This window comes from Dermacentor albipictus, chromosome 2 (assembly GCF_038994185.2).
Source record: "Dermacentor albipictus isolate Rhodes 1998 colony chromosome 2, USDA_Dalb.pri_finalv2, whole genome shotgun sequence".
Lineage (NCBI taxonomy): Eukaryota > Metazoa > Arthropoda > Arachnida > Ixodida > Ixodidae > Dermacentor > Dermacentor albipictus.
This window is the reverse complement of record NC_091822.1, coordinates 140,209,451-141,267,377: the sequence shown is the minus strand read 5'-3', so window position 1 is coordinate 141,267,377 and position 1,057,927 is coordinate 140,209,451. Positions and strand designations below refer to the sequence as shown.

Here is a 1,057,927-nt window from a genome sequence, read left to right as displayed (position 1 = left end):
AAGAAGAGGCTTACTTCTATCTCCCATATACTAAGGTTTCTTGCCGGTAAAACGTGGGGCACATCCGTGGCATCTATGCTTCAACTATACAGGACGCTCTTCCTAGGATACTTGCGATACAGCACACCAGTGCTGTCCAATGCTAACAAAACTAGCATCCATGTCCTACAGAGCATTCAAGGCCAAGCCCTTCGAACATGTCTGGGGCTACCTCGAAATGCTTCAACTGTGGCAACAATTGCCCTGGCGAGAGACAACCTAATAAGGACCTATATAGATATAGACACACTCCGGGCGCATGTTCGCCATATATCCAGAGTCCCTGACCACCATCTCGCTCACTTGCCTGAGAAAAGACCCAAGGCAGCGTTCTCCAGATCGATTGCGGCTAACCGGCACTCTTTGTCTTTGAGGCACTCACCCGCAACAAGAACGCCATCCCCTATGTGGTGCTTGAAGAAGCCTCCTGTGTACCTTGCTGTTCCAGGAATAGTGAAGAAAGCTAGCCTGCCCACCGCGGCTCTCAAGCAGACCACATTGGAACTTCTACATTTTTCATATGCTAACCGAATTCATGTTTACACGGATGGTTCCGTGTCCGAAAATTCTACGGGCGCCGTTGTTCTACCATCTCAATCGGTCGTCATCAAGTTCAAAACTTCTCACGTAACGACATCTACAGGTTCTGAACTGGCCGCTCTTCGCGCTGCTGTCGAATACATTGAAAAAGAACCGCCCAACAAATGGGCAATATTTTGTGACTCGAAAGCAGCCCTCCAGAGCTTGCGAAGCTTACGACGTGGCAATTATGAACAGCTGGTGTCACAAATCAACGAAACCTGCCATTGCGCATCTGAACGAGGACATGACATCATATTTCAGTGGCTGCCGGGACACTGTGGCATCGTTGGTAATCACCTCGCCGATGACGCTGCCCGACGTGCCCAGGCTGGCTCACCGACAGTCCTTATACCTTTATCCAGAGTCGACGCTGCAAGAGAGCTTCGCAGTCTTGCTCGTGCAATCACATTAGGTTGCTGGCATACACCACAGAACTCTAAGTGTCGTTTACACAGTCTCGACCCATCACTAAAACTTACATTACCAGCGAACCTTCCACGACGTGACGCAACACTGCTGTGTCGGCTGTGTGTAGGAGTAGCATTCACCAACTCCTACAGCTACCGCATTGGAATGGCGGATTCACCAATGTGCGCTAAGTGCAAGTGTGAAGAGACCATCAGTCACCTTCTGTGCCACTGTTCTCGCTTCGATAATCAACGTGAGACTCTCCAGTGTGCATTAAATAGACTGGATGACAGGCCATTCACGGAAGCGAAGATCTTGGGAGCCTGGCCTCACAGCTCATTGGCCCAAAAAGCAGTTAGAGCGCTTTTTCGCTACCTGAAGGCAACGGACTTGAGTGCCCGACTATAGACAACCTACACTTAAGTTCTCTCTCTTTCTCTTTCACTCCCCATTCCCCTCCCCACGCGTAGGGTAGCAAACTGGACTCAGTCTAGTTAACCTCCCTGCCTTTCCGTCTTCCCTTCTCTCTCTCTCTCTCTCTATAGCTATTTAGCGGCTTTATAAGCTGGCCTGCGGCTGATAAGCTCGAGTGCTTCTGAAACCGTGTACATTTTTCTTTATCTTTCTGTCTCACCTTACCCCTTCCCCAGTGCAGGGTAGCAAAGTGGATATCTCTCTTCCGGTTAACGTCCCCGCCTTTCGCATCTCATATATATATATATATATATATATATATATATATATATATATATATATATATATATATATATATATATATATATATCTTGCCTAATACGTACATGCGAGAAACAAATTTACCAAGAAAAACTGGATGGTTGAAAACAGTTTAACACCTACCAATATTCGTCATCAAACTTGACGTCTACCTATAGCTCGCTACTTTCTTGTGAAGAACACTATGGCACACTGATGCGTGCATGCCATTCTTGACCTGAAGGTAAACCCAGAATATTTTACTATTGCACGCAGGTTTAGAGCGAGGGCACCTACTCTCGATCCCCGTCAAGGTTAAGTACGCCGACCCTTGTCACGACGACGATCGTTGCCATGATGGCGGCGGCAGCCGTGCACCTTCTCCCGCGTCATTCTCGTCATGGCTACCACCGCGCTGTATGCCGCCATCTTTTTTTTTTTACTTCACCACGTTGAAGTGTCGCCCTGCCGCTAGGGCCACGACTGAGTAGCCCCTCGGCGCAAGCGTCAACGTAATGTCAGCGTTACGCTAGCGGGCACCTGTGTTAGGCGCGCCATTGTGGGAGATATAAAATGATAACCCCCCCCCCCCCCCATGTCCATATTAACGAGGTACGACTGCGCAGCCAATCCGATGCCCTCTCCTACAGGACCACTCATAGTACACAGCGAAGATTTGGGACCTAATACTCGGTAAACTATAAAGGCGTCAGACGAACTTGTTCGTGGGTAAGTTGGCGTTAAGGTTTATTATACATGTCGTTCTTCATTACAAGTAGTATAAGAAGCCAACAAACAAGGACACCAAGCACAACACAGGGGAGATTACTTGTACTTACTAATTGAATTAAAGAAATGGTAAATTAATGGAAATGAAAGTGGATGGAAATTTTCACTTACCTTTGTTGGAGCAATGCCTGAAGAAGTAGAATCTTATCGTGGACCCGGAGTTTCTCTCTGTTAAAGCCACCACATGTCGAACTTTGAACGCTATAGATTCAAGGTTGTCCGGAAGAGACCTTTCGTGAGTGCTTGAACACAAGCTTAGCTTTCTTCTCTAGTTGTTTCAAAATTTATAAAATGACAACAAAGGCACGAACAGTTGGTATTTGGTACTTCTCTGCGTCTTTCCTGTTCCCTTGCTTCATGCTCCGAACTACATCTATATGTACACAAACCAAGGAGAGACAACGACGTAGCACTCTCACATCTGAAGAAACAATTATACGTCGTTCTTCTACGTATTTACGGTAAATATTTTGTTTCGATTTGCCCGACTTGCAGTCATTCACGAGCGAAGCCCTACGTAGGATCAGTAGCTATGTTAATGTACCGATTGCTGAGCGTGAGGCCGCGCTCAGCAATCGGTACATTAACATAGCAAATCAATCAATCAATCAATCAATCAATCAATCAATCAATCAATCAATCAATCAATCAATCAATCAATCAATCCAGTCGCTCATTAAGTTATTGGCGAAAGCGTGGGCACGATGAAAGGCAGTACAATACGACGAACAAAATAAATAAATAGTGCCATGGATGCACTGCCATTATTTATTGCGACCCCATGTTTGAATAGTCTTTGCGTACAGAGGAAACTGAAGCAAAAACGAGTGTCTTCGAGTATGGCTTTGCTGCAATACGCGCATGTGTTGCGGCAAAGCAGACAAAACGCATAGGTGTACTTAAAGGGAATGACAACCAATTTTCGTGGTACCCATTTCTTTTTCAGTGCAATGGAACGCTTACCGGTCAGAGTGTCTAATCATGAAGTGCTAACGCGGAAAAAAGCCGTGGAGGATTTTTTAGGAGAACTTTTCTATCTGCAGTGAAGATGTAGTCGTTCACTGAAAGCATGCTGAAAATGGTGATAGGTGAGCGCGATAGCGATTATACGCCGGCACTAGTGGGAGGCAGACGACCCTCGCTGTAACAAAGTATTTAACAAGGATTTCTATTTTAGGTTATAATGGCGAAATGAATTTGCGACAGTATATATTTGCGCCTTTCATTCATCGACTGCATTGTGAACTGCAGTGTTCCGACGTCCTTATTCCGTTAGCAAAAGCTAAAGCATTGCAGACCCTGGAATTAGCACACAAACAGTCTATGGCGATGTTGTTGCGTGCTTCCCAATTAACAGCGTGTAGAAGTCTCTCAAGGAAGCTTGAGAGGCACCTGCACTTAGCTTTATGTAACTTTATATGATATACCAGTGGCCAGGATTCTTATAAAATCAACACAGAATATCTTTTGACCGGGGGCGCAATATCTCGTCATATGAGAATTCAGGGTAATCGCCATGGCAAGGGGCGTTTCAAGGGCTGCACGAATACGAGACTGGCCGAAATCTCACTTGCGAGGAGACACGGTTTATCTGCAGGCAAAGCTATCGCTTCGGACACTCGGAGGGAAGCGTTCGGGAAAGATTAACCAAAGAAGTGGCAGGCCGGAAGAGTTTCCGCTCGACTTTAGCACATGCTACACTGATGCACTCTCGGCAAAGGTCGAGTTCCTTTTGGCGGCCCAATTCTCAGGCGTTCAGCTTCGTACTCTTATGCGCGCTCCTCCACACATTAAGTACGCAAATTCTACCGATGAATTACCAGTCACCAGCCACAGAAGCTTAGCGGCTATGGTGTTGCTCTGCTAAGTACGAGGTCGCGGTATCGAATCCCGGCCGCGGTGGCCGCATTTCGAAGGGGGCGCAACGCAAAAACGCCCGTATCCCTTGCATGGGGGCACGTCAAAGATCCCCTGATGGTCAAAATTAATCCAGAGTCTCCCACTACGCCGTGCCTCCTAATCAAGTCGTGGTTTTGGCTCTTAAAACCTGAGAATTCAATTCAATTCGAATTACAGCGGTCAGTTGAAACCGCGTCAATGACATGGCTAGCCGTGCGCACGGAGCATCGTTAGTCTCAGTGGTCGAACACTGAGAGAAAGATGAAATTGCGCAGAAATATTAAAAAAAGCGAGGAAAAAAAAACTGGAAGTCGATAGGATACATGGAGGATGAGGACACTCTCAAGGGATTTGAGCGAGAAGTTGCGATGATCAACGCTTCCACTGTGTGGACCCTTATAGAGGCTGAAAAAAGGCGTACGATTGAGGGCAAGGGTCTGATACGGGTGTCACACGGTGCACTTTCGATCGCGATCGAGCCAGGTTAGCTATAAGCAAATTTTTCGAAAGCGAAACGACGCTTTTACACATAGTGCTGACATGTCGTGCCGGCACCCATATACGTCAGTCGATGCCATTTCGTGTGTAACATGGCGACCACAGAACTTGGAGTATCCCCTCACAAACTCGCTTGCGTATAACCGAATTATCAACCGCGAGCTCAATTCGCCCCTTGAGAAGCCGCTTTGCATAAAAAATCAGGCACTCTTGCTCTAGGTTCGACGTCGCACATGGTTGGCTGGTGCGCCAAGCGCGTTGAGTGTGAGCTCGTCGCGCAGGTGCGGGCTGCTTTAGTCGCTATTGTATTAGCTGGAGCAAATGGTTGAGCTGGTTTGGTTGAGCCTATAACTGACTGTGCCGCATTTTTGTTTCTCCCAATTGAACCTTTCTACTTTTAGTAAGCTTCACTGCAAAACAATGTGTACTGCGGCGAAGCCAACTTTATGCAGTAGTGCTTCTGGCGCAGAGCCTGCTCGTGCTACTGAGTCTGGCGAACATCCCGTTAGGACATCTTTATTCGCGCGGTGAATCATGTTAATAAATTGATAAAGTTTCTTCGGTGTTTAAAACCAAATTATGCAACTTAAAAGCCCGAATTATGCGGCAAAGCTAACTTTGCGCAATGGTGCTTCTGGCGCAGAGCCTGCTCGTGCTACTGAGTCTGGTGAACATCCCGTTAGGACACCCTTATTCGCGCGGTGAATCATGTTAATAAAGCGATAAGGTTTTTCCGGTGTTTAAAGCCAAATTATGCAACTTAAAAGCGTGAATTATGCAACGCTCTTTAGAACCGTGCTGGTTTGTGCTTGCGTAATGGCTGCAATGATTAAATGAGGATTAAATATGTCAAACAAAATTGTATTTAGGTTATGACAGACGCAGGCTCTTCTCGTGTCTTTCCAAAGTGCAGACAAGCACTGATGGGGACTGGGATGCAGCTATCATCATCACCAGCCTATCTTTATGTGCACTGCAGGACGAAGGCCTCTCCCTGCTATCTCCACTTACCCCTGTCCCGCACCAACTGATTCCAAGTTCCGCCTGCATGTTTCCTAATCACATCACCCAGCCTCAGTGGCGTAGCCAGAAATTTCGTTCGGGGGGGGCTACGCCACTGGCCCAAGATATTATATATATATATATAGCTGCACGTTGCAGCTCAGCCTCCTCCTTAAGAGGAAGCTTTAGCTCGGGTGCTCCTATTTAGGTACATGTAGAAGGGGCATTCGTTTTCCCCTGCAACCACTACACCAAATTTGAGGAGGTTTGTGGCAATTAAAAGAAAAAGTTTAATTCTAGTGACTACTGGCTTCGAATTTTTCATTTAGGAGGTCAATTATTTATTAAAAATTGGCCACAATTGAAAATTTTCAGGAAACGAAACTGTCAAGTTTAAAACTCCGTGACTCAACAATGAAAAATGATATCACAATTCTGCGAATTGCATCTAATAGCACATCTACAGCGGACAAAATAGATATGTTGCACATGAATCTTTAAAAATATTAGTATTGTGGAAATACGGCTTTTGCAGAACCCTTGTACACAACGTAACCAATTCACGTAAGATACAAATTGATACAGCAAACTTGTCCGCTTTGACTGTTATAATAAATGCCGTTTACAGAACCACAATATCTGTTCTTCATGCATAGCTATTAGTTTGCAAACGCCGTGCTTCTATTCTTTCAAACTTTCGAATTTTCCAAAATATTTTAAACAAAATTCAGGCCCTAAATCGAAATTCTGTTTCCAACAGACACTAGGATTTAACTTTCTCTCTCAAATGCAACCAATTTCAATAAAAGCGATTAGCAGGATTATCTCAGAAAAGCGTTTCTGCGTTTTACAAGTATTTGAATAGGCCGCGTCGGATTGGGCCCGAGCTAAAGCTTCCTCTTAAACAATTTATCGAGGGATCAAATACATGAATAATAACTGCATTGTCATTGCCAAAGATGCTGCAAACGAATCCTTGAAAGCTACGCTCTGTAAATACAAGTAAAATGTGTATTTTTTCATAAAATATCATACTCGCATGTGCCAAAAACTGTGCCCAACATAACTCACGTCAATGCTTCCATGTTTTTTGTCTATTTATTAGGTAAAGAAAATATCACATGAACTTTAGAACTATATCAGTTCGAAACCAGGAATGCAGTGCATGCCGCTGATATGAAAAATTAAAAGGCAATGAACTGAACAAGTTGAGGACAAATATCTTAATGAAACTTTGTCATTCAAGAACCGTGCTTACATTCTTGTATATAGGCAATGGCCAGTGAAAAATCTCAATGACGCTGCCATTTGTTCCAATGTATTACGCAGGAGTAGCTGTCCCTTGTCGTGTATCGTGAGTAATTGCACCGAAGTTATAGTCGCGACAGAGAGCACGTATAAAAAGCAGGAGTTCTGCAAGATATATGAGGGCAAGTCAAATGAATGAGCCAACAACGGGGTACTTTATTTAAAAGTAGTCTTCATGAGAATTTAGACATCTGTCCTATTGACTAACGAGTTGCGTGATTCCCGTCTTATAAAACTCCTTGGGTTGCTGCTTCAAAAAGTCTGTATCTGGTTCCCTTGAGCTGTTTTTTCGGTTGCCCCAAAATGTAGAAGTCGCAAGGTGACAGGTCTGAGCTGTATGGCGGATGTTGCCGCGTTTCCCACTTGAACTTTGCCAGTTTCGGAAATATATATATCGGAAACAATTCATAGCCTCTCAAGATTTAGCAAATTCAATCAGTAATGGACCCTGTCGATCGAAAAAAAAAAAGTCAACAACACCTTCCCAGCGGAAATGATGGCCTTTACGTTCTTTGGGCGTGGTGAATTCGAATGTTTCCGCTGTAAGCTTTGCCGTCGTGTTTCAGGCTCGTAGTAGTGGCACCAAGGTTCGTCCCCGATCACAGTTGCAAACAAGAAGTCGTCATGCTCATTGTGATACCCGATCAGATGAGTCAAGGCAGCGCGAAACTTCTCCGTCTTCTCGCGATGGATAAAAATCTTAAGGATCCATTGCGCACCAACGAGCCGATAACCGAGAAGCTCATGAATTATGGCGTGAACCGAACCGTGACTGATGTTCAGACGATCTGCCAGTTCATGGATGCTTATCCTCCGTTCTTGTTTCAGCAGCTCATGAACCTTTGAAATTGTGTGTGGGGTGATTGCACGATGGTTTTGGCCAGGTCTTGGAATGTCTTTGCAACGTCCTTTGAACCGTTTGCTCCAACGCTTCACAGTGGTCAGTGAAATGCAGTGTTCAACGTACACGGCAGTCATATGGTGATTAATTTCTGTTATGGAAACACCTCCAGCTGTCAAAAACTTCGTGACACCGAGTTGTTCAACTTTTGAAGTGTCCATTATGTGACGCAACCATATTCAACCCAGTGTATGAGAGCAATAAAGAACATTTATCTTCACACCTGCGTGTCACTTTTGTAAGTGAGACATGCCGTTCTCCTACGCGCATGCCTCGCAGATAATGAACCGAACCATTATTGCGCGGTTAGGGTAGGCTCACTTTCGTTTGACTCGCCCTCGTACATTAGAAATGCAAAGATACAATGGGATATGCAAATACGAAAATACGGCTTGATAAAGGACAAAAAAGTGTCACTGGAAACAAAGTTCACTGCATGTATACACAAAACTTCGTAACAAGATATTTAAGTACACGTATAAGTCTCCAATGAGTCTATGTATGTAACTGTATAAGTTAACTGTATATAATGCGTCTAATAACTGTATAATGCGCATATAATACTGTAATAAAGAAGTAACTGTAGATAATGCGTCAAACAAGGCAAATAAACATGTTGCACAATCATAGATTCACAGAATCCTAGATTCCGCCCCCATTCCATCCACTCCCCCTGATGTATTGCGCGCGACGGAAGGCAGCGCGCTTGCTCCCCGCTTTTCTCCTTTTCGCACACAAGACTGAGCCACCATCGTCGGCTCACCCATTCCACCTCCCCTCCTACGCTTTCACTCGCACATACAGCATGCAGCGCGTGGTCACGATGTTATCACCCTTGGACTTTATACGAAACATGAGGGCGATGGCAGGAATGCGCCTGGAGTGTCCATATAATTGCTTTCGCAATAATATAATAAACGTATCCGGCAACTGAAGCGTTCCGTCGCCCATTACTTTCCGCAAAAGAAGTATCAAAATTGAACTTCCACCATGCGACAATTCGCTGCGCCGCAACAATGTATTTTTTTTTTTCTGTGAGGCGCGGAGGCACCGAAATGAAAAGAAAAAACGCGTAGGAAAGTATCTTGGCCAGAATCTAATGCCTACTTCGGGCACCTAATGGGGCTACGGAAGGAATACCGAAGAAAACATGAGACGCTCGGTCCACTGAGAACCATACGCATACTGCTCAGTATCCTACAGCGGCGAAAGAAGACTTTCCGGAAAGGTTCCGCTCAAGGAAGGCGGTGCAATCCTTCGAGTCCCCACAGTGATGGCGGCGAGCGACCATTGTTTTTTTTTTCTCGTCTGCTAGCCAGAAAGCGTCCAAAACTCTGTCCGGCGAAAATCCACCCGGCCAGAGCAAACCGAACGCGCACCGAAGTGTACCGCACGGTGGTCGGGGCCATACGAGAAAAACGTATGCGCTCTGGTTGGCTCTGGCAGCCCGTGGGTAGGGTAGCGAGAACAAAAAAAAATTGAAGAGGCTCAATGTGTCCTCGCGAATAAAAGTCAAAGTAGAAAAAATAAATAAGAACGTATTTACTTTGGCTGGCTTTAGTGTCTTGACATGGATGTTCTGGCGTAGGTTAAAAAAAATGTTGATAATTTTTTTTATGTGACATGATGGCACAAATGAACCACCCCAACGCTTCGTCTCATTGGACCTCGCTGCCTGCTTCGTCAACTCGTCTGCTAGTGTGTTGTACGCTAGTGTGTTGATTTGGCTTGTCTCGTTGTATGTTCCGATGTAAGACTTTAGAAAAGTCAATAGACCTTTGGCGTCAAATGTTTATAACAACATTAAACCCACAAAGTTCCGCAACTGAAAATCTAAAGCACAATTTTGAAATGTCAATGCACTTTCACATCAAGAGCTTATGAGATTTATACCCATAAAGTTTCGCAATTCATATCCATGCGCTCCATAGATTCCGTGGCCTCAGTGAGATGCCGCGGCGAGCCCGCTCACCATCAAAGCGCCCTTGAAACTTTGTGCTCGGACGGGACTGCTTGGCGTTATGTGACTGCCGGTGTATGGGCGTTGCCACGAAATCCAGCCCGAGTTTGCAATCTTCGCGGTTAAATGTCTTTTCGAGCGTCAAAAAGACATTCTAGACAAAATCCAGAGTGATTTCCGGCGCCGGGGGTCGCTTTGGTCGGCGGTGCATGGACAGCACGAAAAAATTTCGGGGGGGGGGCTGAAGCCCCATAAGCCCCCCCCCCCTGGCTACGCCCCTGCCCAGCCTTGCTTTATGCTGTCCTAGGCTGCGCTTCCCTTCTCTTGGCACCCAGTCTGTGACTCTAATGGTCCACCAGTGATCCAAACTACGCCTGCCCAGCTCCTTTTTTTTTTTCTGTCTTAACCCATCGTCAATTATATCAGCTATGCCCGTTTGCTTTTTGATCCGCACCACTCGCTTCCTGTCTCATAACGCTGCGCCTAACATTTTTCGTTCCATCGCTTCTTGCGCGGTCATGCAAAGTGCCTCGAACGTCCAGTCGCGCGGCAATTTCGCATGTATTGGCGGGCTTATTTCACGCTCGGATAAACACTTTCACGTAGCACGCATTGAGCAAGAGAAAGCTGTATCGGGAGTTTTTCATGTTGCTTTACAATTTTCTCATTGACACTTTTGATCTAATTATACTTCTTGAGAAGTGGAACAAATAATTAAGACTAATTATGCAACTAGCGGAATCCAAGAAGGTAATCTAAGTATCTCCAAGCGACGGCAAGCAACATTACCTTGGTTCTGCTCATCTACGTTGCATTTGCATATTTTTAAGAATTCATGCATGACAGTTGGGACACTTATATGTATTAAATAATCAACAGAATTTCACTAGTCACCTTGTTATATTAAATACTTTACGCTGCATATGTCAATTTAGGATTTGTAGCCGGTGAGCTCGGAAGGCGTATCCACTTAGAACGACTTCTAAGGACTGCGCCAGTTTCGAGGTGTTAATCTTCAAAATGCCTGACAAAATGCGCTAGCATTTCAGTCACTTTTGTACTTCGATAAATAAAACAGCGTTTTCTTTAAAAAGTAAGTGTAACAGCAACACATTTTTACCGGAAGCCTGACGGCGCATATCAAAACCGGTGTCAACCTCAGAATTCGCTTTAAGTCGATATACATTACAAGCTCACTAGCTGCAATTAATATATTGAAACATGTGCTGTAAAGTAATTAAATAAAATCGTAATTGGTCTAATTATGTTAATTATTCAAATAAGCATTTGGATTTCTCGTAGTAGTAATGGCCGCATTAACGAGTAATTTAGCTCGAGGGTTGCAATTGTGCCATCTGCCACCGGCAAGTTTTTAAAAAATTGGTGCAGCTTAAGAAAACCAAGAAAAAAAACCCTATATCTAAACATATGAGTTTTATAGGATATCTTTATATGTTCATACATTGGATATATGAGTTATTGAGGATAGAGTACTCTTTTGATAGGATGTCTCAATATATATGAGAACATACAACTTTTTATCTGGGATCTCTATATAGTATTGAATTATTGGATAGGGGGCATATGGGTTTTTTAATAGGGTTTCTTTACAATTGAGCAGACGTTGCACTCAAAACGGCACTCAGGCTGTTTCTTTGGTTGGCCTTGGTCCAGGCATGATCAATTTCAATATTATGGTCGTTAGTCCTACCATGTTGGTGCATATTTCCTTCCTTTTTCTTTTTGCTTTCTTTTAGCGGCGCTCTGTTTCAGCGTGTCGTAACGAGACCGGATATCCTCGTCTTGGGTAAACAGCGCCACACAGTCACGGACAAGAGGAGCTAAGGAAGTGACGGAACAGGCGCTGATGTCCTGTTTGCTGTCAGACTCCAATTACGAGACCTCTCGGTACAGATTACGCGGTCATAACAGCAGTCCGTGCCAAATTGCATTTGCCTATGGTATGATAAGGGCCAAGGCGCCCTGTACCTCCTTTGAATATTCTCAGACTTGCGGCGTAAGCTCTGCGGCTGCATTTTCCAACCAGTACAGAACTTCCGAGAAAAATTCACACGATTTGCTTGGACACGTCTTCATTCTGTGGGGAAGTGTAAACAGTCGTGAAACACGTTCGCTGTAGATGTTTTCTGACCTATACAAATACTTTCTGAAGCCTTGATGTTCATCAATCAGAACAATTAATTGCAGCGAGACTCTTACTCTTTGAGTGTGTGTCGGGGGCTCTGCAAGCTGAGCGCATAACAGTATATTAAGTACACAACACGAGCAAAAACTGCTAAACGTTCACTTTAAAGTTTTCTAAAGCACACGGAACGATGGCGCGGCCTCAATGAAGAAGTTTCATTAAAAATGCAAAATCGAAAGCATCGAAGAAACCCTACGGTCGTCGCAGTTCTGATAAATAATGCCGTAACACGCAACCATTTATGATTTTCTTTTTAATTGACAACGTTACATCGCGTTGGTGCCAACAATATGTAAGCGTGCTACATTCACAATGATCGCAGTGCGTTCCGCCTTCCTTTCGTTTAACAATTCGTTTAAAGCAGCTGTACTGCTCAACATTGCGGTCACTGTCTGTATATACTTATCTCGCATACTGTCACAATGCACGTGACGTTTTAAAGCTGTAGGCTTCAAAGAACGTTAGAGCCATGACGACGAGCTTGTCGTCATGGCTGTACTGTCAAACGTCATGGCTTCACCACGGTCGGTAAGAGCACATGGCTAAATGTACTACAACAGAGCTATGTCGGAACGAAAAGTCGAAACCTTTTATGATTTAAGAAACCATAGTTAGATGCCGGAAACAGGTCATGGCCGCCACGTTTTAGATATAATCTATATTTAACGAGCGTACATTGTACTGCTAGCGGACTCAGAGAACGCTGACCAGGAAATTACTGCTTTTCGAGACTGCTGCTGCGGAGTGGAGTTTTCCCCAGCGCAAGTAATACACTCGGGTTCATTACACCTTACTATAGGATAATTAGTTCGGTGCACTGTTATGTCAAGGCGAATAAGCACTGCGAAATTATCGGGCACGTTTACTATAGCTGGAAGCGCTATACTCATGGACGCGCATAATCAAAGATGAGCTTATAATCAATTAGGAAGGGCTTCTTTTGTTTATATACTACATTGACTGCTCCGTACAAATAAGATAAATCTATAGGTGGGGCAGAATTGTGCACTGCATTTGTCATATACTTCATATCTCATGCGCTTTTCGCGCTCGTATCATGGTTAGGTACACGCAGTCCTTTTTCTGGTCGATTTCACCCCTACATTCAGTTTCAATTACATGCATTACTTCTCAGACACTTAGCTTGCTTCCAGCTTATTAAGGCGCATTTTGTTGGCAGAACCAGAACGGAGGCAAAGAGCAGTGAGGAGCAGAGCAGTAGCGCAGTGAGAGTGTAACAGATCGCTTCCCAATTGAAAAGTTTCATGCGCTCCGTGAGCAGCTAGGTGTGAGGGTGTACCACGTGACCACACCGTTTACCTTTCTGCGGTAATTATCACGCGAACTTCACTTCTCAGCCGCCATTACTGGCTGCACGCTGAACCAAAACAGCGAAAACACAACCAAGATGAAATGATATCACGCGTTTACGTCACGCAACTTTTTTCTCACTGCGCTCTTCGAGCGGGGAGCAGTATAATTGCTCCGGACAGTTCTCGGCGTAGCCAAAGTGCTCCTGTGCTGCCCCTGGTTCACTGCGCTCCTTCACCTGTTCGCCCATAGGAACGCAGCTGCTCTTGAGAGATTACTTCGGGGAGGCGTTTGAGTGCTCCATGTTCTCCCAATAGAATGCGCCATTAGCTTCAGAAAATATATTGAAAATTAAATTAAATTAAAACGTTGAATAAGCATAACATGGCTATGAGGAACGCCGTAGCGGGGACTCCAGGTTAAACTTGGCCACCTGGGACTCTAACACGCACCCAATGCCGGGTGGACGAGCGTCCCTGCCTTTCGCTCCCATCGAAATGCGGGCGCCGCGGCGTCGATTTGATCCCGCTGTGCCTATAGCAGAGCCAACACGACGGGTGGGAAATACTTTCCCTGACGCCTTTAGTGATTGTTCATTCGCATGTTTTCGTCGCTTCTCTTTTTCTGTATGCATTTTTTTAGCTGATGCTTATAAGCCACTAATGCACATCTTTAGTCCATCGAAGGCTATTGTGCGGCATATTCGCATATGCGCAAAATATTGCAATGCTATTGTCAGGTATGGAAAGGAGAAAATTAAAGGCCCCGACGCTAGGGCGCGTAACCGAAGAAGTCAATAGGTTAGAAACATGAGCGGTAGTAATGTTCGTTATGATTAAACCTCTTAATCATCGAAATCGCTCATAACATATGCCGTGTTTATACGTACACTTCTGGCACAGCATAACGCGAGCAAAAGCAAAACTAAACTGTCGCTTCATCTGAAGTGATTTTCTTCTTTGTCTTTACAATGGCGCATAATAAATGACTTTCTTGCTTACTGAAGCCGCAGGCCTTGGCAAACACCCGCGCCGTACCGATTTGGCGGAGAGTCAAAAGGGAAGCCGTAGCTATCAAAGATAATTATCCCTCGGCGCGCATATTATCGAGATCGCGTGCTGGCAAGAAACGCTCCGATCTGTGAGAATGTTGACCCGTGGGGCCGAAGCGCAGGCACGTGGAACCGAGTTGTGTTTTGCACCACGTTCGAGTCCATCCCTGACCTGGAACTGCGCCGCGTCGGCAAGTTTACGAACCAACATAGACGTTGGCCCATGTATTACACGACACGTGCTAAGTTCAGGAACGATATAAATCAGATAAATAGAAGCAACTGGGGTAGTAAGGGCAAGTTTACGAAAGGGCTGACAAACATTGCTGACCCCTGCACGACGGCGCGAGTTATCGACAAAAAAGTAACAAAATACAAGCGACAGAGATGCTGAAGAGTGTGAGAAAAGACTGGGAGATTAGTCGGGTGAAAGTCTACGGTTCGCTACCGTGTGTGGGAGAAAGGAGTCAGAGAGGGGAGTAAGAGAAGTATAATGTCATAATAAACTGGGAAAGCGTTCGCATAATAGGTGCGTAATTATAATAGGCGGATAATAGGTGGATAATAAAAGCGTTCGCGTAATAGGTGGCCGATGGATCGGAAGAGGCGCAGCAGTGCTTGCAAGGCCTTCTGGTATGTGAGTGACGGTTGGTGAGTGACGGTTGGTGAGTGAGTCACAGGCCACTTTTAAAAAAAATTTTGAAAGTGTTCGCTAAAACACCCTGTATGCCAGCAATGACCATAGTCCAAGAATCTTCGATTTTGGAAGTGGTCTTGAACTCAGCCAGTGTAACGAATTCTGGAGAGGATGGCACTGGACGTCACAATAGTAAAAAGCGACAGGAGTCTCGCTGGCGAAGCACATAGGTGTGCCAAACATCCTAATATGAAGCGAATAAGCTTTTGTATATGCTACCCCGATCCAAAAGCAGCAGGATAATGTCGCATCGGAGTGAAACATTTGTGACGGCAGTTGCAGCTAGGGATCCAGCGAGTCAATGTAGCCGACACTTGTATATGTTTCAGAACTATCTCTTTCCAACAGAGGCCGGGCGTCAAACTGGCCGAGCCCAGCGAAGTATGAGAGACTCCACAGATGGGCACTGAAACAAAATGTGACAGATTGTTTCCTCTTCCACACTGTAGTCACAAGGAGGCTGAAACATGTCCATGGAAAACCTTTCCGTAAGCACTGCAGTGTTTCAATCGACACTCAGAACTCCGGACATTGCTAAAGACAGCTTGATGTAATTGCTTCAACAGTGACAGTTCATCAGGTTTTGTGTTACTGACGCGTATGTGCTTTCACGTGTGTATGAAAGCTGTCAGAGAAGGCAGAACTTGTCTAATGCTTATGTTACATGTTACTCAGTGTTACTCAATACTTAATGCTTTGGCGAAGAGCGGGATTAGATACTCTGTAAGAAAAAAAGGAAAAGGGGAAAGAAAGAAAGCTTCATCAGTCGTGGTTTGATGATTCTAACAAGGACCCTGTTTTTACGTTAGAACGCTGACGGGAACATATATCGTGTGGAAAGCGCACGCCTGCCCGAGCGTATACGCTAATATTTTTTTCTTTCGCAAGAACCAATCCTCAGTGCGCCCTTTCTGCAACGCGTGTATAGCGAAGAGCTTTCGCGACCTCGTAGCCATTGAAGGACGGTGGACGCAAACACGTCTGCCTGGCACCAGTATATATAGTAGATGTCAATAATTTCCTCGTCTGGATGGCAGACGCAGAATAAAGAAGCAAGCAAGGCATGCCCGGCAGCATCTTTTACCGCACAATAACACCATCTTTGCCGACCGGTTTGGCAGCAGCGCGCTGCACACGCGAGCGCTACTGCGCGCCCCGCACACTCGGACTTCTGCATTGCAACTTCTGCAGCCCGCAAACCCACCGGCCGTTCACTTGGCGAAGAACGGCAGCTCAGAGCAATGCCCGAGGCAAAGGACAATATTCACGTTTACAAGGTAAGAAAAGAGACAGAGACAAAAAAAGATTTCAGCTTTATATGTTCTCGCTATTCAGGTTGGCTTCGATTGATTTGCGCTCTTTGAGTTGTGAATTGGGCAGATAATTGGGTTCTATATAAAGCAAAACAAAGTGAATAATTGGGTAGAGCATCGGCATACTGTGCTGGGGGACCTGAAGTCAAAGTGCGCCGTCGCACACCTCATTTATTACTTGAAGAGGTCCGAGACGAGTTGAGACGAGGCGAGACAAGAAGCAACATAACCTCACTCAACCGGAAAGTGCCTGGTTATATATAACGCAATTAATACGTCTCATTAAAATGAAAATCAAAAAGAAAGGAAGGAGGTGGAGGCAAAGCCCTATATGGCGCTGTTACCAACGATGAGTTTCACTTGACACTGTGCAATTTTCGACTTCCTTGTGAACAAACGGTGTTGCCCCCTCGTTGCGGATACGGTATCAGTAATCGTATGACTTGGAAGGGCGGCGGCGGACTGGCGACGGTGACGCTTATGTCTTACAGTAGCACATCCTTGCCAGATGAGTCCACGTACCTCTCGGCCTGACAACTGCGCGATGTACCGCAACCGGGAGCCGTGACGCTTACAGCAATTTATATTATTATTATTATTTGTTTTGCACACACATACACATATACACAGGTAACAGGAAAGGGATAGCGAGGAGCAGGTTGGCAACTGCCACCGGAAGGAGCACAACGCCTGCCTACTCTTCTGAGGGGAGGCGACAGCAACACAGAAATGGAAGATAGGAAGGAGGGGATGAAAAAGGAAAAAGGAAAGGAGAGCGACAGGACAAATCTAAAGACCAAAGTAGAACACTGCAACAGGACAAATCTAAAGACTAAAGTAGAACTCTGCAGCCGGAATTAAAGTGACGCCGCGTCGAACAGCCTCCACAATTATCAACCACGTCCATGGCTAGTTCGCTATGCGGCTGATTGTGTTCTCCACGATGAGACGCCAAGTGAAGCTGCACGTAATCAGCATTTCACGTAATCACCTGCACGTAATCACCGGTTCACAATATACACTACAAGGTGTTTGAACCCGCCACCTCCCATCTTCGAAGGAAGAAGCGTTAGGGTACAGTACTGATCACACACAGTAGGACCGGTCACTAAAGGTCACGCTACAACTGAATGTCGAATGTTCATGCTACAAACGTGAACCTAAGTTAGTTAGGTCTATAAAGGTTAGTAGGGCGCGATGGGCCTGATCACGTTTAGATGCACAGCCACTGGGGTATAAACATTCCTCGAGTGTCGCACACCGCAGGCCAAGGAGATGATAGTTTCTCACTAGTGACATGCGCTGCGCACTGAAAGCGGGACACTCAAGTATAAGGTGCTGAAGTGTCTCGTAACAGCCACAAGACGTACACAATGGACTTTCCGCACGCCCTTGTCTGTAGAAACGTTCGTGCACGTTCACGCAACCAACCCTCAGCTTGAGCAGTTGTGCTCTAGCGCGACGAGGCAAGCCTCGACCACGAACACGGGGCGGGAACGTTCCATTTGCGACGCGCTGATCTGGATGCTGCTTGAGTAGGTGGCGACGAATCAACAGACGAGCGTCATCAAGCTTGCACGTAATTTCTGGGCAGTCACAGTTGTTATGAACGCAACTTGAAGCGAGCCGATTAGCCTCTTCATTGCCGGCGATTCCTACGTGTGAAGGTATCCATTGAGCAACGAGACATACCCCACGTGATGTAATTTTGCTCGCAGAGTCATTAATGCTGCGCACAAGTGGACAATCAAGCTCACTGCGTTGTAACCTGCTAAGGGCAGCACCGGAGTCCGTAAAGATGACAACCATCGATGAATTATATTGCTGTGCACACACACAAAAGCCGTACTGCAGAATCGATGATTGCGCATGATAGAATTTCGACTACCTGGGGTCAGTTATCTTGCACTCAATGTAAGGTACACGGGTGTTTCTTCATTTCACCCCTATATATATATATATATATATATATATATATATATATATATATATATATATATATATATATATATATATATATATATATATATATATATATATATATATATTGTCGTCGTTACATTTGGCTTTGTGGCTGGCCAACGAGACCGCCACTTCGTGTGGCTATACGGCATGTGGCTATATTGTCTTAATGCGAACCGCATGAACGTCAACATTCATTGTGAGATGGGCTCTGTCAGAAAAAGTAGATACTTGAGCAGATTATAAGACTGTTGTGCCGGAGAGTCTTTTTGAAGTCCACCATTATATGCGGAATATAACAGTAATATTATATTAATATTATATTATAATATTATTAATATAATATAATAATAGCATAGTAATAACGAAGATATCCCTACCCCCCTAACCGGGAATTGCATGGTGATGTATGAAACAAAAAAAGGAAAGAAATATAAGTCGCAATTGAAAGACGAATGAAAAAAAAAGCTATCTGCGCAACAGTGGCAAGTCTTTCTTGCCCCACAATGCATTTCTGTATTTGTCTTCCTTGTCTACAAACGGTGTTGCTCCCTCCTTGCGGTTATGCTGTCAACAATCGTGACTTCGAAACGCGGCTGTGTGACGACGGTGCCGCTTATCTCTAGCAGCAGCCTATCCCTGGTGATTTCAGTCGTCCGCTTTATCTGACGATTACGCAATGCATAGCAACTGTAGGAGCCAGGTCGCTTACAGCAATATATATTAGCGTTTACTGATACTATTAGCCTCAGCGTGCAATTACGTACGCATTAGGGAAGTCTCAATTCACTTATCGACTTCTTACCTCTTCATTTCATTCGGCACCATGGTCACATTACCTGGATAAGCGCACATTTTTTTCAGTCAAATGTCACGTCAAACGTCGACAGTCCCGTCACGCTACCAAACAAGAAGTGCTTTGACTGTCCTACGGGATCTTTTTTTTCGCCTACATCTTTTTATTGTCATCTGATTCGCGATTATACGAGCAGTTTTTGTAGCCTCGGCAAGCTTCCAAGCTGTTTTCTGCAAGTTCTCACGAACTTGCTGACGTGAGTGTATGTGTATACCACAGTGACTGCGTTTAGTACTAAGTTTAGTGAACTTCATGCGTACTCATGTAACAACCAGCTATGAAATAAGAGTTGGAGTTGGACTTATAAAAGTTGGATGTCAGCACAAGCACTCAGTCGACCGAGCTATAGCGAGTGACCTAAATAAAGAAGTAAAGTCATTCTCGAAAACTGCACGCACATTTGCCTTGTGAAAAAGCACTTTTATCGATGCAAAGTTAAACCTGACATTTATACATAATGTAGAAACATTTTATAGCAACGGAAACGTTTTGCTGCTTATGGTAGGATCGGTATCGCGAGACACTAAGCGAGGCCACCCCCCTCTGTATTAGCCAGGTCGTCATTCGTGTGTGATTGGGTGCCGCCAGTATGAAGTTTTGCCGGCAACTGATGCAAGTCTGATAAACTCTGACTCGTGCGTTTTCCTCCTGCGTTTGCAAGATTGTGTGCACCACCTGATTTGTTAAGGTCTCAATGTTTTATTTTTTTTTTTTTACACCGCTTGTGATAACGTTGTTCAGGCTTTCCAGGCGCACTTTGGAAAAGGCGGACGTTATTTGCCCGACAAATCGCGATGTGCGGGTAGGTAATTGAGAATATTCAGTAATCAACTTTTTAATCATTCACTCTATAGGGTATATGTTGCAAGTGCGAAATTTAAGCCACGCGTTACCAACGTCACGTTTGCTTAGCAGAAATCGTAAGACCTGCATCACTTTAGAAATATCCGAACTCAAAGTGAGCTGCCAGATAAGTGGGTGTTCCAGCTAACAGCGTCCCAGAAGACCCCTAGACATTGCCATTTGTCGGGCAGATAACGTTCAACTCTTCAAGTAATCCATCTGAACTGGCCAGATTGTACTATATGCTCTATGCGGTGTCTTTTTATATTTTATTTCTCTATATTTCTCAGCAGCTAGCTACGTGCGTGCGTGAAACCTTTAGGAGGGTGCAATAAATAAGTTTACAGTTTTATTTCCTTTATTTGTTATTGGTGTTATTATTCAAGGTATCTGTCGTCGTGGTCATCCAAATGCGCCTTTGTTTAATTTTTCTTGCCCTCTATTTTCTCACGTTATCAACGGCGAAGCTCAGGGAAACAAAGAAGTCGATCTAAATAACACCAGATAAAACCAGAGTCCTTTAATGCGTTTTTATTAAAGGGCTCTGATAATACGCAGACATTTCTACGGCTGAGAGCTTGAGACTTGAATGTTTTACACGTGGCTGCTGCATTCTAACAGGTCATTCCAAGAAGGAGCGGAAGCATCGGTGAATCCTCTTTTTATGGAAGTAGCTGCTTGTTCCCTGCCTGACTCCATTTAGCAGAGTTTCTGGATTCTTTGATGGAGTCAGTGCGCTCAAAACTCAGAAATTTAGTTAACATGGGACGACTTATTCTTCAAAGAAGTTGCCAGCACTCTTGAATATATACCATAGGGTTTTACGGGGGCATAGTAAATAGTGGATGAATAGTGAACGAGAGAGAGAGAGAGAGAGAGAGAGAGAGAGAGAGAGGAGTGAATAGATGCATATTGAAGGCATAGTCAGTGCGTGTAGTAGGTGTATGTGGCGTCTTCGTGTGGGAGTTTTATCAATGTACATAAAATATTTGTCCATCAACAACTGTAGTAGCATGCCAGGTGATCACAGTAGGGCGGAATACAAAAAAAAATTATATATATATATATATATATATATATATATATATATATATATAGAGAGAGAGAGAGAGAGAGAGAGAGAGAGAGAAATGAAACAAAATATGTGCAGAAGCTATCGACGATGATTGCCGAGAGCTTCTAGAAAGTCATTTCCATTATTTAAGGAACGACGCGCTTGGAGCCGTGCATTTGTTGAAGTGAAAATGATTAGTTAGCATTTGTTGTTTCATTGTGTAATTTCGTAGAGAACAGAGCTCAGCAACTGTTCAACCTCAGCGTTCAACCTCAGGTTGTTCAAGAACAACCTCAGCAACTAAACCTTCAGACGCCCCGAAGCTCTCGCGCGAGAGCACGTGCGTTTCAACGAGCTTGGTGGTCATTGATGAACACGTCCCGGAACTCGCTAAATTCCAGCCCCCACCAACCTTCGGTTACTGATCACCGCGATGAAGGCTGAAAGAGCCAAAGAAAGTTATTCGCTTTAAAAAAAGCGTGCGGATAGAGTTCGATGTGCGTTTAACAACGCTATGTGGTCTAAATTATTACGCATACCTCCACCAGGACGACTGGCTGGCTTGTGGCTTCAACCTTATTGACAAAAAGAACGGAATTCAGACGAGGTCATTGGCACGTGCCGACGTCGCCTTCTTCCGACTGTGAGGTGTGTTGGCACGGACGCGCTAAAGAACTCTCCCGTCGATACCGCGAATTTCACTACTCGGCGACGGAGTGACTTCGGTCGCACCCATCCCGCGAAATGTTTCCGTTAGCTCCGCCAAGTTGATCGCCCATCGCGGCATCGGCACGATCGTGGGCCGGACGACATCGAGGCACCCCACTCTGGGCGCCTTCAAGATAGCGATTTCCTGCTCGTCTTCTATAGTTTACCAGGTGGTGTGCCTTTCACTCATTTCAGCTGCGAACTAATTAAGCGATCCTAAATGACCAACGCTCTTAGTAAACTCATAACATGACACTTATTCTATTTTGATGTAAAACAACAACGTGCAAACTTTTCCCGCGTTTCGGGGTTGTTTCGATTGCAATGATTTGGTCGAGGATACTTTGACATCAGAGAAGCTACTTTGGCCGTCGCCGACGCGTATGGCAGTTTTCAACGAATGTGGCTCTGGGGAGCGAGCGACAGCAGCAATATTTTTCGCGCCGTCGCTGCATAGTAAACAGCCTTCTTTACAAGTAATGCGATATCGCGGGAGATGTAGCAACACAGACAGACAGACAGACAGACAGACAGACAGACAGACAGACAGACAGACAGACAGACAGACAGACAGACAGACAGACAGACAGACAGACAGACAGACAGACAGACAGACAGACAGACAGACAGACAGACAGACAGACAGACAGACAGACAGACAGACAGACAGACAGACAGACAGACAGACAGACAGACAGACAGACAGACAGACAGACAGACAGACAGACAGACAGACAGACAGACAGACAGACAGACAGACAGACAGACAGACAGACAGACAGACAGACAGACAGACAGACAGACAGACAGACAGACAGACAGACAGACAGACAGACAGACAGACAGACAGACAGACAGACAGACAGACAGACAGACAGACAGACAGACAGACAGACAGACAGACAGACAGACAGACAGACAGACAGACAGACAGACAGACAGACAGACAGACAGACAGACAGACAGACAGACAGACAGACAGACAGACAGACAGACAGACAGACAGACAGACAGACAGACAGACAGACAGACAGACAGACAGACAGACAGACAGACAGACAGACAGACAGACAGACAGACAGACAGACAGACAGACAGACAGACAGACAGACAGACAGACAGACAGACAGACAGACAGACAGACAGACAGACAGACAGACAGACAGACAGACAGACAGACAGACAGACAGACAGACAGACAGACAGACAGACAGACAGACAGACAGACAGACAGACAGACAGACAGACAGACAGACAGACAGACAGACAGACAGACAGACAGACAGACAGACAGACAGACAGACAGACAGACAGACAGACAGACAGACAGACAGACAGACAGACAGACAGACAGACAGACAGACAGACAGACAGACAGACAGACAGACAGACAGACAGACAGACAGACAGACAGACAGACAGACAGACAGACAGACAGACAGACAGACAGACAGACAGACGGACGGACGGACGGACGGACGGACGGACGGACGGACGGACGGACGGACGGACGGACGGACGGACGGACAGACAGACAGACAGACAGACAGACAGACAGACAGACAGACGGACGGACGGACGGACGGACGGACGGACGGACGGACGGACGGACGGACGGACGGACAGACAGACAGACAGACAGACAGACAGACAGACAGACAGACAGACAGACAGACAGACAGACGGACGGACGGACGGACGGACGGACGGACGGACGGACGGACGGACGGATGGATAGATAGATAGATAGATAGATAGATAGATAGATAGATAGATAGATAGATAGATAGATAGATAGATAGATAGATAGATAGATAGATAGATAGATAGATAGATAGATAGATAAACACTACTCCTATAGGTCACTATCAACAAGCAACGTATTTCGTAGCATATCTCGAGGGCTTATATCTCGGAAACTGCCCACTCTAAGGACAGTGACACGTCTGCACACCGCAAAGGTCGAGGACAGGAGAAAGGACACAACACAGACGCTCATGTGTCCTTTCTGTGACGTGTCTTTTCTTCGCTGTGTTGCGTCCTTTCTTCTGTCCTCGTCTTTTGCGCTGTGTAGACATGTCGATATTGAATCACCGACTCGAACAAGCTACCACTTTATCGCTCTAAGGGTGTCCTTTAAAGGGCCCCTCACCAGGTCTGGCCATTTTGAGCTGACAAGCGCCGTGCATACAATGCGCGCTAACGATCGTGTCTACTAAGTATTACAGCGCCGCGCGCCGCAGAAAGCTGAAATTTCAAACTATAGACGCCGTTTGCCTTGTTCCTCGCGGTCGCCGCGCTCCAAGACGGGGGAATGACCAAAGTGCGCCTACGTACATGCATATATATGCTGTGACGTCGCCCATAGTAACACGCGACGCTCCGAGAACTATTCCAGGCAGAATCTGTTATTTGTGTAATCTGTTGCTTCAATAGAGAAAGTAATGTTTACAGAAACTTCGCACCGCAGAAAGAGAGGTGTACTTACGTTTCGTATGCTTGTTCCCACGTCGCGCAATCGTGCGCATTGAGAGCGAAATTAGCGATGCCATTTTCTACCCCGTTCCAGCACGCAAACATGGTCTGTGATCCACTTGCGTCTGCCTCAGTGTTCGTTTAGCGCTGACTCGTGTCGCTAGTCAGGTGTTCTCGTGCACAGCGCGCAAGAACGTGCGCTGCGAGAAACACGCGCGCGCGACAGCCAGCGGAGCGCCCCGCGCAGAAAAAAAGCGAGAGAGAAAAAAGAAAGATCATCTCCCAAATACACCGTACAGATGGTTACCCATCGAAGCTGAAACGTGCAGCCCCAATGTTTATCACTGGGTTCATAGCGACGGTTCATTAAACGATGGCTCGGTAGGCTGCAGGATCCTCGATACGCAGTTGCTTCTGGCGCTCGGCTGCACGAGCCTGTTTTCGCGTGTCCTGGCTGCAGCATCGGCACGGAGTAGACGAGCTCGCTCCCGGTTTTGCTCACGGCGTTGCTGATTGAAAGCTGCCTGCTTCTCAGGAGTACGCATGACGCGTGCCCTGCCATTTCGGAGCCGGAGAGAAACTACTGCTCCAACGCTCTCAGTTGCGGCGGAGAACGATAGCGATAGCGCACCTCTCTTTCCTTTCTTTCTTTGCGCATGCGCATGGGGTTGCGCAGGAGGATTTTTCGGCGTACAGGCGACAGATGGATGGGCAGATGGAAGAATCGGCTAGCCAGCATGGCTATAAGAAACAAAAAAGAAGGAGGGGCCCATGACGCTTCCGTCACGCAATCTTCCAGCTCCGGTATGGGAGAACGCGAGGAAGGAATTTCGTTTGCGGAGGCTAGACGGCGCAAGTGGAGAGAGTGCCCTTGTTGGAAGTGACGCTAGCCTCCTGAAATCATGGGTTCGCGGTACTGAAGTATTTCTTTCTTGTCTGTTAACGAACCAATTAAAAAATTCTTGCGGTAGAGCTCTCCAAACCTATGGTGTTGGGCTGCTGAGCACGAGGTCACGGAATCGAATCCCGACGACGGCGGCCGCATTTCGATGGAGGCGAAATGCGAAAACACCCGTGTACTTAGATTTAGGTGCACCTTAAGGAACCCCAGGTGGTCGAAATTTCCGGAGTGCTCCACTACGGCGTGCCTCATAATCAGAAGGTGGTTTTGGCCCGTAAAACCCCATAATTTAATTTTTTTTAGCTCTCCAAAGAGGGCGCGTAACAACTTCCAGCGTATAACCAAGATTTGTTATGTGGCCTGGTGAGGGGCCCTTTAAATCTACCCAGTTTGCGTGGCTTCTAGGTGATTTCCTTTGATTAGCCTTGCATTCAGTTAGCAGCGCAATTTCTTCTTTGCACACGAAACCGACTACGAGGAGTGGTCGCAGTATCCCTTCCCCTGGCACGCAAACAACAACCCCGAGTTGGTTCAGTAACACTGGCGCCCCCTTAGCTAGACAGATAATTTAGCCCCTAAGCACGCACGCAACTTCTACAAGGTCACGTCGGCGTCTTGTATGCAATGTGGCACAATAAATTACCGCTGCTTCGCCACTTCACGGCAAGACCGTCTTTCTAAGTGTCTGTCAGCTTCTTCCGGTGATCAATCCTTCCAGCTCGCAAATAAGGCGCTATCGCAAGAGAGTAACGTTCGGCTAACTTCGTAAAAAACAAGCGCGTCGTACAAACAGCAGCCTGCGACGTCGACTTGGAGCCACACCGCTCTATTTTCATTCGAGTGTAACGGGATCGCCTAGCTTGCACGCGATAGCGTATCGCTAGAAAGCACACGTGTTACGAACTCGAGCTGTGTGCGACTGAAGGCTTCTTAGGCTCAGGTTTCGCAAGTGAGGTGGCAGGTTTTCGCGGGCGCCGCTTGATGACTCCTTGGATGCTTGAGAAATCTTTTCGACTGGCGTGAATTAAAACAAGCCAGAATTAGGTTATCAGTTAGCGCTGCGCGAGTACAGGCGCGCCCGGACGAATCAAACTGTGAGCGGTCAAGGACGGAGTCAGCACTCCGCTTGCATGCGGCACGCCCATAGCAGCCAACGGGCCGCTTTCGTTTCGTCAAGTGGGGCTGCGACAACGAACAGTGCGAAAAAACAAAAGCGCGTATCAGCTAAATACGAAACCTCGGGCGAAGGCCGTACGGCGCGCCGAGAGTCGCGAAGATGTCAAGTGGCTGAATTAAGCGCGCTCACAGTAAACCGAAGATAGCGCGCAGCCTCCCTTAGCCAAAACAAAATTTCTCTCTCTCTCTCTCTCTCTCTCTCTGCGTCTCTCCCTTTACTCTGTCTTCCAAAATAAAGCCACAGTATGCTCCATCTCGCAAGTCTTGTCGGTCAGTGTGCCCCTGTCGCTAACGCCGGCCAGCGCTCCTCCGTCAAAGCGTACACGCTTGACAGACAATTAGTCAAAACTATCTGAGCCTTCGGCGCAGCGGAACAAACGGAAAGATAAGAATAAAACAAATATTTTAGGGGAGGGGAGAAAGAAACAAGGCGGTCTCGGTCTGTGTGTGTGTGTTGGGGGGAGTGCTTTGAGTCGGCCACGTGCGCTTCAAAGCGTAGAGCGCGGGGGAAGTGCGAGACAGCGGGGGGTTATTTTAATCACCCCGCGTTGCCCGGAGGAGCGGCATTGTTGGAAGTGAAGCGGCTGGCTGCGGAACAGGCGCTCGGCATCGTCAACAGTTCTTGCCGACGGCGTTGTTGTTGTGCCCGAGAGCACTACCTCGCGTTTAACGCGTGTGGCGAAGCACTGTTTTCAGTGAAAAGCAGGAGCGATGGCGGAAAAGACCAAGGAAAAAATCTACAAGGTGAGATAACTGAAAGCATGTCCGTCTTGAGCTCCTCTCGCCTTGTTTCTCTTTTGTTTTTTTTATTTGTTTTTTTCGCGGTCGTGAATTAGCCGAAACTGAAGGCTATCTGTCCACGCGCGTGAACGCCTGTTGGTGGCCGGTAAGCTCAGTCTCTTCTTAATGTAAATGGCAGCCACGATAAGCGTTTCAAACTTAGTTATCGTAGCCTATGCGTTAGCCCATGCAGCAGTTAGAGCCGAGGCCCTCTGTCCTAAATCTTTACTTGTGTACCTTCCATATGGGCAAATAAAGCATCTATTCCAGGCTAGTTTAAATTATCGTTTTTATTGCTAAGTATTGACTGAAACGTACAAGATTTGGGCACGAAGCGTCCTACTTCGTGCAGGGAATGTTAAGCAGATGACTTTTAAAGGGGCGTAACAGCGGCAATAGGGGCGAATGGCTTGCCATGGCTGTTGTAGTGCCTTCCCTATAATGATCGTCAAGATGAAAGGCATGTCAGAGATAAAATAAAGAATTGAAGGAAGAATGACACCTCAGCCTGTTTCAAACAAATTGGTCTCATTTCGTGTAAGGTCACACTTCTGGCTTCTTCTGTCAATATAGAAGCCACTAGCTCGAGGTGCGTTCAGGCTCCAGGGGTAGCCTTTGTCAATGTTGGCTTGGGTGTTCCAGAACGGCGTGATTAATACAGAATGTAGGAGTATGTGGTACCTAATTTCTTTCAAATTCTGTCTTTGACCCGCCGTTGCTGCTTAGTGGCTTATGGTGTTGGGCTGCTAAGCACGAGGTCGCGGGATCGAATCCCGGCCACGCGACCGCGTTTCGATGGGGACGAAATGCGAAAACACCCGTGTACTTAGATTTTGGTGCACGTTAAAGAGCACCAGGTGGTCCTAAATACCGGACTCCCCTTCTACGGCGAGCCTCATAATCAGATCGGTGTTTTGGCGCGTAAAACCTCGTAATTTCAATTTTTTTCAAATTCTGTCTTTTCCTTTCTTTCGTGTCTCTCAAATAAAAAAAAACGAGGTAAATGTAGCCTAATGCGTGGTGTCTGAAAGGCAAGCAATTCCACACAAGTTAAACCAATCAAGAAATAAAACGCAGGTAAAGCTGCAATAAACAAGTTGAGAAGGACGTGCGACTATGCGTCAGCAATTTACGCTAGAAGGCAGTCCTTGAGAACATAAATTCCCACGATATCACGTACTAGGCTGCAAACCCTGTGACTTGAAGCACAAGATTTCTAGAAATTTTAGCGAGTAGAGGTGTACGTACCTGGGCACTTCGCTTTTCATAGATTGAGCTTCTGGTTTTTCAATTGACAGCTATTAGATATTATCCGCTATCCTTCTTTCTTTTATACTGAAATATACATAGTGAAACACATTTGACCCAACAATGAGCAATGAAGTCGCACTGGCGGACATTCAAGAGCCGCAGCTGTGAGTTCGCAATTAATCAAGGTGCTTATCAAGGGAGCCTGCAACCTATCGGTATTCGTCCGATAAAGCCGACTCATTGTCCACCTCCCACACTTCAGTCAAGTATCTCTAGATCTCTTAACAATGCGTTATCCAGCATTGTCTTCTACCGTTTGTGCCTCTCCAGGAATACCATCAGGAGAGAGAAAAAAAAGATGGCCGAAACACCCCGACACGAATTATCGTAAATGCGCGAAGCTCGTGCTCGTCGGCAAGACCTACTGCCGTTTCTTGCGCGTCGCTTCACCGAGAGACTTGGGCGCAATGCTCACCCCCTTCTGCTGCGCCACTTTTCTCTCTGCGCAAACTACCTCTACACACCGCACGGAGCCGCGCTTATCACGTGACACCCGTTGCACGTACGCGGCGGCGCCCAGGCCCTCCTCGGGAATCCTGCGACGACGAATTGCATCTAAATGCGCTTCTGCGAACAAAGAACACTTCTAAAGCATGCGTTTGCACCTTTATCTGGCTCCTAGGCCGCACACTCCTCACCTAAGTCCGTTTTCTGCTGTAATGAGAGTTTTAGTTCGTTCTAGAAAATTAACGAGAACAGTCTGGAACATGGACCTTGCCTACGGCATTCCTCATCACGTACATTCGATATATTAGGCACTTTTTAGAGACTCTGGGCACGCTAAAGTGATCCTTTTGATGCTCACCGAAAAACACCACTTCTTGACTCTGCTGAATGTAGCCGTACAATGCTCCTCATTAAAATAAAGACGACGTACAGCCGCGTACAATATGAGCTGAAACATGGTGCCCGTGGTCTAGGAGGCTTCGAGGCTACAGAGAGGCGCCGACATACGAAAATCCGGTTTACTAAGTACCAGTTTATGGAACGGTGTTTAAATCTTCCTATTCTTTTTTTTTTGTATATTGGCGATGCCATGCAAACTCGAAGCCCCTTCGACCACGGGCGCCATGTTACAGCTCATATTAAACGCGACTTACATACACCCATGCTTTACTCGTTTCCTTACTATCTATTTTTTTTTTTCCTAAATGGTGCCTATCTTAACGGGACAATTGACGTCGGCGCAGCGCACGCTGGAGCTCTATAAGAGAAGCAGGGAATACACCTGTTGAATGTACCTTGCATGCCTTGACTGCTGCATCCAATGTGAAGATTGATGAAGAACTGCCCTGTCCTGCTCATATCCTTCTATGTCATGAGTCCATCCGGCATGCCATACTGAATGCGCTGAACCTCGTAAGATGACGAAGCATGTGGCTCGGTCAGTCCTTCGGAAAGAGATCGCCTGAGAACGGCTAAACTAAGAGATATTCAATTTTTACGACCTTTGAGGCCTAGAAAGAATAACTGCTGGGCTAGTTGGTCTTGCATTGCTGATGAGTGGAATTAACGCAACGAACGACAACACACAATGGAAGGTACGACAAAGAGAAGCGCTATGCTTACAGCTGCTCAACAGCGGGAAGGGTTATACATATACGTCATCATGGTAATCACGCGCACGATAAGTATACACTATCGCAGGAACAACGAGCGTATACCAAAGACGGTTGCACAAGAAGTCACATTCTGACGTAACAAGCGCGAGTGACGGCTCACTTATACAAGTATCCCTGTGCTTTTGATGAAATCGGCTTCCAGAACAAGACCCGAAGGCGCGTTACAGACCCTGTCTGCAATGTTTGTCCCCGAAAAAACGATCCTCCCAACCACACGCTTAACTTGGGCTACCGTGTGTGCGCCCTTGTTCTCTTTCTTGTTTACGTTTTGTGCATGTTCCCGTAATTGAGCGTCCACGCAAATTTAGATTTGACCGGTATGTGTACATTCTACCGCAAGACATTGGGAGGGCATAAACCTCTGAAGCACTTCACGAAGGACTTCTCATGGCATGTGCACAAGGCGTCACGTAGCCTTCAAATGATTGCTGAGCGTCATGATGTACCTCTAGAATTTTTCTGCTCCCAAATAAGCATTCTAAGGTGTGCCCTCGAATTTGCTGTTAAAGAGGACAAGGTTGCCGCACAAGGAACGAGAGGCCCTTTGAAACGTATGTTGCAGTCCAAGGACAGGCATCATCAGTTTTGCGTACCTTTCCTTTGTTTAGCACTTTGCGATCGCCACTTTCCTGTCAAGAGCTCTGTGTCACACTGATACGTGCATGCCGTTCGATCATGATCCGAAAGTAGCTGGCGCTCTTTGTTAAAAGAAAGAAAGAAAGAAAGAAAGAAAGAAAGAAAGAAAGAAAGAAAGAGAGAAAGAAAGAAAAGCGAACTGCAAGCAAGACAGAATGCGCTTATGCGGGGCGAGGGGGGAGGGAGGGGTCGCTGCCCTGATAACGAACTGCTTCATACTGAACGTATTCACTTCACCTCACGTTATCACAGTGTTAATGAAAAAGATATATACGTTGCGAAGTAGAGACATACTTGTTGCCAACATTGCCAACACAATCAATCAATCAATCAATCAATCAATCAATCAATCAATCAATCAATCAATCAATCAATCAATCAATCAATCAATCGTCAACCTGCTCAGGAGCCAAATTCACAATATTCTGTGTACGTAAGTGCTGTTTGCCATTGCCTGGTTTCCTTCGGTAGTGTGGCCAGGCCAACATCACGATTGCCTCGTTGAAGAGGACTCATAGCCTAAGATCTGCTCTTACGATCAGCTCCAGCGTAACAACTTTTTTTTTATGAATACAGGGCCGAGCGAGCTCTTTGAGAGAGACGGTGGCGGCCCTCGATATACGCCACACTCCACAACATCTTATAAAAAGCGTTTCTTCCGTACCTCTATCCAGCGTCAGATCTAATGACGAAGGCGAGAATCCACGCGTGTTTAATTTCTACTCCGCAACTCGTTCCTATTTATTGCGTCGTATAGCGCGGAAACAGGACAGTCCTTGTCTTTCGCGAACCCTTGGCGAGCATTCATCCTTGCCTTCCGGGTTGCTTACCTTCAATAGGTGCTGCAGTGGAACCATTCCTTGGACTAGCGCCAATTTGCATTCTGTTTGTTGTCCCGGCAGCTTCTTTTGGATGACTACCAGAGCACGAGCGAATGCACGGGCATTACCCCGTAGTCTTTCCGACGCCTTCAACTCGTGCTCGGCATGCGGGGAAGAGCAGACCCGGTGTCGAGTTTCGATTTTGTCCCCGTGCCAGCTTCGCAGGACTCGTACGACCGTGCTGAAAAACATTCGCGAGTTTCAACTGTATCGTGTTTTCTGAAGTCGAAAAGAACATCCGGGCATTGTTTCGTGCAAGAACGAGAGGCCAGGAAATATTCATACCCTTATTTGTCTGTTCGATGTACTTAGCTTACATACAAAAAGACGTAGTTACGTAATTAGCCCCACGCACGTCCCAGCTGCCGCGTCATAACGTCGTCTCACGTGCCCTCTAAAACTACTTATGTAGAAGGTTTTAATGATACTGCGAATGTATAAAAGCATCGCGAATCTATAAAGCCAACCTTGCGGGATTCTGCAGAACCTATTTGTCATATTCAGGGTTCCTGTGTTCCGGATTTTCGATTAATTCGCCCTGGCGCTACGACCTGCTGGCCTTCTGGTTAGCTCAGATGGTAGAGCGACCATCCCGGAAAGGCGTTAGTCCTGGGTTGGAATGCTGGACCAGGCCAAATTTTTCTTCAGTGGCGAGGCTTCCTTTCTGAAAAAACCGTATGAGTTTCCGTGGGTTTCCTTTGTAGCTTCGTGATAGATTCGGGTGGATGACAATTTTACCTTTCATGAACCTTCCTCCACCTCGCGGGATTTCACAGAACTGGTTTGCCGGAAATAAACAGATTATTCTGGCGCCAACGTGAATTGTGGTACATCAATCGAGGGAGTCGGGTGACGTCACGTGTGTCTTCCTGAGTGAGTTTTACAAGCACAGCATTCACATTCGCTATACGTCTTACTTATTAAATGTTACTTCGTGCATCGTCGTCTACGTTTCTCTGCTTTGAGTGTCTTTCCACCTGTTAAATATATTCACCTTAAAATACATTGCCAGTCCCGTTCGCGAGGCCAGTGTTAAAAGCTTTTCGCTTACCTGTAGTATCTGGGTCCCTACGTACACACAGACACACATAGAGAAAGTCTTATTAAGCTAGAACACGTCTGTAAGAGGAGGCCCCAGCCACTCCTAACGTTGGACATATTAGCGAAGGCGATCAGCCAACGCAGAACAGCTCTTACGAACGAAAGGATATGGCAGAGCGGCCCCTAATGAATTCATGGCTGCATTCGCGAAGCTCATCGTTCACAGGAACCATTTGCCGGTTGCCGGTGCCGCACCCTTGATTCTTGTCAACTTACGGGTCTCTCGAATTAACAACTTCTGCGTATGTACATGCCTGGCGCGCTGAGTACGAACTTATCAGTTCGAACGCAACCTCGTGCGCCTGCGCAGTTCGGCGAACGTTTCTCCGGCACCAAGACGAAGACCGGCGAACCTCAGGACTACGAGGTCCTGCTGAAGCGATGCCTGAAACGCCAGGAGCTCTTCGAAGACCACGAGTTTCCCTGCGTGAAGGAGACCGCCTGGGGCACCAAGGAACCCGAGTTCGAAGTCGTCTGGAAAAGGCCTTGGGTAAATACTTTGCAGTCATTCTTGTATCGGTTTTTAGTGTGAAAGCATTATACGTCCCATGAGGAAGAAAAGCCGGCGTCGTCCGCAACGAGTGGTGCCAAGAATCAGTGTGACGTCGTCAGCGAATTGGGTGACGTCAGTAGCAATACGAAAGATAGTAAATGGTATAGCAACGTTAATTAGCAGTAATTATGGGTAATTATAATGAATTAACTTGAATTAAGGTGAATAGAGTGAAGTAAATTGAATTAAAGTTATAACAAGTTAGGCTAAGGGGACTTAAGGTGGCGTAACGTGAATTAAGGTCAATTGAAATGAGTCAAGGTGAATTAAAACGGTGGATTAAGGCTGGTACAAATCAGAGCAATTTAGATTAAAGTGGGTTAAGGTACAGTTGTGAAGGACACGCGACAATGCATGGAGTCAGTATCATGGGCGTAACCAATTATTGGAGAAGTAATTATGCTTTTGCATTCTTATCGAGTAAGGATACTTAAGTGACTATCAATTTTTTTTTGTCTGCAGTTAAGGGATTTATTTATTGACTTATTCGTCAGATATAAAGTGTCGAAGCAACAGAGAAAAGCAGTGGCAATTGAGGAGTATCGGTTCGAAGCCCACCAGTGACATCTCAGTAAACCCTATACACACCTACGCAACGTAGTAAAGGACCCCGGATTAACGGATTAAATCCGTACCACCAGGACACAGCCCATCATTTCTGCTTCGCTTAGTTTGATACCTCGAAATTCGTATTAGGCCACGGGAAAACTTGACGCACAGCCAGGATTACTAGATTGTGCTAAAAATAGCCAAATTGGGCTACTACCAGTCTGAGTTGGCGTCAGAAATTCGCTTTCAGCCATGTGACTATTTTTGGGCTATATTTAGTTGTTTATGAAAACTAATCTCCCCCCGCATTTTATACTCGTCTCCCCGAAAGCCACTAAATAAGCTACGCGGAGGAGGGGGCGAGCGCCAGATCATAATTCTACCGAATGATCAATTTAGGTTGTCCCTTGCACGCATGCCAAATTCGGTGGCAGCTAGAATGTAGTAAATCGTAATCTGGGCTGCCAGTCACCATGTAGCCTGCTTTTTGGAAGAACTAAGCAGAACGCCTGTAGGTTCACAACAGGATTGGAAGGTTTAATTTGACTTTCTTTTACTATATATGCCTTGTGGCAAGTGCTCCCGAATAAATATTGATCAGCTTTGCGGTTCAATCTGTGAAAGCATTGTAGTTGCCAGTTTGGTGACATTCCAGTTTCTGAAGTGCAGCCACCATCTACTGCAATGCGTTTTGTCTCGTAATCTATCTTATTGTTTTATGCATTGTGTTGTGTTTTGTCAAACTGTCGTCAGCTATAACTATGCGGAATGGATGTTTGTGTGTTCTTGTGAAACGACTTTTCTTCTGGCGCTCTAGATTTTTTTTTTTTTGCTTTGAGCAAAATAAAAGACTGCATTGTCACAAAGTCCGCATTCGCCTTATCATAAATTTGCCTGCGGGCCTGTATTGCCGCCCTCCTGGAGCTGATGCAGCAAGTACGAGTGCAAGGAAACAGTGAAACACGGCATCATGTGACCACATATCTGTGCGTGTATTTAAAATGTTTCTTCCTAGGTTCCCGGACAAAGCCACAGTAAAAATTCGTGGCGAGTAATGCTTACTTAACAGACGTTCCTCCGTATGAACGGGAAATTTTATTTACCACCTTTTTTGGCGGCTTATATTTAGTGGCTCTGTAGCGCAAGCCTCCTGTGAAATATCGGCTTTCTGCTTTCCGCGAAGAAAACTAACACGTGGATTTTCTTGCGGAAAATGAACTTAATGTATGGCTGGAATAACGTCACAAAAACACTAATTTTTTGCCTACCACTGGGCTATATAGTTTTCGCGTTTGGCTATTGTTGGGCTAACACGGAGGCCAATTTGGCGATATGTAGTTCGAGTGATCCGGTAGCCCTGCGCACAGCCTGTAGTCGCGATTTTGATACGCCGGATCAAATCTTTACAGCTGTGAGCATTCCAGCAAATCTATTACTCAATAATTAATTAATTACTACTATATTTACGTTTTTATTCAAATAACATTTTTTGTGATTTTTTATTCGTGCAAACGTACTCTTCGGGACCGGAAATAAAGTTAAACGAGTTGTATTTTTTTTAAATGTGGAACTGTATTTGATCATCACGAGGTTAACGGGAGTACCTTACCCTAACTGCACATACATTTTGGAATTCCGTGCACACCGGATTCTAATTCCGCAGCCGGAAATCGAATCTGTGACCCCGTACTCAGCAGCTGAACGTCATGGCCACTGTGCCAGCTCGGCGGGTGGCAGTTAAGAGAGGCTACCAAAGCACTCTTGAAGGGGCACCTAAGAGAAATTTTAAGCTGTATTGCTAAATTACACCACTGAAATATAAAAAGCGTTTGTTGTACCACGAGCGAAGCCTCGGTAATTCAGAAAAAAAAAAACAAGAATAACGCGGAAGGACTTGCTTGAAGTTGACACGTTAGGTCCTCGTGACGTCATGAGATATTTAACTTTGCACAACGGTGAGACACTAAAGTAAATTAACACTTTTTCAACTGGCAATATGACGGGGAGGAGGGGGGGGGGCGGGGGTGAGCGGCGACGTGTCAGCTTAAATTTTAATATTTTAGATTTCCTGTCTCTTCAACCGCGGGTTCTTTGGCCCATGTCACTAATGTTTGGTCCGTCTCTCGTTTTCTCAGGAAATATGCGAAAACCCGGACTTCCTGAATGAAACTTTCAGTCGCTTCGATGTCGAGCAAGGTGGACTCGGTGAGTAAGGAAGGTTGCTGATAACCGGGAGCGTGAACTCCGGGTAAAAAGTTATCCGCAGTCGCACATGGTAGAATGCTAAAGTAGCGTATGCTGTACATCGGTGAATAAGTTTAATGACATGAGTCCCGAATATAGTATGACCATGATGCGCTAAAAAAACACGATACGCTGCATTCGCATTGATATAAGCGCGGCTATAGACCACGCTGTGGAGCTCAGGCAGCATGCCATCTGTGCGACGCAAGCTTTTTGATGGGGGGAAAATACAACAATGCCCAGGTTCCGTGCGTTGAGTGCAGGCTAAAGAACCCCACGTGGTATAAATTATTGCAGATTTCCCCACCATGGCGTGCCTCATAATCGTATCGCAGTTTTGGCATGTGAAAGCCCAGAATGTAATTTAATTTTTCAACTCTTTCCTCCCCATAGGAAAATTGGCTACTTCTTGAAGGTTTTAGTAATGATTTTTTGTTATTATTATCGCGGTCAAAATGTCATACTATTTATATATTTAAAGCTCTATAATTGTACTTTTTAAAGAAAACTTTAATTTGAAACACCAAGGTTATGGTGTAATATGTAATATTATTTGTGAAAAATTTAATTTATTTAAAAATGAATAGCACATTTCTGTTTTTGCTGTGATAACGCAGAAAGATAAAAAAAAAGCAGAGGAAAAATTTGAAGTGCACAATATACTTTCCCGTTAATTGTCTATGACACGTGCAAATGTCAACGTTAGAAGTCATTAGGAACATGAATTACAAGAAAGCGTTTTCTGCCTAGTGGAAACTGCCTTGTGGTACTTAGGGTCTTCTCCGTCGTCCGAACTATAAGCTTATGAACCCCATCCATCCTCAAAGCTACGCTTTTTAATTATGTTTCATTGAGTGTTGTTGCTCCACCACATTTTTATTTTTGTTACCTATTCATTTTCTCTAGTCTGTCATGTAATTTTTGCCACCCCCTATGTAATGCCCTCGTGGTGAGGGCCTTTAGAGGTTTATTGAAATAAAATAAATAAATAAATAAATAAATAAATAAATTCCACACTTGATTAATGAAAAATTCGTTTGAGTGCCGTAATTGTAGTTCCAACATTTGACAGAAGTAGGCTGTTTTGTCTTACATTGTTGTTAATAATCTCATACCTACGAATGAACTGAAGACAGTTCTGGTCATTAATGATGCCATAGGCAAATATTTCAAGATGTTATTTACCCAAGCCATCAATCCGAAGTATATTGAGATAACGAAAGAGCGGTGCTATGGGAATCGCGCTAAATCTACGTAATCGCTCGGATAGCTTAATTTTGAATTAGCTGAACGGAAGCAGATGAGTTTTGTAAGTTAACCCCCCAAAATCAATGCAATGGTCTAAATGAGTGCGTATGAAGGCTCATGCGAACAAAACGCTTTTTAAGGCCGTAAATAGTGCCCAACAATGCCGCTGTCCTCACGGAATTTTTTTTCTATGATTTCAAAGCACACTTTTGCTCGGCTCTCGTTGGTCATGAGATCAACAGTTTATTCTTCAGCTTAATGATCTGTAATCTAAGATGTCATTAGTGACGATTGTAGTCATCGCCTCGGCGTGTAATGTCACTCTCTTTATGTGCCAGGTGACTGCTGGCTGCTAGCATCCATAGCCACTCTGACTCTGCACCAAGATCTGTTCAAGAACGTGGTGCCCGAGGGGCAGAGCTTCGAGAAGGACAAGTACGCCGGCATCTTCCACTTCCGCCTGTGGAAGGCCAACCGCTGGATCGACATTGTGGTCGACGACAGGCTTCCCTACAGGGAGGACGAAGAGACGCTGGCCTTCGTAACTTCCTGAGCTAAGAACGAGTTCTGGAGCGCCCTCCTGGAGAAGGCCTACGCCAAGTGAGCCTGCTTCGGCAAACTACGCCACTTCTGCTTGCTGCCTCCATGTGGAAAGACTAGACGGTCGTAAATTTCCAAGCTTAAGTCGCACAAAAAAGTCGACTTCAAGAGAAGCCTCCTTCAGACTATTTTTATTGAAAGGCGATTGAAGGAGGTGGAAGGAACTCTATGTTAACCTGGAATTGTAACTTGTAAGATTGTACTTGTCGAACCCCCAACCTATTAATTACAGCGAATCGATATTATAGCGGACCGAGAACTAAGAAGCAGTGGGCGACAAACTTTTACTACTATAAGGAAGGCAGATGGCGACGCCGTGCTGAAATTTTTTGTATTAACTCACCGTGGCTTCTAAGATAGCGGAAACGACTGACCAAGAAGCTTGTTGATGGTCCACTAAAAAAAAAGTAAATGCGCTTTCATCAGCTTCAACTGACCTGATGAAAAACGATATCTTTGAGAACCACTGAAGCCCAGTGTTCATATGAATTTAGACCGCGCTATGACTTGGTTCCGTTGAGTGTTTGGGTCATTTTTACTGTGAGGAGTGCAACTTCCTATTAAAAGCACTTCCCACTTAATTTATCCTCAGTGCATAGTCCACCCAGCATCCTCCAAGGTTCTATTTTATAGCGAAGCTTCACACGAGGGTTGCACAACAGTTGCCGTGCGGAGGCGGCGTGATCGTTATCGAGGAGGTAAAGTCACACAGAACAAAGCAGTGCCAGCGCAGCATACAGGAACATATGTCGGATATAGTAGGCAGTATAGATGCACTGAGCTCGGATATAGTGAATATAAACATTAAAGGCGAAGGCAAATCGCACCACAATGAGTTTGTAAACAAAGTTACAAACAGTCACACAAGGGCCGCGCTGTAGACAGCGATGAGAATGTAAACAGATGAGGAATTACACAGCTCAGCTAGAAGGAAGGAATTGCACTGGATATAGTGAGTCATTTGCAAAGCATTGGCTGGGCTTCGGGAAGGGGCGCACCACGACCCCCAAGATATCGTAGGAGCGTGTCAATCCGCTTTGGACGGTTTCGCTGTCCTTGGTGTATGAGTTTGCACGCCTGCATGCATCTTTGCAGCGAAGCAGTTAAGGAGGTTATTACAACCATTTCTCGTATGGCGACAGCAAGCGGCGGCGTGATTGGTATCAAATGTCAACGAATGCATAGCCGGTAACGCAACCTGCGTCGGAGTCTCAAACTTTTTCGTTGAAACGAAATTATCGCTGGTTATAAAAGAAAAGTTGCCTTGCGTATACCTCACTTGAACAGACAAAAACTTCAGTGCGAAATATTTTTTCATTGAAATGAAAAAAAAACGAAAGGCATGTAGTCACCCTATAAATGGTGATGGCTGCTCTTTTTCTCATAGCAGAAATAACAATATATATGAAAAAATATTTAGTAGGAAAATGAAAAGAAACGACGTCACAGGGCCGGAAATATACAGCATGCAGTCCTATACATCTACGAACATATAAATATTAAAGGCAAAGGCAAATCGCACCACAATGAGTTTGTAAACAAAGTCACACAAGATGCCGCGCTGTAGAAAGCGATGAGCATGTAAACCGATGAGGAATTACACAGAGTTAAAATAAACACGCGCAAAAGATGACAGTCAAGGCTACAGCCTTGACTGTCATATTCTGTGCTGAAGCTCATGAGCTTCAGCCCAGAACGCAAAATAATGTAAAACGTAATATACGAGCGCTAATAATTACAAATAATGAAAGCAAGTCGTAGTTACATTGTGTGTCTATTAAGTGCGTTGTCTAGCACATGTTAAGGATGCCTGTACTTTCGTAAAGATGTTCGAGTGCGTTCAATGCTTTTCGCTCTGTTATTTTCGATGGGCATGGGCCCAGTAATTTTACGGGTGAGAAATGCCGGTGAGGATCAGTGGAGTGAAGCTCTTGCTCTAGCTCCTGTATTTGCGTCGCGTGTCTGGGGCATTCGAGGAGGAGACGGCCAACTTTTCATAGTCGTTGCCACAAGAGCGAGAAAGGGCAGCGCCCGTTTTATTCGATATAGAAAATGTTTGGTGCATACTGTCCCGAGGCGTGGTCGATGAATTCGTGTCTCGGTACGTTTCAAAAGTTCTACATCCAGCCGGTATTTGAGTTGAGGGTCCACTTCGTAAACAATTGATTCCTTAGTATATTCATTGGCTAGTTATAAGTAACTTTTTTTTTTCTTCACTACCGCGTTTCATCGGCCCAGACGTTGGAGGTCAGCTAGATTATTTGTATGGTTGCGGCAATAAAAGCTGACGGCGTGGTACAGGAACGCAACTTGCGCGGAAGCCCCGAAGCGTCAGTACACGACCACGGCGTCGATGATGAATCGCCACTGATAACAGCTATAGCGAACAGACCCCTAGGACTTCCAGTGAAGTCTGCAAAGTCTAGCTTATACGTATAGCTTCACTGTCTTTGATGCATCATTTGCTCAGATTGACATAGATCTGGTAAGGTGTTTTCATTTCAGTAGTAGGATTGCTTAATAAGCGATATATGCTAACACCGCTTTTTCACACACGCACACGGCAGGCTGCACGGTGGCTACGCTGCCCTCGTCGGAGGCAGCGGCAACGAAGCCCTGGGCACTTTCACGGGAGGCCTCACGGAGCAGCTGATCCTGGAGCGTCCGCCCAAGAACTTGTTTCAGATCATTCAGAAGGCCCTGGAGAGGAAATCTCTCATCACGTGTTCCATCATCGTAAGCCACTTTACCTGCATTTGAAACCTGGGAAAGTTTCAGGTCGACCTCTCTGTATTTGCTATCAATAAATTATATTCTATTTTCTATATTGATATCAGGTGAAGCGCATGCAAGGACGATCTCTCGAGCGCGCATCGCTGTTCGTCGGTAACTGTTACAGTTCGAGAATGGAATGGCGAACAGTCTTACCCCCTAACAGAAATTTTGAGATTAATATCGAGAAATTTAAGTTCCATGTAGTTGTGCTTAGCATTATACGCACAAAGCACTGGCTAATACCCTCACCCTTAAAAGGGCAATGAAGAGAAAGAGAAAATATTTTAGCTATATTAGTAAATTAAATCAATAATATTTCTGTTGGGGCTACTTGGTACATGGTATATTTAAGGTGAAAAATTGAGCACAACACCCACAAGAAGAATAAATCGGCTGTTAGTCAGCGCCAGTGCTTGCCTTGTCTTTTCTTTGTGGGTTTCCTGGGTATCGCGCTGAATATTTCACCTTCAAAATTAGTAAATTACCCTTCTACAATACCAAATGAGCCGCTTTTACCTCAAAAAGAGGCTTCGTAAGCCAGTGAAGACGCAAAAATGAAAGGACACTAAAGGCAAAATTGTCATCCACCCAAATGCAGCACGAGGCCACATTTTTCGTCAACTGCGAAGCTTTCTTTCTGAAAGAAAACCGTATGTTTCCCCTGGGGCTGCCTGTTAGATCGGGTGGATGACAATGATTCCTTTCATGACGTTTCTTCCACCTTGCGGCATTCCGCAGAACTGATTTGCCAAAAAACGAAAGAACGGTGGTGACATTCCCTTGAAGTTACTGCACTAGTTTACCGTGACGTCATGAATTTTGACGGCGGAGGTGGGGAGGGAGGGGGGGATTGGTGGAAAGGCTACCGTGTCGATGTGTGTAGCGTTTTAAGGAATACTCCGCAGTCTGTGTGTTGTGCTGGCGTGCCCCTGGTGAGGTTACCAGTCGGATAGAGTAGAACCCTGCCGTGGTACGTAGTGTATGATAGGCCGGGCAGTTTACTTTTTAGGCGTATTTGAGTTGCAAAATTGCAGACCATTTAGTATCGCTTTGTGCAGTTTTCATAATAGGCTGCGTCATGAACTTTTGAAATATATTTTTATCACATCACGCGGGAAAGAGATCCCACATTGTTTTCTTTTTCCTTTCTTGTATCGGACTAGTTAAGAAACACTGCATTTCCTTTGCAGGAATCAGAGAAGGGCCAGAAAGGACTACATGCTTTTCATGAGTACAGCGTCACTGGTGCCACACAGGTAAGAAGAAACATTCGCAGTTTCGCCCGAAAGGCGAAGCACCGATTGCGATAGCAAATTAGTAGATAGTTGTATGAAGTAAGAATAGTAGCTTTGTCGGCCATATAAACATGTAAACATTCGCTTGCTAACTAAATTAACAATGATAGAATATGTAAGCGTGACTGAACGAGGACGTAAAAAGAAACAGACACAGAGACAGCGCTGTCTTTTGTGTCTGCTTCTTTCTACGTCCTTGTTCAGTCGCGCTTACACATTCTATCGCGGATTCAGACTAACTAGCCCGCCAACGCGTTTTAAAGAAAGTAACAAGCATGGTATCACGCCCTTCGACGTTTATTATAACAGCGCGAAAAAACGAAGACACAAAAAAGAAACACACCACACCACAAGCGCAGAGGTACGCGCGCACAGATAAACATGAACAAATCTCGCTCAATGAGCGTGGAAACTCGCTGTCAAAATGCTGGAGGGTGGAATCGCGACAGCAGCGAACGAATTGACCTTCACGTATCTCTCACTTCAATGCGAACGAAACGTCGAAAGCACAGCGCATGCGAAGCTACCGGCACTACGTACACTCTGCAGCAGAACTTGTGGTTCTTCAAGGTGCACTAAAGTACGTGCTCCAGCAGGCACCAAATTGTTGGGCCATTTTCTGTAATTCCAAAGCAGCCCTACAAACTATAAATTTTACCCTATGTCATGGGTCACACGAGCAGCTACTGTAGGAAATAAGGCACGCTCATAATCACGCGCTCGGGAAAGGCCACGACATTGTAGTTCAATGATTGCCAAGCCACTGCAGAATTGTCGGCAATGACAGTGCAGATGAAGCTAAGCGTTCGGCTCAGCAAAAGTATCAGCGGGTTCCTATACCACTTTCAAGAACTGATGCTGTGCGACAACTTCAATCACTTGCTCGCTACATCACACATACGATGGAATTCCCCGGGGTTCACCAACTCACGCTTGCATCCTCTCGACCCTAACTTGCAACTTCGCCTGCCATCTGGACTCTCCCGTCGCGAAACAACTTTACTGCGTCGCATGTGGTAGGGCGTCGCATTTACAATGTCCTATTCATTCCTGATAGGAATGGCCAACAGGGCGGCGTGCAATTTGTGCGGGTGTGATGAGACTCTAGAGCACCTTCTGTGTCACTGCCCATCCTTTGACGTTCACCTTTACAAGCGAAACTCAACCTGCTAGACAATAGAACGCTCTGAGAAGAAAAGATACTTGGACCATACCCTATGCGTTCTTGCATGCAAACCACAGAAGCCCTTCTGCGTTTCTTGAAGGACACTGCATTGTATGAACGCCTGTGACAGTGGATATTCCTCTGCGACTGACTGTGAATGACCGCATATTATTTTTCTTTTCCCTCCTTATTTGTTTTTATGCGAAGCATATTACGAGAGCTCAACCCAGCTCCTCAGGCGCGGCGGTGCAAAGCCACCTAGAAAAAAATGTAAGGCCTCCGCATGACCTCCTCTCCCCTGTCAATACGTCACGAGAGTCGGATGGTAGCGGTGGATGGGGGAGCGCTGCGTTTCTAGAACGCGGCGCGCGTTCTGAAAACAAATTTTTTCCGTGGCTGCAACGCTAGAGCGGCAACGCGTGGAGCATTTGCTTGTCGGCTTTGGTGGGGCATGCTGCACCGTAAACGCGATTGCTTTTCTTCGATTGTGCGTGGTTCGTCGTACACAGAAGCGCAACGATGCCTGGCTGTTGTTGCGCACCAAACTGCAAGTCCAATTATGACGGAGGACAAAGTGTCCGAGTGCACAAGTTCCCATCTGACCGAGCCACTCGGGAAGCATGGAGGAGAGGAGTTCCTCGGAAGGACTTCTCGTCAACGAAGTACACAGTGGTAAGTATTTCTTCTCTCTATTGTTATTCTGGGTTTCCAGACGAATAGGTTTCGTCAGCATAGTGCGCAATGCATTCGTGCACGCGTGCACAATAGATGGGTCTCTGCACCTGTCGACGCGCTTGTAAATTCAACATTTTCGTCGAGCTTCATACCTGTAACGGCTTGTTTTTTTTTTTATTTCAGCTCTGTGAAAAGCATTTCTTGCCATCGGATTACTTGAAGACGACATCTTACACGGACGTCAAGACAGGAAAAGTGGTCGAAGTTGCCATGAAAAACATTCGTCTGAAGAAAACTGCAGTTCCGAGCTTGTTTCCCAATTGCCCTGCCTATTTATCGCGTCCGCAAGTGTGCGTTCGAGAAGCGCCGGCTGCCAAAAGAGCGCGCTTGGAAGCCACATATTTGCAAAAAGCAATAATGCTTTCTCAGCAAACCCAAGCAGAAGAGGACGCCAAAAATCTGGTTGGTAGCTTTGCGGACTTGCTGAAGGCCTTGTCAAGCTTTCAGTGTTCGGACTTCTGGACAGTTTTGAACAAGGGCTCCAAGGTTTTCTTTTTGGACTTGTCACTTCAATCTGCTCCTGCAGTCCGTACTTCGGTGATCGTGTCCACAGACCTGCGCGTCGAAGTATTTTTTGGTGAAACGGGTGTGAGGAAGTGTGGTGATGTTTTAGTTCCTGAAAAGCTGTGCGACTTGAGAGATTTGAAAAGTGTGTTACACATGATCGAACAGACACGTACGGATATCAGCACTGAGCGTTCTGAAAAGGCCCGTAATCTACTGACATTGGTTTCGACATTGCTAGAGGAAGTAAGTGGAAAACATTTCGCATGCGAGTTGCAAGAATGGCATTTTGAAGTGCTTAAATTCTTGAAGAGTCAAGTTGATCTTGTTTTGAATGATGCTGGCCGATATCCCCCCGATTTATTGGTTTTTGATAGCCTTTTGTTCACAATTTCACCTCATGCATATAGATTCCTGAGAAGTTCGATGAAGCTTAAGATGCCGCATCCTGATACGATCAGAAGACTGTGTTCATCGTACGATGTACGCCCTGAAACGGAGCAGCAAGAATGTAGCTTTCTTTTTTATGCAAAGCGTATTGTAAGCACATATAAAGAGCATGAAAAGACTGTAACGTTAATGATTGATGAGATTCACCTTCAATCATTTTTTGATTACAAGGCTGGGTTGGTTACTGGTGCTGCGGTAAATTCATCGACTGCAGCAAAAACTGCCCACGTATTTATGATACAGAGCTTGCTTTCTTCAAACAAGGATGTTGTACACATCCTTTCTGTGGCACAAATCGATGCTAAGGCGCTGCACGACTTCCTTCGGAAGATTGTTCTTGATCTAGAGGCATCTGGTTTTAGAATAATCGCAGTGATCTCGGACAATATCTCCATAAACAGAAAAGCCATGTCCTACTTCGCTAAGCCGGCAAGTGTCAGCATTGTTTACCAGCATCCTGCTGACCCATCACGACCCCTGTTTTTTGTGGTGGACCCAGTTCACATACTAAAGTGTATAAGAAATAACTGGCTGAATCAAAGAAACATTGGCAAATGCATGTACTTTCCTTAACCGAAGAGTGATGAGGCTGAACCAAAGATACTTACAGCATCTTTCGAGGTATTATGCCAGCTGCACGAAGCTGAAAAGCATGAGCTCTTGAAGCTAGCACCAACGCTCACTTTGAAGGCACTGAACCCCTCAAACATGGAACGGCAGAATGTTAAACTGGCCCTAAAGATTTTTAACTCATCTACTGTTGCTGCTCTCAGTGTTGCAACGTTCCAGCATGCAAAGGAAACCTCTCAATATGTCGACACCATTTTGACTTGGTGGAACATTGTTAACGTCAAGACGCCAAGAAAAGGACAGCGGTTGCGAGCTCAATTGCAAGGTCCAATAGTTTCATCGTCATGTCCTCAACTACAATTCTTAGAGAGAATAGTTCAATGGCTTGATTACTGGAGAAGCCTCGAACATGACAATGGCCGCTTGACACGTGAAACGCACATAGCTTTCAGCCACACTACCCATGCCTTGCACGAACTTGCCATATACTGTCTCAAAGAGCTTCATTTCGAGTATGTTCTTTTGGGCAAATTTCAAACTGATAGCTTAGAGGATCGCTTTGGAAAGTACCGGCAATTGTGTGGTGCCAATTACCACGTGTCTATAAGGCAGATATATGAATCTGAAAACAAATTGCGTTTGCAGAAGGTTCTGGACCTGACAGATTTGGACATTCTACTGCCACCGAGCGCGAACACGTTGGAGACAAGTGTACATTCAGGAAACGGTCAGTTTCAAGTCACTGTGACCGACTCCGACATTGAGAGAAAAACGTCAAGGCTACCGGCACTAACCTATGTTGCCGGCTATTGTGCCCATGCAGCTCTAAAAAAGCTGACATGCGCATCTTGCAGTGAAAGCCTTGTGATGCAAGACGTCGATCTAGAAGACCCTGAGAATGCATTAATCACGAAGATGACGAGGGGTGGCCTGAAGTTCCCACGAGCACTTGTAGTTAATGCTGTACTCTTTACTGAAATTATATTGGACAAGCTCAGGACACCAGAATATGCCGTACGATTTTTCAGCCTTCCTAGGCAGAAAGATACTCTTGTCGGCCTTGTGTTCGCTAACCTTCATGACTTTGAGGATGTCGATGTGTGTGATTTCGTTCATCCTGCACAGGAGGTAATGGGGCATGTTGTAAGTGCTGCAGCGAATACACTGCTGAACAACTTGTGCCGCACAGAAAACGACAAATTACGCAACGCCAAGAACGACCGAAAATTGCAGACCTTGAAGGCCTGAGATGTTTCTCATTATTTATTTTTTATTCATGAAGCTCTGTTTTGTTGAACATCTACGTATGTTTGTGTTGACCGAACCCTTGTAAAAAGAAACCTGTGGCGTAGCTAGGACTTATTTGCCTACATTATCAACATTTAAACCCTGCATTTTGGCCAATTCAAATGTTATTTGAGTGCATTGTGCTGCCTGTTTACTCCATGCTACCGCAATCCATTAATTGCATATTTTCCTTTAGGACTGAGAGTAGGCCTCTCGTTTTTTACTTACTTTTCACCATTATCTCAGTATTTTATGAAGACCAATAAGGCCTGCAAACAAGGCGGGTGGAAATAAAATAACCACAAGAAATGGTACAACAAAGACGGAAGCTTATTCTATTTGAGAATTAGTTGTGCATGACCCTATAATGATAAAATTTTCACAATAAAATTAACCTCGATATTTGTGTGCCTAGCGAGGACTGTTTTACGCAATGCAAGAGTGAGAATGATAATTGTATATGGAAGATTTAAAATGTTTGTTTCTGAATGCAGTTCTTATAATTTGTGAATAAAGTATATTCTGTGTCTTCAATATGCACTTTTCCTCTTTCTTTCCGTCTAAAGTTGAGTGACTAAGCAGCATGCAGTTTGCTTGTCTTAGTCCCGACCAAACATCACAAGCACAATAAGGCAGGTCGTGTTGCGATACACGCAAAAAACAAAAATGTTGCCAACCAAGTAATCTAAGGAAGGTATGAAAGAATGCTGCTTTCTATGGTGGTGTTGGCTGCGGTGAACCAGCGGCTCCCCCTTATTTTTTGCGCAAGCTATACGTGTCTTGCTTTGGAAACGAAGCATCTGAATTTATAGGTTGCTGTCACTTTTAGGACCACTAATTTTCTCATGCCACAGTATCCGCGACGCGCAAAGAGACACACTGCAAGCGCAACGAACCTAGGCGCGGAGACGCCGAGGGCGTCGACTGTCCGGCCCATCCGACTAGCGTGACGTCACACCGGCGTGCGGAGGCCTTACATTTTTTTCTAGGTGGCTTTGGGCGGTGTCGCCTTGAATACCACGTGACACCGTGACGTCACGACAGAGGAGAAGTGGCTTTGGCTCAACTCTTGCAAGATGGGCTGGGTGGGAATCGAACCAGGGTCTCCGGAGTGTGAGACGGAGACGCTACCACTGAGCCACGAGTACGATGCTTCAAAGCGGTACAAAAGCGCCTCTAGTGAATGCGGTGTTGCCTTAGAAACGAGCTCTTTCTAAGGCTCAGGCGTGCGTCGCTTGCTCAGGCGCACATTTCGTTGCCGCGCCGAACGCTGCGTTGCTCGACGCTCACCGCGTCCAAGGCGAAGCAGAGTAACGCATGAGTTGTTTCTTCGTCTAGCCGAACCAAATATAGCCAAGCAACAGCAGTTCACCAAGCTAAACAGTGGTTCAACAACTAAAATAAAGGCTAGTATGCTTCGCATCCTGGGCCTAACCTTACCTAAGCCACAGCCATTTTTTTTTCTCCCCAAGTGTAGGGTAGCACACCGGGCACGACCTTGGTTAACCACCCTACCTTTCCCTCTTCGTTTCTCTCTCTCTCTGCAAACATCGCTGATCACTTTGCAGGTGAGGCCCACGCGGGCGCGCACTTTGGCCACGTCGCACATCGCTTTCAGGACACACGAGCGCCGGCAACGCGTCCTTACGGCGTCCGGCAAAGGCGTCTACTACGGCGTCCGCCATTCGCGTGCCTAACGCCATAGTAGACGCCACAGATGTCTCCATTATGTACTGAGCGGTGGGTGAGGAGGACATCGAGGCACCTCAGCACCCGCCGCAGAAGAACGCCCTACTCTTTCGCCTGACCCCCTGCCTCGCGCGCGACAGGACAAGGCACGCATCCGGCCCGCGTTCCTCGCTCGCGAACGCGAGATTCAACCGCGTTCGCCGACTCACCCTCGCAAGCTTTCACTCGCACGTAGCCTCTATACGTAACCTCGTGGCAATGGCGACGCCGACGGCAGGAATGCGCCTGGAGTGACCAAACAGTTGTTGTAGCAATAATAGAGCTTATAAGCAACCATCACATCACACAGGAACTCGGTGCCACCATTACCACCCGAAGGACTTGCTTGCTCTTTCTACATCTTCGAGCTTCGAATTATGTTACCATAATGACGGGCCATAAAAACAGATGCTCGCAAAGCTGAGCGCGGGATCAACCGCATCTGCATTAACAGTGGGAACAAGGTGCAGCTTCAATGTCACTTTGCACTATTTTAGGACATTTTCATCAAAATTTTCGTGATCTCTCTAGTTGTTCCTTCAAACGCCTTTTCCCAAGAGTGTTTACATGCGGTGTATGGTAATTATTCTAAATATGTAGTCAACTTGTCTCCTCTGTATCCTTGCTTTCTTTTTTAGCTTGATAAAGTCTGCGTAGCATGATGGGGGCACTGGCCATGGTTCCCAGTGTAATAAGAAACAAGCCTGTTTGGAGGCAAGATAACAGCAGTAACGTCAAGATAGAACGCGCCTATTCTTTTCAGAGCATTCGCAGTAACAACCCTCTCAGTGATAAACTTATCCAGCATGTCGCTTTACCTTAGCATTAGCATGTCTTGCTCTTCAGAGAGCCGTGAGCAACAATGCATTCACGGCTTCAAAGATTACAGGGATGCTAAAGAAACATACAAGCAAACTGCATTGAACCTCAGAAATTGTGAATAGGCCGATCTCATCGTTAGTGCTGGCTTGATAGGTCGCAGAAGGAAGCAAAAAAATAAACATGAGTGGCGACGATACCTGGAATTCATGCACCAGTTCCCCGTGACGTCATTGCTTTTGTTAGCATCTGCTCGGTCCAATCTGTTTACCAGTAAAAGAAAAAAAAAGATAATTAAAAAATAAACGTTTACATTGCGTTCAAGGGTGATCGAAATTCCTAATGTGAAAATATTCAGTAACTTTTAGTAGAAGGAAAGTTGCCCAAATACGTCTCGATACACTTACGGGCAGGAAGAACAAGCTTTTGGATGTATTTTGATGTGCGTTTGGCCAAGCCACGTTGGAGGAGACCGCCTCTACACTTAACAGGTGTCTGCACGTATCAAGAAACTCATTTGATTAGCATTCATTGGCGTGTGCGCAGTTCTTTTTTGCATGTTTTTCTTTGTCATTTGGCAGAAAGAACAAGCGCTGACTAACAGTCAGCGCTTGTGCAGTTTATATATTCTTTGTATCCGTGTCGTAGTTGCGTTTTCTCCCGCACCAGGAATTAATTAATCAATCAGTCAACCCTCACTAAATCCGTTCGTCAACGTTTTTCGTAGGTACCGGTGGAGGGACGAAAAGAGCGACTCATTCGAATCAGAAACCCGTGGGGCAGCGGAGAATGGAGAGGCGCTTGGTCAGACAAGTATGCATTCACTTTGCTAAACGCAACGTTTTTGTCATTTTTAATCTGAAAGGTATAACTAAACGTGAAGTGCGTTCAGGTATTACAATATTACTTTTAAATGTTAAGCAGCAATATATACTGAATCCCTCAAAAAATACAGTACAGTGTACAGTATCTTCGAAATTTTATTGCATAGTGTTCTGCTGCGTGTTGTATCTTTTCATGCTTTGTAAATAGGCAGTAGTTTTGTCGAGACGGACGGACGGACGGACGGACGGACTGACATCATTGTTTAGCACTTATGCATGCTTTTGTTGCAGAAAATTACCTTGTTATACTTTTATGTTCATACGTGCACGTTATCTTCCCTTTTGTATTATCACAAAAAATGTGCTTGCCTTGTACACGCTTCCGCACCACGCAAAGGGATAGTCTTCGTCCAGCTACAATGAGAGCCTTAGCATAGTTGTATCCCTCTGGAGCGTTACTCGAAAAGTAGCGGTTGATTGCGGATATTAAAGCTGCGAGAGTTGCTTCTGGTTGAAACTATATATTGAAAGTCTTTAGCGTGTATATCATCGAGTGCCATGTGTATGTCACTGAAATTCGAACATGCACGTCTTGCTTCCGTGCGCCAAGACAGTGAATGGTACTGACGACTTCTGAGCTGAAATACTACACCATTCAATTTGCCTCTGGATAACTGCGCAGTACACTCTCTGTTGGTTTTTACCAATGGCGTGAGAATAGCAGTTTTCGAAGGCGAATCGAATATCGAATACCTCTTCTATAGTTTTCGAATAAGGAGCAGCCTTATAGTACACCATTAAAATAAGAGTGTCACCACATCCCAGTATTCTCGTATCCACCACGTCAATAAGTTTTTGTCGTTAGACTGCAAGGTGTGAAGTGCTGTTAAATAAAAGCACGAATGTAGCCGCAAATGAGGTTTTCTTTTCACGTACTGAGGAGGACCCATTGGTGGGCGCGCATGACGGTAGATTTGCCGGACATGACCGGCTCTTTAAGTGACGCAACATGCTCCACCACGTAACTTCTCGTGTTTTACGCCTGCTGTGACCGCCTGGACTAAATTTGTCGCACATGTTCTGCAATCTTGCGCTTGATCACGCACCCTTGGTGATTTTAAATATTAGAAAAACTAACAGAAAATTATTGGTTGTTACGAATAGTGACTATTCAATTCGAAGACCTAATCTAATAAGGAAATACTCGATTCGTTATTAGAATGTTTCGAGTAGTCGCACACCATAGTTCTTACTCGGCAAGGCTAGTGGTTTTATGTTCGTGTTTCTGCACATTAAGGAAGAAAATCAAGTTGAGGGAATTAAGGGAACAATCTTTCGAATCTCTTCTCAGGCGACTCAGGTGCAGCTCACGAGTATTTTGGTGGAACGACACGTTACATGATGATGATGAATGAATAATTAATGAATGAATTACATGATGAATAATGATGATACAAGCGCTGTCTTCGCTGCCACAGTGTTCTCCTTATAGAATTGCACACAAAGCTGTCGCCATTACACCGTGAGCAGCTTATTGCTGTTCTCGTCGCACTGGAAGGCTGACCTGCTCATGTGCCTCCATCGTAAAAAATGTACGCTTCCCGTTATCGCACATCCCGTGAATGAATGGTTCGATTGTCGCATACTGACGCTCTCGTTGTGAACGAGATAGACGCGTACACACAACTTAGTTTTCAGTTTACACGTCTGCTATCCGTTCACGATCTTACTATTTCACAAGTCAAGCTTTATGAGCTGCCCCTTGGGGCTGACGTCTCTTGAAGTGACATAGAGCTATAAGCTGAATATACTATCATCTCTTTCTCTTTTTATCCTCCATAATGCTTGCCCCCGTGCAGGGTAGCCAACCGGAACTACCTCTGGTTAATCTCCATGCCTTTCTATGCATCATTTCTCTCTCGCTCCTCAGAAAAGAATCTGCATTTGGGGCAATTGGCCAGTGTTTGACATTTGAACTTTCTAACAGCGGAAACATGAATGATAAAGAGCACAGCTCTTCCACGTGCTAGTTTTGAAAACGTAGTGACCTATACACGGGGTAATTCGAGACACGGGGCCGGTCAGTATTTGTTGACGCACTCTTATTATCAACGCGTGAGAGGTCAGGCTGAACCACTGCTGGGCAACCATGCCAGGCTAACCCGACTGCTCAAACACCACTGCCACTACTACATCCACAGCTTTTGTGTATGTTGTGTGTGTTCTTAGCTTACGGATTTTGCGTTTCTTCAAGCAATATTTCAGAATATGTGACGCAGGGGCATTTTTCTTTCTCTACTTCTATATTTGTCCATAAACGTGACCGCATGCTTATTACCATGACATAATGTCTCGGCTTACAGATCAAAAAAGTGGGCCAAGGTCAGCGACGAAAAGCGACAGGAGCTGGGACTCGTGGTCAAAGACGACGGAGAGTTCTGGTGAGTTCTCAGGTTCGGTAAGATTAGGGCCCGATAAGTGTCCAGGTTTCTTTCTTTCTCTTTTCTGGAAGGAACGTGCGGAGTAGTGAGCGTAAAGAAGGCAAGAGAGCGCTGGGTGATGCGTTAAGGGTATTCATGCTCGCTGTTTGCCCCGATATCCACGAATCTCACGGTACACTGAGTACCATGAAAAACCAGAAAAAAAAGATGACAAAACCTGCCTCACCCGTTCTCCGCCCAGCTTACCTTTTTTTTTCTTCAGCTGACTGGAAAGTATGTCTCTACCTTTGCGGCAAGTTGGCGTGGCATCACTTTAGGGTAATAGCTATAGCCTTTTCGTCTCAGGAAGAACGGCTGGTACGGGTGCTGAGCCTCACAGCTGCTGCAAAAACACAAAATTTAAGTTCAGTCAACGTGAGTCTAATTTTCTCTAGTCTCATCTCATACATTAGTCAATATGCGGTAATAAACCACGATGTTTCGCGAACCAACACTGTTTCGCAACCAACCAGCACGTTATAAAAGACGCTGTAACTGAATGCTCCGGATTATTGCTGACCCAGTGAGAGAAAGTGGCTTCTTTAACGTGCGTCTTAAGTAAAACTCAGGGGGCGGTCCTGCATTTACTCTCTACCGGAATGCGGCGGTCGCGCTCTGAAAATCAACTCGCGACTCTCATGCTCTGCACAAGAAAATCACAGCCATTGAGCCACCGTTGAGTGAAATACTTAACACAGGTCTCACGAATCATAAAGAAAGAAAACAAAAGAAACCAAGCTGTTCACCATTACGTATTCATCGTGACACATGCGCAGGATTTCGGAAGAGGACTTCGTCAAGTACTTCCAGATGCTTGACTTCTGCCACCTGGATCCCGGTTCCACGACGGGTGAACTGAAGGAATCCGCGTCGGAGAAGCAGTGGGAGGTTGCGAAGTTCGAAGGCTCCTGGGTGCCCGGGACGAGTGCCGGCGGTGCAGACGACAACTCGGGTGCGCTGGGAAAACCTTAAGCGACTCTTTAACTGGCCACGAAATATCGGGGAAGTTTTTTTTAACGAACTTCAATGTGCGTGCGTTCACTTACAAAGGCGGTCGGTAACTCATCAGGCCAGTAACCTGGTGGCGCTGTTAACCAAACAACCGTCGCGGACACTCGTTCTTTAGATGCAGCAGAGCAAGCAGACTTTAAACATTCTTAGAAGGGTACTGCTCTGGGCTAGTTGCTTATAATTCATGATCAATGTTATTCGCCCACCGCTTGGAACGAGGACTGGGGAACGACAAACACGAGCGCTTGTGTCTGTCGATGTTCAGTCCTCGTTCCAAGTGGTGCGCAAATAACATTGATCATTTAAATACTCGACATATTTCTCGGCAATCGCTGAAGGGATCCGATATGCACCTTTGCCAGTGGCTCTTGCATTGCATTTTTGATCGGCATATTTTCCCGTGTACATATACATAAGCTGACTGGCCGTTATCTGCAGTTCGATTCTTGTACGTTTCTGCAAATGTGGCTTCGCATAGTAGGCATGTACAGTCGCGGACAGAATAAAATAGACCACGGGATCTCCGAAAACGTTCGATTCCCGAGCAGCCTGTAGCAGTAACCAGTAAAACTGCCCACGACAACGTTGTTAGCATATTCTAGTCAAGGTCCAAAATGTAAATACCAGATTGCGTTGTGAGGTTGCGGAGATATTCAGCTTTTTCTTAGATTTCATGGTCCGTAATATTCTGTCCGCGACTGTACGTTAAAGACATTCAGTGGTCATTTGGGCCATTACGACCTTATGCGCAAGCTTAGACGGAGCCATTTCAAGTAGTGGGCAGCTGCGGACGGGCCACGTTCATGCATGCGCATTTTTTATGACTGCACGCACATTTAGGAGTAATAGCCAACGTCAATTAGCTATAGCGTGTGCAAGATATACTGTCGTCACTTCTCCGCACTGCAGTGCAAAAAAAGCTCTCCATCCTGGCCATGCAATAGTGGGTCTCCAGCGAAGCTGTTGAAAGCCACCACTACAACTACTGAGGTTGTGGTACACAATGCTTCATGACTTTAACGGTAGGAGTGCTATGCTAGAGTAATGGTAGGTATGGGAGTAATCGCGGTGTTGCCAGCACGCCTCCACCCATAGCAGTGCTGCAACAACATTGGAATCAGTTGCTGGGCTAGTTATTTTATACACGAAAGGCTAATTAATTAACGTTGGATTACGTATTGATAAACAGACTAACAGCGTTGAACTCACCCGTGCTGTCCTACCGTACCTTTACGTATACTACGATCGTACTCAACAAATATCACTGCGAGCGTTAACTGGTTTGCTGTGGCATCGGGACCACCTTACTTATGTTTACTTACTTTCAATTAACTCCAACGTTAACGAAGGTGGGCAAGTACGTGTATATCTATACTCAGTGACATCCTAAGAAGGTACTACAAGTTTCGCCCCCAGAAGTGCACTTGCGTTCTGTTCCTCCACGGTACAAAACGTGGTTCCCAACGGACGCCGACATTGAAAGGAGTTCGTCTCCGCAGTGGCATCATACAAAATTAGCGAGCGTAATTAGCTGGCGCATCGCTGCAAACTGTCTCCGAGTTGGACAGTATTTTCCATTGCATTTAGGTTGTTACCGACTATAGTGCTACTATAGTTAATATTCAGACCTGCTGGTCATTAAATAATGTTCTCGAAAACTTAAACCATATACACCCAGCATTTCTTTTTATTGGCACGGTAGAAGGTATATGTTCACGCACAAATACGGAGCTGGGTACTCGTCTCTTTTGAGCAGCTGGTACAGTTACATATGTAATTTTTTTTGTTAATGCGCACACAGCGACATTATCACATAGCAGTGAAAACAAAACAGAGACATTACAAAGAAACTATCAAAGTAACCATGCGCACTGTTAATGGTTTGTTCGATAAGCGACTTTTTTTTTAAGTATTGCTTGCCGACTGGTCCTAAAAACGCAGTAAACGACGCGTAAGGTAATGGCTCCAGTACGAACGGTTTAGCTATGCCAAAGCTTAGCTTCGCGCAGAACTGAAAACTACAGTCATAAGCACTTTCACACTTTAAAAACGCCACCACTTATTCCCGTCGAATGTTTGACAGACAAGTGTTCGAAATGGAGCACGTCAAGGACGCCACTATAGCGTAAACATTTAGTCTAAGCCAGTCAGCTTATCAAAAACCGCATTAATGCTGGAGTGATTTCATATCACCTCATGTTATCATCCCTTAAAGGCCAACTGCAACAAAACTTTGGACCACGTAATAAAGCATAGTTTCAAAAAGTGAATAAGTAGAATAGCCTTCGTGCGAAATCATGGCGCATGACCGAGAACGTATGGTTCCTCAACATAATCTCCAATATCAGGCCACGCCCGCGGCTGAACAAGCCGCGCTGAAATATTTCGGAGGGACGAGCCTCACACTTACGTCATATCCGCTACCCAACTTGCGCACGAGTCGTCTTCTTAAGTGTTGCTTTAAGGCCGCTAAGAAGAAGATGTCCTGCCCGGGCAGCTTTGTCAAGGTACCCTTAATATTTAGCATAGACTACTCCGATTCGGCCAAAGTGAAATTTCGTTGCAATTGGCCTTTTAATCATTTGACAATTTTTTATTTATGCTTGCGGGGAAGCCGCGGCTACAAGGCAGTTGCCGACATTTCCGTTCACATCCAAGTACCAAATTCAGTCAATCTTCTTGCGACCCGCAGAGAAGTTCGCCACCAACCCGCAGTACATGGTCACCCTTCACGAGCCGGACGACGAGGACGAAGACGGGGAGTGCACCGTCATCGTGGCGCTGATGCAGAAGAACCGTCGCGTCTTCCAGGTCCACGACGAAATGTGGCTCAACATCGCCTTCGCTGTCTACGAGGTAGTTTTCCCCACGCGCTTCTGCACACGCGCCGGTCGGCGCTCCTGTTGACACAAATCGCTTGTCGAAATCCCGCACGACCTCGATACGAGAGCTTCGTTACACTGCAGCGCGTGCGGTTAGCCACATCAGCGGTGCTGTTGCTAAGCGACTCGCGCAAATAGGGTCACGGAAGTGGGTTGCGAGTTAGTTCGCCAACGCACAGCCTACTCTGCATTTACGACTTTACGACTAGAGCATCCTTTATGATATATATATATATATATATATATATATATATATATATATATATATATATATATATATATATATATATATATATATATATATATTCTTGTGCTCACCATGGCTGTACGTTCACGATACGCGAGGATAAAGGTCCACTAAGGCGTATTTCTGCTTCAGCGGCTTGCCTTTGTGCCGCATTTGAGCCATACCAGGGCTTTTCAGTGGTTCTAGGTCACGAGCTGACTACCACGAAAACTATAACCGATGGCTAATGGACAACGCCATTCATTCGTCATTTTGGCAGCGCCTGCGGGAAACGGGCCTGTGGACTTTTTTTTCCCCTTCTTATTGTCGTTCCCTCATAATGATAGTTGGTAATTCAAGCGAACGAAAGAAAGAGGTTGTAGCAATGAAATACTGGAACTTTCATTTGCCTCAGCGAAATGCATAACGAAATAGGTTTGAATAACCACGCAGTCGGTGCTCGTTTTCTTAGTGTCGCTGAAAAGAAGTTTATAGATGTTTCACTTCCTCGGCCTCGTCGTGTCGCACCTCAGGTCGAAGACCCTGACAACTGCCCGGCACCCTTGACTCACGAGTATCTGTCAGATTACCGTCAAGTTGGACAGAGCCAGCGGATGAGCGCCTCCCGCGAGAGCACTTGCCGGTTCCGGCTGCTGCCGGGCACCTTCTGCGTCATTCCGTGCACCGAGGAAGCCGACCAGGCGGGAGACTTCCTCCTCAGGATCTACACCGAAAAGAAGTGCCGGTGCAGGTGAGCAGCTGCACAGTTTTTTTTTACCGTTTATCTATTTACAATATGTACTATATTCTGTCAAACGTGAGACAGTGTTGAAGTAGGCCCGCAGAACAGAAACACCTATACAGACGAGAGATAGAAGAGAGAAGGGTGGATCTTTAATGAATCTTGGAAAAGTTAACCTGGCGGCGTCTCTATATCACGCTACTCCTGATGGCTGGGTATGATGACAAATATAATATGTGCAGTGCGCATCATGGGTAGACAGCCTACACATGTCACACCCACAGCATTCAACAAACTAAGCTATTTCATTGATGCCACTGTCTCTGAAGATGTTTAAAAGTGCTTTCATTGCGCGAGATTATGCACAGGCAGTGTTAGTCCATGTGCCAAGTACGGGTCGCAGCTAAAGGAGTGGCTTGTCTTTGATTAATGTTCAGTGCTGACATTAGAGCTGTTCCTTCTAATATATGTAGCCTGCAAGCTCAGATTATAAGCAGGGTATGTCCTCCCCTACGTTGTACGTAGGAGACAATGGCGATAATATCGGTTTAATTTCAGTATTTATATTTTATAACCGAAAATGTCAGCATCTAACACGGCGAAGGCACCTCTTTCACGGCATGTGCTGGAGGTACCTAATGCAGCCAAATGCCAATGCTATTTGGTATCCGTATTAATGTTTCGTCTTTTCATGAGGAAAGAAGAAAGCGAGAAAGGATATAAGTGAGTGGGTGAGAGATAAGAAAGAAGGCAGGGATGTTAACCAGCCAGGAGTCCGGTGGCTACCTTACGCCGGGGAAAGGGAAAATGGGAATAGAAAGAAGGGAGAGCGAAATCATATAGAAACGTCCGAGGACACCTAAGCACTTATGAGCCGGGAGTGCGAAAGCACTGATGTGTTGAACGCCGCTGAGCGGTCCTTCGAGTTTTGCACTGCGACTAAATGTATCATACCGGTATGTGCTGCCCGAGGGAGCTAGCAGCAGAAGCCTGGGGTGCCAACGCCGCATGCCACCGACGTCCAGCGCGACGAGAGACCGAGGAAGCAGCAGCGGCCACGAAGGCCGGCCGGCAGGCGCGCGCGGCAGCTAAACCTAGTGAGGGTGAGAGAGAGAGAAAGAGAGAGAGAGAGCGAGCCGGCTTCCGAGAGTGATACGGCGGCGTGTGACCCGGCTGTGTCACGTGTCACGCGACTGCTTCGCCGACGACAAACCGTCTCGCATCGCGGCGTCGCGACACCTATCTGCTCCGTCGTGGCACGCTGGTGACGTGGCGTCGTGGCGATGCCCTCTCCCCTCACGCAACACCTGGCGCGCTAGAGCTGCAGCACGCGTGCCGTTTCGCCTGCTCTGCTCCGTCGAGGCGCACTCGGGACGTGACGTCACAGCCAATGGGAATTTAGATGCCCTTTCGCTGCTACAGACGCCGGCTTTCTCCATAAATCGGCCATTTGATGATTTCGCATCAGATTTCCCCGCAAAAGATGCTACAGAGTGTCAGTTTCACAGTTACGGGCACAGAAACGATTTGAATTGAAACTGGCGCATGGGCGCGAGCAGAAACATTTACGCAATCTTGCACAACACGGTCACCCGAAATACATTCATCTGTGCATCTCCAACGGCAAGATGCAGCTATGCAGCACGGTGCATTAGGTGTACTTCTACTTCTACCCTTCTACTTACCTTCTACCCTTCTACTTCTACCTACCCTTCTACTTACACGCCGGCTTTTCCGTACTATGAATCCCTCAAGACACTATGGCCTAAAAAAAGAAACACAGGAAAAGAAACATAATTAAGAGAAACGGTCATCGAAGCGATGCCGTAAAGGCTCAGGAACAACAACAACAACAAAGAATAACGAAGCCGAATAATAACACGGAGAGCAGCCTTTTTAAATTATATAGATGGGCAAATCAGTTCTGGGGAAGCTGAAAACCAGGAAGAACCCTTTTTCAACTGCGAAACTTTCTTTCTGAGAAACCCGTATGTGTTTCTTTTGCAGCTTCGGGCTACAAGTCGGGTGGTTGACAACATTTCCTTATGATTTTTTGTCGTTTTTTTTATCGTTATTCTTGGTGATACATTTACGGCTTTCTTATTCTGCTCGCTCATTATGGCGGCAAGGAAGCTGGGATAAGCGTGCAATAGTTTTTCAAAGATGCAAGAAAGTGTTCTTTTATTCAAAAGCCACAATGTAAAGTGTACACCATTTGTCAAAAGTACGCTGCCTACTCGGTGTGTTCACCACATATGTAGTTCGAATGTGTGGTGCGCTTAACGTGGCGCTCCTGACGCTCCAGGAGCTCCGTATGGTGACTACGAGTGTCTTTTCAGTCTCAAGGATGTTCGAGCTTGTAGCATGGAGCCGAAACTTCCTTAAACAGCCTGTAGTCACAGACTCACGTACGGTCGCACTTCAATGTAGCCCGCATACTTTTGATAGAGAGTGCACATCATGTTTTACTAACTCTTCCTTGTTACGATAAACAGTGCACAGTGTTAAACCGTGTGAACGATACGTTCTCTTTCAGAGAACACGATGAAGCGCCTGCCATCATCACAAAGCCTGGCGAGGTCAGTATGTATGTCGCATTGAACGTCCGCATTAACGCGACCGCAGGAAACTGGTGCAGTCATAGGAAGATGCAACGTTGACTGGAGTGCGTACAAAGTTTGGCAAACGTGAAAGATTGTCCCCTCAGACTCGAGGATAACAGTGAGTTCGGAGTGATTTTCATAATGAGGCAAGATGGCGAGCTGGGCGAGTTGGTTAGCCTTCATTTTGAACGTAGAACACAGCGAAAACGAAGGGGGACAAAAGACGAGAGAAAAACAGAATGCCGCACCACGTCGTCGTTGTTTCAGCCTTTTGCTCCTGCTCGTTTGCGCCGTGTTACGCACTCAAACTGTCTTTCATATCTGATATTCTTGACTTTGCATTGTATACGCGTGCCAAGAACATTTCACTGTTTTTTTTGTTATTGTTCTCTTTTGTCAATTTATTCTTTCTCTTCGACCTTGATTTTGCTCCCCCCTTATGTAATGCCTTCGGGCCTTTAAAGGAAAAAATAAATGAAATTAAATAATGCAACTAGGTTTCCGTTACGATAACAGCACAGAAGGCCCAAAGAAAAAAAATCTGGAAAAGAAAGCAGTGCCAGAGGAAAATGAAATGAAAGAAGAAAAAGAAAGAATGTTGAAAAAGTTCTCAGGTATTTAAGTCCTCTAGCCAATGCAAAACTAAATGGCCCCTTAGGTTCTGGAACGAATGCAAAGGGAAATGACAGTCTTTATTATGTTAATTGGTTCAGTAGGACTTATGTGACGATTCGGGGCTATAGACTCTTTCTTTCCCATGATCCCACTGCTTTCTTTTCTTTCTTCATTTAAAGCCATTGTCTAAGAACCTTCGAGAACGGGGTCAGGAGGAACTTGTAGGTGCCCTATTTTAGAATCGCTTCAAGCAGGTGCAGCGATGAGTTAATAGGATCACGAGATTTCTGCTGAGCCTATAGCGTAGGCGGAGCGATCTGGTGTCTCTTTTTACTTGGTATACGTGCGCGTAATCACAATCACCTAACATGCGAATAAGGCTTTATGCGTAGTCAGAGATGCAAGAGGAAGCTGAAGCATCATTATATAGGCGTGCTTCCTGCGATCCTAGCTAGCGTCTAACACATACCACGTTAAAACGCCCAGACCTGGTCGCAAATAAAATAGAATGCATAGAAAGTTAACATCACGTTTTCGGAGGCATCCTGGAGCTTTCTTTTTTTTTTTGCAATGATATTGGTTGTACGTTTTGGGCCCTAAAAAAAGCAAAAAAATGGGGTGGCTATTATACATGTGACAGAAAGAAATTGAGCCACGCTAGAATAGAAAGATTAAACAGAATTGTTGTCCTACTGCAAGCTGGGAAAGTCGGAGGATTCATTCGCAATATAAACAAGAAGAAGACAGAAATGAATACACTAAAACAACGCTGCATCGTCCTTCCTTGCTTAGCGAATTCGTGCTTTTATTCCGTTTTTCTTTTCTCCCTTTTTTTTGTTAAACGCCCGGTTGTGGTCCTTGTACTAAGGTTTTGGAAGGGGTAGAAAGGTGATCAGAAGGAAAAGTAAATTGTGAGGTGGTGAAGGCGCTCGATAATATCCACAGCGCTTCAAGCAGCCCCAATGTGTAAAAAACAATTAAAGAGACTACAAGAAATCCGCACTGTTTTATAAAGCACTGGAGATGAAATTTGGGCTAGTTGGTTATTCACGATCGTCAAACAGCCCGTAAAGAACAAGGGCCGAACGTACAAAGTACGCGTTGTTGTTTGACGTTCATAAAGCAACTTGAGCCGACGCCGGCGAAAGAAAAGTACACCCTACCTTAAGACTGTACACGGGCAACCGTAGTAAGCCGAGAGTTTTGGGTCAACAGGAATCATCTCTCTGTAGACGTTATCAGCTAGAATGTCTTACTTGTTCACCGCAGGACAAAAAGAGTGACGGCAGCAAAGTCACACCGGACAAAGCTACCGGAGACGATGGAAACGAGGTCAACGGTGACGAAAAGGACGGCGACGGGAAAGACGGCGAAGACGGTGGCGACGATAGCGACGAGGAGATCGACCAAAGCCTGAAGGACGCCTTCAACGAAGTGGCCTCCGAGGACGGAACCGTCTGCTGCAGCGCACTCAAAACTTTGCTCAAGAACGTGTCCGAGCAGGGTACGTTGAGAATCGCCACCCCTTCACTCGCGTAGCTTAGGAATGTGCTGAATGAAGACATTAATTGAAGACCGTTACAGTTCTGTGTCCATTTAAGAAGAGCAGTGGCAGGAACTTGATATTTTCCTTTTAAAGACTGAAAACAATCTTGTCTGTCATTTTCTACTACAATCGCTTTCGGTGTTTGCAGACCCGGCCGGCCGAATTTATCGGGCAACCCGCCGTGGTTGCTCAGTGGCTATGGTGTTGAGCTGCTGAGCACGAGGTTGCGGGATCGAATCCCGGCCACGGCGGCCGCATTACGATAGGGGCGAAATGCGAAAACACCCGTGTACTTAGATTTAGGGGCACGTTAAAGAACCCCAGGTGGTCGAAATTTCCGGAGTCCTCCACTACGGCGTGCCTCATAACCAGAAAGTGGTTTTGGCACGTAAAACCCCATAATTTTTTTTAAAGTTATCGGGCAAGAATAATAAAGGCGAGCAGCAATAGTTCTCCAAAAACAGAAGCCCGCCTATTTTCAACACTTTCTCCATCCAACTTATCATAACTTCACAAATTAATTTACACGGAAGTTCAACAAGATATACATGGCGCGTTTCTTTTAATGCAAAGAGAAAGTTCTTGTACATTAAACCAATTTGAAGTAATGCTTTCTTTTATTTCGCGGCGAAACAAAGTGATAGGACACGCGAGTGAAAGTTTCTTAGGACGGCAGGCTCACTGTTGCCACGGCGCGTACGATGGCGTCATCTAGCTGTACTTCCTCGACTTTGTTGCCTTACTATATGCGATCAATATGCTTGCCGCCAACAATTACAATTTCAATTGACCGATCAAGCAGTCGTAGAATCAATGAATGAATCTATATTTTGTTGCATCACTGAAGGAAAGCCTCAGAGCCTCCTTTGTAAACCAGAACGTGAAGGTATTTGTGGCATTCACGAAAGCGGCTTAAGGCCCTCATAAGACAAAACGAATGTGTGGGGAAAAAATAAGTGTTTTGCAACATGACCAATCTTTATTCAACCAACAGAAATTGAGTCATCCATTGTGCGAGAGAAGACACGCACAAAAACAAGAAACTCTCCGTTTTCGGTAGATTTCCGATAGTTTTTGCTGGATAGCGTAAGGTCAGTAAGAAACGACATTCCAGAAAGAATTTTGTTCGCTTCACCTCATTTAAGCTGAATAAGCACGACGTAGCGAAGGAGCAAATACGCAGAAACGTGCTCGAAGCTGTTGCCTGATAACGTAACCTAAAGCTGACCGAATAAAATATAGGCCAGCAACCAATTCGTTGTATGCCAGGTACTGTCTTACTTTCTTTTTCGACCAACTCCTTACACTTAGGCCTGCTTTGAGTAATTTTTTTTTTTTCTTTCGTGTATGGTGTGTTGTGTCTACAGTGCGGATCCACGTATTGAACAACGTGTATATAGTAGCACACCCTACCATAACATACTCACATGCCACCTACCTTTCCCTAGATTCCCACTTCCCCTTTCCCCAGTGAGGAGTAGCAGGCTAGAGACACGCTCTCCAGGCCGACCTCTCCTCCTTTAATATCATTAAAATCTATTCCTCCTCCTCCTCCTTTCATATTTCAGATGGTGGTCCTCTGGATTTCTCATTGGACATATGCCGAAGCATGGTGGCCCTCATTGATGTATCCTTTGAATAAAAAAAAGGTGAAAAGAAAAGAACCTGCGGTTTGCAAAGCTGCTGTAGCATTGCAGATATATATATATATATATATATATATATATATATATATATATATATATATATATATATCAGCCACTGTAGGCATTTATGCATTTACTGATTTTACCAAGTGTAACCGCAGGTCATAGGAATTCTTGTTTACGCATGTCGTATGTAACTTTTATGAAACGGATAATTAATGACCATTAGGTTTCATGAACAGTCACTGCTGGTATAATTTAGGGATCACTTAAACGGAAATTATTACCGTATAGCATGTTTCTAAACATAGCTTCGGCGCATTTGTATGGAACCCGCTACTCCTCGACACAGAGAAAACGCATAGAAAACAAATTACTGCCAATGTCGAAGGGACAATCTTTGCTGGAAACGTTGCTATCTCCCTGATGTATATCTAACATTTTCATCACTTGATACCATTGGTGTCACCCTTGACATTTTCGTGCCAGGACGACTACACCGGGACGTTGACTTTGGAGGAGTTTGCTGTGCTTCACAAACACATCAAACAATGGAAGGCAAGTATTTTTGAACTTGCATCTGAAAAATAACAGCAATACGTATATTTGAAGGCACTCAGTAAATTAGTTAGTCAGCATAAATCTTGCAAAAAACCCATATCACGATGTCTGTTGATGGTAACGCGTTCGGTATTGACTTAGTATAGTGACACAAGGTATTGCCACCGCCGAAACGAGTTATGCACGAGGCGTGTACTGCAGGAAGACTCCTCTTACTCGTTTCCCTAAGAACACTCGGCGCCATCTAGCGCCGCCACCACAAAGCATGCCTATGGCCTCCGAAATGCATGACGTGCCAGTGCGTGGCCTCGGAGACGAGAAGCATGGCACGAAAATTATAAACATGCATCTTGAAGCTTGAAATCTTGTAAGATTAAGAAGCTCGCAAAAGAAAAGCAGTGTACAACCAGCGATGGAAAAAAATCCCCGACGATTACGATACTCCATAATGCGAAATTTGAGCGCAGCTATATAGCACGTGTTTTCATCTCGCAATGTATTGGCTAACAACCTGTCTTCCGTGGCACGGTGCATACGGATCAAAGTGTGGTGCGACTGCCTGGCTAATCGTGATGCGTGAGCGCGATCCACAGCAGCCGCTGCAGACAGACCCACTGCTCATGCAGTGCTTTGTTTCCATAAAGACGACGCACGCTATTCAGGCGTCATCTCGTGAATGTCGTCGTCGCCGCAGAGCCCGTCCTGCTCGGCTCCACGCTGTTCTCACTCTTTCGTCATAACCTCCTCTCCCCCTTTCCTCCTCTCGCTCTCTTCGCTATCGTCGGCTTTCATCCGCGCTTCGCGTTCACTCTTTCATCCTTTTGCCGTGCTCGTTCACTCGGTTACGAGTTTGCGAGGGACGACGCGGACGCTCGCCGCAGGAACGGGCGCCTAAGCTGTGCTCTAAAAAAAGAAAAAACTACTGCGTAGACAAGAACACGGCGGTATCAGTTATCTGGCCTGTCTATCTGATATTCGATTAGCTGAGATTAAGAGGAGGAAATGGGGCTGGATAGGCCAGGTAATGCGCAGAGCAGATGACCGATGGTTTTTTACAATAACATAATTGGTTGTAGAGAACGGGTAAAACAGTCGACGACGCCAGAGGATTGATTGGTGTGATAAAACTTGAAAATTTGCAAGCATAGAATGGAATCCACTGGTGTAAGACACTGGTAACTTCAGCTCTCTTGAAGCGGTCCTGCACTGGACATAAATTATGCTTATAATGATGTCGAACTATAACTTTCCTTTTTTTTCCAGGAGGCCTTTAAATCTTATGACAAGGGTTCGACTGGATATCTCAGCACGTATGCATTAAGGAACGCTCTTCGATCTGCAGGTGAGCTCAGGGGCTCGATTTAAAACATTCTCGCATTTTCCGCGACCATTTCTGAGCTTGCTGAAGAAGTCTGTGCAAGCATATACCGCCTGTAAGGAGAAACTAGCGGCAGTCTTGATATCAATAAAACTCCATTGATGTTTTGATAGGTAAGATATTGTCAACCAGATCGCAGAGCAGATGGTGATAATGTATGCGGCAATATAGACTATAGACCGAGATTAAGTTCTAGCACTCATGAAAATGGTTGGATAACCGAATTCATAACGTTTGTTTGCCCTTCCCTCCCCTCACCTCCGCTTTGTTGTTGTTGTTGTTGTTGTTTGAGAAGTCGACGCTAACGTCACGTTTGGATATATAAACCTGTTCAGCGGGCGAGGAGGAAAGGGCGCGCGGCGACCCTCTCCTCCTCTCTGGCTTGTGCGAGCCGGCGAGGCGCTGCTTGACTTGATGCATTCGCGTTGTGGAACGATTCGGAGATGCTTTAGCTATATCTCCGTGAAATCTACGTGATGTCAATTAATACGAGGTCGTAACAAACACTTGTGGTAGCCTTTTGGTGCAGCAGTAGCTGCAGTATGTGGAGATTTCTATTGGATGTGCAAATATGCGACGCGCATCATCGGCCGCAGTGTTGCGAACTACTATTTAGGCTCTATTGGTTTACCCTCAACGAAGAGAACCGGCATGTTTCAATTGCCACTGTGAACTGGGAAATCTCAGCTAGTGTTTCATCGTTTGTCATGGGAACTAAACCATAAGAGTGCCCGTATACGGCCAACCCAATGCAACCACGAAGCATCTAAGCGCTATATCATTACAAAACCAGTTGAGTCAGCCGCCGGAATCGTTCTCACGCGTTTTAAGAATGCTAAGTAGACTTGAAAGTACTATACCATGTCTGCCTAAACCTGCTGTATGAGGCCCATGGGCTTGCTCAACACAGCGATCCAGTATAGTTGGTAAGCCAGTATGGTACGTAAAAGCTTTGTGCTTCGACATTGCGTTTTTTGTGCTGTAAGGCATAATATCCAAAGGGGATCGCATAAAAAAAAAAATCCGATGGCTACTCCGTGAGGACACTGTTTCCGTAAAACGGGTGAGTGCGACATTGAGGACGGGACGAACAAGGCTGAAAGAAACAAAAAAAGAAGTTTTTCATTCTCTGCTATAGTAAAAAAGAGGAAACAGGAAAACACTGGCTAATACCGCAACTAGGCCTCGCATAGTCATACCGCGTACTTGGACCATGTGCAGCATCTACCACTGCCTCGGATGCTCGCACAGTCTGCAGCTGGTCGCTCGACAACTCGATAAGTGTGATTAACGTATCGGTATGCACGTTATTACTAATCAGCATAATTTCATTCGTGCATGGAAATTTCGCTTTGCCAGCAGGGTGGTCGCGCAATATATCTAAACATAACAGTTTGAATACTTGTCAGAGTAAACAGCACAACTTATTCCGCAGCAGTATGGTACCCACGCGGCTGGATCGTCATGTTTCGTAACTAATCGTTGCTGCTGAACCGCAGCTTTCAATTACACTCAGAAGGCTGCAATATAAGGTCACATTCGTGCAATAAATTTTCAGAAATACACTACTGATCTCCGAGGCTGATAGTAGGCTCAAATACGCATGCAAACATCGCGCTGAGTGCGATATCCGCCTCAACGCCATCAGAAACTCCAGCCATGCCAACTTAAACCACTTCACCACGTCTCACACAACCGCTTACCTCGTAGCTAGAAGACACCGCTATAGCTAGAAAAAAAGAAAGCCACCTGAAACTGCCGCCGAGTGTGTATACCATGGCATACAAGACGGAGCGCACGCCCAAGCCTGCATACCGACTACCCATAAATGCTACCACTGCATACGGAACATGGTGGCGCCGATGAAAAAGACTGTTTGTAGGACTTGAATTTGACCAGCTTACAATCAGCAGTGATAAGGCATAGTCGTTAGCTCTTGTGCAGTGTACAGTATAGGGGTATTACTCAGGCTCGCGCGTGCGCACCTGACCCTTCTCTGGATCGCACAGCGCCGGCGGAGCGGCAGTCGCTCCCTAGCACATTCGCAGCAGCCCTAGCAGTCAGAGCTGTGACCCCTAACCCGCGGTTCGCAGTGAGTTGCGACCACGGCGGGTTCAGGCCAGTGGGGACAGGGTGAGTCTCGACCTAAGGTGTTTATTCACCTTGGTGTACAATGGTTCCAACAGACAGCAACAGCCACAACACACACAAACAACACAACACAACACAACACAAAACCTCAGCGGCGGAGCATTCCGCACGTCTGGGGCGAAACAAACCGCACAATGTGGGAACCACAAAAGAGGCTGATAAGAGTTCAGCTCACCCAAAAGTGGATCCGCGCTCGGGCCCTGGGGCGGTGAGTCGCACACCAAGGTCCGGGCGCCACAGGGGGACGGCGTGCGGCGGTCTCAGCGGCTGATTTGAGATGCGGCCGTTCGCTAGCTCTTCCGCCGTGAGACAAAGATCCGTCGGGGGAATAGCGCTTCTCCCGAGCGGCGGAGAAGGGTCTCCCCGGTTCCAAGAAAGGGAAAGGAGGGCACGGGGTGCCTTGGCTGCAGCGTCGCGGCCAGGCGCGAAGAGCAGCGGGAGCGGCGAAGGTGCCCTCTCCCAGCTACCCTCCGCGAGCGAGCACGTGATTATCGCGTGATAACCGCGTGGCCGCTCTGGAGATATCGGGATGCGCGTGCGATCCCCACATCCCCCCCTCCTTAAAATAACCCTTTAGCCGCTAAGAGGCCGCCGTCACCTGAGGCTTTCCTGCGAGAGGGACATGCTACTCCGACAGCAACACGGTTTGAGTCCATCCATGTTGGTGAGGGAGCAGCTCTAGCTGCAGACCGTCGTTGTCGCCGTGTAGGTGGTCGCGAGCCAGGCCGGAACGTTGAAGGATGTCACGGGGCAGCTTGACAGTCACAGGATGCAGTAGGAGGCAAGAAGGGCGCTGGGTCCGGGTCACCTTGCGTCTCGGCGGCGTCACCTGCCCAGTCGTGGTGGCGAAAGGGTCCCTGTATTTTTCTTGGCTGCCTCGATTACGCTGACGCGATCCCCGAACCAGCCTCGATATGGCGCAGGACAGCTCTTTTGATGTTCTCGGAGGTCGTTGCCCTCTGGTATTGGCGCACCCTCGCGGGTGTCGGCACGCAAGATCGGCAAAGGCGCGCCGACCCGCCCCGACGATGGCTTGCACCTCGCTGCGCAGCAGGGGTCCACTCTGTCCTTGCGGGAGAAGTGTACGCTCGGCCTTGAGGCTGGATGCTTGGTTGCGGGGCTTGCAACTCGGTCGCGGAGCTGTGCGGTGCGGTTCGGCGAATTCTGCGCCGCTGCGACCATTCCGGACCGGAAGTCGTCCGCTGCACCTCTCACCTCGCTGTTAGCCGCCGGAGGATGTTTTCTCGCCGCCTGTTGCCTGCACCGCGCTGCTGACTGCTTGCGGCTCGTCCCCACCGGCAGTGGAGATGGTCTTTCCTTTTTGCTTGATGGTGGTTGCACGGCTCCCGACGGGCGGTCTGCTGCTGCAACAATTCTGTTAGCCCCTCTCACTGCTTCCAAAGAGAAAGCGCGTGCTCGCTCTGGAAGCCTGCATGCTAGACATCGGAGGAGCATTCCGTCCGATATCGCGCACAATAAAATAGCCTCCGCGAACCGGACAGAGTTAGTTCTGCCGAGATCGCAAGTTATAATACCGCACCGGGCTCGAACGTCGAGCCGTGCCACCCGATGCCGCTGCCTGCGGGCGCGGGAGAGCATTCTCCTCGGGCCACTCGTTTCCTCTGTCATAGTAGGGTTTGAGATCGCAGACATGCACCGGTCGGCTGATCGGTCTTAGCTTCAAGTCCGCCAGCCTGTACACGAGTGAAGAGACAGTCTCTCGCACCCGGTACGGTCCTGTCCATTTCGGCGCCAGAGAAGCTGAGAATTTCTTACTGGCGTCGCTCAGGACGTGATTCCGTCTCAACACCAGGTCGCCCACTTTGTACTGAACTTCCCGATGAGAGCGGTCGTACTGCGCTTTCTGCTCGGCACGTGCAGTGCTCAGGTTCCGTCGCGCTTTTCGTAAAGCCTCCGTTACCTTCGCGCGCAGCCCAGTCGCATAATCGGCGCGTGCCGACGAAACAACCAGTTCCGTGCTGCATCGTTCCTGTAGAGTAAGTTCTACCGGATTCAACAGCTCCCTCCCAAGGTTGAGGGTGGCGGGTGTATACCCAGTCGATCTATTCACTGTCGACCTGATAGCAAATCCAATTTCAGGAAGACAAGCGTCCCACTCATTGTGCGTCCCCGCAAATGCAACTAGCATGTGCTTGATGTTGCGGTTCACACGCTCAGTGGGATTCGCCTGGGCATGGTACGTGGTTGTTCTCCTGTGCTTAATGCCGAGAGCTGCACAAGAGTCCACGAAGAGTTTGGCAGTGAAGTAGGACGCATTGTCCGTTATCAGCTGCTCAGGATAGCCGAATCGTGTGAACACCTCGATCAGCTTTCCCATGATTACGCGTGCCGTCAGCTTCCGTAGGGGGAACAGTTCCACCCACTTGCTGAAATGGTCTGTGACTACGAGAAGGAATCGGTTCCCGCTCGGTGTCCTGGGGTAAGGCCCCATGACGTCACATGCCGCAATTTGCCACGGTGTTCGGCTATTGATCGGCTGCATGAGCCCGGGTGGGCGTCCACCACGCGGCTTCACGCGTTGGCACACGTTGCACGAGCGGGCGTAGCGCATCACCTCCCGCTTCATTCCAGGCCAGGTAGCAAAGCGGCACAACTTCAGATAAGTCTTAGGGCCACTTGCATGCCCGGCCAGGCACGTATCGTGAAAGTAGCGTAAAAGTGCTCCTCTCAGCGTGCGTGGAATCACCGCTTTGAAGGACTCGTGTGTATCCTTCTCAGCGGGAATGTATCTCAGCAGGACGCCGTCAGAGTCTAGCAGGTAGGAATCCAACGCGCTCACAGCATTACCAGCCGTTTCAGAGCGCCGCGCACCCACAGCAATACCAGCTGCGTCCATGTGCGCCGCGGCCGCGCCGCCGGGCTCCCGGAGCCCCTCAAACACTTTCTTACAAAACGGATCCTCCCGCTGTGCCTCTAACAGCTCCTTTCTGCCGAACACGCTCCCCACAGAACTGACGCAGTCCAAGTGGTTCACGCTTTCGTCCTGAGAAGGGGGTTCATCCGCCCTTCCTTCGGGACCAGCGCCGTCGAGCATTGTAGCAGTTACTCTGCTCTTCGGCTGAGTCACTGAGGGGTCACGATGGGTATTAATATTACCCCTCCTGACAACCTCAATCGTCGCAGCGGTTAGTCCGCTCTCAAGCTCAGTTTCGGGCGAGGTGAGTTGAGTAGTAATATCACTCTTCTCACAGTCAACGGGCGCGCGCGAAAGTGCGTCCGCCACAACGTTGTTTTTTCCTCTCCTGTAGCGCACGGTAAAATCGTATCGCTGCAGGAGAAGTGCCCATCGCGCGAGCCGGCCGCTCGGCTCTCCTAAGCGCCTAAGCCAAGTTAATGCCATATGATCGGTCTCAATTATGAATGGGACTCCATCAATATAGTAATCAAACTTTTTGAGAGCGAAAATGATCGCCAGACATTCTTTTTCTGTCACGGAGTAATTTTTCTCTGCGGGAGTCAAAGAGCGGCTCGCAAAAGCTACCGGGCGCAAGCTACCTTCGTGCTGTTGGAGCAAAACCGCTCCTAGGCCAAGGTCGCTGGCGTCCGTATGAATGACAAATTCTTTGTTCAAATCAGGTAGCCTTAACTCGGTGGTTTCCACGAGCGCGTTTACGAGGTTGCGCAGTGCTTCCTCTTGCTCGGGACCCCACCTCCACTGCTCACCTTTCCTCAACAGCATTGTCAAGGGGGCTTGCAGTGCAGCGCAGTTTGGGATGAACTGTCGATAGAAATTCGCCAGCCCCAAAAAGCGTCTCAGTCCGCCTATGTCTTCCGGTGACGGGTAGTTCAATAATGCCTGAACCTTGTCATCACACGGTAGAAGGCGTCCGTTATCCAGTTTAAACCCCAGTAGCGTTACTCGGGTTGCCGCAATCTGGGTCTTGGTCGGGTTTAGCGTTATCCCCGCAGACCTCAGACGCTCCAACACGTCCCTGAGATGGCGTAAGTGCCCATCAAAGGTACGCGAGTATACCACAACATCGTCCAGGTAAGCAAGAGCGTGGTGCCACCTTGCGTCACCCAAGACACGGTCCATCAGGCGCTGACAAGTCGCAGGCGCACCGACAAGTCCGAATGGCATACGGGTAAACTGGAAAAGTCCCCTGTGACAAGTGAAGGCAGTCTTCTCTCGGTCACTGGGATCTACCTCCACCTGAAAGTATCCTCTGCTTGCATCGAGCGTAGTGAAGTACTTCGCTCCGCCAACGTTGGATACGATCGAAGGAATGCTAGGAAGCGGATATGCGTCCTTGCGTGTCACCTCGTTCAGGCGGCGATAGTCAACACAAAGGCGGGGCGTCCCATCCTTTTTAGGAACCAACACCACAGGAAAACCCCATGGGCTGTCCGATCTTTCAACAACGCCTGTATCGAGCAGTTCGTCCAGAGCGCTGTCTAGTGCTTTCCTCTTAGCCAAACTCACCGGCCGAGGATTGCACTTCCACGGAAAGGCGTCACCTGTCTCAATTTTGTGCCTGTATAGCGTAGTGCAACCAGGCCGCTCTGTGAATACGGCATCATATTCAGTCAGAAGCGCTGAGAGGCGAGCCTTTTCTTCCCCCGACAAACTGCTTGAGTCGTCCAGCAGCGGGTGGTATCGTTCGCCCCTCACTGCGGCACAGTCTGCCACCGCAGCGGGGGTTACGGGCTGTGCGGGAGGGGAGCAGTTCCCCTCCGCGCCTCTTTTCTCAGCGCGGTTGGCCGGACGGCATTTCGACCCGGCCGCAACCGTTCTGAGGGACCTTTTCGGGCAATCGTTTGGTCGGTCTGCGCGCGAAGCATCATCGAACGAAGTTGTCTCTGACGCTTTTTGAAATGAAACGAAAGGTTTCAGGGTGCCACATGCTCGCTCCCTATATCCTCCGTTGCAGACGTCAATAACAATGCCCGTCTTGACGAGGAAATCTCTACCAAGAATTATAGGAACCGACAGGCCGGGAAGGTGAGCTAGGCGCTGTCGCCTCACTCGTTTCTCCCACCGCACCACAAGCCTAGCAGCACAGCTCGCGTGTGCCGTGCCGCTGGCCAGTCGGAAGGTCACATTACTCTCTCTCAGTCGGATAGTGCTCCGACGGAGATGTTCACACACCTCGTCGCCAAATAGTGAAGCGCTTGCTCCTGTGTCTAACAGCGCAAAAAACCTGCGCCGGGCGACTGTAACCTCTATGAGCGGGACTGGCGTGTCGCTGGGCAATCCAAAACGACAAGCCAGCGGGGCAAGGAGTTCGTGTGTCTCACTTCGCACCGCCGTAACCGCCGCCGGCCATGCAGCATTGCTCACCGGCGGCCCCGCTCGTTTCCCGAAAGCGCGTGCTCTCGGTTCGCAGGCTGTCTGCAATCCCGGGCGAAGTGCCCCGGCTGGTTGCAGCGATAACAGAGGAGAGCCGGCCTTTGACGGGCTTGGCGTCCAGTACCTCGCGCCGTTTGACCGTTGTTCCTCTGTATCGACTGCTCCCTTGCAGGTACGCTCTGCTCTCGCATCATCGAGCCGGCATATCGACCACGATTCTGCATACCTCGGCCATCGGCAGCGCATGCTGCACGCATGGCATAAGTGTACGGATCGAGAGCCCGGTCAGATAAGCCCCAACCGTTTCTCAGTTGTCCGTCACTGAAAGCAACCACACCATCTCCACCGGAACGAGTGCGAAAAGTGTCCCCGTTCCACGCGCATCGCGGCTCAAGTGCCCTCGACGCGGGGGGTGGAGGTCGGTATGAGCGCAAGGCGAGTATGTCCGCCTGTATGCGCTTTGTCTCCGAGGCCAGCTCATCCAAATCCCTGAACTTGCTGCCTCTTAGGTACGCTGCGAAGGTGGGATGAGCTTGTCGCGTGACTCTCTCCACCTTATCGCAGTTCGGAGCGGTAGGGTCAGCGGTACGATAAAGTTCGTCCATCGCCCTGACGTACTCGAGCAAGGATTCGTCCGGATGCTGAGTACGTAGCTCCAGCTCGCGCCGCAGACGACGCTCGTAATCTGCGGGCAGGAATTCCTCGCGTAATCCCGCTCGGAACTCAGCCAGCGTGCTAGACCGGTAGCCAGTAAGCCGGAACCAGCGGGCAGCGTGATCAGTTAACGACACTGGTATGACGCGTTCCAGCATCTCGTCATCGGACAGCCCCGTTGCGCGCTGGTAAGTCAGCACGCGATCGAGGTATTCGTTGACGCTAACTGAATCATGATACCCGCTGTAGGTGGGTAAGTCCACCCTCACTCTCGGTCTAGCAGCGGCGGCAGATGTCAGCAGAGTGTCCTGCACGGCACCTGTCAACCTCTCAATCAAGCGCATCGCATCCTGCAACAGCACCTGTTGAGGCTCGCTCTGGCCAGTAATGCCTGGCACAGGAGCAGAACGCGTCGAGCAAGTATGCCGCAGTGGCTCCATGCTCTCCGCAAACACTGGCGAAGGGTTCGGCGTAATGTGCCTCACGCCTTCAAGGGTACGAGGCTCGCTCTGGCCAGTAATGCCTGGCACAGGAGCAGAACGCGTCGAGCAAGTATGCCGCAGTGGCTCCATGCTCTCCGCAAACACTGGCGAAGGGTTCGGCGTAATGTGCCTCACGCCTTCAAGGGTACGAGGCTCGCTCTGGCCAGTAATGCCTGGCACAGGAGCAGAACGCGTCGAGCAAGTATGCCGCAGTGGCTCCATGCTCTCCGCAAACACTGGCGAAGGGTTCGGCGTAATGTGCCTCACGCCTTCAAGGGTACGAGGCTCGCTCTGGCCAGTAATGCCTGGCACAGGAGCAGAACGCGTCGAGCAAGTATGCCGCAGTGGCTCCATGCTCTCCGCAAACACTGGCGAAGGGTTCGGCGTAATGTGCCTCACGCCTTCAAGGGTACATCCTGCCGGAGAGAGCGCCTCGTGTGTAGCGCTACCCTCTTCGAAGCTTATCAAATTCCCAGGGCTAATGTTCGCCGCAGGGCATGACTGAGCGGTAGCAGTTACCGCCGCTTCGAATTGTTGCCTGTTGGTAGCAACCTGCGACAGCGTATACAACGGCTGTAAATCAGCCCCGTATGCTGCCATGGTTCGTTCGTGCAGTGGCAGACACTCACACAAACAGACTCAACCTGTCACACCTCTGGCCCCACGTTGGGCGCCAAATATAGGGGTATTACTCAGGCTCGCGCGTGCGCACCTGACCCTTCTCTGGATCGCACAGCGCCGGCGGAGCGGCAGTCGCTCCCTAGCACATTCGCAGCAGCCCTAGCAGTCAGAGCTGTGACCCCTAACCCGCGGTTCGCAGTGAGTTGCGACCACGGCGGGTTCAGGCCAGTGGGGACAGGGTGAGTTTCGACCTAAGGTGTTTATTCACCTTGGTGTACAATGGTTCCAACAGACAGCAACAGCCACAACACACACAAACAACACAACACAACACAACACAAAACCTCAGCGGCGGAGCATTCCGCACGTCTGGGGCGAAACAAACCGCACAATGTGGGAACCACAAAAGAGGCTGATAAGAGTTCAGCTCACCCAAAAGTGGATCCGCGCTCGGGCCCTGGGGCGGTGAGTCGCACACCAAGGTCCGGGCGCCACAGGGGGACGGCGTGCGGCGGTCTCAGCGGCTGATTTGAGATGCGGCCGTTCGCTAGCTCTTCCGCCGTGAGACAAAGATCCGTCGGGGGAATAGCGCTTCTCCCGAGCGGCGGAGAAGGGTCTCCCCGGTTCCAAGAAAGGGAAAGGAGGGCACGGGGTGCCTTGGCTGCAGCGTCGCGGCCAGGCGCGAAGAGCAGCGGGAGCGGCGAAGGTGCCCTCTCCCAGCTACCCTCCGCGAGCGAGCACGTGATTATCGCGTGATAACCGCGTGGCCGCTCTGGAGATATCGGGATGCGCGTGCGATCCCCACAACAGCGAAAGGCATGTTTCGTGGTGTCAGAGTGAGTCTAACTCATCGAAGGCGACGTTACGAGGCCACGCTATTCCAGAACTCGGAGCAGCCTGACCCCTTCCAGAAGAATGGAAATCTATTTTAAACAATAGGCGATTTGTGCATTATCAGGCTGAGTTGTGCATGCGTCGTTATTTATCAAAAATAGCTAATCACAATGGTTAGAGAATAATATTTCTTACAAGGTTAGTTGAAGCGCTATAATAATTCGGAATATCTTTTTGTTTTTCTCTGTAGGCTACGTCGTCAATCAACACGTGCTGAAGGCCCTCGTCCTGCGTTACGGCCACGACCGCAAGATAAGCTTGGCAGATTTCATCGGCTGCGCCGTCAAGCTCATGTGCATGATCGGTGCGTGCGACCTATAACAGGGCAGCGCTTTTACGCTTCCGGTTTGGCGTCATAGTCTTAGCAGACCTTGAAATTGACGCCGATTCTGAAAGGGTTCAACTACGCATAAGCCTTCCCATTTTCTCCATAGATGGCGCGCTGCCTCCCTAACATGCTGCTATGTGCACAGACACATAGCAGCATTTCCGGCTACAATGTATATGTGCCATGCAGCAAGGAGCCATAAGCCGTGTTCACATGAATGCGACACAAAATGCGACAGTAGCGCATCACATTTTTCCTACCGCGTGACGAGCTATGCGATGCGACAGCGTTCACGTGTAGCGCATCACCCCTGGTGCGATGGTGGCGCCATGCGGTGTCGCACATCGAAGGAAAAGCAGCGCTTTCAGACGCGTACGGCGCCACGCCACGTGTTAGATATGGAGCTGTTTCCTGCGATTACTTCGAGTTCCCCAGACCACATCGGATTGCAGCACAGCTAATTGAGGAATGCAGAAGCAGGAAAGCGCATTCCAGAGAAGCGACCGAGCAAACAAGTTTAAGGCAACAAGTTTACGTGCCAACAAGTTCGTGCGCCGCCGGGATTAGCAGGTGGGCATCCGACAATGAAGCAGGTGCAGCCCTCCCCTTCTCCTTGTTCGAAGTGCATTGCCAGTCTGCGAGGCAAGACCGCAGCAAGCCGCCAGGTGTGACACCACGACACGGGCGCCTACCATTGGCTGAAAGTGGCGTCATCGGAGTGGACTCTCCCATTGGTCAAACATGACGTGACTTGCAGTGCTCGAAGGGTTTATAAGAAGCCTTCCAGAGAGACCTGAGGATGCTGGGACATTTCCTGATTCCCTGATTCACCTCTCTCGAACTTCTTGCCGCGGGCCGCAGCGTCCGAGTTGCTGCCGGCCCGTAATGACAGTACGTCTGGTACTTGACGCTCACCTCCCTGTACATAATGTAGAATAAATCCCTCCCAAGTTTTTTGATTTTCATCCCGAAGTCCCGTCCTCCAACCCCTACACACGCCGCAGCTCGGCGAGTGCAGCAGATCGGTAGCAAATTCCTCTTCCCAGAATTCCTAATGCTTTGCGATCGCGTTTATATACACCGCGAAAGGCTACTTACCTGCCTGAATCCCCCACTATCTGGCACATTAATCTGACGGGCTTTGCTAGCGCATTAGCCCCGCTTGCATGGATGCGGTGCGCTAGAAAGTTGATGTGTGTGATACGATGCGCCAGTTGTCGTATTCATGTAAACGCGGCTACAGAATGTAAAACGAAAGGTGTAACGTTGAAAGATAGAAAGAGAACGGAACTAGTTATCTGTAACAATTTTGCCCTTCGTATTCTCTTTTCACCATTGGCTCTGTCGGCATCTTTTTAACCGGCTAACGAGCTAACAGCTAAATTACGCCTTAAAGGATAAGTGCTTAGTATACAACGGCAGTGTTTGCTGAGCCGTCTTCGAGAGGGACGCGTTGAAGAGATAAGAGCGATAATTAAAGAAAAAGGCTGGAAGGCGATCTAATCTCCTGTTCAAGTCAGTCAAAGACAATGTCTTCTATAAGTGAGTTGGGGGCGAGAATGAGGCAGTCTCACTCCCCCCGGCACTCCGTGCAGTCACATTTCAAGTGAGAGACGTAAAATGAGAGTCGGAATCAAAATTTTTTGGCTGAATAAACCTACGAAATAGGCCTATATTTTTTAACTGAATTCCTTTCCGGATTTACTTGAATTTTTAGACTGCACTTTCCTCGGGATCGGCCCAAGAACAAGGTTGGAAACACGCATAACCGATACAAAACGCACAACAACAACCAAAAAAGCAGCCTCTGGGTGGGTAGGGGGAGGGGGTTACTAGATAAGGATATTGTTTTTACAAAGTCAGAGACTTCAATTAACGGCCAGTCGTAGTATGTTTCGTAAGACATATATCCAAGTCACGGTCAGTCACTTTTTTGTGTGTGTGTTTGTGTGTGTGTGGGTACAGCAGGTGACGCATACCAATCTCCTGCCTTCTTTCAGACATTTACGACGCCTGGGACCCAGAAAAGGAGAACGCTGTGACCGTTAGTCGAAACGAGGTGAGTTGCGCCCTTATCACGCCTAATGCGAAGTCAACAACCGCAGCGTCCAAGGAATGACGTGCTCATTTGATTACTGCTCGCCGTTCTTTTTCTTTCAGTGGCTTAAATACACGATGTACTGCTGAGTATCTCCTCCGGTGTGTTCAACTCAGAAGCGAGCGTCGGAAATGCGACTGTCGCTTTCACGCTCGAAGGCGCTGCATTAATTTCGTCGTCAAATAAAAGGTTTTTACTTTCGACGTGTGTCTGTTTGTCATTGCGCGGAATGGTGCGGATACAAGGATGGAACGGCGATTTCGCAGGCATTGTCTCTGAGAACAATTAAACCATGACCTCGCCGGTTGGTAGATCTTGCAATGACGCCTCTCAGCCCTCCGTTCTGAATAAATCAATCAATCAATCAATCAATCAATCGGTCGGTCGGTCTGTTTGTCGCTATTTGCTTTGCCTTAAGACTGAGGTCCACTTTACACAAACAGGAGTCCACGTCACTCACTCACTGTGGTTGTGATGAGGAAATAAAGTTACTCCTACGAATAAGAGTGAATGGAACAGGCTATCGCCACAGAATGTAACATAGGAAAGGTCACTGTAAACGCAGGGAAAGAAAGAACAGCTTATTGTGTTTACATATACAAACCATCGGCGCAGTGGCAACGGTAGTGTAATTTATGAGCCGATTTCTTCTGAGTAACTTAATCTAACTAAATGTAATATAGAGCTTAGGATTCATGACAGGAAGCCAAGAGGCCAACACACTACATTGGGGCAACAAGGGTTTATTCTGCAGCAGGCCTAAACGACGAAGTAACTGATTACCAGCCAATTTCTGTCGCAATACACAATTTGCCTAAACACAAGCGACCTAGGGTTACAAGACTAAGTAGAATAGATTACAATGCATTGTGCAATCGTATTTTGCAAACTAAAACCAGTACAATCAACAACGAGGGTGTCGACACAGAATTCAGTAACTTAATTGAATTTCGTATGTCCGTAAGCGAACCCAGTCGAACATTTATTAAACATTCCTATGTGAAATTCAGATGTCCATGAATGACTAATGAAATCCTTTTATTGCTAAAATAAAAAGATCACTGGCACCAGAAATAAAAAAGCATAAAGATAATGAGTATATTTACGTCAGTTTAAAAATGCTACGAACTCAATATGTGTAAATTATAATAAGGAAAAAGAATATTACTCTGGTCTCATCGGGTAAGCTAACGGAAATACAAAGAAAATTTGGGAAATTGTAAAAGAAGTAGCAGGTAAATCCAGATCTCTCCAAGTTCTACCCGATGTCATTAATAAATAGGTAGCAAATAACTTCAATACATATAGGTGCGCGTTCAGAATATCGGAAACGTACATTTCCGATTCCAGTCAAAGCTCTTTTGTAGCTTATGATGTTGAACAAGGAGATATAATAATAATTGTTGCCAACATGTCGCTGAATAAGGTAGCTGTGCCAGGTAGCATCACGACGCGCATGATAAAACAGTATATTGACAACCTCGGCCCTATATTATGCTGCACTTTTCAATTACTCACCGGAGTAATCAATATATCCTTCTTGCCTAAAGACAGCCAAAGTAGTGTCAATTTTTAAAGGTGGATATTACTCGAGCGCCTCCAGCGACAGACCAATTTCGATCTCTAGCGCTATTAATACAATTTTTCGAAAAAAATTAGTGCAGCTCGGATAATGAATTTTTTTAATAAATATAAAATATTACGCCATCAGCATCATGGGTTCCGTACACATCACTCAGTGGCATCTGCAGTGGTATCATTAACACAGAAAATAATTCAGGATTACACCAAAACCTTTCGGTAGCAGGGGTATTATTATTCGATCTGGAGAAAGCATTTAGTGACACAGTAGACCACCTTAATCTATACCACTACAGCATTGCGGTTTCCGTGGGAAAGTTTGCGACCTTTTTCTCTTCTTACATTAATGGTCGTCAACAGAACGTAATGATAAACGACATATCGTCTTCTATGCAACCTTGATGCACAGGTGTACCTGAAGGTTCAGATCTTGGTCCCATTATTTTTTTCTCTTTATGCGGATGACCTTGGCAATACTTTGCAGTCATCTGAGGCCAACCACGCAAAATAGACTTTATGACTTTTGTATTCGAATTAATTCCTGTTCATTTGAGTATGCACTCATCTTCGGATATCTGGGAGTGTCGTTAGACTGCTGTTAAGTTGGCGGATCAGATTAATTATGTATGTGCGAAACTGGCATTTGGATGTTTCATTCTTTTGCAAGCTCGAAATTACTTTGATGTCGATATATTGCGCAATGTGTATTTTGCATTCATACACAATGTTTTGTCCTACTGCGTCGAATCCTGGGGTCGGATGTGGGATACACATCTTGATCTCGTAATAAAATTGCAAAACCGAGCACTCAGAATAATTACAAAATGTAGGCATGACCATCTCAGTAATCTACTTACTTAGCTTACCCCTAGCAGAGAATGTATACGCAGAATGGCTAATGCAATTTCTCGGATCCCAACTTTCGAGTGAACTTTCGCTTCATAAAGAAGTGGCGTCTCATGTTCTGTCTTTCATTAGGAGATATTTTGCGCATAACGTTTCAACAGACTGACTTTTCTAATATTTAACAAAGAAAGTGTATCCGTGTTAGTCGGCAACATTAGCGTGTTAAAAGACCCCTTTGTATAACTTTTGTGTAGTCAGTATTGCTTACAGCTATTTTTTTTCATCTCTTTCGTATGCCATTGAATCACATGTTAAGTCTATGACACTATTTATTATTCGCAATTGCGTTTTTTATTGTGCCAATCTACCTTAGAAAACATTTTATTTATTTGCCCTATAACACAACTTTCATGTACTTCACCCTGTTTCGACTCTGGGTTCGAAGACGTGGGATCCACTTTTCTCGTGGAGAGGTAAGTGAGCGTGAGGGTGGGTCCGGTATTCATCCGTTTTGAGAACCATTTTGACGAGGCCGTGGGCCCGTTCCCCGTAATCGTGCTAGCCGTGACCGAAGAGTGCCCGGGGCGAACGGCAGATCACAACAACCCCGTGCTAACCTTTGGCTATGGAACTAGATAAATTTTGTGTATTCTTCTGTGATGTAAAAATAAATAATTATTGAATTGAACTTAGAGTTGAATTGCGTGTACCAACTAAGTTTACAATGATTATGCCTTAGCTCCACCGCGAAATTGTCTGAAACTTAATACAAACGAGCAGTAAAACAGCGCTAAACAACAGGACGAGGAGAGGGACACAGGCACGCTGGTGTCTGTGTCTCTCTCCTCGTGCACGTTTTCTGGCAACAATATGTTTCCTCGCCAGACGAGTTTTCGTAGAACATTTTACTAGGGTACGATTTACGTGACAGGCTTCGCAAGTATATTTCCCTCCTTATCTTGTGTCCTGCCTTGTCGCTCAATTTCTACCACTCACTGAGTAGGGGCGTTTTGATTTCTGTGAAGCGTGCTCTGCCACGTGCTTATGACTACGGCGGCAAAGTACGTCATAGACGCGGGCGGATATTCAGCAGATATTTTTACAGGCAACACCATCAAAGTTTTATGCGTCCCTTGCTGGAGTGTGGGTGCGTATAATTATCATCTTACTTCTTATTTCACCGATTTCACTAATCCCTGCCTGAACAAACATCATCTGTTGTCAATTCTTTAACAGGTAACAAAGTAGAGCAAAGCGAGCATAATTATGTGCCACTGGTTGAGCCAGCAATTGAGCACAAGATAGCTAGATCCAAATCCCAAAATTAAGTTTCGACTTCAGATAAAGGCAAGCTGAATTCCCCAAGTTCAGTTGGAACCGCGCATGTGACACTTCCATTTATGAGGCTTTCAAACACGTGGTAAAAAAAGCGGAAGATTTGCACGAAAGGCGAAGGACTGATAATGATAGCAACGTATTATAGAACTACACGAAGTAAGGTTACTAGTTTTGACAGCGTTATAAGTTGCAGTAAACATTCCCTGACTAATTAGATTAAATGCATGGTATCACGCGCGCACAGGCAAACATCAAGAGATCTCACTTCATGACCACGAGCACTTGTCGCAACTCTGGCGCGAAGAAGCCAGCAGCGCAGTAGTAAACGCCTCTCGTTTCACCGCACCTGGGAAACTTGAGACTACGCGACCTGCAGATTACGAGCGGGAACTTAGTGCGAATGAAGCCGCCGGCCATACCGGCTCGGCCTTAGTCTTTGCACCCGCCGCAGGTTACCCCCAAGATACGGCACGTGGGTCAGTTGTGTCCGATCTTGTCTTTCTTGTGTCTGTTTTATTAGCGCTGTGATGGCTTCACTAAGTATCAACAAACAAACCCCCCCAAAATTATCGTGAGATTAATCTGCTTACTCTTGCGAGTCTCTATGCCATCGAAATTAGCTTTCGCCCGACATTTCAATACTCCCGACAATGTCAGCGTAGCTTTCGTAGAAGGGCAAAAGGGATCTGCTCAAATCAGTTGCTACATACAACGACAAGCCAGGCACTTCAAACCACAAGCACAAGGCAGCAGACAGGTAACATGCAGTTAGCAACAAATAAGTGCATTTACCACAAACAAGGAAGGAAAAGAAGTCTAGCTTTATTCGCTGACTCAAACTTACAAAAAAATTTTGGCACGTAAAGGGTTCCGTGTACCATTGCTTTTTCTCCTATGGATACACTTGTAAAAGTAGTACATACATGGATTAGCACAATGGATTGAACTGGCTATTATTACTTCAGCGCACACGCAATATCGCTAAGTGGTGCTGAATTGCGCAACAAACAAGGGAACAATGGACCGCTACTTGATTGATCTATTCATTCATGGAGTACAATGCCCCAAATTAGCAGTAGGGTTATGAGAGACGTTGTAGCCCAACGCTCGCGATTCATTTTGCTCGCCTGGGGTTCTTTAATGCGCACCTAAATCAAAGTGCACAAGTGTACTTAACCCCACTGATGTGCGGACGCTATGATCAAGCCGTGACCTCTTGCTATACAATATGTCGTAGCCATTGGGGCATCGCGGCTAGTAAAAAACTTTTGCTGGCAGCAGGATTCAATGCCACTGAGCAACATTGCACTCAGCCGGCAGAATGAATGGCAAGTTTCATCCGTTGTGTGAATCTGCCTGATTCGGAGCTTCTTCCAGATATCATATCCCCCCCCCTCACTTTCAATACACTGCCAAAATACAGACAACACGCCGCAACCTGATATCAATCATGGTCTCAAGTTCATTATAGCAAACCTGGTCCCTGTGTTTTAACACATGCCAAGCTACGATAGTGAACCAATTTTCCCAATTCAATGCAAAAAAATGATGGCAGTATGGTTTCTATAATTGTATTCCAACAAAGTATCAGCCACAATAGTGTAAACCTCCAACATTTGCAAAGGAAAGAAAGAATGGGCAAGCTTTGCACTATTTCTAAATCATCCGCAGTCATGACAGAGACCCCTGTAAGTGCTATAGGCCTCAACCAAGCGCAACTGGCAACACTGCAAATATAATCTTTCTTTCTTATTTTTTTTCTGTAGGACAAATGTTGACTGAAAGGTTTTCAACAATTTGGTTCATGCCCAATCATGACCTACTTATGTAGAAACAAGAGGCAACTGCTGCTGCAATTACCTAAATTAATGTGCCACTGAAAAACCAAAGTGGTCACAAATGGAAACTACTCTTAAAAAAATTGGTATGAATGGTATTTTGTGAATTTTATATACAGACTACCAAAATCAGAGAAATAATTTTTAACTATATAAAATGGCCTTCACGGCTATGAGGTTCACTCCAAAGTTGTTACACTATACCGAGGCAACATTACAAAGGATTAGCTTGACGTCCCCTTCAATGACCGATCTTCAGATCATTTGATTCACCGCACCATGCTGAATAATGGATGGTCATTAATGGTACAAGGCTGCAATGCTTCTGCTGCCCATAAGAACTACCACAACATTCTTACAGGACGAGCATCCACCATAATGAGCTTTGAGCACTGTATGAAAATTTTCCATGACAATGTAAGCTAACCAAAACTTATTAAAAAAAATTGTGCTAGAACTTTTCTTGAAGTTGCAGCTAAAACAAAAAAAACATTGCATTATGCGAAATGAGTGGGTCAAGATGCTAAGGGACTTGTGCGCGTTTGATAGATGAACCTCTGCGCACCAAGTGAAACAGCATCAACATGAGAACCCCTCTTTCATTCCTTGATGGCCAGGAAAAACTAACCTTGACTGAAAAAATGTGGACCAAACCGGCTCACGCCCTGTCAACACAGAGTTGCACAGTGAGTCACCTTTCCAAGCCTATTGCTCACCGCAACTCGGAGACAGGACGATGAGCTCTGTGGCTCCCGATTTCACCAGTCAAGAGTAGCCTCGATACTGGTTTGCCCAGTCAATACCTAGTTTGGTGAAGTATTTCTTATTTGCTCATTTTCACTGTTGCTGACAGTAACTTAGACAATGTGGTTGGGAAGCTAATAAATGATAAGAATAATGATGTTTGTACCAGGTCATGTACTTTGACTAGGGGGGAGGGGAGCAAAACGTAAAAGGAAAGAGGGTTGTTTAGGCTAGCATAATTGACATTACAGCATTACAAGATGTCGAATGAAATCGCCACGTTTTTTTTTTCTTTATAGCTGCTTGTTGCCGTAATAAGCTTTCACTGAACAATGAGAAGGCACACCCTTTCTGAGCAGTTTCACTAATACTGTTATCAGTGGTACATGACCGGATAAGTTAGACTGCAGAATGATGCCAAATATGTTAGCATGGTATATAGTATAACAGCAAGGATGGTACATGCTTGGCTACAAATTTCATCAGCCCATTGCTATGGTAGATGTAGGAACTTCACCAAACAAGTGACTGACTCGGGGCAATGACAGCAACTGGTAAAGTGGATGAGAGAGGGATGAAGATTTAGAATTACCATATTCTTGTTCTTCACAAGGGGTTTCATCTGAAACAGCAGAGCACACCAATTCATGCGCGTCCCCATAAAAGCAGGAACACAAAAGCAGAGGGACACACACACTGTTCTGTGCTGACAAAAGTGAAACCTTTTAACACCTCCCATGCTTTGTTTTCATTGGCCAAAAGGTATTTCGAAGACTTTGTAACCAAGCTGTATTAAGGGCACCCTAAAGCAGCTATAGTACGAAGTTGATTTACTGAAGTAGTCTTACAGCTTCAGCTAGCGTGGTTCACGCTAAGAAGGATGATTAACAGGGGTGCTCACTTGCCCATCTCGCAATGCGCTTGCCAACTAATGTCCTGATGACGCGATGTGCGCTCTCTTGCACCCCTTGCTCTCTGTCTTTGCACGTTTCAAACCGTAGTCGTGTGTACTTACAGCAAAAGTTGAACACATTTTGAAAATCGGCTCGACACTGCCATCCGAGAGTCAAACGACTTACATGGATTAGTTATTTTACTCTATTTACAAGAGTCCTGCACCACGCACAAAGGGTAACTTGACACACACTGCTGGAGTCATCAGACTCATCAAGAATAGTTACCCGACTCCTTCAGCAGTGATCATGTGAACCTTTATCTTGATTCGTCCGACTCATGTAGAATAGTTAACGGACTCCCTCAGCACTAGTCGTGTAACCCTTTTGAGAGGGTTAGGAGACTACTACAACAGAGTGTGCATGAATATTGTGTGTGGAGTCACGTAACCACCTTGTATCGAGCACCGATAGCCTCGGGACTCTCTGCCGAAAGAGAGTTCGGGTCTCTCCCACAAAGTGTGTCCTATACGTGGCGAGTCCAGAGTCTCTGAAAAAAGTATATATGCTCTTTTTTTTATTAGTATGCATGCATCTTTAGCTCACCGAAGGCCGCAGTTTCGCATATCCACAAAATATGGCAATTCTATTGTCAGGTATAGAAAGGAGAAAATGAAAGGCCCCGACCTAAGGCATAACCGAAAAATTTCAAGTTTATATGTTATAAATATCATCATCATCATCAGCCTGGTTACGCCCACTGCAGGGCAAAGGCCTCTCCCATACTTCTCCAACAACCCCGGTCATGTACTAATTGTGGCCATGCCGTGCCTGCAAACTTCTTAATCTCATCCGCCCACCTAACTTTCTGTCGCCCCCTGCTACGCTTCCCTTCCCTTGGGATCCAGTCCGTAACCCTTAATGACCATCGGTTATCTTCCCTCCTCATTACATGTCCTGCCCATGCCCATTTCTTTTTCTTGATTTCAACTAAGATGTCATTAACTCGCGTTTGTTTTCTCACCCAATCTGCTCTTTTCTTATCCCTTAACGTTACACCTATCATTCTTCTTTCCATAGCTCGTTGCGTCGTCCTCAATTTGAGTAGAACCCTTTTCGTAAGCCTCCAGGTTTCTGCCCCTGTTATAAATATGAGTGGTAATAATGGTCGTTATGACTAAACCTGTTAATCATTGGAATCGTTTATACTATGTCGTGTTTCTACGTACACGTCTGGCACAGCATAACGCGAGCAAAAGAAAAACTATACTATCACTTCACCTGAAGCGATTTTCTTCTTTCACTTCACAAAAACGCATAATTAATGACTGTTTTTTTTTGGTTACCGAAGCCGCAGGCCTTGGCAAACATCCATACCGTACCGATTTAGCGAAAAGTCAATAGGGAAGCCGCAGCTATCAAAGATAATTATCACTCGGTGCGCATATTATCGAGATCGCGTGCTGGCAAGAAACGCTCCGATCTGTGAGAATGTTGCCCCGTGGGGCCGAAGCGCAGGCACGTGGAACCGAGTTGTGTTTTGTAACACGTTCGGGTCCGTCCCTGACCTGGAACTGCGCCACGTCGGCAAGTTTACGAATCAGTAGAGACGGGTCGCACGTTGCCCGTATATTACACGACACGTGCTAAGTTCAGGTACGACATAAATCAGACAAATAGAAGCAACTGGGGTGGTAAGGGCAAGATTATGAAATGCCTGACGAACATTGCTGGATCCTGCACGACTTATCGAAAAAGAAAAGCAACAAAATAAAAGCGACAGAGATGCTGAAGAGTGTGAGAAAAGACTGGGAGATTAGTCGGGTGAAAGTCTATGATTCGCTACACTGGGTGGGAGGAAGGGGTCAGAGAGGGGAGTAAGAGATGTATAATGTCATAATAAACTGGGAACGCGTTCCCATAACAGGAGAACAATGATAATAGGAGGACAATAGGTGGATAATAAAAGCGTTCCCGTAATAGGTGGCCGATGGATTGCAAGAACCGCAGCAGTGTCAAGAGAGAGAAGCAAGGAAAAGCGGGGAAGTTAACCGGACGCAAGTTCAGCTTGCTACACTGCACTGGATAAAAATGGGATAAAGACGAAAAGAGAGAAAGGAGGAGAGAGAGAAATAGACAACACTAGTTGCGTGTGCACTTGAAGGTGCGCATCAAGTCCGTAACCGGTCGCAGAGACCCGTCGTCTTGGCTTACTCCAGCAACGCCCTCGTTGTTTTTACGCAAGCGATGGCCGTGGTCCAAGAATCTTCGATTTTGGAAACCGTCTTGAGCCCAGCCGGTTTAACGGATTCTGCAGAGGATGGCACTGGACGTCGTAATGAGGAAAAGCGACAGGAGTTGTTGAGTAGTCTCTTAAGTCTCGTCGGCGTAGCACAAATATATAGGTGTGCCTATGTCTAACAGTCTATAATAGGAAAATGCCAGCAAACTTGAAAGTAGAAAAAAATCGAGAAGCAGACATAGCTTTTGCAAATGCCATCCCGATCTAGAGGCGGCAGGATAATGTCGCATCGGAGTGGAAAATTTGTGACGGCAGTTGCAGCTAAGGATCCAGCGAGTTAATGTAGACGACACTTGTATATGTTTCAGAACTATCTGTTTCCAACAGAGGCCGGGCGTCCAACTGGTTTAGCGCAGCGAAGAATGAGAGTCTCCACAGAGAAAACACTCGTGTACGTTACACTGGGTGCAAGTTAACGGACTCCAGGCAGTCGAAATTATCTCATGTGTATACTCGGTTCTGCAACAAGGTTTACGTGTGTGTGCACGCCAATATAAATTGCTGTAAGCGTCATGGCTCCCGGTTGCTGTACATCGCGCAGTTTTCAGGTCACGAGGTTGACTCAACGGACAAGGAAGTGCTGCTGTAGGATATACGTGTCACCTTCACCACTCCGCCGCCACCCTTCCCAATTCGGACGATTACTGATACCGTATCTGCAACAAGCGGTCAACGTCCATTGTTCACAAGGAAGTCGAAAATTGCACAGTGTCAAGTCAAACTCATCGTTGGTAATAGGGCCATATAGGGTTTTGCCTCCACCTCTTTCTTTTCTTTTTGATTTTCATTTTAATGACTAAATTTTAAATTTCATTTTATTCTTTACGTTATATATAACGAGGCACTTTCCGATTGAGTGGGGTTATGTTGCTTCGTGTCTTGTCTCGTCTCGCCTCGTCTCGGGCCTCTTTAAATAATGAATGAGGTGTCCGACGGCGCACTTTGAAGCAAGGTCCCTCAGCACAGCATCCCGATGTTCTGCCCAATTAAGCACTTTGTTTTACTTTATATAGAATCGAATTATCTGCCCATTTCACAACTGAAAGAGCGCAAATCGATCGAAGCCAACGTGAATAGCGAGAACATATAAAACAGCAATCTTTTTTCTTTGTCTCTCTCTCTTTCCTTAACTTGTAAACCCGAATATTCTCCTTTGCCTCGGGCATTGCTCTGAGCTGCCGTTCCTCGCCAAGTGAACGGCCGCTGGGGTTGCGGATTAACGTCAACGTTCATCGTGACATGGGCTGTGCCAGAAAAAGTAGATACTTGAGCAGATCATCGGTCTATTGTGCTGGAGGGTCTTTTTGAAGTCCACCATTGGATGCGTAATATAACATTAATATAATATCATAATAATATAATAATTACGAGAATATGCCTAGCCCCCTTAACCAGAAAATGCATGGTGATATATATATTAAAAAAAAGAAATATAACTCGCAAACGAAACAGGAGTGAAAAAAAAAGCTATCTGTGCAACAGCGACAAGTTTCTCTTGCCCCGCTGTGCAATTCTGTATTTGTCTTCCTTGTCAATAAAGGGTGTTGCTCCCTCGTTGCGCTTATGCTGTCAGCAATCGTATGGCTTCGAAGGGCGCCGCTGTATGTCGACGACGCCGCTTATCTCTTGCAGCCGCCTTTCCCTGGTGATTTATGTCGGCCGCTTTACCTGACGATTGCGCAATGCATAGCAACTGTAGGAGCCAGGCCGCTTACAGCAATATATAGCAGCGTGTACCGACACTATTAGCCTCACCGCGTGTACGTGTAATTGCGCTTTAAAGCGTAGAGCGCCGGGGTAGTGCGAGACTGCGGCGGGTTATCTTGATCACCCCGCGTTGAACGGAGGAGCGGCATTGTAGGAAGTGAAGCGGCTGGTTGCGGAACAGGCGCTCGGCATTGTCAACAGTTCTTGCCGACGGCGTTGTTGTTGTGTCCGAGAGCACTACCTGGCGTTTAACGCGTGCGGCGAAGCACTGTCGCGAAAAGCAGGAGCGATGGCGGAAAAGACCAAGGAAAAAATCTACAAGGTGAGATATACCGAAAGCATGTCCGTCTTGAGCTCCTCTCTCCTTGTTTCTTTCTTATAGATTTTTTTCGCGGTCATGAGTTAGCCGAAACTAACGGCGATCTGTCCACGCGCGCAAACGCCTGTTGGTGCCCGTGTACTTATATTTCATCATCATCAGCCTGGTCACGTCCACTGCAGGGCAAAGGCCTCTCCCATATTTCTCCAACAACCCCGGTCATGTACTAATTGTGGCCATGCCGTCCCTGCAAACTTCTTAATCTCATCCGCCCAGCTAACTTTCTGCCGCCCCCTGCTACGCTTCCCATCCCTTGGAATCCAGTCCGTAACCCTTAATGACCATCGGTTATCTTCCCTCCTCATTACATGTCCTGCCCATGCCCATTTCTTTTTCTTGATTTCAACTAAGATGTCATTAACTCGCGTTTGTTCCCTCACCCAATCTGCTCTTTTCTTATCCCTTAACGTTACACCTATCATTCTTCTTTCCATAGCTCGTTGCGTCGTCCTCAATTTGAGTAGAACCCTTTTCGTAAGCCTCCAGGTTTCTGCCCCGTAGGTGAGTACTGGTAAGACCCAGCTATTATACACTTTTCTCTTGAGGGACAAAGGCAACCTGCTGTTCATGATCTGAGAATGCCTGCCAAACGCACCCCAGCGCATTCTTATTCTTCTGATTATTTCCGTCTCATGATCCTGATCCGCAGTCACTACCTGCCCTAAGTAGATGTATTCCCTTACCACTTCCAGTGCCTCGCTGCCTATTTTAAATTGCTGTTCTATTCCGAGACTGTTAAACATTACTTTAGTTTTCTGCAGATTAATTTTTAGACCCACTACTCTGCTTTGCCTCTCGAGGTCAGTGAGCATGCATTGCAGTTGGTCCCCTGAGTTACTAAGCAAGGCAATATCATCAGCGAATCGCAAGTTACTAAGGTATTCTCCATTAACTTTTATCCCCATTTCTTCCCAATCCAGGTCTCTGAATAGCTCCTGTAAACACGCTGTGAATAGCATTGGAGAGATCGTATCTCCCTGCCTGATGCCTTTCTTTATTGGGATTTTGTTGCTTTCTTTATGGAGGACTACGGTGGCTGTGGAGCCGCTATAGATATCTTTCAGTATTTTTACATACGGCTCGTCTACACCCTGATTCCGTAATGCCTGCATGACTGCTGAGGTTTCGACAGAATCAGATGCTTTCTCGTAATCAATGAAAGCTATATATAAGGGTTGGTTATATTCCGCACATTTCTCTATAACCTGATTGATAGTGTGAATATGGTCTATTGTTGAGTAGCCTTTACGGAATCCTGCCTGGTCCTTTGGTTGACAGAAGTCTAAGGTGTTCCTGATTCTATTTGAGATTACCTTAGTAAATAGTTGCGTAGCGCCTCCCAAGCCCTCCTAGGGAATCCTGTGACCCCTAATTGCCTCTAAATGCACTTCTGCGAACAAACAACACTTCTAAAGCATGCCTTTGCACCTTTATTTGGCACCTAGGCCGCACACTGCTCACCTAAGTTCGTGTCCTGCTGTAATGAGAGTTTTAGTTCGTTCTAGAAGATTAACGAGAACACTCTGGAACATGGACCTTGCCTACAGCATTCCTCATCACGTACATTCGATATATTAGGCACTTTTTAGAGACTCTGGGCACGCTAAAGTGATCCTATTGATGCTCACCGAAAAACACCACCTCTGGACTATGCTGTGAGTAGCTGTATAATGCTTCTCATGAAAATAAAGACGACGTACAGTCGCGTTCAATATGAGCTGAAACGTGGTGCCCATGGTCTAAGAGGCGTCAAGGCTACAGAGAGGCACCGACATACGAAAATCCAGTTTAATAAGTACCAGTTCGTGGGACGGTGTTTAATTCTTCTTGTTGTTTTCTTTCTATGTATATCGGCGACGCCGTGCAAACTTGAAGCCCCTTCGACCACGGACGCCATGTTACAGCTCATATTAAACGCGACTTACATACACCCATGCTTTACTCGTTTCCTTACTATCTATTTTTTTTCCTAAATGGTGCCTATCATAACGGGACAATTGACGTCGGCGCAGCGCACGCTGGAGCTCTATAAGAGAAGCAGGGAATACACCTGTTGAATGTACCTCGAATTCCTTGACTGCTGCATCCAATGTGAAGATTGATGAAGAACCGCCCTGTCCTGCTCATATCATTCTGTGTCATGAGTCCATCGGGCATGCTATTCTGAATGCGCTGAATCTCGTAACATGACGAAGCATGTGGCTCGGACAGTCCTTCGGAAAGAGATCGCCTGAGAACGGCTAAACTAAGAGATATTCAATTCTTACGACCTTTTGAGGCCTAGAAAGAATAACTGCTGGGCTAGTTGGTCTTGCATTGCTGATGAGTGGAATTAACGAAACGAACGACAACACACACTGGAAGGTACGACGAACTGCGTCATACTGTACGTATTCAGTTCACTTCAAGTTATCACTCTGTTCATGAAAAAAAAAATTGGAGGACGCTTAAGCTTCGCCTTCAAGAGTGGAACGCGATAGCGTTATCGCATCCGGTTCGCACCGCCTACTCAAACGCGCTACGCCAGCCAAACGTCGCGATCGGCAGAGATAGCCGGGCCCCGAAGTGCCATGACGGTGGACGCGGTCATGGGGCGAGTGGCGCGCCACGTGTCTGGGCAGCGCCGTACATTGCGAGGAGGGGGTCTCCTGTGTTTACCGCAAGATGGCTCTGCGTGTGCTCAAAGCGCAGAAGAAATTTAGCGGAAAGGTACTTCGCTACTCGTGAAAGTGCCACTTCTGTAAGTGAAATGGTCATAATTACCGATATACACCGCAGTATAACTTTCTACGGCACGTTTCTTATCTAGAGGCGATTTTGTCCCGTTTTGAACGAAGGAACTCGTGTTTGAGTGGTAGCGTTTTCGTCTCACACTCCGGAGACCCTGATTCGATTCCCACTAGCCCATCTTGCAAGATGTTTTTATTTATGAAGTGCCTTCTGGGATTTATCGCTCATGGCCAACGCCGCTGACGCCGACGCCGACGACACCGGTTTTTCTGCGACACGAGCTCCTTAACGTTGTCGCGTTAATATATACCTTGGGAAGTAGAGCATATTGTTGCCAACATTGCCATTAACACAATCAATCAATCAACCTGCTCAGGAGCCTAATTCACAAAGCTCTTTGTACGTAAGTGCTGTTTGCCATTGGCCGGATTCCTTCGGTAGTATGGCCAGGCCAACATCACGATTGCCTCGTTGAAGAGGACTCATAGCCTAAGATCTGTTATTACGATCAGCTTAAGCGTAACAACTTTTTTATGAATACAGGGCCGAGCGAGCACTTTGAGCGAGGCGGTGGCGGCCCTCGATATACGCCACACTCCACAACATCTTCTAAAAAGCGTTTCTTCCGTACCTCTATCCAGCGTCAGATCTAATGACGAAGGCAAGAATCCACGCGTGTTTCATTTCTACCCCGACACGCGTTCCTATTTATTGCGTCGTATAGCGCTCAAACAGGACAGTCCTTGTCTTTCGCGAACCCTTGGCGAGCATTCATCCTTGCCTTCTGGGTTGCTTACCTTCAATAGGCGCTGCAGCGAAACCATTCCTTGGACTAGCGCCAATTTGCATTCTGTTTGTGGTCCCAGCAGCTTCTTTTGGATGACTACCAGAGCACGAGCGAATGCACGGGCATTACCCCGTAGTCCTTCCGATGCCTTCAACTCGTGCCCGGCATGCGGCGAAGAGCAGACCCGGTGTCGAGTTTCGCTTTTGTCCCCGTGCCAGCTTCGCAGGACTCGTGCGACCGTGCTGAAAATCATTCGCGAGTTTCAACTGTATCGTGTTTTCTGAAGTCGAAAAGAACATACGGGCATTGTTTCGTGCAAGAACGAGAGGCCAGGAAACGTTCATAGCCTTATTTGTCTGTTAGATGTACTTAGTTTACATACACGAAGACCACGTACCACGTGGCACCACGCACCACGCACGTCCCAGCTGCCGCGTCATAACGTCGTCTCACGTGTCCTCGAAAACTACTGACGTAGAAGATTTTAATGGTACTGCGAATGTATAAAAGCATCGCGAATCTAGAAAAGCCAACCTTGGGGGATTCTGCAGGACGGGATTGCGGGATTCTGCAGTGTTCCTGTGTTTCGGCTTGTCGATTAATTCGCCCTCTCGCTACGAGCTGCTGGCCTTCTGGTTAGCTCAGATGGTAAAGCGACCACCCCTGGAAGGCGTTGGTCCCGGGTTCGAATGCTGGACAAGAGCAATTTTTTCCTCAGTAGGGAGGCTTCCTTTTTGAATAAGATGTATTATTTTCCGTGTGTTTCCTTTGTAGCTTCGTGATAGATTCAAGTGCTGGTGGTGGTGAAAACTTTATTGAAAATGCCCGGCGATTTGGGTGGGGTGGGGCCATAAGCACCCCAGCCTAGGTGACGGCCTCGAGTCCTTGGACTCGGGCGGCTTCCTCGGCGTGCCGGACGGCCCACAGTTGATCGGCGAGGTCGTGGCTGAGCAGGGCCGCCTCCCAACGCGCCCCTCGGTTCGAGACTGCCATTTCTATCCCGTTCGTCGGAGACTCCTGCTGCTGGCTACCGGCGCATGCCCACAGCATGTGCTGCAGCGTCGCTCTGGCTCCGCACGCTTTACAGGCGTCGGACGGATATATGTCGGGGTAGCAGAGGTGAAGGATCACCGGGTTAGGATATGTGTGTGTCTGCAATTGCCTCCAGGCAACCGCCTGTTTCTTGTTTAGGTTGGCGTGCGGTGGTGGGTATTTACATCTGTTCAATCTGTAGTGTTGCGTGATGTCTCTGAAAGTGGTCATGCGATCCCCCCACGTCCACTCCTGCATCGCTCTCGCGGTGGGCGAGACGTCGGGATTGCCGGCGGGCGCCGCGGCTCGGCATGTAAGTCATCGAGCCGTGGCGTGGGCCGTCTCGTTTCCCGAGAGCGGAGGGTCCGTGTGGGCGGGGGTCCATACGAGGAAACGGTCGTTTTTGCGGCAAATATTGCCCTGTTGAATTTGGAGAATGCGGGCCGCTTCCCGGGAGATCCGGCCGCTAGCATAGTTGCGTATCGCTGCCTGCGAGTCGCTGATTATCACCTCGGCATCCGTGGTGGCCACCGCGAGGGCTATCGCTGCTTCCTCAGCCGCCTCCGTCTCTTCCGTGCGTATCGTCGCGCTCGCGACGCAAGTTCCGCTATGGTCCGTGACTGCAACCGCGAAACCACGCTGCCGCTCGTAACGGGCCGCATCTACGTAGACAGTTTCTTTGTTGCTGCCGTATTTCTTTTGTAAATCTCGCGCGCGCCTGTTGCGCCGGCCAGCGTGATGCGTCGGGTGCATGTTCTTGGGCAACGGCGAAACGGCGATGCGCTCGCGAATCGGTATGGGTATCGCGACCTTTTCGCCCTGCTGTGTGTAGTAGCTGATGCCCAGCGTCTCGAGGATGTGTCGTCCGGTTCTGCTTTTTGACAAACGCTCGTACTGCGCGACGTTTGCCGGAAATAAACTGGTTTGCCGGAAATAAACAGATTATTCTGGCGCCAACGTGAATTATGGTACATTAATCGAGCGAGTCGGGTGACGTCACGTGGGACTTCCTGAGTGAGTTTTACAAGCACAACATTCCCATTCGCCATATGTCTTACTTATTAAAAATTACTGCGTGCATCGTCGGCTAATTTTCTTTGCTTTGGTTGTCTTTTCAGCTGTTAAATATGTTCACCATAAAATACAATTGCCAGTTCCGTTCACGAGGCGAGTGCTAAAAGCGTTTCGATTACCTACAGAATCTGGGTCCCTACGCACACATAGACATAAAAACAGACAGGAAGTAATAATAATAATAATATTTGGGGTTTTACGTGCCAAAACCACTTTCTGATTATGAGGCACGCCGTAGTGGAGGACTCCGGAAATTTTGACCACCTGGGGTTCTCTAACGTGCACCTAAATCTAAGCACACGGGTGTTTTTCGCATTTCGCCCCCATCGAAATGCGGCCGCCGTGACCGGGATTCGATCCCGCGACCTCGTGCAAGACAGGAAGTCTTATTTAGCTATAACACGTCAGTAAGAGGAGGTCCCAGCCACTCCTAACGTTGGACATATTAGCGAATGCGGTCAGCCAACGTCAAACAGATCTTAACGAACGAAAGAATATGTCACTGGGGCCCTTAATGAGTTCATGGCTGCATTCGCGAAGCTCTTGGTTCACAGGAACCGTTTGCCGGTTGCCGGTGCCCCACCCTTGATTCTTGTCAACTTACGGGTCTCTCGCATTAAAAACTGCTGCGTACATGCCTGGCGCGCTGAGTACGAACTTATCAGTTCGAACGCAACCTCGTGCGCCTGCGCAGTTCGGCGAACGTTTCTCCGGCACCAAAACGAAGACCGGCGAACCTCAGGACTACGAGGCCCTGCTGAAGCGATGCCTGGAACGCCAGGAGCTCTTCGAAGACCACGAGTTTCCCTGCGTGAGGGAGACCGTCTGGGGCATCAAGGAACCCGAGTTTGAAATAGTCTGGAAAAGGCCTTGGGTAAATACTGCGCAGCCTTTCTTGTATCTATTTTTAATGCGGAAGCATTCTACGGCCCATGAGGCAGAAAAGCCGACGTTGTCCGCAACGAATGGTGCCAAAAATCAGTGTGACGTCATCAGCGTCTTGTGTGACGTCAGTAGGAATACGGAAGATAGTAAACGGTATAACAACTTTAATTGTTAGTAATAATGGGTAAATAACATGAATAAAAGGTAATTAAGGCCAATTAGACAGAAGTAAATTGAATTAAAATTAGAACAAGTTAGACTAAGGGGACTTTAGGTGGAGTAAAGCACCTTTTTTGGTGGCCTACCCAGTAGCTCTGTAGCGCAAGCCTCGTGCGAAATCTCGGATTTCTGCTTTCCGAGAAAGAGACCAACACGTGAATTTTCTTGCGGAAAATGAACTAATTGTATGACTGGAATAACGTCACAAAAACACAAATTTTTTTGCCTACCATTGGGCTACTTACAGTTTTCGCGTTTGGCTTTTGTTGGGCTACCATGGAGGCTAATTTGGCGATATGCGGTTCGAGTGATCCGGTAGCCCTGCGCACAGCCTGTAGTCGTGATTTTGATACGCCGGATCAAATCTGGATGATGATATTAAGTTGGCCCTCACACGCAAATTCTGTGATAGTAAGAATGCAAGTGCGAGTGCAAGGAAACAGTGAAACGCGGTATCATGCTGTGGACATTTCACCAAATCGAGGACTAAATAATTATTACTATATTTACGTTTTTATTTAAGTAACATTTTTAGCGATTTTTTTTCGTACAGATGTGCTCTTCGTGACCGGAAATAAAGTTTAATCGAGTTGCATTTTCTTTTATGTGGAACTGTATTCGATCATCACGAGGTTAACGCCGGTACCTTAACCTAACTGCACATACATATTGGAATTCCGTGCCCACCGGATTCGATTTCCGCATCCGGGAATCGGATCCGTGACCTATACTCAGCAACAGAACGTCATGGCCCCTGTGCCACCTCTCGGCGGGTGGCAGTTAAGAGAGACTACCAAAGCACTCATAAAGGGGCACCTAAGAGAAATGTTAAGCTGGATTGCTAAATAAGACCTTTGAAATATTATGAACATTTGTCGTACCGTGAGCGAAGCCTCGTTAATTCACAAAAAAAAACAAGTATAAGGCGGAAATACTTGCTCGAAATTCACGCGTTAGAACCTCATGACGTCACGAGATTTTAAAATTTGCAACGGTGAGAAACTAAAGTAAAATAAGTTTTCAACTGGCATTATGGCGGGAAGGAAGGGGGGGGGGGGGGCGGGGCGGGGGTGATGCAGCAACGTGTCAGTTTAAAATTAAATTTTTTTTATTTCTTGAATCCTTAACCACGAGTTCTCCGGCCCATGCCAATAATGTTTTGTCCATCTCTCGTTTTCTCAGGAGATATGCGAAAGCCCGGAATTCCTGAATGAAACTTTCAGTCGCTTCGATGTCCGGCAAGGTGGAGTCGGTGAGTAAGGGACGTTGCTGACAACCGGGAGCGTAAACTGCCGGCAAAAATTCTTCCCAGTCGCACATATGGTAGAGTGCTAAAGTAGCGTATGCCGTACGCGGGTGAATAAGTTTAATGACGTGAGTCCCGAATGTAGTATTACCATGATGCGCTAAAAAATACGGTACGCTGCATTCGCATTCATGTAAGCACGGCTGTAGACCACGCTTTGTCGCTCAGGCAGCCCACCACGTGTGAGGCACAAGCGTTTAAATGGGGGCAAAATGCAAAAACGCCCAGGTATACCTTACATCGGGTGCATGCTAAAGAACCCCACGTGGCATGAATTATTCCAGAGTATGAATTCCCCACTACGGCGTGCCTCATAATCATATCGTGCTTTTGGCACATAAAAGTCCAGAATGCAATCTAATTTTTCAACTTTTTCCTTATCATAGTAAAATTGCCCACTTTCTCAAAGTGTGAGTAATGACTTTTTAGTAATATTATAAGGGTTAAGATGTTATGCTATGTGTCAATCTAAAGCTCAATAATTTTACTTTTTAAAAACTTTAATTTGAAACACAAAGGTTATGGTGTAGTATGTAATATTGTTTGTGAAAAACAAAATTTATTAAAAAATGGATAGCACATTTCCGTGGTTCCGTTGATAACGCAAAAAGAAAAAAAATAACAAAGAAAAAGGGTTCGAAATGTACAAAATGCTTTCACGTAATTGCCTATAACACGTGCAAATTTCAATGTTCGAGGTAATTAGGATCATGAATTACAAAAAAAAAAGTGTTTTCTGCTTAGTGGAAACTGCCTAGTGGTACTCCGGGTCTTCTCAATAGTCCGAACCATAAACTTCTGAATTCCATTCATCCTCAAAGTTGCATTTTTTCATTACCTTTCATTGAGTGTTGTTGTTCCACCACATTCTGATTCTTGTTGCCTATTCATTTTCTCTAGTTTGTCATGTAATTTTGCCACTCTCTTATGTAATACCCTCATGGTCAGAGCCTTTAGAGGTTTCTTGGAATAAATAAATAAATAAATAAATAAATAAATAAATAAATAAATAAATAAATAAATAAATAGTTTTCATACTTGATTAATAGAAAATTCATTTGAGTGCCGTAATTATAGTTCGAACCTTTTACAGAAGTACGTTCTTTTGTAACACAAATCTCCTTACGATGTGATGATTTATTATTTCTCTTAATCCCACCAAAAATAATGTAATGGTCTAAGTCAATGCAGATGAAGGCTCATCGAACAAAACGCTCTTTAAGTCCGTAAATAGTGCAACAATGCCGCTGTCTTTCGGATTTCGCTTTTTTTTTCTGTGCCTTCAACGCACACTTTTGCTCGGCTCTCGCTGGTCGTGGGCTCAGCCATTTATTTTTTAGGTAATGATCTGCAATCTAAGATGTCATTAGTGATAATTTTAGTCATCGCCTCCATGTATAACGAAGCTTCCTTTGTGTGCCAGGTAACTGCTGGATGCTAGCATCCATGGCCACTCTGACTCTGCACCAAGATCTACTCAAGAACGTGGTGCCCGAGGGCCAGAGCTTCGAGAAGGACAAGTACGCCGGCATCTTCCACTTCTACCTGTGGAAGGCCAACCGCTGGATCGACATTGTGGTCGACGACAGGCTTCCCTACAGGGAGGACAGAGAGACGTTGGCCTTCGTAACTTCCAGCGCTAGCAACGAGTTCTGGAGCGCCCTCCTGGAGAAGGCCTACGCAAAGTGAGCCTGCTTCGGCAAACTACGTCCCTTCTGGTTGCTGCCTGCGTGTGGAAAGATTAGAGAGTCATAAACCGCGAAGCTTAAGTCTCATAAGAAAGTCGACTTCCAAGTAAGTCTGCTTCAGTCTATATTTATTGACTGGCGATTGAAGGAGGTGGAAGGAACTCTATGTTAACGTGGACTTGTAAGATTGTACTTGTCGAACACCCAACCTATTAATTAGAGCGAATCTACATTATAGGGGACCGAGAGCTAAGAGTCAGTGGGCGACAAAATGATACTACTATAAGGAAGGCAGATGTCGACGCCGAACTGAAATTTTTGTATTAATTCGCCGTGGCGTCTAAGATTGCGGAAACGACTGACCAAGAAGCTTGTTGATGGTTCACTAAAAAGAATAAAGAAAAAAATAATGTGAGGTGTACAAATATTTAGGAGGAAAATTAAAGGAAACGACGTCACAGGGCCGGAAATATACAGCATACGGTCTTATACATCCACGAACATATAAATGTTAAAGGCAAAGGCAAGTCGCACCACAATGAGTTTGTAAACAAAGTCCCAAACAAAGTCACACAGGTGGCCGCGCTGTTGAAAGCGATGAGCACGTAAACAAATGAGGAATTACACAGAGGTAAAATAATACACGCACAGAATATGACAATCAAGGCTGAGCTTCAGCACAGAATACAAAATTATATGACACGTAATATAGAAGCGCTAGTAATTGCAAACATTGAAAGTAAGTTGTAATTACATTGCGTGTCTATTCAGTGCGTTATCTAGCACTTGTTAGGGATGTCGGTATTTTCGTAAAGATGTTCGATCGAGTGCATTCAATGCTTTTCGCTGTGTTATTTTCTATGGCCATGGGCCCAGCAATTTTGCGAGTAGGGAATGCCGGTGAGAATCAGCGGAGTGAAGGTCCTGTTCTAGCTGCCGCCTTCGCATCGCGTATCGAGGGCATTCGAGGACGAGAAAGCGAACATCCTCGTCGTCGTTGCCTCATGAGCGAGCTGTGGAAGAAGCCCGTTTTATGCGATATAGGAAACGTTCGGCGTATGCTGCCCCAAATCATTGTCGGTTAATTAGTGTCTCGATACATTTCGAAAGTTCTACATCGAGTCGATATTTGAGTTGAGGGCCCACTTCGTAAAGAATTTATTCCTTAGTATATTCATTGGCTCCGCAACATTTTTTTTTTTTCACTACTGCGTTTCATCGGCCCAGACGTTGGAGGTCAGCTAGGTTATTTGCATGGTTGGAGCGGTAAAAACTGATGGCGTGGCCCAACAACGCAACCTGCGCGAGAGCCTCGAAGCGTCAGTACACGACCACGGCGTCGATGATGAATCGCCCCAGAGAACAGCTATAGCAAACAGACCCCTAGAACTTCCAGTGAAGTGTGTAAAGTCTCGCTTATGGTACAGCTTCCCTGTTTTTGATGCATCAGTTGCTCAGATTGGCATAGAATGGCTAAGGTGTTTTCATTTCAGTAGTAGGATTGCTTAGTAAACGATCAATGATTGACCCCGCTTTTTCACACACACACACGGCAGGCTGCACGGTGGCTACGCTGCCCTCGACGGAGGCAGCGGCAACGAAGCCCTGGGCACTTTCACGGGAGGCCTCACGGAGCAACTGTTCCTCGAGCGTCCGCCCAAGAACTTGTTTCAGATCATTCACAAGGCCCTGGAAAGGAAATCTCTCATCACGTGTTCCATCATCGTAAGCCACTTTACCTGCATTTGAAACCTCGGGAAGTTTGATGTAAGGTGAAGCGCCTGCAGGACGGTCTCTCGAGTGCGCATCGCTCTTCGTCGGCAACTGTTACAGTTCGAGAATGGAATGGCGAACAGTCTCACCACATAACAGCAATTTTGAGATTAATTTTGAGAAACTTAAGATGCCTGCAGTTGTGTTTAGCATTATACGCACTAAGCACTTTAACACCATTATGGGTGTATGAAAGGCGATTGCTTTATCCCACGGCTAACATTTTGTTCCTTAAAAGGACATTAAGGAAAAAGAAGAAAAATATTTCATCTGTATTAGTAAATTACCCTTCTACAATACCAAATAAGGCACTTTCACCTCGAGAAGAGGCTTCGTAAGCAAGTCAAGACGCAAGAACCAAAGGGCATGAAAGGAAAAATTGTTATACACCCGAATGTAGCACGAAGGCACATTTTTTTTCTTCGACTGTGAAGCTTTCTTTCTGAAAAACCCGTATAAGTTTCCCTTGCGGCTTCGTGCTAGATTCGGGTGGATGACAACGTTTCCGTTCATGGGGTTTCCTCCACCTTGAGAGTCTCCGCAGAACTGATTTGCCAAAAAAAATGAAAGAACGGTGGTCACACGGCCTTGAAGTTACTGCACTAGCTTACCGTGATGTCATGAATTTTGACGGCGGAGCGGAGAGGGTGGAGGGAGGGTGAACAGGCTGCAGTATCGAAGTGTGAGGCGTTTTAGGGCATTCTACGCAGTCTGTGTGTTATGCTGCCGTGTCCCAGGTAAGGTCACCAATCGGAAACAGTAGACCGGGTGTAAGTGAACTGCTTGCGCTTGTCGATTTAACCAACCCTGCCGTGGTTCGCAGTGTATGCTAGGCAGGGCAGTTTACTTTTTAGGCCAATTTGAGTTGCAAAATTGCGGACTATTCAGTTTTGCTTTCTGCAGTTTTCATAATAGGCTGCGTCACGAACTGTTGAAATATATTTTTATCACATCGTGTTTTTTTTTTCTTCCTTGTATCGGACCAGTTCAGAAACACTGCATTTCCTTTGCAGAAATCAGAGAAGGGCGAGGAAGGACTATATGCTTTTCATGAGTACAGCGTCACTGGTGCCACACAGGTAAGAAAAAACATTCGCAGTTTCGCCCGAAAGGCGAAGCACCGATTGCGATAGCAAATTAGTAGATAGTTGTACGAAGTAAGAATAGTAGCTTTATCGGTCGTATAAACTTGTAAACATTCGCTTGCTAACTAAATTAACAATGAAGGAATATGTAAGCGTGACTGAATGAGGACGTAAAAAGAAACAGACACAGAGACAGCGCTGTCTTTTGGTGTCTGCTTCTTCCTACGTCCTTGCTCAGTCGCGCTTACACATTCTTCCAAGGATTCAAACTAACTAGCCCGCCGACGCGTTTTAACTAAATTAACGAGCATGGCGTCACGCGCACACAGATAAGCATGAATAAATCTCGCTCGATGAGCGCGGAAACTCGCTAGCAAAATGCTGGAATGTGGAATCACGACTGCAGCGAACGAATTGACCTTCACGCATCTCTCGCTTCAACGCGACCGAAACGTCAAAAGCACAGCGCATACGAAGCTACGAGCACTACGCACACTCTGCAGCAGAACTTGCGGCTGTTCAAGGTGCACTCAAGGACGTGGTGCAGCAGCCACCAAATTGTTGGGCCATTTGCTGCGATTCCAAAGCAGCCCTACAAACTTTGCAGTTTGCCCTGCGTCATGGGTCACACACACGAGCAGCTAGTGTACGAAATAAGGCTTGCTGAGCGTGCTCACACGAGCACGCTCATAATCACGCGCTCGGGAAAGGCCACGACATTGTATTGCAATGATTGCCAAGCCACTGCAGAATTGTCGGCAACGACAGCGCAGATGAAGCTACGCGTTCAGCTCACCAAACACATCAGCGGGTTCCTATACTACTTTCAAGAACTGATGCTGCGCGACAACTTCAATCACTTGCTCGCCACAACACACTTCTACAATGGAATTCCCCGGGGTTCACCAACTCACGCTCACACCCTCTCGACCCCAACTTGCGACTTCACCTGCCATCTGGACCCTGCCGTCGCGAAACAACTTTGACGTGTCGCATGTAGTTGGGCGTCGCATTTACGAATGAAGCTTAGAACGACAAAAAGCTGAACTAGTTGGTAAGGATTCATAATGCAAAAAAAGGGTAAGGCGCGTCCGTGTCTGCACGCCTTACTCTTTTTTGCATTTACAAAGTCCTATTCATTCCTGATAGGAATGGCCAACAGTGCGGCGTGCAATATGTGCGGGTGTGATGAGATTCTAGAGCACCTTCTGTGTCATTGCCCATCCTTTGGCACTCTACAAGCGAAGCTCAACCTGCTAGACAATAGAGCGCTCTCAGAAGAAAACATGCAAACCACAAAAACTCTTCTGCGTTTCTTGAAGGATACTGGATTATATGAACGCTTGTGACAGTGCAGAGCCCTCTGCGACAGACTGTGAATGACTATTTTTCTTTTCTTTACTTATCTGTTCTTCCCGTTTCCCCCTCCCCAAGTGTAAGGTAGCCAACCGGGAACGTGCTTGGTTAACCTCCCTGCCCTTCCCTCTTTGTTTCTCTCTCTCTCTCTTTCTCGCTCACTCATTCGCTCGCTCTCAGCAAACATCGGCGATCACATTGTAGGTGAGGCCCGCGCAGGCGCGCACTTTGGCCACGTCGCAGATCGCTTTCAGGACACACGAGTGCCGGCAACGCGTCCTTACGGCGTCCGCCATTCGCGTGCCCAACGCCGTAGTAGACGCCACGGAGAGAGAGAGAGAGAGAGAAGGAGATTCTTGATGGGAAGGAAAGGTTGGGGTAAAGTGCAGCGCAGTAACTGTCTCTCAGCAGAGGACACCTCAACCGCGCTGCACAGGGGTTAGGGAATGAAAGTAGGGGGAGAGAAAGAGCACCAGAAACAGCAGAGCTAAAGGCGGTCGGCGAGGCCGACAGCCTCGGCGAATGTCAGGAGCGCACGTAGAAGTGTCCTGTGTCGTGAAGGGCAGCCCGAGGGGTGCAGGACTTCAGTCACGGTGTCGCATCGATACACTTACGGGCAGGAAGAACAAGCTTTTGGATGCATTTTGATGTGCGTTTGGCCGAGCCGCTTTGAAGGAGACCGTATCTACGTTTAACAGGTGTCTGCACGTGTCAAGACACTCATTTGATTAGTACTCATTGGCGTATGCGCAATTCTTTTCTTGATGTTTTTCTTTGTCATGTGGCAGAAAGAACAAGGGCTGGCTAACAGTCAGTGCTTGTGCAGTTTATGTCTTCTTTGTATCCGTCTCGTAATCTTTGGCGTTTTCTTCCGCACCACGAATTAATTAATCAGTCAGTCTACCCTCAATGAATCCGTCCGTCAACATTTTTCTTAGGTGCCGGTGGAGGATGGGCAGGAGCGACTCATTCGAATCAGAAACCCGTGGGGAAACGGAGAATGGAGTGGCGCTTGGTCTGACGGGTACGCATTCACTTTGCTAAACGCAACGTTTTTGTCCCTTTTAATCTGAGAGGTATAACTAAACGTGAAGTGCGTTCAGGTATTACAACATTACTTTTAAATGATAAGCAGCAATATATACTGAATCCCTCACAAAACAGTGTACAGTATCTTCCAAATTTTATTGCATAGTGTTCTGCTGCGTGTTGATGTATCTTTTCGTGCTTTGTAAATAGGCAGTAGTGTTGTCGAGACGGACGGACGGACGGACACTTTGTTTAGCACTTATGTATGCTTTTGTTGCAGAAAATTACGTTGTTATACTTTTATGTTCATACGCGCACGTTGTCTTCCTTTTTTTACTATTACAAAAATTATGCTTGCCTTGCACACGCTTCCGTAAGGTGCAAACGGATAGTCTTCGTCAAGCTGCAGTGAGAGCCTTAGCATAGTTGTTTCCCTCTAGAGTGTTACTCGAAAAGTAGCGGGTAAGTGCGGATGTGAAAGCTGCGCGAGTTGCCTCTGGTTGAGACTATATATATTGAAAGTCTTAGGCGTATTTGTCATCGAATTCCATGTGTATGTCATTGAAAGTCGAGCGTGCACGTTCTGCTTCCGTGCGCCAAAACAGCGAATGCTACTGATGACTTCTGAGCTTAAATACCATACCATTTAATTTGCCTCTGGATAACACCACAGTTTACTCGCTATTGGTTTTTACTAGGGGCGTGCGAATAACAGTTTTCGAAGCCGAATCGAATGTCAAATACCTTTTGTATAATTTTCGAATAACAAGTAGCCTCAATGCACCATTAATATAAAACGGTCTGCACATCCCAGTATACTCGTATCCACAACGTTAGGAATTTTCTGTCGTTAGATTGCAAGGTGTGAAGTGCTGTTAATTAAAAGCAGAAATGTAGCCGCAAATAAGCAGTTTTTTTTTCGCATACTGAGAAGGACTTATTGGTGGGCGCGCATGACAGTGCATTAGCCGGAAATGTCTGGCTCTTTGAGTGACGTAACATGCTCCACCACCTAACTTCTCGTGTTTTATGTCTGCTATGACCGCCTGGACTAAATTTGTCGCACATGTTCTGCAATCTTGCGCTTGATCGCGCACAGTTGGTGATATTAAATATTCGAAAGGCTAACAGAAAATAATTGGTGGCGACGAACAGTGACTATTCGATTCGAAGACCTAATCGAATAAGGAAATACTCGATTCGTTTTTAGAATTTTTCGAGTAGCCACACACCATAGTTTTTACTCGGCAAGGCTAGTAGTTTGATGTTGGTATTTCTACACAGTAAGGAAGAAAATCAAATTAAGGCAATTAAGGGAGCAATCTTTGGTATCTCTCCTCAGGCAACTCAGGTGCAGCTCACGAGTATTTTGTTTGAACGACTAGCTACATAGTTGAAACAAAAAAATAATGATGATACAAGTGCCGTCTTCGCTGCCATAGTGCTCTCCTTATAGAATGACACACAAAGCTGTCGCCATTACAGCGTGAGCAGCTAATTGCTGCTCTCGTCGCAGTCGAAGGCTGTCCTGCTCAAGTGCCTCCATCGTAAAAAAAAAAAAAACGTCCACTTCACGTTATCGCACATCCAGTGACGGAATAGTTCGATTGTCCCATACTGACGCGCTAATTGTGAACGAGATAGACGCACACACACAGCTTTGCTGTTAGTTTGTTCGCCTGCCATCCGGGGTAATTCGAGACACGGAGCCGGTCAGTATTTGGTGACGCACTCTTGTTATAAACGCGTGAGAAGCTCAGGCGGAACAACTGCTGGCCAAGCATGCCAGGCTAACCCGGCTGCTCAAACACCACTGCCACTACCACTACCACCTCCACAGCTCTTGTGTGTGTTGTATTCGTTTTTGCTTACGGATTTTGCGTTTTTTCAAGCAATATTTCAGAATATGTCAAACAGGGGCATTTTTCTTTATCTACTTGTATACTTGCCCTAAAACGTGACCGCTTGCTACTTACCATGACATAATATCTCGGCTTACAGATCAAAAATGTGGGCCAAGGTTAGCGACGAAAAGCGACAGGAGCTGGGACTCGTGGTCGAAGACGACGGAGAGTTCTGGTGAGTTCTCAGGTTCGGTAAGATTAGGGACCGAAAAGTGTCCAGGTTTTTTTCTCTCTCTTTTCTGGAAGGAAAGCGCAGAGTAGTGAGTGTAAAGAAGGCAAGAGAGCACTGGGTGATGCGCTAAGGGTATCCATGCACGCTGTTTTGCCCCGATATCCACGACTCTCACGGTACATTGAGTACTGTGAAAAACAGAAAAAGAAAGATGACAAGAACTGCCTCACCCGTTCTCCGCCCTGTTTTCCTTTTTTCTTCGGCTGACTGGAAAGTATGCCTTTACCTTTGTGGCAAGTTGCGTGGCATCAATCTCTAGAGTAATAGCTGTAGCCTTTTCGTCTCAGTAAGAACGGCTGGTACGGGTGGTTAGCCTCACAGGTGCTGTAAAAACACAAAATTTAAATTTGATCAACGTGAGTATCATTTGCTCTAGTCTCATCTCATACATGAGTCAACATCAGGGAAGAAACCACGATGTTTCGCGAACCAACACTGCAGTGTAGGTTATGAAAGACGCTGTAATTGAAGGCTCCGGATTATTGCTGACCCCGTGAAGGGAGTGGCTTCTTTAACGTGCGTCTGAAATGAAACTCAGGGAGCGTTCCTGAATTTGGTGTCTACCGAAATGCGACGGTCGCGTTCGGAAATCCAACTCACGACTCTCACGCTCAGCGCTCGAAAATCACAGCCATTGAGCCACCGCTGAGTGAAATGCGTAACGCAGATCTCACGAATCATAAAAAAGAAAAGAAAAGAAAATAAAGCAACCTGTTCACAATTATGTATTCATCGTGACATACGCGCAGGATTTCGGAAGAGGACTTCGTCAAGTACTTCGACATGCTTGACTTTTGCCACCTGGATCCCGGTTCCATGACGGGTGAACTGAAGGAATCCGCTTCGGAGAAGCAGTGGGAGGTTGCGAAGTTCGAAGGCTCCTGGGTGCCCGGGACGAGTGCCGGCGGCGCAGACGAGAACTCGGGTGCACTGGGAAAACTTTAAGCGACTCTTTAACTGGCCAAGAAATATCGAGAAAGTTTTTTTTTTTTTAACAAACTGCAATGTGCGTGCGTTCACTTGAAAGGCAGTCGGTAACTCATCAGGCCAGTAACTTGGCGGCACTGTTAATCGAACAACCGCCACGGACACTCGTCATTTAGATGCAGCAGAGCAAGCAGACTTTAAATATTCTTAGCAGGGTACTCATTTGGGCTAGTTGGTTACAATTCATGATCTGTGTTATTCGCCCACCGCTTGAAACGAGGACTGGGGAACGACAGACACGAGCGCTTGTGTCTGCCGTTCCCCAGTCCTAGTCCCAAATGGTGAGCGAGTAACATCGATTATTTAAATATGCGACGGATTTCTTGGCAATCGCTAAAGAGATCCGAAGTACGCCTTTGCTAGTGGTTCTTGCATTACATTTTTTGTTCGGCATATTTTCCCGTGTGTATAGGCCGACTGGCCGTTATCTGCAGTTCAATTCTTGTACGTTTCTACAAATGAACTTGGTTAAAACACGTTGGTTAGAATCCATGGTAGCGCGTATAAGCGCGACTTAACGAGGACGTAGAAAGAAACAGATACACAGACATAGCAATGTGTCGGTGTATCTGTTTCTTTCTACGTTCTCGTTCAGTCACGCTTATACACTCTACCACGTTTCTACAAATGTGGCTTCGCATAGTAGGCATGTACGTTAAAGACATTCAACGGTCATTTGGACCATGGCAAACTTATGCGCCATCTTGGACGGAGCCGTTTCAAGCAGTGGGCAGCTCCGGACGGGCCTCGTTCATGCATGCGCATTTTTTATGACTGCACGGACATTTCGGAGTAATAGTCAAAGTCAAAAAAAGATACCGTGTGCAAGACTTACTGTCGTATGTTCTCTGCACAGGAGTGCAAAAAGAACTCCCCATCCCGGCCCTGCGAAAGCGTGTGTCCAGCGAAGCTGTTGAAAGATACCATTACAACTGCTGAGGTTGTGGTACACAATGCTTTATGACTTTAGAGCAAAGTTAGCAGTGCTTTGCTAGAGTAATGGTAGGAATGGGAGTAATCGCAGTGTTGAGAGCAAGCCTCCACCCAGAACAGTGCTGCAACTACATTGGAATCAATTGTTCGGCTAGTTATTTTACATACGAAAGGCTAATTAATTAGCGTTGAACTAATGTTCGATTAACATATCAATTAACAGCGTTGAACTCGACCATGCTGTCCTGCCGTACCTTTACGTACTGCGCTTGTACTCAGCAAACATCACTCCCAATGGTAACTGGTTTGCTGTGGAATCGGGGCCACCTCACTTATGTACACTTACTCTCAATTAACTCCAACGTTAACGAAGTTGGGTAGGTGTGTGTACCTCTATACTCAGTGACAGCCTAAGAAGCTACCACAAGCTCCGCCCACAGAACCACAGTGCACTTGCCCTCGGTTCCTCCACGATACAAAACGTGGTTCCCGACGGACGCCGACATTGAAAGGAGTTCGTCTCCGCAGCGGCGTCATCAAAATTAGCGAGCGTAATTAGCTGGGGCATCATTGCAAATTGTCTCCGAGTTGGACAGCATTAACACTTGCATTTAGGTTGTTACCGACTATAGTGCTACTATATATAGTTAGTGTTCAGACCTGCTGATCTTTAAATAATGTTCTCGAAAACTTAAACCATATAAACTCAGCATTTATTTTTAATGGCATGGTAGAAGGTATATGTTCACGCACAAATACAGCGCTGGCTATTCGTCTCTTTTGACAGCTAGTACAGTTACATATGTAGTTTTTTTTTTGTTAATGCACACACATCGATATCATCACATAGCAGTCAAAACAACACAGCGACATTACAAAAAAAGTATCAAAGTAACAGTGCGCTCTGTTAATGGTTTGCTCAATAAGCGACGCTATCTTTTTTTGTATTGCTTGCTGACTGGTTCTAAAAACGCGTTAACTACGACGCATAAGGTAATGGTGCCAGGACCAACGGTTTCTCTATGCCAGAGCTTGGATTCGGGCAGAACTGAAAACTACTGCCATAAACACTTCCACACTTTAAAAACTCCGCCAATTCTTCCCGTCCAATGTTTGAGAGAAAGGTGTTCGAAATGGAACACGTCAAGGATGCCACTATAGCGTAAACATTTACCCCCGTGTGCAGAAATGCAACTTAAGTCGAAGCACATGCTTGACTTGATTTAGATGACGCCTGGCGTTAACGTGCCCAAAGACGCTCACTGCGTTTCCTTCGGCGCGTTCCCGATAGGCGTCACTCGGATCAAGTCAAGCATGGGCTTCAACTTAAGTTGCATTTCTGCATACGGGGGTTAGTCTAAGCCAATCAGCTTATCGAAAACCTCTTTAATGCCGGAGTGCTCTCATATCATCCCATGTTATCGTCCCTTAAAGGCCAACTGCAACGAAACTTTGGACCACGTAATAAAGCCTAGTTTCAAAAAGTGAAGACGTGGAACAGTCTCCATGCGAAGTTATGGCGCATGACCGAGAACGTGCGGTTCCTCAACATAATCTCCAATATTAGGCCGCGCCCGCGGCTGACCGCGCCGCGCTGAAAAATCTCGGAGGCGACGGACCTCAAACTTAAGTCATATCCGCTACCCAACTTGCGCACGAGTCGTCTACTTAAGTGCTGCTTTAAGGCTGCTAAGAAGAAAATTGTACAATGTCCTGCTCAGGGCAGCTTTGTCAAGGTACCTTTATATATAGCATAGACTACTCCGATTCGGCCAAAGTGAAATTTTGTTGCACTTAGCCTCTTAATCATTTGACACATTTTTTTTATCTCTGTGGGGAAACCGCAGCGACAAGGCAGTTGCCAACATTTCCGTTCACATCCAAATACTAAATTCAGTCAATCTTCTTGCGACCCGCAGAGAAGTTCGCCACCAACCCGCAGTACATGGTCACCCTTCACGAGCCGGACGACGAGGACGAAGACGGGGAGTGCACCGTCATCGTGGCGCTGGTGCAGAAGAACCGTCGCGTCTTCCAGGCCCACGATGAAATGTGGCTACACATCGCCTTCAGTGTCTTCGAGGTAGCTTTCCACACGCGCTTCTGCACACGCGCCGGTCGGCGCTCCTGTTGACACAAATCGTTTGTCGAAATCCCGCACGATCTCGATATGAGAGCGTTGTTACACTGCAGCGAGTGCGGTTAGCCACATCAGCGGTGCTGTTGCTAAGCGACACGCGCAAACAGGGTCACGGAAGTGCGTTGCAAGTTAGTTCGCCAACGCGCAGATATATATATATATATATATATATATATATATATATATATATATAGAGAGAGAGAGAGAGAGAGAGAGAGAGAGAGAGAGAGAGAAGAAAGTAACGCACTTAAATCAGATGAGCCGCCCAAAAATTTCTCCTCCTTATTTTAAACGAGAACAAAGGGGGTTAACCGAGAGGCCCGATATTTATTAGTCCTATCATAAGAAGCCAACAAACGCTGACACCAAAGACAACATAGGGGAAATTACTTGTGCTTAACAGATGAAATAAAGAAACAATAACTTAAGGGAAATGAAAGTAGATGAAAAACAACTTGTCGCCGATGGGGAACGAATAATGAGTAATACAGTCACTGTGAGTGCATAGAATTCCCGTTGAGTAATTATTGCGAATATTGCTTGTTGCACGTACCGTACGAGTGCTTGGAGTGCACTGCATACTTTACGTACCCCCGTGAGCAAAATTATACGGACCACAGAATGAAAAAAAAACTATATTTCTTTGTACTTAACATGCGTACACTGAAATAGACGAGTGAACAGGACATTTCTAAACACCAAGCTTGAACTGCAGGTCTCAATATTAGGTTACATTTGCGTACAGAGAAGAAAACCAGTTTTATCACCCTAGCCCTGGTCCCTGTATATATTCTTGTGTCCACCATGGCTGTACATTCCTTCTTTCTAAGGTCAACAGCCTTCTCGCATGCCAATATGGTGCGCACAACGTTCAAGACACGCGAGGATACGGTCCACTAATGCATATTTATGCTTTAGCGGCTTGCCCTTGTGCCGCATTTGAGCGATACAAGGACTTTTCACTGATGTTAGGTCACGAGCTGACTAACATGAAGACTGTAACCGATGGCTTTTCGACAACACCATCCATTCGTCATTTTGGCAGCGCCTACGTGAAACGGGCCTGTGGGCTTTTCTTTTTCTTCTTATTCTCGTTCCCTCATAATGACAGTTGGTAATTCAAGCGAAAGAAAGAAAGAGGTTGTAGCAATGAAATACTGGAACTTTCATTTGCCTCAGAGAAATGTATAACGAAACGGGTTTGAATACCCATGCAGTCGGTGGTCGTTTTCTTAGCGTCGCTGGAATGAAGTTTATAGATGTCTCACTTACTCGGCCTCATCGTGTCACGCCTCAGGTCGAAGACCCTGACAACTGCCCGGCACCCTTGACTTACGAGTATCTGTCAGATTACCGACAAGTTGGACAGAGCCAGCGGATTGACGCAACCCGCGAAAACACGTGCCGGTTCCGGCTGCTGCCGGGCACCTTCTGCGTCATCCCGTGCACCGAGGAAGCCGACCAGGCGGGAGACTTCCTCCTCAGGATCTTCACCGAAAAGAAGTGCCGTTGCAGGTCAGCAGTTGCACATTTTTTTTTACCGTTTATGTATTTGCAAAACATATATTCTGTCAAACACGAGACAGTGTTGGAGTAGGTCCGCAGAACAGAAACACCTGTACAGACGAGAGATAGAAGAGAGAAGGGTGGATCTTTAATGAATCCTGGAAAGGTTAACCTGGCGACGTCTCTATAGCATGCTACTCCTGATGGCCGAGTATGATGCAAAATATAATATGCGCAGTGCGCCTCACGGGTAGGCAGCCTACACATGCCACAGCCACAACATTCAACAAACTAAGGTTTCTCATTGAGGCCAGTGTCTCTGAAGAAGTTGAAGAGTGCTTTCTTTGCGCGAGATGATGCACATTCAGTGTTAGTCCATGGGCTAAGTACGTGTCGCAGCTAAAGGAGTGACTTGTCTTTGATTAATGTTCAGGTGCTGATATTAGAGCTGTTCCTTGTAATATATCTAGCCTGCAAGCTGAGATTAAGCAAGCTATGTCCTCCCCTACGTTGTAGGGAAGGAACGATGGCGATCTTACCTGTTTAATTTTAGTATTTAGTATTTTATAACGGTATTTTAGTATTTTATAATCTTGTGGGCATCATTAAGGAGTGTGCAATGGAAGCCGGTGGTAACTCCATTAGACAGGGTACGAGCAAACTATCGCAGGAGACGAAAGATCTGATCAAGAAACGCCAATGTATGAAAGCCTCTAACACTACAGCTAGAATAGAACTGGCAGAACTTTCGAAGTTAATCAACAAGCGTAAGACAGCTGACATAAGGAAGTATAATATGGATAGAATTGAACATGCTCTCAGGAACGGAGGAAGCCTAAAAACAGTGAAGAAGAAACTAGGAATCGGCAAGAATCAGATGTATGCGTTAAGAGACAAAGCTGGCAATATCATTACTAATATGGATGAGATAGTTCAAGTGGCTGAGGAGTTCTATAGAGATTTATACAGTACCAGTGGCAACCACGACGATATGGGAAGGGAAAATAGTATAGAGGAATTCGAAGTCCCAAAGGTAACGCCGGAGGAAGTAAAGAAAGCCTTGGAAGATATGCAAAGGGGGAAGGTGGCTGGGGAGGATCAGGTAACAGCAGATTTGTTGAAGGACGGTGGACAGATTGTTCTAGAGAAACTGGCCACCCTGTATACGCAATGCCTCATGACCTCGAGCGTACCGGAATCTTGGAAAAACGCTAACATAATCCTAATTCATAAGAAAGGAGACGCCAAAGATTTGAAAAATTACAGACCGATCAGCTTACTGTCCGTTGCCTACAAACTATTTACTAAGGTAATCGCAAATAGAATCAGGAACACCTTAGATTTCTGTCAAGTAAAGGACCAGGCAGGATTCCGTAAAGGCTACTCAACAATAGATCATATTCACACTATCAATCAGGTAATAGAGAAATGTGCGGAATATAACCAACCCTTATATATAGCTTTCATTGATTACGAGAAAGCGTTTGATTCTGTCGAAACTTCAGCAGTCATGGAGGCATTACGGAATCAGGGTGTAGACGAGTCGTATGTAAAAATACTGAAAGATATCTATAGCGGCTCCACAGCCACCATAGTCCTCCATAAAGCAAGCAACAAAATCCCAATAAAGAAAGGCGTCAGGCAGGGAGATACGATCTCTCCAATGCTATTCACAGCATGTTTACAGGAGGTATTCAGAGACCTGGATTGGGAAGAATTGGGGATAAAAGTTAATGGAGAGTACCTTAGTAACTTGCGATTCGCTGATGATATTGCCTTGCTTAGTAACTCAGGGGACCAATTGCAATGCATGCTCACTGACCTGGAGAGGCAAAGCAGAAGAGTGGGTCTAAAAATTAATCTCCAGAAAACTAAAGTCATGTTTAACAGTCTCAGAAAACAACAGCAATTTACAATAGGCAGCGAGGCACTGGAAGTCGTAAGGGAATACACCTACTTGGGGCAGGTAGTTACGGCGGATCCGGATCATGAGACGGAAATAATTAGGAGAATAAGAATGGGCTGGGGTGCATTTGACAGGCATTCTCAGATCATGAACAGCAGGTTGCCATTATCCCTCAAGAGAAAAGTATACAACAGCTGTGTCTTACCAGTACTCACCTACGGGGCAGAAACCTGGAGGCTTACGAAAAGAGTTCTACTCAAATTGAGGACGACGCAACGAGCTATGGAAAGAAGAATGATAGGTGTAACGTTAAGGGATAAGAAAAGAGCAGATTGGGTAAGGGAACAAACGCGAGTTAATGACATCTTAGTTGAAATCAAGAAAAAGAAATGGGCATGGGCAGGACATGTAATGAGGAGGGAAGATAACCGATGGTCATTAAGGGTTACGGACTGGATTCCAAGGGAAGGGAAGCGCAGCAGGGGGCGGCAGAAAGTTAGGTGGGCGGATGAGATTAAGAAGTTTGCAGGGACGGCGTGGCCACAATTAGTACATGACCGGGGTAGTTGGAGAAGTATGGGAGAGGCCTTTGCCCTGCAGTTGGCGTAACCAGGCTGATGATGATGATTTTATAACGGGAAATGTCAGCATCAAACACGGCAAGGCATCTCTTTCCCGGCACGTGCTAAAGGCACCTGATGCAGGCAAATGCCAATGCTATTTGGTATCTGTATCAATTTTTCATATTTTCATGGGGAAAAAAGAGAAGTGATATAAGTGAGTGAGTGAGATATAAAAAAGAAGGCAGGGATGGTAACCAGCCAGGAGTCCGGTTGGCTGCCTTACACTGGAGGAAGAGAAAATGGCAACAGAAAGAAGGGAGAGAGAAATGATATAAAAAGTCCGAGGATGCCTAAGCACTTGTGAGTCGTGAATGCGAAAGTATTGATGTCCAGTTGAACGCCGCTGAGGGGTCCTTCGAGTTTTTTACTGCGACTAATGTACCGTAGCGGTATGTGCTGCCCGAGGCAGCAAGCAGCAGTAGTGTGCGGGGCCAACGCCGTATGCCACCGACGTCCTGCGCGACGAGAGACCGAGGAAGCAGCAGCGGCTACGAAAGCCAGCCGGCAGGCACGCGCAGCTGCTAAGCGTAGTGGGAGTGAGAGAGAGAGAGAGAGATACGGATATCGAGCCGGCTTCCGAGAACGATATTGCGGCAGCCACAAGCGCTTGTCACGCGACTGCCTCGCCGACGACATCACTTGTCGCCCAAAGTCGTCGCGTCACCTATCTGCTCCGTCGTGGCGTGCTGGTGACGTGGCGTGGTGGCGATGCCCTTTCCCGTCACGCAACGCCTGGAGCGCTAAAGCAGCACGTGAGCCGTTTCGCCCGATCTGTTACATCGAGGCGCACTCGTGACGTAGCGTCGCAGCCAATGGGGAATTTGGGTGCCCTTTCGCTGCTACAGACGCCGGCTTTTTCCATCAATGGGCCATTTGATGATTTCGCATCAGAATGCCCCGCAAAAGATGCTACAGATAGTCAGTTTCACAGTTACAAGCACAGAAAAGATTTGAGTTGAAACAGGCGCATAGGCGCGAGCAGAAACATTTACGCAATTTTGCACAACACGGTGACCCGAAACACGTTCATCTGTGCATCTCCAGTGACAAGGTGCAGCTATGCAGCACGGTGCATTAGGTGCACATGTACTGCAATTGGAAAGAACGAACACAAATGCCCGCGTTTTTTTTTACCCTTCTAGTTCTTCCTTTGTCCTTGTTTTGCACACCAGCCTTTCCGTTCCATGAATGCCTCAATAAACTATAGCCTAAAAAAGAAAAAAATGAAAAGAAACTTAAGAGAAACGGTCATTGAAGCAATGCCGTAAAGGCTCATGAACAAAAAAACAAGAATAAAAAGGTGAAAACACCATTCTTAAATTTTGTAGACCGGCAAATCAGCTCTGGGGAAGCCGAAAGTCACGAGGAACCCTTCAACTGCGGAGCTTTCTTTCTGAGAAAGCAGTATGTGTTTCTTTTGTAGCTTCGTGTTACAAGTCGGATGGTTGCCAATTTTTCTTTATGCTTATTCTTTCCGTTTCTTTCTCGTTATTCGGGGTGATACACTTACGGCTTTCTTATACTGCGTGCTCATTAAGGCGGGAAGGAAGCTGGGATAAGCGTGCAACTGTTTTTCACAGATGCAAGAAATTGTGCTTTCATGCAAAAGCCACAATTTAAAGTACACCATTTGTCAAAAGTACGCTGCCTACTCGGGGTCTCCAGCACATATGTAGTTCGAATGTGCGGTGTGGTTAACGTGGCGCTTTTGACGCTCCAGAGCTCCGGATGGTGACTACGAGTGTCTTTTCAGTCTCAAAAACAAGAAAGGGACTGACAGACGGAATAGCACACTGTGGTATAAAGTTTGTAAACAGGGATAAGATGCCTCAGACAGGCTGGCCAACGTTTCGATAGGAGGACCTATCTTCGTCAAAGGCGGCCTCGTCATCCTCGGCGTGTTAGTTTTAAAGGGTTAGTGCAGTGACGTCACGTGCGGGTGTTGTCGCTGGCGGCTGGTTTTAAAGAGAGAGATTACCAGAGGAAACAAGCGCTGTCGTCCGACGTCTGTGAGCTTCATTCTCAAGACGAGGGGACAAGAGCGTGAGAGTGGACACGCGGGGAGAAAAGAAAAGAAATACAAGCAGAAAAAAGGGAAAAAAGGAAAAAAGGGGGTGGGGGAAGCCAGGGCGGCACCAAGACAGACAAAAAAAGAGGGGGAGAGTGAAAGAAAAAGAAAGAGAAAAATGAATTTTTTAAGAAATACGGGGGCTTGGAAGCGTGTTGGGGATGCGAAAGGTTAGGAGGTATTAAGGAGGAGTCGTTGGCGGCAAGTTTTTGAGGCATTAGAACGGTGAGTAACACAAAAGACAAAAGAAAGAAAAAAAACCCAGACACACAAAAAACATGAGTTGAAAGTGACTTGAGTAGCATAGTAGCAATACGTCGAGTAATTTTGAAATAGTTAAGATGGCGACGAGGAATCTGCGGTGCAATGTATGGGGTGACTGAAAGGCAGCGGCATGGTCTTTCAAGGGGCACTGACCCACGCGCTCAACGTAGGTGTCGTTACGGCAGCATCCAGAAATGGCGATACTCTGGGTTGAGGCGCCGAAAAAGGCATGTTGACTTCGGAATGTGTTGTCGAGGGGGTTTCAAGAAAAAAAAATAGATTAAAAAAAGGGGGGAAGGGAAGGGAGAGGGGGGCCGAAACCGGAATAACAAAGAGGAAGGTGACGCGCGCAGAAGCGGGCGGGGGCAACTGTACATGGAAGAAGGGGATCGTACAGTTGGTATAGACGTAAAAACCTGAAAGAGTACATTAAATTGAGTAGTAGGCAGGAAAAATTTTTTTTCGAAATGGAAGAGTAGGTGAGGTTAAGAATTAAAGTTGGCTGGTGGCCAACTTCAATTGGCCACCAGCCAACCAATTGGTTTTGTGCATGGGTTGATGATATGAGAGTTTCAGATTTAAGTTACAGCTTTTAAAAATTCTAAGTTGCCGCGTGCCAAATTAATTCCTGTCGGGTGTAGGCAATTAAACTTGTGTATGAGGTATGATTCCGTATACTTCCTTTCGCGAGGGGAACGGACATTTGTTTGTAGTATACACAGCCTTGCTTTGTCAAACATATGACCATGTTCATTAAAGTGGCTGCCTACTGCTTTGGGTAAATTGTGTTTTGTGTCCGCGCGGTGACCATTGAGTCTCGTATTAATTTGTTGTCCAGTCTCACATATGCATTGTTTCCTACAAGCGGCGCATTCTAGACAGTAGACTACGTTGCTTGATGTGCAGGTGAAAGTCGAAATTACCTTGTGTGTGTAATTCGACGCTGTACTTTTTACTGTAGTAGTAGATTGAATGTGTTTGCATGTAGAGCACCTGGGGCGGCCACAGGGATTGGTTCCCAACTTCCTCTTTTTCTGTAGTTTGGTGTGCACACGAACATCTTTAAAGTTAGTGTTGCGTCTGTAGGCTACTCTGGGAGGGTCGGGAAAAATCTTCTTAAGTTTCTGGTTGCTGGTGAGAATTGGGTAGTATTTACTTAGGATGTTATTCACGTTTGGGAGTGCGTTTGAGAATTTAGTAGTAAGAAGAGGCGTTGTTGTTCTTGTGATCCTCGGGCGGGGCTTGAGGACCTCGGCTCGATCAAGTTTGGTTGCAGCGATGTAGGCTGTTTGAAGGTCACTGTTTGGGTGGTTCCTGTTCGATAGCGTTCCTTTAAGGTGATCGAGTCTATCTATGTAGTCTTGGTTTTCAACGCAAATGCGACGTAGTCGTGTGGCTTGGCCTTTAAAGATGCCTTGTTTGCAATGTCTGGGATGGTGGCTGGCATATTCTAGGTACTGTTGTTTGTCGAAAGGTTTCTTATACAGCGTTGTCTTTAGTTCACCATTGTCAATGTATATTGTTGTGTTCAGAAAGTTTATGCGCTCAGTTGAGGATTCTGATGTGAATTTTATTGTTGGGTGAACAGAATTTAGAAAGGCTACATATTTATCTGGACTGTCTTGACCATGTCCCCAGATTATGAGTATGTCGTCTATGTATCGTAGGTATGTGTGGGGCTTGGTGGTGCAGCGCGATAGGAAATCTGTTTCTGTAATCCCCATAAATATGTTAGCGTAGGTTGGTGCAAAAGGCGTACCCATGCTTGTACCATGTATCTGTAGGTAGTAACTCTCATCAAATTCGAAGTAGTTATGTGTTAGAACTAATTCAAGGAGAGACAGGTAGACTTCAGTAGAGTGTTGTGCATTGTGTTTAGACAGCATTTGTTTTATCGAAGATAAACCATCAGGGATTGGAATGTTGGTGTACAGCGCCGTGGCGTCTAGTGTTGCGAGAATTGTGTTGTGGGCTAGTGTGCCTTTAGTATTAATGTCTTCTATAATTCTCAGCAGGTGGGGCGTATCTTGTACAAATGACGGAAGTGCTTTTGGCAAGTCACCAAGGTAGTGGTTAAGGATGTGGAGATGCTCTCTGTCGGGGTGTTGTTGTTTCATACTATCGGACGGCCTGGGATAATAGCAGTGTATAGTTCAGCGGATGGAATTTTATGAATTTTCGGAAGGAGGTAAAAACGGGTGTTCGAGCTTGTGGCATGCAGCAGAAACTTCCTTAAACAGCCTGTAGTCACAGCCTGACGGTCGCGCGCAATGTAGCCCGCATGCTTTTGACAGAGAGTGTACATCGTGTTTTACTAACACTTCCTTGTTGCGATAAACAGTGTACAGTGTTAAACCGTGTGAACGATATGTTCTCTTTCAGAGAGCACGATGAAACGCCTGCCATCATCACAAAGCCTGACGAGGTCAGTATGTATGTGGCATTGAACGTCCGCATTAACGCGACCGCAGGAAACTGGTGTAGTCATAGGAAGATGCAACGTTGGCTGGAGTGCGTACAAAGTTTGGCATATGTGAAATATTGTCCACTCAGACTCGATGATAACAGTGAGTTCGGAGTGCTTTTCATAATGAAGAAAGATGGCGAGGTGGGCGAGTTGGTTAGCGCTCATTTTGAACGTGGAACACAGCGAAAATGAAGGGAAACAAAAGACGAGAAAAACGCCGCACCGCGTCGTCGCTATTTCAGCCTTTTGCTCCTGCTTGTTTGCAGCGTGTTACGCACTCAAAATGTTTTTTTTTATGTCTGATATTTACAAACAAATTAAGAATGCACTTGCACCATAATGCAACTAGATTTCCGTTACGATAACAGCACAGAAGGCCCAAAGAAAAACAGCACTTGAAGAGGAAACAATGCCGAACAAAAAAGAAATTAACGAATAAAAAAAAATAACGTTGAAAGAATTCTCAGGTCTTTAAGTCGTCTGGTCAATGCAAAACTAAATGGCCCCTTAAGTCCTCGAACGAATGCAAAGGTAAATGACAGTTTTTTATATGGCAATTGGTTCAGTAGGATTCATGTGACCATTCGGTGCTACGACTTCTTATTTCCCATGATCGCACTACTTTCTTTTCTTTCTTCAGTTAAAGGCATTGTCTAAGAACCTACAAGAACGGGGTCAGGAGGAATTTGTGGGCAGTGGCGTAGCTAGGTCGTCTGGCACCCGGGGCCCTTAGCTCTTCTGTCAACCCCCCCCCCCTCCCCGGGTGTAGTCGAGGGAGGCGAGGATATCGACAATTTTCGGGTGTCTTCAGACGTATATGACACCCCCCCCCCCCCCTACTGGCCCCGTGCACCCGGGGCCCACGGCCCCCCGGCCCCCCCTGTTGCTACGCCACTGTTTGTGGGTGCCTTAATTTTACAGTCGCTTCAAGCAGGTGCAGCGATGAGTTGATAAGATGGCGAGCTTTTTGCTGAGCCTGGCGCAGACAGAGCGATCTGGTGCCTTTTTTTGCTTGGTGTAGGTGCGCATATTCGCATTCAGCTAACCTGCGAATAAGACTTTATGCGTAGTCACAGATACAAGAGGAAGCTGAAGCATCATTGTAAGGCGTGCTTCCTCCGATCCTAGCTTCGTCTAACAGATACCACGTTAAAACGCCAACACCTTGACGCAAGCAAAATAGAATGCATAAAAAGTTAGCGTTACGTTTTCCGAGGCAGCCTGGAGCTTTTTCTGCAATGATATTGGTTGTACGGGCCTGAAAAAAAAATAAAGCAAGAACTGGGGGAGCTATAACGCAAGTGACAGAAAGAAATTGAACGACGCTAGAATGGAAACATTAAACAAAATTGTTGTCCTACAGCGAGCTGGGAAGGTCGGAGGATTCATTCGCAAAATAAAATAGAAAAAGAAGAATTAAGAAACGAATACACTAAAACAGCGCTGCATCGCCCTTCCTTGCTTAGCGAATTCGTGTTTTTTTGTGTGTGTTTCTTATTTCGCTTTTTTGTTGTTGTTGTTGAACTTCTGATTGGGGTTGATTCTGATTGAAGAAGGTTTGAGAAAGGGTAGAAAAGTGAGCAGAAGGAAAAGTAGATTGTGAGGTAGTGAAGCGTTCGACAACGTTCACAGCGCGTCGAGCAGCCCCAGTGTGTAAACAAAGAAAGAAAAAAAAGAAAAAACCAACGAAAATAAAACAAAGAAACGAAGTGTTTTATAAAGCACTGGAGACGACATTTGGGCTAGTTGGTTATTCACGATCGTCCACTAACAGCGCGTAAAGAACAAGGGCCGAACGTGCAGCGTACGCGCTGTTATTTGACGTCCACAAAGCAATTCGAGCCGACGCCAGCGAAAGGCCAAAGTACACCCTACCTTAGGACTGTACCCGGGTAACCGTAGTGAGCTGAGAGCTTTGGGTCAACCGGAATCCTCTCTCCGTATACGCTATCAGCTAGAATGTCTTGCTTGTTCGCCGCAGGTCAACGGTGACGAAAAGGACGGCGACGCGAAAGACGGCGAATACGGTGGCGACGATAGCGAAGAGGAAATCGACCAAAGCCTGAAGGACGCCTTCAACGAAGTGGCCTCCGAGGACGGCACCGTCTGCTGCAGCACACTCAAAACTTTGCTCAAGAACGTGTCCGAGCGGGGTACGTTAAGAATTACCGCCCCGTCACTCGCGTAGCTTAGGCATGCGCTAACGGAAGACATTAATTGAAGGCCGTTACAGTTCTGTGCTGAAACTTGGCAGCCCATTTGTGAAGGGCAGTGACAGGAACTTGATATTTACCTTTTAAAGACTGAAAACAACCTTGTCCGTCATTTTCTACCATATAAAATCGCCTTCGCTCTTTGCATACCCGGCCCGTCGAAATTATCGTGCAAGAATGATAAGAGCGAGCAACAACAGCTCGCCAAAAACAGAAGGCCGCCTATTTTCAACACTTTCTCCATCCAACTTATCATAAATTCACAAATCAATTTTGACGCAAATTAAACAAAATATTCGTCGTCGCTCTCGCGGCGGCTCGTCCCTTGAGCATCGCTCGATGATATCGTAATAATATGTATGACGCGTTTCTCTTAATGCAAAGAGAGAGTTCGTGTACACTGAACCAATTTGAAATAATGCTTTCTTTTATTTCGCGGCAAAACGAAGTGATAGGACACGCGAGCGAAAGTTTCTTAATGTGACAGCCTCATTGTTGCCACGGCGCGCACGATGGCGTCATCTAGCTGTACTTCCTCGACTTTGTTGCCTTACTATATGCGATCAATATGCTTGCCGCCAACAATTCCAATGTCAACTGACCGATCAAGCAGTCGTAGAATCAATGAATGAATCTATACTTTGTTGCATCACTGAAGGGAAAGCTTCACAGCCTCCTTTGTAAACCATAACGTGAAGTTATTGTAGCATTCACGAAAATGGCTTAAGGCCCTCATAAGACAAAACGAATGTGTAGGAAAAAACATAAGTGACCATTCTTTATTCATCCAACAGAAATTGGGTCATCCACTGTAATATTTATTGTGCGAGAGAAGACACGCACACAGACAACAAACTCTTCTTTTGCGGTAGATTTCCGATGGCTTTTACTGGGTAGCATAGGGTCAGTAAGAAACGACATTTCAGTAAGAATTGTTTAGCTTCACCTCATTTAAGCGGAATGAGCACGACATAGCGAAGGAGCAAATACGCAGAAACGTGCTCGAAGCTGTTGCCTGACAACATAACCTAAGGTTGACAGATAAAAAAAAATACACCGGCAACCTTTCGTTCAATGCCAGGTACTGTCTTACTTTTTTTTTTCGACCAACTCCTTACACTTGGGCATGCTTTCAGTAACGTACTTTCTTTCTTTCGTATTTCAGATGGTGGTCCTCTGGATTTCTCATTGGACATATGCCGAAGCATGGTGGCCCTCATCGATGTATCCTTTCAATGTAAAAAAAAAAGATAAAAAGAAAAGAACCTGCGGTTTGCAAACTGCTTTAGCGTTCCAGATATATATATCAGCCATTGTGGGCACTTATTCATTTCTTGAATTCACGAAGTGTATCCGCAAGCCACAGGAATCCTTGGTTGCGCATGTCGTATGTAACTTTTATGAAACGGATAATTAATTACCATTAAGTTTCATGAACAATCACTGCTGGCACATTTTTGGAATAATTCAAACGGAAATTATTTTCGTATGGCATGTTTCTAAACGTAGCTTGGGCGCATTTTAATGGAGCCCACTACTCCTCGCTACAGAGAAAACGCACAGAAAACAAATTACTGCTATTCTCGGAGGGACAATCTTTGCTGGAAACGTTGCTAGCTCCCTGATGTAAATGGCACATTTTCATCACTGGATACCATTCGTGTCGCCCTTGACATTTTTGTGCCAGGACGACTACACCGGGACGTTAACACTGGAAGAGTTTGCTGTGCTTCACAAACACATCAAACAGTGGAAGGCAAGTAATTTTGAACTTGCTGCTGAAAAATAACAGCAATAGCTATATCTGATGGCACTCAGTAAAGTCGTTAGCCAGCATAAATCTTGCAATATGTGACTAAAGTATTGAAGTCCGAACACATTTTGACCAGTGCGGCAGAACATTGCGGGAGAACCCATATCACGGTGACTGTTGACGGTAACGCGTTTAGCATTGACCCGATATAGCGGCAAAAGTTATTGCCACCGTCGAAACGGGTTATACATGAGGCGTGTACTGCAGCAAGACTCCTCTTTCTTGTTTCCCTAAGAACACTCGGCGCCATCTAGCACCGCCACCACAAAGCATGCGTATGGCCTCCGAAATACATGACGTGCCGGTGCGTGGCCTCGGAGACGAGAAGCGTGGCACGAAAATTATAAACACGCATCTTGAAGCTTGAAATCTTGTAAGGTAAACAAGCTCGCAAAAGAAAAGCAGTGTACAACCAGCGATGGAAAAAAATCCCCGACGATACTCCATAATGCGAAATTTGAGCGCAGCTATATAGAACGTGTTTTCATCTCGCTATGTATTGGCTGACAACCTGTCTTCCGTGGCACGGTGCATACGGAGCAAAGTGTGGTGCGACTGCCTGGCTAATCGTGAGGTGTGAGCGCGATCCACAGCAGCCGCTGCAGACGGACCCACTGCTCATGCAGTGCTTTGTTTCCATAAAGACGACGCACGCTATTCTGGCGTCATCTCGTGAATGTCGTCGTCGCCGAAGAGCCCGTCCTGCTCGACACTACGCTGTTCTTCTCACTCTTTCGTCATAACCTTCTCCCCCGCTTTCCTCCTCTCGCTCTCTTCACTATCGTCGTCTTTCATCCGCGCTTCGCGTTCACTCTCTTCCTTTTGTTGTGCTCGTTCACTCGGTTACGAGTTTGCCGAGGGACGAAGCCGACGCTCGCCGCGGGAACGGGCGCCTAACCCGCGTATTCAGAAATACATCTTAATTTGAAGCCCACGCTTGACTTGATTTAAACAACGCCTGTCGTCAACGCACTAAACGAAACGCAATGAGCGTCTTGGGCGCGTTATCACCAGGCGTCATTTATATCAATTCAAGCATGAGCTTCAAGTTAAGTTGCATTTCTGAATAAGGAGGTAAGAGCTGTGCTGTACAAATAAAAAAGAAAGAAAAAAACGAAAAAAAAACGACATAGACGAGAACACGGTGGTATCAGTTATCTGGCCGGTCTATCGGATATTCGATTAGCTGAGATTAAGAGGAGGAAATGGGTCTGGATAGGCCAGGTGATGCGCAGAGCAGATGACCCACGGTCTGTTATAATAACCTAATTGGTTGTAGAGAAAGGGTAAAACAGTCGATGACGCCAGAGGATTAGTTGGTGTGATAAAACTAGAAAATCTGCAAGCATAGAATGGAATCCACTGGTGTAAGACACTGGTAGCTTGAGATATCTCTTAGAGTGGCCCTGCACTGGACATAAATTATGCTTATAATGATGTCGAACTATAACTTTATATTCTTTTTTCAGGAGGCCTTTGAATCTTACGACAAGGATTTCACTGGATATCTCAGCACGTACGAATTAAGGAACGCTCTTCGATCCGCAGGTGAGCTCAGGGGCTCGATTTCAAACAGTCTCGCATTTTCCGCGACCATTTCTGAGCTTGCTGAAAAAGTCTGTGCAAGCATATATCGTCTGTAAGCAGAAACTAGCGGCAGTCTTCGTATCAATAAAGCTCCATTGATGTTTTTATAGGTAAAATATTGTCAACCAGATCGCAGAGCAGATGGTGATAAGGCATGCGGCAACATACACTATAGTCCGAGATTAAGTTCTGGCACTCGTGAAAATGGTTGGATAACCGAATTCATAACATTTGTTTGCCCTTCCCCCTCCCCTCCCCTCCGCTTTGTTGTTCTTGTTGTTGTTTGAGAAGTCGACGCTAACGTCACGCTTGGATATATAAACCTGTTCAGCGGGCGAGGAAGAAAGGGCGCGCGGCGACCCTTTCCTCCTCTCTGGCTTGTGCGAGTCATGGCGGCGCTGCTTGAATGTGTTGCATTCGCGTTGCGGAACGATTCGGAGATGCCTTAGCTCGATCTCCGTGAAATTTACGTGATGTCAGTTCACACGAGGTCGTTAAACAAACACTTATGGCAGACTTTTGGTGCAGCAGTAGCGGCAGTCTGTGGAAATTTCTATTGGATGCGCAACTATGCGACGCGCCTCATCGGCCGCGGTGTGCGTATGCGTTGTGGCCAACTATTTTGGCTCGATTTGTTTCCGCTCAACAAAGAGAACCGGCGTGTGTGAATTGCCAGCGTGAACTGGGAAATATCAGCTAGTGTTTGATCCTTTGTCGTGGGAACTATACCATAAGAGTGCCCGTATACGGCCAACCCAATGCAACCCCGAAACATCTAACATTTGAGTTAGCCGCCGGTTTCGTTATGACGCGTTTTAAGAATGCTAAGTAGACTTGAAATTACTATACCATGTCTACATAAACCTCCTGTATAAGGCCGATGGGCTTGCCCAACACAACGATCAGTATAGCTGGTGAGCCAGTGTGATACGTATAAGCTTTCTGCTTCGACATTGCCTTTTTTGTCCTGTAAGGCGTAATATCCAAAGGGGATCGCATAAAAAAAAATCCGACGTCTACTCGTGAGGACATTGTTTCCATAAAACGGGTGAGTGCGTCGTTGAAGACGGGACGAACAAGACTGAAAAAGAAAAGAGGAAAAAAAAAGGGTTTTCATTCTCTGCTATAGCGAAAAAAAATAAAAAAGGAAAGCACTGGCTAATACGGCAATTAGGCCTCGCATGGTCATGCTGCGTGCTTGGACCATGTGCAACATCTACCACTGCCTCGGATGCTCGGGCAGTCTGCGACCAGCCGCTCGACCGCTCGACATGTGTGATTAACGTATCGGTATGCACGTTATTATTAATCAACACCATTTTATTCGTGGGTGTAAACATCGTCCTGCCAACAGGGTAGCCGCGCAATATATCTACAGCTAACAGTTTGAATACTTGTCAGAGTAAACAGCACAACTTATTCCGCAGCAGTACCCACGCTGCTGCATCGTCATATGTTTTGTAACTACTCGTTGCTGCTAAACCGCAGCTTTCGATTACACTGAGAATACTGCAGTATAAGGTCACATTCGCGAAATAACTTTTCAGAAATGCACTGTACCGATCTCCGAGGCTGATTGCAGGCTCAAATACACGGGCAAACATTGCGCTGAGTGATCCGTCCGCCTCAACAGCATCAGAAACTCCAACCAAGCCAACTTAAATCACTTCAGTACGTCTCACAGAACGGTTTACCTCGTAGAAGACGCCACGTCCTGCTAAATAGACCACACGAGCAAGAAAAAAAAAAACAGGAGAAACTGCCGCCGAGTGTATATCATGGCCTACAACACGGAGCGCACGCCCAAGCTTGCATACCGACTGCCCATAAATGCTACCACTGCGTACGCAATATGGTGGCGCCCATAAACAAAAGCTGTCTCTAGCACTTGAATTTGACCAGCTTACAATCAGCAGTGATAAGGCATAGTCGTTAGCTCTTGTTCAGTGTACTGCGAGATACACGTTTCGTGGTGTCAGAGTGAGTCTAACTCGTCGAAGGCGACGTTACGAGGCCGCGTTATTCCAGAACTCGGAGCAGCCTGACCCCTTCCGGAACAATGGAAATCTATTTTAAACAATAGGCGATTTGTGCATTATCAGGCTGAGTTGTGCATGCGTCGTTATTTATCAAAAATAGCTAATCACAATGGTTAGAGAATAATATTTCCTACAAGGTTAGTTGAACTGCGATAATAATTCGCAATGTATTTTTTTTTTCTCTGTAGGCTACGTCGTCAATCAACACGTGCTGAAGGCCCTCGTCCTGCGTTACGGCCACGATCGCAAGATAAGCTTGGAAGATTTCATCGGCTGCGCCGTCAAGCTCATGTGCATGATCGGTGGGTGTGACCTAACAGGGCAGCGCTTTTACGCTTTCGGTTTGGCGTTATAGCTTTAGCAGGCCTTGAAATTGACGCCGGTTCTGAAAGGGTTCAGCCCTCACATTTTCTCCATAGATGACGTGCGGCTTCCCTAAAATGCTGTTATGTGCACAGATACATAGCAGCATTTCCGGCTGCTATGTATATGGGCCATGTGGCAAGGAGCAGTAAGCCGCGTTTACGTGAATGCGACAGAATGCGACAGCAGCGCATCACATTTTCTAGCGCATTCATCTGACACGCTTTCCTAGCGCATTAGCCCCCCTTACAGGGATTCGGTGCGCTATAAAGTTGATGCGATGTGATACGATGCGCCAGTTGTCGTATTCATGTAAACGCGGCTATAGAATGTAAAACGAAAGGTGTAACGTTGAAAAATAGAAAGAGAACGGAACTGGTTATCTGTAACAATGTTGCCCTTCGTCTTCTCTTTTCGCCATTGGCTCTGTCGGCATCTTTTTAACCGGCTAACGAGCTAACAGCTAAATTACACCTTAAAGTATAAGTGCTTGGTATATAACGGCAATGTTTGGTGAACCGTCTTCGAGAGAGACGCGTTAAGTGATAAGAGCCATAATTAAAGAAAAAGGCTGGAAGGCAATCCAATTTCTTGTTGAAGTCAATCAACGACAATGTCTTCCATAAACGAGTTGAGGGCAAGAATGGGGCAGTTTCATTGCCCACGGCACTTTTTCCAGTCACACTTCATGTGAGAGACGTAAAAGGAGAGTCAGAATTAAAATTTTTAGACTGAACAAACCTATGAAAAAGGCCCATATTTTTTAACTGAATTGTATTTGGGATATACTCGCATTTTTAGATTGCACTTTCCTCCGAATCGGCCCGAGAATAAGGCTGGAAACACGTATACCAGATACAAAACACACACAAAATAAAGCGTGTGAGTTGGGGGGGGGGGGGGGAGGGAGGGGTTACTAGATAAGGAAGACATTGTCTTTACAAAGTCAGAGATCAATTGACGGCCAGTCGTACTATGTTTCGTATGACATTTATCCAACTCATGGTCAGTCTTTTTGTGTGTGTGTGCATGTGTGTGATGTAGGTACAGCAAGTGACGCATACCAACCTCCTGTCTTCTTTCAGACATTTACGACACCTGGGACCCAGAAAACGAGAACGCTGTGACCGTTAGTCGAAACGAGGTGAGTTGCGCCCTTATCACGCCTAATGCGAAGTCAACAACCGCAGCGTCCAAGGAATGACGTGTTCATTTAATAACTATTCGTCCTTCTTTTTCTTTCAGTGGCTTAGATACACGATGTACTGCTGAGTATCCCCTCCGGTGTGTTCAACTCAGAAGCGAGTGTCGGAAATGCAACTGTCGCTTTCTCGCTCGAAGGTGCTGCATTCATATCGTCTTCAAATAAAAGGCTTTTACTTTCGGCGTGGGTCTGTCTGCTGTTGCGCGGAATGGTGCGAATGCGAGGGTGGAACAGCAACTTCTCAGGCACCATCTCTGAGAACAATTTAACCACAACAGCGCCTGCTGGCAGACTTCGCAATGACGCCTATCAGACAGCCCTCAGTTATCAATCAATCAATCAGTCAATCAATCTCTGTCGCGTTATTTTGTTTGCCTTAAAACTGAGGTACCCTTTACACATACAGGAGTCTAGTTCATTCACTCACTGCGGTTGTGATGTGCAAATAAAGTTACTCCGACCAATAAGAGTGAATGTAACACGGTATCGCTACAGAATGTAACGTAGGAAATGTCACTGTATACGCAGGGAAATAAAGAGCAGCTTACAAATAATAAATTCAATTGAATTGAAAATTGTATTGCGTGTAGCAACAACGCTTAGAATGATTATGCCTTAGCCCCGCCGCGAAACTGTCCGCAACTTAAAACGAGCACGCGGTGGCAAAAGAGAGACACTGAAGGAGAATTTTATCTCCATTCTTATCATGTCGGACGCAGCTCGTGGTCGGCGTAACTTGTTCGCCGTGGTCTGCAGATGCGACGTGGTGATAGGATTGGGAGGTCAATCCCACCGTTCGTAACCAGTTGTCAGGATCGGAGTCGGGCATGAATTAGATAGTAGCTAGCCCATGCCGTAGTCCAATTTATCCACGCTGAGGACGTTGCTGAAGGGAAGGACTGCTTCTCATCGAGAACGAGGAATATCGGTTTATTTACAGTATCTACATAAGGACCTTGCAGTTCATCAGTCTAGCATGACTGCGAGAGAAAGTTCCCTGAGCAGCCGCACAACAGCGGTTTATAAACACTCGGTCGTCCCTCGATCCCTAGGTGAGAGAACCGTTCGACCAGTCATCGTAGACGAGCCGCCTCTTTTTGGAGGGCTTACATACACGCATTCCCGCGCAGGTTCACGGTCCCCAACCGAGGTCAGACGGTCTTTGCAGAACTCGAGGCTTACGTCAGGAACGGTGCGTGGGACGGGGCCTCCAACTACGTTACCTCGGGAACTCCCTTGCTCACAGCAGACCGGGTCGGCGGTGACTTGTTGCGTCACAAAGCCTGGTTCGTCGAACTCATCTCGGCTCCTGCCACGGAAGCGAGGAAGCGAGTCGAGGAAGCGGCGTATTGTTCTCTGCCCACAGTAGACTTAGTGACGCCGTGTGGCTAGAGGGTTGCGGTGGCTTTCCAGGAAAAGTCGACGCCGCTCTCGCACCTGGCTGGCAAAACTTGCACCTCAGCGGGCCGCTCTTAACAGTGGTGATAACTGTGCGACGACGCGCACCGCTGGCAGTACGTGGTACAGGCCAAGCAAGGCGCGAAAAGGCGCATATTATTAGTGCGGCCGCAATTCAGCTTTCAATATGAATCATCGGCTGACCCCGTTTAGGCTTAAATCAACTGGCTGAGCCTCGTGGTTGCACACAATGTCGTAAACGGCTAGAAAAGAGAATGAAGATGTAGGGGCATTTTGAAAAACAAACGGTCAAGGTAAACTAGAAATTGAAAACTCTATCGCTTCTTTTGTAAACGAATGCGCAGTTACATGCCCTTGATGAAAGTGCTACGAATATATTTATTTATTTATTTACTTGGATATCTTCAACGTCGCCCAGGATGTTACAAAACCAAGTGGTAAAGAACAACTAAGTGCACGAAAGGAGAAAGGAGTGCGTGCGTGCGTGCGTGCGTGCGTGCGTGTGTGTGTGTGTGTGTGTGTGTGTGTGTGTGTGTGTGTGTGTGTGTGTGTGTGTGTGTGTGTGCGTGTGTGCGTGCGTGCGTGCGTGTGCGTGTGTGTGTGTGTGTGTGTGTGTGTGTGTGTGTGTGTGTGTGTGTGTGTGTGTGTGTGTGTGTGTGTGTGTGTGTGTGTGTGTGTGTGTGTGTGTGTGTGTGTGTGTGTGTGTGTGTGTGTGTGTGTGTGTGTGTGTGTGTGTGTGTGTGTGTGTGGTGCGCCCTTAGAAAGTATACTAACTGCAAACCAACTGAGCGCGACGTCATGGTTGTGAGCTTTCTGGATTTTTGCTGTCCAATAAGAGCTCATAGTACGTTCAATGAGCTGTTCAATCGAACAGCTCATTGCAATATTCTAGAATTAACTTCTGAATGAACTAAATTCTACAAGGAATAAATGTTCCTGCATCGTGGCAGCAAAAACGTATGCGTTCCGATGTTGCGATTTCGCGACGTTCCGCTCAAAATTTGTGATACTTTGCGCAGACAACGAAATAATGGCCACGCTCCGAAACTTAAGGTTTCACATCTGTAACCACTGATTACCTCTGCACAGAACGCGATGACACGACAAAACATTTGTTCACCAGCAGGTTCGAAAACCGTAAAACGACTCGCAGATTTTCAGCGCTAACATAACTACAATATATTGGCTCGTGAGCGCTGAGCCTCCCCTGAGAAAGAAAAAAAAATGAAAGTGCTTGTATTTTTAAGATGACCTCGATATCTGACCCGTTTGAGTAAGGTGTAAAAATTTGTCTGCATCTTTATTGCTATTATAATTTTTTATAACTTCGGATGTTCTACGCTGAGAACACGATGTATCACACAAGCAGGTGATGTAATCTATAACTGCATCTGACCGTGACAACGGTATCGACTCCAATGTTCCGTAAGAGCAGATCGAGCAGCGCAATCCATGATCCCGTTATCAATGACACTGCAGTGAAATCGAAGCCTTTGAAATGTGGCGTGGTTCCCTTTGTCGAGAAATGAATAAGAGAACTTTTACCTCGAACACCAGTTGTTTCTGTGGTCAGCGCCGCTGTCATTATATTAAATACGTCAGCACTGCCTTCTAGTTGCTCGTTACAAACGATATTCGATGTTGTTCTTGGCTGACGAAACGAGGTGCAGAGCGAAGAGCTGCAAGTTTCGCAGCAGTTGATGTCGTCAGGTTGTACGTCTCGGAACTGACAGTGGCATGGTATGGTATGGTAGAACTTTAATGAAGTCCTGCAGATCGTGAGTCTTCACGAAGCGGGCCGCTCCCACGTGGGAACCGGAAGGCCGAGCCTCTCGGCCGCATCGTGGGCCTGCAGGACAGCCCAGAGTTGGTCAGCCAGAAGAGGGCTGCGGAGAACCGCCTCCCATCTGGCCGAGCTGTTAGCGATGATAGAGCGTGACCGGGCATGCCGCCAGAGCATGTGGTCTAACGTGGCTATTTCTCCACAATCGGGGCAGGTAGCATTGGTGTAAGTATCTGGGTAGATTTTATGTAAAAGGGACGCATTGGGATAGTCATTCGTTTGTAGTAGACGGAGCGTTAATGCTTGAGCTATATTGAGGCGCGGATGAGGAATAAAGTAGGCTCTACGGCTGAGATAGTAGTGTTTAGTAATCTCGTTGTAGGTGGAGGGCGTGTCCCTGTTCTCTGGGAAGTCAGCTTCCGATTGGTCGAGGGTAACGCGGTGGGCAAGTTCACGTGCAGCCCCGTGAGCCGACTCGTTGAGGTTGGGAGGTGCACCTTTATCCGACCCTGATGTGCGGGAAACCAATGAATGAAGTGGTGCGGGATTGCCTTGCCTCCAATAAGTCTTAGGGTCTGTTTGGAAACGGTGCCTTTTTCAAATGCTCTGACTGCAGATCTTGAATCACTATAGATGACATCCCGTGAGCTATCCAGCAGGGCTAGTGCAATAGCCATTTGTTCAGCTATTTCGGAGTCCCTCGTCCGAACCGAGGCAGCATTGGTGATTCCTTGCCGACCATCAACAGTGACGATCGTGACCACCCGACTCCCCTAACAAGAAGCGGCATCCACAAAGCCGACCTGTCGCTGATCACTGTGTATTTGCCTAAGGAGGTTGGCCGCCCTTGCCTTCCTTCTACCGCGATTATGATCGGGGTGCATGTTCCTAGGTATTGGCGCGACCGTAATGTTCTCACGAATCGACGGAGGAACGTCAGAGAACTCCTCCGCTACTCTATCGGGGTGATATCCGAGTTCCTGCAAGATGGATCTCCCTGCTTTCGTTGTTGTGAGTTAGCCGTGCGCGCTCCTGGGCCTCTGCAATCTCTTCAAGAGTGTTATGAATGCCAAGCTGCATTAAGCGCTCTGTACAAGTGTATACGGGTAACCCGAGAACCCGCTTAGTAATATTAATAAGCTGTGCATTCAATTTATCCCGCTCTGCTCATTTCCATCGATGCATGGCTGCCACATATCTAAAGTGGCACAGAACGATAGCATGCATTAGTCGAATGAGGTTATCCTCCTTCAGTCCATGATGCCGATTTGATACCCTCCGAACTAAACGAACAGCACTTTCAGTCTTAGCAATTAGCTTGCATATATATATATAGTCTTGCCATTTGTACCCCCTGACTCAACGATCATGCCCAAGACCTTGATTCAATTGACTCTGAGTATACGGCAACCGTTTCTTGTATATAGGTTAAACTGACAGTGGTGACTCTGACAAAACCAGGGCTCCGGTCGAATAAATCCGACCAAATGCACCAATTGGGCACTTCACTCCACTACGTCTGATCGTGACCTAATGCAATAAATAAAATAAAATAAATCTAAGCCCAATCTGACAGCATCGGGCTGCTGTGCTAGAAGAGAGATTCGATCACACTATCGGCCGCATATGTCTTTTTATTGAAGAGACACGAAACTGCGCGAAACGGGGACCTATAATCAGCGATGTGTCTGGAATGAAGCAAAAAATGCTTCCCAATGACAAGCATGTTGACACACCGCTATCACGTGCACTGCGATTTCCCAATGGTGGTCGACGTATCAGATCCCTTAACCTTTCAGCGAAAGGAAATTCACCGATCGCCATGTTTTAAACGCGAAACGTCGCCATGTTACGGACCTATAGTTAAAATATGCAGATAGAACGCACATGAAATCTGCGCGAAGGGAGCTTTAGTGAAGCGGCTGAATAAATGCTACCCAAGTAAGTACAATGCCTACAATTGAGTTTATTTTCTGTCTATGCAACTTGTTATCTAACGGACTATTTCTGTGTATGCACAACACTGTTCACAAGCTTTGCCGAAATTCAAACAGCAAATCAGGCTGGCGCACACTATGGCATGTCGACACAGCGATGTAGGTTGCTCGTCGCGGGAATAATTATAAGGAGATACGTATGCACACAGAAGTTCTACACATATCTAAATTGATTTAAGCATTTTATACCTTTTCTTTGTCATTCTGGAATACTGGCCACGAATAGGCACATATCCAGTTCATATCCAGTGGCCAAGAATAGGCACCGCACATAACAGTCCCAAATTATGGTAGCCTAAATATGAGAGCTCCAAGGAAATCAAAGAATCCATTCAATGTCGGGTGCGATTTCATTAAGAGGTCTTTGTTTTAGAGATGGCTACGAGGCGACTATACACGTACAAATTTTACGTCGTCATCCTTGTTTGATTACAAAGAACAAAGAGGTGCCCACTGGTGCTACGTTACCAGTCGGAATTGCGTGATATATGCACACTCTGCGTGGGACGACACGCTATATACCGTACGAACAACAGATGGCACGCGAAACTCGGAGGGGAGAGAGAGAGAGAGCACCGCTTTAAAGGGTAGTATTACGACTCACGAGTATTACTCGATTAGTATATTTGGTGGCTAGGCGAGTTTTCGCGGATGCATTGGTACGAATTACTGGGGCCCTATAACGTAAAACAATTACAATATGTTTCAATTCCAATCTCCTGACGTCAAATTTGCGTAACCACCAACGCAAGTACCGGGCGGTCACCCGCAGGGTTGTATGAACAGACCAATCAAACGCTCTCCTCGTTCATAGGAGGTCACTTTTGTTTGCTTGAAGAACGAATAACATTGTCTACACTGAGCGCCTTGTCGTATCTAATTGGCTGACAAGAGGCGAGGAGAACGCTCAAGTGGAGAGGGATTCGATGGGGCCGAGCCACTGCACTGAAAGTCGATTACCGGATGAAGAGGGTGGTGCCGGCGTCGACCATTGGTCGGCTTTCCCTTACTTAGCTTGCGGTGGCTGGTCGAAAATTGCGGCGGCATGCAACGGAAGCTCAAGAATGACGCTAAAACGGACCCTCAGCAAAGAAGAGTTGGCAGAATGAGCGGGTAAACGTGCCGAAAGTGCTCGAAAACGTTACACGGCCACGCAAGAAGTCTTATTATACGCAAATACACCCATGCTCTCCGGCAGGTGCGAGTAGCCAGCGTCTGAGCGATCGGCGGCAGCCATCTTCTATTACTTTCGGAACGGGGCAGCCTGCGGCTATTCCGAAGAAAATTCAGTTTTGTTTGGCATATTAATGCATCTTTATCGCGTACACGTCACTTTGACGCGGTGAGTACTTGCTGTTTTGTGCCGTCGCGTGACAGGCACGTGGAATGGGTGCAGCCCGAAAACTTTTTACCAATATCCGAGGGCTAATGGCGAAAAGGGGTCGAATCAGAAATAACTGTTTTTCTTTTTTCTGTCAAATCATGCATAATCAGTGTGTACACATCGTCTCAGATGGGGAGGTATCGCGGTTTTCGTGACGCCGCGTGACAGACAGGTGAAGTGGGGGTGGTCGAAAAAAGTTTTTGACCAATCGTGGAGGCCTGAAAGCAGAATTGGAATAGAAAAGTTTGGAATAGTTTTACGTTATAGCGCTCCTGGTGCCAAAAAACGTGCACTCGCCAAGAATAAAAAATAAATAAAGAACAGACTTTCCGGGCACCGTACGGGTCCCTTGATCACAATGAGGATATAAGCATGGGCGCGCGGCTATTTACGGTTGAGGTGGCGCAGCATGCGGGTGTATATCCCGGGAAGATTACCCAGCGTCCTGTTTATCGTGCGTCTAGTTGATTGATAGTAAAAAGATTCTAAAAGCAAACGGCAATTTTTCTTTTATTCTTGGCTAGTGCACGTTTTTTGGCACCAGTATGTTTCCTCGCCAGACTACTTTTCGTCGAACACTTGACTATGGTACGAATTACGTGAAAGGACTATCAAGTATCTTTCCCGCCCTATCTTGTGTGCTGCCTTGTCGCTCAATATGTACCACTTACTTGAATAGTGGCGTTTTGATTTTTGTAAAGCGTGCTCTGCCACGTGCTGATGGCTACGGCGGCAAAGTACGTCGAAGACGCCGGCGGATGTTCAGCAGATATTTTTACACGCAGCGCCTTCAAAGTTTTATGCGTCCTCTGCTGGATTGTGCGTGCGAATAATTATCATCTTTCTTCTTATCTGACCGATTTCACTAATCCCTGCCTGGGAAAACATAATCTGCAGTCAATTCTTTAACAGTTATCAAAGCAGAGCAGAGCGAACATAATTATGTGCCACTGGTTGAGCCGGCAATTGAGCACAAGATAGCTAGATCCCAATCTGAAAATTCAATTTCGACTTCAGATACAGGCAAGCTGAATTCCCCAAATTCATTTGGAACCACGCATGTGACACTTCCATTTATGAGGCTGTCAAACACGTGTTAAAAAAAGCGTCAGTTTTACTCGAAAGGCGAAGGACTGATAACGATAGCAACGTATTAGAGAACTACGCGAAGTAAGGGTACTAGTTTTGTCAGCGCCATAAATTGCAGTAAACATTCGCTGACTAATTAGGTTAAATGCATGGTACCACGCGCGCACAGGCAAACATCAAGAGATCTCACTCCATGACCATGAACACTTGTCACAACGCTGCCGTGAAGATGCCAGCAGCGCCGTAGTAAATGCCTCTCGTTTCGCCGCACCTGGGAAACTTGAGACTACGCGACCTTCAGATTACGCGCGGGAACTTAGTGCGAATGAAGCCACTGACCATACCGGCTCGGCCTTAGTCTTTGCACCCCCCGCAGGTTACCCAAATAGGGCACGTGGGTCCGTGGTGTCCGATCTTGTCTTTCTTGTGTCTGTTTTATTAGCGCTACGATGGCTTCATTAAGTATCAACAAACAAACCCTAAAACAAGTTATCTTAAGATTAATGTTTTATCGCCAATATAAATTGAAATAAACATTCGCTTGCTAATTAAAGCAGCAAGCATGGTGTCACACGTGCACAGGCAAGCACGAACAGATATCACTCGTTGAATGCGAACATTCACTGTCACAATGCTGGCGTGATGAAGACCAAGGGCAAAGGGGAGAGAATGTTTCGTGCTCCTCTCGTTTCAATGCATTTCCGAAACTTGAGATTACGCGACATCCGCCACTAGACGTGCTCGAAGACAGAGCACGTGAAACCACCCGCGACCTCGGCTCGCCCACTCTTTGCGCCAACCGCAGATTACATCCAAGATAGGGCATGCAGGCGGCGTATGTGCTTAACCGGGCCATACGTAGTCATAGCCAGACAAGAGGAGAGGTGTGCTTAGCTGTCCCTCCCACCCCCTTTAGCACGCGCTTGATCACGTGACCTCCGACACTGGGCGCGCATCAAGCCAACATCCTTCTCGACTTGCGCTCTTTACCCCGCCCCCACAGCATACGGAACCCGGAGCGTGATAGTATCTTATCGCACTTGGACTTTATACGGAACAGCACGGCGGCTACGAAAATTTGCGCGGAGTGTCCCTATAATTAATATCGTAATAAAATGATTGTGAGCTGAGAAAAAAGGGGACAACATAATGCATTTGAATAGAGTATCCAAATCGCAGCGCTGGTTACGTGAGCATGACGTCAGAATGTTCATTTTATTTCGCGCACTTGCGTCATACTAATGCAAGAAAAAATTTCAGCAGTTGCCATGGTTCTTTTTCTGCATTTTCTTTCCCAGTAATAAAAAAACGGGCATGACTCTACCTTAGTTGACATCTATACGTAAAGCGAAGCATTCGTGAGGTGAGGATCGCCTTCAAGAAGATAGGTAAGGCTGAGGGGAGGGAGAGTGGATATTGTGAGGTGAATGCGAGGTAGAATGCGGCGACGTTGTAAGGTTAAATGTGGAAAAGGCGATTCATAACGTTGAAGTACAGAAAGGTCACTCAGATCACATGCGTGGTAGGTTTCAAGTCTAATGTTTTGAATTGTGCTGGCAAGAACTCTCTCTAGCGCGGACGTGCGTCGAATACCACCTTTAGCTGACTATAGTCATAAATGGATAAACCTAAAGCGAAACACAACACCTAAAAAAACCTGAACACACATAAGAACAGAGCTAAATTCGCGGCGGGGGCCGCATTATGATACTGGATACATCACACGAGTGCATAAAAAAAGATCGAGCACGAAATTACGCGGCTCTGCGCCATAACTGCGAGTTCCCCCTGAAAGTGGGGGAAGGATCGCTGCAAAGCACGGAGCATCCGGGCACTTCCGAGTATATAGTGCATACCGTGCAAGCAATCCCTTTCTCTCTTGGGATCGAGGTCAAACAAGGCGCGCTATGGGCTGCGTTGTTGCCAGAAGCGAGTAAGTTCGACGCTGTCAGAATTTATCTAGTTAACCGTTTAGACTCCCGTGAGGGCCGCGCTTAGTTTTCACAATTTTTATGAGGTGCGGCCCTTACACGAGACCGAATCTTTTGGTGCAAATGGTGCCAGCGCAGCCAGCGACTACTGCACACCCTGGTTCTCCGCATGTATCATTGCATCAGAGGTCAACGCGAAGCTCTCGCCATCTAGTAGGCGCACGCGGAAGTGCGCAGCGCGCGAAAGTTCGTCGATGTGCGCGCGCGGCATCGAGGCACCGAACGCGATTGCTTCTCCGATAATAACTTTTCAAACTAAGCTCTACGAGCTGTGTTTCGCCGTCGCCATCAATTTGACCTTCATTTGACCGCAGCTGCCTCGTAGCCTTGGCAACACATCACGTAACTCAACACACCGAGCTCCTGCGCCGCCGCGTGCGCTAACCGCCGCCGCCGCCGGCTTGGCGCATGCTGTCAGGATTGGGGGCTCAATCCCATCGCTCGTGGTCCGTTGTCAAGATTGGAGTTCGGCATTAATTCGAAGGTAGCTGGCCCATGCCGTCGTCCAACTTATTCACGCTGAGGACGTTGATGAAGGGAAGAACTGCTTCTCATCGAGAACGAGGAATATGGGTTTATTTACAGTATTTAAATCAGTCTAACATGACTGCTTGAGAAACGTGCATCAGTCTAACATGACTGCTTCAGAGAGAGTGTCAGTCCAACAAGACTGCTCAAGAGAAGTGTGTTGAGCACCTGCACAACAGCAGTTTTTAAACACTCGGTCCGCCGGCGATACAAGGCGGCGAATGTTCGTGTTTCAGGCACGTACCCAGGATTTTTTTTCGGGAGGGGGCACCACATCCATCATCATCATCATCATCATCATCATCATCATCATGTTTTATGTCCACTGCAGGACGAAGGCCTCTCCCTGCGATCTCCATTTACCCCTGTCCGGCGCCAACCGATTCCAACTAGCGCCCGCGAATTTCCTAATTTCATCGCTCCACTTAGTGTTTTGTCGTCCTCGATTGCGTTTTCCTTCTCTTGGTACCCATTCTGTAACCCTAATTATCTAACGGTTACCTAACCGGCGCATTACATGACCTGCCCAGCTACATTTTGTCCTCTTGATGTCAATTAGAATATCGTCTATACCCGTTCGCTCTCCGATCCAAACCGCTCTCTTTCTCTCTCTTAACGTTATGCCTAGCAATCTTCGTTCGATCGCTCTTTGCGCGGTCCTTAACTCATTCTAAAGTCTCTGCCTCATATGTCAGCACTGGCAAAATGCACTGATTGCACACCTTACTTTTCAATAATAATGGTAAGCTTCCAGTCAGGAGCTGGCAATGTCTGCCGTATGCGATCCAACCTATTTTTATTCTTCTGTGAATTTCCTTCTCATGATCAGGGTTCCCTGTGATTAATTGACCTAGGTAAACGTACTCCTTCACAGTCTCTAGTGGCCGACTGGCGATCCTGATCTCTTGTTCCTTTGCCCGGCTATTTATCATTATCGTCATCTTCTGCATATTAATATTCAACCCTCTTACACTCTCTCTGTTAAGGTCTCCAATCATTTGTTGTAACTCGTCTGCATTGTTGTTGAATAGAACAATGTCATCGGCAAACCGAAGGTTGCTGAGCTATTTGCCGTCGATCTTTACTCCTAAGCCTTCCCAGTTTAATAGCTTGACTTCTTCTAAGCACGCAGTGAATAGCTTTGGAGAAATTGTGTCTCCCTGTCTGACCCATTTCCCTATAGGTATCTCCCTGCTTTTCTTGTGTAGAATTAAGGTAGCTGTAGAACCTCTGTATATATTCTTACGCGAAGGACGAGCCAGTAATACGAGAAACTATTTACAGATTATATTTACAACAACGGTTGCAGCGCTGACCGGTTATATTCACAGCGCGAGCCCAGTTCGTTCTTCCTCCTCTTTTCTGGAGTGATGGCGCCCACGCACCTCGTTCAAACAAACAAATACCACACGCATGTAGCAATATTTTTCAAGCTTTTTACGTAAGCCTTCTGTAGTCCTTGATTACGTAGTGCCTCTAGACTGCTGGTATCTCTACTGAATCAAATGCATTTTCGTAATCTATATAAGCCACATAGAGAGGCTTATTGTACTGTGCAGATTTCGCGATAACCTGATTGATGACATAGATGTGATCCATTGTAAGGTATCTCTTCCTGAAGCCAGCCTGTTCCCTTGGTTGACAAAATCCAGTGTTGCCCTTATTCTATTGGAGATTATTTTGGTAAATATCTTATATAATACTGGGAGCAAGCTAATGGTCCTATAATTTTTCAATTCTTTAACGTCTCCTTTTTTGTGGATTAGTATAATGTCTGCATTCTTCCAGTTTTCTGGGACCCTTTCAGTCGATATACACTTCGTATAAAGAGCCGCCAGTTTTCTAAGCATTATTTCTCCTCCATCTTTGATTAAATGGACTGTTATTCCACTTTCTTCTCCCGCTCTTCATCGTTTCATGTCTTGCAGCGCCCTTCTGACCTCATCGCTAGTTATGGGAGAGTTTCTGCATCCTGTTCATTACTGTTTCTAAGTGAGGTATCGTGACTCCTCTGGGTACCGCATACAGGTCAGCTTAGAATTTTTCCGCTGCTTTTACTGTATCCTCGAGATTGCTTATGATATTATCCCTCTTATCTTTTAGTGCATACATCATGGTTTGTCCTATGCCAGGTTTCTTTTTTACTGATTTCAGGCTGCGTTCATTTTTTTACGGCTTCCTCAGTCTTTCACGTGTTATAGTTTCTAATATCAGTTATTTTCGCCTAGTGGATCAGTTTTGACAGCTCCGCGAATTGCGTAACGCTGTGCGGCCGCCATTCCCATACAACCGCGTAGAGCGCAGGACTCTGCGATTCTAGACGTACTGCGCTCACCGAGAAAGGTTAGAAAAACACCCACATAAGCACAGCAGAGAAGTGGCTACGTGATGCGGTTCGACCAATAACTGTAGAAGCGTCATTCAAAGCAAGTAATTATTCTCCACTTCCGGCGGCGTTTTCTCTACTTCCTTTTTAAATAAAAAGATGTTGGTCCATAAATATTCTCATAAACAACGGTTAACATCTTTATTATTCGCTTTTGCTTGCAGTTTGGTTGTTGCGTTGGCTCTCTCCCTTAGTGGATCGCTTAATTTCTCAACTCCTTGCGATTTTTGTTTCCGGTTTCCAATTTTGCACGAAAAGTGCTATACAATTGAGGAAAAACAGACGAGGTAACTGGCGACAGTCAACTTGCTTAGGGGTTTAAGGGTTATTGCAGGGTTTCATGATGGACGCTCTTTCACATAATTTTATTTCCCACCTTATCTAACCCATATTACGTGTATATGGTTCCGGGCATCTGCCAGCGTCGGGAGGGGGGGGGGGGGGGCCGGGCCCCCCCGGGCACCCCCCTGGGTACGTGCCTGGCAGGGAGCATGATGCCAAGCAGCTAGCCTCGGCAAGCCAGCCTCCTATGATGCCGCCCCACGACATTCCCTCTTAGAGCCAATCTGTGCAATGGGTCTTCAGGAGTGGACCCTGCACGGTTTCTGGCCTTTTATTGCGATAGCAATATTATGGACACTGCAGGCGCACTTCTACCATCGTCGTCGTCGTCGTGATGTTCCGTATAAGATATAAGGGCCACAACATCGTCGCCGCGCGCTATACGGCATGTGTAAGTGGAAGCGTGTGAGTGTGAGCCGATGATGGCGGGTCAGTCTCGCGCGCGCAAGGGAGAAAAGTGGGGCGAAAGCGCGCCGTTTTCCGTCGCGCGCAAGGCGCCGGGAGGAGGGCAGGGTGGGGCGTTCTACTCTCGGCTGCTGCCCTTGGCGCTGCTGCGCAAGGCCACCCTGGCTCTACCTATCTTGAAAACGATCTGCGATGGGGACAAGGTGCTCCAAGTGCTGACAGCTTCATGCGCACAGTGTTCTCGCCGCTTATAGTTTCCGTTGCAGCGAGAGGCAGCAGAAAGGTCGATTCGCTCGCTGTTGCTGCAGCGCTTCAGCACTCCAGCGTCAGCGAGTGTGCTCGGTCATCGAGCGAGATGTGTTCATGTTCGATCGTGCGCGCACGACACCATGCCTATTAATTCTATTAGGGAGCGAGTGTTTACAAATTTATTCGGCCGCTAAAACTACTATCCTTACTTCGTATGGTCGTCCGCTAATTGCTGTCGAACCGATGCTTCGGCTTTCGGGAGAAACTGCGACTTTTTTCAAACACTGTATCGTACGCGGTAGGTTTTTGTGGAGCCCTCATCGCGCGCTCTGCATTCCACGCGCTCAGCGGATAAAAATTATCGTTTTCGCGACACGCTCATCATCACGGTACCATGAGCCGTTCCCATGAGCTTTCTTTATATTTTTATGATTATTTTTCGAGATGATCACATCACGCTCCCTCTTAGATCTTTTCCATCCTCCATGTTTGACGCTCGTGTTCAGAGCAATTTACAGCAAATGTGGTTGTCAGCATTGTCACTCCTGGAATAGCGCTTCTGCACCTATGGTACATATATATAGTGTCATATACGAAACTAGGCTTGATTTCATGGACCAAACAGGACTTAAGAAATTCTCAGCGTCTAGCGTTATGCCCGACATCTCAAAAAGCATTACAGCTAGCTGGAGCTTCTGCGGTTCTATAATATAAATCATGGATAAGTGTCATTACAAGAATAAGAACAGGAACAGCGCAACTCAGGTCGAGCGAGTGAACAGGACAGAGTGCTGCCCTGTTTACTCGCTCGTCCTGTGTTGCGCTGTTCCTGCTTTCATTCTAAAGATGAACCAACCAGCCCCATTGAACACACTGCTGGCATTACAAGCTTCTCTGCGCACAATTCCAGCAGGGAAATCTTTTCTTACGTCGCAAGCCTTCATTTAGTTTAGTGCTCGAAAGAAAGGAGTCTATCCCGAACTGCCAAAAATGTTCGTGCACCACAGGAACAAAAGCGTGAGCGCACCGCACGCACGCGCACATGCGCAAACAAATACGAATTTGCATATTATTTAAAGAGCCCTTTGGCACATTTTTTCTCCAGTCGAAATAAATGCAGCGCTGCCAAGGTTGAGCGCCATACTTATTCGGTTCTTGCAGGGCGTCGTAATGAACAGGAAACAAGGAAATTTCTTGTATATTAAAGACTCTCGTACATACTCGTTTCTAAATTAGCGTTTGTAATCCCACTGCATTCCCTCTTTATTAGCCTACTATGAAGTAATTTTTGTTACCGATAGGTTCATTTAAAAAAAAGTCTTGAGTTCGCGAGATCTCTGGGCCAAGAAGACCTTTCTGGGTATTATTGAGTGAGTTCAAGTCACCCCTGACGAGTATAATTCTGGTGAGCTTGAATCTAAGTGAGCCTGGCTGAGTATAGTTCTGTTGAGTCTGAGTCCCAATGATACCGGATGAGTATAACTTTGGTGAGTCGGAGTTTGGGCGAGCTCTAAGCAAAAAAACACAAGTTGTGAGTGAGTCTAAGTGAGCTGTCTATTTTTCCGGCCTATTGTCAAGCGCCTAAAGCAAAGCAGTGTGGCACGCTTTGATAATATACGAATGGCACTAGACAATCAGTGTTGTAATCTAAGCTCGTGGTTCAAGCAAATGGTTCATTTGAAATTGTAGAAAACAGAAGGTAAGAGAAGATCGTAGCATTTTCAGCGTGATGGTGAGGGAGGACGGGTAAAGCTCTTTTTGCTGAGGGGTTGCGAGTGCAGATCATTTTTGTAGGTGAGGACAAGGGAGGGCGATCAAATTTTAAACGTGAGGGTGAGGTGAGGAATACAAAGAAACGAGGGAATTGGCCTACCTCTGGCTATAGAAGTCCTGTATTCAAACCCTGCTTTCAGACAGTTTCGTTAATGTTTCTTTAATTATTTATAATGTCATACTTCGTTGAAAATCATGAGTTTGCAAAGCCGTTTTAAGCCAAAAGGACGAAGTTTAGACAATTCCATGTACTAAACATCATGCCCATGTTGGCTGAATGGTCCTGCTTGCAACTCCCATAAACACTTAAGCCCCCTGAATAAAACCAAAGGTAGTGACATACTTTTATCTTGCCGCCACAGATGCTGCGAGGAGGATGAAAAGAGGCAGGAGAGAAAGAATGCGTCTCCCAACTGAACTTAACGTTGCATCGCAAACAGCTAAGACGAACCACAAAAAGATAGACACGACAAACACTGACGCTGCAGTCGTGTCTATCTTTTTGTGGTTCGTCTTAGGTGTTTGCGCTGTAACCTTAAGTTCAGAATTATGTACCGACTAGGCCCAAATGAAGTTTTAAAGTGTTCCTGAATATATTTTTTTGAAGTGTTCCTTGAATATACTAGATCTTTGGAAAATGGCACAGGTGTTAAATTCTGGAAAGGCAATTCTTTCATGGTCATTTTGTTTGAAAGCCTAGTAGTACAACACTGGGGACTAAAATCTTTCAGAATATTAAACCTACTTAATTTAAGCCGGTATCCACACACCTTTATGATCTGAAATAGAACTCATGATAGAAATGCTGGAAATAACGAAATTTGTGGAAATTATAGCAACCAGCAAGAAAATATACATATAATACAGATTAAGCTGGCCACTATAGATACTGTGTTGGCAATAAAGAAATGTACTAGGTTCTAGTGACATGCAAATGTTTAGGTATTTAGATCTTTCTGAAGCGTTGAATAGATTTGCTGTTCCTGATACACTGTCACTATGTACCTTGCAACCTTTTCACAAATAATAAGCTACACTTACCTGAATGTACATGTATGGAAAGTCGCCGCCTATCATAAATTCTTAAAAGGCAGGTCCTTCATGGTCATATTGTTTGAAATCCTAGCACAAACAAAAAACATTTGTTTCCTAAAACTCTTGGAACATTAAAAACTATTTCACTTGTATTGAATACAGTTTCAAAAGCCACTATCTACCTACACACCCTTACTCCACACTATAACACAATAGATATGGCGGTGATGGACGCACGAAAGACTGGCCGTCTGCTATTGCCAGGCACGATGGAAACTATGCTGGTGATAATGGTACAAGTATGTTGAAATATACGCAGTCTGATGGCAAGATAATTATAATGGAAATAGTAGTGGCAATAATAGTGCCAGACCTTTCGAACTACCATTGCCAGGAAAGAAGTATTTGATGGTAGTACTACAATCATGGAAAACTTTCCGCGACAATAAAGGGAAAGCTACAGGGGTAGATCTTCTGCAATTGTGCAATTGTGCCACGAATTCCAGTAGCGTTTGACGGTACTTTTGATTTCTTGCAACAGATACCGAATTGGCGCAGCTTCCAAGTGTGACGATTTCGCATTTGCCTAAACGCGGAAAGAAAAGGCAGAAAAACGAGCCAAATTCTACCCTAGAGACCGTATTTTGTCTTATTCTGCCCTTGTAAATAAGAATGTTCTTCTCTTCCTCAGCTTAAACTAATGCTAATGAGAATGTGGGACTCCCTTCAAGAGTGCTCCAAGCTGTAGGTGCTTTGCCTTCCCTGCAACAAAACATTGGCTGCGTGTATATAAGATCACATGGTGTGGATGTTACATGTCTATTAACCTCAGTGGGAACTGGAATTCCCCTGGTGTAATCCCGACAGAGAAGCGTCAAGCTTCACGTCTGCTCCTAGTCTTGAGATATTTGATCGACAACACGTGTGGATCAACTGGACATAGGTAATCGTCTCAAGATATGCATATACATGCACACTTTGTGCCACCTAAGGCATAATCGGACCCTCTCAAGTACCCATTCATGCTGAACAAAGGACCCCTAGTGACTCTGAAATGTCAGTTACCGTACCTGGTTGCTTTCTTTGAACCTTAGGCGAGTGCTTTTGTTTTGACCATGCACTATCCTTGCCCGACAAGCTTTCGTCAAACATTGGACGACCTGGGTTATGGAGATCCACTCACGTCGAGAGCACAGTGGTGAGAAGGCAAGTCCAAAAAAGACTCCAGAGGCTCAGTCTCTTCGCAACAGAGAGGAGGCTGGCCCCCTCATTGTTGTCATTTATTTTCTTGCTGTACACTAACTTTTTTTTTAAACACTTTGGATTTGGTGCACCACCAAAAGAAAAAAAAAAGGGAGGGAAAGCAGAGCGAGACATTTCATTTACATACACACACACAAAAGAAGCATTTCTTGGTGCGTAGCTTCGACGCATTTAGTAAAAATAAGGCAACTACACCAGCATCCCTGCTTTCTCCCCTCTGTAGTTGCAATATATATATAGACAATTTTTTCATAAATACGTTGCGAGTTGGCCCACTTACACGAGACATGATGGATTCTTCGGATTTTTGGAAAGGGTCTAAAAAACATGCATTGTCCTCCCCTGTCGGGTTATTTTTCTCTTGAATCAGCATAACTGTAGTTCACGAGCTGTTGCATTGTGTTCTGCAATGTTTTTATTTTCCAAAGGAGCACGCCAACTTGAGTTTGTATTTATTCTGACTGAAACCCAACTCAATGTGAAACATGCCGAGCGCTGCATATAGGAATGGCTGCAATTCCAGCATGGCTATCACACGAGCCATCAAACAGCAAGGTACGATAACCTCAGCCAGCGAAATACGGTCTAGTGTATGACCTTTTCGAGAACTAGAAAAAAAAAAAGGAAACGAAAGATAACGAATTATGCATTCTGCAACGTTGTGATACTAATAAGCTCCGTTATTCCTGTTCAGAAAGAGAAATAAAGCATTACCAGAGATACAAAATGCCCACCTGTTTCCTTTTTTCAAATAGTATAAATATATGTACACCGCCAAAAGCTGTGCACTCCCGCAAGCGACAAAACGTCACGAAGGGGAGACAGTAACAGATGCGTTCCAGCAGATCCTTAGTTACTTTTTTTTTGTCAAAAGTCTCGTAACACGAGCGAAAATGATAAAAAAAAAAGCATGGCAAAGAATTTTCGCTACAGCCACCGCATACTCTGTGAGGAGGTAACAGTTCGCAATGCCAGATTCCCACAACTCGCATTATGAAATAATAAATATCTGCAAAAAAAAAAGAATTGCAAAAAGAAATTTGCTGAGGCATATACTACTCTGTGTACATTACCGGCCAACCACGTGTGAAAGCAGAAAATGAACTACGACGCACCACGTATTCACGATACGAGTGCATATCACAAATTTCAACACAAGCGAGAAAAAAATTGAAAGGAAAAAAAAAAATGACTGCCGCTTGGAAGCGACAGAGAAATTGACAATGTCCTGTTTGTATACAGCAAGCCTGTTGCGCCTGAGAAAAAGGGAGTCCCACCTTTTTATCTTTTTTTTACCCCCAGCAGTTATTACATGATATTTACACGTACACACATGCGCACACTTGGCAAACAAACAAGCAAAAAACAAAACAAAAAACATGCTCCCCGATGTTTCTATGTACATTATGAACACTCAGAATGTACACACACGCACACGGTCGCAGAATTTTCGCACCTTGTGTCTTTTTCCACTCTCACACTTCCCCTCACTTCCACTACTGTAGGCAAACTATGGTACAAAAACGAGACACACACATGTACATACGCACGCACACAGTTTTTCTTTTTCCTCTTTTTAAAAACCTATGTACAAGCACGCACGCGCACAAGACATTTACACTTTCCTCTTCTTTCACTTTCTCTTCCTCCTCTCATTTTTGACTTGACACACTGGCGCCCTTCGCCATGGGGGCGAGAGGCAAATGGAAGTAGTCCATGTGAAAGCTCAACGTGCCGCTCAGCAGCACAATCATAAACGTTTGAAAAAAAATTAAGGAAAAAGAAAATGAAGAGGAAAAACGGAAGAAACATCACTATGGTTTTGCACATTCTCCACGGCCATCACACGATGTAGCAGGGGGAGGGGGGGGGGAGGGCAGGATGGGTCAGGCACGGAGGCGGGCAAGGCCGTCGGTGTATTAAACGAATAAATAAGAAAAGGACTGGCACTACCCTCGAACTCTTTGCACAGAGCCACTGAATTCGTTGTACGAATAGCCGTCGCATACTGTCAGCTGACCCTCCATTCGTGTGTGTTTGATTTGGGAAGAGCGCACGAAAATGTATTCGACTGGAAAGCACACGACAACGATCTCACTAGTGGACAAGCAGTTGGTGCCTAGGCTGTCCGTGAACGGCACATGGAAATTATTTTCCCAGGCTCACTGTTACACCGAAGGTACAGAATTGAAAGGTCAACCTAATGCAATGTTTCTCAGGTGGACCATTTAAAGGTGGTTCAGGCTAACGTAACACGGCGGCTCTGTCTAGGCAGATTTATGTCCCGAAAAAGTGCTGCTGCGACGCCTGTTCATTTCAGTAGAGACTTCTCAGAGATTCTCGGCAAAAATCCAGCAGCTAAGGTCGCTGTTCTCGCCTGTCCTCCACGTACGATTGCGACCCCTTCACTTTTGGTCAAAAAAATATATAATTGTCCATTAAAGCACACAATTGTGTCTTCATTCTTTAAACGACTCATCTACCTTTCTTTCTTTCCCTTGCAAGTAAGCTAGGACAGCTTACTGGTTTAGATGCAAGTGCCCTGGAAGAAACACACTGCCGTTTACAGGCAGCTCCCACTGCCCGCACTGCAGCTCCCGACCTTGCCCGCTCCTGCTTGCCCCGACAGGAGAAAAGCAATATTTCGTGTCCCCACCCGCCATTGAGGAGCCCCCCTGCCACCACTACCTTAGCTGCCCTTCTGCCTTGTGATTGGCCAGTTCTCTCCTCTCCTTGGCATAGAGTGCCATATCATGGTGCGCGCCGTGGTCGACGAGCGAGCCCATCTTGTGGTTGAGAGAGGACAGTCCGTGCGGGGGTGGACCACTGTTAGGTCCCCCTGCGCCCCCTCCGCTGCCGCAGGGGATGAGCGGGGGAGGCACGGCACCCTCGGGGCGGGACCCAGGGGGTGCGGCCGAGGTGGGCCCGTTCTTGGCACTAGCCCGGCTGGATGCTGCCAGCCCCGCAAGGCCCCCGAGGTAGGGGCTCGGGGGACCCAGCTGTGAGAAGAGGCTAGAGAAGGCTGCTGGGTCTGCGGACCTTAGGGGAGGGGCGGCCAGCTTGCTCTGCAGCTCTCGCTCGAGTGCCAATCGATCCAGCTCTGAGATGTCGCGGAATCGGTCGTGGAAGGCGACCATGGGATTGAGTAGGCGGTAACGCTCCCGGTCGAGTTCACTGCGGGTGGCTGGGTGGTGAAAGTCGAGCAATGTTCGGTAAGGGTCACTACCGGGGCCACCCAGTGGCGGGGCCGCGGCTGCAGCCGCAACGTTCCAGAAGGCAGCCCTCTCCGCGGCACCCAGATTGAGAAAGTGGGCATTCCTGAAGTCGTCCGAAGACGGAACGGGTGGCACAGCGGCGGGTGGAGGTGCTGGCCGCTTCCGTTCTGGCTCGTCGGGTTCGCGCCGCTCTTCTTTTACCCTCACTTCGACCTTGGGAGGTGGCGGTGGTTCGTAGGGACCCTCGACCTTGGGAGCTCGGGCGGGCGACCGTGTTGGGGGTTCCCGAAGGCTCCACTCAGTCGGGCGTGAGTGGGGCTCTCGGTCTCGGATGAGTTGGTGGTGGCTGTTACTCGTTGCTCGTGCGTCCATGTAGTCCCCGTTTCGTAGAATTCCTTCTGATAGATTGTGGTGCAAGTGTAGCCGGTTCTCCCGATCCCTGCAGGATACAATGTAAGAGGTCAGCTATTGCACTTCTGAGGGCATGGAACATTCAAAAAGATATTAGAGAAATAGACTGAGACAAAATACAAGTAACCGAAAAGTAATTTACCTTTCTCGTTGTCTTTCTTCCTGGGCCTTCTTTTCCCTAAAGAGAAACAAGAATTCATCAGTTGTGCTCTAAGCAGTGACAAGAAATTACCATTCCCAGCTAAAGCAGCAGTATCTTCAAACAGGCAACAGATTTCCTTCACAATCCTCATTAAAATATGGCCCTAAATCTTGAATAAAAACTACAGAAATGAGTCAATGTCTTCCTTTAGGATTAAAAGAATAATGAGGCAACATTAATCAGAGTGCTTAGTTTTCTTGGCATCAACAATTACTGAGCATAGCACATCTTTTTTCTATGGTAGCCTGGAATGAGAGCATAGCTATGTTAAGTATTGCATTTCCTGCACAATAGATCTTTTATTTGCAGGGTGTCTACCAAGTTGACATTTCCAAATTCCCTGATTTTTCCAGGTTTTCCCTGAGCACCTTTGCAAAATTCCCTGAATGAGCCAGAACTTTGTTTTAATATGTCAAGACAGGCTGACACCATGTTGCACGAATGCTGTCACTCTCTAGTAAGCATGCTGAAACAAAAAAGTAACAATCCAATTTGAATAGTAAGAAGTAATATCTATTTTATTTAAAAACAAAACAGAAGGACGGTGTTAGTAAAATGCACAGCGAAAGAAGTGGTAAAACCTATTCCAAATTGAGACGAACATTTTCAAATACGAATGAAAAGGAGATGCATACATGAGCAAATATTTTTGAATATGAGATATTTCTATCAACTGATAGCAAGCTCATCGGTATGAGGCCTGAACTTTGTCACAATCAAGATTCTCTCTCTGCAGCTGGGAAGTCAACCTCAACAGTCCTGACATACTCTCAGCCCATACACAACATTTGGGTGTTGGGTTTCACTGCTTTAAAGAGTTAATTCTGGTTTGGATGAGGGACACCTGCATCTCGGCATCAGCTAACACTGTTTTTTGAGCTCAAGCTCCTTCAAAGAGGCGGCGGCACGCTTCCTGCCTTAGTTCGTCGGTCCTTTCGGTTCTCATCCTCCTTCTGCCACCACCCTTTCACCCCATGGATCATTTGAAGCATCCTCTTGGTCAGTTGTACAGTCAACGTCCCATTTTCGGACTCGCTAGGGGCCGCAAAAACATCCGAAAAATATGGCTATCCGAAAAAAAAAATTAATGCATGTCTTTAACTGCTCTTAAGGGCTAAAATTGCCACAAGCACGTCCGAAAAAACTCTTAAAGCCTGTCAGCACACTTATTATGCATATCGGTGCTCGCACTTTGACATGAGACGGGGGTGCACGCGTGTATAATTAACGAATGCATACTGTGTCCCGTGACAATTGCTCCTTCCCACCCTTGTTATGCTTCACTGCCTAGCACTACTGCACTGAGGCGAAACTAACTTTCGGTGACTGGCATTACGCAACGCACTGTGCTCCGCGAGCTTCGAAGCCAATCGCGAGGATTACAAAGGCGGAGTCGGTGCCATTGCAGACATCGGCGAATTCTTTCAATGAAAAACACGGCACCGCAGGGCAAGAAGCTTAATAGCGAACGTAGAAGCAGCTAGGCTTAACGTTACCGCGGTAGTGGCTACGGCTGCCAGCGGATCTGCGTGCGAGAGTGCCAGTTCGAGGCGGCGAGATGATAAAAATGGCGGCGGTGGTGGCTTCGATTATTGCCATTTCAGACCTGCAGTCAGGGCAATACACATTGACTATATGGAATACGTGATGGTGCCGTAAAGTCGTGCGAATTATTGGGCACGTTCGAAAAATCTGGCATCTGGAAAATCGGTCGTTAACTACTCTGGCAATACATCGTGCCGATGACACGGCGTCAATGACGATTCTTTGCGATTCCTCTTTTAGCGGAGCCAGCATTAACACGACTTTCGTTTCCTTTCAGTAAAGTTACAGGTAATTTTCCCTGATAGAAGCACAAATTCCCTGAGTTTTCCCTGAGTATTTCCAGACTATTCAAATTCCCTGAGAATTCCCGGTTTTCCCGGTTTTCCCGGTCGGTAGACACCCTGATTTGCATGAATCCTTATTGTGGAATGTAAGCCATACACGAAAGTGCAAAGTGTGACCATTAAGCAAAGTATGACCCACTAGTAAAATGAAAGTGAAAATCTCATTAGTATTCAGGGGAACATAACTTCTCTATTTCTTCAGCTTCAGAGGGAAAAAAGCACTTGATTCTATTAAACAGACATCCTATGTATAAAAGATATTTTCCAGACCGTCACATGTGAACTAACGTGCTATCAGTCCTGGTATACTAATTTGATGTTTCCATTAATTAATAATAGCAGACCACACTTTAGATCCTTATTCCAAGGTACACAAGTTACTGATAGCTGGCAACATTCTTGTTACGTAATGTGAGTAGCCTTGGAGCATCGCACAAAATTTGTAAGCACGTTTGTCTTAAATTTTCTGACATTCTAAGTTCGATTTGAAATTTGCCTTTCTATTTCCTTGCTTCGATTCGATACTCAATTTAAAACCTGCTATTCGATATTCACACACTCCTAATTATTTTAATGGCTTACTGAATTGCTAATGCAATGAGAAATGCCAAAGTGGAAGTTTCCTTGTTTATTTTCACTGTATCTGGTACCCTAATACATTTTGCGAGTTGTTGCAGTTTGCAGTTCGCCCACATCAAAACGTTGGCATAGTAAGCTGGAATCCCAAGGCTTATTGCCAATATGAACTGAGAAACAGGAGAAAAGAAAAACAGAAAGGTGCACCAGCAGCTGATTCCAGAGTTAACTTGCTTGCAGGAAGGAAGAGCAGGAAGAGAAGGACCAACATACGCAATACATAAGGGACACTACAGTCTTGTTACAGATGCTGGCAAATATTTGCGTGGAGCAGCAAAAGAGGAATGTGCCGTTGGGCTAGTTTGGCTTGACACATTGCTGTTTTCCAGTGCAAAGACGTAACAACAGACAAGACAAGACAGCACATTCCTGTCACTGCCCCAGAAAACAACACTACGCAGAACAGAGACTATTAATGCATACCTCTCGATCTCCTTAGCCTTCTCGAGAGCTGCGGCGGCCTCGCGCTCTTTGCGCTCCTTGTCAGCAGCGGCAGCGGCGGCAGCAGCAGCCTCGAGCCTGCGTTGCTTCTCCCCTTCGTGCTGTTGCTGCTCTAGACGCTCGCGGTCAGCCTCAGCCTTGAGGCCTCCCCAGGCACCACCCCCTGCACCGGGTTGGCCTCCACCCCCTGGTTGAGGCGCAGGAGCTGCCCCACCAAGAGGACCGAAAGGTGCTCCACGGTGCAGGCGTGCCCATGGGTCCTGGCCCAAGCAGCCGGCTCCCAGGTCGCCCCGACTCGCAAAGAGACTGGCTGCCGAATTTGCTGACAACCCAGCTGGAAATCCAAGCAAAACAGCACTCGCTCACAAAAGGTCTCTCGAAAGCTCCATTTTCAGAAAAAGTGATGCTCTGGACTGGAACAATAAGCAATCTAATTAAACTACAGACACAAAGAAACACATACAATCTGGGTTGTCTGGCACACATACGGGTAAATTATATTGCATTACCAAACAAGACATAGTGAGTAACGAGTTTTATGTACACCTTCTCTGAATTCTAGCAAACGGTGTCTGTACTTTACATTGCCTTCACTTCTTAACAACTAACAGATTCGATGTTTTTGTAAGTATTGCGAGCTGCGTGAAATGTATACGTGTCATTGTCATACGAAATGCTATCTCTGACTATTGCTTTTGTTTGTTCATGCTATATTATGCTGCTTGTGTACGTTTATATTGTAATAATCTGCGGTCCAATCTAAGTAAACTCATTTAACCGCTTTAAGCTTGAGTTACTACTAGCCAACTTTGGTCTGTCTCTAACGCGATAAAGAAACGGACTGCAAGACAGGGGAAAAGAATAATGTAAGCACATTCTACAACCCCAAGTAAATGCCATAATGCAACAGGAGGTCTGAATGCCAAACATGTGGCACAGCCTTCCATTTCACTCCTGGCACTGTTACTGTTCTTTGTGTCTGTCCGCGAAGGTAGTGGCACATGGTAGTTTCAGATTCTGTACCCTCTAGACTGCAATGATGACACCTAGGGAATCAAACCTGTGACATCATGCTCAGAAGAAATGTGCCACGAGAGCGCCCTAAGCTGACATGTCAAAAATAATGTCAAATATAAGAAGCCTACTACTGCCGTTTATGAGAACAAAAAACTGCAAGATGTGCTTTTATTCTCTCTCTCTCTTTTTTTTCATGCTGACAATACAGAGTGACAACACGTAGTTTCAGAGGCAGCACTACGGGCACAACTTTCAACCCAGGCAATGTATGTCTGAATAAACAAACTGAAACTGAAACTGACGGTAGCCCTGCAGACGCAGCTTGAAGGCGCCTATAACCTCCGTCTACACGAAATGTGTAGAATAACTCACCAAGCCCTCCAAGCGTGCCATAAGCATTTCCAGCGGGTGCACCAACAAATCCAGGGAAACCGGGCCTTGCAAAGGGGGACATTCCAGGAGGAGGAAGCACTCGTGATGCCGTTGACCGGCTGAGAGAACTGCTCGATGTGGACACTGGCATTCGACTCATGCTTGCGGCTGAAACGATTACAACATCAGAGTTACGAGTGAGGGCACAATGCCTGACAATAAACTATAGCATTTGCAATTTGCAGTGGTGGAACAGCCATTTGACCTTTTAGCGCGGGTCCTGGTGCAGGCTAAAAGCCAATCTGGCGCAGCGACAAGCACTTCTGGTGCACTTTCCAACATAAATCCACATACCAAACGCAGTCCCAATTATAACTGAAACAATCAATAAATATGTATAAAGAAGCCAGCTGTATGAGAATCAATGAGGCACTTGGACTAAAAATTACCAAACTACAGTCGAACACGACTATATCGAACCCATTTACATAGAATTATTCTTTATATAGAACAATTTCTGAACACTGTATAGTTGCAATAGGTATATATAGCAAAAGGTACGCGTGCATTGAACGAAAATAGCAGCAACTCCCAATATATTGAACGTCTAGCGGTGGAAAAGTGCCCCCAGAAGTTGGCTTTCCGTCGTGGCGGCGGGGAAACCCAGTGACGTGGCTCCATCAAACCGCTCTCCCTACCGTGACCGTATTGCGTCGAGAGAGCCGTCAATGCCCTCCTGCAAGAAATGATCCTAGCCGGCCCGCAGTGCTTGCTAAAAAAGTCAATCAGAGGCTCTTGTGCCCTCGTCGTGCAAGATGGTGCAAGTGCAATTTGTTTCATTGCTTTTCGGGTTCATTGTGTTTGCGCCTTGTGGGCCTTCACCCGCAGTGTTGCAGTGATCAAGCGACAGAATTCTCCTTTCGCCGTGAAGCTTGAAATCATAAATAGGGTCGAACGCGGTGAGAAGTCAGATTCCCCGCAGCGTACAAGATTCCGAGGAGCACTCTCAGCATGATCTTGAAGAATACCGTATTTACACGATTGTAAGTCGACTCGAATGTAAGTCGACCCCCCCATATCGCGTGACCGAAAAAAAAAAAAAAATGAGAGAGCATACCCGACGGCGCGTTCGATAACGAAAATTTATTAGTAGCTGACATAGTCACTGGACTACTCGTCTTCACTAGTGCTGCCATCGTCATCGTTGCTGCAGTCCCACAGCGCGTCGTGGTGCAGCGAAATTTCAAATTTGGCAAACGACCGCACCAGGACATCTTGCAGAATAGCAGCCCACGCCAAATGCACTCAAACACACGCAGCCGTCAGGGAGGCTCTTTTGACAGGTCCGGTTGGCGTAATTTCGCAGTCTTCTGCCGCCAGCCACTCGTTGTACTCACGGCGGAGCAGAACCTTAAAATTAAGGCGAAGGTCCGGGCTTGTTTCACGACCACGTCGCACTTCACTGGCAGTGACCGATCACGCATTTCAGCGACGTACGCCGCAAGTTTAGCCTACAGCTCCGGAAAGCGTCCAGACTTTGGCACGTGGGAAATTTCTCACTTGTCATACCAGGTGAAAATTTCGCTTCGCTACAGTCGCCACTCTCGCACCACCCGTTTACAAACATCGAAATTGCTGCCCGCTGTGCAGTGATTTGTTTCTTCGGCGTAAAGGATGGCAGCCCTTTTGAACGGTGCTGTGAACGAGTGCCGAACGATTAGTGGGCCTGGAGCACTCATGACGACTGGGGAAGCATAGAAGTAGCACGTAGCCGGCACTCAAGTAGAACGCGTCAAATGCCAATACTAATGCCTTCAAGCAGAGAAAGAGAAACCAGCGAGCAGTGTCTGCTCTTCCATGAACTACCGATACTCCCCGCAAGCGCCGCCGTTCTGAGGGTGCCACCGCAAATGGGAACAGCGGCACTTCCATAAACTATTGACACCCCCCATGAGTGTTGCATGCACTGTAAAACTCTCAAAAATGCTGAAAAACCCTTCCGAAAAGCGAAATAACATGCGGGATAGCGAAAAGATACGGGTAGGGCCATATAGCAAACATAAAATTCTAACTACGTCGTAGCTCTCGTTGGTATCGCTTTTTTTTGGCGGGGCCATGTTTCGGTTTCGATTGTAAGTTGACCCCCCAACTTCAGACTTTCAAATTTAAAAAAAGGGGTCGACTTACAATCGTGTAAATACCGTAAGCAGGAGATTAGGGCTAAAGCGTACGAACTCGCGACGCGGTGCCCGTGGCACCCGGTACGTACGCACAGTTGTGTACAAATGGTTAATCCAAAATTGCTTCAGACGTGCCGGCTTCCGCGTGCCCAGTGATGACTAATTTCTAATGACTGCGACGAAGCCGCTGCTGGTGTTGCTGAAGTTTGGACCGAGCTGTCAGAATTTCTGGAAGGCGTTGACGAATCGATGGTCGACGAGTTTGTTTGTGAGTGCAGATGATGTTGTCATGACCATGGGAGAGCCCAAAAACGAAGACTACAACATTGCCGACATTGTACCGAGCATAAGTGAAAGTGGGCACAATGAGAAAAGCAATGACGGTCCTTTGCCCACGTCTTCCGAGGTGATTAGTGCACTCGCACATGTCCGGTGCTTCTAGGCGAATGTGGAAAATGGCGGCCTCAGGTGCTCCGACTCCTTAGACAAGGTGGAGAAGTGCGTGTGTCGCAGGCAGCAAAACTGCCCAAGCAGAAGAAAATACAGAACTATTTCATGCGAAGCTAAGTTGTTTCATCGATAAAGTGATTTTATATGGTATGTGCTTTTAAGACATCCAATTCTTTAGCAGGCTTATATCGAACTGATAGGTGTTTTTTTGCGAGTTCGGTATAGCCAGGTTCGACTGTGTTTTCATTTCCTGAACAGAATGGCTTCCCTAGTCCGTATATTGCACTATAATGCCCCTTCTACCAGGCACTCGGCATTCTGTGTGCTTCAAGCCAGCAAGTAAAAAAAAAAGTTTTCACGCGCGCACACACACGCACACACATATGCACGCACACACATGTGTGTGTGTGTGTATAAGGCACGTCACCAAGACAAGAGCCTAGCACCGTGTGCGACTAAAAAAAAGCTACAGTAAAGGTGTCCACGGGCTTCTAATGTACACAATCTTTCCCGCACAAGTGTGCCTTGGAACACGTGCAAGTTGAATAAATTATAACCATGAAATCTGCTCTTCCAATTGTGCAGGGTTGCAAAGGCTCCCACTCATAACCAAATTATATCTCAGAGATTGAGTACACCCGTGTTGTACGATAGGTTTAAAATGGCATCGATAACAACTATGCTAAATAATGTGGGACCTGACACCATCCTTCCAAGGCTTCCTTTTTGATCCAACATCCTGCTTGAGCAAGATACTATGCTTGAGCGACTCGTGAATACTGAACTGCAGCACCATGGCACAAGCAAAAAGAGCGCACTGTGGCAGTACATCGGAAAATCAGCCAGAGGAAAGTGCAACAAAAGCGTGAGAACAGTGATTGGAGAACCGATAGCATCTGCTATATCTACTCTCATGGCCTTTCACTTGGTGTCATGGCGTTGACTTGGCACAGGATAACGACGCCAACATCGTGCACCAGGTTTTGGCTTCAGTTTCTCCGCAGACTGTAGGCGGCATCAACGGAAGGAGGCTCTTATTTTAATGCTGTATTTGGTGCAGGCTTGGTACAATTTATCACTAAAATTAAATTTTGGAGCAGGACGGTGCAAACGAGCACTCCTGCCACTATTGGCACAGCCGTTGCAGCACTGCATTTCACTATCACGAGTAAAAAGTTTACTAACAGAAGTAAAAAAGAAAAAACGATCCCAAGCATTATGAAGATCTATGTTAATGAGATGCATTTCTGCACAATTCATGGGATTTAATGTTATACAATGTTCTGGTATGTGTGCACTTCACTTCTGCTGTTAGGACTCGCGAAGGGGCCATCAGAAGCCAACGGACCACCCTGTAAGCACTTGGTTTTATTATAGCACGACTGCAGCGCATAGACCCCAAACGTTGTCTGTACGGGAAGACGTAAAGGCATCTCGTGCGCAACACCAGACACATCAGCGCCATGAGAATGAGGAGATATCCCCACGGACGTTCGTGGCACTAAACTAGATGCATCAGCTGCTGTGTACGAGATAGAACAAGGGAGAATGCATGACGTCACCCTCTAGCACCTGCCAACAAGTGGTCTTAAGGGCGCAACGTGAGCAGTTGCGATTGAGGGAGCATAAAGCCCGATACATAAGCTTAGAGAGAACAAGGAAACACTTTTATGCACTGCATGCCATTTGAGTAGGCCAAGGTGGTACAATATCGCACAGCAGCTCAAAGTGCTGCTGCCAAAGGAAAGCATGGGAAAACGGGCAAGCTCACACTTTTATGAATTGTTGCTATGCAATGCGACGCACGCTCCGAGTGTTTTAACGGGTCACTAAAGGCAAATACTAAGCCAATGTGGACTGTTTAAATGCCTTTCCAGAAATTTCGCAACGCTTCTTTCATGTCAAGAAAAGACTTAGCTTACGAGAAAACTGCATCTGAAGGATCTGAATACCTTTTTCGAAGTTCAAATCTCCCGCCACGCAACCTGGGGAGTGGTGACATTGCATACGCAATCATCGCCCTTTGCTGCCGTCAGTGAGTAAAATGGCGCCCGACAGACGGCGGCACAGAGCCAAGACAGAGTGGCAGATTCGCCGCAGCAGCTGCTTTCTGATCAAATGGCGTAAACCGTTTAGGCATCCCAGGACAACACATGGAAGTTGAATTCTCTGCTACTTGCAGTTTGTGCAAGTTTCGCAAGCCAGCAAGACAACTGCAGCACTACGCGATCAGGAAAGTACTGAAACGCGAAAGCTTGGGCGGCGCAGAGTCGAGTGAAAACGAAACCTTTCGACCGCCCGCGTCATTGTCAACAGTAATTTCAATGAGTAATTTTTTCTAAGCATGAAATGGGACTGGACAATCTTATAATATAATACGAGGATGTTTTTTGCAATAAGTAGTTGAGTACTAGTGACAGAATTTAACTGAGGAGTGCTTTCGTCATCGGGCAAGTGCTTTAATGTCCCGGGAGAGCCGCTAACCATGTCCTGTATTTACCTCACTTTCTCCATTAAGGCTCTGTTTGCTATAACATTGAAGCCTTAGACATTCTCGAGCACTAATCTATCACTTTAGCTTTCCTTTGTATTTGCCTTTAGTGTCCCTTTAAAGCACTAACTTGGATGAGAGAAGGACATTTAATGTTCCAATTCTATCGAACTCCGCATGAGTGCTATATCTTATTGGGTAGAGCTGTAGGCTGCTGCACTGGGGGAACCAAGTTCAAAACCTACAATGAGACACAGTCAATATTTTTGAGGCTGTGAATGGGCTCTGCTACCCAGCTGGATATATGCGAGAAGAAACTGGGTATCGATTCAAATAATTCTGCACATCGAAAGCAAAAGAAGCCAGAGCTGCCATCACTCGAGCGACTACTATGTGGCACAATATTAACACAAACCTGCACACGTGAGGTGTTGGCAGGCTTTAACTACGCCTGCCATATGAATATTTTCTTCAATGGCCTTTTCTGGATGAATTGCATACTTCTGAACTCAATAAGACTGACGTGCTCGGACCTTGCTTGTATGTATTGAAAACACTGAAGTAACATTTCAGAGATTAAAATCAAACAAAATTTTCAAACTAACAGATCTTAAATTATATTCAGCCAATTGGCCTGCACTGTTTGAAGGTTTAAGTATTCTTGAATATGTTTGTAAGCAGCAGTTGAAATAGTGGCTGCCTTACAAAGGAACATCACAAAACAACACACTCACCTATGTGACCGGGGCTAGGTGCGAGAAAATTGCCATGAGGTGACGCTTCGAAGGGTGCCCTAGGGTGGCCAGCTGCAAACATGTTTTTCAGGTTTTATGAGTGCAATCTGTACAGAAAACATGGTTTGAAAACAGTCTACCTAACTGTAACAGAGAAAGCAGCGGAGACAGTAACGCATTAAAAGCTCAATTTTATTGATGAGCTGTTCAAAAAAACATGAATACTTCAATGTTTTCGCCAATGTGGAGAGAAACAATTCTCCTTGTGCGTACTCCCACACATATGTGGAGTCATCAAGAGGCTTTTGATTTAAAATGTGATTTCTTCTTCACAGACAGTTAATCAAAATTGACTGTGCAAGCGCTCGACTGGTTCAGTTTCGTATCATAAACCAAAGTTTGGCTTAACATCACTGTCTACTAAAGCGTGGTCTTGCCAGAAAATATGCTGTACAACTGTAACTAGATATGAATCAATGAAAGCTTGCTCTTTCTAACCAGGAGAGCTTTTTTCATTGAACCCTAGACTCTCTGGTGGCAACCACAAAGAGCACACTCCTGACACAGTGTTGCTTGGTGTCAATGTATTCATTTCTCATACAGCAACAATGAGAACCAAATTATAAGACCAACCGGAATGTTTTACAGTTGGTGACGACCCAAAACACATATTGCCTGGTAATACGGTGCAGTTACTACGCAGCATAAAACGTTTGCTGCAATGCCGGGTGATGCCACACTGTAACTGCACTGGGAATGCATTTCGTGTACTTTTTGGTTTTGGCTCCCCATACGCACTACACTGCATATTTTAAAGAGTGCCAGTGACGACAAATATTTGTGCCAGGATCACTTTTTTATTCTTGCTTCTTCTTTATGACTGCTACATTCCATGACGAATGGGCAAGGGTTGTACAGCTCCCCAAGTTTTTAATAATCTCACGGGAGCGTCAACGAAACACCACAGTCAGCACTATGTCACAGAGTGCCCTTGCGAAATTAACAAGCTGAAGCGCGTGTGTGCGCAGCGTCCCCTTGCACAAGAATCGTCAGCTAGTCTAATCCATTCGCTTTGACATAGTTCCCCAGACAAAACCCCTGCCAAATGTGTAGACGAGTGCTCCCGTGAGACCATTAAAGACTTGCCCAGCTGTACCGCATATCCTTGCCTTCAGCTCTTTTTCCAGTACTGTGGTTTTGCACTTGCCCTTCTCTATGTGCAAGCCAGCATCGCTTTTTTAAATCTAGTTTCAGTTTTACAATTGCCTTGTGCAGATCGATTTGGTGTGCTGAGGGGCGCATAGGTGCCAAGTGGGGGAAGGACAGCTGCTTACTGAAAAAAACAGGCAAAAGCTAATTTACCTCCGCCTGGCCCCAGCAATGCCGATGGAAAGGCACTGAGGTCGTGCGGCCTTGGCAGAGACGAGTACAGGTGATGATTCTGCGCCCTCAGAAGGTCACCTTTGGCAGACAGAGAGGCAGAGGAGGGAGGGGGGCCGGACGGCGCTGACGCACCAGGCCCAACAGTGGAGGGGCCACTTTTGTGAGAGGCAGGCTCTGAGGATGACTGCTGCTGTTGCTGCTGCTGCTGTTTCTGCTGGTGGTTGTAGATCTCCCAGGCAATGCGGACATGCATGGCGCACCACCGACCGGACTTCTGTGCGACCAGACAGATGCAAGCCAGTAAAATGAGTGAGAAGACAGGTTTCGAGTTACAGTAACTTTTTGCTGTTGCTGCTTCATTATTGAAGAGATATGCCAGTTAGAGCACACCGTCTTAAATCACAATACTGGAGAAGAAACGCACAAAAAAGAGAGGTGATAAGGTATTTGTGGTATTGTCAGCTTGGTGTACAGCTTTGTCCCTTGAAATAGAGCATTCCAGGTTAGACAACTAAGATTTAGTGAAAGCTCGGACATGCTTCAGGGGCCTGGCGCTGTATTCTGAAACGATCCACTTCGGCAATACTATCACCTCGGCGATGGTTCACCATCAGGCACGCGCTGATTGGCTGTGTTAGCAAAATTGGATGAGCTACCGCCAAGGCGATAGTATCGCCGAAGTGGAACGTTTCAAAATACGGCCCCTGTAGTGTAGCTACGTGTCTGCCATTAAGAGTTTCTTCCACAAGTTTGCAGCACTGCGCAGTTCCGACAATACAAATAATATACCGTTACAGCAACCAAGTGATACCAACCAACTCCAGCACAAGCATGCAGCCCATGTCTGGTTGCCAGCGTACTCTATCAGAAAACTGATTACGAAAAGCAAGGTCCGGTGCATACAAATTTTACTGTAAGGTCCCTAACCTGAGCCGACAAATTAAGGTAACCAACACTTCACTCACATCTAGACTTTCCCTCACCTCTTAACAACCGCAATGAAAGACTGCCATAAAAATTATCTCCCTGACCAGTTGATGTGGTCATGGAGTTGTCAGATATGCTAGCTACTGCATTATGGTCTTTCACACAGAATGCTCCTAGCAGACAGAGCTAACGCAACTACAGAAGTGGTAAAGAATGTTGGCAAAGTTTTCCTTGTATCACTTTCAGCATTGCGTAATACGTTGTCCACAATTCTTTCCCACTGCGCTTGCAGGAAAGCTGCATGCAAGCTTGATGTTATAGTGCACTGCACAATTGCCAGAAATAATTTTTAAAAATCAAGCACATCAAGCACTTGTAAAAGTAGAAGCTGCGGGTTCTGCCTGCTCTTTAGAGAAGTGAGTGGAGGCTCACAATGTACTTACTCTTGTGAGTCTCTATGCCATCGAAATTAGCTTTCGCCCGATATTTCGATACTCCAGACACTGTCAGCATAGCTTTGGTAGAAAAGCAAAAGGGATCTGCTCAAATCAGTTGCTACATACGACGACAAGCCAGGCACTTCAAACCACAAGCACACGGCAGCAGACAGGTAACATGCAGTTAGCAACAAATAAGTGCATTTAACAAAAACAAGGAAGGAAAAGAAGCTTTGCTTTATTTGCTGACCAGAACTTAGACAAAAAATTTGGCACGTAGAAGGTTCCATGTAGCATTGCTTTTTCTCCTATAGATACCCTTGTAAAAGTAGTACACACATGCATTTGGACAATGGACTGAACTGGCTATCAATATCACAGCGCACGTGCAATATTGCTAAGTGGTGCTGAATTGCGCAACAAACAAGGGAACTATGGACCGCTACTTGATTGATCTATTGATTCATGGAGTATAATGCCCCCAAGTTATGACTAGGGTTATGAGAGACGTAGCCCAACACTCACGATTCATTTTGATTGCCTGGGGTTCTTTAATGCGCACCTAAATCAAAGTGCACAAGTGTACTTAACCCCACTGATGTGCGGACGCTATGATCAAGACGTGACCCCTTGCTATACAATATGCCGCAGCCATTGAGCCATCGTGGCTAGTAAAAAACTTTCCGGCAGCAGGATTCAATGCCACTGAACAACATCGCACTCAGCCGGCAGAATGAATGGCAAGTTTCATCCGTTGTGTGAATCTGCCTGATTCGGAGCTTCTTCCAGATATCATATCCCCCCCTCACTTTCAATACACTGCCAAAATACAGACAACATGCCGCAACCTCATATCAATCATGGTCTCAAGTTCATTATAGCAAACCTGGCCCCTCGGTTTTAACAAATGCCAAGCTGTGATAGTGAACCAATTTTCCCAATTCAATGCAAAGAAATGAAGGCAGTATGGTTTCAATAATTGCATTCCAACAGAGTATCAGCCACAATAGTGTAAACCTCCAACATTTGCGAAGGAAAGATAGAATGGGCAAGCTTCGCACTATTTCTAAATCATCAGCAGTCATGACAGAGGCCCTTGTAAATGCTATAGGCCTCTAGTCAAGCCCAATTGGCATCCCTGCAAATATAATCTTACCTTCTTGTTTTTTTCTGTAGGAAATTTGTTGACTGAAAGGTTTCCAACAATTTGGTTCATGCCCAATCATGACCTACTTATGTAGAAACAAGAGGCAACTGCTGCTGCAATTACCTAAATTAATGTGCCACTAAGAAACCAAAGTGGTCACAAATAGAAACTACTCTTAAAAAAAATGTTATGAATGGTATTTTGTGAATTTTGTATACAGACTACCAAAATCAGAGAAATAATTTTTAGCTATATAAAATGGCCTTCGTGGCTGTGAGGTACACACCAAAGTTGTTACACTATACCAAGGTAACATTACAAATGATTAGCTTGATGTCCCCTTCAATGACGGCTCTTCAGATCATTGAATTCACCTCACCATGCTGAATAATTGATGGTCATTAATGGTACAAGGCTGCAATGCTTGTACTGCCCATAAGAAATACCACACCAAAATTTCTTATAGAACAAGCATCCACCATAATGAGCTTTGAGCACTGTATAAAAATTTCCCATGACAATGTAAGGTAACCAAAAGTTATTTAAGAAAGAGATTGTACTGGAACCTTTCTATAAGTTGCAGCTAAAAAAAGAAACAAAAGTGGTGCATTATGCGAAATGAGTGGGTCAAGATGCTAAGGGACTTGTGTGCGTTTGATAGATGAACCTTTGCGCACCAAGTGAAACAGCATCAACATCAGAACCCCTCTTTCATTCCTTGATGGCCAGGAAAAACTAACCTTGACTGAAAAAATGTGGACCAAACCGGCTCACGCCCTGTCAACACAGAGTTGCACAGTGAGCCACCTTTCCAAGCCTATTGCTCACCGCAACTCGGAGACAGGACGACGAGCGCTGTGGCTCCCGATTTTATCAGTCAAGAGTAGCCTCGATACTGGTTTGCCCAGTCAATACCTCGTTTGGTGAAGTATTTTTTTATTTGCTCAGTTTCACTGTTGCTGACAGCAGTGTAGACAATGTGGTTGGGAAGCTAATAAGTGATGAGAATAATGATGTTTGTACCAGGTCATGTACTTTGACTAGGGGGGGGGGGGGGGGGGGGCAAAACGTAAAAGGAAAGAGGGTTGTTTAATCTAGCATCCTGGACTATTACAGCATTACAAGGTGTCGAATGAAATCGCCACGTTTTTCTCTTGATAGCTGCTTGCTGCCGTAATAAGCTTTCACTGAACAATGAGAAGGCACACCTTTCTGTGCAGTTTCACTGATACTGCTTTTAGTGGTACATGACCGTATAAGTTAGTCTGCAGAATGATGCCAAATATGTTAACACGGTATATAGTATAACAGCAAGGATGGTACATGCTTGGCTACAAATTTCATCAGCCCACTGCTATGGTAGATGTAGGAACTTCACCAAACAAGTGACTGACTCGGGGCAATGACAGCAACTGGTAAAGTGGATGAGAGAGGGATGAAGATTTAGAATTACCATGTTCTTGTTCTTCACAAGGGGGTTCATCTGAAACAGCAGAGCACACCAATTCATGCGTGTCCCCATAAAAGCAGGAACACAAAAGCAGAGGGACACACACACTGTTCTGTGCTGAGAAAAGTGAAACCATTTAACACCTCCCATGCTTTGTTTTCTTTGGCCAAAAGGTATTTCGAAGACTTTGTAACCAAGCTGTATTAAGGGCACCCTAAAGCAGCTGAAGTACGAAGTTGATTTACTGAAGTAGTCTTACAGCTTCAGCTAGTGTGGTTCACACTAAGAAGGATGATTAACAGGGGGTGCTGACTAGCCTATCTCGCAATGCGCTTGCCAACTAATGTCCTGATGACGCGATGTGCACTCTTTTCCACCACTTGAGCCTTTGAAACATGCTCCCCCTCTTTTGTTTCTTTTCTAGCTGTAAACATTATACGTGTGCACGCTGTACGAAAACAACTTGTAAGCAAAAATGAACATTGGCCATTGGCATGTCACACTGTGCCAACATCGTGAAATCCAGTGGTGAATGTGTGAAATGAGTATCACCTATGTGCACCAGCGTGTCGTCTGCGGATGTCGTCTGCTGAGCATGTCTGCTGCTGGAAAAAGGCTTGATGGGCCCACTACTACACTGAGAGCTTGCAGTATTGCTGGCAATGCAAAAAGGCATGGACACTGACGCTGTATGGTTACTGCCAGGATTAGGAATAAGCTTCCGTCGCCGCCTACGTGCTCCTCCATGAAGCTTAAATCAGCAGGACATAAGATGTGACTGCCTTATCCGGCGAGCCAGCACACCACTCTATCCTGAGTAGTAGTCTGCATACACTCCCAGTGCTTTGCAAAATTAGAAAAGCTTTCACCGCAGGGCCTTGGTTATGACATTACACTTGACTCTCGTTACAACGGACCCTGATAAGCCGACAATAAATGTCCGTTTTATCCAAAGTCTGTAATATTTGAAACGCCCCACTTCCGAAACTTTCGTCACAATGTCTAACAACTTTAATGTAAATAGTGAGCAACAAATGTTTAAAGTAAAAACTAGCAAAACAAGTTGCAGTTTAGCCCAAAAGGAGAAATATAGATTGTGACAGCGAATTAAGGAAAACAAGTGCAGCAGCAGCAGCGAGCAAATTGACCTTCAAGCTGTCTCTCGCTTCAATGAGAACTAAATGTCAGAAGCATAGCGCATATGAAGCTACCAGCACTGGGCGCACTTTGTCCGCATTGCGCATGACTCTCAAGATACGAAGTCTCACGTGGTCAAAATTAATGCGAAGTCCTCCGCTAGGTCTAATCTAATCTAGATTAATCTCTAATCAGATTGTGGCTTTGGCACGGAACACTCCAGATTTTTTTTCTTTCTTTTTTTTTTAAACTGCTGTTATCATCGTGCACGGTAGAGATAGCAAACTTCACGTTGGAACACTACAACGCATGGGTAAGTGCAAACTGGCAAGACAAGCTAAGCTTATCCAAAACATGGGAGGGGTTAATCAGCATTCTATGACTGTCTAGATAAAGAGCTTGTTGTTTAAAAAAGTGTGTGTGAAGACTTACATTTGTTCAAAACATAAAGACAACCACATGCAAGGCGTAAAACAAAACGGGAACAATGCTTGCTAGCGCTACGGCTATAGAGTTTACAAGGACGCAAAGCAAACACACACCCTACTATGAAAGCAGCGAAAGCATCAACAGCAGCAGCAAAGCATGCACCATTCTGAGAGCAATATGGTGACCTCCAAAGGAAGCTGAAGCCAAATGAGTCTCAACAGTACACATTTAAAGTTGAATGGCTCAACAAAGGCAGCACTCAAAACATTACACAGCCCGGTACACTTTCTTCCCTTTAATCAGGAACGTTTCCCTGCCAACAACAGGCACAAGTTCGAAAGAGATGGACTTCATATGTCCCAAAACTCATTAACTCTATTCAAAAAGCTCTGTGCTGAAGTGCCTTATACAATGAAATGCTTAATTATGAATTGCTTTGGGCAAGCATTGTTGTACATTAGGCGTGTACATGTGCGCATCATGTCTGCATGCAAAAGAAAAGTACCGGTCTTATTGGTCATCTCCATAAAGCCGGAGCACTACAAATTTGCCCAATACATAGCAACATGTAACTGGGAACAAATGACATCAATTTAATTTTAAAATCTCGATCACAGGGACTAAAAGCATGAGGAACGGCAATGATAAGGCAAATGTCAACAGAACTTTTTGTGTAGGATGATGGACCAAGCATTCTTACTTTTGGCTGAAATGCAGCAAGATGGGCAGGTGATACGAATGGGGTTCCAGTGGCCATGCTTGGGTTGAGAAGTGGAGACAGACCAGTGTAACCGGACAACCCCAACTAAAATTGTAAAAGGAGAGAGAGAGAAAATCAAACAATAATGTTAACAGTGTGCTTTACCAGCTGAATTCTATACTTTCAATGTACTGTTACAAAATTAATCGTAGAATTTCATTGTTATCATCCACTGTGGTTGATACAAGGGCACGTTGCACACCACGTTCCATGAAATTTACCCATTTACAAAGACACGAAGCAAACACACCCTACTATGAAAGCAGCAACAGCAGCAGCAATGCATGGCATGTTCTGTCCCGCATGCTTTGAATAGCAAGAACAAACCTGACCCATGGGAGACACAACATGCCTCAAGATTTGTTTAATCTGCGAGGAACGTGGCGTACAGCATAACATTGTCATGCCGTGCCATCTGCGTTGGACAAACTGGGCAGTGTATAGACGACAAGCTGCGCAAACACCTATACAACTATGGTCTGCTGTCAACGCCAGGCCATCTCATGGCGCACTGAGCTATATGCAAGCGCAAACCAATTTTTGACAGGACGGAGATAGTTCACGTGTCAACAACCAAAGAAAAAAAGCAGAAGTCATCAAAGCTTATGCCAATAAGCGTCGTGTCTCATGGCACATGTGTCAGTGTACCTTTCATAATTGCGAGCAAAAAAAAAAAAGATTGTCTTGATGCGTGACAATCAATGGCATCAGTAGGCTCAAGAATGCGTTGTTGCGCACACAGTGTAGGCACGTGTACATGAAATTGTTCTTAGAAGAAAATAAACAGTTGGTGGTTTGCGTTTAGTGTCCATCTATGCCTCGGTGTGGCTTTATCGTAATTTTTTGTGCTTAAATTTAAGTCAGGTAACATAAAAGCTGTCAAGGTAACACAGAAATATAGACACACACTAATGTTGCAACAAGTTTCAATGTTAAGCTCACAATGTAATGTAGGAGCCTGTACACAAAGTAAGGTAACATTAAAATAATCTGTGTGTGAAGTAAGCAAACTTACTGCGGCACTTCTTGAATAAAATGGAGAGTCCAGCTTTGGATGGAACTTGTCATACTGAAAACAAGAAAAAGGAAAAAGTGTTAGAAACATGCTCTCAGCAAGAAAACTTCATCTAGCCCAAAGCAAGGGAGCCAACTAATATCAATTGATTACGTATTTATGCTCTGAAGTTGTATCTGGACCACAAGGAAAATGACACCGGAAGGCTCTCCTTCACTATCCACCATGTGATTTCCATTTCATCTACACAATGGGCACTGGAATCTCAGTACAATGCGAGTTTTCAAGTTTTCTTCCATTGAGACGTAATCGCTGTCATTAGAAAGTTGATCGTAACACCAGAGCCTTCTTCGGGGGAGAGGAGGGGAACAAATATGACATGAGGTTTTAAAAGAAGTTATTTAGTAAGCACTACAATGTCATCGATCAAAACGTAAGCGCTTACAGAGAGAAAAAAAAAAAAGTTGAACAAACCACAATCGAAATATTAGAAATGAATGAAACATAAGTTGACAATGGAAGTGACATAACTGCACATTTATTGTTTATTATTTTCTATATTTCTAAGAATATTGCCACTAAAACACTGAGGCATGTCACTTGCCCCTTCGCAAGTGCCTTCTGGACAGTGAGGGTTCTTTTTCTGCCTTGAATTACAGTATGGTTCCATAACATCAACTTTGAAAACAGCGGACATAACTATAATCCTTGCTTGTGACAGCGTTGTGACGGGTAACCAACATGATAGTCGTTTCTGATCGCACTTGGACACTACCATGAGAGTGAACACACACAGTGATCAGAGAGTTGTACAAGTACAACACGAGTAGAAGTAAAATGCAGTCCAAATTTCATTAGATGAGATGTCTGCGAGTCATTGTTCGTGCTCCTGTTAAAACAGGAGAACCTAGCTGTTTCACGGTAATGCCACCAAACATGACGCGATGCTCGACATGATAGCTTTTGCGCGACGTAGATGAAAACATTAGGATGATGACAACATAACTTCGCGCTATCCTGAGTCTTATGTTTTCATCACGTTTGTGCTGAAGCTACGTACCTGCCAACCTGTCAAGCATCAAATCTGTAAAAATCCCACAGACAAGAAACAGGGGAAGAGAGGTGGCGGGAGGGGGGGGACTGGCATACATTGCTTTAGTGTTAGCTCTGAGCCCACACATTTTATGGAATAGATATACACACTTCATTAATAACATTTTACCTTCAGACGTAGAACACATGAAGCAGCAAACTTATAACAGCACAGATTGACAAGTAACAAAGTGTCTTTAGATCACAGTGACTGTTTCACTGACTTCACTGTTGCAGACTTGGCCTGTTTTAGGAACTCGTTATGAACGAAAGTTGCCCAAAGCAGCTACCTCGCTGCCCTCTGACATGTGGTATCTCGGGCAGCTGCGAAGAGGGCACTCCAGGTACCTTCTTAATTTCAATTCTGTCTGTATTTTCCAATATCGTGTTGCTTCATCTTTTAACACCTAACATTTTGTAAAACATGATGCAACATTAGTAAAATAGTAGAACAAGTTTAACTAAATAAACTAAAAAAAAAAAGAAGTTTGAGATGGTTGGCAGGTGTCAAGCTGCCATGTAATCAAACAAGCTCACCCAACAACACGAAATTACTGGATAGTATAAGCGCAATTTCTTAGAAGGATATTGAAGGCTAAGCATTGCTTAGGTACAACCTGAAACAAGGTTACAAGAGGAAACAAACTGCACTACAAACAACAAATTAATGCCCGTGTGCCTACTGCTCGTAAAACCACAGACGTGCCATCACTACTATCACTGACCAGGTGAGGTGATGGCTGCGGCACTAGGGACCCTGCGAGGGCAGGGGGCAGGAATGGGCTGTGTGCTGGGTGTAAAGGATGATGCTGCTGCTGGGCAGGTTGCGTTGGGTGATGGTGAAGTTCAGTGCGCATGTAGGGTGGCGGCGGAATCGCTATTGACCGGTCCTGAGATGCCAAGAACCGCGTGTCCAACTCTCGTCGCAGCAGGTCTTGGTCTAGGTCAGGCAAAGAACCAGATGGAAGTAGTTAGAACATTGCCCGAATGCTAGAACAGGCCTTGTCATGCTGGCCCATCAAGTTGAGATGGTTAAAGTGCAGACAACGTTGTCGGGAAACGACAACTCACTCACATTGAACACATCAAACAAACGGCAGATCACCACAAGAAACAAGTCGACACTTGATGAGTGAAAGGTCGCACGATTATGGATGTAACCCCATAAGTTAGGCCAGAAGAGTGCTTTGCAATGATGCTCTAGCAAGGGTTTGGTTCTGGGGTCACCATTCTACCCGGCTCCTTTCTTTCATGTCCTCAAGTAGAGAGTGCCATTACAAAGTCATCAGTGTCAAAATTGTTTATAACTACTTTTCTGACTTTGCAGCATTCTTTTTTTCTTTTTTTTTTGGGGGGGGGGGGGTTCTAGTGGATATTTCCAGCAGATGACAAATCCATTCAAGAAGGGGGGGGGGGGGGGGGCAATTAGGCTAATTTTACAATCTTTCTTTTTTGCAAAAGAGCTCTCTGTGGGAACCGCTGACTGAGAAGAATGTAACTTGGATTGTGCTGAAACCTCAGAGCAAGTACAATAGTGTGAGGTCATGGAAATCAAGGCTTTTTCTCACATTTCAGCCACTGAAAGGTGGCTAGGACTTTGGTTTCCTTACAATGCAATGAATTCTTTCCCAACAGACAGTAAACTAAGTCTATATCCTAAATACAAGCTGGTGTGGGGACCTCGGAGTGGCATTACCCTCTTTAGTTATTGCCTTCGTTACTTATTTAGTCATTGTTATTCAGTTGAGTCTTTCATTATTGCGACTTTCCTGCCTTACTAAGCATCCTCTCAGGGTAAGAATGTACATTTTGCTATTGCAGAAGCACAATTTCCCACCACAGCACAACCTAATATCGCTCTCAAGGGCCCTTAACAAGCAGCGTGGCTTACTTGGCAGCAGAGGCGCATCTGGCACAAAGGCAGTGGGTCCAGCAGGCAAGCCCAAAGCAGTGGAGGCAAGTGGGGGAGCCCCTGGTGGTGCGATGGGGGGAGCGAACATTCCTGGATGAGGAGGAAACCCCAGGCCTGCAGCCGCTGCCGCTGCCGCCGCTGCTGAGGAGGCTGCGGCGGCGGAGGAGGAAGAGGGGGAGGGCCCGCTGCTGCTGACAGGCAGTGGGGGCGTGGGTCGGTGCGCCGCCACAGGTGGTGTCCCCATTCGTGCTGATGGAGGGCCGTTGCTGGTCACCGGCACTCCTGGGTAGGAGCCGGGCCCGGACCTGCGAATGGTGCAAAGAAGCACAGACTATGTTGTGTGCTCTGCAGCCTCACTCCTGCCTTAGTGCAACGGAGCAAGGAGGAGATGCTCAATTAAACTCCACAGAGAAATACATCCTCAACAGCTGGGGTGCAATGCAAAGATGTTGCCACTAACATTCAGCACTGTGGAAAGTGGAGTCCTTGTACATGTTATAGAATGAAACACCAATGCACTTCACCACAAATTTTGAAGGTGCAAAATTTTTAAACTGGTGCGAAGCGCAGGATTTTGGCAAAATGAACATTACTTCATCTCTGCTCGGTGTCAATTCCACATCTGGAACATGTGCTCCATAGTGATTCAATACAAGGTTAATTGTTAAATTTATTAATTGGCTAACATCATTCTGCAAATTGTCTTGCGAGTAGTGTCTGTCTCTTCCAAGATATCATGCTGATGTGACAGAATTGTGATATCTACCGCAGGTCTTTGACATTTGCATGCGACACTCAAAATAGGAGACCCAAAGCCAACTACCATACGAGACTTGGACAAATAAATGTAATGGAGGAACTTACCTCCTAATGTATCTCAATTTTACTTTGCCGAGATGCTCACAGCTGGCATCATCGCTTTTGCAGTGTGAATGCTACCGGCAAACACTTGCCACCAGGATGTGCAAACTTTTGCCTTTGCCACAGTGGCTGTGGCTTTATATGGGAGATAGTATGTTTGTAGCACAATCGTTTCTGTTAAGCCAATTGACTCGAAATGGAAAGAGCTGTTGGGGAACCGAAGAACGCTCACCCAGCCCAGGGCTTGGAGAAGACCAGGCTGGTGAGGCTGTTGGAAGATGCACCGGAGTAGATTCCCGGCGGCAGGTTGGACCTCTCCGGCACAGAGCCCAGTGGCGGTGCCAGGGAGCAGGGCGTATTGTTGCGCGATCCCCCTCGGCCGCTGCCGCTGCTGCTACTACTGCTGCCGCCGCCGCCGCTCTCCTTGCCCTGCAGCGACTGACTCAACTGGCTGAGGCTGGACAGGCTGCTGTTGGAATGCGAGCTTCCCAGGCTGGACGTCGGGGTCGGGGCGCGCGTGGGCGTGACCGCGAGGCCCGGGCGGGCGGCCGTGGCCGGCGGCGGCGTGGGCAGCGCGGCCAGGAACGAACTCTGCGGCGAACCTCGGCTGCTGTGCGGCGAGCCGCGGCTGTGCGGCGGCGGCTGCACCAGCGAGAAGGGGAACAGGGGCCCCGGCGCGGGCGCAGCGGCCGCGGGCGTCACGGGCTTGGACACGCTGCCGCTGCTGCCCTCGCGGCTGCCGGCGGTGCCCGGGTTGTGGACCAGGTGGCTCGCCAGCAGCGGCGACGGCGACGAGCCGTGGCCGGCGAACGCGCTGCCGTTGCGCAGGGGAGGCGGCGCCGCACCGCCGCCCACCGAGGCCGCGGCCGCGGCGTGCGCTGTGGCGCCAACGGGTGGCGTCGTGGCGGGCGTCGTCGGTGTCCGGCTGTTGCTGAAGAGGTGGTGCTCGCGCGGCCCCACTAGCGAGGCACAGCCACCGACGCTCGAAGATGAAGACGAATGGTTTCCATTGAGCGCTTCGGGCGGCAGGTAGGGCGGCTGCGACAGCAGTTCAGATACGAGGCTCGGTGCCGGCGGGGGCGACGGCTCGGCCGACGGCAATCGGCAAGGCGCGGGGCTGCCCGGTGCCAATCGGGGTCGCTGGTGGATGCTACTGCTAACGGCGCTCACGTTCACACTGCTGTTACTGGCGCTGGTTGTGGTGGTCGTGCTGCTCGAGCCGAGACCCAAGGCTGGCGCACAAGACGTGGCGCTACTGCTGGTCGTGGTCGGCGTGCTGACCACGGGCGACGGAGCGCTCGTCACGGCGGGCGTCACGGGCGCCGCGGCGGCAGTGGCGGGCTGCTGCTGCTGCTGCTGGTGCTGCTGGGGAAGCTGCTGCTGGGGAGGTTGCTGCTGCGGTTCGGCCGGCTGCTGCTGCTGTTGCCACGAAGGCCCATTGTGCAGCAACGCGGCTGCTGCGGGCGACGGCGGTGCTCGCCGTGCCAGGGGGGGACTAGAGCGGGCGCTGGGCGGCACGCACGGCGGCGCGGCTGCAGCGTTGGTCGTGGTGGCGGTCGTCGGCGTGCAGCTCGCAGTGGTCACGGCAGTGGTTGGTGCCGCCGCTGCCGCCGCCGCGCCGGCGGGTGTAGTGGTCGTCGTCGCCGCACTGGACGCCGGGCTGGCCGCCGCCTGGCCGAGGCTCGGCGCTTGCGGGGGCCCTGCACACACAGACGGGCAGGCACGGCATCGTCAGGGTCGGCAACGCGACATTCGGGTAAGGAACGAAAAGTGGTGAACAACGACGCGGCTGAGCGCCTTCTGCACTTGCACGTCCACGCGACGCCTGCTTCCTTTCCGAGGACTCAAAGCGTTATCTCTAGGTTTAATGCAGGTTGCAACTAAATTTATTGACACCATCACCCTAACCTTAACCTCCATTCGACAAAGACCAAAAGCCAAAACTTTGAAATTTGATGGGGCGAAGGTACTGAATCCAAGTTGGAACTTATCCATGTAATTCCACTCTAGCAAGGCTGCAGTACTCGCGGAGTTCCTGCAGTGCTACCCTATGAAGTGCTACCAATGCAAAACGATTCCGTACAAGTGGATGTGACCAATTACAGACGCAAGACCCGGTCGTTACTCGCATTATCTCTACCGTGGCCACACACGAAGTGCCTCGAACCGACTCGAACCGACCCTCCTGTCGCCGGCGGCGCAAGCGAACGACCCTGCAACGAAGCGAACGGCCATGGCGTTGCTGCCACGATAAGCCAGCGCGAGCGAACCGCCGTAATTGCGGAGACCACTTAAGCCCATTCACACCGACGGCCGGATCCGGAGACACGGCCGCGTTCCTCGCGCTCAACGGCAACCCAAGACGTGCGCAAACAACGCGGTTGCCGCATTAAGGAGGCACCGCCGGCCAGAGCGCCGCCGACAGGAGAAGCGTCGTTATGTCCTCTTAGGGTCAAGACGTTGCCGCAATGTAGCAAAGGAACAGCGTGTACACGTTGGTGCGACACCGCAGTGGGGTCATCGCGTGGTGGACGGCGATTACACGCTTCGAGCTGCGCGTAATAACAAAGAAACCTCCCGCGGCGAGAGAAACCTTCGCGAGCCGGAACAAGGAACTGCCGCACAGCGCTCATCGCTGGACCTAAAGGGGCGGCAAGGCGAGCTAGTGGGGTCCACCACGGTACGTCGTCGTAACACGGTGAGGTGCGGCGCGAACGACCGCCTCCGGCCTCGCATCTTCGCCGGTAATTTGCGGCGGCACACTGCACGTATACGGCGGCAGTGGTGACGTCTAGTCCTTGGGCGGCTTCGCCCGCCGGTCGACGCGTAAAATGAGACCGCGGCGCCCACTTCATCACGCGCAACCTTGCGCTCCGCGCACCGTCATCGCCTCCGCCGCGCGAGAAGGAGGCGCAAGATTACATGTTTGCGCCTGCCCCTTTTCTTCACCGAAAGTGATTAGGGAGGCCCTTCTCGAGGCGCGACCCTGTGCGTTCCTTCCTCCTTTACCCGCGACGTACCAAGAACGGTTCTCGTCGGGGGTCTCCATCTATACACGCAACTTCCTCGTCGGCAGGCTGCAACACTAATCTATCGACGTGGTCGGCAGATTAAGGTAGCGTGTATGTACGCCCGAAGCGCGCAGTTGCGGTCATTTGTGCAGCACGTCGTGAGCAAAGATAACCTTGGAGCACCGCACAGCGCTCGGAGGACCGAGTATAAAAGACGCTTTAAGGAAAACGCGATCGACGACGATAAGGTCTCGTTACAACGTTCCTGTCGGTGAACTCCAGAGGCGCGGAGAGTGGAGCATTATAGCGCGCTTCGATTTCCCGCTACACGCGTTCACGTCGCGCACGTTCATCGACTGCTTCGCTCAGTTTTTCAGGCCAGAGTCTTCGCTACGGTTGGGCACGGCCCGAAGGTCGCTCGCCATTCGCAAGATACGAGGGCACTGCTACGGAGGACGACGACGACGAAAGCAATGTATAGAAGGCTCGTTTCGTGCACTGGTGCAACAATTGTAAACCCGTGTACACCTAAAGCCTGTTTCGAATTAGATTCTAGCCCGGAAGTCCTACGCGGTCGTAACACATCGTTCAAACGGCAGCAACAGCCGCTGAAACGTACCTTGCTTTCTGCTCTCGCACAGCGACAGCAGCTGGCCGTAAACTAAACCATCGCGTTCAGTGACACGCTCCGATTATAACCGCCTCTTCGCCCAAACTCTGGTCTGAAAGAGGAGAGCGTTGTGCGGCCACAGAGGCAAACACGGTTAATTCACCGACGCTTTTTTCGTTCTCTTTTTGGCTGCTGTCAGGAGTGGAGGCGAAAGCAAACAGCAAACAAATAAAGATAAAGGCCCACCCCAGGCGGCAGCAAAATAAAACACGAGTGTTCGCACGTCTCGGCAACTATCCTCACTATAATAACGCAGGGCAGGCCAGAACGGGGCAACCTCAGCAACACGCCCGTTCGCCGGCGGCAGGGCGCAGCGGGCGGGAGGAGCAGCTTCGGCCTGCGGTTATCATCACACACACACACGAACACACACACACACACACACACCAGCATGCCGCCGCCTGCGGAGGGTACAGGGGAGAGGGAGGGGCAGGGGGTGGGGGGGAAGACTTAATCGCCGGGCCGACGCCGCCAAAACAGCCGCCCTCCGGCACGCACGTACAGCCGGCGGACGCGCACGCCCCCCCCCCCCCCCCCCCCCCCCGCCCGCATGCAATGTCCACTTTCCTTTCGCGTCGGCCGCTAATAACCGTTTTCAGAGGCGCTTCGAAATCGCTCGCGCCACCGCCAAAGCAGCAGCAGCAGCAGCAGCAGCCCCAGAGGTCGGCTCGGCGGGGGGAGGGAGCACGCGAAACCCAACGAACCGTTCATCCATCAAGCGTGACTTGCAAACGCTGCCCTGCCCCCGGCCCCACTCCTCGCCGCTTTAGCACCCCGCGGACACGCTTCCCCCCCCCCCCCGCCCCCCCAGCCCAACTGGCAACGCTCGGCGGGGCCATTAAAAGCGCCGGCCAGCGGGCGCGGTGCGTGACCGCATGGTCCGCGGCCCACCGCTCTCTCCTCAGCTGCCGAGCTCGGCGGCGGCGGCGGCCCCCGCACGCACCCACGCACACGACCGCGTCCACGCCGTGTGATGCGGCGTGCCTACAATGGCCAGCGCTTCTTTCCGCGTACAACCACCACCACCCCCACGGACCCTTAATCGCGCTCCCCTTCGCGAAGGTGTGCGGGACGGTGTGGTCGTGCAAGCGCACGCCCGCCGTGCACGCGCGCGTTGCAACGCCGGAGAAATAAATGCGGCACGCGGTTTTGCCGCACCAGCATCGCACGCCGGTCGGAGCAGCGCCAAGCCGATCCCCGCATGCGTCTCGACATTGCCGCGTCCCCTCGCGTATGCCGAAGATGCGGCAGGATATAAGTGATCTCAGTCGTTCAAGGTGGCTCGACCGAAGGCAGCCCCGAAAACTGCCAATTCTACGTGCGCGTGCTTTAATGTCTGTGCACGGGGCAAATGCAATTTAATGTTTAGTTTAATGCACAGTTATGCTGGCGTCTTTGTATAGATTACATCCCCAGCAAGGCCTCCAGATTGCTGGGTTTCCTTCGCAGAAATGCCAAGACTTTGCAGCTTACCGCTAAAGAGCGCTTGCATAAAACTGACATTCGACCAGTACTTGAATATGCTTGTCGTGTTCGGGACCCTTGGCTACAGGTAGACATTCATAAGGCTGAAAGGATTCAGAAGTTGGCTGTGCGATTTGTTCGTGCAAATTATACCCGCTATTTTAGTGTTTCCAGCGCAGAGGCTGACCTTGTATGGGAGCCACTTCAGCAGCGAAGAAAATCCCAGTGAAGTCGGCGTCGTTTGTGCGGACAGCTGCATGCAATTGTCGCGCGGGGTGGTCAAAGGAGACGAGTGGTTCGACACCAAGACGGCGGCGACTTATAGCATCGTGGGTGGGGGACCCTCGGGCTACGAAGAGCGCGTAGGAGGGGTGACTGTGTGTCGGGCTTCCGCCACCCGGTTCGCGGAAGCAATGCCCTGGCCTTGAAGTCAGCCCCTCGTCGCTTAACCGCACTGTGCCGAGACATTCGCAAGCTGTCCAGATGCCCGAACAGAACGCGGAAGTGCTTTCTTCGGGAAGTGTGTTTTTTTGCGAGGTTGTAGGACAAAAGGGGACTCGTTGCACTGCAAGGGATTGGTGGCAACGACCTGGACGTATTGGAACTCCCGATAGTGTCACCTTGGAGCCCCGTTGTGTGCACACTGCGCGCACCGCAGTGTGATTGGACGAACGATGGGGCGAGGGGGTTGCTGGGAATGCTTTTAGGTGCGTGCGGGGCCGTTGGTGGGGATTCGGTGGAGATTCGGCAGAGAAAGAAGACCAAAATTCTAACATGTTACTCGTAGTGATGTCCGTGTAAATACTTTCCTTTCTATCGCTTGCATATTCTATCTTAATAAACAGTTAACCCCATTGCAATCAGCGTCACTGGCTTGCCTACTGTAACGTGACTTCACGACATCCATAATATCTTCAAGTTTCCCTCACTGACATCGAGGCGAACATCAACTATCCCTCAGACTAAAATTTATCCAGAGTATTTTTCATAAAAGACAAGTATCAATCGGGAGCATTATCTGTGCAATCCTGGCTACCTCTGACCGCAACTTGCTCATGCCTATAAAATCAAAGAGATGAAATGCAGAACGAACTTCTTCAGCGTGGCTTTTCCCCCCCCAAAAAAACAATTCGCGAATGGAATAAACTGCCACATGCTATTGCCCCCATTTCCTCCCTTGATGTATATCTTCCTCTTTAAGGAATATGCATTGTAATTAAGAGCTTGTTTATTCTGTGGTTGTAAGAGGCGTCGCTACCTATCTTTGGTTGTGTGGTTGTGTCCTCGTACCTAAACTGTAGTTTATTCAAGATTGTATATTCGGTTGCTTGCTTACTTGCTTTTTTCGTTTTACCTGTTCTTCATCGATGGTGCTAGCAATGTCTAAGCCCCCCCCCCCCCCCCCCTTCATGTACGCTGTAATGCCGCAATACACTGTGGGCATTGTAATAAAGGAATAAAATAATCAATTACGGGACGTCTGAACACGCTCCTTGTTCCAGAATGCGGCCCCCCAAAACCAAAGATGGAACAACGCGGATATCACGCCGCGTATTCTCTATAAAGCCTTCTCAAATAACGTCCTCTTACCTTTCTTGTTATTTTCAGTCAGTAATTAATAAGTGATAAGTCTTCCAATATAAATACACGACCCGCCACTAAATACCGATGCGTGCAAAACGCTCACACCCACTTAGACAAGTACACGTATCCTTATGTTCTCAGAACTGTTTGCGCTGTTGTTTCCTATCCCGTTTACGGCTTCTACCCAATGTGCGATATTGGCCCAGGAATGCATCGATTATTCCAACTTATAATGAATAAGTTTCTGAATATCTATGGACTGCCACGACTGCCACATCTATGGACTGCCTACGACTGCCACATGACGTTACGTGCGTGCCAACAACCGCAGATGTGTCCCCCCATCGCTCGGATCGCGGCAGGCGAGCGCCCGGCTTTGCTGTCACCACGGGACAACGGCAAACACACACAAAGGAAGATAGCAATGGAGCGTGGACATCCGCTTTTGCACTTTCGTCCCATTTAAATCCACGGGGCCGGACTAGCGCGCTCCTCGAGTGGTCTCCTATTAGCTCTGTTCTCACTCGGCAGAGACCAATCATCCACGCGGACAAAGAGAATTCCAGTGCAACGAAATTGACGTGCAAACGAGCATTCCTCTCTTCTAAGCCCGTGTAGACGCCACCTCTTGCCTTTTACCCAGCGGAACGACTTCTTGAATACTCGGTAAAGTGCAGTTGAATAACAACATCAAGGATTAAATAAAGACGTGTTGACAATCCCTTGCATTTACAACGGCCCGCTACAGAGAGAGCACTGGCTCGGGCCGACCTACGTAGAGTTCTATTTTTGTTTTCTCTGAGGCCGAGACCACGATACTCGATAACAGAACCCTCTTTCTATCACCCTGCCAGATTTTTAAGAGCCAAATTCAGCAGCATATCTGGTGTACCAACGATATCTTGATTCTGGGAGTGTCGGTTCGTATTGAGATAGTGTGCATATATTCACAGCACTATAAGGACGAGGACAATAGCAACACATATACGGGAGGACGGGCGCTGACATCATGCGACAGCCCTGTTGTATACGTGTTCTTTTCGTCCTCGTCCTTGTAGTGCCACGTTATGTGGGCACATCTACCACCCGTATAAAAAAAAGACGTCCTACACTTTATATCTGTCAAGATTTATTATAGCGCATCCAGATGTGGCACGAGAAAAACGCGACGCAGTAATGAATCTTCATTTCGTATTTGCGTAGACCCGCGCATGCCAGACGGAGGCCAGCTGGAGGAAAGGAGCGGAAAATCAGGCGACCGCGCCAAGACACTGGGACCTCGCACCGGCAATTCCCGAACATTTCTTTTTTATTTTATTCGCACCTGCGGCTCCGAGAAGAGCGGCGACGGCTGCGATAGCGTCCGAGTTGACGTCGCGACGCTCGCGATGTTGCGCACCGACGCAGCTGGGGCGACACAATGCGCCGCGCGCGCGACAACTGCCAAAGCTACAGGCTGGCGGCAAACGCACGGCGAGTTCGGTCGGCGAGACGGGCGCGCTTGGCTCGCTGCTGCATCACGTCTCGCGCATAAACCACGGCCAAGAGCCGCACGGCGCGTCGAGCGACCACTTTCGGAAAGAGCAATGACACCGGCGTACGTCCCCAACACCACGAACGACGACGTGCGGTTGCCATCGAGCAACTACACCGCACACGAAGCGTGTCGACGCCGCCCCTGCTAGCCCCCCCCCCCCCCGCAAGGTTAACGGACAGAGCAGCAACAAACCTGTCGAGGGGGACCCTCGCGCGAACCCCGAATGACTTTAAGCGGCCATCGCGCTAACGTTTAGGGACGCGGCTGACTCGCAAACAACCTCGTTAGCCACAACTGCCGCGAAACTACGGGCCCGCGTAAACAAGTGGGACGCGAAAGTGCTCCCAGCAAGCGACGTTCGGGGCGGATGCCGATTCAAGAGGACGAAGCCCTCCTGTCGCCTATTATAGTGTTTACATGAAAATCAATCGTGTAGCATTATGCCTCGAAAGCTCCGCGGTGTCGGACAGTCGATGTCCTCGCTGCGATGTCCAAGGGACTGCGCATTCATAAACGGCGACAACACTGAGCCCACGATCTACGGACGCATAAGTGCACCGCCTACCCCGGCTTACGTACGACCTACAAAACGCAGACAGCTTCGCGAGACAATCGCTTTAACCAACACGAGCAGATGCGCGCAGCTAAGCCGCAGACCGCGCAAAGCAAGAAGACAATGACGCAGCAGGCGACACAGCGGAACACACAGACAGCTTACCTCGCCGACACGCTGTGCAAAGGATCAGCTCGGCGGCGGCGACTCGACACAACTGCGGCGCCATTTTGATCGCCGCCGTACAACGCGCCCGCGTCTTTTTTTATCCCCTGTTTTGCGCCGCGAGAGATCCGCGCGGTAACGACCCATTTACGAGCCAAGTGCCGCGAGGCGGCCCCCATTCCATGCACACTCACACACACACGCACTAACTAGCGCAGTCCGTGCGGCTCTGTCCAGCAGCCCGCACGAAAAGAAAGCCGGCACCCCACCCCGACCCCTCACACACTGCCATCGTTACAACCACATATCTTCCTAATACGGCCGAGACACGCAAAGACGTGTTCCCCTCTCATTCTAATGCCGCCTGGCTCGCTCCCGTCTTTCGGCCTTCCCGCGCGCTGATGGCTCCCTAATACTGTGCAACGTTCTACAACGTCGCGCAGTAGTACTCGACCAGCCAACGACAAATCAAAGCAGTTCGGAATGCTTCGAGCCTAAGATAGGCCGCTTCGGCGGCATAGTGGCCATTTCTCTTAGACGACTCGCACCATTTTCCCACCTCACTCAAAGCGGTTGTGTTCAGGACGGGGCTTCCTATGGAATTTAGTATGTCCAACGCAACAAGATGAGAAAAAAAAATATCAGCAACGGACCGCCATAACTGGTCCCTTTTATAGCGCTGAGTACCTTGGGGGGACATCTTCACTGCGTGAGCTGCTGCTGCACGAAACCGGACGGCGAATAAAACCGGAATAGAGGTAAACGCGAGGCAGGGACGACTCTCTCCGCCTCCTCTCTTTTTTACGAGCTCGTAAAAGCAGGCAACATCTAAGCGATGGACACACGCACGAAAGCGGGTAGTGCGCCACTCTCGGGAAAATTCAGTGGGTGAGAGGGAAAGGCAATAAAATGAAAAAAAAGAAAGCTATCCGAAGGAACAATGTGCAAGGAGAGAGAGGGGGTGACGGCGTCACCGTCACTCAGGCGACTAAAGAAAGCTCCCACACTCAGGCCGTGCACGGGCTTTTCCCCCTAGACGCTCCCACTGAGTAGCTGCCGCAAAACACCGGCTATGTGTATACGTGCGTGCGTGTATATGCTGAGTGTGCGCAGGCCATAGAATCCCAGCGATCGAGCCTCCAGTAATGGTCGTACTTCCTAAACTGCCATCCGATAGTCGTCGCTGCCCACCCTGCTATCGGCGAGAGGGGATAAATAGGTGCTCCTCTCCCCCCCCCATCCTCTTAAGGCCTCCCGCGGTATTTACACTACCAAGTTAGAAGCCGCACGGCAAACTCTCCGCGTAATGAACGTCGTTCCGTACACGCCGATCATTTAATGGTGGAAACGCGCGCCATCTTTTTCTCGCATCTCCCTCTCCTTCTAGCTCGCGGGTGGGCTGGAAACTGCAGTTTGGCCACTTGCGACAGGCGCGGCGCGAGAAGTATATAGCCTAACGACATGCATGCCCTATTAGCCCCGAGAATTAGGAGTGGCGCCCTCTCGCGTGTGACGTCACGGCCAGGACGCCGCTCGCTCCGTCTCGCTCGGCGGCCGCGCGCGCTCGTTCCCTTCGTGTATGCTTGAGGCATGGGTGGCTCGTGCCGCACTTATTGAAGGCTATGTCGGCTTCTTTCTGCTGCCATGCCTGAACCACAGTTCCTTCTCCTAAAGCACGTGAGTCAATAAAATTTGGGGCTTGGATATCGCAAGCTATGTAGCGTTGAACGGGGCTACTGGTTTTACAATGCATATATGCGCCGTGTCTGTCCATAAATCTTGCGTAAAAAATGTCTGCAAATTCAATACGTGAAGCTGTGTACGATGCTTGACTAAACACTTAACATTCCCTTAGAATTTAGCTATGAGAGACATTGCATTTTACATGAAGAAAAATCTTGGTAATTGGCGTCAGCATGTTACCCGTGTTGAAAGACATTGCCCAGCGAAGCTGTCATCATGATTCTTATTACTCTGGTAAGTTGTCCTAGCCAAATATGGCCATTTATTAATACGTAAAAGAAAGAGTTAGGCGCCTATCTTTTATGAAAAAGTTTGCTGCTAGTTTCACCCCTCTCTGAAACAGGTCTCCAAAAAACGAATCGCTCTTGGCTGCTAACACCACGGCGCGTCATGTAGAGTATTTACATAGTTAATTCACAAATACCATAGTAGCAATCACCTGAGAGAAAAGTTCCGTTGTTAAGATCGAGAGCCAATCAATTGCAAGCGATGAAATGTTTCATAGTGGCCCTCAGTAGCCTTTATCGACAATATGGCACACCCATCACGCAACGGTAGCAACCGACTGTCGGTATGGCGATGCACGCTTTGTTCGTGAAACCGATCAGTTCACTACAATTTCGAATTGAAACCATAAAGCATGTTTTTACAGCTTCAATTGGAATGGCTAAAATATTCTCGAGCTACTACAGCGCAGCTTAGATTGCCCAGAAAAGCAAAATTCAAGCACTTTCCGTCTCACCATGTCTCGATCCAGCGTTGTTTAATTGTGCAAACGGAGAACTATTCGCTTCGTCGGTACATAAAAGAGAACCTCGCCCTACTGCAGGCAAAATAAAGTTTGCTCCAATCCAATCGCAAACATTCATAAAGAAAACACCACAAGACTTGCATATATATTCACTTGATTTTTGGCCTTCCACAGGGGAATTATATCTTCAATATGTCCCATACTACTAATGATTGACGCTTCGACTTCTTTCTGGCTGCAGCATGCGGTCCAACAGGCATATTTCACTAAAAAATTTAGGCCGAGCAGCCTGTGTCAGTTCGCCAAACAAATTCGTCATGTATATTCCTCAAGTAACAAGCACCAGTAAATTTCTCAAGTGAGTTGAACGTGTAGCACAGAAAAGGGAATATATATTGGTACATTCCATTTTGTATTCTGTAAATAGACGTAAGCCTTCATTAGCTTTACTTCAAATTGCCGCCGCTTAAAATAAACACGTGAAGAACCGCCTAGTTTTAAGAAGCAGTCAAAGAAGCAAGTTGTACTTGTAGAACCTAACTGCAGTATTAGTTAAGTCCTCGTGTTACCGCTGAGCGTTTCTGTGAAGAAACGCAAAAATTCGATATTACACCATGAACTACTCGTCGTAAGCAAACCAGTTTTAGCGGATTGTAACTGTTGTAGAAGTCATATATAGCCAGCGTCTGTGATATATGCACCGCTGCAGGTATGGTATCATAACTGGATTCTTATTTTCTATATTTTTGCGGTTGTCGATTGAAAAACCCGCAATGGGCTGGTCTGCGCTCCTTTGGCTGGCACTGTAGCGTTTCCTTTGAGAGCTGCATTGTCTAAGAAATAAGCTCTTTGAATAAATTTCCGCAAATGAAGACGTCGCAAAAATATATTTGAGACGACCGCCATAAGTCTACAAGCAAAGAGAACGAGGGCGCGCAAACGAAAACACCGCCGAAAGCGCCCGGACACCGCTCGAACTGTAGCAGACGACAGGCGCGAGTCCTTGCCCTGACGTCACGCGAGCGGCGCTCGCAGCGCCCCTGTAGTTCGTTCTCGGGGCTAATACACTGCGACAGTAAAAAACTGCTGCTAGGGTGAGCCAGATATTCCCCCGTGATACAATCCACGACGCCGGTTACTGCGAAAATTACACAATAGCCGCGTGATAACATTAAGACGCGTGGCACGGCGATATAAGGGTTGACTGCGCAATGACGCAGGAACAGTTTTGTGCGCTTTTTGACGGCGATTTCGACATGTAGTCGGTGCTACAGGCGGTTCCTCGTAGCTATAGTTTGCCACGTTTCGCTATATGACCGGCTATATCAATGTCAGCTCGCGAAATTAACAAAAATGGAGAGAGATAACAAAGTATCAATAGAGACTTTTAGCGTGTCTGCTATTCCGGCAAACCGGGGCGGTTTGGGTGGATTACCGGATGGTCGGGGGCGTAAACGTGAGCAGCCAGATTGGTGGCTCCAGCTGGTGGTGCAAGGCTCAACCACCTAAACACAGAGCCGATTACTATATTCTTCTTAGCTGGGGCGTAAGTTTTCGAGAGCGGTGTAATTGTGAACACAATTACGCCGCTGCCGAAAATTTGCACCAGCAGCGAAGCAGAATAAAGTAGGTTGCTGCAATTTTAGCTCTGTGTTTGTCTGATTGAGCTCTACAACACCAGGCGGCTGCACCGCTGCGGCCGCTCGCGTTCACGCTCCCGACCATCCGGTAATCCGCCAAAACCGCCCCGGTTTGCCGGAATAGCTGACACGCTAAAAGTCTCTAATAAAACAAGTGTAATAAAAAGAAAATCCGCGAAAAAGATTATGAAGACCCATGGATCGACGCACAACATATACGTGGTACAACCCGTAGTCGATATGCGAGCACGAGAAGTACTCTGCACTGTGTGTGTGCGTGTGTGGTTAAAAGGAGAACACAAACATGAAAAAAAAAATTCGACAGTTACGACAGCAAACTATTCTCTCAAACGTCACTTCAAATAAGCGTTGCGACGCGTTTGGAAGTGTGGAAGAACAATTAGCCCACAACAAGCAGCAACTGATGGTGCATGGACTAGCAGTTGAGGCCGTATGCACACTACACCCAAAAGGCATGCAGAAAAAGAGTGATAGATAGATAGATAGATAGATAGATAGATAGATAGATAGATAGATAGATAGATAGATAGATAGATAGATAGATTAAAGACAGGAAAGGCAGGGAGGACAACGAGAAGGCCTTCTGGTTTGCCATGCCCTGCGGTAAGGATAAAGAGAGGAATAGAAAGAAGGTGAACACTACGTGCACGCAGGAGGACGCGCGGAGTTCCACAAGCGACCAAGTTCGTGTAATCAAGTTCGTGTTTCCTGTAATAGCCCGATGAGGGCTGACAGTATCAATAAATGAATGAATGAATGAATGAAGAACACTCACTTGGATGGTGAGCTGGTCCGGAGAAGAGATCAGATCCTGCGTCGGACGCCTGTAAAGAGAAACACACCGGTTATAGAGACACGCGTGAACACGGGACTAAAATACAGAATTACGGATACCACACAGAACGCACGACACGCTGCCTCGATCTGTCGCGCTACCTACACACTGCGGCATACAATTCATTCGCGAGAGGGGCCTCACGGTACAACCGGGTCGTGCGAGACATCAAAACGGCTCCATGGATGGGCAGGACCACATGAACTGGCGCTCTCTGTCGTGCGGCCTGGGAGCTCTAACAAAGCGCTCATTTTGATGATACATACTCGGGCACAGTTTTTTTTTTTTCGCAAAGCCCATTACACCGGTTGCTGCAGCAACGCTGCGGACGTCTCCTGTAATAACGATTGCGCGCGCTATATCCGAGTTATTCGCATTCATAATGGCGTTTCTGAAATATTTTTTTCTTTTTCGCTTAAGCGCCGAACCGGCTACTAACGTTAAACTAATCGCACAGGGATCTCGTATACAGCTTATTCTGCTGACCGCCCAGCCGCGTTTGGCGAAGGCCAATTTCTTGCTCTGAGCACCGACGTGTACATTGATTGCGGCCAGGCGCTGTGACATGTTTCGAGGGGCCCATATATGTCGTTCCCCCGCTGTCGGTGAGACGATATTAAACTATTATTCATTGCTCGCTAACCGGGAAAGCATAAACCTCGAACGTCGGCATTATTATACGTCTCCAACATAACATCCGCTCGCTATACGTTATACGCCAATTCGAATAGGCTGGGAATTTATGCGACATGAATAAATCATTACCGTCGCCGGGAAACGCAGGCAGCAACGCTGTAAACTCGACTGGGGCACTGACTTCGAATGCGCAGGGAATAGGCGGCGGTGAGGCGGCTTTGCTTTTGAAATGCGCACGAGGACGCGACGGTAAGCGGTGATCCAGCATGAGGGAAACAACACCGAGCTCCATCGATTTTTTTTTTTAATAAGGTCTCTGTTTTTGTAAAGGGTCGTTGCTATCGCGTGCGGACAGCTAAACCCCTACACACGAAGAAGGTGAGCAGCACGGCCGGCGCACGGCCGTCACATTGCAAGGGCTATTAGAGAATATTACATTAGGGGGACACAGGCGTTGGGGCCCCCTAATCTAAATAAAACTACTGTCTACGCCGAAGTTGGAGAATTCAAAGAGTGCTTTCTGTGTTCTAGTGGCACTGCTCGCTTGAGCGTCGCCAAACACTTGCGTTCTGTTGCGTGGACGCCCACAGAGCCCCCCTTAAGTTACGCCTTAATCTCGCCCACAAGCCGCGAAGTTCCAGACAGAGACGGTCTGGTTCGTGATCTACAGAAAAAACTATCTTTTCTTAACTTTTTCCCGTACTCGATCACTGCCAAATGAAAAAAAAATAATAATAAACCAAGCACGAGAAAAGCTTTGCAGCGCTAGACATTCCACTCGATCCCCATAAATAATGGGCTGATGTTAACACAAGGGTAGCGTTATATAGCATCAGAGGGACACCCAGCATGCACACACACACACGAACACTTCGGAGGAGCACACCACTCTCGCCGGTAAACTCCGCTCATTTCTGCCGGAGTTTGCTTCGTGTTACAAAGAAAGGCCACATTTTTTTCGCAATCGTCTACAAGCTGTAACATCATTATAATCCTTGCTCGCGCATATTCATTCCTCCATTCTTGTTTACAATAATTTAACCCCATTCCCCACTCCCTATATGCAGAGTATATCATGCCAGCGGTAATACGCAACACCATGAAAAAAAGACCGCCTTCCAAGAGATGGCATCTACCACCCTCCTTTCTATGCGTTATTTTCAATCGTTATGGACGAGACGCCGGCACATGCCGCGCTCTGCGTCACGCCGACAACAATCTTGACATCCAACGCTATCACAAGCCCACTTCCAAGTAAAGGGTGCGGGAAGACCGAAGGTCTCTCTCGCAGGAATTTCCAATCACCCCTGTCCTTCGGAACCCGCTGTGTAAGCCTACAAATACACTAATGGCGAAACGCCATGAGGACGTTGAAACAATATGTCATTTCGCCGCGCAACGCACAAATTTCGTTACGCGGCAATTAACATCCGCAAAGCGTCGAGCCGGAGCAAGCAATGCATCACGGCGCACACCGAATCGCGCAAACTCGGACAAGATTTATCAGCGCAGCAACCGCGTACAAATTCTTCTCCATTCCCGTCGCGGCGTCATACCGACGCGGCCCAACCCCTCCCGGCCGAACAAGCAAATTCGTCAGAAGCGAACTAAACCAGCGCGACGGAAAGGCCAACGCCCATAGCACGCGTATATATATATATATATATATATATATATATATATATATATATATATATATATATATATATATATATATATATACACACACAGACAGCAGCATGATATCAGTCGCGCAAACTATATGGTGGAGGCCGGGTCTGCGAAACAAAATCGCTCGACCCAAATAACGCGCGCGCAAACTTAGCGCGCAATTGGAGCGCACTCGTCGACGAACGGGAGAGATATAAGAGGCAATTAATGAGATTCCTGCCGACTAATTATGCACGGGGCGACACGGAAATCTATAGTCCACTCACTTGCAGCGCAGTGTCGTGAACAACAACAACAACAAAAACAACAACAACAACTATAATAATAATAATAATAATAATAATAATAATAAAGTAAAAAGACGAACGAACGATGCCAGATTCCTCCGATACGAAAGTGGTTAGCCGGGCCCAACCTATTACGAAGAGCGAAAACTGCACCGCGAGTGCCACATCATCGCCCCGACGATGCCGACCGACAAGTGCAGCTGAAATGGGCAAGCACTTATCCGACCAATGTCGCCAGTCGTGCGCCAACCCGTAATTCAATGCAGCAACGTTGCTGTCAGCGGAACCCGTTAAAGCTCCGGGACCAGCTGGCGTCGCTATCTCGATCGCGCAGCTGCAGTTCCGGATAAAGAGGGACGCAGACAAATAATAATGACAGAACAGCGAATACAGAGAGAGCTGGTTGGCTGGGCTCCACTTGGCCCTGCCGTGTTCGACGGAGGTTTAAAAAAAAAACAAAAAAAACGGGAGGCTCTTTATGTATAGCGGAAGCGGAGTAAAGAATATTAAAAGGAAAATGATGGAGTGATACTCAGCGGGCGAAAAACACAAATAACAAAAGACACGATCAAATGAGGCAGCTCATGACACACAGACTGAATTTATTAAGTATGAAAAAAAGAAACGTCGCGCGTGGCACAGGCAAACACATTTTCATGATTGCACAAACGTACATTATATATATATATATATATATATATATATATATATATATATATATATATATATATATATATATATATATATATATATATATGAAGCTATAAAGCTATAGTGCACCACATGCGACTTCAGCTGCTTCAGCCCGCTCGTTTCACGACGCGAGGCTTTGTTTTCCTGCGCATCTTGTCGTACCGCGACATTGCCAAATGAAATGAAGTGAGGCCGCCTATACGCTCGGTCGAGTCGGTTCATTTCAAAGGAAAATGAATGCGCTTCGCATTGTCTCCAACCCCATCGAACGGAATGAGCAGCTCCTGACAACGTGGGTGCTCTTTTCAAAAGTCAGACACCCGTGAAGTTCCGAGCTCTGTTCTCGCGCTAAAGTCCTCACCGAAGCGACTCCACTAAAGAGAAAGATCTGGAAAAAAAAATAAAGAAGTAATGAATGAAAAAACAGCTGCGGCGGAGTCGCCTGGAACACGTACGTGCTATTTAAAACACCAAAGCCAACCTAAAGGTCGCGGTGAGCGAGCTTGGAGTTCACTATCGGGTAAAAAAAAAAATACGCGACCATATAGCGACGCGCAGGAAAAAGTCACAAATGACTGGCTGCCAGGTGAGTCAGCGATATGACTCAGAACAGCGCGTAAAGCAGTTCAATCGCACGCTGCGCGGGATGCAGCGGCTCGTAACCGCCGCACGAACCACAACCGCGCAATAACATCACCCGCGTTCGAGAAACGGCGAGCACAACAGAACGCGCGAGTGATCGTCCACGCGGTTTTCAACTTGTATTTCTCTTCTCTGCATACCCGAGCAAAGTACTCCACCGCACACAATGTCGGGCTAGGTGCCCGCGGTGTAGAGGACGACCAAACCTTTCCCACATTTCGTGGACGTGCGAAAGAATGGCCGACAGTGTGAGCTATTCAACCTAACACAAACCAACAACAATCACTTGCGGAGCAGTGGGAGGCATACAGATCGCCAGCTCGGGCCTGGGGGTGCAGAAGGACAATCCTCTACCAAGCCCAGCGGGCAGCCAAGGACAATGGAGCCCTAGCTGGACTAAGGGGGGCAGCACACATCACTCTTTTACCCCCTTTCCCTATCTTAACCAAGCTTACAACTACTACTACATATGTATGTCGCAGCAGACATTTGCGACAAGACGCTTCGCAGCTGCACCAACCCCGGCAGCAATCGGCCATCGTCGTTTAAAAGCCGCACCGCCGCAGGTGCAGGGAAAGAGGACGGGTCTCCTCCAATGCGAGGCCGGCACCAAAACGCGAGGAGGGGGCGGCAGCAGCGCCCCCATTTGCTACGCACGCCGCCGCATGCAGCACAGCATGGACACACGGCGGCGTGGCGTGTCAAGGCTTGCACATGCGCGTGTAGCAATGCATACGTATCTGTCTTCGAATCGTGAAACAGCGAGGCCCGCGAGCAGTACAGACGCGATACGCTTTATCGTCGATAGCAGATGAGAGAGAGAGAGAGAGCAACAAAAGTGCGCGCATCGATCATCGGGGCACGTGGACTGTCAAGGAGCGCGTCGAGTGGATGCGATACACGCAAGGGGATCGATCAGCTACATTGTGGCGCGAGCTGGGCAGAACAGACCCGCGGTTAGTCGTTTTCTTTTTTTTGTTTTGCCCACATAGGATACAACATTAATATATGCCCACACACAAAAAAGTGCAACGAGAGCTTCGTACAAACATGCGAACAGTATGTCCACAAATGTACGCGTCGACGAATAATAGCGGGCAATATCGACAGTGCGGAGCAATCAATTATGGAAATGTGAATGCTTTACTTTCATCCATTTTTTTTTAGCGGATATCCAAATCGCGCAGGGGAAAAAAAAAAAGAAGAGAAGGAGGTCGACGGTCTATCGCAGCGGAGATTTCTAACAGCTCACTGCGCAGCGTTTTGACGGGGAAACAACCCACGAGAGAATTAACGAATCGCCAGCGGCGCCGATAATTTTCCTGGGGCGCCTAAAACGCGTACCCCCACGTTGGGGAGGAATCGGCGGAGGGAAAAACAATAAAGATAAATGGTAGAAGGCGCGTATTTAAGAAGCGCGAGGAAGGCAAGGCACACACGAAAGAGAGAGAGGGGGAGGAGTGGAAGAGGAGGAAAAGAAAAGAAACCGCGCCAGGAACGAGGCCAGACAGGCGCCCGCAAGATCATTTACATACCGACGACAACCGAGATCAAATCGCTCGTTACACGCGCAATTTCTCTCTCTCTATCTCCCCCCTTATTTCCCTATCTCGCTGTCCTCTACGTCTTCTTCTGGCTAGCTACTTTCTTCGCCGCACTTAACTGCAGCCACGCACGCAACGATTATTTTAATGGCATAAGAGGCCTGCTGATACGCGCGCTCTTTTTTTTCCCCCTTTTCCCATCTCCATTCTCGACATGCCCAGAAGCAAGTAAGCGCGCGGGTCATTACTTGCAAAAAACAGCGAGAGCACGCACGCAGAAAAAAGAAGAAAGGAAGGAAGAAAAAGAGGAAAGCAAGAAAGCGAAAAAAAAAAGGAAGGTGGAGGAGGGGGGGGGGGGGGGGGCGTACGCACGCAAACGTCGTCGAGTCGAATCACCGATGACACGCAAGAAAGACATTTACAAGCACAACGCAACAACAATGTAACCCCCCCCCCCCCCCCGCACAACAATGGGTATCTAACGTCGCACGCGCGCCCCCTTTACAGCAGCGTGCGGCAACTGCGCCTCACTCTCTCTCTCAGCCTGTGATGCGGGCGCGTGGCACCGCGATCGGAAGAAATGTTCGACCCATTATTTGGCCACGTGGCGTCGTGCATGCGCGATCGTTCCGCGGCCGCCCATTGTGTAACGCTTCGCTTTGCACCGTTCCTACAGACACATCGTGGCGGCCACCTTCCTCACCGGAAAACGATGGGGGGGGGGGGGGGGGGGGGGGGGGGGGGCTTGTCTTCGCGACAGGCGCGTGTTAGCTGCGTACAAGAGCCCTAACGACGTTTTGCCACGGTATACACACGCCTCCCGTCGATGTCGCAAGCAGGCAAACGCGCTTTGGTTACAGTAAGGTGGGGGGGGGGGGAATAATGGAGTAACGGTTCGTAGGAGCGATTGCGTTTGTCCTGACGTGCGGATCGCGCGGGGGGGAGGGAAGCGAATTCGGAAGAACACATAAACGTGACGACCACGAGAACGTCTACAGCGCTCGTACAACAGAGCGGGCGTATTTTCCTTTTAGACGGCGCCAGTCTCGTGTGCAATGGCTGCATTGTGTTCGCTTCGTGGGTCGCTTTGAACAAAGGCATTAATGCTAAGGATAAAAGAGCCCGCACGACCATTTGATTTCGAAATCAATGCGGGCGAACTCGGGAGCTGCGACGTGCCTCGCCATCATATTGCGACCCAGCTTGAGGCAAGTTCTGGATAGTCTACGCTGCCCGGCGATTTAAATGTGCGCCAGTGGTGAGACGCCGTCGAGAAATTCGTCGGAGGCCCATTCGAAAATGCTTACGCGTTCGAAGGAATACCTATAGCACCCGATAGGAAAGAACACGTAAGGCGAAGTCAGCGAAGCCGACGGGCTTGAGCGATGAGGAAGGAAGGGAGAAAGAATTACACGAAAGCAACGACGCTGGCAAACACCGATTGCATGCGCCGAGAGTGAGAAGCGCCTTCGGGTGAGATCTTTTGTTTTCTTTTTGAAGCACAGACTTTGGTACGATCCGTCTTCACCGAGTCAACTGTATGTATGTCCAACGATGACGTGTGGCTCCTAGCTTCTGCGTTGATACGCACTGCGTTAAGATGTACGGACGAGGTCGACTAGAGAGTCGTCGGCGTGACGTGCTGTTAACCACTTATCTCTCAAGCCCGGGCAAAGTCAGTTAACTAATGATATCTAAACATTACGGCGAATTGAAAGAGGTTCTACATTTAAAGTTGATTACCTCATGCTTGAGATGAAAATTATGAACCGAGCATGTTAAAATATAAAAAAAAAACATTACGCGACACATATGGTGCAGACACCGAGGTCACGCAGCCACCCAATGGACAATGCCACAATGATACCAATTTCAGATCGTCAATAACACTAGCCTAAATGGCTCCAAAATGCGCCTCCCAACAAGGCGATAGTTATGCGCGTGTTATGCGCTGCCAGGGCTTGCTCGACTAGAGCGAGCAAAAATGCCTCTCGACCACGGAGATCCCGACACTCAAAATAAGTTACGCTAACGAGGGCTCATAAAAATGCAGCGATCTCAGATGTCCCTTCAGTGCTTCCCGAGCGAGCACGTAAGATTGACTGATTGATGCAGTTTACTGGCGCACGGGCCAGGTGTGGCCAAAGAGCGCCAGGGCGCGCCGCAGGTCGGTGTCAAAAAACACGCAGGGACCCTCCCCTATACTTCACTCCGGGCTCAGGCGACGTGTTTACGCAGCCGATATAGCTGGCGGGATTTTACCTCCACTCTGCAGCAGTCGATAGCTGTGCCATGAAACGTATATATCAGAAGAACGAATAAAAGGAGCATCACCCGGGCCAATAGGAACACTTCACTGCCGAGTGCGTGTGAGAGAAAGAAAAGAGAGAGATAGCAATGCGAAGCGCGGGCGGCACAGGAACAAGCGGGCCGATAAAGAGCGCGGAATCCCAGAGCAAATACCGCAGGCTCGTATCAAGCACCGCGTCGCTCTTTTACGATATATTGCCCGGATTCGTCGTAACCCTCTATCGTGGCGGCATACTCTATAAATTGCAACACAGAGAAACGCGCCCGCTTGTTATTGCCACCCCCGAAGAGAGGCAAGCCGCCCGCAGGGAAGGGAGGGTTAGACCGATCGAAAGCGAGGAAAGAGCGGAGCTCGGATGGCACGCTTCGCATCTCAACCAACCGACCTCGCAGCGCCGCGCACGCACCGCGCATTTAATAAGCGGTGGAGCGAGAGCGAGCGGGCGTGCGTCGACTCCACGAAGACGGCATGCCGCGCCGTCGGCGGGTGGGCCGCGGCGCGATATCGCCGTCACGCGCTCGGCGGGGTGGGAAGCGCACCAGCGACATCGCCGCTGCCGCAAGTAGCAGAAGCAGCATCGAAAGAATCGCGAATGCATCGGCGGGTGACACACACTCGCGCGCGCAGCGCGGCAGCCACACAGAGTCTGCGAACAACCGGTCGATCGACCTTGGTGCGAAGTTCGTAGGAAGCTCCTACCGCTGCACGTATTGGCGGCGAGGAGTTACGGAGTCGCCCTCTATCGGAAGCGCCTCGCTGGCGTAGTATGAGGGATCACGTGGCGCGCTCCTCATAGGTTTTGCTGTCAGCGCTCACTGAAAACACCACGCGTGAGCTCTCCCGGACATTTCTGTGAGTACTTTCGAAACGAGAGAAGTTTCTTACTGTCTAAATAATAATCTTGGGCAAACTGAAAACACACAATCGTTTACAGCCGCTATCTCTTTACCGAATACGTACAGTGAACGCCACTGCGCGCGGTCGCCGCGATGGAGTCTCCCGAACCGGCTTCTTGCGTGAAAGGTAGGTAAACGCTGAGAGCAAACTATGTGAAATATGTTCTTATAGTGTTTGTATAACTAAATGGAGCGTAATAGAATGAAGCCTCAATGCAGCGATCGCGCAGATTCGCAGCGACCGACTGCGCGTCTGCATGCTTGTCCGCGCACTGTTTCGCTTTCTGCCCGCGCGCGTTTTCGCACCGTGCCATGAGCTTAAGGCCGCAGAATATGAGCATTTGACAGTATACAAGCAACCATTGTTGCGTGGGCGCTATCAGAGCTGTTCAAAAATAATTTCATTGTAGAGACTTCGACGCCTACGGGACTGTGATGTGCCGTCGCGACGATTCAATCTTTTTTTCTTCTAAATTCTTTGTCCTTTCAATACTATTTCTCTAGTTGCGTCGCACTGTATGTTTATCGGCGTTCTCAGCGTGCAATTTCCCGCTGCTCCTTTTTTTGTAATCCAGCGCATTAATTCATAACACAAACATGACCATATGCCATGCTTTCTTTAAATGTGCTTCTTACCGCTGCCTTTCCACTCCACTGAACTTGCCAGTATCTATAGTATCGACAAGTTCATAGACTAAACCGTCATGACATTAGTCGGGCAGCGGACTCGGGCGAGCGTCTCAGTGCGCGTTTCCAGAACATCGCAGGCCCGGCGCCGTAGCAGAAATCTTCCTTGCGTCTATGCTTGCTGCATACCCGAGTTGTAGCCGATGTCTGTTTGCCGGTTTTATGTTTCGCGAGCCAAGCTTCACACAGCTTCTTGTCCTGCGGCTACGTGCGAATAAGGTTGACACCGGCCTCCGTTACGTGCGTCCGGCTCTGCGGCACCGAGCAGTAGCCTACCATGTCGCGCGCCTTCAAAGGCAGCCACTACCTATTGTAGTGCTTTCAAGCGTTGTAGAGGAGACACTCGAAGCGTGAAAATTTCGCCACTAAATGAAAACCGCAGCGTACGAGGGAATTTAAGCTCGTTTTCAGCTCGCTTCGGCGCGCCCGAAGCAGACGACGTGGCCGCTATGCCCACGTGATCCCTCCTAGCACGTCACGCCGACGGTGGCGCCAGCTTTTCCAGTGGTGGAGCTCGAGGCCAATATACATTCACACACAAACCGTGCACCACGATACGCCACGAGCAAGAGATAGATAGGTGGCGCAATCCGCGCGCCGAACCTGCGGGGGGAGGGGGGCGTCCAGCGGCGCATTAGTGAAGCCAGACGAGGCGCCAAAATGAATGTCCGCGACGCAACCGCGTGAGCAACATGCCGGATTCGGCGCGCAATCATAATTCAAAGCCGGGGTCGCGCCGGAGATAAGAGAAGCCTTTCTCCGACAAGCTCTTCACAGGAAAGAGAGAGAGAGAGAGGAAAGACGGAGGGAGGGAGTATACGACGAGACAGAGAGGGGGGGGGGGGGAAAGCGGCAGAACGGGACAGGAAAGGAAACGACGAGCACTAGAACGAAAGCTATACATAACCGCTCGCGGCGCTTTGTCGGCGGCCTCTATCATGCTGCGCACGCTCCGCGGAAGCTCCCGCCGCTCTTGTGTGCTGCGCGGGTGGGAGGAACGACGTTTATCCGCCGGGCTGCGGAGAGCGATCGCTGGCGGCTCTTCGGCATGCAAAGGAGGAGCCCCGCATGTTACACCGCGGGCGCCTGGGTCTCTCTCTCTCTTTACCGCAACCAGAGCCAAAATGACGGCAGCAAGAAGCGAATATATGTAAAACTCGAGACCGTGGGAGTTGACCTGCGTAGCGGCGACGAATACGTGCACTGGCGTGTAAGGTGCCAAGGATGTACACACTTAAACACGGCGAAGGAACGACGAAGAGACGCACGAGGTTAGACCAAGTTGAGCTGCTTTCGTTTTTGTGTTACCGGCGCTCCCGAATCGACTCGAAAATCCCTTGAGGTCGCGCGTACAGCACTACGCTTACGAGAAGGCTTTCGAGTAAATATAATGCGCATCACCCTCGCCGCAGGGAGGTGGACAACGCCCAGCTCTGTCTGTGCTGCACCTAACAATCGAGACGTGGCATTACGGTGTAAACAGAATCAGGCGAGACAACAGCTTCGCGATTATCGCCGAACAGCGTGCAACGCTGCACCTGACGCTGCTGCCGCCGGCTGCAGACAGGCAAGGGAAGGGTTTGTTCGGGGCCACCTATCGACAATCGCTGTCCTGCGGCACAGCCACCCGCCCTTCTAACGAGCGCAGACGGTGGTGCCCTAGCAGAGGCGCCAGAGGCTAAACGCTAATTGACACGTCGTTAGCGGCTGGCACCACCGTCTCACACAGCGGGCTAATGAACGCAGGCCAACGACACCTTGGAGACCGAACCAAAACATCGAAAGAAAGAAAACTGGGCGTTGTATTTTTGTATGCATTTACACGGAATGCACAGTTATATACAGCCATTGGCATTCGCTCTACTTATTCCGGGCGATGGCGGCTAATTAATGCCGACGTCTTCAAGTAGATACGTATATTCTCGCTATTGAGCATCGTACGCCACAACTGTACCAGTCAGCAGTATGGTTACTGACTGGTACGAAGTTATTACCGGGCAGGCGTGACCACGTGTGTTGCCCTCAAGCAACGAGCTCGTTATTCAGCTACAATCTGCCTAACGCAGCTGCCTACCACGGTCTGACAGAATGGGGGGGGGGGGGGGGGGGGGGGACTGACAGCGAAGGGCGCACGAAACCGACTGGGCGCAACTGAGACTCACACGTGTTGTAATAGCAAGGGCTAAGTCCGTTGGATTCTACCCACTCAAAACAGAAAGGCTGAAATGCGCCATCACTGAAGTAACGAAGCAGTGCTCACAACGCTCCTAATTTGTCCCGTATCCAGCAAGCGAGCCATAACGACAACTGAAAGACAGCCCCGTTGTTCACATACTCTCTTTGTTCTTCTTTGCTACCTTCTCGCATTCCTAGCCCAGCGCAACTAAGCACAGTAAAAGGCCTGAAAGGGGTGCGCACGGTGTGCCGAGCAAAAGCATGTCTAAAGCGGAGGGACAGAGAAGCAAAACAAAAACGATCTGCGGTGTAAGCAGCTCGCCTGGCTGCGCATAGTACCCGCCGAGCCACGGTGCTTTCCCTCGCTTCCTCAATGACAGCTGGAATTCTGTTTCGCTCGGTCCGCGTGATAAATTGCAAGGCCCGCAGCGGCGCACAACGCTTGCGCAATCCAGGTCGCGGCACGCACAAAAGTAAAGCAAGCACAAATCTCGTCTCGCGTGCGCCGCAGAGTGCTCTTCGTTGTCTCACGGCGGCATGCCTCTCTCTCTCTCTTCACACTCTCCGCCCCCGCACGGGGAATGCGTTCCACGCATCGAAACACAGAAGAACATTTCGCGCTGTGTACTACGTAATAATGTGCGGCGTCTTTTTCTTCCTTTTTTTTTTTCTGGCCGACGCCTGACGAGACCGGGAAGAAATGGCCATGCTCCAGCAATCAAATAAAGCTTACGACATCTCAACAGATGCGCGCGCGGAGGCGAGCGAGCGATTATGTAAACGACGGCACTCATCGTTCGCGTTTCCCGCAGCGGACGTTACCACGAGACCTTCTAAGCCTTTCGACATGTCCCTCTAATGCGATGCAGCGCTGCGTCTCGCCACTAGAAACTCGCCTGTACCTTGGTACGCCGCTACGTACGGTGTTTATATATACCCTCTAGACGTATCGCTCGTCGTTTCGTATGCGTGCGTATATACGAACCAGGAAGTCAACCGGCGGCACAGAGCGTGCAGCAATCTTTCTTTCTTTCTTTATATATATATATATATATATATATATATATATATATATATATATATATATATATATATATATATATATATAGAAGGCTTTCGAGTAAATATAATGCGCATCACCCTCGCCGCAGGGAGGTGGACAACGCCCAGCTCTGTCTGTGCTGCACCTAACAATCGAGACGTGGCATTACGGTGTAAACAGAATCAGGCGAGACAACAGCTTCGCGATTATCGCCGAACAGCAGTCGAAGTGGGATATATATATATATATATATATCCCACTTCGGCGCGGAGCCCGACACGGAATGCAAGCGTCACAGTAACGTTCAGCCATGTGGAGCGCGAAACGCGCTAACCTGGCAGAATCCTGGCCCCGAAATCGGAACACAACCTCCAGGCATGCAATTTTCAGCGGAGAAGAAACATGATGGATGGCGACGGAAGAGCAGCTGCGCGAGCACTCCCCCGACCTTCCCCTTCTTGCTCGAATGAGTGCGGCACGCGGGATGCACCCACACAAGAAAGACGAAGACGTCACTGCTTTCAAGTCGAATTTCTCGGGAGGGAAAATCCATTTAGGGCGAATACAGAACACTATACATTCGCCGCAATGCCTCCTCTTTCAAATCCAATGAGACAAAAAAAGAATGCCGAAACAAAAGTGAGTTGGTTCTTTCAGCAATACGAACGAGTTGGCACCGGTTTAGCGAAAAACGCATTGCGTTTTCGCGCGAACGTTTGCCGCCTGAAGAAAGGTTCATCCTCACTCCATCTCACGAAAATTAAATGCGCCAGTTCCTAGAGCTTCAACGCAATGACAGCTGAAGAAGAGAAGAAAAAAGAAACTTCCCTAATGCACTGCTAGAAGCGAAAAAAAAAAAAAGGAAACCCGTAACGGCGCGTTTAATTCTTAATGCTGGTGCCGCCAAACAAGAACGCGTGCAGCCTCTATCAGCCGTTGTCAAAACCGATTCCATCCGCGCCGCCTGCATGCGAATTCCACCCCTTCCAGTACCGCGCAGCGTTGCAGAGGCTGAAAGCGATCGAGCGAAGGCAATTTCAAATGTCTATTCCATTCTATTATTTTTCTATCGCTTGCCTTTCGTCGCTGGCCGACAGGGCACCACGCTTACGTTTATCGCCGGTATCGGCCACTAATTGCGGTTACTGATAAGGCTCAAATTAGTTGCAAAGCATCCTTACGCAATGGTGACGATGCATTAGGAAGGGAGAAAGAAAGACCTCATTTTCTAACGTTCGACTTAATTTTCACTTTTTTTTTCTCTCCCTCCATTTGCTGGGACATGACTCGCACGATCCCGCGCGCCGTTATCGCTTCAATCAGCCACACTGCGCGAAGCGTGATAAGAATGGAATGGGACGTCACAAAGTATCGGCCCATCCGTTTTCCAAGCTCTTCCCTCGAGATAAGGGGCGCGGAGGGAGTTGCGCACGCCGTAAGTTACAGGAGGCGACGGGGCGCACTGGCGATGAAGTCATCGACCGCTCCCCTTCCATGCATACGGGGCACGGGCGTCCGCGGCACTGCACACAATGCACGCGCGGGAGGCGGCGCTGCGCCAGCTCGCACGCTTCTTCCCCCCCCCCCCCCCCCCCCCCCCCCACAGGGCGGCGTGAGTGCGTGCGTGCAACCACTCGACTACACTACGCATGCACACAACACACACGTGCACCACAGGCACGCACGGACAGCACACCTGCGGCTCGGCTCCCCGTTTTTCCCACGCCGCAGCAGAGCAGGCGCGAGAAGAAAAAAGAAAAAGAAAGAAAGCGAGGGTGCCCCCTCCTGCCGGGCGCGCAAGACGAGAAGCGGCGGCGGCTCACAAAGCGCGCGTGTATCCGATTACGCGGCACACGCGGACGCCGCTATGCCGCGCCGTATCCGCTCGAGTTTCCCGTACACGACGCCGACGGAGGAAAACGAGATCGGCCGTGCACGCGCGGGGTGCGTGCGGTGATGGTGTACGTACACGCACTTGTGCGAGAAGGCGGCTAGAGCGTGCGCAAGAACGGTTTACTTCGCTATGCGCGCGGCCACGTCGCAGAGCGAAATGCGCGCGCGCGCGCTTAAAGCCTGGTGACAAGAGAAGGCACCCCCGGTAATGATATATCCGAGGGCGCTTGCAATCAGGTATACTGCACGTAGAATCTTTCCTCGCGCGGTGCGGCCACACCACGTGTGTGCACAAGCGAGACGGGGCCAGACACTGCGCGTGCGGAGTCGGGATGCAGGATTTATAGCTTCGAAGTTCCTGCTTCGCTATCGTCAGTCCTCAAAAGAAACCGGACGCTAACCGTGGCGATATAAGTGTGTGTGTGTGTGTGTGTGTGTGTGTGTGTGTGTGTGTGTGTGTGTGTGTGTGTGTGTGTGTGTGTGTGTGTGTGTGTGTGTGTGTGTGTGTGTGTGTGTGTGTGTGTGTGTGTGTGTGTGTGTGTGTGTGTGAGAGAGAGAGAGAGAGAGAGAGAGACCTACAAGGACGGGAGAAAGCGGGATGCAAAGACTGGGTCCACATACACCTAAGCAGAAGGTAATCGCGCGAGGCAAGGAATGCTCGCTACCGGGCGCACGTCGCGCCGGCCGCGATAAGCGCTTTTCGAGAAACCTGGCAGGTATATCGGGCCGGGAGATCGCGCGAAGACGAAAGAAAGCCGCATAAGGGGTCGCCAGAAGAAAAAGCAGCAAGACGCAGAACGGCGAGCCGTAAATGTGCGGCGGCCGCAATAAACTCGCGAGGCAGAAAGGCGAGGCGATAAGAGACGGCACGAGAGAGCAAGCAGCCGCCCGCGGAGGAAAGATACGCGTCGGTTATACGGCTCCCCCGTTTCTGACTCCATTACAAGATAGAGGTGGATTACGACGACCAGTCTGCATGCCGCCCGCTCGTTTCGTCGAAGATACGAGTGCGTGCCCCCGAGGGTTCGTTTTTTTTTCCTTGTAGGGAGTTCTCCATTACGCTTAAACGGTAGTCGACCGGGCGAGGTCTTTAAGAGCGTTTTGAGCCTAAGCGCGATCGCGCGGAACCATCTGAGCACGGGTCCCTTGCTCACCCACATGCGCAGATGGGATCATCGTTCGTGCTGTCTAGACGCCGGCAAAGAAGCGGTTAGACGGCTCAACTCTATAAATGAGGGGTTTGAAGAGGAAAATACACAGTTCAACTAAAGCTGAACTTCAGCCACTAGGCCGGCACATTTAACCAACCAAACAGCAATCGCGCAATGAGTTACTTAGAATTTTTTTTTCGGAGTACTAAAGCGTAAGTACAAGGGGAACACAAACACAGACACACATACAAGAGAGAAAAGGAATGTTGGAAACGGCGTAGCAGACCGAATACGAAACATTGCATGCATCTGGGCAAACGACAGGGAGAGAGGAAGTATAGAAAGATAGGAATGTAAACCAAAGGGGGCAAATCTGGTTGGTTGTTTTGTACAAGGCGCTTAAGCCTTGCTCCTTATAAAGGGTTGCAGAGAATAGCCTGCGTCGCAGCTGCTTCGAAGCTGCGACGCAGGCCGCGATGCTCGCTGTTCGGAACTTGGTACATACCGGATGTGAACAAACATTGATTCACGCCGAGCGAATTGTATCTGCCTTGACTGACGAAAGAGGTTGTGCGAGGTTGGCGAAACCGAAACCAGTGCCGAGCACGCCCGGGCTACATTGCGTACGAAAACAGTCATGCGGAGAAGCTCCGCCCCCGCGGCTTTCGCTTCGTAGCCAAGAAAGGTTGTCCGCGAGTATGGCGGCTAATTGCTATATAAACTGTTTCGGGTAGTTTCGATAAAACAAGAGTTACAGCCGCTTTCTGTAATCATACTCCCTCCGCAGACGGCCATGTATTGACAGCAGCCGTGAATTCTGTAACGTTTACAACTTCACTGTGAACTGATCATGAGAAGTAAATGAAACTCGGCGTAATGATAGTTACAAGCTACCTATGTTAGATCGAGAGCTACAGAGCATTTGCCAGAAACTGGAAGCGAAAACGCAGGTGGAGTCTGACGCGGACGCCGGAGGAGAAGGCGCTCGAGTTTGGTGTCGACACACGGGCACGATCCGGGAGGGGGAGTAGCCCTCACTAGCTTCGCTGTCAAAAATACGACTCACGTTAAACGTGTCCTTCCGTCCCGGAAGACAATCCGTGCAAGCGCCGACACGGGTAGCGAAAGAAGACCGAGCAAATCGAATGCGCCAAATCCGGCCACGGACAGAGAGAGAGTGAGAGAGCGAGAGTCTCAAAGCCTGTAGTGCCAATTAATGCGGCGACATCGCTTCGTGGTAACCGAACGTCGCACGCCCGTTGTTCTCGAAGGCAACACGCATCGAAACGCGAGCTTCGTCGCTGCCTATACCTGTCGACGAACATTGGCAAGATTTATCGGAGCGAGCCCCCCCCCTCCGTCTATACAATCGGAGAACTGCGAAACGCCCGAATAAACGACAGCAACGACGACGACGAGATTCTGCGCTTCCGAGAAACTAGAAGCGTAGCAAGCGCCCGGTGTCGTGCACGACGTCGCTGTCTTTGTGAAGGAAAGCCCGAAGACGCTTGCGCCTACATTCGGTGCGCGCATCTTTATACGTAACGGAAACGTGCGCTCTCGTCCCCCCTAATCAAACGTCAGCGCCGTTCTGTTCGCCCCAACTTGTCGAACAACGGCAGCAACAAGATCGTGACTGCGTATACAACAGTAGCTGACAGACGCATAAAAAGAGTTCGTGCGCCGTGTACCTTTCGGGGGGGTCGTACCACGGAACGCGGCGTGCTTCGAGAACGCGCACCTGACTCGTTCTTCATTCGAAAAAAAGAAAGAAAGGAATGGAGAGGAGACCAGCTGTTACGACAATGCGAATGCCTACCCGACAAACCGGCCGCGCCTTCATTCTATATATATACATACATACTGCATACTCTCCGCAGCAGAGGCTCGCCAAAGTCGCAACGATCGCGCATTCGACACTGGCGAGTGAGCGTCTCGCAGTGACACCGAACGACCCCTGTACGCGTTTATTATTATTTTTAGCTTTCTTTGCCGCGCAACCTACACGCGGGCGAATTTATGACGCCGGGAAACGCGAGGACCCAGTCACAGAGGCCTAGGCGGGAGCCAGAAAGGTGATATAGGTATAAGGCGAGTCCCGGTCTAACTCTGTAGCAGAGACGGACAGTACAAAGACCGGTACCGTGTGTGTGCGTGCAACGACGGGCGACATTCCGCACTGCACAGCTTGGTACACAACACGACTGCTGCCGACCCCTCGCGCATATATTGGCGGCGAGGAGTTACGGAGTCGCCCTCTATCGGAAGCGCCTCGATGCCGTAGTATGAGGGATCACGTGACGCGCTCCTCATAGGTTTTGCTGTCAGCGCTCACTGAAAACACCACGCGCGAGCTCTCCCGGACATTTCTGTAAGTACTTTCGAAACGAGAGAAGTTTCTTACTGTCTAAATAATAATCTTGGGCAAGCTGAAAGCACACAATCGTTTACAGCCGCTATCTCTTTACCGAATACGTACAGTGAACGCCACTGCGCGCGGTCGCCGCGATGGAGTCTCCCGAACCAGCTTCTTGCGTGAAAGGTAGGTAAACGCCGAGAGCAAATTATGTGAAATATGTTCTTATAGTGTTTTTATAACTAAATGGAGCGTAATAGAATGAAGCCTCAATGCAGCGATCGCGCAGATTCGCAGCGACTGACTGCGCATCTGCATGCTTGTCCGCGCACTGTTTCGCTTTCTCCGCGCGCGCCTTTTCGCACCGTGCCATGAGCTTTAGGCCGCAGAATATGAGCATTTGACAGTATACAGGCAACCATTGTTGCGTGGGCGCTATCAGAGCTGTTCAAAAATAATTTCATTCTAGAGACTTCGACGCCTACGGGGACTGTGATGTGCCGTCGCGACGATGCAATTTTTTTTTCTTCTAAATTCTTTGACCTTTCAATACTATTTCTCGAGTTGCGTCGCACTGTATGTTTATCGGCGTTCTCAGCGTGCAATTTCCCGCTGCTCCTTTTTTGTAATCCAGTGCATTAATTCATAACACAAACATGACCATATGTCATGCCTTCTTTTAATGTGCGTCTTACCGCTCCCATTCCGTTCCAGTGAACTTACCAGTATTTAGCATCAACAAGTTCATAGACCAAACCGTCACGACATTAGTCGGGCAGCGGACTCGGGCGAGCGTCTCAGTGCGCGTTTTCAGAACATCGCAGACCGGGCGCCGTAGCAGAAATCTTCCTCGTGTCTGTGCTTGCTGCATACCCGAGTTGTAGCCGATGACTGTTTGCCGGTTTTATGGTTCGCGAGCCAAGCTTCACGCAGCTTCTTGTCCTGCGGCTACGTGTGAGTAAGGCCGACACCGGCCTCCGTTACGTGCGTCCGGCCCTGCGGCACCGAGCAGTAGCCTACCATGTTGCGCGCCTTCAAAGGCAGCCACTACCTATTGTAGTGCTTTCAAGCGTTGTAAAGGAGACACTCGAAGCGGGAAAATTTCGCCACTAAATGAAAACCGCAGCGTACGAGGGAATTTAAACTCGTTTTCAGCTCGCTTCGGCGCGCCCGAAGCAGCCGACGCGGCCGCTATGTCCACGTGATCCCTCCTACCACGTCATGCCGACGGTGGCGCCAGCTTTTCCAGTGGTGGAGCTCGAGGCCAATAGACATACACGCGCCTGGTGCGCGCACGCACACACACTTTCTCTTTTTTTTTTTTCCGCGGGGCTTCCGTGACAGCTGTGAGTGAAAAACGAGCGGAGCAAACAAACCGAGCCAGTCTTTCCCTCGCTCCTTTGCTCAAAAGCACGTGCCGCCAGACAGTTGTTTCCGCAGATGGGGCTCTTTCTTTTCTCTCTACTTGTTAGTCTCGCCTCGTTGCGAAACCGCCGCTCTCCTCCTCCGCTGCACTTTGACACACGCATACCCTCTCCCCTCATTCCTCTTCCGAGGTTGCTCTGTCTTTTTGCGCACAAAGACCGCCTGCCTAACCCTTTTTCCGAGAGTTCTCCCTTGTGCGCCCGGCGAGCACACACGCACAAAGTGCGCGCGTGTTAGGGCCGATTTACGCTCAAACCGCCCATGGCCGCACGCCGCACCGCAAGCGAGCGGTTCGCCAGTAATGGCCGACGTGACGTCACGAGAGGCGGTCGTGAACTTTCGCCTCCGTGCGGCGGCCGCATAAACATGGCGCTGGTTCGAAGCGAAGCGGAGCGCGAGGCCTAGACCGCTAGGCTGCCGCGGCAGTTTGTTTTTTTGTGTGGTTTATTGTGATCACTGCAAGAGCTATTCAGCACCTGCAAAGCTATTTGTCTAACACAACAAGCAGCTGTACTCTTCCTGACCTCTTCAGTCCGTGCGATCGCCAGAGGAAACAGACGGATGTGTGTTGTGTTTACGCGAGGATCGGAAGGAATGAAGCCGCCGATTTCGTGTGTTTTAGGCCGTTTTTTGCACGTGCATTACCAACGTGAAGGCCATCGCTCACACCTGCATTCTAAGCATGACACTAGTTCGGTACGCGGCAAAATGAAAAGATTGCGATCGCCCTCCTCAGCATATGGTGTTCGTAGGTGTGTGTGCGCGCTTCATCGATACGAAGATTGCAAGTTTGTGCAGTACTGGCTTGTGTTTCAGAAGCGATGGCACGATGTGTAGCGATGAGCTTCATTATCGCCTCATCGCAGTCATTCGTAATGTGCTGTTTGTGTCTACCTTCGTTTGAGCTGTTTTGCGGGCTGCGATGCGCATTGGTGACCGCGAACACGTACAGAACGTTCGAGCGCTAGGGTTCTTACTTTTACGAAGCGTAAGTGTACTGTGATATGTACGTGCAATGTGTCGCAGTGGTGCTAGGTGTATAAGTGTTCGTATTATGCAATATGCATATGTTCTCAAGTGAACAGTGCATAAGCTTTGCGGGCGAGTTTTGGTTCCGGCCCTTTCTGCCTCGTTCACGTATCTTGTGTGTTTTTCAGAAGTTATTTCTGTGCTACGAAGGTGTTTGTAATCGGTGAGGGCAATATAAGGAACAGCTTAAAAGTTACATGAGTACATGCGCGCTGTCGTGAAAATTGGACGCGCGTGTGCACTGTTCTCATGAACGCAAATTTCGGGCACTCTTCATTTTTGTCATGTGGACATTAGTGTAAACAGCGGAAATCCTGAGGCGTATTTCTAGATTAAGCAAAGTATACATTCTTATACTGAGAGATGTGAGCGCCTTGCATGTGCAAGAAATTCAGCTGCTTGTTTCTTGTTAGTGTCTGAGTACACACTGTTAGTGCCAACACCAGTGACACAGCATGATAAGCATATAATGTGTGAAAACTAGATACTTCATTTTGATTCTTGACAATTTGCATTTTTTGATAGCAAGCCATATGCATGTAACAAAGCATGAAGATTACAACACAACTGGTATGGTCAATATATAATTCGAGGATTGTAGCAGAAGAACTTAAAGAATGCGGACACAGAAGGAACGACTATAGTCGGATACAACTTTAGAAAAAATGGGAGGCCCCGCCCAGATGACCAAAGCGCGATGTCCGATTGCCTCCGTGACTAAAATAATTCCACTAAAAAAATTGTGCTCCTGAAACGCGCAGTTTTAGGTATAAATAAAGACTTCTGTATTTTGATAACTGGTTTAGTAGAGCTCTCATGTGCTACAGCACATGCCGGATCGCGACCGAAAAATAACCCCTTGCCGTCCACAACGCTGCCCGTCGTCTGCTCTTTAGCTTCATTGCAAGTGACAAAAGTAGAAAGAGCAGCTTTGGCTTTTGCGCTTCTTTACATGTACACGGCACATTTACTACTCTTGTTCCGAGCTTGAAATGAATCAGTTGCTATTGAACAAGTACTTATATAAAGCAATGCATTTATCGCAACCATTACAAACTCAAGATGCTCTGTGTCAGCGAAAGCACAGTGTTCAAGGTGAGGAGGGAGGTCAAAGCTTCGCATATTTCGGGTGGCAAACTGTTGATGCCCTCGCGAAAGCACCCACAAAATGCGGAGAAAAGAAGACGCAGCACAAAGTATGACACGTTGTGCGCACCGAGGTCGTGTGCACAATTTCTTTCGCCGCAACGAGATACCGACGGTCGAGAAGATCACTAACGAGTTCTCGAAGCGTATATGGTGTTATGTTTTTGCCCTGGGATTTGTCTGATGGAAGGCCAGTGCTATGGTGTGCAACATTCATCCCCGCATGGTCCCTGCTTCGGGTACACGACTACGTGCACGGCTCGGGTTTCCTGCAACTGCACGGCGTCCACGACGGAAGCGGCCACCGGATCACGGACTGCTATTCGGCCCCTCCCCGTGCCGGCAGCAATGCAGCCCCCTCCCGCCTTTGTTCGGCAGCGCCCGCACCACGAACAACTCCCACTGTGTTTGGGACAGTTTCCAAAGGAGGGCTGTGTTTCGACCCTGTGCCTTACAGTTGGTTCCCTTTGTCCTATGCGGGCCATAAAACTTCCCTGGCGCACCATTCTGATTGACCGCCAGATCGGCCTGACGCCACAGCGCGGTTTGAGAAAGTGCCGGCCATCGAGAGCGGCGTTAGGACCACGGAGGCTACCCAGACCCTCTCTCTCTCTCTTGACCTTGTTTCGTCCTTAGGGACTGTCTGGGGAATCTGTGGACTGAGGGGTGTTATTTAAGCAGCTTGCAGCTGCTCTGTTGGTCTCTCTCCTGATAACGACGACAACATGTAAACATTGTATAAAGAATTCTTCACCGAGAAAGCTCTCCTCGTCTCCGACTCTGCGTGAAGTGGGGTCCAGACCTCCTGCCAGCCTCACACACCTCGACACACGCAACAATGGATCTCCCATCACTGAAGCGGTGCACTGTGCGTCGCCTGCTTGTTGAGATCTGATTCAAGCACGAGAAGAGGAGCTGCAATTCGCTGCTGACCGACCGGGATGACATCGCTGAATGGCAGAATCGCTACCTTCGTGACGTGGAGCGCTATGGGCAGAAGGCCGAAAGATCTTTTTCCTGGATGAGACATGGGTGACGGCGGTACACACTGGGTCGATCGTGTGGACAGACATCGTGGTGCAGAAGCGCGGACACCTATACGGTCGAGCAAATGGCCTGTCGACGGGTCTACAAGAACCTTCTGGAAAAGGCCTGTGCCTGATTGTGACGCACATTGGCAGCGAGGATGGCTTCGTCGACGGCAGCTTAGATATATTCCAAGGCCATAAAAACAAGCGACTACCACGAAGAAATGGACAGCAATCGCTTCGAGGGATGGTTTAATGACGTTTTGCAGAAGTTGCCTGCTGGTAGCGTCATTGTTTTGGGCAATGCACCTTACCATTCCCGGCGAGAAGAGAAATAGCCGACAACAGCTTGGAAGAAAGAAAAAATACAGGAGTGACTCAAAAGCAAGAACATCACCCACAGCGAAAGGGTGGTTAAAAAGCAGCTGCTTGAGTTGGTAGCATCTGTAAAGCCACGCTTCCTGAGCTACATCGTAGACAATGCAGCTGAAAGAGCCGGCTGCATTGTACTCAGGCACCCACTGTACCACTGCGAATTAAATCCTATCGAGCTCGTGTGGGCAAAGGTAAAAAATGGCATAGCTGCGGACAACAGAGACGTCAAGCTATACACGGTCTAATACGTCTTGAGGGAAAAAATTAAGCACATAATGGTGGAAGACTGGAGGAAGAAACTTCACCATGTCAGGGACCTGGAGGCAAATGCAGGCTTGATACGTCTGGAAGTGACCACATCCAACCCATCATCATCCAACTGGGTGAAGATGACAGTGAAGAAAGTGACTCCGACTGCGAGCTGTCCGGCATTGAGCCACTGGATGAAGCATAACAGCTTCTTATTAACGAAAGAACAGCCCTTATTAAGGCTACCAAAATATTGCCGGTGGGTTCGCAGCAGCTAAGCATTCTCTTGTGACCTCTCAAATAAATAAGCAGTTCATTTGATGACATATTCCTTTTAATGGAAGCCCAATTCTGAAAAAGCAACGGCCTGCACAGATCGTGCTCAATATAAGTATTGGCACGGAAACGTGCTGAAATGCTGGAAAATCAGAATGCCAATACACTTGTTAACCCTGAATAACTGTGCGGCCCAAAATGCTCATTCGGGCAGCCACTGTCCAGCTTCACACGAAAAAGCAGTAGTCAACGTGAAAGTGACAGCCACACCAATGCGCACACCAAAGTACATTTGCTTTGCGTGCAGTTTCGCTGGCCCTACTCTTATTTCCAGCCTGTTGAGATGAATAATGCCAATGTCAGAAGGCCCAAAATACTCTATTGGGCAGCCACCTACGAGCATTATGGGCCCTGTGATGAGATAACAGTCGTCAGGGCATGCTTGAAAGGCACCTTTAGCATCTGCACTTCAAAGCGCAGCCATGTCGTAGCCATTGTAGGTGAAACAGTAGCAATCAACGCGAAATTGTCCGCCACTTTTAGCCGTTTGCATGCAAAAGCACACTCATGTGGTCGCATTCTTTATCTTGGTTATATGGCTCAGACAAGTAATGTGGACAAGAGAACAATTATCAAACATCATTAGCTTAGTTAGGCCCCTAATACTCATTATGGTAACTATTAATATTAGTAGTCGAGGGCACGCTTGAAAGGCACCATTAGCAGTTTGCACGTCAAAGCACAGTCAAGCTGTCGCCACTATTAGTGAAACGGCAGCAATCAACGCGAAAATGACAGCCACTGTTGGCAGCTTGCATGCAAACACGCATTAATGTGGTGGTATTGTTTATTTTGGCTACCTGGCCCAGGCAAGTAATGCGAATAAGAGAACAATTATCAAACATTATTATCTTAGTTAGGCCCCTAATACTCATTATGGTAACTATTAATATTAGTAGTCGAGGGCACGCTTGAAAGGCACCATTAGCAGTTTGCACGTCAAAGCACAGTCAAGCTGTCGCCACTGTTGGTGCAACGGCAGCAATCAACGCGAAAATGACAGCCACTGTTGGCAGCTTGCATGCAAACACACGTTAATGTGGTGGCATTCCTTATTTTGGTTATCTGGCCCAGGCAAGTAATGCGAATAAGAGAACAATTATCAAACATCATTAGCTTAGTTAGGCCGAAAATACTCAGTCGTGTAGCTATTAATAGCAGTAGTTGAGGGCACGCTTGAAAGGCACCATTTGCAGTCTGCACATCAAATCGCAGTCATGCCGCAGCCATTGTTGTATTTGTTTATCTGACCGGGCAAGTAACACCAATGTTAGCACAATTATTCACCCTAAATAGCTCTGCTAGCATTGTTTGTACTAAAAAATGCTGAGTGAAGTTGAATGTGTTTTATTGAGGTAATTATTTAATTCACAAGCCATCGGCACAGCGATGGACGGCCAGATTCAGACAATGACATATATGAAGTAATAAATGGTGAAAGTTGCAAAAGCTCTCAGTGCACTGCTTTGCCGGGCTCCATTCACTGGAAGATGTCTTTGCAACGATGAAAGCATCAGACAGGAAATGATACCCCACTGCACAATGTTATTCATGTCGAATATTTTTACCATCATATGTGATGGGCAGCGAAACCGTCTGTTTACTAAGACTGAATGCATGAAAAATGCAACAGCATAGCAAGGTGTTGTTTTGCAATATGCAGCCTTTCATGTGCACTTCTGGCGAGCTGCCACATGCACTGATGCATAAACATGAACAGAAGCAAGAGGCAAAGTTACTGTGCAACCCACATGACGCTTTTAAGAAAATGTATCTCTAAACCTTTCTGTTTTCATAGGCGATCAAAATTTGTTTTGAGCAAGTTGGTTAATCATATTGCAGCAACAACACAAGAAGCAAGGACAGAAAACACAGCGAGTAGGCAGATTGAGAAGACGAGGTAGACCAGTGAGACAGGTTTTAATGAGATGGAAGAGGCCAGCCCTACAGTGTACAGGAGTTAGTGCTTTGAATGAGATTGGTTAATGAAAATGTGTAAAGACTTTGCGAAAAAAAAAACTAGCAAAAACAAATGCTAATATAAAATAAAAGGACAGAAATAAGATTAAGCGCAAACACGCATGGTAGCAGGCACCTATTCACGCACAAACGCGAAAGCTAAGAAAAACTCAAATTTAAAGAAATGTGGGAAATTTTAAAAAATTGACAAACGCAAGAAAACATGCACACATTTACGAACAGACGCGGGTAGAGGTATTATAGGAGTGGGTTCACAAGCTGCTGTGCCTACCTTCTCGTACCTTTTTTTTTACCGCTCTCTTAACACTGTCTTGGGAATTTTTAATCGCAACATATCACGAGAATCGAAAAGCAGCGCGAAGCTATTTTGTGGGAAACCATATCGAGCGCTGGCAACGCAACTTGTGCGTGACTGTGCCACAGCATGCATTCTACAGCTTGCGTGCACGGTGAGCACTGGTGGAAAGCAATCAATCGACGGTGCTACACAATGCTCGAACACCACCGTTAGACGCTCGGCTATCTCACTGCTGACAATGATCGTTCATGCTAAGTTGATGGCGAGAAATCTTTGCGTTGGAGGCTTCTTTTGCAAATATTTTCTGTTGAGACGCTCGTAAGTTTGTTTCATGCGTGCACATTTTTCTCATTTCTCCTGAGAATGGTTTTGCTCCATCGCTTCACCCCGTCAGACGAGAAACACAGACAGTACATGAACACGCACGCTGCTGACAGTAGGCACCAGACTTTGGCAAACTTTTCTCGTCGTAACTCATAATTTCATGAAGTACAAGTCCTTAAAAGGAACGACGATAGGTTAACTCAGGAGATCCTTGAGGCATTCGAGATAAGTAAAACAGGAGCGTAATATGTAAGCACACTGTCATTGGCCTTGACAAGAAAGGAAGTCACCTTTTTGAGACAGCCTCAGATGTATAAGAGAAGAGATATGGCGATGAAATCAATAATAGTGGGAATTTCAATCAAGAAATCAGTTGACAGTGCAGCTGCGTACTCGTCTAGTCGTTCCTTCTGTGTCCATGTTCCTTAAGTTCTACTGCTACAATCCTCGAAGAATAACAAAGTAGCCCAGTTAAACACCCTTTTGTCAATATATGATATTCTGTTGGCAGCTGGAACATCTAGTGTGTATGTAAGTGTTGAAACCATTATTTTAAGCTGTTGATATTGCATAAGGATGTGGGAATATTTGCAACTTTGTAATTATGCATCAAATAGTGTCCTGTTCGATTCGGTGGTCACTTTTTGTAACAGTGAATATATTTTTCATACGTATCAGGCATTTCAAAATGCCAACTGCACCCACATAAATACTAAATTGCAGAAAAGTACGGTAAATTTCACCATGACAGGCGTGCTATAGCCATAAAACATGAGAACTTGCGTAGTGGAGCAGGCTAGGTCACTCAGGCAGCCACACTTTACAGGCTCTACAGTGATCATTTGCATCCTCTGAAGAGCCCTGTGCATGCGAATAAAGTACTTGCTTGCTCGTAGGCTCAGTTTGTGTTTTTCAAATACAATACTTAGTAAGGTACTATACTATTACAGAAACTTGCTAGCTTCAAAAATACAGGGATATAAACATCAGTTTATGTTAATTGTGATAATGGCTATTCATATTTAGAAAAGTATTCGATCCAATTTGCTTCTTGCACTGTACTATTCGGTCCTGAAAATCCTTATTTGCTCACCTCTAATATTGCATTATTTTTGTGCTGTCTTTCACATGTGCATTGCAAACAAGACTCACATAGATGTGCACTCAGAGCATATTACATATAATTAAAGAAAATTTCCCAGTGGGCTAGTTGGTTCGACATAACGCTGTTGCGCAAAGTGACGAAGGGACAGGACTTAAGAGAGAAAAACAATGCACGACACCCGAGTGCAAACTAACAACTGTTTTATTTTTCGGAAAATGAGACCTTCATATAGCCTACTCGCATGTTCAGGGATGTTCTTCCCAGTCTAACCACGCCATCTATTATCATTCATTAAGCTAATCTCTTTGCTGAGTGATATAGATGGCACATGGGGTCATCTTGATGTTGTAGGCTTCCATGACTTCTTTTTCTTTGGTTACTACATTTCAGCAAGATCCCCATCCTGTGGGAGATACGGCATGAAGCGCAATGTATGGCCAGGTCTCTGGGTGCTTGTGTCAGACTGCAGTTGTATAGATGGTCGCACAGTCAATCATTTACGCATCTGCCTGTTTGGTGCATGTAATCAGCCCCACTTGTCAAAGATATCTTGTAGACCATGTCTATCGTGCATTCAGTCAATCCTTTAACGTGGTTTATAGTGCATGCATTCAGGGTATTCCTTTCGCTGGTCATTCCATTTACTTTTGAGCACATTTCCTTTAGCTTTTGTCATGCTGTGAGGACCACTCGTTCGCTCGGTTAAACTGAGTGAACGACTTCAGCAAAAGATGAGAGCAAAGGCAGCATGCAGTGGGAGATTAAAAAATCTGCAAGTGAGAAGAGGCATGAGGAGGAAAGTGGATAAGAAGGTACAGCATAATCATGAGGCAGATAAAGGAGGAGTGTATGGCAAAAGTGTGCGAATAAAAGCGAAGTGCAGTGACGGTAGCTACGAGATGGTGCCAGAGTAGCACGCAATGTCTGGGAGGTTTGTTGGCGATGGCTTCTGTGAACCACGCCCACGCATCACCCATGCGCTGGCTCACGTGATCTCCAGATTGGCAAGGCAGTGGCGCCACACTTCGCTCCGTTTGCAACATGCCACACGAGACCGATTGTCATTGCCAGTGAAATGACAACACATGTAGAGCTGCACTAAAATTTCGTATTAGGGAGTATCGTAATTGTCTGTAATTTTTTTCTGTCAATTGCGTATGCTCTGCAGTAATAAACATTGCAGAAACATCGCCGGTTGCTTATGCTCTTATGCCTCTCAATATAGGTATTGTATCAAAGCAGATTCCTTGCTTTGTACACGTTTGTTTCCAGAGCTGTCTCTGCACATTTTACACTTTATGAAGAGAGGATACTAGGAAACAGCTTGTAAGTTATATCATTGCTCCACGCATTGCAATTATTCATTTTGTGCTAGGTGTCGTGCTGTAATGTAAGCTACGCAAATGCTCCTTATGCAATCTTTTGCACATGTGGCGACACAGCAAAACACCTTCTCTGCCAGTGCCCAACTGTTGCATATCTGTACACGTGTACATGTGTGATAGTGTTTCCCTTTCTGTCATGCGGGCCATATTGCGATCACACCACCCTTGCTCACTATGTGTATATAATCGTTGGCCGCCAAGCTGTGGTGTACTTTTTGTCCTATATTCCTTGGCTGTCATTCTGCCACGTTAAGTTGCTGCCATGCAATAAAACATGTTTCAAGTTCAGTCTGCCTCTTCGTTCACGGAAGCCCTGGAACACGACACCAACCTTTCATGCTAACAATTTGTTGTGTGAGCTGTACTCCATCTCAGTAGTTCCTTGCCGCACTGGGGAAGCTGCAGGGCTCCTTAGTTAATAGGAAGGCAGAATGCCCCTCAAGGTGTCTTCATTGCACCGCACCGTCTGCTCGGTGTCTGCTTTCCATCCTGTCAGTACATGCTCCATTGTTGGAGGATTGATGAAAAAAATGTTTTGACGCCATAACCAGAAGCTTTGTTTACATGCATGCGACAGCAGAGCTTTGCTTCACCTGTACACTTTCCCTCCATTTACCTCGCAGCCACCTTAATAAACAGCAAGTATGAACGCTCTCATAAATGTTCACTTGCGGCACAGCATCTGCTCGGCATCTACTTGCTGGAATGAAAGCAGTTTAGGAAATAATCTAAAGCTCTATTTTACTGACTGCAGCATTTATCATGGGTGCGAAGAGGGTGTTGCGACAGAAAGCCTGTGGTGCAAATTCAAGGAAATGTACTAGGATGCTGATCAAAAGTTTTATAGGTGTATAGTGCAAAACCACATTTACATACAGGAATGACATGACACTGGTCATAACTTAAAGCAACGGTTCATGGGGCCCACATATATGGGCACATAAACGTGATTCTCAATGCAAGTTTGACTTGATGTGATAGTCACTTTTCAGATAGAAGTGACATGATGACATACTGGTAATCAATGCCTGTTATTTCTTTGTTCCCACAATGATCAGTTGTATAATACTTGTTCTCAGATACAATAACGCATCTCTGAATCATAGATATCACATCCCATCTGCCCTATGCAACTTTGCCTCATGAAATAGGAAACTCGTTGATATAATCAGTTACGGATTATGCCAAAGTGTTATGCTGTTTCTTGCAGCTTTGTCTTTCATGAGTATTTGTGTAATGTGAAAAATAGTAGCCTGATGTTCTAAATGTTACGTATGCTATATGACAATACTATTCTTTTTCCCTGATCAGAGGAGGCTTTTGTGTCAATATATAAATTGGAAGCTTTTTAACAACGAATATGTGACAAGTACTTGCATGTGAACAAGCGTATGCAGCCTTCCAAAGACAAGCACGGTAACGAATGTATCTTTTAGCCGTATTGGCACAAAACTTTCCCATAGGCTTTTTTTTGCCTAAAGCCAACCACCCATCTCGATCTAGCAGATTTATCTTTTATGAGACAAGTCTGTGCTGTTTTCCTTGCAACAAGTTCTTTTACATGTGTCTGCAAAACATTGGCCCTTCATTATGTTTGTTTTTTCTACAACTTTCATGTTTTTTTGGAAACAATTTATTTTGCATTTTTGGAAGCTCTTCATACAGCAGCCATTATTTCTTGGAAAGCTTCTTTGCAACGAGGCTCTAAAGTTGTTGATACACCACTCAAGTATTTTTTTTATATAACATTAGTAGCCTTGCATTTAAAACTTATCCTTTGTCCCCAATAGTTAGCTCTAGTTCGCACTAGTTGGTTAAGATGTAACTAAATATATGGAAATAAATATTGCTACTACAAGTACTCACGTCGTCGTGTCACTATTCAATATTAGACATTTACTATTTTTGTTCAATTTCTGTTTGAAAAAAATTAACATTCGCCCACCTCACAATGCTCGAAGATGCGCCCAAGCCATATTTGTGATGTAAAAAGGAGGTGAGGCGTGCAGGCAGGACACAAGAGTAGAGAAGTGGACTTCTCTACTCTTGTTTCCTGTCTGCACGCCTCACCTCTTTTTTGCATAATGAATCCTTACCGACTAGCTCAGCTTTGTCGTTCTAAGCCATATTTGTGCTTTCTGAAGTCTTACTTTGCTTTAATAATAGTGGCAAAAAGCAGCTTTTCAGAGAGAACTTGATTTTGTTGTTCTGTGTTTTCTGTTCTTCTGCCATAAGTATAGTGAACTGATAACTATATCGCATACACACAGCCTCTCAATGGAACAGACATTTATTTGATACACATGAATTTGCACCCTGTTCATCTAGATTTCCAAATTATGCTGATTGTGGCCAGCCTCTAGTATGTACAGAAGCATGTCTATGATGTGGTCTGAGGGTACATGTGCAGTGCTACTGTGAAGCTAGTTATAGTTTTCACAGCAATGCACCAAGTAAGGTTGTTGCTTAATTGTTATAAAGAAAGACCGCATCAGTTAGGCTGTAAGGGCGACAAAAATGATTTGTGCAATTCACCAAACATAGAAACAGATATTAATACGACTATAATGCCATGTGCTAGTTAGTATATCAAGTGAATAAGAGAGTGATGTAAGGGCTGTTTGGTTAATCTGGTTTATTTGTTGGGTTAAAACACAGGCTGTGAAGGTAACTTCAACATGTCGAGGTTGTCAACATGTCTAATTATTTACGAAATTGGTGAGGTGGCAGTGAGACTCCCTGGGAAAGCAATACCTCAGTTGTACTAATGGTATGGCTTGATTATATAATTTCATCATTGCTTGTTTAGAAATATGACGGTGGGTTAGAACCTATGAAATGCCACAACAGCAAGGCTGAACATCCATCCTAACTTCTCAGAGGCTTAAAGAATGATAAACAGTTATGCTTTAGAGCATATTTTGGTAACAAATATATGCCATCTTTATTTCAGTGGAATGGAAAGAGGTGATTGAGCACAGCCATGCTATTGTAGCATGCATGAAGGAATACAGGAGAGCCTGGGGGCTAGTATATGTTAATAGAGTGAACAAGTAGCTGTGACTGGCAAGATTATTTTACTCCACAGAGGATGCTGCAGTAAGGTTCATGCAACTGTAAGCAATACGAGAATGAGTGAAAGATTACTTGTAATATATAGATTTGTATGGCAGATGAGAATGTGCACCCAATTTGCCACTACGCATTTTTTCTATTTTATGTTCAGCACAGAGTGAGTCACTATGGCTTCTTAACTGGAGATTTCTGCGTTCCATTTCACAGTGTTTATGGGGCTGCCTGCATTCATTTGACTACTTATGAAGTGATTGGATAATAGAACATGCCCACATTACAGATTTACATAGAACATAATATGAATTCATCATAAAGCTCCACCCAAAAAACTGTCTGTCGGTTATGAAAGCAAAACATGGCAACAAACATTCCCTTACTTTCTTGTGCTGCTGCACACATGCTTCTAATTAACTAATGTCTACAATGCAGACATTCTGTTCTTTCATTAGGTGTAGGTGCAAGTTGCCCTGACACAATCAACATGCATTCATTGCCTACAAGCTACTGCATATTATTATTGGTGTTACAGCAGGCATGGCAAATGTTCTCCCCTACTTGTGTCTTGTGCACCATATGAGCCAGCATTTCATTTCATTGTCATGTACCTGTTTAAGCTGTTACTGATTCAGAAAGGCAAATATAAAACGACTTACTACGTCAACCATTTCGCATGCAAGATCACTGCACTCATTGCAAAGCTTATTAGAGAGTTTTAGATCAGGGGGATGCAATCGTTGAGGCTCGAAGTACTAGGGGGCCTCAATGCTTGCGTCCCCTTAATCTAGATCTCTATATTCGCTTGATAATCTTGCTTTGCTTTGAGGTGAAGTACACGTACTGTGCACCTGTTTGTTAGCCTACGCACTTCTCTTTCTTTTTAATGTGGCTGTGCATTAGCTAGCTAGGTTGTCACTACATGAATGAGATTAGGGCCATGCCCAACGCTATCAAATAACATTACTTTGCTATAGCGCACCGACTGTGCAAGTTTCTTTTTTATCTAGGGAAAAGAATAAAAAGAGAATGCATGCAAAAATGATGTTGACAGCAGCAAACGGTCTCAAGGCAATCATCCTTGATTGTCGCCATTGCTGAGAGAGCAAGCATGCTTGTATTCACTTTGACCACAGGCTGTACATTGTTTAAATGCTGATAGAGGTATGGATAAATAGTGAACAGGCAGCAGGTTGGCCACTCAGGCCTTTATGCATGGGAATTGCTGCCTTGTGTGCCCTCTAAACCTCTGTCATATCTTAAGGCATGAATGACATAACACTACTTCTATTGGCAGGGACATTTTTAGCACCAACAAGAAATGTAAACATTAGGTGAATTCACGCCTAAATGGGGTGTCTTTTCAGCAATATGAATTAATATTTGTTTTCATGCAAGCATTCTTCTGTTGAAAACATATCTGACAAGCATCTCTGGCTGAAGAAGTAACTGTGATATGTACATATCACTTTTATGTATGTCATAATTGTAATCAATTGCTCAAGACGTACTGATGGCTTGTAGTTTAGTCATGACTTAACATGGCAGTGCAATTTGAAATAATGACGTAACATAGAATGAACAAATGCTAGCTCTGTGCGCTCCTGTACGTTCATTCGGTGTTACATCATTGTTCAGAAGTGTGATGCCATATTACATCATGTAAGCAATTGTAGGCTCACTATTAACTTGACAGCTACTAAAGAGACCTCAGCAGCAAAGTGAAACTAAATCAACAAGCCACTGTTGATGATTCACATGCGTGCTCGGTGACGAAGTGGCTTGTCAATCAACACAGCTGTATTCCGTGATAATAGAACCATCTGTATAGGAGTATGTTAATAGATAATGCTGCGGCGCTTCAGCAGGCTAAGCTGTTGCTGTGACAGATCCCTTGCTCATTGGCTTAGATACACCTGTATGCTCGTGTATGCGCGTTCTTCCAAGCTGTTATGTACAGGGTCTGGCCCCATCCGTGAAAGGAATGCACATTGGTTGGTGGCAGAAAACAGACCGAGTTTATTTTCTACAAGAGATGCAGATGAGAGCCGCATGTGTTTGACGGGGCAAACTCTCGGTCCCTGTCTAGTGGCCGAGACGCTGGGGGTGATGGAGAATCCTTGGAACTCGACTCGGGGCGGGGTCGCTTCCTGTTTCGTCTGCACTGGTGCCTTGTCCAGCCGAGGAGTGGTGGTGCATCGCTTGTACACATTTTCCTCCCTTCTCAGATGGAGTCGCTGTGGTGATCCTGAGGGTGTCGTTCCCACTGCAGGCATGGCTCTGCAGTTGTGTTTGGCACGGTCTCAGGGGCAGTGCCAATCTCTGGTTTGGTCAGCGATGATTGCGAAGGCTTCAGCATTCCTGAGAGAGTGGCCTCTGTTGACGTGGAGTTATCTGCTTTTATCCCAAGCATAAATGGGAGTGGGACACTGCTTGCGGTTAGTGTACAGCCCTTATCCTGTGTCACCAAATCTTCTGTGGGGTATCTCAAAACACCGGGCTTGATGTGGTCGCATTGTCGTCGCACTAACCTGTTGGGGCCTTTAATGAGCCACGATCTGTGGCCTAGCTTTTCCAAAACCGTTCCCTCTGTCCAGATCGGATTCCCTCCAAAGTTTCGAAAGAAAACTGCTTGTCCGACAGTGAGTACTCTCGACTTTGTATCCCTGTTGCAGTTGGTATGGATTTTGTTCGCTTTTGCTTGGGGCTGGATGCAAGTGAGAGCTGTATCCAGCTCACGCCCAAACCCAAGTGCAGCTGGCATTTCACCCTTTGATGTGCAGATGGTGGTGTGTTGCTCTAGAAAAAGTGGGCCAGCCTACACACGAATGTTCCGTCCTTGTTTTTGGCTAATGCTCATTTTGTTTCGAAAGCCATCCTTTCTGCTTGGCCATTTGTTGTAGGATGGTACGGTGTGCTTGTTACATGGGTCACCCCATTCTTCTTTAGGAAGCTCTCAACTTCTACTGAAACGAAGGATGGCCCGTTATCAGTCGCAAGCTTTTTTGGGAGCCCAAAAGCTGCAAAAAGGTTCCAGAGTTCCTCAATCAATGTGGCAGACTGTGTAATTATGCATGGAGCACACTTCCAACAATTTACTGTATGTGTCCACAACAATTAGCCAGCATTCTGCCTTCTATGGGACCAACGAAGTCTGCATGAGCTGTGTCCCAAGGCGTTCTGGTGCGTTCCTATTTGGGCACTGGTGCACTGGCTGGTGCCCTTTGGTGTTGACAACAAGTTGCACAGTTTCTAGTGAGCCGTTCGATATCTGCGTCAAATGCATGCCTAACAAAAGTACCTTCGTGCACATGCCTTCATGACCACAATTATATGGTGGTTTGCAGGTGCGAGTTGAAGAAGGTAGTTTCTCGCCTTTGTTTTGGAGTTACCATCCAGGAGCCTCTAACAAGGCACCCTTCCTGCGCTGAAAGCTCAGTCTCCAGTTTCCGGCACGATGAAAACTGCTCTTTTGGCAGTTTATGAACTTCACCGTTTGAAACAGCCTCTAGCACTTGGGACAGGACTCATTCGAGTCATTCGTGCTTGTTGATGCGGTGAAAGCTCGAAGCTGAGCATGGTAGCCAACATGAGCACGTCTCTTGGGGGATAAGGTTCAACTTGTGCCGGTAGTGGAAGTCTGCTTAGAGTGTCCGCATTTTGGTGCAGTAGGCCAGGCCTGTACAGCAACTTGTAATCGTACTTTGCTAGTTTAAGGCACCATCGCGTAATCCTTGATGAAAAGACCTGGGGCGCTTGCTTTGTTTCACTCACGATTCCAATCAATGCCTGGTGATCTGTTATGGTCACATGCCGGCCAGCTATGTACTTATGAAAATGACTGATGCTGTAGATTACTGCTGCACTTTCTTTGTTGAGCTGGAAGTAGCTCTTTTTGGCACTTCCCAGTGTTCATGAACTGAATGCAATGGGCGCCTCTCGGCAAATAGCATCTTCCCGAGCGAGGACGGCATCAAAGCCGTACGGCGATGCGTCCACAGACAAAAGAAGGGGCTTCGTCCCGTCGTAGTGAGTGAGTACTGTAGATGCACGAATCATCTCCTTAAGTGCCTCGAAATTGACTTGATGCTTGCTCTTCCATTTCCAGGGCGTGTTTTTCTCTAGGAGTCTATACAATTCCACCACGATCATTGCTCTGTTCTCCAAAATGCAGTCGTCAAATGAAATAAGGCCCAGAAAAGCCCTTAAGGATGTCTTAATTGTCAGATGGTTTGAGTGCTTGAAGTATACCCTCAACCTTTTTCTCGGTGTTGCAAACACCACTCCCATCAATTCGATGTCCCAGAAACTAAACTGACGTAATTCCGAACCTGCACTTTTCTTTCTTGAGGCGTAAGCCTTTCTCAGTCTCGACAGAACCTGATTCAGATGCTGTGCGTGCTTATTTGCACTATTCCCATTGACAATGATGTCGTCAAGGTGAACACTCACCCCTGAAATTCCACGTATCTTTGTCTCCCTCAGGCACTGGAAGATAGCTGGTGCAGCGGAAATTCAGAACGGGAGGCATTCCACCCCGAATAGTCGTTTGGTGCTCACTGTGAGCTGTGCTGCTGTTTCTTCATCAACTTTCAGTAGTAGATATGCTTGATAAAGATCCAACATTGAGAAGAGGGTTCCACCATGTAGGTTTGCAAACACTTCATCTGTGGTTGGTAGCGGGTAAGATGCCTTCTTCACTGCTGCCTTAACAGTAACAGTATTAACAATACGCCTGTAGTCACCACAGACATTGAGTGTACCGTCGGTCTTCTGAACAAGTACCAATGGGGTTGCCCATTTGGTATGCTGCGTTGGTTTTGGGATGCTTTGGTGCTGTAGATGGTCAAGCTTATCTTCCAGAAGCGCCTGCAGCGCCACTGAAATCGGACGAGCCTTGCAAACCATTGATGTTGCACCGTCTTCTAGTTCCAGGTGAACTAAAGGACCTGTATAGCTTCCAATGTCTTCCTTGAAGACATCTGGGTGTCATCCCACAACCTCTGTAATTTCTAGTGCTGGCTCTCCAACGTGGTTGATCCCCTTCACCTGAATTTGAAGTGCCAAAAACCAATCTCTTCCTAGGAGGTTGCACCCAGTGCCCTTCATAACCAACAATGGCAGCAGATAGTCCTTTCATCTCAACATCACATGAACTTGTGCGGAGCCCAGGATGTGTAATTGTTTACCTGACCATGAGCACAAATCGAGCGGCTCGCATAAAAGCCACGGAGTGTTTTTCTTCCACCTTCTGTAGTCCGTGTCCTCGCTTATCAGGGAGCATGCCGTACCTGTGTCCACCTCAAACTGGACTGGCTTTCCCTCCACTATCAAGTCCACGAGGAACTTGGGGCAGTGTGTACTATCTGTGTGCAGCTTGCAGCAGGATTTGCTGACAGGTGGTGGTTTGACACTGTGTGCCCGTAGCTGCTAGTTGTCGGAGCGTGGTTCCTTGTTTTTCTTTTTCTTTGAGATGAAGGCATGCTCGACATGACCTTCCTTGGAGCAGAAACGGCACTCGGCTGTCTTGAATTTGCATGTTTCAGGGTCGTGCAAGCCGTACGTCGCATCGATAACAATGTCGCGCTGATGTATGCTTGCCTCCTGGCTTGATTTGCGACGTCCTGTTAATTTCCCCCGAGTTTGCCACTCCTTTGATATCTCGCTGATGCCTTGACGCACTTTCCGCTGACAAGGTAAGTCCACAGTGCATTGAAATGTCAGGCTTTTTCTGCGAACAGTGTCTGCGAAAGATGTTCGTCCCACACGCCGCGGACGAACCTGTCCCGCAGCATCACATCTTGGGGCGGCATAGTTGGGTTCGCCGCTGAAGCGGTCGTTTGGGTGTCAGGTGACGTCGTCGATACTGTAGCCGAAGGCAGCGCTCCGAAGTTGCAGTCGGCTGTCAAGGTTCCAAGGGCCGCAGCGTAGCTGCTGATCGACTCGTCTGGCCGTTGGTCGGGTCTTTGAAACACGTACCGGCTCTAACGCGCGGATGTCCTGGTGTCGAAGTGCCGCCTAAGAAGTGTCACTAAATCATTTAAGTTGACTTCTGCCGGATATCTTCGGCGCTATCAGCGCGCACACGGTGTTCGAAAGTGTCGGCTCCACAAAGCGTGAGGAGAAGTGCCCGCTTCTTCGCTGACGTCGCTCGCCACGAAATAAAAGTCGAGGCGCTGGACCCACGATTCCCATGATTTGCCCGAGAAAGGCTCGACAGCGCCGTGCATTCGTCCTGTAGCCATGGCCTTAACTTCGAAAACTTATAGATCCGCTTCGCAACTCCTGCCTCATCGCCAGTGTTACGTACGGGGTCTGGCCCCATCCGTGAAAGGAGTGCGCATCGGTTGGTGGCAGAAAACAGACTGCGTTTATTTTCTTCAAAAGACGCAGGCGAGAGCTGCATGTGTTCGAGAGGGCAAACTCTCGGTCCCTGTCCAGTAGCCGAGACGCTGAGGGCGACGGAGGATTCTCAGAACTCCACTCGGGATGGGGTCGCTTCCCGTTTCTCCGCGCTGGTGCTTCGTCCAGCCGAGGAGCGATGATGCGTCGCTTGTCCACAACACAAGCTCTCGCTAGCACAGCTATAAAAAGTGCGCCAGCGCGCCGTACACAACCGAGCACATAGTGACGTATGTTGTCGCAACATTATGCGGTAGCAGTAAACAAATAACAAAAAGGCGGCACAGGTAAGACGACTGCACAGTGTTCCAAAGGTAGGTCACCACGTCAATGCCACACATGCAGCAATGAATGTGACAGTGCAGGAGTCGCGTTCTCACCATGATGCGGAAACTTCAACTTACATCGACAAAAATATGCTAGTGTCGTCTGCTGTTGGCGATAGTTGCCGACTTTGAACAGTGTTGCTCTGCGCACTGCCGAATGTTTGCCAGCTTTCAACAGACGTCGCGTCCCCAAACCGAAGTGCGGATGCAGGCGCATTCGAACCGCTCGAGCTAAATAATATAAAAATAACTAATACTACAGCAAACGCAATAACAATATCTTGGCACGATGCGAAATATTGCTGAAAGCCAGCACTCGAGGCTGCCAACTCGCTGATGCATGTTGCCAGTTGCTGGTTACCTATTTCGACAACCAGAGGGCGCATGCGAACCGCAACGCACACATGCGGTTTCAGCGTAAATGCAATTTTGTGACCGATCGCGACGACCGCCCGTTTTTCACGATCCGCATGCATGCGGTGCGGCGTGCGGCGATGGGCGGTTTGAGCGTAAATCGGCCCTTACACAGCTTGTAACGGCGGTGCCCTTTCTTTCTCTCTCTCTCTCTGCTTCTCTCTCTCTGGAGAAGAAAAGCCATTCCCTCCATCCTTCGCATTTTACTCGGTGACTTATTCTTCTGTTATTTACGTTCCTGACGTCCCTTTCCAGGGCAGATTCCCTCGGGCAAAGGGCAAAAAAGGAAAGAAATGAAAGATGGCGCGAAAGGCACGGCGTGAAGTTTTACTGCTTTATCGCACAAACGGGGCCGTATAAAATTACTGCCGTCGTATCTTTGCCACCGACCACCCACCCCCTCCCCCGACGGTTTGGTGTTTACAAACAAGCGTCTATAGGACCCAAGCAAAGTAGAAAAACGAAAGGGAAAGGAAAAATATAATGAAAGGAACGACGAGACAGAGATGTCATTAATGGAAACTCGAGAAGAAACGATGAGGGCTGGTATACAGCGACATACGTATATATACGAAAGCGAAGCATACAACAGAGCGCGCGCTCTAAGTTAGCTCAATAGAGCTCCATCGAAAAAAAACATACAGCTATGGAAAAGCAAGGGCACCTGCTCTATAAAGTGGTACAGCGTTGGCAGCTTTTACTGTTATTGCTTGGAGTACTGCGGGGAAACTGCACGGGTCACATACTATTTTACGCGCACGTTGTCACTATCTTTTTTGTTTGTTCCCACCCGTGCCATCCACGTTCCCTTATAGATATGTATACGAGACTAATCGTAAACGTCGTTGCGGCGACTGCAGTGAACGTTAAGAACGTTTTCGTAATGGTGGCTAAGCTTAGTGCCCGTTTGTCAAAAGGCGCATGCGCAACGCTCAAACCCAGTTCTCTAGCAATAAGTAAGTGGTCGCTTTATTTATTTACGTATGAAAGGAAAGTGACTTTTCGCCAGACCGCACTGTAACAGTCTAGTTGATTCTGCTGGTCTGAACGGCGTTCAGCACTGGGAAGTCGAGATATGGGGATAAAGCACAGGGAGAGAACAATAGATTGAAAGGAGGGAACTCCACGTATATATACACAGTAAAGACATCATGTCAGAGTGAATCCATATAGCTCGCTGGTAATGCCACTTCGCCGAATCTGCTTTTCATTCGGTATCTAGCCCAGCTTCTATGAAGCCATATATACCCATGAAAGGTAAATACGGTCGAAATTTAAATTAAAAAAAGTAATAATAAAAGAGAGCTGCACAGAGCGAGGCATTGCTAATAACATGTAAGACATCTTTTACAACTTTGTCGCTAAATGTGCTGAACACGGGGAATGCGCTAGAACTAAGCGATATTTCATACGCAAGGGGCCCGCATTACGAAGCACGCGAAATTGGTTTTCACATGCCAAATGCTGCTGTGATGCTTTCGTTTTTGGTGGCAGGGGGTTAGCAGAGCATCGCACGTGTTGACATTCCAATATTACGCATTTGTAATTTTGCTGCCACGCAATAACTCTTGCACGAAGTCAGGTAATATCCAAACAGCTAATTAAATATTCACAGAAATTTCCTAAATGATCGTAACGGCAAGCGCCACTCACATTCGCACACCTTAGGACCTAACACGCAGCTACGTCACTTCGTTTAAAACGGTCCCGTTCCCCCAATCTCCACTGAAGCCCGCTTTCGAAAAAAAAGAAAGTAAAGAATAGGTCCCCATCATTGCGTTCTCTAACTTATATAGAAAGAACAAACAAGGAAACAAAACCCTGACGAGAGGAACTATCTGAAAAGCCACACTTTTTTGAAGACAAACTAGACAGAAACGCACGCTGAAAGGACGGACAGCACCAGACGACTGTTTCCACCAGGGCGAAAACACCCAACAGCAACAACAGAGTCACAGCAAAGCATAACGACGTAATTGGAGAAAGGGGAGGGGTGGGGGAGGTTAATAAACTCTCCAGCGCGCAACGAGCTTGGCTTCCTTCCTCGAGCTCAAACACCGCAGAAACTTTGGTTCTCCTCTGGCTCGTTTGCAACCTCACTTCCCTGGCTGTGCTATGCGAACAGAGGGAGAGAGAGAGAGATAAACGAACACAAAGTAACAGAAAAAGACCACGGCGCTGCTTTTGAAGTATAAAGCAGCGCGCAATTTCCGCTTCTGCTTGGCCGCTGGCCGCCTTTTCCTTTATTGTTATCTTATTCCCAGCTTCACGCCTTTCTGACGCCTGTAGCGGGAGTGCGCTTTTCATCGCCGCGCTTGTAATACGAGATATTTATAACTTCGCAGCCGACAGACACGGGAAGGAGAAAAATGGCCGTGCCGGCGCGGTGCGGAGTCGACGTCATTAGCAGCTGAAGCTTCCATTCCGGTCTCGGCTCTTGTCTTGGGCAGATTGTCTTTTTACGTATTTTATTTTTCCCCTGCTTTAGTGCGCGTTCAGCAGCTCCCACGCGAATGCGGCACGCCAGTGGAAGACCACCGCTTGGTTAAATGGGGGAGGGGGAGAAAAAAAAAATAGAATCATGAGGAACAGCGCGGGCGCGCCAAGACGAGCCCGCATCCATAAAGAAGGGAGGCAGCCCACCCGGCATGCAGCCAAAACGCAGAGCTGTCCGCAAAGCCGCGCAGCGTAAAACCGATTGGACCCGTTCAGGTGCCAAACCAGATAAAGATGGCACTCGTATACCGTGCCAGAAGTCGGAAGGAATAGCCAGAGGTCAGGAACGATCGTAAACGTTAAAACTACACTAAGAGAGGAAGGAGATAGGCGATCGTAGGTGAATATAATGAAGTTTTTACGCAATTGTCTGACGGACAACGAGCTGTGTGTGTGTATGCGTGCGCGATGAGTGGCGACCCGGAAGAGGAGCAAACTAAAAAAAAAAAGCGTTCTGAACGTTACAAAACCTGAAGCGCGATTGCGAAACCTTAATGAGAGCGAAACGAAACAGCGACGAGCGCAATGAATATACGGCCGATAGGATATCGTGAGACTCCTTTATTCCCTTCATCAATACGCAGAGAAGTTACAAACAGCGACTGTGACAAGGGCGATGTGCGAGCACCGGCATACATGACGGAAAGTAATACCCAAGCGCCGAGCGCGGTAGTCGCACGCAGGTCATTACCGGTTACCGGTGGTGCAAACGCTTACGCTCGGTGCAGTGAGCACGAAGGAAGGGCATTTTCCGCTCCGTCGACGGAGCCCCTCTAAATAAGTGTACACGACAGAGCTGTACTACTTTCTCATCGTCACTGTATACGAGAAGGATAGCCGTTGGCCACAAGAAAGCACTCGAGATGCGACAGGTGGGCCAACTCGCCTTCGCCTCCGTCTCTGCCCGCACGCATGAGGCACCATGTACTGTTACGTTTCGCCTATGACGCGCGCTGTAGCCGGCGCGGATTCAACGGACGCCGGGGCTTCGTTCAAAGCGGCGGACATTTTGGCCCGTTCGGAGCGGCCGCGACGCATCCCCGCCGAGCGCGTCCCGGCATGTTCAGTGCCACGTGTCTTTGTGTGTGCGTGTGTGTGTGTGTGCCCACGCTTGTCAAAGCGCGGCAGCCGGGGAGAGGAGCTCCCCCAGTGTGAAGCGAGGAGGTCTTACCGGCGCCGGCCCGGCTGATGCGTCACCTCCTTGTCCCAACGTGTCTCTCAGTCCGTCCGTCGCCGCTGTCACGTGGTGTCATCCCATGACCTTCCTTCTTGCCCGCGACGCCGAGAGTATAAGAGCAGCTGCCCCCGGACGCCAGGAGAGAGGCTCCGATTTCTTCTGTTGAGTAACGTGCTCTCCCGTCTCTCTACTTCGGTCGACCTGACCGCCCGCTCTTTGCGATGCTAGAATAAACGAGTTGTTCTGTTAGTAGTCGCCTCATGCTTTGCTGGGACCTTCGGATGCTTCCAGTGTGCCCCAGGCCGCCAGGCAACGCTACCCTTGGGGCTTGCGACCCAGTTGCAATAACGGGCGTCAGCACTGAGGTTCCAACAGCTGGTGGCAGCGCTGAGGTTCCAACAGCCGGTGCCATCGGTGCGGATCAAACAGTTACGTACACATGGCAGCTCATTTCGCGGCCACAAATTGGAAGAGACACGCTTACGCTCCGCAGGCGTACAACGGACTTCCCCGAGGTGGAAGTACGCGAACAGGAAGCAGCGACCGGCGAGCAGGATGCAGCTAGCGCGCGGGGGGGGGGGGGGGGGGGGGGCGTGTCGTGGCGGGGCGAATAACACGCACACAACGATAGCCGCGTCCTCGTGCTGCACAGAACGAGACTCAGACAGCTAGCTAGCGCACGCACGCACGCGGAACAAACAGTGCGTGCGGCCGCGAATGTACGAGGAGCCCGCCTCGCATCGCTGAGCGACTCGCGATCCCGACCTTCGGTGGCGGCGGCGGCGCGTGCGGTTGTAGGCAGCAAAGACACGCTTCCTGTCGCACCCAATCGAGCCCAGTCGGGCGAGACGCGGCGCTCCGCCCTTATGTGCGTGCGTGCATGCGCGAGTGCGCGGCGGCGACGTGAATATATAATAAAGCCGGCCGCGGCACAACACGCGGCAGGAGCATGCGCTCGACTGGAGAGCTAGCTGCCGCGAAGCATGCGACGCGTGCATGCTGTTTTCTATATACATGCCCTACTGGTATGGGGGCGGCGTTCACAGCGCGACTCGGGCCGCAGAGGTGCGCACATATATACGTACCGCGGCCCCATAGCCGCTGCTCGCTCGCATGGCTGTCTCGCGTCACAACCGAGAGAGCAGCCTAATGGAAAAGTGACGGTGCCGCCAGCGCAGTGCTCGCACCCTTCCGCTGGACGACCGCTAAAAAAGTCTTGACGCAGAGACACTGATAAGCGATGATGTATAGGGCCTGCAGCGCAGGAGGGCGACGCGAGAGCTACTCTTTTTCACGACACGCTTGAATCTACGCGCGCGCACTTAAAACATGCAATACGAACTGACACGAATACATACGCCAGTCACCTGCCTCTCGTTTCCCTTCGGTGGCCCTAAACGAACACCGCGGATAAATAAGGCTGAGAAAAGACCGCTATACGCAAGATGAATACGAATGCATGCGTTGCGTTGAAGTGTACGAGAAGCTGGCGCCGACTATCGCTGTTCTAGACTGCAGCACAATTTCAGGTTGTACAGTTCGTCGTAAGCAACGGAGCTTTGATACTCGACAAAGAACGCTAATGACGCAAGGATTCGGGCTTGTCTCAATAACTTGTTCTGTTGGATGCACCATCGGGACGTCCCGTTCAATTCACGGCGACGAAATAAAGGCAACTTCACACGCGTTCGGAGTGATTCAAAAACGAAAGGAGGCGAGAGACCCACGTTATTTCGGTAGCAAGTAACATGCAATACTGCAACGCTCCGCGTGACAAGCTCTGAGCTTGGCGTGTGCCGCAGCAACGCGATCAACTCTTTTCCATTTTCTTTGATTGCCAAAAGCTCGTAGCGAACCTCAATGGCGCTGTGCTCGCGGAACTCCGCCAAACAACCGTACTTCCACCACAGGTTCGTTCCGTGCCTGGCCGGTTCCTCGCGGGTAAGCAAAGCTGTAGCTCGTGCTGTATGTAGAGCAGCATAGTCTTGGCCGGGAAATACCGGGCACCCTTTCGGCCAACTATAGTAGGAGGGAACGAAACACAAAGGTGTCTCACGGACGGCTACACATTTGAGGTTGCAGATAAGCAAAACCGCGCAACAGCTCGCTAACACCATTCACCACTGAGGCTAATAACCGACCCGCAAACCGCTAATTCGTACAAACACAACTAGCGAACAGCCATACGGTACACTGAGCGCATTCGTGTGTGACACACTCAGCGCTAAACATCGGCAAAGCTAAAATGACATTCGGAGAACAGCTAATTTGACAGATAAGCAACGCGTCCATCAAAGAAGGTGCAAACAAAAGACTCCTCCCGAGAAAATGACGTGCGAGCAGCCGCATGCGAAAGACAGATGGCGCGAGAAAGCCGTAATTACCTTTCCCAAGAACACACACGAGGGCGAGCATAAACACACGCCACAGGCTGCCCCATCATCAGATGGCAGAACCAAAACTACTACACTGCATCCATCCTCTCAACCGCCCTGGCGGCAATGGTAATCATCATTGGCCGCAGCGAGGCGAAACGAGTTCACCTTGACGCTTCTGTTACAGCCACTGTACTTCTGTTTTCCCTCGGCTCGGGCCGTGATTACCGTCATTAAAAATAATCGAGAAGCACAGAACGCGATGCCGTGATTTGAGTAACGCCAAGAGGATGAGGAAGGAAAGAGAGAGAGAATCGGGAGAGGAGGAACTAAAGAACTAGGAAGGCAGGCGATGCACAGGAAAGTAGCCGGCCAGATAAGAACTCCCGGCAAATACTTCATAGGGGCGGCATCCACGCAAGCGAGAGCACGCACACACAAGAACAAACCTGCAAGGATAGAATACAAACGTCACATGCAGGGGACGGGGCTGCCAAAGTGGGTGCGAAAAACGGACGCACCGATGGCGGCGTGCACACGCCATTACAACAGGCTGTCATCAGGATCGCGCACGCATGCGTGTCCCGACCGCCTGAGGGGAAGCCACTCATGCGCACTGGGCCGCTCTGCCCTCACCAGCCCCGCACGCACGCATTACTCCATCCCCGCTGCTGCCTATAGCGTCCCTCCACCTCACTGCGTGCGTCCCCCCCCCCCACACCAATCATCCCAACCTCAGCTTTTTCCTCTTTTCTGCCCGCTTATTGGCAATGCCCGACCAAGCGGCTCCCTCCCTCTACTCCCCCCCCCCTCCCCCCGTTCCGCCAGGGGACACACAATAGAACCGATCGCGCGTGAAAGAACGGGAGAAAAAAAATGAGAAAAACCAGAGCAAGGGAAAGAATGACACCGTTAGGCGCAAAGGCAAAACCGATAAAGAAAGACATCGGTCATTACAAGAAGCAAGAGTGCCACGAAGAGAAAAATTAGATAGAGAGAGAGAGAGACCGTAATAAGCGCCACACCCACATGACGAAGGGAAAGAGAGGTATGGAATGAAGAGGAATGAAAAGCCGCAAGAAGCGAGAATAAGAGCAGCAGTAAAAAGGACGCGTGGACGGCCAGCACTAAAGACATTCAGCGGCGCGGCAGCAGACGACACGTTGGCCGCCGCCGCTGCCATTACGATCGTCTGCTCCGGAGCGAAGCGGTCGCCGCAGGGCGGCGCGCCCCTCGCTACAGAGACGAAAATTATTAACATTAGGCGCAGTTACTTCTTTCTCGCCCGGCGGCTTCGAGCGCTGTTCGTATCAATAATAAGCACGTATAGAAGGACGGCGACCGTCGAGTGCTTCGTATCTAGCCCTGGCCGCTCCACCCAGGCTGAAAAAGTAAACGAGCCCACGCACGAGCGTTGTCTGCGTCGAGCGCAGCATAAAAAAGAAAAAGAAAGAATAGAAAAAGAAAGTAGCAAACGATCAAAGGAGGGTGGCAGGGAGGAAGACGGGGTCAGCAGAGTGTCAGTTGTCGAGGCCGTATTTAGAAAGCGTGACCGTCGACGCCCAGAACCGACACCAGGTACCGCCACTTTCGTCGTGCTGCACTCCTTTTGTGTAGGTACATGAATTACGTACATGTTCCTCTCCCTCGCCACCATTTGCTGAGAGAGAGAGAGAGAGAGAGAGAGGATAGGGGCGGGTTACAGGACCATTCTTAACGGCAGTGCTGCCCTACCACCTCTTGCGTTGCCGCCTTTTATCTTTGTTTCTTTAAAGCGTGTGTATAGCTAGCGTTCACGGCAGTCTTCTACAAGCCTCGTGCCACACACCCGCCAGCCTATTCTTTCACGACGCCCTGTCCATCGCACGGCATCTCTCTCCCGTCTCTTCCGCTTGAGCTCCCAGGAGGAGGGGCAAGCCTCCCTCTTTGTTCTACCGATCCCGGTCGTAATTACAGCTACGTAATTTAATGGGCGCTCTGTCATTATTTCTTCGTCGAAACGAGGCGAAGAGCAGCGGCCGGGCAGGCGCCAAAGAAGAGCGCGGCAAAACGAGAGAAAGAGAGAGGAACAAAAGCAACAGAGGCCGCAAGTAATCAACGAGAGGAGCGGGATAGCTATAAGGAAAGAAAGAGGGGGGGGGGGAGAGGGGACAGCGTTAAAAGTCAGCCAAGCGTATCTGCAAAACAAGCAGCTCAAAACATCTCCCCTTTCTCTCTCTCTCCCTACCCCCATAGTGCTTACACGTATGGACAAGACAGGCACGCTGTAGGCCGTGTAAAAGCGACGAACGAGGCGCGCGCAAACCCTGAACGCCGTGCAGTTTCGCGCCTTTGTTGTTTCGCGTTCGACCCGCTAGGAACAGGGCGAGAGAGAAACAACAGTGAAGAGAAAGAGAGTGCACAAGAGACAAAACATGACGGCAGGGGGATAGGCAGCGGCGATGGGTATCTCGCCGCCGTTCCGCTTATTAATCAGGGCGGACTGGCGTATCGGCCTTGCCCCGCCGCGCGCGCAAGGGTCGTTCTCGTCCGCCGCTTCCCCCCCCCCCCCACAGTGACCCCCCTCCCCTCCACCCTATTATCGGTCCCACGCGCCCCATGCCGACAGTCAGCAAAGCCGAGCTAGCTGGCAGAGAGCAGTAATCGCTGGGGCAACTCGCGCGAACCGGCCGGCCCCGGCATCACGCGAGACTCTCCCAAGAGGTGCGCGTTCCCTGCTTCGTGATGCAGGTCATGAGCGGTGCCTCGTGGTGGCCCTGCGTGCATGCGTGCCACGAAGGCGGGCATGTATGGCACGGACGCCCTGCTCGCTCCCTGACGCAAAAAAGCGTACCGTATGCACCGAAGCTCGCGCCTTTTCCTTAGTGAAGTCGCCGTTAGCAACCTTCCGGTGAATCCCATTTTCGCGTTTTCCTGTTAAGCATAACTGGGAGATAAATAAGCTGGCGCATTCAGCCGATTATTGCTGCTGCGTCGAACAGCCGTGCGAACCTCGTATGCTTCCGAGGCTTCTAGAAGTGCTCGCAGGACTCAAATTGAAGCGCCGATGAGCAGTACATAGAAACAAAAACTTCGCCGAAATCGGCTACGCCGTTTAGCGGTCCACTTACCGCCTTATGTGAACGTTTAAAAGCGGAGCATCCTAAAACATACTCATCCCGTACGTTCAAGCCTGTTCACATCCAAATAGAATTGAATGCAGGCCCCCTGCAGGCTAACGGCACTGTACGACAGTGCCGCCTATATAGGCGGGAAGAAAGAAAGTGAAAGTAAATCGGCAGAACGTAAACAATATAAACGTCACAAAGATATGTAGATTTAGTGACACAAATTGAATATATATAAACAATGAAGAACACGCGCGTATGAAGCAATTACCAGCGCCACCGGCTCCCGAGAGCTTTTCTGGCTAGAGGTGAAGCCATTTATTAAAGATTCGGCTGGCGTCCGGCCTTTATTCGAAGCGAGGCAAAGCGAGCAGAGAACGAGATGCCATATATGAGCAACGCCAAGAGTTATGGGTAAGAAGAGAGGTCCGGAGGGAGCAACTTAAGTGTGTGTGTGTGTGTGTGTGTGTGTGTGTGTGTGTGTGTGTGTGTGTGTGTGTGTGTGTGTGTGTGTGTGCGTGTGTGTGTGTGTGTGTGTGTGTGTGTGTGTGTGTGTGTGTGTGTGTGTGTGTGCGTGTGTGCGTGTGCGTGTGCGCGCGTGTGCGTGTAATGGAAATGAAAGTGGATCAAAAAAACAACTGGCCGCAGGTGGGTAACGATCCCACGTCTTAGCATTACGCGTGCGATACTCTGTCAATTGAGCTACCGCAACGCCGTTTTCCCAACCACTTTCTTTGGTATTTATGTTTCCTACTAGAAGCCCGAGAGTGTTAGCGGCAAGTTGCTTTTCATTTAGTAAGCAGAAGTAAGTTCCCCTGCGTTGTTCTTGGTGTCAATGTTTGTTGGCTTCTGATGATATGATAAATAAAGTTTAATCACTGAACTCACACTCTTTACAACTATTCCCAGCCATGCCTAAACGCCATCTCCTTTCATGCGAGTTCCCGGAAATGTAACAGGAAAAAAAAGAAAGAAACTGTGTGCGCTATATACATAATGCACGTTCTAGAACACACTACACAGCGAAAAAAGGAGTGCACCGTTGCGCGTCTGGCGCCGACCGTATATAGAGTTAACGCTCGACTAGCCGCGCAAAAAGTGCACGCCAAAAGAGCGCGACTGTTCCAACCGACACGGAGGGGAGGGCGCGCGGATTATGCAATTCACTCACGCAGAAGGCCGTATAGCGCGAAGCGAAACCTAACGAGCTGTGCTATCGCGTCACGCATTAACGCTACCGTGCGTGCATGTGTGTAAGCCGGCCATATACACAGGCGCATAGACCGGTACAGGCGAAAGAAAAAGAAAGAGAGCGAATAACGCGCCCCACGCAAGAACGTTTCGCAAGAAAACGATCGAACTATAACATAAACGTGCGCGAGCGAGCGAGAAGCGTAAATAAAGACGACTTCGCTTCCACGCTGCTAGCGCGAATGGCGCCCGACACGCATTATTGAGTTACCTAAGTGCGCGTTTCCCCGCTACATAAAGAAGGACCGGGGCAATCGATAACGCCAGACAAGCGTGGAGGGATGCGAGGGAATTGTACGAGAGAGCGTTTCCAGCACAGAAAACGCAATCAAGTCCGCACGCGGAAACGGGAGAATAAAGAAATCCGCCTTGCAAAGGCAACTCAAGTGCTGTTATATATATGTAGGGTTCATTGTACGCGACAAGAAAAAGAAAGCAGAAAGGCGCTTATTTTTTCCACGCGCAGCAAAACCGTGCTGCGAGCGGACGGAACAAGGGCACCGCTTTATAATAGGCTGCACGTCGCAGTACTTGCAGTTGTTCTCATTCGCAATGAGTCACGCTCCAAATAATTCCCGTGTGAGACCTCAAGAAAGATGTAAGCAGGTAGTGGGCTCGATTCTTGATCGAAGTCTCCAAAGTGCGACCGAGGCGGAACGTAAGAACACACGCGTATAACCGTGCTTTGAGTGCATGCACGTCAAAGGAAACCGAGAGAGTCGACATTTATGCGCAACGGCTCCCTCCTTTCGACCCCACCACACCTCGAAACACATGTACACGCACAAAGGCACAACACACACATACAATGGAGAATCCTTGAGCCCACGTGCTGCTTTCGGACGTGACACCTCAACGATCAATCAAAGCGTATAGTGTGACCTGCTGCAAAAGTGCAACGTGTGTCGTTTACTTATCTTCCACGACCTCCAACAAACCCGTCCGTATACCTAATTCTCGTTCCAGCGATTACGAATGGCGGCGATGGCAAACGGCGCAAAAGCATCTCGCCAAAACACGCGCTTGCGTGAGTCCTCCCCGCACGCGCCGTCGTCCTTCACGCAGGAGTGGATCTTATGAGGACCACCTTATCGAACAGCCGCGGGGAAGCGAAACACCGGTGCTGTCGGCGTGTCATTTGCCTGCGCAAACAGGCGATAAGTGGAAAAGGCGCGCGTTGACCGATGACCCAGAAAAAAGAGGGCGCACGCATCGGCATCATCTTTCTAGGGCGCGCAACTAAGTAAGACAGGGGAGCACGCAGGTGGGGTGACGCAAGACAGTCGGCGTACGAAAAAAAAAAAAAAAAAAGACTGCGTGCGTAACGCGAACCTGACGGAAAGATTCCCTCGGCGATAATCTCGCGTCTAATCGCTTTCATACATCTGCGCGTTGAAGGCGTAATGGACTCCCTGCTGGACGTATGTCACCGCCACGACGGTATACCAGATACGCATGCAAAGTGGCAAGTAGTATACACGGTTTCGCAAACAGCTTGCAGCGGCCGTGGCTAGCAAGAGCTTGAGCTGTACACATAATAGCAATTAGCGCATACAATTTTGATAAAAGCAATGAACACAAATATACGCCATCATTGGAAGCCCTTTGAGCAGAACTCATAGGTATCAGAGGGTGTTGGCGAAAGAGGGTGAGCAGGAACCGCATCTTGTAGATAACCATTTCACGTTCTGTTCTTTTAGTTAGGAGCCACTGCAGTTCGAAAGGTGCCATCATAGTCGCAATCGACTACTCGGTGCGACGTGTAATAAGTTAAATAAACAAATAAATTAATGAAAGCTCTTTACACTGTTCGGCTCACAGAAAACTTACAATAATTGATTACCCGTAAGCTATATAGCATCACTTCGTGACACGTACGATCACCCGCGCAGAGTGTGAACTTTCTTTCGACTCATATTTCAGTCCCCTTCCCCAGTACGGAGTATCCAACCGGGCTCGGCGCCGTTAACCTCAATGGCTTTCCCTTATGCCTTCTCTCCCTATATCCCCCCTCTCTCTAAGAGACGTATCACCTTACGCATCAAATATATAACTTCGCCACTTCTTTGCTTGCTTTTTGCTTTTTCGCGTCTGTAAGACCGTATGATTGTTCTGTATATTTTCGCAGTGCCGCGAGTTGCCCACGTGTTACGTGTGCAGGGAGGGGTCCACAACCCTATGCGTCCGGGAGCAACCCCTTGGGTTTTGGTTGTGGTTTTTGAGGGGTCACAAGGCCCGCGCGGTGTCGGGGTGACGAGTCACGGTGTGCGCCGTGGGGGCGCGGTGCAGTGACAACAGATGCCGCCGACGGCCGCAATAGGGTCCACGAAGATAAACCCTGAGTGGAACTGCTATACGCGGTGTTGTGGCACGGGCTACCGAGTCCCTTGGTGGCTGGAGGCTCCGCCGAGGTTTGAGATGGTCTGGCAATAAATTGTGAGTGCCTAGCGCTTTTCGCCGAGGCAGTCACCGACTATGTGGAAATAGGAAAGGGAAGCATAGTTGAAGGAAGAAGGAAAACAGCTTTGTTTTCCAATACATCTACTTTAACGAGCAAGCCCATCCCTTTGGGCTGTGGCCTACCGAATTTCTAACTCTCATTGGCAATTGCATCTGTGGAACGCACCAGCGCCTCTACCGTCCTTTTCTTCTTTATCTATTTAATTGAGCTATATTAATCTAGACGATATCCTGTCTCTCGAGACTGGGATGAAATCAGGATTGCTGATAGATCAGTGAGGCTACATGCAATGTACGTTAAAGGGAGTCTGGACTCTAACAGTCATCGAGACAGTCGAACAGTGTGACTCTGTTTCCCAATTGCTCAAGTGCTGTGTAATTCATTTGTTTGATTTGCCATGTATCAGTGCAGAAACGTTCACATACAAACATCATCTCGTTCACCTTGGTCTGCCTCGCTTCCTGTCTGTGTTTGATCATCGCTGCCGATCATCACACGAGAATTCCACGTTCCAGGAAAGAACGGAGAAGCAAGAAGAACCGACAACGAAACATTAGTGTGTCCTCGACGTATATATATACACGCATTATATACTGGGAGCCCTACCTATGGCGGTGAATTGAAAAAAGTCAATCAGCTGTACGTTGACAGAGCTCGAATGCTTAACAATGGGGACCTCAAGGCGAAGTTCGAGACTGATAGAGTGCTTGCGGATCGCACAGAATATAAAAAAAACTTAACCCTCTAGAACTCATCGCTGCACAAACCGCGCCGCCGACGCTCAAACAAGCTGACCTGAAAACAAAGAACGTCGAGACATTCGTTCCTTCATCTCAAGCCTCCAGGCCACACAAAGTCCGGGATCCGTTTACCAACTCCTAACGCCAGAGGGCGGCTCCCAAAGGCGCGGCATGCAAACAGCAGGGCGAAAGCAATCAATTTCTCCGGTCAGACTCTCTCGCCTTCTTGCTTATTTTGCTAAGGTCAGCAGGTCAGCAGGGGTTTTTGTTATGGAAACGGGGCGGCGCGACTTATACAAAGCGCCACGCAACCAGGAAGTCCGTGCTACAGAAAGAAAGAAAGAAAGAAAGAAAGAAAGAAAGAAAGAAAGAAAGAAAGAAAGAAAGAAAGAAAGAAAGAAAGAAAGAAAGAAAGAAAGAAAGAAACGCGTCCTCTGTTAAACAGCACTTGTGCGAGACCAGCGTCGGCGACAATGGAAGCGTCGTTGACAGAGCTTCCGCGCCGAATTCGAAATGACGCATTCTTATAGCTCCCACATCGTGCGCGTGTTCGCACACGCCACCAGCAGCGAACACGCGTGCACAAAGACCCCCCTGCCCCTCCAAAAATAAAGAGAAAGAAAGAAGAGAGAAATAAAGGCGAAAAAAAAAAGAATGCCCACTCGCTTTCACGCCCGTGAGCAGCAAGCCAGAGTCGAGGCTGCGCCTATACCGCACACTAGCGAGTGCGAGAGTGCCGCCGAAATATATCGACTGAGCCCTTTATTTTTTCTCTTATAGCTACAAGGGCACTGCCCCGCCCCTCCCCTCCCCGAACAGCACTCGCATCCAGGAAAGTTGGAACGGCCGCTTCCGATGCGACGGGCTCCGCGAGAAAGGATCCTCCCCCTCCCCAGGCACTGCGAAGAAAAATCGCTTCCTCGCGGAAATGGGCGGAAGACCATCATCAGCGCGTCCTTGCCATCCGCTTCCGCTGGGGCGGTCGCGGTTCATTAGTGACGTCACGAAACGGCCAGATTCGGTCTCCCTATGTCTTTCTTTTTTTTTCCCCGCTTTTATTTCTCTTTCGTGGTCCTACGAAGAATGCGTGGTGGGGGGAATGGCAGTGGGACTCTCCCGCTCTTATCGCCAGACCATCCCTCTCCCCCTCCGTGTTTCCTGAATCGCTTTCACCATTCTCATTTCGCTTTGTTATTTTCAACTTCAAAGCTTCAGCAAAAGGTAAAGTTAAAGAAAAGAATAAAAAAATTAAAATGAAGAAAGAACGAAAGAAAGAAAGGAAGAACACGTTCTTACTCGGCTCATTTGCGTTTCCAAGCAGCTTTCGCGTCAGTGGCTCCCCCCCCCCCTCCTCCTGTATGTTTAAGCCGAGCTGAGCACGGTAAAAATAAAAGAGAAAAAGAAATGGTGCAGGATCCGGAATGAAATGAATTCCCGGCTTTTCCCCGCAACGACTCTTCAGAGAACATGCGACAGAGGCCGGGTTGAAATTGAGAGGCCAGCAAAGAAAACTTCTCGTTCTCCTATTTAAAAAAAGGAAAAAAAACTAGAATCAGACGGCACTAACGAGAATCACTTATATATACGCGAGCACGAAGAGGCGTGAAACGGTCGGGAACGTGGGGCGCGCGCGCAAGCATCAGCAGCCGGCGCGATCGAAATCGCCGCGAGGAGGGGAAGAGTGCGCAAGAGCGCGGAGACCATTACCGAGAGGACTCGTCGCTCGTTTCCTGCAGGCGATGAAAGTTGCAGGAAGGGGATGAGAAAGAGGCGCACAATGTGACATATTTAGCATGTGCTACAGAGCAGGCTGCGCAAAAGAAGAATGCTAGGCATAAACGCTGCTGTTGCTCTTAACAACACGACTCCCAGAAATGACAGAGTGTACGGCCGAAGAACGTAACAATGCCGAGTGTCTGCAAGAGAGGGTAAAAAGAAAAAAGAAAAGGATAGAATAAAAGGAAGCAGGTGTCTTTAGAGCGCCGACACAAACAAGGTGTGTCACGCATTCTCTGGCCAAGACAAGTGATGCAGTGAAAGAAGAGGGAGAAGAGGAGGAGGAGAGGGGAAACGCCGCAGCACGAGACGAGAACAAAGGCGAATAGCGGGCGCGTAGGCGTGACAGACCGACCAGTCCAGGAGAGAACCTCTCGAGTGTAGCCTGGGACAGATACTCTCGGATTACTGACGCCGAGGAGGAGTTTGTGCCCCGCTGGCAGGGTTCCAAACGACGTTTCAAGGCGTCTCGCGACTGAGCACATTGTGACGAGTGCATGGCGTCCGGCGGAGAAAATGGACCCGAGCTCACCCCCCGACCACTCGCCAACACTTTTTTTCTCACCGCCGAGACGGACCCCTCTTTCTCCACGCCCGACGATTGCGGACCGAGCTCTGCCAGACGCCCAGAAGGAGGGAGGGGGGCTTTGCTTTCAACAACTGAGATGCCGGCGAGTGGGGTCCGCGCATTAAGCATTGGGAAGACTATGGACCGGGGCTCGGCTCGTGGGAGGGTTGTCGAGGGCCCACTTGGCTTAGTTCTCGATGCCAGCACTATATAGTGCAGCCGAGCCGTGGTGTCTCGACTGGCGGGCACTCCACGATGAGTTCTGCTCAGCACCGGACGCCCTGCTTGTTTCGAGAGAGAGACACAGGGAGAGAGAGAGCACTCAGTTACCGACAGCAGCGCCAAGCAGCCGACGCGGATGGTGCTCAAGCCCCGAGAGTCGCGGTGGTGCTGGAGCCTCTCGAGGCGGACTCGACTCTTCAGACTTCCCCCGTCTGGTTCGACAGGCGTTGTCTTTCCCAGGAGGACAAAGCGAGGTAGGTGCCGCGTGTGTCGACCCGCAGCTCTCAACACTCCCTCGAGTGCAGCAAACATAAGGCGGAAGCAGGAGGGGTTCGTGAGAGGCGCTCCCGAAACTGCATAAACAAGGGGGGCGCGGCCCCGTTCGCCGAAGAGTGTGACGCGCCGCGTGAGACGAAGCAGGGCGGACGTGCGACGACGGCTTCCAAAGCTGCACGGTATCAACCCGACAAATGGCGTTGCTGTCATCGAAATGTTTCATTCTTTCTTTCTTTTTTTTCTCTCTTCTTGCGCAACACGTAAACAGACTAGGAACACTCTTGGCTTACACAAATGAAAGTGGCAGGAGACTAAAAAAGTTGAGTGCACACCCTTTGCCTTGCACTACAACTTCGATAGCACTTGCCGCTTCAGTAGACACTATACAGACCTGCACCGGTAGAACTGGCTTAGAGGTGCGAATATGAATGCGCAAATGAACAACAGACGATATCGGGGTCCATTCTCCCGGTATACTGCGGCTAAACACGCTGCTTTTCAATAAAGAGCTATCTTTCTGTCTCTCGCTATATTCCCCAGATAGGAAACGTCACGAGAGCCTGTCGAGCGAGAAGAGCACAAGGCCAGAGTCTCACGTAGAGTCACGAAAGCTCGCTATCACAAACGAGCACATCGGGGACCTTCCTGTTCAATACACAAGGCTGCGGGATATCGTGCTAAGCGCTGTACACTCAGTGACCTCAGCCATTTAAACTCGGATCTGATTCCTATTGACACCTACTACCAATTTCGAGCGACACTTCCAAGCGGGAACTTAGAAGAACAGCGAGACAAATGGGATCAGTCGGCGTCCTACACATCGAGCAAAGGAGCCTGACGTTCCCTTTCGTCGAACTACCATAGGCAGGAGCGGGCCGGGCCGAGTCCAACTGATTGCGAAGCGGCGCCTCTCGAGCGATACGAGTGGGTAGCAAACGAAATTTGGCGCCGACATAATGGGACGCGCGCCACTCGAACAAGTTCATTCCCTCGCTGACGCGAGCGCGCAAGTATATAGACACACAAATGCGGAGACGGCAGCCGACAGTTGCAAAACACGCGACGGGACACACGAACCGAGCGAACTGGTACCGTGCCAGAAGGGGCCTGCGCCCCCCCCCCCCCCCCCCCCTCGCGGAGGATGGAGTGCTCTGGCTGAGAGGCGAGACTGAAAGGAATTCGGCCGCGCGGACTCTCCAGGGCGCAAGCGCGCGCTCTTCACTCTCGAGGGTGCTCGCCCCCTGTTCCCCCCCGTCGGCCGACGATGAGTGCGGGGTGCACTTCATCGCCTCCGAAGGTCGGCTCGTCACGCTCGTCAACGCCGAGTTCGCCGCACCCACAGCGGCACGGGCAGCAAAACAACCGCCAGCGCTGTCCCGCTGCGCTGCGAAGCCAAATGGTCGACAGCTCCGGTGTCTCGTAACCTAAACTTTGCTACATCCACTATCAACTCACGCAGCCAGCACGCGCCGTTGATAAGATCACGAACACTCTAGGCGATTCGCATACGTAAACGAATGACGGCCGACACATGATTCGCGCTGGTGAACCCGTTTCCTAATTCTCAAGCGCGCTTCTCTGCATATAACATTTGCCCAATTGATGGCGGCACCGATCATGCATGGTTCAAACCTTCAAATGAAGACGAAGTGATAGCTGTATATTGCAGAAGCTCGTCTCTTGCGCATGGTTTCATCATGATCCACGCGCACATTTTTCCCAGACCCCAAGACAGAGAAACTGTGCTCGTACCCGCTGTTCGACTATACGCCGCCAGTAGCTTGGCTAATTGCATGGCGGGAAAGCTAGCCTTAAGGTTATGAAAAAGAGGTCCATTCACGCGCAGAATCCCGCTGCAGCTCCGATTCGACACCACGGTAGTTCGTAACGTGTCTGCGAACTATGATGAATGAATCCCATATCTCCAGCTGCTTCTCAGGGTCAACATCATCTTCAACACACTTTCAACAGTCCACAAAACCTTGAATGAACGCGTAATACCGAAGAGACTCGTTCCCACTTTCACCGGCGATTATAGAGCCGGAATCACCCTTCGCAGAAACAGGAGGCAGGCCCCTTGCTTCATTGGCAAGCGTACGTAACCGCGTGACACACTCATCAGCGACGACTCGCAGCAACCGACTTCTCTTTTCCGCAGCCCATTTTCACGGCAATGAACACCGAGACGGGCGGCGGCGCCGTGCACGCCAAAGAAAGAAGAAGAAAAAAGAAAAAGTAGGGGAAACGTGAAAACGTCTCGCGTGAAAGGGGAGCTCACCCCCGGACGCGCTCAACTTCCGCGGCGGCAAACACGTCCACCACAGCTGCAGCCGCAGCAAGAACCATCAAGGGAAAGCACGCATAATGAAAGAAAGCCGACCACGCACGCCGCAGATTTACAATGTGCAAAAAGCACGCGGCCTTCTTCAAGCGCACGCATGGAAGGAGGCAGGCGCTTCGGTTCGTGCCTGGCTCGCGGCTACACGACGTGCACAGAGTCTGGGCTCGCTCACGAAGTGCGTGCAGGCGCCGCACGCACGGACGCAACTGCCACCACCGACAGCCAGCCATTTCGGCGTCTCTTTCTTTTCTTCGCCCCGCTCTTCTCCTCCTTCGGTGCGAAGAAAATAAAAATTAACGGCACCATCCGACTAGCTTCTTTTCAATTCACCGTTGCCATTGCGAACGCTCGCGCCGGCGAGTGAAAGAAAGAAAGAAAGAAAGAAAGAAAGAAAGAAAGAAAGAAAGAAAGAAAGAAAGAAAGAAAGAAAGAAAGAAAGAAAGAAAGAAAGAAATCGTGCAGGGGGTGGCTCATAAATGACGCCTTCTGCCTCCCTCCTCCTTTTCAATAACTCACCCGGTCGTAGCAGCAGTAGGCCACAACGCGCAAGTCCTCTCTGCATGTCGTGTCTCGGCTAAAGGCGCTAAAGTATTTCGAGCATCCGAGTGGCGAAACACGACGCAATAGCGCTGCGTATAATGCCCTTGCCCGACAGGATAAAATGAATAAAGAAGGATGCGCACGAAGTCGAAAAGATGTACTAGCTCTCCTTTCGTGCGAAGAGAGCCGCGCGGGGAAAGAGAGGAGACACGAAAGCCCGTGGTGAGAGATATAGACGTCGCGCTACAAAAGAAAAACCTGCGCGGCGAATTTACGGCCACCCTTTAGTAACACAGCGCGGCCTTGCCACAGACGGAACAGAAAAGCCTGCTAGTAGAATTTGACGACCCGGCAGTGCTCAATTGGCACTTGGTAACGATGCTACGTGAACGCACGCCTAAGTTCCATTACACGGCAGCTAAGAAGCCACCGTGAAAGTGGGAGCGAACCGCGTAGGGGCACTAGTGTTCGAAATAAAGATTACTTAAGGCAAGAAGGAATTGTACGTTAGCGTAGTTGGATAAACAGAAGTGCGAGATAGTGCAGGAACGTTCAAGGAAATGCCATGAAAACGTGACGCTCGCGGAAATTTAAGCACTCCCTAGCAAAAAAAAAAATCCCATATGAAACGCATGCCACATGTCCAATAATCTCGTATGATCATATGAGAACGCATATGTTTCATATGTGTTCTCGTGTAAACATACGAGATAACTGGATATATGGCATACGTGTGATACGAGATTTTTTTATAGTTGGGCTACCATGCTTTTCTCTTCGAGCCAGGCTTTACCGCTTGTCCAGCTAAGAGCACCAATGCCCATCGTTAGGACAACGTTCTCGCTCACTTGTCCTTTAACTAAGCTTAAAGAGGAAGGGAGCGTTTAGTGCACACCAAAGCACCCATCATCTATCTGGCGACATCGTTGCCATACAGACGACACAAACAAGCGATATAGTATTAACGAGGGAGCTACCACTCTACCCGTAACGCAACAAATAAAGAAAGTTAAGAAAATGCACATAAAAAAACAACGTTGACAACTTAAGCTCCCAGCTACAGTCCCGGCCGCTGCATCAATAACATCGTAAACAGTCGATAAAGAAGCGGAACCTATCGGCCGTAAAACCGAGTCGCACGACGTCCTCGCATATACAGTCGCCAGTTCACGATAAAACCGCGTCGCGATGCAAACGTCTTATTTATGTCGCGTTTATCGTCCCCGTAATAGTTTATCTCCGACGGAGTTACTGTATACCCAATGAAATGAAAAAAAAGAAAGAAGAAGAAGGTCTGTTAGGAAGGACAGAGACACACAGCAACGCCAAGATCACGAGGGGCAGAAGAACCGCGAAGGCAACGGAAAACGACGATGCGGCCGCGGAGTATATAGACGGCAGCGCGCGGGCGCGTTATATATACGCGACGAGACCTCGCGAGAGCGATAAAAAACCCGAGTTTAATAAACGGAAACGAGCAGCCAACAGCTTCTAATAAAGTAATGGGTCTCGCCATGTTTCTCCCTCGCAAGCCGCCGCAAGCCTCTTCGCTATACAGCCGTACTCGTTTGGCCGCCGCACAGTCGCGCGCGCGCAAAGCAGCGGCGGCGGCGGCTGAGGCAAACGAGGTCGTTTCTACGTTTACGAGCTCCGCCAATCGTAAAAAGACAGCAAACGGCCCGCCCGGAGAGGCAATAGAGCAGCTTTATGCCGGAGCACTGTTGGTCTGGTGCGGTATAGGAGGGAAGACGGGCACACGGCTTGGCTACACCCTCCCCGTTGATCATAAAACGCAAACTAGGTTTTGTGCGTTCGTTTTTCTTTTTTTTTACTTCGTTATATATGGCGTCCTCTGGCACACAGCACACACGCGTCGCAGCCACCGCCGCCGCCGCACTTTCGATTCGACACGCGCGGCGACAGAGAAGCCGTTCATTTTCCCAACGCCTGGCGCCAAGCGTCGTCCCTCAGAGCCACAACGCCGGCCAACGACGCATGCGCGGAATATAAACACGTCCAGATGCCGCGACGCACCGGGGCCACCCAACGCCGCGTTTATGTCTCTCTCCTCCGGCTTTGTTTAGGCGTTTTTTAACTTTCCCCCGGTTCTCCGTCCGAAACGGCAGTCAGACGCCATCGGCATGGGGCACGAGCAGCGCGTTATGCCAATGCACCGGGCAACCAGCCGAGGCGGCGCAATAAACCGCTTCGCAATAAAACTTACGACCGAATGTATAACGGCGTGTATATAGTATATAGAGATAGGAATTCCAGTTGATTACGGTTCAAAGTACTCGGGCTGCTTGGATTACCGCCTACGCTGCAAGGTCTAAGTATAGCCACCACTCGTACACGTACGATGATCGGGGGCCTGGTTAAACAGTCCTCGAACGACTCTCGTACGTGCAAGTCCATGTGAAATTCTATGCCTTCAGAGATACGGCTGCTCTGCAGGACAGGACAAAAAAAGTACTTTCCACACATTGCGAATACCGTGCACAAGTGGCTTGGCAGAAACTGCATTTGGATAAAACGTTCTCTCCTTCGTTGCTCAGTTGTTGAGGACTTTGCTATTTACCAATTGGACAAAATTCTACGCTATAGTCCTTTGAACCTTCGCCTGCGCCCACAGCTCGCAGAGATACATAATAGAAACGTTACGAAATAACGAGTACGTGTATTGGTAGGGTGCGCAGTTATTGACAGTTATTGACAGTGCTTGGTGGTGCACCAAGCAGAAAGTGCGACAACTTCGCTGAACTTAGATCCTCGTCCAACAAGACAAGCGAGCCAGCATAAGGCCCTCTCCCAAGTGTCTGCACTGTATAAGAAACTTTAGCGGCAGCGGCACGTGCGGGTTGAGGCAGACCGAACGAAGACTGTACTGCCGCAACCCATGCTTCTACCAAACGTGACATTATCTCGCTCATATGAAGAACGAGAGAAATAGGAGAGGCGTAGGGAAATGCAGGGGAGTTAACCGAAAGTTTCCTTACGTGCGTTGGCGTCGTCGATTCTCACGTGTCACGGCTATCGCATAGCCTCAAGTCGAACTGCTGTACATTAGTGCCTATTAGACAAAGCGAAGTACCGCGCATCAAATGTGTACACCCACCCTAAGGATTCGCGCCACGAGGGCTTCCAAAAGAGATCGCAAAACGAAACAAAGAACACCATTCGTTATACGAAGACTAGTTGCGAGCTTTCGCATACCTTCCACGTTGCAAAATCAGGCGTACACACAATGATTATTGAAGAGCAAGTAGCAAACAAGCGATCCATCGAATCCCACGGCAGACCCCGGAGCGACGGTGCCCTGTGCCGCGCGCTATAGCGATCAATCACAGTCCACCCTCGAAAAAGAATATATACAGCTGCGGCAACGGACATCCCTTTGTGTATTTGACAACGCAAAGCAATCAGTCTGCGAGCCGGCAGATGCGATCTAGTGCACCGGGATACATGAACGAGTGCATCGGCATCGATTTCTCTGACCTTCTACCGCAGCACAGGCAAAGACAGTAGCAGATGACCCCGATCAACGTGTATAGTAGGCGTAAAGTCAACGTACATAGTAGGCGCTCGCTCGCACGTTCCAAACAGATCACTCGAATCAATCCAGACTCTACACATGCATGGTCGCCTAATCACACAGCCGTCCTTCGAGAGGAAAGTCGCCGAGAGAAATCGAGAAGCCCGCGAGCGGGAATGCGCGAAGAAAGAAAAGAAGGAAGAAATGAAGGAAGTGATAAATCGGAGACGGGACGGCAATCTTGGAACGGCGCCGACAGCGGCGTTACTGAGCGGCGCGTAGTGCATTCACGCACACCATATGGCGTGCACATACAGAGAGCAGCGCCGCTGGTAATTGCCCGTCGCTCGAAGAGGACGCGAAATGGAGCGAGACGAACGGCGCGCCGAAAGCCTCCTTTGCCCCTGCGCGCGTGAACAACTCGCATATACATGCGCGCACGAGCACAAGCAGGTCAGCGAGCCGAGACAACAAGCGCGCGGGGTGGTTCCCGGCTGGCGGCGTCTGCAGCGAGCCGTGAGCGACGAGCCCGCGTAGCCTCGGCTTGCCTCCTCCTCCCCCCCTCTTCTTTCCAAGGCTATACGGTACAGCACTCATTAACGCCCGCGCGAGGGGCTGGCGTTTCCGTCCTTTGACAAAGTGATGAGAGCAAATTGGCCCCAATTAGGTAGGAGTAGCACCGTCCGGGTGTTATGAAGGGAACAGAAAGATTAACGGGGCAAACAATGAGAGACAAAAGAAAGATCGGTTCAGCTTCACAGCGCGCCTCTTATGTCCTTCCGTGTTGCAACAAACAGCCCACTTTCAGACACACAGTCCGCGGGCACTTGGAACAGTCCCGGGCTGCACGCAGTTACGACTGCACTCATTGCGTCGTTGTTCTCCTTCCTAGGGTGGAAATGCTGCGCGCACGCTACCCATTCCTTGAATCGCCTCGTTGCTATAACGCCGAGAGACTTTCTTTAGCGTAATGTAGACAATGCTCAGTTGCCATCAAATTCGAGAAAAGCAGCTTCAGCGCAGGCAAGTCTCACTTCCAAGAGGGGCCTGACCCGCACGGTCAGACCGGGCGCTTTACAACTGCAAGCAAAATGCACCCTATATATAAACACGCACACGCAGTGACGAGCCTCATCCAACGGGCGCCAGCGATTAGCCCGCTCAAGCACCACTGCCTCTCGGCCATTTCCATGCACAGCCCCGCAAGTATGGTGGCTAGACTCTAGCCACCATAACGCAAGTAAGGGAGAGGCGCCAAAGGGAGGAGGGAAGGGGGCACACGCAAGCGTAGGCCGAGGTGGGCCCCACCTTGGGAGCCAATTACGAGGGCAATTATCGCCGCCGCGACCGCGGCCATTATATCCTCCGGCCAACGACGGCGGTGGCGGTCGAGCCGGCGTCCGGAAAGTGCGGGCGCTCACACATAGACAGACGCACAGTTATGAAACGTACATGTACACCACACTGGCGATGTACACGGCCGTAAATCTTGCAGGCGCCCGCCCGCATGGACTACGCACATACAGGGATCGCGATGGCGCGCCACGGAATACCCATACACGTGCTCGCCGACACTAAATGCATGCAGCGGTGCATCATACGTGCACTGAACTCGCACGTACACCTGTTGGTGCGTTAGAAGGAACCACGACTGGCTATAAACCATAGTGAATGTCAAATGGTGCATAAGCTTCGTGAGCCGTCGAGCGGCCGATCACAAACATCGTACTCATACAAGGCTGCGAATTCGGCGCTTCGTTCGCCAAAGCCAACTTTAGGTTCCAGTGCGCTGCACCACTCTAGCGAAACACAGTGTACACTACGCCATCGTCGAAAGGAGGCGAAGAGGAGAAAGGACGCCTGGGGCCACCGCCCCTGCGGAATGCGCGCGGTTAGTAGAGGAGATTGCCGCGACGATCGACCCAACCGCAGACCGCAGGGCATCCGTGGAACACAGGCGGCGTGCATTCGTCGGAGAAGGGCAAAGGGGGCAAAAAAGAAAATACATACAACGCGGTATTACCCCCCACCCCTGGGACACGAGATCCGCTAATGGCCACTAAAATAGCCGGGTGTCAAGTGTTCCGACGGTCATCATCGACCGGTTCTATATTTATGCGAAAGCTGTGCGGCGCTTCTCCGACGTATGCTCACTCGATCAGCGCACGCAGTGGCGCAGTGCACGCACTTAACGGGCGCCTGACGGGACGTCGATTCCGGCTGCAAGTGGGCCCTCCGGGAAAGGAAGGGGGGAGCATCATTCCGCCAGCTCTCCTAAAAAGGGGCGCTTGAAAACAGCTCGATCGTTGAGCGGAAAAAAAAAGCCTACGCCGAGCAAACTCCTCAGCAGCGCAGGCCACATCCCAGTGTGGACGGAGTGGAGCTTCAGTGCCATGTGACATATGAAAGTCTCCATTTAGAAGCGCCTATATATATAGTCGGCCGCCGCGGTTTCAAGTTTGCGAGCGGTCTTCAGGAACCGAGTTCACCAGCCAGATAGCGCATGCTGAACTGAATAAGCCGCTTAAGACACTTCATTAATCGTCTTCCGCGCGTTAATTATTTCTGCGTCCCGTCCTCAAACGCGCCGTTATAACCACGTTACCGAATAAGCCGCTGGATAGCCATGACAACCATTTGGTTGCAGCGTGGCGACGAGCAACCAGCCCACTGCAACACTGCCACCTGCATATACGATAAGCCAACTCACAGCACTGACCAGCGCAGCGCAATACCAGCTCTAAAGGGGCCCGCGTCTCCGTGATACTGGGGGCATACCCGCGGACTAAACGAGCACTATACCGTCACATCTCACCTTATCACACGTACTATAATAAAGCAACCGTCACTTGTATGTTGCTCCTGTGCGGGGCCGAGGAGGAGGCGAAGGATCGCGTGGTCGAATTCTAGAAAAACCACTAATTCAAAGACGCTAAAGCGCCGCCAGACCGCAGTATTTACAACATGTTCTGCGGCTAGTTGAGCGCCTCTAAAAGGGGTGAGCCGCTTTCCGGTTGCTCTATCTGCCGTAAAGCTTTTCAGCACAGTCCTTGGCGGGCCGGGGTTTCGCAAGAGACAACTTCTGAAGAGCAAACAGTCTTGTGTCAGAGAGGAGCGCATAAAGTACGCATCCGGAACGGCGCGTGCTTCTACGACGAGAAAGAAGCATCCAGACGGGACGGGGCAAATGTCCTCCCCCCCACCTCTCTCTCCTTTTTTTTTTTCCATTGCGTGCACCAATCTACCGGCTATTCACACTTGGTACACTATAATCCGCGAGATCAGATCGCGTACTCCGCCGAGAAATTGACGACGGCGATCCTATCACGGATCGTCGCTAAAGAGGTTCGGGAAAGAGGGGGGGGGGGGGGGGGGGGGACTATACACCAACGCCGCGAATGCGAATGAATACAGGCGCGGCTTATCCGTTCCGCGAGCGGGCATCAAAGGGGTTATCGGGCGTGAGCGAAATACACAAATAGGCGGCCAGGAGCGGGGCGTAAGAGGCGAGAGAAACATCGCGCACATACGGACGCGCGCGCTGAATACGCGAAAGACACGCAACAAGAGGAAGATGTGGCGATCGCGAGACAAAGTGCGCGCGCTAGACGGGCAACGAACGTGGGAGCAATGCCAACGCAGGTCGACACTCGGGCAACGGATGCGCGAGGGTTTGGCGAAAACCGACGCCCGCCGAAGGGCACACGTACGCACACGGGTGCGCCGTACGCGTTGCCCCATTTGAATAACATGCACGCGGTTTCGTACCACGAGGCGCCGCAGTGATGCAACGTCGAGGTCGCTGCGGCGCGCCGAACATTCTACAAGATAGGAACGGGTTGTTGCGACCGCGCTAAACGCGGCTTCGAGGGGGCCGAGCAGAGCCGCGGCACATTCGCGGTCGGGGAGCCGACGATTTCGGTATGCAGCACGATGCGTGCGCGTTCCCCAGTAGGCACTAACTCACACGACCCTGAGGTTAGTTATAGAGCAAGCCGCAAGGTGCCGCATGCGACCGTGGCCCCTTCGCGGGCACAAACAAGCCTTAGTGTGCCGCGGGAATTTACGCAACCTCCTAATGACGGTTCCCCAGCGCTCGGAGCGTCTTTAAACACCGGCTGATTAATTCAACGTGCACGAAGGTATGAGTTGCGGTGGCGGCGCGCATGAATAGGGTCATTTGTAAAGCACAACTGCAAAAATTAGCTGAAAGGATGACGCGCAACCGCTAACGACGGTGCGAGAAGAAGAAGATTACATACAGCTCGTAAAGGTTCACCCAATCTTTCGGCCACCAGAAGGAACCTTGTGAGAAGAGAGAGCAAGCGAGAGGGAGAAACGGCAGCGCTCGGGTATCTCAACAGCTATCAATGGCATCATAAGAATGCGGCATAGAGCAGCCGAGTTGTAGACTAGCGAAGAAAATTGGTCCTAGTTCAATGCGTTCCCGTCTCTCAAGGAGTGCAACACATGCAATGAACGTTAACCTGGCAGCACAAGAGGGGGAAGTAGGGACAAAAGAAACGTATAAAACGGCACTCGGTCGCAAAATCATGTCCTCATCACGTAAAATAAAAAGAAAACAAGAATTCAATTCCTTATGATGCGTACATAAATATAAATAGATCTCTTAAAAGGCAAGAGAAATATATTATTAGATCGCGAAACATCCATCAAGCAAGGTACACATCCACAGTACATCCTTCCAGGGCCTCCTCAGCCGCGGGACAGAAGAGACGCACTGAAGAGACAAAGCAAGCACATAGTAGATGAACACCTTCACGACAACGGAGACTGCTCGTCTCCCGGAATTAAAGAAGAAAAAAGAAAGAAAAAAAAAAGAGGAATCTGCGCGACACGTGCGGGCCCGGCCCGGCGAGCCGCAGGGGCGGCAGGAGCAAGAATAGCGGCGGCATCGAGCAAAGCCGGGGGCGGCGGCGGCACAGCGCGTTCGGCGAGAGGTGCCGATATCTATCTGCGCTGCAGCCGAGTCAGTCGGCGCTGCAGTCATTACAAGCAAGGCACGCGCGCGCGCACACGGCAGGCGAGGCAAGGGGGTGGGCGGCCCCAGGACGTGCCCGGGAAACCGGATAAACCTTCGGGGTCGGGCCCGCTTTCGTTCATAGAGACCCCCCTCCCCCCCTCCTCACCGCCACCACCCGACCGCGACTCGTCGCGCATCTTCTCTTCTTGCCCGCTTCTCTGTGAGCGCGTTGCAACGCCACGGCACGCACACGCGGGCGACACAGGGCACGTCGGCGGAGCGGGGCTCTGTCTCTCTCGCCGGCTGCCACCGCCGTTCGCCCGCTCTCCTCCTCTACTCGCTACAACAGCCGTGCAGCGAGGTGCATGCAGGCAGTGCCTCGCGTTTCTCTTTCCCTCCCGATGTGCACCGCGTTTTTCGCGCGACAGCGGGCAGCTGCGGGACACTTCTGCGCCACGACACGAAGAAGCTGTGCCCCACGGGGTTGGGACTCGTCTGCCGAGTGCGAAGTCACGGCTTCCCATTCGAGCAGTCCGATGCGACCGAAATGAACTGCGCCTGACCAAGTATTGTGCTTAAGCGCACGCTGAGGAACTTGAGGTGCACAAAATATCGACGGCTTCTTTCCGTGTCGGACAGGAGGTGCTTTTCGGGTCGTGGAGCACTGCCGAAAGTACAGCACGCGGCTGCGCCAACGTATGTGTGCGCGTACACTGCGGAAACGTTCCCACTGGGAGTAGTAGCCCAACTTCAGCGACTTGCACCGAATATAGTATTCGTGCACAAAAAAAGAAGCCAGAGAAGAAGAAAGGTGGTTGCTACGGCCCGGAACTGCTGGGGACAAAGAGGTCCGTCATGTCTGAAGGACAACGATGATTTGGGGAAAGCGAGGGTCATTGCTTTTTGGACAACCTGCCGCGTATCGGCTTGTAAATATACCTCTACATGGCATTACGCTACACGTAGCAATACAGCGGAAAGGCCCAAGAGAGACATTAACAATAAGCGTGTCAAGTCATTCATTAAGTCAAGATGCACCGCTGTGTACGGAGATCAACCCGAACGACGTTGCTCAAACAGACGTGAGCCATAACATCCCCAAGAATGTCAACATCATAAATGTACTCATTCGCCAGCATAGACGCTTACCGTTCTTTGCCTTTATTGCACCGATATGGACGCAGGCAATACCGTGACTGTGCAGAAGTTAAGAGGATACGTCAAACATGGGGAAATTCCCTCGTCGTCCAGTGTCTGGGATCGAAAGGGCATGCGCTCCGTCAACAACCGACGAGGATTGAGGTCGCAAATCGGGATGCGCCTTCTCTGGCGAAAAACTCGGCACTCTGCCGTCAGACACGCTCCAACACAAAAGAAGAAAACAGAGCCGAGTCAAAACGAAAGAAGGACGCGGCCCCTCCTCCCCAAGTAAAGACATCGAACAAGATCTCCAGCCCACGCGCGAGCGTGCGTGGCGGCAGAAAGGAAGGGCAGCCGACCGGAGAGACGGACGTGTGCGCTACCTACACGCAGCCTTCCCCCCAGCGGCACCTTGGGGCCCCCTAATCTAATCGCGGCGCCCCCTACCGACAGCGAGCGTGCCTTGTTAACGAACTCCGGGCCCAGCGCACACCCTTCGTCTCCCGACCCTCCGCGCCTGAGTGCCTCACCTCCCCTCCCAGCACGTCTTCGCGGCGAAGCGGAAGCTTCGCTTTATTATTGCTGCCAGGGTCTCGCTTCGCCCCCCACCCCCCCTTCCTTCCTCTTCTACACCAGCGCTGCCTCTCCGGCTCGCCGAACGCGCCCGCTCCCACACGGCACATCCCGTTCGGAACGCTCCGTTTTTATTACGTTCGATACGCTGTAACGAGCTGTGGCGGAGGGTGAACGCGGGCCTGAACGCTGTGCTCGCCTTCGCCGTAGTGCCTAGCCGGGGAGAACGCAAGAGCTCAATGATAGGGTTAAGGCTGAGCCGTTGTGGGAGGCAGAGAGAGAGAGAGAAAGAAAAAGGCATAGAGTGGCATCTAAATAAAGAGGTAAACACCAGTGAGAGAAGAACCAAATGCGTCAGCGGCAATAAGTATACATGGCCGCTCGCTCGCTAGCTTGCCAAGGTGCGCCAGCTCCTCAAAATAATTGCCGCACGCAGAGGAGCACGGCGAAGACGAAGGATGAGGGAGACGCGGCCGCCGCCTCACGGAGAGCGGGAGGGAGCGCCACAACGAACAGAGGTAAGGAAAGGAGGTTTGGTGCGCGCTTGCGATCGGCGTTTATATATTCAGAGCGCGCGCGCGCGCGGGCTTTGCGCTCGCGACGAGATACAAAACGAGGTAGGGGCGAACGAGACCCAGGAGAGAGATGGAAAAAAAAAAATGAACAGGGTGAGAAAGAAAAGAAAGGATGATCGAAACACATGAGGTGGTCGGGGAGAGCTGGAGACAGCGGGCGAGAGAGCAGACCTAAGTGTAGGGAATACAAGGGAAATGCAGAAGCGGTATATTGGATTATCGACGAGCGACTTATCGGATTAAAACTCCTTACGGGGAAATCTTTCCGCCGACTTCATCGCCCCCCCCCCCCCCCCCCTATCCTCCCTCGTCGTCACTACCCCGCCCTTCTCGACATCCAATCCATCCAGTCTCTTACGCAGCCCCATGTTCTTGCTTTTTTTTTTCTTCCGTTTTGTCCCCTTCGGTGCTTTTTATTTACTTATATATTTTTGCAGGCACGCCCCGCTCTTCGATTTCCCCCGTTCATCTTATCTTTACGCGCCCCGCTGAGTCTCGCAGCAAGCGAGTCGGAGACGGGAGCAGGTCGATAAGACTAACGAAAATGAAAAGAGATCAGGAAAAGTAAATAAATAAACGGAGGATAAAGGGGGCACCCGATGAACAGGGAAGGACGACGGCACGATTTCTTGTTTTGTTTTTTTCCACTCCCCGTCACCTCTGTCCTTTTTGCTTCTTCTTAATCTGATAGATCTCCGCACGAGTGGATGCGCGATTTGCAAATCCGTTCGGCAAAGAAGTATAAGAAAGCTAACAAAAGGGACGAAAAAGAAAAAAAAGGAGACAAGAACAACGAGAAGCCGGTACGCGAGAAAATGCCAGCGCGCGTGTTTATCTTCGGCATACATGCACGACGTACCCTAGAAAGAGGTACAGGAAGGGCAGATGGGCACGTGTTTAAAGAGGAATAATTGCGACGCGAAGCCGCCACTTCCAGTGTTTAGCTCTTTTCTTTACATTTTTCTGACGCTGTATTATGCGAAACGAAAAAAAGAACACAAAAATAAAACAGAAAGCTTTCTTCCTCGCTCCCCCATCGGCCGCCGACGAGCGATCGAGCAGCCGGGTGTTAGCATTCTTGTCCCATCGCCAGACTGCGCGATGAAGTAAGTTACAGAAAGAAGCGACAAATAACAGAGAGCTGGGAACACAGAGAGAGGGGGGAGAGCAGACAGACGGCAGCCTAAGAATCTATTTAAACAGGATTACGCGAGTCGAGTGGAGTGCTGCGGGGCTTAAGGGATTAACGGATAGGGGCCACTCGCGCGATAAACAGCAATTAGGCAGGCAAACCACGCGGCAGGCGCGTAATAAAAGCGACGAAAAAAAAAAGAAGACCAAAGACAAGCGGATGAAGACACACAAACCCGCTTTAGTATTGAAGCAAAGGCGCTGCTTGTCGAAGAAAGAAAGAACGAAAGAAAGAAAGAAAGAAAGAAAGAAAGAAAGAAAGAAAGAAAGGCCGATTAGTTCAGCCGGTCGGGGGAACATAGCAGCGAGAACATGGGTGTACACGCTGCGCACGTACCGTGTATGGAACGTGACACGAAATCAGCAATGAGGGGGGGGGCCCGAAACCGCAGGTTTTAGCGAATGGAAGGGGAAGAAGGAAAAAGTTATTGCGTCTTCGTTTTGCGACGAAGACGTTCGTTTCGTATTGGCTATAATTCTTCTTCTTTTTTTTTTTGCTCCTTTCGTCGTTTTCAAAGAAGTCGTAAAAGAAGGCAAACGAACGGCTGCGATAGGCATCGCGTTACACTACAGCGTTCAGAGCGCGCCGTCGTGAACGAGCGATGTATATGTAGGCCGTCGCGATCGCACGAAGAGATCTCTCGAACAGTCGAGAATTTGAATCGGGCTTTCTACACTCAATTTCGTTTCCTTACATCTCTCTTTGTTCCTCGTTTACGCGATTACTGATCGACCCATGGACTGGAATTCTTGAACGCCGATCGCAGCAGAGAGAGAGAGAGAGAGAGAGAGACGAGAAAGACAGAGAGACGAGATAAAAGAGCAAGACGGCCTCTCGCAGCATGCCGTCGTTCAACTACTGTGAATAATTAGTACAGGCGCCACGATTTAAAAAAAAAAAGAAGTAAGAAAGCAGTTAGGAGAAACCGGCCGCATTGGCATTGCGGCGAACATGGCATGATCGATGGACGTTCGAGAGAGAGAGAGAGAAAAAAATGTGTAATCCGACACCCGCTCGGGTAATAGTCGAGTCACGCCACTTAACACACGCGAGCGCGCCCCACACCCCGCGACGAAGGTGAAACCGGGCGACAAGTACAGGAAAGAAGGGTGCGGTCGAAGCAGAAACGAATCGAGCCCGTCGCAATGTATGTCACGCCCCAGAAGAGCAAGAACACTCATTTAATTACACCCGCGACGCTTTTTCCTTTCTTCTCGTTTCTTTAGTTTCTTTCTCTTCCTCCAATTTTCCCGTCCACTCGCCCTAGATATACTATAAATGGATAAGCTGCGACGAGAGTTACGACACGCGGAGAGGCACAGACAGAGACACACCTGTGGCGCCGCGTATTGTAAAGATTGCTTCGTGGGAGGCCTCGTCGAGAGAGAGTGTCTTGTACATTCAACGCGCGCCGTCTTTCCCGTCACAACGGCGAGCACGCTACGCCCGATTCCTGATTCTACAAAGCCAAGACACGGGAGGGCCACGCCCAACGCCACCGTGGCGCCATGGCCCAACCTGGCTCCTTTAGAGGGCACGCCTACAGCGTAATGTCCCTTTGGGGCGCGCTTTACGGAAAGCTGACCCGTTCCGCGTCCTTCTTTTCGAACGCTTGTCCGTTTATTCATCTCGTCCCATCCTGGCCATTACTACCCTCCGTCTAGCCTCGCTTCGTCTCAACGTTGACGGTGATCGTGGGAGGGAAAGAGATAGCGGGCAAGGAGGGAGGGTCGGTAAATCAAGCCGACGGGCCCGACGGCAAAACAAGACTCGCGCAAACAGATAAGAAGGGCCACGCCACTGCCGCAATTAGCTTCGGAGTTAATAAGCGAGTCGAGGACACATTGAGGCTACTTGGTGACCGCGTCTACCGTTCGAGCTTGCGAAGAAAACAAACGCAGCGGCATGGTATGAACCTGAAATGCGACCAAAGAATGAATGCGGACATACACGTGTCCACAGAACCCCCTCCCTCCCTCTCCCCTTCTCCCTTTCTGTCTAATTTCCCGCGTAGACAACTTTTCAAATCGACGATAGTGTAGGAGCGTTTAGCGCGGGGCGCACGTGCAGAAAGAGGGGCAACATGCTGCTGTAACCGGTACGCGCTAATTAGCGTTCCGCGGAGAAGGGACGTATCTCAGCGCCAAATCGAAGGCACGTACAGCTAGTCCAGCCGATAAAGTATGTGGAACAACCCGAGCGCGCGGCTGGCTAGAGACGACATAACTCCGACGTTCGTCGTCAGCTCTGGAGATGAAGGGAGAGAAGGAGCATTCTTATTTCGAAGACAATCGATCGATATCGCCGGCTCGAGAGCGAACGGATAAAGGCGAGGCGGCCATTCGGGAGAGAAACACCAGAGTTACAGATTAAACGGACTGCTCGAGCCACTCACTGCTCGGGCCACTTCCAGCCAACATTTTCTCGAGACAAAAAGCGCAACAGCGACAAAAGCTGGAAGAAAGGAACGAGCACAAAGCTCGCGAAAGTACGTTCCAGAATTCGCCGACGCTGCAGCGCGCGTCGGGACTTTTGCAGTGCCGCAAGATCAGCGCAGCGAAGAGAAATCCGCAGGGGATGCCGCAAACTCCCAGAGAAGCAATGCCAGATGGCTCGCCGCAATCGGTGTCTCCTTTTCCTTGCCTCGGTCGGCGTACCAGGCGCGCCGGCGTGTCGCCAGACCGAAACGCTCGGAGGCACACGTGCTACACGCGGGTCAGCGAACCTGTCACGCGACGCATTGGCAGTCGCGAAGAGAACGCTCCTGCCTGGACGAAAACACGCCGCTACATACGCTTTGCAAGAGTACATCAGGGGAGAAGCAGAAAAGAAAATGGGGGAGGAGGGGGGATAGAAGGCGAAATAGTGGGAGAAGAGCAAGGGTAGAGAAACGTGGGCAAACACGCGAAGCTTCCGTGCTCGCTGAACACGCGCGAAGAAGATACGAGCAGAAGAAAAAGCGAGAACGCAGCTGGAGGGTTCGGCGCGAAGGAAAAGCGGGGGCGGCAAGAGGAGGACGAGCGGGAGGTGTGTCACAGCCAGATCCGGCAGCGTGCCTGTCCATCCGAGCCAGGCAGCAAGCAGCCTGCCGCACAAGCAAGCACACAACACAGCGTGCGCGCATACACGTCGGGGGCAACGGAGCGCGAAGCGGAACGCGTTTCACCCTCGGCGGCTTCCTCGCGGCGGCCGAGCGTGGAGCGGCACAACGCGGAGCGAAGCGAGGGAGCGATTCCCCCCCCCCCTCCCTCTTTTCCTACGCTAGCACGCGCACGGGTGGGGTAAGTAATAGACACACACACGCACACACAAACAAAAAGAAAGCTATAGGAAGATCACACCCCCACAGCAGCGGCGAGGGTTAGACGCATTCTTGGCGGCGAGAAGCAGCGCTCCAGTGACGCGCTTATGAAGCGCGGCGCCGCGCGGTTTCATGCAAGCAAAGCGCGGGAAAGCCCTGGACTGGGCGCAAGCCTCAAGCTCGGCGCTTTCACTGCCTGGCTTCCAAGACCCGCCACCGACACCATCGTCGTCCCCTCCAACCGGCCTCCGGCGAGAGAGCGGCGGCTCGGGAAGCGTTCCACGGATGGGCGAGCCGTGAGGTCACCCAATTAAGCCGGCTAGCCGGGCACGCAGTCACCGGGGCGTGGAGGCAGCAGCCGCTGTGCACACGCCGAGCAGCATATCGGCGACGGACCACTGCCACCACTGCCCCGCCGAGCGCGCCCCTTATTCGCTTCGAGAGTGCCGCAGCGCGGTGACGTAGCTCGGCGTCGGGTTCCCGCAGGCTTTTGTCGGCGAACGGAGAAGGACGACGAAAGAATAGAGAGTTTTAGTTCAGGGGACCCAAGCGGCTTGCGTCCCCTAAACTAAAACTCCCTAATGTATACCGTCCTCCAGATTATGACCGTCTCTATACTTTCGGGTCGATACGATCCGTTTGCGCTTATCTCCTACACTAGTGCAGACCAACTGTGGCACCATTTGCGCGCTGTGATTCGTTTTGCGAGGTGCACGCGGAGCGAAAGTGCTGAACGTGAATCATTCTTGCGCTTGCGGAGTAACGGCAGTGCTCCTATACGCGTGGGTCAGTCACATTTGCGGATACTTGCAAGATTCGTTGAAGCTTCGTGCGTCCTGTCTTAGTAAAGGGTATGAACGCGTACTCGAAAGTAATGTATCCCTGAAAGTGATCGATCCACAACGCAACCTCACGTTTCGCGGAGGAAACTGCCGGGTCGTCCGTAACGAACGCGAACCGGAGTGAACCGGTTCAAGAAGCTACAGGGCCAACCGAAAGGTAAATTTCGTCGTACAAGTTGTATACGAATGAAGCTGTTGGCGACAGCCGCTGGAGTGGAAGGGTTTTTATTGCGCGGTCACTGCGTTCCACCGTACTGCAGCAGGCAACGAACGCTACAGTCTGCGAAACGATACCGCAAGGAGCGATCGTACGACACAGTTGCACCGCATCAATATAGAAAAGCGATAGCGGGAGTTGTCGGTGTTCACACCCACCTGGAGATACACAACAGTCCCGACACTATTCGCTATCACTACGAGTTTTCCACCTCCCTTTGTCACGGGACAGAGGGAAAAAGTAGGCGCAGAGCATTGAGAGACCCGTCAAACGGTGCAATGTTGCATCTGAACATGCTAGCGTAAAATGTTCCTACACGCACGCGACAAACGTAGGTGTGCAGATTAATACGATTATAGGTATATACGCCAGTAAAACTTGAGGTTAAAAGAAACCTATTCGCTGTCTATGTACAAGAAGTGTGGCAACCTGCCAGGCGACTTCACCATCATTATATTCATCATCATCATATTGAAGGCGACTTCAATATGCATATCTATCCTCGTTGAAAAACAAAAGGAAACATTTGGAGATTAAAGCTAGAATACCGCGAAATTGAATCACAAGTAGGTAATTACATTAGAATCAAGAAAACAGATGGACACAGAAAGGAAAGGGAGATGCAGAAAGAGCAAAAAATACTCGTTCGCGACTTAAACGGTGTCGCAACACTTGCACATACAGCATGCGCAGCTGTTGTGCATGCGCGAATGGTGCAGGGCATCTGCTGGCGTACGGCATCTTGCCCTATACGCCAGCAAATCGAGCCGAGACACACGCCCGCAAGCTGCTGCTGTTTCCACGGCCCTCTCCCTGTCCGATTTCTTTGTTCATGCATTCAAGGGGAAGCTCGTTCAACTCGAAAGAAAACCAGTGATCCGTTGGAAAATTTGCACAGCTAACAAACAAGTTTTAAAAAAATGTTTTACACACCTATCGCTACGCTTGGCATCTATAGAAAGCATGCCAAAACCTTACAGACTGCTCCCCCCCCCTTTTTTTCCTGACTACATGTAGGTTAGTTCATCCCCCTTCTTGTGTTTAGAAACGAATGTCTCAGTACAGGCCCGGCATAGACTTTACCCAGTTCTGCGAAGAACTACAGCAGCTTTAGAGTCGACCCCAAATGATGATGTCAGAGTCATCGCAGGGGGACGGGGGCGACAAAACCCGAAAGACAAAGAAACCACTGGCACAGCTGGAGGCTTAGCACTGAAGAGAGAAGCGTCGCTCATGCGCTGGAAGGAAATCAAGGACACCGACGAAACCTAGCAGTACGGCGAGTCGCGCTGCATGCGGTGCCGACATCGCAAAGCTGCGACGGACGGCATCGAGACAGCGCCTGGCTTGCGGGAAACCCGCGCGCAGAGAAATTTCCCCCGACCTGCGCCATTTCGATACCGAGCTGGGTAGGGCCGCGACCGGGAAAGCTCGCCCAACGCCACGCACGTACGCGTACACACCGCGTGTGACACAGCCCGCAGCAGCGTTGACGCAGGTACGATAAGCAGGCTCCGCGAAGAGCTTGCTGGATACACGCGTTGCTCGGTGAAAAAGGAAGAAAAAAAGAAAAGAAAGCAAACAAAGCGCGCATGCAAAAAAAGAAAGAAGAGCGCCGCAATCCAGCCGGCGAACAACGGCGCAGAAGTGCGTGCAATCAGTACATGCAACGCTCGCTTATCGTCATTCCCGGCGGCGACCGCCGGAACGCACTCGGGGCACCCGCAAGTGCATAAGTGCAGCTCCTTATCTCGGTCCGGAGAGATGACGGCGGCGAAGAGAAGAAGAGGGAGGGGCTCTTTCGGCACTCCTGGATATCTCTCTCTCTCTCCCTTTTCTTTCTTTTTTCAAGCACGCAAGCACAGCAGGTGCAGCCACGGAGGGGGAGAGAGACAGAGGGAGTATTAGGCAAAAGAGTGAGAGGTGGTGTTGTCAGATGTTGAAACAGCGACACACACACGCACACTCACACAGCGAGAGAGCTGGCCCAAGAGTCAACGAGCTTCTCGAGAGCGCTGTTTGGCCAGAACAATGAGTCCGGCTAAAGGACTCTCAGCAGCGAACACAGGGACTCCGGAGACGCCGATAAGTCGGCCACTCGAGGGGCGGCAGCAGCAGAGCAACACCGGCCGCGCGGAGAGAGCCACGCTCGTTATCAGCGGGCCCGTGGAGAGCGCCCAGAGCTCCCGACTCGATAACAAGTGGCAAACGCCCCACAGGGACACGCCCGCTGGCACGACGGCAGTACAGAGCAAGCGGCGTGGTGTACGAGCGATGTTATCGATGCGCGTATACGCCCTGCGGTCAGGTATAGCACAATATTATGTGTATAGCTATATGCATCCTGAACAGAACAAGGGCGAACAGAGAACACCCAAAGTGGGGTAGAAAGCACGACCTCTTTGAGTATCGTATGCTTGTAACGTTTTTTTCCACACACAAGTATACAGACACGCGCCATTTACTATGCCTCTTCACGTATTTGGTGGATGCACAATAATATATACATAGGCAATAAAATGCAAGAATGCTGACAATGAAGGAAAGGTAAACGCCCAACTCGTAATAATGTCGATATAACTTAAACATATCTTCAACTTAGCTAGAAGCGGCTGACGTTCAAGGCCACATTGGCATAACATAATTGCACATTCCAGATCAGTTCATGGGTGTCCCCTTCAAGTGATACTACACGGTACATTCCTTCTTGGCGCGGTAGAGTAGCGGGAACGCTTTGTTCGGAAGCCACTCGGTTACCCGCACTCTTAACACGTACTCGAAAGGTGGCCACATATATGATATAGATATGCCGGGCGTTGAAACTAGCGTCGAAAAGATGTAAGACACTGCTAAATCGCGACCAATGCAAGCAGCCGCGAGCAATGCCTGAGAACCACAGCGATTTTTAAGTAGGAAGTATGCACTACTACTGAAATCCATTCTTTAGCGCTGGTTTGCTACCTATATATATATATATATATATATATATATATATATATATATATATATATATATATATATATATATATATATATATATATATATATAATCTGTCGCAATAAGTCACCCATCAGCCTGTCACGCCAAACCCGGGAGGGTAGACAAAAAAAGTTTGCCTTTGAAAAAAGGAGCGTATCGATAAGCGACACCGGAGTTCCGCAATGAAGTGCAAGCTGTCGGCCTCCACGCATGACGTCACGGTTCGAAACGGGAATTCCTTCTGTTATCTCGGCGATGCCGCCACGTGCGATACTTCCCGCTGCACCTCGTATACTTTGCAGACACGTGCGGAGAGGAAAAGAGTGTATGCTTCAGGAATGCAGCAACCTACAGCTATAACACGTGTATATCTACCTCGCACAGGCTTGGCATAAGTTTACTTACTAAACTTTCATTTACATTCATTTACTTTCTTAACAAAACGTCGTTTTATGCACTTAAGCACGAAAGTAACTGCAACGCCAATGCATTTCTCCGCAAAGTTCGTGAGTTAATATTTCGGAACAGGTGTCGTCCTGAGAATTCGTTCCAAATGTCTTGCGAACTCCAAGGCTATAGAATTTGTAAATTGCAATATAGTCCACTGGTTTTTAACTAATGGACTATATTGCAATTTACAAATTCTAGCCGTGGAGTTCGCGAGTGACCATTTCATGGACTAGAATGGTGCTATCTGGCACAGGAAACCGTTAAGAATTTTTGAAAGTGTTCGCTGAAACACTCAGAATATTTTACCTGAAGCTGCCGATCTGGTTTACAAAAGTAGCAGAATAGCTTAACGAAGAAAGAAAGAAAGAAAGAAAGAAAGAAAGAAAGAAAGAAAGAAAGAAAGAAAGAAAGAAAGAAAGAAAGAAAGAAAGCCGCAGATGAACAGGTGCAGCAGATAACTTCGAGAAAATGAGAGAGGCTGAACAAAAACGGGCTTCGCACCTGCTCGCAGTCGTAAAACTCTATTTTACGCTCGCATCGTGACACGGAGCGCTTTAGGGGAAAGAATGTACACGCCCGGTTTATACACTGCGCATACAAATGCGTCGACAACGAAGTAAGGAGAAACCTCCTAGAAAACGAGAATAAAGAACCACAAGAAAAGTAACAAGAATAATAATGCCCAGTTTCGCGCAATGGAGGCAGGTATATCACAGCCACATACAAGCGCGTACTCTGCTTCTGTAACAGCACGTTCAGCTACCACGCGACGCTTAATTAAAGGGACTGACAAGCAATTTCCATGGTACCTAACGGAAAGTTTACCGGTCAGAGTGTCTAATCACAAAGTGGTAACGCGGAAAACGCCGTGAAACTCTTTATCAGAATTTTTCGATCTGCAGTCAGGATGTAGTCGTTGACTGGAAGCATGCGGGAGTAAGACGACAAGTGCGGCCGCAATTGTGAGAAAGTATTATTTGTCTGTCTATCAAGTCGATGTTCCTGCGATTCGTGCTTTCCGAAGTATTTCAGCCATAATAGCTACGTGTTTTCGTGGTTTCCTGTCCAACTGCTTCGGTATTTAACCAGTCAAAACGAGACCAATCGGATCGAACACGAAACGACGCTTTTTCAGCCTGTTGCCGCAGTCATGCGCGCGCTTTTGATTTCCGAAGCATAGAATGAAGCGTAAATGTCTAACAACACAGCAACTGTAACCTTAAGGAACAACTGTGTTGTACTTAATAACACCCGACTCAGTACCAAGATTTCACCGACAGGCCTCGCTACTTACTGGTTTTTTAGACTTTCTTTGCCAAGTTAGAGTTGTAATTCCTGCTCAAATCGCGAACAGCGTGCTGGGTTCGATCACTATAAAGCAGGGTCATTTCATTTCCACCAACGTCTCGCAACTCATGCTGGCCACTCTTGTCAGTGCCCTTGACGCTCGACGACTTCGGGCAACGGGAGCACCTCAAGTGGAGACCTGCAGGACGATAACGCCGGTCACGACAGCCACAGTGCTGCACCAGAAAGGCTCTCAAAACCAATGCGAAAAGGCCTTGCTTCAAGAAATAGGTAAAGCTCAATTACGGGATACTGGTCTACGCAGCGGCTGCATACTACCCTTTCTTACAAACTGTTATCCCACTTTCCTCATTCTGTTCCCCATTTCCCTTCTCCCAGTGTAGGGTAGAAAACCGGACGCTCGTCCGGTTGACCTCCCTATCTTTCCTCTTTTTGTGATCTCTCTTTCTCTCTCTCTCGACGCTCACACCAGTCCAAAGCTTCCCTTCTCCGAGCTCAGACCCGTCCGCGGGCATCCTACACCGCGATACACGCCGGGTGCGAAGCTAAGAAAGCTATCACTCTAAAAAAAAATAAGACACACACACACACACACACACGAACACGAACACACACAGGTGGAACGCCAGACAGTGACACACGCATACAGCGGCAGCAATCAACACCGCGGGAGGCGTAATGATTTCGCCCGACAACGTGCCTCGTTCGCAGAAAGGCAACTGCACGCACGGCAGTCACACGAGGAGCAGCAAACACACTCGGCCGCGGAAATGCAGAAATAAGCGGCCGTTCGGCCGGGAGGGGAAACGGGGATACAGGAGAGAGCCCCGTCGGTCTCGTGGCGGCTGCGGCAGTGCCGCGCGTCGAACGTAATCAGCGGCGTAGTTGCTGGCTGTCACGCGACCAGCGAGGAAGAGAAACGACGCGGGACACGCGACGACGCCATGCGAGCAAGCACGTTTCGGCAAACGAACCGAGCCCCCCCCCTCCCCCCCCATCTCTCCCTCTCTCTGCTGTACACGCACTCCGCGATAGACGGCGCGCGCACGCAAGGCTGCACGAGCGGGGCCCGCGTTTTGAGAACCCGAGTCTGCGCGTATGGTGTACGTACAAGCAAACTGAGACAAGCAGTATACACACACGGAAGAGCGAATTCATCGACGCGGCACGACAACGAAGCAGTACGCGAAAAGCTTCAGTTCTCAAGCCTGACAAGCTATATATAGGGACAACGCACCATGTAGCTACATACAGTATCACTAAGGGCGAAGAGAATGGAAAATGAAATGGATCGGTATAAAATGATGGCCCCAGGGAAGACAGTATAGATACAGTTCGAGAGCAACGGCTCCCCCGCCTTATTCTTTTCACCTGCACGCTAAACAATCTTATACGATTCGTAGTGAGGACAATTGGTTTCTAAAGAATATCGTTGGCATACGCCTAATGTTTTCGTGTGGATGTGGAGATTGAATCTGGATTACGCGCGCCTGCGAGAACAGTGCGGCCAGGATACTTCCAACACACGCTGTGCTGGCGCCGAAATAGTGTGACGTAACATTCTTGCGCGCATGGGGGCATAACAATTAAAAATATATATATCCCCCGCACGCGTCCCATAGTTCGCAGATGAGAGGAAAGCGTTCCAGGGTCGTCCCTCGCAGTGATAAGAGTACCGCCTGCCCTAACAACCGACTAGAGGAAGAATGCGAATACCTGCACGTCTGCGTAAAAATGAGAGAAAAGGGCGCGAAATCACTTAACTCAGAAAAACTAGAAAAAACACAGAAACAAGCGTATTTTAATTACAAGTTTGCCGTACAGTTTCATGACACGTGCACACCAGCGCTATTTCAGTCGTAAACGGAGAGGTAACCGTCACCCTAGCATATAGCATACGTGTGCGCATACGGACATCCGTGCGCACTGAAGTATACCTTACTTTCGGGGCCAATAGTCATCGCCGCAGCGCGCCACGTGAACGCTGCATCTACAGCCTTGTTATAACACGTTCCACACACACACACACACAAACTGGGTCCTCGCACTGCGCCAACGCTAGAATGAGCCGGTTCACCGAGGGGGGAGAAGAAAAAAAATAAGATCGCGCATGACAACGAGAATCGAAACACGACGTAAAAGCAGCATACAGTCACGAATTGAACGGGAACACTGCATATAGCGTACATATAGAGAGGCGTTCAATAAGGGACACGCATTACCGAAACTGCGGAACGACAGAGGCGGCGAGCGCGGGGGGAGAAGCGGGACGCGTGACAATACAAACGAAACAGCAAAAGAAAGTAAGAAAAGAAAAAAAAACATCCGCAGTAATAGAAAAACAACAAGGAAATCGCTCGTGCGCGCCAGCCGTGGCCGGCGTGCAGCGCGCAAACCAATCGACTTGTCCTCGTCGGTCACGCGCACGCAACGGGGAGGGGGAGAAGGATAAAAAAACAAAACATTTTGCGGCTTGCAAACGATCTCGGACCACGCGAGCAGGGCATTACGCACGCACGCGCCGATGCCGCTGCTGCACGTTACATGTATACGGCCGGACAACCCGCGGAGAACCGCAGCACGGAGGCTGTAACACATAAGGCGTAGGAAAAACACGGTAGAAGCATGCGCGTATATGCTATATATATATACACACGTCGATCGCCGAAGCATACGAACTGAGAACGCGGGAGAGGAAAGTATGTAGATACACGTACGCACAGCACGGGCGCGTGCGGCGGGAATTTTAGGAGCTTCGTGCATACGCGCGGACACAGACTATATATCACGACAAATGCTAAAACCAGCGCTCGAACAGAGTGCTGGGACGTTATACGCCTGCTCGCAGAACACCCGATTTGCGGCGCGTTTATGCGAACGCCGCAGGGAGGCCGGCCGATTCGAGTGTGTGCACGAAATGACTTCCGGAACGCAGTGTCGCAAATAAGAAAACACTTATCGCGGCATCACGCCTGCAACTGCATAAAATCTGCATTCGAAACCGGAAACATCGTACGAATTTACGTTTGCTAAATTTAAAGGAAAGCTTCTATGGCGACAGACGCTGCCAGGGGAGAGAAATTTTGGGAGAAGCGGACAGGAGGAAAGACAGGCAAGTATATAGCCTGCCTACGAAGATAAAGAGGGAAAATGGTAAGCGAAGGGCAGTGAGGTTAACCAGGACTGAGTCAGGTTGGCTACCCTAAACTGGGGGAAGGGAAAGGTCAACAGAAGAAGAGAAGGTCCACTGTGGATACCGCCGTCAAAATTTACTTAGCCTACAGAATGTGAATACCATGCAACCAATGGAACGATGGCCCTAGATCTGTGTTGTGAAATGTCTACACATGCTTCCTACGAACAATAGTTTCGCAAGTCCACTGAACTTTTGTTTCTAGGCTGTCTACATACCCGACAAAGAAAAGAACAAGTTCACTATAGAAGACACGATAATCTGTGTGAAGTGTACAGACAATCTATTGACTGCCAGCAGGTGTCTTTATAAGGACGTAGCCCTGCTGACCTCCATACATTGAGCGAGGAGGACAGGAAAGATACAGAAGAAAGGTAGACAAAGACGGAGAGATGTAAAGAGAGAAATTGTAATATATAATGCAGCGGCAAACGAGTGTTCAGCGTCACCGTTACAGACAGGCGAACACGTCAGCAAAACTTTTTTTTCCAAGTAGCATTTTCGTAGTTCTGGTGCCTCCACATACGCGCGTCTTCGCATTTCAAGGGCATCAAGTGTCGCTGCCACGGCACCAGGAACAGACTTCTTGCGCAAAGCGAACTCTTACCCACTGATTCATGGCCTTATACTGGTAAGAACGAAAATACAGAGCTGCTGTAAACCGGAGCACAAGGCTAGCGAAACAAACAAAGAGAGGAAAAACAGCAGTGCGCCTACACAAACCGCGCCGAACTTCCAAATCGATCAGTCAATGGTTGCTAAATGCCCCGTCCGGCCCTGGGAAAGATTGCAGCCCACAAGGAACGCATCGAAACTCAAAACGACCGTTCGGCGACCGCCCTTGCAACACATCTTGGCGTACGTAGGGATGCGGGCCCCAAATCACTGCCTATCGTTTTATTGCTTCCTGAACTATGATGGCCCCTCAAACACTGCGCCCTCCACCCCGCGAGAGACAAAGATCGAAACGAAGAAGAACGGCATCACCGCCCCCCGCTATTATATACTACAGCGGGCACGGTGCTGCAAGAGAAAAACGGAGCGAGACGCGAACGGCCCACATCAATCGGACGTCTTCGCAGCGGGCCCGCCGCCGTCGAGGGGGCGGAACAAAGCGTGCTCGGCGTCCTCCGCCGTTCGGCTCGAGTGACGCAACGACAAGTTACACATTAGCGATCTTCGACCGAATCACAAACGACATAACGACGTGGAGTCGCGTATAGCGGGCGCACGCGCCATTTGCGGCCGCCGTGTAACAACTACGCAAAGATGACGAAAGCACCACGGGAGCGCGAGCGCAGCCGCACAATGAGAGCACGATTTCGAGAGACTGCGCGGGATGATTCTATGTAATGCGGGGTGAAACTGCGCGCACTGCACCCCGAGATCTGGCCGCCCCCTGCGTTGGGTGCCGTCGCCTTTCACAAACACGCACCCGCCGCACCTTCTCTCGCTGTCGCATCGCGTCCACGAGGAAGTGGCTGCTGGCTGCACTGTCATTTAGAACCGGCCTCCGAAAGCAGCTCTCCCCCATCCCATTATCGAGAGCTTCCCGCGATGACAGGCGTATGTGTAGTGGGAGAAGCGAGGTAGTCAACAAACACGCCGCGCGCGCGCCTGCAGAAAGCGACGACCACTCGGAGGAAAGGAAAGGAAGCGCGTTCGGTAAAAGTGCATTTGACCGAACAAACGCCTCGGAGGCGACCGCTTGCGGAGCGCCAGAACCCCCTGTCCTCCATCTATTCGGCGGACACGAGGCCTCCTTTCTTCCTCCCGCTTCTATGCTACGCTTTTTCCTGGCGTAGCTGCAAGTGGTCGCCGCCCCAACAATGGCGTCAGAAGCGGGTATACGCCTTTTTCTTTTCTTTCCCCTCGTTTGGAACGGGCGCACACAGACGCAGGCAACAATGAAGCCATAGGGAGAGAGAGCCAAGAAGAGCACGGTTCGGGCGCCGACAATGAGTCGTTTTACTCGGAGAAACAATCGCATCGTATAACGACCGGCCGCCGCGCCGCTATTAGCCCGCCCCCCGTTCGGGCGCTTTCTTTCTTTTTTCGACGAAAACGGGCGCCGGCTGGTCGCCCACTAACGTTTCTGTTCTACATAGTTCCTCGCTTTTACTCGTTTTTGTTCCACTCGGCTGGTCCTTGCCGCGAGGCATCGGCTGCAGAGTAACAGTGTCGAGGGACAGGGGCAGCTCGGTGATAAGTGCGCGCGTAGTTACAAGCGGCCGCCGTCCTCTTGGCCTCTGTCGCCGACGCGACCTCTTTCGTTAAGTACTGTAATCAGCGAGACGGGAAGCGCAGGAAATTACGCGGCAGCGGATGAAGGCGTTCTAGCCATCAGCCCAGCCAGAGCCACGCGCAACACCGTCATTTTTAAAGACCAGTCACCCCCCCACCCAGGGTTGCTTACAGTTGATTGCTTTAGCCAAATGTACCCACGGCGGTCACAAACGACCAAACCGTAAGTAGGAGTGCATTCTTGATAGCATCTGCAGTGTAATTGCACTTGAAGAGAATGGGAGTAGTAAATTACTGGCGAGAAACAAGACTCGCTGCTCTCTCCTGCTTTCCCCTTTCCACTAACGTGGTGTAGGAGCTCACAAAGGTGTTCCCTAGGCCCTTCACTTTCCTCTAATGGAATCTCTCCCTCGACATTTCTGCGCTAAAGCGGAATACCACATACACACGCACGAACGAATAAAACGAAAGAATCGAACGTAGCCACCACGGAGCCCATCCTGTGTGTCAGGTAACCGGCCACCTCTGAAAGCCGTTTTCCTTTCTTTTCTTTTTCCCGCGACACAACTGATGCCACGAGTCACGAAGGTCTCAGGCGGCGATGCCAGCTCAACTATCAACCGCAAAACCGGTGATTTCCGCGCGGCTGGCAGCAGGGGGCAGGGAAGGGGAGGAATGCCGTCCAGAAAGGAGAGATGCCGCAGAAAAAAACAGTAATCATAATAAAAAAAAGACTCGACCCGCTCTGCAACAGCAGCAGGTAACAACGGCAGCCGCGCCACTTTGTCGGTCACGACGCGGTTTTGCGGGCAGGCCTTCCTCCCAAGTGACGACGCACGCGGGCAGGGAGAACACCACCGCCGTCGCTCGCTTTGCGGGCGCGTGCGCGGGTGTGCAATTGCATTGTGCTTCCCAGCGCCGAGTACATTGTACATTTGAACAGCGTTATTGTGACGGATCGCACACGGGGCGCACGACCCCCCCCCCCCCCCCCCGCTCCCCTCCGGCAAACACAATGGCGGGCGTTCTGTTTCTCTCTCTCAGCCTCGGCGCCCGCTGTCATGGCGGCGGCAGCGGTGAAACTGCAGGAGCGCCAACTACGCGAGCTCGCCAGCAACCGGCCAAGGGAGGAAAAATGAAAGAAAAAAAAAGAAACAAAGAAAAGAGGAAAGAAAACTCGTCGCGTTGCTGCCGTGTAGGCGAAGGAGTCGGGAAAACGGCTGGTTCGCGTGAGACGTACCTGCGAACGAGAAACCGCGACGGCCGATGCTCGTGTTCCTCGCGTAGAATGCTCCTCACGTAACAGCAGTTACTTGTGCGAGGCCATCTTTGTTCATCTCCCCTCAACGACGCTGCGCAGCAAACACGCATGAAACACGCACGCACGCACACACACAAAAGGAAGCTTGACAACGTGTATGGCGGAGCCTTTGTAGGCTATTCATCACTTCCACACCTCTTCATTTCGCACGATAAGCGCTCAGTAACAAAAGGAGGGGCAAGCATAACTTTCAAACATTCTTCCGAGCGCCTACGCGGTAAGGCGCTGCTTTTATAGCCCTGAACTCCGGCCAGAATTTAGAGCTTACCCAGTGTTGCAAGATGGTTGACTCAAGCACTTACCGATGTATATGGGATACCTACTCGCCGTTATTATTTTTCACAAAACTCCTGGGGCTGGGATCAACACAACGAGCAGATCTTTTTTACCGTGTTGGCTAAGATGGCGTGCGTGCGTACCACCCCTTAGCCGGGAAGAAACTTCCAGAAGCATTCAGAATGAAACTACTATACGCATCGAAACTAACGTGACTGTAAGAATATCGGCAAGTGTACTATAAAGCAACCGCGCGCTTTGCACAGCTTCTAAACCCTCCGGCAAATGATGATAACATAAGTCAAACTCGGCCCAAGAGTCCTGATGCATTGAAAAGAGGCCCCTGGTTTCCTTTTTGCTTAGCAAGCCTTTGAAACAACAACATTCTGGTCTCCAAAGCTAAAACTGGACCCGGCAAGGGTGACTTTTGCGGTGCGAGCGAGTGGCTCCGCCGGGATGTAGCCAACGAAAAACGGCGCACAAAGGTAACACACAAAGTGAATAGGAAGTATCCGTAGTCAAAGGCAAGAAGAGTACCCCACAGCGACGAACAAAGGTAAAAAACGACGCGTTACATCCCCCCTAACAACACATCCGGCTCAGAGGCGGAAGCAGCTAAGGATATACACGTAATACCAGAGAGGAGGCGCCCAGGGTCGACTAAGAAGGATAAACTGGCGACGCATCGGGATTCGGCGAGATGTAAAAGGAACGAGCGGGCTCCAGATGAAGGCAGGAAATGGGAGGGGGGATTAATCCTCCGAGAGCCATCCCACACTCTACGCATATAGCCGCGGCGCCTGAAAAGGTCCCCCCTATTCCTCTGGGCGCTTTGCGGACGGCTTTGCGATCAGACTCCTCCTGCCGCCTCCCTTCCGTCTTTCTATGAGAACAAGCCCCCTCCCCCCCCCCCCCCCCCCCAACTCAAGGACAAGCACTCGATGAGGCGGCGGAAGGCGCACTTAATCTCCCTCTTTCACCCCGTCGGCGCTTTCCCCCAAACCGACGTAATCCCCCTAATCCCGAAACAATTAGGATTCCCGACGTCGGGGGCCCCCCAGATTATGGAGCATTAGGAGGGCAAAGGTAATCGCGCCTCCAGGGTCCCCGGCGCGTCCAGGCGAGACGAGGAGGGCTTGCGTGGACAGCAGGGGCGACACAGGCACCCGATGTGAAGCATGCACGCAGGCGAGATGGCACGGACCCATCAGGCGGTCTCAGGTGTCGTCATTAGGACGGCGGCGAGTGTTGCTGTCGGCTGAGTCGCCGAGGTTTCGGCCGACCGCAAGCTGAATTACTGTGCATAGGCATATATAGTAATTGTGACCTCAACAATAGACGTCCGCATTCTGCCCGACACATCTACTATAGCATTTTAACTGTATTCCTATCCGTGTCAACTTTTCGGCCTTTCCCATGAACAGAATAAGTGGGGCTTTCATCAAATCAGTCGCCCACACGTGAAACTCGAGGCGTCTGTGCGGTAGGAACTTCCCCGAGCAAAGACCTCTGTGGCGGCGATGGAATAGGCGACCGAAGCTGGCCTTCACTGTATACTGTAACTTCACTGTATACCGTCAAAAGGACCAGATTTCGAGAGGTGGGCTTTGGACACAGCTGAGCGTCATTCAGCGGAGAGTGAGGCTGCTTCGCCATTTCACAGGAGCTAGGCAGATGTTTTAACACCGCGCATACATAGTATTTAGCTACTAGGTGCACCGCGTGACCAGTGCACCCACGTTTGCAAGAGCCTTTACGCGTGAATGCAGCCGAACTAAGCTCACGTACTGGCGGATAGAGCAAATTGGATAACTCGCGGATGGAATCAGCGCAGACGTTTTTAAAACAGCCAGATACCTTGAAGAAACTTGCAACGTGCGATGCACCAGAACAGAAGAGTCAGGACCCTTCTACGAACACCATACCAGTCAGTAAAGTTAGCACTACAGAGCATACCAAGATTTCGGACATTGTTACAACGGTTAGGAGGCGTTAGAGCGCGACGTGCGTAAATTTAGATACGGGCGCACGACAAGAGCTCGTTCTGAATGCAACACTCCTGGTCTGTCCAGACAAACAACAGCATTCTGCAAAGCACTGCGGCCGCCTCGCAGAACGACGAGGAAGACAAGCGAGGCACACAAAGTCGCGCGGGCATTTATTTAGAGCCCGCATCTCCGGCGCGAAGGATGTAGTCTACAACAATGGGGGAAAATGGGCCGAAGCGACGACGACGACGCGCAAACTGGACTTCCTCACAGGCGCGTCTAAACGAGTGACCCGAAGAAACGCGTCCACGCCCCGACAAGAGCGAGGAGAAGGCGGGGGGTGAATGCAGGCCCCAAAGAATACAGGCAGGGACGCGCAGTCCGCCACTCAAAAGCTGCGGCGAGTCAAGGAAACAAAGGAAGCGGCCCAAGGCATCGCCGCAGGAACACGGCGGGGAGGCGGCGGCGTGGCACGGTGGCCGATGTCTGCGCGCACAGAACGGCGCTCCCGAAACGCGCTTCTCAAGCACCGCTGGTCATTACGAGGCGGTGCTCGCAGGCTACAGGAAAAGGCTGCCGTGTCTCTCGGGCAGCCCAGCCGGCGGCGACGCGCGAACAGCGGCGGTCGGAGTGAGTGATCAAGAGCGGCGGCGCTACATCTCTCTGCGCCGTCTTCGAAATCACCCATTGTTCAGCCTTCAGACCTTATTCGCCAGAGGCGGCGACGAAACAGAAAGCAAGAGAACACTCCCATAACGTGAAAAGAAAAAAAGGTAAGGCCAGATGAGAGAGAAAGAAGCACAGCGGGACCGCTTAGCAGCCGGCGGGCCATTACACGCCGCGACGAGCGTGTGACGGGGTTAGCCGAGAGGCGGCACGCACACATGCACACACTGCCTCGACAGGAGAATGGGGCTCTCTCACCGCAAGAGGGTTTCAGAGAACAGGAAGGAGGAGGGGGGCGACGTGCGGGCGCGTGAAAACCGGCACGTCAATCAGCGAGAGAAATGGGGGGGGGGGGGCGAACAGCGAGCAGACAACCCCCGTGTTACAAGCGCCGAGCTTACAGGCACGCGATAGCGAGATGCTGTGGTGAGAAGGCTCAGCAGGGTCGCTTCGATTCCCGCCGGAGGCAACCGCCAGCCCCGCACGCACGAACACACAGTCTCAGCAAGCGGAACTTTAGTGAAGAGAGAGGGAACGGCCTGCGACCAAGTCCAGCAGGCGTCGAGCCGAGCCTCTCTTCTGCTGTCAGGCGGCAAGTCACGCGTCGTTTTTCACGCTCCGCTCGGCTTCTCACGACATGCACGCGCAAAGCACCGCCGCTCAAAGGAGGGAGGTGTGAGCCGGTCGCCACGCCGACCGCAGCCGTAATCGAAGAGGGCGAGGCGACTGCCGGGCGCCCTTTTTCGGCGTCGCCGCCTTCCTCAATACCGGCGGGCTCGTCAAAGGATGTTTTTTTTTATCGCATCGAGCTATTCTCACGTGGAGCAACAAATTCGCAAAGCGCCGGCAGGCGTTTAAGGAGAAACACATCGCGGCGCGATCCCGAAAAGTATACGCAAAGGGCTCGAACAGGTGTACTTTCATGCATCTGCCAACACAGGGTCGGAACTTAAAATAGCCTTCCTGGAATGGGTAGCAAATCGTGTTCGATTAGCAAATCCCAACCTCCGCTACCTGTCGCGCAGCGGACGATCGTCAGGCAATTCGTTTTAGCAGTTGCCGATAATCCGTCCACAACACCAATACACAGGTTTACACGCTGACAAGAGCAAAGTTAAATGTTCGGTTAAACTAGCCGCATTTTCTGCAAACATACACAGCCCAGACAGAGTAAAAGGCAAGAACGCCACTTATCAGCTTAACCACTGGGATCAGGCATCCACACAGTTCATGAACGACCGTCAGCAGCAAGAGACACACATTTCTCTCTCTCTCTTTTTCTTTCTTTGGACTCGTGCTTCCTGGACAGCTCGCAAACTGGTGCCCGACGATACGGCGAGGTGCCCATACACACGATACGTCAAATGTCCACCGAGATCTCTGCGGGCAAACGCGGACGGTGTATCGCCACTCGCTCGCTGCACACGTAGCCGCGGAATAAGCCGGCTCGCTCCTCGGCACGAGGCGTGTAACACCGGTCTCCCGTGACCTTCTGATTGCGGGCCGCGACAAGGCGATCTGCGGTAGAAAAAAAAAAAAAACGCAGCAAACGAGAGACGATAACTTACACTGCGTACGTGCAAACCTGCGAAACCACCCGACCTGTTCGCTGCTGTATGTCCGCGGACAGCATTCCGCAAGGCCTCCCCCATCCCACACGGAGCCTCCGGCTCCTCGCAAGAGATAACGCGCACAACGGCATAATGCAGCTCACGTCGAGGATTCGGTATAGCGGGGGAGGGATGGGGGGCTTCACACGAATGTCGCGCGTGTACCACTGCGTTGCGCAATCGAAAAAAAGAAAAACGACCGCCACACGAGATCCCACACCCAAGCATATTCCCTGTACACGCGGCGACGCGCCGTGACAAGCGTACGCAACGGACCGCACCGCGGTTCGCTGTCGCAATCGCGAAAATAGCGCGTTAATTTTCGCGCACCTCCGTGTCGAAACGGCGCTGCGAAGGGTCGGTCGTGCGTGTCGCCATGCGTCTTATTGGCTGCGATCTTCGCCCCTTGCGGCAGTCACGCTCCCATCTGGCTTCAGCGGTCTAGGAAGCAATCCGATCCGGTCGCGCATTGACGTCTTGTCTCACTAATTCTTCCACGCAGACGACAACGCGGCACTATTAATATGAAATGCGACGAGTGTGAAAAGTCAACGAAATGCTACTTCGCAACGCAAAAGAACTGCGCATTTGTCGACGACAATCGCATCCTTCCCTAGCTGCAGCTGCGAGAAGCATTTCGCAACGGTATTGTGGTAGAAAGGACAAGTAACATAATATCGAGAAAAAGAAGAAAAATAATACCAGCTGCGTTGGCAATGACAGGTTTGTCCAGCCGGCTATAATGCATTGCGCAGGGGTAAACTTGCGAAATGAGCGGACAGTAACGACAGCTGGAGGATGGGCAGTGTGGGGGAGGGAGGAAGTCACACGCAATTTTTCAAGGTGTATAGGGACACGTTCTGCCTCACAGTTCGACGCTTAATGTGCATACGTCGCAGGCAAGCCAGTGAGTCATCTCCTTCAAAACTGAACTCCGCTGAAAAGAAGCCCCGAAAGGGCAGCGCCGGCACTAAACGCAAGCGCGATGGCGAACTCGGCGCAGTTCCTCTCTCTTACACTCCTACGAGTAAAATGAGTTGAGCATCTGGAAGGTGCCCGCTCCCTTTCGTTAACTCTGAGGCTAACTAACCTGCCGAGCGTTTTCCGCCTTCGTCGCCGAACTCCGACGGCGCAGAAGCGACCACCAGATCCCGCCGCCTGGGTGCGACGACCATCCGTCCCTGGAGCGGGCGGAGGACGGTCTCACTCACTCCCGAAGCACAGAGGCCGCAGTAGGAGCGCGTCGACCGGGCTCTTTTCGTCGTATCCGTGTGCGGTTGCAAGGAGGCCTCCGGCTCGAGTGTATATCCTTCGGCGATAATCCACGCAGGGCGCCGAACAACAGAAAAAACAAGAAAGCACGGGGTATCGACGCACAAGAAGAAAGCAAGTCTTCGGCGGCGGCTGAGAAATCGCTCGCCCACGGTCGCCTCACAGACACGCACAAGCAGAACACGGCTCAACGCCGCGAGCGCGCAGGACGACGGCCACGCTGCGACTGCTGCCGTCGAGCAGACGGGCAAGGATGCTGCGCCTGCCGAGCCTGTTCCTCCTCTCCCCCCTGCCCTCCTTCTTCGGCGCTTCGCTTTCGGTTTCTCTTTCCGCGCGTGGCGCCACCTCTCGAACGCGAAGACAAGCGCGCTACAGCACACGTCGCGCCATCTATCGAGAGTTCTTGTATGCGTGCCAAGAAATTGGAATACCACATTCATCTGGCGAGCCAGCGGTATCAGCACCACAGCCTCTAAATCAGTAAGGCTCGTTCGTTCGACTACTTCAGACTTACCGAGGATACAAACCCACGAAGAATGACCGTGGGTGCACGGTCCACGCTAACACTAGAGTTCGCCTGCGAGGCGGATATCCCATCACATGCCCAGCCCCTACAATCAACTTACGTAGCTGAATATCGCTACCACTGAAGATTTACCAAGCCCACCACCACCATTGTCAATAACACACATAACAGTGGTTAAATAGCGACCTCTTCGCGAGGCCTTTAAGAGTTCAATGGAAGTGCAGCAGGGTGTGTTCAGTGCTTCCGCCATTAATGCAGAGGCGACTAAACTCAAAGTGAGGAAGTTCCTCTGCTGCACAGCAACTCACTACGTACACGACAGAAAGAAAGGAATATGCTGTACGCGACATTGCGATGCCTTGGCCTACTTGCGAGAAAAGAACACTGGCTCATACGTAAATTAAGCACCGCCATCAGAGAGCCACTGGAAACTGAAGTGGCCTTTCATGACTACGAACCTTACAAGAGCGCACCCCCCCCCCCTCCCTTCTGCTCCAAAACCACTCCATCTATTTTACACCACTCTAAAAGGTAGCGACGTGCTCATCACAGGTCGAATGTGGCAAAGACAAGTGCGCATTTAAAAAAGATCTGAACAAAGGCATTGATTACCGTAAGGTATTAGTTCAAAGGTGCGTTAAGCGAAAACAATCCAATCAGCTGCCTGGCGCGTACTGCCCTACGGCTTCATAAATCTTCGCGTTGCAGAAAGCCGCTGCCACTCCCAGTAATCGAGAGTAGCTCGAAATGAGACCTCTTGGTAAGAGCGCTGTGCTGCAGAACAAAGACGGGATTCTCGAAAATTCCGCGGCCAACTAAGTGAACTCTCGTAGCTGCAGCTTGCCGCAGTTTCCCAAGTGATAGGCACGTTGCGGGGGCGCACTATTTCGCAACACGACGGAGAACTCTGATACTTAAATAGTATGCGAAATAAAGACGAGAAGCCTGATATCTAAACTCTTACAATTACTGAGCAAAAGAGAAAAAAGAGAGGACTAGAGAGAGACGGAGAGTAAGCTCTTCTTCCAAAGCCAGAAATTGGACCAAAGATATATTCGTATTCAACGAGAATCCATCTAATGTACTCGGGAAAGGCAATGAACTAATTTGCCAGGCGGTACCTCGCCGAGTCTACCACAGGTGTCAAGAATGTATTACAGGCTGCGCTATGCGAAGTTATTGCAAACAGCCGTGCTTTTCGCAACAATTCAGTGCACCGATGGCGAACGGAGGAGATGACAAGGTTATTTTGCTGACTATATACAACTTGCCTTTTGTTTCCCCTCGCCCACATTCACCCTACGACTACTTCGAGTGAATTAATGAGCCCGTTCTCACGTAAATGATGAAGGGATAGCACATCGAGATAGCACGTATGTCCTCTAAAAACACACCGGGATCAAAATATCTGCTCATACAAAGCATTTTTATTACAAGCAGGCCAAAGCACAGGGCGACCCCGACACGTCGGTTAGCATAAGAAAAGAACACACTCGGATTACCAGTTCAGTGTCGAGGCGGTTAGGTAAGACAGGAACAGAGGAGTTGTGAGCGTTGTCGAGGTAAAAGTTACAAGGTCGGGCAGGGTCTCATATATAGGAGCGCGCTCCTATACGCTCGACTAACCAAAAAAAAAAAGGTAACAAAAAGGCGCGGCAAAGCACTCAAAAGGCGGATATTCTATGCTCTGCGGCTTTGCGTGTCATGCGTCAGCTCGGAACCACAAGAAACCCTACACCACCAACAACTACAGTCCCTTATTGCTTCCGACCCATCATCCTTAGCCCCCATACAATAACACTTCCCGTCCCCCTACTTCTTTTCTCCCCTCCTACTACTGCCCAGTCCCATGGGCGGCAAAGTCGTGGGGGGGGGGGGGGAGCCACCACACGAAAGAAATCTATCCAAAAATGATTAAAGAAAAGGAGGGCGAACAGCAAATGAATGAAGGAGCAGAAAGGAACTCGAACAGTGAAGCCACGCAGAGGGCCAGTGGTCCCCCGGCGGGAGCAGGAGAACGGCTTCCCCACGCCCCTGAAAAGCACCCCCCGGGGGAAGGGCGGGGAGCGCTGCTTTCCCACTCCCGAGGGGAGGAACACTGACTTCCTCCTGTGCGGGTAGGAGACTCCTTCTCGTCCCCCCCCTTCTCTCTAAATGCTGACAAATGAGCTCTAATCTACGTCGCGAAAAGGCGCGCACACACAATCCGGCCGGGGATTCACCGACTCGAATGGCCGGGAGGCGGGGTGAGCGGAAGAGAGACACGGGGTGTGCGTGTGTGTGTGTGTGGCAGTGACCGTGGTGGCACGTAAGAGAGTGAGGGAGTGCACCGGGGCAGTGAGAGGCACGTAGTCTGCACCGAGGGCGACAAAAAGCCCGGCGGACGAACCACGGCAGTTCCCGCTGATGAACGTCCCACGGGACAAGCCGCACCGGTACGAGATATAAACCCGGTCTGTCTGACACGAGACCCTCCCCCACCTCTCTCTCTGGCCACACACTCTCTTCTCCTCGTTTTAGGCACGAGAAAACAGGGTTTCGAGATACCCAGATGTGAAAGGCAGGTATGGATTGCGCTTCGTGTCAGATTGCCAGTGTTCCTCTTGTCCACGTCAGTGCAAAGTACAAGGCCCAAGAAAACGAATGAAAGACAGCCTAGCAATACTCGCAAGACTTGCATGGTTGCCTGTTTCGATCACTTCCTTTTCCTTTTTCCTTCCTTTTTCCTCCCCTCCTTCCTATCTTCTATTTCTGTGTTGCTGTCACCTCCCTTCAAAAGAGTAGGCAGGCGTTGTGCCCCTTCCGGTGGCAGTTGCCAGCCTGCTCCTCGCTTTCCCTTTCCTAATACCTGTGTATATGTGTATATGTGTTCAAAACAAATTCCTTGGCCCTTCGGTCTTTTTTATATTATATTTATTTCCAGTTGCCCCGCATCTACAAGTAAAACGAACTAGATAGCTACTAGAAACTCTTTCAAAGTTACTTGACGGATTCTCTTACAGAAATGATACAGAAAAGCTGGCAGGCAGCGTTGGCATAATCTAGCATTGCGTTAAATGAAAGAAGCTTTCCCTCCCCACTCCCCCCTTTTCTTCCTTGCATTGGTATTATGAACTGCTCCTCCGATTTCGGTGGAGCATGCATTACTACAAGCGACATGAACAGTTTGAGCGCAATGTTGTAAGTATTCATCAGCAGCGTACCAAAGAAGCTCAACCCGAAACAAGATATGTTAGAGAAATACAGCTTGCCTGTAAGCAACGTATTTGCGTTTACGAGATACCGGTTTACCGCGAGCTGTACGCTATCGACAACCATGAAGGAAGGAAAACGATAGGAGGGAGCATACCGCAACGCGACTTGAAGCCTACCTGGTGGCAAAACACGCGATCGCACGTCAAAGTGCGCGGTTGGTTTTAGCGTTCCCGCTCTGCAGGCAGAGCCACGACACGGCAGCCGAACAAACGCGCACCGAATAAAAACTAATGGCGAAGCCACTGGGAACCAAACGTCTCGCCAAATCTCGATTTTTGCTCCGTGATCTCGACGCAAGAGGTCACGTGCGGACTGCCCTGCCTGTGGACTAAGGGCAACATTGGACCATGTGTTGTGGGGGTGTGAAGCCATCGGCTCCTCCTTCAGCGAGGATAGGTGGGCTGCGCTCTTGGGCCGCCCCGAACTCAGGGCCCAAACCCTGGCCGTCCAGAGTGCCCGCGACCGGGCCGTCAAGCTCGGCTTGGCGGTCCCTACGTGGGACTAGCCGGGTGGCGCGGGGTCTCCCCTGCGTCTTCTCTGGACCAAAATAAAGTTACTTCACTCACTCAATCAAGAGGTCACGTGCTGGGCCACCACTGTGGCTTCACGGAACGTTCGCTTGCCAAGGCTGACTGCGGGACGTAATGCTCCCTCCTACATTTTTCCTTCCCTCACGGCAACAACGCTGGTAGCGCCACCTCGTGACGCAGAGCTTAAACCAGGGAGCGCACAGAGCCAATACCGCAGTGACCTACCGTATTCTACTTGAATGATGGTGTGAAGAGTTGGTAGCCACATAATCGCAAACACGCAGCCATTTTTCCGATTACCCTGCGACAAAAGCGCTTCGCGCGGCGCAAGAATTTTTCCAGACGCATTGCATAGTTGGACAAAGCTTCACAAGATTCCGCTGCCAGTTCTGATACAGCCGTCCACGGCTACCGTATTCCGTACGCTGTAAGATGTTTACGGGAATGCAGCTTAAACTCTCTCATTTTCGCCTTCGCCATCGCTCAATACCTCGTTATAGCGCTGGAAGGGCATAACACAATCCGGACGGAATACGAAGACAACAGAACGAGTGAAGGGACCCGCAGAGGGCGCGCATGCTACGACGGTGGAAAATCAGTAATCGTCTCAAAGACATTTCCGACGCATCGTTCCCCCCTCCCCCCTTCGAGATACCGTTTTATCAATTTTCTCCAAAACTAAGCGAAGAAAGCGCGCACAAAGTCCTTCATTTCCTTCGCCCGTTTCTCCGTCTAAAGAACCCAAAGGTAAACCAGTGTGTTAAAAGAAGAAAGAAAAAAAAAGGGGGGGGGGGGGGGGTGTAGGCGGGGGACCGAGTTCTTACTTGAAATTCAGCGCTGTTGCCTCACCTCCGGCACACACAAATCCGGGGTTGCAGAATTCTCCGAGCGCAAGCTCAGACAGTGAGCAAGAGTCGGGCGCGGGCGCATAACGCTATTACATCCGCGAGAATTCCGCGAATTCGAGACAAATCTCCCCGGGGGGGATTGATCATGGCCTGGTATTTCGAAAGTTCTTTCCCAGGAACAGCCGAAAGCCGCTCTCTTACACGAGCACCTGGCTTCCCTTTCTATTTCTCCTTTTTTCCAATATATACGGTTTCTCTAAGCGTGCGAAAAATAAAGGGTTGTTCCCCCGGCCCTCGCCGCGCGCTGGTTTGCGCTTGAAGGCTTTCATCCTCGGCTGCGGGTGCTGCAGCTTGTAACGCGCTTACTGCACGCGCCGCGTTTGCATACCGACACGCGGGGATGTGCCCTGTGCCCGTAAACTTGTTTTCCTCGGATCACCCGGACGCTGTAACATTGCTAAGAGCGGGGGGAGTGGCGCGAAATGAATCTAAGAAAAGAAGAACAGGAACCGGCATGCGACGAACTGCGTCGCTCTTGCTCGTCTAAAGATACTAGTATACCGCGAGCGGGAAAAAAGCGCAAAGACAGAGAAAGAGAGTTCAATGGAAACTGGATGTGAGCCTGGCTATATAATGCAGTGCTTCCGATTTCGCATGGTGACGAAAAAAAATATTGAAGATAAATAAAGGTCAGATATAGAAAAGTCGGTGTATACGTGTGGTAGCAAGACGGTTTAACAAGACGTCAAAAAAAATGAGAAAAGAAAAACAGACGGCGGCTAAGTGTCGGCTACAATTAAGAGGACTGACTGACTGATCGAACGAGATTCGCGATGAAAAAAAAAAATCGTAGCCGGGCTCCGCAAGGGCTACTGAGGGGATTGACTTCTCGGCAGGCTACAGCTTTCTACATGCGGCGTGGCCAAACAAGTGCAAGGTACTGACAGGTGCGATGTCGATAATCCCCGAAGAATGCTTCTTTCATACGACGGACTCATACAAGGAATTCACCCAGAACAGCATTCCTTCCTAGAACGTAAGGCTTTCCATTGTCATGCAGGGCTATAGAGAAGCCCTAACGGGAGTGAGAACGTCATAACTTGCACCTTGTGTGTGTGTGTTCTTTTTTCTTTTTTTTTTTCTATTTCTGGTGAAATCAACCATAGATCGCCTTCAATTGCAGACCAACTTCGCGCAGGGAAAGCTCACGGGGCCCCGGCGCGAGGGATGCACATATCGGGAGCAGGTGCATCTCCAACGAGCTCCACGTGTTAAGTTCCAGGAAACAAAACGAAAAGCATCCGCTAAAGACGTGCGTCCAAAAGACGTCAGTTTCGCAACCCACGACTGACGCACGCGCTCGTTCTATATACGCAGATCGCGCACACAATTAAGCTGATCATTTCGCCACAGCGCACGCAGCACCTGGGTCTAATATGCAGCTTTGATTGATTTTCCATTTCCTAATGCTACGGCGCATTTTCTGTTATTTATTTTTTTACCACCCCCGCACATTCATCTGCGGCCAAAGACGAGAGAAATGTCATGCGTAAAAGAAAGGCTATCCTTTTTATCTCAGAAACGTTCCCCAGGTCGTTGGTCTACAGCGTTATAAGAACACGTGACATTTAAAAAGAAAGAAAGAAAGAAAGAAAGAAAGAAAGAAAGAAAGAAAGAAAGAAAGAAAGAAAGAAAGAAAGAAAGAAAGAAAGAAAGAAAGATTGCCAAGCACATTAAGCACACGTACACTACATTCCATTCCTTAAACCTTCAATTTACGTCCATTTGTCGAAAAAGAGAGAAGTCGCGGCTGAAAGTAATAAAATAATACATGCTAAATATCAGCCCACGAAGTCTGCGAGGACATCGCCAGGCCGACGACGTCAAAATCATGCGGCAAATATCACGACAGCTTTAAAAAAAAAGAAGAAAAGCATTTCGCCATTTTCGGCGGAAAAGAAACTAAGAGGTCGTCACGCCGAGTCTTCGCTTATTGCATACATATCGGACGCATTGCAACTCGCTTTACAGAGAGACGATGCAACTGACCTGGACGATGGACTTGCAATCCTTGACGTCACCGATTGCAGGCGCGGCAAATTCGACGCGGCGTCGCGACCCGTCTTTCCTTTATTTCCCACATTTCCTTCTTGGTCCAAGGCAAGGACACCTATTTGTTATTCCTGAAGCTTAATTCCAACGCCACCCTCTACGGTTTCTCCTTTTAAACGCCAATCATACTTATTTGCAAAACGTTCATGAGCGCTTCCTAAACAAAGCCGGAACTTGAAGGAGGACCATCAGGCGCACGAAATACAAGCATCACAAAACACGTCGCTTGCCAGCTAACCAGTTACAGAAGAAGAAGAAGAGAAAATAAAGAGAATAAAAAGAGGAAGAAGTATAAAGGAACACACATCGAGACGGACGGCCGACTCAGACATTTGAGGTGAAATGGCAAAAAAAAAGAAAAGAAAAGAAACGAATTACGCCGGGCTGCGCGAGTCAGCGGCGAGTCAACGAGACGAAAAAGAACGACCGCAGAGAGGTCGCATTTTATGCGAGTCTTTCTCAAAGCAAGGTAAAAAACAAAATGGAAACCAAAGAGAGAAAAAAAGATGAGAACGAAGACGGCGCACTGCAGCGGAAGAGAAGTGCAAGCAGCTCGGCAGAAGCAGCGGTGCGTGTTCTCACCGAGTCCAAGTTACGCGAGAAGGCTGTTTGTTATATATATACACACTCCATTCTGCGCAAGCACGTCGGAGAGGACAGAACGCATAATAACCAGCGAGATAGAGGAAAACGGCAATACCGAGTGAAGGGACCTTGCTGATGGAATCAAATCTTGACTAGAGACGGGCACATGAGAAAGATAGAAAGGAAGAAAGAAAGAAACAGACTGTGCTATGAAGTCTCGACCTGCAGAAAGAGAAGGATGTCGAGGAGGTAGTTTACATGTACGCATACAGGACTCAATGGATGCGTCGAGATGTCCTCAAGCAAAACAGAAAGAGAAGACGTCAACTAAAGGCGAAACACCCAGAAAGGCGAAAAGGGGGAAAAAAAGAGAGACAGATAACATTAGGACCGCGAAAACACAATTCTTGCGAAATTGAGAGATGTATTTCAGGCGAACGAAAGAAGAAGAAAAAAAAAATTCGTTCAAGTGCTTCGCGACGTGCCTGACGTATTGAGAAAAGAGCACGCGTGCCAGCCGCACACGCAAGAAAACACACGGGAAGGCTCGAGGAACTACAAAAAGAAAGAAAGAAAAAATAAACTAGATAAACAACCACACGAGCGCCGTGAGGAAAGTGTGCGGAGTGGTTCGAGGCCATCAGCAAGACTAAAAACGGCAGGACGGGGAAAAAGAAAAGCAAAAGAAGAAGGTCGATATATATTAAAAAAAGCTTTCAAATAAACCGAAAGAAAACGACAGCCGCGAAACATGCCGCATACTGATATGCATACACACGTACATTAAAAAAAAATAAATAAAGATAAAGAGGAGAGGCGCAGAGGTACGAGCATATAGGGGAGATGTTTCGAGAGCGAACAAGACGTAAGAAACGACGGAAGCCGGCGCATGCAACCACTAAAAAAAAAAAGGGGGGGGGGAGAGAGAGAGAGAGAGAAGGTGAGCCCAAATATACAGCGACGAGAGATCCATCTTATTCCCGCCGACAGCGGCCGCATTTTTACGCAGGCAGACGCGCACGCGCGCGCATATGTATGGAGAGGAGAAAACAGCGGCGTGCTACGGTTTGGGACGGGGAGGTGGGGGGGAGCACGTCCACGCACGAGCACGCACGCACGTCCGCGCGACGCCGAGGAAAAAAGTTTTTTTCTATAAACAGGCGACAGATGCGAAAACATAAATAAACTCCTCCCCCATCCCGCACGTAAGCAGGCAGGCAGGCAGGCAGGCTCTGCGGGGAGCCCCAAGCAAGCGCCGCGGTGAAGAATGCGTTAAAGCGCCCGTGAGAAATTGCACCCCGCTGGCGAGGAAGCCGACAACGAATGCTCCTGCTGCTGGCGCGAGGGGTGAACGCGATAGTGAACTGCGCGGAAAGGGGGGCGTCGCCGGATAGCGGGGACGGCGCGAGGAAGGACTCGTCCACATGCAAGGGGAGACGACGACGACGACAACGGCGAGAGGAGGACCGGGTTTAAAGGAGAAATTCAAAAAAAAAAATTGAAGGAAGCAAAACGAAGAGAGGGTGGCGATTGCGACACCGAATGCCGCTCACGCACGGCTTGTCCGTTTGCGCGCGGATATATGTCGTCCCTGACGTGCATGCGTTCGGCATTCCCCAGCCTCCTTCAAATTTATTTCCCCTTTACTTATTTTCTTTCTCTGCTCTGTTTCATTTGTCTTTTTAACATTCAAATAACACAGACTTTTTTTTGCTTCACCCTATTACTTGCCTTCCTCTTTTTTTCTTTAATTTTGTTGTCGGATGTCTTTATATATATATATATATATATATATATATATATATATATATATATATATATATATATATATATATATATATATATATATATATATATATATATATGTGTATTTCTTTTTTCTTTTAAACCGGCAGACTGCGAGAATAGTCGCATGTCATGCGTGTGTGCGGCGGCGACAGCCCACTGCTCGGCGAGCTCGGTCTCGCATTCTGGGTTTTCGCTCCCGATACACTGACGGCGGCGGCACAGTCTTGGCCACGGTCTGGGCATACAGCGGGCGGTGTGCTCTCGACGCTCCTTTTTCTTCATTCGCGCGAGACGTCGACCGGGCGTTTTGCGACGCTTCTCCGTTTAGACGGGCCGACGTTGACAACGCCGCTACAATTGCGATGTATGACACACCGACGTGACCCCGAAAACCCGAAAACACACACTTAAAAATCGTGATTTATAAATTGTATGCGTGTGTGGGGGGGGGAGGGGGAATGACTGTGTGGAAAACAAGAAGAAGAAGAACAACAACAACAATGTGAAGACGGGAGAAATAAAGCCATCTAATGAATAAAAAATAAAAAAACACCCTGTGAAGAAGGAAGTCCAGCGAAGCAGGCGCTATGCTTGGTTTTCCTACGTTGGGGTTTGGCTATGTTGGGAATTTCCTATGTTGAATTTGACTATTATGAGTTTGGTATTGGTCGAATAACGAGACATTACTCAAAGATCCCGGTTCTCACCATTTATTTCGTGACTACTGTAATCAATGCCTTGTGATCACTTGCGGTCCACGGCAAGTGGTTGCACTTTTGCTGTGTTAATGTCCTTCCCGAAGGCTAGGTCGGTGCACTATTGGTGACGAGTGGTGGCATCTGCTAAGCACGAGGTCAAGGGATCGAATCCAGGCCACGGCGGCCGCATTTCGATGGGGGTGAAATGCGAAAACAACCGTGAACTTAGATGGAGGTGCACGTTAAAGAACCCCAGGTGGTAAAAAATTTCCCGAGACGCCAACTACGGAGTTCCTCGTAACCAGATCGTGGTGTTGGCACGCAAAAACCACCTAATTTATTATTTTTTAACGGTGGCATCGGTGAAACACTCGAGGAACAAAGCGCTCCAACCTGAAGGTAAGTATCCACGCCCCGGCAGGTTCTGGTCTCATCGACATTGAAATCTCCCACGATGACGACGGGTGCACTGTCGGCGGGCTTAATCTTCCCTAAGACAGGCACCACAAACGTTTCGATCACGACACGTCCCGCGCACGGTATCTTGCTCCACGTCTTCGGAGGAGAGGTTCTGCCGCAACACATCCGCCGCTACACTTCACGCTGTAGCGCATAGCACAGGTCGCCGATCGTGGCCAAGTATTCGGCAAACCAAAGACGGTCACGCACGATTGGTGGATAGAGACGGTGACGTTTTATCACAGCGCGGCTACGCCAATCACGGTGCGCGCTCTAGTGCGCGCGCCGCACAGATGGCCGCCGAAGAGCGCGCGCAGCGGTATTGCGCAATGTCGGGAGAAAGACACGGCACTCGTGGAGAGGAGTATGAATAGTTAGTCTATGCCAACGGAGGCGAGAACCGCCAGAACCTAGCCATAAACAGCCTCGCTGGAAAAATTCACACGGTCACCGATGACGAACGTCAGGCGCATATGCGACAAACTTAAAACCTGGATTTCGAATTTGACTGACGAACATGAAAAGCACTATAAAAGCGAAGGCGGGAAGAATTCATCTTACTTCTTGTATTTTTCTTTTCCTTTTCTTTTTCGCAACTTCCGAGTGGTAACGTTTGAAGAGGTGCGGCAAATGAAACAGATCCAGGAACGAAATCTGGCGTCATCCTCCCCGACAATTAAATAAGACCGAAGGCCGAACTACCAAATATTCGAACGCACTCACAAAGAGAAGCATACTGTCAGCGGGAAAGCTCAACGTAATCGCGAAGTATGTCATAGACGGGGAAACGTTTCAGACCACTGAGAGCTGAAAGAAAACCAGATTGACACGACTTCGACATGAGGACTCCGACACGACATGACGACTTCGTATACAACAGAGCACGCTGCCGCTGCCTACAGGCTGCGGCAGCGCTCGCTTTAAAGTTAATGCCTCCTTCACTATACAGCGCTTCAGGGCGCACATTTAAAAACAGCGACAAAGCACATAAAGCGCAAGCGCCTTAGCAGTGCGCCACCTAAACCTTTACACGCTATCTTTATAAGGTTAAACCCATGCTTTCAGTGCTGTTGAAAGGTTTAAAGGAGCGCGGGCTAAAATAAGGACATCAGCAAAGTTCGAAGCGAGTCCTCACATACGTAGAAACTCTAAACAAAAAAAAAAACAAAAAAGCAAAAAAAGAAAGATGACAACCACTGCTGGGGGACCGAAAATGACAGCGAATAAGAGAAACGAAAAAAAAAAAGAACATCACGGGGAAAAAACGAAGGGGGGGGGGGGGGTATAACCATGAGAGAAACGACGCACGAGGGCACAGCGCTGTCTTCGGGCGAGCGAAATGGGCGTGGTCACTCGATCTCATTTCGCGGCGCGCGCGTTTCATTTGCGTTCCGCCCTGCCCTCGTGCATAGCTCTTTCTCGCAAGGGCGGCGGTGGTGGCACGCGGGGCCGCGCACCTCGGGCGAAAAATTCGCCACCGCACCGCACACCCACGTTCTTCGCGCGTTCCTGTCATCACACGTTCGCCGTCCTTTCATCGCACAAACGTGTGCATTCTCTCTCTCTTTCTTTCTCTCTCTCTCCCACTCGCTCTCTTTCTCTCGCTATCTTTATATATATTTTTTGGTCTATTTGCTCCTTCGCTCCTATTCAACATGGACCCCGTTCGACTTTGTCTCGCCCTGTTTTTCTATTTATCGCCCTTTTCTTTTTTCGATTCAGTGGCTTTTGCAGAGGGGCTAAGAAAAATATTCCGAGCAATGCCGCATGCTTCTGCAAATGACGACGATTCTCTGTTGGCGCAGCCATGCGATGTGAGTTGTTGATTTTACGAGAGCCTCGATCCATTTCGTACTTTCTCAGGCTTTCAGTGCAAGCTCTCCTTCGCGCGCCGTTCGCATTTGCCCCTTGTTTCACTTTTGGTCAACCGCAAGAAACATATACGGAAAGGACCAGGGGGGGCAACATCGCCCCATCTAATTTCTTCCTCTCTCTAGCTATTTCCCCGCACGACTCTTTCATTGATTTTTTTTTTATTTCCCTGCTTATTTTCTCGAATTTTTTTTTTTATACCTTGCTCTGCTCAAGCGTCTATATTTTGTACTTCCGCATACTTACGGTCCCCGGCACAGACGGCGCTCGCGAAGGGGCCCGATAGCTTATGCATGCGGCACCTCAAATGCGATACAATTTGCCCAAGAAAAATGGCTTCCGTATGCAAAGGAGCGCGTAATAACCGGACGCGCGCCAACGCTGGCCGAGAGGGCCGACGCGGCCATGGCACACGGAGAGAAACGAGACGGAGGCCCCGAGGAACATTCGCATCGCTAGTCGAAAGAGGCCTGGCGAATGGCTCCGCGGCACTCGTGCGAACAAAGGGTCTCTCGATTCAGCATCTACTCAGCGTCGGCCACCACATTACTATACGCCGCGTACGTAGTTGTGTGCAAAGGAGTGGATGGTACTCAGTGAAGAAGACGCTCAAACGACGAAGGACAGCCAAGCAAGTGAGGCAAGAATAAGTTTCACCCAATAAACCGTCCTTGGCCCCCGGAACCGGGCAGCGCGCGGCACCAGATCTCGGAGGCCATGCTCTGTTTAACCAACTCCGCACAATGCAGCTACGGGTCACGGTAGCCGTAGGCCCTCGTTGCCTGCCTCTGGCAACTCACCGGGCTACGTTCGACTGAATGGAACCTTCTCTGAAGGTTTAGATGCGCACAGTGAACGAGCCCCCCGCCCCCTCCATCCTCCTCCCCTCCCTTCCTCTGTCAAAAGCGCAAACCGCTCTCATTACTGAACGGCATTATTAAATCTGCACAGGTGCCCCGAAACGGAAAGTCCCGATGGTGCCGTCTACAGTAAACGTCCGGCAAAAAACGCAGAACAACTACGAGGTCAAATGTCATGATGCACTGATCAGTGAAATATAGTTACACGCGAAAATGCCGCCATCATGCTTTCGGAAAGTTGGGATCAGCGCGTGTACACCGTTGCCTGCAGAGCTAGATGTAGAAGAACCTCGTCAGGAGAAGCCAGAAATAGACGGATATATCTACAAAGCCCTGTTCAGACCCCGGAGAGCGCGAAGCAAAAGTAAGCTTCCGTGTGAACGGAAATGAAACGAAATAATACAAAATGAAGAAATAACGTATAACCCCCTAAGAAGTACGCGCACTTCGCTAAGCCGAGAAACCGGCGACGAAGAGCGCCATAGATCATTGCGACACCGCGCTCGTGTCGCGAGTTACGAGTGAGCCCACCGTGTAGTACAAACTATAAAAGAAAGAAAGAAAGAAAGAAAGAAAGAAAGAAAGAAAGAAAGAAAGAAAGCGCTTGAGCAACTCTTCACCGTGACGACATCTATGAGGCAGCGCTGCCCGAATCGACAGCCCGGCGGTGGAGCAGACCGTACAGGGGGAAAGAGTGCTTAAAAAGGAAAGCTTGCGGGCGAGGAAGGTGCCCGAGCCCGGCCGCCCGGTCGAGATAAGGCCGGTCTCCGGCTTCACTACAGCCAAAAGCCAACAAGACGTTGGCTGCGGTACATAATAGAGAACGAAACAAAAGAGCGACCATAAAGAGAAAGAACAGCCCACGCGCAGATAGCGCGGGCGTCTCCAGCGTAGAAGGCGCCTCGGGGCTTTGGATCGAGAGGGCGTGTGGAAGAAAGAAATCGCTTTTTCACCGGGGCATCTTTATATAATCTCGGGAGTGCGCGCGTTCGCGGGAGGGGAAATCCGCCCCCGATCAATCCTCTCTGTGCAAGCTGACAGAGAGAAACGAGAAAGAAAGAAAAAGAGGGGATCTTCTTGGCCCGCCCGTTTTCGCGACTCCGCTTAAGACGGCGCGCTCCTGTCGCAATTCCGCTTCGCTTCTTTCCTTCAAGCCAGCCAGTCGCACACCACCCACTCCTACGCAACAAAATACGCCGCGCCGTGCCGTCGACCGTTGGCAAGAGGTGCTTGAATGCAAACGCGTACTAAAACAAAATACGTCACAGAAAAAAAAAAGAAAACAGCTGTACAGCACCATAGGAATCGACGCGAACGCACAAGCCAAGCAAACCGCGGGGGCGGGGAAGTAAACAGGAGACGACGCGGAAGACCCGAAGATGACAAACAAGGTAACAGCCGAGGGCAGAGGAGGACGCCAAGCCTTACCGCACACGGTGGGAGTTTGTTACCTTTCGCGAAGAAAGCCTCGAAGAGCCCCACATAAGCTCTTTTCTTTCTTTCTCTCCGCGGGATAAGGACGGCATGAAAGACCAAGACACAAAGAGAAAAGCAGAGGGGACTAAGGCGGATGGGGAATAAGTTCGCAATGAAAGCGCACTTGGAACCCCTGCTCTCGTCGCTAGATAGTTCCATTTTCGGCAACAGAGTCAGCGTTATCTCAAAAACTCTCCCGGCGTCTCAAGCCAAGTACCCTCGTGTCTTTCAGAATGGAACGTCTCCATCGCGGAAATGGTCGGGGAGTTAGAAGAGCCGACGCTCTCTCTCTCTCTCTCTCTCTCTCTCTCTCTCTCTCTCTCTCTTCGTCGTATAGCCACTGCTCAACCTCCAGTGCACTTAAATAAACCGAACGACCGCCGCCTCCGTTAATTCCCTCTGTGAGCTGCAACCGAAGCCAGCGAAAGAAGAAACTGAATAGGTATAGACAACTGCACCACGTTTGTATCGCACAGGGGGCTCCGCTGAAGCAGACGCCGCGGCAAGATTGCCGTGAAATTCGTTTCTCGTTAACCACATAGAGCTTCCTATACAGAAATCACTAAAGCCAAATCTTGCGCTATACCGCACGCGAACTGCAAGTATGAATGTTCGGCCACTAATGCTGCTCTGGAAATGTCAAATTCCGCCATGTTGTCGAATTCGCCATCTCGCAAATTACGATTGGCTCACAGGGCTACCGGGACTTCCGTGATTGGCTGAAAGCGCCACCAAGGTAGAATTCGATAAAATCAGACGAATTTGACATAACACGTACATGTTAGCCACCCAGCATACAGGAATGATGGCTATATAGTACATGAATTTGCATAAACTTCGTCCGTCGGATTTCAGACGGCTCTGTAATTTACAAATTCATCGTACTCGTGAAAATATAGCGTTACAAATGAAACGGTTCCCGATGTTGTAAGCACGGGCGCCGAAACTCATTGCCTTGTGTTTAGAAACTATCGCTGCTTGGAAATTTAGGAAGATAAATGTTTGACAAACAACGTCGCAAGAAAGATCGCGAGCCACAAACACGGAGAATAGACGAATGCATGTAATAGCAATCATTCTCGTGCTGGCTGAACGATCTGCAGCGCCGCAATTCTCTTTGGTATATTTTGCAGGAAAGAACGGTTAACCGCAAATGATCTGCTTTGCTTTCGGACAGGGAGAATATATTCATTTCGTTGCCCTGCGGCAAACAGCTTGTGTCCTTCTCAAAGCAGCATTTAAAAAAATGCGTACCGGCGTCCTAAATCTTTTCATTTATCGTTCCGGAAATACGATGGCGGACATTAAAACGAACAAAAGAAAATTGCGCGGAAAAAAGCAGGGCAAGCCAAAGAACGATCACGTAAAAGTAACAAGCCGATCGACATCCGCTTCGGGTCTCCGCGCGAAACACCGACGGCAGTGTATACGTCAAACTGCTGATGGGAGAGGCCCAACGCAACAAAGACGAGATCAGCGAGAGAACCGCGCAACCACTGGCAAATGTACTTCAGCAGCAACGCGTGGGCGTCATCTTGAAAGCGATCTGCTTTCGCGGCAGAGTATATGGGTGGGCCGACGGCTCATAGGTTTGCGTGTGCTGTGTTCTCGCCTCGCAGTTTGCGCTGACGCGATAGACAGCCACGATGGTCACTTCGCTCGCTGCTGCTGCCACATTTCCTCACGCCAGCGTTTTGACAGCGAGTGTCCGCGGTCATCGAGTGTGACGAGTTCGTGTTTGCCTGTGCGCGCTGACACCATGCTTAACTTTGTTAGTGAATGTTCAGAAGTTTACACGGCCGATAAAACTGTACTATCCTTACTTAGTCTACTAATTTGCTATCGCAAGCGACGCTGCGCCTTTCGGGCGAAACTGCGACATTCTTATTCGGTGCAAAAATCGGGTTGTGTAGGCCACGTCCAGCCCTAAACGGTGCAGAAGGGTATCCAACGTAAGGGCACTTTTTACCCACCTTTACCAGTCCCCTTTCCCCACTCTCTGGTGCAGGGTAGCCAATCGGGCTTAGTCATGGTTAACTTCCCTGTCCTTCCCTTATGACTTGTCTCTCTTTAATGTTCGGGCAGGATTTGTTTTGCCCGTGAGCTTCAGAACTGATATGAGCGTTTTTTTTTTCTTTTCTGATCATTGTTTCAATAACATTTGTCGTTCCGAGCACGATTGTGTCTGTCAGAGAAGCGAGTACTTGGTGCCGCCTATACATACCCGAATAACTCCTTAAATTCGGTTAACTAAAACAAAAGTCTAAAAGTAAGGCAATAAAGGCACGGGCGTTGCGTGTATTCTGCAGTAGGTGACGAGCACTAAATTTCCTCGAGATTTTTTTAAAAGGGCGAAGCGCTAGAAAAGCAGCGGCAAAGTGTGCGGGAAACGGGGGAATGTGCGCAGCATTACAGCTGCCGCGCGCGAGGCGTTCGCCACATCGCACGCAAGATTCTAAATGCTATGCCCTCGCGCAACGGCACTTAATTGCTTACGCATACACTACCGCGCGCGCGCTCCACGCAGCTGAAGATGTCGAAGGCACACTGGGTCTCGATGACTCGCAAAGGCTCACGCATTTGTAGTTCATTTAAGAATGCTAATGCCTTTAAAACCACCCGAGAACATATATCGAATACGTCGCGAAACACGACACTTCAAAGTGCGCATGAAGTTTGACCCGAGTGCCCTAATCCACCTGATACGCGGTGGCTTATACACAGGGTTCGTACACAATATTTGACTGAAAATTCAAGGACATTTCAAGGATTTCAAGGATGCAAAAAGGCAGAATTCAAGGAGTGTTAGCATTTTATTTCCTCACATGACTTAGGAAAGGAGCCCTATTTTCGCATTAATTTCTCTTTCAAGAGCTGTTATCTCCGCTTCTTTTTTTTTTTTGGCTGTTCGACGGAAACTGTTGGCCTTGACAAGACAAGTGAGGTCATTTTTTGCTTCGGCGTCTTCTGAAAAGCGATCCGCTGACTCCTGCAAGCACTTAAGAGTTTTTTGGAGCTTTGTCTTCTTCTCTTGCATGCTCTGTAGCTCTAGCTCGAGTTCTTTTCTCTTCAAGGTTACCTGCTGTGCTACAGCTTGCTTCTTCTGTTCGTCCATGTATAACGCATACCTATGCCTGGCTTGGCGCACTGATGACTTCAGTTCTTTCGACAGCGGAACGTTAAGCAGCCCACCGTGGGTTTTCACGGCCTCGCAGATGACTCGTTGTGAGATATACGAGAGCTCTGCCATATTTTCGACCGCGATCTGCTTGTTTACACTGAAACCTCTTTCTACTGACGCCTGCCCATGGCTAAGCAAGAGAAGGACCTTCAGTACTTCCCACAACATCGAGAACGCCGGGTCATGCTTCAAAAGGCGCACGAAGAGAACGTCAAGGCGTTCCTGGTCTCTTTCATAGTTTTGCAGTTCATGCCGTTTTTCTTGGCAGAACTGAATGTACTGTGCACACACAATATCGCTCTTGTGCTCAGAAAGAAGCTTGCTGTCAATTAAACAGTAAAGAACAACTTTCAGCTTCCCAAGGCACATTTCTGTCTTTGACATCTCCCTGGGGTCGAAACATAACAACCCTCGAACCAGAGGGTACCTAATAGGACTTCTCTCCATGATTTTCAGGATCATGTTCACAATGAACTTTCGACACTCACCCCTAAATTCAAAAACACACTTGGTACTCGCTTTTCCGCTCTTTAAGATCTTCTCAGCCACTCGTCCAACGTCCACCTTCTCAAGTGACGTGTAATTGGCAGTGTCATGAACATCAATTCGCAGCAGTTTCGTGATGCTCGTGGCTTCTGTCAACACCGAGCGCTTCATGAACTTTGCAAGGAGGCTCCTCAAGACAGTTTCGAGCTCTTTCGCTAAAAAAAATGTCTTTGGAGAATCACTCTGAAAAACAGTCAAGAAAGGCTGCACAACCATTGCAATGTTTAGGGAAAAGTTCAGTTTCGCAAGTGCAAGCTGGTCCTTTAGGAAATCACTGACGTTCTCATACGCTCTACATTTCGGCAAGGGTAGCCTATGCTCGCTCACTGCTTCGGTGTAGTGCCTCAAATGCTCCCACATGGCCAGGGCTCTCTCCAGTACTGGCACGTTCTCGACCCAACGGTGGGGTACGAAAGGAAGTGGAAACAGCTTGCTCCTTGTTTCTTCAACAAAATCTTCACGGCGGGCCGGTGCATCATGGAAGAGTGAGAATAAGCTCGAAAGAAAGGTGTCAACTGGCCAGCTCGTCGCATGCATTCCTGCTTTGTAAGCATTATGCACTGTGTGCAAGCCACATGAACCAATATCCAAGCACTGAACTTGAAAGTCATTCTTCATGTGCTGCTGCAACTTGTTGAAAAGACTCCAGTTGACATTCGGGCCGTCCATCGAGAGCTGCACAATCTTGCTCAGGGGAAAAGACGCGAGTGTTTCCGTCAACTTCTGCATAAGGTCGTCCGCTGTGCTGTGACCCATGAATGTCGAAGTCGGGTATCTGGTTGCCACCTCACAGTTGTTCCACAATCTGACGTGAACATCAAGTTGTTTTCTTTGCAGGTATTCATTCAAGGTTTCGTCAAAAAGCACAACAAGATTGTCAGACTTCTCCATCATTTGCTGTACCTGCGAAGTGAAAAATGGGCGTAGACCATGGCACGCGACATACGCGCATTTTTTCTCAGAGCAAGTGAAGCTTCTCGCGACCTCGCTATCCGGAAACATCTTTTGGAATAGCTGGGAAATGGATCCACTGGAGCTGTATGAGTAGTGTGACGACACAACTTTCATCGTCCACAAAATCTCGGCTTCGATCACGGAATCATGCTTTCTGCAGTCTTCCTCAAGTGTCGCAGCCCGAGAGGAAGTTGCCGTGGTCGCGGTGCCGAGAGGAGCCGCGGACGTCAGATTTCTCGCTTGCACCAAACTTGCGACGGATGAGCAGCCCTCACCTGCTGCAGTTTTGGATCGGTGCTTCGCGCCTTTCTGGTGGCTCTTCAAGGCAGATTCCCCCATCGTTGCAATGTCGACCGTCTTCTGACATATTGCGCACTTTGCTCGATAAGGATCGCTTGGTTCCGGTCTCACCCAGTGACGATAGTCCGTATGTTGCAGCCACGCAGACTGAAACTTGCACTTCCCGCCCGGCATCTTGTCAAAGCAAACACACAACGCAAACGCGAACTTTGCTGAAATGGCGCGCACGAGGCCGACAGACGGTCCAACTATAGTGCCTAAAAGAGCACTCACTAGTGCGCCGAGCGCGGGTGTCGCGGTAGCACCGAGAGTGATGCCTGCCGCCGCCGGCCGCTTGGTGCGCTGTACTACGAGACTGTGCCGGACCATGCTGAGGCATCTGAACTACGCATTGCAATCAACGCATCGCAAACGAACGCCATTCGAACTCCCCACGGTTTAGTATGGTGCCGACAGGCATCGCCGTCTGGTGGCCCGCGGCGGCAGGCATCGCTGCCCGTGCCAACGTCGCGCGTTGCAGACGCTCGGTGGACGGTGCACTAGAGTATATTTTAGGCACTGTAACCGACCGACCGATATGCCTCGCATTGGATTGGATTCGATTTCCGATGCATATTAGTTGCTAGACGATGTAGGGGCTGCGGGATTTAAAACCGAAACTTCTTGCTGTTGCCCTTTAGTCAACACAGCTTGTTTTCATCGGCATTCGTAAGCGAAAGGGCCTTTTAATTCAGCGTGACTTGCAGAGGTACGTCGTTAATTTTTTCTATCGGAACAAATCCCTCGGGATTTTCAAGGATTACAAGGAGCTTACGGGTATTCAAGTAGTTTCAAGGGCCCTTGAACTTATACTGTCAATATCAAGGATATTCAAGGGTTTCAAGGGGCTGTGCGAACCCTGTATACAGCAATAGAAAGACACTCACAGCAAAGGCGCACTCGCATTTGCTTTAAAACCGCGAATACACTGAGGCCGTGGCTGCAGTTGCATGCCAGCTGCCACAGCATTCGTTTCATAAAATGCATGCGCGTTGCGTACAAGAAGCGTGAGATAAAATTTCCGACGTCCTATTTTTTTGCGTAGAATGAATGTCCTCAGACCTCGAAATCTTTACACACACACACACACAGTACATATATAAGCTAATACAAAGCAAGCAAACCTTAGAAAGCCGTAAATAATTTACTACAACTGCTTTCATGAGAACCGGATTCAGTTTCGGTTCCCGAGCAGTGCATGTGCCCTTGTGTCGTGACGCTAAATGTGGCCGCGTAGGAGCAAAACTTTGACATTTTCGGCGCTACATCTCCGGCTCGCTCTGTCGTCAGCTATACTCTGCTACTCGTTGCTAGGCCAGATGCACATATAAGGTATACACTGGGTTAGATTTCCCAGAAGTTCCACCCCTCCCACTTCATACGCGACCACCATCTGCGTGATGACACATCGGCATTCTGGGAAGGGAAAGTGATTCAAGGAAAAGGCAACAACATTAAGTTATTTAAGTCACCCCACGTTTCAAGCAACTGGTCCAAAGCTTCGAAGTTTAGGACTTCCATTTGACGCAAATGAAAAGACGCAAACACTCGCGTCACTACTTCTTTAACAGTGGCCTATAGCTCCCGGAGCAAGAACCTTCACTCGCACACGGCATCCGAGTCGGTCGCCCGAACAACTACATATAGAAGCAGATTGAAGAGCAAGTTCCAGCCCAAAGGGCACGCCGTGAAAGGCTAGCGGCAGGCGCTCGGTTCGCGAGCGAAGAATCTATCGGCCGCAGGTTGGCTTCGCGCGGGCGCATGCAAATATAGCAGCACGCTCCGAAACTGTTTCGAAACGCGCTCGCCAGCCATGCAGCGCCTTCCGGCGGTCGACCTCGCGAAGCGGAGCCCGGAGACGGCGCCACGTCTTTCCAAAGGCTCGGCGCACACCATGTACGGCGCACGGCATGGCGGCCGCGCAGACCGGCGGGTGACTGAACCACGCGGTGACGAAACGCCCGCTCACGCATGTCGCCCGACGCAAAAACGCGCATCGGCATAGGCACCATCTCGCAAAAAAACAACGACACGCACGGGCGCCTCTGACACCTAGCTCCTACTACACGCCGATTAGTAACAAGACGGACGGGCGCGTCTATATACACGTGCCGAAAAGAGAGAGGGAGAGAGAGATAGAGAGAAGGAGAAGGAGATTCTTGAAGATGAAAAGGAAAGGTTGGGGTAAAGTGCAGCGCAGTGACTGTCTCTCAGCAGAGGACACCTCAACCGCGCTGCACAGGGGGTAGGGAATGAAAGTAGGGGGAGTACGTGCCGAAAAGCAACGCACAAAAAAAGCAATGCACAAACGAAAGGCGAGCGGTGAGGGGGACGTGGAATCGCGGAGGGAGGCTCGACACTTCGCGTTACTTCATGCCCGCTCCTGCGAAGTTTCGCATGGACTGCGAAATCCGCAATCCACTAGAGCCGTTTTTTTTCATCCTCGTATTACGTATGCGCATGCATGACTGTCAAATCGAGCGTCTTTATACGTGAAGCTTGCTCCTCTGTGACTTTTCTTTTTTTTTTTATGATTATTATTATGTAACAACGTTTTACCACCGTATGTGTCGCATATTAAACATGCGCGCTGTCAAAAGCACCAGCGTGCTTCGTGTAAATTACGACATATGCAGCAGACACGAAAGTACTGCATACGAAAAGAGGCGAGACGTTTACAGATTCAGCAGTGAGTTTGTCCTAACGCGTAGCCGCCATTCTTTGGTTCACAGCACGAGAAATATCCCGTGCTTACCGCTCCAGCACCATTTACGAGCTATGCGAATGCCAGCATAATAAGATTTCATTGATTGATTGATTGATTGATTGATTGATTGATTGATTGATTGATTGATTGATTGATTGATTGATTGATTGATCCTCTATGACCATATCAGATGCATTTCATGCAGGCTAGCAAAACCCCGGGATGTAACAATACCATCGACCAAGCGGAACTTCAAACTCGTCCACTGCCATCGAGACTAACATAAGCCATTACATGCGGACATAAAAGTGAGTACATCCGAATATGAGAATCCCATTACATGCAACCGCATAGTATTTGAAACTTATATTACGGATATTCCCGGACGAGCACTCGGAATGACGAGCAGTCACACTTGATGTTTCAACAGTCGCGAGCGAGAGCGGCGTATCCAAAGGGAGAGATAATACGAAACCAGCTTCCCATTCAAAGCCGTCGCGCTGAGACACGCGCGTTCGCACAGTCGTCTCCTGCAACTTCAAAGCGAACCGAATCGACGAAAATCAGCCAGATATGAGAAATCCGCAGCGACCCAAAGAGTCAGAACAAGACGCCATCATTGTGCGACTTGAAAGAGGAAGCGAAACGGGTATTGAGAGCGGTCGGGCACGTTTTATGTTTAGTTGGGGAAAAAAACCAGGCAGCCGCGGCGCACACAACGTGTTATCGGCACCGACTGCTGGAGCGCCACGCGAGGTCTCCACCAACGACGCCGCAACGCAATAATGCGCCTGGCGGGACTCGTTACCGGATACATCAAACAGTGGATGGAATTTTCGAGGTACGGAAAGTACATTTTGACAAAGGCTTTTTACAAGGGATATTACCCTATACCGACATATATACTAGTCGCTATTCTGACTGAGACCATTGTATAAACGAGTCACTGGCATAAGAGATACGCGGGAGGCCCACCAAAGAAATTTCGAATAGCGCCGTGCATTGAGGTTCAACTATGCGATGCGGGTATATAGATACACGTAAGTCCTGATCGAAATCTGTTGCAACCACCTTCTTTCACGCTATAGAGGAAGATGAGCTGGCCGTCTATTAAAAGAAAAGCGCAGGACGAAATAATAATGGTAATAATAAATGCAGTGAGGCGACGTGCTCGGCCGTACGTATGCTGTCTCTATGACGTGAAATGAGTTACGAACGCTGCAAGGAAAGAGTTGTGTTACGTCTAAACACCACAATGGCGTTAATTACACGTTTGAGACGAGGCAAACACCCACACATCCATCAGCGCCTATCGAGACGACAACGAAGCGTGGACAGCGACTGCTGACGGGTCCATAAAAGGCCACAACTCACCTCCCCCCCCCCCCCCCCCCCAAACCAGACAACCTGAACAAATGATGAGGAGAGCCAACATCAAATGCTACCGAACGACGACGGCGACCTTCAGATTCCCTAGTCCACTCGCCTAGGGAAGACGACGGTACTAAAAGCGGAGACTTTAGGTGCAGTGCGGACAGAGCGTCCCGATGTGAACTCGGACGTTTAACTTGCTCATGCATGATGTGGGCTTCCGTAACTGGAGCAGTGTAACTAAGCCAAATAAACCGTTTTCCCTCCATTCCTACTAACTGACGTACTGGTCGATGGGCTTGGTGGATTCCTTGCCCTAACAACACCCTAAGCCGCAACAATTAGTATGATACCTCAGTTGTTATGTAGCTCAAAATTATCGACAAAGGGAGCATATAGGCTTGGATAGATACACTCTTACAGCAACGCTCCGTGTTCTCGGGGCACAGATATGACTTAATGGAAATAGTTGAAGCTGTGAGAATCGGTAAGGCTGGCCGGGAACGCGTGAGCACGTCCTCGCTTTATATTATATATATATATATATATATATATATATATATATATATATATATATATATATATATATATATATATATATATATATATATATATATATATATATATATATATATATCTTGATGCTAGTAAGTACGCGCAACGGATCAAGGCTGACACTTACATCCGTTGGCTCTTGTACGACAACTTCGCCAAGGTGCTACCGCAATTTCTGTGTCACGGCTCCGTGCTTTCGTTTACATAAGCAACTACGCCGCAGGGCGAGCTTCACAGAGAGAAAAAAAAAAGAAAAAAGGATTCGGCATGTCAGATGTGCTTGGCATATTCATGACTCGGATTCTAATAATATCGCTGTTCAACATTTGGCTCTGTTTCGTGTCCTATCTATAAGTGTTCCTGCCTCCAGAATTTTGCGCTAAATAATAGGCGACTTGCTAAGAGACGCGCTATGAAAGACTTTGTGGATTCTTTTGCTCTCCCTAAGTAGAACAGGCGCCTTGATTCAATAAGCAAACGCAAGGAGGACGCTCACGCGCCTTGATAAGGTGCGGGTTATTCTTGTCCCATAGTAAATGTAGCTGAACACGTGTGTAACAAAACGGTTTCTTCGCTCGCAATAAACGCAGATATATGAGTCGCAGCGGGTACCGCGACAATGCGTCAATGAATAACGAATTGCGCCGACATGTTCGTGCGTAAAAATTCCTTCAACAGGCGCATTAATTACTGTGTCTGATAAGGTGCAGCAACGAACGCTTCAGTTACAATAAACGTGACACATTTTAGCCGAAGTTCGACCGACACCCCGAAAATTATTACTCAGAACGCACTGAACATGCGCACTATACCTCGTACAATACCGGGGAATGTGAAATGGAAAACTGCTTAAACACTCCCATGGACGAAAAACAAGACGTGCGCGTATGCTCCCAAACAAATAAGCATAAATACACACTTACCAGTTATTCAAACACATGAAAACAAGCAAATACGTTCCCCAGGGTAGTCGTCGCGAGCAGCGGATAACCTATATATAAAGCTAATATAACGTCTCGTCCGTTAATCAGCAAACACCGCCTCCAACCTCCAGCGCTCTGTAAAGTTAGCGTGATAAAAGTTCGTGTACCCGAGTGCTCGCGGCGCCACAGCTCTGGTCGGGCAAGCACATGCGCCAGCAAACGCGGTAACCAAAGCAGCCATCGCTGAGAAGCACACAACCGCGCGCAGAAGTGCAACCCAACGTTCAAAGCACCGACGCGGACAGAGAGAGAAAGAGAAAGGGACGCGAACATGGCGTGTATCCGTTTCAGACTACCGTCTAATCACGGAATGGCCATCCTAATGACAGAAACGCAGCCGCACCGCGGACCGCCGAACCAACGGCGGCGGAGGTTATTAAGGAAAACACACGGCGCACTAATGAGCTGCGCTGTTGCGAAAGGTTGCACGTAAATTATTCCTTCGCTGCAACACGAAAATGCCGGGGCAACTGTAAGGGAACACCTGTTCGGCGCAACTGCGCGGCGGCGGTGTATATGCAAAGAAGACCCCCCTTCCCCCAAGAAGAGCGTCGCCTGTATACTTACCCCATGCGAGGTGCGACATTACAATATTCGTTGGCGCTCGCTTGCTTTTTTTTATATGTATCTACTTCCTGCACGAGCCTCGGCCAGACATACGCATGAGGACGAGCGGGGAGGGCGCGGGCCAAGTTTACGCTCGACGTTTAATTAGAAACAAATTACTTCCTCTTGGCGAAACAACCGGCTGAGCTGCGGCTCGATACCTAATTGCTACGAAAGGTGCGCTACAGCTTGTCACGTGTAAGCGTGACGCGGCTACTGGTACAGGATATAGGAGATGCCAAGTTTGCGAGAATTCCGCGAAGGATGCGTCCTTTGTCTCTCTCTGTCACTCTCTTCATGGGTCAGCGCCTATTAGTCTATAAAGCAGGTTTATTCATTAGAATTACTGCTGCTGCGAGCTAGCTGTGGCTAAATGGGAAACCTGGCCACTAAGAAACGTGATGCCTCGAAATAAAAAGCTTACAAAAGAAATCAAAGCTAAAACAATAAAAGAAGAGAGAGCAGGACGCATAGCACTGGCTTATTAGAATAAATACTACCTAACAAAGAAAAATAAAGAATTACGCATTATTAGCGCCTATGTATGAGTCACATACACAGGCGCATGTGCTAGTTAAACGACGCAGAAGCAGTGCACGATTTACGAACAGCGCGATTAACATCCGTTCGAGCTAAACCCTAAGCGAGTTGACGCGAAAACGAGAAAAAAAAAAAACGCCACTCATAAGAGGAAAACACTGTGGCTGCTCATGTTCACACAGGACACAAAACTTTAGCTACAGAACAGACAAAGCCGAGGCGTGTGTGCAGTACTGCCAGTGACAGTGACACTGGCAAGCATAAAGAACGGTACGCACGAAAGTCGATTACTCAACAAGCACGCAGCAAATAATTAATGCGGTAATCAGCGTCACAAGCTATCTCTTATAGGTACCACATAGGCGCATTAACGTTCACGGAGCGATAGAAAGCAATAAAAAAAACAAAAAAAAATCGCGCAAGGTCGGGCCACGTCGAAAACATCACGAAAGGCCTGACGCATATTATGCACGTCGTGTGTTATAAGCCTAAATAGGCTCGGCGTTTCGCACTGAAAGGACCATACCACCACGGCTAAACATACACGACATTCGAAGTCGGCGCTCAGCCGTCAAACGTGCAAGCCTACAACGTCCAACTCTGCTCTATACAGCGTCGTTTCCCGCGTCAATTTTCTCGCCGTTCCTGTCTCGAAAGCACGATTACACACGCGCGAACCTAACACGCGAATATGCAGCGAGACTGAGTCCGCCAGAATGTGCCGAGACACGTCGCACTCGCCAAAGCGCAGGCACTTGCATCACCACGACAGCTATAGCGTTAAACACGAACCGAGAACAGCTCTTCGCTCGATTACACAACGTACGAGAAGAAGAAGAAAAGAAGAAAGGAGAGAGATGCCGCCACGCGAGCTGAGCGCGTCGACCCCCGCCCCCTCTCCAGCCCAGCATGGGACACATAATTAAAACTCTGAATCAAGCGAGTGGGCCCGCTCAGGGGAGACTGAAGTGCAGACTTTAAGGACCGACGTCGCCTCTTCCTCAAGGAGCAAGTTGGAGTGGTGGAAAGGGAGGATTGAGAAGCTATTAATAAGATTATCACTTAAGCCACTCCGGCCTCCCGCCAGGCGTGTCAGCAACAGCCGTAAATAACGAGCGCATACATCCACACGGCCGTATATATGCGAACACACGCAAAGATTACACGATGCCCCCCCCCCCGCGCGTCTGGGTCGATGCGCTCTTGCTTCTTTAGAAGGCCGAGATCGCGCCATTAGGCGGAGAAGGGGGCCGAAGGATCGCGACCTTGAGACGGGAAAAGAGCGAGAAAAAGCACTGGAGTGCAGCTGGGAGGGCAAACAGCGCAGAGTTGTTAAGCGATCCCAATTAGCGAAGGCGGTCGAAGTTCAGGGGCTGGCGTGAGAGGAATGAAGAAAAACGAAAGCGGGCGTAGTAAGCGAGAACGAGCGGGCGCCGTATTAGTACACACGGGCTTCGGTAATGCCCTCCTTTTAAGCCCCTTTTCATCGCTCGCCTAAGCAATTTTCCACGGCACGTTGCGCGAAGGAAAGCAGAAGCGCATTGGTCTCTTGACGTATACCGAAGGTCAACATTACAAGAAAGGGGGAAAAAAAACCGTTGACACCACAGAAATTTCGATACTTCCAGCGGTTATGTTATAGCTATAGTTATAGCTTATATATATAAAGAACAGCTGAAGTACTGAAAAACTTGACGGACCTTTATGCTAACCAATTATTTTAGCGAGCAGGTACTCATTTAGGCATGTAATGAGATGGATTCCGTGGTGCTGCCTCAAGCATTATTCTGGCTCCTCTCCTTGCGTCTACCTCAGCTTGAGGCACCTCGATGACAACTATTACTCCCCAGACAGTGCAAATTAACGGTTCCCCGCAAATATCTCTGTTGAATGCGACATTAGCGTCCCTCTCAGCAACATTTCGTGTACGGCACTCAGCGGCCGACCGCAGTTCTCGCAATTTATCGGCGCAACACGGCTGTACAGAGGCTAATGGTACGTGCTCTGAAGAGGTTTCGAATGTGAACTTAACGTGTAGTCTAATTATCGCCATATTGCAGTACTCATGCACTTGAGTCTTCAAAAGCTTCGTGGTGGGACGCTGGCTGCACACAACTTTTCGTACATTGCCGCAAACAAAATCAAACTTGAAACGGTGCCCAAAATTTGTCGATAGCGTTTCCGTCGCACCGTAGATGTGTCTTCCAAAGGAGGATTTCACTGCAAGCTGACGTGCATTTCAGCGAAGCAACAACACAGAATGAGAAGGCAGAAGTAAGAAAGTGTGAAGTGTAGTGATGAAATCATGAAATAGTGACAGCGGTCTTAGGCGGAGAAGGGGGAATGCTGCACGCAAACTGCGCGTCTAATTTTAACTAATGTTCCGCCATCAACGGACGCGCACAACATGACTCCGTTACATATATCTGCTTTCAGGCATTATGAAGTTTTTTTTTTTTTTTTTTTTTTACGATCAGTCGTTTACCTAGCGAATCCGACCAGCTGTTGAGTGCTCCCGGAAATAAAAGAAGAAAAAAAAACAAGAGGAAATCAATAAACTTAGACTGGCGAAGGACGAGCTCACAATATCGTGTGACGTCACGAACGTTTGCTACCCTACGCCCTTACTGTACGACAAGCGTAAGCAGTGAAATCGTATAGAGCTGAACTACGCGAAATAAAATACCTACGTTTCGGCGACTAGCTAGACGAAACCGGGAAACAGAGAGAGAGAGAGAGAGAGAGAGAAATGGACATGTTCGGTCAACATTTAACATGAACGGGGAAGAAAGCGCTGGTAGTTAAAACAGAAAGAAAGAAAAGAAGAAAAAATAACGAACGGTGAGACAGACAGACACTCCTGCTCAGCCAGTAACGCACTTCTTCTGCCCTTCCGCTTCACAAAGAACAATCGGCCGTGATGGATGGGCGACACCGCGGACACGACCGCGTGCCACGCACGAAGCGCGCACGCCAACGTCCATTTGTCTGGCAAGGGAGGAACAGAGAGAGAGAGAGAGAGAGAGGATTTATTGGAAGGAAAGCAGTGAGGTGGGCGTGGACTAGCGCGGTCTAGCCTACTACGCGGCACAAAGCGGGGGAAACATAACGGGACATAAAGGTGTCCCGAGGGATAATAGTGATGATGACCAGAAGAGGGGCGCACAATCGCGAAAGCAAGTTCGGCATTTTTCATGGCCGCTCTTGGACCCGGCGGCCGTGAAGCCACCGGGTCCTAAATCTTGGCTCCGAGTCAATAATTCAAACGAAACTTCAGATGAGGACGTAAAGGTGAGGCTGGGCTGCAGAAGGAAGCAGAAGCCCCATATAGACGTCTGTGTTGTCGAGGTGGTAATGCACTACAGGTGCGCGCGCGCGACTACACGCTACACATGCAAGGACAAACACACGCACGGCGACTCGCGGCTCGGAGGAGAGAATTCCCTCCCGCACCAGGGCGACGAGGACGGGTGGAACATTCGAAAACCTGCCTCCTCAATTTTTTTTTTGTTGTTCTTGTTGTTTTTTAAGATTTGGCCCGCGCCACCATGTCGAGCATTTCTGCACTAGGATCGCAGTACGATCGACTTCCATGCGCATAACATCGACCCGGAGTGGTCGAACAAGCGGAGACTCGACGAAAAACACAGGAATGTACCACGAATAACTCGGGCGACAAACCTACAGCGCACGTCAGGGTGCGGCCATGGGAAACGAGCTCTACGGCAACTTATTTAGCGAGGAAAGTTGAGAGCACGTGCGCATATGCGATTGCCCGAGGCGCACGCTGGGCTAACAGGGTAGGTACCAGGATGAAGGCGGCGCAAACACACGTGGCTCAAGCGACGTGATGCCGTCTCATCGCAGTGCCTGGCGTGATCAGCTGCACGGTTACAGTACGGACAACTTGTCATGCGAAACTGGCGGAGTTACAGCAGAGACATTCAGCACGAAAGGAAAGTGTGCTTCGGCACGAAACAGGCAGGATTTTCTCCGAAAACCGCGGATGACGGGGAAGACGGGGTTTTCTTTTTTTAATTCTTTTTAATGGAGCATGGGATTGGGGGGGAGTCCCTTGACACGGGCACCGTATCTTCGTCGTTTAACACAGACAGCCCCTAAAGAACAGGGGTACAAGCTTACAAAATGAAAAAAAAAAAAAGCTGGAAGCATCGACAACGCTCGGCGTCTTCCACGCACCGCCGGTCAACGGGCGTTTATTTCTGCTTATCACGCGACCTAGTCACAGCCGCCGCAAAGCGCCGCACGCTCGAAGAACCGGCACGCGTGACTGCCGTACGACGAAAAACGCAAGGGTTGCTCGTCACGCGATCCAGGTGTGTAAGAACGCTAACAATTTTGCTACGCGGCGGCCAGGGAAACAAAAACGAGATTCGAGCCGGCCTTTTATGCTAACAATGGGCGAGGAAAAAAAAAAGTAGAGTTCAAACGACACTCCTGACGCCTCTGTCAGCAAACTGACGAACGAAAAGCAATATGAGAAGAGACGAAAAGAAACGCATAGTACGTAACGTTTCTGGGACAATAGCGAAATACGCGTGACGAGAGAAAAGTTCTCTGCGCACCCCGCTCCCCCTCCCCACACACACACACGAAACGCGTCGCACTGCGCAGAAGGATATATTACGCAAGCATAAACGAGTGCCATAAAGAGTGCACTCTACACGCCCGCCTCTCGTATACTCTCTAGCTGTGTTTTCTTCATTAGGGCGACCCTATTCAAATCGCGCCAGGGCGACAAAAGGGGTCCCTCTCAGCGCGCCCGCGCAGACGCCCCGAGAGAAAGGACGAGGACAATCTGCGGACGCCAGGAACAAAACAAAATAGTCCGACCCGTCGAGCACGCGACAGCAGAACAAAGGCAGAACGTGCGAACCACGACACGACGATAGAGGGAGAGAGAGAACTGTATAGGTGGAAGAGAAGAAAGACGCTGCGAGAGAGAGAGAGAGAGACGCCCACACAGCGCGCACGCGCACAACATTTGCGCTGGGCGGCCATTTGCAAGTCAATAACTGCCGGCTGCGCACTCGAGCGAAGACGACGACGACGACAACTCGGAGCCCCGTTGGAGGGGCCCGGCCAAAAAAACGCAAGTTGAAGACTGCTTCGCGAAGGGTGTCGTCGCCGCTCTCCAGCGCCTGCAATGCGCGGAAGCGGACTCGCTCGTTTTTTGCATCTTCCACCAAATTCCACTTTTACTGCTTGTTATGTAGTTCCTTGAGGGTGCCGTCGATGTCTGCCCTCGACAAACTTCACTCCCGAGAAGTTTGAAAGAAAGAAAGGAACGTCGTGCATTCCGCGCAAGGACAGCGAAGGCAACGCGGACGTATACCTATAGGATATGCGCCGCTTGCGCTTCTGCGTATCGACGGTGCCAACGGGGTCGCGGAAGGTACGTATAAGTGCGCGCGTATACATAGCGGATGCAACGCATGAGGTGCAAGCGCAGTTTCGCGACTGAAGAGCCAGCTGGAAGCTGTCACGCGCCGCCGATCAGATGCAGCACGATGCAGCTGGAGAGCGGGTCGCAGAATGGAGGGGAGGGGCGGAAAGAGAGGTGGGGCGGGCATGCCCAATCTCACTTCAAGAACCGGCTCTGACAGGCGAGACAGTCACGCCAGCGTTGACGGGAGAGTTTCAACGCCCTCACTTATACAACGATGACAGGCGCGACTTCGCGTAAGTCCGGGACGGTGACAGCTAGAATAAGAAAAAATGAAACGTATGTATTGATATGTACACTGGTTGCAAATGTAGCGACTTTGTTTTCAGATGTTCCTTACAGAAAGGCCTCCGAAGCTTTTCCTTCACAACTCCGTTTTCCTGGCTGCTTCGACATCAACGCTGCGAGCTACAAGATTGAATATACCCTCTATGTTTATTTGCAGTTTCTTTACCCGTTTCTCTCGCTCTTTCTTCGGTGCAATAGGAATGAAAGCAACTTGCACTTAGCAATGCATTCTAGCTCAAGGTTCACAAATGGGCCTCGACTCTACGCTTCTCTTCTGAAGTAAATCTGCATAATGCTTCAACAAACGCCATCGGCGAGTCCGCCGCTGGTTTCGGCGTGAGGCACTTTCAGCCTCTGTAGACGCCGCTACACTGGAATAGAAGGGTGTTTCTCTGGTGACACCTCATTGCACGTACCAGCGAAGAGCGTCAATAAATATTAGCGAGCACACCAGTCGATGGGCGGCGCTGTCGTGCATGGGTGCGTGTGTCAGTAGAAGCCAACAAAGACACCAAGGACAACATAGAGGAAATTACTTGTGTTTAATATTTGAATGAAAGAAATTATACATTAATGGGAATGAAAGAGGATGGATTCCGCCGCAAAGGTTTGTCAGTGGCGGCGCTGGCTAACACTCCCAGGGTTATTTCTAGTAGTAAAACATGAATACCCAAGAAAGTGGACGGGAAAACGGCGCTGCGGTAGCTCAGTTGGTAAGAGCATCGCACGCGTAATGCGAAGACGGGGGATCGTGCCCCAACTACGGCCAGTTGTCTTTTCATTCACCTTCGTTGAAATTAATGTACAACTTCTATAATTCAATTATTGAGCACAAGTAATTTCCGCTATGTTGTCCTTGGTGTCTTTGTTTGTTGGCTTGTTATCATACGATTAACAAGCGATAGCGAGCTGGGTGACATGCGTCACCACCCAGTTCAAAAGAGCATGTTCGTAACATCGTCATCGTGAGACGAGAAGGAGAACGCCGGTCGTGTCGTGAATGTGGTAGGAGTATTCATTACCGACCCGTCCCGCTATCACCAAGCGTAGCCGTATGTCCGCGGTATAAATAAAACCTTATGGAGAGATCGCAATTTCGACGAAAATACGACAGCACGAACTGACGTGGCCATGGCGCAAGTTGAAATTTTAAAAAATGAAAAATAAAGAAAATAAGTGGCCTCGTGGCCCCGTAACACGGCGTTTGGAAAACATGTCGAAACGCGGGTGGTGTGCTCGTCCTCCGAAGTGGCGTGATGCGTCCACGATGGCGTCCACAGCGGCAGGCGCGGTGGGAAGGCAAAACGAGACAGGCAGAATCAACACTCACCCTTTCGCTGTCGCTCTCACTATCACACTGCGAAAGAGGGAGAGAAAGAAAAGAGAGAAACAAATTCGGTTAGCGCAAACGTACCAAAGGTCGTGTGGTATATACATGTATATAAATTCTGCTTCTTCTCATCCGACTTATACATGGTACGCACACAAAGATGACACAACAGAAAAAATATATATATACAACAGAAGGGAAAACGAGTAGTGCAACCACAGAACAAGAACACATATCACGCACTACACATTCCTGCACACAATTGGGCGGACACACTTCTATGGCCCGTAAGCATTGACTGATAATGCCTCGTGTGCTCTACGCCCCGTATGTTCTAATAGATAGTGACCTCCTTTCGCAATAGAAAACACAGCTTATGAGACGGGAAGGTCGTGTATTGAACTACCCACAAACGCATGCACGCCGCCACCAACCGTTATTGCCTGACTATAGCTAGTCATAGCTACACCCCTTCTTACTGAAGTCAGTGACGAATGCAGACCCAAAGCTGTCGAGAGGCTACAGATGACGACTTCTTTCCCCTGAAACCACTGTGGACAATTAACGTGTGGATAGACTTTCGTTTCTTGGAAACATTAAGTAGAAAAATGCACAAACAAGTAAAGGAGCCTCCGCATTCCACACGATAGCACGGTGTAGTAACAGTTAGTTTCACGGAAGGACAGTCAATTCAAGGAAAATAAAAGCTGCCAGCTGACGTTAGAAATACGGATAGCTGTGGGCTAGTTGTCCCTCCATAATAAAAAAAAAGCGCCATGCACGCCGGACCAAGAAAGTTGCACGACACAAGCGCCATTTCTCGTTATTTGGGCCACGTTCTCCTTAGGTCTCGCTATAACACGAATATATCATATCCTTCACACGAGAAGTTTCGGGTTAGGTCCAGTGAAACACGTAGAGTTTTCCTTTATAGATAACTCACAGCGTTATGGTCCTGGCTGTCGCTGTCCTAGAACACAACATGGAGACATCATGTCGTCAGATTAACACAACCAGAGCCTAAAAAAAGAGCAACAGTTTAAATGTACATCATGACGATAAATAAAATGAGCGAAAACAAACACCGCGCGGGTGCGGAGCCGTCAGTATACAGCACGAGCTTTCCAGTTTTTGTTTCGCAACTTTATCTTTTCTTCACAATGCTGATGGCCAGCGTTTCCTCCCTTCCCCTTTTTCTTTATTTATTTTCATTCTCTTTTTTTTTTTGCTCTCGTTTATTTTCAATTCAGCACGTATGTGATTGAGTGCATTCGAACACTTGGGAATGTAAAACTTTACCATTTGTCTCAGTTTTCCGCTTCCTTCGTAAGAAACGCATTGGCGGCAAAACAACGAAAGCATCACTCGCCTTCCAGCTACACAGAGGCCCCACGTTGCAATTTCACAACCACCGTCAAGCAACACGAGCGGTTAGAAAAAAAAAAAACAAGCAACACCCTAAACACGCCTTCCGTTTTCCAATCTCCGGGAAATCCGCCGATGGCTGAAGATACAAGAGAGAGAGAGAGAGAGAGAGAGTAGAGGGGCCGCATAAAGAACCTGTCACAGTCGATTCTACAGAATGCATGCAAGAAGAGGCCGGATCCTCAGCCCATGTCGCAATACAAAGGGGAAAAAAAAGAAGTCGACGGCCGCTATATCACCCCTCGAGCTCGGTTACATCCGTCAGGGAAGGCAGTCATTACAAGCGCGCCCGACTCGGAAGCCGCAACCTCAAGCTGCTAGAGAGATGCCCTCGAGAGAGAGAGAAAGAGAGAGGCGGGTAGTGGGTAGAAAGCCAGCAATCGGAAACCGCCCGCGTCAGGGGAGTGGGTCGTCGTCGGCAAACACGCTGTTTTTATCCCTCTCCCTCCGAGGAGAAGCGCCTTTGACATCTGCCGACAGGGGAGCAGGAGCCGCGCATGGCACGCGCGTGCCCTGCCAACAGCACCGTCGTTGTTGCTGTTCTGCCCCCCCCCCCCCCCCATCTCCACGTTCAGCGGACGGCGTGTTTCACTCGGTGTTCACGGGCGATGGCTTTTCAACAGGACGTACGACGGCCGAACACAAGAGCCGACCAAAGGCACAAACAAAAAACGAAGGAATGCGACGTAGTGAAAGAGAGAAACCCAAGTAAACTGGGAGATGGAATTCACGAACAAAGGCTAACAGAGCCCAGCAGTCCAAGCTCGGGTGCATGCAGCGAGGCTACTCGAAAGATAATAAAGAAGGAAAAAAACGAAAAGAACGTGAAATAATGCATGAACGCGAAGACGCAATGTGGGACGGATATCACGGTACTGTCCGGGGGGACACTAGATATCCGAGCTGTCGCCAGCCAAGCGAGAAGATAGAGGAAAAGAGAGCGAATCGGCAATGCGCCCAACCAACTTGTCTCCGGACGCATGAAGGGAGAAATCCGGCGGCGGTAGATGGGGCCTGGAAAGAAATAACGGGCAAGCAGGGAACAACGGAATCCAAGTGACGAGAACAGTGAAGGCGGGAAGCGGCAAGGGACCACAGGGAATGCGACGCATCACTGTCCTGCAGCTTCATTTTTGCACTCGCGTCAAACCGTCATCTGAAGCCATCCAAAAGAGGCTGGTTTTGGAGGTGCACCGAGAAATCGGGGTGCGAAGGCATACATCATCTCAATAACCTCGGGAGACGGCGAAAACACATGCACTACGCACACGTACGGGTGAATAATAAGCGCTGTGCTGAAAAGATGCGGTATATGTTAAGTTGAAGAAATCGCACGTGTTCACCCAACTCCAAATACCTTAATTTTGCAAACTCTAATCCGAACGAAAGATTACGACTGGCGATAGGACTGCGTGCCGGTTCCGGTGGGCATAAATGCGTACGCGTCCATCCATCCGCGTGAAGACGTCCCTAACCTACGTTCGCGAAAGATGGCTTCTCAGCATACAGGGTTGCTGTGGGGTGAAACCCGCTTTAGCGTATACCTTTATCTCTCCGGCCCCTTGCCGCGTTTGAATAAGTGCGCCCTAAAAAAAAGAAAAAAAAATTACTCAGTGCCCTTTTACTTTGTGAAGGGGAATGACCACCGAAGCTGCGTATGTGGGCCCCTTAACGGCGAACTTCACCTTCGCCGTCGGTCGGCTCGGCATTTCTCTATCTTAGGGATCAGCCCACATATGGGGAGAGCTTAACCGCTGCTTCACCTCCGCCGCGGGTCGGCGCGGCATCGCGCTATCTTTGGAATTCTTTTTTCTAGTGGGGAAAGTATCCCTTAACGCCCTTCGCTGTAAAAATATGCTGGCTCTCCCGTAATTGAGAGTAGATCTAAGCATGAAATGGCTACCGGAGAGTAGAGTGGTTGGAGATGATACTAGAATGTTTTAGTTTGGCGTTATTACGCTCTGCTCAGCAGCTGGGCGGAGCGCGAATGCGCATGCGCCCTCCGCTTAGCCGCGAGCTGGCTCGCGGAGCGACAAGCACGGTTAGCTTACAAAGCCGCCTGAGCGGAGCGTGGCGCGCAGACCGTTGGCTAGCGTTGACGTCAAGAAGGATCGGATTGGATGCAAAAGCAAGCTCGCTGCCTATCACGTAGCGTTCCCCAAGACGGCGCTTTATTTTCCACTGGATAAAATGGAACGGTAACGCCTTACAAGCGCACGTCTAGGAAGTTCATGGACAAAGAAGTTACATATATCGGTTTTACTTTGTAAAATTGATCCATGGTTGCTTTCATTTTCTTCCATTACCCTGAATTCGGCCAGAGGGCGCTCCAACTACGAAAGGTCCGCGCCGCTACGCTAAACGTATAACTAAAACGTGAAAGTCGCCCGCCGCTCCGCTGTGACCAAGCGGGGCAACTCGGAGCAGACCGGACCGTAAGGACGCTCAATTAAAACACTCTACTAGCGATAATCTTAAAATGGGCGTAGTGCATGTTCGCAACGGAACACCCCATCACACCACGCCATACTGTGCATTGGTCCATGTGGACGCAAGAGTTTAACGTCACCGACAGAGCCTCACTGCAAGTCTCGTCTCGGTCAAACAGCCCTTTGCGGTGCGCCATACGCTACCGGCGCGCCGGACGTGCCGCGGACCTCACGGACCGCTGGCGTTGAAAACAGCACGGGCAACTCTGTCTTGGCGCCAAAAGATGACAATCAAATGTATAGTGCCCTGTATCTGCCTTTTGAACGTCGCTGTTGGAAACGACAAATAAAACATCAGCGTACTAGAAGTTGCAGCTTGAGTGACATTGCGAACAAACATTTGGAAGAACTCGGAGGCAATATTTTTTGTAAGTTCTTTGGGACGTAACCAGCGTATGTAATCCCGCCGTGATCGGTTGCCCGGATGACCTCCTTTGAGTGCCTGGATGACGGCTCTGGCTTTTGGATCAAGGTCACTTGAAGGTCGCCAACAACGGGAGCTAAAAGCATTTCATTCTTAACAACGACTCGTTTCTACCCATACAATCAATCTGCCCATACAATCAATGAATCATTTCGTTCCCTAGCAAAAACTCTTAATACCACACATATACCACATATCAAACAATCTCGATAAGAATCATATTACATTTTAAAGAGTTATTTCCCATTTTCTTTTTCAAATAAAGAGAAATTATGATTATTATTCCCTTTCAGTTTCTCCTATTCATGATAACATCCAAATTACCGTCAGAATTTTCGAACGCTCCCTGTTCATTTAAATCGAGCCAGCGGCTCCCCTTTCTCACCGTGAGCGTTACAGGCTCCACAAAGATTCGCGCGATAAAAATGACGTCACCGCGCTCGGAAATGAAGGGCGTATCGGCCACACGCCCCCGCGGCCAGATGAAGCGAGAAGCGCCGTCCACACATTCTCGCAGTGACGATACTGCGAACAAGAGACGGTGTCAAATGAAGCGCCGAGAGAGGGGGAGGAGGAGGAGGAAGCGCCAGAAAAGAAGACCCAAGATTGACGAGCCGCGTGAGCCGCGAAAGCGACAGGGAAATAAAAGAACAAGAGTAAACGAATAAAAAACGGAAAGCCAGACCAGAATTCCCCAGCGACAAAGCACACGCGAGGCCGCAATCTGGAAAGCATAATGTGATGAAAAAGGCCAAGAACCAAGATATCAGAAGCCGCGAGGCGGAATTGCCGGCGCAGAAAAAAAAAAGGAAGAAATAAATACACGAGAAACCTAAACAGCGACGGCACTCTGCACAGAGTAACGAGAACGGGAAACAGAAAATAAGAGGGAATACAAAAAAAGGAAGAAAGAACGACAGTAAAAAGGAAAAATATGGCGAGAAGACCAGTTTCCAGAGAGGAGGTATGAATAGAAAACAAACTAAGAAGAAAAACGGGGATCCGAGAAAGACAATCTCTCGCACAAATAATCGTCAAATATCCGCCGGAGCGAACAAACCTCCCGTTCCCTTTTCAGTCATCTCGTCACGCACTCCTCGCTGCCCTTTGCTTTATTTCTTGGTTTCTCGCTCTGGTTCTGCGCCAGTTCGTTCCTTTTCCGCGCCCTTCGTCTGCAGCCGCTCCTTTTTGCCCCAGCGAATCACAAAGGAATAGAAGCAGCGGGGAGAGTGGGGGTGGAATCGGAAAGAAAGAGACAAAAAAAGAAAAAAAAACAGGAAGAGCGAGAGAAAGACACACACAACCGAGCAGTGAGAAACTACGAGGAAGCGCGCGCGAGGGGGAAAAAAAAACGAGCAAAACGGGACGAGAGGAAGACGAACTGTCGACAAACTGCGGGGTTCGAGAAATTGATTTCTGCCACCGAGGTCCCCCCCCCCCTTCCTTCCCGCACGCGCCTTCTCTTTATTTCCGCCCCATGGGCTGCCCCCGGTGGTGGTTCCCCAGTTCTCCTTCGCTTCTCTGGTTCTTATTCTTTCTTTCTTTTTCGACCTCCTTCTCCATCTCGCTATTCTACCCCGTGATTCCAATGCCTCTAGACTTCTCTTATGTTTTTGTACGTACAGCCCACACTTCGTCCTCGTGCCCTTCCATCGCCCTCTCGTCTCCTTCGGTCGTCTTTGTAAATCTGGATGCCGAGTCTTCGCCGCCATATCGCTTCTCCCTCGGAAAGGAGGGACACGCGCCGATTCCTTTTGATTATCTGGGCATGACAAAAGCAGCGCTATGCGGACTTCCATGTGCGTGCGTGAGTTCTGTTTTTATATAAATGTGAGTGAGTGAGTGAGTGAGTGAGTGAGTGAGTGAGTGAGTGAGTGAGTGAGTGAGTGAGTGAGTGAGTGAGTGAGTGAGTGAGTGAGTGAGTGAGTGAGTGAGTGAGTGAGTGAGTGAGTGAGTGAGTGAGTGAGTGAGTGAGTGAGTGAGTGAGATGGGTTTTGCAGCACAGTAACTGTTTCTCTGAAGAGCACAGCTCAACTGCACTGTACTAGAGAGGGAAGGCTGACCCGTGTAGAGCCGCCGAAAGGGAGGTGAAGGTGAGAAATAAGAAGTCAGGCGGGAGGAGAGAGGTGCCTAGGTGTGCGTACGCAGCATGCGGGACGAAGAACGGGCGCAGTTTTCTCGGGTGCACTAAATTTGCCAGCGTCGCGAAACGATGCACGTCGCAATTACGGCCTCTGTAATGCAGTCATGCATGTTTCGCTGAGTACGTTTAAAAAAAAGAAAAGAGGAGAGAGAGAGAGAGCGGTTTTATGCTTACCGCTGCACTGTTCTTGCTCAAATATTGTTGAAAGATAGCATTTTGTAGTCTACGTCGTTACGTATAGCACTTGGCACAGTGAATTTACCTGCGCTTATGGGGATGCGAGCTGCTGCCGCGACAGCGCAAGCATAAACTTGTGTCGCCGCCTGCCGTCAGCTGCAGAAAGCAGCGTTTCAGGGAGGGCAGTCACGTGTTCGCTGAACATAAGTGCAGACAAATGTGCACTTCTTTCTTAAATACCAGGCAATTAATTGTGCCAAGTGCCCTACTAAACGACGCAGACTCCAAAATGCGATCTTTCAGCAAAATTTAAGCAAGAACAGTACAGCGGTGAGCCCTAAACCTTTCCCCCCCCCCTTTTTTTTTTAAACGTACGCAACAATATACGGAGGACCCGGTACGTAGCGCGCCATTGTCTTTCATGATGCATTCCAATTTACACTAGAAGCAGCGTCCCTACGAAGTCTGTCACTAAGCTAATCTCTCAATTTATCATTAAACTTTGTTGCTGACTCTGGGACACAGTTGACAAGATTTGGATTTAGAGACTGAAACGACTTCCGTGCCCAAGTACCGAAAGTCTGACTGAGTTCTACTGGGATACAAGCAGCTATAGACGACCCTTATAGCGGAGCAGTTTGCTCTAGACGAACTAGATGTCGCTTCCGGCGTTGCGCTGCAGGTTGCCTTAGCCGGATGGGAAACAATTACTCCTTCTACACAGCTACCGTGCGATAAGCTGTCGGGAATGAAAGCGGGCGATAGCTAACGCACTGCACTTCATTCACGCTGAAAAAATGTGGAACGGTAGAGGGAAGGCTTGTGCAGTAGTTGGCTGGCAGTAGTTGGATGCAAAAATGATGACTGGCATTTTAAAGGGGCACTAAGGGCAAATACTAAGTCTACGTGAACTGTTTAAATACCATTCGAGAAACCTCGTAACGCTTCTTTTGTGCCAAGAAAAGACTTAGTTTACGAGAAAGTTGCATCTGAAGGGTCCAAATACCTTTTTCGGAATTCAAATCTCCCGCCACCAAACCGGAGGGGGGGGGGGGGGGGGGAGTGGTGAATACGCCATCACCACCCTATGCTGCCGTCGGGGAGTAAAACGGCATCCGACAGACGGCGGTACCGAGCCAAGATAGCGCGATGGATTCGCCGTAGCAGCTGCTTTTTTGTCAAGTGGAGTAGACCGTCCCGGCAACCCGCGACATCACATGGAAGTTGAATTCTCTACTACGTGCAGTTTGTGCGAGTTTCACGAGTCAGCAAAACCAGCGCAGCACTACGCGATAACGAAACTACGGAAACGCAAAGGCGTGGACGGAGCGGAGGCGAGCGAAAGCAAAACCTTTCGTAATTGCAGAGAATGCTTTTTTCATAAGAAGAAATAGAACTGAACGGGTAGCATTTTATTTCGTCTTATAATACAATACATTTTTTTTCAACGAGTGGTTGAGTACTAGTTATATAATTTAATTGAGGAGTGCTTTCGTCATCGGGCAAGTACTTGAATGTCCCAGGGGGTGTCTAATCATGTCCCACATTTATCTCAATTTCTCGATTATTAAGGCTCCGTTCGCGGTAATATTTGCCTTTAGTGTCCCTTTAAGGAATGGAATGAATCTGTGTGGCCCAGTTCACGGTCCAGTGCTACGAAAGGACGGCCTGTGTTGCCCACCCTTCGCTCTGCACGGCTTTCCTCAAGGAAAAAAAAAGAAATTTACTCATCCGACAGCGCTGTGTCGCTAACATCTAAACAAAGGACTTACACCGCAAGCAGTGGACGCGCCTCACTTGATCAAATGTGGGAGCACGCCCACGGGATCGCTGCGAAAATTGTCCATATAGTGCGCAAGGGAACGCAATCCTCTTCTATTTCTGATATATTGCATACAGCTCGTACGAGATGTCACACGTGTACTAATTTCTCATTCGTATGTATTTCTCCCCCGTTACTGAAACAATTCCTCCAACGGTGAAAAAGAAAAATCAATTGATTCCGGCCATCAGGGCTCAGCAAGTGGTACTTCGTGACTCCAATAGTTCGCAAAAAAAGACGCCAAAAGACTTTTCTTATAACTAAATTCTATGGGAGTAATGCAAGCTATATAAAAGCAATATACCCTTTCGCGCCTGCTGCGCTGACTTCTGTGTGGAATTTCGCAATCCTTTTCCTCAACGTTTCTTACTTCTTCACATTGTTTTTTTTTTTTCGTACTCTGGTCGCGGTGGGTAAGGCGTCATCGAAGAAGAACACAGTAGGAAGAACTTGGGTAAATAGACCGATAATGTTCTGACGCACAACATTAAAAAAAGAAAGCTATGACGCATCAGTATATACGACGACGTTGACATATGAAGCTTTCGACCTTCCGGCGATCCGCAGCGCAACCTTTTACACGACCTTTCATGAGATCATTGACATCAATTATGTGGACGACGACATTTCAAGTCATGCGTAGATTAGCTTGCGAAACCGCTTTTCAATTATATTCAAAACCCGCACGGCTGCTTTTTATCGTGCGATAAGAAATCCAGAAAATGAGCTATACAAGAGCCAACAACAAAAATAATGCCAAGGAACACCTACCGCGATGAAAGACATTAAAAAAAAAGTTGCTCTAAATAAGCCACGCTGTTCGCTAACAGCTCTCAAGCAAAGAGGACACACGCCAGTATATAGGCAAGATAATCCTTTACTCTGTGAAGACACTGAAGAGTACAAATAATCAAGACTTGTCAGAACACGTCGCTGCGGCGCCCCGACGCGCTACTCCGGAATCCAACGAACTACATTACACAGCGAAAAGGCGCGCATCAGGAACAACCCTACACCCGAGATCAAAACTGAACCACGACTAGTAAACGACGAGAGGCGCGTGAGGACGTGCTCTACTTATGCGACTGCACGCAGAAGGCAGAGCTGTACGTGCAAAGCACTGCGTATCCTGCCCGCGTGTCGCACCGCAACACATAGAATTACAGATAAGCACGATACAAAACGACGGTGACGTCGCAACTGCCAACATTTACACGCTCAAACAAATGGATGCGCCTAGGCGACAGAGCTAACGACTTCCGTGCCACGACCATCTACAAAATTTATGTATACACCATGGCAGTGTTTTGGCCAGCTAGTCACTACTTCGGCAATATAATTTTAGTGGCTCCCTCTTTCTCTCTACATGGGCAATGTTTAGATGGAGAGAACCAGTAGAAGTAAAAGTGCGCAAGTAAGCATGATTTCAGCGAAACCGCAGCGAGCAAGAGAGGGAAGCAGCGGGCAGGGAGAGGGAAACGCGAATACCGCCGCAAGAGGTAACGATGGCCGCTGTTTCAAAAATGCTGGCCCAACATCGGCTCAATCAGACGGAGCGAGCTCGCCCAACCTGCCATCACTTCTCCCTCTCCCTCACACACACACACGCACGCAGGCCCGCTTTCTCCGAGATGGACGGCGTGGCGAGGGAAGCAGACTTTGACAAATGGACCCGGGCCAAAGAGCCGCGGGCGTCAGGAGTGCGAGTAGACGACTAACGCGCAGCTATTCTTGCCGCGAAGAAAGGCCGAAAAGAGGGGGGCGAGGAAAACGGTGAGGGGGCTATTCCAAAATGCCGTGCGTGAAGCTGCATTGCCCTAGAAAGCAAACACCCACACGCGCTCGCTCGCTCGCTCGACAGCTGCACTGCGACAAAAATTGTGGGCGGTGGCAGCGCACCTCGGAGAAGTCCCATTTTTCACCGCGCAAACGAGACGCAATGAAAACGTAATGGACCGCGGGACAACTTTGCGCGCTGTTCGTGAAAGCCACAGAAAGAGTGTATACCGGCTGCTTTTGCGCCTGCAACTGATCTGGCTCCTTCTAGCCCACTCGTTTGTTGAAACGTGAGGAATAGCTCTTACTACCAACCCTTCTTTTTCGGAATGGACTAAAGAACAAGACCGACAGAACGGCATTAGAATTAACTGCACGCTATAGTACACCAATGACTACAGTGTCAATCACCGACGGAGAACAGCAGCGCACGGCAAAACTAAACCCAGCGCTGATCGGAATGATAACATTTATCCGCTGCGTTACGCCGACCATTCGCTTCACGTAGCGATAGATACCGTCATCAACGAAACGCAGTGGCCCAACAGAACACTCGCAGTAAGCAGCCCCCCCCCCCTCCCCCCATAACACTCAACTAGAGATAACATCACACCCAGAATATACACATCGAATGCGCGTACTACACCGCGTGACCCAGGCAAGAAATCGGTGCCGCTACAACTGCGCGCCTACGCGCAGCCGCGTCAGGTATGTAGTAGACGGAACGAGTTGTGAACTAAAGTCACAACGTTTTCCCCGTCAGTGCAACATAGCGGCATTGTGGTGTAAACCTGTGTGCCACTCGGGCGTTAACTATCGGCCACCGAAAGAAGACACCAATTACTCAAGCTCCTTTTCAACATTCAGTATACGAGGGCGCACGCAACCACGGCCGGTCAGAAAACACACGAACTCACTTCGCAAACTTATCAACAGCCAGACGCTGTATACAGAAAAGGAGAAATTGCGGAGACCGAGAAATAATTGGGAGTTGCGGCAGACGGGACTCACCGGCGAGGGAACGTGCAGGTCGCGGTTCGGCGCATGCGCAATAAAGAAGCGCGCCCGGCAGTGCGTTGGACCGCCCGCGAGATCTTCCACGCCAGGTCGAGACCGCGAGAAGGGCACAACTGAACGATGAGCGAGCGAGAGCTTGCACCATCCGCACCTATCATATTCCACGGTCAAACCCTTTCCCGTTCCCACTATATTGGTTGTTGTTTTTTTCGTTTTCTGCCAGGTTCGCCGCACGGAAGGATATCTAACAAAACAAAGCACGCGGTTGACTGTTCCCAGCAGGTGCGCTGCATTAAAAGATCCCCGCCGCAAACGAACGACCCTGTTTGCGCTGTTTCCAAAACCCATGCGCCCGTCCTTGTCCCGCATAGGTTTCTGTGTTCCATTTTTTTTTCTTGGTTTTTTTTTTTCAGCCTTTCCATCTTCGACCCCTCGTTTCTACGGTCCCTGGCAGAACGTACTAAGCTTTGGAACTAGCTAGGCCCCGTGAGGCGGATTTATTATTTTTTTCTACCCAAGCGGCTACAGCTAACCGCGCAGCACCAGTCAACGTTCGTTGTTTAGAAAGTAGTTCGAGAGTGTACATGCCATTTCCGACAGCTGCAGCAGTTCATGGACGGGTTAGTGCAACTGCGCGTCGAGTTTGGTACACCCGCACACACCCACACACATACATGCCAAGTGCGCACGCGAAATAACTTCATACCTTGGTTTTTTGACGAATTTGACTACTCAAACGAAACCGGCTCTAAACTGCGCGCCCTAATGCAGTTATACGGTGCAGGAGTCTTATAAATTTCTTGTGCGAAAAGGAGAAAAAATATTGATCGTCTCGTTCAGCGACTCGCGCTCGTCCTAGCAAGCTAAAAAATCAAGGTCATGCGCTATAGTTCCGTTCCATGATACGAGATTGACTGACCGATTCCTTTTAACGCAATAGTGGGGTATGACACCGTAGAATCAAAACTTGCCGATTAATTCTGATCTCGCTGGGGTTCTTCACGCGCATCCAAAGCTCCGTGCGCGAGCGCGTCTTGCACCGACTTTCTTACGACCCATCGTGATGCGGCTGCAGCAGCCAGGAGTCGAACCCACGGGCCTTCTGTTCGGCAGCAGGATGTCTTACATAGACACTGAGCCAGCATGGCGTGTTCGCCATACACGAGGGAGCGAGCGAACACAAAACCTGCTATAAAGAAGGAATAGGAAATGGCGCACAACGCAAGCAAGACTAACAAAACGTACTTATTACCAGCGTATCTTGGCCAGCGGTACCTCTTTGGCAGCGCAAGGCGTTTGTCGCGTAAATGCCCGCGTTATCAGACACGACGTTTACACGGAAGCAGAGGACGAAAGAACATCGCCTAAACAGAATCGTTCGCTTGTGCCCGCATTTGTTGCCTTTTTTTTCTTTTTTTTAACCTTATGTGTTATAGGTAGAGAAGTTCGCTGGCTGCGACGTCGAGAACTTGTTCGAAGCTATCAGAGATCTCTATCATGTTTAGCCGGGAGAACCCACACGAAGAACCGGCAGCGGACACACCTAAAACTGGTTATAAATATACGCGCGACGAGGCAGCCCGTGTGCCATAACCTGATACGCCTAGAAATCGAACAGGAAACGATATTACGATCGATAGTGTAGTCGCCAAAACGAAGGCCTAATGCCCGTTAATGAGCCAGCAGGAGAAAAAAAGAAAAGACAAAGAGGAAGAAAAAAAAAACGCGCGCTCGTTGGCACAGCCGAGGATTGTCGCGCGCCTCTACGTTGTCCTTCAATTAAACACGCAGCAAGCACGGAAGTGCGACGCAGCGAAATGTCGTCGACGTATTTTTCACTTCGTGATCATCGACAGCGGCATCGTGGCACGGGAGTGGATGAGAGGGGGAGGGCTCGCAGCTATCTAATGGCAGCTATGTAAGTACCGGTCATTACGCCACTCGTGCGCGTCCAACATCAGCACTAATTCACCGTTATGCGACCAAGAAGTCGCAACGGAGTCAATAGCACGGCGTGCTTTTGCAGCGTTAGCCTAACGGCGGAAACAGAAACGCGTGCATATCAAGATGCGGTCCGCCAGTTGCCGTCTTTTACGTTAGAGAGATTTACTTTGTCCGTAAGCTTCTTACCGTTTAGGGCTTACCGGATGGAGGCGCGTGGGCGGCAGTATAGCGAAGGTGGCAGCGACATCCAGTGACACTTTGTCAAACTAGAATGCGTCTGAAATTTAGCTTTTTTTATATCACGTGAGAGTTCTCGCCGAAGGAACACCGCAAGAAGCACTGCGCGCTAACCACATGTCGCCATACCAACGTCTTACACCAGCAGTTAAGTAGAATATGGCAGGTCACTGCAGTATACTGAATGTGCGCCCTATGGTTAAACATTGCGTCGGAAGATGTCACCGCCAACGTCGTTGCTGCCGTACACCTCACCGGTAACCCGGTATTCCGCAGACGCTAACACGTTAACAGACGAGTTAAAACTCCCTGTAACTGCAATTGCGCGACGGATCGCGGTCTTTCTACACCGCAGATGCTGCGTCGCCTATAAACGGACGCCGCCGAATGTCGTGGCCCGAGTGCGGGGAAAATAGTGTCGCGTCCTCAATCGCAACACAAGGCCTAAGCAACCACGCACGCGCGACACCTAACGATGCAACAGGGCGGCCAGGCGACAAAGTTTGCCACCGCCGACGCAAGAGCACAAGCGCCGCCTAGCGTCGCATGAGAGCTGCAATTCTTCCATAAAAGGTGTCGCTATAGCCATTACTACACGAATAATAATAATAATAATAATAATAATAATAATAATAATAATAATAATAATAATAATAATAATAATATAAAATAAAAATAATAAATACAACGAAAGAAAGGAAAAAAGAAGAAAGATTATCTCTTTTGAATTAATCGCTGCAAGCGACACGCTCCACTATAAAAATCTAGTTTCTCTCTACTTCTAACCATATGGAAAACCGCCTGCTTCTTGGCCAATCCCCAATAGTGGGTACGCGTCACTGTCTGGGACACAAGACAAGACAAGACAGACTGCTGTCATGGAAGAACTATAGGCAGCGAAGCGAGAAGTCGGGACTTCGTTGCGCTAAACGATCGTCTTCGACACCAGAACCCACTGACGGTGACCTCTTGAGCAATTTAAGTAGTAGGGAAAGGCGCGCTTGCCTGCGGCGGCGCTTATCATTCTTGACTCGTAAGGCGCCTGCATGCTGCAAGAACTAATGTTTGGCCGTACCTCGAAATGCATTCCCGCTAGTTGTACGACGCGGAAAAGAAAAAAAAAGGAACGAAAGAAAGGGAAAACGAAGAAAAATTCGCAGCAAAACGGTTTTCGCCTGATGGACGGGCGTAAGACAGCTTCGAACTCCTTCCAGCCGAATTCACAAAGCGTGACAACGGCTAATCCTCCCTACAAACGGCCCATTTTAGGGCAGCCAGAGCCGCCCAAAGGAAGAAAGAAGGAAATACGGAAGGGCAAGGCCGAGCGCTACCACACACACACACACACACACACACACACACACACACACACACACACACACACACACACACACACACACACACACACACACACAAAAAAAAAAAAGCTATATAGAAGCCCGGCGAGAACGGCCACTTGTACACCAGAAATAAAACACCACCACCCTTCAACCACCGCGGGGAAAGAAGCCGGCGGCGCTCGACGATCGACAAACAGCCGCGACAAGCTGCAAGATAGACCGACGGAGGAAGACGCAAAAGGTCTGCGCCGACCTCGATGGTGCCGCCGCCGCCGCCGCCGCCGCCAAATCGCTTCCGCGGCAATAAAGAAGCGCGGGGGGGATCCTCCGTAAGTAATACTTAAAGGCACGGCCAGGGCGAGACAGAGCGAGGTCTTTCTGCAGCAGGAAAGACGCACGACAGCAAGTTGCGGGTCGTTAAAACAGAAGAAAAAAAGCAATGAGGCAACCAAGAGCGTTATAAAACTGCGTCGTGTGGCCGTGCGTTCAAAGAAACGGCCCGTGGAAAAGGAATGATCGCCTAGGCAGCAAGCGTTTAAAGAAAAAGCGCCATAATCGAAGCAATTCGCACGATAACAGATGTCGTTGCTAAGTGCTACCGGACCGCACGTTGCAGGAAAAGAAGAAAGTTTCGCCGAAACTCGCACGCAGTTCTCGAAAATAGAAGTCGTCCATCTTTGAAAGCGTATACACAAACGGTTTCCCCGCTGGTCCGTGGAGAACCTTACGGCCATCCACCATAAATGGTTCGAAGCCTGGCCTGCAACAACCACGGCTATCTAAAATAAGACGCAGAGAAACCGAGTAAGACTTTTCTCACGCTCTGTTCCTCCTTTTTCGATGTACACACGAGCTTCTGATCCTTGTTCTGTGCTACACAATGGCCAGGACATTATGTGCGCTACAGAGAAAGGCGAAATAATCCACCTCAGAATTCATTGCTTGGTGGAGAACCGCCTAATACAATTTCGATTCTTTGTTCTTCCTGTTAGCCTTTCTTTGCTCGGTTGTAAACTGTCAATTTGCTAATGAAGCAACAGCGTTCTGGGAGCAGCCTACTTCCATTATATCAGACAAACTATTTTTTCTTTTTTCAATGAAATGCTCGCACTCTCATTTTTAACACGCACCACGGAGATAGGGAGAAATAAAGAACGTATAGAAACGCAGGGACGCTAACCATAGGTAGTTCTGGTTTCCTAACCTGCACGAAGAGAATGGGTAATGGAACAGAAAGAGAGAAAACGGAGATATATAAAGAGAAGTGGTGCTCACATATACAGGCAGACCGAGTCTTAATTGTCGTCCGTCGTAAACATGTATTGCGCTTTAACGTGCGCTCACTGTACATGCAACTAAACGCGTCTTTAACTATGCACGCACAAAATAACCAGCACCGCAACTCGGCTCTCTACTGTTGTGCACGCCTTGCCGAGTCGGGACACCCTGCATCTTAGTCTGCACGCCAGACGAGACAGAGGCACGCAGCCCACTTCTTCCTTTTTTTCTTTTTCCACTCCAAGCAGAGTAATCGAAAGGCCCCGAAGAGACATCTCGACAGCGCCGCAGACTCGGAACGAAGCCATCGCGCGGACAACCGGCGTGCGAGTAATACGGGAAGCCCCCTCCCCTCCCCCCCCCCCCACTTCCAGGGGTATACACACTCGCGCGCAAGGGTGGAGTGGCCCTCGCAAGCTCGCACGAGTGGGCGCGCGCCTAACGCGCCGGTCGAACGGGAGCGCGCGAGTGCGGGCCGACTCGCCGGCGGGTTTAATGAGGCGCGCATTATCGAATTAAAGGCTCCCGCGAAGCGTTAACCGGGCCAGCTGGACCAGCCGCGCCCCTGGCGCGATGCGGGAGCCGCGCGCGGGGGGGGGGCGGGCACCTCTCGCTGACAAAGCGTCGTCCGGCCGCGCCGGGGTTCGGATAGTTAATTCGCATGCGGGGGAAAAGCCGACGAGAGCGAGGGGAGCGGAATCCCAACGGCCCGTGCAGTGCCGCGTCGTTCTCGGCGCCCTCGTAGTCGTAGTCGTCGCCGTCGAGCTAGCTGCACGTGCCCCCCCCCCCCCCTCTAACCCCCACCTCCACCACCCGCATTCGTTCTTTCCCGCCTTCGTAGACACACACGAGTCGCACGCAGTTCAACGGCCAGGGCTGCTCGGCTGACACCCCTCGCGGTTCATCAGTCAACCCTTAATTGCCCGCCGCCGCCGCCGCTACCGCTCCGCAGATTGGCGTATTCGTGTCGGGCGCACGGGCGTGCGCGCCTATACTTCTCGCGCGTGAAAGGGCGGGGGGCGACCGCGGCGCGAGCCAAGTAGTGGCGGACCTCCAACCGCGCGGTAATGAATCGTTCAAGCGCCGGCACGAGCGAGGCGCGTGCGTTTAGCTTTTAACGCGCTAACGACGACGACGACGACGACGACGTGTCCGCCATTGTCTCGTACATTGGCGCACGCACTTTTCCTATTCAGCGCCTTCGCTGGGAACGACTGTACGCTAGCGCGATACTCCATCTGATGCGACGAAATGTGGGCACTGATTACAAACACTGGCAGCTAATGGCGAATCGAGAGGTAACGCCGATGCATGACCTTTCACCCGCCAAGCGCTTAAGACGGTTCGGCTACCTGCATGCACCGATACGAAATGATTAAAGGGACACTAAAGTGAAAAATGATTTCTTCTGCATCAGTAAATTACCGTTCTACAACACCAAAAACACCACTCTTACAACGATAAGACGTTTGGTAAGCCAGAAAAAGTGCAAGAACGAAATACTGGTGGCGACGCCTACTTGAGTTTCCGCACCTGGGGGCTGTGACGTCTTGGATTTTGATGGCATCTTCCAGGGCCTACTAAATATATATAGCCGTACAGATTGACTACATTGTGTTCTAAAGGAACCCAATAATCAACACGGCAGGTTTCGGGAACCTTTACTCAGCCGACGCGGCCCATACACGAAAACATACTTTGGAATCCCTGACGTTACGCTGACGTGTCGGCGCTGGGGTTTCGGCGCGCAATTCAAATACTGATACTTGGACGTTCATTTTCTCATCTAATAATCAAACTATTTTTTTAAATGACTGCCTGCAGGGTTCTCAAGCAATGCTTCATTAGTTTAAACTGATTTATTCTTTCGCTTTAGTGTCCCTTTAAGGTCGATACAAACGCGCGCCGTTGGTGAGGTATCCGCGCCAGCGCTTTTAATAAAAGTTCAGTGAAAACAGTGCAGCCTGTCAACGGCAGAAGACAAACCTAGTAGTGGCTGGTGTTTTTCCACGGCCGATTGAAAAGAGGAACATTCAAAAGCGGTATCTATAGCTGCAGGGACTTATTATCGCAGCGTATGAGTTCTTAAGCTAAACCTCGTGCAAGTGATTTGCACTGTGTCTTCGAAAGAGGCGACGTCTTCTAGTGTGGAGTGAATACTAGCGGGCGAGTTCTCAAACACTTAAGACTTGTATCGCTTTATTTCTGCAGGAAGGTGACTACCCTTCATACCAGCGGACAGTGAAGAGAAGCCCCCCCCCCCCCCCCCCCTGCAAGTCAAGGACACGGTTTACGCCATAACATGCGTCCTCCGTCATTGCTGCTCCCCACTTACGGTTGCATCGTGTCCATATGTGAGCAACAGTGACGAAACTGCTCCATTCAAAACGACAACAACGGTACTTAAAACGCCCTTTCGCGCCACACCCTTTCCTTCGCTACCTGAGATAACACTTTCTCGGCAAAAGGTGTGGCACTGCAGAGGGCAAGAACTGGTCACTGGAAGCCGCAGAGGCTCCGGACAAGCGGAAAGCCTCCAAACCGCGACCACCGGCCGTGGGCACTCGGCTGTCACCTATAGACACGCGCACACGCGGTAGGCGGAGAAGCCGCATCGATCTCCGGCGCGGCTGCGGCGTGTGTGCACGTCGGCTACCGCAGGAAGACGCAAGGAGAAGGAGGAAGAGGAGGAGGAGGAAGAGGTTGGCGGACGAAGGGAGTAGTACCGCTATACAACACCGCAACCAACGGCGGGCCAACACGCGAGGCGCCGCCCGCCACGCTTGCTTGCTAGAGGCATCTTTCTCGCGCAGGGGCCCACTCTTCCCTGATCGATCACGTCAGCCGGCCGGCAGCCAGGTTAGGCGAGGATTTGCGCGGTCTTAGAGGAAAATGCCCGGCGTTCTAGGGCCGGTTATCCGGCGCCGTTGGCGCCAAAGCTCCTCCCGTTCACTGTCCGCGTCTCCCACGATCTCCTCGCGATCCCCCAGTCTTCCTTCTTTCTTTTCTCTCTCTCTCCGTCATCCCATTTCCCATTTTCTCGAGACGGGACACAGGAGGCAATATCCCTTGAGAACGCGGCTCCCGAGAAAGCCGTTTCCTATATCTCATCTCGCCGCCGCGGCCTGCCTTGTACACTTTTTCGTTTTCACACAGCGTGCGCCGCTCAGCGCGCTCTGCGTATCTTTTAGCTCGCGTACTGTAGCCAAACAGGCCGAGAAATGCCCTTTACGGCGATTCTCAACAGCTCCCTAAAATGAGCAACGAAAACTCATATGAGCTAGAGTGGTGCCGCTGTAACCACTGGTTAATGGAAAGAACGCATAAAAGCCGTTCCGGAACGCTTCACCATGTCTCACGCAAAATAACGGTTAAGGTAAGAGATGGCAATTCTCGACAGCTGCGGACATGCAAGCTTACGTCCCTGTAATGAAAACGCACACAACACACAAAGTTGTCAGGGAAGCCCCGTGGTACTTTTCCAGCTTTCTATTCATGGACGCCTCAGTCTGACACCGCGCAATTTACTACATTACACCGACCACGCCTTATATGCTATTCTAGAGAACCCTACAGACAGAAAAAAAAAAGTGAAGTTAAGGAAATGCAGGGAGGTCAACTCGACGACACCTTCGGTTAACTCCTCTACGCAGGAAAAAGTGGAGTTGAGGGATAAAACACAGAAATAAAGAAAGTAGAGAAAACACCGAGGGTTTCGATTCGTCCGGAAGTGCACATCGAAACTACAATCGCTCACTGAAGTTTCCCGAGTTCAGAAACTGCAGTAACGCATGTATCGCTCTCCGGGCTCACAAAGAAGCAGGAAACCGACAGCTGTGACGTAAACGGACCAATTTGTGAATGAGACGACAACGTTCGGTGTGCGCTATAAGGCTGAGCGACGAAATCGTTTCTGCTCGTGCACTATACGCAAGTCCGTCAACGTGGTAAAACTAGCACAAGCCCGTTATTTATTCGATCTTTTCAACCATTGTCGGGCCATTTCTGCCATGTCAGGCACACACCTCGAATTCACACGAACGTGCACAAGCAGCGCGTTACGCAAGACCTCGTTTTCCGCACACGCATTGGACTCCGCTCACTTACCACGTACTTGCAGCAGGTGACACCGTGAGCGATGACCGGTTGACGGAAAGCCTCAATACACAATAGGAAAAGAAAGTATACTCCTACATGGCGGTTGTTTGTGTGCAGTGGTGCGCGGTAGCGAGCAATTTAAATCGGCGAGTGTTTTAGCGCTTGCATTCGGTTTTATTCATTTATGCATTCTGTGCACCAAAGACCCGCTCTATTGCAGGCTTTGCACTCGTTCCTGCGCGAGGATTCGGGGCGCATGCAGCGCGTGCAAATTTTGTGCGAGTGGCCGACTCGCGCGCTTCTGACGTGCACGTTTACGCGTGGCATCCGAGGTCACGCGCGGCGAGCCTCCGCGATCTCGGAGGCCACGGTTTATGCAAATGCGTGAATTCATTTGCATCTGTAATTCCTTTTGTCAATTCTATCATCGTCCTTACCTTCTCAGTTCGTTACTGATATTGGTGGTGTAGTTGGCTTTCCGGTATTCCACTTCCCACGTTTCCGTCACTTAATAAACGAAACAACAAGTAAACATGCAATTTCACTGCTGTCAAAAAAAAAAAAGCTCTCTATGACGCAGAACTAAACAAAAAGGCAAGCATCAGAAATTCCGCTGCCCGAACATAGTGAAAGGCGTGAATTCATCGAAAGGTGCGAAACATAACAAGAAACGCCCCACGCCCCACGACTGTATCAAGAGATTGTTGCTCAGCTGTGCACTCCATCAGCATGCAGCACCGAACGCTCACGCAGTCCTTCGCTCGAGAAAAAAAAAAGAAAAAGAAAGAAAAAGAAAGAAAGAAATGGTAGCCGCCGTCTCCTATATACCACACACGCAATCGATTCTGCGGCTGAAGCACCGGAAGCGCGGGGAACCCCGACGCAATTTCCGGCCGAGGGAGACGAATGGGAGCACGCGCGCGGTTGCTGCCCTGGATTCGCGCCCACGGTGAGCTTCCTCCTTTAGTTTATTATTACTTTTCTTTTCCTCCTTCTCCTTTTTTTTTTGAAATTTCCTGCTATACACTGCACGCTTCTTTTTCCAAACAAACAAGCGCAGCGCTATGCAAACAGACTGCCAAGCTTATTGATTCTCGCTCGAACGTATACTCCACGGCGAAAATATACCGAGGTGACTTCGGAAAACAGTTTTACGCGAGCAGCCCGACGTTCCAAATACGCGCCGAGCAGCGCGAGTTCTCGCGGAACTCTTTAAACCGCGTGCGTAGAACAGTGTGCCAATGAGAAGGCGACGTTAGTTCTGCAGTATATGTCTATAGGTAAGATTTGTAGTGAGCTTCACTGCGCACACATCAAGACTCGCAGCGTGCCCTTCTGCCACACTTTCGTATCCCGTATTATCTGCGTACGTCTATCAGGTACTCTCTTCTCCCCATGGCCCCCGCTATAAGCCATAGATGCTTTTTTTCTGGCTTGACTGTCGGTTTTCTTCATATCATATGATTCATATGATATATATATTCATATATATGATTCATGATATATGATCCATGATATATGATTCATATATAGCCTAACACTTTAATCTATGAGTGTGCCTTTTGTATGATGCATCATACGCATGACTGCATCCTGTTTGTCATGTTCATTAGGTATTGTATATCACATGTGCTTTCAGGTGTTTTTTTTTCTTTTTCTTGTTTGGTTTCTTGTTTTCTCAGATTCTTCCTTGTTATAGTATATTGTGCCCAAATATTGCATTTGTGATGAACTACTTATTTCTTCTGTTTAGTGAAACCAAAACCTTTGCAATAACACACTTATGATTATATAATCTATTTATATTCTTTGTTCACAAACACTACCCTATATACTTGCCCTTCCTGTTATAATCCCATGAGGGATTGACAGTATGTGAAAATAAATAAATAAATAAATAAATAATGATATCACATCACAGATATCATGTGTATGTGCGCGTGAGCGAGACCGCTGGAGCACGCTAAGAAATTGGAACGTTTCTTTACCAACGCTTACCAACGTTACTGTACTTCTTTACCAACGTTACTCGACGTTTTAAAAACTTCTCTCATCAGTGCACGCAAGCGCTGAGTCGCAGGGAAAAGGCGACGACGCCAATGCAACTGCGCGTAAACGCCATTGTGCAAAGTGGCCAAAGAGCACGCGACACAGCGGCCGCTTATCGGGGAGGAGGGGGGGGGGGAGCGGGGGGATGAGAGCGAGAGATCTCCGCGACGGCCTTGCCCTTATCGCCGAAAGGCCACGAGCAGAGCACGCCACGCATTCCAACCCGACCACTAGCGCGCGCTCGACCGGCGTGCAGCTGCACCCGCAGCCCTCGAAGCCGCCACGCGGTCAACGGAGAAAGCTGCCGGTTGACCTGGCCCCGCAGGGCGCCGCCACCGCTTCGGATTGTGAGTCACCCAAAGAGGACAGGAGGCGCGTCCACACCGCGCTGCGAAGCGAGCCGCGAACTGGCGCGCGCAAAATATGGTGAGGGTCATTTAATTCGCTTTCGAAGCAATCAATCACTCCTATTGCTCGTCGATGCTGTCCTCCCAAAGCGAATGTACACATACACTGTATGGAATATATTTTATGCCTTGTTAGATTGATGCTTATGTTTCTTTTTTTTTTTCTGCATGCGAATAGTGTCTGTAATTCTTCGAACATTATGCTTACCAATGGTGCTGTATTGTTCATTTCTAAGTCGTACTGCACGAATGCGCTTGATGTTCTGTATCTCCTCCCACTGTAATGCCTGTAAAGGTGCTGTGGGTATTGAATAAATAAATGAATAAATAAATAAATAAATAAATAAATAAATAAATAAATAAATAAATAAATAAATAAAGGTGGCAACCAACCACGCGCACGAATAACATACGCAGCACTAAACAGTTAAACTCAGGCTACTGAAAAAAAAAAAAACATGATGTGATATTATATTACAGTGGGCTCCGCGACATGCTGGTATAGCAGGCAACGAATTGGCGCAATCGTTGGCAAAATCGGCCCATAGAGATGCAGAAATTCAACTCATCCGTCTATCTCCAATGGACACGCAACGCATATTAAGAGCAGTAAACAAGGACTTGCGTATGTCAACCTGGTTCAATGAAAAATACTAAGGAAACAATTCCTTACGAAGTGCACCCTCTACTCAAATACCATCTGAATGCCGAACTTTCGAAATGTACCGAGACACTTATTCATCGACTACGCTTTGAGACAGCATACACCAAACGTTTCCAACATCGCATGAAACGGGCTTCTTCCACGGCTCGCTCTTGCGCCAACGACGACGAGGATGTTCGCCGTCTCCTCCTCGAATGCCCCAGACACCCGACGCAAAGACGGCAGCTAGAATAAGCGCTACGCTATATTGTTCCTCACCGGCATTTCTCACTCGTAAAATTGGTGGGCCCACGGCCATTGAAAATAACATAGAGAAAAGCATTGAATGCACTCCATCGAACATCTTCACGAAAATACCGACATCCCTAACAAGTAGCTGAGTAGACACACAATGTAACTACAACTTGCTTTTATTATTTGCAATTATTAGCGCTTGCAGATCACGTGTTACACTGTTCTGTATTCTGTACGTGTATTATTTTAACTCTGTAATTCCACATCTGTGCAGGTGCTCATCGCAGTCAAGATCGCGGCCGCCTGGGTGACTTTGCGTGTGACTGTTTACAAACTCATTGTGAAGCGACTTGCCCTTGCCTCTTAAATTGGCCAGTGGATTTCTGGCCCTGTGACATTGTGTAATTATATTTTTCTACTATATATTTTACGAGTAGCCATCATTATAGGCTGACTACACCCCTTTCTTTTAGTTTTATTTCAATAAAGAAAAAAAGGTTTTCTTTTTAACACGGTCAGAGCATGTGAATCACAAATGTTTGCTTTTTTTTTTTTTCTCAACTATTGTTTCCATCTCTTTTTCCACCTTTACCCGTCGCTCGTTGCAGGGTAGAAAACCAGGAGCTTTTCTACCGTGCACTTAACGTTCCTGCCTTTCCCATCTCAGTTTTTTTTTTCTCTCTCTCTCTTACGTCGACCTAGTAGTGCAGTTACTATGTGGAGTCATAAATGAAAATTGTGGCGTCCCCTGGCACGCTGAACACGGACGTGCGCATAACACTGCTGTCGGACTCTGGTCGTCGCTAATACGCCAGTGCGGTTACAACGGAACAGTGGAGGCGTGCTATTGCCGTCATTCGCGAAGTCTGAGAAGCCCACTGCGAAATTACGTCGGTATAGTAATTCTGCTTTTGCCAGTTAGGGGCACGTTTTCCGAGGAACGAGGACGCACGCGTAAAACAACGCGATCTCCTGTCTTTGCGCGTATGTCACGTCGCCTCGCATTGAAGCTCTAGGAAACATTCGTTTCACCGTTTGAACAAAAAAGAAAGGAATATATATATATCCATCTGCTTTTTCTTCGCAAAGTCATTCCCCCGCAGGGAAAATACCGAATTAGTATTCGAGCGCCGGTATCAGCTTAAATATCGAATAACGAGCAGCAGGTTAACCTTTTCACGAGACGTGTGTGCCTCCAGTCTCAGATGAACCCACTTTCTCTTTTTTCTTTCTTTCTTTTCTTATCGCAAAAGAAACCTTGGAGTACTATAGGTATCGGATGTCTCCCTTAAGGGTGGCCGACCCTGTATACCTTTTACGTTGCCTCGATTTTTTTTTGTTTTCCTTTGGGAACGCATTAGCTGTTTACTTTCACTTAATTCTACCCCATACCAATGACTCCCTCCCCTCATGAGCGTGCAGGGGCCGATCAAGATGCTCGCCGTTATTGATTCCCACTCTCTTTTTTTTTCCCTGTTCTTTCCTTTTGTCTAACCTCCACTACCTGCATAGAAGCTAACTGAACATTCAATGAAATGCTAGTCACACGTATAACCATGGTGGCGCCATGGTATTCTATGCATAACCCTGCTTTCAATCTCGTGTTTGCGCACAGCTACAGGCGGAACACACCGGCCTTGCATGTACCCAGTTCGACAACTTAGACGAGTACAAGCAAAAGAAGAAGGGAAAAGCCAGAAGTACTCACCATGTAGCCACGTCCGGAACTGGACCGCGTGCTGCACTGTAAGACAAAAAGAAAAAAAGAAAGGCGAGACGATTAGAGCATGCGACACATCTTCAAGAGCAAGCGCGGAACACAAGGCATCTGTCCGAACGCTAAACGGTCACGATAATGAAGGCAGATGGCGAGATGCGCCGCTTTTCCGTGTCATTTGCGTTTCTAAAGTTTATGAACAAGCGCCGGAATGATTGACGAGTCTCTTGTCTCACTTACAGGAGCAGAACGACAGGAGCCGTTGAAAGGGGAAATAATGTAACGGAGAGAAGAGCCAACGCCGCCGCCTCCACGGCCTTTACTCTGTGCATTACCTGGTAAATGCAGGCGGTCTAGGCGTATTACCCTATGGGCGATGGCGTGAATGTGGGCGGCCTGCACGGTGCAGCCACCTGCAGAACTGAACCAGACAAGTACAGCTAAACACAGTAACGAAATGTGTTTTCTTTTGCTGCTGCTGTGAATTTTCGGCAAACACCCGCGTACGTCCCTGCCGAAAATTTACACCAGCGGGAAAGTGGAAAACACTGCGTTGCAGCAATGTTAGCTCTACGCTTGTATGGTTGAGCTCTGCGCCACCAGGTGGCCGCACCGCGCAGGCCGTCCGAGTCTGCGCCTCCGCTCATCCGGTAAAACGCCGAGTCCGCTTGCGCTTACCCGAATACCGGACACACTAAAACGCTCTATTGACTTATATGGTTTAGGCGTTTCTTCGAGCAAGAGATAAATGCATTCACGCTAAGTGCACTGAAATATTCGCATGCGGCAAATAAACATAGAGGTCGAGCGACACCAAGCAACACCAGAAGTCAATAAATGATGTTATGAGCACTAGGTATCGCGGCTCGTTCCTCATAATAATAATCCTCATAATAACTTTTTCAGCAACGAATTATGCTGTGCAGTAGATAACGGCGTCAAAGTTGTATTACTTTATTTTGAGGCGCCGTTATACTCAACAGAGAGAGTCGAAGTGGTTAGATGATGCTTCGTGCATTTTCTAGCCAGGTTTCATAATTACATAGTAAGTAAATATCGCCTAAGCCCGACGCAATAAAGGAGCCCCAGAGAGTACGCCGCGGGTTTATGCACCTAAAGACCAATGCCCATGAATTTTTTTTCCTGCCACTCCTGAACAGCAACTGCGAAAAAGACGCGTACCAAAATACGTACACCGTGACAGAGATATCAGTGCTCGTAATAAGCAGTCATGTAGAGTTAGGCGTGAAGGATAGGGTTTATGTTCTGTACCGTGGAAATAACCTGAACGGAGGAGTGTGTTCCGACATATATAGATCCATTTACTAAGTGGAGAAATTGTTTATACCAATAGATGAGGATAATTCTTCCGTTAGCGGTTTGGGCAGACAACAATTGAACTGTCCGTTGCGGCTTTATTATCTTTATTAGTCGCAGTGTTATTTTTGTTTTCATCACTATCATTTTTTGCTTCATTTCTTGCTGCCTCATAAAAAAGTGGACCAGCCGAGTTACTCTGCACGTTAATCTCTCTCCACGGCGACCCATGCACAAGAGAACAGTCGAAGGGGACATACAGTATAGTAATGAAAGTGAACTCCACGGTGCGAGCATCGATAAGGAAAGCGTGCTACAAGTGCAACGCCTCGCTTTCCCTCGTTTTGAGGCGTAGTATTTACGCTAGCTCTTAAACGCGCTATTGCTAAACAACCGCACTACACAATAGCGGCCTGCTTTCTGGCGTGAACGCACTTTGGAACGCATTCCTTTATGTAATAAACATGCGCGCGAGAGTGCGAGTGCTATATATACACCATGTCGAGCCCTGAAGCACCCTTCGGCAAATCGACAGCGCGATCGACGACACCGCGAGGTTAAACTGCCGCGAACAAAAGACCGCAATTAAATGTGCGTCGTGAATGAAACGATCCACGCGGAAATCGACTGCGAGGAGATCTGAGGAAAGGAGTGGGGACGAGCCCACTCGCGGCCGGCTAATGAACCACTGTCGACTGAGGCACTGCTTTCGCACGAAAATGAAGCGCACCGAGGCGAGAGATGTATGCGCTTCTCGAGGGAGACACTTCGAGCCGATTAACGGCGCAGAAGGAGGAAGAAGAAACCGCTTGTGTTCTGTTAATCAAGAATCAAGCAAGGCGGCGGTGAAAGGACCAAAAGGGGAGAAAAAAAAAAAACAGGGTACCGTACTTGCACCGTACTTGCACGATTCTACCGCGGCACCGATCGTAACGCGCATTATATTACCGGCGAAATATTCAAATAGATAACTTTGTGCCGATTCTACCACGCGCATCAATAAACGAAACCCGAATCGACGCGTACCGAGTTGAAATGATATTGTGGAACGTACAAAGACACACACACACACACACACACACACACACACACACACACACACACACACACACACACACACACACACACACACACACACACACACACACACACAGCAGAATATTTGCAGTTACTGGCTATCGGAGTCCGACGACACCTCCCTTTCGCTGTCTACCGACCACAGAAAGTCATCTTTAGTTCAAATTTAATGCACTAGAAATGTCTGACACTTCCGGAGGCTCGCGCAACCATCGTCTGCGGGAGGGCATTCCACGCACCACTGAACCAGCTTGCGATGTCTCCGAGCGTCGCTTTTGGTAGCTTCTTTCTTCTTTTTTTAAGATAGTAAGAATCAGTTTCCGTTTACAGCCCGAATGGAATTAGTTACGTTTGTAAGGCGCATGCCGCTCCGAACGCAACTTTTTATTAGAAATAAGTGCGCGCTACAATAGCGCAAATACGGTATTTTAAGATTTGCGTTGGCACGATTTTCCTGCTCTCGGTGCCCCAGCCCGCTCGCGATACCCAGTCAAAACAAAACGCCAGACTGTCGAGCAATCGTAAGCGGCATACCAGAAAAAGGGCGACGCAAAACATTTAAACAGGTGCGCCTGCCGTCGCGCGCACTGCGAAAAGGTGGAACAAAATGTGAAGGAAAACAAAAAAGAAAAGGACACAGCACGGTCGACATAACTCAACCGGCTTTGCCTTAACTTCAGCGGGGCCACGCGCACATGAACAGGTACAGCTGCACTACTTCCTTACCATATTTTTTATACGATAGCCGACAGGGGGAAGGGAGGGGGGGATACAGACCTTATAAAAAAAGCGCAATAAACTTTATGCCAAAAACATTCGCACAATAGGCAACGGTGATTAATACCACACGCTTAAAATGGCGTAATAAAAAGGTTCCCCACTAATAATGTAACCGCCAGTCTGACGGCGACTTCAGTATTAAAACACAAAAATAAAGCGTCTCGCGTCAGCCCCGCGAGCTGGCGTCACGACAGAAGGACGCAACGCATTCAGACACTCACGTTAAGTTCCGTACCTGCACGTATATGCGCGGGTGAACAAAGGCGCTAACGGAGCCACTCGACAGAGCCGTACACTCGTAAAAGGGAGGACACGCTACAACAGTAAACAGATTCACGTAGCCCACAAATCAGACAAAAAAGAAAGAAACGTAAGCGTGTCCGATTTCCGAATCCAAGCGCTCTCTCTCTCTCTATCTCTCTATCTCCCTCTCTCTCTCTCTCTACTCGCCGCCAAAACGCGCGCACTTGGAAACGGAAACGACCGTCACTCGTCGGCCGCCCGTCTCGCCACCTCTCGACAACGGGCACCGACGCAAAACTCGTTCCGGGGCGTCCGGAGCTTCCGAACTGGCGGCGAGACGGCCACAACAATCTCCCTCGGGTATGCGAAGACGAAACGGACGCCTTCGATTCTCTCGGCGAAATACGAAACGTGCGAGAGAAGAGACAACAAAACAAGAAGGCGCATTCACGAAGTCGGTGAAGAATGGGATGCAGTTTCGAAACGGATCGACGCCCACAAAATGCGCGCAAACAGTTCCTCAAGCAAGCAACAAAGCGCGCCGAAGTTCTATGTATTCCACCCCCCCCCCCCCCACATCCAAACCACCAGCCCGTGTATATATATATATATATATATATATATATATATATATATATATATATATATATATATATATATATACTGCTTTTCTGAAGTAACATAAAACGCACGCGTCATCAGTTCGATCCCTTCAAGCACCCCCTCCCGCAAGAACGCGCCTTGTACATACTATATATACGCGCGACCTATAATGCATTGTGCTCCCCCTCTCGTTCTCGGACACCTCATGTCACGCAATATTCGGTCCCTTTCCCGTTTTATTTTGCTTTTTAGCCGCAGTCCTTCTTCCGAAGAAGGCAAACGTTATAGGAATTCTTCGAACACATACTCGCCAACGTTGTAAAAGGAAGCCCCGATAAATGCGCCGCGGCGAGCGGTTTTTCTTATTTTTTTTTTTCTAAGGGAGGTCGCTCATACGGTGTTTCGGAAAGAATTTTCGAAATTGATCGGCTTTTTGTGCCCTCCTGGCCCCTCAACCTTCGCACCCCTCCCGCACCTCTTCTTGGAATATACTTAACATAAAGTAGAGTATGTGCTTCGAAACTGAAACTACGACCAGTTTGAGAAGCCTGCAGAAAGAGAGCGCAAAAATAATACAGCCTGGAGCGCTATCGAGAAATCGAATGCCCGCGGATAAACACGGGACATTCAAGGAGGAGGGAGGGGGGATGATAAAGAAAAAGAAAGAGATAGAGATACAGAGCGAGCGAGAGAAACACGAGTACGAGACGGGTTAGCCGTGTCCTTTGTGCGCGTCAGGACTTTTCAGTGGAAGTGGGCCGCTGAAGTAATAAAGCGTACGGGTCGAACGCCGTGCTAAAAACATGCAGATACTTGTACTGTTGCATGCGCGTGGCGTAAGTATGGCGCCGAACAACGCAGCGAAGAAGCACGCAATACCTTCGCGCCAGCTCTCTTTCCTAATCGGTCACTGAAAACATCGCTCATCTGAGAAAAGATGAGACGGAGCAGACGACTTCGCGCACTATACAGAACAGCAGTGTTCCTGCAAATAAACCGCACTCTAACGTTGCGTAGGCCTCGCATGATACTCCCTATATAGGTGCCTCAAAAGCTGTCCCTTCGTGCGTGCGTGCGTGCGTGCGTGCGTGCGTGCGTGCGTGCGTGCGTGCGTGCGTGCGTGCGTGCGTGCGTGCGTGCGTGCGTGCTCCAATAATTGCGATCTTCCATCCCACATATACTCTTGCGATGTGGCATGAACGATGCTCTGCTCTGTGGTCCCAAACGATACGTTGCTGGACGCATACGTGCGCGTCTCGTGATGATAAAGATTTTGCGCTCCGTGCACACGACATTGTCTATTCGTTCAGCGCCATGTAATGTAAGCAATTCGAGAAGTGGCGTTTCTGTGGGAGGCATTCACAGGCAGCTATTTGCAAGGAATTACTTCTGCCAGTAGTCCCAGCATTACAATCTCCTTCACCTTCACCTATCGCGCCCAAATGCAGCGCACACCACTCACTTTCCGGCAGTGAAGCGTATAAGCCGCAACTAAGAAGCCCCCCCCCCCCCCCCACCTCCCGTCCAAACCCTCCGGTTCTCTCATCTCAGCCGACGGCGCGGGCAGGAGTTTCGGTTAATAACCCTACTGAAACGTATCGTATCCATTTCATAATTCCATGTATATTGCAGGCGCTTTCCGACGAATTCTTATGCAATCCATATGGATTCCGTAAAACTCGTCTTTAATTTTCGCAAGACTCGTATGCTTTCCAGTATGCACGGCAACAAATCACTGGACTGCCACGAGGAACGTTTCACTGCCAGTACGAAACGAATCGGACTCCCCGAACGTCAAGGCCAAGACTGCGCGGCATATAGAGGCAAAACGCGTGCCTGCGCGTTTCGCAAGCCTTCCGACGTCGGTTTCTCGGGTAATCAACGCGCACTGCGCTCGAACGACTGTTTTTCGCTACCGTGCTCCGCCGCTTACAGATTGGTTCGTATTTCTTACAGCCGTAGCCGGCCTTAGACTAACGCTGCAATTTAAACCTCAGGTTAACAGCTCTTGCAACAATGGCCGAGCGGGGCTACGCCAACGTACTGATGCTAAACATGGCCAGCTAGCGATAATTACGCAACCCTTCGTATAACGTGCGCAGCTGCGCCGACGCTTAATGGCGCTGACAGATCGCGGAGAGAGCGCTTTCGACACAATGCTATTCTACGCGGTTAGTGTGCCGAAGAAGAAGAAGGATATTGGACGCTACAAGCTAACACAGACCCACCCACGCATCTTTCTCGTTCCCAGCACTTTCGTGACGGCGGTTTCCCCGAGTTTCGAAATTTGGAACACGCCAACGTGTTTTCGAAACGGAATACGAACGCAAGTTAAAAGCGCTTCATTTATAACGCGCGCCTAATGGAGTTATACGTCATCGTAGATAGAGCTTAGTGCCCCGCCGGGGGCTAGAGCAAGAACACGCCAGCCACAACATCTGTTACGTGCAGTAGGAGGAAGAGTTGCGTGCAGCATCGTTCCTTACGTGCTTCGCCATTTCGACGTGCACGGAAAACAGACAACACGCGGACGATGAACCACACAGAGACGTGGACCGAAAGAGCAGGGAGACAAGTTCCCGAGGGCTCAGCCTCACCTGCCGCTACCTTTAACGAACAGCAAAACCAAAACAGTAATATTAAGTTAAAAGAGAGAGGGGGGGGAGAGAGAGAAAGAGTCGGCTCGGAGACTTTCACTAAATATATTAGCATACTGGCGAAGGTTACGTTACGCACTTTAGCTGCGCCCAACATCGCTATTTTGTGAAGAAAAACAAAAACAAGATTAAGGAAACAACCGCACAGACCATGTAGTGAAGTAGCGGGCGCCAACAGCGTGACGTGAAGCGACTCGTGAAAGCACTGCACTCTCGCTAAAAAGCCGAATTCCACAGACGTTCAAGGCGGTGCGACGCCCACGGTTATACGAGCAATAAACACGGGGTCACCGCGAGGGTAGGAGGACAGCGAAATAAAGGCTCAGGACGGCGGAGAGGTCGATTAAAACAATGACAGCAGCGCAAAGACAGACAGGACGGGGGGGGGGGGGGGGGGTGAGAGAGAGAGAGAGAGAGCGCACGTCAACGCAATAAATAGAAACTGCTTTCGGTGCAGAGCCGAAGCAGAAGCAGCAGCAGCGACAGCAGCCGTCTAGTAATGAATACAAATCGACGAGCCGGGAGCACGGTATTCTTCCACCGTGGCCGGGAGTGGAGCCGCCGCTGGAGAACCGCAGCGAAGTCTGAAACGAAATGAACTCTCGGCGATATTCGGAGGCGAGCGAAAAAGAAAGAAAAAAGAAGAGAACTGGGAGGGAGGAAACGAAAGAACCGCTACTCAATTGCAGGATGATTCAGGGAAACGCCTATACAGATAGAGCGAAAGACAGAAAGAAAACCGACACACGCTGTGTCAGGAACCAGAACAGCTCTCCAACATAGAAAAAAAAAGAACAGAAGAAAGAAAGAAAGATTAAACAGAGTCAACGCTAAAGAAACGTAGGCAGCAGAGCATCCAAACAGCGCCGCATTTATGGGACGGATAAGCCAATATCCGAACGAGAGACAACTGCCGCCACCATACACAAAGAACGCCGGGGGTAAGGACAGAGGCAGCGATGCCGGCCGGTGATAACAATAATAATAATCCCGCAACAACGGCGCCGCGGCACGCGACTATGAGAGAGAGAGAGAGAGAGAGAGAGAGAGAGAGAGAGAGAGAGAGAGAGCGTGTGCTGCACACAGTGTGTGCCAAACAAATGGAAAACAAGTGCATAAGCCATCCCGCCCCAGGCCGCGGTCCTAATCGGATATCGAAAACGGGGGCCTCTTAACAAAATAACGAGGAAGCCCTAAAAAATCTCCCTTGCAGAGGAGGAACAAAACGAGAAGAGGCCCCCCCTTCGTGTTTCTTTCTTTTGCTTTGCTTCCTCCATTCCCTCCCGCTTGCTCTCCTCGCTCGCTAACCCCCTGCCGTCATCGTGATAGCGGGGCGGTATAAACGAGGGAAGATGAAGAAGGAGAAGCAGGAGATCGACCGCGAGGAGCAAACAAAAGATCGAAGCAAAAGAAGCGACGACCGTCTGGCCCAGTAGGTGGCGGTAGAACAGGCAGCCCGAAAGAGACATCCCAACATGCCACAAGGAAGCTGGGACTTCCTTCCACGCCAAAAGAGAAAAAGAAAGAAAAGAAAAACTACCTCGAAAGAGGATGGAGGGCAAAGAGACAAGAAAGCAGCGCGGCTGCAGGCGGGGGATGCTTCATCCATCTTCGCCGCGCTGCGGGTTCCAGCAGAAACAACACTTACAGCTCTAGCTCACGGGCGACCGCGCGAGAGAACGCACGATCTGAGAGAGAGCGAGAGAATGAAAGAGGCGCTGCTGGGAGAGGGTGAGCTGAGCGATAAAATAAAATGGATACTACGGCTGCGACGGTAACGGAGGGGTAAGGAAATGAAGGGGAGGGCGGGGAGGTGGAAGTGGGAAGTGCACCGTGTGCTGGGCAAATCTCGAGACGACCGGCCGGGATATCGAATATAAAACAAACACAGCAGCTCACAACGAGCGCGTACGAACACGCGAGATCACACACTCCGGAAAAGGGAGGAGGCTGGGTGTAGCAACGGGAAACATTTTGACTCTCCCGCGTTCTCCTACGCATCGCTCTCTCTCTCTCTCTCTCTCTCTCTCTCTCTGCCCACGTCGAATAGGAGGGGCACCAACTGCGGCAACAGAAGCGAACTGACAGGCGGTAAAGCACCACACACACACACACACACACACACACACACACACACACACACACACACACACACACACACACATGCACGCACGCCAACCAAACCACGTTCACGTATAGCATGAAAGAGAGAGAGAAAAGAAAAGCCTATGGAAAACGATTCAGCGAGGTACAAGAAAGCCAAATGGGCGAAGACACGCCAAAAGCATCGAGTAAAACACCCAAGAACCATTGAATGAAGTGACTACAGCGGAGGGAAGAGCCAAAGCCGAGCAAACCGAGAAAATAAAACCATCGAACCGAGCCTACTGGACCGAATCCAAAACAGGAGCAAAATAAAGAACACGGAAGGTCTGGAAATCGAGGCAGCACACAGAGGAAGAAGAGGCGAGCCGAGAAGCGTATCGAAAAGTCGTTAAAGCGCCCCCCCCCCCCCCCCCCCGCCACTCCTCCGGCGGCTCTTTCGCACAGGTCCCAAAGCGCTTCCCCACACGCATCGACTGGGGGGCGTCGTCTATCCATCTCCCTCTGGCGTCGTCTCCTCCCACCCCTGTTATGTGGAGCATCGAACGCGAGCAAGCCAGAAGCTTACCCAAGAGCCCGCGGCGGCTGTCGGCCGCTTTGCGGCGCTTGCTTCTTTTGTGCCGTCTGTGGGAACACTATTGGCCGCGCCATCGTCGCTGTTTTTCAGAACCGCGCCACGGTAGCGGCAGCGGATAAAAGAGAGAGGGAGGGGGGGGGGGTGCTGCCGGTGCAAGCATTGAAGAGCGTGAAGTGCTTTGTCGCCGTGTACGCACGCTAAAAAGGAGAATCAAAAAGGCGCAAGAGCGTAACCGCAAGGCGAGTTCGCTGCCGCACAGGCCGTGTCCAATGGCACAGGCGGTGTCGAATTCCCCGACCTTCTACATTCGCGACCAAACAATGCGCTCCTTTCTGATCGATATTTGATGCGCGACCTCCAGATGTCAAGAAAAATCGAGTAGTCGGGGAACGATCCGGAAAAGGCTGTCGCCAGGCAAGTGTACAATGGCAAGTATGAACGAACAAGACCACTTGCTGGTGTTCGGGTGAGCGCTTTATTTCCAAACTGAACACCAGCACGATAAGGAACCGTGCATCGCAATATGAGACAGCACGATGCTTTCTTGGGAGTACTGCTACGCATACGCACTTTTGAGAACAACGTGGCGATCGGGATACATTATTTACGGCCTCTACTAACGGTGAAGAAAAGAACGTCATCTGTACGGCCCTGTCCTTGAGGATGGAGACACGCCGCGCAACAATAGATGCCAAAAGAAACAGAACTTGCCCTTCTCAAAGCAGATGCGCCACTCGACAACCAGTTTTCCGAGGGACGCTACCTCCGCGCAAGTCAAAGAACATTTGCCACCAAACACGGGCAGTAGCGCAATAACCTGGCGCACGTTCATTCGGCGCGGCGACCCAATTAAGTACTCGGATGCCAACGACACAGAAAGCCAACAAGGAGGAAAGAAAGGTCACGCGCAGAGATAGTTGTCTCGCACATGGCGTCCTCCCTCGCCTCCAGGCGTGTGTGCATATATACGAACGGCCCGCCGACGCGGCCGCGACGCCCGCCCGCGTAGTACAGCGGCTGTTCCACTAAGCAGGTAACACACAAGCGAAGCACTACTACCTGCCACCAAAGTTGAAGCGCGCAAAAAGATAGGCTGCTTTCCCCTGGCAACATGGCCTGGCGAGCTGGCTAGCCCACCGCCGTCCATTAGTCAAATTGAAAGGCCGCACGCTGTTCCCCCCCTCCCCGACCGCGCCGCGACACTCCGGTGAGCATGCGCTGCACGATTCCTCTTCAACGTTGCCGAAAGCGCCAGAGGGAGAGAGAGAGAGCAACGCGTTGGTGCGGCCACTCCTGCGAGTTGTGTGATGCTCCTCCTCACAACACCCCACACTTGCGGGGCGGCTCTATTACAGAACGCGGCACGGAGGCAGCCAGCATCGCCGCGCTATTCATCAGAGCTCAGGAGACCATACCGCTCAAGGGACGTTTGCAAACATGCCACAGCGGCGAGCCGACTGCTATACGCTTTAAAGCTAATACACGGGAGACGTATGCCGGTGACTCAGCGGCATTTAAGCTGGAATGGAGCGTCTGCACGCGTACATACCGCATGCGAAGCTACGTCGATACGCGTTTTCTTTTTTTTTTTTTTAAAGCCCTGACCGTAGACTTAATTGGCTTTTACGGAATATGGACGCACTGAAAACATATACGGGATCGCCCGTTCCCGCGTTTCGCGTCGCTGTCGGGCTCGCCGTGGTGCTTCGTCGTAACCAAGGTCATCATCCGAGCGCTGCTTTAACTGCGCGCGCTCCTGCTGCCACCTCTTGCGCGAGGCGCGAGTCATGCTCTCCCTCATCGAGTTGAACACAATTATTACTAGGAGAAACTCTGGGGCTAGTGTCTATGGGAGCTGCAATGGGAGCGGTTGTACCAGCATTGGAATTATGTGAAGTACATGGATTTGTCTAAATTTCGTTCTTCTGGCTTCAAACGGCTTTGTGACTTTGTAAGCTGCTCCTTTTTAACAATGTACTGTGTAGTAAGCAATTAAATAAACGTTATTAAAATTGTCCCATGGCAGGATTTGAACACAGGACCTCTAGCACAGAAGCCGGATATTGAAACCATTAAGCCACGGGCGCATGTATCAAAAGGTGATGTGAAACGCCCTTATGAATTTATCGCGACATGAGACGCCTTGAGACGCTTGGCGTGTCTTAATTTGGCCACCTCGACAAGCTCAATCGGTGCACTTCATGTACTCCACATCATTCCCATAGTAGGACAATGACTGCAGCGCCAAAGTTTCCTCAAGTATATTGTAGGAGACTCCATGCCCCTTGTCCTCCCAAGCCGGATCACGTGTCCTCGCCTATCCCCTTGCCCATTTCATCCGCGCGGCGCCGTTGCGGTGACTCTCGCCGCTATCGTCTACTCCTCCCTCCACGTAGTACCAGGCCCCGTACACTCTCAAGTTCAACAAATGGCCACAGAGGGCGAAAAATCAATCGAGGCGCGTTTCAGCGTAAGCGCGCAAGTGGAGTTACTGTAATTTGGTCGAATACTTTAATTTGTGCTTTCTCTGCTAGGGGCGCTAAACATGGTGAATTTTTTTACTTTACACAAAACATTGACATAAACAATCGAGGTGTCTAAAGATGTTTTGTTACCTCAGGCAAATAGGCAGTTGATTTTTTTTAAATTTGATTGTTGAAGCTGCTTTTTAGTCATAGCGTCAAGGTTTTTGTACTTGATTAACCACCGACAGCCGACAGCCTATTGGCATCGATGCGTTTCCTGGCCGTTGGCGTTCGAATACTACGGCGGTAAAACATTTTCGAAAGCATGCTGGTTTCGTCTGCGAGTCATTACATAGACTTGCTGTAAAGAGGTCTACTCTTGGCAAAAAATAGTGCCTCATTTTGTTTAGGCGTTGATTATCATGATAAATGCGGCGGAGGTTGAGGGAGTACGCTTGAAGGTACGTTTTTATGCCGTTGATCTCCATAACACCGTAAATACGCAAAGCGATGCCATAGAACACCCGATCATTGTGTGTTCTCCGTCATCGCTTGTTTGCTGTACGCCTACTAATTCTTCATTTCTTCAAGTGTTGTATCCTCCTTTTGTCCTTGTTCTCTTGTGCTTCACTTACAGTATGTCGTTCCGTCAGCTGTAATGCGCATTTGCAAAACCAATACGTTTGATAAGACGCAGTGGTTGTCATAATTTCACTACACATGTATTAAGCTGGCACATATATGGTTCAGATACAGATGCCTGTATGCGGACTTGCACGACGTTGATGCGGAGATTAGGATAATTATGACAGAGGCAGCTGACGGCCGTAAGCTGTTGCATTCTTTCCGCCAAACTACCCGGCCTGGTAGTGCTGTAAAGATGCTGTATAAAAGTGACACGCGGTGACAGGGAAATTATTATACTTAGCAGCCGACCGTACGTTTTGTAGCTTAGGTCTTCTTTCTGGTGCGTTTGTGCTACCCTTATTAATGAGCCATTTCTTGCCTATGTTCTTGACTATGTAACCGCGTTGGTGTGGATGCGTAGACGTGTGCTTTTTGTTGTACTTGTAAAATGCAAATAAAATATTTTCAGGCTTACTCAATCTTTGGTGTCGTGTGCGTTTATTCCAGTCGAGGCCATCGTGCCACCTGGAAACCGCATTTTGTCAGTAGCCCTACACGAAATGCAACAGCTGGAGCGCGGCGGCACAACTCGGCGTAACGGCGGCGTAATAAACGAAAACCCGCTCGGGATGCCCTTAAAAGTCAGTTCAGAGTGTGCCTTAACTCGATATGACTCAGCGCTACATGTATTCTGCGCCTCGATCGTGCTCCCGCCAGTTTGGTTGCTGTGTGGCAAACGTAGCGCCTACTTAATATAGGCGCTACGTTTGCTACACAGCAACTAAACTGGCGGGAGCACGATCGAGGCGCGGAAGCCAGAAACCCAGTAAAGCCACAGAACACCTGGTAAAGCGTGTGCAAAACCCCGTTTCCGTTTCCTGTCGTACAGCGCCACCCGTGGTCACATACTTTAGTTCACGACGCCACCGCTACGCTTATTTCCGTAGCACTGTGGAAGGTACAGTTTCCCTTCTCTAAGTTTGTATAGGTGTTCTGTGGTAGTACCTGCTCCCGCAGTCGCGGCCCTGCCGCGGTGCCGGCGGCGGGCGCTCCTTGCCTCCTCGCGCGTGATCCACTGCTCCCCGCTCCTCCGTCTCCGCGCCGCGTGGCTGTACGGCTCTCAGCAGTCTCTCGCTTCCTCGTTTGCGGGGCGCGTTTCTGTGGCATTGGTCGCCTCTGGCAGTGCTTGCGCCTAGCTGTCATTTTCCCGCCTCAACTCTTGCACTATACCTCCGCTTACCTGGCGCAGTGCCGTTGCGGTGACTCGAACGACAGTTATAGCGTTTCGTCCCCAGACTTCTTCCCACCCCAACCTTGTGTGGCCACATTGAGGCCTGTCTGTGAGTGAATGAGTGTGTGACCTCTAGTCAATACCCCTGTTCTCCACCCGTTTCCTCATCCCACCTCAGAAGAAACATTAAATAACTGCTCCCCTCCACCCTCTCCGCAGCGGTGACCCACTATAAGATGGCGCATCGCCAGAGCGCCGGCTCGATAGCGGCGGATCGCGGTGTGTGCTGCCCAATCCGAAACGCAGAACCGCCACCGTTCGGCGCTGCCTGTTCTGTATGCGATTTCCTGTTGTTGAAATAAGGCAGCAGCTGCGCTCAAAGATCGCATTGCCAAGAAACGCAATTGTCGACCAACTTTTTTTTTCTTTTTTATTCCCTGTACAGTGCCCTTGTCCTTCAACGAAAAAAGGGAACGATAAATTATCCAACATACGTTCACTGAAAATTAGGTTGCTGCTGACTGCTTTGCTCCGGCAGCTGTAGAACACAGCCGATTACTAGAATAGTAATTTTGCGCACCTTAACTGAACACAGCGTCACAGGATGTCACCAGCTTAACCTCACCAATTTATGTGCCTTCCGTACCCCGTAAACGGGAAGAGGCAGACACGATCAAGCCCGAAATATCAGATGTGGCCCACACCACGGACAATTGCCGAACGATATCAGCCAGATTCGACCCCGCAACAACTGTTTCCTTTCTTTACATCGCGCTGACGTATTTCGTAGCATCCTCATCATCATCGGCCTGTTCATGTCCACTGCAGGACGAAAGCTCCTCCCAGCGATCTTCAATTACCCCATCTTGTACAGAGACATTCCATCTTTCATTTCATCTGCATTCCTTCCCTGAAAATTTCGCAATTTCTTCACACCACCTGCGCGCTAATCGGGCGCACCGAGGTACCTCAATTAAGTTACTCATCCATCCATCCATCTATCGGTCCATCCATCCATCACACCACCTAGTTCCTTGTAGTCCTCCACAGCGCCTCCTTTCTCATGGCACCCATTCAGTAAATATGACAGGCCACCAGTTATTCGCCCAACGTATCTAGTGTGCAGCCCATAAAGGAGATGTGGAAGTGAAACGAAAGTCCTACTAGGCCGTTTCCTAATTCTGTTGGAGCGAGAACGTGAACCTTAATAAACGTGGGAAAAGATGCCGCCTTCGACAAGACACCTGGAGGTGAAAACTACGTACAGTCGCGTCCAATATGAGTTGCAACATGGAGCCTGTGGCGGAAATGGCTCCAAGACTGACTTCAGGAAATCGACACGCGAAGCATTGGAATAATAAATATCAGTAATTGGAACGATGTCTAGTTCTCCAAATATTCGTACGTCGGCGCAGCCGTGCACTATTTGCGCCTAGACCACGGGCACCGCATTGCTGCTCATATTGAACGCGACTGTGGGTCAACAGCAAATCTACACCCGCGAGCGTCGCAAAAAGTCACAAGACAAATATCGACCGCTAACGGAAACTAGAAACATACCGAGAGCACTTTGGGAGCACAAATTTACCGCAAGCACAGCACACAAAATCCCAAAGCGAGTCTTTGAGGCAGTCAAGTAGAAACGACAAGAGAGAGAGAAAGAGAGAGAGACTATACCGCTTCCACGCGCCCATCTGTCGAGGCAATGTAATTGAACTTCTAAGGCGACAGTAATTACTCAGCCTCCTCCGGGGACAGGACGGAAAATTCAATCCGCGCCCCATCAGCGACGCGCAGTGATTGTCGTGCGCAAAAGAGGAACAATGCGAAAAAAAATAACAGAAGTAAAATTAAAATACCGGGAAGAGCGCATGAGCCGCGTCGCTTAACAAAATAGAAAATTACGAGGAGCTGGGACGTCGCGATACAGCCGCCATGGCACAAGCTTGCCGAAGAACAAAGGAAGGCGGCTCACGGCTAAAACCGTTCCCCCTCAGCGCATCGTAAACTCATTAAGATTCCCAGCTACAGATAATGGCGCGGCCGTCCGAATGGTGACTCTGGAAACGCCACGGTTATTGATACATAGAACGGCGTTTTAGCCGGTTTTAGAATGGGTAGTTTCAGCACATCCGTAAACGCATTAAGAATCGCTGAGCGCCCGGTTACTGGAGAGGCGAGACGCAGCGACTACGCTGGTAGCGACATCTTGTGCCGCTTCCTGCAACCAAGACGCGTGATAGACGAGTTTTCTGTTTCATGAGCGTTGTTCTTGAAGAAAATTTTAAATATATAAAAGACTGCATGGTAGCGCCGGTTACCCATCGCGGCTCCAGGTGGCGCCATCATCCCGTCCACTACACCAATCAACCTTCTATACCGCCAGGAATAATACTTGGACGGACAGACCAAAGATCCCTCCCTGCGCACGACGCCTCGGGTACATTAGGACAAAGCCACCTTGATCGGCCCAAAGGCACTTAAGATATATAGCTCGAGGTGGGGAAACGCAAATAAAGCGCAAGCACACGTGGCGCCATGTCGTGCAAAACCTGTAACAGCCAAGAAACTAATCACGGCAAGCAAGGGTCGCTGCTATTTCTGCACATATTGCCAGGCCCTATACAGACGTTAAAGAGTTACTGAACCAGAACTACCGCTTATATGCACCCTCTCGCCGGCTTCCCATAGGTGCGCGGCAATGGCCACGCGCCAACAAGAACTACGGACTGCAAAGTGTTGCCATTCTAGCAGAGTCCTCGATAGATATGGCGAAGTCCGGCCTTGTTCAGTCGCGGACTAAACTCTGGCCTGTAGTTTTGTAGCATGTTTCAAACTAAATATTTCGAAGCCAATTTTGACTTGGTTAAGGAATCTATTAAACAGATCCTAGCACATTCTAAGCGTTTCTTTGGCGCAATGTTCATAAAAAAACACTACGTAAGACTAGCAACGTCTTTACGGGCTGCGTGACAGTGCCCACAGAAACAGTTCGTGTGTACGTGTGTGTATAGTTCCCTTTTTATTTCTTTTGTATTTATATTATATTCTTTTCTGTCTCTCACCTATCTCATTCCCTTTCCCCTCCCCCAGTACAGGGTAGCCAATGGGAGATAATCCCTGGTTAACCTCCCTGTCTTTCCATTCTCTCTCTCTCTCTCTCTCTCTCTCTCTCTCTCTCTCTCATAAAAAAAAAGAACATATCTTCCCGGCGCATTTTACGTCGTATAGGTCCCGAGCTATTTCTTGGACGATCTTTAGCAACTACTTTAGCAACTACTTTAGCGTCGTTGACGCGCCATGAAGCTTGGTAATTTAGATCACATACGCCGTTCCCGAGAATTCATGACGACGTTACAAAAAGAACTGACATACTAGGGGCAATTCAAAAAGCGTCGTACTCACGTAGTGCATGCTAATGGCGTGAAACGGAATCCCGAAGCTCTGTAGCTAATTTGTCCCACGCCTTAGCAAAACGCCGGACCTCAGTGTACGTCATTAAACGCGAACGGCACAAAAAAGCAACATACCCCTCCCCCCTCCCCCCCCCCCCCCCCCCCCCAAGAAATAGAGTTTTGTGATACACATTAATTTCGCTTCCTCAAGTTACCATTTTCAACGACGAGGGCAAATTTCACGTCCGGAAACAAAAGTTGGAACAACACCTTGTCGTCCGATACCGACTTCGCGCAATACCCGACACAATGTGCTCGTGGATATATTTCCAGGAAACAACCCAGCTTTTCGCGAACAAGCCAGACAGAGGAAACAATAATGCAAACCCTTTCGAAAAGTCGACAAACAACAACAGCGCCAAAAGGCTGCCGCGCGGCGCCTTTCGTCGCGTACGAGCAAATACTTAATTAGGCGCTCTTCCCTTCACTGCCTTCACACTTCCTTTTTTTTTTTCTCCCTCGTCCGTTCTCCCAGGAGGCAATTTAAAAGGGAGTGCCGCTTGCAAGAAAGGCAAGCCAGCGCGTGGCTCGATAAATTACGGCTCTCTCTCTCGAGAGAGAGAGGGGGGGGGGGGTCGTTTTGCAACGTAGTCGCGGCCAGCTCCTCCCACCCTCTGCCCGCCGCCACTTAGAAGTATTCACCTCTGACTCACTTGCTTGCACTTCGTTTTTCCATTTCAGTTTTTCGTTCATCTTCGCTTGCGCTTTTTTGTTTTTTTCGTCGCTGGGAAACGTCGCGCACAGACAAGTGTACGCAACGCATCCGCTGGCTGGCACGCGCCCTCGGCGCGCGTGAACGGGAACACTTCCCGAAGAAATAAAGAAGAAGAAAAAAAAAACGCGCCTTTCGCTCTTCATAGCGGCTGTTAACGAACTTGACACGCCGCTGACAGCTTTAGCACGCGTCCAACCTCTCCCTCCCTTTCCACCTCGTCGCATCCCCCTCACTCGCTGCCTCCCACACTCGAGTCCCCTCCACAACAGCTCTCCATTTTTGCTTGTCACGCTTTCCTTTTACAACGGCCACATTTTTTTCGCCTGCCATCCCTTGCATCACGCTGGACAGATGTAGCGCTCACGAGGCCCGCTGGCTCCATTACCCGCATTCTTTATTTTCTGTAACAGCTGTTTCCTGCCGTCTTTCACGCTCATAACGCTTCACGGTTTATTTATTTATTTAATTTTTATGTATTCCACGTTCTAACTTCGTTTTCTCTTTCAGATAACTCGCGTAGCTAAGACGTCTTATTAAGCGTCTCGTGATGTAATGAAACGAACTGACACGCCCGAAGTCAACGGCTATGATGAAAGGGCGCGAGTTAAATGGAATAAATAATGGGAAGAAATTTCTATTTCGAGATGAACTCGAAGGAAAACCCAGACGCGTGTAATTACAAGAACGCATTCACCGAGAGGGGAGGAACGCTATCAAGAGTTTGCGACTCCTGATATGGTAACTTTCATGGTACTCCCGGTGAAAGCAAAGCGAAGCCCTAGTGGATTATATTAATAAAACTTTGATAACGGTAAAATCTCGTGTGTCATAAAGTATCAAACATGCACTAATCGTTATAAAGGACGCCTGAGGCCAACAAGGCCCTTGTGTACGCACTTTCTGCGGTAGCCTGTCACTGCCTAAAGTAGCAGGGGGGTAGGGGTGGGGGTTATGCAAGGATTCCTTTCCTTCAATTGCATTAATTTCTCACCAAGCGTCGCAGCAAGTGGCCGATGCTCGCGATAGCGATCGCCTGGCGACGTACCAGAGAACGAACTAAAAATCGCAAGAGGAATGGAAAATGAAAATAAATCTTACATAATCCGGTCCGTTAATACTGCATCATGTCGCAACAAGCCACTCAAGCTCTCCGGCTGGCTAAGCAAGCCTAACAGGAAAGCCACGGAAGTACTCGTTCTCGCTTTGCCCCATTTAAAAACTCCTGGCTGAGACACTGTCGCAACTGTTCTCGTAACTTGAGCAGTGTCATCGTGCATACACACGAGAAAGCCAGAGGATCTCATTGTCATCTTCGAGGGCAGGCGCTGTGTGAACACATACTGTTGCACCACGTACTCGCTTATCCTTTGTTGGGCTTGCGTGAAGCAATCGGAAAAGGAGCGCCTGATAAATATGGGACCTCGTGTCAACAAAATGCTCTTGGCACGACGCACACGGTCAGCGATCTAATCGCATAACGACGGGCAATAAGGTGGCCGTTACTCATGCACGCTACATAATTGGCATATATCAAAGTGACTTTTTTTTACGTCGACAATTTATGCGCGATACAGCAGCAATAAGAGAACCGGTCCTTCTGGTGCGGAGACATGCCATCGGTCCTTGCGATAACCTCAGAAATGATCCTGCAGCAGCTGCAGTGATTATTCATAATCTCTCAGCTCGCGCGGATGAGTACAACTTATACCTCATTCGTTATCCACAAAGCAACAACAAATCATACCGATAGCGCAAACGAAAGACGCGCAGGAACGTTATTGAGTAGACTCAACTATCACTCGACATCATCCGTACGTGCAATCTTTTAAGTGTTTATCTGTACGCTAACGGTTTTATCAATATCCATGTTTCCGAACGCCAGAGTCACCACACGACCAGTTGCTGTGTTTACGACCACTACTTTCTGGCACAAACGGGCTCCCAAACCCATTGACGGTTCACAACACAAGTGGCAGCTTTTGAAAGGTAACGCCAACGTCTTAGGTGCCATTTGAACGGAGCTCAAACAGCGTCCACGGGTGCTCAAAGTCCACCACTATTACCGATGGCTCACTTAGTGCTTTAGCGGGTTGGTTCATAAGAAGCACCACCACGCTCCGCGACGGTAGCTTAACGTCCTAAAACGTGAGGACGATACGTCTTTAGCCGACGCAATGGTACCGGGAACCTAGCGCCCAAAGCTCCTTAGCCCAGAAAGGCGCACAAGCTTTTCCATGTTATGTGAAGGCGCTTGAGTGCCCGACTGTATAGAAACGCCTTGCGTTGAGTAGTGCGCATGACTGCCCTGAACTTTCGTCTTGTCTGTTTCTTTTGCACCCACATTCTACTTACCTATTATATGTTAGCAAACTGGAACACGAGTCTAGTTAACCTTGCAAAAGAGTACGCATTTGGGCTGGTTGGTTCATGACTACGAGCAATAAAAACAGCGCTAAACGACGGGACGAGTGAAGGGACACAGACAACGGCGCCGTTGTCTGTGTCCCTTCACTCGTCCCGTCGTTTAGCGCTGTTTTTATTGCTCCTAGTTAACCTTGCTTCCCTTTATTCTCTCCCTTTTAATGTACCAAAAGCTGCAGAGAGGCAAGCAAGGTGCGCGAGACAGAGGGCAGGCAAGTGTGTGTTGGCCGCAGTATTATACTGACGTCGCTGAGCCTGTCGCCGGAGGCGCTCCTGGTCTGCGGCTGCTGCGTCCGGGAGTTGATGGAGGCGGGTGGCGGTTCTGGCCCCCCGGCCCCGGGGGGCCGCGAGTTCTCGTCGCTCGCCACGCGAGACGAACCTTTCCGGACCTGCACAGAGAGGGACGAAGAAAAAGAAAGGCTCGGCTTTAGAACGTTACTCACTGCGGCGGCTAAGCACACTGGCGAAGTCAGAACGGATAGGTTAACTGACAGAGTCAGTACTGAGTCAGTCACTGTCGGGAAAATTGGCGGATGAGCTATACTGCGCAATATATATATGCATACATATCCGAGAAATACGACTATATTTCTGCGTTATTAATAAATTTCAGTGAGCGAGTGGATCGACGGATTTCAGCGCATACGAAGGGTACACCTGCGAATGGGCGTTGCTTGAGAACGAGCCATCAGTTGGTCCCAAAGCATTCCCTTGCACTGCGGCACACACTGCGTTCCTCGGCACGTCCAATCCCGTCTAAAGGCCAGCAACGGCAAAACTCCCACAGTCTCTTGACTCTTTATATATCTCCCTCCATTCCACGATACCTCGGTTTGGGTTTCTTGGACGTGGCGCTGCCACCGAAGCACCCCATTTACGGTTTACGGCGCATCGCCATCTCACCACACGGAGGGGGCACCGCGAATCTGCGACTCCAGCAGGAGCCACGTACTACGGTTCGCGACCGGCGCACACTCCTCCCTTGCCTCGCCGGCAGTGAGGCGCGCGACGGCGCCCGCAAAGCCGACGGTTGCGCACACACGGAAGGATAGATAACGCACACAGAGAGGACTCGGCCGCCATCTCCGCACCCACACGCACGTGGGGGGGGGGGGGGGGTGCACGCACCCGACACACAAACAGAGCGATGGATCGCGCGTGTCCCGAAGTGCGGCCAGGCCAAGGCAGAGAGCCTACTACACGTATGCACACACACGCACACGCCGTGGCTGCCACTCCGTACGCGTATACGCGACCCGAGGCAAACACGGCGGCGCGCGGGCGACCCTTTCGGACGAGATAAGAGAGAGAGAGAGAGAAAAGCGCGGCCACTACCACACGGTGCCACCATTTGTTTTCTCTGCTGTCCGCCCTTTTGTACGTTTAGCTTCCTTCCCGCACGCAACGTATATTACGCGCTACGTATAGTACACGTCGCCGCGCGATGAGTGTGTTTGCTCGGATGGGTCACGCGCGCGCGGTCGCTAGCTCGCTAGTGCGTGCACTCGCCGCACGAGTGTTAAATAGCTTTCCACCCTTCTGCTGCTGCCCTGGTGTTAGTCGTGTCGTAGACACGCGCTTCTGCTGCCCTTTTATTACCTTTTTTTTGCACCGCTCTCAGCCCACCCACGCTCGTAAGCACACGGTATGGCAAGCACGCTCGAGAAAACGCATGGAAGCACATAATCGGAAGCAGTGTCTGTGCTAGCAGATCACGACGAAATGCCAACTCATACTCATACGTGGATGCGCTGGGTCACGTGCTCGTACTGCTCGCCGAGTTCTATATACAAACGGCACCCGCCACACAACGATAAACAGAAAGTGCGGATGAAAGAGAGTCAAGTTTATCATCTGGACGAGGCTTTGGTCTTCAAGGGCGCTTTGGTGTCAGAACGTGCGCAGCACGCTAGAGGCAGGAAACCTCTGGCGCGAAACAGGGCGCTATAACGCGTTAAACGTGTGCAGCACGCGACCGCAGACTTCTCCTGCTAACAGATATACTGTGGTCAAAAGTGGCGCTTGGTGAGTGAAGAGGAGAAGTCTATGGATCTTTCTGCGAATTGGCACGTGGCTTCGTTGAGAAAATACACTAGGGCTTCTGTCGGTGTTCTTTACCGTTCAGCTGTGCTGCGTGCTAGTCGTGCAACGTTTACACCAAGAAGTTTGATGGCTGATCCTTTCTTTTGTTAGTTTTACTCACCTTCCAGTTCATCACGAAGCCTCGGCACGTATAAGTATGCGTGCTGCAATGTATAGATGACATCCTGGCAGCAAAAGTTAAAGTGTGCGCTCATTTCTGGCAGGACGGGGCCGCGGTAGTTTAAAAGCACCGCACGCATTACCCGCTGCAAACTTCTGCATTCGGCCAAGTGCCCTTGGCCGAAGGTTGGCATTAAGCGGTTGGCCGGAAGCGGAGCCGAGGTGTACCTCGGTTCCGCTAGCGATCTATTGGGAGCGCCAGAAAGCCAAACCGCGCCGCCACAGAACTCCGATAAGCCACTCCAACGCATTCGACACGCGCTCTGCTAGAACAAAGTGATCGGTCGCGCGCCTACACTACATACGCTCGCACTCGACGGAGTTCGCCGTTTACTCCAGAAAGAACAAAGTACACGCAATGGACACTTAGTGGCCACCCAGAGAGAGTACAGCATGCATTGGACTGAGCATACAATCTACAAGCAGCGTAGAGACAAAGTGAGAGATAACGCTACGACGACGACAAAATAAACAAAACCAGAGGCTACACGAGGCCACGTCGCAACGAGATCGGAAGAGAATAAACAAAGCGGCCGAAGCGACGGGCGCCCAGGAGCTCTAGCGTGCGAGCCCGAATTAGTATTCCACGAGAGCCGCTGCTTCGCTCTCCGGGCGCACGGAAGGCGTGCCCGCCCTGCCAAATAGCGCCGTGCCGCCTCCACCCCGCAAGCCTCCACCACTACAGCGCCCCCCCCCCTCCCCCAGGAGACCGCTCGTTCCCCCGGAGCAATAACGGCAGCGGCACAAGTGCCCCGGCGAACAAGCACCGGCAGCGGAACAAGCACAGCAGTTATAACACGGAGGAGGCACGAACAGACGCGGGAGGACCACTAAAGCAAAGAAAAAAAAAAAGAGGCATTCGCGCAAGCCCGGAACGCAGAGCAACGCCGCCGCCACCCACCCACCCACCCAGTTCGCCGTCGGGTGTCGTCGCCCGTTGGTATGGAGGGGCGAGCGCACGCCGACAGCATCTCGTTGCTTCGTTGCCGCCGTTCGGCCTGCGAGCGCACGATTTCGGATTCTAAACCCGTACTCTCTTTCCGTTAGACTCCGTTCCTCTCCTTACGCCCTCTATTACCGGGTTTTACTTTTTATTGTTTTTTCGTTTTGTTTTCCTCTTCATCGAGGGTTCGTCGGTTCCTTCCGTCGGACCAGGGCTATGAACGAGAAACAAACAGCACTCCAGGGAGATCTCGCTTCGCTCGACCTCCGTCGCTCCCTCCTGCTCCATCTTCAAATGGAAACGCTTCTTTTCTTTCTTCCTAATTTTCCGCTGTCGAGCAAAGAAAATAAAATATCCTCAATATAGAAAGCGACCGCTTAGAAAAAGCCGGAAGTAAAGTTTACGAATCACGCGAGGATAGCTCCAAGTACCGCTACCAGCTACAAGGGTGAAAAGAAGAAATAAAAGAGCGCGGTTATGAATCCGCGCTGCCTTTCACTAAAAGCACAGAGACGAGAGCAGCGTAACACGGAGGGGCGGGGAAGCTATAAACACTCTTCATTCCGAACAAGCAGTGGGGGGAAAGCGAGAAGCGAACAGGAAAGGTACACGGAGGGGAAGGCTGGAAGCTAAAAAGATATAAGAGCGACACCGCGCGCGGTATAGTTTCATGCGGCTCACGTTAACCGGTGTTACCCCCCCTTCTTCGTCTCCCTTCCCTCCTTCGCACACTTCACGATCCGTCTCCGCAGAGGCCGGAAGGGAACTGTTATGTATGAGGTGCCCGCGCGCTGGCGCGCGCGCGCGAGCGAATGCCTGTGCGGTACAGGAAGCCGCCGTGCTCGGAATTCTTCCGCGCGGTGGAGTGAGCGCGCGCGAACCCTGGATTCAATTCTTTTTTTTTTCTCTTTCTTTGCTATTGCGCTCTCGAGGCTTCAACCTCGAGCGCGGTCCCGCTTCGCAGTTTCGTGATTTCGAGTCGCGGCAACAAACTTGGCGGGAGAATAAACGAGACGACGGCGGCGGCGGAGGACAGAAGAGCGAGAGACGTGGGATGTTCGCGAAGAGCACAGCTCTACCAGGACGCGAGGTTAACTCTTGCGGAGAGAAACCGCAGGCCGTCAAGAGAGAGAGAGGGGGGAAGAGGGAAAGGCAGGGGCAACAGCAGCAAAGGGAGTTAAACATACGCCCACAAAACCGCGGGTCAGGCAGAGCTTGCTCGGCTATATTGAGAACTCGAGGAGTGTTTGCGCCTGCTGAGAGTGTTCACACAGGGTGAAGGGAACCGCCAAGCGAGAGAAGTTAAAAAGGGGTTGAGAGAGAGAGAGAGAGAGAGAGAGACCGGGTCCAAACCCGCGGAACTCGACGCCTGCGCGGCGTTCAAGCAAAATAAACGAGCTCGCAGACGGGTGCCAGCCGCGCCTTGCTTCGCCAATGTTTCTCCTGCAAGCTAAGTTGCGCAAAGGCCGAGGAGCGCGCCGCTCTCCGCGTCGTCGTCTCCTTCCCGAGGGAGCACTCGCTGCTGCCACAGCGCTGATTCGTTTAGCGCGGCCCGCGCGCCGACAGCGGCGGTGACATTCGAACTTTCTCCGCGCTAACTAATAATGCCCACAGGTCCGTCTATTCCGAGCGTGTGCTTCCACTGTGCGCGCGCTGTCTGGCCGTTGCCTCGGCACGCTTACTCTTCGTTCCTCCGCGTGGCTAACCAACTTTAGTATTTGGAAGATTTTTGCCTTTGTTTTCTTTCTTTTGACCGCGACTCGTTCAGTTATAGATAGATCGCTCCTCTCAACCTTCGGAAGGCAAGTTGAAGTTCATACGTCTAAAGGAAACGGCGCTCCTAATGTCATTGCACGCGGTGTAATGAGCGCAGCCCGAGAACTGCGTTTCGCGGAACGTTAGGATTGCTCGCGTGCGTCCAGGAAAACAAAGTTAATAGTCAAAGTCAGTACCGATTTACCGATCGACTTAAGATTCACCGCAAGTAAACCCTGAGTAAAAGCTACAAGAAAGTTGCGAGAACAGATGAGGCTTCTGTTGAGTAAGAAAGTCGCAAATTGCACACGCACGCACACACACACAAACAGGAAGGGAAAAAAAAGAAGAGCAAGCCTTTTTCATTGCCGCAAATTTGCGCTACCGCAACCACAGGCTATCACTATGGCGGTTCTCACGAAGCTCGAGAAACTAGTATACTCGTATACTACCTCTCCGCCTTTCCTTAATACATTTTCCTGTCTCTCCCGAAGCAACCTCACTCTAACACCGTCCCTTTCGTTAATCTACCTCATCCACTCGACCATGATTACCCGTCGTCAGTTTTCTAGCCTATATATACAGTATGCACACTGCGGATGGGCGAGCAGAGAGATAAACACTGGAAAGAAAGGGCAGCACGGCGGCAGTTGATTTGATCAGCAAACGCGACAAGCCTGCATCTGCATAGAGAAGCGAGGCAAAGCAAAGGAATTAACGAGGTACGCCGAGACGAAAAGCGCGGCGAATGCTGAAGACGCACAGCAACTGCGAGAAGCAGGCGCATACTGCTTGTTTCACGCAAGAGAGATAAAAAAAGAAAGTGTGGCGCCAAGCCCAGAGTAATGAAAAGAAGGGGGAAAGAAAAGGTAGACAAATGGCCGTCACTTTCCCCCACCTTCTGCTCACGCACGCACGTACGCACGCCAACTACCACAGTCTATAGCTCTTCTAGCGCGGACACTCGGAATGCAGGGAGAGCCGAGTTCCAAGGAGATGAGGCACGCAGCGTATAAAACGGTAAAAGTGGGTGGGGGATGGCAGGAGTAAGTGGTATACAGAAAAGCGTTGAGCGGAGAACCTAGGGAAGGCCGAGATGCGGTATCCGCGAATTAAAATTCCGCGGATATCCAGAGGAAACTCTGGCGCGAGGAATGCCACCCGAACTATGCACCGCGGAAAGGGTGCAAAAGAGAGAACCGAGAGAGAGTGCCACCTCGGGGAGAGAGAGCAAGGTGCGCGAGCTCCGAGAGGCGATCTGGAAGCCAGCTCTGGTTGCCGAGAAGCCGCAGAAAAGGAGGAGGAGGAGGAGGAGGAGTGAGGGGGGAGAGAAAGGCCGCGAAACGAGCGCGATTCTGGCAAGAAGCCGGCCAAGAACACGCACGTAAATTCCGACGTTATTGCACCCCGGAGGGAGAAAGAGAGAGATAAGGCGAGGAACCAAGGCAACTGCGTGCCGGGGAAGAAATAAAATGAACACGTGGCAAGACTGTGTAGAGAAAGTAAGAGGGGCGAACACTGTCGGGGAGAAGACGCCGCCGCTGCCGCCGCCGGGGAGCAGCTGTAAAAATAGAGCACCACAGTAATAACAAGAGCGAAGAACGAGCGCGACTTGTCCGCGTCTTGCAAAGTCCCCCACCCTCCCCCATACTCCAGTCGTTCTATCTATTCATCGCCCCGGCAGAATGTACCCGGAGGAGAGCGTGCGAACTCGAAAGAGGCGCAAGAAAATAACGGAACGCTAGGCTCGCGAGTAACGTGCTGCCGTCGTGTAAATAGCCTTTCCAACATTTCCACGCCCAGCTATAAAAAACAAAAAGGGCCAGTGTAGTGAAACCAATGCTCGAGGGAGGCAGAGAATGACGACGAATTATATATATATATATATATATATATATATATATATATATATATATATATATATATATATATATATATATATATATATATATATATATATAAAGCCAGCGGCAGGGCTTCGAAGTGGCGAGTAAGAGCTCCGTGAGGGCACGAAAGCCGCAGGGAATAACGGGGCGGGAAAGGAGCCCGGGGGGCGAAATAGCCGAGGTGCTGACATATTTATTAGAAGCGCAACGGGGAGATGCGGGAGTGGCAGTCCCGGCAGCGCGTCTATGTGTATGTGTACCTTTTCTATGTGTATGTGTACCTTTCTTTCTTTCTTTTTCGAGGCCGAGCGTTTCATTGACTCATCCGCTTGCCTCATCTCTGCCCGGTCACAACCACCACCATCACCTCACTCATCGTGTTTCCCACCCTTTCGTCCAGCCCACTTCCGCATAACCACCCGAGAGGGTTCCTCATCCTGAGGCAAGCGCATGCAAAAAACAGTGTTGATCACACACACCGCAGGCTAGAACAAGAAGGGGTCGTGAGCACAAACAAGCGGGCGGGCGATATGCGGAAAGCAAGCTGCTGATTGACTGTTTTATGTCTCTATCTCGTCTTGTTTTTCGCCGTGCTTTGATTACAATAGACGTTTCGTCCCCCCCTCTCTCACTCTTAACAACAATAGCCCAACAGCAAGATATGCTGCTTTCCAACGCACAAACGCGATTTCGGCCTAAATAAGACTATGACACCGAAACGCTCTCGTGTCTTTCCACCTTGGGAGTACGGAGTCAAGGCCAGTGGCGGTCAAGATAACCAAGAAAAGTCTGCCTTAGGTGGTGAGGGGAGAAAAGAAAGGGTGGCATGGGAGGAAAAAAAAGAAAAAGAAAAGAATAGAGAGAGAGAGAGTGAGCAAACGTGAAACAATCACTGGCGCTCTTGTTTCTCTCCCGGGCTCGGTGCCGGCGACATGCCGCGAAAAAAGTAGCACGGATACATTCTAGCAGGAGATGGGTGGGGCGGCGAGGGCAGGCTGCGCGGGGAACGCGGCCGGGCGAGATCTCGGGGCGATAAATCACGCCCTCCTCACTGGAACGAGAGCAGACGGCGGCGGCCGCAGCAGCAGCAGCAGCAGCAGACGACGACCACGCGTTGCCGAAGGCCGCCGTTGTTGTGAGTTGCCAGCAGGCGCACCCTTGGGGTCTCTTTCAGCGCACGGCCGTGCCCTCCCCTACCTTGCTCTTTCCTTCTCGATCAAGTAGCGGGAGAGGAGGACGAAGAAACGGAGTGCAAGCTAAAGAAAGCAAACGCGCGGGTGACCAGGTCAAGCAAAAAAGAGGGCGTCTTCTAGATGAATTGCAGTAAGACGTGTGTGGCAGGGGGGGGGGGGGGGGGGGTTGAGCTAAGCTTGGCGGCCTGTGTCTACTGAGTGCGAATGGTGCCGCGCATTGCCCCCAGGCACCGTTCTACATGTATCCATTACACGTCAAAAGAAAGAAACCCTCTTCAGAACGATCAAAATAAACGATCTCTTCGCGCGAACACTACCGCGAAGGCAAGATGGTGCAACCGCGGTCTCCCGAGCTCCGCGACGTGTTCATCCCACTGTTTTGTCACGTCGCATTGAAAACTGCAGCTGGCCTCGATACAAGTTCTTCGTTTTCAGCTATGGATGCAATGCTGTGAAGCTCGGGTTCTCGGCAAGTTTGTTTCTTTTGAGACGCACCTGGAATCTACAGCTCAACATGCATCAAAAGCAATAAGTAAAACTAAAAAAAAAATGTGAGCAAGGGATGGGGGCCGAAGCGTTCAGTCTATAGCTTGAAATAGGCACTGCCACGTATAACATAAAGCTCTCGCAAAAAAACTCACGATTACTGCCAACAATTCGTGGCCGAACGCGTAAACAGGAGGGCGCCTCACGATAAATAAACTCCACCATGCCACCCAGCGTGGGGAAACGACGCATAGCATTCAGCCTACGCCGAACCGCAAAAAGCTCCGCGCGTGCGTGCAATAGAAAAAAAAAACGAAAAAGAACGACGTGAACCACCGGAAAACATCGTCACGGTTAAATTTAGTTTTCAATGCACGCTCGGGGTAGGAACAGGGAACGAGCGAGCGTGAGAGAGAGAGACGGCCACGGTTCCAAGACGCACGCGAAGCGCTAACCCTATTGGTTTCCCTCTCCCGCACCTGGTCCTCGCACACACCTCGACGCTGGCGCTCATGATGCCAAGTTCCGCGGGCAACTCGCGCTGAACACGAAACAGCGGGACTGACGAAAGCAAGATGTCGATGCCGCCACGGCCGCGCTTTCGTCAACGGAAACCGATCGAGAGGCCTTTCAACGGTAACGCTGGCTCGCTTCTCGGAAATAAAGATCCGATGAAAGTCACGAACTTCTTTTGTTCCCTCTTCCTAGTCCCTCAAAAGCAATTGCACCTTCTGCTGAGGGAGACGCCATTTAAATGTCACATGTCTGCGTTAGGTAATTACCCCGACATAACATTTAACCTCTTGTGTTGACTCTTTTGCCATCCGTTTATAAACATATGCAGGAAATGGGCTTTATTTTTCTTCTACTTTAATGGTACTTATATGTGAGGGTGTGAGGGTTGGCTTCAAGATATTGTTCGTGTATCTAATGAAGAAACTACAAATAGCTTCGTCATCTAACGTGCGCTGTACCCACGGCGGGCGCCGGCTGCCCCCCCCCCCCCCCCGCATCACACACCTGAGTAAGCGTATACTTGTAATCTAAACCCGAGATTACAAGCGGAACCGATTAGCTGGATTTTCTTTCAACCGTATGAAGCAAACAGACATAGGAATGTTGTCAACCAAAGATACAGAAAAAATAATTCTGAAGTCACTGACGGTCAGACTTCTGTCATCGGGTGCCGCGTAAACAAAAAACAATAATAAAGTAAAGGGTGCGAAGTATACCTTTCAGAAGGAACCATGTTAGCGTTAATCATCAACGTCCACTAAACTACGAAGCTGTGTGTCCCACACTTCTGTAAAGTTACACGTGATATCGGCGGCGGAAGAGCGCGAGCACCTCCACCTGGTCTCGCGAGATAAGCGCTCCTATTTCGTTCGTCCCTTCTCACCATTGCCAACAAATGCGTGCCTCACCAAAGCATCCCGACTCGCACCACCGAGGAGAAACGTTCGGCAGTGAAAAGGCGTGCGAGATGCGGGCTTTACGTCGGCTGCGTGACACATGCGTGCACCCCCTACGCAGACGCCAAGCAACTGACGTCTGAGTCACGCTATTCTCAAACTGGTCATACATACAAGAACATCTCGCTTACGTGTCTCCGATGCCATTTTTAGAAGCCGTTAAAAGTTCTCTCCGTGGCGGATACGAAAACGCGCCCCGAAAGAAAACCACAAAGCGAAACGAAATACGCGGAAGGCAGGAGCGCTCGAATAAATCTACTCGATGACTGAGCAGTAAGGCACTTCCTCCCCCCCCCCCTTTCTTTTTCTTTATTTGGACACCTGCTGAACCCACAGCTGCCAAGTCGGCGACTATATAATAAGGACGAGCGAATATCAGCGGCGGCGGCGGCGGCGGCGGGCTTCCGACACCTCTCACACGACCACAAACAGCTGCCGCACGCGGACACGAGGTCATTCCCTAGTAAAATGGCGCCTCCCCTCTGCTGCGGAGCCTCGCAACAAAAGAATTGCGGCATTTAGGCGTGCAACGGGCACATAGAGATAGCGTAGGGCGCGGAGGGGACAAATATACGAGCGACGGCGCGACTGGCTGTGTGTCGAAATCTTGCGTGGGTAGCCAGCGTATATTGGGAAGGAGAGGGAGGAAGAGATGGGGGGGGGGGGGTTAAAGACAAAGAAAGAAGAAAGCAAGCACGGAAGACTGCCACTGCGGAGGAAGCCCTGCGCCAACGGACGTCTCCGCCGGAGCATAACGATGCGCGAAGCGTTTGCACGTGCCAGCTGCAGTAGAGAGATGCAAAAAGAAACGACGGGATAAGTGGGGGGAGGGGCGTCACGCGCCAATGCGTACGACTTTTTCAACCCCGCTAGCTAGAGTAAATATGGCTATGTTCGCTAAGGTTTGTATAGGCACCTGCTGCGGTTGACACTTTTAGCCGTAGCTACGCCGAGCCGGCTAGTCTCCCCCCACAAGGACGGGACCATGAAAAAGGCTTTCACTAACGACTTGAATGATTTTCAAGGCGTTTGGGACAATGTCTTTCGGTATTTAGAAGCGTCTGGGACAAATGAAAGTAATGGCTACGGAACCAATAGAACTACAGCCCTCCCCAGAGCTTCGGAACGTCAGCTGTCCAACAGAAGCTGCACAGGTAAATTAGCCTTAAAGAACAGGGAACACACTGCTCACCTTTTCTCAGCGCTTATTCCCGCGAGAAATTATATGCAAGGCCAACTAGTCAGTTTAGTCCTTCACAAGTACAATTAACGGCTCAAGTCAAAGGTGCTGTGCGCTGTCGAAAATAGGCGACTGCATGAATAACGACTCGACAATGCTTACCTAAACAACGGAAACGACATACGCACGCGTACTAACCGAATTCTTACTGAAAAACCGCGCGAACGGCGAAATTCGGACGGAAGAATGAACCGTTCCCTGGCAACTCTCTACTTTAAAACCAAGCCATTGACATCGCGAGTCACAGCAGGCGGGTCTTGCTGCACTGTCTTCAGCTACTGAACTAACACCGCGTCCTTTACACGCGCCGCCTCCCCGCCGTGCAGACAACAACCGAGCGAGAGAGCTGCCGCCAAGTCGGAGACGCCCACGGAGCGGGTGCGGGAAGGAGTGTACGCACCGACAGAACGAGTAGCACGCCAGGGTGCGTCAACTTGTCAGTCAGCGGGCAACCACACTCCGCGGGAGAGCGCCGGTCCGAAGAGGCAAAAGGGGCCGCGGCGGTCGCTTTCCGCAAGGACGAACACGGAGCCAATTTCAAGGATCCCGTCCCTCTGCAATAAGCCGCCCCCCCCCCCCCCCCCCACCACCACCACCACCACCCCCGGTACTAGCAGCGGTGCGGCGCGGGAGCAGATGGCTGGCCAACGAGGAGTGCCGCACACACTTGATCGAGAATGCCTGCGGTGGGAGGAGCCGCCCTGGAGCGCGCGTCCCCCCCCCCCCACCCTCCCACCCCGCAGTGCTTCGTTCGATAGCTCGTAACGGCTCAATTCCAGGAGCCTCCCGGGAGACTCAGCGACCGGGTACGATTGCGGCAGACTCGTCCTTGCTGTTTCTACCGTAAAGGCTTCGGTGGGGAGTAAATTTCAGCTCACAGGCACAGCCGTGAATTGCACTTACAAATTGCTTCTTTAAATGGGGCGTGCAAAAAAAAGCCTTGAAGCAGAGTAGGACGCTAACGGCAGAGGAAGCTGTAATGCGACATACAGAAGAGAGACGAACAGAAATCCGCCCACCAGTTGGTGCACCCCTGACACGCTTCACGGGCCTCACATCACAGCTCGGGATGTTGCAAGCTTCGCTTCTCAGACTATGAAGCGCTTCGGGGAAAAGTACACCAGCGCGGAATCCCAACGAATTTGGAGAAGCACGAAGGAGCATGAGTGACGAGAAAAAGACAACTCGAGAAAAACATGCCAGATCGATGGTGAGGCGAACTAACACAACTAGACAGTAGTACCAGACCCATAGCAAAACGACCTCCGAAACAGGCTGCTATACGAATGTTATTCAAATTAGAGCTGCTACAGCTACTTTCACACCACGGGTGACGCGGGATACGCGTATGTGCTTACATCCGGTCTTCCTCTGCCCTGTCTACACCAAGTCTTCGAAACGGCGCTAATCTGTTAATAAGAGAATGGGGGGGGGGGGGGGGGGGGGTAGGCTCACATTAACTTTGTGCCCATATGCCTCTGTCCATTATCTGTGCCCATTTCTCTGACACTAATGCGTCGGAAATGCAAGTGGCGTAAGGAAAAAGAAAGTAGTTACATCGCCTCGCTCACAATCACTTTGTGAAGAGAAAACAGGCATTTCTACTTATACCCCACATTCCTGCTGCAGAGTGCGATAAGTGAAAGATTCCACTAGCGACCCAAAGCCACGCAACAGCGACATTTAGTGCGCATGCCCAAGAAGCAGACAGAGATGATCGTGGCTGATGAGAAAAACGAAAGTGAGAGGCCCAAAGTCCCGGAAGGCTCGCTCCCACACAAAGCTTACGCGAGGCGTGTTCAACCGGCGTCGCTGTGCGTCTAGGTAGTCCATTCAGACTGCCTCGACGAACAGTCATGCAACATCTATCGGGGATACTCAGCGAAAGCACGTAATCGCTTCCTCCGCAGCTAAGAAACCGAATTCCCGCGATGTCCGCGAAAGCAAACGACCTCTCTCTCTCTCTCTTTCTACGGCTGCTGCAAAACGCCCCATCTCTCCCGACTTTCTCTCTGTCTCTCTCTACATATTTCCTTTCCATGCACGCGCGACCTTTCTAGGTCGGCGAGAGACCAACAGGAAAAAATGCACAAACGCCGCCGCATATCTATCAGGCGCGATCTGCTAATGCGCTTGCCGCGCGGTTTCACTGAACGCCTCTGCCGTGCGCAGCAGGATGCTTGCCGAGCGGGATGCCCTCCAGAAATAACCTCGACGATGACGAGCGTGCGGGCGAACGCGATGAAAACACATCATAACCAAGAAACACGCTTGGACAGAGATGGAGAGATCTGCCGGCCAGAAACCGGTCACCCGTGCCCCGCACGACAATCGAGGCACAGGCGTGAAAAGCGTCGCCGCCAGGCATCGCCGGGGCGGAACAGAGACGCGTGCCGCTCCGCTGGAGCGCTTCTGTAGGCACCGGCGAAGGTACTATAAATGCCGCGGTAGCAGGTGCAGCGCCACGAGGGAGGAACCCGACAGCTTCCCTTTCCTCTTCAACTTTTCATTAGCCAGGTTTAGCTTGTCCGGCATTCCGGTAAAACTTGAGCGGGCTGCATGGTGCAGCCACCTGGTGGCGCAGTGCTCAAACAGACAGAAACAGCTAATATTGCAGTAACCAAGTGTATTCTACTTTGTTGCGGGTGTAAATTTTTGGCAGCAACACGATTGCGCCAGTGCCAAAATGTTACACCAGCAGCGAAGAAGAATACGCTCGGTTAATGCAATATTTGCTGTTTCTGTCTGTCTGAGCACTGCGCCACCAGGTGGCTGCACCATGCAGACCGCTCAAGCTTACGCTGCCGCACCAATGCCCCGCCCCGTCCGCCTGCGTTTTACCGGAATACCAGACAATCTACACTTCTCTATTAACTAAGGCCTGCTAAAACTATCTTTCGGCACAGCGTTATAAGCGAGGGGTCGGAGAGAACTTCCGTTGCGAACTTCGCACGGTAGAAACAGACGCGGCGGAACGTCGCCGATTGTTCGCAGGCTTGGATACATATGGCGCGCAAAGTGAATTGAAACCGAAGCGAAATTGAGTAACTAGCACGCACTTTACAACGAATTAATTACTTTGCGGCACATATTGCCATTTACGATTTATCGCCGGCGGGTTCGCAAGGCACATACATTGGGAACGAATTCTCGAGACGGCAGCAACTTCGAAGATGTCCGACGAAATGCGTTGGTGTTCCAGTTACTTTTGTGCTTCAGTCAACAAAACAGCGTTCTCATGAATAATGCAGCTGGAACAACATACATTTACCGCAATTGATCACGGTTTTCTCGAAGCCGGTGCCATCCCCATAATTTCCAAACATTCATTCACTCTTAATACGTTCCAACATTATTTGCCTTAGAAAGTCCCTAGCTACAATTCATAGACGGGGATGTGCTCTCAATTACATTGTAATAACTTAATTAGTGATTTTTAATTATTCAATTACGCATATGATTACTTGTGGAACTAATGTCCTCATAAACGAGTAATTTAGTTAAAGGATTAGAATTGTGCTATCTGCTACAATAAAACTTTGTATCGGCTCAGTTGATGAATCGCAGCTTCAAGTAAAAACGGCGCAATGGAACGTGCACGAAAGAAAGGCACTAAAGGTACTAACTCGCTTCAATCGTTTCAGTGCCTTCCCTTTCTCCCCGTACACTTCGTTGTACACTTTTAACTTGAACCTTTTACTTTTCGTTCCTCTTGTGACACATCCGCGTACCGCGCGATACAGAAGCTGCCGTGGGCGAAATGAGATGCTAATCTAGTATTTGGCCTTTCAGTCTCTTACTAATATTTGACCTTTTCGTCGCTTACGTTCGTCAACTGTGCTTGAACTCGAATAGCGTGGAAGAGGTTAAAGGGACGAATCAATCATGCCTAACTGTCGAATCGTGTGTGCTCCCTCTTTTTTTTTTTTGGAAAGGTCACGGGGGATAAGTAAGTGACAAACTGTGACAGATGAGACGAGAAATCCTACGTGGAAAAGCATTTCAGCGTCCTCAGAGAAGGGAAAGAGGGACCCAAGGACGCATCATTTCTTTCCTTATTTATCTGCTGGCGTTAAAATGCTTTCCAGGCCATACGGCTACCGAGAAAAAGAGAAAACAAATAAAGGCAAGGCAGGGAGGTCAACCAGTCGCGTGCCTGGTTTGCTAACCTACCCCGGGGATAAGGGAAAGGGGGAATAGAAATGGGAAGGGAATCATCCCTGTGCGAGCAGAAATGCGCCTTAACACCAAAATTCAAGCACCGTATATAGGTGGTGATGTGAGTTGAAGTCATCTGGGATGACCCAAGGGCGAGTGGTCGTTGCGCGATAGGAGACCGCGGGTGAGGCACGGGGGCTTACTCGAGACTTGCAAAACAGTGGATTAAGAGCATCCAGCACTTGCACTGCACTTCGCGTTGACGGTATGTGCTACTTGCTTGTAGGAGAGCACAAGAAGGATATTTATGAAGGAGCGAAGCATCACAACCGGTCTTCTTCTTAGTGGCAAACACAACACGTGGCACTACTGCGAGATCCTATATACGCCAAAGCATGCGCATACGCCACGGTAAACAGCATACGCCACGGTAAACATTAAGGCGCAGTCAAAAGGAATGCTGTCACGACATTCCCACTTGTTTCTTTCTTCCCTCTAAACTGGGAAGAAGGAAACACTGACAAACGTCGCACCGCCTTAGACAAGTTATCATAATACTCGTATCCGCGAACCAGTTTCGGTACCCTCGAAGCGGATGGTTCATGAGGTCATCCTACATTGCCCAACCTGAGATCCTCCCCCCTCCCCCCCTACGGCTGCCATACACAAGCGAAGCCAGAAGAATTAACGCACGCAGCGAACTTGTTTACTTCTATGTGAGCAACGGCGCCATAGCTATACTCTCATCGTTTCAGAAAGTCATCAAATTTCACTCATGCGTCTTAACGTCAATATTATGCCGATGACGCCAGGTCTGGTGTTTCGAGGCCTACTCCATCATCGTATTAAAGTATATTAAAAATTGTTTCTTCCAACTTTCGCCCTTTCTTTTAATCGCGCAGTTTGCCGTACGACATATTATGATTAAGTAATGGCGCAATGTACTTCTTCCGAAGAAGTTGCATAAGTGGTCTGCGGAACTAATCGTCCATAATTAACTTCTCACGTGGTCTAAGCGCTAGTTTGTCGGTATCTCGGCGTGCACCTCTGAGCCCTGTCTTTCTTCCGGTCTTGTTGCTTTATTACTAGTACTTCTTGCGGCGAAGTATTTCTGAAATAGCTTATTTTCACTTGAAATGCCTTTCTCCACTTCGCCCCTTTCTCCAGCGCCCCTTTAATGACGCCTAGCGTGTCATTTGAGCGGTGGGAGGTACAGCTAACCAGCGTTACCCTGGTGGACCAAGAAGCGCTCTTCCAGCAAGTTCGTCGGGCAGCCATGGCCAGTGGAATCCTGGAATGAGGCCACCACCCACTCGACCTCAAGAGCAACGACCTCGATGGTTAAAATAAATGTTTTCTCTCTCTATCTTCTGACCTTTGTCTCTGGGCACATCCACAACAGACACTCGCTGGACGTCAACCTTCTACGTGCCAGAAGCCCGTGGTTGACCTTGTAATTGTCTTTGCTCTTTTGCGGACACAATGGACTGATATCGACATTGATGTGCCACAGCCTCACCAGTGAAGCAACGGCACAGCCAGAGGTCTTAAAATTAAATTCTAGGATTCTAAGAGCCAAAAACAACGATACGATTGCGAGGCGCGCCGTAGTGGGGGACTACGGATTAATTTTGACCACCTTGGTTACTTCTACCCGATGCACGGTACACGGACGTTCTCGCATTTCGTGGCCATCGAAATGCGGCTGCCGCAGCCGGGATTGGATACCGCCGCCCGCGGGCTGTGCACTATAGAAGCGCAAGGCCAAAGCCACCACCGCCGGGTGTCCTGCGGCTTCAATTCCCAACTCGCGTGCCACCGACCGCAACGTCCACCCCGCGAGGTGTCGGTACAAAGACAAGGAAGATAAAGCGCATGTGCGGTGCACTCACAACAGTTAGGAACAGCGTTAACCCCAAGACTCGACCGAGCCAAGCAACGCGACGTGGTCGCAAACAAGCCGCGCACGCGTGCGCATGCACGCAACGCGGCGCGACGCCGCGACAACACCTGCCCCTACGGCGTCGTCACGCTGTAGGGCCCGCGGCATGCAACCCAACGGAAACCCGGCGACGCGCAACAAAGCGCGACAAAACCCATTCGCGCGTGAGGTACACACACGCGCGCGCGTCAACGTCGTAGGGACAACGAAGACGAAAGACGCAGCCCGGCGGCGGACGCGCTGAAGCACAGCGACTGCGAAGAAAAGCACGCCCCGAACGGAAGTGCGTGTGTGTGTGTGTGTGTGTGTGTGTGTGTGTGTGTGTGTGTGTGTGTGTGTGTGTGTGTGTGTGTGTGTGTGTGTGTGTGTGTGTGTGTGTGTGTGTGTGTGTGTGTGTGTGTGTGTGTGTGTGTGTGTGTGTGTGTGCGCGTGTGTGTGTGTACACGCAGCTGGGTCACTGCCGCTCCGTGAAACGTCTCGCGAGCGCGGTATAAGAAAGCAAACGCGCGTAACCGAAAGGTGGCCTTGCGAACCGAAATAGGCAAGGATTGCGTGGACAACCTCCAGGTCCTGATGTTATGCTATATACGAAGACGACTGTATGGCCGACAACCGTCGCAGAAAGAGAGATACTAAAGAGCAAAAACGATTTGAGCTGTATCGGTAAATTACCCTTTCGCAATAACTAAATAAATTAAACGAAACGAGCCCTCCTTGGCTTAATAAGAGGCACGGTAGGGCAAAAAAAGAAAAAGACGCAGAAACGAAAGGCCGGCTTAGCGGCGCCGCCTCGAAGGTCCCGCACCAGTGCATGCAGCGTGACATCATAGATACTGACAGCGTCTGCTTGAAGCCTAGCGATTCTTTTATCGGTAAAAACAGACTACATTGTAGCCTAAACGAACCAAATACTGAACTTCGAAATTTTCGAGAACTTCTACTGGGCCACACAATGTGACAAAATGCTTCCTAATCCGTGACGTCACACTGACGTCACGGACAACAACGACCGGCAGCCGAGCGCAACACGCCAGAACTCAAGGACTGAGGCGACGGGGTTTCGACTCGAAATTCAAGAACTGGAAGCTTTGTCTTCATTTTAACTTCCAGAAACTAACCTATATATATTACTGCGAAAGCAACGGAAATAGTGTTCAAAAAGTACTTCATGCGCCTAAATACCAATTTGGTGTCTCCCTTTACTGTCCCTTTAAATGAATTATTGAAGTCTTTGTTTGGCTATACGCATGCTGTATATATCTGCTCCAAATAAAAAGATCGACACAAGAAAACAAACATTCATACGCAGTACAACCGCTCACACGGTAACAAATCTTTGTTATAGAGTCTCGCAGGGCCAGTGTCACTAAGAATAAGTTAGGCCGCAGAAAGGCCATGTTAACCCCAAGAACATCGACAAAACAAAAGCTTGTGCTATAGCGGGCTCAGTGCGTACCCCGAGAACACCGACAAAACAAAAGCTTGTGCTATAGCGGGCTCAGTGCTTACGTTAATTTGTACAGCACCAAAATAAAATAAAAACGAGGACTCCAGAGGAGCAAAGAGCATAAGTGCTCGTGTCGTCTGGTCCTGACGTTTCTTATGGCTTTAATGATACAGTAAAGCTATGGAAAGGCCGCGTTCCGTCGCCATTCGGCCCGACGCCAATTCTGTTTACGCTCAATTTAGATCACAAAGCGTCCGTTCCATCTTTTACTCCACGTCTCGCAACCCGTTCAATCAGCAGCGCGTGCCCCTTTCCCTCATTAACTCCGGAAGTGCACGAGACAATGACACCTTTGTCAACAACGGCGCAAATAAACGCGCCTGCCTGAAAGTGCGCCGGGCAGAAGGGCGGAAACCCAAGACGACGAGGCTTGCCAGCTGACTGCTAATCTTGCAACAAGACATACATGCGTCACGTACGAGTTTAGACTGGCTGCGCGCCTCGTGCCAAATCGCGGTGGAGTACTAGCTCCCCCCGAGTCAGGGCCGTGCAAAGCCCGAGCTGGCATCGTTCGCGGCGGCACTCGGCACGGCGAGCATCTCGAGTCGCGTACCCCCCCGTGACAGCTGTCGCAGTGCCGGTGATGGACTGGCGACACGAGAGCTACGGCGTGGGAGGCGCTAAGCCTGGCTGGGGAGGACCGCGTCCTCTAGCGAGCGGTCAGGCCAACGGGGACGGGACAAACCGCTAACGGTGCCGCGTGCCGAAAAGTAAGCAAGCACTTATAACGAGCGCTACCTACGTACGCGTACACCCAGACTCCGGTTTCGCACGGGTGCCCGACAGCTGGATCGGGGGTAGCGCGAGAGGAAAATGATTTCTTCTGTTTGCGCGGTAGTGGACCCGCCAGCGCAGTGAACACTCGTGAGTGGAAATCGTAACACACTTGTCACTGCGGTCCCCAGCAGGTGTTCGTGTTCGTACGTTCTAAAGAGTACGGCTAGCTCGACTTCACGCTCCGTCACTGACTTATTTCGGACGATTGCTTACGGCGATATTCGAAGTGATACTCCCAGAATAAGTCCCTCAAACACTCGCAGTTGCGCTCTTCACACCGAGCGAGAGCTGCCTTTTGGAAAGACTGCTGAGCACGAGGTCGCGGGATCAAATCCGCGACCTCGTCGGAAACATTCTTGCATCCGTTACCTGACAATGTGTACAATCCGGACAATCACAAAAGACCACGTCAAAGTTAGCGCCTGTGTGTGTCACGTCTCACTTTCGTCCTTGTCTTTTTAACGCGCTATAAGCCTCACGATCAAATCCCGGCCATGGCGGCCACATTTCGATGGGGCGAAAGGCGAAAACACCCGTGCAGTTAGATTTAGGCGCACTTTAAAGGACCCCAGGTAGTCAAAGTTTCTGAAGTCCGCCACTACGGCGTGCCTCATAATCAGATCGTGGTATTGGCACGTAAAACTCCATAATCAATTGCCTTTTGGAAAGCTTCAATAATTTTAAGACGATAAGCCTCGATAAAGCAATCACGAATACATAAGCGCAGTAATGCTAGCGTTCGGTGTGACGGGTTTGGTTTTCATAGTGATGCATGTGGACACACTAAGCGCGGCGGTTAGCAGCCCTAGCAGGACAGGAACCCGAAGGTTCGAAAGAACCTTTGCATAACGGTTACGGTGAAGCGGTGAACTCCCTGGCAGCGCATGAGGTTACTTAATGCGAAGTCTGAGCGCAGTCACACAATCATATCAAGAGCTTAGCATTTATGCCACTTCAGGAAAGTTCGAGTATCCTTCGGTGAAAACAGCTGCTAGTACTCGACTGAGTCTTATGTGTAAACAGCCTTCAAGGGTGCACCCACTCTTAAGAGAAACCGCTTCCAGGAAACATTCTTGCATCCGTTACCTCACAAGGTGTACAATCCGCACAATCGCAAAAGACCACGTCAAAACTCGACTTGCGATGAATTTTGCGACTATTACGCAGCGCTAGAAAAGCGGCTCCGCCGCAACCGTTCGATCTAGTTTCTATCGTGACGTGTGAATGCGTTACTCTTCCGCGTGTTCGCACTTCAATCAACGCTTTTCAGCGCATTCCGGCTCGTTTAACCAGGACGACCGCGAGAAACGGTCATAGCGGTCTCAGCCTGCTCGATAATCGAGCCCCAGCGGGGCAGGCAAGAAACACGCGGCCCAGTGGCTCTTTCCCAAACCCATCCATCGCGCGAGCCGACACGGATCGCCCCTCGCCCGAGGAAGAAGCAGCAGCAGCAGCAGCAGCAGCAGTGGCTGCGGCGGCGGCCCGCACAACTCACCCGTTGGCGGCCACCGACGAGCGCGGCAGCGCCGGGCGTGATCAATAATCCACAAGGGCTGGCTGGCTCGCCGCCCAATTCCTACATCCGCATCGTCTCCCTCTTCTTTCTTTCTTTTTATCTTCGCAGCGAGAAGGGGGGAGGGAAGGATGATGGCCCCTCACGTCTCGGCGGGAAGCACACACCCTCACGCACGCACTGGTTCGGCGCCCTCTCCCGAAACAAACGCTCCAGAGAGGGCACAGAGGCTCGTATACGCGGTGATCACACGAACCCACGCACGTCACACGAAGTTGCAGCAGCGACCGCCGCACGTAACGCGCTCCGCAGTGGTAATCCGTATACGGAGAGAACACTGCAGAGAAGACACCACGAAGGAGGACGGCTTCGCCACGAAGAGGACGACTGCGACGAATGCGGGTGTGGAAAAGGCCTAGTCCGGGGAAGGCGCGCCGCGTCCTCTGCAAGACGGCCCAGCCGCGAGCTGCTGCGCCCTGGCTCGGAACGAGAACCCGGCGCGACAGCGCGTGGTTCGCCGATCGACCGCGATGCGCCGCCACCGGACGGGATCTCGCAGATGCGACGCTGGCGCCACTCCGTGCACGACGGTGCAAACGGGGCGGGCGCGTTGCGAAACCGAAACATCGAAGCGACAGCAGCGGCGCTGTGGTTGGAGTTGAAATCTTGGAGTTGAGAGGCACCGCTGTCAGACGGCGCTGGGAAACCTTGCGTTTTCTCCACCGTGTGCGTCTGTCTTGATGTAACACAAGGAATGTCGTACTCTTAAATGCGAGCATTAACCTGGTTATAACAAAAGGGCGGGAAAAGGAAAGAAGTGTCAATAATTTGTATAGAACACGAGAAAGACATGAACACATTTACCGCGCGTCCCAGCTAAAGTTAACGAAGGTGGTCGAAGAAAAAATATATTTAAAAGCACGGTGCAAGATGTAATTAATGAACTACGCTATCCACAGTGTACTTATTCATTTTATTTATTTTTTTCGTCTGCCAGCCTGGTTAACGTTAGTTGGCACACCGTATTTATAGATTGTCCATTCTTCACATGGTTCTCATCCCATGTGTTGGCGAGCTACGTGAGGCCATGAATGCGTGCTCACGGCCGTCTGGCTCGGAAGCCACGGTAGTTAGCCCATCATACTAAACTAAAGCCCTAACCATAACCCATAACATTAAAATGTCACGAATCTCGTAAGTAGCCTTTTTCTTCTTGCTGCTAGCAGTAGTAGTACCATAATTAATTCAAGATACCCCCACTGACAAACATACCTCTCAGTGGAATTTCGTTCCAAGTCACCCTCTGCATTCGCTGTGTGCTTACAAAAGAGTAATTTTAGTTATTTCTGAAATGCTACATTCTGCGACTGCTTCCTTTTAGCAGTGCACAGAGAGACTTCGCTGTGGTAAACAGGGGAAGCGTCGGCCAGACTGACACATAGCACGCTACAGGAGGACAAGAACGGGAAGCCCATGGGTGAACGAAGACGGAGGGCGAACGAGAGAAGTTGTTACAACAGAAATTGTTGCAGTACTGCACAAAGTATTCAAGTGCACCGCGCAATCCGTCCCATTAAAACGTGCAACTCGAGGAACGTTTGGGCAGCCCTTCTACTCAGCCTCGAAATATGCTAAGGAATAAAACGGCGTAATAAAATAAAACCCACTCGCGTGCACCGGCCCACGCGTATAGAAGGAACACGATTTTCTGGCCGTGTAAACGAAACAGCTTCGTAGGAACCGCATAATTGCGTTCCGAAAAACAAACACCCCTCCGAAAGAAAGTGACCAACCAACTCTAAAGAGCACGCGAAGGAACCACCTCGAACATTACGCATACCGTTCCGCGAAACGCCTGCGCGCTCCCGTTTGTTGTAATCACTCGCAGCGTCATTAAAGTGAACGCTCCTTCTGCGTGAGACTCGCAGCGGGGCTAGTGAGAACATCGCAAGGCGGAAACGGGGCGTGAAGCGCGAATTACCGGAGGAAGGTAAGCAGACAACAAAGAAACGAAGGGAGAGAAAACAAACGAGTGAACTACAGAAGACAGTAAAACAAGCCCCATTCCGAGATAATGAACTTGGAGCCCGTTCCGGGGACGTTAAGCACGTTTCCCACACGCGCTTACGCAACTGGCGGTGCAGTTTTCCTCCCACTTACGCATGGCTCTCTCGGACCACCTCGCGTCATGAATGCGCTCTCCTCCGGGAATTGCGACGGCGATGCAAAACCGATTGTACGAGGAATTCGCTCGTTGCTTCCACCTTTCAACGCTATATACATCAGTCATTCATTAGCAAGGCTGTGCTGCGAAAAACACTGCAGTATACGCGCACTCCCAGTCGGCGAGCTCTCGCAAGATTATTTATTCCGATATCCCGTTACAACTCGCCATTTAGGTCCGCTAAGAGAACGTGGCGCGTAGCGCCTCACGTTTAACAAGCCTTCCAGATAAGCTGTCCCACCCGACACAGGCCTAAGGAGGTTTGAATGTTTGCACACGCCCCACCCGACCCAAGTTTTCTTTTGCACCGGCGCTTGTAGGCCGCCGATTCGAGTTTCCTAACAGAAAGTCAAGCCCCTCACTCCGCTTAATTTAAATGATTCTGTAACATCGCAGTAGCTTTTATTTGATACCAGTGAAGGTCGCAATTTCCTTTCAAGAAACATACAAGCACTTAGACATTTACAAAAGCCCAATTCCCCTTCAAATTAGAATCACGCAACTGCTTTCCACCCCAAAGTCATCACATGCACTACATTTTGTCACGCGGCTGAAGCAGCAAAAAAGCGAGAAGGCAGGGACTGGTATCATAGGGTTGCGTTGGTCAACGTTCGCATTGGAGGAAACAAAAACAGCCACTGTAAACTAATGATAATTCTGCGGGCGAGCAAGGCTACAAGAGGCAGATACGTTACCATCACTTGCGAAAAAACGAACTTAGAGCTGTCTTCTGAGAAATGCTGCTTTGTTACATTCACTTTGAAGAATTGGCAGGCAATTGCAAACGCACGGAAACACCGCTTTTTAGGGGTAATTATCGACTGCGACCAATCATGGAGCCCGCACGTTTCATATCTAAAGAACAGGTTAGTGACAATAATACATCTCCTCAAATTTCTCGGCGGAAAGTCATGGGACACACCGGTGAAGTCAATGCTACAGCTTTATAACGCCTTCTTCCTAGGTTTCGCAAGATACAGCCTCCCTGTGCTTGGTAACATATCTGCAAAGCAAACCTGTGTGTACTCCAGGGACTACAAGCTCAAGCCCTAAGGATGTGTCTCGGTCTTGCTAGGTGTGCGTCTACATCGGCAACGATTGCCGCGGCTCGAGATCACCCGCTACCAATGTGCTTAGCAACCGACGCACTCAGGGCGTATATTCGGCATGTTGCCCGACTACCTTCTCGCCAGCTTGCCGATTTACCTGCAGAACGGCCACACACAACTTTCAGTCGTATAATTGCTGCCAATCGTACCTCGTTGCCATCTAACTACATGCCTGCAGCAAGACCATCCTCATCTTTATGCTACCTGCCTAAACCTGAAATATGTCTCACCCTCCAAGGAATCACGAAGAAAGCTAACATGCCGTCGTTTGCCCTGAAGCAGACCACATTAGGACTTTTATATGAGGTACAGAGTGGCCGCGTACACGTTTACATCGATGGCTCAGTCACACCTGCAAGTTCAGCTACCGCTGTGGTGATACCAACCAGTTCCGTTAAAATACAGCTGAAAACGTCACATGTATCATCAAGGGCAGCTGCTGAACCGGTAGCCCTGCGTGCGGCTCTTCATTCCATCCAGGAGGAACCACCCGATGCACGGTCAATCTTCTGTGATTCCAAGGCAGTCCTACAGAGTGTACTCCCAGCACTGGGCTATGGATCGCATGAGCAGCTCGTCGCAGAGATCAGAGAAGTCCACCATCCCATAGTTGACGAAGGACATGATATATCAGTGGTTGTCCAGTCACTGTGGCATACGTGGTAATGATCGAGCCGACGCAGTTGCCTGATCTGTTCATGACGGCGTCAACTGCGTTGCCATTCCTCTTTCGAGAGGCGACACAAGGAAAAAAGTTTCCGCACTTGCGCGTGACCTAACAATCGCTCAATAGAATTCATCCGAATACAGAAGTGCATGCCTTCATACCCTAGACCCTAATTTACAGCTCGGTATTCCGCCCGACCTTCCACGACGTAATTTCACCCTTCTAGTTCGTCTATAGCTTGGAGTACCATTTTCAAATGCGTACTCCTTTCTTATCGGAATGTCCAACAGCCCATTATGTGACTTCTGCGGGTGCGACTAAATAATCGCGCACCAACTTTGTGAGTGTCCTCGGTTCAACCCGCAAAGAGTAGCCGTCTCAGTCACCCTAGACCAACTGGACAAGCGCCCAATGACGGAAAACAACATCCTTGGAAACTGGCCGACGCGAACATCAGCGCGAGCCGCTATGAAGGCGCCGCTACGTTATTTAAAAGACACGGAACTTCGTGAGAAATTGTGACTGTACACTGTGTGACGTAGGATGTGACGGTGATACTGTGTAACACTATAGGAACGCCCTCACGTGACAGTGCCCCCAGAAAGAGTTCTGTAACCGTTTATACACAGAACACACACGCGCGCGCGCGCGTTTTTTTTTTTTTTCTCGTTCTTTTTCTCTCTCTCACCTACCGCATCGCTTTGCCCCTCCCCTGGGACAGGGTAGTAAACCGGAGATAATCTCTAGTTAACCTCGCTGTATTTCATTTGCCTCTCTCTCTCTCTCTCTCTCTCTATCTCTCTCTCTCTCTGCCGGCGATGCGTAAACTCAACAGCTAACTAGAACGCATAGTCACTGCACTAGTGGCTCAGTCTTCGCATGCCTGCGTTTGCGTGCGTGCGTGTGCGCAAGCTCCTCAATTAGGCTTCAAATCACAAGACGGCGCTATCGGGGCATCTGCTCACGTCTGTAAGTCTCCGGGGTACTATTCAGGTGATCATCGATTTTCGCCATACTTTCAAATTTGGTAATGGCGGTAATTTGGGCCAATCAGCTGCGCTCTTCACCAATCAGAGTTGACGAGATGGCGAACTCGACAATAAGGCGAAATTTGACAATGTCTAGAACAGCCCCCTCGTAATGTACCAGTATTGCATGAATAATCATACGTATGCAGTCGGCCACAAATGTTTGCGGGACACAGTATTTGTCAGGAAAAGCCGAATTTCGGCGTAAGAGCGCAGAAATTCACACTTGTCCAGAACGGGTGTCCCGTAAGCTTCTGCGGCCGACTGTACGCACGCGACATGCTTAAACCCCGTATCTCGCACGCGTGCTGCTCTGTGACGACCTCGGGTGTCTCTATTGCAAGGGAGATGCGGTGGACAGCCGAAAAGATGACACACTCGACGGGGCAGTAAACGCCATGTCAAAGAACGCGCCACTGAGAAGCATCTGACGCGCGACATTTTGTCGCTGCTGCTCCATCGCGCTGAACGCACTACACTTGACGCCCAGTACAAAAGCGCGGCGCTTCTACGCGGCTCGCATGGGGGAAGCTCCTGCGGACGTAACGCTGACGAGTGCCAGGCCGCCCGTTTAACGGTTCCAGGGACCAAATTAGCCGGCGCCTGCAGGCGAGAACGACAGGGGGAGAGGGAGGGGGCAGAAGGGAGAGATGGGGAGGGATGTGCGCAGGCAATAGCTGCGACGTCGACTAGCACGTGCGGCGTCTGCGGTGACGGTGAAAAAGGAGGCAACGGCGCGCCGCACAACAGAGCCGCCGCCGCAGCCGCGCAGGCACGAGGCTGCCGCGAATTCCTAGACGCGTCGACGAGGAGCGCGAAGAACGTCGCCGCCGAGAACGGAAGCGAGACGGGGAAGCGTATACAGAGGCTCGCAAAATAAACCGGCGCCGCGACACCGCCCGGTTTTCCACGCCTGCCGGTCGGCCTGCCTGCCTACGCCATCGAGACGGAAGGAAGCACGGCGCTTCCGGGCCACGGCGGAAGCTGGCGGAACAGACTGAGAGTGCCCTAAGCGCCGGACCAGTGAGATGAATGGGGCTGGGGGGCTGTATCGTCAGAATACGGGTTTCGCTACGCAGAATACACACCCTCGGTGCAAACTGATTTTTTTCCCTTTCCTCCTCGAGAAAGCGCTAAGCACGAACACGCAAGTCAAACTCATGCAGTCAAACTTACTAAAAACAAAACGAACAAATATTCCTGCTCAAAGTCCGGAGAAGCAAGTAACAGACCAAGAGCAGCGTCAATATAATAATGCCACACTGCAGCAGTAATACGCACTCGTAGCATATTCTTTGCATTATTAGGTACAACGACCTTTCACACTGCTTTCAATATAACGGATTCGAAAGTATACAGCGGCTAGCGCGAATACAGGGTTATTCCTACTCACAAGGCGGAAGCCACTGCTTCGTCTTCGGACGGTGGAAATAGTCGCAGGCTCTGTTCATTAATATAGCCGTTAAAGCGACAAGATAAACGAACACGCGTCAATCGCCATGGGACGATGTCTTACATCTCCGTCGAGGATGTGAAAGAAATGCACCCCCTTCGTCACTGCAAGACGTTGTACGTGCCGTGGCTCAGGAAAAAAAAAAAAACGCGTTGACAAAGGAAAACGTCTTCATATATTTAGCATGCGCGAAGCAAGCGGTGTCGGCAAAGCCCCTGACGCTCGGAAGGACGAAGAACGGCGCCACGTTTCAATCGACTGCAGCTCGGATCAAAGGAAAAGTGGGGGGCATCCATCAGAGTCACCGCTGATCGAGCGTGCGCTCCATAAAAAAAGCAGTGCTCCGGCCGCGAAGAGCGCCGCGGACAGGAACGTTAATCAACGCTTTCCATCGGAAGACGACGGAGGGGTATACGGGTGAAGAGGAAGAAAAGGAAGAGCTAATTGCCTTCACACACGCAACCGACTATCCGTTCCTCTTTAGTGCCGTGCTTTGCATCGATTCGCTCCTGCAGCTGGGCTGCTCCATCACCTCGGCGCACGAACTAAATCGCAGGCAGCGATAAGGTGCACCGACCACTATGTAATAAGGCCCCGGCAAACCAGAAACACTGAACGAAAAAAAAAATAAATCGGAAGAGCTCCACAGGCAAGGGAAACAAAACCGCAGCCAGGAAGGAACAACTGAGTACGAGCGCTCGGGCGAGAGCACTTAAGAAAAGTTTGGAAAGGTGAGGTGTACGTGCGGCGTTCTCAGCGGCGCGCGCGCGCCCTGCATACGTAAACAACAAACCCAATGCAATCCAGGAAGAAGCTTGTTTCCACACCGCCGACAGACGCCGACGAGAAAGACGAACCGCAGTAGCAGCAGCAAGCAGCAACAGGCCGCGGGAAGCAGAAAGCCCCCCCCCCCCCCCCCCCCCCACCGCTCCCTTCCCGGCGCGCCTCCTCGGGCTGGCGGCCGGCTTCTCTCGGTTTTCGTTTATTTTTTGCTGTCTTGCACACCAGAGATCGCAGCTAGCTTACGCGTGAAATAACGACACCCAGCAACCATACGCAACAAACCACCAGGCTCGAGAGGGATAACAATGGCGGAACGAACGGCAAAGCAAGAGGCGCTATAATCGCACCAGCGAAAGGCAGCCGGCCGAGCGAGCGAGGACGAGAGGCCGGAGCTGTTTCGGTTACGCGCCAGCCGAACAAAAGGGGTCGTGTGGGCGTGGAGACATTGAGACAATACTGGCGCACGCACGCACGCGCTAGCTGAAGAGGGCGACAGAAGGCCGCTCTCTTACACGCAGCGTCGATCGAGGACAACGAGCTTGCCGGCTCGGCCGGCAGATGGGGCAGATTCCTCCGGACAAAGCCGGCAGCATCGATCTGACACGCATCCCTCTGGCTCCCCCTCGAGTTTTCCCCCACGAATCTTGTCCCGAAACAAGGCCCCATCCCAGCCATCCACAACCTCCTCGCGCGCGCCCCGCGCTCTTCCCCCGAGATGGACTCCGCAGGCAGAAACAACGCTATCACCCGTCTGTCCGATGCTCCTCTCTTCTTTTCCCTTTTCTCTCCCCTTCAATATCTCGCTGGGGTCTCGTTCTCGCTGCATTTCCCCCACAACCGCACGAGAACGCGAGGCGCCAGCGCCGCTCAGCTGTAGCCCAGCTCAGCTCCCGAACAGCGGGTTCGCGCTCTTAGTGGCCCCTACTCCCGCCGGAGGGAGCGGCTCTCGCGCGAAGAACGCGAACCGCGCCGAGGATCCCGCAAAGGCACTCAACGCAAGCGCCCGAATCGCCGCTAATTCTCTCTCCGGACAGCAGCTGGTGCCGGTACCTTTGCCGGAGGAGTTTCTAATGAGGGCTCGCCCTCGCTGCCCAACTTCAGCAAGCACGAGCGGCGGAAAAAAAAAGAGGAGGAAAGGAGAGGAGCTTGCACGCGAGGCGGGCACAGATTCGGTGCTCACCCCTACTGCTCCAACGGGGAAATGTTTGCTTAGGTCCGTTTCCGTGCAGTTCTTCAAACGGAGTGGGATGGAGGGAGGGAAGGGGGGGGAGCACTGCAAAGGGTGGTTGTTGCGCACCCCTTCTCCACATTAGGAAGCTTAATGTGTGTTCTTTTTCCCGAGCACGTCGTTAAGATGAGCCCGAGGCCTCGGCCGCTCAGCGGTCGGGGAGACGCACAACCGCTCCTGGGGAACGCATATAACCGCACGGCGTACAAGCGTTGCTCAGCCGGTCGTGCCGGCGCAGAAGAATGCAATTACGCACGCGAAACTAACGTTACGGGCCGACGCAGAATCAGCGCGAGCGGCTAGCATTGAACGCGTCAACGCCTGCGAAGATTACTAACATCGACTGGGGGCTGCACCAGAGGAACGGGCTATTGGGGCGAGCCGCCGGAGAATTGATCGCCCCGATGACTTCCGAATGCTAATGGTGGCGGAGCAAGGACGGCGAACGAGTGCGATAAGTGATCGCTCTGTAGCTATCGTGCTTATGGAGAGTACACTAAGGCGACCGGTGTTTGCAGTACTTTGTGCTTGCCGCCGGCTCTCCTAATGATACATTTATCGCGACTGAAAACAGGCGCCAATAGCGGGAGGAGTAAGGGGGCACCCGACAGCTGTTTTCTGCATTCTTCTTTTTACACGTAACACAACTGTATACGCTATACGACATAAACTACATTAGCAGTTTATTCTGGCCAAAGAGTTTCACTATAGCCGCCTCGTTCCAATTCTCGTTTTGTATTCACATTTATTTCTCAAAGGGCCAATGTTTTAGACATCCTGTCAGAAACTTCTTACTCTGAAAGTTTAAAGTAAAAGGTCCTCAACTGCAGTTTTTTGAATCACGAATGTAAAAACAGCGGACTGCTGCCTGATAATCATCTTTCTACGTAATTGCACTGCATGGTGGTGGCTTGCTACTGGAAATTGGATTACTACATGAGACTATTCACAACAACTACGGACGCAGCGAAGCTTTTCAACTCGTGCAAACTCTCCAGTTGATGCAACTGTAGTCTCGCTATACCAACGTGACCACTTGCGCATCCTGCCGCTAAAAGGGGGACACATAAGGCCTTATTAACATAAGACAGTCGACGGTTATGATACCTTTCTACAGCCGGATTGCTTCACCGAACAATTAACGTTGCCGTAATTTCAGCCGTAGGCCATAAAAGAAGCGCACCAGACTGATAACGTCTGTGAAGCGGGGAAAGAAACAGTCGAGCGGCAGACGCAACAACAGATCTTGTCATGCGCCTTACGACAGGCTGTAGTGAAGTTGGGGTTCCGAGCAGCCACAAAGGTTCCATGACTGGTGCCCGTGCCAGGTGCCGGGCGAATGAGAGAGAAGTCCCGAGCGACGTCCGAACGATGAGAAAGTTTGTGTACAAGTTATAGGTATAAATTTACATTTTAGATTCACAAGGAATGTGAGCACCCTACACAACACTCAAGCTCTGCTTTTAAGAAGTTGGTTTCATTGTTTCGCTCGACGAGGGAATTCGATGTATTTCTCGAGGCCAATTGGAATTGTAGCACTGCTTGCAAAGCCCCACCCATGGTGTAAAGCACACCGCCGCACTACGCCTCTGGTGTCAAGCCTTCGAGCCTGCCTACGTACGATACAATGAAGAGGCACGTGAAACAGGGGTCGACGCTGTTCCCGCAAAAGTCGTTGCGTTAACTATTTGCAGAAATTAGCGGGCTCTCCGCAACGACCAGCTTGTAGCGATTTCACGAATATCGTCTTGACAGCCGCAACTGCTTCCACACAATGCCGCGGTTGTTGTCACTTCGAAGGGAACTTCTTTGTTTGGCGTCTGACACCACGTGGCGACAGGAATTTCACCCGACCTTTTACCAGGATTCGTCGAAATGAGGCTCGACTTCTCCTGCGATGGTTAACGTCACGCACCTTGCGCACAAAGGGCCTTCTACCACCCGACCTTCTACCAGGCTTCGTCGAAATGAGGCGCGACTTTTCCTTTCCTTGCTCGGTAATGCCAGAGGAGGAGGGGCCCTCTCTCCGTGCCTGTAACGTGACATCGACGGAAGCAAGATCCCGCCCACACTTGTAGAGAGCCTATTTAAGGGGCTCCGAAATGTACTTTGATATACTTCATGCTTTTCTTATTTTCTTTCATCTACCTTTGAATAAACCGTGCAAGTTTCGCACTAGCAAATCGTCTCGCCCTTGCTTGGTCGCCATGGTCTGCCGGATGCCTGCAGCCCGCCGACAACGCCACGCTACCCAATAAGTAACGTCGGTCGAGCTTCGTTAGGCAGGCGCCGCTACTTCTCGGCAGCAGTACGGTACGCTACCCTGGAGTACGCAACAGCGTCCATAGCCAGCGCCTGGCCCCGTCGTCATCCAGGCGGGCGCTGGTGAAGTGGTCGTTTCGCGGAAAGCATACTACGATTGATCCTTCCGTTTAGAGCCGTAACACATGGCCGAGGACCCACTGCAGTTTGGGATTCCAGAACTCGTTTCGCTTGACAGCTTTGGGTCTCGAAAAAGCGATACATAGGTGCTCTCGATTATATATTCGTAATTTCGTCGCCAGCTCTTTTGGCGTAGAAAAGACGACGAAGCGAGGATGGCATTACATAGCCGCACGCTCGCCGGTGAAGCACCTTTGATCCAGAAGGAGCGCCAAGAATAAGAAGAAACAACCTTCACGCCGGTTATCTGTCAACATGCCCTGAATTCGCACGGTATGAATACCACCAAGGGCGAGATCTTAAGCCCAACGAACATACATGCCACTAAAATGTCATATACAAATCCACTTTTCGTTGCCTCTCGAGCGAAACCATATGCAGCACGTCGAAAGATCACAGGCATAAAATGTGCTCAAATAATACCACTCGGTTATTTTACTCCCAAGTATTAATACGCGATCAAAATGGCAATGCGTGGATCCTTCCCCGAGTTAGCGCAAACGTCACTGTAACCGAAGGACTGCCGTGTCACTTGCCCTTTACGGAACTTCTACCGACATTATACCGAGTTCATAAACGACCTTTCAATGAACTTCAACCGAGTTCGTTCCGATATTCTCCAACATTTCAATACAATCAGTGCTAAGGACGAAGCCAAGACTAGACTGAGCGAAACCAACTACGGATGAAACACGCCACGATCAATGGCCTTTCAGACAACATTGTGAAAGCAGCATGCAGGCAGGCAACAAGCGTCGACCAAAAGATCTTAGGCCCATGGAAAGCGCCGTTTGGTTCACGCGCGCGGGCGATTTCGTCCGAACTGCACAAATCATAAAGTTTCGCACTAAAATTACTAGTGGGAAAACTGGCGCTGCGGTTGTTCTGATAAGACGGGTAATAATGCACCATGCATGGTGCGCAATAGATAGCCTTCTCTAATCTCCACTTCGTGCATGTGGCTTCCGCAGTTCTCTTGGTTTTGTTTATTACACTCTACATCCCTAATTTCCAAGCAGCCGTATTCATCTAAACGTATGAAAATGGTCTATGCGTATTGTGCACAAAACACTGCAAGTTGTTACATTTATAACGCGAGTTGTTGAAAGGCAACGCCGAAATGTTCGATTCGCAAGGCCGCAAAGCCGCTTAGAGTTAGAAGGTCAAAGTTTGGCCAAATCCATGTACTAATTCTCTTGCTGGCTGAGCCGCTATACCTGCGACTGTTCCCGTGGACACTAGCGCCAGAGTTCCCTCTAGCATTCCCTGCCGGAAACTAATGAATGACTAATGACGCTCGCCTTGTTTAGGCTCGTCCTGGCAGGCTTGGTCTTGGTCCTCGGAGGCGTGGGTGAGGAGGCCGGCGGGTGCTTGTCGTTGCAGTTGATCTTGGAGTTGAGCAGGAGCTCCGGAGACGACGGTCGCGTCTCCGGTTCCCGGCTCTTGATCGTACTCTGCGCAAAACAAGTAAGAACCATTAATCCACGCACACACGCACACTAGCAAGCTTCAGCTCGTCCGTAAAAGTACTTCAGTTTACGGATTAGCGGGTTACCGGATACGCTTGCGCGAGCGGTCGCGTTGGTGGCGCCATCTTGTGATGCACAATTGAACCTCGAACGACACAGCTATTGCTGCAATAACCAACCGCACTCTTCCGGCCTTCTTTGTGTAAAACGTCGGCGGCGACCTAATCGACAGCGTGCGCTCCGTCTTTTTCTTTCTTTCTTTCTTTTATTTAACTTTTTTTTTTAACGACGAGAGCACCTATGCAACAAAACAAAAATTGGAGGACGTTTAAGCATGGCCTTTAAGAGTGTAACGCAATAGCGTTCAAAGACCCCTTACTGCTTTTCATGCTTCCCGGCAACTGCAGCTCATGTAACCGCAACGTTTACCGGGAAACGCTGGCGGCGAACGCTATGCACGAGGGCAAGCTTTCTGGTAGAAACGCGGCCTTTTACGCGCTGTAGGTTTTTTTTTTCAGTACATTTGTTTGTGGGCTGTCGCTCTAAATATTAAATATTCTGAGGGATAACATTGTAAAGAATGAAAGACAAGGTATGAGCAACTTTGGTGGTAGAAGAGTGGTTGAGTATGTGTCGTTCGGAATTAGGTTCGAAATTCTTTTTGACAAAGCGACGTCCAACACTTCACAATCTTCATAGGTTTCATATCATATAACGTCAATATTGCGTATACTTTATCTGGCGATGTTACCTAGCAAAGCTTTGTATTCGCAATGTAGCACGCGGCGTATGTAGCCTTCAGGTGAAGATGTCTATACACCAATCGTTCAGGAAACCTCCGGCAGCTCTAACAAAGAGACGCTAGGCAACCGGAAATATATTTCCATCCCGGCGGGCGCCATAACAAGCTGTTTTCCCTGCTTTACCTCCTAGCCGTTCGGCATTGCGTTACGTTCGCGCCTCTGAAATCGCTGGATCGGCGCGAGGCGACGATTAATCTCGTCACGTCAACACGTTGAACGTCGGCCGGGAAACAATGGCGGGGAGGGAAGGGGACGTGGGGGGGGGGACGTGGGGGGGGGGTGTTGCGCCCCGCTCCGTTCTCAGCACGCCTATACGTTCTGCAACCCGTCGCGTACCTCCCAACCCGACTCTCGATAACCGAACGCCTCAACGACTAGACGCTCGAGACGATAGAAAAACGCACAGTGGCTTCGCACGGAAGCAGAGCGTGCGCGTGTTTTACGAGCTGGCCCTCAACATCGCTCGCGCTTTTATAGTGTAGACACCGCCTCATACACGGGCGCGCAGTAAAACAAAGCGCGGACGAGAGCGAATAAAAAAATCGCCCCAAGCGTTGCAGCGCTGCAGGTGAAGCAATAACGTCAAGTGTCGACAAAGATAAAGAAACAAATACTAATAAAGCCCGAATGATCGACCGAACGAAGGGGCAGAGGTCTGCCTTAGACGAACGGCCAAACGCACGTAGGCCTAAAAGGCCCGACAGACGCGCTGCCACTGGAGGCAGTAAAAAACAAAGCATTAATACCCGGGGTGCGCTCTAAACAGGCCCGGCAGACAATGCGTGTACATTACCACACGCGCCGCGCGTGGGTGCGATGAGCACACGCGAGCTCTAGCGAAACAACACAAAGCGAGAGCCTATTTGACAACAAAAGCAAACAAACAAAACAAACAAACGTGCACGAACACTCTCGACACGCGAACGAGTACGCCCACCCGCCCGCCCGCCCGCCGGCAGCGCCGGGGACAATATACAGGCGGCGCAAGCGGCCGATGAGGCTGCAGCTGCGTCGTCGAAGCCTCCCCCTTCGCCAGCTACTAATTAATTAATGAATGCGCTCCGCGTGAGCCTAAAGACGCCCCAGGGGCCCGAGAGCGACTGGCGTGCGTGCGCGTACTTTTTTTTGGACCGTTGCACGTCGAGAGAAACGCGGTTGCACTATGTGAGCATTCAAACTCTCGCCGGCGGCTATAAGTGTATATACACAGGGAAGCGTCGGGAACCGCGCGCATGGCGCCCTTCGACACGGTCGCGATTACGGTGAGTCGCAGTAAAGTGTCGAGAAGGTGTAGACAGATGTTACATCGTTTCTTTTTTCTTCTCTTACGTCACTGCTTGCAATAAAAGCGGGGAGGGCAGAGGGGGAACGACGCGGGGGGGGGGGAGATTACGGGCTCTTCAGCTTATGTATATAGCGTCGTATAACCTGCGCAGAGTGGTGTTGTTATCTGCGGCGATATTATCTGAGCACGCGCGCGAGTACGTTGCTCGTTTGCACACGCAGCGCGGCGCCTGGCTGTAGCATATTAGCCAGCGAACGCAATGAAACAAACAAATTGAGCGGTGTCGGTGGATATGCCAGTGCTCGTACTTATTAAGCAGGCTGCGCCTCGCCGGTCCCTTGTCTTAGCGCAGTCAAATTGCATTAAAGAAAGAAAGAAAGAAAGAAAGAAAGAAAGAAAGAAAGAAAGAAAGAAAGAAAGAAAGAAAGAAAGAAAAAGAAAGAAAGAAAGCAGCGTGAAACACGAAGATTAAGTTGTAACTCAAAGATGCGAGAAACGAGAGAAATGTATCGTCTCCTTGTCGCCGTTTAAAGCGAAGTTTTCTTCGCGAATCCTCACGGACTTTACTGACCGTGGATGCTGGGTGCTGCCTGCTGCATTGTGGAATACCGCGCACCTTTAAAAAAAAGTAGAAGAAGAAAGGAAAACAGAATCCTAATGCGGTCGATGCTGGCATCGAACCTCGGTCTCCCAGCACAGCAGCCCTATGCTCTAACCATAAGGCCACAATAATTAAATTTTGTTTGACATGGTATTCATAACAATGAATTGAACGACGCATGCTTGATGATCTGTCGTTGGTTGTGACCATCTGGTCCTCAATGTTGCATATCTATGCGTTTAATATATTTATATATTAATATATTATTACACATATTGTATGATCAGTACATCTACACGTTTGATAAACGTATATCTCTATCATGCCAGTGACATCTAGATATACGTTTGATAAACGTATATTTCTATCGTGCCAGCGCCGTCTAGACATTTGTACACATGTATAACATTGTGTGGCATGGGTGCGCGAAAGCTCGTGCGCGCACGTCAAGTTGCTTTACGCCAAATAGAAAGGAATGAAATGCGCACATTTATAGCATCTAATTAACCGCCTCTCTTCACTTAGATTCCAAGCTGCGCATAACGCAAGGCTTACGTTACGGCCAGAACTTGCACAGCCGGCGGTGAGGGACGCCGTGCTAAGCAGCCGAGCCATTCCTCGTTTTCTGGCAGCAGCCTAGCTTTAAATCATAGGCTGTCGTACGAACACATTCTTCTCGCTGCTGCGTTTAACGCAAGCGCAGCGTGCCAGCTGCAATGGTAAGATAATTAATATGCCATCATCTCGTCCAGCTAAAGAGACGATGGATTATTCCAGCCTGCCGGACATTTGCGCCGTAACAAGAGGGCCCTAGGTGAAACGGTCCGCGGTGGCGCCACCGATAAGCGTTCCCACCTTCCACCCGAAAGCGAGTCTCCCGCCTACAAATGCGCACTACCACCCAGACGCGGCCTCTCCACATTCATTCTGTTGCAGGAACCCAAGGAAAGGACACAAATCCCCTCCCCTCCGCGACTAACGGAGTGGATACGTCTCGCATTAAGCACCCCTCCCGCTTTTACCTCGCTCCTTTAGCGAAGGGTCAGGACCGCGAAGTGACCCCCACTCGCGCCTCGCGAATCGTCGTCATCCGTCCTAATCACGAGACACACACACACGCACACACATGCGCGCACCATACGGCGGTGCGTACTTAATCCCATCGCGTCGCTCACTGACAGCTGTTGCTCTCGCGGCGACCGCGAGTATGAAGAGGGCAGGAGGGCACATAAGGACCGTGGAGAGTGCTCCAAAACAGTCGTGGCCCCAGCGCTTGCTTTCCTTTCTCGCAACGCAGGAACAGCAAAAAACAAAAACAAAAAAAATACTAAACGAAAGAGACGCAGCCTCGTGGTCGAGCAAAGAAGGCAGCAATTACCGCGCGCGCGCGCGCGCCGACACGCCTCCGTGACTGCTCGCGCACAAAGAGAGGGGGGGGGGGGGGGAGTAAAGAAAAAGAAGCTAGCGGCAACCTTCTTCCCCCGGAGAACGAACCGGCTCGATCTACGATGCCGAGACAGGATACGAGGAGATGGGGAGGGAGAGTCACAGAGGAATCGGAGAGGGAAAGAAAGGAGTTCAGAAGACGAGAAGAGACGCACGCAAGTGCCACATCGACCGGCATGGATCTGACCAGAGTACTAGAGAGAATGCGCTCAGAACAAAGGGAAAAGAACTGAAGAAGAGGACGGGGGTTCAGGGTGCAAACATATTGCGGACGCTCCCCGCCATACAAAGCACCATGAGCACGCGCGCCGCAAACAGACACGCGAACGAGCAAATAAACAGCGAGCGACGCCTTTTAATTAGAGCTGCGTCCCACAAGCACCCACTACCCACGAACTCCTTTAGGATAAGGGAGCGCGAGACTTCCTAAGGGAGTTCAACCTCGAGGAAGTTGTGGTCGTGTCACACGGCCAATGAGGAGCTTTTTTAAAGAAGCCACCAGAGACGCATTCAGCGGTGTTTGGTTTTTGTACAAGAATGTAACTTCTAATTACGCTCGTCGCTATTATAATTAACGCACTGCGATCTATGTTTGATCTGTGTTTTCCTTTGCGGCGTGGCGAGTTGGCTCTGCACCTGCTACCCGAACTGCTGCAAACTATACCAAAACGCAACGTTTCGTCCACGGTGACCTGCTGAGGTCTCCTTTTGTCTACTGTGCCGGTGTCAGCCATGAGTGACGGTGCACACCGACCACTGCACGACGAGCAAAACAAAGGCCACGTTTACATGAACCCGACGCGAGCGGGTCGAGCCAGATATCGGTATGGCAGAGTCCGACGCGACCGCGTTGACATGGACGTGTCTGGACAACGACGACACACAGCGTCGAGCCGAGATAACAGCGTGTTCGAACTGGACTTCTGGTTCCCGCTGTCGCTTGCAACAGCTCTATTCCGTGTGTCTTATGGGCATACGATCACGTTGCACTGAGGTTGTCTTGGCCTTGTCCTGATACTATCCTCGCTGCCGGTGCATAAGTGGAAACGTCCCAGTGTTCCCGCGCAAGACTCGGCGCTGGCGGGCCGGACCCGTTCGCGTTTACATGCACGCTACAAACTAGTCGGGCTGGCTGGCTCAGCCAGACTCGACGCTCGTTCAATCTGAACGACTAGCGTGTACATAACTCGTCAGGCATATACCAGCCTGACAGTCGGGTTCGTACAAACGTCCTGAAAGACGAGAAAAACACGACGCCAAGCGGCTTAGGTCGAGAGTATTGTGCAGCAGCCAGCACAACTGTCGCTGAATTGTACCTGAACATTTATTTAACCCAATAGAAACGCTCTAAATGCACGCACATTCATTTTAATGCAAACAATAATTAAATTACCGGAAGGAGAAGGGGAATTAGCAGTTTTCCAACAAGAAACATAGGCACGAAAGTACTACCTTCAGCCACAGATGAGGATCGCCGATCTCGCTTGACCAAAAGCTCCATTAAACTCCCTTAGCGGAAGTGCGACCGGGTGACACCGGGTGCATCTCCCTCGAGATAAAGCCGACAGAATTAAAAAGAGTTTGCGGGCGCCCGTGTGCACAGGGGTATTAATCGAGAACCACCGCTCTTAAGTCCAATCGGTGGCTTGCGCAGTTGCACGGGAGGCAAAAGCACCGTCGTCGTCTCCGCCGCTGACGTTGTGTAAAAGCGTTTCCTCACTTGGCGTGGATCTCGCCTGCACGGCGTGGAGCAAGGGTATAACCTCGATGGAGAAAACTACGTTACACAAACGTTGCGGACGTTTATTGTTCCTCACTTTTCCTTCCTTCGAAAAGACGAAACGCGACGGGAGAAAGACGCGGCGATATGAATAATGCATCGCCGACATTTTCCGTTCGGGGAATGAGATTTAAAAGGAAGAAGCGTGTGATCGGATTGCGGAAGAAGAGCTGCAAAGCGTGGCACGTACGCTAGTAGGGATATGTGCGAGGCTCTGTGCGACTACAACGCCGAGGCAAACTAATGCCGCGGTCAGAAAAGAAATGACGAGGGGGAGTAGAAGCAATGTTGAAAATGAAATACGGTCGATCAGATTCGTAATTGTCGTTCTGTTGTCAAGTAGAGATTCACCAATCTTTCACGTAAACTATCCCTTCCTAATTATTCAGTACGCTGTAAGTACGCTGTAAGCACGCAAAGTCTCGTAGCGCATGCCACATTAAGAAAGCCCACCGCTTCGTTCAGAGCATCTCTTTCGGGAAGCAGAATCGAGCGCTATGACAGGTCATACGGTTTAAATCACGCCCCCATAGTCATTAGCAAACTCAACCTAAAGCTATCGGTAGAAACAGCAATCGCACATTCTCATGAAGTGGTTTGGATATCTTCGATGCCAATCAAGCTTCCACGACGAGCAGAGATATGAGCAATCAGGACAGCAATCTTGAGGCTTCAAGAAGATAAGCAGTATATCGCACAACGCTGAACAACGCGTTTAATTGGACGCATTAGTGTGCCTGAGCCTCTTTCAGAACGACACTATGCTGTTTCTTCCTCTAGGCTCTTTCTGAAAAGAAGAATGGGGGTGGGGCCCCGTGCTTTTAGGGCAACTACAGCCATGCGCCTAAATGTCGCGCACGCAACTATCAACGTCATATGTATTGACTGATTTGGATACCACGTACAAGCGGTGGCTGGTGCCAAAGTAATAAAAATACTTACATAATAAATAATTCTTGTGCTGCGTTTACTTTCGAGCCTTGAGATCCGTGATTAGATTTCAGAAACAATCGAATCTTAATGCTGCTTACTGTCCTAAAAGAAAAGACAATGCGCGATCCTTGCCTTCAAAAACTCCAAAGCATTGGGCAGGTTTGGATCCTCTACTTTGGAATGGGTGCTACGACAACAAATCAGGCTTTATAGTTTGTGCGCTACCTCCACGCGTGACGCATGAACAGCCGTCGTCGCCAAGTTTTCTCAAGGCTCGTATATGTAGCAGCGTAAGAACCCTACCTACACAGGCTCTCTTTTGCAAATGCTGTGATAACGATAGCAGACAACAGAACCAGGCCCGCCTTAACACGCAGCACGCGCGCCTCCATGACAGCGCTTCAGGTGGAGACTGAAAAGCCCAGCAGGCGAATGGACAGGATCTGCATCCGTTGGGCAGGCCGCAGACACTCGGCATAACAAAACTCGCACAAAAGTACCAGGCGCTCTGATTCAGCTGAAGAGAGGAAATCCAGCGAGAGGCGTTAAAACGTGGAAAGAAGAAAAAGAAAGAAACGCCGCTTTCGAAACAGCTAAGACGATGCCGGTTGGCAAAGCGGCGATATCTCCGCGGCTCTCGGCAACCCGGGCAGGGAGCCAAGAATCTTTCATGTCTGCTCGACGAGCCGTGCGCGCGCATGGAGGGAGAGGGGGGGGGGGATTACACGTAGCGAAAGGCATTACACGTAGCGAAAGTGCCAACAGGATGAGGGCAAAGCCAGTTATACGAAGTGAGCACGGGTCAGAAAGGGGTTGTCGAGTGCGTCACCGCGAATAGCGCAGGAGCGCCGTCTCGGCCTCTGCGCCTTCGCCGGAGGAAACGAGCGGAGTCGGTCCGCGCATCGCTGCTTGGAACAGCTAATGAGAGGAGCAACCAGTTCCGAGCGCCTGCACCCGGCGAGACGTCTTTAAGTTCGAAGTCGTGCGACCGACTAACGGGGCAAACCGCATGGCGCGCACTTCCGACGCTTTTTCGACTTCACGCCGGGAGTCGGCGAGTCCACCTTACGCTGCGCGATTACCTCTCCGCATTCCGCATAGGCACGTGCTGTACGCCTTTTTTTTTTTTTTCGCTTAAGGACGACCACTTCATGGACTGCATATCGCTCGGCGCGAAACGCACGCACCCACCGACGCCGTACGAAGAAAAGCCGAAAATGCGTCGGAAGTGTACGCTACATGCAGTGGCGTAGCTAGGTCGTCTGGCACCCGGGGCCCATACGTCTTCTGTCAACCCCCCTCCCCGGGTGTAGCCGGCGGAAAGAGGGGTGTCTTCAGACGTATATGAACCCCCCCCCCCCTCACTGGCCCCTTGCACCCGGGGCCCACGGCCCCCCCCCCCCCCCCCCCCCCTGTTGCTACGCCACTGGCTACATGCAGCTGTCCCTTAACGCGTCTGCACATAAAGCGAGTTGCGGAGAGGCGGGCGGGGTAAAGCACAAAGTGGTGCAGCCCGTTCGATACTATTTAGGCAACGCGACAGGCGCCTTCAAAGATCGTATTTGAGAGAGACTTCAATGCCCTAACACGTCCCACATGTATGCGAAAGCCACCTCTAAAATTGCTATAGACCAGAACACGCTAGTCTCGCACCCAGACTAACCGAACGCATACTCTCGCACCCGGGTTGCCCGGTCGACCGGCGCTATTTTGTACTGGGCTGCCAAAGTGTGTTCGCCGGCGACCAGTAGACATGGCAAGCGCCAGCTCTAGGGCTCCAAAGTGCAGAAATGTGCCCGTTCACACGGATCCAAAGTAGAAGAAGTCATCTGGGCATCATTGCGTCGTGTTTGGATGCCAAAACAACCAGCGGAAAAGGAGCAGGTTGCTTAGCGCTGTTTGCGAAGAGCACAAGACACGTAGGGAATCGTGCCGGTGCGGTGTTTTCAGCCTGCGCCGATTTCCATCCGCAACGAAGAATGCCAAGCTGCGCCACCGGTGGATAGCTGCAGTGAATAGGAAGAACTACCAACCCAGTGAAAATGCACGAGTGAGTATTCGATCTGTGTATATTTTGGTGTCACGTTCAACTTTGGGCCCTACAAACGTAATACGCAGGTTTGCTCCGAGCACTTTTTGGGCAACAAGCCTACAGAGCAGAATCCCGCGCCGGTGCTTCGCCTTGGCTATAACAAAAAGGCAAGCCTTTTCGTGTTTTCATTCAGGCAGAGCTCCCGACGGTTAAGCGGAACAGTTGAGTTTGCGGTTAGCGATACTTGCAGCTGGTGCACGGAATGACCATTAAGCGTGAACGACAAGTTGTAGGCCTTGCTGGTGAGCGTTATTAATGAAAGTAAACCGAAGTCTGCTCGTCACGTAGCATGCGTCCACAAAAACGTAAACGACGACTACTCGTCGCCGAAGGTGTTCTTGCAGCGCACCTACCTTTACGAGCTGGTGTTGCAGGTGTCATTCGTAACGAATTCATTTGAGCCTCCTGAGCTCTAAACTGCGTGCGGGCTGTTATGCGGGGCAAAGCGCAAAATATTTCCGTTCATATGGCGAGGAAAATAAGGTGCTTAATTATTCTTGTATTTTGTAACAAAATTTTGATCGTTCTCACTAGTTTTTTCTACTGTTTTCTTTTCTAAGGGAGCGCCAACAATCCGATGGCCTCGCACAAGCGAAACAGGTCTGGTACCAGGTAGCTGCAGTTGGTGGGGCTAATTTCTTGGAATGCAGGTGCGGTTGTTGTCTTGTACCAAAGGGGTCCTGATGATGCAGCTTTAAGTAGGGATGGTAATTTTACGTGCCCTGTCATGGTTTGTGCAACTGTACAACACCTGCATCTGTCATGCTCGCCCTGTTATACGGGCTTTGACTGCACATGTAGTTGAACATTATAACTACTGTAGTACCTCATTTTCCAATGAGTGCAGGTTTAGCATCATATGCTGCTTGTTCGAGTGCTGTAGGCTTTTGTTCTGAATGTTGTACTCTTAAGTGGTTGCACGATACAATTGGCCTGGTGTATTTTCTATTTCATTTTGAGAGGACTTTATATCTTCGCAAAAGTGATGGCATGGGAAAGAACTACAGCCCTTCTTACTATAACATATATTTTGTTTTCAGTGTGCAGGTGGTGAAGGGCAGGCGTCTGCTAACCAGGCAGTCAAACGACCTCGCCAGTTGGTTGCCAAGCGCGGCCAACCCAGTAGAGACCATTACAAACAAGACCAAACTGAAAGTGCAGATGACAGTGTTCTGCGTGCTTTAATAATATATGGCACCAACACAGTGCTGTAAATTCCTTCACAGGTTACGTGCCAAAAAGCTCACAGGTGTTTTAGCATATAGCGCGCGGTTTGTACAAACGTAATAGCGTACCAACCCGATGTATTCGCTTCTGCAGTCTGCACAGCACTCAGTGTGTCCATTGTGGACTTTCACGAGGTCTTGAAGTTTGATTGAATCCAGACAGCGAAAATGACAGGTTAGAAAAAACGTGAAACACGCCTTCCGCCCAGCTAAAAAGCCCAAGTTTCGCTTTCGCGCCGGGTCGCATCTCCCGGCGTGGCAGCCCAGGCCTGCTACTTCGCGGCGCTTGGGATAGATGGCGCGACCGGCGCTCATCAATATGGCGGCGCCCTTTGAATTCACGGTGTTCTGGTGTATAGCTTCGGCCAAACATAATACGAGCGAGGCAGACAAGCAATTTGATCAATCGATTTATTTATTGATTCATTCATTCATTTATTCACTGATTTAGGTAGAACTTGCAAGCGTTATGTACAAAAGCAAAAATTAAACGAAAGAGTCACGCCTTGAACACAAAGGATGTGCCCCGAACCAGTGATATCACCAGTACGTGGAGTGTAATACGCAGCGTATCAGGAGCCCGCAACAAGTAACGCCCCGGAGCAGGAAGAAAAATATGTCCCAGTGTGCAACAAAATCCTGCTATGTCTCGAAATAGAGCCAGCAGTATTTGTAAATATACAAATAAATAAATAAATAAATAAATAAATAAATAAATAAATAAATAAATGAATAAACCCTGTAATCCCGCAAGGCCATCTTGAGCAGATCACTTTGCCGAAATACGATAAACAATAGACGCACGAGATCAATCAGATAAGCGCCACGAACCAATGGTCGGCAAGACACCACGTCTCGCTACGAACAAACAATGGTCCAGAAGTGATAGCGGTGGGGTCAGGAACCAAGATATACGTCTAACAATAAAACCAACACCCTCACTCGTAGTAGGAAGAAGCTCGCTCATGTCCCGCGAACAGCCTAAACCTCAAAGCAAAACGTTAAGCTGCCCCTCCACTACGATGAAGACAGGTTTACAAAAAATAAATAATAACAACAATAGATAAATGAAGACGAGAAATAGAAGCAAGAGAACTAAGTATATACATCAGCTGTCTAATCCCAATTCAGACAACCAAATGCTTCACTTCCAAGTTCTCGAAGCAATCGTGCGGTATATTGAGAGACGAGACTAAAAGGCAAAACTAGGTCAACCTACCACAGAGCTCGAACGGTCTCTTCGTTTATTTTCGCGCGGTGGACTCCCAAGAAAAATTCGTCCACTGTGCTTACTCTCTTTATTTTTCTTTGTTTATCTGAAGAACAAGCATTCACTTTCTAGACATATCGCTCGTGAAATGGAGCCGGCGACAGGAAGTAACCAAAGCCTGACAAATGCCACGACAGGTGGGCAGCACAACTTGGCAAAAAGAGTGCGAAACAAGGGAAACGTAAGATACGAACAACAAAGCGACATCGGGAGGGAATAACTAGCGGAGAACATAACGAAATAGAAATAAGAACCCACAAGAAAATATAACGACAAAAAAAAACGAAGGCAATTCTATATAGAAGAGATTGGAAACTCTCGCGAAGGGCGAGGCAGCTCTGACCAGAAGATAAAGCACCTCCCAGGAGCACCCCGAAGAACAGCAAACTCAAAAGAGCGGTGTTCATCCAGCTCCCTTCCGGTCGTTTTCGGTCTAGACAAAAGAGCAAGAAAGCGCGCAAAGCTAACGATCGACAGCTCAGCGTTTCGTAAGGAAGAAACTACCGACACCGACGAACAAACGGCGGCCGCGAAAAGGAAGAAACATTCCACAGGAAGAAAATATGACGGAAGCTAAAGAACCGACAAGGAGATCGCTGAGAGAGAGAGAGAGAGAGAGAGAGAGAGATGAGAAGGAAGCGAGTGGGGGAAAGAAAAAAAAAAGGAGCGACACAAGAGGCGGAGCGTGCGGAATAAACGCGGTCGGCAGAGAGAAGAATGAAGCCGAGCAAGACAGGAAAAAGCGAACGCAAAGCGAAGAGAGAAAGAAACGGGCACCGAAGATGCGGACGGGAAACAGCTCCCAGGAAGTAATCGTGCTCAAAGAGGGGCTCCCGCTGGCGAAAAGGCGGGTGGGAGGGAGGCAATAGCGCAGCGGATCGGAGGGACGACACCTCGGCGCCGCCAACGTAAGTGTGGAATGAAGGAATCGATCGACAGAACACCCGACCGGTGGCACCCGCAGAGGCCTCCGGTCGTCTATATATATATACACGCACACAGTCCGGGAGCGACGAGGCGGAGTTCCGAGGAGCCATAATATGACGCTTCTAAAGAACACATCGCATGTGTCGGCGGCAAACTGCCCGCCAAAAGAAGCAAACGAAGAAATAGAAAAAAAAGAGACACGAGCATAAAAACACAAATCGACCGACCTCTGGCGCAACTCGAAAGAGTTGCTTGAGACGCGATGTTTGAGACTCGATCGCATCATATTTCACGGCGTCCTGGACATTCATTTATTAATATTTTTTTATGTACTTATAGTGTGCTTTGAGCACTTGCTAGCTCTGTGGCGAACCTGAACCAAGCAAAAGTTCATGGATCAAAGGTAGATAATTCGGTATTACGCGGATTGCGAGGCGAACAAGCCGCCGTTCGACACGTTTTCAGCAGACCTGCAACTATATATGTGTACCAAAGCCGTGTACATGACTCCATCAGAAATTTCACAGTTGCCACTTAAGCGCACATGAATTGTCTTCATAACGTCTTGCAGCGTGGAATGTTGTCGCTAATTGTCCCGCGCTGGAGAGGTGAGGCGAGCAGATTGGCGATCCGTAGACATTTTCCTGATTTGTTTTATCTGAACTTTAGTTACTATAATTAAACGTTTAGGCGCTTGCACAATCCATAACTGACATCTCAGCAGCACTCGCTGCGACCTCCCTCTGCGCGTCTCGGGAATCTTCACAACATTGCGCCAGAGATCAAACAAAACACCAATCCCAACTCCTCGTCGACAAGAGCCAATCAGGCCGCATACATTCAAATACGCACAGCCAATCGTGGGCGGGCGTCGCCGAGTTCGATCTCGATGACAGCCGTTTGCATAAAAAGAATTATACCCCAAAGAAAAGTAAAGATACAGGGAAATCTACAGAGGCAGCCGTTGGGCTTTAGACGGACTAGAGCGAAGAACTACCGGCGTCTATAAAAATAAAGTGCCCAAAAGAGTCGAGGAGCATTCACCGAACAGTTTGGGAAATAGAAGACGCCGCTTCTGTCACCAGTTCAAAGGCAGGCGACAACACGGTCGGCCGGCCAGACCCTCAGGCCGAGCGGGTGGTGCACCGCGTGAGATTCCCCCAATAGCGGCCTCCCCACTTGTGGGTGAAAGACATTTTGAGAGCAAAAACGATAAGAAATAACACTGCTACACAACACAGGCGACGAAGAAACCTAAATATAGACAGCTGCGCGGCAGTATGATATGAGGTACAAGCATCTTCCTTCCTACTAATATATACGCCTTCTTTTGTAATCTTATTTTGACACTTAGGCCCAACCAGGGTACTTCAACCACGTGACCTCCACTACAAGGTACTCCCTTTTCTAGCTATGTTTTTTTACAACGCTGATGATGAAACTGAAAGTGATATAACAATTATTTTCACATAGCATAACGGCACTCCAAGGGCCAAACAACTGTAGGAATTACGAGACACGTCGAGTAAGCTATAGCTTATTCCACTGCGCCCCGTCCAGCAGACGTCGTTAAACTGACTCACGATAAGAAATATGCGAGGCCGCTGAACGATTTCAAACTGTGCTTACGACTAGCACGGCGCAGGAGCAATGAAATGGTGTATTGACCATAATCCGTTCACATATCTACAGACTGCCCCGCTTGACGGCGTAGAGGGAAAGCGCCGCGGCCTTCGTCGAAAGCGCGGCCTTCGCTTCCTCGACGCTAACGCCAACGCGCGGTACCGCTCCATTCTCGTGCCTATTGTTTCTGCGCGCAACAAAACACGCCCGCCTCCATTTCCGACAGGCGCCTGCAACATAAACTCGATACGTATGCAGACATCATCGCGCTGTACTGAGAGCAGTGGTTGCACGCTACCGCGCTCAAAGCGAACCGCCTGGACGCTGCAGCCAACTACATGTGCTGACGCCTCCAAGCACAGAGGTCAAACAGAATTCAGCACGCCCAGCATCGTCGAACAAGTTCCGTGCAACGTCGCGAGAGTGATGGAAGTTCGACTAGTCGTAGCAGACGGAGGACGCGTTATATAGGAGCACGAGCAAAGTGGAACTTGTAGTAAGCGTTTTAGTTGAGCGTGTTTATACTCCGCTAAGCAGCTAAGCGGAGCGGAAGCGCGAACGCGCATGCGCCGTCCGCTTAGCCGTAAGCGGGCTAGCGGAGCGAGGAACACGGTCTGTTTAGAAGCTGCCTGAGCGGAGCGTGCAGCGCAGCGGTTTGGCTAGCGTTGGCGCCAGAAAGGATTGGATTGGATGCTGAAAGCAAGCGCGCTGGCTATCACGTGGCGTTCCCCAAGACGGCGCTTTATTTTCCATTGGATAAAATGGACCGGTAACGCATTACATATGCACGTCTAGATACTTCATGGAGAAATAAGTTATATATATACACATATAAGTTTTACTGTATAAGAGTGATCAATAGGTGTTTTTATTTTCTTTCATTACCCTGAATTTAGCCAGGGGGCGCTGCAACTACGAAAGGTCTAGTGTTCCTGTATATGCTCCCTCCCTGCGGGAGCATATACAGGAACACTAGAAAGGTCCGCTCCGCTCCGCTAAACGCATAACTAAAACGTGAAAATTGCCCGCCGCTCCGCTGTGGCTTACCGGGGCAGCTCGGAGCGGAGCGTACCGTAAAGACGCTCAACTAAAACACTCTACTATCCTGAAGTTCCAAGCGCGTGCAATCGGGGCTTGAAACAGGTTACTGCTTAAATACTAAGTCATGATTTGTGCAGCGACCGCCCCACGTATCACTGGAAAGAGGCGTGCGTACGAGCAGCAGATGACATCACTCTACGAGGGAGTCCTGTACGTACCTCAGAACCACCTGATTAAACGGGTAACGCTTAGGAGAAGTTGCTGTTCCTAATGTCAAAGCTTACTCGAAACTTGTTGAATGAATTTGTCGGCAACACTATTCCAACAGGTGAGAAGACTTCGAGCAGTCGTCTTTCCTACATGTCGTGAGACTTACCGCCTGGTTCTCACGTGCCTGTGTCAGCCGCCAAAAGTTTCGAAACGCACGTGCGTATGAACGATGTACAATAAATTGCGGGCTTAACGTTACGATCCATCTACGTTTCTTTCTTCTTTTTTTTCAGATGCCCACCTAAATCCAAGTACACCAGCGCTTTCAGATTTCGTGCCCCAGAAGAACGCGGCCGCTGAACGCGGTATTCAAACCCGCGACCTCACGCTCAGCAGCAGGATGTAACAGCCGCCGAGTCGCCACGGCGGGCAACAACGCCGTATTTACCAACGCTGCACACAACTATAGAAATGCAGCTAGCCCGTATCTGCCCTTCGACAAGCGGGCAGCACGTCACACCGAGAACGGAGTGCTGTGCGCAACACAGACGCGTACCATTGTCTTTTCCGCCGAACGAGCTCAGCTCAAGAGCACACGAGGTCGTACACTCGTGCCCACGAAGGAGAGAGAAAGGAAAAACGGCGTTAGAGAGCAGCAAAGGGCAAGGGCGGAAATGTGTAGACTCTCTCCACCACGGCAACTACAACGGCAGCGGGCTAGAAAGCACGAGGAGGAAGCGAACCTTCCAAGGCCACGTAATGGATCTAATGGACGAGGGGCACCACCATTACCCTGCCATTCTTTAAGCCACCTTACCTCAGCTGCAGGCGAGGGCGAGGAAAAGAGGATAATAAAAAGGCGAAGGAGAAAGGAAGGAGAAAAACAAGACGGGCTTTCGCCCTTCGCCCGCTGCATCCGTCGTTCTCCGGCGTCGATCCGAAGCATCTCTCCCTCCTGACCTTGATTATGCGTGCGCTGTCACAGGCAATGATCGAACAACTAGGCAGCCGAACAGCGAGCGAACTTGGCGTTCGCTCTTGGCGAACTCTTCCGCAAACACACGAGACAAGGCAGCGGAGATGCTTTTTCCTGCGGCCTCACGTGGTCCTCGTACGGGCCCGCCCTAGCGCAAGTTGTGTTGATTCATACGAAGTCGTTTCCTCGACCAAGGTATGTTAAGACAACAAAGAAGCAGGAGGGTTCAGCTTACGTCTTCATTGCGGTGAGAATTTACTCGTCATCTGATACCGCGAGAAAAACGCAACTGAAGATAACAATGAGGTTTCGGACTTTTCAAAATTTACTGAGTCGAGCTTACTATACCATTGACAGTGCGCCCAAGGTGCGTGTATCGATTGGATGAGAAACGTGCAGAAAAAAAAAAAGCTCTTTTCGTCTAGGTCATTTTTTTCTGTGTTTGTTCTTTCTTAGGGGCAACTCTTCCTAAAACATAGCCTCCTTTCTTTTTTTGTCGCGGATTGAAAGCGAGGTCTGGAATTTGGAGAATCACATCATTTGATCGCGCACTGAAAGTTTCTGCGATAGTTGCCATGAAACAGTTGCTAGAACATACCCTCGCCCTTCTAGTGCCTTCGTGTAGGCGCACGGTGTCTGGTTTAGGAATTTAATCGGGAATCACAGATTTCTGTGGGCGCCGGGTAACTATACATTAGTCCACAAGTGGCGCTGTCCTCACGGCGATTTCATTGGCTTTATTGTACATGATTGCGGAAGCCTACAAATTAACTCTATAGGTGATATGCAGTACTCAAAGAGGCCGGAAAGAGATTCCATGATTACCATAATCTTGACTCTCACGCACGCCAAGAGATAAATACATCTATCAGGTTCCCCAATTACACTCGACCTGCGTCAACAAAATTCTTCCCATGCCTGAAAATTTAGTATATTACCACTCAGAATGCGTCTCCTCTTGTAGCCGTTTTGTTGTTCTAATAGTGCATCTGCCGGCTGTCGTGCATGTTCATGACCTGACCAACTGTATTTCCTACAATCGATCGCAACATCAGTGTACCTTCTCCGATCTCTAATCCACATGGGCAGCATTCCTGCCTCCTAACGTTGCTTCTATCTTGGTTCATTCAAAAACACGTGAATGCGGGAGTGAATATCAACTCGTAGAATGAAGGAGCACAGTTCGCAATATATAACGCACCTAGTCAACAGCTGCCGCCTCACCTGTTTTTTAACCCCAGGAAAAAACATGCGCAAGTGCTTCAGTACGCGCGCGCGCGCTTTTTTTTTTTTTGTGTGTGTGTGTGTGTGTGTGTGTGTGTGTGAGAGAGAGAGAGAGAGAGAGAGAGAGAGAGAGAGAGAGAGAGAGAGATGAAAACCGTCACCATCACCGGCATCCAGCGCAGCACAAGCGGAAGCAGTCGGGGAGAAAGCAAACGCGACACAGCGCAGCGGGAAACCACTTCACCTGTCAGCCGGTACGGGCCCAAAGCGCCGCACGCGCGCTCGTTTCCACTCCCATTGTCTGCATTCCACAAAGGACTTCGCAAAGCCGCGCCTGTATGACAGAGCGCGGCAAGCTGAGCGACGGCCCCGCGGCACACCGAACTTTGTTTCCCCGTAGTTCTTTACTTTCTTATTGCTATTGCGCAGCGCGATGAATGAAGCCGGGGCGAAAGCACCCCCCCGTCGCCGCCCCTCTTACAATTACGCTACCGTGCCTCGCAGGAAAGCCGACAAGAAAACTGGCGAACAATTAGGCGCCGATTGTCTCGCCCTTTAATATTGTGCACGCACGTGTCCGAGTCACCACAAGCCGTAATTCAACAAGTTCCCGGCAACCTTTTATTTATTTTTTTCCTCCTTCGTTTCCTCCCAAAAAGGACGTGTAAGGTTCGTCGACAGCGTTGGGCTTCTACAGGCGCTCAGGGCGACGCGCGACACTACACAATGTTATCGTCTTTCTTTCTCTCTCTCTCTCTCTCTCTTGAATTAGCGGACTGCCCAAACGCCTGACGTCTATTGAATCATCGAGACAATGCCGACAGAACGCGGTTCTCCGTGGCTTTGCAACGACGGTGACTTTCGTAAATGGCAAGATATTTGCCTGAGAGATATCCGGCGCGTGCCATACTATAAGCAAGTTGACGCGTTCTCATTGCCGTTTACACAATAGCGGAAACGAAAGCTGGAAAAGTCGCTGCATACGGGTAGCCAGCAAGTCTAAGCAAAGGCACTGTTGAAATATATCTTTTTACATTGTGTTTCGACCAAAATACGTTCGAAATGATCTGCTAAAGAATTCTTCGTTCCGAGGGAACAAATTAAAAGCCAAGACACGTTTATGAAGATTACATTGATGCTAGAACATTCAGACTATGCGAGAACGCGACCGCAAACCGCAATAAGAGCTCCATGTGCTTTTTGTTGAGGACACCATCACGAGAAGCAGCATCCAGCCTTGTGTTCCCGGCTATGTATCCTCCCTCCAATAACACCGTAAAGGGCTCTGCGTATATCTATCACGGCTGGCGGCATGTGCAAGCAGATGACGCGGTTGTCCTGTGAGTTGCGAACAGATGAAAAAAGGCGCTGTTACGGGCAGCCTAACATTAAGCTATCAGTTGGTTCGGTTAACCGCTTTTGACAAGGAAAACAATATTATAAATGATTCTCACTTCGATGCGTTCTTCGCAAAACAGATCAATGTCGCCAAGATTTCGTTATTAAATAATTGCCCAACTACCAGTCGAAACTTTATCTTCTCCTTCCTTGCCTCCGAAATTCCTAAATGGAAAACATTTTTACGCGATTAGTGCGTTTGGTGCAGTGAAGCAAAAAAAAAACAAACAAACAAACAAATAAAGAAAATTATATTAAAGCCACAAAATTGGTCTAACCTCTACTTCTTGCCTTATTTATCGACGCTTATAAGTGCGGCTACTGGACGCACGCTCTCCTATCAGCGACGAAAATGACGGTAATGACGCTACCAACTATATAATATATCAAGGTACTCGCACGGCCCACCGCAACGAGGGGGAGAAAAAAAACGGTGTATCGCGGTGCTACTTACACGATGCACGGCTGCCAAAAGTGGTAGATTGAAGTGTCAAATTACCGGGCAGGGTGAAAAGGTGAGGGGGGGGGGGGGGGAAACGTCCGTCGGGGAGGCGACAGGCATCGAAAATTATGGCCACATCAACGGCCATACCCGCGCGCCAGCCAGAGGGGTGATGGGGGCGAATCTCTCGGTTCTCCCCCGCCGAGCCACGCGGGAGAGCCCAACCCCCGAGGCGCCCAACCCGGCCGCCGCCGCGTATCGAGATGAAATTGGAATGGTGAGAGGCACTCGGAGGGCAGAGTCGCCGCAGAGCGCAACCGAGCCGGCACCACGCGAGGCGACCTCTTTCTCCGAGGGCGGCCGCCGCGCGGGGGTCATTAGCAGCGGCGGCGATGGCCGCCGAAGCCGTGAGCTAAGCGTGAGCGACCCCGCCCAGAGAGCGCACCCATATCGGGTGCTAGCCACTAGTTGCGTGCAGCGCGCCCGCGGACAAGCGGGGCCGTCCTCCTCGTCCCGCATGCTACACACGTTCGCAGACCTCTGGCTTCCCGGCGCCGCGCGCGACCGGAAGAACGGCTTTTGGTCTCACATACGTGACACATGCGACAGCCGTCCGCTAAGTTGAAATAAACGCGAGGGGACGTCGCGTGAACACCAGATAAATGATATAGCGGCTAATTTATCCCTAAAGCATCTATTGGCGACATGGTATTTACGAGACACTTTTCAGAACAACCCATGAATGCAGGCCAAATCCTTTTTAGAGTACGGAATGGGTCAGTTTTGCTACGATCTCAGGCTTAATGAGCCCAAAAACAAAATGCGCGCGGAGACGGCCTCGTACAAATTCCCCAGCACCCCCGCCCCCAACCCCAACACCCCCACCCGCCACCACGACGTCACAGGGTTAAATAGCGCTAGCCGAAACGTGTAAACGCGCCTGAGAACAAAAGAGAGACAAACAAAACAAGTTTTGGCTTGCCGACGGCTAGTTAACTATCAATATAGAATGTATGCATTGCACTCTGGAGGAAGCGAGGTCACAACCGGGCAAGCATTTGGGAAAAGTGCCAGCATATACTGACAATAAACGTGCAGTACCCACGATTGAAGAGAAGCAACATCGATAAGGATTTCAAGTGGATGTTTTTTGTTGTTGTTGTTTGCATGAACGCAAGAGAAGGGGATTCAGACACCGAACAATAGTAGCGGCGTTAGAGATCAGGCTGGTAGGCATTCCATGATGTAACTTCGCAGAGCAGGAACACGCTACGAAGTTACTTAATAGTAACGGCTACTCATTTAAATAAATAAAACAAAAACATCATGCAAGATATTTTTTTAAGACGGCGTAGCTACGTAAAAGCAAGCATGAATATAATAAAATACGCGTAATAACTGTCGAACCCTTGCAGTTCTTTTCTCAATATGTACGAACGTGAATTAACCATATGGCCAGCTGCCTTAGATATACCGAGCGTAGATACAAAAAATACCTCAGGCGTAGGCTACAGCTTTAAGTTGTTTCGCTATTGTATTGTACAAATAGGCCCGCCTTCCATATGTCTTCCGTAAGTGAGAAAATATGATACAATAATTCTAACAAGAAAGCTTTTATCGGCAATAAGTGTACAGTGCACACGCCAGTCCCATTATCTCATTCTATTGTACATGCCACAAGCAACACGACACAAACGGCAGTGCACACTTTGCCAGACGATATTTGCACGCGCGAACAAAGCCGCCCATACACGAACACGACGCAAATTGAAAAGGTCCTGAGACATCAAACGCACGAATATTCGGATGCTTGAACAAGATCCTGTCATCAACGTTACGCATTTCAAGGGTCTGACAGAATACGTCCGGTACAACAGCATGACACCCTAGAGCTGCTATAAAAGAAGCACCTATCTTATTCTTATGCTTGTTCTGAACAGAAAAAAAAGAAAAAAAAGAAGACAGACCGGGAACCAAAGCAAAGGAAGGGGACGTGAACGAGGCGAGAAGTCTACGGCACGCGCGCGTTATAGTTGCCGCGTGTGAAAAGCCACTGTGCACTCCGAAAACTCGCCTAACTCCCACGCTTTCACTTCAGACATGTATAAAAATAAACAAGAATATCAAAAGAGGAAACAACAAAAGAGCAAGTGATGCTTGGTTAGCCGAACGACAACGAACTTGTGTTACTCCAATCTTATAAATAGAAGTGTGACGGACAGGCTTAGTTACTGACACTCCACGGTTCTCGGGAAACAACCCAAATTCAGAAAACAGGACAAAAGTAACACGCAACGTGACAAGCGTTGCCTATGGTATAGAAGACAGCAGGAGCGGCAGTGCTGCACGCAACTATCGCTCTCCGGCGCATTGGCGTCAAGAGAGGGAATGCTCATAGAGCTCCGCGTACAATATATCTATATTGTCCTCACTCCGGAAGAGGCCTCGTGGTAATGCGCCGCCAGCCGATAAGCGCGCCGCTATGAGTGGAACGATATGTAGCGTCAAAACGAGCGCAAGGTCGAGTTAGGCAGCCAGCAGGGAAGGAAGAGAGGGGGGGGGGGGGGGCGAAGGGCGGCGATACTACACGTTATCAACTGCCACGGAATAAGCGGAATTTTTATGGCCAAAGATAGGAATCGCGTGCCACCGTCTCCCGTTCTCCGCTAAAGCAAGCGACTGTGAATATTCAGGCCACAAGCGCGCTCGTTTGCAGCGACTATTTGTAGTTGGGCACTGTTAAAAATTCAGCGCGCATAATGATCCCGAGCACCTAAACATTTGTTTGATATATGGTGAAAGTCATGCACAGACATTACGGCCCAGAGCATTTTCAGTGCCCTACAAGGAGCTATTGTATCTACAAATGTTCTCATAGTAGCTGTCTTTTTATCGTGAACTATTAGCCTTGCAGTGGCCTCGAATTAGAAACAAACGCATCTTGGAAACGCATGTATACCTTAATCGTCAGCATCTGCTCGTTTTGTCCTCCCATTCAATTCCGATGGCGCATTGCAGTTCGTCAGAACAGCAGTCCCAACGGACCAACTCTGTATGCAAGCACACACACTCGCTCCCTCATACGCTTGAACGTGCACAAACAAGACCATCAACGTGATACTCAAATTATAACCTCGACCCCTCCCCGCCATCCCCCTCCAAAGCAAAAATAATATGCCATAAAGGCAGGCTGAAGCCAAAATTATTGCAGAAGGAAGTGTGATAAATGTGTTGTGAAACGTCGCTAACACACGCTCACAGTGCTGGAGATCCATTACCCGGAAGGATGGAAATCCGGTTACTCACACGGCCCGCTATATATACGAAGGAACAACGCTGCCCGCGTGAGCGATCCTCACGATCGAGCGCAAAGCTTTCAAAGTGTACCATCTCAAATTACACACGCGAATGCGAAACTCTCACTGACAGGAACAACGCGGAGGGCGATGCGATCACGAAAACCAATCCGTCATTTCGAAAGCCTCTGCATCGCTGCTTTCCTCGCAAATGCGAGGTCCCAACGTCGTGAATAAGAATGCGGCGGCTCCTCCACCACCTCCCATGAAAGATAGAGAGAGACAGAAAGAAATGAAGGAGTATTATTGGCCAGTGAAAATAACAGGCTATAACACAATTATATCATGCGGAAATAAGCGAAAGCCTGATCAACAATATTTAAGCACCTCATACTTCTGCCCGCCCAAATAAAATTATCAATCAACGCCTGGAGGCAAAAAGGCAAGCCGCAGATATCATTGTCTTATGCTACATTCGGAGATTGATGAAACAGTTACGTCGGCTTCGTGGCAGGCTTCAGTAGCGTACCGGTCAAATCAGCGCTGCCGTGAAATGGGCGTTTCGAGCGAACTGCGCGCGTTTTTTTTTTTTTTTTACGTCCCGTGTTCGGCGATTTGTTCTGCGAGGTATTTGCCGATCCGTAGAAAGGTGGTGCAGCGAAACTAGGAAATTCGCTGACATACGACCGAGTCGGCTCGCGAAAGACAACGTGTAATTTGGATATCGCTGGGTGATGCCGTCTTCCAACCGCACGTAACGCAGGCTGCTGCTACTGGATATGACGATGCTGAGGAGATGCCCGAAAAGATTCGAGCGTTCGCGACACCGGCGGAGGATCCCTCTACACTTAGCTTTCTGTGCTTCAACGGCGGCTAATCCTCGGCTCTTGGAACAGTTAGTACAACTACGTAAGTAGCTTTGCGCGCTTTTCACATAGTTTCGTAGTAGAAAAATCTCAATTTCCCCTCAACTGCAGAGAGTGTACGCAACGTAGCACAGGCACGTGACCAGCCGCGGCGGCGGCGTCCCACAGCGTCGCACGGTCTTTTCTGGTCGTTGGCTCGCCTCTCACGCAGCCGCGTAGCAGAGCAACGAGTGGGGCAGGGGGGAGGACGAAGGGAGGAAGGAAGAGGGGGACCCTAAATCACCGGGGCCCCGCTCTCGAGGAGGCCAAAGAAAACGAGCGGCGGCGGCGGCGGTCGGTGAAAAGGCGCGCATTCGGGCGGCGCTTACAAAGGGGCCCCTCGGGGGCGGTGGAGGCAGCAGGGGCACCGCCGAACGGCATACGGGCCGCGAGGAGGGCGCACACACACACACGCCGGTGCGACGCGCATCGACCCATTCGCGGTCCGGTCAGCATCCGTTCGCCAGCCTTGCCCCGGAAGGAGAGGCGACGGAGGCGCCCAGATCGCCCTACACAGGCAGCGCGCTCCGTGGGTCTTGAGAATGAAGTGGACGGCACACTCGTAATCACTGTCACGCAACTTCTTTTTTCCCCCTTCTCGCCAAAATGGTTCTGGCTTCTGGAACATACATACGGTGGGGGATGGATGGGACAAGGATTTAACGATTATGTCGTCTGCTTCCACGGCAGGCGCCTTTAAAGAACAAGCCTAGGAAAAATCAACGATAAACTAATTTGCGTTTGCTCGTTATCGAGAAAAGACGGCAATAAATGAGGATGGGGGGGGGGAGCCCCAATTATATTGCTTCCTCGCAAACATTAACAATTATTGAGTAATGAGGAAGAAATAAAATAATTCCGCGATCATTCTGCACGTTCTTCGTACAGAAAGAAACAAAGCACAAACCGGTATCGCCTTCAGCAGCTAAGGAGTATCGTCCGCATGACAGAGCCATGCGACCAAAAATTCGAGCCACCTGCCAAAGATCTCCCGGAAGGGAGGGAGGGTTAATGCACATTACGGTATAGGGACAATGAGACGGTCCCAGAGCTTATAACGACGTGCGCCCTCATCGGGTTCTTCTTCTGGGTGCTCTAGTTTGGCTGAAAGTGCAAACTAGACATGGGATAATATTCGTGTGCAACCATCAAGAACGCGCTGATGCGCTACCTGCGTTGTAAAATGTCGGAAAGGTAATGTTTGGAAGCATCTCCTCTTCGGCTCTCCTGACACTGGGACAGAAAACTAGCTCAGCGGACGACGCGTTCGACCGACTCTGTTAGCGCGAGAATTGATTGATTGATTGATTGATTGATTGATTGATTGATTGATTTTTAACATCGCAAGGCAATGCTGTGGCTGTGAGAGACGGTTAGTGCTAATAAACTAGACAAAGTGAACTTTGCCTCGCGTGAAAGGCTGAACAGACGAACAAATTATTTCAAGAAACGCATCAGCGTAATATGAATGTTTGCTCTCCGCCGCACTGCCGACGAATTCATTAAGAATGAAGAAAAAGAAAGTAAATAAAACCATGCAGATCCCTTCCACTGCGGGAATGCGAAGCATTTCGTAGGTAATTGGCTGTCCATGGAACATCGTTTGGGGTTCTGTAAAGGGTTACCTGATGAACCAATGTGCTTAGTGCAAGGCGTAAAACTGCGCGTACGAAACGAGAAAAAAGAACAAAATAAAAACGTATGCTCCAAAGTAGACATCGCATGCTTCTATTCGACTAGTCAACGGGTGGTACCTCACAACGGACAATTCGCCACTTGCCACTGTTACGAACTTCTAACCGGTGCCACCAGTGTTACGACATCCCACCGCTGCCACCAGTGTTACGAACATCCCACCGCTGCCACCAGTGTTACGAACTTCTAACCGGTGCCACCAGTGTTACGACATCCAACCGGTGCCACCAGTGATACGAACTTGTACCGCTGCACCACGATTACGGCTTTGTGGTCCCGTAGCGCTCGTCACCCGTTTCGTGACAGAGCGTTGGTAGCGAAGACTCCGAGCCTGGCGTCGATGAGAATAACAAAAGGGACTTTATACATTATATACAGGTTATCATACAGGACATGAACGGGTCGGCACTGGGGCCGAGTGCTCACAACAAACGCGACTGTTCTCGCACGACGACGTCCGGCGAAAACGCGTTACACATCTCACCCCAGTCGGGACGACACTCTCTCCCGGTGGGGTCGGCAGATCCTGTTTTCGAGCGGCGTGTCACTGCTTTTATAATCCCCGAGGCCCATTGTCACTCAAACGGCCCAATACAAAGTCAGCACACGACGGTCGTCCGAGGGGTCCAACCAGCGACCGCGCTGGCCACCCGGTTCAAAGTTCGCGCGCGCGGTGACCTCCAGGCAAGGGAGGTGCGGCGCCGGGCTGTCGGCCACACGCGGACACGTTTAAACACGCTGCTTCGCCGAGGCTTCTCCCGGACGAAGGCGCAGCATCTTGTCTTGTGAAGGGAGAATTATGGCGCTCGCAGGATAGATTCCGCATCTTGCAGATTCGGAATCCGGGCTTGTGATAATGGCACAACACCACCCGCAACATATAAGGCTCGAGCAACACTCAATAATTGACGACCCAGCGCAACCCGGGTATCTATCGCCTTTCCGGTCGGAAGGAAGAATCACCGTTAAGCAGAAATATTGGGCGGCGCACCTGGAAGTTGACTCACTTAAGCTGATGACTCACGAGCGCGGTCAAAGAAATGGCGGGTGGCAAACTACCCGTTACACCCGACACACAATCTTCCTTCGGCTCTACGCATCCCCTTTCGCTTAGCGCAAACACACTTTGTTCTTCTTCCAGGAATAGAGACACGCGCCGCTCGACGCACTGCAATGACAGTTGCGCAGCGTGCAGCAAGAGAGAGAAGAGAGAGAGAGAGAGACCGAGGGCGGAAAGAAAGCATCCCCCATTGTTTTTTCTCATCGCCCTCACATATTCCCTCTTGGCCCAACGTGGAGGGGACGAGCGGCTGATGGTTAGCCTTGCGTGACCGCGTGGTAGGAGGAGGCCTTTCGTGCGTTCGCGAAAGTCCACAAAAGCAAAAAACAAAAAAAAACCGTTTTCCTCATCGCCGTACGCCCTTTCTCCAATACTCTCGGTTTCCAGAACTTCATCTACGTACGGACCCTTGTCGTGCGCAGCGCTGAAAAAAAGCAGCGGCAGATTCTAAAGACGGCTCAGCCGTCGCGCTGCGTGCTTTCCCTTCGACGAATCGACCAGAGGGAGGCCGTGTAGTGCACACACGTCACGCAAACCAGGTAGCCAAGCAGACGTGCCGAACTGCTATGTGTAGTCGCAGAGACAACACGGAAACATAATGGTTGTGCAAGTGGCCATCGAAGCGCGGGCCAAGGCTGTTTACAAGCGGTACGTCGCAATGCTGATCGAATGTGCACCCGAGGTATAGCGTTACACAACATCGCACGAGGCTACGGAAAATGGACAGTTGCACAGCTGCGCACTGCACAGCGCATTAGGCCTTCATACGACACGCTCGTCTGCAATCAAACGTCAGCATCTCCAAATGACCATCGCCCGACGGTGAACGATGAACCGCCGCCCAACGATAGCTTAAGTGGATCGACCAATGTTCGTAAAATACTTCGCTGTCTCTCGCGTGCTCATGAATTATTGGAATCGAAAAGGGGGCGCTTGGAAGCGAGTACGTGTAACTAAATCAACACACACACAAACACACACCACGGTTCACCGGGTGCCGCGGAAAAGCGGCAGTGTGCCTTGACGAATGCGACGAATGAATTTATTAAGGGCCAATACAAAGTCCATTCCTTATCACAGCGTCGAAAGGAACAGAAATTAGCAGTGAATGTGATGCTTGCCGTAGCTTTTGCTGTCCTTGCCGTTACGTGCTTGCTCAAGAAAAAGGAGCTCCCAACCAGTTGATCTGTCTAATTAGGCGCAGCAGTCAAAATGCGTTCCCATCATAATTTCCACGGGCTACACGCACTCTCCTATCAACTTTCACCATGCGTGCTAGGATTAGATTACCACTGAACCGAACGCATTTCCACGAAGCCAGGGTAAATGCCTAACGATAATGACCAAACAAAGCATTAAAAATACCATAACAATACCGTTTAACGGTACCATGAAACACTATCATCAACGGTGACCATTAAAAAACGGCACGAAGCAAAGCTGTTTCTTCACTCGCTGCCTGTCAATATCGGCGCAAAGAAATCAAGAACAAATAATAATAAAATACGTGGTACCAGTAGAAGACGACAGAAGCACAGCTGATAGTCTTCCCAGTGCTGCACGATCATATATGCCGGAACAGTTTCCACATATATTTCCAACGAAATAGCGTTTTAGGCTTCTGCGCAGCTGCAATGCTAACTAACGCAAGCGATCCCGTTTCCAGAACCGGGAGCTCCAGCAAGCGTCTGGCACACGCGGAATTCGTGAGCCACGTGTGTATACCCCGTTCACATTTCCCTAAACGCCGTGGCCGGGCGGCCAACATACACACGCTCCCTGTTATAACTTCGCGCGATGCTAAGCGAGGCACGGGGGAACGACGAAAGAAAAAAAATACAGAGAGAACGAATCGGAGATGAGTGCGTGCGTGCGTATAGCGCGCGAGTTTTACGGCTCGTGTCCGCGGTGCATAAGGAAAAGGCCGGCCTGTCTCGTAAATCAAGCATGCCGCGCCGCCCTTGCTTCCTTTTTCGCTTTCTTTCTTTCTTTCTTTCTCTTTTTCTTTCTTTCTCGAGACGCCCTTCGACACAAGCACAACACGGTTATACGGCCGGCATGTACCATAGCAGACGGAAATAGCAGCGACCCCGTTGAGGCGGTCCCGGGGGCATAAAAACGGCTAGCGTTCTAAACACGGGGATAGAGAGAGAAAGAAAGAAAAAAGGAAAGAAGAAATAATAAAGATGACGAAAAATTAATAGAGAAGAGGAACGAGAACGAAAGGGGTGCTGGCGCAGGAGCCAAAGGGTGACAGCGGGGAGACCCGTGCAGTGAGAGAGACCTGGCGCAACAACCGAGTCGGCGACAATGACTCGAGCGACACGGCGTGACGGCGGCGAGTAATGCGGGGGGAAGAAGCGCGAGGGTGCGAAAGTTGGCAGCGGCGCATTACGAAGCGAGGCAGCGGCGACAGATTGGCCAATAGTGTGTAACTAGGTGATCGATGGAGTCCAACCGTCCCTAAACAATGTGCGAGGGTCATGAGAGTAGTTCCCCTAATGGAGCCCTCTAGATTAGACTACACCCCCCTTCCCCCTCTTTTTTAACGTTGACAGAATTATGTGGCTGTTTCGTTGTTGTTGCTTCTCGTTTTTTTCGCCCACATTCGAGGAATCCGCCCAGGCAGACTCAAACCTCACTGCAAGACGGCTGTAACCGAGTTATTCAGCACAGCGAGAGAGAGAGAGAGAGTATGTGTGTGTGCCCAAAAAGAAATGCACAAAGAATCTACTTACTTCTTGAAGTAATGCGATAGCTCCATATTATTAAACAATTAAGCAGCCCCCGAAACTACGCGCACTGCTATAGATAGCGTCACGGTGGACCGGCGCCACTTTCGGTTCATGCGTCTCTTCTGTCATGGCAAACTTTCATTTAATATAACACGTGGCCTAATCTATCACTCCCTCTAGCTCAGCGTGACACCCCCCCCCCCCCTTCCCTTAACATCGACGCAGCCTTCCTGGGGATAACAAAGTCGTTTCGCTAAATGCCCGCAATCACAATAATTTATGTTGCACCTTCCGTCCAACGACAGCGATCTCAGCATAATGGCGTACGGCATCTACATGAATGCGCAAGGAGAAGCAGCACTTCGTTAATGACGGCAAACAGGAACAAATAGGAATCGAGTGGATCGGTGAATGCCGAAGCCGCAAGCGCTCCCGTTCAGAGAAATGGATTAAACATAAACTTACTAAAGGTATATATATATATATAGTGAGTGGATTCCCCGCTGGCCCCAGCGCAAATTACATACAGAAAGAAATTCGATAAACGTATCGGTTTTTCTGCGACACAAGACGTACTTGCTATGCTATCGCATTCGCTCAGGCTCGGGCAGCCCGCAGAGGGATTCGCGATTCTCGTGAAATAAGGAGGCCACGTAATCTCTGACACAACTCAAGCAGATACATGGCACACTTTTATTCCAGCGTACACAAAAATGCGTGTGCGTGCGTGTGTGTCCGCGCGTGCCTGTGTAGAGAGAGAGAGAGAGAGACGCATAACGCTATACACAAAACTATAGAGCAAGAACACTTTAAAAAAAGTGAACCTATAGAGAGCGAAGCGAGAAACGAGCCGTATACGTTCGACATTTACATTCCATCTCCGGCCGAGCGGTCTGGCGCCTTTCTCCGGGGACCATTTGTTACCCAATTCCGGACTGGGTGGTCCGCGGAGCTTGGAGAGGGTGAAGGCGAAGCGAAAGCCCGAACGAAAAGGTGCTGCTTCTCACCGCTTCTAGTCATTATCTTTTCTTTCTTTTCTTCCCTCCTTCGCAGAAAACTGGCTCCGATTTTCATCTGCACTGCACTCGCCTCTCTTGCCTTTATATTTACCTTTAAGCAACTGCGTGGGAGCTTTTTTTTTCCTTCTTTATTTCTTTCTCTCTATCTTTCTTTAATGAGCGAGAAACAAAGGAGTGAAGTATGAGGGAGAGATAGAAGGAGCCTTGTTTGAAGAGCGCATCTCGTCTGGGCCGCTTTCGCACCCAGCGAGGGAAAAGCGCTGCTGCTTTCCAAACGCGCAGCAGCCTGTTGCCCTTGGCTCGAGGCCACCGCTCATGCATACGTAATCGCGCGGGCCGGCGTCCGCGCATTCTTTCGCAAACCGCCCCGTTTTCGCACCGCGACGAAGGAAGAAGTCGGCCTGGGGGGCGAATACCACACACTTCGAGGGTGCCGAGACCGAAAAAAGACGACGGCGAGAGAAAGGAGCCTGAAACAAGCAACGATGTGTGGCGTGCGTGTCTCTCTCTCTCTCTCTCTCTCTCTCTCTCTCTCTCTCTCTCTCTCTCTCTCTCTCTCTCTCTCTCTGTGTGTGCGTGCGTGTGTGTGTGTGTGTGCGTGCGTGCGTGTGTGTGTGTGTGTGTGTGTGTGTGTGTGTGTGTGTGTGTGTGTGTGTGCGCGCGTGCGCGCGTGATTGCATGCGTGTACGCGCGCGTGCATATGTAGATATATAGATATATATACACAAGACGCTGGCTAGTCGCATTGAGAGGCACTCCGCGTTTCAGCGGCTGCGCTGACGTGCCGTGTGGTACTGGGCAGAGGGCCAGGCGCGGGGAGAGGGGGGGGGGGGGTGAATAGCACCGAACTGTTCTTTTTCGAGCGGTTATTTGGCGGAGCAGGCCTGCCTGCCTGCCTGCCTGCCTGCCCGCATGCATGCTTGCTTGCCAGCCCGCGTCAGGAGTAACGGGATCAGCATTACAAGAACGAACGTCGAGGGTGAACAAACGCTGTCGCTGTAGAGACGAGCGACCGCCACGCGTAAACCATTAATCATTGCACGGTGGTTAATTTCGAGACTAAGGACTTTCGATACGCGCCTCCGAAACGAAACGAGAGTGACGAATTTAGTTACGAGTAGGGAGAAAGACGGGGCCTGAGCCTATATAGCTCGCTCTGGCCTGCTACATTACACTGGAGAAAGAGGAAGAAAATTAGCGACGATGATCAAGAAAAGGAAGTGCCGTATATATAGCACACAGAAGTTACTGTACCTGGAGGCATTTTTTTGTTTGTGCCTTCTGTCTAGCACAGTGGCTCGTAAAAGAGGCCAGGGCTGCGTTGATAATCACGGCGGAGTATAGCAGGGATCAAACAACGAAAGAAAAGCCGCGAATTATTTCGAGAAAAAAAGAAGAGAGATACACACAAAGGAACGAACAATGCGTATACCACGTGTATGCGCGTCTATATGTAGCATTCAGCTGTCAAAGCAAGTCGACGGGTCGACATAACTCTTTTCGACAAAACGTTTTTTTCTCTCAGTATTTCCGGACAACGATTTATTTCTACAACAGTCAGGCATGCATTCTGTACTAAATGAAGAGAAATGAGGCCTCTGAGACCGCGGTATCAGTAGCCTAACGCGCCGTGAACAACTGTGATTCATAGCAAGCCTGCCTTGTTGCGAGAGAGGATCGGCTCACGCGCTACGGCAACCGATTACACGGACAATTTGTTACGACACTATATGAGCCTTCACGCACGAGAAATAGCGCTAATGCGTTTACGAGTTGGTTACATCGCGCCGTGACACGAATCTACAACAAATGATCACATCTAGATATGGTATAGGGGGCAAGAACAAGCATCAGGAACAATAGAACGAAAGCAAATAACTATATAAGGCGAGCCGAATTATGGTGTTTCAAAGCTACAAAGCCAACCAGTGGGTTCGATCCACCGCTCTTCATCATGTTCAAGAGAGACATGTAACTATGTAAACTGTCGCGTTACTTCTGCGACACAGACAGCGCGCTGGACAGAACATTGAAGCTGTGCATGTGCAAGAAATCTGGCTGATCGCATCTGCAGTTCCCTAGCTTCGCGTGGGATAACGACTACGTAACAGTGCACGTAGTCTCCGCAAGAACAGATGACGACAAGCTCATACGTACATCACCAAAATTATGTCTCTATCTATCTATCTATCTATCTATCTATCTATCTATCTATCTATCTATCTATCTATCTATCTATCTATCTATCTCTCTCTCTACCCCCCCCCCCCGTCACATGCACACACGCACACAGGCACGTATACGCAGAATCTGCTAACCCGAGTGGGCGTCTGCATGTCCGGAGACCCCATCTGGAAAACCTCGCCATTTACTATGCAGAAAAAAAAAAATTTTGTAAGCTGGTGTGCGAGCAGGGTGTCAAGTTCACTTTAAGTAAAACAAGGCCGCGAAGAAACAGTCAGCCATAACCAAACCTACCGCTCGTGCTAAAAAAGAAAGAAAAAAAATTAAACATGCTCGAAGGACCAACAGACAAGCTATAACCGCTTGGCGGCCGCTTCAATGTAATAAATTTCCACCACGCTCCAAAGAGATTGAATCGATCGATTAAGCGACGCGTGAATCCGACGAGAAGTGAGTGAGAGTAGAAAAGCCAACGAACAAGGAAAAGAAAAAGTACATACATGCTGCGGCAAAATTAAAGCGGCCGACCACCAAGTTGGACAGTCAAAACAGGCAATTATGAAATCAATAACCTTTTCTCTCTTTTTTTGTCACTTTCGCGAGACCCTCCGCTCCTTCCAACTACAGCGCGCTCCTTTTCCGCTTAATCTCGCGCGCTCTCCTTCTCCCCTCCCGTGTGAGAAGGAGTGAAAGCGAGGACTGGAATCGGGAACCGGGGGAGTGTCTTTCGGAACCCGGCGCGTAATGAATTAGGCCCATGACAAATGCGACCGCGCTGCTGATGAATACACGAGCAGCAAAGCAGCGGGGACGAAGCGTTTGCGCATTTATTGCCCCGCGCGCCTGCACAGCTGCTGGCAAGCAAGAGAGGGTGAAGGTGGGGGGTGGGGAGGAGGGGAGAGGAAGAAGAAAGCAAAGAACTGCGACTGCCGTCCGTTAATTACGCCGCGCAGTGAGTAAGTACTTCGCGTTCGTGCGCGCGCTCGCACGCGCGCAAGCAGCTGTGCGTGCTCTCAATAATAATACGCAGAAAAAAACAAAGCAGAAGAAGAAGAAGCGTCTCCACGTCCGCACGAGACTTTCGAAAACTCGGCCTCCTTAAATCTGCCTGTGGTCGTCAATCTTTCCGCTCCCTTTTCTTCTTTTTTTTTTTCTTTCGCCGTATTCCGTCGTGCGCGACTAAAATAAATGAGTCCGCCGCACTAAATACAAACTGGGAGGACGATTTTGCTCGCGCGCTTTGCGCGGTAGCAGTGAGGCGACGCGCCTCGAAGAAAACTTTCGGGTCCCGTGTCCTACCATGGTTCACGATGCGGCACAAAAGCGTGTTTGCGGGTTATAGTGTACTGGACTAGAATATGGTTGTAGCTCGGTGTTGGTTATACCTTAACGTAAAAGACGCATTCCCCCCCCCCCCTCTTAATACCTTTTCGAATAAAGGAAACGTCTATTACGCCTCAAGTGCCAATATATCTAATTTTTTCATGCGTTATAAGGCGAAACTTATTTGCATACTTGTGATACTTGCAAATGAATTTTTTTAAAAACTTGAGAAATTGCGGAGTCCTGTTTTGCCGCAGAACTGTGGCGGGACATCGTCTTTCTTGTCACCTCTATTTCTGTGGCGAACACCGGAAAGAGCGTCTATGTTTCGATCAGCATTCTGGCACCAATGCATTTGTGACAACAATGCAATTGTGACAACATAAAGCTTCCGGTATCGCGTTTTTCTTTTTTTTTCTTTCGGCACCTAAATTTGCCAAGAAAGACGCAGGTATTTTGTCTTCTATATTAAACTATAATGGCGCATATTTATATGATGTGTTCGAACAGAGCAAACATGCAACATGAATTGTATGTTGCTTCACTGTGCGTTTCGGAATGAAATTTATACATTAAACAACCTTCTGACTGCATAGGAAGATTGATGCCATCTCAAGAGGGTCATATATAGTTACATTTTATGACCACTAAATTTAGAGGGTCATTCCAGCGAGCGAAAGAGCACGTTTTATGGTGCCTGCGCGTGTTAACAGTCGAAGTCATGCAGGGCGAGGCTCGGAGTGGTCTCTGAATTTCACATGTGGGCATGAATGCGGCAAAGCGAAGGGTTCTGGTGCATCGTGAATAAAATGCCACGCTAATTGAAACATAAGTAAGCAATCGAGACGGACACACTGAAAGGCCCCACTGCCGTGCATCTTCCTTCCGCTACGAGCTCTGCCCGGGCTTGCATAATTTTCACCCCCTCACCCTGCCCCAATAATTATAAGTTATAAAAGTACTATACGTAAGCTTACCGTAAATTTAGGTGCACGTCAAAGAACCCCATATCCCTGAAGTTAATCCGACGCCCGCGATACACGACGACTCTTTGATTGATGCTGTGTTGCATAGGGATGTGAGAAATGAATGAATGAATGAATGAATTTTTCGTCTAGGCAAAGGGAAGAATACGAATGCATTCCGGTAACCAAACGTACAGCTATATGACAATCGTACTAAGTTATTCATGAAACGTTTCCGTCAATGAATCTAAATATAAACAGTCAATCTAAACAGCCTATCAGTATTGCGCCTCCTCTCGCATCAATTGACACATTTGCTTGTCAATGACAAAGGATCCCGGGCCCACATGTTCATTTGGAAATGATGCACGAGATTGCAGTGATGGGTGATTCATCAAAATAACTGCGAGCACATCAACATTGGCATACCCCGGCAGACAAAAAAAAATAAATAAACAGCAGGCATAGAAGTCTCGCGACAAACAAACAAGAGCGAGAAAAGAATTAAATGGATACACAACACCGCGAAGACCAGTGTCCGAGGGGCAACCTTTAACCGCACATTTATTTCGTCGAATAAATTTTGAAAACATTACATGCGAAAAGGGACACCACAAAGCGAACGCTTCAGCGACAATAACGCATACGCGAAAGCAAAGAAAGAGCATCTGCAGAGACACGAAATCAATAAAGCAAATTGCAACAAGATTTGCCAAACAAAAAGTGGTGAATATAAGCGGAAAGGAAGGAAAGAAAGAAAAAGAGAGAAAGCGATAGACATCGTTGAAAAAGCAAATGTCCTCATTATCACGCTTTATTTCTTCGATTCCTTCTCCCTTTCCCTCTCTGCCTGTCCCTCCACGCGCCACTCTCCCTCTGCCTTCGTCGCCTTCGCTTCCTTTCATCGCAATTTTACCCTCAGCGCCGACACGAGCTGCCACCTTTCGTAGAGATATGCAAAGCCTACATTATGCAATTTCAAAAGCGCAGACAAAGCGCGAGGGACGAAACGAGCTCTCGGCGCGGGGAAAAAGAAATAACCGAGAGGGGGAAAAAAAAAAGTAGGCGGTCGTCGTGACGAAAGCGCAGAGGAAGTCGGGGGGTATGGGATGATGACACCCTTTACGAGCAATTTATCCGAGGCCGCCATCGCCCCAGTCGGCGGGAGCCAGCAGGCTGGCTGGCAGGCATTCACTCGGGGCGAACAGACGAGCTGGAAAGAGCCGCCGAACGATTCAAAATTGATTAGCCATAAAAACGATAGTGTCTTCGACTCGCTTAACGGCAGAGCCTTTAAAGTACTGCCGCTAGTGTTATAACAACACGCTTAACGCGAGTGCAAGACGTCTCGGAGGGCCCGCGAACGGTGTGCGCATGCAGTAAAAGGCGAATCAAGGAAGGAAGGAAGGAAGGAAGGAAGTCGCTCTACTTGAGGTCGCGCATTCGGCTCCTGGCCACAGAGGCTGCGCTGTAATGCAAGCAAAATGCAAAGGCTTCGGGCGCGGGCTAGCGTTCAAGAATTCCAGGTGGTCACGGAAATTCGCTAGAGCCAGCCGTCCAGCATATCCGTCTCTCCGTGTCACCTGTGTCGGTTTACCGCGGCAAAGTCTATTTGTCGATCAACGACACCTCGGCGAGGTAAAAGAAAGTAAAGCAAATGTTGAGGGAAAAGCTAAACGAAAGTTTCTTTAAACTTTCAGCATCCGAAGTACGCCAGTGGATTCTGCACGCGGGGCTAATGAAACATCGCTTAGGAAAATATAACTCGGGCTCACGTCATAGAAGCTTGGTGCGAATGAGCATTTCTGCTAAGAAATGGTCGTTCGACGTTATCTCAGTCATTCCTGGCATTTTAATTGCGCCTTTCCTTTTCGAGCAGCAGGTATAAAGAGAGTAAACGTTTGTTTGTTTGTTTGTGTGTGCGTGTGTGTGTGTGCGTGTGTGTGTGTGCGTGTGTGTGTGTGCGTGCGTGCGTGCGTGCTTCCTGCTTAAGGCAGAATTCGATAAGTTCAATAATAGGAAAAAAGAAGAAGAATGAACAATGAAGTAGAAATAAGGACTGTGTATGCGTTTATAACAACGCCAATCCACAAAGAAAGCCGAATACACTGAAACAGTGTGATCATCTAGAAAAGGTGGTGCACATGTAGGCCGCTGTTCCTTTGACGAGGCGATTAGGTGGACTTTCACCCGCCATGCATATATATAGCGGCGAGGCATAAGCACTAAGACGCGCAGTTGCAATGGAAACACATCCAAGCTTCCTATAATCACAACTTATGATGGGGGGGAAAAATGAAGAAAAACGTTTGCAGCGACGACAGTGATTTGTAAAAAGGCGAGGTAAAGGGCGCAACGACAAATACGAACACTCTAGCCAACGTTGTCCCCGCCAGATGAAAACAGAGAATGTCGACGCACACACGAGAATGTCCACGCAACCCATAACGAGAATAAGCACCACAAAGAAAGAAATAAAAAAAGTTTTAAAACGTGAAAAACAATATGGGGTTTTGCGTCCGAAAACCACGATCTCATTATGAGGCACGCCGTAGTGTGGGATTCCGGAAATTTGGACCACCTGCGGTTCTTTAATGTGCACCTAAATATAAGTATACAAGGGTGCTTTAGCATTTCGCGCCTATCGATATGCGGCCGCCGTGGCCGGCATTCGATCCTACGACCTCCTGTTTGGCAGCCCAACACCATAGCGGCTAAGCAACCACGGCGGGTAAATAAATAAATAAATAAACAATCATAAAGGAAACGAGTCACGACTGCAAGGCAAGATCCTAATTCAGCGCCTGAGGGGCCTCACTTATAGTTTGTTTCTTCATGCCACCGACATATTTCCTCCACGGCAGCTCGAGAACGTCAATGGCTGGATTGCCTTCATAATGCAAAGTCTCGAAACAGAGAACTAAGAAGGTAGAAAAGTAAAAATAAGGACACCCGGCCACTGACAACCCAAGCGACAAAGAGTCAACCCCAACGCTAGGAGTAACAGAGGGAGAGGGAATAGAAAAATAATAAAGGAAAGACGAGAGCCAACGGCAAGCGGGTGGCCGAGCTGAGCAAGCATGTTGAACAAGAAGAGCTAAAGAGGCGACGCTTAGACAGTCAAGTGCGAAAAAAAAAAAACATAACCCACTCTCTCTCAAGGGTCGTCGTCGCGGCAATAACAGCGCATAGAAACGACGATCGGCGCTCTCCCGACACGCCGGCCGCCTCGTGCAGCGAACGTACACAGTAACAGCAGCGGCAGCAGCAGCAAAAGCAGAAGCGGCCGAGTGGCGTGGCCCAGTAAAGAGCCCGTATAAATAGAGCCATCTCGGCGTGCACTGAGAGATTTATACGGCGCCAACAGCAGCTGGTGCGCGGCTACAGAGGAAGTGGGCGGATGAGGAGGGCACGCGGCCGTGTTGTGCCGGGAACCCGGCCGTCTTTAACGAGCCGGGAAGAAGACGAAGGCGACAGCCCGTCGCGCAGACCGCGGCTCCGGTGGGCCGTAAAGACGCGCAAGAAACAACTCTCGTGGGACGGGGGAGGGGGAAGGCGCGGGCCTTCCTGCGTGCGTGAGTGAGTGCGTGCGTGAGTGCGTGCGCCGAGAAGTTAGCACACTGCCGAGACGGACACCGAAAGCAGCAACAGGAGGCTGGGCCTTACCACGTGGCGAAGGAGGCAAATAAACGCGCACACGCAGGTTGAATTGAGAATGGAACTTGACATGCGCCTTTCCACATCATTTATTCCATCTCAGCCGTGAAAACTTACTTGCCTCGGCTCATGAAAAACGTCAGCGAGTGCACATACCGTTCTCAAGAACGGATGCTGCGGGGCGACTTCAATCACTGGCGCGCCACATCACACTACTACGATGGTATTCAACGGATTTCACCAACTCACGCTTGCACTCTCTCGGCCCTAACTTGCGACTTCGCCTGCCACCTGGATGCTGCCGCCGCGAAACAACTTTACTGTGTCGCGTGTGGTAGGGCGTCGCATTTACAAGTTTCTATTCGTTCCTATAATGAGAATGAGCAGCAGTGCGGCGTGCAATTCGCAAAAGTGCGGTGAGACTCTAGAGCACCTTCTGTGTCATTGCCCGTTCTTCGACGCTCAACGACGTACTCTACAATCTGAACTCGGCCTTTTAGATTATTGAGTGCTCTCGGAGGAAAAAGATCCTAGGACCATGGCCTATGTATTCTTGCATGCGAAAGGCCACAAAAGCCCTTCTGCGCTTCTTGAAGGCTACTGGACTGCACGAGCGCTTGTGACGGTGGACATTCCTCCGCGACAGACTCTGAATGGCTGAATTAACTATATTCCTTCTCTCTCCCTCTTATCTATTCTTCCCCTTTCCCCTCCCCAAGTGTAGGGCAGCTAAACGGGGACGTTCTGGTTAACCTCCCTACCTTTCTTCTTTCGTTCCTCTCTCTCCACACACGCCCTAGGCATTACACCAGAGCCTTTCAGCCATGTCTTTTCACTATTCCAGTGCATCTACAAATTCCAATTTCCTAAATTTTATGAATCATCAAAGGACGCTGCAAACGAGCTTCTGTTTGCACGTAACAGGGCGATGCACACTATTAGCGACAGTGACAAATGTTGAGTTCAAAGGCCTCCGAAGCTCCGTCTGTGCGTTTAAGTCTGATAGTCTAATAATCCTGTGATCCGTTCGAGCAAGAAAACAGGCGCACACACGCACACACATAAAAAAAAAGGGGCGTTCACTATACGTAGGCTGGGACGAGGCCGTTTATGCTATCGTGCCGGGTCACGCAAACCGGCTCTAAAGTGGTTACGTCGACCTACGCGGGAGCTAACAGACCGCCGCTTAGCCGGCTATCGATCTATTCCCGATTTCGATGAAACGCCGATAGTTGGAGAGGGTATACGCACGCGCGCAGCCGCGCTTGGTGAGCACGCGGAGGCATGCACGAGCGACGCACAGACGCAGCCATCCTTCAAAGGACGACGTACGGCGCCTTCCCACCGTCCGAAAACACGCACGGCACGATTAGGACACGGATTCTGGAGCGCGATGCAACGCCTTCGCTGAAGATAAAAGAGAAAAGAAATGAACGAATGAAAGAGACCAGCAGGGGGTGGGGGGCTACACGCGCTGCCTGGGATCCCACGGCTATACGGCGCTATAACGTCGTGCTATCAAAACCGGGTCAGCCCCTTTGGCTCGACGGTTAACAGCGGCGCATAAATTACACGCGCAGCCCGACTTGCCTCCAACTTATAAACGGGCGCTTCGGGCTGCGACCGAAGCCAAGCGGGGCGACCAACACCGCAGTGCAGTCTGCCGCGTTAACCCACACCATCCTTTTTTTTTCTTTACTTATTGCGCTCTTTCCTTCCCACGGTGGGTCAAAAGACCGCACCCCAACGCTGCCCTACCGAGCAGCAAGCTCAAAAGCTAAACTGTAGAGTGCGAGTCGCCTGCCGCCGTTACAGCCACCGTTTTTATTCGGTTGTAAAAGCTGTGGCGGAGACCGGTTGCGCCGGCCACGCGACACGGCGACACAAAGGGAGAACACGGACGCGGGCATGGTTGGCGAGAGGACTCGGCGGCGGGATTCGAGAGGGTTGAAACAGAGAGAGAGAGAGAGAGAGAGAGAGAGAGAGAGAGAGAGGAAACAAACATCGGAAGCGCCCGACTAGCTTGTCACGAAGTTCAAACACGGTTTCAAGAGCGGGCGTGCCGAGGATAGCAGCGGCTGCGAGGAGTGAACGATCCTTTCAGAAAGGCTCGGTGCGAAGACAGGTGCGCCGTCAGGTGCCACCGACTCCCGAGAGTTGAGACACGGCGGGTAACAGCCACTCGTTCGAGACCGTTTTCCAGACAAAAGGCAGTTTTAAAGTATACTGGTTTTCTAAGCGCGAACGAAAAGCGCAACTTGTAAGGCTTGCTCGTAAAAAGTGCGAGAAACAGCCACGACACTAAAGGGCCCGAAAATATAGCTTGTACGCGCGACCGCCTTTAGGTTTTTACGAGGCGATGCAAATGTCCTCCGTGGTTGTTTCCTACTGCTGCCAACATTTCAGAAAGAGAAACCGTCGTATACGCACCGTACTACCAGTCTTTCACCACGCAGGGAACGCGAAACTCCCGCTCATGCCGCCATCTCGAGAACACGTATGCCGTGCCCTCAGACGGTTGTAACTGCTCTAAAAGCCTTCATAAATTTCAACAAAAGCAATATTGTATTTGGCATTTGGCATTTCCTAGCGCGCACTTTTCTTTCTTTCTTTCTTTCTTTCTTTCTTTCTTTCTTTCTTTCTTTCTTTCTTTCTTTCTTTCTGTCTTTCTTTCTTTCGTAACGTATTATTCCGTTGATATTATTTCCTGGCTTCTGCTTAACTGCGGAAACTGCCCTCACAGTTGCTTAAACAGTGAATTGCACTAGTCGAAACCTCGAGTATATCAGCGGCCACGCAAATAAGTTGTACTCGTTTGAGTTCGTTGCCGGAATGACGACGGCGCCTTTTGTGTCTGGGCCCCCGGTAGAGTGAGCTGCTCCGGACAGCATTAAACTGGCAGAACTACAACCGTTTTCGGAAGCGACGATCCGTGGCCGTGTGCGTCGCTGCAGCATTCCTTACGTCGACAGGTCTCTTCGTACGTTTGTAGAATTACTGCGCATCTTCCCACGTGCGCGCCACTGGCGCTCTTTCTCTCCCCTTCTTTCTCTTTTAAATCCGTACGTGCCCTTCCACCAAAGCAGGGTTGCAAACCGGACGTGTCGGTAACCTGCAAAGCCTTTTCTCGTGTCTATCATCTCGTTTGTTTGATTCTTCCGGAGTATCTAACAGCAAAGGAAAGTGCGGAAACACTCAAATACTCGTTCCTTTATCGGTTGACCCCCTTCCCAACTGGCTGAAGAACCCGTCGTACGCGCAAACGGGTGCACGTCCCCTCCGTGCGCCCGCGTCACTCCCGAGGGCGCGGACGCGCGCGGAGTGCACCGTGATTGACGAGACCGCGCGACGCCTTTCGGCTCCTTGTCGGAGGGGGAATGAGGCCCCCCTCTCCTCCTACCCCTCTCCCCCCACCCCCCGCGATTTGTCTATAAATAAACTCCATGAAAAAGTAACCTTGTCCCCACGGCGTCGTAGGCGCTATACATAATATACAGCTCAGCAAAACGGAGAGGCCCTGCAAGCGGGCTTCTCGGGTGCGTATTTCCTCGCAAGCGTCCAGACCTGCGCACGGCTCGAGACGCGCGTAACAAAGCCTCTATAATGTGCGACGAACAGTGAATCGGTTTATATTCACGGGACTTATCATTTGTTCCTCCCTCTCGCTCTACGTCTCCTCTCTCTATTCTATAACAAGACAGCGACGCATCGGGAAGTCTTTCACGAGGGAAGAAACGCACTTTACATTTTTTTTTCTTAAAGCCCGATAATCAACACTCGTGCTCTTTACACCACGTCTGTTGCGACATTAACTAACATCGCGTGGACCATCTAGTACGAGTAGTAGTAGTTTGCGGATAAGCGGGTCCACGTCCGGACCGAGTGGGAGGGGAAAGAGGGTGAATGCAAGTCCGCAGACGTAATAAACGAGCAAGAGCAAAAATTATGAGCGCTATAAACGGTACGCGAGAAAAGAAGTCATTTTGAAAAACACGGCGTACGTAGCTTGCCGCTCCTACCGCGAAAGAACTTCCTAGTCGTTAAAACTTCAGACACTGGCGAACAAAAGTGATGGTAATAAGTATGCGGCTCGTAAGCGCCGCTGAATACGTGAGCTTCCTAGGGTCAGAAGCGCTCAGCCTGACACTGATGCCTGCATGCGATGCTCGGATAAAGAAGCTTAGAATGCGCGTGTAGAGTTAAATACCACGGCTATCTATCTATCTATCTATCTATCTATCTATCTATCTATCTATCTATCTATCTATCTATCTATCTATCTATCTATCTATCTAATGAACATTTTCACGGTACTGATGCGATTCCTTGCGTGGGCTCCTTTTAAGTAAAATGTCCGGAACCTGATTGCAAAAACAACGAAACAGCAATCACCCACATGCAATAAAAATCGCGGACAGGCTTCCTTTCCGTGAAACATCGTGCAGCCGCGACAGACAGGACCTTTTCATTCAGAAGGCGAATCACTCAGCTCCTCGGTCCGATTACACACACAAGTGCAGCGGCGAGGAAACCAAGACCGGAAGTCGACGGGAAAAGTAACACGGTATCAAACAGATAAATCTGCCCTCACAAACAGGATGGGAAAATCCAACAAAGTCCAACAAAGAAAACCAATCAGCCCACTTCCAAAGCAAGCGCCGGAGGTTGTGGTGCCCAGGATAGCAAAGTCACCGCGCTCGCAAAATGCCGTTCGCCCGCCGAGTCTAGGCGAATCCGAGACAAGAGATGAGCTCCGGTGAGAGAGGGGGGGGGGGGGGGCAAACAGACGAAAAAGTGCCGCCACAGCATAACCGGAGTGGCAGGAAGTAAAGAGGTTTGAGCGTATAAGAGGGGGGGGACGCCGCGCAGGAAAGGAACAAAAACACGCAAAGGCAGGCAGGCATCAACGAGGCACTACACTTCGAGAGACCGATCTAGACAAGCGAGAGGAGGGAGCGGCGGAAAGGCAGCGAAACGTGCGTTAAACACAGCAAAAACCAGGGTGAGCACAAAAAAAATAAAGAAAAAAGAAAGGGACAGCGCCGCGCAACGCCATCTCGCCTCTATACTTACACGCCACCCCTCAGAGACCATGTGTGGCAGCGCGTTGGCTAGCGGGGGCAGAGTCGCACAATGGGTCGGTCGGCCGGTCGGCCCATACATGAGGAGAAGGGGCATAAAAGAAAGAAAAAGGCGCAGCAGCGAAAGAGGGGACGGGGCTGCACCTCCATCGCCCCGGAGGGCAGAGGGAGGCAGGAAAGTTTCAGATAAAGGCAGCGCGCGCGTCGACATGGGGCGCGCGTTCTTCTCGGGTCTGTGCGCTCGCCAGAGCATCCCCCGTACGTGCGCTCCCTAAAACGGTGCACCTTTATCGAATTGTGACGTCGTTGCCGTTCGTTCATCGTGCTCCGAAATCGCACTGATGTCGGTGGGTGGAACGGTAACCACGCGAACATACCTGCGTGCACAACGGACGTAATTACGGAGCTGGCGTCGCGCGGCGTAGCTGTGTCCATTCAGAAGCGCGCCATGCCGAAGATGCGTGCTGGGAAGATCCAAACGCGCACGACGTGTTATGCGCTCAGGACGATGACACTTGTCACCGATCGGCGCCTCTACGCGGGTCACTCACAACGGAATGCCTTACCTTAACGCGGTGCGTGACCGCATGCCGCAACGTCCACCGGATCTAAAATTAATTTTGGGGGCTTTAGGCGCCAGAACTACGACGCGATTACGAGGCACGCCGTAATGGCTGGCGTCGGACTAATTATGGCCACCTGGGGTTCTTTGACGGGCACCGAAAGCACGGCACACGGGCGTTTTGCACTTGGGCCCCATCGAAATATATGGCGGCCGTGGCCGAGATTCCATCCCGCGCCCCCCTCGGGCTTATCAGCGCAACGCCGAGGCCACTACACGCCACCCCGGCGGGTGTCCACACCTGATCTCTTACGAAACACTGCATCGCGGTAGAGGATGGTGCTATGCAACCACACATACAGCGTATCCAAAGGCGACGTCAACGACACTCAGCACGCACATAACGCAGTCTGGCTTGGGCTTCGTATGAAGGTCGGATAGCGTGATAAGCTTTGCTCTGCTATTGCTATAGCTGTCTTTAGCTACCAGCTGACGCCGGTTCCAGAACCCACCGTTCTGCACGCTTATAGTGCCGCAAGTGCACGCTAACATCCGTTCATATTTTTTTTCTCCAATCTCTTCCTTCCATTCCGGTCCCCGTTTCCATCCGCCCTGATCGTCATCAGGGAGGGGGATCTCTTGCGCTCGCTGTCAAAAGCGAAAAAAGCATCTAGTACGCCAAGAAAAGGCAGCTCCGACGGGGAATAGTGTCAAGCTCCCCTTATGCCCCGAAAGAAGTCGACGGAGCCTTGCACGTTTTGACGGCCCTTAAAAACCGCGTAGCTGAGGGTTTTTTTTTTTTTTCGTATAGTTGGTAATCTCATTTTGTCTACCATGGGCTTCGGGGGAAGCACGTATTCACCTTAAGGGGCAGGCAAGCTCAATAAATCTAGTTAGCGAGACGACGGCTGAAAGAGCAATCGCCCCACAACAAAGAAGAAAACCTCAGGAAAGTCAAGCAACCCGAGTCAAACCGGGCGATTATATTTTCTTCGAAATCGCTAACGAGGATGCGAGAGCGAGTTCGACGATAACTGGACAGGGTTAGCCTCTCATACGGGATCGACATGCTGCTCCAAGTGCAATACATGATGAGGGTTGAAAGAATTATCACAAGAAGGTAGCGCCTCTTTTTGGAGATTTTATTTGCTCAAAACCGGGGGGGGGGGGGGGGGGGGGGCTTGGAGACAAGAGGGCAGTAAGAATTCACCAGTTAGGGTTCAGCGTTTCGCTTCAAATTATTCCAAACATAAAAAGTATATAGGACGTTCAAACTGTACTTACTAACGATTACTGCGTAGAATCACGAGTAATAAATCCCGCGAGGCAAGTGGGGCCTTCAAACTATATCATTTCCGAAATTCTGAGCGCCGCACTTTGGCGGACGCTTCTCTAAAAACAAAGATGAAAGCATCTATTTCTTTCCTAAACAGCATCTGTAGGCTCGAGCGAAATACAGAAAAACGTTGCTTTCATCGCAAGACAAACGCAATGAAAGTCGTGCACCCGGATCGTAATGATACACGCAGATACGCGCCGATTAACCAAATGGGTCTTTGGAAACGCGACCCGAATCATGGGAGCACGTTATATCAAAAAGGTTGCATGTGACATGTTACCAATACAATCTCGATATAGAAATGGTGAAAAATATGACGGAATGTACAGAAACAAATCCTATACTTCGTACCGTCCTACCTTTGTAAGAGTTGGCGGCGCGCATGTTAAAAGGGGTAGCTGACCGATGCCGTCGTCCGATCGACTCATCCACGATAAGGACGTTGTTGAAGGGAGGAACATGTTTTCATCGAGAACGAGGAGTGCTGTGTTTATTTACAATATCTACACGAAAAGTAGAGAACGTTACGACTCATCAGTCTAGCGTGCTTGAATTGAAGTACCCTAACCGAAGAAGTTTGCTTAAATCCCCTCTGTACTCCCAAGATCCCTAGGCCAGGGAAATCTGCCGTTCCACTATCGTCCCATCTGAGCGTCCGAAGTCGCCCAAGGATCGTAAACAGGGATTGTTCAGTCAAGCTGGCGCGTCTTGGTTCCTGGGATGACCAAGCAATTAGCTGGAGCGTTGTCAAACGACCGTAGCGGTTACCGGAGTCCGTGCAGAAACGCCATAGAACACGCTCTTGCAGGAGCTTCTCGCTCCCATCGTCGGTGACGACGAGAGTGAACCAACAAACAACACTCGATCCGTCAAACTTGTCTCGCCTTGTCGCCGCAGGTATGTCCGAGGGGACACATTGTTAGCTTCCCGAAGCGATTCGTCGCAGTGGTGCAAGAGAGGCGAGAAGGTCACACCCCAGCTGGCCGACGGTAACAGTGTTCAATAAACTGTAGTAAGGTATGCGCCATGGATCTGCCTTTGAAATCCTAAGCTCCTCCCAAAAAGAAGTTTATCAGAAGTAAGCGGCATTTATGTCTTTCACCAGATAGACCTCGACGAAATGAGGCCTAAATTAACACAAGAGGGACTGAATAAGGCCACTTGGCGACCGCGTTTCTTGTACAATTTATCGCAGCTCTGATGCGTTTAAGTTAGATGTTGCACAACTTTTGCTCTTACGGCAAAGTACTAGCAATAAAATTTCGTTACAGTATTTTGTATGTGTGTGTGTGCGTGCGTGCGTGCGTGTGTGTGTGTGTGTGTGTGTGTGTGTGTGTGTGTGTGCGTGTGTGCGTGCGTGCGTGCGTGCGTGCCGGAACGACCTTTCTCGTTTAGCAAAAGAAGCAATGTGCAAGTTGTTTACTGCTAAAAACTCGTACATATTTAAGGAGAAGCAGAAGAAAGAAAATATTACCATATATACACCAACTGACAGCTTCCCTGTAGTATTAGGATGTGACCAAAACTTCCTGTTCACTTGAGTGGTGAATACCACAGAGGGTGAAAACAGGCGTCTGACTATAAACACTATACAACTGTTTGCCGACAACTGGCTTAAGAAAGAAAGAAAGAAAGAAAGAAAGAAAGAAAGAAAGAAAGAAAGAAAGAAAGAAAGAAAGAAAGAAAGCGAAAAACGTCTGCCTCAGCCGGCAACAAGCGACGGCAAGCGCGAAGCACGCACATACGAAATAGCCTCGATAATAAAAAAATAATTCTAATTAAAGAAAGAAAGAAAACAGTACAGTAGATACTCTGGGCAGAACAACGAGAATATTCGGCATAAGCATGAAGTCCGCGTATCTCCCACGGGAGGGCAGACGACGCGAGTCGTATTATAACCATGCTACCTCCTTTTATAACGACTCCACGAGTGGTGCTGCCGCTGGAATCGAAAGCGCCGTTCAATAGAATGGAGCAGGTTCTCGCCCCGCGGCTCAGTTTTAAACAGAACAAATCCGCGCGTGTCCCTTCTCTCTCTCCCTCTCCCCCCCCACCTCACCGCCCTCTCTTTTTCCGGGTCGGTGCGCGCATGAGGTTCGGGCATTCAATAGCACAGCGAGCGCGCGTTGTTCGCCTTCTCGCCTTCTCCCGCAATGGCGCTACCGCGGTAATTCCGTGCAGCTCGGGTGACGCCCCAGCTCCGCGCAGACGCTTGCCTGCCGTCAGTGAGACCCTAGATTGTCCGCACGCTAATTTTTACCGTTTGCGACTCGCCGGTTTACGGGAGAGGTGCACGGCCGCAACACAGCTAGTAGCAACATGTTGTGAAGCAGAGTTAAGATACTGGAGTGACCTACCACAGTCCACTTAAGTGGTGGTGCAAAGCTTCGGTAGCCACAGAATCGTTAACGTACCGCCACCCGTCCGTGACCTTCCTACGAGGAGAACACCCGGAAGACGCAAAAACTTTTCCAACGACTTTGTAGTTGGACAAAGCGTCACAAGGTGTTGCTACCAGCTTTGCTACCGTATGCTGCTGTCGTCCACAGCTCTGGCAACCCGGCTAACCGCAAACTTAAGAATTTTGCCGATGTGCTAAAGCTCTCTATCAATGTTGAGTGCCGTTACATGGCATCAGAATATTCGGCATAGAAGCCGATTATGCATCACAAGCTTGTAATCGGTCTAAACGCGCAATCAGCCTAAGCGTAATGAAATTAACATAAAAATACCTTCCTTATCTCTTGTGTTAAAGCATGTAAGTTTTGGTTCCTCTAATTAGCCAAGCTGCCACGATCATTCGACAACACTCAGAGGCCACAGGAGCGGATGGTCAGGCGTAATTTCAGGAAACAACACTAGCTGTGGCCAGGCGCTTGGTCCGTGTGGAAGTACGCGTTAACGATTTAACAATTTAGTACTTGTATCAAAGCCGGCGACGAAGTAGTTCGTCCAAATAAGTACGCCAATCACGCCCAAATACATAAATAAAGAAACACAGCGTTGGGAAGCGGAAGATGTCATGCAGTGAAGTACCACTTGTTCCTGAGTTGCCGCGGGACATCGCATCGCACGGTTCGCAGGGTGTTTACCCAGTTGAGATGTTATGTCAAGTACAAGACGTCGGCTCCGTAAGTCGAATCGATTAAACATTTAAACGAGGACCTTTCGGGTGTTTTGTAGTCTCACTCTCACCATTCCCCATCATTCGCAACGCGAGTGATAACGACACACAGCGAAGGTAAACAGGGGCGACAGAGAGCGAGAACAAAGCTGAAATTTCTATATCTCCAAGACGCCGAAATAATCCCGGCTTCTTCCAGTGGTCTCCCAATGTCAATATCCTCGCATCAAGGACGATGCGTGGCCACAGCTGAGCTACTGCAAAAAAAGAAAAAAAAAACACGTACCACGCCGATAAGAAACGAGACTTGCGGGCGAACCTGTCAGATAACAACAAACATTGCGGAGTAACCCGGTAACTAAATGTGCTCTTCACCACTTCCAGAAAGGTGGCGGAAGCATAGTTTTCAACTCACTGCACGGAACTAGCGAAGACCTTCAAGCTCCCATGTTCGCGTCGATATCTTCGTCCGGCGCGTTGCTAGCAATTCAAAGCGCCGCTGGCGCACACGCTAGGGAGAAAAGCACCGCCGCAGTCGTGAAATATGGCCATCGTTTTCTCGTCGCCTCCTACCCCCCCCCCCCCCTTCACAGCCCCCAATCCCGCCATCACCACGGTCGCCGTCAAACGAACGAACGCTTTTAAAAAGCGAGGGCCTCTTCAAATGGCTTCCGGAATTCCATGAGCCGCTACGCCGCATCGTCGACGCCCTTTTCTCTCTTTCCTTGAATGTTACACGTACATATAGGCCGCAGCATATAAAGAAGCCCGTAATGGAGATCGGATATACGCGAAATCTCGGGAAAATCGCGGAGTTTACGCGCTCGCACATTACGGCCGACGATTTACATTCAAGAGGGTTGTGTACGCGCATATAAAAGGGATTCGCGATGGCTGCGCGGTGTTCTCGAGTGGCGGCGATCGCTCGACACGCCGGTCTGTCAGACATCGCCTTTACCCAGGCGCCGTAATTGAGCGAGCGTCACAAAGCACAATAAGGGCAAAGATGCTGTATAAAAGGCAGCGAACATTACGCTCTGTTCAATAAAGCGCCTATTTAGATGCGGAAATGTCTGGAACCCAAGGCAATGTAGCTTGGGTATTAAATGAACGATTCTTTATAGATCCTATCCGATTCAGTGTTTTATTATTTCACACTCGCATACTATTTCTAAATGTATTCCGGTCCATTTTTTTTTCCAACTTGGAATATGATCACCTAAGAATTAAGGCTTCAATTTTGTTTAAAAAAATAAGATTCTTGTGGGACGGCTGATTGATTCGGCATCCAAGTAATACAGTAACGGTTGAACTGCGATTGACTGTACCCAATGCTAGTTCATCCACTCAAGGCATACGAATATTGTTAAGAATGGCGAGCTGCAAAGCAAGATTGCCACCCGATTACGACAAGGGGGGCAAGACGCGCATTCCGCACCCTCTCCGTCACTGCAGCTATAGGAGGCGTTCGAAGAAGCGGCCCTTGTGCTGAAAACCGCCGCCTTCCACCAGCCCCATCGACATTGTGACGGGACGAGTTCGGTGTGTGAACAATGGTTTCGGAGTTCCCCAACGTGGACCTGATATGACACGCATGGACAAGTTGCCGTGGGGAAGTCGTATTTTGGTGCTTCTCATGCTCGTCCAGACGCAAGACAACGAGCTACCCTCGATGGGCACCGATACTTCCCGGAACGGCACCCCTCCAACGCCGGCGTCAGGCATCAGAACGCGGTTGCCTTTGTGCACGTAAACTGATCTGTGGAGCAGCGGCGAGTTGGTGATGAGTAAACGAACAGTCGCCGCCTCGTATGGCCGGCGGACCTAGTGTATAAAAACTGTTGTTGTGCGAATGCTGGGGACACTTCTCTTGAGCAGTCATGTTAGACTGATTCACTTCTCTCATGCAGTCAGGTTGGACTGATACTCTTTTTCTCAAGCAGTCATGTTAGACTGATTTAATTTCTGTAAATAAACCCATTTTCCTCGTTCTCGATGAGAAACAGTTCTTCACTTCATCAACAATCTCAGCGTAAATAAGTTGGACGACGGCATGGGCCAGCTACCTTCGAATTCATGCCGTACTCCAATCTTGGCAAAGGACCACGAGCGATGGGATTGAGCCCCCAATCCTGACAATATACAAGCGAAATCGCAGCCTCCGTCGCTCCTACTTTCGCTCGAAGGAACATCGTACCGAAGCTACCAACTAAGAACAGCGAGCAAAGAAACCGTATTCCGTACGATGATATCGATTTGCATTCGTTGTTATAGATATAGGCTTTCCATATCATACCATAGAACCAGTGGACATAAAGGATATAGAGCCTTATTATTTGTTGTACTTAGAACGATTTATGGTGGAGAAGGGTGGTAGTGGATGACAGAAGAACTATTATTTTGTGAACGGCCCCCGCTTTCCTTAATTCCTTCCATATTGGCATGTCGAGAAATTGAAAGTAGCATACGAGCCCAAGAAAAATATTTCGTTTCAATATTCCTTTGTTCCGCGTGTTATTCGGGCAATTAAGCAGAGCCGACTGACCGATCAATGATAACGTCAGAATTCTCGCTATTATTCGTGTTATGAGTGTGAAAAGTGTAAAAAGCACAACTTATTTGAACAACAACTGGTTACTCTTATTTCAGTCCTCAGTGTTGCCGCACAAAAGGCCTGGCCAACTCTTGCAAATCAGCTCCACTAAAAGGAAAATACGTAATAAAGGAAACAAAACAAAATGTGCCCTTGGCCACACAGCGCCGTTCGCTTTATAAATAGAGCAATAACGAACACGCAAACGCAAAGACAGAGAAAACAAATTAAAAAAAAAAGACTACACGAGGCGTAGGTGGAGAAAAATCCAGGAGCGCTCACGAAGCATCGCGTATCGACCTGCCCATCGCGATTCGCAACGCATAAACGCCGCCGCCCATACAGAAAAAGCGAAGCAGACGATGACGAGAGCAAATATTACCAGAAAACGAAGAAAGGACATCTGCCGCGTGGGAGAGAGGGGAGAGAATGAGAGAGGAGAAAAGTGGGCGAGGAAGAGGGCGAAGGCGGTGGGAGAAGGAAAACTTCATTCCTCGTCGATTTGCGCGCGCATCGCGTGAGAGCGCGCTCACTGCACGTGCGCGCCGCGTTGGCGCGAGAACAGGCAGAGCGGAGAGCAGTTTGAAAACGAGTCACACGCGGGCGGGCGCCGCGCGGTCTCTGCTGCAGCGGCGGCGCAATGGAAAATAAAGAAAGGAAGGACCGGCCGCACTGCTGATTGCGCCGCCCGCCTTTTGTAATGAAGAACGACGGGCTCTTTACGCACACGCCGCCCACGCCTCGTTAAGTAAAATTCTTAATGTAGCCAGCGCGTCTCTCATTTCTTTCTTTTTTCTTGGAGAGGGGAGGGGGAGGCGGGGGCGGTGGTGGAGGGGTTTAGCACAAACGGTAGCTCGGACGAACCAGAACAGCCGCGGCTTTGAGGAAGAACGGCCGAAAAGGAATGCAAAGAGAACATTGTGCGGATGTGGGGTAACGAACTGGCGTCGAGAAACGTTTGCCTTCCGTATCGCCGCGGGAATGAAATAAGTATGCTTGACGGAGCGCGACCGGTTTCTTCGCCATTCTCTTCGCGGGGGCAAGACGCGCCCGCGAGAATATACGTCTGCCTGCGAGCGCGTATTTCGCTCGTGCCCTGTGTACCCCTGCACTTTCTTCTTTTATTTTATTATTATTTTTTTTGCGTCGTTTACTTATTGATGTATACGGTTGCTTGTCCAAACCCTCCGGAAAGACGAGCTTTGCATGGTTGGAGCTTTTGAAAACTGGCACGAGGCGCGAGTGTTCAAAAGCTCCATTTGAACTTCCAACAGAGTCTTTCCATTCTGGAAAACGGTGAAAGGATTTGAGTCAAACGAACAGCGCCAATTCAGCGAATACAATCCAATCAATTCGTAGTAGTATCAAACTGACAGGAAACATGGCCGCAGCGGTCGCTACCTTTTTATTCTGATGTAATAGTTCATCGCGACCTGTGCACAGTTTGCCACATGCGACTCTGGCCACACTGGGCATGGAAACAGTGCTCAGCCCACGACTGTTCAATTTTTCTTACGTTCGTGTCTGCTTACGCCTATGGAATCAGTGCAAAGAGCTTCGTTGATGAGTATGTGTGATACGCGCGTCTGAGCTACAATGTCCTTCAATATCACTGTACAGCGTACAATCCAAGATAACGGAGAGCACATAAAAGAAGCAAGGCGACACCGCAACAACCACGGGCCATATTCTCTTCTTTCTGCCCTGCGCGTCATCTGAGGCCCTAACGCTACAGTAATCACATACAGATCAGCTCAGGCAAAATAAAAAAAATAATAAGAGTGTTCGCGTCCCTTCATTTTCCTGTTGCTGCACATCGTGTCGTTCGTAACCAATCATACAAGCAACTGTTTTGAAAAATCCGGCGACAAAGGATAGAACGAAACGTTTGGAACACCTCCGCTAAAATAAATCACTCAAGCCACGATACCATTCTTTCAGTCTCCTCCTTCCGCTTCCCTTTCCCAACCCACCTGCCTAAACACCAGAGCAGCAACCTGCGGCCACCGCGGTTCGCGCTGCTTCGCACGCAGCCGGCCTCGACAGACAAGAGCTCCTATGGGCCGAGCAAAGAAGGCCGCTCGAAAAGCAAGAAACACAAAGGGAGGGGGCGAAGACAGACAGACAGAAACAAACTGCCATAATACACAGCGCACGCACAGAGATCGCGGACCGTGGGCGCCTGCGCCATGCCCCACCCCCGTCTGTCGCGCGGATGGACGTCGGAACGCGGGCGAGGAGAGTTCGGGCAACAGTGACGTGACGGGCTGCATGGATGGGGGGGGGGAGAAGGGGGGGGGGAAGAAGGAGCATGACAAATCACTCCTCCCTCCACTGCGCGCCACGCCGCCAGCCGGCAGAGGTGTCGACACACACCGGCCACCGAGGACGACGACGACAGGCGTGCGCTTACAATATACACTGTGCCACAGGCGCCCCCCCACCCGAAAAGCCGCGCGCACTCCCTCTCCGCAAAGGGGGCACCTGCCGCGGCAACCTGCCACTGTTTTACCCTGCCCTCTTCGCCGAAGCGCGACTAAATCGCTGACTAAATTGCACGTCAAGCACGTCTCGGCCTGCCGACGAGATTCGGAAAAGTGGTCGGAAACACAAGGCTACCGAAATCAATCGGCCCTGGTTTCCGAAAGAGCGGACCCAACGTTAGCGAGCGCTGTGGGCGCTTCGAGCGAGCTGAAGCGCCGTATCTTCTACCACGGTTTTGCATCCGTAGAAGCCCGCAAAGACGAGAACGAAGAGAGAAGACAGGACGAGGCGCTTACTTACAACTGAAAAATTTTATCGAAAAGAAACAAATACGGAGCTCAAGTTTCTCGATAACCCGCCGTGGTTGCTCAGTGGCTATGGTGTTGGGCTGCTGAGCACGAGGTCGCGGGATCGAATCCGGGCCATGGCGGCCGCATTTCGATGGGGGCGAAATGCGAAAACACCCGTCCACTTAGATTTAGGTTCACGTTAAAGAACCCTAGGTGGTCAAAATTTCCGGAGTCCTCCACCACGGCGTCCCTCATAATCATAAATAAAGTGGTTTTGGCACGTAAAAACCCACAATTCAAAAATGTCTCAATAGTTAGCACTTTATTTAACCCGTGATCCTTGGCACGCATGCGCAGCGCTCCTAATCGCGTTTTCGCACGCATATATTTGTTTCCCATCTGTTTCCTAGCTCCGGTTCGATACGCCGCAGAAACGTACACCGCACAGCCCACGCAGCCGACGAAAGGAAGAAACTCTAACCTACAAGGGTGGTGGTTTGGGCTAGTTGGCTTTCCTTAATGTTAAATGGTGCAGCGCCAAGCAGCACAGAGGGACACAGAAGCGCTCGCCCTCGTGTTGTCCCTACGTCCAGTTTCGTGCTGCGCTACCTAACGTTACGAAAGCTAGCCAATACGTATTAGCGTATTCCGACAAATGCAAGCCACGACGACATAAAGTGCGCTGCAGAGGATGCCCGCCTTCATTAAATAAAAATAAAAGAAAGAACGAAAGCGAGCATAATCGCGGGATCCATGGCAAAGCCCAACTTCAGGCTGACCGAAACAGCGATATCTTATGCAGCGTCTAAAGAAAATGGCAAAGTTAGCTATTAGGGCGCCGCACTAAAACCAAACCATAAGGTGCCTGACGCACAACGTGAGTGGAATTGAAACAGCGCACTTAATTCTCCCGGCAGCAAAAAGAGCGCCGCTTTAGCAATAACGTCCGCAGCTCCGATTAAGCCGCCAGTGCCGCTGGGGAGCGAGTCAGGTGTTACGTAAGGCGATCGTTTCCGAGCGAAGAAGAAGAAAAAAAAAAACAGCAACGGAAAACAGGCGCGCAAAAAACGCGCGGCAAAGAGAGAGATTCGTTCTCGCTTCACAAAAAGGCCACTCAACCAGATCCACTCGCTCGCGCTACCCGAAGACACCTATACGTTACGTAAACTATCTAAACTACGACGCGAAGGGCCACACGAGCCGAGGGATACGGTGCGAACGAACAGCGAGCGAGAGAGGTGGCATGCCGGGAGCACTGTCGAGCAAACAAGTGCGCGCACTTTATACGAACGCCCACACATCGCTTCCTGCCAAAGACTAACGTTCATCGTTAGTCCTTCAAGAAGAAGGCAATAGAAAGAATCATCCAAGGCGGTTGCGTTCATCGTTAAGCCAAATTCAAGGCGCCGCGACTGTATACGTGGTGCATGCACCATCGCGGAGGCAACGTGCTCCCGATCCCTAACTGCATATTCATCTAGTCCTTTCGGAGAGCTCCGACAGCGCTTGAAATGTCGCGCAACCAAGCTTTCGTGCAATGATTAAGCCGCGCGAACGGTAGGCGGCGGAGCTTTTATTCCATACGGAAGACCATATGGTAACACAGCCACGGCGTTCTGAAACGACTACACGAATACGGGCTGGAAAAGCGTACGTTCGTCGCAAAGCTATAGACTACTAGCAAGTACCGAAATAATAATAATAAAAATAATAATAATAATAATAATAATAATATCTACAGACCAATAAGTTATGCCACGGATAAAGTTAATATTTGAAACAGGTGTGCGATTGATAACCATGCTCTTTCTTTGTGCGTATACACAGACAAACATATGCTACACATGGAAAGGTTCGTCGCTTTCGCGGTTATTGCAACTCCAGGCTATCATATCAGTTACAATATATACCACAAATATATATATATATATATGTGGAAACTCACGCGCCTGCGACTATTCGGTACGATGAGTATTCTCCACGTCGTGCATTGCAAGCGCCCGGCCACGCAAGTATTCCATTTGCAGTTCGTATTTTACGGCGCACAAGACACGTAACCGAAGTCTAAAGGTATATATACCTGTAGCCCGGTTCACAAATCACATCGTTCATTTTTCACCTCCCACACATCCCATCTTATTCATACAAGTATATTAAAGCGGAGCGCGCCACAAAGGAAGCTTCAGTTGACACATGTGACACGCGAGAGCTCGCTTTCTTTAAACGGCACAGAAAGCCCTCGCGCATATCGCGCTCTACCAAAGGAGATGTATGCGCGCATTGTAGCTCGTAAACAATGAAACGACTTAGGGCAGCGTGTACAGGCGGAAGCAGTTAATGCCCAGTCTTATTGTCCGGCTTACGTCGCAACACCATCTTGCAGCCCCAGCATACCGTCGCGGAACGCGCTCTTCTATGACTAACTTTTATTTCTCCTCGCACAATTTTCACGGTCGCTCTGTAATCATTTTGCGCACGAAGACCGAGATCCTTTCAACCGGCCAGCCTAAGCGAACGGAAAGAAAGAAAGAAAGAAAGAAAGAAAGAAAGAAAGAAAGAAAGAAAGAAAGAAAGAAAGAAAGAAAGGAATAGACGGGCATGCGAGCGAACAAAGGGGGGCTGCCTTCTTCAACGCGAGCACATAAAACCCGAGCACCGCTCCGACATTTTCTCGCGCGCTGCGGCTTTCATTGGTCTCCTCTTCATCGCTCGTTCGGCTTCGCGAACGAGCATTATTCGACGACGACAGAGCGACATATTCTTTTGGCGCTGGCGCCGGGACGAGCGTTCAATTTGCGATCAAACCGTCATCTCGTCCTTTTTTCTTATCACCCTTTCCCTTTTCTTCTTGCATTTTTTTTTCTCATTTTCTTCTCTTTTTAGTTTATTTCTTGCTCTCTTTTCCCCTCGCAAGACGCCCGCGGTCCTGATTTCCGGTAGTAGCAAAGGATTTCGGCGTGAAATTGGCGCAGGAAGAAGATGGGCTTCCGGAGGTGCAGCGCGGCCGGGGTTTAAACACGAAGGAGCTCAAACGCGCTTTCATGTCGCGGACAATGGACTGGCTTTAAAACCGAAACCAAAGACGTTGTCGGTCGCCTTCCCATTCGGGAACAGAAACAGGTCGAGCAAAGTGAATGGCAGTGGTTCTTGCGCCCGCTTCTGACAAAGAAGGAGCTGACGGAAACAATGAATGAATGAATGAATGAATGAATGAATGAATGAATGAATGATCAACTTCATTCGTGTAGCATCGCACGAAACCTCAGAAAGAAGGGCAGAAAAAAAATTATTGCAGCACGCATGACTTCTACGTATAGCGAAAAGGAATGACCGAAAAAAGAAATGAATTTTCGAGGACGAGAGCTTTGTCAATCATTTGGCTGGATATTCATAACGAAAGTACAGTAATCGCAGAATGTGCTATGCCAATAGACGAATAAATTACGAGGAAGTGACAGAATAGCTGCATCAAGGTTAATAACCGAACGAGTAGGTTAGCGTTGACCTTGATTTACGTTCATAGCGCAATTCAGCGACAGCGAACAAAATGTAACGCAAGGTGCCAGATGTGCCGCCCGCGCGTTCTCATTCTTTCTCTTGTGAAACTGTAACAAAAATGTCAACACGTTTGAATATAGTGCGTGGAATATCCCATTCGCCTCCCCGCTGGCTGCAAATTACTGGCATTACCGGAATACCAGAGAGTTGTGGCGTAGTGCCAAAGATCTACGGTTGCCGCGGCCACTGCCAACATCTGCCAGCTATACACAGCGCCAAGCGCACGCGCGGTTTATTAAACAGGTGCAAAGCGTGTAGGCGGCCAAAGCGCTAGCGGTAACGACAGGGCAAATGCCATATGGCAGAAGCCCACTTCTGCCGTACTGCCTCCCCCCGCACCTTCTCTATCTCTCTCTCGGCTGCTTTGACACCGCCACGATCGACGCATACCCGCGCGCACGGAAAACAGCGTTCGCTTGCGGCAGCACCGACCTTATCGCTGCCAGAGGAAAAAAGAAACGCGATATTCTAAGAGTGAGAAAAGAAAAAAAGTATAGGCAGCGTCACACGCACGCAGTAATGAACTGCGCACAAGTGCCTACTGCCAACAACTGAAAAAAAAACGCGATATATATATATATATATATATATATATATATATATATATATATATATATATATATAACATTTATCAAAGCAAACATATTATATGAAGTGCAGCGCGAAGGTGGATCCGACGAGGGCGAGGGCGTTACGTCTTCTTACTCGCTTCCATCTCAAATCATTTAACAAATTCAATCACGGCGTTTTGTCTTACCCACACTAAACGACATGCTGTGCGTGTAAAAGGTACACCCGCATTAACGCCGTATACATTCTGCACGTCTGTACGCATCGCGAAGCACCTCTTTTTTTTTTCATCGTTCTTCTTTTTTTCTTTTTAACTTCCAGGCGCTTAAGGTGTAAGGCGCTGTCCTCTCTCCGCCCGCGAGAAGTAATTCAGGCAAGAAAGCCGTCGCACGCAGATTGAACGCGAAGAAAAAGGAACGCGAAGGTGGAAAGAAAAAAAGTGCCAAACTCGCGCCGCCGCAAATGTGGCCAAATCGGCGTTCCCACGGGGCGCGCACTCTATATATATAAAGTCGGGTATTATTACTCGCCAGCCACGGTTCGCCGTCGCTCCATCAAAACGGAGCTATAGCGGCGCCCTGCCTCCTGCCTCCCACCCAACCGGAACGCGGCGGGCGCCGGCCGCCAAATTACCATCCACCGGAACGCGCAAAGATCGCGCGCGACGCCCATGAGAGGAGCACGGGAGAGAAGGAGATTGTTGTTGATGGGAAGGAAGGGTTGGGGTAAAGTGCAGCGCAGTAACTGTCTCTCAGCAGAGGACACCTCAACCGCGCTGCACAGGGGGTAGGGAATGAAAGTAGGGGGAGGGAAAGAGCACGGGAAAAGCTGCCGGGGTGACGGGGAGGAGACTCCACGGGCGGCTTCTCAGAGGGCGAGGAGGCCTGTCGCCGCTTTGCAGTTTGCAAAAGCGGCATCAAGTGCTATATACTTTCGTCCGCGCGTGCGTGCGTGCGTGTGTGCGTGTGTTTCCGTTACTGGCCGCTCTGTTACTAAGAGATCGAATTATGCCAAAAAACGGTACGCATAGCGTGAAAGCACCGACCAGCCCAAACTACCGGTGCAAGATGAGCCCCGAGAACGCGAAAGAAGTACACGAGAACCTTGCGGGGGGCGGCGCGACGAGGTAGCCGCCGTAACCGCGGTTTATTCAGGCCGGCCCACCACGGTAGCAGCCTCTCAGGCCGAGCGCGTTAGCGTGTCCTAGTTTATCGCTCCCGGCACGCGAGCCCACAACCTTATACAATGTTCGGCGTGATGAGTCAGTGTACACCTTCAATTTGCAACGTACATAAAAAGATGTGGGGGAGGGGGAAATGAGGAGGAAAGAAAGATATCAGGCCTTCTTGCAAGCGGCTGTACCGCAGCGCCTTAAGCACATCCCTTAAATCGCTATATAGCAGTCCCAACAAAATCGAAACAGCACACCCGCCTAGTCATGAATATTTCCATCATACAGGGTGATCACTTTCTTTTACGGTATTTTTAAAGATAGCCTGTTGCAAATAACATAATTGTAGTTCTTGAGCTGGATTACTCAGAGAGGCGGACACCTATTCAACTAATAACCAAAAGTTCACTATCTTCTGAATTAATTACTTTACGACAGATTTCGCAATTTATAAATTGCGGCCGGTAAGATTGCAAAACGTATCCACTTGGAATGAATTTACAGAATGACGCCAATCTGGAGATATGCGCTATCGAACTTGCTCTAAAGAACGCACTGTTCTTCCAATTACATTTTTTCGCAAAACGTTCTTTTATACATGGAAGCACAAAAGTAAGTACAATGCCCATGTATTTCGTTCCACACTTTGGGGAATATCTCGAAACTGGCACCATCCTGGAAATTCGTTTCAACTGGATACGTTCGGCAAACTCAACGGCTACTACAATTCTTAAATAGCAACACGGGTCGTAAAGTAGTTAAGAAGTTAATTAGAGAATTTTCGTTAATTAGATAAACATATGCTTCAATTTCTCCTGCTAGTAATGTCCGCTTCGGATAATCCAGCTTAAGCAGAAGAATTATGTTATCTGCCACAGGCGATATTTAAAAATTCCACAAGGTTTAAATACAATCACCCCGATTACGAATAATAAGAAAAGTAACGATTTGTAGCAGAAACGACGAAGGCTGCAAGGCATCGAGCGATGAAAGGCTACATTCGTATTGTAATGCACCTTGTAGCGGCAGTGGATGACAATGGCTAAGCATCGCGTTTGGTGACAATACTCGGCACTTTATCATTCATGACCCAACTTCCAACAGCACGGTGCTTTAACACACATAAGACGAAAGAACTCCACTATGCAAAGAGTTTGAATACGTTTTTTGCAAAAATGCAAATGTAACCGCTACAGAAAAAAAAAGTACACCCGCGTTCGCTATGCCAAATAATAGACAACGATGAAGTTATATTTGTAGCAAGATTGCGGATTCCGAGAAGTCATAAATATCTACTCTTGTGGACTGACTAAAGAGAAGAAGAATTAAAATAAATTAACGATAGGAAAAACAAACTAATTACATAGTGACGCAAGGATCGAAATGCACACACGGCCGAGCAAGACGATGGGGCTGATAGGAGCGACCATCCTGCGCGTTTACTTGCCGACAGTCGGTACAGTTCCAACAGCATTTTATTTACATTTAGTTGGAATACCTTACAGGTAACTAGGCAATCGTTCATGGCACTAGCGTCGATATCAAGTTCTATTACAGCGACACTAAGTTATAACAACAAGGCAACAACGGAAGCTGCAGAAACAGCGTCAATGCTATATAGGGACGAACAAAACTGTAAACATTTCCGCCGCGATCACAGATCCATTGTGCTACAGAGCCGCTGAAAGAAATAAAGACGAAGGCGCAACAGCAGATATTTTTTTTTTTACATAACGCCCAGAATGTAGCACAGTCTGCGCTCTACAAGGTCGGCAAACATTAATCGAATCATCTCGCACAGAAGCCTCGTTTCACCACATTGCACTTGCTCATTCACCGCAAAGCGTGGGCTGCTCCACAGGTCAGCGCAGTGTATCTGCGCACCGGAAGCCCATCATAGAAAGCTCTGCAGTGCCGCCGCCATTTCAATCGTTATAAATACAGAAGGGCAAACAGGGGCCCCACTCCACTCCATTAGGCGGCGGAACCGTTCCACCCCAGCGACAGATGGAGCAGTACGTGGAGAGAGAGAGAGTGAAAGAGAGGGAGGGAGGGAGAGGCGGGAGGGGGGGCAATCACGGCGTTCCCAAGGCCAGCAAGAAATAAAAACCAGACTCGCGCGAAAGGATCCGAGACCGATCGAGGCGGGCACTATAAGAAGCGGAAGCAGCAGAAGCCGCGGGGTCCAATCGATCGCGCCTTCTCGAGCGTCGCCGACTGTATACAACTACTCTCGCTGGGTCCTCGACAATGCGGCACGTATGCGTGAGCTGTGGCGATGCACGCCGCAGCGGTCAGTCCTGAGACAGCGCTCTTTTACAACGGTTCTTCACCAGTTCGATTTTGCCTTCCTTCTTCGTTTTTTTTTTTTTCCCCGCCACAATACTCACTGATGAACCGGAATTGAAATGTACCTTGCGTTACACGGCGGCACGTGGGACGCACGCAGTACTTACGCGCGAGCGCGCAGACGCTTGCGGTACCTCGCGGCGACGAAAACAGCCGATTTTTCCTCGGCTAGGCACATAGCCGAATACGGTAGTGCTGCACGCAAGCTATCTACCGGGTCTCGTAGGTCGACGTACCCACGCATGGGTACACTCAGTCGTACGCTCATTTCACAACCGTGAGTGACGAAGGGCGCGAGCGGAAGCGAGCACGATGAACTCGAGCGACAGTGCGCTCGTCCGAGTAGAGGTGAGCATGTAGGCAAGTGAGCTTGAGCGCACACGAGTATATCCCTGCGGGTGCGTAGTGCATAACACTAGTGCACTAGGAAGAGCGAGTAGTACACCTGCACTGCTCACTTGAGTGCGCATGGGCGGGAGGGGTAGGAGCGTGAGCAAGTGCCGTTGAGTGTGAGAGGGGGCACGAGTGCGGATGCGAGTGAGAGCTTATATTGAAGAAACAAGAAACAAACAAGGAACACACTGATGAGTGTGAGCAGTGGTGTAGCCAGGAATTTCTTTTTTACGGATGTGTGTGTGGGGGGGGGGGGGGGGAACGCACTAAATCAGAGAACGGGGAAGTGATGGGGCTGGCAAGGCGGCAACCAAGTACACAAAAACTTCGGAGGGCGAGAGACGGGGGGCGGGGGGGGGGGTGGAGGTGGGGGCAAGAGAAGCGGAACTGGGCGCGCTTGAAACACCGACGTTCATTTTCTCTTCTACTAATCAACCAATTGTTACGCAATTAACGAAAAAAAAGTAGTTTTCAAAGAATGCTTAATCCATCTAAACTGATTTAGCGTTCCTCTTTGGTCTCCCTTTAATCCGTATAGGAATGGCATCCCATTTCGGCTTCGTAAGTATATGCACTTCTTTCGGACGAAAGGAATCGACGACGTAACGCGAAACAGTGCACACTTACTGCGTCCTGTTTGGCCAACGTACGACGACACGTGATTTCTTTCTTTTATCGTGTATAGACGGACGCTTATGGCGAAGCCCGATAAAACGGTCTAATCCACCTCTACAATGTTGTACCTGCATATTCTTCGGCAGGCGTACGCGGTATTCTATAGGTCCTACGTGTGCTACACATGCCTTGTAAAGAACGGCGGGTTGCACAACAAGATTGTCACCTTGCCACCCGATTACGACAAGGGGTGCAAGACGCGCACCTCCCGCTCTCCGCCGCTGCAGCTGCGAGGCGTTCAAAGAAGCGACCTTTGCGCTGGAATCCGCCGCCTTCCTCCAGCCCGCTTCGACATTGTGACAAGACGAGTTTGGTGTGTGGACAATGATTCCAGAGTTCCTCAACGCGGCGCTGATCTGACACGCCTGAAGAAGCTACCGCGGGAACGTCTTATTTTTGCGCTCTCACGGTTCCGCATGTTGCATGACAGCAAATGAAAAAAAGGCTGGATTCTTTCTCAAATGCAAACTGTTTATTATCTGCAGAGCGTCGGCGTGAAGCGTGTTGCTGCCTTCCTCGGCCGCGTCTCTCGTGCGTCTCCCGTGCAGTCTCTCTGGCTCGGCTGACCTCCGGCTCTTCTCTCTCCCTCGCTCGAACCCCCATGTCTACTCGTGGGTCTCTTCTTACCGTCCCAGGAACTATGGCAGGGCATCGGTGCGATGAGTCTTTCCTCGTGTTTACTCAAGGGTCTCATGCGGGGAGCAAAGTACCATGCGGGGCGTCTCGTGATCTACGGGATTGCGGCGGTGGAGCTCGCTGTCTGACAGGTCAGCGTAAAATGCGTGACGGCTAAGTTACGAGAGTGCGCGCCGCTCACACGGCCTACCCAAAATTTGCGACTGTCCTCAGGCGCACGTGTCCGTCGATGTCAATAGGGAGTTTTAGTATTGGGGACGCAAGGCGTTGGGGCCCCAAGCGCTTGGGTGCGTTTGCGTTTGCGTACGCAAGCAGAAACGTGTTATAGGTTAGCGGCCCCAAACGCAAACCGCAATGAGGTCGCATGCGCTCGCAGCACCACCAACGTCTGATCGTTGCTGCGTTATCATGCTATAAAATATGAAATGAAGCATACGAAGTAAAGTACATTAAACTCTTTTTATTAGAAGCAGTTAATAGAGAGGTTTACAGCGTCCGGTAACGGGGTAAACGCAGGCTGGGACGTTGGGGCGGAGCCATGAACTAGAGCGTCTTGCATGGTGCTGCCACCTGGTGGCGCAAAGCTCAAACAGACAAAACAGCTAATATTGCAGTAACCAAGTGTATTTTACTTTGCTGCGGGTATAAATTTTTGGCAGCAACACAATTAAGCCATTGCCGATAATTTACGCCAGCAGCGAAGTAGAATAGACTTGGTTACAGCAATATTACCTGCTTTTGTCGATTTGAGCTTTGCGCCGCCAGGTGGATGCACCAAGCAGGACGCTCCCGTTTATGGCTCCGCCCCAACACCCCAACTGCGTTAATCCGAATACCGACACGCTAAACCTCTCTAATACACATAAAAACGACGTCTGTCGACACTTGTCGAAAGATTTATTAGATTATCTACCCGCTAGCTACTCGTAAGTTCTCCTACACCGCAAGAGTCACGTGGGTAATGTGACCTCTTAGGGGCAGCGATGTTTTCGGCCGCTCCAACAACCCAAGGACGCAAGTAGACGTAGCGGTCTGCGCATGCGCAGTAACGTCGCCCCTAGTTCTTGCGTACGCAAGCCGCTTGCGTCCCCAACACTAAAACTCCCTAATGCCTCGGTGTCCAAGGCACGTTCTTTGTACTTCCTCAGCTGTTCGACGTTTACACTTTTTTCGTTTGATCTTCCGAGGATGGGGGTAGCCCTGCTTATAACAGCCATGTTGGGCACTGTCAGTGCCGTTATTTCGAACGGCCTTTCGTATCTGACATCTAATGTACGGAGGAGAGTTTATGTGGTGGATTCCAAGCCTGTTGTGAACTTGCGCTGTTCGTTTGTTCACAAAGCCCTTCGTTTGATCCGTGAGGATGATGTTTGGAACGCCGAATCTTGGGATCCACCGGTTCGTAAGAAATTCCAGGTAGTACTTGGAAGATGTGCTTGGCACTGCTACCGCGTCCATGTACCTTGTAGCGTGGTCGATGCATACCAGGATATAACCTTCACCTCCATCCAGGGGACCCATGTGATCGAGAGAGATGACAACCTTGGGCTCGTTTGGAACTTCTCTGGGGCTGAGGCACCCTTCGGCTCGTGTCGTTCGTGAGTTAATCATCTGGCTCGTGTGGCATGTCTCGATGTAGCGGCGGATGTCCTTTACTTTAGATGGCCGCCTATACTTTCGCTGGATCAAGGCTTTCGTTTTCTCGCTTCCGAAGTGCCCGTTGTTGTCATGAAAGACTGTCATTACGCGGCTTCGGAGCGCCGCAGGAAGCACTACCGTTTTGCAAGCTCGTCCGCCCTCGATCGATCTGCTCACGACGATGTCGTCTTCCACTTCGTAGATGGAGTTAACAGTTCCTGCTTCCGCCTGGAACTTTTGGCATTCGGGATCGCTCTCTTGAAACTGGTGGTCCGCGGGACAGGATCTGTATGTCTTTGAGGCGACGGTAATATCGTCCCTGAGATCGATGCTGTGCTCATCGTTAGCGCAGAGCCCCAGCGCGTTCTTCCTCGTGGTAAACGCCTTATGGTGACGATGAAGAACTGAGCGCAGCTCATCTCGTTCGTCGGCGTTTGCGTCGCGGGACATATTGGATACTGCCTCTTCGATCTGATTGGTGTAATCTTCGTCAGGACCGGGGTCCTTCGTGTTCAGCTGTACGAAGCCCGATATCGCTCGCCGGTAGTTCGTCTCGGACCTTGCGATTGCTAAAGGCTGTTATTAGGGTCTCTCCGACGCGATGCGCACCGTGTGCGCTTGGTGCGTGACCCGACGGCTCACTCACCGATGGCTGAACGGGGACGAGGGTGACGTCGTTAGTGGGGTGGAACGTGACGTCAACATTCGCAGCGCGGCGCCAGTCCGAACCAAGAATCAGATCCATGGCACCTGGCAAGGGCGCGATCACCACATCCTCGAGTCGCACGGTCGATGTTCCGATGGTCACGTTTAGAGTCGCCATTCTCGCCGGTCTGATGCATCGGTCGAGCACTTCTATCGTTTCGGGAGACGTCCAAGGTCGGGGATGAACCTCAGGGCCCACGGAGCTCTCGCCGAGGATGGAGACGTTGGAGCCGCTGTCTATGCAGACTCTGACCGGTCGGCCCTCAACGAAGCCCTTCACGATGGGTAGGCTGCCGCCCGTCGATTGCAGGAAGCAGTTGGCTTGCCTGGAGGTTGTGCCGGCGTTGCCTGCGTCATATCTGGCTTCTCGGCGTCGTTCCGCGTGGATTGTGGCCTCCGTCCTGGGTCTGGTGCACTCTCTCGACAAATGTCCCATATTGCCGCAGTTAAAGCAGGCTCGTGCTCGCGCCGCTCGATCTGGTTTTCGGTGTTCGCGCCGCATTGACTGATCGCTCGGCCCGGGACGTCCGTCGTCAGCTGCCGCTCTGTTCTCGTAGCTGTTCCTCGTTTGGTTTCGTTGGCTCTGTTGCCCAGCCTGAGATTGTCGGCACTGCGCTGGTTGCGTCATTATTGCTTTACGCCGCCTGGAGTCGAGCAGCGCTGCGCGGTCTATCAAATCAATGACGCTGCTGCATGGCTGTGCAGCGAGAGGATTCGCCCAGGTGTCGTCTTCGATCCCGCTGAGTATCAGCGAAATTCTCTCTTCATTCGCAAGCGGGTAGGGAGACTTGTCCAGTAGAGCATTCTTAGAGTACATGTACTCCACTAGGGTCTCCGAATTGCGCAGTTTTCGTGAAGCTTGCAGGTCCAAGAACTCTTGCATTGTGAGTTTCCGGTCGAAACGAGAGGCAAGTGCTTCCTTCCAAAGGTCCCACGTTTCACGAGCCATACCGTAAGAACTGTGCCAGTCCTTTGCGGCACCTTGCAGCCGGGTTGCTGCCGTCGCGAGCGTCAGTGATGGGGACCAGTGGGCCAGTGCAGCAATGCGTTCCACCTGCGTAATCCACGTTTGGACATTTCGTTGTACATCACCGTCGTACTCGGGGATGGCGGACGCGGTATCGTTCGTAGACTGAATCAGCACGGGCGGAGCTGGCGCGGACATTCTCGACAACGCTTCCGTCATCTGCAGCTGCGCGCGTGCGAACATGGCCACGATTTCAGTCATGCTTGGCGTACCTTCTGGAGCTGTGGCGGTGGTGTTCTCCGGCGAAGGCTGTGGAGGTGCGCCACGGTTGACTTCTGCAGGCCGTTGGTTCGCTGCCATAGCGGGGGCTTGGATCCCGTCGTAACGTTGGGAGCCCGTTTCGTCCCCAGCTTGCGCCTGCGTTGGCTTCGGTACCGCCGTTGTGTCACTCGTAGCGTGTGACCCTCGTTGCTGGGTTAGAAGCCGTCGCAGTTGGTCAACCTCTGCACGCAGACTCTCGATCGTAGCCGGCGCCTTTGAGTCCGCCTTTTCGTGGTCGTCGCCGTCAGCTTCGGTCTGGAGGCGAGTGTTGTCGTCTTGGAGACGGGTCACGAGATCGTCCTTGCGGCCGCTGCACGGAAGTCCACGCATTCTTAGCTCGTCAGTCAGCTGTTGCTTTTTCAGGGCACTCAGAACTTCACGGACAGTTGATTTCATCGGTGAATAGATGAATGTCGACTCCGAGCTCACCGATGGCGTTCTGCTGGGCTCCGTGGTGGCCGCTCGTTCTTCGTTCCGGAAAGACGCGTCTGCAGATCCTGTCGGCTGCGCCATGACAGCAAATGAAAAAAAGGCTGGATTCTTTCTCAAATGCAAACTGTTTATTATCTGCAGAGCGTCGGCGTGAAGCGTGTTGCTGCCTTCCTCGGCCGCGTCTCTCGTGCGTCTCCCGTGCAGTCTCTCTGGCTCGGCTGACCTCCGGCTCTTCTCTCTCCCTCGCTCGAACCCCCATGTCTACTCGTGAGTCTCTTCTTACCGTCCCAGGAACTATGGCAGGGCATCGGTGCGATGAGTCTTTCCTCGTGTTTACTCAAGGGTCTCATGCGGGGAGCAAAGTACCATGCGGGGCGTCTCGTGATCTACGGGATTGCGGCGGTGGAGCTCGCTGTCTGACAGGTCAGCGTAAAATGCGTGACGGCTAAGTTACGAGAGTGCGCGCCGCTCACATGCAGAACAACGAGCGTCCCTCGAGCGGCGTCGATTTTCCGGAACGGCACCACCTTCAACGCCGTCGCTTGGGCTTCGGAATGTGTGTGCCTTTGTGTCTGAAAACTGGTCTTCAGAGCAGCTGCGAGTTGGTGGTGTGTAAACGAACAGCCGCCGCGTCGTAGGACCAGCGGATCGAGTGTATAAAAACTGTGGTTGTGCGATTGTTGGACGCACTTCTCTTGAGCAGTCATGTTAGACTGGTTCACTTCTCTCATGCAGTCCTGTTGGACTAATACTATTTTTCTCAAACAGTCATGTTAGACTGAGTTAATTTTCTGTAAATAAACCCCTTTTTCCTCGTTCTCGATGAGAAGCAGTTCTTCACTTCATCAACGATCTCAGCGTAAATAAGTTGGACGACGGCATGGGCCAGCTACCTTCGAATTCATGCCGTACTCCAATCTTGGCAAAGGACCACGGACGAAGGGATTGAGCCCCCAATCCTGACAACTGGCTGACAGCGGTGAGATGGACTTTGCGACATGGTGCTGTATCTGTGGTGAGTGCTTGGTTTTTGCTTTGACTCTCTAGGCTTCATTTTGTGGTTGTTCTGTTTAGAACAGTAGGGAAGCTAGATTGTTGTGTGTTAGCTAGGTTGTGTTTTCCTAGCTAGATTTAGAGAGCAGAATCAAGGCAGTAAAGCAGCAGTCATGGAGTTAAGGACACTGCTGAGAGACGAGTTGTTGATTGTTGGTGAGGAACTGGGCCTAGATGTACGCAAGGAAATGCTCAAATCGGAATTATTGGAGCTAATTTCCAATCAGGCCAGTGAGCAAGATATTGAAATGGGATTGGAACTTCTCAAAAAGAGAGAGAAACGGGAAAAAGAAAGAGAAGAACGAGACAGAGAAAAACGAGAGAGAGAGGAACGCGATAAAGATCGCGAGATAACAAAAATGCAACTTGAACTTGAAAACAGACGTTTGGAGTTGTCTCAAGGAAGTGAAGGAGCTCTGGGTCGATCAAGTGAGGCAGAATCGTACCGCATGGACAGGCTATTAAAGCCATATGAGGTCGGGACCGACATAGGCTTGTTCCTAAGCAATTTTGAAAGGACTTGCGAAAAGATGAACTTCGGTCCGAGTACATGGCCACAGCGGTTGCTGTCTATGTTGCCGTGTGAGGCGGCGGAAGTAATCGCCAGATTGAGTGTGCAGGATGCATATGATTATGCGAAAGTTAAGGCTAGTCTCCTGAAGAAATACCGCCTTTCAGCCGAAGCTTTTCGGCAAAGGTTTAGGAGCACAGGCAAGAAAGATAGCGAGGGCTATCCGGAGTTTGCATATAGCTTAAAGGCCAACCTAGTCGAGTGGCTTAAAAGCGCGGAAGCGTACGACAGCAGAGACATGATCATTGAATGCATGTGTCTAGAGCAGTTTTACAAAACCATTCCCCAAGCTGTGAAACTGTGGGTGCAAGATAGAGGTAATGTAAACACTGTGGAAAGGGCGGCTGAATTAGCCGAAGAGTACGCAACCCGTAGAAAGTTGAACGCCGAGGAGGGAAACTGGGACGGTCGAAATGGACCGCGGAAGCCATTTCCGTTCAAAAGGGGTGCGCAAGCTAGACGATCCGAGCCTGTAGACATGGCGGAAAAGCCCGCAGAAAAGAGCGAGGAGAAAGTTAACGGAGAAACCGCACAAAAAGAACAGAAAAGAAAATTCGAATCTGTCAGACCAATTCGCTGTTACAAATGCCACAAACTGGGACATATAGCTGTAAACTGCGAGAAGCCAAGCGTAGTTTTTTCCTACGTGGAGGAAAAGGATGAGAATATGGAACTTTTAAGTCCATATCTCCACGACCTGCAAGTTAATGGAAAACCATGCCGAGTGCTAAGAGACAGTGCCGCCACGCTGGACATTGTCCATCCGTCTTACGTGATGGTAGAGGACTTCACCGGAGAAGTAGCATGGATAAAACAGGTTGTAGAAGAACACAGCGTGTGTCTGCCCATGGCCAAAGTCAAGATCAGTGGACCATTCGGGGAGCTAGAGACTGAGGCTGCAGTTTCCAAATTTTTGTCACTGCAGTATCCCTACATCTTTTCGAATCGTTCGAATCAGTTACTGCGTGACAGAGGGCTCAAACTGGGAGAGGGCATAGTACAGGCATTGACCAGAGGCCAAGCTCGTAAGATCGCGGCGCTTTCGGCTGAAAATGCTCAAGCTCCTCCAGCTGAAGCCGAAAAGGGGATAGCTTCAATACCCGAATCCGAGCTAGGCCCGAGGGACAAAAGAACAGTTGAGGAGAGCCTGCCAGTTGACCAGCTCAATGAGAGCGTAGCACTAGAGTGTCAGAGTTCTAGCCTGCAGGAAGAGCAAGCAGACGCGCTCACAAGCGAGACAGGGTCGTTATTATCACCGGCCTCAAAGAACTTTGATCAACTCTTACGCGTGGATAGAGAGTCACTGGCAGCCGAGCAAAAGAATGATGAGAGCTTAGCTAAATTACGTGACACAGCTAAAGAAGGCATTGCTAGGCGCAACGTAACGATACATGAGAGAGGAGGATTGTTGTATCGGCATTACAGAGATCGGAAGGGTAAGATTTTAGATCAGTTAGTCATACCTACTAAGTATAGGGAGGACCTTTTGAGTCTTTGTCATAGAAATGGGTGGTCCGGCCACCTAGGCATAAACAAATCAAAGGAAAGATTGCTTATGGAATACTACTGGCCTGGCTGTTTCAAAGATGTAGAAAACTTTGTAAGATCATGCGACGCCTGCCAGCGTTCTGGTAAACCAGGAGAGACTTGGAAAGCTCCACTGAAGGTAGTGCCCTTAATAACAGAGCCTTTCAGACGGCTTGTAATAGACACGGTAGGGCCTCTTCCAAAAACAAAATCAGGCTACAGGTACTTGTTTACCATGCTGTGTCCGGCTACCAAGTTTCCAGAAGCAATCCCTTTGAAAGAGCTCAGCTCCACTGAAGTAGTAGACGCGCTTTTGACAGTGTTTGCACGAGTTGGGTTTCCAGCCGAAATTCAGGCAGATCAAGGGTCAGTATTCACGAGCGCACTGACTTCCACATTCTTGCAAAAGTGCGGGGTAAAGTTAATACACAGTTCTGTCTATCACCCTCAGTCAAACAGTGTAGAGAGGTGGCATTCGGTGCTTAAGCGAGTTTTGCGTGCGCTCTGTTACGAGCACAAGGAGGACTGGGAGAACTGTCTGCCGGCAACTTTGTTTGCTTTGCGAACGGTTCCACATGAAGCGACAGGGTTCTCACCAGCAGAACTAGTGTATGGGAGGACACTCCGTTCTCCACTGAGAATGTTAAGAGAGATGTGGGAGGAAAGAGGGGAGAGTCCAACCGTGGTTGAATACGTGCTAAATTTACTGGAACGGCTAAGCGCAACCCAAGAACTAGTCGGAAAGAACATGGCACTAGCTCAAAAGAACGCCAAATTCTATTACGACAGGAATGCGAGGCTTCGTACGTTTAACGCCGGAGACCAGGTAATGATCCTCAAACCTTCAAGAAAGAACAAGCTTGAAGTTCACTGGGACGGGCCTGTTAAAGTGTTGCACAAACTTTCAGAAACTAACTATGCTTTGAGAATGCCCGGTCGCAGGAAGGAAGTGAGGATATATCACTGTAATTTGATGAAGCCGTATGTAGAGCGGAGCGGAGTCGTTAACTATACTGTCAAAGAGCCGGATGGCATTGGTACCAAGTTTAAGGAGGATAGGGCAACCTCCAACTCTGAAATCGGCCTAGAAGAAGTAGTAGATCACTCGGTAAGCTCGCATGCTCTAAGACCCGAGCAGCTAGATGAGCTAAAAGGGGTGTTAGGGGAATATCTCGACAGATTCAGCGATCGGCCGGGTAGAACCGAACTGATAACGCATGAAATTGAGCTGACCTCTGCCGAACCAGTAAGATCAAAACCTTACAGGGTGTCTCCAAGACAGAGAGAGATTATGGAGGCAGAGATACAGCGCATGCTAGAGTTGGGAGTTATTGAGCCCGCTGAGAGTGACTACACGTCACCGCTAATACTCGTAGAAACCCCTAACAAGGACCCTCGTCCGTGTGTTGACTACAGGAAGTTAAATGCGATCACTAGGGATCAGCTGTACCCGATACCCAACATTGAGGAACGAATTGAAAGAGTTAGCGCTGCTAAATACATTTCAACTATAGATCTCGTGCGGGGGTACTGGCAAGTTCCCCTTTCAGAAAGTGCCAGCCGCTATGCCGCATTCATCTCGCCTGTAGGCACTTTTCGCCCTCTCGCACTCAGCTTCGGGCTGAAGAACGCGCCGTTTAGCTTCTCTAAGTTAATGGATATTGTCCTAAAAGACTTGCAGGAGTTCGCCTTACCTTATCTTGATGATGTGGCCATTTTTTCGGACAGCTGGGAACAACACGTATTGCACCTCAAACAGGTGTTCTCACGGTTGAGGGAAGCCGGCTTAACGATGAAAGCGGAAAAGTGTAGGTTTGGTTGTTCGCAGGTTACTTATCTGGGCCATGTTGTTGGTCAGGGCATGAGACGGCCGGCTGAGCTGAAAATAGCTACGATTGGAGATTTTTCTCAGCCGCGCACGAAAACGGACGTTCGTTCATTTTTGGGACTTGTGGGGTACTATCAACGGTACATTCCGAATTACTCGCAATTGGCAAGTCCATTAACAGACGCCCTCCGAAAGGGAGCACCGAGTAACGTACACTGGGATAAGGACAAAGAGAACGCTTTTCAAAGTTTGAAAACGCTATTGGTTTCTCGCCCTGTGCTTCGCGCGCCAGACTACACAAAGGAATTCATAGTTCAATGCGACGCAAGCGACAGAGGTATGGGCGTGGTACTTAGTCAAGTCGGCGACGATAACGAGGAGCATCCTATCCTCTACGCCAGCCGTAAACTAAATGTAAGAGAGGAAGCCTACAGCGCTTCAGAGAAGGAATGCGCTTGTTTGGTTTGGGCCGCCCAGAAGTTGTCGTGTTATTTGTACGGAGCGAAGTTCATCTTCGAGACCGACCACTGTCCTCTGACGTGGCTCAATCAAATGTCACACAAAAACGGCCGCTTGCTCCGATGGAGCCTCACTCTCCAAGAGTACAACTTCTCCGTTAGATATAAGAAGGGAAAGTTGCATAGCAATGCGGATGGTTTGAGCAGGCTAATTTGAATTCTGCGTTTGAGGGTCCCGCCTAAATTTTAGGGTTACTAGTGTTAAATTTATTAAGCGAAGAAGATCCCCTCTCATTTAGCAGGATTCCCTCCATGATTGCTGAATTTGTCAGCAGGAATTTGCTTCAGAAATTGGCATAGTGAAATGCAGCATTTTTTTTGTTTCTGCACTTATGTTGTTGTTGTTTTTTTTTTTTTTGAAGCCTAGCGAGTCTAAAGTGACAGCCAATGCACGTCATCTCGGCGCAGAGCCGTGTTGTGGGGTTCATTTTGCAGTTGCCTGTCCTTGTTGGATGTTTTGGGGCGGTGACATCAATGCACAAGTGGTCGCTGCGAGCCAAGACATCAATCCCCCCCTGACCAGCAGCCGTTCTCTTCCTGCCTAGCGGTTGTCAGCGCTAGACAGTCGAGACTTTTGGGGCCATGGAGGCGCTGTAAAGAACGGCGGGTTGCACAAGATTGTCACCTTGCCACCCGATTACGACAAGGGGTGCAAGACGCGCACCTCCCGCTCTCCGCCGCTGCAGCTGCGAGGCGTTCAAAGAAGCGACCTTTGCGCTGGAATCCGCCGCCTTCCTCCAGCCCGCTTCGACATTGTGACAAGACGAGTTTGGTGTGTGGACAATGATTCCAGAGTTCCTCAACGCGGCGCTGATCTGACACGCCTGAAGAAGCTACCGCGGGAACGTCTTATTTTTGCGCTCTCACGGTTCCGCATGTTGCAGAACAACGAGCGTCCCTCGAGCGGCGTCGATTTTCCGGAACGGCACCACCTTCAACGCCGTCGCTTGGGCTTCGGAATGTGTGTGCCTTTGTGTCTGAAAACTGGTCTTCAGAGCAGCTGCGAGTTGGTGGTGTGTAAACGAACAGCCGCCGCGTCGTAGGACCAGCGGATCGAGTGTATAAAAACTGTGGTTGTGCGATTGTTGGACGCACTTCTCTTGAGCAGTCATGTTAGACTGGTTCACTTCTCTCATGCAGTCCTGTTGGACTAATACTATTTTTCTCAAACAGTCATGTTAGACTGAGTTAATTTTCTGTAAATAAACCCCTTTTTCCTCGTTCTCGATGAGAAGCAGTTCTTCACTTCATCAACGATCTCAGCGTAAATAAGTTGGACGACGGCATGGGCCAGCTACCTTCGAATTCATGCCGTACTCCAATCTTGGCAAAGGACCACGGACGAAGGGATTGAGCCCCCAATCCTGACAGCCTTTACAAACTTCAAAAGCGGAGTAATGCATCTGATCACCTGACTTACCACAGCTCTCCCGTTACTGCACAAATACAACTGACAAGGAAGGAGAAACAACAACTCCACTCGCGCAGCGCGCGCGAACAAAGGATGCTGGCGCGACACGGCTAGCGCACCATAAAGGCGCCAACTCTAATAAATTGCCTCTCACGTTCCGCCCCCTGTCCTCTCCGGGAAAGAAAGAAAACGAGGATCTCGGGAGACCGGTCATAGATCCACTTCCTCTTGCGCACTTCCACAACAATCGTCAAACAGGCCCGAGACACAAGAAAGAAAGAAAGAAAGAAAGAAAGAAAGAAAGAAAGAAAGAAAGAAAGAAAGAAAGAAAATTCCCGCACGACAGGGAAAAGGTGTAAGCAAGCGCAACTCGACATGGAAAACAGATATCCCCGCGTACACCGCCGCAGCCGAGTGAAGAGAAAGGGGGGGCAGCTACGAATCTATCCGGGCGCAGCCGCGCGCTAACACCGAAAGCGGGCCGGAAAAACCGCCCGTCGCAACAAGGGTCCCGTGTAAATCCAAATATGCGACGGCGCCTGAAACATTCACGACCGACGACGCGCAGAGGGCGCACCGCGCTGCACCTCTCTCTCTCTCTCTCTCTCTCTCTATATATATATATATATATATATATATATATATATATATATATATATATATATATATATATATATATATATATATATATATATATATATATATATATCATGTACCGCGTCTTTCCATTTCTGTGTTTCCTGTTCGCGTTTACTTTCGCAGCAGACCGGCGGAGTCACAGCGCAGGGCAGGCGCGATCGCACGCACATCCAAACGCTCGACGACGCACTCTTGGGCAAAGAAGCCGCGGCTTCGATCCCGCCACGCTCCCTCGCTCTGCCAACCAACCCACCAACATTCTCGCTACGCCGCGGTTCCGGTGGGGGCTGCAGGAAAGACGGCAAGAGAACGACGCCCTCTCGCCGAAGCTCATGCATGAACGCGCAGCCGAGGACGGCGCTTGCGCATGCAACGAACGACAAATGCGTTTCGTTTCACTTTGGCTCCGCGCGCACGCTTTCGCTCTCTATTGCGCTTTGTGCGGAGCGCGCGCGTTTTAGCGTCGCCTCGCTCCCCCCTTCGGACTCCGTGTTCCCTTCGGTTTTCGGTCAGTTTTATCCGCCGTCGCCGTGACAAGATTAACGGCCCGACCGATCCGAATTTACGACCGCAATTCGTCAAAGCGACAGGCGTTTCGTAGGCGCAGAGCATGGGAAGAGAGGGAGGGAGAGAAGCGGGCGCGGGGGGGAGGGGGGGGGGATGCCGACGACGGAGAGAACCCACGGGGTTGACCGAAGGCTTAAGGCCTGCTTCGGTCTCTCACTATCGCAGAACTTTTTTTTTCTTTCTTGTGTTTTGACGCCTATACGCGGCTTTCTTCATATCTGCACTCTGTCGTCGTGGTCGTCTGGGGACCACCGTAACTTGATATTCGCCGGCGTGTCAACGCGGGCCGCCGGAGACGCAGAAACATATATCAGTGGAACTTCTCGCCCACCGAAAGGGGGATCAACGAATCAAACAAAAAGAAATGCGATACCTTGACTCAGCTGGTGCATAACTGCGGCGCGAGGAATTTCTTCCAGCGCACGAAACTTGTATTTGCGACGCTAACAGGGAAACACGAATCGCGCAGCAATTAAAGAGGGGGAAGAAAACATAACAAGAAGAATAAAGGGCGAGGGTGGGCGCGGGGGAGAAGCACATTTTACTTTAATACACAGCAGCGCCATTCAAAGCCAAGCCTTGCAATGTGCGGTAGCTTAAAGACTGAATTGAAAATATGTTTTTACTTTACGAGGTTACATATCATTACCGCTACAGACGGCATAGCGGTAATATACCGCATACTTTTATTGCGAGTGCTTCTGCTGTATGTTCGCGCGAACGACTACTACTATACTTTAGCGAAATTAATCCACCCTATCATACACAATACATAAGAACAAGGAGTTTGATCTTGGCAATATTTTTCTAACCTAACCATCCCTGCTAGTGGAATAAGCAGTTTGATAATGAACGCGTTTCATACAAAGGGAACGCGGTAGGAGTAGGCGATGACATATCCATCCTTGTGTTGACAAACATTTAACATACGCGTGCTTAGAAGGGGACGTAATTAGCAACTGTCACTTATTGAATTCGGCACGAGACGACAGGCACAAGCCATGAGAGCAAGCAAGAAGGGCCAAAGTTTGTCCCCTAATTTGCGCACTTACTGCAGGCGCATCAGGTTGAGAAGGGAAGGCCGTAGTATAGTGAAAGAGAGTCACTCTATATCGGAAGCTGTAACGGTCAGCCGTATACTACTGTAAATGTTCTTACTCATTCGCTATTGGAATGGCGAACCGTGTCGATTCCGACACTTGTGACGTAGCAGAAACCACAAGGCACCTGCTGAGTGCCTGCCCAACATACAAAGATGAGAGGATTCCATTTCGGACAGCTTTAGCGCGCACTTAGATGACATACTTTTTTACAGAAGAGAAAATCTTGAGACCGTGGCCTCGTGGGAATGCGATGTACAAAGCCACAAAAGCGCAACAGTGCTTCTTGAAATGCACAAGCTTGCATGAATGATTGCGATAAAATGAACGATGAGCGCTTGATTGCGTGTGTTCCGTCAAAAGTGTTAACTTCTCACCTCCTTATCATCACCCGGACACAGCCTGGTTAACTTCCCTAGTTATCCCTGATCACTCTCCGCCCGACTTTAGTTGCGGATAATCGAAACGAATTGAAAGGAAGGACAAATAAAAGAGAAAAAAAAGTAATAATGAGAGGTAAGGAGATGGATACTCAATCACGCATCAACTAATCTGCAAGTTTCTTTTTCAAATTGCGCCAGTGTTTCGACAACCCACTGAAGCAAAGAAACTCACCGAAAAAGGTCACGGTGACGCTCTGCTGAAAAACTGAAAGACAAAAGAAGAGCCAACACAGAAAGAGAGAGAACGGAAAGAGAGACCAAACAAAAGGCAGAGAACGACCAACGTGACGTGTAAGATGCTCCCCGACAGTTCAGCTGCCGAGAATCAAAAGCAGGAACGACCTCATTCCAGAGCGCAGGCGAGGCCAGACCAGCGAGCCACTTAATCATGTCCGGACGAAGCAATTACGCGCGCGGCAAATCAATGACTCTCAAGCGTCGGCGAGCGATAAGGAGGAGAGGAGAGCCTTACGCAACCCAATGAAGACAAGCCGCTAGCGGGAGAGCCGCCTGATTGAGCCACTAGACGAAGGCGCGAGTACGGGGTAGCAAAAAAGAAACACCGGGGGAATAGGCGAAAAAAGAAACAACAACCTGAAAACAAAGACGGGAGTGGGGAGGTGCAGGAAACAAGACATTACTCCGAAAGCCAAGAACAAACGGCAGCCGTGGTTACGACACGAGGCTTGCATGCAAGTCCTCTGGACTGAAGCGCGCGACGGAGAAATTGTGCCTCGATAAAAAAGCCTTACAACGGTTTTTTTTGTTGTTCTTTTTTTTTAAGCGCAACGGCCCCATGAAATTAGCAGCAAATATATTCATCCGCTGCAGGGTAACTTCATAATTTTCTTCTTCCAGGGTGGCATAATTTGTCGGCTTTAGGATTGGATTGGATTGGAGAAACTTTATTTATGCCTGCAGTTGGCCGCTCGCGCGCCGAGAGCTTTAGCTCGGGCCCAACTCCTACGCGGCCTATTCGAATATATGTAAAAGGAAAAACGCTTTTCTGAGATAACCCCTGGACAATGAATGAAATTTGTTGCATTTGAGATAGAGCGCTAAATTCTAGTGACTGTTGAAAGCGGCTTTCGATTTAGGAACTGAATTCTGTTGAAAAATTTTCAAAAATTCGGAAGTTCGAAAAAAAATAGGAGCACGAAGTTTACAAATTAATAGCTCTACGTCAAGAACAAATATCACGGTTCTGTAAACGGCGTCCGTTAGATGATTCAAAGTGAACAAAATCAATATGTCGATTTATATATTACGTGAACTTTTTACGTTGTGAACAGGGGTTCTGCAAAAGCTCTATTTCCATATTACGAATTGTTTTTAGATTCATTTATAACATATCAATTGTATCCACTTTAGATGTACTATTAGATGCAATTCATAGAGCTGTGATACAATTTTTCATTGCCGAGTTACGGAGTTGTAAGCTTTATAACTTGGTTTACTGGAAATTTGCGATTTCTGCCAAATTTTAGTTAAAAATTGAAGACCTTAACGAAAAATTCGAAACGAACACTCACTAGATTTTAATTTTTTATTTTAAATGCAACAAACCTTGTCTAGTTTGGTGCAGTGGTTGCCGAGAAAAGCGAATTCTCCTTTTACGTGCATTTATATAGGAGCACCCGAGCTAAAGGTTCCGCTTAAAATCTGTGCAATATAAATAAGTAGAACTGTGACTGCCCAGAAACTACGGATTACACGACTGTTCCAGTGTACACTATGTGAAATTGCAATTTTCTCTCTACTTTCTCGGTTGCGTTCGTACATGGAACTATTAGGTCTGGTACGGGTCACATCCTCTTCGGTAGTGCCTGTGTGTAAGGATTCCCGTCGAGCACACATTACCTGCCTTCTTTCATATTTTAATCACAGACCAGGGTGTGCCTGAGACAACGTTTGACGCAAATGATGGTAAACAGCAAAGCGTAAGCGCATTTCTTGCCCATACGCATGACTCACGTAGCATAGCACATGTTACGACGATGACCGGTCTGTGCATTGCCAATCTAATGGAAAAATTTCCATCCTAATTTAAACACTACACCATCGCTAAGCTACCGTAAGCTACTATCACTTCGAGCACAGATGATCCAAAAGCGACCTCATCGATTGCCGTATGTGCGCGCTTCCTTCGAACTTCCAGTGCGAATGGCTTCATACATAAGCGTTTTCATTTTTCTTTCTTGTTTTTTTTTCTTTTTCCTCGTCGCCTGTGCTGTGCTCACTCATCTGGGGCTGTACTATATTTCTTCATCTTTTATCCTCCCCTTTCCCGTGCACAGAGTAGCAAACCACATTTCCCATCTTCTAAACCTCGCTACCTTTCACTTGCTAGCAGTGGAATCCAAACGCGTTCGATTTAAAGCCACTGCTGTGACTTCAAAAAGAGCAAAAAGAGAAACCACAAGGGCCGAGAACAACCAGGAAAATGTCCAGGTACGGCTATAAAACGACTCCAGCACCGTTCTGCACACGACAGTTTCCTGCTGTCGCGGCCAACGTAGTGCGTGCATACATAGTTGCCGTGCCAAAGACAGCGCGCTACAAGAACAAAGCTGGCGCAAATAAAAGGACCGCGAAGCCGCGTCAAACGAGTCTATTCCCCGCTGGAGAATGCCCCCTGCCCCCTCCCCCCCCCCCCCTTCCTGCAGACGAGGTGCGTTCGCGTTAAAGAGATTTCAATCGCCGCATGGCAAAAAGAAAGAAGGCAGAGAGAGAGAGAGAGAGAGAGAGAGAGAGAGAGAGAGAGAGAGAGCCCGGTCTGAAGAGGCACGCCGCCGGGGCAAGGCAGAGGGGAATCCCCCAGCCGCGGAATCCAAACCATTTCCCCTCCCGGTTGCATTGCAGGCCTGCCTGCCTGCCAGGCCCCCTGCCCACACCGCTGACGCTGCGGCCGTCGACTCGGAATCGACGGCGGCGGCGGCGGAAGAGTTATCGAGAACTCGCGTCACAGCGGTGCCGCTCCCCACTGTGTCGGACGCGTTCCCCCACAAGTGCTCGCGCATTTGCTAGGCAATGTATAAGATGCCCAGCGAGTGATACGGAGCGGCTCGCCTCTCCATCTTGCGAGAAAAGCACCGCCGCGCGCCGCTGCTGATGCACGGTGAATATCAATGCTCGCGCTCCTCCTTCTCTCGCTCTCCGCGATGCTCTCGACGCGCGCTTTCGGGCTCGCACAGCGTTCCTCGCGAATCCCCTTCAGCCAGGACGACAAGGCTTCGACATGTGCCGCATTTATCGCAGCCGGGCGGGCCCCGGAGCGAGTTATTCCTTCTGGCAGCGCGTACAGAGCGCGCCGTCAATTTAAACTGGCCCCGTCTTTCACGAGGTGGAATTTGCCGTGCCGAGAACAACCGCAACGAATTAACAGCCTTCGTCAGCTAACATCCGACGGCTCTACTACAGAAATATGAATGGGTTAGACATTTATTCATTTATGTAAAAGACTGGTCACGCTATAAGAATTTTTTTTTTTTTTAACTGAATGAATGAAGCCTTCATATAAGGCGAAAAGGATGCTCCACCCCGTCAATACAAGATTTCGTCGTTGAGTGCCACTGGGCTATGTTGCCACGCTGCGAATCAAGCCTTCAACCAGAACGAAGCAATCGCGCTATAAACAATGGCTCGATGCAGAAATTTCAATCTAAATGCAACGCTGAATTGTCTTCGACAGCCCGAGCCTAAACGGATAGGATGGCATAGCTGGGACCACTACGGCCCCACTACGGTGTTTCTAAAGGATCAGTGTAGAGAAGCTGGAACGAATAGCATTCGGCATTTGGCAAGTAAAGGAGTATGCTAGGCGTTACGTCGACGCAAAGAAACCGAAGTGCCGGTCGCTCAACGGGGTTCTGCTGTACTAGTCCGTCATTCGTCCCACCGTGTCTACATTTGAGACGTTAGACAGGCATATAATATGACATACGCGGAGCCTGAAATGATCTCGCGAGACCGCAGCGCCACCTTTGTTCCTTGGCGTCGCACGCCGCCTCTTTCCTTCTCAGAAACACGCGTTACGACTCCTTGAGGCAAAGTCTCCGTAGCCGTGAACTAAATGTGGAAGACAAATCTCTGTAGCAGAAAAGACGGAACGTGGAAACGCCGCCTTATACAGTTATTCACAAGCTTGTACGTGGCACGTAGAACTCAAAGATGAAAAGGAAATAGCCCTTTGTTGCATCTACCATACATTCTCAGCCCCGAATGATATCGATGGCTTAATGTGGTCTCGAAGAAAATAACGTGAGCCGCTTAACGAGATAAAGCGCGTGAGAGCTCGGATGTAACAAGGTCGGCACTATACCGGCGCTTAATATGGGCCAGCGACCCCTGCTTTAAAAAAAAGGAAAAAAGAAAAAAAGGGAAATAAAAACGAGAACATTCCGCACAACGACCATTAACGCTGCACCAACACGAGTTGTAGTGGCGGTTTCTTTTCCTGTCATAAAATAAGAGCGTTTCCTGTAAACGATATTTCGTACCGATTGGAGCACACCGCGTGCTTTATCACACACATACACACGCATCGGGAAGAAGAGCCTTTGACAGGCGCGAAATTGCACAGTGTAGCATAAAGAAATTGAAAAGCTGTACACTTACGATGCAGGTGCGACAATTGTTCAATTACCAGATGCCAACAACTGCTCTATTAGCAGATACCTTTACGCAACAATTGCCACGCTACGGTATAATCTGTCATAGAAGTCAACGTAGGCGTCAGTGAGCGATTAATGAGTCAATAGACCTTTAATTCGGAAACAATTTCGCAGCAATTTATTCACGCCCACAAAAGTAGCGACCACATGTGTTCAACTGTAGTTGCTGCCCAATAAGCGTGCTCAAAACTACATCGCCTCTTACAGCTTGTCTCGTCAATAAAGTAATCCGTTATATGCAATTGGTAACTGAAAGAAAAGTAACCGAATTACAGTGAGCGTGTTACAGAACAAAACTGTAATCGATCAATTACAAAAACTAATAAAAAAAAGTGTAGCTGACTACGCGTACTCCATTACGTACAAGTCTGAAACAAAGCAAAAGCTAAAGACCACGACGACAAGAGACGGTGAGACGGCGGCTACGCACTCTCTCCATGCTTTTGTGCGTGTATACTTGCCTTCGGAAGACAAAACGCCGTGCACAGAGTCACGCATCCCATAGGGTGAAGCGCCCAGTGCTCCCGGGTACCTGCCTCGCCAGAGTTTGCAAAGGCAACACTTACCTGCAACGAAAGAAAATGTGAAACAGGTTAGACAATGCCCGAATTACACGGCAGATATATTTTTTCACAAATAGCACAACCGAAGTCGTAGCATGTGGATGTGTCTACGTCACTTAGAAACAACACACAAGCAAAAGGGTACGCGGAAGATTGAATTGTTGAACAGCAATCGAAAAAGGGACCTCGCTGTATACAGCGACATCGCTTGTTCGACACTGTTGAGTACAAAAGAAACGAAAAGGTTAGCAAGCACACTGTGCATCGGAAGCACGCAATTCTTGGATGCTCTGAACCGCGCCCCACTACTTGTAAAGAAACTGCCTATTGAAGGACGAAGCGGCAATTCGAAACAACGACCCGCAATAGTTATACAACCCTCATCGCTGGCGGGCGGGAATGCAGAAAAATTACGTTTACCCAACGAAGGACGTAGAGAGAGAGAGAGAGAGAGAGAGAGATAACGTCTGGCACCTGCATTTTGCGTCATTAGCGTTTTTTCCCTAAGGACCGGCGTCAACAAAAAGCAGAAAGACGCCGTATAGTATAGCGAGTTGGTTGCGAACGAGCCAGCAAAATACTACAGCTGCGATGAGGAGGAGAACAAAAATCGGAAACTTCCACGCCGCAAAAGCGACATCGCACCGTTCTCGCCACATGGTGCCGCTTGACTTCTCCGCGAGTGCATTCTTTTTTTTTTTTCCCCCGCATCACATGCAAGTGCCGACGCCAGGCCTGCCGTCGAAAACGCCGCTCCGCATAGCGGAACCTTCGAATTTCACAATCGCTCGTATAGTACCTGCCCGTGAAGCCATCGAAGAGCGTGCGTGCGCCCCCCCCCCTCCCTTTCCATCGCGCGTGGGACGGTGAGAGGGGGAGGGCGAAAGCGTGACCGACCCGGCCGCCACGCACGCGCGTTCACGATCCGGGCTGCCCCTCGTCCGCCTCCAATCTGACGCCGGCGAATTCCGTTTCTTCTCCGGGCGCTTTCTTTCTTTCAGTTCTTGCTATTTCCCTTTCTTTCTCACACAAGTTCTTTTCCTCTCCCTTTCCTTATTGTGCAGCGTTGAACGCGAACCCCTCCACTCATTCAACGCTGACGCAGTGTGTGCTGACGAATGAACTGAAGAAAGCACATTGCTAAGTCGCTCAACACACACACACACATACAACTAAGTCGAGCTAAACAGATATTACAGATATTAGGATTTATGTTTAAGTCAATAGGATCTGCGATTACAGATTTGTGAAATTTACAAGCAGGAACTAAAAAATGGTACGCCCGTCCTTTCCGCGCCAGCTGGCTTTTTTGGCAGAAAACACATCCGTGTATCTCACAAGAAATAATGAAGCATGAAAAGTGCCAACATAAAAACAACATGCGGCCAACAAACATTAGAAAACAACTTAAGCAAACTACTACTGAATACACAGAAACAAACTTACTGTAGACAGCGTAACTTTCAAAGAATTACGCATTCGTTTCAAACCCCTTAATATCTTTGTTTTTTTACCATAGCAACTACCTGTAGATTGGACACCGCCTTGCTAATAATGCGCTTTCTTTCTTTCGTTGCCGTGGATGTAAATCTTTTTTTCTTTCTAAAACTGACACGATTCAAAGCCTACCTTCGCTTTGTTAGCAAGCTTCTGTAAGCTCCCTACTATTTGTGTACATGGCATTTGCGTAAATAGCGACTGTGCAGCCGCTACTATATTACGGGGGCCTGCGGCTCCTTCGAGCTGTCCCAATGCAAATAAAATTATTATTATTATTATTATTATTATTATTATTATTATTATTATTATTATTATTATTATTATTATTATTATTATTATTTGCGACAAAGGGTCTGTCATTCGTAGGGAGAAGAGTTTCTTGTAAGCGAGAAAATTTGAAAAACGGGAACTCGCAGTGGCTCCACCCATATTGGTCTATGGTGCCCCTTCTGCGACGTCAGCACTGGCTCATTGGCAGATAGCAGCAAAAAAATAAATAAAAGGGGGGGGGGTGTCCCGCAGTACTACGTCAAATCGCCCCTTTCGGCGCGGGCGATTCAATTTTAGGAGCAGCAGCAGGACCTTCGGCGTCAATTTTTCTAAGCAACAAGGTCATAATAGGATGGCCCACAGAAAACGATGGCAAGACTTCTAGACGAATAATATATCGCCTCTAACTGAGCTTAATACTTTGGCTCAGTGTCACTCTTACGTGTTCTTTTCTTTATTCTGTCGCCGGAGCTGCGCGCGGATCGCAGCCTCAGAACTCCAACGCAACAGGATTGATGAGCGGCGACCGCGTGCTTCTTTCGATCCCGGAACACCGTTTTGTGACTCGCTGCGGCCTCGCTTGGCTGGGCGCCGCGCGCAACGCGGCTGCACGAGGCGCGGGCGCACAACACCGCGTCGCCATTGTTTCCGCCGCAGGCGAGGTCACGAAGAGCGGTTGGGGAGGGGGGGGGGGGGGTGCTACGATGACGTACCGCGGCGGCGGCAACGGCCCAGCGGCAGCGAACATGCGGCCGGCACCGGCTCGGCCGTATGTATGATACACCGGCCGCCTCCGCCACGGGCGATTAGAGGGGCCCACAGTCGGGTGCGCTCGCGAGAAGTACCGCCGGGTTACTTTCGCCGCCAAAGACGCGCTGCGGTCTGCGGGACGGCCCGGCTGTGGTCTGTTGGTTGCGCACAAACCGTGCATAAAAGCGCTAGAGCGATTCGCCTTTAGTGTGCTTAAGATGCTGGCAAAATGTTTAAAAAAGCAGACAAGATACGAAGAACACGTGCTGGCGTACTAGTAGCCATCTCATTGCCCGCGCTCGAACGTATTTATTGCCTGCAAACGAATTCAAATTTACGGACATAGAAGGCGCGAGATTGTATGCTCTACACCTGTGTACTGCGTACGAACTGATCCGTTTCACACATCGCCTGAGAATTGTATTAGGCATGTTGCCCGGCACTCTTTCGCGCCAATTAAGGAATGACTATGTCAAAAATGAGTAATCCGCATGAGAACAACCTGCAGCCGCCTGTGTTGCTTTCGATGCAAATAAGGAATATGGTTATGGGTCATTATGTTATAGTTACGCATTCGGTTTAGCCATAGCCTCCTATATTTTTTCATGCCCGCTCACTGAGTGGGGGAACAAAGCGCGCCGTCCGTACCGCCTAGTTCATGCGCCCGCCACCAGACCACGCTGCCTTCCCATACCCTGTCCCAGAGCAGACGACGCGACGCCGCCGCTTGCGCACGCGCTCGTGGAGACAAGTTTGGCGTTCGTATTTGAGATGGAATTATAAAATATAATCGCACGTTAAATTGATGTTCGTACACAATGTACAGTGGAAGTAAGCAACAGAAAACATGTTGTGGAGAGCCAGCCCTTCACCAAAAAGCGCCGAACTGTGAGATCAAAGCTCACAGTTTGAGGGTCTTTCGTGACAGCGGTTTTATTTCAAACACTTTAGCCATGTCGTGTTTGTCTGTCGCCTTCAATGCAAAATTTGTGAATATTGGGCGAAAAAACTTTGTCAGCAACAGTTGCAGCAGGTTCTCTTGGTGTCCTGGCGTCGAGCACATCAAAGTTTTGTGCTCGCGGAGTATTGCAGCGGCATTACTCACAGCCTCCTTCAAAGGCTGATTCATGTGCCTTCTTCTTGCGAGAAGAACGCCGATAAATTTCTCTAATGCGTAGAGAACCGCTAAAAGTTGTCCCGATGGGTAGATGAGTCCACCGCGGTCTTGGTGCTTTATCAGCGAGTCCGAGGGCGCCGAGGCGTTTGGCTTTTTTAACAGGCTGACGCACTCCTCGCAATTGATATTTTCTTGTACAACTCTTGCCAAGTAGCCGCCGACCATAGCCAATGCTGCGACATCTGGAGTAGGAAGCAGAGGCTGTCCTCGCTTGAGTCGCTCTGTGAGCTCTCTACATGCATCTGCAGGGAATTCCTCGCTGGTTCCTTCCCTTGTGTTTTTCTGTTGCGGCAGCGTTGACAAGTAATCGCTGCCTTCTGCTGCCATTACGTTGCTCGTACCAGCCGCCGACGCGATGCCAGTCTTCAGAGTCTTCTCAATACCTGACAGAACAGCTCGGGCATCCGTTTGATCATTTGACCCTGCTGACTTCCTCAGCCAGCCAAAAAACGACTCGATTGGGTCAGACGACATTTTTCTCGTTAAAACAAAGTGAAAGCGCATCTCTTCAAGAAGATATCGAATGCACTCAACATTTGAACGAGTTGTCATCACCAGGCCTTCGTAAGTCTCCTTGGTTAAGAAGTTCTTCGCCAGGCACTGGCTTTTGAGATCGGCCAGGTAGTCGAGGAAGCTTGTTTCAAGCCAGATTAACCGTTCATCGCTTGTAAATTCGAACTGCTTGCAATCGGCATTGTTCTGGTGTATGTGCTGGGTACAATTGCTCACGTCCATGAGCATGAACCAGCGGTGCACGGTGTCCATGAATTCAACGGTCGGTCCGACACCCGCGAAACTTGCGTCGCATGTGTGGCCCGCTTGCTCTTGCAGGAGCTTCAATGCCGCTGTCACCGCAGGAGACAAAACTTGGATTGCTCTTTTTACGTTCATTTTTTCGATGTTTGTGGGGAACACGTGTTTTCTCGTTAGAAATCTAACTGGCTTTACAAGGCTGCCTTGCTGCATTTTGTAGAGGCTCTTCAAGTGGTTCGCCGTTATTTCGCCGCCTTTTCCAATGTCACGCGATAAAAACTGCGAGCGCACGTTTTTGACCAAGTGGCACTGATCGAATGCTAAGAAAAGCTTTCGATTCGGTGTTCCTGGGTGCTCAATGCAATGCGTGAGGCTTCCGTTGCATAGAAGTTGGAACGCTAAGACATTGATTTTGTGGTTGTCGGTGACAATGCGCACGATGAAAAATCCTATGTTTTCAACTTCATTCAGGACGTGTCGCATGAGCGTGTGCAGCTCGCGGCCAGTGCAATTTCTCGTGAAAAAGTATGCCACGGGTATTTTAAACGAAACTGAAAGGCCGTTGAGGACGAAGCACAGAAGTGAGTTGGCTAGCACAGGCTCATTTGTTGTTTCCTTAGGAAAGCTCCCACCATAGTCTACTTCACCGATGAAGGCGTCCCTTTGTTTATGGTAAAGTAGCCTCTGTTTCACGCGCATTTCGTCGACAATTAAAGAGCACGCTCTGGCTTGCGATGAGGGATGAGAAGCGAGCTCGGTTGACAGCCTTTGCTTCGCGAGTTCCGTCACGCCGACTTCGCCACGTGATGTGCCCATAAAACGCTCCAGGGTGCTTCGACTGGGCAGCCGGAGAATGCCTGTAGTCCTTATGTGCTCGTATGCGCGAGTCGAGAGGTTACGTAAAACTACAGCATGGCGCACTGTCAGATCAGACCACGTTGGTTTCGTTTTCCCGAAATTCTTAACTTGTTCTACTAATACTGACGCAGCCAAGTCTTTCTCCTTCGCTTTCTCGACAACTTGGAGGAATGCATGAACAAAGCACTCTTCCTTGAGCTTTTGTATTTCTTGTTTATAATTGTCGACGGTATTCTTGAGCCGCTGAATATGCGCGTTTAAGTCTCGTTCTTTGCGTCTCCACTTTCGTTTGTCCACTGTCGAAACCGAGAATTGTGAGGACACCTGCACTGCTCTGTCCATCTGCAAAGTCGCGGTGATGCAGCGCTCGCTAGCGCCGTTTTTCACGGGTGGCAACGGTTCGGTAGCGGTGCAGTCCACAGGTGACAAATCTTCAAAGACGACGTCGACAACCGGCAATTCGTAGAGCGGATGCGGACACGACTCCATTTGGTTGTCATCAATGACTGCTCGTCGCTTCGGCGGTGGTGGCTTGGCTAGCGCAGCAGCCTCGCGCTTTTTCACTGACGCGTAGCTTCTCTCTCTTTTTTTAGGAGGCTGCAAGTACGCCGGATATTCTTCGAAAATGCTGGGAATAGCATCTTTCTTAAGTTTCCGAATTTTGCAACCTTCCTTAAAGTCCGAGGAACTGAAGTGTCGGCTGCATACAGTAGAATAGCACGACGTCGTATTCGGCACCCAGTTTTCACGAGAAATGACTTTCAGCCATTTTGCGCACAGTTCCGGATCACTTGGTATTTCGTGGAACGATATGCCCGGCGTCCGTTGTTTACTGGATGACTTGCAGCGTGGCACACAGCAGTACGGCATCTTGTCGGGCGCAGGACACCACAACCGATTCCACACTGCAGATAGAGAACTGATTGGGTATCAAAAAAAAAGTAACGCAAGGAAACGATAAGAACTGTGCATCGTAAATCACTGATCTTACACTAGTAAAGCAATACACGTTGCAACAACGCCAACAACTAACACGTGGTCGCGGAAAATCTAGTAAACAAACGTTCCTTTCATTTATGTACACTGCTTACAAGTTCGGTCATGCATCCCTGATATTTCAAGAAAATATGTATATAAACATGCTGCTGTTGCAAAACGCATACGCTTACCTGCAACCAACACGACGGAAATCGCACAACTCTTGCTTGACGGATCGGCTAGGGTGCTTCGATGGGCCTCGACGCGTAGCTCGGTCTGGCATGTGAGGGCAGCATTTTAGGTAGTATGGGGTGTGAGCGCCTCTCGCGGAGAGCCGAGGCGTAAATCGAGGAGGAAAGGAGAGGGCAATGGACGGTCTCCGCGGCACCATTGCGCGGGCATGAAAAATATAGGAGGCTATGGTTTAGCACGGGGTGATACCTAAAGACAATCAAAAACGGCTGCCCCGACTCGCCGCTAACGACCAGAGCCACAACATTCCGGCGACAAGCAGAGATAGGGCGCTGAAATGCCGCTGGAACGCTGCCGGCCGCTTCACCGCACACCTCGATCCATCACGACTCGACTGTCCAGACGTTCACCGCGGCTGCTCCATATACATTCGCGCGCAGCTTCCGTAGAACACAGCAAGGAATCCACGAAATCCTCGCACGACGTGGCGCAAACACAGCAACTGTCTTTGGTACAAGAGCGTCCCAAGCAAGCGAGCCCACGTGCGTAACGGAGAAAGGGACCAAAGTAAAGCAGGCGAGGGAGCGCAGAGAACCAGTTGGGCAAGGCGCAGCACGCCGCCTTTCCTTGTGCGGCCAGCGATCGGCGACCTGCATACATTACACGTCTCGGCGGCACGTGCGTGCGCGGCTACTGAACGCCGCCCGCTGGCGAGAAAAACGTCGAGCCCACGCGGTCGCACAATGGACCGCTCCATCTCGCTCTCGACGACAGGCCACGGAGAAAGACAACGTCGACTCGGGCAAATAACGCGCGCCGACAGGGCTATCATCACCGTTAACTGCTTGGCCCGCATCAATGGCGCGCGCGCGCGCTAGCCCAACAGTATGATACCCGGTCGCTGGAGTCTCATCTAATGGACCTCCCGGAGTTCGCGTAGCTTAGCCACAGCAAACGTCGCAGGGACGTACGTACAACAGTAACCGACGACGTCTCGCAAGCCGCCGGCGTTCCGAATAATAATATTTGGGGTTTTACGTGCCAAAACCACTTTCTGATTATGAGGCACGCCGTAGTGGAGGACTCCGGAAATTTTGACCACCTGGGGTTCTTTAACGTGCACCTAAATCTAAGCACATGGGTGTTTTCGCATTTCGCCCCCATCGAAATGCGGCCGCCGTGGCCGGGATTCGATCCCGCGACCTCGTGCTCAGCAGCCCAACACCATAGCCACTGAGCAACCACGGCGGGTTCGGCGTTCCGAACGGCGGAGATGATATATTCCCGATTGATCCAGCCAGTTTTCGGCACGGGTCGTGCTTTAGGTAGGAGGTCAGGATATACGCGATGCCACTATAGGGAGCGACGTACAGCACAAGCGACAGAGTTGCCGAACTAGCGGCGCCTGTCGGCCCGTACTCCTCCTCCCACTTCGCGCGCCGGCGCAACGACGGCGGAGACACTGATTAGCCCCGGTCAGTCGAGGCCGTCCGTGCATACGAGATGAGCGTGCCATCGACCTGCTCGTCCACAACAATTAGGGACGACCGTTGTCGCTTGTTCCCTCCCGTCTCCCGGCTCGCCATTGATGAAAATTGAGCGGGCGAGCCAGCCGCTTGCAGTGAGCCTTTTCACACAAACTACTAAGTGGCAAAAAGAGAAAAAGAAAAGTGAAGTTTACGGTTGTTCACGAGAGGTCGAAACGAGCGACACGATCCTTAAAGTCAAACGCACAGTTTTGCCTGGAAGAGGTGTCACGCACTGCCACTTACACGGCTACGGTCGCCGACCCTCGCAACTTTTTTTTCTTTTTTGGGTTTCTTGCTTCTCTAGTGTTTCTATATTGCGATATGCCCATAAAAGTGTGCAAGCCTACAAGTACGAAAGCAGCTCAAGTAAAGATTAAAAAAAACTTAATTTAAAATTAGATTTTATTCTGGAATTTTAGGGACCAAAACCAAGATGAAGCACGCCATCGTGGGTGACTCCGCGTTAATTTCGACAACCTGCGATTATTTAACGTTCACACAATGCACAGTACGCGAGCGTTTTTGCATTAAGCCCCCAACAGAATACAGCCGCCGTTGCCGGGATAGAACTTGCGACCTCGTGCTCAGCAGCACAACGCCTCAGCAGCTATTGGCTACCAAGTCAGTTGACAAATGCATGTGCTACTGACCACCTGTGAATGTAATTTTGGTTTGTGTCACTTCCCAGGTCGAAGCAGCTGTTTTTCTGGTTTGCGGCACATACTTCCACGAAATGACATCCCAAAATGTATCCGCAACGTCAAGGCGCGTGGTTTCTGCTCGAAAGAAAGGATAAAGCATGTTTCTTTCGGAAAGGATGGCTCGCCGCTTAAGTGGACAAAATAGATTGATTAGGTAATGGGAGTAAACAGCTAGGTAGCACGGGGATCGCTCTACTAAAGCTTGTTCGCTTTTTTCCCACGCTCGCACTGCTTCCTGACGACTTCCTGACGACGCGCTAACGCGATGTGCACGTTTCTTTTTTTTTTTTTCGCAAAACAACACTGGATACCTTATACAACCTCCTGTAGCGCGTGTATCAAAAGTGAGAGCTTGCCAGCTCCCGAGTGGGAGGTCGCAACGTCACGATCTCACTGCTCGCGAAAGCCAAGGACATCGCAAACACGTACTACGGCCCGCCCAGTAGCGAGAGGCAACATACAAAGCACAGAGGAAGGACTTCTTTACTCCACTCGTCTGCGTCTGCTTGTTATCGTTCCGGCGACACGGAACGCTTTTACGCAGACAGATCGGCGGGGAAGGTTAGCGCGGCCACTTCCACGCTTACTCGGCCGGGCCGAGCTAAGAGGGAGGCCCTCCCCATTAGCCTTGCGTAAACAGAAACACGCCAGCGTGCGGCGGCGCCGAACCGAACTGCCACCACTCGCTCGCTAACCAGTCTAGCGACAGGCGAAAAAAAAGTAACAGAACAGTTCGTACTCCTCGACCCGCCGAGAATAGAGAGGGAAAGAAACGGACGGTAAGGACAGCTGTCACTGCAGAAAGTGACGCAGCAGCAGAAGGCAACAGAAGTAGCAGAAGAAGCGCGAGCAGCAACGGCCGCAAGAGAGAGACGCGTTCGCCCCCATGAGGGCGCCAGGAGACGCGCGCGCGCGCGCACGGCGCCGGGAACGCCATACCGCGGCTTCCGCGCCGCGCGCCGGACGTGATGGATGGGGACAGCGATGGAAGGAGCCAACGGTCGCCCCCAATCGCTTTCTCCACGCTGTAGCTTAGTGAGCTCTCTTTCGCGTTTCCTCTTTCTCTCTCTCTCTCTTTCCCTCCGTCGCTTTTAGGAGACGCGTATGCGCAAAGTATGTGTGCACGGGCGGAAACCGCCACGATGCGTCACGCACAAACGAACTCTTCTCTGTCTGCATAATGCACGGACGTGACACGTCGCCTCCTATCGTATGATGCTGGGTTGATCAGTACATGAACGCTCATGGACGCGGTACCTTCAAAGGTGCCAAGTCCTCTTCCCATCTGACAACGGTTCCTAGGAAGAAGAGAATGCGTCGCACTTGCCAGATTATATTATAACCGGCGCACGCAACGAATAAATAAGAATCTAGTGGTGGCGGCGGCGCGAGTGGGTTAAAAGAATGTGATAATTGCACCGCTGCCACCAGATTCACATCTCGTCGAAAACATTCAACCTTCGCGAGGAAACACTGCAGCGATGGAGGCACGACGTACACGAATCTACTGTAGTTGTGAGCTGTTGTTCTCGTGCTGCTTTATCGATTAAAAAAAACACACACATAGCGAGCACCACAAGTTCGCAAAATATGGACCCGTGCTCAGAGGATACAAAATTGACTATTAGTATATAGCGAGCTCGGGTCAGACACACCGGCAGCACGCACAAACCTCGATTCGGCATCCCGCAAAGCTGTATATCCCGGTTCGCAGCCTGGACACCTTCTCCGTTTACTAGCGCCGCACACAACTGTCACCCACGCCGTCCTACGAATAAATCCATCCCCGGTATTCATGGCCGGAAAATGCCGCGGACAGGCGGCCACTTCCGCCGTCACCGGGGCCAATGAAAGCGAATCGATCACCCGGTGGACTCGCCCGCTGCTGCGGCGACACCACCGGCAGCAAAAGAAGGAGATCCAATACCCGCCAGCACAAAGAAACCAAAAGCGGTGCACGTCTTCTGCGACAGCATTGTCCCATTTTTTGGTTCTTCAAGCCGCCCACTCACGCAGGGCAACCTCGTCAGACGTAGTCGCCCACTCACTGCACCGTACCGTTCGCGTTGTAGTCTCTCAACCGTCCCTGCACTCGGCAAGGGAGCGGAGTGCATTACTCGGCGAGACGCCCCCTCTCCACGGGCGACCGCGGCGGGAGAAAAGCTAATCGCGCCGCCCTGCATTTTCTTTCTGGCGCACGCGAGCCGCCGCAATGCACAAGGAGAGAGACAGAAAAGAAAAAGAAAGAGGATGCAACGGGAGAAGGAGGCTTCACGGCACACACGCCCGCTCTTGTTTGCGGCTCCGGCGATGCGATTAGTGCGGCCGCTGGCCATCCGTCAAAGGCAGCGGCCGGAGGGGTGCCTAATTTAATCAGCGCCGGTCCCCCGACGACGCTGGAGCCTTTTTTGCATTCGGCGGCGACCCCCTTTGGCGCTGCTTCTCCCGCGCAGCTGCCCCGAGGCGCCGCTACACTGTTGTGGTGATGGCGGTTCTCGTTCAGGCTCGTAAGACGGGGAAACATTGCGTTGTTGACTACCACTGAAAGGCGACAGCGATGGAAGAACAGTATGTACATCTTATCCTTCCCTGTTGTACTTGTTGCCCCGGCGGACAATGCGTCCTTTTGCGAAGCTAGTTTCGTTTTTTTACAGCGAAAGTGGTTATGACTCGGATGCCGGGATTTCTTTGCCTCTGTCGACAGAACAGTCGACAGAAAACTGTTTCACGAATTGAAACGCAATGAACCCAGCTCCAGTGGAATTACACATGCAAGACACATCCCAGTATTTGTTTAAATAAAGAAAACCCCACAAAAAAAAAGTGTCAGAACCACGTGATAAATGATAGGGCGCATTCCAACAATGCGAAGCACCTAGTGTTCACCGCATGCGTTTCCCCGTAAAGATCACGGTTGCAAAAACTCCAGTGAGCGACATAACTACACTTCGATATGTAAAAGAAGAACCCACCTAGCAAATGCTTTCATTTATGCAGTGATAGCGCTGCATAAATGAAGACAGGGGTCGTGTCGCGTCGCCTTATAAGTTCGCCTTACCTTATAATAGAGTGCATCGGCATATCTTAAAAGTCTGGCTAAAGTTAGCTAGGGCAACCTGCTTTCAGGTGTTCCTCTCAAACGACAAAGAATAGCAAAAGGAAAACAGAAACGATAACGAAAACGGGCTCCCTGTTTGCTACTTACGTCTTACGGCTTCGTTCTTACAGCGCTATTTCCTGCAGTGACCTCTGTGGTTAATTTGTGTCACAATGTTTTTTTAGCACCGACAGCAGTATTGGCGCTAATGGTCGTCGCCTTTTTCGTAAAATCCTCTCTCTATCTCAGACACACACACACGCACATCTCTGTGATATGCTTCTGTATTGCGACAGGGCAGCCTGATACCACATATTTCGAGAAAGCCACCCCTCCCATATTTCCGCCATGTGCGAACTGCACAGCAGTGCTACTGATTCATCTTCGAAGAGCTTTCTTCAGCGCGAGAAACGACTCGGACGACAAAGTGGCACACGCGGTCAGCGCTGCGTGCTTCTGTGTCACACGTGTGGTTCCTCGCGCACGCAGATCCCTTTGAAGATTATACCAGACCAACTAGGCCAACTTTCAGTCCTACTGATGTATACAGTTCCCGCAGCTAGCACGTAAAAAAAAAAAAGAAGAACGTATGGTCATGTGCGCCGATGCGCCCGCAGGAGGAACGTCTACGCGGCCAGCCGTTTCCTACACACAGGTCTCCATGGCACCGCCCCCTCCCTCTCTCCCTTCCCTTCAACACCCGCACGAGCATTACATACATCGCCTCGCCAATTACGTATTCCCCCCCGCCCGAGGCTCTCCTATTCGGACACCGGTGAACCAGAGCCTGCGGCATCGCTCGCGCGGAATAGCCGCCAGCGGTGCAAAAAGAAGACCCCGTTGCTGCGACCGGCAGGCAGCCCGGGAACGAGAGAGGGACCCGCGGTTCCCGGCTCTTCCGAAACCGGAAGGAGTAGCGGCGCCCGAAATTTGCATAGTAATTAATCGCCCTCCCTTCGCACGGCGCTGGCTGCACTTCGGCGAGCCCGGCTGCTGCCGCGGTAGCAGCAGCCGCCGCCCACTGCCGAGGCGCAGTCGGCGGAATTGAGATGCAGTGGCGAAAGACGACCGCGACAGTTCGAGCCAGCCTCGTGTAGGTTGGCTCGAATACGGCGAGAGGGTGCAAGCGCGTTATAACCCTCCCGTCCTGCCCACCCAAGAGAGTTTTCTCCCACATCTGGGTCTACGCCTGGCCACTGCGCGATGGAATGCAAGCACTATTTATTTACTTATTTATTTACAGATACTGTCAGCCCTTGCACAAGGCTATTACAGGAGAGCAACAAATAGAAATGTATAACAGTTTGCATTCTGGAATACAACCATTAAAGATGTTTCTTTCCATTTAAATCTGACAGGTCAAGGGACAAATCAATGGGGCCAAATAACATATAAACAACTTGTAAGCAAATAAATACACCAACTCATATATATATATATATATATATATATATATATATATTAGTAGTTACAAATCAGTCAGGATGGCGGCGATGCGTTTTATGAATGAATCAGTTGATCAGTACGGGACGGCATCTTCGGAAAGGGAATTATTCCCTTACAGCTGTTGCAAAGCAACTATACTTAAAAACGGTCAGTAGAAAGAGCAGGAGTACAAATGGACATTGAATGACGGTGCCTAAAGGCCTCACTGCGAGGGATTTCAAAATAGTCCGTGTATGTTATATGAACATGAATATAAATATCAAAATAAAGATATTTAAGCCTTTGATACTTAGTCCTAGCGTATAATGTGGGTAGGCGTACAAGTAGGCATAGTCTAGAAGGGTAGTCCGACCACAAGGCATTTATTGAATATAAATCTGATTGCTAGGTGCTGCCCTTTTTTCGATTTTTGATGTGTTTGTAGCAGAGAAAGGATCCCAGACAACGTTTGAATATTCGATTATTGGCTTAATTAGCGTTTTATACGTTAAACATTTTGTTTCTTGTGTCGCGAAGGCCAAATTGCGCCTGTCACACGGGAGCGATTTGGTGGCCTTAGAGCACACATAATCTATGACATCGTTAAGCGACAATCATTTGTGAAAATCAAGCCGAGGTACTTGTGCTGCTCAACTGGTATTTTAAGTTCTTAATTATAAATATCAGAAGGGTACTTTAAATTATTTTTCTTTCTAGAGACTGTCATTGGTACCACTATTAGTGGACTTACCTCCATTTGCCATTCATCACACCATTACTTTACCTTCTGTAAGTTGCCGTGTAATTTTTCCTGGTCAGCTACTGTTTCAACTTTTTTGTATATAACGTGGTGATCTGTAAACAGCCTGGTGGAAACATTTATGTCATTCGGAAGGTCGTTAATAGAGAAATAAAAGTGTGCCCTTACTTGGGGTACTCCTGACTCAACAGGTGAAAGACGAGATTTTGTGTCTCTATAAGCTCGACATATTGCTCGTGAGAATAAAAATAACACGCGACCTAATTTATAATGGTAGCATTTTTAAACATTACCTCATTTTTTTTCTTAGCACTTTATTTAGGCAAGTCTTTGTTGATGAGTCCTCGAAACATGGCACATATTCCCACAAGGGGAATGGACTACACAAAAACACATGAAATGAGCTTCTACAGGTAGATCATTTCTACGTTCTAGAGAACATTCTAGAGAACATTCTAGAGAAGAATCGCCCGTGGCACATAGCATAATTCTAGTCCTTAATTAATTACTTTACGGCGCATATTGCAATTTACGAATTCTAGCCGTTGGGTTTGCAAGGAGTATCGATTATAATTCATTTTAAGAATTACTTGTTTCCAGATATTCATTGCCCCCACCCCTCCCGCTCCCGTATAGATGCCCTAATAGACACACATAAACAAAGCCTCTTCTCAGAAAACAAGGACAAGAAAATGCACATCAAGCGCTAACGCAACGCTGCCAGCGAATAGCACCACGCGTTCGTAAAAACTTTACAACCGAAGGTGCTACCAATAGAGTATCTACAGTAATTACGTAATCAATATTTAATCGCTTCTGGGATCTGCGTACCGCCAACCCTTCGCTTCTGTAGCCGCAGTTTCGCGCCTTGCTTCGCGCCTCCCTCTGCGCCGCTAAAAACCAGAGCCCCCGTCGCACGAACTTCTCTCACTTCCGGCACACGCAAGCCGGCGCCGACGTAGCTGCGGGAGGCTATGGCGCGTTCGCACGCCTTCCCCGTGCAGCGCTGCGGCAATTGCATGCAGCGAAGCGAAAGCTGGAATTCCACAACCTCTGCTCAGGCTGGCCACGATGTCACGTCCACTTCATTCAGCAGAACACATCCCTCCCCAGCAAGTTTTCTTTTGAAAGCCGAACCAGGGGAGCACATCTGCTTCGGAACAAGGTAGTCAGTTACGTCGAGTTACGTCGAGTTACGTCGAGCGCTTTTGAAGCTCGATGTGACGTAGGGCCCCTGCAGCTAATCGCAAACAGGGGTCCGGAATACCTTTGCAAAAAAATATCTTGCATGATACTGTTTCTACTGTCGTACGTTACTCCTTGCCATCATTTTACTTTGGTCTTTGTGGTCTGTCATCTTATTCATTCCTCTTTCCCACACCACCTTCCCATCTTCCATTTCTAAAATTCACATTCCTTTTTCCTGAAGAGTAGGCAGGCGCAGTGCCTCTTCCGGTGGCCCAGTTGCAGGCCTGCTCCTTACTTTTATATGTCAGCTGCACAACTGTAAGTCCAATAACGAAAAACAACAGCACAAAGGCTACTGAATGCAAACAACAAGTAAGCACACATAGGCCTGAATTTCTACACATTACCTTCGTCATGGTATCTACGCCTTCGAACGTACGAGACTTTGAGGACTAACGGAGAGCCCGTACGTCACAATTATTGCCAGAATAAGTCGATAAAAACGTTCGAACAGCAGGAAGGGAAATGCATCCAGGCCTCTATAACGCAGTACATAATTCGTGACAAAATGCTGGGAAAGCGTCCAAACAACTAAGTGTTATTTATGTGCCACAGGCGGAATTAAGCGATCGCCACAGATTCGCAAACTAGAAGCCAGATCGGTTCATGCAATTCAAATGACCAGACGCCACTACTCGAGTCGAAATACTCCCCCACCCCCCTCGCCGTAAGATGCAACCGCAAATTTTTCCCAGCGCTGCTGCTACACCTTCTTTTGAGAAAAGGCAGTTCTTTCATGCCACTATTCAAGGGATTTTGAAAGCATACATTCAGAAGGAACGCACGGACGCAGGAAAAGCAGACGACGGATATAGGAAGCACAGCAGCAGACGACAAGGAAGGGGGACGATGACGCCTTCTGTGTGTGCGTGTCAAATTTCCCGTTCCGGAGAACGAATAAGTTCCTTCTCTTCACGAAAGAAGCCAACCGTGTCACCCCGCCACTGCGTTTTAAACTTCCCCAGCGGCACTCGGAGGGCGCCACCTCCCGCTTTGTCATTTTCTTTGCCTTTTCTCGTTTCCTCGCTTCTCCCTTCCAAGGCCAGACATGTGGGATGCACGATACCAAGGACAGGCGTACGGGGGGAACCGACGGAAAACTCACGTTGACGCGAATGAAGAGCGTTTAGAGGATAATAATACACGGCTGCAAAGATTAGGCACTTCCTTTATTCTTTTGCGCATGTTTCCGGATGTGCGTCAGGCCCCATGGCGATGCGCGCTATTCACGGGCAAACGCAGTGCATAAATTTCAATTACTCTTAGAATTATCCTCCAATGTTTCCCATTATTAACCTGTTGTTTTTCTATTAAATGCCCCCCACCCCCCCAACACACACTTCTTTACGGACAGCACGAGGCCTGGCCTGCAATAAAGATCTATTGCGTCAAATTAACGGACGACTTCCCATCCAGCCACCGCGTGGGAATTTCGCAACCAGATTCGGAAAAGTGGTTTCCGCTGCTACCGATACGGCGGCAATCTTCGGTCCACTGGAGCGAAGCCGAAGACCGCCGCCGCCACCGCGATCAGAGAGGACGAAATTCTTTTTTCTCATTAATGGCATTCGCGCGGATTTACGGCCCTGCATTAACGCGCGGGGAGGAAGATGACGCCGCAGAGCGAGCTCGGCGCGATTAAATCCCGCGTAATCACATTAAGTGGATTTGGGGCGGAGACGAGGGTGACTAATCGAAGCCTTACCTATAAATAAACTCTCCGGGCTAAGTAAATAGGTTCGAGCGCGCGCACCCAAAGCGGCGACCCCTAGGCAATACCCCCCTTCCCCTTCTCGCCCTCCCCCCCCCCCCCCCCTCCCAGCAGCTCACTCTGGCTTGGACGCATTTGGATTTTTCTGTTGGGTGTTGATTTTTCTGGTTACCGAACCCACATGGCGTAAGCAATGCGACTACGCGGAGTTGTTTTCAGCAGGCGTGAAAATCAGGCTTGGCGAGCAGCAAAATAACCAACTGGAAAACTAGGTTGAACTTTTATGCACTCCATAAAAGACAGCGCCAATGAGACTGTTCGCGGCTGTGTATTTTTCGCCTTCTTCACACGTTATTTTAATACATTGTAGGCTAAACGTAATACAACTTTACGAACCTGAACACGAGAGAGCTTTCACCACGAACCAAAAGAACCGGCTTGATACAAGCAATGAAAAAAAAAGAGTAAGGTGATGAAGCAACAAAGAAAAATCATGCTGGCCACGTTATTTCCTTTTTTGAACATATTTCTTCCAAATTCTTGTTGCTCTCAACCTCTCAATGAATTTTTTATTTCCTTCAAATGTAATTGCCCATTAACCTAGCTACCTAGCTTGACTGCTCAGGAAATACTATCTTTTTGTTTACAGTTTTACCTCTTGCATCGCTCTTGGGCTTCCTTCCTGTAGTTATTATTCCTACAACTACCCGATATTCTCATCCTTCGTCGTGAATGCGCACCACGTTTAAGTATCACCATAATTATCGCGCTCATCATCATCATCACCATCATCATCACTGAAGCGTAGATTCAAAAGTAACGAGTTTCCACACGCCTGGGTTGAAGCGAGAACGAGTACAAAGGCGACAGACGTTCCTCCTTTCGCAACGTCGACTGCGCCGCTATACACCACCATTAGCGCGGTGCGGGCAAGCTCCATTATTCGAGCCCGCGGTCGCCGCCAGCGTCAACGGTCTCCCGGCGCATCCCTCCGCCGTGGGCCAGACTCGCCCATCCAATTTCACTGGCGCGTCCACGAAGATAGTCGGATCATCAATAATGCGGGGACGAACACCGGAATAAGGATAGGGGGGGGGGGGGGGGGGGGGTACGCGCGAGCGCGGCGAAGGCACGAAGAAAAAAAAAGAAAACAAAGAATAGTAGGCAAAGGCGGCGCCGCTGCAGTGACTTACGCCCTGCGGCAGTCATGGTCCACTGAGTGCGACTTAGGACGGAGTCGGCAAGGTTCAAGCGGCAGCAGCAATGTGCGAGGAACAAGGGAAGAGGGTCACAAACGGAGAGAGAGAGAGAGAGAGAGAGAGTGAGTGAGTGAGTGAGTGAGTGAGTGAGTGAGTGAGTGAGTGAGTGAAACTGACAATGCAGAAATGGCGCAATGGAAACTCGGACGAAGCGCCGACAGGAGAGCAAACTGCGCGCCTAAGTCTTCCGATTTGGTGCCAATTAACGAGAGCTAAACATTTTTTTTTTCATTTGCGAAATACGGTGGTGCAACGGTTCGCAGTAAGCACACGCCGTGGTTAAAAAAAAATAACAGCTGTTTAGAGGCAGAGAGAAAGAGATCAGCGCCGCTTGTCGCTGTGTGGGTCGCGAAACAAAGAGCAATTCTTCTATTATTCGAGCAACAAAGAAATGTAGCACGGATTTAAAGCAGCTCGTTCTTGCGAAACAAAAGCGCAGCATAGCTAATCTGTCTAGCTCTACAGAAGAGGAAGGAAGAGAGACGTGTTGGGCAAGGGACACACCTACTTGCGAAACAGCTACGAACGTAAACAGACCGATGCGCGCTTTCTCAGTATAGCTGGCGCACCTAGGCGGAGCTTTGGGGAGGATGTTGCAAAATAAAACACGTAACGGTTGCTAAAGAGGCTGCGTAACTCGTTTAACTAAGAAAAGAAGAAGATATAAGAGGACGATTCCTAAACACTACGTAACTCGTAGAAAAGAAGAAGGAGAAAACTCCAAGGAATATAGTGCAACAAGATGTCAAAAGTTGCCGTAAGAACGACTCATTTTATAAAAGCGGCCGGATGATCCCATCTTCTAAAACAGATCGCCTTTCACGTCACGTGCCGGCGTAACGCGATGAGGAGGAGGCCGGCAACCGATGCTACGGAGGAAGGAAACAATTCACAAGTTACGGACGGCGACCACCGCGGGAGAAGATAAAGACCAGTAACAGTAAAAACAAACAATGACCGAGTAGGACGATGCCCGCATGCATAAAGCTGTCCAGGCCCGGGAGTCGGGTTACGCGGCGGCAGCCACCGCAATAACAGGTTTCCGCGCGCTTTTCTGTCCGCCTCCGGCGCGGGCTTGTTCCGAGAGACGCGGCCATGCTCGTCTCACACAACCGCGCCACCAAGGGGGGCACTGTCGGCGCTCTCTTTGGGGACACACGCGGGCGCATCGCGTCGCGCCGTTTCCCCGATTCGCGCGTTAAAAAAAAAAAAATTATGGGGTTTTACGTGCCAAAACCACTTTCTGATTATGAGGCACGCCGTAGTGGAGGACTCCGGAAATTTCGACCACCTGGGGTTCTTTAACGTGCACCTAAATCTAAGCACACGGGTGTTCTCGCATTTCGTCCCCATCGAAATGCGCCCGCCGTCGCCGGGATTCGATCCCGCGACCTCGTGTTCAGCAGCCTAACACCATAGCCACTAAGCAACCACGGCGGGTCATTCGCGCGTTTACCGAGCGATGAAAACAGTGTAGCACATCGCGAGAGTGTAAGGAGACCTTTAATCGTGTCAAGTGGCAGCAGCTTGCGTGGTACAGCGGAAGGGGATCGGAAAAGGACAGAAGAGGGTAGACGGAGTGAAACTGGCAATGCAGAGGTGGTGGTGGCGGTGATGATGATGATATATGGGTTTTATTGGGGCAAGGGCCGGCAGTGCACAGGTGACGCAGCAGAAGCCCAGGTGAAGGGTCACAATAAAGGAGCCTAGTGCAAAAGTGATTCAAATTTTCTGGGCTTTAATGTGACCAGAGCCACAATATAATTACAAGGCACGCCGCATAGTGAGGGGCTGCAGATTAATTTTTACCACACGGTGTTTTCTAACATGCACTTCAATCAAAATACACGAGCATTCTTTCTTTTCTTTTCTTCTTTTTTTTTTCCCCCGCTTCCCTTCTCCCCCCTGATGGCACGCTTCCGCGTGCTCCGGAGAGAACAGCGGGTTCACGGCGGCTCGCACCCAAGCCGTTACGAAGTCGTTCGCGTCGACGTAAGGCAAACGCGCTGGCACGCGGAGGCCTGAAATCTCGTCCAGACGACCATTTCTGCTAGCCAAGTGAAGGTAACGTAATGCGATTGGTTATCAAGCGTACTAGTGAACAACAAAGCGAGCGCTGACGCCTGCGGATATGATGCCTGTCTGACGCGCGATTACGCGTGTGTAGCTCGGATTACGTGGTTATAATGGGCCTTCCTCGTAAGTGTACATCTAGCTCTCCCGCCAGGCAGTTTGACAAGCTCATAGGGGCGTAGTCATTTTAAGCGAGCATGGTTCGCTTGTCCTGACACAAAAATGTAGACGTGGGTACCGCGATAAAACCACGAGACAAGCTCCCAGTACCTGTAGCCAGAATGTGCCGCTAGCACTTCGTTTTCGTATGAACGATTACGGGCGCCGCCGGTGGTCGGGGGGAATGTGTGCAATGCGGAGGAGCAGACTTGTCAACCCGGATGATTATCTAATCGGAAGCCCTCAACCCAACCGTCACGGGTCATCAGCATCTGCGCGACGCGAAATCCAGGAAAAGGGGTAAAACGCCGCCGCGGGGTCTTCCAAACGCACAAGCGCCTAGAGCAACCAGCGGCATCGCCGGCGACCCGAGCAGCGAGCGCCAGTCGAGGCCAGCCGACGATTCGGCACACGACGGACCCGGTCAAGGCTTCCAGCAAGGAACGCGCCGCCTAGGAAACCGGGCGCCGCGCGTAGCTGAGGGCACGGGGGAGGAGGGAACGTCGGGGCAGCAGCGGCAGCAGCAAGGAAACCACCGCGGCCCCATATAATACGCCCCTCAGCGCGCGCGCGAGGCCAAGGTTGCTCCCCCCCGAACTCCCCTTCGCGTTCGGCATCGCTGCAAAGAAAGCGGGCTCGCCCGACGAGCGCACACCGCTTCCATGCGCCCGCATTGAAAAGAACGGCCGCCCTCCACCGCTTCGTCACGCGCTGGGCGCTAAAATAAAAATTCAAAAAAGAAAAGAACCCGGGGAAGGAAGGCTCAGCAAGAAAAGCACGCCCTCATTCAACTTTTTTTTTTTTTCATAGTGGCACCAAAAACCTCGAAACATGGGCACAGTAAAAGACCGGCAGACACCACCCTCGAGTTAGTGTGTACACACGCACAAGATGCGGCTATCACTCATTCCTCGTTTCCGGCGACCCCCGCCCTCTGCTCGCCCACGATTTCTCGCTCCTTATAACAGGACCATTTAGGAAAACACTAAGGATAAGCTACGGTTAACCAAACCTAACCAGAATTTACCCTCTCCTGTATGCGTAGTGTATGCTGGCACTCTGTACCTACGTTGAACAACCCCAGCAGGTTAGAATTAATCCGGAGTCACCCACTACGGCGTGGCGCCTCAGAATCAAAGTAGTTTTGACACGCAGAACCCCACAATATAATTTCTAAACACTCTACGACGAAGGAAATGTAACTTTGCGCAGTAAAACTGCGTCGCAGGCCACTGCTGGCTATGCGAGGGTTCCCTGTTCCGTTTGAATGATGCGGCTGTCTTTTCACATCGCTTAGTTAAAAACCAAGCGCGTTCTCCAACCGAGACGGCATCTTCATAACAGGAGCTTGACTGACAGAACATAAATGACACAAAACGCATACCTTAGTTAAAACGCGCATGCTGCTTCAGTCGCCAAACAAACATACGGAGGACCCGTGCTTCGCAAGGAACGAAACTACGCAAGTGTGCGAACATACGGCGGCAGGTGAGGCAGACAATGCACGCCCCCTTTCACCTTCAATCGGCCATGCGTCATAAGATGGCCTCGACCTGCACGTAACTTGGAAACCTTCCTCAAAAGTACTGTATCATCTAGCTATCGCATTGTTTTCGACGTAGCTTATCATACAGGTCTGAAATTTCACATGCATATATTTACTAAACATCCAAGAGTTGTAGGAAGCGACTGCCTGTCACATCGAAGTTCGCGTTAGATACCTACTATTGTTATTTCCTTAGGCCGGAAAGAGGCTGGACGGTGCATTAAATGAAACCTCTTCATATTGCATTAAAGCGACGCGTACCACGAGGTTTAACATAGACGTGGGTGATCTAAAATAGTCGTGGGTGATAGCATTTCCGCTTAATGGGTATTTTCGGAGTACGGGGGGGGCGTTGTCACATACAAGACGTCCAATTAAAGCACAGCGGAACCAGAAAACAGGCGAGTTCTCTCGAGTATTCATTATTCTGCTGGAATGCCATGCAAACCTAATTGCACATCATACACCTACTTGCACGCTTGCTAGTGATCGTTGAAACTACGACGTCCCTCGCCCCCTCCCCCCCTCCACTCGTCTTTCTTTCTCTCTTTTTTGTATAAATACGGGAACCGACAGCAAAATAGTCCAGCTCGGCGGCTTGTCGTGAGCGCTGTAATAGTGCGTCTGCACTGTAAACCAAACGGTTCAGCGTCTGCCATTCATATCGTCCTGCCATTCCATTTAATTCATACATAACAAGTGCTCTAAACCTAACCGGAGTGGAAACCTGACGCTCCATTCCCGTAGTCATCGCGAGCCAAGTGTTTCTCAGCGGGCAAAGCCGCTTCCGCCGGTTCGCGTTTTTAATACCTAAAAACGGGGGCACTGTCCCAGCTCCTATAAATAGACATGCCTTGACGATGGCGTACGCACAAAATGTTTCGAAACGAGGTGCGAGTCCGTGCTCGCTGAGCGACGCTAAACACCGACCTTCCTCGCTACGCCTTTTTTTTTTTCCCCCACGCAACTTTCCGCGACTAAATTGCGCTGGAATCTAGGAGACAGGTAACAACATAAAACTGTCTTACCAAGATTGATCACTGTCCACGACGGGGGACCACTGACAACGCAACGGTTTAAATTTTGCTCGAGTAACGATACATAAATAGGCGATGAATATAACAAAAAAAAATGAATATGATGAGTGAAGGTTGAATTTATTTTTAAATATAGGAACTTTTTTTTTAATTTTCTCGAGAACAATATAGAAAGCCTTTATGAAGTCGAACGGCTGAACAAAGCGAGAAAAGAAAAGAACGAAACAAACAACGACGGTGTTATCTTTGGAAGGCGCTCAGGCGCAATTAAAGATTATGTTTGCGCACGCACTGAATGACAACGAAGAGAGAATGCAAAGCGCCAGTGAGTCGTGTTTTTTTTTTCTTTTTTTTCTTTTTTTTTCCTTTACAGCAATGAAAGCCAGTCGCTTTTGCCTGATAATAATAAAATATGCGGAACACGCCTGACACAGGCGAGTTCACAATTAAACGACAACATCATACGTATACCTTATCTCCTGAACTTCCGCACAAACAGAGTAGATAAAGCACGCGGCTCGAAATAGCCCAGAAATCTCAAAAACAAGGTCGCAAGCAAGGTCAACGCACATTCACTGACATTGAATATATGCTTTCTGGCTAACTCCGGATGAGATGTGACAAATGGCCCGGTCAACCAACGAATAATATTCGAACGTAAACGTGTCGTTTATTTCTTGTGGTTGTTGTTTTGTTGTTTTACTCCGCATGTGTTCGCACTGAAAGTGGCTTCTTCCCTCCCTCTCCTTTCTTTCTTTTCATCCCATATGCCCCTTTCCCCGTGCAGGGTAGCAAACAAGACGTGCGTCTGGTTGATTTCCCAACCTTTCCTTGCTTGTTTCCCTCCTTCTCCTCCTACTCCACCAGTGAGTAAGCGAGTGAGGAGCCGAGAGTCAGAACCACAAGTACTTCGTGGGGTTACAGACAATACGTGTCTTTGCATTCAAGCAGGCTTGCACAACAAACGAACCTGATACCGCCATACACAGCTAATCGATGAGAGACCGTTGGGAATGCACAAGATAGGTACTGCTGCAAGAAAATTGCGCAGGGACGCTCTATTGTTGCTTCGCTGCCGAAAGCAAAGTTCAGGGCTTTCTCACATGTCAAAGACCCCTAGAGACACGAATAAGCAACGGTCATTGAGCAAAATAAACATTCCTACAGAAGAGGAAAAAATAAAACAAAGCAAGGATCTGCTTTCCCACACCGTAGCACGCGAAGTTCATCCACTTTTTGCGCGCTTAAAGGGGACCGCAAAATACTCCGTTGTCACGCCTTCAAAAGAAAAAAAGTCACAGCCCGCAACACTCGACAAACAAGCACACGTGCTGAGATACGACAAATGCACGTGAGCAGATAAAGAAAGAGAGAGAGAGACAAAGAGAAAAATTGTTGTACCGCGTCGACGGTAGCGGGGGGCGTATCGAACGGGAGCCACAATCCAATTCGATCACAGGAGACAAGCGAGGAAGAGAGCGGGACAAGGAGGAACAGCCACCGACGTGTTCGTACCACAATCGGACACAGCTACGACAACGACCAGGAGTCCACAGCAATGAGAGAGCAACCGCATCAAGAAGAAAGTAAACAGAACAGGAAGAGAGAGGAGAGAGAGATGCCCAGGAGTCGGAAGGGAAAAAAAAACGAAGAAAACGTGCACGAAAATCCGCATACGGAGCAGCAGCGCGGGCCCGTCAACGCGCAAACGCACTTCAATCTCCCCTCGTCGGTCGGTGCACGGTGAAGCGAGCAGAAAATGCGAGGACCGCGCGCGAGCGCCTCAAGCCAAACACGAACGTAAGAGCATCGATCGCTGGCGCACGGCGATAGCGGCACGAGCGGGAAGAACCAGCCCGCACGCGGCGTCCGACAGATTTCGCCAAGGAACAGGCGAACTCCGTCTCTCCTTTCCCTCTCCCCCCTCTCTCTCTCTCATGCACGACGCGGCTAATGGCGGAGGGGCACGCACGACCGTTCCGGCTGTCCGCGCGCGCGGAAACGACAGCAAGCGAACCGAACGCCCTTTCTACACCGGCCGTTTGCCGTCGGGAACATTTGAGACCGCATGCTCGATTCGCCCGCACTTCCTGTATAGTTTTGAACTTGTTGGGGGGCGGGTGCTGCGCGTCTATCTTCCCGTTTCACAGGCGCAACGTGACGCCATCCGCAGCGCTTTGCGCACGGTTTCGATGGACCAGTGGCACGAGCAGCCCACTTTGTGAAGTTTCGTGCCGAACGAGCTCATGACAGTGCCTCCTTGCGCTTTGGATACAGACAGTGAAGATTAGCAAGGAGCCGGCTCCCGGAATAGCGTGAGAGCTCCCCAAGAGGTTAAGAACGAATCGAACGGACCTACTAGGGGGAACGGGGCTTCCACCTTATCAGAACCACCTGAGAGCAGACGTGTTACTATTATTATTTTTTCATTGGCCAGCGATCAAAGTTTTCGCGGACAAGCAAGCACCCGCACAGCACTCGAGAACGCATTGCGAAATAGGTATGGAGTTCTGAAAGGACTCCTGAAGCCAGCAGCATTTCGACATATGGGCACTTCACTGCACGGAGAGTACGTATATTGTGAAACTCGTCGGGCAACAGGACCCGGTGGCATGCAGAGCTGATTTCGATCCGTGGGGTGATTCAGGACACACTCATAAGCTGTGTACGCAGAGATCGCATAAGACTACGCCAAGAGACAGGCTAACCTGTGCCTCGCAGAAAGCGTAGCCTGTATAATTTTGACAAAGAGATACGTTATACGCGCCTGCGTGTCTGAACTACATATTTATCTTAGTAAAAAGGATGTGCTTAAGGAAGTCGACACTACACGTCAGAAATACGACGAAACGCACGAACTGTATTGACTTCTTTAGTTCATTATATGCTTCCTGGCTGTAGCTATCAAGTTTTATTCTACACAATCCTTTTTTAATCAATAGTTTAAATATGTCGCACCCCAGAGCCTACACAACTATTTATACACTGAGCGTACCTGTGCATTTACTGTGATTAAATCAGTATTATATACATGACTTCGTCTGCTTCGTCGCTACTTGTATGCCGAGGCACGGCACAAGCGACGTACCAGGTATCGCACTCATAGACAAGCACGCTTTAAGCTGTTAAAGCGATGGACCAGGGATGCTACTCTGGTCTAAGAAAGACATGTTCATTACATAAATGAAGCTTTGAAGAGGCGCGCCCTCATTCCAGAATGCCTTGAGCTCGGGCCGCGTCCTAGCCCCTCGCAATCAGCAGCTGCTGTTCCTCGAGGACGGGAATGGCCAGTGCTCTCTCCCAAAGCTCGTTCGTTTGATAAACGATGTAATGATACCTGTCTGCAACCCCCCACTATGTGCCTGAGGGACCCGGGTTCTGCGCAGAAGCGGCAGTGCGGAGATCACTGTGTAGGGGCTCAGATTCCTCTGCGTCCATACCGCATAAAGAATTTAGTAACAAAGAATTTCCAGCCGCAGTCGCACTTTGGCGTCCCTTCAAATCACCGGGCACATTACAAACTCCTCCCATAAAGTAACACCGACCTTGATGCGGCGAGCTGGGAAACAGAAATGAGCCGGCCTAAGTATTTAAGTCACAAACGTTGAATAACTAGCAATTTTTCGGGAGAAGAACTTTTGCCGAGAGTCCGGGTCAGAATGCAGCGTTCCCGTGTTCTGCTTCTGTTCCCGTGTCTCACGTTCACGACGTTTATCGCCAGTACGAATGCACAGACCGTGTTCACCGTGCCTGCTGTCATTTCGGCCGGTTCCTGCTCTCCAATAGTTCATCCGCCCTTGGAAGCTCGTGTTTCTTTTCTTCTTCTTTATCTTTCTCTCACTCTTTTTTTTTTCTCTCCAGAAACTAAGGTCAATACATCAATACAGACTGGAAGAAATAACGGCGCCGGACGGACATCAACTACTCTGGCCCAGCTAAACTTGCGACGCAAGCCACTCAATCATTTTCCTCCAAAAACCAGGGTGGGCCTCGAAAGCAGCAAAGCACCGAATTTCCTTGAGAAACAATGCACAAACCGAAGCCAAATCGTCTGGCGTCATGCCGCGCGCAACGGTTTCATTACAAAGACAGCAGCGACTCCGAAACATCGAAATGTAAGGAACCGGTCGCCCCGCCCAGCGCCCCAGCGACGGAAAAGGGAAGGGTTGCCCGCGGACGCGTTTTCGGGCACGGCGGCGCAAGGAGGCGAAACGAAGCGATAACGAAATAAAGATAATAAACAGAAAGCTAGGAACAGCCCGGTCGTTTCACAAGCGGGCGCGGGAGGAACGCGGAGAAGCGACGTGCTCTCCAAAGCGTGGCGCGCTCACATGGAGAACCCGCCGACATCGATCCGGCGGAGAGTCACGTGACCGAGCCTGGCGTGACCGACGAGTCGCCTTCCGTGCACTGCGCTCGTTACGCAGAGAAAGAAAGAAAAACGGAGGGGGGGGGGGGGGGGGAGGATGCGCAGGCACCGCGCAGACGCCACGTGCGGCCGAGCGACAACAACAAAACAAAACAACGGGACATTGCGAATGGGCAGGGCAGATTCTCACGGGAGAGTCGTACGCGCACGCGAAACGCGCGAGGAAAAAAAAAAGAGAGAGAGAGAGAGAGTAAACAAAAAAAGGCAGCGAAGGGCATGGAAGACGAAGTGGGTGCGCGCGCACGTCGAGACGTTGCGTCCGGTCCGCGGCGAGCTGACGTGACACCCGGAAAGGCGTGAAGCCACGCGCCGACCGTTGTACGCGCATCAAACGCTTCCCGCCGGTGCACCGGGACAAGAAGATCGCCAGGTGCGCGCATCGCCTGCTGCTGGTGGTGCGAAAATTGAAAACTCAAATTGATTAAGCGCAACTGACCTCTTTTAGCGGGCCCGTGAACATTTAGCAAAACGTAACATGTTGTAAGGCTTTTGTTGACATGTTGTAAGCCTGATTGTCATAATTGTTACGCGGACAAGAATACATCGGCGCGTTAGCGAATTAAGATGGTATCTTGCATTACTGAATGCAAAAAAAAAAGGAAATGCGGCTCAACTGCATCGTTCTTTTTTTCTTTTTTTTTTCCGATAGAGGAAACAATCCACGGAAAATCTAGAGCAAACGCACGCTGTCGCACTACCGTTCTCAATAACACGGTTGGCTGCACTTCGAGACCTTGCACTACGCGGCGTCCAGCTAACAGAGCTATTTTGAATGCACGTCACGCTCACTCTTTCTATTCCTAGGGATTGGTTGACCTCGGTGCATTATTGCCCGCCCGGATTTGGCTGTGGCTTTCAGAACGCGCGCCAGCATGTTGAACAACGCTGGTAACGGTCAGTGACCACCATAGAACCGCTTATTTGTAGCGCTTGTAATTAGCATCGCTTGTCGCCACTTATTGCTCCCTCCTGCCTTCTAACATGTGTGATGAGAAACAAACCAGCAGAGAGAGAGAGAGGGAGGGAGGGAGAGAGAGAGACGACAGAAGCATTAAGGCTGACAAAACGGGGCCTATAGAGAAAGAGGATCAATGCCGGAATCCCGCGTCAGCTCGCCTCTGATGGGCCATCCGGTCTGAATCGGGACTGCGGTCCTTTCCGAGCATCCATTGGCGCATCAATCCACCCGCCGCGCTGGAGCTTGCGGTGGGGGACGCTCGCGCACGCATCGATGAACGGCGACCCTGCGTGCTGCAAGTAGGGCACGCGGAAAAGAGCGAGCGAGCGAGCGAGCAAGTGAACAAGTCGAAACAGCAAAACGAGTCGCCCCTCTTGGGCTCTCGCCATTTCCATAGCTATCGGGTTCAGGCGCTATGAGCATCCGTCACGCTTATTCCTCATTTGAGGTTGATTGAGCGGCAAACAAGGGGCTGTAAGCGAAGCGCACAATAACGCGTCGACAGTTTGGCGAACGTGACCAGTGACGGCAGGTATAGGAGTGGAAAGGTGGCAACCATACAGGGGCGAGATTGAAGGGAGGAGATTGAAGGGGGGGAACCTTGGTCGGGATTTTTGTTGTCTCGACCGGCCCTATTCCTTTTGATCTGCGCTTCCTAGCTACGAAATTCAGATTGGCTATTTAGTAGCCAAAGATGTCATTATGTCGTGGTGAATGAATGAAAAGGGATAGCCGTCGCAACTGAACGACGACTCATCGATTTATTTTCATTTCCACAAAACAACAAGCGAAGGGCTGAGAGTTGGTTCAGTCGACAAAATCGCGGGCAGTGCAAGCAACTCAGCTATCTTGAATGGCAACCCGGAGAGCACGCTCTCGCCAGTGACCCGACATGCGAGTGACCCAATCAATACTGCGGTGTCAACCCGGCTGAACATGCATCCCAATAAAGACTTGTTCGTGTCGAACAATACTTCGTCGGGTAGTCGGTATCAGCTAGTCTGGAATAGTGCGACCAAAGTGTGCTAGTTTGAACTTTCGGATTGTTGATTAAAACGTGCACACAATTCCGATGAACATTCTAGCGCGCATACCAGAGGACAAACAACGGTTCTACGATTGTGACGTTTCTGCGTACCGATACAAATAAAACTAACTGCATTCGATCAGTTCGTGAGAGTGCAGTTTTCAACTGTCGCTGAGCCAACGGGGACATGAAATGACACTTAAAATAACAACACTCGATATAACGCTTCTGAACAATTGCCTAGAAATTGGTCAACGTCCAACCTAGTGGTCAGGTTACTTTACGTCATCCTGGTCACATTCAATCTCACCTAGCGCCAGTGGCCCAAAAAAAGGAAGCCGCGCGGTAACAATTCCACGGATACACATGAGGCGGATATGCGCCGCACCTTTCTGCCGATGATATAATAGCCCATTTGCACTCGTGAAATTTCAGCCGAAGTAATACGTGAACCAATTAAGCGGCGACAACGGGGACTGGAACGCCCGACACGCCGCCAGCGGGTTCGAAAAAGCAAGAAACGACGGCGCACAAAAGAACGCGTCGCGTGGCGCGGTCGAACGTCTCTCTCAACATTTGTGGCCCCCGGCGCACAACGCTGCAGCCGAACGCGCGCGTAACGAGACAGTATAGACGAAGCCAAGGCGAACTAGCGCACGCGCGCACACACACACAAAAGAAGAGCGCAACCGCAATGAGAGCCAACAAAAGGGGTCGGGGAACACGGCCGGGAAGACAGCAGCAGCTACTCGTGTGAGTCGATGAGGTTGGCGGAAACGGGAGCGTCACCACAACCAGGCAGACAAAACATGTGTGTAATATAGGCAGACAAGTCCGCCCGCGGGAGTAATAAGGGAGCGAATTAGCAGACGATAACGGAATTTTCGCCCCAGTGCGTGCCCGCCGGGAAGGCGGCCGAAAAAGAGCTCGCGGCAGCACGACCCGGCGCGGCGACGTCAGCCACCCCAAACAGGCGCGAGCTCCCGAAGCACACCCGACAAACTCGGCACCGGGCGAAGATGAGGGCGAGGGTCGGTCGGACCCCGCTCGCGTCGATCGATCGCCGAAACGGGAGGGGAGACAGCGGGGGCCGGGAGAGAAACAGCCGCCGCTGATGACAAGAGGAGGCCCTCTCGTCAATCACCTGGCAATGGGCTACGCCGACAACCCCTCTTCCGTGGCTTCCCCGTATAGTTGCATTATGTTGTGTGTGTACATACTCTGTTCCGGAATGAAACTTCCCGAACGTGGGAGGGAAGGAGCTGACGCGGCTAGAAAAAGGTGCCGGCTCTATGCAGACGTCGAAAATTAGGTAAGCATAAAAGAAATGAAGAAGTAAGAATCGGTTTTGGAACGAACGTGTGCCTTCCCGAATACACGGCTTCTCAATCATTTCTCAATACAAACGGAACGCTGGCGGATCAGTTCCACCTAAGATTCCAGCAAATGAACAAGCTGTGACTGTGGTCAAGCTGAACTTCACCATCGACTGCAGTTTAATATCATTTTGTTTCTTTGAAACAAATTACTGCTATTTCGTTAGCTGTTGTAGAAAGGTAGAAGCATACAGAGACGAAAGAAAAAGGCAGGGAGCTTAACCAGAACGGAGAATCCCGTTTGCTACACTTCACAGGGGCAACGCGCAGGTAGAAAGCCGAGAATGTAAAAAGAGAGAAAGATCACAGGCATGACCACACGCAGTCACATCATCGCACACTGTTACAACACAGGATCGCGTACACCAAATGGAACACCAATGAAGGATAAAACCGTCAAAACTGTATAGGAGTGTTTTACGCACATATAAATGCGGTAAGGTTCGTCTTACAACTGAGCACAACTGTTGTGACGAGGTTTAGCCAAACCGTGTTTAGCGGTGCTACGAGCGCACAATATCTCAAGTTGCAAGGTCTCAAGCATTAAATCCGTCCACGCACACTACGCTTTTGTCTATACATTGATGCGCAAACCTTGACGTTAATGGAGCTCTATTAAAAGCACTAGCTCCAGGCGGTCTACGCCTCAGCAGTTGGCATTGGATTCGAACGCCGCCAACTATAACAAGTGAAAATTGACGCTGAAGCAAGCGGACCAACGTACAAGGTCCCTGGTAAGTAAACGAGCGACAAGGTAGCGCTCGGGATTGTTGCCGGTATTCTCAGTACAGGCGTAATGGCGCGCTGATAAACACCATGTAAACAAGGAACAGCTGATAGCCGGCTACAAGTGATGTAACGCCGCCAGAGAGGGCGCATGGCCGACCGCGAACCGACACACACACAGACACACGGACAATCAGGATTCGCGCTACTGACCACAGATGTCATACCTGCCAAGTACGATATGTAATATACCATCATCATCAGCAGCCTGGTTACGCCCACTGCAGGGCAAAGGCCTCTCCCATATTTCTCCAATGTAATATATGGTGTGAGGTATGTTCACAATAGCAAAATACGAATCATGCTCACTCGATATCGGCTTCCGAAAAGTCATTTCTGACTGCAAGTGCCATTGCTGAACATAAGCTGTCGTTTGTTATTCCTTTGTCGTCGCTTTCAGCGAATATTTAGAGAGAGAGAGAAAGTAAAACCACCTTTCAGGAGGACATAAGCCTCCCCTATTACAAGCACTGAACTACGACGGCACAAGGACACCTGCTCAAAATTTTGAATGCGGTAAAAAGAAACATTTCGAACAAAGCTGTTCAATCAAACAAGTGTCTAGAATAAGCAAACTGAATACGAATTGTAAAGAAAAACAGGAAGCGCTCAATCTTAGTCACTGCTCTAGAAAGACCTAAATCCGTATACACGCCAGATCAACTTTGAAATAAAATACCCATGAACCAAATATGGACAGACGGTCGTAATCCACGACATAAGGGGACAGCAATGTTAAGAAAACGGACCGCCGCGGCTCCAAAGCCCCTGCGCAGTCTCCGGCCCGTTTCAAGGTGAACAACACAACCAAATTGAGAGTCACCTGTAAATGCGCATTAGGCTGACAGCTCGGGTGTTTAGCAGCTTTTCCTGCATGCAAAGGGCTGGGCGCCAGCAGAGAGCGAAGGGAAGTTACAATTAACGTCTGCTGTTTCTCTCTAATTTGCCCCTCTTACTCACACACGCAGAAACACAAAGGGAAAGACCGAAGCGTGCCGTTGTCAGATACACCAAGTCAACGTGACGAACGTGTTAGCTCTCACCGTTACGCGGCGTTACATACGCAAGGAAACGAAACAAAGCAGTTGCCAGTCAATCCGAATGTAAATGGGCTCCTCAGAGGGATAAGAAGAAAGACAGGAAAAAGAACAAGCAAAAGAAAGAGAGAGGGAAGAAAAAGCAACAGAGAGAAAGACACGTCTAAAGACTGCAGCTGCCCGGGGAGGTAGAAACAAACAAGCAAAACTCAAGAGGGGAGAAGAAAAGAAGGGGGAGTGGGGGGTGCATGCAAGCGTCTGAAATTTGTCTTCCGCACTCCGCTGCGCGCCCGCGCCATCACGATTTCTACCCCTCTTGCCCCCCTTTTATCTTTTTCGTTCCTTTCCGGCGCCAAGCTTCGCTCAAAGCCGAACTCCTGGAAGCACGAGGTGGGGGGGGAGGCCGCGCGTGCGAGCGTGCGTGCGTACGTGCTCGCCGAAGTGAGGGGGGGGATGAAGGAGAGGGAGGGCCCCGTTTGGGAGCCGCCGAGGCGTGCAGCTGGTCGGCGCCGATAGAATGTGCCGCCGCCCCCTTCTCGCACGGCTAGGGCAGAAAGATGGAGACAAGGATGGGAGGTGGGGTGAATGCGAAGGCGGCTGCGACGCGGGACCAGCGAAGGAACGAGCGGGAGAAAGGGCCGCTCTCGGAAAATATTAGAACGGGAAAATGCCACGCTAGAGGCAATCACGCAAGCGCAGACACACTCGCACCCTTATCGCACGGCTTCGTGTTATGTCGCCCTTATTCTCGCACGCATGCCGCACCGAAATGCAAGAGCAGATTTTTCGATGGAGAACATGACATTTACGGAACCCAGAGGTGGGACGTAATGCGAAACGCATATCTCTCGCATTTACCGCTAAATCGCCACTGATTTCTCCCTTTCCGCGTCAAAGATGTTCGAGACTCTCAAAACAGTTGCACCCTTTGGGGCGTATATTTGTCCCACGAGGATAATCGCCATCTGCCATGCTTGCGTTTCCTTTCTTCAAAACGCTGCGCTCGCTACTTTCCTGTGGAGAATGCCACCTAACGCTGACAACGCGCACGCCGTTCGTGACTCGAAAGTACCGGGCTCGCCGCGTTAAAGAAAGAAAATGCGGGCAAGGCAGATGACGATTAGTGCTGTGGCTGGCATAAGATACACCGCGAAGGGTGCATATTTAAAGAGTGGATGACACTATTTACAATACCACAACCTCTCGTCGCTTATTCTTGCGAGACAGACGACGACGCATAGTCCTGCGAGCCTCTGCCCTCGTGATATCGCAACAAGGCAAAGCTGCCTTCAAACACACACACAGTTAGTGCACGCTTCGTTCTTCACACACACACACACACATTATAGATCATTTAGCTTATGCGTGCCAATCAAGATACGTTAAAGGAAAATGCTTGGACGATGGGCTTCTGATTAAGTATTACTGACAAATACATACGCCGGATGGCGCTGGGACAAGCAACGCAACTACGCTCGCCAGCAGATCATTTTCGAAGATCGAACACTTTTGATGATGTTTTGAACATTTCAAGCGCAAGGCGCACATTTATATATTATGCGGGCCTGTGGTGTCGAATCATCGGCGACTAAAACATCGAAAAGCAGCCCAAAAAGCCCGTCAACACGATATGAGACAACGATCTGACCCCCACGATGAGAGAGAGAGAAGGGAAAGGGCACGAGCACGACGTATTCCCTGGCGAAAGACGAACAAACAGCGGCGACAATCGCTTTATCTCGGCCGGCAATTAGGGCATTTGGCAAGCACTCAGCTGCGCGTACGCCACAAGAATTGCACCATTTCCTATCGGCCTCTCTCACGGGTCAAAACCAGCCTGTATACCGTGCGAGCTCCGGCGCTCTTACTTTTATCGTAGCGTCGCGCTAGCCTTCTCCAGTGCTTCTGGCAGGACTTCGTCGCGCCGTTTTAAACACATCCGAGCACGTCTTAATCTCTGACATGGCGAAAACTCTATTCTGCATACGTCGCGTCACAAATTCCAACACCGACGCAGATGCATCCGCGAGAGCGGCAATGAAAGGGCAACCACAGAAAAAAAAATGCACCTCTGCCAACTATCTTCGATTTCGCGTCAATTATTATTACCAATATTTGATATGAAAACAAACACGCTTGGGCCAAGCTGTGCAAATCCTGCACCTGTTTCCGATTATTCAGCCACAGAAATTACTCCCTCCGACATTTCCACCCTGGACAATTTCGCCTCTACATATGAACCAGTTTGTACCCGGTGTGAATGCGACAAAGAGTCGCACGCCACAGGCCGTGCTGCTGCAGATTACTGTCTTCTACTTAGTCGAGATATATACTCAGCACACATACATCTACCCTCCTGATGCCTCAACCACTCTCTAGAGGCTTCCTCCTGTGGCCTTTATGTGCTCTCAACAAGACAAATGCTTTCTTATGGGCTGCAGCGGAGGAGACCCTCAGCGACAGCAGAGCTTCACGGCATCAAATAAGCTGTCCTCTATATACTGCACAGAACGCCTGACCAATGGGCGATTTTCACTGATTCTAAAGAAGCACTACAAATACTGTGCAGTCTGTTAAAGAACAAAACTATCAGCCCGTTTCTTTCGAGATCGCGTTCCTACATCAGTTGGCCATTGCAACAAGTCACAGTATGACATTTCAGTGGAGACCGGCTCATGGTGGTATTCTGACCAACGAAAAAGTAGATGGAAGCGGCGTGCAAGGGTCTTCAACACCAAAACTATAAGCACATTTATTTCACTAGATCTGACGCTTCCCAACTAGCTAAAAGATTTGCTTCTGAAGAAAAGGATCGGCTCCTGAAGCTTGCCGACCCACCATTATTCTTTCCTTTACTCAATCGACCCACATCTCAGATCCTGACTCCCATACAGCATTCCTCGCCATCCGGAAGCTCTAAATCATCGCCTTCGCCTGAACACTGCCTATGGAAACGGCTTACGGTACCGCTTCAGTCAAGTGACAAGTTAACACTGCAACAACTGTGGCTCAATTGAAACCGTGGAGCATATTCCGTCGATGGCATGCCGACGAGTATGCGTTTTATGAACATTGGATGCATTCACCTACACAGGGACCTTTGTCATTTGACTGTGTCTTAGGCCCTTTAGCCTGCTTCACGTAACAGAGGCGTGAATGAACTGTTTATTTACATACTTAGCAAACATTGGTCAACTCGACAAACTTTAGGCCTACGTTGACACCGTCATGCACCTTTCACGCGGCGAATTTTGTCACCTCATCGTGGGACGGTGCAGACACTGAACCACCCTACCATTGCACGCCGTTGCCCATGAGTAAGAAAACTCGGTGCACAGTTTTCTTTTTTTAACTTATCCCCTTTTTTTTGCGCCTCTGCCCTTTTGTCGTTCTCGCCCCAATTCCCTTCCCCACGCAGAGTAGCATGTCAGCGATGTCTATAAAATCTCTGTTTTTCATTAGCGGGCTCTCCCTCGCTCTCTCTCACGTAATGCACATAGAAGGAACACGGAAGGAACCAGGCTGGCAACTGCCACGGACAGGGGCACGAAGCCTGCGTTCTCTTTAGGAAGGAGCGGATAGAAAAGGAAGTTGAAGTTAAGGAGAAGGGAAGTAAAGAAGAAAGGAACAACAAGATGACAGGTCACAAAGACGAACGTAAAGCAAGGCATACAACGAGCAATTAGGAAGTGAACATGCACGCCGCAAGAAAAAGAAGAAAAAAAAGGAACTCGCAGGTCGCATAACTAGAGAAGAATGTAAAAATACAAAAACAAGGTTACCCAAAAAATATTTTGATTGTCACATCAATTTTCAGCGTTCGAAATTCAAGAGCGAGGGCAAAAGAAAACTTCAAGGAATGGTTATACAACGTGCGAGGCACTTCCCCGCAGTCGCGCGGCTATATTCGAACCAGAAACTGGGTCGCCGAACATTCCAGACGCCGGTGACCCCGATGCGCGCGGGTCGGTCCGGTGGATGGATAGGGGCTCGCAACTCCTTTCGCCGCCCCCCGCCGCACGACGGCCCACGCTCACAGAGTCTCCCCTGCCGGCTGCCTTCGTGAAGGTCGACGTGGTAACTCGCCGGTAGCCGTTCCTCTTGACTACCACACGCGTAGCTTGGCAAAAAACAATGCGTTAGAGAACTACAACGCAATACAACGATCACGCACAAACGTGGGAGAGCTATAAGCCGCGCTACGTCCCCCCCCCCCCTCCCACCGATTTGTTGCGTCGCTTCTGATCTCCGCCGGAAAGAAAACGACAACAACGACGCGAGCAATCATATTCAAACACGGCCGCAAATAAGCACTTCACTGCCGAAAAACAATAATGATGAGCACGTCCTGCAGTGAACGCGGCCTCCGGCGCGAACCCGCACTGCTACCACATCGCGACGGGACATCTGAGGGCCTCGTCGACAATCAGCAGCTGCGCCGACTTTCATAACAGCCCTTGCGGGAGGGGGAGATCTACACGTGGATCGGGGCACTTTCCCAGCGTTGTACTACACGCGACGACGAACGTTACAAGCTGGAATTCCTGAACGCACGCTGGCGGCGGCGCTTCGCCAGCTTGCGTGCCCGCATTTTCCACCGTGCCCATCCCCATCCTCCCCCCCCCCCGCCCCTCCTGTCCCCACGCACACACCACGGTTGCCCTTCTCTCGTGCACCGCGCTCCGTCTCTTCCAACTGCGGCCCCGTTCAGCTCCAAGAGGTGGGGGAGAAGGGGTTGCTGCTCCTCGCACGTGGGGGGCATCGAACCTTGGCTCGCTGGCAACGGCGCCGCTCGGCTCGCCGAGGTGCCGTTCCCAGGCGCATGGACGGAGGGGAGGTGCTGCTACCCTTCCATCCGGAGCGCGAGCGAGCGCGCACACACACATGCGGACGGCGAATGCTCCCTTTGCAGCCGGCCAGGCCCAGCCAGCCGTTTCTCTCCGCAGACCGGAAGGAGAAGCCGTAGAGGGAGGAACGCCCCGCCACTTGGCCCCGTGCGCGGCAACGGTGGGCGCGCTTCGCTGGGCGCGCGCGACAGCGCACGAACTAAGAAGGGACACGTCCAGAGTCCGCGCGTGAGGCCAGTGTCATATCCGTCTGACTTGCACGATGCAGCGCCACGGTTCGGCTCCGAACTTCGGGTCGGATGCGGCGGGCGAACGCTGGACGCAGTGGCCGGGTCTTAATGAGGGAAAAGTCAACTCTTCTCGTTTTGTCATCCTGCAAGCGCTCCTAAAGCGGCCTTCCGCGAGACCAAGCGCTACTGTGATCCTGATTTATTTATTTATTTATTTTACTCCATCAGCACGCGGTGTAATTAGAGGCTGCGCTTGGAGTCATCTCCACGACCATTATTGTTTCAAATTACTACAGAATTCAGTTGAATGCACTCAACCAATAGCATTTACATTACGTGCATACAGCTCAAATGTATGATACAGCAGAGCGTCTCCACGAGAAAGCACGTCAGGTCGACACTATGCGGTGCGAATGGATATACGAAAGCCGTCGCATAAGCAAACGGTCAGACAAGAAATGCCACGGTTTCGAAGAAAGATATCTCACAATAATAATAATAATAATAATAATAATATTATTATTATTATTATTATTATTATTATTATTATTATTATTATTATTATTATTATTATTATTATTATGCTGAAAACGAGAACTGTATGTCGACTTTATGCTTTACAGAACAACATAGGACAGCACAGGTCACTACGGACATTTTGCACGGTCGCGGGTGACATCGGTTACCTTCCTCAATACAGCAAACTCTACCCGCCGTGGTTGCTCAGTGGCTATGGTGTTGGGCTGCTGAGCACGAGGTCGCGGGATCGAATCCCGGCCACGGCGGCCGCATTTCGATGGGGGCGAAATGCGAAAACACCCGTGTGCTTAGATTTAGGTGCACGTTAAAGAACCCCAGGTGGTCAAAATTTCCGGAGTCCTCCACTACGGCGTGCCTCATAATCAGAAAGTGGTTTTGGCACGTAAAACCCCAAATATTATTATTAATACAGCAAACTCTGGATTCAAGTCAAAGAAAACACAACGGAACAATCTGCCAATAAATAGACAACCCGCACGATGAAAGTGATCGCGAGCGGGGCTCGACGCATGCCGCCGCTCACGAGCTGCTCGTTACCCGCGAACAACAAAAATGCTCCTCTTGAAAACAGTGTGTTACAGCCGTGTAATCGATGACCAACTAGCACGGCGACAGCCGTTCAGGCAATGACACCCGTTGAACGCCGCGCGCGCACTGACAAGGAGGCCTTCAAGGACTCGCTAACAAAGCAGCGCGTTTGATGTCCCCGCAAGTGCAGGCGCGACGCCTTCGCTGTGCGGCCTACCGCCGATGCAAATCTCCAGCACGCACTTTTGTTTTCGGGACGCCTCTTGCGCTTTCTCAGCGTCGAGACGCCAACTCTCGCTTCCGCGACAAATTAAATTGCATGCGATGATCACGAGTAAAGAAAGAACACTACGCCAAAAAAAGGGGGGAGGGGTTAATAGTAAACAGGCAAATCGAATAAAATGACCAGACGGAGAAAGGGCAGAGCTGTCGTTTTAAAGAGAGGGCACACAGTCGACAGGTGCCTATAGGCCCTCCAGCCAGATTGAAAACCGTATTGAACCTGCGCATGAGTCGAAGAAAGCCACGAAACAGAAGAGAAGCCAAAATGACACCCGGTGCCGTTCCACGTGTAAAGGCATTAAACGCCCAGCGGCCGTGAGGAAAGAAGGCGGGCGTTAGAAAAGGTAACCTCTTAAAATAAAAATAAAAAAAGAAATGGGCAGGGGCACGCGAGGCCGCCAACGAGAACATAAACAGACCTCCGAGAAAACCGAACAGCCACCGGAGTCCGGCGCGGCAGGAGTCAACATAGGGGGGAAGTGGACGCAAAAAATGTCGCAAATCCCCGCTATCAAGCCGCGCGATGCAATAGAGAAAGAGAGAGAAAAAAAAGGAACGCAGGAAAGGCAGCTGTGAAAACGGAATCAAACGCGACGAGCGGGTACTAAAGCGACCGAAAGCAGCCGGTGCTGGCAGCAAAAAAAGAAAAAGGAAAAAAACACAGCGCTAAGAAAAATGACTAGACATGGAGAAGACAATAATGAACTTGCGAGCCGATAAACAGAACCTTAAGCTCCTTCTCTTTTTTTTTTCTCTCTCTCTCTCTCTCTCTCTCTCTTTTAAACCTACGCTGGCTTCCTTTCGCTTTCCTTTTCCGCTAGCTCTCGTTGGCGCCGCAGTTTGGTTAGCGCTTTGTTTGTTCGCAATCCGCGACACTGCAGCGACTGAGAAAGACAGGCCGGCGATGTCGACATGGCCCCCGGACACCTCCTCCTTCAGCCGTGCGCAAACAGCTATGTGTGTGTCGGCTGCTGCTGCTGCTGCTGCTGCTGCTGCTGGTTCGGCGTGCAAGGCCAGAAGCTGTGGTAGGCCAGCCAGCCCGAGGCTCGCTACGCGGCTTACAGGCAGCACACGCTCGCAGTAAGTAATTGGGGGCAAGGAAACACTGGGTTCCTGCTCCGGGCGGTCAAAGAGCGAGGTCTCTCCACGTCGGCAAGGGAAAAAGAATAATGAAAATAATGAAAGCAAATCGTAAAGAGCGGTGAAAGCTCGTTGTTGAGCACTTGTTGAGAGAGTTCCGAGGGAGCTTCTAGAAGGCGTCCGGTGGTTCATTTGCGGGAAAGGGCTGCCGCTGAGTTTGCGAGGAGGTTTTGTGTGCTTCCCGACTTCAAGTGCGCGATGCTTCATTTTTCGGTATGACGGAGCTGTTTTCGGCGGCAGTCAAACTTTAACGAAAAACGCAAAGGGCCCGAATTCTCTGTTTATTCTCTTAAGGCCAAGATATAGTCCGGCGTTCTCGGCGCGCCAGGCCGCGGCAGGCGAAGTCGGATACGCTGCGCTAGCGACGCCAGGGGTGCAAGAAATTTGCGTCCTCTAGAGTTCGGCGTGCGCGCGCAGCTTGAGGCTGGCGCCATCTGTGCGTCCAGGAGCGCAACTTCGCCGCGGCGAACAGCTGTTTACATGGCGCATGCGCATCGTTCGGGTAGCGCGCGCGCTTCTCGTTCCGCGCGCTGTTTGTGCGCTAAAATGAAAACTTTTGCGGGATGGCGTTAACTTGTCCTGACAGCCAGAAAAAAAAACATAAGGTTTTACGTGCGAAAACCACTTTCTTTCTGACCTGGGCTTCTTTAACGTGTACCTAAATCTAAGCACACGGGTGTTTTTCGCATTTCGCCCAAATCGAAATGCGGCCGCCGTGCGTGACAGCCAGAACATCGCACTCATATTGCTAGTACTTCGGCTACGTCAAAAACGGAAGCGGACCATGTATGTACATGCGAAAGCTATTCGACAAGCGCCCTCAACTCGGCGACTACCACCAGCTAGTACAGGAGCTGCGAAATGCAGCTTACCTGTGGCGAGACCACACTGCTTTCGTATAGCTTCCCACGCGTTGTTCTTGCGCTCTCTGTCGCGGTGGTCCATGCGTTTCACATCGTATACACATGGAAGGTTGCAAATCGCTTCAAGCAGGCGTCCTCACTCGCGCTGTCATCACACACAGATGTTGAAAAAACCACAGGCGCACTGTCAGTACGCGCACCGCAGGCCGCCATTCTGCCTTCTGCTCGCTGCCGCTGCAGCGCGCAGTGCATTCTGGTCTAGCGGCAGCCGCGTGAAATAGAACACGCTCTATGTCCGCGCCGGCGGCGTTCTGCTCGCCAAGCGCGCCTAAGCACGCCGGCTACGCCGGGACGCCGGACTGTAGAGTGCGCGCTTTTCACCGACGTCGCTTAACCGCGACGCGCGTGGCCGCGCGCGCGCGTTACGCCGGACTATATCTTGCCCTTTAAGGACCACTAAAGGAACGTGATAAGTGAAGTGGGACGGCCATATTTACGCTTCGCAAACGCCACATCTGGCACACTTTTGCCCGACGCTTCAAGAACCAAGTAATAGATCCGAAAATTAAATAAAAATGACGCTAACGCTCAGTAATAGTGGCTACGAGTCAACGGAGCAGTTGTCTGTGACATCACACACAGCAACAAGTCAAGCTGTCTGTTCGTTTGACAATACCCAAGAAATGCAAAAAGGAAGAAAATGATATATCAAATTCATGTCCATGGGCAGCACTACGTCGTGATCACGGTGTGTACGTTCGTGTTGAGACATTAGAGAACTTCATCGCGTATTAGAATTCTCTCCTGCACACAAGTTGAAGAATAATAAAAACGAAAGAAAAATATTATAGCACTTGGCCGCACCGCAAATCCTCCTGGCATGAGAGCGGCAGCATTCGCTCCACGCAGCTGTGGAAGCAGGTCGTGTTAGCCTTGCAGCCGATGCGCCAACGCGGAGGACAATTAAAAGTTGCTGCACAGCAAGCTGCACTATCATCCCAGTGACTGCTCGGTTGCATTGTTGTTACTGTACACGAGGTTGAGGGTTCGAAATCACGCCGATACTACCGCAATGCTGTACAGAGATGGGAGCCGGAGTAATATCCATATATGTTAATTTAAAGATCTCCAAGAGGTCACAATTAATGCGGAGCCTCACATGACGACGTGTCCAATAGGCCGGATGCTGCCTTGGGATGTTACAAATCAAACCGTCAATTCCACAAAGTGCACGTGAGACCCATGGCGAGTGTAACATTTACGTTTTATTTTTCTTATTTTTCGCTATGCAGACTAAGTGAGCGTGCGTGCGTCTGTCTCTTTTTCTCTCTCTCTCTCTGTGTGTGGCGAAATGTACAGCGTCAATGTCATAGCTGCATACTGGCATAAGGTAGCCTATCTCCTCATTTGTCTGTACTCATTAGACAACAATCTTACTGCAGTGTGAAATAGCAGGCATGTGTCAATTCTTACTGTATCCTTCTGGTCGACAGCGTCAGACAGAAAAAACGACAGATTCAATATTTCAATATTAACAGCTTCAAACGCCACGCGTTAACGCCGATGCAAACTGAAGATACTGTTCAGATTAACCTTTGCACTTCATTAGTCAAACCAGGAAACAACACATTTTCCAGACAGCAGCACTTCGTAGCCGCCGAAACCGGGACTTAAAGACTCTGAGAACGGCAGCGCGAACAAGTAAGTAGTAAGGGGTAGCACACTTTGCTGGCCGAGAGAAAGTGCGTTCTAATAATCTCAGCGCATCCCTCGCTCCATGTATGCGGCTACAAAAAAAAAAGTTAGCGATCGATCAGCATTCCCTGGGCTCATTAAGGCGATCTTCATTACCAGCAATTTGTCGTCCGTTCGCGAAATGCAAACAAGAACAGCCTTCAATTTGCTCAAACCCGGTTCGGTTGCAAAACCAGGCGCTCTCCCAGCGCATTACAGCCGGCTCCAATAAAAAGACAAAGCAGACCGTCTGGCCAGGGCCGACGCAATCGGACTTTTCGTCTCTCTTTTTTCAACTACTTCTTGCTGCTCCACCCTCGTAAGCAATCAGGGTCGTTTCTTCTACAGCTCTCTCTTACCTTATCGCGGCTTAGTGCGCCACAAAGCGACAACATTTCGAAAGGGCAACCGATACTGGCGTATCTCCCGCACAACGTTTCTGTCACCGGGAGAGAAAGAGGCAAAGATAACGGGGCTTCCGTCTAACTCGGCACGCGTACCACCTATCTTTACTACACGTATTGGGTCGACGAAATGAATTACAAGCAATAAAACGGCTAGCAACTTAGACGCTCTCTACACCACAGCTCGCGCAGACTATTATAGGACGAAGTGCAGCCTTTGCAGGAGTAGCAGCCATACGCCATTAAAAGCTTCCGGGAAAGGCCGCATTTTCGATGACACGCACGTAATCGCATTGCACGGGCAACGACGCTCAATCACGGACTTCAAGGAGTATCGAAGTACCTAAGCGACAACGCTATATTTCCACTCCGCGAGATACGGAGTGGAAGAAATAACTGCAAGAATAGGGCACGATCAGAGTGTCTGTTCTCCCTCTGCCTTGGAAACAGTGCACTGCACTTGTAACGTGCAAGCGCCTCCCGGTTCCTGTTTCCTACAGCAGCGGCTAGAACAGCAAGACATATAATTAACTTCGCAATGAGTTTGCTACGAACGGCGAGGCTTACACAGATCAGGACGGCTAAAAGCGCAAGGTGAAAGAAAACCAAACAGAGGGAACACAGAAAAAAAAGAAAGAAAGCGAAGTAAAGAGGAGCAAAAGGTGGTGCAGCCAAAAAGAGATCCAAGGACAAGAAAAACAGAAAGCACTTTGCCACGCGCCCACACCGCCAATCAGCAAATAAAGAGCACCGGCCTCCCATAAACAAGAAGGAGAAAAAAAAAATGAGACAGAGAAATAGAAAAAAAAAACTCTATGGCAGTCCATTCCCGCCGAGGAGGAACTGAATCCGAGCGCGCGCAGACGCAGAAGAGTGACTGAAAAGACGAGGCAAAGCGATGGAGAATGAGAGAGAGTTGACTCGGCTGGGACGAAGGAAAAAATGAAAGGAGAAAAGACGTGGAGAGAAAGAGACTTCTGGAAGCCTTCACGCCGAGTGGGTGAGCCGGCCCAAGAGCCAGCCAGGCAGTCAGCGATCGATAACACGACAGAACACACGCAAACACAAGCAGACAACCGCGCACTGCCGTCAAGCGGGGCGGGCTGGCGGGCAATAAAGAAGCGCGAATAACAACGCAGCAAAGATAGGAACGAGGCAAGATGGAAGAGGAGGCGGGGGAGGTAGTTTAGGGCGTGGAGAGGAGGCCAGAAGAAGGCGCCACTTCCCTCCGCCACTTCCTCGCACTATATGCCGCCGTCGCGACCGACCCGTTCGGACGCTCTCCCATGGAGCGCACAAATGGCGAAAAGTGGATGAAAGCCAGGCGAAAGAAATGAAAGGAAGAAAGAAATGCTTTCGCGACGACAACAGAAGCGGAGCGGCGACGACGAAGGTTGGGTGGGGGAGGGGGCGGAAGTGGATATTCTCCTTACATCGACCAAAACGGGCGCCCGGTATGGTAGAGCAAACAGATCGACACGGGAGAAGGGAGGGAAAAGACGAACCCGCAGGGAGGAATAGGTAGAAAGATGGTAAAATATACCGGTCGCTCCGTCTCGAAGCAAGCTGCGTACGCAAGTGCTATTCAGCTGGGGAGGGAGGGGGGGGGGGGGAAGAAAGGAAAAAAAAGACAGCGCCCCATACAAACTACAAGAAAGAAAGAAAGCGCCCGGTATACCGAGATTGAACTGAGCAGCGAGAAATAAACAGAGCACGTAGCACAAGAGGGGCGTAAAGGGTCTCGGTCGAGCAAATGCAAACACAGTAAGGGAGTGCGCCGCGCCGAACAGAAAGAAAGTAAAAGAAAAGGAACAAAAAAAAACGAACGAACGATTCTCCGTCGATCCGTTGTTCTCGTGATGCGATCGACGAAGAAGCGGAGATGACAACAAAGTTCCTCTGCGGAGGTACGCGTAGCGAAGAAGGACGGAGAAGACAAGCGCTCCACGTGAGCGACGACAATATGTACGTTTTGTCAATCGGTCAGCGGACGATAGCAGCTTTTCCTCTTGCACCTATACCGCGATTTCTAGCAACTGCAAGCAGTGAGCAACAACCGGTGGTGAACCGAGTTTTAAGGGGTAGTACACAAAATGCGGCCAGTAAGTGCAGTCCTCGGGGGAGTACGCACGCGCTGTTACAGTCCAACACAGTACCACGATTTCCGCGTCTGTGCCTTAATATAGTTCACTAGGGGGTCAAGATTAACTGCCGAACTTCAATAACACTAGCACGGTCAAAATGTCTTGCCAAGCACAAGGCTTTCGGCGAAGAAACTGAGAGTACGATTTCTTCTCAATCAATCGAAAGAGGGGTAGAAGTGCTCCAGACAAAGCGGGAGGGGGGGGGAGGGGGGAGAGAGCACGTTAAGAAATGCTTCTGTTGACGCAGTATAGACAAGGCAATCGTTACAAAGTAACAATACGGCTTCGTGGTAGCCGAATTGTCGCCACAACGGATCGATCGCTAACAAAGCGGGAGGCTAAAGTTGAAGCAACGACGGTGCTTTCCCGAAAAAAAAAAAATAAAGAACGAAGGAAGCCGCGTTTTCCACTCCTTCTCGTGCACGACGTAGCCTGTCTGAGAATCACGCGAGCGGCGACTTGCAGACACGCATGCCTGGCTGCATGCTGCAGCCTCCTCGCAATAAGCACTCAAGGCGACTATCCAACAAGCGCTACAGGGATCGCGATATGGTTTAATTGAAGAGCTCTGGCTTACGAAAGGAACTGCAACGAGAGAGAGAGAGAGAGTTTAATCACAGCAAAAGCGTTGAGCCGAGAACCTGTACTAGCCGCCACGTAAAAGCAGCGCAAGGCACTGAAATGCGGGCCCAACAAGCTTTTTTGCCTGAAACTTCCACCAACTTGACCGAATCGCCGTTCCGATTCGACGTATTGTGCGACTACTGCGCGCCTGCGTGTTAATAGGCTCAGCGTTTTTGTGCCTATTGAGAGCGCAGTGCTCCTCAATGGATCATAATACACGCCTAGGCGCGATTTAATTATTATTGTGGTCAAAGAACATCTGAAACATTAAGCAACTACCTCTCTCTATCTATCTATCTCTCTCTCTCTCTCTCTCTCTCTCTCTCTCTCTGTGTGCGTGTGAAATAGCAATTTAGCTTTATCGAGACTTATGGGAACGACGACATCGCGTCAGTTGGCGGCGCGCGACCTTGCCGAGAAGGATGCCAGGAGGGAAAAAAAAAGAAAAGACGAAGAATCTCCCACGGCCCGCGCCGACGCTTCGACGGCGTTCGCAAGGCCCGGCGCCGCGATCTGCACGACGGAACCAAATAAACGGGGCTCGCATTCACGAACCGTACACACGATTTCGTGCAGCGCGCAACACTGCTCGAGGAAGCCCCGCTTGCGCAACCGACGGTCCGAAGCGCGGCACGTCGCGCCTACTAAACGCCTCGCGCGCTCTACACAGGCGAGCGGAGCGGGTCTGGCACGGTTCCGCGCATGCATGCATACAGCCCGCACGATAACCGACGACGGCGACCTTGGTGGACGCGGCGCGGAAAGCGAAGCGCTTTGACCTCGCACAATTAAACACGCAGTGACGGAGGCAACGATGAAACAGCTGCACCGTGCGAGCGAGTAACCGAGTACGTTTGCGCACCCTCCGCGGAACAAACGCAGGAAAGAAACGGGCGCAGTGGAGAGAGAGAGAGAGTATATCTGAACAACTCGGGCAGCCCGAGTTGACGTTGTCATAGTCCAGCTGTGTCCCCGGTCGCCAGGCGGCTGATTCCGGATATCAGGACTCATGAACGTTCTCTAATGTGCGTCGTCAGCAGCGGGCCATATAGTCCGGTGCGGCCGTTGCGGTCCAGACGTCCCAGCAGTAGTGGTGGCAAATTTAGCCTTGTGCCCAGATGTTATTAAACGCCTTCAAAATATCAAGTTAATTTCTCAAGAGAAGACACAAACTCGATAGTTCGTTTAAATATCCTCGGCTCATAACGCACACCCTCCACGCTCCCACATCATCATCATCATCATCACTTCCTTGAATAACAGTCTACTGCGTAAAAGCACAATGAACATGTGCACGCTATAAACTGTTTTCACGCACATGTTCAGCTCAACCGGAGATTAATTGGGCACGAACGTTCGTTGACTGACAAAACACCGCCTATTTTTTTTTTCTTACACTGTCGCGATTGCAATACCTAACATTAAAATAACGAAAAAGCGCGTTAAGGCCGAGGTATGGCATAAAAATATGTTTCGCGAGTGCCAGCACGTGTCAATGATTGAAGAGTTGGCGCTGCACGCATTGCCTTGAGCATGCGCAGATCAGAGCTGAGCAGTTCAGTAAACGCAACCATCAGTCGGGAAGGCGGGCCATCAAAGCGATAGTTTACCTGACGTTTCCAAAACTTCAGAGGCTTTAGCGGTAACATGCGATAAAATTTCTCTAACCACCCGCCAATTAAAATTCTCAGACGCTCAGCTTTCACAATTTAACACACAGCCCAAAACACATTCGGCTCACGGTCCCCCCCCCCCCCCCGCACCAGTACATTTATTTACATGCTCCTTAGGCTGCACATTCTTCCTACATTTCATTTAAAGTAAATGTGCGCTCTTCGGGAAAGTGCACGTTGCTTCAGTTATCCCCCCAACATATACCTTTGCAAGTGATGCACTACGAAACCGCAAATCCTGTCACAAAAATTTGGAGGACGCTTAAGTTTCGCCTTTAAGAGTGGAACGCGGTAGCATTCAAAGACCCCCGACTGCTTTTTATGCTTCCAGGCAAGTGCAGCTTATGCAACCGTAACGTTTACCGGGAAACGCTGGTGACGAACGGTATGCACGAAGGCAAGCCTTCTGGTAGAAACGCGGCCTCTTCCGTGAGTCGATCTCCCGTTATTATTTTGCACTTTTAATATTTCAATCTGAGAAGAGCTAACATAAAAGACATGCGCTGCCATTTCTTTTTATTATTATTACCATGATTATTGTTACATTTGTTTGTGGGCTGCCATTCTCAAATTTCTGAGGAATAACCTTGTAAAGAATCAAAGACAACTCATGAGCAACTTTGGTGGCAGAATAGTGGTTTGGTATGCATGGTTTGGAATTTATTCGAAATTTTTAGTTCGCTAGATGCGGGACGCCGGACGCCGACGCCGGATGTTCTTCCACGCGCCGCCCTTAAACGCTATCCCGTTAAAATAAATCGCCGGCGTGCAGCACGGCTGGCACGGCACTCCGCCGACTCCGTCGCAAGCTTCACGAGTGGTGTGCCGAGCGCGGAAAGGGGAACAAGAGAGGCCCGCATGTGTACTCGACGTCGTCCCCTCTTGACAAGCGTCGCGGCGTCGTGACGCCTACGAGAGCGGATAGCGCGCCCGCCGCTACAGATACGCGCCGCGCGGCGCCCTCGCGACAGCAGACGACTCCGCTGCATTGCGAAGGGCAAGCGGAAACAGCGGGACCGGCTACGCAAGCGGTTGTGAAACGGCGTCGTATCGCTCGATCACACTCGCTGTCTCCTTATATATACGCGCAGTACATACAGAGCGAGGGAAGGCCGCTGGCTACCGGCGCACACAGGCTTGCGAGAAGGGGCACACCAGAGATTGTTTCTTCACGTGAGCGTCGCGTTTCAACGTGTCTGGGGCTGAAAGGGACAACAGTTGTAGTAACAACTTAATTGCGTGCATCACGGACAATCAGTTGGGAGCGCGGCGGACTAACAACAGCGCCAGAGAGAGTGAGAGAGAGAGAGAGAGAGAGCTCTTTAATCGAAAGCATATACAGTCTTTTTTGCAGGTGTGTATACAACCGCCGACATTTTATACCCTGCACAGGGACGTGGAAGGGGATTATAAGATTCCACAGGAGAGCGGAAATAGTGAAATAAGAAAACCGTTACGTTTGGCTGTATTTAGTTTGCGAGTGCACGTGTTCGTCGACGCGGACAAAACAAAAACCCACCCCGGCAACCGCCAAGCGATTTTTACTCACAGTCCAATTAGGCGAAGCTCCTGTGAAAGGCGACTTTCGCTAGACTCGTGTTGACCGAAGCAGAGCGGCATGAGGACGCTCTGTCTGATGCGCAATGCATGAGAATCGCTCGTGCCTTTTGCTAGGCGTGGTATTATACCACGCCATGCGTGTTCCTAAACCCCTGCAATCCCTTGTGCACAGGACTTCCCTTTAACACTCGCTGCATGTAGTGACTGTGCTGCTTTACTTATTTTTTTCTGGGCAGTTGTCCACAAACGCGCAGGGGCAGCCAAGTCATGTATGAGGTCATATCGTGTCACTCGAGCTGCGGTATTGTGGCCTCCCTTGGGTCAAGGAGCAAAAAAAGCAAAAAAAGAAAAACAACTGTTCATTAACATTCCGGCGTCAGTTGACGTCTGAAAAATACCAAGCATAACCGCCGCTCCGGTTGTAGAACGCAAGACGCCTTTGAAGATATGGAGGAAGCGTCTGTGGTGTAGTTCCCAGACCATTCTCTTTACAATTCCCGTATCCGTAAAAGAGTTTTTTTTTTTTTTTCTGGTAGGAAGCGCGCTGTTGCTTTGATGAAGCAACGACTCTCAGTTCTCTTTCACACTTTGAGCGGAGCAGGGGCCGACGAAAACTTTGCGGCACGGATGCCGAGAAACGCGACGTCAAAAGCCAATCAACGTCAGAGTTATTTTGTTGCGGGCAAAGCAGTCCCCTGAGCGCAGTGCGCCTCCACACAGCGCAGCCGAAGTATGCAGCTCCACGGTCACGGAAGCGAGAATTAATGGCAGCGACACGGCCGCGGAGCGAGGCTATTAGACAGTTTTAGTACTGCGTCATGACGATACGTACGCAGCACGCAAGGGCTTTGCGGAACGTAGGAGCGCGTGTCGCGTTGGGGCTTTTAGTACTGCGAAATGCCTACGTACGTAAGAGGGCGAGCGTTAGACGCCGGGCGCGTCGGAGCGCATTGGCCGTGATGTAACGTGTGGGCGCGTTCCCGCTTCGTCGAAATATATCTAGGCCTTTAAGAGACTCTACTTTTAATGCGGATGAAATGCACGAATCACATAGAGAAAAATAAAGACCAAACACTTGCTTTCTGGGGGTGGCACGGTCATTTCCGATGAACTGCGCCAAGAGTAGGTCGAGCCTTTCGCGCAAACAGCGCACGCTGAAGACTTTCGTAAAAGCAAAATTCATATTTTTGGTTATACATTCCCACTTTGCAGGATCCTGGAAAGGGTTCTGCGCGTTTACTGCGCGCAGCAAAGCCAAGTCGTACGCCACGGAAAAGAACAGTCTTCCTCTGGTCGCCTTCGACGCCGCCATTTTTCGAAACTCTTGTCTCGCGCTCTCCCGAACGAACGAGAACCACGAGAGCAGCACGCAAGGCTCCCTACGTACGCACGCAAGAATCGGATGCGTGCGTACGCAGCGGCCGCGTACGCATCTCGTAGCGTTTGTGTTGCGTTCTGCACATGCGCAGTTTGCAGAACGCAGCGATCTTACGTACGCAACGCCGTTGCGTACGCTACGTACGCAGTACTAAAACTGTCTATTTTTATGCAGCGCCGCACGCTCGGAAGCCAGCGACCTGACGCAGACATAACAGAGGCAATCTCGCGCGTACTCCTCGTGTGTTATACAACAAAAGACTCACGGACGCATGAATCGTAACGAAGACGAAGCGGGGTCGACTGAAGCCGTTCCGCGCAACGAAAGCGGCGGAGGTTGCGCGCCCCTGACAGATGTCGCTGGTGGCGGCGCTCTGCCGCTAAGAACACACACACAAAGCGCGCGGATATCGGGAAAATAGAGCGCTAGGAAACTCGAAGCTCGAGCGTGTGGCGAATGAAGCGTCGCGAGCACTAAATAAAGCGAGTGCGATTTGATGAAGGAAGCACAGTGAGTTGCCACGCAATTTGCATGCTCGATCTCCTGCGACTGCAAAGCGATATGTTTATTTTACGTTGCTTTCTCAGTAAATGTTGCGCATGTGTGTACACACGCTGTTCGGACGAATCATAAAACAGGGATGTGAACGTTTCCAAGTCGTCGGTGCACAGCGTTCTCTCAAAGACAGCCTGCTCATACGGGAAATTAAGAACGGAAAAGTTTCCTGCTTATTCCGATCGCTTGAACGTAATATTACAATCGGACCGATGACCAATCGCATCACCGCGCCAATAGCGAGCTCGCGATTTACGTTTTTCGCAATTCCAACAAACGTTTCATCGAGCGAACAGCTTCCGATGAGATTTGTTCAAGCGAAGCTTCACCGCCATCCAGCAATCGGCGGATTGCCAAGCTCGACGCATGGGGCAAAAAAAAGAGATAAATCAAAGAAAGGCGTGACGCAAACGCATCGAATTTCGAAAGCTGCCAGGGGTGCGTGTGTGCATGTATATACCACGCCACTGATCAATCACGCGGTAGACGTAGACTTGCGTGACGTCGTTGCCGTTGGCCCGCGGCCGTGGGCTGTGGCAAGCGACAGCCGGGTTTAGCCTAGCGACCGAAGCCTTAGCGTAGTACGCAGTGCAAAGGCGCTACACGAGAATTTCGAAAGCCGGCGTCAAGACGCAGGAGATGCACCGTTCTCGCTTCTGAAAGTATACGGCGCAACAGCGGCAGCAACAACATGACGATGGGCTAGACAGCGGGAAAACAGCAAACAGAGACCGTATGCCATCATAACGATTCTCTGTCATTTATTCATTCGTTTCGCCCATCGCCACTGGGTGCGATGGCAACGAGCCGCGCCACCGTTATTACCGGGATCGGCCACTCAGCGAGACGACGAGAACAGATAATGAGTGGATCGTTACAAGATATAAGGTCCCGCCTAAACAGACGTAGGGTGCCATCAGAAGTACACGACGTGTAATTGCTCTGTACCCTGCTTCCACGCATGCAGTGTTTGAATGAAGTCGCTGTTACAAATGCAGGTGAACCTGGAGAGACGCATTAAAAAAAATGAAACGGGAAGACGCATTGGGGTAGTTTAGGTCGCAGTTGTATGCCTCTTTTCTGTGTCACGGTGTAGCTTAGGGATTTTTCGAGCTTTTGTTTATGCTGATAGCGCGCATAAGCGACCCATCCGCAGAAAACGATATGGACAATAAACAGTATAATAAATAGAATGAAGGCTCAACCGTAGCTGGAAAACCTCTAAATGTCCGGCTCTAAGCGGAACGCAAGCACAGTGACAATTACACACACACGAGCGCACATACAAAGAGAGAGAGAGAGAGACGATGTAAAATGAAACAGCCCAGAAGAGTACTGTGGAATTCGAGACCTGCCATCCCATAGAGGGCGACGTGGTACAGAGTGATAGACACGGGAGTTACCAGTGCACGCGGGCTCTGGCAACAAATTTCAAACGGACACTCACGCAGCCTCCCCCATTGACGTGTGCCCCCGTGTCCAAACACGGAACAAGAGCGCCGGCGGCGGCGGCGATGGTCGCTCAGAAAGGAAGGAAGCGGCAAGCAAGGAAATCCAGTGTGGCCTCTCCGGGGACAGCGGCGGTGCGCGCGAGAAAAAGAAAGCCAGCGGTGGTCACAATGGATGAATAGCCGAGGGGCAGCCACAGCGGACAGTGCGGTCTGCCTAGGAGGGGCCTCCCTGCCTTCCCGCTCGGCGTAAGCTTCCTGCCGCCCTTCCATTCCACCAAAACCGACCCCGAGAGAACCTCCTTTCCCACCACCCTCGGTCTTCGCGGAGCACCTCGGCGGGAGAGTGAAAGACCGGTTCCGCAGCGCCAACCCATCTCCTCTTCTTTTCTCTTCCTCCGAACGAGAGGAGCACGGAATAACAATAATAAAAAAATAGAAGCGCCTTCTTTGAAGAAGGGAACGAAGAATGGAAAAGCCAGGAGTGTAAAGGATGAGGGCCCCCGCGCTACAACAACGGTTCGGACTGCTCTTGCTTTTCGCGGCTGAAAATGCAGTGTGAGAGGAACTGCCCACTGACTGCGGGGCGAAAAGGACGCCACGAAGAAGTGGCTCAGGTCGAGCGTGCCCGAGCGATGCGGTCACAGCGCGCCGGCCGAAGGTATGCACGCGCGCATGCACGCGCTCCTCCGCACGCGATGCTTTCTTTGGTCGGGAAACCCTCTGCACCAACGCAGCGGCTTCCCCGATTCCTGCCGCCACCCACTCCGCTGAGTGGTAGCACTCCCTGTGTGAAACATGACTGTCGTTTGCACCTCATTAAAGTAAGACCTCCGAGGAAGGAGAAGTGACACACGGTTCCCGGAAACCCACGTGCGCCCGCACCTGCGCTTCGCACACGTTGGGGAGCTTTAGCAGCGGGCCAATAAATTAGGGCGGTCTATAATAGCCGTGTGGGCTAGATATAGAGATCTAGAAATGGGGGACTCAAGAGGCTCAACGTTCAGCGCCTTGTCTTGTCCTTTCATGCCGTGCACGTGTTTCCCTTGCGTTGTTTGGCCACGATGAATTCGTACCAATTTGCTCAACTTTCATTGCTTGTAAGGAAGATACCGCACGTGCTAGCTAGCACCCTCTAAGAGAACCCAAGACCGAGTTCGGCGGCCGTAGCTGAGTAGAAGGAGCATCGCAAGCGTCCACAGAGGTGGTTGTGGATTGGCGCCCAGCGGTGGCAGACTGTCATTTCCACCCATTCAATTGCCCTTTATTAAAAACATGAAGCTAATACCGAAATTTAGCCCTCGTTCCTAATTATTTCTAAGTACAAAATAAAAATGGCAAACTTTCAAGGTTTCTTTCCATTCGTTGCCTGGTGGCTTCATATGGTTGTTGCAAGACATTTTCTTGACGTAAGATATTTGCACATTTGAAACGAAACGATATCACCACGTTGCACAGTGAGTCAGCGGGCAAACGCTGGTGGCTGCGAGGGTGTAAACTGGGGTGGACGGCGCATCCCATCTGCAACAAATCCCCTTTTCTTATTGCCCACCTCTACCTGCACGCATACATACGCGCGTCCGCGTACTTCATTTACTTGCTCACTGAAACACTGACACCGTCAAGCGCAGTTTTGAAACAGATCCTTTCAAGTGGCGAGTCAAGGCTACCCACATAAAGGCTAGCTTAGAGATATTCACCGTCTTCCCGCGTATGCCAGACACGCTCCGCAAATGAATTTCGCGACAGCAAGCAACTTGCAAAATGTGCAGACCCGCTGGACGTACCTCTTCCATTGACCTTCTCGTTGCCCCCCTCCCTGACCTCAGTTCATTTTTAGGAACAAGCAGCTTGGACAAACAGCCGGCTTGTCCGCGTAACCCAAGCAGCGCGACGCGGCGGTCCTCCCAAAGAAACAAAGACGACGATGACGCCAGCAAGCGCACCCCACTTCGACCCCGCGGCGACGCGTGTGGCGCAATCGGAGTGCTCGGCATCGCCGCAGCTCAGCCGGACGCGACCGCAAGCGCTGCTGAGAATACAAACGCCGTGCCTGCGGGCTACGCACGCTACGAGAAAGAGGGAAAGGACCTCCAAGCTGGAACGGACCGAGTGGAGCGTGCGGGAAATACGACGGCGGCCTTCGGTGGGCACGCCGCCGCGGCGACAGCCGTGCTTGCGCATGTCAGCGACCGCGAGGATTCCCGGCGGCCCCGCCCGAGAGAGCGCGCTTCTCCACGCCACAGCTTCGGTACACCACAGCGAGAACTGCGGAGTCGCACTAAAGGGTAACTAAAACGGGGTGTCACCCGCTACTAACATTCATTCGGCCTAACAACGTTAGGCTGGATAGAAAGGATCAAGCGAGGATTAGCGTCGCACAATGAGCTTAGCCCTTCTGCTTTCCTTTAGACGCGCGAACGGTTCTCTTTACTCGTAACTGAGCGGCAAGTTCCGCAGCACTGAGGAAGCGCTGCACAGAGTTAGTAGACAGTTTTAGCAGAACGTTTTTGACGATCCGGTCCGCTCTTGCGTACCCGCTCGCAGTTAGCGGAGCGGCGGACGAAGAATCAGTTTTAGCGGAGCGCCCGGCTGCGTCCGAAAGGCATGTGCTTGCCTGACGCGCCACCTTGCCGCAGAAGGTAAAACCGCTATGAACATAATATTCAAGTTGTAAGAATTGCCGCAATAAAATAATATATTCGGAATTGCTCAAGTGTCTGAAGGCATTTCACGCAATACATTGCATTTTCATTTCTTATATATATATATAATCCTTACATTAACAAAGCCGTTACGCTGTGTTGTAGCCAAGACAAGGTTTTTTGCTCTTTCAGTACACCTAAAACGTGGTCCGCATAAACAAACGTGCACACATGGCATGGTTCTGAAACGGGTTCATGGCCACAACCTCCCGAATAGAAGAAGATCTTCGTGTTTCCTAAAGTGTACTCTAGGTTTGCGCTTTACAAATCCCGATTCAAACGACCTCGTGGACGGGCCATCAGCACTGGGGGCAGCCATTTTGCTTCGCTAGACCCGCTTGACGCGCTCGCCGCGCTCCGCTGAGAAAGCTTTCTAGCGGAGAGGGGGCGCCCGTCCGCTCGCCCGCTCACTGCTGAACGGGTCGCGCATGCGCACTTGCGCTTCCGCTAGCCCGCTGAGCGGAGCGGACCGTCAAAAACGCTCTGCTAAAACAGCCTAGTGAGACGGGAGCGTCAGGCTCGGGCTCCCTCCCCCTCCCCCCGTAGCGCGCGCGTCGCGAAAGGCATCGAGTTTCAGCCGAAAGCTAGCTTGCAATAACACAGTACGCCCGTGTTTCGGGCAAGACGGGCAAGAAAATGCGGCGAGATTCCTGCGAGATCACGGAAGGACATTTCCGTCAGCGGAGTGCCTTCGCCCAACGGAAATCTCGAGAAGAGCCCGCACAAGACCGGTGAGTGGCGAGGCCTCGGCGGCGTTCGTGACGTCATGTATAGTGTGTGAGTAACATAGCAGCACCTGCAGTGTCAGTCGCGACGCCATTTGCATCGTTGCGCGCTTGCTGCAGAATAGTTTAAAGTAATTCACAAGAACCGTTGTCTAAAAAACTGAATGTTTCGCCTTAAGTAGATCTGAACTGCAGTTGAGTGTGCTTAATTTTTTTACTTCGCCAAAGATGCACCGACAAGCCCGAGTATCTAATCTACTGACACCTTATGCTATGTTACTCGAGCAAGGATAATAATAATTATTATCATTATTATTCATCAACAGCGTTCATCGACCACTGACTACCCTGCTCGCAACAGCCTCGGTCGCCAGGTCGCCCAACAGGTCGGCCAACCACGGCTTCCGCAATGCTCCAAAGTTTTTTTTGTGAGACAATGTATACACAACCGGCGCCGTCGCTGTTTGCCCACGCGACAACAGACAGAGCGAGAACATGATCCAACAGCTAGCACAGGGCTCTCGTGCGTCACGACCGCCGCGGGATGAAAATAAAATGAAGACACGCAGGGAGCGACAGGCGGCGGGGCATGCGCAGCGGTGCCCCCCCGCCGAGTCACAGACAGGGCCCCCGGCACGTCAGAAGCGCGGCGCGCCACACCGCTGCCTCGAACAACGACGAAGTTCTCTAGCAGACAAACAGGCGAGAGACTCGCGCACTGTGGCCACGTGTGCGCCGCCGCGCGCGGGCCTCCCTTCTTCAAGGCTTCATGGGCTGTACGAGACGGGCAAGCACGTTCGCGCCGCGCCCATCGCCAGCGGCCATACCGAATGCAGCCCGCGAGTGAGACTGTTATACCCCGACGGAGGCTCACAAGCAGCGAATCTACATACTAGGGAGGAGGGAGGGAGGGAAAAGAAAAGCAGAAGGCAGGGAGGTTAACCAGAATAACGTCCGGTTGGCTACCCTACACCGGGGGAATGGGAAAGGGGAAAACAAATATGACAGGGAGAGAGAGGAGGGAAGGAAAGAAGAAAATTGCTGCGAATTCGCTGACGCGTGTGGTCTTACAGAAATTGCATTAAAGGTCACATACTAGGGAGGGAATGAAAAGAGGGTAGGGGGAGGTTCGCGAAGAGTTGTTACAGAGAAGCGAAAGGGTGAGGCTGCCACGGCGTCCGCGACGTCATGTAGACACTATGAAAGGAGAAAGAAAGAAAAGAAGCGAGGCTCACGACGTTTGGTCAGTCTGTAAGGCGATGAGAAAAGAAGAGACGTGTCACACTTAACCCAAGAATGAGTGTGACGAACACAAAAAATTGTATAATCGTCGTCTTCGTATTTTTTGAGATAAGAGAATATCGGCAATATCCGCAGACTCGTTTCTCACATGCTGACAAGTTCCAAATTCGCGTGATACAGTGATGTAGGAAACCGGCTGAAAGCAGACACGTGTGGTACCTGCACTGTGACCGAATGCTGTTTACACGAAAATGCAGGCATACAGGGGGAGAACAGTAAGGCCAACCAAGTTAACCTAAAGAGTGTATTCTATTCGCTACCCTTCACCGGTAAAAGGTAAGCGGCGAGGCAAAGATGTGAAGAGAATAAAAAAAGGAACTCAGAGGGGGCATGTTGGTTATGTGCGAGGCCAGGAGAGACGTTCGTTGCGTGCGTGTTGATTAGATTAACCCTTACTCCGCATTTTCATCTAGAAGCCTTAATTCCCGTAAAGCGTTAGTGAGAAGCACAGCGACGCAGTAGTTCGAAGCACGGACACACAATAATTAAAATTAGCAAAACAACCACGATAACATCGTCCACGACGTACTAGATGTACTAGACGTGTGCAGAAAACGTTATTGAGATTCAACGCAACAGGCATAGATGCGGGACAACAGGCCGATATTACGTCCAGCTAGACATGATCGCTCGAAATGTTTACATTTGAACCTACATGAGGATAGCGCCACTGTGACGCACAACGCTCATGAATGGACGGACGCCACGTGTTCTCCAGAGTTGTCACACCAGCGAACAACACGAGTGTTTGGTGTGCCAGCCATATGAAATATCGCTTAGCTCTCGCTTCCAGTTTCCAGAAACCAAAATGGACCAGCTCACGATCCCCTGCACGCAAAACACCAATAACAGTTCATACAATTAACTCAAGCTAAACGTGCAATGCAGCGCCTGCCGCTCTGTTCTCCATCGTCAAATATTTTCTTTCTTCTGGGCGTGCTCGCTTAGGCCGCGGCCCAGCACGCAGCCTCAGATCAGAGATTCAGACACGCCTGTAGTTCTATATAATTATGCGGTTATCGCGCTCCTTCAAATCTGGTCCACTTTTCCGCAAATAAGTATCTAACGCTATGGTTAGATACGCTATGGTTAGCGCACGTTTATAGGTAAGCGTTTCATAGGTATCCGATAGACATCTCGATGAACTCGACAGGAATGTAAATAGCCTGCGCCATGGCAGTCATTGCTGAAAAAAGATAGACCAATATCTTCTTTTTTTTTGTGTCTTATGTAACTCTTCTTTCTTAAGAAGAGTTACAGAAGAGTTCTTTCTTAAGAAGAATCACAGAGAATAAATAAATGGTTACAAGTTTTCTTACTTTTAAGGTTTCGCACTGCTGCTTCATGAGTACCAGTTGGGTGCACTTTCGCACGAGCAGATGCGTATCTGTTAAACCCCGTAATTTCGCGACCTCAATCGGGCAGGCACACTCCGAGGAGGCACGCTTGTCGTTCGCTCCACGGTGGTGGCCGCGTGCCAGGAGTACGCCGCGGACTCACCCCCCGCCGTGAGCGCGTTTCGTGACGAGAGAGAGAGAGAGAGAGAGAGAGATACACGGCTAGACCAAAGGCTGGACCCCTCCTGTCCTTGCGGTCCTTCTTGCCCCTTCCGTGGCTTTCACCTTCTCTCCCAACCCCTTCACCGCATCTCATATTCTCCTCACACGCGCGGACGCTAATAAAAAATGCGGTTCGTCTGCTCTGCACGTGTGGCCTGGACAAGAGATATTTCTATGTACTGGTCACGTAAAGCGAACCTGCTGGCGATTCCGCGCCTAATATGGCTACGCCTGCACAAAGGACGCTAAAAGCCACGATGTCAGCTTATGCACATTGTCCAACCTGCACAACACAGCTAATGAGATATAAAGAGATCTAACCGGTACCGAGTTTCTCAATGTACAGGCTTCGCCGAAGCGAACAACGGAGAAGCAGTTCGAGCTGTTCTGGCGGTACGACGAAGGAAAAGTGCAGTCAACGTAAGGTATTCATTGTTAAAGGTGTTCTGGTTCCTTTCTTTCTTCCTTTCTGTCCTTAATTTGCTGCTTGAAGGTATAGAATACCGGCATGAAATTCTTCAGTGGCCAACATTTTCCTGCTCCACTTTAAAAAAAAAGGGGGGAGGGGGGGGGGGCGGATTCGCATATTAGCACGGCAGAATCGCATACCAGGCAGTAGTTTTCCCTTTCGTACACACATCACTTTGCTCACTGCTTAACCCGGCAAATATGCTGCCACGGGGAGCGCACTGAGTTGCTATCGTGATGCCTCCCTTAATACGAGAACCACCGAAAGCCAGCTCGTAGTCTCATGTAACCAGACAGGCACGAGGGCCTATACCGCGACGCACCGCCGCCGATACCGAACACGATGTCCTCCCATACACGACACACCGGTCCTGCACACCCAATCGGCAAAGGGTATACGGGTCGGTGCGGCCCTAAAACAGGACATACGATTGAGAAAGGCTGCAAAGGCAAAACCAAAGACGACGCTGATGAGGAGGACCTGCGTCGCGCAGGACTGCACGAAGGCAGGACTCGGTATAGCGTTGATAAACGAAGTATTTACCTACAAGAAGACAATTTAAAAAAAAAAGGTAACTACCATGGGAACGCAGCAGCGACGTTCAAGGAAGAAAATTAAGTAATTACAATAAATTACAACATCGTTGATCGAACCTGCAATTTCATTCTTTACTTGTGTTGACGGCTGTTGCATGGCGCGTAAATATGCTCGGTGTCTCTCTTCCGTGTGTCCTTCTTCACAAGCGTTCCCTTACTACAGCCAGCTCCGATGTAGGGTAGCAAACCGCATTGCCTGTTCAGCCCGACTTACCACCATTTAACCGTTCTTTCGTCTCTCGATACTTCTGAAATGTGCGTCTTTTCGGGTTCATTTGAGAGGCTCTTTCCGTCTACTCATGTCGTTTCACTCATCCGCATTTAGGCAAGAATGCGTCGCAATAAAGCATCTGCGTCGTTCATGGCTATGCCTTCATTTACTTGCGCTGCACGTGTTTGCGTTGTCGCACCAATCAGCATAGAGAAGCGCGTTAGCTGTGCTCCTCCAGTCACTGCCGCAAACATGGACTGCATACAGGCGAGTCCAGTTATGTAGTCGCCAGCATCCGGCGACTACATAAATTGTATTGAACAATGGGACACGGACACAATCTGGGAAAAAATTCCGCGCACGATATTCGGACAAATCCGCGGTGACGTCAGCGACGCCATCTTTCCATCGCTTCGGGCACGAAATTCAAACAAAAACCGAACTGTGCGTAGCGTTCACTTTTTCTGGTAATGAAAAAAAAAAATTCTGCGGTCGGAAAGCTCAACTAGCCATTCTTAGAATACCAATAACAACGAAACGCCGATCTAGGTTGATTCATTGCTTATCTTCAATGTCCCTCTAAAGCCAAGAGAAGCGTCGTGCTACGAAAGTGTCCCCACTATACTTAAGAGGCTGTCCTCGGAATATTTACTGTGAGAATCTCGCATTCCAGCCCGCCAAGGAAAGGCAAGCCAGACGATTACGAGGAAGTGCGCCGCCATTCCCGCCCCGGCACACAGCGCGGAGCTCCCCCTGCTCGCTATCGCGGGGTGTAAGCAAGCCTTCGCGCAACCCAGAATAGGAAGCGGCGAGATTCCAGCTGCGCGCGAATACGCTCTCTCGACGCAGTAGTACGTATACCGCCGGAAACGGGAGGCCGCCGCAGCAGCAGCGGCAGGGGCAGCGGCACATGGTCGGTGACGCTCGCGCGATTCCTGCCGCGACGCCCCGCCGCACTGAAGCGGGGGAATTCGCCTTCAAAATTAGCAACACTTGCCTCCGAGAGACCGGGGGAGGACGGCGTGGTAGCATGGGCGGGCATTAGCGCAGCCTGTTGACAAAAGACATTACGCGTGTCCCTACTCAGACAACCGAAGTGCCGACGGCTGCTTCCGCGTAGCTTTCTTGCAACGGTCTTTTGAGTGATCTATCCGCGTCAAACCGCTGCAGCGGCAGAGGAATTGAACCCGCGAGCTCGTGCTCTGGGGCACATTCCGCCGCCGAATGTAACCCGCATTCCCATACCCAGGCAAAGAGCGAGATAAAGAAAGCCACAGGCACAGCCTCACTCAACCAAAACACGGAGCAGTCGCACTACCCCAGGGGTATAAGGCAAAGAAGACGTCGTCGTCGCCTGACGAGAGACAAGCGAGTGAATGACCGAGCGAGCCTTCGGGACAGCAACAACGCGGTGGTTGCTCGCTGCCTGCGTGTTCTGAATGCGGGCCGGCAAGCGGTAAAAGAAACCACGCAAACCCGCGTCCCGGCGACCCACAACAAACAGCGAAGGAGCGAGGTGGAGAGAGAGCGAACAAGGCAGGAGAAAAAAACGGAGAGGACAGCGCCGCTGCAGAATGGCGGCCGCGGTGCCCTCCTGAACTCCCGCCGTCGGACCATGGCCGACCCGCGCGGCTTAGAGAAACACCACGTCGCGACTATCCTTTCTCCTTTTTTTTTTCTGTTCTTCTTCTACTCATTCTTCTACTTCTTTTCTTTTTTCTTTCTTTCCTAATTCCGAACAAGCCAGCAAGCGAGACCTGAGAGCCGGTACGACGGTTCCAGCATCGGGAACGAAAGTCGGCACCTGTTCTTTTCTACCTCTAAAGGCGCCAAGCTACAATGTGAGCAGTATTGGTAAATTAGCCGTTTACAATATCGTAACGCTCTTACCGGGGAGAGGGGGCTTAATAGGCAAGTCGGGTGGCAACGCCCCCTTTCCAGTCCCTGTGCAAGCGCTCGCCGTGACGTAATGGATTTTGACAGTAGCGTGCTCAGGCCTGGCTAATTTCTCATCTTTAACGATAGACTATATATATATACACTACATCCTAAAAGAACCAAAGACCGAGCTTAACAAGTTCCGATAACTTCTACGGATCCACAACTGCCCAAATACGAAAAATACACCTTTGAATCTGTGACGTCACGCCGAAGTATACGGTCCCGGCCCGAAGGAAAAGACACGGAACCTTGGCATACGCTTTCTGTTGTGATCTTCAGCGTACTAAGGATAAAACTAATATTTCTTTTTTTTAAACAACTTTATCAGTCTAAATCCATTAAGTGTTTCTCTTTCGTGTCTGTTTAATACTAAACTAGAGTTGCTGAAAGGGACTCCAGGATAACTAGAGACGGGGCGACCCATGCCACCAATATGCATCCCTGAAAAAAATTAGGGAAGCGGTAGCGAAGTGCGCAGGAATTCCAACCCAAAACACATTGGCAGTTTTCACAGCCTACGATAGCTCACCCTCACCGTTTCCCCACGTAGTAATTAGGACGTTTTATCGGTCCTAAACGACCCCTAAATGCGCTCGAATCGGTTAAAAGTCCACCGAAGCCCTTTTTTCACCCGAACCCCCTGACAGAAAAAAAAATACACAGTTCGCAGGGCGCACTTCTTGTTGAAAGCAACAGCGACACCTTGCTGCAGGCGCTGCGTAATACATTACAAGTGTACGTGCCCAGGTCGACAAACTACATCAATGATCAAAGCAGCAAGACTTGAATTCCTAAAATGTTTACTTGCCGCGTTCATTTTTCACTTCACTTAACGAGACGGAGGCACGTGACAAGCACGCGCCGAAGGGCAAGTCCACGCTTAAGAGCAAACAGCAGCTGCCCTCGCGGGAAATCGTCGCGCTCGTCGCAGCCGCCCGGCCGTCAAGCCTCGACGAACCTCGCGCCCGGCCTTCACTGCCGAGGCTGCTGCCGCGTCCGGTGGAGCAGCGACAGATGCTGTTCAATTTACCCCGCCGCCGACGAGCTTGTCAAGTAGGCGTCACGAAGTTGCTCACTGTGGTGAGATAAAAAATTGCTTTTTGCAAAACAAAACCAACTCTGCACCCCTTCCGAAGGCTCCTACCTTCGTATTCGCCTGTTTTTTTCCCTCCTACAACGCCAAATCGGATGTCACGCCTGTGCTATGCAGTTGGCTTCCTCGTATGAAGAAGTCAAACCGAGAACAATAGGGTAACACATGCGCGGTTCGCTAACCGGCGCCTTGTGTATCGCGCCGCTGCAAAGCATGCGAGAGAGGCCACTGGTATACGTGTAATATCTGTCCCGCTGAAGGAGCCGTTGCCTAGAGCGCTTCTCAATAACACCAATTGCCAAAGAACAGCATCACCATCACTATTTCGCACGGAGCAAGGGCAAAGAAGGTTCGGACACTTCAAATGCCGATTCGCACAAAGCCAGCCAAACATCTGAAAGTCAAGAGAATCTTCTCACGACGAAGCTATACTCCGAAACGTGCGAGCATTAGAAAAAAAAAAACGGAGGGGGGGAGCGGGGGGGGGGGGTGGTATAGAAGGCAAATAGACAACATACGCGGTGGAGTAAGAAAGTGGACAGGGAAGCGACACCGGTAAGCGTGAGACCGGGGGAAGGGAGAACACGCGCGCGCGCCTATCTCCGATCCATCAAGGAAAAACGGCGCGCGCGTGATACCGCTCGACGGAGAAATCGCTCGATTCTTTCTTTCGTTACTACAGTCCCTCTTTTCTTTACTACTATCTTAAACCTTTGCTTTCTCTCTTTCCTTTTTTTTTTCCCCGGCGTCTCCTCCACTCTTTCTCCTCCGTCTCGAGAAAGAGCACAACGTGGCGAGAAGAACACACCGACGTCCGAAAGGCAAACCGGTTCGCGAACTGTGTGCGGCCGATGCAAAGCGCGCGCGCGTACCACGTCGAGAAGCCCTCGGGCCATCGCGCCGCGGCAGGCACATCTCGGCGCGCATGCACGCGTAACCGCGCTCGCCGTGTCACCGTTCCCATGCGGCCACGACACGGAACGGTTTATAGTGCTACACTCTTTGAAAAAGTTACACCCTTTGGGGGGTATCTTGTCCCACACCAATAATCGTCATCTGTCTTGCCCGCGTTTCCTTTCTTTAACGCGGCGAGCCCGGTACTTCCCAGTCACGAGCAGCATGTGCGTTATCAGTGTGACGCAGCATTCTCGACAGGAAAGTAGCGAGCGCCGAGTTTTCAAGAAGGGAAACGCAAGCAAGGCAGATGACGATTATAATTGCGGGACAAATGTACACCCCAAAGGGTGCAACCGTTTTAAGAGTGTACGGGACTCCGCTCGCGCAGAGAACTTGCCCGCCAGAGACGCGACCTCCGGCGAGTCGAAGAAAGAAAGAGGGGAGGAGAAAAGAAAAGGAAGGTGCGCAGCAGTGGCCCTCTCTAGAGAGCGCGTACAAGGGGGGGGATAAGACCAAGATGAATAGTTGTCGTTTGCCCCCACCCGCGCAATGCCGCGTATCTTTGACAGCGCAGTCAGCCGGAAACCGGAGTACCGTCGAGAGCTGTGACTGCCGATTACTCCCGTGACCAGTAACCGTCCGCCGGCGAGTTAGGCAAGGATTTGCGTTGGTCGCGCATTATGTTTACGTATAGGCCGGCCTGTCATTGCGGCTTAACGCGACAGAGCTTGGAGAAAGGAGGACGCACAGCGGTTTTGTTATCCACCTGTTTAACGCGAGGGTATGACGCAAAAATCACTGCCTAGACCTTATAGCTACTAGCGAACAACAGTAACGTGAGCAAACGGCGACATCTTCGAAGTTGTAGGGCATGGAACACTCGTTTAGTATTCGCACAAAACGAAGCGACAAATTTGTTGAAGCTTAAGGGGACACTAAAGCGAAACAATAAATCAGTTTAGACTAATTAAGCATTGTTTTAGAACCCTACAGGCAGTCATTTAAAAAAAATAGTTTGATTATTAGATGAGAAAATGAAGGTCCAAGTATGAGTATTTGAATTTCGCGCCGAAACCCGGAACGTCAGCGTGACGTCAGGGATCCCAAAGTATGTTTTCGCATTTGGGCCTCGTTGGCTGAATAAAGGTTCCCGAAACTTGCCCTGTTTAATATTTTGTTGCTTTAGAACACAATGTAGTCAATCTGTACCGCTATGTATAATAAGTAGGCCTTAGAAGATGCCATCAAAATCCAAGACGTCACAGCCCCCAGGTGCGGGAACTTCAGTAGGCGTCGCCACCCGTATTTCGTTCTTGCGCTATTTCTGGCTTACCAAGCGTCTTATCGTTGTAAGAGTGGTGTTTTTGGTGTTGTAGAACGGTAATTTACTGATGCAAAAGAAATCATTTTTCACTTTAATGTCCCTTAAACTAAAGGACCGTATACAATCGGCGTCACTCTTGCGCAGAGCGCAGGAACGCCGGCTTCCGGGGCGCTCCTGAGCCAGCCGACAACGTCTAAAGCCCAGACTACAGGTACGCTTGCGGACGCGCGCAAGTTCGCAATCGGCTTCGTGGCACTTTTGGGCCCAGCAGCTACCGTCAGACGTCGCTGGCTGGCACCAGAGCGGACCCCGCAACCGCCGTTCCCGCGCTCTAGACAAGGGTGACGCCGACTGTGACGTTCGAGAGGCCAAGGTAAACGTTCTCGGACGAAACGACTAGGTCCCTCCCGTCAATCTCGGCAATCACGTCAACACGGGTAGCACACGAGAAGGAGTAAGAAAAAAAAACGATCCCGCAAATGGACAACACACGGCAACGGACGTATAATGCACGACGCCAAGACGAGGCAGTTTGCGCGCTTTACTGACAAACACGCCCGAACTGGTCTTTCGTGCCCATCTTCGCATAACTGTTAAACATCGACCCCTCAACGCAAAATATCTGTGGTGTTTCCTCTCAAACGCTTGCCGCAGCCGCGGCACCTCGAATCTGCCTCGCCATACGAACATCGGTCACGCCGTTTCGAATAATGTATTGTAGGGGTTGGAGGACGGGACTTCGGGATGTAAACCAAAAACTTGGGAGGATTTATTCTACATTATGTACAGGGAGGTGAGACGTCAAGTACCAGTCGTACAGTCATTACGGGCCGGCAGCAACTCGGACGCTGCGGCCCGCGGCAAGAAGTTCGAGAGAGGTGAATCAGGGACTCAGGGCATGTCCCAGAATGCTCAGGTCTCTCTGGAAGGCTTCTTATAAACCCTTCGAGCACTGCAAGTCACGTCATGTTTGACCATTGGGAGAGTCCACTCCAATGACGCCACTTTCAGCCAATGGTAGGCGCCCGTGTCGTGGTGTCACACCTGGCGGCTTGCTGCGGTCTTGCCTCGCAGACTGGCAATGCACTTCGAACGAGGAGAAGGGGAGGGCTGCACCTGCTCCATTGTCAGATGCCCACCTGCTAATCCCGGCGGCGCACGAACTTGTTGGCACGTAAACTTGTTGCCTTAAACTTGTTTGCTCGGCCGCTTCTCTGGAATGCACTTTCCTGCTTCTGCATTCCTCAATTAGCTGTGCTGCCATCCGATGTGGTCTGGGGAACTCGAAGTAATCGCAGGAAACAGGTCCATATCTAACAGCTCGTCCTCGCCCCGGTAGTTCTGAATGGCCGGTGAACTCAATTCGCTGGCCATGAGGAACGCTGATAGAAGCTTCGGGTACTGGGGTGGAGCCTCGTTTGACAACCCTCGGGATCCTGGGCCCTGGAAAACAAACGTCAAACAAACCAAACAACACAGCGCTGCCCCACGTGTAAGCGCAGGCTCTTCACCCCCGACTCGCCAGGCTATTACTGAGTCAAAATGAACCCTGATCTTTTAGTTCCCCAATTTTGACAACAGTTCCAACCACCCTTCCAAACAGCTATCCATTTCTCCTCGATTGCCGACAAGACCAGAGTACTATTGTTGTTGCAAAACAAAAGGGTCGCTGACGATGCAAACAACAAATGAAAACAGCCGAACATAACTTAAGTGGCCTAACTACACGAACAACATGTTTCCAATCTATCGCAGTGGCGTACTTATCGCACGTATTGGTGCCACTGATCAATCTGGTCAACCTCACAAGTACGTAATCACAAGTGCACCAGCCTTGTGGTCACTAAACAGAACGCGTACTTGCATTGTAGGCAAACTTTTCATTCACGCTTACTCACGTTTCTTTCCTGAAAGTCCTACCGGACACGTGACATAAACGAACAATTAAACTCGCGGGACTTACACACTCCGCAGAACTCTTAAAATGATGCGTCTTCTACTAACTCTTTCCACGCACGCTCACTAAAGAAGTCAGAATACGGCTGCCCTCCACACACACTAGCAACCCAGTCATAAAGTCTGCTTCCTTCCGTCCACACAGGACACGCGCTTATGGAACTAAGAACGCTTCGCCGTGCAAATCATGCACTCACTGAAAACCTACGCGCTTAACCTTGCAAAATTCAAAGATACTTAAAAAGAAAGAAGGTTAAATAACACACGCGCTTTACCATAGGCCTCTGAACGATAACCTTGACCCTCAGGTTACTCACACACACAAAAAAAAAACCTATCTACTTATTAATGAACATCTCGCGAGACTACATGTTTACATAAAACGCATCTTTCAAATCTCGGAGCTTTCTCAAACCAAAACATAAACAAAGCTCATACCTTACACGTTGAAAGAAATCCCAGTCTCAATTCGCGAAAAACTTTCCGATGCTCAAAATAAAAAACAAAATAACATTTCACTTCTAGGGAAGCTCTCTTGGCTTCCCGTTCCCGATTGCTTACGACTGACTCATACTCTGAGCCGTCCCCGAGCTGGTCGCGGCTTGAAAGCTACTCTGGCTGCCGAGAGACAACAAAAGGGCTGACTAACTATCAGCTCCCCCAAGACGTTACGGTCTCCTGCCAATTTGCGTCCCCGCGCCCCGCTTTCAATACGAACTCGATTGACCGCGTCGCTACTCCCCACCTGGTCTCGTCCTGCCACCTTGCGTTTCTTCGAACTGCACGCTGAGCTTTGAAAAGAACTACGGAACGACGAGGAGGTTAACTGCCCCGTGCCCTTTGTCCGCGTCCGCGCAGAACATTCTTCGCGGTCCCCCTTTGACCGGTGGCTCGACCATTTTGGATGCGTCAACATCGTCCTAGACGACCGCACCTTCTTCCTCGCGCCCTGCCCTTTTGGGTTTCTCGCCATCTTTGGCGGCGCTACATTAATTACCGACTTTCGGTTTTTACCGCGCGTCTTTTTAAGGCGCTTTCTCTTTGCACTCATTTTCATGTCGCCTTCTCGTACCTCGTGCTGGCCGGTACACATTTCGTCGGCCCGGATCGGTCTCTTACCCGCACAGTCTGAGTGATTCTCACTTAAACCAACACTCTCTCTGCCTCGACTGGCGGACAGCTCAACCGACTCTGGCACAATGCAGCAGGCTTTACTCGAGTTAGACCACTCGCACTCTTGCGAACTGCCCTCTGCTACATTGCCCAGCGCACGCTGTGCATCGGCACACAGCCCGTCGGTATCGATCGCTGTCTCACGCGCACAGTCCGAATGATTAATAACTGAATCATCCCTCTCTAGGCTACCTAGACTGGCGGAGAGCCGCACCGATCCCTGAACAATGCAGTTGTATTCTCTTGAGCTACGCAGCTCGCAATCCTGAGAATTACCCTCAACTGCACCGCTCAGCTCGCACTTCACTTCTGCACGCACATCTGGCTCTACATGGGTGCTCGCTTCTGTCAGGTCAGAAGTACCCTTTTCTTCGCTAGCAACCTCGCTAACATAACCAGCGACGCACACACGCGGTAACTGTGCCAATTTGTTCGCAGCTGGCCTAGCTGTCTCTACAGTCATCTGTTGGCACAGCACCTCGTCGCTCTCACTCTGGCCTTTAACGGCCTCTGTTGCCACTAAGGCATCGTTAGCAGCTAGCCTTTTCCCTTCACTTATGAATCTGCAGCCAATCTCACAGGCACTACTCTTTTCGTCGGCTTCTGGCGAAAGTCCGCTAGACACTTCCTCATTCTTTCGCTCTGTACTACCTACAGAATTCTCAGACAGCCGTTGTCTCTGTGCCAATAACTGATCACAATGCTGTATCTCTTTGATCAGTGCTGCCTTCTCTCTCTCATACTTTTGCTCACGCTCAAGCTTACGTTCCTGATACTCCCGTTCGCGTTCATTCTCACGTACGTGACGCTCACACCTAAGAGTAAGTTCTTGAAGCTCCTGCTTCCGTTCATTCTCGCGTTTTTCACGCCTACTCTTACTCTTAAGTTCACGACGCTCCCGCAAACGTACACGACGCACACGCTCCCGTGGCTCCTGTATCACCTCCCAAGCAAGCCTAATGCTTTCATCATCATTGCCACTATCATTAATCGCCTTTATGATAGCTGGCGTTTTCATCCGTTCGTCCGCCTCAACTCCCAAATCGTCGCACACCAACAACAAATCTAACCTCGTCAACCTTCTAAGATCCATGGCAGCTGCCCCGACAGGTGGTTAAAACTGTTTTCCTTAATTAATTTGTGCAAACACACAATGCAACAAACTCCCGATTCCCAGAACTATCAAAATTGAACACACAACCTTTGAGTCTGGCGAATCATAAGGAAAAAAACCACGCGCTCACTTACGGTTGCAGCACCCTGCCATCCGGTTCATTCGTCCGCTGTCCCCGGTTCCTCCGGACTCCCTGGGTCGAAGGCTCGCTCCTTCTTCGCTACTCCCAGTTTCTTCGGACCTTTTTCGACGAAGGCTCTCTCTTCTTCGCTCTTCCCGGTTCCTTATGATCTCTCTCGACGAAGGTTGATCCGTAGCGCTGCCACCAGCTGATGCGTTCGGAGGCGATCCCACCGCTGCCACCAGATGTAGGGGTTGGAGGACGGGACTTCGGGATGTAAACCAAAAACTTGGGAGGATTTATTCTACATTATGTACAGGGAGGTGAGACGTCAAGTACCAGTCGTACAGTCATTACGGGCCGGCAGCAACTCGGACGCTGCGGCCCGCGGCAAGAAGTTCGAGAGAGGTGAATCAGGGACTCAGGGCATGTCCCAGAATGCTCAGGTCTCTCTGGAAGGCTTCTTATAAACCCTTCGAGCACTGCAAGTCACGTCATGTTTGACCATTGGGAGAGTCCACTCCAATGACGCCACTTTCAGCCAATGGTAGGCGCCCGTGTCGTGGTGTCACACCTGGCGGCTTGCTGCGGTCTTGCCTCGCAGACTGGCAATGCACTTCGAACGAGGAGAAGGGGAGGGCTGCACCTGCTCCATTGTCAGATGCCCACCTGCTAATCCCGGCGGCGCACGAACTTGTTGGCACGTAAACTTGTTGCCTTAAACTTGTTTGCTCGGCCGCTTCTCTGGAATGCACTTTCCTGCTTCTGCATTCCTCAATTAGCTGTGCTGCCATCCGATGTGGTCTGGGGAACTCGAAGTAATCGCAGGAAACAGGTCCATATCTAACAGTATATATAGACACGAAAGCGCTCACATCATCCCGCAGTTCCTCCTTTGTGTAGGCGACGGCGTTGCAGAAAGCGTGGCTGGGCTTCAGAGCTGCTTGATCAATCGTGGTTCTTTCTTTTTTTTTTCCCCTCCTCGCGCCCATAACGACCGACCTTCTTTTCTCGCCACCCGGGACCGTAATGACCGTGTAGGCAGCACAAGCCCCCCCCCGAGCCGCGCGAATATTACGCCACACAAACCGCGGGAAGAGAGCGCGAACGTGTATGCCCGGCCGAGAATTCACAAACGGGGCGAGCATTGTGGAGGGAGGGAAGGAGAGAAGGCGGGAGCCGCTCTCTCTCTGCATAGACGATAGGCAGCGATGGAGCCAAATGTGCGAATGATGCGAAAACGAAAGTGCCACTACACGCGGTCTGTGCATATGCATATATATATATATATATATATATATATATATATATATATATATATATATATATATATATATATATATATATATATATATATATATATATATATATATGTTCTTTAAAGAGTGGCTCCCTTTCTGAACACCCGCGGGTTTCCTTCGCTGAGCTCTGCGAGACGCGTCTTCACCGTCTGCCGTCATAGCGCGCCTTTGTTTTCCCGCAGAAATAATGCGCAGCTCGCGCGCGCGCTGTTTTATGATCGTGTAGCAACGAACGCTATACGATTCCTATACAGCGGTTCGAAAATTTACGGCCGCAGACGAGGGCGACAGGCGCTTTCGCGGCGCTGTCGAAAACATTGGCCCCCCGCAGTATCGACCCGAATTGAGAGACTCTCCGCGGTAAGGTTTGATGCCCCGCGACCGTTTTGCTTTATCTCTCGCAGATTCGACAACGCGCGCGCCTTCGCGCGCACGTAATATCCGAGCGCGAACACTTGCGCAAAGCAGTGACGAGGACAATTGCGTGTTGGGACTGTTGACACGTCATACCTTTGCGTGGCGCACGCGACCTGCGTCGGGTGCTCCTCGCAAAAGCCCAGCAATATGATGACCATTAAGGGTGGTGCCCCGTTTCAAAATGGACGCTGGCATTACGACATCACACCCAATTTGATTATGGAGCTTGTTTCTTTGTTATTCGCTAACATAAGCTCCAATCCTGACTAATTGTTATAAATGATCCGACAAAGTTTTGAGGGCTTTGATCGCTACTTTTAACATCACTTGCGGAGTTTGAGCTTCGCCAGTCTTGCGAGTACCACTTGCGTTCGTCGCAGCTATCCTCACACTGACGCCTGCAAACGCGAGGTATACTCCAAAGACCTTGCATACAAAGCTGGACGGGTGTCCTCACGTTTCTTTTTTAGAAAATATGCTTAACTGTTCCCGCAGTATTCTCGCCGGCTTAGTTTTCCTCGGCGGCCATCTCCGTCTAAGAAAGGCTTACTGGAAAGCTTCAGAAGCCGTTCCCTAATTGAACTAGCCCGATCGAGGTATATCAGCTACAGCTTCAAAAAAAGAAAGAAAGAAAGAAAGAAAGAAAGAAAGAAAGAAAGAAAGAAAGAAAGAAAGACAAGTTCGGTGAGACAGCGTATAAGCACAGCGCCTACTGCTCAAGTCGGAGAGACTGGGCGGAGGGAGCATTATAAATGAAAGATTTGCCGTCGGTTTAACTGCGCCACAATGCTGAAAGTGGAAGAGCTTAGTTCCGGTACGTGTAAACACTGTACTCGAGAAAAAAAAAAAATCTCGTTGTGGGCCGAGTACAACGCGAGGCCAGAGCCAAACCTGGACAATGCCACTGAACAAATGAACCTGGAGGCTAACAAATAGTAATTCAAGGACAACTTCACCTACCTTTCTATAACAATAATAATAATAATAATAATAATAATAATAATAATAATAATAATAATGAACTTGAATCGCTTTACAAGCCAGACTAGATATACAAACTTCGCGAGGTGAAATGAGCCTAAAAGAAATCAGCTATGGCGTGGCGCTATTTCCCGGAAGAAAATTATGCGCAAGCTTTATCTGACAAGAGCGAACGACGACCGAGAAACTAGAGCCAAGTCGTGACCTGCGCTGAAATTCCGTTCGCGCATTCTTCTTGTAGCTCAGGACGTTAAATATATCTTGAGCCGGGCAGCTAATGTTTTTCTGCGGCTTTTACTTTCGTATTATGAACCGACGACGTTGTGGGCCGACAATATCTCCCTACATCCATTCGACGGCTCCACATCGATGTTCGGTCGCGAGTAAGGACGACGTAATCAGTGTTACCTTGTGCGAAATCGCCTTCAGGCACGACGTGCATGCGGACAGCAAAATGAGCAAAGTACAAACACCGCAACAGCAAGGAGACTACAAACACCGCAACAACAAGGAGACATACACAACAAACTCTTCCTACCGCGTTTAAGTCTCCCTCTAAGCCGAGAGCACCTGAACATCGATTAAGTCTCGCAAACCTGCTGCCCAAACGAGGACTCTATGAGCTGCGCTGCTTGCAAATGCACTGGACACCGCCCTCGCCACGCACACTCGGCAACGAAAATCTCAGCCTCGGTGGCACAAGGGGGAGAACGAAGAGCAGCAAGCCCACCATCGCAGGAACAGCCGGGTTGCTCCCTCCCGAGATTTCCAGAAAGACTAGCGTTGGGAAGCTGGAAAAGGGCGGCGCGGAGAACGAGGAGAAGAAGAAGAAAAAAAAAAAGGTGCAGCACGAGAACAAAACCAAGGGAGACACCACCGCGGGCTACGGGCAGCACCGGGAGCAGCAGCAGTGCGGCAGAGCGCCCAGAGCTGCGGAGAGAACGCGAAGCCTATCGAACGCGGAAGGAGAGAGAAGGAAAGAAGGCGAGGACCAAATGAAAGGGGGGGAGTGCGCCCTCTCATCGTCGTCGAGCGCGCTGCCACAGGGTGGCGTGCACGAGGACGGCACCACGACGGCAGCCAGCGGCTGGGCGTGGCAGCTCGCCTCGCCTGACCCCGCTCCGTGGCGGCGACGGACGAGGGAATGCTCCTCTGCCGCGAACACTGAGCGAGAAAAGGTGGCCTCTCCGCTGGCCGGCCGGTCACCGCTTGGGACGCGTCCAAGCGAGCGTGACAGAGGGAGAATATTTTTTTTTTTATTATTTAACGGGGGAAGGGAAGGCATCGGGGATGGGGAAGAGGGCGGGGGTTTGAAGCCTCGGACGCCGCAACCCCGCAGCCATCTCGCTCAAGGCGTAATCTCGAACTGTTCCGATGCGAAATGAAATATACCAATAGAAATTGGTTGTCTACTTGATGAATAAGTAAATAACTAAACAAAAAGAAGTGAAGGGAAGGAAACTGCTACTGACCGCACTACAACTGTATAGCGAAATGGTGACGCCTGTGCGGCGGTCAGCTTAAAGAGGAGCGATCAAAAGAGTTTGCTGATGGTATACAGAACGAAAACAGCCCAAACTAATGGGACCAGGAAGAGAGGCAGACAAAAGTACTGACAAAGTAAAACGACCCTAAACTTCGGTGAGTATGACGAGAGCCGGCGCATCAAGCATGGCCGACTCCCGCCCGGACAGCGCGCGTTGCCAGGGCCGGTATTTTTCAGCGATGCCTTTTCCGATTCTATGCTTTTTCAGGCTTTTCGCGCTTGGCCAGTGGTCAGCGCGACGGTCTCCCCACATTATCAGCGGCCGTGTGTGGTGGATGATAAGAATAGCATAAAATAAGGCATAAGGCATCGCTACAAAATAGCGGCCCAGAGCGGTGGCCAGGGGGAGAAGGGACACAGGGAGCAGAGAGGAGGACGGGTGAGAGAAGGGGACTCTGGGAACGGTGCACGTAGTCTTCGGTGTGCGGCGCGTGGGTGCAGACGAATGCAGACGACACCCCCGCCGGTTACGGCGCCCTCCGTGCAAAAGCCCATTTCCAACCTGTCACGCTCGATTTCTGTTCGGGACGACGTATGCGTACATTCGTCATGCGTCTGAAAGCCGAGAAGACGGGGCCCGTCGTAAGCAGCTGAGAATCACGTTCGTTTGCCTCTAGCCATAGTGTATACCCCCTCGCTCCAACAAAGAGGGCACACGCGAATATCGCGAATGTCTGCCATACGGGGAATGGAGCGCTCCATAAATGCTACACCGCGAGCGAGAAGACGCCATCCGCCCTGTTTTTCAAACAGTTTGGTGTCTGGGTACGTGCGGTGTTTGTTAAGCGTAATGAGGGCCGATTTACGCTCGAGTCGCCCATCACAGCAAGCCGCACCGCACGCGTGCCGTCGCGCGAAAGATTGCACGCATCAAACACTGGTGCACAAATTTCGGTTTACAATGTGTGAGGTATATATGCACTGTGCGCACAGTGTAAATGGTAATTTGTGCACAAGTGCTGGATGCGTGCAATTTTTCGCGCGACCGCAAGCGTGCGGTGCGGCTTGCGGCGATGGGCGGCTCGAGTGTAAATCGGCCCGAACTCCGTAGGTAATATGCCGATCCGCTTTCCGCCACTATTTCTAAACCTGTCCGTTACACCCTTTACCCAAAGAAACAACTCATTTATTTAAATTATCTTATTTACCATGGTCGACAGTCAACTGGAATGAACTTGCCAACGAAGCTGCGAGCTAAGACACATTGTTATCCTTTGTGGCCCACTAACATTGACGACATATGTAGTGCCGCCCGCAAAAAAAGAAAAAAAGAAACGAGTTGCTTTTCATGTATGCCCTTTTCGTTTTGCTGCGTGAACGAAGTCTGAACTGCCCGGCTATGCTGCCGCGATTGAGACCACACTATAATCAGTTAAAGTAAGTACATAAATAAATAAAATTTTAAAAATCTCTTTAACTGGGAAAAAGTAAAGGTTGCGTACAGCGTCCCTGAATCTTAGCAAGTGCCGTTATGTCTTAACGTTCAACGATTATGGAAACAAACTTGCAGCTATGCGAATGAAAATAGATAAAGCACCCTGCACGTGTTGTTGCTGTTGTTGTGGTTGTTTATCCTGAAATGTGAAAGAATACAGCAACCGTGTACTGACGCAGCAGCTGCAGATCAAAAGCGAGGTTCGAAGAACTCTTCACCGAGAGTGTCATAGGCGTCACGGATTGCGCCGTACGTGCGAGTTTCCGTTATCTGGATGTCGACACCCACAAAGGGGACTGACCCGGCATATCAACGCGCACAACACAGGTCATGTCTCGATTTTCCATGTCTGCGCGTTTTAGAGTCTATGGTTGCGTCCGTGCGGAGGAAAGAGCATGCAACGGTCGTCCATTCAATTGCGACTTGGCCAACTCGTAGCGACTGGGAAGCTTTGTAATGCTTTCGAAGGAGGAAGATGGATCCCCGCACGGATGAGTGAGGGGTTGTGCAAACGATTCTTGGTATACCACCCTTTACAAAGACGTATGAAGTGTACCCAAGGGCGTGTGGGCCCATTATTAAGGCACTGTTTGTTGCCTTTGTAACCACTTATATGATCACCTATACATAAAAGCGTGTGTCCCTTGTAGGTGGTATCCACTTCTCGGAAGTACGCCGGACGCAGCAATGTCAGACGACTACGCGTCGGCAAGCATTGCGGCGGAGTGGTAATAGTGACACACGTAAACATGTACTGAAAGTTCTTTTTTTTTATATGTTCTCGATTTTGCTGCTATTTAGGTTACTCCTGCCGTTCGACATTTTTAAGATTAAAAAATGAAAAGCACAAGCGCTGCTATGAAAATTCGGAACAATAAATTTTGAGCTACAACAGGAAAATCAAACGTCCGTCCTTGCAATAAGTCACCGTGTAAGTGTGGCTGACTCGAACATCAATTCACGTCAACTCAACAAACGCCTTTCAATCATTTCCTCTCGTTATTGGTATGCGTATCTGGCTTTTCGCCACCGCACGCACATTATCGGCCAACTCAACAAGGAAACGCGTCATTCCCGTCGCCTCGCTCGAAATAACGGAACGGCAAAACGGCCTGGAGCAAATATTAGGCGCAAAACAAATAAAATTAGTCCAGCAGAACACATTACCTGGCGAAAGCAAAAGAAGAAAAAAAAGAGAAAAAAAAAAGCGCAATGCCCTGGCAACAGCGTGACGGACAAGCCGAATCACAGTACGCTTGTCTGCTGTCCAGGGTGCACGACATTCCGCTGCAGAAAAAAGAGTGCGCAAAAGAAGAAAACTAAACTGCACAGCTGGCGTTGCCCCGTTATTCCAAAGAGAACAGAACGACGGACGGACGGACGACCCACGAATGCGAGAGCTGCGACGACGTCGTTGCCGAGTGTACAACGCGCAGGCTGCCTTAATGGACCCTGACCGAGCGAGGCCACGCGCGCCACGTAACGGCGATGCGAGCCAAGTACGCGCACACTCGCGCGCTCACATGCACAACACACACTCACGCACCGGTGACCTCGAAAGGCGCCGCTCGAAACGCGATTCGCAGCAAAAAAAAAAAAAAAAGGTCATCGATTGCCCGCCTCGCGCCGCCTCTCGGGGATGAAGAAGACGTTCTCCTGCGCGCCCTTTAAGCACACACACACGAGCGGTGCTCTCGGCCGCGAGGACAGCGGCGGCGGCGCGGTGATCAGCTCCTCTCTTGCGTAACGCGCTTGTCGTCTGGAGAAGCACGTCAGAACCACACGGCGTCGCGTCGCTATAAGCGCGCGATCCGAGCTCCTCATATGTCACTGGCGAACTCGAGTTGAGACGCCCCTCCACCCCTGGCCCCACCTTTTAACGGGGCAGGAAGAGAATCCGGCGCAGGCTTTTCAAGGTGGATCGACAACCCGTGACTCGCAACAGACAGACAGACAAAGAACTTTAATGACAAGGTCCTGAGAAGCTTTGCCCTAGGGCAGAGCTGCGGGCCGCTCCCACGTGGGGACTGGTAGGCCGCAAGGAATTACACATTACTGTTACGCTAACTATGACGGTTATAGCTCATCGATCGGTCGTCAAACAGGCGTCCTTCCTGTGGGAGGTAAATGTCAGAGTGGATTCTTGTGACGGCACAACTCGTTATTATTGACCTGGAGCGTCTCGTGCCTTGCCAGCGTAATACCTTAGTCACACCGGGCACGCCGATGCTGCTTCCGCTACTACGCAGTTTGAGCGAAATCAGGCGACGGCAATGAGCAAGTCTAACGCTCAGTTTCATAAAATGCGCCGCGCGAACAGACGGTACCGCACGCCCAAATGCTCCGTGGGTTCGCTCAATCTAATCTCTGCGCAGAACAGCACGAAAAAGAATAGCGTTTGGAATGGAATCGTCCGAGCATTATGCGGGCGGCTTCACAGGACTACCACACTATACCGAATACTAGACTGTCCTGTCCGGTGAACGAAAACAAAACGAGAAAGGGGAACAAGAAAGCCAACAAAAAAAAAACGCGCTTTACTGTTTCCCCTTCTCTTTTTCAATTTCTTCATAATTGTATATCTCCAGGACAAAGCAAAACCCGAGTCTTTGCACATCACTCAAGTCGGGGGGTCAACCGTTGACTCCGTTACCATATACTGGGACCACGACAAGCGCTCAGGGAACTAGCCTGGGACAACCCCGAAAGAAACGACAGGAGGAAGGCAAAGCACAATCACAGAAGGCCGAGTAACGACGACGACGACGAAGAAGAAAACGAGGGCAATGTCTTCTCCGTCTCGCCGAGAGATCGGCGCCGTTCGGGCAGAAGGAGATGGGGGGCGCCCAGAGAGGAGCGCGCGAGCGGTCTCATTATGGCAGCGTCCACCGCCGACCAGGTCGGCGAGAAACAAGCAGACCAGAAGAAAGGCGGACGGAGAGAGGCGGCCGGCTACACGTATACGCGCGCACTACCCTACGCGCACGGCTGGCCGCGATGCTGCGGGGGCGCCGCGCTAGCCGAGCGGAACCGCGCCGAACGACCTCCACGCTCGCGCACGTCCCCTCTTCGGCCGCTCGTGGTGCGCAACGGATCGCGACTAACTGCGCGGGGCCATGTTGCGAAGATTTATGCTGTCTGCGCTCTCAATGAGGTGCCACAAGTGAACGTTCATTTTGCCATGTCAGTGTCGTAGCCCTTACATATATTTTGGGGGGGATGTCGTCAGAGTAGTTTCTGTTTTGGAAACAGTTCTCCGTCCGCTCGTAACGTGTGCATCGTTGCATTATCACAGGGACGAACTAAAATTTCAAAACCAATCGGGAACCAAACTTCACCGTCACATTTCTCATCCTCTTAATAGAGCGTTTCAGATTAGGGGACGCAAGCCGTTTGCGTCCCCTAACCTAAACTTCTCCAGGGAAATAAAGGAGCGATCATAAAAGATCGCAGGACCTTCACATTCCTATTTTTACCTCTTCCCCTTCCCGAACAGTGTACCTCCGCTGATGATAAAGGTCGACCCTGGCATTCTTGACGACACCTCGGCGATCACGTGACCGTGCCACGATTTCTCAGGAACGAGCTGCGCATAAGCACCGAGGCCTGAAACTAGCGGTTCGAAGGAAATATATGGCGCGATGAGAGGCGTAGTACTCCCATAAACGACGACTCCGCAAGGCGAAACGGTTCGCACCCGTAAAGCTAACAACCGTTTCAACGAACACCGCGCGACGGTGGCATAGTGTAATCCTGATATATATATATATATATATATATATATATATATATATATATATATATATATATATATATATATATATATACAGAGAGATAGAGAGAGTATACATTGCCATCCTTAAGAATATTTGCTTGGCGCGTAAGAAAGCCAACAGCAGCACCGCCGCGCTGAGCAAGAGCACAAGAAGCACAAAGCGTGATCGATACTGTAGACGACAAGCACTCGCTCAAAGGGAAGGTGAAAAAAAAAGAAGAAAGACCTAAATGAAAGAGAGGGTGTAAAAAAGCCCTGTCGCAGTAGTTACTCCTCGGATTGAGAAGACGACAATTGCAAAACATTGCAAAGCTACACATCGATCCCCTGCGTCATGGCGAATGGTAATCGCTCAGATGATGGAGAGGAAGGCGAAAACAAAAAATGAAGAGCACCCCGCACGCGGCGGGGCCTCGCGTGACGCTTCCCTTCCTCCAAAGCCTCCGCACGCACACAGCCACGCGTCGCTCCGCGTGAGAGCGATACGCAACGACGCCGCAGCGAGAAGAAGCAACACAAACGACGCCGGTCGCCGAGGAAGAGGAACCGAAGGATGAGAAGAGCATATATATATATGGCGGGGCGGGAGAAAATGAAGCGCAAACAGCATCCTGGGCGCCGCGCAGCAAGCAATACGCGAACGCGAGAGAGGAACGGGGTGATGGGCGGCGGGTGAAGAGCGATCGTTCGGCAAACAGAGGGGGGCGGCCGGGCCTCCACCCGAAGACGTCGACACGGATCGCGGCCGGCAAAACAAGCACGACCTCCTCCGACCAACGATGACGGCGAGGCGGAGACAACGGCGCAGCAAACGGCACTCTCTTCTACAGCGCGCACGAAGGGCCACAACAGCCCTCCATCATCGACCCTTAGCCGTAATCAAAGGCGACAGGTACAATGGGCGCCCCGCGATTTATGTGCGGTGGCTGGCTCGGCCGGTGGGGGAGCGCAGTGTACTGGCGACGACCGACAAGCGGTAGGGGTGCGACGCGGTCGCGAACGGTCGCCTCCGACGCCACGCGCTGGCGGAAGTTTTGAGAGAAGTGGAACGCCCCAGTGTTGCCCCGTTTGAATGCGAGAGCATACATTACCCAACGGCGACAGAGCGGAGAGAGCTGATCGCGGCGCGTGAAGCATCGCTGTTGTCCCGCGGCACTGCACTATTTAGTAAGAACAAGCACGGAAGAAAGAAATCGAAGGTGTTCCAGCGCACGGCGTCAGCGTTGTTATTCTAGCTTTCCCGTTAACTTCCTGCCTTCTAAGGAGTAACTTGCGTCATATACATGTATTCATCAAACAATGCACCTCTTCGTAAATTCACACAGAGGGCACAAGACCACCCATATTTACGATTTTTTGCCGGGCTTCATCAAAGGCAGGCTGCAGTCTCTTGACCTTGTTCTCGGTTTCGCCAGGAGCACCCGCGAGAAATATGTGCCACAACTATTCCGCGCCACAAATGTGACGAACCCTTGCTCCGGGGTTTAGCGCTTATCTCATTGACCCAACGCAACACACGGGCCTAAAGTTGCGATATAACAATGCCGGACGACAGTGTCGGACCGCGGAACAAGGGACCGAAAGGCAGCGTCCCGGAAATTAGATAATGAGGTGCCAATCATGCCTCGCCGTGACCATAATGTGAACGCCACGTGGCGTCCAGACAGCGGGCCCCATCGCCGATTTATACCTCCCCGTGAATCCGGCGTAACAAGTAGAAATCGGCTGAGCGAGAACTAGACAAGGAGCGCGCCAATGCGCTTGCACGACGCCGCCGTGTTGCTAGCCGCTCCTCCAACCTGCGACGCAGCCGGATCTTCTCAAAAACTCGCTGTCCGCGCCAACACGTTCTGCGTACCCAACCACCACCGCGGCCGGAAATGGCAGCAGCGTGCGAACAGGCGACAGGCACCATACAGCGCCAAGAATCACGTGGCGCTGTGAGAGGACAGAACCTAAAAAGAAAGAGAGAAAAAAGAAAAAAACGACAACGACGGCAACGAGACGAAATGAGACACGTTCGCGTTTCCGCGAAGCACGGCGAAGCGTGGCCGCATGACTATGCGCGCCGGAGCCGCCAAACAAAGGTAGAAAACGAAACACGTAAGCAGCAATCGGCGTTGCCTCCCATTCCCTTTTTTTTTTTCTCCCCATCGCCTAATTTCGCGTACTACGCGTTCCACGCGGCTACTGCAGTATTTCGCGGGAAACTGTACGAGCAGCAGCAGCAGCAGCAGCCGGTCACAAGTTTTCCCCTCTGTCGGCGCACGTCGCACGACCTACGAATGCAGCAGCCCTCCCGTAGCCGCCAGCGTCACCGCCGCTGGCACGACGCCAGACGTCCTTGCGTCGGGTTGGCAGCAGCAGCAGCAGCGGCGGCGGTTAAATGCACGCGCGCCCGGCGCCACGGCCGGCGCATCTCGCGCGCGGGAGGGCAACCCCCATCGAGAGAGCGCTGCGGCGCGCCCGCTCGCACGCACGCAACAACGCGTCCTCTCTGTGTCAAGCATCGCCGAGAGGCACGAACAGAGTGGCAACGGCGCGCTCGATCTACGTTACGGCGGCTGCAAGAACGACGCAGTCCCGAAACAGTCGAGCAGGTGCCTGTATGTCGCGCGTGCGAGCGCGAGCGAACGATTAACAAAGGCACTCCCCTTCCACTCGCCGCAACCTCGCGTAACGCACACACACACACTCGTCGCCCTCAAAAATGCAAAGAGAGAGAGAGAGAGAGGGACGTGCCAGAACGCGAGCGAGATCGAGCGCTCACGCGAACAGCCTTCCCGCGCTTCCTTCCATTAAGCTGTTTCTCGCGCCGAGCGTCTCTTTTTCACACCTGTCACGACAGAGGCACAGTTGCTGGCGGCAGCAGGTGAAGACCGAGAGACGCGCAATGCCGCGCAGGCAGCAAGAGCAGCGTATGATAAGCGCGGGCCGACGACGCGGGCGCTAATTGCGCGCAGCTTCAGTGTCAACAGGGCGCCCCCCCAAGATGAAACAAACGCGCGCGCCCGTACACTGCCTAGGGCGGGTGTACGACACGACGAGTTGGAACAGGAACACCATTATCGTTTCCATTAGTTGCTATACGCCGAGCGGAGAACAGAGGGGCACGCTCCCTGACTCATCGTTTCGAACGATTGCGAACAATCTATTAGGCAGATGCTGCGGGGTGAATGATGGTCTGACGCACAATGTCGTAGCAGTGTGTGCGTCGCAGGTTTGTCCGTAGCATTGCATTGAACTTATGTGCATAGCTATTATCCACGGCGACTGAGCCTGAAGTTGAAATCGTCTGGGAGGAGGTGTGAATGCTGCGTCAGCAAGAACTACACATACTTCAAAAAAAAAAGAAGAAAGGAGACCTAGCTGGAAAGCCAGTACATATCCTAGAATTCGCCAGTGTCCTTATAGTATCGAAATAAAGCAGTCACCATCGATGTGGTAGTAAACCCAATGAAAGTTAAACGCTGCAGAAAGAGTATTTGCCTAGCGATAAAATAAAGTGGTCGGTCGGAAGATTACGGCCGCTTCAAACAGCATGAAAAAAGCAAGGCATTGCAGTTTACGACTACCGATGCCCTCTCGCACAGCTTTAAAAGTGGTGTATAGCGCAGAATCCTATTTAAGAAATAAAAAAGAAAGATGAAAGAGTCTCGACAGAAGCCGGCTTGGCGATTATGGGCGAGTTTCCAGAAAGGTTTCAATGTGTGTTCTTTCCTGCTGCCCCAGGAAGCATATGCCTACTTCGTCGTGAAAAAGAGGAGAGGAGATAAAGAGGCGGGGAAGGGAGACACGCGGTATGGAGAGGCAGCCCCCTTAAACACACACACACGCACAAGAACGCGGCAACCTTTTCGTCCGCCTGCAACACCAGAAGTATACCGGCAACTCGTGTATTTTGTTACTGGACTTCTCGCACTTCGCGTTTCAGTAATTCCGTTGACAAAAGGCGCGCCTCTATATTAACAGCAGGTTGGGAAAACACATATTGACGGTTATATAGTCTAGACCTGCATCATCCAGACTGGCCGGGAGGCTGCAGAGGGAGCTTCTCCTCTGTGTGTGCGTACGCGTCGTCCTACGTGCCTTCAGCGCCGTTCGTTTCACGTCCACTACGGTTTAACCGGCCCACTTCCGGCCCTCTTCCACCGGTTTCTGTAATCGGTGCTGGTAAAGTAAAACGAACGATCCTCGGTGAAAGTGTGACACGCTCTGTGTACCACAGCGCCCGAGAAAACTAAGTCTGCGCGACGCACCAAGAGAGAGAGAGAGAGAGAGAGAGAGAGAGAGAGCAAGAGCAAGGTACCGGACGCACTCGGTCCAGATGCGGCGGAGAGTATCAAGCCGACCAATATTGCAACAAAAAAATAGTAATAATTATAATAAAAAAAACGCGCCCAGCCTAGCCGACCCCGCCGCCAAGGGCTTTATCGCTCCCCAAACACGCCGGGCTGCCTGCCGTAGCAATGATCGTGCTCCGGCCGTAGAGATAGGCTGATCGCGTCCGCTTCCTTCCCGACATGCCACTTCTCGTGCCCAGAAATTCGCCGATGGGCCCCGGGGCGCCGGCGTCGTTTCTTCTTGCCTTACTTTATCCAATGATAGCGGCGATGATTACCCTGCCCCTGTGGACGGGTTGCGTCGAGTTCTCTCGTTCACTTGCGTGTCCGGGAGCTTTCGCTCGCCTTGCATACGCCGCTCTGTAACGTCAACTAGACGACCAATGCACGCCTTGAATTTTTTAGCGATGCCCAAACACACTGGTTCAACAGTGTCGATGCGCTTCCCTCTGCAGGGACGTCCCTTTCTTGAGTCTGCATCCACGTGGCCCATGATGATCTCTTCCTCTTAGGTCGGAGTGCGGACGCTGGCCGTTTGGCTTCTTGTGAAATGAATTTCGCTCTTTCTGTGTGCGTGAGTGCCCATCTCTCTGCGTCTAAAAAAACTTAATATCCCCTGCCGCAGCACCGTGTAGCGTAAGTGCAACGTAAGCGCAGTGGTACGAACGGCAAAAGACCCGTCGTTCCTACGATTTGCTTTTTTTTTTTCTGTAGGCGACTGGTGGCAGGAATGCATAGCGAATAATCTATCCTGAAGTGAATTTACTTAGGGTGATGACGTAGAACGTTAGCCAATAACTAGCTGCGAGCTCTAGGCACACCTCATGAAACCTTGTGTTCTGGTTAGTCAATTAATGAAGAAAGCAGTCTGATCTGCATGCAGCCGCTTTATGGGTGAATTAAGTGACTTTTTTTTCTTTTTCGAGATAGAAATTGCACGCAATGGTCGTACGCATTTACGGGAGTCGAACACCGAACAAAGATCGCCGAACAACCGCGTTGAGACGCTCGTTACCCCAGCCATCGCGCACACATCCGAGCGCAAGGAAACAACAAGCGACTTGTTAATCCATAATGAACGTGAAACCGAGCAATGACACTACGGGAACGGCGAACACGAGATACGGGGAAAAATGACCAGAACGGCACCAGGACCACCCGTGACCCGAGTGAGTGAGTGAGTGAGTGAGTGAGTGAGTGAGTGAGTGAGTGAGTGAGTGAGTGAGTGAGTGAGTGAGTGAGTGAGTGAGTGAGTGAGTGAGTGAGTGAGTGAGTGAGTGAGTGAGTGAGTGAGTGAGTGAGTGAGTGAGTGAGTGAGTGAGTGAGTGAGTGAGTGAGTGAGTGAGTGAGTGAGTGAGTGAGTGAGTGAGTGAGTGAGTGAGTGAGTGAGTGAGTGAGTGAGTGAGTGAGTGAGTGAGTGAGTGAGTGAGTGAGTGAGTGAGTGAGTGAGTGAGTGAGTGAGTGAGTGAGTGAGTGAGTGAGTGAGTGAGTGAGTGAGTGAGTGAGTGAGTGAGTGAGTGAGTGAGTGAGTGAGTGAGTGAGTGAGTGAGTGAGTGAGTGAGTGAGTGAGTGAGTGAGTGAGTGAGTGAGTGAGTGAGTGAGTGAGTGAGTGAGTGAGTGAGTGAGTGAGTGAGTGAGTGAGTGAGTGAGTGAGTGAGTGAGTGAGTGAGTGAGTGAGTGAGTGAGTGAGTGAGTGAGTGAGTGAGTGAGTGAGTGAGTGAGTGAGTGAGTGAGTGAGTGAGTGAGTGAGTGAGTGAGTGAGTGAGTGAGTGAGTGAGTGAGTGAGTGAGTGAGTGAGTGAGTGAGTGAGTGAGTGAGTGAGTGAGTGAGTGAGTGAGTGAGTGAGTGAGTGAGTGAGTGAGTGAGTGAGTGAGTGAGTGAGTGAGTGAGTGAGTGAGTGAGTGAGTGAGTGAGTGAGTGAGTGAGTGAGTGAGTGAGTGAGTGAGTGAGTGAGTGAGTGAGTGAGTGAGTGAGTGAGTGAGTGAGTGAGTGAGTGAGTGAGTGAGTGAGTGAGTGAGTGAGTGAGTGAGTGAGTGAGTGAGTGAGTGAGTGAGTGAGTGAGTGAGTGAGTGAGTGAGTGAGTGAGTGAGTGAGTGAGTGAGTGAGTGAGTGAGTGAGTGAGTGAGTGAGTGAGTGAGTGAGTGAGTGAGTGAGTGAGTGAGTGAGTGAGTGAGTGAGTGAGTGAGTGAGTGAGTGAGTGAGTGAGTGAGTGAGTGAGTGAGTGAGTGAGTGAGTGAGTGAGTGAGTGAGTGAGTGAGTGAGTGAGTGAGTGAGTGAGTGAGTGAGTGAGTGAGTGAGTGAGTGAGTGAGTGAGTGAGTGAGTGAGTGAGTGAGTGAGTGAGTGAGTGAGTGAGTGAGTGAGTGAGTGAGTGAGTGAGTGAGTGAGTGAATAAACTTTCATTAGGCCCAGCAAAACGCGATAAAACGTGTGACGCGCACGCAGGCGACGACGAACAACGCAACAAAGAGAAGCGCAAAAAAAAAAAAAACACGTGCGGTCGGCAGCCTACAGCCGCGTGCCCTTGGAGAATTCCCGGCCGACGCAGCGGCAAAAAGGTGCGAGCGCAATCTGCAGAGTAAATACCGAGCGAGAGGGGCTGAAGCGGCTCGCCGATTTCGCGGCGCCGGCTGCAGGCGAGAGCGTCCGCGCCAGCTGCGACTCGTTTCATGCACGGCGCCGCGACGGAGGGAGGGATTCCCCGCGGACCACCCGACTTGGCCCCGAACGCGCGCAGGGGCCACTTCCGTGGCCGGAGGAAGTCACGCTGTCGCGGTCGGCTAATGTCCACCACTTAAAAACGTCGGCGGCGGCGCCGGCGAAGGGCCGAAGCGATGGGCTCTCACTTTCTTTTTCGCGCCTGTACATACACACACTGCTGCGGTGAGAGAAGCGTAAATGTGCCTCCCGCTAACTGGAGTCAATTTTGCTGCCGTCGAAATGCACAACGACGAACTGGGATCGCGCGCGAAGCTGAAATGCAGCGCCGCGCCGCGGGAATGCAAGCTTGTTAATCCTGGCACTATGCTAACATGTGAGGATCGTTGTGAAAACAGGCAAGCGAAACTTGGTGATCATTTCCACTTTAAGCCTCATCTTATGTCGGTTCCTCTTTTGTATATTGCCAATTTTCTTGCTTTTCTTTTTCTTTTTGCGACGTTTTATTCAGTGACCTACAGAAATGGTTCGTTTGAGCTAAAGGAGATTAATTATGCATGATAAAATAATATAAATTTCCCATGCCCAAGCCATAAAGTGTGATTTATAACTACGAAATTACGCAATAGAAGCAGTGATACAAACATTCCTCTAAGTACGCGACTGGGGTGTACCTAGTGTTGGTGGAACACACATCTGTTTAGCTGCACAGGAACCACGGTTACCCTATTATGTCTGGCCGTCATGAAAAAAAAAATGAAATAAGAAGAAACACAAAGACAGACATTGGTTGTCGAGTTAGCAGCTTAACCTAATGACGCGCTCACGAAAGGAACCAGAATAGTGCAATGGACGGTCCGCTGTCGTCCAACAGCAATCGCGCCGGCCATACGAGAGAGCGGCACCACGAAAGAGGCGAAAGGCAAAAACGATCGAGGAAGTAGGTCAGCTGATGCACGCGGCTGTGAAGGCAAAGAGGAAGAGGGTCGCGGAAAGGGACGTGCAAACAGCGACCCCGATGTGTCGACGGTCGCTCGGTCCCACATCCAAACCCGCCTTTCAGGGCGCCGATATGTGTGTATATATGTATCTTAACAAAACAAAAAGAAATCGTTGAAAGGGGCAAGCCGGAAGAAACAGACGCACACAAAACTAAGTACTCGGAGGAGAGCGTAAGAACTTGGTATAAAGCGCAATTGTGACAATAACAGAGGGGGCGCGGGGAAAGAAGAAAATAGGGGGGGGGGGGGGAGGGGTCATTCATGCCCGCAACGTCCGTGCGAAGAATAAACGTCCCCCGGGCTCGGGCGCCGTTATAAATCACGGCGCCGAATCCTCAAAACTCATGGGCGCCCGTCAAGGGTCGCGTTATCTCAGAGCCTGCGTCAGAGCGGACGGCGACCCGATAGACCATTTCAACAAAAGCTCGCGAAGCAACAAACGCATCAAGCGGACAAACAAGGCTCGGTGGTTCGTACAGACGGGAGCAATCACTGGCGCCGGCTCACCCAAGTCGCTTTCCTTTTTTCTTTTTTTTTTCCACTAGCAGATCTCTTCACTGTCGATGTCTACTTCGTTGAAAATGCGTAACAAAACAAGAAGAACCACCACCCATCCACGAGTCGCGCGAGCATCTCATTCTGTCTCGTTTGGCCATTGTAGAAATGCTCCGCTCAAAATTGCAGCCGACGCCTCAAGTCACTGGACCACTATCGAGAAATCTTGCCAGACACCGAGCTGCACTGGCTGTACCCGCAAACGCTTTTGAATCGTTTGAATCCCAAACGCCGCGGAAGCGATGGGTCACCTAGTACATTGAAGACGAAAAACGCCCCGACAAGAAAGATGGGGTCCAACTGGTGACACGAGCTTACCAACGTTACCAATGCCATAAAAGCAAGCTCCTACGCTTTGGAATGGCGAAAACTCAGTCGACAGCCGGACGGCGTGTTCACAGCGCGTGCTTATATGCAGTGTGCTTGATGGCACACTTTAGTCTTTACTTTACTTTAGTCTTTAGATTTGTCCTGTTGCTCTTCCTTTCCTCTTTCCTTTTTCCTCCCCTCCTACCTATCTTCCGTTTCTGTATTGCTGTCACCTCCCTTCAGAAGGGTAGGCAGTCGCTGTGTCCCTTCCGGTGGCAGTTGCCAGCCTGCTCCTCGCTTTCCCTTTCCTGTTAACTGTGTATGTGTATATGCGTTCAAAACAAATAATAATGATAATAACTGATGGTTCGACAACTCTAAGGGAAAGCTGCACCGGTGTAATATTAATAGCTATGTCGACAGACATCTGACGCAGCCAGAAATGGCCTATATATAGGATGAACGAGCAAGCGACAATGTCTCTAGAAGTCTTTCTAACGCGCACAGATGCGTTTCTTATCGGTTCGCTAATCGTTAGGAAAGGTGCGCAGCTTTCGTCAGTGAACGTAACGATAACCACCGGATCAATGAGCCCCGCAATCAGCCCTATAAAAGCGTACGGGCATTAAACTACGAAAGCGGTTGTTTCTACTGAAAGCATAGGATGTGCAATCGGTGTGTAAACCCCTCGAACATAAAATAGAATGAATGCGGGCATTACTTCCTTACTGCCGTTACATCGGAGCATAAAACATGCATTTGTATGTTTATGCTTCATTATTTATTTGCCAGCCGAATATCAACGGATTGATGAGGAACCAGCACTTTCTGGTATAAAATATCCGCGATTGTTCTTTCACAATTTGCAAACATTGGTACTTGCCCTGAGGAGACGGATTCAATGACCACGCGACCGCCATGCGCGTTTACGATGACTCCGTTCGTCGAGATCAAGCAAGACATAATGAAACGAGTAATCAAACCGCCAAAAAAAAAGAAAGAAAACGTAACGTAGCATGTTCCTAATCATGATTCCGGCGACAAAATCGGACTCCATTCGCAAAAGAAAGAAGAGAGAAAAATGGATAAAGCTTCATTACCAGCATTCGTTCCCTGTAATGTCTAGAGAAAATAGCCAGGATGGCAGTGGAAAGTGAAATAACCTTTACGTACAAACGTGCCCGTACTAGCAAACTGTCTAAATTTTGAAGTTGAAGTTGAAGTTGAAGTTTATTTACATCGCCAAAAAATCAACGATGCGGGTAGGCCCGGGCAAAAAGTGAACTCAATCACTTGAGGGACGCCCGAGCCCCCCTGTACAAGGCACACAGCGAAAACGCAAAGTGTAAAAGTCATAGTAACACTCTGGCTATTTAACAAGGGCAAAAATATCTCGTATATGCGTGAGTTTGAACAAAGCATCAACAGAAAAAACACAGCATAATAGTAAAAAAAAACAGAAATGCATAGCAGCAAGATAAAATTACACAGGATACATCGCAGCAAGATACGAAAAAAAAGAAAAATACATGAACGCGGCTTTCAAAAAGAAGATATTTAGTGAATTAATGGACTTCTCACGTCAACAAGTGAACATGTTTCAGGAATTATACCCCTTGACAATAATTTATTCAAAACAGTGGGCAGGCTATGTCGGAGCATCTGTTGCCCGTACATTGTACGGGAGAAGGGAATGTGCCAAATTTCTTTTTTGCGAAAGGAGTATTCTGAAAGATTTTGACTGAGACAGGGTAATTAAAGAAAACTAAGCTGATTTTTTTGGATACAACGCTTATATTTTAATGCTAAGTAATATTCGTACACGGTATTAATCGGCAAAATTTGGTAACGAGCAAACAGTTCCCGAGTGTGAGCAAGGTAGTCTACGTTTGCAATGTAGCGTACAGTTTTCTTTTGAAGCATACATATTTTATTAATATTTGTTTTAGTGGTAGTACCCCAAACCAAAAAACAATAATTTAGGTGGGATACAAACAGCGCATTGTAAATAATTAATTTTATGCGTTCGGGCAGAAAATGCCGAAATTTTGCGAGAATTCCGGTGCACGTTGCCAGTTTACTCATAATGAACTGAACTTCAGCGTCCCAGCTCATGTTCTTGCTAAAAATTACCCCTAAAATCTTGACAGTGTCTACAAACTGGACACGTGAATCGCCTATGTTGAGTGGGAAACTGTCTTGTACTGAATAGAACCGCTTTAGTTTTTTTCGTGTTTATGAGTAAAGAGTTTGCTTCAGACCATTCCTTAAGTTTCGCAAGACAATTTTATAAGTTTAGACACTCTTGTACGCTGACTATACGTTATACGCTGCAAAGTACGGCGCCCAAAGCTTACCTGTTATTACAGTAACAATGGGAGACCGTAAGTAAAAGCCACACGCGGATATGACAGATCATTTTCAGGAACATCTGACCTACACGAGAAGTCACCTCGATATGAAAAATACCAGCGGGGTTCTATTCTCAGGGTTCTATCGATTCGATGTGCTGGCGCAGAAAGACAGAGCGAAAGAAAACACTCCGGGCAGTCGCGGCCGAATCGATAGATCCGTCCAAGCGGGTGGTAACAAACTTGTCTCCATCAAGTATTTCACAGAGAGCACTGTTCTGTCTGCTGTCTCCCAAGGGACGGCTATAGCGAGATGAAATCGACGCGCGGTTCTTGACAGGGAGGGAGGGGGCAACGCGCAAAAACTCATCGATTGCGTCGGTCCCGCTGCCCGGTATGCCTCTCCATTTTCCTCAACTTGCAAAACAAGTACTGCGCGCGAATGAACGCTTGCGCAATGGCGATGGGTGATGTCGCAACAGCCGCTACGGCGCATTTCTAGCTAACTCGAAGAGGGCGCGTAGGCGTCATCCGGAGAAAACGGCACTCCCTTCATCGCGGGAAAACGATGTCATCGGCCGGGCAAGCAGAGCAGATTGCAAACGAGTTTTATGACAAAGGTGCTGAAGGGCTGCTTGGCCTTAGACCGCCAGGAACGTATCGTGCAGCGCTGTGGAAGCGACGCAAGGAGTTCGGTAATCGAAATGCGGGTTTAATTATTATGAGAGCGAGGCTGTGCGTGAGGTCGACGCGACGGGCTGCAAACTATATATATATAAACGACGTACCAACAGCCATACAACACAGTCGTTCATTTTTAAAGTTTAAAACAAATTTATTTATTACTGAGCAGAACAATTCCACGTAATTGCTGGTAAAAGACACCGAAGTATTTCCTGGTGCGAACGCTGCTACTGTGAACGCCTTGCTAGTCTGCCCAGCTTCGCACGCAACATACGAGACTGAATATAGCTAGCAAAAAAAAAATGGGGGGGGGGGGGAACTATATATATATACAGCGACATCGTCGGCGTCGAAGAGGTAATACAAACGGGTGAGAATAAGCACCGCGGTAGAACAATGAAACAAGCACGGAGTACCAGCGATAAGATGGTAGAATTCATCCTCAACGTAAAATGGCACTTAAGGATAAGAGATATTTCAGACTAAGCAAGAGAGAGGCGCTTCTCTCTAGAGAAGCGCCTTCATGATGCGAAACATTTTCTGCCATCCGTTTATGAAAGCATCATCAAATTCAATGTACCGACTACCTCTATCACTCGACACAAGAAATACCCAGACTATAGTGGCTCTATTACCATCTTTACTCAATTACTGCGAACGGGTGTTGCGAGTCCGGAACCCTTCAATAAGTTCACAGACTCCCACATGATCTAGACAAGAATTTCGCGGCACTCACGGAGGACTTATGCCTCCAATGTCAACTAAGGAGCTCCTGGATGACGCAGAAGTTAAAGTGATCATTCCACGCATCTGCGCACTACAGAAAAAAAAAAAAAGACACGCTCTGCTGTACGACCAAGCGTAAATAGAACTTCAAATGCTGCCGCAGCGCAACATCTGCACAGAGCAGCGCACCGCTGTGGCAATGCCCGCGAAGCCGGACAGAAGCAAAAGCGAAAGGCTTCGGGTAGCAGGGAAGGGGGGGGGGGGGGGGGCTAACAACGGCCGCGCGAGACGATCGATAACCGCCTCGCGAGCAGTTGCACATATTTGCACAAGTAACTAAATATTCAATCTATACCACTGCATACGCTTTCTCGACGGCCCTTTAAAGCGGCATACAGAGCGGCAAGTGTCAAATAGTGGGTATGAGTTTGATTGCCGAGTCGAGATGCCTCTGAGTGTAAGCAGGTGTGAACGCCAACGAGCGCTGCTAAGCGTGTGTTTGTGCCTCTCTCATTTGTATTACAGCAGCCACCGGTCGGGAAAACGATTCCGCAGCCATTGCGCGTGAGCATGTGCGAATGGATAACCGGCCGGTGGACGTCACTGTCAATAAAACGTCGGCGACCGCGCGTACCGCGTAGTTTCATCGCGGCACTCTCATCTCTGCAACCGTTGCGTACTGAGCCATATCCCTTCGACACGCCCAAAGAAAAATAAAGTATGAGCAATTAAAAATGTATAGTTACGTCTCACCTACGTGCAACGCGAAACGAAGCGCAGGCGTGTCCAACAACCTCCATCGAGACACACGCGCGCGCGCGAGCACGTACACAAGCCAGGCGAAGTGGCTATCCGTCCAAGGTTCTAAGCAACAAAAATGAAGCGGGAAATGCGAGAAGCACTACGAAATGCGCTGTCGTCCACTCGTACAACCAGATGTCTCTATATTACATGTGCCGCACGGGGCAACCGGTCCACCACTCGCAATCACGAGGAAAGAGCGAAGGCAACGCAGGCGCCCAGCCAGCTCTTGCCAACTCGCGCAACCCTCCCCCCCTCCCCTGACAGAGGCACAGCGCGGCACTCCCCAGTCCCTCCTCTTCACGCCCCAACGGGCCGCCGTCACCTGCTTCCATCATCCGGGGCGGCATCACTGTCACCCCGTTTCGAAGCAGGGCCTCGACGGATTGCGCACTCTCTTTTGCTTCCCTCCCATACTACTCCTGTCTGCGCCTGCCTATATAGTCTGGCACGCCAGTCTGCAGACCCCGTTCTATCGTCCACATCAAAATGGAGGACAGGAGAAAAGAGGGGGGGGGGGGGGGGGGTTCACTGGCGTAACGCCGCACCGACTCGGAGCTACGCGATGACGGGGGTAGCTTCGGAAGGAACGGTCCACACGCGGTGTCGTCATCAGGTAGAGAGCGAGAACGCGACTTCGTCCACTGTACGCGTAACTTTCCCGTACCTATGACATAACGAAGAAATGACTTCTCTTTTCTCTTGTTCGCTCTCCAGCCGTACTTCGAAATCTCATTTCTGCCTCCTTTTGCCCGTATAGTACACATATGCATGGGCGGAGAAGTAAATCATGAAGCTGAATAACAGCTCGGTTAATTTTTGCTGGAGTTAACGTATGCATACAGTGCTGAACTACAGCGCTAGTATATTATGTATAGCCACTCAGAATGAAGTCTACGCGCAGAAACTGTCCTTCGTGGGCAATTTCAATGCACTGAGCAACCTGCTTAGTGCAGTACAGCAGTTCCGATTTTTACACGATGCTATTAAAGGCAAGTGACGGTGGGCTGTATTTACTCATTTGCCAGCGTACTTTTTCATAGCATTTGACGTGATCGACTTGCGCTCGCAGAGCACCTCTGCGAACGTGGTCACACGCGAAAGCAGTCACAGTTCCGTTGCCACCAAAGCAGAGCCTCCTTATTCGGCTATCGTTAAAGCACTAAGGGCACACAAACGTATCTCGCACTCCAGCCGTTATCGCGCTTCTGCTGCGCTTGCTTCCCGTATCGCTTCTTTTGGCGCACGCAGAGAGCGACGTGACGAAGGACGGCGCGACAATGATCGGAGAAGGAAAAGCAACGACCTCGCCGGCCTTCGCAGAAAAGGCACGGCGTCACACAGCGTCGTGCGATAGCACGGAACAGTGGCGGCGCCCAGATCGACGAATGCGGAAACAGATGGAAGAAAAGAAGGCAAGAGCGATCAGAGAGATCAGACAGATGATCGCGAAGTACCGTCGGCCGATTTCGTCGATGTGATAGCCAGCAACGATGTCATTCATCGATGAAGGGAGGAACGCCAGTGATAAAGGGGTCTCCAATGAATAGGAATAGAGGCGCGGTTTACACGATCGAGCAGACGAGCAAATCGACGACGGCTGCGGTTTGCAGGTGTTCGCTACAACTTAGCGCGCGATCTTGCGCCACGACGTTCCAAAAGTGCGGAAATTGGACATTTCAAGCACCCGGAATCCGTAACTAAGTAAACTCGCGGTGTTACCTGACGTATTTCGGGACAATATCGAGGATTTCGGGACAATGCGGATTCTACCGGAGGTGCGCTGACACGGAGAATAGCAGAGGTGTGAATGTCGCACGTGAATGATGCCTCGATGTGCCGAAGAATCAAACAGGCACGGCGTCACAATATGCGATCGCCCCACGCCGAGATTCGACTACCCCGATTTCTAAAAAGTAAAGCAGAAGCCTCGACGCCCCCCGCATCGTCGGGGTGAAAAAAAAAAAAAAAACGAGGGCACGCTTGCTAGCTGAGGCGAAAAATAAAATGGACTAACGAGAATCCATTCATTCTGCAACCATGCAGCTCGTAATTTTCTAATGACCTACTGATGAGCGCACGTTTGCGAAAACCGTGCGGGAACCGAAGGCCAAGTCGCGATCACAGCGCAGCGAAGATGGTAAGCACTAGTAAGCACCGTTCCGAAGGCGAACCTAGTGTTCCTATATATGCTCCCGATACAAGAACACTAGGCGAACCTGGCGAACCACGCTGCAAGTGGCCGCCGCCAGAACGATCGTCGCGAGAGGGATGCAAAGGGTGGCGACGGCGGAGGTGTAAAAAGCTGCGAAGGCTGCTGCTCCGGCTGCGACGCCACTGCCGCCTCCATCGCCGAGGCGGCGAGCGTTCGTGTCGTCATCGGCGCTTTGTAGTTGCGACATCCGGTCGGGAGAAAGAAGAGGGGGCGCCCAAAACCGCCCGCCGTCCGCCGCTCAAACCAGCAACGGTCCGCGCACGGCCGACGGCGGCGGCCATGGCTGCAAGCGCACTGCCCCTCGATCCGCCAGACAGCGCTCAGGCAGGCGAGCGCGCGCGAACACAGACGCACACGTTTCTGCCGACGCGAACGTAAGCAAGCACAGGGACGCCAGTTCAATCCTCCCGCCGGTTGTTTACAAAACGGCTCCTCGCCCCAACCTCTCTCTCTCCCTCTAGTTTGACGCCCCTGCTGCCGCCCTGCACACACACACACACACACACGCCCGCCTCCTACGCAAAGTGGCCGTGCCACAGTGTCGAGTTTTCTTTTACTGGCGCATCGTCCTTTCTCTCCACAAAGAAACATGAATACAAAGAAGCGAGGACAGGGGAGGGGGGGGGGGAGGTTCGCACGAGGCAAACAGAAGCGAGAAGTTTCACCCGCGCTAAATGAAACCGCGACCTTCTCTAAATGTCGGCACGCGCCTCTGAACCTGTCTCGCCAATTTATCTATTTTTCTATTAATGTACATACATATCGTTCTAGCGGGCACTACAGGGTGCGGGCGTTGGAAATTAACACATATTGTGCGCCGTGCATTAAACAAATAAGACAAACGAGCACGTAATCAACAGAGAAATTTGGAATGCCAGAATCTAATAGTGCAATGGAGTAAGCATGAGCTACATGGAACGTGGAATCTTGCACCAGCAATGAGGTCTCACGCAATACCACAGACAACTTCGCCACAACGTCGCGGAATCCGTTCAAGGTCACAACTGTAAATCTGATGACGTGTACAGTAAAAAACCATCACTTCTTAGCAAGCGATCGAACAATCTGTGTTTGCTGCTTATCCCGTGCCCAAGTGTGTTATTCCAATGCTTTTGTGATTGTGTACTAGTGGCAAGGGCATTACTGGTTTGTGGCGATGTCGAGACGAATCCCGGGCCTCTCAATGATTCTAGTGCACAGTATACACAATTACTTGCGGTAATCAGCGACCTGTCGTCTAAAATTGACTCGAGACATGCCGAAGTTATGGGAGCACTAGGTGAACTTAAACAAAAACAAGACGCACTCGCTCAAACCGTATCTGATTTAACTACCAGGCTAACTAAAGTAGAATCCTTTGTAGAGAATTTCGAGAACTCGCCGCCTATGGCCGAAATCGAGGAAGCAGTCAAGGAAGCAGTCAAAAATGAGAACAGTGTCCTTGCCTCTCGCCTTGACGACCTTGAGGATCAATCAAGGAGGGATTACCTGCTCTTTTACGGTATCGCTGACAGTCCCACAGAGACTTGGGCTGAGTCTGAAACCCGAGTTCGGGACATACTGTCAAAGCATTTTGATATTTCTATTCCAGACACGGCTGTATCTAGAGCGCACCGATTGGGGTCGTTTTCTGCGAATAAAAACCGCCCCATAATTGTTATGTTCTCGGCATTTAAGATTAAAGAACGCATCCTTTCCTTGAGGGCAAAGCTAAAGGGCTCTGGTGTATCTGTAGGTGAGGATTTCTGCAAAAATACCAGGCGATTGCGTAAGAGACTTATAGACTTCGGAAATGCCAGCAAACAGAATTTTACACTTCGTTATAATAAACTAATCATTAACAAAAAATGGCTGTGGCTTAGGTAAGGTTAAGCCCAGGATGCGAAGCATACTAGCCTTTATTTTAGTTGTTGAACCACTGTTTAGCCTGGTGAACTGCTGTTGCTTGGCTATATTTGGTTCGGCTAGACGAAGAAACAACTCATGCATTACTTCTTCGCCTTCAAGAGTGGAACGCGACAGCGTTCCCGTCGACCCGCCAAGGGGTGTAAGACAATGGGCTACAGGGCAGCGACTACGCGCCCCGCATTGGACGCGGTGAGCGTCGAGCAAAGCAGCGTTCGGCGCGGCAACGAAATGTGCGCCTGAGCAAGAGACGCACGCCTTAGAAACAGCGCGTTTCTAAGGCAACACCGCATTCACTAGAGGCGCTTTTGTACCGCTTTGAAGCGTTGTACTCGTGGCTCAGTGGTAGCGTCTCCGTCCCACACTCCGGAGACCCTGGTTCGATTCCCACCCAGCCCGTCTTGCAAGAGTTGAGCCAAAGCCACTTCTCCTCTGTCGTGACGTCACGGTGTCACGTGATTTCATGGTCACCGCCGCGCCTGAGGAGCTGGGTTGAGCCCTCGTAATATGCTTCGCATAAAAAACATACGTTTACTGCGCAGCCACCGATAGCATCTGTGAAATGTATCCCCCTTCACACGTGCCAGCCGCCGTACCTGAGTCCGCTGCCGCCCAGGGGAATGATTCTTCATAGCTATCTGCCGTACACCAAAACGTCAAAAGCCTATCAATACTATTCACTAATGCACGAAGTGTACTCAACAAAGGCATAGCTTTATCATCAACCATTGATTCCTGTTCTGCTGACATTGTTATCATTACGGAAACGTGGCTGACAGCAAAAATAAGCAGCAGTGAAATACTGGATTGCGAAAACACTTACAGTTTATACCGATATGACCGCGACATTCGATCAGGAGGGGGAGTTCTTATCGGTGTCAAAGATACTCTTGTTTCTCACATCATTCCGATTACATCGTCATTAGAACTTGTGTGTGTACGGGTTGTCATTTCCAATCGCGAGTTTATTTTTTGTGCCTGTTATAGACCACCCACTGCCCCTATTTCGTTTTGCCATGAACTTCATGATGTGATTAATAACCTCATTGTTAGATACCCCACATCACCCTTGTTTGTACTAGGGGACTTTAATTTTCCCAATGTTGTGTGGTCGAAGGATGACGTAGTTGTGAAACAGAGTTGTCCTCAATTTTTAGAATTTTTGGACCTGTGCCGCGATTTTAACCTTATTCAACTTGTGCACTACCCCACACGCACTACACTGACTTCTGCCAATATCCTGGATCTCATTCTTACCACTGCCCCCAACTTAGTTTCACCTCTAACGTTCCTGCAAGGTATAAGCGACCATGTAATGATCCATTTCACTCTTAACGCGCATGTTACTACTAAAAAAAGCTCGAAGATTATACTAGATTACAACAGAGCTGATGCCTCGTCAATAACAGCCGAATTTGAGTCTTTCATTACGAACTACTTAATGAACTTTTCGCAATGAACAGTTGATGAAAACTGGTCTCTCTATAAAAACAAACTTCTATCGATAATTGACCGCTACGTACCTAAAAGAAGAGTGCCTTCTAACCCCCGATCACCATGGTTTAATAATGCACTAAAGCGCCTGCGCAACAAAAAAAAAACAACGGGTGTTTCGCCGCGCTAAAGCTACAAATCATCCTGATCATTGGTCTCGATATCAATGCATTGCCAGTGAATATTGTTTGGCAACAGCCAGTGCCAAAAACACATTCCTAAATAATACTCTGCCCTCGTTTCTGGTTTCTAACCCACGGAAGTTTTGGTCTATTGTTGCAGGTACTAAAAAGAATGTTCTTCAATTAATCCAATCAGACGTGCCAGTTCCAACTCACGAGTGCTGCGAAATTCTGAATAATACCTTCTCGTCATTTTTTCAGCGATCAGTACATCCAAAATTTCCATTCTTATCGTCCCCAAGTTTTCCGCCTATGGATCCTATCTCGCTTGACTGGATTGGCATCGGCAAACTTATCAGAAATCAAAAAATTTCTTCATCCTGTGGTCCCGACCTCATTAATTCAAAAATGCTAAAGTGTACTGAAGTTTTTTCAAGTGTTATTTTATCGAAGATTTTTGACCAGTCCCTACAGCTTTCTACCCTGCCCAAAGACTGGAAGGTGGGAAAGGTGGTTCCGGTCCATAAATCAGGTGACACTCATTCCTCCAATAATTATCGACCAATTTCATTGACATGCATTCCAAGTAAAATACTAGAGCACATAATTTATTCACACCTCATTAATTTCCTCGAGATGAATTCTTTCTTCAACAACGCACAACATGGATTTAGAAAATTCTTTTCCTGCGAAACCCAACTCTTGTCCTTTACCAATGACTTGTTTATTAATGTAGATCAGCAACTTGATACTGACTGTGTATTTCTGGACTTCTCACGAGCTTTTGATTCTGTTCCTCATGATTTACTTATTTTCAAACTTTCCCTTCTTAATATTGACCCAAACGTATTTGCATGGATTAAGGATTTTCTCTCTAACAGGACCCAGTATGTAACCGCTAATGATTATACCTCTAGACCTTGTTCAGTTACCTCCGGTGTACCGCAAGGATCCGTACTGGGGCCCCTGCTTTTTCTCATCTATATTAATGACCTTCCTGACTGTATCTCTAACTCAATCATTAGGCTGTTCGCGGACGACTGCGTCATCTACCACAAAATAACTAACTTTAATGATTCCAGTAAGCTTCAAGATGATCTGGTTAGTGTATCAAATTGGTGTAATAAATGGCAAATGCAGCTTAACACAAATAAATGCAAACATATGCGTGTCTCCTGCCGCTCTACCCCTTCTGATCCGCCCCCCTATTCTATTAATGGTACTGTCCTGTCGGTTGTTAACTCTTATAAGTATCTTGGCCTGCATATTACTAGCAATCTTTCGTGGAACATGCATGTTGAATATATCACTAACAATACTAACCGAACATTAGGTTATCTAAGACGAAACTTTGCATCCGCTCCGACCTCACTAAAGCTTACCATGTTCAAAACGCTCGTCCGTCCAAAATTAGAATATGCGTGTGCCATATGGGACCCTGCTCATTCCAATCTCATTAATTCACTTGAAAGCATTCAGAACCGTGCAGCGCGCTTTATCCTGTCTAATTATTCACGTCATTCTAGCGTAACATCCATGAAACAAACATTAGATCTACCTGACCTTTCACTACGTCGCAAGCATTCTCGCCTTTGTCTTTTTCATAAAATATACTACCTCAATCCTTTCGTGAAAGAAAATCTCTTCACCAGACCCAGTTACATCTCATCTCGCATCGATCATCAATACAAAGTTGAAGTGCCAACTTGCCGCACTAATTTATACCATTCTTCATTCTTACCAAGAACCGCCACTGCATGGAACCGCCTTCCCGCCTCCTTAGTCACCATTTGTGACAGCACCAATTTCAAGCTTGCTGTTCAAAGTGCCTTATAGTTCCTTCATTATTTTTTATTTTCGTTCTGCAAATAATGTACTCCACCACTCCTTTCTGTTGTGCCTGCCGGCCTTGAAAGTATGTACAATAAATAAATAAATATATCTCGGCACTACGATATGTGTCCCGGGTGCAATACTTAAACCGCTCAAAGCGGCTTTTCGGTTCTTTAGTAGGCTTAATGGCGCTCCAATCCAACCGATGGTCGTGCTCGCGTTGACAGTTAACTGCAGCGAAGTCGATTTCAGCTACCAATTCTCCGCCTGCCTATACGTTAATCCAGCTCATGTGTGAATAGTGGTTCTACAGCTTATCTTTACTTTCTTTATTTTTCGCACAACAATGGTGTACGCTGCAAAATATGAGAGAGAAAGTTAAATTCTAGCGACCCTTGGAAGGGGAATTTCGATTTAAGGCCTGAATTTTGTTGAAGTAATTTTCAAAAATTCGGAAGAAAATATGGAAGCATGAAGTTTATAAATTAATAGTTCTCCATCAAGAAAAGGTATTGCGGTTCTGTAAACGGCATCCATTAGATTATCCAAAGCGGACAAATTCGATGTGTAAATTTAAAACGTGAATTTATTACGTTGTGTGCAAGGACTCTGAAAAGGCTGTATTTCTATATTACTAGATTTTTGACATTCATGTGCAACATATCAATTCCGTCCGCTTTAGATGCAATTCACAGAATTGTGATGTCGTTTTTAATTGCCGAGTTAGAGTCGTAAACTTCATAGTTTCCCTTGCTGAACATGTGCCATGTTTGCCCATATTTAGTAAAGAATTGATGACCTAAATAATAGATGCGAAACGAACCGTCACTAGAATTTAAGTTTTTCTTTTAAATGCAACAAACCTCATCAAGTTTGGTGCAGTGGTTGCCAAGAAAAACGAGTTCTCATTTTACGTGTATTTGGATAGGAGCACTCGAGCTAAAGCTTCCTCTTACGAAAGGCGTTGTAGGGATCGCTCCCTGCAACTGCACCTTTGCTCTACAAATTACGCGAGTTTCCGAATGGAACACAAGCAGAAAATCGACGGCTTAACTAAATGTCTCTAAGCGAAGTTATACACCGTTCAGAAGAGTACGTGATTACAGCATTAAACTTCGCTACGAATGGAAGTCATTGTGCGCAAGCTCCAAGGCTCTGTATCATTTCACTCCTTTCTTGCTGGGCCGAGAATGCTACAGCGTGCGCGTAGGAGGAAATATAAAATCGTGACGCGAAGGACAACGAGCTCTTCTGGGAACCAAGTGTTTTCCTCGTCCCAGATTTTTTTGTTTATCGCTGTCTTTAACACCTCATGTATTTTTTTTTTCTTTTTATATTTCCACGCAAGGACCAACAGACTTGCGACATCTCAATAAGGCATGCGTAAGTTCACTGTTCGAGGTGCGTAGGGGGCAAAACACACGGCCGGCACGTCGCACTCCCTCGTACAGAGCGATGTCGCAACAACACCTGTCCGCACGTGACCCGCCAATCTGACAGCGCGACCGCTCCGCCGTGCAAAGTGCCTGCAGCGTTCTGCACCGCTTCGAGCTGGGTACGCTATCTTGCGATTACGTGATGCGATGCAGCGTAGCTGCCGGCCGGGTTGCATACACACTACACACGCAGGCACGGAGTGCGTAGGTTTGAAGATCCAGTGCAGAGGAGGAACTGGCGAGCCAAGAGCAACAGTGGGTGAAGTTGTGTTTGGGTAACAACCCTGCAGGCGCCGCGGTCAACTGTAGACAGCACAGCACTCTTGTTTTTTTCCCCTACCCGCTCTTAGAGACATCGAGTTTATCGGTCCCAGTTTATCACTCAAGGGGCAGTTACAGTTGCAGATACGTTAGTGCTAATCTAACAACCATCCAGTTGAGCAAAGTGCCCGATGGGATGACCTACTTGCCACTATTACACAGCTACCACAACCTCTTCTGCGGCACAATACGAATTGATTTCATGTGCTAAAAGATGTCTTCATACGCGACGCTTCCCTAGTGCGACGTACTTGGCGCTCTTACTAACCACTCTCCTCATCTAGGTTAAGTTCAAGCACTTTATTGTTATTTTTTTATGCATTTGTCCTTTCACTCATCCCCGCCAACGAAACTCGAGAACGAATTTGCTGCTCAAATGTGGGTTCACTCTGCCACTGAGACCACACACGATAATCGAAACGACGTTACGGGCGATCGTTCCCGCATGACCCGTGCAGGAACTACTTGGCAACAAGCGGAACTACACGGTCGCCGCACCGGGTGGCGCATTAATCGCCGCGTGGTCGCACAATCTATAGAAGTCGTGCCCCGGAACCGGTATCAAACGCAGACACATACGGATGACGGAGCAACGGGAGAAGAGGGAGAGAGCGGCCAGCCGGCCTGATGGACAACCTGAGGCGCGCCCGCCAAACAAGACGCTCGCCCCTCCGCCGTTACTTTGCCGCCTCTTGTTCGAGGCGCCGGGGCGAACGACGACCACGATGACGACGGCGAGGACGCGCCTTATCTTTCTGCGAGCCTTGCGGTACTCTCACGGTCAGAGAGGAATAAGTGGCCGATAACGGGGGCGAACGGCCACACGGCTTTGCCGCCCCATCCCCCCCTCCTCCCCCCACTCCCGCACTCTGAGCGGGGAACGCGCGTCCGCGCCAGGAACGACACACGAGACGGCCATACAAGCGTACGGCAGCAAGGAACGACGACGGCTCAATCGACGACGCTGGCGGCGGCAACGGAAACGCGACGCCGCGGCAGGGGCGTCACAAGGCCGCCCCTGCCGGCGCGCGGCTTCAATATGAGCCTCGGCGACGGGGTGCCACTGCGCCGCTCGTGGTGTCAGGGAGGGGAGGGGGGGGGGGGGGGGCACTTTTGGCGAGACGCCGCGGTTGAGGTCACGGAAAGGAAGCCATAGCTATACCATCTCAGCAGAGGTCCTTGGGGAAACACCACCGCCTTTTACACGATTTCCATCGCCTGCGACGCGCTCCCATCTTATCCTAACGCAACGATCATACGGCGAGTGCTTGAGCCCAAATCTGATCGCTTATCGCACAGCAGATACGCAGCACGTCCACGAAAGCTTATCTATATGCGGCGCATTCGTTGGTAATTTGTCCCCGATTGGATAAGTGGACACCGTGCACACCATAAAATATATTCATAAATGAAGAAAAACCGCTTCCCTCCACGTTTTTACTGGGTCGGAAACACCTCGTGTCATATGAACAAGCCTTGGAAATTCTTTAGAGATCACAGATACACTAGCGTAACTGAAATAAAATTTTAGATTCTGCGTGGGAGATGCCACAACTCCGTGAATTTGTATATACGCATCTATTCCTTATACCATCATCATTTATCAGCCCTTTCCCTCCCCGTCCCTTTTCTCCAGTGTAGAGTAGCAGGCCAGAGCCAGTTATAGCTCAGGCCGACCTCTCTGCCTTTCTGTGTATATATATATATATATATATATATATATATATATATATATATATATATATATATATATATATATATATATATATCGTGACTTCGTTTGATTTTAGCATGAAATACATTATAGGAACGTGTGTAGGGGGTGCATTAATTTATAGCCCGCACACCCAACAGCCCTCACAGCGCCTAAAATAAATAAATAAATAAATAATATCAGCGTTACGGAACCCGATGGTCAAATCTCGACAACTTTTGCTCAAGTCGCGCAACAGGCCTCGCAGAATGCACAGTATCAGCCTGTCGAAGCTACAGCTGCTACAGGCTTCGTACTAGCTGTTACAGGCTCTGGCTACACGGGAGATTGAGAGAACGCGCTTGAGCAACAAAGACTCTCCGACAGCATGCCAAGATCCCTGCCGCCGCTTCCGAGGAACAAAAATAGCGTGGCGCTACTATAAAGAAGAAAGCAGGAAAGAAATAAGAGAACGAGAGGTGAAACGACATACGGAACCCCGTACAGGTCTAAAAACAAGACTGCATGCCCGGCCGCATCTGTTTACACAAATTACTCTCGAGTGCACGGGAATGATTCATGCACCCGAAAGACGTACCGTTTCAGACAAGACTCCACAAAATCAAGACGACGTACGCAATCAATGTTATAGAAACGTTGCCGTGACAACGACGTAGACAACGAAAGAACGGCACACACATGGTGATAGCAACACGTGTTGGCCCGCCACAGCGTGTACGAACACGTTGACTTCCGAAGAGGTGGCGGAGCTACTCAAGTAGTACTTTTGACATTCGGAAGCTGTGGATGGTGAGAATCACTGCCCATTTGCCTCTTCGGTACCTTGAATCATATAAAATGGAATACAGGCCTCGCTGCAGGGAAACGTAGTCAACCTGTTCGCGCATGTTCCGGACAGGAAACTTTTAGACCCAAGACAATGTGTGTTGCCGCGCAAGTTTCTAAAAACCAACTAGACGACGCCGAGTTGCTACGGGTATTCGAGGCAAAACGCCAAAAGCGAGGCGAAATGTCAAACGTAGATCAGTGCAGGCTGGAATAGCAAGCGATTCTGAAGACCCTGGGACGTCGAATATATGTGTTTCCGCGAGCGAGCAAAAAAAAATAATAATAATAAAGGAATAAAAAGAAGTGTGTGCGCTCGAGCACGCGGTAAGCCGACCGAGCAAGCAGCAACGCCGGCGCGCTTCGCTGCCGTTTGAGATTTCGCGCGGGAGTGTGTGCGTGTGTCAACGAAGTCACGACTGGACTCGCCCGAACAGGTGGCGGCCCCCCGGCACGTCGTAAATAAAACACGGCCCTCGAACAGCAGCGCATAAACGAACGGAGCCGCCGCGGCTCCAGAATCTCGGCTTTGGCCCTCGCCGCTGCAGGCGTCTCTCGCCTGTGCTCGATCGCGTCTGTCACTCCGCTTGTTCGAACCTGTTGCCGCCGTGAGCCACGGCGTCACTCGGCAAGGTCGCGCAGTCCGCAATTTCCTTCCGGGTCCGTGTGGAAGGAAGGTCGACACAGACGTATCTACATGCGTTTCCGCATCGTTGAGCGGTCGGAGAGCGCGCCCAGCACGTACTACGTGTACTCCAGTGCGGTCGCCATGTCTCCTCCCTCCGAGCTTTAAGCAGGGGTGCTAGGGACCCTGCTTTAAGTAGCGCCCAATCATTACCGCTCTCGTTGCTGGTGCTGCTGTTCTTACATTTATTATTTTGTTTATCCTCAAGCAACTATCGGCTACAGTAATGGCTAGCGAGTAATGTTCGTTATGGAATATGTTGCTGGTAATCTCCTCCCTCACGTTGTTCAATCCCCGATCGACATGGTCTACTACGAACTACTCGACACCACAATGACGCCAGATTTAAGCACACAGCCCGCGTTGGCTCCGTGGCAACGGCGCTTTACCGTCGATCACGAAGTTGCGGGTTGGGATCTCGGCCGCATTGAGAGAGGGGCAGGAATGCAACAACGCTCGTTGCGCTTTGACCTAGGTGCACGTTAAACATCCACATGTGGTCAAAATTGATACGGAGCCTTGCGCTACGGCGCCCTTCAAAGCCCAGGTGTTGCTCTGGGACGTTAAACCATAAGATCTGGTTTGGATATACTCAGTCTCCCAGCGCTGCGGTGTCCCCGATGGGACGCATAAAAGTGACGTAGCACCTTTTGCCGTCCAAGTCATCTAATGGCAGTACCTCTGCGGTTAAATGTATGTAAAACTACAGGTTTTTCTTACTTCATTCTTTAGATAGAGGGTGTCCGTTTTAATAGCAGATATACTTTATTGTTTACTAATACTGCTGTTAACATTGCTGTGCACTTAATTTCGGCAGCAAGCTCCACGTTCTACATGTCAACGACCGTTTATAGCTCAATTAAAGCCTCCCTGGCGATCCCTCCGGCAACGAGCTGCGTCACCCACCCACCCCTGCCCCACTGAAATCCATGCATCACTCACGCTCCCATTTCCGGCTCTTCATATTTCGCCTTTTTTATCTACCCATCAATCTCGTGCGGCGCACTTCTCTCGCGAGCTCACAGCAAAACCACTTCCCTTCACAGCGGTCAGCCCCCTAACACCCCCCCCCCCCCCCCTAAGCAACTCGTTCTCCAAAACGACCATGCAACTCGACGCAAATACCGATCCACCACATTCGCGCGCGCACACCCCCTCGCGTTTCTCTCGCCAAGGTTACAGCTGCTAAGCTTATGACAGTGCGGCGCACAAAGGACGAGGTGCAAAGCGCGGCCGATCGTGAAATCAGAACGAAAACGAGAGAAGCGGCTTGGCGGCCCTGCTTCCGCCGAGTTCGCACCTGCGGTTCACGAACGCTCCCCGATATCCAGGCATGCAAATAAATGTTCTCGGAGCTGTGCCGCGGAAATGCGCTCGGCAGGTGTGAAACTGGTGTACTCGAGGACGAAGTCATCTTTAGGGTTGGTCGACAGCGCCTCAGGTCGGCAATCGTTCCTAGTTTACACGTACGTCTGTAACAACTAATGCGTGACCTTGACAAGCCAATAGGCGACAGAGCAACGTACAGTAGGGTCCAGTGTAAAAGTGCATAAACAGCTAACTGGCACACACAAGAAAAGAAGCAACAAGAAAGCTCAATTAATGTTTTTTAAATTTTATTTAAGCAAGATGTAGCTGATATGGTACGAAAGGCAAGGACCTATGCAAAAAACAGAATTAAAGAAAATTTTCGGCTGTAGCTGAGCTCTAAACGTTGAATTTTGGCTGTAGAACATGACGGAAAACTAATTGCGCGTTCCCTTTATAAGAGTACCATACTGTGTGCGCGAAATCACATAGCAGAGCTGCTCCGCAAACAAACGAACGAACACCTAATGGCAGGCTGTTCGCTGGGCTTACTGTTACATTTATCTCCTTCCACGGTATGCTGTTTCCCCCTTATCTGCGTGTAGGTTGGCCTGACTGGCGAGACCATAGTTAACATCGCCGCATTTCCTCTTCTTTCTTTCTTCCTTTCTTTCTTTCTTCATGCTATATGCATAAGGAAATGTCGCCTAAAATTGGCAGTGACCTATCGCTCAACATAGCAACCATGCAAATGCTGCACTTACGACATAATGCATGCGAAAGTGTGATGTCAGTAATACATGGAATGCGTGTTAAAAGAACAAGCAATATTGTAAAAAAAAAGATAAAGCAAGCACGAAATAAGACACGCCGGCAGCAGCCATGCGAACACGGTTTCGACAGGAAGGCGACAGATCACGACGACTAGATTTCCGGCAATAACTTTCGTTTCACGCGTAAACGCAGCAAAGGAAAAAAGAGCGGTCATTCAGCTACCGGCTATTGCTGCGACTTCATGCACACCGGGTCGTTTCCTAACGCCGACGCGACGATCGGCACATAAACGAGTGCCCATACCAACCAGCACCATGAATAGGTCTACCTACCACTACTACTACTACTACTATTACTTCTATGTGAGTCAGCGCAAGTGCTTCTGAAAATTATTTATGAATCTGAGTGTGTCACATACCAAACAGTCAGTGACTGCATGGGATTAACAAAAGCCCAACGTTTCGGCCAAGGACAAGTCGTTGCAAGGACAAGTCACAACACACTTGAGAATGACAAATGTACCCTCGCCGAAACGTCGGCTCCAGACTGCAGCCTCTCCCTTGTCCACCCACTCTTGTTTAAATCGTCTCCACCGACCTATGACGTGACGCCATTTCAGTGACAGAGTATTTTTTGGAGACTGCTGCGATTCTATCACCTTGACGCTCGTGTGTTCCTGCATCCGGTGCGTCTCAAGGATGCATGGCGTTATTCAACGACCCGTGGCGCTATTCAAGGACGCATGGCGTTAATGTTAACAATGCCGTCGATCCTAAAGGTAAAGTACAGGTTTTTCGTTGCACACTATGAACACGGATAGGCGTAGTGCAGTAACACTACTAACTAGTGGCCAACGCCAGTAAGGAACAGCGTCGGCGGGGGCTAGCGGCCAGCGAAATAACAGTTATGTGGTGAACATTTCGTTGCCTCGAAGTCCGAAGTTAGTCATACTTAGTTCCGCTTGCCCTAGGGTACGTAGCTCCTTGTTTGATATCTCCGACCACAGAAGTTTGACGATAGACAGACTGGAACCGTGATAAGGTCACCCCCATTATAACGCCTGAAAATTTGAGAGCCAATATAACAAACACGTGGTGTAAAACATCAGATGGCAAAACCTTAAAATCGTGATAATAATGATATCCCCGCTATCTATACGGCTGTTTAAGACACCTCTCCATTGCGCCTACTACGGCAGACTCCCCCTTACACTTTGTAGATGTTATTCTTGAACTCGACCACATGTTCAGCCTGAGGTGGCAACCCGACTCGGCTGGTGGTGCTACCGTGGGCGTGGGTCAGTTTTGCATTAGTCTCTCTCGACGAGAAAGCTTAAAAGTGAACAGTTCCTTGCAGTGGCCAAGTGAGGGCTTTGAGTGCGCATTCACCATGGGTCAGTTTTTTTTTCTAGGCGCCCAGAACTTCAATGAAATATGATGAAATCAGGCGCACTGCTATGCTTGGGTCTTGAATATCCTAAGTACTTACTCCATCTAAGGTCACAAACACAGTGAAGTCTGCAGACAGAAAGAAAATAAATAATCTGCTCCTGCATATCTAGGGCACACTTTTGCTCTTTTAGCTATTTTGGGGAGGTTTCTTTCTGAACTTGTAACGTTGTCTATATTGATCGTTCTGTTGTTATATGAAAAGAATTTGCCATCGGCACTTTACGGTGACTAAGACCCTTGCTTTTACTTTCACTTCAATTTTCATTAACTCAATGTGAATTCGATGCAAATTGAATTCCAAAAATCTGGAGACACTTTCAAAGCGCTTATATGTCGCTATACAACAACCCACGCTTTTATAAGACTTGCCGTGGAGGTTTGTTGACGAATGAGTTGATCAAAGAGAGTAAAAAGAATGAGAGGGAAAGATAGAAGAAAAGAAGAACGTTCTATCTTTAAGGAACTAAAAAAAAGATGATGGTATTCCCGCTTTCAAGCGATTGTAAACAAGGAACTGTTTTCAGCGCCCATAACGCGCCGACGGACAATAACCCTTTACCATACACAAGCAGCTACAACAGCGCCGAGAAAAAAATGCCTGCCAAGTTAGCAACGTTTCGAGCTGTTCACAATGCATACGGTAGACACACGTTTCCACACAATAGAACATGCATAAAGAATAGCCTTTGGTTTTTGTTTAGCTTTTTTTAATGCCATAAAAAGAGTACGAATTTTGGAGCGCAATAAAACACGACGATAAATTTAGTTTAACAACTCGCCGCACGTGAAACTCTCGTTCAAAAACTACGCTTAACGGTTACTTGCGTTTTTATATTGATCGCCTGTACACGCACAACCGCCGGGTGGGATACACGAATTTGTTTTTCGCATCTTGCACATCTGTTCTGATTACTTTTGTATCTGCATTGAACAGATGGTATACACGCCACTACAATCACATTAAAAAGAAAAAAGAAACATAACTTACCAACGAGCTACTATACTAATTAACGGCAATTTATAAGGACCGAAGCCAAGGACCGTCAAGCGTTTAAGTAGGTCAACTGACGAGACCTGCAACGGCTACAAAAAAAGAAATGTGCTACAAAAACTTTACGAAGCAAACACGTCGGGCACGCCGATTTCTGAGCGCACGGTCAACAAACCAAGCAAATAGAGCATGGGGTTGCCATCGAGCTCGAAAAAGCCGTATTGACTCGTAAGCAAGTTCTAGGAAGTGGAGGTAATGAGCAGGCCAGTGAATAAATACGTGTTGAACTGCGATTTCCAAACATGTATTCTCACGCGTTCCATTCGTACTTTCCTTTTAAAACGTCAACCTAACAACGCACATTTACTGAGTTCCCTTCTTTTTTTCCTTTTGTGTTTCACGTGCCACCATGTACCTCGTCAAATGCCACGAAACATGCCTCGCTCGCGCAACGAGAGACCGCGCCGACACCGAAACGTTTCTCCATACCTGAAATCTGAGCTCTTACACTGTTCTGTGAGACTGCGCAGAAGTCAATTCGATGTGCCAGTGCCCAATCACAAAGCTCCGGGGGCAGTGACGCACATACCGAGGAACAAAACTCAGCTGCCGGCATATCGCTCAAAATTAAGCCAGAGCCCCTCCAACTCAGCGACGCGCAAATGACGCACGCTTGGATGCAGCCCAATCGCGCCCAATAAAAACTACTCCACAACCGCACGTATTCAGACTGATAGTACCTTCTCCCTCCCTCTACCCTGTTTTCTTCCCTTACGCCCCTTCCCTTGTGTAGGGTAGCAAACCGGGCGTGCATCTGGTTGACCTCTCCACCTTTCCCTCCTTCTTTTCCTCCTCCTCCTCCTACTCGACGGACCCAGTTCGGCGATCACGATCGTCAGCGCGGAATCTCGGCGGAAGCGACCTTCTAAATTTCCACGGAGAGCAAGCAGCACGGGCTCGCTCTATGCGCGGGATACGGAAGCCCTCTTCTTTTTTTTTTCGCAAATGGGATGTCGACGTGCCGCGAAACCCACGCTTGCGCCGCGATGACAACAGTTCCCTGCTTCGGAAATTATTCAGACACGCGTGTCAACAAGGAGTGCGAGGGGAATTGAAACAGAATGACTGCCACCCGACAACACGTTGGCCCGGCAATAAAACAAACCTGTCGTGCTCCTCTGACCGCGCGCGCGCCCGCACGGTGTCTCAAAACGCAGCCGAAACCTGTCGCATGTTTCCACCCCCTCCCCTTTCTCAAAGAGGGACCCCTTTTTCCTTGCTGACAACTCCCTCCCCCACTTCGCCCTTTCCTTGTCGCAACCGAAGCTCGCCGAGCTTCCGTCCTCGCTGGCTCGGCCACGAGGAGACGAGCGGGAAACGCGAGAAATCACTTAGCCTAATTGAAGCCGAGAGCCGCGAGTGTCGCCCAGCTGACCGAGAGAGTCCGCGCAACGGCGGCTGCGAGACCCCGGAACGACAGTGCGACACGTTTCCTCCACCTCCCCCCCCCCACCCCCAGCCCGCTCCCCCCCGTGCAATACGGCCTCTGCAGAGTTGTTAAAAATGCGGCCAGGGATGGCGCTTAACGAGCTTCGCTCGCGCGCGCGTCCATCGTTTGCGCCATCAGGAGGAGAACCTACCTCATCTCGGACGAGGCGGGGGGTCTCCAATCCTCTCCGCACCCAGGCGCCTCACTCTTTTTTCCCGCTCTCCCAACCACCCTTCCACTCTTCATCTGCTTACCTCGTAAGCATTGCTCGATGCTGCACATTCCCCCTCTACCGCCACCTCGGCGACATTTTTCAGCGCTTCCGCGCCCTGTAATTTCATTACGCGCGACGCGACCAGGAAAGCGAGGTGGTTACGTCGTGAAATAAAACGGAGAGAAGCGCAGAAAAGAAGCAAAAACCGCCAGGGTAGAGGCGCGGTGGTGGCTCCGGCAGAAGAGATGAAATCGAGATCAGCGAGCAAGATAACCGGTTAACTCGTGGCGACCTTCCATTATCATGGCGGATGCTCGAGTTATTTACGTTAGGGATGCATTTGTTCTTCGCTGAGGGGGACTCGACAAACATGCATACACGCAGTTTCAGCACTACCATAAGCCACTGGATGCTGGTGGTAATAATAATAATAATAATAATAATAATAATAATAATAATAATAATAGCAAAAAGGCGCGGTGGCTGAGCGAGCCAGGCAGAGGGACAGTTTTTCTTTCTGTCTTTTTTTTTTCGAGTGGAGGGTAAAATCGCAACGCCCAGCGCCACCAGACAGTGAAGTGGACGAACAAGCTTATCGCGGCAAAAGCAAACATCAGTCCGAGAGAGAGAGGGATCGGGCACGCAGAGTGCTGGCCGGCCTCGGAGAGCATCGAGCGCAATGCGGTTGCCAGTGTTGTATGCGTTGCTCGAGGCAATCGACGACGAACGACAATGGCGACGAACAGCGCAGAGCTCGTAATGAGGGAAACGTCAGAACAACGAACAAAGAGAGAGAGAGAGTAATTGAAGGGAAAGAAGGATGCGTGTCGCGAAAACGATGCGCGCTTTCTGTGGACCCAGCGGAGTAATTATATATATATATACCAGGTGTAATGGAACGCGCCCGGTTGCAAACGAGAAAAAGCGAGGGGAGCAGATATGACGCTTTGCTGTGTCCGAACCTCAAAACAAAAAGAAAGAAAGAAAGGAAGAAAACGAAAAGCTCCTCTGAGTCAACTTAAGTAACCACCTCGACACTTCGTCCTTCCTACGGTTCATGGCGAATGACGAGACCGGATGTCTAGCCGCTAAAGCATGCTGTTTGAGGTGCCTATAGATAGGCTCCAAATATAGTCTTTTAGGGATGTGCAGGCTCAATCAATAAAACCTTCAGCTCTGCATCTGGAGATGCCGAAGATAAATTATGCGTTTCTCTAAGCAACACTGAACACTAAAAACCTGTTTGGTTAAATTCATTTTTAATTTCTCCTATAAGAACGGAATGAGAAGAGTTCCGTAGTTTACAATGTTTGTTTCAAATTTTGTGCGATTACGCGCGCCATGATATAATGTTGCGGAGGCACCGACAAACAAGCAGCGTCTCGGGATTTCCGAGTTTCAAGCCGCTTTTTTTTTTCGCTTAGGTCATTGGTTTGTGTACAGGAAAGAAACGCTCAACATCAACCAAAGTTGCGGCACATATCTGCACTTCGGAACCCTCGATAACGCAATGCCATCTGGTATTGCAGAATGTTCGTCGGTCAGAACCTTCAGCAGTTCTTTCACTACCGATACAAAGGGGTCTTGTCAGAAACAGACTGAAGTTTCTAACTAACGCCATCAAGAACAGGTCCATTGGGGGTTAGGGGTCGACCTTTCCTCGTGGCCCAAAATTACGCCCCACATTTCGGGATAGACTTACGGCCGAGCATTTTAGTTTGTCGATAATGTCGCCTAAAGACGTGAAGTGAGCGCAGAAGTGCGGTGCGTCCCCTTCGTGTGTATGGTCGTCTAGCGCAGTCTGAGCCCTTCTAACAGCAACGCCCTTGACTGCGGCAAACCGGATTCATACATTTGGCTCAAAATTCAAAGGGCAACTCGATGATTTCAAGGATGCCTATGGCTCAAATTAAAGGGGGAAACAAACCTTCATCCTACTCATATAGTTGCGATTAGGGAAATCTCCCTTCTTCTTGGCTGCAATTTCTCGCATCTAAGCAGCTGCTGAATTGGACACACGCTTCAGGCTCTTTACGTGGTGTTGACGTTCCCATTGTAACGACGTCAATCGCCTTCTGGCATGGCGGTTAGTAGTGTCCGGCTTCGGCCAAATATAATCGTCGTGTTCAAGCCAAATGGCTGAATCCTGTTTCTGCCAGGTATTTCTAAAGGATACGGTTTAAAAAAATGGAGCCACGACGGCTGCGGTGTGAACCAACTTAGCAAAACAACAAAATGGTGGCACGGCTTGGTCGTTTGATCTGGCTTTGTCTAGCTCCACGATGGCAACGTCGTGGAGCTAGACAAGCCTGTCATTGGAGGCTGTGGTTCAAGCCACATCGCATTCATTTAGCCACACTTCCAGAAGAAAATATCTAGACTCGTTTCCCGATAGACTTTGTCCACGGCAGCCGATAACTGTCCCTATGCGCAGTTCGTTACTTTCAATGTTCAACAGTCTCCCCCCGCCCCCAGTTTTCAAGGTGTTCTAACAGTACATTTATTTTCGAGTTCTAAGGACCCCCGAAATCTTATTCCACGTTCAAGGGTTTTCAAGGAGGTGTACGAACCCTGGCTGCAAAGCCATTAATTACGGCATTTGCACCGGTAAGGGGTTGTGGTAATTATCGGCTGTCTTCAGTCAAGTCCACCAGCGGATGATAATACCATAATTAAAATAAGGCTAAAAAATAAGGAATAAGCCACTTCGAGGCTCTGAAAATCTAATATAGGCTTCAACATGGAAATATGCATTTGTGCGTGCAATAAAAGTGCCACTAAAATGCTTCTAGGCCTATAGTTCACGCTTATGTTTTAATTAGGTACGATAAGGTCGTAAAAAAAGCATTTTGCTGAAAGTTCTTGTGTTACTAATGGTATTAAACTTCAATCATCGCACGTGATACACCATCCGCTGCGCCCTAAAGCTAAACTCACTTAAACAATAAGGTATGTCAGGCAGCAGCTGTAATGAAGTTGCATAAGCGCTATAATGCGGCCTGTCACCTATCAACTGTTCGCTTCAGTTCTACTACTTGCGTAACCTCGCCAATTTCCTTATACAACTGTTCATATTCATGCGTTACTTCGGAGCGAAATAAAATGCCCAGAGTCTGTTGGGATTCTCTTTTATTTCATTTTTAAGGGGGGAGGGCGATGTCACGTGTTAGCAAGGCATTGCGCGCGCTTCTTCCAACTTCAGGTTCTGACGCACACGCAAATCGATATCAAGAATGAAAGAAATTAAAGGCTTCCACTGCACGTGACTCGCATGGCGCGTCAATAACTAGGAACGCTTCAGACAATACAAGGTCAATGGATGAAGACACAACGTCGTAGCAGGAAGACGGCGTCTTCTCCGAGCATCTGTGAGAAAGCAACGCTCCTTTCTATGAAACGTTTAAGCACGACTTTCGGCGAGCGATGAATTCCAGCAGGATCTTAGGACGCACCCGTCCAGTGACAAATAGTTGGGTGGATGCGAAACGACTGCACTGGCACCGCATAGTTAGGCATGAATGAGCCGGAGATCAACTGCGTGTCAGCCTCGAAAATACAGTGCGGGAAAAGCAATTGCGTCTGCCAGTTTCACAACGTGACTGCTAAGAAAGCGCGACACAGGCGCTGTGACATGCGTCAGGCCTTCGACACGCGATTAAGGGACAGAGAGAAAGGGAGACCGCGCGATGACAGGGCGACCCGTACGGTTAACATTTTCGAGAAAGCATTAGCGTTGAATTTCATTCAACTACTTCAATCGAACAGCTGCAGGAGTCCGCGAATACGAGTACACTGCTGGATACGTCATCAAGAGACACAGAAAAGTCGTCGTGCACCGGTCGCTACCATGTGCACAGTAACTGCACATGCTTGCTGAAACGAGGCACCGAAGTCGTACTTACCGCAAGTGAAAATCGTATGGTAGAAGAAAAAAAGTGCAATAATGTACAGAACACTACGCTCCCGCGTGTTCCGGGCAATCCCCCATGCACAAGTTGACCGACAGCTATCTCTTCTGCTCTGACTAGCTGTCAGGAGGGGAAGAGAAAAAAGAAAGTGCAAGAACGAACAGAGCTAACGTGCATGCATCTTGCTCAGGGACGCGCCGCCGCAGAGTAACTCACGCGGAATGAAGAAAACTGAACAGCGCGCGCAAAGAAAAAGAGTTGCGAAGGAATATGAAAAGCAATGAAAACACGAAGCAAACTCGCATCTGTCCTACATTTCCATCAACACACGAGCCGGCCTCCCAAGAAAATGCACGCTGCCTTTCATATATAGAGGTCACTGGTCCCCTACACGACAGCACGGGAAAAAAAATATATATACGGCCAAAAAATACCTCAAGCATAGGCATTTCACCGCAGCACATTTCTTCCAGTTACATCTTATGCGCTGCTATCTGTATACGATCGAAAATTAGTCGCTTAAACGGTTTTGGAAAACGCAAACAACTGCAGCATTTGCAGCCGCGGTCGGCGTGCACTACACCTCGCGGTTTATCCATTCAATCACACATGCGATTCCCATTTTCATATTCCTTCGGTAAATGAATAGGTGGCGCGCAATCCCAAATCGCGGTTGTAATTATAATTTAGGCTTTAGTGGAAAGCCTGAACGCGCGTGCATTCTTGGCGTTCGACGTATCGGTCGGGAGCGGCAAAATTAGTCACACTTGCGCAATATTATTTGCGCACGAGTTTTTCCTCTTTCAAGCGCGTAAGAAACACAGATGCTGCTGACGCCACACAAAAGGACAAACGGCGCACGAACGGCTGGCACGGATAATTCTTCACAAATAATATCACGGACGGCTTAATCCGGTGCGGGCGATGATTGGCGAGGAACGTAGCGCTATACCGATCCGCCGGCGACAGCGCGCTCCGCCAGCGGCGCTTGCCCTGCGAAGCATGAAAAAAAAATCACGGCCGTACCCAAAGCACTAGTGAGAGTCTCAAGCTGCACAGGCGGCTTGCATTGCAATCGGCGGCGATTACCCGGAATGATCGGCCGCTCTCGGGGTTAGGCCTAAGCGGACAGAAGCCACCGACCCTCGCGGACGTGAGCCGAACGGGTCCCCGTGTAACGCGCCGCGTCGGGATGCATCGATTTCGGGCGGGCCCGGCGAGCGAGGCCGAGGCCGGCGGCCCCTTCCGCAACGGCTGCCCAACTCCCGAGGCCCGAGCCCCGGCGGTTGACGGGTGATCATGACAAGCCCGCGCGGAGAGACGCGAGAGGTTAGGCCTACTTACCTCCAAATCCTCGTACGTCCTGAAGCTGAGAATGGCAAAGCCGTCGATGACATCCTCCTCAAAGATGGGCTCCTTATTCCTTTTCTTGCGGTTCGGAGGCCTCGGGGGCTTTGACGAGCGGCCGGGCGACTCGTCGCCCTCGTCGGCACTCTGGCCGCCGCGCATCGCCTGCTTTTGCATCCGGGCGGCCCTTTCGCGGCGCCGACAGCGGGAGCCCCGCACTTTGGCTTCGCCTTCCATGGCGACAGACAACGCGGCGGCGGCCGCGGCGGCCGAATCAACCGCCGCGCCTCCGGGAGCAGCACATCGCCAGGCACATCCACACGGCGGTTAATCCGAGCACGGGAGGGAAAACACACTAGATCCTGGCACAGGGTCGACGACAATCCAACGATCACCGTCCGACGTTCGACTGGAGACGCTTTTCTTTTTTGAAACCGGTAAAAACGCCGTCCGAGCACTCGACACGAAACCCCAATTGTTCGCTTCAAATGGCGGAGGGAGATGGACAGACCTCGCACGGGGCCGCAGCGCGCCGCGGCTCTCCTTCGGAAGGAAGTGCCTCCGCGAGCCGGCTCGAGAAAATAGTGCGCCCGCGCGCGCGGCGCACGCACGCTCTCCTCTCTCCTCTGCTGCCTGCCGTGCTCCCCTCGCGACGGAATGCGCGCCTCCGCCACCGCCACCGTGCAGCGCGCGAGTTCTTCGCCGTTGTTGCTTCTGCTGCCGGTGCCAGCAGCCACGGGCGCGCTGCCGCTGCTGCGGCCGTAGCAGCGATGGAGGGGAGAGGACTCCTCCCGATACAATTAGGAGAGCGGCTCATTTGCGCGCGCGATCAATGCGAGACGCGCAACACGAGACCTAAATCACGCTCCTCGGCCCGCCGCCGCTCCTTGGATCGTAGCAGACGAAAAATGTGCAACCGCATGCGGTAAGTCACGTGCACCTCCTTTCGCTTTGCCAACTTCGTTCGAAACGAGAGTTTCGTATTGTTGTGTATTTACTTTAGCAACGCTGGTGACATTTTTTAGTTCGTAAAAATGGCATTTTTTCTCGATAGCTCGCTTCGAGTTTTTTCTTGTTTGATATTTTCGCAACATTGATGTTTTTGTTATAAGAAGCCGATAGATTATTTCCGCCAATTTTCCTATTGCTTCATTTGTTATTATTTCTATCTGTGCCTGTAGAGCGAAATAATTAATATAACTCGTTATGTATATGTTATGAGCTGACTAGCTGGCAATGTGACGTATTCGGACTTAGGTAAGAATTCGCACTTTGCTAGCTTACACCGTAGTCCACTTCAGAATCAGTGCCACAGAAAAACAATATTATGCGAGCATTTAGCCTTCTAGTCCTTTTACCATTGATAGCACAGCACCAGGCTTGTTAGGGAGTTTCATAATAGCATGCAGTTAGGTAAGTGACAAATTTCGACTAATTAATCTATAAGTATTTTCATGAGAAAGTATATTACATTTACTTACGATCTTGCAATTCGTAATAGACAAAAATGACCACGGTTAGATTCACTCGTGCAATTTTTATATCTGCGCCAATGTAATCAATAACTACGTTAATAAGTGTGGCGCTGTTTGCCTGGCTAGCTAGCTGCACACTGTAATTTGCCGTTCAAAGTTAATTACGAACGAAAAGAAAGGGTGGGGGGTGGATACTGAAGGGGACCGATTTTCGTTAGTCGCAACCATATAAAACCAACAGATAACGAAGCCATTGAAAGCATAGAGGGAATTTATGTGTTGTTTTAATTGACGTTTCGAAATAATGAGGTAAAGTGAAATTAAAGTTGACGACAAAACTATTTGCTACCGGGAGGAGCCGAACAGCCACTCGAGTAAACCGACTGAAGAGGTGGAATGGGCTATTGCACAATTCTGTAAGTCGCCCCGCCCTGCAAGGCCTTTCTAACCATGAACATTCGAGCGCAGCCGACGTTATCACTAGCCCGACGGTATCGCAATGGTAGGCGAGGTGGAAAATAGACCGCCTGTTCACTATGGCGTACTTCGAATCGCGTCTTCTTTCTTTCCGTCTTTCTTTTCGGGTACTCGTTCCGAACTTTGGTTTTGTCATAGGCAACCAAAATCTACCGCGTCGCAGTCTTTCAAATGGAAGTCGCTCTGTTTCATTTGTGATGACCTGGACGACGAACGTTTACGTGCGTGTACCTTCGTGCGTAGTGCCAGGTTCTCTCCTTCACCTAATCTTTCAAACCCCCTTCCCCAGCGCGAAGTTTCGGTAATTTTATCTCATCGCAGCTCTCTCTTCTCTCTGTTCCTCTATAAGATGTCCTCTAACCCTCTGACTACCCTCCTCCGACGTCTCCGCAGTTATGTCCACGCTACCGCGGCCCTCAAGACAGACCGCGATGCTAACCCTGTCTGTGAAGTCGACCCCTTGTTACGACCGTGTCGCCCACACCACGGCGGTATTTGTGGTGAATCAGGCCCGCTTGCTGTGAATATGTGGCGTGAGCCAGTCGTCTTGCGTGCCAACAATATTGAACAATGTTCAACAACGCGAAGGGCTTAAGTCGCCCTGGCGTTTCAAGAAAGCGAGGATGGGACCTGCAGCTGCCGCGGATGTTGAGGTCGCACACAACGCGCACCACTACAGCATTCCGAGAATGTTGGCACCTTGTTGCTGCCAGTCGAGTGCTCGTCACTTCCGGCTGCTCTGGCCCCGACCGTTTACAGGGGGAGTTCTCACGCATGTCGATGCCAAAACAGCGCTTGTGCGTGTGAAGGCTTCCTACGATCGTCGACGTTGAAACATAAGGGGAGGCATTCCGACAGCATTTGATTTCCCGGCCTAGGAAAGTGGGCTCACTTCGGGGTTCTCGAAGAGTGTAAAATAAGCCCCCTCCCCTCCTATTAATATACACTCGTCGTTTTTAACTTTGCGCGTGTAAGTACATTAATAAATTCTGCTGAGCTGCGCCTTGTCACTACTCGGCCTCTAAGACTCCAGACGCTCTTGCACTGTCTGCTTCGGTCACCTACCACCGTCGCAAACACCCTAAGCAACCAACCAAAATAACACTAGTCGTTAAAACAACACCCAGACTTGGACAGCGATTGCCACTAAGTGAGTGGCTGAAGGAAAAGAGTAATGATCTCGCCTCTTTATTGCCCCTGTTGTGTATCGCGTTGTCACGTGAAATACGCTGAACGGTGCGCTGGTAAACAGACTCCAATGAAAATAGAATGGCACAATCAAGGTAGCCGTTTTTGTTCGGCATGAAAATAAAGATATATGAACGATCACTGATGGAACAGACTAACTAAATGAGTGAGCATGACACAAGTTAACTTCAACGTTAATGATACGAAGTAACACAATGAAAACACATAGGCCATCATTTAGGAAGTTGGTAAGCAGATTAGCTGCATGGTCACCTTCGCCATATACAAAAAGTGCACGCGACTAGGAAACATCGGGAACCATTTGGAGAATAAGAATGCCCCTAAAGGAACACGCATATTTTTTGGGATCGCGCACTATGTTGAATTTCCTTTTCTATTTTCTTGTGTCTCGGCTGACCTCTTCACATTTACTTCTGTGCTTTGCACTTTGTACGCAGGCAATTTATATCTCATTTTGTTACTATTGGACTTGTCCTTATACTTAGTAAAATGATCTGTTGGACGATTTGGCCGCTTGTTCATATAGCTGAGAAACCGAGCATGAAATGAAAAGGAGGACGAGGCTAAACTTGTCCATTTGCACAGTCCTCTTCGATATCCTCGTTGTTGTTTTTTTTTTTTCTGAATAAGAACTTTATTCATTCGCCCAAGAAAATAAAAGCACAGGAACAAAATATACAGAAGGAGGTCCCAAAGCTCAGGGCTGTAAAGGGACCTTGATCGTTCATCTTCTAGTTTCTTAGCTTTGTCCTTATGCATTTATCAATTTTTTTATTCGCACAGGTGTTGTATCTCTAACGCCCGACTTGTTCAATGCCTCTAACGGGGCCTTTGGGTTATGTTAAAAATTTAAGGAAGAGTTAATGTAACCATGCATTACTGCATCGACTAACCTATACGCTTGATAGTGAACAGAGCTCGGACAGAGAGGTTCGACGTACCTGCGCCTTATGGGGCGGATAATTGGATCCTCGTGAAGTTCACCGTTGCCGACCGCTTGCGCCATGGTGTAGAACTTGTGCGCCCGGAGCTCCGCCTTTTCGGGGAATCGGCGACGACGTCGCGAAGGATGAAAATAGCGAAACGTTCCTTATTCGCTCTGTCGAGGCTCCCCGTTGTCTCAGGTTTCCATGCGAAAGCCGCGATCAATTAAGTTCGCACGAGGCCCCAGGGAAGCTAGCTGCACGGCAGCAGGCCGCGGTGAGTCACAATGTTATTTCTTTCGTCCGCATTGTACTGCCGCAGTGCGTTGTGAAACGGCCGAGATGAATCGAGCGTTCCCAATATACCGTTCTTCGCGGATAACAACGTAAATTGTTTCTGCAACGTCTCACTGGGCAAACACGGCGCGCAACAAAAAAGAAAACAAAGGAAAGAAGGCCTTTCTTCGGCGTATACGTGCCCTCTTATAAGTGCGAACTTCGCATTGTATACATTCCTCCATTTGGGTTTAGTGCTAGCAGTGGTCCTTTTTGTCCTTTTGTTTGATGCTGCTATTGTTCAAAGGCACGCACCTTGACGTTTCCTTTGACGCTTTTTCTAGTTCGCCGCCCTCTGTCTGGCAGAATGCCGCACAGAGTGCGGCGAGTATTATGAGAAGCACTTGAATGTAAGAAAAACGTCAGAATGTAAGAATGTCAGAAAAATGTAAGAATGCAAGAAAAACTTTCTGCGTTTACAAAAAGTTTATTTAAACAAGGGATGATACGAGCACTGAGTCACAATCACGGCACAATTCCACCAGGACGCTAACATACACAAGAAGCGAAGGATTGTATACATGTCACGTTCTCAAAGTAGTGTCCGGGTCCTCACTCATTGACGTATAACAACATAGACCAGCGGAAAAGCACAATTGACTATAAACTGTTTGTCACATGTATAAAATGATGTTCAATGTATACAGTGTACACAATGGTTATGTACAATGATGATATGACAGACACTTGACATAATTTTGAAGTAACGCTATGAGACGTGCATATACAGAAATGATCATGTATAAGAGAACGACAGTGACTGCTGGCTGGTTGCTGCTGCTCTCTTTGCGAATACAATACAGCACTACCGTAGTTACCATTCTTACAGGTGTCAGGGCTGCTGGCCTTGTTTGATCCGGAATTAAAAAAATTAAATTATGGGGTTTTACGTGCCAGAACCCCTTTCTGATTATGAGGCACGCCGTAGTGGAGGACTCTGGAAATTTTGACTACCTGGGGTTCTTTAACGTGCACCTAAATCTAAGTACACGGGTGTTTTCGCGCCCATATAAATGCGGCCGCCGTGGCCGGGATTCGATCCCGCGACCTCGTGCTCAGCAACCCAACACCATAGCCACTGAGCAACCACGGCGCGGAATTACTCAGCTGATGAAACAAACGAAACCTATAAATATACTCATTCCGACAAATATACGCCATCAAGAGCACAAATCTTTTTAAAAGGCAAACCTTTCTAACCTTTTTGTGCCTTCTTCCCTAACCATTAGGCCACAATCGCACGAATACACATATCGTGCCAACGCCGACAGCCTCTCTGAGGTGTTCGCCGCTTGTTGTTGATGATTTCCAAACTATAGCACATACCCATAACCTGGGATTGGCCAATAAGAGAGCGGTACGTTTCAAATAAATCAATATAACGGATGAAATAAATGACAGTATAAGAGTTGACACATTGCACTGCGTGAGTGGGCGAGAGTGCATGGGCGCGCGCGCCAATTTCCTTTGCGCCAAAGACGTAGGGATGAAATGGGCAAATTTGTATAATCTCGTTCCCCCGCTTCGCGAGAGCCTCGCCTCGCGCTGACTCCGAAATGAGCGTCGGATCTGCATTGATTTCTGTAGAACCTGCATGTTTGAACGAGATTTGATACATCTGATGGCCGCCAACTCCCTTGTAGTGAATCTTGTTACATGAATCTCCCGCTACAGCTTCAATCGCATCCTGGGTTCGGGGTCTACAAGCCTTAACGAGGAATTTAAGAGAAAAGTAATTTGATCTGTGCGAGCAAATTTTCCCGATGCAGTACTAAGAAGAAAATAAAGAATAAAGGAAACCTTTCTTATCCACCGTATGCGATGAGAAGGGGCTTCATCAACCAGAATAGATGCAAGCACAAAATATGGGTGACGAAGCCACTTTCACGTATGCCCCCACCATGGTGCCGCGGTTTTCAGCGACGTCTACTCGTGCCTAACCAATTTCGTGCGGATAAAAATAGGCTAATTTGTATTCTGAAAGAGTCAAAGACGGCACTTAGCATGCAAATTTAAAGAACTCTACTCGAGCACAATAGCCAAAGTACGCAAAAAAAAAGATGCCTTGAAATCCGTGACCTCATACCGACATACCAGTGCCAGATGTACAGCTCTGGCGCCAAATCCAAAAGTAATAACTTTGACCTTCGTTTTCCCTTCTACTAATCAACTTGTCACCGTCAGATTAGCGGAAGTCGAGTTTTGAACGAATTCTTAATCAGATTAAGCAGAGCTAGTGTTTAATTTTAGTGTCCCTGTAATAACGTAACACCTATCTTTGTAAACGATCATCTGACCCCATGTAACACGGCCATGTTTTCCAAAGCCCTAACACTGAAGAAAGAAAAGAAGTGGATGTTTCTTTGGACTGACAACTATCAAATCAAGGTTAGAAAGACTACTAGCAGCAGAGTTTTGCGCATCCGTGATCATTCCGACTTGACTAGAATAGACTAATAGTATAGCAACCAGTGTTCATTGTCTCACCGCTTATCATATCAATAATGTCCTCTTTCCTGGAACCTAATCAAGTTAATTCTTTCATAAGTGGATTTCATTCCGCCATTCATTTCAATGCTAGAAGTTTTCGCAAACACTTATGCAAAAACACAAATGCAAAAACACAAATGCAAAAGCACCCGTGTGCTTAGGTTTAGGTGCGTGTTAAAGAACCCAAAGTGGTCCAAATTATTCCGGAGTCCCCCGTTACGGCGTACCTCATAATCAGATCGTGATTTTGGCATGGAAAACCCCATAATTTAATCAATATTGATCGCGTCTACTGTGGCTACCATCAAGAAGTCTTTGGCGCTGTGAGCTTGCTGCTTGTTTGACTCCATTTCAACAACGCCGCATACAGAATAGTCCACCGTGCTCAGGACCGGAGAGCTAAAGGAACGGCATGTTCGCAAGGGCGTGGTCGTGAAATATTTTAGGTAGCCGCTCTTGCGTAAACTTGAAGCCACGTATCTTTCGGGCCACGATTTTGACCGCGCAAAGATCAAACACGAGAAAACCGGCATGCATGAGAGGCTCCGCGCGCCGCGCCACAATTGTGGCAAGTAAAGAAAAAAAAAAGGCACGCAGCAACTACAAAAGCCCAGCAACGTGTTCTGCTGTAGCCACGTGAGCGTGTTCGGAGTCTTGTTGAAGGACTTGCTCGATGCGAAGCTTCAGCACCATTCTCCAGCACTTCAACATTTCCAGCAGCAGTGTTCATTCATGTTGAGGGAAGGAAATTGGGGCGGCGTGCTGTGGCCTTCGCTGCTGACAAATCCCCAAGGCCACGATAAAAAACTCGATGCGCATAAAAGTGAGAACATCCGTAGGGGGCTGCTACGCAGCCATCTGCAGCCATCTGCAGACGCAGCCACCTGCAACATACGGAAACGCTGACATTCTTCGAATCGCTGCGGCAAGTCCGACGAGCACAGCACGACGTTTCGTTTCGTGCGTAAGACTCGAGCCACCGTCTTTACGCGAGTACTATATCTATTGATAAATGACGTACAAGCACCGTTGGAGAGAACGCGCGATTAGTGAGACAAAAAATGCCTACATTTCCCGAGCAGTTGTGTATCGCGTGATGGCGTGATCGCAGGTGTACCTGTTACCGCGGGCGGTGAATGTAACGCGCATGCAGCTTCGTGCTGTCATGCTTTGACATTCAGAATACAGCACTGTGATCATTGGTAACATGCATAATAATGTCATAAGGAAAAAAAGTAAAGGGGTCTTAAAATTAACGTATTCTTTCGAATTTATATTTTCGTTCATTTCGTGGTAATATGATTATCATTAGCAAAATAAATGGCGATCGAAACGTTCTTTCCTTTATTATTATTATTATTATTATTATTATTATTATTATTATTATTATTATTATTATTATTATTTCGTGCTGGTACGTTAGACTGACGTCACGGATGTCGTTTCTTTTTTTTTTTTTTAAGGCCACGTGTCTTAGTGCGTGAGCACACAATGTTCAGTGTTTGGCATTTGTAGTCATTTTTTACAAAAGAAAAAACAAAACCGAAATCAAAACAACTAGACCCGAGCAGACGTCGCCCAGATACATGACGTCACTTTCAACTGATGCGGGAACTTCAAGGCAGCGACTGCTACCCGTCTTACCTTCTTGCGCCGTAGCTGACTTGCCAACTCTGTTATTCCAGTAAAAGTGGCTTTCGTGTTTTTTTTTTTTTGGGGGGGGGGGGGGGTAGGGCTTGGGTAATTAGTGAATTATTAGGGAAGCTGGGCTTATTTCCTTTTTTTTCTTCTTTTTTAGAGTCCCTTCGAAGTGGGCTATGTATAGTCGTACATTCGGCTAACTGCCTGAAACGCAGCCTGTGCCTGCCTGTGCAGAATCGTACAGTCGGCCGATTCTGCACCTTGGCTAACTGCCTGAAATCCGTTTTGTTGAAAGCGACTCGTGGAATTGTAACGTATAGTTTATAGCTTCGCACTAGAAAACAGGTGCAGCGAAGTACCCTGCACTGAGTAATGGTGGTGTTTACGCTATAGGTTATCGACTTGAGAAAAAAAAACAGAGAGAGAGAGAGAGAGAGAGAGAGAGCACTATGGAAGCGCGTTTTCCCCGAGCGCTCGGAGCTTGAGGTGCGAATGTTGTCTGTGGCTTTCTTTGCTATTTAGTGCATATCGGTAGTCGGTTCGTAGAACTGCTTGGCGACATCTTGCCCTGGCTGCGTCAGCTACGCCGAGTTATCGCGTTTAGGCGACAAGGCAAAGATGTGCCTACTTGCCATATTCAATGCCAACTGGGAGAGTGGCCGCCTTGAACACTGCTGGAAACGAGCTCGTTTTATCTCCGTCCTCAAGCTTGGCAGGTCTCCAACAAGCATAAACTCCTACCGTCCGATAGGCCTTCTCAGTTGCGTCGGAAACCTGACGCTACGCGTCAGCTTTCCGGCCGCCCTACACCTGCAACGGGACTCGAGCTTAGAACTGCGGCACATTCTCGGCCCATGGCAAAGCACCACCTGCGTGTTGCGCGCCGCGGAGGCGCTGCTTGGACACTCATGCGGACCACAAGCGTTAGCGAAACCTTGTAAATACCGTATTTACTCGATTCTAAGCACCCCCTTTTTTTCACGATCGCGATGCCCAAAGTGAGGGGGGGGGGGGGGGGGTGCTTAGGTTCGAAAAATCTAGAATGACCCCCTTCTTTTCGCTGCGACATCACGACGAGACGGGTGCGAGAAATAACATTTTATTTTCCAAATATTCAAAAGAAAAATCGGTGCAGACAGTGAACCCACCGCTTGCCTCAGATGCTCAGCCACTAACACTGCCACTCGAGTTCGTCGCACTCGAGTTCGTCGATGCATGCGGGCGTCACGAGCCCGCGCGCCTGTGCAGTCCGGCTGTACGGCGAGATCGCGCCGCGGACGCCGTTCCACCTCGGGACTCCGACGGCTCCGGCTCGATGACAGAGTGAGCACGCGCGCTTGGCGGCCTTGGCTACGCGCCCTCCCTAACAAATAGGGGGGTGCTTAGATTCGCATGCAAACTTTTTTCCCACTTCTTTCGTGAAAATAGAGGGGGGGGGGGGGGCTGCTTAGAATCGCGAAAATACGGTAGCTCTATAGTGCATGTGTGTGCGTGTGCGTATGTGCTTTCAAGTGTTTATTACTGTATATATCATAATCATCACCCAGTACCTGGAGTAGCATGTCAGGTGAACAGCCAGGCTGACATATCTAGCATATCATTAAAGCTTGCATCTCTCTCTCTTTATCTCTCTCGACTTGTTCGGCCAGCATACCCTAACGTTCCTGTCGTCACTGCGTACCGTTGTGCTGGCCGAACCAGTCGATTTTAGTGCAGCCGACTTACGGAACAGTAGACAAGGTCAACTGTCGCTTTGCTGAAACGTAGCGTGGTAACCACGTGCCAGCCATCGACAGTCCAGTAAGGCTCGCAATATGCGACCTGCCAGCCAACAGTCAACACTGCAAAGGGGTACATTCATATGCACCGCGCAAAACACAAGCCGCTGCACGGAGATCTGACCTTCTTCGTTCGCGGTACGCGAAGCAGTGACCCCACGATGCACCCGAAAATCGGGAGGAGTTAATGCTCATCCATAATCCTCAGTGAAAGACCCGCTGAAGGCTTCTTGTGGCAACAGCGACCACCCTGAGGGGGCCGCGTCATTATGCAGCACCGTCCCCGCCGCTAAGCAGCGAAATGAATGCGTCACGCTTCCGAAGGGAAACCACTGCGGAACCATGCATGGACAATGCGGCAAGCCAGCGGTCATTGCCCACCTGCATGGCCGAAAATTCCCCGGCGTCGCTTCTTGGCCCCCTCTCTACCGGCCTGCACCCTCCACCGCGTCTCTCCCCTCCAGATCTCATGGCATGCAGGGGTGTGGCGGTGACTGCGGGAGGCGCCCTATCTTTTCTATCGGGACAAGCGAGGAATCTGGAGCGTGATGGACGATTACATGCAGTATAGATTCTCTTATCTACGTATGGGAGGGGAGGGGATGTGGGAGGAGGCATACATAGCATTAAAGGGGAGCCTTCGTTGACGACTCGCGCTCTTCCGTCTTAATTACTTCTAGCGGAAACGTGTAGATTCATTCATATTTTTCTTTCTAGTGTTCTTAACTCTTCGACCGCTAAGCCTTGCACAACGGCGGCTTCCTTGGCCACCAAGCCTGAGGTGAATGACGGTGCATGCAGTTAGGCCATCCCTTGAAGGTCGTAGGTGCTTGGAGCCCTTGACGACAGTCGGACTGATGCCGGAACGCTGCAGCCAAGGTGCCCGTAAAAGCCTTTGCCGTAAACGCCGAAACTCTACTGTTGTTATCCTGACTGTCTGAAATGGACTCGCTTTATCGTATTTCTATTACTATGGTTATATGTGCTGCCAAATGTATATTATGGACCCTTCAAAAATTTATTTTCTATTCATGGAACGCGTGAACAACCGGTTATCATTGTTTTGTACTGGGAGAAAAATGCATTCATTAGAGCTTTTATTCGTTCCTAAACACGGTTTTAACACTTCGCGCGTCGCGGGATGGTAGTTAATTTCAGTGCGATGTGTAGTGCTGATGCTCCGCTGACAGTCCTGCATGTGGACCGCCCTTTGTAGGTGAGAATGATAACGGTGTGCTCATGACTTCCGTAGGTAGACAGCTTGGGCATGGAAACTACTCGACCACATAAACACGCACGCACTACCCGCCGCATTGTTCAATGGCTATGCGCGGCGTTCTGTTGCTAAGCATGAGGCCGTGGGTACGATTACTTGCCGCGGCAATCTCATGATACGATGGGGGTACAATAGGCAAAAACAATCACGGACTGAGCGTTAAGTGCCCGCTAAATTACCCCAGGTCGTAGAAAATAATCCGGTGCCCTTTACTACGAGGTCTAGATCTCAGTCAGAAGCCCTTGTGTTCATCAACCTCATCAGTCAGTTGACCAATCAATTATTCACACATGCGCAGACTTTTTTTTTAACTTATTCTTTAATGCGAGAGTTAATGCCTCAGGGCATACAGGGTTATGGGATGCGGGCGAATAGGATGATTAAATGTATGAAAAAAAATGTATATGCAGGGTGTCCCAGCTAACGTTAGCCAGAGTTTAAAAATATGCCGATGTGCAGTAAGGCCACGCGACCCAATGCATGTTGCTGACTCTTGTATGGAGTAACTCACGCTATTTTTCGTATTCTGCTTAATCGCATATTTAGTGAACATTAGTTAACGAAATTCTGAAGCAGTGAAGTTAGGCAAATATTTCCAATTAGGAGGTTGTATAACGGTTTGCAAAACGTCTGATTAAGCAGTATCTAACTTTCTATCTATTAATTATTGTTTTCCGCTTACTGCCAAATGCCCGCGAAATAGAAAAAAAAAAAAACGTGGCATGCCCGCTTGTGCTCCAAAACGTTCCGCGCACAAACGAACGTAGCGTTCAGCAGGGTGTGCTGCCGCTTGCAAGGCGACAGGGCAGTGACGCATTCGTTGGCTTTGCGATTTACGCCAGCAACCATTATCGCTTGTGCGGTGATAACGCTTGCCCTGTCGCGACAGCACACCCTGCTAATGCTATATGGTCGTGGGTACGCGGAACGTTTGGGAGAATTGCAATCGCGGCGTGCAAGTGGGCATGTCACGTGGTTTTTTTTTTTTATATATATATCGCGGGCATCTGCAGTAAGCAGGAAAAAGAAACTACTGCTGAATAGATAGAAAGTTAGAAACTATTTAATAGGGCGTTTTGCAAACCGCTCTACGACTTTTTAAATTGGCATTTCTTGCCTAACTTCGTTGCTTCAGAGGTTGATTCCTTAAACTTCCCTAACCATATGCAATTAAGCAGAATACAAAAAAGAAATTGTGTGAATTACTCCATACAATAGTCAGCAATGTGCATTTGGTTGCGTCCTCTTAGGGCGCATCGGCATATTTTTTAAACTCTGGCTAAAGTTAGCTAGGACATCTTGTATATTTCTAAGCTTACTGCCAGTAAGCACAGTATTACATGGAATCTTGTCAAGCCTCTAAACAGGCAATGTGGTCCATTTTTCATCATACGCAGACCCTTTATGTCTCTATCGTTACCCGCCTTTGTTTGTTTATTTGTTTGTTTGTTCGTTTGTTTGTTGGACGGTGGCGTCCCACGGGGCGGATATTGAGCCCTATTCTCTGTAACCTGACTGTGGTTGGCCTTGCTGAAATATTACCCAAGCCAAATCGCCTATCAATGTGCGCTGATGGTTTTTGTCTCAGGTCTTCTGCTGTGGCTCGTCTTCAAGTACGCGCAGGACTTTAGCGGGCAGCCACCCTGATATTTTCGCATCTCCGCAAATAAGGCCTTAGTGTGTCCATCGAAAAATGCTCGTTAGTGGTGCTTACGCGCAAACCCATGAAATTGTGCCCTGTTTCTCTCAATGGCCAGGCTATCACATACCAGAAGTCTAACCACTTCTTAGGTGTGGTTATTGATAGGGACCTTTCATGGAGTGCCCACTGCATCTACCTGAAGCGGAGACTAATTTTGATTGTACATATGATGAAGTTCCTGTGTAGAAAAGGCTAGGGCACGTCGATGAGGTCTATGCTGCAGCCGTACAGAGCACTGTTTCTGGGCTTTTTACGGTACAGCTTGCCGGTTTTGGCGGACACATGTAAAACAAAATATTAGTACCCCTGAAAGTTTACAAGTCCAGTCTATACGGACATGTCTTGGACTACCACGATGCGCCTCGACTCATGCAACAGTCATGATTGCTAGGGACTACTTGGTTCCAACATATATAACGATTGACAACCTTAGAGCACACATTCGACATCTGTGTCACGTACCCAGCTACTATATTGCAGATTTGCCAGCACAGCGACCTCAAGCCACATTTTCCGAACTTTTTGCAACTCATCAAGACTACCTTCCAACGGATTTTACATCAGCAGGAAAGGAAGACGACTGCTACCACTGTGGTGCCCACGACAGCCACAAGTATGTCTCGTGATTCCGGCATTTACAAAGAAGACCCGTCATTCAACAGTGGCTCTACGTCAGTTGACGCTGTCATTACTGAACGAGGCATATGGATAAAGAAGGCACGTTCACACCGATGGACCTATCTGAACCACTAGCTCCACAGGCGCCGTTATCCTCTCGGCATCGCAATTAAGTTCATAAGTGTCCCACATAACTTCTACGGCAACCAAACTTGCCGCCCTACGTGCCGCTGGTAATTACATCGCACAAGCCAAAACTCGAAAGTAGGTCGTTTTTTGTGACTCCAAGGCAGCCCTTCAGAGTCTGCAGTCAGCCTTACGAGGCCTTACCCATCAACAACTGATGTTCGAGACCAGAGAGGTTTTACATCAAGCCCTCATAAACGGACATGACATCATCTTCCAATGCCTTCCGGGGCACTGTGGCATCGTCGGAAATGACCTTGCTGATGATGCCGCCTGGTCAGCCCATAAAGAAACCTTGACTGTTCCTACACACTTATCAAGGACAGACGCTGCGAGGGGTCTTCATTTACTTGCCCAAAACAAGACTGAAACTTCGTGGAACGCCACGATATTTTCCAACTGCCGCCTCCACCGGCTGGATCCTAGACGGAAGCTACACATTCCATCAAACTTCTCCCACCGTGATGCGACTTTACTGTGCCTTCTCTGGTTAGGGGTGACATTTACGAAAACCTACTCATTCCTTATCGGAATGTCCGACAAACAGATCTGTGACTCACGCCACTGGGAAGACACGATCAGGCACGTGTTGTGTTTTTGTAATCTCCACCGAACGTGACGTTCTTCGGAGTGTGTTAAACCGATTAGACAGCAGTCCATTTCCAGAGACCAAGATTCTCGGACTATGGCCCCACGTGTTGCAGGCTTGCGAAGCGACGCGGGCATTGCTACGTTTCATGAAATCGACTGGCCTCAGTGACCGATTGTAGGCGTGAAGTGATAGACAAACGCATGCGTTCGCACTGCGAGTATCTTCTCCCTTCCCTGTCATTTCTTTCTTTTGTTCCGTTAAACCCTTCCCCCATGTAGGGGAGCAAACCGGACGTGCGTCTGGTTGACCTCCCTACCTTTGCTTCCATCTGTGCTTCCTCCTCCTCATCCTTGTCTGTTCTTCAGTTGTTTGTGTCAGAGATGCGTGCGTCATGGGTGAAGCCGGCTATTGGTTCTCGCTTAGCCAAACAATACATATAAATAAACAGGTCAGCTCGAGTAAGCAAAAAACTGAAATGAATACGATGATCTAATCCAATTAAGTGTCGGAAGGCGCTCGTGAATAGGCGATTCACAGAAAATTCATATTAGCACATCGTACATCACAAAACATGCAGTGACGTTACATTTTTCGATTTTCGTTTGCCTGCAGCCATATGCATCGAGCGTGTATGAACTTCGTTAGCTTTTCGGAAGCGCGTCACAAGCTATATTCGCGTTTTGTTGCCGCAATACTTCTTTTAAAGCAAACTGCCAGTGAATTGAATACCTGCCGTGCTGTGCGAAGTTCTCGTTCAAGCTTTCCGTGAACTATGTCTAAAAGCCGTCCCACTTTCCTTTGTTTTTTCCCACAGTAATATTTGAGGGCAAAACGATGTTGACATTGGTTGCGTGATTCTGTTTGTGCTTTGATGTCTCTCCCCTTTCCTTAAGTCCGGGGTAGCCAACCGGGCGCGACATTAGTTACTCTTCCTGCATTCTCTCTCTCATATTATAAAGAGTAAAGCTGTCGCGTCGCGTTGGCTCAAGGCACGGACTCCAACCGAGCATTTCGTAAGCGCGGTGTACATACATTGCTTGCGCAGACTAACTCGCGAGCGCTTCTGCGACACCTGCAGCACACGTAGCAGAAGGGCAACCAGGATCACGCTGCGAACATCGCCGTGGCTAAATGTCGACAGCTGTCACCGCTCCGCCACGCGTTCGCCTTATACGCTTGCACTTAACACAGCTTCTGATATGCAGGGACGCGAGTGCTGCCGAAATAGTGTGAGAAAATGGCAACTGCCAAATATTGTATAAACCCCCTTGTCAGTACACTTCTTTTGTTATCGCTTTGAAGCAATCATTTGTTCTGGTTTCTTTTTTTTTTTCCTGGGGCTTCTATTGCAGAAGTGTTATGGCAGGGGGAATGGTACACGAATGTTGTTAAAACATGTAGAATATGAAAAGAACTTGCTGCATGGTGTCAGAATAATAATTAAGAAAAAAAGGTAGATGAAAGCTCGTGGCCCTGCAACACGCGGGTGCTTTAATAACGTTGCTGCAACTCTGTATTAGCTAACTCGTGCAGTTTATTTGTATATTGGGCACTCGGCTGGTGCACCTAAACATCTAGGGAATTCCTGCCTACGGGCGGTAAGGCACGATAATCCCCGTCGTTCATGATAAATGTGAGTGTTTGCTACAGAAACAGTGCAAAGTACGAACGTATTGACAAGGTACGCCTTTTCAGAATATTGCTGAGCGAAAAGAGTGACCATATCGTTAGCGCAGACGAAGAGAATTTGACTACGCGATAAAACACAAGCGCGAGTACGGAGTTCTCTCGAATTACACGTGGATTTATCGCGGGTAATAATAATAACATCAATCAATCAATCAATCAATCAATCAATCAATCAATCGATCGATCGATCGATCAATTATCAATCAATCAATCAATCAATCAATCAATCAATCAATCAATCAATCAATCAATCAAATGTTTATTGTGGAGCCCAGGAAGAGCTACGGAGACTTCGTACTGCGACCTTTTATTTACTTACATATTTTATTTACTCTTCTTTATTTAGTCATAAACTACAGAGGCATACTCTAGTCGTGGAAGGCACACGGTAGAATACAACTTCAGAAAGGCAACAGGGGAGTGGAAGTCATGTGATATACGACAAGCCGTACCAAGAGAGCGAAGGGTACGTTGCTTCGAACGTTCAGCTTATGAAGAGAAGCTCAGCGTTTTGTCGAAAGGCGCTTTCCGAATGGTGTATGGAAATTGCCCATAGTGTGCTTTCCGGTTAGAACTTAGAACCGTAGTTTTCGAAGCATTTAAGAGTAGCTTATTGTTTCTGCGCCAGTTTGAGTATGAAAAAAAATGTATGTTTGGTGTTCAGCACAGTCCTAAACAGTGTTGACAGTACTTTAATAATAATAATAATAATAATAATAATAATAATAATAATAATAATAATAATAATAATAATAATAATAATAATTTTTTGCACGCATTAAATAACAAGTTACAAGAATCAGGGCGGCCAAAGCCGCAATGGGCTGGACTGGTAGTACCAAATAAAAAATTTTTCAAGGTCATTGCCTTTAAACTGGCAAATAATCAATAAAATGGGCTTTTAGAGGCCCTTTATTTTGCTTATATGCTTTGGAAGTTACAATGTTTCCAAATTGTGTCTGACGTTAAACTGGGAAAAATGTAGCAAAATTCAGCAAATGAAAAAGAAGGTCATTCGCGCCCTGATTGTTTTGTGGCCGCTCAAGGGCTTAACAAAAATAAAGAGCGCAGAAGCCTAATACGTTGAACCCGATGACTCATTTGCTCCCGAAGTCGTTAAGCTGCGGACGCGGTTAAAAAAAATATATATATAAATAACAAAGCCTGTTGACCGGCACACCAGTCCCTGTGTGTTCTGGAATGTTCTGCGCGTCGCGCGCACAGGCACGCGGAACATTTTTTTTTTTTTTCAGTGGCAGCATTTTTCATCCAGCGATAAAAACACCCCGCCGGCGTACCGTGTCAAAGCCGCGATCACGATAAGGATGCACGCCAGCGTCTGGCACCGTTTCAGACCTGCCCTGGCTGTTTGTGTTTTCTGCTCTTGACTCGCAGCCGTTTCGTTTTGCTTTTTACAACGAGCTTGCTGGCGGTCGTTGTTTCGTGCCTCGTGTACGTGCATTGTTTGCGACTGCGTGGCCGCTATTCTCCCTGTGGAATCGCCGATTCTCAACCTGCAGGATGCGTCCGTTCTTCCGCGTAAGGCGCGGCTATGTATAGCCAAGTATTCCGTGTTCTTGCTTAACGCATCGCTTCCCACCTTCATATCAGATAATTCATTCATTCATTCATTCATTCATTCATTCATTTAGCGGTCGCAGTCGTGACACGTGTCTCGGTTCAATATGTTAACCGTAGGTGTACTTCGTATCACCACGATCAACTGCAGAGTGAAAGAAATCCAGCTCGCCCAGGTCTCCTCCTCCGGTCCTATCTATTATCCCCGTCTTCACTAGGATACCATGCTCTGCAGTTCCTCAGATTCAACGCACTCAATTAACGTTCGGTGAACAAACCGGAAGTGTATGTTATCACCCAGGTATAACCGTTCGGTCGGCAAATCTCTTCTGCGCACAACTGCATAATTTTCTGTTCCCCACCATTTCGTACTAACGATTTGGATTAGCGGTGTCACCGCTCGGTGACCGCCGATGTCGTTCGGTAGTGTCTGACTAGTGACTAATTCGTGACTAATGTTACTAAAAAGGCTAACCGCATGCTTGGTTACTTACGCTGTAATTTTAGCTCTGCCCCTTCTTCCCTGAAGCTAACTTTTTACAAAGCTTTAGTTCGCTCCAAATTAGAATATGCTTCAGCCATTTGGGATCAGACTCAGTCTTCATTAGTTTCTACTCTTGGAAGTATCCAAAACCGCGGTGCACGCTTTGTCTTATCCAATTATTCTCGCTATGCAAGTACCTCTTCAATGAAACGAATTCTTAACTTACCTGATCTTTCGTCAAGCCGCAAATCTTCCCGTCGCTCGCTTCTTCACAAAGTTTTTCACTTGAACCACCTTTTAAAGGAAACCCTTCTTGCCCCTCCGTCTTATATTTCGGCCCGCACTGACCACAGCCTTAAAATCGGGGTGTCATTGTGCCGTACAAACCGGTACAGTGACTCATTCATCCCTAGGACAAGCACGGACTGGAATCGCCTTCCCGCATCAATCGCACTCATCACCGACTCTACCAACTTCAAGACCGCTGTTCAGAATGCCTTTTGTTAATACTTTTGTTAATACTTTTTGTTTGTATTTTTACTGCATTATTTTTTGTTTTAACTCCACTCCTTTCTGAAACGCCTTCGGGCCTTGAAAATACGTGAAATAAATAAATAAACAGACTAATTTATTGATGAAACTAGGCTTCAGAAGCCTGCGCCTATACAGCGTGTGAGTCTGCGTGATGATGATTAATATAGTGTTTGTGGCGCAAGGGCCAAGTATGACAAAAAACCGCCAGGCCAATGGTAACGCGTTCAATGTGAAGCTATAAATTACAGAAAATGGGCGTGACAATCCCGTCGTTTATTGAAGTTGCGTGATCATCGAGACTGTTTGTCACTGTATAGCGCAAAATGCTTTCCGATAGCCTTAATAGTTGAGCACACAAACATCGTCATTCCTGCCTCCAAAGAGGTTTCGCTTGACTGATGCGTACTGTGTTGGACCTTTGCAGAAACGACACACGACCGCGCTTGTGAGCAGCATGACTGTTTTGCTCATTTTGGCCGTTAAAGAGCGAGAAAGAGCACCAAAGGTCACAAGTCTAATAGATTAACCGACTGCCCTGTTTCGGTCGAACTCGAAATTACATATGCTGTAAAGAAAGAAAAAGAGAAAATGTATTGGAGATAATTCTGCGCATGAACGCTTCCACGAACATGCAGGCATGGCTCTTTCCTTTTCATCTTTTCTCTCGGCAGCTCGCCTTGCTGGAGTTGTGGTGTCAAACGCCTTTTGCTCCTCTTTGCCCTTGACTTCTAGCGACTAGCGCGCCACCGTTCTCAAAAAGCGCTATTACTCATCTACACATTGGATGCTGTACCGTGGCTGCAGGCAGCTCACGTATTTGCCGTTTCCATTTTTTGCGGCAGCTCTCGAGTCACGTCGGCGAGCGTTGCTGTGCGTATACGTTTTCGAAACGTCCAAAGACACAACTTATGTATACGTATATGTCTATATCGTTTCGGATGAAGCTTTTGGAAAGGCACGCGACATTGAGTCCGCTTTCACTGGGAATGAACTATTTCCTTTCGGATTCGAACACTATAGCTTACTTCTCATACGGTGTGAAGGATCGGGTGCCTGATCTGCGTATATAGTGATTGCTGAAAGTATAAGGATATCGCGGCGCACTTAAGGACAAGTCTGCTATATAGGCAAAAAAAAAAAAGTTATCCCCATCTGCACGCGTGCTGCGTGGTTTCGTTAATTATTTGTGAACCTTTCGCTGCTTTTGTGTCGCTTTCTACTTTTTGGGTGTGAACGCGAAACACTTCTAGTATCATACCTTTACTGTTCGTATCTTTTGCACCTGTTGCGTGCTTGCATTGCAAATGTCCACGCATATATTAGTCTTGCAGACATCACCTTATATCCTGGAGCGGTATTCTTGGTCTTTCTGGAACTGCTTTCTTCACTGCCTGAAGGCAACAGGCTTGAGTGCCCGACTATAGACATCCTACACCTAAGTTTTCTCTCTCTCTCTCTTTCGCTTTCCATTCCTCTCCCCACGTGTAGGGTAGCAAACTGGACTCAGTCTGGTTAACCTCCCTGCCTTTCCTTCTTCCCTCATCTCTCTCTCTCTCTCTCTCTCTCTCTCTTGGTCTTTCCGGAGCACCAATTTCAACGGACCACGATGTGATAAGCCAGTGGGCACCACTCCCGTCTCTCTTATGGTGAGGCGCCGCCGCGTGACACAGACGTGAAAGCATATCCTCGAATGTGAACGACCGGGCTGAATAAACACCGTTCATGACGCACCGTGATGACGGAACGTATAGGGAAAGAAAGTGGCATTCGTAATCTTCGCTGAATCTATTCTCCATTCAGCTTAGCTTGATTACCTCTGGTATAATTACAACCGCAGTATCGCATATCCCCCCACCTCTCAGCTATGTTTTGTCCAACAAGACCTATCTATACCCGTCGCAGTCCGCATAGCGGCCGCTTGTGTGCGTGTTTGCGACTCTGTTTACGGACTCAGTGCGATGCGACTTGCCTGTTTTGCCTTTTATGCCTACGTGTTCGTGCGTGTATAGATCTGTGTGTTGTGGATTTGTGGCCCTATGACGTTGCTTCTTTTGCTCTTCTTACTATACAAATATATCTTTTTTTATAATGTTGTTTCTGCTATGGCAAACATAGTAGCCGTCAGCATTATAGGGTGACTACATCTCTTTCTTTTATTTTCATTTCAATAAAAAAGAAAGGCTACAATGTCTGATATTTCCTTCGTGTACTGCGCGTTATAAATTCTAATCACGTCGTGCGGTCGGTGCCGCATAAGTGAGAAGTGCAAGAACACTTTCAGCGAAACCAGATTGCGAAACATAAAAACGGTTCTTTTTTTTCTATTTTGTTAGCGGCTGCAGCACGAATGTTTTCTATGCGATGCACGTCTCATTAAGTAAACATGAAATGCACTTGAAGCCATTAATTAAAGGAAGCAGTGACAGCGTTAGCCTTTCACTGAGAGCTCAAATACACTTCTCATCTCAGTTTCTTTCGTTCTTTCTGAATAACACACAAAAGCTTCAGTTACATCACACCCATAGTCTATTCAAAGGTTTAAATATAGAATGAAGTTGGGGCGGTCGTTATGCAATACAACGGTGCAGAAGACGGCACACAAAAGCGGCGTGCCAATTGTAAGCATTCGCGAACTCTCGGAAGGCTCGCAGCATAACGTTACTTGGAGCCGCAGTGAAAATGGCACACAAGAGGCAGCAAGACATGGCATTCAAGGAACTCAACATATGTTATAGCCATACATGGCTATGACGTATTTTTTTAGAGGGAGCCAGATATGGCATTTAAGGAACTCAAATACGTCATAGCATGGCTATGGCGTATTTTGAGTTCCTTAAATGCGATGACTTGCTGCCTCTTGTGGGCCACTTTCATTGCGGCTACAAGTAACGTTGTTGCCGTAATATGGTTAGCATTGAAGGTCTGTCTGATTATCATTTATAGCAGAAGCCCACGAACAGAACGGCAGCCCGAGACCATTGTCGCTAACTTCAGCGAGAAAGTCGCTAAATTTAGCAAGTCACTTTAGCAAACTTTTGTGTGTATATATATATATATATATACATATATGTATATATATGTGTGTGTGTGTGTGTGTGTGTGATTTCTTCTTGCCCAATCAGTGTTGTGGACAGCAACATCACATTACTGCTTCTACGATCATCGAGAAGTCAACTGTACAGGCCACTGTGATACAGGCGCAGATAAATCGAGACATTCTCCACGAGCGCACGCTGTAAGAGTTGCAGGACGATCCCACCGCTGGCGACCAGTTGTACGGTGTAGACGTAGTTGAAGGGAGTAACTACCCATCGCTGGCATTCAGTTGCACGGGTTGTGGTCGGGCGTGAAACATGCGGTAGCTGGCCCATGCCGTCGTCCAACTCAACCACTCCTGGGACGTGACTGTAGGGAGGAAATTGCTCTCATCGAGAACTAGGTGTACAGGATTTAATTGCAACGTTTACATTAAAACAGGAGATGCATTTCAACAGCTTAGCATGACTGCAAAAAGGAGCACGAAGCTCCCGCCACGAAGCACACAGCACACGAGCACGAAGCTCCAAGCACACCGCTTGCCTTCGTGACTGTTTCTTCAACAACCTTTCAATGTCTCATAACTTGCGTGTGCTACCACTTGCGATTGCGGGGGCTGCCATGTAGCTTTCTCTTTTTTTCCTCGTTCCAGTCCTGACATCGTGAGTGCGCCGTATACCACGCCGGCGCGTCGTAATGGAGCTCTGGGATCGCGAAGCGAGGAAGGACCGGCCATGACCCGAGGAGTAGCAGAGGCGCGCAGCATTTCCTCACCTCGCTTTTTCTTATATTTCGCCAGATGCCGTTTGGATGCTTGGTATGCTTTGCTTCCACTTCGGTAGGTGACATAGTCGCACATATGATCTACAGGATGGTGTTATTATTACGCGAATACATGTTGTTGCCGAAGCTTTCACTGTTACTGCTGAAATTATAGACTTCAAATATCACTTGATGATGCATTCAGTATAGACCTCTTGCTGTACGATCTAAACAGCTGTGCCTTCTTGATTTCTTTGTACCAACAAGGGCAAGTGACGGTTGTGAATTTATATCAGGCTTTGCCTCTCATTTTGTTCCGTATTGAACGCTAGCTAACTTGTTTTGTGTGCGTGATTTCTTCTTGCCGAATCAGTGTTGTAGACAGAAACATCACATTGCTGCTTCTACGATCATCGAGAAGTAAACTGTACAGGCCACTATACATCTTCATCTGTACATGTTTCATCTTTTGAAGATGAAAGGCAAGACCTCTGCACAGCTCTCAATCAGCTAGATGGAAAGCCGTTCACCTTGAACAAGATCTTGGGACCATGGCCTCGCATATCGCAGCTACAAAAGGCCACAAAAGCGCCGCTGCGATATTTGAAAGATACCGGATTGAGTCAGCGTCTGTGATCCGGACTGAGTGACCGACTGATATCCCCAGCGGACTTTCTCTTCTTTTAATCTTTCCGTCCCCCTTTCCCTTTCCCCAGTGCAGGGTAGCCAACCGGGCTCAGTCCTGGTTAACCTCTCTACCTTTCATTTATCATTTTCTCTGGTGTGGTGCGCCTTATCTAAACGATGAGGATGACTTGGTCCGACATTCCGCGACTAATCGGTGTGTCAGAGTGGATAACCCGCAGATTCCATATCACATGCTGCCTTGATGGCAGGCGGCACTGATCTAGTACTTGTCGGTGTGAATCACAACTGTGACTGCTGCAGCCAAGAATCACTAGTATCGCAAATGTTTTTATTGTATCTTGTATGATGTTGGGCGATTAGCATCAAATGACACATCCATGTGCCACATTTCTTTTTTTTCTTTAAAACTAAATAGAGAGAGAAGCACAGATGCGTAGCACAGTCAGCGCCGATCGGGGGAATCCCCACTTGTCGAAGCATGTTCCAATACTGTGCATTGTTCGCAGCGTTTTGACTCATCCTTTCTTTCTTCATGCAGTGCAATATGTGTGCCTTCTTGTTCTAGCGGTTTCCCATCATGCGCAGCCTTCTCTCATTCATCCTTTCTTGCTGTCTCTCAAAGGTGACCGACAGTGACAGCTTTTCCATCGCACGCGTCTCGCACCGTACAGAACGATGAGGTCATCGCCGCCATACCGCGCGGCGAGAATACGGAGAACACTGCTTGCAGATCGCGACCGTTGCGCTTCTAGAGGCCGTCGGCAGCGCTGCACGCAACTAGTCACGTCGCGCGCGGTTGTGCTTGGTTAGAACAATCCCGACGACGACAGCGCCTAATGACCTGCTAGCATATGTACATATGCGCTGTCACGAGGTGTGCGTCAGAATCATTACGCTCCTTGGATGCGCTATTATCTGCTTACCGGGCTTTCCCGAGCGTTCGCACGGACGGACGCTTATATTTGCGTCACATTCGCTGTATTTCAGACAGGAGCGTCCTAGCGTGCCGCTGAATTACGTGCTGTCGCATACATGTACCTCTCCTCGCGTGCACTTGCGTGCCAGCTTTTCGAAGGCTCAAATAACTTGTGAAAGCCAGAAACATCTCAGAGAGATCGCAGCTCTTTAATTAATTAATTTATTTATTTTGGTCCACAACGTTGCAGCATGCAACCTCGATGACATCGTAGTTGCGAAATAGCGACAGGAAGAGAGAAAGATTATACAAGATGAAAGGCACGGAGTTTAAACAGACTAACCATGTTAACCGGGGAGGTTATGTTAACCGGGGAGGTACAGGGTTGGCTACTCTGAACTGGCGGCATAGAAAAAGGAAGGGAAAAAAAAGAAGACCGTTAGAGCGATAGTTGTGTAGGAGAAAGAGTACGACACGGTAACGGGAAAGAAGGAGAAAGGCCCTTTCAAAGCGTTCCGCGCTTGAGCAAGCAGTGGAACAAGCACTGGACCGTATGAATGCGTTTATAAGGTTAAAACCACGTGTGGTATAGAGAGGCTCCTGTATATTTGTCAACGTCCTAACCCATGGCTATGGATCAACACTGTAGTGCAACAGAAAGCTTTAGCCGAGGCCCGACTACGCGGTTTCTCAATATAATTGCATGGGAAATGGTCAGATGTTCACTTTAAGCTACATGCTGTGTACTGATTTCAGCGAAATTTGCTGCGAATAGGAAAGATCAGCTTTTAGGCTTATTATTTCTGGGGAAAAATGACGGTGAGTCAGCATATATTTATAATTCACAGACCAAATGTTTCGAAACTAACCTAACCTAACTAACTCACCTAACCTAACCTGACCTACCCTAATCTACCTATGGGTAACAAAAGTTACCCCAGCTGTCTTGGCATTTTTTGCAAAGCATGGATCCCATTCAGAAAATGCCTGTGTAAATTATTTATGGGCGAAAATTCTGAGAATTGCAATAACTGTTATATTTGTGGAGTAACGGAGTCGCGATTTTGACAACTCAGTTTTCTCTTCACTTTATTCAGTATTTGCAACGCGGCCCGTGATACGAATGAACATAGGCTAGATATAGCGTTCTTCCGATTGCTCTGCTTCAATTGTAGGTTAAATTATTGTGTCTTAAAGCAAGCCTGATAATGTAAACGAACTAGGCCTATAGAAAAGAAGCTCTCACCACTACTGTATTCAAACAGCATTCGTCATACCGGACATTACACAAATATCAACATGAAAGTTTAATAATTGTACTGTTTTACTACGACACCAGTCAAGAGCTCGAAAGGTGGCTTGACGTGTTCGTCCGTCCTACTCATCACGCCAACGGCCATGACGCTGTCGCCTATAAAGCTCCTCTTTCGCCGCTACCGCCACTGGAATTCGAACTCAGCCCCTCAGCGGCAATTTGTAGCCAGGAAACTTCAACGAACTCTTCGGGACATCGCGCCTGCTCTTTGTAAGACACCGGGGCATCGCAGCCGTTGTTTGTGCCTGCTTGATCCATCCCTGCAACTGCGATTGCTATCACACCTCTCCCGGTGTGGCACTACGCTACTGTGCCGGCCACGCTCGTGTGTAGCTTTCAGAAACTCGTACTTCTTCCTCATCGGAATGAGTTCAACGTCGGAGGGCTAACTGCATAGCATTGCATTGATCGAAGCATCGACTTACAGCTTGTCGCACGTTCGAGTGGGCGTATTAGAGTTCTGCGGTAGCACCGCAAAGGTCACGCAAGGCTGCAATCAACATTTATTTCCTGACGGTGCAGGCTTCGCCGGGTGCTGTGAAACCTTGCAACCTCTTTTAAGCTCGCGTGTCCTCGAAGTGCTGCTTGAATGCTCGCACAAGTTTGCATCGCCGTCGCCAAAAAAGTCGCGGGAGAGCCAGATGTCTCCTATTTCCTAGTTATTGTTCTTCCTCCCCTTCGTCCGCCGTTCTTCCTCCCCTTCGTCCGCCGTTCCCTATGGCGAAGGTAGCGCACCAGATTTTTTTTTCTTTTGTTCTCTTTTGTTGTGGATGACTTACATGTCCTCATGTCTACATGTCTACATGTCCTATTGCTTGGCGCTCTTTGGCCATGAGTGGCCCTTGCGCCATAAAACCCCACATATCATCATCATCATCATGTCCTCCTCCTTCCTTTCGTTTCTTTCTCACTTTATTGAACTGCACGTTGCATTGTCGCTCTGAACTTGACACTCAGAGTATAACGTCGACATGTGGAGTGTTCGCGAAGTGTTTACCTAAACTCTGTCGGTTCGCGCTGCCGTTGATCCCGCGTACGTCGCCGCGTCTGTTTGCGCCTCGCACGTTGCACAGAGCGCGGTGCGAGACCTCGCTGCCCTGGGGGGCGCAACGGCGCGGTGGGTGACGCGTCGCGATCAACGGCTGGCTGCTGCTGCTGCCCGACGACGCGGCGGCTACGTGACAGCGCACACAGCAAGTGGCAGCTGGATGGGCGCCCCGGGAGAGTCACCGGCAGCCGCGAACAATGGCCCCTCTCTGGGTGCGCAGTTGCCGTCGGGTTTCCGGTCCTCGGAATAGGGCTCTGCGTGCCTTGCGTGAGCATCGTAACACGTGGATCGGTTGGGGTTGAGCCCTTGGTGCTTTCTTTGCTTTTTTTTTTCTTTCTTTTTTTTGCGACTTAGAGTTCCATTCACTGTTTTCTTTTTTTTTTTCTGAGACAGTGCTAGTTGTATTACGGAAAGGGGTCTCAACATTGTGGAGAAGCCGGAGGCTGTGTTCGCACCTACATTTTCCACAGGCACATTACACCAGGATTCTTTTTCGGGGTGAGGAGGGGGGGGGGGGGGCAAGCTAAGGTAACATTTCTGTTTCTGTGCAAATAAAGAGGGCGGGGGCTACCTTTACTAGTGTAAATGTGAATAATGCCCACCGTTCGCCATAAAGACGCGTAATCCCGCAAAAGAGAAATAAAATAAGGTGTATCTTACAAGTATACGCCCGTGAGATAGACCTCTCATTTGCTTGACAAACAAGGAACCGCGTCAAATGGGCTCGCGCAGGAAAGAAGCGCGGGAAGAACACTGACAGGAACAAGTAAACAAGCGAAAGTGTAAAATAACGATTTCTAGTAGCCTTTCTTTTTTATTTAGCTCTGGAAGAAATACAGAGAAATATATATACTTGCGGAGCTATCACGGTTCTTTTAGATCCCTTCTTTACTGCTCTACCAAGTTAAGTGCCAAAACCGACTCGTATTGTTATTTGGGAAGTTGCGCACCGATGCGTGGCCGCCAGTCGTGTACAGCCGCGCAGAGCGCAGGACGCTGCGGTTCTAGACGTACGCCGCCCACCACGGAATGTTAGAAAAACGCCCACATAAGCACAGCAGAGACGTGTCTACGTCAGGCGGTTAGACTGATAACGGTAGACGCACCATTCAAAACACACGGAATCCGCCTCCATTTGCGGCGGCGTTTTCGCTACTTCCGTTTTAAATAAAAGCTTGTTGATCCTTAAATAATTTCACAAGCAACGGTTAAACTTGGTAATTTTCGTTTTTCCTTCCTGTTTCGGTGTTGCCTCGGCTCTCTCCTTTAGTAGATCGCTTAATTTCTTAACTCCTTGCGACTCCCTTTTCCAGTTGACAATTTTGCGTGGAAAGTGCTCTACAACTAAGAAAAAACCAGACGAGGTGACGGGTCACGTTGATATTGCTTATGGGTTTAACGGTTATTGCAGGGTTTGATCATGGAAGCTGTTTCGCATGATTTTATTTTCCATCTTATCTAACCTATATCACGGATATTTGGTTCCGAGAATATGCCAGCGTCGCGGCGAGCCGTCACTCGAGGAAATATTGAAGCAAAAGAAAAAGTTAAACGCAACTGGCATTAGACAGTTTTAGAATAGCGTTTGTCGCCTTACGTACGTTAAACGTAATCACCTTTTCGGGAGGTTGCTGTGCGTGCCCTTTCAAGACTTTTAGTTTACCGTACGGGAACGCAAACGTAAGGAAGACGTTATAAAGCAGGGCGCAGTCTGGTGCCTCGTGCGAAACGTATCCAAGCCAAGACAATCCATTACCAATCATCCTGTTGCTGCTATGCCAACGCGTCTCTTTGTGCACGGGCGCCGAAATCGCTGAACGATCTCAGAAATTGGAAGCACTATATGCGCTCATAACTAAAGTTTCAAGTGAGTTTAGAGAAAGCGATAGCTCATTACAATAGTTAATGGCGATCAACGCGAGTCAGAGCGCAGCCACCAGGAGAATTCACGCTGAAGCCGGAGCCATGAGTGCCGCGATGTTCGACAACGCCATTTCTTAGCGTCCGTAAACATTACGAACGGTAAACTCGCCAAATAACGTACGTTATCATAGCGCACGTAAACTGCAGAAACACAACAACGTTCAGAACATGCGCAGTGATGACAACGATATTTCTTTGCGTACGTAATGCGTTTACGTTTGCTTGCAAACGCCAAACTAAAGCTATCTGTCTCCGGCCGCAACTCGTTCCACGAGCATACGGACCAGCTGACTACGAACTGAATCCCTTTCGTGGTCACTGGACCAGTCTAAACAAAGAAAGTTGAAGTAAAGAAGCAACAGCGATGCGCGTGACTGTTGCAATAGATGGTAACAACTGAACGCATCTCGAGTTAATCGTGAGGGCACCGAATCGATGAGAATACTGGCCTTCACACCCCAGGAGGTACACCGCCATCCAAAAGGAGTGAAAAAGGCAGCCAAATGTTGACCGCCGAATAGCTGTCAAGTCTCAAAAATGATTTGGCGGCGCTTCAGGAATGTGTGCGAGGAGTGGTGGCTCGGGCACCCCGGCCCACCCCCTGTGTACGTGCCTGATTTCCCAGTTGCATCCAAAATATAAAATACAAAAATGTTTGCGCTCTATTCGCGGATCTCCCGTGATGACGACGACGGTGATGACGCACAGTCTTCCGTGGCGCCAGGTATAGCTACAGAGCGACACAACAATGCGTTAAAAAAATTAACAATGCTTCGATGAACATGGAAAACTATTTCCTTGAGCAATGATAAATTCAGACAACTACTGAACTTACAGTCTTCATCATAACAAATATATTCATCTGTACATATGTCATGTCATATAATACGTGTCACATACGGGTCATGACTTTCTTTTTCTTGTTATTGTTGTTTCGATTTTGTTTGCTTTATGTGCTCGCGCTATGTACGTTACTTTGCGCGAGTGTTACATCGCTTTTTATGTTACCGTGAATTGTACTTTTCATTCCTTTCCCGATAACTCTTTGTATTGATTTAGCGTTTTTATTTTTTAACACTGTTTTGGAAACATGTGATCATTACAAACATTTTTAGCTCTCACATTTTTTAGCGCTCATATATCTGTTTTCTCTTGTCATTTGTTCAATGACGCCTCCCTTACTCAATGCTCCCCTTGGGGCCTGTAAGGTACTTTGAAATAAATAAATAAATAAATAAATAAATAAATAAATAAATAAATAAATAAATAAATAAATAAATAAATGCAACGTGGCTGTAAGCGGGGCTACAATTCGTTTTCTGTGTAGATACCTAAAAATTCAAGTTGACCTAAATATATGGAGGTGCGCGCACGTTGGCATCATGTAGTATTGCTGGCTAACTAATGAGGAGCCACAATATGACGAAGTGCTTCTTCACCAAAATCTTAATCGAGAAGGGACATTCATTAAACGTCGCAGCGTTTTCATGTAATCCCATATACCGTAGACAGTGTTGTACGCACGACGACGAGGAAGTCCGCTGAAATCCCCGCAACTTTGTTTGCAGGATAAACTTAATTCAATTCGCTCAATTGTTCTGTTCTCGTAGTTTATAGACGGCGCTATAGTGTCGTGGTCGAGTGGTTGCGCATTTTGTTTTCTCGACGGCAGCGCTCAATTGAAGCAATTTCTGGCCTAGACTGCGAAGCTAACATAACTTGAAAGACGACCATAACGATGAAATTTTGTGTCGCGGTGATTTATTGGAGGAATCTACGTGAATATCTAGAACATTTCTCTTTAGCATGTCACCGTTTTACTACTCCAGGGAAAACTTTTTCCTTTAAAGCCCTTCCGAAACCTTGGATTAAACTTGAGCCTTCCGATGGCCCTTTCTCTTGGTGCTACCGAACTGGGTTTAAACACAGGAATGTTCGTTTGTAATGCTCCTCAATTTTTCTTTCATGTGTGTGGAAGACAGGATTTGCAGGCTAAAGCTTTTCTTTCTATTTAGTATTCTCGTATTTCTCTACTGTAATATTTAGCCATTATTCAAATCATACAGGTTTTATTTTCGTGATATTTAGTTACTAATTTCGTATCTCTTTATTTTCCTCGAAATTTAACTTTCTTGAACCTTTGTAGCGTCCGGTTCGTTGACGATTCCCCAGAGTGGGACGCGCAGTTTTGCTAAAGAAAAACCAAGAAACCAACCTGTGCCACGAGTGGCATGTCCCTTGCGAAGAGTCACGAGCCATGAGTGTAATCTTTTCTCCTAAACCATCCATCTTCCTACAGATGATCACACTTTTTGCTACGTCCGGTGAATCCACTAATATGCGAAGCTTAAATGCTAAGCTTTCCTGATTAAATTATTTTGTTGTTGTTGTTGTTGTAGTTGTTGTTGTTGTTGTTGTTGTTGTTATTGTTGTTGTTGTTCTTGTTGTTGCATTTCAAAAGTACTGTGAACGTTGTTTTTGTGTTTTGTATAACATAGCGATCAAATAGCTGCTTTGCGACCTGTTCCATCAGCAGTGCGTATGCTTGCATTCTTTTGCGTGACACGTGAAGTATATATTTGTAAGGCCCCTTTTACTGCCCTTACGCGCAATATTTGCGAAAGTTAACTTCCACACAGCCTCTCACATTATGTTACTTTATTTTGCAATCACCCGTTTCTTTTGCTTTAGGCGGTCGTAGCTTATAGTTATATGGCGTGGGTCGACTCTGTGAAGTGTCGCAGCTGCGAGAGAAGTTAATGTATATGCTTACAGCATTGAATACCGACAAAAAAGAAATGTACTCACAATGTTCGCGCTTCTTGAACACGCACACAGTGACAACGTATCACACTGATTTCACTGGTTAACTCTTGCAGATGTAAAGAAGAACCTTGCTGACCGGTTCCGGACAACCAATGGGCACCATGATAACCAAATCAGTCACTAGTAGGCTGCCGAGCATGCAACAACTGGTGGTGACTAACCTGTTTTATCACCATCAGATGACAACGCCAGGTGAGAACATCAGGTGACAACATCAGGTTATATAATTCATGTTGATTCACACGTGGATTGCATTAGAAAGAAAAAGACGGCGCAGACGTGACTCACAGCAAAGGAATGCCTACAAACACCGAGCATTCTGCGTCCGGCCATCGCGCTGCCTATTTCTTTTTTTTTTTTCTTTCGTGCGCATGTACCGACCAGCCACCATGAACATAATCTTCTATCATACAACGTGAATTCTTTCGACACATGAATTTGTATATACTTTTATACTTTGCGTTGTAGTGGGCATGCGACGTAGCCGCTCGTTATTATAGTAGCCTTGTAATCACGACTGCGCTTCGGTCAATTAAGAGCTTGACATCATTTGGATGTAATGATCCCCGCATACGTGTTCTTCTTTGCAACCTGCAGCAATAATAAAAAAAAATACATGCGCCATTGAACGACACGTGGGTATGTTGGTTTCTTCCTTATAAAAAAACGAGGGAGGGGGGGTTGGTATTGACGCGTGAAGTGATTTGAAATCTTGAAGTGCCTTAGCGCAGAAACGGATGAAAAGCGTCAGGGCTGGCGTGCAGGATTGCGTGGCACACAGTCGTCTTTAAATGATTAGGGTAAGTGGTTAGGTTAATAGCTGACCACACTCGACGGTACCCTATATAATTACAGGACGGACTATGTACCACCGGGCCGTCCGTTCCAGCAACGCGTATGCGTCGCGTTGACGACCTTCGCGTGCCGTGCATTTATCTATTCCATTCATGCAATCTTCTTCTTGCGACATCGCCCCGGCCACTTTAGTCTTTTAAGCTTGTTTCCCGCCACAAGACGGCTGCGCTTCAAGCGCGCGTTGCACGCGCTCGATGTAACTTCAGCTTGTAATACCTTTATAGTGCGCGCTGATAAAACCTGCACGGCCGATCAAGTAGGTATGCGTTACCCACCATGAAGCACTCGCATGTTTATCGGCCATCGAAACTAGACCTCGCCAGGCAAAGAAGAGCAACGCTCTGCAAAATAATTTTCGCGTTTGGCGTATAGCGTCTGGCGTGGAATGTGGTAAGCGTTGTGTGAAAATGCGGAAGGTTTCATGCGATTGTGTTAACCGGCGAAAAACACGTCGCCATCACTGCACAATACAGGCACATAAAGATGACTATTTAGCACCGTTTAGCACTCGTTCAACACCGATAAAGGCGCTTGAATTTGGGCCACCGTTGTTCTAACCTTCCATTTAATTTAACTGAGTTAAAGGGGGGTGCGCGTCCCAGCTTATGAAGAGAGAGAGAGATTATCTCCGGTTGACTACCCTGTACCGGGGCAGCGGCAAAGGGCTTATGAAGAGCATCAAATCTTACCAATAATTAGATTACCACAAGCTTTCGTGGATGTTTTTCATGCAAATCCACTCATCTACAGTTTTCTTCTACCTTTCTTACTCTTTCAGAGAAGCGATCATAAAGGATTAGGTAACTCGTTTCGAACCGAATCAGATGAAGTTGACATCAAGCAGAGAATTGTTTAAAAAAAACAGAATAACTGTCCTTTTTATGTTTTTGTCTACTGCTGATTTGCATTTTTATAAAGTTATTCTGTGCAGAACGTGGACCTTTGCACATTTTACCCGTGGATAGCGCTTAGTTTCCATTTCTGTATCTTTGTTTCGGTATCGTTTCGATTCAATCGTGGTTTTATTATATTTTTGTCACGGGAGCTTTCCTTTGTTACGGTACCTAGTCTGAGAAATCCTTTTATGTATAATTTCGCTTTCGGTATCGGATTTCTGAATGACTGCATGAATAAACTTTGTCTTGTCTTGTCCATTGGGTGGGTGAGGAAAGTTAATATGCTGCGGAGCGAGCCTTTTCTAAGCCACTAGAGAAATGAAGATCTTAAAACTAGCAGACAAATGAAACATGTCTTCTCGCCTATACCTAACTTATCCTAACCACTTTCTCCTATCTGACCCGAAGTATCTTTTCTAGCTCCGTGAACAAGCAAAGGTATATAGTTCGTACTAGAATAATTGTATTAGCCTCGACAAATTGCGTTAGCTCCCCCAGAACATAGAGAGTTGTCTTTACTCTGCTGCCACATCGCTAGAGTACTAAGAAAGAAAAAAGAAAGAGGAATCTAAACCAAAGTTTAAACCGTTGGAACGCCCTCCTGTGCCGGCCATTGTTCCACAAGAGAGGCAGCATTCTTGGATGATCTCTAACGGTGCAACGGAACAGTTCACAATAGATAACTGGTTAACCTTAACCAAGATGCACCTAGGTGAAACAAAGGAAGCAGAACCGGCTGACGTTAGAATGAATGCCTTTAACGACGCGCAGTGTGGCGGTTAACAAATATTTGAATACGAAGGCGGCAACGGAGAGTGTAGAGTCGAATTGCATCTAAGGTATTCTGTATTTATAAACAAATATTCTTATCTGCCTATCTAAGCTCGTCCTTCGCGTTACTAGCGACGCATTTGTCAAACGACGAAAAAAGCAGCCCCGTAATGCGCAGTGTTGGGCCAAATGAACTCGTGTGTATTTCTATTGCTTTTTAACGTTGTAATTGTGCTTGAAGTGCCATTTTTTCTAACTGAAAACAAACTGAAAGACATTTATCAACATTATAACGGTGGCGGCGGTTCTTTTTCCAAAGAATACAACCGTAAGATAATAAATGTTACAGGGTACGATCAAGTAGAACGTAACTAGCTAAATAGAGTAAATGAAGTCTGTGCATAGTACTAAACGCATTGAAACGTAACAGATACGCAACAAGACTGGTAAAAAAAGTATCACCACATGTTGCGTACAGTGACTCTGTTACGTATGCTGAATCCTATGCGTTCCGCGGCCCATCGGTACAACCTGTGCTTTCTGCCTTCGTCCAGCTGCCATCGCAGATCCACCGCGCCCCTTATGGAGTTGTCTCGGACTGCGCCCGTCAAGGCGCCACTACCTGTCAACAGTGGGGTTGCATCCAAGCCGCTCACCTGTCTACCATCTGTGGATCTATCGCCCGCACCGTAGTTCACTGTTGGACTTCACCGGGCAAAACCAACTATAAATGTACTACATACAACTTGCATGCATCAAACGGTTTATGCCGCAGGGAAAACTATGCTGAATCCCGGCATAGACGCTTATACTGAGTTTCAAACATGTGCACCGAGGCTATACGATGCGATTTGAGATGAGCGGGTGGGCGGACGAGGAACATACGCAGATGACAGAATACGCGACCAAATAATGTACAACTCGAACGTCCGCTGTTTGAACGGATCAAACACTTGTGATTGCGAGCATTGACGCCTACAGCGGCTGTTAACTGCTTTGTCCAACGGCCCACTGTTGCACAGTTGTGTGTGCCCCTGACTTTTCAGTTGTTTCCGGTTGTGTGTTATTTTTGAGCCGCATCAATGTACAATGGCGCATTGTTGAGCGTCGGTGTGGCTGTCTTTACCCAGCGGAGGCTTCCTGACAGCGCTTTGATGGCAGCTATGAAAACTACCGCCTGTTGAAGGCCTGAGAGCATTGTGTTTGAGCAATATTCTTGCCATTGTTGTTACTGTGTTGTAAAATCGAGTACCCGTCACCATAATAGGATATCAAAATCTGTCTTCAGTTCTGATTTCAATAAAAAAAAAGCAGTGTCTTTTCCTTGAGTAAATTTAGGAACTCTATTTCTAAGCAGACACTTCAGGCCCGTAAATAGTTTGGAGAAATGATCGCCCTTCAAGACAGCTTTTATTAAGCAGTAGTATATTAAGGATGCTGAAAGCGAATGTACAATACAGAATTGTTCAAAGTGAATGTACAATACAGGCATACCATACAATACACAGGTACACTGTATAAACGAGCTGTCACAAATTTAACGTTAACCTTTTTTTGTAATCACTTTCGATATATAAGCCATTCGAATCATTCCGAGAAGACGCTTCGTGAGTCACGAATACCACCTGAAAAAGGAAAATAGAAAAATAGCTCGCGATATTAACGCGATTCGATTATCTTCCGTGTGCAGAACGACGTGCCCGTATACAGCTCACAAAATGACGGCCTGCCGTCTTTTTGACGGCCGAATGCTTGGAAATAGAGCTGCCAAAATATTTCCCGTCATTCAAAGCAGCATTTCTCTTTTACAGTGTATGCGTGCATGCAGTCACTGGCGCAGGTCACGTGCGCAGAATATGTTAACGCGACAGCGTTGAGGAGCCTGCGTCGCAGGAAATTAGGCGTAGGCGTCGGACGTCGTTTCGGCAAGAGGATTTTCGAACTACGCACACCCAGGCCCTTCATGTGACGCAAGGAATTTACTGAACTATGAACTTGTCAAGCTAAAATACGTGGAAAAATCGTAAAGTACGACTTACACACAACCTACAGACATGATAGCTCTCGTATTGCATTTTGACTGTACGAGGAAAGATAATTATGTTATCCGAAATGTCAAAGAAACCCCTTTTCCAGCGTTTCTACGATTCACAGACCGGCCGCGGCGTCCGCAATTTGCGCGCGCCGGCGCGCGGGTGTCTCGGGGGCCACGGAGTGGCGCGCTTGGTTCCTTGCAGTACCTACAGCTGGCGCTCGCCTCCGCCGCGTTTCTACCACAAAGCCCGCCTCCGTGCATAGCGTTCGCGGCCAGCGTTTCCCGGCAAACACTACGGGTGCATGCGCTGCAGTTGCCGGGAAGCGTGAGAATCAGTCGGGGATCTTTGAATCCTATCACGTTCCACTCCTAAAGGCGAAGCTTAAGCGTCCTCCAATTTTTCCTTTCGAGTATTGAAATTGGCGATGCGCGCGTGGTTGCGTGCCTGGTGCAGCTTATACGTGAAAATATGCGGTGCCGGTATGGTTTGATTGTAGTAGTATAAAACACAACAATACGCTCAATTTATTCGACGTGGGTGTATACTGATGTCGCGACGGCGAGCTAGCTGGCGTTTGTTGAGACATCTACTGATCGATTAAATCGCCTCGCTCCTCTCTGGTCGCTTGACATGCTGGAAATTTCGTAATTTCGCGAAAGAGCGGCTACCTAAGGAACTATAGCGCGCAAGCTGTGTGCTTTTGAGCTTATAAGAAATAACGATGATACATATGCATGCAAATGAGAGCGCTGCGCCAAAAGCAAACAGCGAAGCGGTCTTCCCGTGATTGACGGTCGCGATGATACGAAGTTCTAAAGCCGTTGCGACGCCGCCCCTTCTGCCCTCTGTGCTTTATCTCGCCTGCAGAAACAGAAAAAAAAAGGAGAAGAAGAAAAAGAAAATCAGTTGTTGCATTATGCAGAACGTTTTTCTCTTTTTCATGCGATAATACCATGTTACCATCAGCTTCAGGCGTGGTTGCGCATGGTTACACACATCGTTGATCAGCCAGAGGACGACATTTAAATTTCGACACCCGCCGTTCCGTCCTCCATCCCCTTCATATTCCATTCCCCGTTCATATTTCTCGATCTCTTTATAAGGATTGATAATGCTGTTTACTCTTTTTTATCAATAAATGTACGACGCTCCCGCCGATACTCGCTTGCTTCTAGCGCCCCCTACTCATATCCCAGATTTATATCCCGATCCCGCAGCCGCCCAGCTCTCAACAACTACTCCAGTCGTGCACGTCCACAGACTGACGTTCACAGTGGGGACCTGGCGCAGTGCCAACGCCTTGGGCACAGGGGCGCGTCATTTTATCTACTAAAGCCAAACCTGTGAAACAAGTCCAAGTACAGCTTAAGACTAAATTCGTTTTGGGCATTCACCACAAATAACGCTGCCTTGTCTTCTGAAACTATCGAGCGTAGCACTTGCGATAGCTCCTACGTGTACAGGGTGTCCCACACAACTTGAACCAAACATTAAAAATATGCATATGCTACGTAGCTGGACAGAACCGAGGTAATGTTGTTTGCAGTCGCTTGTAGATACCCAGATTGATATATTTTCATTCCTCCTAATTATATAATTAGCATCAGTTAATTAATCAACTTCTCAAATATTATGTTTGCATGAAGGTTGTCAATGAGGAAATTGTAGAGCAACGCGAAAAACTCGCGTTGCTCGAAAGAAGCCCTCAAATGCACGCAATATTGCCGCCCGACTGGCCGCTCAGGCAATATGCGTGTATTCGCGGGCTTTTTTCACGCTCGGAAAAACACTTTTATGTAGCACGTATCGAGCAACAGAAAGCTATATCGGGAGTTTTTCGCGTTGCCCTATAATTTCCTCATTGACCCTCTTCATGCAATTATAATATTTGAGAAGTCGATTAATTAATAATGCTAATTATCTAATTGTGTGGAGTGGAAAAAAAAAACATTATCTGAGTATCTCCTAGCGACGGCAAACAACATGAACTTGGTTCTGTCCAGGTACGTTGCATTTGCATATATATATATTGCGCATACGCTTTCACTATCACATGACGGACTTGCATCTTAACGTGAAGATTTAGAAATAGCATTCCCACGCGTCATTTGGTATACTCAAGCCTTTTGTGTGTGTGTGTCCACGTGTGCATGTTTCTTTTTTTTCCCTTTTTTTGCGTTTTCCTCTCTGTCATCTTTTAACCCCTATCCCCCATCCCCAGTCTAGGGTAGCAAACCGGAGACTCATATCTGGTTAACCTCCCTGCCTTTCTTCTTCATTCTCGCTCTCTTTCTTGGTATACTCAAAAGCCAACACTTCTTTGTATATCTTTTGCGTTGTTTTCTACGCCTGGCGGATAGCGTCCCCTATATTTGCGTTCCGGAATTCTAGAACTCCCTAATATTTTATGAATATTCGCTGTCTTCTCTGCGACTTCGACCAGGGTCATTTCGAGCATTCACCGTGAACAACGTAAACGGGCAGGATACGTTGGAGATCACATGTAGTGTTAACCGTGTGATGCCCCGCATACCATATGTTCTGCGCGGTTTTAATACCTCAAGACTCTGCTTTAAGCATGGCAAACTTAACACATAGCCCATAGTACCATTTTTGATGCTCTGAAGAGAGTATTCAGTGGTGCATTGTTCAACAAGCCTATTACTAATTAAGTAGTGACCCTACTAAGATATCACTCAAATAATGCATCATTTTTTTTTTAGAAATGTACTTTCTCTGGCTAGAAATAAAGGTGGACGAACTGTTCTGATTTTCCTTGATGTCGAACCGTGTTTGGGAGCTATTCAGGGTTAATGAATAAAGTTAAGAATGTGACAGAACATCGTCTGGCGTGGGCCGCGAACATTCTCACGCTTAAAAACGTACACTCGCCTAAAACGAACGATGGTCATATTTATTTCTCGTTTCATCTTAAGTGACTGTGTGGCTTAATGCGTTGGAAACTGAAGTTGAAGCTTTTTACTGATCTTTATTTTAATCGTTCTACACCTCTGTCTCGTGAGGAATACCGGATCACGTTCGCGGACGGACTGCGCAAACACTACATAACGAAACACAGTTTTATTCTCTAGCGAAGCCTCGCCGCCTGCGGCCATCGATGGCTCAGTTTGGAGAGGACACTTGTGTGCTCTTGGCAAACAGCCGGGCTTATCGTGACAGTAGCAGCGTTCCGCGAGCGAAGCAGCAGTATAATGAAGGAAGAAAACCAAAGTACGTGCTTCTGCTAACATTATTTATTTATGTTGTCATTTTATTCTTCATAACTTCGTAATTTCTTTGTTTGACTCGTGACACTCCTTTTGAGTCTGTCTTCTTTCTATTTCACATCTTTGTTTTCTCTCTCTCCCTCTCTGTTCTTTCTAAGCATTCTTTCTTTTCTCTCTCCTCACTTCGGCCACGGGGCTTTCTCGAGTCCACCGCGAGGAGATGAAGGAAGTTGCAGCGCCCGCAGAATTTATATTTCTATTTATATTTCAGAATTTATATTTCCTAAATTCTCTTCTTACTTATGCAACGTACTGCTGACGCCCACCGGATCCTTGGTCTTCACTGGTAACTTCAACGTGCATCACCAGCTATGAACCACCAAGATTGACGGCAGCCTAACGTAGCGACGGAGCACTTGCTTTGACTTGACTGATTTCCAAGCACTTTGCTGCGTGCACAGACAGTGTTCCCTCTATCCTGCTTTCCTCTTTCTGTTCCCCTTTCCCTTCCCCCAGTGTAGGGTAGCAAACCGGACGCTCGTCTGGTTGACCTCCCTGCCTTTCCTCTCTTTGCTATCTCTCTCTCTATGCAACAGACAGTATACCGCCGCTAAAGAAGCTCGAAATTGAGCGTGTCGTCGTTGCAGCTGCTGCGCGCAACTTCGATTATGTATACGCACTTTCATGCGCGACATGCCGTCCACAAGGCTTTAGAAGAAATGAGATTTGCATGCAGTGCTTCCCTCTTCTTTCAGCCATCGACCTTTGAAATAAGCGCTTCGATGCGGCTCCCGTGTACATTGACTTCTCAAAACCGGTCCGCAAGCAGACGATGACACATGCGCGCAACAAGGAAGCCACTTTGTGTGCACAGCGGATCGGTTTCTCGTAGCAGCCGGCATGCGCGTCGGAGTCGTCGAGTGGGACTTGGCATGAAAGACTTCACTGTTGCACGGCGTCTATGAGTGGCGCATCCTGGTCAACACAAGACGTGGTTATAAACTAAAGAGAGAGAAAGAAAATATCTATGATCTGTGTTTGCTATAGAGCGCTCGTGCTTGCCCGCGAAGAAGGCGTGTCTGCCACTTAGATTCTCCGCATCGCGATCCTATACGGTATATGAGCGTCGTATATGTTTGCCGTTTTGTGTCACACACATTATGCGCTGTACCATCTTAGTCTTTAGAGGTCTTTTGCGAGTGAGTACTATGCAAATGGCGATCGTTTGACAGAGATATACATACGTAGCATTTGCTGTGGGACTCGTATTTTAATCGCTGTAGCCTTTCGTCGAGAGAGAGAGAGAGAGAGAGTGTGTTTTTATTGATAGGCAGACAGTTATTTTTTTTTTTTTTTTGCTGGCGTGCGTATGACCGCTGACATGCTACGCTGCATAGGGAGGTAGAAGGGGATAAAATTATTCCAGAGGAGCGCTGAAAAAAACTTAAGAAAGGAAGAGTAGTATAAAAAACGTATGTGAGCCCGCCTGATAATGATATTTACAGGTGAGAAACGTTATAATGATATTTGCACTGGAACTGTCGTTTCTCTCAATCACGCCGCGCAACCAATGATTTCTACCGTTCCTTCATGGCGGGAAGTCATTACGCAGACAGAAACTTCTTCTACGAAGGAAAAACAAAGAAAATAAGGAAGGCATGCAGTTGATGCGGTGCACTATAAAGGCGGTATAAGAGCACTGACATCTCAACGCGGGAATATCATGCCGGCTTTTCTTGGAGCGCTAAAGAGAATTAAAATCGTCGCTTAGTAAAGAAAAGCATCGTCACGAAATTTGTTCCAGTATTCAGCACGAAAGTATCACAAAACCAGTTGCATATTACGGCGACTCTGGGTCGAAGACGAGAGAGGGACTCTTGTAGCAGACGAAGAGGACACGAAAAGCTTAGTACAATATGTACATATAGCAACTAATAGTATACAAGTAGCGGCGCCGTAGAGTGCACCAGACCGATGGAGCAGCTAGTGGCGGCTCTTTCTCTGTCTAACAATGTGCCGGTCCTGCCAACACCTGGTCCTTTCTTAAATCCCTTTGGCAGGAAAGAGCCGAGGCGAGCGGTAACGTCAACCGCATCGCTTTGCTCTTTCGTCGTGGGAGAAGTTCAAGCTGCATACCACCGGTCTCCACGGCCAGGGGTCAGCAGTTCTGTGGAATTCTGAAGGCTGTCAGTGGATTCGTCGTGGTGCTCTGTGCCACCGGTCTCCTCTGTACGCCCTACGGAAAGAGCTCGACAGTTTCTTAGAACTTTGAAGGTCGTCAGTGGACGTTTGAAGCTCAGCACAAGTGCAACCACTTCAGAAGAACGAAGGGGGAGGGGGGAGCGCCCGTTGCCTCGATGACAGGCACGCAGTACAACAACGTGTGGAGATACGCGTTTCGTATTGTCCGAGGGCGCATAAAAAAGTTCAGTTTCGCAGGCTAGTGCACAGACCTTAATTATACGTAATAAATTAGATAAACTCATGACAAACTAACAAGAGTATACATCGTACATGTATGTTTCACCGGACGCTGAAATTTAATATATATCAAGGATACCGCTATTCTGCTAAGAAATCTTTCGAAGCCACTAGCGCTTTTCGCTGCTCTTCCTTCTCATCTTCCGACGCCCTTTCCCCCTGCATTGGAGCCCACCGGGCTTTTACCTGTCTGCCTTTCCATTATGATCTCTCTCTCTCTCTCTCTCTCGCCAGCGCGACGTTGATCCGCCAGTATACGGTTACAATTACAAGGACGCCGATCTTGCCGTGACGCAACACTGCGTTGCCCTTTGTGTACTGCGCACTGAACACGGCAACGTTAAAGGCTAAACCCCATGAGCGCGATTTTGTGCGCGGCAGCGACGAGCGACGGATCGGGCCGTTGCTTCGCTCGGTCTTGTAGCGCGATCGCTCGGTTCTGCAAATCTAGAATTCGTCGCTCGTCGCCCGGAAGTGCTATGAGCGACTAGCCAATAGTAAGCAGCCGGAACGGTAAGTACATTAGTGACGTACTACCTGTTTGCGCACTTGCGCGCTTCTCGGTATACAAACGGAACGAGCAAACTACCAAATTTTGATATCTAAACAAAATAAACCTATTGCAAGACCTTCAGAAGTACTTTATGTTGCTCTGTACAGCCAAACAAATCAATTTAAATAATTATAGCAACTGCCACGCCAGGTTTGGCGCTAACTCGATCCCCCAATACCGGCAACACTGGAGAGCTGTCGCGCGAAGCGGTCGCTCGCTTGGAGTTTTTACTTCTGGGCGACGAGCGAATGCGAAAGCCATCTCCATCGCGTCGCTGTCGCGCAAAAAATCGCTTGTATGCCTAAAGCGAAGCTTTCTTTGCCAACCAACCCCCACTTTCCTGACCGTGGCTGTTGGGTGCTGCCCGTGCCTTGCCAATAGATGGCACTTAAAAGAAATGTTAAAGAAAATAAAAAGGGCCATTAAATTACGTGCCCGATGGTAGTATTCGCAGCCAGAAAGAAACGTTCTCCTCGCCCATATAGTGCCACTCTGGAGTGGCAGGCTCGGGGGCAGCGCGCAATGCAGTCGCACTGAGGATGGATGGCTGTCGAGGGTGAGGGACGGGGAACGCGCGGGGCGGCCGGCCAGGCACCGGCACAACATTTTCGCCTAGCCGCATCCGAATCGCTGCCCGTGCCCGCCCTCGCTTCCTTCCTTCGTCCTCGAGTAGATGTGGGCGCATTGCTGGCACCACCCGACTGCCTGGTCGGCGCTCGACAAGACGTGACTCGCATATCCTGCCGCAGCGGCGCATTCGCGCGAGGGACCGGCACGAAGAACGAGCGCTGCTGGGAGGAGGGCGAGAGGCAGAGGTGGGACTGCGGCTTTTCCCGAGACGGAGGGGGTGGGGGAGGGGCAGCCGGATAAATTGCCTGCAAGTGGAATAAAAGATGCTGTCCTCACCTCATGCAAATTGAAACGGATACGAAGTGCGTTTAAGGGGGTGATATCGGGCAACCCGGAGGGAAGATAGATTAAGGGGACGCGGAGGCGACAGCGACATATATATATATATATATATATATATATATATATATATATATATATATATATATATATATATATATATATATATATATATATATATATATCGGGAATTGAGAAAACAGAAAGAAGCCAGCAGGTGTTCCTGAATAGATGTATAGCGCCAGGGCCGAACTAGGCGCACCAATAGTGCGCCTAATTTCATTCATGCACTGGACAGCACTATGCACGTCAGTTTATATATTTTTGTTAAGCCATCCGATAAGCGTGCCTGCAGTGTGCACAGATTTGACACCGATTGTAAGCGCGATCGAAACGTCCACGTGCTTGTACTGCTAGTGCCCTCCCTACCCCTCACTGATTTGTTTCTCTTCACTTGAACCTTTCCTCCCTGTAGAGTAACAAGCTGAACACGCCTCTAGTTGACCTGCCTAGCTTTCCTCTTCCCCCTTTTCTCTGCGCTGGTGTAGACGTGCTAAGATATGTGACGCTGATTTTTCGTTTGTGCAAGGGAGAGAGGGAGATAAAACTTTATTGTGTCCTTGATGGGGTCCAGGGGTGGCGGAGGTTGGACGATTAAATGTGTTGTTGGTGTTGGTGGGATGGAGGGGGAAGGGGATATTAGACTTACTTAGAACCATGTGGTACAGCCGTGCGGGACCTAGCAGTGTAGGAAGATTCTGACTCGACTGTTAGCACTGCTACGCGGTTAAAGGGTTTGCCAAAAAGCTGGAAGTATGCTGTTTTGTTGATTTCGCCCGAGCCCATGGACCGAAACGGTCCAAAAGGGCCAGAAAGTAGCAAAATAAATGTGAAAGGAGGTCAACCAGACGAAAGTCTGGACTGCCGCCCTACATGGTGGAAAGGGCTGAGGACAGAAATAAAGAAATAAAATTGAGCAGTGCGGGCACACAATACACAATGTATTATACGATGCAAAAGAGCACAAATGGTCAGCCATGTCGGCAAACGACAATTTCAGCATTGATGCGCGTTGGTAGAATCCCTTCAACAAACAGGGCACATGAATACGCATTTCATCGAAAAAAAAAAGTATAAGCAGTTGCACGATGAACGCGTTACGGAAGACCATGTTCACAGTGCTTTCATGACATTAACATCTTCAAATCTCTGTGAGACTTTATTTACTCTTCGCTTCTTCGAGCCAGTTGGTCATTGTATTTTGCGCTTTAAAAACAACGTTGACTCGGGCGTCGACGCAAAATAAAGCGAGCCGATTGTGAAGCCAGCTAGTTATCAAAGGCGCGCGTGTGGCGATCCTGATGCACGACGTGTGTCCTCGCAAGGGTTGTAACGCTGTTTGCATTGCGAGCCGATCCCGAGGCCGCGTTATCAAAGGCCGGGCTGGTCCGATGCTGATGATGCTCTCGCATTACCGTCACTCAGGTGTAGCATCAACCCCCTCCCCCCCTATCTCTCTCTCTCTCTCTCTCTCTTACTATCTACTAAAATAATATACCAAAATGCTTCCTTTCCCGGGTCCACGCTATTCTTCCAGGGATCGATGCGGGTTTTCGTTTCACCGTCTGTCCATACATCGCTCGTGAGTATGACTTAACACTCGTTAAGCAGACGACGGAAGGGAGAGCCCTCGATCTTTAATGCGAGGTGATCTGCGTCCGGACCAAGCAATGCCTCCTCCTCCGGCTCGCTGCTTACAGGGACCAGCGGCTTCGGAACGCATCGCGGTGCAGGCTTACTCGGAGGCGTAAGGGGGGGAGGCCCGGTAATTTATAGCCGCTCGGCGGCCGGCAACGGAGAGCGTATCGATTTAACGGCCCCCGCGCCGCTCTAATTGCATTCTTCTCGCAGCGGTGGGAGAGCTGTCCGTTCGCGCGGCCCGGCGCACCCGCGGCCACTCGCTGGCCGCGCGGCTTTCGACGACTCTTTCCCTGCGGACCGCGTGCGGTCGCATACTCACTGCTTGGCTCGCGTGAGAGCGTGCCCTTATCTGGCTCACCGCGGGGATGAGAGATCGCGGGAAGCCGCGGACATTGCACGCGGAGAATTCGAATCGCTACTTCTGATCCTGTGGATGTTTCCAGCGAGAGCTCCGTGTAGGTGCCGCGAGAAATCCGCGATGGAATGTTGCGGGCACGCGCGCGACCCCCTGCTGCAGCAGCAGCTGCTTTCTGCGCCTGCTTGCAACGATTATATATATACAGCTGAATTTGGGAAAGCAAGTTGATAACACTCTCAAAATGAGCCTAATTGGATAACCAACACGCGGCTTGTCTGAAAGTAGACGCCAGAAAGAATATTTCACACTAAGGATTTATTGCCGAGTCTAAAATATTTTATTGCTTGTTTCCGCGCCTTTGAGTCGCTTTGTCGCGCGCGCACAGGCTCGCATGTATACCCATAAGTTTTGTGCAGTACGTCGATGGATATGTATCTTTTGTATGTGTGTGTGTACCGGTAACAATAATGATAAAAAGAACCTTGCCTGGTCACACGGATGTAATAAACATGGTAAATAGCAAAGATGAAGACAGAGAAGATCAAGGTTCGCCGGAGGGTGGAGGTTTCAAGCGACCGCCACCGGTCGATCGACTGGGGCATGTCACTGGGTGGAGCCAACGTTTCGACAAGGGAATTTGTCTTCGTCAGGACAACGACTTGAAGAAGACCAGTCCCCTTGTCGAAACGTCGGCTTGTGACAATCCCTTGTGACAGCTATATACATATAGAAAACGTGGTATTTCTTTTATTAGAACAGGAAAGTACCTGTTGTGGAAATTCCTGAGCATTTCGGCTGATGTAAATGTGGCACAAAACTGATCCGTGCGTTCGCGTCCTCATTATCGCGTCTGTGCTCGACTTGTCCTGGACATGCAGAGGTACCAGCGGCAACAGTGATGTCCATTGATAGGAGGGGGAGGAAAATAGAAAGAAGACTTCCGTCCAGCTGCTCCCTGGCACCAATACACGCTTTCCATCCGAAAGCGGAGCATTGTTCTCATTTCCCCGTAGTGCGCGTTTCGCGCCCGAGAAACGACCCTCTCTGCGAGGAGTGAATGGCGGCTCTTAGATTACACCATTGTGAGCGCCCGACTGCAAGTACTCGGGACAGCTATAGACATTTCCCAACGGCCATTACCGAGAGGAGGATCGCAACGCTGTCCGAGCTTCGCAGATCGCCGTATATAGCTTTGTCTTGTTTTTTGTTTTCTTATCTTTCTTTTTCTTGAAGACCCAGCGTCTTTCAGCCAATCGGATCCCTTTCGCCAATACTCGAGGCTGTAACTGAGTGAGATCATCTTATCCTCGATTATCTTTTTGAAAGGCAGAGCTCTCGACCGCCAACTCTGTCGACGTCGGCATAAGCTGTACGTAAGCGAATGTCTTCAGCAGAGTATTAGAAAAGAAAAAAAAAGAAGAAGAAGAGAGAGAGAGAAACGTTCTGCAAAAACTTTGATTCAAATTAAAAGCTCTATTAGGGGCGCGCAACGACTACCCGATCATGCAAGTCACTACTGATAGCGTTATCGTGTTCGAAAGACAATCCATTCACTTTCGTTTTCTTTTTCTTGCTCCTTCTCCAAGCCAGTGTATAGTTATCGGATCGCAGTCGTCACAAAAAGAGTCGAACTTGCTTCTTGTAGACGTAAGCAAGAAGCCAGATGTATGGTACACACGCCTGTGTGTACGACTTATATATTGCACATTGCCCCGTCAATTACAATATGCACCCTCGGGGCATGACGATGTTAGCGTTTTCGTTCTTTCTTTTTTTCTTTTTCTTGAGTTTAACGCAAATGAAACTTGTTTGCACAGTTGCACCCAGTCGGGGCCAACAGCCGTCCTTTGGCCTAAATCTCGCGCGAAAGGTAGACCGCGGTCATTTCGAAGAAATAACTTCCTATAGTGCTTATTCGCGTCCTGAGTGGCACTGACTATTAGTAGATCCTTGTTTCCACGCACGTACAACAAAAGTTATTATTTGCGAAACCACTCTACGGACGCACGTTTTCATACTTACGAGTTATAAAGACGCAATATCACTGCTTTACTTTTCTTCCCACATTGCATCTTACCTTTATATATGCTGCGTCTTTTGCTTTTGTTTTTATTTCGCTCGTCGTTAAACACGACTCATTCATACAGCTTTTTTTTTTCTTTTTTCAGGAGACTGTAGGAGACCTCCCACGTACAGTAGAACCGGGGCTTACCCTGGGATACTGTTTCGTAAATAAACGATTATTCCTCCTCCTCCTCTTCAGTTTTGTTTGAGGAGATGCCGACCTATGCACTATATATATATATATATATATATATATATATATATATATATATATATGTGTGTGTGTGTGTGTGTGTGTGTGTGTGTGTGTGTGTTTGTGTGTGTGTGTGTGTGTGTGTGTGTGTGTGTGTGTGTGTGTGTGTGCGTGTGTGTGTGTGTGTGTGTGTGTGTGTGTGTGTGTGTGTGTGTGTGTGTGTGTGTGTGTGTGTGTGTGTGTGTGTGTGTGTGTGTGTGTGTGTGTGTGTGTGTGTGTGTGTGTGTGTGTGTGTGTGTGTGTGTGTGTGTGTGTGTGTGTGTGTGTACGAATGACTTGCTTGTGGTGCGACACCCATGAGCCTCTTACCAGCCACCGCTGTAGCTCAGTTGACATCGCGCTGCTCAGCACAAGGTCGAAGATTCCATCCCGGCCTAGGCGGCCGCATTCGGAAGAGGGAGGAATGCAAAAAAAAAAGAAGAAAACGCTCGTTTATTGTCACTTGGGTGCACATTAAAGAACCCCCAGGTGGTCAAAATTAATCCGCGGACTCTTCCAACTACGGCGTGCCTCATAATCAGAGTGTTGTTTCGTCGCGTGAAATCACAGAGCTTATTTTCTTTCTTTAATTTAATGAGTCTCTTTAGAGAGCGAGAGAAAAGGACCGTGCACGGGCCCATATATGACTGCCTAACCTAACGATGAGCGATAAGAACAAGAGGAACCGAGGGGCCTCATTTCTCGTTAATCACAGCCATACGAGGCCAACGCGCAACCAAAGCAAGGAAGGCATAAGGACGTTATTTGTAGCTTTTCATTGAAGTGTAGAAATGATAAATTAAATGGAAATAAAAGTGAACGAAGAAGAACTAATTGCCGCGATGAACTTCGATGATCTAACGACTAACTAACGATGAACGCTTCACCGTGGCTGTGCTGCCAAATTTTCTTCTCTCCTTCTACTCATCCTTCAGTTCCCTTTTTCCTTTCCCCATTGCTGAATATCCAAACCGGGCTCAGCTTTGTTAACCTCCCTGTCTGACCATTTCTTTCTGTATCTCCCTCTCGCTGAATTAAATAAAACAAACAGCGTCTACATAAAAGAGCTAGCGCCAGCATAACCGCTTCGGCCTTCGCCCACCGTGTCTTCCGCACAAGCCCTTTCCACTAGCGTCCAGTTGTCGCAGAACCTCCTCTTTCCATGCGTACTTTCCTCGTATCTCTATGCCGCAAAAATATGGCGCAGCACAGGTTGTGCACAGGTTGCACATGTGGGCTTTGAGTACGCGCTTCTTTACCAGCGGAATCTGGCCCTCAAACGCGTCGAGCCACAAGTTTGCTTTTTCTCTTATTGATTCACACACCCCCTTCACCCTATGCGTTTGTCGCGTTTTTCAGCCCGACGCCTCTTCCCGTCCAAAACGATTGAACGGAATCGTGGAACGTGATTTCGCGAGCTGACAAGCACAGACGCCGTCAAAAAAAAGGGGGGCTGTGCATTATGCATGTACGCAGAAACGACTGGCGCTCAGTGAATGAGGCGCGTCTCCCCGTATCAAATGTACGCATGCAAAACGATTATATATATAAAAAAAATTGGAGGAAGAGAAACATGAAATGCGGGAGGACGAAATGGAAATGCTTGCATGAACAATGCAAGAAATGGATTTTCCAAATCTGGAGTTATCTAACAGCCTCCTATATGTATACATATATATATAAAAAATGGTGTACGCATACATGAAGTGTACATGAAAAAAAAATGAAAAAAGAAGGGACCTGGAATTTCAAGAAGCGCCCGTTATATAGTCAGCAAAGTAGTTTCGAGTTTCCTTCCATTACTGAAGGATACTGGTTTTTATTGGCGTTTGGGTGGTGTGCTCTAATTTTCTATTTGTGCGGTGTGGAGGATTTTGGCACCATGGGTGATGCCGGCTGCTTCTTCTCACTTATCCAAACAGTGCATATCGGAGTTTCGGCTCAAACAAACAAACAATTACTGGCACCGAAAGAGACGCTCACGCAGAGCAATTACCGAGCTCAGTCGCAAGGCTAATCCAGCGTGTAGCTGCCGCCGATGCGGCTACAAGTATGCCTGAAACATTTAAAAGAAAAGAAGGAGAAGGGACGCCGCACATACGGCGCTGAGACCGTCTCGTGCACACGAAATCAAAAGCAGGCAAACGAAAGCCCTTCCACTTACTCGACTTTTGATCTCCTTTGCAGCACAAGTCGCTATGCTGTCAATGTCTTTCTTTAGTAGTGCAGGCAATTAAATCACTGCTTCGTTGTTGCGTAAAACTTGTCGCGTTATTCTGAATTACTGATGCCTGTCGGTATTGTGTTTTAGCATCATTTGTGTTGTTTGATGAGGCTTACTAGACATTTACTTTCAACATCAGGTACCTGTGATTGCGCAAGTTATTCTCCATATTCCTTAATTCTCTCTACTGGAACTAAATTAAATTCAAGTAAATGTCTGACAAAGCAAGCAACGAAGAAATATATGTAGTTTGTGGATAGTACAGCGGCAGTACATAACAGGAGCCGAGTTCTTTTTTTTTTCGCTTCTGCTGATAAAACGCGCGCTATAACTCATCCCGAAAAGTCTTGATCCTCCGCTAGGGAATTTAGGGGAGTGGATGGCCCAGACAAAGTGGGCGCCATCGGTCTGGCGCGGGAAACGCGAGCAGAGTACTAGAGAACGCCGAGCCTGCTCATGCGCACTGCGGCTCACGCGTCCTTTTGGGTGTGCGCCGAGCATTACGACCTGTATGTATACACGCAGCGGCGAGTCCAGTGACTAGGCGAGCAGACAGCGCCGGCATACGCAGACAGCTCAAGCGCGGTAGTGCCCACGGTGTCTACGCGCAGGGAAGCGACACTGTTGGCGCGAGCTGGCCCCTTTTTAAATATTTACACCCGTCAGCCGCCGCCGCTGGCGAGCTCCAGCGGACGGCTTTTAAGCTCGCCCGCTTCGCTCGTTGTGTGGTCCCTCGCGAAGAGAGGGGAGGAAACGGGCGCCGAAAGGGGTGCGTGCCGGAGAACGGAAACAAGGGGAGGACCGGCAAGCGAGGAGTGGGAGAGGGCTTCAACGGGTGTCGAGGCACGTAGGGCACGGTGCACGCGAGTGTGCGCACGCGAGGTGGGGGAGGGGGACGCGGATGACATCCGCAATTACACACGACACATGCACTGCGCCAACCGAGCCAGATCGGAGCGGAGCCCCTAACACGTACCATTTGTACGTGTGTCATTTGGAGGGCCGCGCGCGGAGACAGAGAGAGAGAGAGAAAAGCGCGGCCTTGTCGGGTGTCGTGCTTTCGCGGTTTCGCAATCTTTTCGCGCTGACAGAGTGTGTGGACGCAGTCGATACGCGTTCCGGCGCGGCTGCCGCCGCCGCTGGCAACAAACCGTGAGATGCTCTTCTCATTACGTGCGTGCGTGTGCGTGTTTTGAGTGTTTGTGTTGCAGTCCCTCCCTCTTTCGAGGTAAAGGAAACCGTGGCGGGAACTGCATGTTTCGCGTGCGCATACCGTGCGAGGGAATGCGGAAATTTGCGCACCTCCTTCGCCCCCCACGACTCGCAGACACGGACCCCCATTTGGCGGCGCGGTTAGGATGCTCTACAACGCCCCGAGAGAAGTGTAAATGATAGCATCTTTGCTTACCCCAGAACTGCGGGCGAGCGCCCCTTCCAACGGTCGCCACATGTGGTCGAGGCATGCTTGCCGAAAAAGATAAAAAGGAAAACAGTAAAGAAGAAGAGAGAGACAAAGAGAGAGAGAGAGACCGTCCGTTATACAATCTTATTTTTCCGCACTTATAAGTGGCAACGACGCGGAACGCAATATACGAGAATGCGGCTGTCTTTGTGCAACCTTTCTTGTTTGCCGTCCTTTTCTTAATTATTTATTTTTCCGCGTCTCCCGTTTTCCCAGCTGCCGGTTCGCGCACCTGCTGCGTTATTCTCCCGCCGAGTCGAGGCGATTCGCGGAACGCAGCGCATGTGGCAAGCGATCCATTTGTGCTGCAAAAAGAAACAGAACGAAGGGATTTCGACACGATAGAGTCAAACAACCTTCCTCGTTATACGGAATAATATCAAAGGGCATAACAAAGTACATGAATATCGTACAGACTCAACGGGCCCGAGTCAATCAAAAAAACTAAAGAGCGCTAAATTGCGACTGTAGCCTTAGCTTGTTGCCCCCTTCGGTTCTGTCGCGCCTTTTGTGTGGCTTTAGTTGTTTTCGAAGGATCACGAGCCAAGTTTTCAGGTATAACAGAACGACCGAATGTTCTGCGCCTGATCGTCGCGCGATAAGAAGAACACACCCTCGGCTAAACGGTGACGTGCTCCGTCTCTGTTTTAATTGACGGCGACACGGATATGTACGCTCGCCGGAAATAATTAAGTTAACAACAAGAAGGTCCTTGCATATTGTTTCCATCGCGAACCTTGCCAACTCAGCTCTCGTGGATACGTGACATATGTAAAAGGTGACAACAACCACGACGAAGACGAAAAAAACAACAACTTTAAATAAATAAGAAAGAAAGCAGCCAAATGAAGGTCAGATTCGTTCCAGATATTAAGAATCGATATAGGAATTATTCACGGAGATATAAAAACATGAAAAATGAGCTATAAATTAATCAGTCCCTTATTATCAATCAATCATTGATGGATAATAGAAGGGTAAAATAAGAGAGAAAGTTGTTTTACACTGACATGGGTATATTTTGCGTTGTTCTTTTGCTGTAAGAAAACGGGGGGGGGGAGGGAGGGGGGGCAGGTAGGCCTCTTTAGGGCCTGCTGCTCCGAAATCCCAAGTACGTACGATAATCACGCAAGTCTTAAACAACACGAATAAGAAATAAAAAAAATCCAAACGAGCACTAGACCCACAAAAACAAGTCACGACCACACAAATGTCTCCACGGGTGCCTGCGAGCACCGGTGGTATGGTCCAGTACCCCTGAGACAGTCATCCATCACGAAGGAAGAGGGGAATGCACGCAAGTTCTTTCAGGTATACATACATAATTTAACAGCCTTAAGAGAAGATTTTTGCGCATACCGATACCGTTGGTTTGTTTACGTACACATTTCGCAACGGTATCGCAATTGCGCGCGTGAGTGCGTGCTCGCGGGCGCCGTTCAATAAAAGCACTTGACTGGCACCGTCGTTTGCCCGGTCTCTGCGGACCTTCGCTTGCCAAAGTACAAAGCCACGAAAGCGCCGCCACCGGCGTGTCTTGAGGTGCACTACACCCCACGACAACTTTCTGTGGCAACACAGGGCGCGTGCGTGTGTGTGTCTACTTGCCCTTTAGTCCCCTTTTCCAAGTGCATGGACGGTAAACAACCATGCTTAGTTCTGATTATGTTCCGTGCCTTTTCTTTATCGCTTCTTTCGCTATCTCTCTTATATTCCATTTCATACGTAAGGGGCAACGCTGTAAAAGCTAAACGCAACTAGTGTGGTGATAACGGTCTCACTCCGCGCGTTTCGCAGTGCACTTCTATTTTTTCTTCTTTTTAATCTGCGACGCTTTCGATGGAATAGGCTTCATACATTGCAACTACAACTTGTGGACATGAACTTACGTCAAATTATGCAATGTTTGTGGGCATTTGTGGACATTATTCGTCCAGTGTGCGACGCTTTATTTTTCGTCGCGAGCGCCACTGGTGTGCTGTGGCTGCTGGTCGGAGAAACGTGCCACTCCGCTCGTTCGGTGGTAAGCAGGCGCAGATCAGACACGCCTTGCACGCAATAATTATGCGTCATGTCTTGCGACATGCAAGTACGCGACCTAATGTTGCATCGAATCTTACGTGGTGCCTACCTAGAGCTTTCTTTCATCTGTGAGGCACGTCGCACTATATTTTTGCTCGCAAATGCCAGCAGTGAGTGAAGCGTAGCGTTTGTGTAGCGTTGCCTGCCATGTATAAAACGGAGTATACAGTTGCCGAAAGGCAGTGATGCCAGTCCAGGTCTCTGCAATATACCCGGTGTTTCAGCGAACACTTTTTTGTTTCGGACATACTGCCAATCCCAACGGGGATTTTAGCAGGAAGGGCATACATATAATAAGCATATTACACAAGTGTAAATTGGTTCAACATGTCACAAATAATAGCGTGGAGTAATTACAAAAGGGCTTTGTTGTGCGTACAATCATTTGACAAGTACACGTGATATTGCATGTATAATTAACGAAACGTTAATACAGGAATTACAAAGTGCGCGCTATCATAAAAATATTAATTAAAAGTTAGTTAGAATACGCACGTAGTGAATGTTTAGGTAGTACAGGATTTAATCAACGTCTTTCTATAAAGCAAATGGTATGGTTAGTACTTTACAAGTAGTTTATATTTGGGAAACACTTAATTTTCAAGTTATGACAGGAAATATCTTTGATTATTGCAAATAGTTATATATGTAGGCCGGCAATTCCATTCCCTTATCGCCTGCAGAAAAAACGGAAAACTTAGAGCAGTTAGTTTTAAATCCGTATTCCTGAATAAAAAGGGGGTGTTTATGCCGTGAGGAGTTTCTGAGTTAGGTATTTGGTGCTATCGATTCGAAGCACGTTGTGAAAAAGTTGAAACAGCATTTTCTGCCGTGTCATTTTGGCACGGTTACGGAGGGATAGTATTCCATCTTTATCCATTAGTTCGGAGGGGGAGTCAAATATGCGCTATTTGTTAAAAATAAACCTTACTGTTTTTCTTTGCACGCTCTCTGGTTTGTTTATTAAGTTATTTGTGGATGGGAACCAAACGACGTTAGCGTACTCGAGTACTGGTCTAACAAATGCGTTATAGGCAGGAAGCTTTGTTGGTTGCGGTGTTGAACAGAGCCTTTTCAGGAGAAATATATGTTGTATTTCAGATGACCTTACATGATTTACGTGTGCCTCCCACCTCAGGTCATCTGACGTGATTAGTCCAATATACTTGTATTCTTTAACTGGGGATAGTTGGGTGTTGTCGAGTGTGTAAGAAAAGTCTGATCTAAGAGTTTTCCTGGTTATTCTAAGTAAAGCTGATTTACCTATATTTAATGTTATTTGCCACTCTATGCACCAGTGTGATACTGATTTTAGATCGTTTTCGTGGGTTAGGTGGTCATTGGGACAGTTAATTTCTTTATATACTGTGAAATCGTCGGCAAAAAGCCTAATGTTAGTCTTGATAGATGCGGGTAGATCATTAATAAAAATAAGCAATAAAATAGGAGCCAAGACACTTTCCTGAGGTACACCTGATGTAACTTGGCTTACTTCAGATCTTTGGCGCTTAATTTCGACAAACTGTGTACGGTTTGTTAGGTAAGCACTGATTCAGTCACTAATTGGTCCTTTACCTAATATTTATTCAATTTTCATAGATAGTTTTTTTATGGGATACCCGATCAAATGCTTTGGAGAAGTCATGTAGAATTAAATCTATCTGTTATTGGTTGTCAGTGGCTTGTGACACTTCGTGTTCTAATTTGGTTAATTGAGTTACTGTAGAAAACCCTTTACGGAAACCACGCTGGAATGATGATAGAAAGTGTTTTTCTTCTACGTAGATATTAATGTGCTTAAGGATGATGTGCTCAAGCAACTTACATATTGTACTGGTTAGTGAAACAGGACCGAAATTGGAAGCGTCCGTTTTGTTACCTTCTTTGTGAATTGGGATTACCTTAGCCATTTCCATTCGCTTGGGAGAGAACATGTTGTTAAGGATTTGTTAAATATTAAGAATAAATATTTGGCCATCCATTCAGCATACCGGCTTGAGAATTCGTTTGTTTAAAAATGTTTAATTGAAGATATCATTAGGGAGGTTGTGGCCGAATACTGCACCAGGGAGGCCAATTCCTGTTCTGGTGAGTGAGTGTCTTTGTTCAAGCTTAGTGGGCCTTCCTAATTTGGTTGTACCTGGATTAGTATAGCCCCACTCGCTCTCTGCATCTTTCGCCGGTGTCAGGCGTCACTCCAAGCCTGCAGATGTAGTGTTGATATATAAAATGTTTAACAGGGGTAACTGGAGATCGAAGGGAGAGGTCTTCGTCCTGCAGTGGACACAGAGATGATGATGATGATGATGATGATGATGATGATGATGATGAATGTTCAAAAATTGCCTGTGGCAGGTAACACATTTCTAGTCCATGAGCTGGTCTACTCGAAGAGGTGGATATTAGTTGCACAAACAAAATTAAAACGCATACTCTACTAATTTGGAAGACTGCACTAAATAACTTATTAAATAATTACCTTGTGTCACACATTTACAAATTCTAGCCGGGGAGTTCTCAAGGTGGATCCACTTGGAACGGATTCTCAGGATGGCACCAGTTTTGATATATTAATTCCCTAACTTTGCGGTGAAATACAATGGCGCTCCAGTTAATTTTGTGCTTTAATGAATAAAACAACGTTTTGTTAAGAAATTGGAACGACAGTGCATTTTTACTGCAAGTTTGACGGCGCATATCTCGTAAACGATGTCTTCCACACAATTATCTTCAAGTGGATATGCCTTGCAATCTCACCCGCTAGAATTTGTGAATTTCACTATGTGGCATAAATGAATTGGTTACAAACTTAATTACTCAATTTTTGTTTATTAATTGATTATGCATTCTACTTTTTTGTGCAAGTAATGTCCGTCTCTTCGAGTAGACCAGCTCAAGAAATAGAATTGTGCCATCTGCAGCCACAGGCATTATTAAAAATTTTTTCGAATGTTTTCGCTGGAAGTGTTCCCTGTATTGCTACTCCTACATGGCAAGGTGCGTATATGATGGGTTACTTTCTTTCCCTCTTCCTTTCTGTTTTATTTCTTTTCGGACGAGCGAGAGAGAAAATAATGCAGAGAAAGGCAGGGAGGTTAACCTGAGGTAGTTCCGGTTGACTACCCTGCGCAGAGGGAAGGGTTAAGGGGGATAAAAAGAGAAACAGAGTGGAAGGGGGAGATAGAAAGAAAGGGAGACAAGCACGAACAAAGCTCGTACACGAACGAGGCAAGAAAAGGTACGGAGCGCTTTATGGAACAACGCGAACGAAAAGAGAAAGGAAAACTTGCAATCCTTGAAAAATTTAGGCGATCATGAAGGGACGGTATAGGCGCAAGATGTTCCTTACAGTTCGTTAGAACAAAATACATAGGTTCCCCTTCGTATTGAAGCCAAGAACTTGGCGCAGGAACCGATGAAAGAGAACACAGATGGGAAGTAATTGATCACGCTAACTTATATTTTCTTGTCTCTACACTCAGGTGTTGCAACGTATACTATGGAAGAGGATTAAACAATGATATTTGATAGCATAAAGGAAGCGTTTGTGTCTTATTGATGTTGCAGTGTTGAACCTCATTCACGCAGAAAGAAAGCTAAACTTAATTACCCGATGTTTTCTAACCTTGAAACGTCAGTGAATCTCCTCAGATGTAACGACTTATAATAGTGGCATCCAAGGAAGTGCCCTTTAGTTAGATATCCCTTTAAACGCGAAAATGTAAGTCATTTAAAGCGTTTTGAAGAGCGCTCCCCTAATTATGTGTGGCCCGACCGAGAAGTACAATAGAAAGGATGTTGACGATGGAAAAGAACTCGCAAATGTGAGTGCTTGCACCGTGTTCTCTTTGTGCACGTGTACGCCGCTGTGCTACCTTTATGCCTGCGTTAACAAAGAACACATGCATCGTTGAGGGGCCTTATTCAGCACAACAGACAAGACAGATTTGCAGTTATAGCCGGGACGGCTCGTGCCATTACAATAACGTACGTACATGTGTGCCAGGCGTCGGTATTTGCAACAGTAGGAAGAGAGAAAAACTCTACGATTCAGTTAGGCGTTGCTGTATAGGAGCGTTCCTGCAGTGAAAACTGATGCCCAATCTTTTTTTTCTGAAGAATAGTAGTAGTAGTAGTAATAGTAGTAGCAGTAGTAGTATTGAGTCGTCGTTTGTTGAACTAATTTAGACTATAGGAAAGGAGAAAATTGCTGCTGGCCTTACTGTAACAGTCGGAAAGACAAACATTATCTATCGCATTGCGACGACTGGACGATTGGCCGTTGTCCGTGCAGGTGATACTTCGAGACCGTCCCCATCGCTCGTCGGTCCGCAAAGCTGTCAAGGCACTTCTGTCTTTCTTGAGGGCGAGTGGCGTATCTGAAGACTTTTGACTTGCTCAAGCCCTCCGCGTGCGTGCTCGATCTCAGCGCGGCATTCCTCCCCCTCCCCTACCTCTGTCTATCTCATATTTCCATTCCCTCTTTCCCTTCCCCCAGAGTAGGGTAGCCAACCAGACGCATTTTTGGTTAACATCCCTGTCTTCTCTCTTTATTTCCTCCTCCTCCTTTTAGCTCGTACGACTGACAACTGAACCGTGACCAGCAGAGGGCAATGGAGGTGTGGGGGTAAACGACAGGGACAGCAGAGGAGATTGTGACGTATGGGAAAGCTATATGCGGAATTTCATAACATGATGAGGCGGGTTCTAACTCTTCAAGAGGTATTTATTTAATGAATGCACAATATTTCCCAAATATTTCACGTTCGCAGAATGCACTAATCCAGATTTTAGAGCCAACAAGTGAAAGTATTCTGCGATACGTCACATGTGTAAGTTGGCTAATAAAAACGAAATGTTCGTGTTGTGTACTTAGTGCACAAGAATATAATTCTTGCAATCACACGCGCGCAGACGAAAACACACACACACACACAGAGGGAGTTCAATCGTTGCGTTTCGGTATTTTTTCACGCTCAAACACTCTTAGTTTGTTCTCCAGGAACTTACCTTATATTGTAGGATCTTTTTGGCTGCACAAAGCTTCGTCTTATATAGTTCTCAAGAGAGAGACGGGCTAAATGGTCGGCTCGGAGAGGAACCAGAGAACCAATCTTGTCTGCAACATTACTGTACGGATTTACGACAAGGTGGGAAGATACCTTTTTCACTTGCCAGATGTTAGGCATATGACCATCAAAAGTGCATCACAGAGCAATGAACCTGCCACTTCGAGCTCATGTAGCGTTGCAACGCTAGATGAGCTCGAAGTGGTTGGTTCGATCCCAGAAGTGACAGCCACACTTCGATGGGGGATAAATGCTAAAACGCTCAAGTGCTTAGATTTACGTGCACATGAAAGATTCACATTCTGAATGTCCAACGAGATAGAATATAACCAGCGGGTCACATGACCGGTGAGACGAAACGTCGAACGAGACTGAATGTACAGTCCAGACGGTATTTCCAACCGAAACTGAATGGCAAGCGACAATGTCCAACTATTGGACATTCCGTCCACACTTAAGAATCCCGAGTGGCCAAAGTTAACCCGGAGTCCTCCTTAAACGGTGTGCCTCACAATCAGATCGTTTTATTAGCACGCAAATATCCAGAATTTATTTAATTAGGTACAATCTCGTTACTCGGAACTTCACGGGAGCGGGTGAATATGTTCCGATTAGCGAGCGTTCAGTTTACAGAGAACAATGTGCACAGGTGCAGCACATCGTGTCACGCATTCTCTTAACACTGTTAGACATGCTAAGCACAAAAAAGTTAATTTAGCAGCTACTTAGTCTTGTGGTTTTGGCGTGGTAGACGGTTACTGGATGGACCAGGCTTCGCTATACTTTCGATCTTGAGGAGTCGCCGCGGCGACGTATCGAAACAACAAACATCACTCCTACATGTCAAGTCGGTGGCCGCCTAACACGCGATCCTGCAAGGAGGAGTGGGTACTATCGAACGGCGCGCGGTAAGGCGTCCGATATTTCGGGGGTCGTTACTCTGGTAGATTATAGGGCGAATGGCAGATGCCAAGAAACCTATGTCTGGACTACATGCCGTGCATCATATCATATCGAATTTTTCCCTGGTTCAGTCTCTGCCACCGCTTTTTAAGAATGATTTGGCGGATAGAAGGCAGGTGTCGTAAAAACGTACTGCAAGTTCCGCCTCTTTTTTAAAAAAAATATCCTTTAGAGCTTGCTTCTGTTCCTGTGGTTCCGTTTACTGCATCTTGCGAAAATTTTGGTTCAGATTAACGAAAGTTTGTTTCTGCGTTAGCGAAATACAATACCAAGCAATTTGGGGACTGTTGTTCCATTTCAGGGACAAATTCGTTTAAGCGATTTCCATTTACCAGCATTCTGCTGTAATAATTTAACAGATAATATTCGACCCTCTAGTATAACGGTCGTGGGTTCGTCTCCCGGCCACGGCGGCAGTCTTTCGATGCGAGTGAAAGGCAAAAAAGCTTGTGCCCTTTGAGCGAGGCCCGCCCTAAAGAACACCAGGCGGTCGATCGTAATCCGGAGTCCTCCATTCCAATCCGGGGGTCTCTTACGTAGCCGCATGTTGCTTTGTGACGCTAAACGCTACTACGGCATATTCAATGAACATTCCAAATGAATTTTAAAAAATGGCTGTGGCTTAGCTAAGGTTAAGCGCAGGATGCGAAGCATACTAGCCTTTATTTTAGTTGTTGAACCACTGTTTAGCCTGGTGAACTGCTGTTGCTTGGCTATATTTGGTTCGGCTAGACGAAGAAACAACTCATGCAGGCGAGCGCACAAGCTGAGACCCGGCTATGTAGCTACGCGGCCGCAAGCGAGCGCACGAGTTGAGCCTCCGCTTTTGCAGCTGTTATGACGTCATATGGTAGCTACGCGGCCGCGCGCGGCGCAGTAAGCAAGAGCGTGGTTGTGCGGCTAGTATGCTTCGCATAATAAAGTTTAGGAGGACTGGTTTAACTGCCCAATTACACATTGACTCGGTGACGCTCTGTAGTGCGGCCTCCTCTAAAAGGTCAGCCCTTTGAAGCGCTTCAGATTGAGGGCGTAACGAACGTCGAGGCTCGGAAACGGTTGCCACTCTCGCTGTGCCAGAGCACGAGTATACCCAAATTGCCTGGCTTTTTCTTTTTCTTTTTTTTTGCATTCGAGAGCGAAAATGCAGGCCTCTGTTCGTGGCTTTACTCGGTCGAAGCAATTCGGGCACCGGACCGTGCGAGGCGCCCTTCGTTGCGGACTAGTTGGCAGGGCACCGCCGTTCCCACTCGCTCGCGCGTCCTTCTATGCAGTACACACCCAAGGAACGCGGTGCAGGGACGCGGTGTAGTTACTGCTCCCGCGACTTGGCTTTGGTACGGCACGACGGGAATAACAATGGGGTGCACTTTGTTTGCGCGTTTGGGCCGCCCTTCGTTATTCCGTGAAGTTGCCTGTGTCTGGCAGCTAACCCGTTAGGTCAGCGCATGGTATCAGGGGGAGAGGACGTGGCAGCCCTGTCATGTCGGCCTTCGATTAAAGGTTCACTAAAGGACAAGTAAACAGTAAAAACGATGAGAAAATAATGGTGTTGACTCAGGAGAAAGTTGGCGAAAAGTCCGAGAAAGATGAGACTCTACTTGACGACATGTGTACCGTGCTTTAGGAATTATGTTCCTGGATGAAAAAGGTAATCTCACGTGCGCTCTGTCCAAGAAACTTCGCGTTTTCAATCGCAGACCACTCACTCACTCACTCACTCACTCACTCACTCACTCACTCACTCACTCACTCACTCACTCACTCACTCACTCACTCACTCACTCACTCACTCACTCACTCACTCACTCACTCAATCGCTCACTCACTCACTCACTCACTCACTCACTCACTCACTCACTCACTCACTCACTCACTCACTCACTCACTCACTCACTTACCTGCCACTCGTCACCACTCGCGCCCTCTCATACAAAGTACGAAAGTGAAGCACAAACCCAAAAAAAGGCACGGTGCAAACGCAAGGAAAGGAGGCTGGCAATGTGGCCGTAAATGTACGGCTCGCGTCATTAAGTCGTGATACCTTCCTGCACCATCTTCATTTGCATTATTCCTATGCAGTCTTCTCCTTTCGTTACGCAGTCTCTTTGCTCGAACTATGCTCTCCGTGTTTCCGCGTGCTTCTTCCAGTCTTTCTCGGATCTCTTTGTTCACGGATCCCTCTCGGCGTTTTCTTGCCAGTTTATTAGGCACAGCTCCTCTCCTGATCGGTCGACCTCCATGGCCATTACCTTTTCTTTTTTTCCGAGTAAGTCGTCGTCTTTACTTCTTACCTGAGTCAGAGTGCACCTTTAATATTCATGACGTTTGCGTTTCCTTGATAACGTGCCGCTCCGGGCCTGAGATTTCTTTTCTCGGTTTCTTTTATCGAACATCGTTGCAGGATCACGATATCGTCATCCTCACTGCTGCTGCTGTTAGGATGCTGTACCTGACTTTCAAACTGTCGATTGGTTGGCAGCTTCGCTACAAAAAGGCGTCACCAAGCGCCCTCAAGCACAATGCCGTATGATCCGTGTTGCACCCACTAGTTCTCGCATCTCCATACACATAATTTTCATTTGTTCCTCTAATTATGTTCCGCAGTTTGTCTGGGCATTGCACTGGTAATCTGTATGCAGCACATTTGAACATTCTTCTTCTGCATTATGATAGTTGGTAAACGTCCCATGGCAGCATAAAAAACCAAAACAATGGTAATATCTTACGAACGCGTACTGAAAAGTTTAACCACGAATTACGGTCAAAGATCAACGTTTTGAGAAAAATAACATGTGCATCTGACATTTTGCTAGAGACGGTACCTGGGTAACTTCAGGCAAAATGAAATAATAGGTTTCAGTTCAAGTGAGGACATCAGTGAGGACTCAAGTGAGAACATCCACTCCTCAATCCCACTTTTCTGCCACCTGATTGAACAACCCAGATTCATATCCTTTACTTTCCACAGTGCTGCTATAGGTAGCCATGTAGATAGCAAGAAAGCATGTGCCTCACCCCTTCCCCCTCTCCCCACCTTTACGGCCCATTACTAGCATATTCATTTACATACTCACGCAAGTGGGAACAAGATACAGATTTTCGTAAACTTCCACAATGCCCATTCACAAGTGGGCACCTGGCCGAGCACATCACGTAGCGTTATCACAATGGTCACCACACGAAGAAATCTTGGCTGAGATGCTGCAGCTTATTCCAAGTCTGTTCCAGGTCACATTGAGCACTTGTGAAAGTGACTTACTGGAAGATTCACAAGGACGTCTGGAGGTTAGGAAGGATCCGTGGCTCAGGAGAAAAAAAAAACAAAACATCATGGTGGTTCACTTCTTCAGTGGCTTGTACGGCTCGCAGACATCGTAGACAAGGTAAACTGAGTCTTCCAAGTCGCTGCTTACACAGACGTTAAACTTGATATACTGAAGAACGCTGTAGAGAGCCTATTTCACTTCTCAATTCTGCAACGTGGTTATCGTATAGCTTTAAGCGTTGCAAACTTGCAGCACTTCGAGCTAAAGTGGGCCGAACCTCGTCTCCAACGTGGAAAAAAAAAAAAAAAAGAAGTCGTGTTCACACCTGTCATCCCTGCGGTTCCTGCGTGCAGGCTCGAGTTGTCGGCGTGTGCTGCTCTCCTTTTGCCACCGTGCGCACACGGGCAAACGCGGAGCTCCCGGCGAACTCGTTTCCAGGGCGTCCAAAAACGCGGGCGGCCCTGTCCGAATAGCGAAAGAGCCGGCGAAAGCGCGAGGCGTGAGGTACTTATACTCTCGGGCAAAGGCAAGCGGCGCGGTTCCGAAAAGAGCCACTCGATATCTCGGACCAAATGGAGCAACGTACTACGCGGTGTCGGAGGAGAAACCGACGTAATCTCGATCGCCGACGGACATTTCGGGCGGCCGCGCGAGAGACGCTGGAATAGACTGGGCGCGGCGGCTCCCGTTTTCGACTCGGACACCGCGAGACACACGGCGAAAATACAAAAAAAAGGAAAGAAAAAGACAGAAGGAAGCAAACGAAAAATGAAGCGCAGCTCCCCGCACTGGCGTACACAAGACTCCGCTCTCGTCCATCCGTCCGCACCTTCCGCGGCCGCGTCTTATTACCCCCTCTCCCTTTGTAAACTAGTTTGTCAAAGTACGGCGCGCGCTCCGGGGCTGAGCGGGCGGGCGCTTTTTGGCGCGAGACGGCCGCCCGCAGTCTTTCTGTCCGCTTGTAGATAAAGACGCAAATTTAATTCTTTTATTTTTTTCCTTCTTGTTCTTTTTCTCTGTCTCTCCCTTTTGCATCTCGCCGACGAAGCGTTTGCAGAGATCGCCCATTGTGACCGAACGGAGCGCGAATAGTTGTCGTAGTAAGCAGTGGTTCCCACTTTCCGGGGCCCCTTTTGACGCTGCCTGTCGGCGCGGCGTGCAGTCTCTTAACGAGGCAATCTGCACTGCAAGAGAGAGGGAGAGAGAGAGTGAATGACAAATAAACAAGAGAAGAACGTCGTCTTGGTTGGGCGGGGGCGAAATCTGTAGTGCAGTTTTCGCGGACGCCGCGAAGGAAGGACGGAACCAGTTGCGTTATCACGTTATTTCGGCAAGTGAGAGAAAGGGCTGCGCCGCTGCTGCTAATGCTGGTCTCTTGATTGCTGCATTTCCGCGGCAATCACCTTCCCATTCCACGAGCCGCGCAGTCAGTGTCCATATCTGGAGGAAGAATGAAAGAAAGAAAGGCGAAGAATCACAACAATAAGAAAAAAAAATAAAAGCGAGAGGAAGTGACAGGAATTAGAGCAGAATTCAGTCCACTCTCGGGAGAAGTGGAAAAGGGAGAGGGACGGGCGAGCAGGCGGCTCATTATTAAGTGCATCCAACCTTCCGGTATCCCAGCGCCCGAGCGGGTATAAAAGGCGTGCCCAGAGAACGCCCAACCATCACAACTCAGCTTCACTCCTCTCGAGTAAGCCCACTCGTCTCACCTCCAGCCGCTCCGCAGCACCCAAAAGACACCATGAGGACCACGGTAAGCGAACGGCACCGCGCAGTCACTTCGACGGGGCCTGTGCCAACAGCTTCTATAGTAACTCGGCAGGGCGGCACTCTTCTGGATACGACATCCTCTGCCTGAGCTTTCTTTCGGCTCTTTAGTGTGAAGGAGATACGTGAGATGACGATGGACTCGTGTCGAAGATGCAAATGATCCTAACCTTACCTAAGTCAAGGGAACTGCGGCACCGCTAAACCTGTGCTCGAGTCTCAAATGACATTTCGTACCAGCTTTGAAGCATAGGAGTTTGGCAGCCCATTTAACGCTCTACTTGCAAGTTCCGTGCATTTCGTTGCTGCACAACATTTTCTGATCTGAATGGTTGTCAGTAGCTTTCAGACTGTAGAAAACTTGACGTGACTAAATGAATTACACAGGTGCATTGGACCATGCAGTCCTCGATACATTCAGACTGAGCATGGTGTTATTAGCTCTCTGAGAAATAGAAACGATTACTGATTGATTTGATGATGTTGGAAACGTTGGGAACTTTCGTCCTCGAATGGAACGCTCGAAAGACACCGAACTTAATTGCTATACCTTGCTCGAGTTAGCTTAGTATTCTCGTGGGGAAGAATTTTAGCCAGGCGCCAATCTACGCATTCTGGCGTTGTTTAGGAAGGCAGCTGAACAACCAGGGGTAGCCTAGTTTAAGGGCGGCGCACAGTTTAACTGTCCATCTTTAGTTTAACATTCCTCTTGTGATATTCCTTCACTCACAAGACGGATGAGCGCGAAGGGTGAAAGAGGCAAGATTATCCTGCGTACATATGTGTTTTTGGAGCAGACAACTGACACGTCGCCTTTCCTCGCAGCTGATTGCCGTTGCCCTTGCCGCCCTCGTCGGCGTCTGCTTCGCTGGCGTCGTCTCCTACGGCGGCTACGGAGGTGGCGGCTATGGTGGCGGCGGCGGCTACGGTGGCGGCTACGGCAAGTCCCTGCCCGGTCCTTCCTTCCTCATCAAGAGCCTTCACCACGTGAGCAAGGTCAGCCACGGAGGACCCATCCTCGCCAACTACGACCTCGGCGTCTCGTACGGCGGAGGTTACGGCGGCGGCTACGGCGGTGGATACGGAGGCTATGGCGGCTACGGAGGCTACGGATACAAGGGCTAGAGCAGTGAGCAAGCGGTCGAGCTACGCATAACGAGAAAGACAGCATGCGAAACCGTGTGTGAGGAAATTCGAGATCTACGCCCCGATTCCCCTTACCCTCCCTCCCTTCATGTACAGTCGCGGTAACGGAAAAAAAAAACATAAGGAGGAAGGGTAGCTTCGGGGCTATGTAGCGCTTGTGACATCTACCGTGATTGCGTGGACTGGTGGTCTGTATAGGCTTGAAGCACCATGTGCAACAGTGCACAACATCATGGCAGAAGACCTCAGTGGCGGACATCAACGGTAGAGAAACCACAGCTCAGGGCAAGGACTTGGAAGGGCGTCTGGCAACTTCAGTAGCCACAAGAGTGAAGGCGGGTGCCGTGTCCCCCGTCCTCGCGATCGAATGTCCGCGCTTCATGCCCCGTTGCGATTCCCTTGCTGCTTTCTACAGTGTTGTATATTTTGTACAGATGCCTGTGGTCGCGCTGCAAATAAAGAGTGAGTCGGACGTTTGACTCCGTGTGATTTTTCGCACCCATTAATACCAGGCGCTTTGCCTCCATCGTGCGACAGTTTGGAGCGACAGCTGTTTGGCTTGCTTCTCCCTCCCTCGCATCCGCACCTCCACCACCACCTTTATTATACACAAGAATCTCGACCATTCAGTTACCTTCCATCACAAACCGCATATTTACATAAGCGAATTAAGGTATATGACAACGCAGTCCTCAAACACGCTGCCCGCGAAGCCCTTGCATGCCGCCCGCGATACACTCCTGTGTGTTCAAATTTGTTCCTCGCACCTGCTTGCAGCTTTAAGCAATTAGACCAGAACTTTGGCTAGTTCGTTGGAGTGCATGTTAGAACCGCAGCGCTAAACACACACGCAACTAAGAGAACAACCCCAAAACACGGCGTCATGTATATATATTGTGGTCCTTCTTGGTGTTGCCTATATATCTTGCGCTGCAATTCTAGTAAGCCTTGCACGATCATCCAGTCTCTACAGCCTGAACATGCATTCGTGCATGCAGCCCACAGGAAGCTACCTGAACACATGTTGCCCAACGCGGGACAAGAATTTGTGTCCCATTGTCTACATAGACATTCGGCACCCGACCGGACAAAACTGCACAAAGTTTAGTTATAAGCCACCTGCCTTTCCTTATTTCTCTCTCCCTCTCCGTGCCCTAACTGCTTGGGTGGACCCTAAAGATACCGAAAGAAATTTTATCGCTAACAATTTTCACCTATATAGACAGTTCGTAGATTTTACAACAATGCAGCGCAAGGACCTATGTAGTTGTTTATGCTCCTCAATTCCGCCTTTCCTCTCCTTGCTCTCGCTCTCTCTCTTTAATTCTCTGCAGAGCTTGCACAGGACTGTGGCAGATATGTGCCGATTCCACTGGCAAGCACCGACGCAGCAGGTATGCTTTTGACTGCATGGTAGTGCGATAGTACACTGGTACATAGTACGTATGCAGCGAGTTCCACGAACAGACGCCTGCATTTCCTGACTCCTTCATGAATATATACCGACCACTTGGGCTACCAAGGTGTGCAGAAACGTTGCTGCACCGGATGTGGCTTGGCCATGCTCTTTCATAAATAGATCGGCCGACAGGCCAACCTGTGATACTTACAGCTGGGAAGAAAATATCTCGCGTTTTCTGTGCATATGTTCAGTTTATAGGACGGAGAGGCAGGTCCTATATATGTCACGACTCAGCGTCGATGCGTTAGCTCCTCCTGAGTGGTGGCATAAGGGGGTGGAGTCTGGTGCCTGGCTTTCGCCAATTACTGTCGTGAACGAGACAAAGGCCTGATGAAATCAAGCAAAAGCAGTGATTTAATGTCATTGCTCAGCACAAAATGAACTGACGTTATTAAGTAATGGATATGAATATGTTAGACGGAAACAGTACAATTACAATTCCAAAGAACAGGTGTAACCAAGTTAAACAATTACTATGTGCAATCGCAACAGGAACAATGGACATCAGTTCCAATTAGATTCCTAAACAGTAATCGAGAAGGCAAATGTTTAGAGTCCACAGTCCACAGAGTCAAAAACGACATACAGTCAGCCGGGCGCGCCGGCAGTCCGTCCCAACCGATGCGGCCCGTAAGTGACCCTCGAAGTCGGCGCCTCGACGTCGGCGGCTGGCTTCCACGGCGGCTGGCGGTGTTCGGTGTCGGGGCGTGATGTCGGCAGGTTATTTGCCCGGGAGTTGCTCGGCGTTCGTTTATCGTCCCCGGAGCAGACTGGTGAAGTGTAGGATCGGCGTGCTTTTATAAGCCTCTCGAGGCGCCAGCGTTCACTTCTTGTCGTCTAGACATGGTTCACACACGCGCACACTGGTCCTCGCCGTAGTTCGGGCTCCACTGGCGGTCACCTTCACCGGCAGTCAATTTAATCACACACAAAACAATAGCTGCGGACGAGGACGACTTCACGTAGGCCGAGCTTGCTTCCACCGTGGTTTAGACTCTGCTTGCGGTCACCTTCACTGGCAAGCAATTTAATAACACACAAAACAACAGCCACGGATGCACCCGGCCTCACGTAGCCCGGGTGTGTAGCCACCAAGGTTCCAACCCTACCAGCGATCACCTTCTCCGGCGAACACATTAATCACACACATTACAGCAGTGACGAACACACATAGCTCAACGTGCTCTGGACGTACCCAAGATCACGTTCTCCACCGTTTGCGAAACGGTGCGGCACTTAGGCTTGTGGCCCACTCTTAAAGAAGCGATGCTTAATAGGCGTGCATACATAGGATGCGGGGACGGAGAATTGAAGAAATAACGCGACTTTTGTGACAATATACTACGTTCTAGACAGACTGGAAGACCGGTCTCTGTGAGAGCAGAAATGTGCTATAGGACCGTGGTCACAACCGACACGCGCGCTAAAGGCACCCAGAGCGCTATTTCGCTTCCTGCGATCGATTGACCTGCGAGAGAGATTGCTTAAGGTGACGTGCGCCAGTTCAATTTTTACGCAGATTCCCGTTTCATTACTTGCCTTTCTGCCTTCCTATCTCATTAAATGCCCTTTCCCTTTTTCTCCATTGCAGGGTAGCAAACCGAACTTTTCTTTTGTTAACCTTCCTGCCTTTCCTTGGTCTCTCTCTCTCTCTCTCTCTCTCTCTCTCTCTGCGTACACGAAAGAGAAGGGTTGCCGCAAAAGCACTTGTTGAAACGCCCTCCGTGTTCCTTTGTACCTTGCAAGAGCGAAATTTCCAGCGAACCACAATCGACAAATCGACTAGTCTACAAGGATACGAATCTATTTACGAGCTGTTCGTACGCTGTTTGAACACGCGTTCGTGAGGACTACTGCCGCACACCACTGAACGTACGGTAAATATATTCCGTCGCATTATCTGCGGCGCGCATAATTCAGTAGCGTATGCGTCGATCGACTGCGCTGCCTCTTTCTTATAGCTCCCGCGTATATTGCACTACGCACACTGCCAAATGGACAGCATGCATGCATGCGCCAACGCCGCGGCTTCCTCCCACACTTGCTCACGTGTCGCTGGCAGGCGCGGCCGCCGTCGAAAGAGGTCGACATCGACCCCTTTGCCTGCGTATAGGGCGCTCGCTTCCCGTGCCACGCGAAAATCAATCTCCCACCCGCCCCTGTTTCCTCGACGCCGAGCTGAGCGGACGCCGGCCGTTAGCGCGCCAGTATTTTGTTTCTCGCGCTCCGTGTAGGAGTCAGTCGATAACGGATGGCGCGACAAGGGGCGTTTCGAGCGAGCGGCAGTCGGAAAAAATTTACGGCCCCCCGAATAAATACCGCGCTGTCACGAGCGGGAATCTCCGGTACATACGTCGATGTCGTTCCTTGCGCTGCGAAGCGTGACCGTGATTTTTTTTTTTTTTCCGCTGGGCAAACATGAGTGGAGGAGCCCTGCATATATAGAGGAGAACGCTCGTCATGGGGGCCCCCCCATTTGAGGCAGGCGACAGAAGCACGTTGCTACTGGTCTACTCGTTAAGAATTGACAGTATAGCTTCTATTTATTTATTTATTTATTTATTTATTTATTTCATGCATAGGAGTACTGTGCTTCAAGTATGGGACCTCTTAGCTGAGTTGGAAAAGCCGCTAATATTCTAGACGTATCTAGGCTCTATTGCAAGAAAGAAAGAAAGGAATAAAGAACGAAAGCTGCATATCCTAGCGCAGATATTGGAATGTTTATGCAGTGGTACGTAAATAATATTCAACTAGATGCAATAACAAATGTCTTTATTTTCATCGTGTGCAAAGTGTATATGATACATCACGCATCGTTTACGTTTATACACCACACACGTCGCAACTTTATTATCGTGCAATGTTTATGTTTATGCACTACGCCGTTCAGAAGCTTCGCCGAAATACCAGGACCAAATCTGGCGGAGGCATCACTGCGAGACGTCGAATCAGTGACGTCTGCAGTATGGTTGTCGAGGGAAGAAGAAGAAATGTGCGAGAAGGGGTGTATGCCCATAAAAGTGCACGACACATATGCTTAGGTTTCTGCTTCGCTTCATCTGCCGGCTCGTCGGAGGAGATCGCCCGGCAAGGCGTGAAGATTACATTCGTCTTCAATTCCCGGTCTCCCATTCAGCCGCCGTATACGTCGGCGATATCCCATTGCGGAACACCCTTGTCCAGATTAAGGCCCATTCATCGCCGCGATCCCCTCTACCTGAAAGCCGATAGGTCCACCCGCGGGTTCGGCCCCATGTCCGACGAGGCCTCCAGTCACAGGCCGTCGGTCGAAGCTGCGGCGTGCACTCCCACAGTGGGCCTCAATTCTCGGGTGGTTCGTTGACGGCACACAACAAATATGCATATGTGCTGCGAGTCATTCTTTCGATCTCTTTTGCGCGGGACCCCGCGACCCTCGCCGAAGAAACCTCTCGCCTCCGAGGCAGGTGATGCCGGGAACATGAGCCCCGAGACACAAACCTCGAATGCGACGCGGCAGCACGTGGCCGTTGGCGTCGCCAGGCCCGTAGTATATAGGCACGCTCGCCTAGAGGGGACTGATGCGTGCCCGCTCCCCGAAAATGCGACGGGTCGCTGTACCACTCGAGTGGCCACACTTGCTACCTTTTGAAAAGCGGCAATCGAGCTGCGTCTGGTCCTCGTTGAGCGCAACACACGTATGTATGCAAATACATTTGAGGGTCCTTCCTGTACACTTTGTGACGGGCTGTCCTCCGCCGCGGTGCCCCTACGCGTAGGGCCACAGGGATCGCACAGAAGCGGCAGGTTATACGCGGATGCTCCTTTTTTGTTTCTTACGAGGTGATTTGTACCTCACGCTTACCAACGAGCCCTGTTTGGCAATCTCCACTCTGCTTTGCGTGTTTGTTTAAGCCGCACGTAACATTTCGTCCATTTTGCCACTTCAATTACGGGCTAGCACATTTCTTCTTCGATTCAATAGCATCATTATAACTCGAGCCTTGGGCAGAATGTCCCTTCTGCGTTACAGATTTTCAAACACAAGCTCATTATGCAGAAATGTTCTTATGCAGAAAGGACATATAGGACATATGCAGCGTAGGAGACAAGAATGAACGCAAGAAAAACAAACACGAAGGTACAACCACAAATGATGCCGACGCGGAATATCTATATCTACACACAATATAAAACGCTCCAGCATTGGGAAAGAGAAAGCGCAGCAAAGTACAGAAAAAAATAATAACAACAACAACAAACACCTCCAGTGAGGTCTTTATTACGAGAGAGCTCTCGTTTCGTTAACGCCCGAGCTTCTGGGCGTGCGTCCCGGTGAGCGGATCCGTTGCACTGCAGCCGCGACTATATGCACACAACTTCGCGAGCGCTCGTTTTCATTGCAGCGCCGGAGTGAAAGTGAACAAGCGAGAAATGCGGGATGACCTCTCTTTTCTCAACGCCGGCCATACAATCACTCGTAACGCATCTCTCTCCGAGCGCCGCACTCCGCGAGGGCGAGCAGCTTCCATTGCGGCGCCAAAACATTACCATTTGATTTCTCTCCGCGCTCAGCTTGCAGCACAAACGTTGTTTATAATTTTTTTTATTCATTCATTTATTTATTTTATTTTATTTATTTTTTTCATTCGGCGGCGCTCAGCCTGGCTTCGAGCTTCCACTGCGCGCGACCGCTCGTTTTCGGTCTCGGAACACCTGCAACCGCCAAAGCTCTTTCTTTTCTTCTTTTTCCCTTACTTCTTTTTTTCAGCTCTCGTGCTCGGTTTCATAGCATCCTTCCAGCCTCCCTCTACGGAACCAGCTACACTACACCGCCTCTGGCTCTCTCCAGTCCTTCGGCATCCTGTGTTTCTCTTTCTCTCTCCCTCTCTCGTTGTTCGCCTCCTCCCCAGCGCTCCCTCTGAGCGGCGTACGATGAGAGCGGCGTGCTCTTGGCGCGAGTTCTCAGCGGCCCGGCTCAGCGTAGATAACACTGGCAGATGTGGACGGCTCTTCGCGGGTGCTCCATTACAAGTGCCTTTTGTGCTGCTCTGCTGTGGATTTTATGCGGGTGTTTGCGCGAGCTCGGGCGGGGCTGCGAACGACCGGGGGTCGGCTGGATCGTCTCGCGCCGGATGGATCGTCTGGCGGCGGGAGGTAGAACCATTTTGTAACGCTTATATTCGCTGCGCTGAGTAGCCGATATGGCTGATCGGCCCTGGTTCACTTAGCACTTTTGTCGAATAGACAGATAGACGAACGGAGTGATGAAGAAAGCAGGGAAGCAGTTCTCGCGGTTTGCAACCCCGAGTGTAAAATTTTCTTGACTGAACACGTAAACACAAACACAAAGGTGGAAAAATCGAAGGAACGGGCTGCCAACTGACACTGGACGGGACACCAATCCAGCCAGCTCATCAGGAAGGAAGGTTGAGAAACATAAGAAACGGCAGACTACCGGGAAGTAAGGAAAGGATGACAGGCCACAGAGATTGGAGTAAAATTACGAGAAAGATGAGAGTGTTGCGAGAGCAAGAACACGAGTCCGCGTTTGCCCGGCAAGGCGCGTTTTCTTTTTTTCTTTTCGCTTTCCAAATTCCTTCGCTGTGAGAATGCGCCTCGGCCCCACGACGCTTGTGAAAATTCCATTTGCTTCCATAGCGCATGTTTTTACATGCTCGGCCTTACCCTTGTTATCCCACTCACGCGACCCACCCTCCCGCGGATTACAGTGTCCGCGATCGGCCTAGTTTTACTTGGCGAGAAAACGAGCACCGAGCATGCCACGCCAAACGTCGGGGAGGAGGAGGAGGAGGAAAGAGAAAAGAAGAAGGCAGGGAGGTTAACCAGAATAACGTCCAGTTGGCTACCCTACACCGGGGGAATGGGAAAGGGGAAAGCAAAGATCGCAGGGAGAGAGAGGAGGGAAGGAAAGAAGGAAATTAGGGCAAGTTCGCTGACGCGTGTGGTTTTACAAAAATTGCCTTAATAGTCACAGGTGGTCGCACAAACCCGTCGTCCTTAGGAAACACAAAAGTGCCTTCACCGCTTTATGGGCCGACGGGCGATGGGGGCGGTGTTCCAGCAGCACCTGCATAGAAAGCGGCCGATTGTCCAGCTTTTGGAAAGCTTTGGCAAGTTCTTCTCTCTCTAGGGCATATCTTGGACAGTAGCACAGCAGGTGGTCGATGTTTTCTTCGGTGCCACAGACCTCGCATGCTGCACTGTCAGAGACTCCAATTAATGTAGAGTATGCCTTTGTGAAGGCCACTCCTAACCAAAGGCGACAGAGAAGCGTAGCTTCACGTCGAGGAAGTCCGGGTGGAGGTCGGAGCTGCAGGGAGGGGTTTAGTCGATGTAGTCGTGTCAGTAGTAAGTTTTGCGAGTTCCACTCGCTCACTGTGAGGCTACGTGCCAGGTGTCGAAGCTGCCTTGCAGCGTCAGTCCTCGAAAGCGGAATCGGAACGCTGTGCTCGTCATGATGTGCTGTGCGAGCAGCGTTATCGGCGGAATCATTGCCACTGATTCCACAGTGGCCAGGTACCCACTGAAAAACGACTTCGTGGCCTTTTTGTTGGACGTCATGGTGAAGTTTCACGACTTCGTATGTCAATTGGTCATGACATCCGTGTCGGAGAACTGACCGCGTGCACTGTAATGCCGGTTTTGAATCACAAAACACAGCCCATTTTCTGGGTCTTTCCGAATCAATGAATTCCAGTGCTCGACGCAGGGCCGTTAGTTCTGCCGCTGTTGAGGTCGTGACATGCGATGTCTTGAACCGCAGTGTCATTCCTCGCGTTGGTATAACCACGGCACCACCAGAACGGCACGGCGTAGTCGATCCGTCGGTATAGATGTGCACGTGGTTGCTGTACTTTTCATGCAGAAGAAGTAAGCTCAGCTGTTTTAGAGCAGGGGCCGGTAGATCTGTCTTCTTCTGTAGTCCTGGAATCATTATCTCAACTTGTGGACGGCTCAAACACCACGGAGGAAACGCTGGCGTGGCCGCAGGTGCGTACCCTGAGGTAAACGACGCACGATGTGCACTAACAATACCGCTAAATGTCGAGCAGGGCCTTGCAGCATCGAGGCTCGCCAAGTGGTGGGAAGGGGTCCTAGCAGAATGCCTGAGATGCATACGCATTGTCTCAACGGCAATGTGCGTCGTGATCGGGTAATCCTGGGCTAGGGCAATGGTTTCAGCCGTTGACGCACTGCGTGGTAAGCCAAGACATATCTTAAGGGCTTGGGCTTGAATGCTCTGAATCGTACGAAGGTTAGTCTTGCAGGTGTTGGATATTGCAGGCAGGCTGTAGCGCAGGAATCCAACGAATAACGCCATGTACAACTGTAACATAGCGTGTATAGATGTTCCCCAACTTTTTCCTGCAAGGAACCTGAATAGGTGACAGATAGTAGTCAGCCGCTTTTTCATGTAATTGACGTGCGGAGTCCAAGACAGGTCTCTGTCAATTACGACTCCCAAGAACCTGTGACTTCTGCTGTATGGTATAAGTTGTCCGTTAATAGATACGCCGTAACCAGACATTGGCTTCCTCGTGAATGCCACCATTGCGTACTTTCCGCATGAAAGTTCAAGTCCTTGTTGACGAAGGTAGCAAGATGTCTTTGTGGCTGCCTTCTGAAGCCGAGCACGAAGCTGAAGTCGTGTCACACCTGATGCCCAAATGCAGATGTCGTCCGCATAGATGGAAAGTCGTACGGTGCTTGGCAGGTTGTAAACTAATCCACTGAGGGTGAGATTGAAGAGAGTCGGGCTAAGCACTCCTCCTTGTGGGACTCCTCGGCTACCGTAATGCTCGGACGTCGGGCCATTTTCTGTGTGCATGTAGAATGATCTCCTCTGTAAGTAGCTGGACACCCACATATACATCTTGCCACCAAGTCCGACGGCTTCTAACGTGCTAAGGATGGCTTCATGGGTGACATTATCATAAGCTCCTTTAACGTCTAGAAACAGAGCAGCGGATAGACGCTTACAGGCCTTTTGGTGTTGCACAAAGGTTATCAAGTCAACAACGCTGTCTGTTGACGAACGGCCCCGTCTAAATCCGGCCATAGCTTGTGGATAGATTTCATAGTACTCTAAGTACCATTCCAGACGTGTTAATACCATTCGTTCCATTGTTTTTCCGACACAGCTGGCAAGTGCGATCGGACGGTATGAGGAAATGTCCAAAGGCGACTTGCCAGCTTTGAGAAGTGGAATGAGGCGAGTTGACTTCCACTCTTGCGGAACCGTACCCGTCTGCCAGGAGTCGTTGTACAGGAGCAAGAGTGCCTTCCGAGCTTGGTCTCCTAGGTTACACAGGGCACGGTATGTAATGCCGTCAGGTCCTGGCACTGAAGAACGCCTGCACAAAGCCAGCGCAGCTTCTAGTTCTTCCATAGAAAAAGGGAATTCCATGCGGGGATCGCGTGAGAACGGTGGGTGGTCGGGGGTTCCCGTACCCGTTCCATCGGAATTTGCCTCGCCAGCAATCTTTCTGCAGAAAGATTCAGCGACGTCAATTTCTCCACATTGTAGATAAAGTGCCAATGATTTAAACGGGTGGCGCTGACCAGAGGTTGTGCGAAGGCCACGAACAGTCCTCCATATAAGCGACAATGGTTTTCGCGGATCCAGGGACTCGCAAAAGGATGCCCATTGTCGCGAAGCCAGCTTGTTCATGTGACGCTGTATTTTCTTTTGTGTTCGTCTAGCCAATCTCAAATCATGATTTGACTTCGTGCGTCTATATCTTCGCTCCGCACGACGGCGAATGGCTCGAAGTTTTGATAGTTCAATGTCGAAATCGGTGCGGGAAGAACTCCTCGAAAGCAGATGCGTGGTTGTTTGTATGGCATCCTTTATCGCGCCCTGTAGGTTATAAGAGGTGCCGTCACGACAACAGTCTTCCATTATTTTTTTTGTATTTAGGCCAATCGGTGCACTGGACGGTTCTGGAAGACTTGGAACTAGTCAGACCTTCGATCTTCAAATAGGTTGGGATGTGGTCGCTACCCCGTGTTTCTACATCGGAAAGCCAGTGCACTCTTCTCGAAAGCGACCGTGACACGAAGGTTAGGTCCAAGCAGCTGCCATACGCTGATCCACGCAGATAAGTAGGGCTACCATCATTTGACAAGCAAAATTCCCGTTCAGAGGCAAAGGACACCAACGTTCTGCCCCTAGAGTTAACTTTAGAGCTTCCCCATAGGTAATGGTGGGCGTTAAAGTCACCAGTGAGCACCCACGGCTCTGGAGTAGATGTCAAAATTTCCCGTAGGCGCTCACAATCTAGACGGCTTGTCGGAGATAAATAGGCTCCAAGAATTGTAAACGTGAGCTTTTTCTTCTTCACTGTTAAGCAAACGTATTGATTGGCTTCGTCAGGAGGCACTGGGTGATGTACATAAGTCAAGTCACGGCGGATAAACACAACAACCTTGCTGCACTCTCCGTGGGTAGAGGACATAAAGCACTCATACCCGGACAGTCTGATGGGAGCTGACAGGTGGGGCTCGCAAATCACGATAATGGAGAACTGGTGCGTAAAAACAAACTGTCTGAAGTCGGACATGCGTGACTTAAGCCCTCTGGCATTCCACTGCAAGACAGATGCATGCTTGACTTCCTCTTGAAACGACGGCATCGCTCGGGCCATGGTTTTACCCTAGAGCCGCAAGCACCGGACTCAAGGTGTCCAGCACCTGCAGTGCGCTCTGTGCCGACGGGGTTTTCATGCTGCTCAGTAGAATGCGCATGGCGTCCATAAGTGACTTCAGCATCACTATGACTTGGCGATCCTCAGTCGTCGTCTCATCCGCGGTTCGTGAGGTCATTGTGGGCGGCGCACTTTGGTGTGACTCCGAGGCAGGTTGTGCTCTTGGAAGTGTGGGCCACTCTTCAGGAGATGAGCGTGCTGCCGCAGTTTTCGTTTTCGCAGTATCTGTTTTTGTGGAAGTCGGCGTTGATACGGTAACCGCTTTGCCGGAAGATGGTGTATATCTTTCAGTAGACGTAACTCTTCGAGCTGCTCTTCGGGGCCGATGTCGTCGTCGCCTGAGAGTAGCGGCAGCCTCTTTGTGTGTCGAATGGTCCCGTACCATACGTTTGAGTACTGCTGGCTCGTTCCTCACCCGCGGGCAATCATTGGATGAGGCCTCATGAGTACCATGGCAGTTAGGGCACTTTAACACAGTTGCGTGGCAGGCATCTGCTGAATGAGATTCGGCGCACCGTGGGCACACGAGGTTATTCCTACAGACACCTTTTACGTGTCCCATCTTGCAGCATTTATAGCATTGCAGGGGCTTCGGTATGTATGGGCGCACTGGGTGGCGGACGTGGCCAACTTTGACATGTGAGGGAAGGCTGTCTCCATCAAACCACAGCTTCAGGCAACGGGTGTTGCCAAGTCTTGTGATGTGCGTGATAAGAGTGCCTTCTGTAGTTGGCTTTATTAATATTGGTAAGTCGTCGGTTGGTATAGAAATATCGACATCATAAATGACGCCGATAGTCCCATTGCAGCCAGTAGGTATCATGGATCGCACCTGTACTTTGTCGATCTCCGTTACGTGCCCCAGGCTTTGCAGTGCACTACGGTGTAGAACATCGACTGCAAGGACATTCTTCCGTGCGTTTATTCTCACGTCCTTTATCTCATTTGGCGCGACTCCCTCAAGAAACGCAGAAAGGACTTGCCTGTTTAGGAGTCGCAGATTTGACACTGGGTCCACAGGCATGAAGAGCATAGTGTGCGGCCAGCGCTGTGATGTTGTCTTCACGGTAGAGACACTTGGCGACGATGACCTCCGCAGTAGTCTTCTTTTTGTGGTTCGGCTCATGACAAGCGTGAAATCGTCGTCCGACGAGTCGACGCTGTCTGAGTACAACTCGGTTGCCTCGCTGTCCGTGTCACTTGACGCATTTCCACGTTTCCTGGACGCGACCGCACGTGATGGCTTGGCTCCAGGAAGGTCTTCGAGGGCTTCTTCGTCCATTGCCACAACATGGGAGCGGCAGCTCCCAAAGTTTGGAAAGAAACAAAGCGAGACAAAGGTACAAGCGTTCTATGATAGAAACACTTCGTCGTCGGGGAGATACGCAAAAAACGCTTCGCTTTCAGAAACAATGCGTCACAAACGAGCAGCCAGCTCAAAAGGGGGCGACCTGGGGCGGCTTGCACGAACATTTAATAATGAAAGTGATAATGAATTTAAGAGCGCGTTCTTGCGCGGACTAGGAGTTGACTAGGGGTCATATAAGAACGCGTTCTTAAGTTCGTCATTATTTTCGTTATTAGATGTTCGTGCAAGCCTCCCCTGGTCTCGTCGCAATGCACCACCATCGGAGCATGCAGTTATTCATCAAGGTACCCGGCATGGCAGTGACACGATAGGCTATGAATGAGTGAGTGAATGAATGAATGAATGAATGAATGAATGAATGAATGAATGAATGAATGAATGAATGAATGAATGAATGAATGAATGGGCAGGCGGTTTTTCTCTATGAGGAGGTTCCGCACACCCTTGCGGTTGGGCCTCCGTTAGCTCCTCCTGACAGGCTCGTTACATGAATGAGCAATCAGTGCTACTCGTTGCAATCCAGACTAACTTATTGCTCAATAAGTTACGATTACGAACACGCGTTGCTGTCAAAAGCAAAATCGCCGAGGCCGACGCCGCTGATAGCCGCAACTTATGCAGAAGACGTAACACGCCTCTCGCGTTCCCGACCGCCAATTTGGCACTTAGCCCGCTAATGTGTTGCAACATTATCGCCGCCGGTGTGCAGCCTCACCCGCGATTTCTCGCTCATCCCCCCCCCCCTTCTCCCTCTTTCTTTTTTCTCCGAACGTCTTGCCCAACAACTGTCGAAGCAGTCATGCAAGCTCGTTAACTATGCTTTCTCGCGTACACGTCACGACTTAACAGCGCTTCAGACAGTGTGTCCTTAACAACGTTAACCTTGTCGGTATGAAACAGTATATTTTAAAGAAAGGAGCCTGCCGACAAGTGGTTACTTTACTCGAAAGCTTCCCCACTGAAAAGATGCATTAGCTTCTTTTCTTTGTTTCTTTTAATATTTTAGTTCGAAGACAGGCAGAAACAAAAGTGCGCGAACGACGACGAGAGTTGAAGCACGCCATCCATTAGCATATCATTGTGCCACTTTTCTTTTTTTTAAATTTTAAGACATTAATTATGGATGGACACAACACCATCTGTCTTCTATCTCGTATATAATTAAGCCCGTATTTGTACGTTTTCTTGAGCTAAACCTGTTTCCTAGAAAAAAAAAAAGAAAAGGATGACAGCAGACTTGTGCAACCTTGCAGAATCCCAACTCAATTTCCATGTTTATTCCAATTTCCAAGTGTTGCCGTTGTCTGTAATCAAATCATGTACTTTAAAACATTGCCCCTGTATGACGGCCCTGTTTGACTGGTCCGTTTGAAACCTTGCACGCATATAGCGCTTTCGAACCATTCTTAAGCAATATTTTGCAAGAGCAATAATTCATGCACACACATTGCATTGGCGATTGTTTTCCCCCATATATCGCTATATGTGATCTTGGTGGCGTTTATATAGTTCCATCAGGAGAGTAGAATAAATTTCGCGTTGTCCATTATACACATGCATTTATAACGCTCCATATAGCTTACATAAGCAATGTTCTACTAAGACCGTATTTGTCCACACACTTTGAACTTGGTCTACACATTACGCATAACCTGCCCCTCATTTTAAAGACGCACAAACAATGCGCTTCTTTTTTTTTATTATTCACCGAGGACACCGGGGATTATGCTAGAACCTCATATATACCGCATAAAGAAGATGAATAAAATGACGGTTCAGTGATTATGTGCAACACATATATTCAAGCCAGGAACGTTAAAGTTTCGTCCCATATTGCACTTTATATGACCCTCACTTCCACCAAACGTAGACTGGGGGCGCTATAGCCTGAAGCTACCGTATAGACTCGTGTAAAGGCCGCACCCGTGTAAGGGCCGCATCCCCAAGTTGACAGTCCAAAATTTGGGGAAAGAATTCGCAACGGAGAATCAGCCGCATTCGGTGCCCCTACGCTGCTTGCGCGCATCGGCTAATTTTCGCGCGCTGCGCACTTCCGCATGCCGGCTAGAGCTCCGCGTTGACCTCTCATGCAATGGTACGTCCGAGAATACGCGGTGTGCACAAGTCGCCGGCTGTGGCGGCGCCATTTTTGACCAAAACGTTCGGTCCCGTGTAAGGGCCGCACCTGGTCAGAATTGTGAAAACAAGTGCGGCCCTTACACGAGTCGATACGATATTCCAAATTGTTTCTGTTTGGTTTCTGCAATCAGCCCTCCACGGTTGGTCGAACATTTTTCGGGCCATCCCCCACTTCGCCTGTGTGTCACGCGACGTCACGAAAGTTGAGAAAGCTCCCCATCTAATGGAACTTGTACACACTGATTCTGCATAATTAAACCGAACGAAATAAACATAATTATTTCCGATTCTACACTCTCCTTTTTTTTGCCATTCGATCTTCGCTATTGGTCAAAAGTTTTCAGGCCGCGCCCATTTCACCTGTTTGTCGCGCGACGTCGCAAAAGTGCGAAAACTATAACCATGTCAAAGTGACGTTACGCATTAAAAGTACATCAATGTGCCGAACAGAGCCGAATTTCCTTAGGAATAGTCGGAGACTGCCCCGTTCCGAAAGGAATAAAAGATGTCTGCCTACCGATCATTTGGACATTGGCTACTCGGGGGTTGCCGGGGGCCATGAATTTATTTGCGTATAATATTTACGTCTAATGATCATTTTCGCATGTCAGTATAACGTTGTCAAGCCCTTTCGGCACGTTTGCGACATTATTCTGCCAACTATTCTTCGCCTAGGATCCGTTTTAGCAGCATTGTTAACCTCTCGTTTCATGCCGCGGCGATTTTCGACCAGCCACCGCAAGCTCAGCAAGGGGAAGCGGGCCTGCCGCAGATGCCGGTAACAGCGTCCTCTCCCAGTTATACGCAGCGTAAAAATGAGAAGAGAACGACTATTCGGGAATTATTTCGAAAACAAACGATTAAGATACAAACGCTGAGCTCTCGGCATACACGTCACCGCAATACATAGATGTCAGGAGGACCAAACACTGCTGCACGGGAGAGGCCGAAATATACGCTATTTGATACGAGTGTAATCGCATCGGCAAATGTTCCGGGCCACAGATGCCGAGAGCGCGCAGCATCCACCGCATGCCGGTATATAACCTGCGCGCGTTCACCACCCTTGGCCGCTGCCGGTGGCAGCGATCCACAGCGCCCCGCTCCAGTCAATTTGCGCGTTACGGTCAGCGCCGCCAGAACGCGGGGCGTGGCCGTATTTGCGTATATGAGACGCAGCGCTACGTGCGCGTTATTATGCGCATGCGCCGCGTGCGGTTTCTAGCGCGAGTCCGCTCGGGCAAATGCGAAAGGGCGGCTTCCTGAAACGGGCACCCCCGAGCCTCGCGCCAGCGTCACGTACAGTCGCAGACAGAATGTTATACGGACCATGAAATCTAAGAAAAAGCTGAACATCTCCGCAACCTCACAACGCGATCTGGTATTAGCATTTTGGACCTCGACTAGAATATTCTAACAACGTTGTCGTGGGCAGTTTTACTGGTTACTGCTACAGGCTGCTCGGGAATTGAACCTTTTCGGAGATCCCGTAGTCCATTTTATTCTGTCCGCGACTGTACATGTTTGCAAGCTCGCCCAGTGGGTCCGTTGCGCGGCCGCGTGACTATATAGGTACGCCGAAGACAGGAACTGCCCGGCTGGGCGCGTAATTGATTCGAGTATGCACAGCTGTGAAAAAAAGTTCGTTTGTGGGGCTGCGCCCGCTGACTGTCCTCCTTCTTTCTCATCGTTCTGTCGCCCTTTCACAATACGCACCTGTAGGGTAGCCAACCGATGCGACCGCGCTTAACTTCCCTGCCCTTATCCCCTTCTCTCTGTACTGAGTTTACTCGCCTCCTAAGCCACGCTGTGAAGTTTCCCATCGTTGATGAGAGCGATTTCGCGGTGTCTGAACTGCTTGCTTATCAGATATAACTGATACGACTGGAGTATAGAACGCCATCGGCCGTGAATCAAGCCTGTGTGCAAACGAGTAAAAAATAGAAAGACAAAATGCAAACGAAGTACCCTGTACATGTGCACGCAAACATACTTCACATGTTGCGGGATATGCAATCGTCATACTCGAATCGTAGCAGGCGCAAGAACAAGGAGAACGACGTAAGAAACAATGGTGAGGATACACGAATGTGACATGCACGGCAGGCAATATTTTTGCGCTATCTGGATGTACGTAGGAAGCAGGATTAGTAGTACCTAGGAATCAATGTTTGCGCACCGGCGCCGCGTGATCCGCGCCTTCGCTTCATCGGGATAAGATTAGAGTGGTCACGGTAGCCCGAGGCATCGAAAACTACGTCGCCGAACAAAGGTTGATTTTATGAATTCGTACTCGAGGACGGAACACACCTTTTCTCGCCTGAAGCCACGGTTCGAAAAAGTTCTCGGTGCACAAATAAAGTTTATTCCTCCTCCTCCTCATTTCCACAAGCCGTCTGAAATTATAGGCCTGAGTATGGAAGTATGTATTGAAAGACGTGGACGCTAACGAGACCCATAGTTCTGGTTAGCTACCATGTTAGCTACCGCGCCCACAACGAAGGCACCTTTAAACTTCCTCAGAGACGCTGGTCCCAACGAGATACCTTAGTTTGCCGTGTGTTTCCGCGCCACCAGCGGCTCAAGGCATTTTGCGTGTGTTCGCGGGCTTCGTTCATGCTCGGAAGAAACCCTTTTATATAGCACGTATTGAGCAACGGACAGCTGTATCGAGAGTTTTTATATAGCTCTACAATTTTCTCATTGACACTTTTAATCTAATCATAATATTTGAGAAGTTGATCAGTTAATTAGGACTAATCATATAATTAGATACATTGAACAAAATAATTTAGGTATCTCCAAGCGACGGCAAACATTACCTTGGCTCTGTCCAGCTGCGCGGCATTCGCGTATGTTTAAGCTCTGGCTTAAGTTAGCTGGGACACCCTGTGTACTAATATTGGTGCTTTTGATAAGAGCATGCAGCACGTCGGCGCCTTGTAGCAGGCCAGACGTCGTTGCACTAAAGCGCACGCGAGTGATAGCGTCGTCTGCTACATATAGGCTGTTCTGAATATATATTCTGAATACATCTATTCTGATTCTGAACTCGGTTAACTTCACTGCTATTTAGTCTGTACCCGCCACAAGTATTGCACACAAGGACACACACGAGAGTGCTCCAACTCACATGCGTGCTCCAGTCGCATGTAGTCCGTGTTTTCTAGAACCACCCAGCACATCACGGATTATAATTATTAGGCTTACATACATAAAAATTAGCACGGGGAGGAGAAAGAGATACAACTGGAAACTGCTACCATGCGTGGAGGGGCACATAACGCGTGCTGGCATCTAAAAGAGAAAAAAAACACACACAAAAAACACAGATACGTAGAAAATAATAGTGAGTGAGGAATGGGAGGCACATTTTGAAGGAGGGGAGCATAAGGATTGAAGAAGAGTAATGAAAGAAGAAGGGCGGATATAAAGATAAAGCCGGGCACACTGTAGAAGAACGCAAGAACGAGACGTGCATCCGGTTCATTACAATGTCCGGCCCAACTTGCCCAAGAAGCACGCAGCAATGCTGTAATCCGCAGTGGTTACCGGCCCACTGTGGAATACAAGGCAACGCCCAGGCTGGCCGTGCTTGCACAGCTGTACACGACACTTGGACAGAAATGTTTCAGATACCTTTCTCGAGAAAAGAAGCGGCGACACGGGTCACAGGCTTGGCGTTTCCAGCAATCCCTCTAAACAGATGCAAGCCATCAGTGCGGATCCCTATATAACATTCACACGTCGTGTTACTTTTACATGCCGCGAGGCCTGAGTATACGAAACCAAACATGCCTACCCCGCATCAGACTCAACGTGACCTAGATGGACTCGCCAAAGTGCTCTGAATATAAGGTCCCTAAAGACTTGCAATGTGCTCTGTGCTGCCGCTACGCCTAAGAGAGACATTCGTTGGAGACGGCACTACACCTACAACGGGACGCGAGATTGGAACTGCGGCACATTCTAGGCGCATGGCAAAGCACCGCCTGCGCGATACGTGCCACGAAAGAGCTGCTGACGTTCTTGCGGCCCAAGAGCCTTACTCACTCTCTACTTACAGGACACACACACACACACACACACACACACACACACACACACACACACACACACACACACACACACAAAAAAAAAAATAAATAAACTGGAAAAAGGTCTTTAGAATCCATATATGTTTGCGCAGCCGCCGCCGCTGTAACAGCACGAAGAGCCACACGCGGTCGGAGCCGCGCGCCCGGAACACAGTCGCTTTTTCAGTTGTGTCTTCAACCTGCCGAGGAAAATACACAAAGCAAATTAGAGAAGGGAGGCGAATAAAATGGCGAGCGCGTGTGTTCTCGCCATGTTGTGCTTTCTTTTTTTCTACAAATCCAAACATTTCTATAGGGGAGCTATTTCACCAGCTAGCCCTGGGCCTATTACATTTCTGTATAAACGCGATCCACTTTCCCTTGTGGCCTCGGCGCTATAGCAAGCCTCAGGAAAAGAGAGACAGAGAGAAGGATAAAAGAAAGGAAGAAAGAATGAAAGAAAAAAGAAAGACGTCTCAATTTCCTGCGGGACACGATAAAGTTTCCACGCTATACTTTGTCGTTATTTTTCCTGCAGCAATTTTTCCTTTCCTTGATTATCTTGACTTGACGTACGTGCCACACCTGCCCTCAACTCTTCATTATCTCTCACATTCTCTTTCTTAGATGTGCTTCTCTTTCACTGCATGCCTCCTCGCATACTTCCTCATTCGTGGCATATATCCTATGCCCGGTAGGTAGCTCTATTTCTCTTGGGAATGACAATAAAGAAAACGAAGCGGTGACGAAACGGTGAAATCCGACGAAAGCGATGGCCCCCGTGCGCATCGGGTTATGGGGTCGCGCCACGCATGGCCCGCACGTCGCCGGCTTCACAATCCTTCCGGCAACCTTCAATCCTCCTCAACTCGGCCGTGAAAGGAGATGAGTGAAACGATCTCTCTCTCTCTCTCTCTCTCTCTCTCTCTCTCTCTCTGGCTCTGGTCCAAGGCTCGCAGAGCTGTCTGTAGCCCCACCGACCGCAACGTGCTTTGTGCGCCGCGGGGAGAAGTTGGGGGGGGGGGGGGGGGGGGGGAAGGCCCGGGGGTCGCGTCTCGGTGCGCTTCCGTGAGCGTCTTTGAATGTGCGCCGTCTGGACACCCGCCCTCGTAGCCGCTCGCGCGGAAACCGTCCAACTGAGCGATCTCTCGCGACGCTTATACAGCGCACGCTCACGTGTAAACTGCTGGCGCCATGATGTCTCCGATGTATGGACTGTTTGCGTACGTCCGTATAAAAGTGGCCTTGTCGTATAGTGGTTCTGGTATTATTGCATCGGGTAGAAGAGTAAGAAGGCGGAAGCTAATTTAAATGAAGATGCGTTCATATAAAAAAATATACACTTACGTGGCTGCAGTAGCGGAAGAAAGCTCTAACAAAGGGCTGACGCGGCCTCAAGTACATTTTAGACATATATCTGTCTGCGACGCCGAACCGATAGCGTTATCGCACCAGATTGCCACCGCACAGCGCTTTCGAAAACTGACGCTCCAGCACAATGGCGTCTTACCAGCACTGCGGCCTTATTCCTTGATGTTAAAGGTGCGTACGACAGTGTCGATCATCATGCGATTCAGGACGCCTTTGAAGCTTTAGGGATTGGTGGCAACGCCTTTCGTTGGATACGCAGCTATTTGAATGGAATACCTTTCTTTATTTTGACTGAAGACGGGCCAACGCCGTCTAGCTATACCAGTCGTAGTGTACCGCAAGGCAGAGTACTAAGACCTGCCCTGTTAGACCTGGTGCTCGTTGATCTCGCCGATTCGTTACCGCAAACCGTTCATTTCTCCGTATATATGCAGACGACATTTGCATATGGGCTTGAGGGGTGGCACGTGTACAAGTCCACGCACGACTTCAGAAGGCTTCAACCGCCGTGTCAACATACCTGAGCGGGCAAGGCCGGGAGCTTTCACCTGAGAAAAGGGCAGTCGTTGCTTTTACTCGCAAAGCGACGGCGCCGTACGCTTTGCGGATAAATGACCAAACTGTACGATACGAACGAGCCCACCGATTTCTTGGCGTCATCATTGATAGAGACTTGTCTTGGAGCCCTCACATCTCGTATATGACAAAGCGTTTGGTCGCCATCGTGGACCTTCTTGCGTTTCTCGGCGGGAAGTCCTGGGGCGCAACAGTACCATCAGTGTTGCAACCATATAAAGTACTGTTTTGCGGCTTCCTGCGGCACAGCTTATCTGTACTAGGAAATACTTGCACTACAAATATCCGCAAATTCCAGAGTGTGCAAGCACAAGCACTCAGAACTTGTCTCGGTCTCCCAAAAACTACGTCATCGATTGCGACTGTGGCCCTTGCCACGCTCCTTTGACAGCCTAGATTGATACAGATGTCCTGAGAGCACACATCCGACACCTGACTCGGATTCCCTCACACCATCTTGCTTGCTTGCTAGCGAAGAGGTCACATTCAACTTTTGACAAAAGTATTGTAAGACATCAGTCCTACTTGCCGCCACAATTTACGCCTGCTACACGATAGCAGAACCATTGTGGTGTCTGCACCGGCCGCAAGTACAACTGACAATTCCAGGCATCAGAAAGAAAGCTGGTGCGCCGTTGCAAGCTTTGAAGCAAGCAACTTTGGAACACATTCACAAAGAGCACAGGTTCGGGCAACATGTCTACACAGTCGTTCGGTTAAACTCAACAGCTCTGCTGCTGCAGTCATAATTCCGGCAAAATCTGAGGAAATCAAATTAAGACCTTCATGTGTGACCACAAGGACGGATGCAGAACTTGCGGCACTCCGTGCTGCACTTCATTTCATAAATGAACAGATGCTGCTGCTGGGATTTACGAACTCATATGCTTTCCTTATTGGAATGGCCAACAGCCCCGCGTGCGACACATGCAACAGAGAGGAGACGCTCGTACATACTATCTGCGTCTGCCCGCGATATAGCGCCCAGGGACAAGGGATGTGTAGAGTGCTGGACCAGTTGGAAAATCGTCCACTATGAGAACTCAATGCTTTAGGTCAGCACTCCCGAAGAACATCCGCGCTCAAGGCCTTACTCGCGTTATTAAGATTCCTGCGGTCTGCGGGGCTTCACCATAGACTTTAAGAACGCCGTCCCCTATATCGCTCTGTAGGGTGTGCGGTTTGTTCGTGTTCGTCTTTCTTTCTCTCTATCCCCCCTTCCAATCTAGTTCTCTTTTTGTCAGCCTTGGCCCTTCCCCGCGCAGGGTAGCCAACCGGAACTACCTCTGGTTAACCTCCCTGCCTTTCTATGCATCCTTCTCTCTCTCTCTCTTACTGTCCTGTTTTTAGCCCTGTCTTTTTTTTATCATGTACCAACTTGCTTATCTAGTCGAGTTATTGTGGCTTATTAGGTAAGTACGAGGGTGGAGTAGGTGGTAGAGGGACAACAACATTAAACCCCCCTCTCGGAGTATGTTGACGCACTTGGGATCTTCAAGCTTGTTATTCTCGCCTCTCTGACCATTCATCGCACTGGCTAAGCCGGCTTGTATCCCCTCCCCCCCTACCCCCCAGAAAAGGAACTAACGAAATACGCGCTTTTAACCACAGTTACCATGCAGCCCACTGAGCCCAACCACGCTTCATCATGTCCAGCCTACTTAGATTGAGGACGGAATCTTAACCAGCGATCTCCATTAACTCTTGCACTGTGCCTCAGTGAAGTGCCTCGTTGTTTTCAAAGGTTTCAAAATTCCTGCGACTCCATCTAATCATCTGCCAGGCTCGACTGCGTTTTGTTTCCAATGGCGCCCATTCTGTTATACGTGCGGAGTTGTTACTATCGCCAGCGGTGGAGAAATTGGCCGTGTATGTAGGGCCGTCGACTATGCCCGTCCTGTTCCCTCAGGCAGAGCGCTGGACCTCCACAAGCGGAGCATCACAAATATTGTAGGAGACGATGAGAACGACAAGTCGGTCAGTATACCTTTACTATAAGATAATGCGACCCGGCATCGCGACGTGGAACACGGGAAGGAGAAAATACGATGCCGAGTTAGTGGGGACGCTCACGCTCGCACGCACACTGTCGCTATACGAGAGTAGTGCACCCTATAAATGCCTATACAAGAGTGGGCCCACTATATGATTTATTTATTTATTTATTTATTTATTTATTTATTTATTTATTGTTTCCTCACCACCAGGAAATTAGGAGATTTGGTCCGTATACGCGACCAATTTTACTATTGTGTGAATAATGTACCAGCATAGACCCGCTGTGGGGGCGTAGTGGCCTTGGCGTTGCGCTGCTAAGCCCGCCGGCGCGGGTTCAAATCATGGCCGCGGCGCCCGCAATGTCGACGGGGGCGAAATGCAAAAACCACCTACGTACCCTGCACTGGGTGCCCTTTAAAGACCCCAAGGTGGACAAAATTAAGCAGGACTCCCTTACTACGCGGTGGGCCTAATCAGACCGTGGTTTTGGCGCGTAAAACCCCCAAATTTTGTTTTATTTTGTACCAGCATACGTAAAGGTTGAAGCTCACACACACACACACACACACACACACACACACACACACACACACACACACACACACACACACACACACACACACACGCACACACACACACGCACACACACGCACACACACACGCACACAAACGCGCGCACACACACACACGCACACACACACACACACACATACACACACACAAACGCACACACACACATATTGCTCCTATACACAGGGAGGCAGATCAAGTCAACATATATATATATATATATATATATATATACACATTCTACCGTCATCCTTGCACATGCAGTGACGAGGGCTTCACGAATGTGCTTGATATACGTTTTCACTTGTCGGCGTACAGCGCGGGAACTTGTCACTTCCGCCAAGTGTTCTGTACAGGGCTAACTATACCCACTGGTTAAATTAATTCTTCCTGCAAGCGGCGCCGGTAAACGGAACTGCGCCAGGAAACTCGCAATAATATGTAGCAGGACTTGATCTGCCTCTCTATGTATAGGAGCAAATCTAAAGAAAAAAAATCCCAAATCTGCCAATGTGCAAACGACGCGTCGACCGTCATCATTACAGCCAACTACAGCGTCCCTCTGCTTGTCTCTCTGCAGTCTGATGCTATTGGCGGCGAGGAGTTACGGAGTCGTCATCTATTGGAAGCGACTCACTGGCGTAGTATGAGGGATCACGTGGCGCGCACCTCATAGGTTTTGCTGCCGGCGCTCACTGAAAACACCACGTGCGAGCTCTCCCGGACATTTCTGTCAGTACTTTCAAAACAAGAAGTTTTTTTACTGTCTAAATAATAATGTTGTGCGAACTGAAAGCACAGAATCGTTTACAGACGCTATCTCTTTACCGAATACGTACAGTGAACGCTGCTGCGCGCGGTCGCCGCGATGGAGTCTCCGAACCGGCTTCTTGCGTGAAAGGTAGGTAAACGCTGAGAGCAAACCATGTGAAATATGTTCTTATAGTGTTTGTATAACTAAACGGAGCGTAATATAATGAAGCCTCAATGCAGCGATCGCACAGGTTCGCAGCGACGGACTGCGCGTCTGCATGCTTGTCCGCGCACTGTTTCGCTTTCGCCGCGTGCGCGTTTTCGCGCCCTGCCATGAGCTTTAGGCCACAGAATATGAGCATTTTACAGTATACTAGCAACCATTGTTGCGTGGGCGCTAACAGAGCTGTTCAAAAATAATTTCATTGTAGAGACTTCGACGCCTACGAGGGCTGTGATGTGCCGTCATGACGATTCAATCTTTTTTGTCTTATAAATTCTTAGACGTTTCAATATTATTCCTCGAGTTGCGTCGCGCTGTGTGTTTATCGGTGTTCTCAGTGTGCGATTTCCCGCTGCTTATGTTTTTTGCAATCCAGTGCATTAATTCATAACACAAACATGACCATATGCCATGCTTTCTTTAATGTGCTTCTTACCGCTCCCTTTCCACTCCAGTGAACTTTCCAGTATCTATAGCATCGACAAGTTCATAGACCAAACCGTCATGACATTAGTCGGGCAGCGGACTCGGGCGAGCGTCTCAGTGCGCGTTTTCCGAACATCGCAGACCCGGCGCCGTAACAGAAATCTTCCTCACGTCCGTGCTTGCTGCATACCCGAGTTGCAGCCAATGACTGTTTGCCGGTTTTATGTTTCGCGAGCCAAGGTTCACGCAGCTTGTCTTGCGGCTACGTGTGAATAAGGCTGACACGGGGCTCCGTTGCGTACGTCCGGCACTGCGGCACCGAACAGTAGCCTACCATGTTGCGCGCCTTCAAAGTCAGCCACAACCTATTGTAGTGCTTTCAAGCGTTGTGAAGGACACTCGAAGCGGGAAAATCTCGCCATTAAATGAGGACCGCAGCGTACGAGGGAATTTGAACTTTCGTTTTCAGCTCGCTTCGGCGCTCCCGAAGCAGCCGACGCGGCCGCTATGTCCACGTGATCCCTAATAGCACGTCACGCCGACGGTGGCGCCAGCTTTTCCAGTGGTGGAGCTCGAGGCCAATAGGAGATGGGTTAGGTTGCCATAGAGATGCGAGATGATTGCCATAGCGTAACTGGAAGGGACGATGAGAGCGCGAGCGTATACGAGGCTCAACAGCAACTTGTTGAATTGCGGCACTGAAAAATTCTATGAATAGACAGAAGCGTTTCTGCGGTCCGTCTCCACTCGCTGTCTCCGATAAGTATAAATGCCAAACTACACTTAGGCTTGCCGGGGCGTGAGAGCTCGCGCCCACGCGCGTATACGCATGCGCAGATGGTGCGGGACGGATGACGCGGACAGATCGTGCGGGACAGATCGGGACAAGCAGACCACGGCGCGAGCACGGCTGTCTTCTCCAGACAAACGTCGGTGCTCTAGCTGCCCCACAAAAATGCGAAACGATGTCTGCCAAGGCTAAAATGGTGAGCGAAGCGAGCGCGTTCTGGCGCGCCTCCTTGTATAGACGATATTGTATAGGATTCATGGGCGCCGCCGTCTCGGGCTGTTACACAAACAATTTCCACGTTTTATCAGACGTAAAGTGCCGTAACATGGCCGTGAAACGCTGAACGCATTTATACAACTATTTTCACGCTTGCGGATCGACCGTAGTTTTCGTCGTTAAAGACCGAAGACAGCAGCGTTAACAGCCCAAGATGGCGGCACCTGAACGCTTCTGTAACACAGTCTATAAGGTCAAACGAAACCGCCATTCCTGGCGAGGCGCAGCATACGCAAGTCATGCGGGCGGGAGCTTTCGCGCCGGCAAGCGTAGTACGTGTAGCTTGGAACGGATAAACGCATCTCGCGTCTCTCCTCCAGCGAGGTTACTTGTTCCTGTGGGTGGGCAGCGCAACCCGGACGAAGGACGAAAGGAAGAACACAACACGAGCACAACACGAGGTTACTTGCTCTTCGTTCGTTGTCTCGTCTCCTGCTTGCCGTAATTTATATTTCGCTGTCACGTGAGGTCGCGTCAGTGCGGCACTGAGCTCTCGCGTAACCAGGCGAGATATAGTTAGTCTCTTCCGGGGCCTGCCTACTCGAGGCAGCCGTCTCAACGGGTGCGAGACGCAGTCGTTTTTCAGCGTGTTTCGTAGCTGTCAACGCCTGCGGCTCCAAACAGAGCAGTCATAGATAACACAAGCCGAGCAGAAGCATGCAGCGTATAGGCAGTCGGCTTGACTGAGGCGCGTACAGCTAGTTGGATGCTGTTTAAAAACAGAGCAGCTTGAGAAAACGTATATATACAGGGTGTTTCAGCGAACACTTTCAATATTTCTTTAAAGGTTGCCCGTGGCAGATAGCTCAATTCTAGTTTACGAGCCGGTCTACGCGAAGCGGCGGGAACTACTTGCGCAAGAAGTAGGAACGCAAAATCGACTAATTAACAAGAATTCACTGATTAAGGTTTTAGCGCATTATCTTAAGACCCACATCGCAATTTAGGAATTCTTCCAGTGGACTTCGCAAGGCGGATTCACTTGGAACGAATTCTCAGGGCGGCACCAGTTTCGAGATATAAATTCCCGAACTTCGAGGAGAAATGCATTGGCGTTCCAGTTACTTGCGTGCTTCAATGCATGAAACGACATTTTGTTAACAAATTAACTGGAACGCCAATGCATTTCTTCGCAATGTTCGGGAACGTAATGTAATTAGTTAGAAACTTAATGAGTGAATTTTTATTAATTAGTCAATGTTGCACCTCAATTTTTTGTGCAAGCATTGTCCACCGCTTCGAGTAGACCAGCTCATGAACTAGAATTCTGATATCTGCCACATGCAACTTTTAAAGATTTTTGAAAGTGTTCGCTGAAACCAGTGCGTCGCACTTTCTTTCTGTTGTCGCTCATTCATGTATGGCATCTCTTCTTAATCCGGAAGGCACTCGCAACTACTCGCAATATGGATGCGATACTTTAAGCAGGACGCGCTGCAACGGGCTACAGATTCTAACCGGCTCACAGCTGGAACTAGGTCACAGTAACAAAACTGGGCCGTCGTGATTCGAGGATTACGTTCGTGCATCGCTATGGTATTCGACTCGCGACACGATCCATTCTGCGGGTGACAGCGGCGCGGCCCGCTTCGTTAGAACCAGCCATCTATGAAAGATTAAAAAAAAATTGAAGTATAGAATGGGAATAAAGACGAGTCTAACCTAAAAAATCTGCTAATAGCACAACAGCTAACTTTTGCTCGTCTAAAACATACGCTGGCTACTATTAATTAATTTCAGTGCCCCATTCGACACGTTTAAATCGGAGGTGCCTGATTACCTGATGAAGCAATGAGCTTTTTCTCTTTTCCCCTGGCTGCTACATTTCCTGCACTGTTTATGCATTGTATGGTGGTGTCCACCTTGTAGGCTGCATCTGTATGAAATAAGTTCATTTCTTCTTCTTCATAATGTCTGTATCTGTATGCTGCATCTGTATGCTGCAATGTCATAATCTGTATGCTGCATCTGTATGAAACAAGTTTATTTCTTCTTCATAATGTCTGTATGTATTTACAATTGTTCGAATTTGTGAAATCCACTGCCTGCTGCTCTCTGTAGGCCCCCAGGTCCCGTCAAGCTGTCTGCGACAGCTTTTTGCCTGGGGGCCCCCAACTAGTGTGTTGGAAATAAAGTGGATTCTGATTCTGAAATGTTTTTGAAGGTCGCTACATGGCATCATTTCTTGGCGAAAATAACTCAGCACGTATGTGCAATCTACAGTGTATGTATATTGTATGCAGGTTTCTCTCATGTTATATCTTGTGGATCACACTTAGACATGTAGCACTAGCACTATTTATCTTGTCATGCACTTTTCTTTCTCGTGCCAGTTTGTGTATCCGCACTCTATCTGTAGTGTTTGTGACAGTTATATTAAATCAATTTATAATGTGGTATAGTACGATGCCTTTTTGTGTGTGTTATCGTGTGATTCATTGCCATGTCACGGACCTGCAAAGGAGCAACCGCCGGCATGTGTTGGTGCCGACAACTCCTTATTTATTCCTGTCAAAAAAAAAGTTTAAAAAAATCTTTTATTCTTGTGAACAGGTAGCTTTAAAGAAAAAGAAAAGCATAGAGCGTGAAAACCGCTAATTATGATCAAGTACCTCCTACCTGCCGTTCACCTTGAAGAAGATCTTGGGACCATGGCCTCGCATATCGCAGCTACAAAAGGCCACAAAAGCGCTGCTGCGATATTTGAAAGCGACCGGATTGAGCGAGCGCCTGTGATTCGGACTGAGTGACCGACTGATATCTCCAGTGGACTTTCTCTTCTTTTCATCTTTCCGTCCCCCTTTCCCTTTCCCCAGTGTAGGGTAGCCAACCGGGCTCAGTCCTGGTTAACCTCTCTACCTTTCTTTTATCATTTTCTTTCTCTCTCTCTCCTACCTGTCAGTACAAACTACGAAGTCTCGTCCTCGTCTTTCTCATTGTGCGACATTCCTCCTCTCTCTTTTTCGCGCGTTGAACCAGTTCGTCCCTGAGCGGTGCTCTTGACGTCGGTGAGCGAGCACGATGTTCAGGGAACGCGGTGTGGCTGTGTGCCAGCTGGGCGCTTACATTGTAAACAGAGTAGCGCACACATCTGCGCCAGGTATGCGCCGCAAAACAAAGCCGGGCTGAAGAAGATGAATGGCTATTGACGCTGGCATTACGCGAACGAAAGCCGTGCAGGGTGGTGAAAGCAGCCAGTCGGCGTCAGCCAAGATCAACCGCGAAGCTCCCAGCAATAAGTGCTCCCCCATTGTATGCGGCTCTAAATCCTCCTGCGCGCCCGACGCCTGCTGAATGGAAGGATCATGGAAGGATTAGCGCCGTAGAATGGGTAAGCCACTCCTCTTTCCCCGAGCCAGGCACCCGCGGTACTTCGTTCCTGACTGTCTGACGCGACCTGTAACTTTCACTGCACCGCGAGGATCTAGCGAGGGGACGACCGGAACCGAATGAAGAAACCGCAGATGCGGCTCGATTAAGCAAAGCACCGGAAGGGAGACGAGCAACAAGAACAAGCAGACAAGAAAGGCGTACGAGTAGATCGCGAGCACTGCCACTGTATCACTGCGTGCCAGGTCTATATATATTTGGAACGCGTGAGCTTTACAAGGGTCGCTCGAAAAAGAAAAAAGAAACAAAAAATGGAAAACTGAGTGATCGCCCCTTGACAGAGGAAAAAGTTCTTGGACATGTTTCAGACGGGTTTGGACACCCAAGGCCTGAAGCGGTCTGATCAAGTTCTTAAGGGCTGGTGAGTTGTGCGACCGACTTTGAAAGTTGTAGCGCATAGCATCGCATTATTGCGTTAATTTTTGTGAGCTTTTTTTTTCTTCTATCATCTTTTGTTCTCTTTACCCATTTCCACAGCACCGGGTAACCAGCCGGTGCTTACAGTGGCTAACCTCCCTGTCTTTCCTCCCCCCTTTTTCTATCTCTCTCTATTTACGTGAGAGAAAACTTCTCATTTTCAGTCACTATGCACATGACGCGCAGACCGGCGGTAGTATAATTCATACTTAAAGAAATACAGAATGTGACTGCTCTATAGCTCGCGCTGAGACTGGACGCTGTCGCCGATACGTCGCACTCTGATAAATCACGCTCTCCTTGAAGCCGTCGACGCACAATCCTCTTCAAAACGCTTCTTTCGAAACCACGTGACAAATCGTAATATAGAGCAGCAAGTTAAACATAAATTTAGCTGGGTGGCGACGGAAGGAGGGTAGTGTTGAGGGCAAGTTGGTAGAATGTCCTGGAATTCCTGCTCAGACGGTCGGGACTCTGCAGTGATGGGAATGCCGGCTTTACCACGTGGATTCAAGATGACAGTTGGTACAGAGCCTTACTGGACTTCCTACAGGATTAGTTATATTAATTTACACTACGGCTTAAGGCACTCACCTCCAGAAAAAAAAAAGCACGTGCTTCTTGAGACTCTATTCCACTTCTTATGGTCCTAGATGCTATGAGTGATGAAAATTTAAAAAATAATAATAATAATGGACTTGTAAAAGAAATGAAAAAAAAAGAATATGTACAGTACATGACGTAATGTCAAACTTAAGCGCGAGCTCTAAAGAGAAAACACAGCATAAATAAGCGCGAAAATGTAGTTTAAACCCTTTTATGAGACGAAACCTGACGAGCTTTCATAACATATACAGGTGCTTCTGCGAACACTTTCAAAAATACTTAAAGGTTGCCTGTGGCAAACAGCACAATTCTAGTTCATGAGCTGGTCTACTCGAAGCGGCGGACACTATCAGAAGAAATTGAAATACACAATCGACTAATTAACAAAAATTCACAAATTACTTTTTTATCTAAGTACCTTATGGCCCATATTGCAATTTACGAATTCTATCCGTGGAGTTCGCAAGGCGGATCCACTTGAAGCGAATTTGCAGCACTACGCCAGTTTCGAAATATTAATTTCCGAACATTGCGGATAAATGCATTGGCGTTCCAGTTACTTTATTTTAGTTATTTATTTATTTACCCACAGCGCCACAGTGGCGCATTACAGTGGGAGGGAAGGGGGGGGGGGTTGTACAAAAAAAATATTACAAGGGCCGTCACAATGACAATGCAAACACTTCATTGTTAGTAACATTAACAAGAAATGAAAATAGAGCATTCCATTCTCGAACAGTGTGAGGAAAAGACGACATCTTGAACATATGGGTTCTTGACCTGAATTCGCGCACTTTATGGTTATGATCAACCCGCTGGGATCTGTTGTGCGGATGAAATGTAATGCTCGTTGTGCTTCACTGTATAAAACGACGTCTTTCTTTTTTAATGAAGTAACTGGAACCCCAATGCAAACTGAAACATGAAGCTTGCGTATTCAGACGGATGGGCCAGGCATATATAGGGAGGATGTGAATAACGTCTTTGTTGTCGTTGCCCTGTATGCGAATAATTACTTGGGCACAAGCTGCACCACTTCCTTTTCTCTTCTTTTTCTTGGTGACGCCAATTACCAGTAACTTGCTGCCTACAAAGAAGAAGAGAAAACAAAAAAAAAGCAAACTCAATCGACAATAATCGTTCTTCCTGGTACTCAAAGTAAAGCAGACAAAACAAAAGGAATTTACAGAGTTCATATATTCTGTGCTGAACCTTTTTTTTTTCTTTATGCAAAACAACTCAATATATTCATCACACACATTCGTTTTCTATTCTGGAAACAACTACAGCCGGCGTAATTAAAAAAAAGAAAAAAAGACAGTAGAGCGTGGAAGTACGTTTAAGTAATTGTCTTCCCTTCATTTATAATGTTAGTGTTGGCATCATTAAATTCCCTCTCAGTGCTCGAGATATCACTTCCGCACTATTAAAACGCTCCGAATCACGTATGTCGAGAATAATCACGTCGAAGTTTTCTGTAACCGTTCCCAATTAAGCTCGGGATAATGCTCTCTTTTCTCCGATGAAAAGAGAAGTTGGCAAATTCAATGCGGCACACTCTTGCTGTTGCGCGGTTTTCATCGAAAATGGTACCGCCTGATAGCTATTTAAAATGTGTCAGCGTGGATTTCTCCTATGGAGATGCTTTATCTTCATTGAAACAGCAAATGGCAGCCTTGAAATGTTATTAATACATTGCTCCCGCTTCTCTATGAAATGTTAGATATGAGAAGTACAAGTAAAGTAGGACCAGCTATTTCGAAATCATAGGTACACAACAACAGCAACAACAACATCACCAATAACAAGAACAAAGAGAAAACAGATAACGAAAATACAAAACACTGTCAAAGGCTGCCGCCTTGCATGTTGCACCTCTTGCCATACTGGTGACGGACGCGTTCTTCATGTATTTATTTATTTTTCTTTCTTGTTTTCCTTCTTTCAGCTGCAATTTACGCCAGGCTGCCACAATCACAGCACATACGTTTGACACATATGTAGGTACGTTTACACGAACCCGATAAAGTCGGTTCGAGTCGGCTTTGCAAACCGGTCGTCGGGTTCGTGTAAACGCTATAGCGGTTCTGGACGAGCGAGGATCGACGCGAGTTCGACGACCCGCCCAAACCGTTTGGCAAGATGCGCGTAAACACTGTCGGGTCGGGCTGGGTCAGCTCGACGATGGGTGGTGCCTCAACGACACAACGTACTACGTCTCTCGACGGTGGCGCTGGCACCGAGGCACCCTAAGCTCGACTTGCAACTCGACCCGCTGGCGTCGAGTGCATCTGTACGAAGGTATACACTGAGCAGACGTCACGAAAAAATTTCTGTCCACCCTTGACGCAATGCCGCAAACGCCACGTCATGGCGTTCTCGTTCTCTGATAAGGTCGGGTTTATACGAAGAGTAAACGGCACAGCCTGCATGCAAAAACGCGCAGTCCCTTTGCTATAGCCAGACGTGCCGTGATTAACGAAGTAGCCTCGGTAGCTTGGCGCGTCTACAAGCTTGGGTAGACAGAAAAAATTACGCCGGCACTTCGCCGCTACAGCGCTTATTCGAGTGGGCTTTCCAGAGGCGCGCCGAGGTCGAGCGCAAATGCGAGGCCATTCATTTGCTTATACAGCACAGGTTTTCGAAGGAACATTGAGTGATGGGGAGGAAGTGTAACAACATTACATAAAGCACAAACTGGAACAAATGCACGTTGTTAATGAGCATCGAAATTCTATATGTTACTTTAGTACACAACTTTACAAGAAGTGAGCGTACAAATTCTCCACGAATGTTTCACGGTTAGTGATGGAGACAAGGCTATCAGGAAGATCATTCTAGAATGCAATGGCTTGTGACAACGCTGGTATATATCAAAACGTTTATTTAAAAGAAAAAAAAAATGCAGAAAGCGAGTGGGTGGAGCCCCTATAGTCCAGGGCCCCACTGGCTTGAGCGGTCCGCCGGACAACGCTGAGGAATTAAAAGATTTGGTTCTACCAAACATTCGCTTGAGGCTGAGATGTTTATGAATACGCCTAGAAGTACGTAGAGCGGTTACGAGGGCCAATTTGTGTTGTGTTGTGCCATGAATGTATTTGTGTATCACACGTGGCAGTGCGATTGTTCTATGTGTACATAATGCTTGAATTCGTGTGACGCTAGAGTACCGGTCGTAGTTGCATGAAATGAATCTGGTGGCTTTGTTTTGTACTTCTAACATTGAGATTAGGCATCCTTGATAAGGCGACCAGGTTGACGAGGCGTATCCAAACTGCGGACGGACGAAGGTTACATAAGCTAATTTACGTGTGATAGCAGATGAATGACGTAGGTTTCGGCGTAAATAAACTAGTGTTCGTGATGCCTTAGCGCATATATGCTAATGATATGGGTCTTCCATGAAAGATTAGACATGAGATTTAAGCCCAATTATTTATATGACTGCGTCCGAGACACCGGAGAGTTGTTTATTGAGTACCAAAAGTTTGAATTTGATTGTTTAAGAGAGAATGGAACTATGGGGACTTTGACGAGTTGAGGGTCATTAGCCAACTACAACCCCAGGAATAGATTAGGTAAAGGTCGTTTTGAAGGCAGATTTAGTCATGGGAACTTTTAATAGCTATTTATATAATGCAATCGTCGGCAAATAGTCGCACGCAGGAGGAAATGTTAGAGGGTAAGTCATTAATGTAAATTAGAAAAGTCAGAGGACCCAAAACACTACCTTTTGGCACTCCAGAATTCACATGAAAAGAAAGAAGAATTTGTTGCTGTTAACTGCCTACAAAATGTAAAAACAAAAATGGCGAAACCAAGGTAGCGCTTGTATGTTAAGTCCAAGAGCACATAATTTTGAAATGAGCCGAGAGTAAGCAACACGATCGAATGCTTTATAGTGCAATCAGTTTGAAGGTTATTAACCATGTTAAAATGCAAATCAGATGTGAATTCAAATAGCTGTGTGTCGCACGAAAATGATTTTCTGAACCCATGCTGATAATTAAAGAAATTATTAGACTCGAAGTGGTTAAAAATTTTGGATGCATTATATATTCGAATGACTTGCAACAGATGCGGGTTAGTAGACGGGGCGGCAATTTTCAGACGAATTCTTGCTACCACTTTTAAACGCGGGAACTATTTTGCCAACCTTCCAGTCATTTGGGAGCGGGCCTAATGATAACGATTGCGTGAAAATGATGCATAGGATTTGGCTAGAGGTGGACAAGGTATTTTTTAGTATCTTGGAATTAATATTACCGATCCCCTGTGGAAGATGATACATTGAGATTTGAGATTAGTTTTGCTATCCTTTCTGCTGTAATGTCACTTGGTGCCATAAATCGAGATCGGGAACAATGGGCACTCGGGAATGATCTTCAATGGTGAATACCGATGTATACAAAGAACCTGTTAAACTGGAACGGGCAGATTATTGATCTCTCATCACTGTCTGATCGTCATTATGGAGGGACACGCTGTGGGCGAGACGGTCAGGAGCAATCGTTCGCCGAAACATTTTCGGGTCTACATTAAGAAGGGAGGGTAGATCATGTGAGAAATACTTGTGTTTAGCTGAGATTAATTCTTTAGGTGATTCTTTTAGCTGAGTAATTCTTTAGGTAATCTTTGTAACAAGCCCATGCAGAAGGACAGCTCGAGTATTGAGCTCGTTTGTACAAAAGCTTTTTTTTTCGGGTTGCGTAAAGCAGGAAGTTGCTTGTTAAACCGTGGTTTAGACTTATCATTAGGTATTGTAATTAAGCGATCGCACTTATCAACTAACGCTAAGAGAGTGTCCTTAAAGAGCACCCAATTTTCATTAACTGAACGACAAGAAAAAGAGGGTAGGAATGTATTACTATAAAACGTAGTTAGACCAGTGTTCAGATCAACATAGTTAGCCCCATTATAATCACGCAATTGTTTGACAGCTACTCCTGCAAATGGTAACGGAACATTGGCCTGTAAATACAGTAACTTATGGTCGCTAAAGCCTTCCAAGCAGAGAATGGAACCAACTGTTTCCAGCACAATAGTCAATAACAGGTCGATGATGTTCGAGCCTCGTGCGGGCTCGGACACTACCTGAAATAGGTTAAAATCTAACGCTAAGTTAACCAACGCGGCCGAAGTTCGACTGGTAGAAGACAGCTGGGACCAATCGATATCCGGTAGATTAAAGTCACCGAAGAATGTAAATCTGATTCTCCGAAAATTGCTATAGGCAGCACTGTCAATACGGTTGCGCAGCTGTTGAACGAAAATGTGGTCCTGATCTGGTGGGCGGTATACCAAGTCTTAGCGGACGGGGACGGACACGTAACCCAGACAATCTCCAGATCACAATCGGCATGAACAACAAAGGATAAAACAGCCTTTTTGATCGCCTCGTCTAATATTCTATTACTACACTTAATGGTTAGGTCGGTTAGGTCTCCCGCGAAGAACGTATGCTTAAAGTTAACTTTGGAGAGAAACGCTAAAAAAAGTTTGCACAGTATTTCAAGCTTTTATTTATTTATTTATTTATTTCACGTACTTTCAAGGCCCGAAGGCGTTACAGAAAGGAGTGGAGTCAAAACAAGAAGTAATGCAGTAAAAAATAAAAAATACAAACAAGTATTAACAAAAAATTTACAAAAGATATTAACAAAAGGCATTCTGAACGGCGGTTTTGAAGTTAGTAGGGTCGGTGATGAGTGCGATTGAGGCGGGAAGGCGATTCCAGTCCGTGCTTGTCCTGGGGATGAATGAGTCACTGTACCGGTTAGTACGGCACAATGGCACCCCGATTTTAAAGCTGTGGTCAGTGCGGGCAGAAATATATGACGGAGGGGTAAGAAGGGTCTCTTTTAAAAGGGGGTTCAAGTGAAAAACTTTGTGAAAAAGGGAGAGACGGGAATATTTGCGGCGTGACGAAAGATCAGGTAAGTTAAGAGTTCGTTTCATTGAAGAAATACTTGCATAGCGAGAATAATTAGATAATATAAAGCGTGCACTACGGTTTTGAATACTTTCAAGAGAAGAAACTAATGACGACTGAGTCGGATCCCAAATGGCTGAAGCATATTCCAATTTGGAGCGAACTAAAGTTTTATAAAGGGTTAGCTTCAGGGAAGAAGGGGCAGAGCTAAAATTACGGCGTAAGTAACCAAGCATGCTATTAGCGTTTTTAGTAACATAGTCAATATGCGAGTGCCAAGAAAGGTTATTTGATATGTGAAGGCCGAGATACTTGTAAGAGCTAACTGACGTCACAGGTGCACCATTAATAAAGTAGGTGTGCGTGGCAGTGTTACGAGATATACGCATGGCCTTGCATTTATTTGAATTTAGTTGCATGCACCAATTAGAACACCACTCAATTACGCGGTTAAGGTCGTCCTGCAGCTCTTGGGAATCTGAAGGATTAGTAATTTTACGGTAGAGAACACAGTCATCCGCGAAAAGCTTTATGGAAGAGGAAAGAACGCAGTTCGGAAGATCGTTAATATAGATTAGAAAGAGAAGTGGACCCAGGACTGACCCTTGAGGAACACCTGCTGGTACGTTAGAAAACCGAGAATTACAGTTATTAGCGTTTACAAACTGCGTCCTGTTAGAAAGAAAGTTTTTTATCCACTCGAGTACATTTGCGTCCAAGTTAAGTTGAGACAGCTTAAGCAGAAGTAAATCATGGGTCACAGAGTCAAAGGCCTTCGCAAAATCAAGAAATACGCAGTCAATGTCGGTACCTAGATCAGAAATTGCAAAGAGATCATTAGTAAATGTTAAGAGTTGTGTTTCACAGGAAAAGAACTTACGGAAACCATGTTGACAGGGGTTGAAAAAGGAGTTTGATTCTAAAAACTCAGCCAAATGTGAATATATTATATGCTCAAGAATTTTACATGAAATGCTAGTTAGTGAGATAGGCCTGTAATTGCTGGGTAAGTGTGTGTTACCTGATTTATGAACTGGAATCACCTTTCCCACGCACCAGTCGTTTGGAAGAACAGACTGCTGTAATGACTGAGTGAAAATGTGTGACAAGATAACAGCAGAAAATACATCAGTACACTTCAAAATTTTTGAGTTCAGGCAGTCTGGGCCAGCAGAGGAGGACGTTTTTTGATTGTTTATTAGGCAGCTAACACCAACCCAGTCAATAGAGATTGGATCCATGGGCGAAAAACCAGAATTGGATAAAACCGGTAATCCACTAGGCATCGTGGTAACATGTGAAGAGAACACATCATTAAATACATTACAGCATTCTTCAGGAGCAACAGGTTGATCGTTTGGGTATGTTAATTGGATTATTTTGCTTGGAGTACCGTTAACTATGGTCCAGAATTTACGAGGATTAGTTTGCAAGATGGACGGAAGGGTAACAGAATAAAAATGCTGTTTCGCACTAGCGGCGGCTGTGTTGTAGTCACTTTCAGTGAGGTAGTAAGCGGACCAAGCAACGTCACTGCATGAAGCTTTTGCGCGACGAAACAACCGCTTTTTTTTGTTACGTAGTCGCTTCAGAAAGGGGTTGAACCAAGGGGACCGTGGCTTGCAAGAGACTGTTCTTTGCGGTACGAAACGCTCGATTAATGACAACAATTTATTTTTGAAAATGCACCAGTTTTCTTGAACACAGCGCTGATCGCAATTAGCGATGTAAGAAGCTGCGAAATTTTCCATTTCAGTGGTAATGGAAGCCAAGTCGGCTTTGCTGTAATCGCGGATCACCTTCGTAGTTTTCTTTACAGGAGCCCGTGTATTGATATGAAAAGTGAGTGCAAGGTGATCACTTACGCCTTTTATGTAAAGAATTGGGGAAACTGTGTCAGGGTTCGTAGTGAGAATCAGATCTAGTATGTTAGATGAGGAGGCAGACACGCGCGTTGGTTTCAGTACAAGCTGGGTGAAGTGGAAATCCAAACAAGTGTTTATAAACTGGGTACTCTGGGAAGACTGGGACGTTGCCGTGTCGTTACGCCAAATGATATCGGGAAAGTTGAAGTCACCAAGAAGAAAAAGGGGAGCGTTAGGGTATCTGACAATTAATTTGTTCAATGCGTCGTGAAGGTCATCGCAAAATGACGTCGAAGCAGTAGGAGGGCGATAGCATGTGCAAAAAATAACATCTCTGTTGTCGAGTACAACGCGCACGCAAACAAGTTCAAGTGGCGTTTCTATGGAAACTGAGCTCGATGTGAGCGTTTCAGTAACCGCAATCAAGACACCTCCACCTGATCGCACACCACGATCGCAGCGATAACATGAATACAGTTTTTCACAATCAAAAATTTCGCTATTTTTTATCCGAGCCGAGAGCCATGTTTCAGTGAGACATACTATGTCAGCAGCGCATGAATCAATCAGCGAGGACACCGCAGCACGTTTATTTAGTAGACTTCGCACGTTAGTGACAAAAACAGATATGGTGTTATTAGATTGCGCATGTGCTAGCTATGTCGAACCATTTCCTTCGATAGCTTGACGCGACCGATCAGAAGAGCGTGCTGCACGTGGCATGCTGACTTCGCATACATTGTCAGTGGTAGAACAGTAAACGTAGCACTTCTTGTTCAAAAATAACTTATTTAGCCGTATTGAGTATGTCTGTCCTGATGCCTTAGCAAAATCAAGCAGCTTTATTTGGAGAAGTATTACTAGGTGTTTGTGGAGAGACATAGACGCAACTTGGAGCATGCACCTTCTTATTTCTAAAGGCAGCTCATTACGCAGCTGTGCGGCTTAAAGTTTCCGACACTCCTTATGCTGCCTCGGCAGTGAGCGTTGAATTCCCTTAACCCGCTTCTCTTACTACCCTCTCTCCTTTCTTTCTTACTATGCTTTAAGTTCACCGTTGTCCTTTAATCTCAATGTACCGTGGTAGTAGTAAAACAGTACTAGTTACCGCAGTCTCCTGACAGACCGAGACATTACCGAGGCATCCTGACCTTAATGAAAACTTAAACCAATGGCTTGGACTACGGGCTATCTCTGGTGCACGCTGAAGGAAAAAGGAGGTGCCAGGCAGCTCGAACGCGCGAGCCCAGCCCTCTGCGAACGCGGAAATGCGCCAAGACGTTCCTACCTTAATCTTCCAGCGGCACACTGTGGAACTTTAAGAAGCGCCCACAAGCGGCTTAGTAACTCAGAACTCTGCTTGGTTTATTTTGTACTCGGGGCCTTCAGCGTCGACTAACTTTGGCGGTCAGCCATTTCGAATATTCTCGAGCTGCTCTGCGCAACAACATAGCGCCGCAACAACCTCGCATAGAAAACGAGAGCAGCTTATGGAACGCTCTTAGTTTGCAGCATGAGTTCCTTCTACATTAAGCAGTTGTGAAAAGTTTTGACTATTTATAACTTTTCTTTGGATAGGGTGCCCTAGCTAACGTTAGCCAAGCTGTGCTACGAAAAAGAAATGATCTAAAAAACATGGCGCAAAATACGATTTTGAGACCTCCGTTGCTCGGTCGTCAGAACTTTGATGACAGGACACCGTACGTCTCACAATTGTGTCTTGAACCGTGTTTTTTTTTAAATTATTATTCTTCAACAGCTTGGCTAATGTTAGCTGGGACACGCGGCATATTGTTCTCTCGTTTAGGGCCATTTTGCGATCGTATCTTGCTACGATTTCGGTACATCAGGCGCCTCATGCAGTAGCCGAACTTCCCGCACCGCGGTAGTTAATAAATACTATATATAAAACACACACACACACACACACACACACACACACACACACACACACACACACACACACACACCCACACACACACACACACACACACACACACACACGCACACGCACGCACACGCACGCACGCACACGCACACACAAACAATAAATACGCGAACAGTGGCTGAATGTGAGCTGTGAATTCTGCTCCGAAGGGTGGTTGCCGCAGAGCGCGAGCGTTTCCGTGTGTTCGCCGCGGGGCTTCTCGCATTGCGACATCCGTCGCTGGGAGGAGCGGTGCGGTTCGCGAGGCGGCACCCGCCGGACAGGGGAGACGACATTCGAGCCTCGAAACATCCGGCGACGCGGCCGCCGCTTTTATCTTTCTGTGAATGCCGCCCGCGGGGGCTGCTTTCTTCGGTTATGTTATCTTTTTTTTTTTTACTTTCCTGTCTTTCTATTTTTCCAGAGAACTCGAAATGATAGCTGGAAGGCGTTCTTTGCAACTGGAACTGCATTTGCCGCATTCAACATATGAAGCAAAGATATAGGGAAGAAAAAAAAAAAGACAAGGAAAGTGTTTGGGTGCGCCCATCCTTTAGTGTTATATAAGTGCTTTGCTCGGGTCGCCGGGCTCTTTTCATGTCCGTCCTTTTCGCAGGAGTGTGTCTGAGGTGCTGTATGCACGTTTTGCGTACATCAGTGCGCGAAAATTGCGCACACGCACTCACTCACGCACAGACAGACGCGCACGCACGTATGCACTGGCAAACAGACAGACATGCACGCATTTGGGATTGTGTCTGTCGACCAAGTGTCACCTTCGTGGTGTCCCATCTTTCGTACGGTTTTCAGTTCCTCTGAAGAAGGGGAGCGGAAGCTGCGTTCGTACTCGTGGAAACACGATAGACGGCAAAATGCGGCGCACAAAATTACAAAAGAAAGATAGAAAAAAAAATAAAAATAAAAAATTAAACCAACTCACTCGTGCATTCTGTTCAACGATCATAAACTAAGAGTTGGGAGTTGCGACTGATTCTGAGCGCCGTCTCTGTGGGTCTTGTTTCTTTCAGCGTGCTCGTTAAGTCGCGCTTACACATCATATCATGAATTCAAACCAACTAGTCCTCCAACGTGTTTTAACCAAGTTCCTTTAGAGCTACGCAAAAAAGCAACCGTACGCGCACCTGACTGCTTTCAAACTAATACCCGCAAAGGGCGTTACCAGGTGGGACATCTCTAGTTTATAAGGTTGTTGCAGACGGGTCCTCGCAAACATGTTTATTAGCACAGCTAGTTAAAAAAAAAAAGATTTTTCTCTGATAATTTGGGCTGTGCAAACTGACCCCGTTTTCCTTCTAATTCGGAGTGCTAATCTCCAATGTTTATATAGCGGCATTAAGTCGTCGCGCAAAAGCTGCTTTCACGCGGCACAAATTGCTGGCGACATGTTTGACAGCGCTGACCTGATCGAGTCAGGAACTGCAGCAGGTCGTGATTCGCAGGTCGTTTACGGCTTCTCCGCACGGAGCGCGCTATTCGGGAACGGTAAAGCTGCGGCATACGCTTTCAGTCGAGTAACGAAGGATGATTGCATGCCTGGAAAATGGAGGTCTTAACCTGTACTCTCCCGCGAACTAAACACACGGAAATGATGGGGAAAGCATTGTCGATATGCGTTTAAACGACGTTGGATGGAAACTCTAGAAGCTCGCCCCATGACGAATAACGCTGTTTATTGGTACAAGGGCTCGATGTGCCAAAGAGCGCTAATACCACGGTAATGCGTTGTTAACGCCACATGAACTGCGCATTTCGAGAAAGGGATGAAACACGGTTATATAGAGGGTTATAAGAACATTCGCTTAAAAGTGTGTAAAATATATGCATGTTAAATATATGACTATGACACGCCACGTGTGCTATGAACGTGGAATATATTATGAAGAGATGATATATGCTAAAATGCTGCTCGCCCTATAAGAACGCTGATTTTTGACACTCAAGTAATGCAGCAATGTTGATGCGATCTGAAGCAATCTGAAGCAATCTTGTTCAAGATTAGGGGACACTCTCGCCTCGGGTTGTCATTGTAGTGGTAACCAGAAAGCGTCCGCTGCGGAGCCCTGCCATGTGTGGATAAGATATCCCGCATCTCTACCAAAAAATGTTACGGGGAAAAGATAATATAATAATATTTGGGGTTTTACGTGCCAAAACCACTTTCTGATTATGAGGCACGCCGTAGTTGAGGACTCCGGAAATTTTGACCACCTGGGGTTCTTTAACGTGCACCTAAATCTAAGCACACGGGTGTTTTCGCATTTCGCCCCCATCGAAATGCGGCCGCCGTGGCCGGGATTCGATCCCGCGACCTCGTGCTCAGCAGCCCAACACCATAGCCACTGAGCAACCACGGCGGGTTACGGGGAAAAGAGGAGCTCGAAATATATCTACAGAATATTCACAGTGACTTCAGCGGCTGACAAGATGGTGGTTAGCTCGCGATGTCCAAGAACATCGTCGTCTTTGAACTATTCTTCGTTGTCTTCTTAGCCTGTGAAAGTATCATGACGTAGCGCATCAATGGCTTCCCATGTGCGAAGCCAAAATCAGGCGTGTAGAAAGGAATCGCCTTATTCATCAGTTTTATCCTGTCGCCGCTTAATTACCACCCTCTCCCTTTTCCACAAGCTCTTCCATTAGCTGCTCAATCATCCACCATACACACTGTCCCTTCATCTCGCAGATGACAATCGCACTGGCGATCTCCTTGATGTTGGTTGCCACAACCATGCTCGTATGCAAGTATATTTGCAGCCTAGTTTTACTACCGAACATCTAAAGACCGGGATATACTCTTCCTGGTAAAGTCGCTGCGGTCACCTGCTCAACACAATCTGTTCCATATATAAGAACGTTGTTTGTTTTCCTTACTTGACAACTGTGGTAACATCTTTTGGTATATGTTGTAAGCCCACCTGTTACAGAATACCCGTCTAACGAAGCGAAGTAAAATCAAGTGAAACTATTGAAATGTTGAATTCTTCAAATAGCTATACATTTCCAGCTTAACGTTTGAAGGGTGAGAAAAATAATATAATGAAGCAAATATCTAACTTATTGGGCTCATCTTTGAAGCCAGACTGAAGCGTTTCTGTTATCCATAGCAACTGAATTTCCTAAATGGGATCAATCCTTGTATGGAATGACTTACGCCTCCTTTGGCTGTATGCATGGACCTGCTCCTGGCCATGACGTCACACAGATCGCTGTCTACCGTAGGCTACCACGAACTTGCTGGTTCATTCAGGCATGTGTGATTCTATTCGTGCATCGTCGTACGAAGAAAAAAAAGCGCATGTTACTGCGAACACAAATTGAAGTGGCTTGATGAGCAACCGCAAAGAGCGTTCCTTTTTTCATTCGGCCCATGCGCCTACGCTCTAGCGACTCCATAAGTTTCTTGCTTACAAACATATGAACCATGTCTATATAACTTATATAACTAACGTCTATATAACGAAATCTCTCTCTTTTCCATAGTTCGCACGGCTCAATGTTAATCGCTGCTGGCCCCCATAAAGACTGGAGAACATGCTTCTCCCAGTTCCCGCTGTCTCCAATCATTTCTAGCTAGCAGGGTCCTGCAATACTTTTTAGAACGAAATTCCGTCCCCAGAGTTGTAATAAACTTCCACTTTTGCTACGCTTAGCTTCCGAACTTTATAACGGCGGAAATCGCCTATGCTTAAGCAAATAAGTGCACGTCAAAAAAACGAACACCTTTCTTTCGCTTCTTTCCCTATTGCGAATGTCTTCTTCTTATTTATCCCGCGAGGAATAGGGCGGCCCGCGCCCCTTTCTTCATTTATTCATACCCGCCGTTATTCATCAGATTAGCGGAGAACCGACGAGACTCGAAAGCGAACGAGGAGGAGATACCCGCATTACAGGAGAGTGAGAGACAGAGAGAGAAGGCACGGAGAGAGAGAAGGATGAGGATGAGGAGGGAGAAAGACGAGGGGGAGGGGGAGGGGGAGGAAAAGAAGGAAGGCCGAGCAGGAAACGGCGGTTCTCGAGCCTCTCTTTCGCCCGAGAACGAAGCGCGCACGTGCTTCGCTCGCGCGCATGAATCACTGATGGCGATATATAGAACTGGTCGTGCAGAAATGATAAGTCGCACGCGCGTCCATTATACGGCTCCGCTCGTTCGCGCGCTGCGTGGCTAGCGCTGGAAATTTTACTGCCATTTGTCTGTTTGTTCTTATCTCGCTTCTTGTTTTCTTTTTCCTTTTCTTTCTCTCTTTCTTTTTTTGCGCGGGAAAACGCAAATCGGGGGAAACAATCTTTTCTAAGCGCGCCGCGCGTCTTTCCGCTTAGCGGAGGCGGACGCTCTGAATTCCAGATGCCTCTTTCTCGATGTACGTTCTGCGGCGCGCCTATACGTAAGAAGTGCTTAGGTAAAGCCTCTTCCTTCCCCGCACACACACGCACATGCCGGTACCCAATAATAATAATAATAATAATAATAATAATAATAATAATAATAATAATAATAATAATAATAATAATAATAATAATAATAATAATAATAATAATAATAATAATAATAATAATAATAATAATAATTGTTGTAGCGTGCGGCAACCGAGAAGCCGTACTCCAGAAAACGACAGTGGCAGGTGCAGAACAAGGAATCGGGCGTTTATTCTTTAGCACACGCTTTTTATAGGCAGCGGTTACTTATCCGCTGCTGATATCAGTGCCCCGTGATGACGAAGTGGCACGGCATGCGCTTGGCGTTACGTCATCACAACAATAATAATAATAATAATAATAATAATAATAATAATAATAATAATAATAATAATAATAATAATAATAATAATAATAATAATAATAATAATAATAATGGCAGGGGAATAGCCAATTCGTGATAACTGTATAACTGCACAGAAGTATCTATTAGGTTTTCTTACATTTTTTTTTTTATAGAGCACATCTACCAGGGGCACATGTCGGGAAACGAGCGAATGAACTTAAGTAGACACCAATGAAGCTCACATTTAAGGTTCCCTAAATGGCATAACATTACGTGAGACACTAGTGCGGCACTAACGTATTTCTCAGCACATTTCAGGGAGCGCGTACGGTTCGGAGCTGCTCCCACATTAAGTACTATTCCTAACGTGCATGTAGGCACTGTCGGAAGAGCCAGAGTGGAACGGGTCGAGAGCCTCAGCTTCGACATGCTGCCCTAATGAAGTATAATCGAGCTGCGATTTCCAGACAGCTTATAATTCGTTAACCGCGCTTGCTGACACGCGACGAAAAGGATTAGTTCGTTAATAGTGCTTTGTTCACGCGAAATATTGGCGACCTATGTTAGAATGCGGGGTAAACTTTATCGATTCGCTGATTGGTTAATTGTCTGATTTATTTATTTGCCGCTAGAAAATATTTCAGGAAAGTTCGATTTATCTTTGCTGAATGGGCAAGCGATTGTACCCCCTTAGCAACACGTTCGAAGAGTCAGAGCCAGAAATTGACCTCCCATCAAAAAAAAAAGAAAAGTTGCGTATTATATGTATAGCCTCGCGCGTGTAGAACACTAAGCCTTTTTAAGAAAAAGAGTAGCCGTCACCGCATTAGAGCGCTAACATCTCTTTTCTGTCACACCAACAGAAAAAAAGGGGGGCAGAACTCATTCACAGATGCGTGGACCTTCCAAGTATGCGAATAGCCGAAAAGCGTCCTGTATCAGTCGTGTACTGCAGCCGGGCTCCACCGGACACGCAGCGCCATCTAGCGCTGCCGCCGCGAAGTTCTAGCATACCCAGTGGGACACACCCAGTAACACAAGTCGGCGTCGAAGACGTTTGTTGAAGAGCGGCTCACACGCAGTGGCACATCCTGAATGGCCCGAGGAGTGCATGCTCAATGGCATATATCCGGACTGCAATACTTTAGGGATCGGCCCACATTTCTAGACTGCACTGTCTACGCGATCGGCCCACGTGTTTAGTGCGATAGCTAGATAGCCGGAAAGAAAGATAGTCTGACAATGCCAAGAATACTATTCGTATTAAGGATAACCTCATTTACGCATTCATGCACGCAGCACGCACGCGGTCTTCTTTCTTTCTTTTTTTTTTGTTTACATACAACGTGCGGCCGCATACTATCGCATTATGCAGACATAATACTCTACCACCGCGAGCATATTCTGTAGTGAATTGAAGACTGGACACATGCATGCATGCGTACCGTAATACATGCGTGTTTACGCTCCCATGCGATTTCTTTATTGAGCGGGAAGGACGGTGCGCTGGGTGTTTATCTGCTGCTGCTGCTGCGGTAATTCCTTCGATCCTCTTTCTTTCTTTCTTTCTTTCTTTCTTTCTTTCTTTCTTTCTTTCTTTCTTTCTTTCTTTTTCCTTCTGGCCATTCACTGACATTCTGCGTACATTTCTTTTCCGGCTTCGCATCCTTCGACCGCACCGAGAGTTTATATATAAAACATTGAGTCGTCGACAACGAGGCAAGAGACATCAGAGAAAGAATATAAAGAAGGAAGAAAAAATAACGCGTAATGAAGTTAACCTGAAGTGTGTCTGATCGATTACGAATGAAAGATGTCAGCTTCAATCTAGATTAAAGGAAATAATAATTAAAAAAATCAATCCCCACAATGTTTCGCCCGGTTTTGATGTCTGCGTTCTAATTACTATAATGGAACTCGAACAGCGGGCAGGGGAATTCCATTCGTGGGGCAGGCATGCATAAGATTATCGGTCGCTTTCATTTATTAGAATGAACTATACACCTGGGAGCGCTAGACTTTAAGGTAATTTTTTTTTTCACTCCGTTGCAGGGCTGGATATATATTGAGAGTAATCTATTTTATTCATCTCTCTCCCTGTCCCCCCGTCTCTCTCTCTGTCTCATCTTTTTGACACAGTGATTTGTTCGGTTATTTTAGGTGTCGAAAAAATGAGAAGTTGGGTTACGTTAGAGCCAGCTGTTTCAAAATTCCAAGTTAGCTATTCAAGCATAATTACAAACGGAAAATCAAGTAGAAAATGTGCACAAGCAGTAGACATACACGAACATATCACAAGCACGCAAAGGGTTTTTCTATGGACACATGCACAGCAAGCAGTCCAGTTTACCTACGGGACAGTCACCCATCACACAGGAGTGAAAGAGGACACGGCCTATCATATATATATCAGAGAGAGAGAGCGAGAGACAGAGAGAGAGAGAGAGAGAGAGAGAGCAGTTAAACGCCGCAATCGAGCAGCAGTCAGCCTCGCCGGGAAGACGTGGTATAAATGAAGGGAGTGAAGCTCATCAAGTCGCCGACATTGAGTCGTGATATCACTAAATGAAGTGGGATTTTGAACCACCAAGGGCGTTAAATCCGACGGGGCTGATGTCATACAAAATGTGGCGAATGAGTCCTGCTTCCGTAAATCTTTCTGTACTGGCGCGGCGGCAAAGCGCCGCAGCGTCTTATATGTACAAAATGTATATACGAGTCGCCTTCGTGATGGCAACTGTCACCCAGCTTCTTTCGGCCGCATGAGATCATGAGCCTATACAGTAGTGCCGGAAATCTGTAGGATCTTCTGCGTAAATCCATCCCGCTCGTTGATTTCCTGTTCGCGGTCAAGGAACCACGTTTTCCGCGACGTGGGTGAGGCAGAATGCGACGATTAGTAACTTTTGATGGTTGTCCCAGCTGAGTCGCTGACTCTGTTGTAGTCGCCGAACCAGTCCGCAATGTCGTCACCACGGAGTCCTGCGAAGACATCCATAGTGGTCACGTGGACGACTATTGACAGTTTAAACCGGCGTGCCTGGGGTTGCAGAACTTATTCTTAAGAAATAAATCATAAGAAAACAAAAACGAGAAAGAAGCATGGCAATTTTGTAACATATATCTTCGGATGTATTCTGATAGCTTTTACCAGAATATTTTGTTCATTGTTTCTTTTCCCGCAATTTTACAGAAAAACATTCTATTAAGGGGCTAACTTCTGCTCCTTACTGCAGCTTGTCATGCCGTATTCAAGAGTCAAACGTGTCATAGTTATTATACATGTATACAGACGAGCACGCTACGTGGAACATGTTAGATGTGACCCCTGACAAGACAGCTGGGGCCAAAGCGCACGGCACTGTGAGAACCATCCGCGTATCCACTCTGCCAGTTTATATGGTCGTGATCCGAGCGGCATGGCTCGATCGCCCTGACTGTAGCGATATCTCATTCAGAAACAAAGACCAATTGGCTCCCGCATGCGATACCTATTCTGCCTGTATACTTGCATGGCCTGGGGAGGCAACACACAAATATTATTTGAGAATAGGAAAGAGACGAACAAATCTAATTTCTCTCACTGTATTTATGACAAATTTGCCGCTTAGCTGTAGGGGACCAATTCACTTAAAGTCAAGAAAAAGTCGGTATTCGATCGTAAACAGAAAAAAAGGTTTTTTATTTGTTTTTTATAATAACCTCTCTTTCTTTCACTGAAAGAAATTTTCTGTGATAAAAACAACATTCTTCATTTTCTCTTTGTTTTTTATATTAATTTTTAGCCTAGGGTTAACAGAACTGGTGCCGCTGGAGTCCAACATTCCAGTTGCAGGCGGGCGCACCCGGCGGCCTGAGCGCAGCTCCAGGGATAGCGGGAAGTAAGTTTCTGCGGCACCGGGATTCAGCAGAACTTCCGCCACTTAAGAGAACGGAACCAGACCGAACGCTTTTTAGGGCGAAGCTGTATATGGCTAGGCTCCTGTGCATTTTTGTTCTGTGTAAACAAAAACTATCATCATCAATGGCTCATACACCCATTCATGCTCCCTTAAGCAAGCAAAAACGCAATAGCTCATAGCCACGTAAGGCAGAGGCTACAAGCACTCAGCAAAGTGATGCGAACAGTGCTTAAATTACTACTAATCACGCATACAACATACAGAAGAACATGTGAAAAACTCATCATCAATGGCTCATGCCCCCGTGAGCAATGGCTCATACCCCCGCAAGCAAACAAACAATGCAATGACTCGTAGTCCCGTAAGGTTCATGGCTACTCACGGTGCGTGAATTAGCTGCGATGACACTACCCCTGTTGTCGTTGTCGGTTACTTCAATGTGGATGTATCGGTACCGAAAAGGGGGCGGTTTACCCGTTCCGTGTTGCAGACACATCCCTTGCGATGCCACACCGATCCGGCCCAACCGACCACCCAGCGGCGTACGTGCATCGATTTGACATTATCAAAGAATGTGATTGCAGTTGCCAGCGAAATAATGACCATCGATCAAGACAATAAATGAGTGGGCGTACCTTTCATCCCGATGACCACCCATGAAGCCAATGAATGAGCTTGTACCTTCGTTCAAAATTATGTGTCACTTCCGTCTCGTGTGCTAAACAGCTTCGCTGGTCAACCACCTTCAAAGAGTGGAAGGGCTCAGGATATTTATTAATCGAGTTCTCAGATAGCACCCGCCAAGAGGAAGATCTGGGCTGACGGTGATTATATATAAAGATGCATGGAAACGATGAGGTGTGCTAAACGCATCCACAGTACTCGCATACGTCCGCGAAGTTTCCTTTTGTTTCTACAAAGCTTATAGCGTTTCTTTTTTTTTCTTTTTTTGAACCTTCTCGCTATGCAGCCAATCTCCCTCGTAGGATTGCGACCAGAAAAAGGCTTCGCATGAACATCAACATCTTCGCGCAGCGTACTTCAAGAGGCCCGGTGAGCCGGACCCTTAATCATCTTATAGCGTGCTTATATACGAAAAGGCATGGCCGATTAGAAAGAAAAAAACAAATATAGCGATATGCGGCCTTGACGAAAAGTGTTTTGAGGGTCCTATTAAGGAGCGAGTCCTCCCGAGAACGCGGCGTTAAATCTATGCCGCGAGGCGGAGTAAGAAAAGGGGGACGACGGTGAACGAATCTGCACCCAACGGGAGTTTCGATCGCGGTCGATGTGGCACGTCCGGTCGCCCTGGCCCGCACATCACTCAAAGTATCGAGCGACTTGCGAGTTTGGGCTGAACAAAGGACGGAAATGCTGCTGCTAGATGACAATCTAGCAGGAACTTTCTTTTTTTTTTTCTTCCCCCCAACGTATTCCGCAATCAATACAGCGTTGTGTCAATAGTGCGAGAAGCCGCCGTGTTGTATATAATTGCTTCGTGCGCCATGCAGCACCGCTGGTTGGAACACACGCTGACCGGCGCTTTCGACCGCACGGACTTCGTTTTCACGCTTCGTGATGTTCCCGTTACTTGCCTGCAATTGCTTGTTCAACAAGGGCACTGTATCGCCCTTGTACATCTAATAAGTATACGCATGCTGTACAATGCTTCCTTTTGAATTATTGCTTGCTCCACGCGAGGGAGTGTGTCCGCGCGCGCTTGTGTTTATAAGAGTCCGTTCGTGCGTGCCTGTACGCGCGTGTGTGTTGTGCATACATGAATGTGTTTGTGTGTGCGCTTGCAAGTGTGTTTGAGTTTGCGCGGTTGCATGTGCGCGTTTGTGCGTGCGCGTGCGAGTGCGCTTTCTTCGCGTGTGTCCGTGTGTGTGTGTTCGCGCGGATTAATTTGCGAAACTTGGGCACTCCTCCGTTTGGCATATTCCTTCTCCCCTTTCCGATTATGGCTCTTAATAAAATATCTCTGACGTGTTTAATCCCTCACTGTTGCCTTCTGTTATCTTTTCAACAGACTACAAAATGGAGTGCCCCTTAGGCACTAGTAAAGTAGGTGAAAGTCCCACGTTTGTACTGATTTTCGGTAACTGTGCACGAATGAGAATTGAGAGAATCGCTGAGCCATGCATAACGGCTCATGGTCTGCAGCACATGCACAGTGCAGACAGGAACCCGAAACACACGCACCACGGGTCCGACACGATTTCTGAATGATGCTTGCCGGGATATACAGACGCTCGATAATGGTCGGTATAACAGCCGACGACCGGCGTTTCCTGACTATTTCGGCTCGGCACTCTTAAATATTCATCTTCCTTTTCGCGGGAACGCCTTCGTATGCCGGCGCGCTCCATTTTAGTTTGGATCGTCTGCCGCTCCAGAACTTTAATAAAGACTGAGCGCAACGTTACCATTCTGTCTATTTGCTCTTTTTTTTTCTAGGCTTAATATTTACCTTCGCTTCCAAATGTGCGTGACTGGTTAAGGCGCTATTTGTATAATTTGCGCATCAGCATAGTTCCAAACGTCTAATACAGTTCGCGTTTTCGATTAACGCTTTTCATATCACCCAAGATACTCTTATTTTTCTTCAACGTCTCGCGTAAGTTCTTAAGTATTCTCGAATTATGAATTGGAGAGCTGGCATCGCTCCCAAGCGAAATAAGCTTCTCTCTTCGTTTATTTTTGCGCAGACATCATATACGAAACAGGGGGAAGCGGAGTGAAATTGGTTTCTTCCAGAATAACGTGGCTATTTATATTAAGCTGATTGTTCGTCTTACATGTATGTCCTTTTAAATGGGAAACGTGGCTATGTATTAACTACGCGAGCAAGAAAACTCGCCTAAATGGAAGTTTACACGTAACGGCGCTCCAATTGACAACACATGATAAACGCCTGCGCCGTATAGTTAGCGTTTTCTTTGAATAAACTGAGTGCATTGTGCGCGCGTATATCGCGACACATCTAACGCGAGAGCGCTCATGTAGACTGAAATACGCTTCCAATTGATTGCGTGCCGCCAAGTTCCTTTTCATTTCCTTTTCTTATATTTTTTTCTCGAATTGTACGACACAGTATTCGATCTCCGAGCTACCGCTGTGAATGAATCCCATACCGGTTGAACGACGGCGGCTTTTTCATTCCCTATGCGCGGACCTGATAGCGATATCCGGCGCACATGAAAGAGACCCGCTGCACTTCACCCGTGAATGATATCGGCCTGCCTCGTCCGGGACCCCGTTCCCCTACACAGGAGGTCTTTGGAACACAGAATTCGCCTCGAATTTTGTTTACCTTTATTGTTTCTTGACTTGTCATGCACGTTTAATACACGCGGCCGTAAGTGCGTGTCATGATAAAATTCATTTCTGGGTCTTTACGTACAAGTAGGACGATACGATAACGAGGCGCCCCGTGGTGGGAGACTCCGGTTTAATTTCAGGATTTTTTAACATACAGCTAAATCCAACTACATAAGCCGCAGCCGGACTCGAACCTGTAACCTCGAGCGCGCGTGCGGGCGTGTGCGAATCTTTTCTGCAACGCTTATTCCTCCGCGCAAGACCGCGTACTGAGTGAGCTCAGCTATATAACCGATGAACAAGTGACAGATCGTCGGTTGCGAACCGTGTCAGTCGTTTTCTTCCCACACTGTCTCTCGATTATGCGGGGTAGGGTACCGTACATAAGGAAGAAAGCCACGGTTTCGAGAAAGCCAAGACAAGAAGGTGCGAAAGAGAGAAAGAAAGGGAGAAATTACGAAAAAAAATTAAGAAAAAAGAGCGTCGCCAGCGCGAGGGGATCGAGGCCGGTGCTCTATATTCGTCGCCGCGGCGTACGAAACTACCCTCGCCTTGGAAGCAGTGGCGGCGACGCGGCAGCAGCAGCAGCAGCGGGGCCGCCGATGGAGCAAAGGCGTCAAGGGAGCGGCGGGCAGACGGCACAGCGCGCGCCCGCTCCAGAGGAGGCCACGGGAGACTGGTGGAAGGGGGGGGAGGCCGACAGCCGGGAGACCCCTACTGCTGCTGCTGCTGCAGCGATGCGGCGGTCCCAGCCTCCCAGCGGCTCGCCGCAGACCACGCGGGGCTTCCGGCCCGTCGTGGAGCCGCGGAATGACGGCCTCCAAGATGGCGACGCCGCGCGGCCCGGCGCTGGCCTTCGTTCCTCGCTCCGTGTCCCTCTCGCGCTGGTGTTTGCGCTTGTTCGTTTCTTTCTTCGCCTTTCGTGTTTGTTTGGATATGTGTAGGTTTCTTTCTGTTTCCGTTCGCAATTGCAGCTCGCCACGTGCGGAAGTCTTGTGTTGGGACCCAACGGTTGCCGCGTTGACTTATAAGCACTAATCTGATTTGACCTAAACAAACCAATAACACAAAGTTTCCGATCGTCTCACCACAGATAGAAGCTCTATGATACGGGATCTACTTTAAGTGACTTTCAACGACTTTAGTCATCTGTGGTATAGTCAGTGCGTGACGTGCCCCCTCGGTTCGAGCTGTTTCTCCGTTCCTTTCTTTATGCTCTCTTTGCGGACACACGTCATTGCCTACTTGTTTGTCGTTCCTTCCGTCGTCTGGAAATGAGTTTCAGAATATGTAGGTCAGCCCGCATTCTGTCCTGACTTATCTCTGCCATTTCCGATATCAGAGGCAGCGTAGTGTGGGATTCCAGGTCAACTTTGGCCAATTAGCTTGCATGTATACGCGGAGCCGAATATAACTGCGCGAGCGTTTTTGTATTCGGCCCAATTCAACTGATCGCCTGCGTCGTGCACGTAATCGCTACGCCGGTGTCCAAACCTTTTCGACCAGAAGCAACTAACCCGTAGCTTTAATAACGCGTATAACCGCTTTCCTTCCTTCTAAATAAAATAAAATGTATATATATATATTTGTCGTTGCCAGATAGGCTGTCGACTTGGCTCCTTCCGAGTGAACACTTTATGTAAAGCGTTCGACAGGCGATAAACGGCTCTGAAGATACGTATTATACCTTACTTCATTTGTCTTTTCCTTTCCTTTCTTTCTGTCCCTATTTCTTTCCTTGTATATTTCGCTCTTCGTCAGACGGGATAGATTTACTAGTCGGCGCTTTATCGGCGACTGCGGGTTCTCCTGAATCCTGAGACTGTTGCCAACGGCAAGAGCTCATGCGCAGCCGCCCATCTCTACGCGCACTGCTTGGTCACTGTCGCTGCGATTGCTGTTTAGTCCCGAAACAACAGCATTTACTTGCATGGCCTGCAGGAAAGAATTGGGAGTCTTGCGTCACACATTTTTCTGTAGGCAGTGCAGTCGCATCCCTGTCACCGGTTCCCCGGGGCGACCGGCGACTCACGGCCCGGGGAACAAAGATTAAACGAAGTTGCGTAATCTCGCTTGTCGCGGGAAGCCAAGTCAGTCCACGGAAAAAAAAGGGTTGCTTTTTTTTTTAACTTTTCCTTCTTTTTTTCGTGAATCTTTCTCAACCGCTGCATTTCCTGTAGCACCGTTTAACTACGTATTCATGACAGACATTCCCTTGCGCAAACGATCCGTACTATATTCATTCTTTCACGAAGTAACCCTGTAGTCAATTAAAGAGCAAGCGGCGATGTTAAAGAAAAAAAAGTAGGAGAGAGAGGGAAACCTTTACAAGCTCTCTATTTGGGCTTCTGTGCTTTAGTTAACACTAAGTATTACATAAGCGCTGGCATGCATGCCTTCTTAGAAGGCAGGTATTTTCAGAAGATGTCGCAATCTTCCTATAAAACCCTTTCTTTTTCCTAGAGAATGCGAACATACCGTGGTTATTTTTTATAAGCAGCCATGGTTGTTTGGTTGGCTTAATAATTGAATGGTTGATGAGTGCACCTGCCAGCGAATTCACTTACAGTCTGACAAAATTTGCTGAATTATTGGATAATAATTGTCGATGCATAAATACATGTATAAATTTATTATCAGGTGAGTGATGCATGTGATTAGGCAAACAAGTGTAGAAGAAGCAAGCACATTCCTGCGATCCATCAGTTACATGGTATATGTAGATACATGTAGATATGGACCCCCGATCTCTTAAACGAACAAGGTCACCGACAGGGAAAAAACATAGCTCTCCCACCAACTCCAAGGCAAAAAAGTACGTTAAAGAGATTCCTACTAAGAAGGACTTCTTAAAAGAGAGCGTTTTAGACCAAGCAGTCTCTGCTGCTCGGATTTATTCACAATAGGAACTTTAACAGTAATTCAGTGGAACTGTCGTTCCATACTTTCCGCTGCAACAGATTTATTATATCTTATTTCTAAATATTCTCCAGATATTATTGTTTTACAGGAAACTTGGCTTGTTGCTGGTCAGACTTTTCATCTAAAAAATTTCCGATGTTTTCGATTGGATCGCCTTTCTCGAGGCGGTGGTTTAGTTTTGTTTGTGTCATCAAAAATCTGCCATAGAGCTACTATAGCATACCAGATAATGTCCCCAGACTGTGAAATCTTAGCACTGGATATAATACTCCCTGGCTGCACACCTTTTTCTATAATAAACACGTACTTCCCCGCTGGAGTGCAAGATACCCGCTATCTGGATATCGCTATTGCTCGCAGTCAGAAGAACATCGTACTGGTGGGAGATTTTAATTCTCATCATGTGTCGTGGGGTTTCCGAACGGACACTTGTGGAAAACGGTTGTGGGATTGGGTCTTAATGAATAATTTCTCTTGCCTAAATTCTAGAGCTCATACTTTCGTACGGGGTCAGTCGCGATCTGCCCTAGATCTTACGTTTGCTACCTCGAGCATGTTTGTCACCTCCTGGATGACTGTAGACTCCGGAACAAGTAGCGATCACCTCCCTATAATTTTTGAACTGCTTACCCCATTGACTAGTTTACATAGTAATGTGCGCACTTTTGTTAATTACGAAAAGTTTAAAAGTGCGTTAAAATCAGCTTTACACGCTCAGGAGGGCATGGAGAGGGATATTAAAGCAATGAGCCTATGTTCAATTCTAAAACAGTCATCAAAAAAAGCTCAGTTTATCGTGCAATCTACTAAAGGTGGTTCATATTGTCCCTGGTGGAATTCGGACTGCGAGCGAGATTTTAGACGTAGAAAAGCTGCGTGGAAAAAGCTTTTATACAACCAAAGTCCTAATAATTGCGCTGATTATACATATATATCTAATACATTTAAACGAACAGTGTCAAAGGCTAAGGAGGATTATGATTCCAAGCACTACACATACCTTTCGAAATCTTGCAATAAAAAGGCACTGTTTAAATTTCTTCGATCTCGTAAGGTTATACCGGCGCCCGTGAATGTCGATTCTGTCGTTTTAACAACAAAAGAAGTATCGGAATCACTTGAGAAAATTGCTAAAGGACTTGCGCAACGTTTCAAACATAAATTGCCATTAGGCCTACAGAAACCTCCCTTAGGAGACGACTTTGAAACAGTAACAGTGACAGAGCTTCAAGGCATTATTAGTTCGTTACCGACGTCAGCCCCCGGTCCAGATGGAATTACAACAGGAATGCTAAAAGTTTTATTTGATTATGCGCCTCAGGACCTCCTAAACATAATAAATTTCTCTCTCAAAAATGCATGGGTTCCAAGAGAGTGGAGAATAGCTAAAATTATTCCATTATTAAAGAAAAAATCAGCAGGACTTGACTTAGACAACATAAGACCGATTTCTCTTACTTCCAATGTCGTCAAATTAATAGAAAGGGTTCTTCACGGCCGCATAACAAATTGGATGCAGGATGATACCCTTCTCAGTCCTTGCCAGATTGGATTTCGTCCCGGTCACTCCATATGGTGCGCCCATGTAGATTTAGAGAGCCGCATTAAACTTGCTCGCCGCAAACGAGAGTACGCAGCTTTGGTAACACTAGATGTATCAAAAGCATACGACTCTGTAGAACATGGTATTTTATTCGATAAACTTCAGTCTACGAATTTTCCTAAATATATAACCGCTTGGATCTATGAATTTATAAGAGCTAGAGAGTTTTATTGTTACCAACACGGTATTTCGACTTCCCACCACAAGCAGACAAGAGGTGTACCACAGGGTTCCGTTCTTTCTCCTATATTATTTAACATCTTGCTAAGCACAATTCCTTTGTCTCCGGAAGTACGTGTTTATGTTTATGCCGACGATATCGCATTTTTTACGTCCGCAAATAATATACATTCACTACAACAGTCGTTGCAGCATTACTTAGGAATGCTGGAAACATGGCTAGAGGGGTTACGTTTGTCGTTAAATATTAGGAAAAGTGCGGTATTAGTTTTCCCATTAACTGCACAGGTGCATATATCTTTACAATACCGACAGGAAATCATTCCCCAAGTTGACGAAGTCAAGTACCTTGGTGTCATTTACGATGGCAAACTCACCTGGCACAGTCACATTGAATATATTAAAACAAAGGCAGAACGAGCCATAGGCATGCTCCGCCGGCTCAGCCACCGACGCTCTGGACTACGCAGGGATACTTTACTGATGATCTATAAAATGTATATTCGGCCCATATTAGAATTCGGCTGCGTAATATTTTCCGGTGGCCCGGCCTACAAAATTAAACCTCTGGTACTTTTAGAAAGAGAAGCTCTACGGTCATGCCTTGGGCTACCTAGATTTGTTGTCAACGTCGTTCTTTATCAGGAAGCTCATATACCCACCCTAGATTGCAGATTCCGCATACTTACGGTTCAGACATATTTAAAAATTTACGATTATTTCAAAAGGCGTACGCAATATATATTTATCACTGAACCGTCTGAGTTTTTTCAAGTATCGTGGTCGAGATTCCACAGTCCTCAGGTAATATTCGTTCAAGAACAGTTACAAAAATTGGATGTGTCCCTACACCATGTTTACCATTCAAATGATGCCTTCCCAGACCTCAAAATTCAGTTCGATGACATATTTCCAAATCATGCTAAGCTATTACCAAGACGAGATTTAATTAATATCTTAAACGGCCACCTACACCAGCTAACCACTGACAATGTAATAGCTACGGACGCTTCTGTGTGCAATGAGAAGGCAGGAGTGGGGATCTTCTCTGAATCTCTTCAGTGGTCTTATTCCCTTCGCCTTCCCGACTTCACGCCTATATTTCAAGCAGAATTATTAGCGATAGCACTAGCATTACGAAAACTGCCCCAAAATGACCCATTAGCTGTTATTGTGACCGACTCGCTATCTGTATGCACAGCACTAACTGCATCTTTAAATTCAGCAATTCAAAGAACATTTCGTTCGATGGTGCCTCCGTATTTACGAAAAGTACGTTTGCTTTGGGTACCCGGACATCATGGGTTGCATTTGAATGAAATGGCTGATTCTCTCGCACTAGCTTCCCTGAACGGCCCAATCATATCTGTTTTGCCGACATTGGCTTATGTCACCGCGGCTAGGTACAGAAATTTCGCTATATCTCAAAACTCTGCAATATCCATGCTAACACCCTCTTCTGATTTCCACCATCTTGGCTTCCCATGGCATACTAATTGGTGTCCTTCAAGGCAATTGGAAGTTTCCTTTACAAAATTGAGATGTCGCATACCTCCTCTAAATTTTTACTTACACAGGTCTGGTCTCGCAGTGTCCCCTCTATGTTCTTTTTGCAGTGAGCCTGAAACTGTCGAACATTACTTTCTCTCCTGCCGCCGCTTTCTAAGACAAAGAAAACTATTAGAATACTCATTTACTAAACTTAGCCTTTCGCTATCCTCGCCAACCATTCTTTCTTTTGGGGCGACTTCACTGGGATCCAGCCACAGGGATGCTTTTCTAGCAGTTTACAATTTCATCAGAGACACAAAAAGAGTACCTTGCTAACTTTCTAAAATTATCCATAATTTATATTATTTCATTTCTTCACGTTTCCTTATTTTATTGGAATTCCTAACAATAATTAATTAAACTTCTAATTTACAGTACTCTCGTCCCACGCTCCACTATACAAATCTAGATTGTCTCTACTTCTAACCATACGGAAAACCGCCTGCTTCTTGGCCAATCCCCCGTAGTGGGTACGCGCCACTCTCGAGGCCACAAGACAAGACAAGTTACATGGTGACTACCTTCATAGATTGGACTGTTTATATTTTAAGGCATTAGAAATGTTGGCAACAAACATGCCGCCGTCTTATCCTCAACTTTAACTTGTAAAAGGATGAGCAATGAAGGAAAATTTCTTGGTAAATACTAAGCCTATACCATTTGACTACTTTAGATTGTTTTGTGTTTGCAACGTCGATCCCACCTGCATGTTCGCTTTTGCAAGCTAGGCCACGTGCTTTACAAACAGTACTGCGTTAATTATTGATATCACGTTGAGCATATGTCAAAGAGCTGTGCGAACTGCACACATACGGGCTGGGACGACTGTCAGGCTTTGCTCCTACGTAGGCCCGACCTCTTCTTGACTGGACAAGAAAGATACGATAAAATGAGGATATGAGACGAAGTGGATCCGCATGCGAGCAGGGTAATTAAGCAACGAAAGATTACCGAACTCTAGCACAGTGAGGCTCAGCAGTCAAAGAAGGAGGAAGATACGAACGGGAAACCAACGCAAGTGCAAAGAAAAACAAACAACGCGGCGGACCGGAACACAGAGATGGAAAAAATGTGATTGGAGCAGGAGTGGCGAAGGGGGAGCGAAAGGAAGACCCATACGGGGCAGCAGCAGCAGCCGGCGGCGCTAAATAATCAATGTTCGTCTTCGCCGCTCGATCCAATCCTTGGACGCGCAGTCTAGGGAGGGAAAGGCGGCCAGACACCGCACCCGGATCGCCGGGGTTGTCCTCGGCCGAGGACGTGATTTCTTCCGCTTGTCCGCCGCGAAAAGCGGGTTTGTCTCGGCGACCGTTCCCAATCGATTTTGACGCCGCGTGCAGCCACCGCTGCCCCTAACGTCGTTTCCGCATACATGCCCTCGCGTGCCGCGCTTCAATCGCAAGTGTCGAAGCGTGCGCGTCGATTTGCCTCGACGACTCCGCGTGCGATTGCTTTGACGCGTTTTGCTTGTAAGTGCGCAACCTCCCTCCTCACGCTATGCGAAGGGAGGGGGAGCGAGCCTTCTGCTCTCCTGCCCGACAGCTTCTATTTTATTCGCCGCGTTTATTTATTTCATTTTTTTTGTCTCCTTTTCGGCACTCGAGGCCGGCGAAAGCGTTGATCCGCCGATGACAGACGACGAAGTAGCAATCGAGCGTTTGACGGCCGGCGCTTGTTGCCCTGTGAGCGGTTTGTGAACGTGCGTTCGCGCGCTGTGCTGCGAAATAATAGAGAGTTTTAGTATTGGGGACGCAAGGCGTTGGGGCCCCAAGCGCTTGGGTGCGTTTGCGTTTGCGTACGCAAGCAGAAACGTGTTATAGGTTAGCGGCCCCAAGTGCAAACCGCAATGAGGTCGCATGCGCTCGCAGCACCACCAACGTCTCATCGTTGCTGCGTTATCATGTTATAAAATATGAAATGAAGCATATGAAGTAAAGTACATTAAACTCTTTTTATTAGAAGCAGTTAATAGAGAGGTTTACAGCGTCCGGTAATCGGGTAAACACAGGCTGGGGCGTTGGGGCGGAGCCATGAACTAGAGCGTCCCGCATGGTGCTGCCACCTAGTGGCGCAAAGCTGAAACAGACAAAAACAGCTAATATTGCAGTAACCAAGTGTATTCTACTTTGCTGCGGGTATAAATTTTTGGCAGCAACACAATTAAGCCAGTGCCGATAATTTACACCAGCAGCGAAGTAGAATAGACTTGGTTACAGCAATATTAGCTGCTTTTGTCGATTTGAGCTTTGCGCCGCCAGGTGGATGCACTAAGCAGGACGCTCCCGTTTATGGCTCCGCCCCAACACCCCAACTGCGGTTATCCGAATCCTAGACACGCTAAACCTCTCTAATACACATAAAAACGACGCCTGTCGACACTTGGCGAAAGATTTATTAGATTATCTACCCGCTAGCTACTCGTAAGTTCTCCTACACCGCAAGAGTCACGTGGGTAACGTGACCTCTTATAGGGGCAGCGATGTTTTCGGCCGCTCCAACAACCCAAGGACGCAAGTAGACGTAGCGGTGTGCGCATGCGCAGTAACGTCGCCCCTAGTTCTTGCGTACGCAAGCCGCTTGCGTCCCCAACACTAAAACTCCCTAGTATGTATGACTAGGGGTGCACTACGTGCGACGGAACCATGAAACACGTGAATACGGTTGACTGGCTGATTAATGAGGTTTAAGAATTCCCAAGGCGACTCTCTTTATCCCTTGTAAAGAACGGCGGGTTGCACAACAAGACTGCCACCTTGCCACCTGAATACGACAAGGGGTGCAAGACGCGCACCTCCACCTCTCCGTGCTGCAGCTGCGAGGCGTTCAAAGAAGCGACCTTTGCGCTGGAACCCGCCGCCTTCCTCCAGCCCCTTCGACATGGTGACGGGACGAATTCGGTGTGTGGACAATGATTCCAGAGTTCTTCAACGCGGGGCTGATTTGACACGCCTGGAGAAGCTACCGCGGGAAGACTTATTTTTGTGCTTCTCAAGGTTTGGAGTGGCTCGGAACAATGAGCGACGCGCGATCGACAACGTCGATTTTCCGGAACGGCACCACCTTCAACACCGTCGCTTGGGCTTCGGAATGTGTGTGCCTTTGTGTCTGTAAACTGGTCTTCAGAGCAGCTGCGAGTTGGTGATGTGTAAACGAACAGCCGCCGCGTCGTGGACGGGCGGATCGAGTGTATAAAAACTGTGGTTGTGCGATTGTTGGAGGCACTTCTCTTGAGCAGTCATGTTAGACTGGTTCACTTCTTTCATGCAGTCCTGTTGGACTAATACTCTTTTTCTCAAGCAGTCATGTTAGACTGAGTTAATTTCTGTAAATAAACCCCTTTTCCCTCGTTCTCGATGAGAAGCAGTTCTTCACTTCATCAACGATCTCAGCGTAAATAAGTTGGGCGACGGCATGGGCCAGCTACCTTCGAATTCATGCCGTACTCCAATCTTGGCAAAGGACCACGGACGAAAGGATTGAGCCCCCAATCCTGACAACTGGCTGACAGCGGTGGGATGGACTTTGCGACATGGTGCTGTATCTGCGGTGAGTGCTTGGTTTTTGCTTTGACTCTCTAGGCTTCATTTTGTGGTTGTTCTGTTTAGAACAGTAGGGAAGCTAGATTGTTGTGTGTTAGCTAGGTTGTGTTTTCCTAGCTAGATTTAGAGAGCAGAATCAAGGCAGTAAAGCAGCAGTCATGGAGTTAAGGACATTGCTGAGAGACGAGTTGTTGATTGTTGGTGAGGAACTGGGCCTAAATGTACGCAAGGAAATGCTCAAATCGGAATTATTGGAGCTAATTTCCAATCAGACCAGTGAGCAAGATATTGAAATGGGATTGGAACTTCTCAAAAAGAGAGAGAAACGGGAAAAAGAAAGAGAAGAACGGGACAGAGAAAAACGAGAGAGAGAGGAACGGGATAGAGAGAGAGAGGAACGCGATAAAGATCGCGAGATAACAAAAATGCAACTTGAACTTGAAAACAGACGTTTGGAGTTGTCTCAAGGAAGTGAAGGAGCTCTGGGTCGATCAAGTGAGGCAGAATCGTACCGCATGGACAGGCTATTAAAGCCATATGACGTCGGGACCGACATAGGCTTGTTCCTAAGCAATTTTGAAAGGACTTGCGAAAAGATGAACTTCGGTCCGAGTACATGGCCACAGCGGTTGCTGTCTATGTTGCCGTGTGAGGCGGCGGAAGTAATCGCCAGATTGAGTGTGCAGGATGCATATGATTATGCGAAAGTTAAGGCTAGTCTCCTGAAGAAATACCGCCTTTCAGCCGAAGCTTTTCGGCAAAGGTTTAGGAGCACAGGCAAGAAAGATAGCGAGGGCTATCCGGAGTTTGCATATAGCTTAAAGGCCAACCTAGTCGAGTGGCTTAAAAGCGCGGAAGCGTACGACAGCAGAGACATGATCATTGAATGCATGTGTCTAGAGCAGTTTTACAAAACCATTCCCCAAGCTGTGAAACTGTGGGTGCAAGATAGAGGTAATGTAAACACTGTGGAAAGGGCGGCTGAATTAGCCGAAGAGTACGCAACCCGTAGAAAGTTGAACGCCGAGGAGGGAAACTGGGACGGTCGAAATGGACCGCGGAAGCCATTTCCGTTCAAAAAGGGTGCGCAAGCTAGACGATCCGAGCCTGTAGAAATGGCGGAAAAGCCCGCAGAAAAGAGCGAGGAGAAAGTTAACGGAGAAACCGCACAAGAACAGAAAAGAAAGTTCGGATCTTTTAGACCAATTCGCTGTTACAAATGCCACAAACTGGGACATATAGCTGTAAACTGCGAGAAGCCTAGCGTAGTTTTTTCCTACGTGGAGGAAAAAGATGAGAATATGGAACTTTTAAGTCCGTATCTCCACAACCTGCAAGTTAATGGAAAACCATGCCGAGTGCTAAGAGACAGTGCCGCCACGCTGGACATTGTCCATCCGTCTTACGTGATGGTAGATGACTTCACCGGAGAAGTAGCATGGATAAAACAGGTTGTAGAAGAACACAGCGTGTGTCTGCCCATGGCCAAAGTCAAAATCAGTGGACCATTCGGGGAGCTAGAGACTGAGGCTGCAGTTTCCAAATTTTTGTCACTGCAGTATCCCTACATCTTTTCGAATCGTTCGAATCAGTTACTGCGTGACAGAGGGCTCAAACTGGGAGAGGGCATAGTACAGGCATTGACCCGAGGCCAAGCTCGTAAGATCGCGGCGCTTTCGGCTGAAAATGCTCAAGCTCCTCCAGCTGAAGCAGAAAAGGGGATAGCTTCAATACCCGAATCCGAGCTAGGCCCGAGGGACAAAAGAACAATTGAGGAGAGCCTGCCAGTTGACCAGCTCAATGAGAGCGTAGCACTAGAGTGTCAGAGTTCTAGCCTGCAGGAAGAGCATGCAGACGCGCTCCCAAGCGAGACAGGGTCGTTGTTATCACCGGCCTCAAAGAACTTTGATCAACTCTTACGCGTGGATAGAGAGTCACTGGCAGCTGAGCAAAAGAATGATGAGAGCTTAGCTAAATTACGTGACACAGCTAAAGAAGGCATTGCTAGGCGCAACGTAACGATACATGAGAGAGGAGGATTGTTGTATCGGCATTACAGAGATCGAAAGGGTAAGATTTTAGATCAGTTAGTCATACCTACTAAGTATAGGGAGGACCTTTTGAGTCTTTGTCATGGAAATGGGTGGTCCGGCCACCTAGGCATAAACAAATCAAAGGAAAGATTGCTTATGGAATACTACTGGCCTGGCTGTTTCAAAGATGTAGAAAACTTTGTAAGATCATGCGACGCCTGCCAGCGTTCTGGTAAACCAGGAGAGACTTGGAAAGCTCCACTGAAGGTAGTGCCCTTAATAACAGAGCCTTTCAGACGACTTGTAATAGACACGGTAGGGCCTCTTCCAAAAACAAAATCAGGCTACAGGTACTTGTTTACCATGCTGTGTCCGGCCACCAAGTTTCCAGAAGCAATCCCTTTGAAAGAGCTCAGCTCCACTGAAGTAGTAGACGCGCTTTTGACAGTGTTTGCACGAGTTGGGTTTCCAGCCGAAATTCAGGCAGATCAAGGGTCAGTATTCACGAGCGCACTGACTTCCACATTCTTGCAAAAGTGCGGGGTAAAGTTAATACACAGTTCTGTCTATCACCCTCAGTCGAACAGTGTAGAGAGGTGGCATTCGGTGCTTAAGCGAGTTTTGCGTGCGCTCTGTTACGAGCACAAGGAGGACTGGGAGAACTGTCTGCCGGCAACTTTGTTTGCTTTGCGAACGGTTCCACATGAAGCGACAGGGTTCTCACCAGCAGAACTAGTGTATGGGAGGACACTCCGGTCTCCACTGAGAATGTTAAGAGAGATGTGGGAGGAAAGAGGGGAGAGTCCAACCGTGGTTGAATACGTGCTAAATTTACTGGAACGGCTAAGCGCAACCCAAGAACTAGTCGGAAAGAACATGGCACTAGCTCAAAAGAACGCCAAATTCTATTACGACAGGAATGCGAGGCTTCGTACGTTTAACGCCGGAGACCAGGTAATGATCCTCAAACCTTCAAGAAAGAACAAGCTTGAAGTTCACTGGGACGGGCCCGTTAAAGTGTTGCACAAACTTTCAGAAACTAACTATGCTTTGAGAATGCCCGGTCGCAGGAAGGAAGTGAGGATATATCACTGTAATTTGATGAAGCCGTATGTAGAGCGGAGCGGAGTCGTTAACTATACTGTCAAAGAGCCGGATGACATCGGTACCAAGTTTAAGGAGTATAGGGCAACCTCCAACTCTGAAATCGGCCTAGAAGAAGTAGTAGAACACTCGGTAAGCTCGCATGCTCTAAGACCCGAGCAGCTAGATGAGCTAAAAGGGGTGTTAGGGGAATATCTCGACAGATTCAGCGATCGGCCGGGTAGAACCGAACTGATAACGCATGAAATTGAGCTGACCTCTACCGAACCAATAAGATCAAAACCTTACAGGGTGTCTCCAAGACAGAGAGAGATTATGGAGGCAGAGATACAGCGCATGCTAGAGTTGGGAGTTATTGAGCCCGCTGAGAGTGACTACACGTCACCGCTAATACTCGTAGAAACCCCTAACAAGGACCCTCGTCCGTGTGTTGACTACAGGAAGTTAAATGCGATCACTAGGGATCAGCTGTACCCGATACCCAACATTGAGGAACGAATTGAAAGAGTTAGCGCTGCTAAATACATTTCAACTATAGATCTCGTGCGGGGGTACTGGCAAGTTCCCCTTTCAGAAAGTGCCAGCCGCTATGCTGCATTCATCTCGCCTGTGGGCACTTTTCGCCCTCTCGCACTCAGCTTCGGGCTGAAGAACGCGCCGTTTAGCTTCTCTAAGTTAATGGATATTGTCCTAAAAGACTTGCAGGAGTTCGCCTTACCTTATCTTGATGATGTAGCCATTTTTTCGGACAGCTGGGAACAACACGTATCGCACCTCAAACAGGTGTTCTCACGGTTGAGGGAAGCCGGCTTAACGATGAAAGCGGAAAAGTGTAGGTTTGGTTGTTCGCAGGTTACTTATCTGGGCCATGTTGTTGGTCAGGGCATGAGACGGCCGGCTGAGCTGAAAATAGCTACGATTAGAGATTTTTCTCAGCCGCGCACGAAAACGGACGTTCGTTCATTTTTGGGACTTGTGGGGTACTATCAACGGTACATTCCGAATTACTCGCAATTGGCAAGTCCATTAACAGACGCCCTCCGAAAGGGAGCACCGAGTACCGTACTCTGGGATAAGGACAAAGAGAACGCTTTCCAAAGTTTGAAAACGCTATTGGTTTCTCGCCCTGTGCTTCGCGCGCCAGACTACACTAAGGAATTCATAGTTCAATGCGACGCAAGCGACAGAGGTATGGGCGTGGTACTTAGTCAAGTCGGCGACGATAACGAGGAGCATCCTATCCTCTACGCCAGCCGTAAACTAAATGTAAGAGAGGAAGCCTACAGCGCTTCAGAGAAGGAATGCGCTTGTTTGGTTTGGGCCGCCCAGAAGTTGTCGTGTTATTTGTACGGAGCGAAGTTCATCTTCGAGACCGACCACTGTCCTCTGACGTGGCTCAATCAAATGTCACACAAAAACGGCCGCTTGCTCCGATGGAGCCTCACTCTCCAAGAGTACAACTTCTCCGTTAGATATAAGAAGGGAAAGTTGCATAGCAATGCGGATGGTTTGAGCAGGCTAATTTGAATTCTGCGTTTGAGGGTCCCGCCTAAATTTTAGGGTTACTAGTGTTAATTTTATTAAGCGAAGAAGATCCCCTCTCATTTAGCAGGATTCCCTCCATGATTGCTGAATTTGTCAGCAGGAATTTGCTTTAGAAATTGGCATAGTGAAATGCAGCATTTTTTTTTTGTTTCTGCACTTATGTTGTTGTTGTTTTTTTTTGAAGCCTAGCGAGTCTAAAGTGGGAGCCAATGCACGTCATCTCGGCGCAGAGCCGTGTTGTGGGGTTCATTTTGCAGTTGCCTGTCCTTGTTGGATGTTTTGGGGCGGTGACATCAATGCACAAGTGGTCGCTGCGAGCCAAGACATCAATCCCCCCCTGACCAGCAGCCGTTCTCTTCCTGCCTAGCGGTTGTCAGCGCTAGACAGTCGAGACTTTTGGGGCCATGGAGGCGCTGTAAAGAACGGCGGGTTGCACAACAAGACTGCCACCTTGCCACCTGAATACGACAAGGGGTGCAAGACGCGCACCTCCACCTCTCCGTGCTGCAGCTGCGAGGCGTTCAAAGAAGCGACCTTTGCGCTGGAACCCGCCGCCTTCCTCCAGCCCCTTCGACATGGTGACGGGACGAATTCGGTGTGTGGACAATGATTCCAGAGTTCCTCAACGCGGGGCTGATTTGACACGCCTGGAGAAGCTACCGCGGGAAGACTTATTTTTGTGCTTCTCAAGGTTTGGAGTGGCTCGGAACAATGAGCGACGCGCGATCGACAACGTCGATTTTCCGGAACGGCACCACCTTCAACACCGTCGCTTGGGCTTCGGAATGTGTGTGCCTTTGTGTCTGTAAACTGGTCTTCAGAGCAGCTGCGAGTTGGTGATGTGTAAACGAACAGCCGCCGCGTCGTGGACGGGCGGATCGAGTGTATAAAAACTGTGGTTGTGCGATTGTTGGAGGCACTTCTCTTGAGCAGTCATGTTAGACTGGTTCACTTCTTTCATGCAGTCCTGTTGGACTAATACTCTTTTTCTCAAGCAGTCATGTTAGACTGAGTTAATTTCTGTAAATAAACCCCTTTTCCCTCGTTCTCGATGAGAAGCAGTTCTTCACTTCATCAACGATCTCAGCGTAAATAAGTTGGGCGACGGCATGGGCCAGCTACCTTCGAATTCATGCCGTACTCCAATCTTGGCAAAGGACCACGGACGAAAGGATTGAGCCCCCAATCCTGACACCCTTCGTTTCGTAATGTTCGTCTCTTTCCGTCCTAAAGTCCGACCAGCACTTCTTCGCTTAATGAGAAACTTCGGAGAACTCACTGACTTAGAAAGAGAGGAAAAGGAAGAAAGAAGCAAATCTGAGTCTGAAGACTACTGTGCTTGATCAGGTATCACAAGAAAATTTCAAAAAGGAGAAGAAAGACACATTTTCGGAGTTTTTCGCCAAATGCGCCGTGCGTGTTAACAATATAGAAGATTCAATTTCTACCGAGACTGTTCGGTTGCGTGAGTTAGTTTAAAAATTTATAATTTTGTGGCAAGTTCAACCCACTCGCCTGTTACTCTCACCTTTATTTCCCCTACCCTTATTTGCACCTAAATTGCTTTGAGGTGTAACTGCGTCCCAAGGTTTGCGTTTTCGAAATCTCTGGGAGTCGATTTGCGTTTGCTTTCTTTCTGATGTGCGGGACGTCATAACCATGGTAACCATACTGCTGTGGTTATGATGAACAGCTCCTATGTGTGAGCTTTACCCGAGTTACGTACTTGTTCTTATTTTCTTCAAATAGCTTTTGATACGAAAGGCAACGATCAGAATGCAGTGCGCCTCCAACTTTAGCCGTTCCAGCTGCAGTGATGAAGGCGACGAAGTACACAATAGGCGCTCTCAAAGGTGTGTGCCAGTATTCTAGTTTTCGATATTGTATACTCTTCACATTCTCTTTCAATGAATTCTAACCTACCGATAGTCTAAACTAGTGGTTCAGTTATCTTGCATTTTGTATATTATAATTTATTATTTTGCTCTACCCGATTCTAGCGTGATTCTCCGAAGCAATTGGGAACCTTAGCACGCGTAAGGCTGCATACATCTACGTCTGCATTCACGGTGCAAGCACAAGATTTACGACTAGCGACTGACTTGAGCTTCCGCAAATTGGTGTACATGTTCTGAGTATATACTATGTTGGTACGGTGAGCCAATGCATTGCTCGACTACCCAGACTAAGAAGGAGTGGCTACCGAAGTCATAAAAAGAGAAATGCCTCTCACATTTGTGTTATACAGGCTAAAATTAAAGTGTCAAACAACTCAACTGGAAAGGAATTAAAAAAAGAAGAACAAACAAGACTCTTTCGCAATTACTGTGGCATTAATTCACAATGTAGACTTCCAGCGCTACCAGAAGAAAGGGGTCACGCAAGAGTGGCGATAGCTGCCCTAAAGATGACCGATGACACGTATGATGACGTGGGCGCAACGATTGCGTAGTGACGACGATAATTAATGACGTCACGATGGCAGCGGCACTACTGCGATGACGACTGCTCACGCGTCGCTAACCCGTGATCAAATCCTCAGATGAGGACAAACTTGTCTTCCCTTCTCTTATCTTCCAAACACTGGCGCATACCCACTATGAGGGACCGGCCAAGAAGGAGGCGGTTTCCAATATGTTTAGAATTAAAACTAAATTTGAATAGTAGAGCGTGGGAGCAAAGAAACGTTATTCAGAAATTTAAGAAAATATATCGCTAGAAATTTTGAGATAAAGTAAGTTACCATAAAGAAATTATTAATAGAAATAATTGATAATTTTAGAAATTCAGCCAGGTACTCTTTCTGTGTAATGAAATTGTAGACTGAGAAAAGCACCCCTGTGGCTAGATCCCGGTGAAGTCGCCCCAAAAGAAAGAATGATAGGCGAGGTTAGCGACAGCCCAAATTTTCTAAATGAGTTCTCTGAGTGTTTTCTTTGCCTAGTAAATCAGCGGCACGAGAGAAAGTAATGTTCAATAGATTTAGGCGCATTGCGAAAAGAACAATAGAGGGGACACAGCAAGACCATGCAGACCTGTGTAAGTCAAAATTTTGAGGTGGTATGCGACATCTTAATTTTGTAAAGAAAACTTCCTATTGCCTTGAAGGACACCAATTATTATTCCATGGGAAACCAAGACGGTGGAATTAAGAAGTAAGTGTGAACATGGATATTGCAGAATCTTGCGATATAGAGAAATTTCTGTACCCAGCCGCGGTGACATAAGCTGATGTCGGCAAAACAGGTATGACAGGGCCATTGAGGGATGCTCGCGCGAGTGAATCAGCCATTTCATTCAAATGCAACCCACTATGTCTCGATACCCAAAGAAAACATACTTTCGTCAAGTACGCAGGTACCGTCGAATAAAATGTTAACTGAATTCTTGAATTCGAAGATGCAGTAAGTGCTGTGCATACAGATAGCGAGTCGATCACAATAACAGCTAATGGGTCGTTTTGGGGAAGCTTTCGTAATGCTAATAGAATCGCTAATAATTGTGCCTAAAATATGGGCGGGAAGTCGGGAAGGCGAATAGAGTAAGAGCATTGAAGCGATTCAGAGAAGATCCCCACTCCCGTCTTCTTATTGCACACAGAAGCGCCAGTATCTATCGTCAGTGGCTAGCTGGTGTAGGCCGGTCGTGTAATATATTAATTAGTTGTCCGTTTGATCTGTTTAGCATGATTTCCAAAATTTCCAAAATTTGTGCGGGACTTATGTCGACACCACGGAATAGGCCTTTGGTACATGCAAGGTGATGAGGAATGAAACTGCTCACGGGATGCGTCGCAAGAACATCGCACTTCAGTAAATCTTGAACGCAAGCCTGGTCTTACGAAGAGCAAAGAATGACCCCTCGGTCAAACTATCGAACCTCGGTGATTTGTTGAAAATTGGCCGAGGCCATCCGGAGTTCCGTTTAAATTGCCTCGTGATTCTTCATGCGAATCACTCCACCATCACTCGGGACCAAAGCCACAGGTACGCTGCTCGTCTCACTGCGTAAGCTCCACCGGCAAATCATGGGGAGTAACAGGAACCGACCAGAAGGAAGCCTCCTGGCCTGGCGATGAGAGAGACATTGCAGATAGGTAGGAAATTACTCGAGCGTGTTAACAGATATTGAAACAAAAAGCCAAAATCAATTAGGTACAACATAATGAACAAAAGAAAACCGCCAGCTACTTGACCAAGAACACCGTTCCAAGCGGAGCGCAGTAAGCGTCGAGTTAGCAGCCACGAGCTGCTGCTGCTACTGCTGCTGCTGCTGCTGATGATGATGATGATGCCTCAATTAATGGTACAAGCCAACTAAGGGGTATAGGCCACGAATGGTATGGTAATACGGTTGAAAAAGGAAATACATTACTTAATAAATAAATAAGGAATACAAAAAAAGAGGAAAATAAATGAATAATCGAAGATAAGAAATAAACTGTTCATAAATGAAACAAAGTGGTGTTTAATAAGATAGTCAGCCTTGCCTAGATAGGAGTAGTAACAAAAGCATATTACTGAAATACATAAAGGGTAGCCACGGGCACGAAGCCAATCTTCTCCCGTTTTTCGGCGACGTCTTCTATGTTGAAACATGATGATGATGAACGTGGCCTGCGACGAGTTAGCCTGCGAGAAAGAGTGCCAAATTTGGATGATGCACATTTTACAAGTGTCGGTGTTCAAAAAAACAAAAAAGAAAAAGAAGAAAGGAAGAAAGAAATACTATCCAATATTCATCAAGTTAAATCGCAATGAACACAACTTGGTGTTGCCTTAATCACTTAAATAACCCGCCATACAACGTGGCTTATTTCGAAGCAGAAAATTAAGCGCTCCAAGCGTATTTCATTATAAATAAAGAAAAGATGACAAAAAGCCGAGGAAGGAAACTAAGACAATGTGCAGTGACTCGAACATGAAAAGGTACCCATAGACGCCATCCCAGTCGATAATTTAATCATAAATGTCGTAATCCTATTCGCAAACATGGCAGCCACTCCACGGAGGCTTAAATAGAGGAATAAAGGATAATAATACACGCTCAACAAGAGAAAAAAGAATATTGAAGGCAGAAAATGAGAACAAAGATTGCGCATGTGTCGAAATCACGGAGATTTACACAAAAGCGCCGTACAGTAAAAGTATACTGCTGGGAGAAGAAGTGCAAACTGAAGAATAAAACGGTCGTGGAATTGAAAAGAAGCGAACGAAAGCGAATCGAGCAGTACGTATAGGCTGCAGGAAAAATACAAGAGTAAGTGGGGGTGGGCGAGCGGTAATCCCGGCAGCTCAATCAATCAGAGAGTTCCCGGTTTTGTTCATCCCGGTTGTCTCGGTCGATGAGGCAGTGCTTCGCAGTGCCGGCAGCTCATTCGAGCCGAAAGCCTGTCACGAGAAGAAGAGCGAAAAAAAAATAAAAGTGAGAGCGGTGGAAGGGGGCGGGCCTTGTCAAAAAGCTCGCGACGCCATTATTCGTGGCAGCCGTTTATTATTTACCGCTCCTCTCTTGTTCCATTCTCTCTCTCTATCTATCTATCTCGCTTTTTTATTTTATTTGTTATTACTTTTTTCCGTTCTCCGGAAGAGGCCAACTCTCGGCACTATGGTGAGTTAGGAAGCGAGAGATACCCGCCATATCGGATGGATCGGGAGCAAAAGGATCTGGAGCAGAAGGATTCATTTTAAAAGCTTTTTCGAAGCGGGCGACAAGCACGACGTCGTGTTCGGAGTGAAATGTCGCGAACACGGAGCTTGCTTGTCTGCTTTTATGCGCTGCGTATGGTTCAGTGTTACCGCCTGAAAAGCTTCCGCTTGCGCACTGCAAGTAAGGTTTTGGCACCTGGCCCATTACACAGCGCCTAAAACGAGACAGACAAGTGAAATGGGCCAAATCTAGAGCGTCAAGTTTACTTGGAAACTTTAGGTGCACTATATAGCGTTCACACGACGGACTGCTCTGTGTCTTCGAGCGGGTTTCCGAGTCTTGGTGCGTGCGTCTATTACCATACCTGTGGGAGCATCTGTCTATGCGCAAATGCGAGTGCATCTGCGAGTGTATATGCGTGCTTGCAGGCTCGGATGCTCCCGCGGCCTCAGGAGTTGTTTTTGTGTCTGCGTTTTTTAAAAAAGAAATAGCGAGCGCAATTTCTATTATTAGGAAGCAGGGATATTGGCAAGCACATACTTTTATTGTGGAGTAGATGAGTCACCTCCATAGAGAGAGAGAGAGAGAGAGAGAGAGAGGAAGGCGCACTGGTGGTAAGGGAAAAGAGAGTACAAATATAGGAAAAGGGGTGGACGCTGCGTGCACGCAGGAGGACGAACAGCAACACTACAAACGGCCATTCAGCTTTAGTTTCAGTTTATTCTCCATTGAATAACAAAATTAAATTATGGGGTTTTACGCGCTAAACCACTTTCTGATTATGAGGCATGCCGTAGTGGAAGAATCCGGAAATTTTGACCACCTGGGATTCTTTAACGTGCACCTAAATCTATGTACACAAGTGTTTCCGCATTTCGCCCCCATCGAAATGCGGCCGCCATGGCAGGGATTCGATCCCGCGACCTCGTGCTCAGCATCCCAACATCATAGCCACTGAGCAAGAACGGCGGGTTCCATTGAATAACAATGAATATGTAACCGATAGTGGGATAGTGGGGAATATGCAACCGAAATCGGGCATACAGGGGCAGGCTAGTTGCGATTCCTGGTATACGTACAAATCACAGCGCGCTACAGTACAGGGATGGGAACAAAGAACGAAGGGACGTCTTTGTTCCATCTTGTCTTCTGCCGATTGCGCGATGTGTTTTTTTGTGATGCCGCGTAACATAAAGCTTATTTTCACACGCGATCGCGCAGTCTGATTCGCAGCCTCTTATCGCATACATGTATACTTTGGCGTACAAACGCATGAGGGCGAACGTTAAGTACGCCGTATATAATTTACGGTCCCTCGACATAGCGCTATAACAATACGTGGTTCGTTGGAAAACTGATTTATTAGCTCAGCGTTCCCAATGTCTCCTTTCTGTTTCTTTTCTTTTTCTTCCGCACACTAGCGGGCGAAAACTTCGCGAACAGCGCAATTGGCCGATTCGAGAGCACGGCATAGCAGTTTGCGCCGCTTCCCCCAGCGGTTTCGCCCACACTAATCGTGGTACTTATCTTTAAGTTACATCTGCAAACGAACGCCGACACTCTCGAAAGCTGCGTAATAGGTGCTCGGGTGCATAAGGCGTGTACTCTTTTATAGCGCGCAGTTTATGCGTCCACAGATGTGGAAAGATACACTGATATACATCCACAATGCTCGCCAGACGGGAACGGCTATATACGTGTTTCGGCAAAGTTTCCTCGTACGGAAGGGCAAATTGTTCGCTAGCGTGCAGGTCATCCATACTGCGAAAAAAAAAAAAACAAACAAAGTGGATGCGTGCGTGCGGAGTTGAGTACAGTTTGTCGTGGAATATCACGGAAACTTACCGATTCGGAATATGATGCCTTTCATCTCATTCTTCTTGTTCATTCTTGTTTTAGTCTGGAACCATACATATAACATTGTCTTCGTTTTCCCATGGCTCTTGTGATCGTATGCTCTTGTGTTCGTGAACACTCGTACTGCTTCCGGTCTTGTCCGCGTCTCTGTGTTTCTTTCTTCTTTTTTCGCGTTCGTTTATTTTGTTTTGTACGCTGCGTTCGTGTTGACCACTGTCGAGCTTATAATTGGAACGGGGCACTGTCCTCGTTCGCCACTGCCCAGGAACATTTGTATGCTGTGAGGATAGGATAGGAATAAACTTTATTTATCCAGCAGTTGTTGATGTTGGTGCCCGGGGCTAGGCTGCCAGTGGACCATCGCCCGAGGAAGATCTTTCGAGATCCTCGGCAACGGCCCTGGCCCGCTGGACGGCCCACTCCTGGTCTTCGGGTGCCTCGCTGAGGAGGGCGGCTTGCCATCTCTCAGCGAGGCGCCCCGCTTCAGAGGGTTCCGCTGTTGTATTCCCCCGGCCTCTTTGTCCTTGTTCCACGTGGCGTTGGCATTCCCAAAGCACATGGGCCATATCAGCCCGTTCGTGCTCGCACCACGGGCAGCCGGGCGACGGGTGCAGCGCGGGCCACAGGCGGTGCAGGTGGTAGGGGTTGGTGAAAGTGCCCGTCTGCAACCGTCTCAGGTCGACCGCCTGGGACCTGTCGAGACGCCCGTGGGGTTGTGGATATTTTCTTCTTTCTTTCCGATAGTGAGCAATCACCTCTCTGTACGTTGCCGGAAACTCCCTGACATCGCAGTCGGCGTCCGCGTGATCCCCAGCTCCGTCCGCCGCGATTTGTGTTGTATTGGTAACGACAGCGGCCGCGCCAGACGGGGTGGCAGCCGCCGTCGCCGCCACTCCTCCGCTGGGGTCCCGCGCAACAACGGCAGCGGCTGCCCTCTGGGTGACCACGTCGCGGCGGGTAAGCTGCCTCGCGACGAGGTGGGCGCGCTCGTTGTGGTTGGGTGGAGTGTCGTTGCGTCTTCGGCCGTTAGCAATGTTGGTGTCATAGTTGCGGTTACTGCCAAGCTCCCCGATGTGCGCGGGGAACCACTTGAGGGACTTGTTTGTAATGGTGCCGGATGCGAAGTCCCCGGCCCGGGCGTTGAGCATACGCGCCACATCCGCGGACACCCAACCTTTGATGTAATTCCGAATCGCTGATTTGGAGTCGCTGATAATCAGGCTATCCTCCGCACCTCCGTGGAGTACCGCGAGGGCTATGGCCATCTCTTCCGCTGCTTCGGCCGACGGCAGCCTCGCTGATGCCGTGACTCGGATCGTTCCCTTTGTATCTATGACGGCCATGGAAAAGGCGGGCGCCGCCGCCGTCGGTCGGCCGTGTTGACGTTGCCGTTGTTGCTGCTGCCGTTGTTGTCGTAGTAAGAGTAGGGGTGGTGGTGCTGGTAACTGAGGCTCGCCTCGCACATTCCCTTGTATCGGCGGTGGTGGTCGACGTTCCTCGTCGCCATCAGAGTCACCGACTGGCCGGGGGTACCTCGCTGCATCGACGAAGAGGACGCCTTCTTGTCTTCCATGCTTCTCGAGGATTGCTACCGCCCTGCGTATACGTCTTTGCACGTCATGCACCGGGTGCATATTCTTCGGCATGTTTTCCGTCTGTATGGCGTCCCTGACTTCCGGTAGCAGTGGTTCTTTCAGTCCACGCGCCTCGTGATATCGAATCCCGAGCAAGTCCAGGATTCGTCTTCCCGTTACGGTGCCCGACAGCCTCTCCAGCTGCGCGATTTTCTGCGCCTCGGCGATCTCCTCGAGTGTGTTGTGTACGCCCAACTCGAGGAGCCTGTGGGTTGGCGTGTACTGGGGTACTCCCAGGGCGGTCTTGAAGGCCCTGCGGATCGCCACGTTCAGCTTGTCGGTTTCGCTCCTGCTCCAGTCGGCGTATGCGGCGACGTACGCTATGTGGCTCAGCGCGTACGCCTGTATCAGCCTCGTAACGTTGTGTTCCTTCATTCCTTTTTTCTTGTTCGCAACCCGCCGCACGAGGTGTGTGGCGGCGGCCATTTTCTTCTGCAGTCGGGCAACCAGCTCGCGGTTGGCACCATTTTCTTCCAGCCACAGGCCGAGCACTCGCAACTTGGACACCGTCGGTATTCGGGTCCCCTCCCTCGTCGTGACGCGGACGCCCAAACGACGAGCGTCTAGCACGGCCTGCGGAAGGGGTCCTTTCTTGCGCGGCCTGTGGAGCAGGATCTCCGACTTGTCGGGTGAGCAGACGAGTCCCGTGTTTTCGAGGTGCCGCTCCACCTCCCGGACGGCCCGCTGCAGTCGGTCTTGCATTTCGCCGACGCTCGTGTTCTCCGTGGTCCACACCGTCACGTCATCTGCGTATATGGTATGATTGATGCCCTCTATCGCCTCAAGACGCTCCGGCAGGCCGATCATGACGAGGTTGAAAAGCATGGGGGAGAGTACGGAGCCCTGCGGCGTTCCCGCACCACCCATTCGGACCGTTCGTGGTGGGGCCCCGTCAATCTTGACTGTCGCCTCGCGCCCATTCAGGAAGCTGCTGACATATCGGTGGAACCTCGCCCCGAGATTGAGTCGGCTGATCTTGTCCAGTATGGCCATGTGCTTCACAGTGTCGAAGGCGCTCTTGAGGTCTAGCCCGAGTAGGGCGCGCACGTGCGTGCTCGGAGCGTTCACGACCTGTTCCTTGATCTGCAGCATGGCGTCCTGCGTTGAAAGGCCCTTCCGGAAACCGATGATGTATGCTGTGAGTGTTTCTTTTGTACGTGACCTTCAGAAATGATGTCGCTGTATGTTTTCTAGCCATTGCTTTAATGTATGACTATCGTTTTGAGCGCAGTCATCATGGCACCGAAAAGAGGTACCTGGCACCCTCTATACAGGCACCAACGTCTCCTTAAATACAGCTAAATATATAGGTTCAATTTAGGGGACGCAAGAAGCTTGCGTTCCACCTGCGTACTCAAGCTGCTTAGGTCCCAGCAAAATCCGAGAAGACTTTTTGTTTTTGCGTACGCAAAGCGCTTGCGTTCCCTAATCTAAATCTTTCCTGTAGTAAATAAATAAATAAAAAAATCCCTTGTGTACTCTGTCAACACTCTAAACGTAAAAGCAACCACACAGACGACAATTCCAAAAACCAAAAGAAAGCTACAGGAGCAATTTGCGGGTCGCGCCGTCTAAACGAGTTAAGCAAACGGCTAGAGGAACGACAATATCGACAGCGTTCCTAACTAGAACGGCAACAGAAATGACATCATCTAAGTGAGACGGGTGTCGTCCGCCATTTTATTCCAACTTCTTCCTTCTCACTTCTCCCCTAGCACCTTCCTTCGTCTTCTTTCATGCGTCCAGCGCAGACCGCTTCACTCTTCCGGATTTCTTTTAATTACACCTCCTGGGGTAATACTTGAATACGTTTCCAATAGCGGCGCACTCCGTTTGGCCCGAGGCTCCGGCGTACCAGACATTCTTCAATATTCCATGCTGGCATGCAGTCTTAATAACTTGAAATGGTCCGCAATATTTTGAATTTGAGGGCACAGCTCCTTTCCTTACAAGGACATAGTCTCCAGGCTGTATGTCCGGTATCTCGCTACTGTGCCTTTTATCAAAGTTTCGCTTCATGCGGCGCTTGTAGATCTCCTGTTCTTTGACAGTTTTCCTTACTTCCGCAAGTTCGAGGTTCTCTAGGAGACCTAGCTCACGATCTGCAGGAAGTATGGGCGCTGTACCTGAAGTTACAAAATGAGGGCTGCAGCCTAAACTCGTGGTGTATGATCTGTTGTGATGCTTCACAGCGGCCTCGAGACAGCACTTCCAGCCACCGGCAAAGTCTGGATACATCTTCAGATACTGTTTGATGTCTCGTATGGCACGTTCCGCTAGGCCGTTTGCTGCCGGGTGGTATGGAGAAGAATACTTTATCATGATGCCGTGCTCCTGGGCCCACTTTGATAATTTGGCACTCCGAAAAGCCGGCCCGTTGTCGCAGACGAGCGTCTTTGTGTGTTTAAAACACTCAGCTTTGAGGAGGTCTATTACGCTGTTTGCGTCTTCTTTGCCAGCTTTAGCCGCAATCGTCCGTGTGCACTCATCTATGGAGAGCAAGAAAGCTTGCGTTCGCTTGACTCCTTCCCCCTTCTTTTTGAGTGAGCTCCGCGAAGTCCAAATGAATTACTTCGAACGGGATGCTTGAATATACAGGGTTTGTCATAACGTCTGTCGATTGCTTGAATTTAACTTTGTTCACCTGGCAGAGGTGGCATGTGCGGATGTAATGGCTGATGTCGTTTTTCATGCCCGGCCATGTGAATCTCATGAGCAATTTCTTATAAGTGCGCCAGAAGCCATCATGTCCACCCGATTCAGGGGTGTCGTGGTATAGATGAAGAATCCTTGGAATCATAGTTGGTGGTACGTGATACCTTCCATTGATAAACTGGAGCTCTTCTGTACCTTCCCATAGCTTAATATGATTGATTGTATCTGGATTATTGCTTGATTCCTGTACAAGTAATCTTGATAGTGCGTCAGCGTCAGTGAGGAGTGGGCCAGGACGGTGCGAAATTACGAAATCAAATTGTTGCAGATAGTTCACCCATCTAGCAATGCGGCCTCTTGGCTGGGCCATGCTCAGAAGTTGAGTCAATGCTTGATGGTCCGTGAAAAGTATGAATTTGGCACCTTCCAGGTAAGTACGAAAGTACTGCACAGCTTTTAAGACGGCCAGAGCTTCCTTTTCTGTGGTACAGTAATTGATTTTGGCGGGTTTCAGGGTATAGCTGTAGTACCCCACGACGTAGTGTTTGGTTTGATCAGCTTGTTTGGATGGCTTCTGGTATAGAACTGCACCGGTAGCATAATGTGATGCGTCCGTGTTCAGCACGAAAGGCAAGGAAAAATCCGGTATTCGCAAGATGGGGTCCGACGATATTAGTTTTACGAGCTCACGATAGACAGCTTCGCACTTCTCGTCCCAATGAAAAGGCACGTCTTTCTGAGTTAAACGTGTGAGGCACCTTGTTCTCAGTGCGTAGTCTTCGATAAACGCCCGGAAGTGTCCTGCAAGGCCAAGAAAAACGCGCAGGGAGTGCACATCATAAGGCTTTACCAGCTTGGAGATTCTCTCTACCGATTCTTGCTTGGTGCTTTTAGTCTGTCCATCAAACACCCTGCCAAGAAATACTACGGTATCTTGAAAGAACGCACTTTTCTTGAAGTTGACTTTGAGTTGGGCAAGACTGAGGGCATGAAGAACTTTTGAAAGATGACTACGGTGTTCATCCTTTGTCTTTGAGTAGATGATGATGTCGTCGATGTACACATTGCAAAATGTGCCCAGGTAAGGTTTCAGAATGTCCGTCATAATCTTCTGAAACCACGCAGGGGAGTTTTTCCAACCAAATGGTAGGCGGTTGTACTCAAACAAGTCAAATGGGGTTATGAACGCGGTGTACTTCTTCGTTTCTTCACTTAGTGGAATCTGCCAAAAGCCCTTGCAGAGATCTATTCGTGAAAACCAATGGCAACCACCGGTTTCGTCAATGATGTCGTCGATTCTCGGCATTGGATAAGGTATCAATTCAGTTTGACGATTGAGAGCCCGGTAGTCTGTGCAGAGGCGGAATGTCCCGTCTTCTTTAGGTGCAATAGTGATAGGAGAAGCAAATGGGGATACAGAAGGCCGGATGATACCTGCGTCTAACATTTCTTGCAACTCCTTTTTCAGCCACACCTTTTTATCTCTGGACATATTATAGGGGGTTCTACGAACCACTGTTTTATCTGCGAGCTCGAAAGGAACGACATGGGATTTCATTGCTGGAGGGTAGCTTCCTATGCATATAAGCTCTGGGTACTTAGTCTTGATGTCTTCGTGGTGAAAAATTAGCCTTGATACACTAGGTTCTTCACCAGGGTCTTCTGTTCTTATCGTGTCTTCGGCAATTACCTTGTCATCCCAATAGAGGTTCATCTCAAGTTTTTTCATGTCTGGACGGGACAAAAGAAAATCGTAGGTGACATTGGGAATGGCCAATACGTCACTGGTAATAGCATTTCCTTGAAATTCAATAGCCAGGGTTACCCATTCGCTATGCATGGTCACTGACCCATCGTAGGCTTGGACACGCAATGTTCTACCAGCGTGCAGACGACTGGCATCCACTCGAGTCTTGTTGATAATAGATACCGAAGCTCCACTGTCAACGAGAGCCTTCACTTCAATGCCATCTACCTTAATGGGGGCGTACAATAAGCTTGACGACACCAAATATACTGTCTCACTGAAGCTCTTTTTCTGGGGCTTGTGATGCACGGTAGACAGATTATGTGGAAGTAGGTTGCCGTGAACTGCGGTAATTGGTTCTTCACCATCCTCACAGTCATGATTTACGCTTCCCAGAGATTTGTTTATGAAGCTGTGTTCACATTCAGTTGACGGCAACGACTCTAGATTGGAATCAAGTTGCTCTGTTCTACCATCTGGCTGTCTTCTCGATGTAATTCTTGGCACTGAGGTCTGTAGAAAGTTCAGAAGGTCATCAAACGTTCTTGGACCTTTGAGCTGGACATGACAACGGATCTCGATACACAACCCTTGCGTTATCAAAGCTACAACAGCAGAAGACGACAGCTTCGGTTCTGCAGAATACAACAGGCGACGCTTCTCAAGACAGTACTCAAGCAGAGAGCCACCTGTATAACTGAACCGCAGTGCCGCATCCCATCTTTCTACTGCGTTGCCTTCGAAAGCCCCTAAAAAGTTGCTTTTCCACAGTTCCCAACATGTTGTTCCATAATCCATGAGTTGCACGTCATACCATTTTCTGGCTATACCGCCCAAATAGCGGCGCATATGCAAAATCTTTGTGTCGTCGGAGTGCTACAGATTCTTGTCACAGGCGTACTCGAAAAAACACAGCCAGTAGTGTGCATTTTGCGATTTTCCTTCAAAAACATCTGGTTCAACAATACTTCGTGCTGACTGCTCTCGACTAAGCGCTTGGACGAAAGTTCTCATTATTTCGATCTGTTGTATAATGTTCCTTTGCAGTTCCATAACACTCAAGTCTAGGCTCACCTTCCCGGCAGGCGTTTCCTCTTTGAGGGTGCCACGTCGTATGGGTTCCAGAACGAGTTCGCTCAGTGTCTGCAGTTGTAGATTCACTGTCACCGATCCTGTTTGCACGAGGGCTTGGCGGCTGATTGCAGCTTGTTGCAGTACCACGTTGATCAGCGCGGTAGAACTAACTTCAAGAGGAAGGTCCGTCGCTGGCTCACCGTGCACTTGGTATCGGGTGAACACAACAGACTCTGATGACGCCTGGTCGACGAAAAACGTCACCCGCATCGCTGGTCTTCGAAAACTGTCGGCTGCGCCAAAATGTAGCGTTCCTAACTAGAACGGCAACAGAAATGACATCATCTAAGTGAGACGGGTGTCGTCCGCCATTTTATTCCAACTTCTTCCTTCTCACTTCTCCCCTAGCACCTTCCTTCGTCTTCTTTCATGCGTCCAGCGCAGACCGCTTCAATATAGGTTCAATTTAGGGGACGCAAGAAGCTTGCGTTCCACCTGCGTACTCAAGCTGCTTAGGTCCCAGCAAAATCCGAGAAGACTTTTTGTTTTTGCGTACGCAAAGCGCTTGCGTTCCCTAATCTAAAACTTTCCTGTAGTAAATAAATAAATAAAAAAATCCCTTGTGTACTCTGTCAACACTCTAAACGTAAAAGCAACCACACAGACGACAATTCCAAAAACCAAAAGAAAGCTACAGGAGCAATTTGCGGGTCGCGCCGTCTAAACGAGTTAAGCAAACGGCTAGAGGAACGACAATATCGACAGACTCGGCGCGCCTCCGCGTACACCCTGCAAGTATATATACTGCAGCCCCCGGTCTTCCAGATTGCGTCGATTCGGCTTTCTTGTACACGCGCGCTCGCGGGGCTTTCGCAAACCCGACAGTTCGGCGCAGTGCGAACACGCAGACCGGCTCGCGTGTTCGGAAAGAACAATGCAGTCAGTGAAAGCGAAGGAAGCGCCTGGGGAGAGCGGAGATTAGGAAAGAGCCCAGTAATTACATGCCAGAGCGGAGCCTCTCGGAAGCTGAAGAAGAGAGAGAGAGTGAAGAAACCGAAAAGCAGAGATCGCTTTCGCAATATATCTATATACGGACACACAATTCCATTAGGGACGGAAAAAATAATGATAAAAAAGAAAGAGAGAGAACTCGATTTGCACCGTCTCGAAGTGGAATGATGTGTTTTCTTTCTAAAGCTTCTTAATCTTTTTTCTTTCTTTTCTTTAGATTTTGTTGCACAAATAAGTAGTCCATCTCTCTCTTTTTTTCTCTTTTTTTTTCTTTTTCTATTTAGTAACGTTGATTTATCTAACCTCTATGCGCTTATTCCTCGGTCACATACAAGAATTCGTTTTATGCATTCGCTTCGCGGGAACTCTCTCGAAGGGATTAAGAGTCCAGTGTTCGCTAAACTTCTGATGTACTACAAGGATGTCGCTCTTCCCGACAGCGAGGCAAGAAGAAAGGAAACCAAACGCCCCCTAGAAGCTATAAAATACACGCAAGTGTATATTGATAAGAGCATATGCAGGTTCGCTTTCTTTCTTTCTTTCTTTCTTTCTTTCTTTCTTTCTTTCTTTCTTTCTTTCTTTCTTTCTTTCTTTCTTTCTTTCTTTCTTTCTTTCTTTCTTTCTTTCTTTCTTTCTTTTTAATATTTAAAGCGAATGTAGGGAGTATATATACCACTGGGTTGACTGTGTTCAGTCTCTTGCAAAGAGTCTTTCTCTCAACGTACGAAATATGTGTTGCGAGGGCAAATAATGAGATAAGCTGAGAAAACTTGCCTTCCTGAGCAACGAAGACGGCCGAACTGATCGAAACATATCGCGACGTGGACTCCGGCTTTCCAGAGCAAACGTCCTTCGCGGCGGTTTCATATTTGTACATATTAAGATGACTGCCCATAACATAAACATGCGCTGGTATTTGACGGAAAAGCACTAAAAAAAAAAGAAGAATAGGAAAGGAAAAAAAAAAAGGACAAAAATGAAGGAGTAGAAGACACTTGCCACCACGTCAACAATTCCGACGAGACAAATCGTTGTTGATGCGCTATGACACGATCCCGCGTTTCAAACTGCTCAAAAAATGGAGATTTACGTATGTAAGACGTACTTATTACGTATTATACGTATATACGTATTATACGTATTTCCGTATAATACGTATTTACGTATAAGCTACACACACTCGGCGTGAAGTCTGCAAGTGACAGTGTTAAAAGCAAACGCTATCCGATGAGGCAGTCTTCGCGAGAGTTGTCGCAAAGTGAAAGAGGTACACACCACGTGCTCGTCCGACTCGAGTCGTCTCACCCAAGGCCTCAGTTGGTCGTCGACAGGCTTGAAAACCACCGCGCCCGTTGGCCGCGGGTTCGGCCGCCGACCGCAATGGACGCATTTCGACGAGAGCGAGATGCAAGAACTCTCGCACACTTAGATTTAGGCCAATGTTTTAAAGAAGTGACCCCAGCTGGGTGGTCAAAATGAATCCGGAGTCTCCCGTTTACGACGTCCTTTCATCGCCTCGGGTGTTTCTCTGGGACGCTGCAAACTGCATGAATCAATCAATCAGTTGAAAGCCATGCGCCTAAGGTATATATTAATGCCCGTTCTTCCTTCAGTACATGCGAATAATCCCTCTGCAACTAAGTTAATCTATACATTTATTAAATTCTTCTTATTATTTTTTTCAATAATCAATAGATTATATTTATGCTGCACCACGTGATGCCCCTTCAAAATACAAGTCAGAAATACGTCGCACGTGGTCGCAACATTTTAGTACTCCACGTGCCCCATTATCTGCTTTCTATACTACTTGTTGCTACAGTATACGCATATATTTCTATTTTCAATCATGTGAATCCTGCACATAAGCTCAATATATTAACGTACACCGCAACCATGTGTCGCATTAGGTTAGGCGTAGGAATTCCATGTCTTATTGTCGAGTTAAAACGAAGCAGCAAGAAGCAAGTGTTCTCCATATCCTTCCTCTGTTGCTGAACCACTAACGCGTCCATGTTAGTGCACATGCTGTACTATCCGGTGCGTTGGCCGTTAATTGTCAGCAGGCCCTCAGCGCGCGCCTCCTTTTGTCGCAACTTATGGGCATGTTGCACGCATGAATGAAAAGAAACAGAAATTGAAACTGACATATCTCCGCAGGATCGCCCTGCACGCAGTTATTATGCAAGAATACGTCGCGTCGGCCGCCGCGCTCGCCCAAGCCTCCTCACCGCACAGTGGAGCGTGCACACACACACGACGAGCACGTATATCGCACGGGCCAGCAGGCCCGTGCGATACGCGTGCTCGTAAAAGCCGTTCGGCCTTGCGCGCGACGTTGGCCGCGTTACGCGTCCAGCTTGGGCAACAAAGCCTGAGTACGCGCGCACCCGTGGCGCACCGACGCTTGCATTACGCGAGGCGCTCGCAGCGAACGAACGCGGCCAACGCGGCCGCGCGAGCAGCGAGTCGCATCGGCTCACCACCCCGAAGAAACGCGCCGTATAAACTCGCGTCCTTCCAGCCAACGTCATTTGGGTCGCCGAGCGCGCGTAACGTTTTAGCTTTCATCGTTCTTTGTATACACGGCGTCCTAAGTTGTAAAGAGAACGTCGGGCACGTTATGTATACGCTCTCGCGCTGGATGAAATTTCGGACGCGCGCTCTAACGATGTATGCGATGTGCCTCGTCCTTTTCATGCGCCGCGCGGCGCGGCAGTTGGCGTGTATATGCCAAACGGCGTAGGGCTGCCAAAACGCTTACGCTGAATCGTTGGCAGCACTTTCTGCGAGGGATGCGGCGATCTCTGTTATTTTGATCTCTGGCGATCGGCGCCTTTCGCGCGCTGCCTTGAAACTGGCGCTAACACGTGTGGCGGTGATGACAAATCGGGCACCTGCAGCACCGTCGTTTTCAGTTGGGAGAATTCTTCGTCCGCGATACCGGGTGATATATCGTGACACTGTGTAATGTCGCGGGAAGCATTGTGACACCACGCAGAGCGCACGGAGTTTGCGACCTTTGCGTTTTCTGGGAAGTGCCAAGCGAGCACTGCAGCGCGGAGAGTAAAAGCTTGCACGCACGCATGAGCACGCACACATCACATTGACAGTGCTGTTACACGTATTCGCTGCGATACAAGAGTGTAGTACAAGTCATTTCATACGGCCCCACCACTTCAGGGTCGCACTCAGCCGCGCAACCGGAAATTTTATGCCCAACACGAGAAGAACACGATTTAAAAAAATGGCTGTCGTCACATCTAGCCATGGCCTTTACGCTCCGATTCCCTGAGCAAGCAAAGGGAACGCGCGCCCAGCTCGGATACTGCAGAACATTTTTGTTTAATTTCTCCTCGGCGAAAATTCAGCACACCTATGCAAGCTCGCGGGAATCGGCAATTTCAGACATTTCGCCACGCTGGGCCCACTAAACACGCAGCGTGAAGCGGGGGCGAGACCCTCGATGTCGTAAGGCATTATTGTTCGCGATTAAGATTCGCTCGTTGAAAGACGGAAGTGGACTGCAGGGCCTGGTGCACTACACAAGCAGACTGGCAAGCAGTAGTCGACTTGTCTTTACGCACTGTTTCCCTAACAAGCGGAGCTTCATGCGCCACGGCGAACCGAGAATGCCCGGCCCCATGTTTCACCTGTGTACGGCGCCGACGAGGAGCTCGAGCCTGGTTAAGCCTACGGGATCCGAGCGAATCCTTCGTCGGCAGCGCAGTTGACCGCACGCGCATGTGGCGTTCCCGCCGGGGGCTCCACCTGGTGCAAGGTTTAAGCATTCGGAACGGCCACAATTACGTCGCGAAATAGCTCGTTGCCACGCTGCGGTGCTGCCGCTAACGACGGCCGTGCGCGGCTTAGCGGCGGGACGTGTTCGTCGCGGCTCCCTCGCTACGCTCACGCAGCAATAAAAAAATGAGCACGCGTTTGACATTCATCCGCACCGCCGTTGCGGGCATGTTTGCCACCGTAATTCCACTTCCTACGGGCTTTGTAATGAGCGCGCTGAAAGTGGTGTGGACACGCGTGGAAACCAGCAGCACTCCAAGGTTGATTGATGCATATGAGGACGTGCGAAGTGTGAGATTCACTTGCATTGTGGGGCGTGAGCCCACGCACACACAAACAGAGAGAGATAGAGAGAGAGAATGCACCACGGCGTTTGCTTAGTATGTGGGACAACTACAACGAAACATATGGGATTTACTTCGCGAATGTGGTGACCGTCCGGCACTTGTCTATAACTGAGCGAAATTCTAATTAGACAGGGCTGCCGCGCGCGCGGAAGTCTCGAGGCAACGCCGCTTACTCGTGGCCCGGGCAATTACGAAATACGGAATTAAGCAATAAAACAACAAACACTACCTAAATATCCTCCCTGTAACAAACATGTGTCTTCAAGTGCACCACTCGTTTAGCCAAGCGAATAGTTTTTTTGAAGCTTTTGGCTATTCGCCACCATTAACAATTATCCTCGATGGTTTCCGCACTTTCTTTTTTTTTTTCCGGTGAGTTTACATTGATATAAACCTGAGCGAAAAGTTAATTTTATACGTCACCTCATTCTCTTTCTTCGGGAACCATAGATGAAGGTTAAGTTGTGTTTCTCTGCGAAAGTAAGTCAAGCTTCAAGTACATTTTGAGCTCGAGACAACATGTTTTCAGGAACAGAATTGGTCCCTAAGTCCAGACACCTTCCCGAGAAGAGAGTCCCGAGGTCAAGAGAGCCCAGAGTAAAAAAGATGACGTATTGAATGAAATTCCTCAGAGGCATACAAATGAGCATGGAAATCGAGTGCGTATACGCTCAAGTTACAGCTGTAAATTGCTTCGTACAAAACAGCCTGTACGAGCCAAATAAAAAAAAAATGCACCTTGTTTTACGCATCACGTATGCACGCGCGTAGTTAGAAGAAAAACTAATTAAGCTGTACAGGCAGAGGGAGGATGCGGCTTCCGCGATAATAACTCGCGCACCGAAAACACTTGCTGTGCGCGCGCTTCAATGAGATGACGTTGTTCCGAGGTCTGCGAAAACGTTGTGCGGGACGCGCGCAGAGCGCGCTTTGAATACATGAATGCAAATGTCCGCCGGGCTTTTCTGTGTCGTTTCCTCGTGCTGCGCGGCTTCGCAACGCTACGCGAGTTAAGAGCTGCAATCTGCCCCGGCTGCCTGCATGCGTGCAGTGAATGGTGCTTAAGGACTACCGCATTGTTCCACTACTTACATAGCACGACAATCAAAGGTGGGAGACTCAGTCGCATACGCTCGAGCATATTGTGCTGCTGGCGCGCCCTCACCCTCATTCCTTGCGGGACGCTGTCCTGTTCGAGAATAAACACATATACCGCTCCCTGCAAGGCTGCGTGGTCGCTTCGAATGTCCAAACGGACACCAGCTGCAATCAGACCGCTTGGATACCGCTTGAATGCCGCTTGAATGCCGCTTGAATGCCGCTTGAACAGTAAGAAAAAAAGAGTTATAAAATAATTGTAAACAAAATTGGTGAATAGGTATATGGGAAGTAGTAGGTAGATTCTAGCTTATCATTTTGAGCTCGTCTTGTCCGCTTTTGGCTTGTTTGGTTTTCTTCGTTGTTTTCTCTTCGTAGTTTACTATCCCTATCTTTAAGACTCGCGGGATGCATTAGTATGAGCGTCAGATGCTGGCGTAGATCGACAGCAGAGAGGGTGCACAGTTAACTGCGAGTCATTGAAAGGGCACGTGATAAAGTCATATAAAGAACAGCTGTAGTGCCTTGGTCTACAAGTCTGCGCGGTCTGGCTACCAACGTAGCCGTAAATAACAATTATCGTGGTGCATAATTTCTTTTAAAGTTATCACGCACTGGATCAGCTGGAAGAGAGTTGTGAACACGCGATTGTCAGTACATCACTCCGAGAAGATATGTCTCATGGGACGCAATGGCGCCTTTCCAGAGCATTTTGTAGGATTGGGAAGAAAGCAAATAATGGGCCAGATGGTGGGCGTACGTGTCGGTAAAATATGTTCTCACGGATAAGCGGGACCGAACAGCATCCCTCTTTCCTCTATACAGGGTGTCCCAGCTACCTTTACCAAAAGCTTATAAATATGCCGACGCACTCTAAGACGATGCGACCAAATGCACTTTGTTGCTCTACGACTTTCTAATTAATTTTTGTTCCTAACTTCGTTGCTTCAGAAGTTAGTTATTTAATCCTGACTAATTATGCAGTTAAACAGAATACCATAAATAATGCAACTTGCTACAGAGAATGAGCCAGTGAGTGAGTGAGTTAGTGAGTGAGTGAGCTAGTGAGTAAGTGGAGTGAGTGAGTAAATGAGTGGAGCGAGTGGAGTGAGTGAGTGAGTGAGTGAGTGAGTGAGTGAGTGAGTGAGTGAGTGAGTGAGTGAGTGAGTGTGAGTGAGTGAGTGAGTGAGTGAGTGAGTGAGTGAGTGAGTGAGTGAGTGAGTGAGTGAGTGAGTGAGTGAGTGAGTGAGTGAGTGAGTGAGTGAGTGAGCGAGCGAGCCAATTAGTGAGAAAAGGAGCGAGTCGGCGGATGCGCGATTGAGGTAGAGTGTGAGAATGAGAATGAATGAGAGCGCCAGTGAGTAAGTGGGTGTGTGAGCCGTTACAATGCACCGAGGTCGACTTGCGGGAGGAAGTGCCGGCATTGAAAGCCCCGAATGGCAAACGTGACACCTCTCTCTTCATAAATCTTCGTCCGGGAAAAAGAATAACGCGCTCGACGACATCGCCTTGAAACATTCACTGCACTGCGTCGCTCTTGAAGCCGTTCTTTCTCGCTTCGTGTCCTCCCTTCGCTGGCAGCCAACTCACGCTTCCCTTTCTTTCTTTATTTCTTTCTTTCTTTCTTTCTTTCTTTCTTTCTTTCTTTCTTTCTTTCTTTATTGTTTCGCTCGAAGCGAAAAGCAAAGCATCAACCCTTTCCCGTGACAGAGTCAATGGATGCACTTGTGGCGGCAGGCGCGTAGCCAACCGTCGACCCGCGCGGTGCTCTATGCCCACTTGCGCGCTCTGCAGACCGGTTGAGTCCCCATTGTTGGGCGGAAGACCGAACTCGGGGCAGAAAACAAACACAACCTCCCCCCTCCCCCCCACCCCTCCGCTTCCTTCCTGGTTTTCAGCCGCACGTGTGCCTCGCTGCCGTGCCGCTGCCAAGCGGCATTGCCTCCCCGGCGGCGGATATGCACACATACGCGTCTCCCTTTCAACCTGCCGCGGCTTCTCTTGTTGCCGTCTCTCAGCGCCTTGACGTTTGCGTGCGGGTTAAGTAAGAGAGTCCCTCCACGTGTTGCGTGGCGTGTGTGACTTGCGCGTCCGTTCCATTAGCGTCTGCCAAGGCAGCGCGGCTTCCGCTGCCCCCGACGAGGCAACTTGCCTCTCGCGCGGAACGGGTTTTCCACGCCATCTCACGTATACATGTGGAAGTCGAATGAGAAACGGCACAGCCCCCCTCCCTTGGTAGTTAAACAACTTCCGCGAACTTCCACGCTTCCCGTAGCAGCTGCTGTTTGTGGATTCGATCCTGCCTGCGAGAGGACTCAGCGAGGCCTTTCAGGCGAAGAATACGAGTTTCAGCGGCCAGATTGAGATATTATGCATACGATCTGAGCAAAGCATGCCGAAGTTGCGAAGCTTTCGGTAGGAGATTACTTACAGAAGTGGTTCAACCATGAGAGAAGAGAAGGCAGAGAGGCTAACCAGGTTGGCCCGTGTTTGCTACCATTCACCTTGATTGCTGCCATATGTACACTGAGGGATGGGTGGCTGGAAGAAAAGAAAAAGACGCAGAAGTGATGTGAACGCACACATAGACAGCATTCACCGTGGATTTAAGAGGAAGCTTTAGCTCGGGCCCAACTCCGACGCGGCCTATTCAAATACATGTAAAAACGCAAAAACGTTTTTCTGAGATAACCCCTGGACCGATTTTAATGAAATTTGTTGCATTTAAGAGATAAAGTTAAATACTAGTGACTGTTGGAAGCGGAATTTTGATTTAGGGCTTGAATTCTGTTAAGATTTTCAAAAATTCAGAAGTTTGAAAAATATAGAAGCACAAAGTTTACAAACAAATAGCTCAGCATCAAGAACAGATATCACGGTTCTGTGAACGGCATCCATTAGGTCATTCAAAGCGGACAAATTTCATATGTCATTTTGCATCTTACGTGAATTTGTTACGTTGTTTATAAGGGTTCTGCAAAAGTTGTAATTACATATTAATACTATTTTTTTTAGATTGATGTGTAAGATGTCAAATTTGTCCGCTTTAGATGTGCTATTAGGTACAATTCACAAAATTGCGATATCATTTTTTTTCTTGCTGAGTTACGGAGTTGTAAACTTGATAGTTTCGTTTTCTGAAAATATGTGATTTTTGCCAATCTTTAATAAAAATATTGAAGCCGTAAATCGAAAATTCGAAACCAACAGTCACTAGATTTTAAGTTTTTCTTTTAAATGCAACAAACCTCGTCAAATTTGGTGCAGTAGTTGCCGAGAAAAACGAATTCTCCTTTTACATGTATTTATATAGGAGCATCGGAGCTAAAGCTTCCTCTTAAAGGCTGCAGCGTGGGGTTTTCTGTGTAGACGACGGTCGAGTTCTCAGTATCTTCCGTGAACGCTCTGTTGTTCTGACGGCTTGAGCAGCGCGCAGACATTGCCTTTCTTTATCAAAAGAATATCAGTGGCTGAGAGAGAGAGAGAGAGAGAGAAGACGGAAAGGCAGGAAGGTTAACCAGACTGAGTCCAGTTCGCTACCCTACACGTGGGGAGGTTGTGTGTTGTGGTCTCATCGCGGTCAGAGATTTTGCGCAGGACACTATTTATTGCGTCGATGCGGAAGGAGTGCGGTTGACCCTTGAGGCTTCAATTACGGGCCCGAAGCAGAAGTGGGCCTCCACAATTTGCGCGCAGGTGGGTAGGTGACGGCAGGCAAAGTGAACACTTGATCACGATGTTGAATGAGCACGCTCCGTTCCTGTTCATTCGGTTTCAGAGTTCGATTTTTGTGCACTGTAAAAGGTTGAAGGTTGTTGAGACAAACTTGCGTATCCTGGCAGGTTTTACAACGAAGCTGTCTATATGGGTGGTATCTGGCGGATCGCGTCCGTGCGTAGACCATCAATTTTTCATACGTAGGCCGATCCCGTAGATAATGCAACACCGGGCCGACCCGCGGCGGAGGTGCAGTTCGCCATTAAGGGGCCCACATGCACAGCTTCGCCGGTCATCCTTCTTCACAGAGTGGAAGGGCAAATACCTTTTGTTTCTCTCTCTTTTTTTTTACTTCGCCATGCATGTAAAATTGTGAAAAAAGATGAAAGTCGGACAGGGAAGGTTTTACCCCCCACATCATAATCGCAATATTGTGCTTCCGTGGTATGACGCCGCATTGGCGTACTTGATTATAGACATAGCGACTTGTTCTAGACAGCAAGTCTAGAGAAAGTCTACAGCACTCTTTTATCAAATCGCACTTATTATTATCCTTTATCCTGTGTGTTCGCGTGAAAATTATGTCCGGCTCGCACTTTATTTGTCTACCATAGTACTTCGTTTTAGTCATGCATTGTTATTTATATGTCAATCAGTTTTCGCGTATTCGAGAATGTTCTGCTAGATGTAATGGATTTTCGGCTTAGCGGCAAAATGAAGCTCTTGGAGGATAAACGAAATTTTAGCAATGTCTGCACGAAAATTTTCTCCGCCGGATTTCTAGCGGTTTGCCGAAAATGTTCAGCGGATCCTAGCACGTTATGGACCTCGTTTTACGAAACTTCGCTGCTATGGCGAAACGGAAAAAAGGATTCGCGCTGTTTGTCTTTGACAATTTAGACGTTGTGTTGAAGTCATGCAGCATTCCGCCACGTAGAGTAATGCAGGAAATGAAACATCTTTTAAAAGATATTCAATGAGCTCCTAATTGCCGGCGTAAACAAAAAGTGTTAGATATGCTTTCCTTAAGGAAAGCATATACTCCTGTGCATACTCCTTACGCTTTCCACGGGCGAGGGAACCGGTGAAGGAGAAGGTGCCGGTAAATACTGAGTGAGGGAAGGACTAGAGGAATGCATAAACAGGGAAGTAAGTGGGAAATCGAGAGACGAGTAACGGGAAACACTGACAGGCGTAATGTGCTACCAAAAGCAAATTTTAATAAGTAATGCGTTTTGTCTCCGTCGGCGCTCGTAACGTTCAATATATAAATACGTACAGGACGAGAGAGAGAGAGAGAGACTTGAAAGGCCAAAATTTAGAACTCGCGTTAAAATGAGAAATTGCGCTTTGCGCTATTTGTTTCTTTTTCATCTTTACCCTGCGTCCAGCGGAGCCTTAATATTACTTTTTTTTCTCTTTCTATATGAAATAATTTTCATAGCTCGTAACACCTTAGCCTAAACAGGCGTGAGATGGCGTGTCAGGACTTAAGGGTTTCCGACCTCTCCACTTGATCGTCCCGGTTAACACAACCCCCCAAAACAGAGAGTACGAGAAAGTTAACCGACAGTAGACTATCACCTGGGTGCAATTACCCCTGCAGCTATACCTGTTGGGTAAAAAGTTAAAAAGGAATAGTTAGCGAGCGCGGTGCATGCAATTCATCACGCGCTCCTTTGCAGGGAACCTACCGCATAGACTCGTCATCGCTCTTCATTAAACAAAAACGCTCTTCGCCGCAGTAGCAGTTCTCGCATATTTACACGCGTTCGCGGACGCAAGATCAATCGCGCCGCCGATCACGGGTGTTGCGTCTTCACGCCTCCTCCCCCTCTTTCGCGTCGCCTTCTTCTTCTTTTCTTTAATCGCCGGTTATTAATCTGAAGCCGAGGTCACTGCCTTCGCTGCAAGATCGAAACTCAGCGCTGAACGGCTGTGCGGCCGCGTGAACGCAACAGCCCGGGGCACACGGGGGAGGGGGAGGGGGGGGGGGGCGAGCTGGCTCTCTCGCGTCGTCGTCTCCGCGGCATGGCCGATCGCTCCGCACCGACCGCAGCCAAGCGTGCGTCCCCATTCCATTGCTTGCTTGCGCAGCCGAGCAGGGAGCGTGTAGGACTCGCGAGCCCACCGAGAACGGGCGAGCCATCGCACCAAGGCCGGCGGTGCGGTCCTCCCATTTCGCCCCCCCCCCCCTTCCCTCTCGCGTCGTCGACGACCCGCTGATCTTGCCCCGTGATGCCCGCGCGCTCTAATCTTCGCCGGCGGTCTCCTTCGCGCCGGCCAGGCCGCTGTGGTACACACGTACATACACGTGCGTCATCGGCTGAGATATGGAGGCGAATGCAGAGAAGCTCGCGTTTGGGCGCACTCTGGAAGGCGCTTTATACATGTGGTCGATATTGATCGGGGACTTACCGCGAGCCTCGGTCACATTTCAGTGCAGGAGAGGTCGTCGTTTCAAAGAAGCAAGAAATGGACCGAAAATGGACCGAACGGATCCTTCGGTGCATAAAACAGGCTTGTTATGTTGAAAGATTGGTTGCATTATAGGTGTCGAATCGGGCGCGTAAACACAGGCGTTGGGGTGTGGGCGATGGATTCATCTAGCATCGGCGCTGGAAGTTGTTTTTTTTTTTTGCTTTTACATTTATCTTAGTCTTGCCTCCCCGAAAAATAACATGCTTACCACAAATTAAACCCATTTTCAATTATTTCGGTATAGGTTAAGTATGAAGAAGAAAAAGAAAAGGAAGAGGTATATTTTATTGGTGCCATCCTTACTGCGTCATTTACCCGTCAGATTCATAAGGTTGTTTATGACCAAATCGAGATTCCTTGCTTCCCCTTGCTCTTCTCGCTCATTAAGTCGTCATTCTCATGATGCCACGATTTAGCCCGCGAACGTCGCTGCAGAACCCGAAGGACAAAAAGAAAGAGGAGGGGCACCAAGAGCCACGTTGAACAAGACGTTGCGTGCTTTGCCATGGTCGTTAGTGAGCCTTGTGATGCTCTTGCTGTCTCCATTTTTTTCCTCTGGCCACGTTTGCACGCCATGAGAAACCAACTATCCCAATAATACGTTTCCGTTTTTTTGTTTTAGCTGTAGTTGGCGACATATCTGTAGTGGGAGCGCTTAAGGAAGATGACCCGGAAACGCGTTAAACAAACAACAACAATAAGAAAACTGCGCTACTTTCCTTTATTTACAAGAACAAACAGAAAAAGACAGCATACACTGGCTTCTTTCTGCACAGCTGGTTCAGAACGATGCGGAAGGCAAGCCTTTCATTTTCGGAGGAAGGACAGCATCAGAGAAGAAAGAAAGAATCGAGGACCATTTTTTGTTGGGGAGGAGCTGCGGGACCTTGGTCTCGAGCATGACCGATGCAGAAGGCCACAAGAACGCTTCGGCGATTCCAGAAGGCAAACGGACTGAGCGACTGTCTGTGACGCAACGCTCGAGTATTTCCGTTACATCAGCGAATCCAGTGCGCATAAACTCTTGGCTTTCTCTCCTTCTTTTTCTCCCCTTTCTCCAGTGCATGGTAGCCAACCGGGCTCAATCCTGGTTAACCTACCTGCCTTTGATTTTATCATGCCGTTCTTTCTCTATCTCTATCTCTGTTTCCATTCCATGTTCGCCGAGACGTCCGTCTCTTTCAGTGTCTGCTGAGCGTCTGTCTCTCTGTTCTTTCGATTCTCTATGAAGTGTACGAAAGCAGGTCGAAGACGATTCTTGACGTCATTTTTTTGTCCACGGAGTCACACTGTCCTGACCAACTGTGACGGCAGAGTTAAAAATGCCCGCGCGCCGTTGTTGTGACATGATAGTTTGGTATAGCGCTCGGTCCGCACCGGTTCGAAACTCTGTAGTTCTTTCCGGGGCTTCTTTTCTTGTTTGCTTCTGTTTTTATTCGTGGCCTTCTTTCTTCCCGCTATAGCTCGAATAGTGCAAAGGTCATGAGAGCAAAAAAAAAAAAAAAAGGGACACGAGATGGTTTGAGTAGAATCACCTTACGACTTCCTAGTCGCGGGATGCTCCAACTTGCGTCGTAAAGACTTTCTGTGCATTTCTATCCATGACCCTCTCGACACTGACTCACAGCCCGGCTTAGCCCATTGAGCCATTCTTCTCTCTCTCTGTCTCTCACTTCTTTTTCAAGCGCATTCTTTTTTGTTTTCTTCTGTTATACCCGCACATGTGCCTTAGCCTGGTGCGGCGTTGCACCGATAAACAAGGACGTCGCAATTAAACATGAAGTTACGTATCATAGTCAACGTAGAAGTACGGCTGATCGTTGTCAATAATTTTCAAGTTAAGTGTGGTGTCCGTGACGAAAACACGTAATTGATCTCTCTCTCTCTTCCTACCAAAGAAAGGAAAGACACGTGGTAAGAGCCTCGACAACCATACACGTGAATTACACATGTTCGACAACAAAGCGAAACGACCTGTCACACGCCCATCGACATCAGCAAACCTCAATTGCGGTAGCACAGCGCTGCCGTTGCTTTTCCCTGGATAGAAGGAAGCACGTACCACACACACACACACACACACACACACACACACACATATATATATATATATATATATATATATATATATATATATATATATATATATATATATATATATATATATATATATATATATATATATGTTGCACTGTTATCCCATTAGCGCCGCAAATAGAAACGCATTACGCGGGTATATAAGAGGGATACCTAAGTCTACAATCGGCTCGTCTGTATTTAATTCGGACGACCGACATATGCAGTCACACATCTAGAACAGCGCCGAAATTAGGGGCTTAGAAGAAATAAAAGCTGATAGGGGGCGCTGATATCGCCGCCAGAGCAGTACAGCGGGCGAGAGATGGTGATGAGATCTCATCGGCAAGCGCGCGACCGGAGGCGGCGACGCGTCGCCGTGGTCCTGTTCGGACGCGAACAGCTTGACGAGGCGCGGCCCGCCGCCGCTACGCGCAGCGGCGCCCGGCCGCAAACGGGGCCACTTCCGGCTGTGACACGCTCCACATCCCGCTTCCGCCGCCACGGGGACGAGCGCACGCCTTGCACGCGAGCCCCACTCAACGCACGGTTGGCCGTGAGTGCAACATAGACACGCGCAGCGTCAGCGTCGCTGCTGGTGTGAAGTGCGGTCGCTTCACGCCGTGCGAACGGCAAACTTTCGCGCTTATATAAGTGTGGAAGAACAGTCGAGGCAAGGGCGGCGAACGCGACGTAATGAGGAGGCTATCTAAGTTGGGCGCGTCCGATGGCCATCGTGTGTTGGAGGTGGAACACAGAGGTTACAAAGGAGAAGACGTCGAGGGGCGAGAGGAAGTCCATTTAACCGGAACAAGAGGTGACAGCAAAGGAATGAAAGAAATGGGGCGTGCGGAACGTCGGCAAGCATACATCCGCACGGAGAAATGACAGGCGGACGGTATACACTGCAGTATGCAGAGGATGCGTGTTGTACGTACATGCTTGTATAAAGACTTTGGAAGCCTCTCCACCCTTTCTCTTTCCCTTCTCTCTCTTCCCCTTCTTCCTTCCCCTAGCGCAGGGTAGCCAACTGTGCTCTTGCCTGGTTAACACGTCCATACCTTCCTTTATATATATATATATATATATATATATATATATATATATATATATATATATATATATATATATATATATATATATATATATATATATATATATGTGTGTGTGTGTGTGTGTATCTTAGCTGCCGGCCAGCTCCTCATTAGTGCTAAGTCCGATATATAACTTTAACATTTATCTGACATAGCCAATGCAACAAAAAGAAAAAAAAAGAAAAAGGACGACATAGTCGACATGACACCTAGCGCGGATACCAATTCGTTAAATTTCAGCCCGTTGTTAAAATTTATGCGAAAGGAAGAACTGTCATCCAGCCGAGAGCAGCATGATGTGATGACGAAAACGCAAATGAATATATAGGCCGTGACATGCTTGTATAATAATGACATGCTTGTATCGGCTAAGTGTGGATGATCATGGATGCATATACACACAAATAATCGGTCAGTTCGGCCAACCATTTATGACTGAACTTCTGACTTTGCTGTCCCATAGGTACGCTCTACAGGTGTACTCGTAAGCTCGTAAAACTTCAGCCACGATGATGGAGTGGCCGAATTACCATAAAAGACATTTCGGTAAAGTTATCCCGGTAATTAGACTCTGTCTGCTGCTGCAGTCGCTTTAGCGGCGTCTGCATCAATTGCAACACCGCAAATGTGATAAAGCAAGAAGGTTCTGATTGTCTGTGCTCCATATAACTTGAAGTGGTTCCCATGTAGGTACGTTGTCTGTTCATCTTGTGAGCTAACTGTAGTCATATACGTGTAGCAGCGTTATGTGCGCACCTGCTCAGGGTGGTGGAAAGGATTAGGTTTTAGTAGAGAAAACATGGACAGGTCGCTTAGAACAAAAGCCTGTGCCGCTGTGTTAATTACCTTCATCATCGCGTGTACACATTTTTCCAACAGACATTTAAGGAATGTTTCCCGCACACTCAAATATTTGAACTCCCCGGACTGTTCAGTGTGTGGCGCTGTAGAGACTATAGAACATGTGCTCGTGGTGTGCCCTGAGTATGCGCGCGAAAGACTGACAATGGCAGATGCATTGAGACATTTACACAATGGACCACTGTCGGAGGACCTCTTGCTAGGCGCATGGCCACAGAGTTGGCAGACGACAGAGACATTGCGTGCACTTTCACGTTTCCTAGGTGACACGGGCCTGGACTCACGCCTGTGATACCAGTTGTGTAATGTGTCCTTCACCTCGTTCCTCCCATTATCATCCCCCATTGTGACCCTTTTTCTTCCCCTCTTCCCCTTCCCTTACGTAGAGTAGCAGGCCAGATGCTCCATTATCCGGCCGACCTCTCTACATTTTCCAATCATTAAAATACTTCTTCTTCCCGCACACTCGGAGCGAAAACTTAGCGAATGCACTCATGCGGAAATATGTCAAGGTATGCCGCGGGCACTACAGAATTTCCCATTCTGGCGTATCTGGCGTAACTGTGTAATTCTTCTCACACGCGCGCGCTATGCCCCATAAGTAACGGTTCCGTGCCCTTTCTCAAAAGCGATGGCACGCCTATGTTCTGTCACTCCGCCGACTGTCCAAAAAAATTGCGATGCGTAATTTTTGTGGCCTACGGTCGTGCGCTGCTTTCGCCACACTTCGATGGCAGTGAAATGCAAAAACGCCCGTGTAGTTAAATTAATCCAGGGCCTCCGCTTACAACGTGCGTCGTAATCAGATCATCGCTTTGGCAGTTAAAACCTCAGAATGAATTTTGTTTCTATGCCAGAGATGTGTACCGTTGGCAGGAAGCGAATGCGCGCGCGCAGAAACCGCGCCCTCGTTTACTTATGCGGCCGGTCGTGGCCGCCAACAATGGGCCCTCTATTTCTAGAACTCCATCATCTCTCTCTCTCTCTCTCTCTCTCTCTCTCTCTCTCTCTCTCTCTCTCTCTCTCTCTCTCTCTCTCTCTCTCACACACACACACACACACACACGCACGCACGCACGCACACGCACACACACGCTCACACACACACACACACACACACACCCTTTCTGAGAAGCCTGTGACCAAGTTCTGCATCGACCCGATCCCTCCCGCTGAGGCTCACATCACGCGGGTCTTCTGCTACGGGACACGTACCGGCGCAGCGGGATGGCCACTGAACCCAGTTCGCCTACTGCTGGGGGTCGGGCAGTCTGCGAGCCATGTGGGTCGCCCGCCGTTGCCTGCCCACACACACTAAATACGCGACTGCCTCGCTCATTAGGACAACGCTCGAACGGCCGGGTTTCTCTCTTTTTTTTTTTCATACGAAGACTCCGCTTTTGTTTTGCTCTCATCGCAACCACCACGTCTCGCACGCTACGCCGACCTAACGCACACAGGCGAGCCGCGGCTAACTAATCGCCACGCAGAGCACATCCAAACTAGTTCTCGCGCTATCGCCACCCGGAAGCGTGATCGCTCTCACGCCTCGCAGACACCCTGCAGTGGCGTACGCTGCCGGCGATGTAACGTCGCGTCTTTGCCCTTGAACGCTTGCTTATGTACGATGCTCTGCTGGCAGTTTGCCGATTACGGAGAGAAAAAAAAAAAGACGCGCTGCCGCGATCTTATAGCCCTGCGTGCAAGAACGCAATCGGCTACTGAAGTACGTGGGAAAAAAAAGCCCGCGTCTATCTTTTTTTTTTTTTTCCCCACTGTCTGGATTTCATTTATTCGGTTTTGTTTCCTCGCACGAAATTGGGCCAACACACAGTAGGAGCTTTGGGTCCGGGAAAAGCTGAATGCAAATTGAGAGATACAATAATGAAAGCTCATGACGATGGCAAGCTGAAGCTATGTTACATGTAAGCTTAGCTATACTTCAGCCGGAGGTGCACGAGAAAAAAGGAAGTGATAGAGAAAAAAGAAAGTGATACAGATAAAAAGGTAAAAATAAATTTATATACAGAGGATAAGACACGTCTAGATATAAAGATATAAAACTGCACCCCCCCCCCCACACACACACACTCACACACAGAAACAAAGAGAGGGGGGGGGGGGGCTAGCAAGGACCTATAGCACCAGTGACGCATTACCGTCTACGCAAGGGCAGAAGGCAATATATTGCATCATAAATCCAACCATTACCAATAACTGTGCACATCCTCAGAGACTTATTGCCATGTCGTGTTTAGAAAACTATGAGTGCTTGGAATTTCAGAAATACAAGGCGTCGTAAATAACGCCACAGGAATGTCTAAAGCCGCCAGCACAAAGGTTTGACAAATCTTACCGTTTCCATGGTGACTGAACGAGAGCAGCGTAGGACTTTCCTTTAGTAATTGATGTGTAAGCAATTCCGTGGTTGATGGGGCCGCCGGGTCAAGCAGAAAATCGAGTTTGTTCGCGGCACATACAAGGCCAGTTCGCTGGAGGCGTGAAGGCTGTGATAATCTCTCGCTTGTGCGTTTTCTTTTCTGAAAAGAGAGAGGGAATTAATAAGGAAAAGCTATAAGGAGCGTTGCTTAAACGATTTGATGTTTTCGTTGGCGGTCTAAAGCTTCCGCGTACATGAAGTTAGTAGTCACTAGAGAGTTTTAGAAAAGGGGCCCTAAAAGTTTGCGGTGCCAAAGATCTTTGCGGGTGCTCGCGTTGGGGCGCGCAGGAGTAAAATGTTTCAGAACAGGGCTTCGCGCTTGCGGATAGCGTCTTGCGCTGACAGCGCCGCTACGGCGTCAAAGAAAAGCTATTAGAAAGAATTAAATAAAGTACACCGTTTTATGATAACAAGAGTAATTTTGACTCCTGTTTTCGCGTTTAATTGCAATTTAGGGGTTATTATATTAGCAGCAAGCAATTAATTAGTTGCGCTTAGTTTTGAGTAACCAACTTTACGTGCCTTCACCAGCCAACGTAAGCCGCGTTAGGCCTACGAGTCATTAAATAGACAATCGAATCGACACGCTAGTTGAGAGAAAGCGATGACCGCAGTCCCTTGTCCTACCTTGCGAACTTCACGCGTTACCACGAATCGAACCCAGTTGGTGCAAGGTTAGAGCTTTCGCTTCGATTGGTGCCGCCATGTTTGTTGGCGCAAATCTTTTGGGGCAGCTTTTGGGGTTCCAGCTAAATCGGTGAATAGCGTGCCCGACTCGAAACCCAAACGCAGTTCGCGTCTCGCGCATGCGCACTGGCTTCGACGCTATTTCTTTGGGGCCCTAAACATTTGGGAGCCCTGTTCTAATACTCTCTAATAATATAGCTGATTAATTTTACTTAACTAACTGTATGTATATAGACGAACCCCAAGAGATACTGTGAGTTACGCCGGAAGATAACAACCAACATCGATAAGTAGATTGCACTGGTGCTTTTTGACATCGTGGGTCACGTTGGCGCTGCACTCTATATATCTCGCCAAATTTAGCGGAGATCGCTCGTGCTCACCCATGTCGCAGATTCACTCACACCAGCGCCGGCAGTCGCAGAGCGGGCGTACTCTCGAGAGCTCACCGAGATGTAGCGTAAACACATTTGAAATACAATATTCTCGAACGGTGTCGTGATTCCTTTTTATTTTTGGCAGTCTCAACAGGGTGGCTTCAATCTCGATCCTCATGCAAAACTTTACATTTGAAATTCACCTTTCATTTCCGGCCAGCATCTTGTACTATAGTATATCGCGAAGCCACTTATAGCTACACTAGCTACCTACTGCGTAATCGTCGCGCTGTTTTATTCTGCTGGCGAGCTTGACTCTTGCAATTGACATTGTACCATCATAATTAACATTACAACGCTACAAGTTATAAATTGACATTTCACCTTTTTTTATAACTCTATCAAAGAAAAGAAGTATGACCGTCGACCTGTTACTCCCTTTCTGGTTCATTGTATCTGCGCTCAGACAAAAGGAACGGCGCGGACGCAAACGCAGCAACTGCTCGCGGGCGCTTCCTTTACACACAGAGCGCGTTCAACCCGTCGCCGCAGCGACAACGTCGCCAGCCTGGACGGCCTCCCGCCAAGACGCGGCGGTGCCGGTCTCCTGGGCTCTCTTCGATGCAGCACGCGGGCTTCGTCCGCCCAAAGTCGCACGTCCGCCGCCGCTCCGGTCTCGCCCCCTGGACGCGTTCATTGCAGTCTGCGGCCGCAGCGACGACGGCGGAGGATTCCCGGGAGAGCGGCAATGACCTGCTGCTACTCTCCCACCTTCTCTGCGACCCCGCCGCACTCTCTCTTTCTCGGTTCTCGCTCGCTCTTGGAACCTTGTCGACCGCTACGCAAGTGGGGCCTTGGCTTCCGCTCGAACCAAGCGTACCGCGTTTTCTGCCTCACAACAAGCACTTCTCCGTAGGCCACTTAGGCCACTCCTTGAGGCTTCGAACTCTGGTTAACCTCCCTGCGATTCTCTCATTTGCATCTCTCTCTCTCTCTCTCTTCACGAAGCAGGAGTGCCCGCATTTAACAATGATAGTATGTCGTGTGCATGAGGACTCTGGAACTGTTGTCACTATGTTTTATTCTACGTTCGTTGTCTGGAACATATTTTTTTCTAAGCACATCTATGAATTGAGAGGAGTAGCCGGAGCCGTCTAACAGGTACCGTCTCCTTTAATAGATAATAAACAAGAAGGCTGCATACCAAACGGTGAAATAAAAGACAGAGAGAGAGACAGAGAAACAAAAGAAAAAAATATTTTCAAGCAGTTGCCTCAAGCGTTTCTTTCTTTGCTTTCTCCCATATGCATTTAAAGAGAAATATACAACGAAAACTTGCTCACTGCGAATGGGGCACAGCAGATGAGGATGCAGAAGAGGTCCTGTTAGAGTGCTACAAGGACGAGAAGGGAAGGGAGAGAGGAAAGGTGGGGGTAGGGGCAACCAGAAAAGCGCCCGGATTGCTACCTTACGCAGGTGGAAGATTATTAAGGGACTAAATGGTTAACACAGGAGAGAGTAGGAGGCTCTAGCTTTGACCACAGCGTTATATTTGTGGAAGCAGCTTATGCTTCTGAACATATGCACATTCTCCTGATTCTGCATACTCTTTTGTTACCATGTTCCCTTCGGTATCGTGTGCTTGTTTACGGATGCTGTTTGTAACCAACGATGAACGTCATTCAGGTTTCAATACGAACGTTTGAACGTTGTGAACCGCTCAGAAACGTTTGTTTTTGTTTTGTGTATGTGAACTTTAAAACTGTTATGACTATATCATTACAGCAGAGCTGTATATGTTTTCAAAAGATGAAGCGCCAACAGAGATAGCACACCAATGAAGAAACAACAATGAAAAGACAAGGCGCCTTGTCCTTCTTTTCATTGTTGTTTCTTCATCGGTGTACTATCTCCGTTGGCGCTTCATCTTTTCAAAGATATGAACCAACTATCCCCACAACGTCTTGTCTTTCAAGTGCTGTATATGGCTAGGGTACCGCATAGTTTTCGTGTCCGCACTCAAAAACTTTCCTCACCAGCGGCTCATAACCCCGTAAGGTTTATGGCTACTCACTTTGCGTGGGTTAGTTGCGATGACACCACCCCTGCGTTCGTTGTCAAAAAGGGAGTTGCTTACACGTTTCGTGTTGCAGACATATCGCTTGCGATGCCACCCATCCGGCCCAGCCGACCACCCAGCGGCGTACGGGCATCGATTTGACGTTATCGAAGAATGTGCATGCAGTTGCGAGTGTGCCGATCGGTGTACATCACAGCGACCACAAACGCATTGTGAGCGTCGTTACTAAGTGTCTATATGAGCGAGGCAATAAAGCCTTTGCCACAAGTTTTCTTACCAGGATGTTTACAGCTCCGGTAGTCATTCACCTTCGTCGAGCAGAATGGCCTTGAATTTTTCCTCTATTCTTTGTTTGAAAGTTTTAATCGTTTGGAACACATCTACAATCTAAGAGATAAGAATCGCGGAGCCGATGCGCTCGAAGGGGTACCAACATCTCAAGGAAGACTGATAAATAAAAAAATATATATATATATAAATATGGGGACGTACTGGAGCAATGGGAAGACGTGGGCAGCCCATCACGCCTTGAATAAATTGATTTGAACCAATAAACTCGCTGGCAATCAAATTATTGAGGCTTGATTGCTGGGCCCCTCTTCAAAAACGTACACTTGCTACTATAAAATGATTCTTGGATGCCACATAGTCGACCAACACTATATCAAGTGAACATAACCATTCCGTCTAGTGAGAATGAAATTGTGGGTATTATTACGTACAAATACCCATAAATATTGGAAACAGCCCCTTCGGCTATCTGCATAACTTCGCCGTAATATAGCAGCGTAAATCAATCAGTAGCACCTTCAAAAGTCGTATTTCAACATATCGGCTTAGTTTCAAGAAGTTTTTGTTAGCAATGTCGAGAGTGTACTTCCTCCTGATAACGTACGCATTTTCCGCATTTAATCAGCACTGAGTGTTGCGTTAAATAAGTCTTCTGGTCATGACCGAAACACTGCTATCACGCAACGCTTAGTGTCGACTAAGTGCTGCGTATATAATGCGTATATCATTAGAAAAAAGTACCCTCTCGACATTGCTATTTGAAACTTGTTAAAACTCGGCCAGTCTTTTAAAATACGAGTTTTACATAATGCAGCCCATTGAGTTACGCTAGTATATAGAGGCGAAGTTCAACATACTGCCGAAGGAGACAACGTGCAAACTTCCTGGACACACAAATACATCTGAAGCAGCGATGAGTGTCAGTTTATCCGTCTTAGAACATGTTATGCTTCAAGCATCAAAAGTATTTGTGAAGTTTAGAGCTGAGTTCTTTTTTTTTCTCTCTCTCTATGGTGACGCATTGTGCTCTGAACCTTTGTTGTGTTTACATCATTCGACGATTCTTTTGTTTCGCCTGTGTGATGTTCCGTACGTTCTGTTAATTGTGATTATATCGCTGTTTCTTACGTGAAAAGTAGTAGCCGCCGCATCTCTCGGTGCCGACAACTCTCTATTTTGCCAAGTCAGTAAAGGTGCACAGAAAGGATAAGATGAGCAGGAAGGTCAACGTCACACAGGTCCAATTGGCTGCCTCGCGCTGTCGAATGGGGGTGGAAATCGAGAGATATAAGGGAAAGAAATAACACTGCTCCCATGAACATGGCTCCATAGCACACTAGAAACGAGGGGTATTGTAAAGAAAAAAGAACGAATTTCCGCGATATATATATATATATATATATATATATATATATATATATATATATATATATATATATATATATATATATATATATATATATATATATATATATATATATATATATATATATATATATATATATAAAGAATCTCTGGTCTACCTACTTTCGATTACTAGCGTGCGTACTACTGGCAAAATTTTATCTGAAGTTACCAGAATCATTGATTATACAACCGTCTTGGTATAGGAAGCAAATCGGGACAGTGCACCCCCTTCCTCCTGCTTACACACATATGCACGCATGCGCACACGCGCGCACACGCGCGCACACAGGTCGCTGCACAAACCCAAACCCGTAATGCTGGTTCGTATGAACAGCGTTGATGTCTATGCAGACTTACTGAAACGTGAATTTCGTGCGGATATTCCAATTCATGTTTTTATGAAGAGACAAATTCGGTTCTAAATAATCATTCACAGTGCATGTGCTTATTCAGACGCGTTGCGCAGATTTTTCTGACGTCGTACAGAGCATTTCGAAGGTGCTTATCTTCATAGAGCACGCAAACAGACGGGCAAAGAAAAAAGGAAGGGTTTCCGTCGTCGCCTATTCCTGAAACGAGTGTTTTCAAAGGAGTCTCGAGCAGCATCAACAAAGAAAAGAAAAACAAAAGAAATCCCCCGGGAAAGAAACCCATAAAGTGCGCAGCGCGTCAAAAGAACAAAGTCCCATATACAACAGCGATGTTCAGTATGTAACAGCGAAAGCGAGCGGCCGCACGGTCTCAAATATTTCACTTCCCTAAGAGATTGAGAAAAATGAACGGACCCTTGCGGAGGTTTATTGCCCCTTTTGAGACGTTCGTGTTCGGTTTGTTTCCTCCCTTCTCTTTCATCTCGCTTCTGTTGCTGAACCCACAAGAGGGATATATACATGTGTATAAGAGAGAGAGAGAGAGAGAGAGAGAGAGAGAGAGAGAGAGAGAGAGGGAGAGAGAGAGGGGGGATGTACAACAACATATCCGATCTGCTCAGCGTCGTGGTTTTCCTGCTGTAGGTGCGGGGCCAGAAAGCAAGAACAAAAGACGCCGCTGAACGCCGTTGAATATATAGGGGCCGGCCCCGGTTTTTACACGGGGCCATCGCTGAAGAGGGGGAGCAACTGGAGGCACCTTTAACGTCTTCCGTTGTTCTCCGGAGGCCCCTTTTTCCTTCTCGTTTCTGCACTGCTTTCCTCCGCCTAGCCTTCCCCTTCTTTGAGAGAAAACGCGGCAACCGAGCGGGCGGCCGAAGCATCCAAAGAAGGAGAACGTGACAAGGAAACCGCCCATTTCCGAAAACCAGCCGCCGCGCCGACTGTATAGTAGGGCGACCGCTCCTTTACCTCTGAAGTCTCCGACGCTTTTTGTCTTTTATTGTCTTTTTTTTTTCTTACACGGCAGCGGCGGCGGTTTCTCTTAAGGGGTGGAAGGATTGTTCGAGAGCAGGATGTCTCGTCTTTGGTCTTCGCCGCAGTGAAACAGGGGAATAGATAGCCAGAGAGCCGGGAGAGAAAGATGATGCATAGAGAGGCAGGTAAGGTTAAACAGATGCAGGTTTCCGGTTTGCTGCCCCGTTGTTGGTTAGGATGAAAAGACTATCAAAAAGGAGGGGAGAGCAGAGATGAAGAAAACTTAGGATACTGTAGGCGTTCACCGAGCTCGAGATCGCAAAATGCAGAATAATGGTTTCGCGGTCTTCTGATGAGATATTTGATAGGCATCAGACAACGCGTGTTCCAGTGAGGCTCGATCAATTTCTAGAATTTTTTTTTTTTTGGTCCCTCGTGGATCGCAGACGAACCCTGGGAAAAGGTTTTCGGGAAAAGCAACGCATATTTGTTTCCGTATCAGATGGTATAAATCGAAATGCGGCTGGTCACCGTGCGCGAGAGTTAAGGCTTGTGGAGGAGCCGGCAGCAAAATTGTTGCCCACACTTTCCAATGATGTTCAAGCAAACGATTCATAATTCAAGGAGGCAGGCAGACTGGACTGTTTGTTTCTATAATCGAAACTTAAAGCAAGTTTACCCGTTTGATAGCTCACTGGAGATTTTACGAGTGATTTGAAAGTATAAGACTAGTTATGATAATATTGGCACAATAGCGGCAAAATAGTGTATTTGGGAAAGTAATAAATAGAGTACTATTTCTGTTAAGACTCCGAAGGAAATGGCGTACTTATCATGGATGTCCTCTAACCGATAAACAAGTTGTAGTGTTATTGGTTTTTGAAGATATTGTGCCACTTACAGCTGCAGGCAGTCTGCGAGACACTTCTGCCTTCCTTCTGACCATGCTATATTTCGTTTTGGTGCTTTGAAGGCAGACTCGGTATATCGTGTGTGGAGAAACGCAGCTTTTGCGCAACGCCTGCCTTTACCGCTTTTACTTTCTTACTTTAAGACGGATGGGAAAAGGAGTACAGCGCTTCCCGTCGTCTCTAGGCTTGTCTAGCAGGGTACAAAAGATGGCAGAGATGGTTCTAAATAAATGTAAAGATAAATAGTCTGCACAAACATTTTCTTAGTATGTCTCAGCAACATAAACAAGTACAATAAGGCAAGACAGAATCAGTGCATGTTCTCTACAAAGAAGTCTGCCCTTCACCGCAGCCCTAGCTGCTCTAAATCCATTATCTACTCACATTTGTGCCTCTGACTCAGGAGTCCGAAAGCAAGATCTATAGTGCCCCGCCCCCCACCCTACCTTCACCTTCCCCGACGGTGAATACAATGCGAGCCCATCTCAACGCGCAAGCTTGTTTGCGCGGCAGGCAATTAGTGCTTGGTGCTATTCTCGCTCGCGGGGATTGCCTCTGCCAGCTCTACCACCAGTTTCATTCGTCATCCCCCCTTTTGTCGGTAAGGTGTAACAAACTAACTAGGGCGTTGTTGTATAGTAGTCGCTGCTGTTGTGCAGTCAGCGCCCATGGGAATTAAATACCGACTGCAGGTGCAACGTCTCCGTCCTGTGAATTACAATGGCGAAGTTCTTGCTCATGGCCAGAGCGGCCAGCGTGCTGAAAGAGCTTAAATCTGTGTATAACTGTGCTTGAAAAGCGCAAGGGAATGCTAAGCATTCCGCTCTGTCCAAAGGCATGAAGCAGCTTCTTAGGTACCGCAACAAAGTTTGGCCGCCCTTCTGGCAACCATTAACGCACTGACGAGCAGTACGCAATGGATATCACGCCTATACGGCTTCGAACTGCCACGCGATAGCGTACATAGTCAACAGAAGTGATGCGAAATTGCGCAAAGCGGTTTGCTTTCCAAATCCGGCGGTTGTTGCCCCCTGGCCTATTCGTATATCTTTCTCTGTTAGGGAGGTTTGGATTAAGAAACGCAAAGGGCTTGCGTTTCACTTGCGTACGCGAGCTGCCTGGGCAGAACCGCACTGGGCAAGACCGAAGCACAGTTTGGCTTGCGTAGGCAAGCGGCCGCTTGCGTCTTCCTAAATATTAAGCCTTCTGTTACCTTAACCAGTATCCACAAAGCGATAACAGGCGTCGGACGCTGTAGCCGTTCGTAAGAACAGTAGCGGCTAATCGTAACAGGGAACATAAAATATTAGCAAGCGCTACTGCGCAATTACAAACATTTGTCACGTACGAGAACCTTCGCGAATGCGGCCCACCTGTTTGCTCAACAATATCCCGTAACGCACCCGAAAGCAGCAATCGCAACAGTTTTTCAAAGCCCCACTTCACCGGCTATCTCTACATGCGCACGAGCGAAGGAAGAGAAATGAATCACGCGGCCGTGAAAGCGACTGCTCGCTTCGAGTGGGGCGTCGAGTGAGGGGCTCCGAGGAGGAGAGAGAGAGAGGCCAAATCCTGGCGTCTGTGTGCCGGCGCGATAAGCGGGCGTCGAGAGCCGGGTTCGAGTGTCAGCGCGCTGCTCTTGTGCACATAAGCATGCACGCACAACACGTTCGGGCTTATTGCTCGAGAGAGGCGCGCCCGCCCCGCCTGCGCGCCACGTAGTCTACAACGTATTGCTCTCTTCGCCCGCGAGCTGCTTGTCCTCCTCTGTCCGCCTCTCCTAGCTCGAGTGAAAGCGATCTGCGAACGGCACGGCCGCAGTTAAACCATAGCTATGGTTAAACGCTGTGCGCGCCAACTTCTGTGACTTGCTGGCGCTGAGTGGAAGCAGAAGCGCCGTACGCATAGGCGGCACCTTGTATGGGACAGAGGGCGCTACAACGTTTCGATTTGTCACCCCAGCGTTGTTGACACCGGTCGCCAAATAGAGAGAGAGAGAGAGAGAGAGAGAGAGAGAGAGAAACTAAAATTCATTTCGGGGACCAGGTGCGTAGCCAGGAGGGGGGGGGAGGGCACGCCGGGCACGTGCCACCCCCCAACCCCGAAATTTCTGATACTGGATTTGTGGTACGACGAAGCCCACTACCTGCTATTACTAAAATGTAACAAACGAATAAATCATTTTTGCTTATTTTCAGCGAATTGAAATTAATAATTTGTTTTACTGCACTTCTTTTGCAGCAAATATAATATCAACGTCAATATGCGTTTAAGCTCTGCGTTTAAGCCGAAGGATGGTAGGAAGGAAAGAGAAACGCAGAAGGCAGAGAGGTTAACCAGTATAAAGTCCGGTTGGGTACCCTACACCGGGGGAATGGGAAAGGGGAACACATAGATGACAGGGAGAGAGGAGGAAAGGAAGGAAGGAAATTCGCGGTGAGTTCGCTGACATGTGTGGGCTAATAGTAATTGCACTAATAGTCACAGACGTTCACACAAGCCCGTCTTCCTCAAGAAGCACAAAATGCCTCCACCGCTTTATGGGCCGACGAGCGATGGGGGCGGTGTTCCAGCAGCACCTGCACGGAAAGCGGCCGATTGTCCAGTTTTTGGAGAGCGTTAGTAAGTTCTTGTCTTTCTGGGGCGTATTGTGGACAGTGGCACAGCAGGTGGTCGATATTTTCTTCGGTGCCGCTGACCTTGCGGGCCGCATTGTCGGTCACTCCAATTATTGTATGCATTTATGCGAATCTGCATTAATGCATTAAGCGTCTGCTTGTGTGTAAAAGCTCGAAAATTTTTTATTGATTTTTATTTCCTTTTTGTTGTTACATTTAGGTTCAGTATCGTGCATGATCGGTTTCTGTGTTTCTATGTATTGTATATGTGCCCTTAGATTTAGGTGCACGTTAAGGAACTCCAGGTGGTCGAAATTTCCTCCACTATACGGCGTGCCTCATAATCAGAAAGTGGTTCTGGCACGTAAAACACCACAATTAATTAATTGTATATGTACCAATTCGATGTTTTCTAACTGCTGCTAATAGTTAAGTTAAATAATTTAACGCTTGCTATGTAGAGGAAGCCCCATTTGAGTCTACGACTCTGGGGCCTTGTTCTGCATTTTAGGCGAGCTGCGTTGAACTATGATAATAATAATTTCGCGGTTTCGCACGAAAGGCGAAGCATTGATCGCAACAGCAAATTATTAGACAACTGCATGCGTGTGCGGTTGTGTGCGTGTATTATTTATTATTTGTTTTGAACACATATGCACATAAACACAGTTAACAGGAAGGGGAAAGGGAGGAGCTAGGCTGGCAACGACCACCGGAAGGGGCACAACGCCTGCCTACTCTTCTGAAGGGAGGTGACAGCATCACAGAAATGGAAGATAGGAAGGAGGGGAGGAAAAAGGAAAGAGGAAAGGAGAGAAACAGGACAAATCTAAAGACCAAAGTAGAACACTGCAACAGGACAAATCTAAAGACTAAAGTAGAACACTGCAGCCGGAATTAAAGTGACGCCGCGTCGAACAGCCTCCACAATTATCAACCACATCCATGGCTAATTCGCTATGCGGCTAATTGTGTTCTCCACGATGAGACGGGTATGTGCGTGTATGCGAGTGTGCCAAATTGCGCTCTAATAATTTTACCGAGATGAGTTACTACCCAGCCCAACAGCGAGTTCCTCTAACGTTAAGATTCCTACTATTACTAATTGCAGTGAAAATTTGCTTAGTAATGAATAAACAACCATGATGTCACGCGCGCGCGAGAAAAGAAAAGCATATCTCACTCGATGACTGCAAACGCTTGCTGTCTGTACAAGGCTGGCGCGATGAAGAACGCGTGCCTTGAGGGCAATGCATTCTACAGGCTGCTTCTCGCTTCTACGCGAGTCCGACACTTGAGATCGCGCGACCTTGATCCCTTGGTCACTCTCTTGGTTTGAATCAGCATTCTATCGTTGCATAACCGCAAGTTCAGTGATGACGTGTGTGTTCGACTAAACAGCTAGAAATAAAATGAACCCCGCAGGGGCGTCTGCGCAAGCAGGCGTTTGGTGTGTGGCGACACCACGGACCCGAGCACACGAGGGTTGGACCCTCCCGGGTGTAGCCGTGCGCGGCTTAGCCGTGTCTGGGGAAAAGGGGATCCTGGGGGTTGAGCCGATGCTGGGTGTTTGGACCTTTAAGGCCCCCCGGCGGAGGCAACACACCCCTTTGGCCTCTGCTTCACATAGACGGCACCCCTGGACTGACCCACCCGGGGGAAATCGGCAGTCGCCTCTTCCTATCTCTTCCTCTCGAATCTTTGTCTTTATCTCTTACTTTTTTACCTTTCCTGTCTTCTCCTCTCTTCCATTTACTTCATTCTCCTCGGCGGCAAGGGTTAACCCTGTGTGGTTATCCAACCTTGGGTACACCATATTTGGTTATAGTGGCGGCGTACGGCTGGCGTCGTGCAGACTTGCATGCAAGCTCTGCCGCGTCCCCTCGTTGGGCTCCGTGGTGGGTGGTCGGCGCTGTTGCCGAATTTTTATACATTTTCATGGAAACCTCTTTCCCCAAACTTCCTGATCGCCCTCAGAAACGAGGGCGCACCGAAGAGCTCTTTCAATTTTTCGGACGACAAGTCCACAACTTTCCTCGATTTCACGTCATTCACTCAGAAAAGCCAGACAAACTAGTGCGATCCATTTCCCCGTTCCTTGTTTCCAAGTCTTTGACCGAAGTTTTCGGTACAGGATATAAGGTGTCGAGAATGTCAAGTGGCGATCTCCTTTTGGAGCTCCAAAACCAGAAGCAGTATGAAAAGCTGCCGAAACTTGTCGCATTTGGCGAGACCCAAATAACAGTAACCCCGCACCGTACCATGAACACAAGCCGCGGTGTTGTCTCGGACGATGACTTGCTGGAGCTCACGGAGGATGAACTCTTGGAGGGCTTCAGTGACCAGAACGTTATCAATGTTAAAAGAATTAAGATCAGGCGTGACAGCAAAGAAATCAAGACCAAACACCTTATATTGACTTTCGGCTCAAGTATTCTGCCCGAGTCTGTAGAGGCCGGGTACATCAAGCTCCGTGTTAGGCCATATGTGCCAAATCCGCTTAGATGTTTCAAATGCCAACGCTTCGGTCACAGTTCGCAGAGCTGCCGAGGCCGTCAAACCTGTGCGAAGTGCAGTGCACACGAACATACTTCTGAAGCTTGCGTGAACACTCTCCATTGTGTAAACTGTGAAGGCGAGCACGCCGCATACTCGCGGTCGTGCCCGTCTTGGAAAAAAGAGAAAGACATCGTCACAATCAAAGTAAAGGAAAACATATCATTCAAAGAGGCACGCAGGCGGGTAGCATACTTGCCAAAGAAAAGCTTTGCCGAAGTGGCGCGTCAGGGGGCAGCGTCACAACGGCCTCCGGCGGCTGTCCGACCCACAGGCAGTGAGTCGGCAGCTACACCATCTGCCCCCACGGCGGTTGCAGCTAGCGCTGCTCCGTCAACCCTGAATGAGGGATCATCGACCCCGAAGGTTGGCGCAGCCGAGGTTGCCCCGGCCTCCCCGGCCCCTTCCTGCGCTGGCAACAGCCGGCGCAGCCAAATCCCTCAGGGAGCCTCATCGACCTCCGGGCTGGTGGGCGCAGGGGTCTTGCCCTCCAAGGCGGGACCCTCTCTAGTAACTTCTCGCTCGCAAGAGCACGTGTCCGGCGCCTCACACGAGGCAATGGACACTACACCTTTCCTCAAGGCGCGCCAAGCGCCTAAGGAGCGGCGAGGCTCCCTCGAACGCTCCAGAAAGGGCAAAACCCCGATTACAGGGCCTCGAAAGAGCTCTGTAATCTAAGACATCTTTCAGTTTCCGTACACACAGCACCAACTTACATTAAATATGGATACACAAATCATACAGTGGAACGTCAGAGGTCTTCTTAGGAACCTTGATGACGTGCAAGAGCTCATTCAAAAACACAATCCAAAAGTGCTGTGTCTACAGGAAACACACTTAAAACCAAAACACACAAATTTTCTTCGACAGCACGTTACTTTCCGCAAAGATCGCGATGATGCTATGGCATCATCTGGCGGTGTTGCCATTGTAATTCAAAAAAGCATAGCATGTCAACATTTACAGCTACGAACGGCCCTCGAAGCAGTGGCGGTTCGAATTGTTTTGCTAAACAAACTCATCACTATTTGCTCGATTTATATACCTCCACACTACAAACTAAGCAAACATGAATTTCAGTCCTTCATAGATGAATTGCCAGAACCGTACGTTGTACTTGGGGATTTCAATGCGCACAACAGCCTGTGGGGCGACTCTCGTATAGATGCGCGAGGTCGTCTCGTTGAACAGTTCCTTTTTTCTTCCGGTGCATGCCTTCTCAATAAGAAAGAACCCACATATTACTCTCTTGCAAACAGAACCTTTTCGTCAATAGATCTTAGTATAGTTTCCGCGTCTATACTGCCCGAACTCGAATGGGAAGTTACGAGCAATCCTTACGGGAGTGATCACTTCCCCGTACTGCTAAGAACATCTAAAGAAAATGAATTTCCTCCACAAGCCCCTAGGTGGAAGATACATACAGCCGACTGGGAGAAATTCCGAACACTTACTAACATCTCGCTGGCTGATATGTCTTCTTTAGAAATCGATGCAGCTGTGGAGTACTTTACAGCCTTCATCATAGATGCCGCAACTAAATGTATATCACAAGTAAATGGATTGGCAGGCAAACGGCGTGTCCCCTGGTGGAACGATGATTGTAGGATCGCTCGTAAGAAACAAAATAAAGCGTGGGGGTTGCTACGCGCCTCCCCCACTGCGGAGAATCTTATCAATTTTAAAAAAGTAAAATCCCAAGGCAGGCGAACCCGCCGACAGGCCAGAAGAGAGAGCTGGCAGAACTTTTTAACAGGTATCAACTCGTATACAGATGAGGCCAAAGTCTGGAACAGGGTTAGTAGAATAAGAGGGCGACAAACATACTCCCTCCCTTTAGTAAACACCCAAGGCGAAACCCTGCAAGACCAGGCAGATTCACTTGGGGAGCACTTTGAGCGTGTGTCAAGCTCAATCAATTATTCCCAGTCCTTTCTTAAACATAAAGAAATAATAGAACGTCAGCCCATCATACGGAAATCCAGGCAGAATGAACAGTATAACCAGCCTTTCGGTATTGCCGAGTTGAGAGCTGCCTTGAACACATGTAAAAGCACTGCACCGGGACCAGACAGAGTCATGTATGACATGATCAGGCACCTACATACTGACGCACAAGTTACACTTCTTACACTATACAATACTATTTGGGCTTCGGGATACCTCCCATCCACATGGAAAGAAGCGACTGTGGTTCCTGTCCTAAAGCAGGGAAAAGACCCTTCCTTGGCGGCTAGTTACCATCCGATAGCTCTAACTAATTGTCTGTGTAAGCTTTTTGAAAAAATGATAAATCGCAGACTTATACATTTCCTTGAGCTCAACAATATACTCGATCCTTATCAGTGTGGATTCCGAGAAGGGCGGTCCACAACCGATCATCTTGTGCGCATGGAAGGAAATATCCGCGATGCCTTTATACATAAACAGTTTCTTCTATCGATATTCCTCGATATGGAGAAGGCATATGACACGGCATGGCGTTACGGGATCTTACGAGACCTGTCGGAAATTGGCATCCGTGGAAATATGCTGAACACAATTGAAAGCTATTTGACAAATCGTACCTTCCGAGTAAAAGTCGGCAATGAACTCTCACGTCCCTTTACGCAAGAAACTGGTGTACCCCAAGGAGGCGTGCTCAGCTGCACTCTCTTTATCGTAAAGATGAACACGCTACGTGCTTCACTACCACCTGCCATTTTTTATTCCGTATACGTAGATGATATACAAATAGGCTTTAAATCCTGCAACCTTACAGTATGCGAAAGACAGGTACAGCAGGGCTTGAACAAGGTTTCCAAGTGGGCAGACGAAAACGGATTTAAGGTCAACCCCCACAAAAGTGCTTGTGTTCTCTTCACAAGAAAGAGAGGCCTGGTCCTAGATCCTTGTGTAGAACTGGGCGGACACCAAATTCCTGTCAGCAAAGAACACAAATTCCTTGGTGTTATTCTTGACTCTAGGCTCACTTTCATTCCTCACATAAAACACGTTAAAGAAAAATGTCTAAAAACAATGAACCTACTTAAAATCCTATCATACACAACATGGGGTAGCGACAGGAAGTGCCTGTTGAATCTTTACAGGAGCCTAGTTCGGTCGCGAATAGACTATGGAGCCGCAGTGTATCACTCTGCCGCCCCGAGCGCGCTAAAGATGTTAGACCCCGTGCACCATCTGGGAATCCGTCTGGCCACTGGGGCATTTAGAACAAGCCCTGTTGAAAGTTTGTATGTTGAGTCCGATGAGTGGTCACTCCATTTTCGGAGAACTTACATCAGCTTCAACTATTTTCTGAAAGTGCGCTCTAATAAGGAACATCTGTGTTTCACAACCGTTAACGACTTGACATGTGAAACACTTTTTCATAACAGACCCTCTGTGAGACTTCCTTTCTCACTGCGTGCAAGAGAACTTAGCACGGAAATGGATGTCCCAGTTCTCGACCAACGCCTAATGCCTCCAGCTAAGCTAGTACCACCCTGGGAGTGGCAGCTGATAGAATGTGACACATCCTTTGTACAGGTCACTAAACATGCGTCAGAGACACATATCAAAATGCACTTCTTGGAGCTCCAGTACAAGTACTCGTGCACAGAGTTTTATACAGACGCTTCTAAGTCGCATGCCGGGGTGTCCTACGCAGCCATTGGCCCATCCTTCTCGGAATCCGGTGTACTGCACCCTGAAACAAGCATATTTACGGCTGAGGCCCATGCACTACTGTCGGCTATGAAACATATCAGAAAATCAAATATTCAAAAAACAATTTTATTTACAGACTCCTTAAGCGTGGTAAAAGCCTTGAAGTCACACTGTAAACGCAGAAACCCCGTAATTATTGAGCTCTATTCCGTCCTCTGTAGAGCGTATATGTCTAACCAGCATGTCATTATATGCTGGGTGCCTGGACATAGGGGCATCGAGGGTAACGTTCTAGCAGACCAGATGGCCACATCAATTTCATTGCATACAGTCAGTCCTACTGCTTCGGTCCCTGTCACGGACCTGAAGCCTTTCTTAAGAAGGAAACTGCGAAACCACTGGCAACGTAAGTGGGACGCAGAAGTAAATAACAAACTGCACGTGATAAAGCCACAGTTAGGTTCTTGGCCCTCCGTAACAAAATCACGGCGAACAGATGTCCTATTCTGTCGCCTCAGAATAGGACACACATTTGGTACACACAACTTCTTACTCACTGAAAATGATCCTCCAACCTGCGGTAGATGCGGGGAGAGGCTGACCGTCCTCCATGTCCTCCTGGAGTGTCGGAAAGCCGAATCTGACAGAAAGAAACATTTTCCGTTAGCATACCGGCAGCATATTCCCCTTCATCCTGTAATGTTACTCGGCCCAGAACCGCTCTTCGACACTAACGCAGTCCTAAGTTATCTGAAAGATGTTGTGTTGCATGTTGTTAGCCCAACATGTTCGTAGCGTCTCCTCTCTTCAGAGGATGGCGCTGCGATAGTTCTTTCGTGTAGCACGTGCCTCTAGGCCCTTGTGTTTCAAGGGCTCTGGCGAGGCAACAGTGCTCCAGGCAATTTTTACCATCTCATATATTTTCTATTCTGCATCATTCTTTCACGATGGATTTTAGTGTTCATAGTATTCGTCATCTGTCATCGCCATAATTTTATAACAAGTTAATTTTACGCACTTTACAGCGAATATTTTTAGGCCACTTTACAGCCAAGTCACATCTTCCATAATACATCGTCAACATTACCACTTGTCATGGCGCTCTTTGGCCAAACCTGGCCCTTGCGCCACAAAAAACCACACATCATCATCATCAGAAATAAAATGAAAGAAATGTGCAACAAGATGAACACTCACCACGAACGCAATATAAGTGCCCCGTTGAGTGCATACTTAGTGACGTTACAAGCAGAGAAAAGTAACAAAGGCGATTACTTGAAGGAGAATACGTTTCCTTGCTTAATTGCCATATGATATGAATGTATACCGCAAGTGCCTCACAGCTGTACAGAAACCAACGCGCAGGAACGCTCACCCGCCTTCTCCCCCCTTTCCACCCCCTCCCAGTAATGAAGTCACGCCACTGTCAGGAAAAACGTCCGGGTTCGCGCCACCGGGGATACGAAGCAAATGAACCGTGGCCACATTGGCAGTGGTTACTTCGTATATTTTGAAATTATAGCAGCGTGATAGGATGGGACAAATAGGTGAGGGATACAGAGGACTCGTCTTCTGGGTTCTGACGTATTTGCGCCGTTCTGCTGCGCCGTCATATTTAACTTCGGAAGGAAATTTGAAGCCACGCCACACGACATCGACTCACGCTTCATCGCTCGTCTGAGCGTCTGGCTGCGAGGTTCGACCGAGCTGAATGAAGCTCGCGAATGTTCGCGCTTCTTATCTCGATGACTAGGATTGCTGGTCACGTGCCGAGCATGCGCACTTCGACTTTTTTCCTCATCTCAGGCACTCAATTGTTTCGCATTGCGCTGTTGGAGCTGTTTCGTGTCAAGTTATGCCATTTTGCTTCCGCCGGCTGTTCTCGAGCTGCTGCCAACATTGGAAAGCTTCAGCGCAAGGTGCGTATGCTCAGCCTAGCGTCATTGACGGATTTAAATTTGTTCGCTTCTCGATGGGCCCCGTATATTTTGCACGCTCTTCTATGTGGCTAAGAATATATCTTACAGGAGGGTGGATGGGGTACGCGACGAGCATCTGGTAGATCATTCTCGTTGATTGTGTCGCGCAGCTGTCCGTTTTCGCACTTCTTCGTCGCCTGCGTTGTGTAGCCAGTGCTCTTTTCTTTCTCGTTTTTTTTTCATCTCTCGAAATGTCTTTTCTCGCCCGAGTGGGGAGGCCAATTCGGGCAATGTGAGGTGGGGTGCCACCCGCTGCACCGCTAAAGGCCAGGCTGGACGACCGCGTTGTCACCCGCCTTTCTTACACTCTAAAAACTAAGAGAGTGCCGGGCACTCCCTTTGAGGGAGTAGCGGCTTGTCCCATATTTCACTCTCTTTTCGAGAGTAGATCGACCCTCTTTGAGAGAGAGTAGGTCAACTCCTGTTGACAGAGTTTTGTTACTCCGCCGCAAGGGATTGCTAGTACTCTTCTGCAGAGTGATAATACTCTTCCCACAGGGAGTGCTAGTACTCTTCCGCAGAGTGGTAATACTCTCACCGTAGGGGTAACGGCACTCCACCAGACCGAGTACTTCTACTCCCCCAAACAGAGTGCAACTACTCTTCCCAATACCCTCTTAGCGAAGTCCTGGCCACGCATGCAGGCAGGAAATCAGATCAAATTAGGGTCGCTGATACACCGTTCTCTAGGCGGCTCCTCAGACTCAGTGGCCCGATTCCAAGCGGCCTTCAGAATAGGCGTGAGCAATGTTATGCAGGATTTTAAAGTCATTTTTCCTGGCTATTTGCTGCCTACCATGTGACGGCTCGTAATCGGCCTATGCGTATGTGTCCCGAACGCCACTGCGGAGAAAAAAAAGCAAATTCACATTTAATCCGCAAATATCTTCGCATATTTCACAATCAGGAGACACATAATCTAATTAGAACACAATAGTCGAGGGAATCACACACTTATGGAGAACCACATTGCTCTATACATCACGTGGATTCGAACCCGCGTACACTCGCATCTATACAATTCAAAGCACACATCCTAACCATTACACCACAAAGCCACCACGCTCAGTCGTGTTGTTTTAGAGCTTATATACATAACAAATGTATTTGAGGAATCGGCTGCGGTGGTTGGAGTTTCTCTGCAGTGTGCTGTGCTGTTGTGTACTGGAATACGTTTGCGTTTGCATCATTTCCATTCCTTGCTACGACTAACGGAGGAATACAACGTAGACGACGACGTGAGAACTATTCACGGCTTGTCGTCACCCCAGGAAAATAACAAATGTGCCGTTCAGCTCACGATCGAGTGCTTTTCCAGTCCATGCATTATATGTTCTCCGAAAATACGCGGATACAAAGTATCGTGCCAACCATCCACGTATGTGAATTTAAGTCGCGCGTATACTGGCGAGAATTTCTGTTTATTTTTTCCGCCAGTTCCATTCGTATGTGGTCAACTGCGATGCCAGTACCAGGCATTTCGACGTTCCTCACGCTGCCGTGTAGGCGTTCTTTTCAAGTGCATTAGTTTAGAGTTTGGTTCAGTCCGCTGTGAGCTGTTGTCCTGCATTAGCAGCGGATCGTTAGCGTTTTGAAGAGCACGCATTCCAGCATTTGGAGACTGCTTATGCCGATAGCCGCGTCACATGCATTGGCACGCATGTTTAAAAGAGTAATGTGTCCACTTGTTACGCGTGCACTGCTCGTATCCTGTGGCAGTGCTCGTTCTAAAAGTTTCGAAGACCATCTACATTCATACGTGTGTTCAATATATATGCACAGGATAGACTTGCCGGCTAGTTGGTTGAGCATTTTAGAAGAAACAGCGCAACACAAGGACGACGCAAAAACATGGACAACACCACGAAGCGCTGGTGTGGTCGATGCTTTTTTTCGTCCTGGTGTTAGCGCTGTTTCTTCTTCCACGATACACGCACACCACAGGTACGCGCAAGTTTAGGAGTATAGGGCGTTAACTTTGTTTTCCCCGTTTCCTCTCAGTGTCAATGGCACAATGCGTTGCCCGAAATAGCGCACGCTTACCCCCATATTCAGAAATGCATCATAACTTGAAGCCCATGCTTGACTTGATCTAAATGACGCAAGTCGTGAACGCACCAAAAGAAAGGCAGTGAGCGTCTGGGGAACGTTCGCACCAGGCGTCGTTTATATAAAGTCAAGCATGGGCTTTGTATTAATATACATTTCTGAATACGGGGGTTAGTCATCTACTTCTCACAGAAAATGTCGAAGAAACGCCCACCAAAACCAGGCACATTCGTAAACCTAACTAGGCAATACGAAGCTCCATAGAAAAAGAGTGGTATTAAAAGCTTTCAGTATTTTTCTTTACTCCAAAATGGTTGCGCTCTCGTGGTTTCAATGTACAGAGATGATGCAGCGTTAGCTAAAAGGCATGAATTTCCGAACTCCATGCCAAAATAAGCTTGTAAAATTATTTAGGTGCTATAAACCAGGGTTTGTAGCGATCCTTGAAAACCCTTTATTTCTAAAATGCCATTTTCAAGGCATTGAAAAGCCTGGAATTTTTAGAAGTACTGGAAAGTCCTTAAATTTGTACACTTGGCTAGACATAGCAGACATTGCCAAGTGTTTTTTTTTCCCTTCTGTGGCATTCTTCGCATGTCACAGAGAATTGTATGTGGAGGTAATAGAAGGAAAGCGACATCCTTAAAGTTCAAATTACAAAGGAGCTGCAGATACCAGTTTTAGGCACATGGAACCGGCGACAAATGTACTTGGAGGAGCAGAAGCAGGAAGCTCAACGGTTGAGGCATTCAAAGAAAAGCCGTGATGAGTAAATTGAGAGCTACAGACACAATAAAAGATCACCTTTCTCCGGTGCTGTGTTGTTCCGCGATCTTGAGCGCGCGCGCGCGCGGTGGAGAACTCCGAGTGAAAAAGTAGAGCGCTCGCTACGCGTTCCTTTGAACTGCGGCGGCCTGTTCTCTTAGAAGCAAAACGATGTGTTCTTTGCTCAGCGTGCATGAATGATACATTGCCATGTTCGGGGCCAGCCACCTACAGTTGAAGCAGAAGATCACGCTACGTTTTGTTCTCTATTGCCGCAAGAGTAGAACTACTCTCTCTCTCTGAAGGGGGAGAGTGAAAAGCACATTTCACTCTCTCCTTGGTGAGAGAGTGAACAATGCATTTCACTCTCCTCGACATTTTGCGAGAGTAAAACGACGCTTTGAAGAGTGAACCAGCCGCTTCACTCCTGCGATACCCTTCCTAGTTTTTAGAGTGTATACGACCTTGGTCATGATGCACGTGGCGAATTGTGCAAGTACTACAGTGAGTCGGGGCATAATGGCGTCGTTCCTAAACCATGGGAATTGGGCCGCTTGATTCCCCATTCCGAAATCTGGTGAGTCTGCGCTCGAATCATCCTACCGTCCGACTGCGCTTTCCATCTGCGTCAGCAAAGTGATGGACAGAATGATTCTATGCTCGCCTGGAGGGGTACCTCGAGCGACCGAATGCCTACGCGGACGCCATGACGGGCTTTCCTGGATGTCTCTCATCCATCGACAATGTCATATTGGTATACATGGGTATATGATCAAAAAGACCTCAAGCGCCTATCAATAGCACTTTTTCTCCATGTCAAAGGAGCACACGGCAACGTCGCCCGTGAGGCCATACTATAATCTTACTTGAGGCTGTAGGAGTTGGTGACCAGATGTATCAATTGATTCGGTATACTGCTTGACTGAGAGGTGCTTTTTCTTACAGACCAGAAACGGCCCAATCTCGGAACATTACGTCTGCGGTGTTGCGCCGCAGGGTGGGGTGATATATATATATATATATATATATATATATATATATATATATATATATATATATATATATATATATATATATATATATATATATATATATATATATATATATATATATATATATATATTCAACCTCTTCCTGGCAGGACTTCATGTGTACTTACAGCGGACAGTTCATGTTTCAATATACGCCGCTGACATTTGCATCTGGGCCTCTGCGGTGACTCGCCTTTACGTGCGAACCAGGCTTTAGCTGGAATCAACCACGACGGCATCTTATCTCCGAGTACAAGGCCTCGGTGTGTCTACCGAAAAGTGCGGATTGGTTCCGTTTACACGCATACCCATGCCATCCATATCCTATTTCAATAAGCCGCCCATGTGTATTCCATGTCAGGACACATCGTTCTCTGGGTGTCACCATTGACCGCAATCTCTACTGAAACCCCCACTGCACCCACCTGAACAAGGAGCTATCCGTCGCTGCTCAGGTGATCGAGTTTCTCCGCTCAAAAACTTGAGGTACACCAGTGAATTATATGGTTTACAGCTGTACAGGGCACTGTTCCTGCGACCCCTATACGTTACAGTCTATGCCATTACTGTCAAACAGATGCAAGACCAATATTTGCGCTTTGGAGAGGAAACAACGTCAAACCCTACGCACGTGTTTAGGGTTGCCTCACCACTCACAATTGCCATCACTGAGAGCGCACATTCGCCATCTCTGAAGGACGTGGGAATTAGCTTCCCTGCCGGCAGAATGGCCTCGAGCGACTTTTTCGCGAGATGATTAGCGTTAATCACGAGTGTATACCGTCAGATCATACATATGCGAGGGAAGCCTCCATCTCCCATGTGGTGACTACGACATCCTCAAGGGAACCTGGCTGTTCCCGGAATTACAAAGAAGCCGAATCATCCGTGACTGGTTCTGACGCATTTTACCGCACCAGACTTACGTAATTACTGCACCAGACCAAGACCGTATAGTCGCAGTTAAGGTCAAAGTGTAACACACGACTACACTGTAAAATAATTTACACCCTAAAACGTGAAAAAGGGTGTAAATGTGTCTATAACTCACACCCTTAGGGTGTGAGTTATAGATAACACCCTAAGGGTGTGAGTTATAGACACATTTACACCCTTTTCTCACTTTTAGGAGTGTAAACTATTTTACAGAGTACACTTACGGCGGCAGAACCGGCACAGGAATTGGTAATATTTTGAGACTGTCTTGCACAGCTTCAAGTCTGCTTTACGTCACGGAACATATGAGCAGATGGTACCCAACATTTCGGAAATACATGACCGTGCTCTGGAAACAGGGCGCAACATAGTATTTCAGTGGTTTCTGGCTCACCGTAGCCTCGTGGACAACGACTTTGCTAAGAGGGTGGCCCGGTCCGTCCTCGCGGGCACCCGGACGCTTCCAATACCTTAGGCGACGACGACCGCTGCCAGCGAAATTTGTCTGCTTGCCCGCAAAATGACGCCAGTTTTCTGGTGTTTGCCAAGTGTCTTCAATTGCCGACTGCGTAAGCTGGACCCCTCGCCACAGCTACAACTGCCATCTAGCCTTTCCCGCGGCGAAGCAACGTTGTTGTGCCGCTTGTGGATGGGAGGGCCGTGTATACGGATGCTTTACCGTGTGGGGATGGCCGATAGCCCGACGTGCGACTCCTAACAGGTGCGAGGAAACTATCAAGCACCCGTTGTGCATCCGTCCTCGCTACGACGTCGGACGCTTCTCTCTCCGAAGAACTTCAAACTAACCAGATTCGAGGCCGTTCTCTGAGTCGAGTGCACTGGGACCGTGGACACATACGTCACTGGCACAAAAAAAGTGATTCGTGCACTGGTAGAGTACATGAAGTGCACCGGTTTGAGAGCCCGCTCGTAGTGCTCCTGCGCATATTCCTACGAGCACTCAGTGCTCACTGTCTCCCTTGTTTTCCTCCTTTGTCTCCCTTGGTTCCTCACCCCCAGTGTGTTATGGCAGCAAACCGGACGCTCTCTCTCTCTCTCTCTCTCTCTCTCTCTCTCTCTCCTAAGCTCCGAATCGCCAGAGGGCGGTAATCGCGGCAATCCCCGCGGCAAGTGCATGCGTAGGCAGCGTTCGCACGAATGGCAATTCCTCTTTTTGCTCAAAAGCTAGCGTTTTGTTCGGTTGATTTGGTTTTATTTTTCTTATGCGGGGCTTCTCGGACTTTCGGCTGAGTTAAATGTGCAGAGAACACTTCCTTATTATCCTTTATTTTTTTTCCTTGTTGTTGCACTTTTGGGTATATACTTGCCGAAAGATTACCCCGTGTTGTCGCTCCCTGACTGTCGGCAATTATGTCGCGGCGCGCAAGGTCGAAGCTTCTATTCCCAATCGGGATGGCCACATTCCAATGAAAGTGTAATGAAAAAATAACTGGGGTGTTCGAATATTCGAAACGTTAAAGATAGTATCCTATTCAGTTTGGCATTCGAATCGAATAGCATACTATTATTTACTCTCTGTAACGCCTAACAGTCAGGAAGAGTAAATAGATGAAATGAATTGAATAGTAAGAGTACATCCGTGAATGCGAATATTTTTCGAATACTGTTTCAATACTTCAAAACGTTAACTCAACCAAATTAAACATAGAATTGGAGCAAAAGTGCTGTAAAATTTCACCCCCGCGGGCATAGGCATAAAACACGAGGATTGCGTAGTGTAGCAGGCTATGTCGCTTAGTTAGCCGTACTTTACAGCATATGTAAAGCGATCATTCGCACTCCCTGAAGAGTCCTGTGCGCGCGAAGATACTGCTTGTTTGCTCGTAATGCTCCATTTGCGCTTTTAACAAATAACGGTTCATAGCGCACTATGCAACGCCAGAAACTCGTTTAACGTTAAGAATACTAGGATCTGAACATAGTTTTATAATTGTGATGACGATTGTTTAATATTAAAAAAAACTACTGGGAAACTATTCGATTCGGTCTCAGAAATATACGCACACCCTTACAACAACAACAACAACAACAACAACAACAACAACAACAACAACAACAACAACAACAACAATTAAACGCTACTTACCAGTGTCATGCTTTGTGCATGGGTTAAAGTGCTGCCGAGGTTAAAAATTAATCAGGATCCGTGCCCTACAGGGTTTCTAATAGTCCCTGTGTTTCTTTGAAGAGTTAAACCTAATCAATCAATCAATCAATCAATCAATCAATCAATCAATCAATCAATCAATCAATCAATCAATCAATCAATCAATCAATCAATCAATCAACAAATGCAATTCCAGATATTGGCATCCCTTGATTTCCCCCTCTCAGAGCACAGGAATCCGTGCACTGTCGACAACACGGGGCTTGTACTTTGAGTTCCGCAGAAACCCCATCAGCAGAACACTCCGAAACCCAAAATCATCGGCCCTTCTTCCTCCCATCTTAGCGTGCCTATGCATCGCTTACCTGCTCACCGCCACCGCGCAAGAGTACATTTAAAAGAGTGCACGCTCTCTGAACGCGGTGTACAAGCGGCCCGAGGTGGTCTCTACCTGACTGTTCACACACACAGAGATCCAATGATGTCTTTCACGCACATGGGAGGAGCTCCAACATCTGGCGCTCCTCTCGTCAAAGCGCTCCTCCGCGGCGCCGCGCGTTCGGCTGGCGCCACCGTGGTACGCGCAATTACGGGCATGCACGCGCAAGGCGCGGCGGGAACGGGGCGCCAGGGTTACGTGATAGAGTGTTTCTTTTAGGAGCAGTCGGAAGAAAACGAGGGGAGGGGGGCAGCCAGAGTAGCAGGGGAGACAAGCCAGAGGGGCGCGATCGAAGCAGGCTCCGCACTTGACAGGCGTGGAAGAGCAGCTGCACGTAGCTCCACGCAGAGCAGTTAGTTGTGCGCGCGCTGGCACCCTCCGGCGACGAGACCGACGCCGGAGAACGTGTGAGGGGCTCGAAGCGGGACAACCCGAGCATCCCTCTATACGTTCTTTCTTTTTTTTCTTTTTTCTTCGAGCTGTAGTTATCGCTCTCTCACCACCTTGACAGTGAGGAGCGCCGAGTTATCCTCGAGGTGTAGTTCCATTGTTAGCAGTGCCCAATGAAAAAAAAAAAAAAAGCACGTCTTGGCCCGACCGTTCCAAACTCGCGTGGAGGAAACTCGCGCTGCCACGTCTTCTGAAACGTTGCCTGCGCAACTAATCGGAAATGCGGGTCCCCCTGCTATCTTCTCCCACCGAAACGAAATGAGCCTTATCATGAAATTGCAGTCGCGTAAAATTGAACCAGCGCATTGCGTAAAAACGGAGCCCGCGAAATTACGAGATGTTTTTTTTTTTTTCCGGGAGAGAGATATGAAAGAGAGGAGAAAGGCAGGGATGACAACCAGAGCAGAAAAGTTTGTTTGCTACCCTGCACTGGGGCACGCGCGAGAGGAAGAGAGAGATAGAAATAGAGAAGTTGCGTTTCGTTCCTCTGTTGTACTTCTTGCTTCTCCGGTGCAACGTGAAGTTTCTCAGACGTTGGTCGGCGTTGTTGCTCGAATGCAGACAGGAGGCGATGGAGATCAGATGGACAAGAAATATTTATAAGTGAACTCCTCTATATACGTGGCAGATAAACAAATGCGTTACACTTTGAACAATTGAGAAACAAAGTCTCTCTCTTCGATTGCCTCAATGACTATTAGAGCCCAGACTCGTTTTAACGCACATAATACAGAGCCTCGCTGACCTATCGACAATCCTGATTTCAGCGCAGTCTGAGGGACAGCCTACCATCTCAATTATTATAGCTCAAACAAACAAAGAAAAAGGCCGGTAGGGCCGTTGGCCCGTGCCACAGATGCAGTTGCCAATGAAGATTTTTATTTTTATTTTTTCCAGTCAAAGTAAACATTCATTCATTCATTCATACAAGATTAAAAGGTTGTTAAACCACAACCATAAATAAGCCCTTAAAAGTAAACATATTGGAAAACAAAACAGTTTTCCTTCTTCCAAAAAACTCCCCTCTTATTTCTGCCTCAGCAAAACACGCCAGGCCCTCACAATTTATTGCTAGGCTGTCTCAAACCTTGATGGCGTCCCTACCCCGCAAATGTATCGGAAGCTGGGGCTTCAACACTGCGTACCGCAGCTCCACTCATGGTTTGTCAGAGTGGTAAAACTATGGCTGTCCATGACACCCGAACTTATTGTCTACAAGACGACGTTCTCCGAATGCGACCTTAGCTGCACACTGCATCACCTCAGCGCACACTGTAAGTCGTCATTCGACACCACGCGGGCTTTTCTCCGCACCAAGCAACAAAGGCCGACTATTGCCTCCCGGACGCGTAGAAGAATAGAGCCCCGCTCCGTACAGGGAGCACGTGGTCAATTCGCAACACTTAGGAAGTACACAAAACAATCAATGCTGCCTTACAAGAGAGATAGCAAAGAGAGAAAAGGCAGGGAGGCCAACCAGACGAGCGTCCGCTTTGCTACCCTGCACTGGAGGTGGGGGAAAGGGAGAAAAGAAAGAAGAAAAGAGGAAGGAAGTGATGACCGCGTTTGCAGCGAAGCCCCACGACACCAAAGTGGAGTTCCACAACTACTGACCTGCGTTGATGACATTTGGGACGACCAAAGGACGAGTGGTCGTTGCGCGAATAGGAGGCTGCGGGTGAGCTATGGGGCTTACTCGAGACTTGCAAGCACTAGATTAAGATCCTCCAAAGGATGCATATATAAAGGCAGGGAGGTTAGCCACAGGTAGTTCTCTTTCTCTTTTCATCTCCCTACTCTTTCACCCCGTGCAGGGTAGAGGGTGAGAAATGTGGAAAGATATGCTGTGTGCGTAAATTGCACATATAGCCGAAGTGCAATTTCATTTAGCAGTAGTAAAATTTGCTAAAGGTGCGGCCTGAATATGAAGTACGCCTTAGCCAGGGACTTTGGATTAATTTTGTCCACCTGTGGTTCTTTGATATGCTCTTAAATAAAAAACTAAACGTGCGTTTATTTGTTTTTTGTTTTTTGTTTTCATTCTACCTCTGTGAAGCTGCGATCGCCGCGGCGGGGAATCAATCCCGCTACCTCGTGCTTAGCAGCGAAACCCCATAGCGACTAAGCTATGGTGGCGGGTGCTGAAAACAACACTCCCCCCCCCTCCCCCTCTCTCTCCAAACGTATTGAGATCGCGGCCCAGCTTTCCCTTGCGCTCAGGTTTATTGTGCAAATAAGAACGCTGCATATATACTTTGTGTAAGTACATGAAAGGACATTCGTGCGCTTTGTGTGACGGATGACTGCCCCGGTACCGGACTACGCTTCCAGTGCTAATGCCCGTATATTCACATATTTGAGTGCTTGTGTCTGACGATCGTGTCTATAGTGCGTGTTGAGATTTTTTTTTCTACAATATATTTTTTTTTCTACAATACAATAAGCCAGTGTTTGGTTCTAACGTAAACTTCGACGCCGTCAGCTCACAACAGCAGATCCTAGAGCTTTGTCGCAACAGCAATGAGAAAGGCCGACTGAGTGAGCTCAAGAAAAGAAAAAGTAGAAGCGAAAATTGCCCACCATAAAACTGCAGTTAACTACTGTTTCATTCTTCTCTTCTTTCTTTCTTTTGTGTGTGCGCTTCTCGCCACATAGCAGCAGCTCTGTACGCTTTTGTTTCAGGGCCACACGCGGAGAATGAAAAAGAATGGTCGGAAATGACTCGCGGCCCCGCTCGTGCGTGCTTGGCCAGTCAGTCATCTCTGCAAGCACCGTTGAGCAGCGCAGCTAGGCTACCGTTCAAACCGGTATCTTGCTTCGTGGAGAGAAACGATTCCCGCCGGTTTAACCATCACATGCACTCCAGCCATTTAGGCGCAGCTTCAATGGCGGCTGCCAACTCAGGGTCATCGCGTTGGGAGCTTTCTTTTGAACAGCTTCATTGCCGGCGGAGTAGGTTGGAGTGCACAGAGTCACGACGAGCTGACTTCTTGACGGTCGATCTCTAAGTGCACAGAACGCGACACGTATTTACATGTAATTCTATAGCGTTCAGCAAAGGGTCATTTCGCTCATTTTTTCAGTTTCCTATGTGAACGGCGAATGTAATCCAGACTGTGCAGTAGATATAAGTAAAAGAAAACATTGACTGAAATCCAACGCAATTATCTGCGTTAAAGATGCCGGGATGGAAGTCGAAGCGCCACTTTTACGGGAGAACACTTTCCAGCTGCACGTTTATAAAGACGTTAACGATATTAAGTGTCAAGGTGCCTTCAAAAGTCGTGGTGGCTTTTATTGCAAATATGCGATATACCTATTCGACGCTGCGTTGAAATGCAGCGCATGATGGGTTTCTTGGTCTCCTTTATCAACAGTCCTATGTAGTAAAGAAAATTGTATCACTGCGCTCAGCGTGGACGTTAACGTAGACCGCATGTAGACCGCACAGACTTTGTGTAAATGTGTACACGCGTACAGATGCACGCACAGCGCTTGGACAAGAGGTAGCCTGTATAAATATAAAGTTGCACGAGAACAAAGTTGTCACCTTCACGGTGTAGAAAGCGTAAACGCAGGATGATATTACGCGCTGCGCGGATCGATGACAGTAAGCACAATTAAAGGCATCGCCGTTTAGTTGTAAGACATTTTATTATAATATCTTCACTAAAGCTTCGTTTCGCGTGTATTCCAACATGCGCATTGCATTCGCACATCCTTTGTATCCGCCTTTTCATCCTTCCTTAGCATATTTAGGCAAGTTTGTGTGCAAGCAAGCGCGCACTCATACGTATGATAGAGGAGGGTAGTGCAGTGGCGAAGAAATAAAGAAAACAAAGAAAAGCAAACGAGAAAGGACGCGTGATAGCTTGAGAAGTGCTGCGATTTCGCAAGAACAAGAGAGAAGAGAAAGATATATAGAAAGCCAATACACAAAAACCACGAAGCGTGAGCGAGGAACTGGAGGTATTAATATCACGTACTATGCGAAATTAAAGCAGTACACGTGTTTCTTTCTTTTTTTTATTGCCGCGTGCACATCCACCATGGAGGCGGCCCGGAGGTCTTTAACATATTACGCACCTTGGAGTCGGCGCGCGTTTTGCGTGCCGAGTATACAGAGCTTTCGGCGAGGTTCGCCCCTAACGAGAGGTCGAGGTCAAGCGTTCTTGGCGCCAGCTATAGCTGTTTAGTCACGGAACTTGATGCACAGCTTCATGAAACACAAAACGGAGGGCGTGTTGCGAGTGCCAAGAAATAAGCTTGGGAATGATTGCGACGCCGCGCGAATGTCAAAGGTTTAACCATCGCCTCGCTTAACATGATATACACCGGGCCATATAACTTTAAGCGAAATCATGGATAAGAGGCGGAACGCTTGTGACGGCGGAGATTGCTCTGTGACTCTGTGAATGACTGACTATTATTTTTCTTTTCTCTCCTTATCTTTTCTTTTCCTTTGCCCCTCCCCAAGTGTAGGGTATAGTCAATATGGCGCAAATTTTCCCTTTCGTTTCTTTCTCTCTCTTCATTGGTCAAAGGCAGACAAAGGTTTCGATGGTAGAAAAATACGTATAGGAGTAAATAACTTTAATCTTGCGCACTATCTATCTATCTATCTATCTATCTATCTATCTATCTATCTATCTATCTATCTATCTATCTATCTATCTATCTATCTATCTATCTATCTATCTATCTATCTATCTATCTATCTATCTATCTATCTATCTATCTATCTATCTATCTATCTATCTATCTATCTATCTATCTATCTATCTATCTATCTATCTATCTATCTATCTATCTATCTATCTATCTATCTATCTATCTATCTATCTATCTATCTATCTATCTATCTATCTATCTATCTATCTATCTATCTATCTATCTATCTATCTATCTATCTATCTTATTTTTCTTAGATAAGCACACGCTACAAAGTGACCAACGGAGTTGGTTTTAGGAAGGAGATAAAAAAGGAAAACTCGCTACGCTGCTCAGTAGAGCACGTGCTAGCAGCCTCAACTATTTACAGCACCTTCCGAAGCGTTAGGTCTCCTCGGAAGGCTCTTCTAGGGCACGTTCGGCTGGCTGCAGAAGACAGTGGAGCCTTGGACTGGGAGCCCCATCCATCAAGCTCCTAACCCACTATCCCAACCTTTCCCCAATTCAATAAAGTTATTCTCTCTCTCTCTCCCTCCCCTCGACTGGAACCTTATATAACATGACGCAAAAATAATATGATGAAATATACTGGGCGGCAGAACGTACACATGTAACTAAGGCACAAAACGATGCAGACAAGCAAGTAGGATAAATTAGGGAACAAACGAATTACAGCTTTAATTAAGCGCTTCTATAGTGTAATGCATTATCTCTTCAAGCGTCTGCGGGGAATCTTCAAAGTTTGTTTCCGGTGCGTATATGGTGCAAACTCTCTTTGCGGGTCTGCGTCGACGCTCCAAAGCGCTCGAGTATAATTGTAACTCTGACTAACTAAATGAAATTACGAGAAGCCACACGTAACCTGCCTTCTGTAGGCTGCTCGTTTCGATACTTTGTTTCCTTTGACCTACGTGTTTATTCTTCAACTGAAGCTAGGTCTCCGACATGAGTATCAGAAAAAGCATATAGCTAACTCTCTAAACTAGCGCAGCGAGTCTGAAGCTGAAGAGCCATACGGCGATCCTTTTACAAAACCTCGGCGATGCCTGAAGTATGGCGCTGCAATTCGTCAGGAGTTTTCGTAATCAGCGGGTGTCTCATTAGCGATCACCCTGCTGATTTAACTACGCGGCTTCCCCATTTTATCCCTTTCTCTTTAAGCAACGGGAATGGGGAGAACTTCTTTTAAACTGCGGCCGTTGCATTAAATATAATGCTCGCTGCACCGGAACTCAACAACCGCGCAAAATAGGGAGCACATTCATTACCGCTCACGCGATCGTTAAGCAGCTCCTTAAATGAAGGGTCGTGTGGAGATCCACGCACCGTTTCTTGTTTTTCCTTTTTTTTGTATTCCTTTCTTCTTTTTCTCTTTCTCTCTTGCAGATGAAATGACTGTCGTTAGAAATTAGCGCCGGCAGAAAATAATTAAACGAGTTTCTTTTCAAAGCTCTACGCATAGCTTTCGGGTATTTAAACGTACAAGCACCTGCGTTAAGAGCTCGGTATTTCCGCCATGCATGCACTCCGTGGTGCCGGCTAATCTCTTTTACTTTCTTATACCTTTTCTTTAGCGCCTATTTTCGGGCCTCTTTTGCTTGTGTACAACTGGAGGAAAACTGATTTCCGGACGTGCAGCCATATAGATATAGAAGATTTTCTACAGAAGATTTTCAGAAATTTACGCGTTATTTTTCGTTGCCCCCAGTTAGCAAAGCACGCTGAAGAGTGCCCGCTCGTCACCTAGAGCGCGAAGAGCTATTAGGAATTCACTTGACAGTAGAGCTAACCGAATTAATTTTGCCTGCTGTCAAGACAGTTACTAATTACACGAAGTCGTTGCTCAGAAATATCGGAGACTACTTCGTTGGCTATAGGAAAATGAAAGACACAACTAAGAAGTTCAGTGAGAATATAAAGAAGGAATACACTATTAAGCGTGACTATTTTTAACCCGTGTTTCGAGAATCGTGAAGTCACTCTTCCATAGCCTGCTAATCCCCTCAGAGGGAAGGAAATGGCCAATACAATGAAAAGATTAATTACTGTTGACTAAGTAAACAGTGACGAAGTGGATCATTAGTAAATAATGGAGGCGGAGGATCGCATGACGCATACGTCACAAGCTCAGGGACAAAAGAGGCGTGCGATGCCTACCTTTGGACTATCTAAAATGCAAACATATATCAGCGGGGAAGGAAGTATTCCTTTGTGGTTTGACTAATGCTAAATATTTTGCTTTATTCTGTCGAATTTTAATAGAACTGCCAGCGTAACAACCATGAAAACTAGCCTTTCTCTTCCATCTCTTGCAGCTCGACGTAAAATTATCCGTTTATCATTATTTCACAATATCTTTCGCCCCACAACACTGCTTGATGTATTCAGTCATACTTCACACTACGTATCTCGTCGCATCGATGATTCTTACAAGGTTCACGTCCATTCTTGCAGCACAAATACATTTTCCCAGTCATTCGTACCTCGGACGTCGCTAGAGTGGAACCACCTTCCCGCAAGCATTGTATCCATCAGCGATAATTTCTTATTTCGTGATGCCCTTACCAACATTACTTGCTCGAATGCTGTTCAATGTCTACTTGTATATCTTGCCCCTTTTTTTTGTGATAGCTTTTGTGATTGCTCATTGTATTCCTACTGAATTATTTGTCAAATTGTATTTTTATGTTGTATATTTTTCTCTTGTAAGACTTGATGTTTGAATTTACCTGTAACCCACTCCCCTCTGTAAAACCTTCGCAGGCCTTGAGGGTATAGTAAATGAAATGAAATGAAACGGACAGACAAAATGCCATGAAAAAGCCCAACTACGTGCGAATGTTCTGTAAGATAAATAATATACAGTAAAACAGTGGCCAATAAAGGTGCATGTTTAACAATTGCTTCAAGATGTTGGATAAAACTGCACATAATTGTTAGCACTGAAGTAACTGCAGGAGGTCTGAGGGAGTTAGAGCAAGATTTCCCTTACGCCGTAGCAAATTTCAAAATAATTCGATTCTGCAGATTCGCACAACATTGCTTATATAGCATTAAGGAGACTCTATTTCCGTCGAACTAATTGGGCTCAAGAATTCACAATCGCAGACGTCTCTCTATCTATCTATCTATCTATCTATCTATCTATCTATCTATCTATCTATCTATCTATCTATCTATCTATCTATCTATCTATCTATCTATCTATCTATCTATCTATCTATCTATCTATCTATCTATCTATCTATCTATCTATCTATCTATCTATCTATCTATCTATCTATCTAAGCTTCCGGTTGCGTACGCGTTATACAGGCTAGCAGAAAACAAGCATCGGTGTCAATTATTGATGCCAGAACATCCCTCATTCGCAACTATAACAAAAGAATAAAGCCCCGAGCTGCATCAGTTTATCGTTCGCTCCCATCGCAAGCTTCGGCCGCGCTCAGTGACTCCCAGCTACCGAAACGCGCGAAGGCCCGTTTCTCTCGCAGGCACAAGTGCGCACGTCTCTGGCGTTACGCCAGCACGCGAGCCTCTTGCCGACAGCGAGCACGGCTGCCTCGCCCAGCTGTCTCCCGCGCGTCTGCGCCGGTGTTCTTCCCTCTTCGATACCCTGCACCTGTCCGTCTACACGCGTATCACACGTACCCGCTTATCCGCTATCTTTATAGGTCGCTTTCACGGCCCACGGAGAGATCCAGGTGCGACGCAGACGGTCGTGCGTGCGCCGAGGTTGTATACGCTGTATAACATCGGGGCACTAATGGCAACACGCTCCTCGCAACACCCCTCCACCCCCGCCTGCTCGGTCGGCGTGGGATGAGCCTCTCGCCGAAGCCGTAAATCATATCGCCCGAGTGCTGGCGACGACTGCTGAGAAGCGGCAAGTGGAAGGGTGCCTTCCAAGCGTGACTCGGCGAAGGAGGAGGATTTCGGAGCTGTTACGTTTCGCCTACGACGCGCGGTAAAGCCAGCGCGGATGCAACGTACGCCGGAGCTTCGTTCCAAGCGGCGGACATTTTGGCCCGTTCGGAGCGGCCGCGAGCGCGCCCCGCCGAGCGCGTCCCGGCATGTTCAGTGCCACGTGTCTTTGTGTGTGCGTGTGTGTGTGTGTGTACCCACGCTTGTCAAAGCGCGGCAGCCGGGGAGAGGAGCTCCCCCAGTGTGAAGCGAGGAGGTCTGTCCGGCGCCGGCCCGGCTGATGCGTCACCTCCTTGTCCCAACGTGTCTATCAGTCCGTCCGTCGGCGTTGTCACGTGGCGTCATCTCGTGACCTTCCCTCTTGCTCTCAACTCCGAGAGTATAAGAGCAGCTGCCCCCGGACGCCAGGAGAGAGGCTCCGATTTCTGCTGTTGAGTAACGTGCTCTCCCGTCTCTCTACTTCGGTCGACCTGACCGCCCGCTCTTTGCGATGCTAGAATAAACAAGTTGTTCTGTTAGCAGTCGCCTCATGCTTTGCTGGGACCTTCGGATGCTTCCAGTGTGCCCCAGGCCGCCAGGCCAACGCTACCCTTGGGGCTTGCGACCCATTTGCAACAACGGGCGCCAACGGTCCGGTTGCAACAACGGGTGTCAGCACTGAGGTTCCGACAGCTGGTGGCAGCGCTGAGATTCCAACAGCCGGTGCCATCGGTGCGGTTCAAACATCTGGTTGCCAGCGGTGAGATCGCGACAACGGAGGCCAGCAGCGAAGATATGCGGTTGACTGTATGCTGAGCAGCACAACGACCATCCGGGAGCAGTGCAACGAGCCCTGTGTGATGACTGGTTGCCTGCAGCGGAACGACTGCGCTGAATTTTTGGTTGCGAGGTTTGGTGAGTGCGGGACTTTCTTCTTCTGAGTTTTGCCAGGCTTTTGTTAGTGTCAGAAACAGAGCTGGTAATTGTGGTTGTCGTTGCTGCCGGGTTAGTTTGCGGCAAGACAATAGTAGGCAGTAGAGAAAGCAGCATTCAGAGCAGCCATGGATTTGAAGTCGTTGCGCAAACCGAAATTGTTGGAGCTTGCAAGAGAGTTGGGTCTGGATGTCTCAGACAAACTCAGAAAACCAGACCTGCTGAGGGCTATTCTTGAGTTAGAAGCTGAGGATGACGAGCTGTCGGAATGCCTTGAGACCATTGAGGAGAGGGCTAAAAGGCAGGAGCGCGAACTAAAAGAACAAAAAGAGAACGAAAAAGAAGAGCGCGACCGTCAACACGCTTTGGAAATGAAGCGTCTCGAGGTGGAGATGGAACGCGCTCGTAATGGAAGTCAGGCACACGGTGCAGGAGAACGAGTATCGTTCAAAATGACTGACCTGATGCGGCCGTTTAAGCTTGGAGAGGACATTGGTTTGTTCCTGGTTAACTTTGAGCGAACGTGCGAGAAGCAGGGGTTCTCTCGGGAAACGTGGCCACAGCGCTTGCTCACTTTGTTACCCGGCGAGGCGGCCGACGTAGTCGCTCGCTTGGAGAGAGAGGAGGCAGAGGATTTCGACAAAGTGAAATCGAGTCTGCTAAAAAAGTACAGGCTGTCGGCGGAGGCGTTCCGTCGGAAGTTTCGAGAAAATGAGAAAGGCAAAAGTGAGTCGTATACAGAGTTTGCCTACAGGCTTATGTCAAACATGCAGGAGTGGCTCAAAGAAGAGAAAGCGTTTGGTGACCACGAGAAAGTTCTGCAGTGTTTCGGGCTAGAGCAGTTTTATAGTCGGTTACCTGAGAACGTGCGGTACTGGGTCTTGGATAGGCCAGACGTTAGTACGGTGGCTAGAGCCGCTGAGCTAGCCGAGGAGTTTGTGACGCGCCGGGCTCGCGGAGCTAAGGACGGTCAAAAGGGTGAATTTGGCTCCAAGTTTGAGAGGCCGAAGTTCACGCCCATGAGAGCAAAGGGGGACACACGTAGTGCGGATGCGAGTGAAAGCAGTCCGACCGAACGTAAGGAGACGGCGGCAGCCGAAGCCGAACGCAGAAAGCGGTTCGAGGCGAGGCAAGCGCGCGTGTGTTATACGTGCCAGAAGCCGGGTCACTTTTCGGCGCAGTGTCCGGAAACAAAAACAAAAGTCGTGTTTTTGTCATTATGCAGCACTGACGAGAACATGAAGCTTCTCGAGCCTTACGTGAGAGACCTCCTCGTGAACGGGAAAGAGTGCCGAGTGCTTCGCGATTCCGCAGCTACGATGGATGTAGTTCACCCTTCTTACGTAGAACCCGATATGTTCACGGGCGAGTGCGCATGGATCAAGCAAGCCGTGGAAGCTCATAGCGTGTGTCTGCCCGTAGCAAAAGTGCTCATTGAAGGTCCTTTCGGAGCACTTGAGACGGAGGCGGCAGTGTCATCTATGCTGCCCCCCCAGTACCCGTACCTATTTTCGAACAGGTCCGATCACCTCCTGCGCGAGAAGGGGCTTTTGTTTGGTGAGGCTAGCGTTCAGGCCTTAACCAGATCGAAGGTTCGGGAGCTCGCTGCAAAGGCGGTAGTTGCGGGGCCGACGTTGTCGAACGATGAAAAAAGGTCAGAGGCGCAGCAAGCTGATATTCAGAGCACGCCCGAACTGAATAAAATTGAGCCTGTAGCGTTAAAGGCACCAGATACTGGAGAAGAAATTCCCGATGCGGGAAAGTTAGAAGAGCTATCTGAAGATTTGCTCATCGCGCCTACGTCAGACGGACTTAATAGGTTGCTAAAAGTCAGCCGGTCGGCTTTGATAGCCGAGCAAAAGAAGGATGGCAGCCTAGAAAACATACGCTGCATTGTCAAAGAAGGTATCGCCAAGAAAAATGCTCGCTTTGTGGAAAGAGGTGGGGTCCTGTACCGGAAGTATGTAGACCGCAGGGGAGTGGAGTTCGATCAGCTGATCGTGCCTCAGTGCTACCGTCAGGATCTGTTGCGCTTGTCTCATGGGGGTTCGTGGTCCGGACACCTAGGAGTTAAGAAAACTAAGGACCGTCTCTTGCAAGAGTACTATTGGCCAGGGTGTTTTCGGGACGCAGACCACTTTGTGAAGACATGCGACACCTGTCAGCGGGTGGGCAAACCAGGGGACAAATCGAGGGCGCCGTTGAAGTTGGTACCTATCATTACGGAGCCTTTTAGACGGCTCGTTATTGATACAGTGGGACCTCTGCCGGTAACAGCCACGGGGTACAGACACATTTTGACTGTGATCTGCCCAGCGACAAAGTTCCCTGAAGCAGTGCCGCTTAAAGAACTCAGCTCAGTTGAGATAGTCAATGCACTACTGTCCATATTTGCGCGAGTTGGTTTTCCTGCGGAAATCCAATCAGATCAGGGCACAGTGTTTACTAGCGCTTTGACGACGGCCTTTCTCGAAAGGTGCGGGGTAAAGCTGCTACACAGCTCAGTGCACCACCCCCAGTCGAATTCCGTTGAGAAGCTCCACTCCGTCATGAAGCGCGTGTTGAGAGCATTGTGTTTTGAACATCAAACTGACTGGGAGCTGTGTCTGCCCGGGGCGATGTTTGCATTACGGACCGCGCCGCATGCGGCTACGGGGTTTTCGCCAGCTGAGCTGGTGTACGGTCGCTCGCTTCGGTCTCCGCTTCGCATGCTTCGAGAATCGTGGGAAGGCAGGGGCGACGACCCAGTCGTGGTGGAGTACGTGCTTAAGCTCCTCGAACGCTTAAGAAGGGCACAGGAGTTGTCAGGTGAAGCAATGGCAAAGGCCCAGCAGAAGGCCAAAGTTTATTATGATCGGACAGCCCGGGCCCGTCGTTTTGAGGTGGGCGATGAGGTCATGATATTGCGCACATCGCTAAAAAACAAACTCGACGTGCAGTGGGAGGGCCCAGCACAAATTGTTCAAAAACTGTCGGACGTTAACTACGTGGTGAGTCTGCCAGGAAAACGGAAAGCACAGCAAGTTTACCACTGTAATCTGCTCAAACCCTATAAGCAACGGGAAGCAGTAGTGTGTATGATGGTAAACGCTCCCGAAGAGCTTCCGGTCGAGCTTCCGGGACTAGACTCAGTGACGAACAGGGAAGACACCGATCAAGTCATTAGTGACTTAATCAGTAAAGCACCGCTGTCGCCTGAGCAGAAAACCGAACTGCGCCAGCTCTTACAAGAGTTTCAAGGTCAGTTCTCTGAGAGGCCTGGTAGGACTTCTGTCCTTACCCATGATATAGAACTTACCTCCCCAGAGCCAGTACGATCCAAGGCGTACCGGGTGTCACCCCGCCAGCACGATATTATGGAGGCTGAGGTAAAGAAGATGCTACAGCTCGGTGTTATTGAGGCGGGTGAGAGTGATTATACCTCCCCTTTGATTTTAGTTGAGGTACCGGGCAAGGAACCTCGTCCTTGTGTCGACTACCGCAGGCTAAATTCCATAACTAAAGATCAAATTTATCCGATCCCTAACATCGAGGAGCGCCTTGAGAAAGTTAGTAGCGCTCAGTTTATTTCCACCCTAGATCTTGTCAGGGGTTATTGGCAGGTTCCTCTTACAGAAGAGGCTAGTAGGTATGCGGCGTTCATTTCACCAATGGGAACATTCCGTCCTAAAGTGTTGAGTTTTGGTTTGAAGAACGCGCCATACTGTTTTTCAAGCCTCATGGATAAAGTGTTGCGGGGACAGCAAGAATTCGCTTTACCGTATTTAGACGACGTAGCGATATTCTCCGCATCCTGGTCTGAGCATATGGCACACTTGCGGGCAGTGCTAACCCGCCTGCGCGAAGCGGGCTTGACAGTCAAGGCTCCCAAGTGCCAGTTAGCACAGGCCGAGGTTGTCTACCTTGGTCACGTGATTGGTCGGGGTCGTCGCCGCCCGTCTGAAATAAAGGTGGCCGCTGTGCGGGACTTTCCGCAACCGCGCACGAAGACCGATATTCGGTCGTTCTTAGGTGTCGCCGGCTACTATCAGAGGTACATCCCCAGGTACTCTGATATCGCGGCTCCCCTGACGGATGCTCTAAGAAAGACAGAGCCGCAAACAGTCGTCTGGGACGAGACCAAGGAAAGGGCTTTTAACGCCCTAAAGAGCGCCCTAACAAGCCAGCCTGTGCTACGATCGCCCGACTACACCAAAGGGTTCGTTGTTCAGTGCGATGCTAGTGAGCGAGGCATGGGCGTTGTACTGTGCCAACGGGAAAATGGAGAAGTAGAACACCCCGTCCTGTATGCTAGTCGTAAGCTGACCAGTCGTGAGCAGGCGTACAGCGCCACCGAGAAAGAGTGTGCGTGTCTCGTGTGGGCCGTTCAGAAATTGTCATGCTACCTAGCCGGCTCGAGGTTTATCATTGAGACGGATCACTGCCCTCTCCAATGGCTGCAGACCATCTTTCCCAAAAATGGCCGCCTCCTGCGCTGGAGCCTCGCTTTGCAACAATATTCCTTTGAGGTGCGTTACAAAAGGGGGAGTCTCAACGGTAACGCCGATGGCTTAAGTCGAAGCCCCTAACGTGGGAATCAGCCTCAAAATTGTTTGTTATTGATGTTTTTCTTCCTGAGGCAGGATTTTTAACATATTGCTTTTGCGTAGTGTTTCAAAGTGATGATGTGCTTTGTAGTGCAATTTTCCGATTTGTGGACGCGTTCTGAGTGCTGCTAGACTACTGTAAGGAACTAGGTAGTAGTATAAAAGGGGAAAGAGCCTGGCATGGCTTAGTGAGGGTTGTGCCGTGCTTGCTGACTGAGCGGCTGAGTTTCGGCGTAGTTCTAACGCTTGCTGGGAACGAGAGAAAAATGAGAACTCTCCCGAAGTCACTTTGCAGTGTCCTCTGTGAACCTGAACGTGAGAACGAGGCCTTCTCGGTGCGCTGCGCTCAAGAAACGCCGAGGGACGACCGACTTCGGTTATGAGCATCATCGAGCGACATCCCTCCGGACAGCGGATGCAGTCCCCTGACCATCGGGATCTCCCTCCCCCGGCGGGGCGGTCTGTTACGTTTCGCCTACGACGCGCGGTAAAGCCAGCGCGGATGCAACGTACGCCGGAGCTTCGTTCCAAGCGGCGGACATTTTGGCCCGTTCGGAGCGGCCGCGAGCGCGCCCCGCCGAGCGCGTCCCGGCATGTTCAGTGCCACGTGTCTTTGTGTGTGCGTGTGTGTGTGTGTGTACCCACGCTTGTCAAAGCGCGGCAGCCGGGGAGAGGAGCTCCCCCAGTGTGAAGCGAGGAGGTCTGTCCGGCGCCGGCCCGGCTGATGCGTCACCTCCTTGTCCCAACGTGTCTATCAGTCCGTCCGTCGGCGTTGTCACGTGGCGTCATCTCGTGACCTTCCCTCTTGCTCTCAACTCCGAGAGTATAAGAGCAGCTGCCCCCGGACGCCAGGAGAGAGGCTCCGATTTCTGCTGTTGAGTAACGTGCTCTCCCGTCTCTCTACTTCGGTCGACCTGACCGCCCGCTCTTTGCGATGCTAGAATAAACAAGTTGTTCTGTTAGCAGTCGCCTCATGCTTTGCTGGGACCTTCGGATGCTTCCAGTGTGCCCCAGGCCGCCAGGCCAACGCTACCCTTGGGGCTTGCGACCCATTTGCAACAACGGGCGCCAACGGTCCGGTTGCAACAACGGGTGTCAGCACTGAGGTTCCGACAGCTGGTGGCAGCGCTGAGATTCCAACAGCCGGTGCCATCGGTGCGGTTCAAACAGAGCCAAGGCTGTATAGAAATAACCTTTTGTGACGAAGCGTCGCTTTTTGAACAAAACTTCTTCGAACTCGCTCTCGTGTTTTCCCGCGTGCACCGGCTTGGGGAGCGAAGAAAAGAGGCAAGTGCGCTGGTGTGACAAGGAAGAAAGTGATGCACTTATCGAAAGAAGAAAGGGAAGGATAACAAGAAGAACAAGAAGGAGGAGATCGGGGAGAATTTAGTTGGGCTCTGTATTTTTGCATCGTCACTTCCACCAGAGTCTTAAAACGAAGCTATAGCTTGCCTTAAGCGCGAATAAACTAGGAAGAAATTGCCGAAAAGAGGACTATACATTAGACTAGATGACAACTGAGGTGCTCTGCTTTTTGATATACGCACAGGAACACTGTAACAAAGATATGCTTGAATATGATTTATTGTTGGCATAGCTAATAGGGGTTCATTTTGGGATAACAATCACAGAAAAGAAGACGGCGCACAAGACTATATAGACGACCTGACAACGATAACAACAGTTAGGCCATCAAGTAATACGAAAGATCGTGAGCTATGCTTCACGTGAAATTTGCCGCTTCTCGCCGTGCTAGCGGTGCTAGTACCTGAACATGGCGGTCACGTTGACGTTGGGGCAACATATTACGCGTAGATTGTTTTGCCTTTTTGAGAGCGACCGTTATTCGCTAGATTATCACTGTTATCGATTTGTCACTCGGCGCAAGTTGCGCCTTAAGTCTTGTTCCTTCTCCAACGGGCACTTCTCTACTTGCTATAGATGCCCCAAGATGGCGGCCGCGATGACTTCAGTGCAAACCATACATAGCTTTTTCTTTAGAAAGGAACGGACAGAAAATGTCGGAGGTGACATGGCGAACCGTACACGGAGAGTTCGCACAGCGGTTAATGCGGTTCTGACATCCTCGCTAATAGGGTAAGGCTGTCCAATAAGAACAATCCGACCACATCACCTGTTTTGGTGACGGGATCTGTTTCGAATTGCCATTGAAGCGACGGCGAAACGTGAATCGACGATCGCATCTCTGCTACGCACGAAATGGGAATAAAAAAAAAGATAGGAATTTCGCAGATTTATTGCACGTCTTGGAATTCGTGTGAAGCGATCGCTTTCGCGAAACGGTTAATGAAATGCCATAAATTTGCCCATTTCATTCCTGCGTCTTTCGCGTTAAGGAAAATGGCGCGCGGGCCTGTGCTCTCGCGCGTCCGTGCCACGCGATGCGACACACATATCAAAGAGCTATAGTTGCCGTTGGCACGATATAAGTACGCGTGCGATCGTGTCCTATCGGTTAGAGCATCGATCAGAATACTGTATCAGAATCAGAATCAGAATCAGAATCAGAATATATATATATATATATATATATATATATATATATATATATATATATATATATATATATATATATATATATATATATATATATATATATATATATATATATATATATATATATATATATATATATATATATATATATATATATATATATAATGTATGAGCTATTCGAAAAGACTGCAACAGCACTCAGCAACACCCAGCAGCCACTGTCAGGAAAATCCGGAAAGTTATTTTGGAGCGAGGCGGGCGACATTAGATAATACCGAAGCTTACACGTTTCCACAAACTCCCAGCTAGCTCTCCACCCGATTGCTTTTTTTTTTCTTTGAATAACGATGCACTATCGATGTCGTCACCTGTCGCTTGTAATAGATTTGGACAAACGAATGAAGAGCAAAGTTTGCTGCGCCTTCATAAGCAGGAGCCCGACACTTCTCAAGAGGCACCATCATAGCGCCCTTTGCTTGTGGTCGGTCAAGCTGTCGATTTCGGCAGCTTTTACTGCTAGTCTCCAGCATCATGTATGTTGATTATGGCTTCATTTCATTTATTCCTCCTTAGACGCTCATAGGTATTACATAAAAAGTGTGTGTGTAAAGGGAGGGGGGAGGGGAGTGGAAATCAGCAGTACTTGTAGATGAGGAGGGTACACATCCCACATATAAAGATAGAACACTCGAATATGCCAAAATGCTGCTATGGCAACGGCAAGAAAGCGAGCAGTGTTATTAAAGTTTGAAAATGCACAGGTATCTAAGTAGCACGATATTACGTACAATTATTATTATTTAGCAGGAGAAGGTAGGAGATCAATGGGTCGGTTGTTACTTGAACAAATGATGGCACAATAGAGGCGTTGTGGTAAGCGAAAACAAGTTTAGTTATGCGACCAGTTTCGACAGGGGAACTCTCTTCGACAGGAGAGTTTCATATATATAAACTTTTTTTAGGTGAAAATGAAAGACAGATGTATAGCCACGTTATAATGGTGACGGCCACTCCTCTTTCCATAGGAAGAACAACAATATAAAAAAATATATCTAGTAAGAAAATAAAAAGAAACCACGTCATAGGACCTGAAATCCACAGCGCACACTCCTATCCGCCCACGATCCTATACGCCCACGAACTTATATATATAACAGGCAAAGGCAAGTCGCACCACAATAAGTTTATATGCCAAGTCATTAAGACTCACAAGCGTCCGTGATGCAGACTGTGATGAGGATGTAAACAGATGAGAATCCACAGAATACAAAAGAGCATAACACGTAATATACAAGCGCTCACAATTAAAAATGATAGAAGCAAGTTGTAGCTACATCGTGTGAATATTGAATTCGATATTTAGTGCTTCTTAAGGATGCCTGTCTCTTCGTAAAAATACTTCAGTGCGTTCAATGCTTCTCGCTTTGCTACTTTCGATGGCTATGTGCCCAACAATTTTGCGAGTGAGAAAGGTCGGTGAGGATCAATGGAGTGAAGCTCTTGTTCTAGCTGCCTTCTTTGCGTCGCGTACATGGGGTATTCGAGGGGGAGAAGGCGAACATCCTCATCGTCGTTGCCACAGGAGCAAGCCAAGGAAGAAGCCCGTTTTATGAGATATAGAAAATGTTTGGGGTATGCTGTCCTAGGGCTCAGTCGATGAATTAGTGTCTCGGTACTTTTCAAAATTTCTACATCCAGCTGGCATTTGAGTTGAGGGTCCACTTCCTTAAAAATCGTTTCTTTAGTATTTTTCATTGAACCAGGTTGACATACGCAAGTCCTTCTTTAGCACTCCTAATATGTTTTCGTGTCCATCGGCGATAAAGGTGATATGATAGATAAACACTACTCGTTTCTTTTTTATTTTATTCTGATAAGCTTTTGTTGCGAGCCTCCCGGGTTTCACTGAGCGTGGCTGCTGGTGGGTGCTGCTGCTGCTGGTCCTGCTGAAAAGCTCATACTCATAGAGAGGACAGCAACCGTATAACGAATCGGTCTGTATATAGCCGTCCGCATTACCCGCCAAGACGTGCTGGTTACCGGCTCTATCTGTTCGCTATGAAATAGCTATAGGTTTAGACTGGCGCTGGAACGCCTCGAATGGTGTGTGGCACTATTAAACGCTTTCACACGGCGAATAAGACCTGTTAATGGCATCGAACAAACACCACTGCGGTGCCCATGAGGAGCTCCGCCAGTGAAATTACATCACTTTCAGATTGTGAACACCAAAGTTGTTTTGCTCTTTTGCACAGCCTGAGAAGATTTAAAATAAAAAGCATTCGCTGTGAATGAAATGTTTCTTGACTTTTGTTTGCGCGGTGGGATTCTCAAAAATTCTAAGAATATTAGGTCAAAAATACAGGTCCTGGCTTTATCACCTTTGGCGGTTGAATAGTATAGCATATACAGCATAGATCAAGATATTGCACCTTTATACATAAATATACAGAGAGCGTCGTGACAACGGCGACGGCGAAAATTCGCCTGGAGTGCCCGTCTAATTTCTATCGCACTTAAATGGCACCTGAATATCCTGTCTGCAACAAAAACAATATTTCAAGCACACAATTCCATTATTAAAGAAGCGAAACCTTCTGTATACGCCTTCTTTCCCGGGGTTTGGAGCGTCAGCTTGGTCGGCTTCTCGCTAAGTGGGCCCACTTCGGAGGCAGTGTAATCCACGCCTTGCCGGGCACGCACATAATCGCAAAGCAGAAGATCAGTAGCCTTACAATGTGTAATGAACCGTCCCACATATATTCCAACATGGGCGTTGGATCTGCATAATTGTTATGTCGAATGAAAAGGCGTGGTGGGCACTATTCACGTATCGCTGTAATGACGAAAACGGAGACAGGTTCAATTCCGAAAGGCACATATGCTCGATATTTATATATTAGCTGCCCTAGCCGCCACGTGACTTCAGTTATTTACGTTCTCATTCTTCTGGTTGAGCTGTTTGGCGCAAACACGGAGGCCGACAGAGAGCGCGCGCGCCTGGAGTGGTTCTCGTTTAGCATAACCAGACTGAACAGCGACGAGCACCACCACAACAAGCCACTCTGTATGTACAGGCGGTGACGCGACCAGGCGAGGAGCGGTGGGTGGAACCGCGCGGGCAGGCGGCGGTGTGGGCGCCGTAGACAGGGCGCGAAATTGACCGCGGCCAAGCGGTTCGCCCTGCGAGCAGCGCCGACGGAAAGCATCTACATGCCGCGCACCGGCCGGATCGTTTGTCACCGGCCGACACCGTAATGGCCGTGCGCGCGCGGACGGAATTTATTAGCCGGCGCAGCGCGCCTCTCCACGCGCGGTGCTCGTCGGTCGAGGCTTGCTTTCCTTCCTCTCTCCCCTCTCGATCTCTCTGCCTACGTGTAATCGCACGTGCGGCTCCGACAACCCGCGCTCTCTTCGCGGTGAAAAGTTCCGTTTTTGCACACTCTCTCTCTCTCTCTCTCTCTCAAGCGCACCGTGTCATGACACTTATCACCGCTTCCGCCTTACGCCTTTACGTGCACACTCGGGTGTGCCACCGAGACTGCACCGCGAATCTTCGGTTCAAGCTGTTGGTAGGCGGCATACAGTGGCTGCAGTGTTGCGTGCGCCGACTCCCAGATTAGCGATGCGGTCCCTCTTCATTTCGACTACTGCAGGCTCGATCGGTATTAAAGAGCTCTACGAGCACGCCGTTCCTGTTGGGCTGCAGTCTCCGGCTCTTTCGTTCCACTTGCGTTCAGGTGATATCCGCCTGCGCGTTTCGAGCGATGTCGTCTGCTCGTCCGCCTGTTCGCGCATCGATCTCGGCGTGCAGCCGTTTTTTGAAGCCTGCGGGCCCGCCGCGAGTCAAGGAGTAGTGGCCAAATAGAGATGGATACAGATAGATCGAGAGAGGGGGAGAATGGATCAATCGAAAAGGAAACCGGACTGGTTTGTTAAAGCACCGCGTGGTCGCTCTCAGATGCGATGCCTGCTTCGGCAAACGGTAACATTAGTCGTAACTACCGCGACCTCAAGGGCGGATCGTGTGCGTCTCCGCGACCTTTTCGAGGCTGAATGCGAAGGATAAAGAGCGTGATAGATCCGTGTCAACGAACCCATGTTAATGCAGACCCGAAGCGTCTGAATAAACGCGTGCCACTCGCCGATTTCACAACACTAGTCGTTCTTTTGAGTAGCGTTTGACTGAGTGGGAGTTGCGAGCACGCGTATAAATAAGAAAAAAAAAGAAATTAATGCAGTGTTTGGGCGCCTGATACATTCATTATCCAATCTTCAAGTACATTGAAGCTCTTAGTGAAGGATTATCTCTCCAAACGATGGCCCTAGTGTCCGCACTCGACATCCACCAACTGTCACCCTTTGAACTAAGATACATTATTGGCCCACGGATTGCCGCCGCCGGTACATCTCGCGCAAGGAAAACATCTTGTGTTTCTTCAGATACGCACACTGGTATCAGCGAAACCCTTCAGTTGAGTGCTAAGTGCTGTGTTTCGTGTATGTTGTGTATCTTAGTTGTGAACTGTGCACATCATTGTAATTTTCACCCTATCCATATGCAGTCGCATGCTATATAGGATGCCGCCAGGCAAACCTCTCAAGGATCCAATAAAACTATCTCTTTCTCCCTCTTCCTCCCCCTCTTTCTTTTTCGCAAGGAAATCGTTTACATCAACCAGTATGTCACAATACGTGCGCGCTGGCGAGACACATTTGTGGAGAGGATAGCCGAGTAAGAAAGCCTTGTCTTGCTACTACAGGTTTAATATATTACGGGAGATCAAAGGATGAAAGAAAATCAATTCGCAGATGCATCAACTCGTACAAAAACACGCAATGGGGGAGCAGTCAGCAGGATTAAATGAATAAAGTGGAAAGTGGAGCTCTATCTCACCGTCAATTAACCATTATATTATCCATCTCTGTGGCGCAGCCAAAGCGAAATAGCTGGATATTTCCAGCTCTGACTGTTCACTGCTTCATATTATGTTCGAAACGTCTACATTTCTCGGATTTCAGGCCTACGCAGACCTCATCCTGGAAGTAGACTAATCTATTAGAATTCATAAATCGTTAATCCTATAGATCATATCCCAGACTCCCTTTAATGGGCCCCCCGGCATGTCTGGCCATTTTCAGCTTGCAAACGCAGTGCATACAATGCGCGCTAACGATCATGCCTGCTAACTATTACATCCGTACGCGTCGCGGAAAGAGGTCAAATTTCAAAACCAAACGCCGTCTGCCCTCCTATACTCTCGGGTGATGCGGTCCTAGCCGGAGAATCGGCGTGTATCGCGCACGTAGTTCACCGTGCTGTGACGTCACTAACACGTGACTTCGAAGATTATTCGATGCAACATCAGTTATTTGTTTAATTTGTTGCTTCAATAGACAAATTAATGTATAGAGAAATAATAAAACCTGGAAACCGAATGTCGGCGTGTCTTTGTTTTATTCCCACCGTAGCAAGAGAGATGTACTTCCGTTTCGTCTGCTTGTTCTCACGTCGTGCAGTGGCGCGCGCAGAAAACGAAACTATGTAATTTTCTACCGTGTTCCAGCGGCCGCGATCGCGCTCTTTCATCCTCTCACGCCCGCCTCGTTGTTCATGATTGGCGCACTGATCACGTGTTCTCGTGCAGAGCGCGCAAAATCGTCCGCTGCGCGAAACGAGACAAACGCAACAGCTGGCGCGCAAGACCGTCGCCCGAAGTGCGCCACTCAGCGAAAGCCCAAGCGAGAGAGAGAGAGAGAGGGCGAGAAAGAAAGAAGGTGGGGCTCGTGACGTCTTCGTTACGCGATCCTCCGGCTCCGGTATGGGAGAACGCAGGGAGAGAATTTCTCTTCAAGAGGCTGGACGGGCCAAGTGGAGAGAGTGTAAATGTTGGCGGTGACGCTCGCCTCTTGAAATCATGGGATCGCGCCATTGCAAATATTTCTATATCTGCTATTACCGAACTACCTTGAAAAATTTTTGCGGCCAAACACTCCTTACAGTACACGTAGCAACTTCCACAGCATAACCACAGTTTGATATGCAGCCTGGTGAGGTGCCCTGTAAAACGATTATGATCATATAAACAATTTGGGGATCTTTCTTTAATTCTCATCGATTCAGTGCCCCTCTGGTAAGCTGAACGTCCAATAACACGAACGCATTTACGAGGCTCCTTCGGTGCAAGGAAGGCGTGTAAATGCTACATCAAGGCAAGTTATTTCAGCGGAAGGGAGCTACTGCAGTAGGGCGTCCGGTTACATCTTATCTCAATACAATCGCCGGTGGGTAGGCAGTCTGCACTTGAAACACGTATGTATCGTTCTTATTTATTTATTTATTTGGTGTCATTTGACACGCTATAACGTGAATTATAGTGATATACAGCGACAATGCGATACACGATATATTCCGAGTACAATCGCCTCGTTTCACAACCTCAAATTCACCTTCTTTTTTTACCTCACTATAGCCGCACATTCAGTCTCAACCACCTCATTAGGACAGCATGAAAGGCACTCGTCCCGCTTCAGAGTCTGCAATTCAGTTTCCGTGCGCCCACATTTAATTAAGAGGCGCGTTCCGCTTCCCTGCCCACGTCAAACGTGCGTTTGAAAGCGAATGTAGAGCCATTCGGGGGCAGACACCTATAAAAAGCATGTGCACAATCTTCATCGAAGCGAATTCTTTCTGCTTCAGACACGTTACCACCACTGGTCACGCACGAAAACCTACCGCAGGTCGTCAAAGGGCATGCAAGGCTAAGCTTATAAGTGCGTACGCCTAAGGCAAACTCGAAGGACCTTCTAAAAACAGAGAGAGAGAAAAAAAGTTGCGACCTCTAAGCGGCAAACTGCTCGTAAAAGCAGTAAAGGAATCAAGGGGCGCGAAAGAATGTCGGCAGCCTGGTCACCGACGTAGGAGACATCTCGTAATAACAAGCTCAGAGCACTGTGCGCCTCGCGAGCCGAGTCAAACAACTAACGCACAAGCGCGAGGAATCCGGGCGCCCAAAGCTGGGAGGAGGTGGCGGCGGGTTATTACGAGCGACAGCCGCCGCCCTGCGCTTAATAATCTGAACGGGCAAAGCGCGCGCGTGCGGGAATATGATCTCGTCGCCACGGCCGCCGCCGTTTCGCCCGTCCCCCTCCTCCTCTTCCTTTTCCCGTTCACCTTCCGGTCTTTCTTCAACGAGCGACGCGAATCGCACGTGCGCGCGCGCGTGTGCGTCGCGGGCTGATCTAGCGCGCGAGCAGCTCGGCACGTGGCCGTCGTAAAACGGAACGCGCGCGGGGCGCCAACTAAGCGACGCGGCCGAGCATTCAGCGTCGGTCCGAGAGCGTGCGCACGCATTGCAGCCAAGCCGGCGGCGGTGGCTGCCGCTTGATTGCCTGCAACCAATCAGCGCGGTCGGCCGTCATTCGCCGCCGTCGTCGGCACAGCTCCCCCTCCACCGCGAGCGATTTACGTTTGGAAGGTGTAGTAACCACTCGATTGCACCGTTCCTTACGCGTAGTGTGAGAGAGAAAATAGTGGTGGTTGGAGGAGAGGCACAGGGTGACTTTACGTTCCACCTCGCGCAACTTCGTGATGAGGCGCAGAACGGCGTACCCACTGAGTAACCACCACATTGTGCGTTCCTAAGTCATAAGAACAAGTACAAGACAAAGTGGGATTTAACGGACAGAGGCAGCTCACCGTATTGTCAGATGAGAAGAAATAGAGAAGCTGTCGCCGTCTGTTTGGGTAGTGGCTGTTGGTTTTCACTTCCTATTAGATCTAATTTTAGTGCGCTTGAGTGCATGTGGAGGATCGAAAGGTTGGGGGTTGCGTCTTAAGATAGGTGATATGAGCGATTTTGCATTCCACCTCCATCGAAACGCCCTCGTCGCTGCCGTGAATCAGACCCGGAACATCATGCTGATCAGCAAAACGCCCCATTCGCTGATCAGTTGCTATGGGTGAGTTCATAACCAACCAACGAAAACAAACGTCTTTTGAAATAATCTGCTGGGAAAAAAAAAAGGGGGGGGGGCGGACATTTAACTGCCACTTGATTTCACTCGGGGTAACTACCCATTTCTCAACCTTCTGTTAGTGTCGCTTTTTCTACGCCCTTAATATCGATAGGCCACTTTAGAAGATAATGTTTCACTTTCGCGTGACGTCATGCCCGCACAACGAGCGACTCCAGCGCGCTCTCTGCGCAGTCACCAAACTACAGGCGACGTTATAGGAAATGTGCCAACTATTTCATGACGTGCACTCGGTGGCTTAGTTAATCGACGCCACTCCAAAAGCGATATCCCCGGCTGAGCTAGATCGGGATGCGATCTCTTGAGGTTCAAACACTGCCGATAGCAAAAAAAGATTGCAGCACAGGGGAAGCAAAGAGAGAGAGAGAGAATGGAAAAGAAGGAAGAAAGAAGTAAATCTATATAACTACAAAATTGTATACAAATTCGGCAATGACTACTGTTGTTTGTTCTTGTCTCTACGGTAACAATACCGCGCTTTTTACACACTCGGAAGAGTGCCCAAACATTTCTTTCCTGTTTTGGCAGTTCCATCATCGACAAAAATAACACACACACACACACACACACACACACACACACACACACACACACACACACACACAAAATTTTATATATATATATATATATATATATATATATATATATATATATATATATACACATATATCGATCGAGAGAAATATGTGAGAATATCTTATACCTGTAGGCTTCTTTTTATTGAGTTATGTACTTTTTCTATTGCTATCTGCTGTATGAGCACTTTTATGAGAACGTTTATTGTTTTTGTTTTGTTCTTTCTCTCTTACCTTCCCTTTTTGCCATGTGTTGGTTTCTGCTGCTGCTGTCACGAGAAGGTTTAAGGAGTAGTCAAGTTGCTCTTTTGTAACGTTTTTCCTTATATCCTCCATAAACTTGTATACTTATGGAGATAAATTCATTCATTCATTCATTCATTCATTCATTCATTGAAAGCTTGTGGAGAGGACGTGGCCCCGAAGTCCTGGACAGCTAGCAGGCTCCGAACAACGGCTGGAGCGTCCGTCGTCTTCGTTTAGCACTAGCAGCGATGTCGCTGCATCCGTCTTCCATCTCGTATCACGGCAATAATTCCGATCGAGAGCCGAAACACAGCAACTTAACGCGAGCTCTACCTATAGAACAATATATTTATCAGGAGGCGATAACTGCTTCGAAATAAAATGAGTATTACGTTATATAGTTGAGGCGCAGTACACGTATATACATACGGGTTGTCCGAAGTGATACCAGCTCTTCTTTTCCGTTGCGACTCGCATTATTAATTAACGTGCGAGTCGCATGTTAATACTTCCTAATTTATGCACGAAACGACCTCCTATTACTGACTCAAAAAAGGGAAGAAGGGTGAGAAAAATCACGCGAGCGAAAGTTGAGTAACGCAAATGCAACGAAAACGCAACGAACACTTCTCCGCTCAAACGATGCCTCTTTTGTTGGTGAGGGAATTAGCTGCATGTGGAGTTGTAGCGGCAGGGTTTAATAATGACCACATTCTCTCCCCGAGGGAGCTCATTTTGGAATCGCGAGCGACGGCGTAATACATAGACAATTAGAGACAGTCGGAATTAAATTATACAAATGTGTGCATCTCGTTATTATATTCATCGCGACACCCGTGTTGATTTCAGCATGTCTGTGTAACTTGTGTGCTGCGTACGACCTGCGTGACGAATTGTTGTAGAAGCAGGCGAAGCCATTGTTAGGACATACGACTTTTAGCTTCCGGGAACCTGACTACACCCCCTCCCCCCCGCTTCCCCCCGAAATTCTCTGTACCAAGGCACCTGATGCAAAACGACGTGACACAACGCCCACCTGCTCCACTCCTCCTCTCAAGCGCTAGTCATGTGGATCAGTTCGCAACACGTTGCACAAACACTAACCATTCGCTGCAGAACAGTTAAACGATTTATACGATACCATTCTCTACCGATCCGTGAACGCTTGGCATGAGGTAGACGTAAACTGGAGGTGACTCTGCTTCGTTTTGTGTGTGTGTGTTGTCTGTATGTGACAGCCATTACGTATATAATCTCATGTTTTATCATTAATTGCCATAAAGAGTAGTATGTTATATGTCTGCCGCCAGGCCAAACTCTGTAGTATTTATTAAAGATTCCCCCCCCCCCCACCCTTTCCTCTTCTCGGGCTCTCAGTGGATTATGCTTTGTCTGGTTATAGGAGAGGGAGGCCATCGGGGAAACCGCCAAGTGCTGATGACTTCTGCTTTTCCAGCAGAACAGTTTACATGCTTTATTCACGAAGCTTCGCCTGTTCGGAATTGCCAGGCCACCTTGGCTGATAATTTGTCTAGCATAGGGATTTGCTGGAATTTGTTCTGACAAACAATTATAACGTATGTTCTTGCGAATACGGGCCAGGTGTCCGCCTTCCCTTACAAAAATGACTTTAGACTGTCTGTAGAAAGTCTATAGACTTCTTATAGACGACCTTTCCTTTCTATAGATTTGGACTTTTGTTGATACAAAGTCTGTAGACTGTCTATAGACGAAAGTCGATAAAGTTTCTATTTCTTTTTGTCTATACGCAGTCTATAGACGGTCTATAGAAAAAAGTCGATAAGGTGTTTGCTCTTTTTTGCCTACTTCCCCTCTATGGACTACCTATAGACGAAAGTCGATACAGCTTCTATCTATTTTTGTCCATACTTTGTCTATAGACTTTCTATAGACGAAAGTCGATAAGGTTTCTATTTCTTTTGTCTACTCGCAGTCTATAGACAGTTTATAGAAAAAAGTCGATAAGGAGTTTGTTTCTTTATTGTATCCTTCCCCTCTATGGACTACCTATAGACGAAAGTGGATTACGGTCTCTATCTATTTTTGTCCATACTTTGTCTATAAAATTAAATTAAATTATGGGGTTTTACGTGCCAAAACCACTTTCTGATTATGAGGCACGCCGTAGTGGAGGATTCCGGAAATCTCGACCACCTGTGGTTCTTTAACGTGCACCTAAATCTAAGTACACCGGTGTTTTCGCATTTCGCCCCCATCGAAATGCGACCGCCGTGGCCGGGATTCGATCCCGCGACCTCGTGCTCAGCAGCCTAACACCATAGCCACTGAGCAACCACGGCGGGTATACTTTGTCTATAGACTTTCTATAGACGAAAGTCGATAAGGTTTCTATTTCTTTTTGTCTACTCGCAGTCTATAGACATTCTATAGAAAAAAGTCGATAAAGTGTTTTTTTTTGTATCCTTCTCCTCTATGGACTACCTATAGACGAAAGTGGGTACGGTCTCTATCTATTTTTGTCCATACTTTGTCTACAGACTTTCTAAAGACGAAAGTCGATAAGGTTTCTATTAGTTTTCGTCTACTCGTAGATTATGGATGGTCTATAGGAAAAAGTCGATAAGGTGTTTGTTTCTTTTCTGTCTACTTCCCCTCTATGGACTACCTATAGACGAAAGTGGGTACATGTCTCTGTCTATTTTCTTCCATATACTCTGTCTATAGACTTTCTATAGACGAAAGTCAATAAGGTTTTTATTTCTTTTTGTCTACGCGCAGTCTATAGACGGTCTATAGAAAAAATTCCGTAAAGTGTTTGTTTCTTTTTTGTCTGCTTCCCCTCTATATGGACTACCTATAGACGAAAGCCGATACATTCTCTATTTATTTTTGTCCATACTCTGTCTGTAGACTCTCTATATTAGACAGTTAATAATAATAGTCGGCTAAGGTTTCTATTTCTTTTTCTCTCCTGGTGTATTGAATGTCTATATAAGAAAGTCGATAATATGTAATGCCGAGTTCCCATACTCCCCGCCCTCTGCGAAGGCGATGATATGGCACTGGTTCATGCGCGACCGGTACCGCGTGCAACCCCGGCGCGGCGGGCAAACCGTGCAGACTGCTAGTCGTCATTCGGTGCAGCTGCACCGAACGAGGATCGCGGCGGAACAGGCGACGTCCGAGTCACAAAGGTCTTCCAGGCACCCGAAGGCCCTAAACCTGGCTGCTTCCCGGACGTACACTTCGCGAGACCAGCTGGTGAAGGTCAGATGGTGATGATGTGGGAAAGGTGGTGAATAAGTCGCGAAAGCCGGCAGACCAGGTGGTGAATTCACCACCTGGTCTGCCTCTGAGTTGTCGTGGTATTGCATGTCTATAGATTAACAATAGACAAACATCGTTAATCTGGGCCCAACCCGTGTACGCTGTAACCAAGCGCAGGTACCGGTGGATAATACGTAGCTGCGTTTGATATAAGCCACTGAAGTTGCATACTGCTGAGATTGCTGTAGAGCCTATTTGTAGACATTAGTATACACATAGTGTATACCTCCGCATTTGTTGACCACATGATATGATCTACGTAGTCGGTCTCGGCAATCCCAAGACAGTCTTCACAGTTGTCGCATCACTTTTGCGGCAGTAGAATAAAGAAAGCAAAACACCGATCCAATTGTTACAATAGTTGTTATGAACGCCAGCTTCAGCTACAAGTGGATTCCACACAGGCATCGAGCTAACAGCAAGGACACTCGTAATGTTTGTAGCTGACAACGCGGACTTTGTGAATGTGCGATGAACCGATGTCGCGCATGTGGTGTTCGCGTTGTGTGTCGTCCGATTCTCGGATACTTTTCACATTTTCTTCATACCTCGGCTGCGTCACTAACATAGGGCGGTTTTTTGTTGACTGATATCCTGCACTATAAACCCATCAAAGTTTCTCATTCACTTAAAATAGGTGCCAAATCATCAGAGCCCACCCAGTATTTCGCCGGCGGTATGCCTAGGCAGCCACGCATATGAGTACCTCAATGCTGTACTGATTGCTTTGACCTATCACCGGAACAGAAAATTAGCAATAACATACGTGCGGGCATCACAGTTGGTGGTACGCTGGAAGATATGCTACAAGTACGCTGTATTACTAATCGACGCTGGCAATAATGCGTCTGAAACGTTTGAAGGGCCCTGTAATGGCTTTTACAAACAGCGCATTCAAGTTAGCGTTCCAGTCTCACACGATAGCCCACAGCGTTTGTCATACAACCTGCCAGCGCATTTCCTTCGTCCACGAAAAAAGATGAATAATGGTGATAAAGACGAATAAGCCACCCGTTCCGGCGCGCATGGCGCGCAGAGAGAGAGCGAAAAAAAAAATGAAGGAGGAAAAGGCGCTCAGACTCCTCCGAGCGCGCGCGCCATCGCGCGCGGAGCTCCTGCGCATGCTCGGAGATCTTGCGCATGCGCGGCGGTGCGCCATCTCAACGAGCGCGCCGGGCACGTAAACAGTTGTACCGGCAGTGATGCCAACCCTAGAGATTTATCCCTAGATCTAGAGATTTTTTCTTTGCTTTAGGGATCTAGCGTCTCTTTGTGAAATCTAGGGATTTTAAGAGTCCGTATAGTTGTTACTTTAAGCGGCCTCAAGGCAGACGTATCTGATTATATTGCCTTCTAAACACAAAATACTATGAAAAATGCTATATCATGAGAAGCCAACAAAAACTGACACCAAGGACAACATAGGGGAAATTACTTCTGCTTAATAAATGTAATGAAGAAACGATAAATTAATGGAAGTTAAAGTGGATGAAAAAACAACTTGCCGCAGGTGGGAACCGAACCTACAACCTCCGCATTTCGCGTGCGATGCTCTACCAATTGAGCTACTGCGGCGCTGTTTCCCCATCCACTTTCTTGGGTATGTATGTGTACTAGTAGAACCCTGGGAGTGTTAGCCAGCGCCATCACTCACAGACCTTAGCAGCGGACGTGGAACGTCCTTGTTGCCGCAGGCGTCACGAGAACGTGATCTTTTTGGGTGAAGGCAACTGGTCAATAAACCCATATATGCTACCTGAAGGCATCAATGTTGCCGGATTCGTTGATGCTCTATAACTAGCAACATTAAATTTTGGGGGATGTCAGTTTCTCGTGATGTCCTTTCTTAGTCGCTCCAACTACTGTTTGACAATCTTTGATTGAGACTTTGATAAATAAAGAACTGTGCGGTGAGGTACGCCATTTCACCGCTTCTGAGTGTTCTATTTGAGGCGAGAAGGGGACTTTAACGAAGTCCAACATGTTCGTTTTTCTGTGCGCATCATAAAAAGACTGTTAATGTTGTCTGAATAAAATACCTTGATGTGATGACGGGGCTTAGCAGACAATGTCCAACTCTTTCAACTTGGGACCATTCTTTTGTTAAAGGGCTGCATGGGTTCTTTGCGCGTGAAGATGAGCCTGCTGAAGGAGCAGCTCGAAAGGCGCTGCGGTGAAACAGGAGTCATCTGCTCGCAGTTCACTTCAGATACAGAGGGAGTCATCTGAGTGTCGTTGCTGACTCCCCCTCTATCTGGTTGTGCCATCTGTCGGCCCTCTATGCATAATAACTCTACAAAAAATTAAGAAAAAAGCTACAGATGCGGCTAATACACATTTATTTATCTCTGATAAAATGTATAACAAATGGAACAAAGAGTGAACTGCGCTGAGACTTTGTTAAAGCTGAAATTGCCACATTAACAAGTAAACAAAGAAAATCTAGGGATTTTTTTTTAATCTAGGGATTTCTGGGGGTTCATTTTAGGGATAAAACGTTGACCTGAGTTGGCATCACTGTGTACCGGTGTGCGGTGTCCGCCTGAACGTTGGTGTCTGTGTATGCGTGTCATCTTTGTGGCATCACACGTCAACTACACTGAACGGTAAGCTTTAGCAAAGATGTTTTGCGTCAATAGCTCATGATTGTGTGAGCGCATTTCGTAGCGCGAAGCGGCTGCATGTAGCGCAGGCGACTCGGGTATAGTGTCGGTTTGTCGTTGACATGGTTTCATAACGCGCTCTTGTTCTCGCTTCTACTATACGGAATGTTTTACGGCGAGCGATCGCTCGGGCTTGTTGATTTTAGCATTATAGTTTAGGTGCGTAAAGAAGTAAGTACACCATGTTTTAACTTGATATTGAGCTACCACTAAGCGGATTGTGTATGTTGGGCAGCCAGTGTGGTAGATCTCATTTCGTGGCGCTTGATCCGGCCGCGATGAATGCTGCGCCGCATGTGCAGTGAAATTCTCGTGACACGCTTTACGTATATATCCCGAAATTGTGTTAGCATCAAGAATGTTCTGACAGACACGTATAGTTAAATAACTGCTAACGTACTCGGATGAAAGGCCGTGTTTGCGGGGCATGCATCAGCAGTGTGTGCACTGCCGTTTTCGCATTGTTTAAAGGTAGCAGTATTTTTAAGGTTTCTGGCAACCAATCTAAATAATTTTGGGAAGTTACCGCAAGCAAAACACGAGACTTGAAGAAATGTCAAGCGAAAATCTCTAGATTCACCCAATCTATTTATATGCAACCACAAACGCTTTTGGAGCATGAAACCTGCGATAAGCTCAGTCACTCGCAGCTTCGCAACTTAGCCGGAAAAATTGGAGCACAATAAATTACTCGCTCGGGGAAACACCTTTACACGTTTCAGACTGAAGGCATTGCGTTTGACGGTAGTTGGAAGATTTTTTTGTCTCTTTTTTAAACAGTTTAGCAGCAGAAGTTATCTTTCGAGCTATATGAAAAGCGTTAAGCGCCTTTCGATGCTTCGGGGTTATGCAGTTTACGTGCTCTTAATCTCTAGGCAGCTGCTGGCGCAGATTCGCATTGTGCCAGTCGTGCACGGTATGAAGCCCTTGTCGTGCGCAATAAGTGTTCCGGTTTTCATTACTGTTGCATGTAGTGCCGTCGTCTTGGACAGACTGCATACTATATGCGCTGTACAAATGAAAAAAGAGCCAGATTATCAATTTGGTGGTCTTTTCTTAGTAGATAACGCACAGATTATTCAAATAATTCAGTGGACATTGCATTTGTTCTACCCTTATTAACACACCTAAGAGATCGTAACATGTTTTAGTTGATAAGTAACCTGATCAGTACGCCCCCATTCATGTGCATTCTACTGAAAGTGTGGCAAATGTATTCATCTCGAAGTATGAGAAAAGAGACAATGCAGACTGTTCTAAGCGGAAATAAATTGCAAATGTTAACGTGATTGTTCAAAACTGCAGTCAGTATGCTGAGCATGTTCGATCGGCACGGGCACATTGCATTAACACCTGAAAAATGTGCACAGTCCAGCAGGGTATCTTTGTTTCAACAATTATTATTATAGGAATCGTTTGGGATTCTCACATTTCTTTCATTTTTATGAGTACACTGTGTGTCACATGTACCTGTCTTGAAACGAAACGTACCGTTGCTAACACCGGCGACCATTATGGTTGTCTAACTGCTTATCATACTGTAATATAACGAAACATCATAATGGTACTGATTAATATTGCCATGTAGTCTTTAGTCATAGGTAAACAAAGTTAACTAGAGGCATAAGTGGTGAGAGCAAATTATATAGAAAACTACTATTGAACCGCAAAAATAACTCATTGTATAGTTTTCCCTCACATTGTTGCATTTGTTTTACGCGTGTCTCTGTGTCTTCCGTGCTGTACTCGTGTGGCCATCAATTACGAACTTGCCGAAGCCCTTGTCAGCTTTATTAAACAAGGGATTCAAGTCAGTTGCATCTAATACTACATGTTAAGTGACTGACGTGTTATTCGTTTTATCTAAATATTATGGACTGGCACTACTTGGCAATTATTAAACCATAGTATTTTTTATTGCACTTAAGCTGCAGGCGTCATAGATTGACAGAAAAGTTTCATGAAAACAGCCAGGAAAGGCTTGGAAAAAGATCGGGAAACTTTAAATTGGCCACATAGGTATGCTGTCTTGTTACATGTCAAAGTTTCCAGAAAGTCTCTGTGTTAAATATATTTTTAAAACGTTTCTCTTCCTAGAAATTGAAGGAAATTGGTTCTATTTATTGAAAAAAGAAAGAAAGTCAAGCAGACTGACAAAACATTTCTTACTCAATATGTTTTTTTTGCGTTAACTAAACGTCCTGAACCTCGATAGCCTAGAAAAAATTTTCATCTTTCAAAGCACCTTAAATAATTTACTGTGATAGAATTCATTCGAACTATACTATCAGTTCTGTTTCCTAGGAGGTGCATATCTGTCGTGCCACGACACAAAGTGCTCGTGTGGTATTTCGGGTGCTCATGTGGTATACCTAACTTGGAAACCTGTTAGCATGCCCAAGAGGCCTCATTACCTGCAAGAAATTAAGGTACCATATCAATACAATCAACCCATCTGCCATCTGTTGAAGTTATGGCCAATGACCCATTCATTTAAAAGTATGAGAAATACATTTGAATGTGTACTAAGCAAAATGAATTACAATCTTAGGCATGATACTGGGAATATTCCAGTCACGTCTTCTGAAAACATCCCTCTGCACGGGCATACTTAACTACCAGCCAAAAAAACTGTACAGACAGCCCAACTGGGTAACGTTTCCGCAATAAATATAGGGACCATTTGGGATAAGTACATTAATGCATCATATATGAACTTGTCATAAAAAGGAACATACTGTTGCTGACAGGAGCAGCAGTTGTGACTGTTTAATTGTTCACCATACCATGCAATACAACATTGCATAAAGGTACTGATTTGTATTGACAAGCAGCCATTAGTCATAGTTAAACCGCATTAAGTATTGACTTAGATGGTTTGAGTAAATATATTCAGCTGCTTAATGAACATACAAAGAATACACATCTGTTAATCTTGCCTCATATTGCTGCATGTACTTATTTGCAGCATACACCTGCAGCACCTTTGGGACTAATGACACAAAGGTCAAGGCCAGCCTGGCGACCATGCTTGCCAAGGAGTAGTGTAAATATTTAATCTGTTTCCATAATAGCATAAGACAAGAATTTAAGGAATTCATGTAATATATCGAGCAATAAAAACGGTTAATGCATTGCCGGTGCATTTGTTTAATTTTTTGCACTGCATGATTCAGCACTATATAAATTCTTTCTGTTTATGCAACATATATGAAAGTACAGCTGGTTCAGGAGCTTTATTAATCTACTAACGGTAATGCATAAGTGCAGATGAAAAGGAACAGGTGCACATGCATAATATCTGCATTCCATGCACTTCCATGCATTTCATATCTATAAAATGAAATGAAATACATTCAAAACGTTTTGCTACCGCATGTAATGAAAAATGTAAACTAACTTGTAGATAGCCGCTATGGAGTTATGGCCTTATACACTCTTTGTAGACTTGTCTATAAAATGTCTGTGTCTATAGAGTGTCTATAAATTAATGAAAATGCATGTTTGTTGGCAAGTGTATGCAGAATGTCATAGAAAAAAGTGTATTGGATTATAAAGTTCTGTTTTTGTAGACTGAAGTCTATAGAATGTCTATAGTATATATACATTTGTCTGTAGACATTCCATAGACTTCAGTCTACAAAAGTAGAACTGTAAGCCTATACACTTGCCCATAGACATTATGCAGACAACTGTCTACAAACATGAATTTTAATTAATCCATAGACACTCTAGACTCAGACTTTTTATAGACTAGTCCATAAAAAGTGTATGGCCATAAGTCTATAGACGGTCTATAGACATTCTATAGACTTAGACTTCTTATAGACTAGTCTATAAAAAGTGTATGGCCATAAGTCTATCGAAAATCTATAGACAATCTATAGACTCAGACTTTTTATAGACTAGTCTATAAAAAGTGTATGGCCATAAGTCTACAGACAGTCTATAGACAGTGTATAGACAGTCTATAGACTCAGACTTTTTATAGACTAGTCTATAAAAAGTGTGCGGCCATAAGTCTATAGACTGTCTATAGACTAGTCTAAAGAAATGTCTATAGACAGTCTATAAACTCAGACTTTTTATAGACCAGTCTATAAAAAGTGTGCGGCCATAAATCTATAGACTGTCTATAGACCAGTCTAAAGAAATGTCTATAGACAGTCTATAGACTTAATAGACAAATGTCTACGGACTGTCTATGGACTTTCTATAAAAATTTTTGTAGGGGTTGAGCGATGCAGTTATGGTGCCCGCTCTGCAAGAGATGTTCCTCTTCCTTTCTCATCACACAGTCGGTATGAAAAAAAGAAAGAAGGACTTGAAAATAATAAGTACATGCAGATATTGAAATTGAGCAGCGCTAAGCAACCATCAAATGTACAGTGAGGGAAACAGAATGAGAGCTCAAATCATAACCAACGTTTATTTAAAAGAATGTCGTAAATTCCTAAATAATACATCGAATTTTAAATGCGTGTGACAAATCCCGCAATTACAGTCACACAGTTCAATTATTCGAAGAGGCGGACATCAGTTGCACGAGAAATCAAATTGCATAATCGAGTAATTGACAAAGTTTCACTAATTAGACTTCTAATTAATTACTTTACGGCGCACTTTGCTATTTACAAATTACGTAGTCGCGAGTTCACAAAGAGTATTCATTTGGAATGAAGTATCAGTACAAAGAGAGAGAGAAACAAAGAGATAGAGAAACAAATAGATAGAGAAACAGAGAGAGAGGGAGAGTATCATAATCTCTGGAGAGGTTAGCCCAGCGGCGGGCTTGCACGCTACTCGACGTGAGATGGTGACGGCACCAGTTTCTTTGATTTAGCCACTCGACATGTGTCACTAGGTTCTCGGCCTATCCTATAGAATAGACATGTCCTATTATGTTTGATTCCTGCATAAAACTTGAAGTTACCGGGTGTTTAGAAAAAAATTTGAAGATTGCCTGTGGCAGATCGACAACACAATTCTAGTCCATGAGCTGGTCTTCTCAAAGACGCGGAGATTACTTACACAAAAAATTGAAATGCATAATTGACTAATGAATAGAAATTCACTAATTAAGTTTTTAATTATTTGCGTTATCGTATATGTTGCTATACACAAATTTTAGCCGGGGAGTTCGCAATTAAGGCGGATTCACTTGGAACGAATTTTCAGGATGACACCAGTTTCGAGATATTAATTCCCGAACTTCGCGGAGAAATACATTGCCGCTCCAGTTAATTTTGTGCTTTATTGCATAAAACGGCGTTTTGTTAAGAAAGTAAGTGGAACGACAGTGCATTTTTTACGGCATGTTTGACGGCACATATCTCGTAAATGGTGTCATCCACGCAATTATATTCAAGTGGATATGACTTGCATTCTCACCCGCTAGAATTTGTAAATTGCTATATAGGTGCCATAAGGTAATTAATTAATTAACTTCATTAGCGAATTTTCGTTAATTTGTCGATTATGCATTTCAATTTTTTGTGCAAGTGATGCTCGCATCTTTGAGCAGGCCAGCTCATGGAGTAGAATTGTGCTACCTGCCACAGGCAATATTTAAAAATTTTTGGTGGTGTTCAAGAATTCTACAACATCGAAGGGAGCTAACGTCACACAAGAAGGCCGTGCAAGTGCTATTGCGCTTTCTGCGATCTACCGGCCTTTGCGAACGCCTTTAACTGGAACGCCTTTTGTGTGTGTGTCTCCATGTGTGCGTGTTTCTTTTTCTTTTTTCCTTTTTTTAGCGTTTTCCTCTCTGTCATCTTTCTAACCCCTATCCCCCATCCCCAGTGTAGGGTAGCAAACCGGAGACTCATATCTGGTTAACCTCCCTGCCTTTCCTCTTCATTCTCTCTCTCTCTCTCTCTTGGTAGTGTTCCGTGGGACACCCTGTGTTGTACCGGCTCAGACATACCTCTAAAACACACCAACCTGTTAATAGGATGGTTAACTATATTTGATGAATTCTCTCATTTAAATTACTTTTTTTGACTTAACCATTCGGTACGTGTCACTGGGGGTGTGCCCGTTCATCGTGAATCCTCAAGAATGGATATGTACCCACCGTGACACAAGAGGTACAGAATCGCTAAATGTTGCTTGATACAGGTCGCACTTTTCTATGCATGCATCATACGCATCGACGTTAACCGTAAAGCATATAATTACCCACTTTATTTCAAGGATCGCTTCGCATAGATTCGAATACGTACGTTGGAGCTGCATTAGTTCTTGTTTTTTTTAATATTGCCTATAGATGCGCAGGCTGAGGTGGCTGGCCAACCTAAGCACGTAATGCTTGTCCGTCCGCCAGACACCAGACGAATGGGCGTTGCAACACTCAAATAAAACAACACATATCAAGCACCAACGTCAACAATATACTTCTCAGTAAGATTCAAACCATGTACTTCCTTCCATAGTAATCTTTACATCAGCCTCACTTTCTTAAGGGTGCGTTCCACACTGTGGACGGTCCTTTTAGTTTCTGCCTTCGTGGAATTCGGAAACGATCGACGGAGTTACGCGTGAAAGTTGGACTCGCTTATGCATCACGATGATAACGGAACGGGGAGAAACGAAACCACATCTATTTCCATTTGCGAACGAGGAAGAACGTCTCTGCACTCGGCAACTATAGAATGTAGGAGCTAAGAAGAAGAAGAAGAAGAAAAAGAAAAAGAAAGACAAAGGCGTCGACGAAAGAAGGAGCCGGCAAGAGATGTCCATCGCTCCGCGTCAAAATTAGTGCCGCGTTCCTTGCGCGGGCCGCCGTAATTCTCGACACAGGCCCCTGTCCCCCTGTTTCCACGGGACACCACCGCCGCAGCGGCGGCGGCCGACTCGATAAGGCGCTCGGGACTGGGCCCGAATTGGTCGAGCGAGCGGTCTATAAGGGGCGCCCATTAGCGGTGGCTACGTGTAACGAGCCGGGGCCGGTCGCGGGAATGCACGCGAGCCAGCTCGGTGCGCCGCCGCGCTCTCGAGTCGGCGCAGTAGTTCCGTTCAGCGATGCGGAAACCGAGCACACGCAGCAGGGGTCGTGTTCTCGTTCCCGAGTGGTATTGGCCATTGGTCACGTCGCCTTCGCTAGTCGCAGCATCGAGATCGGCCTGGGATTTTCTCTTGCGAGCAATTCTATCATGAGCGTGAGCTTGCGTGAGTATAGGCGAGGAAGCGCGTCCTAAGGCGTACTGAAATGGGATCTTCGATTTGTCACTCCTTTGCGTTGACTGAAGGTTCGAAAACTTCCTAAACCGCCGGGCAACACAGTGGCAAGCGTCAGAGCGCCCTAACTATTTTACTACTATACTTACTACGAACCGCGGTCGGGTATATTCACAAGAAAACCTCTTATACGCTAGAATTGTTTGTAAGAGAAAAGTCGAGCCAATACCGATGCTGGACCTATTTCATTAGCGCAGGCGGAGAAACAATAGCGGAGAGCATTTGCAACTGGAAAGCCACAGTTTGTGAATACGGACGCCGGGGCCAAATTCACAAAGCTTTTTCGTTCGTAAGTGCGCGTTGCCATTGGCCGGCTTTCTTTGCGAATAATATGTCCAGCATCAGGGTTGGCTGGTATTTAATCTTAAGAAACATATCATCGTATACGTCGTTTTTGTGATTGCAGGCCCAAAGCCCGCGTTCGCAAAAATGTCTTACGATTGAATTGTTCGTAAGAGAAAACTTCGGCCGATCTTGATTCTGGACATATAATTAGTGAAGGCCGGCTGACTAGACGCAAGGAATACTTCCGAACGAAAAAAAAAAAAAAGCCTTGTGCCTTCGGCTCCATTTTCGGTTGCCAGGAGATTGATGCGTCATTGCGCGATGTTACGCTAGGTGGCTCGCTTTGCTCCTTCGGTCGCCGCGGCATGTCACAAGTGAGTGCAGCAAAAGAAACGCGGTCGCCTGTTATATTCTTTATGAGCGACATCGTCGTACCTAGACTTATTTCCATATTACGTCTACAAATTCAGCCCTCTGTCATGACGGCAGGGTAATGTCTATGACGCAAGGTCTGAAATTTTGATCCGCCGCCGTAGATGACACATAGCGCGTATGAAGACTGCGGAACATAAGATATTTGCTGCTAAAGTTGGTCTCGAAGTGCCGTACCTGACGCACGTCGTCGACGTTATCGTGATGTCGTGACGCAAAGCAAAATGTACTGACGTCATGTCGCAATAAGGCCAAGTGAGTGCTTCGCGCTTTTCTTGTCGCTGCGCGCACGTATGGCAGCCAAGCGCAGCGATCACTGGAAGAAATATGCTTTGGCTAACCCATTAGGGCTTAAACAGAAAACGCTGAACATTAACTGTACAGCACAATATCTAGGTCGTCCCAACGCTTGTAAACTTTTTCATAACGTTCAGTAGCATAGGACTTCACACACATGCATACAAACACACACGCACACACAAGTCGGAAATGTCAGTGTACACTTTGCAAATTCGTGTACGCGGGAACTGCAAGACGCTTCCAAAAGGGTTAATCGTGACGGAAGTTTTCTCAAAGCGGAGCTTCATATGTGCGTACTGTCATTTTATTACTTACTATTACAGATAAAGGTGTGCCTGTATATGTAACACATTTTCAGTCCAGATATGTAGTCTTGTAAAGGGCAGTCTATCAGTAGGCTTCTCTAGGCGCCACGTATAAAGCGCACTGCAGCCATGTTACTACGCCTGTTATCGGACCTTTGTTGAGAAATTGGGTATCATGCGTTGAATGCATTAAAGGGAGAGCGTATAAACAACTGCGTCCAGGTAATTGCTGGCGCGCTGCATATGTTGTCATGTAGACTCTATAAGTAGTAATGCATATCTAGAAAGTTACCAAAGCGTCCAGGCACCTTTTGGATGAACTTAAGCAAAAGCAGATGACCTTTTTCTTTTTGTTCATGAATACGATTTTTCATGTAGGAGGCATGAAATCAACCATTACAGACTCAATAAATGTAATTGAAAGCTTGAATGCCTGTCTTGTTTTAAATATATTCTTCTTGAAAGCGATGTGCTGAGAATAAATTTTCGATGCCGAGAATTATTTGGCACCAGAAAAAGATTTCAAATCTACAGAAGCGTATGACACTGTAACTTTATGTATAACTGTAGAACGCGTACACTTCCTACTTCAGTTTTTATAAAAGCGAACAGATCAGTCGTTTCCAGTGGTGAGGAGGTGACTAGCCGTGAGCAGCTGGAGGGAGAGGAAGTTGATGCAGAGGCGACATGAAAATTTACTTAGATTGTTGTACAAATCCTCCCTCCCTGCGCCTTTGAAGTTACCGCAGTGCCTTCTTTATTTTCGTCTCAGGTAGGCGTGCGGTGCTAGATAAAGCATGCCTTAACGTCTTGTTCTTTGTTAAAAGAAGAATCAATAAATAAAATGAGAATGAATAAACAAGAAAGCACACGATGATGTTGTGGAGGAGACCATGGATGCACCCTCCACCGGAACGTGCCCCTTCCGGCTTAAGGAAGGCGTCAGGGTTACATATTGGGCTTGCGCTGCACGCAACTGACGGGCTAGATTGCACTGTGGCCGGCGTCCAGAAGTGGAGATAGCCGCCAACTTCCGCTTCTCTTCTGTTCGCACGCGAAGCAGAGAGGCGCAGCAAAATAGAAAAGCGCAGGAGAAAGAAAGAAGAGTCCATGTTGAAAGAAGTAAAAGAAGGAAAGCCATCAAGAAAAGAAGCGAAGACGGCCGAAAAGGAGGAATATTACCGAGCGCGCTAATAGCCCCCTATAAGGGTCTTTAAACATATAATACGGTGGCAACATTAGCCGGTCTTGCAGTTCCTGCACAGCTCTTGTTTCTTCCCTTCTCGGTTCTCATCATAACTCCATGGCCCTCTCTTCTCCGTTTTGTTCAACAAGGTGATAGAATTTGTAAAGACTTGTTTGTACTCGCCGCTGGCGCGCCTAGCAACAAGAACTGCGCCGAAAGAAACTGCGTGAAGGGGGGAAAAAATAAGAAAAGACGGAAAGCTGTTGCAATCTAGATGCGGCTTACGCAGGCGCAAAAGCTGTTTCCCTGCGTCGCTTTTGTTTAGTATCAAAGCGCTTTCGGAAGGTCCTTGTTCTTGCCATTCGGAAGGGCGCATAGGATTACGCTGCGATTACTATAGGGTGCCTTCTCTGTTAGTATCTTACTTTTTTCGAGCAGCCACCGCATTTCTTTTTTCTTCTTTCATCCTATCGCTGTTTTCCCGTCTGGCATTATCCGCTCTCGACTGGCTGAATCGCGTTCACTCACTCGCTCGACACACACAAACACACGCGCGCACGCACACACATCTGATGTTTCTCCTCTTTATCGGCACGAGAGAGAGACGCATTTACTTTGCATACTCGCGACAAAATGTTCCGACTTCCTGCTGCCGCATTTATCGTGTTTTTTTTTTCTTTCTTTCTCGCTCTTTTCTTACTTTTCTTTTCCTCAGTTGCTCTCAACTCGACGAGTGTGCATAAGAATTTCTGCGCCGCTCGCAGCTCAGCGCGTTATTTCCTTTTTCTCGTCGTCGCAGCTGAAGTCCCTTCCCGTCAGGTTCCGTTCTTTTCACATTCGTTTTGATTCGAGATCTCGAGTGCACTCGCGCTCCGTGTCGGCGGTGGAGACGTATTTCTAGCGCCCCCTCCTCCCCCCCCCCCCCTCCCCAGCGCACTCGCTCGCTCGCTCGTCGCTCGGGGAATTGCAAATGGCCCGACAGCCTAATTTGTCGTTCCCCGCTGCCGCCAGTCCGTCGGTCGCGCGCCCGAATGCCTGCTTTCCTTCTTTCTTTCGTTTCGACTCTTCTCCACCAACGTTTCCCTCTCTCCGCTTCCTCTCGTTTCCCCGGCCGCTCAGTGATCGATCAATTCCGAGTTTCCTCACCGGATCCCTTGCGCTTCGCTCCGTGGCTTCGCAACTGCCTGTAGCATTGTAGCATTCGAAATACACGTGGTATAAGCCTGCGAAGGGAATTGACGTGCAACAGAATTTCAATATATGGAATGGGTGGTTAACGCGCACAAATTTCACTTTCTGCATGTACGCTGCGCTGGCACATACCGAACTATTAGGAGTTGGAGGCAATGGTTTCTTTGTTCATTCGGCCATCACTTTTGTCACTGTGGATCTATTTGCCCTCTCTTCTAAAGGTTATAAGGTGGCCTTATTGCCACAAACCGGTCCGGTGTCACCTTTCTGTCAGCAATAAGGGCACTATGAACGCAGTCTCTCCGTGAGTTTGTTCACCATAAGAAGATAGATTATTGGCTGAGAGAGAATGAAAAAGCAGTCGACATTACTCTTGGGTACGTCGCAACAACTGTTTAATAGTACCCGTTTAGTCTGAACTGGAGTGCGCTAGTTAACTGCTTGCACTTTAAGCTGCGCAGCCCATCGTAATTGTAACAAATATTCTATCTCCTGTGTCGGATCCGGTCATCATACCCCTGACTTAGTCAGTCATCTGCCGGTACCTGCAGCTCGCTACACTTTATATAATCCAAGTATGCCGTAATGAAACCTGCAACGGACTGTGTACGCGCATGTTTCTCAACTTTAATCTTCAACGCCAAGAGCCCTAATGAGGCACTGCAGGGGTAAGCAAAGTTATTTCCTAACTTCTCGCTTTCGAAACTGCCCTCGCGTCGCTGTGCACAAATCGCTGCTCTGATACTCTTGTGAAAGGCGTATCAAAGCTCGAACAGGAAGTAAACAACAAAGAACACGCACGACGTATGTTGCGGGCGCTGTCCGCTGAGTACAGGCACGTGCCTGCTACAAGTCCTGTCTTCGTTATGTACTGCATCTAAGCCCGGGAACGATGTCTCTTGCGCAAGTGTAACTCCTCAGATTGGCCTATGTCGCCAACTGTCGTCGACATGCCCCACAAGCAGCGTCGAGCAACGTGCTGAAGAAGAGGGGGGGGGGGGGGGGGGGCGCCTGAGCGTGATCAGACTCCATTGTACGCTCGCTCGGCGACAAGGTTACTGCCGGCGGCGTGCCGAAAGGAGGGCTCAAGGGGTAACGGAGAGGAAGGGGGGGGGGGAGCGGACATAGCGGCGGGTGAACGTCGTCCCCAGGAGGCGACCACGCCCCCTAGTGTCAACAGTGCCAACGACGCCTCAGTGCCCGACCCGGGGCAGAAGGCGAGGACGCCGCTCGATGAGCGCTGGTGAGCCCTGCGGTTGCGGCAACGAATGCACGCCTGGAGCGGTTTTCGCACGATGGCGGCGATGGGGACAACGCGCCTTCTCACTTAACGAGAGAATGTCGCATTGTCAACTGTGGCTGGGTAAATAACGCAGCTTTTCTTTTATTTGTCACTTAAATTTTCCCTGCTGACCTCTAATTTGCCCCGCTATGGACTGGACACTGTGCGTTTCCGTTGGCTGCATTGCTCCAACGAAGGACATCAGTGTACCTTGCGGCTACCTTGTTCGGCGAAGTTGTCATAGCTTGTCTTCCCTGGTATTAATATACCAAGAAATTGGCGTAGCATACCAGCGTTGCTACTGCCGAATGAACTGGGTGCTTCATTGGTAAAAATCAGGGTGTGACGTCGGCTATCTCACTTGTGCTTGCGTCTTCTTCAAACTTCGTACACTTTGCAAGTTTTTATTACAGCTTTACCTTGGAAGTAAGACAGCAGCACGTGTTGAGAGAAGAAACGCGAGTTTATCCTCGAGTTACACCACATGTAATGAAGAGTGAAGGGGTTCGTAGGACATTTAATTTGTTGAACGCCTAACCGGTTCTTTGTTAGGTTAAAAACGAAGGCTTCAGGCAAAAGCAAGCGACCTCTTACAAAATTGCCTGCAGATATTCAGTTGGTTTTTTAAAGTAAGCGTTACTTACGTTGGAGGAAGCGAATATAAACATAATCGAATGTAAAGAACAATTTTTATGAAGGGTCATGGGCTGAGTAACTGAATTATACGAGTTTGAGAGGTATGCGATTAGGTGATCCGATGATGGGAGCTCAGGGAACACTTTTACATAGCGATGAACTCGTTTGTGCTATAAGAATGAATCTGGTCATGAGTTCCGAAATCGTAGCTTTTTAAGTAGTAGTAGTAGTAGTTGTAGTAACAACAACAACAACAACAACAACAACAACAACAACAACAACAACAACAACAACAACAACAACAACAACAACAACAATGGAAAGTTAGTCGTAAGTTGGCGTAGTTGTCTCTTACTCCTGTTTGCTTTGAGCGGCTGCTGCAGACAGACAGCCTGGAACACTTGCTTCCAGACTGAATGCTTACAATAAAACCCGCTTAGCACTGCAGCCATACGGAGATTCGCCCAAATCGCAGCGTCCGTCGGCTTAAGAATAAAAAAAAAAAAAAAGTCCTGGACGCTTTTTGTTCGCGCGATGCCTGCGCTGCAGTTGCTGGCTGATAAATTAACGTAGACCGAGCAAGAGCACGTGATCAAGGAGGATCGAATCGACCGCGCATAATGGACGAAGCTTCTTCCTGTGCAAATGAGTAAGTGCTGACCGGGGAGGTTAAACCAAAAAGAGCGCGGAGCAGCGCCACGCAACTTCCCCACAGCCGCGCATTTAGTTAATTATGCACGCATAGAAATTTGCTAGGCGTATATGGGGAGAGAGCTTCCGTTGGGGACAGTGACTAATCTCCTCCTTTTGTGTCCCGCACACACCTTCGCTGTTAGTGCTTGCGAGAGAAAGGGCATCAAAGGAGTTGCTAAATAGCGCGGCCGTGAAACGTCCATTAAAGAAGTTCTCGCGCAGCAAGGAGAGAAAGAGCGCCTCTCTCGCAAGAATTTTGTTTCGAAAGTGTATAGAACGTATGCAGACGTTCTTTTTGTTTTGTTTTGTTTTGAGGGAGTTTTGTAATTTTATTACCATTTATATTTACTCTCTCTTCTTTCACTTAGATTTCGGCACTGCCGACCCTCTCTGCGGTCAAGCTTTCCACATTTTGGCACTCATAAATGAGGAGCCCCGTCTGTGAAGTATATAGATTGCCAAAGTCTCTCAGGTTAGACACCCTTACGCGTTTTGTTGCTTGATATTTACATACTGTTCGATGCGGGCCCCGGTGGGAGCCTTCCAACAAGGGCGGAATGCGAAATGCGTGGGGTGTATACATTAAAGAAACCCTCGTGGTCAAAGTTATTCTTGAGCCGTCCTCTATACCGCATTCATCCTAACCAGCATATATATATATATATATATATATATATATATATATATATATATATATATATATATATATATATATATATATATATATATATATATAATCTAAAGAAAAATCTGTTTTAGGCATTGCAGCACTAAAGTAGCTGGAACACCGATGCCTTTCGTCGGACACTCAGAAAATTAATATCTCAATACTGGTGCAGACCGGAGAATTCATTCCAAGTGAATACGCCTTGCGAACTCACTAGCAAAGATTCGTAGAATAAAATATGCGCCGCACAATAATTAATCGAAACGTTAATTGACGCAGTTATGCTGCTTATTCAATTCAGTATTTTGATTTCTCGCAGTAGTAATGGCCGCCTCATCGAGTAACTTACGTAAAGGGTTGTAATTTAGCTATCTGCCACAGGCAAGATTAAATAGTTTGGTGCTGCCAGAGAAAAGAAACGAAAAAGAAAAGGCGCCCTGTATAGACCCCATGTAGTGAAGAGGAAAATCCTGCATTGTCACGTTTCAGTGAGGGTGATGAATCAAACAAAGCCCCCCGTCCCAAATATATATATATATATATATATATATATATATATATATATATATATATATATATATATAAGAGAATGTGAGTTAAGAACCTTAAATCTGCGTTGGACGGAGACCCGTGCCCAGAAAGAAAAAAAAAGCTAAGTATCACAGCGACGATAGCTGCAGCGAGTAGCGTCATCGGTCGTCTAATCTAACCTCGCGTGTAGAGTTATAGTCCACTAGTTATGCGCTTATCACCGTACTTTTCAGGGAATAGTCGGTGGTGCTGGCGTACTGCAGATAGTTTACTACGACGATATCCGCGTCGCACGCGCAATCGGATTAGACGGAACTCCTTGGCTGTATAGAATCGACGACGACATTCAAGAAATTTCGGATTGCGCATCCTGCGACAGCTAATGAGTTGATATCAGTGATAATCCGGCGAAAAAGTAGTTCGCCCAGTGTAAAACGAATTTACACCCCTAAATTAAAAGTAAATAAGGGCGTAATTTATTTTACAGCGTGCTGGCAAAGAACAAGGTGGTGCACAGGCGCTCAGGGATTCAAACGCGATAATCGGCCCGCACTGTGACCCGGTGCTTCTTGCGCCTCCAGACGAGCGATGGGAACACTGAGCCAATGCATTGTGGTACGAAAATGAAAGCCAGGGTGTTTGTGACGCATTGCGACTGTAACCCCTAGCAATCACCTAATTAACGCTTGCAGGTGACGCAAAAAAGAAGCGTCGGCCGTCACGTGGACTTATCTTCGAGTTTCAATCGCTGAGCCACCGTACCGGGAAACACGGAATGAAACGCGACGTTGTAATGTAGAATACAGCACGTGCCCACTAATTAGGCGAGATTATCACGTCGCTGCGAATCTGGGCCCATGTTCGTATAAGAAGTTCTTATGCGCTAGAATTGTTCGTCAGACCAAACGTGGGCCGATCCTGATGCTGGACGTAATATTCGCGACCGAAGGTGTCCGCGGCCATGTGACAAGTATCTCACGTATACGAACGAAAATCTCCGCGAATTTGGCCCCTGGTCACTATAGAGGTGACCCAGATTCTGATCGAAGCATACGAGCCGAAATTACGCCTATATATATATATGTCGCCCGAACTGGATTTGGTGGAAACGAAGGTACGCGCATTAGTTAGTCATAAATTGACGGCTTTTATTCCGCGAGTATGGTCAAATAGTGCACGGCGACGTTATAAGGGCGCAGAATGATCTTGATGTCTATGAAAAACCCATAGACAGTCTGAAATTATTTCTATAAGGTTCAGCAGGAAGCTCGGCTAATTGATACTTGGCTGATCTGACAAAGTAAACGTTAGCTCAACGGACGCAAAAATCAGAAAAGGGGAAGAAAAAAAAAAAAGAGCGAGCGTCTATAGTTTGTGTGTCTGCTTTGTTTCGCGTCCGCTTTTACTGAGCTGTGCATACATGTCCCGTGAGAAAGAGCGCGAAATCAGAGATAGTTTAAAAACCATTGTGTCTCGTGCTATTCAGAAGCAGGAAACGCAACACAAGTCACTTGAACGAAAAAGGAAGAAACAGGAAATACGAGCTGAAATCTAAGAAGCATCGCAAGAAGAAAAAGACAGAAAGGAAATCTCTGCACCGAAGTGTCGCCACACTCGGCCTCTAAAAGCCACCCTGACTTTCGCATGGGCGTGCACTCAGTATTGCACACACTGCTATTGCGACATGCAGCGCAGACTATCCTGAAAGAAACTAGCAAAAAAAGAAAACATGAGTGGCGGAAACGTTGTCGCAACAGTTTTCTGTATACTGCAGCGTCGTCCATCCGCGATATTTCTACATCGCAATCTTTATACAAGAGTTTATTCACTCACTCTAGTAAATGAGAGAGAGCGAGAAAAAAGAAAATAAAAACAAAAAACTAAACACCGGAAGATGGAGAGGAGCCTGCGGGAGCGGGCGCCGGACTTGTTACTCGAGCGCTAATTGCACCTGAAAGCCTGCTTTGCCAGCGCGTGCAATCGGCGGAGTACTAATTATGCGAAGCCATATATTACAAAAACGACCCGAGCCATTTCGTCCTATCCGTTGAATTCTGTTTCTGCGCACGAGCTTCGCATTAATGTTGAAACGGTTGCGCGTTAGCAAAGTTCTTGCAAACGCCGAAGCTCGTTTTTCGCCCTAACCTAACCATTTACCATAAGGCTGACATCCTGGCTGCCGGCATGGTTACAGGCAGTAAGTTTCAGAGCTGTCGGATTTATACACGCAAATATATATATATATATATATATATATATATATATATATATATATATATATATATATATATATATATATATATATATATATATATATTCATGCATATTCGGAAATGTTGCTATACGTTGTTGGAAAGCCCTGTCTCATTAAGAAAATTCAATGGCTGTAATGTTCCAGTTCCGGCTTTTTTCCCAATTAAATGACCATAGTATACATGGCTTTGTCTGTGGAAAAAGTGGAGTGGGGAATGACCTTAGGTAAATAATAAATTAAAAAGCATTAACTATATAATTGCATTGAACTTGAGCGACGGTGCCTACTTCTCATTTCACTGTCTAAATAGCTTTCGAATTATAAATTGTCTGAACTGTTTTCGCTTCGTAGACTAGAAGGAGCTTCGCCGGCGAAGAGAGAGAGAGTTAAAAAAAAATGCTGTTTTGAAGTAGAGAAAAAGCTCAAATAATTAAGAGGGGGAGGGGAGAGAAAATAGGCAACTATAGTCGGATACAACTTTAGAAAAAAGGGGAGGCCCCGCCCAGATGACCGAAGCGGCGAAGTCACCGGCCGTCCGGCGCATGACGTCGGTCCAGAGTGCGCGCCCATTGGTGAATGCTCCTGTGCATTCGCCTGGGAGGAGTAAACGCCCCCTTTTTTCTAAAGTTGTATCCGACTATAGAAAGCTTTAGTTTAATATGTCACGAACGGAAGAAAGAAAATTTCGAAAGGAATTAAGCATTCCTTTAGTGGACGGCATGACGCCGTATTTACTGCAGCTTCTTGCTTTGATGAGGTTGCCGTAATTTTAGATTATGCCATATTTAATGACAGCATAAGTTAGCAAAGAGGCCCATATTCCGGATCATTTCATGAATCGCCTATGCTCGTGGGTGTGGTGCCTCAACATTATTCAAGCTTCGCTGCATTCTTTGTATTTTGCGTGTAAAGGCAAGTTCAAGCGCTCGTGTGCTCAGTTATGTTGAAGCAGGAATCCAAGAATTCGGTCGTGATAGAGTTTTATTTTTTAAGGTTTCTTTTTTGTTCTGGACAAGTGTTCTGAAGATTACATAGTAAAACATCACAAGTCCAGAGCACAAGATGACGCATGCCAAGAGAGAGAGAATGAAGAGGAAAGTCAGGGAGGTTAACCAGATATCAGTCTCCGGTTTGCTACCCTACACTGGGGATAGGGGTTAGAAAGATGACAGAGAGGAAAACGCTAAAAAAAAGGAAGAAAAAACACGAACACATGGAGAGACACATATACAAAAGGCGTTCCAGTTAAAGTCTTTCACACAGGCCGTTATATCGCACAAAGCGCAATAGCGCTTGCACGGCCTTCTTCTGTGACGGTAGGTCCTTTCGATGTTGTAGAATTCTTCTTTTCGGATAGTGGTTGGTCGTCCAGTTGGTCAAGTTCGTGGTGAAGGCATGCCCTCTGTGGACTGTACTGCGGGCAGGTGCACAAAATATGGCCAATTGATTCTTCAAGGCCGCAGTGGTCACAGGTTGGGCTGTCGGTCATCCCTATGCGGAATGCATAGACTTTGGTAAAGGCAACGCCCAACCAAAGTCGATATAGAAGCGTGGCGTCTCTACGGCGAAGCTGTGATGGCGCTCGAAGACTTGGTGTGGGATCAAGTGAGTACAGTCGCGTGTTTCTTAAATGTGGCTCATTCCATTGCGACGCGGTGCACTGCCGAGCAAGTAGGCGGAGCTTCCGTGCTGCGTCAGTGCTAGAAAGAGGAATTGGGACGTGGCGCTCCTCAGCATGGGCTGCCAGTATGCCAAGGCGTATGTAGCTGTCAGGAGCTCAAGATACATAGGTGTCTTGTATTCTTGAGAGAAGGTTCACGAGCGAAATTTTGCGTCGTTCCATCTACAAGTGCGAAGATCTCAAATTCCGCTGTAGTATCTAACGTGGACTTTTTTTTTATTCTTCCGAACCGGGGCTTACCCCGAAATACTGTTTCCAAAATAAAAGTTTATTCCTCCTCCTCCTCCCTTCACATCGGTTACCTGGAGTGGCTCTGCAAAAGGTGCAAATCTGAACTTCATAGTGCGAACTTCGGAAGCGCTGTCTTTGAAAGACGTCACCGTCTTGGGCCAGTGCTCCTCGCGGTCGACGTTTCGCTTTTCTCGGCTGTATACACGTACGTACACAGACACGCACCAGCAGACGAGACGTATTATCACTGTGCTCCGGGCGACATGCTTGGGGGCGTCGCAACGGGTCTTTTGGTTTTTCAATCTCTCCGCTGCTGGCAGAAGAAAACCGCAATGCAGGAGTGAGCCCGTTCTTTTAATGCCTTATACTGTTTCAATATACTGCAGATTGTAACACTGTTGTCTCTGAGGCCGCTTAAAACACGAGAGAAAATATTACGCACTTCGACTTTCTCCACGTTTGCCAACCCGTATTCGCACTTCGTTTTCTGAACCCCGAATATACATATAGATCCGTAGAATGAATTCTCACAAATTCGCGGTATACCGAGTAAACCCTCAATAAAGACTGGACAGTAGATGTAAGCTGCGGAAACGCTGTCCAAATTGCCGCCAATCGTTCGTCGAAACACGCCGGACGAAAAATCAGAGCCGAGTGTTTACCGACGGATTAACGACACCGGCCACTTCAACGGTAAAACAAGCACACTTGGCATCTGCTCGAAACCTCGCGTCTACGTCACCAGAGCCCCACCGAGGCTTTCCCCGCAGATGTGAGGGAAGGTTGAGAGAACCTGCGAGGCGGAGATCTCCTGTACACGCGATCTCACACACGTATAACTAGGTGGACACGCTTTACCAGAGCGCCCGGCGACACGGTCGGGCGCTTTGTAAAGCAGGCCCCTCTCGATACTTTCTCCTCCTCTCCGGGACTGCAAGGCCGCCGCGCCGGCTGCTCGGCAGGCGGGTCACGCTCGCGGGCCGAGCCAGCGCGCGTTTATATGGGAGCCCTTTGGGAAGCGTGACCTGCGGACCAAGGATCCCCACTCCTCGTCCAATCAGAGTGGCGCGCGCGAGAACGACGGGGGCCACCGGCGGCGGCGGGCTCGTCCGACGAAAGGAGCAATATGTACGCGGTTCGCGCGTGCGCTGTTCTTTTTTATACACGCGTGTGTTTATGTGTGTGAGTCGTGCTTATACGGATGAAGAGCGAGAAAGAGTTTGTACACATAGAAGAAACGAAGCAGCACCCTCGAAGGATTGGACTGAGGATGCGGTGGCCGGTCTCCATTAGTTCCCCCGAGAGACTCTCTGCAACTAAGTGCCTAAGTGTATAACGAAGTGCCACCAAATATTTAGATATGAGGTGTTAGGGGTGAGATATATATATATATATATATATATATATATATATGAGGAAGGCAGGGTTGTTAGACAGTCAAGAGTCCGGTTTGCTACCCTACGTTGGGGAAGGGAGAAGGGGAAGAGAAAGAAGAGAGAGAGAAAGCATAGAGACGAGGCGTGGTAGTCTAAATCTATTACTATGTTCATATCCGTGTGAAAGGGATAGGGGCTTTTTTCGTTACTTCTGATAAGTAACACTGAGTTGCTGTTCGTGTTTCTTGGCGCTTCTTTTTCGTGGGGCGATAGCGGGTTCCAGTATAGCGCACGTGCGGCAAGCGGGCTGTCGCGCTATCGTGAATGCCGTAGTATCGTATACGCCCCAGAACCTGACTTGAGATTCGACAAAAATATATGTGCGACATAGCCAAAATGTCGTTCTCGATGTGGCTTATGGTTCATAAAGAGGTGGCTTACACCAGAGGTGGCTTACCTGGTGTTTTGCGATGTTAGCAATACACTGAAGCTCACATCTGACGTTTTACTTCCCGTTGGTTACAGAGAATGCATAACATTTGTTTTTATGCGCCTTTACTATTGGCATCTGAGTTACATGAGCCCGACGTTGTGGTCGTATACCGAACCACAGCGTCTACAGAGCCAAGAAGGCTAAAACAGGACCCAATAATTATATGTCTTAGGAAGTGACTGAAACATTTTGCCACGTGTGAGACATTTAGCATATATATGACCCTGTCAGGACACAAATAAATAAAGATAATCAATCGTTTATACTCAAGGTTCTCTGAAAACGTTGCGATTTGGAGCAGTAGAACAGCAGAAATTTAAGGCTATTTGACACTTAAATTATGCGTAAGTATGTATAAGTGCTTAGCTTGGAAGTGCCTTGAGTAACGGCGAACAAAAACGGTGAGGAAAGCTCAGCCAACCTGCAGAATGAGTCTGCTTGTTTGCCGCATTTCAGCAGTCTCTCCCGTTAGTCTTACAATAAATCGAATAATTTCCTCCTGCCAAGACGCTTCGTGCATAACGTAAGCCATAAGTAATATATGCTGGGCATGAAATGAAATCAAATGGTTGCCAAACATAAGAAATCACATCGAGAGTGTCCATTTCATCGTTGAACTGCTTGTGGCGAGCGGATTGAAAAACTATGGCTACATAATAAAGTTGCTTACGCAGTACGACGGGGAAAGCCATGAAATTTGATGGGATAACCACTAAATGCTTTCTTTTTCTCGCAAATTCGGCACTTACGTTGTGCAACTCCAATATTATGTTTTCTTTTTGTTTTTAACATCGACTAAATGCTCCGAACAAGAACGCTGTTAAAATATGGCTCCTATCGCAGTGCGACCACCGAGGAACGATTCCCACCCATATACAATAATCCAACGCGGAGACCAGATATGTCTGCAGAATATATTACTATAAGGCTAGTTAAAACAGGCAGACTCAACCATAGAACAAACGAATACAGACATGGACGTCACCGAACTATCCGCGACGTGTAGGGTAGCAAACTGGTTACCCTCCCTGTCCTTTCTCTCTCTCTTCTTGCCAGCCTACCTTTGTCTGGTGTTTCAGTTCAGCCATTATGCCTCGCCTTCGCTTTGTTGTAACTGCGGTATAAATTTCGCAGTTCGTCTTCAACAAGACGCGTCCCCGTGACCTCCTGCCTGCATCGCGCTTCCGCCGTCCATCTTCATATTCCTCCACGAACCTCCTCTTGGACAGCAACGGAGGTGGTCACGACGGAAAGGGTGGCGCGGGAAGAAAAATGAAGGGAGCAAAAAGGGTCCCCCCCCCCCCCCCCCTCCCCTTCTCTCGCGGCACAATAACCCATGTCGAACACGTCGGCAGGGCTGTCGCGTATGGACGCGCCCGCGCGAACACGCAAACACACAAGCGCGCACACACCCGCACGCAAGGACGATGCAGGCGAGGCACTCAAAGACTCCCGGGCCGGGTCCGCGCTTCGCCTTCTCAATCCGCGTTTCGCGCGCTCGACCCGCGGACTTTTGTCGGGGCGCGTGACGCGGGTACGACGGCCGTCAACCGAAGGATCGAAAAAGGGCGGCCAGCGGGGCCGCTTTCTTTTCCTTTTGTATTTGCGTGTTTGTTTGTCTCTACATCCCTTCTTCTCTCGCCGTTCTTTCTTTCCTAACTTCATTTGTGCGGTCCCTCTCGTCCTTTCTTCCTTTGCTGCTTTGTTTGCTAACCCCTTCCTTTCTCCATTTCTCTTTCTTTCATTTTCTTTTTCTGCCTTCTTTCATCTCTCTTTCCTTTCTTTGCTCGTTTCTCTGGTAAGGAGCGATTCTTTGGCCGAGCGATGGTGGTCGCTCGCGTGCCGCCGTGAAGCCATGATTCATGGCTGAGCGAAAGCGACAGAAAACTGTGTGTGCAGCCGCGCGGTGGCGCATCGGCAGCAGGTGAGAGAAAGGAGGAAGAACTCGCGAATCCGCCTCGGGTCTCGGTGCTGATGCTGCTACCGCTATTTATTGAGCGAAGTGAGTTGCGAGGTCTCGGCTGCGGAGAACGCCATTTCCTCGACAGACGGGACGAGTAACGACTGGTAATGGCGCCGCAAACGAAGGCATCGGTGCTGCTCGGCAAAAGCTCTCGACTTTATTCCAGTCGTACGCTCGTTTCCTTTGCGTATTACTATATCGGGTCTAAAAATTAATCTGCAGAAAACTAGAGTAATGTTTAACAGTCTCGGAAGAGAACAGCAGTTTACGATATGTAGCGAGGCACTGGAAGTGGTAAGGGAATACATCTACTTAAGGCAGGTAGTGACCGCGGATCCGGATCATGAGACTGAAATAATCAGAATAATAAGAATGGGCCGGGGTGCGTTTGGCAGGCATTTTCAGATCATGAACAGCAGGTTGCCATTATCCCTGAAGAGAAAAGTGTATAACAGCTGTGTCTTACCAGTACTCACAGTATGGGGCAGAAACCTTTATGAAAAGGATTCTAATTAAATTGAGGACGACGCAACGAGCTATGAAAAGGAGAATGACGGGTGTAACGTTAAGGGATAAGAAAAGAGCAGATTGGGTAAGGGGACAAACGCGAGTTAATGGCATCTTAGTTGAAATCGAGAAGAAGAAATGGACATGGGCAGGACATGTAATGAGGAGGGAAGATAGCCGATAGTCATTAAGGATTACGGACTGGATTGCAAGGGAAGGGAAGCGTAGCAGGGGGCGGCAGAAAGTCGTGGCGGATGGGATTGAGAAGTTTGCAGGGACAAAATGGCGACAATTAGTACATGACAGGGATTGTTGGAGAAGCGGTGGGCGTAACCAGGCTGCTGCTGCTGCTGCTGTTGGGGATGATGATGATGATGATGATATCGTTAGGGTGCCCCAGAATTATAAAGCACGGAATGGGACTAAATGTATTTCCTCACCCCGGCAATTATTTGTAGTGAGGAGACAGGATAACTGTAACCCGTATTCGTCGCCCAGTGTCAATCACCTTCTGCTGCTGAGCACGCGTTCGATATCCAGTCGTGGCACGGCCACATTCCTACAGGCGCGGAGCAAAATACGAGGTTCGAGTTGGAATTAAGTGCTTAGGTGTTTTAGAACCCCGGATCTCAAAATACAGCTGTTGACTATGCTGCAAGCCACAGCATTTGTGATGTCTAATTAATCATTCATTCGGTAGAGAATTATGAGCACTTTAAGGGAACCCGAGGATGGTCAACCTTCCGGAGCCTCTCATTCGGAGCCTTTCCCAGTACGCATGTTGCTTCAGGGCGTTCCTCATCAATCGATCAGTAAATTAATTAATGTGTCTGTCGCAATAATTAAGAGCAGTGCTGCCATGACTAGGACTTGGGAACAGAATGGAACGACATGAACACTGCCTAATAACTCGTTGTTCGTCAGTGACGCGCTACTGGATCGTTACCGCTGTATTCGGCCGCCGTCGAACTCCTGAACCCGAAAGAGTTGTCAGTGGCTGCTCGTCATCAAGTCCCCTGCTTGCTTTAGATCTACGGGACGCATTACACGCCATGAAGACGAAAAGAGAGGAAACAGAAAGTAATGAAGATGCAACATATTTTATGTATTTTGTATTCTCTGTTCTTCTCAGAACGCATGTATCCAAAAGAGATTACGATGAAGGCCTATGATACATTGATCTTCAGCATAAAAAGTCAAGGATAGAATATACCGCGATCAACCATATATACGATTGCCGCTATGAAGTCAGTATATGTGTTTGCCATGTTCTGTTCCAGACTGAATGAAAAAAAAGAAACTACATTCATTTCTCAATCAATCAATCAATCAATCAATCAATCAATCAATCAATCAATCAATCAATCAATCAATCAATCAATCAATCAATCAATCAATCAATCAATCAATCAATCAATCAATCAATCAATCAATCAATCAATCAATCAATAGGTGAACTACAATGCTCATATTCGCCTTAAACAATACAGTACAGGTGCACCACGCCTACACGAAGGGTAGAAATGTACGGAAAGCAGAACGATATCGGCATCATTTGACTGCGTACACATCTTTGCTCGCCTTCTAAGGTATGTCGGCATATAAATTCAGCTCACGTTTTTTTCGAAGCATCGGGACGAATAACGAAACTCAATTAGAGCGCTATACTTTTGCGCATTTTTGCTTGCTGCGTTTCTTTCATGATATTGTTGTTGCTGTTGCTGTTGTTGTCGGCTGACAGTTATGCGCTGTTTATGACTATTTTTCAAGTGGTCAGTTAGGATAGACTATCACGCCTAAAGTAAAGACCCCGTTACAGTTTCTTTCTCCTTTTTCGCAGTAAGTGCGATGCTGAAGCAGTGCCCTTGTAACCATCTATTTAATTTCCCGTTCTCCGCTTGTAACGATCATTCGCACCGTGTGGCCGATCCCTACTATAACGGCAGCGCGCCGGCGTCTAAGCCGATGACGAAGGGCGAAAGGAATGCAACACGAAACGGAAAGGGAACACAAAACACTGGAACACAAACACAAAACAGGGTCGCTATTCACAATATTAGGTTATGTTCACTCTAAACTGCCTATAAGAAAAACTTCTTGCAGCTCCGTATACATAACGGCGGACGAGAAAGTGTGTCCATCTCCCAACTTTCATTCAACGGACGAAAATAAAAAAAAATGGCGGTGGCTTAGGTAAGGTTAAGCCCAGGATGCGAAGCATACTAGCCTTTATTTTAGTTGTTGAACCACTGTTTAGCTTGGTGAACTGCTGTTGCTTGGCTATATTTGGTTCGGCTAGACGAAGAAACAACTCATGCGTTACTCTGCTTCGCCTTGGACGCTGCGAAGCAGAGTAACCCTTGCAGAGGACGCCTTGAACGCTGCATTGGACGCGGTGAGCGTCGAGCAACGCAGCGTTCGGCGCGGCAACGAAATGTGCGCCTGAGCAAGCGACGCACGAGAACAGCTCGTTTCTAAGGCAACACCGCATTCACTAGAGGCGCTTTTGTACCGCTTTGAAGCATCGTACTCGTGGCTCAGTGGTAGCGTCTCCGTCTCACACTCCGGAGACCCTGGTTCGATTCCCACCCAGCCCATCTTGCAAGAGTTGAGCCAAGGCCACTTCTCCTCTGTCGTGACGTCACGGTGTCACGTGGTTTCAAGGCGACACCGCCGCGCCTGAGGAGCTGGGTTGAGCCCTCGTAATATGCTTCGCATAAAAAAAGTTCAGAGGGAAAAGAAGTGACACGCTCGGTCACAAAGCCTGGAGGCCTCGTCAAACTGTTTCGGCCTCGCGGCCAGCGGCGGTCGTTGCGCATAATTTCATTTGACGGCGTTCGCCGCCTCGTAGAAGGCGGCTCAGCGAGCATAACAAGCAGCTGTCCTCGTCTGGTGGAAATGAAAGGGGCGCGAACGAAAAAAGAACGCAAATGCGCAGGCAGCTCGCCGCGAACATAATTTTCGACGCGGGCCGGGAGGGCACATAGTCTCGGTGAATACCGCGCCGGCACAGCGTGGTTCTACATTGCGGCGTGCGCGGGACAGAATGAAGCACGCACCGCACCGTGAGGAGGGAATAAGCTGTCTCCCGCATCCCCTCTCCGCTCCCCCCCCCTCCCCACACACTTTTTAAGATTATCATCTTTTCTTTCTGGCACGGCGGTCGCGTCGGACTCCAGTCAGGAACTCGGCCGCCGCTCGCACGACCGCGAAACGTCGAGAGTCCGTCGCTGTTTCTTTTGTGCCGCGAAGAAGAAGGAGAGGACCGGCCCGACGCATTCAGGGGGGCGAGAGCGGTGCGTTCGTTCGTACGAGGTTCCGCGAGTTTGTGTCTGCACGCGTTTGCGAGTGCATGCGCGCACGCAAACGCGTGCGATTCTATCCCCCTCGCACGGGCTCTCGCGGTGTGCGCTGCGCGCTCATTATTCATGCGCATCTACTGTCTCGCAAAAAGCGATTCCCCGTTCTCACCTTACTCCTTTCTGTTCTCCCCCTTTTTCGTGCATACAGGCTGCGCCCTAAAACTCTATTCTCGGTGTTTCATATAGTTACGTGCAGCGCTACCGAAGCGACCAGCTGCGCTTGTCTCTCCCCATCCTTTTCTTTGTGTGTGTGTGTCTTCCCTTTTCATTGTCTCAGTCGCGCTGCATTCTAGAACTAAGTATGAATGCACTTTCCCAAATCAAGGCGACAGCATACGCCCTCTCCGAACGGCGGTACGATATCGTGTACCCACTTCATCTCCCTTAGCGCTGCCAAAGCCAACGTTCATATATATGCCTAAGAATGTTTGCCAAAGTGACCTCCAGGCCTTCTCGAACGGCGGGCTCAAACACTCAAAACACTCTGCCTCCCTTATGATATTTGCTCCGAATTCGAGACGTCCGCTTGTGACGAGCACTTGCTAACATCGTGCCTGCTAGCCAGGAGGCCCAGCAGTGATAGCTCTCCAATTCAAAATCCTCTAGCTTACGGAAAAGTGATTTTGTTTCAACAAGACCTGCCTAAACGTTGCACTCTCGACAGTATTTAAGCGGCGTTCACGCGTTCCCTGACTTTGCTTCCATCGTGTGCACTGCACAGAACTGACGAGACGGTAGGGTAGAATGCACGTTTACGCATCCTATTGTTCACTTTCATTATTCAACTTCGCTTGCTCCCGTATATAATGTGTACGTGCATACGTTTATCTACGCAGGGAGAAGTGAATCGCTGGGAATCGTGGGGTAACACTGAAAAAAGAAAGGAAAGTAAAAAGAAAATGAACGAGTATTCGCTTCACAAGTCACACTGGGGAGCATAGCATAGAGCACCTCTCTTTCCCTCCCTCCCTCCCTCCCTCCCTCCCTCCCTCCCTCCCTCCCTCCCTCCCTCCCTCGGATTGCTTTTATATCGTAGTCCCGCAGTTATTCCATTGTCCCTCCTTGTGCGACTTTGTAGCCCAGGCGGGACACACAATGTTACAACAATATAATAGGCATAGTGAAACGGCTGGGCACCAACAAAATCGTACCTGCTTAAGAGCGTAACAAAGAGACCGCACTGTGACAAAAAAAAAAGAAGCACAATGACAAAAGTACTGCAGAGAGCAAAGTGCAATCTGTCGGCAATGTGTGCGTGACTTCTAAAGCAGGTTCAGCGAGGTATGAGTAGGACTTGTGTTTCGCACATTTTGTGTGTGTTCATCTGGAAAGCTTCGGCGAGAAAGAAGAATAGAACAAAAAGAGATGGGACATGGTTCGAGAGAGAGAGAGAGAGAGAGAGAGATGCTGGGGACGCTTGACTGGCCGACAGCCTGGTTGGTATACGTGCGATACACTCCAGTTGTTGGGTGGGAAATCTGATATACATGGCGACAAAAAGAACGCACACACACACACTGGTGGTGGACGAAGCTGTTGTGTTACTATCGTCTCGTATTCTCGTCTCATCATCATCATCACCACCACCACCACCACCACCATTATTATTATTATTATTATTATTATTATTATTATTATTATTATTATTACCTCCTAGGTCTTTTCACAGAATCCTTCCAGAGCAGTGCACTATACCGAAGCCTGAAGAGAGAGATAGAAAGCAAAGAGAGGAGAGGCAAGGAGGTCAACTACGCAAGCGTCCGGTTTGCTACCCTAGAGAGAATGAACGAAAGTTGTTTACCTACCACCGCGTTGACTCTGGATATGCCGTTTTCTGACTGAGCCCGATGTACCGCGTTCTATTCCTTGCAAGCTCAGTGGACGTTATGTTTTGCAAATGAATGAATGAATAAATAGAATGAAATAAATAAATAGATAAATAAATAAATAAATAATAAATAAATCACGACTGTTCACGTGAGCGTAACAGCGTGTGGTGAAGGGTTCCGTGTCGGTCTACATGATTACGGTTCATCCGGCGTGTAAAATAAGTTCGATGAACGCGTAGTCGTTGTGCAAAAAAGCGGCAGACCGCTCGTTTGTTAAGCCAGAACTGTCGCTGAAACTCGCTCTCGACCGGCGTTTAATTTAGTCAATAATTAATAGATTGGTTGGCTCATTATTGAATAACAGGGAGTAGTACATCTTATTGCACTCTGTAGAGGTGGGGTCAACATGAGTATGTGATACGTTGAAGGCGAGATTGGTGGAAGCCGCTTTCACGTCGTTAATGACTGGTAGAACATTTTCTGCTCATTTTGTTGCTGCTGGAAGATGAGCGCCTGCGACGGTACGTAGAATAAAACGAGAACATGAGACAAATGAGTTCTCTATATACACCGATCAAGTTAAGCGCGACGATTAACTTATGAACTCTTCCAGATTAAAGTGCGCCGATTGCGGTTAGCGCAGTAACTTACTTGAGGCAGAAAACGCCGCGCAAGGACGTGACATCAGCAGGCATGGTTAATAGCGTCTTAAAAGACACACACACACAAAAAAATGCGATCGAATAATTCAATTATAGATCCGGTTTTCTCCTAACGAGATGCCTGGCGGTCGTGGCCCGTTATTGAGCAATCCTGACATTGAGCAAGAGGGAACGAAAACGCTCAAGGAATAGTTTTACTCTTTACGACAACCGGGTGCATACGATATAAATAAATCCAGGATAAGCTTTCACCGAATTTTGTCTAGAATTTAATCAGGGAGAACTTAGTGCGTCATCTGTAGGAGAAGCCGGCGATATCCTGTTACAGACATTTTATTACGCTTTCTTGTTTTCCTGCATACAGCTATAAACACGAAGAAATAGAGCGTATTAGCGCGGATAAGCTTGTGAATAGCGTTGGTCTTTTGTTTTTCATAATTTAATTTATTATTTCATTCACTCATCTTTTTTTAGCTGTCACGTTTCGGGCCGATATGGGATACTGTCTTGACTTTCTTGAAATCGAACTGACTGCCGTTAACTTACCTTGACGGCAAATAAACTTATGAAAAAAAAAGAATCGTCCGAAATGCAGTAAAAAAGAGTAATAAAAAAACGATGATTATTAGTGACGGTCTGACAACTGAAAGTGTAGTTGGTATTTAAGGGACAATGTATTGTTGGAACGCAAAAAGTGAAGCATATATTATTTAGCACACACACACACACACACACACACACACACACACACACACGCACACGCACACGCACATACACACAGACACACACACCACACACACGCACACACACACACGCACGCACGCACACGCACACACACACACACGCACGCACGCCACACACACGCACACACACACACACACACACATGCACAGCACACGCACAGGCACACACACACACACACACACGCACATGCACACACACACATACGCACACACACGCACACACACGCGCGCGCGCGCATGTGTGTGGGGCTGTTCCACGTTGTTCCACGGCTGTTCAGTGTGCCTGTGTGTTTCTCTATCAGGCGTCCGGAATTTCAAGTTCTGCTCTCGCTGTAAAATGCTGGCGGAAACATTCAAGGGCACAGGTTCAATAGCAGGAAGTACGGCACTCGCTCGTCCGGAGCGCGAGTCCAACTCGGAATGGGTTATCTCAGCCGGGAAACTACGGCCACGTACACATGCATGCGTGAAGTGACGCACTCAAGAACCTATAGGCGTCATCGATATTCTTCGGTAAAAAAATGCATCAGAGAAAACGCACTTGAGTGACTTCCGATTGCTTCGAGATGACAGAAGCTCTACGCCATGCATCCACTTGTCGCCAGTCGTAGAATAATCTCTGCGCTGTATTTGCATTTGGCTCCTGGCCACTTGCAAACGATAGCACGAAGATAAGTCTGAAGGTTTATTGTTCACAGAGAGAGAGAGATAAAAAGAGCGTACTACTTCTATTCCTGATCGCCACTGGCGGCCAAGGATTGATCTTGGCGCATTTCACAACGGCGGTAGCGACTATTCAGAGGGTTATTGGCTTGATTGTCCGTTGGCTTGGAGTGCATGGTTGTAACCGTGACAGAAGAACGAACCCTTCGGTGCTCCTTACTGTTCTCGCTCGCAGTTCGGCCACGAAGAGTCGGTTAGAATATTCAGTGCAGCTATATACAGGGTGCTCTCATTTTCCTTTGTTAGCTGCAACAAATATATATATATATATATATATATATATATATATATATATATATATATATATATATATATATATATATATATATATATATCCTGTGGAAGTTAGCTCAATTATAACCCTTGATATAAGTTACTCCATGAGGCGGCCATTATTTATACGAGAAACCAAAATGTTTAATTGATGAAGTAACATAATTACGCAAATTAACTTTTTCATTAATAACCTTACGCCACATATTTCACGAATTGTAGCCGGTGAGTCGCAAGGTATATCAAGTTGGAACAAATTCTCCTGACTCCTCCAATTCTCCACTCCTCGGTCCCTTAACAAGATAGATCCTGAACACTCACAGTCGTGCCCCAAATGTGGTCATGACTCATGCTCCTTTGATCACATGCTCTGGATGTGCCCAGCCCTTAACGCCTCTCCACCCATCACGAAAGAACGATGGCAGGAATCTCTCAAGAGCAGCAATCTCCACATTCAACTCCAGGCTGTCCAGAGGGCCCACGACATTGCGGCGGGACTTGATCTCCCGGTTCCATCGTGGGCGGAGCCACCGACTTGATCTTCGGGAGCCTTCGGTTATGGCTCCCAGAGGTCTCAGTCCCTCAGGACTCAAATAAAGTTCTCGTCATGTCATGTCCTCCAATTTCGATATATTACGTTTATATGTGTCCGACCACTTATGTGAAACTCCATGTATGCGGTACATAAATGAACTTGAAACTTGAACTTGAAACGAAATGCATTGGCGTTCCAGTTACTTTTGTGCTTCAATACATGAAACAGCGTTTTCTTGAAAAAGTAAGCGAACAACAGCCTACCTTTACTGCAACTTTGGCGGCATATATCTCGAAACTAGTTCCATTCTCAGAATTAGTTCCGAGTCGATATACCTTGCCAACTCACTACCTACAATTCGTAGATTGAAATATGTGCCATAAGGTAATTAATTAGAAAAGTAATTAACGTACCTTTATTGATTATTGAGTTATGAATTGTGCTTTCTTGTAGGAGTAATGGTCGCCTCATTGAGTAAGTTAGATCAAGGGTTAGCATACTGCTATTTGCAACACGCAGTTAAAGAAATTAATGCAGTAAAAGAAAAACAACCTGTATATAGAATGTCCCAGTTAACGTCAGCCAAGCAGTTGGACGGAAAAAATACTTTAAAAAAAAACGAGGTGCAAGATATACATTTAGGATCTACGGTGTTCGGCTGTGAAATCTGACGTCCGAACTCCGTAGATCTCATATTTGTATCTTGCACCATGTTTTTCATTATTATTTTTTTTTGCATTCAGCAGCTTGGTCACGTGAACTAGAGCACACGGTATACTGTACACGGCCGGCTGCCTTAGCCATGCCGCACGCGTATACCAGCGGCGGTGGTAAGACCGCGTCGAGTTTTGGAGCGCCTGGCTTAACTGCAGCTTCACGAGGCATTAAACCCAGTGCTGTAGTTCTTAGAGAGCTACGTCTAATTAGGGTCATTCCTCTTCAGGTTTCTTTTTTTTTTTAGTTTTTGAATGCGTGTGTGCGTGTTGGCGGGGGGGGGGGGGGGGGGGGGGTTGGCGGGAGCTGGGATCGGGTGGTATATTCAAAGAGTTAAACAGAAGAGAAATCATGTTTTTTTCTTGTCTGGCAGGAAAACCTGGGATAGATAAGGGTACTTGTTCTTTGGTAGCCCAAAGTTCGGGATTTCTCTCGTAACCTGTACAAACGATTACCACAGGCAATATTCTTCCTTTCGAAGCACGAACCCGTGAAATCACTCGCAGTAACATGTAATGGCTAATAGAGCTGCCCGCAAATGATGTGACGAACTCATCTTCACAAATCCCAACTGTCAGGCATTCATTTAAAAGAAACCACATTAAAGGGGTCCTAAATATTCCTAAATATTCGCAATATTTCAGTGGAACGCCTTCGATCCAAATTTGCTGATTTTCTCAAGTTAGTTGCACAATACAGCTTTCCTGTGATGTGCATACAAGAGACAGGACTACGTGATGAGTTTCGTCTTGCTAATTACTTGATTACAAAGAAGGCGCCAAATAAAACAACATATGAAGGAAGGAGACACGAGACAACCACGTAGGCGCCTACGTGGTTGTCTCGTGTCTCCTTCCTTCGTCTGTTGTTTTATTTGGTGCCTTCTCTGTAATAATGTATAACCAACTCTCCCACCAGCACGTGCTCAACTGCTAATTACATAATATATAAATCCTCTCGTTCAGTTGGAAACACTAGAACAATGTTCTGCGTTTGAAAAGATTTGCCCTCTCACCTCATTCAATCGATGAGTTCAGATCTTCCGGAATATGTAGCCTGCAAAATATATCTTCCTAAAATATGTGCAACAGTCGTAAGCATATACATGCAAGCGCCAAGACGTACTGCGAGTGATAATTTGTTAAATGTTTTTAGCGTCACAAGATAAAACATTATCATGTGTGGGGACTTCAACGCACATAACGTAATATGGGGGAGTAGTCACTGTGATGCCCGTGGGAATATCGTTTAACACGCCATTTAAAGGTGCGATCTGTCGGTATTGATTGATGGATTTGTGACATTTATGCGTAGATGTCGCTACGTCAGTTTCACAGACGTAACACTGCGCTCTAGCGATATTGTTACCGACGCTGGGTGGACAACAGATGCAGAAACACATGGATGCAATCACTTCTCAATTATTGCATCATATCCGCAATTAAAAAATACTGCGACACGAAGATAAGCGGATATAAAAAACCGGCAGTTCTTTCGTCAACTCTTGTCCAGTCGAGTGGATTGTGGAAGCTGACGTAGAGAAACTCACGTCAGTGATACGAGAAACAATGACAATGTGTACGAAACAAGTGCTCATTCCTGAGGAGTACACACCAGTTGATGGAGAATATGAACATTTGAGAGCTCTAAGAAGAAGAGTAGAAATACCTAATTGCCCGAGTGGAAATATAGAAGCGTGTAGAAATTCGCAGCAAATCCACTCAGTCATGCGGAGGCGACTACAAAAATTAGAGAAAAAAAGATGGCGTACATATTGCGACGTTGTTTCCACGTTCCACGAATACGGAGGACTATTCGTGTATTAAGTGGCCCTCTTGTTCAAACACAAACATTTGACGCTCTCGCAATAGCCAAGGATACTTTATAATCAATGATTGCTGAAGAATTCTGCAAAATATAACAACTAGAACAAGCGCACCCATTACTAGTGCTGAGTTTCAATGTTCAATAGAAATGGCAAAACAAAAAGTACTTGGATGTTTTCAGTCGCAGCATGTACAATTAGACTACGAATTTTCTATGATTGAGCTAAAATGTGCCACACAAACTGCTGCCAGTCCAGATGTCATTACATAATATATGTTGCAAAACACGGGACCTAACGATCGATTGACACTTTTGGAATTACTCAATGACTTGTGGAAAAAGGAGTCTGTCCATGACTCTTGGAAAAAGGCACGTGTGATACCTATATTGAATCCGGGCAGAACACCTCCTTCTCCGGAGCCTTTTCGTCCTGTGAGTCTGACGAGCTGTTTATGCAAGGTCATGGAGAAAATGATTGACACTAGGCTGCAATGGTGGTGTGAGGCAAACAGAAGCGCTTCCCGATCACATGACAGGATTTCGAATGCGGCGATGCACCGTGGATCAATTTTAAATATCGTTCCATATGTGAAACACGAAAGAGCTAGGGGAAATGTCACAATAGCATATCTTTAGAGATTAAACGAGCTTTCGACACAGGCAGCCATGCTCATATATTGTGTCGCCTGTTAGGACTGGGAGCCTCTAGAAGGGCGCTACGGTGGATATCCAAATTCTTGCCTCAAGGGCAATGACAATGGCAGTCAATATTTATTCAAACAAGCGAAGAAAAAAGTTCCTGTCATAACATTATTCAAGGAGTCCCAGAAGGCAGTGTCTTAAGTCCGTTTCCCTTTAATTGTGTGATGGCGGATTTACCGCGGAGATTTCCACCTGCATTACACTATTCTATATATGCGGATGATGTTTGTATTTGGGCCTCTGGTTCAAATACCAGCTTTATTCACTCAACTTTGCAGGAAGGTTTAAACATTGTGGACAAATTCTTAATGGAAAGAGGAATGGAACTGCCACACCGTAAGACGCCTGTGTTGCCTTTCACCAGAGGATATCTGAAGGATATTCAGCTGTGCCCTGAGGGACAACCTTTAGACGCAGTGAAACAACACAAATTTCTGAGGTAAACTAGACAGGCAACTTTCTTAGAATTCTTACATTAAAGCCTTCGAAGAACAAATAAACTCAATAATAAATGTTCTTCGCCGCGTATCAGGTACGACATGGGGAGGGTCGGTTCCATGCTTACTAAAAGTACATAATGCACTTATAAAGTAAAGGATATCATATTCCTCTCTTGTTCTGCATGGAATCTCACGTTTTTCTGAAGAGAGACTCCAACGATTAATAGCTAGGGGCCTTAGAGTATGCTTAGGCGTTCCTCGAGCAACCTCAAGTTCTTCAGTAATTGCAGAGGCAGTCATCCTTCATTTCCTGTTATGAGGACGGTTGAAACCTGTCTGCAGTACTTTCGCGTTTCAGTGCAGCACAAAAGGCACCCACTAGCAAGCGCACTTATTGAGAGAGACAGGGCGAACATCAATTCGCTGATTGAAGTGCACAAAAATCTACTAACACATCACGAATTTCGGTTCTCAGATATCTCCTACCCTCCATGGCGACTCGCCTTCTAAAAAGTTAACTTTCGGTTGAAGGCATTATTCGCAAACGAGATATGCTTATGCTAGCAGCGCAACAGCTAGCGTTATACCAGATATACTTTCGATACCCTAGCTTTGTTCAAGCGTATACAGATGGTCCTTGCCATACAAATTCTTCTAGAGCCGTCTTTGTCATTCCAGAATGGAACCTAATGCAGAGTTTAAACTCACATGACGTCATCGACAATAGCAGAGCTTCTTTGCAATATTGTATTTGTTACAATACAGAAATTCAATGCAAAAGAGGAACAATGGGTCATCCTTTATGACTCGCAGGCGGCTTTTGTCTTTACGCCATGGTGACATCAGCAATCCGCAAAACATGGCTTTAGTTTACGAGACACTAAAGCAACTCACAAAAGCAAGAGAAGAAAATTGCACAATAATGTTTTGGTAGATAGGTGGCCACTGCAATATCCCTGTAAATGTTGCAGCAGAAAAGGCAGCCGGTCAAACGCATGTTATAAAGCCACACACAAACAACTTTTAACACGCTATTTAGTGGCATCGGATCGAAGGCCCTTCAGCCTCAGGAAGATCTTAGGTCCTTGGCCAACATACTCATTGCAAAGGCGAGCGTTACTGGCCCGTCAGAGATTTCCAGAAGCGAGCAACATTCTCGGAAACTGTTGAGTAGGGTGTTTAAATGTGATAAGCGCATTCTATGTTTCTTTCTTGACTCGACTTTGGCCAACTCAATACGTGCTTTCATGTAGCTTCATATGAGTCTAATCAATGCTCTCCTATGTGCCATGATTTTAGTCTTGTTATGTGACCGGACTTTGTGTTTACCTTACTGCATGTATGTGACTGGACTTTGTGTTGCTGTGTTTCTGAGTTGACTTTCAGTTTTAGGGTAGCATTAGTGTACTTTTGTGACTGAACTTTGTGTTTATGATTTGTAGTTGACTTTCAGTTATAGTGTGTTATTAGTGTACCTATGTAAATTGAATTTGTGTTATAATTAATTCATTATTTTTATTATGATTTATTCTTTTCTTTAGATGCCTATGGGAAAAGGAGTATCCGGGACCAATGAAAGGTGACAACATCTCCTAAATAACATATAATTATAAAAAAAAAAAACCAACGGGAGCACCGCTCACGCGCGACGTTTGATTGCCACTAACTCCGCTTAAGCTGAAGGCGTTGAAGTCCCATTTGCGGCAAAATATTTCTGAAATAGTGTAATTTAACTTCAGATGCATTTCTCGACTTCGATGAAAAGTGGGTCAGGACCCATAAGTGGTAGGCGAAAACAAGGCATTTGCTTCGTATATTAAGGATAATATTACCATGATATATCCATGAACACGCGTTCGCAAAATGTGGGCAGCATTCATTAGTTTTGCAACACACACACACACACACACACACACACACACACACACACACACACACACACACACACACACACACACACGCATATATATATATATATATATATATATATATATATATATATATATATATATATATATATATATATATATATATATATATATATATATATAAATCCTCACCACATTAACGTATCGGCTGTATACGATTGTGCGCCAATAATTTACTCTGTGAACCGGCTTCGTTTTATCGGAGGGAAACGTCTACCACATGCGGTCTGGAGCTCTTACGCACGCAATTCTCTCTGCTGTTTATGTGTCCGCTATTAGGGTAACACGGTAAAGGTAGTGTCCTCTGGTAAAAGCAATTCGTCTAGACGGCGTAAGGTTATAGGCCTATCGGTTGGCGCCGCACATCGGTAAAATTGGACTTGACACAATTTGAAACACAACTCTCATTTGGGTCTCTTTCTTTCATGCTTTGATGGAAGGAATCGAATAAAAGCTTGACTGATCGTTAAGCCCGCTTAGGTGCCCGCTTGCCTTCCGCGCGAAAGCACCGACGTAAAATACGTCGGTGCTTTTTATTACGTCTTTAATACGTGTTTTTACTTGCGACAGAAATTTACGCTAATAGTGCTCGCACTGGTGCGATTAGCCCTTGATGATGATAATAATAATAATAATAATAATAATAATAATAATAATAATAATAATAATAATAATAATAATAATAATAATAATAATAACCTGCGTGCAATAAACACCCAGAAATGCTCGTAGTTCAACAATGTCAAAAGGAAAAACAAAGAGGGCACTCATGTTTATGCCTCGTCTGAAGCCTCTCGGTTGTCGTATTTATTTTCATGCAAAGGTAAAAAAAAAGAAAAGCAATAAAGGCGGGAGAAGAACGCAAGCGTGTGCTTCGAAATGGATTCGCCGAGTGCATGCTATAGCGCCACGGTACTGTGCCGCAGAAACTCTACTGTGACGCAATACTGTACCGCTTTACTACCGCGCGTAGTAGCATTTGCGCATCAGCGAAAGTTTGTCAGAGCCTCTGAACAAGCGACTGATGTGCCCGGGCACGCACATTAGCGGCATCGTGCGCAAGTTCAGAAGTCCTTTCAATAGCAGCTTCGCGCGAACGGCCTTTCGATATTTTTTAATGCAAGAAAGAGGAGGAAGAGGAGGAAGAGGAGGAGGACATAGACAGAAGTCAAGGATGTTAAGCAGAAATGCTTCTGGTTGGTTACCGTACTCTGGGATACGGGAGAGAAGGAATGGAGAGATGAGATAAAGAGAAGGGAGGGGAGGAAAGCTGCGGTGAGCTCGCCACGCCCACGGAGGGCCTGAGTGAGTCAAAGAGGTTCACATAGGCCAGTCGCCCTCAAGAAAGACAAAAGAGCCTTCACAGCTTTGTGGGCCGACGAGCGATGGGGACGGTTTTCAAGCAGCACCTGCACTGACAACGGCCGATCGTCCAGTCGTCGCAATGCGATAGATAATGTTTGTCTTTCTAACTGAAATTGATGACACTGGCACGATAAATGTTCGATGTTCTTTTCGACGCCGTAGACCTGTCATGCAGCACTGTCGGTCGGTCAGTCCAATCAAAGTCCAATCAATCAACCTTCGTGAAAGCTACTCCCAGCGACAGCCGGTACAGAAGCGATGCCTCACTTCGGTGAAGCCCGGGTGGAGGTCGGAGTTGGAGCGAAGGGTTCTGTCCGTGTAACCTGATGCGCCTTGTTTTGGGGTGTTCCACTCTGCTGAAGAGAAGAGAGCGTCAGGTGACGAAGCTGCCTTGCAGCGTCTGTCCTGGAAAGAGGAATGCGAACGCTGTGTTGTTCTTGATGTGACTCTCAGGCAGCCTTGCTGCTTGATCATTTCCACTCATTCCGTAATGGCTAGGTAGCCCCTGGAAAATAATTTCTTGACCTTTCTGTCTGACATCTTGGTGAAGCTTTAAAATTTCGTATATGTTAGCTGGTCTAGGGCTCCCCGTCGGAGAGCTGACTGCATGCTGTTTAAAGCCGGTCTCTAGTCGAAAAACACGGTCCACGTACCAGCATTCTCCGTGTCAATAAATTGAAGCGCACTGCACAGAGCCGTGAGTTCTGCATGCAAAATGATTATGTGCCCCATTACGCGAAAAGCCGTGGTAGTCGGCGTCACCAAAAGATGGCATCGAAATTGGCCGACTGCGCAAAGAGTGAATACACGAAAAAAAAAAAATGCTCGGACACACGCACGCAGGCACATAAATTACGCGAAGCTTTCAGGAGCCATGGGAAAATGGCGCATTACGACTAGAGGACGCGCTGCAGATTTTGTTTACGAGCACTTCACTTAGCCACCATGGTGGACCTTGTAGAGATGGATTCCAAGGGAAGGAGCACCCACATACAGAGTAGGGCCAGAGATTGGGTGGTATGATGAGGTTAGGAAATTTGGGAGCAGTGAGTGCAGCGAGCCGGCGCAAGTCACGGCACGGCGCGGTGATTAGGGGGGAGGGCCATGGTCCGGGGCTGTCTGCCAGGCTCTAATATCGGGAGCCACTTCCTGCGTTCGCGACGGTGTCTCCCATGGCCTGACATCGGCGCTGAACTGTAGTGGTGGATGCCTTGGCGATGCCGCCAAAAAATATCAAAAGTTCAATGAGAGCCGAAAGAAAGAAAGGAAAAACGCTCCTTCTATAGCAGGGAATTATAGGGTTTACAATTGGTGCTAGTAAAGGGCTGGATAATCCTCTTTGAAACTTTGCACACGTATATAGGGCTGACCACGTATACGCTCAGAAAGAACGAATTCGAAGCACATTTCGAACTTCAGAAGTGCTCACTTCGTTTCCTTAATCGTACGCGATCCGGTGGTGTGTACATGTAAACGACGCCGGTGCAAAATTTGTGAATCGATACGTTGAGGAGTGTGCACGAATACGAAAAACCTGTTTTATATTGCTCTTATTTGGAAACGCGTTGATAAAGTACCTTTCTTCTTTAAAATTTTGTCAGTTCTAACAGAACACGGTTTCCTCGCGACACATAGGGACGTTTTTAAACGTTTGTCTAACCTCGCGGTATTGTTTAGAGAAGTGTCGAATTTTGCCTGTGCAACAAGGTTAATGAGCAAGTCCTGGTGTACTCGAAGCGAAGTGGCTGTTTTCCTACACTTGTACCTTTTGTTTTGTTCGTTGCCGCCCTGCGTCCTTACATTGCCTAATGTATGAAAATGAGCACCCGATGCCAATTGATGGGCCGACCTCTCCAAACATATCATGAATAAAAAGAAAATGTCGGCCGTGATTTCGTTCTGTGCCCTCTTGGTTAACTGCGCTTAGCCGTTGTAAGCCACCACTGCAGGTTAGTTCTTTCACACGCAGTTTCTTCACGGAGTCACCACAGGCGGTGCGACCGTATTCGGATAGGACTGTGCAATCCAACCAATTTCCTATCGGATTAGTGCTGCCGCAGTAAAAGGAAGGGTTGAAGCAGGAAGAAAGGAAGGCACGAACACACTCACTCCATGAAAAAGGCGTGTGTACATATATACAGGGTGTCCCAACTATCATGCACCAAGATTTAAAAATATGCAAATTCCGTGTAGCTGGACAGAGCCAAGTTAATGTTGTTTGCCGTCGTTTGGAGATACTCAGGCAATATTTTTTCATTCCTCCTAATTACATAATTAATTCTAATTAATCGACTTCTCAAATATTATAGTTACATGAAAAGTGTCAAGGAGACAATTGTAGAGCAACATGAAAAGCTCCCGACATAGTTTAGTACGGTGGTTTGCAATGCCTGTTGGTGCATGGTGAACGTATAGTGGGTTCCAGCAAGTACGAACGCGAGCGCAAGTAAAAGGAACGCAAAGGACAACGCTGGTTGGCACAGGACAGGACAGCCTTGTCCTGCCCGTTCCTTTTGCTTGTTCTGGCGTCCGTACTTTCTGGAATCCCCTATACGTTCCCGATACAGCTTTCTCTTGCTCAATACGCGCTAAATAAAAGTGCTTTTCCGAGCGTGAAAGAAGCCCGCGAATGCACGCGAAGTGCCTTGTGTTGCCAGTGGCGCGGCAATTTTGCGTGTGTTCACGGGTTGCTTTCACGTTCGGAAGAAAACTTTGGTGTAGCACATATTGAGCTACAGAAAGCTTCATCGGGAGCTTTTTGTCTTGCTCAAATATTTTCTCACTGACGCTTTTAATTGTTTTCATTGACACTTTTCTTCATTGTCTGTCCTCTTGGTGTCCACTAGGTTTTTTCTTGTTGTTTCCCTGGCAGTTATACTATAGTCAAAATTTCTGAATCTACTAAATCAGAGAACTGTATATATAGATAGGATTGCGGTAATTTGCTTACCATTAGTTGTATTGAGTTGTATTGCCTACAGATACACCATTCAGAAAGTTGCTTTCAGGTTTAGAACAAAACGGCCTGTCCTTCGGAAAACGTAGCCTCTTCGACCTTGCAGAGATACGCGCAGCAAAAGTAAAGACAAAAAAGGAAAAGACCGAAGAAGAAGCGCAGGTGAACCCGAAATAGACTGCCACAAGTTCTCTCAGAGCTATCAACAATTCATTAAAGGAAAAGGGGCGCCGAATCGCTTCCACGTCGGATGTGCAGTGGCTATGATCCCCCTCCCAAGCCTCAGCTTCTTCTTGCTTTTGTGTTCATGCGTTGCCAATGCCGCCAATCTAGCTCCGAGCACCGCCCGTTCATTTTCCCGGCTCATCGGACAGAGAGAAGGCTGCGCGCGTTACAGACGTTTCATCGCAGAACAGCGCACGCATGTTTTGTTCGAAGCGCACCCCCGGCTTACCCCGACCAATTCCTCTTTCGATGGATGCGCTCGGGGGAGCCGAGCGACCGGCAAGGGCGGACGGGAGGGAAGAGGGGCGCGTACTCTGGAGTCGAATACGAATGATCTCATTACCCGGTCGACGCCGCCGAGACTGAAAGAACAGAAACGCAGGCCGGCGAAGAGGGAATAAAGAACGAGAAGACGAAGGGGGAGCGAGATTCCCACGAACAACTTTCTGGCGCAGAAAATCCGTGCAGCACGGCGTAAGCTATACTCGGGCTTGCTCGAGCGCCAGTTCGCTGGCTCTAGTTTGTTCGACTGACTAAGGCAGCAAGCAGCGCGTGAATAACAAAGGATAAAACAACGTAAAAGTTACGCCACCGTTTTGTGATGCTCTACTTCCTATACTCAGTATAGCGATATTCTGTACGTATATACGTCGCTTCCCCCGTTTCCTTTCCCAACCTTTTGGTAGCCAACCAGAGGCTTTTCTGGTTAACATCTCTGCCTTCTCAATTTCTTTTCTCTTCCAAATATGTAGGCTTTGTCATCAGTAAAAGTATGTTGTTAGTTCAGCCAGAAGCCTCACGTAACAAAAGACAATGCAATGTCAGAGTACTTAAGGTTTTACGTAAGCACTATGTATTTACGTTTTTATGCCCGTCCATTGCTGTACTAATATATACGAAACTTGTTTGCGCAATTCAAGGGCCGAATTAACCACGTCGCATTTGAAAGTGGACGCATAGAGAAAAAAGGCTCTATGGGAGTGTCCGCTCTTGTTGAAATTTCTTTTCTCTATGGTGGACGGTCTGCAATTGTACGGGAGACTACTCATCACGGCAGGCACTCACTTATGCACTGTCTTCGCAACCATCGCTGTCGCTCAAGTTCCCTCAAACTTTGGACAAATTGTCTCTCTTTAGAAATTGCGAGAAGCACACAGTATATGAACTGTGACAAAAAAATGCCTTCATCGGTGAACGACTTTCAATCTGCGTTTGCGAGCCAAGGACGCGACAAATCTACTTTTGCCAATACAGAGGACGTAAACGTAAAACAAAGATTGAATCTTTCGGTTCCTTGTGTTGAGAGAGGAAACTTGAAAGGCGTATATATGTTTTGCTGACCTGCGTAGCGGGCCTGCAGAGTGTGTGAGCCATGCTATGTGAGTCATGCTGAGAAGCAAGGTCTCTGAAACGCACATCATCCAGAAAAATAAATAAATAAATAAATAAATAAATAAATAAATGAATGAATGAATGAATGAATGAATGAATGAATGAAGCGAAACCTATATGGCCGCCCGCGCCGGCAGCCGTAGAGAACGACCTTGACGGTTTTGTGAAGAAGCCCACGCGGCTCAGGACAGCGACGCCACGAAACGCTTCACATGCGAAAACTCGGAGCATCAGTTACAGCTTCCGCAGTGGTGCACGGTATTAGTGTGGCAGGGCGCCCAAGTGCAGGCACTGAACGGCCGACCGAGCTGAACTCCCGAGAGCATAAAACGCGCAGTAGCCGAAGCGTGCGTATATTGTACCAAAGAAAACACAAGGACGAACAAAGTCTGCGGCCTGGTCCGGCATTCTATATCGTCGCTTGCGCTCGGCAGGGCTTGGCTTGGCTCTCGCGCACACTAGAAAAAAAGACCGGCGGCAAAGCGAGCGGGTGCATTATGCGAAATAGGAGGAGGAGGAGGGAGGGGGGGGGGTGGTGTAGGGGGCTTCGCGTTCCGCAGAGAGGCTCCACTTCAATTTCGGGAGCAGCGCTCAAGCGAATCGGCGCGCGAAGACGCTGTTGATAGAGGGAGAAAGGCGAGCTTTCCGCGGCGAAACGCGAAGGAACTGAAGGTATAAGGAAAGAAGACGCGCGCCAGTTAATTAGCGATGTTGTTACACTCGCGAGCGTAACAGAATGAGCGAGGACAAGGCAAATCTGCAGGCGCGTCAAGACAGCCGAGAAGAGTTCGTTCAAGGGCGAGAAAGAAATGCACGCGTATACATACAAAACGGACAACGGAGAAATGCGCTTTGAGAGTCGTTGCAGAGTGGGGAGGGGGATGCGGAAAGAAGTCTCTTTCGCCAGCGGCGTCATGAGTGTTTTCTTGTTTTGACTGCGCTTGTGTGTGAGCTCCGCAAACACGAAGAGCTAGATTGTTCACTCGGCCCTCGCTCTCTTTCCTTCCACTCAAGTTTCCTGACCCACGTAGTAATTCTTTCGTTTTCTTCTCCGTTTCTTTTCGTTTATTTCTAGTTTCTTTTTTATTTTGCAGTCTTCCTTTTTTTTATCGCCAGGAGAATGTCAAGCGAAGCAAGTGCTGTCAAAACGTATGGCGTGTTTTGCACGACAATGCGATTCGAAGCGAAGCGGGGAGATCGGGCACCGCAGTGAGGAAAAAAAGCCGCCAGGTCACTTTCTTTCGCTGCCGATCGAGGAAGTACACAAGAAGCAAAAGGAGAGGAACAGCGAGCGTAGAAAAGGGGGGGGGGGGCGACGCGAGAAAAAGAAAACAAGAAAAGAAATCACAGAAATGCAGCGTCCTGGCTCGAGTGGAAGAGCTATACCGAAGGGGTGCCATAATCGAGCGGCAAGAACAACAGATGTGCGGGCAGACGCGAAGAAACGACTTCTCGCGAAGAAACAAAAGATGACTGCGGAAAAGGCGGCGGCGGAATGAGCTTGTCCTTTTGTAGAAAAAAAAAAAAGAAAAGACTGAAAAGGCTGGAGTTTCGCTCGCGGCGCGCGCGTAGTAGAAGAAGAGCAGGAAAGAGGCGAAGAAAAGGTCGGGCAAGCGGTGGATGGGCACCGCTAGTAGCACACGGAACAGCCGACGCCAATACAGAAAGGAATATAATGTAAGCGCGGCATTTGCTCGGCCGTGAGAAAAGATGCGCGAATGGCTGGTCGAACGACGATCGGCTTTAGACGAAGCGGAAACCCGCCCGCGACGACGTTCAAAAAGTCCCCTTTTTGAGAGATACCATTGCCAGCTCGTCGCCCCCACCCCTTGCTCCCCCTTTTTGGGTCGTTTTATTTTCATCTTTCCTTAGAGAATGAAATATAGACCTGGAAGAAGGGCCGAAAGGAAGAAAGTGTGCCATTTCGTGGAGCGGGAGCCCTGACTGGTCGGTGCGCGCTCTGTTAGTGGGGACGCATCTCGCTTTAACGGTTTCATCGTCGAGGGACGAAGGGCGGGTCGTGGGGGACCGGAGCTGTTTCTCTGTTAGGTGGGGGATAATGTTGCGGCTCGTGGAGCAAAACTTTTTACTTCAGAAAAAAGGCGACGCCCTCCGGAAGGAAAATGACTTTAGGGGCTGGAGGAACACGCTGTTTTGCATGCTTCGAACGTCATCCTCACGGCGGACGCCTCGCGTCGTTTCCTCCTTCCCTCGCGGCGCGTCGGGTTCGGACAGGGATCTCTGAGGCGCGCACCGAGGTACGCGCGTGCCTCATTCATGCTTCCGGACACGTTCGTTCTCTGTCTCTTCGTTTCTCGACCAAAGCACAGAGAAAGCGAGCGACACGACTCTCCCGACGGGGGTCGAGCTCGCTCCCTCCTTCGGGCGGTGGGCCTTGTCGCTCGAGTGGGAAGTAAAGCCCGAAGTTTAAGGGGCTTTAGTTCGGAGGCCTCTTTCCTCTTGTTTTATTCCCCACATCTCTCTCCTGTGCAGCGCTGTTGAGGCGTATACTCACTGCTAGAGACAGCTACGGCGCTGCACATTTCTATTTTCTTCATTTGAAAGTCGCATGCCGAGTCACTCGCGTCACTTTGCGTATATATCGCTTTGCTCTTGCATTTCGTATTTCGCGTGTTTGAACGAAGAGCACCACTCCTCTCTGTCAAGTTACGACTACGCTCAGGCAGCAGCGTTTTCGTAGTAGCAACACCTGTAGCGAAGATTAACGCAGGAGGATTCTTAAGCCATACGAAAGGCTCTTTCACGAGAATTGGTGCGCGTAATTCACGAGTCTCACGATGGAAACAAATCATTGCAAACATTCTTTTTTTTCAAAGGCGAAGCGTAGGAGAACAACGATGCACTATACAATTCGCGGAGTATTCCCACAATCAAGTTCTCGTCATCATGTAGAATGTTGCGTAATATCTTTAAGAGAATGGTAATTTCTTGGACACTTTAATGTCTCTCATGGGCATGTGCCGTTAACTCACCGTAATTATTGATATCATGTTAAGCTCGTCTACGAGTTCACCGCTGTAGTACTGCGAACGGGATACAAGCCAGTGTCATTTTTTTAACGGCGTTTTGCTTGCAGCCTGAAGCATGATTATTGCTAGTTTACTTTTTTTCCTCGCCGGAAAAAGTGTTTCATTTGCTTGAAGTTTTATTGCCGACTACTGTATCTTTCCGTTCTTTTTCTTCTTGAGTAGCTTTGAATGCCAGCTACCACAGCGAACTATAATAATATCCCGTTATTTCTTCACTCTTCAAGATATGCGTCGAGGCATTTTATAGAAAGGTATGCTGCATTTTCGAAATCTGGCCTGAAAAAAAAAAATAGACGTTTTTAATTTGTGAAAGAACAAAATGAGAAAACTTGCTTTCAAAGCCCTTCAAAGAAAAAGTAAAAGGAAAGGAGGACTTTCTTTCTCTTTTCTTTTTGACGGGAAGCCAGCGGAAGTTTTTCAGCATGACCTGATACACTACTCATGGCGTATTTATACGGCTGGGCACGCCACATATATCATACTCAGCGCCGCAGCTCGTGACAGTAATCAGACACGACACGCAAGGCTGCTCATGGACCCCCTGCCTCGAGCGGTCGGAGGAAAACATAAATAAATAAAGTAATGAAGCAAGGAGAACAAGAAACAAACTGCACTCGCCTGTTTACCGAAACTTGCCGCCGTCGTCCAACAACATGCGATGAAGTGGGTTCTGGAGAGCGCTGGCCCGCATACTAATCACGCTCGGACAGTAGAGAAAGGAGCCGCAGCGAAAGCAAACAAAGAGCAAGCCGGTAGGTGTGTGTGTGTGCGTTTGTGTGTGCGTGTGTGTGCCTCTGTGCTTGTGCGTGCGTCTGCAAGCACTACGCTGAGACGGCGCGGTCACGGACGTTCCTCTCTCGCTAAATGAAATCGAGCGTGCCGTGGGCAGAGGCGTGAGATTCTTATCTCGCTAAGAATCCCCATTACATGCATTGCACCCGCGCTTGTCCTAATGCTCTTTTCTTCCCCCTCGTTGTTCTTTCAGTGGCTTAGTCTAACACGACGGATAAACATTGCCTGCGTAGTGGAAACGGTGCCGGAGATGGGGTGCTATTCGGTGTCACAGAAGCTTCGCGTGTCACTCCCTTTGAGCGCGTGGTGCTCCTCCCTGGTATTTAATACGGAAAGTTTCAACGCGCATCTGACACGGGCAACGCTCCTAGCACATGATCAATGCGCGGGGGAGGAGAGATCAATGCGAGAGGGACACGGCAGGGCGGTTAGCCAGTTTTACGACCAACTGGATTTTCTGCACTGGCATAAACTGCTGAATATGGCAAGTAACACCCCCCCCCCCCCCCCCTTTTTAACCGTTAGTGCACTCGATATTCTCTTACTCTGTGAAAGTTCTCGCATGATATCCACTTTTGGCACCAATACCCGCACCCTCTGATGGCAAGCAGCTTGGCAGTTACGGAGGTACGGACGCAATAATTTTTCTCTTCCTTACTTACAAACAAAATAAAAGAATCGATAATGAAAAAAGAAATCTGCACATAAAGGCGAAATGTGCGCAATTACTGTTACAGCCTGTCACGCAGCGCACATCTCTTCAAGAAACGCAGAGAAATCGCGTGCGTGCTCACTCACTCACTCACTCACTTACTCACTCACTCACTCACTCACTCACTCACTAGCGTTGCGTGTTTTGTTCTAGGGCGAGTGACTCGATGCCGCATACCGCACGCTCATTGACTCACCCTAGTTCTGTCTAGTCTCCCTGTATAGTTTTCGCGGCTGTACTGTGATTCTGAGACTCATTACCTCTGACGGTAGGCTGACTGAACTGAACGCGTCGACGGCGACGTTCTTTCGACGTGCCCATCGTCCGCTGAAATCATGACAGGCTTTTCACAGGAAGCTGTTTCGGCTTTCCTTCTTGCGTGAACGAGAAACAAAACAGGCAGTCCACTTGGGTCGAAACAAGCGAACTTGCTCGAAGATTTCACTCCGGCGGGTAATCCGGCGGCGGAAGTAGCGCGCACTTTCAGGCAGCGGCGATTGTAAAGACGTCGTCTGTCGCTTCTCTCCGTCAGCGATGATAACTGCCAGACTCTCGCGCGCCTTTTCTTTTACGCTCTCGACTCCGTCGATGAGCCGCGGACGCAAGCCGATGTTGGCGGCGCGAGAAACGGAACAGCCGGGTCGTAATTTGACGCGGAGGTCGTAGACAGGCGCGGCTCACTTATCGGCGCCGCCGGCAAGTGACCACTTCATTACGCCGTAGCTCGCTGATCGCTCTGGCGCCGTCTTGGCGCTGCTGCTCGTATGGCGACGGCCACCGTAGAGAGAGAGAGAGAGAGAAGGGAGAGCTGGGGCGTCGCCAACCGCACGCACGTGAGCGATAGGTTGATGGTAGACACATTTTTTCTTCTTTTTTTTTCTTTTTTACAACGCCAGCTCTTACTGGTGGAACTTCCATGGTTGTGGATTCGGTGTGTATGGAGTCCGTTCGGTCGTAAAAAAACTGCCTGGAGTAAGCGTAGGCACTCGCTCAAGCAAGAACAAAATTGCAGGGAAGAAAACTTAGCGTGACTCCGATGCAAGAACTGCTGGGGTTCCGATTGAAAGCGTAACTGAAAAGACGCAAGAAAAAAAAAAGAAAAAGACGTGCCTTCAATATGAAGGCGTCTGCGTTTAGCCGGTGTACTGAGTCGACGTTCAGTATTCACGCCAACAAAAAAGTCGGAAAGAAAGGTGATAAATTCGGTCTGCCCAACTAGAGCTCTGCGGGTGCCAATTAGGAACTTCTATTGAATGACCTAAAGGGTCACTCGAGGTAATATGTTAAGGTAATCTATTTTGCTCAAGTGAATATATCTTGCCCGAATTAGGCGAGACGGGTACCTTTCATGGTGGCTGGCTAATGGAAACGAGCAATGCAGAAAGGGGAAGGGACCACTGGGATCACTCGTGGTAGGCCGCGAGATAAACTACGATGAAAACTACATGGCTAACTCACTGAAAGAGACGCCAAGATCAAGATCACTCAATGAAAACGAACACTCCAGCGCACACAATTCCTTGAGATCAACGGGTGACATGGGGTCTGTAGACTAATCCTGTATTACTTTATTTATTACTTTACTTTATTACTACGAATGGCGTTAGCGGCTGTAAAGAAGAGGCGCCATCTTCCTGGCGCTCAGTCAAAGCGTCTTGTAAGCGAATATCGATGAAGGAGATGACGGAGAGGAAAAGAAAAAAAGGAGCGCAAACAAGCCAATGTTTCACGACTCGCTGGTTTCAACGATGTCCATAGCGGCAGCTAAGCGCTCATAACTTGAGCCGCGATTAACGCTAAGCATACGCTGGGCTCCCTGAAAAAAAAAAAAGCAGAAGAAGAAAGGCCCTCCAAAATCCTCCCGCGTGAGCGCTTCACCGCACAAACTGACAGCACGTCCGCTCCATAGAGCACCGCCGGCGAACCGCCTCCCCCGGGAACGCAGTTACTTCCTAGTTCACGAGTTTTCCCGAATCTTGCTTCTTCTTTCTTTCTTGTGTGTGTGTCTGTTGGATGTTTCTTTCAGCCTTTTTTGCCTTCATCCAAAAGACGGCACCGACCAGCAGCTTTCTGTTCGCCGTTGCCGGCAGAGGGGAAAACTTATTTCGGGGGTTTATCGGCCGCCACAAGGGGGCATCGGGTTCTTTCACTTTCTGCCCGCGCGTCACCTTGCTTCTGCTCCTCACGCTTCTTTTCCTTTTGCCTTGAAACAAAGTGCAGCCGTGGCGTCTAGCCGGCGGGTTGGCTGGCTGGCTGTCTAGCTGCTCGGAAGGGAGTTTGGGCGGCTTGCAAGGTGCAAAAGTAAAACCTCGGCAGCGATAGCAAGAGAGTGGTTAGAAAAATGAGAATAAGAGGTGAGAGAGGAGGACTCAAGGCAAGGCGGGTGGCGGGGAACGAGAGGGGGAGGTTCTCCATTTTACGCCTCCACGAGCGCCGCCATGCAGTGGTTCCCTCGACGGGGTACTTCTCCTCGTTGCTTGGCAGGCAGCTCGGTCGGTCCTCGCTCGTTGATGACCCTATATTTCAACGCTGCTGACGACGCCTGCCGCTGAGGTTCCGGCTCCGCTCCCCCCCTCCCCCCTCCCCCCCCCCGTGCTGGAGGTCTGCGATACGTGGCAGATCACTCGCTCTCCCTGTCTCAATGTTTTACCATTACCTTGTTTATGTTTTGTCTACATTTTTTCTTCTACACAGCGATGTTTGCTTTTTTTCACATTCAGACAGAGAAGGAAAAAAAAAATATGTCCGTGGGTCAGTCAATTTGGCTTGGGCGCAGTACTTAGAGTAGGCGTGTTGACTCTATACGCGGTTTAATAGAGATCTTGTGAAGTTGCGCGCTGTCGTGTTTTAACCGCTTCGTGACACGAGGAATGAATGGGAAGGGAAGTGCTTGAATTTCGCTTTCGATTGGCGTTTGATTTCGGTATGCAGGGGTGTAGCGAAAAAAAAAAAGAAGGATGAACCAGACTCTAAACGACACAACAAAATATGAAAATATGTCGAGAAATCGCGACTGTTTGTGTGATTGTTCTTTGTTCTTATTTTATCGCTGATTGTTTAGTTAATTAACCTATGTAAAGATGGATGCAATAAATATGTCTGTGAAATAAGTGGCTAGTTATGGTACATCTCTCGCTCTCATTTCTTTTTTCTTTTGTTAAGAGGTTGTGGCTTTATACGAGAAGAGAGGAACGGCGAAGAAAGTCTGCTGCCTTTCGAATACTGGTCAGTGCATATCACCTCACGATATTCAAAACACGTGTGACAGGCGGTACGAAGTAAAAGTAGCTTTACATTGGGAGGGCGACGCAGTTAAGCAACGTTCCGGCTTGAGCGAATCGATGCTGTGAAGAAATTTAGGTTTCTTTGTCACCTCTCCATGCACCGTGAAGGCAAAAACTTTGAGCAGTGCTCATCTGTTTCTTGAGAGAATAAACGTTCAGAGCAGACTACGTAGTGTCAACGCTGTTTTTCCACACTGGTACCAGTGTTGCAGAAGGCTTGCCTTCTTCACGGCTCCTGAACATGTTTCTCCCGCACACAAGTTTCTCCCAATGCATGGTGTCATTGGGGTACAACGGAAAACGGCACAGTTAAGCTTGACGGTTGTTCAAATAACCGCAAAATTTGAGACCTTGTTGGGGTCATTCGCTGTCGCCCTACCTTATCCAGACCCATCAGCGCGTTAGTCACGCTTATCAGTACGGTGGGAAAGTATACTCCGAGGAAATCGCAGAATAATAGACATTTCAAAGATGGTGCTGGAGATAGCTATATAAGTATAGTGAACACTGTCGCAATCTAAACATCAGGCAGCAAAGAATTATATATATATATATATATATATATATATATATATATATATATATATATATATATATATATATATATATATATATATATATATATATATATATTGAACAATAACAGACACAATTTTGCTGCAGACATCTTCAATATGGCTTTTTTGATGAGTGACTGTACGTATACCCCACTCACTGCAGGTATACTAAGATGCGTGCATTTCTCCGCAAGAGCTAAAGCTTCGGAATAGTTGCAACCCCTCAACCAATGACGCAAGACTATCAGCACCCGCTGATAGTTTTGTCCGCACACTGCATGCGCAGTGTGCGGACAATGGGGCTCCAGAGTAACACTGCCCGGAGTTCCGACGTCTCGAGGTTGCCGCCATAAATATATCTTGCAGTGCAATGAGTATCTTGTTTGACAACGTCGCAAGACACAGTGCCCCCAAAGAAAACACTTCCACGCACGTTGGGGTATCTGGTCCGTTCACAGAACGTCTCGGCATGGGTGTGGTCAAGCGGCGATGGGTTCACTCCATAGCCACGGCACCGCTTCCGCGTACCGAATGGCGGAAGGCCCGACTAACATTCAACCGGCTTGCGCGCTCTCCGTAACCCACGCTGGCTGTAGCTCTACGCCCCCGTCTTGTTGCCGAGACGCGCGTGCGCTGACAACCATGCAAGGTCCTTACAAGTAGCCGCCCGCACAAAAAACACCGAGACTCCATAACGAGTTATTTGGATCTGAAACCAACGACTGCAGATGTCGTTGAAGAAATGTCCCGTTACCTGCGTAATAATGACGTGCTTTAGTCATGCCTATCAATGACCGAAAATTTTCGGAAGCTGTGGTCTGGTGGCCTACTGACTACCGTGAATGACGGATATCTTTTCTTGGATAACCATGGAAAAATATCGGAAAACGAGCCTAATTTCTGTTGGTTTATGGAGGTTGCATGTTTCCCTAATGCTCGTGGAGGAGCCTCTTGTCACTGTCCAATAGTTTACAAGAGCTATACTGGGTCCTACTGAACGCGGTATGCTGTCAAAGCTTTCTAGTAGCACTGCGGTGTTTTCCTTAAGATTACATGTGAAGTCGTGAGTGACGGGTGGGGGAGTGGGGGTGCTCTTATGAACCTGCTGTTCGCAGTACAACGGGTACCAAAGAATGACTGGAGTCTGGTCAATATTTTTATCATTATTGTCATTATTTGCATTGTGTTTCTTGTTTTCCGTAACGTTACACTCGCTTCTCTGTTAATCATTCTATCTTATTCTTGCATTAATTCATTCTCACGTTTCACCCCATAATCACCAACGCGACGTCTTTAAAGGCTCCACCAGGTGGACTGAGCGAGCCTGCAAATGCTGCCAACACCAACGAAAAGAGCAACACGGAATGATGCCGGTAGTGCAGTCCCTTGCTCAGAAAGCAAGAAGAAACCCTGCGGGTCTCTGGAGACCACGGGGAGACACGCGGCTGGTCGCAAAATATAGAAACGCCGGGTATACGCATTGCGGTCGAACAAGACCAATGTAACACACGGGGGAGCGGAAACTATAACGGAGAGGCACCGACGACTAAGGGGCGGCAAGGAGAAGAGTAAAAAAAAGAAATAGAAGAAGAAGAAGAAAAAAAAAAGAAACAGCACTGCTTTGGGCGCTCGGTGCTACAGAGTATATATCACCTGACAAACACGGTCGCCACCCCCCGTGTATCCGGCAGTGTGCAGGTGATAACAAGGAACTTCTGGCTGCAATTTGCTGGCGGTGCTAACTGAAACGCCTTCTCCCCGGTCCCGGGTCTCGCAAACATTGATTACAGAAAGAACATAAGCACAGGTCTCGTCTTTCTAATTCGGTGCTGTGCGCGGTTAACCATGCTTGCTACCTGTTCAAGCACCTTAACGAAAGCTTTCAGCAATCGCTTGGCTCCTGCACCAAGTTAACTGCAAAAGGATAGCAGGTTGGGCGAGTTGCTACGGTAACATATTCTTGGTTTGTAGCTCGCAGTGACACACACACAGTACATTAGCGCTCTTCCTGTCTTCTTCTAGTCTGTGTGTGAGTCACTTCACGCTACAAGCTAAGAATATGTTACGAAGTTAATTCTTGGCGCAGTGACTTATTTTTTATAAACACTCATTATAAGTCATAAACAAATAAGGTGTATTTAAACAGAACTCCGCATTGCATGACGGGACCTTGCAATGTTTACAGGATTGTGGTGATATCCTATAGTAGGCGTTAACTTGTGATGCATATCATATCTGTCACTTCGTGATCGCCTATCATTCCATATGCAAGTAATTTCCATAGCAACAACGGTGACAACTGGCGTGTCAGGAAAGTAAGTTTATGAAAACTGAGAAACTGAGAACTGAGAACTGAGAAATCAAGCTCATTATCATAGTGCACTACAACTGTGTTTTGAACAGACAACAAGGCTGCACATGTCTCATTTCAAGAAAAAAAGGAACAAAATCCTGAACGAAACATCCCTGCCTCTTTTTCTACTTATTTGCCGCGCTGTTGAGGTGTCAGTCCTTCCTGCTGGCTAACCAACTCTTCGAAATGTCACTGCTATCAAGCACCGGGCCTACTCTATACTGGAGATATACTGTGCCGTTTCAGACCTCTCAACTTTCCAAATGCTGGATAGAATTTTGTGAAATAAAAATACGCTGTCATAAGTTGGGCTATGCCTTACAGCACGTATGCAAGACTGGGAAACACGAGTGTCACTTATGGAATGTATCAACCTTACTTGGCATCTATGCAGATGATGTTGCTACATAATGATTACTGTATAACTTGCTGTGGTTGCTTTTTGTGCTATACAGGGTGTTTCAGCGAAAGCTCTCAAAAATTTTTAACTATCGCCTTTGGGAGATAGCACAATTCTAGTCCATGAACTGGTCTGCTCGAAGAGGCAGATATTACTTGCATGAAAATTTAAATGCATAAAATCGACTAACGAACAAAAATTCACTAATTAAGTTTCTTAGCTAACTACCTTATGGCAAATATTGAAATTTACAACATGCAGCGGGTGAGACTGCGAGGAATATCCGCCTGGAAAGAATTGCATGGATGACATTAATCACGAGATATGCGCCGTCGAACTTGGGATAAATATGCACTGTCGTTCCACTTACTTTCTTAACAAAACATCGTTTCATACATTGAAGCACAAGAGTAACTGGAACGCCGATGCATCTCTGTGCAAAGTTCGGGACTTAATATCTCGAAACTGGTGTCATCCTGAGAATTCGTTCCAAGTGGATCCACCTTGTGAACTCCTCGGCTAGAATGAGTAAATTGCGACATGTGCCACAAGGTTATGAGTTAAAAAACTAGTTAGTGAATTTTTGTTCATTAGTCGATTATGCATCTCAATTGTTTCTGCAAATAATGTTCCCCTGTTCGATTAGACCACCTTATGGACTAGAATTGTGCTATTTGACACAGGCAACTTCTCAAAATGTTTGAACGTGTTCACTGAAACACCCGGTATGTGTTCGTTTTGGCACACAATGCGCCTAATTTAACTTCCAGCGAAAAGTGCGTCAGCGCGATCCGAGTTTTAGTTACATATTTTGTTTTTGTAAGTTGCTTGAGACGGTGTAAGTTTGACACGTACTGTTTGACTGTGCGACAAGAAGCAGCCGGGATCCCATGTGATTCCAGACTCTCCTACCCACGCATATAATAAAAAAAATTAAGCCACCACTACATGTCAGTGCTATGTAATGCGAAGCATTGTTGTTTGGCTGTAGAAGGGTACTCATAATAGTGTTTTTCGTGACGCGAAAAGTAAAGTTCAAAATTGTGAAGATGAAATGTTCATCTAATATCGCATTGTTCGACATGATCGTAACGTACAATTTTGCAATTGTTAACAGTTAACGTACGCGTACGATCCATATTACATCACTTGACACAATTAGTCAATGTCCATCGCTTCGATAATTCTTGTTTCAACCTGTCTAGGTAGGTGGCATTACTGGTGCTTTCACTGGTGGATTCACCGGTTAGGGCGAAGCAAGCTCAATGTCCGTCATTGATGACGTGAATGTGCACTTCTGGAATAATTGTCCTTTTTTTTCTCCTACATTTGCGTGCTAGGTGGACGGTGCAAAATTTTTTATCGCACACGATATGGCAGCCATGTTGAATTAAATTTTTAGACTTGTGCAAAGCCGCCCAGCTTATAAATTATTAGGTCTTCATTTCAGATAACCGAACAAGTGCCACTGCGTAACCTGCCTTCATGTAACGCTATGTTTTAGTGCCGCACTGCTGACATTTATTCGATGTTACAGAAGTTGTCATTAGGATGTAAATTTCCAACCTCACGGCAACTGTGAGTTTCTAATTACGGCACAATTTTTTGCCCCCTTAGGAGAGGAGACATTCTGTTGTGATTTTGAACTCGGTTGTCACTAAAATGCACATGTTAATGCGAGTGCGAATGTTACAGTTCTTCAGAATGAGCCTTTATGAAAACTTCAGTTGGAAAGCGACCGCAGAAGCAAGCAGAGAGCGAGCGAGCGAGCGAGCGAGCGAGCGAGAGAGAGAGAGAGAGAGAGAGAGAGAGAGAGAGAGAGAGAGAGAGAGAGAGAGAGAGAGAGAGAGAGAGGGCGCGAGTATAGATTAATCACAGGCAATATCTAAGGGCATCTTACAGTGGGGCACCGAATTTTTCACCTTCACGTACTGTAGTAGCGCTTGTGTGCCTTTCGGCACTGAGCTGAGCAATGAACTGGAAGGCCCAGGGACTCTACTTCAATAAATGACCGATCGTGTACTACCCACCGTTCACTGGCGACTGACTCTTCTGGCGTTGTTTGTTGAAGCGAGAACACGGGCAGAGAATATTATTGATAGTGTGTTCACATCTACAGTTGCCGCACGCGCATGAGTAAGTCGTTGCACTGCGCTTGTGAAGCAACTGCGCTTGTTTGCGGTCGTAAAGAACGAAGAAAAATAAAGAACTGTACAGCTTTGTGTCGACCTCTGACACAAGGTTTCAGCCGAGCGACTTGAAGTGTCACGGAGCAAGGACAGTTGAGGCGTAATGCCATGAAGAAATAGAGAGTGGAGTAGGCCCTCAAGTGAAGACAGGCCCCGCCACAACGAGTAAAACAAGACAGATGAACGCGACGGCCTATATCAATGACAGGACAGGGGATACGCGGCTAGGGGGTCACAGATCAGTGGCGCGGTTTTGTTGTCGTTCAGTTGAAAGGGACAAACCACACGATGGTTTCCCCCGGATCTTCTACGAAGGCGATTACAAAGTGCAGAAAAGCGAAGCCGCTTACATGAATTTATTTTCACTTGACCATTTGACCTCCAAACGGCTTCAGCGTGTTGCTGTGGAATTGTCTTTTCGCGTTAGATAAGTGGTCCCGGTGTTTTGTTCTGCTTGATATCTGTCAAATGTGGTATTAGCGTGATCGATTTATTGTAGGCCTTGTACTGTTCGCGCGCGGAGAACTTCGAGTAAGCGTTCTGAAGATTACGGTGGGTTGCATTGTTTGAGAAAGATAGCGTAGAACTTTCCTATATGAGTTTGAAGGTCTTCTCGTAATGTAATATGCATTCACTTTGGAGAGAAGCTTGACAGCATTAGCCAGTTTGCAGACGAAGAAGAAAAACCAACAATGCTATTATGACATTTAGCCATTAAATCCCCAGTCCAAGATCATAATGGTAAAAAAGCCTTTCTCCACAGGACTTAAAAATTGTATCTTAGTTTAATTAATTTTAAGAAATGCTGCCAAAACGTGCAGCTCACTTTTCTGTGCTTACTTGGCAATCTCGTCTCATTGTTGCTCTTATTTATCATATGATGGCACGATCGGGAGGTAGCCAGTAGTCAAAGAGGTAAACTAAATACGCCACTTTCGCGAAAGTAGGGGAATCGCAGTAAAAATTTGTCGGTGAGGGCTAACGCCTCACAATAAATCGCGCGGAAGCCTGTGCATAACGCCATTCCAAAACCACTCAGCATGCGAGCCAGGTGCATGGACACGTATTGACTCTAACTTTATCCTATAGGAAGGACTTTTTCTCTCTAAAGTTACTAACAATGCACTGTTCTGGGTAATTTTGGAGCTACGATCTTCACGTTTTTGTTAAAGAGAACCATACCTTTTCTTCCTTTGTTTGAGCTGGCTTTCTAGCAGTAACACTCACATTGAGGAGAAGCCACCTTTCTGTCAAAACAACCGCAGGGGAGCATTTTCGACCCTTTTTAAGTCTGTCTATACAATGACGTCTTGCGAACCATGCAAGCACTACTTTAAGGTAATATTAGCAATTTAATGTTTTACTATGTTTTATTCATTCGCCGCTCAAGAACCACGCCCCAGATATGATAGCGTTGGAAGCACTACTGTTCTTATTCGGACTCGAGCTTTCTTCATGTACAGTTTTTGCTTTCTTTTTCTAACGGACTGTTTAAATTACTTTCTACACAAGAACCTTATGATATAATTGACACCATTACGTACCTAATCATTTTTCTTTGCACTGACACACAATCTGCGCTGACACCGTGCCGTTTTATTTGTTCTTTAAATATAAGATGTTGAATTATTCGTGCCTCGTTCATTCTGTCAACGGAAAATATACATTTGCTTTAGAAACCCTCATCATATATATAATGAAACGCGTAGCCTGCAACTTTGTAGAGTATGAGGAGCCCTTCATAAAGTGCGCAAATTTTATGCAAATGCACTCAAATCATTCGCGCAAGTGAAACTGGAGGAAGACGAATTATATGTCTATATAGGCGCGTATATGGTACGTGAAGGCTCGTGAATAACTTTAACGTCATATTTTGAAGAACTTACATGCGGGGCGTTTTAGCATTATTTATTTAATACGTGAGGTAAATCCTTGAGTGCAACAAGTTAGGTATATCAAATTACGAAACCTAGAGAAGGAAAGCGAACGAAAAACAGAGAGAGGGAGAACGACATGTAAGTTAACAAGACGCACTTCAGGTTTGCTACCCTGCACTGTGGCAGGGGGATCTAGGGACAGAGAGAGAGAGAGAGAGGTGGAGAGGTGGAGACAAAGAACACTAGTTGAGCGCACAGGAGAAGATACGCAGTAAGTCTCTATGCGGTCACAGATACTTGTAAACTTGAGATCTTACAAGAAATGTCCTCGACGCTTTCCACGCAAGCGATGCGCTCAGTCAAGGTTCAAGGATCTTCGTATACAAAAAGCCGCGAGGCATATAGACACTGAATGCAAGGCGTCCAGTACTTGTGAGGCGCTATAAGCTGACGGAGTCTGCAGCTTAGCTTAATGAAAAGCATGATGCGAAAAGCTTCGACCCGTCACTGCAGCATGACGAGAACCTGCCGGTCTTGCTCTGGAAATTTCTCAGGAGCTGATGCGCTGTTCTATGCTGTCGCTGTGCCTTACAAATCAGAGGACAGATGGAAACTTGGGAGTGTAGGCCAAGGATCTGCAGGCGCGCTCTCCGCAGTTCTTTTTGTTCTTGGCACTATTGTGCTTGGACTCAAATCTCCTGGAACTGGGTGGCAAAGGTGGTGGCAATGACGGACGTGACGTGCGCAAAACGGAAGCTGTGGATGTACTTGAACGTTGGTGACGGGAGCTTCGTTAGTGAAGAGAGAGAGAGAAAATGATAAAAGGAAGGTAGGGAGGTTAACCAGGACTGAGCCCGGTTGGCTACCCTACACTGGGGAAAGGGAAAGGGGGACGGAAAGATGAAAAGAAGAGAAAGTCCACTGGAGATATCAGTCGGTCACTCAGTCCGAATCACAGGCGCTCACTCAATCCGGTCGCTTTCAAATACCGCAGCAGCGCTTTTGTGGCCTTTTGTAGCTGCGATATGCGAGGCCATGGTCCCAAGATCTTCTTCAAGGTGAACGGCTTCCCATCCAGCTGATTGAGAGCTGTGCAGAGGTCTTGCCTTTCGTTTTCATAAGATGGGCAGTAGCACAGTAGGTGTTCTATGGTTTCCTCGACACCGCAGGCATTGCACTCGGCGCTATCAGCCATTCCAATCAGAAATGCATAAGCATTTGTGAATGCGACTCCCAAACGTAAGCGGCACAGCACTGTTTCCTCATTTCGCCGAAGACCTGGTAACAGCCGCAGTTGCATAGAGGGATCGAGGGAATGCAAGCGATGGTGAGTGAATTCAGATGTGTGCCACTTCTCCAATGTCAAAGAGTGCGCTAGCTTGCCTAAGTGTTGGGCTGCGTCGGTTCGCGATAAAGGTATTGAAACAAGGGTTGCTCCTTCGTGTGCTTTTCTAGCAGCTTCGTCAGCGAGGTCGTTGCCGGAGATACCGCAATGACCAGGTAGCCACTGAAACACGACGTCGTGTCCTTTCGCGATCATGAGATGGTGCATTTCTCGTATCTCCGACACGAGTTGTTCACATGACCCGCGACGAAGAGATGCCAGAAGACATTGTAAGGCTGCCTTGGAATCGCAGAATATAGCCCACCGATTAGCCGGTTGGTTATTAATATAATCAACGGCACCTCGGAGGGCAACAAGCTCCGAACCAGTCGATGTTGTCAAATGCGAAATCTTGTATTGGATGCTTAGTGATCGTGATGGTATAACCACTGCGCTGGTGGAGCTGGTCTGAGTGGAAGAGCCATCCGTATATATGTGTATTCGATCAAAGTAGAAAGTGTGCAAACAACCCAGAGCTGCTTGCTTCAAAGCCAAGGTAGGCAGGTCGGTCTTCTTTCTTATTCCTGGAATCGTAAGACGCACTTGAGGTTGTTTTAAACACCACAAAGCTGAGGTTGAACGTGAAGAGGGTGTGAAACCCGATGGTAAGGAGGCACGATGGATGTTGACCTTGTTGGAGAAGGACGCCTGTGGTCGTCGTTCCGGCAGGCACGCAAGAGAGCTTGACTGCATCCGTGAAACATGACGAACATGGGCTCTAAGCGTTTCGGTACTAATATAAGTCGTGATGGGATGGTCTTGAGCCATTACAATGGTTCCAGCTGTTGAGGCGCTGCGCGGAAGGCCTAGGCAAACACGTAGTGCCTGCGCCTGCACGCTCTGAAGTTCTCGAAGATTTGACTTGCATGTTTTAGCAAGCACGGGAGAACTGTAGCGTAGGAATCCGATGAACAGTGCTCTATATAACTGTAGCATGGAGCCCACTGACGATCCCCATGTTTTGCCGGCGATAAACTTGAAAACGTGAACAATAGATGTGAGCTTCTTCTTTAAGTGGGCAACATGAGGGCTCCAAGTGAGGTCTCGGTCTACAATGACGCCCAAAAACCGGTGATTTCTCTTGTAGGAGATAGGCTGACCATTGATGCATACCGGATAAGGCCTCATCGCTTTTCGCGTAAAAGCGACTATCGCACATTTTTCTGTTGAGATGGTAAGGCCTTGTGCGTGAAGGTAGTCAGATGCCTGCGTTGCTGCTTTCTGTAGCCGTGCGCGAACCTGCAGGCGAGTGACCGCTGATGTCCAGATGCAGATGTCGTCGGCGTAGATGGAAACACTCACTGTTTCTGGTAGGGATTTGGCCAGCCCAAGAAGCGCGAGGTTGAAAAGAATAGGGCTTAGAACACCACCTTGGGGAACGCCTCGGCATGTGTAGTGGTCGGTAGTCGGACCATCTTCCGTTCGTACGAACAAGGACCTTTGTGTCAAGTAGTTACTGACCCAACGATATACTCGTCCTCCTAGTTCGATTGTCAAAAGGGCGTCTAGAATGGTTTGATGGAAAACGTTGTCGTAAGCGCCTTTCACGTCAAGAAAGAGTGCTACTGATAATCGCTTCCGATATTTTTGTTGTTCCACAGATGTTACTAGATCGATGACATTGTCAATCGATGAACGACCCCGTCGAAATCCCGCCATAGAGTCAGGGTAAATCTTGTGGTGTTCAAGGTACCATTCGAGACGCATGAGGATCATACGTTCAATGAGCTTCCCGACGCAGCTGGCAAGAGCTATAGGCCGATAGGATGCCAGTTCGAGCGGTGACTTTCCTGCTTTTAGAAGCGGTACCAGGCGGCTGCGTTTCCATTCCTGTGGGACGACACCATCTTGCCATGAACTATTAAAAATGCTGAGGAGTTCTCTTCGTGCTTCTCTGCCTAGGTGGCGCAAAGCAGTATACGTTATGCCATCGGGCCCTGGTGAAGACGAACACTTACAGAGCGCCATAGCAGCTTCTAGCTCTTCCATAGAGAATGGAGCGTCCATACTTGCATCTCGTGGGCCGGGGATGTTGCCTAGAGCCATGTCAGGGACTAAAACTGCGCCGCCGGCGACGTTCGCACAAAATTCCTCTGCGACGTCTATCTCACAGCGGTTTTGATAGAGAGCAAGGGCGTTGAATGGGTGTCGTTGCTGGGGACTTGAGCAAAGACCCCGTAGGGTACGCCATACACAGGACAATGGCTTGCGGGGGTCTAGTGAGTCGCAAAAACACTTCCATCTTTGATTCGCTAGCTTATCCATACGGCGTTTGATCTTCTTTTGCATGCGCCGAGCTTCTCTGAGGTCAAGAATTGACTTCGTGCGCCTGTACCTCCTTTCAGCTCGGCGACGTAGTGCACGAAGCCTTTCCAATTCAATGTCATTCTCTGTACGCTTTGATGGATGTGTGAAGCAGCGTGTACAATCTTGCATAGCGTCCGCAATTATGTCTTCTAATCTGCGTGCAATATGTGTCTTGCATGTGTCTTCTACGCGATCCTGAAAGACTGACCAGTCGATTTGGCGAGAAACAACCGGTAATGTGGCGTCTAGTCCATCAATTCTCACATAGGTCGGTATATGATCACTTCCATGAGTTTCAATATCAGTGAACCACTGCACGCTCAAAGTCAGGCAACGTGACACCAAAGTCAAGTCAAGGCAGCTACTGTACTTAGTTCCTCGCAGAAATGTCGGGCTTCCGTCATTTAGAAGACACAGGTTGTGGCCTGATGCAAAGGATACTAGTGACCTGCCCCTCGAATTTATCCTGGAGCTTCCCCGTATATGGTGGTGAGCGTTGAAGTCCCCTGTTATTATCCAAGGACCGGGAGTAGCAGCCATAATATATTCCAGTCTTTTTCTATCAAACTGACTTGTTGGGGAAAGGTAGACGCCGATAAGAGTAAAAGACAGCTTCTTCTTTTTCACAGTAACAGAGACGTATTGGTTACCGTCGTGTGGCGCTACTTGTTGGGAAAAATACGTAAGGTCCTTGCGAATGTAGACCAGAACCTTACTGCTACAGACACACGTGTTGGAAACAAAAGATTCATATCCCGACAGTCTTATGGAAGCTGATAAGTTCGGTTCACAGATGACTAGTATAGGAAAATGGTTTGCAAATACGAACTGTCGAAAATCCGAAATACGGGACCTCAGGCCTCTCGCATTCCATTGGAATATGGAGGCATTTCTCACATCATCCCGGAACGATCGTTGGTGGTGTCGATGAGCCATGGTGCTGCTGTAGAAGTTCTCAAGCACTGGACTTCTGAAGGCTCGCCAGAACCGGACTGATGGCATCCAGCACTTGCAATGCACTTCGAGCTGTTGGTGTCTGTAGCTTGTCCAGAAGAACACGAATAGCACTCACCAGAGAGCTGATCATAACAACAATTTGTTGATCTTGGTCCGCCAATTTATCAGGAACAGACGAAGTGTCCCCTGCTGTAGAAGTATCACTCCGCTCAGTAGGGGCATGTAGCTTCGGGAGTGCAGGCCACGCGTCAGCAGCCGTGCTGTTCGATGCACCCGTGTCCTTGGAGCTGACTGCGTTTGGCCTGGGCGGAAGAGTGGGTGGTGATATACGTGTGTGGCGTTCTGCAGAGGCTTTGGAGGGTCTTGATCGACGCCGGCGATGTGATCGTCGTCGCTTAATAGATGCTGCTGCTTCTCGGTGAGACGAGTGGTCTCTAACCATTTTCTTCAATATTTGCATTTCCTTTCGAATCAAAGGGCATTCCTTCGAAGATGCATCGTGAGGGCCGCTGCAGTTTGTGCACTTCAGCACACTGGCCTCGCATGTGTTTGTGGTGTGGGGCCCAGTGCAGCGAGAACAGACGGTAGTGTTATTGCACACACTACTCACATGGCCAAGCTTCATGCACTTCCAGCACTGCAGTGGTTTTGGTATAAAAGGGCGAACTGCGTGTCGGAAGTGGCCCACTTTTACATGCGATGGGAGGGATTCGCCCTTAAATATGATCTTCACACACCGTGACGTGCCTAGACGAAACGCGTTTGTGATGATGGTGTTCTCTGTAGCTGGCTTGATTAAGATTGACAGGTCGGAGTCGACGATGGCCTCGTCAACATCGTAAATTACGCCAGTACGGACTTGTTTGCCCAGCGGAATATAAGGGCGGACTTTCATCCCGCCAAGTTCCGTGATCTTGCGCAAGGAATCCAACGCAGCCGCGTGTTCTACGTCAATCGCTAGCACGTTCTTACGGGTGTTCACTCTGATGTCTTTGATTTCGTTTGGAACCAGCGCTTCTAGATGAGAAGACACGGCTTGCCTGTTGAGGCGTCTCAGGTTGTCAGTGGCGAGAACAGGCGAGAACAGGATGGTGAGCTCCTCGGTATCCCGCGAAGATCTCACGGTGGATTCACTTGAACTCGATGATGCGCTGAGAAATCTGCGCTTTGCTTTACGACTCCGCACCAGCTCGAAGGTGTCGTCACAAGAATCTTCACCGCTGATATAGTAGTGCATGGTGTCGTCGCTGTCCGTGTCGCTCTCGGTGCCGTTGCGCTTCCTGGAGGCAGCCGCCGCGGGCACTGCCGAGTCCGGTGGACGCGCGTGAGACTCCATCTCCATCGCAGTTAAAGGGAAGCTGAAGCGGTTTTCAATTTCCATGAATTGCTGGGATTGGGAAGAACAGACCTAATAATTTACGGTTCCGAAATTTTTTTCTTCGTTTTGTTAATATAAGGGGAGCAAATCGCTTTCTAAATCACCCCCGCGGACACGCCCCCATCGCTTCCCGGAGCGCCGGGTGAGGTGGTTGCCAGAGGAGAGAACCGGCGAGAGTGACGTCACTGGCGGGGACCGAGCTGCCGGACCGGCGTGCTGGCATGCGCTGGCATGCCTCTTTCCGTCCTGCGCTTTACTGAACGACGCTACGAGAGATTTGCCGCCGCCGCCGCTCACGTTTGTTTTGCGATTTTCGTAAACTGTTCTTTCCTTCTGTGCTGCGTGAGTGCCTACAGCCAAGACAAGGGCGCCCAACATGCCCTCGTTCTGTGCAGCATTCGTCTGCGCGAACACACGCGAGCGAGACGATGTGGTGTTTCACAGGTTCCCGAAGGACAAGAAGCTTGCAGCGCAGTGCGGTGAGGGGAGATAAGTTCGTGCCGACGAAATCAACTGTGCTGTGCTCGGACCATTTCCGCGATAGCCGGGTAGCCTTACGACAAATGCGGAAACGCGTTGTTGCTAGCGTTGCTATACTCCGTTTCATACATCAGGTGCAACGCTGTGGAGGCTTGAGATACTTCTTGCAGAGGCTGCGTTCGCACTTAGAAAAAGTTCGGTGTTTCTTGACCCGATTTTTGAGAAACCTTTTCATATATAAGCTCAGTTCTGAATGAAAAAAAAAGAATTTACCCATAGAAACAATCCGTGTACTTATACGGCTGCTAACACGTTCTTTTAAATCAATTTTCTTTTCGGCATTCTTTAATTGCAGCCCGTCGCGGCAGCTTCACGTGCATGCTCGCGCGAGCAAACGCCGCTGGCACGCTGCGAACCATAGACGGAAACGCGCGCAGTAATAAATTTTGGTAACCGGACTTCGTGCGTAGCTTCCATAGCGTTGCACCTGAGGTATGAAATGGAGTATAGGCTAGCCTAGTGACATTCGACGTACGGTTGCAGTTATGTTTCCACACGGCGGTGCTAAAACTGCCTAATATCTTTATGTCAACACTAGCATGGAGCGCGCATACCGATTCTTAATCGAGCCACAATCGCAAAGTCGTCCAACCATATTCTGAATATTGCACATATAATCCCCCTGACCATCTCGATCTGGATGTGTATGACAAGCAACTTCCATGACTGTACCTCGCAGCACTGCATGTGCGCGCTTTGAAACGCGGCACTTATGTTCGCGATCGTCTATCAACGCTCAGAAAACCACGGGACTTTAGACAAGCAGCGGCAAGGTGCTTGACATCGCGTAATTGTACCCGTGTTTACAATCTAATGAGAAGTTAGTGCTTCAGCATTCTTCCAGCAGCAAGTTCCCAGTGACACTTTAGCGCATTTTTTCTCCCGTCATTGGAACGTGCGGCTACTTGAAAAAGAAAGCATACGAAACAGCTAAGATTTCCAACGCGCGAGAAGGTGCACACATCGCTCTCGCTTTTGGCATACTCAACATCGTCATTGCCGCCATCGTTTTCCGTATCGGCTGTCGGTTCGAACATGTACGGCGAAAATACAAGCGGTCCGAGACAGCGAGAACGTTCCATAATGCTTACAACTCAGCTATGAAGCCAGAACAGAACAGCGTGCTACGCTCTGAAACGGCGGCATGCGGCGGCGCCGACCGGCGACTGCCGCCATTGACGTCACAGCGGCTCCAACCAATCACGGGCAACAGCGGCGTTCGCGCGATACCCTGAGGCGCTGGTGCGCGTTTTCATGAAAAAACAGCTGCTTGCGCTTGTTTCCGCCCTTTTTGAACGAGACATTCGTGTTCAGGGGACTCAAAACTGTAGAATGCCGCAGAGAACTCATTTTTTTCGAAAAGTGTTTCAGCTTCCCTTTAAGGAGGAAATAGCAGTCCACTGGCAAAGTCTAGGAAATTCACAAAATGAGTAGAGCTGGAAGAGCCGGCGTTCTGCCTGAAGACACTTCGTCGTCGTCTCGAGAAGACTTCGTTAGTGAAAGTTTTCTAACAACGTCAGCAGCTTCTTGGCGAGACTAGTAGTAACTCACCATTTGCTTCCATATGGCCATTTCTTTCTGAATTAGGGGAAATGTCTCGGAAGTCAGATAGTGGGGTCTGAGACAGGTCACTTCAAAAGGGTGGTATTGCAGTTTTCAGTGTTGTGAGGCTCGAAGCAGCGAGAGCATACCGTCTCGTTTGTGGACGCACCGCTCACGTGTCCAAGCTTAATGCATTCATTGCACTGGAGTGGTCTTCGTCTGAAGGGACGAACGATAAGCCGAAAATGTCCCACCTTGTTATATGACGGAAGAAATTCGCCATTGAATATAAAATTCACAAAATGTGACTTGCTGATGCAGAAAACACGCGTGCTAACACTTCCATCTGTAGCTGGTTTAAGCAGTGTTGGCAAATCTCCGTTGGGTAATGGCCTTGACGATATCATAGGTAACGCCAGTGGTGAGCTCATTCCCATGTGGAACATGAGAGTGGACTTGCGCACCACAGAGGTCGGAGACCTGACGTCAATGTCTGTAATGCGGCCGCACTTTCTACATCTATTGCAAGGATATACTTGCAGGGTTTGATTATGACATCCATTGCCTCGTTTGTCACGAGCGCCCCGAGATGCGTAGAAACACTTTACCTGTTGAGGTGTCTCATGTTGCTGGTGGTGAGTACAGACACGAAAAGGCTGAGTGATTGGTGGAGCCCTCACAGTGGACGTACGAGTTGAGCATTCTTCTCTTCACCTTGCGGCTCAGCGCAACCTCGAAGTTGTCGTCGGTGTCACTGTTGCTTTCCTCGCCGTTCCGTTTTATGGCGGCCGCCTCCGCATCCGCTGTCTCGTCAGGAGGACGCGTGGCGTGCTCCCCTTCTATAACAGACATGCGGGCAGTGATTTCTTGCAGTGAAATCTAAAGAGAATGCCAAATAATTGGGAGCTGAAAGATCTTTCTGCGACAAAGACACTTCGTCATCTTCCTTCTACAAAATAGCAAAACGTTTGGAAATCTTTGGCATGGAGCTGCGTTTCTTTAAAGATTTTAAATCATGAGAAAAATATGATGGCGTAGAAAGTGTAACTTATAAGGCACCTAAGTACAGCAGAAACAGAAATGTCTTGAATTATCCTTAGACGAGTACTTAATGCTTGTGTAATGGTTCTTGTGCGCTGCCTGTGAATTTTCTCGTGAAGAAGAGTTGGATGCGTGCTGCGATTTTGTCTGTCGGCATAGCTGTCGATTTTGCATTTCGAAACCAAGAGATACCCTTAAAGTTGAGATATTCATTCTCAATGCACCTCAGAAATATTCAACCCTTTAAAAAGAGGGAAGAATTCACGGATCATGCAAGGGATTCAACCAGGAATTTTATTAGCTTTAATTTGAACCTTCAACGTACTTGTCCCCGCTTGTTTGGTGCACTGGCACGATGCGAGAAAATTGTATAGACGATCGTTATTTCCATGCTAACGAGAAATAAAATTATGACTAATGATCTCACGACTGCAAATCGACCCTTACTTTGTGTGCATGTGTGATGGCTTCTTGGGAATAGCACTAATATTGAAAGAAAGCCAGCTTTCCGTGCGAGAGAGCGTGTTGCAGCGTTTTTGTTACAGTAGGCATAGAGAAAGAAATTTCAACAAGAGCGGACACTCCCATAGAGCTCAGCAACCGAATTAACTGTAGCGAACCAAGCGGATGGTATTAACAACTTCCGGCTTTGGTTTTGGGCGTGCGTGTTTTGAACGCCAGTTGGTATAAGCCACGCTGGCTCCGCTGATCGGCGCGGCATTTTTTTTTTGTTTGATGAACTGATGAACCACGTGCGGCCTTGGCGTGGAATCGTTTTATTATTTAGTAAAAATGATTGCGAACGATCTTTACAAGCGTCCACCGAATCTGTGTCATGTGTAATTTCATAATGAAAACGCAAGATGTCTTCTGAAACGATGAAATGTTTATTTTGCTCTATATAAATGCCCGTTCTGGGCTTTTTGTGCATTCATCCAAAGTTGTGGCACCAGGTAAGCAGCAGTCGTTGCCTACGAAGCTCCACCGGATGCCATCAGCTTAAAAAAGTAAATTACAAGCATGTATCATTTTGGTAGATTGACCTAACAGGAATACTGCGTGTAGAGGTGAAATGTGCGTAAGTGGTGAATGAGCGGCATTACAGATAAATTCACTTTAACGTACATTTCGTAGCAAATAGACTCCCAAACAATGCCATAAAATCTGAAGAAAACATCCAATTTTTAAGCATCGCTCTGTTCCCGGGCATTATTTCCTGCTTTTTAAGAGCCCATATACACGGGTGATTGCACGTTTCCAAAACAACTTGGCCTCAGTCGACACGATGGTACGCCAAGTACACAGAAGTGGCTACAACACAGGCTCTCAGCCAGACCACGTTACACGCTCGCAGAGTTCCTTCTAGTCGCACTCAAGAAAGATTCGTGGGTGCAAAGCCTGTTTCCAGTCGCTCAGAAGACAGAAATGAAGTTCTTGAGCTCCTCGGTGTTATCTTTTACACGTCCTGCCGGCGCAAGCAACACACTCCTGCGTTATCACTCTCGGCAATCGCTCATCGCGTTTTCGAGAAGCGTGAGTGCCGAAATAAGGTATACGTTCTTGCAGGGCCATAAAAAGCGTCATCAACTTGTCCCACTAAAATTAAGTACACGCAAAACTCAGCTCAGCTCTCTGGGTCAGCTTGAGCTGGTCGTCGAGGGCTGAGCTCGACAGCAGTGCCTCCCACTGCTCCCTCGTGGTGTTCGTGCGATGGTGTTCTATGTTGTGTAGCGTGCGCTCCCAACGTAATGTGGTATAGAGTTGGTATCACCCCGCACCACGGGTCCCTGTAGACTGTGGGGCGTATGCGATGTAATATGCGTGGGTTCGTGTAAGTCTGTCTGAAGCTTACGCCATGGAGTGGCATCCTCTGTCTTTAGATTTAGATGGGTGGTTGATATCGCAAGCGACTCCCTCTGTGGTAGTTCACGATGGCTGAATACTCGAGAACCGCGCCCCTTTCATCCCAATAGCTCGGGCACGGCAGCAGGAAGTGTTTCCTTTCTCCTTGCACAAAGTGCGAATAATAACCCTGTTGTCGTATCGGCAGATCCAGTTCTTTTTCGACGCAGTAGGGACATTTCCGCTCGACCCCCCCCCCCCCCCCCACACACACACTCACACACACACACACACGCACGCACACTCACACGCACTCACGCACGCACGCACTCACGCACGCACGCACGCACGCACGCACACACACGTATTGCACGTTAACGATTATGTCGCTAACAACGCTTTACACTAGCACTGAAGCAGAATATTTGGGCCACATAAGTTTTATGAGTTGTCTGGTTAGACAGTGTTTCTTTCACCAGATATCGCTACCAGCGTTCTTGCTGTCTCTCTGGGAAGCTGGCGCTCCGCATACGCAATACCTTTATTAAAGCTCTTCATATATTGCGCCTGAAGAAGCTCTGTGGTTTCGTTTTAGCTGCTCAATACTCTACAAAAGACGACGATATATCTGGACTTAATTGAGTAAGCCAGTCAAGAACTAGTGGAACTATGCTAGCTTTAAACTGAATCGTTCCTAAAGAGGGCACAACCATTAGGCTGTTTCGAGGAATCAAACACTTGCACAGTAGTCAATGAGGCTCACTAGTGATACAGCACTCGTTTTGCATACATAGAAGCACATACGCCTGTGGCCCAGTCAGGTCGAAAAATATGATCGATGTCCCGAATTGTGTGTGTGTTTTTTCGGAAGATAGTCGTCTTTCAGGCGATGACGAAGCTTCCTTTAGTCACGACAGGAGTTGCCGTAACCACACATTAAGCTCACGTTATAAGCGCTGTTTGTATGATTGCGTCAGATTGGGTAACGCAGATTACACTGCGGCGATTTCTGCTCCTACAACAGGAATACGTATCGTTAATTTTGGTGGACACTTCAACGTGTGAATGACTGCGTGCTCCGAACTGCGACGAAAAAAAAATATATTTTTTGTTTCTAATGGAAATGTCTTGCTTAAGGACTTACCTCCACTATTCTGTATCTCGTATGTGATTTACTATAACCTCTTTCGTAGCTGGATCCCGGATATTGTGACAGTCTAGTGTCACTCCCATAGGTATGTGCCGTCTAGAAATGTGAGCCGATCCCGAAGGTTGTGCTGTCAAAAAATTTGGCCCGTTCCCGTGAGCTTGTACAGCTTAAAAGCGTCGAACAAAAACTGAAGCAGTCCAACGCTCCTTCCTCTATAGTTCCCTGTATAGTCCGTCCCTTCGCATTACCTTCACGCGAAGGCTAATGTGCCAGATAGCCGCGTGTGGTGACTCTAAATATATTGTCTTTGGTCAACGTGAACCAGAAGTTGGATTGCCTTCCCATATTTATATATTTAATAGTTGACGTGAGTGCCCTTCGTCATTTCTTAGTGGACGCTATTCTTATGGGCTGCCTAGAAGCGACATAACGAATTTTGTCATGTCTGCAACGAGCTTCTGTCTGAAAGGGCGCGGCCATGTTGTTCTTATATATGCATACGTCAAAAAACTTGTCCGGTACTCTTACACTCCTGTATAATGAGTGATCGTTCCATAGTTAGTGGAATGTCCTGCTGGGGCTGGTGCCCGTAGAGAAATTATATTGTGCGCTTGACCAACGAACTTGGGACATCGGGATAGTTGGCCCTGATGTAGCCTACTTTTCCATGTTTATACAGAAAAAATAAAAAAAGAAAGAAAGAAGAAATGAAAGGCAAGTTGGACGAATTTATGGCCTACTATTCCAAATCCCAAGTGGTAATGACACAATAAATACAGAGGAAACAAGAGGAAAGTAACACTGCGCACACTAAAAGTCACACAAGTAACACAAGTATGTCATCTTGGACACCAGCAAAGGAATCATGGTCTAGTTATTTGTTAACAACAACAACAACAACAACAACAACAACAACAACAACAACAACAACAACAACAACAACAACAACAACAACAACAACAACAACAACAACAAACTTTCATTTCAATGTATAAACGTGGGAACGGTACGCCACGTCAGAGCCGGCTATCCCAAAATCCCGCATTCGTTACTCATGCAACAATAAAGCAACAAATCAAACGAAACGTCTGAGAGTTGATGTTCGCCTCGATGTCAGTGAGGGAAACTTGAAGATATTATGGATGTCGCGAAGTCACGTTACAGTAGGCAAGCCAGTGACGCTGATTGCAATGGGGTTAACTGTTTATTAAGATAGAATATGCAAGCGATAGAAAGGAAAGTATTTACACGGACATCACTACGAGTAACATGTTAGAATTTTGGTCTTCTTTCTCAGCCGAATCTCCACCGAATCCCCACCAACGGCCCCGCACGCACCTAAAAGCATTCCCAGCAACCCCCTCGCCCCATCGTTCGTCCAATCACACTGCGGTGCGCGCAGTGTGCACACAACGGGGCTCCAAGGTGACACTATCGGGAGTTCCAATACGTCCAGGTCATTGCCACAAATCCCTTGCAGTGCAACGAGTCCCCTTTTGTCTCACAACCTCGCAAAAAAAACACACTTCCCGAAGAAAGCACTTCCGCGTTCTGTTCGGGCATCTGGACAGCTTGCGAATGTCTCGGCACAGTGCGGTTAAGCGACGAGGGGCTGACTTCAAGGCCAGGGCATTGCTTCCGCGAACCGGGTGGCGGAAGCCCTACACACAGTCACCCCTCCTACGCGCTCTTCGTAGCCCGAGGGGCGGAAGCCGACACACAGTCACCCCTCCTACGCGCTCTTCGTAGCCAGAGGGTCCCCCACCCACGATGCGATAAATTGCCGCCGTCTTGGTGTCGAACCACCCGTCTCCTTTGACCACCCCGCGCGACCCTTGCATGCAGCTGTCCGCACAAACAACGCCGAACTTCACTCCTCCCCACCAAGAATGTCACGGGGATACTTGTTGTCAGCGTGACATTTTTCACACGCCACGTCACGGTACGCCACGTCAGAGCCGGCTATCCCAAAATCCCGCATTCGTTACTCAAGCAACAATAAAGCAACAAATCAAACGAAACGTCTGAGCTTGTTGTACTTTTGCTTTTATCTTATTTTTATTTACTGTTAATTTAGGTCCTTTGCATCAGTCAGCGTTATATACCCAAGAAGATCACACGAGGACCAACAATGACTTGGTGCAGATGCTGACGCCTTTGTCTCCCTTCAACTTCATGGTCAGAGGAGTTTTGCCCTGTTGAAGGGAAGAGAATAAGAGAGAGAGAAAAAAAAATGAGGATCGTTGATCGCTGTCATGCTCAATGCTATTAGAACATGCAGATGTAAGTCTAGTTAGCCGATTTCTTGATATACGGTATCCTTCAGCAAGAACTGCAGTCAATGACAGCCTAGAAATCTAGTGACAAGTGCACTGCTGTCCATCTCAAAAACAGTGCGCGCAGACGGGGCAGCCAATTACGTTCGCATATTCCGTGTCATCACGGTAGGGATGGCCTACTGACAATATCGGGGTCCCTCGGGAACTACGTTTTGGAGCGCGGCGGCACCGACAGTAGGTGCAATGTGGTGACTTGTACTGACTTCTTTGGTTGGCATCGACCAAAAGCACAAAGATCTTCAAGGAAACTTTCCGTGTCACACATACCCTAACCTGCACCACCTACACAGAATACACCCTACGATATTCACTGACGAGCGCCCGTGGTGCACAGACACACCCACACTAAAACACGTCACATGGGAGTGCCCCAGGAGGCCTCCGCACATAGACAGCCCCATATTACATCAACATCCACTAATGAGGAATAGGCAGTGGGAGGCATGGCTTGCGGAAGAGGGTCGGGAGAGCCAGTTGGCTCTTCTGGACCAAGCCCAGCGAGCCGCTCGTGCCAGTGGGGACCTGGAATAGGGGCTCCAACCATCGTGCCTTCTTTTATTTATATTCAATAAAGTTTTTACTCACTCACTCACTCTTTCCAACACTCCTCGCGGTCAGTCCTTCTAAGTCAGAGCTGGCTGGAGTGCTTCGCATATATATAGGACAGTTTTCTATTATCACTTGAAAACGAAGCGTTTCAGCTTCTCTCGTCGTTTCTTTTTTTGTTTTTCGTGTCTGGTACTGTACCTATTTGCTGGAATCAGAAGTTCCTTCCTACTCTTCTATCTTGTTTATGTGCACGATGAACGAAGTCTACAATATGTACGCTCATCTTTTGAATGATAATAAAAACGAAAGAACAAAATCGATATTTCACCTCCCAAACTTTATTAAGACCTGTGATTTAGAGTACCATTCGGCTTGCATTCATATACGGGAAGATTACGCAGTAGTCCACGCAGTAGCTAGGGAAAGGCCGAAATGCAATGTTTGCGCAATAATGCGGGTTCGTATTGCAGATGAGAATAAACGTAATGTGAGGGATGGAAAGACATCAAATGGAATGAGCACTATCGGCTTTCTTTGAACCTACTCTTCTGCCCGTCTGCATTCGGGTCTGATTGCGGAAGAAAAGTAATGCATCATACTTTCGTTATAGTTTACCAATCGTAGTTATAAGCAAACAACAGAAAAACAACCACTAAATGTATTAGATATTATGTAAGCTTTTTTAATTCTCAGATCTCATGATTTTGCTGTATTGAAACTAGCGCTCATTCAACATTCTAGTAAAATTGTTGAAACAAGAGAGAGAGAACAAAAAGAGGGAAGGCAGGAATCTTAACCAGAAAATCCTCTGGTTGGCTACGTTGCTTTAGGGGAGGAGATTAGGTAAATAGAAAGAGAGAGAGAGATTGCGTGCGTACATGCGGACGTGTTTGGTAAGAATAATAATAAAAGAAAACGTTATTTGGAATTCCTGAGAAGGGTCTGTTACAATTACACACACAAAAAAAAAGAAGAAAGAAAGAAAGTGTATGGAAATGAAAGGAGAGAAAGAGCTCCAAGGGAATAACGTACAACTTGCGGCAAAATTGTTAAATAAAGATAGTCGGGCGAAAGCTCTGATGCGATGCTTCTATACATTTCCTTAGGATGCATTTTTACAAGCAAGAATAAATTTAAAACGTGGAACAGTAAGCACGAACGTTAGACCAGACAGCGAGGCAGGCAGAGGACAGGCGCTAGCTCGCAAATGAATTTTACTGGAAGCCACATGCGAACACATATAGACACAAGGCAGGTGCGCATACCGCACCGCGCAGAACTTTCAAACATAAGCAGCAGCACGGAATAAATGGCTCAATAAGCGACACGGCACAAGATCATCTAGCAATGGCATGATAGCCCTTTGTTAGGTCAGGTTGGGACAAGTACTTATTGTACGCCACGGAAAAAGAGGTTCAATTGCAGTCGCCTTCTTTGCGCATCATTGTGTGTGTGTGTGTGTGTGTGTGTGTGTGGGAGAGAAAGAGAGAGAGAGAGAGAGAGAGAGAGAGAGAGAGAGAGAGAGAGAGAGAGTTGGGAGCAGCGGAGGAAGCGACTCACCGCGGGCGCAAATGATGGAATGGGAGCGGTGAAGACGCCCTTGTAGGTATTTCCCTTCTTGATGGGGCAGTTGACTACATTGCACATGTTGGTTTCGATGCCTGGCACTGGCAGAGTGATACCGAACACTTTCGTTGTCGCCTCCAGCTTAGCCGTGTCACTGTCTTGGTCTGGGAAGGAAAAGACGTGCGACGTCAACGAAGTAGAACAAGAGATGTAGAAGCGTATAAGGACATGAGAGTATGTAAGGATAAGGAATAAGGAATGAATGAAAAAACAGCAACAAAAGATAAGGGAATAAGTAAAAATTATGCGGATCCCACGCACTGTGGGAATCGACGTAAGCGAAGCTTTCAGCGCTGGTTGCTTTGATTGACGATTAGCGGTGATGTTGGCGGCGAATGTCTAATTTCTTCAGCGTTTAGTGGAATACGTGAGTGGTGAGTTTATGGTAAATGTTAACTCACATGCACCACTAGTTGTTTGTCTGCACAGCATATAGAACACACAGAGAGACGTGTTTGCTTGTGGCGTTGTTATGCGCCATTGTTCATAACCTCCAAGAAGGTTAGTATAGTATCGCGATTCGCTCGCACGGAACATCGAATCATGGCAGAAGTGGTGAAGTTTACTTGAATTACGTGGCTCTACGTGCCAAAAACACTGGCGGATTATGAGGCACGCCGTAGCGGCAGACTGCGGTTTAATTTCGACCGGGTTCTTTAACGAGCACATAAATCTAAGCTCTCCGCCAGTACAGTAAAATGCCGAACCATCCAGTCATTCTGCAACATGCTGAATAGCATTTAGACGTGATATTATATGTACGTGTATATATATATATATATATATATATATATATATATATATATATATATATATATATATATATATATATATATATATATATATATATATATATATATATATATATATATATATATATATATATATATATATATAATTTGTCTTTTTTGTACTTTTTTACTTCTTGTTATCAATATCGCGTTCTTATCAATATCCTCTATACAGTGCGTGCGGTTCAGCGAATATCTATGTTCTAATATATATTGAAATATTGTCAAGCTTTGTCGTTGGAATGCTCTGTACAGTTCGTGCGGATCAGGGAATATGTCTGCTGCAATGTGTTGAATTCTTGTAATTATTTTTGCTGTTCATTTTTTTAACATTCATCTGTATATCGCAATGTCCACTCTTGCCCAAGGCCTAACACTAAGGCCGGCAGTATCCTGCAAATAAATAATAAACATGAGCATTATTGTATTTCGCTCCCGCCGAAATGTGGCTGGCGCGATCGGAATCGAACCCGTGACCTCGAACAATGCTTTAGCCGCGAAGTTTAGCCCACCGTGGGCAGCTGCGTGGTAGCGCCCAACGATGTCGCCTAGACGCTACGGTGCTTTCATGCGACTTTCAGTCTGCACGCCGTACGCCAGTTGTCCGCTTGACAAATTGTCCAGACTTTGCTCACTGAATTACGCTGTGGACCCCGCGGACTATTTATCGCAGACGCACGAGAAATTCACCATCGGGCAGTTGATGAAGAACGGAACATCGTATTTCAAGGGTTGCCAAGTCATTGTGGTATCCCTGGAAACGAGCGAGCAGACGCAGCCGCTAGATCTTCACATAACAGTGGCGATTGCGTCGCTATACCGATGCCAAGAAGAGATGCAGCGCGAAAGCTGCGTGCGCTTAATGCTCGCGGGCTTACTTTGGCCCAATGGAATTTGGCAGGCCCTAAAAACAATGTCTTTGTTACGTAGATCCTCATCTGAAGCCCCGCTTTCCACATGGCTTACCACGACGGTAGGTAACTCTCATTTGTCGCCTATAGCTTGGAGAAGCTTTAACTAATGCGTACTCCTACGTCATCGGAATGGCCACAAGTCCAGAATGTGCAGTTTGCGGGTGCAAAGGGACGATAGCGCACCTTGTGTGTGGTTGTCATCGTTTCTTTGCGCGAAGTCCTCAGCAACACGCTCGTCAATATTGACAACCGTCCCCTTACGGAAGACAAAATTCTTTAACCCTGGTCCGAGCCGACGTCGGCCTGAACTGCTTTAAATGAGTTAGTGTGCTTTTTAAAAGAAACGAGACTCATTGAAAAATATAGAAAGTTCGAACTGATGCATTCTTTTTTTTAAAAGTCGTCTCTTATTTTTATATCTTTTCTGCCCTTACCTAATCCCCCTGTGCAGAGTAACTACGCGGACACTTAATATGGTTAACCTCTCTGCCTTTCACCTCTTGTTTTCCCTCCTTCCCTCCTGCATGGCGTTTATTCTTCAGAAATAGCAGAAACGTACCGTACCGCACACTGAAGTTAAATTTAGCCACTTTGTACGCAACCACCTTCGTGTCTAGAAGTAGCGTTTCCTTGCCCTCTCACGTCGTCTTTTCCCTTTATCGCCCTTCCCCCATATATGCGAGTTGTGTGCAAAGAGTGCCAAGGCTGTTATTCCCTCGATTCGTGGCTGTGTCGCTTCTATCCGTTCTGTGCCTGCTCTCCCCTACCTCCTCTCTACCGTTCTGTCCAACTCCCTTCTGGACGCTGGCACGTTGTAGAAAGGCAAGCACTGCAGTTTCTGCAATGCTTTTGCTGCGGGTCAGGGATAATAACAGCCGTCAAGAGGGCATTGTGGCGACGCCCAGGGAGCTGCAGAGGGCACTGAGCACATGCGACCTGGCTCGTATGTCCAAACGAGCTTCTCGCGTCGCCTTTTCTCTCTGCAACACTCCTGCCATTTATATGCACACTCTGAACCAGCTTCAAGCGAGAGTCACGGCGACTTTTGCTCATTGAGTAGTGGGTCATCGGACTTCTTTAGGAAAAGCACAGACAAAAAGTATATACGCGCAAAAGCGTAAATGCCACTTTGTAGGCATTATGCGATGGGGGAAAATGGCGCAGTAAGCACAATAAAGGCGAGTCATATTCATCCTCAGTCGCTTCCATACGAAGTAGCAACATATTTGGTCCTACGTATTGCTCTAGAAGCTGGCAAAAGCGACCAAAACTCCTTCAGCCCACCAAGAGTGCGCTTGGGTTGGGCTGGTAATAGAGGAACTGGACTCACCCGCGCATAAAAGATTTCTTATATATAAGCTAACACTGGCGTTTTCGGTCTTTTCCTTGGAATACCAATGAGCTTGCTCTTGTCGGCCCACATCGCCACCTTCTGAAGAAAGCTACTCTCTACATTCTGCGACTTCACGTGCTCAAAGTCTGTATTTCGACAGCAATGACATCTGTGCTCCAGAGAGCAGGTGCAGACTCTACTCACCAGATATCATTTCGAAGTAAATTCTGGCTGCGGTGCCCCTCTTCATGACGCACGGGTCAGAGTCGCAGGGCTCGACCTGCAGCGAGATGATTTCAGCGGTGCTACCTGCGTAAACATGAGCGAGTACCGGCACTCCAATTAATTAGGCACACACGGTCGAAAGACATGAAGTACAAGTGGCGCATTCGTAGCGGAGAGCTAGGATCATCATCATCGTCATCATCATCATTATTACTATAAGAAGCCTACTAGGGAACATGTATCCTTTCACGTTCCCGCCACTTTCACCAGACCTTTCCACACCTTTCCACAAAATGCAAAGCCTATACAACTGTCATTTTCTGGATATGGATATCTTTGGAAACACGCCTTCTTTCCGTACCGAGCTTCGCACTTTCTCTTGAGGATTCTTTCTCGCCGCATTCTTGTCTTGCCTTCTCACAGTTTCGTTACCCTTCCGTGCATGCACTCCGTCTCTCAATTGTGTGATATCGCTGTATTGCTCATTATGAAACTGTTTATCTAATTCTTTTTCTGTTTTGTTTTGCTTTCTATATTTTTATTCGAATTGTATTTATCTCATAACCTTTCGTTGTAGTTGTTTTGCATTTCTATCTGTTTGTTTTTGTTTCTCTGTGCACAAGCACTCAGACTTCAATATTTTTCCTGGGCACGTTAAATAAATTATCGATTGATCGAGTGATTGATTGATTCGTTGCTTGCTAGATAGATAGATAGATAGATAGATAGATAGATAGATAGATAGATAGATAGATAGATAGATAGATAGATAGATAGATAGATAGATAGATAGATAGATAGATAGATAGATAGATAGATAGATAGATTATACCTGTTGAGGTGTAGTAGGGAAGGGCAAGAGCTCTCGGTAAATAAGAAAGCTTCCAAAGGTTTTTTAGGTCCATTGAGTTACTCCGAAGTTACCTAAAGCGTCACATAACAACACAGGCTACTGTTTTAATGTGAATTATAAAGGGTGTTTCACGTAACTTGTACCAAGGATTTAAAAAAAGTGGTTAGCCGCAGCAGAATGAAATCAACGGCATATGGTTTGTCGCCATGTGGCGCTCCTTAGAGTACATCTCATATTCTGCTTAATTGGTTAATTAACTAAGATGAATCATGAAAATTTTAAAATATTTACTTTAGGGCCAAGTGCGTTCGATTGTGTAGTAGAGGGGGTTGAGAAACGACCGATCCAATTTTTTTGTGGCAACGTTTACGTGCTGCGGGGCGAGTTTTTTTCAGCGCTTAAAGTAAGCCCGCGAAATACGAATTAAAACTACGTGAATGCGCAGGTGCGCTATCGTATAGCAGCGCCCTCAACCATGCGTCGAGCCTATCGCTTATCAGAGTCGACGGCGCTTCCTTTCCTTGTGCCAGCGCCGAAGATGCGGACGCACTGTGAAGCCGATGCCTATAGCCGCGGCCGCTCACTTCACCACGGTCCGCGCGCATGGTTAATTCGCACGAACCGCGATTGAGAGCTCTGCAATACGATAGCGCACGTGCGCAGTCACGTGGTTTTATTTCGTCACGTGGTTTTATTGGATTGGTCGTTTCTGAACCCCCTCTAATGCGCAACGAAACGCACTAGGCCCCAAAGTGAATAATAAAAATTTTTCCTAATTCGTCTTAGTTAATACGTTATTCAGCGGAATATTAAAAAGAAATAGTCTAAGGAGCGCCACACGACGGCATATCACATGCCGTTGATTTCATTCAGCTGTGGCTAACCACTTGTTTAAAATTCTTGGCACAAGTTACGTGAAACACACTGTACATACAATACAAGCAGTTTATCTTACAAATCATTTGCTGCTAAGTAGACATTGTTCTCCGAATTACGTGCCGAGTTATGGTTTAGTAGAATGCAGAAATTCGTGCAGGGAGAAGCAAGAGTGAGGACATTTCGCGACAAGTACCGGCGTTATCCCTACTGCTTTCGCAATTTGGTGCCGTCGACATCGCACTAATTGCAGTAGGACAATGAGGCAACGATGAAAGTTGCACGTCTTACACCACAAACGTTTCTCTTGCCTCAGTAAAGAGGATTTGTGCAGCTGTCGACGCTCGCGATCCGGCAATTTCAGTCCGAGGGGCGCAGCGACCTTATTGTGCAGTGTACAAACAAAATCGCACGTGGTGCGTTTCCCGTCGACGACTTGTAGCCATTTTTTCTTATCTATGATCGTGGCGCGCTATCGCTTATTTGCGGAGCTACAGTAGGCGTAGAGAACGCTGAATACAGGATGCATGCCGTGGTATTTGCTTAGGCAGGATCCGAAGCTGTTATACATAAACAAATAATCTAATCTGCATCAATAGGACGCATGAATAAAAGCTAGGTATTCCCCTGTGCATTGCCAAAGACGCGTTGAGCAGTATTCTGCTGTATGCGGCTCGTTTGATAACGTAACTCTTGTTCCATGTCCTATTGGGATGTTTGATTTCTAGAGTTCAAATTTGTTATCACACGCGAAGTTTGTAATAAGCCCCATAACGTTGGCAGTAGTGAAATGTTGGCGTGAGCACAACAAAAAAGAGTAATAAGCGGCTGCGTGCAGTGGAGACTGTACATAACGTATTTACTTTACTCCAGACCGATATCTCTTTAGATATCCAGCGGGAAACAACGGCGTCGACGTGTAATGGAGGTTTCCGCCAGGATCTTAGCGCCACCTGGTGATATCAGTGAATGGAGACCATGCGGTAAACAAACTTGTATAAAGAGGAAGTAAAATCAAGATATGACATCAGATAACTTTTATCTCTGAAGAATGGGCGAGTAGGTATGGGGTTCATCTTAAGGTATTTGGGGAAAAAACACAAAGAACGCAAAAAAAGAAAACGCAACGCACACATACACAAGAACGAAGGCAGAGACGATATAGACAAATGTAGCCAACATGACACAATATCATTTCATTTTCTGCAATGATGCGAATATAGTGAGACCACATGCGAAAACGCCCGTGTACTTAGATTCACGTGCACGGTAAAGAAGCCCAGGTGGTCCAAATTTCCGGAGTCGCTCACTACGGCGTGCCTCATAATCAGATCGTGGTTCTGGCACGTAAAAACCCCATAATTTATTATTTCATCTGGATACAAGAAAATACGTCTGCATTTCTTCAGACAGTGCTCAGAAAGCATACGTTTCCTACTTTACATAAAAGACACATACACACGCACAAAAGCAGTTTAGAAAAGAGCCAGTCAAAACGTGCGGCAGATAATACGGCACTGCTCATGATCAATGACGCTGTTTAGCGCAATGATAGTGATTGGAGGCTGTATAAAAAATTGCTTCATTCAAATGATGTTCTTTGTACATTGATCCCGGGTCAATAAAAGTAGCCGACTTTCTTGTACAAAACCTCTAACTTGGACACGCTATCTGAAAACAGAATAGCATGCGCCGTCTGGCTGTTTCATCGTGCGCTTCTGTGCGGCGCAGCAGAAGACACAATGGCGTGCTTCATCTTACTGAGTTTCGGAAATCGGTCCTCAAAAACGAAGCTGCCACTGCAACTTGAAGCTTCGCTGCTGCATTAATATGCAATGCGGCGAAGAGCTCTTCTCGCAATTGATCCGCGTGGGCAAGTGGCGCCACCACGTAGCAGCTCGACACACCACTGCAAACGGTGCCTGACTGAAGGCTTCCATTGCGACGCTTGCACATGGAGTTATGAATGAATGAATGGACATAACGAGTCTGGATATTTAGTTGGGATTGAGAGGCTGCATTGTTTCATCGGAGCGATTAAAGACGCAGACGGCGAGAAAAAGGACAGAACAAATTCTGTACAAGTGGTGGCACACATTCCTTATTTTACGAATGCAAAGAGTCGAGCTCTCCTCCACACGGGACGAGCTGGACAAGCGCTGTCAGGATTGGGGGCTCAATTCCATCGCTCTCAACCCGTTGTCAAGATTGGAGTCCGGCATGAATTAGAAGGCAGCTGGCCCATGCCGTCGTCCAACTTATCCACGCTGAGGACGCTTATGAAGGGAAGGACTGCTTCTCATCGAGAACGAGGAATATGGGTTTATTTACAGTATTTACATGCAGTTCATCAGTCTAGCATGACTTCGACAGAAAGTATGCCAGTCTAACATGACTGCTTGAGAGAGTACATCAGTCTAACATGACTGCTTGAGAAAGTACATCAGTCTAACATGACTGCTTGAGAAAGTGTGTATCAGTCTAACATGACTGCTAGAGAGAGTGTCGAGCATCCGCACAACCGCGGTTTATAAACACTCGGTCCCCCCCCCCCCCGATTATAAGGTGACGGAAACGTTTGTTCAGTCGTCGTAAACAAGCCGCCTCTCCGCGGGACGGTTTACACACACACACACACACACACACACACACACACACACACACACACACACACACACACACACACACACACGCACGCACACGCACACACACACACACACACACACACACACACACACACACACACACACACACACACACACACACACACAGGTTCACGGTCCGAAACCGACATCACACGGACTTCGTAGAACTCGGAGCTGACCCTCGCAGCGTGGCCGGGTAGCCATCTTCGTCGGCGCGCGGGAAGGGGTCCTCGACGACGTTCCCGCGGCAACTCCCCCACTCATAGCCGATCAGGTCCGCGTTGGTGGGTTCGGTAACATTAGTTGGCCCGCCGAACACATTCAGTCACAACGGCGACGAGGCTAGAGCGTAACGGTGGCGTTCCTTGAAAGTGGACGCCGCCGTCGTCGCAACTGGCTGGCAACACTTGCACCTCAGCTGGGCCGCTCTTAACAGCGCCCACTCACAGAAAGCAAATGTCTTGGACGCTGGCCTACACGGACATCGGAGCGAGCCGCTATAAATGTGCTGTCGTGTTACCTGAGAGATACTGGATTGGGCGACGACAAAATGTAACTGTGCCATGCTGTGCACTGTGTCGCCGGAGTTGCACTTTATTGATGCAAAGCCCGGCATCCTGCCGTGTGTCCCGGTTCAAATTTTCTTCGCTACAACCGTGTGCTATCGGATGTTCTTGGGTTGCCAGAATTAGGTAGTGCGACAGGCTTCGGACCCTCTCACTGTAGATAAGCGGAGAGGCTAGGTCCACGCGCAGCAAGCAACACTGCCCCTTCTTCCATACCGTATGCTCACAGTGCGTGCCGTTCGGTGTCCATTCTCGATCGATCACTTTTCGGCATACGTTTACTTCTGCGGGATGCCGCATATACTGTGCGACTGTTGCCCACCATCTTAACCAATCAAAGTGGATACGAAAGTGATACATTCTCGAAAAGATTCTGTCGAGTGGCACCGGCTCTCCATGCGCTACCCAGGAGGACATACATGGTCTCGTGGGGACATTGTGTAGCTAGGAAGGGTGCGGTCCTCCTCCTTTTGAACTCTCTTGAAGGCACCAATCTATTCAGCGAGCGGTGACGTTTGGCAAGTAATGCGAAACGTCACTTATCACTTGGTGTAGCAGGCGTGCTCACTGGGTACTCGGTGACCTTGGTGAAGTGTTAGCATTCTACTTCAACCTCGTAAGATAACCTTGATGTTCCTTGGTGTCGCTGCGATATGTGGTAGGGCGCATGCGATTAACTGGGAGGCGAGGTGCAGTCGCTGGAACAGTTAACTTGCTTTCCGTTACTACATTATAATTCTGTGCAGGTTAAGGTGCTATGAGTGATGAAAGTTATGCTGTATACACCTTTCATTATGGGCTGCTAGCTAATAAAGCTTCTTAACGAATAAATACAATTGATAGCAACAATGTAAGCCGGAAGTTTACTTCCTTACTGAGACATGCGAGGAAAAAAAAAGAGATGGCTGAAGAAATAACTAGCTCGGTACGGCACGACTCTGTTCATACCTTGTCACAAGGCGACGAATGAGTCGTCTGCTTCTGGGATATTAGCCTCCGCCCCACCCCATGCTATGCTTTATTCATCTCGGAAGAAGCAGCCGAAGCAACCTTTCGCGTTTACGTAAATTAAAAGAAAGTGCACCAGGGCGCTTACCGCAGTCCTCGTACACGGCATCTCTAATCTGTCCGAAAGCGACGCCAACGGCGACGAGAAGGAAGGCGGCGCGCACCAACATCATCTTCAACGACGGGCTCGGGTCCGAGTGTCACTGGAAAACCGGGGATGTGGTGAGGCGTGGGGGGCCTCATATATAGCCCCACACGCGGAACAGGTGAGGCGGATCACACGAGGCGGGGGCGGATTTGCGCGCGCCAACCTTGACCGATTCCAAAGGTCGACGCTCCGCCAGCGCTGATAGCAAACGAGTTGCCTTCCACGCGTATCTGTGGAGCTGACGCTTCGCGATTCCGGTTATTCGCACGAAATGCGCGTATCGTCCACCCCTTCCTATTGTTTTTGAATAATTCTCGACAACGACTGAACCCGCGACCTCGTGCTCAGCAGCCCAACACCATAGCCATTGAGCAACCACAGCGGTTTATTCGCGTAAATAGGCCGACTGTTGGAGGGAACAGTTGAGGCGGCGGAGCATCTAATCATTTCGCGCTAATTCAAGATGACCACATCTATATTTCTTCTTCACTGCTCACTGGCTCAGCGTCGCGGAGATATTCTACTCAATTTTAGAAGAAACGAATTCGATATAACACAATACAGCACAACATAGCACGACAGAACACAACACAGCATAGTATTATATACAACAATATGTAAGAATAGATAAAATAGAACACAATGCATCGTTCGCTTATTCTTAACGAAAATACGAGCAAGCTGTGAGTAAAATATGTTGTGAAGTCTAGAGCCTCCTGCCCACATCGTATTTCTTTTCCTGATCGCTTCTTGCTCTTCCTTACACGCTACAGCAGCGACGAAAAAAAAAAATCGAAAACCGACTAGAGATCGGACACCTTCTACTCTATATTTATGTCACCCACTGATCAACATGAGATAACTGATATCATATTGGCTTTGAAAAACGATTGTGCCGCTGGAGCTGACGATATTAAAGCTGACTGAAAGCTGTCGCGCCGATGGTAAGCATCCCGCTTATGGACATTCTCAACCTTATTCTTTCAACCGCAGTGTTCCCAGACGCAATGAAGCTAGCCCGTGTTGTCGTAATACATAAAGGTGGTTCCGTTAAAGACAAGAACAATTACAGACCAATATCAGTGCTTCCTATCTTTGCAAAGATAGCGGAGAACATAATACATAAAAGACTTTTTGGCTTTCTGACGGCAAACAATATAATAGTAAGCGAACAATTCGGGTTTAGAAAAAACAAGTCGTCTGAAAGTGCCCTTCTTGAAATAAAGGAGCACATACTAGACAACATCGAAAGGAAAATAGTTACCCTGGGAATATTTCTGGATTTTAGAAAAGCTTTTGACTGTGTCCAACACGATGTGCTCTTAAAGAAATTGCCATTGTATGGAATACGGGGCAAAGCTTGGTCTTTGATAAAAAGCTACTTAACTTCGAGAGCTCAATTCACATGCATAAATGGCGTAAATTCGGACTTAAAATTTGTAAAATTTGGCGTACCACAGGGATCATTACTAGGACCAACGTTATTTTTATTATACATTAACGATATTGTAAACATTAACAAAAATACAAAGTTAATTTTATACGCAGACGATACGAATGTATTCTTCACAGGAGCTCATGAAAGAGAGGTATTTCATCGAGCTAACGAATGGCTAACAGGTCTGGATTTGTGGCTTCAATCTAACAGACTTCAATTAAACATCAGCAAAACGAAATACTTACTGTTCCGGCCGCGAGGACACCACCCGACTACAAACTTGGATTTAAAATTTCAAAACGTTACCATCGAACAATCTGTATCAGTTAGATTTTTGGGGGTGACATTTCAAGAAAACCTCTCATGGACGCCTCACGTTGACAAGCTACGAAGTGAGCTAGGGCGAGCTGTTGGAATCTTAAATAAAGTGAGATATTATATCCCGTCTGCGGTGAAAAGGCAGATATACTACGCGCTATTTCATTCCCGGTTATGTTACTGTTTCTTAGTATGGTCAACAACGACTAAGACCAACCTAGACAGTCTTTTTTGTTTGCAAAAGCGAGCGGTGCGTGCAATCGAAAATTTAGAACTTTCTGAAGACACTACACCCTTTTTTAAATCTAATAAAATACTGCCTATTCATAAATTGTATAAATACAACTTGGCCCTGGAAATATTGCGTCAGCACCAAACAACACCTATTCAAACCAAATATCAAGTGAAACCCGGTCCGTACTGCCTACGAAAGAATTTAATACCCAGGCCACGTTCTCGTACAAAATATGGCGATCAAAAACTAAGCTTTATGATACCAGACCTTCTCAACGAATATCCGGAAATTGCTGAAGCGCTCGTTACAGCTACCTCAGTACACATTTTCAGAAAAATGCTCAAAAATTTTTTCCTTAACACAGACTAAAAATCGTGCTGGACTGATCCCAGTTTGGTTTCCTCTTATTGTGTCTTGGCTTTTCATTGTTAAATTCCGATATATTTTCTGTACTAGGACGATAGTTGCGACATACCTGTACAATGTATCTAATTATATGTGTATTTATGTTATTGATGTCTATGTGTATTTATGTTATTATGTTATTGATTTATGTTATTGATAAGGAACACTTATTGATGTTTAAGTTCTACCGTGTTCCAAATTGAGCCTATTGTGGTCGATACTTTTGTTATTATTGTTCTTGTGTGACTGCTGCTGCCAAGGGTGGCGAGGCCCAGTCAGGCACGTTCAGTGCCTTTTGTCGCGTCCCCCAAGGCATTTCTGTAAGGAATGTCTTGAATAAATGAATAAAGAAAGAATAAAAAATGCCAACACCGTCAGTTTACCACTGCATCATCTCGCTACGCAGCCATGCATATGCGAGTGGTACGAAAACCTAACAGAGTGTATGCGCAAAACTTCTCTTGCAGAGTCTGGAATGCCATGCCAGGCTGTCAGCCAGGCCAACATCCCCGGTTTCTTATCAAACGAGTACTGGTCACCCATCTTCGAAGTTGTGAGAAACTAAACCACGTGCTACTATCACGTGAGAGACTAACACTTAGCAAGTATACGAAGGTTGGGATGCACGTATAAGATATTACAGTTTGAAACCATAAGTTGCTCTCGAAACGCCATACCTAGCGTCATCGGCGTTATCTTGACGTCGTAACAGAAAAGCATTTGCTGACGCCGCGCAGAAATAAGGCGATATGTAGGTATGAAGACGTTGCTCATGGAAGATAAACAAGACGCGCTAGGCACGTTTCTTCCGCTGTCGCGTGCGACAGCCGCGGCGATCGCAGGTACGGAGCGAACCGATATGAAATGAAATCATGACGGAAACGTCGCCTGGGTAGCGAAACCGAGACTGGTTAGTAGAAACACACATGCTTTATGAATATAGAGAGCGCTGGAGGTTGGCAGGGTTTGTTCTTGCTTAGAGGCCTGAGATTCGAAAATTGTGTGCAGATGGTCTAAATTGATTTTCCAGTGTTCGTACCTGAGTTTTACTAAAATAAGAAACATACAAATCGAAAATTCATCTCATTGCTTCTTTGAAGACAACATTGCTCTGTACGTGTCTTCTCTAGCGCAAATGTCTTCAGCTAATGACCATCATGAGCTAATCACGCCAGAAAACGTTCCCGAGTAAGAACTACTTTGTGTATATAGAAACTGTGAACACAGCGCTGAGGTTAGGGTCTTGATAAGTGCTACTCCATTTACGAGAGAGAGAGAGAGAGAGAGAGACATTTCAAGGACGTACTGGCGGTGGCGCAAAAACGCCTTGTCGCCTTGTATTTTTTGACGCGACGTTTTCCACCCGGTATTCGCAGTCGAAGCTGTATACATGGCAGCAATATCCTAGAGGAAATGGTCCTTGCCCATCCTAGTGGAAATGGTCTCTTATCAGAAAACAATTTCATCTTATCTAATAAAACGTTTCATCTTATCTAACTATTCCCGTTACGCCAGCATTACTTCCATGAAAAACACAGTTACATTACCGGAGCTTTCATTGCGCCGTAAATGTTTTACACTGTGTCTTTTCCACAGGCTGTATCACCACAACCCACTATTAAAGGATCATCTTATTACTCGCCCTTCATACATTTCATCCCGTTTCGATCACATGTTTAAAGTTGGTGTTCCATATTTTAGAACAAAGATGTGTCATGGTTCTTTTATTCCTAAAACCAGCGCCGACTGGAACGACTTTCCTCCCTCCATCGCTGCCATTTCTGACGTTGGCAATTTCAAAACTGCTGTATTTTCTGCCGTTTTGTAATACCTATTATTGTATAATTATGTACTTTTTTTTTCTCACCTACCACTCCTTTCTGTAATGCCTTCGGGCCAGGAAAGTATCCGAAATAAATAAAAAATAAATAAATTGTTACTCAAGAATTCTTCTTAAGAGCCAGCGAGTCGGGATGTTAGACGTGCTTAAGAAGGCAGCCGGCAAATGGCGGACTGCGCTGACCAAATAAAAGCTCAGTGAATTTGGCCTCTGATTACTTGTAGGGAGCAGTTGCAGTGCGGCGGTACTTTCCGAATCATGCCCCATGGAATAAGTGCACCGCAATTAATATCCCGAATCGTGAAGTTACTATAGGAAAATACCAACATCAGAAGATACGCGTGCACGTCCGGCATAGAATACTCCCACTCCACTAGTCGCTCATCTCTACGGATGTTTCATGTGGCAAGTGACCCAACGACTTAGATAGCGAGAACACCGATAGCTGTGGTTGTTATGCCCGCTGTACAAACTTTTGCGTCAGCCGGAGCGATACGGTCGCCCTTTATTATCAGCCACCTCACAACAATGTGAAAGGAAGCGGAGCTTTGCGCCAGATAGGCCGATTAAAGAAGCCACGCTTGGCAAATAAGTGATAATAATGAGCTAACCGGCTCAGCTGTTGTAAGCGCCGTGGCTTCCTAGATATCACTCGACCTGTTCTGTTCTTTCATAAATGGGTTGGTGGCAGATTGCTGTAGAATGCACCTGGGCTGTTCCATTTATATATGTTCTACAACTGAAAATGAACGAATGAATGAATAATAATCAAGATAAGGCTACCGCCACGAAGCGTTAATCAAGCAAAAGCTAATGGTTGGACATTCGCCTGCACAAATGCGTTATAGGCATGTCAGGCTTTAACATTTGGTGAAATCTCACCCAAATACTAGCGTGAATGGAAGGCTCCAAAACACATACCAGTTTTAGCTCAGTCCAAAGTATAGAGCATAAAAATGCACTATTGTCATGCATAGCTATTCAACTCCGCTTATCGCAAGCACTCATCTAACCCTGTCTTCACTAAAAAGGCTTTCATGAGAAAACTCGCCTTTCCCCGCAGATGACTAGTTGATCATGGTCCAATTATTCTTCTAGCAAAGCGGCGCTTCTCCAGCCTTCTTAGTTTGTGCTCTGATGTTCCTCATTCTGCGGAGTACTTTGGCAACTGAAGAGTAATTTGGTAAACTCTCTCAATTTAACGGCCATATCTGCTTTCAGGAGGTGTGGGGCAGCTTATTCCGGAGAGAAAGGTGTTATGTGCGTGCCACTTCTAACCTTGCTTAGCCGCGATTCAGGATGTTAGCCCACATTACTCAATTAATTTAATATCGGTTTTGGCATTCCTAAAAGAAGATACAAAATGAAGAATGCTTCGATAAAATATTTCGGATTAAAGTGCGTTCATAGGCTGCAAAATTTGTAACTGCAGCTGAACTCGCTGTCGCATAGATTGGTAAAAAATTCGAAGCAAACAACTATTCGCAATCACTAGGCCTCGTGATTGTTTGTTCATGTTTAATCCTTTGGAAATAAAAAAAAAACGCGCACATCCTATCATAGTTCATCACACTTATCTAGAGGGAGAGAGAGAAAAGTCAGGGAGGTTAACCAGAGCCGAGTTTCCGGTCTGCTACCCTGCAGTGGGGTGGGAAGTATAGCGGTTGTAATGACGACAAATACCTAGAGTAGAAGAAGAAGGAACAAGAAAAAAAAAAGATACAGATAACAGAAAACGCGTTCTAATCACAGGCACTCACACAGGACGATCGATCTCAAGAAGCGTATTTGCGCTTGCACTGCCTCCTGATGCCATGTAATGTCGCGTTTATCTTTAAAGATTCTTTCTTTCGACGGAGGGTCGTCGTCCTACTGGTTCAGCACGACGGAAAGCGATTGTCTCTGCACACTCTACTGCGGGCACTGGCAAAGAACACGACGAATCGTTTCCGCGTCGCCGCAATCGCCACATGCTGCGGTTTCGGCAATCCCCATGCGTACGCGTAGGCATTGGTAAACGCCACGCCAAACCACAGCCCACACAAAAGGGTCACGTCTCTTCGGGGAAGTCTTGGTGGAAGTCGGAGGCTCAAGGTGGAATGGACCACATTTTACGCGCACCCACTTATACACCTATCTGGAGAGAGAGAGAGAGAGAGAAGGGAAGAAGGAAGGGCAGGGAGGTTAACCAGACTGAGTCCAGTTTGCTACCCTACACGTGGGGAGGGTAATGCGGAGTGAAAGAAAGAGAGATAAAACATGAGTCTACACCACACTTTCACATGCACTAAGTTAGGAGCAGCCTGCTAGGCCTGCCGCCTGGCAAACCTGTTCAGGATTCATTAAGGAGATCTCTCTCTCTCTCTCTCTCTCTCAGCAATGCGAACAAAATAAACATATAGGAACATAAGATAAACAACTTTGATCCTCCAATGTAACCCCGTATGGATGCTTGAAAGCTGTCTCATACTTCTATTTACTAGTTGGGAAAAACCATGCAAAAATGAGGTTGCACGTCAAACGCAACAAACTTCGAGTGCCCATCAGTCCTTTTCACGCGAAGAACAGTGCAAAATACGTATGCTACAGGTGGAAACAAAATGTCTAAATGTATATGATGGAGAAATGAGTAGATTGCAACATTTCTGAACAATGAATTATTCCCTTGGCACAGGCCGCAGTAAAGCGGGCAACGCGGAGTACAATATTTGGCACGGCCGGGGCTTTAATGCAGAGGAGAGAAAGATAATATTTACGAACCGGAGAGAAGGGTGAAAGAGGAAGGGGATGCTCTTTAATGAATCCTAGAGTGGTTTGCCTGGAAAAAGGCCTGGCATACAGGGGGAATGATGAGAAATGAAATTATGCGCGCGGTGCACGTCGCCACAGACCACAATATAAAAGAAGAACTCATTAAAATATGAACTCATTAGAGTAAAGCATTAAAGGACTATCAACTCTCAGAAAGGTTAAAAGTGAAGGCACTTCGAACCTTTCTGAGAGGCAGCCATCTCAGTGAGGCACCTTATATTTCAAGCAGAGGCTTCTCCTGCTTTTGCCTTGGAAACCCCTACTTCTGCTTCGACCAGACAAGTCCACGGTACCATAGAGTTTCCTACAAGAATTACTAGAGGGAACTCTGGCGCTAGTGTCTACGGGAGCTGCAATGGCAGCGGTTGTTCCAGCATGGGAATTATGGGAAGTACATGGATTTGCCTAAACTTCGTCCTTTTGGCTTCAAATGGCTTTGTGACTTTGTAAACTCGTAATTTTCGACAATGTATTGCGCAATAAATAATTAAATAAACATCATTAAAATTACCCGACGGCAGGATTCGAACACAGGAACACAGAATCCTAATGTTGAAACCATTAAGCTACGGACGCATGTATCGACAAGCGAATGAAACGCCCTTATGAATTTATCGCGGGCATGCCAGTGCCTTGAGACGCTTGGAGCGTTTCGATTTGGCCACCTGGACAAGCTCAATCGTTGCAATTAATAGCAATTGTACGCGTTCCCGCCGTCTTCTGCACTTCGAAGAATATAGATTGCGCCGAAATATACGACAATAAGGTTTATATAGCGTAATATACAAAGCCACAAGAACGTTTGAATCCACAAGCACAAAGATCAGAAAAATCAATGTACTTCCCATCATTCCCATGGTAGGACAACGACTGCAGCGCCAGAGTTCCCTCTAGTAATTTTGTAGGAAACTCTATGCACGGTACGGCAATGGGTGCCTCCGTCCCTGTTACTGCTGCCAATCTTACGATGGAATGGCTGGAAAGTCGTGCTCTCGCGCTGTCCAGTCCTAGGCCAAGAGTTTTCTGTGCTGTGTGGACGACTAGTTCTTGCGTGATTCGGCGCAGCGCTTTGGCTTCGTTCACTGCGCACCTGAACAGTCAGGAAGAGGCCATCCAATTCACAGTTGGGACGGAGGCGGACAGCAGACTCTCATTTTTGGACGTGCTTGTCAACAGACGCGATGGATCGCTTTCGTTTATCGTACACCGAAAGGACACTCACACTGGCCGCTACCTAAACTTTCAGTCCGTTCATCCTTAACTCCCACAAAAAGTCGGTTGCTGCCTCCCTATTGAACCGTGCGAACCGCATTTGCTCCTAAGCAGAAGGTCATTTCGCCGACCTTGGACCGCGTGCGAGGCGATCCCTCGGCAAGTGGCTACACCACTTCATTTTTGAGTGCTGTGGATCGCCACTTGTCGGATTCCGTCTGACCGGCTAATCCTCGTCCAAGACGGGCTGCCAAAACGTGCTGCCATACCCTAAATTTCTGGGATTAGCGAAACCTTGCCTTGCCTTCTGCGCAGTTATGACGTTGAGGTGGCGCACGTGCCTGTGTGTAAGCTGAGGCACGCACTTGTGGGCGGTAAAGACAGGCTTTGAAGAGATTCGTTTGCTGGGTAGTCTACAAGATAGCCTGCGCAGATCGCAACTACGCATACGTCAATAGGTCGGGCAACTTCAGACAAAGACTGAGGCAGCATCAGAATGATGTCCAAAAGAATCGAACAGTTTCGAATGCCCTGGCCGAGCACACCGATGCAACGGGCCACAAGATTGACTGGGAAAGCTCAAGAATTATCGGCCAAGGAAGAAATTTGACGAAGATGACATTCTGACCATTCTCGAGAGAGCCAATTAATGGACAGCTATACGAAATAAGGATAGTATGTCTATCGGCCCTGTAAACTTGTGAACATAGGCCCACTAACTAAATTAACTAGCGTAGTGTCACGCGCAAACAAGAAAACAGGGACACATCTGATTCGATGACTGGGAGAACTCGCTGTCAAAACGCTGGCGTGAGGAAACGGGGCAGCAGTAGGGAGTGAAGTGACATTCATGCTTCAACGAAAAGTGGGCGCCGAGAACACACAGTACACGCAACGCTACGAGCCGCCAACACACCCAGACTGCCCCCAACGCAGATAGCTTTGAAGATACGGCCGGGCGACCGTGCGCAGCCTCCACATGCGAAGTTGCAGCCGGAGTATAGAATGCCGCTCGGCTTTCTCCGCTCCCCCCGGCGCCTCGCAACGTTGGGTGCTTAGCGCACGACGGGAAGACGGCGCGCTTCATGTCCGCTTTCATAGCATTCGGGCGTAGGAGACTGAGCCGCCATCGTCACTCTGAAACCCTTCAAACTTCGCCTGAGGTTTTCTACCTAATGGTCACTAATAATCATTTCAAAAACTTGACCCATACTTGTCTTTTACGTTGTTGTCGCTAAGCTCCCGTTACTGCATACTGGATCACCAATTTCGAAATCAGCGTGATTAGAAGACCTTGATTCAGTTGCCTATTATGGGACCTTCGTATGCGTCTCAGCAATTTATTGCGCCATGCGTCACGAATATAAACTTGTATGTTTTTCAGTTGCACCGAAAAGATTGCCCGGTAAACACGCCGAATTGCCTTTTCATCGCGTCGGACAAATAGTAAATCAAAATAAGGATAGCTGTCCTTTGAAGCTTTGGAATAAAAGACGTCCAAGTGGAGTTGTATGACCTGTTTGTAAATACGTTTATTAAAACGAAAATGTTCAGTGGTTGTAGGCAACACCAGCGCGAACGTGTATCGTGCCCTGCTGTGGTAGCGGGTCCAACGTGACGCTTCAGGCGAAATATTTGCGTCTGAATTTTCATACGACGACCACATTGCTCTTGGTGCAAATGCTGACTCCTCTGTCACCCACAAGCTTGAGCTGGACTTGGCTTTTGATCTGCGAAGAAAAAAACAACAACCACAAGCGTGAGCCAAAGGAGACCTTCACTTAAAAAAAAAAGAAGAAATCCGGGCAGATCTCAATAACGGATTATCAGCTTACACTTTACACCAGGCACTGTGCACATGCACCATCCTGCTCTACAGCATGCCGCTAGATGTACACTGAAACTTTCATCCTTGCAAACTTTCATTTCACATCTCACTTTGAAGAACATGAGCCAACCTTTGGTTGATATCTCTGTCATCGATAGTTTGCGCTGAATATTTCAGTGACAAACTCGTCCTTCATTGACCGCGATGGATCAGTACAGAGAAAGCGGAACATTTATTCATTAGTAAAACCTGTTGAATAATAAGACGCGACATGCTTGACTTCTTAAAAACACACCTCATTGTCGCACATGCAATGATAGGGGATGAACGCGTCCCTAAACACAACGTCAGCATCGACACGCCTATCGCGCTGAACGTCTCAGCGAGAAAGGTATTTTATTCCGTCTTTTCAAGCATGCTTCGGCGGGCTTTTGTGCTAGGGAAACTTGGGTCTTTGCTTGTGTGCTGGGAAAGAGAGGCAGTATGTCTTTACGATACTCATTATTCATGCACTCGCAGAACCCCACTGACACTATTTACAGCGAAGCCGTTGGCGTCTAGTTGGTCGAGATTTAAAATCGGAAGCTTTACTAACCGCGTCGAGCCGAGTTTCACCGTCGCCAGCAATTTGACCTTCATTTGACCGCAGCTGCACCGTAGCCTTGGCAACGCATCTAGTGACTCGCCGCACCGAGCTCCACCGCCGCGGCCGGCTTGGCGCATGCGCCCTCCGCAGCTAGTTCACCACCTCACCACGTGGTCACCGCGTGCCTGGTAGTGTTCCTGTATACGCTCCCGCAGGGAGCAGAGTTGCGCATAACTTTTCCGGCGCCGCTCGCACCGCTATTGGCCGAGCGCGAAAAATGACGTCAAATGATCCGCGCCGCTGCGAAGCCAACTTTACAGGCGCATCGCCGACTCATGCGAACTCATCGTTTCCGTCAGTGCCATCGCCATTGCAATCAGTGGACCGTCGATCGTGCGTTCAGAGGAGCAGCTGCGGTTTTCAGGTACGGTATTCGACGATGTGAAGTCAAGGACCTCGGTGAAGTGATACGAAACACATCGTACTGGCACTTGTATTTCAGTATGACGGGGTGCAGCGAACCACACTGCAGAAACCGCATGGAAGGCGGTGAAGCGCTCTACGCGGTGCCAGTGGAACAATACTTGTCGTTCAATTAAACATGCTGGAAATCTACGTTGTGCTTTGGTGAATGCTGTTTCCTGTGGGCGGGAGTGGAGTGAATGCACTGTTGAATGACGTAAATTTTTCTTGCCTCTGATGCGATAGGTCCCAAAGCTTTGTAACCTGGCTTTATGGCCAAAGCCTGCTTCAGTGATTTCTTTGACTTGATACAGTGTCTTCAACTGCTGGCTCTCTTCTGAGTGTTAAGAGATCAAGAAAAATGTGTTGTCATATTACAGTCTGCACTGTGTGAATAATTACTCTGCAAATTTGCCATCTTGATGTGATTAGTGCAACAAAATAACTCTTAATAGCTTGTTGCCTTTCCAGTTTCTTTGAATTCTGCCCCTAAGGTTCCAAGAACCAGCACAATTGGCCTGCTGCCAAGCAGCCGTTCATGTATTCCCTAGTATGAAATAAATTTGATCTAGAAGCTCTTGCATCTTGAATATTTTTCTACTTGCAGAGTTGCTGCTACTAAATAGCTGATTAGTCTGCGGTATGAATGAATCGTAAACGTAAGCTTTGCTTAAAATTTGCGTATGTGAACATTTGAAATGCGCTTAACTCTGTGTCTGCACCGCATGTATCGAAAACGTGCAGCTGTTGTGAGCGGTGGCTAGTGATAAATGACGCTCTGGTAACGGTCACTGACATAACTGCAGGCACGATAGCTCTCTTGGCGACGGTCATTAATCGGCTGGTTTCGGCAGCCAAAATGCGCTAAGTGTCCACCTTACGTATGTGAAGTTTTCTTTAAACACTCTTTAAAACATTTCTTGCCTTCTGAACATGATAAGACAACTTCATATGCATGCTCAAAATCATTGCACCGCTTTTTGTGGCAACGTACTGCGCGTTTGCGAGCGAACTTTGGAGCTGTTCGAGCGATGGGAGTATTTTATTTTGGGGAATCGAAGGTGGTCCTACCCCCTATTTGTACGTTCGTGTGTGTGTTTGTATGTGCGTGTTTACATAGGTACATACAAAGATTCGGTTGGTTGGAAGCCCTCCGGCTGCAAGAATGACTCGTTCGAGCGTAGCCTGTATTAAGAAGTGCCCTTTGCTAAGCGCCTGCGAACAGTTGGCACTTGTAGCTCGCGACCACTAGAGAAAAAGGCGGAACACCGCGCGGCATTCGGCTCCTGCGCGCGCGAGGAGTGGCTTTGCTGCAGAGCTGGAGCACGACGGCGGACCTATGGGTAACTCTGCTCCCTGCGGGAGCATATACAGGAACACTAGTGCCTGGCAAAGAGGAGCGCCGCGCTCGCCTAGTCAGTGCGGGCTTGGCCACGGGTGAGAGCGAGGCCGGGCCGTCTTCTCTGAGCGTTGCGTGGAGGCGGAAGGCTTTGAGCCGTGGTCGCCAAGCGGCGTCTGACCCCCTCCTCGGATATCACCCGCCGAACTGCTTCAATGAAGAGGGTCCGGAATGCAACAGGCGTCGTATCGTCCGAGATCAATGTAGCGACCGCGTTGGCGCCCTGTCCATTTGTGCTTTGACGCTGCGCATGTTCGCGGCGTCTCTTTACATGTCTAGCACTTGCGCTTTTCCTGTGGCACAACAGGTGGTGCACCATCGAACTGTACGTGTCTGCCAAGCCTAATCACAGTCACGTCTATTCACCGACCAAGGCACAGCCCTCATACCTTGCTTAACGATGACTATGCCTAAGTATAATAATTACAGCTAAATCAAAGTTTAACCAAGTGAAACCAATACTTAACAACGCTAAACCAAGCTTTCGCTTGGCATATCCAGGATTAGTTGAGCTAAGCCGCAGTCGAGTTTTTTCGTGTCGGCGTGTGCGGTTTTGCTCACAGAAAAACAAACGGCAGCTGGAAAGCTTTGTGTTTGAGTTTACGCGTAACCGAATTATGTTTTATTGCGATGACAACTGTATGGACATTCCAGACGCATTTCTGCCGTCGCTGTCGCCATGATGTTCCATATAAATCCAACGGCGATAAAACCGTCGACGCGCGCCCTATGTTGTAAGTGCGAGTGAAAGCGTGCTAAGGGAGCCGACCATCACGGCGAAATCTGTCGCGCGCCAGGGAGGAAAGCGATGAGGAAACGCGCCGTCTTCCATCGCGCACAAGCCACCGGGAGGAAGAAAGACGGCGGCATTATACTCCGAAGCAACCTCGTATTGCTCGGCCACGAGCGCCCCATTTTGAAAGCGATCTGCGTTGGGGGCAGAGCCTAATCAGTCTAGGTGCGCCGACGGCTCGTACCTTCGAGCGTGCTGTGTTCCTGGCACTCAGTTTGCGTTGACGCGATAGACAGCACGAATGTCGCTTCGCTCGTTGAAGCTGCCGCACTTCCTCACGCCATCATTTTGACAGCGAGTGTCCCCAATCATCGAGCGCAATGCGCTCATATTTGCGTGTGCGCGCTGACATCATGCTTGTTAGTTTAGCTAGCAAGCGAATGTTTGCGAGTTTATACAGCCGATAAAACTGCTATTCTTACTTCGTATACACCTCTGCTAATTTGCGTTCCTCCAAAGCTCGTACCAGATTTTCACGGCCCTTCTCATCGTTACCAGGCCACTTAATCAAGCATTGAGGCCTAATGTTCCTTGCTGGTGCACATACTGCCCGAGTACGACAACGCTGCATCGGATTCCACCACGGCAGCGCAACCACGGCTTGACCAAGGCGAGCAGATGCACCACACCACTCTCCCGAATGTCTATAAAAAGGACACATTCTTCAGGTTGTTCTGCCGTACCACCGTAAAGTTAAAATTACATTCTCGGGTTTTACCTGCCAAAACCACGATCTGATTATAAGGTACGCCGTAGCGGAGGACTCCGAATTATATTTCGACCAACTGGGATTGCTTAACGTGCACACAATGCACGGTATATGGGCGTGTTTGCATTTTGCCCCCATCGATATGCTACCGCCGCGGCCGGGACTTGATCTCGCTACCTCGTGCTTAGCAGCGCCACAGCAATGCAACTAAGTAACCACAGCGGGTGACGGTTCACCGTCAAGTCATCCGTTTGTGTCCTCTGAGTGATGCCACGTGCTGCCATCAGTGAGCATTTGGCTTCTGCGTTTCTTACCCATCTCGCACCTCCATGCTGCCAGTGTACATCAATTCGATTGTTTGTAGAAATAATGCAGTCATCATTTTTGTAGTCGTCGTCCTCTTGCTATTGTGGTCACACACAGGCACTCGCGTTAATTTGAGTACACTGTACTCGCATCGCACGCACTAATATTGAATTTAACAAAAAACGCACTGGTCAGATTCGTGACGCTTCGCGGAACCCTGAAAAATGCAGCATAATGTTACGTTTCACTGTTAGCGGCGATTTATAGAACGGATGCCAAGCGCCTGAGGCATGACGTGCCTAATCGTCATGCTCGTCAACATGAAAAGACTGTTCCATCGGGTGTATGCGATGGGATTATGCACTACTCTCCTTTGTGTGTTCGCACCCTCTACGCCAAGGACTAGTTTTTCTTCGTATTCCTCTCTGTGAGCTGACCAGTGTGCTGACAAGGCTCTCTACCAGGGAACAAGAGAGAATGAGGTTGTCCGTATGGGGGAGGTTATAAGAAGGCCAGTGAGAGGCCACGAACACATCTTTCCTGCCTTTGCGGTGAGCACACCACACACTCGTAACAATGTATTAAACTTCTGTTATTCGCTTTTACATCATCTCGTCTTCCCTGCCGGATCCTCTTGGACAGTCAATTTGGTTTCAATTTGGTTCGAGCTCTGAGCAAACGCTTTTGAAGGCCGCCGAAACCCCGTCCCCGTAACAACAGGTACACGCTCGTAACAATAGCCAGCTGCCTGCCAAATACTTCGCATACCGCCGATTCCCACAGTGCATGGAATCTGCTCAATTCTTTCTGTTCTTTCTTACAGTTTTTCTATTTGTTACTTGCGCATAGCAAGCGGTGCTGTATCTTCGTTTTCCTCTTTCATGCTTGCGGAGGAAGTCCTCACTATGCTTCGTCGCTTACGACCAGTTTACTCGTGACAATGTAATCAAAAAGTACTTTTGATACAACCACGACTTCAACTTAAGGCAGGCGTCTACGGACTCGGAACCACCCAACAAGAAACACGCCGACAGTTAACATACGAAAATGGATAATTTACCTTATCTTTAAAAGAGACTCGAGATCCTCGCGGCGTTTGCTTGACACCACGTGACTTGCTGGCTGCGTGGATCTTTGCATGCGCGGTCCGTGCACGAGCTGCGCGTTTCGCTCGCGATAAATTCGTTCCACGTCTGCCATCGGAACCCGGCTGCCAGAACCAACGCTCCCAAGGCTTCGTCTGTTCTTTCTGAGCCTGGCCAGATTCAAGGCATGCCAACCGTCGCTGCACGAGTGAGCTACAGGAGAAGGAAGCTGAAGACCAAGCTGTCGTTCGGCTCTGCAAGCGGCGCTCCCACTAGCTTGCCGTCGAACATCAAGGTAAACCTTTCGGAACTCTTGGCTCTTCTCAAGGTGCAGCTGAAACCAGACGTTCCCGGAATCGTAACAGAAGCAGCTACTTCCCAGCACTGTTCGAACGATGACATTCTGACCACTTCAGAGAGACGCCGATCGTCAAGTGCAAAGCTCAGTCATCATCGCACAGCACCGATCCTTGGAACGGGACAGAATGCGAGGCAAGTGTGTCCATAGTGGATATCGCGAGGCAGCTGCGAGAAGTGCTGCAGGAAAAGGGCCCGTCCCAAGAAGACGACCTGTTGGAAGCGTTGAGTTATTCGACGACTAATAATCGAGGTATACGGCACCCTGACTGTCTTTCTGGAACGGCGCCCAGGATTTCGAGTGGTGCCCGAGGACCTGTGCTCGTTTGCCCCTTCGAGAACCGCAATAGATATAAGTTTCTTGTTTAATTTTGCGCTCTCACCATTTAAATGTGTCTTCATATTTCCAATTTGCCAGTTAATTTATGTAATAAATTATTCTACCCGAACGTGTATTATGCAACCACTTTCTTTATTAACACAAAAATGCACCGAATCACTCATTGCACATGTTGCAATTGCGAAAGGGATGCTGAGCAACTGTGTAGACATATTTCCGTAGCAAATATTTTTAGGCCAGCAATGTTTTTGAGAAACCCGTCCCTAAAAGTGTTGCAAAGTGTGTTTGCGTTGTAGCTACGTGAATGAAAAGTTTTATTTGTTCCAGTCTACTAGAGAGACAAAAAGCTACAAAAATCAGCTTGACGTCTGAAGCCTAGAAAACAAATACAAATATACATGAACAAGGGTTACATGAAGTCGCAATTGGTCAGCATGCAAAGACGAAATAATATTTCGAAAGGACGTAAGATGTCATATGGAATATTCTGAGTGAAATATCCAACAAAATCACACACAAGACACACGTTAAAGAATCGGGTATTAGAAAACTATACTCATTTGAGGTTATTGTTAGGCTAATGAAGCAATATTGCTGTAGGCTTATGTATTTACAGAATACATTTACAAAAGCAATAGTAGCGATAACCAAAGTAGTAGTCATGGCTCTGCAGTGAAATGAAGCAGCCCACTATGGGGGATCGGCCGTTAATCGCGCAGTGAAAAGATTATTATAGTTATAGCTTTTTAGAGGTAAGTAGCAGGCAGCTCGTTCCAAGTTCTTCGTAGGGCGACCATGCTCATTATTTAAGAGGCGAACGCCCGTAACATTACAGACCTTTAGCGTGTCCGCTATTCCGGTAAACGGTGGTGGTTTGGGCGGATTACCGGATGGTCGGGGGCGTAAACGTGAGTGGCCGGAGTGGTGAAGCCGCCTGGTGGCATAGAGCTCAGCCAAACAAACACAGAACTAAAACTGCAGCAACCTACTTTATTCTGCTTGGCTGCTGCTGCAAATTTTCTGCAGCGGCGTAATTGTGTTCACGATTACGCCGCTTTTGAGAACTTACACCCCAGCTCAGAAGAATATAGTAATTGGCTCTGTGTTTAGGTGGTTGAGCTTTGCACCACCAGCTGGCGCCACCAATCTGACCGCTCACGTTTACGCCCTCGCTCATCCGGCAAACCGCCTGCACTTGCCGGTATACTGGACGCAGTCAAATTCTCGGCGACAGAAGAGATGTTCCGGCGCGTCTTAGATATGTAGCAATGACAGAGCGATAAAGTTTGAGGTGTGCGACATGCACAATATTACTGAATTGGGCGGCAGATGAGAAAATGGGATAGGCGGAGACGATCTCATGTGCAACGGGACTCACAGCACGAAGTACGCGGTATGGGCCTGTGTTCCGAGAGAGAAGCTTGTCTCAGAGTCCATTGTGACGGGATGAGAACCAGATTAACACCAGCAAACGACGTGCTTAAAGCTCGCGTCTTTGTGTCGTCGATCATACAAACGACGTTGGTTTTGTTAATAGGTAAAGAGGCGAGGGCGGGAAATCGCCAGAGCTTGCGCCGCTTGGTTGATGGCCTCTTGCGCATATTGGCTGGCCGGTGCTACTACGTATGTATGTATGTATGTATGTATGTATGTATGTATGTATGTATGTATGTATGTATGTATGTATGTATGTATGTATGTATGTATGGATGGATGGATGGATGGATGGATGGATGGATGGATGGATGGATGGACGGACGGACGGACGGACGGACGGACGGACGGACGGACGGACGGACGGACGGACGGATGGATGGATGGATGGATGGATGGATGGATGGATGGATGGACGGACGGACGGACGGACGGACGGACGGACGGACGGACGGACGGACGGATGGATGGATGGATGGATGGATGGATGGATACTCCGGTGTACGTATTTCCTTTGACGATGGGGCACTGAACGACGCCGTTGCACACGTCTTTCGCCAGACCGGGGATCGGTACCATGAAGCCGAACACCTTGATGGTGGCGTCGAGAATAGCGGTGTCCCTGTCTTCGTCTGCAGAAAGCGCCGTAAGGTAGAAGTGAAGAAGGAGAAAGATTATTAGCAGTCCATGAGTGAAGACGTGCAGAGAACTATATAAGACATGGATGCAAATAAGTATATGCGTTATAAGCACGGGAATGCAAAGATGCCCTTTCGTATTAATTATAGAAGCGTCTGCGTCGCCTTAAGCAGTCTGATTGCACAACTTCACGTCTGGTTTGGTCATACAATATGTCTTGCAATTGTTGGTTTCTTCCGTCTATGTTGCAAATAGGAAGAGTATGAAGTCCAAGGTTATCCTTTACGCACTGTTTACAATATAAGTTGGTAATCCTATTGAAAGATGAGTTATGCGTTGCACGAACTTCCGGTTTACCACATATCTTGTGGAATTCGTTCCGGACTGCGCTCATGAAGGCGGGACTAGTTGTTAAAAGTGAGGCTGCACCCAAGCTGTCGAACTGATTACGATCTGTGTATCTGTGGTTCACAACATAGATTCTTGCTGGACTTCATTGAACCTAACAAACTATGTCTGTACATATAACATGCACGCTTCACACATTTTATATCGCAGAGCAAACATTTGATCACAACTATAGAACTATGAGTGAAGAGGCATACCTGCAACCAACGTAAAGTGAATCTTCACTTTTGATCCACGCTTGATGACACATGGATCGGAGTCACACGGCTCCATTTGGACTGAAGTAACTTGGGCTTTGCTTCCTTAAAGAATGAGGGGCGCCATCTTTAAAGTCATCTTCCTCGCCGTTCATTATTGTCAGCCGTCATAATCATCGCCTCTTAATGTAAAAATAGAGGGAAAGGAAAAAAAAAGCAGGGGCTTTAGCTAGAAAAAAATAGACACCGACTCAGCTGCTCTGTGCCAATTAGTGCGCTAAGAAGCTTCACTGAAATGAGCCCTTTCCCTAGTTATAGCAATCGCAAGTTATAGCAATCGTAAGGTGTGCTCAAGATTAGTCTGCACTCCAGCGCCACTGTGCAACTGCTCGGTAACCATTCTCACTTATTGACAACTGGCAAAAGCACGACCAAAAGGAGAGAAAAAGGAAAATGAGAGGGTTTGCTCCTCTATGCGGGAGGGGGAGAGGGGGAGGGCAGTTCCTGTAGCTACACGCCTAAGCAACATGCTCTAATCGCCGCCTCGTGGCTAGACGCCACGGCGGCAGCTCCGCTCGCTTTTCCGTCTTCTTCAATAAATGTAGGCACGATGGCATGGAATGCCGGTCGCCGTCACGTCGTTCTAATACAGCACACACCCTCAGTACAAGTTGAAACGAGAAGAGAAAAAATAAAACTTGATTAGGCACCTGTTACCTGTAATTACACTGAAGTGCCACTCTGTTTTGAGTTTCTCAGGAGAAGGAAAAGGGAGGGAAATGCCGGGAGTTTATCCAGGGAACACGATTTCTCACGGAAGGAAAATAAGGAAAAGGAACGAAGTAAGGAAAATATCACACGAACTTTACGACTATATCGTTCGAAACCAGCAAAGCAGTGCATGCCGCTGATATGAAAAATGCAAATTTTAAGACCGTGAAATGAGCAACCTGAGGACAAATGTTTTAATTAAAATTTGTCACTCAAGAACCTTGTTCACATTTTCGTACATATACAACGGCCCGCAATAAATCTCAATGACGCTGTCACTTGTTCCAATGAATTGCTCAGGAGCAGCTGTCACCGGTCGTGTATTGTAAGCGATTGCACCGAAATTATAGTCGCAACGGAGAGCACATATAAAACGCAGGAGTTCTGCAGAATCTACGAGGGCGAGTCACATGGAAGTGAGCCAATGCGAATATATGACAAACGGGGTACTTTATTTAAAAGTAGTCTCCATGAGCAGTTATACATTTGTGACTAACGAGTTGCGTGATTCCCGTCTCATATAACTCTTTGAATTGCTGCTTCAAAAAGTCTCTAGCTGGCTCTTTCACGTTATTGTCCGACACGAATCTGGTTTCCTTGAGCTGTTTTTTTCAATTGCCCCAAAATGAGGAAGTCGCAAGGCGACAGGTCTGGGCTGAATGGCGGATGTTGCAGCGTTTCCCACTTCAACTTTGCCAGTGGTATATTAACCACATCAGCGACGGGGGGATGGACATTGTCGGGGAACAAGATGACCCCATTCCTGAATTTTCCACGTTGTTTGTTCTTGATTGCGACACGCAGCCGATCCGGCGTTTCACAATATGGGAAACGATTGATAGTCTCTCCAGGGTTAGCAAATTCTATCAGTAATGGCCCCTGACGATCGAAAAAGAAAGTCAACACCTTTCCGGCGGAAATGACGGCCTTTGCTTTATTTTTTTTGGGGGGGGGGGGGGGCTGAAGTCGAATGTGTCCACTGTAAGCTTTGCAGTCGTGTTTCAGGCTCGTGTTGTAGGCACTATGTTTCGTTCCCGGCCACAATTGCCGACAAGAAGTCGTCATCCTCATTGCGATACCGGATCAGATGAATCAAGGCAGCGCCGAACTTCTCCGATTTCTGGCGCTGGTTCAAAATCTTGGGCATCCATTGCGCACACAAGAGCCGATAACCGTGTTGTTAATGAATTATGATGTGAACCAAACCGTGACAGACGTTCACGCGCTCTGCCAGTTCACTGATGCTTATCCCCCGTTCTTGTGTCATCAGCTAATCAACCTTTGCGATTTTGTTACGGGTGATTCCGCGATGGCTTTGGCCTGGTCTGGGACCGTCTTTCCAACTTCACGTCCTTGTTTGAACAGTTTGCTCCAGTGCTTCACAGTGGACAATCAAATACAATGTTCAACGTACACGGCAGCCATAGCGCGACTAATTTCTTTTTGGGAACAACCTTCAGCTGTCAAAAACCACACGACACCACGCTGTTTAACTTTGAGAGTGTCCATTAGGTCACAGAACCATGTTAAACCCAGTGTATGAGAGCATTAAAGAACCTTTATCCTCCCACCTGGGCGTAAATTTTGTAAATGAGAGATGCCTGTGTGCTACGCGCATGCTTCGCAGATAATGAAAAGAACCATTATTGGTGGGGTTGGTTGGCTGAACTATATTTGACTCGCCCTCATACATTAAAAATACGAAGATACAATGGAGTATACAAATGCTAAGATACAGCTTGATAAAGGGCAAAAAAGTGCAACTGGAAACAAAGTTCACTGCACGTATACACAAAACCTCGCAATAAGATATCTAAATGTACGTATAAGTTTCCACTAAACCTACATATCTAAGAAAAAGTCATGGTGTATAATGCGTCAAACAAGGTAAATAAACATGGTACGCAATCACAGATTCACAGACCACAGACTCCTAAGGCCGGCCCCTCCTCCGTGCAGTCCTCCCGATTTATCGCGCGCGAGGGAAGGCGGCACGCTTCCTCGCCGCTTTTCTCCCTTGCGCACACAAGACTGAGCCACCATGTCTCGTCACCCATGGCACTCCCCCCCCTTCCCCTTTTACATCCATCATCGATTACATCGTGACCTAGCATCGGGCGCTAGGTCACGATGTTATCGCAATTGGACTTTATACGGAACATGAAGGCGATGGCAGGAACGCGCCTGGACTGCCCATAAAATTGCTATCGCAATTGTATGACAAGAATATCTAGCAACTGAAGCATCGTGGCCTATTACTTTCCGCAAAATAAGAAGTCGCAAAATCGAACTTTCACCATGCGACAATTCACCGCGCAGCAACAATGTCTGTCTTTTTCATTTCTGGGGCGGGGTAACTCAAACGAAAAAATTAAAACGCAAAGGAAAGCATGTTGGCCACAATAAAATGCCTACTTTGGGCAGCTAATGTCGCTACTGAAGGTATTCGAAGAAAACGTGAGACGCTTGGTTCACAGGGAACCATAGGCATACTGCTCGGTATCCTACATTGGGGAGACGAAAGACTTTCCGTAGAGGCTGCGCTCAAGCGAACGCGTTGCAATACGTCGAGTCCTCACAGTGATGGCGGCGAACGACCATTGTTTCTTTTTCTCGTCTGCGAGCCAGAAGGCGTTGAAAACTCGGCCAGGTGAGAATCCAATCGCCTAGAGAAAAACGAATGCGCACCGAAGTGCGCCGCGCGGTGGTCGGGCAACACGAGAAAAACGCATGCACTCTGGCTGGTTCTGGCAGACCGCGGGTATATAGCGAGAACAAGAAAACTGAGCGGCTCAATGTGTTCTCGCGAATAAAAGTCAAAGTAGAAAAATAAGTAAGAAAGTAGTTACCTTGCTGGCTTTAGTGTCTTGACATGGGTGCTTTGGCGCAGGTGGAACAGATGTTAATATTTTTTCTGTGAAATGACGGCACAAAGGAAGCACCACAATGCTTCCTCTCATCGGGCATCGCTGCGTGCTTTATCAACTTGCGTGATAGTGTGTTGATTTGGCTTGTCTCGTTGTATGTCCTCATGTACGATTTTAGAAAAAGCAATGTACCTATGGCGTCAAATGTTCATAACAACATTAAACCCACAAAGTTCCGCCACTTAAAATCTAAAGCACGACTTTAGAAATGTCCATGCACCTTTCGCATCAAAAGCTTATGAGAACTTTATACCCATAAAGTTACGGAATTGAAATCCATGCGCTCCGTAGATTCCGCGGCCTCCGCGCGATGCCGCGACAAGCCAGCTCGCCATCAACACGCCCTTTAAAGTTTGTGCTCGGATGGGGCTTCTTGCGTTATGTGACTCCCGGTGCATGGGCGTTGCCGCAAAATCCAGCCCGAGTTCGCAATGTACGCGCTGAGATGTCTTTTCGAGCATGAAAAAGACATTCTAGACAAAATTCCGAATGATTTCCGGCGCCAGGGGTTGTTTTGTTCGGCGGTGCATGGACGAAGAAATTTCACGGTCCCTCCCCCCCCCCCTCCCACCTTGGCTACGCCGTGGTGCCCCAGGCTAATGGCTAATAAGTCACCTCCTCCACCCCCCCCCCCCCTTCCCCCGGCTGCGCTCCTGATGGACGATGATGCCATGGACAAAGATGCAGAAAACAACGATACCACGGACGAGGAAGCTGCGGAGAGCACGGCAGCTGATTCTTGGTCTACACTACCAGGGCGCCATATTCATGTTCTGACTTGGAAGGCGCAGCGACACTGTGGAATTGCCCATCAGCTCCAGAGAAATTACCCTAGCGAGTCCCACCGATCATCCTGACGCTGCAGTCACGGGCTGATGCTCTGTACATGCTTTTTACTAAGCTGAAAACACCGTCAGCAGAAAACGCCTTACAAGCACTGTACACCCTTCATTGAGTGCTTGTATGCCTTCAGTAGACATCATGGCGTAAACGAAGGTCCTTGAACAATGGCTGCAGTATGCGCGTCGATGACAAAGAAAGCGACGAGAGCATTCCTGCAACACCTCTAGTCGACAGCTTTCTGCGACCGTTTACACACCTGCTGCGCTTCTCCAAGTGTGCGTGCAACTAGTGCACTTTCTTTTCCCCTCTCTCTTTTCGACCCTATATCCTCTTCTTCACCCAAGTGCTGCGTAGAAAGCCTTCCTGTCTCCACTCTCTTCTCTCTCTCTCTCTCTACAAGGTGAGATGGGTACGCAAGAATTCGTCTTGTTGCGCCCGCAATTTTACGTCGAAAGAAAGACAGTCCAGTTTTCTTTTCTTGTACGAAAGAGACACGTTGCATCACAGCCTATTGAGGAGGGGTTTCTCTACGCGAGCTTCCACGCCATAAAGAGCCAGCAATGAATATAAAAAAAAAGGACTTAAAAGAATATTATCCAGGTCAGACGCACATGCCAGAATATATGTGAAGCGAGGCTTTCGTAAAGCCATTAATGAAATGCTACAAATTTGCCTGTGCTATTCCCGCGCCTTTGTCGTAAAATAAACTGGCGTGCGGATTTTCTCTCGCGTGCCTGTGCCACGCAGTGTGAGAAATCTGATATGTGCTTTTATTTCTTCACTATTTCTTATTTATTTTAAATATACAGCGACCGTTTCTTTGCTGATCACCCGCTGTGGGCATTTGCCATAGCACCCTCCGCTTCTTGGCCACCTCCCGTTGTGGGTACGTGCCATTGTACGGGAATCATCATCACCATAATCAACACGCGGGCACGTATCTTGGCCGATCCCCCGCTGTGGGTGTTTGCCATAGGACGCGAATTATAAGTCTCATATTCCTGTTTCGGGAATTTTCCAATTGGCTCAGTCGCACATGTTCGAAAGATTTCGAGACTATCTCCAAGTGTTCACAGATGCACCTGTGCACAGTCATGGTCAAGGCGCTTCTGCAGTTTCTTTCTGCCCTTCGACTAAAGTGCGACCTTTATTTCATATACCCCATCCAGCCCCGCCAAGAACTGCGGAGCTAGCAGCGATTAATGTTGCACTGAAACACGTGCAAGAGGAGTTAACCGCATCGAAGATTGCCCTCTTTACGGACTCCTGTGCTGCCCTTATCAGATTACACCGCAGTCAGATTAATTGCTCAGCTGTGCGCAGCATTACTGACTCTGCCAAGAAAATTGCTTCACCTAGGGTATCTCTCGTTGCGTTGCCCAACGGATACCTTCGTACGTAGAGATCGCCGGAAATGAAGAGGCGGATCGGCCGGCTTCGACTTGCGCTCAGAACAAGTGTGCCTGCCCTGGAATTTTGTGCAAGCTTGATGACGCTCGTCTATTGATTCGTCGACACCTACTCAAGGAGCTTCCAGGCCAGCGGTTCGAATATGGAGCATTCTCGCCCCGTATTTGAAGTTTGAAGTTTGTTTATTTTCAGACAATCATGTACAGATTTTGCATGGACGCTGGCGAAAATGCAAATAAATGCCTAAAAAAGCGCCAGCTACGCATAAACGTAAACACTATGTGAGAATAAAAAAAAAAGGAGAGAACAGTAAGAAAACGGCAATTCATAGTTTGAAAAGTTAAAAAGTAGTGGAAACCACATATAACTGCAAGGATACGCAATATATGTAATATATGATGGCTTCAAGAGTAACTATACAAACACTAGACAATATAATGAACAATATTGTAAACATGACAACAGCAATTCCGTAGAAGAAAGGTGATCATTTGCCTAGCCAGTCTGTCCGTACTGAAATGATAATAGGTAGGTATGCATAGTTTTTTTCAGGGCGTGCACAGAAGTACTTCTTTCGATAATTGACAATGCAATTGGATGTTTGTGTAAGAAATCTGCTATTGATTAATCAAGCTTCTGTGTGCCGTAGTTTGGCGGAGGAGGGGGGGGGGGAGTGCGCAGCTTTTCCTTTTTATAAAACGTATGTTGCAAGTCGTGGCATTGTTCTTTGCGAAGGCATTTATTTACGAAACCAGATGGATCAGGTACTCTTTCGTTATATATTAGAGTAGCTATTTTTTTATGGAGTATACTACCAATAGTCAGGATTTGTTGCTTTTTAAATATTGGAGCTGTATGACAATGGTATGGTTCACCTTCGATAGCGCGTAACACTATTTTGGAGCACAAGTATACTTTCCATGTTAGTCTGTCGTGGCAACCCATACAGGTAGACAGTAATGAATGTGTGAGTGTACAAATGTGTAGTGCAGCTGTTTCTTTAACACTACTGTAATCAAGCTTCGCATTTTTTTTATATAATGCCAATCCCTCATGACACATTTGCAAGGACAATATTTGTATGCATAGACCAATCTAGGTCATTCGTTAAAAAGTATACCAAGAAAGTTGTATGACATAACTCGGTCGATTACTTCATTACGAAAATGAATAAAGTTCTTGTCAGGAGCTGGCTTATTACGAGGTGTAAACATACCTTGTTTTTTTGGTGGTTAATTTTAAAGTGTTAATTTTAAGCCATCTTGACAGTACCTGCAGCCAATCGTTAGCCTGCTGATGCAATGGTTTTAATTTGCGGTCGAGGCTTGCCTCGTAGCTCTAGTGCAAAACTACTCAAGCTAAGGGTTGGCTGTGTGAACGTGCGCGAACGTTTATACAGACAAAAACGTGTGGCCAGTCCATCGTGTACGTCTTGCGGTTGTTCCGAGACACTTCAACGCCTGGTATTGTGGTGTCCCGCTTCCAGTACGCAGATCACGTGGCTGGAGAGGGACCATCACCTCCTTGGTCCGCGGTGCACGACACTCGACGAATGTTTGTATCTCAGTGGTTGTCAGTCTCAGCGCCACCAGGCGCATCGCGTGGTTCCTACTTTTCTCAAAGAAAAGAGCTCAGCTTCACTTTTACAGCCTATTTTTATTTCCAGGTAATGGGACATCAAACACTATTAATTATTTTTTTGACATTATTTAGTGGCGTGACCTGCAGTTGCAGGCCCTACTGTGCGTGTTCTGCGTTATTCTTTGAGATTTGTTACCTTGCTCTTTCGTTCCTTTCCCCGCCCTTTCTTCCTATTTTCCATTTCTATGTTTCTGTCCCTTCCTTCCTGAAGAGTAGACAGGTGTTATGCCCCTTCTTGTGGCAGTTGCCAACCTGCTCCTCGCTTTCCCTTTCCTGTCTAGTGTATACATGTTTTTAAAACAAATAATGCATAATAATTATAAGCATCCTCAATACGCGGCAATCATCTCAAAGCGGTTAATTGGCGTTGAAACATATGTACCTCTCGCTTCTGGGCCAACCCCCATTGTGATGGGTACATGCTTTTGCGTATAAATCATTGTCATCATAATCAACAAATGGACACGCGTCTTGGTCAATCCCAGCTCGTATCAAGCTCGTGTACTACAAGTGACTTCATATTTGAACGCATAACCTGAAGTAATCTCTAAATCATGGTCGACCTCAGATCTGACGTGATGGTGTGGCTGCTGCTAGCGTCGGCGATCGCTATGAGGAATATCATTGGTATTCTTGTCTCCTAACTCTCGCGCTATTGACCATGAACTTTTTTGTTGTAGCGGCCAGCGGTAGATGCATGTATTTCCATATGATCATTGCCAGTGAAATATTATCACATCCAGTGAAGGAGAGCACTTAAATGACTGTATGGGTTAACGAGGAAAGCAGTCACACATCAGTACGCTCGAAACGTGTGCCTAGCCATACTTATTTTGCGACATTCCAGGTCTCTACACATCAGAAACCTATTTTATGTCTCCATCTCCCAACAATCTTCATTTAGCCTTGTAATGCATCACTCAATTCTATACTATGCCTGAAATGGTATTATATCATTACACTACCTAGTATTTTGGCGTTCTATTTCCATTCTTTTCGCATCAATTCTGTAATGTCACTGGAAATAAAAGAATCACTAGGGAACTAAACGGCTAAGTAAGGTTACACACAGAAACATTCTTCATGTCAACACATTTCCAATGCCCGCACCAAAATCAATTGTTATTATTTCGCCCCCCAAAGTTTCTGCTAAGAATAACTAATGAATGTAGCAATAAGATAATAATCACCATAAACATGGATGGGGGGGGGGTAGCAACATTCGCTTATTTCTCAAATTTGTCGGCGGACTCAGTATGCCTCTGCAGTACATCAGCGGATATTTTTGACTTTGTAACTCGTAGACAGAAACTTTACAACACAAAGGATGTTGAAAACGGAGCTACAAGAACGGCTGCGGCGAATGACCGAAACAGATTTCGCAAGACCAAGCAGGCGTTGAGCGGACGACAGAAAGACGCCACCCAAATATTCTCGGCTTTACCAGGGGATTGACTTTAGAACGCTTTCCGACAAGTCGCAAAGAGCACATATCGTGTAACACATTGTATACAGTTTGCCTATAAGCGGTACTATAAGCTACTAAAAAATGCTGTTTCGACCACGACACTCGTGGCCTCTGTATGCGACCTGTTGGAAGCGCCGTACCATGTGCCACCATTCTAATTTTACTTTAGCATGCCCGCTTTCGTTGTATGGACAATGTATCCTTTACCAAACGTGAGAGATAGAAAATGAGAATAACGGAATCCTGGGGGGGGGGGGGGGGGAGGCAATTTAGCTCGTGCGGCTTACCACAGTCTTCATACACGACGTCTTTACGTTGTCCGAGGGCCAAGCCGAAGAGTAGCAATACAGCAACGAAGCGAACCATGATATGCGGCGTGCGTGTCTGCCCGGGAAGAGTACGAGGTTGAAATGTTCTTGTATGCAACGTCAGTCGGGAAGATGTAACAGCAGGCATGGCCTTAAATAGTGCATGCCGCGGTGATGCCGATTGCGTGAGCTCACATGACCCCATTAATGTCGACCGGAGGCCTTGTAGTGTGTAATGCGAATGCAGCGGCCTTAACCTTTATCTCGGCCTTATCGCCTCTCACTGTGGCGTTGTCCACAACATTACCAGGTAATGATACAGAAAGGGAAAGAGAAAACAAGCACCTTCCGTATTTCCGAACGCAATATCTAGACTATGTTCTGTCAAGGACGCTGCGCGGGAGATTATATCGAGGTTCTCATGAAGCTTGCCAACATTTCAAACGTGATCCAAGTAAACCAGTCGGTCGAGGACTATGCTTTGAAGGGCACGTTGGGCGAATGCCACCCCGTGAATTATTCTGTGCAGTAAAAACAGGAGAGCTCTGACTGCGTAATCATCAGCGTTCTTAATTTATGCTGGCGTAATTATCAGAATATTTAAAGGGTTCTGGGCTGTCAGTAGCAAACTTTTAGCACTCTTTTAGCTTTTCTAACAATACTATTTATAAATTGTGTTAATTTAGTAAAGAACGAGGTAATAAAACTTGGTAAATCTTCACCTACCCTTGATATCAATATTACGTAAGCTGCTTCTATTATAGTTTCCATAAGCATTAAACAGTTTCCATATCGTAATCATCAACGTTTTTAATGTATGCTGGCGTGTTCATCAGAATATTTTAAGGTTTCTGGGTTGTCAGTAGCAAATTTTTAGCAATCTTTTTGCTTTTATAACAATACTATTTATAAATTGTGGGAATTTACTAATATACCATGTAAGAAAACGTGGTAAATCCTCACCAACCCTTGATATCAATATTATGTAAGCTGCTTCTATTGTAGTTTCCATAAGCATTAAAGACTTTCCATGTCTTACAACTAGTGCAAAGGTGACACAATATGCATAGCACTACGTAACTCGTTATGACGTGTCCTATACGATGAAGTACAAATGTATGTACTTAACACGAAGCAACACTAGAGAGCTTCGTACCTAAAGTTGCCACAGACCGTCTGTGTGCTTTCATGTGAGAAGTCAACGGTCTTTCTTTCTTCTTTTTTTTTCTTGGCCGCTGATATTACTTTTCTTGGACTCTACTACAATTCTTGATTACCTTTTTAACCACCAAGGAAGCGCGTAAATCCAAGAGGAAACAGTGGGATATTTCTGAAGTTAGTGTTTCATATGTAAAGTACATACCACGAATAGGGTTATTTTCTTATGTTCAATCATTTTGGCCCTTTTTAGCATCTTAATATATTTCCAATGCATAAAATGTGTTACGTTCTTTCACGCGCTGAATACTGGGACATATTCTCAAGTTCAATGCAATAGCAGGAAGCAAGCGTTTGTAACCTCTGTAACTGATCACCCAGTTAAACCTCTGCCAGCCTAGCTGAGCTAGAGCTGCTAATTTGCCCCCTTTCATAATGAATTTATTATTCTTTCTTTGCAAAGCAAGCACCAGAACTAAAGGGTATATATGAGAAATGGTTTAACAAGCCATTAGCACACCGATGTAGCAGAATACTTGCTGCCGCCTTACGGAAATTCCTCTAACACAATCAAACTGAAGCTTCTTTAGATAAGCTGTTGAATTTGAGCGCATACTTTTGCAGGAACAGGCTGTCAAAGACAAAACTATGCCGGAAAGTACTCGCTCCACAGGAAGCCACGGGAACGTTCTAGACTCCATGAATTTGCGGTTAAAAAAAAGAAAGAAAGAAAAAACGTGCTGGAGTACGTCTCTCACTGGCCATATAGGCTTGCTTGGCATGCGTGGAACCGCAAGGTGGGAGCGAATACACGCATACGGTACGGCGCAAAGGCAATTTCATATCCTTGACCTGTCTAGCGGAGGGGTTTTCAAATTAGACGCCACTCATACTATATTATCACTCGTGAAGGCTGACGCACCTGAACTAGCTTTGACAGACGAGAAAATTCGCGGTTGTATAGAAAAAAAAAATGTTGTCTGCAGTTGTCATTTCTTCTGCCTCGATCCTCAAACTGCCCGTCCGCAGTTTGAGGATCGTCGGCTGGTGGGAAAATCAACGTAGTGGGTATCTCGCACCATCGAGTTTGCCAGCGAACTTGTCATCCTCTCTTTCTTTCTTTCTGTTCCGCATGAAAGCGCTCGTGTAGCGTGGCTTCATCAACGCGGGCGAGTGCCCCCCTTTTTTTTCGGCCTGTATTCGTAATAGCGGTATTTGCTTAGGCTACATGACACGTATCATATGCCTTTTAAAGCGAAGCTTTCTTTGCATGGCCTCCTCTACTTCCCTGACCAAGGTTAAAAAGAGAAGTCAACAGAACATATAAAATCAACAGAAGTCAGTGATTCGTGACACTGTCTTGAAAAGATCCATGAAAACAAGAGAGCCCTCAAAGGCTACCAATAAAGGTAAACGCACTGGAAAAAGTCCACATTGTACGCAGATGTTAAACGGACAGTACAGAAATAAAATATCCACGGGGAAAGAAAGCCGTCGCGAGCGCAAGATATCACGGCAGAGCTGATCTCACGATGAATGTCGATGGTAATGCAAATAGCAATCGAGCAATGCAGCGACGGACCATATTCCTGAAGTCACGTTTATTTAACCTACGGAGTAGTAATTGTGAGACTTTCGTTGCTTCGGTCATATGCAACATACTGCGATATCATTGACGCGGTATTTTGCCCGTTTTTCAAATGTGACATATGGTGAAATTACGCTAAATGGGGAGCACTGACGTGGCTAATATGGGAGAAGATGTGCAACGGCTTCCGCCTTTGCTCGGACCACTCGGAACAAGTGACCAACCACGTGACTCGAACCACGTGACCAAATGATGACGTAATGCTACCGGCGCTGGACTTGCTCCGGTTCGCACTTCGATATCCCAGGGTGAGCAGCCGCGGCGTGGGGCGCACGCCGTGGCCCACATCTAGAAATGGATTAATGTTGATACAAGGTAAAGAAATGTGGATTAAGTTAGAATTTTAATGTAAGGTGATCACTTAAAGAAGTCATTAGGCTTTCGCATTGAGATCACGTAAGGATGCGTAGGTCACTGTCAAGAAGAAGAAGAAGAAAACTTTATTCGGAGAAAGAACTTCGTTGCCCCTAAAACGGGGTAACGCCGTGTGGTCGGGCCCCTATTCCAAGGCACCGCTGGCCCTCGCCATCCTTTCTGCCCTGCGGACGAGCGTGAGCTGATCCCCAAGGGCGGAGCTGGATAGCAATGCCTCCCACCTCGCTCTCGTATTATTGTCTTCTTGTTCTTCTGTGTGAGCTGTGCACTCCCATGTGATGTGGTAGAGCGTTGGTGTGCTCCCACACCACGGGCATATGTCCTTGTATGCTGTTGGGTAGTATATATGCAGTTTATGTAGGTTTATGTATGTGTCTGTTTGGAGCCTGCGCAACGTCGCTGAGTCCATGGCTGAAAGGTTCCTATGCGGGGCTGGGTAGAGCCTTCTGATTTCCCTGTAGTGTTGCAAGATCGCTTTATTACTTGGATCGATGGGTGTCGGGTCCTCCACCATGTTGCCATGGGCAGCTCGGCAATTAGTAAAACCTCGAGCCACCTCATCTGCATGGAGGTTCCCCGTAACACCCTCGTGTCCCGGGGCCCATGTTATCGTTTGGGTATACCTGACGTCAAGGTCTCTGTTGATTTCGGTAAGTATCCGGCGTGCCCTCGCGCTGATCTGTCCCCTCTGATAGTTTCTACATGCGGCCTGAGAATCTGTGACTATTGTTAGTGGAGCATTGCGCTCTATGCCTTCTCGTATAGCTAAGGCGATGGCTATCTCTTCGGCTTCTAAAATGGTTGCTCGGGAAACCGAAGCACAGGCCGTGATTTTCCCTTTACGGTTTACGACAACTGCCACCATGTTCTTTGCGTTGGCCCGATATGGTGAAGCATCCGTGAATCGTGCAGTGTCCAAGTATTTTGTTGTTTTGTCTATGTATTCTGCTCGAGCTTTTCTCCTTCCTGCGTGTAATGTCGGATCCATGTTTTGTGGTATTGGTGATACCCCATACAAATCTCTAATCTGGCAGGGTAGACCTTTGGCGTTTTGGTGTATTTGTATGCATCCTCCAAGGCCGACTCTTAAAAGAAGAGCTCTGCCGACTGTCGTTTGCGCCAATCGACTCCTCTGCGCTATGAGTTGGGCCTCAGCCAGCTCATGAAATGTATTGTGGAGGCCGAGGGCTAGAAGCTTCTCATTTGAAGTGTTGCGTGGCAACCTCAGGGCTGTCTTATATGCCATCCTTATTATTGTATCAGCCTTTTCTTCTTCCTCCCTGTTCATGGTATGGTAAGGAAGGGAGTACATTAGTCTGCTGATGACCAGGCTTTTCACCAGTCTAAGGGTGTCTTGTTCCCCCATTCCTGTCCGATTATGAGCCACACGGGCTATCATCCGATTAATTTGTTGCGTTGTTTTTCTGATCGTGTTTAAAGTGTGTATACATCTGGCATTAGATTGCAGCCACATCCCCAACACTCTTACTATTGACCTCTCAGGAATAATTTTCCCATCCAGCCTGATCTCGAGTTTGAGTCTCGGGTCAGTTCTTTGTTTTTTTGTTTTTGTGAGGCGAATGAGTTCTGACTTCTCCGCAGAGCACTGGAGTCCTCTTTGTTGCGTATAGTTTTCTATTATATTGGCTGCCCATTGGAGCTTTTCCTCCTTCTCTCCCAAGTTGCCCTTGGTTATCCATATCGTTATATCATCCGCGTATAGGGAATGGTGGACGTCGGGGATTTCTTGGAGTTTTTTAGCTAGTCCAATCATGGCTATGTTGAAGAGTGTAGGCGAAATCACCGCACCCTGTGGCGTTCCTTTGTTGGGAGGATGGATGACTTCAGATTCATCGTTTCCTACTTTTATAACTGCTGTTCTCTGGTTGAGGAAGCTTCGGATGTACTGGTACGTCCTTTGACCGCAGCTGGTCTCTGCAAGTCCATCCAGTATCCCTTTGTGACTTACGTTGTCGAAGGCCCCTTTTATGTCGACAGCCATGACAATGTGTTCTCCGGCCTTGGGGACGTTCGTTAAGACTTCCTCCTTTAAAAGCAGGAGTATGTCCTGTGTTGACAGATGTGGTCTGAAGCCAAACATGGTATCAGGCATTAAGTTGTTTTCTTCAAGATGACGTTGGAGTCTAGTGTTTACTAGTCTTTCGAACACCTTTCCTAGACATGATGTAAGAGAGATGGGCCTAAGGTTGTCTAAAGTAAATTTCTTCCCTGGTTTTGGAATCATGATTATCACAGCGTGTTTCCATTGCTGTGGTATCGTTCCTTTGACCCAATGATCATTTATAAAGTTCGTAAGGGCTGTTATGGCTTCATCATTCATGTTTATAATCATGGCATTTGATATTTGGTCTGCCCCTGCCGCTGTGTTCCGTTTTGTACTGGCGATTGCTGCTTTAACTTCTGCTACCGTGAAGAGTTCATCCATTTCTGGGTTTGGGTGTCCGATGTAATCAGCTTGGTATGGGGGTATCGGGGCTTTGTTACCGAAGCATTTTCTATGGACTGCCTGTAGGAGTTCTTCTTTTGTGCCTGGGTACGAGTGTAGCAATCTCTCCAAGTTCTTTTGTCCTTCGTGTCTTGTTTTGAGCGGGTCAATCATTCCTCTGAGGATGCTCCACGTTTTTGCCGTCCCTAGGGTTCCATTAAGTGATCCGCAGAAGCGTTCCCAGTTGGCTGTAGTAAGTTGATTAGCATATTCCTCGGCCTTCTGGGTTATTTCTTTGATTTTCATTTTGAGTTTGCGGTTGCATTTCTGTCGCTTCCATCTTTTGGTCAGGCTTCGTCTTGCATCCCACAGATGCAATAGGTGAGGGTCCACTTCAGGTGTTTTGTCTGTCCTGGTGATGGTTTTGGTATGTTTCTGCTTTATATTTCGTATGCATTCGCACCAATTATCTAAATCATTTATGTCCGTGGTATGTTCTTTAAGTGATTCTCTGTACGCCCGCCAGTCTGTTATTTTAGCTGTACCTATTTGTTTGCGGATTTGAGCTGTGCGGATTGTGGTGCTTATAATGCAATGGTCACTGCCTAGATTTTCGAGGGTGTTGCACCACTCCGCATTTGGACAATTTTTGGTTATTGTTAAGTCCGGGCTTGTGTCTGCGGAGATACTATTCCCTGTTCTTGTTGGCATTGCAGGGTCTGTTAGAAGTGTCATGCCGAGCGCTTCTATTTGTCCCATGATATTTTTGCCTTTATTGTTCTGGGTTGGATACCCCCAGCTTGAGTGCCTGGCATTAAAATCCCCAACTATCACTAGAGGTCTCCCCTTCGCCATTTTTGCGGCCTCTTGAAATATTTTGTCGAACGTTGCTCTTTTCTGACTCGGCGGGCTGTAGACATTAATTATGAAGGCACTCTTTCCTCTGGTGCCTTTATAGTCACTGTCAACTTATTCTTTTTTCAGGCTTCATACACAACAAAGGTACAGTACGGGTCAGCCGCTGCCGATGCCAGCACCGACAGACAATGTAAGAACAAAAAAAAGAACACACAAAGGAAAAAGGATGTTGGCAAAGTGGAGTACCAGAAATGGTTCAAACAAGTGTGTCTTCTTGTGTTGTACATGGCAAAGAAAAAAAGAAAGGACAAATAAAGTGGTCTTATCGATGCCGTAAGCTCTTCAGGTGGGCTGTAGACTGCGGTCGCGCTTATGTGGTCGGTCGGACGCTTATTGTGCCGAGGTGGCTGCGATGCTCTCACTAATCTATTACGCGCTACGGAAACGTGGACTTCACCATTTAATAGAAAAAGCGCCCGCCGCTATCGACGCAACAAACAGAGTCAAAGGCCATTGACGTGTCCAATCTGGGGCAACGAATCTGAACAATCAGTAGTATACCTTGTGAAAAAAAACGGGAGACGGAACTACGTATCCGTCACGGCTATTAACGAGGGCAAGTTGCAAGCTGAGCTCGCAACAGGATCTGGTGATGACTGTAGTTTCAAAATAGTTTACTCCATTTATTCTGGAAAATATGGAGCGGTGGAGTGTGACGTGTGCAGTAGTTGGCTGCAAATGTTGTAAGTGGCATAATAAGGAATGCAATTAATCTGTGTGTCCAAGTTCATGGAGCCGCTGCTACATACGGATTGCCCGTGTTGCCGGCTCTTCGCGATGTATGGCTTCCCTTGAGGACAAAAAAATCAACTCATCCGCCAGCGTTGCAGCTCGAACCTCCAAGGAAGAGACCCCGGAGCGTCTGTATGAGCGAGTACCGCTCGTTACACGGTGGCGAAGGCAGTAGCGTGGCTTCTTGGCATATAGTAAGTTTTTTGCACGTTATCTACACACATCCCCCGCAACGCACGAGCAAACTTACGCCCACTCAGTCGCCAAGCCCTTGAATCAATGCGCATACTTGAATAAATGCACCGAAGCATGAGTGACGGCGTCTGCACAGCCAGCGCACTAATGTTCGAAGCTGAACATTTCGTAATGGTCCCCACAGTAAGCGAGGGACCAACCATAATACGTATTTGCTTCAAGCTATTACAACGTACAGAAGAGCTACGTTACAAGCCTTGCTCCCAGCAAGAACAATTATATCGCAACTGAGCACACCTGCGAGGGATCAGGGAGAAAATAAACAATGAGATATTGACCGCCCGGGCACTTTTACTGAATCAGAAATGTGACAAGTCGCTGTTTAAATGTATTTGCGAAATATAGAAGGACGAGCTGAACACTCTCCTACTGATTCACTTCATAAGCGGAAAGTTAGGATAGCTTGTAATACATATTTAGCCCCACTTTTATTTCAAGCACCGTATAAGCTGCTCGCCCCGTTTGGACAAAGCGTAATGAGCTCCGAATGCGCTTACATGTCCTTTGAAGCACTGGCCAAAGCTTCGCTTGTCGCCCACCCAGTCACCGTCTACGATATCCGCCGAAACAGGGCTTTGCAGAGTGCCCCGGCATCATGTACGCCCATTGTAAAACAGAGACAACGGAAGTAGTTGAGGCCAGGAATGGATGCCTCACCACGGGATCAAACATGGCAGCGCCCGCGGATGCAGCGCCCGCGTGTAAGTAATTTAGTCTGTTACACGGCACGAATATAAACTTATATTTTGTTTCACTAGCATCGAAAAGATTGCCCAGTAAACACCCCGAATCATGTTTTCACCGCGTAGGGCAAATAGTAGGACAACAAAAGGATAGCTGACCTTTGAAGCTCTGCAAAAATAAAACGTCCAAGTGGAGTAGTATAACCTGTTTGTAAATACGTTTATTAAAACGAAAATGTACAGTAGTTCTAGAGAACCCCAACGTGAACGTGTATCGTCCATTGCTGTAGAAGTGGGCCCAACGCGATGCTTCAGGCGAATTAGTTGCGCCCGCATTTTTATTCGACGATCACATTGCTCTTGGTGCAAACGCTGACGCCTTTGTCGCCCACAAGCTTGAGCTGGACTTGGCTTTTCATCTGCGAAGATAAAACATTCACCGTCGATTACGATATTCCGTAATGGGAAATTTGCGCGCAGCTCTACATTATTTGCATGTCATATCGACCGCTAATGAAGACGAAGACAGGGGAAGAGGACACAGAACGATGAGACGGGTAGTATGCCCGTGTCGTCGTTTTGTGTTCTCTTTGCCTGTCTTCGTCTTTGTGAGCGGTCGATACGATATGCAGTAAAGACCAACGAGATCGAACTCAAGTTCTTCTCTAAACGTGTTTTCACTTCTCGATATATTGGTTGGCGTACGTGGACAATCATCTCGTGCAGCCCGTTCCAAAAGGAGCGATGTGTGATGCATCTGCTTCGATAATCGGGAGATCGCCAGAGGCAGCGCTTGGGTGACGCGTGGGTGCAATTCAGAGCAGCCGCCGCAGACAGACCTCCGCTCACGCTGCGCTTTGTTTCCATAGAGATGACGCGCGCTACTGTGTAGCCACATCACATTCATCGTCGCCAAACAGCCTGTCTTGCGCGGCACTACGCTTTTCTTCTGACGCTTTCGTTCCATCAACGACGAGAGCGACCCTTCGTCACGGAGAAGTCGTGCCACCAGTGTCAATGGCGCCAACACCCAAGGGAGCGGCACATCAAGCTTTACTCGTAGCCGCTCGCCATTGCCCCTTGCAAGAGCAGTGATCCCAGTCACACACGCTGGTACCGCGGACTGACCTCAGCAGATGACGCTACGGACGAGCGTAGCCTAAAACCCCTTAAACTTCGTAAAGTAGCGACACGCTTTGAAGAATGCCGCCTCCTCCTCGCGCGCTCTGGCTGAGGCCGATGCCGCGTCGCTATTGGCCTAATGGCATCACGTGAGCCCTCGCGCCGTGCATCAGCGCCATTTTTGCTCTAGAAGCGTCTACGCAGTGGCGAGGAGCGCATGTTGGCGCCGTTGCTACGCTCGAGCAGTGTAGGCGGCGCCATGGTCGAGGAGGGAGTGTGAAAGAGAGGAGAAACGAGCATGAGTGAAGGCGAAGGAGGAGAGTGCCGCTGCTTTACGAAGTTTAAGGGGATTTAGCGTAGCCCTCCCCACCTCACGGCGCCTTGCACCTCTCCCCATCCCTCGGAAGCGCAGATGAGATCGCCCACGCGGCTGCGGATACCTAGGCCGCGGGCAACTTTGCCTATGCGCAGGGTGTCTCCCTCCACTCCTCCTCCGCTTTCCGCCTCATGGTTCCGCTGCGCCCTCCTCCTACGCTATCACCTTTTTTTTTTTCATTTCCCGCTGCGCTCCGCGTTCGCTTTTATTATTCGCGGCGCTCGCTCGCTGGGTTATGCCGACGCTGTCGAACAACGTCGACTCTCGCCGCTAGAACGTGCGCCCAAAAGCTTCGCTCTAAAACAAGAAGCGTTGGCTGAAGCAGTTTTTCGTTAAAAAACTATAGCCTCCCATCCGCGCTGTGAAGGTGGTTGAGCAGCGAAGCTGTGGTATCACCTGATCCGATCGACCAATGAGAGGTAGCCTTGAACTGGGTCCTCCCGAGCCTAAGCAGGACGCTCTTGTGCATATTGACCTTGCTGTTTCCGTAGTCCCTCATTCTGCTCATGCTGCTCTTCGGGAGTTTTAACTGCGCGTGGCGTTTCCATAGCGCTATCACAACACAAATGAAATCAATTGCTAGGCTGGCTCTTCTGGTACACAAGGAAGTATACATACGTCGCTCCTTGCTTCGTAGGCTACAGTTGCCACTTCCAGGTAATTGCAGCTTATATGAGCGTAATCGCTACCGGGAAACGCCTGCGGCGAATGCTATGCGCGAAGGCAAACTTTCTAGTTCTCTTTTTTCCCCTGCACTACCAGCGCCGCCACTACACGGAGACGAGCGCTATCAGCTAGGGCTGCAAGGGACCAAGTTGCGCACTCGGTGCTTGCCTTTCGCTGTGATTGCTTTGTTTTTTTTGGCGACGGAAAGGAAGAACTCCCGGGATCCTAGTCATACACAGCTTCGCTGTTAAAATCCCGGCAGATCCGATCAATGGGTTGTCAGCTTACACTGAACATCAGGCTCTGTGCACATGCGCCATCCTGCTCTACAGTATGCCACTAGATGCCCACTGAAATTTGCGTCCATGCACACTTTCGTTTCACATCTCACTTTGACGAATATGAGCCAAAATTTGCTTGATGTATCTTTGTAATCGATATCTTGCGCATTACGACAAGAGACAGGCTGAATAGTTGAGTGACTAACTCGTCCCTCAGCCACCGCGAGGTACCTTGCATATAAAGCAGAACTTTTATTCAAAATTAAAAGGTGTTCAATCACAAGACACACGTGCTTGACCTTGTAGATACGCGCCACAGCGCCGCATATGCCTTGCTAGAGCCCTAGACACGCAATGAATTTCGTCGACGAAGGCGCCCTGTAACTCATCGTCAGCTATTTTGCAGGGAAACTGTTAGCCGATAGTTGATTAAGATTTTTCGTGTCCGCGTGCGAAGTTTTGTCGAAACAAAGGCAAACGGGCAGGCTTTGTGTTTTACTTACACAAAAGCAAATCCGGAAGGCTTTGTGTTTGATTTTCAGCATAAAAGGATTATGTTTTCTCCCATAGTTTTCGAGTTACAATTCGATGCTATCATGTCTGCTGGTTGTGTGTGTGTGTCGTATATTGCAAATTTTGTGACGCACGTTATTTTGGGAAATTGAATGACTTGAATAATGCACCTGCGCCAGGCCGTACGCAACTAGAATGATCATGTATGCTGCAGTTCCGCACACCTGGCGTGCGCGTATGACGAACGTGTGACACTATATGTCTGCCCTTGATGTGTGAGCGCTCTGCTTGTTGCATCTTTTTCACAGCGCGTGCTGCGACCGTAATCGACATTACCGCGCTGCTCAAAAAGTAGTGAGGTTTCACTTCGCGAACGCGGGTTAAGCGCAAGCGTATGGACGGCGCGAACTTGCACCGAGGCGTCGGATAAGAAATGCAACGGGTACGAACACGGTAGCCGACGCTACATGGATGGATGGATGGACGGATGCATGGATGCGTTCGTACCCGTTCCCCTTTGGAACGGGGTGAGGGGTGGCGCCACCAAGCTCTTGTTATCATATTGCCTAATGTCCTACTTGTGTAAAAAAAAAGAAAAATGAAAGAAAAGGAAAAAAAAATCCCATGATGAATTCCCATAACCAAGCTTTCTGAACCCCTAATGTGAAGTTCGTTTTTGTACGCCTCCGTTGTTGGTCGTTTGCCAACTTTTCTTCCACCAATCTTCCAATAGCATTTTACTAATCTCTACGGCGGACATGTTAACTTTGCCCCTGCTCTCGCTGAACACAAAGGCTTCAAGGAGGCCAGAGGTGCCTAAATCGGCCGCTGGGCAGATATCCTCACATTTAATAGAACATGCTCCATGGTTTCTTGTCTTGTCTGTCTCCCAAACACTGGCGTATACCCACTATGGTGCATTGGCCAAGAAGCGGTTGGTTTCGCGTATGTGTAGAATTTCTGTTTCTCTTCCTTACCTTTATAAATTAAATTAATTCTACGCTGTCGCCAACTGTCTGGTATTCGTCTATACTTTAAAGATTTCCCACTGTTTTCAACCAAGCTTCCTTACTTCTTGGTCCTAGTTAATAATCAGCCTAATGGGCACATCGTGCACCTAGCCCTGTGGCTGTGCGCTAAGAAATTGTCTCTTCGGCTTTCTTCCAGCTGAAATTTGCCAGCACGAGCTCCACAATAATCACGACGGTGCGACGCCTGGTGGGTAACAGGGAAAGAGCATATTGCTGCACATGCAAGGAAGAGGCACCACGAGCACGCACAGCGACCACCGCGGCGTCGGAGCGCAAACGAAAAGGGCGCAAACGCGATCGCTACATTTCGTCTACAGCCTGGCTGTACATCGACTTTCACAGGGCGGAATAGAAGCGGATTTTTTCAAATGCGTAGGCATTTCTATGCCTACCCAACGAGGAAACATTTCCGTCACGTAAGACGTATCACTATAAAGAACGTAATGTATAAAACAATGGCGTTGTTGATATATTTGGTGATGTTGGAATAAAAGTGATATCAAGAAACACATGCAGTGCCGACTTGGTGCACTGTACACATCGTGATTTTGCCACCATTTGAAGATATTTTCGAAACACGCGCTGGTGTGTCCTGCGTTTTTTTTTTTGACAAATGAGGACGAAAGCGTCTGTAGCCTCCGTAGAGAAACCAGTGCAGGTAATTAAAATGTCACTGCATTATTGCACACAGCGCTGGTAGAACACGTAATCGACGAGGACACGCACCATTCTCTGTGTAGTACGTAGTTAGGATGCCGCGTTCTCGGTTTTTATTTCCCTCAAATTATGCGTACCTTTCTTGTTTGTTATTTCCACCCTAACATTCAGTTCTTGTTCTGGGTCAATGTACAGGGTGTACATAAATGTTTATCCTAATTTCAAGAATAAATATTAATTATAGTTATGAGGTAACGTTTGTTTCTTTATGACAGTTCTACAAGGGAACCCGTGAAGTTTCTGTCAAGTTGTGTCTCGTTCAACTCTTCCACCATAAGGAGCGCTGTGTAGCTATACCGTAGAAATGGCTTCCACCCTGGAGAAAGCTCGGTGTGTTGTGTGGCTATCAGAAACCAAATTATCGATTACTCTGCAGCGAAAGTTTAGGTCCTATATGGAAAGAAAGCACCTGATGTCAAGTTAATCAGAACATGGATGGAAACTTTTTTTAGCAACGGGGCCGGTTCAGAAAAGGACAAGCAGCGGCAGACCATCTGTTTCGGAGGGGACTGCGCAGGCAGTTGAAATCACATTCATGAGATCGCCACAGAAATCGACTAGGCAAGCTTCGCGGGAGCTCCAAGTGCCAGGGAGTACAGTGCATAAAGTGGTTCGCAAACCTCTTAAATTGTATGCGTAGAAGGTCCAAAATGTTCAGGCATCAGAACCAGATGCTCGCCCAAAACGTGAACAATTTGCAAAAAACATGCTGAAGCGTTTGGATGAGGCCAATTATTTCTTGAAGCTTGTGGTTTTTTTCCCGATGAGGCTACATTTTATGCTCAGTTAACCGCCCTAATGTCTGGATCTGGGGATCAGAAAATCCTCCTGCTGTACGAGAACATGGGCCATATAACGTAAAACTATTCCAATATGTTTATATTCCAATCTCCTGACGTCAAATTAGCGTAAAATGCGACGCAAGCAACGGACGGTCACCTCAGGGTTGTCTGACCAAACCAATCAAATGCTCCTGTCGTTCATAGAAGGTCACTTTTGTTTGCTTGAATAACAAATAACATTGCTCGCACTGAGAAGCTTGTGTTATCTAATTGGCTCACAAGGGGCGAGGAGTATGCTCAAGTGGAGAGAGATTCGATAAGGCCGAGCCACTGCACTGAATATCGATAGCCGCAAGAAAAGGGTGGTGCCGGCGTCTGCGATTCGTCCGTTTTCTCTTACTTAGCTTGCGGTGGCTCGTCGATAATCGCGGCGGCATGCAACGGAAGGTGAAGAATGACGCCAAAATGGATCCTCAGCAAAGAATTGTTGACAGAACGAGGTCGTAAACGGGTCGAAAGTTCTCTAGAACGTTACATGGCCACGCAAAAAGTTTTATTACACGCAAATAAACCCATGCTCTACGGCAGGGGCAGTAGCCAGTGCCGGACCAATCGGCGGCAGCCATCTTTTATTCCTTTCGGAACGGGGCAGCCTGCGGCTATTCAGAAGAAAATTCAGTTTTGTTCGGCATATTAATGCATCTTTAACGCGTACGCGTCACTTATACGCGCTAACCTTTTGCGGTTTCGTTACGTCGCGTGAGATGCAGGTGAAATGGGTACAGCCCGAAAACTTCTGACCAATAGCCGAGGGCGAATGGCAAAAAGGCGTCGAATCAGAAATAACTATTTTTTGCTTCGTTCAGTCAAATTGTGCCTAATTCGTGTGTGCACATCATATCAGATGTGGAGGTATCGTGGTTTTCGTGACGTCGCGTGACAGACAGGTGAGGCGGGGTTGGTCCAAAAAGTTTTTGACCAATCGCGGGGGGCTGATTGCAGAATTGGAATGGAAAAGTTTGGAAAAGTTTTACGTCATAGCGCCCCATATTCGGGACAGTGATCGAGTGACTGGCCGATTTTTTTCTTTGAAAGCAATGTAAGTGGATATGTTTGCCTAGATATGTTGGTGAATTATGCCATTCCTCAGCTACAGGACCTGCAAGACACTATCTATCAGCATGATGGCGCTACCCCTCATTGGGCACAAGAAGTCTGCTCTTTTCTTAATGAAACTTTTCCCAACAGGTGGATTGGCAGAGACAGGCCAATTCCATGGCCTCCAAGATCGCCTGACATTGCTCCTTTAGATTGCTTTCTTTGGGGCTATGTGAAAGATGAGGTGGACAAAACAGCAGTTCCTGATATTGTGACATTGCAACAACACATCAGAGATGCCATTGGCACAATCTAACCAGACATGTTACAGAATGTGTGGCAAGAGATTGAATACCGGCATAATACTTTGCCTGTTACTAGGGGGACACATGTTGAAGTGTATTACCTGCATTAAATGTTCATGTAAGGTTCAAAACTTAATGAGTATATGTGTTATAACGCATGTTTCATTTACTGTATCCTATTAAGAGATACGTTGTTTTGTTTTCAGAGTAAGCATTTATGGACACACTGTATATTTTTTTTTCATGAAGGCTTAATGCACTTTTTTTTTCGGTGGATAACTTTCGTGTGGTACTTATCGGTTCAAATATCTGGTTCACTAAGTTTGTTGATACTGAGACGTGCTGAATGATCGCACATCAACACTGTAGTTGCATCCAATACACACTAAAACAACGTTTTCGAGAAGCGGCGTATAGCAATGGCACAACGACATAAAGTGATATGACTGTCTACAAATTAGAGTGCATTTGACATTCGAGCCCAAATTAAAACATAATTTGTAACATTAGTCTGATAGAATTCGCAAACTAATAATATAGAAAAATGACTAGGTAGATACGACTCCTCATTTCCGTCAGTGAAGTTGCCCCGTTTATCAAACGCAGTGGCCGCAGTGGGGAGACAGCATGGAGCCGTTCCACAGCTCCCCTAAAAACCTCTGCGTACCAGCCTCCCCCATCTCATTCCCCGCTTTAATTTTTCATTGAAATGACAGTCGAATGCACGGAAATAAGAAAATAAGTGAACATTGATTGTTCATTTGTTTCAACACGGCAACCTGGCGCGTGACCACGGCCAAGGGAATGCGGCAAACTGGCACATGACTTCCACCTCGCCGGGCTGCTTACATCGGAGCGGCTAAGCTCGCAGCTGCGCGCTGATCGCCGGATCAGCTCTTTGGTAAATTTAGTTTCACTGACCTTTTGTGGGGGTAAAACTAGAGTCCGGAAAAGTAGGTTCAGCATACTTTTTTCAGTCTTTTAAACCAGGAACAGGGGACATTATAACTACATACGAATAAACATGTATGTATGTATGTATGTATGTATGTATGTATGTATGTATGTATGTATGTATGTATGTATGTATGTATGTATGTATGTATGTATGTATGTATGTATGTATGTATGTATGTATGTATGTATGTATGTATGTATGTATGTATGTATGTATGTATGTATGTATGTATGTATGTATGTATGTATGTATGTATGTATGTATGTATGTATGTATGTATGTATGTATGTATGTATGTATGTATGTATGTATGTATGTATGTATGTATGTATGTATGTATGTATGTATGTATGTATGTATGTATGTATGTATGTATGTATGTATGTATGTATGTATGTATGTATGTATAGAGTCGTCAACTCACGGCAGGTGCAAAGGTGGGCACATTCGCTTCCAAAATTCCGGTGTACGTATTTCCCTTGATGATGGGGCACTCAACAACCTTGCACATGTCTTTCTCCAGACCGGGGATTGGTATCATGAGGCCGAACAGATTCATGGTGGCGTCGAGCCTAGCGGTGTCACTGTCTTGGTCTGCAGAAGGCGCCGTAAGGCAGATGTGGAGAAGGAGAAAGATTATTAGCAGTCGATGACTGAAGGCGTGCAAAGAACTCTATAAGATATGCATGTAATTAAAGTATGTCTTGTGAGCACGGGAAGGCAAAGATGCCCTTTCATAATAATGACAGAAGCGTTTTGAGTCAGTTTGGATTCACTGCATCGCCTTAAGCCAGCAGATATCACAATTTCACGTCTGGTTTAGTCATACAAAATGTCTTGCAATTATTAGTTTCTTCCGTCTGTGTTGCAGATACGAAGAGTATGAAGTCCTAGGTTATCCTTTACGCACTGTTCACATTCTAAGTTGGTAATCCTAATGATGAGTTATGCGCTTCGCAAACTTCCAATTCACCGCATATCTTGTGCAGTTTTTCGCGGACTGCGCTCGTCAAGGCGTTACTAGTTGTCTAAAGTGGGACTGCCCCCAATTCGCCCTCTCCAATACCACTGAGTATCTATGGTCCACATGGTAGATTCCGGCTGGACTTGATCGAACATAGAACTATAGCTGTACATATCGTTTCACGTGTTTTATGTCACAGAGCTAGCTTTTAATTACAACGATAGAAGTATGAGTGAAGTGGCATACCTGAAACCAATGTAAAGTGGATCTTCACTTTTGTTCCTCGCTTAATGACACATGGATTGGAGTCACACGGTTCCAGTTGGACTGAAGTAATTTGCGCTTCGCTTCCTGAAAAAAGAAAGGGTGCCATCTTTAACGTCATCTTCGCCGCCGCTCATTACCGCTACCTGTCATAATCGTCGCCTCTTAATGTGCAGATAAGAGAGAAAGTGAGAAAAAAACGAAAAAAAAAAACGGAGATCTTAGCTAGTAAAATAGACACCTACTCAGCAACTCCGCGGCAGTGACTGCGCTGAGCAGCTTAAATGAAATGCTCGCCTTCACATCACCTAGCAACCGTATTTATACAACGGAGCACATGTTTACGTAAGGTGTCCTCGAGAATTGTCTTCACTTAAACGGCACTCTGCAACAGCTCAGTAACCATTGTCATGTATTCACAACTGCAAAAACACGAGAAAATGTAAAGAACAAGAAAAATCACATAGCTTAACCAGAAAACGTAGACCGGTTTGATGCGCTGTACGGGAGTGGGGCGACGGTAGTTGACGTAATCAAACACTAACGGAACATGGTCTCACGCAGCACTGACAGCTACAACGCCATCACTTTGAGAGAGAGAGAGAGAAAATGATAAAGGAAAGGTAGGGAGGTTAACCAGGACTGAGCCCGGTTTGCTACCATACACTGGAGAAAGGGAAAAGGGGGCGGAAAGATTAAAAGAAGAAGAGAAAGTCTACTGGGTATATCGTTCGGTCACTCAGTCCGTATCACAGACGCTCTCAATCCAGTAGCTTTCAAACATCGCAGCAGAGCTTTTGGGGCCTTTTGTAGCTGCGATTTGCGAGGCCATGGTCCCAAGATCTTCGTCAAGGTGAATGGTGTTCTATCTAGCCGATTGAGAGCTGTGCAGAGGTCATGTCTTTCGTTTTTAAAAGATGGGCAGTAGCACAGTAGATGTTCTATAGTTTCCTCGACACCGTAGGCATTACAATCGGCGCTATGAGTCATTCCAATCAAAAACGTATATGCATTGGTGAATGCGACGCCCAAGCGTAAGCGGCACAGCATTGTTTCCTCATTTCGCGGAAGCCCTGGTAACAGCCGCAGTTGCATAGAGGGGTCGAGGGAATGCCATTGATCTTGGGTGAATTCAGGTGTGTGCCACTTCTCTAAAGTCATACGGTGTGCTACCTTGCTTAGGTGTTGGGCTGCGTCGGTCCGCGATAAAGGTAGCTCCTAGCAGCTTCGTCAGCGAGGTTGTTGTTCACATGACCCGCGACGAAGAGATGACAGAAGACGTTGTAAGGCCGCCTTCGAATCGCAGAATATTGCCCCCCGATTAGCGGGTTGGTTGTTAATGTAATCAACGGTACCTCGTGGAGCAACAAGCTCCGATCCGGTCGATGTTGTCATGTGAGAAATCTTGTATCGGATGGTAATTGATCGTGATGGTATAACCACTGCGCCGCTGGAGCTGGTCTGAGTGGAAGAGCCATTCGTATATATGTGGACTCGGTCAAAGTAGAAAGTGTTCAAACAATCCAGAGCTGCTTGCTTCAGGGCCAAGGTAGGCAGGTCGGTCTTCTTACCCCTGGAACCGTAAGAAGCACTTGAGGTTGTTTTAAACATTCTGAAGTGTCCTAACTGTTTCAAATACCGCGGTGGCTCTTCCATGTAAATTCCACTGTTTATGAAAGAAAGGGTCATATTGTACCAGAGAATGTGGGACCACTTGTCTAGCAGAGAAGCTGTTGACATGGTTAGAAAATGACGCCGACGACTCGCCCTTCCCCGACATTCACCAAGAACCTCCACAGTTGCTTTTACGCGCATGCCTCGTCCGTCACTGTCCCCTCTTCTGCTACCTAGACCATGCAGACTTGAGACCAAGGACGAAGATGCCAATGAAAAAGATGCAAAAAGAATGATGCCACGGACAAGGAAGCTGCAGAGAGCGCGGCAGCTGATTCTTGGCCTGCACTCCCAGCGTAGCAAATCCATTCTCCGACTTGCAAGACGCAGCGACACTGTGGAATTGCCCATCAGCTCCAGATAAATTGCTATAGCTAGACCTACAGGTGATGGTCGTGCTGCAGTCACTGGTTGATGCTCTTCGCATGCTTTTTTACTAAGCTGCAGACACCGTTAGCTGAAAACGCCTTGCAAGCACTGTACACCCTTCATCGAGCGTTTGTATGCCTTCAGTATGCATCATGGCGTTTTTTAAAGGAAGATCCTTCAAGAATGGTGATGCGCTTTGGTGACAAAGAATGCGACGAGAACATTCCTGCAAAACCTCGAGTCGACAACTCTTTGCGACCGTTTATACACCTGCTGCGAATCTCCAAGTGCGCGTGCAACTAGTGCACTTTCTCTCCCTCTGTCTCTTTTCGACCCTGTGTCCCCTTCTTCCCTCAAGTGCTGCGTAGCAAACCGGGCATGCATCTGGTTAACCTTCCTGTCTTTTCTCTCGTCTATCTCTCTCTCTGTGGAATGTGAAATACGGGCATGTAAGAATTCGTGTAGTTGCGCCCTGAGTTTTACGTTGAAGAAAAGAGCGTCCTGTTTTCTTTTCAGGTACGAAAGAAATTCCTTGCATCAAAACCTATAAAAGAGTTGTTCGCCACCTGAGCTTCCAAGGCATAAAGAGCGATGAATAAAAAGAAAATTACCGACGATTACCATACTCCCTAAGGCAAAATTTGAGCGCAGCTGTATACCTGTTTTTGCGATATATTAGCTATAGCACGGACAATCTGTCTCGTGCGACACGTTGCAAATGGAGCGAAATGCGGCGTGACTGCCGCAATCGGGTGATTGCTAGAGGCTGCGCTTGGGTGACGTATGGGCGCGATTCATAGCAGCCTCGCAGACAGACCTCCAGTCATGCAGCCCTTTTTTTTTCTTTTTCATACAGATGAAGCGCGCTACTCTGGCGCCATACTTTAGCCTATGAAACCCGCAAAGCCCGTCTTTCGCGGCACTGAGCTTTTCCTCTCACGCTTTCGCCATTCCCTCCTCCTTCGCTTATCGCCTGATGGCGTGGTATGGTACCGCTGCACCTTACTGCTCCAATTTCCTTCTCGCGCTCTCTTCGCTATCGCAGTCTTTCATTTTCCGCTGCGCTCCGCGTTCGATTTCATCCTTCACTGTGTTCGTTCGCTCGCTTACGCGGGACAGCGCCGATGCTCGCAGGGGGAACGGGTACCCATGAGCTGTGCTCTAATAAGAAGGCTAAAAAGAAAATTATGCAGATCCAACGCCCATGTTGGAATCTATGGGAAGCGAGACTTTCGTAAAGCTCTCAATGAAATGCTACAAATTCGTCCATGCTGTTCCCGCGCCTCTGTCGTAAGCGAAACTGGCGCGCAAATCTGCTCTCGTGTACCAGTGCTACGCAGCGTAAGAAATCTTACATATGCTTTTATTTCTTCATTCTTTCTTATTTATTCGAAATATACAGCAACTGTTGCTTGGCCAATCCCCCGCTGTGTGTGTGTGCGCCATAGGATAGGATTTATATGCATCCTCAAAACGTGGCGATCCTCTCAAAGCGTTAGTTGGCATTGGCACATATACACTTCCCACTTCTTGTGGGTGTAGGTGTCATTGCGTATAGATCGTCGTCATCGTAATCAACATGTGCACGCGCGCCTTGGTCGATGCAAGCTCGTGTCAAGCTCGTGTACTACATGTGACTTTATATTTGAACGCATAAGCCGCATTATTCTCTAAATCATGGTAGATTTAAGCTCTGACGTAATGTTGGGACTGCTGCTAGAGTCGACGATCGCTATTGGGAATCTCATTGTTATTTGTATCTCCTCACTCGCGCTATTGACCATAAACATTTTCGTCGCAGCGGCCAGAGGTAGATGTATTTCCATATGTTTATTGCCAGTGAAACAATATCACATTCACTCACGGAGAACATTTAAATGACTGTGAGGGTTAACGAGGAAAGCGGTTACGCATCAGTAGGCACTAAACGCGTGCCTATAGCCTTGCTTCTTTTGCGATATTGCAGGTCTCTATACATTAGAAACCTATTTTATGTTTCCGTCTCCCAGCTATCTTCATTTATCCTTGTCCTTCATCCCTGAATTCTATGCTATGCCTCAAATGGTGTTATATCATTACACTGCTTAATATTTTGGTGTCCTATTTCCATTCTGTTCGCATCAATTCTGCCATCTCACTGGAAATGAAAGAGATCACTAGGAGAATAAACGACTAAGGAAGGCTACACAGAGAAACATTCTTTATGTCAACCCATTTTCATTGCACACATCGAAATCTGTTGTTATTATTTCGCCCCCAAATTTCTGCTAAGATTAGGTATTGTATGTAGCTTGTAAGTAGACTTCGAATGTGGTACCCACAGTCGCTTAGCTCTCAAATTTGTCGGCGATGCCTCTGCAATGCATCAGCGGTGCATCAGCGGACATCATCTTTGTACTTCTAAGCGAGAAACTTTACGACTCGCATGATTTTTAAAAATTGGTTACAACAAGGGTTTCGGCGAATGACCGAAAATAGATTTCACAAGAGCAAGCACGCGTTGAGCGTACGGCAGAAAGACGCCACTCAAATATTCTCGTCTTTACCACGGGATTAGTTTTAGAACGCTTTCCGGCAAGTCGCAAAGTTCACATATCGTGTAGCACCTTGTGTGCAGTCTTCCTACAAGCGGTACTATCAGTGACTAGAAAATGCTGTCTCGACGACAACACTCGTGGCATCTGTGTGCGACTTAATGGAAGCGTCGGACTATTCGCCATCATTATAATTTTACTTTAGCTTGCCTGCTTTCGTTGTATGCACAATGTTTCCTTTACGAAACGAGAGAGATAGAAAGTGAGAATAACAGAAGCCTGGTGTTTAGCTCTTGCTGCTTACCACAGTCTTCATACACGATGTCTTTACGTTGTCCGAAGACCAAGCCGAAGAGGAGCAATACAGCAGCGAAGCGAAGCATGATGTGTTGCGAGCGTGCCTGCTCGGGAAGAGTACGAGGTCGAGACGTTCCCGTATGCAACGTCAGTAGGGAAGATGCAAGAGCAGGCATGGCCTTAAATAGTGCCGCAGTGATGCCGACTGTGTGAGATCACATGATCCCGTGAATATGTAGAGGTGGCCTTGCAATCAGTAATGCGAATGCATCAGCTTTAATTTTCATCTCAGCCTTATCGACTCATTGTGGCGCGATCCGCCGCACTACACTAGGTAATGAGAGAGAGAGGGAGACGGAGAAAGAGATACGAAGCACGTTCAGCATTTCAGACGCGATATCTAGACTTTGTTCAGGCAAGAACATAGCGCGTGAGATAACATCGAGGTCCTCATGAAGCTGCATCGCAGTATGAGGCTTAATTAAGACTCCGAAACATACACTTCGGTCTAGTTCATTTTTATAAGCCGGCTACAGAGCGATTGCACGTCGCACTTTTATGTAATTACGCGTAAGAGGTATTCTGATGAGTAGTTTTTTTTTTCCTCTTCTCGTTTCAATTTACCTTGACGGCACAGTGCGTTGCGCATACACATGTGAAGCGCACAAGCACATCACCACGTACGCATGGATGTCGAGAAGTGTTAGAGCCGGAATATAAGGTCGCTTCCACTTAAAAATGTCAGGGGCGCTCTTATTGGACGCAGCGCACTTTTACGATGTTGTGCGCGCCCAGAATATTTTGCCCCTGAAGAGGTCGGTCGTCCGAACTAGATACTACAGCAATGAGTTCGTGACGCCCCGTGACAATAATAAGTGATATTGTGTCGGGAATCTCTCACGTGTGAGAATTGGAGTAGTCTGGATTACCGATATTCTCTCTGTTATCATTCATTAATCTTTTAACACTTTATTAAAGGGCCCCTCAACAGGCCAGACGGCAAACCTCCGTTATACGCTGGACGTTGTTACGTGTCCTCTAGGGAGCATTCTGCCGCAAAAAGTTTTCAAATCCGCTCATTAATAGCACGGATAGAAATATTCCAGTGCCGCGAACGCATAATTTCAGGAGGCGAGCTCCATTGTCCCGCGAGACACTCTCTCCGCTCACCCCGTCTAGCCTTCGCAAGCGACATTTCTTCCCTGCGTTCTCCCATACCGGAGCTCGAGGATCGCGTGACGCATACGTCACGGGCCCGCCTCAAGTTTTTTCTCCTCGTTTTTTTTGCGGTGCCTCGCACTTTCGCTGACGGCGTAGCGCCCGAGCTGTTGCGATTGTCTCGTTTTGCGCATCGCACAATAGTGCGTGATGTGCACGCGGACACCTGACTAGCAGTATGATAAGTGCTACACGAACAGTGAGGCGGACACAAGTGGATCACAGAGAATGATCGCGCGCTGGAACACGGTGGAAAATGACATAGTTTCGGGGTCTGCGCGCGCGGCTGCACGACGTGGGAACAAGCAGACGAAACGGAAGTACAGTCGCCCAAATCTTTAACTGGTGTGCGGGAGCGGCTACTTTTCCGTGCGTCAGCGTCGTTTGACGGGGCGAGGCTGGAAACAGTCTGAGGCTAAGCGCATGCGGACAAAGCGCGCTCAGCTGGGCCCATCGTCCACTAGGCTCATCAGAAAAACCACCAACAGACATCAGGGTATGAGGAGGGCCAGTGTCGTCAGTCTTATACACTCCTTCGTTATTAGCCACTTTACCTATGTGGCCGCCTACCACAACTGGTACGCGGCCCAAAAGGCCAAACTGAACACCCTCATTAGAAGAACACACAAGATGGCACTGGGCCTTCCAGACAGCACAAGCATGGAACTTCTGATACAACTTGGCGTCCACAATGCGCTCGAAGAATTAAGAGACACATCAAATCTCGCAACTCGAGAGACTAACGAGGACATGAACGCGCAAGAGCATCCTGGACAAACTCGGGATGACGTATCACAAACAGCATGGCGACAACACATTCCTCCCAAGCGTGATCAGGGAAGAACTCAAGGTGGCTAATCCACCCAAGAATATGAACCCTGAATTCAGTCAAGGTCGAAGAGACAGTAGGACCAAGGCCTACTGTCTAACTGTCTACTGTTTCGAAGGCCTATGAGCCTTCGAAAGGCACAATGAAGCGCTCTTCGTAGACGCTGCAGAATACCAGGATCAACGTGCCTTCGCAGTGGCAGTCCTTAATACCGACAAACAATCAGTCAGTTCGTGTAGTACACGCGCCAAAAACCCCGAGGTAGCGGAAGATTTGGCGATAGCGCTAGCCATCGTTAAGCCCAGTTGCAAATCGTACTTAGTGAATCGCAGACGGCGGTGAGAAACTATGCACAAGGCAGAATTTCGCCGAAGGCTGAGGCTATACTCAAAGCTAACGCGAACTATGTCACCTCAGACGAGAGGGCGAGAACGACACATTTTGTGATTCCCGGCCCACACGTCCCCCGACGACCCCCCCCCCCCCCTCCCCCTGCACACAGCCTCAGCGAGGAGGTCCACCGCGTAGCGCGAGGTCACACATTCCGCGCCCGCGTAGAAGGATCCTCCCTAGTGGTTGGAAATCCAACGGTGGCACGGACAGAGAGGGACAGAATGACCAGGTACTGTGACATTACAAAATGTTATCAAAACTCCAGGCGTGTTTATCCATCCCCTCACCACAAACTCGACAGGGACCAAGCGGTAGACTGGAGGCAGTTACAAACCAAGACTTTCCCCAACTCCGTCCATCTCAGGAGGATATATCCAGACATCTATTCAGACGATAGCTGCAAACTATGCAGCAGGGCTTATGCGTCTCTTAGACACATTCTCTGCGAATGTGAGGTTATCTGCAGAGAAAATGCAGTCTTCCCAGATGAAACTGTGGCGCGGTGGACGGCCGCACTGCACAGCTCAAACCTCGAAGATCAACTAGGGTCATTCAGCAAGCCCGTGAGGCGGTGAGGAGGCAGGATCTCCGTACCTTCTCGGGGGTGGCCTAGGTCCAGGCCACGAATTTGCCGGATTTTCAATAATGTTGTTGCCACCAGCGCCACTATATTGTAACGGCGCCGTTCTTCACCGTAACTACAGAGTGACCATATTACGGTATGAGGCGGCCAGATTCCCCTAGAGTTGAAACCGGCAGCTTTTTCAATTTGTCATCCTCACAAGTTTGTTGAAGAATAAATTCAATGTCCACAAATATCAATAAACGCAAATGTCCATTCAATTTGGATGAATTCCAATCTATGGAATGTGTTACGTTCATTAGCGCATAGAGTAGTGGTCTGCATTCTCAGGTTCAATGGAGTAGCAGGACGCGAGCATTTGTAGCTTCTCTTCACGTGATCACCCAGTTATATCTATGCAAACCTAGCTGACCTACAGCTGCTTATCTGCGGGCTTTCATGGTGAGACTATCTTCCATTGGCTGCAAAGCACAAAAATTACCAGCCCTGAATGATGTTTAAAAAAATGATTGAACGATCTATTCGCGCAGTGATGCAGCAGAACACCTGCTCGGTGCCACACGGAAATTCTCTTAACAAACTGGAGCAATTAGGCCACAGTGATCCGCTTGTCCTGAAAGAAACCGCAGTTGACATTCTGTTTTGGTCGTTTCTATTTTCAATTACTGCTAATGAAGCTTCTGCTAGTGAACATGTTGAACTTCAGTGCATACTTTTGCAGGAGTAGGCTGTCAACAACAAAATTATACCTGAGTGTACTGACTCCGCATGAAGCTACGGCGAGGTTCCACACTCCGCCAGGCAAAAAAAAAAAAAAATAAACGTCATAGAGGCAAAAAATAAAAGATGCTCTGGAATGCGTCGCTCACTGGCCATATTTTCGTGCTTGACAAGCTGGGAACCACAAGAGGAGGGTGAATGATGCAGGCGCACGTTGCGGCGCAATCGCAATTCCAAGTCTTTGACCTGTCCAGCACAGATGTTTTCAAATGAAATTCCACTCATACAATATCACTCGTGAAGGCTGACAGGCTGACCTACCTGAAGAAGCTTTGACAGACCAAGAAATTCGCTGCTGAACAGAAGAAAAAGAAAGAATGTTGTCTGCAGTTGTCATCTCTTCTCTGACTTGCGACCTGTATTGTGACGTAGTGCAAGGTGTATCCGGGCCAGTCCACAGTTTGGGGATCGTCGGCTTGTTCACGCTTACAGGGCAAAGGAACGTAGTGGGTTTCTCGCCCCGTCGCTTTGGCAGTGAACTTGTCACCCTCTCTTTCATTCTTTCCGTTCCTCGTAAAGGCGCTTGTGTAGCGTGGGTGGATCAACGCGAGTGAGCGTACTTTTTTTTTCTGGCTGTATTCCTAATAGCGTTATTTCTTTAGGCTATTTGACACGTATAATACCTTTTACATCGAAGCTTCCTTTGCATGCCCTCCCAGACTTTCTTGACCGTGGTTAGAAAGGGAATTGTAATAGAGTTTACACAAGCTACGGAAATGACACCAATAGAAATACAAAGTCATATAGCGTCGACGGCGTGACCACAATGAGATGTCGATTCTTAAATTATGGTGGTGGTGTCGCGACCTGCGTGGTGAGGATTACCTGAGCCCAATGAAATGACGACTGCTGTGTGATGTTGACCGCGTGACGACGACCGTATGACGACAAGCGGGTGAAGAAGCGGGAATGAGGACGATTGCAGAACGGCGAAGGCATGGCGACGACGCTATGAGAAGGATACATGATAGCGTCTGTGTGACGACGATGCGATGACAAAGATGGCGTGACAACGGCTGCATAATCATGATTGAATAAGGACCGCATGATTATGATAGAATGGCAAACAAGGAAGCACTTCGATGAATCGACGAAGGTTGTATTATGGTGACGGCGTGATCACAGTGGGGTGACGATACTGAAAGAATATCGATGTTGAAACGACAGCGTGACGACGATGACATCAGTACAAAAATATGACGATGATGGCAGGGCGAGAGTCGGATGTCAAAGTTACAATGAGGACGATGGAACGAACGTGATAGCACCTCGACGACCGTATGACAATGCATAAATGACGACGGTTGTATAATGACGATGCAGTATAACGACAATGGTATGAGGACAAGCAAATGATGACTAGTGTGTACTGACAATGGCATTACGACGACTATTACGAAATCCGTACGACGACGATGGCGTGAAGGTGACGGGATGACGGATGTTGGATGATCGACGAAGCTTCGTGACGATGATGGCATGGCCACGACGGCCTTACGACGATGGTCTGACAGTGGAGCTATGACGGCGAATGTATGACAATGACCGCATGACAAGGTTGGCATAATCACATGATCATGATACGTCAATATGATATTATGATACTGTTATGATATTATGACACGATAGTATGACGCCAATGATAAAACGACAGCGCGACGACAACGGCATGGCGAAGACCGTATGACGACGGTGGGGTGATGACGATGCAGTGACCCTGACGGTTCGCTCAACCAAGAAGCGTCGAGTTTCTTGGTTGAGTGAACGTGGAGAGAGAGCGTAAACTTTTATTTCAAATCAGCAAGATTTGAGTCCGGCGTCTTTTAGTGGGTCTGGGCACCCGCCGCGGACGCGGTTCCGAGACCTTGTCTCGAAGCGGCTTCCTCGGCTCGCTGGACGGCCCAGAGTTGTGCTGTCAGGTCAGAGCTGAGCAGTGCGGTCGTCCAGCGTGACTGGAGGCTGGCGGTGGAAGAGACGGAGGGGTCGGCACTGCCCGACTTGTTTGTTAGGTCCCGACACTCCCATAGCATGTGATTTAGTGTGGCAACCTCGCCACACGATGTGCATCTGTTTGTAGTGTATATGTCTGGATACATGGCGTGCATGAGTCTGGGGTTTCTGTAAGAGTCTGTTTGTAATTGTCCGAAGTGTACTGCTTGCGTCCTGTCTAACCTAGCCTGAGGGAATGGGTATATGCGTCCTTGTAATTGGTAGTGTGCCGTGATATCGTGAAAAGTGGTCAAACGATCCTCCCATGCCCAGACGTTTGCAGTACCCCGCGGGGGCTCTTCCTCCGATGCTGCTCGGTGAGTCAGGCCTCGAGCAACGCCGTGAGCCGCTTCGTTGGGGGTGCTCATTCCAGTGTGTGCCGGGATCCATAGCAAATGCCTTCGGTTATCAACGTCGGCCTCTCCCTGGTGTATGGGATGTCGCTGGAGTATCTGATACGCCTCTTGCGAGATGCGCCCATTTGCAAAATTGCGAATTGCCGTTTGCGAGTCACAGATCAGCTATGTAGCTTTGGTTTGTGTGAGGGACATGGCTATGGCCGCTTCCTCTGCCGCTTCGCCATGTGCCGTGTTCACGGTGACGCTCGTCAGGTGGTTGCCCCGGTGGCTAGTAACTGCCGCCACGAAACTCTTCCTGTCTCGATAGCGGGCTGCGTCGGTGAAGACCGCATCCTCGTCGTTAGAGTGACTATTGTTCATTTGTTGTGCCCTGGCTTTACGCCTCCCCGTGTGGTCTTGGGGGTGCATGTTGCGAGGCAATGGGGGTACGTATAGTTGCTCACGTATGGGTCTTGGAAAGTCTACTTTGACGCCGTGTTGCGAGTGGTATCTGATGCCGAGATTTTCAAGTACGTGTCTGCCCGGGCGGGTCTTGGATAGGCGTTCAAGTTGGGACACTTGTTGCGCCTCCACGAGTTCTTCGAGCGTATTGTGTAGGTCTAGTTCTAAGAGCTTGGTGGTGCTAACTCCAGGCGCAAGTCCCAACGCACATTTGTACGCCTTGCGTATGAGTGAACGTCGAAATTTCATATATTTATATATATATTACATCTGTGCTGGGACAGCCGAATCTAGCCTTCTTTCGCACTTGCCTGCAATGAATAAACAACAACAAAGCACGGCTTCTCTCCTATCTGAGACATTGCTAGTTTTTATCTGATGGTCACATTCATGTTAAAGCAAATGCTAAGTCCTTTGTCTCCCAGGATCTTGACGTTCACACTCCGTGTCATCTGCAAAAGCAAAGCAAAGTAACAAGAGAAACTAGCTCGTTTTACGTCAACGGTCGGGCTGAGTCAGCGCTAGGACCTCACTTATAATGTAATAAGCGCACCATATATTTTACGAACATGGAGAAGACAGTTATGCAAATAAGACCTATAGGTTGAAAGGTTGAAATCTGCCTAAATCGAAGCTTTACCGAAGCGGTGAAATAAATTATATACAGCTAACTCTGCTGCGTAAAATTAAATTTATTTCAATACTACGCACCATGCAAGATCATGCATCATCATCATTATCCACACGTGGTAATGCACGGCAAAGTCGGGCACGGCCTATGCAGGGCAATGTAAGCAGCAGTTAAAACACCAAATCGGGTGGATGCACAGTGTGAGACGTCGAGGCAGCCATATTTTACGAGAAGGAGGACGTTGTATATGATACTTGTCGGAAAATGAATTGTGATGACAGGTGTATGGACAAGGAAGTGCCGCGAAAAAATATGTTTAAAGCGTCTATATACCCCTTGCGTTTAGCGGCACAGGTCCATTCTAGGGGGCCGGCCAGTAATTGTCCCGTATCAAGTGAATCATATCCAGTTGAACGAAAACGCAATAGCTGAAGTAAACGAAACTGGAGTAAATCAAGGAAGGTGTTCATTATCTTGCGCTATTTCATTAAGAGTTCCGTGTCCTTATATAGACGTAGTTAGGAGCCGGCGCCAAATGTTGATGTTATGTGTCGTGATTTGTAGCTTGATTAAGGAGACCAGATGTGCGCTCAATGGCAGTATTTGGTCGAACAACATTGAGTGCTATATAAGTCATCCATTCGGTGAAAAACTTGCGAACTGAGATCAAACCTTAGGTGAGTGGGCAAACAGGGCTTCGCTTTAAACAGTATACGATATCATCTGGTCGTATAACTACACACGCAGAAAAAAGAGTTCTAGTGCAACAATATCGATATAAAAACGAACCAGTCATAATACATTTTTTTTGTCCCAGAGGATGCGCTTCGATCACCTCAAAAGAGCTGCGAAGTCTTTAAAACTCACTCTTAAAAACCATCCTATATTCCTTAACCGCTTGCTATGCTAAATGGCGGCTGTCACAAATTTCATGTTTTCTGGTTAATATTATGGGCAGATCATCATTGCGTTTTACTGAATGCAATGGAAATTAGTGACGATACCATGCTCGATACGATGTTTTTGAAGAAGCGCAAATTGAGGTGCATGGCATGAATTCATGTTGAAGATTAAGCGCGAAAAGTAAACAATGGTGAAAGGGAGACTACGGGCCATGTAACGTAAAACTGTTCTAACATGTTTTTATTCCAATCTTCTGACGTCTAATTTGCGTTACCGCAGACGCAAGCATCGTGCAGTCACCCGCATGGTTGTCTGAACAAACCAATCAAGTGCTACCCTCGTTCATAGGAAGTCACTTTTGTTTGCTTGAAAAACGAATAACATTGCCTGCACTGAGCGGCTTGTCTTATCTTATTGGCTCACAAGAGGCAAGGAGCATGCTGAAGTGGAGAGGGATTCGATGGGGCCGAGCCACTGCACTGAATATCGATAACCGCATGAAGAGTGTGGTGCCGGTGTCTGCGATTGGTCCACTTTCTGTTAGCTTGCGGTGACTCGTCAACATTCGCGGCGGCATGCAACGGAAGTTTAAGACTGACGCTAAAACGGACCCTCAGGAACGAAGTGTTAGCAAAACGAGGTCGTAAACGTGCCGAAAATTCTCGGAAACGTTACACGGCGACGCGAAAAGCTTTACTACACGCAAATAAACCCATGCTATCCGGCAGGGGCGAGTAGCCAGTACCAGAGCGATCGGCGGCAGCCATCTGTTATCCCCTTCGTAACGGGGCAGCCTGCGGCTATTCAGAAGAAAATTCAGTTTTGTTCAGCATATTAATGCATCTTTAATGCGTACACGTCACTTTGACGCGGTGAGTTTTTGCGGTTTTGTGACGTCGCGTGAGAGGCAGGGGAAGTAGGTGGAGCCCGAAAACTTTTGACCAATAGCCGAGGGCTAATGGCAAAAAGGCGTCGAATCTGAAATGACTATTTTTGTTTTGTTCGGTGAAATTATGCGTAATCAGTGTGTACACCCCACATCAGATGGGGAGCTATCGCTGTTTTCGTGACATCGCGTGACAGACAAGTGAAGTGGGGGTCGTCTAAAAATGTTTTTGACTGAACGCGGTGGGCTGATTGCAGAATGGGAATAGAAAAGTTCGGAATAGTTTTACGGTGTAGCGTCCTGCGACTACGCGACAGGCGCTCGTGTCGTGTTGTCTACCTTTCATCCGTGTTTATCTGTTCGTGCTGTTAAGTTCATACAACGCGGTGCTCTTACTACCGAATGTAATTTAACATCTAACCTAAGTGAAACACTGACGATCCACCCGTTTAATTCGTTTTGCCGTGTCATGCAGCGGCCTTTCAGTACATGGTTACTTTCTGTGCAGAATTTATAGACCTTCTGTCGGTATGTAATTTTGCAACGAAAGCTAATTTAGACCGTTTCACTCAGTTGCTTGTGACCAACGCACCAGACTCCGTGCGCGAAAAAATGAAAACACTGGAAAGTTTGAGCTTTGATTGAACTACGCGAGTAGTGGAGTCGTTTAATACGTCGTGTTGGCTTCCCTCAGAGTTAGGGGAAAAAAAGAAAGAAAAAGCAAGTAACAACATATGTACCAGGTAGCCAGTCGCAAAATAATGCATTCGATGCTTCTAAACGCGCTCGGGGGACTTTGGGGCCTCGGACGACTATATTTAACGGTACCTGACGATTACCAAGTGATACTATACTTAAATCTCATAACAATACATTGATTCTTTATGAACACTAAGAGTACGTCACCCGTCGTCGCTTACGGTGAGCGGAATCTATAACCGGTGTTTCTTCGAGTATTTTAACCATTTCACACGCCACTTTATCGAGTTCATTGAAAAGTTGCTTTCACTACATTTCTTGCTTCTTCAGAATCATAGAAGGTGTACAGCTGCAAGCAGAAATAAATAAGAATTCTGAATTGTTTATTGAGTTTTGTCAAGGTTTACAGAATGTCGACTACATGCGAAAACTCACTACAGGAACATCAAATATGAGAGCATAAACTATTTCGTGTTTTCAATAGCTTGAAAAGCACTTAACCAGCCACTTGAATATTATGCTTGGTGCATGACATCGTGAAAAACAATGAAAGAAGCGAACCCGCTACGTACAACACACTGACACCGAGTGAAAACACTGAACCGTCTACCTTCTCACTGTTTTTCCTAAAACATCCTGCACAATGTTCAAAATTTCACCACAGTTCCAATAATAAGCGTTTCAAGATGTATGCGGCACATTTTAAATATCATTAATTTCATCAGTGCTCTCTCTGTTGAAAACTGCTGCACGTAATTGCACATAATTGTGTAGACAGCGTCTGAAAGGGTTATGCAATTTTCAAAAATCGCCTGTGGGTGATAGTACATTTGCAGCCTTTGAGGTGCTCTACTCAAAAAGGTGGACATACTTGCACGAGAAACTTAAATGGATCAACTAATTAACAAAATTCGCTAAATAAATTGTTATCGTTTAACTTTACGGCACATATTGCCATTTAGAAATTGTCGCCGGGGGGGGGGGGGGGTTGCAAGGCGGTTCCACTTGGAATAAATTCTGAGGATGGCACCAGTTTCGAGATATCAGTTGCGAAACTTTGCGAAGAAATACACTAGCTGTCCAATTACTTTTGTGGTTCAATGTATGAAACAACATTAAAAAAAATTAGTAGTATGACAGAGCATATTTACGGAAAGTTTTATGGCACATATCTCGAAAACGGTGTCCACCGCAGAATTCTTTTCAAGCGGATATGCCTTGCAATCTCACCGACTACAATTTACAAATTGCAATATGCGCCGTAAAATAATTAGTTACAACATAAGCAGTAAATTTCTGTTAATTAGCTGATTGGGCATTTAAATTTATGTATCAAGTATGCCCGCCTCCTTGAGCAGACCAGCTGAAGGACTAGAATTGTGCTATGTTCTACAGGCGTTTTTTTTCTAGGTTACCTAAAGTCTTCGCAGAAACGCCTGTGACGTATCTTTCTTTAAACCTGTTGGCCAGCCTCCTTGAACAGGCCAGCTGAAGGGCTAGAATTGTGCTATGTTCTACAGGCGTTTTTTTGTCTAAGTTGAGTAAAGTCTTCGCATGAACGCCTGTGAGGTATCTTTCTTTGGCCCTGTCGGCCCGTACACGTGACGATCAGTGATCGTACATTTGTTGTGGTAGGACTTTCACCGTTGGTGCAAACGCGTCGATGCATAAGGCGTGCGTTGTCGCGCCATCGATTTGCGAGCTGCTTTCGTCGGCGAACGCCAGCTGAGACGCACGTGGTGTCGCACGAGAACTTTGCGACGTCTGAAGGTTTATAGATTCTGTGGGGGAACACTCGATCTACACCAGCGTTATATATGTTCCACTTGACGATGTCCAGTAGAATATTACGTAATGAAACAACAAGCGCTACCTACACACTGTTGTTGCAACGAATGTACGTCTTCAAGCACATCGCTTCCTTTAATAAAGCTAACAACTTTCTAGAAGGGTTTTGCTATTCGCGTATATTGACAATCATCGTAAATAATTTCTACGCAGGTTTTTTTATATGCTTAGTAAGATTTACGCAAAGCCAGCAGGTGTTTCGCACCTCATTTCTTTTTGTCTTGTCTTTGACAGATTTATACGCGTGCCAGTGACTATCAACAGTTGCCCGAGCACTGCCTGACAAGCAAATATTATGTAAGCTTATGCTACGCGTTGTCAGCGCCTGTTCTGAGTAGCTAGGGTTAACTGAAATTGCTGGATAAGCAGTCAAAAGTATACATCTTACAGAGCGCACCTTACAGTGTCTATTACCAGTTCGCGGTGCACATTCTGAACATAGCTTGAACATAGCTGGCCCCCTTCCACGTACCCTTCGGTTTTCGTCAGCGCTTTCGCTTTAAAGAAGTACATTAGGGCTAAGATTACTCCTTCTTTTATTCCCTTGTCATTCTCTTGATGGCTCACGGCAGTACCAGCATGGTTTGTCAAGACGCGGCTGCTCCATTTGAGGACGCTGTGTCGATGCTGTGTCTACCCTGTTATCAGCATATCTTTGGGACAAATTTATAAACACAAATCTGCCTGCTGCCCTCTCTTTTCTAAACAGAGAGAAAAGTGAAGCGGTTTTTCAATGGGAAAGCTTGTGGGGTTTTGGGAAGCTGTCACAGTAATCTTGAACTCCTGAAATAATTTTATAGATAGTCTGTGCCACTTGAGGGGACCACTAAGAAGCAGGCAGAGGGTTATCACCGGTTTTCTCATGCAGCCGTGTGTTGTTCCTCTTTTGAACGGTCTGTCGTTTCCTGCTCGTTTGTTTTGGTCTCCTCATGTAAGGCGCAGCACTCATTGGTGTCTTAAGGCACAGAACAAGCTATTGTCATTGCGCGTTGCAGTTACATTTATTACGACCTTGGTTTCAACCATAAATATAGCTCTTCGTACGCAAAATGACGGCTAATAAGCGCAAGGCATCAAAACAGAGTTTCGTAGCCCTGAAGAACAACATCCTGTATTTCTTAACGAATTGATGCGAAAACCGGGTGTCACAGAGAGGGCACCATCTTCCCAGTAGTTGGTCACAGTCCACGGGGCATTGATACGGTCACGTCAACCTCATGCGGAAGCATGGTGCATGCGAAAGCAAAGGAGCATGCATGATGCGGCAGCAGCGCTCGGTGAAGGTTGTCCATGCTCTAGTAAGAAACATGCATAAACGAAGGAATGTGATGTCACGGCAGTGGTGTCTGGCTATCTTGCATTACGAAGCGTCTGGGGAGACGTTGAAAAAATGCCGAAGGCTGTGACTGAACACTTACGGGAGGAACGAACCACGGGATGTGCACTTTCATGATACCGTCGTAGGTCTGGCCCTCGATGACGGGACACTGAACGACCTTCTTGCACAGGTCTCTCTCTATACCGGGAACGCGCACGTTGAGACCCAAGATGTTCACCCTGGCATCGATGGTAGCAGTATCGCTGTCTTGGTCTGCAGGAGCCACGGTAAGATATATATCTATTAATGGTATAAGGAATTATAGTCGGCATGTAAACGTCTACGAAGAGACGGAGCCGATATCTGTAGAACTAAACGTTGATAGCATGTACTTCTTTCTGAGCACTGTCATGTAACTATCTTCTTTGTTATTTTCGTCGCAGAATCATGAATAGTGCGAATCGTTAGGCGACGCTGACTCGCAACGTCTCAAGCCAGCAACTTGCACCGTTTTACACCAATGTCTAACAATTATTTACTTGTTTATAGTCATCATCATGGCATGTCAGTAATAAAGCAGAACAACTTGAAATGTTTGAATGTTTTGTGCATAGTTAGCAGTGTAAGTTTGCAATTGCTATTCGCATCTAAATTCTCTGCAAAGCTCCTTTCATTGCCGTATTATATTACAGATTGACGAAACGTACCGGATATCAATGAATACCGAACCCTCGTTGTCGCTCTACGCCTGAAAATACAGGGATCGGAGTCACAGGGCTCCATTTGAACCGACAGAATTTGGGCCCTTGAGCCTGCAAAAAAAAAGATAGGCACAAATAAGTAAATTTTTAAGCAAGACAGGTAAGAGACGGGGAGAAGGACTAAACATTATTTGCGATATCAGCGTCGTAGTCTGGTTTCCTGCGCATATATTACGGGGTACCTCGCACAGTTCGCAGTTATTTGTAAAGGGACACTAAAGAGAAAAATAGTTTTAACTGTATTAGTAAATTATCCTTGCACAAGGCATTAAAAAATCCGCTCTTTCCGTAAGAAACGGCTTGCCAAGCCAGAAAAGACTCAATGGCGACACGGGTGGCGATGCCACCTTGAAGTAACCGTGCCAGCTCGCCGCGGTGTCCTCTCAGGCTTGATTAAGTTTATTGCGATGACAATTATATAGACACTCCAGGCCAACATACGCTGTCGTCGCCGCCATGATTTTGCGCATAAAGTGCAAGCGCGATAACATCGTGGCCGCGCGCGGTATGCTGTAGGTGCCAACGAAAGCTTGCGAGGGTGATCTGGGAAGGATGGTAGCTTGATGCCTCCTCGCGCTCGCAAAGGAGGAACGCGGCGACGGTCGCCGCGCTAGGAAGGGTGGGGTGGGGGGGAGTTGAGAGAGCAGGTTAGTAGTGCGCATCTTCTTTGATACTCCAGTTGCGGTTGCTGAGCGCAGTTGCGCGCGTCCTGTTTTAGAGGCAATCTGCGCTGGGTTCGAAGGCTAGCTGACCCGAGATAGGTGATGGCTTCGCGTGCGCTGTGTCCTCGCCCTGAAGCGAGAGGCAGCACGAAGGAGAATTCATTCGCCACTGCTCCGCTGTTCATCACGGCGGTGTTCTGACAGCGAGTGTCTGAGGTCATCGAGGGAGATATGCGTTCGTGTTTGCCTGTGCGTGTGTGACGACATGCCTGCTAATTTTAATTTCCCTGATAAATATTGGTCTCGCTTGTTTTCATCGATCATTGATTCAGTTGATTTTGTTGAGCCGTGTTTATAGTTAAATCTTATCCACATTGTTCTTGAGCCTGCTCGCGGCACTAATATATTAGACCTTATTCTCCCAACAGAGCCACATAGCATAAACCCTGTCGTGCAGCTTGATGGTTTTAGTGACCATAACCTACTGCAGTTCTCAATTGATATTCCACTGAAATCTTCTGGTGCTGAACGTAAGATTATCAGGGATTATATCAAGGCGAATTACGGACAAATGAACAATGAACTTGAGGTTTTCTTTCAGATAACGTTTCTTTCCTCATTCACAAACAATTCTGTTGAAGCCAATTGGAATTCATTTAGAAATATCACGTTACTTATAATAGATAAATATGTGCCACTAGTCACTATATCTAATGACAAACATAACCCATAGTTGAATAAATCACTTATATCACTCCGAAATAAAAGGAAAAGGTTATATGTGCTAAGCGGCTATCATGTCCCTCGTCATTGTCTCAATATAAGGATTGTTCAAAATCTTACTGTCTTGCAATATCTGAAGCGAAAAGAAGTATTTTTCCAAATATCTGTCCTCACTTTTAAACACTAGCCTTAGAAAGTTTTGGCGCGCTATCTTTCCTGACCGTGACAGTAGTACTGTTACATTACATAACGCTGACAATGTTCCTGTCTCTGCCTCTGAGTGTGCTTTAACTTTCAATTCGTTTTTTGCTCTTTGTTCACTAATGAGGACTGTTGCTCCATTCCCTGTGTCTCCGACCTTGAGTATCGCTTCATGTACCCTATAAATATTAGCGTTGAAGGCATTTCAAAACTAATACGCGATCTAAAGGTGTCTACATCGTGTGGCATTGACAATACTAATTATAAAATTCTCAAGAACACGTCCGCTATATTCAGTCAGATTTCGTACTACATTTTTCAGCAGTTTTTGTGAACAGGTCTTGTTCCTGCTGACCGGAAGATAGCCAAAGTTGTTCCGATATTCAAAGAGGGAAACAGACACTCACCTGGTAACTACCGCCCCAATTGCTAACATGCATTTGTAGCAAGCTACTCGAGCACATCATTGCCTCCCATATATCCAACCATATTGAATATAATAACATTTTCTTTCAAAACCAACATGGTTTCCATAAAGCGTTGTCTTGTAACACTCAACTATTGGAATTTACGTCAGATTTACATTATGGCATGAATAATAGCAAAGCTATTGACTGCGTCTTTCTTGACTATACAAAAGCCGTTGACGGAGTTGCTCACTGTCGTCTGATAGCTAACTTAATTGCTTTTAGGATTGACTCATTATCGTCATCCTGGCTTCGCAATTTCTTATCTAATCGGCAACTGTTCATATCTGTGAATAACTTTAGCTCCTCCACATCTGTTGTGACGTCAGGTGCACCCCAGGGTAGTGTGTTAAGCTCTCTTCTTTTCCTCATTTTTATCAATGATTTGCCGAGCAACGTTTCCTCCTGCATATGACTTTTCGCGGATTATTGCGTAATTTACAGAACGATTAACTGTGATGATGGCCACCCAATTTTGCAAAATGTCCTTCACCTAGTTAATCAGTGGTGCGACCGTTGGGAAATGACACTTAACACATCTAAGTGCTGCGTTCTTTCCTTCACTCGTATGGCATCATATCCTAAGTTTCCTTACAAAATCAGTTCGGCAGAAGTTCCTCGTGACTCTACTTACAAATATATTGGCGTTTATTTTTGTACTGATCTTGCCTGGAGCTCTCACATAGAGAAGATATGAGCTAAAGCTAACAGAACTTTAGCGTTTTTACGTCGTCATCTGCACCTTTCGCCATCTACCATCACTCAACAGGCCTACCAAACGTTTGTACGCCCCCAACTTGAATATGCTTCATCGATGTGGTCTCCTCATCAACAATACCTAATAGATAAATTGGAATCCATCCAAAATCGTGCTGCTCGTTTTATAACTTCTAATTACAGATGTCATTCTAGCCTTACCCAAATTAAACGCTATGTTCCTCTTCCGGACTCGGATTCCCACCGCTCTGTTGCCCTTCTATGCCTCTTTGATAAATACAACTATAACTCATGGTCCAGCCGTTTCTCGCTTGAAATTCCTTCTCGTACATCTACTCGACTTCATAACCATCTCAGTTTCAGACGTATTTTTTGCCATACACAGTCATTCAATAACTGCATTACCACGCGCCATCGTACTATGGAATACCCTTCCAAATAATATTGTTTCATTAAATTATCCTGCCAAATCTCTTGAACTTTTGCCCATGTTCGTTTGACTTTGTTGTACGACTGTGTATTGTATTCGCCGTTGTATCGTTTTCTACTTTGTTTTGCATTGTATTTCCTTGACGTTGTATGTATTTTTTTCCAATGTCTACCGGTGTTCCTTTTTTCCAATGGACAAACTTATTTGTTCCTCCTACTATGTAGTTCCCTTTCTTTGCCCTAAATATTTGTCATTTTTCTATTAACCTCCCCCCCCCCCTCCCCTACCCAATGCTCCTCCGAGCCTGTAGGGCAATCTGAATAAATAAATAAATTGAGTTAGTAAGCGAATGCTTATAACACTTTACGCAGCTAATAAAACGACTAACCTTATTTCGTATAGCTTTCGTGAATGAGTTCTTTTTCGTTCAGAAGAAATTATATTCTAAAAAAGTCAAACACCAGTATTATCCTGTTCTTATAACCTTTACTTCGCCACAAAGGGTCGAATACGAAAAAAAAAATTCTATGAAATCCATGACGTCGTACTGACGCACCGGTGCGAGGGTTCTGACCCAAAATTCAGTAAATGAAACTCTTACCTTCATTTTCTTGCCTATTGGTCAATACATATCCGCAAAATTATGAAAAGTTCTGTTTTGGAATAACAATTGATAACGGTAAAGTTATTTCGTGTTTCTATTTAGTGTCCCCTTAAAACTTCTACAATCATAAAGACAGAACTACTACTTCTGGTGGCATGTAAGGCTGAATGGAAACGTAGGATCATTCGCACCCATTGCTTTCAACACTCAGGCCTCAGACGTACTACAGAACAAGCAGTTTTCTTTTCCGACCGTGAAGCAAATCATTCTCTCACAAACAAAACAAACTGGAGCATTCCTTCATTAAAGAAAGCCATGCTGCTTACCGCAGTCTTCATAAGTGATGTTTCGACGTTGTCCAAAGGCCAAGCCGAAGATGACGATGGCGACAGCGTATCGAATCATGACGTACTTGCTCCGGAATAGTGTGCAGTCGAGGCCTGAGGTTACGCAGTTTTACAAACCACAGCAGCCATAAGCTTAAGCAGCACTGCAGCCGAGCTAGTTGCAAGCATCCACGTAAATTATTTGACGTAAACTAACTCGTAAAGCAATTGTAGCGCAGAAAATAGCGCGAAGCCTCCCGTTATAATTCCGTCTAACTTTTACCGTCTTATCAGTGGGTGATACACGAGATTGTTACGAGAAAAAATTATGCGCCATTGATGCATCCTCACGCTCTATCCTATTCCGTGCGGCATCCGCTTCTGTTAGCGAAGCACAGCAGGCACCACTCCGGCAATATCACGGATGCTCTCCACGTCGAAATAAAACGCTTGGTACTGCGTAAGGCCGGGCCTCAGTGGCCGTCCAGAAATGATTAATGACTCGGATTTCGGTGACATTCGTCACTACTACGCACGTTCATTTGGGCATGTGTCTCTCATTTCCAATTGTCGCAATAGACTTTTTTTGTGTGACAGAAGCACCGACCCACTCTGTGGGGTCATTTGTTTTCTAGTGCTCGTTTTGTGCTTCTTTCTTCTTTGTCTGTATTTCTTTCCGTACAGAATAATAGCCAATTCGGAATAAAACTTCAGTTGGAACAAAGCACTCATTTCATACCCGTTTAATTTCTGTCGTTTTCGTACAGCATCATCCAATTTTAACGTTACATAATATTTATTTTTAATTTTCGCTGTCTTAGATGTTTATTACTCTTCAAGTATTAATTAACTTGTGATTCAATTTCCTTCCTATTTCATTGTTTTTATACTTTTATCGGTAAACCGTCCCAGGTCACGCGATGAAGGACGAAAACATAATGCTGGGAATGATTAGAATAATAACGGAGGGATTGTGTGTATGTTTAATTAACTAAGCATCCTCTTCGGCATTGCATAAGGATGGCACAAAATTTCGAGTTTTAAGTGACACTAGCGAGATTAAAAATGTATAAAATTGCATTTATCTACTAATTTAGTATATTTAATCTTTGCTAATAGTTAAACCGTTCTCGTATGAACATCATTCCAGAGAAGACGTGCAAGGCTAGGCTTATCATCGTTGCAGTTGCCATGGCTGCATTTGTGCGCACATGAATACGGCAGCCATATTAGCAAAGTTCTGATTAGTTGTTAGGTCAGGCTGTACTCTGTGTCCAGGAGTTCTTAGGACACGTAAATACTGAAATCACTTAGCTCTGCTAAATCGTTTTGCAGTATGCGTTTTCGAGTATGCAGTATGCAGTACGCGGATAGTATGCGTAGACATGGTTAGTGCTAGAACCAATATATTTTCTGACGACCACGTGACTCGGGTGGTTTTGTTATCCATTTAGGCAAGATTATGTGTAGCACACAAATCGAGATAGCCAGAACACTGGGAAGAGCCGGAAACAGTTGTATAGAAAGAACTGAAACACCTAATTGCAGGAAAATTAAAATCGTCAAGGAGGAATATTGTTGCATTTGGAAACCGGACAATAAATTTGCGTAAGCAGTTTTGCAAGCCATCGCAAAAAACAGAGGAAAGATTGGGCGGTCGATAGCGAGCAGAAGGCACCTTATGTTTGTGATTGAGGCGAAGATTCGTACAGGGGCCCTATAACGTAAAATTATTCCGATCTGTTTTAATTCCAATCTCCAGGCTGGAACGCAGGGTGTACCCACCACCTCACCCAAAGCTCAACAAAGAAGAAAGCACTCCACTCAAAAGACTGCAAAGTAATCCTTATATCCACGGAATCCACATGCGTAGACTATACCAAGCGCTACAAGAATACCACTGCCCAATGTGTGGCGTACCGGACACCTGAGCGCACCTGATCCTCGAATGTCCATGGCGTCTAGACAAAGACGCATTGCCTTCACCGAGAGACTGTTGTAACGCCAGACAAGAAAGCGAAGACCTCATAGAAACGTAGGAGGCCAAGCTCGTCTCCGAGGACCTGGAACAACAACGACGCCGCCATTTGCGTTGGTCTTGTCTCTTTCTACCTTGGTGTCTCGTCCCTATAGCGGAGTTTAAGTTCACAAGAGATATGGCAGTGTAGTTTTTTGAAAATCGAGCTTAAAATGAGTTGTAGTTCTGTTTCTGAATAAAATTTATATATGGTTGCAAATTGTTAGTTGGAATTTACCGGATAAAAGCGTTATATTTGTGGCTCCACTGAAACGATCTGACTCTGCTAAACCGGTTAAAACAAAATACGTGTTCTTGGACCTGATCCGTCGTGGGATCTCAGAGCGATGCGGACATCACTGAACTTTCTAAAATCGACTGCATTCGCTGAACAATTGCAGGCGCGATGGGCGGCTCCATCTGTTCGCACAGCGAAGTAGTTAGTGCCTTGCTCCCTCTCCCTTTCTCCTTTATTTTTCTGAAACAACTCCCTCTTCCCCGCGTAGGGTAGCAATCCGCATGCCGCATCTGGTTGATCTTTCTACCCCTCTTTCTGTCGCTTTCTCCTATTCTGCTCTCGTATACGCCAGAAGTCTAGCTTTTCATCTCGGAATATTACAAGCGTCCGTAAAAAAAATTGTTGACGTTAACGTGATTAGCACTCAAGCAATGTAGCAACGAACCGTTTTGCCGAAGATACCTTTATTTATAATCTGTTGTTGGGGAAGTGGGCTAAAAATGTTAATCGCGTTATACACGTATGCGTCGCAGCGTGTATACCTTCGGACGCAAAAGAAATCTACATAAAAAAATAGGCTTCACTAAACTGGGCCTCCCAACGGCAGCAAGTTTTGTAATGCCTGCACTGTAAAAGTAGGGTTCGGCATATCTGACTTCTAGTGAATCACGTTGCGATTTCAGAGGCCTCTATTTCAAGTCTAAAAGCTTTATTCATAGACAGCTAGCAAGCCGGCCGTTATCACTTTTAACATGCACCTGTGGAGTGCGCTCGCAGGCAAGTTAAGAACGCTGTTCAAGAGGCTAGACACCATGTCAGGATTGGAGGCTCAATCCCATCGTCCGTGGTCCTTTGCCAAGATTGGAGTACGGCATGAATTCGAAGGTAGCTGGCCCATGCCGTCGTCCAACTTATTTACGCTGAGATCGTTGATGAAGTGAAGAACTGTTTCTCATCGAGAACGAGGGAAAAGGGTTTATTTACAGAAATTAAATCAGTCTAACATGACTGCTTGAGAAAAAGAGTAACAGTCCAACATGACTGCATGAGAGAAGTGACTCAGTCTAACATGACTGCTCAAGAGAAGTGTCCTCAGCATTCGCACAACCACAGTTTTTATACACTCGATCCGCCGGTCATACGACGCGGCGACTGTTCGTTTACTCATCACCAACTCGCCGCTGCTCTGCAGATCAGTTTACGTACACAAAGGCAACCGCGCTCTGATGCCCGACGACGGCGTTGGCGGGGTGCCGTTCCGGGAACTATCGGTGCCGATCGAGGGTCGCTCGTTGTTCCGTGCCACGCCGAAGCGTGAGAAGCAGAAAAATACGTCGTTCCCGCGGCAGCTTGTCCATGCGTGTCAAATCAGCTCCGCGTTGGGGAACTCCGGAATCATTGTTCACGCACCGAACTAGTTCCGTCACAATGTCGAAGGGGCTGGAGGAAGGCGGCGGATTCCAGCACAAAGGCCGCTTCTTCGAACGCCTCCCAGCTGCAGCGACGGAGAGGGAGAGGTGCGCGTCGTGTCGCCCTGTCGTAACTGTGTGGCAATCTTGTTTCGCAGCTCGCCATTCTTAACAGCGCCTCCATGGCCCGGAAAGTCTCGACTGTCTAGCGCTGACAACCGCTAGGCAGGAAGAGAACGGCTGCTGGTCAGGGGGGGATTGATGTCTTGGCTCGCAGCGACCACTTGTGCATTGATGTCACCGCCCCAAAACATCCAACAAGGACAGGCAACTGCAAAATGAACCCCACAACACGGCTCTGCGCCGAGATGACGTGCATTGGCTCTCACTTTAGACTCGCTAGGCTTCAAAAAAACAACAACAACATAAGTGCAGAAACAAAAAAAATGCTACATTTCACTAGGCCAATTTCTGAAGCAAATTCCTGCTGACAAATTCAGCAATTATTGGAGGGAATTCTGCCAAATGAGAGGGGATTTTCTTCGCCTAAAGAAAAGCTAACACTAGTAACCTTAAAATTTAGGCGGGACCCTCAAACGCAGAATTCAAATTAGCCTGCTCAAACCATCCGCATTGCTATGCAACTTTCCCTTCTTATATCTAACGGAGAAGTTATACTCTTGGAGAGTGAGGCTCCATCGGAGCAAGCGGCCGTTTTTGTGTGACATTTGATTGAGCCACGTCAGAGGACAGTGGTCGGTCTCGAAGATGAACTTCGCTCCGTACAAGTAACACGACAACTTCTGGGCGGCCCAAACCAAACAAGCGCATTCCTTCTCTGAAGCGCTGTAGGCTTCCTCTCTTACATTTAGTTTACGGCTGGCGTAGAGGATAGGATGCTCCTCGTTATCGTCGCCGACCTGACTAAGTACCACGCCCATACCTCTGTCGCTTGCGTCGCATTGAACTATGAATTCCTTTGTGTAGTCTGGCGCGCGAAGCACAGGGCGAGAAACCAATAGCGTTTTCAAACTTTGGAAAGCGTTCTCCTTGTCCTTATCCCAGTGTACGTTACTCGGTGCTTCCTTTCGGAGGGCGTCTGTTAATGGACTTGCCAATTGCGAGTAATTCGGAATGTACCGTTGATAGTACCCCACAAGTCCCAAAAATGAACGAAGGTCCGTTTTCGTGCGCGGCTGAGAAAAATCTCCAATCGTCGCTATTTTCAGCTCAGCCGGCCGTCTCATGCCCTGACCGACAACATGGCCCAGATAAGTAACCTGCGAACAACCAAACCTACACTTTTCCGCTTTCATCGTTAGGCCGGCTTCCCTCAACCGTGAGAACACCTGTTTGAGGTGCGATACGTGTTGTTCCCAGCTGTCCGAAAAAATGGCCACATCATCAAGATAAGGTAAGGCGAACTCCTGCAAGTCTTTTAGGACAATATCCATTAACTTAGAGAAGCTAAACGGCGCGTTCTTCAGCCCGAAGCTGAGTGCGAGAGGGCGAAAAGTGCCTACAGGCGAGATGAATGCGGCATAGCGGCTGGCACTTTCTGAAAGGGGAACTTGCCAGTACCCCCGCACGAGATCTATAGTTGAAATGTATTTAGCAGCGCTAACTCTTTCAATTTGTTCCTCAATGTTGGGTATCGGGTACAGCTGATCCCTAGTGATGGCATTTAACTTCCTGTAGTCAACACACGGACGAGGGTCCTTGTTAGGGGTTTCTACGAGTATTAGCGGTGACGTGTAGTCACTCTCAGCGGGCTCAATAACTCCCAACTCTAGCATGCGCTGTATCTCTGTCTCCATAATCTCTCTCTGTCTTGGAGACACCCTGTAAGGTTTTGATCTTACTGGTTCGGTAGAGGTCAGCTCAATTTCATGCGTTATCAGTTCGGTTCTACCCGGCCGATCGCTGAATCTGTCGAGATATTCCCCTAACACCCCTTTTAGCTCATCTAGCTGCTCGGGTTTTAGAGCGTGCGAGCTTACCGAGTGTTCTACTACTTCTTCTAGGCCGATTTCAGAGTTGGAGGTTGCCCTATACTCCTTAAACTTGGTACCAATGCCATCCGGCTCTTTGACGGTATAGTTAACGACTCCGCTCCGCTCTACGTACGGCTTCATCAAATTACAGTGATATATCCTCACTTCCTTCCTGCGACCGGGCATTCTCAAAGCATAGTTGGTATCTGAAAGTTTGTGCAACACTTTAACGGGCCCGTCCCAGTGAACTTCAAGCTTGTTCTTTCTTGAAGGTTTGAGGATCATTACCTGGTCTCCGGCGTTAAACGTACGAAGCCTCGCATTCTTGTCGTAATAGAATTTGGCGTTCTGTTGAGCTAGTGCCATGTTCTTTCCGACTAGTTCTTGGGTTGCGCTTAGCCGTTCCAGTAAATTTAGCACGTATTCAACCACGGTTGGACTCTCCCCTCTTTCCTCCCACATCTCTCTTAACATTCTCAGTGGAGACCGGAGTGTCCTCCCATACACTAGTTCTGCTGGTGAGAACCCTGTCGCCTCATGTGGAACCGTTCGCAAAGCAAACAACGTTGCCGGCAGACAGTTCTCCCAGTCCTACTTGTGCTCGTAACATAGCGCACGCAAAACTCGCTTAAGCACCGAATGCCACCTCTCTACACTGTTTGACTGAGGGTGATAGACAGAACTGTGTATTAACTTTACCCCGCACTTTTGCAAGAATGTGGAAGTGAGTGCGCTCGTGAACACTGACCCTTGATCTGCCTGAATTTCGGCTGGAAACCCAACTCGTGCAAACACTGTCAAAAGCGCGTCTGCTACTTCGGTGGAGCTGAGCACTTTCAAAGGGATTGCTTCTGGAAACTTGGTAGCCGGACACAGCATGGTAAACAAGTACCTGTAGCCTGACTTTGTTTTTGGAAGAGGCCCTACCGTGTCTATTACAAGCCGTCTGAAAGGCTCTGTTATTAAGGGCACTACCTTCAGTGGAGCTTTCCATGTCTCCCCTGGTTTACCAGAAGGCTGGCAGGCGTCGCATGATCTCACAAAGTTTTCTACATCTTTGAAACAGCCAGGCCAGTAGTATTCCATAAGCAATCTTTCCTTTGATTTGTTTATGCCTAGGTGGCCGGACCACCCATTTCCATGACAAAGACTCAAAAGGTCCTGCCTATACTTAGTAGGTATGACTAACTGATCTAAAATCCTACCCTTTCGATCTCTGTAATGCCGATACAACAATCCTCCTCTCTCATGTATCGTTACGTTGCGCCTAGCAATGCCTTCTTTAGCTGTGTCACGTAATTTAGCTAAGCTCTCATCATTCTTTTGCTCAGCTGCCAGTGACTCTCTATCCACGCGTAAGAGTTGATCAAAGTTCTTTGAGGCCGGTGATAATAACGACCCTGTCTCGCTTGTGAGCGCGTCTGCTTGCCTGCAGGCTAGAACTCTGACACTCTAGTGCTACGCTCTCATTGAGCTGGTCAGCTGGCAGGCTCTCCTCAACTGTTCTTTTGTCCCTCGGGCCTAGCTCGGATTCGGGTATTGAAGCTATCCCCTTTTCTGCTTCAGCTGGGGGAGCTTGAGCATTTTCAGCCGTAAGCGCCGCGATCTTACGAGCTTGGCCTCTGGTCAATGCCTGTACTATGCCCTCTCCCAGTTTGAGCCCTCTGTCACGCAGTAACTGATTCGAACGATTCGAAAAGATGTAGGGATACTGCAGTGACAAAAATTTGGAAACTGCAGCCTCAGTCTCTAGCTCCCCGAATGGTCCACTGATTTTGACTTTGGCCATGGGCAGACACACGCTGTGTTCTTCTACAACCTGTTTTATCCACGCTACTTCTCCGGTGAAGTCATCTACCATCACGTAAGACGGATGGACAATGTCCAGCGTGGCGGCACTGTCTCTTAGCACTCGGCATGGTTTTCCATTAACTTGCAGGTCGTGGATATATGGGCTTAAAAGTTCCATATTCTCATCCTTTTCCTCCACGTAGGAAAAAACTACGCTAGACTTCTCGCAGTTTACAGCTATATGTCCCAGTTTGTGGCATTTGTAACAGCGAATTGGTCTAACAGATTCGAATTTTCTTTTCTGTTCTTTTTGTGCGGTTTCTCCGTTAAATTTCTCCTCGCTCTTTTCTGCGGGCTTTTCCGCCATGTCTACAGGCTCGGATCGTCTAGTTTGCGCACCCTTTTTGAACGGAAATGGTTTCCGCGGTCCATTTCGACCGTCCCAGTTTCCCTCCTCGGCGTTCAACTTTCTACGGGTTGCGTACTCTTCGGCTAATTCAGCCGCCCTTTCCACAGTGTTTACATTACCTCTGTCTTGCACCCACAGTTTCACAGCTTGGGGGATGGTTTTGTAAAACTGCTCTAGACACATGCATTCAATGATCATGTCTCTGCTGTCGTACGCTTCCGCGCTTTTAAGCCACTCGACTAGGTTGGCCTTTAAGCTATATGCAAACTCCGGATAGCCCTCGCTATCTTTCTTGCCTGTGCTCCTAAACCTTTGCCGAAAAGCTTCGGCTGAAAGGCGGTATTTCTTCAGGAGACTAGCCTTAACTTTTGCATAATCATATGCATCCTGCACACTCAGTCTGGCGATTACTTCCGCCGCCTCACACGGCAACATAGACAGCAACCGCTGTGGCCATGTACTCGGGCCGAAGTTCATCTTCTCGCAAGTCCTTTCAAAATTGCTTAGGAACAAGCCTATGTCGGTCCCGACCTCAAATGGCTTTAATAGCCTGTCCATGCGGTACGATTCTGCCTCACTTGATCGTCCCAGAGCGCCTTCACTTCCTTGAGACAACTCCAAACGTCTGTTTTCAAGTTCAAGTTGCATTTTTCTTAACTCGCGATCTTTATCGCGTTCCTCTCTCTCTCTATCCCGTTCCTCTCTCTCTCTCGTTTTTCTCTGTCCCGTTCTTCTCTTTCTCTTTCCCGTTTCTCTCTCTTTTTGAGAAGTTCCAATCCCATTTCAATATCTTGCTCACTGGCCTGATTGGAAATTAGCTCCAATAATTCCGATTTGAGCATTTCCTTGCGTACATCTAGGCCCAGTTCCTCACCAACAATCAACAACTCGTCTCTCAGCAGTGTCCTTAACTCCATGACTGCTGCTTTACTGCCTTGATTCTGCTCTCTAAATCTAGCTAGGAAAACACAACCTAGCTAACACACAACAATCTAGCTTCCCTACTGTTCTAAACAGAACAACCACAAAATGAAGCCTAGAGAGTCAAAGCAAAAACCAAGCACTCACCGCAGATACAGCACCATGTCGCAAAGTCCATCTCACCGCTGTCAGCCAGTTGTCAGGATTGGGGGCTCAATCCCATCGTCCGTGGTCCTTTGTCAAGATTGGAGTACGGCATGAATTCGAAGGTAGCTGGCCCATGCCGTCGTCCAACTTATTTACGCTGAGATCGTTGATGAAGTGAAGAACTGTTTCTCATCGAGAACGAGGGAAAAGGGTTTATTTACAGAAATTAAATCAGTCTAACATGACTGCTTGAGAAAAAGAGTAACAGTCCAACATGACTGCATGAGAGTAGTGACTCAGTCTAATATGACTGCTCAAGAGAAGTGTCCTCAGCATGCGCACAACCACAGTTTTTATACACTCGATCCGCCGGTCATACGACGCGGCGACTGTTCGTTTACTCATCACCAACTCGCCGCTGCTCTGCAGATCAGTTTACGTACACAAAGGCAACCGCGCTCTGATGCCCGACGACGGCGTTGGCGGGGTGCCGTTGCGGGAACTATCGGTGCCGATCGAGGGTCGCTCGTTGTTCCGTGCCACGCCGAAGCGTGAGAAGCAGAAAAATACGCCGTTCCCGCGGCAGCTTGTCCATGCGTGTCAAATCAGCTCCGCGTTGGGGAACTCTGGAATCATTGTTCACGCACCGAACTAGTTCCGTCACAATGTCGAAGGGGCTGGAGGAAGGCGGCGGATTCCAGCACAAAGGCCGCTTCTTCGAACGCCTCCCAGCTGCAGCGACGGAGAGGGAGAGGTGCGCGTCGTGTCGCCCTGTCGTAACTGTGTGGCAATCTTGTTTCGCAGCTCGCCATTCTTAACAACCAGCAGACCAAAAACGGATCGTAGTATACAAAGAATGCCAATCGCATTGAATAAGGTTGTCTAAATAAGGTAAAACAACGAACAGAAGGGGCGTGCAAGTGGAGTCTGCGTCGCTTTCTGGTACTTTTATTGAGGCCCAAAATTCACAGCCCTTATTTACGAGGAGAAAGAAGCGCGTCCTCAGGGCGCCAGGAGCGATGCCTGGAACACGCATCACAGTTTGCGGTGACAATGGGACCTGATTACGATGGCGTCGAGCGAGATATGTGCGTAGAAAGCTTTACGCGATGGTGATTGCGCTTCTGATACAGACGCTCACTCCTTTGTCGCCCGCAATCTTGATCTGCACGTCAGTTGAAACCTGCAATGATAAGATACATGGGAGGGCATTGTGTTACACCGATGGGATTGCAGGCTTACGGAGAGCCAAGACGTCTGTATACGTTCAACGAGGTGGATCGCTTAACTGAAACACCAGGTCTACCTAGATCGATTAATTGATCTCCGAATTCTCGCTCATGGTTTCTACGGCAGGTCAAAAATAATGTTGGCGGATATAGTTCCCCTTCTCACGGCCCTTCGACACGAGCTTCGACATCAGTGCTCTAACTAGACGATTCCGCCGGATTCAGTTTCTTTGTCAGGCTTGGTCTTGCAGTTTATTAGAAGAAGGGGAAAGTTATAAAGCAGCGTCAATGTGCACTTATCTATTACTGCTTCAGGAATAAACTGAATTTGTGTTTTTTTTTGGTAACTGGCAATAAGCTGAATCACGCCTATCCTTGCTGTGTTCTGTGACGCAGCAGGAAGCTGCTTCCAGTGACTCAAGGTACCTGCGTGCCTTCTACTTAGAGTACAGGCATCAGTTCAGAGGAAGCTTTAGCTCGGGAGCTCCAATCTGAATACATGGGAATTTAGAAATCGTTCTTCGCAGGAACCACTGCACTAATTTTAATGAGGTTGGTGACACTTAAAAGGAAAAGTTAAAACGTAGGGACTGTAGGAAGTATATGTTTTTTTATTTAGGCCATCAAGATTTTAGAAAATTTACGAAAATTGCGAAGTTGAAAATAACTCGACCGTCAAGTTTACAACTCACTCACAAATGAAAAGGCGATGTCACAATCCTGTAAGCTTCTCGTAATAATACGTTTAAAGTGGGGCAAATTGATGTATTTTACAGCGCTACAAGATATGTCGCAAATATGAGAGTAGGACTTTTTGCAAGAACTTCAACATTGTAACAATTTGACGTACATCGTAAATTCTTAAACTAAATTTATCCGATAAAAAATGCTCCAGCGCATGCAGTTGATAAAAGTGCGATATTTGTTTTTGATGCCGAGTTACGAATGTGTAAGCTTCGCACTTCAATTTTCTTTTTTGCGGTAAATAATTTTCCAAAAATTTCGAAAAAAATCGACATTTTAACTGAAGTTCTGCTTCCGGAGAAAGTTCAATTTAACTCTTTCTCTCGAATGCAACGAATAAAATTTAGATCAGTCCAACCATTGTCACATAAAAGCATTTCTTCGTTTTAAGCGTATACGAATGGGACCGAGCTTATCGTTCTCATGAAAAAGAAAACCGAAGGGACCACGAAAATGTGCTCGTCAAATGCGCAGTTCGTCTGAATAAGAGTCGAAAGTACTATTTCAAGTTCACCCAAATATACACGGCACAAAGTAATGAATGAAACAATATTGAAAGCCAAAGGCAGATGTAAAAAAAAACAGTCATTTATTGAATTTGTGCTATACTATGCTGATTTATGCACTCTTGCTTAAGCAATCGAGTAATGTAATGTTTGCCGGCGTCAAACCTGCACGCTTTCGCAAAGGCCGACATTTTACCTAGCTTGCTAAAAAAATTTCGAGTGCTCTGACGTCGTTCTTTTCTTAAAAAATGCAGCAATGTATTCAGGCATTACCCGGTGCATCAAGTGTCAACACAGCTGGTTGTTGTACCACTATATTGGCATTGTTCTCACCATAATTATCAATCAGCCTACTACAGAAGAACCCTGAGGACTTCGTGAGTTTTTGTTTCTGTGGTGTGAGCCGTGCATGCTTGCACGTCATTATCAACGCTAATGTTGCTGTTTATATCTACATAAACGCCATTTTAACTTCGTGCAGAGCGATGTGCTGCAAGTATGCCGATCCGGGCCTATCGATGAACGTAGTAGCATCCGTCAGTGGCTGCGGTGGAACTTCGGCTTAATAGAATTACGTGTTCATGCTAAGCCAGTTCATTTTTTGTACTGTGTCAATACATTTTCTTCTTTTCTCATTTGCTGTAACCCACTCCCCTCCTTAATGCCTTTGGCCCAGAGGGAAATGATAAATATTAAATAATAAATAACAATAAATATGAAACGAGCCAAGCGTTCACACATTACTTCTTATATCGTAATATTTATCCTAACCGGATTTGTCTTAACAACAGTCTACTGTATATGCCGTTGGCGGATGTGTGAGCGTTCTGATTGCTTAAAAAGCGAGCTATTGACTGGTGAAAAAAATTATAGACTGCCAATAAGTAGCAGCTGCAACATTCCTTGTTTTTTTATTTTGTAAGGAACACTGTCAGAAAGTTTGGTCCTCGACTGCTTTGCTTTATTAGATGATCGCTGATTCTGTAACCGCGGTATGAGACCTCTGTTCCTCGAGCATGAAACAAACCATGCATAGCCTAGCAGTAAAAAGGAAAGAATAGTTTAGTGAACTATGTGAATCAGAACATGATGGAAACTATTTCCTTCATGGTGCCTTCGCACTATTCCGCCGATGATATCTTCTTGCAGGGAGACCCTTGCCGTGAAGTAGCTTAACCTCCCCCTTCTTTTGCTGTCGTTTTGTTCTAGGCCCACACGAACACCAGAAACAGAGTCTAATGGACTGTAGCATCATAGCTGCTATAGAGGAGAATCTACGATAAAAGATGCTGCAGGTACATTTATGCATTTATTTACGCCTCGGCATGTGTCTGTTGTAAAGCAAACTGGCAGTAACAACTGAGCTCTGAGCTCTTCTAAACAGCGCAATGGGTCTCAAACTTACGCTTTGCTCCTGCGTTTTGCCTTTATATTCACCAAGCGCTGAGCGTCATGTGGCGAGCGGCGCTCTGGCTGTCATTGCCAGCAGTGTACGCGAGGTTGTGTCCATCTGCCATTAGCAGCGCTCTACTGTCTCCCTTTCTCCTCGCTGCTTTCCTTCTCCATCTCTACATTTCCAAGATTGTTTCTTTAGTTCCCGGAAGCATGGGACGTTATACTTGGGCTACCGGTGGCACGTAATATGGGCTTTGTCCTTCGCGTTCTTTCTGCTGCATTTCTATCTCATTACCCATTTCCCTGTGGCCAGGATATCAAAGGAAAAAGGAGATCTATCTATCTATCTATCTATCTATCTATCTATCTATCTATCTATCTATCTATCTATCTATCTATCTATCTATCTATCTATCTATCTATCTATCTATCTATCTATCTATCTATCTATCTATCTATCTATCTATCTATCTATCTATCTATCTATCTATCTATCTATCTATCTATCTATCTATCTATCTATCTATCTATCTATCTATCTATCTATCTATCTATCTATCTATCTATCTATCTATCTATCTATCTATCTATCTATCTATCTATCTATCTATCTATCTATCTATCTATCTATCTATCTATCTATCTATCTATCTATCTAATGTAATCTAATCTAATCTATCGCATGTGCTCAGCACACAAGCAGCGCTGCAGAAATGAGCTGTAGCGGTGCCGTAAGTCGTGGGCCCCGCCTAAAGGTGTCCTTACAGTGCGAAGAAAAGCCGGACTTCAATGCGTAAATCTGTTATCGCGGCCGCTCGATTAAAAAAAGAAAAGAAAAAATAAGTGCGGTCTGCCGCGTCACGCGGGCTGCAACGGGAGTGCGGGACAGCCGTATTTGCATTCTCGGCCGCTTGGCTGGGCCCAACGGCGCTAGCTGTCGAGGATGGGACTAAAGCCTTTTTAGATGGGACGCGTCGGCTTCCACGGGCGACAGCGTTCCAAGCGTGTTCCTGACACATTTTCTATACCAATACCAGACAAGTCCCCGATTGGTGACTCCGTGATGATGATACCGCATTCTATGCACGCGGCAGGCCGCACTTATTTTTTTTTGCTTTATTCCAGTGACCATGGTATTATTATTCACAATAGTTCCAACTCACAGAGGGTATCAATCGTGGCACGATCACGGTCATTGATCCGTGGTAGGTGTTTCCCTTCACGATGGGACACTGAATGGTGCTCTTGCACAGGTTTTTCTCCAGACCGGGAATTGGCAACCACATGCCAAGCACTTTCATCCTGGCGTCCAGCGTAGCGGTCTCACTGTCCTGGTCTGCAGGCGGCGCAATGAAGCGTACGTATCATCAGTGAAAGAACTGACATGAGTACACTTTCTATACTGTGGATTTATCTCGAACAGAGCTATGGTTTGGACATTCCATACATGTTCGCACATGGATAACTCCTTAAGCAGAGGATAAAGGCTGAGCGCATTTTGCATTTGTGTAGCAGCGTGAACAGCATTTAGGTGCTGACTGAACGTTTTGTCATGGCAGCTCTGTCTATATTGTTTATCTTTCTTGACACGTATATATCTTTTTGTTGTTACTGTAGAATGGATATAAATTTGCAAGCGTAGATATTTCCTACCCCAGTCGCTCCAAAGTAACCCACTAATAACAACACATAATATAAACGTTTGCTAAATATATCTGAAGACACCCGGGAAATAAAGGATAATTATTGCAAGCATGGTCATAGCGTCGTCCTGGTTTGGCATCAACGGTCGTCTCAAATTGACACTGATGGCGAATACTGCATCTATCTAGACTCTTGTACCCTTTTAGAAATTTTGCTATGTTTGCTTTATGACAGCAGATAAGTTGCAGATATACTTATGCCTGAAGGACCGTACAGTTCTTAAGTAAATCATATCGCCCACAAGGAATCACGTCCCTTTTAAAGCCTATGCAGCGCTGGAGAATTGAGTACAACTCTTCTGGGCGCTTCCACCTTTTTTGAGCCAAAGGGTAGTCCACTCACGGAGTCACACTACAGTGTGTGAGAGGGAGAGAGAGAGAATGTAGATGAAAGGTCCGGAGGTTAGTCCGGCGAGTGTACAGTTTGCTGCCTTTTTGTCCGGTTTGTTCCATCATTATCTCGCTTAAGAAAGCTATATTCAAAGAAAAAAATGAGGCTGTGAGCAATAGTTAAGACAGATGCGAATGTTTGTAGTTGCACGCATTTCGTTTTAATGCAACACCGTAAGAGTTTGCTACTTTCGTCGAGACATTCGTCTCAATCGTTAGGAATCATAATAGCGTATAGACATAAAGTTACGAAATAATTACATCTCATATTTTGCGAAACATACCTGAAACCAATGACAACCGGATGGTGGTTTCATTTCCACGCTTGAAGACACACGGCTCAGAGTCACACGGCTCTATTTCCACCGACAGTATTTTGGCTGTGGAACCTGCAAGAGAAATTGGTAGGAAGAGGAGGTTGTTGAGCTGGGAGAAGCTCAAAAGCGTCTCAAGACAAGCCTGACAACATAATAATAAACATAAGGAATTGGGAGGACAGCTGGTCAAGCGAATCGTAAAACAAACGAAAACACATCAGTATTTAAGCTGGCAAGAAGGTGAAACTACCATATATTCGCAAAGCGTAGACAATACATGTACAAATAGCGTGCACGTAAGAGGCTTTAACAGTATTTTGTACTTGTGAATAGCGCCATTTACTCATTTTCTCTGAGTTACTGTGTATCGTTCCCTTTAGGGAGTCGTGTACTAAACATACTAAATTTTTCTGCTCTTCCTTGGCATGATCACTGGGCTAAAAAAACAATGACGACAGTACCAACAACAAATAAAAAGAAATGCAGTAACATCAGTTCCAATGTTCATGAACAAAACAAATGTTCCTGCCCATGTGCTAAAATAGCTTTTTGTGGTTAATTTTCAGCAAATAGTGTTTCTACAGCTTTATGGTACTTGTAATACTGCAGTGTTTCTTCGCCTAAATGGAAATGACATTGTCAGGCGATATTATAGTGAAAAAATAGGAAAGGGACAAACAATAGCGAGACAGAGATGAAATTTATTTACGTACTGTCCGAGCCATCAACGTTGCTATTACATTGTGATGTAGTGCTTTGGTGTTGGGAAAACGGTTGATTCGATTCGATGTGTTGATTGTCTCAACGAATTCAATACTTGGTATTAGGGTGTCAAGTATTCCGAAAACATTTCAAATGTGACAGGTGCACTTGCATTCGATTTGACGGTACAAAAATTCGAATTGTATTCAAATCAGATAATAATAATAATTTAAAAGGGAACTATTATCACACCGTTACATAGCAACCCAATCTTTGTTTGCTCTAGTGAGATGATAGGCTTTGCTTTATTTAATTTTTTTAGAGCGCAGCTCTCAGGTGGCCGTTCTTGCGGCGAGCGTCGGCGTCGGCATTGATGTCCTCGGGGTAACCAAGAAAACGAGCGCAGCGAAGGATGAGAGAGCGAACGCACAGCGGGTTATGAAAGATGGTGATAGCGGAGAGAGCGCGCGAAGGAAAGTGGGAAGGAGGTTGTAGTGGCACCATGAGGCGGAAAGTGGAGGAGGAGGGTATGGCGAAGGCGTGAGAAGAAAAGTGTAGTGCTGTGCAAGACGGGCGCTGTGCGACGCCATCTAGAGGAAATTCTTCTCTGTGGCGACGAGGGCTACGAGATGGCGTCAGAGTAGTGCACGTCGTCTGTTCACCGATGACGCCACCGATGCCGTATATGGAAACAAAGTGCTGCATGAGCGGTGATCTGTCTGTGGCGGCTGCTGTGAATCACTCCCACGCGTCACCCGCGCTCTACCTCACGATCAACCGAGTAGCGAGGCAGTCACGCTACACTTGGCTACGTTTGTAATGTGCCGCGCGAGACAGGGTTTCCGCGCCAGCCAATATATAGTGAAATGAAAATACGTATAGAGCTGCACTTCAATTTCGCATTAGGGAGTATCGTAATCGTAGGTGAATTTTTTTTTTCGCTGATTCAACGTGGTGGCTATTTTTTTTTTCTTTTGGGCCTATCCCTCTTTTCCTACCTTAGATTCATTTTCTTTATCGGCATCGTACATATAATGCCCGCTTCACCTCCCCTCGTAGAACACACGCTGCTGTGATTCCGTGGTACGGAGTTATGGTGCTAAGTACGAGGTCAAAGGTTCTATAATCAGTCACGGCAGCCGCATTTAGATGACGGCGAAAAAAAAAGAACGATCGTGCACATAAACTTAAAGCGCATGTGCAAGAACTTCAGGTGATGAAAATTAATCCAGCGTCCTCTACTGCCGGCGTGCTCATAACTCACTGCACAGTTTAGAGACTTGAAACCACACGATTCAATTTCCCCGCACAGCTTCTTCCAATTGCAATTGACAACCTGCACTGTATAGAAATGTTTACATACTTAAAGGTGTTTTTTTGTCGCACTGGTAACACCCTTGTTTTTAGGGTCTTACAAAATATAATAGAAGACAACTGAGCTCTAACTAGACGTGCGACGACAAAATACGTAGTGGAAAACTATGCAATCATTCCGACAGCCTTGGGTGCACAGAAATATCCGACAAGAGAATTTCACAGAGAGAGATATGACTCTCCTGTCGGATATTTCTGTACGCCCAAGGCTCTCGGAATGATTACGCAGTTTTAAACTGCGTCTTTTGTAATCGCACGTGTAGCTAGACGTTCGTTGTCATCCTTTGAATTTTTGTAAGGCCCTAAGGCTAAGGGTGTTACCAGTGCGACAAGAAAATACCCTTAAGGATGTAAACATTTTTGCATGGTGCCGAACTCACAAAACTTTTCCTTCTCAAGTGCCTGTTCGGGAGCACATCAGGATTGGCTGAAATTTTGTTTCTTCCGGAACAATCTTAGCGGAAGAAGTTGCCGTGAATACCGGCCCTATTCCTTTTCTTGCTTGGTGCACGTCTCGGCATTTGATATTCTCAAACCTAACAACACTGGTGGTCTCCGTGCGCTCGCGTCATGAACCACGACTTTCGTCATGTGTTAAAAGAAAACATTTACGAGTGAAAATGAATTTTAGGAACGAAACTGCAACATTCCACTGAATTCGTACTGCTTACCACAGTCTTTGTACTTGACTTCGTTGCATTGAACAAAGGCCAGACCAACGAGGAGGACGCGAACAACAGAGTTAGTCTTCATCGTCTATAGTACGTGGTTCGCCCCAGAAGAGAGTTATACGGTCGAAGCGTTGCGGAGACATGCCGCGGCAGTTATGGCCTTACATAGCGTCGCAACAGAGCCAGATTCCAGCGCCCACGTGATTCCATAAACAAGTGCGGGCGCTGTTATCGTGTATACAGGGTTACGAGGGTGGTCGTTACGGCTTTATCTAAGTCCTGAGGCTAAGCGTGGCGTGATATACGGGGCTGACAGGCTAGGAGCGAAATATGAAAGGTACGCTGTGCTATATCCGGTATCGGCAACATCCGTAGAGCGGTTCGAGTAGGACAGATACAGTAGTAAGTACACTTTCAGAGTTCAACAGTGAGGTGAAGTGGAGGTCACTACGGATGTACGCGGCACGCTTTCTGTGTGGCATGCCTGGGCATCCGCTAGACGATACATGCTGCGGAAAACTCGCCTTGAATGCAACGTTCTTTAAGAAAGGCATGTTCAGTTGAGCTTTAGTGGTACATTGAACCCTTTCTCAGTAGCAATAAAACTAGCTTCAGCGTCGGCCAGGGCCTTCGTGAAGCATACCATAATCGACAAAAATGAAAAAAAATGGCTGTGGCTTAGGTAAGGTTAAGCCCAGGATGCGAAGCATACTAGCCTTTATTTTAGTTGTTGAACCACTGTTTAGCCTGGTGAACTGCTGTTGCTTGGCTATATTTGGTTCGGCTAGAGGAAGAAACAACTCATGCATTACTGCTTCGCCTTCAAGAGTGGAACGCGACAGCGTTCCCGTCGACCCGCCAAGGGGTGTAAGACAATGGGCTACAGGGCAGCGACTACGCGCCCTGCATTGGACGCGGTGAGCGTCGAGCAAAGCAGCGTTCGGCGCGGCAACGAAATGTGCGCCTGAGCAAGAGACGCACGCCTTAGAAACAGCTCGTTTCTAAGGCAACACCGCATTCACTAGAGGCGCTTTTGTACCGCTTTGAAGCGTTGTACTCGTGGCTCAGTGGTAGCGTCTCCGTCCCACACTCCGGAGACCCTGGTTCGATTCCCACTCAGCCCGTCTTGCAAGAGTTGAGCCAAAGCCACTTCTCCTCTGTCGTGACGTCACGGTGTCACGTGGTTTCAAGGCGACACCGCCGCGCCTGAGGAGCTGGGTTGAGCTCTCGTAATATGCTTCGCATAAAAACAAACAAACGAAACAACGAAGTAACTGAAGAAAGAAAGGAAAGAAGGACGGAAGAAAGGCGAACGAATGATTGAATGAATGAATGAATGACGCGCAGTTTTTCCAGCTTGGACTTTCCATCTCCGCCACTCATTCGGAACGGATAGCTGTTTATCGATAATCGAGTGAACAAACGTTGCGTTGTATACTGAATGAACTAAAGGCTCAACACAGCAAGATATCATAACTTTGTATGCATTAAAATGGCCCGGCCAGTCACTCGAGCTTACGTTGAAATCAATGACTTCACAGTGACGTGACGGTGCCCCTATGTAAGATAGAAAAAAAAAGAATTACGTAGTCTTTGATTATGTTTCCTCCGTTGTGCTAACTACCATCTTTTTTCTCGCCACGTAAGTGCATATAGAGTGATGAAAGACAGCATAAACAATGTGAACTGATTTAGTGTTTCTTTTTTAATGGTCGTTTAAACTGGTGGTGGTGGTGGTGGTGGTGATGTTGAAGCAGGCGGGGTTAGCCTGGCATACATAGCCGGCAATTGTTCCGCCTGATCCTCCTTCGAGTTGAGATCAGGGTTGTGTCACCAGCTGTCGATGAGCCCCGTGTCTCGCAGGAAGGCTATCAGCAGTCGTTGCACTCGCTTCCTGAACGCCGCGGGCCCTCCGGGGAAAACAACGTCCTCAAAGGTCCTGTGCGTGAGACCGCTTTTTTGTAGCTTGTCGACCATCGCTTTTCTTTCTGTGTCAAACTGCGGGCATAGCCAAATGAAATGTTCGATGTCGCCAATGTCACCACAGAAAGCACAGAGTGGGGAAGCGCGAAGCCCAGTCTTGAATAACCAAGCTGGGGTGTACGCGGAGTCGGTCCTGATGCGGTATAGAAGCGTCGCTTGTTCGCGTGTAAATCCATGAGTCACACAGGGTTCGTGTGGGTTCTTGTGCATCTCTCTAAAGTGAAGGCGGATTGCACCCTTAGAGTTTTGAAAAGGTTTTGGAGCTTTCACTTTTGGGACACATGTAAGCGCCAGGCGTGCAAGGGCGTCAGCTTCCTCGTTTCCATCAATTTCTACGTGTGATGGAATCCACTGAAACCTTATGCTAAATCCTTTGCTCGTTAGGTCGTCAATCAGTGCCAGAGACTGCCTTGTAAATTTCTCTAGAGGTAGGCCCCGATGTAATCTCTGTAATGCTGACTTGGAATCCGTCAGCACCACGACATCACGTGCAGAGAAGGCCCGTAGTTTCCGCAAAGCCGCGGTGATTGCGGCGCTTTCTACTGTTGTAGAGGAAACTACGTGATCCAGTCGGCCAGACCATGACACATCAAGGGATGGTATGCAGAATGCCGCTGCACAGCTATCTGTTTGTGCGCACACCGAACCGTCTGTGTATACTTGTAGGTGGCTTTGAAACACAGTGCTCAAGTGGTTCAGCACAAGAAACTTGGCTTCGGCAGTTGAAATGGTGCGTTTCGTCGGTAGGTGGGGTACATTAAGGCTGCAGGTAACGTCCGGAAAAGACCATGGCGGGTCAAGGCGGCTTTGTTTAGGCCAATGCAGTCCTAAAAATCGGAAGGTGTTCAGCGCCGCATGAAAATGTGAGCGAGTTCTTGCTCTTAGCCGTCGGAGAAGCGCCGTGCCAGCGCGTGACTCGCCCAGCCTTAATAGCTGCGTCAGCAAGGCCTGAGATGCCAAGAGGCGGAGTGGCAGAGACTCTGCCTCATTAGTGACTTTCTTGTTTGAAGCCGCCGTTGGAACTCCCATCGCCAAGCGAAGTCCCTTTCTGTGCACTGCCTCCAAGCGCTCGAATTGAGTCGCTGACGGTGATATCAGAGGGAGCTGATAGAGAATGCGGCTTGTTATCAGTGCAGCGTTCAGTTTAAGCATGGATATAGGATTGTTTCCCCAACGTACACCTGCCAATCGACGAAGTGCGTTGATTCTTTGCACTGATGCAGCCACAACACTTTCGACCGCACCACGCCAAAGTAGCTTGTTGTCGATGGTGACGCCCAGGAATCGAACATGAGTTGCACAAAGAATTGAATGCCCTCTGATATTCAGCGTCAGACGTGTTGACTTGCGTCTCACTCCCGGGAAAAGCATGAAGGCAGATTTTTCTGCTGATAAAGACAGGCCAAGCGTCGATAAGTGGCGATCGATAGTGGAGATTGCGGCCTGGGCTATCCGGGCCAAACGTTTGTGTTGGTACCCCGAGATCCAAATGCAGATGTCATCTGCGTAGATGGACATTTTAACTGCCGTCCGACCTACCTTCAGGGCATCTGGGAGGCTGGCCATGGCAACGTTAAAAAGCAAGGGAGACAGCACACTTCCTTGTGGGACGCCGAGGGAAATTCGTCGTTTGTCACTCATTACACTTCCGAGCTTAACTTGGACACATCGGTCACTGAGAAATTCATGGACGAATCGAAGAGCATTTCCAGAGACGCCCACGGCTCGGAGTCCGTTGATGATGCCTGTGTGAAGCACACAGTCGTATGCCTTGGCAACGTCCATAAATATGGCGAGTGTGGAAAGGCCGTCTACGCGATGGTGCTCGATATGGCTTAGTAGATCCAAGACACTGTCCTGGGCACTCAACCGTGGACGAAATCCGGTCATACATTTCGGAAACCACCCTCGGCCATGTCCAGGTCTGAAGGGTTTGCCACGTTGTCGCCCTCGATGATAGTTGACTCGTCGTCAGATTCACCAGTGTCTTGTCGTTTGCTGTCAGGCTGGCTTGTACAAACCAGCTGGCGTTTCTGACCCGGTGTCAGCCCTTGGGAGGTCATGGCGGGGTGCTCGTCGGTGCCAGCTTGGTTCCTTCTAGCACCTTGTGAGGCGGCGGGTGGCGCGGCACCCGTCGGTCTCCGATACGGAAGGTACCTTTTCGAGTCGACCGACGTCTTGAACCGTTCTGACCAGTAACACTAGCAGAAAATAAAGAAAATAACTATAAATGTAGGCAGAGCTACTCAGACAGGCTAGCAGCAGACTCGTTGTCTTCTTCCTCCTCTACGGGTAGTGTTCGGTCGTTTAAACTGTTTAAGCATACCTGCCAGCCCTTCCGTACTTTTTTAAATGTGTTCGAATTTGGGCTCCTTTTACGATTTTCCGAACGTTACATCAAGTTTTACGAAAAATAAGTTCTGTTCACAGATTGTTTTCACTCACCAGTCTCAAAATTTGACGTTTGAAGTCTTTTAATGATAAAACAATGCCAAAGGGGTACTTGCTTCGAGCAAGGTAATGCCGACAATTTCCCGAAGAAGGCTAAGTCTGCGACAGCAAATTCGCCTTAAAAGTTACTGTTGTTGGTCAGTCTCCACTGTTCCAGGTTTGCCACCGCTCGTGTGCTTCGTCTAAATGTTCTAAAAGTCCAAAGCGTTGTTAATGAAACCTGTATGTATCTCTCAAAAGGCGCGGGCTAAGAACAAACATTGAAAAAGAGAAGTTTTCAGCAACTACCCCTCCGACCCCCCCCCCCCCCCCCGCTCCGCACCCCCGCCCCTCACTTCCGCCTCTCTTGGTGTCAGGTCCGTGCGATTTTACGAATTTTAATGTTGACAGGCTGCAGGTATTGATTGCGGGACACGATGCTCTTTCCGCCATGTCGCTCAAATTTTTTAGGACTGCTGATTTTTGTTGGAGTATTACGAGTTTTGAAACGGCAGTCAGAAATGGGGCGATTCAAGTAACTTACGATTTATCGTGTCGTGCTGCAATCTCATTCTTTTTTCTTCCGATTCTAGGTTTCGGCGTCCAAGCAATGCAGTTACCTTCCGCTGAAGGACATTGAGTGCAGTTATCTTTGTTCACTCGTGGCTCCGTGAGACATTGTCTCGATAAAAACCGCTCCCATGAAGTGCTCGCAAATTATGATAAAAGGAGATAATTACACTGTACGCTCAGTTTTCTGTAGCCTGCCTATTCGAACTGACAGTTCTTGTTGCCTGGCATTGAAAACAGCCACCTTATCAAAATGCACACTTTCTATTTTATTTAGAGTTTACGGGAGGGAATTAATAGTGCCGAATAAAATATTGCTAACCTTGTCTACAGAGTGTTAATTTAAAAGGCAAATATTTTAAATTAGCAGACAGTCGCAATCTGCAACGTAGGCGACTATTGTGTCAGCCACTGTTATGAAAACATGAACAAATATTCTTACGTAAGCAATTGAAAGCGTCCTCTATGCAGATTTATTGATAATCTTGCCAGACAACGCCGGTAAATAATTTCTGACATGAAATGAAGCTTCTCTATCTTGACTCTGTTTAGCGGCAAACACAGTGTGCAACCGAGCAGGCAATGTTAAGCCAGTAACTTGCTGCGTTTGAACGACATATTCGAAAGTTCGAAGGGCAGTGCAGAAGTGGTTTATTCAGGCATTGTAGAGAGGCTAATGCCATACCGCCGCTGCTGCCGCAGAAGCGTGAAGGTGAGCTCTCTGATTCGTTCTTTGTCTTTCTCTCCCTGCACGGTCGGCGCCACCGCTGTCGTGGATGGATGGATGTTATGAGCGTCCCCCTTGGAACGAGGCGGCTGGTTGCGCCATCAAGCTTTTGCTACTATACTGCCTAATGTCCTACCTAGGTCCTAGGTGGATGTGCGAAGGCGAGTGCCATCTGGTGGTGGTGTAAGGAACCCAGCGGCGCGCGTCCTTCGCTGTGATTGGTTGGCCTATTCGGCAAGAGAACACCGAGGCCACAGCACCAACGGTCACGAAACGCGGTGAGGTTCACAAAGAATAGCTTCGCTTTTATTAAGAAACCTACAGGATGGTGGTCATGTTAGTGCGGTAGCTACGTAATCGATTTTCCATGCAAGGGTGACAAATTATCATTGTAATGGACTTTTTTGCGAAATCAGCAACAGCGAAGCGATGCCCGAAGACCAGCACAAATCTGTTGCACTCTTTCTGAAAAGAACTAGATTGTGACTAGTGTAGCTGAACAGAATACGCAAGCTTGAATTTTCCAAGCCACATCAGAACCACATCAGGAATATATCGCACTCTCTAACGGACTCTGGAACCATTCTGAGCTTCTGGGGTTCTGTATGGTGTCTAATACGTACTCATATATTCTGAAAGTTGGTATTTTTTTCTTAGTACACAATTTCGATATCAGCGGAGGATTATTTATATATAGTGATACAGTCTGGCAGCTGAACCAAGTTATAGAACAACATATGGAGATAAAAAATTCGCAATCCAACTCCCTGACCTTCTAAGTAGCCCGTAGTATTGGACCTCCTAAATTATGGAATTTCGAGACAAAAAATTTTAGGAATACGATTATGAAATTATCATCCGAAGGCTAATACACATCTTAACCTATGAGTATAAGGTGTTTGACATATCCTGATTTTGTGTTTCAAGTCCTTAGCAAACTGTATGAGGCATGCTTCTCATTTTACATGAATTGTGTATTGTATTTGTTGGAAGCATATGTATTAGGTTTAGTTTTATGTGTGCTGTGTTGAGTGCCTTTTTGCCGTTTTTCCATACAGCTGATACTGTGCGGGTGGCACTGTCAAGTCAGGCGAATGGTTTCCTTTGGGCGTGGCCCCTAACGCTATCCGTGATATTGCCTTAAATAAATCAATAAAGAAAGAAAGTTTCTTTTTTAGATAGCCCGGAAAGATTTCTTCCTTTTTCGTGCTTGTCAAGTGTCACGCGCTGATGATGCATTACGTGTGACGCGCATACATTTGTAACTTTTTCTTTTGTTCTTAAAACATATGTCCTGTTTATTCTTGTTTTTATGCTGGTGTGAAAAGCTTTGGATACCCGCCGCAATGGCTTAGCGGCTATGGTGCTGCGCTGCTAAGCACGAGGTCGCGGGATCAAATACCGGCTACGGCTGCCGCATTTCGATGAGGGCGAAATGCAATAAAGCCCGTGTACCATGTTTTGGGGGATGTGAAAGATGCCCCGGTAGTTAAAATTAATCCGCAGTCCTCCACTACGTCGTCACTCGTCATCAAATCGTGATTTTAGCACGTAAAACCCCAACATTATTTCAGAGATTTAGCTGTTTTCTTCTTGCTCGTGCTTGCCATGCATCAAGCACACGTTTTGCATTGCGCCTGATTGCATATATCTATAACTTTCTGTTTTGCTCCTGATGCATATATTTTGTTGCTAGGGTTTATAATGTTGCTAAGGTGCTAATGATGACCATCCGTCTCGGAATTGGCAGGTCACTGATTTTAGGCGCTGAGCCGTGCCCCCTAAAAGGCAACAGCAAGTAGCGTCTCTTCCTCTCCATAATCACTCTCTTTTTCTCAACCGTTTCAATAGAGAAGCAGTGACTCACATTTTCTCTCGCTAATTTTTTTCCTGCGTTCTTTGTTCTGTTACTTCATAATCGGTGACGAATGGTTCTTTCTGATAGTTCGGGAGAATCAACAAAACTCTAGCTCCAAACTCGATCAAACGGGAGAGAGAGAAAGGAAAGGAATGGTAGGGAGGTCAATCAGACGACCGCCCGAGGCACGATGAGACCATTTGACTCCCAGTGTTACTTCCCCACTGGAAGAGCAGAGCAGCGGTGCAGTGGCCGGTCTTCACTAGCCGAATAGTTAGTGGGTGTTCAACCATAAGCAGCAATCGTTTTTGTGGGTATTGTAGCTATGTTTTCATTTTCTCCACAGACAGCTTCCCTCCTTTAAGAAGAGTGCCCTGAAATTCCTTTAAGTTTTCTTTAAATAAAGAAAACTGACCTCCTTAACAATTGCATACAAAGTTCATTTCAGGGATGATGCTCGTGTTAGTTTCTCCTGGTCATTTCCGCCTTATAGCTTTCATAGCGTGACCAAGAAGCTTTAACTGTGTCACACGGGCTGAAGAAATAACCTTTAAACACGCAATTAAAAAAATAAACACCTCCTGCTTAGCCAATTCGCCGTAATGGGTAAGCTTCATTGTTTCCGAACAAAACAAAACAAAACTATAGCTGCCTAACTGCGTTAATGTTTGTTCCTCTTCGCGCGGTGCTTAAATAAAATTTTTAGCGGATTTAAGAGTCATTGGCACTTGAGGAGTAGTGCCTCCTCACAACGCATTTGGCCACCTGAAATAATTTTGCATAAAATATGACTCCTAATGAATTTAGTGACACTTCTTAAACTTCGGCCTGCCAAATAGGATTTTTACTGCAATACAATTTAAAGGTAAACTGCTTCTGCTGCAGCAACCTGCATCGCGAAGTTTAATGTTATTATATATACGCGTGAAGCAGGAAGTTAACGAACTTACCCTCATATTCTAGAAAGTTCCTCCACTCTACCTTGGCTTCACAGAGCAAAGCCCCTCTATTCTATCTCTCGACAGAAGGGCTCACTGTGCTTCGGGATCATCCACGGCAATTCTTGCGAAGTGTAGCACCCACTTCAATAGAGGTGTGGAGCTAATCGGGCAAATGGTGCAACAAAATGTCCCTAGGCTGACTGATGTATGCGGAGCGCATGGTGGTACGCTAAGAGCTTCACAAACAGACTTGCGAATATGTTTGGCTGAGCAACGACAAAGCTAGGCCTTACGTTTTGCATGGAGCAATCGGAGCTTATGACCTGGGATGAGGAGACGAGCAATGACGCGGTATCCCTACAACAGCAAGTGCCCCTTCACCGCACGCTTCTACATACGCATAGTCAAACAATATAAACATCTTCGTGTATACACTTACGAAGGGACATCTACTCAAGCATGCACCAAGATAATCTAAGAATGATTAGGGAGCGGAATGCAGCAATAATGAAACAGGGTACTTTTGGGCTACAATAAATGTGAGGGGGTGCGATAAATCTGTAAAGGTGTAATGGTGCCATTGATAAAGTTCTCAAATAATATTCTGTGTTTAAAATCAGATATCTTATCGGATTTAGAAGTTAACAAGAGGTCGGTAGGTCGGTTGACGTTGGGGTACCATGGTAAACCACAAATGCAGCATTGCACGGGATGGGCCTGTCTTGAATTGACAGAAGCGCAGAGCGAATTTTTTTTTTTCGAAGAAAGACTCACAAACGCGGACGAAAATAATTTCGCGGCTAAAGTGCGTAAATATATTTACCTCAAATGGAAGAAGAGGACAAGAAACTTGAGAACGAGGTACAGGGTAATTGAAAGTGTAAATTGCCTCATCAAAAAGAAAGTGAGAGAAGCAGAGGCAGTAAGTTGGATCCAAGGGATAAAAAAAAGGACATGGGGATTTACAAGCTTGGCAAGAAGTAAATTAGAAAGGAAAATCTCTATGATAAAAGGCCTTGCTAGTTGGGACCCGATCTAGCTGCCTAAGTTCAAAAACATACCGGAAGATGTATTTGCGACAGGATGAGGCATTTGTGCACTGCACGAAAAATCCGGAGACAACTCAGTACATCCTAACAGAATGCGTATGTATTCACCCAGCTGGAACCGTACGTGAAGTCCATCCTCGAGGAGCGCTGTAAGTTCAGGCGGATGGAATCATTAACCGGTCACCAGTCAACACAAGCAAAATATGTCTAGAGTGTTGATTGAGAAAAAAAAGCAAGGCAGGAATTGATCGGACCGTATACGTTACCGGCATAGGTAACTGTACAAGGTAAATATGAAAGTTTTAAGGAAGAGAGAAAAGATTAAGGAGGCATAGACAAAATGCTAGCCTGATAAACATGTATGTATTACCTCTACAGCTAAAGCAAGCTAGGTTACCATTTGTCTCCTCCCCGTTTTTTAGGGGTTTGCCAATAAATCATTATCATTCTCATAATCATCACAGAGGGAAGGCTGATTTTCGAGTGGGAGATTGTTTTAGAATACGGGGGTTTGACTCTTAACGGCATTGACCTCACCAATGGGGCACGGTGTTATTTCAGAAGATGTTGGCATACGCGAAGTGGTTAGAGCATCATCAAAGCAACAATAAGTACTGGCCTCCAGCTTATTCAATGTTTATTGCCTTTGACCTTATGTTACTGCGAATTGACTACAACGTACGATTAACGAGTCGCAACGTGCCATTAAGCCTGTCTTCTCTGCGTTTTCATTGAATTTTAATTTTGTTCCCTGAATGACGCACTCTTTCGCTCATTCGTTAGAATGTGTAACCGCTCAGTGATTATTCGTTGCTTTTCTGTTGATATACGCATGTTTTGCGCTTCTTTTCTATCTATCTCGACAACCATCCCGCCAACTTGTCCTGTGTAATGCTTTGTCGTTCGTCTCTCTGGCACTGTCCAAATTTATGCTTCCGTTCGAACTAGCCCAATCGCAGTGCTTGTTGAGAATGTATTTATTCGTATATTATACGTATGTATAATGTGCATGTATTATATGCTGAAAGTGAGTGCGTCCTGCAGAATGTTTTACGTACGAGCCGTGCTTGTCGACTGCATCGTGTGGCGCAAGGGATGGTACAGAGTAGTCTGAGCTAATGTTAATGTGCCGTGGGATAAGGAAGATTGCATGCACCGGAGGGACCCGTGCGCTGAACGTTTTCTTTGTTGCCAGAGATTAATCGGCTCGCTTTGCCCTTCGCCTATCTCTCGTCGACGCAATGACAAATGGGTGTCGATACAAAATGGGTGTCGATATTTACAAATATGCTATTTACAAATATGCTATGTCTTGCATAGCAAGACATAGCAGGAGTGAGTACAGATTAGAAGAAAACATAAAACATAATATACAGATTGTGCTACAGTCTACGTAACAATGGCTAAGTGTAATAACCAATCGTATAACATGAAAATACTTTCCCAACTCCCCAACACGCAATTCACGCACAAAGAGTTCTGATTATTCGCCTTCTCAATAGCGTTTGAAAAAGAAAGAGAACTTAAAGTATTTGTATTTGAATTAATAAGAACAATATTTAGTGAGTGGGTGCGTCGAGTACAGGACGCAGGACGATTTACAACATAAACGGGAGCGTTTATGGATGAAGTTACATGAACAGTCTTATAAAGGAGAATAACGCGCTCAATAATACGTCTTTTGTGTAGGCTACGAAGTGACAGATCATTTGCGTGTGACGACATTGAGAAATGGTGGTCATATCTGGGATAAAAAGATCTAATGACAGTCTTCTGAACAGTCTCAAGTTCTTGAATATCGCATCCATGATGCGGTTAACCCACAACCTATAGGGGTGTTCAAATAGGGGCCTTACTAAGCTTTTATAAGCAACCAACTTGCATTCCGTTGGTGTGCTTATGAGGTGGCGTTTTAAGTAGCCTAGCTTCCGCTGAACTTTTGCGTAGATTATTTCTACATGCGCATGCCACTTTAGATTGGGTATGAAAGTTAGCCCACTTACAGTCTAGCCCGCACAAACATGTGGGTACGCTAACGCATATGTAGCTCGCCGCATGTTTCACACAAAGATGCCTCCGTTGTTGTCGCGTGCGTAAGGTGACCACGTTCGAAAAAGCCACGTTCGAAAAAGCCACCTCGCACGTTAGTGCGGATTGGGTTTTATTTGTGTCGAACTTTTATTGTGCCGTGTGCGTGGCGGTGCGCTGAGGCGCGTTCGTTGTGTTGCGTTTACCGCTGTAACTATTATTTGTTCTGTTTTCCTTGCAGAGATTCTGAGGAGATATTGAAAATCCTCGATTTCTCTGATATTCATTTCAGTAGCGGTGATGACGATAAATACATGAATATAAAACATCGCAATTCAGGCCATCTCGGTGAAGAAAACTCCAATGGAAAGGAAGAATACGTTGAGGAATCTGCCACTTATGCCTTAGAAGTCGCGTGTCCACCGGCCGTCTCCTGCCAGCCAAGGTATGTAAATCTGGCGTTCCCGAAAAAAAAAAAAACATTTGTGAAAAAGCTGCAACCGCTCAAAGCCGACAGATATGACCAGTAGGTTCTGGTGCAAGGGAAGATACCTTTGACATATTTTTCTGAGTATTTTGATGAAAGCTTCTTTGAAATTGCTGCAGAAAACCCAAGCATGTACCACCTGTCAAAGCATGGAAAAGCGGTGCAAGCTTGCCCGCAAAAGATAAAGTAACCTTTAGGCATGCACCTCATCTTGGGTAGCCGTCCTATTCCCCCAATACTCATTTAATGGTAAACGTGGTGCGATTTCGACCTCCTCGGCTGTGCAATGCCGCTAGAAGAGTTCAAGAAGCTGATACCTGGTTTACAATTCGTAGACACAGAAAAACTACGTGAAACAGATGACGTGAATAGGGTTCTGAAAGAGCAACCAATAATTGATGCAGTCAGGAACCACTGCTTACGCTTCGGTAGATATCTCGCTTCCTAGTCGATCGACGAGCAAACAATACCATTTTCTGGCAATCCCAGTGCCGTCGGAAACCCACCGGCATTTAATAATGGGTTATTTAATAATGGTTATTAGATGTTCCCTGGCCTGGCGCTCGGCTCTCGTTAGGGTTCACATCTCAATAAAGTGGCCCAAAAGAGATTTACGGGTTGTCTCCGGGCGCCTGGTTGTCCAACCACAGACGGCCCTATTGAAGAGCGTCCGCAGAGGCTGTGGGAGGCAAACGCCTCCGCCGGGTACCTACCAATAAAATATGCAGACCGTTTTATTGAGGGCGCCGCCATTTTGCGATCACAGCGCCGTCTATCGTCCGGCGCCATGCTGGTATGTGGGGTCGCGCGGGAGGGTGCACGGCGAACGTGCTGTTGATGACGAGTGGCAAGTTTTCGCGCTTTCCCGACACGTGTCAACAAGTTGTTTATATTGGGAAACTTCATAGAGTGTCGTCACTAAGCATTTAGCGTCGATATACCCGTAATATCGAACGGCGACGGGCCTATAAGCACTGCCACAGCTCTGCCCACAATCGAAAGAGGATAGTCAAGCTTGAACGTTGTCGATACCTAACGTACACATGTAACGTGTTATTATTGTATGCCTAGCCTTGCACTCTATTAAGGTATCACTCAGGCGACAACAATCAGAGGTGCGTCCATGTGTCATGCGGTGTGCCGCACCAGCGTACATACCAATACAGGTAAGTGCGAAGCTCCGAGGAAATACGTTTTGCTAGCTTTCGTGCTCCTAAAATTTTCGCGGTACAATTTTATAAACATCGCTTGTGTGACACCCGGGCATCAAGCTTTACAAAATGAAGAACTGTAAGATAACTCGATCGAAAGGGCTGTTAACATGGACAAAATGAACTGATGATAGTGGCCGGGAATATGCCACGATCAACCAGACGCACGGCTCGCGTGAAAGATCATGCGCACTCTTTGGTCTCGAATAGTGCCGGTGCATGCAAGGGCGCCTTGCCTACTCAGATGTTTTGAAAAACGCACAGCTACTCTCTACAGCCGCAACTTTATTTTCTGCAGTAATACAGCGCGGGATGAGCGGCGGCAACAGCTTTCCGGCGACATTCGGAAGCAGGGGAGAGCCCATGGGAACTATAGGGCCGGCCGGCGCACGGTCGGCATGGCTTTGGTTACTGAACAGAAAAGAACACACCTTCATTTCTTTCAGTCGGCACGTACTGCTTTCGTAATACGCCCTCGGTCAACTTCCGCCGGAACGTTGATTGCCAAGCGTGATAATCTTAGAGCACGTTTCAACAAAATAAGTTAATTTTTTTATGCGAAGCATATTACGAGGGCTCAACCCAGCTCCTCAGGCGCGGCGGTGTCGCCTTCAATACCACGTGACACCGTGACGTCACGACAGCGGAGAAACGGCGCTCCAACTCGCGCCGTCGCTCGCGGCGTCGCCCCCCGCATCGGACGCGGTGAGCGTCGAGCAACGCAGCGTTCGGCGCGACAACGAAATGTGCGCCTGAGCAAGCGCCGCACGCCTGAGCCGACGCCGACGACACCGGCTTTTCTGCGACACGAGCTCCTTAACGCTGTCGCGTTAAAATAAAGGCTAGTATGCTTCGCATCCTGGGCTTAACCTTAGCTAAGCCACAGCCATTTTTTGTCAAATACTTCGTTTCTTGCGCTTAAAATTTTCAATATAACATTAGACAAGGAGAAATGTTCACAATTATATGGAAAGTACTCTATTATTCCTCCCATTCTTCTTCGGGCGAGGAAGAGCTAGATATTTATTTTGAACTCAATACCGCGAGTTAAATTATTAGCATTATCGCTTTAGGTGTATTCTAGGGGTGTTTTCTGATTAGTAAACGTCATTACTACAGTCTCTTGAAGTTGACACTCACCTGTCATTTTTTGCACTCCCGTATCAAAGCGGCAAAAATGCGTTATTTAAATTTTCTTCATATTTACGGCTCGGGACACTAGAGTAACGCACGCACTCATTGGCGTATAATCTTATTCTAACCGGAAAGTTTAATAGACTCAACGACATCATTAATCTAACATTGGGCCCGGTACTGAGCCTTAGGGGACTCCTGAGGTTACATTTAAATGAGATGACTGCGTGTGATTAAAGCATACAAATTGAGTCCTCCAATGCAAATAATCAGTAAGCCAATCAAGCAGTTTAACGTCGGTAATAAATTATATGAGGTTACGAAGAAGCTTGTTGTGACATATGGTGTCAAACGCATTTTAATCATCTATAAGGCTGGCATCCTTGTCTCCTTGCATAGTTAGCCCCGAAATAATGCCATGGGCGAATTCGATTAGTTGAGAAGGGGGGTGGAGCGGATAAACCAGCGCAAAAAATAATTCATTAAACATAATAATATGCTCGGTTAGGTATTCAATATTATATTTGCAAATTATCAGCTCTAAAAGTTTGATACACGCAGACAAGGAAATTGATCTGCAATTGCATACTAAGTGTTTGTCGCCGTGTTTGAGAACTGGAATTAGTGTAGTATTCTTCCAAAGTTTGGAAACAGTGGCCGATTGATTCCAATGATTTCTTAAAAGTCACAGCAAGGTAGCGATACATCCATTCGGAAAATCGTTTTAAAAAACATATCAGGGATCTCGTCTGATCCGACATTTACTGTCGTACCTAATTCTAACACAAGTTTGTGTGCACCTGCAGTAACGATTTCTTTGCTTGGAAAGGGAGGCAATGTGTGCGCAAAAAAAGTCGAGATAATGCCCTCATCATCAGAAGTAAAAACTGACTTGAAGCTGCTATTATGTCCTTCAGATATGACGAAAGGATCACAGGAAGAGGCACCATAGATGTTAAAACCATAGGGGCTATGGATGGATGGAAGAAAAACTTTATGGCCAGCAGGAATTATAGCTTTCCAGAACTCAGCTGTATTGTCTTTCATAAACGTAACTACAGTGTTGTCTTTCATAAACAAACTAAATAAATGCTATGTCTCACTCATTTTACCGGCTGTAGTGGGCAGCGCGATAGAGAAAGCCGACTGCACACACGACCTCATATATTACACATCTCTGCAGCTGCAACACTGTGTACCGCTACATTGCTCCAGTACTAAGGGCATTACCGTGGACGTTCATCGGGAAATGGGTTCTGCCGGGATTCTATATATATAGAAGGTGAAGATAGATGGCTTCACGGAGAGTTGGCTTGCGAAGGCTAGCTGCATGTCGCAACGCTCGTTCCTATCGTTAATTCTATTTCTCCATGCCCGTGTCTGTGTCTCACGATGTCGACAAAAACAGGAATTTCATGGTTGCAGCACAAGCGTGGTGTCAGTGTTATGCAAGCCAACGTAATGCAAACATTAACAAATGCGCTTAACTGCGGCTCACGTTGTAGGCAAGAGTGAGCAAGAGACTACAGGAGGACAGTCGAAGGGATTACAGAAATCGGCAGCACATTTTCACTTCGTTTTTGTGGTTTTTCTATTTGTTTCTTGCGGATAGAAACGATTCTGTATTCTCGTTGTCCTCTTTCACCATTGAGGAAAAATGCACCGCATCTCTTCGTCGTTTATGACCGCTTTGCTCGGAACAGTCTAATCATTAGGTAGTTTGGCGTGACCATGATCAACTACAGGCTGGTCTCTACGGGCCCGAAACTATACAACAAGAAACACATCTAGTACGGGTAATTTAGGTTATGCTTAAACAGACGCGATATCCTTGCGGCTTTTGCTTGACATCACGTGATCTGACGCCTAGTGGGATCTTTTCAGGTGGGATCAGGGCGCGAGCTGCACGTTTCCCTCACGATAGATTCGTTCCACGTCCGCCATAGGAACCTGGCTGCCAGAACCAGGGCTCCCGAAGCTTCGCCTATTCCATCAAAGCCTGACCAGCTTCAAGGCATGTCAACCGTCGCTGCTCGAAAGCGCTCCAGGAGAAAGAAGTTTAAGCCCAAGCAATCGTTCGGCTCGACCAGTGGCGGTCCCAGCAACCTGCCATCCAACATGAAGGCAAACCTTCCGGAACTCTTCGCCCTTCTCAAGATGCAGCCGAAACCTGGCGTTGCTGGAAACGCGACAGAAGCAGCTGCATCCATGCGTTGTGCAAAAGATGACTTTTTGGCGACTCCAGAGACAACACCGAGCGACATGTGCAAAGCTTCATCATCATCGCACAGCACTGAGCCTTGGAACAGGAGGGAATGCAAGGCAAGTGTGTCCAAAGTTGTTGAGCTAGAAATCAGCTTCATTGGAGAACCTGAAGCCATCGTGAGTGAAGAGTCAGAGCTGAAAGCTCTCGCCGAGTCGGATGTGGTGGACATCGTGAGACAGCTGCGAGGAGTGCTGAAGGAGGAGGGCTCGTCCCAGGAAAATGACCTGTTGGAAGCGCTGAGCCCTTTACTGGCTCAGTTAAACGTCGAAGTATACGGCACACCGACTGCCTTTCTGGGCCGGTGCCCAAGATTTCGGGTGGTCCACGAGGTCCTGTACTCGCTTGTCTCTTACCAGGAACCCGATGACGAAGATGCATGCAGTTGCACATCCCTTCTTAAGGACGGAGCTACCGCCGCATCTGTGTTCGCTCGTCCCAACTACAGCGGCCGCCAGCACGTGGAGGCAATTGACGGCGGACCTCGGCGCGCGCGTGTCATTTCGTCGACCAACAGTTCTTACGAGTCCGCCGTCGATGGAGAGCAAGAAAAGCGCAGAATGGAAGACGGCGGGAGCCAGGTTCCTTCTCTTCCTTTTCTGTCGCGAGCTGTGCAAACGGCGCAGGAAATGTGCAATGCCGAGGCCCAGACGCAGGAAAGCGACCCTGTTCTGTTCTCCGAGTTGGACTCGACGCTGCGGAAGCACTATGCAGAGATCGTGGAGCTCAAAGAGGGGCTGGAAACCATCCGGGAAGGCCATGCCAGCCAGATGAAGAAGCTCCGAGTCAAGATTGAGAAGTTACTCCAGGCGCCTCCACCAGCACCACAGCTAAGTGCAACGGAGCTGAACTTCACCGCCAAGGAGGTGCGGAAGCCCACCGACACGAATGGGGCCGGCGCCCAAGTCATCCCGCGGCTGTCGCACGGCCACTGCTGCGTCAGACCTATCCCTGAACTCGTACCGGGCCTAAGGAGAAGCCGCTTTGCTTCCCATCGACTCAAGACCCCGGTCACTGCCGCCACTGGCCCAGTTCCATGAACTGCTCGGCAATAAGGAAGGAGGTTGCTGCTCCACGCTCGGACGTCAAGTCGATGTGGTCAAGCCAGGGACAGTCGCTTACAAAGAGCGAGATGGAATAACAAACCGTGAAAAAGTGTGTGTGGTACAGCAGCAGTCGTCGAACTACACTGACCGGGAGAGCCGCAGGCGGGATGAGCAACTGCGCCGGTCACAAGGCGGTTTCTCACGGATGACGTTTAATGCCATCGTGTCACCGTTGCTTGGCCACAAGAAAGCCGCACCGGTTGATGACCACTGGAAGCGGTTGGATAGAGCACCTTTCGCAGAAAAATCTGCACACCACGAGAATTTGGTGGCACTGAATGCGGCTTGATTTCTTCCCGTTTTTGTTTAATATTGTGCTTTCGCAATTCGAATGTAGTGTTAATTTATTTGCATAATTTGCCTGTTTATTTATGCAATAAATTATTTTGCACGATCGTGGAGTATGTAACTGCCTTCGTGAAAGTTATAAGACAAGAATGCAAAGATTAACTTAGGGAGCATATCATATCAGCAGTGGAGTCATGTTTCCGTGGCAGAAATTTTTACTCTAGCACCATTACAGCGATAAGCATCCCTAAACGTGCTGGGAAATGCGTTGGCATTCCAGCTAAGGGAACGAAATGTTTTAATTGCATCAACCAATTAGACAATGGACCCCGGACAAACAGCTACTTGAAAGGAGCTTCACATGTGAAGCCGAGAAAACAAGTACTGACATACACCAAAAGGAGCGGTACGATGTCGAAATTTATGTGGGCGTGCGAAGACAAAATATTTAAAAACGAAACACGATGTAATCTGAAATATTGGGGAGTGAAATGTCGGCAAAAAAGTCATACACAAGTAAAATGAAAAAAAATGAAGTATTAGAAAACTGTATTCTTTCGAGTTTATTGTTATGGGAATGGAAGGATTAGGTTTACTGCAGGATTTACATGTAGAAGACATATTTACAAGAGCAATAGCAGCGCTGATCAAAGCAGTAGTTGCATGCCCTTTAGTGCTTTAGTGAAATGGTGCAACTAACTCTGTGGGAGCGGTTAATGACCCTATTTTTTTACTTAGGTGTCTCTTAGTGGCACTCGCACTTCGGCGTTGGTGTTCTTTAGATTATTTTTAGGCGAACGCAACTTACGAACCGAACTTGGACGCAACTGTTTTCCATCAATTTTCGGACTAAATATCAGGCCAGCACCTTGTGTGTGATGCCATTAGTGATGTCATTACTTCCGCTTTCTACTTCCGGGTTTCCAGGAATTTCGCCAAGGTCGTGCTCATGTGGCGGGTCTCTAAAATCTACGTGTATGTGCTTTGGTGTGCGTTAATCAGTGATTTCTAATTAATTATATTTATTCCAGACACTTCAGTAACTAAACTTGCAGCTAACCTTATTCTATGAGGTCATATCTATAATGAAACCTATGCATTTTGTGCCGCATTATTTTTGCATTTGTTTTATTTGGAATTTCGTCACCGGTCTTAACGATATTTAATTGATTCTAATTATTCTAATTAGATTCTAATTCAGTAACTCAACTTGTAGCTAAACTTATGCTCTGATATTATTTATATCCATAATGAAACCCATGAATTTTGTACTGTACTATTTCTCTGATTTATTATGAATTTGCTTCGGTGTCGTTTCAGGAGTTGAACCGGAAGTGCTGCGCAAAAACAGAGTGTCACTCGATGCTCGCGCCGCTAAAAAAGACTCAGAAAGCTCGCCTTCGTGCATAGCGTTCGCTGGCAGCATTTGCAGGAAAACATAACCGTTACATAAACCGCAGTTAGCGGGAAGCTTGAGAAGTATAGTGAAGGATCTTTGAATGCTATCGGGTTCCGCTTTTAAAGGGGAAGCTTAAGCGTTCTCCAAGTACTTTATAAAAAATACGTATTATGTTAAAAAAAAGTCGAACTGTTTGTACGTGTTCTTAGCTTCAACGAATAAACTGGTTAAGCGTAATTACTTTCATGAATATTTATTGAAGCCGACGTTCAAATGGGTGCGGAAGAGCGCATGCAGCAGCACACATTGATGAAAACTGCAGCTCGTACGCGCACTGAGCATCGCTTGACGAGTGGTGGGCGATGTTGTGCGAAACTGATTCTGTGGCCGCCAGTTCATTCAATCAACACAGGTGTCTTGGCGCATACGCTGACGCCTTTGTCACCCAGCACCTTGAGCAAGACATGACTCTTCATCTGCAAAGAGAAAGCAAAGAAAAAGTTAAGGAGCACCGTTTGATGTCACTTGCGAGTCACGCAAAAGCTCTCGTCAACGCAGATTTTTATTCGGTTCCCATCTCCTTGCATCACTGCAATACAACCATGACCTCACGTTGGAAGAACACGGGACTAGATACACAACAATTTTTTTCCCAAGAGAGAGATTTTCGATGGGAACGTCGGCCTTCCTACATCGTCATCGTTTCAGACAAAGCACGCCGGTCTTCGGCGTCGGTTGGATCAACGCTTAAACTTGAGCACCCTGACGTTACTAGGCCAGCTGTACCCATATCCAGCAGCGACGCTTATTGCAGCCATGTGCACAAAAAAGACGAGGTTACGGAGGACTAAGCTGCGGAGTAACATAGTAGGTCGGTCGCTCGTTCAAGCATGTTAGGACCCGCCGTGGTGGCGCTGTGGCTATGGCATTGTACTGCTGCGCACGAGGTGCCGAGTTCGATTCTCACCTTCGGCGGCAGCATGTCGATTGCGGCGCAATGCAAAAAAAAAAAAAAGATTTCTAGTACATGGATTTAGGTACACGTTGAAGAACGCTGCGGGTTCAACAATGATCCGGAGTCCTGCACTACGGCGTATCACATGTCACTGCAGACACGTAGGTGCGAAAGGCAGTGATGTGGGGGCAAAGGTGCTGCATGACTTTGACTGCTAAAAAAACCCACGTTTCCTGGTCTTACTAAGCGATTTTCTAGCCGTCTGTCATCACTTCCCTCTTTTGCCTTTGCTAAAGCCACAGCATCTAGAGGCAAATGATGTGCAGAAAGCTTGGAAGTCTGGGCAGTCTCCCACTGTCATAACAGAAGGTTCCAAGTCCCTGTCCCCAAATATACTCAGCGCGGAGGGCTGCTATAAGGTAGGCTTCGCCGCTACACTTCCTGAAGTCTATTGTCCTGCATGATGGACTTTGGAGTGCCGCAGGGTTTTCCCGGATTGTTTACAAGCCTCACAATCCGTGGGCTCACATCTTTTTTTTCCGTCACTTTACCCCTTCCTCCCATGCAAGGTAGCCAACCAGTACTACTTCTGGTTAAGAGGAAGCTATAGCTCGGGGCCAACTCCGATGTCACTTATTCAAATGGATGTAAATCGCAGAAACGCTTTTATGAAAAATCCGGAGGACCGAGTTGAATAGAATTTATTGAATTTGAGAGAAAGAGTTATATTTTAATGTCTGTATCAAAATTTTGATTCAGGGCCCGGATTTTTTTACCAGGATTACTTAAAATTGGGTCTCCTTCAAGAAATGAAAAAAGAAAGAGAAAAGAAAGAAGAAATACGTTGTTTACAAATCTGTAGCTTCGCATCAAAAACAAATGAAGCAGTTCTGTAATCTGCATCCTTTAGAGCACCTAAGGCGGACAATCTTTAAATAATAATTTGCAGCTTAAGTGAATTGCTACTGCACTTACAAAAGTCCTACTCACTTGTCGCTGTATATTTCATAGCGGTGTATAATACAACAATTATATACTCTTTCGATTTATTACTGTGTGCATTTGCAGAACTGTGATGTGACTTCTCATTGCGGAGTTGCCGAGATAAATGGTTTCTGCGTTCTCATGCATTTAGAGAGGAGCCCACAGCTAAAGCTTCTTAATCACCTTCATACTTTTCTATAATGCTTTCTGTCTTTCCTCTCTCATGCCGTTTGATCACAAATGTAGTTAGGGTTTCTTTTCGTTTTTGGTTTTTTTGTGTGGTAACAACGATCACTGCAAAAAGGCCGAGTAACCCAACACGCTAACGCCACAACAAGAAAACACAAAAATGATGAAAAAACATTCAGCGAGTCCCACGCACTGTGGGAATCGACATTATGCAAAAAATTTCGCAGTTAGCTAGATATCCAGCATGATTTAGGGTTCCGCAAAGATTTACCATGTGGGCCAACATGTTTGTGTAAGGCCTATAGGAGCTGGGTGTCTGACGCGTGAGTGCGTGTGACCACATCACCAGGACGGCGATGATGGTCACGACGATTATATGATCTCGACAGCAGGGTTTGTACTCCATAAGTCGGACGGAGTCTATGACATGTCGGTTATTGAGTAATTCAAAGGTACCGGGTGGGCCTAAACGAGAGAAACACACACTGAGACATCTGCGATCAATATTACACTAAGACATGAAATTTAGTGCCACTTTTAGCGAGTGCACCTTGCAATTAGTGCTGTTCGCAGATTGTCAGACAGAAAGGTTTGGTGACACTGTGGAATGCACTTGCCAGCGAATGTATTCAACGAACTAACTTCGCTGCGCTGAAATGCGTGTAGCCTCGGTAGCAGTGCTTCGAGATATATGAAAAGATGCTGAATGCAGAGACAGCACTACTTCTAAGACCACTTAGATTTTTTTATGCGATTTCAAATGTTCTGAGCGTCTCCGCGACATCACTGGAGCCAAACCAAGAGTGCAACGTTCATATTGGGCGCCCTTTAAATCGTCCGACAGAGTCCGCCATTTTGACTGTACGGATTTTCTATGTTCCTTGTTTGTAGCGACTCAAAACGAACAGACGTTTTACGAGATCAGAATATTTCTATTTTTATTGCAGGTATTCGTGAAAATAATCATTCATTTTCATAATAAAAAAGTGACCCTTCGTAAAACTCAAAATGCTATGAATCATATCACACTCTGTGTCTTCGTAGGTCGTCATTGTGATCAATACCAAATGACACTTAGTTTTGCCGTCTAGGCGAGACTCGGCGAGGCCGAGTGAACTCGCTCGAAGTGTCATTAAATTTGCCTGTCAGACTGAGGTTTAAGTGTTATACAATTGTACGAACCGTTGTCTATGTCATCGGCTTTATGTTAAAACGACGATGTGACTTGTACTCCGGCGAACAAACTTGAAGACCTGTTGACCTTGGGCCGATCATGAAGGCGATACAATGTCGTGGAGCGTTTACAGGACATTAGCTATTACGAAAATGAAGTTGGTGCAGCATAACACAGCGTCTCAAAGCTTAAGCTGTCAACAGCGAAAAATGTGAGAAACTGGCCCGTGACGCCCACACCAAATGTCCTAAAAGGATGCTGGGGAACATAAAAAAAGTTGTCAGTGAATTTTACCAGTTCAATTGCCACCCCTTAAATATTGAAGTGAAACATAGTTTACCAGTCTACAGGTCAACACAACTCGCTTTATATGAGCAAAAGCGAGCAACAGCGTCTGCGGGTCAAACCACGGGTCGGTTAACGGCCTCTGATGGCGAAGACGATTGTGACGTCATCCTCGATAACGGCGAGGCACTTGATTCGAGTAGATCGCTCACGTGACCACTGTGTTGACGTCGTCTTCGCGACCAATCTCGCGCTGCTACGCCCGGCGCGAGAGTGCGCTGAGATTTGATGAAGACTTAAACAGTGACTGCGGCGCTGCTACGCACACAATAGAGCAAATAACTTGAGGAGTTGAAATATACTGCGGCATCCTTCCAAAGCACAGCAAAAATTAAAATTCTAAAACGTTTTGAGCTTCTTAAAGAGCTGGTCGACTTTGGCACGAGACGAGTATGCGAAAGGACTTCGTAAACTGTCCTGGCTGTTCCTGTTGTTGCTGCTGTGTATTGCTCTTTGCGATCTGCAGGCCCACACCAAGACACTTCAAAACGTGTCACAAGAACATTTGCGTGACCAGGTGTGCAAGAAGTTTTCTTTTAGATTGCACACTGGCACGTTACTTGTAAAAGCATGAACGGAACAGAAACACCACTTTGTTCCTCGGGGTATAAATTGCTCATAATGTCAAAGGCGAGAGACAGTTGAGCACGTTTTACTCAACGCTTTGGATGCAGTTTCCTTCTGGGACATCCTACAATGCACCTTGAAGAAGGACTTGCCATCATACAGCCATAGAATAAAGTTATTAGCAGCAAAATATAATGATGGCGCACCATTTGACGTTTCAATGTTAGTGGGTCTTCACAGTATATTCGGAGATCTCAGACAGCTATTCGTCCATGCAAAAGCTTTCCACGAATACTTTCGTGAGGCTTTAATAATTTTCTCAGAAGTGCGTAAAACAAAAATGTATGTAAAACTATTAATTTCTAAGAGTCCAATGCCTGACTTACCGTGACCTTGTTGTATTGGACTAGCTACTATAACCGGAATGCTATTGGTCCAAATATTTTTGCACGCGTCTGCTTGTTGTCATTGTATAATAAAGATTTGATTTAATAAAAAGGTGCCTAGGCAAAAAAGAATACGCTAGGGAGAGAGAGAGTAGGGGTCTGCGACAAAGAAATGTCCTGCCGACTTGTCAAACAGGGCTGCGCGTGTGATCATCAACGACCACCGATGCGTACTTACGATTGGTGCGTATGCAGGCACGAACAATTCCATGGTGCCAGAGTAGGTCTGGCCCTTGGAGACCGGACACTGTACCATGTTCTTGCATAGGTCATTCTCTAGGCCGGGAACCGGAATCATGACACCGTACACGCTGATCTTGGCATCCATTGTGGCCTTCTCGGTGTCTTGATCTGCAGTGGACGCACAACGTGGCGTGATTGGGGAGAGTGTTGCACTATACGGCACACCAATGGAGGAATCGGATAGCGTTGTTCGGTACGCGCGTTCGGTTTCGCCTATCGCGATTGGCCTAGGCCGTGCCGACGCCGTCAGCCGCGGGGCGCGGCCACGTTTTTGGTGACGTCAAAATGACGACACGCTCCTGTCCATCATTTTCAAGACGAACACGTCGTCTGCTAAGAGCAGAACGCGACGATTGGACATTTTCCCTTCGAGCGATAACGCGCCCACTACGAGACCCGCTTCGCATGGCATGTCCGGTAGATTGGATGAGATCCAAACGGTGGCTGCGGTTACGAAGTGGTACGTTCGGATCGCCTTAGCGACCATGCAGATAAAGTAATAGTAATAAATTGTAGCAGTCACTCACATGTATTACTATACGAGAACGCGTTGAAGCTTGAGAAGAAAAAAATACATTGTTTCTCATTTTAAAATTTCATTCATTAGAAGGCGAGGAACATTTCGTCTTGTGTTATATTGTCCCAAGCAGGCTAAAGACGAGGCCTGTCAACTTCCGGGGAGTTCACAGTTTGCCAATGGGCTGCGCTTTCTCTCCTGTTCTTATAATTTTTGCGAACCGCTGACTTTGTGACATTGCAGCGACCGAACGAGTCCTGTTCCGAACAAAGGGCTCCGATTTCCTCCCAAGTGCTCGCTAGCGATTACTGAGAAACTGATTCTCTTAAGCAGTTTTGGCATCCACATGCTCAGATAACGTGACTTTACACTTACCGTCTACAACCAGGTCGAACATTCCACACGCTACAATGAAAACTGTGCTGTGAAAAGAATGCGGCAGGTCGCAGCAAGAAAATTATTGCGAACAGTCTCAACTATCTTCAAAATTAATTAATTCATTAATTGATCATTCTCGTCGGAAAGCGCAACAGTAAATTAATATGTCGGAACGGTGTAACGAAACTATTTCAATTATTTTCTTTCCGCCTTTTATGAATGGTGCGAGCAGCGTTCTAGGATCGGTCGGTCGTGAGCGAGTAGTGGTATGACAAAAAATAAATAAAAAATAAACATAGCATCGTGTGAAAGAAACCGGCCCATAATTGTGTCGGGTTACATGCATATGCGTCGGACATCAATGCCACAACTAATGTTGTTGACAGTCATCACAATGGTTTCAGAGACTTCTTATCGCTCACAGAGACCTGTACGTTATACCTTACTTTGTCCCATCCTATCGGGATGGCAGAGGAGATAGTATATTTTAATATTTGATCGCTACCAATTATACTGACACGCAAGGTGCGTTCACACCACCGGTGCCGTCGCGCTGTTCTAGTATCGATGGTGCATGCGCGGCCCGCGGAAGGCCGCCAGCGATGCTCAGTGCGTTTGGATGCAAAAAAAAAGGAAAAGCGAAGCCAATTCTACCATCTTGCCAAATTTTTCAGTGGCGCCATTTTGAGCCAATCAGAGAAGCCGTAGCAGGATTCAGGGCCAGTCAGAGCTGACCAGATTGCGAATTTGACGATATGGCGGAATTCGACCATGTTAGTAACCCACCCTCCGCTCAAATCGGCTCTGTCGGAGCCAGTTCTTGCTGCCGCTGCTGGCATGGGCCTTGTGCGCCTACGCCCATTATATAGTTGCTGCTGAGGAGCTGTGTGCATACCCCATCAAGGTGCGTATACTGGTTAGATCCGAAAGCATTGCCGAACGTCGGGCTACATATGCATAATCCTTTCACTGGGCGCTGACAGAAACTGATGGTTTCTTGTGGCTATCGTCGCCAGTACCATCAATCCGTGACGCTTGTAACGCCCACTAGGGCGTTCCTCATCGTGGCAACGTCGTGACACGCCTGGTGGTGGCCGCGCCGGAACGCTTACAGCGCATGCGCAGTTCTCTAGCTCATTGCCGCATTGCGCATCACACAACAGGCAGTGCCCGCTTTTCGATTCGATAGCGCAGTGACAAATATGCCGTCAACCCGGTGCGCCTTGTTTTGCAATGGAAGGCGGTAAGTAAACGAACGAAAACCTACCAGAAGTAAGCGTGAAGTACAGCTTGGGCTTCGTTCCACGCTTGAAGACGCAGGGGTCGGAGTCGCACGGCTCGATTTGGGCTGACAGAACTTTTGCCTGGCTGCCTGTAAATGTTCGAGGGCAATAAACACGCTTTACATTGTCTTATATGTCAAAATCGAAAATTTTCGGAAACCTGCAAATTCTTCCAGAATGAAATCCTTAAACACCCAGAAGAATTAGTACTGAACACGTCCGGTGCATTTCGTTTCTCCTTTTTTTATGCTTTCATTACTTTTGACAAACTTGATCGTTTTTATGCTAGTTTATCCTATTGATCACGAGAGTACACTTGCGTTCGCAAATCAGACGCGGGCTACGGGTACCAGTCTTATGTCTCGCGTGTCAATGCGTGGTCACAATTATTATTTTCTTTTTGTTGTTAGCAAAAAGTTATTGTTGTTAGCGTATAGACTTCCCTTAGTATTATGCCAAAACCTCCCCTTTTTTTCTTCTTTCTTTCTTTTCTTTTTATTTCTTATCTAAGATTTTGGTTTATACGGCCCCTAAGTGGGCCAAAACTTCGCATACATTGCAGCTAATAAATGGCTCGAGCATCCGCGTACGATCTTAAAATCAGAAGGAAGTCATAGCTCGCCACTCAACTGCGTATTTATTGAATGTGAAAGGAAGAAAGCTTCTCAGTAGGCAATTGCTGAAGCAATGGCAATGAAATTTTCTGCATCGTGAAATTTTCATGGTGTTAACCGTCACCGAACTGGCTTTCCCTTTCATTCACGACACAAGTATTTTGTTTATCTTACTTTTAAAAATTCACATGGGCAGTGTAACAAGAAGGCCCGCAGCCCGCAAGTACCATGTCAATTTGTTCTGCTTCAACATGACGCGAGAAGCAGTTTACAGGATTCCAACAACTCGTTTCAAATTGTGCTATAAAAGTTTCAAACAGGGGTAAGGTGCCTAAGAAAGGCTGGGCAATATTTCGATAGGAGGACCTTCCTCCTAACGAAACGTTGGCCAGGCTCTCCGAGGCACCTTATCCCTGGTTGTAAATTTTATAGCTCAGTGTGCTACTCCATCGGTCAGCCCTCTTGATATTGCGTTTCAAAAATGAGTTAGTTTTAAACATGACGTTTAGTTTTTTTGTCCCCCTCCACACATACTCTGATTGCAGTGGCGTTTGCGTATGCATGTTGAGCACCAGAACAGGCAATGTTTAAGCGAACGCTGTGGCGTTCTCTTCATTGCATAGATTTTTTTTCCTGAGAAGCGATGGCAGTACTGGTGTAAAATTCGTCGTCCTAGTCGGGAACAAAGCCTGAAGGGCACAAACGAGACATGTTTAACAGTGGTTATAAGTCTCAAATCTGACATACATCCAGAATGAAGGATGCCCAAGGATCAAGTAATTTTTCTTCTTCTTTCTTTTTTCAGCGCAATGAACTTCATGCATATCAGTCGATCGATTTCCTTAGGATTGTACTTATTCGTTTCAAATATAGTGTTTAAATAGTCACCTTTCACTGATCAGGTAATTATGTTTCTGAGCGCGACTCCCGACTTGATTTCGTGGCAAAAAAATAAAAATGTGTTGCAGAATTAAGGGACGCGAAGGGAAAGGGAGGGAGTGAAGGAAAGAAACTTTTGCAAAAGCTACCTCATCTATGTCTGAGATACACTGTCCGAAAGCTTACCACACGCCCTAAAGCTTTCTGACACTTTGGCCATGGCGTGATCAAACGAAAAAAAATATTTTGTTTAAGTAATTCTGTTGAATTAACAAAGGCTGACGATCACAACATGCTCAACTTGTAGCAGAAAGTAGTTGTTTGCACATACGCAGCCCCGTGCCCAATCTTTTTACTCCCTGTTCACACCTCGCCATAAAGAAGAGAGAGATAAAATGAAATACTGAGTGGAAATGGTATTCTAGCTATACAAGGTTGGCAGCTACTAAAAGTTAAAAGCATGTGAGGGATGAGAACATAAACACACACACACACACGCACACAAATGCACACGCGAAATGCATTTACGCACCTACTTCTAGAAGCTTACAGTCTCTGTAAGTCCTCTATAGCGCAGGAATACGAAGCACTTTACACCCTCGTATTGCACAGGTTCAGTAGGCGGCAAAGGTCCAACACTCATATAAAAGCGAATACGAGTGTAGCGTTGTTTGCCCTGTTCAACTGAATGACTTCGTTCTGCTAACTGAAATATACCACCCCTTCTTCGTTTCGATACGTGTTTTCTCCGTAAAGAAAACCTGACACGCACTATGACCTGACCCCCTAGCTTACCGCAGTCTTCGTACGTGATGTCCCTGCGTTGTCCGAGGGCTAATCCGCAGAGAAGAAGGCCAACAACTAAGCGAATCATGTTGGATGGCGAATTCTGAAACTCTAGGCAATGAAGAGAATGTACGTAGTAGACGCTCTGCTAATGTCGCTGTGGGCGTTTTTCTCGCTCCTGGAGCCGCTGCAACAATATATACCCGTCAGAAGCAAATCAGCGGTCAGCTGCAAACCCTGACAAGGTTCAGGGGAACTTGTGCGGAAGATATATGTCTGATTCGCTTTCCTATTGTACTTATCGCCTCAATGACGCACGGTCGACAGATACACCGTACGGAACAGACACGCATTGGTGCCATTCTCACGGCAAGTTCATATTACGCTACTTTGTTTCAATGTCATTGGCGAGGGAGATAAAAACATAAGGTTGCTGTAATTTTGGCTTATCTTCGTGCCACAGTTCAGAGCATTGTCTGTCGCCGTATCTTTTCGCCACTTATTACAGCGATAGCTGTTGTGAGCTAACACCCCCAGTTGTTTTGATACCTGCCGGTGCCCGAAGGTGTGCGCTGATAAAATTCCAAAGTGTACTGGACAATTTTATAACAAAAAAAATCAGGAGCGCCATTCCATTCCGTGAAGGAGGCTGACCAGCGAAGCTGTGTAGCACACGACACGGAGGTGACACATAATCTTGCACAAAGGTAGAAACTCATTTATTGTCTTGATGGGTCGTCATCGTGACGAAACGTATACGCACACTCATTTATTGTTTTAATCTGTGGTCATTATTTCACTTGCAACTGCAATCACATTCTTTGATTATGCCCAATCGATGCACGTGCGCCGCTGGGTGGTCGGTTGGGCCGGAACGGTGTGGCATCGCAAGAGATATGTCTGTAACACGGAATGCGTAAACCGCTCCCTTTTTGGTACCGACATATCCACATTAAAATCACCGACAGTGACAACAGGGGTAGTGTCATCGCAGCTAATTTACGCAAAGTGAGTAGCCATGAACCTTACGGGACTATGAGTCATGGCATTTTTCGCATGCTTGTGGACGTATGATCCATTGCTCACGGGAGCATGAATGCTTACGGTGGTGTAGGCCATAGTTTCTGTTCACGGAGAACAAAATTCATGGAACCTTAGTCATATGCAGCTTCATTGTGAAAAAAACAAGCAAAAAACAAATAACGGTTTCCCGCCAGGATTTCAACTCTGGATTCACAGATTGCGGCTTGAAGATTCGATTATAAATCTCAGCCCCACGGTCAATACTATTTTCTTTGTTACATGCAAATAAGAGTAATGACATGCGTTCATTCATTACATTACCTTTACAGATTCACAAGCAAAACAAACACGCACAAGCTACGCACTCCAATGAAAGTTCAGAAATCGGGTAAACAGGCAAGCGTACAGATGCAATATCCTCTCAGGAACGGAAGCGAAATCCTACAGCCGATGCAGTAGGCGAAACTATTGCGCCTGGACAATACTGTGTCTGGCTTCTTGAGCGCTCGTTAAAACGATCGGCTTAGAACGTAGAGTTTCTCATTATAACACCTAGAGGGAAATCTGGCACCACCGTTTACGGGAGTTTCCTAGGGGGTGCTGTGTTGTTATAGGAATGACAGTATATGTGTCTGTGTGGCTGGTGTTGGCTGTTGTTGTAAAAGGCTTCGTCTAAAACGTGGATATGGCTACACAAATAACGCGTCCTTAAAGTAAAATCTTCATGAAAGGTTTTCATGCACTCATAAGACGTCTTCCAATGATCCTATACTCACCTACATTGCATAACCATGCGAAGAAAAGCAAGAACAGACGACAAACTGTTCCATAGCATGCGCGAATCTTGTCACCTGCCATCTAACTTCAGCGGCCCGCTGAAGATTTTTACGTTTCATATAATTGTATATGCAATAACTAAAACTTGTTTTTGTGTAATCATAAAGCTATAGCAGCTTCTTGAATGCTGTTTTAGTTGAAAAAGAGTCATTGTGACAAACGGAATGGTGCTTGTCTTCAATGTGTCCTAGCTCACCCAGAATGGTGCCAATATGAAGTCACAATATACCGTCATTCCCATGTATACCACAGCGCAGCAGCGCCAGATTTCCCTCTTAGTATAGCGAGAAACTCTATGGCTGACGATATACTCTGCAGCTTTACCATAAACCAGTGCCGAGGGGAAAGAATATAAACGAAGGCAGTGGGAAGAAGTGAAAGGGCACTATAGGAAACAGGAGGAAGAGGTCATGTCTCTCAGCTGCCTGATTTCTCGAATCTTTACTCACAGGTATATCTACCTGTGAGGAAAACGTTCAAGAAATCACGCCTCTTCGCACGTCCTCCTGTGCACCAGGCCAGCAAAATGACTTCAAAATTTGGTCATTCGTTTTCTTGATACCTTGGCGTCCAGAGATTGGAGTTCCGTGTGCCAAATTCAACACTTGGCCACCCAAATCTTTTGAGAGAACCACCTGTTGTAATGCTTTACATGGGGCCAGGTGGTAACAGCGGTACAGGATTTCTTTATTAATAATACTAAATAACTGGTTCGTGGCCCCTTTGCCACGGGTTACAGTGCCGACTTTTTCCATACAAGACTTCAATGTCTTGTTTTTCTCTTGTTCTTGGCGAAAAAACTGCTGCGTCACTTATAAGTTCCCTAACTTAACAGCCGTCAGCTTCCGGCATTGTATTTTACTTGAAAGACCAACCACAAGCGAGCTAGTCGTTCCGCCTCCATCCTTGGTGTTCGCTTCCCTGTTGGGTGCCTCATTATACTCGTCGGTTTCTTCTAGTTAGCTGACTGCTTCTATATTGTGTCTGGCCCATTAGCACCACGGGAGCCGGGAACAATTCCTGCGATGCCATCGTAAAGACGTGGCGTCATGCACTTGACCATAGCCTTTCCGGAAACATTAGGAAGAAGAATCTCTACTTCCTCTTCGGGTACCTCGAGAGAGCGGCCATCAGCCAATAAAACTGTGGCGGGAGTACCCATAAGCCCTACATCTGGAACCAGGAAACGGCGTAGAAGTGTGTTGCTTTCAGTATCGCTCAATACCGAGACGGTGTGGCCGAAGACCTCTCCCTGTAGCATGGGCAAGTGATATGTAACCGTTACGGTGTGTGTTCTTAGCGCACTGGAAATGCATTCATTTTGTTGCGGCTCATTTGTAGACTCAGGCGTGTCCGATTGTTGGTCAGGTGACACTGTCCGATTGTTGGTCAGGTGTGAGCTGTAATATCTCCGCATTTTTGGCACGTAACCTGTGAAGGAATATACAGCACTGTGTTGGTACCATATATTATTAAAGCACGCAGAGCATTGTCCTCTGCACTTTCAGTTTGGTCTTGTTTGTCATGGTCACTACTGGGTTGGCCGCGTTTGGCAACCAACTGGCGAGGTCGTTTGACTGGGCCTGATGAAGGGCAGGCCTGCCTGATTAGCAGATGAGTGCCCTTCACCACCTGCACATTGAAAACAAAATATATGTTATAGTAAGAAGGGCTGTAGTCCTTTCCCATGCCATCATTGTTGCGAAGATATAAAGTCCTCTCAAAATGAAATAGAAAATACACCAGGCCAATTGTATCGTGCAATTTATCGTACAACATTCAGAACACAAGCCTACAGCACTCGAACAAGCAGCATATATGATGCTAAACCTGCACTCATTCGAAAATGAACTACAGTAGTTATAATGTTAAACTATGTGTGCAGTCAAAACCCCTATAACAGCGTGAGCATGACAGCTGCAGGTGTTGTACAGTTGTTGCACAAACCATGACAGGGCACATAAAATTACCATACCTACTTAAAGCTGCATCATACAAGACAACAAGGCAACAACCGGTACAAGACAACAACCGCACCTGCATTCCAAGAAATTAGCCCCACCAACTGCAGCTACCTGCTTCGCTTGTGCGAGGCCATATCGGATTGTTGGCGCTCCCTTAGAAAAAAAAACAGTAAAAAAAACCCGGCGAGAACGAGCAAAATTTTGTTACAAAATACAACAATAATTAACCACCTTATTTTCCTCGCTATAAGAACGGAAAAATCTTGCGCTTTGGCCCGCATAACAGCCCTCACGCAGTTTAGAGCTCAGGAGGCTCAAATGAATTCGTTACGAATGACACCTGCAACACCAGCTCATAAAGACAGGCGCGCTGCAAGAACACCTTCGGCGACGAGCAGTCGTCGTTTACGTTTTTGTGGACGCGTGCGACGTGACGAGCAGACTTCGGTTTACTTTCATAGCAATAACGCTCACCAGCAGGGCAACATTCTATTGCCTACAACTTGTCGTTCACGCTTAATTGTCGTGCCGTGCACCAGCTGCAAGTATCGCTAACTGCAAACTCAACTGTTCCGCTTAACCATCGGGAGCTCTGCATGAATGAAAAGACGAAACGGCTTGCCTTTTTGTAATAGCCAAGGCGAAGCACCGGCACGGGATTCATCTCTGTAGGCTTGTTGTTCAGAAAGTGCTCGGAGCAAACCTGCGTGTTGCACATATTACGTTCGTAGGGCGCAAAGTTGAACGTGGCACCAAAATATACACAGATCGAATACTCACTCGTGCATTTTCACTGGGTTGGTAGTTCTTCCTATTCACTGCAGCTATCCACCGGTGGCGCAGCTTGGCATTCTTCGTTGCGGATGGAAATCAGTGCAGGCTGAAAACACCGCACCGGCACGATTCCCTATGTGTGCTGCGCTCTTCGCAAACAGCGCTAAGCAACCTGCTCCTTTTGCGCTGGTTGTTTTGGCATCCAAACACGACGCAATGATGCCCAGATGACTTCTTGTACTTTGGATCCGCGTGAACGGGCACATTTCCGCACTTTGGAGTCCTAGAGCTAACGCTTGCCATGTCTACCAGTCGCCAGCGAACACACTTTGGCAGCCCAGGCAAATATGGCGCCGGTCGACCGGGCAACCCGGGTAAGAGAGTATGCGTTCGGTTAGTCTGGGTGCGAGGCTATCGTGTTCTGGTCTATAGGCACGCAGTAGAGTCAAGGGAGAGTTCTCTCTTAAAGGAATGTATATTTCAAACTCCATCACAACGTTAGTGACCAGCTGTTGATGTGTACTTCGCATTCTGTTCCTATAACTATGAAATAGTTGTAATACCAGCAAAGAATTATCCTGAGCAGGTGTGTGCTACTGCGACTTCCAGGCAGGTAGACCCAGACATTTTTGTAGCATTCGAGCCTGAACGCTTTCTAGTGCACGTAAAACAGATGTCCTGATACCAGAAGGGACGAGCGCGCTGTATTAGAGGTGCCCTACAAGGAGGACCTCGTAGAGTTCTAGAAGCGGTCGTTCAGAAGGGTTCCAACCTTGACCAGCCATCTGCTTCATAAATTGAAAGAAGTTATGAAACGTTTTCTTCAGCAATGACACTTGCTAAGGCCAATATAAGGACTGATCGTTGGTAGCGTACACCTGAAAATTTGTAGTGAGTGACAGATGCTATAGTATGCCCTCCAACTATTATTGGTTACAACGTCTTCGTTTATTGTGCAAAAGCCAACATCAAAGTCTGCCGCTGCAACCCTATTTGCAGTGAAGCAGTGAAGCGTCTCATATAGAGCACATAGTCGCACTGCAGATGATTCAGGGTTATTGTGTACTAGCAGCCAATGTGAATAAGCCGGCGCTGAAGCAGAGCTGGCACACACCAACAGCATTTTCATACGACTCGCGTCTTCACGAGCATATATTGGCGGCCTTCTGTCATGATCGGTGAGAACTGTCTTGGAATGATATTTGGCAGGTCCCAGTTTTCGCCCCGGCCACCTGCACAGACTCGACGCAGGCTTATGATTTCCTAGGAGTTCTTGTGAGCATGTTAGTGGGGATTATTAGTTATGGCTTTCGGGTGCTAGATGAGACACACAAAAGGAAAGGTAGGCGCAATGCGCAACGTGAGCGTGTGTGTGTGTGCGGCCACGGCGGTCGAAATGCGGCCACGGCGACCGGAATCGCATCCGTGAACTCAAGTTCAGCAGCGCAACGCCATAGCCACTAAGCTACCTCGCCTGGTACTGTGAGTTGTGAGTGTTGAAGCTATGGGACATGCAGATATAGTGTATGTGTACAGACGCTTTTATGGAGTTACGTGTATACATAGTACACGTGTTGTGGGTACGGATAGTGTGTTTGCGTGTAGGTTCATAGATAGAGCGCTTTTTCAGAAATTATCTCACAGCAAGTACTTATATCCTTTTACATTATTTAATTTCCCTCCTTGGAGGGTAGCAAACCGAACTGTTTTCTGGATGACCTCCCAGTTGTCGCCCCTTATTCTCGTCTACGCTCCTATGATTTCCCATTCACTGGCGCGTAATGTAGCAAATCAGAGGCACACTCCACTGGCTCACCTCCCCGCTTTTTCACTCAATAAACCTTCAACCCAGTCTCTCTCTTGACACTCCATAGAACGCAGATGTATCTTTCTTTATAGACAGTCTATGAAGTCAGGCCATGCGCACTACACTGTTATTGCAAAATGTTTTCAGTGTGGAGATTGCCCCCTCACTATATACCATACAACATGGGAATGTCCCATCACTCGCCCTCCTCCCTCCCCCGTACTCCCCCTCCTCCAGTTCTCAAGCTCATCATCGAGCAGTGGGAGGCCGTTCTGTCAAGTTCGGGTCAGCAGGACCAGTGTGGCAGCCCTGGGAGGCAGCGAAACCGCAGACACCTTGGACTGAAGACCCCTCCCAGAGTCAAGCGGGAAGGCAAGCTGGATTGCATCTCATTCCTTTTATTTTCGATAAAGCTATTTCCTCCTTATCCTCATCCTCCATGGTAATTTTGCAAACAGCCCGTTCAGATCTCTATTGACAACAATGGGTCAAGTTAAAAAGTTTTATAACTTTCGTTCGCCCTTTATAGGCGCGTGTTAAAGAACACCAGGTGGTCAGAAGTGAACGCGAATTGAACGGAACTGCTCCACTACGTCGCCTCTAACCTAATCTTAAGAGGAAGCTCTAGCTCGGGTGCTCCTATCTAAATACACGTAAAACCAGAATTCGATTTTCTCGGCAACCACTGGACCAAATTTGGCGAAGTCTGTTGCATTAAAAAAAAAAAACCTAAAATCTAGTGGCTGCTAGTTTTGAAATTCTGATATATCAGTCGTCAATTTTTTGTTAAAAATTGGCAAAGATCGCAAGTTTTCATAAATGAAAGTAAAAAGTTTACAACTCTGTAACTCAACAATCAAAAGCGATATCACAATTCTGTGAATTGCATCTAATAGTGCATAGTACATCTAAAGCGGACCAAACTGGTATGTTACACATGAATCTAAAGAACTTTAGTAATAAGGGCATACAGCTTTTGCGAAACCCTTCTACAAAACGTAACGAATTCACGGAAGATATAAACTGCCACATCAAATTTGTACGCTGTGAATGATCTAATGGGTACCATTTACAAAACCGCGATATCTGTTCTTAATGCAGAGCTATTAATTTATAAACTTCATGCTTCTATTTATCTCGAACTTCCAAAACATCGAAAATTCTTTTTAACAAAATTCAGGACTTAAATCGAAATTCTGGTGCTACAGTCACTAGAATTTAGCTTCTCTCTCAAATGCATCAAATTTCATTAAAATCAGTTCAGGGGTTACCTTAGAAAAGCGTGTCTGTCTTCTACATGTATATGAATAGGCCGTATCACAGTTGGGCCCGAGCTAAAGCTTCCTCTTAAACCTGACCAATAAACATATACTTTTTTCGACAGAGAGTGTATTGACGCGCGTACAGGGTTTATCTTCTGGTGGCCGTTTTTATGATATGAAGGCCGGAAGTCGCGCCTTCATATATCGGGATTTTCTGCAATGCTGTCGCTGATTGTATAGAGAAAGAATGCTGTCTAATCAAATTGTTTGCGCTGAGTCAATAGTGCGGTACGTTTATTTTAATGCGCTAGCACCAGGAGTGTCTAAGTGGGGAAATATGTATGTGTGTGAAGTGTGGGGGCAGCCGGTCACGGAGTATAGAGGTAGAGAAGAATGGGAGAGCTTAGAATAGCATGCATATATTATATATATATATATATATATATATATATATATATATATATATATATATATATATATATATATATATTATCTTGTTATTAGCTGTGGCGCTAAGTAGAAACAAATGAAGGGTCTCTCCCCATCGTCGACAACTCATTTTTTTTGTTTCATCTCCCATTTTCTTTATTAATTTGTATGTTTCCACTTGAACCACACATAATTACCCCTATGCTTTCCTGGGGCTTCATTGTGTGTGTGTGCGTGTGTGTGTGTGTGTGTGTGCGTGTGTTTGTGTGTGTGTGTTTGTGTGTGTGTGTTTGTGTGTGAGTGTGTGTGTGTGTGTGTGTGTGCGTGCGTGTGTGTGTGTGTGTGTGTGTGTGTGTGTGTGTGTGTGTGTGTGTGTGTGTGTTAAAAAGTTAGATTCGTGACTCACAGTTCTGCACTGACTGGATTTTCACCATCACGATAGTATAGACGTTGCACTTCTATGGGATATCAATAGTATGTTGTTTCGAACTACTGGGCGCGTGAAAGTGTGTCTGTGGCGAAATATTACAATACACTCCTAAGCTCAAAATATTTAGAAGGTGCCGTGGAAAATATTCACATTTCTAGTAATTGAGGCTCATTTCTATGTTTTTTGGAACACTAAAACGTTTACCATTTGCGACCTACTTAGCACGTAAAGATCAAGCATTCTTGAAGTAAAGTTCGTGTTAGGAAAAAATATTGTGGAGGATTCCCGAAATTATCGGAACATTGGGAGCATCTTAATAAATTCCCAAGATCGCTCGCTGTTGGAGCCTTTAAAACATCCACTCGAGCAGTGCACTCCATTTTAATATTGTCGCCATGAATAAACGGATGAACGTTACCGCTTGAAACTTCTTACACGCATATGGGACACGATCTACATTTATCGCACTATCACGCGCAACATTATCGAACTGCAACGCAATATCTGCCACTTTTCTTTCGCTGTAGAACTAATAGAAAGTTCACACACACACCTGTCATAATCAAAAATTATGACAGGTGTGTGTGTGAACTTTCTATTAGTTCTACAGCGAAAGAAAAGTGGCAGATATTGCGTTGCAGTTCGATAATGTTGCGCGTGATAGTGCGATAAATGTAGATCGTGTCCCATATGCGTGTAAGAAGTTTCTGCGCATATGGGGAAAGTGGACGAGACTCGGGTAAACCTCAATGAGGTTGCTCATGACTTGGCACGAGGACTTGCTAACCGTGACAGTCACAACCGAGCCGTTCACCATCAAGCGAAGGAATCCAGAGATCATTTATTAACATACAATGATGTTACCAAACATTACTATTTAGGACGCAGACAATTCCCATTGCCACATTCAAAACTGAACAGGGCTCAGGCAGTCTCACTGCGCTTATTGCAAACGGGTACATATCCCACACCGTACACCATTAATAAAATATATCCAGAGAGGGAGATTAAGATGGAATGCAATGATTGTAATGGCATCATTGGAATCAGACATATGCTGGCGGGGTGTCCCGCGACTCTCCCCAACCTCGTTGAAGAATGGACACAGTGGGTTGGCTTGAGAAGTCGAGCCTCCGGACCTCAGTACAATAAAAGTTTTCACACACACACACACACACCTGTCACTGGTTGCTACCAAGGAACTTAAGCGGCGTTTAGTTCATCAGTGTTTAGTATGTAGTCTCGGCGTCTCGGAGGCTCGGATTCTCGGAGTCCCTTGAGTCATGTGCTTTGGTGTCGCAGCTCATCATGAGCGTGGCATAGTACATTTCTCCGTAAAAATGTGTTTCTTTGAGAGTGATGTTTGTGAGCGTTTGAGTGATCAAGGGCACCGACGCCGGCGAACAGATGTGGCAGGGAACACGGCGTGCGGAGGAGCGTTGAGGAGGTGACGCGAGTGACGCGAAATTCATTCATTCACAAAACTTTATTAGTGTCCTGAAGCCCGGTCTTTTCAGACCGAGGCGGGCCGCGTCAACGTCGGCACCGCCAGGCCGAGCCTTATGGCGTCATCGTGGACCCTCTGGACAGCCCGTAGCTGATCTTTATATGAAGAGCTTGTTATCAACTTGTGCCAGTAAAGCCATTTTCCTTCGGGGTCGGCGAGAGTCGCGGGACAGCCCGCCAGCATGTGTCTGATGTCAATGATGCCATCGCACACGTTACATTCTTTCCTAATGTACGCAGATTCATAATCGAAAACCAAGCGAGTTGGTTCTGCTTCATGGTGTAAGAGTGCGCGAACCACACAGAGACACACGAAAAGACACGGACGACACGTGCTCAACTCTCGACTGGTATTTGTTTATTAAAGCACTCAGAAAAAAATATAGGAAGCCATCTCTTCAAGCCCCACTCGATACTAAAACAACAAGAAAATAAGAAATCATATATACAGATGTAGAACAACCCACCAGGCGAAACGTTTATTAGATAGTCGCGCGAGTTCTGCTGCATATATAAAAATATTATTTTTCCGTCGTTAAAATACAGACTAAGTCATGCATCTGCCAGCGTTTATACCTGAAAGGCCTCAATTATTTCTCACTTAGCTAGAGTACTATCTCTCGCTAGGGTGCGGGTGTTGGTTAAGACGTGTCTGCAGCAAGACGTCCTGCAGTGAGCAGCCAAGCGGGCGTAAACAAAGCCTTGCAAGGGGACGTAATTTAATGCGAGGAGTCCATTACTTAAGCATCTGCCACTTTTTCCCCAGATATGCATGTCTTCATCTGTGCAAGACAACCACAACAATCTTGCACGGATTGTGCTACTACGTGCGCGTGATTCGTTCACAGAGTTGCCTAACGCTGGTGCTGCGTTGGTCAGCTATACAACGGTAATTATGTTTAGTACACGAATTTGCCTAATCCTCCTAGCTGTACCTTCAAACGTTCTCTTTCTATTCCCCTTTCCCCCACCCCAAGTGTAGGGTAGCAAACTGAGTGCTCTTGTGGTTGACCTCCCTGCCTTTCCTGTCCTCGCTTTCTCTCTCTTGAGAGGTTATCTACCACGCTTTAACTCGTAGTTTTTTTACACACAGCGAGGCGATAAGTCATGAGCGAATGCGTAATTATTACAAATTGTTGCAGCTACAAAGGCTGTATTTTATTGAAAATGACCAATTTCTAAAATCACAACGGGTCTGAAGCCAGAAGGACGAAATTTAGGTAAATCCATGTACTACAAATCGTTTTCATGCGGGCTCAACCGTCATACGTGCAAGTCCCGTAGGCACTATAGTAGCGTAGTTCTGCCTAGAAAATTCTGTGGGAAACTCATGTTTCCACAACAGCGCTCGTTACATGAACAACCGAAGCTCTTCTATTTTTTTTTCTAACACGCAGGCCCAAATTGGATAGCTTATTTGGCGCGATGAACGCTGTTTTAACTTCGTAGCACGTCAAGACGTTTTTCTGATCAGAAGAAAAACTGTGTGCGTAAGGAATGACGGCAACATATTTTTGTGCTTATGTGGGCCTACATCACCATGTATTATGGTTGCCACCTCTCGGGGATAGGCTGGCGACGACTGATCCTACCAGTGCAAGGGCGGCTAGCTTCACGTGCAACAAAGTTCCACACATCTTTCATCACACCATATCGTGATTTACATCAAGAAAGGTGCAGTAGCTGCCTGTCTAACAAGGCTGTCAATGCAGGCAGAGGAATTGTGAACAGTAATGTTTGCAACAGAACTTTAACTATGACAACAACTAAACCGCCTTTATGCTTATGACAGTGCTACAGAACACAAAAGAGCAATTGCAACTGCAACTGCAACTGCAATCTGCAACTGAGCTGTCAGGTATTATATATGCAAAAAGAAATTTGACTGTTATTCAGAAGAGAAAAAAAATATTCGGGTCATGTGGCCATTACCACTTGAAGTCGGGAGTCGGAATTTTTGCTCAAATCTCGGGATTGTCCCGCCAAATTCGGGAATGATGGCAACTCAACTACGTATGCGATTGCGAATATAACTTTTCCTTTCGCTACGGGAAGTGAACCGCAAATTAGTTCCTTGCTCTTTTTTCTGGCAGCTGCTCAGTGCAACAGAGTGTCCTTGGCGGATGTTATCCTTGAGGTTTTCAGTAAATGGGGCATAGTCTTCCTCAAGGATCTTTATTATAAGCGACGAGGATGCCCACGGGTATGGTTATTATGGCTGACTATTCGGCCCACACAGTGGTGCCTTATATGAAAAGACTACACACAAATCCAGAAAAATTGTGGCGAAGGAATTCAGTGCACGTCGATGTTGATTCCTTTCTGTCGAACTTTTGACACGGCGTCCCACTTCGTGTGAAGAGCGAGCATTTTCTTGTTCACTCAGTGACGATAGTGGTCCTGATGCAGACGCTCACGCCATCATCACCGATTATCTTGAGCTGGACCGTACTTTTCATCTACAGGGAGAAGTTAGAAAGAAAACATGCATCGTGTAAGGTCCTTTCAGTAAAGGACTATAGACTTCTGCTGCTGCAAGCACTGCCGCGTATTTACTGCATCCTCATTTCGCGAGTGGTTCCCAGCGCTGTTCTACCTACCACTTTAAACGATCTCGATTGGAAGATGACGGCGTTTTCCAGGGATAAGATGAATGAATGAATGAATTGTGTATTTTCACTGTCCCACGAACTGAAGCAAAAGGAAAGGTAAAGATTAAAGCTATGCCTCTAATATGCGTCACCAATTCTCCTCTGCGATGCGACAATTCACAAAAGCCCTGCGGCGTTTCTTAACCTCCACCGGTGTATGTGGCCGCTTGTGACTGACTGACGATGAACGCCAAGCGCGTGCATGATCGTACAATTAAGCTTTTTTTCCCTCTGTCTGTCCTCCTCATCTTTTCGTCTCATTTTCCTTTCCTCCAGCTCAGCGTAGCCAACCGACCGGGCTGGGTCTGGTTAATCAAGAATCGCTTTACTTATTTGAAAAAGAACAATGCTGGTGTTATATTACGGAGGCGAGGGTCCCAAGACCAAAGATCGCGCCGTGACTCTGAACAAGTCTTAAAAAAAAACTAATACATAACCAGCATGCAACACGTGTTATTGAGGGTAACTAAACGCCAACAACATCAATCTAGAAACCAGCCAGCAATCAACAGCATAAATGCCGTTCTTGTGGACAGAGAAACGCAGAACACATAGCAACAAAAAGTGCACACATTAATGTTAATTTAGTACACGAAATAGAGTTGTTCAATTTAGTGCACGGAAGGAAACAAGGTACAATTCATTGTAAAAGATAAGTTATTAGGTATGATTTAAAAGATAAGAGTCATGATGATGATCCTTCCTTATCCCTGCTACTTCTCTTTTCCTCTCCGTCAATTTGTGGAAAAACGAATGCACCACCCTGCGAGAACCATCTTTCTGTGAACTACTGTTCGCCGCGTTCTACACAAAGTGCGTAGTTGCCTTTCTCTTAATGCACGTACTTTTCGAGCACGTGCTTTAAGCCAGATAATATCAGTTAACAGCAGCACGTTCGTGCCATCAATTTTCTTGGGCATTTCAACCACTCGATGTTACATCTTCATTTATGTGTGTGGGTGAACAAAAGCAGCATTTACTAGGACAAATTATATGAGATAGTCGTAATTGTGAATGGCCTGAAAAATACGGGGCAATGAAGAAGACCGGGCACACGAATGCGCAACCCCGACTGAAACTTTAATGAATGTAGTTACACGCCCTTATGTAGGTGCATGTGCTGTCGGCCAGACCGACCGCTTTGAGGCTTTGGAAACGGCGGAAAAGTCAAACGTTGCTATTCAATGTCGCAAATGCACTTGTCTTCCTGTGCCCGTAGATTTTTATCAAGGTGTTACTTGAAGCGCATCTATCAGTCCACGACGAGAGAAGTTGCTGGAGCATTCCACATAACGGTGCATATTAGATTGTGCGACAGTGTTCCGTTCTTAGTGCACAACAAGAGTGCATTTGATTTGCTTTATCAAATATTAGGGCTAGGAGATTGTCAAACTCTTCTTTTCTAATTGCTACTAGTTATCCTGCCTCGTTGTTTCTTCTGATTTTTTGAAGTGTTTGTGCGCAGTGGAATCATGTAACCATGCATGGCTTGTACAAAAGAAAGTGTGCACCCTTTCATTAAAGTTTCAGCTAGGAGTGCGCATGTCTATGCCTGGTCTTAGTAGCTGGCCGTACTTTATTATGCATCGAAACCAACTCACCCAGTTCTCCACCTTAATATGCCATGTACACGGAGATCTCTCTTTGCGCACGCAACCATACTTGAGCATAAAAGCGTTTGCTTTCTGTTAATCTTTCGTATACTAGTGGATAATAATATGAAGCCAATGGATAACGAATCCAAGAAAAGCACAGGGGTAAATCACTTGTTCTTTTAACTGAAATGTAGAAATGTTCAGTTAAAGAAAATCAAAGTGGACGAAACAAAAACGAAATTTGCGCCGGCAGGAGCCAAACTCTCATCTTACGCTCTAGGCGTGTTGTGCCGTACAAATTTAATTATGGAGAGAGCTCTTCTGGCGACTTTGTTAGGCAAAGTGAGCTTTTTCTGTTTGTTGGCCAATTCCCGTGGTGTAGAACTGTGTGTGCGTTTCCACTGTTTCTCGCGTGGGGCTCAGCGCGCCCGTGTCAACGACTCCCACTTGTCGCAAACCGAAGTTCCAGGGATATTTCATTGCATTTAAATGCGCGAAAGTTTAATACAATAAGTGTCAATGTAAATGGAGCGGCTCTTAAACAAGCTCATTTTGTAGGTGCGCATGTTTCGTATGAGCTATACATTTGTCAATAATAAAGTTAAATGAAAAGCTGTAGGCAGTTGCCTCCCATTTGTGGACGTTCATAGTATCACTTTCGCCGCAATTTCCTTCTTTCCTTCCCTCCTCTCTCTCCCTGTGATCTTTGTTTTCCCCTTTCGCATTCCCCCGGTGTAGGGTAGCCAACCGGATGTTAGTCTGGTTAACCTTCCTGCCTTCCACTTTTCTCTTCCCTCCTCCACCCTCCTCATAGTATCACTTAGAGAGAATTTGATGTAAAGATTTTTTTATATTTGTGTGTTTTGGCGCCTTGTCTGTGCTCGTGATCTGTGAGTTATGGCATGGTTCAGCCGGCAACAAGGCTAAAATCTCCAGCCTCACTTGCAGCTTGCAGGTTGTTTGTCGCACACCACGCAGCATGAGTGTTCTCAAATCATTAAAGGCGCACCGGAGGCCCTCAGGAGCATCGGTACATTTATGTTATGCTATTTTAACTGCAGTGTTATCTGCGCGACGGTCGCGAATGTTGATACAGACCGGCACCCACGCTCAAACCATTTAATTTTGCTTCCTGCTCACACCAGCTTACTGCCCGCAAGCGCCATCCCAGACAACAGGCCAATGCTATGGCCTTTATTTCCGTTATAATGCAACTGCAACGGGTAACTTTGGCGAAAAAAGACTTTTTCACTCTTGAAAATACGCTGATCGAATCTTTGGCGGTTGCGGTCGCCATTGAATAACGTGCCGCAATGAAATTCCGGATCAAGCGGCGACCATAGCAAAAGCGTGTCCTCCGGTCACCTAATATTTCGATAGTTGAAAAAATTTTCGGCGCGTTCATTTTTTTACTTGAGCGCCGCAGGGCGTGCTGATTTGGCGTACGTGCTTCACTTCACAAGCTTCATTAAAAAAAAGAAAAAAAGAAACGCGTATTAAAAAAATCCACTCACGGGGGGCGCGAAGGAGGGGATGGGCATTTCCATTGTGCCGCTGTACTCTTCCCCCTTGACAATGGGACACTGCACTAGGCTCTTGCACAAGTCCCTCTCCAGCCCCGGGATTGGCACCATCATGCCGAACCACTTGAACCTGGCGTCGAGCACTGCAGTTTCGCTGTCATGGTCTGCGGGCAAGGAAGGGCAACTTAAGGCAAGGCCCCCCAAAACTGGCAGGAGTCCGAGCACAACCATTTTCGATTGCACCGGGGAAACCAACTACAGAAGCGTCGCATAACGCATGAAAATAAGGAAAGAACAATTTGTACAATAATTACTTGCAACATTTCTAATTAGGTCAGGAATGTTAAAGCTTCGCCCCACAATAGTTAACATATCCCCATTTCCATCTAATTCGCAACTGGTGTCAAGTATAGTTCTTTTAAGGACTCTGGGAAACATTGTGTATATAGGCACTGTGACACTGTCGAAAAACTTGCCTGAGAAATTCCTTTTACGAATGTTATCATATTAAGCCAACAATCAGAGACACCAAGGACAACACAGGGGAAATTACTTGTACTTACTAATTGAAATAAAGAAATTATAAATTAATGGAACTGAGGATGGATGAAAGAACAACTTGTCGCAGGTGGGGAACGATCCCACGTCTTCGCATTACGAATGTTGTAGTTATTGCCATTACACGCTTATTTAACTGCGCATACTGATTTCCCGTAGTTTTTCACACCTTTTTGCGAAGTTTCATTTTTGGTGGCATTTGTGGTTATGACAGGACCTCGGACAACATATTGTGCAGCTCATGAAACGCACTGGTAATGCTCCGGAACTCATGCATACGTATTTCTCTTTCTTTCATTCATTAATTCATTCATTCACTCATTCATTCATTATTCCATTTCTTCCTTCCTTCCTTCCTTCCTTCATTCATTCATTCATCCTTCTTCCTTTTGTTTTTCTTTCTTTATTTCATTCATTCATTATTTCCTTCCTTCCTTCCTTCCTTCCTTCCTTCCTTCCTTCCTTCCCTCCTTCCTTCCTTCCTTCCTTCCTTCCTTCCTTCCTTCCTTCCTTCCTTCCTTCCTTCCTTCCTTCCTTCCTTCCTTCATTCATTCATTCAATCATTCTGTTTTCCTGTCTTCTCTTTCTTTCTTTCTTTCTTTCTTTCTTTCTTTCTTTCTTTCTTTCTTTCTTTCTTTCTTTCTTTCTTTCTTTCTTTCTTTCTTTCTTTCTTCATGTTTTCATTTTTTCGCAAAGGTCGCAATTAACCCATACATGCTTTCTTTAAACACTGAATTCTATCTGCGAAGGAACGCAAGCCCTTGGGTCATTTGTACATTCGTCATTTGTCATTTGTCATTTGACAGCAAATCATCACTTCAGATCATCATCAGTGAACTCACCGTAGCAATGTCGTTGTTACCTTTGTTGTACTTATTTAATTTTTAATTATTTAATTAATTTTAGATGAGTTATTAATTTATTTTTGCTGCATAACAGAGAGAAATGGAGTAGCGGAGTTACTCTTCACCTCTCTGTATAACAGAACGGGGGCATTTCGAACTTTGCCTATACATTACCCCTAACGTGACTGTAATTTGCACCAAATAGAAGCAAAGGAGCCTAAGTTCACGAAGGACACCGAGGAAACCAACTACGAACCTCGTACAACGCACGAAAACAGGGGGAAAACGAAGGCTCAGTCATAGAATCCTATACTTCTCAACGCGGGCCCAGTCGCTCAGCATTACACGAGAATTATTGGTCCATTGCGGCGGCCCCCGATTCCGAATCGTTTAATGACTTCCGTTGCTAGAGCGTGGACAACTTTAGCTGAGCGCTGCTAGCACTTCGTGCCCGAGTGGCACGATCGTTGCATTTTGCATGATGTGTGACCAGGTGTTAGGAAGGGTAGTTAACGTGACCCTAATCATGCCCCCACAAACTGTGACCAACAACTAGGAATGTGGTGCCCTCTCAGTGACTAGTGGTTCTGGCGTCACTGTGGTGGCAGGGAGAAATATATAGGAGGCTACGATTCAGCTAACATTTCCAACGCTTCTTATTAAACTGGGAACCACGGCAGGACTGTACTCCATTTTGGAAGTGACAAGCTTTATGCGACAAGTCAGTCTCCAGATAAATGGGTAGCTTGCGCGAATTCACAGTCTGTGCTTGAGCTGATTTGCAAGGTTTACGAAAAAAAGAAAAGTAAGCATGCTAAATAATCGCAAGAATTTCTGCACTGACACGCGTTGCGGGAACTCGTGGTCACGAAATTTCCTTTCAGCGGGTTCCCAGTCAATACTGGCATAATTGGAAATTTACGAGCGGACGGATTGGCAAAGCATGCACGCGAGCACGCCGAAGTGAAGTGAAGGCGCTAAAACGGGGGCGGACGAAGAAAGAACACACACAGGGCCCCCTTTTTTTTGTGTGTGTTCCTTCTTCGGGCGCCCTGTGTGTGTGTGTGTTCCTTCTTCGTCCACCGTCGTTTTAGCGCCTTCACTTCAGGTCATGCTTAACCAACACGCCCAACTATCCATCCTCATGTCGAAGAATACGACATTCCACTGTTCAGCAACGAGGTTAGACACCTATTATGAAAACTCTCAGCGAGAAGACCACCTGCAGCACGGCTGAATGAAGAGTTCAAAAGATAAATTTTGTATGCCGTATACCCCGGGCTTAACTTCGGTATATACGTGAAGGTACCGCCGATTGCCGGAGCCTTGTTTCTTCGCTTTCGCCTTGGTGTGGGCCTACACGTAGCACTTTCTGCTTAAAATCCGTCGTACAAGCTCGCGTCGTGTTTATATAGAGTGGCGGACGGGGACGTGGCGCCACTGTGTTGCTGGACTTGACCCCCTATGCACCCAGCAAAGGCAAGAGCTGCGCTTCAAACAGGGCTCTGAGCAATCGTCCATTGTCCCTTGGGGCAACACTTGGATCATGGTCAGTTACTGGCTTGCTGAACAGCTTTCAGTGCAGTAAAAGGTTTCAGTACGGAAATGTGCTCGAAACACTAAGGACGATTTTATGCAGTGACTCGCCTTCGTTGCGCATGTTGCGTTTTCTTTTCTTCCACTCTTCACTTATTAGCGTTTGCATGTTCGAAATGTAAGTGTTATTGTAATATTTATGCATTTATTGGTACCAATATCGGATGATTAATGGCGCAGAAAGCGTAGGATTAGAAATAATTATTTCCTTTTTTTTCGCTCGGCCTAATAAGGCATAATCAAGTGTGTACACATCACTTCAGAGGGGGGGGGGGGGGGTTCTGGTGGTTTTCATGACGTCGCGTGACAAACAGGTGACGTAGACGGAGCCAGAAAAATCTCTCACGAATCGTGGAGGGCCAGTGGCAGAGATGGAATATAACCAAATTAGAATAGGTTACATTATAGCACTCAAGGTTCATTTAGTTCAAACGTAGAGTTTTGTAGGACCTTATGTTTGCAGCTGTTTTAGCCAAAGGCTTATAATGCATTTTATTTCTGCTTTGTACAACTCGGTCAAACTTCCTATATATTTGAAGATATTTGATTCAGACAATCTTGGTGCCACTTGTTTAATTTTGTTTCTTTGTGCGTCGTCATGGTAAGTGTGCTCCATGGTCAGTGTACAATAATTTGCGAGAAGCCGTGTAAAAGTCATATTTCTGTTCCCTACTTTCAATAGGGCAACGTCCAAGTACTTTACTACCCGATGTATTGGCAGCGTGGTATTTGAGATAACGTTCAAACAAAATTTTCTTACTTCATTTTTTTTGTTGCAGCGTTTGTGTAAATGAATGTTTAAATTGCCTGTGATAGGTAGTTGCTGCATTTAAGGCTTTTTGCTCGGAGAAATTTCAGGGATGTTTTTCGTAATCGTAGAGTGTCACATTTCCAGTTACCCCAACTGGCGTCAAAAACGTTCGTTGACGAGCAGCACACACCTACTCGTACATAGTCAGTGACCCAAGTTGGCATCAAATAGGTTTGTTGAAGACCAGCACAGATCTAGTTGTGCATACCCAATGCTCCAAGTCGGCGTTAAAGAGTTTCATTGAGCAGCGGTACCCACCCAGTCCCGCATCTACTGTGACCCGTGTTGACGTGAAATAGGTTTGACGAAGAGCGGCACATCTATATGCACAATGCCACATACTCAGTGAACCAAGTTGTTCCGACGGTTGGTTTCGAACTCTGGTCCCACAGCAAAGCGGCCCCATGCGCTACCCAGTGAGCCAGGTACGCGGGAAAATGGTTACATACATACATACATACATACATACATACATACATACATACATACATACATACATACATACATACATACATACATACATACATCACATACATACATACATACATACATACATACATACATACATACATACATACATACATGGCTAGATAGTTTTTCTACACTGCAGTTTCTGACACTCTATTTCTAATATACCGCAAGACCAACCTTGAACTTTATTTGGGGAATGTCTGCTCCTTGTTCTTCAACTTCGCGAAAGTTCGATGTGAGACCCCCATATATGAACATCTTATGAACGAGAGGAATAGCCAGAACTGAACATTCACATAGCGATATGTCGCTTAGGCTAAGCAGGTACCTTGCTTTCGTTAGAAATAGAAAAAGGAAAGCTCTTTTACTAAGTGATCTTTTTGTGAAAATAGCAAACCTTTGTTTGATTCTGTGCGAATGTTAAGTTTCATTACTATTTCATTAGTTCGTTTCATCCGACTGCTAAAGGAAGGAAGGAAAAAGTGGAGAAGGAAGGCAGGGAGGTCAACCAGTTTCGCTTAACCGGTTGGCTACCCTACACATGGGAGCGGGATGGGGGAGATGAAAGATGGGAGGAGAGAGAGAGAGAGAGCACATAACACAGCGAACACATCGTCAGTTACAGTCCGTGACTCTTGCGCAGTACGCGATATCACTGTCACAGCCGCTTGTCCAAGCCCGTATCCTTCAAAAACCGAAGTAGTCCCTTCGTCGCCTTCAGCTGCGATGTCTTCTGTCGGCGATGTGTGAGAATGGTTGCAACTGACAATGGTCTATTGTCCAGGTGCGCTAAAAGAGAGCAATGCCCCTAACCACGATAAACACAAGGAAAGGAATGTTTATGCTTAGTATTTGTTCTCTTTTAACTGATTCAGCAGAACAACGAAATCAAAGGCCTTTGAGCACTCGAGTCCATATTAACACGTTTATCCTGCGGATGTTATGACGTGAGTTTATTGGGTCCACGCTGAAGAAACTGAAGAGGGCCAGAAGAGACCGACAGCAAACAAATGCATCGACTTATTCGTTTTCTCTTCGTGCTTCCCCCCCCCCCCCTTCTGAACTGTTAGTGTCGTATCAAATAAATTTTAATCTATGCAGCGTGCACACGTGCGAATATTGACAACAGATATAGCATACGACAAAACAACTTAGCAAGCGCATTTTCTAGGATTATAAACTTACCTGCTATGATTGAAAAGTGGAGCTTGCTTGTAGAACCGCGCTTGAGGATGCATGGGTCGGAGTCACATGGTTCGATCTGGGCCACTTGAATTTTTGCCTTGCTACCTGCAAATTCATATGCCGTCACATACCAGCAAAAGATAAGCGTATCAACTTCCCGCGAGAACGCCAACTTGTGTACGTTTACGAAGCACCAGAAGTGCTGCATGGCGATCCATCTTGCCAAATATGTTATGTTGTAGGTAGATACATCTACTTCGGGGCTTGACTTGCTGCCAGAAAAATAGTTGAGTTACGACTGCGCAAATTATTGCCGACTTTGGCAAAATTGAGGAAAAAACTTAAGCCAGCAGAAATTGGTTTCTGAGTTTTTTCTTTTTTTCTTCCCGTTTTTCTGAAGAAACACCATCCACAACTAGACATATCCTGCCATATCGCTTGTCAAATATAATAAAGACACCCCCGATTCGGCAACTGGGGTGAATCTTCCTTTAATCACGAAAAATCAGAATGCATAGTACGGACACCGTGACTGCTCACGCAGGGACTCAATGGGTAAACTACCGTTAGAAATCTTTACTGTACCTTTAGGTAAACCTAGATCATCTCAACCGTGCAAATATAAATGGGCACAATATCACATTTTAGTGGATGCCTTCACACTGAGGCGTGATAGGGGACGAACAGGCAGACGCTGAAGCGAAAACTGCTTTCAATAATCCTTCTGAGGTAAGAATTGCGTTCTCACGGACAAACATAAACGCCCTACTTTGTTGCGTAGCACGCAACCATGCGTTGGGGTACTGGATCTAACCAGATCGTCGACACAAGCGCGTGCATATGGGGGACCCAGAAATGAAGTTCCATATGTCTCACAAGTTAAAGGATGCCAAACAAGCATGGTGGTCCAGATTCACCCTGGTGTCGCATTCACCCAGCGTTATAGACATCTGAAATTGTTGCAGTGACAACACTTGATCACATATTTTGAGTTTGTCCGGCGTTCGCACAAGACTGACAGCAACTAGTCTCTTCCATTGTAAACCTCGATAAGAGGCTGCTGGCAGGCGAGTTTCTTTCGGGTCCTTAGCCGCTATAGGCTTTCTACAAGTCACTGGCTTAGACGCAAGCCTTTAGTAATCCCACAACGTTCTGAACTTGTATATGCGCGCCTCCTTCCCATATAATAATAATAATAATAATAATAATAATAATAATAATAATAATAATAATAATAATAATAATAATAATAATAATAATAATAATAATAATAATAATAATAATAATAATAATAATAATAATAATCGTCGTTCATCAGCCCTTGTGCTCCTCGTCACTTTCCCGCAGTATAGGGTAGCAAACCAGATCAAGTTACAGGTCTGGCCAACCTCTCTGCCTTTCCGTAAATAAAATTTTCTCTCTCTAGATCATGGAAACGTGCTGCTTGGCTAAACCTTTAGCAGGTATTCTTCAGATGTAGCACGGCGCAGCTGTCGCAATAAATATCACTATCGAATACGCAAACAGGAGCAGCCAGCGGAGTGCACGCTCCCACTTCGATGAGATTATACCGGCCTGTAAACAACGCGAAATTGGTGCGCAACGAATGACAAATGATCCGTACCCTTTCGCTTTTCTTTGTTTCGTCGGTAATATTGCTTTTATTTGCTACATCGACGTAACCGAGAGCAAGAAATGATTTCCATTGACTTAACATTATGTACTGAAGAATTTACCATGAATCAATTTCTGCCCCCCCACCCCTTCCTATAGTATTTATCACCAATAACGTTCTCTACAGGGGCGTTACTGAGGCGTTACCTGATATTTTATTTCATAGGCTAGAGCATCCAAACTTTTATACAGTAAGGAGCATACGCAATGCTAGGTGATATGCACGTTATTGCTCCAAGGAGGGGATGAAGTATCACAGAATACTAAAACTCGGAGAAAGTCTACACATATCTTTCCTCACATGTGCCAAAGGAAGTGGCCCCAAGTTACGGGTATATATTTTAACTTGCTGTGCAATGTTTACACACAGCTGCTACAACCATACGTTTACGCTGTATGGAAGAATACGTTAGTTTTTTTATTACCAAGCTAAGAGGTCACGATGTCAATTAGGCAGGCGTGAAACGAGCCTTCTACAAAGATAGTAAGGAAGAAATTGGAGCATATTTTTTTCTTTGAACAAGAAAACGACTGAGGGTCCTGTTCTTTCTTTTTTTTTTAGTCTCATGGCCTTAATTATCAATTTACGTATGCGCACTGGCTGCACCGAATATTTTATAACCATACTGCGCATGATCGGAATTACTTTTAGTACACTGGGCAGTGCATTCCAATGGCGCTTCTAAGTGCTGGACAGTCAGAATAGCAGTCTTCCTAAATCTATGCACTTTTGGAACGCTGACAATACTGAAGAAGACGTACCAGGCAGCGCAGGTACTGTAATCGGGGCGTACAAAATGAAAGTTTGGGCGCGTTCGTAGAGGTTATTTGCAGTAGTATATACAGCGTACCAATGGCTTAGGATAATAATCGACAGGCAGAGTAAATAAGGAGAGCGTGAAAGTCAGTGCGCCTTCAGTCTCTGCATGTCTCTTATTTTCGTAAACTATTCGTACGCTGTGAATACCATTGTAATTGTTGCCCACATAATGGCCTTTGAACGTTTGAAACTGGAAGTTTATGGGCATTAACGAGAAGGCAAATGATATTACACTCACCACAGTCTTGAAACGTAAAGTTTTGGCGCTGTCCAAAAGACAGACCGATGAGAAGAGATGCGGCAACATAACGGATCATGGCGGCGAGAGAAACTTGGCAGCCGAAATTCCCTCCACGAATAATGTAGGTTGCTATTATGTCGACAGGGAGTCTCGATTTTGCTGTGTGAGAATGCATTGCCTTTTTATACGGCAGTGGAGAAAGCAGGTAGAAATGTTTGCAGTGTTGTGCAACGAAGATGACTATTACTGCTAACATACCAGTGGCCGTTGCGTCTGACCTTGCCACATTACCCTTATCACTACTGCGTCGCACGATCGAAGGTCAGACGTATTTGGCGTCCTTCGGACAGGGGCAAAAACTGACCCCTTTCTCAAAGAGTTGCTTACGCATCGGAAAAACGTCGCTTTTTCTATGATCTCCCCTTGTTCCGCGTCTAAAGCCACTTTCTAAGCGAGATGACCTTAAAAACGCCGTTACATTAAAGACTGTCAAAGAGCGGTGATATGTCTTCAAGCACGTGCGCTTTAGAGAGGAACATTGGGGGTGTGCAAATCACGTAACAAATAGAGTTCAGTGGGGATGTTGCTTACAAGTAAGCAAATCATTGCCACATTATCGAATATCATCATTCATATCTTACAGGTGTCCATATGCCGAGTGAGCTTCATTCCGTATTTCTCGAAATGCCTGCAGTAAGCGCATATACCTCCTAGAAAAAATGCCCGAAGGACTAATAATTGAAAGACATCCTTGGCATGTTTATTTCTAAAGAAAAGAACGACAAAGCTGCAGTTTCACAGCCGATAGAGAAGTTGTGCACACTAAAAAAAACATTATGGGGTTTTACGTGCCAAAACCACTTTCTGATTATGAGGCACGCCGTAGTGGAGGACTCCGGAAATTTCGACCACCTAGGGTTCTTTAACGTGCACCTAAATCTAAGTACACGGGTGTTTTCGCATTTCGCCCCCATTTAAATGCGGCCGCCATGGCCGGGATTTGATCCCGCGACCTCGTGCTCAGCAGCCTAACACCGTAGCCACTGAGCAACCGCGGTGGGTTTGTGCACACTTGTAGGACTGCGAGGTGTGACTTGACAATAACCAGGGATGGAGGATCAGCCGTATCGTCACAGTTGTAAGCTTCCTCGTTGCTAGGAGACACCCCCGCACCTTCTATGCGAGCGTTATGGCTTCAGCGCGTCAGGAACAGCAGTCTCCACAACGCTCTATAAATTAGCAAAACGTTCTCTCGCGGAAAGCAGAATTCTCGGATCATGGACTCAGCCCACGTCGACTCGACTGGCTTTAGGAGCGCGAGCCGTCTCTTTCGATTGCGTGAAAGTCTGAGTGTTTTCAGGAGCCTCACCGCGTACGCGCAGAGAGTTTCACACCTTCGTTCAATTTCGCCCGATATCTTGAAGCCATTTTGCACACGGTTTTACTCAATGTGAAGATATTTTACTCTGGCGCCTGGGAATATATATAATATCTATATACATATATATATTGCTACGGAACAGTACTTGCGATGACAAAGAGGCGAGTAGGGTGAAGACGGCGACGACGATTAGAGGATAGCGCGGGCTGTTGCCTCTTGGCCAAGTGCGGCGTATTGCCTTGTAAACATACTTGTATATAGCCTTCCGTCGGCGTCTTCCTACGTAAGATATCTGGTTAATATATATATATATATATATATATATATATATATATATATATATATATATATATATATATATATATATATATATATATATATATATATATATATATTGCTTTTACGAACGCCTATTCTTCACGTCTTTAATAGCAATGGTGGACAGTGTTGATTTGGGACATTTCTAGGACGGAATATATTTAAAAGCACCTGTTGTGCGAGCGCCCATCCTACTAAGACCATGGGCACACCCTTCGCACTCACCTAAAGAAACTCGATAACAGGCCCTTAACAGCACACGAGGTCATGGGAACGTCACCTCGTCCGTCTGCTATGCACAAGGTCACGAACGCGTTCCTGCGCTTCTCGAGGTTCAGCAGCTTAGATGGCCGTCTGTGACAGACGGAACGTTGAACGCTTGTGCGTGTCTGTCCGTGCATACCGTGAACTTCTCTCTTTCTCATCTTTCAGTGCCCTTCCCCCCGTTTCACCAGTGAAGGGTAGCCAATTGGGCTCATACTAGTTAATCTTCTCGCTTTCCTCCTATCACTCCCCTCTCTCTGTTTTGCAATGTGTGCCTCAAAGTAATTAGCTAAAAATTATTAGTAAATTATTTCTTCAATTATGCATTTGTATTCTGTAAATGATGTACGAGTCCTAGAGTAATGCAGCTTACGCGAGTATAAATGCCACAGGCATTTAAAATATCAGTTAACTCTAGAATAAAGCACCTGGTATATGCTCCGAAGAACTGCGCATGTTCTTTTAGTGACTTTTTGCAGAAGGAATTGGCGAGAAGGGCCTTGAAGCACAGCTCCTGCACCTTTCCTTAGGTAGTGCTGTCGTATAGTACATTCAATGACAAGTATGACTCGGGAATGACGGAAAAATAGATAAGCGGCTAGAGTGTTTAATCGCCTGTACAGGAGAGATGACTCACGGTATATTAAAAGCTAGGAATCCATCCAGCAAGCATTATGCGAAAGCCACAGGCAGCAATGAAGAAATGTGTGTCAAACGCAAATTTTAAAAGCGCGAAGATAGCATTGAAAAAAGCATGACGCAGAGGAATCCACGTAATATATAAATTATGAGGTTTTACGTGCCAAAACACCAAACTCATTATGAGGCACGCCGTAGTGGGCGACTCCGAAAATTTGGACCACCTGGAGTTCTTTAACGTGCACCTAAACCCAAGCAGACAGATGTTTTCGCATTTCGCCGCCTTCGAGATGCGGTCACCGTGGCCGGGATGCAATCCCGCCACCTCGTGCTTAGCAGCCTAGCGCCATAGCCACTAAGCAAGCACGGCGGGTAGGAAGACATGTATCGAACTGTGTCACGTGGCATCTGAGAGCAGGTGTACTGCGATAATTAAGAGGGCAGCATTTTATTGTTCGAAGTCGGATCAGGCTGTCCGAGAACAAAGAGTTGTGTCAGGCAATCTACCGATGACGACGATTCGGGCACAGCGTTGTCATAATGGCAGGAGAACAATGGAGCACGTCTTGCGATAATATTGCAATATCCGTTCCACCGGTGAAAGTGGACGTAGTTAACCTGCTAGAGGCCTTAGCCTTTAATAGACACGTCTCCGGCACAACATTATGATGTGAACAAGTTGGTTCATCCTTGATCTTTATAGTTAGAACAGCGCGAAAATGTGAAAGGATAGGCCGGTGTAATCTCCTCGCTGTGTCACGTGCAAAGACCGTGTCCGGCACGTTCTCGACTCCTCTGGAGCGACATTTGCCTCTCGCTAAAGAGTGTTAAAGTACCAAACAACCACACCTAAGAGTACCGTAAACTGACTATACGAAGAAATAGTTGCTTTTTACCTGCAATATTCCTTTATTTCCTTTAAACAACAACATTAATACTGTGGTGAAGAGGAAGACGAAGAAGGCGCTCTTGTTGCGGCTGTGCGCGTGATCAGCGTTTGTCGACTGCCAGCGCTACCAGACTGTGCCCAGTCCCTCTTAATAAATCGCCTTATTACATTTGGTGGAAGGTGCTCCACTCCCCGACCTCGCCCTGGAACTTCGCAGCCGAACTTTAACATCTGCTCCAGCCGCTACTATGACCGACGCTCCCAACAATCCACTCGGCGCATCTGCCGCTCCTGTCATGTGCGGCGCCATGCAACGGCAGCGGGACCCTCCTGTTTTTAGCGGATCAGGTAAGACTGACGTAGAAGACTGGCTCTCTACCTACGAGCGCGTCAGTGAACACAACAAGTGGGATGACCCGACGAAGCTCCGTAGCGTCATCTTCTATCTTGCTGACGTTGCGAACCTCTGGTTCCACAATCACGAACGGGAACTGCAAACCTGGTCCGCTTTCAAAACTGCCTTCGCGGAAGTCTTCGGTCGCCCAGCCTTGCGAAAACTCCGTGCAGAACAACGCCTCCGCCAGCGCGCTCAACAGCCCGGCGAGACTTATACAAGTTACATAGAGGATGTCGTCGATATTTGCGCCCGCGTCGATTCCACCATGACTGAAGAGGACAAGGTGAAGCACATCCTCAAGGGCATCGAGGACGACGCATTTCAAATGCTCCTGGCGCGGAACCCTACTTCTGTGGCAGCTGTCGTCACTCTTTGCCAGAGCTTCGATGAGCTGCGTCGACAAAGGGTCCTTGCGCGCAGCGCTCTCGCACCTGGCGACTCTCTCTCGGGCCTCACGCTTCGCTCGAACACCACGCCAGCAGCATCGCTCTCTCTTGAGATTAAGGATTTCATTCGTGAGGAGGTGGCACGCCAATTGTCTATGCTGCCTCTCAATGATGGACCTCCCCAGCCTGACACATCTCTGGCTGCTCCCATTAGGCGGGCCATTCGCGAGGAACTTGCTGGGTCTTTACCTTTCGCCCACCCCTGCCCTCCCGTGGCTACACCTCTGACCTATGCCGAAGTCGCCGCGCGACCTGCGCCGCCGACGTTCTCGTTTCCGGCGCCAATGCGACTTCAAGCTGCACCTCCTCCCGCGTCGCCTCCCGTTCCATCTCGACGCCCAGTTCAGACCCCTTGGCGCACACGCGACAACCCTATATGCTTCGCTTGCGGTGTCGCCGGCCACGTTGCGCGCTTCTGCCATCGTCGCATGCCACCTGGTAACGCTACTATCGCACCGCCTGGATATGCCTATTCCCATGACACCACCGGGCATGCGGCTCTTCCCGACCACGAGTTTTCGCCGCCTCCTCGACGCCCTGTCGGCACCCATCGTTCGCCATCACCACGTCGTCGCTCACTTTCCCCCTTACGTCGCCGCCAGTCACCTAGCGAGCGAAACTAGTTGCTGCAGTTCCGCACGCACGAATTGCAAGCTTCGCGACTTCTACAAGGCCTGCACAGTCGCCACGCAATTTATTGGACGTTTTGGTCGAAGGAACCGCCGCAATTGCGCTTATTGATACTGGGGCTGCAGTTTCTGTTATCGACGAAAAGCTTTGTCGCAGCCTCCATAAGGTCACAACGCCGTTGTCTGGTATGCTTCTAAGCACCGCGACTGCGCAGCATATAGCCCCGCTCGCTCAATGTACTGCCAGGGTGGTCATCGACGGCATTGTCTATGTTGTTGAATTTCTCGTGTTGTCATCATGTTCACATGACATTATCCTCGGCTGGGACTTCTTGTCTCATCATCGTGCCATCATCGACTGTGCCCGGGCCGAACTAGCGCTTTTCCCGCTTGCCGATGCCCCACTGCCTGACTCTTCTGAACAGAAAGCCTCCAAGCTCACTATTGTGTCCGATACGGACATACCACCCGACATGTGTGCGCTTGTGCCCGTCTCTTGCTCTACCGCGCCAGACGCTACAGTGCTTTTTACACAGTCGCCGATTTTTCTCCGTCGCAAGGCCCTACCTCTGCCATTTGCCGTCCTCACCACTGCGTCTGGATTATCCTCAATGCTTGTGTGTAACCCGTCTCACTACCATGTGACGTTACTGCGCGGCGAATCACTCGGTCGTGTTCAGCCCCTTGACCCGCTTCACATTCTCGATGTTACCGACGACACGGCCTGTTATGAACTCAACGTCCTCACTTCTCCCGTGCCATGCGCATCATCATCATCATCGTTGTCGTCATCGTCGTCAGACGTTCTTGAATCTGTCATAGACGCCGATCTGCCGCCTCCATATCGCCAGCAAGTCTTCGCGCTTCTTCAGAATTTTTGCTCGTCGTTTGACTGTGACCAACTATCTCTGGGACGTACGGCAACCGTCACTCACAGCGTACACACTGGTTCCCATCCTCCTTTACGCCAACGACCATACCGCGTATCGGCAGCCGAGCGAAAGATCATTAACGAGCAGGTCGACGACATGCTGCACCGTGGCGTCATTCGCCCTTCCCACAGTCCTTGGGCGTCTCCTGTAGTATTAGTACGCAAGAAGGACGGGTCAATACGCTTCTGTGTGGATTACCGTCGACTCAATAAGATCACTCGTAAAGATGTCTATCCGCTGCCTCGGATTGATGACGCCCTCGACTCCTTGCAAGGCGCGGAGTACTTCTCATCTTTGGATCTTCGCTCCGGCTATTGGCAAGTGCCCATGGCAGATGATGACTGTGAGAAGACAGCTTTCATCACGCCCGATGGCTTGTACGAATTTACCGTAATGCCATTCGGGCTCTGCAACGCGCCCGCTACTTTCGAGCGCATGATGGACACCATCCTTCGCAACTTCAAGTGGAAAACATGTCTGTGCTACCTTGATGACATCGTGGTGTTTTCGCCAGATTTCCCGACGCACCTCGTTCGCTTGCGTGAGATACTCACCTGCCTCACCTCTGCTGGTCTCCAACTTATCAAAAAGTGCCGTTTTGCTGCTCGCAAGTTGACAATATTGGGTCACGTTGTATCGAAGGACGGCGTGCTTCCTGACCCAGCCAAGCTTCGCGCGGTCGCAGAGTTTCCGACGCCCACTACTCTTAAGGCACTCCGCAGCTTTATAGGGCTCTGCTCTTACTTTCGGCGTTTTGTGCGCAATTTCGCGACTATCATCGCACCACTGACCAATTTGCTTACCGCTACTAACGGCATCTCCGCGTGGTCAACTTCCTGTGACGAAGCCTTCCAGCAACTACGTCGCCTACTTACTTCGCCACCGATTCTTCGACACTACGATCCCACAGCGCCTACAGAGGTACATACGGACGCCAGCGGTATCGGACTTGGTGCAATCCTCGCACAACGGAAAGACGGCTATGACGAGTACGTCGTCGCGTATGCGAGCCGCACCTTAAAGAAGGCAGAAGCCAACTACTCAGTAACAGAAAAGGAGTGCTTGGCCATTATTTGGGCGCTCGTCAAATTTCGTCCATACCTATATGGTCGCCCTTTTGACATTGTCACCGACCACCATTCACTTTGCTGGCTGTCCTCGTTGAAGGATCCGTCAGGTCGCCTAAGGCGATGGGCACTCCGCTTACAAGAATATGATATCCGCGTTGTCTACCGATCGGGCAGAAAGCACTCTGACGCCGATGCGCTTTCTCGATCGCCGCTACCTTGTGATGTGGCTTCATTGTCTCCGCTCTTCGCATCTATGTCAGCCTTCAACGTCGCTGATATGCCGGACGAGCAGCGTAAGGATCCCCTGCTTTCAACTATGCTGAATTTCCTCCACGACCCATCCGCCACAACCTCTTCTCGAACACTTCGTCGCCAAGCCGCTCACTTTACTGTCCGCGACAACGTTCTTTACCGCAGAAATTATTTGCCTGATGGTCGCAAATGGCTCCTGGTGATACCACGACACATGCGTTCTGACATATGCGCTTATTTTCATGCTGCTCCTCATAATGGTCACGCCGGTGTTCTGAAAACGTATACTCGCCTAAGGCAGCGTTTCTACTGGCACGGCATGTATCACTTCGTGCGCCAGTACGTACGCGCTTGCACGGCGTGCCAACGGCGGAAAATTCCACAGCGCCCACCTGGTGAGCTACAGCCGCTGCCCTGCCCGGCTCGGCCCTTCGATCGCGTCGGCATAGACCTGTACGGGCCACTTCCCTGCAGTTCCTCGGGTAACCGATGGATAATTGTAGGTGTCGACCACTTGGCGCGCTACGCCGAGACTGCCGCACTCCCGGCAGCCTCTGCGCGCGAAGTTGCGTTCTTCATCTTGCGGAACTTCGTTCTTCGACATGGCGCACCACGCGAACTGCTCAGCGACAGGGGCCGTGTCTTCTTGTCCGAAGTCATCCAAGCCCTTCTCGCTGCATGCAGCATCGTTCACCGCAAGTCTACAGCCTACCACCCGCAAACGAACGGCTTGACAGAGAGGTTCAACCGCACACTCGGTGACATGTTGACTATGTACGTCGCCTCGGATCACAGTAACTGGGACACTGTTTTGCCGTTCGTCACGTATGCCTATAATACGGGCACACAAGCTACCACTGGCTTTTCGCCTTTTTTTCTGCTGTATGGACGAGAGCCCTCGTGTACTATGGACACAATGCTCCCATACCGACCCGACGCTTCCGAATGCACGCCTGTGTCTGAAGCAGCCAAATACGCCGAGGACTGTAGGCAGCTCGCGCGAGCCCTTACGACCGCTGCTCAAGGTCGTCAAAAGCTGCGGCATGTCAGTGACGCGCTTACACCAGTTTTCCCGACTGGTTCCCTTGTTTGGTTGTGGGTCCCGCCTCACAGCCTTGGCCTTTCGACCAAACTCCTTGCACGCTATGATGGCCCCTACCGCGTCATAGACCGTACCTCCGCTGTCACCTATGTTGAAGAACCTGTGACACCTTCACCCGACCATAGGCATCGCGGGCGTGACACGGTTCATATCAACCGACTTAAGCCGTACTATGACCCCCTCATCCTACCTACGCCGTAAGTCGCCAGGATGGCTCCTCTTCTCTCCCGGGGGCAATTGTGGTGAAGAGGAAGACGAAGAAGGCGCTCTTGTTGCGGCTGTGCGCGTGATCAGCGTTTGTCGACTGCCAGCGCTACCAGACTGTGCCCAGTGCCTCTTAATAAATCGCCTTATTACAATACATAATAAACTCATTTTACGTCTGCTGTCTTCCCAATCTTTCTCCGGACAAAACAGCGCGTTTGCAACTGAGATCCGTTGGCGTACTTGATTGAAACAGAACTTTATTGGAGTACAGTAACGATGACTACGTTGCCCTCTTTTTTCACGAACGGCTTCAGCAGTCCGTTGGGCTTGTTATATGCCGAGTACAAGCACACGCGCGCTCTTATTGAAACACCATGGCGGCCCTAGTGCAGATACTGACTCCCCTTTCGCCAATCGTCTTCATTTGCACCTCCACTTCGAACTGTAAGGAAGAGAAGAGACAAAGAGATAAGGCGGCAGTGAATTAGGGACAGCAGTAGGTTTGAACAAACGGCCCTGCTCGGGAAAAGAATCCTCCACATTAAAGACAATAAAGCCATGCCACTTACTTCACTCACGAGCCCGCGACCTGCTAGATTCAGACAAAATAAAACATCAAAGAAATAACAAAGAACTTATTGCCTTATTTAACAAATAGGGCTTCATGGATGTATCTGAGCTTTGAGAAGCACCATATCGGTGAATTACAGTTTAACCTCGAGTACCCCGAGCCCTGAAATGTGCCCTCAAATTTCGGAGAATGCGCGTTTTTTTGCAGTCCGCTCCCATCAGAGTGCCGCTGCAAACGACCAAGAATCTAATTCACAACAGTGATCTCGGCAGCTGAACAGTATAGCCACGGATCCGTCATGACGACCTGCGTTCTACAATGGGTGCCGGCAAACTGACAATTTACCGGCATGATAAACTTGATAAGCAGAGGCGTCCTGCAAGTGCCTTTCGCGATTTCTAGGGGAGACTATAATCTTATAGAAGTGCCTATAAACTGATATTACCGTTTTGTCTTCGACATTGTGCTCCTTCTTTAACGAGCTGATCTCGCATTGGGGTTATTCTTAATGTATATATGAAGAGACCTGTGTGCACTCGTTCACTCCTTTGTAATGTACTGGACTGTGTTTTCGGTACTGGTGCCCGTAGATGGGACTATCTTTGTGGCGAGATCATGCTCCTTGGTCTCCAGAGCTTATGGAAAATGCATACGCAGGTTAGACATGCAGGTGTGATTGTACGCTCAGTACGGGAACATTCAATAGAAAGTGTTGTGCAGTGCAGGTGGGTGTATGGGGCGCTGCCTGCACCACCTGATTGGACTGCAGTGCTTGATGACTTGGTTGTGTTGAAGAGATTTTAATCCGGTTGTGTCAGCAAAGACTGGCTGATTCGTTCTAACAATTACACTCTCCTTTGTCTTGTCAGAACCGGCAATAAATAATAAGAAAGTGTGGCCTAATGGTGAGAGGATCGGACTGCTACGCTGACGGGCCGAGGTTCAAATCCCGCCACGGGGCGCGGTTCTTTTTTTATTTTTTTCAGAAAGGTTGAATCAATTCGGCGAGAACACTAACAGCAACATACAGACAGACAGACAGACAGACAGACAGACAGACAGACACCCGCCGTGGCTGCTCAGTGGCTATGGTGTTGGGCTGCTGAGCACGAGGTCGCGGGATCGAATCCCGGCCACGGCGGCCGCATTTCGATGGGGGCGAAATGCGAAAACACCCGTGTGCTTAGATTTGGGTGCACGTTAAAGAACCCCAGGTGGTCAAAATTTCCGGAGTCCTCCACTACGGCGTGCCTCATAATCAGATCGAGGTTTTGCACGTGAAACCCCATAATTTAATTTTTTTTTTAAATGCGTAGCGTTAAGAATCAGCAGCACACCCAGTTACATCTACTTTTTAAAAGCATCTTATTGCGAAAGGATCCCCTCTTGATACGTTTCTGCAATGCATGTTTCGCCATTCAGAGGCGCGCCAGTGTTAGTGATTACTACGCGGAGACAGAGAGCGTGCTAACAACTTTTCTTTTCACCAAGACACTCGCGTCCATAGTATGTGCCCCATTATTCCAAGGCCATATCATGCTATCGACCAGCGCCCGACCAAGAGGCCGACCAGCGCACCGAAGGTGACATCCACTTGTGGTTCAGCACCGCCTATCTTATCGCCACTGCGCATGAAGAATGTGTGCGTAGAAGATACGGTGTCACAACAGACGTATCATGTAATCTACTTAATGATTGCAACTTGAATACGTTTTCTTTTTTTTTTCCACCGCCAGATAATACGTGTCCTTCTGACGCGAGGCACACGCTCAACAGCGGCAAGGTCATCGTATACATGGTTTCCTATATAGAAGCTAGCCTGTTTACGTCTGCAGTTCTGCGTGGCCGCATGAGTGTTTAGGCGCATTCCCGGCTTGTGTACAAGCTCTCCATTTGGGTGCCTGATCCAATATGTTTTCGCGATACCCGCGCTAATGTGTGCACGGGAGCTGATAGCGCTAGTTCCCGCACCTCCGATGCGTTCATGGTGCCCTTCAGTTATCTGAGTAGCCCCTGTTACGGCAACCAAACATTCCAATACTGGCGTCACGTTATACATTTCGTATTTATCTAGCAGAAACACGCAGGCGCTTTTACATGACGTTTCGCTATCTCTAAGCATGTACTTCGTGTTTTAAGCATGAATAATGTTATCATACGCCATCAAGATGCCATATACCCAACATCCGCGTTCTGTTACTACACATGAAAAAGCGAATCTTATTTCCTACATAAATGAATATAGGCAGAGCAAAAGTCAGTCTGTTATTGAATAAGAAAGGTAGTCAGGTATGTGCCTGCATCTTTAAGGAATACAGTTCTCATGGACGCTAACAAGCTCGAGCTGTGTCTGTTGCAAAGATTTTCCATGGTTGAAATGCTTCCAGCCTTTCTAATTCTTTTTCCTAGTTAGCGCTATGGATACTTCTTGCCCTCTGAGTTGGTTTTTTTCTTTGCAATATGTGTCAGAATTTGATTTCCTTGCATTAAGCGTGATTACATGTGTGCGCAGAAAGCCAGCTTACATCAGTATGACATTGCCTTTATCGTTAATTCGACCGACCAAAACGTATCTCAAGAAAATCTTTCGGCGTGTTGCGTGTCTCTTGGCGAAATTCAATCGCGTCTCAAGATGAGGCTATCAAAAAAGAAAGAAAACACAGCTCGTAGCGTTAGTTGTGGAATGTGGACACGATATCAAAATTAAATTCAGTGTTTTAATTTTACGTTCCGAAACTACTAACCCATTATGAGGCACGTGGTGGAGTGGGACTATGGATTAATTGTCACACCACCGAGGGTTCTTTAACGTGCACCTAAATCAAAGAGTAGCACAGTCAATAGCAAAAGTTTGCGGGATGCACGAGCGCGTGGCAAAGCGACCCTCCTTCCCTTCTAGCGGTGGACCCCTGGTGTCGAAACTGACGCCTGCGCGCATTCGCGTCCCTCCGAGACTACAGGCGTGCATGTTTCCGCGCTTCCTCCTTGCGCGCCGGCGATATCGGAATGTAGCCGCGAGGTAGCCTTCTTGCGATATGCGCCGTGGCGGCTTCGACGGGCAGAAATTCGTTTGTACAACGAAAATCAATCGTCCATTTTCGTCTAGCCGGTCTCCTTCTATAGAGCGCGTCTTCTGCCACGCTCTTCTGCGGTAGAACGCACCGTTCGTAAAAAGAAAGAAACAACGAAGGTTGGCCACGAGAAGGTGCAGCCCAGAAAAAATGACTTGTTGCGTTCGCCACCGGGCCAGACCTATGCGTCAGCGCTCGTGACTCTACAAAAAGCGGCCGCAGTGGCGCCCGCAAGTTCACGCTTCTAAACACGTTTCACACGGTTTCGCCCGTCGAAGCCGCCACAACGCATATTGCAAGAGGGCTACCTCGCGGCTACATTCGGATATCGCCGGCGCGCAAGGAGGAAGCGCGGAAACATGCACGCCTGTAGTCTCGGAGGGACGCGCATGCGTGCAGGCGTCGGTCTCGACACCAGGGGTTCACCGCTAGAAGGGGAGGAGGGTCACCTTGCCATGCGCTCGCGCATCCCGCAAACTTTTGCTGTTGACTGTACCTGCGCGGTAACTCGGCGTTGCGCTGCTGAGCTCGAAGTCGTGGGTTCAATTCCGCCCGCGGCGACCCCGTTGCGATGGGGCTGGAACGTAAAAGCGCTCGTGCACCGTATATGGATGCACGTTAAAGAACCCCAGGTGGTCAACTTTAACCCCTAAACCGGTATCTCCCCATTAAAGCCAAAGGAAAGCTTGGTAAAGCAAACGAGCACCAGAATGAGGTCTTAGGTACAGCAATAAGAGCCTTCATGCTTACGCCTACACGGCGTGGGCATGTGTATAAAAGCTGTATCTATACAGCAAGATCTGGCAGCGATACCTACAGCAAAGCGAGCCGACGTCATATTGCAATCGGCTATAATGCCGCTGATGTAAAGGCATCGGCGGTTGCATAACGGCCACAAAAGGTATTTTTGTGTTTTACAACAGAAGCTTTTGTTGCAGCACAAGGACGTTTCTAACCACTTATAGTTGAACGTAACCATAACATACACTAAAAAAATTGGAGGACGCTTAAGCTTCGCATTCAAGAGTGGGACGCGACAGCGTTCCCGTCGACCCGCCAAGGGGTATTGGCGGCGAGGAGTTACGGAGTCGCCATCTATCGGAAGCGCCTCGCTGGCGTAGTATGAGGGATCACGTGGCGCGCTCCTCATAGGTTTTGCTGTCAGCGCTCACTGAAAACACCACGCGCGAACTCTCCCGGACATTTCTGTAAGTACCTTCGAAACGAGAGAAGTTTCTTACTGTCTAAATAATAATCTTGGGCAAACTGAAAGCACACAATCGCTTACAGACGCTATCTCTTTACCGAATACGTGCAGCGAACGCCACTGCGCGCGGTCGCCGCGATGGATTCTCCCGAACCGGCTTCTTGCGTGAAAGGTAGGTAAACGCTAGGAGCAAACTATGTGAAATATGTTCTTATAGTGTTTGTAAAATTAAATGGAGTGTAATAGAACGAAGCCTCAATGCAGCGATCGCGCAGATTCGCAGCGACCGACTGCGCGTCTGCATGCTTGTCCGCGCACTGTGTCGCTGTCTCCGCGCGCGCGTTTTCGCACCGTGTCATGAGCTTTAGGCCGCAGAATATGAGCATTTGACAGTATGCAAGCAACCATTGTTGCGTGGGCGCTATCAGAGCTGTTCAAAAATAATTTAATTGTAGAGACTTCGACGCCTACGAGGATTGTGATGTGCCGTCGCGACGATTCAATCTTTTTTTTTTCTTCTAAGCTCTTCGACCTTTCAATACTATTTCTCGAGTTGCGTCGCACTGTATGTTTATCGGTGTTCTCAGCGTGCAATTTCCCGCTGCTCCTTTTTTGTAATCCAGTGCGTTAATTCATAACACAAACATGACCATATGCCATGCTTTTTTTTTTAATGTGCTTCTTACCGCTGCCTTTCCACTCCACTGAACTTGCCAGTATCTATAGCATCGACAAGTTCATAGACCAAACCGTCATGACATTAGTCGGGCAGCGGACTCGGGCGAGAGTCTCAGTGCGCGTTTTCAGAACATCGCAGACCGGGTGCCGTTGCAGAAATCTTCCTCGCGTCTGTGCTTGCTGCATACCCGAGTTGTAGCCGATGACTGTTTGCCGGTTTTATGTTTCGCGAGCCAAACTTCACGCAGCTTCTTGTCCTGCAGCTACGTGTGAATAAGGCTGACACCGGCCTCCGTTACGTGCGTCCGGCCCTGCGGCACCGAGCAGATACCATGTTGCGCGCCTTCAAAGGCAGCCACTACCTATTGTAGTGCTTTCAAGCGTTGTAAAGGAGACACTCGAAGCGGGAAAATTTCGCCACTAAATGAGGACCTCAGCGTAGGACCTGGGCTCGCTTCGGCGCGCCCGAAGCAGCCGACGCGGCCGCTATGTCCACGTGATCCCTCCTAGCGCGTCACGTCGACGGTGGCGCCAGCTTTTCCAGTGGTGGAGCTTGAGGCCAATAATACAATGCGCTACGGCACAGCGATCACTTACGATGCGCCCCGCATCGGACTTAGCGCCCACCTATCACGCGGTGAGCGTCGAGCAACGCAGCGTTCGGCGCGGCAAAGAAACGTGCGCCTAAGCGAACGGAACGAACCAAAGAACTCGGTGTCTCGGAGGGGAAACGATCTACGCCAGCCAAACGTCGTGATCGGCACGGGCAGAGAGATAGTAATCTAAACCGGGAGCACGGCGAAGCGTCGTCAGGGGAGAGGGAGTCCCGCGACGCGCCTGGCAGTGGTCCCAATGCGGGCGCGGCGCGCCTCCTGTCGGGGCAGCGCCGTACATTGAGAGGAGGGAGTCTTCTGTGTTTGCCGCAAGATGGCTCTGCGTGTGCGGAAAGCGCAGAAGAAATGCAGCGGAAATTCACTTCGCAACTCGTGTAATTGCGACTTCTGTACGTTACATGTTCATAATTACCGATATACACCGCATTATAACTTTCCACGGCTCGTTTCGAAGGCAACACCGCATTCACTAGAGGCGCGTTTGCACCGCTTGGAAGCATCGAACTCGTGGCTGAGTGGTAGCGTCTCCGTCTCACACTCCGGAGACCCTGGTTCGATTCCCACCGGGCCATTCTTGGAAGTTGCTTTTTATTTCTGAAGCTCCTGCCGTGATTTATCGCTCACGGTCAACGCCGCAAACGCCGACGCCGATACCGACACCCGACGCCGACACCGACGCCGACGACACCGGCTTTTCTGCGACACGAGCTCCTTAACGCTATCGCGTTAATACGTCGCCGCCACGGTTGCCCGCTCCTGTCTGCATCTTTATACGCTATACCAAAGCGCACCGCTGAAACGGGCTTCACTCCAAGATACCCACTAGTGCGGAGAAGCCAGCTTCGCCACGATAGGTTTTCTCGCGCGGTCAATCGCAGATACCTTCCAAAACGTGAAGACGGTCGTGTGTACTGGTTATTGCACTTCTAGAGGAAATGAAACGTGTGGATCATACTGGTGGCGCGTAGAAAGGCACGTGCACAGTCATGGTGCCGTTGTACTTGCGTCCCTTGACTATGGGGCAGCGGTAGACCTTCTCGCACATGTCGCTTTCGATGCCCGGCACAGGCAGCGTCATTCCGAACAGCCTCATAGTCGACTCCAGCCGCAGCCACTCGCTGTTCTGATCTGTGAAACGCACATGCAAGCAAGTTTTCCCAAGGGGTCCATCTTTACAAAAAGATAAAAAAAGAAGAAACTTTTGAGCTTCGGGCCTGCTAAAACGGTGGGAACATTAATGTAAATGATTTCTCGTCTGCCTACGAAAAGAAAAAAGGGCAACTGCGTCGTGTAAGTGAAATAAGCTGCAACCTTATCACTTGAACTATGCACGTAATTGTGCAGTCGACTTTTGGAATCTGATATGGATGGGCTACCGACTTTGCTGACGCACTCTTCAAATCGATCTTAGTCTCGAGCCGCACTGTGTTCGCAGTGCCGCTCCATACAAACAGGCACACAGTTTTTTTTTTTTTGGCGGCGTGCCTGTATGCGTGACGAATTTCCTGTAAGCATCACAGCGGATCGCACGCAGTTACTTACTTACCTGCAATAATGGAGAAGTGAATCTTCGTATCCCTACCTCGCAGGAACACGCAAGGGTGGGTGTGACACGGTTCGACGTTAATCGACAGAATTTTGGCCGCGCTACCTGCGACAGAGCAAAGGCCAGAGATTAACAAACCACAAAGACTTTCAATTTTTCCTGTTTCGTATGGTTGGTGAGTGAGTGAGTGAGTGAGTGAGTGAGTGAGTGAGTGAGTGAGTGAGTGAGTGAGTGAGTGAGTGAGTGAGTGAGTGAGTGAGTGAGTGAGTGAGTGAGTGAGTGAGTGAGTGAGTGAGTGAGTGAGTGAGTGAGTGAAACAACTTTATTTGGTCCACCATAGACGCGAGCAAACTCGACGTGACCTTGCTAGGCCCACTCGGGGACCATCAGGTGAAACCTGACGGCCCTCTCGCGAGCCCTCTGGACCTTAAAATTAAAGTTGGCAATTCATCTTGGTGAAAACTTAAGAACGCAAGAAAACACACTGACATACACACATGTGCACACTCACCCAAACAACAGCCAAGAAAGGACACTCCTCTTTTCAGAGCGCGTGTGAGAAAAGGGGTTTTCTTTCTGTAGCGTTTGTATGTGAGTGCGTGCCTGTGCATGTTTTCTTGCTCTCTTAAGCTGTTACCAAGACGTCTTTGTTTAACCTCCATGCCAATCTCCTCGCTTCTTTCTCTTTCTCCAGTTTGCTTCCACATATCCAGTTAACTCGTTATAAGGCGGTGATTATCGCTAGCAATTGAACAGTGAAAGGGCGTGCATTAATCAGTGCAACGAAACAGCAGGTCTGATGCCGATATGCCAGTGACACGCACTCATCATCAACGCAAATGAATAAACGCACGCGTTCTTCAGCAGATTTCTCTCCGGATGTGACGTATGCTTGAGTCATATCTGCCATTTACTAATCGTTAAGCTACAGAAACTACTTTCCGCCGCAAATGCGAAAATGTGAGCGATGGAGCCCCTCCTTAGGCGCACTGGACGGCGCTGCAGTGCATTAACTACATGTCTCACGGCTAAACATAGTCTCAGCTATGTACGCGGCACTGGACAGTGTCACATATGGCTGCCATCATGCGATGAGCCATATCGTTTCCTCCCGATCACGATGTAAGAATAGTTCTCCCGATCGACCATCACTAACCGCTGAGCGCATGCGCAGACAGCACATCATAATCTAGAGCTTCCCGTCGCCCAACTCTCACCCACAGCTTTGTAACGATACGTAGCAGACCATGACACAAGCATGATTGTACCAACAGCAGCGATTCAAACGCGCATAGTGAGTTTGTATCGTTCGGCGCTTCTAGCGCATGCCGCCAATAAGCAATGGCCATAATAGTGCCTGACCAGTGCTCAGATGCGCATCGGCGCTTTTACTTGATGCCAGTGGTGCGGCAGCGTTGTTTGCCTTCGTTATCAGCTCGTGTGTGCGCTTTAAGGCTGCATGAGCGAAGTTCATAGCACCTGCGCTTTATACATACAAATACCCTTGACCTTTTTTATTATCTTTAATTATTTTTACTCACATACTGCTTCTAAACGCATCAATAGCAATAGCACGGGGCGAACTTCATGTTTGGAAACCGGTTGCTGCTATATGTCCACGATTTGAAGTTGTAGTCCTCCGCTAAATATATCCATGACCTGTGTCCGCAGTAGCAAGAATGGGATGAAGAAAGCAAGTGAGAACGCGCTATAGCATATGTAAATCGGAGGCTCCAAAGCAACCAGCGCGCATTGCAACAATTACTATGTTAGATCGTTGCAGGCATCTCCTGTGACATGGTCAAGATAACTGACGAGCCAACGAGACGCTAGCGCCTGTGCGGCATGCAGCGAGAGTGCCAACTCGCAGATGTCTGCCAAGGCTCTGCTCGTAATGCATAGGCGTCCATTGTTTGTCGCTAGACTGCGATGCCCGTAGCGACATTTAAGTTCTTGAAAGTTCAGTCGGCGCTAATGAAAACACTATGCAAACCACTTTGGCATGAAAACAGTCACCGTTTCGTTCAAAAGTCGAAGCATGGACAGAGATAGCAAATTATTACACTATTGCATGAACTAATTCTCGTAGATTTAACGAGCAGTATAAGTTGCAGTAAACATGCACTTACTAACAAGCGTGGTGTCCCGCGCGACACACGTATACTTATTTACTGCGAGCACTCGTGGTCACAACGTTGGCGTGGTGAGTAGCAGCGGGGAGCACGGGTGCTTGTCCCTAAGCGACCGTTGTATGCTGCCGCTACAAGTCACCATTTATCACCGTGCTCGGAGCACAAGCGCACCGGCCCTGCCGGCGTAACAATGCCAGTATAGTTCTCACCGCTTTCTCGTTGTAGTGGGACTCAGCCAACATAAAAAGGAAGGCCGAGGGCGATGCCATTGCGGATTCTTTCAGTGAACTTTAGGGGCAAGCTGCAGAGAGCGCCTCCTCTACCCTACGCGTATGGTATAATCTTTTTTACTTTCACTTTTCGGCCTTTCGATCTCGAAGGCTAGGGGGATTAGTCTAGGATGCCTCGGTGTCGTCCTCGTCCCCCAGACTGTGGCAGCCTAGGTTCTTCATAGTACAGACACAACACCCTTCTTACCATATAGTTGCCCTTCATACCACTAAGGACTACGGCTATCGGCATGCTTAACGGCACCGCCGCAAGGCTTTCACCAATGCATCCATCTTGATCCCACAGAAACGCGACCGTTTGGTAACGACTACCCGACGCCTCTGCCATTTTTATGGTAGATGCAATAAGTGAATTGGCTGAAGTCGATTATTTGCGATTATACTAATTCACTACGACGAACAACGTCGCTGGCGTGCCACCTTATCTCTCCATTTAGGTTACCCGAAAGCTGTACGGATACCATATAGTACCTTACTACGAGACCAGAGAATAGGTCATTTTTAACCACGATATTGAACACATATCAAGGCCGCGTGACCTTATTAAATAGATCCTCATGCGGCGACTGCATTTTCTAAGCACTAGATAATGATATTAAAAGAGAACATTACGGATACACCTGCGCTCGGGGTAATAAAATCAAATATAATATAATTCTCACGTGAAACAGTATTCGATACTGTGTAGGTAACAGAAATGTGCCTGGTACGTTTCGCGAATTAACACTTATATACGCAAAAACGTTCTAAGACGAAAAGGAAACGCAGACCGTTGTCAGCTCATCACTGCCACAGCACAGATAACAGCACTGAAACGGATTGCAAAGTTTGCATGCTGCAGGGTGCATGTTGAGCTTACACTTACCGCAGTCCTCGTACTTGTAGTTGCCGGCCAAACCTCGGGCCAAGCAGAAGGCGAGACTCAGTACTAGCGTCCCGATCATGACCGAGGGCTACTTCGTGAAACGCGATTTTCGGCGCTCCGCGTCCTTCCCGTACAAAATACGATTCGACAGGGCCACAAGCATGCGCGCACAACACGTAAAAAAGAGGTCACGTCCAACGAACGTTTCCACAAAGCACCAGCGACTGGCTCGGCAGCAACCAGCACAGAGTGCACGATCATGGTTTCGTGTATAATTTGCGCATTCCTTGATGGATTAGTACAGCAGCGGCCAGCACGTGGCAGTAGGCTGATTAAGACGCAATATAAATGGTTCTGTTTTGTTTATTCCCCCAAAAGACGGTACGGTTGATAGGGCAATCTGAAACTTATTGATTCTATTCCCCACCTCTTAGATGACAAGACAAGAGTGTTCCGAATGTGACGTCATGCAGGAAGCCTGATGTTCCAATAGAAAATCATGCTTGAGAAAAAGAAAATTGTGCAACGTGTAGCCCGCATGCCATCGTGGTCAACTTGAAGAATACGCCTGAGACAACAATGGGAAGGACGCATAGAGAGCGCTAGACAAACTGATACACGCGATTATGACAAACGATGCACACGTGTGGCTGCGTATCTTTCATCGCCGTTGTGTCGTTGCTATGATTTATGTGCTGAGTAATGAATCAGTGAGCGCACGCTTTTATTATCTAGAAAACGTTGATAGCACGTTTCGATGAAATGAGAGGCCAAGTTTGTGGACTTTGTTTGGCATCAGGACGTAAGCACGTACCGAAAGCTCGTTTCACATGCGATCGAATCGCGTGCTATTCCAGCTGCAGCGGCCGCAGAAAACCGGTACTGCGCGGAGGCTACGACGTCTGAATGCTGGCAGTGCATTAGCATGGTAGATTCGAAAAGTGGATATGGAAAAACGGTGACGCGGTAGCATCGCGTACGTAATGCGAGATGTTGGTTCGGTTCCCAAGTGCGGCAAGTACTTTTTTTCTTCCATATTAATTTCTCTCTACTTTACAATGTTAATTTTACAGCGAAGCTGTCAAGGGCTACTTTCCCCACTATCGTGCCCACCTGTCGAAAAAAAAAAAATCCCGAATATAGTGCAATGCCGGGTCGACTGGCAGCGAAGGTGAAGTAGGCATTAAGCACATCCCATATGTGGGCCGATCCCGAAGATAGTGCAATGCCGGGCCGACCCGTGACGGAGGTGAAGCAGGCGTTAAGAAGTCCCCATACGTGGGCCGATCCCGAAGACATACCGGGCCGACCCGCGGCGGTGGTGAAGGAGTTAATCATCAGACTGCGCATGCTGGCGCCTACTGTCGGTGGAACGAGTGCACACAGACACGGCGGTAGCTCCGTACTGAAGAAGTGATGTGCAGAAGTATGCATTTTCGCCATTTTGTTCATGTTAATAGACAAACAAGTACAGGACATCGTGGACCACTCGGAAACTTGGGCGCCGGTCCAAAAAGGCTGTCATGGGGCCGTATACTTCGAGGATTTGGTGAGCCTGCGAAGGGCACACAAAAACAGGTCGCCTTCCTGGGACGCGGCCTTTTCCTGCAGCACTTCTCCCAACTGTCCAAAGATGTCCGCTACCTTTGTCTCAGTGAGAGCCTTTGCCTTCGGCTCTTCACTCACGTTGACTCCAAGCTCTCCAATAAAGCTGGTTTCTATCATGGCAACTTTGGACGCTCTCGCCTCACATCTTCTGTTCAAAGGTAAGTGCTGGGCCATCATCGAGTTTTGCACTTGTCGCTTCGCATTGACCTGGAGTCACCA

General features: G+C 48.2%; 10 protein-coding genes, 2 long non-coding RNA genes and 1 pseudogene across 18 annotated transcripts; 5 read left to right on the top strand and 8 right to left on the bottom strand.

The window, feature by feature from the left end:
- Positions 1 to 27,108: 27,108 nt before the first annotated feature.
- LOC139055778 (calpain-A-like) lies at positions 27,109 to 78,648 on the top strand (annotated as a pseudogene).
- An 11,297-nt stretch (positions 78,649 to 89,945) lies between these two features.
- On the top strand, positions 89,946 to 129,580 carry LOC139056118 (calpain-A-like). Its single transcript, XM_070534012.1, has 19 exons — positions 89,946 to 90,130; positions 96,505 to 96,684; positions 98,097 to 98,166; positions 99,644 to 99,905; positions 101,465 to 101,633; positions 102,695 to 102,760; positions 105,061 to 105,146; positions 107,153 to 107,230; positions 108,037 to 108,212; positions 111,127 to 111,290; positions 112,645 to 112,862; positions 120,097 to 120,139; positions 122,163 to 122,334; positions 123,560 to 123,618; positions 124,082 to 124,150; positions 125,677 to 125,755; positions 128,022 to 128,135; positions 129,282 to 129,340; positions 129,442 to 129,580. The coding sequence occupies exons 1-19, from the start codon at positions 90,098 to 90,100 to the stop codon at positions 129,466 to 129,468; spliced, it is 2,124 nt and encodes a 707-aa protein (XP_070390113.1). The 5' UTR covers positions 89,946 to 90,097; the 3' UTR covers positions 129,469 to 129,580.
- A 17,433-nt stretch (positions 129,581 to 147,013) lies between these two features.
- LOC139056115 (autism susceptibility gene 2 protein-like) lies at positions 147,014 to 591,475 on the bottom strand. Of its 5 annotated transcripts, XM_070534006.1 has the most exons (19): positions 590,979 to 591,475; positions 392,232 to 392,384; positions 359,108 to 359,251; positions 338,583 to 338,618; positions 314,294 to 314,320; positions 313,351 to 313,377; positions 187,547 to 187,595; positions 173,865 to 175,332; positions 172,751 to 173,076; positions 171,585 to 171,799; positions 169,768 to 169,821; positions 168,693 to 168,797; positions 166,430 to 166,459; positions 162,445 to 162,739; positions 161,083 to 161,154; positions 155,228 to 155,395; positions 153,821 to 154,172; positions 150,813 to 150,848; positions 147,014 to 150,698 (listed from the first exon to the last, which is right to left on the bottom strand). In XM_070534006.1, exons 1-19 carry the CDS (start codon positions 591,216 to 591,218, stop codon positions 149,729 to 149,731), a joined length of 4,767 nt encoding a protein of 1,588 aa, XP_070390107.1. In that variant the 5' UTR covers positions 591,219 to 591,475; the 3' UTR covers positions 147,014 to 149,728. The 5 variants fall into 5 exon arrangements, with proteins under 5 accessions (XP_070390107.1, XP_070390109.1, XP_070390108.1 ...); XM_070534008.1 differs by lacking the exon at positions 166,430 to 166,459; XM_070534007.1 differs by lacking the exon at positions 314,294 to 314,320.
- LOC139056116 (uncharacterized) lies at positions 297,274 to 300,033 on the bottom strand. Its single transcript, XM_070534011.1, has one exon. It carries the CDS (start codon positions 299,831 to 299,833, stop codon positions 297,314 to 297,316), a length of 2,520 nt encoding a protein of 839 aa, XP_070390112.1. The 5' UTR covers positions 299,834 to 300,033; the 3' UTR covers positions 297,274 to 297,313.
- Positions 591,476 to 591,612: 137 nt separating the features above from the next.
- On the top strand, positions 591,613 to 638,482 carry LOC139056117 (uncharacterized). Of its 3 annotated transcripts, XR_011512169.1 has the most exons (5): positions 591,614 to 591,906; positions 613,658 to 613,843; positions 622,497 to 622,635; positions 625,520 to 625,697; positions 638,399 to 638,482. It is a non-coding gene; the product is annotated as an uncharacterized lncRNA (long non-coding RNA). The 3 variants fall into 3 exon arrangements; XR_011512170.1 differs by lacking the exon at positions 638,399 to 638,482 and having other exon boundaries at positions 591,613 to 591,906; positions 613,658 to 613,822; positions 625,520 to 628,574; XR_011512168.1 differs by lacking the exon at positions 638,399 to 638,482 and having other exon boundaries at positions 591,615 to 591,906; positions 625,520 to 628,574.
- A 16,759-nt stretch (positions 638,483 to 655,241) lies between these two features.
- Positions 655,242 to 656,987, top strand: LOC139055555 (keratin-associated protein 19-5-like). The gene is made up of 2 exons (XM_070533067.1): positions 655,242 to 655,348; positions 656,188 to 656,987. The coding sequence occupies exons 1-2, from the start codon at positions 655,337 to 655,339 to the stop codon at positions 656,485 to 656,487; spliced, it is 312 nt and encodes a 103-aa protein (XP_070389168.1). The 5' UTR covers positions 655,242 to 655,336; the 3' UTR covers positions 656,488 to 656,987.
- A 28,434-nt stretch (positions 656,988 to 685,421) lies between these two features.
- On the top strand, positions 685,422 to 706,122 carry LOC139055553 (uncharacterized). The gene is made up of 3 exons (XR_011511852.1): positions 685,422 to 685,581; positions 704,953 to 705,048; positions 706,040 to 706,122. It is a non-coding gene; the product is annotated as an uncharacterized lncRNA (long non-coding RNA).
- Positions 706,123 to 885,847: 179,725 nt separating this feature from the next.
- Positions 885,848 to 897,808, bottom strand: LOC135917815 (mite group 2 allergen-like Ixo r 2). The gene is made up of 4 exons (XM_065451419.1): positions 897,644 to 897,808; positions 891,587 to 891,691; positions 888,279 to 888,448; positions 885,848 to 886,025 (listed from the first exon to the last, which is right to left on the bottom strand). The coding sequence occupies exons 1-4, from the start codon at positions 897,726 to 897,728 to the stop codon at positions 885,945 to 885,947; spliced, it is 441 nt and encodes a 146-aa protein (XP_065307491.1). The 5' UTR covers positions 897,729 to 897,808; the 3' UTR covers positions 885,848 to 885,944.
- Positions 897,809 to 934,279: 36,471 nt separating this feature from the next.
- Positions 934,280 to 948,180, bottom strand: LOC135917806 (mite group 2 allergen-like Ixo r 2). The gene is made up of 4 exons (XM_065451411.1): positions 948,047 to 948,180; positions 943,148 to 943,252; positions 942,362 to 942,531; positions 934,280 to 934,507 (listed from the first exon to the last, which is right to left on the bottom strand). Exons 1-4 carry the CDS (start codon positions 948,123 to 948,125, stop codon positions 934,427 to 934,429), a joined length of 435 nt encoding a protein of 144 aa, XP_065307483.1. The 5' UTR covers positions 948,126 to 948,180; the 3' UTR covers positions 934,280 to 934,426.
- A 27,493-nt stretch (positions 948,181 to 975,673) lies between these two features.
- On the bottom strand, positions 975,674 to 983,904 carry LOC135917797 (mite group 2 allergen-like Ixo r 2). The gene is made up of 4 exons (XM_065451405.1): positions 983,765 to 983,904; positions 980,985 to 981,089; positions 979,771 to 979,943; positions 975,674 to 975,916 (listed from the first exon to the last, which is right to left on the bottom strand). Exons 1-4 carry the CDS (start codon positions 983,844 to 983,846, stop codon positions 975,836 to 975,838), a joined length of 441 nt encoding a protein of 146 aa, XP_065307477.1. The 5' UTR covers positions 983,847 to 983,904; the 3' UTR covers positions 975,674 to 975,835.
- A 19,577-nt stretch (positions 983,905 to 1,003,481) lies between these two features.
- LOC135918822 (mite group 2 allergen-like Ixo r 2) lies at positions 1,003,482 to 1,012,843 on the bottom strand. The gene is made up of 4 exons (XM_065452517.1): positions 1,012,608 to 1,012,843; positions 1,010,304 to 1,010,408; positions 1,008,077 to 1,008,249; positions 1,003,482 to 1,003,714 (listed from the first exon to the last, which is right to left on the bottom strand). Exons 1-4 carry the CDS (start codon positions 1,012,684 to 1,012,686, stop codon positions 1,003,634 to 1,003,636), a joined length of 438 nt encoding a protein of 145 aa, XP_065308589.1. The 5' UTR covers positions 1,012,687 to 1,012,843; the 3' UTR covers positions 1,003,482 to 1,003,633.
- Positions 1,012,844 to 1,023,009: 10,166 nt separating this feature from the next.
- LOC135918833 (mite group 2 allergen-like Ixo r 2) lies at positions 1,023,010 to 1,036,737 on the bottom strand. The gene is made up of 4 exons (XM_065452519.1): positions 1,036,598 to 1,036,737; positions 1,033,866 to 1,033,970; positions 1,028,391 to 1,028,563; positions 1,023,010 to 1,025,089 (listed from the first exon to the last, which is right to left on the bottom strand). The coding sequence occupies exons 1-4, from the start codon at positions 1,036,674 to 1,036,676 to the stop codon at positions 1,025,009 to 1,025,011; spliced, it is 438 nt and encodes a 145-aa protein (XP_065308591.1). The 5' UTR covers positions 1,036,677 to 1,036,737; the 3' UTR covers positions 1,023,010 to 1,025,008.
- An 8,626-nt stretch (positions 1,036,738 to 1,045,363) lies between these two features.
- On the bottom strand, positions 1,045,364 to 1,056,424 carry LOC135918811 (mite group 2 allergen-like Ixo r 2). The gene is made up of 4 exons (XM_065452513.1): positions 1,056,101 to 1,056,424; positions 1,052,814 to 1,052,918; positions 1,052,223 to 1,052,395; positions 1,045,364 to 1,045,568 (listed from the first exon to the last, which is right to left on the bottom strand). Exons 1-4 carry the CDS (start codon positions 1,056,177 to 1,056,179, stop codon positions 1,045,488 to 1,045,490), a joined length of 438 nt encoding a protein of 145 aa, XP_065308585.1. The 5' UTR covers positions 1,056,180 to 1,056,424; the 3' UTR covers positions 1,045,364 to 1,045,487.
- Positions 1,056,425 to 1,057,927: the final 1,503 nt, after the last annotated feature.

Excerpts from the sequence above, each read along its gene's own strand:
- LOC135918833 (XM_065452519.1), bottom strand. The coding sequence starts at position 1,036,676 with ATGATCCGTTATGTTGCCGCATCTCTTCTCATCGGTCTGTCTTTTGGA. Across the intron at positions 1,028,564-1,033,865 it reads CCACTTTTCAATCATAGCAG|ACCATGACAGCGAAACTGCA; the intron begins GTAAGTTTATAA and ends CCTTGCCCGCAG. Across the intron at positions 1,025,090-1,028,390 it reads TCCCCTCCTTCGCGCCCCCC|ATGAAAAGTACGGTCCAGCT; the intron begins GTGAGTGGATTT and ends TTCTCCCTGTAG.
- LOC135917797 (XM_065451405.1), bottom strand. The coding sequence starts at position 983,846 with ATGAAGACTAACTCTGTTGTTCGCGTCCTCCTCGTTGGTCTGGCCTTT. Across the intron at positions 981,090-983,764 it reads AGTCAAGTACAAAGACTGTG|GTTCCACAGCCAAAATACTG; the intron begins GTAAGCAGTACG and ends TTTCTCTTGCAG. Across the intron at positions 975,917-979,770 it reads TGCCACGATTGATACCCTCT|GTTTCAACTGACGTGCAGAT; the intron begins GTGAGTTGGAAC and ends TTATCATTGCAG.
- LOC139056115 (XM_070534006.1), bottom strand. The coding sequence starts at position 591,218 with ATGGAAGGCGAAGCCAAAGTGCGGGGCTCCCGCTGTCGGCGCCGCGAA. Across the intron at positions 313,378-314,293 it reads ACAGCCAGGACCATAACGCT|TGTGATAGTGAGAGCGACAG; the intron begins GTGAGTTATCTA and ends CCTCTTTCGCAG. Across the intron at positions 169,822-171,584 it reads CGCAGCCATCACCTCACCTG|TATGACAAGTTCCATCCAAA; the intron begins GTCAGTGATAGT and ends TCTTGTTTTCAG.
- LOC139056118 (XM_070534012.1), top strand. The coding sequence starts at position 90,098 with ATGGCGGAAAAGACCAAGGAAAAAATCTACAAG. Across the intron at positions 101,634-102,694 it reads TCATCACGTGTTCCATCATC|AAATCAGAGAAGGGCGAGGA; the intron begins GTAAGCCACTTT and ends TTTCCTTTGCAG. Across the intron at positions 129,341-129,441 it reads TGACCGTTAGTCGAAACGAG|TGGCTTAGATACACGATGTA; the intron begins GTGAGTTGCGCC and ends TTTTTCTTTCAG.
- LOC139056116 (XM_070534011.1), bottom strand. The coding sequence starts at position 299,833 with ATGGTCCGGCACAGTCTCGTAGTACAGCGCACCAAGCGGCCGGCGGCG.
- LOC135918822 (XM_065452517.1), bottom strand. The coding sequence starts at position 1,012,686 with ATGATTCGCTTAGTTGTTGGCCTTCTTCTCTGCGGATTAGCCCTCGGA. Across the intron at positions 1,008,250-1,010,303 it reads GTACTTCACGCTTACTTCTG|ATCAAGACACCGAGAAGGCC; the intron begins GTAGGTTTTCGT and ends CGTCCACTGCAG. Across the intron at positions 1,003,715-1,008,076 it reads TGCCTGCATACGCACCAATC|ATGAAGAGTCATGTCTTGCT; the intron begins GTAAGTACGCAT and ends TTCTCTTTGCAG.
- LOC135917815 (XM_065451419.1), bottom strand. The coding sequence starts at position 897,728 with ATGATGTTGGTGCGCGCCGCCTTCCTTCTCGTCGCCGTTGGCGTCGCT. Across the intron at positions 891,692-897,643 it reads TGCCGTGTACGAGGACTGCG|GTAGCACCGCTGAAATCATC; the intron begins GTAAGCGCCCTG and ends ATGTTTACGCAG. Across the intron at positions 886,026-888,278 it reads TTCCATCATTTGCGCCCGCG|GGCAAAACTCCTCTGACCAT; the intron begins GTGAGTCGCTTC and ends TCCCTTCAACAG.
- LOC135918811 (XM_065452513.1), bottom strand. The coding sequence starts at position 1,056,179 with ATGATCGGGACGCTAGTACTGAGTCTCGCCTTCTGCTTGGCCCGAGGT. Across the intron at positions 1,052,396-1,052,813 it reads TCACTTCTCCATTATTGCAG|ATCAGAACAGCGAGTGGCTG; the intron begins GTAAGTAAGTAA and ends TGCGTTTCACAG. Across the intron at positions 1,045,569-1,052,222 it reads TGCCTTTCTACGCGCCACCA|TTCGAAGTGGAGGTGCAAAT; the intron begins GTATGATCCACA and ends TCTTCCTTACAG.
- LOC135917806 (XM_065451411.1), bottom strand. The coding sequence starts at position 948,125 with ATGCTTCGCTTCGCTGCTGTATTGCTCCTCTTCGGCTTGGTCTTCGGA. Across the intron at positions 943,253-948,046 it reads CATCGTGTATGAAGACTGTG|GAAGCGAAGCGCAAATTACT; the intron begins GTAAGCAGCAAG and ends TTCTTTTTTCAG. Across the intron at positions 934,508-942,361 it reads TGCCCACCTTTGCACCTGCC|ATGAAAAGCCAAGTCCAGCT; the intron begins GTGAGTTGACGA and ends TTATCTTCGCAG.